The 1,096,391-nt window shown below is 38.0% G+C and overlaps 3 protein-coding genes across 6 annotated transcripts in view; 2 read left to right on the top strand and 1 right to left on the bottom strand.

Annotated features, from left to right (window-relative positions):
* cdk13 (cyclin-dependent kinase 13) overlaps positions 1-42,656 on the top strand; it is a 74,374-nt gene extending 31,718 nt beyond the window's left edge. The window contains exons 3-14 of one of the 2 annotated variants that reach the window (XM_039753400.1): positions 8,081-8,254; positions 13,823-13,962; positions 14,341-14,511; positions 20,661-20,850; positions 22,120-22,176; positions 24,416-24,517; positions 24,608-24,685; positions 29,761-29,877; positions 32,200-32,331; positions 36,587-36,783; positions 37,535-38,020; positions 41,038-42,656. In XM_039753400.1, the coding sequence (XP_039609334.1) occupies positions 8,081-8,254; positions 13,823-13,962; positions 14,341-14,511; positions 20,661-20,850; positions 22,120-22,176; positions 24,416-24,517; positions 24,608-24,685; positions 29,761-29,877; positions 32,200-32,331; positions 36,587-36,783; positions 37,535-38,020; positions 41,038-41,873 (2,680 nt within the window). In that variant the 3' untranslated portion in view covers positions 41,874-42,656. Of the gene's footprint in view, positions 1-8,077; positions 8,255-13,822; positions 13,963-14,340; positions 14,512-20,660; positions 20,851-22,119; positions 22,177-24,415; positions 24,518-24,607; positions 24,686-29,760; positions 29,878-32,199; positions 32,332-36,586; positions 36,784-37,534; positions 38,021-41,037 lie in introns of both variants that reach the window. The other variant, XM_039753399.1, reaches the window with a different exon arrangement.
* A 49,211-nt stretch (positions 42,657-91,867) lies between these two features.
* LOC120529528 (M-phase specific PLK1 interacting protein) lies at positions 91,868-98,326 on the bottom strand. Its single transcript, XM_039753398.1, has 2 exons — positions 97,738-98,326; positions 91,868-94,214 (listed from the first exon to the last, which is right to left on the bottom strand). The coding sequence occupies exons 1-2, from the start codon at positions 98,161-98,163 to the stop codon at positions 94,011-94,013; spliced, it is 630 nt and encodes a 209-aa protein (XP_039609332.1). The 5' UTR covers positions 98,164-98,326; the 3' UTR covers positions 91,868-94,010.
* Positions 98,327-121,492: 23,166 nt separating this feature from the next.
* On the top strand, positions 121,493-884,288 carry sugct (succinyl-CoA:glutarate-CoA transferase). Of its 3 annotated transcripts, none has more exons than XM_039753395.1 (14): positions 121,493-121,674; positions 131,354-131,405; positions 134,917-134,990; positions 135,747-135,832; positions 141,046-141,096; positions 152,647-152,767; positions 218,004-218,095; positions 219,090-219,233; positions 370,656-370,751; positions 509,098-509,169; positions 511,231-511,328; positions 540,969-541,071; positions 773,924-773,987; positions 883,432-884,288. In XM_039753395.1, exons 1-14 carry the CDS (start codon positions 121,554-121,556, stop codon positions 883,593-883,595), a joined length of 1,338 nt encoding a protein of 445 aa, XP_039609329.1. In that variant the 5' UTR covers positions 121,493-121,553; the 3' UTR covers positions 883,596-884,288. The 3 variants fall into 3 exon arrangements, with proteins under 3 accessions (XP_039609329.1, XP_039609330.1, XP_039609331.1); XM_039753397.1 differs by lacking the exon at positions 121,493-121,674 and adding an exon at positions 122,290-122,310; XM_039753396.1 differs by lacking the exon at positions 509,098-509,169.
* Positions 884,289-1,096,391: the final 212,103 nt, after the last annotated feature.

Below are 1,096,391 nucleotides of genomic sequence, written 5' to 3'. Positions count from 1 at the left end.
GTATCTGTATGTATATATAAATAAATAGAAATGGTATGAAATGAAAATAAGTAAATATATACAGTATATATTTACATAATGCACATATTCCATCAGATAGTACATGCTGTGTTTATTTCTCAGATATACAAGTAGTAACTCAAGTTTCATGCAATACAAAGTGTCTTAATCACAAACTTGGGACAAAACAAAATGCAAAAATGGTAGTGCTGTGGACCTGCATGGCCTCCATACCAACCTGTTATACACTTTCATTGCTAAGATCTGGAATGTAGACATTTCCAATCTCCAACCCACTTCTTCTTTCAGCAGAAGTATGCCTGATCAAAAACCAAAGCTGTGTATGGTAGCCCACAAAATAATCTCATTACAACATGGCTGAGGTGAAAATTGCATTCTACCTACTGATTTATAAAGCCAGCAGAAGTGCAGTTTCTTTGCAGCTATGCCTATATATCTATACCTTGTTTTCCATTAGGTTACAGGTTTAATGTTGTCAGCAAACTAGTTAGTTACATGTATCAACAGGTATGTACACAAGGACTATACCTGCTGTTGCCCAGTAGCTGTTTATTAATAAACATCACTATCAAAGTAAAGTAGCTGCAATTGTAGAGCATACATTCTTTAAAATTTTAAAGAAAAGAGACACATTAAATAATTATGCATTTGTAAGTTGATAAAGTATAAATAATTTAAATTTATTTATAAGATATACTACAAAGGCATTAATACATTTCATAATGACAAAAATACAATTTTAAGTGTAATTCTTAGCATTGTAAGTGTTCATAGTGCTGTCATGGTGTAAATTTAATGTATTCTTTGTCAGTTTCCACAGTCGGAGCAAGAGGTATACCAGGTAAGGAAGTACTTAGCGATTATGAGTTGGTCAGGAAGCACATAGATTACAAAGGATTTAACATGTAACTTTAGTTAAGATGGGGTTGAGAAATACTCATAAATTTGTGATCAATCTTAAGATGTACTTTGTGATACTATTAGTATTCCAGTGTTTTGCACCCCTTTTCAGTTCAGTTACATTTATTTTTATGTCATCCCCAAGGGAAAATTATTTTCGTGTAACATTTGAAGTTCAGAGCACAGGGACAGCCATATATAAATGTATATGCATGTGTGTGTATACTACCAATCAAAAGTTTTAGAACACCTCACTTTTTCTTAAAATGTAATCAGTTGAAATGCAATTAATGATCTAAAATAGTAAAAAGGTAAGCAGTAAAGTGCTAGAGGTTCAAATTTAAAGTTTAGGTTAGCAAAAACTGAAAAAAGCAAATAGCAGAATATTAGAAATTGGCTTTCTTCAGGGAACAACTAATACGTCACAACCTGCACTTTGATCCTAATTGGAATGTTGAGGCGGTTTTTCATATGGTGGGTGCGGCAATGCAAATGCTACATCAGTGCATTCTCCCAATCACTACCATCTACAGATGTTCTGCGGCAATTAAAGTACATTCAATCAATACTGCTTTCCTATCTCTCTAAGATTACAGAGGAGGGTAACAAACAAAAAGATAAAGTAACAAAGAAAATAGGCCTTACAGTCACACTACAGGGACCCCAGAAGTCTCTTCTGTCTTCTAAGGTGAAATCTCCATTCAGCATTCCTCCAGTCTTTTTAGAACAAATTTATTAACTGTTTTTCATGATTTAAAAGCTCATGGTGCAAAAAGCCATTTTTTTCCAAAATTCATATTAGGATTAATTTTTCTTACCTTTGCATTTAATATTCAGTATATGTTGTTAAATTAAATGTGTGGAGCAAACTTTATTAAATGATTACTTTTTAAATTTCATTTTCTTCCTGTTTCATTTTTGGTCACAATTAGCAATCTTTTTTAAGCTCATTTTTATATTACCTTTAATTTGAGAATTTAGAGCGAATGGCTTTTTAATAAACTGTCGGCTGTTAAAGGGAAACATTGTGCTGTGTATTGTGAACACTTTGGTCAGGACAATATTTTAGCTAAACTAAAATTTAATATGTTAACTTTTGTTTGTTAAACTTTCAGCATTGCCACTTCATTTCTGACCCAAATCATGACTTGTGCAGAATATTTGATACTGTGTCAAGGTGGCTCATTTTCTTGATAGCCTAGATGTTGGCTGTGTGGATTTTACACATTCTTTTCTGCCTGCATGGGTTTTTTCCCCACATCCCCAAAGACATGCATGTTAGGTTAATTGGTAAATCCAAATTGGATTCTGTGTGTCAGTGTAACAGTCTGAATGGGCCTTTAACTGATGTTATGTGCATTGTTGTTTCCTTCCTTACACCCAGTGCTGCTGCATAGAGATTAGCTTTGGCTTCCTGTGACTTTGAACTGCATTAACTGGGTTTAACAATGAATAATTGCAAAAAGAGGTTTACACATACTGTCAACCTTTACTTAACAGTGTTTGAACATTGTAAACTGTACCAAATTATTTATACTTCCATGTCTCAGTAATTTTGAACCCTGCAGTATGGTTTATTGTGTTTATTAAACATAAAAGTAACATTTCTACAGTGCTTCTTTCATTTTATTATTCAATAATGGGAAAGAAACATTTTGGATAAATATATATTTTTTAATGTTTCTCAATTTCTTGTAAAAGTGACTTGACAACTTTTTCTCTGTTTTTGATTCTAGAGTGTGGTGCTAGTTGATCACTTATCACTGTTGCTTTACAATATTTCATTAAAACCTCTTAAAATAACAAATAGTTTGTGTTAATACTTGACTGAAAACAAGTTTTTGTTATCTTTTTAAATGTTAATCATCTGAAAACTGTTCTAATTTTTAAAGAGACATTTCAAAGTAGTGATAGAATAACTTTTTTTTTACATTTTCTAGAGCAAAATCTTTGGGCCTATAATTGAATAATATGGATACTAGCCGGTCAGAAGTTTGAGTACAGTTGCTGAAATTGTTTATTTCATAACTGAATGTATTTTACCTGCAGTTTTACCTGTAAATTTAAAAAGAAAGCTATTATATAAGGAACAAATTATAGGAATATAAGTAAATTTTAAGGAAATTGAAATGTGTGTTTACCGTAGATCCTGGAATACAAGCCAACACAGTATATTAGCCGACCCCCTTCTCTACCTATTAAATTACATGTATTTGCCGATGACCGGTATTTAAGCCGACCACTTTCTCCAAGCAAAATTTTCTAAATTTCCTTAAAAGTGTCTCTTCAGGTTAGGGTTAGGGTTAGGATTTTTGATGGAAACCAGGAAGTGATTGCGGAGAAGTTTGTTAAAATGAAACCTTTGTGTTGAAACTATATACGCAAATACAGTACATCGACGGGTGGATTTCCGGAGACTCTTTATAAATTTGATTAACTGAAATACGCAATACAGTGGACCCTTGACTTAAGAACTTAATTCGTTCGCAAAGGCTAACCCATAATCGTTCGAAACTCCTACTGCAACACTTACTTAACCTTTTCATAATAAAAAAGGGTTGTATAATGTGCATAATTTACCAAAACAGTACTAACCAAAAAGTTATAAAAACTGCCTAGCCTACCAGAAGTAAGCTAGAAGCATGGCGGCGCGCATGGTCGCAGCGGCTCAGGGCTTTCCTTTTCAGTGCACTTTTTTGTTGATTTTTGTCTTTTTTTTTTTTTTGCTTGTTTGTGCACGATCGGTTCGGCGAACATCTGTTACACCCGTCAGAACCTTACAGACATCGGTGTCCAGAGCCAGACATCTGTTTCGAGTGTTTTTCATCACACGCACAACATAGCGAGACCAGCGGGCTCTCCGTGGATTGTTGTCGGGTCTAGGAGACGACGCAGATGGAGGAGGGAAAGGAAGCAGATGTGGGGCCGCAGATCCGGCGTTATGCTTAGGCTAAAGATACAACCATACAAGCCCTATACAGAACTTTTTTTTTGCAACTTCTTTGCATCTTTTTGCACCATTTGTTTATTTGTTTATTTACTTGTGTTCTACACATATGTCTGCACTGAAGCAACTGCTTTTAATCTCATTGAACATGTGTATAGTGACAATAAAAGGCATTTTATTCTATTCTAGAAACAACAATTTCATACTGTACTCACCATTTAATTTGACATCTTTGGGCTGCAGGTAGGGAGGAGGAGGAGGAGAATGAAACGGAAGTTTGTTATTGTTTAGAAGGAGCCTCCTTATGCAAATCTTTTCTTTGTAAAATTGTCGAGATGGTGGATTTCCACATGCTGTACATATTAGCGAGATCGGTCACACGTTTCGATTGTGATCACTTTCTTTACCTTCGTTACCTTCTCTTCCTTCCTTAGCAATCATGTGTCTTGCTTGCATGGTCTTAGTGAATTATATATATATATAGGTAAATCACTGCAATGACCGAAGTTACATCCACAAACACATGTATCTGGGATCCGACTGACGCTTACTAACGCTCTCGGTTGTTTGTTTACAATCGCGCAAGTGTATACACGTGACCGCATTCGGGTCGTAACGCAAGATGTTTGTCGTAAATCAAGTTGTTCACATGTCAGACCGGTGGTATCAGGGCCGACTGTAAATGTTTATGTATACCAGTATTACATTTTTAAAAACATTATTGGTGAATAAAAATATACCTGGTAATACATTACATTTTTTGTTAAAAAAAGATGACTACACCTATGAAAAAACGTATGAAATATGACCGCATTTAAGTTGAAAGTTGTAAAGTTCGCTAATGAGTCAAATAACAGTGCAGCAGCTTGTCACTTTGGCATCAACGAGAAACAAGTACGAGAATGGAAGAAGGCTGATTAAACATCTTTACAAACCATGCCGAGAACTAAATGTGCCAACCGTGGTCGATCCTGTAAATGGCCGAAACTGTAAGAAGAACTGGTCACTTGGGTTAACGAACATCGTGCATCTGGTTACATCGTCACTCGTGACCAGATACGTCTGCATGCTTTAAAGTGGGCTGAGAAGAATAAAGGTGATGCTGTAGACTTCATGGCGTCGAGATCCTGGTGCACTCGTTTCATGAATCACCACAGTCTAGCCCTAAGAACAAAAACGAAGATGGCTCAACGGCTTCCTCAAGATTTAGATGATAAAATTACTGCCTTCCAAAGCTTCATCATTAAGCACCGAAAGAAACATGAATATCCGCTCACAAAGATCGCAAATATGGACGAAACGCCTATGTTTTTTGATGTTATTAGTAACAAGGCAGTTAACCAGAAAGGAGAAAAGACTGTGTTCGTCAAGACAACTGGTCATGAAAAACAGCATTTTACTGTTGTGTTATGTAGCCTTGCTGATGGGACAGAGTTACCACCAATGGTGATCTTCAAAAGAAAAACGTTGCCAAAGAAGGAGAAATTTCCCCGTGGTGTGGTTGTTCATGTTCAAGAGAAAGGGTGGATGGATGAGGATGGCTGTAAAAAGTGGATTAAAGAGGTGTGGTGTCATCGTCCTGGTGGGATGTTACGTGAACGTGCTCTTGTGTGGGATATGTTTAAGTCACATTTAGCTGACGATGTTAATTCGGAGTTAAATAAAGTTAACACAGACATAGCAGTTATTCCTGGTGGATTAACTTCCGTACTTCAGCCTTTGGATGTGTGCCTGAACAAACCGTTCAAGGACTTAATGCGCAAAAAGTGGAACAATTGGATGCTGTCTGGGGTGCAGACATTTACTGCTGCTGGTAACATGCGTGTTGCACCTTTGGCAACTGTGTGCGAGTGGATTGTCGAGGCGTGGGCGGAGATTGTGATAAAATCATTCAAAAAGTGTTCCATCAGTAATGCCATGGACGGTACGGAAGATATGTTATGGGAGGAGATGATGATGATGATGTGCCTCTCACCCAACTTATCGACGATACAGGAGTACAACATGTATGATGATATGATTTGTCCAGAGAACTGGAAAGTGTTATTCGGTGGGGAGGATAGCAATGATGAGGAATTCAATGGATTTTAGTGCGTAGTAAGTATTAAATTCATATATATTAGTGTATACGAGTGTTTGAGTGTTTACATAGTGATTGAACCATGACAATTAGTCAGCGATTGTGTATATACCTGCGGTAATTGTGTCTCAAAGACAATATAATTGTTATTCAACTGATAATTAGTAAACTAATTGATATGAATAATTAATCATGTATTGTTATAAAGTTATTTGTGAACAGTATTAAATTGTTCTGTGCTATTGGATAATAATTTACCCGGGATCATTGTAAATAAAATTATAATTATATATTAAATATAAAATCTTATTTTTTGTTTCATAATGGATTGATCCTTACTATGCCGAACAATAACTAATTATTCATCAAATCTTACTAATCCTAATCTTTAAATTCAAGCACGATACTCATTCATCTTAATTACTGTACTGCAGCGGTAAGAGGATTGCCGACTTCTTCATTCACGGATTTTTTATAGTGACATTTACCGTCGGTATTTTATTTTAAACTTCCCGATTAATTTATTATAAAATTTAATAATAAAATCAACAACTAAAACACTTTTTTGAATAAATTCTTTATTTAATTTAAAGTACCGGCGTGCAAAGTTACTTCTTCATCTGAAAGATGGCTCTGTGGTTTCGTCATTATTTACTTCCGTATTCATCGGCAAAACCGGCATTGCGCTGGAAATCTTGAATCTGAAATGATACTCGTTGTATAAACCGACCCCCAAACTCCAAGCCAAAAATCTAGGACAAAATTCTCGGCTTATATAACGGGATCTACGGTAAATCACTGATTCCTTAAAATAGCTTCCCTTCACATTACTAAAAGCCTCACAGACATGAGACATTGTGTTACAACAGGAAATCATTCAACAAGTCGTCATAGCTCTTCTGCAATATCTCGTAGATGTCTATTGCTTTCAATCTTCTGTCTGGTTGCTCTCATACACATTGCAATGTGAGTGAGGTCTGTGAATTGGATAAGTCAGTTCATTAGTCCTGCATAGTCTTTTGCACAGCTTTGAATCATGTTTTTGTTATTTTGTCAAAGAATAAAGAACTAGGCAACTACCCATAGTCTTGTGGAACTGAATGTCTTTTCAATATGACACCATAGCTCTGCTAGTGGAGGTTATCACAGATTTGGTAAAGATCAACAGTTCTTATTGTCTGCAAAGTAACCCCAAAGCGTGACACTTTGTTCTCCACGATTGATCCAAAACCCAAATACTGAAGTGTTTTTACTTATCATATATGTTGAAATTCCAGTTTTAATTTTTTGACTTGGGTAACACTCTTAGTCTTTATTCTGCACTCTTAACAATTGTTTCTTTAATATAGTTTTTCCTGATGGGGTTATTTCATACAACCCTCCTCTGAATAGTTTGTTGAAATATATGTGGTTCAAACTGCCTTGTATTTCATAAATAATTAATTGCCAGTTTTGCAGAGGTGTGACTCTAATGAACTTGTTCTCTTATTATGAGGGCACTTTTGGCTTTCCTGACATTTTTCAGTCATACATGCCAGTTTCTTTATATTGTTTCATAGTATTGGCCATAGAGGTTACTGACACTTGAAAAACTCTTACAGTGGAACTTGAAAGATTGACCTTCACTTATTAAAGTAATTATAGGTTTTCTTTTTTCTCACTTAACTGAGGAAACTTTGATTTATGTCTTCCGAAATTGTAAACTTTTTGCCCAAACTTTCTATGCAGTACTTACAGTAATCACTCGGCTATTAGCTTAGTTGCTAATAAAAGGTTAATGAAGTAACATACTAATTAACTGGCATTATGTAACAAATGCAATATTGAAATTGTTTTAGATTTCTAACACCATAATATACATATTTCTGGTTTTAAACAATGACTTAATACTATTATTTCATGGTATGTTCTACTCAAGTGTAACTGTAGACATAGTTGTGCAGTATCTGTGCTTTAGAGTAAGTAGTATATGGTGAGTTTATGGATTTAAAAAAAATAGTAAGATGTTTGAATACTGCAGTATATGTGAGCATTTCCATTGCTATTGAAAGTTTGTTTTGCAACTAGAACAACCTTTAAAGGTTCATGAAAGTTATCATTTTAAAACAGGTTTTTGTTCCTCTTTTCAGCAGCTCCAAAGAAAGCCTTAATTTAAAGCCAGCAAAAAAGACGTCGGAAAGGAAACCTCGTCACATACTCAATGATCTTCCTCTGCCGCCTGAACTCCCAGGAGCGGACTCATCTTCTCCAAACATTCAGGAGGATAAAAAAGCATCAGCTACATCAGTATTAAAACGAAGGCCAAAGTAAGTCTACTTAAGATGAGTGGTGTTTGTAATTCATGGACGCAGAACCCATATCTAATTGTAAATCTTTGTGTGATGTTTTTAAATCTTTTTTATTGTGTGGATTGTGGATGAAATTTAGAACGACGTCTTGGTTTTATTTGTTAGATAAAATGCACTGCAACATTATTACTTGCATTTTAACTAAACCTTGTTTTTCAATGATCAGGATCCAGATACTTGTAAAAATTGTTATTGAACAGGGGATACAACCATTTGCAAGGCTGGTCTATTTAGAATTACGTTTGTCATTCTAGATCTGGCTATCCTGATAGTTTCTTTAAGATCAAGAAGCTGAGTGCTGAACTTCAATACTGTATAGACAATTATGAAATATAAAATATAATAATAATAGTACATTGTATTTATTCGTAGGCGCCTTTCTAAACACTTAACACCACCGAACAATAGATAAAACACACATTATAAACAAAACTAAAATACAAAAATTAAAATCAGACAGAGCAATTGTGATCAAAGAGAAAAAGCAGTCTGAAACAAATGAGTTTTAAGTTTAGATTTGAAAAGTGAAAATGGTAACATGGGAGGAGGTCAGACAGATATGGAGGGGCAGGGTTGTGGATAGCCTTAAAAATTAACGGAAAAATTTTGAATTGAATGCTGAACTTAACTGGAAGCCAGTGAAGCTGCTGCAAGACGGGAATGATATGGTGAATAGTGAGGATTCTAGTAATGATGCGGGCAGCTGAATTCTGGACAAGTTGAAGCTTATAAATAGATTTGTGGGAAAGACCAAAGAAAAGGGCATTGCAATAATCCAGACGAGAAGTGACAAGGCTATGAACAAGGATAGCAGTGGTGTGGGGAGTAAGGGAGGGGTAATACGATTAATGTTACGCAAGTTGGAATGTGCAGACCTTGAGAACTTATTGATGTGGGACTGAAAAGATGAAGTACTGTCAAGGATGACACCCAGACTCTTAACCTGTGGGTAAGAGGAAACCGAGGAATTATCAATGACAAAGGAAAAATTATCAGGTTTGGATAATGTTGATTTTGTACATATGAGGAGAACCTCAAATTGTCACTATGTAATTTAAGAAAATTTGAAGAAAACCAGGATTTGATTTCTGCTATGCAATAAATAAGCGAGGAGGATGAAAAGGAAAAAGAAGGTTTGCTCGTGAGACAGAGCTGGGTGTCATCAGCATAACAGTGGAAGCTAATTTTATATTTACGAAAGGTATTTCCAAGGGGAAGGAGGTAAATAATGAAAAGGAGGGGCCCCAGGACAGAGCACTGGGGCACACCTGAAGTAACAGCAGTGGGTTGGGATGTGAAAGTTTTAAGCTGAACAAACTCAGTGCGGCCTGAGAGGTAGGACCTAAACCAATCTAGTGGTGTGTGGGTAATGCCAATCGAATATAATCAATTAAGAAGAGTAGTGTGACAAATAGTGACAAAGGCTGCACTCAGATCAAGAAGGATGAGAATAGTAATTAAACCAGAATCAGCTGCCATAAGGAGGTCATTAGTATTTTTGATAAGTGCCGTTTCTGTACTATGGAGGGGGCGAAAACCAGACTGGAACTGTTCATACAGATTATTTTGAGATAAATGAGGATGAAATTGAATGGCCACTATTTTTTCAAGAATTTTGGAAATGAAGGGTAGATTAGAAATACAACGAAAATTACTGAAATTAGTCAGATCGGCACCAGGTTTTTTCAGTATTGGGGTTATTGCAGCAGTTTTAAAAGATGAAGGAACAGTACCAGTAGAGAGAGAAGAGTGGATTATAGCAGAAATAAGAGGGACCAGAGAGGGGAGACAGGCTTTGCCCAGAATTGTATGGAGGAATTCCAGTTGACAGGTGGATGGCTTAGACTTACAAACAACATCTGAGATTTCTGAGAAAGTAGAAAGTTGAAAAGAGGAAAATGGGTGAGTTGGTGGGTGAAATTCAAATGAAGTACTGGAGGAATCCATACCCAGAGACTGGTGTATCATCTGGATTTTTTCCATTAAAAAAGGGCATCAGAGAATTGCAAAAATCAGTTGAGTAAAGGTGAGAAGGTAAAGAATCCGGGGGTTGTGTGATATTATTAAGCAGTGAAAACAATGACTTGGTGTTGCCTTCAGTGGAAGAAATAATGTGAGTATAATAGTTAGATTTAGTTTGGTCAATACAGCCCTTGTAATAAAGTATATGGTTTTTGTACATCTCTTTGTGAACAAAGAGTCCAGTTTTTTTTTATACATCTGTTCAAGTTGCCGGCCTTTGGCTTTCAAAAGCCGAAGTTCAGGCGTGACCCAGAGAGCAGAAAAAGAGAAAGAAATGTTTTTAACGGAGCAAGAGAGTTAAGAATACCATTAAGTCCAGTGTTATAGTGTGAGACCAGTTCTTCAGGAGTGGATAAATTATGAGTATCCTTAAGGGAATCAATACTAGAGGAAAGAGAGTCCAAGTTAATATTCTTAATATTACGGAAAGACACGAGACAGGAAAGCTTAGTATTGGAAAGTGCAAGTTTAACATTGAATGAAATAAGAAAATGATCAGTTATGGGGAGTTCATCTGCAGTACAATCGAGTGGGGTAACTCCAGAACAGTAAATCAAGTCCAAGATATGTCCTTTGGAATGAGTAGGAACATCTGTATGCTGCTGGAATCCAAAACTCTCAAGGCAGGATGTAAAGTCTCTAGTAAAAGGATAATTGATATTATCCATATGGATATTGCAATCCCCCAGAAGTATTATGTATGAAACAGTAGATAAGTGTGTAAGAGAAACAGCAAAGTTGTTCAGAAAGTCATTATTTGATTTAGGGGGCCGGCAAACAGTTGCAGTAATAGTAGGAATAGGTCCAGTTAATTGACACACAAGAAATTCAAACGAACTGAAGGCAGGACTTTCCTTCACAATACAATATTGCAAGACCTCCACCCTGGCCACAGCCACGGGGTTGACAGATGTAACAAACCCCAGGGGAGTGGATTTGTTAAATTGAGAAAAGTCATGAGCTTGTTGCCATGTCTTGGTTTGACAGAAAAAGTCAAACTTCCGATCAGTGAGGAGATCTTGAAAGAGATACCACTTGCTCGTAAGTGAGCGGATGTTCAACAGACCGAAGTTGGCAATGGCGTTATCACATTTAGCAAAGGTGTTAGCCAACCAGGACCCACGGTGGATGTATCTCCGACGGGGGAGGAATACGATGTCCGGGTGGAGATGCAGCCCAGTCAGCGGCGGCTTGGACAGGTGGAAGCGCAGTCAAAGGAGCTCAGCAGCTGAGTACTGAAGCAGGCCCGTCGCAGGTTGGATAGCGAGTGACAGAAGAGACCAAACAAACACGAATCAAGTGAATATCCTAACGGTCCACATTGTAAGCGAAGATGCAGACAACTCAGATGTCCGGAGAACAGAGCCAGGTAAGACTTGAAGCAGTCTCAAAGCAGGGTTTGGCTGAAAATAGTCCATACACAGTCAAATCACCTGTCAAGCTAGAAATAAGTCTAGCTTTAAATGACTGAAAAATAATACTCAACAAATAAATCTACCCAAAATGAAAACAGTTGCTTAGACCGTTAGATCATAAGTTAATCGTGAAAAAGTTACCGGCGAGCAGTGGTGACCAGTCCCGCCAGCGTTCGGTCAACCAGAAGTAGAAAATGTGCAGTTGTCATACAAAAGTACAATCCAGTGAAATATTTATTATTTTTATGTTCTAATGCCATGTAATATAACAATTATATCTAGGAACTGTGGCCTAGTGGTTAAGGCTTTGGACTTAAAACCCTAACGGTGTGGGTTCAAATCTGACTGACGCTCTGTGACCATGAACAAGTCACTTGACCTGCCTGTGCTCCAATTGGAAAACCAAAAGTAAAGTAACCAATCGTATCATAAATGTTTTAAGTTGCCTTGGATACAGGTGTCTGCCAAATTAGTCAATGTAAATGTATGCAAATGTAAACTCACTGCCTGTTTGCTTGACACAATGGGAAAATCTAAAGACCAAGACCTCAAAAAAAACTGTGGACCTTCAAAAATTTGCTTCATCCTTGGGAACAATTTCCAAACCCTTGAAGTTTATATGTTCTGTACAAACAATAATACACAAGTAACACCATGGGACCATACAGCTGTAATACCGCTCAGGGTGGAGATGCATTCTGTCTCATAGAGAAGAATGTACTTTGGCATTAAAAGCACAAATCATTCGCAGAACAACTGCAAAGGACCTTGTGAAGATGCTAGAACAACATTTATTTATATAGCACGTTTTCATGCAAATGATGTAGCTCAAAGTGCTTTACAAGATGAAGAAAGAAAAATTATAAAAATAAAATTAGACAATGCTAATTAACAAAGAGTAAAGTAAGGTCTGATGGCCAGGGAGGACAGAAAAGAACAAAAAACGAGTCCTGTATTGACATAACCTGAAAGGCTACTCTGCAAGCAAGAAGCTACTGCTTCAAAGCTGTGATAAAAAGCCAGCCCTCCGTTTGCAATGGCACTAGGGGACAAAGATCTTACCTTCTGGTGAACTATCCTTTGGTCTAATTAATCCATGATCAAACTGTTTGGCCATAATGACCATCATTATTTTTGGAGGAAAAAATGGCGAGGCTTGCAAGCCAAAGAACACCATCCCCGCTGTCAAGCATGGAGGTTCTACCATCATATTGTGAGTTTGTTTTGCTGCAGGAGGGACTGGTGCAGTTCACAAAATAGATGGCATCATGAGGAAGGAATTTATATAGATACACTGCATTAGCATTTCAAGAGCTCAGTAAGGAAGTTGAAGCTCAGTCACAAATAGTTCTTCCAAATGGACAATGACCCCAGGCGTACCTCCAGTTGTGGCAACAGTTCTGTCTGGGGGAATAGACAACTTATTGTAAAAACCTGGTTGTAAAACATTTTTGTAAAAAATATTTTTGCCCTGCACAAAGTAGATGTCTTAAATGATATGCCATATTTATAATTTTGTGGAGGGGTTAGAAAGTGAGTTTTAAACATCCATTCATCCATTATCCAACCTGCTATAGCCTAACTACATGGTCATGGGGGTCTGCTGGAGCCAATCCCAGCCAACACAGGTGCAAGGCAGGAAACAAACCCCAGGTAGGGCGCCAGCCCACCGCACACTAAGGACAATTTAGAATCGCCAGTGCACCTAACCTGCATGTCTTTGGACTGTGGGAGGAAACCAGATTACCTAGAAGAAACCCACGCAGACACGGCGAGAACATGCAAACCCCACGAAGGGAGGACCCAGGAAGTAAAGCGCTACCCACTTTGCTGCCCGAGTTTTAAACAATTCACCTTAAGTGTAGTGTATGTAATCTTCTGACTTGTACTGTAAATCATTCACCATTATTACTATTTATAGTGATAAATGTAATAATTTGAATTAATTGAATTATTTTGTTATGGAAAGATTAATCTTCCTTTTAACGTTTTGGCTTTCTGTGAAGGGTCATAAAAGTGCTAATATGCCAACAATCTATCAAAGCTAAGAGCAACCCCTCTTAATGCAACTTTTTATGTAATTTTACAGAATTTGTGGTCCCCGTTTTGGAGAAATTAAGGAAGCAGAGATTGACTGGGGTAAAAGGTGTGTGGACAAGTTTGAAATTATTGGAATAACTGGAGAAGGCACTTATGGGCAAGTTTATAAGGCAAAAGACAAGGATACAGGTAAGGAACAGTTAAAAATAAATTAAATATGCCATCTCACAAAAAAGAAAAAACAAAGTGAGAGGTAGTTTAAGAGATTTGTTTTATTGAATTTTAGTCTTTATGTTCTTTAATGAATGTGAATTTTAGTTTAATTAAAAAACATGTTAAATTATCATGAATTGAATAGTAACTTTAAAACACCTGAAAGGTCTTGCTAAAATGTGTAGTGTGCTTTAAACTTGTGTACGTTGGTGTCCACTCTGACAACAGCCTGCCAGAAGCAAATGAGTTTGAAAAGTATCCACTCCTCCAACCTTTTCCCCATTCCAAATAAAAACTTTAATTTGTCTGCAATTACGTGAATTCTATACCAAATAACCGCTATCTCCCCACCAGGTGAAATGGTTGCACTGAAAAAAGTCCGCTTAGATAATGAGAAAGAAGGATTTCCTATCACAGCTATTAGGGAAATCAAAATCCTGCGGCAGCTTAACCACAAGAGCATCATTAATATGAAGGAAATAGTAACAGATAAAGAAGATGCTTTGGACTTTAAGAAGGATAAAGGTATTTAACAGCTATAGTTTTCTGTCTTTTTCAGTTATTCAGTATTTATAAAGAGTACTGTTTTTGTATTTTTAGTTTAATCTGTAAGTTCTAATGTAGTATTGGGCATTTGGCCCTTGGTTTTTATACTGTAAAAGTGTAGCTTTGTCATGTTTTAACTAAATTAATACATGTTTGAATGTAATGATTGATGATTTATAACATCACGTTATGGCGTACTAGAATTAACCTTGCTTGAGTTCTTTTATTTATAATTGATTAATATCGATTGTATATCTATCTCTCTCTCTCTCTCTCTCTCTCTCTCTCTCTCTCTCTCTCTCTCGAGCTTGTCATCTTGGGTTCACCCATGCCACTAGATTTACCTAAAGTTTGGCAAAGATATAGTACTACTGGAGTTTGCACTTTAAAAACTGCTTTGTACAGGTATCCACCTCTAACCATGGTAAATAATACCTGGACCTAATTCTGGTCAAAGTCTGATGGCAGTGGGGTGTCTGGCGACAGGAGCAGGTGCCAATGGACTGTTAGCTCCTAGCAGCACAGGGTATTTGGTCAGTAACGGACTAATTGGTACCTGCTTTCAGGAGATGCCTATTTAGGGACTGCACTGCTTACCCCAATTGAGGAGGGACCTAGAAATGGTGGCTTAAAAACCACCCACTCAGCTCATGACTGGATATGTTACTGCATCTGTCAGATCATTCCACTTCTGTAGTCACAATAAAAATAATAAGTTGTATGATCTAATATTGGTCACATGGAATGTAAGGACTCTCCTGGACTTATATGGTGGTACCGATAGACTCCATAGGAGAACAACCCTAGTTGCAGCTGAGCTGATTTATAGTTTCAATATTGCTGCTGTAAGTGAGGCGTGGCTCATGAATGAAGGTTTTATTTAACAGAGGAAGGGATGCATTATGCCTTCTTCTAGAAATGTTACCTCCAGGTGGACATCTGCGTGAAATGGGTATGGCCATTAAGAGTACACTCCTGCTGAAACTCCCTGATACACCTGTTGGCATAAGTAAAAGAGTAATGATCCTCCATATCCCCCAGGGTACTGCTTCGCCACACTTCTCAGTGCTCATGCACCAACCTTGTCATGTAATATTGAGGTAAAGGACTGCTTCTACCACTCACTGGATGATGCCCTGTGCCAGATCCCCAAGAGTGACAAGATGTTCTAGCTTGGGGATTTTAATGCCCGAGTGTGGCAGAATAATCAGATATGGAGTACAGTGCTTGGCAGACATGGCATTGGCCAGGCCAATGCAAATGATATGAGACTGCTTGGTCTGTGCTCTGAGCATGAACTGCTCATAACCAAAACCGTCTTCCAGCAGAAGACCAAATATAAGATGTCATGGATATGCCCTCGCTCCAAACGGTGGTATCTGATTGATTATGTTGTAATGAGATGTAGTGACATCATAACTGTTCTCATCACCTGTGCTATGAGAGGTGCGGAATGCTGGGCAGGTCACTGTATGATTATGATCACGACACAAATAAAAGTGCTTTCCCCTTTGCGGAAGCAAGGGCCCAATGGGAGGTGACTATATTACAGTCACCTGGAAAACATTGATTTAAGAAACAAGTTCTGTCACACGCTAGCTGAGAAACCAGTGAAACTGAATCCACCCTTGATCAACATAGACCAGAGGTGGGCTTACATCAGCTCTATTCTCTGATTCAGCAGTCCAAACTTCAGCTATAAGAGCAAGAACCATCAAGATTGGCATAATGACAACTTGGAGGGTATCCATGACCTGCTGAATAACATGCATAAAGCACACCAGGCAAATCTAAATAACCCCTCATCCAGTACCATCAGGAAACAATGGCAGAGAGTTCAACAAGAAGTATAAAAGGCTGTTTGGTCCATACAGTATGTTTGGTATACAAAGAGGAACAGAAAATTCAATCACTTGCCCATAGAAATTATATGTATAATTTTTATAATGCCGGTCAGGGCTACTTACGGTCCAATAAATCGTTTCATCATTCCCTGATAACAGCACATGTCCTAATAGTCTTGAAAGACCAGAATAGCATTCTGATGATGTGGGCTGAACATTTTAATACCCTACTTAATCAGGACTCTGATGTAGACCTCACCATTCTGGATGAACTGCCTGAATATCCTCCCATTACAATCTCAACCAATCTCCAGCATTCTTGGATGTTCTGTCAGCTGTCTGTTCCCTTAAAAACAATGTCTTCTAGTGTTGGAAAAATAACTTCAGAGCTGTTAAAGCAGGAAGGATACCTCTGTACAGGGACTCTAAACCAATATATCACCTAGGTCTAATCTGATGCGAACATCCCACAACAATGGAGGGATGCTAACAGTGTCACTATTTATAAGACGGGTGACCGGGCCATCTATAGCAACAACAGGGTTATTTCACTTCTTGCTGTTGCTGGCAAGGTTCTAGCTAAGGTAATGTTCAGAGGCTGAATAACAACATCACAGAATCAATGCTACCTGAATTGTACTGCTGGTTCAGGTAGAACTTGTGCATGGTTGATATGATTTTCGCTGCTTCAGGAAAGGTGAGGACCTATTTATGGCCTTTGTCGACCTCCTTAGGGTTGTATGCCTCAACAAACTGGTTACTATCCTCCGCCATATTCACTATGGAATGGCTGCTCGGGTGACAATAAAAGGGCAAGAATCCTCCTCTTTCCCTGTACATAAAGGGGTCAGGTGGGGGGGTGTGCTCGCACCTGTGCTCTTTAGTATCTTCCTCGTATGTGTCACCCAGCTTCTTCACAAAGAGATTGAGGACAGCAGTGGTGTGTCAGTAGAATACAGGCTCAATGGTAACCTTTTCAATATTAGGAGGTTCCAAGCAACTACCAAATTACAGAGTGAAGGTTCTTGAGCTGAAGTATGTGGGTGACTGAGTTCTTGTTTCTCTTAACCCACAAGACCTTGATGCAGCAGTGAGTGCATACAGCAGAACAGAATTGACCATTAACACCAACAAAACGGAAATAATCTGTCAATGGAGTGACACCATCCGGCCCCCATCTAGTACCACCAGTTTTCACTATTGCTGATGACTGTTAGTAGTTTAATCTTTCAAATATCTGGGAAGCATTCTTTCTGAAGACAGCAGCTTTGACAATAAGGTTCAGAACCGAATTCAGCAAGCAACAGTTGACTTTGGGAGACTTCGGCGCTGAATCTTCCAAAACAAGAATTTGCATCTCCGCACAAAGGTCTGTATCTACCAAGCCATATCTGCATTCCCACCCTCCTCTACAGCTTTGAAGTTTCTGGTGTACTTCCATATACAGTGGAGGAAATAATTATTTGACCCCTCACTGATTTTGTAAGTTTGTCCAATGACAAAGAAATGAAAAGTCTCAGAACAGTATCATTTCAATGGTAGGTGTATTTCAACAGTGGCAGATTGCACATCAAAAGGAAAATCGAAAAAATAACTTTAAATAAAAGATAGAAATTGATTTGCATTTCATTGAGGGAAATAAGTGTTTGAACCCCTACCAACCATTAAGAGTTCTGGCTCCCACAGAGTGGTTAGACACTTCTACTCAATTAGTCACCCTCATTAAGGACACCTGTCTTAACTAGTCACCTGTATAAAAGACACCTGTCCACAGAATCAATCAATCAAGCAGACTCCACACTCTACAACATGGGAAAGACCAAAGAGCTGTCCAAGGATGTCAGAGACAAAATTGTAGACCTGCACAAGGCTGGAATGGGCTACAAAACCATTAGTAAGAAGCTGGGAGAGAAGGTGACAACTGTTGGTGCGATTGTTCGAAAATGGAAGGAGCACAAAATGACCATCAATCGACCTCGCTCTGTGGCTCCACGCAAGATCTCACCTCGTGGGGTGTCAATGGTTCTGAGAAAGGTGAAAAAGAATCCTAGAACTACACGGGAGGAGTTAGTTAATGACCTCAAATTAGCAGGGACCACAGTCACCAAGAAAACCATTGGAAACACATTACACGCAATGGATTAAAATCCTGCAGGGCTGCAAGGTCCCCTGCTCAAGAAGGCACGTGTGCAGGCCCGTCTGAAGTTTGCCAATGAACACCTGAATGATTCAGAGAGTGACTGGGAGAATGTGCTGTGGTCTGATGAGACCAAAATAGAGCTCTTTGGCATTAACTCAACTAGCTGTGTTTGGAGAAAGAAAAATGCTGCCTATGACCCCCAAAACACCGTCCCCACCGTCAAGCATGGGGGTGGAAACATTTTGCTTTGGGGGTTTTTCTGCTAAGGGCACAGGACAACTTAATCGCATTAACGGGAAAATGGACGGAGCCATGTATCGTGAAATCCTGAGCGACAATCTCCTTCCCTCTGCCAGGAAACTGAAAATGGGTCGTGGATGGGTGTTCCAGCACGACAATGACCCAAAGCATACAGCAAAGGCAACAAAGGAGTGGCTCAAGAAGAAGCACATTAAGGTCATGGAGTGGCCTAGTCAGTCTCCGGACCTTAATCCAATAGAAAACCTATGGAGGGAGCTCAAGCTCAGAGTAGCACAGAGACAGCCTCGAAACCTTAGGGATTTAGAGATGATCTGCAAAGAGGAGTGGACCAACATTCCTCCTAAAATGTGCGCAAACTTGGTCGTCAATTACAAGAAACGTTTGACCTCTGTGCTTGCAAACAAGGGTTTTTCCACTAAGTATTAAGTCTTTTTGTTAGAGGGTTCAAAACTTATTTCCCTCAATGAAATGCAAATCAATTTCTATCTTTTATTTAAAGTTATTTTTTCGATTTTCCTTTTGATGTGCAATCTGCCACTGTTGAAATAAACCTACCATTGAAATGATACTGTTCTGAGACTTTTCATTTCTTTGTCATTGGACAAACTTACAAAATCAGTGAGGGGTCAAATAATTATTTCCTCCACTGTATGCTGTCTGCATCGCATCTTTGGAATTACCTGGCATGATTGTGTGCCTCATTCTGAAATACTCAAGTGTTGAGGCTATGATCACACAGCACCAGCTATGACGGTTGGGACATGTTGGCTTCCTTGCAGAGTGCTATATGGCCATCTACATAGTGTACAATGCTCTGATATGGGGCAGAGGAAGCGCAATAAGGATCCGTTGAAGATCATGTTAAGAAAGTGCAACATCAGGCCCAAAGACCAGGAGGATATTGCTGCTAACTGCAACACCAGGAAGCAGATGTGTGGATGGGATATGTATGCTGGAGGAGGAAAGGGAAGCCAGGAGACGGCAGCGGAGATTCAGGAGGAATACACACTCATGCTGCTACTACGTATACAAGTCCAATCTGCATCTGCAGTAGGACTTGCGAGTCCAGGATAGGAGTATTTAGCCAGCAAAGAACTCTCTAAGGACAGAAGTGGACATCAGCTTTGTACTCCATGAACAACTATTAACTAATAAATATAATTTTTGAAATGGTAGTTTTTTAGTGTGCTGGTAATATATAATATGTGATTTTGTTGGAATAATATAATGAGCTGATGCTGATTCTTCTGTCTCCTGTATCTGAAAGGTTATATTTCCAAACGCAGGTGGGTTAATTTAATCAGTGAAACACAAATGTCAAGCACCACATGAGGATACAAAGAAAAGTATAGTACCAAATTGTCACTTTAACTGCAAAAATTAAGTCAGTTTTCACGGAGTAATGTAGTATTTATAGGCATAGCAACAACTCTAAATAGTGTAGTATGAACAGGTATACCAGCAGCATTTAAGAGTATGCAGTACCAAATCATTGAGTCTTTGGCTTTGATGTAAATACTAAGACCAGTTGGACTTCTCTTGTAATGAAAGCTTTCAGACCCCTTTACTTTTTCACGTTGTCATGTTGCAGCCTTATACTATTTTTAGCCTTATGCCTGAATACTTCTGTCAATGTGACATTTCAGTTTTTTATTTTAAAATATTTGTAAAATCATGTTTTTGTGTTGTAATTCTGGGGTTTCTTGATAAGGTCCAAATGAATTTAAATGATTTAAGCACAAGGCTGCAACCTAACAAAATGTGGAAAAGTGAAAGGGACTGAATACTTCCTGTATAATCAGTAAATTTAAAATATTATTATATTCTCTAGTCTATTTGTTTAATTTTTCTCAGCTGTTTATTGATTTCTTTCTTTAATTTAGGTGCGTTTTATTTAGTGTTTGAATACATGGACCATGACTTGATGGGTCTCCTGGAATCAGGATTAGTACATTTTAATGAATGTCATATAAAGTCTTTCATGAGGCAATTAATGGAAGGACTTGACTATTGCCACAAGAAGAACTTCCTGCATAGAGACATAAAATGTTCTAACATTCTGTTGAATAACAGGTATGTTGCACATTGGTATAAATCATTCCAGTTAGGGTACTTTATATATTTTATAGTTTTTGGTTATTAGTATAGTAAACATTGTCTAAATCTCCATATTTGAAATTTGTTTTTTAATGTATTTATTTACAGAACATGTCTGACAAAGTGAACAGAACACCACCTTGGTTCAAGTGAAAGTTTTTCCGAGATACACATACATATCTGTTTATATTATTTAACTTAGATAAATTTCTATTTATCTTCTGAAATATACTTCTATTTAACTGCCCAGTGAATGCCATACAACAAGTACATACACAGTATCTCTCACAGATATACAGCATAGATATAGATTTTGCGTAAGCCCAGATATCAGTTGTCCTAGTTATGTTGAAGGAGGCTACAGAAGATAATATATTACCAAAAACAGTATGTCATGCATTGATTACCATTTTCCATAAAAGAGTATAGTTTGGTCTGTATTGCTGATCCAAACTCATGACAGGGATTATATAGAATTATAAGATTTCTGTTCTCAGAATTAAAGGAACTCTCCGCCCAAAACTGATCGACTTTCTTTTATTTATCCTTTGTTCTTTTGTAGTAATGGACAAGAAATAATTTTAATCTCATACTTTTTAGGAGACTGGAGATGAAAAGTACCTAACACAGTATGCTTCTATGGGGATCAATGCTGAACAACCAGCAAGCAATACCAAAATACCTATGGAAAAAAAAATCTGTCTACTTGTGCTGCATACATTGTATTTCAGATGTGTAGTCATATGCTTGCAATGTCCAAAATCCATGTAGTTTGTCTAAAGTATTGTTAAATAACTAATTCCAGAAATATTCTCTCATAAATGGCTAGGGCGCCAACTCAGAGCTCCCCTCTCAGTTGCATGGCTATGCGAGGAAAGGAACTCCTACTCAAAATCTTCATTATATGCCTTGCTCAGTGTTCCTGTACTTGTAATTTTTCACTAGTTCACCACTAATCCAATTGTGCAGTATTCACACAAAACATGTTCCAAGATATTGACATTTGCTCCCATGCACCATAATTACATATTCTATTCATCCTTAATCAGTGTTTTGATTCAAGGAAGCTGCTTGGTGTCCAGACCGGGAGACCCCTCCAATAATAAAAGGTTTGCCACTATCAAGCAACTGTGCTTCAGATACAATCTTCCAGTATCGATATTTATGGTTAAAACTGTTTTGTCTAGTGATGATAAAGACATAAGCAATTTTTTTTTATTATTAATTCTGTATTTTTGTTTTCAGGGGGCAGATTAAGCTAGCAGATTTTGGATTGGCCCGACTGTATAATTCAGAAGAAAGGTAAAACCTTTTTTTTTTTTTCTTCTCTCTAGTAGAAATTTTCCCTATTTTCTTCCCACTTTTAAATTGGCATTCATCATAACAAGTATTTTAACACAAATGTTCTACATTAGACATAGCCTAAAGAGGACAGTTTACAACTTTTTTTTTTTTTTTTAAATGATACCTTACGATATAAAATTTCTGCAGACTTTGTGGTCTTATGTTTGCTGTTGTATAAAGCAGCATTTCCAGCCTCTGCTTTTAAGTGCTAAATACGCACAGTTATCAAAACAGTGTTTATATTAGAGATTACAGTATAATTTTTCAAATGTATGTGCTGTTTTTATGTCTTAAATGTTTTAGATCGAGTGGTGTTCTGATTTTTTCAAAGAGAAAAAAATTGGTGCAACTTTCCTATAAAAATTCCACCAGTGCATGTTTCTTTTTTTATCTCTATCACCATTCGGAAAATGCTCTGGCAACTGCTTAACCTTGCAAATATAAGATAATTTAGTGATTTTGAAAAGCTTTGGGAAAGGGTCAGTTTGTGTAAATTTGCCCTACTGGTTCCTTTGGTAGTACTAAATGTATTTATTTTTTACTGCAGGTGCTGCAAAAATGACATGCTTTGTATTTTGGCTGACAGAATATTCTGTAGTAAAGACAAAATTATCTAGATGCAAACCAACTAAATTAAAGTGAAATATGTATCATGATAGAAATAGTCACTTTTTTCACTTTGCTGTTGGTACTACTATAGCCTTTGCCCCAACATAAGCTGATATAAAGGTCTCTCACAGTTAAGGATAAATAGTTTGTTGCCTCCCCTCTCTATCCTGAAAACTTAGGTGGAAAATGTTTTTGACATGGTGATTAAGAAACATTTATATCAAATGTACATTATATGCTCTAGAAAGGAGAGGAATGGAGGTCAGTAGGAACAAGTCAGAATACATGTATGCAAATGAGAGGGAGGTCAGTGGAATGGTGAGGATGCAAGGAGTAGACTTGGTGAAGGTGGATGGGTTTAAATACTTCAACAGTACAGAGTAGTGGGGATTGTGGAAGAGAGGTGAAAAAGAGAGTGCATACAAGGTGGAGAAGAGTGACAGGTGTAATTTGTGACAGATGGGTATCAGCCAAGAGTGAGAGGGAGGGTCTACAGGACGATAGTGAGACCAGCTATGTTATATGGGTTGGAGACGGTGGCACTGACCAGAAAGCAAGAGACAGAGCTGGAGGTAGCAGAGTTAAAGATGCTAAGATTTGTACTGGGTGTGACGAGGACGGATAGGCTTGAAATGATTACATTAGAGAGTCGGCTCAAGTTGGGCAGTTGGGAGACAAAGTCAGAGAGGCGAGATTGTGTTGGTTTGGACATGTGCAGTGGAGATACGGCGAGTATATTGGGAGAAGAATATTAAGGATAGAGCTGCCAGGCAAGAGGAAGGCCTAAGAGAAGGTTTATGGATGTGGTGAGATAGGACATGCAGGTGATGGGTGTAACAGAACAAGATGCAGAGGACAGAAAGATGTGGAAGAAGATGGTCCGCTGTGGTGACCCCTAACGGGAGCAGCTGAAAGAAGAAGTACATTATAAAAAAATGTACATTATGTTCCCATTATTTTTGGAAAACTAATGGTTACTTCAAGTTTACAGTAATGTGCAAACATTTTTCCAGTTTAGAGTATTTCTTTTTAGTTAGCAATATCAAAATGCAACATATACAACAGTGTAAACATCTGCTGTACAACATTGATCAAATGTATTTACATGAAAACTTGTCAAAAAAAAGCACTGTTAAAAGAACAATAGCAAGACCTAAAGAAAGTGGGAGACTGATAATCCACTTTTAGAGAAGTCCTAGCCCATTCCCTCACATAAGCTTTTGTGGAAGTCAATATAGTTGTCTTTTTGTATCTGTGTATCTGTTTGTCTTATCTACTATCTCCCCCCGCCCCCCATTAAAAAGGCATAAGACAACTGCAGGGTCCCGTAATTCTAGTATAGACATTATGTTGGGGTGTCAGTGAAATAAATAAGTAGTTTAAGCTCCAGCAACCTTGAATGAATAGCAAGTTGATAAGTAACTTTATTTGCATATAAATTGAATATTGATAGGTAATTGATGAGTCAACTTATGCTTATTACCTACATGTCGGTGTATTTGACAGATTGAAGCTTTTCAAGTCATCATTTTAGTTTAATATATATAATATATATATGAAAATAAGAAAATTACTTTTTGTGTTGCAGCCGTCCATATACCAATAAAGTAATAACATTGTGGTACAGGCCTCCTGAACTTCTGTTAGGGGAAGAGAGATATACACCTGCTATTGATGTCTGGAGCTGTGGGTATGTATTTGAATTTAAAAACTGGTACATATCATCATAAAATGACAGGATTTTTAGTGTAATTGTTATCTTTTTTTGTTTTAACTGCAGATGTATACTTGGAGAGCTGTTCACTAAGAAACCTATTTTTCAAGCAAATCAGGAGCTTGCTCAACTTGAACTTATAAGGTACATTACCTTTTTGGTGGCCTGCATGATATCAGGACAAACTCTGTATTGTCCTATTATGGATCTGAGAACAAATATATTGTTTGAATTACCTATATGGTAGCAGCATACTAAATGATGAAAAGACAAATAGCAAACAAGTTATGTAAAACAACAGTTTACTATTTTAATCACAGTGATTTGAATTTCTTCACTTTGTGCAAACAACATTATGATTATGTCAAAATACAAAGCAGCTGCTGCTCAAAAAACATTTGCAATGAAAATGATTTTTATATACAGTCATGTATTACTTTAAAAAGGATATATTTTGAGCCTTTCATTATACTGTATTTCATAATACATAATATTTAATAGTAATAAACTAATTAATTTAATTAATTGGAAATTGCCAAGAAAACTTAAGTATAGTTTTATAAGATAGTAGTCTGACCATTGTTGATGTAAGGTTGTAAAACTTGGGCCATCATATAGGAGGAAGAGGACCTATTCATCAGAACCAAAATGTGTATGCTGAGATCTGTTGAAAGATCTTGAGGGAAAAAAATAAGGAAGTTCACAAACTTGCAAGAGTTCAGTATTGACCTGGAAAGTTGGAGAATGGTTTGAGTATGTAATATCAGTAGTTAGCTTGACTTGTGGCAGACATGGGTAAATGGAAATAGGGGTCTGGAGGGCCAAATCCTAACAGTTGGGAAGTGGCTTTTCTGTTAAAGAAAAAAACTATGTTTTCTTTCTGTTAATCTATAAGGGATATTTTTTATTATTAGACTCCTGGTCAGTAGCATTTATTTTTAGTATAAAGATGTTGAGTTGAGAAATGTCTTTAACTTTACAGAGGTCACTGGGTGAGCATTGCAACCTAAATGGAATTAAATTTAAGTTAATTAAACAATCCATTATTAAGTGATATTCTGAACATTAAGTGAGCGAGTACCGAGTTACTTTGAAGAAAACACTTCTAATGCAGAGTATCACATTGAACAGTGAAAAAACATTATGCAGTAAACATATTATCTACTACAAAATCCGTAAGCCTCTTTCAAAAGTTATTTAAACTTGTGTTTAAGTGTAATAATAGTTAGTTCTTATAGCAAGGGTATAGTTTCCCTCAGTATCAAAATATATCCCATCCTTTCACAAAATCAAACCCCTTAGCAGTGCTTTTCATTTACAAGAAGTTGCTTGAAACAGTATTCAACATTAACACTTATTATGGCTCTTGCATGCCTTTTTTGTGTTCAGTGCTTATTTGTCAAAATCTTTTCAGCTTTGAAGTTCATGATCAATCACATCTTATGGAATAAGAGTTTAAAGGAAAGCTGGTTGCATTGAGAGACTACTATTGTTATTAGAGAATAAAAAAAAAAAAAAATTTGATCACCCCCTTATATACATTTAAAGCTTGATTTTAAAGCAGACGTTTTAGACTTGCATTTTTCTGAGGTCTTTTCTATGAGGGAGTGGATAATGTCCCAGCAGTAACATGGAATACTAAGGTGGTGCCAAGTTATTTAGAAATAGTAGAGGGAAAAGTGCCACTCGGATTAAATAGGCTGAAATCAAACAAATCACCAGGACCGGAATGTATTTATCCTCAAGTGCATAAGAAAGTTAGCGAGTACATATATAAACCCTTGACACATTTTAGGAAGTCTCTGAGGAAATTCAGGAGGCCTGGTAAACAAATATCTTAATATATAAAAAGGGTGATTGGGCAGATCCAAGTTAACTATAGGCCAGTAAGCATAACATGCATCATAGTTTAATTCTTTTCATTGACCTTTAAGGATGAGATTGAGCAGCACAGGGTAAGAACAGGAGTTTTACTGAACAGCCAGCATGAGTTCAGATGAGGGAAATTGTTTTTTTACTAGCATGTTGTAATTCTATTAAGGAAGCAACAAATAGGTACGATCAGAATGGTTCATATGATATTTATCTTTCAGAAAGCATTTCATAAGGTCCTATGTGAGAGATTGGGCATCAGACTAGAGGTGGGAGTTGTGTAGAGGGTGTAGTGTAAAGATGAGTGCATTATTGCATAAAAACAAGAAGCGAAGAGTGATGGTGAGAGGAACCTAAATAAATATATATATATATATATATATATATATATATATATATGACTTGGATAGGAATATATGACAAGCTGGTTAAGTGTGAAGATGATACCAAGGTAGGAGGATTGGCAGATAACATAGAATCTGTTGAATCGTTATGGGGAGACTTGGACAACATAGACGTCTGGGCAGATTTGTGGCAAATGAAATTTAATGCAAGTAAATGTAAAGTATTACACATAGGAAGTAAAAATGTTAGATTTAAATATACAATGGATGGTCTGAAAATTGAAAGTACACCTTCTGAGAATGATTTAGGAATTGTATTGGACTTCTAGACAGTGTTCAGAAGTCATTAAGAAGGCTAACAGAATGTTAAGAGTATAATTGAAAGTATGTTATGCTTAGGCGTTATAAAGTACTAGTAGGTGAAGCCTCATCTGGAGTACTTCACAGAGTTTTGGTCTCCAGCCTACAAAAAAAGACGAAGTGCTAGAAAAAGTCAAGAGAAGAACTACTAGGCTGATTCCAGGACTGCAAGGGTTATGAGGAAAATTTTTTAAATAGCTGAACCTTTCAGTTTAAGCAAAAGGGGATTAAAAGATGACATGATTGAAGTGTTTAAAATTATGAAAAGAATAAGTACAGTGGATCAAAACTATTACCTTTAAATGAGTTCAGCAAGAACATGGTGACACCATTGGAACATTGTTAAGGGTAAATTTCGCACAAACGTTAGGAAGGCATTTTTTTCTTTCCTCCTTACAGAACTATACATACATAGAATAAGTTACCAAGTAATGCAGCGGATAGTAGGACTCTAGGGACCTTCAGAATTAGACTTGATGATATTTTGGAGGAACTAAGTGGATAGGACTGGCAAGCTTTGTTGGTCTGAATGGCCTGCTCTTGTATAAATCTTCCTATTCTAATGTTTCTGCAAATTGTAATTCCACCTTTTTTTTTCTCCTGATACAGTGGTTTGCATTTAATGCTGTGTTTTTTTGTAATTCCCTTTAGCAGCAAATGGTTATACATTCATCCTTTAAACATGTTAGATTGTTCTGAGATTATTAGTAACAATTATTACTTATTATTTTCCTAGCAGCTGTGATTATTTTTTGCCTTTAACTGCAGTTATTTATCTCAGTCAGTTTGGTTAGTTGCTGGATAGTTGCTTCTTCCTCTTCAAAAACATTCACATGTTCACAGCAAAATATGGAGAACACTGTATATAAATCCCTTTTTTAACTACTATATATACTCTCGGATAAGTTCTCCTGTGGATAAGTCGGGACTTGATTTCACCACATAATTTCTGGCATTTTATAATGTCAGCCGTATAAGTCGAACGTGGAAAACTCACACTATTGGTCCAAGAGATTATGATCTGATAACACCCACCTGAGAGAGTAAGAACACAATGCCTTTTTTTCTATCTGGGTTCAGCAATGCGCTGTATCAGCATGTGCTCCTAATCTCTCTCTCTCTCTCTCGGCCATTTGACCACATTGTAATACCCGAACTATTCTAAAGCAATGTTTGCACAGATTTGTGTTTTTCGTATCTCATACACCTTTATCGTAAAAGCATCCCTTATCTACGATGGAGCGTTCGATCAGAAGAAAATATGAATCTGGTTTTAAATTAAACATTGAAGTAGCGAAAGAAATTGGTAATTGCGCTGTGCAAAAATTCGCTGCATCTGAGAAACTGAAGCAAGATTGGAGGAGGCAAGAAGATGTAAAAAAAAAAAATAATAATAAGGTGTCGCATTTTTGAACGGGTATATAATTCAGGTTTGATTTTATGATCAATTTTTCGGGTTTCAAGACCCGACCTTTATGTGAGTTTATACGGTAAGCAGTGTGATAAATTCAAATTGTCTTCGGTGGTGTATCTTTAATGGCACCAATAATGCCCTTGCTCCTAATGTGAAGTATATACACCTGTAGCAGTGAGGCCCATACTTCCCTTTCCCCAACCACACTTGCTAATTCATACTGTGGGATGCCAAGGCATTCCCGGGACATCTGGGAGATATAATCCTCCCACAAAGTCCTGAGTTTGTATATATTTTTATACACATTATATTCAGATTTGTCAATTGTAGAAATCTAAAAAGAGAATATATTGTAGATTTTAATTCTGACTTCTAAAAAGGAAGCAGAGTCTGGGGACTTGGAGGGGCAGTCACCTATTATTAGAGCTGATAATACCAAAGTAATAATAATAATAATGAAAAAAGAAAAAAAAAAACATCCTTGGTGGCAAGACTGTATTGGTTAATGATATTTGCCTGATGTCCCTGAAGGCTGTGGATGTTGTTGGGCAAACCTCTTGATTTACCAGTCGATCTACATTTCTACTGGCCTAGGGTGGGTGTGTTGTAGAGTCAGTGAATTGTGCTTTCTGCTGTCACAACAGAGAAAGTAGAATGTATGAATGACATAGTCCCTAAGTCACATCACTCTTGTTTTGCTACCCACCCACCATACACACATCTCATAAAGCTTAGTTTCTGATTCTATAATCAGTCACGTTTGTGCTGACAATAAAATGGTTGCCAAATGCTCCGTTCCTATAGCAACAATTTAAAAGAAAAGGCCCATAGACAGGGCATAATTCTCAATTGCGTTTCTCATGCTGCACAATTAGGATTCTTCATGTTTTTATAATAGATAGATGGTAGGTTGGTTGGTTGTTTGTTCAAGCTTTATTTGTCACCAGGGGAAAATTTGCCTTTTTACAGACGCTCCTTAAATAAATAGAAAAAAGTAAAGGAAAACAGTACGGAGCTTCTGTAAAAAGGCTGCTACTATTCAATTATAAGGTTTGTTTTGATACAGTCTTTTTTCTTAACATACATGCAAGTGATAGTTATGTGACTGATGTTTTCAAGGGTGGTAACCTGGATAATTGTTTTGTAAATATTAGATTTACAAATAGATTTTAGTTTATAAATATTTAAGGGGTCATACAGTTAATAATGTAATTTTTTTTAATTTGCAGTCGTATTTGTGGAAGCCCATGCCCTGCTGTGTGGCCAGATGTAATTAAACTTCCATATTTCAATACAATGAAACCAAAGAAGCAGTACCGTCGACGTCTTAGAGAGGAATTTGTATTGTAAGTTGGTTTTTCAATTTTTTGCCTGAAGTGAAATTTCAGTTCATTTCATTTTTTTCTTAACACAGTGAAATATGGTTTTGTTAGTGTATGATGATAATAATTAAGTGCTTGCTTTTTGATTCCTACCTCACAAGCAATTAACTTTCTGTAGAGTAATTTGCAATCACATTTTTCTAGATTTTATTATTGAAATTAATACATAAATGAATCAATATTTAAGCTGCCCATAGTGTTTTATCATAAATGTGTAGCTAAAGTATGTGGTGAGAAATAACATTCATTCTGCATTCTGTGAGGCATTTTAATCATTAAGAGTGTTATTCAGGTAAGACAGTACCTATATGAAAATTGATGACATCGTTTCTGCCATTAACTAAAATTCTTACTTATATTTAATATAATCTACCTTTGTGTTTTCACACTAGGTACTTTTTTTGGGATTTTTCTTTTGAAGATGAATGATAATTTGCAAAAACTGTTCTTGTTTTATTTTTCTTTTCCGCCTGTTATATTAAGTTGTTGCTTCCATAAACATCACAAGCTAAACTTTTCTCTTTATGTAGGTAAATGTAATAGTTGATTTTACAGTAGTAAATACAGAGTACCCCTAATCTGAAATGCTCCAAAATTCTAAACTGTTTGAGTGCCAACATAATGCCACCTATGTTGCTTGCAATTTTTTATATGTTTTTACTGCTGAGCAGATGTACAAAACATGTGCAGATTCGAAACAGATTTATTCATTCTGAGTTCTGATTGCTCGTGAAGCACTGAGCACAGTGAAGCTACAACAAACATTGACAACAGAGGTTAGGGGCCTATGTGAAGCAGCGATTGACATTAAGCACTGCACTCAATCGATTATAAGAGAGGATGGGGAAGCCCCACAATGTGAGAGAGAGGCTGCACTATAGTTTCAATATGCTTTGTATTGAAGGAGAAAAGCGATAACACTTGCACAGCAATTCAAAAGTACTGTACTGCACTGCACCCATTTAAAAAAAAACTCCACATCAGGTGTCTCATTTATAAATCTTTGCTTAGAATACATCGTAAAAATATGCATACACCAAAAAAGGGAAAATACAACAGCAAAAAATACTTATTTATAAAACCTGGCATACACACATTTCTGAGCAATTTACATTCATAATTCACAATTGTCTTGTACATGTGCATATATGAACAAGCCTTAAAACTCATATTGGCATCACGGATGACTTGTGCATTAATAAAATGTTGCTACTTATGGTTAACAAAAGCAGCCTCTTTCTCGCTAGGTGCCTAATTACAATAGGGGTGTAGTAATTTGTTTCAATTACCTTAGGAACACCGGACACTGCAGCAAGTTGCCTTTTTATGCTGTCAAAACATTTTATGTTTTATGTATGTTTTTGCACACCATATGAAAACCAAATGTACTGCCTTATTGGCCGAAGGTTTACTGAGATGTTCCTAATCTGTTTGCCATTTCTCCGAGAAGTGACAACAGGGGAGCCTATGTATCATTGACCCTCTTGTACCAATTGCATTAGGAAAACTGGACACTGCCACCAAGTGCTTTTTTATGTTGGCAAAAACATGTTATGTTTTATGTATGTATCCCCATACCATATGAAAACTGAATGTAGTGCATTCTCGGTCAAAGACTGGCTACGATATTCTGAACAGTCAGCTAGTTCCCTGAAAAGTGACAAGAGGTAACTTTATGAACTGACGGAAAACCAAAAAAGTTGTTCAGTGAAAATATGCGCAGCATTAGCCCTCTTAAGGTGGAGCTGCAATAGAGTCTGTTCGTCATATTCATCACTTTTGAGGTTTAATGTTTGGCATTTCAACAAACATTATAATAATGGCTTGGTAATATCAATTATTTAGTTGGTTTAGTAGCATTTTTCAGTAATTGATCAAGTGTGCTTCCAAAATATCTCATCATGCATATGCATATTCCAAAATCTGAAAATATCTGATATACTTCTAGTCCCAGGCATTTTGAATTAGGGATACTCAAACTGTACTAATGTTTATTGTTTACTAAATAGTTCACTGAGTCTAAATAGAAAAAAATCTAAGGTCCACTAGCAGAGCAGGATTAAGAAAATGGCTTTTTTGACAATTAGAGCTACTACTGAAAACTAAGCATGCATTATCAAAAATGAATGAAAATAACTTTGATAGGATTAATTATTACACGATTTCAATTTACTTAAGATAACACATTCAGTTTTGGGTGCTTTGATTTTATTAACTGTACAGGGAAAAAATATAGGTGCATATTTAATTGTATTTATTTAATTACTATTTCTTTTTCATTTTTAGCATACCCACAACTGCTTTAGATCTGTTTGATCATATGCTTGCATTGGATCCAAGTAAACGATGCACTGCTGAACAGGCCCTTCAGAGTGATTTCTTAAAGGATGTTGATCCTGCAAAAATGCCTACTCCTGAGTATGCTTTTATGATTACTGTTGTTTTGTTAGGAGGTTTTAAGATATACATGGTTATTTTAAATTGTGTGTTTATTTTAAAGAAAACAAACTGGTGAAAAAAAGTCCTCTTTCCTGAATGTGAATGTTCTTGTCATGTCATTTTCTGACCCTTATTAGCATAGGTCACAAGGCAGGAACAAACCCTGGATAAGGGTACCAGTCCATTTCAGTATTAACACACACCAAACACACACTAGGGGCAATTTTGCATTCCAAATTCACCTAAACTGCATATCTTTGGACAGGGGTAGGAAACTCGAGCACTCCAAGGAACCCCTTGCAGACACAGGCAGAATATGCAATATCCATTCGGCAATCACCTGGGATGTGAACTCTGGTCTCTTCTGCGAGGCAGCTTCATCACCACTGTGCCATGTGATCATTCATCTGACATTTATTTTAATATTAAATTTAATATGCTCAACTCGTGGTACATAAAAATTGACAAAATTAATAGTTCTGTCTGTGATTTGAACACACCTTTATTAATAGAATTAAGAAAATGTTTTGTGAGGTGTATTATTGAAGTTTGTTTTCTTTCTTTCATTGCTCTTAGAAGGCATGTAAATTGCAAATTTTTAAGCGGACATTTTATCTGAAACAGATTGTGTAACATTTTTGGCATAGGATATGTCAAGACCGACTAAAGTCACTGTTATTTTCCCTACCTGAAATAAAATCAGTTTGCAAAAATGAAAAGTGTATTAGATGGTTTAGACAGTACTTCCAGGCAAAGCCAGAATTAGGCACCCACTGACAATGAAGTCCTGCATTTCAGATTTAAGCAGGCATCAAACCTGCAAAGACAGGAGACTGTATTAGCACACTTTTTTTAATTTTCTGATAGTGTGTCCTTTGTATAAAAATGTCTGCAGCATTTAGGTTCCAGCACTAAAAATCTCTCTTTTCTGAACAAAGATAAATCCCACAATTACGGAATTTGATGTAAACAATTAATTTTTTTAGTAGCCAAATATATTTTTGCTTCTTTTCACATTCTTATATGATAGCTTTTGTGATGTCCCACTCATGATCATAGAGTACAGTAGATTTCACTTTTTAGCTTATGTGTAACTGAATGAAAGGTGCAGCAACATCTTGGTTTTTATACAGTATGTTCCAATCCATAGCCATGCGACAGTACTTGATGTCACACTAATTTAGAGGCAGATAGTTTTACAAGATAGGATTGATTCCTTTATCTCATTATTGACATATGTGTTAATTTTCAAGGTCAAGGTGGCACATTGGCCATCAGAGCTGGTTGGAAAAATTAACAAAAAGAAAATAAGTCAATTCAATGTAATGTGTTCATAAACATCACATTATCCATAATATATACTATTATGCAGCTGTGTTTACATGAAGTACAATCTATAGGTGATGTTCTACATTCTCGTAATGCACTGAACTTCTGTATAGTTCATGTGGAAACAGAAATCAGACTTGCCAGACCAACACACACAACAGGTGTTTACAGAGTGAACAGAAAACCAAAATGTATACAGTACATGCCAAAAGTTTGGACATTCCTCCTCATTCAATGTGTTTTCTTTATTTTCATGACAATTTACAGCACTCCATCACTCTCCTTCTTGGTCAAATAGCCCTTACACAGCCTGGAGGTGTGTTTGGGGTCATTGTCCTGTTGGAAAATAAATGATCGTCCAACTAACCTGACTTCTGCACAACACAACTGCTGGTCCCAACCCCATTGATAAAGCAAGAAATTCCACTAAATAACCCTGATAAGGCACACCTGTGAAGTGAAAACCATTTCAGGTGACTACCTGTTAAAGAGAATGCCAAGAGTGTGCGAAGCAGTAATCAGAGCAAAGGGTGGCTATTTTGAAGAAACTAGAATATAAAACATGTTTTCAGTTATTTCACCTTTTGTTGTTAAGTACATAACTCCACATTTGTTCATTCATAGTTTTGATGCCTTCAGTGAGAATCTACCAATGTAAATGGTCATGAAAATAAAGAAAACACATTGAATGAGGAGATGTGTCCAAACTTTTGGCCTGTACTGTATATATTTTTTTTATCTCCTCAGTAAAAATCAGTGCACTATGTAGATGTGAATAAAAAATGTTCAGAGTTCACTTCCAGGAGATTGCTGCACTGATTTTCACATGTAGTACAGCAGAAATTAACATCTTTTGACTTGCAGTTCTCACAGGAAGCACTAACAGTACATGTTTATTAGCAGTTTTAGTGAATTGTCAAATCATCTTTGTGGTATCCATCTACCCTTGGCTTCCCAATTCTACAATTTTGACCAAATGACCAATTACATTTGCATATTACATTGTGTCAATGATGAGACAGCCTGTATGGAGGAAATTTAAGGTTCTCAGTAATTGGTTCAATAACAGTCTGTCCCAGAACTTGAGCAAAAGAAAAGAAGTGAATATAGGCTTCTGAAGATTTTGAGAGGGTCACCTGTTTAGTGACATGAATAAGATGGTGTTTAAAAAAGTGAGTAGTGAGTGGTTATACTGTCTTAGAGCTCTAGATCACTAAGGGTAACACTTATCTTGCTGTGACCATTCAACAGTGTGATCACTTTTTTCAGAAGTTCTCCACATGATAGTGAAAACCATACAAGTACACCCTCTTAAGTTAAAAGGCACAGCTCACCACCGAATCCAAGCCTCCTTCCATACAAGGCATTTATGAAAAGAAATGTGTAAAGAATGCCCTTTCCATTGTCCCTGGCCCAACATGCAAACTGGGAAAAGTAACAAGGCAGCAGTTGTAACGTTTTTGGATATCATTGTCTTTAAGCACATATAGAAGAGTTTTTTTGTTTTGTTTTGTTTTGTTTTGTTTTTTTTTTTTTTTTTAATTCCAGCAAGAGGCTTCATTTTAAAATACAACACACCAATTGGCAATGAATGAGTCTTTATAGCAAACAAGACCCTAGAAACACTAGTTGCGGTGAATTTTTTTTCATGAAACAGTACTACAGATTTGTTTTGCAACAACATGGTATTGCCAAATATGTATCCATTTCAAGAGTGAAAAGAGTAAAGCTTGGGTTAAAGTTAGTTGATTAGGTTATATTCCTTCAATATATAGGACATAGATTTCATACAGAGAACAGTTAACAAAAAGTAAAATGTTGTGCAGTTTGTAGTTGCACTATTTAAAGCAATTTGTATTGCTTCTTACAGGTTGTTTGTTTTTGATTTTTTTTTTCCAACAAGTTTAATTGCCTATTAAAATGTTAGAGTGCTAACGTATTCTTCAAACACTTGAATGCATTCTATGAAGTTTAAGTACTAACAAAACATACTATATGTAAATGCTTAGCACTGATTTGCATACGCCCAGTACATATTGTACATTTTTTGTGTTGCAATCATGTCAAAGGAAAGTGTGTGTGTAATGTGTGTAAAAGCTGATGTCTATGGAATAGGCAAGAGCAGGATTGAGATCCTGTAGCCATTGTGAATGTTGAATGTCATTGCAAACCAGCCAGTCGTGAAAAAAAGTAGCATAAACTAGAAGCAATATAGTACTTGCTTGGTTTTAAATAGCCAAAAAGTTTTTGCTGTTTGTTCAAAGCTAAAACTGGACAGTAGACATGATGACAGTTTAAAATTAAGCTTCTAAATAAAATTGATCTTTCTTGTCTTTAAATATGGATAGCTGTCAGGCTATTTTGATAAATATGGACATAACAAAAAACTTTACACCAGTATTTCTCATTTACATTTTTATTTCTTTAAAATTTAGCAATAAGACAACACCGATTGATTTGTGTGTGTGTGCTTTCTGGTTTAAGGCAGAACTTGTATATAGGTGTATTGGATCATTAGAGTACAGTGAAATTCTTATTTGTATGTGGTAATCAGCAAGTGACATGTTGCCACTGTCCAGTGCCATAAGTGAGTATAATATTGCCTGGAAATGTCTTACTATAGAGTCAGTTACAACAATCAGAGGTGTTGTACATACTGAATTCTTTAGGCAGCCCCCTCATCTTTTGCGTCGTAATTCAACTGCCCCAGAAAGTTGAAACTTCGTGCTTCTTCATAATGTGACAGTTTTAGTAGTTGGAAGTAGTTATCCAGTAATGGTGCAATAGCATTTAAATATACTTGTATGTGCTTAAAATGATGATTAATTCGAATTCATGTCAACTTCAGGACTACTAGGTGCTTTCAAAATTAATTAAAAAAAAAACAATGTTTATTTTTCAACAGCCTCCCATTATGGCAAGACTGCCATGAATTATGGAGCAAAAAACGCAGACGACAGAAGCAAATGCCTGATGAAATGATTGCTCCAAAACTTCCCAGAAAGGATCTTGCTTTTGGCATGGATGATAGCAGAAACAGTACTCCGCAAGGGTTTCCATCAGTTCAGCACAAGTCTCAGAGTGGTACTAATATTGGACTAGGTAGGTATATGATGCTGTTATAATTAATATCTGTTTATGTATTCTTAGTATATATTAATTACTTGCTTAGGTAGCCCAATGATATTTTACAAAAATCTCATACTCATTTGTGGCATTAAGTCAACAGCGCTTATAAGACATACAAATACCTTCTAAGCTTGAAATTTAGGGGGGGGAAAAATCATGTGACGTTACTGTAAAAACTGATTTTTTTTATGTTTAAAAAAATTAACATTTTTCATCCTTAAAACTAAGTAGGTGAATATTAGGAGTTTTTAGGAGAGATGCTAAAGGTTCCTAAATGGTGAATGAGGGAAATTAATGCCTTTATCTTCTTTGTTCAACATGTTTGCATATTTTTCTTACTATTTTTTATTGTGTTTTTAACTCAAACTCCTGGTACAAGCTTGCACATATCCTTAATGGAATAAGTTTGGAAACGTTTCTTTAGTTTATCCATTTCCAAGAAAATAAACATAAACATTGTGAATGTTTCTGGATTAGTAAAATAAAATTAAAAACAAAGCATTTTGCTTATTAATTAATGTTGGAGTCAAATTAAGGCATGAGTTGGCATCTGATTAAGAAACTGCAAAAAAACACACACACACACCAGCCAGCTACTGACACTTAAAATCCCAGTTTTATAGGTGCACTTTCTGAGAGGAACACTTGAGATGTCTCCATACAGAACTAATGTGATCATGGCAAATAGATTGCTAGCTTAATTTGTCTTTATTAATTCTTTTAGATTTAAAAGCAGCTGGACCCCAACTGAGCCAGGAACAGTTATCAATTTTGTTGAACCTCCTCCAGTCAAAAACCACTGTTAGCATGGCTCAGTTTGCCCAAGCAATGAATATCAAGGTAAATGCAGAAACATTGCAGCAACTGAATAGTATGTCTCTTCCACCTGGAATCTTGACCACAGCGGAAAAGCCACAAGAGCCTCTGCCTCCAGTATCAATACAAGAGTCCACAAAGGGGACAGCTGGAACCGTACCAGCAGCAACTTCAGCCACCCGTACACCTCAGCAGCAAGCCCAGCTGAAAACAGATGGAGATGCACCTCCAACAGCAATCCAGAGTGCATTTACAGTTTTACTTACTCAACTACTCAAGGTCCAACAGATGCACAAGAAGGATGGTGTCCTTCCTGAGGGCGAAGTGGCTTCTGGAAATAATGCACCTCAGGAGATCGTACAGCTTCCAGAGCCTAGTCCATCACTTTCACAAGGTTAACATTAAGCATTCTTATAAGTTCCTTAACTTCATCTGAAAAATTAATGGGAGATAGCATTCTTAATTTGAATATTACTAATGTTAGTAAAAGTACTGCATTAACCTTACTTATACTTTTCTATAGATAAACATTATAGCACTTATACTGCTCTGTGTACTGTACTGTGCTTTGCCAGTTTTGTGCCTGAAGTAGTAAGGGCATAAGGAGATACCCGACGTATAGCATTAAAGTGGATGGGTTAAGTAGTGATGTGAAAGGTAAGTACACCACATGCATTTTATTTGTTTTTATCTTAGGTGGACATATCAATAGTTATTCTTCATTTAAACAGTTTTTTTGATAAAGGTGATGTAACTAGAAAAAAAAATGAAAATTTCACTAAGCAAAAATGTATTCAATGGAAAATTAACAGATATGACACTTCTATTTGAGAAAAAAGCAAGCATAACCTTTTATCTAATAGCTGGCAAAAACAACTTCAATTAGGCATTTCCTATAAATATCTGTCCATCTCTAACATTGACTAAGAGAAAGTTTTTACCACTCCTCTATGCAGAATTCTTTCAGCTGTGTGATGTCTGAGGGGTGTCTGCCGTGCATAACCCATTTCAAATCCCCAAACAAGATCTTGAAGGAATTCAGATCTGAGCTTTGATTGTACAGTTTACACAACCTGCCATTTCTTTCTTTTTCACCCATTCCTTGGTGGATTTATGGGTATGTTTAGGGTCCTTGTCATGCTGCAAGGTCCACTTTTAGTTGAGTTCCCATCTTCTGATAGATGGCCTTACATTGTCCTCAAGCACATTCTAGGACAGTGAAGAGCTGGATTAGTGAATTTTATGATGGTGTTCTGTGACAGGCCCTATTTCAGCAAAGAAGCTCCAAACTGTAACATTTATACCATCATGCTTTACAGCTGGTGTCAGTTTCTTCTGGTAAAAGACTGATTTTGTTTTTTGCCAAATATGTCTTCTGCTGCTGGAACTAAATAACTCCTTGCTTCATCTCCCCAGAGCAAATGATTCCAAAGGTCCTCTTTTTTTGTGGGCAAACTTTAGTCCTGTCCTGAAGTACGTTCTAGACAGGTTTCATCCAGGCACACCACCTGAGTAGATCAAATTTATATAGCCTCTTTCTAATGGTAGATCCATGCACTTGACTTCAACACTAGAAAGACCTGTAGGTCTCATGGTGAAATTCTGGGGTTTTTAGAGGCATCTTTCAACATCTTGCATTCTACTCTCATGCTTAACTTGTTTAGGATAGCCTAGAGAAGAAGATGTCCACTTGTAGGTATCATTCCAGACAGTGCCGTGGCTGATTTCCAATTGTTTGGAGATCTGTCAAAATATCTTTCCCAGCTCACAGGCGTCTATAATTATTTCTGATGGCCTCAGAGAGCTTTCTTTGATCTAGGCATAGTGATAACACACAAACCAAACTAAATGTCTGAGGTTTAAAGCTGACCTCCAAGAGAGGAACATCCTTCAAGATCTTTTCCAATAATGGTCAAATTATTTGCACCTAGCCTGGTGCAACCTTATTCTAATTTTAGGTGTTTAAGATGAATGAGTTATAAATGTAGAGTTGTACGTATTGTTTCCACATGCAAAATTTGCATTTGTTTATTTAAATTATGAATTTTAATTATTTTGAATGCAAAATATATGTGGCGTAATGTTTATCACCTTTATGTATAGATACTGTTTAAATTGAGATCAAATCTTAATATGTCCATATAGGTTAAAAAAAGATGCAACATTTCATGGGGCATACCTACTTTTTCACATGCCCGTAGCTGTCATTCTTTGCTATGGGAAATATGAGCTTACTAGTGCTTATTTTTATGAATATACCCTCTCAAATGGTAATGCACCATGGAGGAGTTTTTGTTAGCTGGTTTGAGGAACTGTGACATAATGTCGACCCCTTTCCTTATTGCAGTATATAAAATACATATATAAAAAAAAAAAAAAATCAGGTCAGCAGGATATGGTATTTTCTGGTCACCATATCTGTAGTGATTGAATACTCACTTAATGCACTTCCTTTGCTTTTCATTTTCATTTAAAAAATTAAATCTTATCTGTAATTGCTTTTTGTGTGTATAGATAGAACAAAAAAGCAAACTGTCTGCCGAAAATTTGACTTTTTACAGAGGCTTTTGATAAATAGAAAATTTCACTGTGCGACAAACAATTCCTTCTCAAATATACACCAGTTTGGCAGCTAACAGTCACAGAACGATATGTAGGTTTGTCTTCATTCTCTCCTTCATTATTGACTCCAGCAGACCGAGAGTGAATTCCATAACTGAGTCTTGCCCATTTGCTTAGCTCGCTGACTTGGTGTCTTGAGGTAATGTTACTGGCCCAGCACACCACAAGTGTTGAAAATTACACTGCCTTACAGTGCTGTAGAATATTTAAAGTGTGTCATTACTTTTATTAAAATAACAGAATCCCTTGAGGGAAAAAAGAGCTTGTCCTGCCCTTTATTATATAGTTCCTCTGTGTTATGAGACCAGTCCTGTACTGCCATTGATGTGGACCCCAAATACTTGTAGCAGTGTACTGTATCCACGTGCAGTCCCTGAATAATGACTGGGTGTAGAGGCTCATTGGCGCAACAAAAGTCAAAAGCCAGTTCCCTTTGGTTTTGTTGGTGTTAGACTGCAGACAGTTGTTTCTGCACCAAAAAGCACAGTCCTCCATGTGACACCTATACTCTAGTACTCCCCATAAGTGCAGAATCATGAGAGAATTTCTGCAAGTGACATTACCTGGTGTTATCTTTATAGCCTGAGGTGGACAAAGTGAAGAGAAAAGGAGCGTTACAGATCAAGCAGCAAATCGAACTTGATCTTGATTATTTATTTCATTTTTTTTTTTCGACCCGTGATTGGTCAAAACAATGGATGAGGTTCCCCAAATGTGCATGTTTCAATATAACAAATTACAAGAAAAACCCTGTTTACATTGCCTCTGACTAAAATTTTTATATTTTAGATTCAAATGAAGATGATGAGGATGATGATGATGAAGTTCCACTACAGAATATAAATGCCCCAGAGCCTCCTGTCATCCTGCCCCCAGATCAGCGTCCTCCTGAGCCTCCCGAACCCCCTCCTCCTACTGAGGATCTGGACTATCGTGCTGAGCTGCACCAGCAAGGAGTGGTTAACATGGGAACTTCCGATTCTCAGATGAGTGTGAAGACTGCCGTGCTGCCACATTTGTCTCAGAACAACATACAGGAGCCTGAATATCAGCCCAGCAATGATTATAGGAACACCTTTCTAATGTCATCCTTCACATCCAACAGCTATGTGAATGAGAGCTTCACTGCAAGCTATCTTGGGGCTAGGGAGAGAGAGACATTTTTGAGTGGTCTAGGCAGTGGACTGGCACCTCATTCTCTAAGGGAAATGTTTAGCAGCAATGCTTTATCTCACACTGGAGGCAGTGGGAGACCGCATACTCCATGTTATCCGGAGCCATTCTCTAACACTTTGAGCAGTGGCTATGGAGACAGTATCAGCTACACTGGTGGGGCTTCAACAGCGATGCTGTTCAGCGGCGATAAGGACCACCGATTTGAATACAGTACTAGTCCTTTGCCAGTGCTTGCAGACAGCTCTGAAAATATACATACCACAGGTATGACTCTGTCAGGGAATATCCACAGTTACAACCATGGAGTCAACAGACTTGAAAGCATGCCACATGGGGGACCCACACATGGACAGAACTGGTCATCTCCATCACAACCTGGTGTCTACTCCCAGGGATACAGAGCTCATCTGAATGCAGCCTCCTTGAGGGGCAGAGGTCTACCTTATTAATTGATTGTAGATGACTTTATAAATGTTCTCAGGCACATTTAAAGCTGGGACAATGGACTTTTTATTACAACTTAGAGCATACTTACAGATTGAGGAAAGGGTAAGAAAGAAATGTAATAAACTATTTTTTTGTACATTGTCAAAGAGCAGCACACATAAGTGGAAACCCGAATGCTCTTACAGTTTTTCGTATTCTTTTTATCCTTTCCAATGCTGTCCTTTTTTGAAAAGGCAAATTTAAATTGTTCTCTTTGAAGTGTACATTTTATGAAGCCAGGTTACCAATTTTATCTGTTATAGCTCTTGTTTCCATTTAATTGAGTTTGGTTTTAGGCAGGATAGTATTAACATTTTAACTGCTAAACCAGGCAACAATGATTGAGATGAACATTTCTTTGTAATTTATCAGCAATATTGTTTTTGGACCAATTGTATACCATACAGCCAAGAAATCTTATTAAAAGCACTGGATATTTTGGTCTTTTGTTTTAAAAACTATTTTGTATAAGGTCACTATCCGCATCAAACATGGCTGCCAGAGTCGATTGCAGACAAAAATAAAAAAAACTATAACAAGAAATCTTGTATTTAAACAGAGTACTAGAATTTACACTGTAGTCCCCTCCCATTGATACATGAGACTTTACTAAAATACATTTTACCTGATTAAAATAAAAAAAAAAACTTTTTTGACAATTTCTGGTAAAATTTAAATAAATGCAGAGGGGGATTTTGTGCCTAATAATTAGGTGTCCAGACTCTGGTTTGAGGTTTAAAAAAAAAGTATTTCTATAAAATTATTTTGTTTTGTTTGCTTCTTTTTTAAATGTCATTTTGGGCAATCCATTGACGGAGTCATTTAAATTCTGTCTAGGATTTAATGAGCTCAAATAATCTGTGAGGATTTAAATTCTTTATAAAATAAAAGACTGTTATCTTCCAATTTGGCCTCATTGTTAGGGGTCACTGTGTCATATAATGTTATTGAAACACTGTAAATTTTGTTTCATATTTCCCTCTAATGTTCAGCAGTTTAGAATTTTATATTTTTTAGCCCCAGGGTGCGACTCTCCTCCCTTAGCTTAAGCACAGCTTGAGCACCCAGCGTGCAAAGAGCAGCGAGTCTTGAGCGCAGCCCCAATTATGGAGAAGGAGAGGTTCTTGACCTTTAGAGCTTATTTTACCCTCGTTATATCGGCTGTTTATAAACCATACTACAGATCAACAATAAAACCCTGTGACATTGAGCACTTTGTCAGTATTTTATTTTTCACTCCACATTTGTCCATGAATTCAGTTATTTTTGTTTTTGTTCGTATTTTTCATCAAGTCTACAAATCAAACTCTTTTCACTGCTAATTAAGGGTAAACAATAATGTGAATGATATTTCTACCTTTTTATCACAAAAAACAAATTTACTAATTTTGTGTTTCTTATATATTGACACTGTGAGAGGACTTTAAAGTCACAGTGCTTATAGGCAACTTCAAAACACAGCAAGAGAGAAAAGAATAGGACGTCAAATTCATGCTAAAATGTAATACATTACAACATGGCTTGAGTAAACGACAAGAGTTTTATGGCCAGATATGAGGATTGTTTACATCTCTCAGAACGATACAGACAACCTGTCTACAGATGAACATTGTTTTGAAAAACTCATCACAAAATTCAAAAGACTTTGTTGGGCAGTTATCTTATCCAAAGATCTTGACCATACATTGTTCTTTTCTCTCTTGTTAAATTAACCTTAGCTTGAATGAATCTATTAATTTTTTAAATTTAAGATTTTTCATTTAAAGATTTACCAATGTTATTTCTTGTTCTAGTGTGTGGATATAAATACAGGAAACTCCAGATTCTGTATTACATCTTGCCTGAAGAAGGGGCCTGAATTGCCTTGAAAGCTTGCATATTGTAATCTTTTTAGTTAGCCAATAAAAGGTGTCATTTTGCTTGGCTTTTCTCAGTACATTCATAATGGCTAACATGGTACAACAACCATGTACTACTTCATATAATAAGAGAAAGTTACACGATTAAGGGTGGCGTCTTCAAATTACTTAAATTTGTTTTTGTTCATTTCTAGTGAATATCCTTGGAAGATTTTTGAGGAACATGACTATAAGTGTGCTTTGAACTAATTATTCACTTTAATAAAGACAGTAACATATTAATTTCAAATGTGTCATAATGCCATTTTAGGTTCCCAGCATTTTGTTGGTGGAGTGCACCCATCACTAAGATGCGTTTCTCAAGAGGCAGTGTGCTGTAAAACTCGGAGCCACGCTTCAGCTGTCTGTCCATGGTTTACAGACTTGGGTTGTGTGCACACTACCACATTTCATTTAAAAACAGACTTTTTAAATGAAAACGATCTCCATCCTCGCTGGAGTTTTCACTTCGTTTACAAAGCACAATCCCTGTCCGTACTGAAATGCCCACAAACACATACTATTAGACCTTCGTCCACACGGGACGTGCGCACATAGGCGGGTTACTCTGTGAAGGAGCTGTGCAGTGAAAAATTCATATATCTGTGCAAATCCAATTCCCATGTGCTTTCCAAACAATGAGTGTGCTCAGGGCTCCGCACGTTCACAGCATAGAAAACAAATTCTTTAAGAAGCTGCAGCAAATTGCTCTGGCATCACATTAATGGGCTTGTTACAGTTAAATAACACTTGTGAATGTTAAGGTGTCACTTCACTCTGTGTTATAAGCAGTCCACAACAACTAGAGCACATCTTGTAAAACTAACTCCATAGAGAAAATAATGAAATGTGTGTGTACCTGCGTGTGTTCACTTTACTGCATTGTGCTTTCATGTCCCCCTCTGTCCCGTATTATTGCGAGTTTGGCTGCATTCTACACCCGTCTACTTTATTAATCACCTTGTTATTAATTTTGTTGTGAAATACTGCTCTTTACTAAACTGATTAAGTAAAAAAAAAATCAATTAGAGGCAATCAAAGGAGTTATTTATAATCTGATTTTCACAGGGAGCTGAATTTTTCACTATGTGATGTTGCAGATCACAAGATTAATTGTAAAACTGTAGTGATGAGAAAATTGCTCCGTGTGCATGTACAGTCATGTGAAAACATTAGGACACCCTTTGAAAGCATGTGGTTTTTTGTAACATTTTTAATAAATGGTTATTTCATCTCCGTTTCAACAATACAGAGAGATTAAAGTAATCCAACTAAACAAAGAAAACTGAAGAAAAGTCTTTTCAAGATCTTCTGTAAATGTCATTCTACAAAAATGCCTATTCTAACTGAGGAAAAAGATAGGACACCCTCACATGTATTCCCTCTTAAATTGGCTCATATCTCACACAGGTATATCACACCAGGTGCACATAATTAGTAGATCGTTACTCTGCATGTTGAATAAGGCTTGCCCTATTTAAACCTCAGACATTTAGTTTGGTGTGCTCCTGACTGTTGAAGTGAGAGTGAGCACCATGGTGAGAACAAAAGAGCTGTCAGAGGACTTCAGAAAAGATTGTAGCAGCCTATGAGTCTGGGAAGGGATTTAAAAAGATCTCAAAAGATTTTGAAATCAGCCATTCCACTGTCCGGAAGATAGTCTACAAGTGGAGGGCTTTCAAAACAACTGCCAACATGCCCAGGACTGGTAAGCCCCAGCAAGTTCACCCCAAGAGCAGACCGCAAGATGCTAAAGAGGTCTCCAAAAACCCTAAAGTGTCATCTCGAGAACTACAGCAGGCTCTGGCTACTGTTGATGTAGAAGTACATGCCTCTACAATCAGAAAGAGACTGTACAAGTTTAACTTGCATGGGAGGTGTGCAAGGAGGAAACCTTTGCTTTCCAAGAGAAACATCGAGGCCAGACTGACATTTGCCAGAGATAAAGTTGACAAAGACCAGGACTTCTGGAATAATGTTCTTTGGACAGATGAGTCCAAAATTGAATTATTTGGACACAACAGCAGAGGACATGTTTGGCGTAAACCAAACACAGCATTCCAAGAAAAGAACCTCATACCAACTGTGAAGCATGGAGGTGGAAGTGTCATGGTTTGGGGCTGCTTTGCTGCAGCAGGACCTGGTCAGCTCACCATCATAGAATCCACGATGAATTCTACTGTGTATCAGAAGGTGCTTGAAGAACATGTGAGACCATCAGTTAGAAAATTAAAGCTGAAGCGGAACTGGACCATGCAACATGACAATGACCCAAAACATACTAGTAAATCAACCAAAGATTGGCTGAAAAAGAAGAAATGGAGAGTCCTGGAATGGCCAAGTCAAAGTCCAGATTTGAATCCCATTGAGATGCTGTGGGGTGACTTGAAAAGGGCTGTACGTGCAAGAAACCCCTCAAACATCTCACAGCTGAAAAAGTTCTGCATTGAGGAGTGGGGTAAAATTTCCTCAGACCGATGTCGAAGACTGGTAGATGGCTACAAGAACCGTCTCACTGCAGTTATTTCAGCCAAAGGAGGTAACACTCGCTATTAGAGGCAAGGGTGTCCTATCTTTTCCTCAGTTAGAATAGGCATTTTGTAGAATGACATTTACAGAAGATCTTGAAAAGACTTTTCTTCAGTTTTCTTTGTTTAGTTGGATTACTTTAATCTCTCTGTATTGTTGAAACGGAGATGAAATAACCATTTATTAAAAATGTTACAAAAAACCACATGCTTTCAAAGGGTGTCCTAATGTTTTCACATGACTGTATGCAGCATTCAAACTGTACAAAATCCAATTTAAATGCATACATATTTTGATGCTCTGCAAGAGAGGACAGAGCCGACTATACTTCCTTAGAAGACTGGTGTCCTTCAACATCTGCAATAAGATGCTGCAGATGTTCTGTCAGAGGGTTGTGGCGAGTGCCCTATTCTACGCGGTGGTGTGCTGAGGAGGCAGCATAAAGGAGGACGCCTGGACGAACTGGTGAGGAAGGCAGGCTCTATTGTAGGCACGGAGCTGAACAGTTTGACATCTGTGGCACAGCGGCGGCCGCTGAGCAGGCTCCTGTCAATCATGGAGAATCCACTGAACAGTATCCTCTCCAGATAGATGAGCAACTTCAGCAACAGACTGCTGTCACTGTCCTGCTCCACTGACAGGCTGAGGAGATCGTTCCTCCCCTACACTATGCGACTCTTCAATTCCACCTGGGGGGGTAAAGTTAACATTATATAAATTTATTGTCTGTTACACCTTCATTTTTATCACTCTTTAATATAGTTTTTTATCAGTATGCTGCTGCTGGAGTATGTGAATTTCCCCTTGGGATTAATAAAGTATCTATCTATTCTTGAGAAACTTTAGTTATTTCTGTAATTAAAAGTTCTTAATTTCCTCTTCTGTACGCATTAAGAGTACGGCTCTGCACTTATATAAGCGTGTTATCCCATAGATTATGCGTTGTCATCTTAGTAAAATATCTATGAATCTTATATAACTAGGTAAATGGCTCTTACAGCATACGTTTCGGTAGCACCGTGTAGAAATGACAACTCTTATTATACATCAGTGGTTCCCAAACTCCATCCTGGGGACCCACTGTGGCTGCAGGTTTTTGTTCCAACCAACTTCCGTTTTCCGTATAACCACTGTTATACATGGTCACCCCAATTCAGGGCACCATAATGTTTGGGACAATTGGCATCAAAAGTATTTGTGACTACTCAGTGTGTTTCATTGCTTCATAAGTGCAGCCATAAGGCACCATCATGTTTGGGACACAGCAATGGTAGGTGTATTAAAGCAGCCATATTTAGTAATTTGTTGCATATCCCTTGCATGCTTGGTCTGTGATTCTTAGACATCAACAGGTGCTGAGGATCTTCTCTGGTGATGCTCTGCCAAGACTCGAATGCAGCCATCTTCAGCTCCTGCGTGTTTCGGGGGCTTGTCCCCTTAAGTTTTCTTTTTAGCTTAAGGAAGGCATGGATTTAACTCGGCTGACTGGCTTGGTCATTGACAAATTTTCCAGTTTTTTAGCTTTGAAAAACTCCCTTATTGTCTTCGCAGTACGTTTGGGATTTATCTTATTGTTGGATGAAGTGTCGTCCGATGAGTTTAGAGGCATTTACTGGAACTTGAGCAGATCAGATAATTTTATAAACCCCAAAATTCATTGTGCAATTGCTGTCAGCAGTTACATCATCAATAAAGATAAGCGTACCAGTACCCGTGGCAGCCATACATCCCCACCACCATTTTTAACAGATGAGGTGGCATGCTTTGGATCTTGGACAGTTCCTTTTCTTCTCCCCATTTTGCTCTTGCCGTCGCACTGATACAGGTTTATCTTTGTCTCACTTGTCTACAAGACCTCTACCAAGAATTCTGTAGGACCTTTTAAGGAATCTGGTCATCCTGTTTTCGTGGCTAACTAGTGGTCTTTCAGTGTGGCCTTTGGTGGATACTAGTCCCTGACACATACACATCTGTGTATGACACGCACCATAAATAGGAAAAACAATCATGATTCTGTCAATATGCAGCTCATATGTGATACAAAGTGTGTGCTGCTTAGCCTGGCAGGACTGACGATAGCATAATTGTGTGAAAAGCTTCCATAGACACTCGCCTAAAAATCGAACCATGCAGGACAGCCTGGTTCTTGGTAAGAATTAGTTAGTGCATCTGAATTTATTTAAGACTAGCCATCCACCACAGCTTCACCCGTGTACAGTAGTAGTGAAACAGGACAGCGAGGAGGGCCCCACCTGGCTCCCTACTCCTGATGTCACGCTGCCCACTCCCTTTGGCCCACAGCCTCTGTCTCAGATTAGCGCGAATATATCGCTCCTGCAAGCGAACTATGATTCTTAGTGCAATGAGAGAAGTCACAAAATCAACTGGAGTGTTCAAGCAATATGAACATATATAGTGTGTATATATATATATATATATATATATATATTTATTATTATTATTATTATCATGAGGTGTTGTGTGTAGAATTCTGAGGAAAAAAATGAATTTAATCCATTTTGGAATAAGGTTGTAACATAACAAAATGTGAAAAGTGATGCGCTGTGAATACTTTCCGGATGCTCTCTCTCTCTCTCTCTCTCTCTCTCTCTATATATATATATATATATTACTAGCAAAATACGCGTGCTTCGCAGCGAAGAAGTAGTGTGTTAAAGAAGTTATGAAAAAGAAAAGGAAACATTTAAAAAATAACGTAACATGATTGTCAAAGTAATTGTTTTGTCACTGATATGGGTGTTGCTGTCATCAAGGATTTGATCATCATTATTTCTTTCAGTCAGGTTCGTATTTAGAGGATGTGTTGTGATCAAGTTACATTCCGTGTTTGTCAACCGTTGTAAAGATAACAGGTTTCATTCATCGAAGTGATCACTACCCAAATCAGTACTCGTGAATCTAAGATGTTCAGCAGGCATTCCCAGTATTAGATAGATAGATATTAAGTTGTGGATTTGGATTTGGAGCTCTTGCTTGTTCTCTGCGTACTGCATTCACAGTCAGTTCATGTGAGCCGCTCGGAGTACATGCATGGAAAGTTCTCAGCTGTGCTTGTGCTATCTCGTGCGATCTTGCGATGTCCACAGCTTTATTTAATGTTAGCTAACACCCGGCACTTAAGTTTCTCTCGCACTTTTGCTGAGTTTGTGCCAAACACTAGTCTGTCCCTGACCATCTCATCTTCGTTTGCATAAGCATAGTCCTTCACCCGCGAATAATTAGCAGCAGCATGTCTATTGGATTGCTGCTGACGGATGGCCTTATATGGGCAGGCACTCAATTACGTGGGAGGTGTGACGTTGAGGGACGCAACTCCGCCTCACACAGCGACCAACCTGCAGGCTATGGTCGTATATATGCACGTAAGTAGGTTCCAGTTATGACCGTTACGTGTGGAATTTCAAAATGAAACCTGCCTAATTTTTGTAAGTAAGCTGTAGCCAAATTTCAGAAGTTGGACAATTAGTGATGAGTCAGTCAGTCAGTGAGGGCTTTGCCTTTTATTAGTATCCTTGGGGATGGTAAGTTCAATGATGAGGACCTTCCTGGCAGCTGTAGATCACCTTACCACAGTAAAATTAACCATAAACTAACAAAATGCCCATTTATTAAAATGGACATAATGATACAGTGACAACTCCGTCTTTTTCAATTGTGTTGTGCAGTTATGAACATCTGTTCACCGGATATTCCTTACATCCCTCCCTCTTTGTGCTTATTGTTGCCTTTCTTTGTTGGACATTTCAGCCTTGTTGTGGATGCTGGATGATTTCTTATTTAAAATCGTCCAACTGCTTTTGTTCAACAGACATTTCTGTAGTTTAGTGGATGCTGGATGGACAGATGTCTTATCACTTCATATATAGAGAGATGTGACTTCTGCAGTGAATTCAGATTGAGGTTGGGAGCATGCACTGATAGTGTGTTGTCGCACCCACCACACGACAAACCAGCTGGATTGGGACCCGAGTGCATCGGGTGACACTTTGATAGCCTTGAATAACCATACATTGGTTCATGCATACGGTAGATATGGATTATCGGGATCCCCCAAAAAATGGCCTAAGTATCAGTTGTTCATTCTAATTTACTTTAAAACTTTGATTTTAAATGATAAATGTTAAATGTTAATGGTTCATTCCTGTCTAGCATTTTAGCACTAGACCAGAACGCTTCTAAACCGCTTAAAAAGTTATTTGCCTTTATTTTCAATGACACTGTTCACACCTCAGCATTATAGCAGGGAGCGCTTTAGAAAACACTTTGAATGTTGAAGTCAATGATAATACCCATAAAACACTGGTGGTACAAAAAAAAAAAGTATTTTGGAAACATTTTTACAAGAGGTCACTGCCTCTTCCTCGATAAAGCAGCTCATTGAAACTAGAAAATAAAGAATGAAAAAAATCGGCCTTCTAGTGACAGCAACTGAGGGACAGATTAAGGTGCATAGCTTGCGATCAGCTGACAAGATACGGTAGGTATCCATTTAGGTTTAAGGAGGTTTGTTTAAGTTCAGTAAAGATGTTACAGCGCCACATGAGATTGGCATGTTCTGTCTGTGATTTTCTGGATTGATCTGTATTATTGGGCATGTTGAGCTGAGTATTATTGTCTGGTTAAACACTGGATAATTAAAATGTAGCAATGACAATTCTCAATTAAGAAAATAGTCCTGCATGAGGTAAATAACATCCATCCCCAATCCTAGCCCACTGGGTGAACATTGGCTGGTGCACCACCAGATCACACTGTTTCAAAATATCTTTATCAAATAACTGGATTAAAACTAAGATGATATCTCTCCATTATAAAAAAAACTTGCGACAAGACTTTCCCGGGGATGAGCTGTGATCTTTTGAAGAGAGACGGAGAGACACTTTCACGTCTCGCGAGACGGACAAGTCACGTCATACACTTAACCTTTGGAAGCAAGTCCCGTGATAGACATGCAGAGCAGGTTAGAGATAATGGAAGTAGGAAAATTCGAAAGTCTCAAAAAAAATGAGAATAAAGATCCCATTATCACAAACAAATGGAAGATATTACTCGGTGAAGTAACTGAACAGCGAAAAGAGATCACACGAAATGCAGATCACGTGGCACAGCAGAAGCAGCAAGCCAGCAGCTGATCGACCAAAGAAGAGGTTAAAAAAAAAAAAATGTTATTTGTTTCCTATTATATCACCGTGTAAGGGGGTTTTCGGAGGAGCAGCTGCATCTCTGGGGTGTGTTCAGCACCGCTTTCACAACGGCTTGAAGCAATGGTGGGTCTGGGGGGAAGGGTTGGTGAGCAAAACGAGCATTGGGCAAAGCCCCCTAATTATTAATATGTTTCTGGTACTGGATTGCATGCAGCACACTCTTTTCTGCTTGGCCGTATGACTGAGCCAGACATTAAATTAATTTAAACACAACATATGTTCAGTTCTTTCGAACATGCCGTGCATGATAACCCCTTCCTCATGGGATGTTACTAAATGACCAGATCTCAGTGTTTTTTTGTTTTTTTTTTGTGAAATAACACAATATTTTTCCACATATCACTACTTATGACATTAACCATCACTGGAGATGACAAATTTAGTTTTATTAAAACTAATTGTGTTTTCAGTTCTGTGGAACTCTTCCTGTAAAACAATAAAAAGATTATTAGGTTAGGTTTTTATCTAGGGAGTATAACTCATGCCGCAGAACCCATTTCATGAACACCATGAAAAAAGAGAATGCCACATATGAATTAGCAAGACATTTTAAACATTTTATGGAAGAAAAACTACTTCACTATTACTGATCAGCTGGAAGGGCTGTCAGATATTCAGGTTCACCACTTCCACAGACTACATTCAAATCCTGGCCAGTCGCAATGTTTTCCATTTTTCCATTTGTGTGTTACTTGATGTTCCACTCCCATATGCCAAATAGTAATCCAAAAACTGCCCTTGTTTTTAACACAACTCTAAATTAGCTAACCATGTGTGATGGTGTGTAGATGTTCTGAAACCCTGTCTGGGGTTGTGTCCTGCGCTGCCCCTTGTGGTGCCAAATTGGACTCCCCTGAGTCTGAATTTGAGATGGCACATTATCTCCACTATCTTCATTGTAATTTTGTTTTTTTTTTCTCTCTAAGTACTTTGAATTTCCTTTCAAAACCCAGGAATGTGTACCATGGATTCAGAAAGTATGCAGACTGGGCCGAACATTCACTTACCAACAGGACAACGACCCTCTAAACACAGAGCAAAGACAATACAGGAGTGACCTGGGCACAACTGTGGGGATGTTCTTGAGTTGGCCAGCCAGAGGCCGGACTTAAACACCTGAAAATAGTTGTCCACTGCCGGTTTCAATCCAACCCGACAGAGCTCGAGAGGACCCGCAGAGAAGAAAGGCAGAAAATCCCCAAAACCAGGTGTATGAGAAGTTTGTTGCATCATCCTCATGAAGACTCCAAGCTGGAATCGTTGTTGCCAAAGGTGCTTCAATGAACTACTGAGTGAAAGACCTGGGGCCTCATGTATAAACGGTGCGTACGCACAGAAATGTTGCGTAAGAACTTTTCCACGTTCAAATCGCGATGTATAAAACCTACACTTGGCGTAAAGCCACGCACTTTTCCACGGTACCTCATACCATGTCGTACGCAAGTTCTCCGCTCGGTTTTGCAGACTGGCGGCACCCAGCGTCAAAGCAATGCTACTGTTCCTGTGTGGTTACTCATTATTTTCCTGACGCGGCTTTATAAATACACCGAAACTAACCGCATATTGTTTATTAGTGTAATGCATCTGATTGTAATTAACTTCGTAACAATATAATGGTCAGGAACAGCCATAGTATTCCAAATACCATAACTGCTTTAGCGTTGTTACTCTCACTGCACCTTCCTCTTCTTCTTATTTTTCTTCTTCTTCTTTCAGTTCCTCCCGTTAGGAGTTGCCACAGCGGATCATCTTTTTCCATATTACTCTCACTGCACCACGCGGAGTATTTATATCACTGTATCTGAGTGTGAATCACAGCAGCAGCTGATCGGAAAGAGAATTATCGGTATACAGCTTTAAGGACACGCTGTGTCAGCCACTGCAAAATGTTTTAAAGCCTTTCCTGTACGGACCTCGCGGTTCAGAAACAGTTTAATCCCAAGAACTTTAAATGCAGTCAATCAATTGCACCTTGTAGAACGGTTTGTACTTATAAGTACAATCACCCCACAGTAAACTTGCACTACAGTTATAATATCGCAACCTGAGCCACTTTATAAAGCGCGTATTTACATATGATGATGATATCATTTTTAAGGTGAAATGCAGCAAAATATGTTTGTTAAATTATACACATAAAACTTTAACTTCATTTAAATAATACAATACAATACAATACAGTTTATTTTTGTATAGCCCAAAATCACACAGGAAGTGCCGCAATGGGCTTTAACAGGCCCTGCCTTTTGACAGCCCCCCAGCCTTGACTCTCTGAGAAGACAAGGAAAAACTCCCAATAAAACCTTGTAGGGAAAATGGAAGAAACCTCGGAAAGGCAGTTCAAAGAGAGACCCCTTTCCAGGTAGGTTGGGCGTGCAGTAGGTGTCAAAAGTAGGGGGTCAATACAATACAATATACACAACAGAACAATTCCTTAAGACAGCATAATAAAAATTTTAGAATTACGGTTTAACAGTAGATGATATGACATAATTAGGTTTGGATATTTTTAGAGTCCTGGAGACCTCATCCATCTAGCTGCATCTCCATTTGGCCATGCCACGGCTGAAACATTGCTCCGATGAAAGGACCCTCTTTCCCATGATTCCGGTGATCCTCCATCAGGGATGACTTTACCATAGGCAGGCAAACAACTTGGCAGGTGGGCCGTGGCACCAATGGCCACATTTGGGTACCGAGAAAAGAAACAGAATAGGTGAGGGTTAGTATTCAAATATAATTATCATGTTACTTATGTTATAGTGCTAATGACTAACAACAGAGATGCAGTATGTACAGTTAATCAGCAGCTCTAGTCAGGATATGCTAAACTGAAGTAGTGAGTCTTCAGCCGGGATTTAAAGGCTGAGACCGAGGGGCATCTCTTATGGAAGCAGGAAGACCATTCCACAGTTTAGGGGCCCTGTAACTAAAAGCTCGACCTCCCACTGTTATTTTATTAATCCTTGGAATCCTAAGCAGACCGGCATCTTGAGATCTTAATGTGCTCAGGTTTGTAAGTCATGATAAGTTCAGACAAGTAAGCGGACCTTGGCCATTTAATGCTTTATATGTTAAAAGGAGGATTTTGAAATCTGCCCTAAATTAACTGGGAGCCAGTGTAAAGATTTAAGAACTGGGGTTATGTGTTCATATTTTCTTGTTCTTGTAATAATTCTTGCAGCGCATTTTGGATTAACTGGAGGCTGTATAGAGAACAGTTTGAACAGCCAGTGAACACCGCATTGCAGTAGTCAATCCTACTAGAGATAAATGCATGAATTAATTTCTCACAATCCTGTTTATTTAGAAAGCGCCTTAATTTCCTAATATTTTTAAGATGGAAAAAACATGTTTTGGACGACTTTGTAATATGCTTTAAATGACATGCTAGAGTCAAAGATAACTCCTAGATTGCGGGCTGATTCAGTAAAATTAATTGGGATTCCAACTGAGTTAAATGGCGACAAAATATTGCTGTGATCAGCGTCATTCCCTCCAACAATTAACATCTCTGTTTTATCTGTATTTAAAGACAAGTAGTTCTCATTCATCCATTCCTTTAATTCACTAACACAACTAATTAAAGACAACATCGGAGAAACTTCATTTGATTTAAATGAAAGGTATAACTGGGTGTCATCTGCATACGAGTGAAAATTAACATTATGTTTCCTAATGAGAGATCCCAGTGGAAGCATGTAAAGTGAAAACAGTAAAGGTCCCAGTACTGAGCCCTGCGGACACCATATTGAACTTCTGTGTATAATGATGGAGTACTGTCAGCACATTTCTGTACATACTGGAATCGATTTGATAAATAAGAACTGAACCAAGCGAGCACGGGGCCTGTAAGCCCAACATCGTTTTCTAGCCTGTGCAGTAAAATAGAATGGTCAATGGTGTCAAATGCTGCACTTAAGTCCAACAACATAATTACAGTGGAATTTCCTTCATCAGAGGATATCAGAATGTCATTTACAACCCGTGTTAGTGCCGTTTCTGTACTATGACCAGTGCGAAAGCCAGACTGGAATTTCTCAAATAAATTGTAATGCGTAAGGTGTGACTGAAGCTGACTGGCGACTACTTTCTCTAGTATTTTAGAGAGAAATGGTAAATTTGAAATAGGCCTATAGTTATTTAGTATGTGTGGGTCTAGGTCTGACTTTTTAAGTAAAGGTTTAATGACTGACACTTTTAGTGCATCAGGTACTGTGCCATGCAATAATGAACTATTGATAATGTTAGAATGGTGCTACAAGAACATCCATTGCACTTTTACTAGTTTTGTTGGCACTGGATCTAGGGAACAAGTAGTGGGCTTCATTTTAAATTAAAGTTAAGACTTCCTGCTCAGTTACAGGATTAAAATTATTAAAGTGCTGAATGCAATGTGAGCAGGGTCTGCTAAGCTAGTATTTGGTTTGTACTGTGATGCTGAGATCTGGGATCTTATATTTTTAATTTTCTCATTGAAGAAGTTCATAAAGTCTGTACTGCTAATATCTGTTGGTATTTTGCACTGTTGATCTGAATTCCCATTTGTTAATTTAGCCACTGCTCTAAAAAGTACCCTAGGATTTTTATTATTGCTATCTATTAATGTAGAATAGTATTCTGAGCGAGCTTTAAAGAGGGCCTTTTATATTTATTAACACTCTCTGTCCATGCAATTTGAAAGACATGTAGCTTTGTTGTTCTCCATCTGCGCTCCAGTTTTCGACACTCTAATTTAAGAGCTCGAGTGTTTTCATTAAACCAGGGAGAGTTTCTATGTGCTTTGATTACTTTTGTTTTTAGGGGAGCCACTGTGTCCAGAGCATCTCTCAAGGTCACATTATAATGTGATGTTAGCTGATCTAAATTGTTTTCCACGTTTACATTTGATGTTAACTGATCTAAATGGTTTTCCACAATTACACTCGACTTACTCAAGGTATCTATAAATTTTGAAGCAGAATTACAATCTAGATGTCGCACTGTCTTTGTTTTAATCTGCGAGTGCGCTGGCATGGGCAGAACTAAATCAAACGTAATTAAGAAGTGATCGGAAATAACTACATTTAATGGAGTAATATTTAAATTTTGAATTTCAACTTTGTAAGTTATAATTAAATCTAATGTATGGTTATGATTATGAGTTGGACCTTTGACAATCTGACAAAATCCTACTGAATTTAACAAATAAGTAAAACATTTGCTAAAAGTGTCAGTTTCCACATCAATGTGTACATTAAAATCCCCCATCAGAACTACGTGATCATAATTTATTGCCAAATCAGACAGAAGGTTGCTAAATTCAGTCATGAACAATGAATATGGCCCTGGTGGTCTGTAGACTAGCACTATAATTGTGTTGGAATCTGTTTTAATATTTAAAATGAATGCCTCAAAGGATGTAAAGTTGCCTAAATTTTTAGGAGTGATTTGCATTTTGTTACAATGAATTATTCCAAGGCCTCCTCCTATATTCTTCACTGGGAGTGTCGTGAAGGATAGAATAATTTAACATGTACTACGAAGATATTTCAATGTTCTTTAAACGTTTTGAAGAATCGGCGCTAAACTTACAGATGGCTTAACTTCTATTACAGAGCTGATTGTGTGGCGATCGGTTACTTGGGAAAGAAAAGCACTGACTGCAGTGACGGCTACGCCAATATATATTGAATATAAAACAGAAAGATAAAATAACAACACAGCTAAAAACGCAGCGACAAATTTCGACAATAAATTATTTCATCGAAGTGAAACACATGTTTAATAACGTGCTTTAACTCCTATCATCATGAAAATGACATCACGTATACATCTCAGTATTTTACTTATTCAGAGAGCTGTAATATCACGAATGTAATGGACTCTGTGTCCAGTTGGAGGAAGAGAGCCGGTTTAAGAAACAAGTAGTGATTCACACACATAGAGCACATAGAAGATCAAATACAAAACAAAGCATTTAACGTGCTACTTTAATTACGATGTGATTTGAGAAACTGGTTAATTAAACGATTTTAAGATGAAGTTTATAATGTTCTACTTTAATGACAAAATAAACTACGTGATTAAAGTGGAAATGTCGAGATTGAAGTTGACATTTCGTGCTTTTTCCCCACCGTGTGCCTTTTTTCTCTGTACCCTAATAAACTTTCATATGACACTCAGACAGTGGGCTTACAACTCTTCTTTTCACGACAACTTTGATATGTGACTTCTTTTTTATTTCCGGCACTGTGCGATTGTGTGAATGTGAGCTTTCAAGTTTCTCCAACACGCTATGTCACTCGATCAACTTCCTTTTGTTGATTATCCCACGGTTTATTTGAACAAATAGTTTGTTTTTCCTTTGCCTCCACTTGGTATTCGCTGAAATTCTTATATTTTCCCCGTGCTTTTCCCATTGTCTTTTCACAGAAGGCTGCGCTTAAGGGCGATTTATATTGATTTGCATATTCAAATAGGCGTAATTCTGGGAGGATTTGGGACGTTACATAATGCGCGTGCACGAGCGTTAGTTTTCACGCTGATTGGGATTTATGTAGCGGAAGAACGTGGGAGTTGGAGTACGCACAGATTCCTGCATCTGGATTTTTCTGTGCGTAAGCACATTTCGGCTTTTGTGCTTACGCCATGTTATAGTGCGAGTTCTACGCACGGCGTTATACATGAGGCCCCTGAATACTTGTGTCAGTGGGATCAGGCCCGGATTGAGACCTTAAGCACTTAAAAGATTTTGCCGCCCCCACATACAGTATATGAGCTGCACTCACTCTCTTGAACGATAACGTGAGCCTCGGTGGACTGTGTGGCAGTTACAAAATTCTATAGGGTGGTCCAGATCTAATTATGCAATTTTCATTATGCTATAACTTATCAAGTATATTACATAGAAAATCACCCAAAAAATCCCAGATCATCGAGAAGTGTGCGAACTAACAACATGAAGAATCGTCTTTGCGCCGAACTGGAATCAGTCATCCAGGCGATCTGGACCACTCTGTATTTTTGTTGTATTCCCAAGATTAATCTATTTCATTAACCTCTATTATTACTTTTTATTATTATTTTATAAACACTAGCTGTGTAAGCCCGTGCGGCAAAAAGCCGGGGGTCCTAGAAACTATTGAAATCATCAGAAAAAAATTTAAATGTTGAGATGTCAGGTAATTGAAAGGAACTACTCGGGGCATTTTTCTCCTAGGTTTCATTTTGCCAACGTGCTCACCTAACTTGCGTATTAGCGGCGGGAGGAAAAGTAAAAGGGATACCGTTTTGCCGATGTGCTCGTCACATTTGCGTAAGAGTTTCTCTCTTTTATCGACGGTTTTACTTCGGCAACAGAGTTGCTTTCTTCTTCCGACTTGTTAACTTGGGGCTGCCTTGCCGGCTCTCTGAGCTTCATGCTGACAGAAACACACACACTTCCACGTGTAGACGTTTACAGTATATATAAGATATGTAATTTTTTCATTTAATGTTAGAGCCTCTTTTTGTGGAACCTGATTCAGCCGGACCATTTGCAGTTTTGCACCATATGCTCTATGTCAAATCCAGCAATGAAAAATTTCCGTGGTCCACCTTGATGCCCTAAGCATGTGCTTATTTTGCTTATTGGTTAATCCAGCCCTGAATGAGATATTTCGGCTTTTTACTTTCAATACATTTGCAAACATTTCTAAAATCCTGTTTTAGAGTTGTCATTCTGGGATATGGAGTGTTACTTGATGTAAAGAAAAAAATAAATGATTTTAGCAGAAGGCTGCAACATCACAAAGTGTAAAAAATGTGTGTGACTACGTTCTGAAACCACTGTACTTTAGGGTCATTGGTGTCCTAATTTGGCCGATTATCAGGGAGTGTGTCTGTGTGTCCCATGATTCACTGGTCACTGTCCTAGCTTTGTGTTTAATATGGCCAGGACACTCTGTACATCATTGAATAATGACAATGGCATGGACTTGAGTCGAGGTGAGAGTATTGACAAGGACAAGGCTGGAGATCACTCTGTCATGTTGATTGAGTTAGAATATAGATAGAGAGGTTCACTTGTTGTGAAGAAGGCTTTAGGGTGCCCAAGAAAGTCCAGCAAGTGCCAGGACCATCTCTTAAAGTTGATTCAGCTGCAGGATTGAGGCACCACCAGTGCAGAGCTTGCTCAGGAAAGGCAGCAGGCAGGTGTTTCAATCCAACCCAACAGAGCTCGAGAGGATCTGTAGAGAAGAAAGGCAGAAAATCCCCAAAACCAGGTGTGTGAGAAGTTTGTTGCATCATCCTCAAGAAGACTCCAAGCTGGAATCGCTGTTGCCAAAGGCACTTCAATGAACTACTGCACCACCAGTGCAGAGCTTGCTCAGGAAAGGCAGCAGGCAGATGTGAGTGCATCTGCACACAAAGTGAGATGAAGACTTGGTGACCTGGTGTCAAGAAGGGCAGCAAAAAAGCCAAGAAAAACATCAGGGACTGACTGATATTCTGCAAAAGGTACAGGGATTGGACTGCTGAGGTAAAGTCATTTTCTCTGATGAATCCTCTTTCCGATTGTTTGGGGCATCTGAGAAAAAAGATTGTCCAGAGAAGAAAAGGTCAGCGTTACCATCAGTCTTGTGTCATGCCAACAGTAAAGCTTCCTGAGACCATTCATATGTGGGGTTGCTTCTCAGCCAAGGGAGTGCACTCACTCACAAATTTGCCTAAGAACTCAGCCATGAATAAAGAATGGTACCAAAATATCCTCCGAGAGAAACTTCTCCCAGTCATCCAAGAACAGTTTGGTGGCAAGCAATGCCTTTTCCAGCATGATGGAGCACCATGCCATAAGGCAAAAGTGATAACTAAGTGAATCAGGGAACAAAACATCGAAATTTTGGGCCCGGAAACTCCCCAGAACTTAATACCATTGAGAACTTGTGGTCAATCCTCAAGAGGCAGGTGGACAAACAGAAACCTACAAATTCTGACAAACTCCAAGCATTGATTATGCAAGAATGGGCAGCCATGAGTCAGGATTGGCCCAGAAGTTGATTGTCCGCATGCCAGGGTGAATTGCAGAGGTCTTGAAAAAGAAGGGCCAACACTGCAAATATTGACTCTTTGCATAAAATTAATTTAATTGTCAATAAAAGCCTTTGAAATTTAGGAAATACTTGTAATTATACTTCAGTATGCCATAGAAACATCTGATAAAGTGATATAAAAACACTGAAGCAGCAAGCTTTGTGAAAACTAATACAGTCAACCCTCAGTTATCGCAGTTAATCCGTTCCAGACTCTACCGCGATAAATGAATTTCCGCGAAGTAGGATTCTTTATCTATAAATCAAATATTTTCGCAGTTAGAGCATAAAAAACCTGTTTACGACCTTCTAAATAAATTTTCTAACATTATTAGAGCCCTCTAGACATGAAATAACACCCTTTAGTCAAATGTTTAAACTGTGCTCCATGACAAGACAGAGATGACAGTTCCATCTCACAATAAAAGAATGCAAACTTCTCTTCCTCTTCAAAGTGAGCGAGAAAAGCAAACAATCAAAAATCAATAGGGCTTTTAAGTTTGCGAGGCACCGCCGGACAAAGCAGCTACAAGGAAGGCAGCAATGTGAAGGTATTCTTTCAGCATTTTTTAGAGGAGCGTCCGTATCCTCTAGGCAAGCAAGCAGCCTCTGCATAAACAGCCCCTCTGCTCACACCCCCTCCGTCAGGAGCAGAAAATGTTAGAGAGAGAGGGAGAGGCAGAGACAAGCAAACAATCAAAAATCAATATGTGCTGTTTGGGCTTTCAAGTATGCGAAGCGCCGCACAGGAAGCATATCGTATATCATTGAGGAGTTTTATTTAATATGTAATACGTGCTCTGATTGGGTAGCTTCTCAGCCATCTTGCAATAGCGTCCCTTGTATGAAATCAACTGGGCAAAGCAACTGAGGAAGCATGTACCATAAATTAAAAGACCCATTGTCCGCAGAAATCCATGAACCAGCAAAAAATCTGTGATATATATTTAGATATTCTTACATTTAAAATCCGTGATAGAGTGAAGCTGCGAAAGTCGAAGCGCGATATAGCGAGGGATCACTGTACTTGTGTCATTCTCAAAACTTTTGGCCACGGCTGTACTTCTAACTCCACTCACCAGAGTCAGTACCTGGAAACCAATAGAACTTAAAATTATATTTCTTTAAGTAGGCTTCGACAACATGGACATATGCAATTAGCCATATATCAAGAAAAACCCAGAGTTTGCTATGGCAAACCAAGTGTGATAAGCCAAATTGAGAATGCTGTCTTGTAAAAAGATCATCTGGTTACACGGCCAGGCACGAGCTTGGGTGCAGTTTGGACTTACCTGACAGATTAACCTCCCACACCCACGCTCATACTTCCGTCCTCTGTACACCTTGTGTAGAATTCAAGTGGTGGCTTAAACTTGTCCCCCTTCTACCACACTGGAGGAGTTTGGTTTATTTGTTTGGAAAAGTTAAAACTGAAACAGAAAACACAGATAAGGTATAAAGCAGATGAATATTACAGTTGCTGACAGTATCTCTTACTGTTAGATAGCATACAGCATATGTATTCATGAGTTGAATTATAAATACATGCAGTTGGCTGGCACCCTGCCCGAGGTTTGTTTCCTGCCTTGCGCCCTGTGTTGGCTGGGATTGGCTCCAGCAGACCCCCGTGACCCTGTAGTTAGGATATAGAGGGTTGGAAAATGAATGGATGGATGGAATTATAAATACATGTGTAAGAAATAAAAAACCTTACAACGAACACACAAATAAAGAATACTAAATGTACCAAGGATGCTTTGAGGGGCTTAAACAGAAAACTGATGGAAGAGGATCAAGTGGATTAACCTCACCAGGCTTCCTTCTACACATTGCTCCAGATTGCATCACCCGATGGTGACAAGTACAAGGCACAGTAAAGAATAAGTTTGGTATTTTTCAAGTCAACGTTATTCATTCACAATCATAGTAGTCTCAAATGATTCAATTTAAGAGAAAGAGCCTCCTGCCACTGAGGCATGCGTTGGATAGCAAAAGTAAACTGGAAATAATAAAATTTCATCACAGATTCTTGGTCCTACTTTCTCTTGGTGAGGATTAATTTTTTGCTCGATTCTCTGTTAGTAGCGGGTGCGGTGGGTGGAGCTATGAAATAACATAAGCAATCATGTGACTTTATTCATTTATTATGGTCTAGTTGTCTACACAACTGAGATGGCGAATCACATCTGGGCAACAACAAACAGTCAATGTCAATACCAGCCCTTGGTGATGACTTTACAAGGTGACTCCACAGTCAAGGGTGTGGCACCACCCCGGAAAGAGATGAACAGCGGAGTGAAGCAGAGAGCCACTCTCCTCTGAAAATGAGTGAATCTCACAACGATGGTTTGCCTTGTCCTTTTTTCCTTCTTAAAATGGTATGGATGCACTGTTTTGCAAAAATAATTTCAAAACACGGATCAATACTTGATTACATTTTTACACTTGATAAATGAATGTACCCACCATTAAAAAATTGGGAGTGGTCTCCCCTAGATTTCCTCGTATACTCAGATATGGGGATGGATATTTAAGGAGTAAACCACAAGACAATGATTATATTTTTATATTATTTACATTAAAGAACCATCAAGAAAAAATCAAATGAAATTATAATATTTCGAACAATTATTATAAAAATAAAGTTGAATAAATCGGTCTCTGCAGCTGCATGAACAAGGTAAAGTACCACTTCAAATTAACGGAAATATCCCAAAAGTTGAAATCTACGTTTTGTACCTAATACTTCTATGCAAAATTTGGTTGACTTAAGTGAACCTCAAGTTATTGTGTTTATACACACACAGACATAATTTCAAAAATGGTATTTTCAGACTCAGGGAGGTCTAAAACATCAAGATGCATCATAATCTCAACATCAAATCTTTGGATGATTACAATACTTTCCATTTACTTCGTATATGAGAAGGTAAAAAATCACAAGAGCGGGCTAGTTATTTTTAAATGTATAAAATATGCTGTAGCAAATCAGACCTGAAATGCTAAAAGTGGGCCAATGATGACTGCTTACCTTCCTAAACTGTAAGGCAGCTAGTATAAAGACTGGCCAACATTGCCCCCCGAAGCTTCCTGCCGTACACCTCGTTCAATATTATAAACTTTAAATAGTCCAATTCTTGATAGTGTGTATGTGTGTGTAGTTATGTCTCTTCTCTTCTTTTCCTCCCTCTGCAGAATAGAATATTGACAGCTTTACCACACAGATGTCACTTTCAATGTCTGGCAGCCTGGACTCAGTTTCACTTCCTCAAAACCTGAAGATCCGCCATTTTAGAGCAGTCACAAATTTACTCGAGTCTGTGAAGATGCCAACATTTGTTAAACACATGTTTTTATGTTTCTTTTCAAAACAATTACATGGGTTTTGGTATTTGTCTTGTCTATTCTGTTACGCTTAAGGCACGGGTGTCGAACTCCGGTCCTGGAGGGGTGCAGTGGCTGCAGGTCTTCATTATAACCATCTTCTTAATTAGTGACCAGTTTTTGCTAATTAACTTCTTTTGCCTTAATTTTAATTAACTTGACTCAGGTCCCTTTGTTGTTTCTTTTTCTTTAATTAGCAGCAAAATAATAGTGAGACACAAAACAAGCCGCCACATGACCAGCTCACCTGTACCCATCACACAATATCTGAAAATAAAGAATGGGATGGTCTCGGTAAGGTGAATCTCTCAGGTCAACAAAACATTTTGACGGTGTTCTTAGGAAAAACGGAAAATCAACAGTTTTGGAAATGTCTGCTGCGGCAGAATGAGAGCAGCAACAAGCCATGGAATTAAATAGCATGTTTAACTCTTTGATGGCCGAGTATTTCTTCCAAAAATAGTTTTCTGAGAAGCAATGGCTTCACACAGAAATCAACAAAAAACGTCTGTTGTTGCATGCTGTGGCTGCCAGTTTGCCAAGAATGTGCGACAAGCTTGCTGCCGGGCTGTCTTTGTGTGGCAGCAAGCAGTGGTCACTTTCGCAGGGCATTGCAAACTGGTTTCTACCTCTTATCATTGTTAAGTGGCAGTCCTCCCAGTCGAACAGTGCCATAGGTGTGTCAGCTACTTGAACCTGTTCAGCACCACGATTAGCCTGGGAACAATCAGCTGAAGCCAGAACCTCACATTCGTCTTCGATCACTTGTATCAAAATCAGAATCCAACAAGTCATAGTCCAGTTCAGAGAGAAAAGGCAAAACGTCATCCCTGGATTATTCTGCTTTAAGCTTCCACTTTGATCTCTCGCCAGTTGTCTGTCAGGGCCGTTTTTGTTGTTGTTTGTGCCTTGCTACTCATTGTGTAGGAAATCTCAGTCAAAACCAACAAAGCTAACTTTCTTTCTAGCAACGAGACTCCAACTAAAACATAACGGTTGGTTTTGTCACAGTTTACAGTTGATCCTCATCGTCAACTCCTCCTTTTGACAAAAGTCGACATCAGCCCTGAAAGAGTTAATTAACGGCAAGAATTGGCTTCTTATTAAGAAAGTGATTGGAGTGAAACTGGGTGGAGTTTGAAGCCCCAATTTAGCTGGTGTGATATAAACACAGACCAGACATCATAAAACAGTTTGGGGCAGCCACCTGTTTAATATCCCTGGCTGGAAAAGGTTTTCAAAATTGAACAGAGATGTTCTCAACACTGAGTCCAAAACAGAACTGATTCCATGGTGGTAAAATGGCGGCTTTAAAGGCCCATACAGGAAGTGACATCATCGAAGGGGTGGGGCCCGGAAGTAGCGTCGTCTGGACCTGAAGTGACGTCATTGAAGGGGCGGGACCCACAAGTGACGCTGTCGGGACCAGAAGTATTGTCATCGAGTAGGTGGGGCCCGGAAGTGACGTCTTCTTGACCAGAAATGACATCATCAAAGGGGCGGGACCCGCAACCTGGTAGGATTTCTCGGGAAAGGTCTGCAGGGAACTGAGAAAGACAGTTAGCGCACCCCACCCTCCCCGGTTGGATGTGGTATTATCATTACTTAAGCCCTTCAGCTGCCTCCTACTCGCACGTGTGTGACAAGGCCCCCCCCTTAGCCCAGACCCATTGGGTCAGGCGACCTGCGCCGAAAGGTCGTGAGCACGAGAGAGGGCATTAGTGTTGGTATGGCGAGAGCCCTTAGAATGAATGAGCTAAAACTTGTAAGATTGTAGGACAAGAAACCACCTAGTGACCTGTGGATTCGACTCTTTGTGAAGGGCCATCCACTGTAAAGGAGCAGGTAGTACTTCAACTGCGTAATCACCCTTTTAATCGCCAGGGCTTCCCTTTCCACCGCCGCATACCTGGTCTCTCGATCCAGCAGTTTCCGGCTCAGGTACATGATGGGGTGTTCAACACCATCAACACTTTGGCTCAACACAGCACCGAGGCCTGTGTCCAAAGCGTCTGTCTGGAGAGTGAACGGGAGAGAAAAATTAGGAGCAGTTAACACTGGTGCTGAAGTAAGAGCCTGTCTTAAGTCACAGAATTCAGCTTCCGTCTTGTCAGTCCATATCACGTTATTAGGAGCTCTTATCTTCATCAAATCAGTCAAGGGCGCTGCTCTCTCAGAAAACTGAGGTACAAACCGGCGGTAGTACCCGGATAATCTGAGAAATGCTTGGACTTGCTGCTTGGTTTGTGGACGGGACAATTTTAAAATGGCATCTATATTTGAACACTGTGGCTTCATGGTTCCCCAACCCACCAGGTAGCCCAAATATTTAGCTTCTCTCAGTCCAAAGAAACATTTCTTTGGATTGATTCGTAGCCCAGCTTCTCCTAGTGTCCGCAACACCGCTCTGACCTGCTGTACGTGTTCCTTCCATGTGCTGAAATAGATGACGACATCATCCAGATAGGCAGCACTATACGCATTATATGGACGGAGCACTTTGTCCACCAGACGTTGGAAAGTCGCAGGAGCCCTGTGTAACCCAAATGGAAGGACATGATACTGCCAGTGTCCGCTAGGGGTGCTAAACGTCGTCTTCACCTTTGCGGAATCCGTTAAAGGAATCTGCCAGTACCCTTTTGTAATGTCAAGTGTGCTCAAGAATCTTGCTTGGCCCAGCCTTTTGAGAAGGTCATCCACATGAGGCATGGGATAAGCATCAAATTGGGAGACTTAGTTAAGCTGACGGAAGTCATTGCAAAACCTCCAACTGCCGTCTGGCTTACTAACCAAAACAATTGGACTGGACCAGGGATTAAAACTTTCCTCTATCACTCCTAGTCCCAGCATTCACTTGATTTCCAGCTCCACTTCTACTTTCTTTGCCTCCGGAAGTCTATAGGGGTGCTCTCGGACGATAACTCCAGGCTCAGTCACTACACTCACCTAAAGGATTATTAGGAACACCTGTTCAATTTCTCATTAATGCAATTATCTAATCAACCAATCACATGGCAGTTGCTTCAGTGCATTTAGGGGTGTGGTCCTGGCCAAGACAATCTCCTGAACTCCAAACTGAATGTCAGAATGGGAAAGAAAGGTGATTTAAGCAATTTTGCGTGTGGCATGGTTGTTGATGCCAGACGGGCCGGTCTAAATATTTCACAATCTGCTCAGTTACGGGTATTTTCACGCACAACCATTTCTAGGGTTTACAAAGAATGGTGTGAAAAGGGAAAAACATCCAGTATGTGGCAGTCCTGTGGGAGAAAATGCCTTGTTGATGCTAGAGATCAGAGGAGAATGGGCCGACTGATTCAAGCTGATAGAAGAGCAACTTTGACTGAAATAACCTCTCGTTACAACCGAGGTATGCAGCAAAGCATTTGTGAAGCCACAACACGCACAGCCTTGAGGTGGATGGACTACAACAGTAGAAGACCCCCCTGGTTACCACTCATCTCCACTACAAATAGGAAAAAGAGGCTACAATTTGCACGAGTTCACCAAAATTGGACAGCTGAAGACTGGAAAAATGTTGCCTGGTCTGATGAGTCTCGATTTCTGTTGAGACATTCAAATGGAGTCAGAATTTGGCGTAAACAGAATGAGAACATGGATCCATCATGCCTTCTTACCACTGTGCAGGTTGGTCGTGGTGGTGTAATGGTGTGGGGGATGTTTTCTTGGCACACTTTAGGCCCCTTAGTGCCAATTGGGCATCGTTTAAATGCCACGGGCTACCTGAGCATTGTTTCTGACCATGTCCATCCCTTCATGACCACCATGTACCCATCCTCTGATGGCTACTTCCAACAGGATAATGCACCATGTCACAAAGCTCGAATCATTTCAAATTGGTTTCTTGAACATGACAATGAGTTCACTGTACTAAAATGGCCCCCACAGTCACCAGATCTCAACCCAATAGAGCATCTTTGGGATGTGGTGGAACGGGAGCTTTGTGCCCTGGATGTGCATCCCACAAATCTCCATCAATTGCAAGATGCTATCCTATCAATATGGGCCAACATTTCTAAAGAATGCTTTCAGCACCTTGTTGAATCAATGCCACGTAGAATTAAGGCAGTTCTGAAGGCGAAAGGGGGTCAAATACCGTATTAGTATGGTGTTGCTAATAATCCTTTAGGTGAGTGTATGTCATGCGTAATCAGAGAGGTCCTTCCGGGTTTCTCACTCACCACCTCTGGAACAGACAGGATAGCTGACTCCAGCTCCCGTTTCTGTCTGAAAGTTAATTCCTCGACGAAATTAAGGGTGTCTATTAGAGCAAAGAATGAGCGTGGCTGAGCGGAGGAGGGATCAAGATCTCTGTCCTTCCACGGCTTCAGCAAGTTCACATGATAAATCCACTCGCTTGGTCGACAATTAGGTTGTTTCACCAAATAGTAGACAAGTCCTTTCCTCTCCTTAATTTCATAAGGGCCTTGCCAATGGGTAAGTAATTTGGAATGGGAGGTAGGAACCAACACCATGACATGATCCCCTGGGTGGAATTCTCAGAGTGTCGTGCCACGATCATAATAATGGGCCTGTACTGCTTGCGCCTCTTCCATATGACTTTTTAGAATAGGCCGAATTTTTCCAAATCTATTGCGTAATTGTGAGATATATTCCAATATATTTGTAAAGGGAAGAGCCTTTCCTTCCCAACCTTCTTTCAAAATATCTAATATACCCCGGGTTGTTGACTGTTTAATAATTCAAAAGGTGAGAACCCTGTAGAGGCTTGTGGGACTTCCTGGTATGCAAATAGAATGAGTGGGAGGAACTGATCCCAATTCCTTCCATTCCCACTGACCTCCTTGCAAAGCATCTGCTTGAGAGTCTGGTTAAACCTCTTTACTAGACCGTCAGTTTGAGGATGATACACTGTGGTCTTTAAGTTCTTTATTTTCAGTAATTTGGCCGTTTCCCTGAATGTTTCCGAGGTAAAAGGCGTCCCTTGGTCCATTAGGACATCTTTAGGGATGCCGGCTCACGCAAAGACCCATACTACTTCCCGTGCGATTGCTTTAGATGTAGCTAAGCACAAATGAACAGCTTCTGGGTATTGGGTCGCATAATCCATGAGGACTAATATATATTTGTGTACTCGGGCTGAGGGCTCTGTGGGTCCCACTACAGAGTATTGACCCTTATTCTTTCAAAGGGAACATCAATTAGGGGAAGGGGAACGAGAGGAGCACAGTCCCTCCTAGGAATTTGCCTTAATTGACACTCCGGACAAGTACAAAAACGGCAAACCTCCTCATTAATTTCCGGCCAATAAAATCTGAGCTTGATCCGCTCTGAGGTTTTTTTGGTGCCTAAATGGCCTCCAAGAAGGTGAGAATGTGCCAATTCACAAACCTGCCACTGGAAGGTTTGTGGGATTAACAACAATTTCCAGACCTCCCCCTCATACTCGGCGACCTGATATAATAAGTCATTCTCTGTTACGAAGTGAGGTCCTTGTGGCATGGACTGATGTGTGCGTTGGCCATTAACGAGAACAACTGCATTTTTTGCAAATTTAAGGGAGTCATCATTCCATTGCTCCCTTTTAAAAGAAGCCGGTGTTTCTCTAAATTGAAAATGAATTTGGGAGAGAGGATCCGGGTTGACTTCAAGGGGCGGAGATTTGTCCCGAACCATCGAGGCATGTGTGGATGATGTTTCCACCTGCGACGGTCCCAGAGTCTCTTCGTCCTCCTCACGGGCTTCCGTACCTATCTCTGTCAGCTGAATACACGGCGTGGAGACAGCTTCAGATGAATCATCCTCATCTATAACTAGGACCAAGTGTTGATTGGGAGTAGTCTGCAGCTCACCGCATTTATTATTAGACCATTCCCACCCCAGAATTACTGGAAAAGGTGGATCAGGGAGGACCGCTACAAGGAAATTTTTTTATCGATCCTCCTTGAGAAATAAAAACTAGGGCTGAATTTTAGGTACAGACTTCTCTGTGAATACATTTAATACTGGTCTTTACTTTCATCCATTGTCGGGGTAAAACATTTCAGCGATCAACAATGGAAATGTTGCTGTCAGAGTCGAACAATGTGTTGAGTTTGTAACCATTTATGACTACTTGTCCCATATGTGAAACCATCAGAGAGCAAGGGCACACAAACCACCATCCGTCCTCCTCCTACATTCCGCCTCGCTCCCGGATAGGTTGTCTGTCCGGTTTATGTAGAAGAGACATGGTGTAGGACGTAATCTCTAGGGAATCCACTAGAGGACCGTTCTGCTCTTCCAGATTTCGAGGCTGACTTAGGTTTTTTTATCCTCCATTGAATGGAATTCTCCCCAGACTGGCTAGGCAAAGTGCTGGGGAAGTCCTTGCAAAAATCTAAAGCAGGCTATTTGCTGCACTATTTGAAATGGTGTTAATTCAAATGGCTTTAGCCATAATGACACCTGTTCCCAGAGGGCCATAGCTTGCCCCCGAACTGATCCCTTAGGATTGAATTTCCAAGTTTTTATTCTCCTTGCCTTCTGGTCTGGGGCTAACCCATTTTTAGCTGGGTCCTTGGTCCCAATGGGCAGCTCAGTTCTCTCGTCCGAGAGAACATAATAAGCCATTTTTGTTTCATCCGCAGAAACCAGCCCACGTCTGTATGTCCCCTCTACACTCTCCTCCTGGTAAGATACTAGCCCGGGGTTGCACTTAAGGAGTGGAGCCTGTACCAAGCCTTTCCTGACCACCGGACAAACTCCCCAACCAGAAACTCGGCCCCAATATTTTCCTACCTGGCTGAAGTTTAGGTCCTCTCCTGGTTACTTCTGGGACGATATCCTGCCAGCTATGCCACTGTGATATAAACACAGACCAGGCATCATAAAAATGTTTGGGGCAGCCACCCGTATAATATCCCATACATGAAGTGACGTCATCAAAGGGTTGGGACCCGGAAGTGATGTCGTTTGGACAGTAAGTAATATAATTTAAGGGGCATGGCCCGAAAGTGACGTCGCCAGGACCGGAAGTGTCGTCATAGAGGAGGCTGGTCCCTGAAGTGACTTTTTCTTGACCGGAAGTGACATCATCGAAAGGGCGGGACCCGGAAGTGTCATCTTCTGAGGTACCGGAACATGGTAGGATTTCTCGGGAATGGTCTGCAGGGAATTGAGAAAGACAGTTAGTGCACCCCGCCCTCCCCTGGTCAGATGTGGTATTATCATTACTTAAGCCCTTCAGCTGCCTGCTACTTGCACGTGTGTGACACTGGTTATCTGATGGCTTGTTTCATGTCTCATTTCTGTCTGGTAGTCATTTAATGAAGAAAAAAATCAGTTCAGAGCACTGAATCCTTAAAGACAAGACAATTAAAATTAAGGGAAAAAGAATTTAATTAGCAGTGAAAATTAGTCACTGATTAGGAAAATGGTTAGAATGAAAACCTGCAGCCACTGTGGCCCTCCAGGACTGGAGCTGGACACCCTTGGCTTAAGGGCTCTAGTCAATGTAATTACCTGCTGGCACTGTTCTCTGATCCTCTCTCTCTTTCTCCCTCTGCAGACTGGACAACTGACAGCCCTACCATCTCTGATGTCATCTCCTGTGTCTGCTCTTGTGAAACCGCCCCTTCCTCCCATCTTCCTTCATAAACTGGTAAACCAGCTGCGTACTTGGGTTCTATTTGGACTTGTGTCTGTATATATTTATATTTTATATATATATATATATATATATATATATATATATATTTTATATATATATATATATATATATTTTTATATATATATATATATATATATATATATATATATATATATATATATATATATATATATATATATATATATATATATATATATATAAATATTACATAGTATACTGTCAAATAATGCAAAGAGTATGTGACATGTGTTTTGCCCTTATTTGGGCTCATCAGGCGTACACACTCCACTGCTCCCCTGGCAGGGATTGAATCTCGGATGTCAGAGATGAAGTCCCTTTACACTGCGCCGCGGCCTGTAGTTCGTTTATTTGACAGTCTGTAGATCAGAATAATTACAGAGGGCCCCGTGGTGGAGGTTTGTCGACTGGTACACAAACCACATACGTTACCTGGTAGGTAACCACCCATACAATCAGATCAGGACTCTGAACATGGATGCTATGAATATATATATATATATATATATATATATATATATATATATATATATATATATATATATATATATATATATATACACACACACATACATACTAGGGGGCTTTGCCCCCTTCGCTTTGTTCACCCACCCCCAGGATGCGCTACGCCCCAGCCACTTCGCATCTCTGCCGCTTGCATTGTGAAGGGTGGGGGGGCTGAATGAATGCTAAGGAGATGCTGGCTTTCTACTGCTACTGCCAAGCTGTGTGTTCTGCTTGTCATGCTGCATGCTGAACATTTAAAAGCCTGTAAAGCAACTGTCCTTTTGTCTCACTGTCTTGTCTTGGATGACGTCAAAGTGTCTTCCGAGAAGATAACGTATCAACCCAAGATTTTTTTTATTATAATAGAGAGATATATTTAAATATAAATATATATATACACACAAGAAAATTTTAGTAAAGCCAGAAATATTATATTATACGTTTATAAGGAAAGACACAAAGATGAAAACAGCAATGACCTTTTTGTTTCCTCCCCACAACGCTGCCAATAACCAGTTTACTTCAACCCATCACATACAAGCTCTGTTTTTTTTGCCCATGTAAGCAGATCACAGAGACAAATGGCAAAAACAAACATTTCTAGGTGGCAGTGCTGCAATGCTTCACTTTAGAACACAGTTTTCATATGGTAAATTAAACATGTTGCATGATTATGAAGAAATAAACTTCAACTTGAAAAATACCAAACTATCCTTTAATACATTTAAATGAACTGCAATACCTTAAAAGATAAACAGAAAGCAGTGTTTTAAAAATACAGAACTTAACTAACTATGTCGAGTTATGAGTTAAGGAGGCAGGAAGGGGAGGGTCCGGGCAAATGGACACAGAAATGATGTCAGAGGTGAAGTGGCTGTCAATCTTCTGTTCTGCAGAGGAAGGAGAATAGAGAGAGAGAGAGAGAGAGAGAGAGAGAGAGAGAGAGAGAGAGAGAGAGAGAGAGAGAGAGAGAGAGAGAGAGAGAGAGAGAGAGAGAGAGAGAGAGAGAGAGAGAGAGAGAGAGAGAGAGAGAGCATTAGTATACACTGACAAAACCCCTGGTCTAGTGGGTAATTACCATCATCAAAGCCCTTAAAGCTGTCTCCTATGTGCATGCTAATATGTACATATTAAGGTTATCAGTTTATCATTGTGCCTTTTCAACAAGTGGTGTAGTATAAACAGCATTTTTGAAAGGCAGAGTAATTTGGAGGTGAAGATCAGGACTCATTTATGTACAAAAGATGCAGTACAGTTCACAGTTGACTTCAGGTTCTATCATTTTTCCAATGTAATATTAATACCTACACTCACATAAAGCGAATTTTGAGTCACCATTGAACTCACATGCATACCTTTGGAGGTGTGAAAGGAAATTCGAGCAGAAATATTCCCTCTAATTTATTTTACTTATGAGCAATATATGAATAACAAACAACTGGTGCTTACCATTTAAGTCAAATGTTGGGAATCCATAGAGTGGTGTGAGTGAGGGTTTCCCCATGAAGCTTCTGGATTGGCAGGTGGATTCCTATAGCCAATGGTTTGAAGCATGCCAATGTGGTCTGTGAGTTTAATTCCATAGTACATTATTTTACTTTGAAAAGACACAGCTGTGGCCATGCAAAACAGCTGAGAGGAAGAGTCCACTGCTACTATGTAATCAAACTGACACTTAGAAGGCACAACTGAGATGAGAAGAGACAAGTGGAGGCAACTGAGGCAGGCTATTAAAAGAATGTAGGTGTGCCCCAAGGTTTGACGGTCAGTTTATGGTCAACAGTTACAGTGTGCTGTGCCAGCAAAAGATTGTATACCATGTTTGGAAATTGTATGTTCTTATTTTGGTAACCAAAAAATGTAAGAAATTATAAAAGATTTGGGATTGCACAGCAAAATAACAGCTCACCTCTGGACGGATGGAAGTCATCGCTCCTGCCTGAACCAAGGAACTATGCCTCCCTCACTCTCTCAAAGTGTCCAAAGCCAACTGCAGGAAATCCATGACTGAATGCTTTGCCAGGAACTTTCCTTCAAAATTGTATTATTGTGAGTGTCAGTCAATATTAAAAGAAGCTAACTGTTTCCTTTCTTTAGTGTTATTTTTTTCGTCCTTCGTCTTATAATTGCTTCTGTACTACTAGGGAAGCATGGAAAATGTTATAATGTGACTTAAAAGCTGAATTTCTATGCTTTATATTGTAGATGTGACGCATGCGGTTTTGTTTTGAGTTACTTGTATTCAAATTATTTAAACTACCTGACAAAGATCACAGCAGGAAATTATGCTGGTTATAAACAAATTAGCTAACTCTAAAAAATCTTTTCTCTCTATTATAAAAGAAAATCTTGGGATGAGGCTATTGCCAAGAGATTTTTTCAAGTCCCGCCCTCCCCTCAACCATTTATAACCACGCCCACGGTCCTCTCACCTTTCATTTATGTGAATGCTTTTATCAGACAGAGTTCCTGCGCTCTCAGCTCTTATAAATTTTAGATTTTCTTCACTGTAAGTTCCCAGTAAAAGAAGACTTATTATGTCCAAAATTTATAGTAGAATTTCATCCCGAAGGGTTATCAACAGAAGAAATAAGTACACGGGCAATCCTAGCACCAAGAAATGATGAAGTCAGACGAATTAACATGAAAATTGTCAATCGGTTACACAGCAAAATTGATTAAATGTGTATCAACAGACTATACTGTCGAGCAATTCTGACATGTAAAATTTTAACAGTTGACAAGAAAGGTAATGTAGTACATCTTCTGCAGATAACATTAGACACCAAAGGAGATCTTGATATGCCATTTGTATTAAAATGTTTACAGTATCCCATTAGAATAGCTTTTGCTATGACAATTAACAAATCACAGGAACAAACATTCGAAAAAGTCGGTTTATTTATTAGAGAGAAAGAAACTATATTCACTCACGGGAAGTTATACGTTGCATTGTCAAGATGTAAGTCCAAACACGGAATCAAAATTCAATGCGATATTGACGAAAAGTTAATTCAAAAAATTGTTTTTACTGAAGTTTTACAGTAAAAGTGTAAGTTTAAAAAGTATTTGCATGTTAATTTCAAAGCCAAACAGAATGAAAATGTATAACACAACAAATACCGCTAACGCAACATCAAACATAATTTTCTTTCAATTTATTACATTTTAATATTTTTTACTATGGTTAATTACTAGCTATAATGTAAAATAGTTAGTTCTATTATACATATGTAACAATTCCCGTGAAAATAACAATCTGTTTAAATTGTACATCTGCTTCCCCATACGCAAGTGGCAGATCCGTGAAGTGGCTAGTGTGTAGCAAATACCTGGGGGTTGGCGAGTTGAAGCGAGCAGGCGGCAGAGCCCCCTAGTATATTAAAGAAATAATAACTTTTCAAGATTTTTAGAGAGAAAGAAGGTATTAGAATGCAAATGTGACAACTGCAGTTTAAATCGATGCCAAGGATAACACATTCATTTTGAAGTGAATGTTCACAGACTGTGGTTTAAGATTAAGCCACCCAAGTTAAGAGCTGTGGGTAATGTGTTACTATTTTTGATCTTAAAACTGTACCTGCATGCATCACCAGGCCACTGCAGATGACTCAAAATGCTGTGGCACGTCTGGTGTTCAACCATCCGGGACGGGCATATGTCACTCCACTGGCTCCATGTAGCAGCACATATTAAGCTCAAATTATCAATGCTTGCCTACAGAGCAGTCCACCTTACAGTGGATCAGTGCCCATGGATACAGAGACACTTGTGAAGTCTAACACTCCTTCTCACTCACTCAGGGGTGCTGATGCTACCTCTGCATGGCATTAAATCTCAATCCCAGACTATTTTCATGTGCAGGTCCAAGCTGGTGGAATGGGCGGCCCACCTCCACACAAACTGTTGATTCTCTCAAGCAAATTAAGATTCTTGCTCTGTGAATATCTGCCTAATGTGCTCTGTTTGATTTAAAGCAGTGGTCTCAAACTCTGGTCCTGGAGGGCCGCAGTGGCTGCACACATTTAATTTCTGTTTGGGTGCCATTTAAAGAAAGAAATGAAGCAATTCAGATGAATGATAAAGAAATTCAGGGGAACAAATCTTAAAAAGCAAGTCAATTAAAATGAATTTAAAGTAAGTTAATTAGCTGCAAAAACAGGTCACTAATTAAGAAAAGGTTAGAATGACAACCTGCAGCCACTGTGGCCCTTCAAAATCTGAATTTGACACCCAATGTAATAGGTTTTATTTTGCTGTAGTTTATTTTTTGATTTTTTTTGTTTTGGTTTTTAAGAAAAATATATTTTTACTAAAATTTTTGTGGTAAAATCACCATTCACAAGAAGCTTATATGCCATAACTGAAATAACATTTATGTGAGTATTATAAATATATAGTAGCAGTATAGTATATATAGCAGTAAACATTATGGCTGCCAGTCGAACATATATATTTTCCTTTATTTGAATTCACTTGCTTTTTAAGATTCAGAAAAACTGTTTCTTTTGTTAAAAGGCCTGAAAAATATAATATTGATTTTCTCTAATCTTCAAAACATTTTGATAGTGGTATCAGAAAAAAAGAAAATTAACAGCAAGATCTGGTTCTGAGTTTGAGGCCTCTGATTTGGCTGGTTATCAGTTGGCTTGTGTTGCATTCCATTACTGTTTGGCAGCAAATAAGGAAAAAAAGGAACCACTAAGGGGCCCCGAGTCTAAACAAACAAGTCAATTAAAATGATCACAAAAAACATCCATACTACTAACTGCAATACTAGTGAATGGAACAGAAAAGTATAGTCACAGCAGCCCTCCAGGATCTGAGTTTGAAACCCCGATAGAACACTTGGGAAATCTCTATACAAAAACAAGGAGAAAACACAAAACTGTATCAGTAAAAGGGTAACTGTGCAATTTAGAGTACCATATTATGTGAGATCTCATGCAAAAAAGATAAAAATGGCACTTGTTTATATGTCCTCATTAACCGTGACAAGTAGCAATTAAGTTGGACATGCCATTTTTGGACGCCTCTATCTCTGTTGAAAAGCTAAGCAAACATCATCACATGGTGCAAAATGTAAAGGTGATAACATTTTAATATGCAGTCAATAATTTGTTGTCATTTTTGTGCAAAGTGACTAGAGAAATGGAGAAAAAAAAACATTATCTGACAAGCTGTGCCACTAGGAAGACAGTTTTGCATGCATTCTGGCAAACATGAATTGTTACATCTTCACAACACAACAGGATACAAGGCCATATATAATTTTGTAGGTTAAAATATTTAAACACAATAAAATTAACTCTAAATTTAATGAGGTTAATGAGTAGACAGTGAAGAAATCTAAAACACAAGATATGATTATAGTTCTTACTTCTGGTAATCATCTGTAAATTACACTGAGAATGAAAGTGTGTGCTTGGTGTGTGGGTGTGTTTGTGTGTGTCCTGCGGTGGGTTGGCACCCTGCCCAGGATTGGTTCCTGCCTTGTGCCCTGTGTTGGTTGGGATTGGCTCCAGCAGACCCCCGTGACCCTGTATTCGGATTCAGCAGGTTAGAAAATGGATGGATGGATGGATGAAAGTGGATTGATTTCTGCAGTCTAGCCTGTGTGTAGTTGTCAATTCCAGTTGGAAAGAATTAAGCAACTTAACTGAATTATGCATAGCGGAGCTCTCCTTTAGTTTCATATATTTAATGGCAGGAAAAAGCAGCTGTTAGTGTAGTAGTAAAAGAACTAGAAGATATTTAGAGTCAAAAACTTACATTACATTCAAACTAGATAACAATCTAGTTAAACTACCGGTAACAAAACTCTGAAACAGGCAGTTAATGAGACCATAGTGGATACAGTATATTATTAGATTTGAAAAGGTAGCACAAGACAAGGAACACTTAACAGAAGTATTCACCACAGATGGTTGCTGTATGGTATCGTTGAAGGCCTGAGGCCACCCAAGGCAGTAGACCGCCCTGTTCAGAGCAACAGGCAGGCACTTTTATCTGTAGAAGGAACTGGAGAAACTATTTTAGGATGCTAGAGGGCAGCAAACCAGGTCAACAGGCCTGAATTTACAATTAAGACAGAGAGAAGTGGAAGGTGACATATGTGGTATTTATAATGTGGGTAAGTGGGTTAGCCTTCATCAGCCAGCCAGAGGAGCAGCAAGCCTTTTGGTTATATTCTAACAGTGTTTATTTTTCTTTTGTGTGCTTAAAGCAAAACAAACAGACAGTGTTTTAAGATGTTGGTATTTTGATGGTTTATATTTGGTGAATTTCAGCAAGTTTGCACTCTTCCCAAAGAAATCTCAGTACAGCGTGTTGTTCAATGATGGTGCAGTGCTGCAGTGGAGCCATCCATGTTCATTTGATCTTTGCTACTAACAGCAGAGTGTTGTATAAGATGAATAACCTGGTTAAGGCAGAAACCTGTTTTCTTAATAATCTGAGTTTACACATGTAAGTAATCTTCTGAAATTCTCTTTTGGCGAAACGCTCCAACGTCATTAAACTGTGTGAAAGAGTTAAGCATTATCATCGGCCATTGTGATTTCGAAAAAAAGTATGACATCTGTGATACATTTCTTGTATTGTTTTAAATATGTTTAATCAAGTTGACACTTTATTTATAGGTTTTTGTTACTGGATTGCACACAGCAAACTCATTTCTGCTTGGTTGTGTGATTGAGCCCTACAAAGAACCTGGTATGTGTGCTTTTTGCCTCTCATCCAGTACTGCTGCAATAATAATAATAATAATGCAGATACTTTTGAGTCAATTAGATATGGGTTAGGTCAGGTCGGGAAGCGTGCACTGGTACAGTGCATTGCCACACCCACAATATGTCGAAACACCTCGGGATCCTGGTTGGCAACCCCCGAGGCAGACATGAGGTCCAGTCCCACCCTCCGGAAAAGATCATCTATCTGCTACTGTCAGGCGTTACATGGGTGTTCCCTTGGCCTGGTCCAACCGACCCTGTGAGCCAGATCACCCTCAGGGAATCGTGCCTCATGGCCGTAACTGACACTTCCTCACAATGCAGGTAATGTGCCTCAGTTGGGACTCTGTGTCAAATGAGTACCTGCTCACAAATTCAAACCAGTACCCAAGGATTCTCTGAAGAGACACAGTATCAAAGGAGTCCAGTCTTTGTCTCAGGTCATTGGATAGCATCCATGTCTCGCAACCATATAGCAAAACAGGAAGCACCAGGGGCCTCATGCATAACGCCGTGTGTAGAATTCACACTATAACATGATGTAAGCACAAAAGCCAAAATGTGTTTACGCACAAAAAATTCCAGATGCAGGAATCTGTGGGTTCGGCAATTTCCACGTTCTTCCACTATATAAATCCTGGTTATCGTTACAAGTAACGCTCGTGCACATGCCTGCTGTCCCGCCCCAACTCCTCCCAGAATTACGCCTCTTTGAATATGCAAATCAATATAAATAGCCATTAAGATCAGCCTTCTGTGAAAAAACAATGGTAAAAGCATGGTGGAAAATATAAGAATTTCAGCGAATACCAAGCGGAGGAAAGGAAAAACATACTATTTGTTGGTTTAAACAGTGGTATTTGTAACAAAAGGAAGTCGATCGAGTGACATAGCGTATCGGAGAAACTCGAAAGCTCAAGTTCACAAAGTCGCACAGTGCCCGAAATAAAAAAGAAGTTGCTGTGAAAAGGCGAGTCGTAGCCCACCGGCTGAGTGTCATATGAAAGGTTATTAGGGTACAGAGAAAAAAAATAGGCACACGGTGGGAAAAAAGCACGAAATGTCAACTTTAATCTCGAAATTTCCACTTTAATCACATAGTTTATTTTGTCATTAAAGTAGAACATCATAAATTTTATCTTAAAATTGTTTATTAGTTTCTCAAATCCCATCGTAACTAAAGTAGCAAGTTAAATGCTTTGTTTTGTATTTGATCTTCTTATGTGTGTGAATCACTACGTGCTTCTTAAAATGGCTTTCCCTTCCTCAGACAGAACACAGAATCCATTACATTCGTGATATTACAGCTCTCTGAATAATTAAAATACTGAGATGTATACGTGATATCATTTTCATGATGATAGGTGTTAAATCATGTTATTAAACATGGGAACACGGTTGCGCAGTGATTGTTCATGTTTCAGATGCTTGCTGTGCCATGCGCGACCTCCGATGAAATGCTTTAGTGCAGAAGTACTGTCTCTTTCAAAACGTACTAATCTCCAATTCCTGTCCTTACTTTTCTTTCTCCAAATACCCAATCTCCACACAATCAGCACTGCAATAGACATTAAGCCATCAGTAAGCTTTGAACACCGATTCTTCAAAACTTTTAAGGAACATTGAAATATCTTCGTAGTACGTGTTTAATTATTCTATCCATCTATCCTTCCAGTATCACGCCAGTCCCAGCAGGATTACAGCGCGAGGCAGGAACAATCAGTGAACGGAGCGCAAGCTAACAGCTAGCTCTGCGGCACAGTGTCCTGGCATATTTAATTATTGACAATATAGATTATTTAAATGAAGTTAAAGTTTTATCTGTATAATAAACATATTTTGTTGCATTTCATCTTAAAATGATATTGTTATCATATGTAAATATGTGCTTTATGAAGTGCCACAGGTTATGCAATATTATAACTGTATCACAAGTGTACAGTGAGGTAACTCTACTTATAAGTACAGACAGTTCTACAAGGAGCACTTGATTGAGTGCGTTTATAGTTCTTGGGATGAAACTCTTTCTGAATCGCGAGGTCCATACAGGCTTTGAAACGTTTGCCGTGTGAAAGCATTTCAATAGACAGCATGGCTGAGGCAGTGTGTGCTTGATGCTGTATACCGATAATTCTCTTTTTCAGTTTCTGTAGATCTTTGATTCCCCACTCAGATACAGTGATATAAATACTTTGAGTGGTGCAGTGAGAGTAATATGGAAAAAGATGATCTGCTGTGGCAACCCCTAACGGGAGCAGCTGAAAGAAGAAGATGGTGAAGTGAGAGTAACAACGCTAAAGCAGCTATTGTATTTAGAATTGTTTGACCATTCCGTGGACCATTGTATTGTTACTGGTTAATTACAATCAGATGCATTAAACTAATAAACAATATGTGGTTAATTTCAGTGTATTTATAAAGCCGCGTCAGGGATGTTGATCTAAAAAAGAAAGGATAACCACACAGAAATAGTAGCACTGCTTTGATGCTGGGTGCTGCCAGTCTGCAAAACCGAGCAAAGAAATTGTGTACGACAGGGTATGAGGTACCGTGGAAATGTGTGTGGCTCTACGCCAAATTTAGGTTTTATACGTCGTGATTTCAACGTGGAAATGTTCTTACACAACATTTCTGTGTGTACGCACCATTTATACATGAGGCCCCAGGACTCTAAAGACTTGCTTTTAAAAGTAAATAGGTAATTGTTAACGTGTTACCTTTCTGCTCACGAGATCGTGTTACTTAGTGTAACACTATACATTCAGCTCATCAACACAAACTTAGTGATTTCTGAAATTTTGAGACAGATTACTTCAGCCAGGTGACGGAACAAAGCGATTGGCAGAATATTTTCTTGAGAAAATGTATTTTGTGGATACTTCTTCCCATGGCTGCTGAAGGAGTGTACAAAACAAATACATGTATAGGCTGACAGAGTGCAATGGATGTGGGCAGACTGCAAAATCTTTAACAGCAACTGGGTTATGGTTCACATAGCCATATAGTTGGATTATTTGCAGAGAAATCTATCCCAGTTAATTAGGTTTCTCAAAGGCTATTAACCCAATTTCTCTATTTGGAATAATTGTTTATATAACATCTTAGACATAAGATTTCTGTGAATAACTGGGTTATTGAAGCACATGTAAACATGCTGTTGCCTTAAATCTTAGAAGTCTTAGGTTTGAATTCCGGACGTAGACACCGCTATTGTACAGTTTAAATGTTCTCTCCATGTCTTTAAAGGCTTTTGCCAGATACACAGATTTCCCCAAGATGCGAGGTGGTGTGTGAGTGACCTATGATACTGTAGATTACCATTCCCTGTGATTATTATCAGAATACAGTAGGTGCACAAGTCACTGCCTACAACAAAATTAATTGTGGCCAGAAAAATAAAGAATAAAACATAATAATGAATACAGTTTCAATATGTACTTGGAACAAACACGCCTCCTAGAATTTCAGATAATCAGCAGTCTGGTAAAGTAAACACAATTTCAGACCTAATGCTTAAAATGACACAAGATATGGAGGTCATTTGATGGCTTCAAGAGTGCACAAATTTATTACCTCCATACTCTTAATAACTTCATTTTAAAAACACCTTAAAATAATAACAAAATAATCATGATGTCAAAATAAAGCGGGGACAGAAATACGGTTATGTGAAAAAGTAAGTAGACCCCATGAAATGTTTTTTTTTTCTCTTTTAATATAAGTGGATTTGACAAAAAATTACGCCATTAACTTCTGTGGCGAAGAAAATGAGTACAGCCTTGGGTAAATAGCTGGTATTGCTTCTTTTGGCAGAAACAACCTCAAGTATGTATTTTTCTTTAATTGTCTACCTGTCTCCTAAATCAACTGGGAGGAAGAAAAAAATCTAATGCTGAAGAACTCTCATCACACACTGAAAAAATGAGAAACATCTGACATTTAATTAAAACAAAGGCATTCAAAGAAAAACAAAACCCTTATCAAGAAATAAATATTTTTAGCAAAAGCACATGTGCCACAATTTTTGGCACCCCAGCATTTAATACTTTGTACAACCTCCCTTTGCCATTATAACAGCATGGAGACCTTTATAAGTTACGAGAATACAGATCATTGCATCAGAGACCGTTCTTCTTTACACAGTCTCTCCAGGTCATCCAGGCTCCTAGGCCCTCTCCTCTGTACTCTCCTCTTCAGCTCACATCATAGTTTTTAAATGGGGTTCAGGTCTGAGGACTGAGATAGATATTGCAGAACTTTGATTTTCTGGTCAGTTAACCATTGCAGGGTTGATTTGGACATGTGTTTCAGATCATTATCCTGCCGGAAGATTCAATGACGACCTAGTTTTAGTTTCCTGGTGGAGGCAGTCAGGTTTTGATTTTAAATCACCTGCTATTTCTGGGAATCCACGATGCCATGTACCCTAACAATGTTTCCAGGGCCTTCGGAGGAAAAAACAGCTCCACAACATCACAGAACCTCCCCCATTTTTCACAACTGGGACAAGGTTCTTTTCATTATAGCCATACTTTTTATACCAAACCAACTTTGCGTGTTTATTGCCAAAAAGTTCAATTTTTGTTTCATTAGACCATAGAACACGGTTCCAGTCAAAGTTGTAGTAACGTTTTACAAGCCCCAGGCTCTTACGTTTGTGAATAACTGACAGAAATGGCTTCTTTCTGGCATAACTTCCAAATAACCTGTTGGCATGGAGATGCTACCTGATGGTGGCTCTGGAGACTTGATAACCTCAGAATTTTACTTTTTCTTGCAATTCCCCAGCAGTGTTGGCGACATCATTGCCTCTATTGCCATTCTTCTCACAGTATGTGGGAGTAAAATAAATTTGGACCCTCTTCCAGGCAAGTCTGTCACAGCTCCAGATGATGACCACTTTCTTATTGCCGTAACTGTAGAAATGGGCATTTTCAGGCGAGTAGCTATTTTTTATTTATAACCATTCTCCAAATTATGAGGGGCAACACACTTCTCCATCATTTGGATTGAGTGTTCTCATTTCTTTGCCATGATGATGGTTGGTTAAGGAAATTTGGTTCTGTGCCTCCCCACTTTTGTATCCCAGTTAATCAGGAAGTCATTGATTTCAGCATGAATGTTCCTTTAAGCTCCAATCAACTTAATGCCCAACTTAACTGGGAAACATGCTTCAGTTACATTGTTTCACATTAATTTCCAAGGGTGCCAACAACTGTAACACATGTTGGTGTTAAAAATATTTATTTATTGATGAGGGCTTTGTTATTCTTTGAATTAACTCGTTTAAATTAAGTTAGGTGTTTCTCATTTTTTCACTGCGAGATGAAAGTTCTTTAGCAGTGGATTTTTTTTCAAACCCTTCGTACTAATTTTTACAAGGGGTGCCAATAATAGTGGAGGGCACCGTATATTAATTACTCCTAAAGAGAATTAAATAAGGCCTTGTAGGCAAGTATGGTGATCAGAGAGAATTCTTTAAAGTGCATTTGCTACACACACTGTGGCATAACGAAACGGTGAGCATTCTTGGAGAAAGATGCCAATAGCTGTGGGGTGAAGGTCTTGCTCTTTGACTGAACAGAATGAAGGCAGCTTATGACGACATTTACAGACTTTGGGAGAGGTTAGTGGCACTGATTTAGAGTGGCAGAATCCCAGAAAGGCGAGATTTCTGCTCATTTATTTTATAGTGAGAGTTGCACAAGTGAAAGGGGAAACAAAGGTTAGTTTAACTGTATAAGCAGACCATCAATAACATGACCTCACCAGATCAACAAAGGTGATGGTATCAGCATTATGCATTTGCCAAAGGGTAACTTCTATACATGAAATGGCCGCAGTTTGAAGGAGGCTGTGGGATGTTAATACTCCAATAAAATATATACTGTATGATGTCAAAAAATAAACTGGGACAGATTATAGCACCACATGAACCACTCATGAAAAGGTGAAATACTTGGGTGGTTATGTGTAGCATTTCTATTGTAAATTACAGAGATGTCGGGCATTCCTTTCAACAGAAAATAAAATATTTGGAACAGTAAGGGTCACTACCCAATAGGTGTTTGCTCCCAAATTAATAACACAAAAATGTGCAGTTAGTAGGTTTGTGAACATTTTTATTAGTGAGAAACATTCACAATATAAAATACATAATAAAAACACACAGTACATTATATATATGCTAAATAGCAGACAATGTTTTAAATGGGTTTATTCACAAAGTACATTTGTTAAACATTTCAAATATTTTTACATACGGCTCGTCTGTTATAAAGCCTCAGTTTTTGGATTGCTTTATTTCTTCATGTCTTCACACAGCTGACAAGCATAACTGAATAACTAATACTTCAAGAAATAACAAAATGTATTAGTGACCAAGTTATTGGACTTAAAAATGTATATATTAAAAAAAACAAAAACGCACACACACAAAGCTGCTGGTGTAATGCTTCCTTTGTCTTACTGTATGACCCTGAGCACATCAGGCAATCTGCCTGAACTCCTTCCTACTATACAGTAGTGCTGACAAAAAAATATTTAATTACCATCCTGCTTATTAAAATGGATTTTCTTTGTTCATCTTTATCAAAGCTGCCAAAAACTCTTGAGCCCTATGCTTTACAAGATTGTGTGCGCATTAACCGAGTAATCAGTCAAGAACAACCAAGTCTCACTTTAATTGGGTTGTGCTCACCAGAGAAACAATGCTTTTTTTTGTTAAAAAACACCTGAAGATGCAAAACAAGTGCAATAGACAGACACATATTGCCGTGTTTTTGTCCTCCAAAATTTATCAATTAATGTTACCCAAAAAAAAAAAAAAAATAGAAGGTAAGGAACTTACAGGTGAAATCTAAAGTATCAAAAGAACCAGTTCACGGAAGTATGTGTTACCAAAAAGAACACAGAGTATGACAAACAAGAAGTGACCACTCAATCAATGAAGCTGGTTTAGCCAATAGCTAAGCTGACTAAATATCTCATCCAAATTCACCTTAAAGGTCGTCAAGGTTTCTGCTTTCACGATGCAGCAGGTTGTTCCAAATTCCCACAACTCTGTGTGAAGAAGTGTTTTCAGGCTTCGGTCCTCAATGCCATTACCCAACAATTTAAAAATCGCCAATCCTCCCAACCTGCAGGTCTTTGGACTGTTGGAAGTCCCACACCGATTAGAACACACAAACCGTACGCAAGGAATATCTGGGACGTGAACTCCGGTCCACTTATTGCAAGAGAGCAGCACTACCACTGTGCCAACCAAACGTCCAATCATCAAGGAAAGGGAAAAAAAAAAAAAAAAAGTTATCAAAAATAGTATAGAAGAAACAGATTTAAACACAACCCATAGCAATCAAAGAAAAATGTAAGTTGATAATTACCTAAAAATAAATTAGAGCCATTTTTGAATTTGTCTATTTATGCATTTTTGTTCTTTTGATTGCTATGGATTGGTTTTTCTTATATTCCAATGTTGTTGGCATGAAGCACAGACGCAATATATACAGTTCTGTAAGTTTTATATAGCCAATGCTACGCTTTGTTTCCCTGTAAGCAAATTTCATTTTGACTTACTTATATTTCATGTATTTTTGATAACATATACAACAATTTTACTGCAAGTCATAATTTTATTTTGCATTTATTGTCAACCTTCTCCTGCAATACTATAGATTTCACCTTGGTTCATTATGACAACCCATGAAAATATGGAGTAATAACAGGGACAGGAAAAATGTTGCGTTCGTAAGAATTACTTGTGAACACTTTGAAAACACTTTTTTTGGTGTTTCCAACAGTTCCTGACTCACCAGTAAGAAAAAGCACCCACATATGATGTACAATTCAGCAGTTCTTGATGTCTGTTCCCCCCATAGTTTGGGCCCTCCAGATACAATGGACCCTCATTTTTAGACCATAGTTCATGCAGGAAACTACACCCTAATGATAAAAAAAAAAAAAGAGTAAACCAATAGAGGTCTTCACCAAAAATGATCAGAAGGACTTGTGGTTGTGCAGGCCACATCAATTAACCTCACGGGTTCGACCCCTAAAGAGGTACAAGGTCTCAAAGATGCTCTTTGTCACACATGGAGTACCATTTTATGCTATTTTGAAATTGCTGATCAAATATATTTTTCATATCGGATTCTTAACTGGTAGGACCTACTGTAATCCTCTAATAGCCTCTCCCAGATGGTTAAAAATGGTATATTTCAAACATAGTCAAAAAACAAACAAACAAAAAAGACATGCCTATATTAAGGTCAGTGGCTACAACAATTATGTTATTTTTTTTATCCTTTTACCTCAATCTGCGGTTAAAAAAAAAAAAATTCTATTATAATTGAGAATACTCAGACTTAACATTTAAATGGAAGCTCACACTGTAATTCATATATCTGATGCAATAATTCTTGTTTATTATGTATATCTACCTCATGCAGTAAATCATTACTCATTAACACCCCAATTTAGTGTGGCTTACACCAATTATACATACCCGCAACACAACCATGTGATGATTTTCACTATGGAATGATGCTAGAAGTACTTAAAGGTTACCTACACATTAACACATAAATAATAAAACACCATCTAAGCAGGGATGAGTTTTGTTGATATTAGTTATTGAGGTCTGTAGACATTAATCTAGAAGGAGTGGATTGACTTACAAGTTCATCAGAAGAGTCTGTTAAAATCTAACATTAGTGTCTCAAAGTTTCATTTAATGAAACATTATATATGACATTGACACCCCCTTGTTTTAAACTAGTCAACAATATGTATTATGTAGTGCCATCAGTAAATAAGGTATGCTACTAGTCTTGGGGACTTTGAGAGAGTCAAATCTCATTGTCACATTTCAAATAAAAAATGCACATTCATCCATTTAAAATATTACATACCTCAAAAGCTGGGAAATTAAACTGTTCAGAAGAAAACTGCAAATTTTCTGAGAGCCACTGGAAACTGTAGGAAAGATGCTACATCGAATAATACATGCTCGGTGGCTCCAAAACTGGTCTGATGGAAGTGCCCCATCCAGAGTTGGCGTCTGTCTGATGCAGAACGGAAAGTCCAGCTCCTTATACTCTAAAACTGGGCTAATCAGACTCATAAAAGTGATGAACAAACAACAATAAATAGAATGTGAGCAATAAGTCCCACACATTTTGAAATCTAAGGCAAAAATTGCTAAAGATTTTTATTGGCAAACGGAAACTTAGAAAAGATGATACAGTGCCATGGAAAAGTCTGGGCACCTTTCCTTAAAATGACTGTTACTGTGAATAGTTAAGTGAGCAGAAGGCATAAAGTTAAAAATGACATTTCTTTTCAGCACTTTATGCATGACTAGTGTATTTTTTTTGTTTTGTGTAATCGTAGTGATAGAAGGAAAGGATCACCAAACTAATGTTTGGGCACCCCAAGATATTTTCCCAAGATTTTGGATCTTAACTTTAGGGTTGTGGTCGTTCACAGTTATCGTTGGGGAAACCCGAGGTGATGCAAATTGCAAAGCTTGTACCAACAATCAGCAGCCATGGGCTACTCCAACCAGCTGCCTAACACTTTGACAAATAAAGTAACTGATGCTCACAAAGCAGCAGAAGGCTACAAGAACATAGCAAAGCATTTTCTGGTAGCTGTTTCCTCTGTTCATAATGTTAAGAAATGGCAGTTAACAGGAACAGTGGACGTCTAGAAGAGCAAGAAAACTTTCTGAAAGAACTCCTTGTTGGATTGCTAGACTGCAAATAAACCCCACATTTGACTGTTAAAGACCTCAAGGAACATTTAGTAGACTCTGTAGTGGCGATACCTGAACAAATATAACCTTCATGGTAGAGTCAGCAGAAGAAAACCTTTCCTGCATCCTAGCCACAAAAATTCAGGGTCTTAAGTTTGCAAATGAATATCTAAACAAGCCTCATGCATTCTAGAAACAAGTTCTGTGGATTGATGAAGTCAAAATAGAAGTTCTTGGCCAAAATATGCAAAGGTATATTTGGAGATAAAAAAAGGTTGCCAAAGTCCAGGAATGGAACGCCTCTCCACCTATTAAGCATGGGGGTGGTTTGATCATGCTTTGGGCTTGTGCTGCAGCCAGTGGCAAAGGAAACATGACATTGGTAGAGGGTACAATGGACTAAAATACCAGCAAATTCTGTAAAATTGTTGAAGTTAAAGAGGACAGGTCCTACAACAAGATAGTGATGTGAAACACAACTCAAAATCTACAATGGAATACCTCAAGAGTTACAATCCAACAGTTTTGCCATGACCCTCACAGTCCCCTGCCTTAAACATCCTTGAAAATCTGTGGATGGATCGCAAAAGAGCAATGCATGTAAGATGGCCCAAGAATCTTGCAGAATCAGAATGGACAAAAAAACCCCAAGTAACAATGAAGACTCTTAGCTGGCTACAAAAAAAGTGTTTACAAGCAGTTATAGTTGCCAAAAGGGGTGTTCCTAAGTACTGATCATGACAGGTACCCAAACTTTTGCTTCAGGCCCTTTAGATTTTTATTTCCATCATTTACAAGTACAAAATACCAAAAAATGTAATCTTGATTCATAATTAAAGAAATTAATTTTTTACTTCATGCATTTTGGTGATTAATTCATCTTCTGATCACTTAACTATTCACTGTAACAGACATTTTAAGCAAGGATGCCACACTTTTGCATGCCACTGTATATAGCCTTACTCAATATGCCCAAATCACACATTATTATACTGGCCAAGCAAAGAAATTTGGAGATGCTCCTTTAAGGTTTCAAACCCAGGTACCTATCAACTAGCTAATGATTGGCTGACTTAATTTGATGTGAACCAGGGTGTGGAGATTTTAACCAACTTTCACATCAACTCTCCTTTATTAAATATGCTTCTTAAATGTATACAGTCCACTATGGTCTGGATTTCCGTTTCAATACAAAAATGTATAATACAGGTCACAAAGCAGTGTTTTTACGAATCCCTCTGCTTTAATCAGTAATGTCAATACTTGTGCTTCATCATCCATAATAAAAATAAAAAAACAAACCACAGAGATATGGCCATATTATACCAGCTTGACAAAGTTCACACTATAGATGAATCCATTATTTGCATGCAGAAAGCAGAACCAGAAAAAAATGAAATAGATTCTGAAAAAGGTTACTATTAAAAACTTGCATCTACTGCCTTTAACTAGCCAATTAAACTTTAACATGAAGTTTGAGAATGGGCAATACTTAACAACTTTCTTTAATAAATCACTAAAACAGTATATAAATAGTACCTAAGAAATTACTAATTCACATACATTCTAACAGTTACATCATTAAATAATTTATATACTGCTAACATTTTCATTAAAAATGTATCAGTATTGTATAATCCTTCATTACATCTATCACAAAACATATATTTATTAGTTGTAGACCTTTTGTGGCACCAAATTGAAATTTGAAAATATTCACCCACTGAAAATTTGGTAAAGTTCTAACAATGAATATTTAATTATAAGGTATTGCTGGAGATAACAGGAAATCAGGCCACGTGATTTTCATAAGGATATTTGTAGTGTCCTCTCATTATTACTTGGGCAAAACACTACAGGACATGACTGCTCAAACTGGTGGTGAGCCTATTGATATATCTTTATGTATTCTGAACATGTATTCACCCTGAATTCTGTACTCATAATTTGAGCACATTTTTTTTCCACCTTCTAATTATAATAACAGTTGATAAATTGGAACACCAACCAATAAGTTTTAACACTAATGTCCATTTTCTTTGACCTCAGAGAGGTTGTGGCTTATTTAAGATGTTATAAACATTAAAAAAACAGTAAATCCTGGATTTCAGTTCAAACCGGGTGACACCGAGCTTAATGCAACTTAAAATCAGAGTTATTTACCAAATATACATACTTTTTTTTCTTTTCCATTTCTTAACCCTTTGCTCTTGAATATTCAAGAAATAATCTTACCATGCCACTGAAGGGCATGCTCATGGTCCATTAAATGATCATGCATGTCTTTGAGTGTATCAGATCTTGAACTCATTTTTTCATATTTTTAATTTCAAAATAAACCAAGAATTCTAATACTGCTTTAGTGCCACACTTCAACATCCAATATAGTTCTCCAAGGATGTGAAAGAATGCCATTACTTTAATACGACCTTATTTTAAAAATACATAAACAGCATTTTTATATTGCAAAACCATCACTAATCACTATTTTCCCCCGAGCAGTACCTTAGATGTGTCTTCATATAATCATAACTGTATTAATCTTTATTTTTCTAAATTAAAAGTAATCATTTTCCAAAATACATGTAACTCCACACAATATACAAAAATACTTTTTTAGAAACTGAAAACTATTGTGTCACATTTTGGCACATGCCTAGGGCACACTGCTCCAAGGCAATTGTAAATGAATATTTTAATCTAATCATCTATCAGAAATTCTTATCCAGTAGGGATTACAAAAAAAAAAGTGTGCCAAGCCTGATTTTTACCTCCATCTCTCAACTTTTCCTGTGCCTTTTTTCTTTCCATATTTAAAATCATACACTGGGAAAACTGAACATAAATGCCTACTCAGTTTAAAAACGATAATGAAATACAGCAAGTATGTCAGCAGATCTATGCTCAGAAGGCTGGAAGATTACAACTGAAAACAATGCACACTGATTTACTGTTTATAATTTTGAATGTTATAAAAAATGTCATATTTTAAAGATTTTCTGGTGTGAGGAAGACCTGAAGCGCTCAAGATTTAGACTTATCCCACCTTTCATTAAATTTTCCAGTTATTTACTGCTTTATAAATTTGAATTCTTTGGCCCACCTCAGTTATGGTGGCAATTTTAAAAAAGTATTATGAAAGATGACCAAACTAAATAAACAAAACCTGCAATATTGCTCGAAATATATAATATAAAAATTCAAAGAAATTTTTAACAGAAATAATCTGAAGTGTGTTTTTTTATTAATTACAATTGATGCTTGTCTCAGAACAGAAATCTGCTTTCAATATGGCAAAAGTTAACATTGTGAAATGCAAGTTAAATTTTATGAGAAACCAAGTAAACACCACATAATTATGGATACATTTCACCATTATTTGACTTTCTTAGCTAAAAAAAAAAAAAAGTTAATAAACCACACACACATTGCAAAAAAAATGTCCTGGCAAAAATGGCCAATAGTATATTACAATCTACGACCCAGTAATCCTACAAACGTTACTTTTAAAAATGTTACTGTAATCAATCACTTATCTTTGATTCACTGCCGAAGTTCACCAGCAATTGTCAATAAAGTTACAACACAATTCATTTTTAAAAGGATTTATTTTTGACATGCATTCTGAAAAAATACAACTATTCTACTTTTAATTATTTTACCTGTGCTGTGAAGTCACAAGCATTGAGTATAAAAGTCAAATATTTGCAAAGGCTTTTTATTATAATTAACAATTTTTAAATGAAATGAAATTTTTCTTCACCTCCGACTTTGTCAGCTTGACATTTACTTGAATTATTTAATTTGTATCATTTTATCTTGGACTAGATATAAACAAATCAGTTACTCCATCTGTGAATGCCTTATAGCTTTTATAACATTTAATCAGACAGTTAATTTTATGTCTGTATTGGAACTATTCTTGACAGTTTCATTACTGTGATTGATTTGCGATTACTGATGTATTTTACAGAGAAATAATTTATCAAGGGCAGTAGATTTAGCAATGAACTTTGACGGAATATGAAAATTCATATGTAATTTTTAAGGGAACTGAATATATATATATTTTAAAACAGGCAGTGATTTATATCCTTGGTGAAATTCAAATGTTCCATAAAATGTGGTATATGGCTTACTAATGAGGCCCTTTTTAATGTAGCCTATGGTTGCTAACACAGAATTAATATAAAGCAATCAGAAACAAGGTACAGTTTCACTTGGCCTATGTGTTTTCTCAAGAATCCAATTAACAGATCATGCAAAACTCATTCAGACTGTCCACACATTGCACTAAAACCTTAAAAGAACAAGTAGAATACCTTACAAACAAATGCTTAAAATTTGAATCTCAATCACAGTAGAGTAGGGACACTAGCTGCCTTTTAAATAAAGGGCTAAATTTAAAAAAAAAAAAGTCCATTAAAACATATCTAACTAAAAGGTTAAAAAAAAAAAAGAAACAAAACAAAAAAATTTAACATTGGTTAAATGCAACATTTTGTTGCACATATCTGAATACAAGTAAATGGGAAACAGAAAAAATAAAACCTACATAATGGCTCATAACTTGTGTATATACCTGAATATATATATTTAAAAAGATTTTTAACTGAGCTGTTTTTTTTTATCTGACTCTTACCTGTTTTTTAAAAAAAAAAAAAGAGGTTACCTGAGAATGTGTTTATTTTTTTTTTTTTCCTTGAACTTGAGAAAGAACAATAACTATCATTAATCTAGCATATAGGTCACAAATACAGCATCCAAAACAAAAAAATAAAATAAAATAATAAAAAAAAATAAAATAATTTTATACTATATCAAATATAGTATTGTAGTACATATATGTGTGCACAAATACAAACTTTTCGGACAGTTCAATAATTTTTTTTTTTTTTTTTAACAGTTTAAGAAAAAGCTTTACAAATTTTCACTTTAACACAATTGAAAAGTTATTTTAAAAATATAGTAAAATAAAAGTAAGTCCATTTGAATTGTATCTTCAGAAAAAAGGATAAATTGGGGTTTTATTTTTTTATGTGCCTATAAGTACAAAGAGGTAAACTGTGAACAACTGTTCAAGTTGCGGACTGCTGGTGATAACGAAACAACTGACATGTAAGATGAATGAGGCACTTCCAAAACCCCATAAATTTGAATAGTTCAGTTATTCAATATTTGTAAAAAGTCTGAAGTAATAAAAATAATGCTCCCACTAAATTAAAACATTATGGATATAAACTAAAATACATGTAGGTGCTCAGTTGATGAGATTATGTAACAAGTACTGTATCCACTTGTAATTTAATAAAAAAGGAAATAGTGATGTGTTGCTGCAATAAAAAAGGGGAGGTCTAGAAATATTTCAGCTGAAATACCTCCCTCTTTTACCAGTATTGGTTGTTTGTTCTTTGCTGAACTGCTGGTTAATGTCTTTAACATTAACTGGCTCTAGGCTAGCCCAGGGATCCTCAAGCATTGAAGGTCTGTAATAGTTTTCCACATCATTAGACACTCTTTTCTCTATGCCGCGTGCAGAAGCAAATGGTGTAGATGTCCTTGGTGAACCCTTTGAAAGAAAAATGATGTAAGGAACATTTAATAAATAAATCTATAAATCAATGCAAAATTTAAAAAGGATCTTAAAAATAATGTATTATATTGAATACAATTAAGAATGTCTAATTATAAAAGAATTAGCATAATTAATCAAGTGTGTATCTCAGTGAGTAAAATAAAATGTAAAAGTTAGGTTGTTAGCAAAAAATGTATGCATTTTATAAAATACTTTATGTGCACATGGAAATTAATAGGCATTACAGCAAACATGCATAAAAGAAACCAAATTATTTAAATAGTTAAGTGGAAACAGCCAAACAAGTTGTTATTACTGAATATGGTGTTTAGGTTTTGGATTTCTCATCTACAGGCCTTAGAAATAATGGTGTCATCAAAAGTACAGATTTCAGTTACTTTTCAAAATATAAAAAAGTTTATGCCACAAATTGCTATTTTCTACAAAGAAGCTATCATTAGGCTCTTTTGGCAAGTTTAATTTTCTGTTATATCGAGGAAAAAAGGAAAGAAAAAAATTTATCAGCAACGATGGCTTAAAAAATGTGCAATTCAGAAGGCCCCTTGAAAGCCTTTTACCACCATTGAGTCCTAATGGATTGATCAGTATGTCAGATGCTACACTGACATGAGAAGTTAACGCAGGAGTGCATTGCCTTGGGTTTTTTGCTGCAGAAAAAAATGTGCACTCCGTTAACTTTTCATGTCCTTAAAGGTAACTGCACCACAAACATTTTACTGGGTGAAAAGACAATTTTTGCGTAACAGTGACGTGTTACATAGCACATTACAAATAATTAGCTACATTATAAATTGATAAAACAAACATTAGTGCATCTTGCAAAATTTGTAAATCACAAATTATGATTTGTAAACCGTTAATCATGAATTTCCCAGTCGTCATTCTACAGGAAAAAACATGGGAACAGTAGTTACTAAGGACCTAAAGTGCAACTGTCAAACACCAGCCATCTCACACTCAACACTGTTCACGCCCTACATAACCAAACCCAGAAAATGTTTGCAATTTGCCTTTTCCCAAACCAGGTGGATTCAACAATTTCCCAGGTCACTCACAGTCACGCTATGTTCTTAAAAAAAAAAAAAAAAAAAAAACCCACATATTATAAAAGTTGAATGTTGTTCCAGATTAGCCAGAATCTTGTGACATGTGTAAAATTACACACGAGGACTTTGTATAATTCTTGAGAATTGATATGAAGTGTTGATATGGGAAACTACAATGTCACATGTATGCTTTACTCATTATTCATTTACCTGCAAATTCCTGTCTGTCCGCCTGTCTCAGAAGAAACTATTAATCACCCCCATGACAGGACACTTGATCAACAACTGAAAGGGATAGACAGATCTTTACTTCAAAAGACCAATCTCACCTGAATATGTTACCTGTTTATTTAACAAAGCTTCAGCAAAAAAGTGCGTTTTGCATGTCCAGATAACTGACTATGTAAAATTGAGTTGCTTGAGCTCCCATCCCCTATACATTTTTGCAATTGGTTGCCACTGTACAATAGATGAGAATAAGACAAGTTACCAGAGGAATTGTATAGTAAAATAAGGATAATGATGACAAACTGCACACATCCCACCCTGTATGCAAAGCTTTACGTGCAGCTTGCATTATTAGTACAGCACTGCTTTGGGCATCTAGTGACAATGCATTTAAAGTTTTTAAGTTTAGGAGGATATGAACATGCAGGGGCGGGTTCGCTTCCCGGGTCCTCCCTACATGGAGTTTGCATGTTCTCCTTGTGTCTGCGTGGGTTTCCTCCCACAGTCCAAAGACATGCGGGTTAGGTGAATGTGTGTCCTGCAGTGGGCTGGCGCCGTGCCCAGGATTTGCTCCCTGCCTTGCGCCCTATGTTGGCTGGGATTGGCTCCAGCAGACCCTCCCCCCGTGGTTAGGAAATAGTGAGTTGGACAATGGATGGATGAACATGCTTACAATTCTACTCATGACATCCATTCCTCACCACTAGTCTCCCAACCAACCCCCCCAACCCCCAATGCCAATTACCGGATGGTGTTTTTGAAGTGAAGACCTGCCTCTCCCCCTGATTTACTGATCAGGAGTCCTGTCTTCCATTCAAAAGCATGGAAGGAGCTTCCTGTTGGTGGACTACTTTGATTTGGAGTTATTTATTTAACAATAATTTATGAAAAAATTACATTTTTTGCATGTGAACATAACTGACATGCAACATTTTTTTAGAGATTTCTTCATGGACCTTTTGATACAGTTTGCTGCTGTACAGCACTGGTCATGGTAGGGTTCCCTTCTGTCACAGATGTTATGTAAAAGATTAAATTTGTTTCTTGTTCATTACTAGAACATACATGGGGTGAGTAACATATTGGAGGAGAGTTTTTAATTAACCCTTATACTCCTAGGTATGTTTTAGGGTTGAAAAATACATTGAATATGAAAATTGTGGATATCATTAACTTACAATTTAGTCTCAAATGATGTAAGGCCGAAATCAAATCAAACAAAAGCAAAAAACCAAATACTTCTTTGGGAAAAATAAAATTCATTTGTAACTGGCTAGTACAGATCTCTGTCCCTTGACCTACTCTGGAAACACTGGTTACAAGATGAAAACTGCATGGTTATCTTTAAAAAAAAAAAAAAAAGGCTTTGGAATCTTCTTCAGCAATCACGATTTGAAGCCAAAAGCCTGGAACTATGAGGCAACAGTACCAACTACGTCGGCATCATGCTTAAAAAAAAAAAAACACAATACGATGCCTCAGTTTCAAAAACCACACCCATTTAGTAGTGGCTTTATCGGAGTTAAGATTTAATCACTCACAGTCCATGTTACATTCACGAGAATTTTCTTTTCATTCTAAATAATCTGAAGTAATTCTTATTAGCCCCAAATAAAATCAAATAACCGTAAATAGATAGACACCCACTAAATTATTAATAATTGTCACTTATTCACCCACAACAAATTGAACTTTGTCAATTCACATCTGGTGAACATCTTTGTAGCACATCCAGGACACGGTGAATTTTGTATAGCACCCAGCAAAGACTGAAAAACATTTCACAAAAACAGCTACCAGCCCAGTGCTTCAAAGACAATGATCCTTATGGCATAATAAATATTTCGGGGAGCAAGGCAAATTAAGCGCAACCACATGCATTGATGATACGCCACTTTACTGATCACTTTTGTCATTTGCAGAAATTCGTCTCGGGGAAAATAATTCGACATATTTTAACGATTTATACCCGAAGATCTCGACCTTGCTGGATAGTTTTAAGAGTAGCAGCATACGGGATGTCTGAACATGGTGTTACTAAAGAACGCATACTTTTACTTCTGTTAAATTCATGTATTCAAAAAAAGGGGAGAGAAAAAACTAAACGAGCCCAAATGTACCCGAGTTCGTTCTTTGTCTGAAGTAGAAGGACGATGTTCAAAAACGAACTCTAACGGCCTTTAAGTAAAAGGGAAATGCAGTAGTCTACGTATGTATTTTACCTGATAGTGTCTCTGCTGTCCGGGACTGCGCTGATGATGATGCCGCTGCTGTTGTTGGTATGGATGGCCTCCCGGTGAAGTACCATATGGAGGCGTGTACCTAGGACTCGGTCTCCGCGGGGTATGACCCGGAGACGGGCTGCTATACCTTCCCATACTGCTGCCCCCGCCGCCGGAGTTACTGCCGTGAAAAATCTTCGGAGGAGTATTAGGAGATTTTCCAGAATAAGGCCAGTGCCCTTGGCCTCCTGTAGGAGACGTCGAATTAGGAAATCCCCAAGCTTGAGAGTGTATCAAGCTTGCATGGCCACCGCCACCACCACCTCCGTATATATCTCCCGGTGGTGGACTCCGAAATCTTCCGGCTCTTTGAACCATACCACCATTACTCGGGGGAGCTGGATGTCGAAAACTCTGCCTATACATTATCTCGAAATTAAAAGTCAGATTTCTTACTAAACGTGAGCTTCGATAAAGCAAAATATAAAAACAAAAACTTAAACACAACGAAAGCACTACACATGAAATTGTTCAACACAACGCAGCGCAACGGGAAGAGGAAACGCTCCGTGGTGAAACTACCGCGCACACGAAACGTTCCTACCTCCCTTCAGTTCCATTCCATTGCATTGCATTGGTCTCATCTCCGCCAGGCAACTAAGATCCAAGCTGCAGTTGATCTGGGACTTTTTTCACCCTGCTGCAGATGCTATTTATTACACGCAGAATGCGTTTTGATCTTCCTTAACATGATACTGTTGCTGTGTGGATTGGTGAGTGGAGAGTCTCAACCTCTACTCTTGTAGTAGGACGTGTATAAATGCGGTCGGAAAACAAATGAGCGTACTTTCATTTGTTGCAAAAAACACGCCCAATCGACGCAGCTACAAATTAACATATTTGTGGGCGTTTCTGCGTTGAGGCATTTTGATGGGTGAAGTATAGGATACCCAGAATGTAAATCAGAATTTTGTGTACAGCCAACAAATAAAAAAAGCTAAGTGAATCTGGAAAATCATCCTTTGAGTTGAAAGAATATTTTGAGGGCTTCGGGAGGGGATGCTAGTTGGCGTACGATCTACCGCCATGTACACCAGACTCCTATGTCTCGAAGAAATAGACATCCAAGAAACTGCACAGGTACTTACTTTTGGTTTTTCAAGGTGCGCCATTATTGAGCCACAACGTATGGCACACTACAATTAATCCGACATGCCTAAAGAATATAATAACATAATACGTGAAAAGTTTGATTATAGCAAGACTACTGAATCAATTAAACAACCAAACGAATGAAGATGACGGGAAATCTACGCATAAGTTATGCGAAGGACTGGAAAGGGTGTTTGGTGTGCACATCGGCGAAACGACAATAAGAAAGTCAACGAGTAAACTGGGATGGCAATATGGAACTGTAAGTAATGTCAAACTCGGTCTGCCTTTTTTTCTGAGAACATGGAACTTTCTCGATGTGTGTAAAATACAATTGTAAAATTTTAGTTAGGGTGTAGGAAAAGTTCCCACGTGACACACAAGATCAACCAAGCGAAAGGTACGGCTTACTAAGCAAATGAGTTATATGATCCGAAAAGTATTTCTAAGTGTTTTCTGTATTAAGAAATGCATTAAAACAGAGATGAAAAAACTGAAATTATTATTTTTTTATTTCTCGGATGTGTGCACTCTTTATATTAGATGACCCAAGCTGGCAGTCTGATATCGTTGACAAGAACAGTGACAAATTAAGAGAACAGTTGGAATCAGCAACGCGCATATTAAAGGAAGAGAGTGCTAAACTGGAAAAACAAAAGGCCAGCACTGAACAACAATCTACCGCACTAAAGAATATGAGGAGAGAACTTGGGCATTTGAAAATGAAGCAGATTTCCTCCAGTGTGGAACTGGCACCAGGAATCTTACCAGATCTTTTTTCAGGGACTTTATCTCATTTGAAAAATATTGTGCATGGGCATCCAAGGTAAACTGGGATGGCTCTAGAGAAAGAAAGCACTGCCAGAGTGAAAAGATTTATCATGCTGAAGGTGGCCATTGAATATCCTGATCTGCAAACATCTGATAGACAAAGTATAAAAGTCTGAGTTAATTAATTTTTAAGGTGCCCTCGGGAATCAATGTAGCATGTCAAACAGGTTACATATTTATTCATACTAAGAATTTTAAGTAAAACTACATTTAAATTTTACTTGTTGATTAAAGATGTATTTCTAAACCATCATAGTACCTATAATGGTGTATATACATTTAAGTTTATTACAGTGCACAAATAAAATTACATCTAAGTTACTTTTGCCGAAAATAAGACTTGCATGTCATAATAATTAATAATTTAACGTGGCTCAGCAGTTCAGTGATTAGCACTGCTGCTTCATAATACTAGGACATGGATTTAAATCCCTTCCAGGTTATTGAATAATTCCCATTGTGTCTTTTTGGGTGTTTCTCCAAATATTCTGATTTGTCTTCCATGTCTCAAAGATGATCAGGTTAGGATAACTGACATGTTGTGAGTGCGTGTGAGAGTGTGCCTGGTGATTGGCTGGTACATCTACTCGAGCTGGTTCCTGCCTTGCTGCTTGTGCTGCCAGTACAGGACCTTGTATTGGATTAAGTGGGATGAAAATCATATGTGTCTGATTTACCTTGAGTGTGAAGCAAAAGGTGGTGTACCAGTGTTCAGCTATACTAGTTGACTTACTGTGCTGAGTTGAGATGCCCAGTTTTACCATTCAAAACATGATTAAATTATCTGCGAATGTAGAGACAGCCTGGTATGTGGGAGTGATGATTTCTTGCAAAAGGTTAACATTCCCATAACTTATGCTGAAAAAATCAGGACCAGAAGAAGGTGGAAGGATGTTCAGTAAAGCAAGAAGCTTGACTATAAGGAGTACAATATATCAGTATATAAACTTGAAGAAAAAAATGTAGAAAAAAATAAAGCTAGCTAATATTGTGAATATAATCTTAAATCATCCATTTGTTTTCTTTGCAATGGGGGAAATGAATTATTTGGAACTTTAGTTCTCCTGCTGAGTTTCACCACAGCAGGGGTTGCAGCTTTAAATATTGTGAGATGTTTTATTTTCATACCAATGTTATAGCCGATTGGGGTATTCACATACATGTCAATTCCACTGCATGGCAAGCTACAAAAAATTGATTCATGTCAGTTTATTCTTGGAATCATGCTTAGCTGAAAGTCTAATATAATACACATATACAACAATACAATATTCATATAAGCACAAACGCACATTTAAAAAGTGCACTATGTACATTGAAATATACATGTATCTATTGATTTTTCTTTGTATTCTTAAAATAGCAAACTGATATTAAATAAATCATAAACTATGAACACAGCACTAAAACAACTGATAACAGAGAAGAGAAAAATAAAGTTTGAGGTGATTTTAATGTTTATTTGAAATCGTCCAATGGCTACCACCATCCTTGAGCATTTGGCATTACAAAAAAAAATATGTTTGTGGAATATAACAAAAGGTCTGCATTTTGACCTGTCACAGATAAAGACAGCTACCCTAAGGTTCAGTTTGAAGGTTATTGGATAATTCAATAAAAAGCAAGACAGCATACGCCATGGTGGTGCTTCAAGAAGAGAAACAGAATGTTATCAAACTAAAAAGATTTGAGTATTCTAAAATAATGGGTCTTCAGCTTTGGTTTATGGTTAGAGCAGAAAGGCATCCCTAATATTGGCAAGCAGATCATTCCATGGTCTTTGGTAGGGGTGGGGGGGATCCTTACACATAAAGACTGCATATGCTCTGGAGAAGGTTATTTCTACATCAATACAGTACATTCTGCATGAAGAGGTTGGGTATTTACAGATTATAAATTCTGAAAATGAAACCAGTTTTAAGAGCTGGTGTTCTATGGATGTATTTCCTCCTTCTAAATATAATACTTCCTGTCATCCCTCCATCCATCTTCATAACTTATCCAGGCCGGGGTTACTGGGCAGCTGGATACTATCATCGCAATATGAATTCAGTAAAATGTAAAATACTAATCAAATTCAGAAGCCTGATAATATTATGTGTTCATTGTGCTTGGTACTAAATGAATTAACTCACCTTTTATTACATTTATTAGTTTTTTTCATTTATATTTATAATATTAGGGGGCTCTGCCCCCTACTAGCTTCAATCGCCAAGCGCCTGGCGGGCGATATGCACCAGCCAATTCGCGGCTCTGATGCTCGTGTATGGGTAAGTAGATGTACAATTTAAGCAGATTATTATTTTCATGGGAACTGTTACATATGCATAATAGAACTAACTATTTTACATTACAGAGAGTAATTAACCATCCATCCATTATCCAAACTGCTATATCCTAACTACAGGGCCATGGGGGTCTGCTGGAGCGATTCCCAGCCAACACAGGGCGCAAGGCAGGAAACAAACCCCGGGCAAGGCGCCAGCCCACAGCAGAAGTAATTAACGATAGTAAAAAATTGTAAAACTTAATAAATTGAAAGAAAATTATGTTTCATGTTGTGTTAAAGGTATTCGTTGTGTAATATGTTTTTGTTCTGTTTCGCTTTGAAATTAACATGCAAATACTTTTTAAATGTTCACTTTTACTGTAAAACTTCAGTAAAAACAATGTTTGCAGTTAACTTTTCTTCAATATCACATTGAATTTTGATTCAGTGTTTGGACCTACATCGTGACAATGCAACGTATAACTCTATGAGTGAATATTGTTTCTTACTCTCTAATAAATAAACCAACTTTTTCAAATGTTTGTCCCTGTAATTTGTTGTCATAACAAAAGCTATTCTAACGGGAAACTGTAAATGTTTTAATACGAATGGCATATCAAAATCTCTTTTGGTGTTTAATGTTATCCGCGGAAGATGTACTACATTACCTTTCTTGTTGTCTGTTAAAATTGTACATGTCTGAATTATTCTGCCAATTTTGAATACAACTAATCTTGTCCAATTGCATAGCCCATCACTTATATATAAATTACGCAATAACATTACGATACATCCTTCTTTCAACAATAATTCAGCTGGTGGAAGGTGTTAGCGGTTGTAGATATTCTACGGGATATTGTAAGTTGATGTTTTCATCTTCCATACTATCACCACCAACTGTTTCAGCATAGTCTATTGATACGCATTTAACCATTTTGCCGTGTAGCCGATTTACAATTTTTGCGTTAAGTTGTTTGACTTCATTGTTTCTTGGTGCTAGGGTTGCCCATCTACTCATTTCTTCAGTTGATAGCCCTTCAGGATGAAATTCTTCAATGAGATTTGGACATAATAAGTCTTCTTTCATTGGGAACTTAAAGTGAGGAAAACGTAAAAATGTATAAGAGCAGAGACCGCAGGAACTGTATCTGACAAAAACATTGACATGAATGAGAGGTGAGAGGTCTGTGGGCATGGGCCATTAACCTGAAATGGTTTAGAGGAGGACGAGACTTGAAAAAATCTCTAGGCAATAGTCTTGTGTCGTGGGGCTTGAAATAATCTCTTGGCAATAGTCTCATCTCAAGATTTTCTTTTATAATAGAGAGATATCGAGTTATATTTTTTTTTACAAAATGGATATCTCTGTATTATAAAAAAAAATTCCTGTAGAGAAACAGTAGGGTGACGATACATGATCTTCACGTTAAGATCATGGAAGACACTTAAAAGACCCGCGGGACTAGAGAGATTGGCCACGGAGAGTGTCACAAAGACGTAGAACATGAAATTCTTGCAAGACATGCCCTACTTTCAAATTAATGAGAGCAAGGGGAGCCAACAAGATACTCAGTCGTGTTTTGGTTTTGAGCACACACAGATCCAGGCCTCTCAGCGCATATAAAGTGTATAAGGAGAATACGTTATAAATAAAATGTAGACGACAAATCGAAGAAGAAAGCAGCGTGGAGAAAAGAGACTCAAATGTGTTGGAGAGACAAAAAAGAAAAAGAATAATCTAGGTTCAAATTCAGAAAATAAGGAAAGTGATTATCAGCCCGGAACAAGTGGAATTGAGAAAAAACCATGTACAATCAGGACGTTTGTGCTATACACATGCAGAGCAGGTTAGAGACTATGAAAGCAGTGGAATTCGAAAGGCTCAAAAAAAAAAATAGTTGGCGCAATACACATGTGGAGAAAGTTAAAGCATATGAAAGTATGAAAATTAGAAAGTATAAAAAAAAGAAAGTAAAGATCACAGGAGAGCAAACAAATGGAAATTATTACTCGAAAAAGGGAAAATAATCACCATGGACCAGGTGTCATTAAAAAAAAGCAGGATAAAGCGAGGTCAGAAATAAAAGACAGAGTAGAAAATAAAGTAAAACATCATAAAAAGGTTCAAAAACAAGGGGGCTGAACACATGCAGAGCAGGTTAGAGATAATGTAAACTGGAATTCAAAAGACTCAAAAAAAATGTAGGCGTGAAACACAGGCAGAGCAAGATAAAGAATATGAAAGCAGGAAAAAACGACTGTCAAAAAAAAAAAGAAAGTAAACCGCATTAGCGCAAAGAAAGAGAAATTATTACTCTGAGAAATAATGAGAAAAGGCGAATAGAGGTTGAATATACGGACATAAGTGATATGTCAGAAGTATGTAAATATTGTAAGGCTTTGAAGTTTAAGTCGAGAATTTCTAAAACGGGGTTTACCTCACATGCATTTATTGGTTACTTTGCAAAAAAATTTTTTAACTGCTGATGATGTAGATTGTTTTGTCTGTGCTGAAATTCCAAACAGAGAAAGCTATCCTGAATTATGGTACAAAGTCATTAAACACATGTCTCACTGACCTCATTAAAAAGATTCAGCACGTTAGGACTGGAAAGATTCCAAATATTGTTTTTACAAAAGTTCTGAAATAAAAGTGAAACTAATAAAATAACAACAATTCAAAGAAAAAAAAATCTTAAAGTGTGTATCCAGAAAAACAAAAACGGGGATCAGCGTGCGAAGCGAGCAGGGGGCGAAGCCCCCTAGTAATATATTAACTTTGAAAATATGTTCTAAGTATGTCCATTCATCAATATATAAATGTATACTCTTCCCTAAAAACAGACATTTTCTATTTAAGCAATTATAACAGTCTTACAACAGATTACAGTACTAACGTTGTCTAAGTACTGCCTGCCTTCACGGAAGGCTTCTTTAAGAGTAGGCTGCATCCAGAGTGTCTGTGCACTCTTTGGATTGTCTCCATTATTAATTCCTCAAGTTCAGAAACGAGATTAAATTTCATGTGTTTTACTAGGTTTGTGGTGTTGCCGCAATAACGTACGGTGTTCTGATACGTATCACATTTTGCTTTATTATTGTTCACACAGTGGAGTAAGGTAACTCTAAACGACACTTCTGCCATTGTCTGACATGCACAGTTTCATGGCTTTGGCTGGTGGACCACACCACTGCCAGTGTGAATGCAGGGTGATGATAAACGCAGAAGGAAAAGCAGCTCCTGTTTTACACAATAAGACACGTTTAATGTACTCATGTTCTTACCATCAAATGCTTTTTAAAAATAATTTCTAATAAACTTACATATTACCTAAAATATGTAATGTCGACACTTTTAATGTGAACATTGATGTTTACATTAAAAGATTAGGATTGGAAGCATCAATACTTTAGTATTGATCCACCCATCCCTAGTCCGTTTAGTAGTTTTGAATGGTAGCTTTCCGAAGTGTGTATCTCTTCTTCTTTGCTGTTTGCAGCGGTTTATGTAATTAATGATACGTCCATTTCTGAATTCTCTGATGTCCTGGCTGATATTACACTCTCCTATGATAGGGTATTTATTGTTGGCGATATTAACATACACATTTGTCGCCAATCTAAATCTCTGGTTAATTACTTTTTATCATTATTGGACTCATTTGATATTATCCATTTTATTAACGCTCCAACACATTCTCTTAGTCACACCCTTGATCTCATTCTTACACGTTGTACTTCAGTTAATAATATTGATGTACATGATGTTCCTTTTACTGATAATTTTTCTCTAATGATGGATTTGATTATTATTGTTGACGTTACCGCTACTAGCGGCACCCCTTAATATTTTCACTTTTTAAATTCTTCTATAATATCTGATTTTAAAACCATATTCTCCAGTCTTGGTATACAAGGCTAGTGTGATAGTATTAACAATTCTGTCTTAGCTTTAAATTCATCACGTAAAACGATTTTAGACTCAATTGCACCCCTCGAGATATGTTGCAAAAGGGAAGACCAGGGGCCTGATGTATAAACAGTGCCTACGCACACAAATGTTCCTTACACCCGCTTTCACGCTCATATTGCGATGTATAAAAACTAAACCTGGCATAAAGCCACACACATTCTCACAGCCCACCCCATTGTACACACGTTTCTGCTCGGTTTTGCAAACTGGTGGCACCCAGCGTCAAAGCAGTGCTACTGTTCCTGTGTGGTTTCCCTTACTTTTTTAGATTCACATTCATGAAGCGGGCTTTATCAAATACACTCAAATTAATTGCATATCGTTTATAAATTTAAGGCACCTGATTGTAATCAACCTGTAATAATATAATGGTGAATGAAATGGCTAAGCTATTTCAAATACCACAGCTACTTTAGCATTGTTACTCTCAGTGAACCATTCAGGAGTATTTTAACCCATTGTATCTGAGTGTGGAGTCATAGCTACACAGCATCTGATCGGAAAGCTCTATGGAGGGTTATGTCAAAGCGTAGAGGATTATCTGGATACAGCTTCCAGCCCTGGAGGACATTTATAGCATATGCTCAGGAAAGCCACTAGCAATTGCATGAATTCCACTCAGCCATGAGCACAGTCTATTTGAACCTCTACCATCTGGCAAATGCTGCAGAGCCTTTCCTGCATGGATCTTCACATTCTTTTACTATCTGTTGCTTCTGTTAACATGCATAAAACAAGTCAATTTACAAGCCAAGAAATTTGGTAATTCCAAAGGATGGCAAAATGTACAATGACGATATTTTATTTCTAAATTGGTAACTGCATTCACAGTTGCTTTGATATTTTTTTCAAAACATACAGGGAGAGAAATATGTGTTTATGCATTGATCACAAGCACAAGAAAAATACACTGTGTGGAGCCGAAATATTTTACATTTTATTTGTTAAGATTTAATTTAATTTTACATTTTGCTGTCCTATAAAATGTTTCTGTTGGTATATCCAAATCATATAGAAATGTATGTAATTGAAATAAGATTAGTTAATGCGCTGTGAAATGTTGCAGGGCAGCTTTATTTGCTAGGAATCCCAGACATTAAAACATTAAAAATGTAATGGTTACAAAAGACATTTACTTGAGATAGTCTTTAGTTTTGGTTGCCTGGTGAGGGGATTATTAGTGAGAAGTGGCCCATTAGCAGTACGATGAATGATCAGTCCTGCAAATGTCTTACACCTCTCCCTTGGGACAAAGGTTTTTCAGCAAGGTTTCTGAGACTTTAATCTTTCTTTAATGGTCCAAGCAAATAGTTTCTGTTTATGAGGAGAAAGTAACACTAACTGAGTAGGCATTTATCATCCAGTACTTTTTCAAAGCGCTGTAATACAAGTGTTAACGTTTGGTTGCTACTATCTAATTGGACTTGTTTAGCTGTTCTATTTGTAATAATGCTCAGAGAGCAAAACAGTTCCAAAACATGTCTGTTAAGCTGCTCCTTTTTAAACAACTCAGACATTTTGTTAAATGTTTAAGGAATTATGTTCCCAAGTAATGTTTCTGGCAACACACTTAAGCCCAGCAAAATAAAATGTTTCAGAGTTAAATGTAACAGTAGTACTAAATTAATTTTTGGGTACATGGATATCCAGTGAAACTGATTTAATGAAAAGTGAGTTGCCATTACTAAGCCATACTAGGCATTTAATCTAACATGTATCTTCAGGATGTAGGAAGAAAACCAGAGAGTTTGGAAGGTTAGGGCAACAAAAGTGTGCAGAACAAGAGCAAAATGATGCATACCGTACGTGCAGTGACAAATATATGTACCTAATAATGGGGTTAGATTTATTTGCTGGAAATATTTTTTTCATAAAATTAATATAAGTTAGAAATGATAAAAAACAAGAAAAGCACTATATACAAAAAAAGAGAAACCACAAAACACTGTAAACAGAAATGTAACTGTACTGTGCACCCCCCTATTGCAGGAGGTGACTAAACTAGACATATCTTGATTTGGACATAGGATTTGGGAAGTTTTACCAAAGTCCATTTTATGTTATTATTAAAAATAAAAAATAAAAATCACACCTTTGGTAGATATCATAATATATTTATTTAAGACTGAAATCTGTTTATTTAATAACTGTTGTAATTAATTTTTAACAATTACATATTAATTAACTGTACACACAAGTGTGCCTCTGTATCATCAAAATACTTGTTAATGCTGTTGCTATTCAATTGAATTTGATAGCAGCTGTTTATCTCTCCAAACTGAACAAATGAAAGTGTAGCTTCTTTTTGTGTTGCTCCTGCCTCTGCTGAGAAAACAAAGGACATGGCTTTTTCATGCCCTCTCTTTTGCTGTGATGTGAGATGTCTTGTGACATGCACCTAACACAAAAAGTACCAATTCAACTCTTAGGTTCTTTTCTAAATGGGAGAAAGGAAGCACTTTTTTGTTGGGCATTTATTTGCATGCTTTTGTCCTTTTATTTGACTAATTTTGCCTCTTTTATTGACACATGGCCAAATTCACAAACACCCCATCACAACGCTGCACTGAAACAAAAGTTGTCACAGTTGTTAGTAGTGCCTCACAGGTCCAGTATCTTGAATGGAGTTGCATATAAATGTAAAATTTGAACTGGAACACAGGCAGGTTAGGTAACTTACTCAGGATCACATAGCAAGAACTGAACCAGCATCTTTAGGTAGTAAAGTTGAGTTGCCCTAACCCCTCTGCTACACAGTTATAAAAGTCAGAATAAAGCAGACAAATGTACTTTTATGTCCACTCTGTATTAACAGTTTGTTTGTTTTTGATTTTTTTAAAGTTACAAGCCTCTCAGATAAATATGTGTAGTACTTTACTGGTTATATTACTGGTTGACCTGAACTCTTCTGTCATATATCCGAATTGGACATTGGTACCTTTAATGCTATTGCTTGCCGTTTCTGCATTGGCCTGTAATAAAAGCACCAGATGATTTTCATAGATTAACCTCAATATTAGCTCTTGATTAAAAAAAAACAAAAGCAAACAAACACATGCCAAAGTCACTTTAATTTTCCTGAGCTATTTTTTTCTGATTTAGAGGAATACAGACTTGGTTGCAAAAGAATTTCTGTGCTAGACTTAAATATCAGTATTGCTTTCTGAAAGTACTAAAAAGAAAATCTACAGTGTAATATTTGGGGTCATGATTATTTCAGGATGAGTGATCTAATTTGTGCAATCATAGTGGTATTTTCAAAACAATTTCCTTTTAAGCTAGCAAAACTGCAACATTAATCAGATCATACTGCTGAACAGTGATGGAGTAAATAATTTTGATGAACCAACAGAATGCACACTTTATACAGATGTTCAAAAATCTTGCATTCTTTAATGAATTTATGTTTTTGTCTGGTATCTTCATTAGATTATATATTTTAATACACAGTATATTTAAACCAAGGTTTTACTCAGAAATCATTTAAAAATATTTAAATGTGTTAATGACAGACAGTTGGCACTTAAAAATAACAATTAGGATTATTGTAAAACAGCGCAGCACAGTGGTTCAATGACTTGCACTACTGCCTCACAACTTTGGAGACCTGGGTTCAATTTCCAGGCAAGTCAGGGTTTACTTGTATGTTCCCGCTGTGTCTTTAACAGTATTCTCCCATATCTCAAAGATATACATTTCTGTTTAATTTACAATACGATATAATCAGTGCATGAGCCATTGTAATGAACTGGAATTCCCACTTAGCACCTAATCCTGTCAGCACTGGCAACTTACAATGTACTAATTTAAAAAAGCAGAGCTGAAGAGCAAACAAACAAATGGAAGGTGTAGGAGGAAAATGGACTACCCAACCGGAACAGAGGATATTTCTTTACTCAGATGGAAGGCCAATGAGATGACGTATGTGTCTGTTGGGACAAGGAAATAAAGTTGCATTAACAGACGGACTGAGAAAACCCAAGGAATGAGAATGGTTCCATTACCCATACACTAGATGAAAGTGGTCCTCTTATGGTAACCCAGTCAGGACATGGGAAGGGGTGCCTAGGAGATGCAGTCTGGAAGTGCAGCCCTGTTGGGGTCCCTGGGGATCAAAAGAGGACACTGCCTTTCCTCCCTACTTTTTCTATGGCCCGGAAATGCTTCCTCAAAGACAAAGAATGACACCAGAAGCATTCCCAAGACCAGCTTAAAAAGAGCCTGCTGCCTCATATCAATGAGCCAGAGATGGGAGGCAGTGGGCAACACTCAGTGGAGGACGGAAGAAGGGTTGAATTGTTTATTTGTATACTTGAGACTAATTTGTGGAAAGGTGATTAAAAAGTTAATTGTAAGAATAAAAATCCTTTATTTTATTCTAAAAGAGTGTGGTGTATTGCTGTGCCTTGGGTTTGGGGCTACCCCTTGTGGTCACAAAAGACACTGAAAATCAAATTTTCAAAAAAAGTAAGTTCACATTTTTTTAATACTGTAAATATTTTGGTGCATTATATTAGTTCACAGTCTGGCAAAATCTACTGAGTTACTCTTTCCTCACATTATCCTTTTAATAAATTAAGTTTATTCTTTATTGTGAGACTTTATCACTTCTTGACCTGCTGTTTATGATGAAGGGGACCCGTGGGATCATTTAGAATTGCTTCTGTTTGGTTAGGGCAAAGTTTGTATAATGTTTATAGATGTTTAACCAACTCTAATAAAACTGCAACTGACCATGAGCGTTTCCAAAAAAAAAAAAAAAAAAAAACAACAGTTTAGAACAAAGGGCAGAGCGCCCTGCAAAACAGGTATGTAGAATATTTATAAAATGCAGAAGTTAATTTTACAGTCAAACATGACAAATCCAATTTGCAAGTGCTCTTGGAGAACAATCAGAAAGTCTTGATTATCACTCTGGACTCCTAAATATTTTAAGGGCATGTATCATTCAATTAATTCTCTTTTTAAGTATATTTATTAACATATTATAGATGGTTTTGATATCTTTTATCTTTTTCATTGGCTATCTGATGGTGAAAGGCACTAACCAACCAAAAACGCAAATATGTCATTTTTAAAGTGATTTGTATGCATGTTAACCAATTTGAAAAAATCCCACAATGTTACACAGCAGCCTAAGGAGAAAGGCAATTATAACTGGAGTCAGTTAAAATCTCTAATTCAGTTTTGAATAGTCAGTCTGTAATTCAAGCCTATCCAAATTTTGAATAAAAGTAATACTGTGTAGTTTGTTGGACATGCAAGTAAGAATTTCACTGCACAATTACACTTTATACTTCTATTCTGTTTTTACACTTTATGCTGCCTCTGTTACTTATTATCTATCTGCTACTTATTATTTATGTTTATCTTTATACGTTGGTTTTGTCATTTGGTGTGGACAGCAACAAAAGAATTTCATTTTATAGGGAAACGTGTTTCCTTACTGCGCACATGACAAACTTGAACTTGCTGTAAGATAAAATACATGTCAATATTTTACTTTCTTTATGCATATACAGGGGGAGTCAAAATTATGTTAACACTAATGGTACTGTTATGTATATACTTATATACAATTTTTGTGGACAATTTATGTGCCACATATGGTACATGTCTGAACATGACAGTGAAAAAGTTGAGACATTCCTGTAAATCATCTTGCACATATGAAGTAAGTTTTGTGAATACTGTAAATTGTTTCCACCATTCAAATGTTAACATAATTTTGACTCCCCCTGTATATTCTGTATAGGTAAAGTAATTTGATGGGGACGAAGACTTTCAACATACTTAATCCTTTTGGGTATCCCTGACCATAATTTCACTCAGAGTGATACTAATAAAACCTGAAACAGTTATTACTGTTATAAAATACTCAAAATCAATAGACTGAGTAAAGTTGTTCCAGGAAATTGTACAGTACACATATCACTTACTTTGTGCACATTTGTGTCCCATCTGCAGCACAACTGGAGGAGGATAAAATAAATCCTTTCAACAAGATGCAAATCTTCCATTTCTTTTCATATACAGTAATACACCTACTGGCTTTCCACATTTTCCCATCAAAATCATAGCCTAATGCGGGGAAAGTCATATGCTGAATGCATCACAGATTGCTACTATTTTTTACTTTTTTAATATCTACATATCATATTAGGATCTAAACTGGTTTTATGATGGCGACCTTTACATAGAGAGACTGTAATAGAGAGATTTAGCCCTGACAGTTGACAATTCTGAAACTGCATATTCCAGTACAGGGGTACAGAGGTACAGATCATACCTTGGAAGCAGAGGGTATAAGGCAGGAACAAGGCCTGGACAGGGCCGCAGTTCAACATGAGTAACAAAACCCTCACACATTCACATTCACTTAGTCACTTCAGAGCAACCAATCAACATACACACATGTCCTTGGCATATTGAGGAGGAAAAGATAATATACACATTGGGAGAATGTGCAAAATTCACACTGACAGTGGCTAAACTAAGACTTGAACCCATTCCCCTGCTGCACCAAAAAAAATATTTCAGGTAAGACAGTCCTTTAGTACAAGGCAGGCTTGGCCTCTGTTTATCATAATAAATATCTAGAGATTTTATTATGGATGTTATATGGTTATGAAAAAAATGTTCATTCTTGGATAGGATTGCCTTACTCTTAGGTACTGCATTAAAGACTTTTGACAGCAATTCATTTAATCTGCCTGGGCTCCAACTCTAAAACATGTACAGCATATAAACAATTGTACTATAGTTTACACACACACACATACATACACACACACACACACACACACACACACATATATATATATATATATATACACATATATATATACTGTATATATATATATATATATATATATACACATATATATATACTGTATATATATATATATATATGTCTTCGGGTGGTGTTCAGTATAAAGAGTGGTATATAAAATAAAGGTTGTTTATATGTACAGTCTTATCAGGTGGCCAAGTGGTGCACTTATTAATTTTAGTTATTATTACTCAGTTCCCAACAATACAACTGTCTGTGAGAATCTGCATTCTTTGCACATGTGTGCATCATATTTCTCCCACATTACTAGGATGTTAGGTTAACTAATGCATGTGAATTGATCCAGTGTGAGTAAGAGGGTGTTGTGCAGGGCCATGGGGTCCAGCGGTTGTGGGGCATCTGTTTGTGAAGAAAGTTTCACTGATCCTGACTTTGACGACGATGCTGTGATCTTCATGGAGTCAATGGAAGCTCTGATCGAGGCTCTTGGGAGACTGAGTAAGGAATCTGAGGGTCTGGGGTTGCGAGTGTCCTGGATAAAAAACAAGATCCAGGCCTTTAAAGACCTCTTGGGCACAGCCATCAGCAGTGTGTCTGTCTACAGAGAGATTGTTGAACTTGTCCAGAGCGACATTCATGTCTGTAGTGACCATGAAATCAGTAGACGGACTGGAAGAGCATGGGGTGTCATGAGGTCACTGGAAAGGGTGTCTGGTGCTCCCAATATCTTTGCAAAAGGACGAAGGTCCAAGTCTTTACAGTCCTGGTGCTTCCTGTTTTGCTATATGTTTATGTGACACGGACGCTATCCAGTGACCTGAGATGAAGACTGGACTCCTTCGGTACTGTGTCTCTTCAGAAAATCCTTGGGTACCGATGGTTTAACACGGAATCCCAAATAAGGCACTTTACCTGTGTTGTGAAGGAGCATCAATTATGGCACTACGGCTGTGTGGCCCGATTCCCTTAGGGTGATTTGGCTCACAGGATTCTCATTGTTGAGGACCTGAGAGGATTGACCAGGCCAAGGGACATCCACGTAACACCTGGCTGCAGCAGATAGATGATCATCTCTGAGGGGGAGGGGGAGGGTATAGGGACTGGACCATGTGTCTTCCTGGGGAGTTTTGTTGTTGGTGGGTGTGGCAACACGATGTATCAGTGCATGCTCCCCAACCTTACCTTACCTGACCTGAATAAAAGACTTGCATGCTATCCGGCTATAGTTCTTGTTTTATACCTAATGTCACTCGGTAAGCCCAATATTCTGTAAACCCTACAAAAGAAAAAATTCAGAAAATAGATAAACAGTCACATATGGAATAAAACATACTTCAAATTTGTACCTTTTTATTTAAGAAACAAAACATAACACAATCAAATTAAAATTACACAGCAAGTACAACAGATCTAAAATATTTTATATAGAATAAAAACAGCAAATAAAACTAAAAAATTATATATATATATATATATAAAATTTAAGTCCATCAATCCATCCATCCGTCCAAATCCAAAAATTTAAGTAAAACGATTTTATTTACTTTATTTATAAATGCACTAAAAAACAAAAAATATATTTTTCTTTAACCACAATTTTCGTGGTTATATGTGGCTAAATAAAATTGTGGGGCGCACATTAATTAATTGAAATTAATTTTTATATATTTTATTTTTTACTTTTTAGTTTTTGAGTATTTTGCAAATTTTTTGTTTTAAATAATTTTTCATGAACAGGAAACTTCTTTAATAGTATTACATAATATATCTTCTCTGCAGAATTATTTGAATACTAAAAATAATTATATTTTGGTCTCTGTTTTTATGTTCAGGCTCTTATGGGATTAGTGCTTGGTTACTGCGAAAAAAAAATATCGATGACAGAACGGCACACTTACACCAATACTTCCTCACCATGATCATCAAGGGTACTCCTTTGCAAGACTAAACATGTAAAGTCGGCACGCATATTTACCCATTCCACTCACTGGAAGAGGCAAGTGGGGGCAATCCGATGCATCTCTCACTTGTATGCTCCTATATCACACTATATTCTCTTTCCACCATTGTTATGTGTGCATTAATTGGAATTGCATAACCATTGATTATGGCAAAATTTTGTTACATAATTGCATCGGTTTTGATGGATTATTGTTTTGTCATCAATACTGAACACGTATGCAAAATCTGAAGAAATGTGCTTTGCCAAAAGTGGGTTTAAAATCAGTTGCAAGATTTGACCCAGACAAACACGCAGAAGAGTAAAATTAAATAAAATTGTTTAAAAAAGGTTAAGCATAGGCCCATAATGTTTACTTCAGAATTAGATTAATTAACATACATGGCCCAGTTGCAAAAAAAATTCGAAACAGACCAATTTAAGATAATATAGAACACCACTTTCTTACTGAGTTACAGAAGGGGAACTGGGATTTTTCCATTTGAGGAAAGTACATCTTTATGTAATTACTGTGGTATAGGATATTACCAATTAAAAGAGCACACTTCACCCATTTGGCATTACTTCAGATATTGCTGTTAAAGCGTTATGAGTTCACTTAAATCCAAGTTTACCTGAGAGATGTATTTAAATATGTGTATGACATTCCCAGAACACAGACTTAGTGGTTCAGGCTCTCAATGACATCACTCACAGGTTGGATTGTGCCCTGGGTATATATTAGACAATGTTAGATGAGATACATAAATTAATTTTAGCTGAATTATACCATGCCTGGTGCATATTGAAGAAAAAAAATCTATTCCCTTTCTGAAATTTTAATTGAGAGAGCCTTTCTCCATTGTTCTGTAAGGTCAAGTTATGTGCCTCAAAATAACTTGTATACTCTTAAGAGGCTGTCTAATACTTTAACATTAGAACATTAGAACACTCTAGACGAGAACAGGCCATTTAACCCAACAAAGCTCGCCAGTCCTATCCACTTATTTCTTCCAAAAAGACATCAAGTTGAGTTTTGAAAGTCCCTAAAGTCTTACTGTCTACCACACTACTTGGTAGCTTATTCCAAGTGTCTAGTGTTCTTTGTGTAAAGAAAAACTTCTTAATGTTTGTACACAATTTACCCTTAACAAGTTTCCAAATGTGTCCCCGTGATCTTGAAGAACTCATTTTAAAATAACAGTCTCGATCCACTGTACTAATTCCCTACATAATTTTAAACACTTCAATCATGTCACATCTTAATCTTTTGCTCTTTTAATCTTTCCTCATAATTCAACCCTTGTAGCCCTGGAATCAGCCTAGTCGCTCTTCTCTGGACCTTTTCTAGTGCTGCTATGTCCTTTTTGTAGCCTGGAGACCAAAACTGCACACAGTACTCAAGATGAGGCCTCACCACTGCATTGTAAAGTTTTAGCATAACCTCCTTGGACTTGTACTCCATACACTGTGCTATATAACCTAATATTCTGTTAGCCTTCTTGATGGCTTCTGAACACTGTTGGGAAGTTGATAGCTTAGAGTCCACTATGACTCCTAAATCCTTCTAATAAGGTGTACTCTCGATTTTCTGACCGCCCATTGTATATTCAAAACTAACAATTTTACTTCCTATGTGTAATACTTTACATCTACTGACATTAAATTTCATTTGCCACAAATCTGCCAAAGCCTGTATGCTATCCAAGTCCTTCTGTAATGATATAACAGATTCCAAATTATCTGCTAATCGACATATCTTGGTATCATCTGTAAACTTAACCAACTTGTTACTTATAATCCTATCTAAATCATTTATATATCCTAAAAATAGCAGTGGCCCTAGCACAGACCCCAGTGGAACACCACACTTAACATCGGCCAATTCTGAAGAGGTTCCTCGCACCATTACCCTCTGCTTCCTGTGTCTGAGCCAATTCTGCACCCACCTAAAAACATCACCCTGAACTTCCACTTATTTTAATTTGATGCCCAACCTCTCATGTGGCACCTTATCAAATGCTTTCTGAAAGTCAAGAAAAATAATATTTAAATGCTCCACATGTTAGTAAAACACGACCTTCCTCTTCTGAACCCATGCTGACTGTTCAGAATAACTCCTGCCCTTGCCAGATGTTGCTCAATCTTATCCTTAATAATTCCTTCCATTAATTTGCCTGTGATGCATGTTAAGCTTACTGGCCTATTGTTGCCTGGATCTGTCTTATGAACTTGAGGATAAATATTATCTGGTCCTGGTGATTTGTTTGATTTCAGCTTATTCAATCTGAGCAGCACTTCTCCCTCTCCCTTTATTGAAAAAAGCCAGCATCACCTAAGGGATATAGAGAGAAGTTGGGAAAGTTGCTTTTAACAAAGCTTCTAATTGTTATGTACAATAAATGTGGAGCATTATATTTCAAAAGATGCAAATACCTTATCAGAACAAGGGTGTCTAAATGTCACAATCGTAAAGCGGCTTCTATAGAATGAATACTACTTAGAACAAAGGTGAAAAGGTGATTATCATGTATAGGATTAACTTGTAAAATTCATCATACATTGGATCCTAATGTTTAATAAATGGTAAACCATTATTTTGCTTGTAAATTGACAGCAGTTAGTGTTTCTCTTGAGCACAGTGTAATGCACAGAAAGACGATTTAAAACAAGATTTATTTTACATGGCTAAACTAAGCAGGTTAATTTTCACAACATTGATCTTCCTGGCTAAAGTAAGATGGAGGGAATACCACCTACTAACATTATTGATGTTTTCCAAACAGATTTTTATAGTTTTTTGCAATAATGATTACCATGTATTTGAATTGTTCTGACACAATCAGTGAAAAGTGACATAGTATAGTTGGGCCTGACCTGCATCAGACTTCACTTGAAAGAATACATTTCTATTCAATTTAATTTTGAATCTGGAGATCTTATGAAATTCTCCTAGCAAATGAATACTAATGACATAGATAAAAAGTGCCATATCCTTAGCACACTGCTGACATTTTGTTTAATCACTGATTTCTTAAAATAAACCTAGTTAATGCATTGTAATTTGAAGTATAATGCCAAGCCAAGTGTATTAATATTTCACCACTCATACCATAAAAACATCAATATCTAAGTTCTGTAAATAATGGAAAACATTTACCAGTTACTGAAATAAGGCATCTTTAATATTGTTGGTCAACATATACTGTATATTATATATATATTACACAGTGGCAATGATCTAGTTCTGCCAAAATAATTACTAGCACTGTAGCTTTGATTTGGGTAAGAAATTTAGAAAATTGATGGATAAACAGAACGTTTATTATTATTATTATGATTCATTTTTGAACAAGTGCTGCAGTTCTTCTACCAGTCTTTAATATTTATTTTCAAATAACTAAATGTCCAATAAAAATATTTATGATGGAACATGATATTTGAGAACCTTTCAGAGAATGAGACAACAGCAACCTAATACTGCTAGAAATAATTATTTACATGTAAATATACTGGCACATATTTCTAAATGCAAAATAAAAGAAAAAAAAGACTAATCAAACAATTACATCATTTAGAAGACTAAACCATTTATTTGTGAAATTATTTGGAATGAAAGCCTGCAGCCACAGTGGTACACCAGGACTGCACTTATGAACCCCTACCCTAGAACAATGTAAAGTTGCCAAATAATGAAACACATCTGAAACAGATTTTTGTGTTCAAAAGAGTTACTTACAGAACACTATGTTTCTGAAAATCCCCATCTATTATCTCTATATCTATTTATTAAATTGACTCGTCTCGATGTCTAGTTATTCAAGATGAGATTTCTGGCACTCAAGATCTGAAAAACCCACAATCAAAAAAAAAAAAAAACTTCACAAAAAAAAAAGAAAGGGGAACAGTAATATATGCATGTTGAGTATTGCTTTATGCTGTTTCGAGGTTGCTGATCACAAATATAATATTTTTGGTTCTTTACTGGTAGTGCTACCTCTCTAAGACCTACTCCCAGAAGGTTAAAAATGGCAAATATCAAATGACAGGTGCCTCGAGAGGTGCTGTGGTATTGTATGAAGAAGTGGCAGAGAAGTACGTAACAGTTGTACAGGTTATGTACGAGGGAAGTGCAAGAGTGGTGAGGCCTACGCTAGGAGTGACAGATGGGTTTAAAGTGGAGGTGGGATTACATCAGGGATCAGCTCTGAGCCCTTTCTTATTTCCAATGGTGATGGACAGGTTGACAGAGGAGATTAGACAGGAGTCACTATGGACTATGATGTTTGCTGATGACATTGTGATCTGTAGTAACAGTAGGGAACAGGTTGAGGAGACAATGGAGAGGTGGAGATATGCTCTAGAGAGGAGAGGAATGAAGGTCAGTAAGAAGACAGTATACATGTGTGTAAATGAGGGGGAGGTCAGTGGAATGGTGTGGATGCAAGGAGTAGAGCTGGCAAAGGTGGATGAGTTTAAATACTTGGGATCAACAGTACAGAGTAATGGGGATTGTGGAAGAGGTGAAAAAGAGAGTGCAGGCAGGGTGGAATGGGTGGAGAAGAGTGTCAGGAGTGATTTGTGACTGGTATCAGCAAAAGTGAAAGGGAAGGTCTACAGCAGGCATTACAAACTCACTACCATTGGTGGACCGGTTCGACTGCCATACGTGCGTCAGCGGGCTGCACTGTAACAAATACTATTATACAAAGTTACTGTAGATTTCTTTCTAATACTGAAAACTTTAAAAAATGTGACAGTTAAAGTTTAAAGAAAAGCAATTTATTTCCATACAATCTCCGTACAATTAGAGTCTTAGCCTCTTAGTTAGGTCCTTATATAGGAGTCTTACAGTCTAAGATCTATTTCTTTTGTCCCGACACTTGGCATCTCTTGTTAGTAACCAGTTTGTCAGTATCAGGGTTGAAATCTTGTGCAGCTGCAACTTTTATGAGTGATGACAGGGCTCGACAGTAAGTCTTGAGCGATGTGGGGTTTTCTTAGCTTTCATTAATGAAAACAATTGCTCACAAAGGTAAGTGCTTCCGAACATAGACAGTACTTTCGATGCCAGCTTACAGATCTGCACATATGAGGGTGGCAGGTAAGCATACAAGCCTGGCACACCAACTTCGTTGTATTTTCCCTTCAGAATAGAATCTGACTGCAGTTCAATCAATTCCACTTGGATATTCTCAGGTGCATTCTCAACGTTGTAAGAGTATGGTGGCGTAAACAGCGCAAAGTCCTGTTCGTGTGAACTGAAATCACGAAAACGCTCACTGAATTCATTGCTCAGCAATTCAAGTTGGAAAACAAATCCTTCAAAAATCTAATTTTACTTTACTAAGTTTACTTCAAAGTTTATATTGTAAAATATTGCGATATGCAAAAAGCCCCATGACCTACATTAATTTTACAAATTCAAAATCACAAAAATTTGTTAATAAACAACTCACCAACTTCTCACGTCCACTTCAGATCTTCAGCTTAGTCTGCACTAACTGTTACAATACTGGCCCAAAATGACATAAAACTAGAGCAAAAAAAGGTGAAAATATCCATCCATCCATCCTGTTCCGCTTATCCGAGATCAGGTCGTGGGGGCAGCAGCTTGAGCCCTGCTATGTTATATGGGTTGGAGATGGTGGCACTGACCAGAAAACAGGAGACAGAGCTGGAGGTGGCAGAGTTAAAGATGCTAAGATTTGCATTGGGTGTGACAAGGATGGATAGGATAAGAAATGAGTACATTAGAGAGTCAGCACAGGTTAAACGGTTGGGAGACAAAGTCAGAGAGGCGAGATTGTGTTGGTTTGGACATGTGCAGAGGAGAGATGCTGGGTATATTGGGAAAAGGATGTTAAAGATACAACTGCAAGGCAAGAGGAAAAGAGGAAGGCCCAAGAGAAGGTTTATAGATGTGGTGAGAGAGAGCAGGCAGGTGGTGGGTGTAACAGAGCAAGATGCAGAAGACAGGAAGATATGGAAGAAAATGATCCACTGTGGCAACCTATAATGGGAGCAGCTGAAAGAAGTGTATTATTTTAGACTATTTCAATAATAGTGATTACAAATACTGCATGTTATTTTTTAATTTTTTCTATTACAATTGTTAATATTTAGACTTTAAAAATGTAACTTGAAGCATACATTTGAACATTTCAAATATTTGGCACAACTATTCTTATTTATTAAGCACTTGTATCTCATGAAGTAAATCATTACATTTCTTTTTTGTTTACACTACTTCACACTTTTTAGGATATGTGAAAAAATCCCACGAGAACCTGCCAACTGCACAGAGTCAGTCATGGGGCTGGGGTATGAACTTCTGTAGGCATGAGGATTAGCCCCAGAAGTCACTTTGCTGCCCTTTATTTAAATACACCCAGAGTGAAATTACTATTGAGCTAGTTTTGTGTTTTAAGCACCGCCCCTTTTTAAATATTTCTAACAAATATTAAAGGCAACTTATTTGCTTAGGTATGCATTGTAATCTTGAAGTCGTGAAGATGGATACTGCAATTGATCTATTCAGCGGTTTAAATGTTAGCATTTTAGGGGCTGCCTTTAAAAAAGCAATTATCTTAAACATATATGAACTTTACAAACATTATATCAAACACTTCTGGAAAAAAATCTTTAAAGAACAGCACGACATTAAATTAAAATAACCCCTGCAAATGCAACTGCCGTCTTACGATTCACCTGAAGGCTCAGGCTGTCTCCGAGTCCTCCCGCAACTGTATTCGCTTACCCGTCCGCCTCTTTTCCCTGAGCCTGGCCCTTTCCTGTCAGCACTCCTTCTTTGGTTGCGTGCCAGTCAGCCAGTCAGAGTCCACACTACGCGAAGAAGATGTCAGGCGCTGCAACTGTGCTCACCGCTGGCTTTGCGGCGTACTTAAGGCTTGCTCGGCCGTTTCCTACCCGTCCGCATGGCGGAAACTGCAAGAGGCTGTTGAGCCTGACGCAGCCAGGTACCGCAAATGCTTAACCGGACCCTGCTGCTGGATGTACTGACGGCGGTTCCGACAGCTAGTGACAGTGCTCCGGTCTAGGGAAGACGTAACTGAGTAGGGGGCCTTCTCGGTCGCGTGCTTGTGCCGCCGCCATGCATTAATGTAATTTTCATAGTAATCTCGCGCAACTGGAGCGACGTATTTTTATTTACATTCTCAAATAATATACTGTATTCTCTTAGGAATAATGATAAAACGAAGCCACCGGCAGGTGGCGAAAGTGGAGCTTTACAGCAACTGTCATTTGGTGCCGTGAACTCTGTTTAACTTACCGTTGATTTTATATAGTTGAATAGCATTTCCCATTTTTTTTAACAATTCCTCAACTTTTGTTTAGAAAATCATAAATATGAGATTATTGGAGTACTTTTGAAAGCTGCCTTGATCAACCAATGAGACTGTTTGCAGGAAAGTTCTATATGAATTAATGTTTGATTGGATCAAGCAATTAGTAAAATAAATGGATGATTCACCAGCTTTTAGTAGGTGGCAGGCCGCCAGTGTACAGTTTGAAAGTCAGAAATGTTGTAAACATGGCCAAAGAAGTCATTTACTGACACCTGAAAACAGACTGAATAGTATTTAATCTTTCAGGTAGGGTATATCCAAATCAAACAGGTACTGTGACTTATGTTTTTTTGGTTGGCTCAATAAACCAAGTAGTATGTTAAATCTGAGAGGGTTTGAGTCCCACTTCTTTTACCATTGTCTATAGCCATGATTCTCAAGTTCAGTCCTGGGGCCCTTTGCGGCTGCAGGTTTTTGTTATAGCTAGTTTTACAGTCGGTAAATTGTTTTACCTTTAATTGATTTCCTTGTTTAATTTGTTTTCCTTTTTATTTCTTCTTATATTTTACAGTCAGAAATGCACATTAATGTTAAAAATACCTTTACTATCTGTATTGTCTGACTTCGTCTGTGAAATTTTCTAAGACAATGGGCCTCAGTTAATTGTGTTTTTAATTGGGTGTATCAGAAGTACATTGCAACAAGCCGAGTACTTTTCTGTATACAAATTTATTAACCAGGCGTTAATATTATTAGTTCGTGTTTAAGTATGCCACATAAAATTGGCCATGAGTAAAACATTCATGCCGTCGATCAGTTCTTCTTCTTTCCTAGTGTCTGACCATGGCTTTTGTTGATGGTTGTTGGAAAACACAATTGAACTCAAAACAGGTAATTAGCAGAGATAACGGGGATTTTGCATATAAATATGATAGCATCCTGTAGCACATCCTGTAAAAATGGTAGCTTCAATCAAATTGGAATGCAACATCTTGATGTGTAATCTTGCTCTGCTACAAAGTTTTGGAGGCTTTAGATTAAAAGCAATATGCACTGAATTGTAGTTTACTTTAACTAATTACATACAGCATTGACTTTTACAGGCTGCACATTTACAAGGGCTGAATGTTTTAAGTACTGTATTGTACAGAAAAACAAAACGGGTGAAAAGAAAAAAATAATTATGTGAACTATGTAGAATGTTTCAGTGCTTGAAGTGAAACAAAATTACTGGAGGCAGTCTCTTTAGTTGGCGTCTTGCTCCTTGCTTTTTGTTATTACTTTTATATGATACTGTATATTAGTCAAGCAGGGTTGGCGGTGTGTGGAAGGTCAGAGCGTTGTGATACAAAAACAATCTGTTGAAAAGCAGTGGGGAAAGAGCAGATGATACTAACAGGTACGCCAAGAAACATTGCTGGTACTGTAAATAGACTGAAAGATGTGTCGGTAGCAACCAACTAAAAAATTCTACAATCTCCAATTCCTTAATGTGCTGTTCCTGGAGGACACTTTTACTGAGATGCAGAAGCATTAAATTTACCAAGGTGTACCATCTCTCTTGGCTTGTGTTGTACCCAGGCACTGTGCTGTAGTTGCACTTCTTTTTTTTTCTGCTTTGCAAATTGGATCGTAGCGGCACATCACCGTCTGACCTCTAAGGGGAAAGCCTAGTTCTCTGCAATATTGCATGTATTTCACCACCAAGGGCCCTCGTCACATAACAAATTAAGGAATATTTTTATTTTTTCATATGTCTTTAGATGATTAACTCTGTGAGTTTGTTTTTAATTCTCCTTATTTGTAGAGTTTTTTTCTTGTGTCCAAATACTGACAATTAGTGACAAACATAACAGATGCCAGAATGAGTTACATGGATTGCTAAAGGACAGATAATTTAGTGTTACCTACTTGTGGACTTCTTAGTAAATAATGGCATAAATAACCAAATAATTAAAAAGAAAAAAAATGCTAAAAAGAAAAAAAGTACTCTAATGTATCTAAATTCCTGCGTCATTTAGTCAAAATATATCATACCTAATTTATAATTTCTGTGTTGATACAAACAACACAAACGCAGCTTGTTTAGTTAACATAGGAATCTAATTAAAAGAAGAAATTGGTTGGGATGAAAACTTGTAGCTACAGAGGTCCTCCAGGACTAAATTTGAGAGACACTGGAATAGAGCAGGGATCTTCACTCATGGTCCTGGAAGGTCCATGTGGTTACAGGTTTTTATTCCAACCAGTTTTCTAATTAGAACACCATCCTTGCTGATAATGAAACTTGGTATTTAACTATGTTAACATGTTAGTGCTTTCATTCACCCTAAACCAACTTTAATTACATCACAAAGTTTCCTTTTCTGAGAGCATTATCTAATTAATTCTAATTAAGAAATTAGTTCAAGTGAAAACCTACAGCCACTGCAGTCCTCCAGGGCCGTGAGTGAGTATCCCTGCCCTACAATTTGAGTAAATTTGTCTTGGAAGAGTAAAAGCACTAAGAAGCCACATAATTAAATATCATGTTTTACTATATGCTAGGTCTGGTTTCTAATTAAGAAAACTGGTTGGAACAAAAACATGCAGCCACTGTAGCCATCCAGGACTGTAAAAAGGTCCCTGGTCTGGCGCTACCAGACTTGATCTCTTTTAATATAAACCACTGGGGATGCTGGATTTTATTGCACACACGCTAACTGATGTCTGTTATAGGTATGGCGAAATAAAATTATGGTGATGGGCGGAGAAAGTCCCATGAAGCTCCTACCAGATTGTCCCAGAAAAAAAGATCCAAAGCTTTGAAACTTTGAAAATAGTGACATCTGATTGGTTACAGAAATCATAGCAGCCATGAGTTTGATGCAGCCTCAGTTGATCACATAATTACAATGTGACATGTGCACTAAAATGCTAAAAGCTCGAAAACACCCATTGTGTTCATTTTGACCTCATAGTCCTAAAGATTTAATTTGTTGCCATTGTGAATATTGTAACACCGACCAGTGCTCTCCCGTACTGTGTACCAACAGACTCTTGCTCCTTACATCGCTCTTTTTGGCAGCTCACTATCCTTAAAAGGACAACTTGCCATTGCTGCAATAGTTGGAATTAATTTGAGACCTTTGTAGGCTCACCTGAAGCTGGCACTACAGCTGATCATTTGTAAGATGGAATGCCAACTAATACTGCTGGTAGCTCATCGCAAGGCTGATGTAACTCCTCAAACATCCATCAAAGCCACCACTGATTCATAAGTATGCAACCCCATTTTTATTTCAGGGGCATTTTTGCTGTAAGGCAGTGTGAATACATTATATTTTTCCATCGTGTTTTGGGAATAATTGGTCTTGGGGCAAAAAAGATAATAACAGAGTTTAAGGAACTGAGCACACATAAAAAAGTAAAGAGAATGTGTCTATAGTAGACTGGAGTACTAATGACATATTGTAAGTTCAGTACAGAAGAATAGTATAGCATGGTATTTACTGTCGGATAGCTGATTGCACATTTTTGGGCTCCAAATTTAATTCAGTATCTTCTCTGTATAAGATATGAATGGTAGTTTCACATCTCATTTTATAGCATGTGAGGCAGCACAAAGATTTGAAAGAGATCGCTCCTGGTACTTCAGTAATGTTTAAATTTTCAGATGTTGTCAGTCGCATGGTTATAAAGCTTTGATACAAGTTTTGATATTGCTTTGAAACAGGGTGCTTCATTAAACTGATACTAGCTTTGAAGCCTCAGTGTCAAACGTCTTATCTTTATAAAATTATGTTAGCATTTTAGTTATGGGGTGGGAAGCGCTTTTTAGTGGGATTGCAGTGCTCTTCCCATTTTACAAAAATGTGCAGATTAGCTTGACTGATGACTCTAATTTAGCCAGGTGTCTATGCAGTTTAGTGTGATTTGCTATAGACTATTGTACATTCAGGAAGAGCTCTAGGTTCCCAACCCCTGGAGTTGTATTAAAGTTCTAAGTTACCGATGTGTATTGGAAGTTGATGGGTAGAACAACAGTTGTCTCTTTCATATATTTAACATTACACATATTTATTAAAATGGTCCTCAGATGTGATAAATGTGTGCAGAAATGGCCCTTAGTGGAGCAGTTTGACAATATTTGTAGAGAAAAAAACAAACTATTTATGAAATGATTCTGTAAACTCCAATAAAATACACAACTTTGAAAAAATTCATATAAGTTAATCTCAGTTTGATTTGGGATTTTAAAAGCAGAAAAATAAATGATATAATCACAACAGTTGGTTAAGGGAGATGGAGGTTGCAATAAAAACATGCAGCTAAAAACATGCAGCTGCATGCCCAACTACCACTAAGCTGATCAGTTGTTTACTTGTTTTAAAAAACAAAAGCTAGTTAATCTTAGGAAGATTCATTTGACTAGTAGTTTTTATTTTTGGTTACAACTTGTGACACTATACCCATTTGACTTAGATCACTGACTTTTAATGCAAACATCTAAATATACAAAAATTAGAAACAATTTGCTATGTGAGTGAAATTCAACCTATTGTACACTTTATGTTGTATGACCAAAGTTTATTGTCACTGTGGGATACATAGCTTAAGATGTGAATCAATTAGAGGAGTCCTTTACCAGCTTCTTTAATCTTGGAATGTTTAATGATTAAAGATACAATTTGATCCACAATGCATTATTAATTACACAGGCTTATATTTAAAAAGAGTATAAAAAAAGAAAGATTTCTGGCTTGTTACTTATGCAGTTAAGATAGGCACTGCTTCACTGGGTCTCTGAAATGGGGTTACATGGATTGAAGAATTATTGGATGGATGAATCAAGGGTGAGAGTTAAGCACGCACACTTTTATATGAACAGACAGTCACTGGAACTGTGGTTCACATAAAGACCTCCAACTAGCACAAAGAATTATATTCATTTTCTGAATCTGGTTAATTAAGTTATGGATTATGGGAAGTCAACCCAACATGGTAGCACTGGGTACAAGGTAGTTGCCAATTTTGAATTGGCCTATAGACTGCACATTTGCATACATACCTGCACTCACAGGTACAATTTACAGTCTTGAGGATGTAGGGATATTCAGAGATAACCCAAGTAGATATGTGAAGAAGAGTAGAGTTTTCCATAAAACAGTTCTTGAGAGCAGTTCACCACAATACAGTTGGTTACACGTTGAGTCAAGACATATTTTCAAACAGCTTATATTTTTCTCCATTGCTGCCTGTGTTGGTTAGCAGTGTAAACAGTAAACCTGCAATACAAGACAATCATCCAGCCACCCACCCAAGTTGTTGTTGTAGGGGCTGAGTGTAAGGCTGGAATCAAAAGTGAACTGAGCACCAGCCACATCAAAACATTGATCTATATACAGTACAGGTATTACCAAAGTCTGCTCTGATTTAAAATACAGTTGTACCACATCCACACTTCTCAATTGATTGCATGATTTGATATGTGATTTTTTGGAACAGTGTAATGTCTTGTCTTCAATATACATAAAACAATTTTGGGATAATGTAAGTTCCACGTCTATTTTTTGTGAACTGAGAATGGATAAATACCAACTTTTATAATGAATGAATTTTATTATAAAACATACAGAATGCAAAATTTAGTGTAGACAGTAGGCTAAGAACTTGTATAAATTTGATCTGACTGTAGGTTCAAGTTTACGTTGAATATCCAGAAATGCAAATGCAATTTATGGATGAATTTGACACTTTTCATATATTGTAAATTAAAGCCATTACAGTTTTTATGAATTCTCTTTGGTATGAGTGGTAGAATCATATTTCTCTTCTGAAACAAAGATGGTTTCTTTTTTTTGATTGTTCTCTCAATATCTTTGGACCTGATCCACAGTAATTACCGTATATACTCACTTATACGCTCGTTGAAAAATGCAACACTTAAATTTTTTTTTTACATCTTCTTGTCTCCAATCTCGCATCAGTTTCTCAGACGCATTGAATTTTGTTGCAGCAGCGCAGTTATCAATTGCTTTCGCTACTTCAACAACATTTAATTTAAAACCAGCTTCATATTTTTTTCTGATTTAATGCTCCATCGTAGATAAGGGATGCTCTTACGATAAAGGCGTATGAGGGTGTGAGATACAAAAAACACAAATCAGTGCAAATGTTGCTTCGGAATAGTTTGGGTATTACCGTGTGGCCACGTAGGCACAATAGAGACAGTGTGAGAGAGAGAGAAAGGTTAGGAGCACACGCTGATACAGTGCATTGCTTCACCCACATAGAAAAAAAAGGCAGTCTGCTCTGTGGTTACTCTCTCAGGTGGGCAATAGCATATGATAATCTCTTGGACCAATAGCATGAGTTTTTTGTTTTCGACTTAAATGACCGACATTATAAAATACCAGAAATTATACGGTAAAATCAAGTCCCAACTTATCCATGGGAGAACTCATCCGCGCATATATACGGTAATTTATAATGTAAATTGTAATCTCTGTAATTTGCTGTTCACTGATGAACTGGTGTCCCATCTGGGCCATATTCCTGTCTTATAGCTTTTCCTTGCGTAACAAGGCAACTTTTAGCTTTTTCTTGAGTTAGATGGCAGAAGTGTTTTGCTAGAATTATGTTAAAGAGCATTTGGTTGGATAATTTCTGGATGTGGATATCAGACTGTCACACTGGTTAGTGCTGTTTCTTCACAACTCCAGGGGCTTGGGTTCAGATCCTAGCCTTGGCACTACCTGTGTGGAATGTTTGTGCTTTCTTTGTGTCTGTATGGAATTTACAGCAGGTACTTTGGTTTCCTACATCATCCCAACGACATGTACTTATGTACTTATTTTAATTACAATACAAACTCAATGTTACTGAAATGAAGAAATTGATCGGCTCATATTCATTTCATATGCTGATCAATAAACAATATCACTGTACAAAGTAAAAAATGTTTCATTGTAACAATGACTAAAATACAAGATATTTCAAAATTGGTTAAATTCTTATATAGTACTTAGACCATCCAAGAAAATTATGCTTAAAGCGAAGTAAATGTTTGTTTACAGCAGGTACTTTGGTTTCCTACATCATCCCAATGACATGTACTTATGTACTTATTTTAATTACAATACAAACTCAATGTTACTGAAATGAAGAAATTGATAAGCTCATATTCATTTCATATGCTGATCAATAAACAATATCACTGTACAAAGTAAAAAATGTTTCATTGTAACAATGACTAAAATACAAGATATTTCAAAATTGGTTAAATTCTTATATAGTACTTAGACCATCCAAGAAAATTATGCTTAAAGCGAAGTAAATGTTTGTTTGCCGAAAACTCTATAACACATATACAAATATAAATAAACATCAATACAATAAAAATAACAAAGAATGTTTTATGTTTATAAAACAGTTTTATTTTTTTGTGTGGATCTCCTGTAGAATGTAAAACTGAAACAGTTCATTTTGATACAGTACGGCATAATTTTTTAAGTAGTTCTGAGGTAATTACTTAGGGTTCTTGACGGATACCATAACTCTTCTCTTGGCTTTGGCTGCTTTTTGTTCTTTTTCCTGTCTGAGTGATCCCACATGACTTCAATAATGTTGAAGTTGGTTTGTCTAGGGTGGCCAGTCTAATACTGTTAGTGTTCAGTCTTAAGACTCCTACTCCAAAGAGGTCTCAATTGCATTTGCAGAGTTTTTAGCATCTTTATCATCCTGAAAGGTGATTTTTTTCCAATAATCTGTTCTCTGAAAGGTACAGTATGACAAATCAAAATTTGTTTATATTTTGCAGTAGTCAGTTTAACCAGATCCCCTGCATGTTTAGTAGAAATACACTCCAAGAAAATGAAAAGGTAGCCACAATGTTTTACAGAAGGCTGTAAATAAACCTTAGTGTAATTCTTGAGAACTCATATTCCGGCATTACTGGCGGTCTTTATGAACCAAAAAAATTCAACTTTGTGTCATCACTCCATAAAGCTTTCTGCCTCCTTTTGTTGCTGCATGTTTTATGGGCTTTCACATACTGGAATCTCTTTTGATTGTTAAACTTTCTACAAGAATGACTTCAACATGCCCACACTTTTATTCCTTATATTACTTTTCTGCATGGTTAGAGCATCTATTTTAGTGCCATGATGCTGACCAAGCACTTCACTGCATTTCCTCCTGCCCTTTACGGAACATCATCTGAGTACTGCTCATCAGATGTATACACCTTTTTGTGTCTTCTACTGCCTTTCCTGTTTTCAACCTGTCCATTTTTTTCAAAATTCTTAAAAATCTAGTTTAATATGCTCTTGCTTGGGGACTGTGGTCTTATTGATGCAAAACTATGATTTTATGACTGTCAGTTTGTTGTAGTAAATTGTCCATCCATTCATGCATTGTCATACCTGTTTAGTTCATTTTAGTGTTTCTAGGGTCAGAGCACATCCCAGTAGCACTGCTTGCAACAATGGAAGAACCCTCTCCTTGTTGAGGTACCATTTTATTGCAATGCAATTTTAGAATCATAAATAATATTAAACACAAATGCTTGAATAATTTTGAAATCATACAGTAAAAACCATTTTTCAAGAGCCGAAAAAAAAATGTATTGAACATACTTTGTTTTACAATGGACAGATTCAATCTGCTTTCTGGAGCTTTAGTACTGATTCCAGATTGGTACATAGATAGATACTGAGTAACTTTATTAAAGGTAGATCAGAGTTTGGATTGTTTGAAAAGAGATTTTATTGTATTCATTTGAAAATACCTGCAATGAATTCAGAGTATAATCTATTATTGGTCATCAGTTTGGGAAGAGGTACAAAGCCATTTGCAAATAATTTGATGTCAGCTATTTTACAGTGAGAAGTATTATTTGTAAATAATCACCTATCTTTCCATAATGAGTGTCCTTGCAAATTCAACCAAAGACCAGACCATATAATGCTAACAAAGAAAACAAAACTTGAATCCAGCGATCTGCATTTCTTTTTCAGCAAAATAAATGTTCATGTATTAACTATGACAAAAATATTCATGAAGTATGACATTCATTGGAAATTACCTAGTATTAAGCCATTTCTCTTCATAAAAAATGTGTGATTATTAGTTAACCCCAATATGTAAATCTTTTGAACTGAAAGAGTATGTACAAACTTTTCACATGACTGTACAGTATAATTATGTAGAGAACCATGGCCTCAGTAAATGGTGGATTTTTCCAAATATAATTTACACATTGTAGTAGATAGTGCCTAGGTGCAGAGGCAGACTTGATATGCTTTATTTAATATTCATGTCATTTTACAAAGAATATGAATCTTGTTTTTTTCTCTTTTTCCTCTAGGTCATGCTACTGTAAAACCATTGGAAGGTATAAAAATACTGGATCTTACAAGGTATGCTGTATTTTGTATTTGTTTTTTTCCAGAATAGTAAAAACTAATAGAGTGACTTAGAATATATGCATCCATATTTATTTATCAATTGATTGTCTGCAGAATTTTGTTATTTAGCAGATAATTTTATTAAAAAGAATGAACACATTCCAAAGTACAACTTTTTACATGTTTACGACAGGCAGTCAGTAATGGAGATTTCGTTTGTCATCCATGTGTTTTACAGCACAATGTCATTACACTATATGGTTTATACCTTTTCAGTGTATAGGAATAATATTTACAAATTTTAATGAACAAAATAATAATAATACTGGAATTTTCAGTTATGCTCTATGCTGCATATTCTGTACTTTACAATTTTGGGGTGAATGTGTGAGGTGCAAATAATTAAAACACTTAATTCAGCCAATAGAGTAAATGTTCAAATTTAGTAGATAAAGTGCAGTTTAACAAGTGTAATATTTTATTGCTTTATCCATCCATCCATTCATTTTTTGAACCCACATATGTTCAATAGACCACTGCTAGAAAAAAAAGAGTATATCCCAGCAATACTGAGTGCAAGGTAGGAGTCAACGATGAACCAAATCTAAGACTAGTAAGGGGCACAGTTACCTCAAGCCAATTTAGAACCGAGCAGGTTGTTGTAGACTGTCCACAAATGTACTGAAGGTTGCTGCCCGTAATTGTAATCTATGTTGCTGCAATAGGCTTTGCCTCTTTTTAAAACTTTATTTGGAAAAATATGCTCAGAAAATAGAGCCTCAATATGACTTGTAGTACTGTACTGCAGCATTGAAGGCATTCAGGCAAAATTATTAATAAACACATTATTTGATTTAAATGAGAATATTTACACATTACATATGTTTAGGATGAATATATAATGATACGTCCGACATAGTAAAAAAAAAAATTGTTGTAGCATTCATTCATTGAGAATACCGTGTTCTAAAACACAACCAAAGACAAGCTATTCAGCCCAGGTTAACTTATCCTTTTCTGCTCACCTTTTCAAAAAATTGTGATGGTTTATTTCTTCCAAAAAATTAGCAAGGACTGTCAAACTTTGATGCTCAAATATCAAAGTCATATCAAAATAATTTAGAATAAGGAACTGGATTTTTTCCCAGATTAATTATCAATCATTCTGATCGTGCTTCCACCAAACTTACTACTTTCACTCTAAGGTGCAACTTTAAACTACTTGGTTACATGAATAATGTTTACTCTTCTGTGTGAAGAAATATTATTTGCTTGAGATTAGGAACCTTTAACCTTTCTATGATTTTAAACACTTCTTTTATGTCAGCCCATAATCTCTGTCTGCTTAAAATATAAAGTTTCAGTTCTTCTAGTCTTTCCTCAAAGTTTGCTCCACATTAGATTTTGTGACAATGTGATTATTATATTTTAAACTTTTATGGTAACATTTATGGCTTAAACACTTTTCTCCCCTGCATTCAAGTTTTTTTTTAATAATTCTGAGAAATTAATTTTCCTAATTTTAAGTATGCTGTTTAATTAAATGCATGACAGAAACATTATTTAAAAAAAATTGCTTTTATTCTTGATGCTTTGAAATATCCTACAATTTTTTTTATATATTGAATCTTTGATTGATTCATAATGCACTGAATGTTTAAGTTGCTAAGTACTCCAGGGGTTAATGCTTAAATGGTAACTGTACTAGGAAGTGAAACATTTCTGAATGCTAACAACTGAATATGACAATGATACAAAAAGTGATGTATCAGCTTTTCATAGTGTGTCAAGGATGAACAGCTACAGGTGATAAAACTATTTTTTACTGTTTTTGGCTCAAGACATAAATTATGCTGTTGCAATGAATAAAAGAAGGTAACACTGTGGACCGATAGACAGAGTAAACAGTACCTGGTTTGTTTAATTTTGGTTGCTCCTGGTAGGAGTGTCAGTATGATCAAAATTTATGACTCCATGATATCAAATAGGTGGGCTGATGGTGGAGGTGTCATGATATGGTGTGTTTTTATGTCAAAAAATGGGTACCTTGAGAAGAGAACATTAATATAATGTTGCTGCCTCACTGTTCAATATGACTTGGTTTGAATTCCAGCCTGGTTACCATTAGTATAGAATCTGCATGAATAGCATTTTCTCCCTGTGTCTGTATAGTTCCCCCCAACCAGGTACTCCAATACTCCAGTATAAGTGATACAATTGACTGTACCTTCACTGGACTGACACCCTGTTCAGGGTTGATTTTAGCCTTGTGCTCAGTGTTACTTGGATAGGCTATGTTTGCCTTTAACCGTAAGAATGATTTAAACAGATTTCAGCAAGTGAATGAAATGAATGCATGTGGTATCAAAGGTTTTATAAATGGGAAGGTCTAGGAAAACTATATGGTGAAGATTGACACAGAAGAAACACTGCTATGTTTGAATTGCTTTTCAGAGGTGGCAAAATCTGTGAAAAAAAGATTTACAAATGACCCATGGGCCCGAAAGAGGAGTTTAATGTGGAGTACTCAACAGTGCATTTTATGGGAATTATAAAAATCAAACACCACTGTCGTGAGAGTAAAAACACAATAATTTTAGTAAAAACACAATAGTTTTATTTACAAATACCTTTCCTAGGTTTGTTTAACAGTCCTCAAACATAAGCACACTTCTTTCACCTGCTCTTCTCCCTTGGTGAGCCTCACTCAACTCCTCTCCCTTTGCCGACTCTCCATGTGAGAGTTTTGCTGGCCCTTTATATGCCAGATGAAGGAGCACTTCCAGTGTCAGGACACTACAAGCAGATGACACTCCTGGGTCAGGCAGAAGCTCTGAAAAATACTAACAGCTCCTTCCTGTAGCTCTTCCAGGTGACCTCCGTGGGATTTAGCAGCGCAGTACCATTGGACTGCAATTCCCAGCGTGCCTACTGACCATATAAATAGTCACACTGACCCAGGAATGCTACAGCCCAGCATATTGGGGGAGCATGCAATCTTGAGGGACTGTCTCCTTTGTTCATCCACTATCCCGGCCTCTGAATCAGTAATATCAGTACAAGTATGAATTGTATTTAGTAATGAAGTGTGCACAAATAAACTGAACCATAGTAAATTATTGAAAATTGACATGGTTACAAATGAATAAAACTTTATTCAATTCACACAACAAAATTTGATATGAATAAAAATAGGATAATGTAACTGGAGAAGTTTATATATAAATGAGAGCATTATATTCTCAACATTTCCTAGGCCTGTATTCCTGTCTAAATGAATACTGTGTCTATTAAAACAAACTACAGTAAATGAAATGACACCTTCCAAAAAGAAAAAAAAAATAGTGCTGTTAATGAGTGGATTTTGAATTAGAAAAAATGACTTGGTTTATATTTTACCTTTTTCCTGTATGAAAGTTTTACAGATAAATTGTTCTTATTGTATAATTTTTCTAGAAAATTATTTTAGTATAGCCCAAAAATATTTTTTTTTTTTGTTTGTTTCTTTTGCTTAACCCTAAAGGGTGTTGGCTGGACCTTTTGCAAGTATGATTTTGGGAGATCTGGGTGCAGATGTAATTAAAGTTGAAAGACCAGGTGAGTCACATATAATAAATAGTGTCATTTAATAATAGTAAAACATGTTAAATATGTTTTGGGATCTTAATCCTCTTACAAACTGAAGTATTTTCAAATTTGTAAATGTATTTTTTTAAGATCCATGCACTCGCTGACTTTGTCAGCATACCAATCTATCAATCCTTTTAGCATCCAGTGTTAAATAATAATAATAATAATTCTTTACTATTATATAACAATTTTCTTATTACTAAAAGTGCTCTCCACACAGGGAGGACCCTGCACATGAACCCAAGATCTCCTTACTATATGGCAGCAGTGCTAGCACTTCGCCACCTGATCCTTATTGTCCTTAAATTATAGATATGTAATATGTATATGCATGCACTGTATATAGTGCTATAACAATAATATACATTAAATAACTAAATTGTAACAAACTTTATATTAAAGTTCAGTTTGTTTTTTTATTTTCTTGTCAAAGATGTGAACTCTTATTTTTAAGTATGTAATCATAACCTTTTGTAGCACTATTCATGGGAATGTTAATTTGTCCCCACTAGAGGGCAGTACATAGCTGTGATCTTAAAATTTGTTACTACTTGTTTAAAACCATAAATGGGGAAAAGCTGCAACAGAGCAGTTTTAACAGTCTTGGTGTTTTTTTAATACTTAGTATGGCATTCCTGTATTTTAATGTGGCAATAAAATTAATAAAAATAATACCTTAATTTTATGCTCACACCAGCATATATATTTTTTAAACTCTGCTAGAATCAGGTGATGATACTAGAGCCTGGGGACCTCCATATATTGGGAAAGAAAGTGCCTATTTCCTTAGTGTGAACCGGAACAAAAAGGTAAGATTAATTAATGCAAAATAAAATTGGGATGGTATTTTTAAAGAGAGAGTTTTATACCTTTATGAGCAAATCTAGATTAGCTGCAGCAGTGTTGTTAGTTTTTCATTTTCACTGGAACATCACTATGTCCTGAAATGTGTGAAGGAGTTTGTTTTTTCAACAAAGGCTGATAAATAATAAGATTACTTAGACCAATAACTGGCCCTCCCTTTCTGAGAAATATACAATGTCACACTAAGCAAGGACTTATGATTTAGTCACATTTTGATTCAAGGAGTGAAGTACATTTTGTGTGAAGTGTTATGGAATTATATGAACACTAAACACAGTAGACTGGCCGAGTGACAAAAAGTATACATTTGTCAGTAAAGTGATTTCTTCTCACAATATGATGGAACTGTTAGTTATATCAGCATGATGACAGCAAAATCAGTATTCAGTAAATGTTCAGTTATGCTAGATGTCTTATAATGTTCATAGTTTTCTCTGGGAAAGAGCAGACTGAGCAATATACACACACATTTAATTTGTTAATACTTTGGAGACTCTGACACTGTTATAGGAAGTCTAATTTAAGAATGCAATGAAGCATATCAAAGATGGTAACAACTGCAGTGTTGCAAGCATGAAAGACATTCAAGAAATTATTTCAAATTATTATAAAGCAACTGTGCTGCATGCTAAAAAATTGACTAGGGCTTTCCAAAACAGCACTGGAGTTCTTGTTTACCTTGCTTGTGAATGAGCTCAGAAGGGAAAAGCTCTAATTGTATGGTTGCCCAATTTGTTCTGTGTCATTTACACCCTTCGTGCCAGTTATTATTTTTACACTGTTTTTCTGATCTGGTTCACGAGACTAATCAGATATAGCACATGACCATCTCCATACTATTCCTTCTAAGTTTCTAATATCTGTTTTTAATGTTTAACTTTATAACTTATTCCCCACTTTGTTTTATGATTGTAAGATATTTTATGCAGCACACAGGTTATGTTTGAAATATTCTACAAACGTTTTATTCCTCTTCATCTTTTAAGATTTTATTGTCTCTTTATATTTACCTGCATGAAACTTTATGAGTATCTAGAAAACATCTTTGTAAATAAGTTAAGGTGTTTACAAAAGCCATCACTACTTGTCACACTCTTGTCTTTTCTAAATATGTAATTCGTTTAAACATGCATGTCTTCCAGTATCAGTTTGTCTCTGATCTTTGAGGAGTGCTTAAGAAAAATCACACTAAATTAAGTTTACTGCACTATATTAACTAAAAAATTTGTTTTCTGTTTGACAATAGACATAGTAGTCATGAAGTTGTACCTAGTATATCCTGTATTGATCGCTAACAATCTATGTATAATCTTTCCACTGTTTTGTCTTGTAGTGATTGACAGGCCAGCAGTGTACCAATAGTGTATCTTCCTTTTTTGTATATCGTAATGAAAACCACCCTAACTTGCTTTACAAGATAGAAACCATAGTTTATTTGTTTATATATTCTAAAAGGTTACCTGGCTCACAGGCAGAGAATAACCAGGATAAGAAATTGCTGAAGAATATCATAGGACAGAGGAAGGAACCAGAAAACACTAAAGAGATGGGGAGAAAGAGAGAGAGAGATCACCTGTATGCACCACATTAGACAAAGAGATACCTTTGACCCCCCCCGCCCTGTATTTATTGTCAGTGTACCGGGCATGAATACTCCAAGGGCACTTGCAGATTTGGCAGCAAGCTAGAAAAAGTCCAGTGGGTCTGCAAACAGCAGCAGAGCAATTCCACCCAAGACAGCAATCCATCTAAAAATGCATTCAATACAACGTTCAACAAAAGAACATTCAAATGTAAAAATCATAATCAACATTTAAAGCTGCATCACTACTCAGGAAAAACTGACATTTTTAAAGATTATATGAGGACTGGAATTACACTGGCACCACAGGTCATTGCTGTGAGTTTCAGTGCAGTCAAAGAAAGCCGTTCATTTCTTGACTATGGGAGCAGATTGAATAGTGCACCTCCATCTAGAAGAATTTATGTCTAGTGGTCATTTGAGACACAAGTTTACTGTTAATGAAGACAATGGATATTAAGGTAATAAGAAAAGGGAGTTAAGAGAGGCGAAGGAAGGTTTTTAATGGTCCCTTAGGGCTGGTAGGTATTTAAGCAATCCACAAAAATACAAGGGTTCATGCCTGTTTAGGAAGGCAAACATTTTCTTGCTTTGTTATGACCTTTTTTGTGTTGTGTTCTCCATTTGAATGTCCTTTTTGGGTATTTTATTGTGAAAATAATTCCCCATTTTTTAACATTTTAACTCTGCTTTGTTAAACATAAATGATAAAAGAGACTTATTTCAAACATCACTTTTGTTATTTAGTAAATATATATAGTTTTTAAAGCGGCAGTGTAAAATGGCTATTATTGTGACACAGGCCTTGCACTTACCTCCAGTGTGCATTCCATGGCTCAGAAATATCAGCATTATTTAATGTATTAAATGACAGTCCACAGTTGATATATTTATAGAATCATTGCATCAGTGTGTATGTGTTAAATGAACCAATAGTATGAAGGCTAATTGCTTGCTGAAAAATAAAACGCTACAAACATTTTTATTAGAAACCTGACAGTCCAAAACCTTCTGTTTCTAACTATCCTTCTATTTCTCTGCATAAAATTATTTTTCAGCCTATTTTCTGCATTTATTATAATATAATTAGTACAGGATTTCTATGACAGTATTAGGTTTCAATTCTGTACATAAAACAAGTATAAAGGTATAACATAATTAAAGTAATGCAATATATTTCAGTTCAGGCTGTTACTTAAATTTTATAATTTTTTATTTAGAAAATGCCTTATCCAAGACAACTTATAAAGCAAAAAATAAAATGACACAGTTATAGTCAGTAATGATAGAAAAACTATATTGCACTGAATAGAGTTACATGGCTATTTCCCTGCCTCAGTGTGTGGGTTTAGAAGTTCTCCCCATATTTGTATACATTTTCTCTGAGTAATCAGTTTTATTCTCACAGCTGGAAGGTATGCAGGTGAGAATAACCGGGAATGCTAATTCAACTTGGTATGGGAAAGTGAGGGTGTATAGCAGCTTGAGTATATCCTGAGGTAGATTTGGTGTTTCTTCTAGGATTATAGCCAGTGTTAACAGAATAGATCCAAAGTATATATTAACTATGCAATTTAAACAATGTTGTCTGACAGATAAATGAACACAATGACAAGGATAATGATAAGATATTGCGACATACCAAATAATAATTTAATAACAGTGCATAAGTGAGATTGCTATTATAAATCTGAGAATAGTTTGATGAGAAAAATACAGAATGATGAATGGTAGGCAGTAAGAGATATGTGTGTGTTAAAGTATAAGTATCTTAAACAAAGTTAAGTATCTTAAACAAAGCCCTTCTGTATAAGATGTATTGTAAATCATGTTGCTCTGCAGAGTGCCTTGTGATGGTGCATATTGCTAGTGGATCATATAAAATAATGATTCATTGATTTCAAGTCATTCACATGTGGACTGGAGTGAAGGCCAAACATCTCGAGTAGATGGCATAATTTTGATAATTATAATTTTGATAATTAATAAAAACATTTTTATAGAATTCTTTAAAATGAGTTTTTATTTTTAATTGCATGTTTATATACACAGTATATATATATATATACAGTATATATATATATATATATATATATATATGTATATATATACTCAGCAAAAAAAGAAACGTCCTCTGACTTTCAACTGTTTTTACTTTCAGTATGAACACTAAAAGAGTCAACACCATAAGACATAAACTAAAAATGTTTCACAATGTGTCCCTGAATGAAGGGAGGCTCAAAATCAAAAGTACCAGTCAGTATCTGGTGTGGCCACCAGCTGCTTGAAGTACTGCAGTTCATCTCCTCCTCATGGACTGGACCAGATTTGTTAGTTCTTGCTGTGAGATGCTACCCCACTCTTCCACCAAGGCACCTGCAAGTTCTTGGACATTTCTGGGGGGAATGGCCCTAGCCCTCACCCTGCGATCCAACAGGTCCCAGACGTGCTCAATTCCTTCGACGATAAACACGAATCCGTCCATCACCCCGGTGAGACAAAACTGTGACTCATCAGTGAAGAGCACTTTTTGCCACTCCTGTCTGGTCCAGCGAAGGTGGGTTTGTGCCCATAGGCGGCGTTGTTGCTGGTAATGTCTGGTAAGGACCTGCCTTACAACAGGCCTACAAGCCCTCAGTCCAGCCTCTCTCAGCCTATTGCGGACAGTCTGAGCACTGATGGAGGGATTGTGTGTTTCTGGTGTGACTCGGGCAGTTGTTGTGGGCATCCTGTACCTGTCACGTAGGTGTGATATTCGGATGTACCGATCCTGTGCAGGTGTTGTTACACGTGGTCTTCCACTGCGAGGATGATCAGCTGTCCTTCCTGTCTCCCTGTAGCACTGTCTTAGGCATCTCACAGTGCGGACATGGCAATTTATTGTCCTAGCCACATCAGCAGTCCTCATGCCTCCCTGCAGCATGCCTAATGCACGTTCACGCAGATGAGCAGGGACCCTGGGCATCTTTCTTTGGGTGTTTTTCACTGTCAGTAGACAAGTCTCTTTAGTGTCCTGCGTTTTTAGAACTGTGACCTTAAATGCCTACTTTCTGTAAGCTGTTAAGGTCTTAACGACCATTCCACAGGTGCATGTTAATTAATTAAATATGGTTAATTGAACATGCATGGAAAACATTGTTTAAACCCTTTACAATGAAGATCTGTAAAGTTATTTGGATTTTTAAAGCATTATTGTTGAAATACACAGTCCCGAAAAAGGGACGTTTCTTTTTGCTGAGTATATATATATATATATATATATATATATATATATATATATATATATATATATATATATATATACTCAGCAAAAAATAAATATATATATATATATATATATATATACATACACACACTCCGGAAAATAAAGGTAACAGTCTCCTTCACCACTTTTTTCAAATTTCCAGAAGTTAATACTAATCACTTATTGAATTGTATGAGCCATCCATGGGGCAAACAAACTCCTAATGACACAGCAAGAATTCAGTTTGTTTAGTTAAAAACAAGTCTCAGTTCCACTCATCTTTTCTTCCTTTCTATTGCTTTAATTGCTGTTTAAATTATTATCATTAACAGAGTATAGCAGTGAATTTTAAGGACTCCAGTGGAGCCAAGATAATCAAGGAGGTAGGTTGAATATTTTTGTTATTTGCTATTCATTTGCATATTTTATTTGAGCTTAAAAAATTAGATTATTTTGGCTTCCCTTCTCAAAAGAAAATGATCTAAATGATAGACATCAGCCAGTATGGTCAAGACAAAGTGCAAAGCCTGATTATGCAAACCAGAAAGTGGCACTGAGTGTATATTGTATATCTAACAGGTCATTTTTTTTTAATTTAAAATATAGTTGATAATCAAGTAAATAACTAACATTTGATACAGGTCATTGATGTTCTCATGAAATCTAAAAATATTTTCATGTAGTTTTTTGGTCTTGACCAGATGATTATCAGCTGTTTATCCCATATGAAATGGCAGCACTGATGTGGCTGGTTTGACTAGAATATACTTAAAAAATGATGTGATTTGGGTAAGTGGAAACTCTGGAATGTAACTTTTGCTTCCTGTTTTGGACCAGTGGTTTCTTTTGAGGATTGGAAGTTAAGAAGGCTGTCTAAGTTGGTTAAAACTTCTTTTATTTTACAAAATTCTGAACAGTACAATCAATAACAGGGGTTATGCTTCCCTCATGTTTAAAAAATGTATTAAAATATTTTGTTAGATCTGTTGTTTGTCCCAATTTCACTTAGTCATTAAATGTGGAAGAACCTGTTTTTCCCCAAATATATGCTCTTTGATTATTTTTTCATAAAAATTACTGTAACATACAGTTAAAATATATACAGTACATTCTTTTTTTATATTTCTGTTGTGTTGCTTAGGTTATACCTAATATACACCTTATATAGCTGCAAATGTATAGGGTGGTCCAGGTCTAATTATGCAACTTTTAATGCAATGCTGGAAAACAATACAAGGCAAAAGAATTGCTGTTCGACTAACAACCGTCTCCCCACCATTTTGGAATGCAGGGCAGGTGCTGCCATCTGTTGGCAACAAAAATAATTTTTTGTAAATTCTCTATGTAATAAACTTAATAAGTTATAGCATAATGAAAATTGCATAATTAGATCTGGACCACCCTGTACAGTTTATGTACTATATGTTTTAACAAAAGTCCTCTGTCTGATTCTATCCAGTTTGGTAAAGTAGGGAGGCACAGCCTTTTTAGCTCCCATATGCACACAAATTTGTTGCAGGTATGTTGCAAATCATACATAAATTTTATTGTCATTTCTGAACTTGCTTATTTCATCACAGGGTGAGAGTTAACTCCTATCCTGGCAGACATTGGGTACACGGCTGCTGAGTATGAATAGGACAGTAGTTTAACACAAAGCATATACTGACAGTAGCCAAGTTTAGAGCTGCCAGTTAACCTAAGACGTTCATTCATATGGAAGTGGAGAAAAACATGCAAACTTCGCACTGGTGGAGCAATTCAGTATAAAAGTAATGGCCTGTAATAAAAACATATTTAACTTTATTCTACTGTGACCCCAGCGATGTTAAATTCATATGTACATGAAACTTGCCTCATTGTGTCACCTACTGTATATAGTCATAGCAAATTGAGCCGCAATTTATTCCTTTGTTCTTCAGTCAGTGACATGTAAATTATTATCTTTGACATCAAGCAGTGTCTCTTTAAAACCCATCCCTGCTGTGTTGGTGTGGTCACTGAATAAATTCTTCATGAGGAGAAATTGTGGCCCCAAACCAAAATTTCACTGGTTAAACCCTACCTGAAAAACAACTTTGCATATATGTGCCAAGCCCAAAAAATTCCTCTTAGTAGCACTTCCTTAATAAAGCACAGATACAGTCAAATTTCAGAGGGAAACCTAGCATATAGTTTCCCACTTTACAAATGAAAATCCATTCAAAGTTTAGCAGAGATAGATTCAACTGTTTGGAACTGCACACAAATAAATATACATTTGACTTTGTATATTTGATTTATTTTTGAATATTCATATTAAATTACTAAATATTCACATTTATTTGAGCAAAGGTTAAAAGTTCTGAGTGCTATATGTACTTTTTACTATATGTGCCCTTTTATGTTTTCTTACTATTAATATTTTTGCTTTTTTGGTTGTGGTGTATTTGGAAAGAATGAAGTGCTTATGATTCATACACAGACACAGCCTTCAAACAACAGTGATACTTGAAAACACATACCTTCGTTAAAACATGATTTTCTGTGCATAACTTTTGGATACTTAATGGATTTAGCTTAAAACAGCAGTAAGTAAGGGATCTTGGGTTCAAAAGTGTACTGGAATAGGATCAAGAGCTGAAATATACTTGGGGGAGGGTGGGTTAAGAAGCGCCTAGAGTTTGCTCTAAATATATTTGTTGATTACAACAGCAAAGAAGTGGTGTAGAAGTATGAGTCAGTTTCATATGAAATAAACTAATAAATCAAAACTTTGAAAATGCTGATCGTGAAAGTGTAATGAAAAAACAGATCTGCATTACACTAACTTTGCAATGCATATCTAAAGTAACGCAATGCCAAAATTAATCTCTCTAAGAAAAATCTTGGGACGAGATGTGACTTTTTGAAGAGACTTTTTGGAATGAAGTCCCGCAAGATGAAGACTTTTAACATAAAATTCTTTCAAGTCATGTCATACTTACAACCTTCAGAAGCACGTTCCGGTCATCTAACCTCTCAGTCGTGTGAATGCATTTGTCAGACACACTTCGAAAAAGAACAATAATATTCTGTCTAAATTCAGAATATAAGGAAAGTAATTATCAGCCTGGACCAAGTGGAATTGAAAACCTAGCAGGTCCAATCGGGATCAGAAATAAAAGACAAAGTAGAATTTCATAATGGTGTTCAAAAACATTGGCGCGATACACATGCAGAGCCAGTTAAAGATTATGAATTAACATGAAAATTGTTGATTGGTTACACTGCAAAATGATTAAATGCGGATATATAGACTGTGCTGAAGCAGTTGGTGGTGATAGTGCAGAAGATGGAAACATCAATTTAAAATATCCTGTAGAATATCTACAACTGTTAACACCGTCCGGTCTCCCACTGGCTGAATTACTGTTGAAAGAAGGATGTATCGTAATGTTATTGTGTAATTTATGTATGAGTGATAGATTATGCAATGGGACAAGATTAGTTGTATTAAAAATTGGTAGAACAATTCTAACATGTAAAATTTTAACAGGCGACAAGAAAGGTAATGTAGTACATATTCCGCGAATAACATTAGACACAAAAGGAAATCTTGGTACAAAAGGACATCTTGATATGCCATTCATATTAAAATGTTTACAGTTTTCTGTGAGAATAGTATTTGCTTTGACAATTAACAAATCACAGGGACAAACGTTCGAAAGAGTCGGTTTATTTATTAGAGAGAAAGAAACGATATTCACTCACTGTGGCAGTTATACGTTGCATTGTCAAGATGTAAGTCCAAACACGGAATCAAAATTCAATGCGATCTTGAAGAAAAGTTAATTTCAAATATTGTATTTATTGAAGTTTTAAAGTAAAAGTGAAAATAATGCATATGTAACAATACCCATGAAAATAACAATCTCTTTAAATTGTATATCCGGTTAACCAAATCCGGGGGTTGGCAAGCGAAGTGAGCAGGAGGTGGAGCCCACTAGTCTTATGTAAAATACATTACTGCTTTTTACAATGAATGCCAGCTTTTTCTTTTGAACAATATTTTTTTTTCAATTATATTTTAATTATGTTCAAATAGTGACATTTAATCTGAAAGCCCTAGCAAATGCCAATATGTTGGATGAAAACATGGAACACGTTATCTGTGTTACACATACACAATATTGTATGTCAAAGCCAAATAATATTGATAAAAATATAATTGTTTCCTAAATAGCAATGTGATTTTCAGATTTTTCTTATAGACCAACTTCACTTCTGCATAATAATGTTAAGATACTCTCCAAAGTTTTAGTTAGAAGGATTGAGAAAGTGCTTCCTTCCGTAATATCACAAAACTCTGCGTCTGTTCAACATTATTGGAAAAAAAAATCTAATTCTCACTTAGAGGCTCTGTTCAAAACTTAGTTATAATAGGTCAAGGTGTATTTAATAAAGATTTTAGAATTAAATTTTAGAATGACCATTCATATTGGTATAAAAGAACCTTTTCCCTTTTTCTCCCTAACTATTTGTGCCCATACTCATGGTTTTCTTCTCTTTCTCTTAGGTGGGGGTAAATTCTGTTTTGTTAGTTTTTTTTTCTGCTTCCTGTTTTTGTTTTGATTGTGAGCAATGTTATTTTCTTCAAATGAAAAAACAAACATTCTGTACATGGTTTAACCTCACTTCTGAACCTTTGAATGCATGCTCATGATACATTTCAATGAAGAATGCTTACAGGGACTTAGATTGTTGAATTACTTTAATGTAAATAATGTTACTGCATAGTGTGGTCACACAAGGAATAGGAAGTCAGGAAGAATAAATGTTGGGGCGCCAATTTGGTTGTCCCTGTTTATTTTTGATGGTTCTTTGTCAAATCTTAAACACACAGGTGCTGTATGTCACAGATGCAAAAACAAAACAAACAAGCATCTTAGAACTTAAGCAAAATGTTCTTCGAACGTAGGTTTAAAGGATTAACTTCCGTCCTGTAGGATGCTCTGATTACAGAATGACACCTCCTTCTGGCAGCCTCGAGTCTTATTGGCCGTGGACCTGAAGGGGTGGAGTTAGCTGCCCTCACTGGATATCTTCTTAGGACTGTATAGGGAAAGAAAGGGGACCTGATTAAGGCCAGAGCCCCTTCTCATCCTAGAGTGGTATTATCTACCTTAGATGAGCCTGGAAGATGGTCCTCTGACATGCATGCATGATAATAACTATACTCAACTTAATGTGAATAGTTTAATGCAAATAAATTATACTGTACTTTCAACATTCACTCACCATCTGTGCATAAAATAAAATGTACAGCAGCCAAGTGAAAAGATCTGAAATGGGTAAGAAAACACAAACCAAAGTAATGTGTATTGCCTTTTCTATCATAGTTATTATAAATTAAAGGTCGTAGTCAACAGTTAGAAACTTTTCTACATGCCTCTTGTAAGATCATTGCAGATGTAGCCATAGCTGGGTCACAATCACAGGAGGAAAAAAAATACTGTTTCAGCTTCTGAGATGTGCTAAACCCTAAGTGCTTGACAGTGTTGTCTGATATTTGTTTTCCTTTTCTAACTGCATTCTATTCTTCCACTTACAGTCATTACAACCTGAACTTAAAAAGATAAAAATGGGTTACAAAGTCACAGACGTTGAGAAACACTGCCAGATTTCCATATTACGTGCAATTAAAAAGTTAAAAAAAAAAAAATTGCAGTATTATGAGTACTACCATAGACTTTTGGTGGTTGAAACAGCTTTTAAGGACAGTAAATTCTAACTCAAGTAATGTCATAATTGCTATGATTAATGTACTATTGTTAATTGTTGTATTCATCAGCTGCAACTGAACATGATTAATAGCAGGTTGCTGTGGATGTATGCTGATAAATTACGGTCTCCATGAAAATATTGAATTACTTTAATTCCAAATAATGCAGCAGTGAGGTTGTTTTAAGCATAATGTAAATACCCAGTCCGTGTTTATTTACCATGTGCTTCCAGAGCCACACTTATTTAGCTCCTTTCTTATTTCATCTATTTCATTAATTTAATCATTTCATTACATTGTGGAATTCATTCCTTTTTATTCTTGCATTTTTTACTTTTATGTTCACAAAGATAATTTACCTAACCTAGGTTGACAAGGCTTTAAGCAGCTGGAGAACTGAGATTGTATGGCAGAGATTCACACAAGCTGGTGCTGTGGCTTGTACAAGCACCACATTCAAGAACAAGCCATTGCTGCACATGTGACTATGCTTATCTGTTAAGCAGATCGGAGTGGATAATGAACAAATAAAACAAGAAATATACAATTTATACATGTTAAGTAACCACTATCAAGATAAATTTGAACCTCTAATCTTATCTGTAATTGAAGTCACACAGATAATGTCTCTGTTTTAAGACAGTTAATAAAGGTTTTTTACATTTTAAGCTTGTACAGTGCAATCTGTTTGAGATCTCATTGATATCTCAATGAAAAGTGTGTAATACATTTTCAATTTAAAAATTCAACATTTATTAAATTAATTTTCCAGTGTTTATAACTTCAGTACAGGTATAATTGTAATTTTTTGCTTGGCTGTCATGTCTACCTTGATGTTTACTATGTCAATAGTGATTCTTTATTTTAGGTGGTTCATACCACCAATTTGTATTCAGTGCATATTATGCTGTCACAAAGTCTGCTGTTAGCACATTCGGCATTATTAGATCCAGATCTTTGTGCAAAACAAAATATTTTAATGATTAGTTGGCTGATTTTTACACACACAATATTTTAATGATTTGTTGGCGGATTTGTTCACATCATGTAGGTTATGTAAGGTGTATTCGAAAAACATTTTTACATTCTTTTTCTGTGCACAAATAATTGTGTGTTGTTTAGTGTGATAAAGTATTTAGTAAGCACTTTAAAAACATTTTAATATAAGTGGTGCTTCTATAGAAAACAATGAACATATAAAAAATATTAATGTAAAGATGGAGCCAGGAAACAAATAAACTAAAAATGTTATTACTTGAAAAATAATAAAATTCATTCATCTGTATTCATGAACCACTTAAACTGTTCAAGGTTTTAGGCAACCATTGCTTATCCTGGCAGTAAAAGATTTGTTTTCATCCTGTATTGAAAGCTACTTTCTTACATCCTTTCTTACACACAAACACAGTTACACACACACACACACACACACAATGATACAAAGACATGAGTAGACTTGAAAACCTATTTTGTGGACTAGGATTGGTAAGAATTAACACTGTCACTCATGGTCTAAGAAGCAAAATACGATTGCTTTTTTTCATAATACACATTAGTCACTGATAACTGAAAAGGCTTGAAGTGATTATTTTCTTTCTAATAGTGGCAAGCTTTACCACTTACAATATTAACAGAACAAAAAAACTGTTGAAGTGTTCTAATGTTTTCAGATGTATTGGATTAGCCTACCCACAACAAAATCCTTTTTAATTACAGATTTTTTTTCAATAAAGAAAACCTCATAAACAGTTCACTTACTTGTATTTTGTGGATGGTCTGGTGTGTCTACACATAAAAAGTGTGCCATATTTCTTAGGTTTAATTAAATCCCAACAAATAAGATGCTTCAACAAAGAGAATAAAATACCACAATTTAATGGCCCTAAAGATTTATATTTTAGCGATTTACATTGTAATTTCTTTTTTTTTAGTTATCTCTGTAAGTGTGGGAATAAATCAAAAGTCTGGAGAGAAAAGTAAAAAAAAAGACTTTTAAACTTGCATTCAGTAATTACAATATATCTGCCTACATATACTTAACGCAATATGAATTTGATCTTAACAAACAACAGCTAACCCACTGAAAGAATCTTTATCAGCCGTAGATATACAGTACATATCTGCTCTGCTTCTCCAAGCAAATGGAGGGATGAAGGTGCAGGTTCATAAACAGAGTAGTTTAAACTATATACATGAGGTGTCCTGTTACTGTGCCAGTCACCCAAATTCTCAAGCTGAAAAGAATGTAAGCTGATGGTGTTAGTCAGACCCATCTTTTCACCCTAAAATATCCTGCTTACTCCATATACTTTATCACCCACGACCGAACAAATCTGCAAACATACAGATTGAAAGTCATTATAGACCTCGGATGAAACATAGTTGTATACCTATAAAATGTATGTGGTTCTCATGAGAAGTGGACTTTGCAACTTTCTTTTAAATGCTACATTTCAGTCAAAATAGTTAAACACATTGGGGTGGACATCTAATTACATTTTATTTGGTCATTCATTAAAGTGCTAAAACCCTCATGATTACGTAATTAAGTTTAAATAGATTTGTTTTGATCATCAAGTAACATTTTGAACAGAAACAGATGCAGTGTGAAGACTGTTGGATAAAGCAATTACTCATTCACCATGGTCTTTCTCTTGTTCTTGGCCTTGTCTTGTGGGAAACCTGAGTAACAGTTTTCATCTGGAGCCACTCTATCTATTAGCACTAGCAGTGTTCTATAAAATGACAGAACTTAATTTAACATTCTCATTCTCTGCTTTGTGTTGTGTACATATGTGCAAAGTTGGGCTTGTCCTTCATTTTCTAATTTATCAGAACATAATGTCTGAACACATTAATTGCAAGGGAGCTACAGCCTATTTTAATCACAGCTGGTCATATGATCTCATCTACTGAGTTGTATATTAAAACATTTCAATCAGTCTAAATGAACTAAGCATACATCAGTCTATTTGCTGAAACCACTCGTTCGACTTATTAAGAAGTGCAGAAGCAACAGGTTATCATTGCACCACTGAATCCAAGGCATAGACCAACCATCACCAAGCACAATCACTCACAGCAGGTCGATATAGAGCCACCATTGAAACTTGACTCATGCTTCTCTGGGATGCAAGAGTAATATTTTTTTAACTATGGAGAGAATAAAAATTAGACATGGTGAAAATGTGCAAACAGACAAAAAGTGCACTAGTCTCATAGATAGATAGATAGATAGATAGATAGATAGATCTTTATTTTTCCCCAAGGGGAAATTTGGCTTTTAGTCCACTTGCACTTAACATGCAATTGTGAATATCATTTCTCATTATGTATTATTAGCTGTTTATTAATGGTTTATTAATGTGAAAATTGAACTTAATTTATGTCTTTCTGCACAAGAGAGGTTTCTTAAAATCAGCATTGTGCATTTTACAACTTGTCTAATTTTAAATATACTGTACTTCTTTTTAAAAAAACATACAAGCCAACTAGTTGAACATCATTTAATTTCTTTAAACAATCATTGACTCATTTGCTATGACTAACACTATTTATGAAAATAGCATTAGAATCTAGCTCACAGGAATTTAGAGATCAGAAATGTTTACAATAGTTTTAAAATGTTTAGATATAAATACAGAAATATAGACTTTATTGGCAGTCCAGCTATTTCCCTACTTACCAGAAAGCGTTCATCTCAGTTAACCAACAGTTTCTTGCCTTCAATCTCTTAACTTCAGGGATTACATTGTTTCTGTCTCATGTAGGTCTTGAATGTCTTATTAATTTCAGACCACAATTTACTAAACACAAATTTACAAAAAGCATTGTATAATTTTTATTACCTTAATACTTTTTTCTAGTACATTCATCTTCTGTTTTGTTATTATATTCTTTACTCATTGACATAGTTTTCTATGATTATAATTTATACATTGAATTCATTTTCTGTTTTTTTTGAGAGATTAACTTGATGTTGAGATGCAGAAATATTGATCAGTTATCATAGACATAGTATTTAAAAACAAAATACTATATGTAAATACAAATAGAATATGATAAAAACCAAGTAACATTATGCCAGTTTTAGAAGAAGTATGCCTCCGAGACTCTTTTTTATTGAAATTACAATTTTCTATAACTAATGTCACACTCTAGACATTTTAAAATGATAACCATTCAAATTCCTAAAAGTAATGGGCGACATGTTTGAAGTTGTCCAACACTAGAATAAATAATTTTGAATGGTTAGATAAACTTGGAAATTCTTGTACAGTGGATCATAAAAATTTAATCAGCTCTATATAAACTGTTCAAAAAAATTAAAGAAACACTTTGAAAACACATCAGATCTTAATGAGGAAAAATTCATGCTGGATATCTATACTGATATGGACTGGGTAATGTGTTAGGAACGAAAGGATGCCACATCGTTTGAAGGAAATGAAAATGATCAACCTTCACAGGGCTAAATTCAAAGACACCCCGAAAATCAAAGTGAAAAAATGATGCAGCAGGCTAGTCCATTTTGCTGAAATTTCATTGCAACAACTCAACATCGCACTTAGTAGTTTGTATGGCCTCTGTATGCATGCCTGACAAAGTTGGGTCATGCTCCTAATGAGACGACGGATGGTGTCCTCCCAGATCTGGACCAGGGCATCACTGAGCTCCTGTGCAGTCTGAGGTGCAACCTGGCGGCATTGGATGGACAGAAACATAATGTCCCAGAGGTGTTCTATTGGATTTAGGTCAGGCAAGTGTAGGGGCCAGTCAATGGTATGAAGTTCTTCATCCTCCACAAACTACCTGCATACTTTTTCCACAAGAGGCCAGGCATTGTCATGTACCAGGAGGAGCCCAGGACCCAGAGGTCTGTGCATCCTTCCATGGATATACCTCTGCAGACCATCACTGATCCACCACCAAACCAGTCACGCTGAATGATGTTACAGGCGGCATAATGTTCTCCACGGCTTCTCCAGACCCTATCACGTGCTCAGGGTGAACCTGCTCTCATCTATGAAAATCACAGGATGCCAGTGGTGGACCTATTAGTTCTGGCATTCTATGGCAAATTCCAATCGAGCTCCACGGTGCCGGGGAGTAAGCATAGGGCCCACTAGAGGATGTCGGACACTCAGGCCACCCTCATGAAGTCTGTTTTTGATTGTTTGGTCAGAGACATTCACACCAGTGGCCTGCTGGAGGCCATTTTGTAGGGTTCTGGCAATGCTCATCCTGTTCTTCCTTGCCCAAAGGAGCAGATACCGGTCCTGCTGATGGGTTAAGGACCATTTAAAGCCCTGTACAGCTCTCCTAGAATAACTGCCTGTCTCCTGCAATCTCCTCCATGCCCTTGAGACTGTGCTGGGAGACACAGCAAACCTTCTTGCAATGGCATGTATTGATGTGCCATCCTGGAGAAGTTGGATTACCTGTGCAACCTCTGTAGGGTCCAGGTATCGCCTCATGCAACCAGTAGTGACACTGACTGTAGCCAAATGCAGAACTAGTGAAAAAACAGTCAGAAAAAATGAGGAGGGAAAAATATCAATGGCCTCCACCTGTTAAACTTTTCCTGTTTTCGGGGTCATCTCTTTGTTGCCCTCTAGTGTACCTGTTGTTAATTTCACTGGAGACTGCTTAGAGGCCTTTGGCTGAAAGAAATAATTATGATCTATTGTAGTATTTAAGATGCAATATTAGTGATTTTCAGTCCAGACGGACAGGTCCAGGAACAGATGCATTTAAATTGCTCAAGCAAAGGCAACATTACCATATAAAGTCCATAACTATATTTTTGACAAAATAATTAATCATAATATTCATGCAAAATATATTTTACCAATTATTTCTATTTTTCTAACTTACCCTTACAGAAAAATATATATGGTTGTTAGACATACTTCTCGATCTTAATACACAGAAAATATTAACTGCACCTTAAAAATTAAATTATATATTTGTTTACTGTTTTTCTTATCTTGTACTTGAAACTTTTCTGAGCAAAATGATGCTGAATTACTGTAGTCTGGTCATTAGTTGTTGCCACAGGTTTTGTTGTTTAATGGTTTGTTTGAGTTAGTTTCAGAATTAACTCATTAGTGTATATTTTATTTTCTCCATAGTATTCTAACTTTATTCTTAACTTATTTGTATCTACAAATGTTATTTTTCTTTTCAGCTTTCCAAACTCTGTGATGTTTTTATGGAAAACTTTATTCCTGGAAAACTATCAGAAATGGGACTAGGATATGAAGATATAAAAAGGGAGGCACCTCATGTTGTTTATTGCTCTATTACAGGTAACATCTAATGTTTTACTTTGTATTCCTGGTGTGTGCTACTCTTGTATGAGAATTTTATGTTCCTAATATTATGACTGGTGCAGCTGTTCTTTGTATTTTTTCCTATGCAGGAAGCAACTTTAATTTTTTTTACCATTTGTGCGTGTTAATTATGCATCTATTTTGCACTCTTTGAAACTTGTATATTTCTAGTTGTTATTCAAATGTGGTTAAAAACATGTTTAAAGCCTTTTTCCTAGTGTTAATAATTACTTCTGTATTTAAAAGTATTAATTCAGGATCTAATGGTTTGGATGTCAGTTGGGTAGAAATGTATAAAGGATAAAAATCATCTGGACTTGCACATTCAAAAATTCTCTCTTGTGAAAGGTTATTTCCCAGACCAAGCTAAGTATGTGATAACTGTTCAATACACTTCAGTGATAATTTAGGACAATCGCATAAGATCTAGCTGTTTGCTTAAACCTTCCTTGATATTGATTATTTTTTATTATAGACAAATCCAAGTATTTCTTATACAACATTCACCATATCTGACATACTCCCTTCAAATTTTAAGTTGTACATTCATTAATAAGTTGACTGTACAGTTGGATCTCCTAATCTATAGTCATCGTCCTTAACTGGGAAGAGGCTGCCCAAAATAAAGAAGTTAAAGTATCATAGGGTTTTATTTATAAGTGAGGATGGTGGTGATCACGATTTCTATTCAGTCTACATTCCTACCCTCTCCTGTTTTCATGAGCTCCTTTTAATGACCTCTTCCTCTTTCAACTGCTCCTGTTAGGGGTCTCCACAGAGGAGCATCTGTTTCCAGATCTTCCTGTCTTCTGCATCTTGCTCTGTCACACCTACCAATTGCATGTCCTTTCTCACCACATCCATAAAACTCCTCGTAGGCCTTCTTCTTTTCCTCTTGCCTGGAATCTCAATCCCAGCATCTCTTCTTTGCACATGTTCAAACCAATGCAATCACTCCTCTCTGGCTTTGTCTCCAAACCGTCCAAGCCTCAGCAGAGCCTCTAATGTACTCATTCCTTATCCTGTCCGTCCTCCTCACATCCAGTGCAAATCTTAACATCTTTAATTCTGCCACGTCCAGCTCTGTCTCCTGTTTTTTTTATCAGTGCCACCGTCTCCAACCCATACAACATAGCTGGTCTCACTACTGTCTTATAAACCTTCCCTTTCACTCGTCCTGGTACCCGTCTCTCACAAATCACTCCTGACACCCTTCTACACCAACTCCACCCTGCCTGCATTCTCTTCTTCACCTCTCTTCCATACTCCCCATTACTCTGTACTGTTGATACCAAGTATTTAAACTCATCCACCTTCGCCAGCTCTGCTTCCTGCAGCCTCACCATTCCTCTGACCTCCCTCTCATTCACACACATATGTTCCCTATTTGTCCTACTGAACTTTATGCCTTTCCTCTGTTGAGAATATTTCCACCTCTCCAGGGTCTCCTCAACATACTTCTTACTCTCACTACAGATCACAATATCATCGGCAAATATCATATTCCATAGGGACTGCTGTCTAATCTCCACTGTCAACCTGTCCATCACCATTGGAAATAAGAAAGGGCTCAGAGCTGATCCCTAATGTAATCCCACCTCCACTTTAAATGCATCTGTCACTCATAGCATAGACCTCACCACTCTTGCACTTCCCTCTTCATATCCTGTACCACTCTTACATACTTGCTGCCACTCCTGGCTTCTTCATTAAATATCACAACTCCTCTCTAGGCACCTTCACATATGCTTTCTCCAGGTCCAAAAGACACAATGTGACTCCTTCTGGCCTTCTCTATACTTCTCCATCAACACCTGTACACACATCTGTATCAGTACACTTCTTTTTCACTCCTCAGGCATCCTCTCACTTTCCAAGATTACACTAAACAAACTGGATAAAAACTCCACTGCCTTCTTTCCTAAACACCTCCATGACTCCACAGGTATGTCATCTGGACCAACAGCTTTCCCATTCTTCATCCTCCTCATAGCTGTCCTTACTTCCTCCATGCTAATCTGTTGCTCTTCCTGGTTCACTATCATCCAACCTTCTGTCTCTTTCTCATTCTCTTCATTCATCAACCTCTCAAAGTACTCTTTCTATCTGCTCAACACGCTCACCTCACTTGTGAATGCATTTTCATCTTTATTCTTTATCATCCTATCCTGCTGCTCATCTTTCTCACCTTAGACCATCTGTGTAGCCAATCGGTACAGGTCCTTTTCTCCCCACTTAGTGTCCAACCTCTAATATAACTCATCATACACCTTTTCTTTAGCCTTCACCACCTTCATCTTCACCTTACGTCTAATCTCCTTGTAGTCCTGTCTACTTTCTTCCTTTCTCTGACTGTCCTCTGCTTCTTTGCCATCATCTTCCTCTGTGTGCTCTCCTGAATTTCCCCATTCCACCACCAGGTTTCTTTGTCCTCCTTCCTCTGTCCAGATATCACACCAAGCACCCTTCTAGCTGTCTCACTCATCACTTCTGCTGTAGTTTCCCAGCTCTCTGGTAACTCTTCACTGCGACCTAGTGCCTGTCAACTTCCATCATTTGATCCTTGGCTCTTCTCTCACTCTCCTCCTGTTCTTGATCTTCAACGTCACCCTACAGACCACCATCCTATGCTGCCTAACTACTCTTTCCCCTTCCACCACTTTGTTGTCTCCAATCTCCTTTAGACTTACACTCCTGGATCGCATATAATCCACCTATGTGCATCTTCCTTCACTCTTTTACATCACCTTGTGTTTCTCCCTCTTCTTAAAATATGTATTCATCACAGCCATGTGCATCGTTTTTGCAAAATCCATTACCATCTGACTTTCCTCATTCCTCTCCTTGACACCATACCTACCCACCACCTCTTCATCCCCTCTGCTCACTTCAACAACATGTCCACTGAAATCCACTCTAATCACCACTCTCTCTGGCTTGGGTGCCCTCTCCTCCACTAATTCATCCAATTCACTCCTGAAATCTTCTTTCTCATCCATTGCACACCCAACTTGTTTGGCATATGCGCTAACAACATTCATCACCACAAAGCCATAAAGGTATACTTTTTCACTTGGAAGGGTTTGAGTGTTACAGAAAACATAATTACTTGCTAAGCTTTTATTTTGAAAAGACTGCCTGGGGCAATGTGAAGATAGGAAGCAAAGACTGACAGAAAGTTCATCATCTTGTGGAAGGTAGAAGAAAAAAAAAAAGAACCGGAAAAGTCACTGGGGAAAAGGAGATTCTCCAGGCCTTTAAAGTAAACTGCATGAACTGGTGTTAAGGATTACAAAGGGGTTGATTCTAAGTGGAATGGAGAAGCTTCCGGATAATTTGTTTAATAGACTATGCTTAGTGGATGTTTTGAGACTTTAGAAAAAACAACCAGCATTGGACAAAGCAAAAAGGTTCCATTGGATGGGTGATATCAATCATATTTCTTAAAAAAAGAACAGGGACTATTCTCTTGCTTGGTTAAGTGTTAAAAATAACAGGCACTTTTTTTTTCTTTAGTTTATATTCCTTCTCCTGTATTTATTTATGATTTGAATTTAAATTCTAAATGCATTTGGCTTTGTTACATCATAAATTAAAGGAAATATAGTTTTTTTTTTTGTACTACTCTAGAATTCAACCTTGGTAGCTCAATTAGCCAGAATTGGTGATAGTTGATTTTTATAATCCCCTTTGTTTCCTTCACCAACATTTCCATTGAAATCTGCTCCAATCATCACTAACTCCCCCTTGGGTACATTCTCCACAACTTCACCCAGCTCACTCCAGAAATCTTCTTTCTCATCCATCACACACTGTGATGTATGGCCGGCCGTTCATCCCGGGCAATACCTCCACGCCACCAGGTGGAGCCCTCCCTGCAGTATGGAGGTGCCCTGAAGACCAGCAGGGCATCATGGACATTAGAGTCTTTATGCACAGCCTTGCTGGATACCATGGAGGCCGCTAGGAGACGCTGCAGGGAGGAACAACGAGTATTTGCCTTACACCCCGGAAGTATGTCAGAGTCACATGGACAAGGGGAATGACGTGCTGAAGAAAAGGACTTTTGATCTGACGTATAATAAAAGGACTCTGGGAACTCCCAGACGGTGCTGAAGAAAAGGACTTTTGATCTGACATATAATAAAAGGACTCTGGGAACTCCTAGATGGTGAGCTGAGCTGGGTGGAAGGGTGGCAACACATCTGGGAGTGGAGGATTGTTATTGTATTGAGTATTGTGTAATTAATTATATGAGTATTGTGGAGAGGAGGATGCTTTGTGCACTGTGCGGTTTAAATAAAGTCAACTATTGGACTTTTATATCATGCCTGACGTCTTGGACAAGGGTTCAAGGGAGCGATGGCGGACCCAAACTGTCACAACACCCATATGCACTAACAACACTCATTACACCTTCAACTTCCAGCTTCATAATCATCACTCTGTTCAACACTGTGTTCACCTTCAAAACACTCTAACATACTTATGATAATCCCTACCCCATTTCTCCTCCCATCCACACTTTAGTAGAACAATTTGAACCCTCTTCCATTACACATGGCCTTACTCCCCTTCCATTTGGTCCTTTGCTTGCTGTGAAAACATCTTTCATATTCTTGCAAATACTTCTGATCTATGAAGATGATTTGGGTTGTGCCTCATTAGTACAGTACTTAGTGACCAAACTTTACTCATTTATATGCTTTGTTGTCATGGAAATAAGTCATTTTTTGTACATATAAAAAAGTGGTTACAATCAGGAATTGAACTTGAAGTATCATGTTTTCATTCCTACCTCTGAGCCACCAGTGCCAAACTGAGAAATCAGATTGCTCAGGGAGACTGGAGACACACAGACAATATTTATTATATAGTAGATATATTTGAAAAATGTGAGGTGGTTCATCGTGTGGTGGGTGCGGCAATGCGTTGTATCAGTGTATGCTGCTAACCACTCTCTCTCAAACATTTTATTTTCAAGTCTTTTCCTAATGTGCACTGCATCTAAATGCTTTATACAGTAATTAATATTTTGAGGAACACACTAGTTTTTAATTTCTGATGTTTTAATTTTGCTTTGATGTGTTATTTAATTTTATGTCTTTTGGTTATTTTTTTTTTCATTTTTTCAGACGTGTGAGTGTGATATGTAACATCAAATGCCTGCACTGTAAAAGCAGCGCATAACAAAGTGTAGGAACTTTAATTCAGTCAAAGAAAAGGCATTAAGACAACACTTGAACAACACAAAAAAATCAGTTAGGGAAAGAATTACTTGTTGTGATCCCTGTTTCATTATGTATGGTAGTTTCTGGTATTGTACTAGAAATGTGGTGAAAAAGTATTTAAAATGTCCGCATACCAATGCTACTAAACACCTCCAACCATTGTTTTGCCAGCTCCTAAAAGAATGACCTTAAAAATTTCTGCTGCTCAATATTGTGTTTGTTCCAAATAACCTGTGTCCTACTAAACTTATTAATATCAAAATACAATATAATATACATTATGTGTATATTAGCATAGTTTAAATTCAAAATTACATTCCCTTAAGGAGCCAATTGTGGAATATGGTAAGAAAATGAATCAAAATAGATTCTATGAATTGCTGACCTTTGGATGTCTTGGTGGTGGCACATTGGCTTTGAGTATTTCCTCCTTACTGCATAGGCCATAATGTTCCTGGCTTGGTTATTGCTGTGAAAGAATTTACACAAATTCCCCAAATCTTTGTGGATTTTTTTCTAGTTCCTCTGGTTCTCTTAAATACCCCAAAGATGTGCATATTATGTTACTTGTTTTTTCTCAACTTACCCACTGTTTATGAGTGGCGTTGTGTGCATAAGCGTGCCGTGTGATGGACAATCATCCTGTGCAAGCATGTTTCTTAGCTTGCACTTCGGCTTTGATAGGCTTCAGCTTTCAAAAGATGCACTAATGAGTGAAACTGCTGGTTTCTGTGATCCATGACAAAGATAGCATCAGAGCCCAGATAGCATCAGAAAAGAAAAAAAACTCAGCAGCAAATATTATAAAATATGCAGAATAAGGATAAGAAATACATAGCTTTGAAACTTTTTTCAAATGGTTAAAATATTCTGTAGAAAAATAAAAATTCTGTGAAATGTTATGTCCCAGATAATGCCATAATTCTATGTCTATAATAATGTCTTTTCTAGAGTTTTTTTATACAGTCTAAAGTTGCATTTAAGGAATCTATACTGTATATGTAAAAGTCAATGTGTGTGTGTATGTATGTATGTATGTTCCAGCATCACTTCTGAACGGCTGGAGCGATTTTCATGAAACTTGGTACACATGTTCCTCATTGGTCGACTAAAAAGACTGTAGGGTCAAATCAGCCCTAACCCACGGATTTAGATCTGGATGTTTTCTATAATTTGCTTGAACTTTCCGGTTGATTTTGTGACTTCTGTCATAGCGCTAAGTACCATAGTTCGCTTGCGGTACCGATGTATTCATGCAAATCCAACACAGTGGCTGTGGGCCAAGAGTGGGGGGGGCGGGGCCTTCCTCATTCCCTTGCCACCCTCCATTCGAGTTAGTCGACGTCGCACTATGTGTTGGAGTGCACCTTGCCCCCACTTAGCTAGTGATACCTGTTTGTTCAACAGACATTATCACCTACAGATTGTTAAGGAGTAACATTTGACGTTTTTGAGAGAGAGATAAGAGCTTGTGTTTTAGAGGGTAGCTACTGATTGCCAGAGATATCACAGGTATGTGCTTTTCTCCCAATGTGTGGAACGCATTCCCATTATTGATTTTTAAAGTTTGTCCTGTTTTATTAAGTCAATGTATGTGTGTGTGTATATGTATGTATGTTCCACCATCACTTCTGAACGGTTGGACCGATATTCATGAAACTTAGTGATCATGTTTCTCATTAGTCGACTTAAAATACTGTAGGGTGAAATCAACCCTAACCCATCCCTTTCTGGGTGTGGTGGGGGGTGATCTTGCAGTCTTGTATGCATGTTATCATCCAGTTGCTTTTGAAATTAAATAGAGTTGGATGATAATATGCGTACAAGACTGCAAGGCAAGCACATTAGTGAGTCTTCATTGTTTGTTAATTTATTTTTGTTTTTAAAGTTGTTTTTTTTTATTATATTGTTCTCAAACAATAATAATAAAAAAAAACTTTATTTTCCTAGTGGGCAACGCTGAGTATTTCAGCTAGTACAGCAATAAAAACAATGTGTGTTATTTAACATCAGCAACAGCTTAGTATATTTGTAAGAATTCATTTTGTTAATGTTTGAAACACCAGCTGGATTTCTTCTAACAACTTGTGTTTAATAGGGTACATAAAGTTTGGTGGAAGTTCAGTAATGGTTACTGAAAATGATGCACACACTTTAATGTTATGTAAACGAGAGAGCTGATAATCCCCTTGGTTATTGCTTTTTCTTGTTTTCCTGTAAAAGTCCTATGACTGATGTGTAGAACTAATTTAAGTAATGTGTATTCAGATAATATATTAAGATTGTTTGGTGCTTCATTATTATCCTACAGAAATGTACCAAAATCACTAACAATTATCCATAGTAAGTCTGTGGAATGTATAGTACATTTTTTTTTTTAATACATGGCATGTAAATACATGTTTGCGGATATCTTACTCCTTTTCTAAAAGCTGAGTAGAAAAAAAAAAAACATTGTGTGTTTTCCACTTGCACTAATTCGCTTTTACAATAAGGTATTATTGTCATTTATTTTTCAATCAGACTCCCAGTCTAATTAAGCAAGCTATTATTTCTCTATTGGGGTCAAAGATGATATTACAAAACTAAGGTTTTTTTTTTATTAGAATGTACCAAGCATGTTGCATGTTAACAAGGCATGTTGAGTTTTATCATCATGATTTTAACTCTGCTTTTTCAGGTATACTTGTGATTTAATTCATTATTTAATAAGGAATATATTAGTAAAGTCATTGAAATAGTTACAGCCTATAAGCATTCAATGTCATTTGCCCAGATGTTTGCTGAGCTCTTTGTTAATTGTCATTATTATGATACAATTAAGAGTGCAAACTGCACAGAAAAAGGCAAATTAATAGCAAAACAACAAAAGAGAGTTAATCATTTACAACTATAGAAAAATGCAGATGTTTGTAAATGTTTAAAGTAAAACTGACACTGCTATTCATTCTTGAAAGAAAAATAAGAAAATAAGAAAAAAGACCATCTAAGCACAGTAAATCACATCAACTAGAGGTAACATGACTCATTGATTGGAACAGAACATGGGGTCCCCATGATTGAACTAGGCAAATCAGATTCTTACAACCAGAATTTGGCAATCTAAAAGTGCAGGAAAATTTAGTGGCTTATTCCTGAAATGTCTTTTAAACCATAGGCATTGCAAGATATTTATATTTATCTTCATTTATTCTTACTAGATTGTAAGCCTTACACAAGTCAAATTTGGAGAAGCAGATTCTCTTCCCGTATTTAACAAATATGAAATTAATGGACATAAAGAGTTGTTTTTACAGTGACCTTTTTGAGTTCCCAGGCATGTATGTAGAGTTTCAATGAATCATGCTTCTTCTCCTCTGCTCCTATAATAGTTTTAGATAAGTGGATAAAGCTATTAGTCAATATAATTTATATATACTGTACATCCATGATTTTGGCATCAGATCTTAAAAGTGTGTACATTTTTCCTTTAGGCAAAGGTGCTATGGAAGTCAATCACACAGCCATGGGGTGATATAGGGTGGAAGTCTAAAGATTTTTATTTACTGAGAACATCTTAATCTATACTAATAAAAGGCAAAGCCTTCACTGACTGACTCACTCACTCACTCACTCACTCATCACTAATTCTCCAACTTCCCGTGTAGGTAGAAGGCTGAAATTTGGCAGGTTGTATGCCTTTCAGCTTACTTACAAAAGTTAAGCAGGTTTCATTTCGAAATTCTACAAGTAACGTTCATAACGGTCGACAACGTCCGCCATGTTGAACTTTCTTATTTATGGCCCCATCTTCACGAAATTTGGTAGGCGGCTTCCCTGTGCGAACCGAAACTGATGTACGTACTTATTTCGGTCGTATGACGCCACTGTCGGCCTCCGTATTGAACTTTCCAATGTCACTAATTCTCCAACTTCCCGTGTAGGTAGAAGGCTAAAATTTGGCAAGCTCATTCCTTACAGCTTACTTACAAAAGTTAAGCAGGTTTCATTTTGAAATTCTATGCGTAACAGTCATAACAGTCGACAACGTCTGCCATGTTGAACTTTCTTATTTATGACCCCATCTTCACGAAATTTGGTAGGCGGCTTCTCTGCGCTATCCGAAACCAATGTACGTACTTATTTCGGTGGTATGATGCCACTGTTGGCCGCCATATTGAACTTTCCAAAGGTCTCTGTTACTTATGGGCCCATCTTCAAGAAATTTGGTACGCGGGTTCCTAACGCTAACTGAATCCTACTTACATACATATATATGTCCATAGCAAGGTGTTTATAGTTTTGCCGTTTTATATTATTTTTTATTTCTATACTTTTTCTGACCTTACTTGGAAATTCAGTTTAGTTTTAGTTTTCCTTCATCGTGTATTTTTAGTTTTAGTTTAGTTTTTATTTCACAAAGACATTTCTATTTTATTTTTACATCTATTAGTCTCAGTTTTAGTTTTAGTAATTATGGCATGGAGCTCCTACGGAGTTTAGTTTTGTGTCACAATCAGACAGAACTGTACACTTAACGGATCTGGATACGAGTTTAAAAGTTAGTGGAAGCTTACTACACCACATGGTTTAATATCTGGTTTTGTTTTTGTCTGATAAAAACAAACATAATCAAAACTAGATACTGAATATGAACAATTTTACTCAATTTTATAATTTTTAAAATATGGAGTTTGCATGTTCTCCCCGTATCTGCATGGGTTTCCTCCCACAGTCCAAAGACATGCAGGGTAGGTAGATTGGCGATTATAAATTGTCCCAAGTGTGTGCTTGGTGTGTGGGTGTGTGTGTGCCCTGTAGTGGGCTGGCACCCTGCCTGGGGTTTTGTTTCCTGCCTTGCGCCCTGTGCTGGCTGGGATTGGCTCAGGCAGACCCCCATGACCCTGTAGTTGGGCTATAACAAGTTGGATGGATGGATGAGTTGTGAATATGAACTAAAAAAGATAAATTATTAAATATTAAATAAATACAAAAACCCATTAGTATGTTTAGTTTTTCATCACTTGTCAGACTCTCTACCTATGTTTATATCACTTCATTGTTAAACAATGTTTTTAAAGCAAAAGTGATTGGTAAGCAACAATATGCTGATCTTGTATGATGACCTTGTCAGTCTCTCGATCAGTGCTGTTTTATTTTCAAAAACCGGGAATGGTCTCCCCTGGACTTTCTTGTGTACTCAGATATGGGGATGGATATTCGAGGAGTAAACTGCAAGACAAGAATTATATTTTTATATAACGTACATTAAGGAACCATCAACAACAAATCAAATTAATAATATATTGAACAATTATTGTAAAAATAAAGTTGATTTAATCGGTCTCTGCAGCTGCATAAATAAAAAAATGAGTATGTGTTCAGGTGAAGTATTACTTCTGGGTGATGGATTTGGCCCAAAAGTTAATACAGATCTATAATTGTGGTGTAACAACCACATGCCAAATTTCATCCATCTAGTTGCGTTTTTGAGTTGTCGTGTTTACACACACACACAGGCATAATTCTAAAAAACGGTATTTTCAGACCCAGTGAGGTATAAAACGTCAAGATTCATCAAAATCTTGAGATCAGATTTTTTTCATGATTACTATACTTTCTCCCGTGCGAAGTGGCAGGTGAATTGCTGTCAACAAAAAGCAGTCACCTGAGAAATAAACTGAAATGTTACTCGTGATTTTTCTGTCCAAATGGTAACGGTTTTGTTGACCAGCACATTCTGATTTCAGACGTTTGAATTACATTTTGATATACAACAAGCACAAAGAAAGGCGGCACCCGTTTTACGTACCTGTAGTCGGCTCGCTCTGACACCACAAATGCTGTGTGAACAGCCGCCCTCCGTCACAGCCGCAGATCACTGGATGAATATGTGCAGGGAGCTCGTGGGGGATTATTTACTGTTTTAGAGTTAGTACTTACAAGGGTTAAAGACTAACGGAAAAAATATTAATTTAAAAACGAAAACTAAAAATATTTTAGTAAATTATTATTTTATTTCAGTTAGTCTTTCCAGCTACTTTGATAGTTTCATTTAGTTTTAGTTTTTCATTTCAGTTTTGTTAATTATTTTATTTCAGTTTACGAAAATGTTTTTTTAATAATAGTTTCAGTTTTGATTTTTGTTTTCGTTAACTATAATAACCTTGGTCCATAGCCTGCAGCTCGGTCACCATGTGAGGCGCCGTTGGGTCCCCCATCCCAACACCTCCCACGTTGTTGGCTGCCTGCCTATATAAGACCGTCCGTCGCTCCGGACTCTACATTCCCTTCCTTGCTTCGCCACGGTATTCACGTCTCCCTGCTGATAACTACAGGCTTTTTATTTAATCCACGGCTTCCCTGCTGTTTTATTGTTCATTTATTAGGATTGTAGTTATTGTGTAGGTATTTTAGACTTACTTTACATTGTTCAGGTACCCATTTCCTTTATCGTTCCAACCATACCCCCATTAACATGTCTATTGAGGTGATCACCGTCGATCAAAAAACTGGCACTTACCGAGTGGTTTCCATGCCCGGAGATGGCACCTACCTTTTCCATTCTCTTTGTTACATATTGCACGGCCATATCAGGCTCAGTCTTGATATCCGGAGGAACATTGTGTCTTATGTATTGAATTACTGGGACAGGTTCAAGGTATGGACTGATGACGGTACAGGAGATAATTATACTACACAGGAGCACTATAAGAGTGAAATGCTTAAACCCTTCACCTATGGTTCTGCATGTGAGTTAATGGCTGCCGCTGAATTGTTCGGTTGTCGCTTTCAAGTGTACCGAAATGGCCAAATATTTTACACCTTTCGACAGCTGCCAATGCCTCTTAAACATCTTTGATTCACAGGTGACCACTTCATTAGTGGACACTTTGATGTTTATTAATGTTTAAACTCTCAAAAGCTGGATGTGAAATTGTCGATGAAACCAGTTGTGTGCTTACAATGCTTAACAGATGCTGAATGTCACTTCAACACAAGTCCTGCAAATACAGTCGTAATTGAAACAAACCATGAAACTCAAACCGATGACAGCAGCAATCCAAGCTGTGAGATTTGAGACAAGATTACTTTTCACATGGCCAACTGTACGTTGCATGCTCAAGAGTAAGCTCAGCGCACAGCTTGGTCATATTACAACCGGAGGGCTGAACTGACAATGTGGTATACAAAGAGATCCTTAACAAATAATTATTGGTATATTATCCCTCAGTTTAAAAAGGTTTATTTTCTTCTTAATAAAAATTTTAAGGCAGTACTTCGCTGCTGCTAAGCGTGGGTATTTTGTTAGTTATTCATATTCTTGAAGCATCACATTGGTTGCAAAGCATTAAATTATATGAGGGGCAAGTGTCTAAAGTTTAATAGCAAACTTAACTCCAAGAGATAATTTTTCAATACTAATTGATTAAGTATGAGTGTTATGGTAGCCAGGGAAACTGTAAGGTGAAATTTAGTGCTGGGGTCCATAAAGCATATAGGGCTAATTTTCAGTATTAAGTCACTTTATTTGTAGTTGGATATATAGTGCTATAAATTCTATTAGACCATTACATATAGAACTCAATTTACAGTTGAAATATTCAGTTTAATGTTTAAGGGAAGTTTGGTAATGTGCAATTGCTAAAGAATACCTGAGCTAATAACACATTATGCAGCACCCATATCAAATTAGGTTAGTAAATCTTGGACCATTATGTACCTTTAAATTGTTTTTGAGATGAAATTGACTACGGTTGCTCATTCCATTTGCCCCAATGTATGGGTATTTCTGTTTCCCATGCAGTTTGGGGCCTGATACCATTAAATGCCTGAACTGCCACAATAAAACTAAGTCTCTCCATATTTTTTTATATTTTCTCTGACCACAGTTTTCCTTAATTCCGTTGTTAATGGTTGATTTTTTAGTTTATGAGCATGGTATTACTTGGGAGTGTAGTGGGCATAATTACATTTTTATTCTTTTTTTTCTTTAGGACAGTCTAGTTCTTAATTTTAATGTAAAACTAATAACCTGTTTTAAAGTGCTTCCAAAGTGATAGCTCACGATTTCAGTTTTCTTTCTGAAAGAACTTTCTGAAATGAAGATGCTAAAGCTGATTCTTCCCAAACCACTTCCATGATTATTTTAAAATGTATTATGTTAATTGATGGATTTGTTGCCATGTCTGGTATAAAGAAAAAAAGACTCATGAAAAGGCTGTTTTCTTTGTGTTTACTTTAAATGAGGATATATTAACTAAGGGTTAGAAACACAGTATGTGGTTTTGAGTAGCCAAATGTAAGAATACAAAGCAATGAAAAAGTAATCGGTTCATTGAGTGTTACAGTATATTAAAAGTTGCATGGTTGGTATAATTTGAGGACCTCTTCCACAATTTTTTATAAAAAATGTTTTTAAATTACATTATCAGTATATAACAAGTAGTACATATATGTATATGTACACAGTGCCTATAAAAAGTTTTTATTCCATTGGATGTTTGTCACATTTTATTCTTGCAATCATTGAATTACAGTGGACTTTTTTTTTTACATTGATCATTAGACAAAGGCTCTTTAATATCAAAGTGAAATCTGATCTCAGCAAAGTGATCTAAGTGATCTTACACAAAATACTTGATCCTATAAATATTCACCTCTTTTAAGGTCAGTATTTAGTAGATGCATCAATGATAGTCATGACAGCCTTGTGTTTGTGTGGACAGGTCTGAATCAGCTTTGCAGGTCTAGACACTCAATTCTTCTTAAAAAACTGCTTAAGCTCTGTAAGTTTGCATTGGAGTTGTGAGTGAACAGCCCTTTTCAAGCGTGGCTTTGGCGTTATGCTTGGGGTCATTGATTCCCAAGAGACAAATTTCTTGTAGACTGCATCAGGTTTTCTTCCAGAATTTTCCTGTATTTTGCTGTACACATTTTACTCTGTGCTTTCACAAGGTTTCCAGGGTCTGCTGTAGAGAAGCATCCCAACAGCATGATGCTGATACCAACATGCTACAGAATGTTTGTGGTGTGTTTCTGATAATTTGTAGTGTTTGGCTTATGCCACATGTTTTCCCAGACCATAGTTCCTTCTTCTAACTGACTTCAAAATGCCCCATGTGCCTTCTGGCAGTCTTTCTGTGTGTGTGTTTTTTTTTCTTAACAATGGCTTTCTTTTTTTCATTACCCCATAAAGCTGTGACTAGTGAAGCATCTGGGGAAGAGTTGTGGTAGGCACAATCTCTCTTAATCTTAGACACTATAGCTTGTAACTCCCATCATAGGTCTTTTAGTGGCCAGCATCACTAGTCGTCTTCATGCACGATCACTCAGTTTTTATGGATGGTCTGCTCTAGGCAGATTTACAGATTTTCCATACTCTTTCCATTTCTTAATGATTGATGTAACTGTACTCCAATGAATATTCAATGAGTTATGTCAGTGTGTGATATAGCAGGTTCGCAGCTCAAAATAACAGGCGAGTTTTAAATAAATAATCGCCGCACTCGCGGCTTAAAGAGGGGGCGTGGTAGTGTGGCCAGAGCGGTTCCTGGGTGTGATGCGGGCTTGGGTGTTTCCACACTGAAGTGCACAGGTGTGGGATTGCCCATGTCCATGATTGATCCCGGGAGCTGCTAATCGCCCCACCTGTGCTACGTCTCCATTTTATATTGTAGAGGAGGAAGAAGATGATGCTGAAAACCGGTACGGGTTTGAGTGAGTGAGCAGGAAGAGCAAGCTTTCTGGTAGCGGAAGGCAGCTGGGAAGTGAGTGCTAGCGGAGTGTTTGGCCAGCACCCAGGGGCAGATGGATTGGGTCACTCCTTCTGAGTGGAAGGCAGCGGGAGGTGGAAGTCCCAGTGTGAGCGCCCTGGTCGCTGTGGAAACCCGAGTCTTGGTCTTGCGGGGCCCTACGGAGCCAGGGTTCGAAAGGCTACCAGACAAGTAGGAAAGGTCAGCTGCAGGTAGGGCGACTCCTCTGGTGCAGGGCCCAGATGGGAGAAGCAGGGGAACCACCAGCTAAAGAAGGCACCAGGTTTTTAAAGGACAGGACCTGGATGGGAGAAGCAGGAAAACCGCCAGCTAAAGAAGGCACCGGGTTTTTAAAGGACAGTTTCTAGCCAGTATTTTAACCTTAGTTTTAAAGGATTTATTTATTGGATTTTAACCTCCACATTTCACCCTGTTTTAATGGATTATTTATTTATTGACTTTTGATTGCACTGCACTATTTATTTGAACAGTTTGGATTTGTTTTGTTCGTTTTTAATAAAAGCAGTTCTGCACTTTACACCATTCCCCTTGCTTCGTTTGGTGTCCTCATTGTCCAGCTCATCTGGTTACATTATCGGCGGTGTCGGGTTCAAGAGGCATGGATCAGAACCTGCATCGTACCACAGTCCATTGACTTCTGCTTTTCAATCACGTTTTCACTAAGTTGCTTGGAGTGTTCTTTTGTCTTCATGGTGTAGGTTAGACCACAGTACTGACTCACACAAGTTGAATATTCCAGAAACAGATGCATGAATTGAAAGTCTTTACAGACAAGTTATCTCTATTTAACTAAGTATGTGATTTGTGAAACCAGTTGTCATATTAAAGGGTGTGAATACTATGCAATCAATGATTTTGTTTTATATTTGTAATTAATTTAGACCAATTTGAAGTGATTTCTTAGTGTCAAAAAAGTCAAATCCACTGTGATTCATCTTCCAAGCGGGTATATACTTACACTATAAGAGCATAATATTTGTAATTGTTTCTTGGCATTGCACATTGCAATTACCATCAATTAGAAATGCATATTTAATACTAGAAGAGGCAACCGTCAACACGAACTGGCATGTGTTTTTAAATCTTTAATTATTTCATTAGTGTGCATGTCACACTCTTGTCCGTCCTTGAGTTTTCCTAAATTGCTGCACTTGAAAAGCCAATATTGTTGCAGCTCTGAAATTCTATTCAGAAAACTTGATTGTTGATATTTCTCCTTTTTTTTTACATCAAAGACACAACCCCCCCCCCATTACTGCCATAAGCAACATCATTGAATGTTGGTACCCAAGCGTGAATTGCTGTCTACCTACTCTGGCTCACACTTGACTTCTTTTGCATAGTCTTTTAACCACAACAAATCCTCTCCTGCTTCTGTTATCGACATTTCTGAAAATTTTTTCCCAGATTTGAATTGATCTCTGTCTGACAACTATAAATTAATTAGAGAAAAAGTGTCACACTTAAAAATCTTAAAAATACCAACGCTCAATTTATTATTTAGAATAGAAAGTCTTAATTGTCATTGTAAATTATCAATACCACTCTAACTGGGTACAAAAGCAAAACAACACTAATTTTGTGAAAAACAAAACCAATGCTACAACATATAATGCAAACAAGAAGAACAACAAAAATATATAAAATAGTAATATTATAGGTAAAAATATACTTAAAATGAAATGAAATTAAAAAGCAATAAAACCAGCAATAAAACAATAAATAATAAAATTTCAATGGGGAGTAGCTGCACAAGAGCAGCAGTATGTATGAGTGTTTTCCCCAGCACTGACAAAAATTATTTAAACCACCTTAATTTGCTTATTTTTGTTAAATGTATTTATGGCCAATTGGAAAGTAACTGTTTTTATAATCTTTCAGTCTGAACTTTCAAAGATCTATAACACTGACCAGAGGGCAACAGTTCAAACAAGTTATGACCAGGGTGTGAAGGATCCTTAATGATGTTTGTGGCTCTGGTGAGATAGCAGGAGCAGGCTATGTCTTCCAGGGAGGGCAGATAGCAGCCAGTGATTTTTTTTTCTGTGTTTATGACTCTCTGGAGATCCTTCTTGTCAGTTTCTGTGCATCTGGCGTACCATACTATCATACATTATGCCAGATTGCTCTTGATGACAATAACAAGCTACCAATAGTTTTTTCTCAAAGTTGTTTTTCCTGAGCACTCTCAGAAAGTGCAATCTGTTGCACTTTTTTGACCATTGCTTTGGTGTTCGTAGACCAGGAAAGGTTCTCTGAAATGTGGGTTCTGAAGAATTTGAAGGTCTGCACCCTTTCCACATGTACTGAGGAACTAGTTCTGTGCTGTGCTTTCTGAAGTCCTGAATGAGTTCCTTGGTTTTTGTGGTGTTAACTGAATACCATTTTGTCAGTCTCCAGACCTCATCTCTGTAGGCCGACTTATGTCCTTCTAATATGAGCCCTATTACAGTGGTGTTATCTGCAAATTTAATGATAGTATTTGTGAAATGGATTGGGGTGTAGTCATATGTGTACAAAGAGTAAAGTAGTGTGCTCAGCACATAGCCTTGTGAAGATCCTGTGCTAAGCAAAAGGGAAGAGAAGAGAAGAGATGAGGGTTGAGTTTTACCCTCTGTGACTGGTTTGTCAGAGAGTCCTTTATCCAGGTGCAGGTAGAGGAGGGAAAGTCTAAGTTTGTCAATTTGTTTACCAATATGTCAGGGATTATTGTATTCAATGTGGATCTGTAGTCTATGAAGAGCAGCCTTACATAGCTCCATCTGTAGTCTACATGGCTCAGCGCAGTATGTAGATCGGTAGCAATGGCATCTTCTATGTACATGTTTGATCTGTAAGCAAACTGATGCTGGTCGAAAGTGGATGGAAGGCAGGATTCAATGTGCTTTAAGACCAATCTCTCAAAGCACTTCATTGCTACTGGTGTGAGTAAAACTTGTCTATAGTCATTTAAGCTCTCTGTGGCTAGTTCTTTAGGGACAGGAATGGTGATTTTAGGCAGGTTGGAATAGTGGCTGATACCAGAGAAAGATTGAAAACCTGCATGAAGACCCATGGCAATGCTTGGAGTATGTTACCAGATACTTCATCAGGGCCGGTGGCCTTCCTTGGGTTCACTGTCCTGAGCACACGTTTCTCCTTATGTTCTGCTAGAGTAAGTGTGTGTTTTCTGAGGGCTGAAGTGATTATTGTGGTCATGGTGAGCCTCCTTACCTCAATCCTGGCAAACAAATGGTTCAGTTTATCTGCCAGTGAGGTATTGGAGCAGACGGACCTAGATTACTGCCCTTGTAGATTGTAATGTGTTGAATTCCTTGCCTCACCCTGCATGGGTTGTTCTCTGTGAGGTGGTCTTTTATTTTGCTCTTATAGGCCTCATTGGCTTCTTTGATACCTCTCCCCAAATCAGCTCTTGCTGTTTTGTATAACACTCTGTTTTGAGGAGTGTCTATGCTTCTTTTGTCATCCAGGGTTTTTGATTTGGAAACTCCCAGATCCTCTTTGTGACAGTGACACTATCAGCACGCTTCTTGATATAGAATAGAACTGTTTCTGTATATTCCCCTAAGTCTTGTTTGAACGCATCCTAGTCCATTTGTGCAAAATAGTTCTGTAGCTGGATGAGAGCACTCTTAGGCCAAGTATTTTTGGTCTTCATAACTGGTTTTGTCTTCCTCCTGAGGGGTGTATATGCTGCTATGAGGAGCAATAAAAGATGATCCGATTGACCTGAGTGTGGGAGGGGTTTGGTTTTATAAGCATGTTTTATATTTGAATATGCATGATAGAGTGTGGGCGGCACGGTGGCGCAGTGGGTAGCGCTGCTGCCTCGCAGTTAGGAAACCCGGGTTCGCTTCCCAGGTCCTCCCTGCGTGGAGCTTGCACGTTCTCCCTGTGTATGCGTGGGTTTCTTCCTGGTGCTCCGTTTTCCTCTCACAAAGACATGCAGGTTAGGCACATTGGTAATCCTAAATTGTCCCCAGTGTGTGCTTGCTGTGTGTTACTATTTTTTATTTTAGTATAAAGGATGTTAAGAGCAATACTAACATTTGAGTCCAGCAGAATGTAAATGCAGTGGCAGTTACCACAGTTATCTGTTTTGGTAGAAAGAATGGTCTGCAAATGATTGACAGAACTTCTAAGTCAAGGAACAATGTCTGTCTATAACTCTGCTGTTTGTACACAAGTCATTGTGCACATACACACATAAACCACCCCCTCTGTTCTTACCTGAGTTTTTGTTTCTCTCCTGCCAGTGTATTGTGTGGTCCGCTAGTTGTATTGCAGCGTCAGGGATTTGCTGGTGAGGTTAGGTCTCCATTATGATCATCATGCAACAATTCCTTTTGAAAACATTTGCAGCAATCTGCTTTTCCAACTTATCCATTATGTAAGCAATTGATCTTGCGTTGGTGGGAAAGAGGTTTGTGAGGTTGTTTTCTTAGCATAGCCTGTTTACCTGATCACCATCCCCCCCTTCTATTTCCTCTCCCTCCGACATCTATGTTGCTTACTGGGTCCAATAATAGTGATCTCACTATATCTTGCAGTATATAGTATATATACTATATAGTATACAGTCATATGAAAAAGTTTGTGAACCCCTCTTAATTCTTTGGATTTTTTTTTATCATTGGCTGAGCTTTCAAAGTAGCAACTTCCTTTTAATATATGACACGCCATGTGGAAACAGTAGTATTTCAGCAGTGCCATTAAGTTTATTGGATTAACAGAAAATATGTAATATATGAATAACAAAATTAGACAGGTGCATAAATTTGGGCACCCCAACAGAGATATTACATCAATACTTATTTGAATCACCTTTTGCAAATATAACAGCCGCTAGATGCCTCCTATAGCCTTGAATGACTGTCTGGATTCTGGATGGAGGTATTTTTGACCATTTTTCCATACAAAATCTCTCCAGTTTAGTTAAATTTGATGGCTGCCGAGCATGGACAGCCTGCTTCAAATCATCCCATAGATTTTCGATGATATTAAAGTCAGGGGACTGTAACGGCCAATTCAGAACATTGTACTTCTCCCTCTTCATGATTGTCTTTGTGGATTTCGAACTTTGGGTCATTGTCTTGTTGGAATATCCAACCCCTGCATAACTTCAACTTTGTGACTGATGCTTGACATTATCCTGAAGAATTTGTTGATATTGAGTTGAATTCATCTGACCCTTAACTTTAACAAGGGCCCCAGTCCCTGAACAAGGCCACACAGCCCTACAGCATTATGGAACCTCCACCAAATTTGACAGAAGGTAGCAAGTGTTTTTCTTGGAATGCGGTGTTCTTCTTCCACCACGCAAAGCGCTTTTTGTTATGGCCAAATAACTCAATTTTTGTCTCATCAGTCCAAAGCACTTTGCTCCAAAATGAATCTGGTTTGTCTAAATGAGCATTTGCATACAACAAGCGACTCAGTTTGTGGCATGGGTGCAGAAAGGGCTACTTTCTCATCACCCTGCCATACAGATGTTCTTTGTGCAAATTGCACTGAATTGTTGAACGATATACAGATACACCATCTGCAGCAAAATGTTCTTGCAGGTCTTTGGAGGTGATCTGTGGGTTGTCTGTAACCATTCTCACAATCTTGTGCATATGCCACTCCTGTATTTTTCTTGGCTTGCCAGACCTGGGTTTAACAGCAACTGTGCCTGTGGCCTTCCATTTTCTGATTGCATTCCTTACAGTTGAAACTGACAGTCTAAACCTAAGATAGCTTTTTGTAGCCTTCCCCTAAACCATGATACTGAACAAATTACACATTACAAGGGTACCCAAATTTTTGCACAGCCAGTTTTTCACATTTGATTTAATTTCATACAACTAAATGCTGCTTCACTAAAAATCTTTGTTCGGAAAACACCCCAGTACTCAGATGTTCCTAGGAATGGAAACGTGCAAGTGGAACATAGTGGATGGAGCAATCAAGCTGTAAGTGAAGAGTACACAGATGCAGCCGACCTGACAATGAATAAAAATGTGGGAATGAATGGTGGGCTTTCTTTGTTAAAAAAAAAAAAAAAAAAGTGAAAGGACTGATGCAACTCAGTACTTGACCAGAGATGAAGTGCCATTTAGGAAAAACAGTGTGATTTGAGTGCAACTATTTTGAAATGCTGGTACATGTATTGAATTATATTCACACACAATCACATGTGTTGGCGCCATGCCCGGGGTTTGTTTCCTGCCTTGCGCCCTGTGTTGGCTGGGATTGGCTCCAGTTGACCCACTGACCCTGTAGTTAGGATATAGCGGGTTGGATAATGGATGGATGGATGGATGGATGAATCCTATACATTGCTTGATGGCAGATGCATAAACACATAAAGAAAACTGACTCAGAAAAATTACTTTTTCACCACTTCCCATGTTGTTTTGAGCTTACTGACGTTTTCAATTTACAAAAAACATAAATTTTATCTTAACAACGAGCTCATAATTCTTCTTGCCTCCTTCACTTTTATTTCCTGTAAATCATTTTTTTTATTGTTTTGTTGTCGGTCTTGAAATTTCCAAGTATTCAAGATGGCTCCTACATAATAATGTAGGGTGTGGTCATGTAGTTTACATGTGAATTATTGGGGTGTGAAGAGACATTCTCAGTGGCCAGTTTCACACACTACAGAAGCAGGCCTGGCACAATGATAAGACTCTCAGCTTTTTTTGGGTCACACTCTTTAGACATTGTTTGATGAAACATATTTTCTCCTTTCTTGTAACTTGTGAAAATTAGTTTCTTTATAATTTCTGTTATTATATTATTCTGTTGTCTTTTCAATTCTTTTGGCTTTATAAAGAATTTATGCATTTTAAAATATGCACAATAATGAGTCTTGGTGAATATTTAACCAAGTTTAATGCAAAGCCTGTTTACCCACTTTTTGTGAAGTGACTTCTTCATACAGTAATCACAGTGCATAACTGAAACTTACAATGCTCTTCACACCCATTGTCAGTGACATTTTCTGAAAAAATCACTTTTGGGTCCCATCAAACAGCATATAATTTTCAACTTCATTTTCTGAAACAGAATGCTTTCAGAACTATTTCTTTTTAATATGGCTGTCTATTTTTTGGCATAAGAGTTAGTCTCATCTGACTACAGTCTAAATAACATATATAGCACACTTGTCTGGAAAATTGTCTTCTGTTGCTATTCTTGATGTTTATTACTAGGAACCTGTCACTGACTTTTCAGAAGATTTTGACTCTTTACCTGTTCTTACATTGGGCTAGTTTCATGCCACTGCTTTTGAATAGAATGGATGATTAAATGACTGGAGCAAATATTGATATTTTTACCCAAAATGATTGTGTTTCTATTCAGACTTGGCGAAGTACAGAAAACATTCTAAAACCCCGCAAAAGAGGAATATATTCCAGCTGATGCTTTATGCTGTCATCTTTTCATGTACATTTTCAGCCTCTGTGTGGTGATTTTTAAAATAACAAAACACAGTAAAACAATCATGACATACCAGCCATTCATTTAGTGAGTAACAAAGCTCATGAGTATGATTTCCTTTGTATTCTAAGTTTGTAAATGTCTTCTTTGTGTTTGGCTTCCCACACTGACCACATTTAGTTAATATCATGAGAGCTTTTGTCAGCACCTTTCCATCATTGTTGTTTTCTTTCCTTTGGGAATTTGGACCATCTTTAAGAGACTCCAGCACTGGTCCATTATGTTGTGGTTTTTATAACACAACATTCTCGTTCCTAATTTGTGACACTCAGTTTTTTATCTACTATACACTGCACTAGTGTTATCCCTTGTCTAAAAACTTGTTTTCACATTAATCTACTTCTTCTTGTTACTCCATTTTATATTTTATTATTTTTTGAATGCTAACGCTTTCATTCTTTTACAAGGGACTACCTGTACATAATATAAACACTGTATAAACAATGAAATAAGCAGACGCTATATTTATTCATATACAGTAAGTCTACCAAACCTTTGCTTCCATCTTTGAGGTCCATAATATCAAGCATATTTAAAACATATATGAACTTGAAAACCCTGATATATGTACTTCCTATGAATTGTTTGCCCTTACTTGCTTTACTGCTGTGCATTTACTGCATTTATAATAATTACTTCTGCATGGAGTAATTTATCATTTTTCCCCTTTTGTTTAGTGATATTTAATAATAATTAAATTATTTTGAGACAGAGCTCATGGTAAATACAGTTTTTTAAAGACTTATGAGCATGCGTAGATGAGGAAGTATAATGTAAATAAATGTGATATTACTAATGGTATTTATAGGTCTTTTTTGTATATTTTGTTTTTATTACGCAAAAAGTAGTTTATCATAGCATGCCTAACATAAAGCATTAAACATAATGTTCTTAAAATTGCTTAATGTTTTTTGTATCCTGTTTTTTTTCTTCCCTAACTACAGCATTTCTATAAAAATGTTGTAGATGTTATCAGATGTTAATGTGGATACTACTTTTTGTCAACCCCCATCTGTAATCTTAATAAAACTTGGTAAACATTTTGCTTTTTTATTTTACTACAGAGCACCATACCTACCCTCTATATTTAAACTCAGATTTGGAATTAATGTAGTGTTGGACATCTGAATGCCTTTACATAAAATACAACTATATTTCTATTTTTCTTTTTGATGTTTTGGGTTTGGGGTTGCATGGAAAATAGAGTTTACTGTGCAGATGCAACAAATGCTTTCGTGCTTCAAGTTAAAAACCCAGCTTAACATCACCATATGGTCCTCATTAATGGCATGTCCTTAAAATTATGTGGTTGAATAAAACATTCTTGCCATGTAAAATTTTATGGAGCGAAACCTGCTCTAGGTTTGAGAAATGGAAAGTGTTTTATTGCAATTTTCTATTACTGAAGTAATTTACATCTGAGGGTTTATGAACTCCAAAATGTTTCTGTCACGTGCAGAGTACAGTGTATTATCCCACTATGAGTGTGTTTTTTTTTCTTTTTCTGTTTTCTTAAGTTGTCAAGATTTTGTTACTGTGTCCAAAAGCTGGTGGTTGTCAAGTTGGCACACATATACAGTATAACAGACAAAATCTGTCCCATCAGAATGTGTAATTTTTTTCTGTTTATTGGAATCTGCCTTTGGTAAATAGTAGGCTTTTAATGTATTATTCTTTTGAGTTAAGATTGTGGCATCATCATAGAAGATTTTTAATTTTGTTGATCTATACTAATTAAAAAGTTACCAGTTATATGTTACTAGCAGAATACCCGCGCTTCGCAGCGGAGAAGTAGTGTGTTAAAGAAGTAATGAAAAAGAAAAGGAAACATTTTGAAAATAACGTAACATGATTGTCAATGTAATGACTGCAATTGTTTTGTCACTGTTATCTATATATATATCTCTATATCTCTATATCTCTCTCTCTCTCTCTTTCTCTCTCTCTCTCTCTCTGGGGTGCGAGCAGCTGTTGCTGGGGGTGCCAGAATCCATCGAGGAAGAAAAATGAAAAACATTTGTTGGACAAAATCTTAATTTATCTATCCATTCCTTAAAAATTAAATTGGCAGGCTATTTCGTATCAGTGCAATATGCTGCTTGTTAAAACGGATGACTCCTGCTCTTACGTGCACTTACTGTAGTGCTGCGTGGGTATTATGAAGTATCGTATCTGTTCAAGTTCTATTTAAATTTTAAATATAAGTCATTTTTATTTAGTCGACAGAAATATGTTTGGTAGGAATGAAAGGTAAATTTAGTCAGCATTACATAAATTTTTCTTCACCATAGAAATTTAAAGAGTAAATTCAACTTACAATTCCTACCAAAGATATTTCTGTCGACTAAATAGAACCTACTTATATCCAAATTCGAGCTACTGAGGTGTCGCCTGCCTGCCTGGATATGTCACCTTCGCTTCGCTCTTACTTTTTTACCGTTCATGTAATCATGGCTAGTCACGAAAAAATTAGAACATGGAAGGAGGATCACACTGAGTATGGCTTTACCAAAATAATTACTGATGGCGAATAAAGTATCCATTATTGATAAAGCTTCATAAAGCTGATATGTTTTTCTGCGTTGACCTCATATTTTTCATACTTCTTCTCAAACCAAGGGGGTGCGAGGGTAAAATGAATCGGGAAGCTTTGATTTATATATATTGAATATACTGAAATAGTTTCACTGTCAAATAATGCAAACAATACGCGGCACGTGTTTCGCCCTAATTCTGGGCTCATCAGGCGTACACACATCTCGGGAATCGAACCTCGGATGTCAGCGCTAGAGGCGAAGCCTCTCGTGTTGCACCACGCCGTGTGTTTCGTTTATTTAACAGTATGTAGATCGGGGTGTATGGCTGCTCGAGTTTTGCAGGGCAGGAGACGCCACTTTTTGCAGACACGTTCACGTGATCAAAAGTCTCCGCGCTCTTTGGAGGTCATTCATATATAGTATATATATATATATATATATATATATATATATATATATATATATATATATATATGTATATACATACTGTATATATATATACACTAGCAAAATACCCGCGCTTCGCAGTGGAGAAGTAGTGTGTTAAATTTTAAATAGAAGGAATTTTTATTTAGTCGACAGAATATTATTCCGGACTAAATCAACTAAAACCTTAAATAACTTATAATATTTTGCTCTCCATAAAAATATATCCTGTCTAAATTATACAAGTTAGAAATAAAGTAAACAAACAAACATTCAAATTTCTTTACTCTTATGTAATTTTATATAAAAAATAAACTTAAATTTTAAATATCCCAAAAGATTTTGCTGTCCATAAAAATATATCCTGTCAAAATTATACAAATTCAAATATGAACATGGTGCATAACAAAACCTGGAAATATAAATAAAATTTGTTCTTTTCAGCAATAACAAATCAAATCATTCAGTTGTCTTTCAGATCTGGACGCCTGGCATCTTTTTTTGGCAACAAGTTCGTTTATGTTTCGTGTGAGGTACTGTGTTGTGGAGATTCTCAGGATGGACTGCAGGTGCTCATCAGTGAGGCGACTTCTGTGTGCTGTTTTGTTAGTCTTCATGACTGAGAAGAGCTTCTCACACAGATATGTGGTACCAAACATGCACAAGGTTCGAGCCGCATGTAGACGGAGCTGGAGCATTTCTGCGGGAATGGAGTGAATAAACTGTGCGGGCCGTGCAGTATCGTACTTTGCCTTCAGTGTGCCATTACACTGCAGCTCAATCACCTCCATCTGAATCTGCACAGGTGCAGTTTCCACATTGACGGCAAATGGGTTGCGAAACAACTCAAAATTCTTTTTTTGTTCTTCAAAGTCACCAAAGCGCCTTGCGAACTCAGTGCGCAGTGCGCTCAGTTTATCAGCAAAGTGCGATTTGGGAACACCGTAGTGCCGACTTGGTTCAACATTACTTGGCAACAGGGAAAGTGGGGCAAGTTGCACTGGTGCATTTGTGTCTCCCATAAAAGTAGCTTCACTTGAAATCACTTTGTGATTTTGCATGGGTAAAAACGTCTGCTGAAGTGTCAGATTCTTCTTTAACTCTTCTGCTTTCTGTATCTTGTGCATTGCATTCAGGTCTTTCAGGTTATCTTGATGTTTTGTCTCATAGTGCCGCCTTAGATTAAATTCTGTAATTACAGCCACATTAGCTCCACAAATGAGACTCACGGGTTTACCGGCAATGTCAGTAAACATATACTCAGCCTCCCATCGGTTTTTAAAGGGTCTTTGTTCAGAATCACCTTTTCTCTTCGGCATTGTGTGGGCTAGCTTCGCAATAACTTGCAGCATCATAAGCTAGACTTGATTAACGCGGTAAGTGTTCGGCAAGGCAGCTGAAGCGCTGCATTATGGGATCTGTAGTTTATTGTGTTACCAGCGCTTCATATCCCTGGGCCATTAATAACGGGCTGGATATAATTACACACCGGGCCGGATGTGACCTGCGGGCCTTGAGTTTGACACATATGGACTAAATAGAACTTGAAATGATATATTTTTTTCAAATGTGATCGCGCAATTCAGATCGAGTTGACGCGCACTACAGTACATCGAGCCTGTGTGCTATTGTGATTTTGCCTGCGTGCCTCAATAAGTTACCCTCCCCTCGCTCTTACTTTTTTACCGTTCATTTAATGAATACACTGAGTATGGCTTTACCAAAACAATCATTGATTGCGAATAAAGTATCCATTATTCATAAAGCTTCAATTGGTGATCTGTCTTTCTGCATTAACTGCATATTTTTTCATACGTCTCTAACCAAGGGGATGCGAGGCTAAAATGAACCGGGAAACGCGCGTACATACTCAGTGCATCCCCTCTCGGGAATCGAACCTCGGAGCTAGAGGTGAAGCCTCTACTATTGCGCCACGGCGTGTGGTTTGTCTATTTGAGCGTAGCAGTGTCTAATAAGCTATTAAACAGTAAAACATTAACGTTTTAAGAAGTAAAGATACACTGAGCACCAGTGGAGTGGTTTCGGGTAAGCTACATTTTAAAGCCGGTATAACATAACAGCAGCTAAAATGTACTGTATATGGATCATCTCTTGGTAGTTGATCCCTTTTGAAAGGCGCTACACGATGGCTGTTTCTATGTGAACGTCCAAATTTCTGCGTATGGTAATGTGCCTTACCGGCATTATCAGCAATTAAAAGAAAATCATTTTTGTGTGCTCTACAGTGTTAAGAGAGAAAGGCTTTGGTTGGGGATAAAAGGAAAAAAGGTGTAAAGAAAGGAAACTTGCCGTTTTCTTTAATATAGTGTAGAGAGAGGTCTTCGCTGACGATATGAGCGTCGCGGTGGGTCTCGTGTAGACTGGAGAGACGGCCCTGCCATTTACTTCTCCGGGATGGCACTGTCGGTCCTCCACTCCTGTGCGTGTCTTCATAATCCGACCTGACGACCTCATAATCGTATACGTATAAAAGAAAGTGCAAAGCGCCTTAATATTAGTTTGACGCGGTCTAGAAATGGGATCCCGTGTTTACAGTTGTCTGGGCTATAGCTTATGGGAAGGGGGAAAAAAATTAAAAGTGTTTACTTTCACTTAAGCAAGAAGCGCAGTCAGCGTCTCAGAGGCCGGCACAGCTACGCAGGCGTGCTTGCGCGCCGGCCTCCCAACTTTTGTAGTATTTTTGCAGTGCAGGAAACGCCACTTTTTGCAGACATGTTCACGTGAGCAAAACTCTCTGCGCTCTTTAGAGGTCTTGCTTTCTCTGCGCACTGTGCTCATAGTCAGTTCGCGTGAGCCGCTCGGAGTACATGCATCGAAGCCTCTGAGCTGTGCCTGTGGTATCTAGTGCGATCTTGCGATGTCCACGGCATTATTTAATGTTAGCTAAGACCCGGCACTTAAAAGTTTCTCGCTACAGCAAGTTTAACTCCGTTACAAAGTGATCCAAAGTCTCGTGTATACCTCGTGTCTTCTCATTAAACTTGTATCTCGCGAATAAAGTATTCGGCGTTTTTCTTCAGCGCTCTTTGGGGGCTCTTCCTTCTTTTCTAGTTACTGCGGTCACAGTCAGTTCTCGTGATTTCGTGGGAGGCGTGATGATATCACATGCAGCTCCGCCCCCCACGGCCATCGGGCTAACGTCCATTACAGTATATGGAGAAAAATAGGTTCCAGTTATGACCATTACACGTAGAATTTCAAAATGAAACCTGCCCAGCTTTTGTAAGTAAGCTGTAAGGAATGAGCCTGCCAAATTTCAGCCTTCTACCTACATGGGAAGTTGGAGAATTAGTGATGAGTGAGTGATTGAGTCAGTGAGGGCTTTGCCTTTTATTAGTATAGATTTGACACTAATTTTATTTATCATTGTGTGTATATATATATATATATATATATATATATATATATATATATATATATATATATATATATATATATATAGTGGCAGATTGCCAGGGTCATTACCTGGTCGGGATGCCTAAAAGGACCGGAAGGTGGCAGGAATAGCTTCCGGGCCATGAGGGGGCAACCGCCCTGGAGTAGGAGAGGACCACGGGAGAAGAACAAAAAGGTTCTGGCCTGTTGGGACCTGTGGTCACCGCCAGGGGACGCCTCAAGCCTCGTAGAACTTCGAAAATAGTTACTTTCGCCACACTTGACAAGATGGCGGCGGAACCTGCCAGAGACGGCAGGAGTGCTTCCGGTGCAAAGGGCAGCACTTCCGCCACACCAGGAAGTGCTGCCAGATGGACGTCATCAGCCACCTGGAGCACTTCCGGGTGGGAATAAAAGGGGCCGCCTCCTTACAGTCAGGGACTCAGAGTTGGGAGTGGGAGCAGGACGAAGCTCCCAGGAGGAGAGAGGTGGCCAAGGACTGAGAAAACATTTATTGGGGTGATTATTGCTTTGTGCATTGTGTGGTGTTTTGGGACTGTGTTTATTATGTTTAATAAACGTGTGGAATTTATAAAGATGTGGTCTCCGATTGGTGGTGTCCGGGCAAGTCTCACAATATATATATAGTGACAGATAGGGGATATTGTCCTCCCGTTGAACCCTCAGATCAGACACCAGATAAAAGTCCACAAAATTATTTTATTATAATAATAATGTGCACAAAGCACCCTCCACTATACTCATAAATAATCCACAATACAATAATACTCCACTCCCAGATGCGTTGTCACCCTTCCTCCCATACTCAGCTCAACCCGCTGGGGTTTCCCATAGTGCTTTTAAAGTCCTTGACCCGGAAGTGCTTCTGATCCCCCAGTCCATGTGATTTCCTAACACTTCCGGGTCAGGTGAAAACTTTTTCTTTAGCCCAGAAGTACGTTATTTCTTCAGTCCTCATAACTGTGATGTACTTCCGGGCTGTATGGAACATAAGAGTCCTTGAGCCTCTCTGCAGCATCCTCTGGCGGCCCCCATGGTATCCAGCAGGGCTGTGATGGAAAACTCCAAGGTCCATGATGCCCTGCTGGAATTTGGGGCATCTCCACGTTGCAGGGAGGGCTCCACCTGGCGGCTTGGGGGTATTGACCGGGATAATCTGCCTGCCATTGTCCACTATATATATATATATATATATATATATATATATATATATATATAATATACAGTCATATGAAAATGTTTGGGAACCCCTCTCAGCCTGCATAATAATTTACTTTCAACAAAAAAAGATAACAGTGGTATGTCTTTTATTTCCTAGGAACATCTGAGTACTGGGGTGTTTTCTGAACAAAGATTTTTAGTGAAGCAGTATTTAGTTGTATGAAATTAAATAAATGTGAAAAACTTGCTGTGCAAAAATTTGGGTATCCTTGTAATTTTGCTGATTTGAATGCATGTAACTGCTCAATACTGATTACATGCAACACCAAATTGGTTGGATTAGCTCGTTAAGCCTTGAACTTCATAGACGGGTGTGTCCAATCATGACAAAAGGTATTTAATGTGGTCAGTTGCAAGTTGTACTTCCCTTTGACTGTTTTCTGAAGATTGACAGCATGGGATCCTCAAAGCAACTCTCAAAAGATTTGAAAACAAAAATTGTTCAGTATCATGGTTTAGGGGAAGGCTACAAAAAGCTATCTTAGAGGTTTCAATTGTCAGTTTCAACTGTAAGGAATGTAATCAGGAAATGGAAGTCCACAGGCACAGTTGCTGTTGAACCCATGTCTGGCAGCCCAAGAAAAATACAGGAGTGGCTTATGCGCAGGATTGTGAGAATGGTTATAGACAACCCACAGATCACCTTCAATGACCTGCAAAAACATGTGGCTGCATATGTTGTATCTGTACATCGTTCTACAATTCAGCGCAATTTGCACAAAGAACATCTGTTCTGAGCAATGAGAAAGAAACCCTTTCTTCACTCACGCCACAAACAGAGTCACTTGTTGTATGCAAATACTCATTTAGACAAGCCAGAATCATTTTGGAACAAAGTGCTTTGGACTGATGAGACAAAAATTGAGTTATTTGGTCATAACAAAAAGCACTTTGCATGGCGGAAGAAGAACACCGCATTCCAAGAAAAACACCTGCTACCTACTGTCAAATTTGGTGGAGGTTCCATCATGCTGTGGGGCTGTGTGGCTAGTTCAGGGACTGGGGCCCTTGTTAAAGTCGAGGGTCAGATGAATTTAACCCATTATCAACAAATTCTTCAGGATAATGTTCAAGCATCAGTTACAAAGTTGACGTTATGCAGGATTGTCCCAAAACACAGTTCGAAATCTACAAAGGCATTCATGCAGAGGGAGAAGTCCAATGTTCTGGAATGGCCGTCACAGTCCCCTGACTTGAATATCATCGAAAATCTATGAGATGATTTGAAGCAGGCTGTCCATGCTCGGCAGCCATCAAATTTAACTAAACTGGAGAGATTTTGTATGGAAGAATGGTCAAAAATACCTCCATCCAGAATCCAGACAGTCATCAAAGGCTATAGGAGGCATCTAGAGGCTGTTATATTTGCAAAAGGAGGCTCAACTAAGTATTGATGTAATATCTCTGTTGGGTTGCCCAAATTTATGCACCTGTCTAATTTTCTTATGAAGCATATTGCATAATTTCTGTTAATCCTTTAAAGTTAATGTCACTGCTGAAATACTACTGTTTCCATAAGGCATGTCATATATTATACAGTATATCCATCCATCCATTTTCCAACCCGCTGAATCTGAACACAGGGTCACGAGGGTCTGCTAGAGCCAATCCCAGCCAACACAGGGCACAAGGCAGGAACCAATCCTGGGCAGGGTGCCAACCCACCGCAGGACACACACAAACACACCCACACACCAAGCACACACTACAGGCAATTTAGAATCGCCAGTCCACCTAACCAGCATGTCTTTGGACCGTGGGAGGAAACCGGAGCACCTGGAGGAAACCCATGCAGACACGGGGAGAACATGCAAACTCAATGTAGGGAGGACCCAGGAAGCGAACCCGGGTCTCCTAACTGCGAGGCAGCAGTGCTACCACTGCGCCACCGTGCTGCCCCTATATTATATATTATATTATTTTGCTACTTTGAAATCTCAGCCAATGATAAAAAAAAAATCCAAAGAATTAAGAGGGGTTCCCAAACGTTTTCATATGACTGTATGTATATATATATATATATATATATATATATATATATATATATATATATATATATATATATATATATATATATATATAAACTGCTCAAAAATTAAAGGAACACTTTGAAAACACATCAGATCTCAATGGGAAAAAGAAATCCTCCTGGATATCTATACTGATATAGACTGGGTAATGTGTTAGGAACGAAAGGATGCCACATCGCTTGATGGAAATGAAAATGATCAACCTACAGAGCCCTGAATTCAAAGACGCCCAAAAATCAGAGTGAAAAAATGATGTGGCAGGCTAGTCCATTTTGCCAAAATTTAATTGCAGCAACTCAAAATTGTACGCAGCACTTTGTATGGCCCCTGTGTTCTTGTATACATGCATGACAGCATCGGTGCATGCTTCTAATGAGATGACAGATGGTGTTGTGGGGGATCTCCTCCCAGATCTGGACCAGGGCATCACTGAGCTCCTGGACAGTCTGAGGTGCAACCTGATCGCATTGGATGGACCAAAACATAATGTCCCAGAGGTGTTCTATTGGATTTAGGTCAGGAAAGTGTGGTTGCCAGTCAATGGTATCAATTCCTTCATCCTCCAGGAACTGCCTGCATACTCTCACCACATGAGGCCAGGAATTGTCGTGCACCAGGAGCCACTGTACCAGCATAGGGTCTGACAATGGGTCCAAGGATTTCATCCTGATACCTAATGGCAGCCAAGGTGCCTTTGTCAAGCCTGTAGTGGTCTGTGTGACCCTCCATGGATATGCCTCCCCAGACAATCATTAATCCACCACCAAACTGCTCATGCTGAATGATGTTACAGGCAGCATAATGTTCACCATGGCTTCTCCAGACCCTTTCACTTCTGTCACATGCTCAGGGTGAACCTGCTCTCATATGTAAAAAGCACAGGGCACCAGTGGTGCATCTGCCAATTCTGGTATTCTATGGCGAATGCCAATCGAGCTGCATGCTGCTGGGCAGTGAGCTCAGGGCCCATTAGAGGACATGGGGCCCTTGGGTCACCCTCATGAAGTCTTTCTTGTTGTTTGGTCAGAGACATTCACACCAGTGGCCTGCTGGAGGTCATTTTGTAGGGCTCTGGCAGTGCTCATCCTGTTCCTCCTTGCCCAAAGGAGCAGATACTGGTCCTGCTGATGGGTTATGGACCTTCTATGGCCCTCTCCAGCTCTCCTAGAGTAACTGCTTGTCTCCTAGAATCTCCTCCATGCCCTTGAGATTGTGCAGGGAGACACAGCAAACCTTCTGGCAATGACACGTATTGATGTGCCATCCTGGAGAAGTTGGACTACCTGTGCAACCTCTGTAGGGTCCAGGTATCGCCTCATGCTACCAGTAGTGACACTGACTGTAGCCAAATGCAAAACTAGTGAAGAAACAGTCAGAAAAGATGAGGAGGGAAAATGTCAGTGGCCTCCACCTGTTAAACCATTCCTGTTTTGGGGTCATCTCATTGTTGCCCCTCTAGTGCATCTGTTGTTAATTTCATTAACACCACAGCAGCTGAAACTGATTAACAACCCCTCTGCTACTTAACTGACCAGATTAATATCCCATAAGTTTCATTGACTTTATGCTATACTCTGATTAAAAGTGTTCCTTTAATTCTATATATATATATATATATATATATATATACTGTATAATGATAAATAAAATTTGTGTCAAATAACATATAAAAATAAAAATAAATATAACTGTTGTTTTTTTTTGTTAAACATTAATAAAAAACATACAGTATGTCTTTCAGCCAGCCAATTCTAATGTTTTAAATTGTGTCTTTAATTTGTGACTAAAGCAAGAATAAAGCCACACAGAAGTTCTTAAAGTAAAGCAAATCTGTAATAAAATCTTCACTGTAAATCTGTAAGACCCAGAAAATGTAGTATTATGAACACATTTTTGCTAGTTAAGTTTTTATATTTGGCTCCTTCAGAGCATAACTTGTGCCAGGTACAGTATATATACATATGTGTTTTATATATATATGATTGTTGGTGCCAGATATAGTGGTGTCAGCATCTGAGAAACAGCTGCCGTTCAGGGATTTTTTCACACAATTTAGCCAATAGAATGTACAAGGGAATGGTGTGATAAATAAAAAAACATCCTGTTAAGTGGCAGATCTTTGGGTGAAAACAGCCTGTTAAAGTGAGAGGGCAAAGGGGATTGGTTAGTTTAATTAAAGATAACAGAAAAACAATAATAGTCAAGTGACAGCTCTGTGCAACAGTAGAATATATAAAATGTACAATTCCAAGGGTTTGTGATTTGTAGAAGTCAAAATGTAACCTTTGCACATGTTTATTCTATTAATAATCAGTCAAGAGTCACAAATGCTTCAATGTCTCTATTTACTGTGTTAGATCTGTTGATTGCAGGTGCATTCACCATATTCATGTACTAGTTTCACACTGTTACAGGTTTACTTACGTGTACGGGGTACATTTGCAGTGAAATCAACTTAAATACTTAGCATGGTGAACAATGCTTCAACTGTCTCATATCCTATGCTTTCACTAGTGGCCTTAATGGCAATTCTTAGAATTTCCTGTACAGAAATGTGTTGAACAAAAATATACAGTTAATTCTGAGCATTTCCTAGTATTTGTAATCTCTCTGTAGTATAAATTAAATTAAGAGATGTAATTTACACTCCAGGATTTGGCAAGTGTTGATATTTTGGTAGGGTATGTATGTTTTTATGGTATCCAGTCCAGAAGCAGTGAGGCATGAGCTTTATAGTGTATTGTTCTTCTGGACCTTGGTCTTCCTGGCTGTTGATAGAATGGATAAACAGCCGAGTCCCATGTTGAAAATAGTTTGTACCCTTGAGATCTGCCTCCATAAAATGTGCACTCAGCTCATGCATTTGGCATGTGCTTTTAATGGTCACTCTAGGATATTATTACGTGCTCACCTCACAGAAACTGCAATATTTAAATCATTTGGGTGGTAAAGTCTAAAGCCTCTTTCAATTAAACTAAAATTATTGTTAGACTGTCATAATTTGTAACTCATCTAAACACAGACAAAATCAGAGGATAAAACGAGTAAGCAGTCAGTAATATAAAGCAACAGTTTTCAGCATGATCCCCTTTTCACTGACAACACTTGTTTGAATGTTCGGAAAGATTTTCTATAGCATTCAGTTAAATGTGTCTTCTTTGTGTAGGTAGTTTTCTATAGCTGATATGTTTTTATTATTGGCACAACACCTTCCATGAATACAGCCCTTCAAATTCTGGAGCAGATAGTATTGCATTTGGGACCAAGTCTTAACAATATAAGGAGATATCTTCACAGTTATGTGGGTCTTTTGAAGCATGCATTCCATGCTCAATATAATAGAAACTGTATACATGGTCTTGCTGGGTCTTGACATTCTTTGGCATTGGAAAATCACAATGCTTGTTTTGATTTTTTTTTTTTTTTTTGGACTTTGTGACACAGTGATGTATCCAGGTTGCATACTCAGTTATGAAATGCTTCTTAAATTTCCCCAATTTTTTATACTTTTATATATTTTAGCCTATATTTTTTATAGTTGAATATAAAAGTCTCTATCACAGTAGACAAGAAACTTATTTATACTGTGGCATAAAAGAAACTGTATGTATTCAAGCAAACCTTGTACATTGTAAAACCAAATTAGACTGTTAAGGTAAAGAACATGCAAAAAGCAGACTGAATACACTTTCCTGATTTTCTTTTTCTTGAACGATATCCATTGACATATTGTTACAACAAAGGAATTATATTAATGATGGTGATTTCGCAATCTAAATGAATGAATTGATTGACTTTCAGAAAATTCACAAAAGTGCGTCATAGTCAGATATAGGCAGAGTTGCAAATAAGAACAATGGCTATTGTTAAATACAGTGGTGTTGATTGCATGTTTAGTTAAAGATCCCTGCCTGTCAGGCTGACAGCAGTGTGTAATGCTGCGTCTACCTCCCTCAGTTAAATGTAGCAATATTTTGTAGTACCTTAGTTTTAACTAATTGGGAACATTATTGCCAGCATTTTTAATATACTGTAAGCTTACAAGTATGCATGTGCTATACTGTATGTATAACAGCTTTAACTGATGTTTACAATACCCTTTGCCATCTTTCATTAATGGGTGTTGTTATTCAGTGCCCAATTTCAGAAACAGGCATTTGTTTGATAGGCAATAGTCCACACATCTCTCACACACTTGAATTCTTTAACTTATTAAATTGGTGTCTAAATAAGTACCCTGCTCAAGTTCACAAAGTCTGTGTTATGTTTTTTCTTTTGTCTTCAGTTATTTACAAATTTAATTTACCTGTACTATTGCTTGAAGTCTTGAGACATTTCAGCATGATTGTTACTATGTTGATTGTTTCAAATGCATTTAAATTTTTATGCTGTTTCCTTTTCCTTATAGGCTGCCTAAGATAAGTATAACCACTAAGACATGGGGTGTCCAGATTAGCAGAAAAAGTGTTGCATTTGCCCAGCATTATATTTGGTTTTCTCAAAGAGCTAAGGCAGCTTCACATCCCATTTGCTGTGACTAAAAAGTATAGGATTGTATATATAAAAAGGTTTTAAGGGGACCCATATGCATTGTGTCTTTTACACAGTGAAATCTAGTGCCTGAACTGTAGCTGGGTTTTCTCACAAGTAATATGTCCATAACTATTTTAATCATTTCAGTGTTCACAAGCAAACCTCTCGAGCAGGCCTACTGTTTTGTATGACAGATGCAATTTTAGTAGAATTGATATTCGTGAAGCTTCAGTTTGTATTAACAACATTAACTCAGACTACTTCAAACTAGAACATGGTACTAGAGGCAAGGATGTCCCTTGTCACCACTTCTGTTTGCAATCGCCATTTAGCCACTGGCAGCTTACTGTCGAAATACATATGAGATAAAGGGGATTATCAGAGAAGGACTTGAACGTAAAATGTCTCTATATGCAGATGATATGGTACTGTATATATATCTGATCCACAAAATACTGTGCCTGTAGTCCTAACAGCACTAAAAGAAATTCAATAGATTTCTGGTCTCAGAATTAATTTGAACAAAAGTGTGCTCTTTCCAGTGAATTCTCAAGCACACAATATTAGATTGGACATCTTCCCTTTTATAATTGCAGATCAGTTTCAATACCTAAACATCACAAATAAACATAAAGCTCTTTATCAACAAAATTTTGCTGTCTGCTTGGAAAAAATGAAGCAAGACTTGCATAGATGATCTACCCTCCATCTAACTTTCGCTACACAAATTAACATTATGGGGATGAATATCCTTCCTAAGCTTCTCTTTCTCTTTCAAAACATTCCAATATACTGTACATCAATAATTCATTTTTTAAAAAATTTGATTCAACCATAACCTCATTTATTTGGAATTCAAAACATCCACGTATCCAGAGGGCGACCCTACAAAGACCTAAGGAAGAAGGTGGCATAGCTTTACCTAACTTTCAATTTTATTACTGGGTGGCGAATATACAAGCTATAATAACCTGGACATTGACACAAATAGATGAACATACAAAGCCTTGGTCCGCAATAGAAATAAAATCCTGCAGTACTTCTTTATATTCCTTACTTTGTACCCCAATAAGTACAAGTCAGCGCCAATATACTAACAACCCAATAGTGTGTCACTCACTCAGAATATGGAACCAATGTAGGAAGTATTTTAAGAAAGAGCAGCTTTTATCTGTGGTTCCTCTGCACGAGAACCACCTTTTTCTACCCTTTCAAACATACGCAGTTTTTAATGTTTGGAAAACATTCAGGATAAAATCACTTAGAGATCTGTATATAGACAAAGACTATCCTATTAACAATTACACCCTAAATTTAACTTTCCAGCAACAAATTTCTTTCACATTCTTCAAATTAGAAACTTTGTCAAACAAAATCTACCCAATTTCCCTCGCCTCCCACTACAGGAAGAAATATTGATCAGTCCTGAGAACTCAGACAGCATCTCCATAATATATAAAACCATTTTAAAGTCCCTCCCTTTCAACGGTCCCAGAGTACAGTGAGAAAAGGATCTCTCACTCAACATCTCAGAAAAAGAATGGAAGGCAGCAATTCACAGAATTCACTTGAGCGCCATATGCACAAAGCATACAATTATTCAATTTAAAATTATATATTGTCCACATCTGTCTTGTTTAAAACTGCCCAAAATGTTTCCAGGGCAAGATCCAACCTGCGAACGTTGCAGTCAAGTTCTAGCCTGATTGGGCCATATGTTTTGGGTGTGCACCAAATTAACATCATTTTGGACAAAAATCTTTAAATCCCTTTCAGACAGCTTTGGTGTCACAGTCCCTCCTAATCCACTATCAGCTGTGTTTGGTTGTACTTTCAGATGGGCTTAAAGTGGAGAAGGACAAACAAACTGTTATTGCCTTTACTTCACTATTGGCACATAGGCTTATTTTATTCAACTGGAAGAATTCTAACTCACCTCTTTTTAGTCACCGGGTAACTGATGTTATATATTATCTAAAATTGGAAACAATGTAATTCTCACTGAGAGGATCTGTACAAAACCGTCTCAAAACCTGGCAGGATCTGATTAATAAAATTGTAGAATAAGCATGTAAAGCATTGAGGAAGCAGATTCTCTCACCTTTTTTTTATTATTCTGTTTATTTTTATCCATTTACTTATCTACATACATTTACTATTATTAAAGTTTTACTCTGCTGACCTGTCTCTCTTTCTCATGATTGGGGGTCTATTTGCTTCAAACCTAGTTTTGCTAAACTTGACTTGCTTGTGTGGAATGTTATTTAATTTTAATAAAACTAATAAAATGTAAGTAAAATCTGGGCAATTAATACAGCAGACATCCCAAAGCAGGTTAATTCTTTCCTTGCACTTGATGTTGTAGAGATAGACTATGGTCTAACTGTGATATAAATTAAGTTTATATGAGGATTGTATTATTCATATTTTCAATAGAGTAGTATTCAGAGCAAGTGTTTTGAAGCGTTTTCTTACAGCATTTAATGCTTATAGCCCATGTCGTTCGTGAGAATTGATACTTTTTCTTCATTTTTCTACTGGTTTTGGCATTCTACTTTTGACAGTGTTAGGTGGTGTTAATTGATGTGAATTCATTTTATCTTAAATTATTTTTGTTTTTATAACCATTTCTTTATCTGAAGCTTGTTTTACAAATGACCTGCTGTATATCAGTTCCCAAAGTTTGATTTATATTTCTCATATTATTGAAAAATCTCCAAGTACTCAAAACAAACCAAATCAAAAAAACAGATTCTTAATTGACTGGAAAAATGAAACTATTACAGAGTTAATTACAAGACAATCAAAGGACAACAATAAAACGTTGGGGTACCTACCCTGTAACCATGTATAACCGGATTGCAAGCAAATAATTGCAGAGAGGTCTTTTTAGACAAATGAACATTTAGGACAGAAGTGGCAAAGATGGTGTAAATTCTGGTTTTCAGTTCCCCAGGCAAGAAGAGGTGGTTTCAAGTGGATAGACACCAGAAGTGATGTCAGAGATGTTCTGGCTGTTCATCATCCAGTCTACAGAGGGAGGAAGATAGAAAAATTTTAAGACATATCACCAACCATGCTGTCATGGCAGAATTTCAGTCACTAGAGTCCTTCAGCTGGCCCCTATGGGCATGTGAGTAACTTTATACACTCACTGACCACTTTACTAGGTACACCTTGTTAGCAGCAGGTTGGAACTCCTTTGCCTTCAGAACTGCTGTAATTCTTCGTGACATTGATTCAACAAATTGCTGGAAATGTTCATTAGGGATTTTGGTCCATATTGAGATGATAGGATCATGCTGTTGCTGCAGATTTGTTGGCTGCACACCCATGATGCAAATCTCCTGTTCCACTACATCCCAAAGCTGCTCTATTGGATTGAGATCTAGTGACTGTGGATGCTATTTGAATACAGTGAAATCATTGCCATGTTCAAGAAACCAGATGATTTGAGCTTTGTGACATGATGTGTTATCCTGCTGAAAGTAGGCATCAGAAGATGGGTACAGTGCAGTTATAAAGGCATGGACATGATTAGGAACAAAACTCAGGTAGGCCATGGCATTTAAATGATGCTCCTCCACACCATTTCACCACCACCAGTAGCCTGAACCATTGATACAAGGCAGGATGGATACATACTTTCATTTTGTTGACGCCAATTCTGACCTTATCATCTGAATGTTACAGCAGAAATCAAGACTCATCAGATTAGTCAACGTTTTCCCAATCTTCTATTGTCCAATTTTTGTGAACCTGTGTGAATTGTAGCCTCAGTTGCCTGTTGTTAGCTAACAAGAATGGCACATGGTGTGGTCTGCTGCTGTAGCTCATCTACTTCAGGGTTGTTGTTCGGCATATTTTGGTTGTAACAAGCGGTTATTTAAGTTACTGTTGCCTTTCTATCAGCTTGAACCAGTCTGACCATTCTGCTCTGACCTCTGGCATCAACAAGACATTTTCGCTCAGAGAACTGCCGCTCACTGGATATTTTCCCTTTTTTCTGACCATTCTGTGTAAATCTTAGAGATTGTTGTGTGTGAAAATCCCAGTAGATTAGTAGTTTATGAAATACTCAGACCAGCCTGTCTGGCACCAACAACCATGCCACTTTCAAAGGCACTTAAATCACCTTTCTTTCCCATTCTGATGCTTGGTTTGAATTTCAGCATGTCGTCTTGACAATGTCTATGTGCCTAAATGCATTGAGTTGCTGCCATGTGATTGGCTGATTAGATATTTCTGTTAACGAGCAGTTGAACACGTGTACCTAATAAAGTGGCCGATGACTGTATATTGCTTTTTTAAAATAAATAAAACAATTAAACATTTTAAACCTTAAAAATTGATTAAACTACAATAACCCTAAAAAATATGCGTCTTTAATATCTTAACCTTCAAAATAAGAAACTGGCTAGAAAAAAAAGAATTAAGCCATGTTGACGCTGTTAAAATTGAGCCTAAAATTCCCACCATAGAGACAATGATTGTGCTACTGAGTTGTTGCCACTGCTTAAATGCCATATTTATATACTTTCTAGCCTGGAGATGTAGGTCATATATGCATATATAAAGGGAAATGTGGTGAAAGGGCTTCTCAAGAAGTCTGGTAAAAATGGGACTACTTTCTTATTGGGGAAGGAAGATTTAGCACACTTGTCAAGTGTTGATTTCAAAAAACACAAATAAATAATAACTTGCAATATACAGGTATAAACCTTTTCAGTTGTATTTGTAATTGTGCTTTGTATTCTATGTTTATTTTAAGAGTGTATACAACTTAATCCCAATATGAGAAGAGGATAATTTGAAAAGTGCTTTCAGTACTACTACTGTATAGTATAAATAGTTGGTCATGCCCCATAGAATAGGAAATACTGTATATCAGCAATATTTCAACCGTTTGTGAACATGTGAATATGTTTCAGGATCTCTTGGGTATACAGTGCATCTGGAAAGTATTCACAGCGCATCACTTTTTCCACATTTTGTTATGTTACAGTCTTATTCCTAAATGGATTAAATTCATTTTTTTCCTCAGAATTCTAAACACAACACCCCATAATGACAACATGAAAAAAGTTTACCTGTCGTTTTCGCAAATTTATTAAAAATAAAAAAAACTGAGAAATGACATGTATATAAGTATTCACAGCCTTTGCTCAATAGTTTGTTGATGCGCCTTTGGCAGCAATTACAGCCTTGTCTTTTTGAATATGATGCCACAAGCTTGGCACACCTATCCTTGGCCAGTTTCGCCCATTCCTCTTTGCAGCACCTCTCAAGCTCCATCAGGTTGGATGGGAAACGTCGGTGCACAGCCATTTTAAGATCTCTCCAGAGATGTTCAATCGGATTCAAGTCTGGGCTCTGGCTGGGCCACGCAAGGACATTCACAGAGTTGTCCTGAAGCCAGTCCTTTGATATCTTGGCTGTGTGCTTAGGGTCATTGTCCTGCTGAAAGATGAACCGTAGCCCCCATCTGAGGTCAAGAGCGCTCTGGAGCAGGTTTTCATCCAGGGTGTCTCTGTATATTGCTGCAGTCATCTTTCCCTTTATCCTGACTAGTCTCCCAGTTCCTGCCGTTTAAAAACATCCCCACAGCATGATGCTGCCACCACCATGCTTCACTGTAGGGATGGTATTGGCCTGGTGATGAGCGGTGCCTGGTTTCCTCCAAACGTGACGCCTGGCATTCACACCAAAAAGTTCAATCTTTGTCTCATCAGACCAGAGAATTTTGTTTCTCATGGTCTGAGAGTCCTTCAGGTGCCTTTTGGCAAACTCCAGGCTGGCTGCTATGTGCCTTTTACTAAGGAGTGTCTTCCGTCTGGCCACTCTACCTTACAGGCCTGATTGGTGGATTTCTGCAGAGATGGTTGTCCTTCTGGAAGGTTCTCCTCTCTCCACAGAGGACCTCTGGAGCTCTGACAGAGTGACCATCGGGTTCTTGGTCACCTCCCTGACTAAGGCCCTTCTCCCCTGATCGCTCAGTTTAGATGGCTGGCCAGCTCTAGGAAGAGTCCTGGTGGTTTTGAACTTCTTCCACTTACGGATGATGGAGGCCACTGTGCTCATTGGGACCTTTAAAGCAGCAGAAATTTTTCTGTAACCTTCCCCAGATTTGTGCCTCGAGACAATCCTGTCTCGGAGGTCTACAGACAATTCCTTTGACTTCATGCTTGGTTTGTGCTCTGACATGAACTGTCAGCTGTGGGACCTTATATAGACAAGTGTGTGCCTTTCCAAATCATGTCCAATCAACTGAATTTACCACAGGTGGACTCCAATTAAGCTGCAGAAACATGTCATGGATGATCAGCGGAAACAGGATGCACCTGAGCTCAATTTTGAGCTTCATGGCAAAGGCTGTGAATACTTATGTACATGTGATTTCTCAGCTTTTTTATTTTTAATAAATTTGCAAAAACCTCAAGTAAACTTTTTTCACGTTGTCATTATGGGGCGTTGTGTGTAGAATTCTGAGGAAACAAGTGAATTTAATCCATTTTGGAATAAGGCTGTAACATAACAAAATGTGGAAAAAGTGATGCGCTGTAAATACTTTCTGGATGCACTGTATGTGTAAAATTGTACATCATGAAGCATTCAGTATAATTAAAAACCCCACCTCTCTCTCTCTCTCTCTCTGTCTCTATCTCTAATAGGTGGTCTATTTTGGACTCTGGATTCTGAACAAATCAAACCTGATCTAAATTCAGTTTTCTGAAATCATGATTTTGGTGCTTGGCAGAGCTGGAAAAAGTACTAAAAATGTAGAAAAAAATAGCTCAAGTTTTAGTATCTGACAGGGAAACTACTTAAGTAAGAGTAAAATTAAGTTTCTTTAGAAAAAAAATGACATTTGTAAATATCCTCAAATATCTGCATTGTGTATCGAAAAGAATAAACACAATAAAATTTAGGCGGAGTGGTGGCTCTGAGGCTAGGGATCTACACAGGCAATCAGAAGATTGCTGGTTCGAATCCCATAAATGCCAAAAGGGACTTTGCTTTGTTGGGCCCTTGAGCAAGGCCTTTAACATGCAATTGCTGAGCTATTTGAGTAGTGAGAAAAGCGCTATATAAATGCAAAGAATTATTATTATTAATATAAATAGCAATTAGATATATTGTGTAGTAAATTCTATACTGTAATTTATATGTCTATATGTCAATATATACTGTATATGGCAATTACAGGTGAGGTGATTATAAATGCTACGGTGTGAATGTATGTGTGCACATATGTGTTTGTGTGTGTTCACCCTGTGATGGATTGGCATCCTGTCCAGTGATTGTTCCTGCCTTGTGCCCTATGCTTTCTGGGATCTTCTCCAGCTTACCCATGACCCTACTCAGAATGCAACAGGTTTGGAAGAGAGATGGATGGATGTATGAATGGACAAATTTAACCTGTACATGTCTATGAAATACAAAAAAAACCTTTGCAAGAAAATCAAAAAACAAAGCATACAACAGCCTTATTGATCCCAGCTTGTAGTTATTATTGCACACTTCTATTAAAAGAGGCCCATCATTAATTGCAAAGAACATTGTACTCCCTTGCATTGGAACGGAATTTAAAATTATGAAATCAGATCATTTTTATTGCTAAAGATTCACAATGATAATTAAAATATGAACTCAATTAGGCTGCTATATTCCTTATTTAGATTTTGGTTTAAAAAATGTCATGTATTACAGATAATCTCAGTTGAAAACCTTACATACAAAACTGCAACTGTCCGTATTTTTTAATGTCAAATTAAAATTCTAAACATACAACAGATATGACAGAAGGATCCAGTGTCATCTCTTTGTTTGTGGCTTTCTCCTAAATGTCAACATATAAAAACTTCTTAATTTTTAAACCCAAGTCCAAATAAACAGCACAGCAGCTACAGTGATTTTCAACTGTATTGTTGTCTATTTCTAGGAATCTGGATCCTTCATCAACTGCAAAGTGCCTCATACTCACCCTCCCTGGAATGAGATTTAAATTTATGAAAAAAAGTCAACATATTTTCATTACCACATGAGCAATATGCTAGACAGTGTCAAGCTTTTTAAAAACCAAACCTTTTGCGAGTGCCCTCACTCTTATACAGAAAATTACTGATAAATATTGCAAACTTACCAATGCACACTACAGATGTATTGGAAATGGTGTATGTTCTAATTGCACCTAACATTACAAACTGAAGGGAAACATTTTGTTAAAAATAGTGATGCCTGCTATACTAGTGTATCCTTTTGGTCAACTGTGCATTGCTTCATTCGGAACGCTTAAGTGGTTATCACATATTTTATGTGATTTGTCTGTGAAATTAATAGTGATTTTTTAAAAATAATTTATGATGTATTTTAAACACCCACAAGTTTAAAATTCAACTTACTGCCATGTTTTTGTGTGAATTTGAGGAAGAGTTCTTGTATGCAGCTTAATCCACAGCTTTTGGAATGCAGTTTATACTGCTTAAGGAAAATGTTTGGTCTGTTGTCCATTAGACTGAACAGCTCTTGTACATGTTATTAGTGATGTACGATAATACTTTATCTTTTTTTTATATATAAAGAGTGCTGTTGCTACCACTATGCCGAGACCCTTCTGCTGTGTTTTACATTTCACAGCTGTCTTCACGCACAGCAGAAACATAAATAAAATCTCTGTAGAAGAGATTGAAGGCAGATCACGGCCACCATAGTCAACAGAGTGGACCTTTACACAGTGATATACTGAGTTGCATCCACTTCCTGAGCCTGAGAAAATTACATGGCCATTTTTTCATTTAGTGAAATACTTTGTGTTTCCATATCATGACCTCTGACCCCCCACATTTTTGCATGTAGTCTTATTTTAATTGGCCACAGTGAACCCTGGATTTTGAACATACCCAATTAATTGTACTATGTAACAATCTGCCTTTAAAACGTAACACAGTAGGACTGTTTCTAAATGCATACTGTATAATTTTCAAACCTTAAAAGTAATCACATTTAAAAAAAAAAACCTTAAAAAGTTCAAGGTAAATCAAAAAACAAATTTAATTTAAAAATGATATGGTAAACACAACAGATAGAAGCTGACGTGTTTGCGATGGCCAATGGGTTGTATTGCGTTTATCTGTTGCAGTTACCATGTCATTTTAAAATTGACTTTGCAAGAGTGGACTTGTTATTTTTTTTTTAAGTTATAAACTATTCTTCACTTTAGAACAGAATTTCATGCGAGAAACTAATATATACAATATGATTGTGAAGAAATAATTTTTACTTGAAAAATACCAAGCATATTTTTTAAGACTCGATCAACATGCATCATCCCCAATCAACATGAATTTTAACACACACCAACCCGACTCCTCCCAAAATTTTGCCTATTTGAATGTTAAAGTCAATATAAAAAGCCCCTTCCATTTAGTTTTTTGTTAAAAGACTACGGCAAAAGCATGTGTAAAAGAGAATTTCAGCGAACTCGAAATGGAGGTCCTGCTCTGTGATGTGGTAGCAAGGAGAAATGTACTGTACTCTTTGGTGACATAAGCAGTGGTATACGCAACAAAACAAAATTGATGGAGTGGCACAGCATAACAGAGGCTCTCAAAAATTCAAGTTCAGAAACTTGCACAGTGCCAAAAATAAAAAAGAAGTGGTCAGATATCAAAGTCGATGTGAAATGGTGCCCACCGTCCAAGTGTTAACACTACTGGAGGATGTAACAGAATTCTAGGGCTCACACCGTTTGAGAAGTGAGATGCTGCAGTTATTAGCGTGTCAAGGGATTCCAAAAATCATAGGTGAAGGTGAGTTTTTTCACTTACCATTATCCATGCTCACTTAAGTAATTTGCCTGTATAGTAAGACAAACAAGCAGGTAGCAGATGCAGTATTGCTGTGTATTCTGTTTCAGACAGTATTACAAAATATGACTCCAGGTGTTGATGATGTTGCTGTTCTGAGCACATCTTTGGGTGCTGGCTGATGGATGATGTCACAAAATGCAATACAGTGATCCCTCGCTATATCTTGCTTCGACTTTCGTGGCTTCACTCCATCACAGATTTTATGCAAGCATATCTAAATATATATCATGGATTTTTCGCTGGTTCGCGGATTTCTGCCGACAATGGGTCTTTTAATTTATGGTACATGCTTCCTCAGTTGGTTTGCCCAGTTGATTTCATACAAGGAACGCTATTTGCCCAGAGGGGACTGGGCGGTCTCATGGTCTGGAATCCCTACAGATTTTATTTTTTCTCCAGCTGTCTGGAGTTTTTTTGTTTTTTCTGTCCCCCCTGGCCATTGAACCTTACTCTTATTCGATGTTAATTAATGTTGATTTATTTTGTTTTATAATTGTGTCTTTCATTTTTCTATTCTTTAATATGTAAAGCACTTTGAGCTACTGTTTGTATGAAAATGTGCTATATAAATAAATGTTGTTGTTGTTGTATTGGCGGATGGCTGAGAAGCTACCCAATCTAAATAAAACTCCTCAATGATATATGATATGTTTTCTGCGCGGTGCTTCGCATACTTAAAAGCCCGAATAGCACCTATTGATTTTTGATTGTTTGCTTTTCTCTCTCTCTATCTCTCTGACATTCTCTGGTCCTGACGGAGGGGGTGTGAGCAAAGGGGCTGTTTGCACACTGGCCTAGAGGATACGGACACTCCTCAAAAAAATACAGAAAGACTACCTTCACATTGCTTCCTTTATTTCGGCTGGTTTGTCGGGCATTGCTTTGCATACTTAAAAGCCCGAATAGCCATATTGATTTTTGATTGTTTGCTTTTCTCTGTCTCTCTCTCTGACATTCTGTGTTCCTGACGGGCACTCCTTTGAAGAGGAGGATATGCTTGCATTCTTTTAATTGTGAGACAGAACTGTCATCTCTGTCTTGTCATGGAGCACAGTTTAAACTTTTTAAAAAGAGACAAATGTTTGTTTGCAGTTTTTTAAAGTCCCTGTCTCTGCAATCTCCTGTGTTTCTGTGCAAATCTGTGACCCAAGCGTGACAATATAAAAATAACAATATAAACGTATGGTTTTTACTTCGCTGATTTTCACCTTTGGAACGCAACCACTGCGATCGAGGAGGGATCACTGTAGTGGATGCTGTTAGATATGTGGCCAGTAAACTAAGGAATATAAATACTGTACTATTCTATAATGACCACAAATTAAGTGAATTGCTTAAAAAATAAATGCTGCATCTGATTACCTGTTTTAGCATTCTGATAATTACATGTAAAAGAAATTGTAATGCTGTCTCATTTAGCTGACCATTTGGCGGGCCAGGTACATTGTGCTGTATCTCTTCAGGTATGGGCAAGCCACGATTGTGTGCTACATTATTTAGCACACTGCATGCTTGCACAGTGCGGCATACTTTCTGTGGACTATATTGCTGCACCTTAATAGAGTGAAAATGCTTTCTATTTACATAAGCCCATTTATTATTTGAACGCACCTTTTAGGCAATGTGCATGCAGTCAACCACTCCCACCCATATGGCTGTCATGGTCAGACCTAGTAATGATTAAGAAATACTCAGTCGGTTAGCCAGTTCACGCTGAAAAGCTTCTGTGGCTTAAAACCCATGGGTGGACAAAACTTGCAAAGGATCAGGTAGAGCACAATTCCTCGAAGTCTGTCTTTGTAAAGCTGCCCCAGTTCATCACATAGCTCAAAGAGGACATCTCTTGAAAATCTAAATCGACTTAGAAGCCAGTCATCATCATTGGACAAGAAATCGGTATGATCTCTAAATACACACTCTCTTCTAATTCTTCCATTTGTGATGTGTTCTAGCAATGCTAAAGCAGCCATGGTTATTGTAATAGTTTGTCCATTACATGCACCATCATATTGTTACAGATTGATTACAATCAAGTGCCTTAAATTTGTTAATGATATGCAATTAATTTCAGTGTATTTGATAAAGCCCACATCATGGACGCAAATCTGGAAAACCACACAGAAACAATAGCACTGGTTTGATGCTGGCTGCTGCCCATTTACTAGGCTGAGCAAAAATATATGTACGCATGGTCTGAGGCTGCCGTGAAAATGTGCGTAGCTTTACATCATGTTTAGTTTTTATGCATCTTGATGTGACCATGGAAGCAGGTGTATGTAACATTTTTATGCATATGCACTGTTAATAAATGAGGCCTCTGGTGACTCGCGGATTCAACTCCTTATGTAGCACTATTCACTGGAGGGGTCATGATCCGTCACAGTAATTTTTTTAAGATTCATTGGATTTATTGTACTTGTAATTGGACTGATTTACGTTTGGCTTATAACAATTTGTGTTTTATAGCTCTATTAAACTTCTATTGCAATAATATTTTTGGAAAGATTTCTTAAAAAAAACATAAAAAATTGAGTTGTTGTTCCCAGTCATTGTACTTTTGATAATTAGCTATAACGTTGCCAGATAGCTATAAAAATGATATTGCTAGCAAAAATGTCTCTTAAAATAACTGTATCTTAATAGGACAATTTATACAGAGAGTCATAAATCAGTGGATAATTTTACTGAATCTGTCAAACGCACACCTCTGTCAGCTCTGTCAGAAAATATTCAGCATTGGCGGTCACATGATGTCAACTGATCGTATATCCCTAGATATATGGAGAACACAGATGTGATGCACTGATGTGTTAATATCTGATATATTGATGAAGTACAATTCATACAAGAATTCCAGGCTTGTGCTGGGAATTAAAGGAGCCTGAGCAGTTGCCCTTTTCCTCTAAGTATTGCTAACTTTGTAATTGAAATGGAAACGGTAAGTGCAGAGTGATTATTTAATTGCATTATTTTGAATTGTAAGGCGTGGACTGTGCAGTTGAAGTGGCAACCATGGAGTGAATTATTTAATTTTGTTATGAATTAATACCCAGGCTCTGTTAATGTGAATTTGGTACTTGCAATTTTTTCAAACAGACCAAACATGTTGGAGCGTGCAGTGATAGCTGAATATGAAATTGTTGCTCTCTGACATTCCAAGAAAATCACCTACAACCAATTAACTTTAAACTCAGTCAAAGACATCAGAAAACAGGAAGTGCATGAAAAAGAAAACGTTTTCTTTTAAAAAGAGGAATATTTTAGTAGAAGTAAAAAAAAACTAATTCTTTAAACTAAAAACCAGTTGTTAAATGCATTGATTAAAAATATAAAATCAAGTACCTTCAATCATTATTGCCTTCTTCATCATTGACTAAAGTTGTTCTACGAGCAACAGAAGCCTGACAATATAAGAATAACCCTCTATATGTGCCTTAATTTACTGGTACCTAACATTAATAGATTCTACATAATTTTAATATAACAAATAGAAAGTGTGTTGAGGATAGCCTGGACCACACAAAAGCATTAAAAAAACCTTAAAAAAAATTGAGCTACATGTAGGTATCATGAGTAGGTCCTATAGTGCATCTGTTGGCCAAGATGAAAATTTTATTTTTTTTATTGTATTTGAAGAAAATGATATCACATACAAATCAAGTAGAACTTCTAAAGCTAATGACTTCAAACTAGAAAAAAAGAAAAGTAAAAAATCAGGAAGAAAAAAAGAGATAAAATTTAACAAAACAGAATTCATCTCCCACCCACGAGAAAGAGGAGAGAGCCAACAGCAAGAGCAAAAATAATTTGGGGGAAAAAAAACAAAGAAGGGAAAATGTTCTTCTCTCTCCAATGTAAATGCTCATTCTAAAACTTTTAAATTTGGTCATATTTTAGAACAGTTTTCTCTAAACAAGAATTCATTTTTTTCCAATTTCAGACAGTATAGAAAATCAGTTGCTCACTGACTTATAACAGTTAGGTTGGGATTCTTCCAGTTAAGCAAGATAAGTCTATGTGCTAGTAGTTTGGTGTAGGCAATTACAGTCAATTTGTCCTCATCCACTATAACCCCATCTTGGAGTACACCTAATATGCAGTAGATGTGAATGGTTCAGGAATGATTGTGACACCAAGGCTGTCTGCTAAGCATTGAAAGATTTTTGTTTAAAATAATGTTAATTTGGTGCACTCCCAAAACATGTGGCCCAGTGAGGTAAAATTTTAGATGTCCTTCTAGAGGAACATTGAAAAGATACTTATGTTATTTTGGTTAAATTACTGATGTTAAATATTTTTAAGTTAAAAGTCTACTGCTACTTTAATTTTTGTTATTGGACTAATATTGCACAGTGCCTCCTACATTGTTTCCATACTCCTAAATATATGGTAGACTAAACCATGTTAATAATATCATGCAATCTTAAAACTGCACTATGGAAAGCAACATCGTTCATGGAGTCAATATCAAATTAAGGTTTTTAAACCACATGAATTGGTTCAGAAATTTAGAAGTGAAAGAACTTCTAACCTAATAACAACAAAACAATGATAAAAATGTTCCTTGGGCATATGAAATCTTGAACTGTACAACAGCTGAAATATAGAAATTATAATTCTATCTCTGTACGCTTTATATGCATTGTATACATGAATAAAAACTGAAGAAGTATGCATTAGCAAGTATGAAACCCGTGTAAGGTTAGAGAAGGTATGACAATGTTACTAAAAGATAAATCCCTCATTTCAAAGTAATTTTATGATTGTCTTTTGGAAGACTTGTTTAAATCAGCAGATGGCAGTGTGGTAGTGAGTAAATTATAGCATGGAGTTAGAAACGTTTTAACCCTGTCTTTTTTCTTGGGATAACAGTGCAGGTTCAGCCATTGTACAGCTCCCCTAAATTTTGTAAGGCTACTGCACAACTCTTACTAAAATCTTTACAACCTTCTATTTTAAAATATATAAAGCAAGCTGGAGAATTTTCTCCATTGCTATGTCACAGTTCTGACTACCTCATAATTTCCTCATAAAGTCACTTTCTCTTTCTCATTGGATTTCACAATATTGCAAATGCCATTTTTTTTTTTTTTTGTTTTGTCTCATTTACGTATTTTTTAGAGCTTAAGTTGGTTAGTTTGAGTGACTTGGATAAAATAAATTATGCTGTATTTAAATCTTTAAGGAAAACTGCCATTATCTTACAAGGAGTTTTATGTGTAGTACAATTTATTCCATGTGGTAAACTTTCACTTTTTTGAATTAACTTCAAACAAATATCAGAATCATTTTCATACAAAGCCATGTGTATTTTACATTCTGTTTTGATTTTTTCATCACAGGTGTTTGTGGCTTTAAATAATACTTGTCTTTTTTCCTTTATGACTTTTGTTCTTAATTCTTCGTAAATTACATTTCATAGTAATCCTTTGATAATAGTGACAGTCACTTTTTTTGCAAATAAGATAGAGTTACTATGTTATTATATGCTCTAAATTAACTGCCTTTATTTAGGCAGGTGACTTCAAAAAAGTGTCAATAATAGTTTCAACACAGGCAATATTTTTTATTAAACTGAACATGATTTATACCTATGTTTTCTATACTGTACATGTACTACTTGCTCATAAAACTGTAAAGCACATCATCCTAATGTATCCCAATTTTTTTTTTTTTGGAAAATAAGGTTTTTAAGAAATTACAACACCTTAAAGCTGTCTCTGGCAATTATTAAAATCTAAAAACTCCTGTCAATATCATTTTCAGGATTTATTCTAAACTTTAGCAAAAATTTTATTTCATTTATATGAGAATTTTTACAGCAAACACACTTCAGATATGAAGTAAAATAAATACCCATCTCAGTGTAGCTAGAATATGTATAACACTTCCTGTCCCTTGTATGATATAATACTAACCCTTTGCCCGTTGTATATGGTCAAATGGAAATAATAAGAAGAAAGAGACTCCTTAACACTCTTGAATACACATGGTAATTGAATGCTACAATGTCCTGAAAAAAACTAGAGATGCCAGTGCCCAAGTATTTAATCTAATTGACAGGTGAAACAGACAGAGGAAAAGTAGACTGACAGCAGATGGATTTTAACAGAAGGAGATAATATCTATATATATAATTCACTAAGGCAAGACAACCATGGAAAGCACGCCGGAAGGGGCGTGGATTCACTGAGCCGCCGACAAGTAAGACACTGATGGCGCACGCAGGAAGGAACCACGCCCACCAACTCCAAGACCATTGGATACGACGGTAACTCGCAGAGCCACGGCCACCAACTCGGACGCGACGACACAGAAGAAACAGCGTCATTTATATTCGTCTGTCGTAGAGGCTACATGCACCTGCTCATAGAGGCATGTTTCTCGCAGAGGTAAATCGCCATATGCAGCGTGTAAAACGGTTTGCGAGGGGTATCCCATGGGATCTTTAAAACAATCCTTTACAACTGAGGTTAAAACACAATGAAGTAAGCAGTCTTTAAAAACCAAGTTTTCGGTTATGACGCACGATCACATGCACCATAGCAAACTGTTTTACACGCTATATACAGCAATTTGCATCCGTGACAAACATGCGTCTTCTTAGATGCTCCTGCAGAAATACGGAAGACGTTTCCCTGCCCACTAACACTCCTTTTTCTAGGCATTCACACTGCCTGCCCATGTGCCCGGACGCAAAAACTCACCGACTACCCAGTTAGCCCCTTACGTCTGTGCTAGGAGTCCACATGCACGCCTAAGCCACGTTGACTTTTCATTATTCTTTTCGGTTTCGACACCCGACCGCATCCACCATGAAAAACCATGCGAAAGGAACAACGAAACCCCGCCCAGAAACTCTACCCCTCCTCCCACGTGCTCAGGAACGCACCTCAGACCACTGCCCACCAAATCAAACAGCTCATCAAACAAATACTCACTCACTTTGGTCTGTGTTACGGTCCAAACCCAGCTGTGAGCCACGTTGACTATTCTTTTGCTCTCCATGGCTACCGCTTCAAATGTATTTCATGGAAACAACACTTCTTTCAATGTTATAGAAATTCCTGCTTCAGGTAACTGTTTGTTTCTGTCTGTCGGGTTTTTTTGGAGGAATGTCATTGTCAAAACTGTTGCTCTCAAACTTAGTAACATGGCTGTTAGCTTTGTTTGCCAACATTGGGATAACTTCGGTGACGTTGTGTCCGTTGTTCTTAGTCACAGAGGCATTGTTATACAGTCTGCCCAACAATACGCTGATTACATGAATACGTCCGGAGTCTATGGTGGCGAGGTAGAAATTGTGGCAATGTCCCAAATCCTTCCAGCTACTATCAGCATTTACATCCAAAAACGTCCTCATGCTTCTCCTCGAGTTTACAATCCGGCCCAGCGTCTCTTCATATCCCTGCTCTTTAGCAGTCCTTTGGATCATGGGCATTATGAGGTTCTCATGCCTCTCAAATACCCACGTGATAACCTTCTGGTGACATCTTTTGACTCTGTCGGTAAGGGCACACAGCGTACACAACCACTTGCTCGCCACACTAATCTGACGTCACCTGCCCACTCTCCTCTTCCTGAAAAACATTTAAAGACACCCTCCCCTGAACACACGCATTCCACACAGGACTTTCAATGCACCTTTTGTTCCAAAAGCTTCAGAGTGCACAGATATCTGAACGCACATTTAAAAAAACACAACACTGACCGAATGATACAATGTGTGTCGAGACAACTCGCGCTCTCAAAAAACACTTACGAACTCATTCCACTCTCACCTTCAATTGCACATTTTGTAACGAGGACTTCACAGTTGAGATGGATCTCCACAACCATATGCAGATCCATTCAACGCAAAGATTTGTATGGAAAATTTGCGACAAGCACTTTCACGCACGCAGATACCTTACTAACCATCTCAAAACGCATTCCCTGATGAATTCTTTTCAGTGTCAACACTGCTCCAAAACCTTCACACACCAGAAATATCTCAAAGCACATTTACACACCCACTCCACTGAACGAACACATTCCAAAAAGATCTTTGAATGCACGATTTGTTCAAAAACGTTCCGAGTGCAGAGATTTCTCAGCATGCATTTAAAAACACACTCCACAGAACGAATTATGCAATGTGAACATTGCCAGCAATGCTTTGACACAACTCATTCCAATTCCCTTCAGTGTCAACACAGCACTAAATCGTTCATGCACAAACATTGCATTCACTTTTCTGCAGCTTTTCAAGAAGATACCGCCTTTCACGTCCAAGAACATAATATTGGCCTACCTACCTACTGCACTATGTGCTTCTTGCAGTGCTCTTCATTGGCCAGCAGACGTCAACAAATCCTGACATTACACTAAGTGTTGTCATGCTGGCAAGGTGTCTTTGCCACCGCTATCCAAGCCCCCTCTTTTATTGGAAGACCTCTTGACTGGCAAGAACCCACTGTCCCAAAATTACAGTGATCATATCAGGGAATACAACTCTGCTTTAGCTTTCGCGTCAATGGGCGCACACATCGCTCAACCATCTGGACAAGGACCGTATGCTTTCAGAATCCACGGTCAAATTTATCACCAGGTCTCTCCTTTATATAACAATCCTGACACGTCACCACAATACGGTCACCTATATATCTTCGATTCTGCTGAGGCTACCAGTCAACGTTTGCAAAAGGAATGTAATAGCGCTTGCAGTGACATTTTGTTGCTTCAACTAGACAACATGATATGCCAGGTTAATCCCTTCGCCAAGTCTTACATGCAAATGCATGACATTATCACTCACGGTTACTCTGTTACTGCTGTATGAATGATGTTCATGGAAAATCCAGGTCTGGATATGAGAAGGTATAACGCCCCGTCCTGTCAAAGTGATGTTGCTGCTTTGTAGGTGAAGACGGGGAACCTCCTGCACAACGCGACATTTGCATATATCCAAGGGGAGATGCTTGCAAGCGTATCTCTGTTCTCAATATGAACAATGATGGTTTTTCCACTGCTATTCCCTTTTGGAGATCCAGGCTGGCACATACAATTAACCCATGTTGAGTAAAAGCAAACCGTGAAAAGAACACGAGTCACACAGCTCCAATTTTATGCTTTCAGGCTTGCCATGAGATCATCATTTAGTGTCTTGCATTCCAGTGGCAAACTCTTCCACAAATAGATCGTCGACGCATCTGTCAGAACAGAAGGCGCGCTTCTACATTTCCTTCGCTCACATCAACAAGATTGGTCCGCCAGTTTTCAGTCACGGACGATTGTGTGTTGGTTCGTTCCGTGCATTGTTATAATGTTGCATTTCTTGCTGATTTATTACATTACCGATTTTTCAAATGTTAATTTTCTCCCTGTGCTTAAAAATCATTAAAAAACCGGCCTGATTATGCGGCGTATGGTATGCCGCGGGTTGGCTAGTATTTACTGTAGACCCACTCATTATTTTCAGAGTTGTACTTTATTTGGACCTTTTCCTGCGATTCTGTGACAGAAAGACAGAGATCACTTTAGGCATGTTACAAAAACATATCGATCTCTTATTTGGACAATATAATATTAAACATAATAGATCAATGTTGCAATAAATATAAAATTATAGTGTAATTTCTAAATTGGAGCCAAAGGAAAAGGGTCTCTTTGTAGCTTTAATACCTGTTGACAATCTGAATTAATGAGTTAATCAAAATCGCTTTGTAGTCATTTACATCCTTTACAGTGGGAAGATTAATCATGCCTTAGCATCAGCAAAGACAATGGCAGCTATCCAATGGCTGGACAATGAAAGCGGCATACTGACATGCTCATGCCATCTTTGCAAGCTGGAAGAAGTGTTGAGTGTTTTTGTGTTACAACTATGGGAGAATTAGTTTATAGGAGCAAAAATTATATTTTAATTTTGTTTTGTTGGTTGTTGCTAAGGAGCCGTGCAGTAAGTTTTATAGCTTTTTTGCTTTAGAGGGATTTTGTTTAACTTTATTTTGCATTTGCATAGGAATTAAAGGGAGCAGAGTGTTTGGAAAAAGTACTTGTGTTCAGACCTATAGTGCTTGTGGGGCATAGCACAGTACAAAAAGCAGTTGCAAGTTAGTGAGTAAATAAATGATTCCTTAGTTGAAAGAAATTAAGGTATATAAAGAATAAATGGATTGAGCACAATATATTACACTAATATATGAAAACTTTAATGCTAGTAGAAAGTGCATTCATTGGTCTGGAAGAAAGCACTTATTTTATGTACATTGTATTCAGCAAAGTTGAGAGCAAATAAGTAAATATGTAAAAGAGAGAGGCTATGCTGTAGATAAACAGGTATCTAGTGAGGGAGTGCTAAGCAGGAGCAAGCAGTATTAGAAAGCACCAAAAGTAAATAAGTAAAACAGACAAAGGAAAAGTAAAGTTTAATAATTTCAAAGAAAGATACACAGCATGTCAAGGGGTAAAAGTATTACAGGAGCTTAAGAGGATGACAGGTGTTAAATAACTGCATTTCTTTTATCTGATATAAATGAATTAATTTCAATAATTTAAGTTAAATCTGCTCTCTATATATAAAATTAGCCAACCCGCGGCCTACCATATGCCGCATAATCAGGCCGGTTTTCTAATAATTTTTAAGCACAGGGAGAAAATTTAACATTTGCAAAATCGGTAATGTAATAAATCAGCAAGAAAAGCAACATTGTAACAATGCACGGAACGAACCAACACACAATCGTCCGTGCAGCGTAGCGAGGTGGGAGGGGGGTGTGTACAAAGTGCAGGAGCATCTAAGAAGACGCATGTTTGTCGCGGATGCGAATTGCTGTATGTAGCGTGTACAACACTTTGCTATGCTGCACGTGGTCATGCGTCATAACCGAAAACTCGTTTTTTAAAGACTGTTCACTTCATTGTGTTTTAACCTCAGTTGTAAAGGAATGTTTTAATGATCCCATGGGATACCCCTCGCAAACAGTTTTACACGCTGCATATGGCGATTCACCTCCGCGAGAAACATGCCTCTATTAACAGTCAACGTGTGGGAGGGGGGTGTGTACAAAGGGTAGGAACGAAAACAGTGGAAGCGTATGAGTCGCACTTAGTGGCAATTCCACGGTTTGCAGCCCGAATGGGGTTTAACGGCTTACCCACGCCTAGACACACACTCAATCTCATGCATAATTATTTATTGAATGGTAAACACTTCTGGAAAGACACGGTTGTCTAATACAGGTTAGTGTGAGAATACAACAGTAAGTGAATGAAAAGATGGAACTCTGGAGAGACCAAAATACAACACAATAGTGAACCCGTGGCATAACAAACGCCGCATAATTATTTATTGATGGTTGAACACTTCTGGAAAGACACAGGGACACAACTTGCAAACTGTTCTACATGCCGCATACAGCGGTTCACATCTGCGACAAACAAACTGTTTTACACACTGCATACAGCGAATCACATCCGCAACATGATTTTTCCTTGATGGTTCTTTCACGTCCACCATCGCACTCGAAGCATACACACTGCCTGCTCATGTGCCCGGTCGCAAGCCATGTCAAGCCTCGTTCTCAAAGCATACACACCGCCTGGTCATGTGTCCGCTCGCAAGAGAAACTCACGGAGAGCCGCCCACCAGCTGCCTGTGTGTGTGCCTCTGTCTGTCTCTGGCGCGGCTTTCTCTTGCGCTGCCTCTGTGTGAGCCGGTCAGGCACAGAGAAGGTCAGCTGCTGACAGAGCGTCTCGACTGTTGCAGGGCTTTCATTTGTGAAGCAGGTGAGACGGTAATGAAACAGAGGCACAGGGCTTATTGGTTTTTAAAGACTGATTCCTTCATTGTGCTTTAACCTCAGTTTTAAAGGATTGTTTTAAGGATTCCATGGGATACCCCTCGCAAATCGCTTCACACGCTGCATATGGCGATTCACCTCCGCGAGAAACATGCCTCTATGAACAGTCAACGTAGCTCGGAGGTACATGACATTAACCTGACCTGCACTGCATGTGGCCTCTATGACAGACAAACATAAATGACGCCATTTTTTCTGTGTTGTCGCGTCCGAGTTGGTGGGCGTGGACCTGCGAGTTGTCGTCGTATCCAATGGTCTTGGAGTTGGTGGCCATGGCTCTTTCCTGTGTGCGCCATAGGTGTCTCACTTGTCGGCTTAGTGAATCCACGCCCCTTCCGGCGTGCTTTTCATGGTTGTCTTGCCTTAGTGAATTATATATATAGATCCTAAGCCTAAAAGTGTAACGATTTTGTACAATGATTTTATGTGACTTTTTATGTGGCTTTTTTGTCACACTTTAAATCAGGCTTATTTTAAAACCTACATATATGTTTGGTAGCATTCTTTTCAGACTTTATCAAACTTTAATGTGATGTTGTTAGATTTTCAGATTCTTATTCCGTTTTTAAATTATAAACTAAAAAATATCAAGAACTCACGTCCCATGAGACAAGACTTTGTGCCAAAAGATTTAACCACACCCGGGACAGGAAATAAAGGACAAAGAGTAGGACAAAAGCTGTACGGGCTTTTAAATTTTCGAAACACCATGCGAGATGCAGATCACGCAGCACAGCAGCAGCAGCAAACCAGCAGCTGATCGAGCAAAGAGGAGGTAAAAAAAAGCTGTATTTGTTTCCCATTGTATCACTGTTTAAGAAGGGGTTTCAGCGAAGTGACCACATCTCCTTGGGGTGCATTCAGCCCCCTCTTCAAAACGCGAGCGGCAGAGACGCGAAGTGGCTGGCGCATAGTGCAGGCCGTGGGGGGGTGGGAAAGCGAAGCGAGCAGGGGTGAACCCCCTAGTAATTTATAATTAATTAAACAGACAGAGCAGATAAGTAATCCAAATCCACATTTTAAAAATAAGACCAATACAATGCAAGTCCTGTTTGATGTTGGACTTTTTTGGAGAATTGCTTGGATTAGTCAGTTCAAGGGATAAGCTGACTCAGCACCTCAAGCTCATGGTCTATGAACTGGAGGAGGAGGTGGCTGGCCTATGTTGTAGCAAAGAATTGGTCAGGTGTCCTTTATGGAGATGATGTGCACTCCTTGTCTAACAAAATATGTTGCCTTCAGGGCGCACAGGTGGTAGACCTCCCTTGAAGGGTGGATAGGCCATTGGCCTACCAAAGCCAGGGTTGTTATTATCCATGTTGGAGCAAATTACCTACATAAGGGCTGACCATCTGTTCTGCAATGCAAATTTACATAACAGACTGAAGAGCTGGACTTTTACCTGTGCTACATGCCAGTCCAGGTAAGACTGAGGAGATCAGAAGTCAATGCGCATACGATAAAAGGATATATGTTTATGGGGCATTTGTACATCTTTAGAGCATCATTGTATTGGAGAAGTGTATGAGTAAGTTAGTCGAGGACTGTTTAAAGCTTTAGGGATAGAGGTCTTACCTTAGTAGTGTGTTGTAGACTTGAAACCCCAGGCCCTTATTGCAGATGTGCAGTCTTTTAGTAGTATTAAAAAGGCAAGTTTTGGGGGGAATATTTTTTTTTTGTTCTTTATTTCGCCTTATACAATTTCTTGTATTAGGAATTTGTTAGTTTTCACATACCCCTTGGGGTCAGAGTGCAGGGTTAGCCATTGTGCAGTGCCCCTGGAGCAATTGTATTCGAACTGACAACCTTCGGGATACCAGCACAGATCCTTAGCCTCAGAGCCACCACTCCAAATATTAACTGAAGTAATGTTGTGAATAGAGCAGTACAAGAGCAGATGTTTTAGACATAATAAGTAATTGATTTTAAAAGAGTATGCTAACTCATATTTTGTGAAGTGATGCTTCCTTTTCCTATAACTGCTTGCCATTGCTCTTTTTTGCAAGGAAGCCACATCATGTTTTGAGCCCATTTATAGATTTTGATTAACAAATGTAATTAATTTGTTCCTTATTTTGTGTGCTGATATGTGTTTTGATTTTTTATTACTTTTTTCTTTTTGCATTTGCACACCGGTGAGACAATATAACAAAGTAAAGTAATTTTTTAATACCAGATTTCATGTTTCTATCTGCAGCAGGTGCCTAATTAGTAATGCCTTGCCTAAAAGCACTTTTACTTTTTATATAATAATGCCTCTATTAATTTATTGCTACAGGGCTTGTTGTAAGGATATACCTTTTTTGTTAGGATAAGCATGTCTTCGCAAAAAGCAATATTAATGCTGAAAATATCAAAAGTTAATCTAAATCAGTCCTTGTATCCTTAAAGGATACTAAAAGCATCCTTGTAAATTTTAAATAGAATCTTCACTCCAGAGCTTAATTATCTTTTTGTGTACTACTTCTCTTTTAAATGCAGTTTTGTAAATGGGGAGAGGGTTAAAGGAGAGATGATCAGTGGAGCCTACTGGTGGTTCAGCCATCCACTAGCTGTTGCAGAGGCTGGTACAAAGTAGTGCTTATCACAACATTTGGGCACATCTTTGGCTAACATCCTGGATTCCTATAAGAATGGAATATTGACTTGCTTGCAGCACAGGTAATAGAGGACACTCCTTGTTCCACATTCAATTTAAGGCTCCGGACATTGGCACAGTAAACTGAAAAGAAAAGGTGCCAGGACATCTTTGTAACTTTTGCAACAACTAGAAAAGCAGCTTCAAACTATAATGTTTAATTCAGGTTTGGAATGAGATTAATTAATTGATTGATTGATTGATTGATTAATTAATTAATAATTTTTTTGCTGTGTTATATAATTCTTTTTTTGGTCCAGAGATATTGTTGTGGGTTTCTAACAAAGATGCTTTTCTACAGTTTTTGTCTTAAAGTGTCTGATTTTTCTTTGGATCATGGCCTGGTTCATTTAAACCAGGGCTCCCCAGCTCCAGTCCTGGAGGGCTGCAGTGGCTGCAGGTTTTCATTCTAACCCTTTTGTTAATTAGTAACCTGTTTTTGCTACTAATTATCTTCTTTTCAATTAATTGTAATTAACTTGCTCTTGAACACTCAGATGCCTTAATTGTTCCTTTTACATTAATTAGCAGCCAAACAATAATTAGATACAAAATGAGCCAAAACATGACCAGAAAACTATGTCCATCATACAATATCTGAAAATAAAGAAAGATGAAAGTCTCAGGTATGTTGATATGTTCAGATCCCCAAAACATTTTAACGGTGCTCTTAGAAAAGAAAAAATCAGCAATTTCAGAAATGTATGCTATTGTACAGTGACAGCAGCAACAAGCAATGCAATTAAATGGTTTAATTAATGAAAATAATTGGCACCTAATTAAGCAACTGGTTGGAGTTAAATTGGTTGGTGTTTGAGACCCTGAATTAGTTGGTCTTCTGCTGGCTCACTCACTTCACATTCCATTTTTGTTTGGGTGCCATTTAAGGAAAGAAATTAAGCAATTCAGAGGAGCAAAGAAGAAATTCAGGGAAACGAATCTTAAAAAAAACGAATGAATTAAAATTAATTCAAAAGAGGTTATTTAGCAGCAAAAACAGGTCACTAATTAAGAAAAGGATTAGAATGAAAGCCTGCAGCCAATGCTGCCGTCCAGGACCGGAGTTGGGGACCCCTGATTTAAACAAATCTTCTTTGGGATTAGCAGGCTATGTTAGTTACCAAACATTGCTTGTTTTTATAGTGCAGAAAATCTCCTACCTACACCTCCAATGTCTTCTAATTGATTGGAATACATGACTCCAATTTGCTTTTGGCTTAATTTAGGTTAATTATATTTTTCGAGACTAGGAATGTTTAAATGATGCATTCAGCATTGATAATATGAAGTAAAATGATTTTTATGTTATTAGAATGTGTAGGTTTTGTTTGTCTATAGTTGTGATTTAGTCAAAGATCAGATCACATTGCTATGTGTAATTAATGCAGTAATCCATACAATTCCAAAAGGTTCACTGTTATTTGAAAAATAGTACAGACTATTATAGCACAGTTTGAATATAGTTTTTAAAAGCATATCAAAACTGTAACTTTTTCAACTCCTATTGTACAGCAAATTTATTTTCTGAAACAAAAACAGAACTATTGGGTGGTCCAGATCTAATTATGCAACTTTTAATACAATGCAGGAAAACAATACAAGACAAAAGAATTGTTCGAAATATCTTGTAATAAACGGAAATGGACTTACATTGAATTAAATCACTGATTTTCGATGTAATGTCCCACTTGTCTTCCATTCAGTTGGATACAGGCTCAGAGTAATAAACTTAAGTTATAGCGTAATGAAAATTACATTATTAGATCTGGACCACCCTGTATAGTGTTTTAACCAATAAAAAAAAAGATTTGCTAATATGTAAAATTAAGGGATTTAGAAGTGGCAGAACAACAAAAGAGAATTACATTCTGATTAGCTACTTAAATCATATGGGAACAGTAATGGCTTCTGCACATCAGCTTATTTAAAAAAAAAATCAAAACTTTTATGTTTTTATTTGTCACATGAGGCTAGATTTATGAATTTTTTAGTGATGACTAGATAATTGTTACTATGTGGAAAATCATAGTAGTAACAGAGAATGTCCCTGCTTTTTAATGAATGTGTACTATGGATAAGACAAATCATTTTTTCTTTACATATTCTGATAAGGTCTGCAGTACCAATATGCTTAGATAGGCTGACTATGGCATGCTATCCTCAACAACTTCTTCCACCTTTAGGGGAATTCTGAGACCACCTGAGTGGTATGCTCCTTCCAGAATATCCAAGCTCTGCCCTAGATATTTTTGTAATGCACTGTGTTGTTATAAAAATTGTGGGTTTTCCATATGTGATTTTTATTTTTACCGTGCCACAGAAGAAAGGCATGTCACATGGGTACAGGTAAAGGAACCAGGAGATAAATGGGTGTTAGGATAGTAAAGTTAGAGCTTGTTGCCAAAAAGTCATATAAACCTAATGCCAAAGCCAAAACAAAATCCTTACATGGAATTTAAGTAAGAGAGCTTAATTGTACCCAAAGAACTTTTAATCCATATGTAATTTGTGTTTTTTCTTTCTTTTTAAATCATGTCTATAAACTTATACAATCCAAGAAACTCAGGCGCTAGCCTTTATACGCAATCAACTGTAATATTACACATAGCTAACTCAGGCAACATGGTAGAAACTGGTTAACAATAATGCACAAAACACAAGGAAACACTAAAATATTTATTCACCTCTAAAACAAAAGGATTTACAAAACTAATATCAGAATTGGGCTCTGTCACCCAAAAAAAACCCAAGGAGAGTAGAAAAAGAAAAAAGGAATGCAAAACAACACGAGGAAAACTTACAAACAAATGCTAATCATAGCAATTTTATGACTTTATTATTTATACTTTATATTATTTTATATAAATATATTTATATATATATAATTATTGTTTGTTTATCTAATTGCTATTTTGGGCACTGCCATTTTTTTAATTGTTGTGATTAGAAATAATTCTGATGGTAGTGTGCATCAAATGGGTGTCATGTTATGTGATGTCAATGGGTCGCTGCTATTTAAGTAGGGGTGTTTGTACTCATTATACAAGTTTCTGGATTAAAATAAATTTTAAAATAGCTTGTTTTAAAAGTTTATGTTTGGCATTAGAGAAGACTGAATTTATACTTGATTTTTCATTTTTCACTTTTTGGTTAGCTTGTTGAGTTTTGGCATTTTGATTCTGACTTTCTGGCTTCATAACTCTGCCTGGGGTCTTCTTGAGTTGTTGCTTCACCCTTTTAGCCCTGCAGATGGCATGACTGGGACGCATACTTAGGAACAGAGGTGCAGGAACCGTTCAGGCAAGGCAGGCGATTGCCTGGGGCCCCAAACTGTAAGGGACCGTTTACATAGGTACTTGTTGCATCGCCAAATCTGCAGAAACCCCCTTTAAAGCATACATTACAATCACACAGTCAGAAACTCCTTTGAGGGGGGAGCCTAAACTTTGTTATAAGGGTGTTTATAATGAGCCTTACAAATCAGTTACATTTTCATAAATTATGAAGAGGATTTAAATGCCTGGAAGCAAAAAGAGGGAAAAAAACAACAGCAGGAAGAAAACAAGGATCTAGACAGTGATAAGTAATAGAGAATCTGTTATGTTGATTCAATTATGTATGCCTTTACTTTATTCTATTTTTTATATCTTCTATAAAAATGTTGCATTTATTGATTTGTTTTAATTATATAATCTGTATTTCACAAAATAAAAATAAAGAATTTGTATTTGTTAAGTTAAAGTATAGGTAATAAATTTTACCTTGTGAAGATATAGGATAGGGTGAGTTGGAGAGCCTCATAAGGTTTTATGCATAGGGTCCCCATAGTCCCTAGATTCCCCTCTGCTTGGGATGCTGGGAATTACAAGCAGTTTTATCCACAGCCAGATTGTGACAGCCAGCTGCTGATCGAACCTCTTACCTGTGACTGAGCTTATCTGCGTGGCTCACAAAGTACAAAATGATTGAATAGTGAAAAAGAGAACATATCAGTGTTAGTGACAGCTGCTTAGTATTCATCCACATCAAAACTAGTTTGCTTTCATCGTAAGTAAAAAACATAAATCTCCAGATGAAAAATAATTGAAATGAAATGAAACATTTTTGAGTTTTATGTGCTTGTCTGTTTATCTATTGTGTTTGCATCTGCCATTAGCCAATAGCACTGTAACTCAATACCCTCCTGTATTTTCAAAATTTTGAAATATATTTTTGTTTTGCCAGGCTATGGACAAACAGGTCCAATGTCTCATCGAGCTGGATATGACTCAATTGCATGTGCAGCTTCAGGGCTTATGCATATTACTGGCCCAGAGGTAAAGTCAAATCTTTTTTTTTTATTCTTTTGTATTGATTTTATTCAAATATTTAATTTTAAGTATAGGTCTGGAGGTTTATAGTTATTACCAAATGTTAATATTACTACAATTTTAAATATGACTCAGCTTTTTAGAGGCTTTTGTAAGAATATTTGCACCCTTTTTATATAGCTCAATTTGTTTCTAGTTTTCCAACAAATAAAAGAAAAATCAATAATGATAGCATGATTTTTCTAGGTACATCTTGTAGTTAGGAAATGAGCAAGTATTATGTCGAAACCACTGTGCACTATATTATTTTGTTGTTGTATTGAATTTTGTGGAGATGTAATGTATTATACAATGTAATTTTAGCTGAATTTTACAGTTGTTATAACTATAATTGTGACACCAAGACAAGATCCTACCAACTCATCCTGCCCGGCAATAAAGTTCAGTACAGAGTCTTTCACTGAAAATGTCTCTGAGCAGCATCACACTTTGCCAGAGGTCAAAAGTCATGCTTGCCATGTAATGTGAGACAGCAGAGAAGCCTCATCCTCCAAAAGGATGTTTACATTTAAAAACCCATTCGAGCAGCATCAGACATTACTAGAGTTTATAAGATGCACAATTAAAACAATAATCAGTACCCAAGTGTTAGACCTTCAATGCAATTTGTGGTGCCTGTACAGAAAAGTGATGTCAAAGTCAAAAAAAACATAGGCAATTCATAAACATGTAGAACTCACTAACTACAATGATTTAACAATATGGAAATGATGCAAATGGCATAAAATGGCTTGCATATTTTAATGACATTTAAAAAAATATTGCATGTTGTTAATGAAGATAAACAGTGGAAGAATGTGCTTCATATAAAGGATAGTCACAAAATGCAAAATTCAAAACCATTTATTTATTGTAATTGGTTTAGTGCACTTTGTAAGCCTAAACACTTTTTTTCTTAGGAAGGCATTCCATACCCTATACACACCTTTTTCTGTTTTAGGATGGTGATCCTGTACGGCCAGGTGTTGCAATGACTGATCTTGCGACTGGCTTATATACCCATGGTGCTATTATGGCTGGGTTGCTCCAAAGGCAGAAGACTGGGAAAGGACTTTACATAGACTGTAATCTTTTGTCATCACAGGTAACTTGATTTTTAATTGTGTTATTAGGTTTCAAAATCTGAAGAACTTTTCAGGCAATACTATTGTTCCTGTGTATGTTTGCTTTCATAATAATTATTTTTGCTTTAATTGTTTCTGTTTCTATCCATCTTACTAAGTGCTTGGAATGCATGTCTATGAGTTATCGTTAGTTAAGAAATGCAGTAAAGCTCTGCCTCATGGGGCATCTCATCCCCAATTCTGTGTTTTTTGTTGCATCCCTGTTCCCATTTACCCATTATTTTCAACTTCATTCTGAATGAAATGGAGCAGGGTCTTCAATTAGTCTGTGGTGATCAGCTGTTGCAGATAACGGAGCAGCTGCCTTTTGTTTTTAAAAAAAGTACAGTATATTATTCAGTTTGGTCTTAGTTTACACTTTTACTTGGTTAACGTTTATTGTTAATGTTGTTGCTCCTTTGGTTTTATGATTCCTCTTTTGTATAGGGATAGGATTATAACATTAAATAAATGTCAGATAAAGAATTTCAGACTTTCATCGTACTTAGGATTTACACTTTTAGGTTTCTGTTTTGTGCTGACCTTTAAATTCTTGCTACCTTTTTTTTTTCTCTTTCTTTATTTTATTCTTTTTTCTTAGTAATTTTTGTCCTGTTCTTATTCTTTTTTATTTTATTTCACTCTCATAATAACTATTATTTATTTATTTACTGTTAAATTCATTAATGAAATTTATACAGGTTGTTAACTTTTTTGTGGAAGAATTTTATGATTTTGGAAGTTCCCTTTTGTTCCAATATTAAACTCAGGTTGATGGTTCAGTTAACTGCACTTAAGATTAATATTTGGACTGCAAGTTTAACAGGGCTGCACAGCACTTTTGAAAGCAGGTGTTATCATGTTGCTTCAGAGGAGACAAAGCATGTCAACTGTGTCTTGTTACTTAACAGAGCTTGATGCTGTACATGGTAGCCCTTCCCCCCACACCCTCCCATTCCTCTCTGCATCATCAATCATGCGTAGTTACTTTCTTGTGCATTAAGCTTCACAGGGGACTTTAATGACTTACCACTCTCCCCTCCCCATCCCACTCCATTTTGAATCTGCACACATGTCATTCATGTCCAAATTTTGGTGTAAGCATAGTCATGCTTGAATAAAAGAGACCCCTGGTGTGGAATTTTCCACTTGTGGCATCATGTCGATATTCAAAATGTTTTGGAACTTTGGATTTGGGATATTTAAGCTTGGCTTCCCACTGTTGTTTATTAATCTTTAGTAGACAGAAATCTTAATCTGGTTTGCTTTAAACAATAAGTCCCAATAGGTAAGTAGGCCCTAGGGCATTGCAAGTTTAATATGTAAGCAGGTGGATTTTTAAATCAGCCAGTGTAAAGATTTTAGAATAGAATTTCCTTGGTCATATTCCATTAATTAATCTTTAAGTAACATTTTTAGTAACCTGAAATCTTTCAGGGGAAAAGTTTAGAAACTATTTTAATTTTCAATTATTTTTAGCAGGGTGGCAAGGTGGTGCAGTGGTAGCACTGCTACCTCACAGTAAGGAGACCTGGGTTTGCTTCCCTGTGTGGAATTTGCATGTTCTCCCTGTGTCTGAATGGGTTTCCTCTGGTTTCCTCCCACAGTCCAAAGACATGCAGGTTAGGTGCATTGGCGATCCTAGATTGTCCCTTATGTGTTCTTGGTATGTGTGTGTGTGCCCTGCCCGGGATTTATTCCTGCCTTGTGCCCTGAGTTGGCTGGGATTGGCTCCAGCAGACCCCAATGACCCTGTGTTAGGATATAGTGGGTTAGATAATGGATGGATAGATAGATTATTTTGAGCTTAAAAAATAGATTTTATATAGTGTTGTAATGTGCATTTTAAAAGACAGACCACTGTCATAGATAATGCCTAAGGTGCGTGTTGATTCAGTAAAACCAATATTTGTTGAGTTCAGAATTGGAAGATTATTGTTGTGGTATGTATCATTTCCCCAAATAAATAACAGTTCTGTTTTTTCTGTATTTAAAGACAAGTAATTATCATTAATACACTCTTTTAATTCACACAACACTACTATTTAAGAAACACCATAGGAGAAATGTCAGTTGGTTTAAAAGAAAGTTATAGCTGCGTATCATCTGTGTATGAGGGAAAGTGAATTTTTGTTTTCTAATATTATTTCCCAGCAAGACACCATATCTAACTTTTGCAGATGATCACAGAGTATTGTCAACATATTTCTATACATACTGAAATCAAATTGATAAATATGACCTAAGTCATGAAAAGACCATGCCTGAATAATTTTCTAGCCCATGTAACAGAAAAGAGGGGTCAAAATTGTCAAAGGCCAAACTTAAATCCAATAACATGATTATGTCATCATTTCTTTCATCAAAAGATGTTAAAATGTCTGTACAATGCAAGTTAGTGCTGTTTCAATACAGTGACCCATGTGAAAATCGAACTGGCACCTCTGAAATAAATTGTATAATGTAAGGTGAGGCTGAAGCTGCATGGCAACTACTTCTTCAGGTATTTCAGAAAGAAAAGGTAATTTTGAACTAGATCTATAATTATTAAACATATTTGGTCTAGCTCAATTTTTTTCAACAATGGTCTGATAACAGACAATACTAACACATCAGGAATTGTGTCAGTTAGTCACTAACAACCGATTGATAATATTAAGTACTAGCCAACCCGCGACGTACCATACGCCGCATAATCAGGCCGGTTTTTTAATAATTTTTAAGCACAGGGAGAAAGAACATTTGAAAAATCTGTAATGTAATAAATCATCAAGAAAAGCAACATTATAACAATGCATGAAACGAACCAACACAGTAAAACAGTTTGCTATGGTGCACGCGTTCGTGCGTCGTAACCGAAAACTCGGTTTTTAAAGATTGCTTACTTCATTGTGTTTTAACCTCAGTTGTAAAGGATTGTTTTGAGGATCCCATGGGATACTCCTCGCAAACCGTTTAACACGCTGCAATATGGCGATTCACTGCCGCGAGAAACATGCCTCTATTTACAGTCAACGTGGCTCGGAGGTGCCAGGAGTTGGTGGGCGTGGCTCCTTCTGCGTGCGCCATAGGTGTCTTACTTGTCAGCGGCTCAGTGAGTCCACTCCCCTTCCAGCGTGCTTTCCATGGTTGTCTTGCCTTAGTGAATTATATATATAGATAGTTAATGCCAGAACATTGATTGAACTTTTCTCAATATAGATAGTTAATGCCAGAACAGTGATTGAACTTTTCTCTAGTTTTGTTGAGACTGGGTTCTAAGGGACAGGTAGTAGGTTTCATTTTAGAAATTAAAGCTATAATTTCCTTTCTTATCGTTAAATTGTTAAAGTGGTGTGCAAAAGGAGAGATAGGGTTTGACACTGGAATATTTAGTTTAAGAGAGGACATTAAAATTAAGGATCTTATTTCATATTTCTCTGTGTCAGTCAAATCATCTCCTATAGCAACTTCTGGTTCATCAGAAACAACAGCCCTCCCTTGAGAACCATTGGAGTACAAGGCTCTGGTATGAACTTGTGTTTATCATAGTTTGTACACAAAACACTAAATGAGGATTAGTGTGGAAGTAACCCCTGAGGAAGACAGGAATAGTTCAATCAATCAGTCTTTATTCAGTCACAGATGAGTACATGGATTCATGCTTTGCAAAGCAGATGAGCCAGATTTTCCAGTTTCAATCGGCTTTTCATATTCATTTTCCTCCCTCCCCCTTACTTATGAAATAGCATCTAAGCATTTCATCAATTCAGCCAACCGTTTCTTTTTTGTGTATCATTTTGGGTCATCTTTCCTGTGTCTAACGTAATTGTTCCTAAAAAGGAAGTTACTCAAGTTCAGCTTGCGTCACCTTATCTTATGACAGACACCTGTATGAATAACCTGTTGTTATAATAAAACAGCTTTTAATCCTTAGTAGCTTGCAAGCAATTAAATTTTTTTTCTCATTAGTCACTAGTTTGGTAGCAGGTGTCAGTCTAAGACAGTGATGGCGAACCTTTTGGGCTTGGCGTGTCAAAAATTCTGAAAATGCCTAAGCTGACTCTGTTGCCCCTGCTAAACAAAAGAGAAACAATTATTTACATATTCATTTATTAAAATAAAATACAGCCCAATCATATATGGTGCTATGTATTATAAAAGTAAAAGAAAAATCAGTGACTTACAATAGAAAATATTATATGTTCCCTGATAACTGGGCTTAAAATAGTGCACTAAAACATTACCCTACTTTTAACAGTAAATTTGAATTAAACTGAAAAAATATGAAACACATTGCTTTTGATTTGACATCAATAAATGGCTTTTTTGTTGCTGAGTTTGAATAGATAATAGATAATTGAAAGTAGGCGCTTTGTGCACTTCAAGCCCTAACAAACAGCAATAACTTCATCTGTCACTTGGTTTTTTTTGTCCGTTTTAATGTTGTTTAAGCTGAGAATAAGGTCTCGCAAAAGTATAATGGGAAAATAAGCCAGTTTTAGGAAGTATTCAGAGAGACAATTGAGAAAAATGTAAAACAGCACACACTTAGAAATGCAGACTTCTTGCACTTTGCAGAAGAGTAACCATGGAGAGAAAAGAATGTCAGCACTACCCTTTGCAACTCTATAGAGACACTATATCGAAATAGTCTTTTAGGTAAATAAATTCCTACCCACTGCAGCAGTGTTGTTTTGGGATGTTCTGAACTATGCAATGAAAAAGAAGGGATAACCCTTATCTTATATGTATCCTGTATGTATGTGAATATATCACAAACGTAGTATGTACGAGATACGTATGAGATAAGGATTATCCAATAATTTTTTGAAGTCAACTGAACTTGGTGGCTGCCATGCTGAAAGATGGTGTGCTGATAAGGTTGGCGGGAATCCATTTTAAGCCCTGGCTGTTGCAGGATCTTATATTTTTGTTATTTCTTATATTTTTGTGCATTCTGTTTCTTTGGTAACTTGGGTCTTGGTGAAGGCAGCTATGTCACCTAAAACGTTGTGGCATGTCATAGGTTTGTCATCACTGGTCTAAGTTAGCCTTTCTTCCTCCAAAAGGCCTGCACACCCTCCACTCTTTCCATTAAATCCATCAAAGACTGCACATCACTTTCTCAATATCACTTCTCACAGCTCTTCACTTATTCCCATTCAGTATTCCATACATGGCAAGTTCCTTTCTGACAAGCCTCCATGGGATCACCTTGGAACCAACTCTGAATGATGTTTACAAAGACATCATCTTGTGCTCTTATAGGAAGATTTTGGTTGATTTGTGAAACTCAGAACTAATGTTCCTAGGTCAGAGAACTCAGTGAGTTATGAAAAAGAGTTTGCTGCTTCAAAAAATTATAATCATTGAACCTGTCAAGGAGAACATTCAAAAAGAGCCTGCTGAGCATCGCCAAACAGCAGAGTGGTGAGGATGGTGGCCCAATTTCTTCAGTCCCAGTGCATCATTATGGTGGTGCACATTTTCTACAGCATAACTCTAACATGAAAAGGGACATGGACATTCTCCTCAGGGTAAAGGAGGTAGCGGGACATTTTGCTGTTGATCCATTTTTATAAAACCCAACTTCTAGTACCACTTGTCACATTCCGGAGTTGCACAAAGAATAGTCTAAAAGGTCTTTCTAAGCACAGTTTTCTCTTGAAGTCTTTTAAAGGCAGACCACAAATGTGATAAGCATCTTCACTCATTTGGCTCCATTTGTCTGTTTGTGGAAATTAAAAGAATTCACAGGCATCTCCATCAGCTTTGACATGCTCCGAGAATGATCTACAAGACAGAAACCTTAGACGAGTTCTGAATCAATTATACATTAAGTTACCAAGCTTTTAAAGGTTCCCATTACTGTGAGCTAACTTTGCCCACACTTTCCTGTAGCTGATCACATAGTGTCATACTGCTATCTTTCTGAGAGTGTGTTTTTTCTGTATTTGAATCAGCTCTAAAATCCAAAAGCACAGCCAGATTGTTCACAATATATCATAAAGCTGCATAAATTATAGAGAGTGTTTCCAATAGTGCTTACAGGACCATGTTAGCGATGTGGAATACATTATGATAAGTAGGACAATGGATATGGTGAGCACAGAAGCCTGTGGAGTGGAACTGGGTGTAACCGCCTAGGGTGCAGATATTGGTAGTAAAGCAAATATTCAAAGGATGAATATTCAAAGGGAGAATCGTTCTGTGTAAAACATCTAAACCTTTTAGTGCTTAGCATCAGGATAAGGTGTTTCTTTTCATTTTTTCAGACATCTAATTAAACTGCTCAGGGAAGTGAGTGGGATGTGCTTTGCTATAATTGTATGAAATGAGGCTCTTCCTCAAGTGAGATCAGTTTCCCCAGGTCAAAACCATTACAGTTGTGTAACTTTTGTGTTGAAATACTGTATATGTAATTATACTTTGGAAAGAATAGAATTTTCCTCAAAATTAAATTAAGAAAACATAGGTAAATGTAATTTAGGAAAACATTTCTAATAATTTGTTTGCAACCAAATAGTTTTAAGTAGTGAAACCTGTAACCTGTAATTACTTTTTTTCCCTCTTCATTTAGCTTTTTTTTCTTCTTTGCAATGCAGGCTACTCACTCACAGATATCTTACAATGACATATCAGTCATTCCTACTACCATACTGGTAGGTGTTCCACTTCACTTTTAATTCAGGATTCATGCCTCTGTATAATGCTCTACTGCTGTCCAATGATAGCACATTTTTAGATTGACACCTGTTCCCACAGTGTTTGGGGATGCACAGATTTCTACAAAGAATATGTTTGTGATTTCTTTACAGTATGTATTGCACTCAAGATGCTTTACTGAAGCTTAGATCACCTTCAGATAAGAACGTAAGATACACAATAAGGAGGAGTCCATTTAACCCAAACATGCTTATGTCATACCAAATAATCCAGCCTATATCTTCCTAAAGGCTATGAACTAGTCACAGAAAAGCAAATTTCTGCAAGCTTATCTGTGTTTTACCTATCCTCTAAGTTGAGAAGTAGCCACAGATCCTGTTTTTTTATTAAAAAGGTCTGTTGTGTCTTCTGCATTATGAGTCTGGGCAAAAGGCCATACAGGTAATTTGCTCTTTTGTGTGAAAAAACACAGTTGTTTCTGTCTTTAATTTTTTTTTCATCATCTTTATTATATTTATTCTTGTGCAACTTCCAAATTCTTGGAAAAGCAACCTGACCTTTTATAGCATAAGTAAACTACTGCATGTTTACATTACATACCCCAAATGCATTACTATAGATAAGATAGTATATACAATGATATTAAACTTCATTAATTCATATTTCTCGTAAACCTGTTACAAGTGAACACCAGGAGTCAACAACCTTTTTCTTAATTAATAGATCATTACAAGTTATTGGGGTTTTGTTATGCTGGTATGTACATTAGGGACTCATATTTGGTCACTGTCAAGTTTGACAATGTTTTAGTTGTCAGGCTGAGTCAGGTTTAATCTTTAAGAGTCCATAAGCTCTTTATTTTGTTGTCTTTCTGAAGAGCATAGTAAATGTGCAACAGGGTTCATTCAATACCATCATACATGTTTGGATCATGTTATAGTAAAAATGAACATTTTCTGATTTGTTAGTATTTCATCTGGTTACACTGAACTGTTGTGTGGTAAGTAATTCCAGACACATATACTCACTTGCCATGGTCATTGATATTGTCGGGAGTGCTGGCTATGTTGTATAGCACTCTTTCTACCTGTCATGAATTGCAGTATTTGAAGTATTGGCTTTGTGACCTTGGTTTTTATGAGATAGTCGTAAGCATCAAGCTAGTCATGCAATCTCTGTAGTGAAAATAAGACAATATAGAGTATTCAAAACCTTTCATGCTTTTTATAACCAAAGTAAATTGTACTTCTTTAACTTAATTTTAGTTACTATTTGATGTTATCTTGCCATTATGCAAAGATTTAGTCATGTTTTGAAGATGCAGTTGATTAATAAATTTATGTGGATATACTTCACATGCAAACATTGAAGCAGCGTATGACTTTAATAAATAAGTATGTTAACTCGATGACTTTACTTTCCTTGACTTTTGATTTCACATGTCTGCAGTTACACGGTTTTGGTATAGTCTACCAGTCAACCCACTTATATGCATCTACAAGCAGCCTCTTAAAATTAACTTTGACAGCACCCTTGATGTGTTGCAGTTGTTGTAACAGATGTTTCTATGAAACAAGAGTTTGAAAGGGAATAGTTGATTCATTTTCCCCCCAAATTGTCATTTCTTTATTTTTTTAAACAACTTTTCCTCCTTTTTGCCTTGAGCTGCAAATCAATGCCAATAAGAAATGGCTGCCAGCTGTTGTTAACTAAGTCATATTTTGGAAATCCTCTATCAGAATGTTTTAGTGCAGTATGGGGATATTTATATGAATGTAGATATAATTCATAAAATAGTTATTTGGTCATTTGTTTTTTGCATTTTTTTCATGTTCTTGTTTAAAGCTTAAAGTGATTTAAGTTCATGGAAAAACATGAGTGATTGTATCAAATAATTTTATCTAAAGTCCAGTTTTAACTGTATGATTTCATAAAATACAATATGTGTTTCAGTTTTTAGATTTTTTGTAGATAGAGATCAGTAATTTTTCAAATATGTTCAAACAAGCACAATTTCTTAAGTAATATGTGATATGAACTTTGACATCAACTTATGTCTGGTAAATGTACAGAATAATTACAAACATAAAAAACAAAATGAGCATCAGCTTCCTCTTATGCGTCATAAAGCAGTTTAAGCTGAGCACATACTTGAGCTGTAAAACGACTTAAATTTCACCTTACTTAATATTGTTAGCTTAGCCATTTGACTCAGTTCACATGTTTAAATAGTTTAAATATAAATTATGTTGTTCCAATGTGAAACTAAATTTTTATTTCATATATTTTTAATTTCAGGTTAATGCATACTATATAATTGTCAAATGGAATCAAGAGATTAAGTGAGTTTATTGACAAGACAAATTTTAATATTTAAACATAGGGTACAAGCATCAAAAAAGAGGGAAAAAACTCCCTTCTTGGGGATGTGTCTAATTCCTGGTCAGTTCGTCACTTTCACAAAGCAGAAAAAAAATCATATTTCCATCCCTTTATCTATCTGTCACTCAGCCTCTGAACCAACTCTTTTCTGGTCTGTATTGTGGAAAACCATAGTCTATCCTGGAGCAGTGGACACAAGACATGGAACAGACTATAACAGGAAATACTTGTGCACAAAGAAGAATAAGACATTGCATTTATATAACTCTTTTTCAAGACACTCAAAGTGCTTTACATAGATATTGTGGAGACACTTCAACTACCACCAATGTGCAACATCCACCTGAATGATGCAAGGGCATCCATTTTGCATCAGTGCACTCAGCAAAATTAGTTATTAGGTGCTGAAAAGGTGAAAGCGATAGTTAGTCAATTAGAGACAGGGGATGATTAGAAGGCCAGAATGATGAGGTCATGAGGGGCAATTTAGCCAGGATACTGAGAAATACCCTACTCCTTATGAAGAATGCACAGGGATCTTTTATGACCACAGAGAGTCAGGACCTTGGTTTTACATCATATCTGAAGGACAATGCTATTTTTACAGCACATTGGCCCCGTTGCTATGACCAGAAGAGGGAAGGTAGCTAGATAGCCGAGGTCTCCAGGAATATGAATGTGTCTGGCTTATCTCTGACTACTTTCCTACAATCTGGCTGTGGTTCTACTGATGGAACAATATTTCTGTTTTTCATTTATGTTAATTTGTTTCTACTTTGTTTTTTATGTGTTTCTGTATTCTCATATGTGATGGCTCTGTATGTAAGGAATGGTATAATCTTGCGTTTTTTCTTCAAAGTTGACATGTGTGCTTGCAATTGGTGATAAGCAAGTGCTAAGCAAGAACAAAGTATTTTGTAATATTGTGTTGTATTTCTGAGGTGACAATGATAGATTGGCCATCCAGGCTTGTGAAGAGGATTACTTGCATTCTGTTTTGTGTGTATCTCTTTTTTGACAGCCATTGCATGCCCAGCTTACCTGGAAAAAGGGTGTGTGTTTGAATTTCTCCTTTTCCTACATGGTTTATCTGGGAGTTTTTTCTAGTCTATTTAGAGAGTCAAAACTGAGGGGCTATCAAAACAGAGCCTGATAAAGCCTGTTGAGGCATTCCTAGCGTGATTTTGGGCAATACAAAAATAAATTATTGTTATTGTTATTTTCACTGCACTGGGGCATTGGGATCCACACTCAGACCACAGGGCAAGCACCCTCTGTTGGCCTCACCAGCACCTTTTCCAAAATGACACTCAGTTTCCAGTAAATAAAACATCTATGAAAAGGAACCACAGTACCCAGAGTAAACCAAGCAAACTGGAAGAGATGATGCAAACATCACACCGAAGCAGTATCAGCTGGTCATTGAAATAAAATTCAAATACTTTGAACTGGTAATAATTCTTGCTGTGCCACTATGGTTCTTAATTTCATATGTTGCATTTATTTTCTTTTTTATCTATTTATTTATTTTATTACAATCAATACATAGCAATCAAGTTTTACAAAAAAAAGAATTATGTTAAGAACAGATCGATCCCCACCCCTGAGAGAGAGAGCAAGCCAAACGGTGTAAAATTTAAGGCTTGTAAAAATACCTAAATTAATAAATTCTCTGTGCTTTATAAACTTATTTTAAAATATTACTGATTAGATCCTGCCATGTTTTGAAAAAAGTCTGTACAGATCCTCTAACTGAGTATTTGATTTTTTCCAATTTTAAATAGTATAACACATCAGTTTCCCACTGACTTAAAAGAGGAGAGTTTGGGTTCTTCCAGTTTATCAGAATAAGTCTGCGTGCCAACAGTGTAGTGAATGCAATCACAATTTGTTTGTCTTTCTCCACTTTAAGCCTCTCTGGAAGAACCCCAAACACAGCTGTTAATGGGTTAGGAGGGATTGTGAGTCCAAGGCTGTCTGAGAGGTAATTAAAATTTTTGTCCAGAATAATGTTAATTTGGTGCAGGCCCAGAACATGTGACCCAGTGAGGCTGGGGCTTGGTTGCAACGTTCGCAGGTTGGATCATGCCCTGGAAACATTTTGGAGAGTTTTAGTCGAGACAGATGTGCTCGATATATAATTTTGAGTTGTATAATTGTATGCTTTGCATATGGAGCTCGAGTGAATTCTCTGCATTGCTACTTTCCACTCCTTTTCTGATATATTAATTGAGAGGTCATTTTCCCAGTGTCCTCTTGGATCTTTGAAAGGAAGGGATTGTAAAATGATTTTATATATTGTAGAGATGGAGTCTAATTCCTCAAAATTGAGCAATTTTTTTCCAGCGTGGATGAGGGTGCAAGATGAGGAAAATCTGGAAGGTTCTGTTTAACAAAGTTCCTGATTTGAAGATAGTGAAAGAAATGTGTAGCTGGAATGTTAAATTTGGAATGTAATTGTTCATAGGATGCAAAGACGTTGTCTATATAAAGATCTCTAAGCAAGTTAATTCCAAATTTTTCCAGATATTAAAAACTGCATATGTTTGTGAAGGTTGAAAGAGGTGGTTCTCTTGCAGGGTGCCACAGAAAGAAGCTTCTCCGTCTTAAAATGCTTTCTACATTGGTTCCAGATTCTAAGTGAGTGGAGCACAATTGGGTTATTAGTGTATTGTCGATAACGTGTGTTTATTGGAGCACAGAGCAGGGAATACAAAGAAGTACTGCAGGATTTTACTTCTATTGCGGTCCAAGCCTGTGTATGTTCTTCTATTTGTGTCCAGGTTCTTATCGACTGTATATTTGCCGCCCAGTAATAAAACTGGAAGTTAGGTAGAGCCATGCCGCCTTCTGCCTTTTGTCTTTGTAGGGTCGCTCTTTTGATGCGTGGATGTTTAGAATTCCAAATAAATGAGGTTATTGTTGAATCTAATTGCTTAAAGAACGATTTATTAATGTATATTGGTATGTTTTGAAATAAAAAAAGGAGCTTAGGAAGAATATTCATCTTAACAGTGTTAATTCTTCCAGCTAGTGTGAGATGAAGGGTTGACCATCTATGCAAGTCTTGTTTAATTTTTTCCATGCAGACGACGAAATTTTGTTGATATAGAGCTTTATGTTTACTTGTGATGTTTACCCCTAGGTATTTAAACTGTTCTGCAATGATAAAAGGTAGGGTGTCTAATCTAATATTATATGCTTGAGAATTCACCGGAAAGAGTACACTTTTATTCAGATTAATTCTGAGACCAGAGAGCTTTTGAAATTCTGTGAGTGCTGCTAAGACTGCAGGCACAGAATTTTCTGGGTCCGATATATACAGTACCATGTCATCTGCATATAATGAGATTTTCTGTTCCAGTCCTTATGTTGCATTTATTTTCTATTAGGTAAATTTAGTAGTGTAATTTGGAACAAGATTATCAACTGCTGTTGTTCATCAATTTTTACACGTTTTGAGTTATAAGAAAAATGATGATTTCTTAAATATTTTTAAATGAAGTTTGCTTAGTTCCATATAAATCATTTCAAATTCATTATTCTATTATTATATGCCTCCAAACTCATCAGTTAATTAGTGACATATGTGGTCTGTTAAATAAACTCATCAATTTGCAGTGAAGCAATGTGCTTGCTGCAGGCTCCAATTGCACCTAATGAATATATATATCATTAAAATCTATTTTTTATTTAATGGCACTATACTGTTTTTCAGTGTCTTTTAATGTGTAATTTAGTATGCACTGTAGTTAAGCTAATCAATTCATATATATCATTATATACCAAGTGTATTGTAAAAATGTTGAATTTGTGTTTGGCACTACAAAGGCAATTCTTGATTTGACTTGATGAAAGATTAAGTAGACAGACATCCCTTAATGAACTCATTGTGAATTGAATTAAGAAAACAAATACCAGGAGTCCAATAAGATTACCATTTCTTTGATAATTACTGTCATAGTCCTCCAAAATCATTCTTAATAACACTATATTGGTAAATCTAAAAACTTTTAATCTAGAACCGTTCAATTTTACTTTCTTCCGCACATTAAGGCTGTCTCTAGAATTAACTAATAGACTGTGAAGTCATAAATTGGAGATTGCAAGATCTAGTATTTATTCCATAATTGTACAATCTCCGCTTACTGTATATGTGATTAAAGCTATAAAATTATCAGGACAAACACACTGAACATCATGACTGCCTAACTACAGACTTGTGTTTATTAATCTCCAGATGAACAGAATCAACTTTCTAGAATTTCCTTACCTGGATTATTGAGCATGCATCGAGACATTTTACTGTTTACATAGCACAATGCCTTACACTTGTGATCACTGTTGTCCACTATGTTTCTTTATGTCTTCTACAAAGTACTATATTCAGAGACAATATATATTTCATGTCATTTTTCCCCAGATTTACATATGAAAGACTGAAAAACAGGATGTTATAATATTTTATATCAATTGAGCTGTGGGTAACATTAAATTGCCCTGTGTTACTTTGCCCATGTATTATCAGCAATCTTTAACAAAGGCAAATCAAATTTCTTAGGGAATTGCAAATTGCTTTCACCATTTTAATGCTCTCTCATATGCACAGTATACCTATTTTAAAAGTAGAACACAGATTAAAATAATGTTACAGTCAGTATGTAACAAAGTACCGAATGATTCTTCTTTTTATCATAACTATTATATTACCTATTCACAATGTTTGATTATCTTCTTTGTGAAGCACCTTGTGACTGTGCTCCTTGTAAGGGCTAAAGAATGATTGAATGACCACGTTTATGTTTTACAGTTACTTTGCTCTTGTTGTTTAATTTGTTTTTACTGTAGCAACTGATACATTCTCAGATGAAAATGAATGCTTTGTTAAGTGGTCATAATAGAAAAAATGATAAAGTAACTAAGAGTACAAAACATTGACCAATAATATGAAATCAAATTATGCTGTGTGAGTAAAACACAAATAATGTCATAACTTCCGTAGAAAAATTAACAAACCCAGTTGGAATCTTAAGCCATAGGCAATAAAGCTTGAATTCTGGAAATAACTGCAAAAAAATTTATCGGAGTCCATTTAAATTTAGAATTTCTAACTGTAACCATCTAGTTATTCCAGGAACACGATGGTTAAAGAAGTAAATAAATTAGTAAATGCTTTGAGTCAATTATCCTAAGCCAACAGAAGGTTATCTTGTAACATATGAAGATTGTATAAAATTAGATATTGTTCATTTGGCATGATATTACTATGGATTCTCTTTGTAAGATTCTTTGAATAAAAAACTCTGATAAATAAATAAATGTAAATTGATATTATTGATTATTTTGTTTTTACTGTTTTCTCACTGGTTAATTATTGTATGGTCATATGTTTGATACATAGCTCATTACACGGCTTTGGACAACATAACAGAAAATAGCATTTCTTAGGTTCATCATTCAATCTTGTGGCATGAGTGGCAGGTTTTTCTCTGATAGTTATTGTGGTTGTGCACTAAAGTCTGCTGGTGATCAAATGTTTTTTAATTCTGTCCAATTTCATGTATTGTCATTATACCTTAATATATAAAGAAAAATATTTACTGCTAGTCTTGCTGGTGTAGAAACATGCCAAATTTAGCAGTAATGCAGTTCATGATAAAATAAAATGCAGCAGACATACAGTACTAAAAGCAATGACAATTACATACCAGTAAACATGCAGCTGTAATAAAATAAAATCATAAATACCAGATAGAGTCTTATGACATATTCAACACAGATTAAAAAAAAAAGTGATTACAAATTACTAAATGACAGATGGTCAAGAACTTTAAACTCAGATGATTAACTGAGTCACAGTTCAAGGATATGGCTTTATACTAGCTTATCTGTTTAATTGTCCAGGGAGAAAATTAGTTTGGTGTCACTTTTGTATGAAATTGACTGTAATTATATTGCTGGCTGTATGGAGAATGAAGAAGTGGTTTGTTGATGAGTTGTTTAGATATTGACACAATAGAATATGCTTTCCTCAGGCATTCTTTGTCAAAAATGTTCCATTTCGATAGAAGCATGGCCATTTTAACAACCGCCGCATTACTTTGTAGGTCTTTCACAGTAGCTCAGTATGACTGCAATACAAAGCTGTGTTGCAGCATGTATGCATGTACAGCTTGCCTTACTAAAACAAAAGCCTTAGGTTTGAAAACTAACATACAGTTTGTTATGTAATATTTATTTAGCCTTAAATGACAGACAATAGGGGATTCTTCACGGTCTTAAATGGGGTAGGTTTTGTGCAACTGAGGAAGTATGGAAGAGACAAGATAAGTTTCCTGTGTTAGCTACTTCTGCCACAAGAGGCAGTAGGTGGTCATATATGCAACACTGTATAGACTTGGATATAAATATAACAAAGTGGTATAGTTTCTGTCATAATTTTGTGAACTCTGGAAAGAATTGAAAAAATTGTGTTTAAATGTTAAACATTAATTACATAGCTACATAATTTAAATCACAAAAAATGTAAAATTAATATGTGAAGGAAATAACGTGAAAATAATTACTTTTTTCTTCATTGAATGTATTTACTCAGTGGGTGATTTGTTATCATTTTTTAATCACTTGCTCAAGAAACATTTTTCTATCTATATATATAATTCACTGAGGGCAAGCAAGACGCATGCAAGACAGAGAGCCACGCCCACCAACTCTAAGACCACGAGATACGCTCGACAGATCCCCACCCGCCAACTCTAACAGAGCCCCGCCCACCAACTGTAAAACCATGGGATACCATGGGATATGCACGACAGAGCCAGGCCCGCCAACTCTAAGACCATAGGATACGCTCGACAGAACCCCGCCTGCCAACTCTAACCCCCCTCCCGCGTCATGGGATAGGCACGACAGAGGCCCGCCCGCCAACTCTAACTCTCCTCCTGTGTCCAGAAACCGGTCCTGCCCACACGCAGCTGACACAGCATTTCTCGCCAAGCATCTGCAGTATGCTTACAAAATAAAGCAAACTCTAGATGCAGCGAAAATTTACTTCTTCAGCTAGATTCAATGCTCAGAACCATCAAACCATTCGCTAAATCATACAAACACATGCATGAAATCACTCCGTCCAATCCAACAGCATCTGCATGAATGCTTTTCGAGGAAAACCTTAGGCAAGGTTTTACGACGATACAATGCCCCGACATGTCACACCAATGTTGCAGCAATTTACGTCGGAGAAGACATTTGCATCTGTCCCATAGGCAACTCCTGAAAACAGATTTCCACGCTCAATATGAATTGCGATCCTATGGTTTACTCACTTTTACTCCCTTACGGAGACATTGGCTGGCACAAAGATTTACAACATGTTCCCGATAAAAGAACTGCCAAGCGAAGAAGGCTTACTCAATGCCAATTTTACGCGTACAGATTAACAATGAGGAATATATTTAGTATTTTGTACTCCAGTGGCGAACTATTCCAACAGTACGTCGTAGATGCGTATGTTAACACAGAGGGCGCGCATCTTTTTCAGGTTGTTATTGATTATATTTACGTAATCGAATTTCAGAAGCGCAGCCTTCCTCATACCCACACAATAAATCTAACAAGCAGTCTTCGGCCACGGTCAGTTGTGCGTGGCTTTTTCTAGGGTTAGATTTTTCGACTCATTATCTGTCGTCACCACCAAAATACTTATTCACACCTGCACTTTCCAGAAGTATTTATTTCTTCTTGATTTCTGAATTCCTTTCTCACCATTTTCTGTTCGTATTCTTACACCGCTGTATGCTACGGCGGGCTTCGGCTAGTATAGATTAATTCCTTACATTTCATCAGATTGATTTGACTCAGTCAAAGTTGCCTGCAGGAATCTTGTTTCATTAATTCGGTGACTTTGTAATGTACAGAGTTTAAAATAATTGAGCAAGAAAATTTCTGAGTGTTATACCAGTTATGAAAGCAGAAAGTAGCTTGTCTGGTCCACAGCAAGGACAGCTAACAATTGTCTTTTACCCCCAACCAATAATCCTGTTTAATCGTCTGGCAAAAGGTATTACAGAGCAAGTGCTAAGACATTAATAGCAGCAGATCAGGATATACATGTTTCTTTTGTAAATGAAATCAAACATTAAAAAAGACTTTTTCTTTTTCAAAGGCAGTAAGTTGTTCCTGAATGGGTTAAACCATAATTGTAGTCGGTGAAGTTTGCAAAAGTTGTTCCCCAAAGTACTATTATTTATCCACAGCCAAAATGCTAAGACAAAAAGTTGAGGCAAAAAGCTATGAATCAGAATCAAGATTATTAAGCCACACTTGTTCACAGCTCAAATCCACATCACAGACAAGGGGCTGCTGTTGCTGTGTTGGAATTTATCAGTGAGTTTTCATGACATACAGTTAGGTCCATAAATATTTGGACAGAGACAACTTTTTTCTAATTTTAGTTCTGTACATTACCTCAATGAATTTTAAATGAAACAACTCAGATGGAGTTAAAGTGCAGACTTTCAGCTTTAATTCAGTGGGGTGAACAAAATGATTGCATAAAAATGTGAGGCAACTAAAGCATTTTTTAACACAATCCCTTCATTTCAGGGACTCAAAAGTAATTGGACAATTGACTCAAAGGCTATTTCACGGGCAGGTGTGAGCAAGTCCATCGTTAAGTCATTATCAATTAAGCAGATAAAAGGCCTGGAGTTGATTTTAGGTGTGGTGCTTGCATGTGGAAGATTTTGCTGTGAACAGACAACATGTGGTCAAAGGAGCTCTCCATGCAGGTGAAAGAAGCCATCCTTAAGCTGCGAAAACAGAAAAAACCCATCCGAGAAATTGCTACAATATTACGAGTGGCAAAATCTACAGTTTGGTACATCCTGAGAAAGAAAGCAAGCACTGGTGAACTCAGCAACGCAAAAAGACCTGGATGTCCACAGAAGACAACAGTGGTGGATGATCGCAGAATCATTTCCATGGTGAAGAGAAACCGCTTCACAACAGCCAGCCAAGTGAACAACACTCTCCGGGGGTAGGCGTATTGATATCCAAGTCTACCATAAAGAGAAGATTAAATGAAAGTAAATACAGAGGGTGCACTGCAAGATGCAAGCCACTCATAAGCCTCAAGAATAGAAAGGCTAGATTGGACTTTGCTGAAGAACATCTAAAAAAGCCAGCACAGTTCTGGAAAAACATTCTTTGGACAGATGAAACCAAGATCAACCTCTACCAGAATGATGGCAAGAAAAAGTATGGAGAAGGCGTGGAACAGCTCATTATCCAAAGCATACCACATCATCTGTAAAACACGGTGGAGGCAGTGTGATGGCTTGGGCGTGCATGGCTGCCAGTGGCACTGGGACACTAGTGTTTATTGATGATGTGACACAGGACAGAAGCAGCTGAATGAATTCTGAGGTGTTCAGAGACATACTGTCTGCTCAAATCCAGCTTAATGCAGTCAAATTGATTGGGCAGCGTTTCATGATACAGATGGACAATGACCCAAAACATACAGCCAAAGCAACCCAGGAGTTTATTAAAGCAAAGAAGTGGAAAATTCTTGAATGGCCAAGTTAGTCACCTGATCTTAACCCAACTGAGCATGCATTTCACTTGTTGAAGACTAAACTTCAGACAGAAAGGCCCACAAATAAACAGCAACTGAAAGCCGCTGCAGTAAAGGCCTGGCAGAGCATTAAAAAGGAGGAAACCCAGCATCTTGTGATGTCCATGAGTTTAAGACTTCAGGCTGTCATTGCCAGCAAAGGGTTTTGAACCAAGTATTAGAAATGAACATTTTATTTCCAGTTATTTAATTTGTCCAGTTACATTTGAGCCCCTGAAATGAAGGGATTGTGTTAAAAAATACTTTAGTTGCCTCACATTTTTATGCAATCGTTTTGCTCACCCCACTGAATTAAAGCTGAAAGTCTGCACTTCAACTGCATCTGAGTTGTTTCATTTAAAATTCATTGTGGTAATGTACTGAACCAAAATTAGAAAAAAGTTGTCTCTGTCCAAATAATTATGGACCTAACTGTAAGATATGGAGGTAGTCTTAGCAATTGGGCAAGGTCCCCTAGCAATGCACTACCCATCTGTGGAAGCTTCTGAAGCAGTGGTGTGACATACTTAAAAATTAAATAAAAAATGAAAATGTTTTATAAAGATAAACAATTAAAAGTCATACATGAAAGTAATTCTTCTAAAATGTTGAAATCTCATAAGTTTAAGAAATTATCTGAAGTAGCCTAAACTGGGTTTCCAATACTTAGGCACTGAGAATGACATATTTAAAAGGAAGATATTGTACAATTCTAAATGATGTATTTACCTGCCTTGTTCATGATTTTGATCTGATAGTCTCCAACCCCTATGATGCTGGAGGGGATTATGTGGGTTTCATAATCGATAAATGAACCTAAATTAAATACTCCTTAGCTGTAGCGTTCAGTGTGTGTAAGTGTGAACATTGACATTACTACAGCTATTCAGCATGCCCACTAACTGTTGACTTAAATAGTGAAAAATAGGTACGTGCCCAGTATCATAATTACTACGTGTATTTACCCAGTACATAATATATTAAAATCATTTTAAATAATAATGTATTTAATGGTTACATTAAATGATAACATGAGGGAATTACTGTAATTACTGTAGCTCATTACAATGGTACTTTAGGGATTTCTGTGTTGAAGTATTATCTTAATGTATTACTGTGTTTTATATGTGTATTATTAATGTGTTTCAAAAATGATGCCATCTTGAAAAAAGACAAAAATCTTATTACTATCACTGAAGGTCAGAAAACAGATAGAAGTTTGCATAGGCCATAAACATTGCTTATTCCCAATTGTCGTTCATTCACTACAATCCTAGTTTACAGGGAATATAGGGCTACTGTCTGAAGTACAATGCAGTAAGGTGGTCAACGGCCTTACTGTTAGCATAGTCTTTATGTTGTTGTTGGTAGGGCAACATTGGGGACAGTGTAGTCAATGTCATCTTATCTATGTAGCAAGTTAATCCATCACTGCGTCTTCTAAAATTCTGCCCAAACCAGGCTAAGTGAACTTAAATATTCCTGAACCTGTCACAGCTGAATGCAAATTTTCTGAGTAAAATATGTGACACAGAAGCAAACAAAAAGATATGTCACATGGGCTACATACTCATTGTTTAAAAATTGGTGTGATATCATGACCATTCCATTGTTTCTTGAGTTGCAAATATCCTTATTAGAAATGTTTTTTTGGAAAGAGTTGTTTTGTTTGTTGACAAAAGCCTAATCATACAACAGAAACAGATGTTTAACGGAAACCATTAGACATTAACTTCTCTTCATGTCACAATCACACCATAATAATGTTGCTCATTTTTATCTATCGTTTTCATTTGAGTTATTGTAGTTGACCTAATTGAAGCATGCTTCTAGATAGTATGGAAGGTTCTTCTGGCTGGGTTGTGGTTCAGAAGAGCCGAGGATTTGAGTTTCTAGCCTAACTTAACAAATCTTTGTGTTGCTTTTAAGCTTTTGGACAGAGTGTGTTTGAATGGTGAGTAAATCTGTTGAAAGTGTACAGCAGTCTAATGAAGAACTTGAATCTTATTCAGAATCTGTAGTAAAAGGATTAGACCACTTTGTAGGCTGCATGTTTGCCTTGAAGTCAAATTCAGCTTTTGTGATGGAATGAAAATGAAAGAGCAGCAAGTTTTGTCTGAAGTTTAATCTCTACAGACTGGCATGCTTACAAGTCTAATCCTTTGGAGTTTTTTCCTTATCTGATTCTGTATACAATCTCTCCACAGATGTTGCTGAGGCATATTGGTCTAATCAAAAATGCATCTGTCCCCCTGCTCATTTCTCCTTTTCTTACTGTCCACTGTGGTTCTTCTGCATCATTGTCAATTTAGATTATCCAAGAATATTGTTGTGTCTTGACTTTCAATGCTTTTCTGCATTGTAGAGTTTCTAGTTACTTGTTGCATTCAAAGTTTCATGGTTTGTATTCACATGTTAGTAATTGGAAGTGCATGCTTGCCAAGGATTTCCCTCAAAGCATTTGTGCTGTTTTTCTTTTAGGATTGTATTCACTCATCCACAGCACACTTTGTCTCCTCTTTAAACATGAGATGCCAAATTTAAAGAGTTCAATATGGCCTCATATAAAGACTATGATTAACCTTAATTTGGCCCTGTAAACCATACAATCCTAATTTCCTATCCATCCTTTTTTCACGTTGGTTTCAGGTTTGCTGTGGTCATTTGTTTAAGGTGGGAAGTAAGATATATAAAACAAAGGATTCCAACTTTATATCCTAATTCTCCTGAGCGTGATGATAAAATATGGTGTAAAACTGCAAAACTTGTGCTGAAATTGTGGATGCCTAAATACACCTTTGTAAGTGTTTAGAAATGTTTTAGGTTTCCAAAGATATACAAAGCAACTACAACTTGGGGTCTAACATTGTATAATTGTTTCTGTCTTGGTAGTCATAGATTAATGGCAGAAACTTTACATAGGATGGCATTCAAGTAACTTGTAGTCAGCATACTGTACATAGTTGCACACCTTTGACCGCATACCGTATTTAAGTCACTGTTCAGGAGAGGGAAGGAAATATTAAAATTGGAACTTTAGGCTTTAAAGTTCCTCTAGATGTGAATGTCTTTTCTTACCATAAGCATTCAGTGTTTATCTTTTGCTTTGGATGAAATGCTTTTAAAGTAGCTCTAAAAAGAATGTACTCTTTACAATAGTTTTTAATCTGTCAAAACTGATATCCTGTACATCATAATCAAAACACTGTTGTCTGGAGCATTTTTTTTCTCACTGCAAATCATATATAGTCGAATACATGATATGGAACTGCCTCAAATCTTATGCCTCACAGAAATTAACATGTTTTTCCAACTTTAAAATAAGATTCAATAGTTCATCTAATCTTTATTACAAAAGCTTTATATACAGTAAATTCCATAGTATACCATTTATTTGGTGGAAACTTCTCTTTTAATGGAGTAGAAAACTGTCTGGTGACCAGATTGTTATGAACCCCCAAATCCAAGGAGACTGTGGCTGCAGTGGCGGTGAAGAGTATGTAGGAGGGATTGCTTGAAGTGTAAATTGGGTAAAAATGTTTTGCCAGATTTAAATGACTGGTCTTAATGGTTTGTGGTATGTTCTTTTCTGAAACTTCTTTAAAAGAATTTCAGCCTGTTCAGGCCTAACTGAAAATAGATTGATTATGTAGTTCAAATTTATGTACTGCACCATTTTAAAAATTCCTTTTTATGACAGATATACAGGTCTGATAAATACATAAATGTTCTAATTAACCATTTACATTTCAGCACTTCCACAGATAGAGTAGAGGTTCAGTCAGTGGTCACCACATAAACATTGATGCAAGCCTCACGTGCACACTGAAATGGAGTGTGACTTTGTATAAAAAGTACAAAAACTAAGGATCACAGCATGAGCACACCAGAACAAGATGAAAATAATTGTCCAACATTTTGTATTTTATATTGCGGACTAACATAACACATTACAAATGCTACCAGTTGCAGTCAAGAAATCTTTTGTCATTAGTATGAACAAAAGCCATCACATTGTTTACATTGAAAGTTGCTTGCCTGCAGGTCATTTAACATTTAAGTGGGTGGAGCATTGAACCTACCTCTGATCAGTGGAATCAGAACAGTGTGCAAATGTTGTGGCAGGATTCGGATACCTTCTAGCTCATAAAGTACTTTTATATGTTACTGCCAAATACTAAGGGTTAGTATCTGAATGACTGGAGTAGTTGTAGTAACTAGTCACTTCCAGACTTCAAGTAAATAAAAATAATCTTACATGCTTGTTCAAATTTATATCTTAACATTTGTTTACAGATTAAGAAATATGGTCGTGTCCTGAATGAGACAGCTTGCACATGACAAAGTTATTATACATATTTTTGGGAATTAATGAAAATTACAGACTTTTGTAAGTGCTTTAAGAATGTGAAGAATATTCGTTGTATGCTGTAACAAAAATCTTTTTAAAGCTTCTGATAATAAAGGAGAAAGGGCACATGACTTTGTGACCACTTCTGACAAATATAGTTTCTTTCTGGCAACTAGAAAATCAAGACACAAGACCACTCATTAAAGATTTAAGCACAGACATACTGGATGTATGCATCTGGTACAATTACCGTATATACTCATGGATAAGCTTAGGAATTTTAGGATCCAAAATAGACCCATAATATTGTATTTTCTTATCAGGGGGCCAGAGATCATTTTTTTTAACCAGAGGTTCGCGTTGTTGATCCTCCTCTTGTGAAAAGTATTTTTTCTATTCCTCCATTTAACAAAAAAATCCCACCGTCGTCCGACAGCGAGCGAATTGAGCTATCGAGGCAAGGTTGGGCTGCTGTAGTCGGCCGGGGGCACACGCCTCTAATTGTATTGTGTATGTAAAGAGTTTCACTATAAAACGTAATAAGCGTCATATTTGAGTGTTTGGAGACCCTGGTGTCATACTGAATTTTTATTGTAGATACACATAACATACACTTCTGTCCGGCATGCCTAAATGTGTCTTTTCGTTTCTGATCGCTATACAGCAGTTCTGTCTTGGGACTATGAACAGTTTCAGTCAATCAGCACCTTCCAAACACGCAGCAGGACAGCGTGAGCCTTCATTGTCTGCATGGCCTCTTCGTTTCATTTTCTTATATTGAGTTAGACTATTTACTGTGAAGTGCTGTTTGAGCTGCCGTTTAGTACAACAGGTGGCTTACTTAGCTCTTAAATCGATATTGAAATGCACACACAAGCCTCCTAAATTAGTTATTGAACTCCCTACGTTTACAGTGTCCGTTTTAGGAATTCATAGTATTTACTTGTTCCTGTTATTATGAACCAGTAAACCCCCGATTCTCTAAAGAATCGCAAATCCAAGAATGGCAGTCACTTTCTGTTCCCTCCGATCTTTGGAGGGATGAAAAATCATGGAGGGTGGGAGCATCCTGGGAAAGTTTTTATTTAATGAAATAAATATATTTGTACTAAAATTAACCAATTTATTAAAAACTAAAATTGACATTTAATTGTTATATCATTTAAGTCCAGGTTTAAATGAAGCAAATTGGAAATAAAAAATTCATGTTAGGAATCATAATTGAACTTACTTTTAACACTGAATTACCCTAATGTGATTCAGATAAGCCACGCTGACTGCTGGCACAGTGGATTAGAGCACACTGACTGCTGGCACTGTGTAGTGGAGTAGATGCAGGCACTGTGGAGTGGAATACTGTTGGCATTGTGTAGTAGAGTAGCTGCTGACACTTTGGAGTGGAGAACACTGATTGCTGGCACTGTGGAGTGGAGTACTGTTGGCACTGTGGAGTGGAGAACACTGACTGCTGACACTGTGAAGTAGCTGACTGCTGTCACTGTCAGTAGTCACCACTACTTCAAGTTTAAATATGTCACCATGACAACTTGTTAGCATGCACGCCTTACCTCAAGTTTAGTTTACAGGTTGTGTTTTGTTGTTAGGGGGCCACCGACTGACTTTGGGAAGCCGCTGGGTTTGACCCTGGGAAGCTGCTGGGTTTGACTCTGGGGCGCTGTGCACGTGTGCTTTCGGCACGACTTGCTTCTGGCATCTGGCATCCATGCAGCTATGGCAGTGTGCACGTGCTCTTTCAGCACGGCTTCCTTCTGGCCTCGTGCATATATACAACCTTCGTTTAGTAATATAGATGTTATTCACATCAAGTGTATGAAAAGGCAATGAAACCCTTATACAGAAAGTAATGATGAGGAAAGGTACATCTTATAGTATCAAATCTGAAACATAATTTTCTCATTTTTCCCAATTACGTGGGTAACAGAAGATTTGTCAATTATGCATGCATACAGTTTTTCCTAATAACCAAATTAATCCACAAGTCAGAAAATCATATGAAATACTTATAGTCTTGACAGTATTTGTAAAGAATGTCTAATTGCAGTGCAGTCTTACCAACAGAGCACAAACTCTATATAGTACATTTTCTGAGAGATCTCTGAGCTGGGTGACACCTGCAAAGATATCTCTATGACACTCTGACGTAATAGAGCATGGAAGAACTTGACAACATCTTTCAAAACACACTTTTCGAACAATACGGCCAGGCAATTTCTTAATTAGCGACACAGACTCTTCATCTTTTTACTGCAGATCAGGCTTAAAGAGGGCTAATATGTACTGGTACGGTGTCCTGGCAACTTTCACTCTGACTTTGAAGACACAACTATACAAACTCAGTTCCAGGTTCAAAAACAAGATAGTTTTATTTACAACAATATGTTAACAGGCTTCCAAATCCTCATCTTCAGAGAGTTCAGTGTAACAACAGGTTTTCCTGTCCTTCCACGACTCACAGGAAGTCGCATCCAGATCCTTGGGACTCTGAATACTGAGACAGGAAAACTGGCCTCTTTTATGTCAGACCCAGGAGTACTTCCGGTGCCACAACCATGCATGCTGGAAGCACTTCTGGGTCAGGTGGAAGCCCTTCAAAGAAGGTATAATGGTCCTCTACAGCTACCCCTGGTGGTACCCAAGAACCCTAACAGGGCTGTCCTACAAGACTGCAATTCCCAGCCTGCCCTGTGGGTATCCATATGGGCTTTTCACCAGTGGGATGCTTCCATTTTGTACACCGGGAAAGAACATATTTCTGGGAGGCAGCCACTTGCTGTCCTTCCGAGCAGACACACCCTGGCAAGGAACCAGCTTCTATTACCAGTCAGGATGCCTATTTATCTCTGTCCTTCCATTATGGCCTCTCGCCCTGGCAAAAAACCAGCTTCCATGTACTCATGATGCATATTTTTCTGCTTCATATATTATGCAAAATAAATATTTTAGTGCATCACTTGTATTTTTCGATGGCATTCCGGTAAATATATTTGATTCAGTATCACTCAATAATTTAGCAGCAATATGGTTTCCCTAGTTTTTAAATGGCACATAAATGCATTTTTATGTCCTTAACAGTATGTAATATACATGTGGAATTCATTTTGCAACAATCCTTACCGTACTAATTCCATTAAACCTGTTCACGAGTTAGTACACAGCTTTGTTACCTTTTCCCATCTCCATAAAGCACATTGCAACTGCACTTAGTCTTAGTATCCTGCATTGGAGTTCACAGCCTTGGGGCACATTGCAACAACCCAAAACCCAAAAGTTAGTCTTGTTACCTCAAATACATGCTAACAACAGATCAGTATGGGATCATCTGCAGCTCATAACACATTACAGCTGACCCAAACTGTTTTCTGTTGTTCTGCATATTGGGAAAGGGAAAACTCACATAAATTAGAAAAGTTTATTGTCACTGCAAAAATTTTAGAGACTCAATTTGTAAATGATGCTCACTAGACAACTTTGGAGCTAGCATGGAAGGCTGCAAAATTCTTTGTAAAGGCTGCCAAAACAGATGCTTTATTTGAGTAACAGTACTATGTTTCCACTCAATGTACGGCAAAGAATTGCAGTGACCTCTTCACAAGTAATTGAAAGGAAGACTCATGATCCACAGCATGGAGTAAAATAATAAAGAACTGTTTATTAGTTATAGAGGTTCAAAACAGGGGAAAGAAGGAAGAATGGTGTGGGACAGAAGTGATCCTAAAGAAATAGCATATTGAACTATATACAGTCTTCCCCACTGTTCTGGCCATGGGGAACACTTTTACTGAGCTATGCTTATTTCTGCTAGTTCCCATTAGAAGGACAAATATTACATGACAAAAGCTCTATCATGTCACTGCACTTAGCATTTTTTCTCTGATGCAGAAGGCACTGCTTACACCTTCTGTTTCTATCCCTCTCTCAACAACATTTTGGAGAAATGACACTTGATCATGTTACCACTCACCTGCTCCAAGTGCACCACAGCCCTCCCTCTTTCTCATCCCTCTCCAGGTGACCTCTTCCCTTCAGTCATTGGTTTATGTAGAATGCTTATACTCCACCATTGATCCTCATTTGTATAACCAGCTTGTGCTGTCATCTTCCTACCCTGTCTCAGCGCTGTGCCACCACATGTGCAGTTTTTCGTAGCTGAGTCACTACACTTTTAAAACAAATCATGTACAAACTGTCCTTGCAGGGAATGTCATGAATCACAAATGAGAATACACATCAGTGGACAACACGTTAAAAAGTTTGTAGTGAATAGCAGAGAAATCTGTCACTGCAAAGACTACGCTCACAGGGCTTCTTCCTAAAATACCTTACCTCAGTTCCTCCAGTCCTTGCACTTTAACCTGACAGGATTTCAGAGACAGCGCAAGTGAAACTGAAGAGAAGCCTTAATGCTGGGAGAAAATAAAAAAGGTTAAAATTTTGTATCATTTTAGGAGCTTAGTAGCACAATAGTAACTGACGTTTAATGATTATTTTATACATTGTAATGAGTGCGGTGACAGAAGAGACAGATGGACAGACACACACACACCCCCAGACCACTGCTTCAACTTGGTCCTACACGCAAGAGACATGCTTCTGTTTGCTACAATATCCTTCTGTCATCCTGACTACTGTATCAGTATATGGCATATATCAGTCTGGTTTCATAGTACAGGACAACTTGCAAAAATGCTTTGCTTCGAGTAAGTAATGATTTGCTTATGGCAACAGACTCTGGGGAAAAAAACAACATAATAACTGTATTAGACGGTAGTGCAGCATTTGATACTGTCCCTAATGAAGAACATTCTTGGTATCTTTGACACTACCCTTCAGTGATTTAAGTTCTATTAACTGATAGGCAAAAGATTGATAGTTTTGGTAACAGCAGGTCCAGTTCACTGCTAGTCACACAAGGAGTTCCACAAGACTCTGTCTTCAGTCCTATGCCCTTCTGTATTTACGTGCTTCCTCTTGGCCATATTATTTGTAGTGTGGCGAGTGGCTGTGAGCTATACCCAGCCGGGATGCCTGGAAGGACCGGGAGAGGGTCTACTCCGCCCTGGACCACGAGAGGACAGCCGCCCTGGTTGGTATGGGGACCACGGGAACGGAGCATAGAAGCGCAACCCTATAGGGGCCCGTGGTCACCACCGGGGGCGCCCAGACGCCTGAGAAGCCCTGGACATCAGCACTTCAGGAATACCAGAGACACCCGGTGTGCTTCCGGGTGCTCGTGCGGCACTTCTTCCACACCAGGAAGTGCTGCCGGAAGCTCATCTGGAGGCACCTGGAGCACGGCCGGGTGGACTTAAAAGGGGCCGCCTCCCTCCATTCATCAGCAGGAGTTGGGTGGAAGTGGATATAGCTCGGAGGAGAGGAGTGGAGGCGATGAAGGAAGGCAAGACTGATAGAGGCCTGGACTGAGGGTGTGTGGTGCAGGAGCACTGGGTTGTGTGCGGTAATTGTAAATATTATACATATGGCGAATAAACTTGTGTTGGTGACTGAACCATCGGTGTCTGCCTGTCTGTGTCTGGGCTGGTTCCCACAGTAGCTTTGTACTAGGTTATCATTTATATGCAAGTGATGCTCAGATCTATTGCAGTGTTAAAAGTGAAAGTTTGCCAGAACTTTCTCAGCTCACAATTTACCTCAGTGAAATTAAACCTAGATCAAATATAACTCTTAAAATTACAAAACCAAAATCATGTTAATTGGCACTAAAGCTCATTTTAAGAACACAAACTCCTTCTCAATCACCCTTGGTGATGATGTCATAAGACCTACTTCTACTAGGAATCCAGGTGTCATTTTTAATTCTTCCCTTCTTCCTCCTTTGTGCTGGTTCTTACTTCCACCTTCCTAGCATATCCTTTGTTCATTCATTCCTCTCTTATTCCAGTGCTGAGAAACTTGACAATACTTTTATTACATCTTGCATTGACTACTTTAACTCCCCATTTGCAGTTTCCTTTCTAATCTGCTATCACAGCTCCAGTTTCTTCAGAACTCAGCTGCAAATTTCCTTACACAGACCCTCAACAACAAGAACATAACACCCTTTCTACTGCAACCTGTGTTCTATGGATGACATAGCCTTCAGCTCTATAGCACCCAGGAATTCCCTCCTTAAATTAATATCAACAGAAAGACAATTAACTTAACCTGACTCTCTGACTTCTCATTATGTTTACCCTCTCTGTCCAGATGCCCAAGAAGATTTGTGTTTGTGGTTTTCTTGTAGTATTCATATTTTTTCTTTTATTCTGGTTTATTGATTCCTATTCTATTTCAGTGCTTTGTATATTCTGTATTTACTATTTATATCCAGTATTGTATATGCCCTATTGTTCTTTTTGAAATTATGTGAAGGACTTTGGGCATGGGAAAGTCACTATATAGATAAAATGTATTATTACTATTATTATTAATTATTATTATTATTACATAGGCAAATAGAATTTAGATAAACATTGTGGTCTAGGTATATACTATGTGTTAAAACATTGTGGCCATATTCTGGCAGGTTATGTTAGCATTTCCAATTATACAGTAATGTTAACTTACTTTGGTTATTCATTTAGATGTTCAGTCATTAGGTGTATGCTGTGTAGCCTTGTTTATGCATCTCCTGGTGCAGTTAGACAGATTTGTTAAATCAGTTGTGTTGAGTACTGAAATCTACATCTTCCGTGGCTCTTCGTTTTCAGCTGTCTTAACGGCAGTCCTTTCCACCATCTTTTGACTGGGTGTGATACATCATTTACTTCAAACTCATATTTTGCAATTCATATTTTCATAGTCATAGTTGCAAATTCTTTCAGCCTTACATCAACTCTGAACTATCATCATAAATGAACAAGAGAGAGTACATACAGCATCTGTGAAAACGTATCATTCACTTTTACTGCTAGTCAAGTGATAATCTTTGAGTGCAAATGTGTAATCTGATGTTATAGAAAGTTTTTTTTTCTTTTGCAACAGATTTATGTTTATTTTTGACACATGCAATATGCTCTCCGCACATGTGACACACACATATATATTTTTAGGAGATTTTTTTGGCTGTCGTCTATCATAATCAGAAGCTTGCTATCTGTCAGACTAGGTAAATTAGACCAACTCTACTTTTTGAAGTTCAAAATCACCATCTCAGCTTTGAATGCTGTCTTCATGTAGCATTTGATTAATTTAGAAATGTGAACACTCAGTGAGCCATCTAATTGTTCCCACCCACTTTAATGAAAATTAATTCATTGTTGTCTCCAGACATATACAGTATATTATATAATTGTCTCAGTGAGACTATGCTCTAACAGTGTTGGGGAATGTTACTTTTTAAAGTAACTTAGTTACATTACTCCATACCTACAAAAATGTAAATATGTTATAGAGTTACGTATTATACCATTTAATCTATTACAAAGAGTGTGTTACTTTTTCTTTTTTATGAAAAACTAAACATTTCACTGGCTAGCATTTGTTATTGAATCCTAATTAAACAGAAACAGGTCATGTTTGATGTTAAGGATTCATAAATGTGGCAGGTCTTTACTTTGACAAATGTGTTTTATCCATTCATCCATTATCCAACCTGCTATATCCTAAGTACAGGGTCACGGGGTCTGCTGGAGCCAATCCCAGCCAACACAGGGCGCAAGGCAGGAAACAAACCCCGGGCAAGGCGCCAGCCCACCGCAGGACACGCACAAAAACACGCACACACACACACACACACAAACACACACAGGGGACAATTTAGAATCTCCAGTGCACCTAACCTGCATGTCTTTGGACTGTGGGAGGAAACCGGAGTACCTGGAGGAAACCCACTCAGACACTGGGAGAACATGCAGACTCCACGCAGGGAGGACCTGGGAAGCGAACGCGGGTCTCCTAACTGTGAGGCACAAATGTGTTTTATTCAACATGTATATGGAGTATTTTTACACTCAGACACGTTTTTAATACAAGCACTCTCATAAACTACCACAACCTCTATTTTCTCCTTCTTTCTTTGATCCACCTATCCAAAAAATGACCTTTAACATTCTGAATGTTTGAGGTACTTCACAAAACACAACCAGATCTCATACTTTTCTTGTGTTTTATAAATGTGATTCATATGCAGTGAAGTGAATAACATGCATCTCCTTCATCCATCCACAAACGGAATCCCCTGAATATTCGTTTCATGAACACTAGCCACTGTTCCACCAGACCATACACTTTCAAAATATCTATAGCAAATTGGTTGGATTATAAATAGATGGAAACTTTATTTTTAGGTTTCTGTTATGCTGGGGAAGCAACTACTCACACTGCTCAATAGAGTCACAATTTATATATGTACTCAGACTGTACAAACATGTTTGGTTTGATAGCCATGCCATAATGTGGGAGCACAGACTATATGGGTACAGTACAGACAGAAAGCTGATGTTTAATCTTCAGCTGAGTGAGGAATTCTTATTAATGATATCCACCCTATGCACAACTTTTCTTGGAAACAATCAATGTTGTTATGTTAGAAACTGTCTAAAACAAATTAAGACTGAGAGAGTATTTGGAGTACAATTCCACTTATTTATCAAAATCAGATTGGAAGGATTACTTATGCAAATGCCTTCAATTAATGTGTAGAAATATAATTGCTGAACAGGGAAAATCATATAGCCACCCTACTCTGAATTTGTGGAAAGTAACCTATTTCACTTTGATTTTCTTCAAGCTTGTCTGTATAATGGACATGGAAGCGTGGGTGGCTAAGAAAATATTCAGTAAAAGGTTTTCAAGGTTATCTTTGCTAAGAAAATTGATCTGACTAGTTGGGTATGTTTTTATCTAACCCAAATATTATCAGTCTTTCTCACTGGTATTTACAATTGCAAAACCGTTGTTTTGTAGATCACTGTGATTCTTTCTAACATCTTCATCAAAACAGTAAAGATTTAATTTTAACATGTATTGTCAGTCCATAATCACCCACTGCCCAGGCGGAATTATATGAATTTCAAGTGTGAAAGGCAAACTACACACACAACATGATTCAAATATAGGACACTAAGACTGTACGGTATTAGTGTTAACACCTGTACAGCCAGGTTTCTGCTTGTAAATGTATCAAACTGAGTCACTTAAACATTTAATCTGCATGACTTGAAACTGTTCAGCTGTACTGTTTATCTTTGTAAAGAATAATTTGATAAAACGTTTTATCTCAAAATCGAATTTTGAATTAAAACCTTTCTTGAGAAAAATACTAAGAAAATAAAAAGAATGATTGTAGACTTCAACTGAATTAAGTCTATAGTTCCACATGACAATAAACTTGAACTAACTTAAATAAATGGAGAAGTGATAGAGTTGCTCTCTTTGTTTAAGTATTTGGGAATCTGGGTTGATGATTTTTATCAGTTTGTGCTCTGATTGTGATAACTGAATTTTAAAAAAAAGCTGTTTTTTTTACATAAACTGAATGTTTAAAAGTTATCAGTTGTATTTTACAAATATTCAATGTCCTGTCATAGAAATGTTCACACTCTGGATAAAGTTAAACTCAAATGTGTTACTGAAGTAATGGGCAAAGTAATTAGGACTGGAAAAATGTCAATGCAACAGGTGTATACAGACCTTTACCTGATAAAGCATCAAATATTTCCTAATGCTGCTCATCATCTAACATAAGTAATGGTTCTAGCATTTTGACAAGCAGTTTAAGATAAACATTATGTGATATAAGGAATCATTTATAATTTTAGCAGTTATGCTTCTAAATAATAGAGGGTAGCTTATAAAGAGATTAAACAGATTGCACACAAATTACAAGTAGGTGTTTTTAATTTTTTATGTATTTTCTATACTTTTTTCATATTTTCTTGCTAATTCAGTTGTAATTTGCATGGAACTTCCCATTAAACTATAGTAAAGTTTTCTTAGACCCAGATATAACTTAAAACATATAGTTTACTGTAAATGATTATTAAAGGTTATCTTTAGTTTATGAGTCACTAGCAGATTATACTTTTATGGCTATGGGGGTAATGAACAAAGGTAAATGCTGACTTTCTCTTTCCTACAATTCCACAATTTTTGATGGATGCACTAATTTGGATGCAGTCTAAATCAACTCATCAGATTTGACCCTAGGGACTTATACTCATCTCACAGCCTACAGTGTAATAGTTTGTTCAGCAGGTGCCGATATCACTCTTCACTTCTGTTTTCACTATTGATATCTAAATATATATAATTCACTAAGGCAAGACAACCATGAAAAGCACGCCAGAAGGGGCGTGGATTCACTAAGCCACCGACAAGTGAGACACCTATGGCGCACGAAGATAGGAGCCACGCCCACCAACTCCATTGGATATGACAACTCGCAGGGCCACGCCCACCAAGTCGGACGCGAGGACACAGAAAAAGTGGCGTCATTTATATTCGTCTGTCGTGGAGGCCACATGCGGTGCAAGGCAGGTTAATGTCATGCACCTCCGAGCTACGTTGACTGTTCATAGAAGCATGTTTCTCGCGGAGGTGAATCGCCATATGCAGCATATGAGGGGTATCTCATGGGATCTTTAAAACAATCCTTTACAACTGTGGTTAAAACACAATGAAGTAAGCAGTCTTTAAAAACCGAGTTTTCAGTTACAACGCATGACCGCTTGCACCATAGCAAACTGTTTTACACACTACGTACAGCAATTCGCATCCGCGACAAACATTCGTCTTCTTAGATGCTCCTGCAGGAACACAGAAGACGTTTTCCTACCCACCAACACTCCTTTTTCACCGGCCCGCGTCTACCCTCGCTCTCTAGGCATTCACACTGCCTGCCCATGTGCCCGGACGCAAAAACTCACCGACCACCCAGTTAGCCCCTTTCGTCTGTGCTAGGAGTCCACATGCACGTCTAAGCCACCTTGACTTTTCATTATTCTTTTCGGTTTCGACACCCGACCGCGCCCACCATGAAAAACCATGCGAAAGGAACAACGAAGCCCCGCCCAGAAACTCTACCCCTCCTCCCACGTGCTCAGGAACGCACCTCAGACCACTGCCCGCCAAATCAAACAGCTCATCAAACACATACTCACTCGCTTTGGTCTGTGCTGTGGTCCACGTTGACTATTCTTTTGCCCTCCATGGCTGCCGCTTCAAATGTATTTCATGGAAACAACAATTCTTTGAATGTTATGGAAATTCCTGCTTCAGGTAACTGTTTGTTTCTGTCAGTCGGGTTTTTGGAGAAATGTCATTGTGAAACTGTTGCTCTCAGACTTCGTGACATGGCTCTTGGCTTTGTTTGCCAACATTGGGATAACGTCGGTGACGTGGTGTCCGTTGTTCTTAGTCACAGAGGCATTGTTATACAGTCTGCTCAACAATACGCTGATTACATGAATACGTCCGGACTCTATGGTGCAGCGTGTCAAACGGTTTGAGGGTATCCCATGGGATCCTTAAAACAATCCTTTACAACTGAGGTTAAAACACAATGAAGTGAGCAGTCTTTAAAAACGGAGTTTTCTGTTACGACGCTCCACCACGTGCTCCATGGCAAACTGTTTTACACGCTACATAAAGCAATTCGCATCCGCGACAAACATGCGTCGTCTAGATGCTCCTGCACTTTGTTCACACCCCCCCCCCACCTACCGTGGTCAGGTGTCTTGGTGGATTATATATAGAAAGGCAGCCGAAACCGCACAGAGCAATGAAAAGTCTACAGTTCCATCTTTTCATTCACTTTCTGTTGTATCCTCAAACCCTCCCTTTGTAGATAACTGTGTCTTTCCAGAAGTGTTCAACCATCAATAAATAATTATGCATGACATTGACCGTGTGTCTACCGGCGTGGGTAAGCCGTTGAGCCCATTCGGCTGCAAACCGTGGAATTCCCACTAAGTGCGACTCATACGCTCCCCAGGGCCGATCCTGGCGACGGGCAAAACGTGCCCGCATGTGGGGCCAAACTCAAAGGCGGCCGTTGAGGAGACGGGCAGCAGCCGGCAACGCTGCGACCGGCGGCTGTCCGCCTTTGAATTTTAAAGTCTGAGGCGCCGACGACCATAGCAGCGGCGGCGTTTGCAGTGTGCAAAGTTTGACGGTTGCGTGTGGCGTGTATTGTAGTTGATGCCTATTAGGGACTCCACACACATAGCGATTTGCTCGCGAGCGGCGAAAACCTTTGATGGTCGCGCTCATCGCACGCTCTGTCTGAACGGTTCCATTGCTTACCATGTCTTTACGACACGCTCTCTAAATGTGTATAGTCCCATAGTCAGCGTTCAACTTGCATGTTTCATAGTTGCGTCGCGAAGGCGATAGATTTCATGTGAGATGCGTACGTTCCTCAATGGGATTGCGAGTCAAGACAAGCGGCAAAAGACAGCGGGCTGCGGCGATCTCTGAATTGACTGTCACTGTGTGCAGAGCTGCCTGTCGCTTAGAACGATTAAATAAACCGGCTTTCTAATCTAGGCTGTTTTTTTCTATAAAATTAATCGTTTGAAATTAAATTTTATTTATACATCCCGACTCTAACCATAACACCGTCTTAATCCTGTTTGAAGTAGTACATGTAATAGTAATATCCGTCATATCATAATAGAAAATAGGTACGTAGGGCGGCGAAACCACATTCGCACAAAGGCGGCCGTCTACCCAGGATCTGCCCTGACGCTCCCACTGATTGCGTCGCGACAAACATGCGTCTTCTTGGATGCTCCTGCACTTTGTACACACCCTACCCCCCCACGTCACGGACGATTGTGTGTTGGTTCGTTCCGTGCATTGTTACAATGTTGCTTTTCTTGCTGATTTATTACATTACCGATTTTTCAAATGTTAATTTTCTCCCTGTGCTTAAAATTCATTAAAAAACCGGCCTGATTATGCGGCGTATGGTACGCCGCGGGTTGGCTAGTTTATAATATTAAAGCTAAAGTACAAATTATATAAAATACATTTGTATAAATTATATTTAATTACTTGCTATTGTAATTTACTATAAATACAAAGCTGTTGATTTTGTGTTTTCTAGCCTTTATGTAATGATAAGTCTATGTTTTAATGTAAATATTACTAACAATATCTAAAAATAGTTATGGCAGTATCAATGGTATGAATTATTTTGCATCACATTTTAATTAAAAAATCCTTAAAAGAAATTGGTAACCTGAAAGTAAAAAAATTAAAGGCATATGATTTAGGTTATTAAAAAGTACCAAACACCTTTCTTGTAAAGAGGCCTAAACAACCTAATTTATTTACTTACTTGAGACATTATGCACATTAGTATACTGAAAAAATTAGCATTTGTGAAGGAATTTGAAAATTAGACTTTAATATAATGGGAAACCATAAAATTGCTTAAATTTGAAAAATAACCAAAGTTGTCATATTTTTGGTATGTCATCAACTATAATTCAGCATGTCAGTATGCCCCTCGCCAACATTTCTTTTATGTGTTTTATTATTAAAATACCTATTAAATTGCCTTTCTAACCTGAAATGGGTCTTTACTTGCTAGCCACTTTCAGACAATATAATGTAATGTACTAAAGGTCAGAATACTACATTTTACTTTGTTAAGAACTTTATTGATTCTTCATGAAGTATGACTGTTGTGGCTCTTGGTTCACTAGAGGGTAACACTGTTGTCTTACAGGATTGCTCAGAGGTTCAATCCTGGTTTGTTCAGTGTGTTTATGGAATTTGCACACTCTCTCTATGTTTGTGTATGTTACTTTTTTTCTGCGGTTTCTCCCGCATCCTGGTTGGGTACAAAATTGGCATTGTGAGACTGAGTGTGGAGGTATGCAGAAGTACACCCTGTCCCTGGCTTGTTCCTAGTTTGCTCAGTTCTTCCTTATGACCATGTAATAGAGTAAATGGCTGGACAAACAACTTTTTAAGTTAATTACTGTCACATGTACAGAGTACAATTAAAGATTTACATGCACATGTTAATACTATATGAATGTGTCCCTGATCCTTTCTGCTTTGTTAATCATAGCCCATTCATCAGGTTTGTTTCTTTTGTGTATTTTTTACAGGAATCTGTGAAAACAGTTCCTTCCTTCTTCTGTGATTGGTCATAAATAGAAAGGTCAATATCAAAAAATTCAAAAAAAGAAAATAAACTTTTTATAATCCATTACTAAACAGCTTTACATATTTATCTATTGTTCTCATAATGGAAAAATAGTATCAAGGTAAATGTGTACTTTGCTTTTTATTCCCTATAGCAGGTAGGGCAGTTGTTTTACAGTCTTGGAGCCATTGGGAGTGTAGTGTTGGTAAAATTTCCACTGACAGACATGCCTGTAGAATTAAATACTGATTACTTAACACTGTTAATAAGGGTGAAGCAATCTCTGAACTGGATTAAGTGGGTTTTAGTATAAGGAAAAGTCTACATAAGACTATTCACCTTTAATAAAGAACTGAGTAATGTGAAAAGGCATTGCAAGAATGATATCAGGGGAAAGTATAGTATATATTGTGTTGTCTTAATGTTATTCAATAGGCAATCATACTGAAAAATGCATAATCTTGTATATAATTTACACTGCCTTCAAAATCTAGAGTTGCATTCATGTTTGTCTGTCGTTGTGTTATTGTCATTTGTCTGTAGAGGACATTTAACTAAGGATGCTATTGTAAAATATACACATGACAATAAATTTGGACTTGAACGTAAAAGAATTACAAAGAAAAAAGTGAAAATGACAAACAAAGCTCCTCAAAAATGAAGAATACCTAGCATCGTATACTGTCTGTGATTATACAATTGGCTATGCAATAACTTAATGAAAGCAGAAAGCTTTTCTATTTTACTAAATCTTATTTTCTGAAGCTGCCCAAAGCACATGTTAAAGGATTCAAATGGTTAGAATGACCTATCTGATACCTGCAGGGGAAATAATGCAATATTTTAAAATAACAAATATTTTTGTTATATTCAGCACTTACACTCATAATCTTAGAATCTTGTAATATTATATTAAAGGGACCTGTTGTCAATAATATTTGTAATTTTAGATTTTTTTCTTAGTATAATTAAATTAAAAAATCATTATTCAGGAAAACTTTCAATGACTTTAAATGACTTGGTTGTAACACTTATGCAGCATAGCTGTGTTTACAATGTATGCTGCAAAGCCAGCTTCAGCTAAAGGACAACAATGCTGCTTAATGTGCAGGAAATATAACTAATATGTCTTTCAAGTTGGCATATTGCAAAAGAATTTACGGAGAAGTAGATCTGATGAAAAACACAGAAACAGAAAGAAATACAAGCAAAATTCACTTGTCTAGAATAAAGAAACAAAAAACATCTTTAAATTCAAGTTGTCATCATTGTCTGTGTAGAGACTAAATGTTCTGCCCATGTTACATATTCCATTCTTTAGGTAATCCTCCCCCCATGTCCCAAAATCTAAATCATCTCAGTAAAAATGGGGATGTATGTATAAATGTGTTAATGAAAGGTCGAGTTTTATGCAGTGTTGATTCCTGGCAGACTTTGCGTTTAAACCCAGAATGGGATTAGAAAAGTTAGAATGTGAATGACTGGATGCATGTTGGCTTGGAATTTCATAAATATACACATCAAAACTCACATGAAGGTAGTCAAAGCAGGTGAATGTGTTTAAAGGCAAATAAGAACCCAACTCCTGACACCGTAAGCAAATTTAAAATACACACAAATGTTAAATACTGTAAGGCAAAAATACTTGAAAAGTTAAAGCTATTTCCAGAGACTGCAATCCTATTTTTGTCCACCCCTCCTCCACATAAATGACACATACTTTGTGTTGCCTCAAAAATCAAACAAAACCAAATGGGCAAGGCAGAAGTGCACAGCTTGTAAAGAGAGGGAGGTACCAGTGGCAGAGCTCTGGGTAACATTTAATGTTAGGATCAGTGAACTGGATAGTGACAGGATATGCAAATTAATTTCATTTAATAAGTGCTGCATTCCATCTTCCATGTCTTTAATGCATTTCATTTAATTTGTTTACAAATGCACTTAAGAGTTTTTATTGAAATGTTGCAAAAGTCTTGCTACTCTTCAGGACAGAAAAGTTTACTGTTTCAAAAGCCATTTCAGCATTTAAAGACTTGAAATATCACTATCAACTTCAATTAGTTTATGAACCCACTTTTATAACAAGGTCATGCAGACACAGGAACAAAATATTGGTGAGATACCAGATTATCAAAGTATACACTAAACACAGCCACAGTTATTCATACTGCATGGCCAATTAATTTAGCATTAAGATCTTTTAGATCTGGGAGGTCACTGGAGTACCCAGAGAAAACCACAATGTCATGTACAGAATGTACAACCTTCACAAAGACCCTGGTAGCAATAAACCTAAGACTGTAGAGCTCCAGGGTAGCTGGACTTTTCCCATTGATACAATATGTAATACAAGAAGAATATTTCTGGGCTTTTTGAAGAAATACAAAAAAAAAAAAAAAACACTGGAACAAATCTACTGGGTTGAGCTGCCTGGTATACCTGTATTTTTCTAGCAGAAAACTCTTTTAGAATAGGATTTCTTCTCATACTTCTGTGAATTGGATAATTACAATCCTGTTCTGCAGCTTGTTTCCAATTTGCAGAAAAGTGGGGAAAACAATGATCAAGACGGGAATGGAGACAGGAAAGGAGGAGCTGCACATTATAAAGAGATGAGTCACTAGAACAAAGGAGCTGCATATGATTTTGAAAGTTTTATAATGCAAATGGAGCAGAAGAAATATAAAAATGAGCATGATACACACTAAAACTGTTATGTCAGTTACTAAAAAATAGTTTTAATTATAATCAAATAATTATTTCTGGTTTAAGTGTCAAAGACTTTATATCTACATGATCCTGAGATCTACATATTTCTTCTTTTGTGTGTTTAAATTAGTATTCATTTCTTTTTAATAGTGTTATTTTTTTAATATTCAAAAGCTTGCTTTTAAGAATCATTCTTCAGTCATATATTTTAAACACAGAATTTGTCATAGGTTTTACATTTTGATATTGTGCTCATTATATCGGAATGCCAAAAACCTATATGAAGACCTGCTGCAGAATCTCAAAAACAGTAACCTACATTTTTCAAAAACTGCATTTTGCTATTTTTATTTAACCAGACTGGTGCTCTAACCAGGGCTATTTCCTATTTTGTGTCAAATGCTGCTGGGATAGCTAGCACTCTGCATCCCTGAACTGAGTAAAGTGGTTTTGATAATATTATTTTAAAACGTGTAGTTTTCTGTTATCCCACTCAAAACTGGGACCTGTCTTTTGAACTGGCATTAATGGGTTCAGAAAATGAATAAATTGAGAGATTCTTGGAGACCTTTTGTCTTAAAACAAAAAAAATGTTCTATCGGTCAATAGTAGCCAATGTGTTTTTCTGCACTACAGTCTCCTGGCGAAGTAACTCGAGCTCAAAAGAAGCACAGTGCCTGAACAAAGCCTGATCCATCACAGGGTAATCCCTGGACACTCTGGAAGTTGTTGTGGAAAAAAGGATAATGCCAAGATTGGATGCCATCATGAAACATCCCCTCCATTCCCTCCAGGAGTCGTTCTTTTGGAGAGTTTTTAAGTACTGGCTTATTCCACCACAGTTTAGTAAAAAGCACCTCTGGGGATCTTTTCTGTCCTCTGATAACAAATAGTTTAATGCTTCCTCCTGATGTACTCTTTAAGTTATTAAATTTCTGCCTAGTATACATTTATTTATTTTATTCTATATATTTTTTTTCTATATTTACTTATGGAGTGATTGATTAGTTGTATTATCTATCCTGTAAGTCTCTATCCTTGTTTTTTATGTTTCTGATGCTGTATGCATCTGAATTTACCCTTGGGATTAGAAATGTTTACCTAATCTAATCTAAACATACTGAAATTAAGAACTATCCTTTTATTTTAGGTAACTTTGTGAAACATCTCATTCATATACTGGCAAGATGTGTAATTACTGTTCACGGAAATGCAAGAAAGAATGTTTGACTTAGTGTTTATGGAATCATAGAGGCAGGATAAAAACAAAAACAAAGTGTGACGTGCAAAGTTCAGTAACAATTCAGGAAGGGTAAACTTGAAATAAGAAGCTAAGGCAAAAGTAAAAAATTCTAATACTGAATATAAAATGAAACTAGCAATCATCAAATGCAAAATGTCTATATATATATATATATATATATATATATATATATATATATATATATATAACACACACACATATATATACATAATATAATATATGTATTTCTTACTGGTTGACCACTACATTTTCTTCTTACCTGGTTTTACTTTTTTTCTCTAGCTGATTGCCTCACTTTTCTTTGGTATTGTGAAATTAGACTCAATGCATAATTACTCACTGTTTCAAGTTTCTTCTTCTTCTTTATATTAATAATAACAGATTAACCACTAGTGACATTGCCAAAAAATGCCCTTTACAAACAGAACCTGATTTTAGTGTAATTTTAAAATGACTCTCAGTATTATAGATGTGAGTTTTTCAATCCCGAGTATGATGATAAATTACATTTAGCCCTGCAAGCAGCCCTCCAGCTTGCAGGGAAATCTTGGGGGTTGGTGGCAGGATTGGCACTCCAACCACCGTAAAAACTTCATGCAGCGCTAAAATAGAATGCAGGACTCCACGGGAGTAGCTCTGTAGCATCTGCCCATAGGAAGAACTGGTGTGGTCCTGAGGCATTGCCTGCTGCACAGCAGCACTTGGGTCCCAATTTGTGGTGGCCCTTCCGGGTAGGCACGTGGAATGTCTTGTCTCTCTGGCATGATGATCATCTTCCTCTGCTGTTGGAGGAGCTTTATAAACTCTGCATTTCAGTGGCAGCACTCTCTGAGGTGCACAGACATGGGACTGGAAAGATCTCTGTAGGTGGTGTGGCACCCGGCCGGGGCAGGAGCCCGGCCGGGACGCCCAGGAGGACCAGAGGAGGGCTTGTACCTCCTCCAGACCGTGAGGGGGCGTCCGTTCTGGTTACGCTGGTGGCCTTGGGTAGAGGGCATGGAAGCCTAGCCCTGTAGGGGCCCGTGGTCACCGCCAGGCGGTGCCCCACTTCCAGACCATCATCTGCCACATCCGGCCGAGGCAGGAGCCCGGCTGGGACGCCCAGGAGGACCGGACGAGGGCCTGTACCTCCGCCAGACCACGAGGGGGTGTCCGCCCTGGTTATGTTGGTGGCCTCGGGTAAGGGGCATGGAAGCCCAGCCCTGTAGGGGCCTGTGGCCGCCGCCAGGCGGCGCCCCGCTGCCTAAATATCCTGAGAGCCCAGCACTTCCGCCACATCAGGAAGTGCTGGGGGAAGACTTTGGGAGACACCCGGAGAGCTGCCGGGAGGACAGCGGCACTTCTGCACGCTGGGGCGTGGCCAAGGGAGGAATGCCGGGAACACCTGGTGCTCATCCGGGAGCTGTATATAAGGGGCCGCCTCCCTCCAGTCATTGGCAGAAGTCGGGTAGAAGAGGACGGAGCTGGAGTGAGGACTGGAGGCGGCCAGGAGAGAAAGGCACAGAGACTGTGTGGCCTGGACTTTGGGGGATCGGTGCTGGAGGCACTGGGGTTGTGAGTGCACGGTAGACTTTGTAAATAATAGTGTAAATAAACGGTGTGTGGTGAAATTATGATGTCCGTCTGTCTGTGTCCGGGCCAGCGTTCACAGTGGATACACCTTTTATTGGTCTATTTGTTCTGATTCCTGCCATACTCAGGGAATTGCTGTTTCTGTGGCAGATCAGCATCTTCTGATGGTGTCTGACATTGCTGTTTTCAACGAGAATATTATGAGACTCGAATTAAGGCACTGTCTGGGTGCCTTGTGTGTTATTTTTATGCTCTGACCATGGTAAGTGATGCCTCATTGAGGGAGACATTTTATTTGCAGCTTTGCTCAGTGGTTGATGGGTGCCCACGAGGTGACACACTACTCTGGTCATGGGTGACTTCAATGTGATCACTGGCACTGACAGTGCTGGCTATGACGATTGTGTCAGTCCCTATGGGTCTCATGACCATAGTGAAAGTGGCTCCATGTTCCTTAACTTTACAAAAGGTCAGGGACTGCGGATCACTGGATCCTGGCTTCTGCACCCTAAGCTGCATTGCTGGACAAAGTACTCCAATACTGCTGGTGCTGTAAAGGAGATAGATCAGATCCTTCTGGGCAGATGCTGGAGTCTTCTACAGAACTGCAGGGTGTACAGAAGTGCCCAGTTTGTGCATTTTGACCACAGACATATTCTTGCTACTCTGAAGATAAATCTTAGGTTCAGTAGGCTACCACCTAATAGAGTATTGAGGCTGGAACTGACCAGACTAAAAGATCTGGATGTTTCTAATGAGTTTGCACGCAGTTTGTGTGAGGAACTTGCAGACTTGGGAGTGACTGCTGATTCTGATGTGATGTGGGAGACCTTTTGTGACAAGACCCTGAAGGTCGCTGAGGGTTGTGTTGGTGTTGCCAGTGTTGCCAAAAGGAGGAGTTTAATCTTGCAGAACACTCTGGATTTCATTGAGAGGAGTTGCAGGGCATGCCTTATGGTAACTCCGGTCTGTACTGAGAACGGCCGCGAGGACTCTGAAGGCAGATAAGGAGGCGTTTAGTAGAGGAATCTGTGAGCAAGTGACACACATCATCTTAGAGATGACGCTGCAATTGTGACCCACAGAGCTGGCTACTTTGAGCAGCTGTTTAAAGCTGATCCTCTGGCTAGGACATTGAACATCTTTGGGTCCACGGTTCTTGAGGCTGATCCTCCAGTTAGCTGTAAACCACCCAATCTCACTGAGATTGCACAGATTGTGAACCAGCTGAGGACAGGGAAGGGTGAAGTGATCTGTGGTATTTGGGTTGAACTTCTCCAGGCTGGTGTTAAGGCTATCCTCCTTACATTGCAAGCAATCTTTGCTTCCATTTCCTAACTGCCTGGAAAACAGGAAGACATGTCATTCCTATCTGGAAAGGGAAGGGTGATCACCAGTATTGCAGCAGCTACAGAGGTTCTTCAGGGTTGAGTTCTTGCTCCTACTCTATTCAATGCTTGCATGGACTGGGTCTTGTGCAGAGTCATGTTGTCCAGTGGCTGAGGGGCATCTGTTGGTGAAGAAAGATTTACTGATCTTGACTTTGCTGATGATTGTGTGATCTTCGCATAGTAAATGGAGGTTCTGATTGGGGGTCTTGAGATACTGAGTGAGGAGTCTGAGTGTCTGTGCTTCTGGGTGTCCCGGATAAAAGCCAAGGCCTTTAATGAACTTCCTATGAAGTCAGTAGACAGTTTGAGAGAGCATGGAGGGTGGGTCATGAGGTCACTGGAAAGGGGTGTGTTGCGCTCCCGATATCTTTGCAAAAGGATGAAGTTCCAGGTCTTTAGAGTCCCAGTACTTCCTGTTTTCCTGTATGGTTGTGAGACATGTTTGCTATCCAATGACCTGAGATGAACACTGGACTCCTTTGGTGCTGTGTCTCTTTGGAGAATTCTTGTGTACTGCTGGTTTGACTTTGTGTTGAACAAGTGCTTTCTCACAGAGTCCCAAATGAAGTACATTACCTGCATTGTTAGCAAGTGTCAATTACACTCCAAGTGGCTGGACATAGCCAAGTGGACGTCCACGTAACACCTGGCTGTGGCAGATAGATGGTCATTTCTGGGAGGGTGGGACTGGACTGCATGTCTGCCTGGTGGTTTGATAGTCAGGAACCCAAGCTGTTTCATCATATTGACCTGACCTGTTTTATGAAAATCATCAAGTTTCTTTTCCTCTTTTCGTTCTTACTGATTCAATAATTTTAAGGTTTACATTTTAAAATTTTGTATTTATTGTCTCACTATGCCGATGCTTGGAGTCTGAATGATTGAATTCCCCTTTGCTGCCTTTATCACATTCTACTACTGCCTTCCTGTGTTACAGACTTTCATTATTAAAACACATTATAATAGGAATCTGCTTTAGGTGAAATTTGCTTTATAATCACAATTGTATATGGAGAAAGCATCCTGAACTTACCTGTTCTGATGCATACTGAGATGATAAAAAATTGTGGGGATTTTATATCTCTATCAAAGGATGTAAACTGTACATTCCTTCATTTACATATCTTTCATGTTAAAATGCTGACTTCATTTTTCCTTTGAGTGATTTACTATTGGTAAATCTGAGATCCTAAAATGTTGCATCTAAACAGCGTACTTTGGATGATACTGGTAAATAAAAAGGATGTGGGATTGCAATGTGGTTTTAATTATGTAATTGTTTGTACCCCTCTATTGTGGTTGAAATTTCTCTTGGAAGTTTAAATATCCTTCCTGTATTTAATTGTAAGCAGGACTCTAAAAGACTACTATGTTGAGATTAGTTTCATAAGTATTTAGTCTTCAGTTTTGCTGGAAAATTATCACACTTTTCAGTTTTGCACAGCAGGGACTTGGACTATATTTAATCTGAGTTTTGTGGTTTCTTTGTCTCGCCATGTATCGTTTTTCCCAGAAAATTCTGTTTTTTTATTCTCTTTCTTTTCTTTTTTAACATACTGCCTTTATCTCCAATATATTTTGAACCAAAGCTTTGAAGATTTTCTTGGCATTGTAGTCAGTCTTAACTCTATAAGTAAATCATGTAACAGACATAACATAGGGAAATGACTGCAGCACTTTTGGAGCTTCTTTTACTGGATTATGGTCATTTATGTTCACAGCTGTGGATTTCCTTTTAAATTTAAAACATAGCCTTGGGATCCTTTAGCTCAGCTGATGATACCTTGAGCTGGAACTTTTTTTTTTCAAACATGCATAGTTTTTTTTTCCCAGATGCCAGTATTCTTATTCAGCATGCAAGTATAGTAGATGGTGCATAGATTCATGTAGTAACATGTAAAATCCTTTCATAGTGAGCGGTGACATTTTCAGATGCTCTTAATTCATTTCAAACTTGTGGTGTGTCAAAGCCTAGTCTAGTAGCATTGGGTGCAAGGCAAGAACCTCACTCACATAAAGCCAATTGAATTACCAGTTTATCTAAAAGATATGTCTTTTGGAGATATGAAGACCTGGAGGAAAACATGTTAAGAGAACAATTAACAATTTAAATTAATAATTTTGTAAATTTAATGGGCTACCTGTAATTCTAATTAATCTTTAGGTGACACAAACTAAATTTATATATTCAAAAATGCTGTTTGATAAAAAGGCAGTTATGAGGAATTTTGGCATTAGTTTATATGGCTCAAGGATAGGGTAATCGTTCTACTTTGTGGCAGTTTCTTTTAATTTTTAGCATTTAGTTGTTACTCTATACTACTGTGAGGAAACTTACATGGTGTATGCATGTATCCTTGTCTCCTTCCATTTTCTGAACCTTGAGTAATGGTTTAGGATTGCAAGGAGTAAAGCACTATTCCAGAAAAATTGGGTACAGGTCAGGGGCCAGCCTGAGATGGGGAAAATGAACTCTTTTTTCCTTTTATTTTTATAGACTGTAATTTTCATTATAGAGTAAATTACACACAATTTAACCAAAAATATTTTTGTATTTTGTCTTGTTTCCATAATACAGTAATTAACAAGAGTGTTCTACCTCTGTCCCTGAAGTTAATTGCTAGGTAAACAGTTTACATAGCTTTGAAACAGCATGACAGTGCTAATATACTCTTTCATATGTATGCCAAAAATGACTCCATGATTACCAAAATTCATTTAATAAAGCAATACAAGTCTTTCTTTGAAAATATTGTATTTAATACACAATGAAATTCTTGGCTGAAACATTAGATTGTGTACTGTGTCATTGAATCTTCTTTACCTTGTTTAATAATAAAATATAAAATGTATTTAAATTGTTTAACATTGTGTATATAAAAGAAAAATAGATTAATTTGAAGCACTTTTTATTACAATTCTACTGCACTATAAAATAATATTTTATAGCCAAGGCAATGATATAGTAGAAATTTCTACCCTTTAGCACAAAATTAATATACTGTACAATAATTAAAGCACTAAACACACTGGATATTTATAACAATATATGAATTTAATTAGGTTTTAAACTGAAACACATTAAGCAGCAGGTTTTTAAATTAGGATTAAAGAAAGTTTGTTAGTGCGTAAAATCAAATGACATCATAGGGAATGGTTAGGCAGTCCCAAGAGTGATCCACAGTGTCTGTTACTTGTTTGGAAAAACACATGTGCCTTTTTAATGTAATAAAAACAATTCTTTTTAAAAGAATAAAAAAAAAACAATCAAGGGTTTACTTGAATGCCAAATAACTGTAACAATTATTTTGGCCATGTAATGTAACTGCTATAGCTAGTTTTAGATTTTAGTTTTTAATTACATATTATGCTCTTACCCCCAATACCCTCAATTGGATAAAATTTAGATTAAATTAGCAAAACTTTATTAAGGGGAGATTTCCCAAGGAGAAATGTCATGCGTGCAGCAGCAGAAACATAAAAAAACATAAAAACAAAAATACAGATTCACAGTACAAATAATACAATCAATCAATAATACATTTTTTACTGTGCAGAAATTGCAAAATGAACTTAATGAGTATCAGTATGTTGTCTGGCAGATCAGGAAGAAGAATTGAATTGCCTGATAGCAGTGGGCAGAAAACACCCCTAGAGGCGCTTCTTAGCAGACTGTAGTAGAATAAGCATGTGGGTAAAATTGCTCCAAGGGTGCGCCTTCTGGAGTAGATGGAGCAGATTTTTCTTGGTGGTATCCAATTTTGCCACTGTTCCCTTTTCCACAACAGTTTCCAATGTGTCCAGGGTTAGCTCTTTGATGGAGCAGAGATCCATGCATTTACCCAGACCTTGTGCATCTTTTGAGCTTAAGAAGCTTGCCCTGGAGACCAGAATTTAGAAAAATACACTGGCTACTACAAACTGATAGAACATTTCCAACAGTTTGTTGCACATCAAAAAGACATGAGTCTTCTTAGGAAGTATAGTCTGCTGTGGCTCTTCTTGTACAGGGCCACTGTGTTGTCAAACGGGTCTACTTTGATGTTCATGTGAACACCCAGCTACCTGTACTTCTGCGCTTCTTCCACATCCTCCCCCTAAATGGTGACTAGACTCAGAGACTCTTTGGCACAGCAAAAGTCCATCACCAGCTATTTTGTCTTGCTGATGCTGAGTTGCAGGTGGTTCTTCCTGCACCACAACACAAAGTCCTCCAAAAGCCTCCTCTACTGAGACTCATCTCCATCATTAATGCAGCGTATTATGGAGGAGTCATCTGAATTTTTTTTGTAGGTGTCAAGTGCTGGTATTGAACTTGAAGTCTGTTGTGTTGAAGTTAAACAGAATGGGAGACAGAACAGTTCCCTATGGTGCTCCAGTCTTACACACCCCTATTTCTGTCACACAGTCCTTCAGCCTCCCAAACTGTCTGTTGGTCATGTAGTCCTTGATCCAGGAGATTGTAGGAGCATCAGAGTACATAACCTGGAGCCTTTTCACCATTCAAGATGCAGTTTTGAGAATGTATGTTTATTTTATATATAAATACTGTGTTTTTATATCTTTTATGAAATGCTAACTGAGATTTATAAAACACATACTTTTTTATGCTGTGTACTGTTTCTTTAGTCATCCTTTATTTTCATTTTAATTTGAAAAGATCAATTATTATATAAATATTATTATTATTATTATTATATTACTTTCCCACAATTTTAAATAATTAAAAGCTGATTTTTTCATGATTTTAGGATTTTTGTGTGCTCTCAGTTATATTCTTGTGTCCATATGTTCATTTTAACTGTTAGTATTTTTATATTATTTATTGATTTACTGTTTCATTATTTTATTTGTAGTTTTTGACTGTGTGTGCTACCATTTTGTGATCCTTATTAATAGTGGCATCTTTGTAGTTGTTAGTGATGGGCTTCCTTGCAGCCATATGGTTACCAGAAGTTCATTGCATGACATTAATTATGCTGCCAATATTTAAGATGGCATTGCATAGCTGGGTAAGATGGGTGAATTTTCATATGCAGTTGATGAGTAAAATCATTTTATGGAGGCAGTACTTTGCCATGCATATTGACTTTAATTTTTGGTTAGTATTTTGAGTCTTGGCGTTTTTGTTTAATGATATTTTTGGATCTTGTCCACTGCACATACCAGCCTATACAGTAATCCCTCGCTATATCGCGCTTTGACTTTCGCGGTTTCACTCTATCGCGGATTTTAAATGTAAGCACATCTAAATATATATCACAGATTTTTCACTAGTTCGCCGCTTTCTGCGGACAATGGGTCTTTTATTTTAGGTTACATGCTTCCTCAGTTTGATTGCCCAGTTGATTTCATACAAGGGACGCTATTGGCGGATGGCTTAGAAGCTACCCAATCAGAGCATGTATTGCATATTAACTAAAACTCCTCAATGCTATAAGATATGCTTCCCGCGTGGCGCTTGTTTGCTTCTCTCTATCTTTCTCGCTCTCTCTGCCTGACGGAGGGGCTGTGAGCAGAGGGGCTGTTTGCACAGAGGACACTGACGCTCTTCTACAAAATGCCGCTTTATCGTGGTGCTTCTGTATACTTAAAAGCATGTATTGATTTTTTGATTGTTTGCTTTTCTTTGCGAGCTCTCTCTGACATTCTCTGCTCCTGACGCGCTCCTTTATGACGGCGCTCCTTTGAAGATAAGATATGTTTGCTTTCTTTTAATTGTGAGAAAGAACTGTCATCTCTGTCTTGTCATGGAGCACAGTTTAAACGTTTGACTAAAGGGTGTTATTTCATGTCTAGAGGGCTCTAATAATGTTAACAGGGTGGGAGAGTTTATAAGGGCTTAAAATATATAAAAATAACCACACAAACATATGGTTTCTACTTCGCGGATTTTCACCTATCGCGGGGGGGTCTGGAACGCAACCCCCGCGATCGAGGAGGGATTACTGTATTTCCTCTTATATCTCCTAGTACTTGTGATAATCATTTTTGAGTCTGCTTTTCTCCTTTTGCAGCAGAATATAAACTTGGACTGAAATATTTTTTAGGTAATCTCAAAATGGAAGCATTATTAGAGAAGACTGAGCAAATACACCCTGAGTAGCTGAATGAAAAAACAGATTAATGATCTAGACCCAGCTGTATTATTTAGTTTTAATGAAATTGCTGATTTGGCAAAACTTTTTAACAACTGAAGAACTAAAAACAGGGTGGCACGATGGTGCAGTGGTAGCGCTGCTGCCTTGCAGTTAGGAGACCCGGGTTCGCTTCCTGGGTCCTCCCTCCGTGGAGTTTGCATGTTCTCCCCGTGTCTGCGTGGGTTTCCTCTGAGCGCTCTGGTTTCTTCCCACAGTCCAAAGACATGCTGGTTAGGTGGATTGGCGATTCTGAATTGTGTGTGCTTGGTGTGTGGTTGTGTTTGTGTGTGTCCTGCGGTGGGTTGGCACCCTGCCCAGGATTTGTTCCTGCCTTGTGCCCTGTGTTGGCTGGGATTGGCTCCAGCAGACCCCCGTGACCCTGTGTTTGGATTCAGCGGGTTGGAAAATGGATGGATGGATGAAGAACTAAAAACAAAACTCCTTGGTATTTCAGACGTAACAAAATTAAACTATGTTAAATGCAACAAATGTAAAAGTAGGATTGCGACTTTTATTATGAAAACCCTGGATCATTTGTGTGCTGCTTGCTCTAAGCCGGAATTCAAAAAATATCAGCTTATTTTCAAAGCTAAGTAGCAGGCCATAATAAAAAAAAAAAACAGACTTGTTTTAAATAGCATAACTCTTTTCCTCTGATTTAATGTATGCCTTATTTAGGACATGATGCTACTGGAGCTATCTTGTATGAAGCTTTCAGTGATATGGTTCTATGTAGTTAGTTTGGATCATTAGTTAATTTGCATTCCTTTCTTTTTGAAGAATTTGATGATATTCTTTCATTGTGTGATTATGCATTTGCTGTTTTCCTTTACTTATTTCTGCAGTTAGTATTATTAATGCAAATAATACATTTTTTGAACAACGTGAGCTAGTGCTGGGCAGTATGACCAAAATTCCATATCACTGTATTTTTAAAAATTATACTGGTTTCACGGTATTTGATGGTATTTTTTTCCCATGCATAAGTGGATGTTAACCACATTTTCCGCTGCAATTACTGCAGAAGACTGGCTAAGAATAACCTATTCCACTGTCATGAGCAATGTACAAAAAAACATTTTAATGTGCACACAATTAATACAGGTTTGCATGGCCCCATAAAGTGATAGTTTTCAAGGGGGTGGCACTAATGAAGAGAAGGAATCACATTGCATGGCAATTGCAGTCAAATTAAAATATAGAACCTTTTTATTGAACAAATTTTGCAAACAACTTAAGCTAAAATTTTGACAATATATTTTCAACCATCTAAAGAGGCATTTAGACTTAAAATATTCAGAGGTATTTGTCAAAAGTTGTATTGCACTGAACATGTCTTAGAAAAGGAATAAATCTATATATATAATTCACTAAGGGCACGCAAGACACTGAGCGCAAGCAAGACACTGAGGGGCATGCATGACAGTGAGCGCAAGCAAGATAGAGCCCCGTCCGTCAACTCTAAGACCATGGGATACGCTCGACAGAACCCCCGCCCGCCAACTCTAACCCTCCTACTGCGTCATGGGATACGCATGACAGTGCCATTCACGCCAACTGTAACTGTCCTCCCGAGTCCAGTGTTGCTCTCGAGGCACGCAGCAAGTCGAGCTCCCATAGCACAGAGTTTGATGTGTGGTACAGAAAGTACAGCTGCAGATGAGAATCAGAGTGAGCAAGACGAGTGTCAGTCTGTAGGAGATCAGTGAGGTTGTGGAGAGCTTTAAATGTTAAGAGTGGTATTTAGTATTGTATTCTGTAGTTAACAGGGAGCCAGTGAGGTTGAGGGAGAATAGTTATAGTATGTTCAGTGGATTTAGAACAGCAGGTTATTATCCTGGCAGCAGAATTTTGAATAAATTGTAAGCGATGGATACGTTTTTGTGGGATGACAGATAGAATAGCATTACAGTAATCTATACGTGAGGTGACTTGGGCATTAACCAATACTTTAGTACTGTGTTGCGTAAGAACAGGACGAAGTCTAGAAATGTTTCGGAGATGGAAGAAAGCAGTCCAAGAAATGTTACTTATATGGGAGGAATTATTTAATAATAATAATAATTATTATTGTTATCTATACTAATAAAAGGCAAAGCCCTCACTCACTCACTCATCACTAATTCTCCAACTTCCCGTGTAAGTTGAAGGCTGAAATTTGGCAGGCTTATTCCTTACAGCTTACTTACAAAAGTTAAGCAGGTTTCATTTCGAAATTCTACACCTAATGGTCATGACGGTCGATAACGGTCGGCAACGTCCGCCATGTTGAGCTTTCTTATTTATGGCCCCATCTTCACGAAATTTGGTACGCGGCTTCCCTTCGCTAACCGAAACCAAAGTACGTACTTATTTCGATGGTATGATGCCACTGTCGGCCGCCATATTGAACTTTCCAACGTCACTAATTCTCCAACTTCCCATGTAGATAGAAGGCTAACCCCATCTTCACGAAATTTAGTAGGTGGTTTCCTTATGCTAACCGAAACCGATGTACATACTTATTTCGGTGGTATGACGCCACTGTCAGCTGCAATATTGAACTTTCCAATGTCGCTAATTCTCCAACTTCCCGTGTAGGTAGAAGGCTGAAATTTGGCATGCTCATTCCTTATAGCTTACTTACAAAAGTTAAACAGGTTTCATTTCGAAATTCTTCGCATAACGGTCATAACGGTACCAACGTCCGCCATGTTGAACTTTCTTATTTATGGCCCCATCTTCACGAAATTTGGAAGGCAGCTTCCCTGCGCTAACCGAAACCAATCTAAGTACTTATTTCGGTGGTATGACGCCACTGTCAGCCGCCATATTGAACTTTCCAACGTCACTAATTCTCCAACTTCCCGTGTAGGTAGAAGGCTAAAATTTGGCAGGCTCATTCCTTACAGCTTACTTACAAAAGTTAAGCAGGTTTCATTTCGAAATTCTACGCGTAACTGTCATAACGGTTGACAAAGTTTGCCAGGTTGAACTTTCTTATTTATGGCCCAGTCTTCACAAAATTTGGTAGGTGGCTTCCCTGCCTTAACCAAAACCGATGTACGTACTTATTTCAGTGGTATGATGCCACTGTCGGCCGCCATATTGAAGTTTCCAATGTCACTAATTCTCCAACTTCCCGTGTAGGTAGAAGGCTGAAATTTGGCAGGCTTATTCCTTACAGCTTACTTACAAAGGTTAAGCAGGTTTCATTTCGAAATTCTACGCATAACGGTCATAATGGTTGACAACGTACGCCATGTTGAACTTTGTTATTTATGGCCCCATCTTCACGAAATTTGGTAGGCGGCTTCCCTGCGCTAACCGAAACCAATGTATGTACTTATTTCGGTGGTATGATGCCACTGTCGGCCGCCATATTGAACTTTTCAGCGGTCTTTGTTACTTATGGGCCCATCTTCAAGAAATTGACGCGGGTTCCCAACGCTAACTGAATCCTACTTACGTACATATATACGTTCATATCCTGCAGCTCGGTCACCGTGTGAGGTGGCATTGGGTTCCCCCATCCCAACGCCTTACATGTTGTTGGCTGCCTGCCTATATAAAGCCGTCTGTCGCTCCAGTTTCTACATTCCCTTCCTTGCTTCACCACAGGATTCACGTCTCCCTGCTGATAACTACAGCCTTTTTATTTAATCCACGGCTTCTCCGCTGTTTTATTGTTCATTTATTACGATTATAGTTATTGTTTAGGTATTTTAGATTTACTTTACATTGTTCAGGTACACATTTCCTTTATCATTCCCACCGTACCCCCATTAACATGTCTATCGAGGTGATCACCATCGATCAAAGAACTGTCACTTACCGAGTGGTTTTCATGCCCGGAGATGGCACCTAAATTTTCCATTCTCTTTGTTACATATTGCACGGCCATATCAGGCTCACTCTTGATATCCAGAGGAACATTGTGTCTTAAGTATTGAATGACTGGGACAGGTTCAAGGTGTGGACTGATGACGGTACAGGAGATAATTATACTACACAGGAGCACTAGAAGAGTGAAATGATTAAGCCCTTCACCTATGGATCTGCATGTGAGTTGATGGCTGCAGCTGAATTGTTCGGTTGTCACTTTCAAGTGTACCAAAATGGCCAAATATTTTACACCTTTCGACAACTGCCAATGCCTCTTAAACATCTTAGATTCACAGGTGACGATTTCAGTAGTGGACACTTTGATGTTTATGAATGTTTAAACTCTCAAATGCTGGATGTCAAGTTATCGATGAAACCGGTTGTATACTTACAACGCTTGACAGATGCCGAATGTCTCTTCAACACAAGTCCTACAAATACTGTCATAATTGAAGCAAACCATGAAACTCAAACCGATTATGACAGCAGCAATCCAAGCTGTGAGATTTGAAACAAGATTACTGTTCACATGGCCAACTGTACGTTGCATGCTCAAGAGTAAGCTCAGCGTAAAGCTTGGTCATATTACAACCGGAGGGCCGAACTCACAATGTGGTATACATAGATATCCTTAACAAATAATTATTGGTATATTTTCCCTCAGTTTAAAAAGGTTTAATTTTCTTCTTAATAAAAATTTGAAGGCAGTACTTCGCCGCTGCGAAGCGCGGGTATTTTGCTAGTTATTTAATAATTGCCATTATTAGTGTATAAATGGATATAAATAATTGCATGTAATCGATTCGCCAAAATCTGTTGTATGTAAACGATACTGTTTAAAACGTTATTGTTTTTTCATCAGAAAACCCAGTTTCCACATCTACCTGTATTAGTTTAAATGGCACTTTTACCACTCGCAATAGGGTGGACGCGCTGACTTATCATGTTGACTGGGCAACACAGTGAATGCGGCGTCTATCTATATATGTCTATGTTTTCCGTAGACTGCTACAAGAAGGTACTCTCTCGACCATTGGCTGAATCATCATTAAGGCAATTTGCATTAATATGGACCTTGCTTTAAGCTGAGCTATATATATAAATAATAAAACTGCAACTTGCATTTATAATGCTATTTCTGGTATAGCCCTACGGAAGCATATTAGGGCCACAGTGAAGAAAAAAAAAACTATGTTGAAAATAAAGTCGACATGTTGATCGAGAATAAAGTCGACATGTTGATCGAGAATAAAGTCGACATGTTGACTTTATTCTTGACATTTCCACTTTATTCTCGCCGTTTATGTTAAGATTAAAGTCGACATTTCCACTTTATTCTCATAGTTTATTTTGTCATTAAAGTAGAAAGTCATAAACTAATCTTCATCCTAAAATTAATGCTTAATTTCCTAGATTTTCTCAAAACCCATCATTAGTTAATGTAGCACATTAAATGCTTTGTTTTAAGTGTTCCCCGACCTAGTTGTTAATCGCTATGCACTTCTTAAACTGACTTCCTCCGTACTAAGATGAGGTACAGGCAGTGATTGCTGCACAGAATACATTCACTTCATGATATTCCTGCTCTCTGAAAATTTAGAATGCTAAGATAAATACAGTAAACCCTCGTTTATCGCGGTTAATACGTTCCAGACTGTACCGCGATAAATAAATTTCCGCGAAGTAGGATTCTTTATTTATAAATTAAATATTTTCGCAGTTAGAGCATAGAAAACCTGTTTACAACCTTCTAAATACATTGTTTAGCATTATTAGAGCCCTCTAGACATGAAATAACACCCTTTAGTCAAAGGTTTGAACTGTGCTCCATGACAAGACAGAGATGACAGTTCTGTCTCACAAAAAAAAGAATGCAAACATATCTTCCTCTTCAAAGGAGTGTGCATCAGGAGCAGAGAATGTCAGAGAGAGAGAAATGCAAACAATCAAAAATCAATAGGGCTGTTTGGGCTTTTAAGTATGCGAAGCACCGCCGGACAAAGCAGCTGCAAGGAAGGGAGAAATGTGAAGGCAGTCTTTCAGCATTTTTTAGAGGAGCATCCGTATCCTCTATGCCAGTGTGTGAACAGCCCCTCTGCTCACACCCCCTCCGTCTGGAGCAGAGAATGTCAGAGAGAGTGCGAAGCACCTTACGGGAAGCATATCGTATATCATTGAGGAGTTTTATTTAATACGTAATATGTGCTCTGATTGGGTAGCTTCTCAGTCATCCGCCAATAGTGTCCCTTGTATGAAATCAACTGGGCAAACCAACTAATGAAGCATGTACCATAAATTAAAAGACCCATTATCTGCAGAAATCCGCAAACTAGAAAAAAATTAGTGATATATATTTAGATATGCTTACGTATAAAATCTGCGATGGAGTGAAGCCGCGAAAGTCGAAGCGCGATATAGCGAGGGATCACTGTACTTGATATAATTTTCATGATGAAATGCATTAAAGCTGGTATTAAACATTCATGGTAGTGTGGCAGTAGTGCTGCTCCCTCGCCGTAAGGGGTCCCCAGGTGTATGTTCAGTGTAAAGAACCTTATGGCAGGTGTGACGAGGCTTCAAAAAACTGGATGTATGAATGGGTATCACACAGATTTAACTTATTGTAAATATTGTGTAAATGTTGTGTTCATGATCTGGTGGTTGGAGACACGAACATGGAAATCAATGAATGTTCTTTTGAGCGGGCTTTCTTTATTGCATGCATGCTGTCTCTATCTGATGTACCAAATCCCCAGTCCCTATCCTTCCTTTTTCTTTCTCCACACAATAAACGTCTTTATGAAATTCAAACTAGTTATAAACTTAGACAACGGAGTGTTCAAAATCTTCGTTATACATGTTTAAATATGCCATCTATTCAGGATTGTGCCCATCCCAGCAAACATTGTGTGCGAGGTAGGAGCAAATCCTGAACAAGGCGCCAGGGTGAATACTGTACGGTACTAGCAGGGTCAATATAGCATAACAAAACCCCACATTCTATGTGACTTTGAAAGGAAACTGAAGCATGCCGAGTAAATCCACCAAAAAACATGCAGATTCAAGGCAGAGAACATCCGGGACCTTCTTGCTGCGAGACTGCAGTGCAACCTCCACACCACCGTGCCCCCTCATGATTAAAACACACTTTTATGCATTTCATCATGAAAATTATATCAAGTTTCAGGGAGCAAGAATATCATCAAATTAATGTATTCTATGTGGTGATCACTGCCTGCAACTCCTTAGTGCAAGAGGAAGTCAGTTTAAGAAGCACGTAGTAATTAACATGGCTCAGGAAACACTTAACACAAAGCCTTTAATGTGCTACATAACTTATGACAGGGTTTGAGAAAATCTAGTAAATTAAATATTCATTTTAAGATGAAATTTAGTTTACGGTGTTCTAATTTAATGACAGGTTATGAGAATAAAGTCAGAATGTCGACTTTATTCTCATCATAAGCGTTGAGATTAAAGTGGAAATGTCGAGAATAATGTCAACATGTCACTACACTATTACACAGTACCCAGGTACATTACACAGTATTGAAAAAAAAAATAATAAATAAGTGCAACTTGGCTTGCAGTATTATCCAGTAGTATAGAAACATTATTCACACATTTGAACATAATGGTCCACATCAGACCTTTTAAAACCACAGTATGTCCAGACAACAGACACGGCTTCTTTTTTCTGCAAAAGTTCTTCTGTGTCATCATGTTCAACTTTATCATCTGCTTCCACTAACGCATGTACTCTGTTGCATTCGTGTTTAGCAGTGCAGCAGTGAAAAAGGTCCCCCCTTAAACAGTTTCCTGCTGCACCACATTCCAAACATTTATAAGGCTATTTAAACCGGTGTTGCGGTATAAGAAAAATCCATATCATAACACAATTAAAAAACGGTTTTTGGTATGGACTGGTATACCGCCTAGTACTAATGTGAGCATGTTACTGAACCTGGAGTAAAATCCTGGACTGTTCTTTCTTTATTCATTTATGAATTGAATGTTTCCACCATGTATACTTGTTTTTTCTTCATGTATTCCACATGTCATTTAAATTTTTGGGATCTACAATTAGGGTTAATTGGTAATGCTGAGTTTGGTTTGTATTATGAATATGAATGTATGTGTATGTGTGATTTTTTCCTTTCCCTGACTCAGGTCCCATCCAGGATGGGTTCCTATCTTACACATGGTGCTGAGGTCTAGTTTTCTGTAACCTTGTGTTGGAATAAGCATAGTCAGAAAATGTAGTGTATAGAATGATAAAATCACTAATGAACCATTATAAGTGCTGTTCTACATTTTACATGAGTATTTTATTGAATTTGGATTCAGGATCAAATGAGCTGGAGCCCTTATCGAAAAAGCCTGGCTAGATATAAGGAAGAGCATTATTGGATTGTATAGAGGACAACTGGGAGCTATAAGTATATAATCAAATCTTTTCTGTTTTTCCAGCACAGGGCTGCTGTATTTGGATCATATCACAATAGCATCAAATGTAAAGTAGGAAGCTAGTCTGTTATAAGAATCTACAGCTGCCAATTAATTAATTAACACACATTATTTGTCATAAAGTATATATATATATATATATATATACCTGTGTGTGTATATATGTATATATATATATATATATATATATCCATCCATCCATCCATCCATCCATCTCTTCCGCTTATCCGAGGTCGGGTGGGGCAGCAGCTTAAGCAGAGAGGCCCAGACTTCCCTCCCCGCCACTTCTTCCAGCTCTTCCGGAGAATCCCAAAGGCGTTCCCAGGCCAGCCGGGAGACATAGTCCCTCCAGCGTGTCCTGGGTCTTCCCCGGGCCTCCTCCCGTTGGACGTGCCGGAACACCTCACCAGGGAGGCGTCCAGGAGGCATCCTGATCAGATGCCCGAGCCACCTCATCTGACTCCTCTCGATGCGGAGGAGCAGCGGCTCTACTCTGAGCCCCTCCCGGATGACTGAGCTTCTCACCCTATCTTTAAGGGAAAGCCCAGACACCCTGCGGAGGAAACTCATTTCAGCCGCTTGTATTCGCGATCTCGTTCTTTCGGTCACTACCCATAGCTCATGACCATAGGTGAGGGTAGGAGCGTAGATCGACTGGTAAATTGAGAGCTTTGCCTTACGGCTCAGCTCCTTTTCACCACGACAGACCGATGCAGAGCCCGCATCACTGCGGATGCCGCACCGATCCGCCTGTCGATCTCACGCTCCATTCTTCCCTCACTCGTGAACAAGACCCCGAGATACTTGAACTCCTCCACTTGGGGCAGGATCTCTCCCCCAACCCTGAGAGGGCACTCCACCCTTTTCCGCTGAGGACCATGCTCGGATTTGGAGGTGCTGATTCTCACCCCAGCCGCTTCACACTCAGCTGCGAACCGATCCAGAGAGAGCTGAAGATCACGGCCTGATGAAGCAAACAGGACAACATCATCTGCAAAAGCAGTGACCCAATCCTGAGTCCACCAAACCGACCCCTTCAACACCCTGGCTGCGCCTAGAAATTCTGTCCATAAAAGTTATGAACAGAATGGTGACAAAGGGCAGCCCTGGCGGAGTCCAACTCTCACTGGAAACGGGCTCGACTTACTGCGGCAATGCGGACCAAGCTCTGACACCGGTTGTACAGAGACCGAACAGCTCTTATCAGGGGTCCGTACCCCATACTCCCGAGCACCCCCACAGGATTCCCGAGGGACACGGTCGAATGCCTTTTCCAAGTCCACAAAACACATGTAGACCGGTCGGGCAAACTCCCATGCACCCTCCAGGACTCTGCTAAGGGTGAAGAGCTGGTCCACTGTTCCGCGACCAGGACGAAAACCACACTGTTCCTCCTGAATCCGAGGTTGACTATCCGACGGACCCTCCTCTCCAGAACCCCGAATAGACTTTTCCAGGGAGGCTCAGGAGTGTGATCCCTCTATAGTTGGAACACACCCTCCGGTCCCCTTTTAAAGAGGGGACCACCACCCGGTCTGCCAACCCAGAGGCACTGTCACCGATGTCCATGCGATGTTGCAGAGGCGTGTCAACCAAGACAGTCCTACAACATCCAGAGCCTTAAGGAACTCCGGCGATCTCATCCACCCCGGGGCCCTGCCACCAAGGAGTTTTTTGACCACCTCGGTGACTTCAGTCCCAGAGATGGGAGAGCCCACCTCAGAGTCCCCAGGCTCTGCTTCCTCATTGGAAGGCATGTTAGTGGGATTGAGGAGGTCTTCGAAGTACTCCTCCCACCGACCCTAACGCCCGAAGTCGAGGTCAGCAGCGCACCATCCCCACCATATACGGTGTTGACACTGCACTGCTTCCCCCTCCTGAGACGCCGGACGGTGGACCAGAATCTCCTCGAAGCCGTCCAAAGTCGCTCTCCATGGCCTCCAAACTCCTCCCATGCCCGAAGTTTTGCCTCAGCAACAACGAAGCAGCGTTCGCTTGGCCTGCCGGTACCTATCAGCTGCCTCCAGAGACCCACAGGACAAAAAAGTCCTATAGGACTCCTTCTTCAGCTTGACGGCATCCCTCACGCCGGTGTCCACCAACGGGTTCGGGATTGCCGCCACGACAGGCACCGACCACCTTGCGGCCACAGCTCCGTCAGCCGCCTCAACAATAGAGGCACGGAACATGGCCCATTCGACTCAATGTCCCCACCTCCCTCGGGACGGGTTGAAGTTCTGCCGGAGGTGGGAGTTGAAGCTACTTCTGACAGGGGACTCTGCCAGCCGCTCCCAGCAGACCCTCACAACACGCTTGGGCCTACCAGGTCTGACCGCATCTTCCCCACCATCGAAGCCAACTCACCACCAGGTGGTGATCAGTTGACAGCTCCGCCCCTCTCTTCACCCGAGTGTCCAAGACATATGGCCGCAAGTCCGACGACACGACCACAAAGTCGATCATCGACCTGAGGCCTAGGGTGTCCTGGTGCCAAGTGCACATATGAACACCCTTATGCTTGAACATGGTGTTCGTTATGGACAATCCATGACGAGCACAGAAGTCCAATAACAAAACACCGCCGGGTTCAGATCGGGGCCATTCCTCCCAATCACGCCCTTCCAGGTCTCACTGTCATTGCCCACGTGAGCATTGAAGTCTCCCAGCAAAACGAGGGAATCCCAGAAGGTATGCCCTCTAGCAACCCTCCAGAGACTCCAAAAGGGTGGATACTCCAAACTGCTGTTGGCGATACGCACAAACAACAGTCAGGACCCTTCCCCACCCGGCGGAGGGAGGCCACCCTCTCGTCCACGGGGTAAACCCCAATGCACAGGCTCCAGTGGGGGCAATAAGTATGCCCACACCTGCTCGGCCTCTCACCGGGGCAACTCCAGAGTGGTAGAGAGTCCAGCCCCTCTCAAGGAGATTGGTTCCAGAGTCCAAGCTGTGCGTCGAGGTGAGTCCGACTATATCTAGCCGGAACCTCTCGACCTCGCGCACTAGCTCAGGCTCCTTCCCTTCAGAGAGGTGACATTCCACGCCCCAAGAGCCAGTTTCTGTAGCCGAGGATCAGACCGCCAAGGTCCCGCCCGCCACCACCCAACTCACACTGCACCCAACCTCCTTGGCCCCTCCCATAGGTGGTGAGCCCATGGGGAGGAGGACCCACGTTACCTCTTCGGGCTGTGCCCGCCGAGCCCCATGGGTGCAGGCCCGGCCACCAGGCGCCGCCATCGAGCCCCACCTCCAGGCCTGGCTCCAGAGGGGCCCCGTGACCAGCGTCGGGCAAGGGAAAACGTCGTCCAAAGTTTTCATCATTGGAGGTTTGTTGAACCGCTCTTTGTCTCATCCCTCACCTAGGACCAGTTTGCCTTGGGTGGTTCTACCAGGGCATAAAGCCCCGGACAACATAGCTCCTAGGATCATTGGGACACGCAAACCCCTCCACCACGATAAGGTGACGGTTCAAGGAGGTATATATAGTTCTGAGTACACAAGTAAATAGTAGGGTTGGTACAATACCACATATTGTCAGTCCAAACGTTTTAGAGGCCTAGAGCTTCTTTTGTGTAAGAGTGAACAAAAGAATGCCTGTACTCTCAATACACAAATCATATTGTGGTATCCATCCATCCATTTTCCAACCCGCTGAATCCGAACACAGGGTCACGGGGGTCTGCTGGAGCCAATCCCAGCCAACACAGGGCACAAGGCAGGAACCAATCCCGGGCAGGGTGCCAACCCACCGCAGGACACACACACCCACACACCAAGCACACACTAGGGCCAATTTAGAATCGCCAGTCCACCTAACCTGCATGTCTTTGGACTGTGGGTGGAAACCGGAGTGCCCAGAGGAAACCCACACAGACACGGGGAGAACATGCAAACTCCACGCAGGGAGGACCCCGGAAACGAACCCGGGTCTCCTAACTGCGAGGCAGCAGCGCTACCACTGCACCACCCTATAATGGTATGATTATGTTAAATATTTATCTAAGCATTGATACTTTAAGTGTGTAAAAATAAAGTTGTATTTTCTAAGATTAACATAAAATACATAATAAATAGTTATTTTAAACTGGTCTTGGGTAATATGAAGATCGAAAACATCCTACAAAACTCTAAACTATATGAACAAGTCCCACCTAAATAAAATACAAGATTTATTTTGTTTTTTTTAGCTGATCTTGTTAAAAAAAAGTATACTGCAATGCAGACACAATGCAGTCTTTCACACTACAGTGCAGACACATTGTAGTTATTTTAGCTACAAATTCTCTTTGTCTTGAGTACTAAAAAATGCTTTAAAAACAATTTCCTGCTACTGAGATATGTATACTTGTCAGCAGAGTCAACTACAATGGCACAGGGTTACACAACATTGTTTGATCACACTAACACAATCCAACTCTAATTCGTCATTGTCCCCTGTGACAGGGAATGGCTTTGTTATACTCTTCTAGCCCAAAATGAGCAGAGACATACAGGTGTTACCCATTACTAAAAGCATTTTATTTATGATCTAAATGCCATGAAGAGTTTAAGAAGAAAGAACAGAAGATGCACAGAATAAAATAGTAATTACTTGCCAGTTTTTATGATCTTTCAAGGCAACTAAACAACGGACAAGTACAGCAACTTCCCGTTCTTCCCAAAGGACTGTTGCTGTTATAAAAGAGGTCAAGTACTTAGTTGCAAGACAAAATTATTGTTGACAAAAGAGAAACTGGTAAACAGACATTTAAACACATGAATCAGTTTTTGGTGCCAAAGACAAGGATGAAACAAAATTTTGAAGGGCAAACTAATGTAAGAAAAAACACAAGTCAAGAATACAGCATACAGCAACATGCGGGGACTGGCAGGAACACTCAATAAAACTGAATACAAAGAAAATCATGTGACGGTGAGATACGTAGAAGGCAGCTTCGCCAGCGGTTGTGTGTCAGAACCCATTGTGCATTAGTATGCATCATGGTACAACGCAGAGCTATAGCGCGTCTGTATTCTGTTTCTTTTGTACTCCAGGGCGTGCAGAGGAGAGAATAGTAAAGAGCAGTAAGTTCGGCGCTATATGCAATCATCAGACACTCCCCATCTGTCCGTTGTTTTGTTATACTTTTCAATACCTTTTTATTCTGCTCAAACGGGCATGCTCAAAAAATACACGTGCAATGCCACGAAAAGTGCACTCAGACACCTCATTTCGCAAACAAAACAAGTGCACTTTTATTCAAGACTACCTGTATAACCGGAGAAAAAAAGAAAGCAAGTTACAGTAGGCGATTGATACGTCAGCTTGCATGGTGCAATGCTAAGAAGTGCTGCTTTTCATTCCGAGCTATATAAAATCATCACATTCAAATATTAATAGTTCCCACACACCCAAGGACCGTCCTTCCTACATTTACGACACGTGTACGTGTTGCAGTGCACACACCTCTCTGTGCTATGGTTCCTATTACACTGAATGAGCACCTGACACTGTACTTTCTTCCCTAAGGGAAGGTCCCGCATCAGAGAATTTCCAGTTCCTGCATAAATTCACACCCGATCTGACGCTGTTCGTTTTCAAATAATATTGCATTAGTGCGATTATATTTTCATATATATTGTCTCTTTCTTTCAGGTGTGTAATAGAAACCACAGCATAGAGAGAAGTGTGCACATTGCTTCTTACAGGAAAAGGCGATGGAAAAGTGCACTTGAATAAAAGTGCACTTTTATTATACTTTTACACCTATATATGTTCCTGTGTTTGAGCGACACGGGCAGATGGGGAGTGTCTGATGATTGCATATAGCGCCGAAGTTACTGCTCTTTACCATTCTTTCCTCTGCATGTCCTGGAGTACAAAAGAAACAGCATACAGCAACATGCGGGGACTGGCAGGAACACTCAATAAAACTGAATAAAAAGAAAAGCAAATGACGGTGAGATACGAAGAAGGCAGCTTCGCCAGCGTTTGTGTGTCAGAACCCGGTTGGGGGCATTAGTATGCATCGTAGTACACTGCAGAGCTATAGCACGTCTTTTGTGAAAACAGCCGTGTCAGATGGGGTTGTATGGATTGATTCTGAACGCGACTGAGAGAATGAAAAGTGAATTTAAAAAAAAAAGCTAACCTTTACAAGGATCATAAATTGCACCGGCTGTTACAGACTGAAATCAAATGTATACTTTTATTCTAAAATAGTAAGACTAAGAGCAGTTTACTTCTCAAAATGGAGTGGTGCAGGATCGAACTCGCGACCTTTTGATTCCAAGGCGAGAACTCATTCCATTGCACCACGGAGGTAGTTTTGGTGTGTTCCAAATAGCGATCTATTATTTCCACTCTAAAACTCCACTTCACTCCCAGATACTCAATAAAGGCATGAGCTGAGAGAAGTTCGTGCACGTTCTAAATTGGTGGGGGGATGGAATAGCCGGATGCTCCTAGCTTCTCTTTATCAGCACATTTAGAAGACAAAGGGCGCTGGCGGAGAGGTGTGAAGGGATTTAAGAAGCGATTTAAGGTGGGACGGAATTACGAGTTTTTTCGTAGGCTCTGGTAATTCTAGTGTTAAAAGTACAACAAATGAGTTTAGTGAGAGAGTTTTGAATTCCCAGTGATGCATTTTTGTACAATTTCTTTTGACCTCGATTTTTTGGGTTTGTGTTTTGGCTTAGATGCATGCTTTTATTTGATCTTCCAGCTTTGGCTTTATCCTGTTTATAAATTAGTTTCTGTTTACACTCATTTCCCAATCCTGGACATGTTTTCGTCAAATGGACCAAAAATGTGAGCTCTTCAAATGGACATTTTATTCAATAAAATAGAATTAATCCAAGCTTAGCACTAGCTTGAATTAGTCTCTTTCTCTGATCTCCTCATTAATTAATCAAGTTATGGTTTCAACTATTTTCACTAAACTAACACATTTAATTTAATTAGAATATGAAAAGGAGAGGAGTGGAAGGCCACATATAATACTACTATAGGGCAATATGTGTATAGAATTATGCCTTATGGACTTGTTAGTGCCCGGCAGTATTTCTGAATTTCATCAATGATATTTTTTTGGATGTTATAGCATTATTTTTGAAGTACAAATTTGTGCTAATAACTTAGATTTCCACATTAACCATGTCTGGGAAATCTCACCGCCCTAACAGCAAGTTATATAGCCAAGCTTAAAAATATGAATGTGAATTTTGCTGTGTAGATCTTGGGTTATGATATTTTCAGGTATGGTAAGAGTATGGACCAGTCTAAGGAAATAGCCATACTAAATTGGACTCTGTCTTCTCGTGAAGCACTTATAATTTTGGCTGTGTTTCTGTGTTATGTCTTTTTCCCCAAACACTGAAGTTTCCTGGATTTCATGAACCTCTCTTAAGTTTGAAATACCATGCAAAGGGGTCCACTTTGAAGTTTCTTAAGCACTAACAAGTTTCAGGAAACCATAATATTCTGTGCCATTGCAGTATAATATAACCATTCCAGGGGTACTGTATTCTAGTTAGAAGAGAAGTACAGATGGTGCCTTAATCTCTCTATTCCCAGCACATTTTATTGTTTCTATCAAAAGAAAGCAAGGCATATTTAGCATAGTCACTAGGAGTAAACTTCTGAAACAAGTTCCTAACATAGACCCAGTTAGTTACTTGAGTTGACCACAGAACATCCATAGTGGAAAAATGTGTCAAGGATAATGTTGATGTTCTACTGTCTTCACACCATTCCTGAAACTGGTACCAAGTGTGGGTTTTGCAGGTTCTTTGGTGTTTAAAGTGACTTCAAATCATACATAGTCTAGTTTGTATGTAGTTGTGACCCAAGTTGATGCTCCTCCTTTGCCTCAAAAGTAATTTGTACATTTTAGTAGTACTGCCTTCCATTCATCCTACTTAATCCAAGTTTAGGGTTGTAGTTTGTCCTGGGAACACTGGGTGCAAAGCAGGAACCAACCCTACATGAGACACTGGTCTTTTACACTATTCCATATTCTCTGACCCTTGGCCAATTTAAAATCATCTATTAACTTGCCATGCAGAAAAAAATCCTCATTAACATGGCATGAATGTACAAATACCACACACACAGCAAGCTGAACTGAAAGTCAAATCCAGTTTTCTGAGTCTGTGAGGGCAACACCTAAGCTGATCCTCTGTATCAGCGTGTTCCAAAAAGCAAAACCTAAATTTGCTGCATAGCAAGCATTACCTTGAATTCATGTAAAATAAGTGATATGTAGGCATACCCTGCTGTAGCCTCCCACCACTTCACAGGTCCTCAGTCTCTTTCTAGCATTCAATGTTTGAGCATTGTTCACCTTGTGTCTCATTTGTTCACTATCTGTGTTGTGTGCACACCAAGGTTATTATAGTTAACGAAAACTAAAATCAAAACTGAAACTATTATTAAAAAAACATTTTCGGAAACTGAAATAAAATAATTCACAACGCAATTCAAAACTAAAACTAAATGAAACTATTAAAGCAGCTGAAAAGACTAGCTGAAATAAAATAATAATTTACTAAACATAATTTTAGTTTTAATTTTTGAATGAATATTCTTGCTATTAGTTTTTAACCCTAATAGCTTTTAACTTTAAAACTGAAAGAGCCCTGTTCTTCCTTAGCCCCGTGATTTTCATGGTCACACCTGTCAGAACACAGTAGACTCAATTTTCTTATTTTTAAATATCTTTTCAGCACTGCAGGTGCAAAATTCTGTCTATAAATATGGCTGGTAGAAAATAACAAAGCCCAGTATTTGAGATATTTGAATGCAATATTGAAGGCATTCATTATAAGCTTATTGTCATTGGAGCAGGATATGTTGTGTGCTGTAGACATTTAGAGTAAAAAACCCTCACACCTTAAAATTCACCTAGTTTTCATTAAAAATTGGCCCATTCTGGGCAATAAAAGAAAAAAAGTGCCAACAGCAAACACAGATTTATTCAGCACAAATTACATAGAAAATATTTTAAAAATTATAAAATTGTGTAAAATTGTTAATATTCAGTACCTGGTTTTGATTATGCTTGTTTTTATCAGACAAAAACAAAACCAAATAGTAAAGTGTGTTGTGTAGTACAGTAAACTTCCACTAACATCCATTATCCATCCCGCTATATCCTAACTACAGGGTTACGAGGGTTTGCTGGAGCCAATCCCAGCCAACACAGGGCGCAAAACCCCGGGCAGGGCGCAAGACAACTGCAGGGTGTGCACACACACACACACACACACACACCAGCCAGGTATTCTAAGTTACTGTTGCCTCACTGCCATGCTCATCTGTGACATTACCGACGGTGACGGGTTCAAGGGTTCCCGGAAGCAAGATGGGAGCATGCAGCGAACCCGCATTGTCACAAATTACAATACAATTATACAATTCTTCCCTCTGTCTGTCCTCCATTGAGTGTTACCCGCTGCCTCTTGACTTGGACTCAAATGAAGTGAGGCAGTCAGGTCAGGTTGGGCAGCATGTTGCAGCACCCACTACATGATGAAACAGCTTGGGATCCCAGTTTACAACCCTCAGGCAGACTTGCGGTTTAGTCCCACCCCCCGGAAATGACCATCTGTCTACTACAGCCAGGTTTTTATGTGGGCATCTCCTTGGCCTTGTCCAACTGCTTGAGTCCTCAACAATGAGGATTCTGTGAGATGGATTACCCTGAGGAAATCTCACCACATAACCACAGTGCCATAACTGACACTCCCTCACAACGCAGGTAATGTGCCTCACTCATTTTATATTTATTATTATTTATTTATTATTTATATTGATTTGCATATTCAAAGAGGCATAATTCTGGGATGAGACGGGGCGGGACAGCAGGCGTGTGCACAAGTGTTACTTTTCACGCTGACTGAGATTTATGGAGCGGAAGAACGTGGAAGTTGGCGTTCGCACAGATTTATGCGTATGGATTTTTTTGTTCGTAAGCACATTTCCACTTTTGTGCTTAGGCCATGTTATAGTGTGAATTCTACGCACGGCGTTATGTATGAGGCCCCAGGACTCTAAAGACTTGGACCTTTGTCCTTTTGCAGAGATATCATGAGCGCCACACACCCCTTTCCAGCAACCTTATGACGCGCCCATGCTCTTCCAATCTGTCTACTGACTTCATAGGAAGAGTCACCAAAGACGTGAATGTCGCTGCCAAGGTAAGTAAACATTCCAATCAGGTCAACATTGCATTCGCAGACAGACATACTGCTGATTGCTGTGCCCAAGAGGTCTGGATCTTGGTTTTTATCCAGGAAACTCAGACTCTTCGCTCAGTCTCTCAAGAGCCCCGGTCAGAGCCTCCATTGATTCTGTGAAAATCACAGTATTGTCAGCAAAATCAAGACCAGTGAATCTCTCTTCATCAACAGTTGCTTCACAGCCGCTGGATCCCCCGACCCTGCCTGAAACCCAGTCCATGTAAGCATTGAACAGAGTAGGAGCAAGAACCCACCACTGATGGTCCTCAGAATCAACTGGGAAAAATGCAAATATTCTGCCTCCACTCTGCACAGTACTCACATTACCAGTGTACAGATCTGCCATGATACCCAGCAGCTCGGGAGGATCCTGCAAAGTCTCAGGATGTCCCATAGAGTATTTTGATCAACTGAGTCAAATGCTTTATGCAAATCTACAACAGCTGCAAAGAAACTGATATTTGCATTTGTGCTTGATGAGAACCCTCAGTGCAAGGATATGGTCAATTGTAGACTTCTTAGGTGTAAAACCAGACTGCTCCGGTTGCAGGTAGGTGAGCATGGGATCACGGATCCTATTGAGATTGACCCTAGCAAAGACCTTACCCGGCACCAAGAGCAGTGTTTTCCCCCTGTAGTTACCGCAATCCAGGCGATTACCCTTCCCTTTCCACACAGGGATGGCAAGTCTTGTTTTCAAGTCAGTTGTGATGCTGCCTGTCTCCCAAATGGAAGTAAAGGCAGTTGACTCCCTTAAAGTCAGAGCTGGGAATGCTTCCAGTGTTACACTGTGTTCTCCGGGTCTTAGAAAAAGTAGGGAGGTCCTTCCCTGACAGCACCCTCTTATCAATGAACAGGGACCTTGACAGGGCTGCACTTCTGGACTCCAACTCCCAAGCACAACTGTGGGTGTCCCAATTAGGATACCATGCAAGGGCCACTGCTACTTAGTGTATGGAGGATGTAACCACTCCATTAAATCATACCGGCCGGGTACAAATTAATCTCCTTGTCCCTCTGGCCAGTCTGCTTGTGTCATCACATTGGCCTCTTGTCCGGGTAATGAACTATCCTCTGATCTGACCAGGATGCCAGTTCTCTTACTACAATAATCAAACCACCTTAGCCTGTGTTCTTTTAATTTATTTGTAATACATTACATGCCCATATAATTCTGGCTCTCCTTGTTACTCAGCACTCTCATTGCTAATCACCAGAGAGCTTAAAGGCAAAGAAAAGTTCAGAGGATGTAAATAATGCAAATAAAGAGACAGCCAATCAGCTTATTATGGACATTTGGAAAGAAAAATGTAAAAGGAATAAAGTTTTCATTTACCTGTTTTAGCACCCCTACACAGATTAGCACGGAAGCAGTACAAAGTTTTAGCGGCAGTTTGAGTGCCGGGATGTTAGATGGCCTGCCGAGGCACGTGTCTGAAGTTTTTCGAGCACGCTCACGGTTTATGATGTCCAAGTGCACAGGTGCGGTTCCATAACCGCTGGAGGAGAGAGGGTGAAAGTGGTGTATTTAAAATCCGAGGAACAGGTCTGAAGGATAGAAAGCTCAGTTTTAAAGTAGCTGGCAAAAAGGGAATTCACATGTGTGGCAAAGCATAGAAGTGAAAGCGGGAGAAAGTAAAATAGTACTTACTTAACATAGGCTGAACGTCGAGCCCGCAATTCACTAAGATACATGGGTACATGCTTGCGAGAGCATGAACATTTAAATAGGGTGGACTGTACCTGAGCAGGTGTTGTTAAATGGTGCATGTCCCAACATGTCTGATTATTGGAAGTCCGTGGGAAACGTAAAGGCGCATTGGATGGTGAAAAGGGCTCACGATATAAAACCAGGGTCTGAACGCCAGAGGTCTTCTTTTGACCAGGTCTTCAGGCTTCAATGCAGATCGGTGCTACTGATTTATTTAAGTGAGTAGTGGAGATACGTACCGTTCTTTGTATATAGAGTAGGTGCTTAGTTTATTCATTTTGTTTTGATTATTTTTTTTAGCCTGTCCTTCGTGAACCATTCGGTAGCTGGACAAAGGAGGTGGAAGAGTTTGTTTTTTTCTGTTTTGGTCTTTTCTTCACTTTTGATTTGGAAACCACTGTAAATATTATAACACCTACATTCATTTTTCTATTTGGAAGGGTCTTTGCATTGGGCTTTGTAAATACATTTCTTTGTAAAATGGTATGGACACTGCTTGAATAAAACAGATTCCTGATTTTGAATAGTTTTTTTTAGTGCAAGTCTCTCTTACTCCACCCCCTTGTTACTTGGTCTCATCTACTGAAACCTCAAGTCAGGAGTTGTACAACTGGGTCCTTAACCAGGATGTCACACCTCTCTTCATTTTTTTTTGTTACATTTTCTCTGTTTATATGCCAGCGTTGCTCTAATGACATGCTTTTTGTAAACTTTTGTTTTTAACCACAGTTGAACCCTCTTAGTTCTGCTTCAGATCCTTTGCTTTCTTTGCCTTCACACATTATGAAAGCTAAGCTAAGCTTAAATTCAGATGCTTGGTTAAACCACTTTCCACTTCTGTCATTACCCATATTTTCTTGGCATGCTATATATCTTGAGTCCTGTCTTTTCTAAATATTTCTGCCATTTAAGTACCTCCTAAAACATTCTCTCATCTTTGCAAATATGTCTAATTCATCAGCAAATATATCGCCCAGTGAAGTCTTCTCTCTCCTTTTCTGATAGCACATCGATCACTAACTCAAACAGGTATGGGCTAAATGCTGAACATTTACGTAAACTGACCTTGACTTCAGATTCACTGGCTGCTGTTCTTACTGCTGTCAAAGCATCTTCACGTGCAAGTTTTATCAATCAAACTATATTCTTAATTACCTTTTCTGTAAGACAGCACCATGTCACCTCTCAGGTCACTTCACTGATAAGCTTTTTCTAAATCCATTAAACAGTAATGTATGTCTCCAACACTTTCTATCTAAAGTTCAGTAAACATTGACTCTGTGGTACTTTTGCCCATCATAAGACCAAATTACATTTCATTCACAAATGTTACTACTCTGAATGCATCTTTTATAACCTTTAAATAACGTTCAGGCCAATGAGTCTAATTCCTCTGTAAGTGTCATAATTCATTGCATCCCTTTTCTGTTTACAGATGGAGATAAGATTCAGGGTTCATGGTTTTAATTTTGTGATGTTTACATAAAATTTGCCTTCTCAGTTGTATCAAATAACAGACAAAAATGAAGTTAAAAGACAAATAGAGACAACAGATTAAAACTTAAACAGATATTCAAAATTGTTTACATAATTTGAAAAACAGGTCACTAACTACTTCTAGCAGTTCGATAGTGCATTTTTACCTAAAATGGTTATATGATACATATGAAAACTTCTACACTTATGGAATTTTTATTATCTCCTATTTTCCTTGTTAAAAAGATGTATGGCAGTGAGAAGAAACAAGTTTCTAAACTGATTTGTATAGGTTTTTAAAGCAGCTTTCTCTGTGATTTACTGAAGTTAAGTTCTGCTTGTAATGGGTGTCTGTCATCATTTAAAATGATTTCCATTTTTTTCAACATTGACCTCTGACACACACTTACCAAATCATCTATTTAAGCTGCAGTAGGTTTAGTTGCATGTTTGGTAATCTGCTGAAGCTTTAAATTTTGGTTTCTCAGACTATTTGCCTAGGCAACGAAGCTGAAAGTAATAATAGATTGGATCACACTGTGATAAAAGGTTCACTTTAAATAGTCTGAGTTTACAGGGGAGAAATAAGTGCTACTTTCATTTACAGTGCATATTTTTTGTATTAATACTCAAATTCGAATTGTTATCCAGGGTAGTTCCAATGTATTTATTTTCAGTCCATATTTCTACTTATTTCCCCCTAACAATGAAGTGTAACATGCAGATTTGTGCCTCTTAAAGTCAAAAATCACTTATTTGGTTTTCTTGACATTCCGAGTAAAATGGTACTTATTACACCAATTTATGAAACAGTCCACTTAATTTAAATAATGGATGTCCTCTAACTGCAAATATGTGTCCTTTCAGCATGATAACATCAACATACTTTATAATAGAACAATGGTCATTGTTCTGTCTCAGGTCCCTTGTGTACAGTGTAATTAGTAATGGAGACACATCACATCCTTGAAGAGCCCTTGTATTTGAGATAATAGCTTTTGAAAAAGTGTCATGCACTTTGACGGTCTGTGAACAATTTAAAAGAAAGTTCTTAATTCATAATGTAATACAGTAAATGGGTTGTTTCTCAATCTGTATATGAGGCAGAATGTTATTGAACATTGAGGAAAAATGCAGAGATAATGCTCCGACATATTATCCAGTGTGAAAGTGGCCCGAACACAGACAGGCAGACATGTTGCAAAGTTTATTTACAATATTTACAAAAGTCAAGTGCACACAAACCCCCAAAGTCCAGGCCTCTCTTACACTCTGCATTTCCACTTCTTCAGACCGCCTCCACTCTCATCTCCTGCTTAGTCCTCTCCTCACCTGACTCTAGCCTCGAATGAAGGGAGGCGGCCCCTTTTATTAGCACCCGGATGTGCTCCAGGTGGTTTCCGGCAATCACCCACCGACACGCCCCTGTGTGGCGGAAGTGCTGGCTGTACTCCCGGAAGCTCTCCGGGTGTCCCTACTTCTCTTCCCCCCAGCACTTCCTGGTGTGGCGGAAGTGCTGAGGTCCAGGGTTCCCAAGGCATTGGGGCGCCCCCTGGCGGTAATCATGGGCCCCTAAAGGGTTGGGCTTCCAAGCCCTCTACCCGTGGCCCCCAAAGCAACCAGGGTGGCGGGCCCCATGTGGTCCAAGGCGGGCGTAAACCCTCTTCTCATCCCTCACGGCGTCCCGACCGGGTCGTCGCCCCTGGTATCTCTGACACCAGACATAATGAGAAATGGGTATATTTGATGTAAGATAACCAGCAAAGTATTAAAAAACTTATGTTTGCCCAGTAAGCAAATCAGTGATTATCCTGAAATGACTGCCACAGGCCTGGAGACCTTAGGACCTGGGGTAATGACTGACCCTTTCCATAGTTCAGGTACAGTAGCACAGCTCAGGGACCAGTTATAAAACAAATAAAAAACTGGAGTGAGCTGCTTGAAACAGGAGTTCAGGAGGAATTTGTTAGTTTTCGCATACCCCTTGGGGTCAGAGATTGTACAGCGACCCTGGAACAATTAAAGGTTAAGGGCCCAGCAGAGTAGGATCTCTTTTGGCAGTGATGGGGATTTGAACCGGCAAGCTTCAGGATACCAGCGCAGATCCTTAGCCTCAGAGCCACCACTCTGCCCTATTATGAGGCAAATTAAGAAATAATTATTAATCCAATCTAATGGACAACTAAGTGTATTTTTGATTACCTAGTTGTAAATGCTCTACAGTACATGTGGTACCTTTTAAATATCGGCTAGGCTTAATTAATCTAAATATCTGGAGTTGACTGAAGTTTTGGATTTATTTTGCCATTTGTCCAACTTGTCTCTTTTGCTGATATATGTGAGGTGATATTTGCCTGTTTTCATTAGTACCTCCACTAAATTTAGAATGCTTCTCTGCATTAGGCCTTGGTTATCTGTTTCCTCTGTTCCTCCAATCCAGTGTTACACTTTCCTGTAAACAAATTAAACAAGCTCAGAACATGGGAATGTCACTGAGAACATATCCAAAATAAATAAAGTATGCACACTTTTTATGGTTCATTGGGCAACAAATTTCAGAATGTTTCTTTAGAGTGTTTGAATTACAGCACAGAGATATTTAAAAAGGTGTCTACCAACAGTTTATGGGATGTCATTATTTAACAACTAGACTGTTTAAAAAAAAACTGCAAAAAGAATGTCTGTGCAAGCCTTATTTTTTGGATGGCTTTAGCTTTTCATTTATCTTCTTTATTCTTCTTTTTTCTTAATTTTTTCACATTACATTGTGATTTTTGGGGGTGGTAAGGTTGCAGTGGCACAAATTATTTATTTTTATTGCCTGTTTAAACAATTTATAAGTGTGCCTACAGCCCAAACTAGCAAAGTCTGTCAGACTTATCTGACTATGTAAAATTAGGAATTGCAGTAGTGGCTGGAACTTCCTACGATTTATATATTGAATGAAAATGGGGGTGATTAAACCACCGGGGACAATTGTGTCAGATTTTAATCCTGGAAATGAAGACTGATGAAACAGAAAATTGTACAAATATACTTTGTCTTTCTAATGATACTTTTGTATAATTAAATCTAAAACACTCAATCACTCTGTTGCATGTTATTTCTTTTTCTTTCTTAAATGTGTCTGTGGCAGGCTGATAGTGTACTACATGACTTGTTTCAGAAGGTTTTTCAAATTTAATGACTGAGGTTACTATATCTAATTGTCCTGAGAATGTAAAATTACATGATTAGGAATCACAGAGAATGACATATTACATGACTACTTTACAACTCCTCATCACAGTTTCAAATTCCCAAAGTATTGTGAGTTCTGCACATTTTAAGAGCCAATTAATGTTGAATGTGACAGCACTGGTGGCTGTACAGATGTTTTCTTTTTTCATTTAACTTACAGTCATGGTATAACATTTGACCTATAAGCCTGTCTTCAGTTTTTGCAGGCCAAAACACCTGTTTTCTTATTTTCTTTTATACAGTGCACTTCCTGCTGAGCTCTTCTTTGTTTGAATGCTCACAAACTCTCACAGCCCACACCTACCAATTAAGAGAACATTAAACATTTTTGATTTTGATGACTGGCAGCAACAGGCACACTCTTCATTTATGCTTGACTCACTAAGATTATGTAAATGAATGCTATGACTGAAAATTGCTGGAAAGTCATGTAGTGTGAATGGGAACTTGAGAGGCACATAGTGTAGAGAACTGTTACAGTTTTAGCATTGATTCGCCTCATTTACATTTTTGTTTGTATTTTTAATTTCCCCTGCTTCTTACCACAGTTCTATGAATGCTTTATTTTATATTTGTAGTTTCAGCACAATCCCTCATGTTTCTTCTTGGAAGATCTATCATTTTCAACTGTAGTGTCCAGTACAATGTCCAGTTACATTGTAACCCAATAGATTTGAGACCCAGGGCCTCATGTATAACTCCGGGCATAGAATTTACACTAAAACATGGAGTATGGACAAAACTGGAAATGTGCATGTGCACAAAAAACTCCAGATGTGCGAAAACTGTGAGTATGCTGTGAGTAAGTTCCACGCACATGATCTTTATAAATCCCAATGAACATGAAATTTAATGCAGGTGCATGCTGCTCAGCCCCACCCTGATTCCTCCCATAGTTTTGCATATTTAAATATGCAAATCAATGTAAATTGTTTTAGAGTTACAAAATACAGTAGTGGATGCTGTAGGAGATGTGGCCAGTGAACTAATGAATATCAGGGCTGTACTATATGATATTGACCACAAATTAAATGAATTGGTTAAAAAATAAATACTGCATCTGATTACTGTTTTTACATTCTGCTAATTACATTCAAACAAAGTTGAAATGCTGTCCGATTTGGCTGATCACTTGATGGGTTAGGCTCAGGTTCATCATACCACATCTCATAAGGTTTGGGAATGCCACGATTATGTGCCACATTATGCAGCCTGCTAGATGCTTGCACAATGCAACACAATTTCGGTAGACTATAGATCAACTTATTAATAGAGTGGAAATTCTTTCTATTTACATAAGAAAACTCATTCTATGAAGGCGCATTTACATTGTAGCATTGGTACCAAGCACCACAAATGATAGATTCTCTGCTTCTTCTCCTGGTACGGCGGCGACCCTCCGGGCATCCTGGCAGCTGCCGCGACCTTCTGAGCTGCAGCGACTCCTCCTCCATAGCTCTTCCAGCTGCCGCCATGCTGACAAAGCCCTGCGGATCAGCACGCGTCTGCTGCTGACGCGGATCCGGACAGTCCCTGCCTGTAACAGAAAACGCAAGTCTGGCCCCTCAGGGCCGACTGCCGATGGGCAGAACACTTACCTCCCGGGTCCCATCTGTCCGAGGCGCTTGCCTCGGCATGGCCTTTGTAGACGTGATGCTGTCCCAGGCATCCTCAGCGACAGCGTGGGAGCCCGCTGCACTCTGGCTACACCCGTTGCTGTCATTCCGCTCCAGGGGGAAATGGGCCTTCGGTGGACCGGTGGAGGTCCCTGGGGTGATTCGCTGCTGGGGGTTGTGTGCTTACCGCTCCCGTGGTACATGTGTGGTCTCACCCGCTGCGCCGGGCCATCCACAAAATTATTTGTAACAACAGGTCCCCACCTTGTATCAGGTGGAGAGTCCCATCTGGATTGCCACTGTGGAAGCCGTCCTGGACACAGACAGGCGGACACCGTAGGCTGAACACCACACACATGTTTATTGAACATACTATATACAAGTGACAGCACACAACCTAGTACTCCCGTACTTTTTACCCATAAAGTCCAGGCCTCTCACAATGCCCCTCTTCAGGTCCACCTCCTCTCCTCTCGAGCTCCGTCTTTCTTCCTCCCGACTTCAGCCATCGAATGAAGGGAGGCAGCCCCTTTTAAACCCACCTGGACTTGCTCCAGGTGCCTCCCAATGAGCTACTGTGTCTGTAGTGCCGGCTTTGCACCCGGAAGCAGTCTGGATGTCCCTGGTCTTCTTCCCCCCAGCACTTTCGGGTGTGGTGGAAGTGCTGAGGGCCAGGGCTCCACAGGCATCTGGGCACCCCCTGGCCACAGGCCCCTATAGGGTTGAGCTTCCATGCTTCTTTCCCGTAGTCCTCATAGCCACTGTAGCGCTCACCCCCTTGTGGTCTGGAAGAGGCGTAATCCCTCCTCCGGTCCTTCCGGCTGGGTACCACCCCACACTATCTATCTATCTATCTATCTATCTATCTATCTATCTATCTATCTATCTATCTATCTATCTATCTATCTGTCTGTCTGTCTGTCTGTCTGTCTGTCTGTCTGTCTGTCTGTCTTCATTTTTGTTACTGAGAGATGTTAACACATATAGTATATCTAAGATTATTTTATATTGTACTTTTGGGTTTAAGAATATAATAATTTAGTTTCCCTTGCAGAATGTCTAATGCATAGAAAATAATGGTGATATGTAGTAGTAGATAATGATTTCTAGAAGTTTTCTGAATATCTAATCCTCAATAGGTACTTTAGGAGGAAAAGTACTTTAATTTGAAGTGCTATGATGTGAACTCTTTCTGTTAAGTTCAGTTTGGTATTTCATGTAACATTTATTTGCTCTTTTATTTTAATTAGATGTGTTATATTGATAAAATTAAATATATGCAAAGTAGGGGAATGCAGCATCCTTTCTGATAATTTAATATAATCCACAAGCATGGACAAGCATTTTTTGCTTAAAGTTACATCTGAATATGTGAAATTAAATACACAGAAATGAAAGTGGGTACTAATTTGTTTCCAGGATTTAAATGAAACAGATATTGTCTTTTTTTTTTCTCTTGCCTATCTGGAGTTTTTTTTTTTGTTTGTTTTTTTCTGTCCTCCTGGCCATCTGACCTTCTTTGTTACGTAGTTTTGCCTAATCTTATTTTTGTTTCATATAAACTTTTCTTTCATCATTTTGTAAAGCACTTTGGGCTGCACCATTTGTAAATGTGCTATATAAGTAAATATTGTTGTCTTGTAAAGTGCCCCATTTTTCCTGTTGATCCACTTTTCACCTAAGGTTTATAGATAGATAGTTAGATAGATACTTTATTAATCCCAAGGAGAAATTCACATACTCCAACAGCAGCATACATAAAGAACAATATTGAATCAAAGAGTGATAAAAATGCAGGTATAACAGAACATAACTTTGTATAATGTCAACGTTTACCCCCCGTGTGGAACTGAAGAGTTGCATAGTGTAGGGGAGGAATGATCTCCTCAGTCTGTCAGTGGAGCAGGATAGTGACAGCAGTCTGTTGCTGAAGCTGCTTTTCTGTCTGGAGATGATCCTGTTCAGTGGATGCATTGGATTCTCCATGATTGACAGGAGCCTGCTCAGTGCCCGTCGCTTTGCCACGGATGTCAAACTGTCTAGCTCCGTGCCTACAATAGAGTCTGCCTTCCTCACCAGTTGTGAGGCATCCCTCTTTTTTTATGCTGCCTCCCCAGCACACCACTGCGTAGAAGAGGGCGCTCACCACAACAGTCTGATAGAACATCTGCAGCATCTTATTGCAGATGTTGAAAGACGCCAGCCTTCTAAGGAAGTATAGTCGGCTCTTTCCTTTCTTACACAGAGCATCAGTATTGGCAGTCCAGTCCAATTTATCATCCAGTTGCACTCCCAGGTATTTATAGGTCTTCACCCTCTTCACACAGTCACCTCTGATGATCACAGGGTCCATGAGGTACCTGGTCCTCCTAAAATCCACCACCAGCTCTTTGGTTTTGCTGGTGTTCAGGTGTAGGTGGTTTGAGTTGCACCATTTAACAAAGTCCTTGATTAGTTTCCTATACTCCTCCTCCTGCCCACTCCTGATGCAGCCCACGATAGCAGTGTCGTCAGCGAACTTTTGCATGTGGCAGGACTCCAAGTTGTATTGGAAGTCCGATGTATATAGGCTGAACAGGACCAGAGAAAGCACAATCCCCTGTGGCGCTCCTGTGCTGCTGACCACAATGTCAGACCTGCAGTTCCCGAGACGCACATACTGAGGTCTGTCTGTAAGATAGTCCACGATCCATGCCACCAGGTTTGAATCCACTCCCATCTCTGTCAGCTTGTCCCTAAGGAGCAGAGGTTGTATGGTGTTGAAGTCACTAGAGAAGTCCAGAAACATAATTCTTACATCACCTCTGCCTCTGTCCAAGTGGGAGAGGGATCGGTGTAGCATATAAATGATAACATCGTCCGCTCCCACCTTCTCCTGGTATACGAACTGCAGAGGGTTGAGGGTGTGGCAGCTGTGGCCTCAGGTGGTGAAGCAGCAGCCGCTCCATGGTCTTCATCACATGTGACATCAGAGCGACAGACCGGAAGTCATTCAGCTCATTAGGACATGATACCTTTAGGACTAGGGTGATGCAAGATGTTTTCCAAAGCCTCCGGACTCTCCCTTGTTCCTGGCTCAGGTTGAAGAGGTGCTGTAGAAAACTCCTCATCTCCAATTCACAGGCCTTCAGCAGTCATGGCGAAACTCCATCTGGACCCACTGCTTTGCTGGCACAAAGTCTACTCAGCTCTCTGCTTACCTGGGCTGCTGTAATTGTGGATGGGGGGAAACTCTCTTCTATGCTGGTATCAGCAGCAGGATGGGTGGAGGTTGCAGTACTCCGAGGTGAGAGTGGGTTAGGGTGGTCAAACCTGTTGAAGAAGTTGTTCATCTGGTTTGCTGTCTCCACGTCTCTCTCGATGGTGGCACCCTGCTTCGAGCTGCAGCCAGTGATGATCTTCATCCCATCCCACACTTCCTTCGTGCTGTTATTCTGCAACTTCTGCTCCAGCTTTCTCCTGTACTGCTCCTTCACTGCCCTGAGCTGGACTCAGAGTTCCTTCTGAACGCACTTGAGCTCAAGCTGATCACTGCCTTTATAATCCCTTTTCTTCAGGTTCAAAAGGCCCTTGAAGTCACTTGTAATCCATGGCTTGTTGTTAGCATAGCAGCATACTGTTCTTACTGGAACTACAATGTTCATACAGAAGTTGATGTAGTCAGTAGTACAGTCAACAACCTCCTCAATATTCTCACTATAAGATCCCTGAAGGATATCCCAGTCCGTAGTTCCAAAGCAGTCTCTTAGAGCCTGCTTTGCCTCAGGGACCACTTCCTGAATGAGCGTGTGGTTGTAGGTAGCTCCCTCACTCTTGGTTTGTAGTGAGGCTGAAGCAGAACCAGGTTATGATCTGCTTTCCCAAGCGCAGGCAGCAGGGTGGCGCTGTATGCGTCTTTAACGTTTGCATACAGTAGGTCAATAATCATATTTCCCTGGGTGTTACAATCCACATACTGGGAGAAGGCAGGTAATGTTTTGTACAGCGTCACATGGTTAAAATCTCCAGAGATTAGTTTAGTAACAGTGGAATGGATGATGTCACCCGCTATCTCCACGTCCACCCGAGGAGGGATGTAAACAATAACAACAATGATGTGTCCAAACTCTCTGGGCAAGTAATAGGGTCGAAGACTTACGGCCAACAGTTTGATGTCCCTGCAGCAAGTGGAGATCTTAACGTTTACATGTCCAGAGTTGCACCACCTTGTATTCACATAGAGAGTGAGTCCGCCTCCTTTTCACTTCCCGCAGGTACTTGCATCTCTGTCCGCTCTAACTGCGCTAAACCCAGGTAGGTTCACGTTAGCATCTGGGATGTTTGTTGTTAGCCACGTTTCACAAAAACACAACAAACTGCATTCTCTGTAGGTCCTGACATTTTTCACCAGCGCAGCCAGTTTGTCGATCTTATTTGGTAGTGAGTTCACATTTCCCAGGATCATAGAAGGCACCGAAGGTTTTTAGCGGCACTTTCTCACTAGTCGCTTGGCTTTTAGCTTAGCTCCGGCTCTGCTGCCATGATACTGCCTTCTTATCTCGTCAGGTAAATAGGGAACCACACTGGCGTGGGCATTAGTTCTCAACGTTTGAAGTTGACTACTGTTGTGGCGAAAAATTCGTCACCAGAAGGCTTTTTACCTGAAAATGAAGGCTATTGGGACTTGAGATAGACAGACAGAGTTTTAAAGCTTTATTGCAATAAAACATCACAATTAACAACACGGACTCAACCCAATATGGCCAAATTGAGTTAAGCCCGGAACGGTTCAGCAATTGAAGTTTATACAACAATTTCTTATCACTTTGACCTCTTTCAATTAGCTCATTTGCTGTTTTCCTCTGACTCCCTTCTACTCCTGTCCGCCCAATTTCTCATCTCCCTGCAGCTGGGCCCCTGGTATTTCACTGTCTATTGTTCATTTCTAGTTTCTGTTTTTGCTTATTTCTTTCACTGGCCAAGGCCGGTACAGACATTCATCTTCCTTATATGGGCTTTACTCTCATCACTTCCTATTTCTTGGACTTTTAAGCTATGTTATAATGGTGGCCTAAAGCTAAGCTTTGATTAAAAAGAAATATGGTATGTGCTTTTATTTAATCATTGCGTGGCAGTCCTGACTTGACTTAATTTCTACACAAAAGTTAATTTCTAATATATCCTTCTATATTTATTGCTAATGCCTGAATTTACTAATGTTTCTTTAATGCATTACATCATTGTGACCTTGCTTACAGCAAAAGCCTTTTGTTGCCTTTCTGCTGATTCACCAATCCAGCTGGTTTCTTTACGTGCCTACCAGAGCCATTTTCTCTCCCAGAGCCATTTTCTCTCTGTGATATTGTTTCTGTAGCTTCCCAGCCTTGGACACAGGTGTTCTCAATCTTTTTATCTTGTTCTAAGCTGGTTTCTACATGTCATTTTTGTTCTCGTTTTGTTCGTTTCCCATACTAGCAATTCTACTTTAAGCTTAAAAAATAATACAAAATGACTGATTTTTTAGTTAACTATTTACTTGACCTATCTTATTTTCTTAACATTCTAATTTATACTTAATCTAATGTTTTAGAAGTTTTAAATACTTTTTATGACTCGACTCTTTATGTTAATTTGCTATTTTATGAGTCTCGGCATGTAAAAATCCATGTCCAAGTAGTAAAAAGTGTCCAGGGAACGAGTCCACATAAAAGAAAGTGATAGGAGTGATCAGTAAAATAGAGAAAAAGGTAGAAAAATAAAGTCGTACACGGAGCTGCTGGAAAGGCTGCCACTCACGGCGGCGCCTGAGAATCTAGGCACATCACATCACAGGTTATTGGTTTATATTTTCAATTAGGTTAAAGTTTAGTAATATGAGTTCAGATATTTTATTATAGGTAGATTTGTAGCACAAAGATAGTATTCCTTCCTCACAGTGTTAAGAGTGTAGGCTTGACTGCTAGCATGTTCAGTGTCCAGTGTTCTCCCTAACGTCTTTTAGCTGGGTGCTCGGCTGTCATCTCGCATTACATTGTGAAATGACAGCCACAGATCTACAGGCACAGGCAGATCTAATGATCTGCAGAGATGGCAAGAGACGAGTGGGCAGATGGGCAAATACAGTGGGATGCAAAAGTTTGGGCAACCTTGTTAATAGTCATTATTTTCCTGTATAAATCGTTGGTTGTTACGATAAAAAATGTCAGTTAAATATATCATATAGGAGACACACACAGTGATATTTGAGAAGTGAAATGAAGTTTATTGGATTTACAGAAAGTGTGCAGTAACAAAACAAAATCAGGCAGGTGCATAAATTTGGGCACCACAAAAAAGAAATAAAATCAATATTTAGTAGATCCGCCTTTTGCAGAAATTACAGCCTCTAAACGCTTCCTGTAGGTTCCAATGAGAGTCTGGATTGTGGTTGAAGGTATTTTGGACCATTCCTCTTTACAAAACATCTCTAGTTCATTCAGTTTAGAAGCAGGATCGCAAGTTACGAGGGGAGAGGCACGGAACAGGATGTTGCCGATCACAAGATGCTAAAGCTAATAGCATGGACGATGCGGAGTAGAGTTGAGAATGAATGAGAATAAAGTGGAAATATTGAGAATAAAGCCAACATCTTGACTTTATTCTCGACATTTCCACTTTAATCTTGACATTTATGATGAGAATAAAGTCGACATGTCGGCTTTATTCTCGATATTTCCACTTTATTCTCACCGTTTATGTCGAAATTAAAGTCGACATTTCCACTTTATTCTCATAGTTTATTTTGTCATTAAAGCAGAATGTCATAAAAAAAATGTTTAATTTACTAGATTTTCTCAAACCCCGTCATAAGTTAATGTAGTACATTACATGCTTTGTGTTAAGTGTTCCCCGACTCAGTTGTTAACCACTACGCCCTCCTTAAACTGACTTCCTCTTGCACCGAGGAGGTGCAGGAAGCAATTGCTGCACGGAATACATTCACTTCATGATATTCCTGCTCCCTGAACATTTACAGTCCTAAGATAAATACTTGATATCATTTTCATGATGAAATGCATTAAAGCATGTATTAAACATGCACAGTGGTGTGGCGGTAGTGCTGCTCCTTCGCAGTAAGGGGTCCCCAGGTGTACGTTCAGTGTAGAGACCTTTATGGCAGGTGTGACAAGGCTCCAAAAAACTGGATATATGAATTGGTATCGCACAGGTTTAACGTAAATATTGTGTAAATGCTGGGTTTGTGATCTGGTGGTCGGAGATACGAACACGGAAATCAATGGATGTTCTTCTGAGTGGGCTTTCTTTATTGCATGCGTGCTTTCTCTATCTGACGTACCAAACCCCCAGTTCCTATCCTTCCTTTTTCTTTCTCCACATAACCAAACACCACACAATAAACATCTTTGTGAAATTAAAACTAGTTATAAACTTAGACCACGGAACGGGGCGCCAGCTCATCGCTGGGTTAATATCAGCACACACATATACACTAGCAGGGTCAATTTAGCATCACAAAACCCCACATCCTACATGACTTTGAAAGGAAACTGAAGCATGCCGAGTAAACCCACCAAAAAAACGTGCAAACTCAAGGCTAGGTATACCCGGTACCCGCTTTGCTGCGAGGCAGCAGTGTTACATCCATGCCACAATGCCCCTACATGATTAGTACATTCTTTAATGCATTTCATCATGAAAATTATATCAAGTATTTATCTTAGAATTGTAAATGTTCAGGAAGCAGGAATATCATGAAATTAATGTATTCTGTGTGGTGATCACTGCCTGCGCCTCCTCTTAGTGCAAGAGAAAGTCAGTTTAAGAAGCACGTAGTGATTAACATGGGTTGGGGAACACTTAACACAAACCATTTAATGTGCTGCATAACTTATGATGGGGTTTGAAAAATCTAGTAAATTAAATATTCATTTTAAGATGAAGTTTAGTTTACAATGTTCTACTTTAATGACAAACTACGAGAATAAAGTCAACATGTCGACTTTAATCTCAAGATAAACGGCGAGAATAAAGTAGAAATGTCGAGATTAAAGTGTAAATGTCGAAAATGTGTACCTGCCGTAGTGCAAGTGTACATTGAATATCCAATAGGCTGCCACTTTCCCACTCAAAAGTCTTATTCATAGGTACTTTTAATTTTTTCAAAACATTTTACCAACATGAGCAAAAAAAGTGTTCAGAAAACAACACTGCTCAGTTATTATTGCATGAAATCCTGATGCGACAATTTCATACATTGCAGAGGCTGGTCCATCAGGGGAAATCTCTTCAGCACACACTCTGTCAATTGATAAATCTAAGCATCACTTATCCGGCATAAACAAACAATGGTTTAAAGATTTTAATTGGCTAATGGTCAAAGAAAATGGTATGTGGTGCTCATTGTGCATGAAATATTCAAACAAACACCCCCCAAGGAGGGAGTTACCTTGGGTAAACATGCCATGAACAAGAATTCGAAAAGAAAGCTTGCTGGGCCATGAAAAAAGTAAAACACACATTGAGTCTTCTGCTGACCTTTTAGGAAAGTGTGTACTAAAGCAAACTGGAATCGGTCAAATTGAAAGATCTGTATCTGTGTTGAATAACTTACAGAGAGATGCCTTTGTGGGAGCTTTAAGATCCATGCATTGGTTGGCAAAAAATGAGTTGCCACATACAACGTTGTTTGAAAAGCTGTTGGAACACTGTAAAGAAATGGGTTGCTCCTTTTTACAACATCTCAATGTTGTTAAAAATGCACATTACACCTCTGAAAGAATAATGCAAGAACTGCTGGATGTCTTAGCATCAGAAATAAAATCTAACATACTGAAAAATATACATGCAGAAAATTTTTTCAGTATTCTGTATGATGAAACCACAGACATCTCAGTTGTAAAACAATTATTTACATTAAATATGTTTGCCAGGTCACTAAAGAAATCAGAATTAGTTTTGTATCAACCCGCAATATGATTTATTGCAAAGTGGAGACTATAACCCAACACACTGAGTAAGACTATGGAAACTCTAGGCTTGAGAACTGCTAATCTGGTTGGACTAGGGTCAGATGGAGCGGCTGTTATGATTGGGAAACAGAAAGGTTTGGCAAAACTGCTTAAAGATAAAACATGTGGACTCTTGGTCAACTGCCACTGTGTAAACCACTGATTGGCCCTTGCAAGTACCCAAGTAGCAGCTGTTATACCTTATTTAACAAAACTGAATGACAGGCAGGCAGCTGTTCTATTTCTTCCAAAATTCTTCAGTTAGGATGGCTGGTTTAATGGAAATCCAAAATATTCTGAACATTCCCCAGATTAAGCACAAAATGGCCAGTGACACTAGATGGCTGTCTCATGACTTTGCAGTACGGTCACTACGACAGTGTATGATGAGTGTCATAGCTGCGCTGGAAAGAGAGGCCACTGAACCAAATGAAATCACAGCTGAAGGATTAAGCAGATGTATTAAAACGTATAATTTTGTTTCCTCTCTGATGATGCTTTCAGACGTATTACCTTTGTTGTCCAGCTTATCTAGGGCTTGGCAAAGGCAAGATGTCAATCTTACTGAAATTGAGCCAATTTTGCTCGCCACAAAATTGTCCAAGGAGTTGAAAGACACTCCTGGGAGATATTTTCAAAGCCTTCATCATTTTCCAGCAGAAGAATGATCAGATCTCCACATTGTTTATACACAGAGTGATGTAATGTCATTCAAAATTGCAATACAGTATATGATAAATACCTAGAGACAGCTGTCAAGCACCAAGATGCAAGATTCTTTTACATGTCATTTATTTCCAGCTTTTCAAAAGTTTTCAATGCAGAAACTCACGATTCAAGTGAGTCTGCTGAAATTGTTTTCCATCATTACTCCAAAAATGGTAGCCCTCCAATTTTAAAATATGAACGTAGCAGGCAAGAATGGATAGTTGCGTCAAAAATGATCAGAAGTCAATCATACAAAGGCTTCAGTCCAAAATGGATTTTACTAAAAATGGCAACGACATCAGAGCTCAAAGAGTCGTTTCCAAATTTAGCCAGACTAGCTCATATTGGGCTAGTGATCCCAGTGAGCACAGCTGAATGTGAAAGGGGGTTTTCTGCCCTTAAAAGGATCAAGGCATGTTTGAGAAATCGAATGAATCAAAGCACGCTAAATAATCTCATGCGGATCTCCTTGGAGGGCCCAGATCCTGGGGACTTTGATTATGGGAACGCTGCAGACAACTGGGCCTCTAGGAAGAAAAGAAGAATAAATATTTAACTGAAGACACCTTCTGCATATGCAAGTTGGCTTTGATGAATATGTTTTAATTTTTCTTCATTAGGTTTCCAATACTTTTTTCCATTGTTTTCACTTTTCTTCCCTACAGCAACAATACTTGTGCCTCTTGGTTTATGTCAAAACAATTGTTATTTAGAATTTTTGTTAGGGTTGCAGGATCCTGATTTGGATAATTATTGAATTTAATAAAAATATTCTGGCACAAGTGTCAAACCTTATAAAAGGAAGTCATATTAAGAATTGGAAAATTTATTAATAATAATTAACTAATAAAATAACTACTAAAAATAGTGCACATCTAATTTTCCCCACCACCACATTTCCCCGTCCCGCCCCACCCGGCTACTTTTTCATGCCACCCAGCTGGAAAACATTTCTGGGGAGAATACTGATGTCTGCATGAACTTTGCATGTTCTCCACGTGTTTGTGGATTGCTTAGTATCATCAAGTGTGGTTAACTGCAGATTTCATGTTTTAACACTGAATACTGGAAATCTGTCAGTAATACTTCTAAATTACCAAAGCATGTTAAGTGCTTCATTAGATGTGAAGTAAATTACATTAATCCCCTATCTCCTACGTATATAGCTTGCTATGCATTTCAAAATATTATTGTGTCCTAATGGAATTCTCCACCCAAAAATTATATTTGTTAATATGTTACTTACCCCATATTGTTTGTAGCTTGGCCAAGAAAAATCAAAGATTTCAATTGAGCAGGACAAGTGTGACCAGCTCTGGACAATGGCAAATGATTATGAAAAAGAGAAAAACTTATCATGTAACTAGCAGAATACCCGCGCTTCGCAGCGGAGAAGTAGTGTGTTAAAGAAGGTACGAAAAAGAAAAGGAAAAATTTTTAAAATAACGTAACATGATTGTTAATGTAATTGTTTTGTCACTGTTATGAGTGTCGCTGTGATATATATATATATAGCAAAATACCCAGCTTAGCGATGTCATGTGTTAAAGAAGTTATGAAAAGAAAAGGAAACATTTTAAATATAATGTAACATGATTGTCAAAGTAATTGTTTTGTGTATTTGGTGGCAGCGCCACAAAGTTATTTTCGTCTAGCTGCATCAGAAAATGTACCACGACGTCTGACATGCCTCCTTTTTACTGTTTTCTCACAGCTTGGATTGCTGCTGTCATATATATATACACACTCACACACACACAGACACACACACACATACATACATACATACATACATACATACATACATACATACATACATACATACATATATATATATATATATATATATACACATACATATCTTCATATCTACATATCTATATACATATCTACATACACATATATATATACATACCTATCTACATCATATATACACACACATACATACAAACACACACACAAATTATATGTATGTATGTGTGTGTGTGTATATATATATATATATATATATATATATACAGTCATGTGAAAACATTAGGACACCCTTTGAAAGCATTTGGTTTATTGTAACATTTTTAATAAATGGTTATTTCATCTCCGTTTCAACAATACAGAGAGATTAAAGTAATCCAACTAAACAAAGAAAACTGAGGAAAAGTCTTTTCAAGATCTTCTGTAAATGTCATTCTACAAAAATGCCTATTCTAACTGAGGAAAAGATAGGACACCCTTGCCCCTAATAGCGAGTGTTACCTCCTTTGGCTGAAATAACTGCAGTGAGACGGTTCTTGTAGCCATCTACCAGTCTTCGACATCGGTCTGAGGAAATTTTACCCCACTCCTCAATGCAGAACTTTTTCAGCTGTGAGATGTTTGAGGGGTTTCTTGCACGTACAGCCCTTTTCAAGTCACCCCACAGCATCTCAATGGGATTCAAATCTGGACTTTGACTTGGCCATTCCAGGACTCTCCATTTCTTCTTTTTCAGCCAATCTTTGGTTGATTTACTAGTATGTTTTGGGTCATTGTCATGTTGCATGGTCCAGTTCGCTTCAGCTTTAATTTTCTAACTGATGGTCTCACATGTTCTTCAAGCACCTTCTGATACACAGTAGAATTCATCGTGGATTCTATGATGGTGAGCTGACCAGGTCCTGCTGCAGCAAAGCAGCCCCAAACCATGACACTTCCACCTCCATGCTTCACAGTTGGTATGAGGTTCTTTTCTTGGAATGCTGTGTTTGGTTTACGCAAACATGTCCTCTGCTGTTGTGTCCAAATAATTCAATTTTGGACTCATCTGTCCAAAGAACATTATTCCAGAAGTCCTGGTCTTTGTCAACTTTATCTCTGGCAAATGTCAGTCTGGCCTCGATGTTTCTCTTGGAAAGCAAAGGTTTCCTCCTTGCACACCTCCCATGCAAGTTAAACTTGTACAGTCTCTTTCTGATTGTAGAGGCATGTACTTCTACATCAACAGTAGCCAGAGCCTGCTGTAGTTCTCGAGATGACACTTTAGGGTTTTTGGAGACCTCTTTTAGCATCTTGCGGTCTGCTCTTGGGGTGAACTTGCTGGGGCGACCAGTCCTGGGCATGTTGGCAGTTGTTTTGAAAGCCCTCCACTTGTAGACTATCTTCCGGACAGTGGAATGGCTGATTTCAAAATCTTTTGAGATCTTTTAAATCCCTTCCCAGACTCATAGGCTGCTACAATCTTTTTTCTGAAGTCCTCTGACAGCTCTTTTGTTCTCACCATGGTGCTCACTCTCACTTCAACAGTCAGGAGCACACCAAACTAAATGTCTGAGGTTTAAATAGGGCAAGCCTCATTCAACATGCAGAGTAACGATCTACTAATTATGTGCACCTGGTGTGATATACCTGTGTGAGATCTGAGCCAATTTAAGAGGGAATACATGTGAGGGTGTCCTATCTTTTTCCTCAGTTAGAATAGGCATTTTTGTAGAATGACATTTACAGAAGATCTTGAAAAGACTTTTCTTCAGTTTTCTTTGTTTAGTTGGATTACTTTAATCTCTGTATTGTTGAAACGGAGATGAAATAACCATTTATTAAAAATGTTACAAAAAACCACATGCTTTCAAAGGGTGTCCTAATGTTTTCACATGACTGTATATATACACATACATATACTTGTGTGTATGTTTGTATGTGTCTATATGTGTGTGTATAGCTTTGGTCACTGAGTGCAAGGGAAAAATAATAAAATATAGTCTATAAGTTATTAAACAGTAAAACATTAACGTTTTAAGAAGTACAGGTACATTGAAATTACATTTTCTATGTAAACGTTCAAATTTGTGCCTCTGGTAATGTGCCTTGCCGGCATTTAAAGAAAATTAGTTTTGTGTCCTCTGCAGTGTTAAGAGAGAAAGGCTTTGGTTTGGGATAAAAGGAAAAAAGGTGCAAAGAAAGGAAAGTTGCCTTTTTCTTTTATATAGTATAGAGATGTGTTTGCTGACGTTATGATCGCCTTTTGGGGACAGTCGCGGTGGGTCTTGTGTAGACTGGTGAGGCGTCCCGCCATTAATCGGCTGTGATGGCACTGTCAGTCCTCCACTCCTGTGCGTGTCTTCATAATCCGAGCTGAGGACCTCATAATCGTATACATGCAAAAGAAAGTGTGAATCGCCTTAATATTATTTTGCCGTGGTGTAGAAAAGGGGTCCCGTGTTTGCACTTGTCTGGGCTATAAAATTAAAAGTGCTCACTTTGACTTAAGACAGAAGCGCAGTCAGCGTCTCAAAGGCCGGCACAGCTATGCACGCGCGCTGGCTGCTCGACTTTTGCTGGGCAGGAGACCCCTTTTGTACACACGTTCATGATATCAAAAGTCTCAGCGCTCTTTGGAGGTAATTCATATATTATATATATAGCAAAATACCAGCTTGAGCGAGAAGTAGTGTGTTAAAGAAGTAATGAAAAAGAAAAGGAAACATTTTAATAATAACGTAACATGATTGACATTGTCATGAGTGTTGCTGTCATATATATGCCTGCCTAAATAAGTCACTCGCTTTGCTCTTACTTTATTTACCGTTCATTTAATCATGGCTAATGGCGGAAAAATTATAAAATGGAAGGAGGATGGCTTTACCAAAACAATTATTGATGGCGAACCGATTATTCATAAAGCTTGAATTGGTGATCTGTTTTTCTGTGTTAACCTCATATTTTTTCATACTTCTTCTCAAACTAAGGTGGTGCGAGGGTAAAATGAATCGGGATGCGCTGATCAGTGTAATCGGTGTACCAGGAAATCATGCATTGACAAAAGCTCCCCTTTGCTTGTAATGCAAAGTATGATTAAATGCATTATTTTTTAACGCGTTATGGAGCACATGCATCGAAGCTTCTCAGCTGTGCTTGTGCTAAGAAAAGGAGTTTAAAAATAACGTAACACGATTGTCAATGTAACCTTTTGTAAGTAGTGCCTGGAGGATTCAGTGTGGAGAAACTCTAGAGAGAGCGTGTGTATTAACTTGTGGATTATTCTGTGAGTATTTGGTGGCAGTCTGACGAAGTTGCTTCGGAAGACGGCGTTAGCTGCAGAGCTCAGCTCAGAGTGAAATGGGATGAATGGGAGGGGAGATGATGACGTAACTCCCCCCACCCGCCTTAACTGTCAATCCCCCACAAACACAGTCTCTCGGAATTTGCATAAGCACACCCTTCACCTACAATTTTAACTTAGTTACAAAGTGATCAAAACTCTCGTTTATATCCTGCGTCCTCTCATTAAACTTGTATCCCGCATTACCTGTGGGCATGTGAAACGCCAGCGGTAGCCTGTCTATGAACTTAATTTAAAGTGTAGGTTTACATCGTGCTTTGTTTCCGAAGTAGCAGAAATCATGAATATGGTTGTATATGTCACTCGCTCACTTCTTATTGTTTTGCTGCCTTCTCAATTATATAATGCATGTCTTCCTGGTTTTCTATGTACTGCGTGATTACGTGAAGGCGTGATGATGTCACACGAAACTCCGCCCCCACGGCGTTCAAGATCATCTCCATTAGAGTAAATGGAGAAAAACAGCTTCCAGTTATGACCATTACGCGTAGAATTTCGATATAAAACCTGCCCAACTTTTGTAAGGAAGCTGTAAGGAATGAACCTGCCAAATTTCAGCCTTCTACCTAAACAGGAAGTTTGAGAATTAGTGATGAGTGAGTGAGTGAGTGAGTGAGGGCTTTGCCTTTTATTAGTATAGATTATTTTTTTGCTAAAATACTATTTATATTTTATTTTTCATAATTTTCATAGTTATGTTTGTTGTATTTCTTGTTGCATACAGTATGTTGTTGGAACATCACAAGACAGAGTTGATGTCCTCTCATTTTTAATAAGTGATGCTGAAATTCTATATAATGTTATGTTACAATGATTAGGTCAAGTGTAAAATGTTCTGCCTACTCATATTATGGTTTTGTTTAATTGAACATTTATAAGCTTATGCAGTGAGAAGGTCAGCATGAAACTGAAAGAAAACATACAAGTTTATATAAAAAGTTTTTTTTTTATTTTCTTTTTCAGCAATTGTAATTTTATTTCCTCTGTTGAATGAGTTACTAACTGGTGCAGTTAGTACCAAGTATTTTCCTGCATTGAATTTTGAGGTCTTCTCCATATTTTCCACATTTTTGGGGCGATAGTTAATTGCAAGTACAGTGGAACCTCGGTTTGCGAGCATAATTCGTTCCGGAAACGTGCTCGCAATCCAAAACACTCGTATATCAAAGCGAATTTCCCCATAAGAAATAATGGAAATTCAGATGATTCGTTCCACAACCCAAAACTATTCATATAAAAAGGATTAATACAAAATATAAAGTAAAATACATAATACAAATTAACCTGCAATTTACCTTTAAAAAGAATCATTGCTGGTGTGAGTTTCTAAACTCATGTGGAATTCCACCCAACGGGACGACACGCTGAAGAGTGTCCCAAAGCAATCGCAGTCTCCCAGCGCTGTAGCAGTTCGCCATATAAGCGCATCCAAAAAGATCAAGGAACATTATAAAGATCCCGCTGCAATAAATAACAGCGCTGTTGCTGTTTCAAACTGAATAAACTGGTGTTTATTCAGCTGGTGTTAAAGTAGTGAGACTCAGCTTCGTGTTTTGGGGAGCAAGATGAGGACTCGCACTTCACAGCGCACACACACAGTCACAATGCTGTAGTAAACAGAGAGAGGCGCTGGGCGAGCGAGATAAGAAGAGAGAGTGAAGCGCTGGGCGAGCAAGAATAGGAGAGAGAGAGAAAAAGACACACTGGGCGAGCGAGATAAGGAGAGAGAGAAAAAGACACGATGAGGGAGCGAGCGAGATAAGGAGAGAGAGAGAAAAAGACGCACTGGACGAGCGAGCGAGCGAGATAAGGAGAGAGAGAGAGAGAGAGAGAACCACCATCAGTTCAGTTGTGATCACATGATGCTCAGCAGACAAAGTGTATACTACTCGTATTGCAAGACATCGCTCGTTTATCAAGTCAAAATTTATTAAAAATATTTGCTCGTCTTGCAAAACACTTGTAAACCAAGTTACTCGTAAACCGAGGTTCCACTGTATTGTGATACTGAAGAGATTTTATGTAAGTGAGACGCTCTTGCTTGGTTCACAGTAGTCCCATCTAAATTATCTTGTCTAAATTACTGGTCGGTTTTTAAGCTTTGGATGCAACATTCAATGAAGTGTCTGCAGCTTATTGTCCAGAAAACTAAAATGCTAAGCAGATTACATTTAATTCTCTGTGGCCTTCTTACTTCTAATTAAAGAGGAAGCATAGTGTCATAGTGATATCATATCTGTTTCTGTCAGTACCCATATATACATGTGAGACTCCAGTATCAAGCTAAAGGGGCTTTTCAAAAATGGAATATTTTTCATTCATTTGTAACAGTTTTACTTATAAAATATAGTCCTACACCAAAATTAAAATACAGTTTTCTACTTTAGAATATTGGCAAATATTTAAAATATAGAAATTATTTAGAATGTAGCAATTATTTAAAATAATAATAATATGAAAACATGTACTGCCTTTTTACCATTAAATGATTTAATTCAAGTCTGTTTTAGAATTCATAATGGAACTTTAACAAATGAACCTGCTATATAGACGTGACACAGCAGACCACCAAATGAATTTTGTATGGAACAGAATTGCTAAAGTCAAATCTATTTGAAAGCACATGGAGCTCAGGAATAAGACAGGGCCTTGGAGTAGAACTGTTGCTTCTCTGGTTTGAAAAGTCGTCTAGGCATGTAGATGGGATGCCACCTGTGCATTTCAAGTATGGCATGTTACCAGCCATGGTTTGCTGGGATAAGACCCAAGGCCATATCCATGACCAGACCCCCAGATATACTCGAGGAACTATATTTCTCAGATGCCTTTGGAGTTCCATGAAATTGTATATATAGAGGTGGAAACTGCTGCTGAAGATATTATGGCCTACCTTATTTAGCATTGCATGCCGTAATTATGGACCTCATTAGGAAAAGAAATGTAAAATGAGTGAGACAATGACTGAATATATTCAGGGTCTTACGTTTACATCATTTGCTTATAAAAGTACAATTCTTGCAGGTTGAAACATGTCCTTTTTGGTCAAAGAAGGGCAGCAGAAACATTTGTTCAATAAATTCTTCTGGAATTGATGAAATCATGTGCTCATTCCAAAACCACTGAATAATCATCAAAGACAAAAGTAACCCCTTGTGTAATGTCAAGTTATTAAAGGATGAATGGATTCTGTCCATGAGGTCTAAAAGTTTTTCTGTATCAATATATGTAAAAGACCTTTTGAAGGTAGAGGATGATGGTATCTGGTTCAAGACTTTGGTGTTCAATATCTGTCTTGAAAGTACATCTGCCTTTTGTTATCTATCTCCAGAATGATACAAAATTACAATATTAAAAAGGGCAAACATAATCCTGACTGACACTGAAGCATTTGGCAGTTTTAAGTTATATGAAACTTATGAAAAGGATAAAATTATGCTCTATCCCTTCCAGTCAGCTTCTTCATCTTTGTTGGCTAATTTAATAGCCAATGGCCAATAACTCACGAATCTCAAAATTATTATTATTTTAGAAGGAAGTTATTTTTTTGGAGGATAATACACAAGCAGTAAGCATTTGGAAATGTTTGAGGATTGTTCACAATCCTACATTCAGTGTCTCAACTTTGAGTTCGAACTGGAGGTTGATGTTTGATTGTCTGAGGATGGCTATTGTGGTGTAGGCCCTTGTTAACCATTCAATGGCTACCTGTGTATCAGGTGTTCAGGAAACTTTGTATGCAAAGGTAGCAATTAGATCTACAGTAGACACAACATTCTTAACAAATTGCCAATACTGATTATCAGAACCAATAAACTGCTTGTTTTCTGCTTTGCAGAATAGTGGTTTGTTGTTTTAAAGGAATGTTAACATAGCCTTATGAATATTCATGTAAATAGTTCTCAAGAACTGGAAACAGCATTACAGGAAGTCACTGGTTTGGCAGTATGCTTAACGAGTAGTCTGTGTTTCTTAGTCCCATCAAAGCAAAGCCTGTAATTATTATTTTAAATTAACTGGATAAATATATAGCAGTTATGTTGTTTATTGCAAATTGGTAATTATTTATAATTTGCTTCTTTTCAGTTTCACTCTAACTTCATAAAATCAAAATAAAATTGAGAAATGTTAGTTTGATCCAAATACTAAGACAATCTTGAGAAATATGATAACACAAAAATAGCTTTGAGGGCTTTTGAAATTCAAATATGTTTGTAACATAAGAAAAACTCAATTCTCTCTAAGAACATCATGAATTTGTGAGATATACTTATCAAAATTTGGTGAAATAATCAAAATGTCATTATAATAAATTGCAATATAAACCCCCAAGATATAACTAATAATGTCATCACGAATGACCAAAAATGTTTGGGGCACTAGTTAGCCCATATGGCATATCCAAGTACATATAATGTCCAATGGTGTCATTAAATGCAGTCTTCCAGTCATCTTCTTCCCTTATTTGTATCAAATTTTACATGCTTCTAAGGCCCACTTTAGTCAAGATAGTCTCTTCTGTAATATGATTTATTAAATTCTAGCAAAATACCCGCGCTTCGCAGCGGAGAAGTAGTGTGTTATAGTTTTACTGTCAAATAATGCAAAGAGTACGCAACATGTGTTTTGCCCTAATTCTGGGCTCATCAGGCCTACACACACACTGCACCCCCTCTCGGGAATTGAACCTCGGACGTCAGTGCTAGAGGCGAAGCCTCTTACGTTGCGCTATGGCGTGTGGTTCGTTTATTTGACAGTATGTAGATCGGGGTATATATATATATATATATATATATATATATATATATATATATATATATATATATATATATATATATATATATATATATACACGAGGTGTGGCAGAAAAGTAATGAGACTGGCAACACTGCAAGCGATCTGTAACGCTGCTGTTGTCCTTGATAGAGCACGTGTATCAGTACCCTCCCATAGCTCAGTGCGAGTTTTAACTCCTTCCGTTAACTACGTGATTTTTGTGACTGCTATTAGCAAAGTTGTGTTTTTGGTTGTGTGTCACGCAAAATGGAACAGCGGAATTTGGAGCAAAGTTGTGCCATTAAATTTTGTGTTAAGCTTGGAGAATCGGCAAGTGTGACATTTGAAAAGTTAAAACAGGCCTATGGGGAACATTCTTTATCCCGAGCTCAAGTTTTTCAGGAAGGCCTTCAACTTCGAAAACCAATGAAAACATTGAATGTGTGAACACTCTTGTGAGATCAGACCATCGTTTAACATTAAGAATGTTGAGTGAACATTTCAATTTGAACAGATTTACCGTTCATCAAATTTTGACATTTGCACATGTGAAAGGTTTGTGCCAAAATGGTGCCGAAAAACCTCACAATTGAGCAGAAGGACAATCGAAAAAACGCATTCCTGTGGTCCCCCAGCCCCCTTATTCACCTGACCTCAGTCTGTGTGACTTTTTCCTAAACTGAAAAATGTCCTCAAAGGATGTCATTTCGGGACTTTAGAAAACACCCAAAAGAGTGTAACGGACATGCTGAAGACCATACAGGTTGAAGACTTCCAGCGCTGCTACCAACAGTGGGAACAACGTCTCCATCGGTGTGTAGCTGCCCAAGGGAACTACTTTGAAGGGGATAACATTGATGTTTGAAAAAAATAAAAACTTTGGTAAATAAAAAATCAGTCTCATTACTTTTCTGCCACACCTTGTATATAGCAAAATACCTGCGCTTCGCAGCGGAGAAGTAGTGTGTTAAAGAATTATGAAAAAGAAAAGGAAATATTTAAAAAATAAAGTAACATGATTGTCAATGTAATTGTTTTGTGACTGTTATGAGTGTTGCTGTCATCAAGGATTTGATTATCATTATTTCTTTCAATCAGGTTCGTATTTGGAGGATGTGTTGTGTTCAGGTTACATTCTGTGTTTGTCAACCGTTGTAAAAATAACAGGTTTCTTTCATCGATTCCTTTCTTACTGCATCAATAAACAGCTTGTCTTCCTCTTTATTTGAGACATCACACACTGCATACCCGGGTTTTTTTTTTACACTGTCTTCCTTTAGCTGGACATTGACATTTTCCACCGTGTGCTTTGTTTCCACAGTAGCTGCACTTATGAATATGCTTGTATGCATCACTCGCTTCATATTCTTTTGCTGCCTTCTCAATTGTGTAATGCGCTTTTTGTTCAGCGCTCTTTGGAGCTGTTGCCTTTTGTCTGTATACTGCGTTCACAGTCAGTTCACACGAGCCGCTAAGAGTACATGCATCGAAGGTTCTCAGCTGTGCTTGTCCTATCTCGTGCGATTTCCACAGCTTTATTCAATGTTAGCTAAGACCCGGCACTTAAAAGTTTCTCTCGCAGTTTCGCTGTGTGTGTCAAACACCACCCTGAACATCTCATCTTCGTCTGAATAAGCACAGTCCTCAGTCCTTCACCCATGAATATTTAGTGGCAGAGTGTTTCTATTGGATTGCCGCTGACGGACGGCCTTATATGGGCAGGCACTCAATTACGTGCGAGGCGTGACGATGAGGGCGCAACTCCGCCTCACACGGCGACCGAGCTGCAGGCTATGGCCGGTATATATGTCAGTCAGTCAGTCAGTCAGTCAGTCAGTCACTCAGTGAGGGCTTTGCCTTTTATTAGTACAGTAATCCCTCGCTATATCGCCTTTGACTTTCGCGGTTTCACTCTATCGCGGATTTTAAATGTAAGCACATCTAAATATATATCACAGATTTTTAAGCTGGTTCGGATTTCTGCAGACAGTGGGTCTTTTAATTTATGCTACACGCTTCCTCAGTTTGTTTGCCCTGTTGATTTCATACAAGGGACGCTATTGGCGGATGGCTTAGAAGCTACTCAATCAGAGCATGTATTAAATATTAACTAAAACTCCTCAATGCTATAAGATATACATCCCGCGCGGAGCTTGATTGTTTGCTTGTCTCTGCCTCTCTCTCACCCTCTCTGACATTCTCTGCGCCTGACGGAGGGGCTGTGAGCAGAGGTGCTGTTTGCTTAAAAGATACTGACGCTCCTCTAAATAAATGCCGCTTTATTGCGGTGCTCGGCATGTTTAAAAGCACAAAAGCACATGTATTGATTTTTTGATTGTTGCTTTAATCTCGCTCTCTCTCTCTGACGTTCTCTGCCTGGAGGAGGAGATGTGAGCAGAGGGGCTGTTTGCTTAGAAGATCCTGACGCTCCTCTAAAAATGCCTCGGCAAACTTAAAAGCACAAGTATTGATTTTTTGATTGTTTGCTTTTCTTTGCGAGCGCTCTCTCTCTCTCTCCCTCTGAAATTCTCTGCTCCTGAAGAGAAGAAGATCTATTTGCATTCTTTTAATTGTGAGAAAGAACTGTCATCTCTGTCTTGTCATGGAGGACAGTTTAAACTTTTGACTAAAGGGTGTTATTTCATGTCTAGAGGGCTCTAATAATGTTAACAGTGTGGGAGAGTTTATAAGGGCTTAAAATATATAAAAATAACTACACAAACATATGGTTTCTACTTCGCGGATTTTCGTCTATCGCGGGGGTTTTGGAACGCAAACCCCGCGATCGAGGAGGGATTACTGTATAGATGTAATCAGAGGAAGGTATAGCTGTTTTTACTGTTGTTTAGTTTAAGTCGTAATAATCAATGCATGGTCTTAGTAAATAAACAAAAAAAATGTACGTCTTTAAGATTGCTAAAAAGCCATTTGCTATGTTTTCTTTAATGTGCCCTTCCATAACTTTTGCTTCTGGTAAAGTCTAAAATTCAAAGTTTAAAACAAGCATTAGTAGAGAGGCTGTTTTAATTTATCATAATACTAAGATGCAGTCATACAGTAACTGTGCTGCCATATTTTATAGGTGGCAGGTGCTGACTCATATGCTGCATTAAAATTCCCTGCCATATGACCAAAAACAGCCATAGCAACAGCAAAGCAACATGGGCGCAATCACTCCGAGATGGCACTAGATTGGGTGCAATCGAAAATTGTGTGTAGAAAAAAACTATTCAAAGAAGTAGAAAATCAAGACGTGCTGAATCACATGGGTTGTAGGTAAAATATAAATATAAAGTCATAAAACGCAAAAAACACGATAAGTGAGTAGATACAGGGTCAAGTCTAGGCATTTGAACCCATTTTGTTGGAATTCTGAGTCACTATAGGAGCCTTGATTTAATATATCCTTGTAAAAATATGAATGGATTATTCTTTATCTAATTTAATTATCTTTATTTCTTTTTTATTATCCATTTTTTTCTTGTTTTTTTTGTCAGGCTGTCATGGTCTGAACCTGCAGCACACATGCATGTGAATACAGTATCAGTAAAATGATGTCTACACAGCTAAGCATATTTTAATTATTGCATGAACATTTGAAAAAGTAGTGTTATCACAAAACAATTCATTCAGCTTTATACAAATACATGTCATCCCAGCTACTGCAGTCTTTCCTGGAAAAAGTGGTTGTTCACACAATGAGAGGTCAGCCCAGCTCAGAGCATTCTTTATATATAGGTTGATACATTAAAATTAATGAGGTAATGCCATGCCAAACCATTTTCCAAGCCTGCTTAATTTTGAGTTGGGTTGTAGAAGGCTGGAGCCAATCACACCAAGCATAAGGCACAAGGCAGGAATTCCTGGATTCGGTGCAAATTCATCACAGGTTGAACACGCACACAGATACTAGGGATACTTAAGCATCGCCATTCCACCTAATGTGCACATCTTTGGATTGTGGAAGAAGCCAAGCACTTGGAGGAAACCCACATAGACATGGGCAGAAAATGCAGGGATGACCTAGAATATGAACCCTGGTCTACTTACTGTAATGCCACAGCACTACTGCTGTGCATCTGTACCACACTAATTTAATAATGCAATGATTCTAATTAATTTGGTGATGCAGTGTTATTTATGAATGGGTAACACATGTTATACATTTTGTACAGTATATTCAAATACTGACCTTCAATGAAGGCTCTGACTGAGGCCCTTGAGAGACAGAGCGAGGAGTCTGAGTGTGTTTGTCTGTGGAGAGAGTGTCGACCTTGTTAAGAGGTTTACTTAACTCAGCAGTGATATTCATGTCTTTGGTGACTCTTCTTCTGAAGTCAGAAGACAGATTGGGAAAGCATGGGTGGTCATGAGGTTGCTGGAAAGGGGTGTGTGGCGCTCCTTATATCTAAGCAAAAGGACGAAGGTCCAAGTCTTTTGTAACAAAGGCGCCTGACCCGACACAAATGGACACGGAGGCACGTATAAAAATGAACAAGCTTTTATTTATCTTCAGCTGTGGGACATGTCTTCCCTGTGCTACACAGCCCAACACAGTCCAAAAACACACCTGCAACACCAAACACTGTTCTTCTCTCCTCTACCACCACTCCTCCTAAAGCTCAGTCTTCCTCCTCCCGACTCTGGCTCTTTGAGTGGTAGTGGCTGGCCCTTTTTATAACCCAGGTGCTTGACCACCTGTTCCTAATTGCACCTCCGGGTGGGGCTGAAGATTCATCCAGCCAGGCTGTTGAGTCCATGCAGCTCCCCCTAGCGGCCATCTGAGCCCTCAACCAGGTTGTGGAGGACTCCATTTCCCATGGAGCCCTGCTGGTGGTTGGGGAATCACCGTCAGCCATGGAGGCTGCCACCAAGCGTCCCAGAGGAGGTACTGGACTGCCCATGGTGTTATGTTCCCCTGGAACATAAGCAGCAGGGGCATCCCTGCCGGGCACGGGACCTGGCTGTCCTTCATACTTTATAGAGTTCTGGTCCTTCCTGTCTTGCTATATGGTTGCAAGGCGTGGACGCCATCCAGTGACCTGAAAGGAAGAATGGACACCTTTGCTACTGTGTCTCTTTGCGGAATCCTTGGGAACCACTGGTTTGACTTTGTGTGAAATGAGTGGTTGTTCATGGAGTCCCAAATGAGGCACATTACCTGCATTGTGAGGGAGCTTCAGTTACAGCACTATGGCCATGAGGTGTAATTCCCAGAGGGTGATCCGGCTCATAAGATCCTCATTGCTGGGGACCCGAGTGGCTGGACCAAGTCAAAGGGATGCCCAGGTAACAACTGGCTGCAGCAGATAAAGGGTCATTTGCAGATGGTAGGACTGGACAGTGTGTCTGCCTGGGGGGTGGCAAACCAGGATCCTGAGTTCTTTTGTCATGTAGTGAGTGCAGGATTGCACTGTACCAGTACATGCTCCCCAGCTTCACTTGACTAATACACTTACAAGAAGCTTCATCTTAAAATGAATTAATAAAGAAACACATTTCTAAAAATGGAATTAAACTCATTGATTATAAATACAATTTTAATATAACTTTAGTACTTACTGTATAACTTTAATATTGTCAGACAGTAGGGGAGACTTTATCTTAAAAGCAGAGAAGAGCACCTTTTTGTAGAGAAATTGTTCGAAACCTGGTATACAATAACACAGTAAAGTCCTAGAGAATACATTTCAGTATGTAGGATTTACATTTCAGAAAGCTGATGTAGAATAAAAACAACAAGAACAAAAGATAAATCTTTGTCATTAAAATGCTGTAAAAAAGAGAGATACTTATGAGATAATCTAGGAAGAGAGTTCCACAGGATGTGACCTATAAACCTAAATGTAATTTAATGAGATGTTGTAAGACATAAGTTAATTTACCTGTAAACCAATCAGATTAATACTGGGGTGAGAGGTAGACCGGTAGTCTTTAGTATACAGAAAGTATTTGCAGTTTTATAAGTTCGGTACAAAATTTTGTAAATTGTTCTGTTTATAAATTTACATTTTAAAATTTAAAAAAAAATTTTTATTTGATAAATGATTAAGTCTTATTGATGACATAGTGTTGTGTGGCACCACAAAAGAGGAAGGGGAGAGGAAGTTGAAAGTTCGGAGAAGTGTTTTGGAAGACAGAGGATCATTAAAAATAAATAGAAGACAGAATGTATGTGTTTTAATGATGGTCAGGATTCAGAAGTTAGCCTACAGTGAGAGCTATTGAAAAGAGTGGATACATTTAAATATTTGTCAGTGGAAGCCCGTGATGGAAAATTAGACACAGAGATAACCCACATGGTGCAGTGTGGATGGAACAATTGGAAGAAGGTATCAGGAGTATTGTGAGATCAAAGAATCGAGGCAAATGTTAAAGTTACAGGTTTTAAGACTGTGGTAAGACCAGAAATGATCTAAGCTGAGCAGAAACATGGATAGTAAAGGAAGTGCAAGAAAAAAGTTAGATGTGGCAGAAATGATAATGTTGATGGATGTGTGGAGTTACATAAAAGGACGGAATAAGAATGGAGACAATCAGAAGTACAACAAAATAGTGAGAGATGTCCAAGAAAGTGCAGGAAAGTAGATTGAAGTAGTATGGACATCAACAACATTTTATTTATATAGCACATTTTCATACAAACAGTAGCTCAAAGTGCTTACATGGGAATATGTGAGCCATAGGAATGTATATGGGGAAGAGAAAGTAAGGGAAGCCAAGGTGGGGGTGGATGGATAAAGTAAGAGAACATCTGAAGTAAAGGGGTTCAACTAGTGAGAAGGTGCACAACTGACTTGTATGGAGAAGGATGATAAAGCCCATCCACCCTACATGGAAGTGAGAAAAGATGAAGAATGAGAAGAATTTTGTACTGTATTATATATTGGATTGGATAGCAGTGTAGTTGTGTTGTAAACTAGAAAGTCCCAAAGTATAAAGTCCCAATCAATGTCTCAAAAAGCCCCTGAGAGGAGAAAACCATCAACCCTGGCTTTTATAAACAAAAAGCTACAAATAATCTTTATAAATAAAAGATTTATTTTTGGAAAAGGCTCTATTAAACAGTGAAGTTCCAAATAAATCCAGTAATAAAGTCAAAAACAGACCATAAGGTCAAAAATCCAGTAATTCATAAATGATCAAAAGCAATATAAACACAGAGAACTCACTACCAACACTAGCACATTCAATGGACTGCAAGCGACTGTGGGTTTTTCTCAGCCTTTATAGGGCTGATAAGCAGGTGAGGGCAGTCAGGTGGCCCCATCTCCTAGGGAATCACTCACAAAACACATGGAATATAGCAAAATACACTTTGACACATGATAACTAAATAATCCACACTAATAACATGAAAAAGACAAAAATTAAACCTTTGAACCCCAGCTGGGGGATAACCCTGACTGAAACACAACAAGCTGAACCTATTTAGGTATACAGTGATATACAACAATAGTAGGCATGTTTCTCATTTTCAAGAATTCACTTGAGAATTCATGCAGGAGCATAGTTAAAGAGAGACTTACAGTAATCCAGATGAGATGTGGATAGGCAGTTAAAATGTTTTCAAATTCTGATTCTGTAGAGCAAACATTAATTCTCTCAATAGCTCATAAGTTAATAAAAATAATGTTTTTATGACTACTAAGATATACAATTCACAGTTTCAATGGAGTCTACATTGGATGTACATCAATGAGTTTTGTGAGTACTGCCATGCATGTTCAGTGTTTTTTTTTGACATAGACCAAGTAAAACTCCATCCATCCACCATTTTCCAACCCGCTGATTCCAAACACAGGGTCACGGGGGTCTGCTGGAGCCAATCCCAGCCAACACAGGGCAAGAACCAATCCTGGGCATGGTGCCAACCCACCACAGGACACACTAGTGCCAATTTAGAATCACCAATCCACCTAACCTGCATGTCTTTGGACTGTGGGAGGAAACTGGAGCGCCCGGAGGAAACCCACGCAGACACGGGGAGAACATGCAAACTCCACGCAGGAAGACCGGAAGCGAACCCGGGTCTCCTAACTGCGAGGCAGCAGCGCTACCACTGCGCCACCGTGCCTCCCCACTGAGGAAACATATCTATTCAAGAATTGTCAAACCATGTACAGAATATTGAGTCTTATTTTTTATGATCAGTGCCTGAATGGGAAGGTCAAAACAACCAAAACACCTTTCCAACTTTTAATGTAAATTAAGTGATGTAAGAAAATAATGCTAAATATGCAATATCTTTATAACCCAAAGTCCACAATCCAAACTGTTAAAAACCAGAAAAATCATAAAAGGTAACAAGACCACAGACCTTGCTAAAAGGTACGCAAAGAACATTATTACTGAGATAAGATGCCACATTAAGATAACTATGGATGTAGGTATTCTAAATAGGGCTCCCATATAGTAGGTGGTTGAATCAAGGTAACACCTGAAAGCACCAAATGAATGACATAGGGGTAAGTAAGTGAAGAGAAAGAGATAATACAAAAAAAATTTAAAGCAAGTGCAAATAAGAGGGTGGGGATGAATTGCAAACACCACAAAAAAAAAAGCACAACACACACAGAGGACTATAACCCTGACACGACTAGCACTGACCCAATGTGCAAATACACTAAAGTTAATGTAAAAGCAGAGTACTGTAATTAACAAAAATATGCTATTGCTTGCAACAATTGCATTTAATTAAAAAAATTATGTAATATATAGTTTAATTATAATAATGTTATGTAGATGTATTGTAGATATGTAATTTAGTAGTTGTAGTTTATTGTAATTTATTAAATTAATGTTCTTCCTAGATACTTAAACAAATATCTGTGATGTTTAATTGATCCATTTGTTTACTGCACATAATTTTTGTACTATGGTGTTTCAGGTAATTTGAGCATATTCACACAGCACTAGGTGTAAGGGAACAGGAGTTCATTTTTGGATACATTTAGGCTCACAAAGGCACTTTAGGGTCTTTAATGAATCCTACATGCAAATCTTTTAGTATATGGGAGTCAGTCTTAATTGTAAATTGTGCCTTTTATTGTGACTAACAAGACAAACTGCTTTTCATATAAAATGTAATGCTCAGTTGTACAGATTTCATTTGCATTAATAGTTTTGCAGATGTTTTATCTTGGTAGAGTAATATATATATTGCTCTACTGTCCCCTATTGTATTATTAATATGTAGCCTTAGAATACCTAATCTCACACACTTACCACTGTTTATAACTTCTCCCCACCTTCCCTTCTATATCTATAACCTCAGGCAATTAGATGTAGTAAAAAGACAAGCAGGAGTTAAGTTGCACATAAAATATTGTATTACTGATAATATTCATAAATAATAACAAAATGCAAAGTACATTTGAATATTGGCAACCATACAACCTGATAAAATGGTGATGTGTAATTCAGGTGGCACACAGACTTGCAGTTACTTAAAATGTCTCTAGTTAAGGCATCGTTGGTGCTCAGCTTTCAGCCACATGTCTGTTCAATATGGCTGCTGAGCTGTGCTCTTCAATGTGTTGTCTTCATCATCATAGGTTAGTCAGAGAGATGCTTCTTCATATGTGGGTCAGTCAGAGAGAGAGAATGTGGTTGAGCAAGTACATTTATAGATGTTCTCCAATTCCTAGAACCAATAGGACATCATGGTACTTGAAGGCCTCTGAGACAAGCCAATTCCAAACAGCCATACCTCAGACCAATGGGTGAAATAGAACATCTTATCTTCTGCCCAACCCCAAGACCATATATTACACTAACCTGGCTTTGTGTGGGAGATCAAACTGGTTTAAGACACATCCCCCCAAATCCTGTCATAAAATTACAAAGAGACAGTCGTAAAAAGGGGGATGGGGGAAGGCAAACATGAATACCTCTCACCACTTGGTTTGCCTAAATTATAAATAAAGACATACAAAACATTTATCAAGTTATATGCAAAATCCTACATCACAACACTCCACCCGATGAATGTTTTGTACAATGTCTTTATAACAATGTCTTTAAATTGTTTCAAGAGTCTGATGCATAACTTGTGCATTGATTTGCAGTATTTGCTCTCCCAGTGTTAAAAGTTGTCCGTGACCATTTGTCCATTACATATCTTCTTTATTTCAAAGACAATCTGAAGAACTTGGAAGCGCTCCCGATGACTTGTATCTGCTCCAGCTTGCGTCAACTCTTTCTGCAGTCTCCATATGTCATCAGATCTGGTGGTTCAAAATGAGACAAGTCCACACCTTCCACTAAACTAGCCCACTACAATTGAGTCTATTGTGTGAATTTTTAATCTGTACTTGTTCTCTGTCTAACTGCTAATTAGACCCCTGTCCCAAACTATCTAAGCATATGCAGCTGTACAATTAACATCAAAATTTGAAAGGTAACATGCCACAGGTGCCAGTACAACCACTTCTGCCCAAGTGACAGCCATGTGCCACTGCATAAACTGTTCACAAACCAACATTTGTGGCCCCTCTGCACACATTTGGGGTTGACTTAGTTGCCTCTTGTGCTTTCCTACCCATGGTGCAACTCTTGACTGCCATCAGCCTTTACCAGTATAGGCTGGCATCACCACCATGAGACATCAAAGCTTGCAACTCTCATCATTCCCCCCGTAGGCCACCCCTAGAGTTGTTTGCTCACCATATGCATACTCATTGTGCTAAACACCTCGGTTCAGAATTGGCCCACTGGTCCTGTGCCTGCACCATAGCCGACAATCTCAGCAGGGCTTCCATATTTTCCCAATTAGACTATACCTAAACATCGGAGCCCATATGTCTTGCATGTACCAGCTGCACCTGCTTTCCTGAAAAGTTCACCAATTTGCTCAGTATACCTTTTCTTATATTAATTATCCCTCTTAATTAATTAATACCCAGAATGTATACTTTATGAGCCCAAAATGAATCCCCTTATTTTGGCATTCCTAACTGGTTTGTTCAGTTTCCACCCCTTGGAATATAAATTTGCTGCAGTAATGAACAAACCTTTCCTTTTAAACTATAGCTATTGTGACTAGTCCTATTATTATTGCATGACTTGTGGACTTGTTACTCACTTAAACCCCAGTAAGTGTCTTTTCTTGCTGTCTCTTCAGTTCTTCTTCATGTCTTTGTCTTTAGTCTTTCGTGTTGTCTTTTCTTCATTCTGCTATGTAGGCAGGTCTGCAAAATGGAAGGTGACAAAGCAGTTTCTGTCCATCTCATTTTCTTGGCTGTCGACCTGGTGCCAAAACTCAAACTTTGCTTCCAGGCATTCATTGGAACAGCTTGGCACTAGTGCCACCACTCCAATGTGCCAATGGTAACCCGATCTCCTGCATGGATTTTACTCTGCTAATTGCCTTCACTATTTATTACCTGCACCAAACCAAAGTCCATAAAAACCTTACAATAGAAGTAGCACTATTGCAAAAGGCCAGAAAATTGAAACAGAAATAACTATTTTCCTTTCCTGTCTTCCTGTGCTACCCTTCTATTTTTTCATTGCCTGTGTGTCCTTTTTTATTGTATGGTAACTGCTACCTGAAAGTGTGGACTGAAGCCTCTCCAGAACCCAAGTTCTAAATCCAGCATTTCTGCTAAAACTGACCTGTGTTCTTTACTAAAGACCAGCTCACTTTTCTCCATTTTATTGCATGGAGAGTCATAGGCTGTCTTTTGAACAACTGGTCAGTCAGGTTTCAATTACTGAACCTAAGTGTGTGTGTTTTAATTACTGCTGGCCCTAGCACAGCTGTTAGGACCTTCACACCCCTGTGCATTCCTGGCTTGCTAGCTGAGCTTCCTGCTGCACCATCCCCATCCTTTGTTCTTTGGCTTGTCCTGTTTCATTCAAACCAACTCCTAAACTGGTGCACTTTCTTTCCAACTCAGCCATTCTTGCACTAGCACATTCAGACCTTTCACACACAAGCACTTGAATTCCTTTCATTTCCATTGTTCTTTGTTTTAATTCCACACTTTCTTTACTCAGTATCCTTAAGCCAATATCCAGTTCATGCCCTCTAGTCAACAATTGCCATTCACACTCACCAGCTCCTCTGCCTTCTATCTGATCTCTTTGTCCTAAATCAAATTTCAATGCAGCACTGGTTACCTTTCCTAACAGTGGTGAAATATCTATCAGTGTAGCATGCTCTTTAAATACTGGACAGAACTCAGAATTACTGGAGATTGTGGTGCAGTGGAGAATAAAGGAAGAAAACACCCTTGCTGTTTTCCTTCCTTTCATCTCTCTCCTTTTCCTCACACTCACATTCCCACTCTTTATCTGAGCACACATCTGTCTCATGTAAGTCACCCACCCCTGTTTTAGGGTTCCAGTCCGATCTGGTTACTGTTGCCCTAACTTTCACCATGGTGGTTTACATTTCTTTTTCCACTTCTTTCACTGCTTTCTACTTTAGCAGCGGATGTTCTACATGCTAACACTTCACAATTATCACACCAACTGTTACATCTTTCAAAACTCTCACTCAACATTCCATAACTTTCATTCACTTTGCTATTTTCTTCCTTATCATGATCTTCCTTATTACCAATAATACAAGCTAGTAAACCTCTTATAACAGCAGCTGTCTTCTTTAAACCTGATCTCTGTTTTCTTGCTTTTAATCCTTCCAGCCCCCTTCCATTTTGTGGCACACTCAGCTCAGCTTCTGCTTTCTCTACCTGAACTACAGGTTTCCTAGCTTTAGCCTGCTTCCTCTGCCACTCCACTGGAAGATGGCTGACTTTAAAATGAACTTAGGCATTTCTAAGTCTACAATTTACTCTAATACAATTTGCCAAATTCGTTATGGGTTGGCCTACTTTTGCCCCTGTAAGCAAACATACACATACATACACAAAGATTCTAAACGAATAAGTACCGTATGAATGACGAATGCATGTCCCATCACTCCCTAGCACTTTAACCACTTAAATGCCGTATGAATGACGCATGCATCTTTCACCACTCCCTAGCACTTTAATTAGGGACTCACTACCACCAGTACTAACAAACATGCGGGTGTCCTTGTGACACACATGAAGTCTCTACACTTTGTTGGTTATATTCCATTCAGCAACCAAACAATGTTTTACTTCCACCGCATTTGTACACTGGGTGCCCTAAAATTCACATACATAAACAAACACATACATCAAAACAGTATTTGCAAACAGGGTGCAAAACTTGGTTACCCCAAAATCCTGCCGACTACGCCAATTGTTTTATCTTGGTAGAGTAATATATATATTGCTCTACTGTCCCTATTGTATTATTAATATGTAGCCTTAGAATACCTAATCTCACAGACTTACCACTGTATATAACTTATCCCCACCTTCCCTTCTATATCTATAACCTCAGGCAATTAGATGTAGTAAAAGACAAGCAGGAGTTAAGTTACACATAAAATAATGTATTACTGATAATATTCATAAATAATAACAAAATGCAAAGTACATTTGAATATTGGCAACCATACAACCTGATAAAATGGTGATGTGTAATTCAGGTGGCACACAGACTTGCAGTTACTTAAAATGTCTCTAGTTAAGGCATCGTTGGTGCTCAGCTTTCAGCCACATGTCTGTTCAATATGGCTGCTGAGCTGTGCTCTTCATTGTGTTGTCTTCATCATCATATGTGGGTCAGTCAGAGAGATGCTTCTTCATATGTGGGTCAGAGAGAGAGAGAATGTGGTTGAGCAAGTACATTTATAGATGTTCTCTCCAATTCCTAGAACCAATAGGACATCATGGTACTTGAAGGCCTCTGAGACAAGCCAATTCCAAACAGCCATACCTCAGACCAATGGGTGAAATAGAACATCTTATCTCCTGCCCAACCCCAAGACCATATATTACACTAACCTGGCTTTGTGTGGGAGATCAAACTGGTTTAAGACACATCCCCCCAAATCCTGTCATAAAATTACAAAGAGACAGTCGTAAAAAGGGGGATGGGGGAAGGCAAACATGAATACCTCTCACCACTTGGTTTGCCTAAATTATAAATAAAGACATACAAAACATTTATCAAGTTATATGCAAAATCCTACATCACAACAGCAGACTAGTGGTATTTTGAATATATGTATGTTTCAGTTTATAAAATATTGAATATTTTAATGAGTATTTTTTTTTTACTTTTCTGGTAAACTAAACATAGTGAAGCATCATAAATAGCTTAGTTTAAGAGAATCTGAATAATGATGATTGAAAGGTTTGCTATAGGATAAACATGTTGTGCAGCTGTTGTGCAATGTGGGAAAGCCAGCTTTGGCAAACATGCTGATTCATTACTATTTTCCAGAAAAGGAAAAAAAAGATGCCTATAAAAAGAACTGTGAATTTGAAGAAAGTAGTTCTGTATCTAAAAATCTAAACTCTTTTGAGACATCTGTTGTAAAGTAGTTTTCTTAGCTCTTTCTTCAGCCATCAGATGGCAGCCAATGCTTAGCCATGATGATAGGCTGAGTGATCTCAGCCTTCATTCTATCACTAGCAGATGCAAAATCAAGGAAATAATGGAAACTGCTTTTATTGAATCCAGGAGCTTCAGACACAGGCTATTTGAATTTCAGGCTTGTAAAATGATGCAGTGTCGCTGTTGGCTTTATTAAGTTACCACTAGCATTACAAATAGGAGGTCTAACTCTTCCAAATGTAAAGGGATGTGAAATGTATGCAGATAACATTGGGGAGTTTAGTTTCAAAGTGAATCTTGCCTGACAAGTCTTAGTTTTTTCTTTTAACTGCAATATAAAGTTAAAAATATGGTTCTTCAATAATTTATAAATGTGGAAATACTAGTTTTTCAAGCTGCAATTTAAAAATGCTTAAAAGATGTTTATTTATAATTAAACATAAAATTTGCTCTAAAATAGAAAATGCACAACAATGTCTACCAGATAATATGTTACACAAAATACATCATGAAAGCTATTGGAAGAGAATATCTCAATTCCTAAAAGGGATTTATTCACAACCAAAGTTTTTTGTTACAAGTTAGCAATTTTTGGCATTGGTAAATGTAAAAATTTCTTCTGAAGTATACTCGTGTGTCTGTCATATCCACTTGTTGTGCATCTTTTTTTTAGATAAAGACGACTTATATTTTACAATATAATTTTCCGCTATTCAGAATGCCACATTCTGAGATGAAAACATAAATGCACCACATGCTTCAAGTTCATTTTTATATTTAGAATATCACAGAATGCGTCGGGTCTTTTATGGAATTGTTCACTCTGCTGTCTAATTCTGATCGCTAATGATCTCAGTTCTAGTGCATTTGCTGTCAGTAAGTGTGAAGGTATTAATTTGAAGGTCTTCTTTTCTGTTTACTATACACTTCTAGTTCATCTGCTTTGATCCATCTTTGGAGGTTGGCTGGATCTTGACATTCCTTCTTTCAAAGGAAAAATTTGCCCTTTTACCTCTCAAGAATTTTACCAGCTGATGCAATAATATTCTGTCAGTTTTTATTTATTGTTCAAAGTTGTTCTTGACAAGCAAATATGAAAGAGGAACTACTAATTGCGATTTTCTTTTTTATGCATCATGTTACAGTGCAAAGCATCCTGACATTCTAACAGAGGCTTAGGTTCAATTTCCAATTCAGCCACAGTCTGAGTGAGGTTTTTACTCTATCCCTGTGTTTGCATTAGGTTTCTTCCATTTCCTCCCCTCATTTGGCTGGATGTACATATTAATTTAACTGTTCAAGCAAATTTGGTCCTGCATGTATGTGCATGAGTGTGGCATGTGGTGAAATGGATTCTCAGTCGAAGTCAGATATGGAGTTGGGTCTAGCTTATGTTATGCAATTTTGTTTTTTTTTTTAAAGAAGCGTTTTTTCTGATTACCTAATATAAGGCAAGTTTTTCATTTTATTTAGTTTCTTAATTAAAATGAAAGTGTATAGTCATGTGCAAAACCGCATATCCAAATGAACAATCTGTTATACCTTAAGTGGATGGGCTAGAGCAGCAGAAGAATTTGCGGGGTTCTATTAAGTTAACAAGAGTTACTACAGTGAGCACATATTCACAAAAAAAAGAAAAAAATGTCTTTCCTTCTGTCCAGTTTCTTAGTTACAAATCTCATGCTATGCTGTCAAATGACACATATAATCGAATTATATGGCTTGGACCTGCACCTACTGCACCGTGAGGAGAGTTTACAGTGGAGACATACTGCATTTACCAAAAATGGATAGATAAGCCTTCTGTGTGTCTAGTTATTTAATTACAAATCAGATTCTACACTGTTAAATTAAATTATATAGTTTTTCATCCTCCTCTTATTGTACCTATATCCAAACTTCTGAGATGGTCAACAAAATGAACCATATACCAAAGTAGATTTGTTGTTCATCATTGTTTTGGGCAGAGGTCGCTAAGCAATATGAACCTGCCATAAGGTTAAGAAAATTAGTAGAAGAGTTTATAGAAATATGATGTTTGTGCATTTATTATTTTGATGTACTATAACTGACACTATGAATGCTGAAATTGGGTTTGTTACTGTTAACCATACATTATAAAATGCTAGATGCAGGCAAATGTTTCTGTGTTGCTGTAGGTGCCAGCTTGATTTTGGTAATTTTACTTCCTTAAGTATTGTACATATCTTTTGATGAGTATAAGTCAGGATCACATGAGCAGGAAGCACCACTCACTCAACACTGATAGTATACAAAAGGGCCATACAATAAAGATGTTTTCTCTCACCTTTGCACTCCCATGGAGAGCAGCAAAGTGCAGGGCAAGATTCTTGTGATCTAATCAAAAGGAGAGAGAAAAAAAAAAGAATATGATACATTTTGCTCACAAATGTTGATGATCCACTCACTTAATTGCCTGCATTCAGTTTCATTGCATTTGTTATTCTCCAGCTTTCATTTGGGAGATCTTATGTTATGCTTATCAGTTTTTCTTGTATGTTTTCTTGTTTTTATATTTTGCACTCATCTCCTGATTCCTATCAGTATATATAATCCATGAATGAAAGTATACTGTAGGAACACCTCTTATCCTCGTCTGGGATTGGAGAAAGTCACGCGTTCTTCATTTCAGCTACATGTTACACATAATCTTGCTAAGCATCATGACATTGATCTTTTCTTCCTTGGTTTTCACACTTTAGTACTTTTGCTTTCTATAAATTTACAGGTAATGACACTACGATTGTCCAGGCATATTCGAATGTATATGTTATGTGTGTCCTTTCACTAAGATTCCACAGTGATGATCATTATTCAACTACATTAGACCCCCGCAAAGTCGCATTTCAGGGTTTGTGGATTCAGGGTTCGCGGATTTTTCCTTAGAACCTAACTAATAATTGTTAGCAGAAAGCACAAATATCCTCCACAATTTTTTATGGCTTTTTTTGTGGCAATGCTGTGCTGTAGAGAGAACAGGAAGCAACCACTGAGGGAAACGTGGTTTGGGATGGTGAAAGTAGCCAATCCAAGAGTGTTACTCATTTCTCCTTGCTGCTTATTGATTGCTGCCCTCTGATGTGATTCCAGCTGAGTGTCCTTGTGTTTTCCATTTTGTTATTGTATTCATTTTTTTATTCTTAAACGCACAAGATATCACCGAATTGCCCTGCATCTTCTAAGGCTTCTGGCACTGAGCCTAAGCACCAGAAGAAGTTTAAAACACTCCAGGAGAAGGTTGAACTACTGGATTTGCTCTGGGAACTAAAAAGTTATGCTGCAGTAGCATTCCACTATGGCATTAATGAAAGCACCACACGCTACATAAAGAAGAATGAAGCAGCGGTCTGGAGTACCGTATCTGTAAGTTTCTGTGATAGTGCCAAAAAGGTAACGACTGTAAGGAATAAAAATATCGTCAGGATGGAATCTGCCTTGGCATTGTGGATCACCGAGTGCAGGAAGAAGAAATTCCCCTGGATGGTAACATCATCCGTGAGAAAGCATGGAAATTGTACCAGCAGTTTGCTACAGGAGACAATGTAGCAACTTCCCATCACAATGTTCTTGAAACCTATAAAGAAAAGCCAGCACGAAACCCCACCAGAAGAAGACCCATCCAAAGATGCGACTCCTCCTGAAGAAGAGGCGCCACCCGAGGAGTTTTAAATCCTCAGCATCATACTGCACAGCTACTTCACCATCATCATCTATATCATTCATCATTGGTGAGTACCCATACATTTTACTGTATTTTAATTAAATTAAATTATTATGTATTTACACTACTTATAACAAAGAAAACGACAGCAGATACCAAAGAAAATGTGCTTGCATGAATTAAAGTACCTATAGCGGTAAAATTGGTATTTTACATTCTAGCACCTCAGGAGACATAGCAGTACAGTACTGTACAGTAGATGGGTTTACCTTTACATTCTGATTTTAGGTAATGTATTAAGGTAATTTTTTAGTTAATGTATTAAGCTGAGTTTGGAGTGTGAGTGAGAAGGGCACCACCCCCTCCCCTTGGTCCACTGCATCTCTCTTAGATTCACGCAAATAAATCAGTACTGCAAGCGAACGGTGATACTTAACGTGATGAGAGAGGTTACAAAATCAACCGGAATGTTCAAGAGGAGTATAGAAAAAAAAAAAGATCTAAATTCATGAAGTAGTTCTCTTGTGAAAAGCAGACAGACAGACGTTGGATTTTATATATATACTAGCAAAATACCCGTGCTTCGCAGCGGAGAAGTAGTGTGTTAAATTTTAAATAGAAGGAATTTTTATTTAGTCGACAGAATATTATTCCGGAATAAATCAACTCAAATCCTTAAATAACATAATATTTTGCTCTCCATAAAAATATATCCTGTCTAAATTATACAAGTTAGAAATAAAGTAAACGTTAAAAGAACAAACATTCAAATTTCTTTACTCTTATGTAATTTTATATAAAAAATAAACTTAAATTTTAAATATCCCAAAAGATTTTGCACTCCATAAAAATATATCCTGTCAAAATTATACAAATTCAAATATGAACATGGTGCATAACAAAACCTGGAAATATAAATAAAATTTGTTCTTTTCAGCAATAACAAATCAAATCATTCAGTTGTCTTTGCTCTTATTTCATTTTATCAGAGCTGGACGCCTGGCATCTTTTTTTGGCAACAAGTTCGTTTATGTTTGGTGTGAGGTTCTGTGTTGTGGAGATTCTCAGGATGGACTGCAGGTGCTCATCAGTGAGGCGACTCCTGTGTGCTGTTTTGTTAGTCTTCATGACTGAGAAGAGCTTCTCACACAGATATGTGGTACCAATCATGCACAAGGTTCGAGCCGCATGTAGACGGAGCTGGAGCATTTTTGCGGGAATGGAGTGAATAAACTGTGCGGGCCCTGCAGTATCGTACTTTGCCTTCAGTGTGCCATTACACTGCAGCTCAATCCCCTCCATCTAAATCTGCACAGGTGCAGTTTCCACATCGACGGCAAATGGGTTGCGAAACAACTCAAAATTCTTTTTTTGTTCTTCAAAGCCACCAATGCCCGTGCGAACTCAGTGCGCTCAGTTTATCAGCAAAGTGCGTATTTGGGAACACCGTAGTGCCGACTTGGTTCAACATTACTTGGCAACAGGGAAAGTGGGGCAAGCTGCACTGGTGCATTTGTCTCTCCCATAAAAGTAGCTTCACTTGAAATCACTTTGTGATTTTGCTCAGGTAAAAACGTCTGCTGAAGTGTCAGATTCTTCTTTAACTCTTCTGCTTTCTGTATCTTGTGCATTGCATTTAGGTCTTTCAGGTTATCTTGATGTTTTGTCTCATAGTGCCGTCTTAGATTAAATTCTGTAATTAAAGCCACATTAGCTCCACAAATGAGACACACGGGTTTACCGGCAATGTCAGTAAACATATACTCAGCCTCCCATCGGATTTTAAATGCTCTATGTTGAGAATCACCTTTTCTCTTTGGCATCGTGTGGGCTAGCTTCGCAATAACTTGCAGCATCATAAGCTAGACTTGATTAACGTGGTAAGTGTTCGGCAAGGCAGCTGAAGCGCTGCATTATGGGATCTGTAGTTTATTGTGTTACCAGCGCTTCATATCCCTGGGCCATTAATAACAATAATATATAAAATGATCTTGCGGGCCGGATATAATTACACGCCGGCCGGATGTGGCCTGCGGGCCTTGAGTTTGACACATATGGACTAAATAGAACTTGAAAAGATGTAGTTTTTCAAATGTGATCGTGCAATTCAGATTGAGTTGACGTGCACTACAGTACATCGAGCCCGCGTGCTATTGTGGTTTTGCCTGCGTGCCTCAATAAGTTACCCTCCCCTCGCTCTTACTTTTTTACCGTTCATCCAATGAATACAGTGAGTATGGCTTTACCAAAACAATCATTGATCGCAAATAAAGTATCCATTATTCATAAAGCTTCAATTGGTGATCTGTCTTTCTGCGTTAACCGCATATTTTTTCATACGTCTCAAACCAAGGGGATGCAAGGCTAAAATGAATCGTGAAGCACACGTACATACTCAGTGCATCGAACCATGGATGCATGGAATCGAACCGGTTTGTCTGTTTGAGTGTAGCAGTGTAATTCGGTTTTTGTTCAGCACTCTTTGGAACTGTTGCTTTTTGTCTGCGCCGCGCCAGTTCACGTGAGCCACTGAATATGGTTTTATATGTCACTCGCTCGCTTCTAATTGTTTCGCTGCCTTCTTAATTATATAATGTATGTTTTCTTCAGCGGTTTTTGGAGCTCTTTCTGGTTTTCTACGTACTGCGTGATTACATGGGAGGCGTGATGATGTCCCACGGCTCTCGAGCTCAACTCCATTACAGTATATGCAGAAAAATAGCTTCCAGTTATGACCGTTATGCATAGAATTTCGAAATGAAACCTGCCCAACTTCTGTAAGGAAGCTGTAAGGAATGAGCCTGCCAAATTTCAGCCTTCTACCTATACGGGAAGTTGGAGAATTAGTGATGAGTCAGTGAGTCAGTCAATCAGTCAGTCAGTCAGTGAGGGCTTTGCCCGTTATTAGTATAGATATTGAGATGATCAATAAACAATGTTGCCATCCCAGTCTACCACTCAGTCCTAGTAGCTAAGCAGCTTACTATTAGTTTGAATGGCTTTATGGTTTTATCCAAACAAATTCTTCACCAAGGTCGCCAACAAGTGTCTATACATTCTAACAGCAAAAATTGTGAGGGACAATGTATTGCCCAGGACTATACATTATAACCTCCAACAGGGCATTACACACTGCCTCCCAACTCTGTCTCAGTTAAAGTGAGGCAGTGGGCTATGCCAGGGCAGTATCCAAACAGTACCCCACCCCCCAACAACACCCTCTCCAGGTCCCCAAATACCCTGACAAGGCTGCATTTACGAACTCCAATTCCTATGCCAGCCTCCAGATGTCCATAGTAGGTTCAGCCCTGAGGGACACTGCCACCTGTTGTGTGGGGGGAATGACCTGCTCATGGTAAGCCGATCCTTCCATTATGGCTTCCTGGCCAGGTATGAATCCTTCCTTCATCCTGGCCAGGATGCTTGTCATTCCTTCCTGGCACCAACAACATACAGTATATCTTTCGATCTTAGTTCTGCGCCTAACTCTGTCCAAAAAAATGCTTACTGTCTTCACACACACCCCTGGAGTAGCTGTACACCCTGATGACATTATAGTTATTTGTCCTTAGTTATTGGCTCACTTCCTCCATTAATGTCACTGCATTCCTTAGTATTGTTACCGACCATGTGACTACTTTGATTACTATTCTCTGTCTTTTTTCCACATTGATACTCCCAGCAGAATAATGCACCGTGTCAAAAACAATGTATAATTTCAAGTTGGTTCCACAAACATGACTGTTACCTCATTTTACTCACAGAGTCTAAACAGCCTTAGTGCTCAATCCAATACAGAATCTTTGGGATGAGGTGGAATACAAAGTTTATAGCATGCAAATGTGTCTGAAAAATCTGCCAAACTGTTGAATTCATATTTCAAAGAATTCTGAATGGTTTGGAGATGAAGAAAAGTACTTATTGGTTCTAGGTATCAGTACCTAATACATGTTCTGAACTAAAGTAATACTCAACAAGCATCCACAAGTCAAGTATATGAGTAAAATTTAAGTGGTCCATTATGTAATTTTATATCATTTTAAATAAGGTACCTTTAATTTGACTTATTGGCAAAGACATTACTTGTGTTGCAAATGGCTATTACTGCATGAACTTTCTAATTTCTAATTTACTAGCGACTGGGAGCCTGATCGAATTGGGCTACAAATTCTACGTTTGTGAAATCCACACTTTCTCTGCAAAGAATTATTTGTTTTTTTAAGTCCTTGAAATGATTTTGTTATCATGGCACTGATTTGTGCTTAAAATAGACCTTTTCGACCGATGTAATGAAGAGCTGCCTGTTTAAACGGGGCTGCGAGACGTGAACTCAGTTCTTCGGCGCACCTCATTTGATTTTTTACGGCAAACAAATTTTCAAAACAAACCGTATTTTACAACTGTAATCAGAATCGGAGTAATAATTATGTTGCAGCCATCATTACTCAGTTTGCCAATAGATGTTAGAAGGACGGATGCCAAAACCGAACTGCCCAAAGATAGATTTCGACGTACCAAGCAAATTACTTACAGTTCCAGAGCTGTCGAAGTGTTTAAGTCAATCAACGATGTTAGTCGGAAAGTATGCCCCACCAAAGCAACGTTCCAAAAAGCAACCGAACTTACTGTTATCTGCTTGAATCAACACCGACTTACTATATCCGGCCGTCCAGCAGTGTCACTGAAGCATTCAAACATTCTTAGCCAATCGTGCAACGCTGTGTCCACGTTTGCCATGTTATGTTCTAACTACACAGACAGAGTCCCATTGCATGGTTCTAACTTGTATTGAGTCGGGGTATTGACGCGAACACCATACATATGGGGTATTGACGCAAACACCATACATACGGATAGTATCAAATTATATGTAAGGATTATTCACATATGATCTGCAAAGCCCCATTTTTAGTAGCCATTGCTCCTAATGGTAAACCATCTTAGTTTATCCTTAAATAATAATGTTTAAATTCTAACTGGTCATTAAAGAAACATTTGTAATTGTGTTAGCACAAATGATACATAATATTCCCTTAAATAAAGTAAATAAATTGTCTTACAATGATTGGGTGCTAATGGATTCAGATCTATAGCATCCCAATGCTTGATTATTTTTTGTAACATGAAAGGTGCACAAACTTGTTGAGATAGTCATAAGCAAAAGATGGAGAGATATCATTAGATGGGTAAATTAATATTTATGTTATAGATGTCACACATATGGGAAAATTATAGTATGGTCTTACCAGAACTGTGATGCCAAAATTGCCACTGTATGTTGAAATAAAACAAAGCTTACGTTAGTTGAATACGTGGGTTTTTAAAAAATGGTTAAAGAATAAGTTTGGTATTTTTCAAGTTAAGGTTATTTCTTCACAAACATGGTATATATTCATTTGCTACATGAAACTATACTCTAAAGTTCAGCACTTTCTATAAATTAAAAAATACTACACAGTATATAAATAAAAAACATACCCTGCTTTACAATGGAGGGTATGCAGCTTGGAAAAACAGCTTAAAAATGTACCAACTATAACATGATTTGGTAAAAAGTTCAGGTCCTTTGACTCACCCAGCCTGGTGTCAACAATGGAGCTAGCCATGTTGATGTCAGCTTTGTTTTCATAGCACACAATGTGTCCTTTGCCCCTAATTCGTATTGGTATTTGAGCATCACTGCTGATTTACTGCATTCTTTCAGCTTTTTCAGCAGGGTAACAGTCTTCAGCACAAGATTTAAAAATCCCTAAAATGAATCAAGGTAAGAAATTTTTGTTAATATCCCATGTTGACATATCTCAATTTATTTGCATATATGTAGGATGCGATGGGACATACTATTCATTGCAGAGATCCACTAGAAGTTAACTTCCAGACTCTGTGGAATATATTGGAATCAACATCATCCAGCATCCTTTTGCTATGCTCAACCACTAGTTGAGTTCATACTCCATCACTTTTATGCTCTGAATAAAACTGGATAACCAACTCACCATTAGACTGGAGAACCTTGAAAATGGCCATTCAGTGCATTCATGTTTAATCTCAATCCTAATGCAGATCTTCCTTTTTTCGGACTTTCATGTATTTCACTAGGCAGATTTCCGTCTTTCTAGAACAATGAACCCCACAAGTTTCTTCAATTTAAGAAACTCAGATTTTTCTACCCACATCTAATGCAATGGTACTCTTATCAAAAACTGTAATTTAAACATAAAGAAGCATGGTTATACTCAAACATTGCCTAAAACAATTCACCATTTCAAGCAGCTCAGTTGACAGTTGCATCTGTAACATCTAGAAATACATTAAATAAATAAATATGTGTTTAACTTATTTTATATGTACAGTACAATATTGTAATAGCAAAGATGAAATCACTCTTATTACAGTACACACATGTATAACATGAATCGTCTTTTCTACTGTGGGCATCAGCTTCATATTAGCTGTTTTATGTTACAACATTATTTAACAGTAGGTGGCTAATAGAACTGATAATTAATCATTTTATATATTCAAATTACTAAGAGCCCCCAGATTTAAAGGTATACCTCTGGAAATTGCTATAAAGATATTTGAAGGTGTTTTGAATTGTATGGTCATTTTTCTGCTCTAGTACTAGAAGCTGCCATGAAACAGTATAATTTCATGTGTTTTTATAATTACAAGCAAGAACTGTACCTGCTTAGTCATTAACACATTAACTATGGTACCATTTATTACCAGGATGTGACAGTACAGGTCTATGCATATATGATAAATAAGGAACTCATAACTTGTTAAAAATTTGAAAAGAAAAATAAATTTGAACACAATGGTCAATTTTTTTTTTATCAAAATTAACTCTGTCAGAACTCTTAAAATGTACAGGAATCCAATGAAAAATGTAAATAATTGCTTGATTTTCACCAGCAACTTGACTAAATGTCTAAATTTGAATGATATTCCTTGAAACATGGCACCCCACAGAGTGCAGGCATTGACGCACATATGCCACAAATATAACATTTTTTGTGCTGTTCATGCAGGTTACACACAACCTGTTTGGTAGTTTATGACAATTTACCCCATCAGAAAAGACAAGTCCCAAAACCTTTGTATTTCTGTTTATTGTAGGCTATCAGTTATGGTTCCTAACTTTTCATTTCAAAGCTGATTTTTCCAGAAATTAGCCTGCAAATCTGTTGACCTTGTTTAGCCTGCAAATCTTTTGACCTCAAGTTTATTATTTCTCATCAAGAATAAATCAAAAAATTCTATAGGACTTGACACATCAGTTGACCTGATAGAACTTTCCAGCTCAGCAGTATCACAGTATTCAAAATACAGCTGTGGCGTGTAATTACTGTCTATGCGCTCCCAAACGCAAAGTGTAAATACATGTGGTGGATCATCAGTTGACACCTCAAGATCAGTATGGCCTGATTCAGTGTCTGAGCTATCATTATAAGCATCTTCAACTAGGGGATCAACTGGGGGATCATAGGCCTCAGTCACCTCATTGTCTGTATCACTACTAGAGCCTACAGGTTCCACATCATCAAATTTGATTATCACTATCTTGATCACTTAATCAAAGCAACTATCAAATTATACAAAACCATGCAATTATATATAGATTTAAACTAGAGAACAGCCTGGTCATTTATCAAAAGATTTTTCCTCACAGTATTAAGTGCTAGATGTTCATAAATATCCAATCTCCACTTTATAAAGAAGTATGCTTGAGCATAAAGGCTTTCACCATTATTATTACCTGAGCACAGAGGCTTCCAATATACTAAATATTTTTCAGAATATAGGCAGCTCATGCAAAATGCCCTTAATTTTAACATGTTAAATAATAATAATAATAATAATTCTTTGCATTTATATAGTGCTTTTCTCACTTTTCAAAGCATTCAGCAATTTCAGGTTAAGGTCCTTATTCAAGGGCCCAACAGAGCAGAGTCCCTTTTGGCATTTACGGGATTCGAACCAGCAACCTTCAGGTTGCCAGCGCAGAGCCCTAGCTTCAGAGCCACCACAACAAAATGTCCAGAGGGTCAGTATATCCATAGTACCCATATGTGAAACTTTCTCAATCAATATTCACCCATCAGAACATTTTGAGACTCTAACCCCTTCACCAGGGCCAGACAAACTGGGACCTAAAGATAAACAGATTGCTTATATCTCATTAAGGTGTATACATCTACATATATATAAATAAAATCCATCATCTGTTTGTCTGTATGTCTGTCCGCTTTTCACTAGAGAACTGCGTAACGGATTTAGATCGGGTTTTTTTCTGTAATTTGCTTGAACATTCTGGTTGATTTTGTGACTTCTCTCAAGACGCTAGGTATCACAGTATCATAGTACCCATTTGTATGCATGAAGCAGAGAGAGATGCTGCAGGCAGAAGGGGAGGGGGGAACAGAATGTTTGACATTTTTGAAAGAGCGAGCAGAGCTACGTGTGAACATGATCAGATAGACTGCCAGTGTTTGATGCTGGAATGTACTTATCTTCTGTTTGGACAGAATCACATTTTTAAAAATTTTTTCATTGATTTTTAAAATTTGACCTGTTTAACTGCTCTGTAGGTGGAGCGAGGGGGCAAGCTAGTTCAATATAAATAAAAGCTCTTTAAGGTGTAATCACAGTGAAACCTTACCAGTAGTAAAGGATTCTAAATCACTCCTAAGGTATTGGTAAGGACTTAATCACTGTCATCATCAAAATATTCATCTTCCAACAAATCTAGCTGTTTCAAAACATCAGCAGATTTATAGCTTTTTTGGGACAACATAACTATGGACTGCTTAATTTCAACAATATTTTCTGCAAGGTGTTTCCACCAAAAAAATGTAGGGCTATTCACTAGATGGCAGCACTATAGCAGGTAACTGAGACATTACGGCAGAGATTGCCAGCTTGCTGGCTGCACCTATAGTGTCTGAGAAATAATTTGGTTTGACCCGGAACATTAAACAAACAAGATTCCGCAAGCTGGAGGTATGTGATTAGCACCTGTTGTGCCTTTTCAGGGATGGGAGCCTGATCTCAGATTTTGAGGGGCTGATTCTCTTCTTAATGTATCATAATCATCTGCAAAAAATTACAAATAACATTGGAGCTCACAGCCTAAGGAGACCAAAAGAACAACATCTTTAACAATCTGAAGATAAGCAAAAAAAATATATGTTTTTTTCAGATAGGCTGCGGAGTGTGTTCTCTTAGTAACTAGAATACATCCCTTTTTTTATTTTTCCCTAAAAATGGGGTCCACTGACCCAGTTTGCCAGTCCCAAGGCAATGTCACTACCTCCCATAAAACTTTGAAGAGGGATATTAGCTAAAACACCCCAAAAATATCCAATGTTTTTAGCAATTTTAGTCAGATCTCTTCTGCCTATGTAGCCTTTTTTAAATCACTGTACTATCTTCAGCCATAGAAATGAGCCCAAATCCAATCAATGCTTGTTGCACTGCCTCCTGGAGGAAGGTATGTTCTCCAACCTTAGGAGTTCCTGCAAAGTGCTCCTTTAACCTCTCAATAATAGTTTCCCACTCTTACAGAGTACAGCTTTTGAGTTTTCTTGCCTACCCTTCCTGAGGTATCAAACGGTTAACAAGAACTTATTTGAGTTTGTCTCTGTAATGACCTGGGAAGTACAAAAGGAAAAAGAAAGACGTGGACTGGGAAATTATAAAAGTTAATGGAAGAAACTCAACGATTAGTCTGAAAACAGGCAAATGGGTCAAAACTTGAGGTAACAGTAATCAAGTGACAAAACACAAAATAATAGACAAAAATCTTAACCTCATAAAATCAAATCACTGTTTTTTTTAAATTCATTGTTTATATGTATTTGTTTTATATTTATACTTTGACCAAGCTGAAATCTTTAACACTATGAGTGTGATGATGTCACATGTCAATACGTCAGAGTTCATGTGATAGCAATGAGTGCTGCAACTGCTGATGCCATGAAAATCCTGATGTAAAATGACAGCACATGAGTTGAAAGTCCACATTAAAATGGCAACAAGATGATGTCACCATCAGAACAATTAAACTAAATTAGCAAAAAGATAAAGAAATTGACAAATTGAATGTAAAATTTATTAATCAATGCAAAACTGTGTTAGAGAATTAATCATCTTTGCAGAATCATGACAGTCACCTTCTTAAGGCATGGGCTCCAAATGCACCTGTCAGGTTTTCCAGGATGCAGCTTACAGAACTGACGTAATAAGCAAAGAAGCATGCACATCAGATGTAGGCACCCATGATCTGTCCTCAGGAGGAAACCTTTCCAATGAAGTAAATAATAAGTTTTAGTTGGTTTCTTTGAATCAAGATTCTTTCCAACTTCATATTTCAATTCACCTTCTGGATTTCAGATGTTATTAGCTAGAAAATACAGGTTTTATATGAGATACTTTAAACATAGTATACAGTACATTTTTAAATGCTGTGGTAAAGCCAATTTATAATGAATCAACACATTTTAACATCTTATGTGGCCCAAAATATCCAGTTTTCTAGATTGAACTCTCAGGTGGATGTTTCACATCAATACCCACACCATCTATCCAACCATAAGTTCATGAGCCAAGCATCACTTTTTATCCACAAAGCTTTGGCAGAGTTTCCAATTGTCAGCAGATTCTCTCCAAATGACTTCTATTTTTCCTTAAGCAGAATAAGGTCCCCAGCAACACTTGGAAGGGAGGATGATGCAGAATTGTCAGGAATAAGGATGTACTTAAAACCATAAAAGAACTCAAAGCAAAAAATTCAAATAGATGAATTAAACTTAACATTTTTGGGTGCTATGGTGTCTTCAAGTAATAATTAATTCCACTTTGATCATAATTAACAGCACGACAAAGAAATGTTTTAAAATCTTAGTTAGCCCATTGCATTTTCCTATTTCTGTCTTTATGATAACACAAATAATATTTATTTTTACTCCAATTTTTTCACAGAAGTAACCAAGAGTTAAATTGCTGGCCTCTATCTGAAATGATTGATCTGGGAAATCCATGTAATATTTTTATATAAAAGTATTTTAAATTCTTTGCTGGAATTATTTTAAGTCACTTATCATGTTGACCATGGTTAAAAAAGCAGAATGGATTTTCAAGCCTCTGTTTCTTTAATATCACAGTTAAAATGTGGATTAAATTAATTAAACCATGAGTAGACCCAAATGACATGATGGATAGCACTTTTAATTGTGTAAAATTTCATAATGCAGACACTCTACTTGAACTGATGGTAAATGTGAAGTACAGGATGTTTTGTGTCTACACATTGGAAGGGTTTGGTTCTGAGGAAAGATCATGGATATCTCCATCGATAGACTGGATGCTAAGTTTATGCTTCATTATAATATTCAGATAATTTTTAATAGCTGAACAGACACAATTTTGTGCTGCCCCAAACCCACTAAAGCTAATATTTAAGTGTCATTGATGCTAATTTGAATACAAAAGGAATTTATGTTTGGACTGACTAAACTTGCCCACTTTTATCACCTGATCTGGACAGGCTATCTGTAAATGTCCAAGACCTCCATCCCTCAGATGTCTCTCGTGTTCTGTTGAAAATAATGCTTCTTCTTTGGAGAAAGTTTTTTTTTTCCTTCATTCTTATTTTCTTTAATCTTAAGGCAAAATAAATTATTTTATCACATTTACTATCTTTTTATGATAGTACTGCTCAGTCTGCAGTTGTACAATAGCAATTTCCATTTTAGAATCGCCAAAGAAAAAGTCCAACGATTTTTAATGAGCTTGAGAGAAGGAAAACAAATGGATGTGGAAATTAAAGCTTATCAAACAATGAATCATACAGGTAGAATCACAACAGTGGTTCTCTCTTAAAATGCAGACACCAAACGTAAATGGTTGAAGTATTTGTAAGTTTGAAAGTCATTTTCAATTGTTTTACCAAACCTCAATCACACACAGGCTTTCACGTGGGCTACTGCTTCAACTACTGCTGATACCTCTCGGTCAGATCTGGAGACCCAGCAGTAAAAGTTGCGTAGAATATGTCTTTCTTTGGCCAGAGAGCTTCACATACTGCCAGTGTCAACCTTTACGCTAGCTGTACCTCCTTGCATTAGAAAGTCTTGAGTAGGGTTTATTCAGACACCATGTACCAGAACATTTCCAAAACACGCAGGAGCTCTTCTGGAGATGAGAGTTGAACTCCTTAAGGTTAGAAGCATCTACTAACCTCCTCACTAGCTTTTGGTCTGTAGGTCTTTGTGTGGGTGCTTTATCTGTCTGAGCCAGCTAACTATCACATGATAATCTGTTGCCAGCTCGGCACTACTCTTAACCCAAGTGTCAATATCATAAGGCTTCAGGTCAGAAGGAATCAACTACAAATTCATTTAATATTGAGATAGTAGTTTCTAATAGGCTAAATACTCTGAGTAGCTAAATGATGCATACAGTATATGTAACCAACAGTCAAAGTCTGCTCCCTGATACTCAAAGTCTTATTGAGGTAACTCATTTCCAACAGAATAAATTCAATCTGTACAGCACTCCACCAGAGGACTTGAGAATACTCCCAAATGTACCTGTGGGTCATCTCCAGGGTAGTAGAGAGAGTGAGAGAGGCCATCATTAAAGAAGAAGTTTGCTGAATTAATGCAGTTCTTAGAAATGAAGCAAAATACCAGCCAAGTTCTAGCAACTTTTTGCCAGAGAAGTTATACTCCAATTCCTAAGAGAGAGTTTCCATTGCCTAGGGTTATGTATATCTGAAGCCCTCTTTCTCTTGCCTGTTACCAGACTGGCTTTACACATGACTCTCACTCTTCACCTTACAAGCAGTAATGACTCCGTACAGATTTTTCAGACTGTGTTTCACAGGGCTTTGTGTGGCACCCAACAATCTGACGCTCAGCACTGCTACATCTCAATTCAGTATCTCTGTTCCAGCCAAGGTACTCTTAGAGTTTTTTTAAAGCTGTCATTCATGAGAGTTGTTTATCTGTTGTTTTTTCCCTGGCCCTCTTCTTAAACCTATTTGCCAGTTGTAAACCACATCAGGAGCACATGTTGCCATACAATATAGCTCTAAGAATAATTGATGCACACTGTCTTGTCCTACCACAATAAGATCACAAGTCTAGGAGGCATCGATTTAAAATAATATTAATAACATCTGTGTCATGACTTGGTCACTGAATTAAAAAATTACAGTACATTCTATTTTAAAAGATATTTACCAAATATTTATTGTTTCAGTGAATCTGGCCACAGATACAGTATGTCTTATTTCCATTTTCCTTATTATTCTGACCATTGTCTGACTCATTATATAATGCAAGGTAATAAGTATATATGTTTTTTTCTCATTGTGTAGTTAAAAACTATAAATATATAAAACACAAAGTGTAAAATGCTTTTTTTATGCTGACTGCATTCACATCCAATAATTTGGCAATTCATTTATTAAGGACAGAAAATGACAGTTTGATACATCAATCTATAGATAAATAGTAACACAATGGTAAAGAATTATATTTAACAAAAGGCAGTAGATTATGTTTCTTGAGCCTTGGCACCAAAAGCTTTTTGTGGTACATTAAGATTTAAATTGAAGTTGATGTGGAACACATGGCATGTGTAATTAGGAAATCAGTTCAAATTGGAAACAGTTGACAGTTTACTTCAGTCAAAGACTTGCATTCAGGATTGATATAAGTGAAAGGGATGCAACATATTTAATCTTAACTCGTATAATCATCTTGTATGATATGTGTGATATATATATTCTCTGGTGATGATTATACAGTTTTAGGATCTTTGAGCCTATTGTGGCATATTAGGCATGCACACCTTATTGGTAACAATATGTTCTATATAAAATAACAGTGGTCTCTAGAACACCCCCTCACATACCTGTGTGAACCAGGAAATGATTTTCAGGATTTTTTCTGTTAACATTATGGTAAGTTTTAAAAGCTACTCTTTGTCAGTGGTCCTCCTTATGCTTGGAGTCAGGAGGTGAGTTTGGGCAAAGGCATCCTCAGCAGAGAGTTAGTTTGATTACAATATGTAGAGCGGAGGAAATTTTGAAGATTAGTGGGATATTGGTGTAGTACATGAACAACTGACAATTAGTTGTTTGCAAGAAGGGCAACCAACCCACCTGATAGACATAGAGTTGAACTTTTATTGCCAAACCAAATGGGACAGCTGAGATTTGATTTGAGTTTGTTTGTTTTGATAATTTTCTGTTCTTCCTGTAATCATGGTTGTCTTTTGTTTTGGCGTAGATGAAAACTGTACTGTTTTTAAAGTTGATTTAGTAATGGCACCTTTAGCTTGTCTATATTTTAGCATCCTGGAGTAACACTAAAAACTTCCATAAAGGTTGCATTTCTTTCTCTTTTTGGCTATTGTCTCTGCGTCAACCAGTACATATGTATTGCTATGAGCATGTTCATATTTCTCTTTGTCACAAGAGCTTATTAAATGTTGTTGCTCTTCTGTGCCACAATCTCTTGCCTGTCAAACCATTTCCTTTAACTCCCTTTTAGTAGTACAGTTTTCAAGTGATTTAGTAGAAGTCGCCTGCTTTGGAGAGTGCAGAGGAATCTTAAACATGCCCATGCTTTTTGTACTTTAACATACAGAGCTGGAGTGTATCTATGCAACATCATATATAAGGCAGGATTCTACCGTTGATGGTATACCACTCCTTTGAAAGGCATTCTTGTATGCATACTAGTCTGGATTAAAGTTTTCAGTTAACCAGGTAACATGCATATTTTTCACATGTAAAAGAAACTTGACTTGGATATGGGAGAGAGAGGTTAAAATTGTACACAAAGTCTCAGGTACACTGAATCATATCAGAGGCTTTTTGAGAGGTGTGTTAACTACTGAGACACTCTATGGCCTATATGGAAACACTTTTTTTTGCTATATATGTCTTTTAACATGTATGATATGACATCAAGTACAAAACTATATGCAGCATATAATAAAAAGAATGTTAAAATAGTTTCACACTTCCCCTAGAAAGTTCTGAATTTCAGCTATTCAGAAACATTCATAGTCCAGTCATAGATAGCTTTCTGTAAATTTGAACTGTTCTTCCTTATACAGTACTGTATAGACTGATTTTGTGTTTGAGCTTAACATCCCTTCAAGATCATTTTATATCTTTGTTTAATACAGTTTGAATCTGATGCAACTTTTTTACATTTACATTTCTCATGTTAATATGTATTTAAGGAAAAATGGAACTATTCTAATATTAATGATTCTGTTGCAAATAATAGTTGTCATATAAAACTGGGTACCAAAACCAGACTTTCAAAAAGCTGAAGAAACATTTCAAAGTCGTTTGGCGCCAGTGAAAGGAGATAGTGTGTTTTGGCCGAAAGTTTAGTTAGATATTTCCCAGTGGTTTGGAAGTGTTTTTTGTTTAGTTGATGTTGGCAGACAGAAAGAAGAATAGAAAATGCTAGGGGTGACAGTGTCATTCTATTGTGCTGCATCATGCTATTTTTGGGCCGTATATACAGGTAATTTTAGGTCAATTTTTGAAAAATTTATAAACAGATTTCTCAATAGTGGGTGAGTTTTTAGTCATGAGGAAATACAGTTTGGCTAGTCACTTCACAATATGACTCATATTTGTTATCTGTTTCGTACTCATTCCATTTTTGTGCGTATTTATCTTGTTTTTTCACTTGCATCCAAAAATGTCCCCCACCTCTACAAAGCATGTATTGGCTGGGTGGAAATAAAGAAATCAACTGCTCCTTATCACTTACCCTGGAAAATGTGACTTTAATGTTATTGCTCAGCTTGAATATTCTTTACTAGGCACACAACCCTTTCTCTAAGTGATTCAAGGAAGCAAAACTAAGTGATAAAAGATGTTTTACTAAACATACATAACTGGTTACAGTTTGTGGTTATTTTCACAATGTTTGATCACTATAAATATCCGAGCACATCATGAATTGTTTGACAGTGCATGTATTTCTTTAGAATATTCTTAAAGTGTGTATGAGTATATAAAAAAAGAAGAAAGAATTAAAATACCTTTAGCATTGTAAAAATGAATGAAATCACAATAGTATATTGTGCTTATTATGTAATATACCCATATATAATATTATTTACACTAGTACTTTTGTAATCTTTTTGGTGCATACAAAAAAGGTAACACCAATATTGCCTATAACTTTAAAACATACTAAACAAAACAGTCCATTATTTTTATGGAAAAAAATGCTTTCAGAAAGAGTAATCAAAATGTTTTCATTCTGATCTATTAAAAGAAGAAATAGTATAATTAAACAACTTTTACTTTTCAGTATAATCCCTGTAAACAATAATTGTAACATCTACAAAACCTTTCTGTGCTACTAATTTAAACCATTTGTCTTGTTTGTGTAACCAGTATTCTGCAGCTGGCTTGAGGTCTTTATTATTGGCATAGCACATCCTGTAGAGTTAGCCCTTCAGATTGGGGAAGAGGTAGCAGTCCTACAAAATCAGGTTTGCAAAGTAACATGTTTGTGACATATGTTTGAATGCAAAGTCTTACCACACAGCTTATACAACTCCAGCAGTATAAGCAGGAACACTGTCATGAATCAGAAGTGGGAATGATAAAACAGCTTTTCTCTATGCTTTTCCCTAGTTGACTGGCAATGAAGTAAAGCAAATCCATTAATGTGGGCCTTTTGAGACAATCAGTATGAACTACATCTTCAATATCATAAAAAAGTATGTTCATTATTTTGTCTGCACTATTTTGAATTTATTTAGTACTGGAGGATAACCATGCTACCATTGTTTTGATGGTTGCTTGGACTCATGGGTCATAGTGATGTATTCCAGTGTAATTCACCATTATTAATCACTTCATGAATTTATTCCAGTTCATATGTATTATCTTGATATTGACCTTGGAATACTGAATTCAGTAATTCTTTGTTTCAAGATTCAGCATTCTATTAAATACTGTACATTATCTGCAGATTGCTCCATGTTGACAACTTCTTTCATCTTTTATTGATTTTGAAGGCCAGCCAGATCTTAGGTCAAGACATGTCCTGCCACAACAAGACTTTAAAGCCCATCTCTGGTCTGTGGCATATAAGGAGACTGGTCCTGATGCATGCTGACTAGGCAAGATTAAATATTTAAGATGTATTTCTCTTTAACATTAGAAAGTCCATGTTATTACATTGTTTGATTTTGTGGCATCTGTATTGTCTTGATCCCAAACCAAGAAGCATACATTATAAATGGCAAATGATACAGGTCTATTCATAAAATGTGATTTGATCTTCATCTAAGTCACAAGTATAGACAAGCACAATATGCTTATGCTAATAACACACAAACAATTCTAATCTTGTCTTGATTGAACACACCCATCCCACAGTAAAGTAAGTAAACCCTTGGATATAATATGTAGTTGAACTTGCTTTGGCAGCAATGACCTCTCACAAACACTTAAGGTAGCTCTGGGGCAGACCTGCTCAACATTCAGGAGGATTTTTGACCATTCTTCATTTCACAGCTATTTCAGTTCAACCATATTCTTAGAGTGTCTGCTGTAAATGCCTCTCTTAAGATCATCCAACAGCATCTCTATATGGTTGAAGTCTGGGCACTGACTGGCTTCTCTGAAAGGTAGACTTTCTTTTGTTTATGCCATTCTGTTGTATATTTACTTAAATGTTTACAGTCACTGTCCTGCTGCATCACCTAATGTTAACAGAACTTCAGATGGTGGTCCATGGTGATGACATTATGCTGTAGACTACCATGACAAACTTTATATATCCAGGCCCTAAGTCAGCAAAGATGATTCACTTTCCACCATACTTCTCCCACTAATAGAAGACCAGATACTGATTTAAAGGTATGCTTGTCATCCTGTCGAAAGTGGTTTTCTAACTGCATGAGAGTGACACTTTGTGTAAACTGTTCAAAATAAGATGTTGAGATTATATTTTTGAGTAGTAGAGCAGAATGGTATTTTTCATCATAGGAAATGAAACAGATCAATAAACAACACAGACAGAATTATTAACAGTTTATATATTCCATCTTGTCCAGCAAGTATAATTAAACAATTTTGTAAAATTATATTCTTTTACCATCTAAAATGGTTCACATAAACTAGAAACACCATTTTGTCATAAACATTTACATTGCAGGATTGACTTGGGAACAATGTACTTTTAAGATAACATTATTAATAGTGATTAGCAACCCCCACAGAGTTTGCTTTGCTGTGAGTTCAACAAAATCATGGAAATGTTCAGGAACTTCTCCGAACTCCACTAAACGCATTGAAGTCAATTGGGAAAGAGGAACTGAACTTGTTCTGAGTGGATTATAATGGTGCAATTATCTTTTCAGTGGCTCTGATGGCTATGGGACTGCCTGCTAATTTTGCTGGAGTGATTATTGTGGGCAGAAATGTGATGTGAGCTGTGAGATAGCAGTGTTAACCAATGCACCACTGTGCTTCAAACAATAACAGATGCAGATGGAACGAATACCACAGACAAAATACAATAAATGGCCTCAAAAGAGCAACAAGTAAATAAAATATAGATAATTGTGCTCATAGAGTTCCAGTTCCATATACTGGCTTTGCCATGACGGACTGGTGCATTCCATTATTTGAAATCGCGGCTGTGGGCATAGCTGTATCTGTGTAGTTTTGCAAATACTTTAGATGTTTTCTTCCATGAAAAAGAGAGAAATGTCGCCTTGTAAAAAGTAGTAAATCTTTCATAATTATTATTTCACATGATAAAAATGCAGGTAAAACCAGACAATAACTTTGAATAATGTTAACGTTTACCCCCCCGGGTGGAACTGAAGAGTTGCATAGTGTGGGGGAGGACCGATCTCCTCAGTCTGTCAGTGAAGCAGGGCAGTGACAGCTGTCTGTCGCTGAAGCTGCTCCTCTGCCTGGAGATGACACTGTTCAGTGGATGCAGTGGATTCTCCATGATTGACAGGAGCCTGCTCAGCGTCCGTCGCTCTGCCACGGATGTCAACCTGTCCAGCTCCGTGCCTACAATAGAGCTTGCCTTCCTCACCAGTTTGTCCAGATGTGAGACGTCCTTCTTCTTTATGCTGACTCCCCAGCACACCACCGCGTAGAAGAGGGCACTCGCCACAACCGTCTGGTAGAACATCTGCAGCATCTTATTGCAGATGTTGAAGGACGCCAACCTTCTAAGGAAGTATAGTCGGCTCTGTCCTTTCTTACACAGAGCATCAGTATTGGCAGTCCAGTCAAATTTATCATTCAGCTGCACTCCCATGTATTTATAGGTCTGTACCCTTTGCACACAGTCTCCTCTAATGATCACGGGGTCCATGAAGGGCCTGGGTCTCCTAAAATCCACCACCAGTTCCTTGGTCATGCTGGTGTTCAGGTGTAAGCGGTTTGAGTTGCACCATTTAACAAAGTCCTTGATTAGCTTCCTGTACTCCTCCTCCTGCTCACTCCTGATGCAGCCCACGATAGCAGTGTTGTCAGCGAACATTTGCATGTGGCAGGACTCCGAATTGTATTGGAAGTCCGATGTATATAGGCTGAACAGGACCGGAGAAAGTACAATCCCTGCGGCGCTCCAGTGTTGCTGACCACAATGTCAGACCTACAGTTCCCGAGACACACATACTGAGGTCTGTCTGTAAGATAGTCCATGATCCATGCCACCAGGTGTGAATCTACTCCCATCTCTGTCAGCTTGTCCCTAAGGAGCAGAGGTTGGATGGTGTTGAAGGTGCTAGAGAAGTCCAAAAACATAATTCTTAAAGCACCACTGCCTCTGTCCTAGTGGGAGAGGGATCGGTGTAGCATATAGATGATGGCATCGTCCGCTCCCACCTTCTCCTGGTATACGAACTGCAGAGGGTCGAGAGCGCGGCGGACCTGTGGCCTCAGGTAGTGAAGCAGCAACCGCTCCATGGTCTTCATCACATGTGACGTCAGAGTGACAGGCCGGAAGTCATTCAGCTTACTAGGACGGGATACCTTTGGGACTGGGGTGATGCAAGATTTTTCCAAAGCCTCGGGACTCTCCCCTGTTCCATGCTCAGGTTGAAGATGCGCTGTAGAGGACTTCCCAGTTCCAGCGCAAAGGCCTTCAGCAGTCGTGGCGATACTCCATCTGGACCCGCTGCTTTGCTGGCACAAAGTCTCCTCAGCACTCTGTTCACCTGCGCTGCTGTAATTGTGGGTGGGGATGTCTCTCCTATGCTGGTATCAGCAGCAGGATGGTTGGAGGATGCAGTACTCCGAGGCGAGAGTGGGTTAGGGTCGTCAAACCTGTTAAAGAAACTGTTCATTTGGTTTGCTCTCTCCACGTCTCTCTCGATGGTGGCACCCCTCTTTGAGCTGTAGCCAGTGATGATCTTCATTCCATTCCACACTTCCTTCATACTGTTATTCTGCAACTTCTGCTCCAGCTTTCTCCTTTACTGCTCCTTCGCCACCCTTTTCTTCTTGTTCAAAAGGCCCTTGATGTCACTTGTAATCCATGGCTTGTTGTTAGCATTGCAGTGTACTGTTCTTACTGGAACTACAATGTCCATACAGAAGTTGATGTAATCAGTAGTGCAGTCAACAACCTCCTCAATGTTCTCACTATATGATCCCTGCAGGATCCCAGTCCGTAATTCCAGAGCAGTCTCTCAGAGCCTGCTCTGCCTCAGGGGACCACTTCCTGAATGAGCGTGTGGTTGTAGGTAGCTCCCTCACTCTTGGTTTGTAGTGAGGCTGAAGCAGAACCAGGTTATGATCTGCTTTCCCAAGCACAGGCAGCAAGGTGGCGCTGTATGCGTCTTTAACGTTTTAATACAGTAGGTCGATAGTCCTATTTTCCCGGGTGTTACAATCCACATACGGGGAGAAGTATATATACTGCTCACAAAAATTAAAGGAACACTTTAAAGAAACACATTAGATACATCAGATCTCAATATGAAGTTGGATATCTATACAAATAACGACAGGGCAATGTCTTAGGAACAAAAGGATGCCAAGTCTTTTAATGGAAATAAAAGTTTTCTGCCTACAGAGGGCTCAATTGTGTAGACACCCTAAAATCAGAGTGAAATGAAGATGTGGCAGGCTAGTCCATTTTTTCAAAAACTTAATTTCTGCTACTCAAAATGCTTTTCAGTATCTTGTGTGGCCCCCATGAGCTTGTATGCATGCTTGACAACGTCGGGGCATGCTCCTAATGAGACGACGGATGGTGTCTTGTGGCATTTCCTCCCAGATCTGTATGAGGGCATCCCTGAGCTGTTGTACAGTCTGAGGAGCAACCTGGCGGCGCCTAATGGACCGAAACATAATGTCCCACAGATGTTCTATTGGGTTTAAGTCAGGGGATCGTGAAGGCCATTCAATTGTTTCAATTCCTTCATTCTCCAGGTACTGCCTGCATACTCTTGCCACATGAGGCCGGGCATTGTCGTGCATTAGGAGGAAACCAGGACCTACTGCACCAGCGTAGGGTCTGACAATGGGTTCAAGGATTTCATCTCGATACCTTATGGCAGTCAGAGCACCATTTCCTACGCAGTAGATGTCTGTGCGTCCCTCCATGGATATGCCTCCCCAGACCATCACTGACCCACCACCAAACCTGTCATGTTGAACGAGTTGCAGGCAGCATATCGTTCTCCTTGTCTTCTCCAGACTCTTTCACGTCTATCACAGCTGCTCAGGGTGAACCTGCTCTCGTTTGTAAAAAGTACAGGGGGCCAGTGGCGGACTTGCCAATTCTGGTGTTCTTGAGCAAATGCCAGTCGAGCTCCACGGTGCTGGGCAGTGAGCACAGGGCCCACTACAGGACGTCGGGCCCTCAGGCCATCTTCATGAAGTCTGTTCCTGATTGTTTGGGTAGAGACATTCACACCAGTGGCCTACTGGAGGTCATTCTGTAGGGCACGAGCAGTGCTCAGCCTGTTCCGCCTTGCACAAAGGAGCAGATATCGGTCCTGCTGATGGGTTGAGGACCTTCTACGGCCCTGTCCAGCTCTCCAAGAATAACAGCCAGTCTCCTGAAAATCTCCTCCATGTTCTGGAGATTGTGCTGGGAGACACATTAAACCTTCTTGCTGCAGCAAGTGTGGATGTGCCATCCTGGAGAAGTTGGACAACCTGTGCAACTTCTGTAGGGTTAAGGAATCGCCTCATACTGCCAGTAGAGATGATTACTCAAGCCAAAACTAGCACGAGTGGAAAACCAGCCAAAAAAGATCAAAAGGGAGAAACTTGAAATGACCTCCACATGTAAAACCAGTCCTGTTTTGAGGGTTTTCTAATTGTTGCCACTTTAGTGCACCTGTCGTTAAGTCCATGAACACCAATACAGCTGAAAGTGATTAACAATGACCTCAGCTGCTTAAGCAACCAGAAAATTATCAGACAGGTTTAATGCCAGGCCCAATAAAAAAAGTGTTCCTTTAATTTTTGTGAGCAGTGTATATATATGCAAATATATGTATTATATATATATATATTATAAATATATATATTTATTGCATATATATTTACAGTGGGTATGGAAAGTATTCAGACCCCCTTCAATTTTTCACTCTTTGTTATATTGCAGCCATTTGCTAAAATCATTTAAATTAATTTTTTCCCCCATTAATGTACACACAGCACCCCATATTGACAGGCAAAAAAAAGAACTTTTGAAATTGTTGCAGATTTATTAAAAAAGAAAATATCACATGGTCCTAAGTATTCAGGCCCTTTGCTCAGTATTTAGTAGAAGCACCCTTTTGAGCTAATACAGCCATGAGTCTTCTTGGGAAAGATGTAACAAGTTTTTCACACCTGGATTTGGGGATCCTCTGCCATTCCTCCTTGCAGATCCTCTCCAGTTCTGTCAGGTTGGATGGTAAATGTTGGTGGACAGCCATTTTTAGGTCTCTACAGAGATGCTCAATTGGGTTTAAGTCAGGGCTCTGGCTGGGCCATTTAAAAACAGTCACAGAGTTGTTGTGAAGCCACTCCTTCGTTATTTTAGCTGTGTGCTTAGGGTCATTGTCTTGTTGGAAGGTAAACCTTCGGCCCAGTCTGAGGTCCTTAGCACTCTGGAGAAGGTTTTTGTCCTGGATATCCCTTTACTTGGCTGCATTCATCTTTCCCTCGATTGCAACCAGTCGTCCTGTCCCTGCAGCTGAAAAACACCCCCACAGCATGATGCTGCCACCGCCTTGCTTCACTGTGGGGACTGTATTGGACAAGTGATGAGCAGTGCCTGGTTGTCTCCACACATACCGCTTAGAATTAAAGCCAAAAAGTTCTATCTCTGAGTTTGCTAAAAGACACCTGAAGGACTCTGAGATGGTGAGAAATAAGATTCTCTGGTCTGATGAGATCAAGATAAAACTGTATCCTTTTGTCCTTTCTTCTCTTTTTTCCCCTCTACTCTGCAAATCCTCCCCTTTTATGCCTCTGTGGATGCGGTGTTTCCTTATTACTCCACATGGAATGCCGATGTGAAACAGGTGAGGTAATTTACAAACAGCTCACCATCCGTACTGGACCCCACAGCAGCACAGTTTCTCACCTGTGCCAGTACCCGCAGAGCCAGAGCATATGATTTTTATTAACCCAAATATAAATGCCACCATGAACCCTAACATGCCTTAGCAGACCCATGCACAAATGAAAGTGTATACCTAATCAGCACAGTTAGTGACTGGAACGGAATTTCCTGGAGCTGCAATGTGCTATACCTTTCATTTATCTTTACTTCTTTTCTTATGGCTGGAGCAGCAGTGTACTATGCCATTCATTTAGCTTTTCTTCTTTTCTAATGTGCAGCCATTTATTATTAATTCTAACCTGTAGTGGGTGTTTTAGTTCATATTAATTATAGTAAATGGAAACGCACTACTCAAATTCATCATTCTTCATTTTTTTTATAAATGGCAACAGGATTGCTCAATAAAGAAATACAGAATTGTACAGTGTGGTGAAGAAGAGGTGTTATTAATGCTCAAGTTATTACTGTATACTAGATGCAATACCATAATAAACAATTTACCTAAACCTGTTTACAGGATAGTGATAGGTAAGCATACATGAATAAATGTGTCTTTTTTGCAATTAGGAAAATTATTTCAGACTAAAAACTCTACTCAGGTAGCACGGTGGCGCAGTCATAGCACAGCTACCTCACAGTAAGGAGACCTGGGTCTGCGTGGGTTTCCTCCGGGTGCTCCGGTTTCAGTCCAAAGACATTCAGATTACGTGTATTGGCGATCCTAAAAATTGAAACCTTTTTACTTGACCTGGGCTCATTTTCTTTTCAAAGAAATTGCATTGAGCATACAATGGAAAATAGGAAACATGTGATTAAGATGAGTTTGCTATGAACATTTTAACAATATATTCATATTACCTTAGATGATGTGGCCTGCAGAGAGCACTCCTGCCACCTTCCCCCATTTCGCACCTCTACAGCACAGTTCTCCAGCACAATACAGAGCACTAAACAAACTTTTGTTCTCTCTTTTTTCTTTCTCTTCATCTCCACTCATACTCCAGCAAGCTTTGTCCACCTCCTATCAAATCTGGCTCCCGGAGTAGTGGTGGTTTGCTCCTTTTATAGGACACCCATAAGTGCTCCAGGTGTCCAACAACCTTCTTCCGGCAGCACTTCTGGGTGTGGCAGAAGTGCCGCCAAACAGGGCTCAACAGTTACTGCAGCACCTCCTGGTGGTGTTCATTGAACCCAGAAGGGCTGCTCCAAACTCCAGTTCCCAAGGAGCCCTGTGGTAGGCCGAAGCACTGCTGCCACCTCGCACTCCGGGGGAGGTAATGCCCTGAATAAGCTCTCTTCCCAGGTCCTTCCACTGTCAAGGTGTCCCAGCCAGGTAAGGGCCCCAGCCATCCATCACAACGATTAACTGAAACAAGTTTACTACATATTTAATTTTTCCACAACAGTGACATCTGCTTTCTGCCCTTAATTCAAAGACACCATTGCTCAGTCTGTATTTCTTTTCTCTTACTTTATCCCTTGAGCTCAGTTTTTCTTGCCTGCTCTCTCTCTGTTTGTCTTTTGCTTTCTGTTTCTCTTTCTTTCTTGCTTGGCAGAACACACCACAAAACTAGAAATCATTTTATATAAACAATTTCATAAAATAAGGCAGACTCTTCATTATCTTAATAGCCATCACTATACCCATGTTTGAGAAGGTAAGGTATAAAATACAACACTTAAAAAGCGCATTTCAAACAGTACAACATATAACAGAATCTGGACAAATTACTTTAAAGTAACATAGCAAAATAAGTTTTCTTTAAAAGATTTTTAGTGCATTGATGTTGTACCCATAATTACTGTGTCTATATTGAACAGCCTCTTGAATGTTAGAGTAACTTAGGTAAGCAAAATTACTGATTCATAGCCATAACTTTTTGGTAAGGATCCTGGAGGTTTGAAAGTCTTTGTCAGTTGGGCCAGCATAGAAACTGGATTTGGGCATAACCATAAATTGCAATTGGCAGATTTAAATGTGGTTGTGCAAGCATTTGCCAAGGAGGATTTAAATGTGTCATGCAAAAATTCTATTCCCTCCATGTTGTTGATATTCGAAATGATGAATAATGGGCTATACCTTAATGTTTAAAAATAACAATAGGAGATTTATGTGACTAGGACTGGATTTGGAAATTGTAGAGGGAGAAGATCAGATTAAATAAGCTAAAATCAAACAAATCACCAGGACCAGATAATATTTATCCTTGTGTTCTTAAGGAGGCTAGTGAGTACATATATAAACCCTCGACACATATTTTTAGGAAGTTACTGTGTACTGGAGAGATTCCGAAGGATTGGAAAATGGCAAATATCATCCCATTATATAAAAAGGGTCACAGGACAGATCCAAGCAACTATAGGCCAGTAAGCTTAACATGCATCACAGGAAAATATAATGGAAGGAATTATTAAGGATAAGATTGAGCAACATATGGCAAAGACAGGAGTTATTCTGAACAGTCAGCATGGGTTCAGAAGAGGGAGGTTGTGTTTTACTAACATGCCGGAATTCTTTGAGGAGGCAACAAAAGGATATGATCAAAGTGGAGCTTATGATATTATTTATCTGGACTTTCAGAAAGCATTTGATAAGATGCCACATGAGAGGTTGGGCATCAAATTAAAAGAAGTGGGAGTTCAGGGTGATGTTTTTAGATGGGTGCAGAATTGGCTCAGACACAGGAAGCAGAGGGTGATGGTGCGAGGAAACTCATCAGAACTGGCTGATGTTAAGAGTGGTGTTCCACAGGGGTCAGTTTTAGGGCCGCTGCTATTTTTAATATATATAAATGATTTAGATAGGAATATAAGTACCAAGCTGGTTAAGTTTGCAGATGATACCAAGATAGGTGGATTAGCAGATAATTTGGAATCCGTTATATCATTACAGAAGGACTTGGATAGCATACAGGCTTGGGCAGATTTGTGGCAGATTAAATTTAATGTCAGTAAATGTAAAGTATTACACATAGGAAGTAAAAATGTTAGGTTTGAATGCACAATGGGCGGTCGGAAAATCGAGAGTAAACCTTATGAGAAGGATTTAGGAGTCATAATGGACTCTAAGCTATCGACTTCCCGACAGTGTTCAGAAGCCATTAAGAAGGCTAACAAAATGTTAGGTTATATAGCACGATCTGTGGAGTACAAGTCCAAGGAGATTATGCTCTACCTTTATAATGCACTGGTGAGGCCTCATCTTGAGTACTGCATGCAGTTTTGGTCTCCAGGCTACAAAAAGGACATAGCAGCGCTAAAAAAGGTCTAGAGAAGAGCGACTAGGCTGATTCCAGGGCTACAGGGGTTGAATTATGAGGAAAGATTAAAAGAGCTGGGCCTATACAGTTTAAGCAAAAGAAGATTAAGAGGTGACATGATTGAAGTGTTTAAAATTATGAAGGGAATTAGTACAGCGGATCGAGACTGTTATTTTAAAATGAGTTCATCAAGAACTCGGGGGCACAGTTGTAAACTTGTTAAGGGTAAATTTCGCACAAACATTAGGAAGTTTATCTTTACACAAACAGACACTTGGAATAAGCTACCAAGTAGTGTGGTAGACAGTAAGACCTCAATGTTGATGAACTCGACTCAATGTTGTTGAATGAACTCGACTCAATGTTGTTGAATGAACTCGACTCAATGTTTTTTTGGAAGAAATAAGTGGATAGGACTGGCGAGCTTTGTTGGGCTGAATGGCCTGTTCTCGTCTAGAGTGTTCTAATGTTCTAATGACTGAAAAAATGTAGTATGATTAAAATATTCATATATTGAGTGAATTCCATAACACGAAAACACAGGGAGAGCAAATCACAGCATTAAGTCAACACCTTCAGGAATTGCTTAGAATCATAGCAGCTTCTTGTAGTAGTAGTAGTTCAGTCAAGCAAGGGGACTCTTAACAAATTAAAATTTTAATTGATTAGCTTAAATAAAAACTATACTAGTCCTAAAGAACCATGACGGACACTCATGTCACTGCATTCCCTTTAACATTTAATCACGCCATACATCTAGTCAGTTTTATACTCACTTTGTCAATTCAGATTTACTGATGTAATGTTTGTTTTCCCAAGTGAGCTGTAGGGTTTCTTACTAACAGTAGCACCAAACACTGTCTGTTAAGCCTAAGGCAATTGAGTAGCCACCAAGGTTAAGTTCTTGCAAAAAATAGATATTGAAGAATAAACATGGCCAATTTCAGACATGAGAGACATGAAGGTAAAACAAAACCAAATCACTGGAGAGAGAAAAATAACCAAAGCAAGCCAAGGAATAGTTCAAAACATAGAGATTAAAATAGCTTCTTAAAACTTGAGAGTAACAGATATTTCAGATGAAGTGTGAAGCTGCAGCCTTGGGTTGCCTAGCATTTTATTTTTCATTTATATTTTCTGTTATTGAGTTGACTGTTTATGACATTACTGATGTTACTAATATTAAAAACGATTGCTTTAATGGCATGGCTTGTCTGGTGTCCTAACAGTTATCATTGTTAAGGTGTGAGCTATATGTTTTGAAAACATCTGAATTTTGTTGTATATTAAGGAAAGGACCAATACTTTCCCTAACAATATCGTTTCTGGTTATAGGTTTTGGTTTTGAGTTTTTGCCCGCTTAGTGGTTACAGATTTTGCCTTTTTTACTTTGGTGACTGACGTGTATTTTCTGTGCATGAGACTTAGCACTCTTGACTACTGTTTCCATTTGTGCCTCGAAGGAGCTCTGAACTTCATTTCTCTTCTCTGAATTTTCTTTTGTATGAGAAAATCATGAAGGTTACAAAAACAGCTAATAAATTGTTGATTAACAGAAAACTTTTTAATTAGCTAACTAAGCTGATAGACAGTGCAGAAGTGTTTAGATCCCCACAGTTAATCATAAGCAATCTAGAGGAAATTGTTAATTTATACATTTTAGTACAAGCTATTAATTTCCTATATTGATAATGTTCACACACAGTCGAAAGTATAAGGAAAGGGAGTCCTGGAATTTCTGTAAACTAAGTTACATCCAGAATTGCCTATTTCTTAATTAGAACCTGTTTATTTACTACTAAAGTTGTATGGTTTTCAACTTAGTTTTATCTAACTTGCTTGTTACAATTTAGAATATTTAATTGCCTATTTTAGTTTTAAACAGCTGCATTTAGGTTTTAATTGTTGCCTGTTTTCTTAACCAGCTATCAGTTAATAGTAAGGTGTGAATGACAAAGAAACCACCAGTTTCCAGTTAACATTGTTCCATTTTAACCTGTTTATATGCATCTTGAAGAATATGTGTTAATAAAACATTTTGAAAAAATTAGAGAGAAGGGAAGGACCAAGAGTTACAAGCCACAAAACAGTATAATGTTCTCAGAAAATGAAAAATCTACAATATCTATGTATATAATTCACTAAGGCAAGACAACTATGGAAAGCACGCCGGAAGGGGCATGGATCCACTGAGCTGCCAACAAGTGAGACACCTATGGCGCACGCAGGAAGGAGCCACGCCCACCAACTCCAAGACCATTGGATGCGACGACAACTCACAGAGCCACGCCCACCAACTTGGACACGACGACACAGAAAAACCGGCGTCTTTTATATTTGTCTGTCGTAGAGGTCACATGCAGCTCCGACCCACGTTGACTGTTCATAGAGGCATGTTTCTCGCGGAGGTGAATTGCCATATGCAGCGTGTAAAACTGTTTGCGAGGGGTATCCCATGGGATCCTTAAAACATTCCTTTACAACTGAGGTTAAAACACAATGAAGTGAGCAGTCTTTAAAAAACGAGTTTTCGGTTACAACGCATGACCGCGTGCACCATAGCAAACTGTTTTACACGCTACATACAGCAATTCGCATCCGCGACAAACATGCGTCTTCTTGGATCCTCCTGCACTATGTACACACCCCTCCCACCTCACTGCTACCGTGGTTGGGTGTCTTGGTGGATTATATATAGAAAGGCACCCAAAACTGCACAGAGCAATGAAAAATCTATGTGAGTCACAGGTGCATCTGGACTGTGCAAAGACAACAACGACTCGACTGACGAGTTGGAGGTGGGCACATGAGCAGGCAGTGCATACTGGACGAGAAATCAGCAGACTAGCATGACAGAGGGAGCAAGTGGACGTCCTTCTCCTCTCCTCCCGTTCCACCCTCCGCGCCTGAGCACTGCACGGACAATTGTGTGTTGGTTCGTTCCGTGCATTGTTACAATGTTGCTTTTCTTGCTGATTTATTACATTACCGATTTTTCAAATGTTAATTTTCTCCCTGTGCTTAACAATGATTAAAAAACCGGCCTGATTATGCGGCGTATGCCGCGGGTTGGCTAGTGATACAGATATGTCATGGAAAAGGAAAGCACTAATGAGCCTAATTAAATACCAAGTTTCATTATCTGCTAGACCTGGCTTCTAGTTACAAAATGGTTGGAATAAAAACCTGAAGCCACTCCGCACCTCCAGAACCAAATTTCATCAGCCCTGCTATAAACGTTTGGTGGCAACCAGTACTGTAGTATTGTTTGTATTTTTGTGCAAAGGAATAATAGTGATATGCTTGTACTGTTGCTAGTATATTTTACAAATTATGTTATAACAGAAAAATAGCAGATACAAATTTAAAGCAGGTGGGCTCTTCAACATATAGTATTGTGTCATTTACTTTTCCAGACAATTTGAATATGCTCAGTTACCACAGAGTTTAACACACTCTTATTTAACTTTTTTGCTTTACTGCCATCTAAGCACAATATTACTTTGCGAAAGATAATGCTTCTATTTTCTTGACAATGAAGTAGCTGTGAACTGTCTGATTGCATTTGGTGAAAATTGTAGATTGTGTAAATGTATAACTTCCAATTTTCATTCATATAGCTAAGGAAATGTTGCAAAACAAATTTACTTCTGAGCTTGACTGAGAAATTTCTGTTTCTAGTCACTAACATATATGCCATCTTTTATGATACACTCACATTAACTATCAGTGTGTTTTTTGTAAGGCTGATGCGATAGTTTTAGGCTTGATTCATTGATTTTATATCTTTGTTCACTCATCTGCTGACATTCTTTTCTTTCATGATAAAAAAGTGGCTCATTGTAAAGAAAAATGGACCAGAAGATGAGGTGTAAATGGAAAAACCTGGCCACATTTAAAAACCAGAAAGTCCATCTGATCAGTTGTCAAGGCCAAAATCAGAAATTGAGACTTAACAGTAAAAAATTCAAAGCAGCAAGGTCATTTTTTCTTAAAGGAATCACCTCATAAATACACATGGGAAAGTTTGAAGGGCATGTCAGCAACCTTGGCTAACCAGAAAGTGCATGTTGTCTGTCTTTTATAGTCACATTGATGATATTATGTGCCATGCAATTTCGGTCACCTCTAGATAGATAAATCATAGAAATGTGTAAACAAAATAGCAAAGCCCATACTGTTTTGATAAACAGTACTGGCATGGCAAAAGACAAAAATGAACTTGAACATTATTAAGTATACTTATAAGTGAAAACAAATGTAACAACTGTTTTCTACATGGTTAAACCCCAAGTAGGATTATGCTACCCCTACTAATGATAAAAAATCACTCTAAAAAATAATTAAAAAGAGACTATTTCGTAACAGTTATTGGAACCCTGGGAATTATAATAGTGTAACGGACCAGATAACAATTTCTGATAATGTAGACACATGCTGTTTTATTTTTGTTTGTAGATTTTTATGGTTACTTTTCATAATGGTCCAAAAGAGTATTACTTTTTGATTTTGTCTGGATATTTTTTGCATCTTACACCATTTCATGGATTTCTTTCCTGGAAGCCATTTTATTGTTCATGGTTGCTATGTCCATTGCTAGGCAATGTGGCATGTTACCATGCTATATAATATAGAATTGGAAACTACATGGTGTGCAAATTTTGGATTAAAACTCAGGTGAAGACTTGCTAAATTATAGATAGGGAAAGGAATATTTAGCTATGGTTATGACCACAGCTGCCTACAGTCTTGAAGAAATGCTAGAGAAAAAATCTACTAGTATATATTTGTGAGATCCTGCAAAATTAATTGAAGTTTTATATATCAGCACACTATAGTATCAAACATTTTGAATCAGCTCTAGCCAAATAGCTGAGACTTGTGTGGCATGCAGTTTCCATTATTATTATTTACTAGGGGGCTTCGCTCGCCAACCCCTGTGTGGTTTTCCGGATACACACCTTTAAGATTTTTTTTTCTTTGAATTGTTGCTATTTCATTAGTTTCACTTTTATTTGAGAACTTCTGTAAAAACAATATTTGGAATCTTTCAAGTCCCAATATGCTGAATCTTTTAAATGAGGTCAGTGAGACATGTTTAATGACTTTGTACCATAATTCAGGATAGGTTTCTCTGTTTGGAATTTCAGCACAGACAAAACGATCTATATCATCAGCGGTTTATAATTTTTTTTGCAAAGCAACCAATAAATGCATGTGAGGTAAACCACGTTTTTGAAATTCTCTGACTTAAACTTCACAGCCTTACAATATTTACACACTTCTGACATATCACCTATGTCCATATATTTGATCGCTATTCGCCGAGTAATAATTTCTCTTTTTTTGTGCTAATGTGATGTTTTCTTTCTTTTTTTGACACTGTATTTTTTTCTGCTTTCATATTCTGTATCTTGCTCTGCATGTGTTTTATGCCAACATTTTTCTTGAGTCTTTTAAATTCCAGTTTTCATTATCTCTAACCTGCTCTGCATGTGTTTGACCCCCTTGTTTTTTAACCTGTTTATGACATTTTACTTTGTTTTCTACTCTGTCTTTTATTTATGACCTTGCTTTGTCTTGCTTTTTTTTCAATGACATCTGGTCTGCAGTGATTATTTTCCCTTTTTCGAATAATAATTTCCATTTGTTTGCGCTACTGCGATCTTTCCTTTCTTTTTTTTATACTTTCTAATTTTCCTACTTTTGATATTCTTTAACTTTCTCCACATGTGTATTGTGTCGTTTTTTTTTTTTGAGCCTTTCGAATTCCACTGCTTTCATAATCTTAAACCTGCTCTGCATGTGTATAGCGCCAATGTTTGTAAACGTCTTTATGAAGTTCTACTTTGTCTTTTACTCTGTCTTTTAATTCTGAGCCCGATTGGATGTGCTTTGTTTCAATTCCACTTGTTCCGGGCTGATAATTACTTTCCTTATTTTCTGAATTTGCACCTAGATTATTCTTTTTCTTTTTTGCTTATTTTTCTCTCCAACGCTTTGGAGTCTCTTTTCTCCACGCTGCTTTCTTCTTCGCTTAGTCATCAATGTTTCATTTATAACGTATTGTCCTTATATGCTTTATATGCGCTGAGACCCTGGATCTGTGTGTGCACAAAGCCTTAGTTTACACGACTGGGTGTTTTGCTGCTCGTGGTCTTATTTGATATTGATTGTAAATAGGGCATGTCCACGTCATCGCGAGATGGTCCTGGGTCAATCTCTTGGCACAATGTCTCATGTTTAAGGTCCCCATAAGACGCTCCGTGGCTTTCTCTTTCGTCTTGCGGGTCTTTTAAGTGTCTTCCGTGATCTTAACATGAAGATCACATCTCGTATCCCTAGTGTTTCTCTCCAGGATTTTTTTTTAATAATAGAGAGATTTAGCAGGTACCTTTATTCAAGGCATCATACAAAAACATTTTTATTCATGCAATATATTTAATATAGCAGAAAGTGCAAGTTAACAAGTGATTGAGAATAAAAGTAGAGATCAATAAGAACTGATTTTTTTCCTTGGTGTCTGAGTAACTTTCATTGTTATGAATCTTTACTGTACTACTGAGAATGAAGTCTCTATTTACATTTTCATATCTGGTGGCCACTAGAGGGTGTCACATTTCCTTCTGGCAGACAACAAAGTTCTCCTTAGTTGGCCTTTTGCTGAAAAACTGACGTGGTGCTTTGATTGGATGGTGATATTGTGTTTTTTGCAAACGTTAGCTAAGATACATTAAACTGAAATTATGGTTAAATATTTAAATGTGATCATTTTACTTCTGTTTAATTGAATTTTATCATTATATTGGGCTAGTCATTTTATTTTATATAAATTTATGGGCCTACATGATAAAATAATCACTGTAATCTAAAGTGCTTGTGACATGTGGAGGTTAAATAGAAATGTATTCTTTTAAAATATTTGTTTTTAGAGCTGTTAAATAATCATTTCCTTTTCACTCATGTGAAAATGTTACAATTATTTTGGACAAATGTGTAATGCAGAAATGAAAGCCTACCAATAGAGTTGTGTATTTTCTAAAATGTGCATATTTTTGCAAGGCAGTCTTGCTGAGTGACTCCTTTCTTGTGCACAGGTTTCTATGTGCATATCTAACAGTGATGATTATAATCAAAACATCTTTGAGTATTTGCCAACGTACGGTGATAAACTTGTAGGTGCCCCATATTGCAAATAATTTATAGTCTGCATATTAAAAAAACATTGCAGAAGCTTAATTTGGTACCCAAATTGAAACTACAATTATGATGGATATTGACTCTGACATACCTTTGCAGTCCAGTTATCCGAAATCAGCACCAAACTCTTTAAGTTGTATTGTATTAAAAAGAAACGTGTTGTAATTGGATGTTCTAGTTGTCCTGCCTTCTACTGTGCCCTAAGCTACAGTTATTTTTTTGTTGTTAGTCACTTTCTGATGTGGTGTATAGTAGACAAAGACTTTTGACTGTTGTAAAAAGACCTCACATGTAAAGCTACAAAGTGCTGAGGTACCAGCATGATAACTCTGTTTATTGCCTTCAGACAAGAAAACACAGCTATCTTCACCAAGTCCTAAATAATACTTGCTCCTGAAGTTATAAAGGCTGGTTACAGGTAATAGGTAGCAGAGGAGTTAGGCTGAAGGTGTCTTCATTAATTGTGGTCCTTATCTTTATGCCTGGAGGCATAAAGAGATAAGTCCACCCTGTCCCCTCTAACTTGGTCTTTGTAAGCTCCATGCCTTTTGTCTTGGTGTCCCAATCCCAGTCACAAGGTTGTGAATGTGGAAAAGAACATCTGCATTACTATGGAGAATCTTATATTTGACCCAGAATTAATAGGGGCGATGGCCTAAAAAGCAGTTTAGTGACCTGCGCATTAACATCTTTATTTGCTACCATACTATTGCAAGGGAGCATAATCATCTACCAAGCTGGCCCAGCAAGTAGTACCTCATTTAAGTAATAACCCATTAAGTAGCTAGCAATTTTTCTGTCCACTGCAGCATACGTTGTTTGTGATTCAGCAATTTCTGACTTAGGCCTTGCTCATTATTGATAACCTGACTCAGCACTGCTTCCAGTTTTGTTTCTGACAAGTCTGTCTGAAGGATAAATGGAGTAGTAGAGGCCAAAATGCATGCAAAAGTTAAGGCCGAATTTAAGTCATGGAATGTGATCCCTGTTGTTGGAATCCATGTCGTACTGTATTTACAGGAGTAGTCTTCCTTGTCAGATTAATTTGTAACATTGCTCTTTTGGAAGAACAGGGTGTGAATCTTTAATAGTATCCAGAAAGTCCTATGAAATCTTTGTAAATAAACCAGATGTGATCTGGTTTATCATACAGGATATCCTCAAACTTTCGTAACGCTTTGAGTAACTGACTCTGCTGAGCAGAAGTTAACTCTTCTCCAAAGTTCAATTTGAAAGTTATAGAATATAGTATCACAGCCAAGTCACCTGTGTCAGGTATGCATGTGTTTACTAGTGTTTATATAGGTTACAAGGATAACTATGGTCCTTTTCCTTTGCTTAAACTGGAAGATAATGTAATAACCTAAATCTTTCCTTTATTTGATCTCAAATGAGCTGTGCCAGTGTGGGGCATGACATAATACCCTGGCTGTAATTTGCTTAACACAGTTCCATGAAGATAACAAAGATATACAGTAACAAAAAGGATACACTTGAAGGATATGCAGGTTTAAGACTTCTGCTTCACAACATCAAGGATTGTTTTTAAAAACTAAATACTGTGTGCATAATTTGTATGTTGTATGTAATTTCATAAAGATTTGTACTGATGACTTTGTTAAACCACAGCGGTAAGCTCTTCTTTTGTGGGCTATATGTGAAAATAACTTTTGAACTAAAAACTTATCACAATCAAAGCTCTCTGCCCTAATAGTTAATAAAACAACAAATATTTATGCTTTTCAAAATAATTTTATACTGTATCAGGCTTGATCTTTTTTGACTAACTATAAATACTATTAGGATAACAAACAAGGGAATGCAATTAAAATGGTTAATCATATGAGGACATGTACCTTTTATATATTTTATATGTTAAATATGTTAATATTAAAGATAAAAAACAGCAGTACCTCATTACCATTTTAAGGCTAAAGGTAGATAGACACAGAAAAAAAATCTGACTGAAAAAATATGCAATTCATTTTAAATTAGAGGTGAGGATTGATTGGAGCATGCATTCTGAAGATAAAAGAGAAAAGGTAGAGTCTGGTAGTGCTACAGAATTATTTTAAGGACATTCTAATTTTTGTTTATATTTTATCTGTAGAGGTAGGATATAAGTAAGCATATAATATTTCATATTACTTCAATTTAAATTTATTTTATTGGATTTTGTTTTTAATTTTAAAAAATATGATAAAACTTTTTTAACATTAATTTTACCTGAAGTTTTTCATTTTTTATGTTCTCAGAGGTTCATGTTGGGGGTATCAACTTAACCGTTTTATTAAAAGGTTAAGCAGGTTTAGGGGCATGAAACTTGGGCCTACAGCAGATAACCAAAACCTGGTAGATCCAGGTGCTAGGCCTAAAGGTCTGAACCTGCTTGGTGAACCTTACAGGCTCTAAGGTTACCACAGTCTCCAGATCACTTACCCCTTAGCCTGGATACAAGAAATGGACAGCTTGGGTTTTCTCTTCCAGACTTGGCTCTAGACTATTTAAGTGTGAAAGTATTTTATGAAAAACTTGCATCCTGTCCTGGAATTATTACTGGTTTTGGCCTAACATTTCTGGGACAGATTCCAACTTCTTACAAACCTGCATTGGAAAAGTGGGTTAAGAAAATGAAATGATAGCATATAATACTTTGTAGGTAAATTGATTTAAAAATTGCATTAGTGGGACAATGAAAAAGAGTTGTCTTCATAATTTTTTACAGTGGAAACATTATAAAACATTTTCTAATTCTGAAACAAACCTAGCAGATATCGTTACTTATTACAAGGCATCAAATTGTTAATGAGTAATACAGTGTGATATTAACTGCTACTACCATATGTATTTATTTTTTTAGGTTGCTTGTCTTACCCATATAGGCTCCAACTATCTCAACAGCAAGAAAGAGGCTAAACGATGGGGGACAGCTCATGAAAGCATTGTTCCTTATCAGGTAAGCCTTCTCCTTAAAATATTATTTTGCCTACAATTATTTAACTGTTTGAAAGAAAACACAGAAAAACAAAATGACTGTATGTGTAGAGGAGTATAATCTAACAATTTAAAGGCCTGGTTTAAATTCATGTAGAATTATTTGAGATAAGTAAAATATGATTTTGACCATTTTGTATGTAGTAGATGTCCTGATTAGTGAATTTGCCTTCAATACAACCATTTATGACAGCCGCTGCTCCACATGTGTCCTCTGAACAAAAGATATATTAGATTCAACTTGCCTTGACATTAATTCTAACTTGGTAGATGATTATTGTATAAGCTCTTTTCTCTCTACTGACATTGTTCAGAGCTAACACTGTTTCTCCTGGTATTAAACCACTGTTCTTGAATTTAGTCATCTGTCAGTTTATTTTCTGGTATTGATTCAGATGTATTGTTTTTGAGGCCATTCAGGCTTTGGCAAATCAGGGAAAATAGTTATTCAAGATCAAGAAGGAGCTTGACTGACTCATTTTTGAGGTATCAGTTGTTTTCCAGTATCTCTTGTTATGCTTTAAAGGGAAAGGGCAGGGACATTTTAATATAAAAAGAGGATTGCCTAATCAGAAGGCAAGGTTCATAGTGAGAAAACAAAGCAAAAGTCTTAATATTGAAAGTTAAAAGAAGGATAAAAGCAAGGGCACAACAAAAATAATGTATTTTTATCCAGTTTTCGGATGACGCAGTAGTGAACAGTGTTAAAAGTTTATGCTGTCACATCGATGACAACGACTGCGCAACCCAGGTCAGTACCCATGGCAACTGGACAATAAAAAGTTTGCAAAATGGTGACATCTTACAAAAACACCAAAAATGACATGAAAATAAACATATGTCTTTATATACATACGTTTCAAAAATATTTTTGAAGTGCAGAATTAAATACAGCAAAATCTTTAGAACAAAAAGAAAATAAAATCAGATCCCTAATGAGATCATAAAACTTTTAAAAAGTAGCCAAACAATAACACTTGCATTATAACAGAGCATTGTGTGGCCCTACATCATCAGAGATGCTATCTTCTTCTTCTTCTTCTTTTGGCTGCTCCCATTAGGGGTTGCTGCAGTGGATCATCTGTTTCCAAATCTTCTTGTCCTCTGCATCTTGCTGTGTCATACCCACCACCTGCATGTCACTACATCCATAAACGTCCTCTTATGCCTTTCTCTTTTCTTCTTGCCTGGCAGCTCCATCCCTAACATCGTTTACCCAATATTCCAAGTATCTCTCCTCTGCACATGTCCAAACCAACGCAATCTTGCCTCTTTGGCTTTGTCTCCAAACCATCCAACCTGAGCTGACCCTCTAATGTACTCATTCCTAGTTTCTAGTCCTGTATATCCTTGTTACACCAAATGCAAATCGTAACCCCACTCTGGTTGTAATTGCTTTGATGTTTTTTATCAGTCTTAAATGAAAGTCATCTAGTTAATTTTGAACAATATTCATGCTCATTCAATACTAAAATGATGGTGTTAATTATCTGAAGAATGAATTTGCAAAAAAAGGGAGCACTGCCTCTGTTGTTACTAGTAAGGGAAAATTGCTGTGGGCTGATATTATGCCTTCATTTTGAAGAAATATTCTTTATAGATGTTGTTTAAATTAAACAAAATTTTGAAAAATTATTCTTTTAATAAATAATATAATATAATATGCAAATAGCAAATATTTCCTATTAGCTAATATCTGTTAACTATGAATACAGTATTTCAATGAGAATAATATAAATTCAGTCCAACTGAAAGTAGGATCTTACATTGCCTTTACAAATTAACTGAAATTGTAATTGCCAGTAACCACAGTGCTGCCCCAGGGAAGAACTCTGTAATTGCTTGAGGATACTTCTGCATATTGAAAAGTTACTGTTATGACCAATGTTCCCTCTAAGCTGAGCGCATGAGCGATCGCTCACACGAATTCAGAGCGTCGCTCATACTTCCCGCACGATCGCTCATTCCGACGCGCTCGTCGTACTTATCGCGAAAATTGGTGCTCATAAATTTTTGGCTTAAACAAAATGTCGCTCATAAACAATGTTTTTTGCTCACTATATGCTACTCCTTAGAGGGAACATTGGTTATGACTACCTGGTTTATTTATGCTTTTTCCTGGGTCTTACATCATCTATAAACAGAAGGTATACATATGTCTTTTTTTGGTTTTAATTCTTTTTAATGATGTTAAAAATTAATCACTTTCTGCTGCAACACTACTTTGTCTTCCTTATGGGATTGCCATTTTCTGGTCCCACTGTAATGACACTACAGCAATTGGTCAAGGGCTGTGTACTGTCAAACATACTGTTTGATGATACCATCATGACTATGTTTGAGCTTGCTCTGTGCTGGGACACTTTGTGCTCATTTCTTGTTTTTGAAATACTGGTTAACTGACTACAATTTTTGGTTTAACATTTTGGTTTCTAGTTTTCTGTCATCCTGGTTATGAATCTTCAGTTTGCTGTTGAATATGTTTAATATCTTGGTCCCTTACTATAATTTAGTGCCATATTTGCTCTACAGGAACCATAAACTTCCCATGGTTTTGCCAAGGCTTTATTCCAGAATTTAGCTGGTTCTTTGTGACTTGCTTATCTTGTTATTTTTTGTTAAACAGTTTTATTAGTATTGTTAATTAACTTGTTTTTTGTTAAATTCCTTCCTTTTGTGTTTAATCATTTTTTCATTAAGTTCTTTTTTTGTTAAACATTTTGTAATTATCTGTTTGTCTTTTTATTGCACTAATTTAGTTGGTGATTTAACTTTTTGCTCTTCGTGTTACTCCCAGTGATGTAGGTAACTGTTAAAATCGGCTAATCTATTTTTTTTGTTTTTGATTTGGCTTTAGGTAATAAAGTATGAATTTAAACTAGAGTTTTGAAACATAAGGAATTCATATTTAACATTTATTTGTTAAATATTAACACTAGAATTACCAGAGCCTACGAAAAAACTCGTAATTCCGTCCCACCTTAAATCGCTTCTTAAATCCCTTCACACCTCTCCGCCAGTGTCCTTTGTCCTCTAAATGTGCTGATAAAGAAAAGCTGGGAGCAGCCGGCTATTCCATCCCCCCACCAATTTGGAACGTGCACGAACTTCTCTCAGCTCATGCCTTGATTGAGTATCTGGGAGTGAAGTGGAGTTTTAGAGTGGAAATAATAGATCGTTATTTGGAACACACGCATTTCATGTCTGTTCTGTTTCTACAGTAATCTGTGTCAACACATTGTTAAACAAGAAACGTTTTTTATATTCTACTAGTAGATGACAAAATGTAGGCATAAACTATATAATGTATGAAGCCTGAAGTCCAAATATCAAAGAAACATTATCACAAAAGATACAAATATAACACAACAATTGCGCTTTTATTCAAAAATATAACTGCAGAAACAAAAAGCTGCCTTAACATGCAACATTGACACCCGTTTATTGTAACTGCCTCCGTGGTGCAATAGAATCAGTTCCCGCCTGGGAATCAAAAGGTCGCGAGTCCTGCACCACTCTGTTTTGAGAAGTAAACTGCTCTTAGTCTTACTATTTTTGAGTAAAAGCATACATTTGATTTCAGTCTGTAACAGCCGGTGCAATTTATGATCCTTGTAAAGGTTAGCTTTTTTTTTTTTAATTCACTTTTCATTCTCTCAGTCACGTTCAGAATCAATCCATATAAACCCATCTGACACGGCTGTTTTCACATAAAGACGCGCTATAGCTCTGCAGTGTACTACGATGCATACTAATGCCCACCCCAAAAGGGTTCTGACACACAGATGCTGGCGAAGCTGCCTTCTTCGTCACTTGATTTTCTTTTTATTCAGTTTTATTGAGTGTTCCTGCCAGTCCCCGCATGTTGCTGTATGCTGTTTCTTTTGTACTCCAGGACATGCAGAGGAGAGAATGGTAAAGAGCAGTAACTTCGGCGCTATACAGACACTCCCCATCTGCCCGTGTCGGTCAAACACAGGAACATATGTTGGTGTAAAAGTATAACAAAAGTGCACTTTTTCCATCGCCTTTTCCTGTAAGAAGCAATGTACACACTTCTCTCTAAGCTGTGGTTTCTATTACACACCTGAAAGAAAGAGACAATATATGTGAAAATATCATCGCACTAATGCAATATTATTTGAAAACAAACAGCGTCAGATTGGGTGTAAATTTATGCAGGAACTGGAAATTCTCTGATGTGGGACCTTCCCCCAGCGAAGAAAGTACAGTGTCAGGTGCTCAATCAGTGTAATAGGAAGTTAGCACAGAGAAGTGTGTACACTGCAACAAGTACACGTGTCGTAAATGTAGGAAGGGCGGTCCTTGGGTGTGTGGGAACTGTTAATATTTGAATGTGATGATTTTATATAGCACGGAATGGAAATCAGCACTTCTTAGCATTGCACCATGCAAGCTGTCGTATCAATCGCCTACTGTAACTTGCTTTCTTTTTCTTCGGTTATACAGGTAGTCTTGAATAAAAGTGCACTTGTTTTGTTTGAAATGAAGTGTCTGCGTGCACTTTTCATGGCATTACACGTGTATTTTTTTGAGCATGCTCAAACACAGGAACATATGTTGGTGTAAAAGTATAACAAAACAACAGGCAGATGGGGAGTGTCTGATGATTGCATATATAGTATCTATCTATCTATCTATCTATCTATCTATCTATCTATCTATCTATCTATCTATCTATCTATCTATCTATCTATCTATCTATCTATCATGCATGTCCTGGAGTACAAAAGAAACAGCATACAGCAACATGCGGGGACTGGCAGGAACACTCAATAAAACTGAATAAAAAGAAAATCAAGTGGCGGTGAGATTCGAAGAAGGCAGCCAGCGTCTGTGAGTCAGAACCCTTTTTGGGGGGGGGGGCGTTAGTATGCATCGTGGTACACTGCAGAGCTATAGCACGTCTTTATGTGAAAACTGTGGATTGATTCTGAACGCGACTGAGAGAATGAAAAGTGAATTAAAAAAAGCTAACCTTTACAAGGATCATAAATTGCACCGGCTGTTACAGACTGAAATCAAATGTATGCTTTTACTCAAAAATAGTAAGACTAAGAGCAGTTTACTTCTCAAAACAGAGTGGTGCAGGATCAAACTCGCGAACTTTTGATTCCCAGGTGGGAACTGATTCTATTGCACCACAGAGGCAGTTACAATAAACGGGTGTCAATGTTGCATGTTAAGGCGGCTTTTGTTTCTGCAGTTATATTTTTGAATAAAAGCGCAATTGTTGTGTTATATTTGTATCTTTTGTGAAAGTGTTTCTTTGATATTTGGACTTCAGGCATCATACATTATATAGTTTATGTCTACATTTTGTCATCTATTAGTAGAACATAAAAAACGTTTCTGTTTCAACAATGTGTTTACACAGATTACTGTAGAAACGGAACAGACATGAAATGCGTGTGTTCCAAATAACGATCTATTATTTCCACTCTAAAACTCCACTTCACTTCGAGATACTCAATCAAGGCATGAGCTGAGAGAAGTTCGTGCACGTTCTAAATTGGTGGGGGGATGGAATAGCCAGCTGCTCCTAGCTTCTCTTTATCAGCACATTTAGCGGACAAAGGACGCTGGCGGAAAGGTGTGAAGGGATTTAAGAAGCGATTTAAGGTGGGACGGAATTACGAGTTTTTTCGTAGGCTCTGGTAATTCTAGTGTTAACCATGTTCCTCCACAACACCATTTTGTTTTTTGAAGGACAATGCATTTTTGTGATAATTTATTTGTTGTTACTATGCCGTTGCTAGGTAGGGTCAATAGGAAATGTACTACATGTACAATCAATAGTTCAAAGGTATTAAAGGTCAGTGTTGTGCACTTCCTAGTTGTTCAAGATTGTAAATACCCCAAACATTTCTATTGTGTTTTCTTTGATGTTTTGAATTCCTGACTTTAGATTTTATTGAGTATTTTCTTGACAATGAATTATGAGTTTCTGTTTATGATCTTAGCAGGCTTCAGGCTGACTACTGGATCATGGAGTGAGAGTCTTATTGTTGTTGGCTCCCTCCTTGCTATTCTTTTCTCAGGGTGGTTTTGCAGTTTGTGGATACTTGGTCTTCTTGCCTTACTTTTTGTTTTCTATCCTTTGTTGTTTTTTGGCCTAAATTTTCTTTTGCCATTTTGCAAATTGTTTTCTGGTTATATTCTTGGTTTAGGCCTAAAATAATTGGGGTTTTAATAGTTTTTAGACCTTATGTAAGCTTTTGCTTTTTCTATTTTTGATTCCCTAATAACTTGACACTTTCTTCTTTGTATATTGTTGATGACTTGGCTTTCTGCTTTGTATATTTTTGAAAACTTGGCCATTCCTTCATTATGTATTTTTGTATCATGCCTATTCTCTTTTAGATTTTTTGCCTAATCAACCCATTCATTTTTTTCTTATAGTTGTTAATAAATCATTTAATTTTGGATCAAACCAATTTTAGATTTCATGGTTTTGCTTTCCATGTTCTTGTTTACATCTAGAAAATCATCACTGAAACATAACTGACACTTGCTCCCTACCAAACCCAATGAAGTTCAAGTAGTTCATTGCGATAAAGCCAGTGATTACCCATTAGGCCAGTAAGTGGTAATAAGCAACTCCCATCTTGAATGGAAAGTGGGGCTCAACTTTACTGCTTCAGAAAACTGGCCCACTAAGTACTACTCACTGTTCAGGTCTGTTTTGTCCCTAGAAGAGATCAAAGAGTCTAGTAACACTAGGATGTGATTTAGAAACAGTAAACACAAAAAATGGATAAAACTGTTAATAACAAGAGGTAGGGATTAACAATTAATTGATGTCAAATTAATATTGTGATTTTAAACAATGCAATTAGCAAATATATTTTATGCAACATGTCTGACCAATAAAGCTGTTAGATGGAATTATTACAATTATTATTTTTAATGTCACTATTCGAATGTAATTTGAATTTATTTAAAAAAGATCCTATGCGAAGGCAATAGCTGATGTTCAATTGCAAAAGAACAGTTACAGTATTTTACCTGCACTAATTTTGAAATTGAGTTACTCCAGACATCCTATGTAAAGCTGCAGTATTTAGCAGAGCTCAGTATTACCTTTGGCAGGAGGTTATGTGTATGTGCAAAGTCATCAATGTGGTCTGTTTATTAATGATAAAGCGTAACACATCAATTTAAAAAAATACATTATAGATATTGCAAAATGCCAGATGTTGCTCCTGCTCCTTAATTACATGACAATCTATCTGATACTTCACTAGATCCTTATATTAATAACAGAATTCTGCTATCCAACTCATTTGTGTGGTATCTGAACATCAAGTCTGCTCTGTTGTGCTTCTCAAAGAGGCACCGACCTAAAGATTGATTAACATGTCAGCATCTCTGCTTTTCATTTATTTTTTAATCAGTGCTTTGTTAAAAAAGTGCAATAGGATTCATTTTGTTTAAACTTAGAAATTAATATTGATTAGTGTCCACCCACAGAAATGGAAAGGCATGCCTTAAGATTTGGTCTTTGTGACAACTCTGCCACAAGCTGTTTTCTACATGCTTTTCCAGTTATGTAAAAGTGTATCATATCCCATTTACTCTTAAACCTAAGACTCCTAACTGCTGTTTAATCCTATAAATATCTAATTAGAGCAAATGGAAAATAACACTTCTTGGGATTTTGATTCCTCTTGTATTTAAATGACAGTTGCTCCAGAATCACAAACATTTTTTTTAAGTTGGTGTTCGAGGGTCCCAAAGACAACAGGGAGTGTGGAGCTGCCCCCCACCGTCACATTTGGTGGTAGCCGTAGGATGAGGTGATGATGTGAGGCTTAAGAACTGGAGACAGAACAGCAAGTGGGATAGGTGCCTGACTGTCTAAAGAACTCACAACACTCAAGCTGGTGGAGAACATTATACAGTAGAACTGAGCGTTTTAATGGATATTTATTGTTGATTGCATTATTGTCATTTTCAAGTTATCTTTTTTTTATGTCCTGTTTTTACAATGGGGACTTAGGTTTTGTTTTATGATGGTTGTTTTAGTGCCTTTATTGCTGTTTTAGTGTGGTGTAGGGCCTCACCACAGACATGGACCACCAGTTGCACTGGTTTGGAAAAAGGGCAGAGACTTGCTGTGCAACTGGGGTCTTCTGGAGGGTGTTGTGTGATGAATGGTCTGTGGTGCTGTGCTGATTTTAAATAAATAAATAATTGAATGTGCTTGCACTGGGGAGTAAGGCAGGTGCAAGTGGTTGTCTGAGAAGACAGCTTATCTCCGGGTTGGTGCGATGTGGTCAGCCGACTGTGCATTGCCTTGCCAGTATGTACAGATGGTCTGATTGTCTCATTATCAGCACGGTTGGCAATAAGGCGATCACACCTGCAATCACTTAATAAGCTATACTTATTAATCGCCTTATTAATCCCACCAGACTTTCCTAGACAGCCCACATAACCATTTGCTTGTGCACTCTGCCTAAATTTGACCAATGCTGATTTTAAAATATTGCATATTTTAGATAAATAATAAGTACTGTAGAAATGAAAACATATTCTATCGGATAAATTATAATGAAAATAAAAGCTAATTTTTTTATTGCATCTCACTTAATAATTCAGATGCATTTTAGGCTAAGGGTAACATTCATGGAGATGAAACAATTCAAAGTAAGGTAAATCATATTATAACATGATCGATATCATTTATCATTACAAGGAATTGAATGAAGTTTATATATTTTAATGTCCTTATAAATATCAAAGAAATGAAAATGTTTAATCTGCATTTCTTAAAGGTTTCATGATTGAATCTCTTGTTTTTCTAAATGTGTGACCAAGGAATCTATTTGATTTGTATATATATTTTTATTTAAGCCTTGTTTATAATCTTTTTCTAAGCTTTTATGTAAAAAGTTAATTATATTTGGATATGTTTAAAGTTTGCACAGCAAGGTAGTGAATTGGTAATATCTGCTCCCTCATAGTTCTGTGAACCTGGATTGAAGTTTCAACATGGGTACTACGTTTGCAGAATTTTTATGTTCTCCCCATTTCTATGTATGTTTTCTCCTGTACTCCTTTAGAGTGTAGATGTATAGGGAAATGTATCCTGTGATGGACTTGGTTCCTTATTTACTCTCATCATTGTCAGATAGATTTTGGCTAATTGTAAACTTCCTATGGAATAAGTGGATACTGAAAATCAATGACTATATTTAGAAAGAAAAATGACTGCCGAGAATTCCGACAAGTTGTTTGCATTTATTACAATATTAGTATTTCAATAATCTGTGAATTTACTGTTATACTGTAGCTTTAAAATCCTTGAACATTTGTTTTTTTAGCTACTAAATTTCTATCAACACTGAGTGGCCTCCCTCACAAAACATTCTATTAATTTAGTAATCATCACAAATTTTTAGGTAAAAACCATTATGTTTATGCCTTTGACCATTTGGACAATGTCATCCATTGTTTTATGCTCCTAGTGTTTGTTGTTGATGAAGTACAAACAAAATCTGTTGCTGATTTCACAGTTTACACAAGATTTTATTCAGCTTACTTGAAATGGAATAAATCTTGAGCTTTTATTATGAGCAAAAATTTGCTTTTCAAGAAGAGAAAAATATAACAAAGCCTGGCTTGCTAGTCTTTGGATATAAAGCATTTGGATGCAAAGACCAGTCATACAATAAACTAAACAATTTTATTTGTTTACTTCTCTTCTGTAATTATTGCATTTCTTCCACATAAATGACAATTATTCCATTATTATATCATCTTTGATTTAAACATACTTCTTTTGTTTTGACATTTTAAATTCTACTGTTTACTGTTGTGTTAAGGATTTATTTTTCCACTTATTTTCATCAGTCAATTTCTTTTGAAGAGTGCATGATGCTGCTAAACATAATAAAATTTATTTGCCTTTATATAATCCGTAGAATCATTTAATGCACTGCTATTTCCTTGGTAAAGTTCTCTTATTCTTATGAAAGTTATTTTTATTCAACTTACAATATGAACATCTTGTTTCACAATTTTAAACAAATCCAGTGTGTGGTCACAGTCATCTCTCTGTCTGTACAAGTTTAAATATATATATATATTTTAGTTTAGTGTAGCTTTGGTTATGTAACTGAATTATGTACATTCTAATTTTACCCCTAAAGTAAACTTTTTTTTTGTATGATATCAATTCACATAGCCGTTTAAAGCCTCCAAAATCTTTGGAATAAACTGCAGAACCACCTTTAGTCCTTCCTTTAATTTGCATTTCAGGGCACCTGGATGCACCTGGAAGCCCCTTGTATTCTATCAGCAACACCTAATATACAGTGGTCACCTGGGGCCTCATTTATAAAAGTTAAAGGCTTTCAAAACTCCTAGTTTTATTATTTGTTTCTTCTCTGTTTTCTATTTTTTTTTAACTTTTAGAGTCTTCATGCTACTTGACCATAGGAAATTTGCACTTCCTTAGTGTGACAACAAATGTTGCTGGATTGATGCCTATTATTATGAATGAGTACACAATAAATGGCAAAAGGGTGTAAGGCTCCCAAAAGATCCATAAACTAGGCCAGAGACTTTCCCAGCCTGCTCAGAAAAAGATCTATGTCCAGGGATCCTGACCCCAAGCTCTACTTGGTTGGCTTTAGCCTAAAAAGGGATTTGGTTTCAAAAGTTGAAACATGACACCTACACATTTGAACACATGTAACTGTCTTATCTGCACTGGCCTTTTCTGTATGTTAAAGTGTACAGATAGAGTCCTGGTTTCCAGCACATTAAATGTTTCTTGATTTTTCAGTGGATGCAGCACAGTAAGATGACTATATCTAGGGTTTGAAGCTTCTACAGGATATGCTTTTAGGTCCAATGCAAGCTCTTTGCTAACCATGAATACAGACATGACAGCATTTTGTCTTAAGACAGGTACACTACTTTTCAATTAATGTTTCTGATACCAAAATTATGTTTTTACTGTACTACTTTAATAATAGTCTTGTTTATATTCCTAATAAACAACATGGAAACATTTACTGGTTAATGGTAAATATAAGTTAAAAATTTTAGTTATGTTGCACTCCCATTAAAGTAGCAGTGAAACAATTGGTCATTTATTTCCCTTGAGTTTTGTTTCTTCTCATCTACAAATGCCTTTTTCTACACAGCTATAGTGGGCTCAGGTCCCATCCTGGATGTCCCCCAACCACCAAATTGGCTTAATGGGGCAGTACCAGTAGGCTTGGTAATGATCCTTTCACAGGTTCATCTGAGGAAACCTTTTACTTTCTGTAAATAGTTAGTTTTATTTTTTTTCTTGGCACTTCAACAGAGACTCAGCAACCGCAGCAGGGCCAATCTGAGGACTTCACTAAGCAATCCAATTGGTAGTAGCTATAAGTGGTGTGTAAAAAGTGCAAAAACTAATTAGTGTAGGTTATGGCCTGCAGTAATTGGGAACAATTGCAAACCCTGATCCCCATCACGACTGAGGCTTAATGGCTTATCTGTACTTAATGCAGATGTGAAGTGTATAATGTGTCAAGACTGAAGTCCAAATATCAAATAAACACTTTCACAAAAGGTATAACAAAACAAGTGCACTTTTATTCAAGAATATAACCAAAGAAAAAAAATAATTCAATTTACATGTTGCTTTCAATGTGTAAAAACCAAAGCCCAAATATCAATCGACAGACAGTCGACATGTCTGCTTGGATGGTACAGAGGTAAGTATTGCTGCCGCGTAATCAAAACTTTGTTTGTTTGAGCCCCGGTTCTCCTGGTTTTGAGTAGTGAGCTGCTATTATTATTACTATTATATAATAAAAATGTACATTTACCCAGATCATTGTAGACACAGAATAACGATATATTGTTTACCCTATACAATTCCATAAACCTCACACCCAGATAAACAAATTTCAGCTCTGAGAATTTAGCGTCTGACATCAGCTGTGTCGGTAGAAGATGGGGTAGCAGACTGATTGCTGCCTTTGCTGACTGACACATTTGCAAAACAAAGATGCTTATGAAGAGGTGCGAAGGAATTTAAGGAGGCCTGCCATTATGACTTTTTTCGTTGGCTCAAGGGATTTTAGTGTTTAAACTTGATTAACTCTGAGGATATTTCCTGTTGTTATGTTTCTAACTTACACTATTAATTAATGTCACTGCTACCTCTAATATTATTAACCACATCCTCCTCCTGAAATATCTAAAAAACTATGCCAGACTTACTTGTACCTGTTATTCACGAATATCGTCTCATCACATCTTTCTCCAGATACATGCAGCCAATTGGCTTAAATGGTGAATTCACCTACTGATACCACTCAAAGTTCTGAATTTAGTCCACATTTAAACATCCACTACCATGCTTTGTCTGTGTGTCAACACACAACTAAGTTTGAAAAACCTCCTAACTGGATGTTCATGGATATGATAGCCTGCTTCTGCAACTTGATTTTTGTTGAAATCTTCCTCCAATTCAACATACACAATCCTTAATGACTTTTTTTAGCATCATTTGATCTCTTTTCATTGATGTTTGATTCTTTCAAAATGATCATATCTTTCTCAGTGTGGTAGATAATCTAACTTATTTCACCTTGAGTGAAATGCGACTTGAGTTTAACAGTACAATGGCACTGCATAGACATTGCGTTGTCATAATTCATTATACCACGATGTTGACATTTAATGTCCACAAGGGGCATCACTTCATTGAGTAACATTGCCTTAATAAATGTTACATACCACTTGTGACAGATGACTACCACGTTTAAATAATATTTAAAAAAATAACTATAATAACAAAATTGCATACATAGCCTTCAAACAATGTTGGTATAAAGCATAATACAGTAGACTGAGTTTGAAGGTTTTTTTATTGTTTATGCAAATGTCTCACACACAGAACAGATGTTATTATGCATATTTGCACAGATTAATCAGAAAAAATATTGTCCCTGTATGCATAAATACATTTTTTAACAGAGCAATCGCTCAGTGGTGTTATATAGCTTTGCTATGTATGATCCTTTCATTTTAATAGACACAATGTCGATTATCCAATAGAACACACTTTTACAAAATTGAATGTTATAGTTCCACACTCTTCTCCACTCCTTAAAGTATTTTCTTAGATTTATTTTATATTCTGTAATTTCCTTAAGAAGATTTTCTTCTTTCTTTTGCTTGCCATTTGGCAGATTTTCTTCTTTGAGCTCTTAAAGTTTATTTTAATGGTTCATGTTTATAGCTTTATTCCATGTCTTCTCTGTTGGAGATGTCCTCCCTGCACATCTGGCATTGCTTGTTTATTCTTCAGTGGAGGTTCTGGGCATAGACAACATTCAGATAGAAAAACTTAGATAAAAAGCAAGTTCTGGCGATATTACTGAGAATTTTTCCAAAACCACAGAGTATACTCTTTAATTTAAGCTCTTTTATACTGTCATCCTGATGCCAGGGTTAATTATCAAGGAGTTTAGACTTTTAGACTTGGATCATCATAGTGTGTGAACTGATTGGTGTTACACTTTGATTTGACAGAAATGGTGAATATTGTACCAGGCAATTTTTTTTCCCCCTACACCTACATAAACTTCACCTCCTCATGTTGATAAAGGGCATAAATTAATTAAATTAAATAGATTGTTTGGCAAATTGTGGCATTTTCTTAAATGATAATTCAAATTATGCATTGTGATAAAATATCCATCCATCCATCCATTTTCCAACCCGCTGAATCCGAACACAGGGTCACGGGGATCCGCTGGAGCCAATCCCAGCCAACACAGGGCACAAGGCAGTAACCAATCCTGGGCAGGGTGCCAACCCACCGCAGGACACACACAAACACCAAGGCCAATTTAGAATCACCAATCCACCTAACCGGCATGTCTTTGGACTGTGAGAGGAAACCGGAGCGCCCGGAGGAAACCTACGCAGACACGGGGAGAACATGCAAACTCCACGCAGGGAGGACCCAGGAAGCAAATCTGGGACTCCTAACTGCGAGGCAGCAGCGCTACCACTGCGCCACCGTGCCGCCCGCGTGATAAAATATATCATAGTAAATATTTGTCATGCATGCTTCAAATTGTAAAAACATATGAGTATAACAATACCTATATGAACAATACAAAACAGGAAATTGATTGAGGTGAACAAGTATTTTTTGGACTTATACATGAAAAGAAACAAGGCCATAACTTTAAGAAAGATTATCCTTGTATAGATATGTGATTGATATTGTACACTTTTTCAGCACTTGGCTGAGTGGTGTGTTCTGCAATACTTTGTTCACCTGGCTGCAGGCATGTTGTTACAGTGCATATATAAAGTAAAATAACACCAAGTATAGCCAGGCTATCAAAGCACTCATTGTAAATTTGTTCTAGTTTGGGAATAAGCCACACTGGTTAATTCAATTGAAGTCAACAGCACATAAGAAGAAGCTTCAGTTACAATAATATTAAATCTTAACAATACTTTTTGGCAATTCAAGCATATAGGTAATAATTGGTTCGCAGGAGACTGAATAAGCCATATTTCAAATACTCAATACTGTACTGTCGACATTTCATCTTAGATTCAGACATAATGAAGTAATAAAATTTGCAACAATATTCACAAAATAAAAGATGTAATTTACAGTTTGTATGACTCCACTTATATATCACACTTTCAACTGATGATTGTTGGCAAAGCACACAAAAAATAATGAAACTTATTCCTAAACCACTGGTATTTATAGATTTGAAATCCAGCCTGAATCGACTTGCATGCATTGACTTGTTTGCGATACCATTGTACTTCTGCTGTGAACAAGTCACTGCAAGCACCCATATTGTATGATACGTTCAATTTTTTATTTTGCACGCAAGCACATTTTGTTCGTCCGACCACGACACTGTCCAAATAATTATAAAGAATAATTCATAAATAAAATAATTACACAAGATATAAACACCAAACCTACAAAATATAACCACAGAACACAGTATAATAAGTTTTGAATAATGTTTGCTTTATCTTTTCCCTCTAGTTAGCAATATAAGTTGGTACTATCTAGGCTAATACAAATTTATGATTTTATTTCTTGCCATTATTATTTTTACTCGTAATATTAAATTATATAAAATTGGGTTTATTTTTGTACAAATCAATTAGAAAAGTGATTTTTATATATTTTATATATATACTGTATTTTGAAATTAAATATAACGAATATATTTGCTATTGTAAACATAACCTATTATACACATATGTTCTATTTTCTCATTGACATAGAAAATTGACATATATTTCTGTCAGACATGGTCAATTTTCAAATGAATAAATAATTGAAATAGGAAATTGATGAAAAAATTGCTTGCGTAAGATGGGCATAAGATGAATTAAAATGTAGAATTAAAATTTTAAATTGATTATTCAATAACAAAATCACGAAAATAATACTTATAAATATATATTATTAATTTATTCTATAAGAAGCCACCGACCCCTAAACCACCTGAACGCCCCCCAAATGCTTCTGAACCCACTATTGCCCCCCTAGAAGGCTTCAGCGCCCACTGGGGGGCGGTAGCGCCAACTTTGGGAACCTATGCTATAAGACAATAACAATAGAGAATAATTTAGAAAACAATTAACCTAGGCATTCACTTAATTTGAACTTCCTTTTTTTACCTTTTTTTCTGTTCTATTTATCAATTCCCGTGAATGTGACATAAAATATTTGGATTTGGATTATTTAAAACTAGCAAAATACCCGCGCTTCGCAACAGCGAAGTACTGCCTTAAAATTTTTATTAAGAAGAAAAGTAAACCTTTTTAAACTGAGGGAAATATTACCAATAATTATTTATTAAGGATCTCTTTGTATGCCACGTTGTCAGTTCGGCCCTCCGGTTGTAATATGACCAAGCTGTGCACTGAGCTTACTCTTGAGCATGCAATGTACAGTTGGCCATGTGAAAAGCAATCTTGCCTCAAATCTCACAGCTTGGATTGCTGCTGTCATAATCGGTTTGAGTTTCATGGTTTGTTTCCATTACGACAGTATTTGCAGGACTTGTTGTGTTGAAGTGACATTTGGCATCTGTCAAGCATTATAAGCATGAAACCGTTTAACTTTGCATCCAGCTTTTGAGAGTTTAAACATTCATAAATATCAAAGTGTCCACTACTGAAATCAGTAGTCACCTGTGAATCTAAGATGTTTAAGAGGCGTTGGCGGTTGTCCAAAGGTGTAAAATATTTGGCCATTTCGGTACACTTGAAAGCAACAACCAAACAATTCAGCGGCAGCCATCAACTCACATGCAGAACCATAGGTGAAGGGCTTAAGCATTTCACTCTTATAGTGCTCCTGTGTAGTATAATTATCTCCTGTACCGTCATTAGTCCACACGTTGAACCTGTCCCAGTCATTCAATACATAAGACGCAATGTTCCTCCGGATATCAAGAGTGACTCTGATATGGCTGTGCAATATGTGACACAGAGAATGGAAAAGGCAGGCAGCATCTCCGGGCATGGAAACCACTTGGTAAGTGACAGTTCTTTGATCAATGGTGATCATCTCGATACACATGTTAATGGGGGTACGGTTGGAACGATAAAGGAAATGGGTACCTGAACAATGTAAAGTAAGTCTAAAATACCTACACAATAACTATAATCGTAATAAACGAACAATAAAAACAGTGGAGAAGCCGTAGATTAAATAAAAAGGCTGTAGTTATCAGCAGGGAGATGTGAATCCCGTGGCGAAGCAAGGAAGGGTTTGAAGAGACCGGAGCGACGGACGGCCTTATATAGGCAGGCAGCCAACAACGTGGGAGGTGTTAGGATGGGGGACCCAACGCCGCCTCACACGGCGACCGAGCTGCAGGCTATGGATGTATATATGTATGCAAGTAGGATTCAGTTAGCGTTGGGAACCCACATACCAAATTTCTTGAAGATGGGCCCATAAGTAACAAAGACCGTTGGAAAGTTCAATATGGCGGCCGACAGTGGTGCATACCATCGAAATAAGTACGTACATCGGTTTAGGTTAGCGCAGGGAAGCCGCCTACCAAATTTCATGAAGGTGGGGCCATAAATAAGAAAGTTTAACATGGCGGATGTTGTCGACTGTTATGACTGTTACGCGTAGAATTTTGAAATGAAACCTGCTTATTTTTTGTAAGTAAGCTGTAAGGAATGACCCTGCCAAATTTCAGCCTTCTACCTACATGGGAAGTTGGAAAATTAGTGATGTTGGAAAGTTTCAATATGGCAGCCGACAGTGGCGTCATACCACTGAAATAAGTACGTACATTGGTTTCGGTTAGTGCAGGGAAGCCGCCTACCAAATTTCGTGAAGATGGGACCATAAATAAGAAAGTTCAACATGGCGGATGTTGTCGACCATTATGACCGTTACACGTAGAATTTTGAAATGAAACCTGCTTAACTTTTGTAAGTAAGCTGTAAGGAATGAACCTGCCAAATTTCAGCCTTCTACCTACACGGGAAATTGGAGAATTAGTGATGAGTGTGTCAGTCAGTCAGTCAGTGAGTGAGTGAGTGAGTCAGTCAGTCAGTCAGTCAGTGAGGGCTTTGCCTTTTATTAGTATAGATTAAAAACTAGTAAAGTCAAGTTAATTTCTCAGTACACCTATGCAAACAGTACAGTACACTTATTTTCCCACATGACTGATGCAATGTGTACATTTAGGTACAATCAGTATGCATGCAAATAACCACAGTGAAAAAGCTACAAAGTTCCACACTGCATCAGACATATTTTATAACATACTGTAATGTATAACATCCATACTACAGTAGCAATAAACAATGCAATAGACAGCAAGTGCAGACCGAAAGATTACCATGAGCTAATGTTCCTGATATAAAGTGAATTAGTAAGGTCTAGAAATAAAGCATGTGTTATAAATATAAATTATCATGAAGTTTTTAATGTGCATGGGCATGCTTTGATCCAATTGATATATATATATATGTCTGATGGAAAGAAGAGTATGTAAGTTTAGGATAATGATAGCTTAGGGGAAGAAACTGTTGGTCTGATGGAGTTTGTAAAAAATCATTATTTTTTACTGCTTATAATATCTATGTTTGTCATTTGTACATGTGTATTATTTATTTTTGCTAATCATTGCTTAACTTTGACATAATGTTTTTGATATAGTTGCATCACCATTTTTGGTATGTTTTGTTATCATGTGCTTATCAGGCTGCCATTTTAGAATTTCAGCAGGTAGTTAATGGGTGATGAGGAAGCATTGCATGGATGGTAGGGATTACCTCTCGGGAGGCTTCATAATTCACACAATATGAAGACTTGCTTATAAATTACACCACAATAACATTAGTGCTTTGTCTGAGATTATGAATTTGAACTGTAAACAAATGTTGGTTTAGTGCTTTAGGTTGTGATTTTCTACTAATGAGTCAAAGCTTTGCATGTCTTGATTTGATTCTCAGTCTTAGTGGTTTTGCGTTAGTTGAGTTGTTGTGCTCTTGTTAATGACTCTTGGCAATTCTTGTTTGATTATGATAATGGTTAAACTCTCTAGTTTTTGATATTAATTCCGTTAGGCTTGATTCTTGGTTTCAACTTCTAGCTTGCGTAACAATTACAACATTAGAACAATCTAGACAAGAGTAGGCTCTTCATCCCAACAAAGCTTGCCAGTCCTATCCACTTAATTTTTCTAAATCAATATCAAATCTAGTTTTGAAACCTGGAGACCAAAACTGCACACAGTACTTCAGATGAGGCCACACCAGTGTATTATAAAACTTGAGCATAACCTCCTTGGGCTTGTACTCCACACATTGTGCAATATAACCTATAATTCTGTTTGCGTTCTTAATGGCTTCTGAACAATGTCTGGAAGTTGATAGTGTAGAGTCCACTATGACTTCTAAATCCTTCTCATAAGGTGTACTCTCGATATTCAGACCTTCCATTTTGTATTCAAACCTAACATTTTTACTCCCTATGTGTAATACTTTACATTTATTGACATTAAATTTCATCTGCCACAAATCTTTCTATAATGATTAAATGGATTCCAAATTATCTGCCAATCCACCTATCCTCGTATCATCTGCATACCTAACCAGCTTATTACATATATTCCTATCTAAATCATTTATATATATTAAGAACAGCAGCAGCCCTAGCACTGACCTCTGTGGAACACCACTCTTAGCATCAGCCAATTTTGATAAGATTCCTTACTCCATAACCCACTGCTTCCTGTGTCTGAGCCAGTTCTACAAACATCACCCTGAACTCCCACTTCTCTTAATTTGATGCCCAACCTCTTATATGGCACCTTATCAAATGCTTTCTTAAAGTAAAGATAAATATCATATGCTCCACTTTGATCATATCCTTTTTTTGCTTCCTGATAGTATTCCAACATGTTGGTAAAACACAGCCTCCCTCTTCTGAACCCATGGTGACTATTCAGAAAAATTCCTGTATTTGCCATATGCTGCTCAATCTTTTCCTTAATAATTCCTTCCATTAATTTTCCTGTGATGCACATTAATCTTACTGGCCTATAGATGCTTGGATCTGCCCGGTCACCCTTTTTATATAAAGGGATAATATTTGCCATTTTCCAGTCCTTCTCAATCTCCCCAGTGTGCAGTGACTTCTTAAAAGTATGTGTCAAGGGTTTATATATGTACTCATTAGCCTCCTTAAGAACTCAAGGGCAAATATTATCTTGTTCTGGTGATTTGTTTGATTTCAGCCTATTTAATCTGAACAGTACTTCTCCCTCTACAATTTCTATCATTTAGATCATTTAGAACCTCCTTAGTAGTCCCATTTACTGCTCAGAGGTTATCCACTTCCTCACTTGTGAAGACCTCAGAAAAATGCAATTTTAGAGCATCCACTATTTCACTGTCTGTATTTTTTAATTTCGCTTTACTATTCCTACTACACTTCACCTCCTCTTTGGCTGTTCTTTTACTACTAAAATATTGATTCTCTTTGGGTCATCTTTCGCCATATGTACTATATTCCTCTCCAAATGTCTTTTAGCCTTCCTAATATCCTTATTAATGGTTGCCCTCATGTTCTCATACACGCTACGATTCACTTTGAAGTTATTAGTCTTATACACCTCATAGAGCTGTTTTTTCCTTTGCAGCTTCTTTTTTAAATTTCCTATTAATTCCAAATTTGAGTATGTACCTATCCTGCATCACATGTAAATTATTTTTAATCCTGTTCCACTGCTCCTCACCTGTCTTCACCTTTAAAAGGTTGTCCCAGTCTATCCTCCTTAGACTTTGCCACATCTGCTGAAAATTTGCCCTACCAAAGTTAAACTTAACAATTTTAGTCTTTGCATCCACACTCTTACAAAACACCGAGAAATGTATTATATTATGGTCACTTGACCCTAGTGGTTCAATCACTTCTACACCCTCAGTTCTGTCCTGATTATTATAAAATTCTAAATCCAGACAGACTTCACCCCATATTGGTGCTTTAACATACTGTGTTAAAAAGCAGTCACTGATTAATTCTAAAAGTTTCTGCTGTTGTGCCTCTCCATTTGTAAGGTTATCCCAGTTAATATTCAGATAATTAAAGACCCCCATGACTATAATATCCCCCTGTAAACTTTCTAATGTGACTAAAAAGATCTGTGTTAAAATTGCTGTCTGCATTGAGTGGTCTATAACATACTACTAAAATAAGGCCACTTTCCCTAATGCTTTCAAGGCAAAGCCACATGTCCTCCCTAAGATGGGGCTCATTGTTCAACTGAAGAGGACTAGCATTTAAATTCCTCACCTTCCCAGCACAGTTATTATTTAATGAAAACAAAATATCAAACCAGAAACTATTAATAAAAAAAGTTTCATAAACCAAAATAAAATAATTAACAAAACCGAAATGAAAAACTAAACCAAACTATTAAAATAGCTGAAAAGACTAACTGAAATAAAATAATTATTTACAAGAAATATTTTTAGCTTTCATAACAACCGGACTTATGCAAGGGGTAAGTTGAGTTTAATCAGAAATTAATCAAATTATTTTTATAAGAATTTTCAATTTGGTTTTTGAATAAATATCCCTGCCGCTAGTCTAACCCTTGTAACTTTTAACTCTAAAACAGATGACTCTAAAGTCATCCACCAAGAGCTGCTTACATATATACATCCAGTGAATGATGGCTGGTGATGGAGGGTGGGTGTTCACATAGCATTTGCTGTGACAGTGCAAGCTGAATACGGGTGTGTAAAGCGTGTGACAAAGAAAGCGATTTACTGTGTAATAATAATGACAGTTCTTCAGGAGCTGATAGTGACAATATGATAAATTCTGTTCCAAGTGTTTGTGAAGCATACCAAGGTGATGATTTTGTTTTGAAAGTACTCAGCAACTTTCAAAGCTGTCATTCACTGCATCTCCAGGGCTCAAGAGAGGAGTCTTAGATACAGATGATCCCTTGTGGAATTTCAGTCTGTTCATAAATGATGGCATGTTAACCTCAGTAATTCTGTCCAAAAGACATTATATGTTGTGACAGATAGGGGGCGCTGTCGTCCCCTTGAACCCTCGGATCAGACACCAGATAAAAGTCCAAATATTACATTTATTCGAACAATAATGTGCACAAAGCATCCTCCACTCCACTATATGCATAAACAATAACCAATACACTATAATCAATAATCAATCCTCCTCACCCAGACGCGTTGTCCCTCTGCCACCCGACTCATCTTGCCCGTCTGGGATCTCCCACAGTCTTTTATAGTCCTTGACCCGGAAGTGATTCTTTCTCTCTGTCCATGTGACTGGGAACACATCTGGGTCAGATAAAAGCTCCTTTTCTTCATCAGCCCGGAAGCACTTTATTTCTTCCGTCCTCATGGCATGGAAGTACTTCCGGGCTATATGGAAAATAAATGTCTCTGTCTCTGGGCCTTCCTGCAGCATCCCCTGGTAGCCCTGACGTTATCCAGCAGGGCTGTACAGGAAAAATCATTGTCCATGATGCCCTGCTGGAATTCGGGGCACCTCCATGCTGTAGGAAGGGCTCCATCTGGTGGCCTTGGAGTATTGACCGGTATAACTGGCCGGCCATATACCACAATGTACACAGCAGTAAATTCAGCAGCACAGCAGCACACACTAAACTAAATTCCAGGCTGCATGAGTTGTATGTCTGTTATGATGAGCTGCCGCATTTCTTTGTGCTTCTTGTATATCAAGATGTAATTAAATCACCTGAAATCGGAAAAGTGCCGGTCAACAAAATCTTTACCGTATGGGCAGAAAAATCATGAGTATGTAACGTTTCAGTTTATTTCTCAGTTGCCTGCATTTTGTTGACAATAATTCACTGCCAGGCGGCACGGTGGCGCAGTGGTAGTGCTGCTGCCTCGCAATAAGGAGACCCGGGTTTGCTTCCCGGATCCTCCCTGCGTGGAGTTTGCATGTTCTCCCCGTGTCTGCGTGGGTTTCCTCCAGGTACTCCGGTTTCCTCCCACAGTCCAAATACATGCCGGTTAGGTGCATTAGCGATCCTAAATTGCCCCTAGTGTATGCTGTGGATGAGTGTGTGTGTGCACCCTGCAGTGGGCTGGCGCCCTGCCCAGGGTTTGTTTCCTGCCTTGCGCCCTGTGTTGGCTAGGATTGGCTCCAGCAGACCCCCGTGACCCTGTAGTTAGGATATAGCGGGTTGGATAATGGATGGATAATTCACTGCCACTTCGCACAGGAGAAATCCTTTTTGTAAATAAAACAGCACTGATAGAGAGACTGACTAGGTCAGCTTAAAAGATCAGCATATTGTTGTTGAGAATCACTTTTAATCGATAAAGGTCATTTAACAATGAATTGATACAAACCTTGTAAAATCCCTGAGTTGGCAATGTCTCTACTGAAGTACAGGTAGGTTGGTAAAGAGAGTCTGCTAACTAGTGAAAAATTAAACCTACTAATATGTTTTTGTATTTATTCTGTATTTATTAATTTAACTTCTTTAGTTTTACATTCACAGCTCAAAATACCTGATATTGTGAAAATAATCTGGTAGCAGAATTATGTTTTAAAATATTTGTCTCCCTCTTCTCAATCCTACTCTCTCTATCAAGACAGATAGTTGAAATAACATAAACGTTTTGTTCTAAACATCAGTCATGTCATACATATTTCATATATATAGTATTGTTGCAATAGGCTGCCACCCTGTCCAGGGATTTTTCCTGTCTTACATCCAAAGCTGCTTAGATGGGCTGCAGATTTCCAGTGATCCTGCTCTGGATAAGTGAGTTTAGAAAGTGTATATATTGCTCCTAATCTCAGATGTTGTTTTCTGTCATTTTGTGGCTGTCCATACTCCTATTACTTGCTCTTACTCAAGTCTCACTACCCTTAACCTTGACACTATGTGCTTGTTTTTCTTTGTTTCTCTCAATACAGCTAGCCGGGGTCTGCACACTGATTCAAGCCTAAGCCCTGTTCTTCCTAAGCCCCCATGATTTTCATGATCACACCTGTCAGAACACAATAGAATCTATTCTCTGATTTTTGATGTGTTCTCAGGCTTGCTGGTGGCTAAATTCTGTCTATAAATTGCATGTGCCTGATATAGAATCAGACATCAATATGACTGGTAGAAAATAACAAAGAACAGTATAGCAGATTTTTGATACAATATTGAAGGCATCACTGTAATTGTAAACAAATTGTCTTGGGGCAGGATATGTTTTGTGCTGTGAACATTGAGTACAAAACCCTCAAACCTTAAAATTCACCTACATTTCATCACAAAGTGGCCCATTCTGGGCAAGAAAAGGAAAAGATGAAATGTACCAAAAGTTCACGCACATTTATTCAGCACAAATCACATAGAATATATTTTTAAAAGCTATAAAATTGTATATAATTGTTCAGTATCTGGTTTTGATTATGCTTATTTTATTAGAAAAAAAACAAAACCAGACAGTATAAGATGTAGTGCTTTAAGCTTCCACTAGCATTAAACTTAGATTATATTCAAACCCGTTAAGTGTACATTTCTGTCTGATTGTGACACAAAACTAAACTCCATAGTAGCTCTTTAACAATTAAAATAATTACTAAAACAGAAATTAATATATATAAAAATAAAATAGAAATGTCTTTGTGAAATTAAAACTAAAAATACAGTGAAGGAAAACTAAAACTAAACTGAATTTCCAAGTAAGAGTAGAAGTATTAATTCAGTCTTTATTGACAATTTTAATCTTTTCTGGAATCGTCCTTCATTTTTCAGGAATGACGGAATTTAGCAGAGTTTCTTAGGTGCTCGAGTTTAGCATAATTATATTATTCCTTTGTTGACATACCTTAACTGTTAAACAACTGAAGTTGTTTTATTTTAATTTCTGTTTTATTTGCTTATTTTATATATTCTTTTAATTTGTACACTGTATTGGAACCATGTTGCATGGTGATTTTGTACTTTAAATAAAAATGATTGATTGATTCATTGACTGATTGTTTGACCTACACAGCAACCTCACCTCCTTTTTGGTTCTGTCTATCCTTCCTAAAAATGTATATCCCTCTATGTTATACTCATCCCCATGTTTTTTATTTAGCCAGATTTCCATTATTGTTATAATATTATAATTATGCTCTGCTGCATACAACTCCAACTTACTTGCCTTATTTTTGATACTTCTAGCATTAAGGTAAGCTATTTTAATGTGTTACTCCTTCTACATTTAAAAGTTGGGTTAGAATTTACATTACTATGCATTTTTAATTCTACACTGTTGTTTGTTCCTCCATGTACAGTTCTAAACCTGGCCTGTCCTAAACTCCCTGCTGCCCATTCCCTACCTTAAACAATTCTTGACTAACCTATTCATACGACTCCCCAATACATTGGTGCCCCTCTGGTTCAGGCATAACCTGTCACAGCAGAACAGGTCCCATTTGTTCCAAAAGGAATCCCAATGCCTGATAAACCTATACCCTTCTACCCTGCACCAAGATTTCAGCCACGCGTTAAAGGTCTCCCACCTGTGCACCCTGAAGGCAACAAACTATTCAAAACTCACTGTCTCTGGAGTTTCACTCCCCCTAATAATTGAGTCCCCAACTATCACTACCTCTCTGTTTCTGTGCATTGGTTTTGAGGTGGTCTGTTGGGGCTTCTCATTCCTGCCTACCACCTCAGAATTGTCAGAGACATCGTCCAGCTCCGCAAGGACTTGAAAATGGTTTGACACTTCTAATTCTGGGGTTCCCCGGACAGTGTGCAACCTTTAATTTATGCCTTGTGACCGTGACACACCTGTCTGGTCTGGGATCTCCTCCTGCGCCACCTTTGGGTGGGGGTTGCACACCATCTCTCTAAAGGACACCTGGGTCAGTTCCCCAATTCTCTACTACAATGCTGGCCAGCCAACTCCTCCTCCGATTCAGCAACCCTGAGCTCAAGGTGCTGGAACAGCTGGTGTCTTCTGCAGATGTAGCAATAATAGACGACTGGACATCATCTAAAAAGTCCAACATCCAACAGGACTTGCATTGCACTGGCCTCATTATTAAAATATGATTTAGAATTACAGAATTGGCACTCCAGCCACCATAAAAAAATTTACACTGTTCCATTCCATCTGAAATAGTGTGGTGCTGAGGTCTCACCCATTGCATGGCTGCACTTGTGTCATAATCTGGGATCCTGAGTTGGTTTGTCATGTGGTGGGTGTGGCAATGCACTGTATCAGCGCGTGCTCCTAACCTTTCTCTCATAACTTAAATGGTATAAGTAAAAAAATGTAAGCCAAATAAATTTGAATATAAAACTACTACAGCTATTTTACACCTTCTGGCCCCTTAAGCTCCAGTAACATTCTTTATCTCAACTGCAGGCTGTTTGTCCTATGACAGTGAAAGGCAAAACTTTTCTTTCACGGTGCACCTGAGGGACTGCCCATAAATAAAGTTGTGACGACACAATCTATGGACAATCGCCAATAAAAACAGTTAATTTTACAAGTTTGAAAGACATTTTATTAATAAAGGAATCAAAGGATAAATCTTAAATTTCATTTAAATGTGAACGTTGAGATTGTTTTTCAGCACATATGAGATTAATGCGAGGATAAATTTTCGATAGACAAACGTGCATTTCCTTGTCGATCATTTGAAGTCTCTCGCGTTTCTTAGACTTCATTTACGTAAGTGTTCCATTATCTGTTTTTCCAAAATATATATTTTTTTAAAACATTATCTTTTTAATCAAGCAAAAATTCAAAAACACTAGCAATTTTAAATATTTTACAAAAGTTTTCGCAGTGCCCCCTAGAAAATTCCACGGCGCACTGGTTGCCCAACATACAAATAAATAGGTAGCCAGTGCAAATAGTAAAGGAGAGGAGTGATGTTCTCTTTTCACTCAGTGTATATGTGGACTCTAGCAGTTCTGGATATATGGCAGTCTAACAAGTGTTTTTTTTAATTCTTTTAGGGTGGATGTCGACTTTTGTCAACAACAGGTTTGAGGGTAGATGTTGACTAAAGTTGACATTCATGGGTAGAGGGTGATAATCAGCTGTAAACATTGACAAAACTCACCTATACCTACTTTATAGGTAGGCATCCTTGCTAGGAGGAATGTGGAATCCCAGCATGTGTATGAGTAGAGTAAACAATGCCTAGAATGGCATCAACATTTGACAAGAGAGCAAAGCAAATGCGCAAAGCAAAATACTCAGTGGATAATGTTTTATGTATATTTTATTATTTTGAATTAGACTCTGACTTGTCGGACTCCAGTTTTGGTTCAGGTTATCCTGGAGATCTAAAACAAAAGTGAGGTACAGGCATCAGCTGTGCTAATTGGTCCCTACCTGATCTGCCGACGCCACCCCCATGCAGCTGCTGACACTGTTGTGACAACCAGAGATGGCTAATATGCTGAAATAAGGCACTGCATACAGCAGCAGACATTTTACATTGATATATGTGAAAAACTATTGCTTTGTATACTTTTCAGAAAATTTTCAGTTTTTTGGATAAATATTCAGCCCTGGGAGAAAATGAAAAAAAATCAGCCCTAAAAGAGTTGTAATAGAGATGTACAGTCTGCTCTTTCATCTACTTCTCGCGAACCAGAAGCATTGGCTGTAACGGGGATTGCCACTTCATCTGCGGAGCACAAAAGCCGAAATGATCTGTCCGAACTGAAGGTAATGATCGCAACAGTGGCCACGGCCATAAATGAGCTCAAGAATGAGCTCAAGAAAGGCATCCAGAAAAATATAAAGAAATAAATAAATGGCTTGCTCAAGACAAGCGAGAAAACAAACGAGAAGCTGTGGCTGGAGCTGCAAGAGCTGCGGCAGGATAATAAAGACTTGGAAAAATGTATATATAATTGCTTTGATGCCTTTAAAGGTATGCTGGGAAAAATTGAGGAACACATTTAGGAAAATGCGTCCAAAATGAGAGCACTTGCCGATCAGCTGAAAGACATTAAGCAGTCATTCACGACTCAAATTGAAACAGCTGAACATTTGGCATCTACCACTGGTGGAAAAGCTACAGCTGCGAACAAAACAAGGACTTATTACAATGTGCATCATACAGACCAATTTCACTTCTGAATAATGATGTTAAGGTACTCTCCAAAGTCCTAGCTAGAAGGATGGAGAAAGTGCTGCCTTCAGTAATATCACAACATCAAACTGGATTTATTAAAGGCTGACACTTAGCTTCCAATCTTCGACGCCTGTTTAATGTAATATATTCACCAATAAAGTCAAACACATCAGAGATATTATTATCATTGGATGCAGAAAAAGCATTCGATATGATTGAATGGAACTACCTTTTCACTACATTAAAGAAATTTGGGTTTTGCCAGAACATTTGTGCATGGATCAAACTACTGTATACCAATCCAGAAGCCTCAGTTTGTATTAACAACATTTGTTCAGACTACTTCAAACTAGAATGTGGTACCAGACAAGGATGCCCCCTGTCACCACTACTTTTTGCAATCTCCATTGAAGCACTGGCAGTTCACTGTCAAAATGCTTATCAGATAAAGGGGACCATCAGAGAAGGACTTGAACAGAAAATTTCTCTATATACAGTGTGGACGCGGCCCGGACTCAGACAGGCAGACATGTTGTAATCCACCACCACACGTTTATTTACAAAGTACTATTTACAATAATCAAGTGCACACAAACCCCAAACACAGCCACACAATGCCTTCCTCTTCGGGCCGCCTCCACTCTCTCTCCTGCTTTGTCCTGCTTCCACCCGACTGCAGCCTCGAATGAAGGGAGACGGCCCCTTTTATACACTCCCCGGATGAGCTCCAGGTGCTTCCGACACACCCCCGTTGGCCTTGCCTACGTGTGGTGGAAGTGTCGGCTGCTCTCCCGGCAGCTCCCCGGGTGTCCTCTTAATTCTTCCCCCCAGCACTTCCTGGTGTGGCAGAAGTGCTGAGGTAACAGGTCCCCAAGGCATTGGGGCGCCTCCTGGCGGTGACCACGGGCCTCTACAGGGTGGGGCTTCCATGCCCTCAACCCTTTGCCCCCAAAGCAACCAGGAAGGCAGCCCCCACGTGATCCAGGGTGGGCGCAGACCCACATCCGGTCCCTCATGGCGTCCCGGCCGGGTCGTGGCCCCTGGCATCTCTGACAGCAGACGATATGGTACTGTATTTATCAGACCCACAAAATACAGTGCCTGCAGTCTTAACAGCACTTACAGAATTTCAAAAGATTTCTGGTCTCAGAATTAATTTGAATAAAAGTGTGCTATTTCCAGTGAATTCTCAAGCATATAATATTAGATGGGACACCTTCCTTTTTATCATTGCAGATCAGTTTAAATACCTAGGGGTAAATATCACAAGTAAACATAAAGCTCTTTATCAACAAAATTTCACCATCTGTATGGAAAAAACTAAGCAAGACTTGCATAGATGGTCAACCGTTCATCTCACTCTAGCTGGAAGAATTAATGTTGTTAAGATTAATATCTTTCCTAAGTTTCTCTTTTTATTTCAAAACATTCCAATATAGTTCAACCATAACCTAATTTATTTGGAACTTCAAATATCCACATATTCAAAGAGCGACCCTACAAAGCCCTAAGGCAGAAGGTGGGATGGCTGTACCTAACTTTCAGTTTTATTACTGGGCAGCGAACATACAAGCTATAAAAACCTGGACACAAATAGATAAACATACACAGGCTTGGTGCGCAATAGAAATAAAATCCTGCGGTACTTCTTTATATTCCCTGCTTTTTGCCCCTATAAATGCAAGTTATCGCCAATATACAGTACTAATAACCCAATTGTGTTTCACTCACTCAGAATATGGAACCAATGTAGGAAGCATTTTAAGATGGAGAATCTTTTATCTGTGGCACCTCTGCATGAGAACCACCTTTTTTCAACCCTCGCATAACATATGCAGTTTTTAATATCTGGAAAACATTTGGGATTAAATTACTTAGAGATCTTTATATAGACATCATCTTTGCATCCTATGAACAATTGCATTCCAAATTTAACTTTCCAGCAACACATTTCTTTCACTATCTTCAAATTAGAAACTGTTAAGCAGAACCTGCCCAATTTCCTCATCTCCCACCTTCCTCTATGCTGGAAAAAATATTGCTCAGTTTCGAGGACTCAGACAGCATGTCTGCAATATATAAAATTATTTTACAGCCCCTCCCTTTCAAAGATCCAAGAGGACAATTGGAAAAGGATCTCTCTCTCAACATATCAGAAAAGGAGTGGAAGGTAGCAATGCAGAGAATTCACTCAAGCTCCATAAGGGCAAAGTATGCAATTATTCAACTCAAAATTATATATTGAGCACATCCGTCTCGCTTAAAACTGTCCAAAATGTTTCCAGGGCAAGATCAAATCTGCAAACGCTGCAATCAAGTTCCAATCTCACTGGGTCACATGTTTTGGGCCTGCATCAAATTAACATCATTCTGGGCAAAAAATTTTAAGTGCCTTTTATACAGTCTCCTAACCCATTAACAGCTGTGTTGGGTGTTCTTCCAGATGGGCTTAAAGTGGAGAAATACAAACAAACTGTGATTGCCGTTACTACACTATTGGCATGGAGATTTATTTTGCTAAACTGGAAGAATCCTAACTCTCCTTTTTTAAGTCAGTGGGTAACTGATGTTTTATATTACTTGACATTGGAAAAAATCAAATTCTCACTTAGCGGATCTGTGCAGAACTTTTCAAACCTGGTAGGATCCAATCAATAATATTTTAGAATTAGCTCTTAAAGTACTGAGGAAGCAGATTCTCTTCCCATTTCTTATTCTTTTCCATTTATTTTTATCTGCTATTAAACTCGATTTATTTATTTTTACTAGCTTTAAATTTTACTCCATTGGTCTTGCTCTCTTTCTCAGGGGTGGGGGTTGATTTGTTTTCAATCCTATTTTTTTATAAAAATTGATCTATTTTTATGGAATGATTATGATAAAATCAATCAAATTTAAAAAAAAAAGAAAAGCCTTGAATCTGTTTTGCGCTGTTGTGAATAGCAAGCTTTATTTCAATATATTTAAGACAAGAGAATATATTTTTTTGATATTTTTTTATTTTTTAAAGCTCATTTCAGTGAATTCCAGTAACCTGTCTCATGAACAAAAAATGGAATTAATTAAATGCTTGATAATGCATTCTTCAAAGAAAACTCAGCCTGAGCGACACATGCAGGCTACACTGTTACTCTTAATAGCTCCACTCATAGTGGTTACTGTAGCACCTAATGACTAAAACATTGTCTCTGTAATTTTTGTAATTTCTGAGCAAAGTGTTATCTTAATTCAGAATGTATAATGCAGTTGGGAAGCATAACTTCACCAGGCTGACCTGCGCAGGATACACTTTTATTATGAACTGTATCTGTAATACTAGCTGTAATTTTGTGCTGTGCATGTTACAAATGCTTCAGAGTGAATACAGCTGCAAGTATATGTTTCTTAGATAGTATAGTTAGATTGTGTAATTTTCAGAGGCAGAAAATATTTAATGCATTTTAATACATTTAATATAAAACATGTACTAGATTGTGTTGTGGCAAAAAATTGCCACCAGAAGGCTTCTTACCTGAAAATGAAGGCTATTAGAACTCAGGATAGGCAAACAGAGTTTTAAAGCTTAATTGCAATAAAACAACACAAATAACAACACAGACTCAACCCAATACGGCCAAATTGAGCTGAGCCCGGAACAGTTCAAAACCCAAAACTTATGTGTCATTTCTTATATTTTTGACCTCGTTCAATTAGCTCATTCTGCACCTGTTCTTACTGTCCATTGTTCATCTCTAGTTTCTGTTTTGCTTATTTCTGATTGGTCTTTGGATGGGCAGATGTTTTCCTTTTTCCATATTTGGGCTTTTATGGTGTCATTTCCTTTTCTAATCCTTTCAAACTATGTTATAATAGTGGCCTGAAGCTAAGCTTTAATTAAAAAGAAATATGATATATGCTTTTATTTAATCATTTGCTTGGCATGCTTGATTTGCCTTAATTTCTATGCTAAAGTTAATTTATAATATATTCTTCTATATTTATTGCTAGTGCCTGAATATACTAATTTTTCTTTCATGCATTACATCATTGTAACCTCGCTTAGAGCAAAAGACTTTTGCTGCCTTTTTGCTGATTCCCAATCCAGCTGGTTTCTTACTTGCCTATCAGAGCCATTTTTTCTGTGGTATCGTTCCTCAGCTTCCCAGCCTTGAACACAGGTGTTCTCATTCTTCCTTATCTTGTCCTCGGGTAGTTTCTGTGCGTCATTCTTAGTCCTATTCTATCCTTACTGGTAATCTTCTTTTTTTACTAGAAAATGCAATATGCCTGATTTTTTAGTTAACTATTTGCTTGACCTATCATATTTGCTTAACATTCTAATTTATGCTTAATCTAATGTTTTAGAAGCTTTTAATTACTTTTTATGGCTCTTTATGTTAATATGCAATTTATGCTAATATAGAAATTTTTCTCTTCTATAATTGTTGCATGGGGCATTAAATAGTGCCTCCGTAGTAGATCAGAACAGTATAACACTAATATTACATGTGTGGTTGTGTTGCAAGGCTGAAAACTCTATACATTTATTTTTTTTCCATTTATTTTGTAAACTTATGGCATTTGCTAAAATCTGTTTTTTTTCCTGAAGCATCATGGCCTGAAGTAAAAGCTGTTTACAACTTAAAATTTTATTATGATACCATAATGTTCACATAGCAGAGAAGCAATAAGTGCCCTGTCATAAAAAAAGAAAAGAATTGAAGAATGAATAAAAAACACAGAAGAATTATTTTTAAAGTGCAACAAATTTTGTTATTCAAGAATCTTATTCTGGTTGTACTAATTTTTACATGTTTTTAAAAGGGGCGTTAAGCTATGCAATTTTTAGATTGCTTGGAAGAAACTGATCTGATAATACAGAGCAAGTGGGAAGTGGTAGACATGACTGCTATAATAGTAATTATTTCTAAAGCAACACTTTTTTGACTTTCTTTGTACAACAAGGAAGATATTGCCTTGATTCTGAAAATTTTCCAATCCAAGACACTGCAGTATCAAATATATTTATGGTAAGATGTGATTTGAGATTTGTAACAAAACATTCTTAGGCTTGCATAAGTCTATTCAGGGTGACAATGGGTAGAAGTCTATCCTAGTGGCATGAAGCTCAAGGCAAGGAATGAGCCCTGGATACAGAACTAGTCCATCACAGGGACCGCCATTATACTTGTCTGCATTCACACTGGGTTCAATTTAAAATCACAGATTAAATTAACTTGCATGTTTTTGTCAATTTGGGAGGAAGAGTGGAGAGTCCTAGGGAAAGCTCTTGCAGACACAGAGAGCACCTACAGACTGCACATGGACACAACCCAGGGCAGGATTTTAACCTAGGCTGCTGGATCTGCGAGGCAGCAGTGGTACCCACTGTGCCACCATGTCGCCATTTATGATTTCTTAATTATTAAATAAAATAGCAGGCAAGGCTAAATAGCAAGCAATTCAAACTGATTTGTTTCATTGTGTTAGTAAAGTTATAGCATTAATTCATTTTTAACAATATAAACCGGCGCAGTCAGACGATAGGAATCATTTCATTCATTTTGTAAAAAATGCAATACTAATATGCCATTTTAAAAATGTAAACAGTTTGTAACATCTGTATACCACTGCACCGCCATGCTACTATTTCTGATGTTATTTTTACTACAACTAAAGCTTGTGAATGGCTATTAAATTAAAGTTAATTATTTGTTTAGTCATGCATTTAATTTTTAGCATTAATTCAGAGATTATTACATTTAACATGATAAACTCCATTTAATTAATTTTATGTGAAATCCTACAGGCTTCAATGAAGCAGAATTCTAAAAATGTGAACCGTTTGTAACATATGTATTTCTTTGCGTGACTGGACCTCCACCACAATCACTGCATAGAATATTAACCAAACTAATTAGTGTTTAATCAGAACTTCTGTACTATATATGTAATTAAGTGTCACTAATTTAAAGTTTTGTTTTACTGTAGACATCTATTATCAATTAATTTTGTATTCTATGGAAAAATCTAATTTTTCCTGTTAGTGTTGTTTTCCTTTCCAAAATGATCATTAAATCATGTGTGATGCATATGTTTGATGTAAAAAAAAAATATCTGACAGCTGAAAAACATAAGTGATCCCAGCTGTCCTTGCTTTGGTGGACAAATAAGATAAACTCAAAATGTGCTTCTGTATTTTTTTTAGGTAGCAGTTCAGTTGTAAGAATAATAGGCAGAAGGTATTTTTAGCAATACTCAGAGCAAATTTCAAACCACATCATTTATCTTTGGGGGAAGAGTGTAGTTTGATTTTTTTTCTTTGAACTTCTTGATTTCTAGAATTTCTGTGAATTTTCTGATAGCTCTTATTTAACATTTCAGAGTTTGTTGGAAGGAGTGTATAATTTCTTCATGCTAGATAACAATTTGTGGAAACTTTATGAGTAAAAAAGTGGTGCCTCTTTGTTGTAGTGTAATATACTGTTGATATGATTGTAATGGTAAATGATTTAAAGTTAAACTGTTTGTAAGCTTAGGTGGAACAATCACTACTGTAGTCACTTGGCTTCAGTACTCAGTCCAGTGAATTTACATCTTTTTTTCATTTTGAGGGAGTTATCAGTGGGTATTCTGGTTTTATTCCACATGCCAAGGAAGTCTGAGTTTGATTGGTGGATCTAAATTGTCCTAATATGAGTGAATATGAATGTTTGCTGAATGTACGCTGTAATTCCAGGCAAGGGTGTTTCCTCCCTTACACCTATAAAGGTAAAGTGGGTTCTGAAAATCAATGACTCCCACATATTTTATATAAATATGTTTGTGCTCTAAATGTTATAATATTTATCAATATGGTTTATCAATATTATATGATCAATATGTTTTCGTCAAGGCTTTCATGCAGTTACAGCCCCGGCCGGGACGCCTTGGAGGACCAGAGGGGGGCGTGTGCCTCCTCCAGACCGAGAGGGGGCGTCCGTCCTGGTTATGCAGGAGGCCTCGGGTAGGGGGCTTCGAAGCCCAGCCCTGTAGGGACCCGTGGCCACCGCCAGGCGGCGCCCCGATGCCTATTTATCCCGGGAGCCCGGCACTTCCGCCACACCAGGAAGTGCGGGGGGCGACGGGGACACCGGACGGCTTCCGGGTGCGCAGCAGGCACTTCTGCCACACAGGGGTGTGGCCAAGATCAATTGCTGGGAAGCAGCTGGAGCCCATCCGATAAGAGGGGCCGCCTCTCTCCAGTCATTGGTGGATGTTGGGAGGTAGCGAGACAGAGCTGGGGAGAGGATTGGAGGCGGCCAGGAAGAGAAGGCAAAAAGACTCTGAGCCCTGGACTTTGGGGTAATCGGTGCAAGAGGCACTAGGGTTGATGCACTTAAAATTGTAAATATTGTAAATAAACAGTGTGTTGGGTGAACTTATGATGTCCGTCTGTGTGTCCGGGCCAGCTTTCACAATACCCTTTCTTCTAAATTTCAGTTCACATATGCACTAGTACTTACTTTTCTATTACAAAAGTTTCTTACAGAAATCTTATGCACTTAATTATTTACGTGTGTTAGAAGCGCTCAATTTGCTTTATTTGAAAGACAAAAGAGTAAAAAGTGTACACAGCTTAAGTGTAAGATGTTTTTGTCTAAAAATGACAAAACTCACAAGAAGAAAATCAGGCTTAAATGCCTATTCTGTCCAATTCTAAGTTCTTGTCTGTGTGAAATGCCAGGGTTGTTTAATCACAGTTGGCAATAAAAGAAATGTGGCAGCCAGGTGACTGTAATTGTGACCTCTTGCCTGATGCAATTCTATGTTCATGGAAATTAAATAAGACTTAAAGATAGTGTTGATTTCTAAAACATATTCACCCAGTAGTTTGAATTGTATGTGCATAAACCCATGTTTTACTCTGAGGAATCAACCATTTGTAAATGATTATTTTACCACCGAGCAAGTGGTTGCATCTTTAAAAATTTTGCAGAAAACAGCATAGAAGCTACTCAGATTTGTCAACATTTTATGAAAGTAACAAGTATAAAAAATGAGAAAATTAGGTATCTCTTACTGAATTTACGGTCTTACTTGAATGGTTACTTGATATCACATTCATTCTGATAGGGTGAGCACTATGCACATCACTTCCAGAGAATTTATTTTTTCTTATTTTATTTTTCTTATTTAATCATCTGATGCTATTGGTTAAGTTGCTGGGACATACAATTTGAATAAGTGGATTAAGAAAACAATATGATTAAGTGGGGTCAAGTGAGCAGTGAAGCAGTGAAAGGTTGAAATGGTGTGCTACAAGTAAATACCTAGGTTTAAAACCCATTCAACACTCGGTGACAATCTTTTCATACATTACGGAATTTAAGTTGAACACTGTTAGACTTTTATTGGTTTTATAATCATATTATTCTGTTGTGTGCTAACATACTGTATTGTGTATTTTCCAGCCTGACATTCATACAGTGAATTTTTTTTGTGGAAGAAAAAAATACATACTGAATTCATATCCAAGCAAATTGATTATTTTCTTGAGACAAATGCATCCTCAGAGGTCTCAGCAGGTATGAAAGCATCTTTTAAAAGGACAGATTATTTCATACCTTTATCACAAACATAAACTGGAAACCAAGAAGGCGCCTGAGTTAATCAGCAAAATTACCAGAATAGATCTAGAATATGCAAGGTCTCCAAATGAGGCACTCTATAGGAATTTTGCAATCACGATTTAATCTCTTGACTACTAAAGAAATGGAACAGGATACCTTTAAATCGCGACATCATTATTATGAACACAGAGAAAAGGTAAAGGTAAATAAAGGGAATTCTCAGAGAAGGAGTTGAAAAGAAAAATATCACTATATGCAGATAATATGGTACTATATGTATCAGACCTACAAATTTGTGTGCCAGCAGTCCTAAAAGCATTAGCAGATTTTGAAAAGATACCTGTCCAGAAGCCTCAGTTTGTATTAGCAACATTATTTCAGACTACTTCAAACTAGAATGTGGTAACTGACAAGGTTCCCCCCTACCACCATTAATCTTTGCTATCACCATTGAGCCATTGACTGTTTACTTTAGAAATGCATCAGAGATAAAGGGGATTACCAGAGAAGGATTTGAATCGAAAACATCACTACTGTATATGCAGACAACATGGTACTGTATATATCAGACCCATTAAATTCCATGCCAGCAGTCCTAAAAGCACTAGCAAAATTTCAAAAGATCTCAGTACTCAAAATCAATTTGAATAAAAGCATGCTTTTTCCAGTGAATTCTCTAGCACATAATATCGGACTGGATACCTTGCCATTTATCTTAGCAGATCAGTTTACATATCTAGGGATAAATATTACAAGTAAACATAAAGCTCTTTTTCAACAAATGTTTGCTGTCTGCATGGAGAAAATTAAACAACACATGACTAGATGGTCTACCCTCCATCTTACATTAGTAGGGAGAATCAACATTGTTATGATGACCATCCTTCCCAAGCTGTTCTTCCAATTTCAAAGCATCCCCATTAGACTAAATCATAACTTCATTTATTTAGAATTCGAAACATCCATGCATCCAAAGGGCAACTCTACAACAACCTGAATCAGAAGGGGGCATGGCACTACCCAACTTTCAATTTTATTACTGGGCGGCAAATATACAGGCTATAAAGACCTGGATATTGACATACTGTAGATTGATGAATTTCTAGAAGCCTGCTCTACATTAGAAATAAAATCTTGCAGTACTGGACATTGACATAAATTTATGAATATCCAGAAGCCTGCTCTGCAATAGAAATAAAATTTTGCAGTACTTCTTTATATTCCCTGCTCTGTGGCCCAGTTAATACAAACTTCCGTCATTACACTAAAAATCCAATTGTCCTTCATTCTCCCTGAATATGGAACCAATGTAGGAAGCATTTTAAGACAGAAAAATGTATCTTTTGCACCTCTACATAACAACCACCCTTTGCCACCCTATCAAACATATACACTATTCAATGTCTGGTAAATATCTGGATTTAAAAAATTTAGAGACTTGTACATAGATAATGTCTGCATCCTACGAACAATTATGCTTCAAATACAACTTCTCATCAACTCAATTCCTCGACTACTTTCAAGCTAGAACCTTTGCTAAACAGAAACTGGCCCATTTTCCTCACTTTCTACCTTTTTCTATTCCAGAAGAATTATTGATCTGTTTTGAAGTCTCAGATAGCATCTCTACAATTTAATTAAAACTATTTTAAAGTCTGTTCCTTTCAAAGGCCCCAGAGTACATTAGAGGAAGGATCTGTCACTTAATATTGCAGAAAAGAAGTGCAAGGCAGCCATGCACAGACTACACTCAAGTTCCATATGTTCAAAGCATTCTACTGTATTATTCAACTTCAAATCTTTTATTGAGCGCACTTATCTTGTTTAAAATTGTCCAAGAAGTTTCCAGGGCAAGTTTCAAACTGTGATTATTGCAATCTAGCTCCAGCCTCACTGGGCCGGATGTTTTGGGTGTGCACCAAATTTACAACATTTTGGACAAAAATCTTTGCATGCCTATCAGACAGTCTTGGTGTTACAATCACTTCTAACCTATTAACAGGTGTGTTTGGTGTACTCCTAGATGACCTTCAAGTGAAAAAGGACAAAAAAAACCAGTAATTTCCTTTACTACACTACTAGCTCATAGACTTATCTTGTTTAACTGGAAGAATCCCACCCCACCACTCTTAAGTCGATGGGAAATCAATGTTCTATTCTACTTGAAATTGGAATAAAAACAAATTCTTAATTAGATGATCTGTTCAAAACTTTTTTTTTTAAATATGACAGGATCTAATCAATATCATTTTAGAATAAGCTTCCATTTTGGGGAAAATTACACCCTTCTTCTCTTGCTCATTTTAAATACCGTAGATCCCGGAATATAAGCCGACTCGGTATATAAGCCGACCCACTTTTCTACCTACTAAATTACATGTATTTGCCGATAACCGGTATTTAAGCCGACCCCCTTCTCCAAGCAAAATTTTCTAAATTTCCTTAAAAGTGTCTCTTCAGGTATATTTATCATGTTTATCGGCGAGAATTTGAGACTGCCAGCATTTTTGATGGTAACCAGGAAGTGATTGCGGAGAAGTTTGGTAAAATGAAACCTTTGTATTGAAACTATATATGCAAATACGGTACATCGGCGGATGGATTTCCGGAGACTCGTTATAAATTTGATTAACTTAAATACGCAATACAGTGGACCCTTGACTTCCGAACTTAATTCGTTCGCGAGGGCTTGTTGTAACTCAAGTTGGTTGTAAGTCAAGACTATTTTTCCCATAAGAAATAATGGGAATACCCATAATGCGTTCCGAACCTCCCACTGCAACACCTGCTTAACCATTTCATAGTAAAAAAAGGTTGTATAATGTGCATAATGTACCAAAACACCAATAATGTTTCTAATGTACTAACCAAAAAGTTATAAAAAGTGCCTAACCTACCAGAAGTAGGCTAGATTAAGCTAAGAGCATGGTGGCGTGCATGGTCGCAGCGGTTCAGGGCTTTCCTTTTCAGTGCACTTTTTTGTTGTTTTTGTACTTTTTTTTTTGCTTGTTTGTGCACGATCGGTTCTGTGAACATTGTGGAAAGCATACCCCCAGACACAGACAGACCGACACCAGAATGTCCAAAACACACTTCTTTATTTTCTTTTCTTAAGCACCACAATGCCTTCAATTACCAACCCTCTCCTTTCTTTTCTTCTTCTTTCTTTCTCTCTTTCTTGACCTCCTTCCTCCTCCTCACAAGCTTCGTCTCCTTCCTCCCAACTCTGGCTCATCTACTGGAGGGAGGCTTCCCCTTTTATTATGACCCGGATGAGCCCCAGGTGCTCCCCTTGACGTCACTTACTGGTGTGGCGGAAGTGTCAGGAAAGCACCTGGAAGCACTCCGGGTGTCCTCGGAATTACTTCCGGTAGCACTTCCTGGTGTGGCGGAAGTGCTGCCATCCAGGCTTCTCTAACTGTCTGGGCGCCCCCTGGCGGTGGCCACATCCTCTCATAAAGAGCGTCCCAGCTCCGTCCCTGTGGCTCCCAAATAGCCCCGGGCGGCTGCCCTCTCGTGGCCGAGGAGTAACATTGTCCAAGCCGGGGACTATCCAGGTGTCCCGGCCAGGCAGTGTCCCCGGACATCTGTGACAACATCCGCTACACCCGCCAGAACCTTATAGACATCGGTGTCCAGAGCCAGACATCTGTTTCGAGTGTTTTTCATCACACACACAACATCCCAGACAACATAGCGAGACCAGCGGGCTCTCCATGGATTGTTGTCGGGTCTAGGAGACAACGCAGACAGAGGAGGGAAAGGAAGCAGAAGCGGGGCCGCAGATCCGGTGTTATGCTAAGGCTAAAGAAACTACCATACAGCCCTATACAGAACTTTTTTTTTGCAACTTCTTTGCATCTTTTCGCACCATTTGTTTATTTGTTTATTTACTTGTTGTGTTCTACACATATGTCTGCACTAAAGGAGCTGCTTTTAACACTAGAATTACCAGAGCCTACGAAAAAACTCGTAAATCCGTCCCACCTTAAATCGCTTCTTAAATCCCTTCACACCTTTCCGCCAGCGTCCTTTGTCTTCTAAATGTGCTGATAAAGAGAAGCTATAGGCAGCCGGCTATTCCATCCCCCCACCAATTTAGAACGTGCACGAACTTCTCCAAGCCCATGCCTTGATTGAGTATCTGGGAGTGAAGTGGAGTTTTAGAGTGGAAATAATAGATCATTATTTGAAACACACGCATTTCATGTCTGTTCCGTTTCTACAGTAATCTGTGTAAGCACATTGTTAAAACAGCAACGTTTTTTATATTATAGTAGTAGATGACAAAATGTAGGCATAAACTATATAATGTATGAAGCCTGAAGTCCAAATATCAAAGAAATATTTTCACAAAAGGTACAAATATAAGACAATTGCGCTTTTATTCAAAAATATAGCTGCAGAAAAAAAAGCTGCCTTAACATGTGACATTGACACCCACTAATTACGACTGCCTTTGTGACGCAATACATTCGGTTACTGACTGGGAATCAAAAGGTCGCGGGTTTGATTCTGCAGTATTTCGTTTTGAGAAATAAACTGCTTAACTTAGTCTTCCTATTTTAGAATAAAAACATACATTTGATTTCAGTCTGTAACAGCCGGCGTAATTTATGATCCTTATAAAAGTTAGCTTTGTTTTGTTCTTTTTTTTTAATTCACTTTTCATTCTCTCAGTCGCATTCAGAATCAATCCATACAACCCCATCTGACACGGCTGTTTTCACATAAAGACGCACTATAGCTCTGCAGTGTACCACGATGCATACTAACGCATCCCCCCCCCCACCCCAAACACACAAACGCTGGCGAAGCTGCCTTCTTCGTATCTCGCTGTCACTTGATTTTCTTTTTATTCAGTTTTATTGAGTGTTCCTGCCAGTCCCCGCATGTTGCTGTATGCCATTTCTTTTGTACTCCAGGACATGCAGAGGAGAGAATGGTAAAGAGCAGTAACTTCAGCGCTATATGCAATCATCAGACACTCCCCATCTGCCCGTCTCGTTCAAACACAGGAACATATGTTGGTGTAAAAGTATAACAAAAGTGCACTTTTATTCAAGTGCACTTTTTCCATTGCCTTTTCCTGTAAGAAGCAATGTACACACTTCTCTCTATGCTGTAGTTTCTATTACACACCTGAAAGAAAGAGACAATATATGTAAAAACATCATCGCACTAATGCAATATTATTTGAAAATGAACAGTGTCACATCTGAGAATTCCCTGTAATTTGCAGCTCTATTCATTATCTCAAAACACCACGCACATTCACAGTAATTCCCAGTTATGTCCACCACTCACACCCACGCCCACAACCATACAGAAGTGATCCCACATCAGAGAATTTCCAGTTCCTGCATAAATTCACACCCGATCTGACGCTGTTCGTTTTCAAATAATATTGCATTAGTGCGATGATGTGTTTACATATATTGTCTCTTTCTTTCAGGTGTGTAATAGAAACCACAGCCTGGTCAAACGAACAGCACTCCACACAATTTCCAGCTTCGTTTTGATTGTGATTGCTTTCTTTACCTTCGTTGCCTTCTCTTCTTTCCTTAGGAATTATGTGTCTTGCTTGCATGGTCTTAGTGAATTATATATATAGGTAAATCACTGCAATGACCGAAATTACATCCACAAACACATGTATCTGGGCTCTGACTGACGCTTACTAACGCTCTTGGTTGTTTGTTTACAATTTACGCAAGCGGATACACGTGACAGCATTCGGGTTGTAACGCAAGATGTTGGTCTTAAATCAAAACAATGGAATTTTTTTTAAGCTTTTTTTTTATTTTTTATTTTATTAATAAAATCAACAACTAAAATACTTTTTTGAATAAATTCTTTATTTAATTGAAAGTACCGGCATGCAAAGTTACTTCTTCATCTGAAAGATGGCGCTGTGGTTTCATCATTAATTACTTCCGTATTTATCGGCAAAACCGGCATTGCGCTGGAAATCTTGAATCTGAAACGATACTTGTTGTATAAGCCGACCCCCAAACTCCAAGCCAAAACTCTAGGACAAAATTTTCGGCTTATATTCTGGAATCTACAGTATGACAGGATCTAATCAATAACATTTTAGAATAAGCTTCCATTTTCGGGAAAAGGACACCCTTCTTTTCTTGCTCCCTTTATAGAGTAGTTTTGATTGCAGGTTCCTCTCTGTTTCTCTTTACTAGGGGTTGAATTTTGCTTTGATTTGTTAAATTTGACTTGACTGTATGGAATGTTATCTGTTTCTAATTAAAATCAATACAAATAAAAAAGTAATACATTTTATTTAATTGTGCCTTTTAAGTCAATTAAGTCATTTACCTTAATAAAAGGATAAGTGTCTGTGTGTCCATCTAGCTGCTATAACTTTGTTATTCCAAAAGATGGCACATCACAAACACTAACACTGGTTTTACAAACCCCACATCAAATATATAACAGAGGCATATGCATTGCATGGTGGACTGCAAACATTAACACTGAGGTCTACGTAGATTACTTAGGTTTCAACCTGTCTAGATGCGTAGCATAGCTAGGCACAAGATAAAACTATAAATTACATAACATCTTTTATATTCTGATTTCAATATTGTATTGCATTTTTACCCCTTTATGAAAAGTGAAGGCATTTTAAAAAGTTAAACTTTTTAAATAAATTCATACAACATTCATTGACAATCCCAAACTGCCCCTTGTGGGTGTATGCATTAGTGTAACTTGTCCACAGATGTTCTTGAAGTTATATAAACAAGTGAAAAAGAAAAGAGAGAAACTGTCATGAGGTGCCACAATAACAAAAATGAACATACGGTGGCATCACACTCTATAAGTCCCTATTAACTCAAAAAAAAAAAAAAAAATCCACAAAGGTCTCGAGGTTGGTTCACCGCCCTATGGAAACTGCATTTGGTCCACTTACCTACTGATAGCTGCAAGCTAAAAAAATAACGTTATTAACATAACCATAGAACTGGACAATGAATATGAACAGAAGCCTAAGCCACAATAATTTACTATTAACAATAAATATAAATCAGCAGGTAATTGCACTGTTATCACCAATGACGTCTTTCCTTACACAATTATAGAAGTCTTGACGGCTTGCTTAGTGATTGGTCCGAATTTATTTAAATTCTACCCATCATTGGATATGCTTGCACCTGAATGCTTAGAGAAACACAGCAACCTGGGCTAAGACAAGCACCACTGTCTGTTACTGTGCACCTGCAGGATACCATCATGTGTGACTGAAGTAAAAATAAGAGAACAAGGCAAAATAACTTCAGAAAATGTTTGAGCTTGCCATGCACTTTTACATTGTGATGACTAGGAGGGACTCGAAACATCCATCTGGGGCATATTTGAGGTGATGTACTTCTGGTGATCTCTTGAGATAAGGGTTAAACAATCATTGTCATTACAATGGTTGTCCAAAGGAAGACTTTGAATGACTTTTAGAGATTTACAGATTTAGGTTTCAATATTTGAAAAGTAAATAAATTGTCTTACAGCCATATTGTACTATGCAAAATTCATGTGATACAATTTTAGCAAGACAGCATGGTGGCACAGTAGTTAGTGCTACAGCTGTATGAATCCAGGATCCTGCTTTTGAATCTAACACCCAGTCACCATCTGTAGAGAGTTTTCAGGTTCTCTACATGTCTGCATTGGGTTTCTTTTGTTTTTCCACACACATTCGTAAAGGCATGTGTACTAGACAAATTGTGAATTCTAAATTGAAAAGGTGTGTGCGTGTGTGCAAAGTGAGCCCTCTGTTGGAATAAACTGGCTTTTTGCTTAAACCCAGTGCTACTCTGGCTACCATGAATTATATTAAACTGGTTTCAGAATGTAATGTAATAGTTGTAATTGTTTTAATAATTTCTGAGGTGTATATAATGGTTTTATACTAGGAAGGAAAATGAAGAAAGTGTATTGCTGATTAATCTGAGGCACAATGGCAAGAGTGAACACATGTAAGCAGAACTCAGCCAGTCCTCAGGGATATAATAAAAAGAGCAGCCTATTAAACAAAGTTATGTAGCACTGTTTAATGTCATGCTCATATGATGGCATGTTGATGAAATTACTTTTTTAATATACAGTACTTCTGTATTAGGTCTGGGGTATAAAGTTTCTCTGCTTAATTCAAGAACTGCCAGCAGTGCATCTCTTTTTTAAGTCTTTACCTCAGCTGTTTAAACATGAAAACTGAAAATTATGACACATTTGTGGCTTATTTCTAGTTAGACCTATGGGAATATACAGAATGGTTGTTATCAGATCTGTCTCTGGTATATGAAAGTGGTTCAATACCTGGGTCAAAATGAGAACACTTTGACATGTCTCAATTAAAAGGCTCTCTGTTTCTCTTTGTCTAGGAGCTAAAATATAACATGTAGCATACTAGGATCCTTGTTATTTATCTATTTAGTTTACATATATCCTCTTTACATGTCAGGTGATGCCTTCTTACAATGCATCTGGCATTTGATGAGAGCCATACTTAACTAGGATCTTTTGCTGCCTTTGTAGCATAAGTCAGCCTTGATTTGTCAGCAAATAATAGGTATGAGGTAAAAATGTACTTTGGTTTAACTTGTTGTTCATTATTGTTATTCTTTTACTGACTAATTTTTCCAATTTGCCTGTTCTGTAATTTGGGCAATCCAGCCAGCATTGAACACAAAGCAGAAACCAAATCTTGATAAATGTGCCAGTACAAGCACCATTATTGAATGGCCACTTTATTTCGCATCTTTAACATCCTCTTTTCAAAATGATGGCTCTTGATTTTCCAAAATTATGTTTCCATACCTTAATTTTATTTGGTGTTTTCTGGTTGATTTCAAGTCTACAGCATTTGGACTGAAAAGGTTCGCCTTAGATCAAAGGATTAGTTGTAATAACATAGTGCTACCACAGAAATTCCACAATGATCTATTTGAACCATATCCTTAAAACGCAAGACATACACTTTTCTCATTTTATGATTTATTACTCTTTCATAATTGAAAGAGGTTTTTGTGACAATATAGACCCAATGAACCTAAGATACTTGGTGCTAGTTTGTTCTTGTAGTTATAAATTAAGTCAGTTATGCCACAACTGAATTAATGTCTATAATATCACAACTGCTTTATGAACAAAGATTTAGACTTGTGTACAGGATTGACAGAACACCTGAGATAAAACTAGGCAAATTATTATGTCTTAAAATTTTTAAAACAAAAATACTATAAATTCATGAGTCACATGGTTAAAGCAGGAACTGTGACAACTTTTAAAAACTGCCCTGTTGCAGTAATGTGACAAATGAGCTATTAACTATCTAGAAGAGTTCAATGGATGATATGTTCTGCACCATTTTCTGAATTTCAGGTTCACATCTCATTATACTATGGAATGTTTCATACAGATATAAGCAATAGGCTGACTCAGATAGGAGCATATGTTGTTTGTTATTTGATAGTAAATATATGTGGTCACCATACTGCTTGGATTCTTGTGAGCCCCCACTGTAGTTCTGAAAATGTTATGTGTTTACTGTAATAATTTTTTCATAATCAGACTATCTCAATATTAGCACAGGTGGCTCTGAAGGGTGTGTACTTTCTCAACTACTTTATTCACTGTATTCCAATGATTGTAGGTCCACTGATTCTTCAGTAAAAATCATTAGGTTCGCTGATAACACCACCATTATTGTCTAATTACCAATGGTAACGAAACGGCTTATAGAAAAGAGGTGTCTCATCTTGTGTCTTGGCGTGCTTCCAACAACCTAGTCCTCAATACCACCAAGACAGTGGAAATGGTCATTGACTTAGTTCAGTCCATTGTGAGAGATGAACGTCTAGGGTGAGCAGTGGTGTTGTTTTACTTTTTTTTATTTTTAACTATCATCCCAAGGTATCCTATGTTTTTTCAATATGTGTGGATTTAATTACATTATATGTAAGTATATTTAAGCATGAATAGCAAACAAAGAGCTCAGAAAGAAAAGGAAAAGACAGCTAAAGCTTCATCAAAGTTTACACTGGCCTCAAGTTCATGGTACAGCCTGCCAGAGACTGCCCTGGAACAGACAGCCGAAGGAACATATCTGTCGGGGCCTGACACTGTAGCATTAGCTCCAACTGAGAGTGACACCGCAACTGAGGCGGGCAAGGAGAATTTGTCAATTCCAGGAGGGTTAATGGAACTGAGTATAGTCTCTTTATACTCACTCTCAACTACAGCTAATACTCTCCAAGAGTCAGCAGCATCAATACCAACTGGACTCACAACTCTACCTATGGAATGCGGGGAAGACTGAAACAAACTGCCTGAGTTGAAGGTAATTATTGCGGCACTGTTGAGAGGGACATAAATGATATAAATTGCTGCATCCTGCTGTTCCTGTTTCAAGCTGAATAAAGCTGGTTTTGCAAAAGTACTGAGCCTCAGCCTCGTGTTTTGGGGTGTAAGACAGGGACTTATAGCTCGCCCATGACCTTTTAGGATTTGCTTCTGTGGCATTTTACTGCAGTGCTGTGGGCCTGCTGTTGCCGTGCCCCAGCAACAGACAAACAATCTTACACAGACGCGGCAATCACGCTTCGGGATGCACTTCAGCGTGACATTCCCATTGGGGGGGATCCCAAAAGAGTTCAGAAACCTCACAATATGAAGAAGAAGAAAAGGATGATTCAGCTTCTGATTGATAACTTTCCTGCCCACAAAATGCTTCCATATTTAGATAACGTTTGAGTTGAATTCCTCCCACCCAATTGCACAGCAGTGCTTCCATCATTGGATTTTCGCACCCTAAGAGTGTATTATCGCAAAGGAAATAATGAGAAAAATTCTCGTCAGCCTAACCTGTAGACAGGCGAAGATTAAAATTAACACGAAAGAAGCTATTGAAATGATTGCAAACGCCTGGACGCAAGTTAAAGAAAGCACTATAGTGACAAATACAGAATCTCGTTACTACGAAATTTTCATTACAACAGAATATTTTTTAGGTCCCTGGCAGTTCGTTGTAACGGAATATTACCTGGATTTGCACTACAGGCATACAGGCACTATAGGGCACCCCAGCTTTACCCATCTTTACCCACTCTGCAGACTCAACAACAACATTTATTTATATAGCACATTTTCTTACAAAAAATGTAGCTCAAAGTGCTTTACATAATGAAGAATAGAAAAATAAAATAAAAGACACAGTAAGAAAATAAAATAAGTCAACATTAATTAACATAGAATAAAAGTAAGGTCCGATGGCCAGGGAGGACAGAAAAAACAAAGAAAAAACAAAAAAAAAACTCCAGACGGCTGGACAAAAAAATAAAATCTGCAGGGATTCCAGACCATTAGACTGCCCAGTCCCCTCTGGGCATTCTACCTTACAAAAATGAAACAGTCCTCTTTGTATTTTGGGTTCTCACGGAAGGACTTGATGATGATGGTCATGTAGACTTCTAGCTTTTAGTCCATCAATGTTGGAGCATCATGATGCTTTGAGTAGGTGGTGGTGGCGAAGGTCGCCACCACAAAGAAACCGGAAAAAGAAACAAAAGAGAGAGTAGGGGTTAGTACGGAATTTAGAGCCACCCATGAATAGTTATTATAATGAATTGAACATACAGAGTATCAGGATTAAATTAAAGTGAGGTTATGAGAAGGCCATGTTGTAACACAAGTAATGTGTTTTCAGCAGTGTTTTAAAGTGCTCCACTGTATTGGCCTGGCGAATTCCTATTGGCAGGCTATTCCAGATTTTAGGTGCATGACAGCAGAAGTCCGCCTCACCACTTCTTTTAAGTTTTGCTTTTGGAATTCAGTATCCAGCCAGGCTGGAGTAGTGCTGGAGGAGCCTGAGGAGGAAAATCTGAGGCAGCGGTGGAGCAGCAGCATGTGGGGCAGAGGCAGAAGATACCTTTTGTTCAAGTTGGCAGATAAAGTGGCTGCATTCAAAGCCAACCTTGATTTATGGGGCTAACGAATGAACATTGGGATTTTTTATATGTTTCAAACGTTAGCAGAAGTTGTTAAAGATACCAAGCCAGGGCCGTCTTTCTCCCAGCTGGTGTATGATCACCTATCTCAGCTTTCAATAGAGTTGGAGCATTATTTCCCAACCACAAAATGGGAAGGAATGGATCTGTGACCCATTTGTGAATAAGCTTTGTCTGTGCTTGAAGAGGATCAACTGCTTGAGGTCGCAAATGATGGTGGACTTAAAAGTATGTTTGAGACAACTTCAAATCTCCATACACTTTGCATTAAAGTCAAGGAAGAATATCCCGAGGTTGCCACAAAAGCTTTGAAAAGTCTGCTTTCATTTCCAGCATCCTATTTTTGTGAGGCAGGGTTTTCTGCAGTGACAGCAACCAAAACGAGATTACAGAGTAGACTGAACATAAGCAACACACTTCGTGTGTTACTGTCTTCCATCGTCCCCAGATGGGATCATCTGGTTGCAGGAAAATAAGCTCAGGGCTCCCACTGATTCTGCTTTATGATAAGTTGTATAATTATATATAATATATAGTTATATATTATAACTTAGTAATAATGGAAATGTAATGTAAATTGTGTATAAAACTGCCCTACAAACCTGCCCCGGACATTGGACACAAATTGATGAATATACACAAGCTTGGTCTGTAATAGAATAAATCTGGCAGTACTTCTTTAAATTCCCACCCCACCTCTTTAAAGTCAGCAGGTAACTGATGATTTATACTATTTGAAATTGGAAATAATCTAATCTCACTCTGTTCAAAGCATTTTTAAACTTTTTTTAAAAAAGTATAGCAGGATTTAATCAATAACATTTTAGAATAAGCATCTAAAAAAGGATACTCTTCCTTCTTTGCTGATTCATTCTGGTTGTTGGCTCTTTTGATCGTTGACTTTTTCAAATAGAAGTTATAATGTCCCTCACTAGAAATTAATGATACTGCAATCAATATGGTGGAATCCTTTTAATTTTGGGGCCCAACTATCACAGACACTCTCAGCTGGGACATTAACACCATTCCCATCACTAAAAAGACTTGACAGCGGTTGTCCTTCTTACACCAACTAAAGAAATTAAATATTTCCCAGCCAGTCCTAGTTCAGTTTTACAAAGCCATAATTGAAAGTGTAATCACATTCTGCATTGTTGTCTGATTTAGTTCAGCAACAGCGCACAACAAAAATAAACTACAGCATGTTATGAGGTGCTCTGAGAAAATAATTGGCTGTGCTCATCCATCTATTGCAGACCTGTATACATCTTGTGTCACTAGTCATGTCAAAAAGGTCACCATGGACACCTCTCACCCAGCTCATCGCTTATTCCAAAAACTCCCCTTTGGTAAACACTTCAGGTGAATTAAAACTAAAACTAACAGACACCCCAATAGTTTCTTTCCCAGAGCCATAGCCCTCTCAAACCAATAATTTAGCCTGTCTTCTTTGTATATTCATAGTATATGTACGTGTATGTGTGTTAACATGCATATGCATCACACTTTCCCTTGCACATCATCATTTGTACATCTTCTTTCTAATAGTACTATTCTGCAACTTTCAATAAAGTTTTTCTTTTTAACTTATGCTATTTATGTTATTTGCATGTAAAATTGTGTTCTGTTATAAGCAGCTCCAAATCTACCAAGTCAAATTCCTGTACATTAAGTACTGTTGAAGTAAAGTGATTGTGATTCTGATATACTGTTTAACACTAGAATTACCAAAGCCTACGAAAAAACTTGTAAATCTACAAGCAACATATAATTGTCCATGAGGGAAGAAGATGCATGTTTGTCACGGATGTGAGTTGCTGTATGTAGTGTGTAAGTAACAGTTTGCTATGGCGCACGCGGTCGTGCATCATAACCGAAAACTCGGTTTTTAAAGACTGCTTACTTCATTGTGCTTTAACCTCAGTTGTAAAGGATTGTTTTAAGGATCCAATGGGATACCCCTCGTAAACTGTTTTACACGCACTGTCTCACCTCCGCGAGAAACATGCCTATATGAACAATCAGGGTGGCTCGGAGGTACATGAGGCCTCTATGATAGACGAATATAAATGACGCTGTTCTTTCTGTGTCATCGCGCCCGAGTTGGTGTGCGTGGCTCTGCGAGTTGTCGTCATATCCAATGGTCTTGGAGTTGGTGGACGTGGCTCTTCCCTGCGTGCGCCATAGGTGTCTTACTTGTCAGCGGCTTAGTGAATCCACGCCCCTTCCGGCGTGCTTTCCATGGGTGTCTTGCCTTAGTGAATTATTTATAGTACATTCTCAGTCACGCTCACAATACATACTACCGCCCCCAAAGGGATCTGAAGCTGTTAGTTTTTATTTGTTGTGTTGTGATCGTGACTGAGAGAATTAAAGTGAAAAAAACGCTAACTTTTACAAGACCTATAATTTTACACCGACTGTTACAGACACAAATCAAATGTAAGTTTTTATTGTATCATATTAACAATAAGAGTAGTTCACTACTCAAAATGGTAAATGTGCAGGGGAGAAGGTTTCAAACTCATGACCTCAGGTTTATAAGTCTGCAGATCTAACCGCTGCACTACAGAAGTTGTCGTTTTGTATTTGCACCCTTTGTGAAATTGTTTATTTGATATTTGGAAATCCGCCTTTACACATTATACAGTTCACCTCTACATTTTGTCATTTATTACTAAAACATGAAAAACATTCTGTTTTACATAGATTGTTGTAGACACAAAACACACATCAAATTATTTCCCTTTACAATTCTGGGTAGCTCACTCCCAGCTAATAAATCAAACTAGGAACTGGGAGAATTTCTTGCCCGTTCTGAGGCGGTGGGGGGATGGTATAGCAGGCTGCTTGCTGCTTGGGCGTATTGACACATTTAGAAGACAAAAGAGGCTGACGGAGAGGTGCGAAGGGATTTAAGGTGGGCAGGATTTATGAGTTTTTTCATTGGCTCTGGTAATTCTAGAGTTAAAGTAACTAATCTAATATAAAATCTTGCGTTACTCCCTTGAAAGTACCATGACATTGCCTCATTTTGGCAGCCAATTTACTTGAAGCACACCAAAATAAATTGATATCTCTAGCCATCTGTCTTCAGTTTATTAATCCTGGGGCAGCTGAATGCTTTAATAGTTAACAAGATGCAGATGGAGGTAGTTTAGCTGCCAGGAATAATCAAGGTGTTAGTCATTGATGGTGGCTCAGTGGCTATGAAGTGTTTGTTGTACTACAGTTGTCATGTTGATAGTTGGCACTGCCTAGGAAATTTTCTCCTTTCTTTTCAATTGTGCTCTTAGCGTCAAGTGTGAGATTCCAAATTCCTGTTGCTGCCATGACAAATAACCCACTGAGTCTACCCTGGCCATAAAAATATGGCCTATTCAAAGACTGCAAAGTGTCTCAATTCTAGTCAAACCCTTTGGGCACTATTGTTTTGGTTGAAAAGCAGAGAGGCAATATTCTATCCTGTCTTTATGACAACATGAAGATTGACACAGAACTGGAGGCTGTTATCCTGGCTAGTAAATTTATCAAGGCTATTGCTGCCCCTGATTTAATAGATTCCTCTCATTAAATAATTTATCCCAAACTTTCGATTTTCCAAATAACATACACACTGGGCAATAGGTTGTGAATGAGATCAGAGCAGATATTTTTGTCTCAAGGTATAATTGGTTGAAGGCTACTTCCCAGGTGTTGCTTGTGCAAAGTTTATAGACTTATACTGTATGTGTGGTGGCAGACAACGTGTCCAAACTGATGATGAAAATATATCTCTCCTTTCAGGTGTCTGGTGGTATCATGTATTTAGCCCCATGAGCTAGATCCTCCCAACTGCCATTATTGTATGTGGAGAAGTAGAATATTAGTTTCAGTCAATATTGTATTCATGTAGGACAAACAACCTGATCCACTCCTACATTAGAGGGAATATGATCTTGAGGAGAGGTCTTGAATTTCTCCACAGCCAGTTGAGTTTGTTTGAATAACTCATCTCATTATGCTTGTGAATTATTTTTTCTGGCATTTGAGTACTTAAGCTGCTCATACAGCCATTTTACAGTAATAAAGTTTCAGTTACTGATCAATTTTATTGTGACAGTTGCTTTGCATATTGTGAAGTGCTTCTTAGAGTAAAAGGTGTTATAATAAATAGGGCCTGATTACAAAGTGCGCTGTGATGATATCCGCAACTGTAGAAATAAAGACCACATTATCACTTGCAGCTGTTTTCCAGTATTCTTGTTTAGTGTGCTGTTGTGGCTAGGGCTTCAATTCGTGCCATACTTTTTGGGTCCAGTTATTCCATCATGGTGTTATTATTTTTTGCCTGCTCATAATACCAATATATTGTAGTCCAGTATCTTGTTTCTGCTTAGGTAAAGCAGTTTCTTGCAAATTTTCAGTAGTCAGTGAATTAGCTTCCTGATTTTTTTTTTGTTTCATAGAACTCAGTAGGAATTTGTTAGTGTGTGACACTACAATTATTTTTCATTTTTTAACAGTTTCTCTTGATTTAGTGGTTGGCCTAACTCCTTTCCAAACTGTGCTAGGATATTGGGGTGTCATGGTTATAAAAGGCCAAGGTACCTTATACCTTGATGCCTTTACTTAGTTATTAAAGAAAATATTCATCACCTCAAAAGTTTAGCTCATAAAGTAAAATTTTCAGAATGATCAGTTTAAGTTTAAAACTCCAGTTTCTGTTTGAGGTGTTTGATTTTGTTTTGTGTCATGGATTAGTGCTTCAGTCCTAACCTGCTTGACTACACTTTTTGAATAACTTCACCTACTGTTTACTAAGTATGCATCTGCTTTTTACCTATTCTAGCATTTAATGTTTTACTTTGACTAATATTAGTTACTGTCCGATGAGTCAAAATCTCCTTATTTTTATTACCTAAAATATATTCTAATTTTAAGATCCATGATTTTAATGACCTCTTGGGCACAGCCATCAGCAGTGTGTCTGTTTGAGAGAGTGTCGACCTTGTCGAGAGGTTCACCTACCTTGGCAGTGACATTTATGTCTTTGGTGACTCTCTCTATGAATTCCGTAGACGGATTGGGAGAGCATGGGGGGTCATGAGGTCACTGGAAAGGGGTGTGTGGCGATCCCGATATCTATGCAAAATGAGAAAGGTCCAAGTTTTTTTGAGTCCTGGTGCTTCCTGTCTTGCTATATGATTGCGAGACATGGATGCTACCCAGTGAAATGAGACGAAGACTGGACTCCTTTGGTACTGTGTCTCTCCTGAAAATCCTTGGGTACCTTTGGCTTGACTTTGTGTTGAATGAGTGGTTGCTCATGGAGTCCCAAATGAGGCACATTACCTGCATTGTGAGGGAGCGTTAATTACGGTGTTACGGCCATGATGCGCATTTCCCCGAGGGTGATCCAACTCGTAAGATCCTCATTGTTGGGGACCCGAGTGGCTGGACCAGGCCAAGGGGTCGCCCACGTAACACCTGGCTATGGCAGATAGAGGGTCATTTCCGGAGGGTGGGATTGTACCGCGTGCCTGGGGGGTTGCCAACTGGGATTCCGAGATTTTTCGTTGTGTAGTGGGTGCAGCAATGCACTGTACCAGTGCATGCTCCCCAACTTGACTTGACTTGACTTGTTCTAATTCTAAAATATTATTTTTATCAGTGAGAATTTTAAATTGTGATATCTGAAATATATATTTGACTAACAAATGAGAATTATAGATATCTGCTATTCCTTAAAGAACAGTTAAAATGCAAATTAGTTTTGTCTTTAATGTACTTCATGATATTATGTATAGAATTGAGGGACTTTTCTTTTTTGTCCTTTATTTTCTTTTATTGAACTTATTAAAAGCATGTAACATTCCATACAATCAAGTCACACTTACCAAAACCAAATTCAATTCAATTCCCACCCATGAGGAACGCCAACAGCCAGAGTTGAAGGACTTTTCTTATTGACTTTTGTGCAGCATTCATTTTGAGATATTTATAATTAAATTAGATTGCAAATGCGATTCCATTTTGACTGATGTAAACTGGGCTGTTTCATATTTATAATAAATTTTGTTTATGTATTTAATTGAAACACTCTACAGACTATTACAGAATTTTAACTAGTTTAAATGTAATTGTAAACATCGAAACAACTACCATAACAAAATGTAATTGTTAAATGATTAAATGTCTTACAATTTGCATTTCTTTGCAGTTTTAACTTTAAAGACATTTATACTTTTCAAGAAATGGCTCCTGATTATATACATTTTATTATTAATTATAGCCGTGAATCATTCATTGAGCATCTTGTACTTTCTTAACCTAGTTATAAAATAATTGTAAACTTTCTTTACAGCACGGATTGTCTGTCTTTAGAGCTACATCTCCTGGGATACTTTATTCCATGTGATGATCTGTGAAAGAAGCTTGAAGAAATATTAATGTTCAATATTTTATTATAATATATTGTAAATCATAAGGTTTGAGCAGGTTTTTCTGCTTCAGAATGTGGGCAGCTTGTTGTTAGTGGAACTATTGTATGTATACCTAGTAATGTCTGAGGAGATTGTAATGTCATTAATCAAAAGACTGATTGTACAACTGCAGTCTTTTCATTGTGTGTAATGGTGGATCCATAGTTAGACCCCTGCCTCACAATTCCAGGAATCTAGGTTTAATTTGCCAACTTAATCACTATTGATATAGCTCATCATGCGTCTACATAGATTTTATTTGGATTATCCAAATACATATACGTAAGAGTAAGTTACAGATCACTGTGTGTGAGTGTGGGTTATGCTGTGACGATGCGGGTTTGATGCATGCTCCATTCTCACTTCTGGGAGCCCTTCAACCCTACACCGTCTGTAATGTTACAGATGAGCTTAGCAGTGAGGCACAACAAAGCAAGGGGATGGCGCAAAAGTGTAAAGTGCTTTTATTAAAACAACAAAAAAAACAATGTTCAAATTAAATTAAGTGTAGTGCTTCAAAAACATCTTCAAATAAAACAAGCGTGAAATGTGAAGGTTAAAATACCATTAGAAAATCTTCTAAAAACAACAAGGTTAAAATAGCACAGGAAGCAATCCTGTAAAACAACAAAGCCCGGTGTCTTCTTTTACCTGGCGGCTCCCCTGCTTCACCCATCTGGGCTTCGCAACAGGAGAGTCGCCTACCTGCAGGAACAGCTGCCTTTCACACGGGTCCGCTAGCCCTCCGATCCCTGGTTACGTCGGGCTCCAAACCAGACCGAGACTTGGGTTTCTTCTCCAGCGGCCAGGCCGCTCACACTGGGACCCAACACCCAAAGCCTCCTTGACTCCTGGTCCTTTCATCGGTCAGTCATCTCCTCTACAGGTCACTCCAGCTCCATAATCACTCGGCTGGAGCAACTGCTTTCTTCAGCCCCTTCAAGTGCTGGCCAAACACTCCCCTCGAGGGCTCACCTCTCAGCTGCCTGCTGTCTCTTGATCGAGCCTGCTCTTGCTCGCTCTCCTCGCTCGCTCTTCTTCTCCCTTACACTGGCTCTCTCCACCTGCTTTCTCATTTCTTTCCTTTCTTTCCTTAACCGACTTGCACGTCTATTTATCAAGAGGGCATGGCAGCTGTGGCAAATCAGCGGCCTCAGGAACAATCACGGACGCGGACGGTTTCTCACCTGTGCACTTAGGTGAGAAACGCCCACATTGCGAATCGCCCTGAGAACCGCTTCAGCCACACAACCAACACACCCCCTCACCAAGCCGCGAGCGTGGTGCTTATTTATTTAAAAGTGGCCCTTTTTACATGAGCTATGGATTCACTACACCACATATGCGCGCACTCTTTACAAAGCTGGTTCCTTCCTTGCCCAATAGCCTTCTATCATTATATTAATATATGTGAGTTAGTAAACTTAATGAAGGAATGTTGCAAATAATTATTCAGAATAATTTGTAAATTACCTTAATGAACTGATAGTGTAATTCTAAATATTTTCAGGGAATGTCGTTACTATTTATTAAATTATATATTTATCATAAATAGTAAACTCCTAATGTGCTGACATTACAAACAGTAATCATTGAATGAGTCAATGTCTTACTAATTATGCAACTTTACATCATGCTAAAGGAAACTGAGGTGAATGAAAGATGTTATGCATATTGGTAGCCTGACTGCATAACAAATGATCTCCTTTTTTCCCTAATTGTTAAACACTTTCCTATTAATCTTTTTCATGTAGCATGTAATAAAAAAGCTTATTTTATTTAAAGAAAAGTTGTTTATAATTTTACACATTTTCAGCACAATTTCTAAACAGTGTTTTTCAAAAATACGGGTAGTTTCTTACCGATGTCTGGCATTGCCAGTTGGATATAAATTGATGGATATTATGATGTTACAAATAGTTCCAATATCTTGAATATTTTATAAGCTATCACATACCTTACAAAATAATATCATTGTAAGGCTGTGTGATGAATACTATTATTTGTCTTGGAAAAGTTTAAAATGTTTAGGAGATATCAAGCTAACATCAAAATAATGTTTTATATGCATTTTTAAAATGATTTTAAAGTATTTTAGTATTATAACTCTTTGCTTCTTTTTGTTAACAATTATTCTTCTACTAAGCCTGATCAGAAGCAATTATTTGCATGTTTTCATGCTGACCATGGAATTTCTTATTGCTTCGACTAGACTAGACGCCTTTGGTATAAGGGTGACAGTGATACATGCTTTGCTCAGAATGGAAGTCTGTTTCTTATTGAACCCTGGCTCAGGAAATAAAGTGATGCAGAAAATACCATCATTCCAAAAATAAATATAATTGCTTTTGTGTTTCTATCTACTGACAGGTAGAACTATAAAACTCTGTCATTGGTCCAGCTCATGAGGCAAAAATCTTTCTTGTTCTTAAATTGAACATCTGTTTGTAGCAAATAAACCCAACATTCTTATACAGGTAGTCCCCAAGTTACGGACATCCAACATACGACTTACAAACGGGGCCACAGCTGCTCCTTCATCTGTCGACGGGATGTGACGCAGGCTCCTCAGTAACTGCCACTCTGTCATCTTCGGCCCGGGGACGCTGCAAGTGGTGGCTGGAGGGGGCGATTTCGCTGCTTGCGCAGTGTAGTGTCCCTCGAGCGGCTCCGGTTGATGAATGGGGTGGTGGAAGCCGCACCCCATTCATTTTCAGTGGGTGGCGGGGTGCGTGGCAAGTGGTGACCCAGGGTTAATAGTCACAGGGGCCAAAGCTACTGCTCATGTGCAGGACGGAGGCTTGATGGGGCGGTTTGCTGCCCGCCCATCACGCCACCTCAGCTACTGCTCCTGACTGCCCTGTTTATTCTCAGTGGGCGGCTAGTGATGCTGCAAGCGGTGACCCGGTTGTGGCTGAATGGAGGCGATTAAGGGTGAATGGGGTGGCGGGGGGCAGCATTGTATAATGTGCCTCAGGTGGCTGCCTGTTGAATCAGGGTGGTGGTGGGCAATTCAGTACTCGCCTTTGGCCGCACCCTGTTTGTTCTCGGTGGGCAGACGCTGCAGGCAGCATACTGTATGCAAGTGGAGGTGACTGTGTGGTGAATCGCCCCTCACCGTCCCCATTCATTATCAATTACAAGCCTGCTTGTACTGTTACGTACATAGCAGGCAGTTGTCTCTCGTCAGTACACCTGATGTGTTAACGAGGGGTGCCTTCCTGCTGTGATAGCGTGTACAAGTGCTGTGCAGAAGAGCTCATCTTAACCTTTTGTCTTCACCCTTCAACAATGTCTCTGAAACACAAATCTGATGCAAGTGCTGGTGATACAGTAAAGAAGAGAAAAACCATCACCATTGAAAATAAAGTAGAAATAATAAAAAGCTCAGAGAGAGGAGAAACTTGGTTACAGTCAGTCAACAATAGCATTTAATAAAATAATGTACCTGTTCCGACTTACATACAAATTCAACTTAAGAACAAACCTACAGTCCCTGTCTCGTAAGTAACCCGGGGACTGCCTGTACTTATTGTTTTAAACTACTCTACATTCCTAAAAGGTTTTATGTTGTTCAATGTGGGATTAATTGGTACAGTTTAAAATGAAACTGTAAAAATCCACATGACCATCATCATCAAGTTCTTCCATGTGAACCCTGAATACAATGAGGACTGATTGTGAGGTCATTTATTTTAAAAAGAATGCCTAGAGGGGTGTGGGTGGTCTTGTGGCCTAGGAACCCCTTCAGATTTTATTTTTTTTCCCCCAGCCGTCTATATATATATTTTTTTTTTGTTTTTCTGTTCCTTCCTGGCCATCGGACCTTACTTTTAATCTATGTTAATAAGTGTTCCCTAATTCTATTTTCTTATTTATTTTGTCTTTTTTCTCTTTCTTCATCATGTAAAGCAATTTGAGCTACATCATTTGTATGAAAATGTGCTATATAAATAAATGTTGTTGTTGTTGAATATTTTCTTTTCTCTCTCAATGGAATACATTCACAAAATAAAAACAAATCAAAAGCAAAAATGAAAACAAATATTTACTTGGAGAAATCATCATATTTATATTTTTATTCATTTTAATGGATTAATGTAACTGTTTAATTTTTTTTAAATAAATTGTTTTTCAACAGTAGTATTTCTTGGTTTGCGTTGTAAAAAAATAAACAAAACAACATGAAAGGTTTGGGGATCGACCCTGTATACTTGAAATAAGGTTGGTGCAGAGTAGGTCTTTTCAGACATAAGCTCAAAATATAAAAGAGGACAAAGAGAACATGTTAGCATATATGGCAGGTAAACAGGAAGTGATTTAATGGGTCAGTGGAATTCTGGGACTGGAATTGACATTAGATGGAGCTAGGATCTGGAGGACTGGAAGAGGAACTGACGTTGGCTATCTTCTGAAGGCCAGAAGTGACTTTCGGCTGAGGGTTCATTGGCTGGTGTGCAGGGAAAGAGGAGAAAGAGTCAGAAGACATTGCCAGCCCCTGGTTTAGTGCAAACATGCAGGTTTTTGAGCCCATAAACTGTCTCCCAAGTGCTTGTGTGTGACACGACTCCCCCCTCAACCCAGACCCATCGGGTCGGGCAGTCTGAACCAAGAGGTCGTGAACCAGAGAAAGAGCATTGGCAATAAATGACTAAAAACCTGTAAGGCTATAGGCCCAAAAACCACCTTGTGACATGTAGGTTTGTCTCCTTGTGGATTGCCATTCATTGCAGAGCACCATGGTCAGTAAAAAGGGTGAACACATGGCCCAAGAGGTAATACCTAAGTTGTGTAATAGCACATTTAATAGTTAAGGCTTCTCATTCCTTGGCCACATACCTGGTTTCCCTGTCCATCAATTTCTGGCTCAGGAATATAACGGAGTGTTCAACAACTTCAATGCTTTGCTTCATCATGTCACCCACACATGTGTATGGAGCGTTGTTCTGGAAAATAAATGGTAGGTAGCACAGGTGCCGTCATTAGGGCATGCTTTAAGTTACCAAATGCAAAGTTTGTGTTCTCATTCCATACCACCAAATTAGGAGCTCTTTTCTTTGTTAAATTTATCTCTCCAAGAAGTGTGGCATAAACCGGCAGTAGTACTCAGATAACCAGAGAAAGGCTTGGACTTGCTATTTAGTTTTCAGACGGGGCCAACCTAAAATGGCTTCCACATTGGAACACTATGGCCATACTCTACTTCTGCCCACCAAGTAACCTAAATATTTGCCTCAGTGAATCCAAAGAAGCATTTTTTGGAGATAATCAGAAGGCCGGCTTTTCTGAGTGTATGAAGCACAGCTTAATCATGCTCTAGGTGTTTTTTCCATGTGCTGGAATAGATGGCAATGTCATCCAGGGAGGCGGCACTGTAGGAATTGTGGAGCCATGGTACTTTATTCATAAGACACTGGAAAGTGGCAGGGGCCCATGCAAACCAAATGGAAGAACATGATATTGCTATTGTCCAGTAGGGGTACTAAATGCAGTTTTAGCCTTTGTGGATTCCTTTAAAAGAATTTGCCAGTACCCTTTTTTCATGTCAAGGGTGGTATTTTGCCCCACCCAGTCTCTCGAGGAGGTTGTCCACGCGAGGAATAGGGTAAGCGTCAAATTGAAAAACTTAACTGAGCAGAACCTCCAGCTCCCACCAGGCTTAGGGACCAAGACCATTGGGCTGGACCAGGGACTATGGCTCTCCTCTATTACACCTAGTTCCAACATCCTCTTGATGTCAAGTTCCACTTTGGCCTATTCACTTCTGGGAGGTGTTAGGTGCTATCCTTGACTATCACCCTGGGTGATATCGTGTGCAATCCCCCTGGGTGATATCGTATGCAGTCAGCGAGGTCCTGCCAGGTACTTTGCTAACTACCTCCAGAACTGACAGGATAAATGATTCCAGTTAAGTTAACGTGATCATTTATGAGCGAACTGGGAGCAGGGCTAAGCAAGAAAAGGGGTGACCTCCCTTTTCCTCCATTGTTTCAGCAGGTTGACGTGATATACCCACTTGGTCGGTTGACGATTAGGTTGTTTAAATAAATAGTCAACAAGACCTTTTCGCTCCTTAACCTTGTATGGGCCCTGCCAGTGTGTCAACAATTGGGAGTGGGAGGTAGGAACTAACACCATGACACAATCACTGGGTCCGAATTCCTGTAATGACATCCCATGGTTATAACACCTGCTTAAGCCTTTTCCATATTCTCTTTTAAAATGGTTGGCTTTAAAATGAAAAGATAAAGAGTAAAGTATCACATCCAAGTATCACAGGGAAGGTGGATTTCGGAGGACCACCACACGCTTTATTCTTTTGGAGCCCTCATAACTGATTATGTAGGTGGCAGACTTATACCACTGAGTCTCTGAGTGAATACAGGTTAGACTGGTCATTTCAGTAAGCCATTGTTGTGGTAACACATATCGATGAATGACAATGTTAATGTTGCTGCTAGAGTCAAATAATGCTGTTACTTTAAACCCATTCAAAACCACCACTCCTGTACAAGGGCACAACAAGGGGTTAATAACTGCACAATACAGTCCTTCTCTCATCCTGCGGCACAACAAGGGGTTAATAACTGCACAATACAGTCCTTCTCTCATCCTGCTGCAATCCACATATTCTGTGTTCAGGGGTAGTTCAGGAGTACGTGCCCCAGTTCATATTTGAAACAACATGGGACCCAGGCTTGTTTTTTTTAAGTTTGGTCACATGCTTTGTCTTGCAAAAAACTCTGGCTGGACCTCACACCCCATCTATGATTGAACAGTGAGCCATTCTGTATTCTCAGATTGGCAAGCCACATGGTGATGCTCTATGGTTTTGGCCAGTTTGTCCATGGAGTTATAGGGCTGGCAGTGGACCAGATGGACAAGTAAATTGGGCAAGGCATTTATTAATAGATCACAAGCGACATGCTCCACAACCACATTTAAATGTGGCTGTAGCCAGCATCCGGCCATGCCCCAGTGTTTTTGGAACTATACATTAATTTTTGTTCTTTACTGTGTTTTCAAATTTGTGTATACAGGTTCAAGTGCACACATTAATTCTGTTCTGCATTTAACTAGATTTGCTGTAAAGAAACAGAAACAATATTTTTATGTAACATCTGCTACAGTTTTATTATTTTGATTATATCACTAAAGAGCAAATAGAATGACTACATCTTTCCATAGTGGAATTTGGCTACTGGTGTTGGATCAGCAAAGAAGAATCTGTGCCTAAATGCTGTGTTAATGTTTCAGATCAATGACACTTTCATGTTACTTGGCACGTTTTGTAGAAATTAAAAGAAGAGTTTAAAAGGCCAAGATTCCCACATGCCTCAGTCTGTAGGCTCTGAAGAATTTGTGGTGCTTGACAAGAAGGGTAGTATGTGATAAGGCTGGACTGTGGAGGGTCTCACAATAATTGTAGAATGTGACTTTCTGCTATAGTATATTTTTATTAACTTGCCTTGTATTTTTTGTTTTATTGCTGTAGTGCATTGGTGTTCCTAATTAATGATGAAAGAGTGGCTAAGAGGAAAAATATAGTAATGGACACACAGTAATTGCAATCAGGATGCTCTGTACTCTATAACATTGGCATAAGTAATTAAATTTATAAAGTGCAGACTAAATTGTATAATGTAGTCAATTAGTTTCCTCATTTACTCCCAAGAGAGCCCAAAGATCTTGCATATCATTCACATACATCATCCCAAAGTTTAATTTCCTATGCAGAATGGCTGGGTGGCCTAGAAGTGACTGTAGTAAGATGAAGAAAGTCCGGGGTAGGGAAGGGCCATATGTAGTTTTATTAGTACATATTTCGAACGTTGGGTTAGAGACTACAGATATTCCTGAAATTATAAATAAGGGGCCGCCAAAGAAATCACTTTTTCAGGGAGATAAACATTCAGAACAAAAAAATATATATTTAAGTTAAAACAAAAACCTGAAGTTTACAAATATAAAAGATGAAGTTTGCCAGAACCTTTGGGTGATGGCCATACAGCCTGAGTACATTTTAAATAATTTTACAGTAGAATACAGCTCAGATTACAGTATAACGGAGAATAAATAAATAAATACATAAATAAATAAACAATAATTATATATTTATAATCTTATTTGATAACCATAGTTTTGTTTTGTGCGGCTATCGAAAGAAAAAATAATAATTTCCATTTGTCTGGCATACAAGTGTTCCTTATTTATTAATTATGCAATTTTATAATGCTGTATAGCATCTTTTAACTGGCACATGCTAACATAAAAGATGGAAATGATTTGTTTCATTATCCAATTTTATATTTTGTGCCCATCTCTGGACACATAAACATCCACATGCCCTCAAACTGTAACAATTCATTGTTGGCAAATAGTCTAACCTATTGTACATGTGTTTAGAATTTTAATGACACACAGCATCTTATATCATGGCACATGAAAAAATCCACATGTCTGTTATCCATTTGTATATTCAAAAGTTGACACATAAATGCAATTTTTGCTACGATATTATAAAAATTAATTATTATTATTAGTAAATGTATTAATACATTAAAAATACTTGGTCTACAAGTTAAATGATTAAAAATTCATTCCCATAATACTATGCATTTAAATTGAAGATTTCATTTTTGGGTGAAGTATTCCTTTAACTGGTAATGCTTCCCTGGTTGTTTTCTGTCTGACGGATGTTAATATTAAATTAAAAATTATTTTTCACAGGGTGATTACATAGCTAAAGCAAGCTGTCCAGGCAGCATACATTGACTTGGCATTAGCTGCACAATCACAAGACATTTGATTGGTCACTTTATGTCTGTTTATAATTAAATTGATGATCCAGGGGATATAGTGCTTAATGTACTATAGCAAACCATTGAATGCAACACCAAGCACATTGGATTGACTAAATTGTCTTCTGCATTGTTTAATTATTAATGGACAAAATATGGAACATGTAAAGAATATTAAGCATTATTTGATGCAGCCAAATTTGGACTGATATACATTGGATTCTGCCAGTAAATATATCTGATTCCCTTATCCATAATTTATGAGAGGTACATGATGAGAGACGGATATCTAGTTGCACAAATGGGGATCTAACAATAACATAAAGAACTAATGCTTACACAAACTCGTAAAACATGGAGGCATGGAAGACAAAAGCAATGAAAATGCTTTTTTATTACCTTTACATTCAGCAGAATTTGGCACCAGTCCATCACAGGACACACGCAAAATCTATTGTCACTAATAAACCTATAAATCTCATACCTATTTTCAAGTAATAATCCAGTATGTAATTGTGTGTAAGTGTTGTATTGACTGTTGTTTAGCAATAGGCATGTATCATTTACGAAAAGAGCTGTTATTATGGGTAGGAAGAAGCATAGAGGACAACAGGTGCCATTTCACTGCCTAAGCAGAAAAAAAATCCCTATGTTTCACCTCTGGGTTATTTAAATGCATACTGACAGTTTAGATTAAAAAAATGATGGATTTATTTTGTAAATGAGGATTGTGAAAATCTGCATTAGGTTTAAATGAAGTCTTGTTGCTCAGGACTAATGAATTTGACTGATTTTGCCGTTTTGCCGAGGATATGCCCTTTAGTCTCAGATATATAACTGTGATTTCACTGTACATTATAGTAAGGTCAGCAGAATTACACTCAAGGCTCTGGCTGTGGACCCAATAGCATTATAGACTTTGAGCATAACTTCCATTTAAGCTTTAATATTACTCTTCAGTTTTGAATGATTTCATATGCCTTTTAGAAGCAACCTATTCTGCTTTTTCACAAAAATGTAAATTTGTTGGCAATTATTGCAGCCTAATCCTTTAGAGTAATTCTTTAATATACACATAAGCATATCATTTATATATAAGATAATTATACAGTATCAACATTTAATCTTGATATTCAGTTGGTAAAGAAAATTTTTATTATTAAGTTTGTTCGGTGCTATTTGAAGTAAAGTTTATTCCGGATTATAGCCAGTACTATTTTACATACAACAGAATTAAGCATTATCAATTTACTTTTGGTAATATTACTTGTATCTCCCTGTCTGAGTAATGGAGTCATATTTGCAGCTTTTCATTCGTTATAATGTTGGTGGGTTTATGTGGATGATCTCTATTTCAGATTAGTTTAAATCTTACAGTATAAGCAGACCACAGTGAATTATTAACCTCCACACTTGAGAAACACTCATAAATTCTATTTGGTTGTTTTGTTAAAGTAATTGATGTGTCATGCACACTGCAAATAAAGTCTCAACAGCTTAAGTGCTCTAACTATCGCCTAGTATACATTTATTCTTCATCAAAAAATTATTTCTATAATCTGTACTATATGTTATAAGGAAATCATTTGAAATATGAATGTTTTGATTTATAAAGTGGATTAGAAAATTAAAAAAATTAGTTAGAGAAATGTTAGAGTAATAATATAAATACATGATATATGAGTAATGATATAATACATATAAATATTTTAGAAGAGTTTATCATAAACAAATTAATTTTGTTACTTTATTAATCTATTGGCATTATATTCATATAAAATACACATTGACCAAAACATATATTAATTCTTCAAAGGTCATAATTTTCTTTGTATAACGATAATGTGAACAATTTTACTTCCTTTTCTTTTCTTTTGAAAGATTTCAGCAGCACATTTTTTACACTATTTTCTGAGAGGTTTCACCTGTTTTTGGGTTTTTGCTCTCAATTATTTTAGTTATTCATAGGTATTTGTGGCTTTGCATGCTCCTCAGATATTTGTTGCTAATACTGAATACATGGCTACACACATGCATGTGCAAGCACCAGAGCACATCAAGTGACATTTGTGTGATGTCAGAAACTCAGTCTTATTAATGAGGCATAAAGCTCAATGCTGTTTTAGGTACTTTGACTATAACTTCTACAGAAACTATGAAACAGAAGTCCTTTTTTCTGGAGTAAACACATTTTGGTTTGCTTAATATTGTATTGGAATATCTATTACAGCTGAATGTTGTTTGGCTTTAATGTTGGCCTTGCTGACTGTGTTTTGTCAGAGGCAGCAGCTATAATATCTTTGGGAGTTGTACCTTATTTATTGACATCTGCCTATTCCCTCCCTGGGACTTTTCATGCAATTGATGAATAATTCCAGTCTCCGCACTGTAGTGGTACCTCTTTCTGGCACTCATGTATTTTAATCTGACTACTTGCTTCATATCTATAGTGTCTTTTGTTTCAATTTGAATGTGTAGCTGAAGACTACCAGCTTTAGCCATGGTTGATTTTCCTTGTGCTTGTGTTTTGCCAGAGTTCCTGCACAACATAACAAGCCAATATCTGTAACATCACATTTCTTTGTTGCCAATTAGTTCCCATCTTTGGAAGCCGCAGTCCGTCCTTGTCTTGTCTGAACCCTCAGCAAACCTGCAGTTGCTATTTCCTGTTTTCTCTGTGTGACAAACCTGCCCTCTGAAAGATAGCTGTCTTTTATCATTTCTGAATCCCTTCTGGCCCTATAGGCAAGGAGTTTTATGCTGCATGGAAAACATTTTAGAATTTCTGATTGTAACCGTGACATTTTTCTTGTCAAATATTCTGGAATCCTTTGCAATTAAGATGGCCTACCTTTTTTGAGTATTATTGGTTAGATGTCTGTTCATTTCAGCACTTATTTCTCATACTTTTTCTAATAATATTTGTATTAAACATTTTACTGATTATTACCCTGTTCGTATCTCTGGAGTAGTAAAATCAATCCAGCTTGCTTTGCTACTAGTGCTAACCAATACAGCACTGCAGAAATTAAGGTTTGAAGCTGCCACTATACAAGAGTTTATCAAATGTTGAGAGTTTTTTTTTATCTCTTTATTATTGAAGAGATTCATAATCTAAATAAGCTCTGATTGCATTCATATCCTGACCAGCGATGTGTTCTGTTTGAACAAGAAATGGAAACAAACTTGGATTGCTGCAAACCTGGTTAATGCCCACCTCATCAATGATCTGACTACCCGAGTGCCTGGGTTTGAGTTAAGATGACACGTTTGGATACTACTAAATAGAATTTGAACGGATTAAGAAAGGTGTGCTTATTTGATGCATAAATGGGGCATCGCAGAAACACCATCGTGTGACTGTGGAGCTGAAAGGCAGACAATTCAGCACATATTAGACACATGTCCAAAATGGCGATATGACGGTGGATTGAATGTCCTACATCATCTTCCATCCACTGTGAAGGACTATCTGCAGAGTCTAAATATTAACTTGTAAATATACACTAGTCATGTTTAAAAGTCATATGAATAAAAAAATAAATAAAAACATGTTTTTTGTAGTAAAGTATTTAATGCCAATGATCCAGAGGGCTTTAAGGAACTCCTTTTTTTCTCTTTTACATACCTGAATAGACCAAATCTTTATTTGTGTTTCATAGATGTGAAAACTAGCCAATTAATTTCTGCATTAGGTTTGCTCAGATCCATTGATAAAAGTGTTTTTTGTATAATAGGAAGTAACAAGAAGAAAGATTCATATTGAATGTTGACTGGTTAAACCATAATAAGTAACTAAGCATTTGTAACAGCGTTTTGCAGTTTTTAAAGATAGTTTTTCAGTTTGCCCTTTTATAAATCTATACTAATAAAAGGCAAAGCCCTCACTGACTCACTCACTCATCACTAATTCGCCACTGCCAGCCACCATATTGAACTTTCCAACATCACTAATTCTCCAACTTCCCGTGTAGGTAGAAGGCTGAAATTTGGCAGGCTTATTCCTTACAGCTTATTTAAAAAAGTTAAGCAGGTTTCATTTCGAAATTTTACGCGTAATAGTCATAACGGGCAACAACGTCCGCCATGTTGAACTTTCTTATTTATGGCCCCATCTTCACGAAATTTGGGAGGCGGCTTCCCTGTGCTAACTGAAACCAATGTATGTATTTATTTCGGTGTATGATGCCACTGTCGGCCGCCATATTGAACTTTTCAACGGACTTTGTTACTTATGGGCCCATCTTCAAGAAATTTGGTACGCAGGTTCCCAACGCTAACTGAATCCTACTTACATACATATATACGTCCATAGCCTGCAGTTCGGCCACCGTGTGAGGCGGCGTTGGGTCCCCATCCCAACGCCTCCCACGTTGTTGGCTGCCTGTCTATATAAGGCAGTCCGTCGCTCCGGTCTCTACATTCCCTTCCTTGCTTCGCCACGGGATTCACGTCTCCCTGCTGATAACTACAGCCTTTTTATTTAATATACGGCTTCTCCGCTGTTTTATTGTTCATTTATTACTATTATAGTTATTGTGTAGGTATTTTAGACTTACTTTACATTGTTTAGGTACCCATTTCATTTATCATTCCAACTGTACCACCATTAACATGTCTATCGAGGTGATCACCATTGATCAAAGAACTGTCACTTACTGAGATGTTTCCACGCCTGGAGATGGCACCTGCCTTTTCCATTCTCTTTGTTACATATTGCACGGCCATATCAGGCTCACTGTTGATATCCGGAGGAACATTGTGTCTTATGTATTGAATGACTGGGACAGGTTCAAGGTGCAGACTGATGACGGTACAGGAGATAATTATACTACACAGGAGCACTATAAGAGTGAAATGCTTAAACCCTTCACGTATGGTTCTGCATGTTAGTTAATGGCTGCCGCTGAATTGTTCGGTTGTCACTTTCAAGTGTACCGAAATGGCCAAATATTTTACACCTTTCAACAACTGCCAATGCCTTTTAAACATCTTAGATTCACAGGTGACGATTTCAGTAGTGGACACTTTGATGTTTATGAATGTTTCAACTCTCAAAAGCTGGATGTGAAGTTATCGATAAAACCGGTTGTATGCTTACAACGCTTGACAGATGCCGAATGTCACTTCAACACAACAAGTCCTGCAAATACTGTCGTAATTGAAGCAAACCATGAAACTCAAACCGATTATGAGAGCAGCAATCCAAGCTGTGAGATTTCAGACAAGATTGCTTTTCACATGACCAACTGTACGTTGCATGCTCAAGAGTAAGCTCAGCGCACAGCTTGGTAATAGGAGGGCCGAACTGACAATGTGGTATACAAAGAGATCCTTAACAAATAATTCTTGGTATATTTTCTCTCAGTTTAAAAAGGTTTAATTTTCTTCTTAATAAAAATTTTAAGGCAGTACTTCACCGCTGCGAAGTGCGGGTATTTTGCTAATAATGAATAAAATTCTAAATATGTATATCAGATATATGACAACTATATCTATATAGGTGTGCAAATCTGTGAAATTGTTTTAACAGTAGGAAAGAAAAGTGCCTTTCATTCAAGCCCATCTGTTTATTGGAGTCTTAAGTGGGGTGAAGACATGGATGAGCAAGAGATGACTTCAGGGTCTTTTACAGGCAAGCATTAAAAAAAATTAACAAAAACAGAGTCAACAAACCCTAAATAGAAAGCAGTTAAAGCAATAGAGAGCTCAGATTAATGCATTTGCAAGGCACATGCACAGTGCTAAAGCAGAGCACTCTTTATTTCCCTTGTCTCTCCTATCATGTGACTGCAGTGTTATTAATGCTGCTAAATAACAGATTACAGATCGGAGAGAACTGAATGTAAAAGAAGAGGTCAGACTTGAAGCCTAAACTCCATTGTGATTATTTACTAAGAAGTTTATAAACCCTTATACAAATGTGCGTAGATATTTATATACTAGCTGTTCTACCCAAGATCGGTTGAAATCTAAATAATCAACGTATACCTCAGCATTAACATTTCCAGTGTATCATGCAATGTACACTCTGTTTTATGCTATTTGTTATGGGATTTGCAAAAGCAGTGCTATTGTTTGTGATGCACTATCTATTGGAATGAAAAATGCAATTCATGTTATTACTAAAATGCTTGTGATGTGTTATCTTTTGGAATGACAGAGACACAGCAACCGAACACACAGAGACTTATCCTTCTCTTAAGATGTATATATTTTGGCAAATATGACAGCGTTAATTCTAAGCAAATAATATTCATAAAGACTGTGTATGAGACAAACTAAATGGGCCACTTTAATTTCAATTTTCAAAGAATTCGTCAGTACATTTTCCTTACATCTCACATTATAAATAAATCTTTGGGAAGAAGGAACTACTGTGCCATAAACATTTGACTTGCTGTGTGCCACTGTAAGCATAAAATGGTTTAATGGTATATACACTAGTGCACATGCACACCTTACAGGGAATATTATTCAGACATCTTTTAAAGAAAGTTCCAGGTACGATTATTATCAATGTTAGCTTCTGAGGCTGTCACTATAGTGGCTGAATATTCAAGTCCCCTACTGATCTGATAACCTTATTGTGGTTTAAAGGTGTTCATTTTAACAATTTATAATTACATTGGAACTGAAGTCTTCTTCATTTCCCTCTAAACATACAACATATGTAACTTCCCTTTTAACATGAATGCAAACAATTAACATTTCAGTGTCTGTTAGCTCACAACAAGATCAAGAGAGATAATATAATTAAAATTTAACAAAAGAGAAGAAAAGGGAAATACTTAGTAAAAATAATTGGCACTATTTTTTTTAAAGAGCAGTATGAATTGTGGTAGCAGCAGTTTTGCCACTAGACTAAAACAATCTTCAACTCTTAAATGGGGCATCTCAAACACTGAAATAAATAATTTTCAGGAGAAAAGTTGTGAACTCATTATAATTATTTGGTTACCATTGTGGTTGGCTCCTAAAAAGTTATCTGATATTCATCTAAATCATAATAATAAAAAGAAATATACATTTAAAAGTAAATACTGTAAATATATTCACATTCATATTTTCTAACCTGCTTAAACCATATAATACATACAAAATTCTACTTTTTTGTGTATTTTTCATCAAAATCTTTAAACATTCAAGATCAACACTGAAAATGAATCTGCATGTCTAGGAAAGAACAGAAATTACTCTGGTGTTCCAATCAGTGAGATAATATTTAGGCATCAACATTTAGGAGACAACCTTTGGCAGAGTGGCTAAAGCAGAAGTGTACAAGGATTTAGAATGCCTAAGTACAAATTCTGCCCTTGGTCCTATTGAAATGCTATGGCATGATCTAAAACAAGTCTTTCATGCCAAGAAATTTAAAAGAATTGATACTGTAAAAAAAGAATAGACCAAAGTTCTTCTTTTACACTGTGCATTTGGTTGACTATTACTAAAAGAGTTTCTGCCAGATACAAAATCTAAATCTATATTTAAAAGCTCACATACATTTTCCTTTAACTTTAATATTTAAAATGTATTGTTTTCAACTTGTTCTTTTTAATCACACTACCATATAAGATATCTGTATGCTACACAACAATTTACTAAAAAAAATTAACAAAGTTGCAAAATATAAAGTTGAAACATAAACTGAGAAACATCATTGCAATATATACAAAGAAATACACAGCTATATGAGTTGATTTGTTTGTTCTTTTTTGTCTATTTCTGAAAAATTTCAAACATTTAAAGTTGACTATTACTAAAGGAGTTTCTGCCAGATACAAAATCTAAATCCATATTTAAAAGCTCACATACATTTTCCTTTATCTTTAATATTTAAAATGTATTGTTTTCAATTTGTTGTTTTAAGCACACTACCACATAAGATATCTGTACGCTACACAACAATTTACTAAAAAAAATAATAAACTTGCAAAATATAAAGTTGAAACATAAATTGAGAAACATCATTGCAATAGATACAAAGAAATACACAGTTATATGAGTTGATTTATTTGTTCTTTTTTGTCTTATTTCTGAAAAATTTCAAACATTTTAAAAAGACCAAAAAACAAAAGATCTTTTTTATGACATTACCAATGAACAGTAAAAAAAGTGACTGCTATAATTTTTTAGGTTTTTATAGATACTTTTTTTCATGTTTTGTAATTTGCCTTTCATTTTGTATTAGTTAATTTTTACTGTTATATTTTTGAATTAATCTTACAGGTGCCATTAATTTATTTCTTTGCTGCTATCATTCGATGGCCCAGATATTATCAGGCTGCTGCTATTTATGATGACTGTGCACTACAAATGCCATCTGTGTTTCTTGATTCTTAATACAAATTTCTTGTGTTGCAGACTAGTGGAAATATCTTTTAGGGAGTCCAGGTTTTCACATTTTTCTACCATGATTTGGATATGTTTTGGTGTTTTTGGTACTTGTGCTTTATTGTTTTGATCTCATCATGTTTCTCATGACCATTCTTAGCCTTGCCCCTTTCAGACGATAAATCTAAGATGTAGACAGTACACAGAAAAATAAAGTAATATAGATAAAAACCTCAAATACAGTATGTGAAGATGCATCCTGAATATAGAAAACTTAAAAGAAGCCTCTTCTTTGCTGCATTCCACTAAATCATCCAAAACGCTTTGTCCTATTTTCTTAATAAAATGTAATAGTGCACATCCAGTATATATTATGTATTAACTGTTAAAATATAATATTAAATACACTAAATGAGAAAATTCTGCAACCAAGTAATTTAGTGATTGTCCTGAACAGGCATGTTAAATTAAAATTATTATACACAAAATATGCCTCAAAGTTACAAAAGATTTGAACAGTGACAGGAATTAACATAATTAATAAAACAACACACAGGGTTAAAAGACCATCTTTCTTTTCTTTCTCAGTTTTGCAAAAGTGTCAATTATGGATGCATCATTGTTAGTCCTTTAAGGGTTTACTTTTGCATATCTGACCTTATGTTGTACCAGTCTTAAAGTAACTACCTGATAAACTGCAAACAACAACCACAATGGAATAAAAAAAATATCTGCTCAAAAACCAAGAAGAAAAAAAATATATTTGAAACATTCAAGAGGAAATCAAAAAATGCCTTTAAAATTTCAGGTTATTTTAAAAATCATGGTATTAGTATATTCTTGTTGTTATTCTCGAATTTATTTATTATCATGGTAATACCTCCATGACAACATTTTGGTATTTTCTTGCGGGTGCCACCATTTTGTATATTATTTACAATGACAACAGCTGTTGCCACCCTGTGACTGTGAGTAGTTTAGTGATATCAGTTTGCTGATGCTACTTAAAATTGCATTGTGTTTACAGATACATGCAAGATTCTGGATTCAAGAAAACCAATATGTGTAATAACTAGCCATTTAATCTAATTATTGAGACATGACTATTACCTGGTTATTTCTTGTCATTCTATCTATTTGATTTCAGCTCATTTTCAATTTTGATTTATCCCTTTCATCTCCTGGCAAAGCACCTTATTGGCTTTTGGGTCGATGAAAACATTAAATAAAAAAATTGAGACTCTGGAAAATCTTCAAAGATAAGAAGAGATACCAGTTTTACCTGTATCCCAAACCTTATTTTGTCAAAATGGTGACTATGACATCACATGCCAATATGAGATTATACCCACAATGTGACAGCACAATGCTACTGTGATCATGGAAACAATTAAAATAAATGAGAAAATGCAGAAAAGTGAAAGTGGGCTTAACTTACTTTTAAATATTTCTGTAGTTCATACAGTAATCACCTAGTAAATATTTAGCAGGAAGGGGACAATTTGAAATATCTTGAGAATGATCACCCTATAACTGCTGGAATCCCAATACACAAACACTCAGACTTTTAGCCAAATCATATTGCACTACTGCTGTCAGACCAGTGCCACATCTGTCAATGATACATACTTGCAAACATAAAGCTTTTTTATGGTTAAGCAAGAAAAAGCAAGGCATGCCAGTCTTAACTGTGGAATGGCACTAAGTAAAACATCTTCAGATGCCAAGTCAAAAGTTTGTGTTACTTTGTTTTCACTTAATTTTCACTTAATGTCATGAGGCTGAAAAGTGGTTTACAGCAACAGAGAAACGTCTTTCTGCTGCTATGTTAGTAACTTATTCATCTAGATCGGATGGATTCACCCTCAGTATTTCTCAGAAGCAGAACTTAATTATTGTGGAGCCATTTTAATGAATAAAATATTTACATCTGTATTTTCAATATTTTTAGTTTATATTTCTAGTTATTATCAAAGTCCATTTTATACTGACTTAGCCCCATATACTTTTGCCTCAGATTATTTTTACACACGATTGGTTCACATTTTAACTTATCTGAGGCTTCTTTTGCATTTCTTTAAATATAAAGAGAAAATAAATCTCCACCAAAGATCTCCACAAAAATATTTCATAACAGTTGTTGATATGAACAAATGTTTGTACCATTATAGTTCAGAAGTAGGCGAGTTTTTCTAAAAGGTACTTTACAGGAGGTTTCTGAGAGTCAACAGCTAGCATGATAGGTGCCTTATAGGACAACAGCCTCAAGCACAGCTTAACAGCTGTTCAGTATCATTATCTCCAGTTATTTATTTGTTCAATGTTTGAATTTCAGAGTATATTGAGACTGGCAGTGGTTCCTGGCTCAGGCAATCTTCTTCTTCTTATTTTATAATTTTAGCAAAGGCTTTCTTACTGCCACACAACCTGTCAAATCTGCAATTGAATGTGACACTTGCTTACTTCAGCTACTGTCCTGTGAGCCGCCTACTATGCAAGCTGTTGGCTCTCAAAAACTTGTCTTCTGATTCTGTTGTGGCTTTAAAATTGCCAGACCCATTCCTGTTAGAGTTTCCTCTCAATTTCCAAGTTCAATTTGATGGTATAGGAAACCATATTTATTGACATGTTGATTTTCTTTGCAATTTCTCTGAAGGAACGGCCTACAGTTTAAAGAGTTATAATGGTCCATCTGCCTTCCTTAGTTAATTACCTTTTTTTTGCCATTATGATAGCAATATACAGTGCAATATTGTCAAAATAATGCTTCAGAAGGTTAAGCAACACTGTTTGTTCCTAAACTGTTTTTATACAGAGTGAGCAACAAAGGTAGGGACACCTGTAGGAAATGTTTGCATCAACTGGCAACTCTTTAATTAACTTCTATTGCTGCAGAAAAGCAGTGAGTTGTTAACCCATTAGTTGTTCGAAAGATCTTTTGTACTCCTACTTGTTTGAATTAGAGATATCATAAAGTCAATCTTCTATCTTCCAATTTTGACCTTGTATTGATTAATCAATTAAATTGATATGTTTATTGAAGTTTTTAGTCTATTATTATGTCTGACTGATGTCTGTAAACACACATTTGCTGTAGCTGCATGTTTATGCTAAATTATAATAAAAATATCTGAATCTATCTTTGTTTAACTTAGAGCAGAAGATATGTTTAATAATTAATATTTTACCTTAAAATTAACTGTATATGAAACAATTTTTAGTTAGTATTTTTTTTCTTGTGTGTAAAATGAGAAGTCTGAACTCTCACCAGATTACTTCGTCAATCTTTTACATAGCTCCTTTTCTTCTGAATTACAGCGTAAATTAGATTATTGCAGTGCAAGATGTATTCCGCACAAGTTAGGACTTCTCAAATAAAATATATAAAAATATATAACATATAAAAAATAAGAACTCACTTAAAATAAACAGCTAAATTCTAGTATAATTTACCCATAATACTTTGTTATCTGTTAAATTATTCCATCTATCTAATAATCCGAACATGCTTTTTATTCAGCTTTTTTTATCTCTTGCAAATAATGATAAAATAAACTAAAATGCAAGCATGTATTTACCTTCTGAAATTTTTAATATTTACCAATTTACAAGTGAGAGGTTTGATTAGAATGCAATTAAACAATACCATCGAATTACATTTTTTTGGAGAGGAAAGTTATGTGACGTTTAGAGACTAAACAATGAAATTAGCACTTTTGCCTTTTTGAGACACATTTAAAAAAAATCATTCAATAATTATATTTCTGGTGTTGTTGTAAAACTGCAAGGGTCACTATAAAGTAATTAAAACCGATCTATTCTAACTGGGAATCCAAGACAGATTTCCACACAAACATACAGAGACACACATACAAACTTATGCTACTTTGATTTGTTGGTTAGTTATAGGATATGATTCAAGTGCAGGGTGCCATATTTTTATTTAGCTTTTCATAATATATTATCGGAGATAAATATGGATGAACTGCAATACAAGCAGTTTTTAATTGAAGCAGTTCATGTGGGTATGGCATAAATGCAGTTAAATCTCAATTGATCTGATGCTAATGCCAAATTTATCTTTTAGTTAATTGTTGACATCTGTTTGTTTATGTAATTTCTAGCCTATGCTTCAACCTTTCGATTTTCAAATGCGTATCAAAACACTTGATTCATTCATAAAATAAGATTAATGCTGACGAAGGATAAATGTCAGCAGTGTCATGAGAAAAAATGCACATCTGGCAGCCTACTTCAGAGCTGAAGTGCAGCATAGTGAACTAATAAAAACTGTGTAGAAGACTAATTTGACTCATATGTTTTATATATTTGAGGTAAGCACTGAAACCTTAAATGAGCTTTACCGTTATAAAAAAAATGCATTAGTAAAATCTTATATGTTTCTGGAAACTCCTATCATAGGTTGCATAATAAAAGGATGAAATTGTGTAAAGACATGAAGTAAATAAAGGAACAAAAAATCTAGTACTTCAAAAGATAGATAGTTGGTATTGATACTTATTCTAATTACAACATAGCTGGGTAATGTTTAAAACTTATCATAAATCATTTTTGTTTATTACACAAAAGGAAAACCTATCAAATGAGTCTGTTCAACATTTTATAAAAACAATTGTACTATTTACTGTATATCTTTAATATAGTTCTTTTTAAATATCCACTTTTAACACTTGTACATCTATGTTTGTGCGTAAAGGGTGTGGACCACCAGAGGGCACACCAGCCTCCCCAACCCCAACACAGACAGACATTTTTTTTTTCCCACGTGAGTAACTGTTTCCTTTTAGGAGGCAATATAGCTCCCTAGTTGGAATAAGTTCTTTTATAATTGCGGCGTTTTAAGTAACCGGAAAATATAGAGATATGATATTAAAAGGCGAAATCCCTCCAATAGTTAAATAGCCTATTTTCGCAGTTGTCCCCTTCTCTCTAAATTTTTCTCTCTAAAGTTTCTAAATGCTGACAGCCCCTGTGTACTAACTTTGGCCTGGCCTGTACATGTGAGTGGATTTATAAAATAATTTTTGTACAGAGCACAGTGACATTAAACTTACATTTTTGTTACAATCCACCCATTGTCTAACGTCTTCCCACATTTCAGGCTTGAGCAAAGTACATCAATTATTTAAGAAATTTGTGAAGGTATGCAAGTTTTACATCCAGTGACCTGTTGATCACATGACACAGCTCCCAACTACCGTATGTGTTAATTCACAAAGTGAAATGCTCTGCATACATATATATACACACACACACACACATATATATATATATATATATATATATATATATATATATATATATATATATATATATATATATATATATATATATATATAATGTGTGTGTGTGTGTGTTTAAATATTTAAATTCATCTCTGGATCATGTAATGCTACTGGTAGCCTGCTTTTCTACAGTGGATGCTATACAGTTTCCAAATTAACAAAAATGTACATTTGGAGCATATTTCTCAAATTGTTTAAAATTATTGATAATGTCAGTGACATCACATTCTACCTCGCGTTACTCAAATTTTATTTATTATATTTTTCCAGTAATATGTACCTTATAATCCTATACAGTAGTCATAATATGTAATTGATGTTTTGTTAAGTTATATGGCTGGGCCTTCAATTTTTATTTACCACTTGACTTTTATTTTTCATGAAGACATTGAGCAGTGAAATTGAACCCTAGTACTTGAAGTTGGTAAAGGACATGCTGAACTAATGTGCCATTATTCTACCCTTGTCTTATCAGCACATTATGAAGAAACAGTTTTAAAAATGGTGTTATTCTTTATTTGTGGTTCAATTGATGACTATCAGTACATTATATAAGCATTCATTATATAATTTAATATTCTTATAAGTGGAGGTGTTTTACAAAAAGGTTAACAAAAAAATGTTTTTTCATTAACAAAAAATAAATATGGGGAGGAATAAACACAGGGAGAACAAGAAATAAAAGTTAACAAATACAAAATAACAATTTCACAGCCTTCTTGGGCATGTGTGGCTTGTCAATTATTCACACTTCCAGTAACAAAATGCACTCCTTTCGTCACTTTATTGCCAGGCAGTTTAGTTTTGTCTGACTCTTCAGTCAAAAGCAACTTTAAATTCCATCATGGAGTCACTTCTAGACTAGCCCTGGAATAATTTTCAGGGATAGGAGCAGCTTTTGTTTTACTCCAAAGACTCCAGGCTAGAACTCCCCCTAATGGCTCTTGGTATCCATGCAGCCTTTAGTTACAATTGAGTTCAAAGTTCCCAAGGCAACTCTCTGGTTACATGCATTGTGTGAACAACAGTATAGTCTCTATGTTCACCTATGGGACTTTGTGATCTCTTTTGGCCATAAAGTTTTGTCAGCTTGAGCTTGCCTTCCTGGCCTCACTGTGTGTTTTGAAAGCGGGGAAGACAACCCTGTCAATTAGTGAGTTCTCTGCACTGTAGTGTTCTGGGAGAACGTTACATACATGCTTCTATGCTGCTTCTCTCTCCAGTATATGATGTGTCCCCAACTAACCTGTTGTTTTGTAGGGAAATATACACATCTGGGCTTAATGCCTCTCTTAATAGCAACTGTGTTCCTACACTGCATTAGACAGGACTACTGCATTTCATAATGCAGATTATTGACAAGCCCATGAATGAATTACTTTGTTGGATTAAATTATCTGCTTAAGGACTAGTACATTTTTAATGAGAAAAATACACTTTTCATAAATATTTATTCTAGGTTATTTTCATATGTCTATTTTACATGGCAATAACAAAGCAAAAAAATCACCTTCCTGATGTCTGTTTGTTTTGTCCCAATGATTTTTTTATAGTTTAATATAGCAAAGTTTGTAGTTTGCATGTACGTATTTTTAATCAGAAACATTAGGGTTTTCAAGAATTCCCTAAGGATTAACCCACAGACTTCTGTCATAGACTTCTATTTCAAATTTCATGTTATGACATGCTTTGAAAATACAGAGAATCACACTGTAAAAATTAGTGCCATTGTCCTTTCCAATGCTGTTACAATTAAAATGTCTTTCTGTGTTGCAGTTGTAAAGAAGTTACATTCATTTATTGCCATTTAAAATATTTTAATTTGTTGGTGACAACCACACTTAAGTAAGTGAAGGTTCTTTGAGTGCCTCTACTTTAGAGATGAGAACCTCCATATCACACTTTACAAAGTTTCACTTTTTGTCTCTCTTCTCCACTCACCACTATCACCATAACCATATGGGTTAATCTGTTCATTTACCTGTATATATATACTGCTCAAAAGAATTAAAGGAACACTTTTTAATCAGAGTATAACATAAAGTCAATGAAACTTATGGGATATTAATCTGGTCAGTTAAGTAGCAGTGGGGGTTGTTAATCAGTTTCAGCTGCTGTGGTGTTAATGAAATTAACAACAGATGCACTAGAGGGGCAACAATGAGATGACCCCCAAAACAGGAATGGTTTAACAGGTGGAGGCCACTGACATTTTTCCCTCCTCATCTTTTCTGACTGTTTCTTCACTAGTTTTGCATTTGGCTACAGTCAGTGTCACTACTGGTAGCATGAGGCGATACCTGGACCCTACAGAGGTTGCACAGGTAGTCCAACTTCTCCAGGATGGCACATCAATACGTGTCATTGCCAGAAGGTTTGCTGTGTCTCCCTGCACAGTCTCAAGGGCATGGAGGAGATTCTAGGAGACAAGCAGTTACTCTAGGAGAGCTTGAGAGGGCCATAGAAGGTCCATAACCCATCAGCAGGACCAGTGTCTGCTCCTTTGGGCAAGGAGGAACAGGATGAGCACTGCCAGAGCCCTACAAAATGACCTCCAGCAGGCCACTGGTGTGAATGTCTCTGACCAAACAACCAGAAAGACTTCATGAGGGTGACCCAAGGGCCCCATGTACTCTAATGGGCCCTGAGCTCACTGCCCAGCAGCATGCAGCTCGATTGGCATTCGCCATAGAATACCAGAATTGGCAGATGCACCACTGGTGCCCTGTGCTTTTTACAGATGAGAGCAGGTTCACCCTGAGCACGTGACAGAAGTGAAAGGGTCTGGAGAGGCCATGGAGAACATTATGCTGCCTGTAACATCATTCAGCATGAGCAGTTTGGTGGTGGGTTAATGATTGTCTGGGGAGGCATATCCATGGAGGGTCACACAGACCGCTACAGGCTTGACAAAGGCACCTTGGCTGCCATTAGGTATCAGAATGAAATCCTTGGACCCATTGTCAGACCCAATGCTGGTACATTGGCTCCTGGTGCACGACAATTCCTGGCCTCATGTGGTGAGAGTATGCAGGCAGTTCCTGGAGGATGAAGGAATTGATACCATTGACTGGCCACCACACTTTCCTGACCTAAATCCAATAGAACACCTCTGGGACATTATGTTTTGGTCCATCCAATGCCACCAGGTTGCACCTCAGACTGTCCAGGAGCTCAGTGATGCCCTGGTCCAGATCTGGGAGGAGATCCCCCACAACACCATCTGTCATCTCATTAGAAGCATGCACCGATGTTGTCAGGCATGTATACAAGAACACAGGGGCCATACAAAGTGCTGTGTACAATTTTGAGTTGCTGCAATAAAATTTTGGCAAAATGGACTAGCCTGCCACATAATTTTTTCACTCTGATTTTTGGGGCGTCTTTGAATTCTGGGCTCTGTAGGTTGATCGTTTTCATTTCCATCAAACGATGTGGCATCCTTTCGTTCCTTACACATTACCCAGTCTATATCAGTATAGATATCCAGGAAGATTTATTTTTCCCATTGAGATCTGATGTGTTTTCAAAGTGTTCCTTTAATTTTTTTGAGCAGTTTATATTGTGATGGATCCAGAGCACCAGTGAGCCCCAAGCCCCAAACACAAAGCCCTAATACAGTCCCAGGTTCAAATCAAAGTGTGTTTATTAAACACAATACCTCTCAAAAGTTGACAAAAGCACAAATAGAAAGCACAGGTTCTCTATTAAACAATTACTCTCTGCTATCACCACTGCACTGACCTCCTCCAGTTGAGCATTGCTTCCCTACCTCCCAGCTCCGACTCATCTAGATAAGGGAGTGCCGCTCCTATTATTGCGGACCCAGGAGTACTTCTGGTGTCAGAGCTGCTTCCTGTTGGAAGCACTTCAGGGTTATAGGTAAGTCTAACATAGCAGGGAGCACATTTCCCTACAGCAACCTCTTGTGGCATGCACGGACCCCAGCAAGGCTAATCTGCTGGGCTACATCTCTCAGCATGCCAAGCTAGTTTTCGACTGGGTATTGAAATCCAGAGCCGCTGCCGTCCAGTATCCTGGGGAATAAAGAGTCCCCAGCGACATCTTTTGTGTCCAGTGGGCTGTCCATCCTTCCACTCTGGCTATTTCTTCCAGGTCTGTAGCCTTTCTCTCCACTGGCTTGGATGCTTGTCTGCCTGCTTGGAGCCTCCTGTCTGTGCATCCACTCTTCTGGTTGGGATGCCCATCCAAGCCATATGGCACTTACAATAGTCATATAACAGACTGAAGAACAGGAGGACTGTCAGGTTTATATGGTGGAGATCGAGTAAGAGACGGGTCGTCAATGGGAAATGATATCATCCAGGGGCGGTCTTATGCTGAAACAGGAAGTGGAGTTCTTAATTGTTCCTGCAAAGAATGAGAGAAGGTATTAGTGCACATACAATAGACACTGCTGCTGTCTCTGATGCGTGCGTGTGTGACTATATATATATATATATATATATATATATATATATATATATATATATATATATATATATATATATATACTAATAAAAGGCAAAGCAATCACTGACTCACTTATCACTAATTCTCCAACTTCCCATGTAGGTAGAAGGCTGAAATTTGGCAGGCTCGTTCCTTACAGGTTACTTACAAAAGTTAAGTAGGTTTTATTTTGACATTCTACACGTAACGGTCATAACTGAATCCTACTTACGTACATATATACGTCCATAGCCTGCAGCTCGGTCGCCGTTTGAGGCGGCGTTGCGTCCCCCATCCCCACGCCTCCCATGTAGTTGGCTGCCTGCTATATTGCGTCTCCCAGCCCCACGCCTCCCACGTAATTGGCTGCCTGCCCACATAAGGCCATCAATCGCTCCGGTCTCTTCATTCCCTTCCTTGCTTCGCCACGGTATTCATGTGTCCCTGCTGATAACTGCAGCCTTTTTATTTAATCCACGGCTTCTCCGCTGTTTTATTGTTCATTTATTATGATTATAGTTATTGTGTAGGTATTTTAGACCTAGTTTATTGTTCAGGTACCCATTTCCTTTACCGTTCCAACTGTACCCCTATTAACATGTCAATCGAGGTGATCACCATCGATCAAAGAACTGTCACTTACCGAGTGATTTCCATGCCCGGAGATGCCGCCTGCCTTTTCCATTCTCTGTGTTACATATTGCACGGCCATATCAGGTTCACTCTTGATATCAGGAGGAACATTGTGTCTTATGTATTAAATGACTGGGACAGGTTCAAGGTGTGGACTGATGACGGTACAGGAGATAATTATACTACACAAGAGCACTATAAGAGTGAAATACTTAAGCCCTTCACCTATGGTTCTGCATGTGAGTTGATGGCTGCCGCTTAATTGTTCAGTTGTCACTTTCAAGTGTACCGAAATGGCCAAATATTTTACACCTTTGGAGAACCGCCAGTGCTTCTTAAACACCTTAGATTCACAGGTGACAATTTGAGTAGTGGACACTTTGATGTTTATGAATGTTTAAACTCTCAGAAGCTGGATGCGAAGTTATTGATGAAACCAGTTGTATGCTTACAACGCTTGACAGATGCCACTTCAACACAACAAGTCCTGCAAATACTAATGTAATTGAAACGAACCATGAAACTCAAACTGATTATGATAGCAGCAATCCAAGCTGTGAGAAAACAGTAAAAAGGAGGCGTGTCAGACATTGTGATACATTTTCTGATGCAGCTAGACATAAACAACTTCGTGACGCTTCCGCCAAATACTCGCAGAAAAATCCACAAGTTCATAGAGACACTGTCGCTAAATACTCACAGACAAATCCACAAGTTCATAGAGACGCTGTCGCTAAATATTCGCGGGTAAATCCACAAGTTAATACCGGAAATGCCTGTTAAACATCTTAGATTCACGAGTATCGATTTGGGTAGTGAACACTTCGATGAATGAAACCTCTTATCTTTACAATGGTTGACAAACACGGAATGTAACTTGAACACAACACGTCCTCCAGATATGAACCTGATTGAAAGAAATAATGATAATCAAATCCTTGATGACAGCAACACTTATAACGGTGACAAAACAATTATATTGACAATCATGTTATGTTATTTTTAAACGGTTTCCTTTTCTTTTTCATAACTTCTTTAACACACTACTTCTCCATTGCGAAGCGCAGGTATTTTGCTAGTATATATATATAGTGACAGACGGCTGGCGTCCATACCCAGTCTGGACGCCCCTGCACACGATATTCAAGGGGAGCAGCCCTGGACACTGCAATACCTCCCCCTGGACGCTAGATGGCCGCCTCCCTGGGGTGGAGCAGGGCTTTGGGTTCCCACAGGGCATCCTGGGAATTGAAGTTGGATGCAGCCCTGTTGGGTCCTGCAGGCACCGCCAGGGGGTGCTGTGTTTGGGACTCCTGAGCCCATATGGGCAACATATTCTTCACACGGGTGAACTATAAAAGGAGCCAGCAACCACCTATCAGTGGCCCGAGTCGGGCGGAGGAGGACAAGGTTGCCTGGGAGGAGTGGTGGTGCCAAGGAGGAAAAGAAAGTGCTTGTGTTACTTGTGTGTTTGGGACTGTGTTGTGTCTGTGGGTACAGGGAAGGCGTAGCTCACAGACAAAGAAAAATAAAAGTATTTGTTTTATTTTACACATGCCTCCCATGCCCAATCTGTGTCGGGTCAGGAGCAATATACTATCAATCTTATATATATATATGTGGAACTTCGGGTCACGATCATAATTCGATAATTCGTTCCAAAACTCTGGTCGTAACCTTATTTGGTTGTGACCCGAAGTAATTTTCCCCATAGGACTGAACTATGCTGTCAAATCATGCCTCAAGTCAATCTAAATTAAATACTCTACTGAGTAGTCACTAAACACTACATAGAAAAAAGGAAAACACAATGCTCAGGACATGAAGCGGTAGAAATAAATGTTTATTTAGGCTAAATGCATGTTGCAAAACAAAATACCCGGGCATTTTTAACACTTGTACATAGAAAAAAGAATTTGCAAAAAAACAGAAATTCTGTGCATTTACATGTAGCACTTGTACGTAAAAATAAAGCACAAAAATATACAAATGAAGTACAAAGAAAAGAAGTGCATTAGTCCGCCACAGCATCATTTCTCCGTACTGGGTCAGGCCACAGGACTTCATCTACATCACAGGCCACATTTTCTCTGGCCAGGCATCGGGGGAAAACACCCCTGGCATGCCGTATCCAGGCTTGACATGCCTCCACACCCATGTCACCACAGGCCAGTTCCATGGCTTGCAGGAGATTTACCATGGTATAAGGTTGGCATTCATATACCTTCCACCGCCATGAGGAGAAGAATTCTTCAATGGGGTTCAGGAAAAGGGAGTACGGTGGAAGGCAAAGATTGATAAAACCTTGGTTCATATTGAACCACTCTCTAACCTGGAGGCCTCTGTGAAAGCTCACATTGTCCCAAACAACAACATAGATGGGCTGCTCATCCTGCTGCCCTAACAGAGCATCTTGCATGTGATTGAGGAAAATGAGGAGCTGGTGAGTGTTGTAGGGCCCTAGGTTGGCCTGATGGTGGACAACACCATGATTGCTGATGGCAGCACACTGTGTGACATTGCCACCACGCTGTCCAGGGACACCAACAATGGCCCGTTGGCCAATCACACTACGGCCTCTCCTTCTCCTTTTGGTGAGATTAAACCCAGCTTCATCCATGTAGATGTATTCATGGAGTTTTTCCATTGCATCCAGTTCAAAAACTCTCTGCAGGAATAGATATATATTTTTGTAAGTGATGTAGGCCAACTACAGTAAATCACTACTTACAGTAACCAACATTTATGTGTCTGGATATATACCAACCTGTACATACTGGAATCTTTGCTCTTTGACTCTATCAGAGTTGCGTTCAAAGGGCACTCTGTACAGCTGTTTCATGCGCAGTCTGTTACGCTTGAGGACACGGTCAACAGTAGAGAGGCTGACACTGTCAATACCCTCAAAATGCACATGGTCCTCAATGATCCTCAGCTGAATTTCACGCAGTTTAATGGTGTTGTTCTCACGGACCATGTTGACAATTAGGGTCTCTTGGTGTGGGGAGAACATAGATGTCCTACCACCCCATGTGGCAGTCTTTCAATTCTACAAAAAGAGAACATGCACTTACAAAAATACATACATGGAATAGGCCTACAAACAGTCAGACTAACCCTCCATTACAATACTACAGTACACTGGCACAGTGATGTACTGAAACATGTTTACTGTGGTACAGTATATAGTACAGTCATTGTACATATGTAATTGTTGTCAACATTTACATACTATAATGTCAAAAAAGGTAACTACCTGTTCTCTTCTCTAAATCTTCGGATTATGGTGGACACAGTGAATCTACTGATGTTTGGTTGTACCCTTAGTCCAGCCTCCTTCATTGTCATACCATGGACAAGAACATGGTCAATCACAGTAGCTCTGATTTCATCAGATATTACTGTTCTTTGTCCTCGCTGACCACCTCGACCACCTTGACCTGCTCGACCTCCTCTCACACGAACTCCTCTTCTTAGATTTCTATCCATTGTAGTGCCTCACAAACCAGTTCTCTGGCTTATATGTACCCTCACATCATTAGCCACAAGTGTGATAAATTTTGAGTTGTTGTGTTCAACCGGTGACAACTGAGCTTTAATTGTGTTTGACTTTTGCCACATGTGCTCACCATTATGCAACACAGGTGCATCACAATGACAATGTGTTAACAAGATGTGTCTAAACAGGTGAAAAGTGCTTATGGTTTTGCCAAAAGTGTGACTGATTCAATAAGTGGGTTCAGGCAACTGAGAATTTGGTTCAGACAATAGGGTTTAGTGTTTTAGCAATCGAGAAAAACTGTAAAACTGGCCTTTTTGACTGGAGCTGTGGACCCGCTATACCACAGGAGGAAGCTGGGTTGAGAGGAGGTTACAGTTTTGAGGGAGAGTCCCTCTGCGTGATGCACCGAGAACAATGTACAGTACAGGGAGAGACTGAACACGTGCAGAAATCATCGGTGCGTATGAACCGGAAGGGAAACTGGCTTGTTCATCAACCGAGTTTGTGGTCGTGAACTTTTTGGTTGTAACCCGATTTGTATGTGTTCAGAGACGTTCGTGAACCGAGGTTCCACTGTATGTGTGTGTGTGTGTATATACAATATATAAAAAAATATATATATATATTTAATCCGTCCATTCATTATCCAACCTGCTATGTCCTAACTATAGGGTCATGGGGATCTGCTGGAGCCAATCCCAGCCAACACAGAGGGCAAATGCAGGAAACAAACCCCGGGCAGGGCGCCAGCCCACCGCAGTATATATATATATATATATATATATATATATATATATATATATATATATATATAAATATATATATATTGTAATAATAATACGCAAAAGACATCATAAAGGTTTGGGGCCTCCACCCATATATTGTTTTTCCCAGCTGAAAAAGTTTGTTTTTGAAGCACGATGTGCATAGAACAGAGTCCACAACAGAACTGGCTATAGTAGCCGAAAGATGGAGGCTTTAAAGGTCTGGAGAGGAATTGATGTCAGCAAAGGGGCCGGAAACAGAAGTGATGTCATGAAAGGGGCCGGCTTCGGAAGTGACGTCTTCTGAGGCACCGGAACCTTGCATGATTTTCTGGGAAAGGTCTGTAGGGAACTGAGAAAGACAGTCAGCGCACTCCGCCACCCCCTGGTCAGATGTTTCATTACACTTACGCAGACCCTTTAGCTGCCTCCTACTCGCACGTGTGTGACAATATGTATATTCATATGGAAAAGTTTGGGAACCCCTCTCAGCCTGCATAATAATTTACTCTGCTTTCAACAAAAAAGATAACAGTGGTATGTTTTTCATTTCCTAGGAACATTTGAGTACTGGGGTGTAGTTGTATGAAATTAAATCAAATGTGAAAATCTGGGTGTGCAAATATTTGGATGCCCCTGTAATTTCGCTGATTTGAATGCATGTAACTGCTCAATACTGATTCATTGCAACACTAAATTGGTTGGATTAGCTTGTTAAGCCTTGAACTTCATAGACAGGTGTTTCCAATCAGGAGAAAATGTATTTAAGTTGGTCAATTGGAAGTTGTGCTTCCCTTTGACTCTCCTCTGAAGAGTGACAGAATGGGATCCACAAAGCAACTCTCAAAAGATCTGAAAATAAAAATTGTTCAGTATCATGGTTTAGGGGATGCTACAAAAAGCTATCTCAGAGGTTTAAACTGCCAGTTTCAACTGTAAGGAATTTAATCAGGAAATGGAAGGCCACAGGCACAGTTGCTGTTAAACCCAGGTCTGATAGGCCAAGAAAAATACAGCAGCGGCATATGCGCAGGATTGTGAGAATGGTTACAGACAACCCACAGATCACCTCCAAAAACCTGCAAGAACATCTTACTGCATCTATACATCGTTCTACAATTCAGTGCAATTTGCACAAAGAATATCTGTATGGCAGGGTAATGAGAAAGAAGCCCATTCTGCACTTACACCACAAACAGAGTCACTTTTTGCATACAAATGCTCATTTTGACAAGCCAGATTCATTTTGGAACAAAGTGCTTTGGACTGATGAGACAAAAATTTAGTTATTTGGTCATAACAATTTGCATGGCGGAAGAAGAACACTGCATTCCAAGAAAAACACCTGCTACCTACTGTCAAATTTGGTGGAGGTTCTATCATGCTGTGGGGCTATGTGGCTAGTTCAGGGACTGGGACCCTTGTTAAAGTCGACCCAATATCAACAAATTCTTCAGGATAACGTTCAAGCATCAGTCACAAAGTTGAAGTTACACAAGGGTTGGATGTTCCAACAAGACAATGACCCAAAACACAGTTCGAAATCTACAAAGGCATTCATGCAGAAGTTGAAGTACAATGTACTGGAATGGCCGTCACAGTCACAGTCAGACTTGAATATCATCGAAAATCTATGGGATGATTTGAAGCAGGCTATCCATGCTCAGCAGCCATCAAATTTAACTGAACTGGAGAGATTTTGTATTTAAGAATAGTCAAAAATACCTCCTTCCAGAATCCAGACACTCATCAAAGGCTATAGGAGGCGTCTAGAGGCTGTTATATTTGCAAAAGAATGCTCAACTAAGTATTAATGTAATATCTCTGTTGGGGTGCCCAAATTTATGCACCTGAGAATTTACCAATTTGAGAACCCTCATGCTTTCAAGCAGCACAATGTAAACAAAGCCAGACTGCCAGTAATGTGGAGGGCAAACACGAAGGGTTGGGTTACAAGGACTTTCTTTTTGGAATGGCTGCATGAGGCTTTTGCTCCCGCCAGCTAAACAGCTAAAAACACCAGAAACCCAAGAAATCACAAAAGAGAAAACCCCTGAAGGAAAACACTTCATGTCAGAACTCGACTCATGCAAGGTTAGTTTTCTTGGTGGTTTTTGTATTACAGATTTTTCAAAAGTTAATTTTTCAGTTCGTAGCGTGAATTGTTGCAATGTTACTTTTCTCTTTTTTCAAATGTTCCTTTTTTTCCGCTGTGCTTAAAACTCATTTTAAAAAAAGTGTTTGCAGCGATCGGGCTGTAAGGCTAAAATAGCGTGATCTTGTTACTTTTTTGGTTGCTTGTGGTTGGTTTTTAAATACACTTCGGATTTGTTCTAATGTTCCTTTTTTTTTCCGCTGTGCTTAAAACTCATTTTTAAAAAAGGGCTCCACGTTCTGCGGACAGAGGGGAGGGGAGGGGGTGGGTGGGTGTAGTGTGTGTGTGTGTGCTACAGACAGAGAGAGAGAGAGAGCGCGAGTGAGCCTGCTCGTGTAGCTGAGCAGGAAGCCTGGGTGTTTTGTATCAGTGTTATTCAATTTTTTTACATTAGTTTACTATTACATTGTGCATTCTATGGTGTAATTAACTATATTTGTGCTTAATCTTTACATATATTTACATATTTACATACAGTTTGTACTGTCTGGAATGGATTCATTGTATTCACATACAATCCTATGGGGGAAACTGCTTTGGTTTTACGACCAACTCGGTTTATGACCAAAGTTCTGGAACGAATTATGGTCGTGAACCGAGGTTCCACTGTACCTTTAATGGAATTAGCAGTATAAGTTAAATTAGTTTTGTTTAATATGATTTAAATAATATTTGATTAATTCCCCAATTTATCAAAAGTAAGTGTCTTGGTTAAAAGCATAATAAAATGGCTGTCTTCTATAAAACAAATCGTTTGACTTTATGGGTACTTTACCAGAGCTTACTATACTGTTAACTTAAAGAAACATGCTCAAACTACTTCTATTTTTTCTTTGAAGAAACTGGAATATTTTAAAACATTTACAGAAATAATTGTGCAAGTTAAGTTAAAGAATTAAGTAGATTTGAAAGAAAGATGCCATTGTAAACTAGTGCTAAACAGTAGATTGAGCATTTTTTTACATTTTTGTCAAGCATGTTTTTGTATAACCATAGTACTAAATTATTATAGTAGTTCTTCCTATTGTTACAGTAGTCACACTGTAGCTTTCTAACCATTCCTTTATCCAGCTTTTTACAAACAGCAGATATTACGTCCAAATAGGATGCTAGAGGAATCCTAATTTTTTCATAGTAAATGACAGAAATCATAACAGGCTTTTGTTTAGGGCCAGAACAAAAATCATTGATACTAGCAAAGGCCTACATGGTAGCATCATTAGATGATTCAACAAACTTAGTGGGCAAAGCCAAAGGCATTGTTGTAACAACACTAAAGTCAAAAGCAGAAATCATTTTCTTGTGCAATTTTCCTTATTATTAGCAAGCAGACATCATATATGTCATATGCACAATAATGTCAAGGATGTCAAGTGTCTTTTGTAAAGCTTCAATAAGTCATTTACTTTAATATATTGTATTAAAAATCAGACTTGATGGATAATGTACTTGTAGGTCCTCTTATCTCCTATCTGTTTTTTTTTATCATGTACTGTTGCTAGGGATCTAAAGATGATAATGTAATCAGACTCAATTGTAATTAAAATCTGAATGTAATGTCAAACATATATTAGTTTTATTTTCTCTTTGTTCATTTGTTGACAATAGAATGGCTGTTACTTGTTGAATTAGTACACCTGAGGAAGCTAAGACCACATTTCCATTTTTTTAGTTAAAAACATATGGATACTTTAATTGACCCATTACAATAATTTATGTATTTAAAATAAAATTATTTTTATAGTGCCTGCAGGGTCAAAACCTTTCTTTACTTACTAAAGTAAATGAACAGTTTTTACTTATATGTCTACATACAGTCATATGAAAAAGTTTGTGAATCCCTCTTAATTCTTTGGATTTTTGTTTATCATTGGCTGAGCTTTCAAAGTAACAACTTCCTTTAAATATATGACATGCTTTATGGAAACAGTAGTATTTCAGCAGTGACATTAAGTTTATTGGATTAACAGAAAATCCGCAATATGCATCATAACAAAATTAGGTGCATAAATTTGGGCACCCCAACAGAGATATTACATCAATACTTATTCGAGCCTCCTTTTGCAAATATAACAGCCTCTAGACGCCTCCTATAGCCTTTGATGAGTGTCTGGATTCTGGATGGAGGTATTTTTGACCAGTCTTCCATACAAAATCTCAACAGTTCAGTTAAATTTGATGGCTGCTAAGTATGGACAGACAGCCTACTTCAAATCATCCCATAGATTTTCGATGATATTCAAGTCAGGGGACTGTGACGGCCATTCCAGAACATTGGACTTCTCCCTCTGCATGATGCCTTTGTAGATTTCGAACTGTGTTTTGGGTCATTGTCTTGTTGGAATATCCAACCCCTGCTAACTTCAACTTTGTGACTGAAATTCTCAAATTGGTAAATTCTCAGGTGCATAAATTTGGGCACCCCAACAGAGATATTACATTAATACTTAGTTGAGCATTCTTTTGCAAATATAACAGCCTCTAGACGCCTCCTATAGCCTTTGATGAGTGTCTGGATTCTGGAAGGAGGTATTTTTGACTATTCTTAAATACAAAATCTCTCCAGTTCAGTTAAATTTGATGGCTGCTGAGCATGGATAGCCTGCTTCAAATCATCCCATAGATTTTCGATGATATTCAAGTCTGACTGTGACTGTGACGGCCATTCCAGTACATTGTACTTCAACTTCTGCATGAATGCCTTTGTAGATTTCGAACTGTGTTTTGGGTCATTGTCTTGTTGGAACATCCAACCCTTGTGTAACTTCAACTTTGTGACTGATGCTTGAACGTTATCCTGAAGAATTTGTTGATATTGGGTCGACTTTAACAAGGCCCCCAGTCCCTGAACTAGCCACACAGCCCCACAGCATGATGGAACCTCCACCAAATTTGACAGGAGGTAGCAGGTGTTTTTCTTGGAATGCAGTGTTCTTCTTCCGCCATACAAAGCGCTATTTGTTATGACCAGATAACTCAATTTTTGTCTCATCAGTCCAAAGCACTTTGTTCCAAAATGAATCTGGCTTGTCTAAATGAGCATTTGCATACAACAAGCGAATCTGTTTGTGGCGTGAGTGCAGAAAGGGCTTCTTTCTCATCACCCTGCCATACAGATGTTCTTTGTGCAAATTGCGCTGAATTGTACAGATACACCAGTTTAAACCTCTGAGATAGCTTTTTGTAGCCTTCCCCTGTACCATGATACTGAACAATCTTTGTTTTTAGATCTTTTGAGAGTTGCTTTTAGGATCCCATGCTGTCACTCTTCAGATGAGAGTCAAAGGGAAGCACAACTTGCAATTGACCAGCTTAAATACCTTTTCTCATGATTGGACACACCTGTCTATGAAGGTCAAGGCTTAATGAGCTAATCCAACCAATTTGGTGTTACAAGTAATCAGTTTTGAGCAGTTACATGCATTTAAATCAGCAGGGGTACCCAAATTTTTGCACAGCCAGTTTTTCACATTTGATTTAATTTCATACAACTAAATACGGCTTCACTTAAAATCTTCGTTCAGAAAACACCCCAGTACTCAGATGTTCCTAGGAAATGAAAGACATACCACTGTTATCTTTTTTGATAAAAGCAGAGTAAATTATTATGCAGGCTGAGAGGGGTTTCTAAACATTTTCATATGACTGTACATTGGATTATTTTCTGAAGAAAAAGAAGAGTTATGCCAATAAATACATTTACCTTACAGTAAAGAGAACCGACAGTGAATTTTCATACATTCATGACTTTTTCCTTACGTAATATTTTACATAGGCATTTTGATACTGAGCTGTAATTTCTCAGTTGAAGACTCTTAATATGCATTACTAATGCTAACCAACAGCTTTCTTTTTTTATTTGGATTATAATATATCCATCTCCCGATCCATTTTGTTTTACTTGTCTTTTCTACAAGGAGTCAATGATAAGCAAAATTTGCGCTACATCCCTGAACTGGATAAATAGGTATATAGAACAGATTCATGTATCATTTACAATAGGTTGAATCAAGGCCTTGCGTTTCTATTTTTATCTCTTTGCTATGAATGCTATTGTGGTTTTGTGTTTAATTTTTAAGTTAGTTTGGATTACTTTCGCAATGATTAATTTTCACAAAGTAAAAATTGTTTTGCGAAACCACATTGTCTTGTCTGTCTTCCAGGGCATGCTTGCTCAATGCACTGGCAATATTGCCAAGCACGTAAAGCAGGCAGTCATAAGTAAAACAATGCAAGATGTTCCTGTACATAAGCAAATTGTTACCAAGCATTGAAGTCCACAAACACTTTTATGTGTGACTAATGCGACTCTAAAGACTAGTTTACAGGAGTAAATAACATACAATTTTAATCACAAAGCATTAAGAAGAACTCGATTTAGGTAATAATTTACTGAATTTCTGAGCTAATTTGTGCCATGATGTTGGTTATCTCGATTCTAGATTATCTGTATTATATGAACTGTCTATGTTGATGTTTGTGTTGTCATATGTGACTATAAAATGGTACTTTTCTTTAATGTTCAGCTAACATTTAAACCTTGAAAATGTTTCCATGAGCTTCTTTAGAGTGTAGTGCTTCCTATAGATTTGTTTGGAAAGCATGAATAGCATTTAAATAAAAATGCTGAAAGGTTTTGAGAAGAAACAGTTCACATTGTGGTTTAAATGCAAGCCCTGTTATTGAGATTTATACCACTTTTCAAAGGAGGAATTTAATTTGCAGTAAAAGAACCTTTTTAATAATTTGCTCGCCTAAGGATTTAGTCTTTGATACAAGCTGTTTTACAATTCTCTGTCACTGATATTTTAGTAAAGATTCAGATTTTCCTTTAAAATAATTACAGGTTGTCAAATTTTCAAATGTTAAAAGAATTGAGTGGTAAGGGTCTTTGTCTTTTTCCGTGTTATACATATTTCATGAAGATATATTATTTTGTAAATTAAAGAACAGGACTCCTAAAACCCTGTTAAGATTATTCATGTCAATCTTTCAAACTGAATATACACAAAAAATGAAAACATTTTGTGAACTAATTACTGCTATTATAAAAACTAACACAACAATATGTTGATCACCAACATTCAAACAGCAGAAGCAGATGGCATGAGAATCAGCACCTCCAAATCTGAGGTGATTTCCATTCCCAGAAAAGAAAGGGTTGTCCTTTTCAGGTAATGAGTAAGCAGCTGGACCATAAGGCGATGTTCAAGTATCTTGAAGTCTCGTTCAAAAGGGAGGAAAGAAACCCAGCCACAGGGGATGCACAAACCAGTGTGTTTCTTCCTGCTGGTCCCAAGCCCGGATAAATGGGGAGGGCTACGTCAGGAAGGGCATCCGGTGTAAAATTTTGCCAAATCAATATGCGGACAACAATACAAATTTCCATACCCGATTGGTCGAGCCCCGGGTTAACAACGACCGCCACCAGTACTGTTAGCCAACAGGGTGCTAGCGGAAATTGGGCTACTGTTGACCGAAGAACAAGAAGGAGAAGAAGAGGGGGGAGACATGTCCGGAGGCAGGAGAATAGGAGGAAAGTAAAGAGAGTGGAACTAAGGGTAGGAACTTGGAATGTTGGCAGTTTGACTGGTAAGGGGAGAGAGTTAGCAGATATAATGGAGAGAAGGAAGGTTGATATATTGTGCGTGCAAGAGACTAAATGGAAGGGGAGTAAGGCCAGGTGGATTGGAGGTGGATTCAAATTGTTCTATCATGGTGTGGATGGGAGGAGAAATGGGATAGGAGTTATTCTGAAGGAACAGTATGTCAAGAGTGTTTTGGAGGTGAAAAGAGTGTCAGGCAAAGTAATTATTATTAAGCTGGAAATTGGAGGTGTGATGAAGAATGTTGTTGGGTGTGTTGGATGAAGTGATGAACAGTGTACCCAAGGGACAGAAAGTGATGATTGGAGTGGATTTCATTGGGCATGTTGGTGAAGAGAACACTGGAGATGAGGAGGTGATGGGTAGGTATGGTGTCAAGGAGAGGAAAGAAGAAGGTCAGAGGATAGTGGATTTTGCCAAAAGGATGGATATGGCTGTGGTGAATACGTATTTTAAGAAGAGGGAGGACCATAGGGTTATGTACAAGAGTGGAGGAAGATGCACACAGGTAGATTACATCATATGCAGAAGAGTTGATCTGAAGGAGATTGAAGACTGCAAAGTGGTGGCAGGGGAAAGTGTAGTTAAGCAGCATAGGATGGTGGTCTGTACAACAACATTTATTTATATAGCACATTTTCATACAAAAAAATGTAGCTCAAAGTGCTTTACAAAATGAAGAATAGAAAAATAGAAGACACAATAAAAAATAAAAATAAGTCATTATTAATTAACATAGAATAAGTAAGGTCCGATGGCCAGGGTAAGGAAACCTGGTGGTGGAATGAGGAAGTACAGGAGAGTATACAGAGGAAGAGGATGGCAAAGAAGAAGTGGAATAGTCAGAGAGATGTAGAAAGTAGACAAGAGTACAAGGAGATAAGGCACAAGGTGAAGAGAGAGGTGGCGAAGGCTAAAGAAAAGGCATATGATGAGTTGTATGAGAGGTTGGACCCTGAGGGAGAAAAGGACCTGTACCGATTGGCTAGACAGAGGGACCGAGCTGGGAAAGTTGTGTAGCAGGTTAGGGTGATAAAAGATAAAGATGGAAATGTACTCACAAGTGAGGAGAGTGTATTGAGCAGAAGGAAAGAGTACTTTGAGAGGCTGATGAATGAAGAAAATGAGAGAGAGAAGAGGCTGGATGATGTGAATATAGTGAATCAGGTAGTGCAATGGATTAGCAAGGAGGAAGTAAGGACAGCTTTAATAGGATGAAAAATGGAAAGGCTGTTGGTCCAGACATACCTATGGAAGCATGGAGGTGTTTAGGAGAGATGGCAGTGGAGTTTTTAACCAGATTGTTTAATGAAATCTTGGTGAGAGGATGCCAGAGGAGTGGAGAAGAAGTGTACTGGTGCTGATATTTAAGAATAAGGGGGATGTGCAGGACTGCAGTAACTACAGGGGAATAAAATTGATGAGCCACAGCATGAAGTTGTGGGAAAGAGTAGTGGAAGCTAGGTTAAGAAGTGAGGTGATTATTAATCAGCAGCAGTATGGTTTCATGCCAAGAAAGAGCACCACAGATGCAATGTTTGCTCTGAGGATGTTGATGGAGAAGTTTAGAGAAGGCCAGAAGGAGTTGCATTGCGTCTTTGTGGACCTGGAGAAAGCATATGACAGGGTGCCTCGAGAGGAGCTGTGGTATTGTATGAGGAAGTCGGGAGTGGCAGAGAAGTATGTAAGAGTTGTACAGGATATGTACGACGGAAGTGTGACAGTGGTGAGGTCTGCAGTAGGAGTGACAGATGCATTCAAGTTGGAGGTGGGATTACATCAGGGATTGGCTCTAAGCCCTTTCTGATTTGCAGTGGTGATGGACAGGTTGACAGACGAGATTAGACAGGAGTCCCCGTGGACTATGACATTTGCTGATGACATTGTGATCTGTAGCAATAGAGGGAGCAGGTTGAGGAGACCCTGGAGAGGTAGAGATATGCTCTAGAGAGGAGATGAATGTAGGAACAAGACAGAATACATGTGTGTAAATGAAAGGGTGGTCAGTGGAATGGTGAGGATGCAAGGAGTAGAGTTGGTGAAGGTGGATGGGTTTAAATACTTGGGATCAACATTACAGTGTGATGGGGATTGTGGAAAAGAAGTGAAAAAGAGAGTGTAGGCAGGGTGGTATGGCTGGAGAAGAGTGTCAGGAGTAATTTGTGACAGACGGGTATCAGCAAGAGTGAAAGGGAAGGTCTACGGGACGGTAGTGAGACCAGCTATGTTATATGGGTTGGAGAAGATGGCACTGACCAGAAAGCAGGAGACAGAGCTGGAGGTGGCAGAATTAAAGATGCTAAGATTTGCACTGGGTGTGACGAAGATGGATAGGATTAGAAATGATTACATTAGAGGGTCAGCTCAAGTTGGACGGTTGGGAGACAAAGTCAGAGGGGCAAGATTGCTTTGGTTTGGACATGTGCAGAGTATAGATGCTGGGTATATTGGCAGAAGGATGCTAAGGATAGAGCTGCCAGGGAAGAGGAAAAGAGGAAAGCCTAAGCGAATGGATGTGGTGAGAGAGTACATGCAGGTGATGGGTGTAACAGATCAAGATGCAGAGGACAGAAAGATATGGAAGAAGATGATCCGCTATGGCAACCCCTAACGGGAGCAACCGAAAGAAGAAGAAGAAGTTCAAAAGGGAGGAAAGAGGTGACAATAAGATTGACCAGTGAATTGGTGCCGTGGCAGCAGTTTTGCAGGCTTTGGTGGGATGAAGATTTTAATTTGAGTCTATGCCTCCATTGTCACCTGTGGTATTGAGCTCACAGTGATAACCAATTGAATGAGCAGATGAAAAGAGGTTCCTATGTATAGTTACAGATTTGACTCTTTATTATATAAAGAGGAACTCAGTTTTACAGGAGGATCTTAGAATTGAATCACTTGTCTGAATTGAGGGAAACCTGTTGAGGTTGTTTAGTTATTCACTAAGAATGTCTTCTTGACACATCACATTAGAGATGTACAAAGCATGTCTTACTGGGAAAACAACAAGGGCAGACCCAGGACACACTAAAAGGATAATACTGCTCATGTGTTGTAGTATTTGGGGTTAAGGTGTCCTCTTAATCCTAATTCTCTGAGTTATTACTGTGAAACTCATCAGGATAAGATAAGTAAAAATGCTGATGGTGCTATTACTTCAATAAGTATAGATTGCTATAAAATAAATAAAACAGCAGTTTGGCCTGTTGGTTAGTTTTTTTTTTGAGAGACTCTGTTCCTTTAATGTGAATAGTGATGTCCTTCACATCTTCTACAATTCTGTGATGGCCAGTTAGTTTTGTTACACTGTTCTGTGCTGGGCTGAAAACATCACTTCAAGAGAGGCTCACCAAATCAACAAGCTAATTAAAAGGGCATGCACAATTATGGGACATACTCTGGAACCCTTGGAGCTGGCAAAAGAGAGCATTTAAACAAAACTATGTACCATTATGAACAATTCTGCACATCCTGTCTCTAACATACTAACACTAAGTACTTTCAACCAACAGGTTATGCAGGAGAAGTGTGTCAAGAAACTCTCCTTTATACCAACAGCAATACATCTGTATAATGCCTCTCTGTGACTGTGACTATTTTCATCCTTTTTAGTCATTCTAGTGTGTGTTCAGACCATTGTGTGTGTACATATATTTATTTATCTATATATTTATCTGTATGTTGAAAGCTAAATCTACACCTGGAGACACATAAAGTTTGATCTATCTATCTATCTATCTATCTATCTATCTATCTATCTATCTATCTATCTATCTATCTATCTATCTATCTATCTATCTATCTACTTTTGGATGTAGAATAAATAATATGTATGGCTATTAGTGATTGTTATTACACGCTAGACCAAAAGAAAGGCATGCCATTATGTTGCTCAAGCTCTGAAGTACCAATATCAAAAATAATAATACAAAATACATCCTCCATCTAGGCCATTAATCATCTGCATCTAGCATAGTGATTTTCATGTTCTATACTATTTAACAGTGATGATACAAAGGACACACCAAATATTATTTATAACGCAACATAACTGCAAGCACGTTTAAGCATGCTTAAGCAAGTTGAGGGTTGTGGGTTAACAAAGCCAACTAAATTAGATGCACTGCAGGAAGCAACCGTGGAATTTGCAGGCATAATATGTATGCTTGGTGTAAACACTACAAATGGTCCAGCAAATTCATAAAACATTACATTCATAGGTTTCTGCAAGTCATCAACTGTAATGAAAGATGATGGCTGTAAAATAACAAATTATAGCAGTGTAGTGTAGTAAATAGCTCAGGAAAATGATTTGTTTAATATTGTAATGGCACTAACAAGTTTCATTGACCAGGGGATGACTTGTCCATAGTATGAGCTGTCATTCTATCATACAAATAAACACCTTTGAAGACAACTGCAGCGGAGCCTATAAAAACGGCAAGTTAATTCCATCTAGTGCGGTAACAGCAAACTGTCCTTCCAAGGACAATGAACTACACAAAAGAGTGACATAAAGATTAGAGAATCCATTTCAACTAAGTACCATTGCGTACCTGTGTGATACTGCATTGATGTCAGAAATGGGGTGAGGTGAAAACATACAGTCTAACTTATCAAAGCTTCTAATGCCGCAGAGATGCAAAATGCAGTTGCTGAACTGAGTTTTATCGCTTACCTCCAATAAACCTGGAAGGTGATCCTCTGACATGCATGCATGACAAGTATTTAACACCTCTACTGCACTACAAGACACCTGCTGATGTGACTTTGTCACTGCTCCATGACTGCAGTAGAAACAAATACCACCCTTCCATTGTCAAGGGTTTGAGCGCCGTTTCAAGGAAATGAAAGTGGCCACTGGGTACAGTAACTTTGATGAGAGGGCTATGTAACAGTTGCAGGGGATGAGTCAATCAAAGTATGAGCAGGTGTTCCTTCATACAAATAAGCAACTTGTAAGCCAGTTGCAAAGCTATAGAAATGGCAAGGCTGCAAACATGCAAATTAATTCCAACTAGTGTAGGAACAGCAAGTTAACTAAAAGAGCAGATATCTGGTTCACTGGGATGTTTGATTAAACGCCTGGTGATGTGTGGTTTAAAATGAGTGTAAAATTTATTCAGCTTATCTGGAATTCAGTTTCACTGTGATTCACTTTATAATTGGTATTAACTTATAAGCCCTGTCACATGAGCTGACACGTGATTTAGTTTATTTTTTCTTTTTTTCCCAGACATTTTTCTCAGGGTCATAATTGAATTGTTGCATCAGGAGACTAACATTAATTGTTCTAATTTGTAATTTAGCATACATGTTATTATAAATCAATAATTTTTGATTTGGATATAAACATAACTTCTAGAACGTAGTTAGTTGTCCACTCAATATGTAATACAGGGTATGACTGACTCTCTGTTCCCATTAATATTAGTGTAGAAGTTTTTAAATATAGCAGTCCTTTATTCATTGCTTAGCCACATGTGACTAATACTGTAGTCATTTTGTAAGCTGATCAAATGATAGAGTGCAGTGAACAGAGCCATAGTCAGTTAAACTAGTGTGATCATCAAGGCAGTTATAAAAAATGAATACAGTGAGTGGTCAGCTAAAGTCTCTTGACCAGACAAATGTAAAGTAAAACTTAAAGTGACCCTTTGAAATAAAACCTGAGCAATGCCAGGAATCACAGCTAGTAATTTATAATATTAAAGGAAGTAATGCTTGATTTGAAGACAATATAAGAGTGTACAGCTCAGAGAAAATGTGTCATAAAGAAAATAAATATTAATATACAGTTGTGCTTGAAAGTTTGTGAACCCTTTAGAATTTTCTGTATTTCTGCATAAATATGACCTAAAACATCATCAGATTTTCACTCAAGTCCTAAAAGTAGATAAAGAGAAACCAGTTAAACAAATGAGACAAAAATATTATACTTGGTCATTTATTTATTTATTTATTTTATTTATTTTTTTATTAATTTTATTACAATCCATACATAGCAATCAAGTTTTTACAAAAAAAAGAATTATGTTAAGAACAGATCGATCCCCACCCTGAGAGAGAGAGCAAGCCAAACGTGTAAAATTTAAGGCTTGTAAAAATACCTAAATTAATAAATTCTCTGTGCTTTATAAACTTATTTTAAAATATTACTGATTAGATCCTGCCATGTTTTGAAAAAGTCTGTACAGATCCTCTAACTGAGTATTTGATTTTTCCAATTTCAAATAATATAACACATCAGTTTCCCACTGACTTAAAAGAGGAGAGTTTGGGTTCTTCCAGTTTATCAGAATAAGTCTGCGTGCCAACAGTGTAGTGAATGCAATCACAATTTGTTTGTCTTTCTCCACTTTAAGCCCTCTGGAAGAACCCCAAACACAGCTGTTAATGGGTTAGGAGGGATTGTCAGTCCAAGGCTGTCTGAGAGGTAATTAAAATTTTTTGTCCAGAATAATGTTAATTTGGTGCAGGCCCAGAACATGTGACCCAGTGAGGCTGGGGCTTGGTTGCAACGCTCGCAGGTTGGATCATGCCCTGGAAACATTTTGAGAGTTTTAGTCGAGACAGATGTGCTCGATATATAATTTTGAGTTGTATAATTGTATGCTTTGCATATGGAGCTTGAGTGAATTCTCTGCATTGCTACTTTCCACTCCTTTTCTGATATATTAATTGAGAGGTCTTTTTCCCAGTGTCCTCTTGGATCTTTGAAAGGAAGGGATTGTAAAATGATTTTATATATTGTAGAGATGGAGTCTAATCCTTGAAATTGAGCAATATTTTTCCAGCGTGGATGAGGGTGCAAGATGAGGAAAATCTGGAAGGTTCTGTTTAACAAAGTTCCTGATTTGAAGATAGTGAAAGAAATGTGTAGCTGGAATGTTAAATTTGGAATGTAATTGTTCATAGGATGCAAAGACGTTGTCTATATAAAGATCTCTAAGCAAGTTAATTCCAAATTTTTCCAGATATTAAAACTGCATATGTTTGTGAAGGTTGAAAGAGGTGGTTCTCTTGCAGGGTGCCACAGATAGAAGCTTCTCCGTCTTAAAATGCTTTCTACATTGGTTCCAGATTCTAAGTGAGTGGAGCACAATTGGGTTATTAGTGTATTGCCGATAACGTGTGTTTATTGGAGCACAGAGCAAGGAATACAAAGAAGTACTGCAGGATTTTACTTCTATTGCGGTCCATGCCTGTGTATGTTCTTCTATTTGTGTCCAGGTTCTTATCGCCTGTATATTTGCTGCCCAGTAATAAAACTGGAAGTTAGGTAGAGCCATGCCACCTTCTGCCTTTTGTCTTTGTAGGGTCGCTCTTTTGATGCGTGGATGTTTTGAATTCCAAATAAATGAGGTTATTGTTGAATCTAATTGCTTAAAGAATGATTTATTAATGTATATTGGTATGTTTTGAAATAAAAAAGGAGCTTAGGAAGAATATTCATCTTAACAGTGTTAATTCTTCCAGCTAGTGTGAGATGAAGGGTTGACCATCTATGCAAGTCTTGTTTAATTTTTTCCATGCAGACGACAAATTTTGTTGATATAGAGCTTTATGTTTACTTGTGATGTTTACCCCTAGGTATTTAAACTGTTCTGCAATGATAAAAGGTAGGGTGTCTAATCTAATATTATATGCTTGAGAATTCACTGGAAAGAGTACACTTTTATTCAGATTAATTCTGAGACCAGAGAGCTTTTGAAATTCTGTGAGTGCTGCTAAGACTGCAGGCACAGAATTTTCTGGGTCCGATATATACAGTACCATGTCATCTGCATATAATGAGATTTTCTGTTCCAGTCCTTCTCTGCTAATCCCCTTTATCTGATCAGTATTTCGACAATGTATTGCCAGTGGTTCAATGGCAATGCAAACAGCAGTGGTGACAAAGGGCATCCTTGTCTTGTGCCACGCTCTAGTTTAAAGTAGTTTGAACAAATGTTATTGATGCAAACTGAAGCTTCTGGGTTAGTATACAGTAATTTAATCCATGCACAAATGTTCGGGCCACACCCAAACTTCTCCAATATTGTAAAAATGATAATAATATTTCTGGGGTGTTTGATTTAGTTGGTGAGTATATTACATTAAACAGGCGTCGAAGATTTGAAGATAAGTGTCGGCCCCTAATAAATCCAGTTTGGTCTTGTGATATTACGAGGGAGCACTTTCTCCATCCTTCTAGCTATGATTTTAGAGAGTATTTTAACGTCGTTATTCAGAAGTGAAATTGGTCTGTATGATGCACATTGTAATAAGTCCTTATTTTGTTTTGGAAAGACAGTGATTAGTGCTTGGCGAAAGGTTTGTGGAAGAGATTGGTTATCTCTGGCTTCTGTAAATGTTGCTAATAGGAGGGGAGCTAGCTGAGCGGAGAATTTCTTGTAAAACTCTGCAGGGTACCCATCAGGGCCTGCTGCTTTTCCACCTTGGAGTGACTTTATAGCATCTAGTAATTCTGATAATGCAGAGGTTTATCAAGTTCCTCCACACTAAAAGCGTCAATTTGTGGTATCTGTAATGTATCCAGAAATGCATTAGATTGTATATTGTCTTCTTTAAACTCAGTAGTATATAGGGATTTATAGTAGTCTCTGAAAGTGTACATTATATTTTTGTGTTCGATGATTTTATCTCCGTTCGTGTTAGTGATTACCGAGATTGCTTTGCGTACATCTTGCTTGTGAATTTGTTGCTAAAAGCTTATTAGCTTTCTCCATGTTCATAATAATGATGTCTGGATTTGTAAATTAGTTGTTCAGTTTCTTTAGTTGTCAAGAGGTTTAATTCTGAATGTAGAGCCTGCCTCCTCTTATGTAGAGTCTCGCTTGGTAGTCTGGCATGTTCTTCATCTATTTTAGTAATTTCGCTTTTTATCTCTGCTACTTTCTTCGCTTCGGATTTATTTCTGTGGGAAAGATATGAGATAATCTGTCCTCTTAAGAAGGCCTTAAGAGTTTCCCAGAGTATTCCTGCAGAGATCTCAGGGGATGTATTTGTCTCTAGAAAGAATTTGATTTGTTTGGATATAAATTCAGTACAATTCTCGTCAGCTAATAGAAGCGGTTGAGGCCATCTGCGGGTGAGTGTATGGGGCTTAGTAATTTCAGCTCCAAGATCATAGGAGCATGGTCTGAAATAACAATAGCATCGTATTTACAAGATTTAATCTTAGGCAAGAAGTTATTATCTATAAAGAAGTAATCAATCCTTGAGTAGCAATGATGTACTGGTGAGTAGAAAGAATATGTTCTTGAATTTGGGTTTAAAAACCTCCAGGGATCTGATAAGTTGTGATCAGTTATAAACTTTGTAATTATCTTTGCGGTGTTAGTTGCGTTCCCCTGTGGAGGAAGTCTTATCTAAAAGTGGATTTAAACACAATTAAAGTCCCCAGCCATTATAACTTTATGAGTGTTCAGATTGGGAATGGATGCAAATAAATTTTGTATAAATTCCTTATCATCAACATTAGGTGCATAAACATTTATCAAAATCATTTTACAGTTAGATAAGTCTCCCATGACCATTACATATCTCCCTTCAGGATCCAATACTACATCTGATGCTACAAATGGTACTGTTCTATGTATGAGAATTCCCACCCTCTAGTTTTCTTCGTAAAACTAGAATGGAACATTTGGCCAGTCCAGTCTTTTTGCAGCCGGAACTGATCCTTGCTTAGTAAGTGGGTTTCCTGTAAAAATACTATTTTAGCATTTAGACCTGTTAGGTGAGAAAGTACTTTCTTTCTCTTTAATTCGTGATTCAGGCCTTTAACATTCCAGCTTACGAAGTTAACTGTCCCATCATGGAGACACTGATTCTGAGTTTTTGATGTCATTTTATAGTCTTAACTGGAAGTGAAATAGTTTAGGTCTTAATTTCCTATTTCCCCAAGAGTTGTTGCCATGCAGCTTATTATTACGTTGATAGTTATAATTATAAAGATTGAGATGATAGATTAGGTATAGATCAAGCCTGCTCTCTTTCTCTTCCCCCTTAACCCCCACCCTCCCTTTTTGCCTCCCCAAGTGAGGCTAAAACCCACTTCACGCAGTCCCAGTCCTCTGACATACCCAGAGACAGAGCACGTCCAAAGCACAACAAGCCCCATGCAGTGGCGCTTTAGGTTTAAAAGATAGAGATATCTGTTACCAATATAGTCTTTAAAAGAGGAAAAAAAAAAAAAAAAAGAATTTTGCACTTAAGATATATATATAGTCTTCAGCAATTTTAGTGCATTAAGATGATACCCCTAGATAATAAACCCAGGTGATGGTGTTAAAGATGTGTCCAAAATAAGCATAACAAGTCTTAATGCAGTAATAGCAATAACAGTAAACCAAGGGTATGATATTGAACAGTCTCATTTAGGGTACACATGAAATAATTAGAAAAGAAAAGAAAAAAAAAAAGGAGGAAAAGTAATTAAGCACAATAAAACATAAACATATAGCGCCCTAGTAATACTAAGTAATAATAAGAATATATGAGAATATATGCTGATAAAAAACCCGTATTTTAAAACGAATAGATCAGACAGTAGATTATTAATCCTAGCTTTATCATTTACCGCCATGACTCACTATTATGTATCAGAATAGTCCCGGGATCAGCTTTCTTAATTCATTTTCTGCTTCTTCCTTGCTAGCGAAGACATAGAAATGACCTTGCCATTCCACTTTCAGTTTTGCCGGATACAGGAGGCTGTATTTGACACTGGCTTGCCGTAGCCGCTGTTTAATATTATAGAAGGCTGCGCGTTTAATAGCTGTTGCTGGAGAGAAGTCAGGGAAGATACGAATGTGGTTATTTTCATATATAATATCTTCCTTGTTTCTGATGAGTGCCATAACCTCTAGCTTAAATGATAATCGTTCAAAACGAACTATAAAAGATCTTGGTCGGGGTCTGACGGTGTTTGATCAGCGACGCTGTAAGCGCTGCTATCTCAGTTTCTGCTTAAAAGTCGCCCCCGATTATTTTAGAAAAAAGTTCAGCTGCAAATTTCACAGGGTTTGAACTTTCTCGATTCTCTAGCAGGTCAGGACTTTGACTTGGCCATTCCAAAACATTAACTTTATTCTTCTTTAACCATTCTTAGGGTCAGCTTAGGGTCATTGTCTTGCTGCATGACCCAACTTCTCTTGAGATTCAGTTCATGGACATATGTCCTGACATTTTCCTTTAGAATTCTCTGATATAATTCAGAATTCATTGTTCCATCAAGGAAGGCAAGCCATCTTGGCCCAGATGCAGCAAAACAGGGACAAACCATGATACTACCACCACCATGTTTCACAGATGGGATAAGGTTCTTATGCTAGAATGCTGTGTTTTCCTTTCTCCAAACATAACGCTTTCATTTAATCCAGTAAGTTCTATTTTGGTCTCATCCGTCCACAAAACATTCTTCCAATAGCCTTCTGGTTTGTCCACGTGATCTTTAGCAAACTGCAGACGAGCAGCAATGTTTTTTTTGGAGAGCAGTGGCTTTCTCCTTGCAATTCTGCCATGCTTACCATTGTTGTTCAGTGTTCTCCTGATGGTGGACTCATGAACATGAACATTAGCCAATGTGAGAGAGGCCTTCAGTTGTTTAGAAGTTACCCTGGGGTCCTTTGTGATCTCACCGACTATTACACGCCTTGCTCTTGGAGTGATCTTTGTTGGTCGACCACTCCTGGGGGAGGGTAACAATGGTCTTGAATTTCCTCCATTTGTACACTTTCTGTCTTGACTGTGGATTGGTGGAGTCCAAACTCTTTAGAGATGGTTTTGTAACATTTTTTAGTCTGATGAGCATCAACAGCTCTTTTTCTGAGGTCCTCAGAAATCTCCTTTGTTCGTGCCATGATACACTTCCACTTTATCTACTTTTAGGATTTGAGTGAAAATCTGATGATGTTTTAGGTCATATTTATGCAGAAATATAGAAAATTCTAAAGGGTTCACAAACTTTCAAGCACAACTGTAAACTAGGGAGGAAGCTTAATTTAGGATGAATTTGTTAAAAACAAGCCAACTTATTTGATTTTTTTCATAAAACCTTTTATTATAAATCTCAACTGTTCTACAAGCACGTTGATTGGTTTATGTTTTTGACTTTTGCATCTCAAAGATGTTTCCCATATAATGTTTTGAATTACATTCTCTGAGGTAGCACATGCTCTAGTTGCTGCCCATATGTAACTTACACATTCTTTCTGTGTCTGCAGAGGTTGTCTTTGGGCATTCCGAGTCCTAGACATGTGCAAGTTAAGCAGAATTATTGCTCTGATTTGTGTCTGTCTGAGTGAATGTGGGTGTCCAAGTGAGTGTACCTTATGATGGAGTTGGGCCAAATAATTTTTTATATGTTAAGGTTTATAGGTTTTAATTCTTGTTTAACACATAATTAGCCATTTTAAAATAATACAACAGTAATTTTAAAGATACTTGAACTTGACAGTTTACAGAATTTGATACTCAATCTGTTATTTTGCAGATTTTTGATGTATGCAAATATAATTTTTTATAAGGTATATTCAAAGCTTGAATGTTTTGAGAAAAGCTATTCGTTTTGTGTAGTTACGTGAAATGAACCTTACAAATTGTGGACTTGGGAATGAAAGTTGTTGGTAGGCGTTTAGTCATAACCATTATTTGAAGTAATTTCTGCTATTCTTCTGTCTAAGGTTATTTTACCTTAGTGCTTCATTCATCCTTATGTAAAACTAGAGGCACTGTTATCAGCAGTCAAATAGGATCTTTAGCACATTACGTCAACAATGCAATTTCACAATTTGATAGAAAGGGGACATTTCCTAAAATGCACGGTTTTCATTAAGTAATTGCTAGAATTCTTATTTGGTTTAAATTAAAAAAAACTGACACCTCTTGTTTCATCTGCATCTCTTTCAGAATCCACGATTGTGGCCTCACATTTTTTTTGACCATCTCATGTCTCTCATCTTCTAAGATTGGGCTGCATAGTTACACATGGTAGCTATTTACAGTCATTCCTCTAAATTCTATTTTTTAATTTAAGATTTCTTCACAGATAATGCAGCAGGCATTTCATAAGTGTAAAAGGTAATCTGTGATAAAGGCAATTCATCATCAAAATATAAGATAAAGATTTAATACGTTAGCTATTGAGATAATATTCCAGATTGTCTAATTACACTTTTTTTATCAAAGTTCCTCAGTTCACCATTTGGAAAGTTAGCCAACATAGGTAAAACAAGAGTTGTGTACGTGCAATAGACTAACGACTCGTCCACATTTAGGTCCTGTTTTCCCCCAGTGCTACTGGACGGAATCTGGCCTCAATCCAACAATAAAGCTGTGAAAAGCTGTGTCTTGAAAAGGGAAGTTGAGTTATTATTTTTTTGTATGATTTTATTAAATGTTATTCTTATATGTACATTTTGAAACACAATACCTTATAATGTTTCCTCAATTTCTTAGTTTATTTCAAAAATACATTACAATAAGAACTGACATTAAAAAAGTTCACTGTTTATTACAATTTGTTTTATGCTATCATTTATGTATATATAAAGTTTTGGAAGAAAAAACTTTATATTAGAATTATTATGTGATGAGTTATTAATTTTCAAAGATTGCCCAAAGCTGTTAAAACGATGAACAACACAAGCAACAGTTTTGGCCTAAAGGGTTAATTCTGAGGTCAAGCATTCTCCAGCATAGTCCTTCTGCTTTGTTTGTAAGTTCATTATGATTGTCTTTGATGCAGTAAATTGAAGCTGATGGACTAAAGTTTGTCAAAACAAAATCTCATTAAATACTGTCTTTCAGCTTTGTTCTTAATTCTTTAGGGTATGCTGAAATACTTATGAATGCAGGCTTTGTTAACAAATTAACGTTTTGTACCATCAGTCTGCTGCTAACATTAGAAAGTATCTTCATTTGTGTCCTAGAATAGATAGTGAAATGCTCACTTCTCTTGACGGATAGCTATGAGACAGGCCTTTGATAGTTTGTGTTTTTATTGGTTGAAATACTTCACTTGCTACTGTTTCGTCAGTTATTTTCTTTGTACAGACACAGACTTAGTTAATTATTCAGAGTTGTAAAGAGAGACGACATTGCTGAATGGAGTTTAATTCCCACACATATGATGAATTAGCGGAAGCAGAAATAATAATGACCACATTTTCAAACAAAGCGGCCATCATTTTGTTTCCTGGGGTTGATTTCCAGTCATTACATGACGTTTACCATGGCATTGTTTTATTTTTCTAAATTTATGTATCAATCATTGGATTAAAATTGTGTAGTTTCACAGAATTGTCCATATGACTTACAGGATCTCTACGTGTAAAAATGTTAGACTCTGTAGCTGACTAACAATATAATGTGGTAATTTTCCTATCAGACAGACACTATGGGGTAATACACTAAACTTACTGTATCCCAGCTTATAAGTAAACTATGATTCTATCAATTCAATTTGAACATGTTACTTTTGGACTTTAAATCTGGCAATGCTTTCTTAATAATAACAGCATTGATAGAGCAATAAATAAATTTATTTATTTTCATAACAAGCCACCCACACACATGAGCTGAAATTACTAGTTGAACTTCAGAGATTATTGTTTGAATCCTCTCTATGAGGACATACTAATATTCCTATAGGGAAAAAAATGTACTGTAATTGTCATTTGATAATAAACAAACACATGTCTGGAAACAGCACTTTATAGCAACTGATAAGCAACTGCAAATAAGTCTTTTTTTCAGAAGGCATTTTAAGCACTGGTTTATTAAATGGTTATTTTGTAATGACCAACATTGGAAGAACTACCAAAACATTCCTTTTATGGACAGGATTTATGTATATGATTTCTGAAATGAAAAAACATCTATATGGAGATGCACAATACTGTCATATCATTACACTTAAGGAAATTAACAATCTTGAATCCACACAGTTTAAGGTAAGAGGAAAAAAATGTAAATGATATGCCTGTTGAAACAAAGAAGAAAGCCGGATGATCTGAGTTTTATTGTTATGTAGTCATGCCCATCAGAGTGTGTTTGATTAGAGTCAGTTCTCTGCAGACACATAAAGCTGTCAGCTGGGTACCATAAAGGACTTTAAAAACGAAATCTGCTAAATTAATCTATAGTTCTGGCACATTACTTAAAATAGTGGAGATGGACACACTGTATATTGGAAAAAAGAAGACTTAAATGAAACTAGAAGAGCAGTAATAATCTTTCCACTTCTAAATCAGCCTTTTCTGTATTAAACCAGGGGTGTCAATCATTTCCACTGAGGTCACATTGTCTGCACTTTTGCTTCTGCTAATTGTTTAATTAGAAGTCAGTTATTGCTGATAATAAAATGTAATTTTTCGACATCCTTTAAATGGCTTAAAAGGCTTAGTAATAGTGCATCCATAAAGCCTTTGTAAAGTTCTTTTGATATAGCAGTAATTGTCTAAGAGATGCATCATGGTTAGACCCTTTTCTGAAGTTGTTGGTGTTTTGTAAGTCTTATTAAGATAAAAGAAAGTCTTTTACTGTATCTCAGAAGCTAAGGAATGTTGTAAATTGTAACATTTGCTTACTTTTGGTGCTTGTTAAGCATGACAGCTATCACATGCTTTTTTCCTAACCAGCTGTATTCAGAATCTTTAGAGTGTCCAGTTAACAGTGAGATCCAAATAAAAATAGAAGAGCAGCAAACTAATATTTCGTATCTTTTTTAAAATGTAATGTTATCTGTACATCTGGAAATAATTAAGAATTTTAAAATTTAAAGAAATGATAAGTATGAATCTACTGTGATCCACTAAACACATGCTGATGGTATCCTTATGAAAAAAAGTAAAAAAGTTGATTTTTGGATAAAGAGAGCACTTGTAATAAACATAATTAAATAACATGAGTGTAGGTTGTGCGCATGAGTGTGCCCAGCAATGGACTTGGCATCCTGTTCATGACTAATAGAATAGTAGTAGTAGTATTATTTCATAAACATAGGATTGTTACCTTTCCAATGAACATGCAACATGTTACCACTGTCTGGTGCCATGATAAAATAGCATGTATTAAAAATACATAATTTTATTTTATAGAAAACACAAAGCTCACCTGATACAATCTTCTTCCAAGAACAGTTCCTACCTTGCTGCTTGTAAAACTAGGATAAGGCACATTACTCTGTGCCTTTAAAATTAGATTAAGTAACTTGGAGGATGGATACATTTATGGATGTTTCATTAACAGGAAAGATTGGCGTTTAAACTGGTTTGAGTGAAAACTGCGCCTTCCAAGAACTTAACTTTTTTTTTTTTTATCTTTTATTGAATTTATTAAAAACATAAAATTCCATACAATCAAGTCAAAACTTAGAAAAGTAAATTCAAATCGCCCCTACCCATGAGAGAGAGGGAAAGGCCAACAGTCAGAGTAAAAACAAATAAAAAAAAATTGATTGATTAGGTCCTGCCAGGTTTTAAAAAAAGTTTTGAACAAATCCTCTAAGTGAGAATTAGATTTTTTCCAATTTCAAATAGTGTATATCAGTTACCCACTGACTTCCTGAAGTTCATTTATGGCTGCTTTTGACCTTTCAGTAGTCTCCTAATAAGTTTTCAGAATTTTTCTGATTTTTGCAGTGATCTAGTGGTTCCATATTTTTCTCCATTTACAACAACAACAACAACATTTATTTATATAGCACATTTTCATACAAACAGTAGCTCAAAGTGCTTTACATATTAAAGAATAGAAAAATGAAAGACACAATTCTAAAACAAAATAAATCAACATTAACATCGAATAAGAGTAAGGTTCAATGGCCAGGGGGGACAGAAAAAACAAAAAAAAAAACCCAGACGGCTGGAGAAAAAAATAAAATCTGTAGGGATTCCAGACCATGAGACCGCCCAGTCCCCTCTGGGCATTCTACCTAATATAAATGAAACAGTCCTCTTTGGATTTAGGATTCTCACGGAAGGGCTTGATGATGATGATGGTCATGTAGACTTCTGCCTTTTAATCCGTCCATCATTTACTAATAATCTTGGTCTTTAACGTGTTCCTTGTTATATGTATTGTATTTGAAATTCTTATTCAACACTAAAATCATGTACAGTGATCTCTCGCTATATCGCGCTTCGACTTTCGCGGCTTCACTCCATCGCAGATTTTAAATGTAAGCATATCTAAATATACATCACGGATTTTTCGCTGGTTTGCGGATTTCTGCGGACAATGGGTCTTTTAATTTATGGTACATGCTTCCTCAGTTTGTTTACCCAGTTGATTTCATACAAGGGACGCTATTGGCGGATGGCTTAGAAGCTACCCAATCAGAGCATGTATTATGCATTAACTAAAACTCCTCAATGATATACGATATGCTTCTTGTTTGCTTTTATTTGTCTCTCTCACTCTCTCTGACATTCTCTGCGCCTGACGGAGGGGGTGTGAGCAGAGGGGCTGTTTGCACAGAGGCTGTTTGCCTAGAGGATACGGACACTCCTCTAAAAAATGGCGCTTTATCGCGGTGCTTTGGCATACTTAAAAGCCCAAAAGCATGTATTGATTTTTTGATTGTTTGCTTTTCTCTCGCCCTGTCTCTTTCTCTCTGACATTCTCTGCTCCTGACACACATTCCTTTGAAGAGAAGATATATTTGCATTCTTTTAATTGTGAGAAAGAACTGTCATCTCTGTCTTGTCATGGAGCACAGTTTATACTTTTGACTAAAGGGTGTTATTTCATGTCTAGAGGGCTCTAATAATGTTAACAGTGTGGGAGAGTTTATAAGGGCTGTGGGGTACAGCCTGGACACAGACAGGTAGACATGTTCTTTCTCCACACACGTTTATTTACAAGTTCAAAACACAAGTAAAGTGCACTAACCCAGTGCCGCAGCACCAATCACCCCTTACAGTCCTTGCCGCACAACAATGCCTTGCTCAGTCCTTCTGACCGCCTCCACTCCTCTCCTCCAAGCTCCGTCCTCTTCCACCCGACTCTTGCTCTCGACTGGAGGGTGGTCGTCCCTTTTATTCACACCCGGATGAGCTCCAGGTGCTCCCCGGCAATCTTCCGCTGACACGCCCCAGTGTGGCGGAAGTGCTGGCTGTTCTCCCGGAAGCTCTCCGGGTGTCCCTGTTTCTCTTCCCCCTAGCACTTCCTGGTGTGGCGGAAGTACTGAGGTCCAGGGTCCCAAAGGCATTGGGGCGCCTCCTGGCGGTGACCACGGGCCCCTACAGGGTGGGGCTTCCATGCCCTGAACCCGTGGCCCCCAAAGCAAACAGGAAGGCGGCCCCCACGTGATCCCAGATGGGCACACACCCATTTCCGGTCCTCCAAGGTGTCCCGGCCGGGTCGTGGCCCCTGGCATCCTCGACAGGGCTTAAAATATATAAAAATAACCATACAAACATATGGTTTCTACTTCGCGGATTTTCATCTATCGCGGGGGTTCTGGAACGCAAACCCCCGCGATCGAGGAGGGATTACTGTAGATCTTTTGTTATGTCATTGCATATCATGATTAGCTACACATTCAAAAAAAATCAGGGAAATCCTGCAGGAACAGCTGATTTTATAAAGAGATACTCAGTATCATTTCATTTGAAATCACACAAAAGCTAATTATCTGTGTACATGATTTTATATATAATTGTTTAAATCTGAATGATGATAAGTTGTATATGCATACAGTTAAATAGCAAAATACATTTTAATATTTCATTTTGGAAAGTAGTTAATGATTACAGGAAATAGGCAAAATCATTTTGAAATTTATTTTTGCTCTTTCCAAATGTATATTTAAGGCTTAAGACTTAATTTTAATAAATACCAGTACGGTTGAGAGAATATCTGATTAATTTAAATTGTGCATGATCAAACTAATTTATGCTGTAAATTGCATGAATGACAGAATGTTGCAGACATTTATTAGTGTGACAAACTGAAGCAGAAACTGACATATTCGATTTTCTTTTTTGGTGTGGTGATTGAATAATGCTTTGAAAATTCACATAAACAGAATTCCAGAACCACACTCAAACAGCCAAAACCACATATGTGGACTCGGTGGATTCAGAAAATGTTCTAATACCATCAGTTTTTTCATTTTGCTATGTTACAGCATTGTGCTAAAATCATTTAAATGCATTTTCCCCACATCTTTCAATACTCAATCCCTCAGAATGACAAACCAGGATTTTATCATTTTTTTTTCATTTATTGGAAATTAAAAAAATTAAATATCACATTAACACAAGTATTCAGTCCCTTTGCTATTACACTTGGTGTATCCCATTCTGTTAATCATCAATGAGATTTTTATACAACTTGTTTGTAGTGCATCTGTGATCAGTTCAATCAATTTAGGTGTGATTAGGAAAGGGCCCAGTAATTCTTTAGCTGCAGCCCTAGTAATCTGGTTAAAATGTGATTTAAAGTTACATTCTTGTGGTACACCGTATAAAATATCATGGACCTCCAAACTATAATCAGCATAACTAACAAAGAATTTTATACCTGTTAAATAAGACTGAAGCCAGTTTAAGAAACTACCAGGGAGACCCGGCTATGGTCTAAGGCAATTTATAAAAATACTATGTACTATGGTGTTAAATGCTGCACTCGGGTCTAACAGAACAGGAACATATATGTTACCTCTGCACATTTTACTTTCTGGTCTATGATTTGTTCTAAAACCTAACTGAAAATTATCAAGAATATGTTTGTTTAAGTAAAAACTACTTTTTCAAGAATTTTACTTAAATAAGGCAGGTTAAAAACAGGTCTAACATTGTCACAAACAGAAAAGTCTAGATTATTTTTTTATGCCAGGATTTAACGACTGCATTCTTTAGACAATCTGGGAAAACCTCAATATCTAATGATTTGTTAACTATGTGAAGTACACTATCAATTAGCACATCAGAGACTTCATTGAAAAAGCCTCTTGGGACCGAGTCAGGGGCACAAGTGGAGAGTTTTAGTTGAGAAATTATTCTACAGAGTTCAGGTAAACCTATTTCAGTGAAATTAATTAACAGGATTAACTTTGGAGGCATCTATTATATTATACCTGCAATGACTAATTTTGTGTTTAAAATGCTGCAAAAGTCTCACAAGTTTCATTAGATGTTTTCAGGAGGCATTCTGTTGAATTACCTGGGTTTTGAAGATTAACTCTTGAATTTACACTTTTAGAGAAATTGGAGAAATTGGACTGCCTCACAAGGTGGACAGTTTTGTTATTTTCAGTTATATTTTTGCATTCAGTATTTCATAGTAGACAGTTAATTTAGTCTTACTCCATTTACACTCAGCTCTGCTGCATTTTTTTCTTTAGTTTAGACATTCTTTTGAGTCATCCAGGGTATTATAGTGCTGGAGGATTTCTTAATTTTTTCAGGGGCCACTATGTCAACTGCAGTCATCACCTTAGCATTCAAATTTTCAACCTTAATGATTGCATTGCTAGCTGTATTAGGGCAAGCACTACATTTGGACTGCTATTCAAAATATTAGCAAACATGAAGTTTGCTGTGATATCAAAATTACATTTATCAATACATTTCTCTTTAGTTATAGTTCCCTGTATTTCTACATCAAATAAAAGGCAGAAATTGTCTAATATCCATGACCTGCCTCACATCAATTTGTAGTCCTTTTGAAACTATTAAATCCAGTGCGTGTCCTTCCTTATGCGTATGCTATCTGACATGCTGGCTTAAATCAAAAGAATGCAGTAAGTACATCAGTTCATTTCCATTAGGGTCACACTGGTTATCCATATAAAAATAATCATCTTTAATTAGGAACCTCTCATAGTTAGTTATTATTCCTTGATAAAAGACACATTATAATTTGCAGGTCTATAAAGGAATGCAAGAGACTACAACACTCCTTGAATGACTATGGCAAGACACTTGTAAGACATGAAAATTCCAAAACTTTTATTTTTACATTTTAACTGGCACAATAAATTACTCTGTAGGCCACTTCCTTTCTTACCTTGGCAAACAGAGTGAATGCAATTATAATTCAGAGATGCTGCTTCAATGAACACTGCTGCACCATGTTTAATTCAATTTACCTTTATTTTTCAATCACTGATAAGATAATTAATGTTAAAAGTCTTATTGGCTAATGTTCTAACATTTAGTAAAGCCACATTTAAGGTCTAGGATGAGCACAGCTGTATCACACTGTTATGGCAGCTTGAAATGATAATTAAGCTATTTGTGTAAATAACTTTGTCTGAACATTTTAGTTTAACAATGGTCTATTATTATAGTGCACTAATTAAGTATACATCTATAGGTGAAACAACTGAAGAACCTAACACAACTTTATAGTTAACATTAGAACCAAAGCTACATAATCAAGAACAACAAATTACCTTTGAGATACTGTCATAGAGGACATCAGTGCCAAACCTATTCTAATGTAGGCCATTACATCTGTAGAAAAGTGGTTTAAAACAGAAAAGGTCCCAATTATCCAGAAAACTGATGTTTTACCTCCCACATAAGGCTCTGGTCCAGGGAGATGACTGTAGGTTTCATCCAGTATACGCAGCATGGGTAGTGGATCTGACACGTTTCTTACTGCCGGTGTCTTCTCCTTCATGGCCTGAATAAGGAATGCAAACTCCGTTTTCATGAGTTCTTACTGTCGATGTTCAATGTCATTGATACTGGTATGCAATGCACTTATCCCAAAAGTCCTGACATTGTGCTTCTTAAGGACATCTTTAACTTGTGTGCCAGGAACACAGAACAAAAAACCTTTACAGTTATGTAACCAAAAGTTCAGGAGGTGTACAATTTTGTCTCCCATAACAACCACATCACCAGGTTCTGCAGGCACTGCAGAGGTTTGAAGAGATGTCAGCTTGTGAAACAGGAGTGACCTGGACTTGAACCCCCACTTGCATCATCAAAGTTCATAGATTATGTCATTGTCATCATTGTCAAAAACAAGAGCCAGAGTAAAGCTGACTCGGAATGAAGCTGAAAAAACTATTGAGCAAAGAACCATCAAGCTCATTTGTTTAGCTAACAGTTATGCTGTCCCAATATCTCACTAGATACGTCTAAACTAAGAAATAACATTTTTAAATTCTGTTTTTGTATTTTGCAGTAATAGAATATACCACCCTTCCTTTTACACTGTAATGATGACAAATTTTCACTACCAATTCATGCTTCTCCGTCTCTCTCTTTTATGGATTCACTGAGCACTGCCCCTTTCCTTTGCCAGCTTTTGATGGTTGCAAACTTTTTTCACCTGGTTCCCCATCACATGGGGCAAGGTGATGTGATTTAGTGTTTTTTAGTAGTACGTGGTTGATTGGTGAGAGCAGGATTCTTAACAAATAGTGTGTCTCAGATTTTGTGAGTGTAGGTATGTGCAGGAGAAAAGCTGTGCAGCCGTGGAGTGCTTAATAGCAGAACTTACTGACTGCTAATTCACATGGGTGAGTGCAGTCCACACAGTCATCCCTTATTAGTTTGTAGGGAAGCATCTACACTCACAGGGTTATAAAAAGATTGGAGTAGGATTAAATTAGGGATGATCTTGGGCTCCATGGATCCTGCTGGACCAACCAAAGGAGGCAGGAAGAGTGAGCCAGGCCTCAGACTGTCCTAGTGAGTACTGAAGAAGGTGGCAGTGATAGGAGTTGGTTTATGGACAATGTTTGCTAGTGTCTCAGCCCTGCCGAGGAGCTTCAGGAGCAAGCAGGGGAGATGAATGAGAGAGAGTGTGTAGAGCACCTGAAACAAGGTGAAAGGGAGCTAATTCAGACTTTAATTTTATTCCAGGTTTTAGATTTGAATGTATTTATTGGATTTTCATATTTATTATTTTAAACTTCTTCATTTACAATATGGTCACTATTGATTTTAAGGGCAAATATTTCTTGAAGATTTTTTGAAGGCACCACATTTTGTGGACACTGCTTTATTGTTTTAATAAACAACTTTTTTTAACTTTTTTACCCAAGACTTCCTGTTGTGTCATCACTTGTACTAGTCTATCCTTGGTTATTACTATAGATGTTCTGGGTAATGGATGATGCCCATGGGCACCCAGCACACCACAGGTGTCTACAAATAAGTGGATCTGGGTAACAATCTGCATGTCAAATTATAGTTCTGAGAACAGGATAATTAGATAATCTCTGAAGAATTCTCATCAAAGCACATTATTCATACTTGGGTGGAAAAAATGTAAAACGTGAAGTGTTCTGCACAGGAAAAAAAGGGGATCAGGGCTTGAAGGGCTTAAGCTGTAATACAGTTTCCTTTAAAATTGTGTTTTGCAATGACCTTTAACAAAAGCCAAGGCCAGTCACTAGGAGAAGTAAGAATTGATCAACACCAGCAATGTTTTAGTTATTTACAATTGTATGTTACATATTTAAGAATAAGGAGCTCCAGTGGACTTGATAATATTAGCACCTGGTAAAAGTGACCTACAAATATTATATACAAAAAAGTACTGAGTCAGTTACTGTACATAGTAATTCTGAAACATCCTATTAACCAATAACATTATAACTGAGGCCCATTGTGTTTGGAAAGTTCAACACAGGTAGTAATAACTATGAATTTAGTCTATAAAGAATAGTGCCTAATGGGGCAACTTTTGTGGTCTGTCAACACCACCTGAACACTCAAAAAGGCACAGCAAAGGCTCTGTTTCCTGAGGAAGGTACAGAGATCTGAGGTGGGAACCAAAACACTAGTGAACTTTCACTGTTGGACCAGTAAAAGTGTCCTGACCAAATGCATCACGGTGTAGTTTGGTAATCTGACTTACCAGGATCACAAACTCCTTTAAGTAACTGTTTGTACATCTAAAATAATTGGGATTTACCTTCCCCAGCTTTATTTAATCTACTCAATGAGATGTCTAAGTTAAACTGAATCAATCAGCTCTGATGACAGCCATTCAGTTCATCCCTTGTTTTTACTTGTTCCTTCTGAAGCCTCACCACTCACTCCACCTGCTTTAGAAATAGCTTCTTCCTCCAGGTCATAAGGTCCCTCAACTCCCAGAAACCTAATCCTACCTGCCCTGCACTTTGTACTGTACTTCCCTGCTGGTTTATGTGTAATTGTACTGTACATTTTTTACTTTTAATTATTTATCCTCTGCTGCTCTTATTTATTTATACATCAGTGTTTCTGACAATAAAGATTTAAATTCTAATCTGATATAAAATATACACCAGAAAGTTTGCAAATTAGTAATATAATTACATTTATTTCATTCTTAATTCCTACTATCATAACTTCAAAACATGTAAAGTTCTACACTTTAAGCATTTTTGAGTCACATAATTAAAAAGCACTTCAATTCTGTCTCTTCAGCCCCTAATACAGGATTTGATGAGATAAGTAGCATTACCAGGAGGACTCTAACATAAGGGAGTTACAGCTATACATATATATAAATGTATATACATACATGCATACATATATATATATTGTAAGCTGGAAGGGTGATCGCACCCCAAGAGGACACAGACGCCCCTGGGAATACCCCTGAAACACAGTCTACCTTTTACATTGCTCCTTACCCTTCTCACTTGCGCAATAACGCGTGATAAACCTCTCGCACGGTACTCCGCTAACTTAAAAGTCTTGTATAGCACCTCTCAGTTTTGGAATTGATTGTTTTGCTTTTCTCTCTCTCTCTCTCTGACATTCTCTGCTCCTAGCGGAACTGTCATCTCTGACTTGTCATTGAGCACGTTTAAGCTCTTGAAAAAGAAACAAATGTTTGTTTGCAGTGTTTGAATAAAATTCCTGTTTTCTACAACCTCCTGTGTCTCTGTGCAAAATCTGTGACACAAGTGTGACAAGTGGTACCAGAAGTGGGGTGCACAGATGTTTGCTGCCAAAGACTTATTTCGAATGGCTAAAGGTTTTGCACTTAACGACTGGAAGCTAAACATGGATGGCCCAATCCGTGCGCAAATTCAAGATTTGATACATAAAGTGCATTGCTGGTTTGAAGGAGACGTGATGAAAAAAGTTGTCATGAATATATTACTGGCCGGGATACCTGCAGTTCTTCGAGATGAATTTCTGCATCATGATATTAAATCATTAACGATTATGTCCAGACGATTGGATGGTTCACAGTCCGCTTGGAAAAAGAGCGGTGGTTTTGGTGCTGCTTCGCAACCTGTGAACAAACGTCCAGGACATTCTCATCGCTTCGATCAATGGCTACAACATCGACAAGCTACAGGACCTGAAAATCAAATGGGGTCAGGTCGGTCACCGGGAAATCAGGTCGTAGATGAGATGCCTATTTCTGGGGAGACAGCAGCAGCAGGCCGGGGAAGACGTGGACGTCACAGAGGATATTTCAGCACCGGAGCCGACTGTAGATGTTTCCGGTGTGATCTACCTGGCCAGTTGGCAAGAGAATGCTTCTTGTCTCGAGCTCAATCAATGAAAATTGTACTGGCCGAAGTTTGTTGCTCAAACATTACATATTCTTCAGATGAAAAAGATGGCTTGTTAATCCCGGTGAAGTTGGGGGGCTGAGAGGTCTCAGCTTTTTTGGACTCGGGCAGTGACCTTTCTATTGTCAGACGAGACTGTCTTGATGAAAGATGCCTTAGTGACTCTGAGACTATAAAAATACGCTGTGTACATGGTGATGTTAAAGACTATCAGACATTACTTCTTCCTTTAACTTATAAGGGTCGCCACTTTAAAGTTTGTTCTGCCGTTTCAGACTCCTGCCCCTGGCCATTATTCGTAGGATGGAGAAATGCCCTCTTTCCTAAACTAATTAATAAATGTCGGGCACCAGTTGTCCGGTCGCCTATTGAATTTAGTGGTGGGGGAGAAGAAGAAGAAAACGAGGAAGAAGAACTGGTAGCGGCCGGGGAAAATCTAGAGCCCCAATTAGATATTGAACCCGATCTCTCCAGCAAGACACCCCCGACAATTTTCCAGAATGGCAGGCTGGACAATCTACATCTTCTCAAATTGTGAACGCCTCCAAACACAAACCGAGCATTAGCAAACAATCAGATTTTGTGCGTTTGTAGAATAATGATAGCTCATTGGAATAAGCATTTAAACAAGCTTGCTCTGCCAATGACTCATTACTAAGAGCGTGATTCTGGGGGCATGAAAACCCCGCACTTTATAGAAAAGGACGGTTGCCTTTTCAGAGTAATCTCAGATCATTTAAAGGGGGAATTTATTGAACAACTGGTTGTACCTCAAGTACATAGGGAAACTCTTTTGCATCTGGCACACTCTAACATTTTGGGAGGGCACCTCAGTGCTGACAAAACGAGAGAGTGGTTATCAAAACGATTTTATTGGCTGAATATGGGAAAAGATGCTGAACAATTTTGTACTTCATGTCCTGACTGCCAGATCATCACTTATAAGCCTCCTCGGGCTCCCCTTTGTCCTATGCCCATTTTAGAAGTTCCCTTTCAGCGGGTAGGATTAGATATTGTAGGCCCTTTACCTAAGACTAAGAATGGGTACCAATATTTGCTGGTGTTGGTTGACTATGCAAAACGATATCTAGAGGTGATTGCCCTGAAAAAGGCCAACTTCTCAGCTGTAGCCAAAGCTCTGTGTGATATTTTTACTCGTGTTGGCATCCCTAGAGAAATATTAACTGATCAAGGCACACCTTTTACTTCTCGCGTGATGAGACAATTGTGTGACAGCTTTGCTATTAAGAAATTGATGCCTATTTCTGGGGAGACAGCAGCAGCAGGCCGGGGAAGACGTGGACATCACAGAGTACACAAATGAATGGTTTGACTGAGCGATTTAACAAAACTTTGAAACAGATGATCAGACGAGTCGCTCATAATGATCCCACAACCTGGGACTCTGTCCTGCTTTTTGTTAAGTACGTGGTGCGAGAATCACCACAGGCGTCCACTGGCTTGAGTCCGTTCGAGTTGTTATTCGGCAGACGGCTGCGAAGCATCCTGGATGTGGTATGAGAGGAATGGATAGATAACGAAACAACAGCCCAAGGACCAAGCTTTGCAGATCGGGTAATTTCATTGCAGGGCAGAATTTCTATGGTTTCCTCTATTGCTGTGGAGCATCAACAACGAGAACAGGAAACTCAGAAGCGTCTTTATGATAGGCAGAGTAAGCTCCTTGAATTCAAACCTGGTGATCGTGTTTTGGTACTGGTTCCGTCTGACCCACACAAATTCTTAGCTAAATGGCAGGGCCCCACCATTATTGAGGAATGTATGAATCCGGTAAATTACAAGGTTAGAATACCAGGCCGGCGCAAACCTTTCCAGATTTTACACATTAATCTCTTGAAGGAATGGCATGGCCGACAAGAGGTTAACACTTCCTTGGCTGCTGTTTCTCAGACTGATGTTGCCATTGGTAACGATCTTACTGACACGCAAAAGACAGAACTGTTATCTTTGATTGAACTGAACACTGATGTCTTTTCAGATTTACCAGACAAGACTAACATTACAAAACATAAAATCACTACTGAACCCAATGTTCGCGTACAGATGCGGCCATTCCGGATACCGGAAGTGCGACGAAATATTGTGCACGAAGAGTAAAAAAGATGCTGAAATTAGGTGTAATTCGTGAAAGTAAAAGTGACTGGTGCAGCCCGGTCGTATTAGTCCCAAAGCAAGATGGTTCGGTTTGCTTCTGTATCGATTTCAGACGCTTGAATAAGGTCTCTACACTCAATGCTTATCCGATGCCCTGTGTTGATGAACTGTTGGAAAAACTGGGTCAGGCGAGCTATATCTCCACGCTAGATCTCACGAAAGGTTATTGGTAGGTGCCTTTAGAGGCTAGCAGTTGTGAGAAAACAGCATTCACGACTCATGACGGACTCTATGAATTTACAAGACTCCCGTTTGGTCTTCACGGGGCACCTCTAACTTTTCAGCGTATGATGGATCAGATCCTGCGTCTTCGTTCTGAATATTCCAGGGCATACCTTGACGATGTTGTGATTTTCAGCAATGATTGGCAAACACACTTAGAGCGGCTTTAAGCTGTTCTTGAAAGCTTGAGACAGGCTGGCCTTACTGCTAACCCTAAGAAATGTAAACTGGACATGTCCGAGACTCATTACTTAGGTTAGGCAAGGGTTTACTTAGGCCACAATTAAGAAAAATAGAAGAAATGCCTTACCCGAGGCCAAAAACACAGAAACAGGTACATGCTTTTCTGGGGCTTGCTGGTTACTACAGAAGGTTCATTCCAAATTTTGCATATAGAGCTGCTCCTCTTACAGAACTTACTAAAGGCAGGAAAAACCGACCTATCTTATGGACAGAAATTTGTGAACGTTCTTTCAGCGATTTAAAAAAAGCCTTGTCTTCTTATCCGGTTCTAAGGAACCCGGATTTCACAAAGTATTTTATCTTACAAACAGACGCTAGTACATTTGGTGTAGGTTCAGTCCTGTGACAGATTTGTGATGAAGAAGAACATCCAATCACATATTTGAATAGGAAATTATTTCCTAGGGAGTGTAATTATTCTACAATTGAGAAAGAATGCTTGGCAATTAGGTGGGCTGTGGAAGCGCTTCATTACTACTTGTGGGGTCAAATTTTCACTTTGGTAACTGATCATGCTCCACTTCAATGGTTATACCGACAGAAAGATACAAACTCTCGCCTCATGAGATGGTTTCTGGGCTTACAACCTTACAGTTTCACAGTAAAACATCAACATGGCTCTGAACACGTCAACACAGATGCATTATCACGGCTACATGAATCTGAACCTGGTACAGAGAGTCACTTGATTCACTGGAAGGGTGATCGCACCCCAAGATTTGTTTGCAGTGTTTGAATAAAATTCCTGTTTTCTACAACCTCCTGTGTCTCTGTGCAAAATCTGTGGCCCAAGCATGACAATATATATATTGTGATATATGGCCTGCTATTCATCCCAGTCAATACCCTCACGCCCCAGGTGGAGCCCTCCCTGCAGCATGGAGGTGCCCCGAATGCCAGCAGGGCATCATGGACATTGGAGTCTTTATTCACAGTCCTGCTTGATACCATGGGGGCCGCTAGGAGGTTGCTGCAGGGAGGAACAGCGATTATTTGCCTTACGCCCCGGAAGTACGTCCGAGTCACATGGACAAGAGGAATGATGTGCTTCCAGAGTGAAGAAGAAGACTTTTTATCTGACCCGGAGGTGATAGGAGATCACAAGGACTGGGGGATTGCAAACACTTCCGGGTCAGGGACTATAAAGAACGCTGGGAAATCCCAGATGAGTGAGCTGAGCTGGGTGGAAGGGTGGCAAAGCATCTTGGAGTGGTGGATTGTATTGTTATAGATTATTTGTTTATTGAATGAGTATTGTGGAGAGGATGGTGCTTTGTGCACTGTGCAATAATAATAAAGTCAACATTTGGACTTTTACCCAGTGTCTGATGTCTTGGTCAAGGGTTCAAGGGAGCGATAGCACCCCCTATCTGTCACAATATATATATATAAGCCAACTTACAATAAGGAAACAAATATTTTTGTGCACAAAATAATATCATTCAGTAGAACTGCTTTATTTCCCCATTGAATAAATATTTATTGACATTTCTAAATGCTCCAGTGTGAAGGAGCTATTTTTTTGCCTGGGGCTTTAATATGTAACCATTTATTTTATAGTGAGACTACAGGCATAGTGTAAAACAATGAATCCATGTCATTTTAAGAAGAAAAAAAAAGCAAAAAGCAAACCATTTTTGTGAGATTCAGCCAGTTTTAGAGGAGACTGGTTGTAAGCCTCACTTTGCTAATTTCATCTTTTTCCAAGGCAATGCCTCACCCTTCAGGGCCAGGGGTGAGGATTCTCCTTGGAAAGTCATTGCCAAGCTATTGGCACTGAATGTTGCTCACCAAATGTGAATTGCTACCTCAGTTCTGTAGGCAACTATACTCTATTAACTAAAAACCATCATGCAATCGCTTATATTCTTTAACTGTAGTTTTTTGTTTACTTCATAAAGATACTCCCTGCTGCCACTGGATTGTTAAAGCATGCATGCACTTCACTGAGAGAGAATATTGAACAGGCACAAAGCCAGGACTTGAAGTAGGGCATACTGTAAATACTTGCAGCATCTCGTGCTGTGACAGCAATCACATATCCCGCCTGCTCTTCGATATAATATACTTCTAACAGCACTCTCAAAAGTCTGAGAAGGACACCACACCCATTTCAAAAAGAAAAACAATATGAGGAGGACTAATTAGCGTACAAAAAAAGCAGACTACTAACAATTATTTGTTTCCACCTGAAGAACTGCACATAGCATTTAATCAAGTAACAAAAACTGAACAGATGTTATCAACATCCATCTCACTAATCTGGGGAAGGGTCACTATAAAGTTGGATCCAATGCTGGCAATCATCGGACGGATAAAAGGCAGGAATAATACCCAGTCAGGGCACCAGTCTATCACAGTTTGAACACCTCCACACACACACACATACACTGTAGTTGCCAATTTAGCAGCTCTAATTCAATTGAGTTTAGGATTAAACCTATTACATTTACTACAGATGTTTTAGGCAGAGTAGGCTGTTATTCCTGCCTAACAGCTCTAGGTTCTACATCGAGTGTGCATGTTGTTGTTGTCCCGGTGTATTAATGAATTGATTGGAATCGGAGGCAGTAAATTTATTCACTCAGAAACATTGTGCTTAGTTCTTTAATGACCATATTGTAAGGAAGAGAGATTCATCTTGCATAAAAAAAAATGATCATTGGTTTGTGGTGCTTCAGTCTGTTCTATCTCACACTTTGCTTTTTTCGTTTTGTCAGTTTTTTTTTTGATTATCCATGCACAAGACATGCCACAGGTTTGGCTCTTTCTAAAATCTAAGGAGTGTATTAAAAAATACAATGCAGTATAATCAGTTCAGTTCAGATATATTGTTGTGTACAAAAATTCTAATATGCTCTTTTCATTATTCTGCCACTTGCTGCATAGGTTACGTAAAATAACAATACATGATACAATGGGATTTTTGAATTGAGTTGTCATACCTCCACCCACAATGGCCTTTGCAAGGAGACATGTGAGGAAGAGACATATACTTACTTTGAGGAAACAGGACCAAGAATCTGTGATAAAATACTAATTCTTAGTTTCCTTCTGTTATCAAAGAAATCTTTTCTATTTTAAAGAGGACATATTTGGTAAGTTTTAAAGGCCTTTTCTTTAGCCTTTGGAGCCCATTACCCTAGAGGGCCATTGTAAACTTTAAGGACAAACACAGTATTTTTAAAATGTACTAAAAAATCATTAATCTAAGAAAACAATTTCAAGTGGCAAGTTAAGATATACCATAATTTTGAAGAAAAAAATATTGAAATGTATCTTTAATTGAACAAGAAGAAATGAAGCTCTTTTTCTTTAATTAATATTTTTATTGGTTTTATAGCTTAAATTCCAAGGAATACGTTACAAATCAGTAATATATACAAATGTGTATCTTTATTAAATCAAATCCAACCTCTGCTATCACCCAATGAAGCCTTTCTGTTATTAAAGGTATCTCCAGAGATTATGACACCTGGAGAAAGCCATGGATGTAACTGAAGACTGGCAAACCTGATATAAAAATTATGTCATCAGTGACAACAGAACTTTAGGTCACTGCCACCTTTAGTGTACAAATACTGGGAGTATGGAACTGGCTGTGTGAGCTGCACAACCAATGAGTGTAGGGCTGATAAAAACTTTAAGGAATGTTGTCTAATTCTAAATACATCCCTAGAAACATGTAAAAAAAGTCCTGATCTTATAAAGAGAAGTCTAACAAGGTTATTTTTGTTCTCAAAAAACACAGATGTCTGCAAAATAATAAAATGATTGGATTATCCCAGTAAACATTAAATAAAAATTGAATAAATAAGCTAATGTTGATCAAAGTGAGTATTTCTTTAAAAGGACTTCTGAAGCCTGTCTTTAATACAAGGACAGAAAAAGATTTTCATGTAAATAAAAACTAAATTTCCCCCTACAGCATACGCATATAAGAACATAGGACATTTTACATGAAAGCGCAGAGCATTTGGGCCATCAAACACTTTTGGTTAGCTAATGCATACCATTCTGAAACCTCATTCCAAAAGCTGCATGTATGTATACTTTGAAATAATAAGGAATAATACATATTTTTTTTGTATAAGTATTGTGCTTTAAGTTTTAAAATCAAACCTGTTCACAGACACTATTACTGTGGCTTAGTTAACTTTTTGGCTTGTGTATTCTGTGTCTCTCATTAATATCTTCTGAGACTGAGACAAACATGACAGTTCTAAAATTTATATTTAAATAATAAGGTTGAAAATATCTTTAGTTAATGCATTACTTAATGTTTGTAAATGAATTTGTATATTACTTACACAATAAATACATTTAATAGCACACAATCATTCTGGAACTGTGTATGTGTCAGTAATTTATAAATAATAATAATCAATGTGTTATCCAATTTTTGTAAATATATCATTCATATTTTTTTAATGTAATGTCATTAGAAAAAACAATAGAGGTAGAAAAGAGCAGGACATGGAAATAAGCAAAACAAAAATCAACAACTGAGTCAGATCAAAACCAAAAAACCACACCACAGAATTTGCTTGCCTTAAATTACAAGAACCTAAATCAGAAAGAATACTTTGTCTGAATCCAGTGTTTTGGATGACTACCAACAGCGCAACACCAGCTTAAGTACTGTTGCATCATGTGAAGTCAGCCAGCATTCCTTCCAATAACTGTTCTCTAGCAATGTGTTGACTATATCTCAGCAACAGTGGCACAGAACGGTAAGGTCTATACAAAGTAAACATGGCATCATGGGAGAAATGTGAAATTATAAACAATCAATAATTACACCATATAAACATAACATTATGCAAGAGTGAATATGAAATTACAAAGTTAATAAAGCCAGGATTACAAAATAAATAATTTCTTAGTCAAGAAAAATATATTACAGTAAAAGAATAATACAGACCAGTACCAAGTTTATGATACTTTATCTTTATTTTTTAATTAATTTTTAAATGATTTTTAATTGTGTTATTGGATTTCCATTTTATTTTGTTTCATTGTGGTTCAACTGAGAAACAAATAACTGTGTCTCACTGAAAGAAATACATGTCATACTGTCGGATATAGGCCTAGCATCCCATTTTTAACTGAGTCAAGAAAATGCACCAATTACTGCATGTAGGACTGGTATCTCTTTACCTTCCCAGGTGAGTTTCATCCATCTCTGCAGACTGAAGAGGACAAGAAGGAATATCTCCATAACACAAGTGACATAAAAATCTGAGAAGTCTAAATGGCATACTTCTAAATAAACATTAGGCAACAGAAATGAATAGTACATATGTGGCGTCTTGCAACGTCTTTTAACAGACAAAGGATATATGATGCATGGGAGTTTGCCCGACCGGGCTACATGTGTTTTGTGGACTTGGAAAAGGCATTCGACCGTGTCCCTCGGGGAATCCTGTGGGGGTGCTCCGGGAGTATGGGGTACCGGACCCCCTGATAAGAGCTGTTCGGTCTCTGTACAACCGGTGTCAGAGCTTGGTCCGCATTGCCGGCAGCAAGTCGAGCCCGTTTCCAGTGAGAGTTGGACTCCGCCAGGGCTGCCCTTTGTCACCGATTCTGTTCATAACTTTTATGGACAGAATTTCTAGGCGCAGCCAGGGTGTTGAAGGGGTCCGGTTTGGTGGACTCAGGATTGGGTCACTGCTTTTGCAGATGACGTTGTCCTGTTTGCTTCATCAGGCCGTGATCTTCAGCTCTCTCTGGATCGGTTCGCAGCTGAGTGTGAAGCGGCTGGGATGAGAATCAGCACCTCCAAATCCGAGAGCATGGTCCTCAGCCGGAAAAGGGTGGAGTGCCCTCTCAGGGTTGGGGGAGAGATCCTGCCCAAGTGGAGGAGTTCAAGTATCTCGGGGTCTTGTTCACGAGTGAGGGAAGAATGGAGCGTGAGATCGACAGGCGGATCGGGGCGGCGTCCGCAGTGATGCGGGCTCTGCATCGGTCTGTCGTGGTGAAAAAGGAGCTGAGCCGTAAGGCAAAGCTCTCAATTTACCAGTCGATCACGCTCCTACCCTCACCTATGGTCATGAGCTATGGGTAGTGACCGAAAGAACGAGATCGCGAATACAAGCGGCTGAAATGAGTTTCCTCCGCAGGGTGTCTGGGCTTTCCCTTAAAGATAGGGTGAGAAGCTCAGTCATCCGGGAGGGGCTCAGAGTAGAGCCGCTGCTCCTCCGCATCGAGAGGAGTCAGATGAGGTGGCTCGGGCATCTGATGAGGATGCCTCCTGGACGCCTCCCTGATGAGGTGTTCCGGGCACGTCCAACCGGGAGGAGGCCCCGGGGAAGACCCAGGACACGCTGGAGGGACTATGTCTCCCGGCTGGCCTGGGAACGCCTTGGGATTCTCCCGGAAGAGCTGGAAGAAGTGGCCGGAGAGAGAAGTCTGGGCCTCTCTGCTTAAGCTGCTGCCCCCGCGACCCGACCTCGGATAAGCGGAAGAGGATGGATGGATGGATGGATATATGATGCCTGGACCTACACCCAAGGTTACTTTCCTTTATCTGGGGAGATCAGTACTCATAAATTATGACAGACCAGGGCAAATGAGGCATAGAAGTGAGACTTTAAAATCAGAATTTTGCCAGTATATTAAAAACTGAGAGAATTAAACATACAATAAACAATAGATTGAAATAAATAGTTCATATAAATAAAGCCAAAAAAGTATGTATCTTTTGTGATGGATGATTCACATGGGTGTGTCGTCATAGCCTGGAAAGAGTATAGTTCCTTAACCAGACAGGAGTCCAGCCCTTTGTCACTACAAGAAACAGGTTGAAGATCATCCTGTCTTGCCCAGAAGAAAGGCAGAATGTGTCTATGCCTGAGTGGGTACACTGGCATCCCGGCTGGGTTGGACCCAGGAACAATACCCAGCTTGGAGGTCCAGCATAGTGGAAGGACTGGGGAATATGAACACTAGTGAATATCCTCTTCCTCCATACTCTGATTGGCAGTGTCCTTGGATTCAAATTCCTGTGCAGATGCCTGCAGTGCATGCTGGAACCTGTAGTCCCATGACACAGCTCTGTTGTGTCCTGTGTGGGCCACCAGGGGGAGCCGAGAGGATTAATGATCCCTACTTTGTGGGACTTCCAAATGACCCAGAAATACTTCCACCGGTCTGTGCCCTAGCACTGGAAGTACTCCCGGGTCCAATATAAAAGGAATTACCCTGCCATATCCGGGGAAGTCAGGGTTGGGTGGAAGTAGACAAAGCTTCCCTGGGAGGTGGAGAGGAGGAGAAAAGAAAGAGAGTGTGGAAAAGATTTGTGTTTATTGTGCTTTTGGAACCTTTTTGGAAGGCACTGTGAAAATAAACTGTCTTCATTTAACCAGGACTTGTGTTTGTATGGTTGTGTCTGGGGTTTGGGATTCTCTGGCACCCCCTGGTGGTTCACACTTTCAAATAAAGTCAGTGCCACATGGTGTTTAAAATGATAAATCCAAATAAATAAGCACTTTAAAATCTCAAACACTGGAGAGTTAAAACAATCTTGTCCCTTCTTCACTTGTTTACCTGGTCCTTGTCAAGACATCGGGAAACATCAAGGTTGCAGCCAGTCACATTCCAGATCCTCAAGCAGATCCGAGCTGTGGCAACATGCAGCTCACAGGGCATCTTGCGTCTATATAATGCCACTGCACCTGGTTCCTTCCTTGATGCAGCCCACCACATTCCTGGTCTTGCACCAGGATCTGACCTACCCCACAACAGTTGCCACAGCTCCCATGGTGCCTTGTTCATCTACCAAACGCTGCTGTGCTCTAGCCTCCAGTCTGCAACTCCTCCTCACAACCGCTCCACTACTCAGCAGAATAGAGCACAATCACCATGCAGAATCTCAAAGCCTTCAATCTTCCTTCAGTTGTCTCTCTTCTCTCTCCTACCAGCAATCACACTTCAAACTAACAAAAACACAAAACAAACATTCATACTTTAACCCATTCTCCTTTATTTTACATTCCTCTTGCACCAGCTGGTATCACTGAGTCAGCACACATAGCCATGCACATGATGCGCACCCAGCAATGGTTAAAATGGATTGATCTAAAACCACCAATAAATTAAAAAATTAAAACACCCCCTGTCTTACCACAGGATATCACTAGATATTTTTCATAATATACATAAGCATGCCATACCTAGAAAACTGGAATGACATAAATTCCAAAGTTCTAGAGGGTTTTAATAGAAGGTTGGTATTAAAATCAACAATATATAGCATCAAAAGAATATCTAGTCCAATTTACGTAATGAATGTACATTTGCTGTATCACAGCTCTTAAATGTTTTAATTTTAAGCTTTGGTTCCTTTGGTTCTGTTTGACTGTTTTTGCAATACTTATTTTGGCTTCCTTCAGGAATAGTATTTTACCGCCGTAACCAGACAGATAAGAATGTCAGAATGATCCTTTGGATTTACTTCCATTTCTTTATATTTTTGTAACTCTTACTATAAAAAAGTAGATGCAGGTAGATGAAAGATATTTAAATAGTCCACACTTATGAGTACATGTATCAATCGTTTCTAAAAAATTGGCATATTAATTATTTATGTTTTTAGATAAGCCCTGGGTCCTTAGTAGGCTTTAGCATACCATAAATGGATAGATAGATAATTTACCTTAAAAGATCTTTTATTCTTCTGTACTTTCTTGCTCCGTTTTTATTTTAAGAAAGGATGTTTTTGTTATAAATTAAAGCTGTGTTCTTTTCTTCTTGTTTATTTCTTTGAATCAAGTTCCAGGATCTGTATTTTTACTTTGATTGTGCGCATCATCAATTTACTGTTTGTCTGGGCAAATTTCCCTCTTGTCCTCAAAAACTGTTTTTTCCTGTGGTTTATAAATTGTGTTTATGTTCCCAAATTCATTGTTTAATAGAGTGTAATTGGTCACAGAAAGTGATAAAAGCTGCTTCTGAATTCCAGAATACTAATTATAGCAGGAAGAACTTTATTTTACCTGCTATGCATTAGCGGGTCCTATCTGAGATAAGAGGCTGTGTTTGTGTCTGTCTATAGCCATAGAACTCTAAATGCCACTAAATAGATAAAGCAATTCTTTAAATATAATCTTAGTGTTTGTAACATTCCAGTGCTTATTTGCTAGATTATTAAATAAAAGCTTTTGAGAAAAAGCTAGTTATTAAGAGAAACTGATAAATCTATTTTAATGATTTCTAGAAGCCTACCAACTATTGGTAGTTCCCACATCCTTTTAATTGTGACATCCCCAGTCTTAAATAATACCTTTTATTAAAACTTTTGTCACCATATAGAGCTTATTTCCAAAATATGCTTCTTAGAAAACAGTGTCTTAAAATGATGCATTCAATTATTTAGTTTTTGATTCTGACAGTGAATATATGAATACAAATCACAATAAAATAATTGTGATTATACTTGATGGATAATCTTAATAAGCACTAAATTTGTGTGCAAGCCTATGTTCATTATTGTGACAACTGTTCTTCCCACTATTGTCAACAAAGGAGTTTTAAGGCTACGGAAATCACAGACTCCAAAAGGCATCTACATGAATAACGTTTTAAACATCATCTATTCATGATCAATGAGGAAAGTTGTTCTAGAAATCTTAGATGAGCTCAGGCCAAATTGAGGCCTCTGCTATGTATTTGTTTGTGGTTTCTGTTGTTTACGTGATACCTTTGGGACTGGGGTGATGCAAGATGTTTTCCAAAGCCTCGGGACTCTCCCCTGTTCCAGGCTCAGGTTGAAAACTCCTAAAGTACTGTAAAATTCATTTTTATATTTTTTCTGTTTGGAATTATGTATTGTCTCTTTAACTATAGTTCTGTTCCATTATTTTTTGCGGGTAGTGCCCCAAGAGGTGGGACATCCCTTTTGTCACCTCTCTTGGTCGCTCCCTCTGGCTATTTAAACTGACTGCAAAGGCCTAGGAGTGGGAATCATTCATATCTAGTGGAGTTACTGTACGTATTACTGTCTCTGTTGTTATTATTTATTTTTTTTTGCTTTGTATTAAGAATTCTGACTACTGGAATGTACTTTGGTGTTTGTTTACTGTGGATTGTTAGGCAATTTCATTGTGGCTCTTTTTGGCTTTATTGAACTTTTCTTCGTATTTTTGATATTTTTGAAATCTCTTGTTTTTTTGAAAAGATTCTTTGTTGACTATTTTTATGCACAAGCTAGAGGTTAACAGTGATCTTTCTCCTTGTGGAGCTTTTACACTATTTTAAGATTTACAGTTATTTTGACAGTTCCCCATTTTTGAACTGGCCCAGGCTAAAGCCACTAGGTAGTATTTGGGGCCTAGGTGGGTTAAGGTGAGGGTCTTCTGAATAGGATATTAAAGATCCTGGTCTGCGTGTGTAGTTTGCAGGCCTTCTGCTATTTTGAAGAAACCTCTATTGATAGCAGTCCAAAGATCAGAAATAACTTTTTATGAACAAAAGTTAAAAAAGGAGTTGAAAAGTAAAACTTAAACTAAACCAGGGCAAAATCCCAATATCAAAAATCAGGAATGAGATTGAAACACAAAAGTGAGCCAAATGTAAAAACAGCAATAGTAGAATCTAACTAGTGTCTCAGCAAAGCTTTTACAGTCTCAGCACTTTATAAAGGTTGTAGGCACTTTCTCTGCTGCAGATTTTTTTAGTGGTGCGATGACCCATTAGGTTCAAAGCAGAGTTTACAGGACAGAGAACAAGCTATATTAATAAATGCACAATAAATATAAGATAATAACACACAATAATTAAGAGTAAGGCACGCCTCATTAAGAACTAATTAAATGCAAAAGAAAGAAACTAAAAAATATTAAAATTAAATAAAAAAAGATATACAAAGTACAATAAAATAGATAGTAAAAATAAAATATACCAATGCCAGGGATAAAGCCCTTTCAATACCATGACAGAAATGGCTAATTTATCTAGGTAAAGTTGGATGTGACCCATGCATTAGCAACCATGTGCTGTTCTCATGACCCACTTTTTTCAGGGTATAATTTTATGTTAATTTTTCAAAATATGTGCTTGTGAATGATGCCTATGAAAGCAGAAGTAAGACTGTCACAAGCTGCACTCATACAGGGAAGATTAGGAGTCACCAGTTTTTACACTGTTGTAAAATACAAAAGTACACTAGACAAATGTGGGTTGGGAATTGGATCTAGACCCCAGGAGCTGTAAGAAAGCAACACTAACCACTATATGTTTCATATTAAATAAAAAACCATCTTATCATTGACATTTTTCATAGAGTATGTGTCTTTGAGTCCAACTTCAGTTCATTCTGTTTGTTTCATCTCTCAGCACAATTCTGCGTCCCCTTTCCTTCTCTGTTTGTTACATTCACTGTTTTTGTTGTCATTGTAGACACCCTTATTTAGAAAGAAGCTCTGCTTTTCTTCTTTCTTTGGAAAGGCAAGAACAATGTTCTTTACTGTTAACAATATAAGCCTTCCTGTTCTCAAAGAAAAAGCACACATCACTAAATAGAATTACAAAATCCATTGTCAATTCCCGCTCTTCAGAGAAACTGCTAAGAGAGAATGTAAGAATCACAAAGTACAATACATCTTTGTTGAGAGTTTTTTTATAGAATTTTGGAAGAGTTAGAATGTCATCATCATAAATTCTCAACCATATGACAGGTAAAAAGATTTATAGATAATTCACTAGTAGTAGAAGTAGTTAGCCAGACTAGTTAACTGAGGGTTAAGATGATAACAGCATTCTGAACTTGTGTAAATCTACTGATGCATTGCAAAGAAGAACATTAAAAAGGTGTCCAAATAATATGTGATAATAGCATAGCACTTAAGGATTTGATCTATGAACGTGGGGTCAACATCTAGCAGTCTTGCATACATGAGAGAATTATATCTTAACTGCAGTAGAGTTGTAGGATTCATAGGAAAAGCTTTCATCAATTTCAGTTCCATTACTATGATATGTTATGATAGTATAGTTTGCAAAATTTTTGATTGGTTCTGATGATTCTATAAAAATGAGTTTAACTTTGTTTGCACTCAGTAAGAGTAATTCTGCAAAAATCAAGGCACTTTGCTCATTAATGACAGGCAGTCAAGTGTTCAAAAATTGTTTTTCAGATTATTTCTAATATGTTCTCAACATAGGAATTGAGTTTAAGGTCACACTGATACATCAGGTATCTTGTGGAAGAATGTAGATTTAAACAAAGATGAAGTATTTCAGATGAAGTATTTAACTTTGAACAAGCACTATAGGACTGAGGGTATATGAACAGGGTTTGCTCCAAAAGAAAATAAAATCTGGAAGTACCACATTCTTATCAGTCTAGTATAGTTCTTTAGGACACTAATGCTCTTGTTATTCTATACTAAAAACCATATATCATTTAGTACAGTTTTATTGGCAACATCTGGTGTAGTATCCAAAAAATGTTGAGACCATTTCTGCCTGATGTAACTCCAAGAGTGCTACCTTGATGACTGCAAGGTCATCAGCCAAGAGCCACCCTTCACTGATGTTTTTCTCTTTTAATCCCAGAACATCTTGAGTTGCTGGAGCCATGGTAGGGATGTCTCCCTACCACCCCTTGCAGGCAGCTGTTATTTTCCCCACACTTTAAACTTTCTTCTGAGCCAGAATCAGAAGCTCCCTTTTTCTGCCTGCTCCATCATATCTTTGAGGGCCTTCCTTACCTAGATCTTTGAGGGCATTCCTCAGATTTGAGCCTGTAATCCCAAGGAACTCCAGGAACCTCTGGGAGGATATTCCAGTGAAGCCTCTGCAACCTACCTCTACTGGGAAGAAGAAGGCCCTCCACCCTGCTTGCAAGCACACACTTAACAGTTCTGCATAGTTTTTCCTCTTTCTTTCAAAGGCAGCCTCCATTTGATCTTCCCATGGAACAGTCAATTCAGCATGATGATTATCCTAGCAGTGGTGGACAAGAGCACGATGTTTGGCCATAAAGAGGTTGAGGTGAACTTTTTTGGGAACTTCAGCTAATGGTCGAGGTCAGCCCTCATGGTCCATTCTTTTCCAGGTGACAGGAGAGACCACATCCTTGTGCTGCTGTTCTATGCCTTGCCACCTTTCCTGACAAAGGATCAGCAGCTGTGAAGTTACCGGGCTGGCCCTGTTTGGTTCTGACCTGTATGCCTTCAGGATTTCAGCTAACTTACAGACTACCTGGTCAGGATGCCACCTTTCACCATAGTAATGTTGCCATAGAGCTAGAGAGGATCCGCAAGTCACAGATCTCATCTGAACCATACCAGAGATAAAGTTTCCCTGCACTCGGAAAGGTGTCATAAGTGGCCCTGATTGAGAAGTTCAACCATTTTTGGAAGCATCTTCCACATGTCCATCCACATGACTGTCCTGTTGATCACAGTCTTTCAGGTTGTCTATCTCTTTTGTTGTTGCTGACTTAAAGCTTTTGTTTTTTACCTCCCCTCCTCCATCTTCACAACCTCAGATATCACCAGGCCTTTCCTCTCCTTCTTTGAACGTTTAGAACACAATTTACATGTTGTTACCCATCCAAGTCTAGCCCTATCTGGTTGTAGCACTCAAACTATCTCCTGATGTTTCAGTCAGTTAATGGCCTGGTATACTGCTTCCCTTGCATTCCACTTGCGTCCTGTGTGAATTTTTACTTTTTTACTTTGGATGGACAGGTCAGGTGATTATCTCAGCTCAAAAACAAGTCTCGCCTTCTCCTGTTTGTAGCCCAAGCTGATGGATTTCAGCTGAAGCTTCAATGTATTTCTCCCAAAAAGTACCATTTTGCAAAGACTTCAAGGAAGGCCCAGCCGTTTCTGGGTGTAATTGTTGGGTTTTGAGTCCATCTTATTGACTGTTGAGGATTTGATGTCGAACAGCTTCAGGTGCCACCTTAGGCATGGGTATAAGGTAAACTGATAACACCTGGCTTTGAATTTCCCTGGTAGGAGGCACTGCTTGATTTTACTCAAGCTGTCTGAGAACTGAGATGTAACAGAGACAGCCATATGCTTTATCAGACACATCGGCCGTTTTAAATTAACTTCTTAATGAGTGTCTCAGTTTTAACACTGCTGTCACTCACTCTTGTAGTGGTAGGGATTTCTTTGGAACCTTTGCGAGAAATTTCAGTTGACATGATCATTATGTCCTTTTCACACATTTATATTGCCAGCTCAGTCTAACATATTCCCAAACCTGTGAAGTAGCCTGCTATGATAAAGGAATTATTTCATCATTTGATTTTGTATTGCAATCTTTTTCATTAGGATGAGCAGAAAATAATTGCTGTAAGAAACTAGTTTAAAAAGGGGTAATTTGAGATTGAAAGGAAAGATAGATAAAATATAAAAGGATAGGAAATGAATATGGTGCAAAATTAATGGAAACATGTAAAGGTGAGTTTTAATAGTTCATCAATTTCACTTCTTTAAAAGCAACAATAGGAGAACATGTTTTTACATTGTGAAGCTATAAGACAAAAATAAAGAGTTTGGGAAGCCCCCAATAATATCCAGCTGACGACTAGTCAAAAAAGACTGTTTTAGGGTTGTTGTGTAGAAAATAAATTAGACAATCAAGTACCATACAGTGGTTCTTTTCATGTGATGGTGGCTGGAAGGAAATGTGATTTTAGGAGGAAATGGAAATTACATCATTGGAGGGAGGCGGGTGTGATGTCATCAGAGAATGACTGGAGGTGAAATCATTGGAGGGAGCCAAATGTAATGTCTTGAGAGCGGGACTGGAAGTGACATCATCGGAAAGGTGCTGAATGTGATGTCATCTTTGGGGATCTGGAAGTGAAGTAAATAGAAAGGGACTGAAGTGTAAAACAGTAGTTATTCTTCTGTTGGTCTGTTGGAAGAAGAAGAAAGGTATTAGTACTCTGTTCCAACCTCCTATTTCTTGATATTTCACTTATAATTGGACCCTTTGACTGCCCCGTAAGCATACGCATGTGACAACACATAGTGCCTTAATGCTGTGGAATGACCTGTCTGTTTTATAAAACATTCCCAGACTGTGTCAGGTTTGGAATACAGGCTAAACAGGCTTAGTACTTTAGTTTAGCATACTCTGATTAGTGTTGATTTGTTGTTCAAAGTACATTTCTTTCTGTTAGTCATCTGAATGAAAAATGTAAGTATTACAATAATTATAAAGCATTACTTACCCCTTTCCTATTCTGTTTATCTTCTTGGTATCATGCCACTGCTGTATTTTAAAGCTGTTTTCCTACCCACGAGGAAGACTCTAAATATACTATCAAGCTTGGAATCCAGTAATGAAAGGATTTTGTCTTTTTATTATTAGATTTCCCAGGACAAATTTTATTACTACTGTAGGATGCACAGGAGGAGTGGGCATCCAATTGGTCTTGCTCCTCAAAACTGTGACTTTGTCTATGATTTTGTATTATAATAGACTGTAAACCACCCAGAAATAGAATAAACTGATATTGTTAGGATCCATATATGTTCATCAGTTTGAAATTGCTTTACTTTACAGTGTGTTTAAAGTAATCTGTATATCTATATGTGTGAATTTTGTAATTTGTGAAGTTTATAATTTACCTTTTAACTTGCCACACTGAGCCTGCACTCAGTGAAGAACTCTACAAAATTAAACTGAAGCTGAAGTTATCTACTTCAGCTCCAAACTCAAGTACCCCTAATATTTGAAGCTAATAAATAATTTTAGCAAATTAGAAAGCAATCCTGATGGCAGTTTCCTTACATATGGAATAGAGTAAAAGCATTGAACATACAGTATGTGTCAAATAATAAATGATTACTTGAGTGTTGTTATTAATGCAAGAAAAATTAATTGTGACCTTTTTACAGGGTTTTAAAACACAGGATGGATACTTAGTGGTTGCTGCTGGAAATGATAAACAGTTTGCCAAAGTATGCAGGGTACGTTGGTTTTCAGAATTTTTTTTCTCCAGCCTAACTGGATTTTTTTTTGTTTTTTCTGTCCTCCTGGCTATTTGGCCTTACCTTTGTCTTTGTTACATGCTGTATAATATGATTGCCTAATCATGTTTGTTTATGTTTCATATTACTTTTCTTTCATTTTCTAAAACACTTGGAGGTACGCTACATTGTTTGTACAAAAATCCATCTATCCATCCCGCTATATCCTAACTACAGGGTCACGGGGGTCTGCTGGATCCAGTCCCAGCCAACACAGGGTGCAAGGCAGGAAACAAACCCCAGGTAGGGCACCAGCCCACCGCAGGGCACACACACACACCCACACACCAAGCACACACTAGAGACAATTTAGGATCGCCACTGCATCTAACCTGCATGTCTTTGGACCGTGGGAGGAAACTGGAGCACCTGGAGGAAACCCATGCAGACACGGGGAGGACATGCAAACTCCATGCAAGGAGGACCCGGGAAGCGAACCCAGATCTTCTAACTGCGAGGCAGTAGCACTACCACTGCGCCACCGTGCCACCCGTTTGTACAAAAATGTGCTATATAAATAAATGTTGTTGTTCAAAATTGGACAAAATTGAATCATTGTTCGGGTACGTGCAGTAGTTTCTAAAAAAATCTGCTAAAGTTCATACAGCTTGGAGTAGCTTTCATGGTTACAGTTTTGGTTTGTGTGAGGATTTTAACAGTACTATTTTAAACCAAATGGGACTATTTGATCTGTTTTGCGGTAAGGCTGCTTTCATTTACTCAGGGTAAAAGTTATGTAGGCATATGGAGGTATAGATGTGTGCTCCCCAGATTTGGAGGTGAAAAACTGTAGAGATGGCAACCAGAAATCTCACAAAAAGTAGTTCAGTTTATCGTAGCTCTGATTCAGCAGTTAAATGTTTGCATATATCAAGTCATTAATATTCAATATACGCTAATTATACGCTAATATCCACAGAGGATCTTTAAGAATGTTTTATATTCATGGCACTCATGATCTTGGGGATTTACGTTTGCTACAGCCACTGCTCTCTGTTGTGTCTCATTCATTGGAATTTTTTCTCATTATATGATCATTACTACTGTGAGATGTGGCCGGCTTGTCATCCCGGCCAATACCCCCAGGCCGCCAGATGGAGCCCTCCCTGCAGTATGGAGGTGCCCCGAAGACCAGCAGGGAATCATGGGACATGTAGTTTTGATACAAGACCCTGCTGGATACCACAGGGGCTGCAAGAGGGAGCTGCAGGGAAGACCGAAGACTTCTTTGTGCCCTTTAACCCAGAAGTTTGTTAAAGGAAGAGCAACGGGCTTCCGGGGTGAAGAAAAGAACATTTTACCTGACCTGGAAGTGATACAAGATCACATGGACTGGGGATTGAGAACACTTCCGGGTCAGGGTATTTAAAAGGACTGTGGGAGCTCCCAGATGGTGAGCTGAGCTGGGTGGTAGGAGGGCAACGCGTCTGGGAGTGGTGGAGAGTTTAGTGTTGTGATTTATGAGTATAGTGGAGGAAAGGGTGCTTGGTGCACATTATTATAATAAAAATAAGAATTATTGGACTTTTACCTGGTGTTTGGCATGGTACCTGAGGGTTCAAGGGAGCAATAGCGCCCCCTACTGTCACACTACATATTTTGCTTGTTTTATTCAATCTGTACAATCATTTCACTATTTATACAAGTAGAAACAAATCATACATTATCAGTACACAGGGAAGCAGAACAGTAAAAGTGTGAAGTTTTATTGTAAACTACATTTTTTTTTCTTAAAACTGATTAACTGAATTTTAATATTGTTAGTTGCATGACCTTGTTAAATATGGATTTCAGCCTTTGTAGCAACAAAATTTCAAATATAAAGATTTATAGAACTTTGATGGACACTCCATATTAAATTGTAGTATGCTCAGTGTAAATATCCCTTTAAAAAGTAAGGCACCAGAGTGAAATTTGTTCCAAATATTTTTGTTAAGTTCACATTTTGGGTAATTATTCTAATGACATGTTTTATATTTTCTTTTTTTAATTTCAATTCAGATCTTAAATATGAAAGAACTTGTAGAAGACCCAAAGTTTAAAACAAACCCAATGCGGGTTCAAAATAGAAAAGAACTCTTAGCAATTTTATCTGCAAGGTAAGTGCTTTGTATAAAATGAATGACAATGTATAGTAAATATAGGCAGAATCTCTAACTTGCTAGAACAAAAATTAGTTACGAATTGGAGAACACCTTTGAAGAATAAGTTTTTTTGGAGTTGTTCTCCTTATCATTTTCTTTTTTAATCTTTCACATTTCATAAGTTCAAATGATGTTACTCTTTAAGGCCCACTATTCTAAAGATAGTTGCCTTTCAGTCACACTTAAGCTTTTTAAAAGTATGTTAAAATTTCATCCACCTGTAAAACTGTACTAGAGGTTCATACTGCAAATAATGTATCTTCTATTTTGTTTTATATCATCTAAGTTGTCTAATAAACACATACTTTGCAAAAAAAACTACTCAAACATAATTTATTCCAATAAAAATATTTAAAACATGTAAAATATTTCTATGAGTTTTTCTATATAATGTGACATTTTTGTATTGACAATAAAAATGTTTCTATGTTTGTGTTTATATGTACCCACTGAATGTAAAATTATTTTTTACTGTTATTTGTCTTATTTCTAGTCACTTTCTCTATAAATTTAAACACCAGTATGTCAAAATCTTAAGAAGATACACCCTTTATCCATTCATTAGCATTTCTGGTTATTTGGCATAAAGTTGTAATACTATCAAAAACAGTGGTGTAGGGCTTGTGATGACATGGGTCCTGCTTCACGTTCCCGCTTCCCTTTTGGGAGCCCTTGAACCCAACACCATCAGTAATGTAACCAGATGAGCTGGTCTGATGGGGACAAATCAAACTGAGCTAGGGGATGGTGCAAAAGGTGCGAGTGCTTTTATTAAAACAAAAACAAATCCAAATAAAACAGTGTCCAAAGTGCAGTGCTTCAAAAAAGGTCCACAATAAATAATCCATAAAAACAGGGTGAATAATAATGGTTAAAATAATCCAAATAAATAAATCCATTAAAAAAGGTTAAAAACAATGGCTAGAAGCAGTTCCCTTTAAAAGCCTGGTGCCTTCTTTTAACTGGTGGCTCCCCTGCTTCTCCCATTCGAGCCCTGCAACAAGGTAGTCGCTTTACCTGCAGGTGCAGCTGCCTTCTACACTGGTCTGGTAGCCTTCCGACCCCTGGCTCCATACAGCTCCCACCAGACCAAGACTCGGGTTCCCCAACGGCCAGGGCACTTACATTAGAGCTTCAACCTCCCAAGCCTCCAACTGCCGCTGCCTTCCGCGGCAAGCTGTCCTACCTCCCGGCTACTCCTGCTCCTCTTAAGTGCTCAGCAGGAGTGACCGCTTCTTTCTGCTCTGAGTGTTGGCCAAATACTCCTTCCGGGCTCTCCTATCAGCTGCCTGCATCCACCAGTGAGCCTGCTTTTGATAGCTTACATTGGCTCACAACTTCCTGCCTTCTTTCTTTCTTCACCTCCATCCGTCTTTTCTTTCTTTTTCTCTCCCTCTGCACTCACGTTTCTCCTGTTTATAATGGGGTCGTGGCACAGGTGTAGCGATTAACAGCTCCCAGCATCAATTACAGACACAGGTGATCCCATACCTGTGCACTTCAGTGCGGAAATGCTCATGCCTATATCATACCCAGTAACCAGTCTGGCCACACTGCCACGCTCCCTCCTTAAGCCACGAGTGCGGCAATTATTTACTTAAAAATTGGCCATCCATTTCAAGCTGTGGACCTGCTATATCACAGGGCTGCTTTTCATATCTAATTATTAAATATAGTAAAATATACATTTAATGTAAATGTAATGTAATATGTAGTAATTTGCTTTTGTTGACTCAATACTTTACATCCCCACTTTACTCACTCATTGTATATTGTCAATAAGTCTATGTAAGGTTTAGAACTAAAAAGCTGCCCTTACACACTCTAGGGCTAGGAGGCAAACCAAATGTAATCTTACAAAGTTTAAACAACTCATAAGAAAACAACTTATAAAGTTCAAGAAGCATAGATTGAGTGAACTCATGCTGTGCAAGACAGTGTTGTTCTTTCCTCTCAAGTATTTTCCACTCTGCTCAGTCTTTTGATTTTTCCTCTGCCTCAAGTCTCCACATCTGTCTTCTTTTCATCTATCTTTACAGTCTTGGCAAAAAATGCAAAGATATTGTCTAAGTTTCCTTTCTCTTTGTCATTTGTTTAATATGTATCAGCTAATTTCTTGGTATTAGGCTAAATATCAATGATGTTTAACTTCTACAATCTATAAACTGCATTTGAAAATGCAACTATCACAGTGTATCAGAGTCAGAGAATAAAAAGCTTATTTGTGTACCTGACATTAATACATCAAGATACATGTTAATGAGGAGGGTGGTTGTCAATGACAACAAAATCATAGTAACCCAAGTTACTTTGTACTAATGCCATTGTGCTGCCTTAAAATTTTTATTAAGAAGAAATTTAAACCTTTTTAAACTGAGGAAAAATATACCAATAATTATTTGTTAAGGATCTCTTTGTATACCACATTGTCATTTTCGGCCCTCCGGTTGTAATATGACCAAGGTGTGTGCTGAGCTTACTCTTGAGCATGCAACGTACAGTTGGCCATGTGAAAAGTAATCTTGTTTCAAATCTCACAGCTTGGATTGCTGCTGTCATAATCGCTTTGAGCTTCATAGTTTGTTTCAATTACGACAGTATTTCCAGGACTTGTGTTGAAGTGACATTCGGCATCTGTCAAGCGTTGTAAGCATACAACCGGTTTCATCGATAACTTCACATCCAGCTTTTGAGAGTTTAAACATTCATAAACATCAAAGTGCCCACTACTGAAATCATCACCTGTGAATCTAAGATGTTTAAGAGGCATTGGCGGTTGTCCAAAGGTGTAAAATATTTGGCTATTGCACTTGAAAGCGATAACCGAACAATTCAGCGGCAGCCATCAACTTATATGCAGAACCATAGGTGAATGGCTTAAGCATTCCACTCTCATAGTGCTCCTGTGTAGTATAATTATCTCCTGTACCGTCATCAGTCCACACCTTGAACCTGTCCCAGTCATTCAATACATAAGATACAATGATACAATGTCCGGATATCAAGAGTGAGCCTGATATGGCTGTGCAATATGTAACAAAGAGAACAGAAAAGGCAGGTGGCATCTCCGGGCATGGAAACCACTCGGTAAGTGACAGTTCTTTGATCGATGGTGATCATCTCGATAGACATGTTAAAAGGGGTATGGTTGGAAGGATAAAGGAAGTCTGAAATACCTACACAATAACTATAATCGTAATAAATGAACAATAAAACAGCGGAGAAACAGTGGATTAAATAAAAAGGCTGTAGTTATCAGCAGGGAGACGTGAATCCCGTGGTGAAGCAAGGAAGGGAATGTAGAGACTGGAGCGTCGGACGGCCTTATATAGGCAGGCAGCCAACAACATGGGAGACGTTGGGATGGGGGACCCAACGCTGCCTCACATGGTGACCGAGCTGCAGGCTATGGACGTATATATGTACGTAAGTCGGATTCAGTTAGCGTTGGGAACCCGTATACCAAATTTCTTGAAGATGGGCCCATAAGTAACAAAGACCGTTGGAAGGTTCAATATGGCGGCCGACAGTGGCATCATACCTCCGAAATAAGTACGTACATTGGTTTCGGTTAGCGCAGGGAAGCTGTCTACCAAATTTCGTGAAGATGGGGCCATAAATAAGAAAGTTCAACATGGCGGATGTTGTCAACCGTTATGACCGTTCTGGCGTAAATTTCGAAATGAAACCTGCTTAACTTTTGTACTTAAGCTGTAAGGAATGAGCCTGCCAAATTTCAGTCTTCTACCTACATGGGAAGTTGGAGAATTAGTGACGTTGGAAAGTTCAATATGGCGGCTGACAGTGGCGTCATACCACCGAAATAAGTACATACATCGTTTTCGGTTAGTGCAGGGAAGCTGCCACCAAATTTCGTGAAGATGGGGTCAGCCTTCTACCTACACGGGAAGCTGGAAAATTAGTGACGTTGGAAAGTTCAATATGGCGGTCAACAGTGGCATCATACCACCGAAATAAGTACGTACATCAGTTTCTGTTAGCGCAGGGAAGCTGGCTAGCAAATTCCGTGAAGATGGAGCCATAAATAAGAAAGTTCAACATGGCGGACGTTGTCGACCGTTCTGACCGTTATGTGTAGAATTTCGAAATGAAACCTGCTTAACTTTTGTAAATAAGCTGTAAGGAATAAGCCTGCCAAATTCAGCCTTCTACCTACACGGGAAGTTGGAGAATTAGTGATGAGTGAGCGAGGGCTTTGGCTTTTATTAGTATAGATGAGTACAGCTCACTACTCAAAGTTGTATATTTATGAGGCAGCCAGGATCGAACCAACCACCTCTTGATTACAAGTCAGCAGTTCTTACTGCTGGACTTCAGACTTCACTCATTATACAGTTCATGACTACATTTTGTCATTTTTTATTAAAACATAAAAAACCTATCTGTTTTAGCGATGTGTTTACATAGATTGTTGTAGTCACGGAAAACACATGAAATGCATGTGTTCCAAATAAGGATATATTATTTCTCTATACAACTCTGAGGAACTCACTCCAAGATAAACACTGAGATTCTTCTTTGTGAATTGAGCAGCGGCAGTGGGTGGGGGGAAGGGATAGTAGGCTGCTTGTTGTTTGTGTTGATCAACACATTTACAAGACAAAAGACGCTGACGGAGAGTTGCGAAGGGATTTAAGGCGGGCCAGAATTTCAAATTTTTTTGTAGGCTTTGGTAATTCTAGTGTTAAACTGTATAGGGTCATTAGCGACCCAGAATTGTGATAAATTGTCAGTAAAGTGTATAGATAGACAGATACTGTAGATCGATCAAACTTAACTTGTCCTTGGGGGATATTTGGCTGCCTTATTTGTTAACAGTGCTTGAACAGAATGTGCCTTTTTTCAGAATTTAATTGTATTTGTATATGTTCTATATGTTGTATCTATATACTGTATATATGTTTCTATTTTGTTGCTTATTATTTAGGTATTTACAAGTTTAGAGAAATAAGAGATAACAAAAGAAATGCAACAACTTATCAGCACAGAAAGGCTTTAGGAGAGTCCCTGTCATTGATGGCAGATGATGAGTCAGAGGCACACAGCAGGGAGTCAAACCATGAACAACAGAATCAGTCAGTGCAGAATGCTAGTTCAAATGTCATCAGATTATGAATGTTGTAGACAGGAAATTGTAGTGGGACAAAACGCAGATGAGTAGGATTACAAAGAAGTTGAAGGGAGTCCAGCAGTTATAGCAGCTGCACAGAATGAAACAGCACCACATCATCAGAAACAGCCCCTTATAGAAGTAAAAGTGGACAAAAACACAGAAAGTACTGCAAAACAATTGACAGCTGCTGTGTGTGCCAGGAAACATGTTATTGCAAACAGAATTATGTGATTATAGTCTGTGATTATTGTACAATGTGACTGTGTGATATGTTATTGTTTAGGTTTTGTAGGGAATATTAAAATATAAAAAATTACTTGAAAAAGATATATAGAGTACGGGGAAGCGTATGCTGGGTCACTAAAGGCCTGAGATGTATTATAGTGTGTATTAAAAGTGTATTATAAGGGTTAATATAGCTGCTTTATAGTGCCCCACGTGTAGAGTTTTATCTACATGTGGACAGCTTTATGGAAAGATCCTTACTTACTCACCACAAGTAAACCCAATGATGGTCTTCAGACCTAAGCTAAACCTATGTCAATCACCAAGGCAGGTTCCTGCTCACCTTTCTTTCTACTGAAAATATATATTCTTAGCCACTAACACCTGTGGGAATATGGCCGTAGGTTCTCTTAATACTATACCTTGAGTATATTTTTTTATTTTGATATAGGTACTGTTAGCTATGTTTGTTTCAGTGTTAGGTATATCTTCTTTATAGCGCCCAATGGGTACAGTCTTGGGGACAATGGGGACAGCAGCTTCAAGCAAGGAGACTTACTAGGTTGTCACATGCAGACCTAACAGTTGTCTTCAGACATAAGCTACACCTTTGTTAAGTGCCAAAGCAGGTGCCCAGTCACTGCACTGGTTTCTATTGGAGGCATCCCTCCTCAGTTGCTAACCCCTGTGGAAATATGTTAATGACCCATACTAGGTGCTCTTTAAACAATATACTTTGACCCAGTTAAACAATGTAAATTCAATACTACTATAAAGCAAATTAAATAAAACAGTAAAACCAATAGTAGAAAAAAATAGGAAATGTATTTGAAAAGACACTTAAAAAGGTTAGGAAATGTATTGGAAAAGGAGTCTTATTCAAAGATTCTCATGTAAAAATATAGAAAATAGAAGATGGGTCTTTTCAAGTCTGGGTACATATCTGCTTCATATATTTTGTTCAATCCACAGAGGTCTTGTTTCTTTGGGAATTCTGGTATTTTATCTCCTGTCATACTAAATTTTTAGTTCCCATGTCTATGACCAGCATGCAACCCACTTAAAAAGACCTTTCTCCATAGAATTTTGCCAATGATTACCTCAATAATAAATAATCTTAAAATCACTGTCATATTTGCATTATATCAGCATTCTCATTTCCAGGCAGATGCCCCTGCTGATCCTAATTACCTTAGACTGATAAATCAAGTTATTTTTTGCATATTCCAAAGAAATTAAACAATTGATAAAGATTCAGATGAATAAAGGTTCAAAGTTTAAGTCTGGCAATTTCCACTAATACCAATTAAAAGATGCAATATTTCAAATAAAGACTACAACAGGTGAAATTAAGACTTGTTTTAGCATTTAGGTATGTTTAAGTTAAAGATCTGGGTTTAAATAAATGCCTAGCAGTTTTGAATTTATGGTTTGTTTGAGAATAGTTCCTATAGGCTTTGTTTGAAAAATGTTATAGTCCAAGTCCTTTAGATTTAGATTTGTATTAAATATTCACACTCCAAGTTGCCATTTAATATCTTGTCCAATTCATTGTTTATTTTTGTGGGTATGAAACATTTATTCTTCATATGGTGTATTTCACTATGTAGATATAAATCCACAAAGAGGGTAATAAATTATGTATCTTAAAATAGTCTTTTATTACTGAGCTTTCAGCATTTATCAGGTATCATCATCAGGGGAAATGACATTACTTTAAGCTACTTTAAGCTTTACACCATCAACAGACACTTGGCCATGAGCCCAGCATGCACAAGCTTAAAAAGATGAACATCCAAATAATAAAAAAGACTTTTAAAACTAACACCCTTAATAATTCTCCCCTCTTGCACTCATCTACCCCTCTTCTTCATTTTTTATATATTGCCATTGATTCCTGCATGTCTAATCATTTTCCTCTGATGATAATACCTGATAGGTGTTAAATGCTCAGTCATTTTATCCATTTGTGGATTTATATCTATAAATAGGAAAAACGGATCATAGGCCTTCGCTTCTATATATATATTTTTTTTTTTAATTATTTTAATTCTCTCTTTTGCTAACAACATTAGCATATTAAGAGTGTGTCCCTTATTTCAGCCTACCCTTTTAGTTTGTTGATTCAGTAGGCCTCTCTTGAAGTGATGTTATAAGCCCAGCACACCACAGTGTAGCTAATCGCACTGTCTGTAACAGAGTTGTAGAAGATGTGAAGGATGTCACTACCTACAATAAATTAACACAGTTTTCTAAGAAAAAAGAGCCTGTTCTGCCCTTTCTTGTATTGTATCTCTGAATTACAAGACCAGTTTGACCTGTTATTGATGATGATGCCTATGTACTTGAAGAGTGTGCCACCTCTACATCCACTCCTTGAATAGTGACCAGACATAGAGACTCTTTGATGCAGTGAAAGTCAATAACTAGTTAATTGGATTTGCAGATAGATAGAAACCAAAAAACAATATTCTCCACCTGACTCTTTTAGTCTGTCTCATCCTCTTTATCAATACACCCCATAAGTACTGAATCATATGAGATTATCTCCAAGTGATATGACCTGGTGTTATATACAGTATATAATCTGAGGTGTACAGAGTAGAGAGAAAAGGAGACAGGACTGTTCCTTGTGGTGCTCCTGTGTTGCTCATATCCACATCAGAAATACAGCCCTTGAGTTTCACAAGCTGCTGCCTGCCCAACAGATAGTCCATTATCCAGGACACCATAGGCTCACTCAGCTGCATATCTCAGCTGCAGGGATGTCAGACAGGGATAGCTGGATTGTATTGAAGGCACTGGATAAAAAAAAAAAAATATTCCTCTCAGTGCTGCCAGTTTTATCCAGGTGAGAATAAGCCTTGTGGAGCAAATAGTTAATTGCCTCCTCCTTGAACCGTCACCTTATCGTGGTGGAGGGGTTTGCGTGTCCCAATGATCCTAGGAGCTATGTTGTCCGGGGCTTTATGCCTGGTAGAACCACCCAAGGCAAACTGGTCCTAGGTGAGGGATGAGACAAAGAGCGGTTCAACAAACCTCAATGATGAGTGAAACCTTTGGCCGACGTTTTCCCTTGCCCGGGGACGCGGGTCACCGGGGCCCCCCTCTGGAGCCAGGCCTGGAGGTGGGGCTCGATGCGGCGCCTGGTGGCGAGCCTGCACCCATGGGGCTCGGCCGGGCACAGCCCGAACAGGTAACGTGGGTCCTCCTCCCCATGGGCTCACCACCTATGGGAGGGGCCAAGGAGGTTGGGTGCAGTGTGAGTTGGGTGGTGGCCGAAGGCGGGACCTTGGCGGTCTGATCCTCGGCTACAGAAACTGGCTCTTGGGACATGGAATGTCACCTCTCTGAAGGGAAGGAGCCTGAGCTAGTGCGCAAGGTGAGAGGTTCGGCTAGATATAGTTGGACTCACCTCGGCGCAGCTTGGACTCTGGAACCAATCTTCTGGAGAGGGGCTGGACTCTCTACCACTCTGGAGTTTCCCCCGGTGAGAGGCGCCGAGCAGGTGTGGGCATACTTATTGCCCCGACTGGAGCCTGTGCATTGGGGTTTACCCGGTGGGCGAGAGGGTGGCCTCCCTCCGCCGAGTGGGGGAAGGGTCCTGACTGTTGTTTGTGCGTATCGCCGAACAGCAGTTTGGAGTATCCACCCTTTTGGAGTCTCTGGAGGGTTGCTAGAGGGCATACCTTCTGGGGATTCCCTCGTTTTACTGGGAGACTTCAATGCTCCGTGGGCAATGACAGTGAGACCTGGAAGGCGTGATTGGAAGGAATGGCCCCGATCTGAATCCGGCGGTGTTTTGTTATTGGACTTCTGTGCTCGTCATGGATTGTCCATAACGAACACCATGTTCAAGCATAAGGGTGTTCATATGTGCACTTGGCACCAGGACACCCTAGGCCTCAGGTCGATGATCGACTTTGTGGTCGTGTCGTCGGACTTGCGGCCATATGTCTTGGACACTCGGGTGAAGAGAGGCGGAGCTGTCAACTGATCACCACCTGGTGGTGAGTTGGCTTCGATGGTGGGGAAGATGCGGTCAGACCTGGTAGGCCCAAAGCGTGTTGTGAGGGTCTGCTGGGAGCGGCTGGCAGAGTCCCCTGTCAGAAGTAGCTTCAACTCCCACCTCCGGCAGAACTTCAACCACGTCCCGAGGGAGGTGGGGGACATTGAGTCCGAATGGTGGACACCAGCGGTGAGGGATGCCGTCAAGCTGAAGAAGGAGTCCTATAGGACTTTTTTGTCCTGTGGGTCTCTGGAGGCAGCTGATAGGTACCGGCAGGCCAAGCGGAATGCAGCTGCGGTTGTTGCTGAGGCAAAAACTTCGGGCATGGGAGGAGTTTGGAGGCCATGGAGAGCGACTTTGGACGGCTTCGAGGAGATTCTGGTCCACCGTCCGGCGTCTCAGGAGGGGAAGCAGTGCAGTGTCAACACCGTATATGGTGGGGATGGTGCGCTGCTGACCTCGACTTCGGGACGTTGTGGGTCGGTGGGAGGAGTACTTCGAAGACCTCCTCAATCCCACTAACATGCCTTCCAATGAGGAAGCAGAGCCTGGGGACTCTGAGGTGGGCTCTCCCATCTCTGGGACTGAAGTCACCGAGGTGGTCAAAAAACTCCTTGGTGGCAGGGCCCCGGGGGTGGATGAGATCGCCGGAGTTCCTTAAGGCTCTGGATGTTGTAGGACTGTCTTGGTTGACACGTCTCTGCAACATCGCATGGACATCGGGACAGTGCCTCTGGATTGGCAGACCGGGGTGGTGGTCCCCTCTTTAAAAGGGGACGGAGGGTGTGTTCCAACTATAGAGGGATCACACTCCTCAGCCTCCCTGGAAAAGTCTATTAGGGGTTCTGGAGAGGAGGGTCCGTCGGATAGTGAACCTCGGATTCAGGAGGAACAGTGTGGTTTTAGTCCTGGTGGCGGAACAGTGGACCAGCTCTTCACCCTTAGCAGAGTCCTGGAGGGTGCATGGGAGTTTGCCCGACCGGTCTACATGTGTTTTGTGGACTTGGAAAGGCATTCGACCGTGTCCCTCGGGAATCCTGTGGGGGTGCTCGGGAGTATGGGGTACCGGACCCCTGATAAGAGCTGTTGGTCTCTGTACAACCGGTGTCAGAGCTTGGTCCGCATTGCGGCAGTAAGTCGAGCCCGTTTCCAGTGAGAGTTGGACTCCGCCAGGGCTGCCCTTTGTCACCGATTCTGTTCATAACTTTTATGGACAGAATTTCTAAGCGCAACCAGGGTGTTGAAGGGGTCGGTTTGGTGGACTCAGGATTGGGTCACTGCTTTTGCAGATGATGTTGTCCTGTTTGCTTCATCAGGCCGTGATCTTCAGCTCTCTCTGGATCGGTTCGCAGCTGAGTGTGAAGCGGCTGGGATGAGAATCAGCACCTCCAAATCCGAGCATGGTCCTCAGCGGAAAAGGGTGGAGTGCCCTCTCAGGGTTGGGAGAGATCCTGCCCCAAGTGGAGGAGTTCAAGTATCTGGGGTCTTGTTCACGAGTGAGGGAAGAATGGAGCGTGAGATCGACAGGCGGATCGGTGCGGCATCCGCAGTGATGCGGGCTCTGCATCGGTCTGTCGTGGTGAAAAAGGAGCTGAGCCGTAAGGCAAAGCTCTCAATTTACCAGTCGATCTACGCTCCTACCCTCACCTATGGTCATGAGCTATGGGTAGTGACCGAAAGAACAAGATCGCGAATACAAGCGGCTGAAATGAGTTTCCTCCGCAGGGTGTCTGGGCTTTCCCTTAAAGATAGGGTGAGAAGCTCAGTCATCCGGGAGGGGCTCAGAGTAGAGCCGCTGCTCCTCCGCATCGAGAGGAGTCAAATGAGGTGGCTCGGGCATCTGATCAGGATGCCTCCTGGACGCCTCCCTGGTGAGGTGTTCCGGGCACGTCCACACGGGAGGAGGCCCGGGGAAGACCCAGGACACGCTGGAGGGACTATGTCTCCCGGCTGGCCTGGGAACGCATGGGATTCTCCGGAAGAGCTGGAAGAAGTGGCCGGGGAGAGGGAAGTCTGGGCCTCTCTGCTTAAGCTGCTACCCCCGCGACCCGACCTCGGATAAGCAGAAGAGAATGGATGGATGGATGGATGGATAGTTAATTGCATCCTCCACTTCACTCTTTGTCCAGTAGGCAAACTGGTGGTCTTCCACAAGCTGACTGGTGTAGTCCAGGGCCAACCTTTCAAAGGTACTCATGATGTGAGAAGTAAATGCCATTGATCTGTAGTCAATAGGTGAAGAGGTGCCTGGAAGTTTAGAAGGTTGCCTAGGCCCATTGCAGCCCAATGGGGAAGATACAGTATTGCCTGTGTCCACTATGGGTGCTAAACATTGTCTTTTCTTTAGTGGATTTCGTCAAGGATATCAGCCAGTTATCCTTGGTTGTGTCTAATTTGGTGGGGTATCTTTCAGCTTTCCGCTTTTAGCCATCCACTCTAGCCACAGGGTGTACATTGAAGCATGAGATCTTGTTCAGCTTGTAGAAGCTGGTAGAAGTTGTTACAGAACCTTCAGTTGCCATCTAGCTTAGGAATCAAAACAATCAGCTAAGGACTTGAGCTATCCTTCTGTTTTGTTTTGATCTTGACCTCAGCTTTCTTCACCTCATGGTGTTAGGGGTGCTCGTAGATGACAGCCCTGGTATGGTGATGATTTTCTGAGAAATCAGGGAGGTCTGGCTAGGTTTGGTGTCAAATATGGCCCGGATGGAGTTTATGGTGGTTATTGACTCAGTTTTATTCAGTGTGTTGAAGTTACTCCCAAAATTGAAATCCATTGTCTGCTCATAGTGGGCGCTGGTTTAGCTTGGAGAGAGGCTTGGGTTTTCACATTTCCTCTAGGCCTTCAGAAGATTCATTAAATAGAACCTTTCGGATGAACTGTTTGAACTAACTAAGCCTTGCCATTCTTTTATCTCGTACAGCACTTGCCAGTGAATGAGGAGCTTAGAGTATGAGGTTTAGATGAGGAGCACCACACAGTCACCAGCTTGAACTTCCCATAGTGCCATGTGCTCGGTTTAGCATAGTCTGGCTATATTAAATTGTTCATGTAACTGAGTTACATATTTCAGTATGTTCATGAATGGGAAGGATTTGACTCCCAGCCTTCTTTAATGAGATCGAGAAGTCCCCAGGGTTGTCATCCATATAGGAGCTTCAAGGGAGAAAACTCTCTGAGACTTGTAACAACTCACAGAATGTGAATAACACACATTCACATGCTTAATTCTCAGCAATTCAGAAGGTTCCCAGAACATATCCAGGTTGAAGGATGTACCCTGGTTCATGAGGACTACTTTGGATTTGGCAACGTGAGAGAAGATCACTAGTAGTTCCCATGTGATTGTTTTACTGTCTTGCCTGTCTCATGAGTAGCATTTCTGGATTCTAGGTGGTTTAGTCCACATGCACCAGAATGTACTTATGTCCAAGTGGTCCCACTATATTGTCCCCAGTTCTCTTGAACTGGACATCTATGGAAGTATGGTATGAGTAGTGCAGGTTCTGTGCATAATATCTGTTTTCATTGGCACTCCAGACAGGACATTTAGAAATGGTATATCACTTATTTGACCCCTGTCTAAAAGAAGCACATTTTAATGCATTCCAAGGACTTCCCTGTTACTGGGTGGGCTCTCAGGAGGTGGGCACATGTGAGTTTGCAGATTTCTTTGTGGTACAGGCAAGGAATTAAAAATAGTCTGAGTACTTCATCTTGATGCTTAGCCACCTGGAACAATAGATCATTCTCTATCAAGAAATATGGACCAAGTGGTGTACAATTTTACCATTTACCAAGATGACTGCAGTTCTGGCAAATTTGAGGGAGCTATCGTTCCACAGCTCACGTTTGAAGGCAGCTTGTTAAATTGACCATAAATGATTTGGAGAGAGTTGCAGGAGGTGGTTGGGATGGGGCAGAGTATCTGTGATATCACTGGGCTGGACTTTGTCATATAATGATGACATAGATTCATCCGCAACTAGGGAATCATCCCAATTACACTGCACCACAACTACTTTGGCTGCTCGTTTTTAGGGAATATGCGGCATGGAAACACCTAAACTAAAATACTCACCGGATGAATTGTATTGACTCCGAACAAACTATGAATTGTCTGCTGATCTCCTGTTGCACCGCGGCATTCTCTGATGTCCAAGGTACATTCACCGGGGTTCTCATCATTGTTTCTGTCTCAGCAGCAGTAACAGTGGGTCTGTTCCTTCACTTTGGTCTAAAGGACGCTCTTGTCCATGTATTTTTGAGTGATGTGTTTATCATAACGTGTTGATTCCTCTAGTAAAATCACCAGAACATGTGTCCATAGACACTTTGAAGTTTGGATTATTTAACACTCGATCTATCTCTAACAAAGCTCTGCTGATTGGTGATTTTATTATAGACGCTAAGATGGATTGCTAATGCCTTACGGAGACTTGGCAGCAACTACTATTGACTATTTTGATCTAAATCAAATGCTCCCTCAGGTCATTGTCTGTATCTCTATATGCCGTTCTTCGGAGAGGGGCCACAAAGACCTAAAATTATCACAGATACCTCTTCCAGAGTATCTTTCCTTTGAACTGTTAGCTGGCAAACTCTGCGGACCTTCACTTACTATAATTGCTGTCTTACATAGACCTCCTAAACTATCAAGTGTTTTTATTCCAGAACTTTTTACTGTTTTAACTACTTTGTGTGCAATGTCTCCTAATGTCATCCTTATGGGTGATTTTAACATACATTTTGACACCTCAACTGATGCACTCACAAATGATTTTAATGAAATCCTTGACTGTTTTCATTCAATTCAATATGTAAACTTTTCAACTCATAATGAAGATCATATTTTAGACTTAGTTTGCTGCTCTGGCATCATACCTCACAAATGTATTCATACTGAATTACCCATCTCGGATCACAAAATGTTTACATTTGATGTTAACTTACCTCTCTGTAAAATAAAGGTTCAGCGTGTGATTTCATTTCGTAATGTCAAGCATGTAAACCCAGAGAGCCTTATTAATTTATTGTAATTACAGCCTGTTTCTCTTTCTACTACCATCAGAATTAGTAGACCATTACAATGCTGCTGTGTCTACTGTCTTCAGTAGACTAGCTCCCTTAAAAATATGGACTGTTTCATTTATTCACACTGCTCCCTGGTTTACACCTGAATTCCGTCAGCTCAAGGCCATGGGCCTACAGTTGGAGTGTCTAGCTAAGAAGACAGGTCTTGTTGTACATAAGGAAATGTATTCAATTCATATGTTAAAATACAAAAATGCTCTCTCTGTTGCCAAAGCTGTATACTACTCTAACATTATCAATACAGGAAGGAAAAATGCTAGAGCTCTTTTTTCCTCAATGAATAAGCTAATTACACCTCCAGAAAATGTTGTTCACCATAAATTCTCTGTTAAATACTGCTGTACATTTTTGGATTTCTTCAACTCAAAAACTGAAAAAATTCACCAGCAACTTGTTTCCTCTATTTTTGCAGAAAATGACATACTTTCCACTATCACACATATTCCCTTACCAACTGCCTTATTCTCAGAGTTCAGGTTTACCAGCTGAAAATAATATATTTGAGCTTATAACAACATCTAATCATTCTACATGTCAATTGGATCCAATACCTAGAAGCTTTGTTAAGTTCTGTCTGTCTGTTTCCCCCATGATAACTACTATAGTTAACTCTACAATCACGGTTCTCCTCTCATTAAAAATGGCCTTAATTACTACAATTTTGAAAAAAAACTGGCTTAGACCCTAATATCTTTAACAATTATTGGTTTATTTAAAATGTTCCATTCATATCTAAAGTTCTCAAAAAGATAGGTGCCTCCCAACTTCAGTTCCATCTTTCAAAAAATATCCTTTTTGAACAGTTTCAATCTGGTTTTCGTCCTAAACAGAGCACCTAAAATGCCCTGGTCAAAATCACAAATGATCTTCTCTGGGCAGCTGACATGGGACTTTTATCAATTCCTGTACTTCTTGACCTCAAGTCTGCATTTGGCACCATATCTCATCAGATACCTTTGAAACGACTAGCTAGTTTTTTATTCTGTGGCCTTGTCCTCCAATGGTTTTCTTTCTACCTCACTGATAGGAGGCAATTTGTTCAAGTAAAGGGCATTAAATCTGAGAATGCAGTCGTTACTCAGGGAGTTCTGCAGGGTTCTGTTTTGGGGCCTTCTTTTTCTCATTTACATCTTCCCAATAGGTAATATCTTTCAACACCATGGTGTTAAATTTCATTGTTATGCTGATGACACACAGCTCTATCTATCCACTAAATACACTTCTGTTTTCCCTCCAAATATTCTTATGGTATGTCTCAAAGCCATAAAGTCATCGATGACAATTTTCTCCAATTAAACAGCAATAAAACTGAGATGTTCCTCATTGGTTCTAAATTTACACTCACTAGAGTTAACCTTAACACAAACATTAACACAAACATCTCTTCCCAGGTTAAGAGCCTGGGCGTCATTCTAGACAGTACCCTCTCTTTTTCTTCCCATATAAGTAATCTTTCTCGGATTGCCTTTTTCCATCTCTGAAACATTTCTGGACTTCGTCCTGTTCTTACGCAACACAGTACTGAAGTATTAGTTAATGCCCTAGTCACGTCATGTATAGATTACCTGTAATGCTATTCCATCTGGCATCCCACAAAAACGTATCCATCACTTACAACTTATTTGAAATTCGGCTGCTAGTATATAATAACCTGTTCTAAATCCACTGAATCTTCCAACTTCATTGGCTCCCTGTTTACTACCGAATGCAATACAAAATACTGCTCTCAAAATTTAAAGCTCTCCACAACCTTGCTCTTTCCTATCTTACTGATCTGCTGCAGACTTACACTCCCTCTCACTCCCTCAGATTCTCATCTGCAGCTCTGCTTTCTGTACTACACATGAAATTATTCTATGGGAGTTCGAGCGTCTCTCATAGTGCTCCTCAACTCTGGAATTCTCTCTGGAATATACGTCAACTAGACTCAATAACACATTTTAAAACTGCCCTCAAAACGTATCTCTTCATACTGGCATACCAATTATGAATTTACACTGTTACTTCCTGTAATCTTTGATGTTTGCTACTACCTCAGTACCTTATTGCTATTTGATTTTATTGTCCTCTTTGTTTTTATATCTTATTACTGTTGTTTAATTTCATTGTAAGGTGACCTTGAATGTTAAGAAAGGTGCAAATTAAATAAAATGTATTATTATTATCATTACTACTACTACTTAGGGTCAGCCCAACTTTCTCTACCAAACTTTGTCCTTAGTCTATTATATATTGTTTAATTTATTCATACAGTAGCAAAATGTTTTTTGGTTTTTATTATCCTTTATCTTTGGCAATTAAATATTAAAATATGGTCCCTGCAGACTTAGAAATAAGGAATTTTATTTTATGCATTCACTTTTTCTTACACAAATGTGCATTCAGATTGTTTTCTTTTCTTTGGGTACAGTAAGTGTTTGAAAAATGGCTACAAAAGGACAAAAAGAACTAGTCAGTTTTAATCCTTTGGTTTATGCCTGAATACATCTTTTCTTGGTTCAAACCAGGACCACAAACTTTGTATGACACTGCAGTTTTTGCAAAGTCTTTTTAGCAGAAGTTATTGTTTAATGGATTTTTTTACGAGAATCCCAAGGATATCAAATTCTGTTGAATATCTCCATGATTTCCAGTTGTTACCTTTGGACTTTTCTGAAAGCTTCCTGTGGTATTTTTTTACATCTCATAGCTTTTGACTAATTGGTGATGAACAATGAAGATAAAAAAAATCAGCATGTGCTTTTTTATGACCTATAACTTATGAAAGTCCAAAGTCATTTCTCTCCAATGAATTGACAGTTGAGATGTTGAATTGTAGCTGACGAATTATGCCTATATGTGAAATTCATCCATGCATAAAGGTAGCAAAGATTAACTTTTGATAAAACAGAAGGTGGCTTGTTTGAGGGAAATTTTTTGATAAATATTTACTGTGAATACATTCAGTTGCCTTGCATTTTTTGTTTTTTATTTTAAAAGTTATGATTGTGCAGGGCTTTTTTTTAACATGATGGAAATGTATTTTATAGATAACAGGCATGTTGATTTTTATCCTTGTGAAGATTATTCTGGGATGTATTGTACACTTATACTGTGATTTCCAGACCTAAATTATTCTTGAAAATTCATTCAAACACTTACTTTCTTATAATTTATTGAGAAAAACTGATTATTCTTAGGCAATATACTACAAGGTCTTGACAATTACAAAAAAGATATAATCCACACAAAATAACAGTACAGGTTTAATAAACTAAGTCTAACAATAAAATAATTCACTTAGTATAACTAGAAAGCCATGTGGCATAAACAAGTGACGAACAATGAGAAGAGGCAAGGAAATAAGTATCTGGTTGGTGGCAGTTAGAGAAGGACATGGGAGATGAGGAGTTGGCTATGGCAAGTGGTAGTGTGAGAAGGCTAGATAAAGGATAGTCGGTTATGTTTTGGGAGCAGGAAGCGGAGGCAAAAAAGAAAAAAAAAACACGAAGAATTTAAATGAACTGAAAACTGAATTTCATTAGTCTGTACTGTATACACTTCATTTATCTGAAAATATTATTTTTTGGAGGAAATATCTTCACATAATTCAATAAGCCACATAATAATTAGGAGACAACCTTGGAGGGTAACACAAACAATTATGGCATTATTTTCCATTATGTGCAGTATTACTCATCTACTCTTTGTGCTCATGTCATTGTTGGAGAAAACTGCTGTTTAGATATCTGATTTGACATATTCATCATTAGTGACCCATGAAGGTAGCCCTTCTGATTGAGGGGCAGATAATTAATATTGTAACTACTATAACAAATAGGCTAAACAGCACATTTGGATTTCTCAAATAAAAACATATTTGAACTCCTGCTCTCATACATTTTTATGCTGAAAAGTAACAGTATGACCCTCCTAAAACAGGGAGTGTCTCAAAATTCCTTACTTTGGAATGTACAAATAACTAAGGTACCCTTACCAGTAGATAAATATGGTAAACTATAATGACAATAAATACAGCAAGGTTGCATTTACATGGGGTCAGGTCTGGAGAGCAGGGTGAGTATGGTGTTTCTTGAATCAATAATTTCAAAGGGCAGCCTTTCCAATTTAAGCTGTGTAAGAATATACTTAACCTTGAAATAGAAGGGAGATGGTTGACAACTTTCAACACTCATTTTACTTAATTCACTGCAATGAACAAAGCAAATCAGACAAATATATTAACCAGTTAAGTGGGTCATTAGAACCATGTAATCAGCATGGATTGTGCTGGCAAAATCACAACCAATTGCATATGTGATCTTGACAGCATTGTTGGACCTTTAATTTCCTTGGGTTTGAAAAATCACTATGCATCTGTTGTTTAGAATATTGTTTGTACTCTGACTTATAGTGACATATCCAAGTTTTCTTCTAGTTGTGACTTCTAAAAATGTTCCATATTCTTTAATTCATTAGCTTGAGATTCTCTTGGGAGCATTGAATGTGATGTTGCTTGATTTTTGAGTCAGAATTCTGGGCTCCCCTTAGTCCATCTTGTAAGGAAATGTCTTTCTTTTCTGCATACAAGAAATACCTCTTTAGAATTGATTACATTTTTATTTCCAAATCACTGGCATTTTACAGTCTTAATGCATTCTTAATATCAAGTTCTTTATCATGATTTTTATACTTTAAAACCTCCACCTTGCATTTTTGTCCTTTGGGCCTGTCCATTGTTGATTTAGAACTTCACTGTTTTAATTCTTAAAATTCACTGAACAGTTTTCTACAAAACTAAATTAATGCATCAGGTAAATTTTATTCCAGCGCATGGTCCTGCTTTTGTATGAAAGTCTTCATTAATGATTTCTCAATAGCTTTCACTGCAGGCCATGCTTGCAAGTCTCATAAAGTGAGATATGACCTTCAATATCATTTGAATCAACATGATAGGGCATACCTTTCAATATCTGACCCCACTCCTCCATGAATTTCATGATGAGCTTAACAACTGTCTACTAAAGAAAGTTGAATTCCTAACGCATCATAGGTATTATTTATCACAGGTCAAGCTGAGTAAGTTACTTGCTTTAAGGGTTTACAAATACAACACTTTCTCTATATCCTCCATTAAGACACCATCATTTATTTTTTCTTATATTCTGTTAAATGAATGAGTGACACTCCAAACTGTTTTCTTCTATAGAACAGACACATTCCTTGAATTTATACAACTTTCCTCTGGGAACTTTTTCTGGCAGCAGTGAGTGCAAGTTGCACAACAGACCTGGACAAAATGCTAACCTGTCACACAGCATACACACATAAACAACCACACTCGTACTGGGGCTAATTTAGAGTCATCAACTAAATTAAATACTGATATGAATGTAATATTGATTATTATGGGTATTTCTGCAAATTAATTCCATGGCTTTTCCATTGTGTTTTGTTTTATATAAAAACAAAGTATGCTAATGCAAAAGCTAATGGATTGCATAAATAGAAAACTCGAGTATTTTTTTTAGTATACATAATTGCTGAAAATGTTAATACATTTTATTGAGCATATCACAATTTTACATTCCATCCATCCATTATCCAACTACAGGGTCACGGGGGTCTGCTGGAACCAACACCAGGGGAAAGGCAGGAACAAATCCCAGGCAGGGCACCAGCCCACCGCAGGACACACACACACTAGGGACAATTTTAGGACTGCCAGTGCATCTAACCTGCATGTTTTTGAACTGTGGGAGGAAACAAGAGCACCCGGAGGAAACCCACACAGACATGGGGAGAACATGCAAACTCCATGTAGGGAAGACCTGGGAAGCGAACCCGGGTCTCCGTACTGCGAGGCAGCAGCGCTACCACTGTGCCATCATGCTGGCCCTTCCCAACTGTTTCTAAATAAATTAGAATAATGAAAGTTTAAGGCTTAAGGCTTAACTGTGAATCATTATAAATGCAAGACCCCGGAACTGCTATGCACATAATAACACCTGTGTTCCATCTCTTCACAGGTCTTGGTGCACTATGCATATTCAGCTTGTTTATAGCTTTTATCTATACCTACATCTTTATATATCTTTATAGCAATGAATGTAATTTCTGGACATTTTGAGTGGTGATTCTCAAACATGCTATAGGATCCTTATTTGCACATATAGCAATTGTTTTTCTCACTATGATGAATATTACACTGTGGCTCTTTCATGAATTATGCAGTTCTGTATATGTAAGAGAGGTAGCTCATAACTGTGTTAACCAAAATTTGCCAATTAACATCTTGAACTAGTACCTGAAGATCTTTGATACACACTTTTAAATATGATGCTCAGTCTCTTTCTATGCTGAGTTTGAAGAAACATTTCTCATGTAATATTACTTTATGAAGTTTAAACCAACACTATAGTATTTAACTGAGGCACTGAGCTTATATCCTTGGTAACTGTTGGTGTGGAGATTTCACATTCACCTTGTGTCGGTTTGGGTTTTACCACAGAGTACTTCAGCTAATTTAATTTTTGATTCCAGACTCAGTGTGAGTGTGTGTGTGTTAGCACTTGGAGTGATGCCCCATACAAGGTTTTTTTTCTGATTTGTAGCCACTGTTGACAGATTGGTTTTGCCCCTGTGACTCTGAATTAAAGTAAGCAAGTCTGAGAATGTGTTGTTGTGTTATTTGGGTACTGGTGCTTCTGATTTTCAAAAATGTTTTAGTATAATTTCCATGTTTTTATATTAAACTGTTTTGTTTGTCTAGGTTACAGCATTTGTTTTTTTTTTACATAAATGGTTTCATTATTATAAAAACAAATATGATAGCAAATCAGAGAAGAGATTAATTGATTGAATAAACTTCAAATATATGTTTTAATTAACAGTATGTTAACAATGCAGTTTTATAACGCTGTGGGTTTCACTGTGGCACAGCATAAACCTTTGTTGCTTCACAATCATGATTTGGCTCTTGGTTTTCAGCTACGTTACTTTTATCACTTGTGTTGTGCTTTTTGTGATGACCAAGGGTTTTGATACTTCCCATAGGGCAAAGATGCTCTTTTAGTTTTATTTGAAATTAAATGTCTTCTAACTTGGCTGGATGTGGATTTACATGAGTATGCCCAGCAATAGAGCGGCATCCCGAGAGTAAATAAATGAACTCATGCACTGTATCATTCTTGTTTAAAATACAATCTCTCTATTATAAAAAAAAATCCTGGAGAGAAATAGTAGGTCGACGAGATGTAATCTTCACGTTAAGATCACGGAAGACACTTAAAAGACCCGCGAGACTAGAGAGATTGGCCACGGAGCATCTCGCAAGGACCTTAAACATGAGACTTTGTGCCAAGAGATGGACCCAGGACCGTCTTGCGATGATGTAGAACATGAGATTCTTGCAAGACATGTCCTACTTACAAATAAATAAGAGCATGGGCAGCAACACACTCAGTCATGTTTTGGCTTTGAGCACACAGATCCAGGGCTGTCAGCGCATATAAAGCGTATAAGGACAATACGTTATAAATGAAACGTAGACGACTAAGTGAAGAAGAAAGCAGCGTGGAGAAAAGAGACTCAAAAGCGTTGGAGAGACAAAAAAGAAAAAGAATAATCTAGATGCAAATTCAGAAAATAAGGAAAGTAATTATCAGCAAGTGGAATTGGAAAAAAGCACGTCCAATTGGGACTTTGGCACTATACACATGCAGAGCAGGTTAGAGATTATGAAAGCAGTGGAATTCAAAAGGCTCAAAAAAAAAAAGTTGGCACGATACAAAATGTAGAGAAAGTTAAAGAATATCAAAGTAGGGAAATTAGAAAGTATAAAAAAAGAAAGTAAAGATCGCAGGAGCGCAAACAAGCGGAAATTATTACTCGAAAAAGGGAAAATAATCACCACAGACCAGGTGTCATTAAAAAAAAAGCAGGATAAAGCGAGGTTATAAATAAAAGACAGAGTAGAAAACAAAGTAAAACGTCATAAAAAGGTTAAAAAGCAAGGGGGCCAAACACATGCAGAGCAGGTTATACATAATGAAAACTGGAATTCAAAAGACTCAAAAAAAACATAGGCACGAAACACATGCAGAGCAAGATACAGAATATGAAAGCAAAAAAAAACGACAGTGTCAAAACAAAGAAAGTAAACATCGCATTAGCGCAAAGAAAGAGAAAATATTACTTTGAGAAATAACGAAAAGGCAAATAGAGATTGAATATATCGATATAGGTGATATGTCAGAAGTATGTAAATACTATAAGGCTTTGAAGTTTAAGTCAAGAGAATGTCAAAAACGGAGTTTACCTCACATGCATTTATTGGTTATTTTGCAAAAAGAATTATTAACTGCTGATGATGTAGATCGTTTTGTCTGTGCTGAAATTCCAAACAGAGAAAGCTATCCTGAATTATGGTACAAAGTCATTAAACACGTCTCACGGAGCTCATTTAAAAGATTCAGAACGTTGGGACACGAAAGATTCTAAATATTGTTTATATATATTGAAGTTCTGAAATAAAAGTGAAATTAATGAAATAGCAACAATTCAAAGAAAAAAAAATCTTAAAAGTGTGTATCCGGATAAACAAAAACAGGGGTTGGCGAACGAAGCACCCTAGTATATAAAATACAAATTTAATTGAGTAATAGCATTGGACTGCTGCCACTCATCTCCATGAGACTGGGTTAAAATCCTATAAATCTTCTATCTGTGTCTGTTTGTATGTGTGTGTGTATGTGTTTTTTTTTCTTTTTCGGGTATTCTAGTGCTCCAGTATTTCAGTGACATTCAGGTTAAGTGAACTAAAACTTCAAATTGGATTGATGTGAATGTGTGCATGTGTATGTGAGAAAGCACCCCGTAATGGACTAACTCTATCCAGGACTAGCTTCTGCCGATGGTACACAGTACACTTAAACCCAATACAACCTCAGGGTTTGAATTAAGGTGTTTTAGAAAACAGGTGGGTGGTTGTTTGCATGATTAACACTAGAATTACCAGAACCTACAAAAAACTCGTAGATCGGTCCCACCTTAAACCGCTTCTCACCTCTCCGTCAGCGTCTTTTGTCCTTTAAACGTGTTGATAAGTAGCAGGTCTGTTTACCTGCGTGTCAGTTGCTTGGAGTTGTATAGAGTGAGAAGTCAAGCAAAATCACACCTTTTATAAATACTATATCGTTCTTTGGAACACATGCATTTCATTTGTCTTCCATGTCTACAACGATCTATGTAAACACATCGTTAAAAAGAAGTTTTTCATGTTTTAGTAATAATTGACTAAATGTAGACAAGAAGTTTATAATGCGTGAAGCCTGAATTCCAAATATCAATTTCACAAAAGGTACAAATATAACAGAACAAGTGTGCTTTTTATTCAAAAACTATATATATATATGTTGTTCTCATATCTATCTATATATATATATCTCTCTATATATATATATATATATATATATATATATATATATATATATATATATATATATGCTATGGCAGCGGAGAAGTAGTGTGTTAAAGAAGTTATGAAAAGAAAAGGAAACATTTTAAAAATAATGTAACATGATTGTCAAAGTAATTGTTTTGTGTATTTGGCGGCAGCGCCACAAAGTTTTTTCGTCTAGCTGCATCAGAAAATGTACCACGCGCCTGACACGCCTCCTTTTACTGTTTTCTCACAGCTTGGATTGCTGCTGTCATATATATACACACACACACACACACATACATACATACATACATATATATATATATATATATATACACATACATATCTTCATATCTACATATCTATATACATATCTACATATACACACATATATATATATACATACCTATCTACATCATATACACACACATACATACATACACACACACAAATTATATATATGTGTGTATGTATGTATGTATGTATGTATATATATATGTATGTATGTGTGTGTATATATATATATATATATATATATATACACATACATACATATATATACACATACATATACTTGTGTGTATAGCTTTTATATATGTGTGTGTGTATAGCTTTGGTCACTGAGTGCAAGGGAGAAATAATAAAATATAGTCTATAAGTTATTAAACAGTAAAACATTAACGTTTTAAGAAGTACAGGTACATTGAGCACTACTGGAGTGGTTGCGGGTAAACTACATTTTAAAGACTGTGTAACACAACAGGTAAGTAACTAACAGCAGCTAAAATATATATGGATCATCTCTCGGTAGTAGATCCCTTTTGAAAGGCGCTACACGACGGCTGTGGTATAGAAATTACATTTTCTATGTGAACGCTCAAATTTGTGCCTCTGGTAATGTGCCTTACCGGCATTTAAAGAAAATTAGTTTTGTGTCCTCTGCAGTGTTAAGAGAAAGGCTTTGGTTTGGGATAAAAGGAAAAAAGGTGTAAAGAAAGGAAAGTTGCCTTTTTCTTTTATATAGTATAGAGAGATGTGTTCGCTGACGTTATGATCGCCTTTTGGGGACAGTCGGTGGGTCTTGTGTAGACTGGTGAGACGCCCCGCCATTAATCGGCTGTGATGGCACTGTCAGTCCTCCACTCGTGCGTGTCTTCATAATCCGGTGAGAACCTCATAATCATATACGTGCAAAAGAAAGTGTGAATCGCCTTAATATTATTTTGCCGTGGTGTAGAAAAGGGGTCCCGTGTTTGCACTTGTCTGGGCTATAGCGCAGGGGGAGGATGAAAAAATTAAAAGTGCTCACTTTGACTTAAGGCAGAAGCGCAGTCAGCGCCTCAAAGGCCGGCACAGCTATGCACGCTGCGCTGGCTGCTCGACTTTTGCAGGGCAGGAGACCACAGTTTTGCAGACACGCTCATGATATCAAAAGTCTCAGCGCTCTTTGGAGGTCATTCATATATTATATATATAGCAAAATACCCGCACCTGCAGCGGAGAAGTAGTGTGTTAAAGAAGCAATGAAAAAGAAAAGGAAACATTTTAAAAATAACGTAATATGATTGTCATTGTCATGAGTGTTGCTGTCATATATATGCCTGCCTAAATAAGTCACCCTCGCTTTGCTCTTACTTTATTTACCGCTCATTTAATCATGGCTAGTGGCGGAAAAATTATAAAATGGAAGGAGGATGGCTTTACCAAAACAATTATTGATGGCTTAATCGATTATTCATAAAGCTTGAATTGGTGATCTGTTTTTCTGTGTTAACCTCATATTTTTCATACTTCTTCTCAAACTAAGGTGGTGCGAGGGTAAAATGAATCGGGATGCGCTGATCAATGTAATCGGTGTACCAGGAAATCATGCATTGACAAAAGCTCCCCTTTGCTTGTAATGCAAAGTGTGATTAAATGCATTATTTTTAAGCGTTATGGAGCACATGCATGAAGCTTCTCAGCTGTGCTTGTGCTAAGAAAAGGAAAGATTTTAAAAATAACGTAACACGATTGTCAATGTAACCTTTTGTAAGTAGTGCCTGGAGGATTCAGTGTGGAGAAACTCTATAGAGACAGCGTGTGTATTAACTTGTGGATTTTTCTGTGAGTATTTGGTGGCAGTCTGACGAAGTTGCTTCGGAAGACGGCGTTAGCTGAGCTCAGCTCAGAGCCAAATGAGATGAATGGGAGGGGAGATGATGACGTGACTCCCCACCCGCCCTTAACTGTCAATCCCCACAAACACAGTCTCGGAATTTGCATAAGCACACCCTTCACCTACAATTTTAACTTAGTTATAAAGTGATCAAAACTCGCTTATATCCTCGTCCTCTCATTAAACTTGTATCCCGCATTACCTGTGGGCATGTGAAACGCCAGCGTAGCCTGTCTATGAACTTAATTTAAAGTTTAGGTTTACACCTTGCTTTCTTTCCGAGGTAGCATCAGTCATGAATATGGTAGTATATGTCACTCGCTCGCTTCTTATTGTTTCGCTGCCTTCTCAATTATATAATGCATGTTTTCTTAAGCGCTTTTTGGAGGTCTTCCTGGTTTTCTACGCACTGCGTTGACAGTCAGTTCACGTGATTACGTGAGAGGCGTGATGATGTCACACGAAACTCCGCCCCCACGTCATTCCAGCTCAACTCCATTACAGTTAATGGAGAAAAATACCTTCCAGTTATGACCATTAGGTAGAATTTCGAAATGAAACCTGCCCAACTTTTGTAAGTAAGCTGTAAGGAATGAGCCTGCCAAATTTCAGCCTTCTACCTACACGGGAAGTTGGAGAATTAGTGATGAGTGAGTGAGTGAGTGAGTGAGTGAGTGAGGGCTTTGCCTTTTATTAGTATAGATATCATTGCAGAAAAACAACACGCGTTAGGGTGCGACATTGACACGCATTTACTATGACTGCTTTGCTGGTGCAACGGTATCAACTGTTGACAGTGTGGTATATTTGTATCTTTTGTGAAAGTGTTTCTTTCATATTTGGACTTCAGGCTTCACACATTATAAATTTCATGTCTACATTTTGTCAATCTATACTAATAAAAGGCAAAGCCCTCACTCACTCACTCACTCACTGACTGACTCACTCATTCATCACTAATTCTCCAACTTCCCGTGTAGGTAGAAGGCTGAAATTTGGCAGGCTCATTCCTTACAGCTTACTTACAAAAGTTGGGCAGGTTTCATTTCGAAATTCTACGTGTATACCAAATAGCCCGCCCATTTAATTATTTAGGAATGGATAGATAAATTAAGATTTTGTACAAATAATGTTTTTAAATTTTTCTTCCTCGATGGATTCTTGCACCCCCAGCAACAGCTGCTCGCACCGCAAAAGAGATATAGATATAGATATACATATATAGATATAGATATATAGATAGATAGATAGATAGATATAGATATATAGATTATATAGATAGATATATAGAGATATAGATATATATATAGATAGATAGATAGATAGATATATGTGTATGTATATGTCTGTGTGTATATATGTAGATATGCATGTAGATATGCCAGCAACACTCATGACAATGACAAAACAATTACATTGTCAATCATGTTACCTTATTATTTAAATGTTTCCTTTTCTTTTTTATTACTTCTTTAACACACTACTTCTCCACTGCGAAGCGCAGGTATTTTGCTAGTTATTACTAAAACATGAAAAAGGTTTTTTTTTAACAATGTGTTCACGTAGAGCGTTGTAGACACGGAACACACATGAAATGCAAGTGTTCCAAGTAACGATATAGTATTTATAAAAGGTGTGATTTTGCTTGACTTCTCACTCTATACAACTCCAAGCAACTGACACGCAGGTAAAGAGACTTGAGCTGAGAAAACTGTGCGCCGGTGGGGGATGTGATAGCAGACTGCTTTCTGCTTATCAACACATTTAAAGGTCAAAAGACACTGACGGAGAGGTGAGAAGCGATTTAAGGTGGGACAGATCTACGAGTTTTTCGTAAGCTCTGGTAATTCTAGTGTTAATAATAATACAATGCAGATATTTTCCTGCTGTTTATCAGTTAATGCTAAATAAAAAATTTGTTAAGTTGGAAAAATGTGTTTTTTGTCTATGGTGTTACATTTTATTTCCTGTTTTTGGTAAGCTTTTATTTCTTCAGTGGCTAACTTTTCAACTGATTTCTAGTAATAAAGCTTGTAATAGAGAAATATCTAAATTAGCTCCCTCTTGTGGAAAATCTCTGACAGTGCCATCATATGTTTTCCATTAAAATTCCACTCTTTACTAAACGCATGTGTTTTTACTAGATATTAAGGTGTGTCTACATGGACAGATGAGGAAAAACATTACACCTACAAAAGCAACTACCTTATTTGCAGTAGGTTTAGATTGTAATAAAATATGGTACAGTAAAGTAAATGTGCCATTGAAATCATTATTATGCATGTACATGATACATAAGGAACATTTATAAAGGGATAAACAATAATATCATTCAGTGGAGTGATGATTCTTTAATTAATTTGCTATAAAAAAACACATTTTTAGTATTAGAAATTTCATTAATGAAGTAAAATATTTTAAAGTTTCTTTCTGTCTCACTTTTTATATTTAATTCACTGTTTCTGGTGATGGTCACAGTACCAAATGCTGTAAAATACCTCTGTGTTTTCAGGCTATTCGGGAAATATATCTCTAGTGCGTTCTGGGTTTGTTCCTTGGTCTTCCACAGAGAGATTGTGGGAGGTGCATAGAAATCACTTTTATTTAAAGAACAAAACCACCTCAGACTAACATTTCAATAGGGAGTAATGGCCCTCTTCTCTACAGTTTTCCTAAATCGATTACCTCTTCGCCCTTCCATGAATATTGAGTGCCACAGCCCTCCTGACAAACCTAATTTCAACTACTTTTCCCATAGTCTCACTTTATCAGCCCTGCCCATTTTAACCTCAGTACTCAATGGGATTGTACACAAAAAATTGAGGCTAACACCTGTCAAATATTTGTGGTTGAAGTACTGAGTCATTTAGATGGTGTGGAATAAATGTCTTTATTTGCTCCTAAAACTGCTCTTTTGGCTGATATATAATTAGATGTAATCATATCATCATAATTGTAGTCAGATGATTCTGCCCTATTTACAATTGCTAAAATTCTCTCCTCTATGTCTTTTGAGGTTGCAAGGCAACATTGCAAAACAATTCTTTTCCATGACAAAAACTAATGAATTATCTGTGTATGTTTATTTATTTAGTTTTTCAAATTAGATTTTAGGTTAAACAAAATTATGGGGTTATTATTCTGTAAGTTGTGTAAGACTATGCTTTCACACAATAGCTTGGTTATAGACTCAAAATAACAAAAAAGCTCATTCTGAGTGTTATAAACCTCATGGCATTTTTGAGTTAAGGAAAAAGAAAACTCAGCACTAAATCTGCTGTCTACAAAATATGTAGATGAAGAAAACTGCAGGAAGTACATCGATAGTTTCTCGAGCAGTCTTAATTTTGGTGGCTGCATGAAGCAGACCAAATTAGGTTCTTGTTTTGTGACTGTACTTTTTACTGGAGGGCAAGATTTGGTGCTTCCAAGAAACACATATGCCTTGCATTTTGGAAGTTATTGAATGCTGGAATAAAACCATCAGATTCTGTATATGTTTTCAAACTCTAACACAAAGTTCCAAGCATAATGTTTTGTTTTTTCCTAGATTCTCTGAAAAAACGACCAAGGAATGGTTAGAAATGTTTGAAGGTACTGGAGTGCCCTACGGTCCAATCAACAGCATTAAAGAAGTATTCTCTGATCCTCAGGTCAGTCTTTATTTTGTTTTACATCTAGGATGTCTGTTTATTGGAAAGGTTTTAACCAGTCACATTGAATTAGGTCTTCTAATCCTGCTAGATAAGCACCGTTAGATAGTTTGTGCACATTTCTGTCAGAAGTCATATAATCAGTCAAAGAAGAAAATATACAACAACGCATATGAATAATGAAATTAATATACAGTATTTTGTTACTGTTGGCAGGATCATGTTGTAAACAACATTTAGCAGTGAAATTTTCCATAATAATTTTTTAAACCTTTTTAACATTCTCGTACAATAAGTGGAATCTGACTGATTTGATCAAGTTGGTGAAATTCTGTAAATATAATTTTGACATTGAAGGCATGATTTTTTTTTTCACTGAATAGACTATGCTTATGACTTTTTCATCCTTCCATACTCAATTTATTTTATCCTTAATGAAGTGGACATTTTAATAATATTTTGTACATTCTACTTTATTACCACTTTAACCTTTTGCACATAATTTTGATAGTTTTAAAATGTAAGAACATTTGGTATAATAGTACTGTATGCATTTTTTACAACTACATTCATTCCTGGTGATCTTTTTTTCTTTTTTTAAAGTAGCCTAAATAGTAAGAGGTAAGTTTAAATGTAAACTCAATGTATGAAAAGTGGATTTATTGTGTTAGAACAAAAATAGGCATAGTGAGATAATAATGAGTAAAAAATAAGGTTATACAGTTAGTACAGGGACCTGTAAACATGAAATTATTAGCCATATGTAAATCTTTCAAAGTTGTCTTTTCAGTGTTTTCTCTGAAAGTGTCAGATAGGCTACCATAGGTAGTTGAGAGCTGAGGATCGTCCGTTTCTTCTAGTATTCCTGGGTTGTCTGTTTCTTCTATTTCTGAGGTTGGGATTTGTAATGAGTAGGAAAATGGAGTTGATGAAGGAGTAAATTTCATAAAGAAACCATTAAATTTGTTTTTCACGGTTTCTTTCTTTTGCTCTGCATAAATTTCACAATAACACTTTAAGATTTCATACATTGCTTGATCTACCTTTCAAAAACATTCCATACTTGGATTCACACTTCTTAAGTGTTTATTATCTGAGAAAACACTAGCCAATCATTTTACATTAAATTTCTTTTAGCACTGCCTTCTAAGTCTTCCAGAATCCTTTGTGTTTCCAATTTTTTTTCCAGTTCAATTAACTTTGTTTTAAAACTCACCCTCAGTGTAGGCTATCAAGCATCTCACATCTTCATCTAGAACATCCAAATCAAAGGACTTTGTGAGTGTTAACATTTTCCTCTTTATTTTGTCCAGATTTTTCATTTGATTAATTTTTTGAAAGTTATTCATTAAAATAAGGAACATTTTAAGTGTTTTTTCCAATTGCCTGGCATACATTTCACACTAACATCATTCCATGCAATTGCAATATTTTTCACACCATGGAGGATATTGTTGTCTTTCCAAAGCCTGCATGGTGTTACTGCATTATCCTCTTGTAGGTGTTTTTACCTTGTCATGAGTTTAAACAGATGTTAAGTTTCAAGTGACCCTGTTTCTCTACAGCGTCAGGTCTTCTAACCAATTACAGAATAGAAGTGTGATGATAGATGACAGAAATACTAACAGAGCAGAATCAAAGCAACACTTTGCACATCATAAAACAATCTACTTCATTAATATACCTACCTTTGTCCAAGGTATTTCCTAAGAAAACAGGCCTTGGTTGTAGTTCCGTCAGTTAACAGGATGCGTCAGAAGTACTATGTACCTAACTGAGCATATTTGTTTGTGTTTGGTTTTTTTCCAATACCAGGGACTAATATTATTGAATATGCTACATTCAAATGCCCATTAGTAAAACAATTTTGCACTAGATCAATTCCTGCTTTTCCTACTGACTGACTTTAGCTTTTGTTGATGGTCACTGGGAAACAAAATTTTAATGGAAACTGTTATTTTGAACTGAAACAGACAATTAGTAGTAGGAATAATGGGAATTTTTGGCTAAAAATATAATTTCACCCTGTACATATCTTGTAAAAATAGTAGCTTCAATCAGATTTGAATGTAATGCTTTGATCTGTTCTCTTGTGCTGTTACAATGTTTTGGAGAGTTTAGATCAAAAGCAGTTTAATTCAACTTATTATTACATACAGCATTGAAATTTACAAGGTGCACATTTATGTGGACCATGAAAGAAATTTAATGTTTTAAGCATTGTAAATATAAGAATGGTTGGAAAGAATTAATATCATGAACAATGTACAATGTTCAGCTCCTCTGTCTTCTGTCCATGGGGGACTGAGATGCAGAAGCATTTAAATTTATCAGGATATGCTGGCCTCTGCCTCTTGCTTGAAATCTCTTGCCCTTCTCTCTCCTACTATCTGGAAGACTTGGATCAACAGCTCTTCTGGCTCTGCTGTTCGCAACTGGCTTCATACTATCCATTTAGTAAAGAGCTGGTTGGGGGTTGCTTCATGATGTAATTTTTCCTGTGTACAGCGTTCCTCGTGTTTTTTTTTTTTTTTATGTTGTTTACATCGCTGCAATCCTGAATGGTGTGTGTGCTGATTTACTCGCCGACTCTTTTCATTATTTTTTGTTTTTGTTTAAATAGCAGTCTCACATGGGATGGAGGGGTGTTATATTGTTTGTTCGTATATAAATTTAAATCAGTTATTTTTGTTGGTTTTCTTTGGCTGTATTTCATTTTCTTGTTGTCAATAAAAATATGATTACAAAAAAAGACATGTTGGCTTCTCTTGCACACAGGGCTTGAAATGGGATAGTAATTGAACCAGCAAGTCACTGTTTTTGCTTTATGAACTGGATCGTAGTGGCACATTGCAGTCTGATCACCAAGGGAACACTGTAGTTCTCCATAATATTGCATGAATTTCACCACCAAGGGCCTGTCATTCCCTACCTCATTGTTCAAAGTATATGTATTTAAGACCACTCAATAATCCAAACCAAGTTGCATTTTATACCACAATGTGATGAGTAAGAAGAAGCTAACAATGATCCTTTCATTGTCCTTTGAAATAGGTCATCATTTGTCACTTCTTGTGTATGTTGTTGTCTGTGTACCAAACTTTGTAAGATATTAGAAAATTTTTCTTGTAAATGCGCACCATGGTCGGTAAGTGGAGTTTTTTATTATGGTTGTGTTTGCAAATGATTGGAAACCAAGGTATTCACTAAACAAGGAGTTAGTTTACTGTTAATCTTCCTTCCTAATTACTGAAACATAAGCACACTTGCAATACTAATTTAATTATAGAAGCTTTCTGCACATATCTAAGTTGGTTTACTATGCTTCTAACTGATTCTAATAATAGTTTTACCATACAGTGGAACATTGGGTTGCGAGCATAATTGGTTCCGGAAATGTGCTTGTAATCCAAAGCACTCGTATATCAAAGCGAATTTCTCCATAAGAAATAATGGAAACTCAGATGATTCATTCCACAACCCAAAGTATTCATATAAAAATGATTAATACAAAATATAAAGTAAAAATACATAAAATAAATTAACCTGCATTTTACCTTTGAAAAGATTCATGGCTGGTGTGAGGGAGATGAGAGAGAGGAGGGTTATTGTGTAGGACAACTTTCACTCTAACTAACGGAATCCCTGCTATCTGTTGGCTCACTGGAATCTTTTTCTTTTTTTGCACCTTTAACAAGAAAACCTATCCAATGACAGTTGCTTTTGCCTGAAAGGTCACTACACTTGGACACAAAATAAAAAAACTCTTTACGCACAGTAAGGTTTCTAAACTCTTTTGGGATTCCACCCAATGGGACAACACGTGGAAGAGCATCCCGAAGCAACCGCAAGACTCCCAGCACCGTAGCAGGTCGCCACAAAGCGAATCCGAAAAGATCGCAGACATGCTATAAGCGCCTGCCCATTGATGGGTGATACAAGGAACATTATAAATGTGCAGAGCATAGTATTACTTGGCCACTAACCTGGCCATGACCCTACCTTACTGGTGTGCCTGTGTATAGGAGAGCGGTAGATCCAGCTACAATAAATAACAGTGCTGTTCCTGTTTCAAGCTAAATAAAGCTGGTGTTGCTAAAGTACTGAGACTCAGACTCGTGTTTTTGGGTGCAAGACAGGGACTCACACGTCACAACACACACATGTGGTCACCATCCAGTAGTAAACAGTATACACACGTACAGATGTTAACTATACGAAAGAGACACGCCGACTGAGACCAAGAATGGGAGACGATTACCCACAATTTTTACAGCAAGAGAGAGAAGAACCATCAGCTCAGTTGTGATCATGTGACGCTCAGCAGACATAGCGTATACGTACTACTCGTATTGGAAGACCTCACTCGTTTATCAAGTTAAAATTTATTAAAAATGTTATCTCATCTTGCAAAACGCAGACAAAGTTACTCGCAATCCAAGGTTTTACTGTATTTAGTTTCATACAGTACATGTAAATGTGTCCTCTTAAATATTTTTTTTACAATTTTTTAGAACTACTTCATCCTTGACAATACAGTATATACATCCCTAACACGCACAGTTCACAAGTGTGTACCTGTTTTGTTTGCAAATAGGCCAGATTTGAGAAACGTCTGGGAACACAGACAATAATAAAAAAAGGTCAAAACCACAAGTTTAAAGACATGAGCACATGTCAAAATGAGAGACAAAAATTATAGTTCAGTACATCTATTCCAGCTCCATGCTTCATTTGAAACCTTGCATTTTAGAAGGAAAACAGGTGCCAGTTATGATGCTATAGGTTTAAGGGTGCAACAAAACTAATGCATTTTTGCTTCTGCTGCTTTAAGAATTAAAGTGGAACTTAATATATGCTTTCATTTTCTGTTAACAATGATTTCTTTAGTTCATTATTCTAATCCAACAAATTTGTTTTAATTAGCCAAGGTTAGTAATTTCTTGCAGTTATTTTGGATATACTCTGTTAATCCCTGAGGAGAAGTTGTCTTTTTGCATGACCTTTGGGGGTTAGAGCACAGGGTCATCTATTATACAGCACCCTGGACTAATTTTCAGGTTAAAGGCCTTACTGAAGAGCCCAGTGGTGTAGAATTCCTTCAGGCAGTAATGACATTTGAACCGGACACCTTCAAGATATCAGCACAGATCCTTAGCCACAGAGTAATAGATATTTCAGCATCCTGTAATACTTTCTGCATTTTTTAAGAGTTGTTGGGTAGGGAGTAAGAAACACTAAATAACAGTAGAAATACTATCTGCTGAGTGGCTGCTACTATTTGGCTTTGGGCTTTTGTCAGCGCTACATGACACGTTAGCAGAGTGTACTCAGATTGGGAACGGAATTATTATCAACAAATAAAAAACGGGTTGGCTAATTTTCTTTTTTTCTCTATAATGTCCTGTGCAGTTTATAATGTGGGGCACTGGGTGCCCCCCTCCCAACTATTTTAAAAACTAAAACTAAACATTAATTAGGTAATGTGAAATAATCATGAAGCAAATTTGTTTATTTGCACATCGTGCCTAGTATCAGCACAGGTCAACATCCATTAAAAAGTGGTTGTGATTTGTATTTGTTTCATATTTTTTTTGTGAGTAAAAAAAAAAAACCTATATTTTTGGAGTGGACTCCGGGCAAATTAGAGTCTATGTAAGGCCTTTAATTGGCCTTTAATTGGCTGCTTTCAGATTTTTCCTGGGACGCAGCTCTCTGTGCACTGGACACTCCCACATTTATTGGCAACAAATTAGTATTGTTGTTGTTTTTTTAATCTAATGTGTTTGGACAGTCGTCATTGCATTATGTCATGTTGATGTCAATGGTTCACAGTTCCAATCTGCCTTTAATCCTATGTAACTACAGATGAGCGAGCACAACTTTAATCGCATCTTCTAGCAGAACTTGGGAAATTAAAGGAAATTTAGTTATCTCTTTGACAAAACACCCCTTCATCAATCATTCACTTGAAAAAAAAGAAAATAAAGGAATTTGGACCAGACTGACCTAACTTAAGAATTTGAGGATGAACTTACACACAGACTTTTTCCAATTCTTATTATGACAAATGGTGTTAACTAACTGAGTGTGGTGTAAGTAATGTCTTTTTTTACTGTTCCAAACTGTTCATGCCGAAGCATTATAGACAACGATTAGGGTACTATATCTAAAACATCTTTCTGAAAAAATGCAAGCAGCATGAAAGTAACTGCAGTTATCTAGACAATGGCATGAGACTAATTTTTTGGTAGGCTTAGTATTGCTGAACAGGTAGATGAAGGCTACAGGATTGACATTAGAAGGCAGAACAAAGGGGTGACCAAAAATTGGCACATCTTGTCCAGAATAATAGATGAGATGTTTATGTGTTTGTGGTTAGTATGATGGTATGGGTTGGCCCCTCTTGAACCCAACACCATCGATAGTCATGACTGGGATGAGCTGAACAGATGTGGACAAGCACACCAAGCAAGGGGCTGGTGAGAAATTGCTCAAGTGCTTTTATTAAAAACAATTCACAAAACAGTGTCCCAAAGGGCAGTGCTTCAAAATGTCAATAAAGAATCCATAAAAAAAATCCAATAAATAGAGCCATTAAAATTAGGTTAAAACCATCTTGCAGGAAATTCATTTAAAATCCACACGCCCTGGTGACTTCCGTTAAAACTAATGCCTCTCCATCTTATCATATTAAGACCTCATAGCCCGGAGAGGCATCAATAAAAAGGTGCAGACATCTATCTCATCTGGCCCTTGTACCCCCCGCAAATTTCACGCCGTCCAAGGGCAACCACTGAGCCCTGCTCCACCTGAACCGCTGCCATTGGCTCCACCCAGCGAAAGCACCACCAGAGCATAATGGTCGCTCCTTCTCCCAAGAAGCTCAACAGGTGTGACCCACAGCTCCCTCCTGAGCAATGGCCGCTAGCTCTTCCTTGGGGCTGTACTCCCGTCCACCTGCTTCCATTCACTGCACCAGCTTGTTTCCTTTCTCTCTCCTGCCTGCTTCTTCCCTCATCCTATAACATTTACTCTATTAATTTCTTTCTTTTTTCCTGTTCTTCTGATCTTGCACTCCCCTTTTTATATGCTGGGGAGCGGTTGCAACTGTATTCGCCTGATTGCTGCCCCAGGCTGTTATTGAGACAATCAGACCGACCGCATGTGCCTGCAAGGCAACGCACGGTCAGCCAACTGCCTTGCATCAACCCAGACGCCATTAGCAGAGGAAGAATAAGATTTTGATTGGACTTTTGTGATGGATATGTTATAGGACAGACAGAAGTCCATGCTATTGGAAGATTATGGAAGTGGGAGTGCATTAAGTTGGTAGAGAATTTGACAATTTAGAGATAGGTGTAGTATAAAATTTGGTGGCAGGTTCACCTGTTCTTTTTCACTTCTATAGGGCAAGTTATGGGTAGAATAAAGGGACTGTGAATGTCAGAGACTTAAGTGTTGGGGCACAGTAGAAATGGGAAAGCTGGCATGAGATTGGCAGCATGGTGAAAAAGGTATAATACATTTTAGCCTTGATTTGTCCTATGGGTCTGGTACTGGACAGGCCAAGATGAGCATTGACACTATGATGAGGATCACGACAGCATGTGGAATGACCAGATAAGATATATATATATATATGAAAGGCACTATATAATAAATACCTGTTGTAGATAGATAGTGGCTAGCGCTGCTGCCTCGCAGTTAGGAGACCTGGGTTCGCTTCCTGGGTCCACCCTACGTGGAGTTTGCATGTTCTCCCCGTGTCTGCGTGGGTTTCCTCCGGGTACTCCGGTTTCCTCCCACAGTCCAAAGACATGCAGGTTAGGTGCATTGGCGATCCAAAATTGTCCCTAGTGTGTGCTTGGTGTGTGTAAAGGTCTGCGTGACCTGCGGTGGGCTGGTGCCCTGCCTGGGGTTTGTTTCCTGCCCCTGTGTTGGCTGGGATTGGCTCCAGTGGACCCCCGTGACCCTGTAGTTAGGATATAGCTGGATAGATAGATAGATAGATAGATAGATAGATAGATAGATAGATAGATAAGTGCTGCTTCAGTTTGACCCCCCAAAAGCTGTACCCCCTCCCAAATTATTTTTACCAGTCACCACTGATATTGTCACCAAATTTCAAAATCAGTCAAAGCATTTTTGAGATTATAGAGTAAATCTTTAGTCAATAGTAAGTTTTTTTTATTTATTTTTTCAATTTTAAGTTTTTTTTTTACTCCTAAATACTGATATATGACAATGTACCTAGTGCTCTAGATGTAGCATCTTTCCAAATTTCAGCTAAGTAAACGGGGAATAGTGTTTTATTGATGAGCGAGTGAGTGAGTTGGTGAGACAACTTTTTATGTTACATACAATATACAGATGAAAAAATACATTTATGGCAAATGGTATAGTTAAAATGTTTAAGTTATGCTTAAAGATAAATGTTTATATCATGCTCTGAAAATGTATACATTGCAGGATATTAGTCAAGATCCTTTTTTATATACTGTAGTATATTTCATAATTGACAATATTACCAATTATTTTATATATATACTACAATATTGTCTATGAGCATACAAGTTTTACAATCAACAAGCAATTATGTTAAATGTTTTAACTTAAAGGTCTATCTTATATTTCCTTTTTAAAAATGTTGTGTTTTGCACCATTGTGTTCAGTAACAGCTAGCTTTTGGATTTTCAACTAAAGCAAATGTTAAAAAGCAAAATAAGGACTAAATCTGATATGCAGCCCTGATGTTGAAAATCAGGTTCTAAATTATTCCTTCTTTAATGAAACACAAAAATGGCTTGACAATATGAAGTAGTCAATGATAGTTGTAATAAATGATCTTGCGCAAAAAAAAGACTTCTGCAAACAGAAAAAGGTTTGGGGACCATCCCCATATATTGTTGCCCGGACAATAATAACGAAACTGATTCAGATGACATTTTAGTACATTGAATGTTTTACTGTGAACAAAATGGCATTTAAATAACAGAGGGAATAATGGTACAGGAAATGGTTGGCAGGAAGTGACGATTGGAGACAGGAAGCAGTAGATTGTGGGACCGGAAGTGATGTCGTCATGGCAAACCGGAAGTGACATCGTTTCGGCCATTTTGAACCTGGAAGTGGAGCTTCTTAGTTTTTTTCAGGTTTTCTGTAGGTGAAAAGAGATTCAGGTAAGCACCACATGATTACCTTCTGTCTCGCAATATTTCACTCACCTTTAGGCTCTTTGACTGTCTCCAACTCGCACGTGTGTGACATAGTGTAATCATTAGTTGATCTTCCCCCTGTATTTGTCCAAAAAGATTTAACTGGAAATATCCTGTCAGCATGTAATTAATACTAAAAATCTTTTGTTTTCTTTGGCTTGTCTGTTTTTATAGTGAGTTAACATTCTGATGATGTGTTTAACTCCAGATTTTCAGCAGTTTTCAAATTACTAAAACTGGAAATTTAACTAGAATTCTACAATATACAGTATATGCTTTCTGATTTTTTTTATATAAAAAAGAAAAGTATTTCTGCTTGTGTCCAGTGGAAGCCATCTGTCAAGTCAAGTTGGGGAGCATGCACTGGTACAGTGAGCTGCCGCACCCACTACACAACAAAACAACTCCTGGTTGGCAGCCCCCCAGGCAGACACTCAGTCCAGTCCCACCCTCTGGAAATGACTCTCTACCTGCCACAGCCAGGTGTTAGAGTCAAGATCCGTGAATCTTTCTTCACCAACAGATGCCCCACAGCCGCTGGACCCCACAACCTTGCTCAACACCCAGTCCATAAAAGCATTGAATAGAGTAGGAGCAAGAACACACCCCTGACGATCCCCAGAATCAACTGGGTAAAAACAGAGGTTCTGCCTCCACTCTGCACAGCACGCACAGTACCAGTAAACAAGCTGGCCATGATATCCAGCAACCTCGAGGGGATCCCGTAAACCCTCAGTCTGTCACACAGGGCAGTTCGATCAACTGCCGAAAATCGACAAACGCTGCAAAGAAACTCTGCCAATATTCGCGTTTGAGCTCCATGAGAACCCTCAGTGCCAGGATGCAGTCAATGGTAGACTTCTTAGGTGTAAAACCAGACTGTTCCGGTCGCTGGTAGGTGAGCTAGTGATCATGGATCCTATTGAGGACGACCCTAGCAAGGACCTTACCCAGCACCGAGAGCAGTGTTTTCCCCCTGTAGTTGCTGCAGCCAGGCGATCGAATGACAAGTCCCATTTTCCAGTCAGTTGTGATGATGCCAGTCTCCCAAATGAAAGCAAAGATTTCGTGCAATGCCAGGAGGACAGCCTTACCACCAGCCTGGAGAAGTTCACTCCGGATACCACAGATCCCTGCAGGCTTTCCCCTCCTCAGGTGGTTCACCACGGTCACATTAAGATCAGCAGCTATACCCAAATCTGCAAGTTCCTCACACAAACTGCATGCAGACTCTTTAGAAACTGCCTGGTCTTGGAGTCTGGCCAAGTCCAGGATCATTTTCCTAGTAGGAGGTAACCTACTGGACCTAAACTGAATCCTAAGAGTAGCAACAACAAATCTGTGGTCAGAATTCACAAACTGAGCATTTCTGTAAACCCTGCAGTTTTGCAAGAGCCTCCAGCATCTTCCCACGAGGATGTGATCAATCTCCTTCACCACCTCACCAGTATTGGAGTACCAAGTCCAACGATGCGGTTCTGGGCGCTGGAACCAGGATCTAGTGATTCACAGCCCCTGACCTTTTGCAAAGTCAAGGAACATTGACCCACTTTCACTACGGTTACCATGGGGACCGAAACAATCCTCATTGCCAACCCTGTCAGTGCCACTGGCTGGATTGAAGTCACCAATGATCAGAGGAGTGACACCTCGTGGACACCCATCAACCACCAAGTGAAGCTGCGAATAAAATGCCCCCCTCGCTGAGACATCACTCACTGAGGTCGGAGCATACACCAAAACAACAGACAAGGCACCCAGGGAGTGCCGTAATCTGAGTCTCATAATACGCTCATTGAAAGGAGTGACATCGGACACCATCGGAGGAAGCCAATCTGCTACAGCAACAGCTACTCCCCGAGTATGACAGCCATCAGAGAGGCCAGACCAATAAAAGGTGTATCCACCTACAGAGATCTGGCCAGTCCCCGGTCTGCGCATCTCTGAGAGTGCCGCCACTGAAATGTGGAGTTTACGCAGCTCCTCCGACAGCAGAGGAAGATGATCATCTTGCCAGAGAGACAAGACATTCCATGCACCTACCCGTATGGGCTACATCAAATTGGGACCCGAGTGCTGCCGTGCAGCGGGCAATGCCTCAGCACCACACCAGTTCCGATCCCCAACAGACCTGACCCCTTTGGCTGTCCAACGGTTCTTCAGGGGATGGGGCTCCCGAGGGCTTTCCCCAGTCCTCTTTCATGATGCGAGCAGCCTTCCTATGGGTGGCTGCAGAAGAGCTACTCCCACAGAAAGCAAAAAGGAGTCCTTTCTGTCATCTCGGAGCTGTGTGAAGTCTTTATACGGTGGCTGAAGTGCCAATCCTGCCACCAACCCCCATGATTTCCCTGCAAGTTGGAGGACTGTTTTCAGGGCTGGATGCAGTTTAATGTCATACCCAGCCATTTGTGATCTTTAAATAAGATATTTTGTTGAACTTTCGTCCATAATGTGTTAATGAATAGTTTTTCTGGTGTTTTGTCAAATGTGCTCAACCACTAACTATGATATCAAACAGAATCCCATTAGTTACAGTTACATGGGATTTAAAGTAACAGATTTTTAGAAAAACATGGAGAGTCTGGTTGTTAACCAGGATGCTCTAGCAAGAAATCATGTATATTTCCTGATGGTAAAGATCAAGCGGGCCTCTCGTGGGCCACTAGGGACCAAAACAGTGGTTGTTGAGTTGGCTTTCGGATGGCTTCCTAGTGTATTGATGAACACCATTGAAATAATAAAGACTGATTTATAATATATTGACTCTGGCTTCCAGAAGGAGTGATGCTTGTTAGTGATTGTAAAAACCTTTGGAAATAAAGACATACTCTGGAAAATGCTTTTCAGGTTAAAGTCCTTGAAAGAGAGTTTCGCTCCCACACCTGTCCAGTTACACAACTGGGTAATTGCATTTGTCATTAGGCAGGGAATTGTTCATGCCACTGATTCTTTGACTTGCCTGCCTCCTTTCATAGAGAGATTCTGTACATACATACATACATGTCATAGAACAGCTGTTCAAATACCCCAAATTGTATTGTACTGTCTCTGACAAATGTACTGTGAAATTACGAAGTCCCAGGTCCTGAAAGAGCATGGAATCCATATCCTTCAGAGACTCCCTGTGCTGAGGTGGAGAGAAAAAGGAAGTTCCACATCAAAATATACAGTAATCCCTCCTCGATCGCTGTGGTTGCGTTCCAGAACCCCCCGCGATAGATGAAAATCCGCGAAGTAGAAACCATATGTTTGTATGGTTATTTTTATATATTTTAATCCCTTATAAACTCTCTCACACTGTTAACATTATTAGAGCCCTCTAGACATGAAATAATACCCTTTAGTCAAAAGTTTAAACTGTGCTCCATGACAAGAAAGAGATGACTGTTCTTTCTCACAATTAAAAGAATGCAAACATATCTTCTCTTCAAAGGAGCGCCGTCAGGAGCAGAGAATGTCAGAGAGAGAGAGCGAGATAAAAGCAAACAATCAAAAAATCAATACGTTTTTTTAAGTATGCCAAAGCACCGCGATAAAGCGGCATTTTGTAGAGGAGCGTCCATATCCTCTAGGCCAGGGGTATTCAATTAGATTTTTCATTGGGCCAAATTGTCATACGGCTTTTGCCAGTGGGCCGCACATTTCCCTGTATTTCTTGTATTGTACCATTGATACAAAGCACCACTGCATTTTCAACATTTTTATTTAAATGAGTCAAATGGCATTAGAATTAACCGCTGGCTTCTAGTGCAAATAATTAAAACTGCAAAACATAGCCAGCTTTAGTTTTAACAGAAATCTGAGTCACAAACTCACAGTGACAGTATTTGCTTTTTGCTTAAATAAAATAAAGCCTAGAAAACAATAATTACAATTTCTTTTTGTACAAATAAGAGCAAAATATCACAGTCACAAACTCACAGAAACAGTAATAATTGTGCAAATAAGAACAAACATAACTTTGAATGAAATCACAAACTTAAACTGCTGGCTTTTAAAGCATATAAAAGGAAACAAAAAAGTGTGTCTAGTCTTCATACTACAGGAAATTTTGATCTCTCTCTCTAATGAGAAAAGTGACACTTCATTGACTGGGCAAGACGAGAAAAATTAGGTTCATATGGGGTGACAGCAATCCGCAAACAATGATGCAGATGCTCATTTGTCAAGGAGATCCGATTGTCTGTTTTTATGGCATTCATGTGAGAGAAGGATGATTCACATGTATATGTTGATCCAAACATTGTTAACACACACATGGCCAATTTTTTAATGTTTTGGAACATCTCTGGGACAATGTGCTTTGTCCAAAGCTCTGTGCAGCCTTTTTCCTGAAGGACATCATTTAATTCACATGATGCTTGCATTTCAATCATTTCAGGTTGCAGGGGACCTTCATCAATGCCATGCAACTTTAGGAACTCTGCTGCTTTCGGGGAAGTAATGGGTGTGCTGGTGAAAGGGTTCCTCACAACATGCAGCAACTCTTTGGGAATGTCAAAGTCATTGAATCTCTGTGCAAAGTTGTGTTTCAAATGGTCCAGAAAGTCTGACATGACCTTTGTGACTTTACTACTTTGTGATGACTTGATGAAGCCACTGAGGGTTGGAAAGTGCAGCAGTCTGCTACTGAGATCAGATGAAAAAATATCTAGTTTATTTTGAAAAGCAGTTAGCATTTCAACCACATCAGCAACTGTTTTATCTCTCCTCTGAAGTCCCAGGTTAAGTACATTCAAAAGATGAAGGATATCACATAAAAAAACACATCTCAGACACAAATTTATCATCCAACATGTTGGTCAGAAATGTTTCAGCCTTTCTGTGCTTGCATTCACAAAGGAAAGTGATGATTTCTCCTCAGTTCACAGACTCTCATGAGTGAGTTTCCCTGGCTTAACCACCTCACATTGTTATGCAAAAGTAGGTCAACATGCTCAGCTGACATATCAGCAAGAAGTTTGCAAAACAGTCTAGACTAGTGAGACTAGATATTGATCTGATAAAGTTAAATTGTAGCCATAACAGAATCCATTGTGTTTTTCAACTCACCACTTAATTGTGGGCAAAGGACACTCTGATGGATGAGGCAGTGCAGCGACTTCATTTTTGGCGCAAGTGCAGACAGCCGTGCAGACAGTCCTTTGATCTTCCCTGCCATCGAGGGCGCACCATCTGTAACAAGCAGGTTGATATGCTCCAAGTCCAGTCCGTTCTCTTGAAAAAAATCAAAAATCTTCTGGAAGAGAATTTCTCCTGTTGTATTCCCTTCCAGTGGTATTAATCCCAATATGTCCTCTTTGAAACAGTGACCATCGAAAAATCGCACAAACATGCAAAGTTGAGCTACATCCGAATTGTCTGTTGATTCATCCACAGCCAGAGATATGAAATCAGCCTTCCTCAGTTGTCAAAAACATCCGTAGCTAAAACGTCCACCCTTCTCGCAGCTGTTGTATCGAACAGTGGGATTGATTTAATCGAAGATATAACTTGCTCTTTCACTTTTTCATCCATTACCACCTCCTCGACAGCAGCATGTATCCATTCTTTTACGGTTTCAGAATCTGTAAATGGTCTTTTATTTTTAGTCAGTATCCATGCAATTCGGAGAGATGCTATTGTAGCTTTCTGTTGCAAAGTGCAGGTTCGGGTGAAAACCACACAACTTCGCTGGTAGTTTTGAGTCAGTGTCTTTATTTTTGTCTCGAGCCTCTGAGCCCGGGGATATTCATTATCAAAGTTAGTGTGAGTCGTCTGGAAGTGCCTCCGCAAATTGTATTCTTTATTTACCGAGCAAAATGACAAGACACACAAGGCACATGGGTTTTCCCTCAGCATTTTGTATGTGTGCATACTTATCAGTTTACTCGTTGTTAAATTTTCTATTTTCGCTGTCAACCTTACGTCTCTTCTCTTTTGAATGTGACTTGTTCGCTCTGTTTTAAACGGTCATAAACTTTCCATCATGAGCGTAAACAGCTGCGCGACGTCCCGTAAAAAGTTGCAAAATGTTATAAACTGTTGCGCTTACAGTTAAGTCGCAGCTATTTAATAAATAATTTATTAAGAGGTATGTAGTCAGTGGGCCGGTCCAAAATGACTGATGGGCCGGTTCTGGCCCGTGGGCCGCCTATTGAATAGGGCTGCTCTAGGCAAACGGCCTCTGTGCAAACAGCCCCTCTGCTCACACCCCCTCCGTCAGGCGCAGAGAATGTCAGAGAGGGTGAGAGAGAAAAGCAAACAATCAAGCACCGCGTGGGAAGCATATCTTATATCATTGAGGAGTTTTAGTTAATATGTAATACATGCTCTGATTGGGTAGCTTCTAAGCCATCCGCCAATAGCGTCCCTTGTATGAAATCAACTGGGCAAACAAACTGAGAAAGCATGTACCATAATTTAAAAGACTCATTGTCCACAGAAATCTATCTGCGATAGAGTGAAGCCGCGAAAGTCGAAGTGCGATATAGCGAGGGATTACTGTACATTCATTTAATTTGCAGTGTCTTTTCTATTGTCCGGTCTGTGTATGATGTTAGAGAGCTTGCTGGTAAGCTCTTCCTGCATCTTCTTCATCACTGTCATGGTTGTTCTGATGTAATCTGTAATGTAAAAAGGGATATACTGTATCAAAAATTATAAAAGTACAAGTAGATTGCTACTCTGTCTACTAGGAGTTATGTGTACACAATACTCACTGTCAAGCACATTCTGATCAGGCAGGTTCAGCTGGGATCCCAGCACAGCTGGACCATCAGCTGTAAAAGTGGTCAGCTAGCCAGCAGTGAACCTGCTGAATGGTTACCACTAATATTCTAGCAGCTACGAGTCGCTGTTGAGCTGCTAACTACTGAACGGCCAGCTTCCAGCAAGCCAACAGTTGGCCACCGACTGAAAACTCTGTTGGCTTTTAGCTGTCCCCCGGCTGTTAGTCAGGTGACAATCTGCCGACTGGCGGTGTGTCACCCCAAAACAGACAGCAGGCCAACAGATGCTTGCTTACTGAGTTCTTCTTTGGCTTTTGTACTCCCCATTTTTAATTGGTCCATATTTTGCTTAGGCCCATCATCTTCTGACAGTAGTTTTTATTAATATTTTTATATATTACTGTCAAGGTGAAGTCAGAAAAATACATTTACAACTGTACCAAATCTTTAGGAATAGAGATTACACAAAATAATTGTTTTTATCTGTTACAACAGGACATTAAATAAATAATGTGACAATCAAAAAGCTACCCTTGTGAAAAAAAATACACTTAAAATAAACAGTGCCTGATAAACGTACCCATGATCATGAACTTGTTTCTGGAAATCAGTGGTAAGAAAGCACTGAAAATGATGTGCTGTTATACGGCATACTGTAATATTTAAAATAATAAAACACAAAACAAGAAATATGTAAACATCCTCCATGTACCATTTATATCACTACTGCATCACTGTATATTTTCAAGTATGAATTTGTCATACTAATGAGGAATTAGATGAGGGTTATATTATATAAACCAGGGTGTTTGAGAAAAAAAGAGTCTGCATTAGTTATTAATAAATTATTGGCAGTTGGAGGCAACTGGTGAGTTATGATTCTGTTATAATAAATATCTATTTCCTGATGTCATGTTACCTTTTTCATATCTGTTCACAATTTATACCATCATATCTGTTAGTGATTGATACCATTTTGAGTTCAATAAAAAAAAGGATACAAAAAGAGTATTACTAAATGGTACATGTAATTATGTACAGATATGGAATAAAGCATTTTTAATTTAAAATCAAAATATGTATGCATCCATTAATTGTACAGCTATCTCAAAATCAGTAACAATTTTCCAATAAAAATGAATGAAATATGTTACACTACTGTAACCCATTTCAAGCTAGTTTCTTCTTCTGTTATTAAACAATGAAAGGAAATCCACATGGATTGATATGTTACCCACATTTTTTAACTAAACTAAGTCATTATCTGTCATGTTACAAATGAAAAACATTCATTAATTAGTATTCTTTACATAAATAATTTCCACAGGCTATAATGAATTACAAAGTTTTGACTTAATTTGCTGCTGGTCATACTTTGTAGTACACTATGTCTTCCCTTGAGGATATGTGATGGAAGATCTATTCATGACAGTAAACTGATGGGAATCTGTCACATAAATGACTTTGAATACTCCCACCCATGTACTGAACCTGTTTAACTGAATTTCAGTGTCTCAAAAAGGCAGAGCAGCACTGTGTGGAAGCTAAAACAAACCATGGGGAGGGCATCATAAAATAAGAAGAGAAATGGCCACCCATAAAAGAATAAATATTATGCTGTTTTATTCTCTTCCTGTAACTTTCCTGAGTGATTTGTTTAAGTTATTTTCTGCAATTAGGCTCTAGTGTATGCTTTTCTGTTTGTTATCTCAGACTTTTAAAATAAGACAGCTTGGGGCATCCAGAAATCATTATGGCTTATTTTGAACCATAATATTTTTTAATATGACATGTTTTAGAATGTGGCAGGCAACAATATAAAAAGAATGAATTTTAATGTTGACCTACCTGAAGGTTAACCTTTTAATGAATTAAGCCTTGTGTAATGCATTTTGTTACAATCAACGAGACCTCAACTTTGTTGCATAACAATGTTTTTATGCAGTCATTATATAAAATCATTCTGGTTTCTTATTTATTATTATTTACATATCTATAAATCACATTACATTTTAGGCTTGTGTGGAAAGTTAAGGTACAATAATAAAAAACTTTCCATCCCAAAAAGGAAAAAGTAGCATTGTCAGTTAAAAACAGGCAGAAAATTGTTAATAAAAATATAATTGTTTCCAGATTAATACCCAGAATTGTTGTTGAAAGATGTGACAGTAACGACTAATAGAGAATTTCTACATAAAATGTATCTTAACACAATGTCATTTGTTTACAAACACATTGTGTTGAAGTACCTAACATAATTATCTCCTTATTTGTTTTCATTTTGTGTCAAGAGGAACAAGTATATACTTGGTACCTTACAGTAAGATTAAATAAATGCACATGAATAATTTTGCTACTATTCAGAAATAGTATTATGATCTAATATATAAAATATGATTTTCATGAGAAATATTTGAGGGCTGTGAATACTGGTATTATATTTCATTTACCACAACAGTATTAATGACTCTTAATTTATTTTGGTATAGTTGAATTAATATTATGCAGCAGATTTGTATTTGTGAAAAATATAAAATGCAGTAGGGGTGGTATGGGAAGTTCGTGTTTCCCTTAATTTATTTTGTTTGCTCTTTCATTTTAAATAAGAAACCTGTTGAAATTGTGAAAGAAGGAAACAATATAATGTGGCTTGATGAATCCATTGCTGATTGTGTGTGCTGTGCCAAGATTATGAAGTATGCCCAATTATGCAGCAAAAGCCAATCTGGCAAACTATCAACAATGTGAGCACAGATGTTGCAGTGGATCATGTGAAAGTTTACAAGTCCAATTGCTATGAAAAGAAAGGAATAAACATTGACTAGGACACACTTATAGAGTTCTATCAAGGGACAAGGGATTCTCTCATTTTTTTAAATTTGAAATATGAATAATGGTTTCATATGGGAAAGAGTTTTAAAATGTTTAGAAAAATAATCATTCTGTGCAAGTGTTACTTTTTCTGTAATCAACAACAATGTAAGTACAGTGGTGTGAAAAACTATTTGCCCCCTTCCTGATTTCTTATTCTTTTGCATGTTTGTCACACAAAATGTTTCTGATCATCAAACACATTTAACCATTAGTCAAATATAACACAAGTAAACACAAAATGCAGTTTTTAAATGATAGTTTTTATTATTTAGGGAGAAAAAAAAAATCCAAACCTACATGACCCTGTGTGAAAAAGTAATTGCCCCCTGAACCTAATAACTGGTTGGGCCACCCTTAGCAGCAATAACTGCAATCAAGCATTTGCGATAACTTGCAATGAGTCTTTTACAGCGCTCTGGAGGAATTTTGGCTCACTCATCTTTGCAGAATTGTTGTAATTCAGCTTTATTTGAGGGTTTTCTAGCATGAACCGCCTTTTTAAGGTCATGCCATAGCATCTCAATTGGATTCAGGTCAGGACTTTGACTAGGCCACTCCAAAGTCTTCATTTTGTTTTTCTTCAGCCATTCAGAGGTGGATTTGCTGGTGTGTTTTGGGTCATTGTCCTGTTGCAGCACCCAAGATCGCTTCAGCTTGAGTTGACGAACAGATGGCCGGACAGGATTTTTTGGTAGACAGTAGAATTCATGGTTCCATCTATCACAGCAAGCCTTCCAGGTCCTGAAGCAGCAAAACAACCCCAGACCATCACACTACCACCACCATATTTTACTGTTGGTATGATGTTCTTTTCTGAAATGCTGTGTTCCTTTTACGCCAGATGTAACGGGACATTTGCCTTCCAAAAGTTCAACTTTTGTCTCATCAGTCCACAAGGTATTTTCCCAAAAGTCTTGGCAATCATTGAGATGTTTCTTAGCAAAATTGAGACGAGCCCTAATGTTCTTTTGCTTAACAGTGGTTTGCGTCTTGGAAATCTGCCATGCAGGCCGTTTTTGCCCAGTCTCTTTCTTATGGTGGAGTCGTGAACACTGACCTTAATTGAGGCAAGTGAGGCCTGCAGTTCTTTAGATGTTGTCCTGGGGTCTTTTGTGACCTCTCGGATGAGTCGTCTCTGTGCTCTTGGGCTAATTTTGGTCGGCTGGCCACTCCTGGGAAGGTTCACCACTGTTCCATGTTTTTGCCATTTGTGGATAATGGCTCTCACTGTGGTTTGCTGGAGTCCCAAAGCTTTAGAAATGGCTTTATAACCTTTACCAGACTGATAGATCTCAATTACTTCTGTTCTCATTTGTTCCTAAATTTCTTTGGATCTTGGCATGATGTCTAGCTTTTGAGGTGCTTTTGGTGTACTTCTCTGTGTCAGGCAGCTCCTATTTAAGTGATTTCTTGATTGAAACAGGTGTGGCAGTAATCAGGCCTGGGGGTGGCTACGGAAATTGAACTCAGGTGTGATACACCACAGTTAGGTTATTTTTAACAAGGGGCCAATTACTTTTTCACACAGGGCCATGTAGGTTTGGATTTTTTTTCTCCCTAAATAATAAAAACCATCATTTAAAAACTGCATTTTGTGTTTACTTGTGTTATATTTGACTAATGGTTAAATGTGTTTGATGATCAGAAACATTTTGTGTGACAAACATGCAAAAGAATAAGAAATCATGAAGGGGGCAAATACAGTAGTTTTTCACACCACTGTATACTGTAAATGTTTACAGTTTGTTTTCTTATATAATGATGTTATGTAGTATAAATGCATATGTACTGTATATGTTTACTGTTTCAGAGATTTTATTATAAAACAGAAATTTTCACTTAAATTAAGAAACGTTTAAAGTCAAACTATATTAGTGTTAAAGTCAGAGTTATATAATACATTATATGGCTCTCTGTATCAGTCATTAAAACAACTTCATAGTTCAGTTATCATAATCCATCCATCCATTTACTAATCTTACTTTTCTGTTGTTTGGTTGTAGTATCATGGCATACATTTTTTGAAAATCAATTATCAGTTCATCACAGGGCACTATCAAACCAATTTACAGTTATTAATCGCACAGTTAGAATGTGACTGTGCATTTTAAAACCAAGTGAAACTCAAAATAAGCCCAAAAAGAATATGTAAATGTCACGTACATAGCAAGTGGGCTGGGGACTGTACCAGAGTACCGAGAGTTGTGACTCCCATTTTGAAAATTACACTTCAGATTTAACTTTTAATAGTTCTAGCAATTTTGCTTAAAATTCATATTCTGGTGATTTATTATTTTATCTTATTATAGACTTATTTTATTATCCTCATTGTTACCTATATAAAGCATGTGGCAAAAAGTTATTTAAACTGCTGCAGACCACAGGCCAGACAGATATCTTTCCTTGTACAGAGATCAAGGTTGGTGACACCTTAAAAATCCTATAGCTGTTCTTAGGTATTGTTTTCTGCCTGCTCCAGGTATTATAATTCTGGCCTGAAAAACAACAATAGCCTGAATAGTTCAAGAAAGGATTTCAAGAAACATGTGTACAAATCATGAAATGTATTCTGCAAAGAAAAAACTGCCTCAAGCCAAAATAATTCAAAACACACACACACACTTGAAAGGGAGCTGAACAAAAAAAGTCATGAAATGCTAATGTCTGATCAATAGTATTAGGTTTTACATTGAAGGTGAGGGAGGTCATCACAGGTACAGTGATAAGGTGCTCCACTCCCTTAGGTTCCACATACAAATAACAAAGAAAAAACAAATAATATTGACAAAATAAAAAAGTCAAAAGAAAAATAGCTAAATAATAGTAAAGGAAAAATATTTGCTGGAGGACAAATAAAAACGAAGACAAATTAGCAAAAAAACATTTATGTTGCCAGATATTTCCAAATAAAGTACAATAAACAACAAAATAAATAAGCAAAGATAAAGGAAATAAACGACACGGAAGGAAACCAGCCCAAAACATGAAACTAAGTAAAAAAAAACTAATAGCTTTTCAAACAATGGATCACAGGTTTTGAATAATTTTGTTCATACCACCTAAGTAAATCTTAATTGGTAAATGATGATCTATAGTATTTATTTTATCATACTTTAGATTTAATACACATTTCTGCCCTGACGAAGTATGCCCGTTGTTAGATGTAGTTAATCTCTGTTATTTCCCCATTCATGTCCCCACAAATAACAAAGTTATTGTTGTGGTCATTGGAATTATTCAAAATTGTTATGGATAGCCGTGAGGCCACACAACAGAGTGCTATGTGCCTTTGTTTTTTAAAAAGAGTGAGTCATGCATGTTTGTGAGTTCATGACAATTTGTAAAGCTTTCCACAACCATACTTTTGTGTTTAATCTGTCTTATAGTACTGTGGGTCAAAGTACAGGAATGAGTCCAGACATTCACTGCCATGGGCATTACTATTTTGGGAAACTAAAAACTTCAGTGTGGCTGAAACTTCAGATTTTCCTGTGAACTTTAAAGACTATAATTCATGTAATTTTGTAGCTAGGCACGATTAAATGTGATTAATATTCACAGTGGTTGTTTTTACTTTAAAAATAGCCTCCGTATTAATGATAAAGTAATTTGCTGCGCACAAAGCGATGTAGACGTTACAAACATACCTTAAAATGCATCTGCCTTTGGCTTAGTGATTTCAAATAATAGCAATAACAGTTATGGTAACATCTATATATAGTGACTGAGTTGTTTACCAGGGTCACTTACTGTTAACATTGTTCAAACTAGAAACATCATGAATATGGTAACATTTTTTTGATACTGTAAGTGCAATTTGTGCTTTATTTCACCATTTCTCTAATATATTTTTTTCCTTAGTTCAAATAGTTCCGTCTTTTAATTTAGGACTTCTCAATTCAATTAGCCATTATTGATTTAATTGAGAAATAAATGGTAATGCCATTCATTCATACTAATTATCGAATGATAAGAAATGTGGCCATTCAATATAATGTGCAGGATAACTGATTCAATAAATATAATATTGTACTATTAGTGTTTAGAAACAATCAAACATAGACATTTAAATTATTTAACTGGCTGGTGTGTGAGTGTGTATGAGGGAGTCCTGCAGTGAACCTGTCCAAGGGCCTTATTTATAAAGCCTGCATACACACGAAAAGAGGCTTGAAACATTGAATGCAACTGCCAACAAAAATGCTGGAATTTATAAAAGAAAACTTGATGGGGGATCATGCATGTATCTGGCAAATCTGACCTATGAGTACAGGTATTCAACATTTCCTAAAAAATGTGCAATGGCGACACTCTTGATCAGGTAGGGAAATGCAGCCAAACCAGCCAAATGACAAATCGTACACATTATAATATATTTCACCAAGTCGTTATTATAATGTATGTTGATGACAAATATCTTATGCCTCAAAAATGATGAACATGATATATAGACTGTATTTATTGTCCTTTTAAGAGAGTCAACATAGTGGATTTGCAATGAAGACCTTTTTTCGTTATTCATTAGTTCATATCAGCTACCTGTTGTCACTTCTCAGGGAACTGGCCTACAGGTCAGGAATATCAGAGGCATGCTTTACTCTGTTATGCCCGCTGTGTTGGAAGCCATTAACTGACTGGCAAGGCACTACATCCAGTTTTTGGATGGTGTGGGTGCACATAGGTAAAACATGTTTTTGCTAACAAAAAAGGCAATTTACAGAATTGCCTAGTTCTCCTGATGTATTTGGAGCAAGTTACTAAACTTATATTGCAATAAGGGCCTCTAGCAAGAATGAAGCTGCTTTTGCTAACTGTGAGCAGTGACATTCCATTAACGCACAAGTCATCTGTGATACCAAAATAAGACTGACAGACTTTGTGCTTTGGCGGCCTGGGCCAAACAGTGATGCATTTACTTTGAATTATTGTAGCTTTGACAGACATGATGGTACTGTACATGTTGGTTGGTTCACTGGTAAAGTAACTGGCTGAACCCTTACTTTTTCATACAGTCTGTACTATACATTGTAACAGCAATCATGCCATTTGCCAGGTTATAATGGCTACCTGTTCAGATGCCAGAGCCTTATGCCTTTTCCTGACACCTAGAATGCAAAGGAGAGGCATTATAATGACACATATGTTCTTGCACTCTCAGTTGCAAAGGGTAGCCAGACACTCTTAACACTACAATTACCAGAGCCTACGGAAAAACTCATAGATCCGGATCACCTTAAATCCATTCGCGCCTCTCCGTCAGCGTCTTTTGTCCTGTAAATGTGCCGATAAAGACAAGCAGCAAGCAAACTACTGAAGTATGAAAAATTGTTTTTGTTTTAAAAATGTGTTTACACAGATTATTGTAGAAATGGAACACACATGAAATGCATGTGTTCCAAATAATGATCTATTATTTCCACTTTAAAAATCCAGCACTTCACTCCCAGATGATCGAGGCATGAGATGGGAGAACTTTGTGCACGTTCTGTGGCGGTGGGGTGATTGAATAGTAGGCTGCTTGCTGTTTGTCTTTATCGGCACATTTACAGGACAAAAGACGCTGATGGAGAGGTGCGAACAGATATAAGGTGGGCTGGATCTAAAGGTTTTTTTGTAGGCTTTGGTAACTCTGGTGTTAAGTGCAAGAGGTGATGTCAGCTGGGAGGCTGCTGTACTAGCCAATGAAGTTCTGCAGCATTGTGACTGCATATATAGGAGTTTAATTATTATATTCCATATATGGATAGTTAATGGCAACCTTTGAAAGTACGTCCCCATACACACATTTACAAGGTGATTGTAATTTATAAATGGTACATTTAATAGAAATGTATGGATGCACATTTTTTAAATGTATCTTTTTATCATATGCTTTATTCAGTTTTTTTGGCAAGTTCATATTTTCATGCTTAAATCCATGTAAATGTTTATTAAGGAGACCCCATGTATGAGTCATGCTTTGTACCATGTGCTGCTAGGATAGGTTCCAAGCTATCATTTGTCCCAAAGACAAACTAATTAGGTTTAATACAAAAAGAAGCACCAGAAAATCACATAATAAGATAAATAAGACCAGGAAAAACTATAAACAATTCATTAAATGAAAGAAGAGGAACAAACAGTAATGATCTCAAATAATCCTAAGGACACTGGAAAAAAGGCCAAAAACTAAACTTAAGTAAGCAGAATAGTGTAAACTTGACATTTGTCAAGTGACAATCCAAAAGCAAAATTCTAGACCAAAGCCATTCAAAAAGTCCTAACCAAAATGTTTTCAAGTAAATGCAAAAGAATGCCTAACACAAAAAGTCTAGAGTCAAAAATGGAGAGACTTGGGTTAATAATCTAAGCAGAAAGGAAGAGAATTAGAGAGGAGCCAAAAAACACAACAGCCAAGGAGCCTGCTCTCTTTTAGAACCCTCTCAGGTGATTGCCCACCTCCAATAAAATCAGGAAAAGTAAGAACATAAGGGATTGGAATCAGAGCACAAATAGCAGAGAAGCATGGAAATGAAAAATACAGATGCAAGGTGCAGCTGCAATTATAAAACTGAACCTTAGTGACACTGAATTGTCTTAAGTGGATTCAAGAAAGGTGTGGTATGTTTAATAACAGTTAAGTAGATCTATCTGTGTATACACATACTAAAATAACATGCAGTACTGCTGAATATTCTGAGACTTTACATGAACAGACGGATGATATGCTGCCTTATTTCTATCCAGACTCTTCACTTCAAAATGTACTGATAATGAAAAATTATCAGAACACTAAGATAAGATAAAGTATATTTCCTGTCAATTCTAATCCTACCCTTTGTGAACTTTGACCCGGACACAGACAGACGGACATCATATTGTCACCACACACTGTTTATTTACAACTATTATGTACAAAAGTCACGTGCTCACAAAACCCCAGTGCCTCTTGCACCGATTCCCCAATTGTCCAGGCTCACAGTCCTTTGTGCCTTTCCTTCCTGGCCGCCTCCAGTCCTCACTCCAGCTCTGTCCACTACCGCCCGACATCCACTGCTGACTGGAGGGAGGCGGCCCCTTTTATAGGAACCCGGATGGGCTCCAGCTGCTTCCCGGCAATCAGTCCTAGCCACACCCCAGTGTGGCAGAAGTGCCGGCTGCGCACCCGGAAGCCGTCCATGTGTCACCTGTCGTCTTCCCCCCAGCACTTCCTGGTGTGGCGGAAGTGCTGGGCTCCAGGGTTCATCAGGCACCTGGGCGCTGCCTGGTGGTGGCCACGGGCCCCTACAGGGTTGGGCTTCCAAGCCCTCTACCTGTGGCCCCCAACATAACCAGGATGGACGCCCCCTCGCGGTATGGAGGAGGCACAAGCCCTCCTCTGGTCGGCCGGGGACCACACCTTGTATATTTACTTTGTTACATAAAAGCATTTGTCTGTAATACAGATACAGTAGTTGTTGACTTATGACCTATGCATCTTATGACCATTCGTCTTACATCTGCTACCGTGTCTCGTGGGCAGTTTTCGCCACGCCAGCTCTCTTCTTCCTACTACGTGCACATTGATCTCAGTTTATTTCCTACAGTGGTAAAGTTCAGTTACATTTAGCATTTTTTTCAAAACCCCAATCATGTCAACTAATTTGAAAGTGTCTTTGTCTACTCCTCTACCAGCTAAGAAGGAAGGAAAGGCCATTGATTTTGACACAAAAATGAAGGTAATTAAGCAGCATGAGGGAGTAAAGAAAGTGGAAAGGATGATAGAATGCACCTACATTCTCAAAGAAGCCAAAAGCATGCCTGGTTTTAAGGGATTTAAAGATAGGCTGACTTTGCTCCTATGTGGGAACATAGCAAGTTTTAAGCTGAAGCCTTTTCTAATTTATCATTCTGAAAACCCACATGCATTCAAGAATGTGAACAAGCATATGCTGCCTATATACTGTACTTCTTTTCAAACCGAAAAGCCTGGATAACTCAAGCATTATTTATAGACTGGTTCATGAATTGTTTTATACCTCAAGCTTGTGAATATTGCTTGGATAGCAATATTTACAATATTCAATATTATTCAGTATTAATGATCTTGGATAATGCACCTGGCCATCCATCTCATCTGGATGACCTACATTCGTATGTGAAAGTTGTTTATTTGCTGCCAAACACAACTCCACTCATTCAGGCTATGGACCAAGGAGCAATTGCAATATTTATGGTGCAATATCTCTGAACCACTTTTGCCCAAGCTATAGCTGCAAAAAATACCGACCCAGAATTATTTTTTTGTGAGAGTTTTAGAAACAGTACGATATTTTTTAATGTATCAAAAATATCACTACTGTGTGGTAGGCTGTTACAAAGAAATGTAGCTGGAAAAAGTGTGCTAAGTGATGTGTTAATAATTTTTGATGAATTTTAACAGTGGACATGAACTTGAAATAATTACAGAAAATATAGTAACACTGGCAAAGGAACTTTTTTTGGAGAGTGAAGTGGAAGATATTGAGGAGCTGCTAAATCAGGAATTCTGAGAACTTATAAATGAAGAACTTATCACTTTGAAAGAAGAAACAATGGCTGAAGAAGAAAGAATGGAAGAAGAAGAAGAAGAAAGAAGTCAAGGAAGAACCAGAAAGTAAATTCACCACTCTGAGGGGTTTTCTGAAGGTTTTTTCAACTAAACAAACTTCTCAAATATTTTGAGCAAATGGATCTAAATATCAAAAGATTTGCAAGGACTAAACGAATTGTACAAGGTGCTTTTCATCCATATCATGAAACTTACAAGCACAAAAAGAAACAAACAATTTAGACAAACCTCAGCACAATTATGAAAAAAACAACTCTGACATGGATGATCCATAGCCAAGCAGAAATGATCAATAAAACATTTAATATTTTCTGCATACATTTTCTATTTTTGTATGATTTGCAAATATCAAGCCAAATGTGATTTGATCGGTATTTGATCTAAGAATTATAAAACAGGAAAAATATCTTCAGTACTATGAAAATAAAAATATCCTCACGATGTACAAGTAAAGTTAATAAAAAGGTTGTAAAAATAAGAAAATGGCTGAATAATAATAATTTTTTACATTTATGTACCACTTTCCTCACTACTCAGAGCACTTTGTAAACTCCACGCAGGGAGTACATGGGACATGAACTCATGATCTCCTGACTTCGAGGCAGTCACACTATCACTGCACCACCTGTCGATTTGAATGTACCAGTCCATCTTACGACCAGTCTGTCAGAACTGAACGTGGTTTTTCTTCTTCCTCCTCCTCTTCATCTTCTCCTACTTCTGTGTGGAGTCAATGAATGTGCTTGACCAACCTTCTCCATACCAACGTTATTATAGTTTTGAATTTTTATATTAGCTTTTATTTCAATATTTTTTTTGACCTTACTTGGAAATTCAGTTTAGTTTTAGTTTTCCTTAATCACATATTTTTAGTTTTAATTTAGTTTTTATTTCCAAAGACATTTCTATCTACCCTATATATATATAAAATACTAAGCCTAAAAGTGCAACGATTTTGTGCAACGATTTTATGTGACATTTTTGTGTCATGTTTTTTGTCATGCTTTAAATCGGGCTTATGATAAAACCTACATATATATGTTTGGTATCATTCTTTTCAGAATTTATTGAACTTTAATGTGATGTTGTTAGATTTTCAGATTCTTATTCTGTTTTTAAATTATAAACTAAAAGTATCAAGAACTCACGTCCCGTGAGACGAGACTTTGTGCCAACAGATTTAGCCATGCCCAGAGCCAGAAATAAAAGACAGAGTAGATGACAAAGACAGCTGCTGTACAGGCATTTAATTATATATATACATTTACAATTTTTTAAATATTTTCTGTCATTTGTAATAAACAAATGTGGGCTGACTGTTGGCACTTTTCATCTTTTCCTTTTCTTGCCCAGAATGGGCCAATTTGTAATGAAATTTAGCTGAATTGTAAGGTTTGAAGTTTTTTTTTAATATCTACAGCATCCGACATATCCTGCCCCAAGACAATGTGCTTATAATTAATGCCTTCAATATCACATCCCAAAATGTATCATTACTAGGCTTTGTTATTTTCTACCAGGCATATTGATCTCTGATTCCATCTCAGGGACATAAAGTTTATAGTTAGAATTTTGCCTCCTACAAGGCTGAAAGGATATAAAAAATCAGAAAAATAGATTCTGCTGTGGTCTAACAGATTTGATCGTGAAAATTGTGGAGGCTTAGTGAGAACAGAGCTCTTAGGTTTGAATCAGCATTCAGACCCCAATTAGCTCTATTGAGGGAAACAAAGAAAAACAAGCACGTAGTAGCAAGGTTAGAGGTAGTGAGATTTGAATAGCCCGTGCATGAGAATAGTAAACCCTTAATAAGCACAGTAAGAGCAGGTAATAGGAGTATGGACAGCCACAAAACAATAGAAACAGTATCTGAGATTAGGAACAATATTTACATTTCCTAAACCCGCATATCCAGAGCAGGATCACAGGAAACTTGGAGCGTATTACAGCAGGTTTGGATGCAAGGCAGGATAATCCCTGGTATGCAATATGTATGATATGGCTGATGTTAAGAACAAAAAGAATATGATATTTCAACTGTCTGTTTTCACAGAGAGAAAATTGAAAAAAGCAGGACAAATATTTTGAAACATAATTCTACTACTGGGTTATTTTCACAATATTAGGTATTTTGAGCTGTGAATGTATAATTAATAAACACAGAATAAATACAAAATCACATAAATATGTTTAGTTTTTCTGAAGTTGGCAGACTCTTTTCACTTACTTATCTGAACTTCAGTAGAGACACTGCCAACTCAGGAGTTTTACAAGGTTTGTATCACTTTGTGGTTAAATTACCTTTTTAAAGTGGTGATCATGTATGTTAACCTAATCAGTCTTTCGATCAGTGCCATTTTATTTTCAAAAAGGATTTCTCCTGTCCATACGGTAAAGATTTTGTTGACCAGTACATTTTGACTTCAGGCGTCTGAGTTACATCTTAATATGCAAGAAGTGCAAAGACGTGGTAGTTCATCATAACAAACGTCAGACTCACATGCAGCCTGGAATTTGGCTTAGTGTGTGTTGTTGTTTAATAATAGCTGTGTACTGTATATACTGTATCTTGGGCTCAGTCTAATTACAGCTAACATGCCATCATTTATGAACAGACTGAAATTCTGTAAGGGTTTATCTACAGTATATCTAATACTTCTCTCTTGAGCCCTGGAGATCCAGTGAACAGCAGCTTTGAAAATTACCGAGCACCTTGGTCTGCTTCAATAACACTTGAACCAGACTCTATCATGTTGTCACTGTCAGCTCCTGAAGAGCTGTCACTGTTATTACAGTAAATCGCTTTCTGTTTCCCATGCTTTATGCACCTGTATTCAGCTTGCTTTGTCACCGAAAATGCTGTCACCAGTCACCATTTACTGGATGAATATATGCGGGTGGCTCATGTTGGATGACTTTCTGTTTTAGAGTTAAAAGTTACAAGGGTTAAAGACTATCCATCCATCCATCCATTATCCAACCCGCTATATCCTAACTACCGGGTCACGAGGGTCTGCTGGAGCTAATCCCAGCCAACACAGGGCGCAAGGCTGGAAACAAACCTTAGGCAGGGCACCATCACACCGCAGGGGTTAAAGACTAACAGCAGGAAAATTTTTTCAAAAACCAAGTATGAAATTCTTATTAATATATTTCCCCGTGACCCTGTGTTCAGATTCAGCGGGTTGGAGAATGGATGGATGGATGGATATTAATATATTTTGATTAATTTCAGGACCATTGCATCCCAGGTTACCCCTTTTTGTAAGTCCGGTTGTCATGAAAACTAAAAATATTTTTAGTAAATTGTTTTATTTCTGTTATTCTTACTAGATACTTTAACAGTTTCATTTAGTTTTAGTTTGGGTTTTTCATTTTGCTTTTGTTAATCATTTTATTTCCATTTATGAAAATGTTTTTATTAATATTTTCAGTTTTGGTTTTAGTTTTTGTTAACTATAATAACCTTGCTCCATATAGCTCAGTCCTACACCTCCTCCTCAGTGAAACTCTTTTCCTTCAGCTCTTTTCTTCCTTTATCCATCCTCCCATGCATTTGCTTCCTCTTTACTTCTATTTCCATCATTCTTTTCTCCACATATTCATTGTCTCTCTTCATCACATGTCTATACCACTTCAACCTACATACCTGTACATGTCATTGGTTTCTCTTCTGCCTGGATATTTATGTATAAATCATTATACATTTTATTTTGGGGACAGAAGCTACATTTTAAAGCAAGTTAAATACATATATCTCTTTTTGTACCATATTGCTCTCGATTATTTGTGCTTTGGCTTGAGTCTGTTCTGCATCAACAAAGAACACAATCCCAGGGAGCAAGTTCCCCCTACTGGAGACAGTGTGACATCCGCTTTATCCCTCCATTTTTCCACAATCCTTAATATTGTCCTTCTCCTTATAAATGGGTACAATCACACTGTCCCTCCAATCCTGTTTTCTCCTGTTCATACATCTTCTGCATTAGATCCTACAACACATCTCCTCCCTCTTCTCATAAACTTTTCCACTCATCTGCTGGAATTACATCCAATTCATTTGCCCTTCCATTTTGGATTTTTTTCAGTGCCTTCTTTACTTTTATGCTCCTTGTTCTTGGTACTAGCTCTTAATTTGTGGCTCCATCTCCAAATACCACCCTTGGATTTTCGTCATTCACCAGCTTTTCGAAGTACCTCTTCCATATATTCTTCATTCTGTCATACTCACTGAAGATGACACTTTGCTCATCTTTCATCTGGTTTATCTGACTAAAATTCTTTCCAGCCTTGTTCCTAGCCTCCACTTTTCTAAAAACAATTCTATTTTCCCATCTCCACTTTTTCTTCTACCTTCTCTAAAGTTTGTGCCTTGGCTCTTGCTACTGCCCTGTTAGCCTCCTTATTTGTCTAACTCGTATGTCTTTATCTTCCTCCCTTCCTGATTGGTACCATATCTTCTTTGCCTTCTTCTTAGTCTTTATCAAATCATGTACCTTTTTTTTCCCACTATCATATCTTGTACTCCTCCTACGCAACACCTCTTCACCTACTCTTAATATTGCTATTCTTCTCTAACTATTCCTCAACTGTCTCAAATGACTTTGCATCATTTCCAAATTTCTCCATGTTCTTAAGCCCTTCCACTTTTAAACTCCACCACTTTATACTTGGTCCTGTTTGCTCTTCTTTTGTTCTTCTGTTCATTCTCCCAGCCCATCACCACCACTTTATGCTTGTCCTGTTACTTTTTCCCCATTTATGACCTTATATGGAAAATGACTGACTGACTGACGACCTTATAATTCTTTATCTGTTTCAAATGAGATCTTCTACATATTAGATCATTTATTTGGCTTTCCCTTTCTCCATTACTGTAAGTCACAAGCTGATTTACTTTCTTTTCAAAAAATGTGTTAACAATTTCCAAATCGAATGTCATGGCAAAGTCTACTATCCTCTTCTCCCCTTCCCCATTTTTCTTCCTTACTCCCCACCTTCCATGTACCCTCTCCATCATCTCTCTACTCTTTTCCACATGATCATTTAGATCACCACCAACAATCACCTTTTCTCTTTCTTGTACCACACTTCATAAATTTGTGCCCAGAAATGCCCTTCTCCTTTTCCTCACAGCCCATTTGAGGAGCATATGCATGAATAACATCAACAACAGTCTCACCAAGGCCCAGCATGACACTCATCACCCTAGTACTCATCATATTCACAATGACAAGACAATCTTTTACTCAAACTCAAAGTGAGATATGTTACATTGTCAATGTTATTCATGTTAAAATAAATGCTTGTTATAACAGTGGACCTTTCTGTTCTACAGTTCTCCTCCCAAAGCTTGTGCTTAAGTAAAGACAGAAAACTAAAGAAAATCAATTTTGTTATAACATCCAAGAGAAAAAAGAAATACAGTAGATATATTTTATCTGAACATTCACATACCTTTACTTTTACACAAAGCACTGAATAAATAAAGTCACATTTAGTTACCACTCAATCAGATTCCTACGCCTGTATACATAAATACCCAATTCCACTTTTAATTATAAAGGTTGCCTTGTACAGATAGTCCCCATATATATATATATTGTGGTCCCCGGCCGGGACGCCCAGGAGGACGAGAGGAGGGCTTGTGCCTCCTCCAGACCACGAGAGGGCGTCCGTCCTGGTTATGTTGGGGGCCTCGGGTAAAGGGCTTGGAAGCCCAGCCCTGTAGGGACCCGTGGCCACCGCCAGGAGGCACCCCGATGCCGGTATATCCCGTGTGGTCTCCGGCCAGGACACCCTGGAGGACCAGAGGAGGGCTTGTGCCTCCTCCAGACCGAAAGGGGGCGTCCGTCCTGGTTATACTGGAGGCCTCGGGTGGAGGGCTTGGAAGCCCAGCCCTGTAGGGGCCTGTGGCCACCGCCAGGCGGCGCCCCAGTGCCTTATTATCCCGGGAGCTTCCTGGTGTGGCGGAAGTGCCAGGGGGAAGACGACGGGGGACACCCGGACGGCTTCCGGGTGCGCAGCCGGCACTTCCGCCACACGGGGTGTGTCCGCGGGAGATTGCCGGGAAGCAGCTGGAGCCCATCCAGGTTCCTATAAAAGGGGCCGCCTCCCTCCAGTCAGGAGTGGAAGTCGGGTGGAAGAGGACGGAGCTGGAGTGAGGACTGGAGGCGGCCAGGAGGAAAAGAGGCACAGGACTGTGTGGCCTGGACATTGGGGGAATCGGTGCAAGAGGCACTGGGGTTTGTAGTGCACGTAAATCTTGTACATAATAGTTGTAAATAAACAGTGTGTGGTGACAATATGATGTCCGTCTGTCTGTGTCCGGGTCCAAGTTCACAATATATATATACAAGCAGTCCCTGGGTTATGTACGAGATTGGGACTGTAGGTTTGTTGTTAAGTTGGAACAGGTGCATTATTTTAACAAATGCTATTGTTGACCGACTGTAACCAAGTGCTCTGCCAATGAATGATGGAGTTTCACCACTCTCTGACCTTTATATTATTTCTGCTTTATTTTCCATAATGATGGTTTTTCTCTTCTTACTGTATCACCATCACTTGCATCAGATTTGTGTTTCAGAGACATTATTGAAAGGTGAAGACAAAAGGTTTATATGAGCTCTTCTGCACAGCACTGTACATTCTATCACAGTATCAAGGCATCCCTTGTCAGCATGTCTGGCGTACTGAACGAGAGACAACTTTCTGCTATGTGCGTAACAGTACAAGTAGGCTTGCTATTGAGAATGAATGGGGGCAGTGAGGGGCAATTCGCCCACCACATAGTCACCTCCACTTGCATACAGTATGCTGCCTGCAGCGTCTGCCCACCAAGAACGAACAGGGTGCGGCCAAAGGCGGGTAATGAATCGTCCACCACTGCCCAAATTCAACAGGCAGCCACCCGAGGCACACTATACAATGCTACCCCGCCGCCCTATTCACCCTCAATGGCCCCTGTTCAGCCACAGCTGGGTCACCGCTTGCAGCAGCTGCGGCAGCGTGGTGGGCGGACAACGAACCGCCCCATCAAGCCTCCATCCTGCACATGAGTGGTAGCTGTGAACCTGGCGTCTATGGACCCGGGTCACTGGCACCCAGCCGCCCACTGAGAATGAATGGGGTGCGGCTCCCACTCCCTCATTCATCAACTGGAGCCACTCGAGGGACACTACACTGTGCAAGCAGCGAAATCGCCCCCTCCAGCCACCACTTGCAGCGTCCCTAGGCCGAAGATGATGGAGCGGCAGTTACTGAGGAGCCTGCGTCGCGTCCCCCAGCAGAAGAAGGAGCAGCTGCAGCCACATTCGCAAGTCGTATGTTGGATGTCCATAACTTGGGGACTACCTGTACATATATAAATATACACAAAAATCTCTCAATACGAACTTACAGCACAAAAGACACTCCTGGTCATATAACCACATACTGTACAGTATATATATATATATATATATATATATATATAAATATACACAAAACACTAGAGACAGACTTGATCTCCACAAGAATCCCGACACAAGAGTCCGATGTTGTATTGTCTGTGAGGAGCAAGGAACACTTTGGAAGGTGGAAGGCAGATTGTTGTGAATGAAAGAAGATTAAAGACAGGTATTCCTGAAGCAAAAAAAATGTTTTAAATCTTCTACCCTCTGAAAATTATTTAGCCAGAGTGTAAGGACAGTCTTAAAAAGGTGTGATAGTGGCCACCTCACTAACCCTGTCATTGCTGACAGCAGGCAGGTCGTTTCTACCTTTTTTTGATTGGTGTTGATAGAACCCATCTTTCCAGTCTTTGCCTTAATTGCAACTGCTATCAGATTACTTCCTTCTCCCTAGTTTAATTTTGAAGGTCAGACCCATTACTGGCTAATGACTGAAACAGTTTGAGATGGAGATCCCACCCACAAAGGGCGACCACCTTGTGGTTCACAGTCCTGTCCTGCAAAAAGCTCCCCCACCTGTATTTAAGTATGTTTAAGTCCAGGTAGTGACAAGCAGCACAAAAAAGAATAGACAATGTACAATGCAACAATGTAGCGGGGCTACATAGTATAGTGTTTTCAATGTTTGTACTGAGTGCGTTTTGTTTCCATCGTCCCATTTGCTGTTTATAATGTGTGTGTCAGAGAATGTTGTCCCCGTAAATACAGGGGGATTGATGATGGATAAAGACTGCAGCCCCATAATGGAAAGCACCTGTTCACAATTAATCAAGTACAGCCAGCTCATCACTATATAACCAACCAGGAGGGAACAGAGAAGGAGGAAGGTGAAAGACAGAGATCACAATTCATTACCATGAACCACCAGTACCTGCTATTTTTCTACATCGCGCTTTGGGATCCTGTTTGTTTTTTGTTCTGCTGGACTTACATCATTTCAATCATCGCCAGAGACCCCGGGGTTGAATTATTGTCCACCACACGCTGAGGATTCACGGTGAGGTTGCTCCATTTTTGTTTTCGGGAAATTCAAACATATCACCTATCTGTTGAACACCTGCACAGGATCGGTACATCCGAATATCACACCTGCGTGACAGGTACAGGATGGCCACAACAACTGCCCGAGTCACACCAGGAACACACAATCCCTCCATCAGTGCTCAGATTGTCCGCAATAGGCTGAGAGAGGCTGGACTGAGGGCTTGTAGGCCTGTTGTAAGGCAGGTCCTTACCAGACATCACCAGCAACAACGCCGCCTATGGGCACAAACCCACCTTTGCTGGACCAGACAGGAGTGGCAAAAAGTGCTCTTCACTGATGAGTCACGGTTTTGTCTCACCAGGGATGATGGACGGATTCGTGTTTATCGTCGAAGGAATTGAGCACGTCTGGGACCTGTTGGATCGCAGGGTGAGGGCTAGGGCCATTCTCCCCAGAAATGTCCAGGAACTTGCAGGTGCCTTGGTGGAAGAGTGGGGTAACATCTCACGGCAAGAACTGACAAATCTGGTCCAGTCCAGGAGGAGGAGATGCACTGCAGTACTTCAAGCAGCTGGTGGCCACACCAGATACTGACTGGTACTTTTGATTTTGAGCCTCCCTTTATTCAAGGACACATTGTGAAACATTTTTAGTTTATGTCTTATGGTGTTGACTCTTTTAGTGTTCATACAAATATTTACACATTAAGTTTACTGAAAGTAAAAACAGTTGAAAGTCAGAGGATGTTTCTTTTTTTGCTGAGTATATATATATATACTAGCAAAATACCCACGCTTCGCAGCGGAGAAGTAGTGTGTTAAAGAAGCAATGAAAAAGAAAAGGAAACATTTTGAAAATAACGTAACATGATTGTCAATGTAATTGTTTTACACACACACACATAAACATATATATATACATATCTATACATATACACATATATACATACATATATATCTACATATATACACATACATATACATACACACATACATACATACATACACACACATATATACACACAAATACATATATATATATATACATACACACACACATATATAAACATATATATACATATACATACATATCTACATATATACACACACAGCTATTTCGTATCAGTGCAATACGCTGCTTGTTAAAATGGATAACTCCCGCTCTTACGTGCAAGTCTGCGTGGATATTATGAACTATCGTATTTGTTCAAGTTCTATTTAAATTTTAAATAGAAGGAATTTTTATTTAGTCGACAGAAATATCTTTGATAGGAATGGTAAAAACAGACAGGAATATTATTCCTGAATAAATCAACTCAAACCTTAAACAACTTATAATATTTTGCTCTCCATAAAAATATATCCTGTCTAAATTATACAAGTTAGAAATAAAGTAAACATTAAAAGAACAAACATTCAAATTTCTTTACTCTTATGTAATTTTATATAAAAATAAACTTAGATTTTAAATATCCCAAAAGATTTTGCTCTCCATAAAAATATATCCTGTCAAAATTATACAAATTCAAATATGAACATGCTGCATAACAAAACCTGGAAATATAAATAAAATGTGTTCCTTTCAGCAATAACAAATCAAATCATTCAGTTGTCTTTGCTCATATGTCATTTTAGAGCTGGACGCCTGGCATCTTTTTTTGGCAACAGGTTCGTTTATGTTTGGTGTGAGGTTCTGTGTTGTGGAGATTCTCAGGATGGATTGCAGGTGCTCATCAGTGAGGCGACTCCTGTGTGCTGTTTTGTTAGTCTTTATCACTGAGAAGAGCTTCTCACACAGATATGTGCTACCAAACATGCACAAGGTTCGAGCCACATGTAGACGGACTTTTTTTGTTCTTCAAAGTCACCAAAGCGCCGTGCAAACTCAGTGCGCTCAGTTTATCAGCAAAGTGCGTATTTGGGAACACCATAGTGACGACTTGGTTTAACATTACTTGGCAACAGGGAAAGAGGGGAAAGTTGCACTGGTGCATTTGTGTCTCCCATAAAAGCAGCTTCACTTGAAATCACTTTGTGATTGTGCACGGGTAAAACGTCCGCTGAAGTGTCAGATTCTTATTTAATTATTCTGCTTTCTGTATCTTCTGCATTGCATTCAGGTTACCCTGATGTTTTGTCTCATAGTGCCGTCTTAGATTAAATTCTGTAATTACAGCCACATTAGCTCCACAAATGAGACACACGGGTTCAGTAAACATATACTCAGCCTCCCATCGCTTTTTAAAGGCTCTATTTTCAGAATGAACTTTTCTCTCCAGCATCGCGTGAGCTAGCTTCGCAATAACTTGCAGCATCATAAGCTAGACTTGATTAACGCGGTAAGTGTTCGGCAAGGCAGCTGAAGCGCTGCATTATGGGATCTGTAGTTTATTGTGTTACCAGCGCTTCATATACCTGGGCCATTAATAACAATAATACAGTATATAAAATGATCTCGCGGGCGGATATAATTACGCCGGGCGGATGTGGCCCGTGGCCCTTGAGTTTGACAAATATGGACATGTGATCGCGCAATTCAGATAGAGTTGACGTGCACTACAGCCTGCATCCTCCCTCGCTCTTACTTTTTACCGTTCATCTAATGAATACACTGAGTATGGCTTTACCAAAACAATCATTGATGGCGAATAAAGTATCCATTATTCGAGTATGTAGATCGGTATATATATATACATATATATATACCCGCGTATCGCATGAGAAGTAGTGTGTTAAAAAGCTAGAAAAGAAAAGGGAACATTTTAAAAATAACGTAACATGACTGTCAATATACAGTATTTGTTTTGTGAGTGTTACTGAGTGTTGCTGTCATCAAGGATTTGATTATCATTATTTCTTTCAATCAGGCTCGTATTTGTAGGATGTGTTGTGTTCAAGTTACATTCCGTGTTTGTCAATCGTTGTAAAGATGACAGGTTTCATTCATCGATTCGTTTCTTACTGCATCAATAAACAGCTCGTCTTCTTCTTTATCTGAGACCTGACACACTGCATGCACGGGTTTTTTTACACTGTCTTCCTTTAGCGGGACATTGACTTTTTCCACCGTGTGCTTTGTTTCCGCAGTAGCTGGATTTATGAATATGCTTATCAGGCGCTTCATATTTTTTGCTGCCTTTTCAATTGTGTAATTCGGTTTTGTTCAGCTCTTTGGAACTGTTGCCTTTTATCTCTGCACTGCGTCAGTTCACGTGAGCCGCTCGGTGTACATGCAACGAAGGTTCCCAGCTGTGCTGGTGCCATCTCGTGCTATGTCCGTGGCTGTATTTAATGTTACCTTAGTCCTGGCACTTAAAACTTTCTCTCACAGTTTCGCTGAGTTTGTGTCAAACACCACCCTGACCATCTCATCTTCCTCTCCATAAACACAGTCCTTCACCCGTGAATATTTAGTGGGAGTTTGCTATTGGATTGCTGCTGACGGACGGCCTTATATGGGCAGGCACTAAATTACAAACGCCAGCGGCAGCCTGTCTATGAACTTAATGTAAAGTGTAGGTTTACATCGTGCTTTGTTTCCGAAGTAGCAGAACTCATGAACATGGTTGTATATGTCACTCGCTCGCTTCTTATTGTTTCACTGCCTTCTCAATTATATAATGCATGTTTTCTTCAGCGCTTTTTGGAGGTCTTCCTGGTTTTCTATGTACTGCGTGATTACGTGGGAGGCGTGATGATGTCACACGAAACTCCGCCCCACGGCGTTCAAGCTCATCTCCATTACAGTAAATGGAGAAAACAGCTTCCAGTTATGACCATTACGCGTAGAATTTCGATATAAAACCTGCCCAACTTTTGTAAGGAAGCTGTAAGGAATGAACCTGCCAAATTTCAGCCTTCCACCCACACGGAAAGTTGGAGAATTAGTGATGAGTGAGTGAGTGAGTGAGTGAGTTAATGAGTGAGTGAGGGCTTTGCCTTTTATTAGTATAGATATATATATATATATATACACAATGCATCTGGAAAGTATTCACAGCGCATCACTTTTTCCACATTTTGTTATGTTACAGCCTTATTCCAAAATGGATTAAATACATTTTTTTCCTTAAAATTCTACACACAACACCCCATAATGACAATGTGAAAAAGGTTTTCTTGAGGTTTTTGCAAATTTATTAAAAATAAAAAAACTGAGAAATCACATGTACATAAGTATTTACAGCCTTTGCTCAATGCTTTGTCGATGCACCTTTGGCAGCAATTACAGCCACAAGTCTTTTTGAATATGATGCCACAAGCTTGGCACACCTATCCTTGGCCAGTTTTGCCCATTCCTCTTTGCAGCACCTCTCAAGCTCCATCAGGTTGGATGGAAAGCGTCGGTGCACAGCCATTTTAAGATCTCTCCAGAGATGTTCAATCGGATTCAAGTCTGGGCTCTGGCTGGGCCACTCAAGGACATTCACAGAGTTGTACTGAAGCCACTCCTTTGATATCTTGGCTGTGTGCTTAGGGTCGTTGTCCTCCTGAAAGATGAACCGTCGCCCCAGTCTGAGGTCAAGAGCACTCTGAAGCTGGTTTTCATCCAGGATGTCTCTGTACATTGTTGCAGTCATGTTTCCCTTTATCCTGACTAGTCTCTCAGTTCCTGCCGCTGAAAAACATCCCCACAGCATGATGCTGCCACCACCATGCTTCACTGTAGAGATGGTATTGGCCTGGTGATGAGCGGTGCCTGGTTTCGTCCAAACATGACGCCTGGCATTCACACCAAAGAGTTCAATCTTTGTCACATCAGACCAGAGAATTTTGTTTCTCATGGTCTGAGAGTCCTTCAGGTGCCTTTTGGCAAACTCCAGGTGGGCTGCCATGTGCCTTTTACTAAGGAGTGGCTTCCGTCTGGCCACTCTACCATACCGGCCTGATTGGTGGATTGTTGCAGAGATGGTTGTCCTTCTGGAAGGTTCTCCTCTCTCCACAGAGGACCTCTGGAGCTCTGACAGAGTGACCATCGGGTTCTTGGTGTCACCTCCCTGACTAAGGCCCTTCTCCTCCAAACGCTCAATTTATATGGCCGGCCAGCTCTAGGAAGAGTCCTGGTGGTTTTGAACTTCTTCCAGTTACGAATAATGGAGGCCACTCTGCTCATTGGGACCTTGAAAGCAGCAGAAATTTTTCTGTAAAATTCCCCAGATTTGTGCCTCGAGACAATCCTGTCTCAGAGGTCTACAGACAATTCCTTTGACTTCATGCTTGGTTTGTGCTCTGACATGAACTGTCAACTGTGGGACCTTATATAGATAGGTGTGTGCCTTTCCAAATCATGTCCAATCAGCTGAATTTACCACAGGTGGATTCCAATTAAGCTGCAGAAACATCTCAAGGATGATCAGGGGAAACAGGATGCACCTGAGCTCAATTTTGAGCTTCATGGCAAAGGCTATGAATACTTATGTACATGTGCTTTCTCAATTTGTTTATTTTTAATAAATTTGCAAAAACCTCAAGTACACTTTTTTCACGTTGTCATTATGGGGTGTTGTGTGTAGAATTCTGAGTAAAAAAATGAATTTACTCCATTTTGGAATAAGGCTGTAACATAACAAAATGTGGAAAAACTGATGCACTGTGAATACTTTCCGGATGCATGTGGTATTATGGGTCCACAGCTCGTTGAGCAAAGGCCATTTTAAATGAATAATCAACGCACCCGAGGCGGGTTCGTGAGGGGGGCGTTGTTGTAGCGAGCCGCGGGACGCTTCGGGATGTGGGCGTTTCTCACCGAGTGCACAGGTGAGGAACTGCCCACATCCGTGATTGATCCCGTGGCTAATGCTGCAGCTGCGATGGCCCCTTGCGTTATAAAAAAAAGAAGCGCGAGTCAGTTTTGGAGAGGAATGAAAAAAGAACGAGATCAGGAAAGAAAGGAAAAGAGAGGACGGAGGTTACAGGGAGCAGGAGTGGAAGCAGGTCGGTGAAAAGAGAGAGAGAGAGCGGTGCGAACGAGCGTTCACGGGCAGCTGCGATGGCCTGGGGTTTTGGGCCTACACCCGGGCGTTTGAGTTGGATGTCGCTCTCGCTGAGCGATTAGGTAGTGGGAGTGACTTGTGGAAAGCGGCAAGCCGCAAAGGGCCGTGGAAAGGCAGCGGAAGTCGGGAGGCTTGGTGGTGGAATCCTCAACGTGGGTGACCTGGCTGTTGTGGGAATCAAGTCTCCGAGGCTGGGATGAGTGCCATACCGGAGCCAGGGATTGGGAGGTCTCCAGTCTCGTGATTGAGAGGGAAGGGCAGTCGCATAGTGAGAGTGGCTTCCCTGTTGCGAAGCCTGGACAGGGAGATGCAGGGGAGTCACATGTTAAAAGAAGCACCGAGCTTGTTGTTTGTTTGTTTTTAAAGACTGCTTCCATGAGAAGATTTTAACCTCTGGTTTTAAGGATTGTTTTTTTTCTATTTGTGTGTTTTAACCTCCACCTTTTCTTAAAGGATTTATTTATTTATTGAAGAGCAGAAGCACTGCACTTTACTTTTTGGAACACTGTTTGTTTTGTTGGATTTTAAATAAAAGCACTGATGCACTTTTTGCACCACCCCTTGCTCGAATTATTTGCCTCCATTGATTAGCTCAACGGTAACATTACCGACGGTGTGGGGTTCAAGTGCTTCAAATAGCAATGGGAGCATGGAGCCAGAACCCACATCGTCACAATGCACTGTATATATATATATATAGTACTGTGCAAAAGTTTTAGGCAGGTGTGAAAAAATGCTGTAAACAAAGAATGCTTTCAAAAAAAGTGTTAATCATTTATTTTCATCAATCAACAAAATGCAGTGAATAAAAAAAAGAGAAATCTAAATCAAATCAATATTTGGTGTGGCCACCCTTTGCCTTCTAAACAGCATCAATTCTTCTAGGTACACTTGCATACAGTTTTTGAAGGAACTCGGCTGGTAGGTTGTTCCAAACATCTTGGAGAACTAACTACATATCTTCTGTGGATGTAGGCTTCCTCACATCCTTCTGTCTCTTCATGTAATCCCACACACACTCGATGATGTTGAGATCAGGGCTCTATGGGGGCCATACCATCACTTCCAAGACTTCTTGTTCTTTTTTACGCTGAAGATAGTTCTTAATGACTTTGGCTGTATGTTTGGGGTCATTGTCCTGCTGCAGAATACATTTGGGGCCAATCATACGACTTCCTGATGGTATTGTATGATGGATAAGTATCTGCCTGTATTTCTCAGCATTGAGAACACCATTAATCCTGAACAAATCTCCTCTCCATTTGCAGAAATGCAGCCCCAAACGTTCAAGGAACCTTCACCATGCTTCACTGCTGCCTGCAGAAACTCATTATCGTATTGCTCTCCAGCCTTTCAACGAACAAACTGCCTTCTGCTACAGCCATATATTTAAAATTTTGACTCATCAGTCCAGAGCACCTGCTATCTATGTTTTTGTGCATACTTGAGTCGCTTGGCCTTGTTTCCACGTCAGAGGTATGGATTTTTGGCTGCATCTCTTCCATGAAGACCACTTCTGGCCAGACTTCACCGGACAGTAGATGGGTGTACCTGGGTCACACTGGTTTCTGCCAGTTCTGAGCTGATGGCACTGTTGGACTTCTTCCGATTTCGAAGGGTAATAAGCTTGATGTGTCTTTCATCTGCTGCACTAAGTTTCCTTGGCCGACCACTGCGTCTTTGTGCTTCTTCAAAAGAGTTTGAACAGCACACATTGAAACCCCAGTCTGCTTTGAAATCTTTGTCTGGGAGAGACTATGTGTCTTGTTGCTGTGCTCAATCTTGCCATGACATGAATCTGTCTTCATGAAACATGAAACAGCATTTTTTCACACCTGCCTAAAACTTTTGCACAGTACTATATATATATATATTTATTATTTCATTTAATATAATTATTCACTTCATTTTACATATCTGGTTTTGTGTGCCTATGTTTAATCTGTCGATTGGGGGGAAAATTGTATTTGTTAGAGGTACAGCTTGATTTTAAAAGATTCACCTCAGTAATTTATCCAGGCCACAGGTCTTAGAGGTGTAGCTGCCGGCTGGGTAAGGGGTCAGCCGTTACAACACACATAAGTAAAATATTATTATACTTCTTATGTGGCAGTGCTGTAAGTTCCTTGGGTGCTACTATACCTACACCATTTTTCTGTTTCTCATTTGCTTCATTGTACAGCAACTTAAAGCCTCCTCCCAATTATCTTCCCATTTTCCACACAACACACACAACACTCCCACTTTCCCCCCTTTCTATTAAATCTGCCAACTCTACCTTTTCCAGCGATCATGGCAAAATTCAGTGTCCCAATTCTTAACTTTAACTTACCCTTTTCTTTACTGTTTCCTTTTTTCTGCTTCTTCTGGACAAACTTCTTTAGCTGAGCCCACCCTTGGCCCGGTAGCCCTAGCTCACTTCCCACAGGGGTCAGGCAAGGTCCTTGCGTGATGCCTATGTGGTACATCCTAGTATTTTCCAGACCTAATCGAACTGATGCCATCATTAAGCTTTTGGCCAAGTATTGCAGCTGGATGCCCTTCCTGACACTAACCCTCTTTATTTATCCAGGCTTAGGGCCAGCACCAAATTGGGTTTGTTTTCACCATTACCGGCTAGATTAATCATGCAACTTACACTAATGACACAAAATTACAATACCAAATTCCAGATTCTTGAATGAGTTTTAATCCAAATGGATTTTTGGTAGAATATGACATTTGATACATGATGGCATATCCAATACCACCTGAAGGCAAAAAGAGATTCACATTTGTCTTTCCATAGTATGCCACTGCAATAAAATTTGAGAAATATTTAATCCATACTAGAATTCAGCTGCACCAGTAAATCTGGTGTCACACTAGAAGAATATGCATGGCTTCTAGACAGACAGTATGTCAGATTTAACTACTGCAGTTGCTGAATCTTGTTGCCTTTGAGATTACAGGATTAAATGGCCATGAATCACAGGGGGTGACAAAATATGATTTCCTTGCATATTTTCATCATGGTTACACATGCTGTATTGTACCATGAAAGCACCACCACATTTTGGCAGCCAGTCAACTAGGAGCACATCAGAATATCTATCTATCTATCTATCTATCTATCTATCTATCTATCTATCTATCTATCTATCTATCTATCTATCTGTCTGTCTGTCTGTCTGTCTGTCTGTCTGTCTGTCTGTCTGTCTATCTATCTATCTAATAAGCTATAATTTCAGCCTGTGCTTCTTCTATATTTCACTGAACTGATATCATTTTGACAAGTATCTCCTCAATTTGCAAAGTCAAATACATCTACTTTCCTTTTCTTTTGCCAACTGAGCATCTGTTCTTCTCCCTCCCTTGAACACATTTAGCTTTGCCTTAGTCTCTGCCTCTATTGAGCCTTTTCCTAGATTATCAGAAATCTGAGGCATTTCAGTACACCTTAATGTGCTTCTAAATCTGTTCTCAATTATTTTGGATGGAACACCCCTCCTTAATGAGTGTTTTAATGGAGTGGCCTTTAACATTGGCTAGCTCTCTGAGTAATTAGACTCAGCCTAAGAATTCTCCACATCCTATATTTTACCATAACATAGGGGTGTACTATGCAATTTGAAATCAAAATCTTGCAGTGTACTCAATGAAATTCAATTTTCATATTCTGCAAAATAAGGGAGCATTTCTTTGATACAATTCTTCTTTTTCAACTATAGGAGAAAAAGAAAATCTTAGATATATCTTCCTTAATCACTATTTCTTATTTTGTGAAGTAGGGAAAGTTAAATAGAGTTATGCGAATATCAAAACAATGAAATGATATATTGAATAAAGGTCATACCATTATATTGACTATTTTCTCTCTCTTACCATGGTATATGCCTCTGAAAACCAAATATTTTTTGAACTGTATTTAATGAGTTATTAAAATCACCCCAAAAACTGACAGCTCTAAATTACTGGTGAAAACGAAAGAAAAAATTAAAATTGATTTGACTATGCATTATTTGTTCGTATAGGTACATTTAGGCTAGAAAATTGTGTTTTACAAAATTTGTTTTTCAATGGAGGAATATTTTGGACAAAATTAATTAAATAAATATTCAAATAAATGCACTGTGAAATGTGATGCTAAATATACAATAACATGAAAATTTTTAAGCATAAATAATTTAGTGTGTCTTGAAAACATTTTTTTCCTTATTTATTTATGTACTTATTTAATTACAGTATTTCCTTGACACTGAACACAAAAGGAACTATGCAATAAAATGAAAACTAAAAATTTCACCTGTCAATGTTAAATGTATAAAGATATAAGCAACAAAAATCATATTTTATGATACTGTACATTTAATTTTGTCCAAAATAATATTTTATATATTCCATCTGCTCTGTCTATAAACTAGCTAAAAATATTGTTTCTTTGTGTGTGCATTGTGTTTATATTTTGATTTAAACTGATTCAGGGTGCAAATTATTTGTTTACAGTTTAACTTTAAATTATGAAGCATTGCTGTAAATATGAATAACTTGTTATTAGTGAACATGAAAATATTAAGAGGGATTACATATAGTGTATTTTATCTCCAGTTATGACACAGAAAATAAAGAGTATTTAATAAACACTCTGGCAGTCACTAGAATTAATAAAATAATTAACCACATTCTAATTTAATATAAGAAAATACAGTCTAATTACAGTCTAATCTCAGCCGGAAAAGGGTGGAGTGCCCTCTCAGGGTTGGGGGAGAGATCCTGCCCCAAGTGGAGGAGTTCAAGTATCTCGGGGTCTTGTTCACGAGTGAGGGAAGAATGGACCGTGAGATCGACAGGCGGATCTGTGCGGTATCCACAGTGATGCGGGCTCTGCATCAGTCTGTCGTGGTGAAAAAAATGCTGAGCCGTAAGGCAAAGCTCTCAATTTACCAGTCAATCTACGTTCCTACCCTCACCTATGGTCATGAGCTATGGGAAATGACCGAAAGAACGAGATCGCGAATACAAGCGGCTGAAATAAGTTTCCTCCGCAGGGTGTCTGGGCTTTCCCTTAAAGATAGGGTGAGGAGCTCAGTCATCCGGGAGGGGCTCAGAGTAGAGCCGCTACATCTCCATATCGAAAGGAGTCAGATGAGGTGGCTCGGGCATCTGATCAGGATACCTCCTGGACGCCTCCCTAGTGAGGTGTTCCAGACATGTCCAACCGGGAGGAGGCCCCGGGGAAGACCCAGGACACGCTGGAGGGACTATGTCTGCCGGCTGGCCTGGGAACGCCTTGGGATTCTCCCGGAAGAGCTGGAAGAAGTGGCCGGGGAGAGGGAAGTCTGGGCCTCTCTGCTTAAGCTGCTACCCCCGCAACCCGACCCCGGATAAGCGGAAGAGGATGGATGGATGGATGGATGGACAGTCTAATTAGCTCTCAGTAGCTTCAAATACTGTATCTACTGTGTGTTTAAAGTTATTGTATGTTTATTTCTTTAAAAAATAAATAAAAATTATTGTACATTATGGTTTTTAAAAGCACACATAATTAGTGGTAAATAGTACGTTTGAACACAACATACCCCATTGTTGGATTTTAATGAGTTGCCATCTGTTGTTTGCAGTCAACCTTAAACATATTTTATTTTAAAGCAATGGTGGGTATCAGTGGACTTAAATAATTTTGTATGCTATGTAACATTAGAGGCAGATAAATAAAATCTTGTACTTATGTTGAGTAAGTCAGAGATCCCTCATTCAGAAAAATTAAAAGCAGTACAAAAATGTTGACATCTGTCAAAAATGTTTAACCTCATGGAGAAACTATAATGACTATATAAAATGGTATTTTAATTATGCATTCATTTAATTTTGAACATGTGAAGTACTAGGTTTTGCAGAACCTATAATTTGTTAAATAAATCCTTTTTTTTCCTGCATTAAGAATATATACAAAATACACTTTGTTGATTCCGGATGGTAAATGTTGTAAATGACAGCAATTTGTCTGTTATTCCACATGTGGCTGGTTTGTTTGAAAGGTCTACACAGTCTAAAAGCACTGTTTACAATGAAAGACACGAATGGATTGAACTAAATGAAAATGAATTAAACTTCCTTCCTAATTATCCAAGTGTCCTCACTCTTTCTGGGATGGATTAGAGGAACATGGTGCCTTGAAGTCAAGAGACTGACTTGTATATATTATTTAAATCTGAGTATTATTGTTACACCGCAAACAAAAGGTTTTTATGTTCTTGAAGGATTGTGATTAAAAATTGCTAGTCATTGACTGTATAAAGCTTCCATGGTTTTGATGTCAGTATAGGGCTCTAGTATCCAGTGAAGGATTAACTAACTTGGGGGCCCCAGGCTGAGGCTAGTTTCAAGCCCCCAATGAGCTTCCTGCTCATTCAAATGCTCCATCTCTCTGTACCTTAACTTCGGATAGTGACCCATAGCAAGCATGAAATGCTAATCACCATGTGGCACTTGGTGTACACATTTATTTTATCATACCAGTGTAACAAAATATTAGGAGCCATAGAAATATGCAGTACAAAACACAAATCTTGCTTTTAGACCAACCATGCAAACAGTAAATGAAAGAATAAGCAGTGAGGATTAGCTACAAACAACACAATATGAGCAACAACATCACTTCGGCTAGTGTATACAGTGGCTTGCTGCTGTCTAGTCAGTTCACCAAAGCATCCACAAACCTCAAGTTTATGGATAACTCAAAAAAACAAAATAGCAAAATACAGTACAGGCCCCTACCTTCAAAAGGTTTTTATTGTGGTTCTATTCTTTGCAACAAAATCCTTCATGATTCCTGTGAAATCCAGTTGTTAAAGGGTTTCCCTTTCAAGGTGCGTCAGAGTTAAACTGCTGAGTTTTTACCGTTGCACTGTAGACCTCAGTCTATTTTATATCATAGCTTACTTTAATAAAGAGCACTTTCTTGGCATGAGTGACAGGTAATCAGGGATGGACTGGCCTTAAAACTTGGCCCTGGACTTTTTTCCAGACAGGCAAACCACAATTGGCCACACACCAGCTATTATTGTACCTTTCAATGAATATGCATGTTATTCCCTATTATTTTGTAAGTAAAGCTATGTAGTGCACTCAGGTTCAGTCCTGCACCCATAGTACTACAAGTTTTTGTTTCAAGCAGATTCACAATCATTTTTACCTTTTATTGATCTTTTTTGTTTTTAATTATCTGACCTTTAATCCTTTTTGTTGTGCATTAATAAAAGTTCAGTAATGTCATAGTTATGTATATTAGCAATTAAGAAACTTCTGTATTTTTGCTGTGAATTTAAATGTTTAACTATGTTTATTTGATTTATTTTTAAACTCTGTAAGTTTGCTGTCTTAATTCTATACAAATACTGAGAACTGATGATAAACACAGCAGACCTTAGGGCCAACAACAATGAATAGAAGAGGACAATAGCTTTTTCAGTGTTACATTGTGTCCTTAGTAGTAAATACTGGCTTAAATAACCAAAAATATTATAAAGCAAATTAAAAAAAAATTATGTATCTAACACACATGTTCAATCTTTGTTAAGTAAAAATTAAACACAACCAGCTTGTAATTTCTGGATTGAAACAATCAATAAATCATTCAAAGGTTGTACTCCTGCAGCTGCTTTGTCTTCCTTGCTCTCCTGTGGTCTGCTCTACTCCATTACAGATGCTCCTCTTGGCCTTACAAAAATTAATGTGTGAGAGGGTCTATCATGGAAAAAGTGACATTTTAGTCCTAACTAAATGATTGTTCATGGCTTGCCAGCTAATGTTAACACCACTTCACTATTCTGAAATTTGGTATTCTGGTAAAATAAGGCATAAACAGTTTAGAAAAATAAAATCAAAAAGAAATATTTAAAGTAAAATGTTATCTTTATATCCCTGATCAATACTGTTTTCTGTAAAAAAAATTAAATGAAAGGCTAATTTCCAAGGGGTAAGCTACTTCTTAGTGAGTATATACAGTATTTTTTTACCAATGGTTTTATAGCCCTGGTACCAGTACAGTATAGTGAACAAAAGTTTTTAGTAAAGTGGTTAATTGTGGCACTTATTTAGCTAGCTATTTCACAATGGGCAATGTGTTACTTTCTGTTAACTACAGTATTCTCAGGTAATTAGGTTTATCATAATTGACATCTTGGGAAGGCTGTTGGAAGGTTAGGCATATAATCTACATGCTTTTAAGGAAGTGAGAAGAATCTGAAGCTGCAGAATGCAAATCATTTACTGTTTTTCACGTAACATTTATTACATTTCTTGTGCAATACTCTTAAAGGCTACAGCCTGCATTGTTTTATTATGTTATTTTACTGGATTTTGGTCCACTGATTTTTTTTTGAAAAAATTAGTTACTAAAAAAGTATTACAGCTAATATAGAAAATGTATTCCTATGAGGCGCATGTTAAGGGAATTGCACTGAGCAGTAACTGTCTTAAGTCTTAGAAACAGCAGGGACCCCTTGGGAGTGTTATAGAGACCTACTGACACCTTAAATGCTTGGTCTAGTATGGGAGCAGTGAGAGATGGATAGGAGTATTTAGGCACCCTCAACTACTTCATTGCTGTAACCAACCTCCAACTAGAAATTTGCACCAGTAATGTTTAGAAAGATTAAGTAAAGTGTGTTCCACATTCTTAGAAAAAAAGGACTGTAAAGCATTTTATTCTCTGTTGACTTTAAGCTGTCATGTATTATGGGTGCACGCCATTACACTGACAAAAATGCCATACCATCTAAAATAGGCTCTTTCCCTGGAGCATAACTCTCTTCACAAAGATCTGTGTCATATCATATTGTGTATTAAGTAAAATAAGCATAAGCTACCAGCTCAGCTACCGCAAGCTAGTCAAAAAATGCACTGTGGAATAAAACCATCTTGCAGAAAACTGCCTACACTAGGAATCAAATCTGACTACAAACCAGTAATTTTAGGTGCCGGCATGACTGTGTGCTATATGAAATATATGAAAAATTTACCAGACATGTGTCTTTCACCATTGACACAATACTACAAAAGCTGATGTAATCTGTTTTTAATTTGTGACCATCTGTGAAGCACACAATGAAAATGAATGAGAAGATTAGAGACTATTTGCCATAGCTACGTCCTAAAAGCTGTACACATGAACATTTATGGGAAAAGAAAGAAATCCTGTGCAGTCTTTTCTAGGCTTTTTGCGTTATTTAAAAAAAAAAAAAAAACTTAAGCCTTTAAATTGTCTTATTTGACTGTGGCCAAAATCTCTAAGCACCCCTTTCCTACATGGTTTATCAGATTAAATTCATATGCTCATTTCTTTCCATACTAAACATTCATTTTTTTAAGCAGCAGCACTTAAAGCAGTTAGCCCTAAGGCTTTTCTTGGACATTAACCAAGGTATTAGCTATAAAATGCCCTGCTTCCTTTGCCTTTTATTTATGACTTCAGAGGGGGATATTGTGAAACACCTGACCAACCTTATGTGTAATGTAATGCACCCTAAATTTGCTCATATGGAAGTAATTTAACTAAGTACTGTACATTCATATATTAAAATTATTGATTTAAAGTGTTTTTGTTGTCTTAATTGAATTGGTGAAGAGCAATGTAAGTAGTGTGCTATTCTGATAATACCTTTTAATATATGTCTAATGCTCTTTTGACTTTATTGGAAAAATTAATATCAGAATTTATTAACATGTATCTTATTCTGAAATATTGCCTCTATGCAATACGCTATTCCTAAAAAAATACACAAAAGGTGTAGTTTTAAGGATTTTAAGATTACTGTATGTACTGTTTTTCAACAAGGTTTGCTTTGATTTGCAATGAAGTTGTACTTTTCTTGTAAATATATAAATAGATGGACCCATTAAAAACTTCAGGAAGAAGTAGTGGAGTGTTACACAGAGATGTGCCACACGAGTGAATAAGTATTATCTAAAATGGTAAATCATGGCTTTCAGATAAAGAAAAAACTGTATTTTGGAAGATTTTCAATAAAGTTTACCAGAGATGTAAATAAGCTGCTGGTATTTATAGCTTTATAACTTAGTACCAAAATTAATAACAATATTGCCTCAAATTTCAAATATAAGTGAGTGCGGGTGTGCACAGGATTATACCTTGTGATAGGCTACGATTTGTATCTTGGTAAATGCAGAGCGGTAAGATTTTTTAAATTAAAATGTTATAACCAAATATCTTAAGCATATTTAGGAATCATTCTACCATTTAGGCTTATTTAGTGTCCCATCTGAAATAAAAATAAGTATTACAAAATGAGGATGTAACAGTAATACAGGTGCTGGTCATAAAATTAGAATATTATGACAAAGTTGATTTATTTCAGTAATTCCATTCAAAAAGTGAAACTTGTATATTAGATTTATTCATTACACACAGACTGATGTAATTCAAATGTTTATTTCTTTTAATTTTGATGATTATAACTGACAACTAATGAAAGTCCCAAATTCAGTATCTCGGAAAATTAGAATATCAATTAAGACCAATGCAAAAAAAGGATTTTTAGAAATGTTGGCCAACTGAAAGGTATGAACATGAAAAGCATAAGCATGTACAGCACTCAATATTTAGTTGGGGCTCCTTTGGCCTGGATTACTGCAGTAATGTGGGGTGGCATGGAGTCGATCAGTCTGTGGCACTGCTCAGGTGTTATGAGAGCCCATGTTGCTCTGATAGTGGCATTCAGCTTTTCTGAATTGTTGGGTCTGGTGTATTGCATCTTCCTCTTCACAATACCCCATAGAATTTCTATGGGGTTAAGGTCAGGCGAGTTTGCTGGCCAATCATGAACAGGGATACCATGGTCCTTAAACCAGCTACTGGTTGCTTTGGCACTGTGTGCAGGTGCCAGGTCCTGTTGGAAAATGAAATCTGCATCTCCATAAAGTTCGTCAGCAGCAGGAAGCATGAAGTGTTCTAAAACTTCCTGGTAGATGGCTGCATTGACCTTGGACCTCAGAAAACACAATGGACCAACACCAGCAGATGACATGGCAACCCAAACCATCACTGACTGTGGAAACTTTACACTGGACCTCAAGCAACGTGGATTTTGTGCCTCTCCTCTCCTCCTCCAGACTCTGGGACCTTGATTTCCAAAGGAAATGTAAAATTTACTTTCATCGGAGAACATAACTTTGGACCACTCAGCAGCAGTCCAGTCCTTTTTGTCTTTAGCCCAGGCGAGACGCTTCTGACGCTGTCTCTTGTTCAAGAGTGGCTTGACACAAGGAATGCGAGGTACGTGGTGGTTCTTGAAGCACTGACTCCAGCTGCAGTCCACTCTTTGTGAATCTCCCCCACAGTTTTGAATGAGTTTTGTTTCACAATCCTCACCAGGGTGCGGTTATCCCTATTGCTTGTACACTTTTTTCTATCACATCTTGTCCTTCCCTTTGCCTCTCTATAAATGTGCTTGGACACAGAGCTCTGTGAACAGCCAGCCTCTTTAGCAATGACCTTTTGTGTCTTGCCCTTCTTGTTCAAGGTGTCAATGGTCATCTTTTGGACAACTGTCAAGTCAGCAGTCTTCCCCATGATTGTGTAGCCTACAGAACTAGACTGAGAGACCATTTAAAGGCTTTTGCAGGTGTTTTGAGTTAATTAGCTGATTAGAGTGTGGCACCAGGTGTCTTCAATATTAAACCTTTTCACAATATTCTAATTTTCCGAGATACTGAATTTGGGACTTTCATTAGTTGTCAGTTGTAATCATCAAAATTAAAAGAAATCAACATTTGAAATACATCAGTCTGTGTGTAATGAATGAATCTAATATACAAGTTTCACTTTTTGAATGGAATTACTGAAATAAATCAACTTTGTCATGATATTCTAATTTTATGACCAGCACCTGTACATACAAGGCTGTTATTAGCACAGATCCATATTATGTACAAAATATAAAACATTTACTTCAGAAAAAAAATACAGCAGATGAAACAAAAGTAGGCAGTAATAATCAAAAGGTATATTATTCAGTGGATAAAACAGAAAAATGAAAACTGCTTTGTATCAAGGCCATGTAGCTTAACAAAAGCAATGATAGATTTAGATTCAGATAGTTTGCAGAATTATAAGATATGCAGAAAATAATTCAAAGATTATACTGTATTCATTTTCCAGGTAAGAAACCATTTATCTTCAGTACTCATAGACACACACACACACACATCCATTCATACTGGTCCTATTTAATGGTTGAACTTACAACATCTCTCCAACCAGTTTTGGACTGAAAGCGAAACCTACAGTGATAAAAAAAAAACCATTAAAACATTGGTCAGTGTTATGCCAATCATGAGTATCCAAAGAGGATCTGCTGGACTGCAGCATAGACAAAGACCGCTGGCTTTTTTAGTTCTAACTGACCTCCCAGAATTGCCTGTTGGCAAAGTGAATGTGAGCAACCATGAAAGCAGTGTTGTGCATGCATTTGAGAAGCTGTGATGAGAGGCAGTGCCTAAGACTCAAGGAAACTGCTGATAATTATCGATGAGCTAGACCAAAGTCGAAAACAAGGATCACCAGGGGACATTAACTTGAAGTCATGTTATCACCAAAACAGATAAGCTAAAGCCATAAACAATCGTAAACAGTAAGATGGATTAGCACCAGTAAGTAATAGACTTTACATGGGTACTTCATTAGAAATGTTACTTAAAGAGAGCTACATCATTGTTGACTGTGCAATAACATATGGAATTCAGCCACTAAAGTAAATATTATTGACTGAATTGGAAATTTTGAGCATTTTTGCAAAATATTGACACCACAGACTAGAAATTGAACATTTTATGCTTGTTATATGTGAAGGTCATTCATGCACTAAATTTCCATATTTTCAAATTTACATGAAAATTACCATCATGGTGCTTTGATATGTCATTTTATTTATTTGTAGAAATCACTTATTCATTTCAGGATCACAGGAAGCCAGTGCTTATTGTGAGAGACCCCCAGGACTTACTACTCTTTGTTAAGATGAGGTTGGAAACGAAAGTTGTATGTATGTATCTGCTCCACAAGGGTTATTCCTTTCTGGACAAAGCTGCCAGCACTGTGTAGATTATGTTTTTGATTTTTCCGGTGCCTCCAGTATCATAAGGTCATTCCTGTTAAAGGATAAGCTCAGAGATATACAGGTGGAAGAGCTTCTGCTGTTATGGATAATTACCCATCTTTTGGGGAGACTACATTTTGTGAGGCTCAAGAGCTGTGCCTCTGATGTGGATGTAAGCAACATCTTAGTCCAACAAAGAACAGTCCTGTCTCCTTTTCTCTTTCAGAATCGCTGCATCAAGAAGATAATAAAAAATGCAGGCCTAGTTGTGTACACAGTCTCAACCCCCTTGAAGTAGAAAAGGAGATCATGCAGTATAAGCAAAACCATTTGTGCCATTATGAGCAATGCTGCACACCCCCTGTCTGACACAATAACATTTAGTACTTTCAGCCAATTAATTATTCAGCAGATTTGTGTCAAGAAACACTTTTGGGCTCCTTTATACCAATAGCAACTGTGACTGCTATTTTTAATTTACCCAAGTCAGGAGATTTCTTTCTTATTCAGTTATTCTGTTATGGGTTAGAGAGGGTGTTTATTGTTTGTTATATTACAATAAATTGCTATCTGTCTATCTCATGCTAGTAATAAATTATTCCACAGTGGGTAGTTTTTCATGGTTTTTTTCTTAGTTTTGTACTTTTTTCCCTTACAGTCCCTAAGATCTACTGATACTTTGTTCCACAACACTAAATTGACATGAGTTAGTACAGAAAGCTACAGATGTGCATAAGAAAAAAAAGAGCTAATTCATTTTTCCCTATATTATAATACATCATGCTATGCTAAAATTAGATATTCTGTCCATATGGGTGTGAAACAGAAAACTTGTGGCAGTTTTTATTAAGAACAATATTTGGGATGACATATGAATTTCTTCTTCTATTTCTTACTTTAATAATAAAATTTAGTGTTATTCTTTTTCTTTTTCTTATTATTATTAGTGGTAGTAGTAGTACTAGTACTAGCAGTTGTATTTACATCACTTGGGAGTTTGAAAATAAAGCTAGGTGGAATTTTATCAAAGATAATACTGATGTATTCTCATAAGCATATATTATACATCACCTTATCAAGCACTGAGATCCCAATGCTTCTGCAGTTCAAAGTAATACAAATATTGGTACATGCACTATTGTCTTCAACTTAAAATTCAATACTGTAGGCAATAGTTATGAATATACTGTATATATATAGTATTAAAAACCTTTACAAAACATAAACTCAAGATAGAAAATGTTCATCTCTTATTAATTGTAATGGTATTAGATTATTACTTTTAAATCTTTAAATTTCACCTTCAGGTGTAAAACACAGTCATTTCATGCTTTAGTGGTTGCAAAATACATCCTGTTGACTGAAATCTTGTGTGTGAGTGTGTGTGAATGTTGAATAAAAACACCTAATACATTTTTTTAGTAGCTAAGCACCATAACGTGGAAAAGTTTGAAAAATTTTAACAGCTTTTTTGCATTATATTGCCTTTTCTCACATCTGCTTCACTTGATTTCAGTCCAGATTGAGAATATTTAGAGAGAAAGTGTACCCTAGTAACTAAGTCACTGGAATGACAATTCAGTCAACACCTCTGACTCTGCTGAAGTTGATCAACATCAGTGCATTCCAATTGTTGAAAACAAAAAGAAAAATACATTTTGCTATAGTTCTGTATGATAAACTGTCTTGAAATGGTGTTCATTGCAGGAAAACACTATAAAAAATAAACATTGCTTTTTGTTAAAGGAATTCCATATAATACTTTTTAACTTTAATACATTATGAAGGGAATTAAAAAAAATAATATAAAGTATACTGCCTTACAAAGCTGAAATAGTGATAGCTGTAAATAATTCAATACATTGTGATCAGATTATTGAAAAAATATCATGACACAAAAACAAACTTAAAATTAAAAACATAAATAACAATATGAAATTCAAATACATGAATGCATTCATTCTTTTACCCAGTTAAGGATTTTGGTGACTAGAACATACATACATGCAGCCATAGTTACTTTCAGTAGGGCTAATTTAGGCCAAGGAAAACCCAAGCACACAAGGAGAATATGCAGATTCTACTCAAATTTTACTCATTTAAAAACAGGCAAAGGATTTAAATACAGATTACAGGATCCATGATGTGACAATGCTAAACACTGTATCACATGGCATCCCATGGATAAAATGTAAAATTATTTTAAAAATTGCATTTAATAAATATTGGGCAACAGCTCAGAGGATATATACTGTATATATATAAATGTAGTTAGATCAGTTTTGACTTCTTGCTATACAGAGTGGTTATACATGTCTTTACCAATCGATTTTTAGGCACAATTTCATTTACTGCTTAAAGAATATAGCCACTTTTTCATGGTTGTATCATTAGAAGTCTACAAAATCAGTTTTGTTTAAGGAATCAAGACTGTTCCTAAAATAGCACATATAGTGTGGCAATGTGAGAGTACAATCATTTAAGTCACAAAATATTAAGAGGTAATAAGGCTATGCATTTTAAAATGCTGTAATTGATGCTTAAAGCCATGGAAATTTATTTGGTTAATTATTGAGAGGATTATGCCCCACAGAATGTAATAAATACAGAGATCATCAAAGAAAAAATCTTTACATTTCAGTATCCAGCAGAATACATTTGCTGCAAAAAACGTGTAGAGGGTATAAACACAAAATATGCTTTAAAACTTTCAGTATTTTGGATCACAGAATGCCCTCTTGGCCCACAATGTGAACACTCCATAGAATAATTAAACTTGACCTTAAAGTCTGAAGAGAGTTAGTCAACCAACCTCTTAATTTTTGTGTCCTAAATATCAGAATTCTTCATTATAGCATTTTCTCTTTCCTACTCATCCTTCAGATTTGTTTTAACATTCATGATTTTTTTTTTCTTTAGGTAAGTAAGATTTCAAGTAGGTGAACCTTTTTTAATATATATAAAATGGAAATAGTTTTTGTCTGTTACTATATACCACAAAAATAGCTGCATGGACATTTATGAAATATAGGGGCATTTGTGGGACTTGTGTGACACCCCAAATAAAAACACAGGCTACTAAAATTATTGGTCCACCAATTTTTCCCAGTAGGGCATGATACAAAATGCAAACGAGTGTGGACGTATGTTTTTTTTAATAACTTTCTTAATTGCTGCTCTGTAGTCTGAATGCTTGGAGCAATGTGTCTCTATAACTGCCATATATTTTATAAATTTATACAGTAATATAAATACAGCGCTTCCAAGTTTTAGACCTGACACTTTTATTAATGCCTAATGATTCCCCATTTAAGTGATTACCCATCTAAGGATAGTTTCTGCCTTGTGACACTAAACCTACTGTAATTTAGCATATTTAGATTGCATGGATTGAAATAAAATTCTGAATATAATCCAAGCATTTTAATAGTAATCAATAACTTAAACAATGAATAGTTTTGTAGTAAATGTTGCTGGAAAAAATGAATGAACGTTTCAATATTTATTTGGTTAGGGGCAACAGCATAAAACATGTCTATTCTAGTAAAAATTATGGGAAATAATCTGGACTTGAAAAGCTATTTATCTGTAAACTCCAATCTTCTTTAATTATCCGTACCAACAGTAGTCTTTATCAAACATTACAGACCATTAAAGGACTGTATTTTAGTTAAACAGAATACAGTTGGAAAAGTTTGAAATATGAGTGTAACTTTACAATGACCAACATCCCAACAATAAACCATCTTATGTTTTGAATATGCTTAATTGATTTTTTTAAAAGAAGTATATTACATGTCAGTTAGGCATACAAAACTACATATTTTCTCTTCGATAAATCTTGTTTCTAGTGCTCTCTCAGGTTATCTGGTTGTACACTCTTTGGAAACACTGGTATAACTTAGAGATACAAACTGTCTATAGTAGATTTTACAGATATGTCAAGAAGGTTCTCCAGGTTTCATTTAGCAAATTCTTCAACTTGTGTATACAGTAGTAAAAGCAATGCATTGATGAAACATTATGTTAAAGGCTAGTTTAAGTGATGCACTTATATTGTAAATGTGAAAAATCTCAAAAGGTTCTAGTAAAAAATGTGTTCCATAAATTAAATCGTGAGTACCACAAGCAACAGAGAAAATGTATGGTTTCTTGTAAAGTTGTGATTAATGTCTCAACCTTCAAATGTTGCCCCTGTACTGGTATCATAAGAAAGTGTTGAACCCTCTGATTTTATTTAATGGTAAGTAATGGTAAATTAATGGAATTAAACATATTTCCTCCATATGGTTAACCAAGGTGGTACAGCTTCATGTCTTTCTTATTCCATCTATATGTCATAACATGATATTTACAATCCAGTAGCAGAACTGGAAATTAAAGATCCTCATCCTCCTCTGTTTCAGATTTCTGAATTTTTGAATTTAAATTATATGCATTAAGCAAAGGATTATTCATGTAGCTCCTTTTGAAAAGTCCCTTTGAACGTTTTATTGTTCTTTTTAAATAGGTGTTCAGAATCATATTGAAATATATTCTGTGGAATGTGTTACAAAATACCTATGTGCTAATGGTTCATTTCCAGATTTCAAGTACATCCTGTTTTCAAAATGATGCAATCTGTCAGTCAAACTGATAGTGTTTTATGTGTATTATAAAACACTACTGTGAATAACGGTAAAGATTAATACACTGATTGGCTGGAGAACATAGGTTACTACTGGATTCTGGTCAAAGTTTGTGTGGCAATTATACATGATACTTTACCTATGTCTGTGAGGACGTTTCTTCTAGTATTTGTACTATATCCTAAATATATGATTTTAGGTTAATTAATAATTCTGAACTGAATCAGTATGCATGAGTATGCCCTGTGATTGACTGTTGCTTTTGCTTAAAAAAAGTACTGCTTGTCAGCATTGGACTGTGTATTATATAAGGAAATGTGGCAAATCTCTGCAGAAATGGATTTAACATGAAAGCATGAAAACCACTGTAAACTAGGCATTCTAGCTAGCAATGTCCAGGAGGTAGCAGAGTGCCCTCACAAACTATGATTGACTCCAGGAAGGAAAAGTAAAACATTCATCTTGACAGCAGTAATATTATAATGCCAAAATAAGGCAGGTGGTCATTTGTTTTGTAAACCTCATTCCCTCCACAGAATGTGTAATAAAGTTGTTCATTATTTAGCATTTGTTGCTCTTTTGCTTTGGTGTTTTGATTTTCAGGCTGTGCTAGAAAGGTGTGCAATGAAACAGAACATATCAGCAATTCTCCATTTTATTTTAGTCTTTATTCCATACTGTTTGCTTGTGTTGCAGACAGAAGCATATCCAGAAAACCTGATCCAAATTAGAATTGCATCCAGAGTGAAATACCCGTCCTTTACAAAGACAAAATAAATCAGCTTTATTTCGATATATGCAAAATTAATCATGTAAAAAATTGGCAAAAATTTTATTAAATAGACATTTTAATCTTATTTAGAAATTTACTATAATCCATGTTTGCTTCTTTATTAGGTGCAAAATGTTTATGACAATATTCGTTATTCACTTTTAAGTCAATAGAGAATCATATTGTGCACATGTTTATTATATACATTTGCCATATTGATGCAGTATAAGTGTATTTTTAAAATAAAACTGACATATTAAAATTATTCATATTTCATATTTATATTTTATTGTTGTGATCATTTTATGTCATATTATTTAATCTGAGAGAATTATAAAATAAATAAAATAAGGTTTGAAAATCTGAAAACAGTTTGAGTTAAGGTTATTACAAAGCACACATTATATTTTAATCACTGTTCCATCTGTACTGTTGAACTTCATCAATTCTCAAGCCCTCAAGCTTGGAAAGGTCAACTGTAACTAAAAGCTGAAACTTTAAGCTGTTTAAGGGCAGCTCTAAATGAACAATGTAATGTCTTGTTTTATGCTTATTTTATCATATACCTAGGAAGCAGCATCTGAATCCCTAATACCATTATAGAGACTGATGGGCATCAGTGTCTCTGAATGTGATATACTCATTGGAAGCAAAGTGAAACACAAGGTTTAGCTTTATACATATATTTAAACAAAGTAAATAAAACACCATGTTACAAAGGGTGAGAACACTCCTAGGGAGTGTTGTCTTTCAGTCAGGAATGTTATTTTTGGCCAAAGGTTTTCATTGGAAAAGTGATACACTAAGTACTTCAGTATAATTGTACAATTGACTGCTGCGCTATGGTGTGTTGTGAATTATTGTACCAGACATTTTGAGGTGATTGGTTTGTGGTCGTTAGTACTGACCTTAGCTTACTTTTTTAATGTGACTAGCAGTTTTACAGGTTTGTTTCAAAATATCAAGTCCTCAATCTAAGATCTGCTTTATGTACCAACCAAATCCAATACTGAGGATAAAAAATGACAACAAACCTCAAACACACAAGCACACAAAAAAATACACTTCTTTTCAAAGGCTTCCTGTTAGCCCCTATATTTTTAAGGTTTGTCTTCTTTGATATCCCAATCCAGCCACAGTAGATTCATAAGCCAATGTGTTTCTTCTTGCCGGTCACAAGGCTGGATAAATGGAAAGGATGAGGTCAGGAAAGACATCCAGGGTAAAATTTTGCCAGATCAATATGTGGACAGTGAATCAGAAAGTACAATAGAATAGCAAGGAGGAAGTAAGGCCATCTATGAAGAGGATGAAGAATGGAAATCGTGTTGATGATATACCTGGGTAATCATGGAGGTGATTAGGAGAGTGGAGTTTTTAACCAGATTGTTTAATGCAGTCTTGGAAAGTGAAAGGATGCCGGAGGAGTGGAGAAGAAGTGTACTGATACGATTTTTAAGAATAAGGGAGATGTGCAGAACTGTCATGGGAAAGAGTAGTGGAAGCTAGGTTAAGAAGGAAGATGGTGAATAGTGAACAGCAGTATGGTTTCATGCCGGGAAAGATCACTACAGATGCAATGTTTGCTCTAAGTGTGTTGATGGAGAAGTATAGAGAAGGCCAAAAGGAGTTGCATTGCGACTTTGTGGACTTAAAGAAAGCATTTGACAGGGTGCCTAGAGAAGAGTTTTGGTACTGTGTGAGGAAGTGAGAAGTATGTAAGAGTAGTACAGGATATGTACAAGGGAAGTGTGACAGTGGTTGGTCTGCAGTAAGATTGACGCATTTATTCAAGGTAGAGGTGGGATTACATCAGGGATCAGCTCTGAGCCCTTTCTTATTTGAAATGGTGATGGACATGTTGACAGACGAGATTAGACAGGGGTTCCTGTGGACTCTGATGTTTAAGGATGACATTGAGATCTGTAGCGAGAGTAGGGAGCAGGTCGAAGAGACTTTGGAGAGGTGGAGATATGCTCTAGATTGGAGAGAAATGAAGGTCAGTAGGAACAAGACAGAATAAATGTGTGTGAATGAGAGGGAGGTCAGTGGAATGATGAGGATGCAGGGAGTGGAGTTTGCAAAGTGGAGGAGTTTAAATACTTGGGAACAACAGTACAGAGTAACGGGGAATGTGGAAGAGAGGTGAAGAAGAGAGTGCAAGCAGGTTGAAGTGGGTGGAGAAGAGTGCCAGGAGTCATTTGTGACAGATGGGTACCAGCAAGAATGAAGGGGAAGGTCTACAAGACAGTAGTGAGACCAGCTTTGTTATATGGGTTGGAGACGGTGGCGCTGACCAAAAAACAGGAGACAGACCTAGAGGTGGCAGAGTTAAAGATGCTAAGATTTTTATTGGGTGTGACAAGGAAGGATAGGATTAGAGGATTAGAGTACATTAGAGGGTTAGCTCAAGTTGGACGACTGGGAGCCAAAGTCAGAGGCAAGATTGCATTGGTTTGGACATGTATAGAGGAGAAATGCTGGATATATTGCAAGAAAAATGTGGAGAAGAAGATGGAGCTGCCAGATAAGAGGAAAAGAGGAAGGCCTAGGAGGTTTTATGGATGGGGTGAGAATGGACATGAAGGTGGTAGGTATAACAGTTAGATGAAGAGGACAGGAAGATATGGAAAAAGATGATCCGCTGTGGCAAGCCCTAATGGGAGCAGCCAAAATAATAATAATAAGAAGTCTTCTTTGATATCCCAACATAACCAGGTGAACACCTAGAAGATTCCTCCTCTTCATTAACCATTTGCTGCAATTAAACTACTGCCTATTCTTTCTTTAGGCTCATCTAAGCATCTAAATAACTTAGTGTAACTTTTCAGCTTTTTAGCTATTCTTTAAAAATAAAAAATCCTTCTCAACTGAGTTATGGTGGTCCTTATCAGATTTGCTTGCTGCTGTGTCTTTAATGTATGGAAATAAATTTAAAAAATTGACTTTGGACAGATACTCATAAACATCTGATTCAATGGTTTTGGTAGATTATGTTCTTTAGCCTCCGAAGATGTTACTTTTTGTAGAATTCTAATGAGTAACTGTCACTGCCTGTGGCCTTCCAGTTTTATTTATAGCAACTAATAAAATTAAAATTTAAGTGTACTTGCAATGTTGAGAACTGGGAAACCTGCCTTTTTAATTTTTTTTTTAGTTTTTGAGAGTTTTATATTTTGAAAGTTTGATTTTCAAATTGGAATTTAATGTATTATTTTGAATGTTATTTCTTTTTAAAAGAAAATGTATATCTAAAAAATATATCTAACTATGTATTACCCTTACATTGAAATCTGCTGCAAACTGGCAACAAGTTGCTATGGGACCTTGCCTACGTGCTAGGGATCGTTTTTCAGATACAATTACATACATTAAGATACAGCATCATCAGTTGCTTTGTCCAAGATACAGATACAGCCAGTGAACTGGTGCTCATGAAAAGTTTTGTATTCAATATTCTAGATTTGACTCTTCTGTCTTGACTCAATTTCATCTTGGTGTCATGGCTCTGGTTATTAAGTCAGATTTTCTTGAATAAAATTTGCAATTCTATTTTGACTACTATCACAGTTAAGCCCCCAAAGTAGAAAAGTACTTTTGTAATCTGAAAAAGGTATCTTTTGTTTTGGAATTTATTTCTCAGTCTTCAACAAAAATCTGTTTTTTTATTTAATTTCTGAAATAAACATGCATCTCCCAGGGAACTTAATAAAACACTGTACCAGAGGAAAACCTGCAGTTGTTGGTTTGCGCAACAAAGACAGAGGGCCGGTTTGGGAAATAAAGTGAATGACTTGCTTGTAAAAGAAGATGAGCCGTGTTTATCAATAGTGAATGGTTTTGGAGTGTTTCATGTTTTTTGTGAGTGATCATAATAAAAACATATGGAAAAATGCCATATTTATGCATTGTCTAGTGTTTCTGCCTCTTAAGTTCAGAGTACTGGGTTTAAATCCAGACCCACGTACCATCTATGTCCATTCTGCCCAGCCAAGTCATTGTGTGCCTTCTCTATGTATTATACTTTCATCCCTAATCCCAAAGATGTGTAAGGTTAGGTTAATTGCTGAGTGTGACTTTTAATTGGACCAGTATGAGCAAGGCCACGTTGTGATTGTTGGGCATGCTAAAGTGGGAAAGTCAAATGTCAAACAAGTCAAAGATCAACTTTACATAAGCATTTCAAAATACTGAAAAACAATCAGAAAAGCATTAAACACACTTATAATGTACCTATTATATTTGCCTGTGTAATTCACCTGTAAACAGAGCACTGTAACAACTACAACTAAAATGTATTTTTATCTGAAATAGTTGGGTTTTTCATTTTTTAATTCTGTTGAAGGACAGATGATTGTGGGAATGGTCAAATTTGGAAGAACAGTTATGAAGGAATTAATGAACTCATTTGAAAAACCACTAAAGGAAAGGTGCAATGACTTGTGTGCTACAAATAACTAAGTCTCTCAGTGAACTGTTAAATTGTTATAAAAACAGGAGACTCGTTACTAAAATTGGATAACCTTTTAGATTTTCTAAACACATGCATAATTGAGTCAAGATAGATTTTCAGTTTCATGAGAGTAGCATTACTACTTCAAATGGTTGGTATTATTTTCTCTTCTGTAAATATGACACCTCCAAGAAGTAATATAACAAAGGTTAATACTTTTCCAGCTGGCAGATTTGACTTTTCTTAAACTTCACACTAGATAACCATCAATGAGGTACCTGACACATACAGTGAATCCTACCGCTGAAATAATGTATGACTTCATGATTCACAACAAATCCTAATAAACATGTGGATTACTGATGATGAATACTCAAAGCTGGCGTGAATATACAAAAGGTGACCACTGTGTTCTCACTTATAGACTACACAAGCAAATCATTTGTTAATATAACATTAAGTAGATATAAGACAGCCAAGCTATACAGGTGCACACATTCTTAACAGTTTTTACCAACATAAAAAGACCACATACAACACAACACACCTGCTCATTTGGCATGGGAATAATTAATGCAAATAAGTGGCAGAAATAAAATGAGCTTCCAAATATTGCAAAAACAAAGGAGTGGTTCATTTAAGGCAAAAAATGTCCTTATATAGTCTAACTACAATATCAAGAATATCTTAGGAGAATATCTGCTTGAAAACCACAGCCAGAATGAAAGATATGGAAGTATTCTGTCAAGAAGAATGGGTAAATAGTTTAGGACTCTGCTGTGAAAGTTGTTCAACACTTTGGTAAAATAATATATGGCTATTATTGATGCAGATGGATTTGTAACCTAGCAGTGGCTCAAGGAGTGTGAAGTCTTGTGCAAATGATCATTTTTTCATACTTACTATTTTAATAATGGTTCTTTCAAAGTAAAATACAAAAATTGAACAAACCACTGAAACAAACTCCATCTTTAATGCATTTTAATCACATTATTTTGGCAATCTGATGTGAAAGGGGGAAATGGTGTACAGCAATGGTATTCAATTTTAGTCCTGGAGGTCTGCAGTGGGTACAGGTTTCCGCTCTAACCAGTTTTGCAATTAGAAGCCATGTCTAGCTGAAAATGAAAGTTGGTATTTAATTATATGGCTTGTTAGTGCTTTTACTTTTCCAAGAAAAATCTTTATCACATTGTAAATTTTTCATTTTCTGAGAACATTGTCCGTATATTTTGTGATCTGGAACAGATGCGTACATCTGGGTCCTTCACTTCTCTCTCATTTACTTGAAAACATCATATTAACACAGATACTGCATGATATACATACAGTACACAGGTTTAAACGCAAGACCATGAGCTGAAGAGCTGGCAGTTCCTTTGCCACTTGTACCTCATTATTAACTGATGGCTTGTTAGGAAAACAGGCAACAATTAAAACGTTAATGCAGCTCTTTAAAACTGAAGTAGGCAATTAAGGTTTTTGAATTGTAACAAAAGTGTTAACTAAAGCTAAGTTCAAAAAAGCATATTGCTTTAGCAGTAAATAAGTAGGTTCTGGTTAATATTTGACTAAAGCAAAAAGCTACAGCCACTGTGGACCTCTAGGATGACTAGAGTTGAGTAATTTCATACGATCATTTTACAATAAAAGAAACATACAATTTTGCTTTATAAGTAATTGCCAATTTTTTTGGCAATCAAATGAAAAAGAAATTTCTTATAATAGAACATCCATCCATCCATCCATGATATTTGATTATAAATATTTGTTAGTTTTTAATTAATGTTCAGCACATTACCAGCTTGGCCTATATACTTTTTACAAATGGATTTATTTATCATATCTACATTTTTTATGTAGCTTCATTCCTGTATTAGTTTTTTCTATGTATGTTGAGTTTTTAGATTTTCTTATGTACTGGATTTCAAATGATCCTTATCATACTATTAGATGCAAAATATTTGCTATCCTATTGAGGTTCAAGTAGTACTAGGGTGTTGTACCATGTTAGCCATTAATAAAGTATCTATCTATCTATCTATCTATCTATCTATCTATCTATCTATCTATCTATCTATCTATCTATCTATCTATCTATCTATCTATATATTGCAAAATTATACCTTTTATTGGCTAACTAAAAAGATTACAATATGCAAGCTTTCGAGGCAACTCAGGCCCCGATGAGACATGAACCAAGAGAACGTATCTTTTTGTGGATTTCACAGAGGCATGAGAAAGTGCCTTCTTTCTTTTGCTGTCATTGAATATTTATCAAGTACGCAACTAAAACTTATATGGTCAAAGCAAGACTGTTACACTTTGAAGAAAGGACTGACGAAAAACAGTCAAATATTTTAGCTTTCCCGAGAAGCTTCTGGCATTGAATTTCTTGTTACACCTCAAAAATGAAATTTATAAATCTTTAACAAATGTGGATGGAAAATGTTTCCATAAATAATACAATTCAAGCTAAAAAAGAAATCTTTCTGCACTTCTTTTTTCTTCTAGATAATACTCAAGAGCATTTATTCTGGTAGTACATTAAAAAACATCCTTTTTAATATAAAAAAAGTACTGCATATACCGCAAATGATGAAGTTTAAACGCTTTGCTGTATGTTGAAAGTGAAGTGAATACTGTCAAATAGTTTTATTTTAGAAATCTTTGTAATGGTTTAACAATTGGAATATAGTTTTTACAGCTGCATACAGAGGAAGTTAATAGGATGTGCTGCAGGTGTAATGTTTCAGCCAACACTTTTTACTTCACTTGTCATTTTTTGGCAGGATTGCAGTTTGTGGCTAATAGTCTACATCCACTCAATTGCATTATTTCCTGGTTTAGATGAAAATTTTTCCATGGGGCCCATTTCCACTTATTAAAGAAAAATAATTCTGTAATGCTTTAATCTATATGTCGTAATGAAAAACTACATGAAGTGCTGTTCTCAAGTTTGAAACTGTTACTTGGACTGAGTAGATTTGCTGCTGTGTGTTCCAGTCTACAGTATAGCTTATAAAGCATAGCTCAGGTATTTTTTGAGTACTGAATCTGAATGTTATAAATATATTAAACACTCCCTGGAGATGGCAGTAAATTTCCTGCCGCTGCACTTTCAACGCCTTTTGTCTCAGGAGATTTTTAAGAAAGCTATATAAACACCTTGGTTAAAATTTATGGGATATCATGACCTTCGTATCATCTCTCCCATAACTACTGTATATCAGACATGTGACCCTTTTGGATTTTGAACAGTAAAGACTACTTTAAATTATCAGCTTCTCTTTGACCTACCCAGCTGTACTGTACAATTCTCTGGATGATGCTGATCATGGCCCTTGCTCAGTGCAAATAAACTTTATGATGGCAGCCCTAGAATAAGTTCAGAGCATTCTACCCGTTAAACATCATATGTTTTATTCAATTTATAATGTATTCACATATATTTTATTCCTTTATAGTTTTATGCTATTCGCAAATATATTTTAAAGGAGCCATTTACAGTAAAAGTTTAAAGCTATAATTTTTGAAGTTAGATAAAAGTGCTTGGTTTTGTGTACTTAATTAATTACAGCAAATACCCTATATAGGAAATTTTCACAAAAATGATTGTTTTCAAATAAACATTACCCATGTATGTAAAACTTTTCCTTGCAGAGTTTCAGCCATTAATTATTGTAAGTTTTTCTGTCAAATCCTCTGAATTAATGCTAAGCCTGTTATCTCAGTGATCGTTTAAGTCAACATTTTGAAGCTGCTTCCTGTCATATCTACCAGTCTTCAATGAAGAAATATGTTGTCCTGTACCTGTATGTCTAGTGGATGTAATGTATTTATGATCTTTAATATCTCATTGCTACAGTTAGTTTTGGTGTGTACTCTTGGTAGGGTTATTGTTGTCCTTTTCTTGATGTAATCTGTTTTTCCATCTATAGGGGTCAGTTTTGCTCTAAAAATACTTTGTCATTTAAAAGAAGACTGTTTAATGTTGTATTTTATTTCTACCAGTTATTATTCTAATATAATGGTTATAAAGTCTGTTTTATTTATAGGTGTAAGCATTTTAATATTTTATTTTTATAATATTTCTTAAAGCTCACAAAAACACCCTGACTGCCACAAAAATCTTTAGATTAATTCACCAATTTTTATAAATTATTTTTTAGGTTAAGATGTACTCTAAAATGTACGTTCATGCATGTCACAGCTTGGAAACTAGCAATTTTATTAAATCAGCTTAAGTTGATCTTGATTGACTTGAGCTGTTTAAAAGATGGAAGGAGAGCAAACATAGGGCAGCAGGTTGGAAAAACCATTAACGGCTTTTCAAATCAGTCTTTAAATTTGCAATGAATCTACAGCGAAGGGCATCATCCAATTAACTTATAAGAGGTGACACTACTCTCTGTTTAGCTGTTTTCTGTCCATCGCAGAAAGACTGCCAAACTCTGATGGAGAAAGTCAAAACAGTTTTAGTAAGGGTCCTTTAAAAATGGTCGTTGTTTCCTGTGACACTACATACTTTAACTGTCTCCGAGCGAACAGTCACCGGTGAGCTTTCTGGACCATAACAGATGTTGACCTCCCATAATTCATTTTTTATGAATTATGAATTTTATTATACATAAAACTGTCTTATGCTGTCAGACATTTTAACAGCTAAGATAATAGGTTTCCTTATGTGTACAAATTGATGAAACCTTCTTTAATTAGTTTGAAGTTTTATTTTTTATATATTTGCATGCTGTGTTTTCCTAGTTACTCTTTGTGTGCAAGAAATATATTAAAATTAGCAGGAGCATCCCTTCTTACACCCAATACTCCTGGAATTGTAACTAGTGGCCTTATGCCACCTTGAACTTGATTACCAGGCTATGAAATGTAAAAATGCTGAAGGGAAAAATTGTGAACTTTTAGAATGTAATGACTTCAATAATTAAGAATAGAAATTTTCGCCCACTCAAAAATGGATATGGTTTTACATTTTTTCATTCATCATGCCATATGCCTTTTAAGGTGTTATTTATTTCCAGTGTTACTCCCTGTGTTTTAATGTGTTGAATTGTCTTAAAAGATCAAGGATCAGTTACAAAGTAATGAGCTGAAATTCTAGACTGGTCATTGTCTTTGTTGAGGTGTGACTTTCTCTTTTGTCTGCCTGAATTTCCTCCAGTTGTTTTCCTTTCACTTCTTAAAGACATTTATTTAATAGTGACGGTCAGTTCTGAATTATGAGTATACCATATATTGAGCTGCTATCTCATGTATGGTTGCTTCCTGTCCTGTTTTTTTTTTTTTTGCTACTATTTGTCTCACTGCCACTTTGTAGCAGAACAACTGGGTTAATGAAACAAGTGAACAGACAGATCAATAAAAAATTGTGAAAGTGGTGATTACAAGGGATTTCTGTCTGTATATTTTGTCTGCATGTACGAGGACATCACAAGGCTTGTTATTTTTGAACAAACTGAAATTAAATTGTCATAACATAACTCAACATAACATTGTAAAATTCATTTTTTCTTTCATTGTATGATAAAGTTAGGTCTTTAACATTTGCCCACTAATGATACAAACAAAAAGGTGAATGTTGCATTTGTCAGGCTGACATCTGAAATAAATATGGTACATTATATGTAGAAAGCTTCAGGCCACATTACTGGAAGATGTTTTATTTTAGAAAACATTATTGGTTACAACATAAATTTGAAAAATATAATTCAAAATATTTCACGTAAAAATTAATGATATATGTAAATATTTTTGTACCATAGTCAATGTCCAACAAAAATTACACTTAAACATAATTAGCAATTGGCACCTAACTACATGAATTTAAAATATACAGCTTAAAGCTTTTTGTATTTTGCTCTTTTTATGTAAACGATAGAGCATCACAGAACTTAATAACAAATTAATTTTTGATTAACTTTAACTAAATTACTGCAAATGAATAAGGCAAAATTGAAACTGTTGTTCATCATTTTAAAGATACAATCAAACCAAACATGATAATGAGCAACATTTCAAGTAAGATTATTACTTTCTACTGTTTTGACTAAATTATTATTTTTACTTAAAATCTAAGCTGACATGATGAGGGACTGGTTAATGATTTTGACACACACCTCCTGGAGGTTGGGTGTTTGAATTCTTGCCCAGCCGCAATTTTTATAGTATTTACACATTTTTGCCAGGTCAGTGTTGATTGTTCTCACAAGCCTGGATTGTTTCACTTGTTATTTACGTCAATATATTTATGTATGTGTGTAAACGTTGCTATTTTATTTATATACTAGCAAAATACCCGTGCTTCGCAGCGGAGAAGTAGTTCGTTAAAGAAGCAATGAAAAGAAAAGGAAACATTTTGAAAATAACGTAACCTGATTGTCAATGTAATTGTTTTGTCACTATTGTGAGTGATGAGTGTTGTTGTCATATATATATATATATATATATATATATATATATATTTACACACACACACATAAACATATATATATATATATACATATCTATACATATACACATATATACATACATATATATCTACATATATACACACACATATATACACACATATACATACATACACACACATATATACACACAAATACATATATATATATACATACATACACACACACATATATAAACATATATATACATATACATACATATCTACATATATACACACACAGCTATTTCATATCAGTGCAATACGTTGTTTGTTAAAACGGTTGACTCCCGCTCTTATGTGCAATAACAAATCAAATCATTCAGTTGTCTTTGCTCATATGTCATTTTAGAGCTGGACGCCTGGCATCTTTTTTTGGCCACAAGTTCGTTTATGTTTGGTGTGAGGTTCTGTGTTGTGGAGATTCTCAGGATGGATTGCAGGTGCTCATCAGTGAGGCGACTCCTGTGTGCTGTTTTGTTAGTCTTTATCACTGAGAAGAGCTTCTCACACAGATATGTGCTACCAAACATGCACAAGGTTCGAGCCGCATGTAGACGGACTTTTTTTGTTCTTCAAAGTCACCAAAGCGCCGTGCAAACTCAGTGCGCAATAACTCTAGCTTTGCAATAACTTGCAGCATCATAAGGTAGACTTGATTAACGCGGTAAGTGTTCGGCAAGGCAGCTGAAGCGCTGCATTATGGGATCTGTAGTTTATTGTGTTACCTGCTTCATATACCGGGCTTTAATAACAATAATACAGTATATAAAATGATCTCGGGCGGATATAATTACCGCCGGGCGGATGTGGCCCGCGGCCCTTGAATTTGACACATATGGACTAAGTAGAACTTGAAAAGATATATTTTTTCAAATGTGATCGCGCAATTCAGATAGAGTTGACGCGCACTACAGCCTGCATGCCTCAATGAGTCATCCTCCCCTCGCTCTTACTTTTTTACCGTTCATCTAATGAATACACTGAAAATGGCTTTACCAAAACAATCATTGATGGCGAATAAAGTATCCATTATTCGAGTATGTAGAGCGGAATATATATATATACATATATATATATATACATCTATATATACCCGCGTATCGCAGCGGAGAAGTAGTGTGTTAAAAAGGTAGAAAAGAAAAGGGAACATTTTAAAATAACGTAACATGACTGTCAATATACAGTATTTGTTTTGTGAGTGTTACTGAGTGTTGCTGTCATCAAGGATTTGATTATCATTATTTCTTTCAATCAGGTTCGTATTTGTAGGATGTGTTGTGTTCAAGTTACATTCCGTGTTTGTCAATCGTTGTAAAGATGACAGGTTTCATTCATCGATTCGTTTCTTACTGCATCAATAAATAGCTCGTCTTCTTCTTTATCTGAGACCTGACACACTGCATGCACGGGTTTTTTACACTGTCTTCCTTTAGCGGGACATTGACTTTTTCCACCGTGTGCTTTGTTTCCACAGTAGCTGCATTTATGAATATGCTTATCAGGCGCTTCATATTTTTGCTGCCTTTTCAATTGTGTAATTCGGTTTTGTTCAGCGCTCTTTGGAACTGTTGCTTTTTATCTGTGCACTGCGTCAGTTCACGTGAGCCACTCGGTGTACTTGCATCGAAGGTTCCCAGCTGTGCTGGTGCCATCTCGTGCTATGTCCATGGCTGTATTTAATGTTACCTTAGTCCTGGCACTTAAAACTTTCTCTCGCAGTTTCGCTGAGTTTGTGTCAAACACCACCCTGACCATCTCATCTTCCTCTCCATAAGCACAGTCCTTCACCCGTGAATATTTACCCATGGCAGTTTGCTATTGGATTGCCGCTGACGGACTGCCTTATATGGGCAGGCACTAAATTACAAACGCCAGCGCAGCCTGTCTATGAACTTAATTTAAAGTGTAGGTTTACATCGTGCTTTGTTTCCGAAGTAGCAGAACTCATGAATATGGTTGTATATGTCACTCGCTCGCTTCTTATTGTTTCGCTGCCTTCTCAATTATATAATGCATGTTTTCTTGAGCGCTTTTTTGAGGTCTTCCTGGTTTTCTATGTACTGCGTGATTACGTGGGAGGCGTGATGATGTCACACAAAACTCCGCCCCCACGGCGTTGAAGCTCATCTCCATTACAGTAAATGGAGAAAAACTGCTTCCAGTTATGACCATTACGCGTAGAATTTCGATATAAAACCTGCCCAACTTTTGTAAGGAAGCTGTAAGGAATGAACCTGCCAAATTTCAGCCTTCCACCCACACGGGAAGTTGGAGAATTAGTGATGAGTCAGTGAGTGAGTGAGTCAGTGAGTCAGTCAGTGAGTGAGTGAGTGAGTGAGTGAGGGCTTTGCCTTTTATTAGTATAGATTAAATATGAAAAAGTTGCTTAGGTGTTGTTACAGTCTTTTTTTAATGTTTTTGGTGATGCATGCAGCAGCTGTCATACAATTACAATGGATGTGCTTTTGTGCAAAAATTATGCAAAAAAATACATGTACAATAAGATTCTTGTGTCCTATGTTTTTTCATTTATTTTTAAGTAGTAACAAAAATCAAAATGAAATCTTTCAATATATAAAATATGTAATTCCAGTAACAGTGCACTGCACGAATACACTTGATCTGAGCATTCCTAGTTTTCATCCCCTTTCCCTGTACGTTTAGCATTCATTTGCTCAGAGGCTGATGCACTTGCTGCTTCCTGAGCAGCTCTTCTTTTCTCCAACCTAGTGGCCCGCTTCTTTTTTCGGCATCTTTTCGTGTTAAAACTGATCAAGTCAGTGTTTGTGTTGCAATTACTTAGTTCATTTTTCTTAATTTTTCACTTAAGCTGGCACTTAAGTCTTCAATCTGCCTCAAGAATGATTTAAGATATGAAGAGTTGGGGGAAGTGACAGCGAAGGTGGCAGGTATTGAGAACGGCAACCGTATGCATGCACCGCACGGCCACCCTGCTGCACGCTGCCGAGAGTTGAATCTACAATAAAATAAAATAAAATAAAAATAAAAAGAGGAATAACCTTGGAGGTCAATCATCACCCTGAAAGCGGATAGTAGATGTCACGTTGTATATGTGTACCAAATTGCAGGTCAATAGGTCAAACGGTTTGAGGGCTACGGGTGATTTAAAATCCGGGACAGACAAACGAACAGCCATGTTAGCGTATGATATATAAAGATAATCAGACTGTTAAAAGTAGCTTTCAATAGTGTTTATATTTCCTGACACCTAAAAGAAGATTTAGTGAAAGTACTGATGTTACAGATCTTTTAGATGTAAACAGCAACATGACATTTAACTTGGAAAGGTGCATGTGGGAGGTTTGAATAACTCATTTACAGTGATTACTGGTCTGTCTCAATTTCAAAATCATCAATATACTTGATTATTTTTTCTTTCTCTATTGAGGTACAATTATCTGTTGTGTAATGGTATAGTATACCATTTTGGATAAGCCCTCTGATCTGTACTGACTGCCAAGGCAGACAGTGGGAGGTTGTGAATAGGAATGGTAAATCACTGAAAAATTGAAACAAAGTGAAATGACAGGAAAAGGTCAAGAATTGCAAGACGAAAAGATATGAGCACCAAAGCCAAAACACAACCCCAACAACTGTAGTCAAAATTAATGTCACAGATTTATTCACGTAAATTCATTTACACTTTCTAAACTCTTTTCCAATTTCTTTTTCCAAAACATGGACATGCCAGTTTAAATACCATCATTCTCAATGACAAGACTTGCTGTGTCCTCCTCAGCAATCCATTGCCACATCCTGATGACCAAAACTTTAAATGACAACGCACATCTTAAAACCATGATGGCATCTTAGCAGAATGGTAAATTATAAACAATCAAATATTACATAGTTAATAAATAAAGTATTATCAAAGCAAAAGTAAAATAATAAACCCCATATCACTAATGTTGCATAAAAATGTAACTATTAATGAGGAACATTAATTGCAGAAGAAAAAAAAACTGTGTTAATGTACTCCAGTCATATTTCATATTAATAAGTAATTTTCTTTGGGATATCATGACACTAAATTTAATATTACTAGTATTCACCATCATCACACAGTTGTATATATATTCTACATAATAAAAGCAAAAACTAGACAAGATACGGTACATGAATTGTTTTTTTTTTGTTATATAAAAATCAAGATATAATATCAAATACAGTATATTAAGTCAAGATTCTTTTCTTTGTGCCTAATATCATCAGAAGAAATATTAAAGTAGTATGGCTTAATACAGTTAATTTAGTGTGCTAGTGTACAGTATAAATTGAGCAGAAGAAATTCAAAACATCATTCTTAAAACATTTCCTAAGTTACATGCAGTTTTAAGAGCCTTTCTAAAGATTTCAACTGCAACTTAAACAATGATTGTCTAGAACATGATCAACAATTCAGATCTAGAGCTATTCACAGGTGATCAGTTGTGTTAAACAGCACATCTTGCATAAATTACTGGTTAATTTTTCAATTGATGAGACATGTTGTCACCATGTTTAACACTGCTACTTCACTGCTTCATGGGACTAGGTTAAAATCCCATCCTGTTCACTGCCTATGTGTACTTTGTATATTTTAATTTTTCTCTGCATGCTATATCTCTGGTTGGTACAGTTTCTTACCTACATATTGTACCAATGATATGCCTGTTAAGTTAAACTACATAAAATTGACCCTGTGTACGTGTAGTGGTTCTAGACCCTAGCAAATCTAAATTTAGATTAAGCAGTCTCTAAAAATGAATAGAGGAATTGATACCTAATGTATTGATGCTGTTTATTCTTTATTATCAGCTCATAAGGTCAAAGTACTTTTGAGTACTATCAGTGCATGCTTACGTATGTAGACTTGTTAAAGTTTGTTTACCTGAAATGTGTCATGAACTGAATAATCACAGTGCTTCATCTTGTTACTTTATACTGTACTCTGCTTTAAAAGTACTCATAAATGGTGAGCTCTGTGAAGATTGTCATATAAAATAAAAGCAATTAGTTCCTTTGTTGTATTATAACTAAAAGTCAGTGCAGTTTGAGTAGTTCTGATTCTTCTGACACCTTTTTATTGCATTTTATTTTATTTTATTTAAAGAACACAATACATTAACAAAACACAACCTAATCCAAAAAAGCAAAAAATGAATATGTTCTAAAAAGAGCTATGTAACCAGAGGGCCCTATCTATAGTGAAACTTCAGAAAAAAATAAAACAGGCCTGGGGCACTTACTTTACAATTACATTAAGTATTGCTGTAGTCTGAAAAACGTCTGAACTAACTCTTATAAAGAGAATTGGATTTTAGTTTTCAAATTTGAGATTGTATAGAACATCACTTTAATGCTCAGTTAGAAAAGGTGGATTAGGATTCTTTAAGTTGAGTAGAATCAGTCCTCGTACAAGCAGTGTAGTGTAGAATGTCACAACTATTTTTTCATAGTATACCTTTATCACATTTGGTATTACTCCAAATACAAGTGGAGTGATTTTATAACCAAGGCTATCTGAGAAATGTGTGGAAATATTTGCACAAAAAGATTTAATTGTTGAGTGTTCCTAAAGCATGATACCTATTGATGGCTGGTGCTTTATGATTTCATTCAAATTTTAGATGTAATGTACTGTATACGAACAGTGAAATATTTTAATTGAATTATGGCATGCTTGGCACATATGCAAATAGAATGTATTTTAAATGGCTAAATTCCATTCTTTTTATGCTATTTTAATAAAAAGCAAATTTTCCCATAATTACTTGAGATCATGAAAGGGTAAATTACTTAAAATTTGTAAATATTCTTTCTAGATGCTGTCCGCCTCTTCATCCAGACTAAGCAGTGTCAGTTTAGATACTTTTGATGAAATTTTAATTTGTAAATAGAAAAAATGTGTGTTGCTAGGATATTTAAATTGGAATATAATAGTTCATAGGATGCAAATACATTATCAAAATAAAAACTAAATGGTACAATACCTAATGACTTCCGTGGACGGAATACACTATAGATCTAGGAAGGTTGAAATAACTTATATACATGTATAGAGGCAGTAGGTAAGTGCTTCTTTGCCTTGAAATGTTTCAAATACTAGTCCCATATCTTTACTAGCTTGTGAACTACTCGATGTCTGGTAAATTAACACTAATTAGTGTTGACTGGAGAACACTGAAAAGCATAAAGAGAGGATTCCTTTTCTAACACCTTATGTTATATAGTATAGTATATGTAATTAAACGGGTAGATAATGCAATGCTACCTTTAACTGTCTTCTCAGAAGAATTTCTGCTTTGATGTATGGACATTTTGAATTACAAATTAATTACAATATAATTGAGCATATAGTCTTAAAAAAATAAGGTACTTATTTTTCAAATTGTTATTCACAATTATGGTATGTATTAATTTGCACATGGAATTGTGTTCAGAATTTAAGCATATTTTCTAAATTTTAAAAAACATCTAGCCTGCTTTATAATGAAGCTAATGGGCACCAGGGTCTATTTCTAATGAATATGTCCACTTTGAAATAGCAAAAATTTAAATTTAGGAAAACGTGACTTCCACATTTCTGAAGCATGGTTGTGACAATAAAAGTAAACTGGAAATAAGCAATTTTATTTCAGACTCTTGGAACCATTTTCTCAAGGTAAGAATACATCTCTTGCTCTCTTATAAGCTCACAGCCTGTGTCATAGGTGAAGTTATTACTACAAAAGTCATATCCAACTCCCCACCTACCTTCTCTAAGCTACATTTTGCTTTTTATCCTACTTTTGTTTCTATGGTTTATAATAACAGATTGAGAAGAAATGACTTTGACTTGAAAAATACCAGATATATCCTTTAAAGAAGAATTTGATGCTATATATGGTATATAGGGCCTTTCTGAAAGAGATATACAGTAGGGTTTTTGGGAGGATAAAATTTTGAATCTATTGATTCTCCCTGTTAAGGTTAAATAGAGGAAAGAACTATTAATTAACATCTAAAGTTCCATGTTTTTCCATCATTTACCAAAAGTAATTTTATATCCAGAGCTCTTATGAAATTTCTGTAGCAAATTTAATAGTAATGGCAAAGATGAGTATGGATCTAAGATATTGTGGCATCCGGCTGGGGGTGGAGCCCAGCCGGGACGCCCAGGACGACCGAAGGAGGGCTTGTACCTCCTCCAGACCGTGATGGGGTGACCGCCCTGGTTGTGTTGGGGGCCACAGGTAGAGGGCTTGGAAGCCCAACCCTGTAGAGACCTGTGGCCACCGCCAGGCGGCACCCCGGTGCCAGTAGAAACCTGGAGCCCAGCACTTCCGCCACACCAGGAAGTGCTGGGGGGAAGAAGATAGGGGACACCGGGAGGGCTTCCGGGTGCGCAGCCGGCACTTCCACCACACTGGGGTGTGTCTGTGGAGGAATGCCAGGAAGCAGCTGAAGCCCATCCGGGTTCCTATATAAGGGGCCGCCTCCCTTCATTCAGTAGCGGAAGTCGGGTGGAAGAAGGACGGAGCTGGAGAGAGTACTGGAGGCGGCCAGAAAGGCAGTTGGATTGTGAGGCCTGGATTTTGGGGGATCGGTGCAGGAGGCACTGGGACGTGCACTGGCGTAAATATTGTAAATAGTGTTGTGTTGGGAGCAACTACGATGTCCGTCACATTCCACAATATATAGTAGAGACATTTTGTTATTAAAGCCCCTTAACTCTGACTGCTTCTTAAAATGGATACCAAAGTGATCAATAGCAATTGCAAAACGCATGAATGATAATGGACACCCTTGTCTGGTTATATTTTGTAATTGGAAATAATTCAAATTGATATTGTTTTGATCACAAAAGATGTCTCTGGGGGTGCCTGTTGGGCACAACTGAGAAGGTTTTGTTCTGCTTTTATGACAGGTTTTGGAGGCCTCAACCCTTTCCACCATGTCAGTGTGACTCCAGATCACAACAGAATGAACCACTCCAAACTAAAAAAAAAAAGTTACATATGACTTCAACATACTTCAAAGAAGCACTAATGACTCTCTCCAGCTCTCACTCTTTTATAGCTAGAAGGGAGATCCAGTAGCAGTGAAATGAACATAGATAGATAAACTGAACAAAGAAACTTTAATTTGGGGACATTTGGCTTTTTACCGAAGTTCTTTAAATAAATAAATACATACTGTAAATAGATAGATAAAGTAAATAAATAAATATACACATACTGGAATGACTATAAAGTAAAAAAATTCAAGAGAAAGAAAAATTCTGATTTGACTGTCACAGTCAGAGTGAGGCATTATGCGGACATATTGCTGTGGGTAAAAAGGAGCTCAGGTACCGTTTTTTGACACACTTCTACTGAATAATTTGTTTGCTGAAATTACTCAGTGTTAGTGTGTCAGAGAGAGGATGAGCAACATTGCTCATAATGGCATTCGGTTTTGTTTTAATTCTCTTCCTACTACCTCCAGAGGGTCCAGAGTGTGTCCTATAATTGAGCTTGCCCTTTTAATTAGCTTGTTGAGTACGATGGGCCTCTCTTGAAGTGTTGTTACCAGTCTAGAACACCATAGCACTGAAAGTCGCACCGGCCATCATGGAGTTGTAGAAGATGCAAAGGATTTCACTTCTTACATTAAAGTAACACAGTCTCCCTAGGAAAAAAGAGCCTGCTTTGCCCTTTTTTATATAGCTCCTCTGTGTTTCGAGACCAGGTGAACATGTCATTAAGACAGACCTCCAAGTACTGGTAGGAATGGACCACCTCTACATCCTCCTTGAATAGTAACTGGACATAGAGGCTCTTTGGTGTGGCAAAAGTCAATAACCAGTTTCCTTGACTTTGCTGACGTTAAGATGCATACAATTCTGTTTGCACCAAGAAACAGATGTTTCCGTCTCATCCCCTTTATCAAAGCACCCCATAAGTGCAGAATCATCTGAATTTCTGCAAGTGACATGGCCTGGTGTTATAAGTATATAGTCTGAGGTGTACAGAGTAAATAGAAAAGAATTGACTGTTGCTTGTGGTATTCCAGTGTTGCACATATTCATATCAGAAACACAGTCCTTGAGTCTCACAAACTGTGGCCTACCCGACAGATTGTCCATTATCCAGGACACCATAGGCTCATCCACCTGCATATATGTGAGTTTACCCTTAAACAATGATGGCTGGATTGTATTGAAGGTGTTGGAGAAATAAAAAAAAATAATCAAAGTCAGGTGTGAATAAACCTTGTGGAGCACATATATAATAGCATCCTCCACTCCAAACTTTATCCGATAGGCAAACTGCATTGGGACCAGATGGTCTACCACAAGAAGACTCATATAGTCTAGGACCATTCTCTCAAAGGTTTGCATGATGTGAGACATAATTGCCACTGGTCTGTAGCCATTAGGTGAAGATGCACCAGCCTTCTTTGGAACAGGAACACTTCATGATATTTTCCACAGCAGTGGCGCTTTCTGGTGCCTTAGGGACAGACTGAATAGATGACAGAGGACACCACAATGTTTGTCATAACAGGCTTTATGAACTTAAGGACTGACTTCATCTGGTCCTGCATATTTTCCTGTGTGTAGATTCCTCAATTGCCTCCTTACTTGGTCTTCAGTTATAGAGAATCCATACTGGTGGTCAGAGGTGGATTTGTCACTGGCCATTCCAGTCGATGTAGTAGGAATGGGGTGGGGAAACAGGTCATTGGAAGAAGATGGCAGGTTCAGGGAAAATCTTGGTTCACAGCATTAGCTTTATCCACATCCCCTTCTAGCACCTTCAGAGCTTCTTTGTCACTGGATTTGAATGCTCTCTCTCATTCAGGAAAACCTTTTAGCTCCTTAGTAATCCAGGGCTTATTGTTTGGAAAGTGATGCAATATCTTTGTGGACACTACTGTGTTGACACAGAAGTTAATATAGTCCCTCATTGAGTCCCTCAATATTGCCCCCATTTGACTCACACATCATTTCTCAGTCGTTTGGAAGCAGTCATTCAGAGCCATTTCAGCATCCAGGCTCTACTTCCTCACTATTCTTGTGATGACAGGTTGCCATGTAATAACAGGCTGGTAGGTCGGAATAAGATGAACAAGTAGATTACACTTAAAGGCATCTTGAATACATCAGGCCCAGGTTTTTATTTCCTTGAATGGAACCAGTGACATACTGATAGAAATTTGTTATTGTTTGTTCCAAAGTCACATGGTAGAAGTAATATTTAATTTATAAGAATTTTATATAAATTATATATAGCTATATATAATTATAATTTATAAATATATATATTTATAATTATAATAATCCTGCTTTTTCGACCTTCACCCACAAAGAATATGGAAAATAATAACATTAAAAGAAACAGTACATAAATTACTTCAAGTACACTAAAAACAACAGTAAAACATGATATACACAAAAATCCAGTCTGACAAATAACAAAGATAAGTTTCTTTGTCAGCTAACATTAATGGATTATGTTGCATCTTATGAGTTTAAATTGCCCTGTCAGCTAACATTAATGGCTTAAAGATACAATCCTCCATGACCGCTATCAGACTATCATGTGGCATTTGTGATTTCACATCAAAGACACCTGTGCAGAACATGTAAAAAATGACAGATTTCCCGAGATATCTGATATCTGGCAACGTTTTGTTGAGTATGTTGAGTACTGTGTTTTGAGTTACAACCCAGGGCTACATGTTATTGTTGATAAGCAACTGTTTCCAACCAAGGTCCATTGTACTTTCTTGCAATACATCTCAACCAAGCCTGACAAATTTGGCAAATTTTTGGATTGCGGCAGTTTTGGAGACAAAGCAGATGTGCAACGCCACTCCTTAGTTAAGTTGAGATCCAAGTTGTCCCATGGGAGAAAGACTTTCCGATCCCGAGGTCATAAAGCTTATGGAGTCATTTTTGGACAAGGGTAGCACCATAACAATAGACAACTTCCTAATATCGCTTTCGCTGGCTAATAGACTGTTGCACCGCAACACAACTCTGGTTGACACCATAAATATTGTGGGACGGGAACTTCCACCTGCAGCTGAAGTCACTTCAGTACACATGCAATTCTTCACGCTAGCGTTTAGATCTGGCAGTACCATGCTGAGGGTGTATGCACCCAAAAAGATGAAGTCTTTCTGCATTCCCAATACCATAAACCATAATGTGGAGATTGGGCAAGATTGGAAAAAAAAACACATTCAAATGACAACTCATGTTCAAATGACATAGTGTTTTCAAATAATGACGTTTTCCTGCATGGATGTGTGTGTGCTTGCGTGAGAGAGGCAGAGACACTGGTTAGTGGAATATAAAATAAACACTTCCTCAAAGGTATAACGAAACAACTGTGCTTTTATTCAAGAATAAAACTGAATAACAAAAATTTCAAGTGACAACAAGATACCAAGAAGACGCGATTCACTAGCTTTTGTGTGTCTGTTTATATCCCTTCAGTGCTGTCTTTTACAGGTAACAAAGATTTACACCGGGTGTTACATACTCATATCAAATGTATGTTTTTATTATTTAATAGTAATAATAATAGCAGCTCACTCCTCAAAAGGGAAGGAACCTGGGCTCAAACCCAAAACCTCTTGATTATGAGGCAGTTTTGTCTTTATGTTGATTGATACTTGGGCTTGGGTTTTTAACTCATTGACAGAAACATGTGAATTGAATAAGTGCACTTATTTTGTTGTACCTTTTATGAAAATGTTTATTTTATATTTGGACTGCGTCAGTGGAAGATGGGATAGCAGGCTGCTTGCTGCTTGTGCTGATTGACACATTTGCAAAACAAAGACACTGATGAAGAGGTGTGAGGGAATTCAAGGTGGCCAGGCATTATAACTTTTTTTGTAGGCTTCAGGGATTCTAGTGTTAATGCAATTTTAAAATCTCCAGTCATTATATAGTTATGTAGGCTTATATTCTCTGTCATCCAACAGGTGAGATGTGTAAACACTTTCCATTAACAGACATACTATGTCTTCAGCAACATTTGTTACATTCACAGGTATATCCCAAACTATTAGTATTAAAAATTTTGTCCAAATACTACTCCAATTGGGAATCTATACTAATAAAAGGCAAAGCCCTCACTCACTCACTCACTCACTCACTCACTCACTCACTGACTCATCACTAATTCTCCAACTTCCCGTGTAGGTAGAAGGCTGAAATTTGGCAGGCTCATTCTTACTTACAAAAGTTGGGCAGGTTTCATTTCGAAATTCTATGCCTAATGGTCATAACTGGAAGGTATTTTTCTCCATTAACTGTAATGGAGTTGAGCTGGAATGACATGGGGGGGCGGAGTTTCGTGTGACATCATCACGCCTCCCACGTAATCACGTGAACTGATTGTCAACGCAGTGCGTAGAAAACCAGGAAGACCTCCAAAAAGCGCTTAAGAAAACATGCATTATATAATTGAGAAGGCAGCGAAAAACAATAAGAAGCGAGCGAGTGACATATACTACCATATTCATGAGTGTTGCTGCCTCGGAAAGAAAGAAAGGTGTAAACCTAAACTTTAAATTAAGTTCATAGACAGGCTACCGCTGGCGTTTCACATGCCCACAGGTAATGCGGGATACAAGTTTAATGAGAGGACGCAGGATATAAACGAGAGTTTTGATCACTTTGTAACTAAGTTAAAATTGTAGGTGAAGGGGTGTGCTTATGCAAATTCGAGAGACTGTGTTTGTGGGGATTGACAGTTAAGGTGGGGAGTCACGTCATCATCTCCCTCCCATTCATCTAATTTCGGTCTGAGCTGAGCTCAGCTAATGCCGTCTTCAAGCAACCGTCAGACTGCCACCAAATACTCACAGAAAAATCCACAAGTTAATACACATGCTATATCTGGAGTTTCTCCACACTGAATCCTCCAGGCACTACTTACAAAAGGTCACATTGACAATCGTGTTACGTTATTTTTAAAATCTTTCCTTTTCTTAGCACAAGCACAGCTGAGAAGCTTGATGCATGTGCTCCATAACGCGTTAAAAAATAATGCATTTAATAACACTTTGCATTACAAGCAAAGGGGAACTTTTGTCAATGCATGATTTCCTGGTACACGATTACATTGATCAGCGCATCCCGATTCATTTTACCCTCGCACCACCTTAGTTTGAGAAGAAGTCTGAAAAATATGAGGTTAACACAGAAAAACATCACCAATTCAAGCTTTATGAATAATCGATTCGCCATCAATAATTGTTTTGGTAAAGCCATCCTCCTTCCATTTTATAATTTTTCCGCCAATAGCCATGATTAAATGAACGGTAAATAAAGTAAGAGCAAAGCGAGGGTGACTTATTTAGGCAGGCATATATATGACAGCAACACTCATGACAATGTCAATCATATTACGTTATTATTAAAATGTTTCCTTTTCTTTTTCATTACTTCTTTAACACACTACTTCTCCACTGCGAGGTGCGGGGATTTTGCTATATATATAATATATGAATGACCTCCAAAGAGCGCTGAGACTTTTGATATCATGAACGTGTCTGCAAAACTGTGGTCTCCTGCCCAGCAAAAGTCGAGCAGCCAGCGCGCGCATAGCTGTGCCGGCCTTTGAGACGCTGACTGCGCTTCTGCCTTAAGTCAAAGTGAGCACTTTTAATTTTTTTCATCCTCCCCTGCGCTATAGCCCAGACAAGTGCAAACACGGGACCCCTTTTCTACACCACGGAAAAATAATATTAAGGCGATTCACACTTTCTTTTGCACGTATACGATTATGAGGTCATCACCTCGGATTATGAAGACACGCACACGAGTGGAGGACTGACAGTGCCATCACAGCTGATTAATGGCAGGGACGTCTCACCAGTCTACACAAGACCCACGCGACTGTCCCCAAAAGGCGATCATAGCGTCAGCGAACACATCTCTCTATACTATATAAAAGAAAAAGGCAACTTTCCTTTCTTTACACCTTTTATCCCAAACCAAAGCCTTTCTCTCTTAACAGTGCAGAGGACACAAAACTAATTTTCTTTAAATGCCGGTAAGGCACATTACCAGAGGCACAAATTTGAGCGTTCACATAGAAAATGTAATTTCTATACCACAGCCGTCGTGTAGCGCCTTTCAAAAGGGATCTACTACCGAGAGATGATCCATATATATTTTAGCTGCTGTTAGTTACTTACCTGTTGTGTTACACAGTCTTTAAAATGTAGTTTACCGCAACCACTCCAGTAGTGCTCAATGTACCTGTACTTCTTAAAACGTTAATGTTTTACTGTTTAATAACTTATAGACTATATTTTATTATTTTTCCCTTGCACTCAGTGACCAAAGCTATACACACACATATAGACACATACAAACATACACACAAGTATATATATGTGTATATATATGTATGTATGTGTATATATATATATACACACACACACCCCTATCTACATTATATATATATATATATATATATATATATATATATATATATATATATATATATATATACACACACACACACACACATACATACATACATACATACACACATATATATAATTTGTGTGTGTGTATGTATGTATGTGTGTGTATATGATGTAAATAGGTATGTATATATATATGTGTATATGTAGATATGTATATATAGATATGTAGATATGAAGATATGTATGTGTATATATATGTGTATATATATATATGTATGTGTGTGTGTGTGTGTGTGTGTATATATATATATATATATATGACAGCAGCAATCAAGCTTTGAGAAAACAGTAAAAGGAGGCGTGTCAGGCGTCGTGGTACATTTTCTGATGCAGCTACTGAAAACAACTTGTGACGCTGCCGCCAAATACACAAAACAATTACTTTGACAATCATGTTACATTATTTTTAAAATGTTTCCTTTTCTTTTCATAACTTCTTAAACACATGACATCGCTGCAAAGCTGGTATTTTGCTATATATATATATATATATCACAGCGACACTCATAACAGTGACAAAACAATTACATTGACAATCATGTTACGTTATTTTCAAAATGTTTCCTTTTCTTTCTCTTTCCTTCTTTAACACACTACTTCTCCGCTGCCAAGCGCGAGTATATATATATATATATAGATAGATAGATATATATATATATAGATAGATATGAGAACAACATATATATATATATATATATATATATATATATATATAGATACTGTAGATAGATAGATATATATATATATAGATAGATAGATATGAGAACAACACTCATATCAATGACAAAACAATTACATTAACAATCATGTTACGTTATTTTTAAAATTTTTCCTTTTCTTTTTCGTACCTTCTTTAACACACTACTTCTCCGCTGCAAAGCGCGGGTATTCTGCTAGTTATCTATATAAACTATACCCTTTTCCTTATTATTTTTACAAAGTTTAATGGTTTGATTTTGCCTTCATTCATTGTTTTTTGACCCAATGTGTCCATCCATTCATTTTCTAACCTTCTTTAGTTTAATGTCCCTGGGCAGGAGTCTTTCCCTGAAAAATCAGCATCATAGTAGAAACCAACTCTTGACAACAATAACTAAATATGTGCTATCTCAGGTTATTGCATAGTTTTTAGGCATATTCATACTTTATAGATATTTTTAATTTGTGTAAAGTTTAGGTCATAATTTTATTTGCAATTTTTACTAAATAATCATCTATGACATCAGATCATACAAAAAGATGCCCAGGAGTTCTTTAAATACAGAAACTCAAAATCTAATATAGGAACTGATGTTAGCCCAATTTGCTGGGTATGAACATTACCATCCATCCATCCATCCATTGTCCAACCCGCTATATCCAAACTATAGGGTCATGGGAGTCTGCTGGTTACAACTCATAATTCTTTGCTCAGAAAAAACTGAGGATATACATGGAGAATTTTAACATATTATAATGTAAAAATCTTTTTTACTTTTTCTGTATAAAATACTGAAATCCAGCATATCCTACACACAGTCCTTGTCTATTTTGAGTTTGCCTGTTCTTTCCACATCTTAATGAGGTTTTCTCTAAGTACTTTGGTTTTCCTTCTGTATAATCAGTGTGACGGTTGGCCAGGACCATTACCCGGCCAGGATGCCAACTGGGTGGAAGGACCGAGAGAGTGAGCACGGCTGGGACATTATCTCCCTAGACCCAATAGGGCAACCCCTCTTGTTTGCTACAGCACCACGGATCCACAGAAGGACACGCTGGGAGTTGTAAATTGAAGCAAGCCCTCTTGGGTTCTGTGGGTGCTGCCAAGGGGTGCTGCAGGTACAGCTGAGCCATTTGTGGCATGACTTCTGCCATACCTGGAAGTGCTGCCGGAAGAAGGTCAAGGAATATCTGGAGTATTTCCGGGTGCACTATGAAAGGAGCCGCCTCATTCCAGTTGAGAAGCCAGAGTCGCGAGGAGGGGGACAAAGCTTGTGTTGGGTTGTGGAAACAGAGAGAGGAAGAGACAAGGAAGAAGGAAGCTCTGTGCTACTGTGGGGAAGCAAAAGAAAAGTGCTTCACACTTAAAATAAAGGTGTGCTGGGTGAAAAGACTGGGCTCGGTACCTTTTGTGTCTGAGATTTGGGGAAATGTACGTCCCTGATGGTCCACACCAGAGATTTACAGTTTAGGTTATTTACCAATTCTGAACTAAAACAGTGTCAGAGTGAGTGTGATAGTCAGTCTCCTCATCTATGGCCGGTTCCTACCTTGCACATGATGCTGTTGGAATATGCCCTGTCCCATGTGATTGTTATTAAGCTAGTTTTTGAATGTAATATTATGTAAAATTGTAACATATTGTAACATATTGACTTCTTTGAATTTTTGCTTCATCTTTGTGCATTACTGGACAATGTCTTTTTAAATATTCAGCATAATTTTATTAACTACTGTGTCAATGTGTCCAATATTTCTCTTTTTTCCACACCAGAAAAACAACTTTCTTTTTGTTGGAATACTTCATATTGATCTGTTAAGGCAAGATTGAAAAGAAAGATACATTTTCATCAGTGTGAGCAGAAAACACAGTTGCATGCTATATAAAGTTTTGTTTTTATAAGATATTTCTCAAACTTCCTGTTGCTTTTAAGGAATTAAACTTTGGCAAAATGTTCTTTAGTGTTAAATATGTATTTAGCAGCTGGGCAGGATGTAATATTTGCCAATTGATTACAAGAACCATAATATTACTGCTCATATTTTTTAATGTGCAAATAATAGTAATGCAGCTAGTTTTAGCTTTTTTGAAAATAGATCCTTATTTGCCCCAATGACAAACAAAAGTGTAAAAAAATAAAAAGTGTACATCTTATACATGCTAAGTGTAACAGTGCTTGTAAGCGTTAATTCCAGGTCTACAATTTTGTTTGCAAACATTTGAAGATTTGACAGCAATTTATCTTTGTAAGTTAGATCTGCTATCCACAAGTTCATACCAAACATTTTCTTTTTTTTAGTCTCTGATTACTAATCTAGCAAGCATTTTATACATGACAGATAAATAAATCATATTGGGTTCATTTTCATCTATATATAATACCATATTTTCAAAATTTGGTTCACATAGAGAATGCATGTTTTTATTTACAGTAAATGCATAAACGATAAATGCACTTAGCAAGACGGCATAAAAACAAAAAACATATTCAGGAGCTGCCTTCCATAAACCTCTTTTACAATTCATGAAGCACAAGGTATTTTCAAATATAAAACAAAGGGTTATGCTATACAAAAAATAAGTTGATAATGGTACTAACTGTCTTCATTGCCAGTTGCTTCAATTGGCCTTAACTGTAACTTCTGTAGTGGCAGCAATCATTACATTTTCGCAGAACTGGTATATGTAAAGCACGAGTGATGTAACTATAATTGTGCATCCATTTTCAGAATGTTTGTTGGGACCCAAAAGACTGCAATGCAACAATGGCATAGTGGCTGTTTCTTCTTATGAGAGGAGGCAAGTACACGTGTTAAAACTGCATTTTAGTTTGAATTATATTTTTTATAGACAGTGACTTTGTTTTGTGGTTTTGTATTTTTTTAGACACGTTCAGTCATACTTTTTTCCAGCTTGATTTGAAGGTCAATAAATTTGAACTTATGTTTGACCAGTGGCATTTCTGCATTAATGGCAAGTGGGGCACATTGTGCAAAATAAGTAATATGCTTCCCCCAGTAATTTAACTTATATTTAAAATGTTCTTCACAACCCACAGCTTTGTCCTTTTAATGTCAATTTATTTATAGATCACATTTAAAACAATATCAGCAATACTGTTGCCAAAGTGCTTTTAATACAATAAAATACAATACAATGTCATACAACCAGTAGTAAATTGAAACAAACCACTGACTAAAAGGAGAGAATCACTTGTATCACTGAAGATCATGGAAAGCTAAAAAATAAAAATGAGTCTTCAGTCTAATTTTAAACACGTTAATTGAAGGTGCATCCTTAATGTAGTAAGAGAGAGAATTCCACAGACAAAGTGCAATGACTGCAAAAGCTCTGTTTTCCTTTATTTTTACACTTAGTATAAGGGACCACAAGAGACAACTGATAAGTAGGTTTAATCTCTCTGGATGGCTGGTGTACAACACATAATTCAGATAAATAGGCAGTAGCATACCAATGTATTGATTTAAAAAGCAGCAGCAAAATGTTAAAATCAATTCTAAAACTAACAGGCAGCCAGTGTGAGGAGGCTAAAATTGGAGATACAGAGGCAAACTTTCTTGCCCCATCCAAAAAATAAGCAACAGCATTCTAAACCAACCACAACCTGCGTATCAGGGATTTGCTGATCCCAGAATACAATGAGTTGCAGTAATCAAGTGGAAGAAAGTTTCTCAAGATCCCTAGGAGACAACAAATGCTTAACCTTGGTTAAAAGACAAAGCTGAAAAAAGCAAGTCTTGACCACAAAATAAATCTGTTTCTCAAAAGAGAGGTTAATATCAAAATTAACGCCAAGATTTCAAACTTGAGGTTTACAGAAGTCCTCAGAAGTGCCAAGAAGTTCAAAACCAGTCTGAGCTTTGGCTATAGGACCAACTATCAGCACTTCCATTTTATTACGACTGAGATCAAGAAAATTACTAGCTGTCCAGGATCTCAGTTCATCAAGACAATTATGCAACCAATTCATTGGAGAGTTGTAGACAGGAACACTGACAGGAACCTGCGTGTCATTAATGGCGCTTTTCCACTGCATAGTACAGCACAGCACGGTTCAGTACAGCTCACCTTGGTTCGGCTTAGTTCAGCTCGGTTTGCGTTTCGACTGCAGTTTAGTACCGCTTTAGAGTGGGCGGGATTATTCACGTGTCAGTACAGTTGCGCTGCCTCTACTGCCGTGACATCATCGTAAACACACCACAAACAAATACACAACAATGGAGCATATCGACGGAATGGTGTTCTTCATTCTCGGCATGTGGATGTTTTTAACAGCAAGATGAAGGAGTTTGTTTCAAAAGAGGCTGATGGCAGCCAAAGAAAACACAGCTAAAAAAACCAAGAGAGTTTTGGAACTTTTACAACAACACGCAGACAACGACAATACTTTAGCTCGACGACGCGCAAGGGTAAGCATCTAAAAAAAGCACATCACCAGCTAACTTTTATCAATGTTGCAAAGCATAAAATGAACTTAACTGCCAGTGTAACATTAAAATGCTGATTCTGTATATTACAGATCTTCCACATTTTGCAAAAAAGTTACCGCAACAGACCATCTGTTTGGACATTTAAACGTGCTTCAGATTGGTGGGATGTGATTGTTCCCGGTTTTACAAACACTCAGTGGCTGGAGAACTTTCGAATGTCTGAAGAAACATTCATCCACTTATGCAACAAACTGCGTCCAGCGATGGAGAGACGGGACACAAACTTCCGTGTGTGTGTACCTTTAAAGAAAAGAATAGCTATCGCACTGTGGAAGCTTGCAACCGGTGCTGAGTACAGAAGTGTTGGACATCCTTTTGGTGTAAACATAACAACTGTGTGTCGGTGTGTTCAGGAGTTCTGTGCAGCAGCAGAAACCCTGTTGGTACCAGAGCTAATTCGTTATCCAGATCAGGAAAACTTTAAAGAAATGGCTGCCTACATTGAGAACAGATGGGGGCTCCCACACTGTATTGGTGCTATTGATGAATCACACATCCCCATCATAGCACCAGAGGAATATCACTGTGACTATTTCAACCGTAAAGGCTGGCACTCCATCATCCTTTAAGGTGTTGTGGATGGAAAGGGACTTTTCTGGAATGTTTTCACAGGACTGCCTGGAAGCCTACATGATGTTCGGGTTTTGAGACTGTCAACACTGTGGGAGTTGGCAAGCCGTGGAAACCACATACCAGCTAACACTAGAAACATAGGTGGGGTGACTGCTGGCTACTACATTCTAGGAGACTCTGCCTATCCCTTGCAGAACTGGCTCTTAAAACCATTCATTGACACTGGACACCTGACAGCAGAACAGCAGGTCTACAACATGAAAATCTGCAGAGCATGCATAGTTGTTGAAAATGCCTTTGGTCGATTAAAAGGAAGATGGCGATGCATTATGAAAAGAAATGACTGTGCTGTCAACCTTGTGAAGTCCATGGTGCTGACATGTTGTGCTCTACATAACCTTTGTGAGAGTCATGGTGAGACCTATGAGAATGCTTGGGATTTACCCGCAGCAGCAGAGACTGTGGTGGCAGTGCCACAGGCTGTAGAGGAGGAGGAGGGCAGGGATGTCCGTGCAGGTCTGATGCGTTACTTGAATAGGTAACTATTCACATAGCATGTTCTGTAAAGTGTATTATCAATACATTTTTAAACAACATTTCAAAGTTTACAATGTATTCCTTGTTTTTTTAAATTGTTTTGGCTTGTATCGTGGCGGCATTAATCATTTGTCTTTATCAAGAGGTACATTACCTGCTCATACAATAATAAATCTTTAATATAGTCTTGGGGTACACGTATTTGATCAGATTGTTTTTATTAAAGCAAAACAATTATGAAAGGTAAAAATATGAGCAGAAAACACTAAAAAAAAAATACAAAGTGCAAAAAGTATATACATAAGAAACTGTTAACAGTGTGCAGACATGTAGTGCAAACAGTATCAAAAAACAAACAAACACACATGCCTATGGGATTAGTCAGCAAGAGAGTTCCTATTCCCGTCGGCCACTCATTGCCTGGACAAGCATCCCCATAACATTGAGGAATGCTTGATTGAAAGCATCCGTCTGAGAGTGTTCCTCTGCCCTCAAGGCCGCTTCCTGCTCCCTCGCTTGTTTGGCCTCTTCAAGTGCCATCTGCAAGTGCCGCTCCCTCTGGGAACGGTTCAGCTCCTGCTGCTGAATGTCTGCCACCTGCATCTCTCTCAATGCAGCAAGATGTTCCTGATGGTGCAGGCTCCGTTTCCTCTTGCCTGGACCAAAGCGTAAAGAATTGGAGTAAAAATGGGAGAAATTATTTTTTTAATTATTTTGATTTTACTCAATTAAATTTACAGTATTTATGGCATTATATGGTAATATTATACTATTTATGGTAAGCAACAGGAATTCATGAGACACGGTATATAAGGATATATATCCTATATTGTGATATCATATTTGTACATACTGTGATATATGAAATATCAAATTTGTATCATACCCGTTACCACACTAGGACTCCGTGCTTCATTAGGCCATGATTTTACAGTCAAATGGCGATATAAAATAAGAATCGACGGTCAATAAAATCAGTAAAGTTAAGATTTCAAACGTTATATTAACACAACGTACCATCCTCGATCGTGTTCTCCAACAACAATGGCGTGGCCGAGTCCAACAATGGCGTGGCCGAGTCCAGGACACCCTCCCTTCCATTGTTCGCTGGTCTAGCTCCGTAGATTGCGTCCATTTGGTCGAACCACTTCCACGAGCGCCTGTTTGAACCACTCCGGCTGTTGTGGTCCTTTATACTCCTGTAGTAGCTCTTCATTTTTTTTAACTTGTCCCTACGCTGTTTGTAAGTCCGATGGTAGCCGTGTGCGCCCAAGAGCTTAGCGACCTCCTGAAAAACTTTTTCATTCCGCGTCGCCCCATCCAGCTCTCGCTGGATCCGCTCCTCGGCTACCAACGAGGAACGCGTCTGTACTTCCTCAATAGACCACGAAACAGCCATTTTTGGTTAAAACAAAATGGTGCGTCCGAACCTTCGCTGGCTGTGCTAAAAATCTAGCGGGTCTGTTGTGTCTCGTGTCGCAAGTTCAGTGACGCAGTAATGACGATTTTCTCCGGCCAATCCGTGACCAGCAGAGTTTACACTTCACGTTTTGGTAACGGTTCGGCGCGCTTGGAACCTCGGCTGAGGTGGTACTGAAAAAAGAACCAGGTACCAGGTACTGTTCCCAGTGGAAAACCCCCCAAAAGTGAGCTGAGCTGAACCGTGTCGTGCCGTACTATGCAGTGGAAAAGCGCCATATCTTAACAATGAAAACAAACATTACATTTCCTAAAGTTTAAAGATACATCCAAGGATGTACTAAGACACATCATCAGGATGATTCAGATCTCCTGATCCAAAGCCCCCTGGAAGCCATCTGCAGCCTCTATGAAGGACTTTATGGCTCTCCTTTTTGCAGCTCCTGTGATGCCAAGTAGAGAGTAGACCTTACATGAAGAGCGGCCAGCAAAGCCTCTACTCCCTAATCACAATGGGCTCACAATGAGCAGCCACTCCTTTGGCACTGCTGATTAGTTGAGGCCATTTAATGCAATGTTGCTGAACAACTTTGCTAGAAGCAGGAGAACTAAGCACTTGGAGGTTCTGGGCACTGTGGGGTGTCACTGGGCTGGACTCCTCCTGCGTCTCACCAGGAAAAGATCCTATGCACTGTGCTACACATCCCTGTGCCAAGCATTTTATTCGCGCTTGATGGATTTTTAGGTTGAGCATCTTCTCATCATAGTCAATAATCCATTTGTCAAGGTCATCATTAAGTCTGTCCTCATGAGGTGCTCATTTCAACCCCCCTTGGGCACCCCTGGAGGTATATCTCTGTGGGTCAGTCTATAGCTTTGTTGGGCACTTTCACATGGAAGATACAGTTTGGCCTGCTATCCCTTCCTGCCCCTATTGCCATCTTTCTGTACTGTCAGCTTTTCCCCAGTTGTCACCCATCCTCTTCCTGGGTGTCACTGGAAAAGTCAGTTTCCACTATTTAAAATAGGTCCTGTGAAGTTACAAGGAAAATAAAATTAGACCCAAAACAGATCCCTGAGGAATGCCACATTTAACAGGAGCAGTAGACGAAAAAGAGGAATTGAGAGTCACTTAAAAACCTCTACCGTGATATATGATAGGAACCGTTCAAGAGCAGCCTCTTTAACTCCCACCAGATTCTCAAGCCACAACAGCAAGATCTCATGATCAATAGTGTCAAATGCTGCTGGAAGGTCTAGAAGGACAAGGACTGCTGCCCCACCTGAGTCAGTAATGAGAGAAATGTCATTAAATACTTTCACGAGGAACAGTCTCAAGCCCATGATAATGCCTAAAGCCAGATTGTTAGATCTCATTTAAATTATTAGAGTTCATTTTTCCCAGTCTAATTACTTATCTATGCTTCTCGTAGTATGTTAAATTGTCTGAACTGTTTGGTTCCGGCTGAAAGGAGGAACCAGATGGCAATGCAGTATTCTTTATACCCTTGTGTGTGTGTACGTGCATGTCCAATCTGAACTTTTCAGTTTAGTTGTAAGGCTTGAAGGTCATTGTCTGTATTTTTATTTTTTTATTTTTTTTTTATTCTCGATTTTACACTTCAGGCTCAGACTTTTTATAGTTTAGGTCAGGAATGTCAAACATGCGGCCCGCAACAGACAGATCCTAGTTAACCCTAAACTTGTACAAAATGATTACTATCGTTTGTGATTGAATCATTCTGCATCTTCAGCGTTACTTATTGACTTTTCTTACTTCTGACTTCTGACAAAAGCACGTTTTCCCATGGCATTACGGTACCGGAAACGTCATCTGCTAGTATAGTTGCAGCCGCAAAGTCGCAACTGAAGTGCTAGGCTGCGGTCTCGGCCCACTACCGAACTGTTTGAGAACTGCCAGCAACGGAGACTCACTCAGTGAAGGGTGTGGTCCCCGGCCGGGGCTGACCAGAGGAGGGCTTGTGCCTCCTCCAGACCGCGAGGGGGCGTCCGTCCTGGTTATGTTGGGGGCCTCGGGTACAGAGCTTGGAAGCCCAGCCCTGTAGGGACCCGTGGCCACCGCCAGGCGGCGCCCCGGTGCCGGAATATCCCGTGTGGTCCAGGCGGCGCCCAGGTGCCTGAGGAACCCTGGAGCCCAGCACTTCCGCCACACCAGGAAGTGCTGGGGGAAAGAGAACAGGAGACACCTGGACGGCTTCCGGGTGCACTGCCGGCACTTCCGCCACACAGGCGTGTGTCCAAAGGAGAGTGCCGGGAAGCAGCTGGAGCCCATCCAGGTTCCCATTTAAGGGGCCGCCCCCCTCCAGTCATTAGTGGATGTCGGGTGGAAGAGGACAGAGCTGGAGAGAGGACGGGAGGCGGTCAAGAGAAAGGCACAGAGACTGTGAGGCCTGGACAGTTGGGGGAACGGTGCTGGAGGCACTGGGAAGAGCACTGATTTAAAACTGTAAATATTGTAAATAAAAGTGTGTTGGGTGCACTATGTTGTCCGTCTGCCTGTGTCCGGGTCCCAGTTCACAAGGGCTACAGCAAAAAAGCTGCCCCCTTCACTAAGAACACTTTTCAAAACCATAGGCAGGCAGGTCTTGAGAGAGAGGAGAGGCCGCGGTGAGAGAGTATTATAATGAAGTATTTTTATGTTTCTACAGTTTCCCCATATGACACGAGTCCACATAAATCTCATTACTATGAAGTACATTCAGTATCAGATACTTTCAGTACAATGAAGTGACCTTGAAATGCTTGAATTAATCATCCACAGAGCAGTTAGTTTTGTAGTCACAGCTGTGTTGTAGACATTTGCACAATGATCCCCAAACAGAAACACTGTAAAAATTGTTCTTTCTTCGAACTTGTGATACCTTTTCCTTATTGCTCATCAACATTTGAAAAATATCCATTGGAATTTAACTCATTGTCACTCTTCTATAGAAACGGCATACTTATTACATACAAAAAAGAAGAAAAATGTTGGGTTGCAAACGTATGCAAACTGCTGCATTTGAAGACACCGAAAAAGCCGTTTTTATGTGGTTGCAGTGATGCTTGTTCAAGAAACATTCCTATTAATGCGGCACTCATTCAAGAAAATAGGAGGTTTTTAAACTCTCTTGGGACCCGGACAAACAATCTCACATGCGGCAATAGTGCTTTGGGACGCACTTCTGCGTGTCGTTCCCGTTGGGTGGTGGGGAATCCCAGATCCCAAAAGAGTTGAGAAACCTCACAATATGAAGAAGAAGAAAAGGATGATTTGGCTTTTGATTGATAACTGTGCTGACCACAACATGCTTCCGCATTTAGATAATGTTCACATTTAATTCCTCCCACCCAATTGCACGGCAGTGCTTCAGCCATTGAATTTGGGCATCATTCGCACCCTGAAAATGTATTATCGCAAGGAAATGCTGAGAAAAATTCTCGTCAGCATAACTTGTAGACAGGGGAAGATTAAAATAACGCAAAAGAAGCTATTGAAGCTGCTTCCATTTCCAACATCCTATCTTTGTGAGGCACATTTTCTGCAGTGACAGCAACCTAAACGAGATTACGGATTACACTGAACATAAGCAACACACCTCGCATGTCACTGTCTTCCATCATCCCCAGATGGGATCATCTGGTTGCAGGAAAACAAGCTCAGGGCTCTCACTGATTCTGCATTATGGTAAGCTGTATAATTTCTATTACTAAATTATAACTTAATGATAATAGAAATAAAATGTAAATTGTCTATAAAATGCTCTACAAACCCGCCCATAATCACCCCACAAACTCCAACCTCCAACAACCCACCGGTCCCTGAAAAAATTTTCTTTTAGTAAAGCAGTCCTTGGTGTCAAAAAGGTTGCGGACCACTGGGCTACACTACTGGCTGGGCTGCTGAGACTGGCCACTGGGCAGAACTATCCATTACGAGTAGTAAAAGCTCTCATATTTTCACGTTTTTTTGCTCTAGTTTTATGTATTGTCACGAACAGTTAGTGCAGACTACAGCTGAAGATCTGAAGTGGATGCGAGAAGTTGGTGAGTTGTTTATTAACAGATTTTTATGATTTTGATTTTGCAAAATTAGTGTAGGTCAGGGGGCTTTTTGCATATAGGTTTATTTTACAATATAAACTTTGAAGTAAACTTATTAAAGTAAAATTTGATTTTTGGAGGATTTGTTTTCCAACTTGTATTACTGAGCAATGAATTCAGTGATCGTTTTCTCGATTTCAGTTCACATGAACAGGATTTTTTGCTGTTTATGTCACCATACTCTTATAATGTTGAGAATGCGCCTGAGAATATCCAAATGGAATTGATTGAACTGCAGTCAGATTCTATTCTGATGGCAAAATACAACGAAGTTGGCATGCCAGGCTTGCCACCCTCATATGTGCAGATCCATAAGTTGGCATCGAGAGTACCGTCTATGTTTGGAAGCACTTACCTTTGTGAGCAATTGTTTTCGTTAATGAAAGCTACCAAAACCCCACATCGCTCAAGACTTACTGTCGAGCACCTTTCATCCCTCTTAAAAGTTGCAGCTGCACAAGATTTTAAGCCTGATATTGACAAACTGGTTACTAACAAGAGATGCCAAGTGTCGGCACAAAAGAAATAAATTTCACACTGTAAGACTCCTATATAAGCAATGAATATAATGAATATAATATAATAATATAAGGACTTAGCTAAGAGGCTAAGACTCTGATTGTACGCTATTGTATGTAGATTGTATGGAAATAAATTGCTTTTCTTTAAACTTTATGCGTTACATTTTTTAAAGTTTTCAGTATTGGAAAGAAAGCTACAGTAACTTTGTATAATACGGTAGTATAATAGTATTTGTTACAGTGTGGCCCGCTGATGGTAGTGAGTTTGACATGCCTGGTTTAGGTCATGCTGCACACCCTAATGAAAAGGTATGAAAGGGGCACTACCAATTTACTCTTTTAAACATAGCCAGAATAATTGAAAAAAAGTAGTAAGATCAACATCAGAAATGTGTGTCGTTTTCAAGAAATTATACTACATCTTACCTGTTATATCTTGATTTTTACCCACTGCTGAAGAAGCAAACACTGAATTTGAAAAATCTACCAAGGAAACCTATGTGTTCTCCTTCCACTTCATAGAAAAGAAGACAGGAGTATGATGTTCAAAAAAGCTCAAAATCCTGATACCAAAGGGTATCCCAATGTTCTGCCCAGTTCTGCATTACTTATATATGTAAACAATATTTATGATTTACAAGTAAATAGCATGAAAGAATGTAACGCAGCTAGTCAGTGTTCTCTCCACTGTGCATCAGTAGAAATTACTGAAGGTCCAAGAAGAAAGATTAACACACTTTTATGTCTTCTCAAAAACTGAAGGCACTATTAAGCCATTTCACTATTAAGCCATTTTAAAAAGAGAGATGCTATTGAAGTACCTTGAGAGAGATCCTCAATTATGTGGAGCCCCTAAGTACTGGCTGCTACTAAAGATGCCCTTCTGGCTGCAGGAGTTCTAATAATGTCAACAGGTATATTGTCCACGCCTTTACTTTGCTGAAGTTAGAGGAAAAATGTTATTGCAACTTAACTCACTACCTATAGACTGCTTTATTATTCTTGGTAATCAGATTTTCAATCATTGTGTTGACAGCAGACTTAATGAGAGGGTTTTTGTGAAGCTTGGTGATGCAATTGTGAAAAAAGGAATTGACTGAGAATATAATTTGTGACAATTCATTTTTATAGGAAGTTTATTCAGACCCAGTATAAGTTTCCCTGTCTTACTTAGAATTCTTCACAAATCCCAAAAACATGAAGGTAAGAGTGAGTGGTAAATTAGGTTAGAGTGAGAATAAAGTTGCGGTTATGTGTCTGAGCATATGGCCTTGTGCCACTTCCAGGGCTGATTCCTGCTTTGTCTACAGTGTAGCTTGGGTAGGTCCCAGAATAAATAGCTTTGGAAAAAGGAATACATTAAAAATCTATAGGACAGTTACAAAAATCAATTAAATTTTTGGAATTGTAATTTATGTAAATAAATGGAAAAGAGAACACTGGGTATGGTGGCTTTCCAATGCACTTAAATGACATATTTGTATACCTCATCTATAAACAGACTTACTTTTTTCTGAAGTACTTCTTTTGGATAGCACATTGAAGATTTTCACCTTGCCACAGTTCACTTCCTGGTTGGCTGTATTTTTTGACTATAAGCACCCAACACGAACCAACTCCCTTCCAAACCACCAAGTCCACCGGTATGCTGCCAAGTTCACTGAAAACTTTAAAATGCCTCAGTGCCCGTGTTTCTGCATAAGATACAAGTTAACAATCTGACATTCTGTCCATTACAAGTGCCTTTCCCATTTTTCATTACCACAAATCACAAACACTCTGACCTTAGGTTTAATGTTCTCGAAATAGTAAAACCACACCCCTGTCGGGGTAATTTTGACAAACTGTTGCTACGCAGGGAAGCACACTGGATTTTTCAATTAAAGACCATGCACCCAATTGGTCTTAATGAGTCATTTGACTGGACATTTTTTCTATGATATACCCCTGAGTGTATACATCCTCTTGCTTTCATTTCCAGCCAGGCAGATACAGAGTTCTTCGTTATGTGGAGTGTGTGAAGTACACAAGTTTTCATTATTTCCACTTTGTAACATACAGTATGCTGTCTCTCTAATTCTACTATACTGATTTTGTATTCTTTTAGGTTTTTCTTCCAGCTAGTTACAAAACCCTTAGTCGATTTTCTTCTATATTTACTTATGGACAATACTGGTGAGGCATGCTTCGCTAAGTAGTTTCTTTCTGAAGTGTTTATACATTGGCAATAATTAATTTATGGTTATTTTTATCATTCATACAACTTTTGCTTTTTGTCAGTTGAGTGATGGATGATTGGTGGATCTAATATTATTATTCCCTGTTCCTATATCTATACTAATAAAAGGCAAAGCCCTTACTGACTGACTCACTCACTGACTCACTCACTGACTCATCACTAATTCTCCAACTTCCCATGTAGGTAGAAGGCTGACATTTGGCAGACCCATTCCTTACAGCTTACTTACAAAAGTTGGGCAGGTTTCATTTCGAAATTCTACGCGTAATGGTCATAACTGGAAGCTATTTTTCTCCATATACTGTAATGGAGTTGAGCTGGATGGCCGTGGGGGCGGAGTTTCGTGTGACATCATCACGCCTCCCACGTAATCACGTGAACTGACTATCAACGCAGTACGTAGAAAACCAGGAAGAGCTCCAAAAAGCGCTGAAGAAAACATGCATTATATAATTGAGAAGGCAGCGAACGACTGACATTTACAACCATATTCATGAGTGCTGCTACTTCGGAAACAAAGCACGGTGTAAACTTAAAGTTTAAATTAAGTTCATAGACAGGCTGCCGCTGGTGTTTGTCATGCCCACGTGTAATGCGGGATACAAGTTTAATGAGAGGACGCAGGATATAAACGAGAGTTTTGATCACTTTGTAACTAAGTTAAAATTGCAGGTGAAGGGCTGTGCTTATGCAAATTCCGAGACTGTGTTTGTGGGGGATTGACAGTTAAGGCGGGTGGGGAGTCACGCCATCCTCTCCCCTCCCATTCACCTCATTTCGCTCTGAGCTGAGCTCCACGGCTAACACCGTCTTCCGAAGCAAATTCGTCACACTGCCACCAAATACTCACAGAAAAATCCACAAGTTAATACACACCCTGTCTCTAGAGTTTCTCCACACTCAATGTATTCCTCGCATCCCCTTTATACCCTCTGATCTCCCATTTCAATTCAGATGCCTCCAATTTCCAGTAAGGCTCTGCTGCACAATGACAAGTAATAAGTCTCAGGGACAGACCCTACTAAACGATGCCATTGATTTCAGGCAAGATTGCTTTTCTCCTGGACAACTATACTTGCATTCTCAAAAGTGACCTCGTCAGCTTCGTCATATTACAACCGGAGTGCAGCCAGAAACTTTTAAGTGCCGGGTCTTACTTAACATTAAATTAAGCCGTGGACATTGCAACATCACACAAGAGAACAGCTCACATGAACTTACTGAACGCAGTACGAGTGATCACTTCCATGCATCAAACCTGTTCAAAAAATGCATTACACAATTGACAAGGTGATGGCTTTATACGATGTTCGTTTATAAAGCAGCGGAGAAGCTGTGTGAAGGCAACTACACAAAAAAACAGCAGAGCGCCACACTCTGAATGTATTCCTGGCATCACCGTTATACCCCCTGATCTCCCATTTCAATTGAAATGCCTCAAATTTCCAGTAAGGCTCTGCTTCGCGATGACAATTAATAGGTCTCAGGGACACATCCTACAAACGGTTGCCATTGATTTGAGGCAACATTGCTTTCCTCCTGGACAAAACTATACGTTGCATTCTTAAAAGTAACATATATATATATATATATATATATATATATATATATATATATATATATATATAAATATATACACACCCGATCTACATACTGTCAAATAAACGAACCACACACCCTAGCGCAACATGAGAGGCTTCGCCTTTAGCGCTGACGTCTGAGGTTCGATTCGCGAGAGTGGGTGCAGTGAGTGTGTACTGCCTGATGAGCCCATCAGGCAGTTGGATTTAGTCTTTAAATTTCTATGGTGAAGAAAAATTTATGCAATGATGATTAAATTTAACTTTCATTCCTACTAAACATATTTCTGTCGACCAAATAAAAATTACTTATATTTAAAATTTAAATAGAACTTGAATAAATACGATAGTTCATAATACCCACGCAGCACTAAGTGCACGTAAGATTAGGAGTCATCCGTTTTAACAAGCAGCGTCATGCACTGATACGAAATAGCCTGCCCATTTAATTATTTAGGAATGGATATATAAATTAAGATTTTGTACAAATAATGTTTTTAATTTTTCTTCCTCAATGGATTCTGGCACCCCCAGCAACAGCTGCTCGCACCCCAAAGGAGATATATATATATATATATATATATATATATATATATAGATATATAAATATATATATATATAGATATAGATAGATAGATATATAGATAGATATATATATATATATAGATGGATATATACATATAGATAGATATATAGATATATATAGATAGATAGATATATATAAGTGTATGTAAATGTGTGTCTGTATATGTATATATATATATATATATATATATATATATATATATATATATATATATATATATATACAGTATATGCCAGCAACACTCATGACAATGACAAAACAATTACATTGTTGATCATGTTACATTATTATTAAAATGTTTCCTTTTCTTTTCATTACTTCTTTAACACACTACTTCTCCGCTGCAAAGCTGGTATTTTGCTATATATGTATATATATATATATGTGTATATATATATATGTATATGTATATATATGCATATATATGTATATGTATATATATTGTGGCAGTAGGGGGCAGTAGTGCACCCTTGAACCCTCAGGTACGACTCCTGACACCAGGTAATAGTCCAAGAATCTTTTTATTATTTTCCGCAGTGCACCAAGCACCTCCCACACTCCTCACAAATCTCTTTCCACTAATAATAAACACACAATCTCTCCTCCTCGCCCAGACACTTTGCTCCTCTCCCACCCAGCACAGCTCAGTGTCTGGACTGAGGCAGCGTCCTTTTATAGCCCCTGACCCGGAGGTGTTCCTGTCCCAGCAGTCCACAGTTCCTTATTCCTTCCGGGTCAGGGCAATCAGTCTATTACTTCAACCCGGAGCACGCCATACCTTCCTGTCACGTGACCGTGACGTACTCCCGGGTCATAAGGCACAACAGAGCCCATAAGTCCCCCACAGCGACTCCTGGTGGCGCCCAAGGTATCCAGCAGGGCTGTGTATAAACACCACAGAGTCCATAAGGCCCTGCTGGACCTCGGGGCATGATCCCGCTGTCGGGAGAGCTCCTCCTGTCGGCCTGGGGTGCGGACCGCCTCGAAGCCGGCAGTCTTCCACAGTTCCCCCCCCTTAGTGACGACTTCTGGGGCGGAGCGTCCGGCCCCGAGAGGGACGTCCTCCTCCAGGAGGACGCGTCGTCCGGGCCTTGAATGCGTTGTCCCTGTCCTGGAGCGAACCTTGGGGGGACGGTGTACTTCCTGTCTCCCCGGGGACAATAGCGCCTCTCGTGGCCCGGTCGCCGGCAATTATAGCACCGACGGAGTCCTCCTGGCTGTTCCCCTCTGCGGGACCAAAAACATCTCGGGAACTCCGTCAGCGTCGTCTCGCCCTTCACCTGCCAGGGAAGTCATCATGGCGCCTGGCGCCCTCAAGCCTTCTTTCCATCCTGTTGGGAGACCCACCATTCCTTTGGGGATCTCCGCTAATGTGGGCTTGCGCTCAGCCTGAGGCCCTCCATGGGAAGAGGAGAGCCTCTGTGCTGTCTGCACACCCGCTACCTTCCGCTTACTGGGAGTCGGCGCCATTTGCACCGCCCCGCACCGATGAACAGCACTATTCAGCTGCACCGCACGGCGGCGCATCCCCGGCACTCCTACCATCGGCGCTACCCCGCACTTAAGACCGGTCGGGTCCTGGTGAGCCGTACTGCCCCGGAAAGCCACGCCACGCGCATGCCCCGGGCTGTTTGCTCCAGTCCCCGACCAATCGGTCATCGTGCCCCAGTCTCTTGTCGGGCACACAGTGCTTTGGCACGCGCTACTCATTCTCCGCGGTGCCCGATCGCACTGTGTCCCCTTATTCTCTACGATACGGGAGGGACTCACCTGTACTCCCGCATCGATCATCTCCGGAGCTTCTCGGCGCAGCCGCTGCACGAAATCCTTCAGCGCCTTTACAGGTGCTGCTGCCGTCGCTCCTAGTTCCTCCACTCGTTCTTTTAGGTCTTGACACCCTGCAAGAACGGTGCAGGGGCTCGAGGTATTTCTCGAGACCCCGTAAGTCCAAACAGTTAGTTACTACGGCCGGCTGCATTTTCGCTTCCGCGTTGAGCTTACCTTCCGCCGGGAACCAATGAGCACGTCGCCTCCAGGCACGTGTTCCGCTGGGTCGCGCAAAGGCTCCTGGGAGTTGGAGTCCTCAGAGGGACGGCTGGCTACTACAAGCCGGCTGCGATCTGCCTTCTCCTTTACCGCGGCAGACTCGTCAGCCACAACCCGTCCCTCTTTGTCGGTGGCTTTTTCTTTCGGCGGCGCCCACCTTCCCCTCCCTTTCGAGGAGGCTCGGACCCGTTAGGGGACGACCGCCTCGCCGGCGGACTCCGGGTTTCCTCCACCGTCCCGACACCCCCCGCGGGTGACCAGTCTGTTGTCACCAACCGCGGCTGTCTCTAGCCGCCTTTCACCGCGACTTGCCTTCTGGGAGCCGCGGCCATTTTGCCGAGGCATGAGGCCGTCATCCAAGACGCCGCTGCAATCCTCCCGGCGGACGCCTGCAAAATAGGAAAACAACAAAGACGGGACGTCGGGCGGTATACCTGCAGCCGCCTCCGTAACGGAATGCGGCACCCCCGGACCGTCTAAGGAGTACGCTGCGCCCGGGATTTGTCCGTGTGCCGGGTCCTTCGCGGCCCGGGCTTGTTTGGCCCGTATCAGCGCTTTGTCTTCCTCGCTCCCGGTCAGGAGGGTCCAGGACATCGCGGCGTCCGTCATGCCCTGCAGGCGGCTGGGACTGACCTTCTTTTTTCCTGTTTTCTTTCCCATGGCCCTGTAGAGCGGGATAGCACGCACTGTTGCCGCTTCCTTGGCAGCGGGTGGTGTTGTGCACCTCCGTGTAAAAATGGGGATTCGACCGAGGGTTGTCTGCCCACACAAATTTTGTTTTTTATGCAGGTCCTCTGCCAACAGACGGCCAGAGAATCCTGCCGACTACGCCAGTGTGGCAGTAGGGGGCAGTAGTGCACCCTTGAACCCTCAGGTACGACTCCTGACACCAGGTAATAGTCCAAGAATCTTTTATTATTTTCCGCAGTGCACCAAGCACCTCCACACTCCTCACAAATCTCTTTCCACTAATAATAAACACACAATCCTCCTCCTCGCCCAGACACTTTGCTCCTCTCCCACCCAGCACAGCTCAGTGTCTGGACTGAGGCAGCGTCCTTTATAGCCCCTGACCCGGAGGTGTTCCTGTCCCAGCAGTCCACAGTTCCTTATTCCTTCCGGGTCAGGGCAATCAGTCTATTACTTCAACCCGGGAGCACGCCATACCTTCCTGTCACGTGACCGTGACGTACTCCCGGGTCATAAGGCACAACAGAGCCCATAAGTCCCCCCACAGCGACTCCTGGTGGGCCAAGGTATCCAGCAGGGCTGTGTATAAACACCACAGAGTCCATAAGGCCCTGCTGGACCTCGGGGCATGATCCCGCTGTCGGGAGAGCTCCTCCTGTCGGCCTGGGGGTGCGGACCGGCCTCGGAAGCCGGCAGTCTTCCACAATATGTGTGTGTGTGTCTGTGTCTGTGTCTATATATATGACAGCAACACTCATATCAGTGACAAAACAATTACATTAACAATCATCTTACGTTATTTTTAAAATGTTTCCTTTTCTTTTTCATAACTTCTTTAACACACTACTTCTCTGCTGCGAAGCGCGGGTATTTGGCTAGTCATATATATATATATATATATGGGTTGGTGGTGGTTAATGCTCATATGGCAATTTTTTCAGTGAGATATCTATACTAATAAAAGGCAAAGCCCTCACTGACTGACTGACTGACTGACTGACTGACTGACTCACTCACTCACTCACTCACTCACTCACTCACTCACTCACTCACTCACTCACTTACTCACTGACTCATCACTAATTCTCTAACTTCCCATGTAGGTAGAAAGCTGAAATTTGGCAGGCTTATTCCTTACAGCTTACTTACAAAAGTTAAGCAGGTTTCATGTCGAAATTCTACACTTAACTTTCATAATGGTCGATAACGTCCGCCATGTTGAACTTTCTTATTTATGGTCCCATCTTCACAAAATTTGGTAGGCGGCTTCCCTGCGCTAACCGAAACCGATGGACTTACTTATTTCGATGGTATGACGCCACTGTCGGCCGCCATATTGAACTTTCCAAACGTCACTAATTCTCCAACTTCCCGTGTAGGTAGAAGGCTGAAATTTGGCAGGCCCATTCCTTACAGCTTACTTACAAAAGTTAAGTAGGTTTCATTTCGAAATTCTACGCGTAACGGTCATAATGGTCAACAACATCCGCCATCTTGAACTTTCTTATTCATGGCCCCATCTTCACGAAATTTGGTAGACGGCTTCCTTGCGCCAACCAACACCAATGTATATACTTATTTCGGTGGTATGACGCCACTGTCAGCCGCCATATTGAACTTTCCAACGTCACTAATTCTCCAACTTCCCGTGTAGGTAGAAGGCTGAAATTTGGTACTTATTTCGGTGGTATGATGCCATTGTCGGCCGCCATATTGAACTTTTAACGGAAACTGATGTACGTGCTTATTTCGTTGGTATGACACCACTGTCGGCCGCCATATTGAACTTTCCAACATCACTAATTCTCCAACTTCCCGTGTAGGTAGAAGGCTGGAATTTGGCAGGTTCATTCCTTACTGCTTACTTACAAAAGTTTAGCAGGTTTCATTTCGAAATTCTACGCGTAACGGTCATAACGGTCAACAACGTCCACCATGTTGAACTTTCTTATTTACGGCCCCATCTTCACGAAATTTGGTAGGCGGCTTCCCTGAGCTAACCGAAACCAATGTACGTACTTATTTCGGTGGTATGACACCACTGTCAGCCGCCATATTGAACTTTCCAACGTCACTAATTCTCCAACTTCCCGTGTAGGTAGAAGGCTGAAATTTGGCAGGCTCATTCCTTACAGCTTACTTACAAAAGTTAAGCAGGTTTCATTTCGAAATTCTATGCATAATGGTCATAACGATCAACAACATCCGCCATGTTGAACTTTCTTATTTATGGCCCCATCTTCTCGAAATTTGGTAGGCGGCTTCCCTGCACTAACTGAAACCAATGTACATACTTATTTCAGTGGTATGATGCCACTGTCGGCCGCCATATTGGCCCATCTTTATGAAATTTGGTACACGGGTTCCCAACGCTAACTGAATCCTACTTACATACATATATACATCCATAGCCTGCAGCTCAGTCACCATGTGAGGTGGCGTTGGGTCCCCCATCCCAACGCCTCCCATGTTGTTGGCTGCCTGCCTATATAAGACCGTCCGTCGCTCCGGTCTCTACATTCCCTTCCTTGCTTCGCCACGGGATTCACGTCTCCCTGCTGATAACTACAGCCTTTTTGTTTAATCCACGCCTTCTCCGCTGTTTTATTGTTTGTTTATTACAATTATAGTTACTGTATAGGTATTTTAGACTTACTTTACATTGCTCAGGTACCCGTTTTCTTTATCATTCCAACCCCCATTACCATGTCTATCGAGATTATCACTATCGATCAAAGAACTGTCACTTACCGAGTGGTTTCCATGCCCGGAGATAGCACCTACCTTTTCCATTCTCTTTGTTACATATTGCACGGCCATATCAGGCTCACTCTTGATATCCGGAGGAACATTGTGTCTTATGTATTGAATGACTGGGACAGGTTCAAGGTGTGGACTGATGACGGTACAGGAGATAATTATACTACACAAGAGCACTATAAGAGTGAAATGCTTAAGCCCTTCACCTATGGTTCTGCATGTGAGTTGATGGCTGCCGCTGAATTGTTCGGTTGTCGCTTTCAAGTGTACTGAAATGGCGAAATATTTTACACCTTTCGACAACCGCCATTGCCTCTTAAACATCTAAGATTTACAAGTGACGATTTCAGTAGTGGACACTTTGATGTTTATGAATGTTTAAACTCTTAAAAGCTGGATGTGATTTTATCGATGAAACCGGTTGTGTGCTTACAATGCTTGACAGATGCCGAATGCCACTTCAACACAACAAATCCTGCAAATACTGTCATAATTGAAACAAACCATGAAACTCAAACCGATTGTGAGATTTGAGACAAGATTACTGTTCACATGGACAACTGTAAGTTACATGCTCAAGAGTAAGCTCAGCGCACAGCTTGGTCATGTTACAACCGGAGGGCCGAACTGACAACATGGTATACAAAGAGATCCTTAACAAATAATTATTGGCATATAATTTCCTTAAGTTTAAAAAGATTTAATTTTCTTCTTAATAAAAATTTTAATGCAGTACTTCGCCGCTGAGAAGCGCAGGTATTTTGCTAGTATATATATATAATACATATATATATATATATATAGATATATCTATATGGATATGTATATATAGATATGTATATATATATAAATATAGATATACAGTGGAACCTCGAGTAACTTGGTTTACGAGTGTTTTGCAAGACAAGCTAAATTTTTTAATAAATTATGACTTGATAAACGAGCGATGTCTTGCAATACGAGTAGTATGGATATACTTTGTTCGCTGATTGTCATGTGATCACAACTGAGGTGATGGTTCTTCTCTCTCTTGCGCGTGCAGGTGTGTGTGTGTGTCTGTGTCTCTCTCTCTCTCTCTTTCTTTCTCATGCGCACATGCGTCTCTCTCTCTCTCTCTTTCTCATGCACACGTGCGTCTCTCTCTCTCTCTCGGGCAAGAGGGCAATCGTCTCCTTTTCTCCATCTGAGTCTGCGTGCCTCACTCATATAGTCAACATACGTACGAGCATATACTGTTTACTACAGCATTGTGACTGTGTGTATGCGCGCACGCTTGTGTGCTGTGAAGTGAGAGTCCCCGTCTTGCGCCCCAAAACACGAAGCTGAGTCTCAGTACTTTAACAACACCAGCTTTAATTCAGCTTGAAACAGCAACAGCTCGGTTATTTATTGTAGCGGGATCTTTATAATGTTCCTTGTATCACCCATTGACGGCAGGCGCTTATAGCATGTCCGCGATTTTTTTGGATACGCTTATACGGTGAACTGCTACAGCGCTGGGAGACTGCAATTGCTTTGGGACACTCTTCCGCGTGTTGTCCTGTTGGGTGGAATCCCACAAGAGTTGAGAAACTCACTCACACCAGCCATGATTCTTTTCAAAGGTAAAGTGCAGGTTAATTTGTTTTATGTATTTTTACTTAATATTTTGTATTAATCATTTTTATATGAATAGTTTTGGGTTGTGGAACGAATCATCTAAGTTTCTATTATTTCTTATGGGGAAATTCACTTTGATATATGAGCGCTTTGGACTGCGATCACGTTTCTGGAAAGGATCATGCTCGCAAACCGAGGTTCCACACACACACACATATATATATATATATATATATAGATATAGATATAGATATATATATAGATATAGATATAGAGATATATATATATATATATATATATATATATATATATATACATATATAGATGTATAGATAGATAGATATAATAACGTCACAAGACAATGTTAAAGTGTTGGGGAATATGCCCCATATACTGCTGCTGCAATTTCTTTGGTAAAAGTATTGGAAAAAATCATTCAACATTCGACAACTGGGTTGTGTTTACAATGGCTTTTTATATGATAAGAAGATGGCGGCAGGAAATGAATCATAATGAAAGTGACATCATCTGGATGGGACTGAAAGTGACGTCATCTGAATGGGACCAGAAGTGACATCATCATGAATAGCCGGAATTGACGTTGTCTGGGTGGGACCGGAAATGACGTCATCATGAAGAGCCAGAAGTGACATTGTAGAGGAGGAAGATGAGTCGCCATTTTCATAATTCTGGATTGATGCAGGTATTGTTATATTATTTATCGTCTTTATTTCTGAAAGGTCAGAAAGAGAGGCATGATTACCACAGTACAAACCCCCATCTGTTAATTCTTCACTCACCTGAGGACATGTTGACTGCCTCCTAAGCGCACATGTGTGACAACATATATATATATATATATATATATATATATATATATATATATATATATATATATATATATATTTTTAAGTTCATTATTGGATTTCTGTGCCCTGAAAAAGAGGTTCTTCCTTGAAACATGTTCACCAGATCTACTGTATACCTTGCATCATATCAATAGGTTTTGAATCAAGTGACACTTCTTTTTATGTTATGCTAGGCTTTTTCATAGTTTTTGTAAATAACTGCGGCTAATAGTTTTTTTCAGGCTGCTCACACTGTTTTTTTTATTTAGTTTATTATTGTTTCTATTGTTTACTGTATGGATTATACTGCTTTTGTATATATATTTTTATTTATATTTTTGCTTCCTTTTGTACAGTATTTTTTGCATAAGTTTTAGTTATATGACTATACTTCATTCTGTAATAACTGCCTTTACTTTTTTAAAATTTATATTGAGAGTAGAATTATATACTTTAACATTTTTTTCATTTTTGCTTTATATTTATTTAAAATACATATAGAAACTTGTTTTCGGTTCTGCTTATTTTATCTCTTGTTAAATTTCCCATTTTTCTGCATGAATTAATTCTTACTCCTGGCAAACCTAACTAGAGAAGCAGGTTTAAAACATACAGTATTAATACAAACAGTTTTTTATCATATATATACAGTGGTGAAGAAGAATATGACATTATCTTTTAAGATAAATTAGTCACATTTTAAAAATATGCATTTTACATGTTTATATAAAGCAGACTTCGACAAATTGCTGATTTCATAGGATGTAACTGAAAGAACTTGTCTGCAATATTTAAAAATATGCTTGCATCCCCACAGTTCAACATTCTGTCAGTCAATTTATGGCACTTTAAGTGGTTTGAACATTTAGACTTGCTCACAATCACACACCAAAAAATTAATTTTCATAGTAATATAATGCATTGTTAGTTACTTAATCTATACTAATAAAAGGCAAAGCCCTCACTGACTGACTGACTGACTGACTCATCACTAATTCTCCAACTTCCCGTGTAGGTGGAAGGCTGAAATTTGGCAGGCTCATTCCTTACAGCTTACTTACAAAAGTTAGGCAGGTTTCATTTCAAAATTCTACGGGTAACGGTCGTAACTGGAACCTACTTTCGACTATACATAAGGTCATAGCCTGCAACTCGGTCGCTGTGTGAGGCGGAGTTGCGTCCCGCATCATCAAGCCTCCCACATAATTTAGTGCCTGCCCATATAAGGTAAATATTCGTGGCTGAAGGACTGTGCTTATGCAAACGAAGATGAGATGGTCTAGTGTCTAAGTGCCGGTTCTTAGCTAACATTAAATAAAGCTGTGGACATCGCAAGATCACACAAGAGAGTGGCTCACGTGAACTGACTGTGAATGCAGTACATAGAGAACAAGGAAGAGCTCCAAAGAACGCTGAACAAAAAACGCATTACACAATTGAGAAGCCAGCAAAAGAATATGAAGAAATAACGCATACAGGCATATTCATAAGTGCAGCTACTGCAGAAACAAAGTGCAGTGTAAACCGTAAGTTTAAATTAAGTTTATAGACACACTGCTGCTTGAGTTTGTCATGCCTAAGATGAATACGATATTCGCGAGATACTTCTTTAACACACTTCTTCATCGCTGCGAAGCACGGGTATTTTGCTAGTGGCATAATAAAACGGATCACACATTGTTTTGAATTTGAATGTTCCTGTTTTACATTTTTAAATCTGTGCTTACAATCTGAGCCTTCTAGGGAGATAATTTTATTAAAATTAATCGAATAGAACAGAGTAAGTAGAAATTAGCAACAATAATTATAAGATTTACACTATATGTGAAATACATTTCTTATACCCAAGGTCACTTCACATTGTATTGTTAAGAAAACAGTCAAATGGAAGAAACAATAATATTATACATGCAAATAAAATAAATAAATTGCCACAAAGAACAAAAGAACAGCTACATATTTTGTACAGCATGAAAAATGAAATCATAAAGGTATATTTCACTGATGTACATATGAACTATGTAAAGGATTTTTAAATGAAACATTGCATTCTGAATGTTTAACAAGAATATGTATTGTATATCCTGTCCTAGGAATTTGTGAGAAATCCTGCACTCCCTTGCACTTCAGTATGTCAACCAGCTTGTGGGAGGTCAATACAGTATGTGTGAGAAAACTGAAATCTGGAGTGTGATGCCTAAGCCTGCATGTTCAAGGCTGATAGCCTTCAGTTCTGATTTTAGGTTTCAGATGGCGGTAGCAAAGAAGAAAGATTGTAATGAGGTAATGCATAATTATCACACTTGGTGAAGAACATCAATGAAATCTTGAATAATTGTCATTCTTCATGCAAATGTTTGGAAATTAAGGGAATTGTGAAGTAATATATAATTATTTAATTTATACCCAATACAAAAAATATACTATTCACAGAGATTTTGCATTTGTATTTAACATTTTTCATTTATATTTATAATTATATAATATAATATTATATATATATATTATATATATTAATTTTTTCTGTACCACATCCCACTCATTCATTTAAACTTAGTTGATCTTTTCTGCCCACTGTAAAGATTTATTATCTTTACATTGTTGAAATGAACATAAGTCACAGACTTCTGACTCTATTAGCCATTGCTGTTTCTCAATATGAAAATTTTAAGATTAAATTCTACCTCTCCAGTGGCATATCTGTTACTTTTAAAAGAGCTGCTCCAGATTAAGGTAGTGATTTAACCTAAGCTCTTTACTGACTTAATTCATAGTCTTTTGCTTAAACATTCCCCATTAAAACCAAGATTTTTAATGCAGAAACTAGTCTCCTAGGCCAGTATCAAACTACAGGACTTCTTCTACAAATTTTGGTCTTAGCCTTCATTTACAAAATCTTAACAAAATCATAGACAGTCACAGTGCCAGTTACCATCTGGTGTGTAGTATGACACCCTTGGTGAATCACAGTAGCCTCTACATCTCGCTGGGGCACTCTACAACAAAATCAAACTAGATTTGGTGTCTATGAGCCTAAGAGAAGACAGGAGGGAGAAAAAGTGGTGTCACACCACCAATTGCAAATACATAGACTGATGCTAGAAAGGAGAAAGTTAAGAACGCAATGGAAGACAGCTACATGTGGTTTCCAGAGTCAGGGCATTGAGGTCTTTCAAGAGGAAACAAAGTTGAGATTGGCAACACTTAGGACAGCAGAGAACCTAAAAAACATAGGAAGAAGAAGGAATGTACAAGGGCAATGTTTTTCAGTGACCTGTTAACATTTACAAAGTCTTTGTTTGTACACCAAAACAGAGGATGGCTTAAAGTGTCCAAAGATAAATTAGATGGGGCACTTGCATGATACGTATACTGAAAAGGAACAGTTAGGAGAAATGAGTTTGCTTCTGGACATACTGCAGCTGGGAGATTTGTCTGAGTATATGGACATTAGTCCTCCTAGGTGGTCAGAGGTAGTAAGGGTGGTGCAGTGAGCTATGGCTGGATCAGCTTCAGGACTCATTGGAGTCCCTTATTGACTGTGTAAGAAAGCACTAGGGATATTGAGGTGTTTGTGGAAGCTGTTTAAAGTGGCATGGCAATGCAAGATCATTTGAAGGCTTGGCGGAGGGCAGGGGGAGTTTATCTTTCTATTATAATAAAAAAATTCCTGGGATGAGACAAGACGTTTTAGTCTTGAACGAGATGCGACTTTTTCAGACAGATACTTTAACGTCCTGCGAGACAAGACTTTGTGCCAAGAGATTTAACCACACCCAGGGCCGGAAATTAAAGACAAAGAGTAGATGACAAAATAGAACATTGTAATGAATTCAAAAACGTTGGTGCTTTGTGCACTGTATTTGAAGAAAAAATATTAAAATTCTTCTTGGCGCTTTTTTACAAATGTGTCTTGGACATCTGTCTGGTGGGTTTCACGGGGCAACAGCGACCCCTAGCGGCGACAAGCTCACTTGGAATGTTCACAGGTTGGACCTTGTCCTGGAAACATCTTGGGCAATTTCAAATGAGGTAGATATGCTCGATAAAAGATTTTAAGTTGAATAACTGAATGTTTTACGCATATGGAGCTAGAATGAATTCTGTGAGTGGCTGCCTTCCACTCCGTTTCTGAAATAAATCTTTAAAAAGATGGGACTTTAAAATGTTTCTATATATTATAGAAACACTGTCCAAGTCCCTTGGACTGATCAATATCTCTTCTGGAGTAGAAATAGATGGGAAGTGAGGAAAGCTGGGCAGATTTCGTTTAACAAAGTTTCTGATTTGGAGATAGTGGAATAATTGTGTTGATGGGATATTAAATTTGGAGTATAATTGTTTACAGAAGGCAAAGACATTATTTATATACAAATCTCTAAATGATTTAATTCCATGCATCTTCCAAACATTAAAAACTGTTTAAGTTCGAGAGGGTGGAAAAAGATGGTTATCATGTAGAGGTGCCACAAATAAAATATTCTGTAACTTAAAGTGCTTCCTATATTGGTTCCATATTCTGAGTGAATGAAGGACAATTGGGTTGTTAGTATATTGGCAGTAGTGACAAGGGGCATCCTTGTCTAGTACTACATTCTAGTTTGAAGTATTCTGAAATAATGTTAGCATGGCCTTGCAGTTAGGAGACCCGGATTCGCTTCCCGGGTCCTCCCTGCGTGGAGTTTGCATGTTCTCCCCGTGTCTGCGTGGGTTTCCTCCGGGTGCTCCGGTTTCCTCCCACAGTCCAAAGACATGCAGGTTAGGTGGATTGGTGATTCTAAATTGGCCCTAGTGTGTGCTTGGTGTGTGGGTATGTTTGTGTGTGTCCTGTGGTGGGTTGGCACCCTGCCCGGGATTGGTTCCTGCCTTGTGCCTTGTGTTGGCTGGGATTGGCTCCAACAGACCCCCGTGACCCTGTGTTCGGATTCAGCGGGTTGGAAAATGAATGGATGGATGGATGGATGTTAACACAAACTGAAGCTTCTGGACTTGTATACAGTAGTTTTGCATATTTGTACATATGTTCGGGCCTAACCCAAATTTATGCAAAGTGGTAAACAGGTAAACCCATTCAACCACATCAAATGCTTTTTCTGCATCCAAAGATAATATGATCTCCAGAGTGTTAGTCTTCATGTGTGAATATATTACATTAAATAAGTGTCAAAGGTTGGAAGCTAAATGTCTACCTTAAATCCGGTTTGGTCTTGTGATATAACTGAAGGGAGCACTTTCTCAATCCTTCTAGCTAGGGCTTTGGAGAGTATCTTAACATCATTATTCAGAAGTGAGATTGGTATGTATGATATACATTGTGATAAATCCTTGTTTTTCTTAGGAAAAACAGTAATTCATGCTCAGCGAAATCAGGTAGCGTTTGAGGTAGAATTTTTTTGTCTCTGGCTTCCATAAGTGTTGCTAATAAGAGGGGAACTAACTTAACTGAATTTTTTTCCTAAAATTCAGCAGGGTAGCCACCAGGACCTGCTGCTTTCCCACTCTGAAGTAAGTTTGTAGTGTCTAGTAATTCTTATAATGTCAGAGGTTTATCCAGCTCCTCTGCACTTAGAGTATCTAGCTGTGGTATCCGTTATGCATCTTGTTAACTTTCTCTCCATGTTCATAGTAATGATGTCACAATTTCAAAATGAGTTGGTCTGTTTCTTTTGTTGTCAAGAGGTTGAGTTCTGATTATAAAGCCTGTTGTTTCCTAAAAAAGTGCCTCATTTGGAAATCTGGCTTGTTCTTGATCTATTCTGGTAATTTCACTGATTAACTCTAATGCCTTCCTGGTTTCCAATTTATTTTTGTGGGAGAGATATGAGATAATCTGTCCTCTTAAAAAAGCCTTCAAAGTTTCCCAGAGTATTCCTGTAGAAACCTCAGAGGATGGATTTGTCTGTAAAAAAAATCAGTTTTCTTAGATATAAATTCTGTACAGTTCTTGTCAGCTAATGACAGGGGGTTAAGATGCCAGTTACGAGATGAGTATGTGGGGCATAGTGATGTGAGCTCCATGATCAGTGGGACATGGTTGGAGATAACAATAGCAATGTATTTGAAAGATTTGATCATGGGCAAGAAATTGTTATCTCTCTCTCTATATATAAAAAATCCTGGAATGGAAAAGCAAGGCGACGATACATGATCTTCTCGGAAGTTCTTGGAAGACATTTAAAAGACCCACGAGACAAAAAAGACTGGTCATGGAGTGTCTCGTGGGGACCATAGACAAGAGACTTGGTGCCAAGAGATTATCCCAGGGCAGTCTTGCAGGGATATGGAACATAAGATTCTTGCAAGACAAGCCCTTATCAAATAAGAGCACAGACAGCCAGCAAAACATTCAGTCGTGTAAAGTCACGTGGCACACACAGATCCTGCACTCTCAGCAAAAAAGAAACAGCAGCGCGGAGAAAAGAGACTCAAGGTGCAATACATATGCAGATAAAGGTACAGAATATGAAAGCAGTAAAATTCAAAAGTTTTTTAGTGTTCCAGCCAAGCTGAAGCCTTTTTTGTTTTAAGTGACTGTTAGGTCCGATCGAGGGAGGGAAGAGTACAGCACGGAAGACTGATAGCTGGGTGCTGATTGATGCGGTAAGGGGGAGGCGAGACCCGTGCGGGGGGTAATGTTGGAGAGGGTGCTAGAAAGTTGTGTTTGGGGTTACGCAGTCGGCGATTGTTAAAATAGAACTTGTGACACTTTATTACGTCAGTCGCTACAGTATCAAAAAAAAGATAGTACAGATCGCATTGACACAAACATAAGGAAATTAGTTTAACACTAGAATTACCAGCACCTACGACAAAACTCGTAAATCCGTCCCACTTTAAATCGCTTGTTTTGTTATACTTTTATACCAACATATGTTCCTGTGTTTGAGCATGCTCAAACGGGCATGCTCAAAAAATACACGTGTAATGCCACGAAAAGTGCACGCAGACACTTCATTTCGCAAACAAAACAAGTGCACTTTTATTCAAGACTACCTGTATAACCGAAGAAAAAAGAAAGCAAGTTACAGTCGGTGATTGATACGACAGCTTGAAAGGTGCAATGCTAAGAAGTGCTGATTTCCATTCCGTGCTATATAAAATCATCACATTCAAATATTAACAGTTCCCACACACCCATGGACCGCCCTTCCTACATTTACGACATGTGTACTTGTTGCAGTGTACACTCCTCTCTGTGCTATTGATCCTATTACACTGAATGAGCACCTGACACTGTACTTTCTTCCCTGGGGGAAGGTCCCACATCAGAGAATTTCCAGTTCCTGCATAAATTCACACCCGATCTGACGCTGTTCGTTTTCAAATAATATTGCATTAGTGCGATGATGTTTTCACACATATTGTCTCTTTCTTTCAGGTGTGTAATAGAAACCACAGCATAGAGAGAAGTGTGTACATTGCCTCTTACAGGAAAAGGCGATGGAAAAAGTGCACTTGAATAAAAGTGCACTTTTGTTATACTTTTACACCAACATATGTTCCTGTGTTTGAGCGACACAGGCAGATGGGGAGTGTCTGATTATTGCATATAGCGCCGAAGTTACTGCTCTTTACCATTCTCTCCTCTGCATGTCCTGGAGTACAAAAGAAACAGCATACAGCAACATGCGGGGACTGGCAGGAGCACTCAATAAAACTGAATAAAAAGAATATCAAGTGACGGTGAGATACGAAGAAGGCAGCTTCGCCAGCGTTTGTGTGTCAGAACCCTTGGGGCGTTAGTATGCATCGTGGTACACTGCAGAGCTATAGCGCGTCTTTATGTGAAAACAGCCATATGAGATGGGGTTGTATGGATTGATTCTGAACAGAACTGAGAGAATGAAAAGTGAATTAAAAGAAAAAAAACAAAGCTAACCTTTACAAGGATCATAAATTACACCGGCTGTTACAGACTGAAATAAAAATGTATGCTTTTATTCTAAAATAGTAAGACTAAGAGCAGTTTACTTCTCAAAACGGAGTGGTGCAGGATCGAACTCGCAACCTTTTGATTCCCAGGCGGCAGCTGATTCTATTGCACCACGGAGGCAGTTACAATAAACGGGTGTCAATGTCGCATGTTAAGGAGGTTTTGTTTCTGCAGTTATATTTTTGAATAAAAGCGCAATTGTTGTGTTATATTTGTACCTTTTGTAAAAATGTTTCTTTGATATTTGGACTTCCGACTTCATACATTATATAGTTTATGCCTACATTTTGTCATCTACTACTAGAATATAAAAAACGTTTCTGCTTTAACAATGTGTTTACACAGATTACTGTAGAAACGGAACAGACATGAAATGCATGTGTTCCAAATAACGATCTATTATTTCCACTCTAAAACTTCACTTCACTCCCAAATACTCAATCAAGGCATGAGCTGAGATAAGTTCGTGCACGTTCTAAATTGGTGGGGGTTGGTAGTGGAATAGCCGGCTGCTTCTAGCTTCTCTTTATCAGCACATTTAGAGGACAAATGACGCTGACAGAGAGGTGTGAAGGGATTTAAGAAGTGATTTAAGGTGGCACGGATTTCCGAGTTTATTCGTAGGCTCTGGTAATTCTAGTGTTGTCAGAGAATTTCAAAAACGGAGTTTAACCCACATGCATTTATTGGTTACTTTGCCAAAAAAATTATTAACTGCTGGTGATGTGGATCGTTTTGTCTGTGCTGAAATTCCAAACAGAGAAACTTATCCTAAATTATGGTACAGAGTCTCACAGACCTCATTTAAAAGATTCAGCATATTGGGACACAAAAGATTCCAAATATTGTTTTTACAGAAGTTCTGAAATAAAAGTGAAACTAATGAAATAGAAACAATTGAAAGAAAAAAAAATTTTAGAAGTGTGTGTCCAGAAAACCAAACACGGGGGTTGGTGAGCGAAGCGAGCATGGGGCGAAGCCCCATAGTATATAAAGAAAAAATCAATTCTTAAGTAACAATGATGATGGATTTTAGAAATATCCATGGGTCGGATAAGTTATGATCAATTAAAAACTGTGTAATTATTTTTGTAGTGTTAGATGTTGTCACCCCTGTAGTTGAAGACCTATCCAGGTCTGGATTTAAAACACAATAAAGGCCTCTGGCCTTTATAATTTTATGAGTGTTCAAATTAGGAATCGATGCAAATATATTTTGGATGAAATTTCTTTCATCCACATTGGGTCCATAGATGTTTATCAAAATCACATTACAATTAAATAAATTACCTATAAACATCATGTAGTGCTCATCAGGTTCTGATATTATAAAGGAAATTGTTCTGTGAATTAAGATTCCCACACGTCTAGTTTTCTTTGTATAGCTGGAGTAGAATATTTGGCCAGTCCAGTCTCTTTGCAACTGAAATTGATCCTTGCTTAATAAATGGATCTCCTGTAAAAACACTATCTTGCCGTTTAGACCTGTTAGGTGAGAGAATACGTCCTTCATCTTTAGTTCATGATTGAGACCTTTGACATTCCAGCTCACAAAGTTTACTATTTGGTCATAGAGACATTGCTTCTGAACTTTTGTTGCCCTTCTGTAATCTTAAATTAAGATTGTACATTGTTACATATGAGGTATTTTAGCAACATAATGATGTGAATCTTTACAAAAGACTTTGTAATAGACTGTCAATAGTTGGAAGTCACCATTATGGCTTCATGTTCGGTCTCTGTTAGGACCTAAATGGACTACCTGGACCTGACTACAATAACAGCTACCATCATAAGTACAAAGAGATTACTTGGAAAGATCAATGACACTTTGAAATGGGTTGGAATGAAGGTTAAGCCTAGTAAAATGTCAAAGTATTTCCATTGTTAAATGTAATAAGTAGATAAAAGATTTCAACTCGACGAGGAAAATATTCCTACTATTATGGATGAGCCAGTAAAAAGCATTGGCTGGTGGTATAGGTATAGTGCCACCCTAAATGAAAGGCAGTTGGTCCAAGACATAAAACAGCAAGTCATTAGTGAAATTAAAAGTAATTAAAAAGTGTTGTTTTGCAGTTTGGGTTGTTCCCACAGATTGTTTAGCCTTTAACAATATGTGACATTGTCATTTGCCAAGTGGAAAAGTGTGAAAGGATGTTTAATGCATATATAAGAAATGTTTTGGAGTTCCAAGGAGCCTAAGTAAAAGTGCTATATATGGCAAGGGATTTTTTGAGCTAGCAGTCTTGGTAAAATAGTTCAAGTGTGCAAAAGCAAGGTTGTTTTACTACACAGCAGTAAAAAAGGCTGTAATTTCGGTTAAAGCAGGATGTACGTGGGACCCAAAAGTAGTGGTGAAGCAGGCAGAAGCAGATCTGAGGCTCAAAGAGGTAGTGGGGCACGTGCAGTATAGTGGGGCATGGTTAGGTTGTCAAATTAGGAAGCTCATTTAGAGTAAGGTATGGTGGAGGAGGAGGTTGGACATCAGGATGAGGTAGGGAGATGTGTGGTGGTGGTATCTCAAGGAAAGCAAAGTCAGTTGGTTAATTGGGAGAGCCGGGAGAAAATGAGGCTGAAATGGAAGGAACTGTGGGAGATGGAGTCTGGTAGGGTGAAGTTCCTTATTGGAGCTATTTAATAATGTGCTCCCATCTCCAAAAAATATGATGATGTGGACAGGCTGACCCAAATTTTGTTATGTGCTGTATTGCTGCACTACAACACTTTGTTAGTCTGAGCCAAGGCAGATATACATGAAGGCATAATAAAGTTCTATCATGTGTTGCTGCTGCGTTGGAAGAAAAAAGGGAGTGAATTCTGTAAAGCAGGCATGCGTGATTAGGCATATGTTTGTAAGGAGGAGAAGAACATCTAAACAAACTGGGGGTCAATTAACTGAGGCAAATGTTTGGAAGCTTAATGTAGAACTTAATAAAAGGCTAGTAGTCTCAATAGAAATAGGTATGAGTAACTCACAGGCAAATATGATACTGTGATGAGAAACTAATTGTGTACTTTATTGAATTAATGGTTCCATGTGAAGGGTTAATTGAGGAAGCGCATGAAAGGAAGATAGCGAGATATGCAGACTTCCCAACTGATGCCACCCAGAGAGGGTGGGGTGTGTGTGTGCGGGCAATTGAGGTAAATTGACACAGTTTTTTAGCTAGATTGTCAAAATTGTTACTGAGAGAGTTTGGCTTCTCAACAAGTCAGTTAAGGCAAGTAGTAAAAAAACTGATTAGTGCAGTGGATAAAGCAAGCCAGTAGATGTGGCTAAGGCACAAGATTATGGGGAAAAGACGGCTAGGTTTTCCATTAAAATGTGTACGTTTTGTAATTTAGTTTTAGTTGTGTTATAAGATATTGATAAATGTTATTTATTCATTTCATGAGATCTGTATTGAATGCATAGTTTGATGGCATATGTGTTTAGATTTTAATATTCAATGGCTTTTTTATTAATTTTAGGCTTTTAATGGTTTTAGGTAATTGCTTTAAGTACGAGCATAACCAACTTAACTCCAGTCTGAGTTTCTCAGAGGCTGCCAAGATAAGCTCATAGTACAAGTCTGTTTTGTGTGACTCAGATCGAAGTTTACCTCTGAGGTTGAGAGAATAGGCTTATATAGAGAAAAAAGTGAGTCTTATATGAGTGGTTTTAGTAATACTAACGGTTGGTTGGAATTGGCTGAGCTTCAAGCATCAGGAAATTTGTGGCATGTAAGACGTTACATGCGCTGTTGAAATCTTCTTGGTGTCATGGGCCTTAAATCCAGCAAAACACCATTTTTGAATGGGGGGCCCTTTGAGTCGACCCAATTGCATAATTTACAAGAGGGTGGAAGGCACAGTACATTTGATTCTATTAAGATAAGGTGGAGAGAATCTCTTCTGAGTCATCTGTTTAGTGCAATGCACTATGTTTTTAAATCTTGTAGTAAGCTGAAAATTGAAGGGATGGGATATTTTTCCTTCACCCAATCAGTCTTCAGTCTGTAGTTAAATGCATACAGTACAATGCTTACAAAAATTAAGAAGAAAGGTGTTTGAAAGGATAGAAGGAAAACTTCATAAAACTTTGGAGACAACAGATACTGTATGTCTATTCAGTATTTCATGCTTACTATCCTGCAGTGATCTTCTTGTTCTAGTGTGTTTGGCTATACAAAATAGGTGATCTTGTGATACTTTTCATGGTGCAATACAAAGAAATACAATAGAAATTAAGTGAGAGAAAGGTGTAATAAGTCACTCCCTTCAATTTCTAGTCATATTGTATGACGTGATACCCTCAGAGGCAACAAGATTCAGCCCTTGCAGTTATTAGTTGTCATCCATTTAACCAGAAGTAATTTTGAATCCTGCATTGTGATTCTGGTCTTCTTCTCTTGGCCTTGATTATTTTCTACTTTCCAAACAACCTTGCTAGTATGGTTACCCTATATTACTTTGTAGGTAATGTTTAAATTATGAGTGAAGATCAGCTAAGCTTAAAGCAGAGTGATCACCAGTACAGAAAGCACACCATGTCTTATTTATTGTTTGCTGTTATTTTGGCGTTTTATAAATTGATTTTCTTTTGCTGCTACCATTAGACTGTTATCATGTCAGCTATACTGACCAAAATGCACCACTGCCTTTAATTCACAGGATTCTACAGCAAATTTTGACAACCTAATTGTTTCTCTAATGTTGTGAATGTTTTTAACCCTCAATGCCAAGCTTTAACTTGAACACTTTCCAAGTGGTTTGTGTCAAATGAATATTAATATAAGCACTTCAACCCCATATTACCACATTTCCTATATGAGAAAGATTAAATCAACTCTGTATGAGCTAGTGTGTAAAATGTCTGTGTGTGTGCAGTTGCCTGTCATCCCATCTAGGGATGGTTCATCCCTGGTGACTGGATCCCTGTCACACTATGTATTAGAAAAAGCAAGCACATTGGTGTCTTATGACCGAATGACAAGTCTCTCTCTTTAAATTTTAAATTTCCAGACTTTTTTGGTGGTCTTTTTCTGTTTGGCACATTGAATGATTCATACTTTCACTTATATTACTAATGCCTCACATGTTGCAGAATGCTGTTCTTGACCTAAGAAAGACTGTATTATTTAAACATCTGACTAATGCTGATATTAGTCTTGGAAATTGTAATTGTAACTCTTAAACCACAGATGCAAAGTATAACACTCAAGCTGTTGAATCGGTTCACAGCTGATGAGCTCATCATAAAAACAGAAAAGTTGTCATTGTTTATGTTGGAATTTCATGATTTTACACTTACCATAAAATTCTGCACACATCAGAGAAACAGAAAATGTGACTTATGGAGTTAGTTCAGTCCTAAATAGAAGAGAAGCTCTAGATATGTTTCAGTATTAATCTCCTCTCTTGGCACAGAAATAAAAAATACCCTGCATAGCTTGTAAGAGGCAATGGAATCTACAGACCATGCATTACTTTATATGTTTATAAATGACTGTATTTCTATCGCACTGATCTAGATACAGTAGAAAAAGTTAAAAGACTTCAAATTAAAATAAATGCATTCAGTTATGTGGCAAACACTGCCCATGTAATAAACAAGACATCCACCACTCTAAGCAATCATTGTTTAACTCTCATGACATTGTGTTGAAACTAAAGTGATAAAAAACACTCCTTCCCTAACCTCCCAGCTTTCTGTCTCTCTGGGCAAATTCATCTTCTATCTCCAAGGTCAGTGGCTTTAAACCCCCCATTCCAATAGCATTTCTAGCCAAAATGACTTTTGGTGTCAGGATTGTGTTAATTTTACAGTAGGCATAACAGTTCAGAAGCTCACTGTTGAATCTCCTTGCTGTCCCTGCACCTGTGAACCTTCAGTACATAGCATTCTCTTGCTACTTGCACAGCTAAATGGATAGCTTAATTTAATAAATTCCAATCTGAGCCTATGAGCCCTCTAAGGGCCAGGAGATGTTTGCAGCCTTGAGGCTAATTCCTGGACAGTTTGACATTACAAGAAATTTCAGCCATTTTTAGGATATGTTAGATGATGTTCCCTTTAGCACCCTTAGAGAGTGTTGCCCAATTCCTCCCAGGTGATGTCTCTCTCTCCCCCTCGATGCCCTTGCTTCTAGGTTTTCCAGAAAATATAGTCCAGCTCAAAAACATATTGCCCTCAGAGTTGCCCTTCACTCTGTGTGAGCATAGCAGCATATGTAATCTCTGCCAAAATTTCCTATGGCCTTGCTGGAAACTTCCCTGACAATTCCTTTTTGAAATCCCCAAATGAATGGACTAATCATTACTCTGTATGTATTTATGTATAGGGGTGGCATGGTGGCACAGTGGTAGCAGTGCTGTCTTTCAGTAAGGAGACCAGGGTTGCTATCCCATGTCCTCTGTGTGGAGTTTGCATTAATCTGGCTTTCCTGCCAAAGTCCAAAGACACATAAAGATTTTTTTTGATTGACATTGCTAAATTAGCCCTAGTTAGTTTGTGTGTATGTGTTCATCCTGTGATGGACTGGTATCCTGCCTAGGGATTTTTGCTGCCTTGAGTTTTATCTTTACTGGGATAGGCTAAGGAAAGTGGATCCATGGATAGATGTTTATGTATAGCTGCATGTGCAGGTCAGGACAGTGATCAAAGTAAGCAAGTGTCACTTTTAACTGTAAAGAGAAGACTTCAAGCTACTGGTTTGTCAGTTCAAGTAGTAATAAGAAAGCCATTACTATAAGTGATCTGATTCTGTTGTGGGGTTGGGCCAACTAGATTTGTTCCTTTAAGAGTTTTTTCTCCAATTTCCAAGTTCCTTTTGATGGTGTAGGATACTGCAGTCACTAATACTTTGGCATTATTTGCCAAATGAAAGGTCAACACTTTTAAATTAATATTCCTTCCAAAATTATTTTTTGTTACTTACTCCTGTTACAGCCTACCAAAAAGTCTAGGAATATGTAAATAGGCTGTACACAACTGATTGAGACATAAAACAAAAGCTAAATAAAAACAGGTTCCATTAATTAAAAAAACACACACCACACACAACACAAAATATGGAGAAAAATTACACAAACCAAGCAAGGCAGGAGAACCACACTAACATGGCTGCCTAACTTCTAAGTAATGCAAATAGTTTTTATCCTGCTGTAAACTTTGAAGGCTAGCTTACAATTATATTCCTTTAATAAGTAACCAATAACTCAAAACTAGACAGACCAACCAACCCTAACCCTAACCCTAACTCTCCATACCTTACTCTGTCCTTCTCTCCCCCCTCTCTCTGACCTCAGACCCAAAGAAGCTTAATTTATAAAACCTACACCCCACCCGTGTCCCAGGTCAGTTAAATAAGCAACTTAAATGGGTAATTAGGGCAGGACCCAATTAAGGTAAATACCAATTTAGAATATAAAAACCAAAAGTCTAGAGTAGGTAACATACCCCCACCCTTAAAAAAAAAAAAATTTTTTCATCATAAATGTCTATGCATTAATACGAGAGAGCATCAGCAATTATATTTTCTTTACCCTTTTTATGCTTAAAAATTAGGTTATAATTTTGAGCAATCAAAGACCAACGCATTGTCTGATTAGAATTAAACATACCATTTAAAAAGGTAATGGGATTGTGATCTGTAAAAAAACATTATAGGGAGTACAGATGAACCAACATAAACTTCAAAATATTGCAAGGCCAACAACAAAGCCAAAATCTCTTTCTCTATAGGTGAATACTGACGTTGGTGTTTGTTTGAACTTTTAGGAGAAATAGCATATAGGATGTTCCACTCCATTCTCATCTTCCTGTAGAAGAACAGATCCAGCTCCACAAGCACTTGCATCAATATCCAGCTTAAATGGCAATGTAAAGTTAGGAGCAGCCTAAACAGGAGCAGTCATTAAACAAAGACTTCACCTTTTCAAAAGCATTTTCGCAATCATTACTCCATTCAAAAGTTCTTTTTACACTCAATAAATCAGTGAATGGTGTCACCACACTAGAGAAGTTTTTACAAAAACTGCGATAGTATCCAACCATACCCAGGAAACGCCTCAGTTCTCTTTGTTTTAGGCACTGGGAACTCTTTAATAGCAGTAATCTTGGCATCAAAAGGTTATACCTTTCCATGGCCTACCTTGCTTTCCAAGATAGGTAACTGTCGCTTGTCCAAATTCACATTTAGCCAAATTTAAAGTGAGGTTAGCCTTTTCAAGACAATCAAAAACAGCATTAATAGCCCGATGATGTTCTGTCCAGCTTTTGGAATAAGCCATTAGATAATCCAAATAGGCCTCACAATTTTGTAATCCTGCTAGTACAATTGTCATTAGTCCTTGAAATGTGGCAGGAGCATTCCTCATTCCAAATGCCATCACTTTATATTGAAGGAAACAATCCGGTGTAACAAATGCAGAAATTTCAGAAGCGCGTGGAGTCAGAGGCACCTGCCAATACCCTTTTAACAGATCAAATTTACTCACATAGCGAGCCAAGCCCAACTCTATCAATGCAATCGATAACTTGCTCACAACATGTGCATAGCACATACAGTAGATAACCCATCCTCAGATGTGATAGGCACAGCTAACACCACTGAGGTTTCAAGGCCACCCAACTTTGCCCCCTGTTTATCATTTAAACAATGTTGACTTTAATACAGTTTTAACATATTAACATGACAATCTAGTTTTACGTTTGCGATTAGGAGTATGGATGAGATAATCCCGGTCATTCACTTTTCTATCAGTTACATAAGGACCAGAAAAAACTACCTTGCAAAGCAGAACCAGGGATAGGCAATAGAACTAATACTTTACCTCCTGGCTGAAAACTTCAACTCACAGATTTCTTATCAAAATAGTGCTTCATTTTTCTTTGAGAGGACTCCAACGTTTTTATAGCTATTTCACAAGCATAGCTCAGTTTGTGACGAAAATCACACGAGTAATAAAAGGCTCATAACCCTTACTAACAAACAACCCCTCAGACTTTTCTTCAAGTTGTACCAGAGCCACACTTTTTTGGATCTTGAAATTTCTTTTTCAATCACACAATTAGAAATTATATGACCCAACTTTCTACAATAAAAACAAACATGCTTTTGGTCTACTGCTACATTACTAGAAGTCACGGGTTTATCCTGTAATAAATTCTGATGGGAGGACTCATTCAAACCTCTACCCAAACCTCATTTTTATTATTTCCTCACCAGAATATTTTTGTGGAGTAATACAGTTTTATGGGTAAGAACAAATTCAGCAGCTAATACAGCTGCTTCAGAGACTTTCAAAACTTTTTCTTCATTTAAATAGGTCACAGTTTGTTCTGGAAGGCAAATTTTTAAATCCTTAATCAAGACTAAATCTGAGCTGTTGAAATTGTTTAACACTTTGAGATGCACACCATCTATCAAAAAGATTCTCCTTTTCTCAAGTAAACTCCACAAAAGTTTCATTAACCTGTTTCTTATGGATTTCTGAACTTTTGTCGATATGCCTCTAGAACCAGCTTATAGGCCCGCAACACAATTTTTCACCACCTTATAATTTAGGCTCTGCTCAGCTGAAAGAGCAGAACACATTTCTTGTGCTTTTCCACATAATTTGCATTGCAACAATAATGTCCAGACATCTTTTGGCCAATGTAATACAGTTGCAACACTTTCAAATACAGTAAAATACTTACCGACTTCAGTTTCTTGAAAAGGAGGAACTAAGCAAATATGTTTGCTAATATCAAAATCATTAGAAGGATTAGATCGAGAATGGTCAGTATTTAAGGCCTCAACTTAAAGTTCACAAAGTCGAGTGATTCGTCTAGTTTCAAATTCCATCCTTCTCGTCTTTATTTCCATAGCCACTTTTCTTTCATGCTCTCTAACTTTCATTTCTTCTAATCTAAGCTCCTGTAATTTAAATTCTTGACATTTTAACTCAAGATCAAGTTCTCTCAAACAAACTATAGTAGCTGTATTTTCAACAGGAACATCAAAACATTGCTCAGCTACCTCACCTGGCTGTGTACTTCCTATATCTATTGGAGTTACAACAGCAGCTTCTGAAAGTGTGGGTTCTGCCTCAGCAGAAGTATCAGGCAATGCAACATCACCTTCCATAATACTCTGAAACCACCCTGTCAAGCAATACCCCCAATGTTATTAAATTACACACAAGTTCAGACATAATTTCACTATCATGACAAGATAAGGAGATATCAAAAAAAGTCAGCAATAAGTAAGAGATCTGTCTTTCTACAATTATGAAGCTTAACAGTGGGAGCACTAGTAAACTCCTGCAAATCAAAATCCATAGCAACACTAAAAGCAAAAAACCTGCTACAATAAACAAAACTGGACCCTTCAGAATTAAAGGAATCTTTTCCAATTATCCAACTAATTAAGTCCACAATACTTTATTACCAAATAATTACTGATGTACTGAACATACTACCACTTAAAAAGGCTCTGGGAAAAAAAAAGTCCTTTTGAATATACTAAAGCACTCAGAGAAAAAAAAAAAAACTCAACTCCAAAGTCAACACAGGACCACAAAAACAAAGACAATTACAACTCAAAGTGCACAAAACTACTCAAGATCCCAGACAAGCCCCCAATATTTTACGGCTTACCAAAAAGTCTACGGATATGTAAATAGGCCATACACAAGTGAGAGAGAGGGGTAGACAAAACACAAAAAGCTAAATAAAAACAGGCTCAATTTATTGTCAAAAAAGCACACAAAATATGGAGAAAAATCACACAAAACAAGCAAGGCAGGAGAACCACACTAACATAACTTCACAAAGTTTACAGCAGGATACAAACTATTTGCATTACTTAGAAGGCTAGCTTACCATTATATTCCTTTAATAAATAACCAAAAACTCAAAGCCAGACCATCTAACCCTAACTCTCTAGCTCAAACCCAAAGGAGCTTAATTTATAAAACCTACACCCCACCCATGACCCAGGTGAGTTAAATAAGCAACTTAAATGGGTAATTAGGGCAGGACCCAATTAAGGTAAATACTAAATCTATACTAATTAAAGGCAAAGCCCTCACTCACTCACTCACTCACTCACTCACTCATTAATCACTAATTCTCCAACTTCCCGTGTAGATAGAAGGCTGAAATTTGGCAGGCTCATTCATTACAGCTTACTTACAAAAGTTAAGCAGGTTTCATTTCGAAATTCTACACATAACGGTCGATAATGGTCGACAACATCCGCCATGTTGAACTTTCTTATTTACGGCCCCATCTTCACGAAATTTGGTAGGTGGCTTCCCTGCGCTAACCGAAACCGATGTACGTACTTATTTCGATGGTATGACGCCACTGTCGGCTGCCATATTGAACTCTCCAATGTCACTAATTCTCCAACTTCCCGTGTCGGTAGAAGGCTGAAATTTTTGCATGCTCATTCCTTACAGCTTACTTACAAAAGTTAAGCAGGTTTCATTTTGAAATTCTACGCGTAACTGTCATAATGGTCAACAATGTCCGCCATGTTGAACTTTCTTATTTATGGCCCCATCTTCACAAAATTTGGTAGGCAGCTTCCCTGCGCTAACCAAAACCAATGTACGTACTTATTTCGGTGGTATGATGCCACTGTTGGCCGCCATATTGAACCTTTTAACGGTCTTTGTTACTTATGGGCCCATCTTCAAGAAATTTGGTACACGGGTTCCCAATGCTAACTGAATCCTACTTACATACATATATATGTCCATAGCCTGCAACTCGGTCACCGTGTGAGGCGGCGTTGGGTTCCCCCATCCCAACGCCTCTCACGTTGTTGGCTGCCTGCCTATATAAGGCCGTCCGTCGCTCCAGTCTCTACATTCTCTTCCTTGCTTCGCCACAGGATTCACATCTCCCTGCTGATAACTAAAGCCTTTTTATTTAATCCACGGCTTCTCTGCTGTTTTATTGTTAGTTTATTATGATTATAGTTATTGTTTAGGTATTTTAGACTTACTTTACATTGTTCAGGTACCAGTTCCTTTATCATTCCAACCGTACCCCCATTAACATGTCTATCGAGGTGATCACCATCGATCAAAGAACCGTCACTTACCGAGTGGTTTCCATGCCTGGAGATGGCACCTACCTTTTCCACTTTCTGTGTTACATATTGCACGGCCATATCAGGCTCACTCTTGATATCTGGAGGAACATTGTGTCTTATGTATTGAATGACTGGGACAGGTTCAAGGTGTGGACTGATGATGGTGCAGGAAATAATTATACTACACAGGAGCACTATAAGAGTAAAATGCTTAAGCCCTTCACCTATGGTTCTGCATGTGAATTGATGGCTGCCGCTGAATTGTTCGGTTGTCACTTTCAAGTGTACCGAAATGGCGAAATATTTTACACCTTTCGACAACTGCCAGTGTCTCTTAAACATCCTAGACTCACAGGTGACGATTTCAGTAGTGGACACTTTGATGGTTATGAATGTTTAAACTCTCAAAAGCTGAATGTGAAGTTATTGATGAAACTGGTTGTATGCTTACAACGCTTGACAAATGGTGAATGTCACTTCAACACAATTCCTGCAAATACTGTCATAATTGAAACAAACCATAAAACTCAAACCGATTATGACAGCAGCAATCCAAGCAAACCAAGCAATCCAACAAGATTACTGTTCACATGGCCAACTGTACGTTGCATGCTCAAGAGTAAGCTCAGCGCACAGCTTGGTCATACATGTATTACCTCTACAAGCTAGATATTGTTAATATTAGTGCACCAACCAACTGTTCGATAGCTAACCCGTGGAGCTGGGTTTTTTCCCCCTTATGATCTGTGCCTTAGGCGAATGCCTGATTCACTTTAATAGTGGCACCAGCTCTGCTTGTTGTATTATAGTTGCTTTTAGCTTCCCACCTGAACATATAATTTTTAATGTCCTATTAATGCTCAATTCTGTGTTACAACAAAACGTGTAGGTTATTTTGATGTGAGGCTTCATAACTAGACTTTTAAGACAAAGTATTTTGTCATCAATTATATATGCCTGCTCTTAACCTTTCCTAATATTGAAAACTATTAATTTTGTCAAGTACTTTTAATTGTTACTAGATATTACTCACTGTGATTACTGTACAGGATTGTTATCTTCTCATTAGTATTTGATTTCTGGCAAAACAATACTTTGTGAAGTTTACACAGATGAAATGTGTACTAGTTAATTTCAGTTTTGAATTACTTGATGGAGAAGTACAAAGAAGGCCAGAAGGAGTTGCATTGCGACTTTGTGGGCCTGGAGAAAGCTTTTGACAGGGTGTTTCGAGAGGAGCTGTGGTATTGTATGAAGAATTCAGGAGTGGCATAGAAGTACGTAAGAGATGTAGGATATGTACGAGGGAAGTGCGAAAGTAGTGATGTCTGCGGTAGGAGTTACGGATGCATTCAAGGTAGAGGTGGGATTATATCAGGGATTGGCTCTGAGCCCTTTCTTATTTGCAATGGTGATGGACAGGTTGGCAGATGAGATAAGACAGGAGTCTCCATGGACTATGATGTTTGCTGATGACATTGTGATCTGTAGCAATAGTAGGGAGCAGGTTGAGGAGACCCTGAAGATGTGGAGGTATGCTGTGGAGAGGAATGAAGGTCAGTAGGAACAAGACAGAATACATATGTGTAAATGAGAGGGAGGTCAGTGGAATGGTGAGGATGCAAGGAGTAGAGTTGGCGAAGGTGGATGAGTTTAAATATTTGGGATCAACAGTACAGAGTAATGGGGATTGTGGAAGAGAGGTGAAGAAGAGAGTGCAGACAGGGTGGAATTGGTGGAGAAGAGTGTCAGGAGTAAATTGTGACACGGGTATCAGCAAGAGTGAAAGGGAAGGTCCACAGGTCGGTAGTGAGACCAGTTATATTATATGGGTTGAAGACAGTGGCACTGACCACAAAGCAGAGACAGAGATCAGGGAGCAGAGTTAAAGATGCTAAGATTTGCACTGGGTGTGACGAGGATGGATAGGATTAGAAATGAGTACATTAGAGGGTAAGCTCAAGTTGGACAGAGAGGTGAAATTGTTTTGGTTTGGACATGAGCAGAGGAGAGATGCTGAGTATATTGGGAGAACGATGTTAAGTATAGAGCTGCCAGGTAAAAGGAAAAGAGGAAGGCCTAAATGAAGGTTTATGGATGTGGTGAGAGAGGACATGCAGGTGATGGGTGTAACAAAGCAAGATGCAGAGGACACAAAGATATGGAAAAAGATGATCCGCTGTGGCAACCCCTAACGGAGCAGCCGAAAGAAGAAGATTTAGGAATACTAATATTTCAGAGCATATGAAGGCTTAATTTTAAAGCAGTACAGAAGAGCAGCTGGTAGGAAAAAAAATTATTTACAGAATCCTCAAATATAACTTACAGATGGAAATCTGTAAATAAAATAATGCATACTGTATTTAGGAAAAAACACATTTGTTTGTTTTTGGTTATTTATGGTACACTTTAATGTTAAAATAAATATATTGATTTAAGTGTAGCATTACAAATCCCACAAATTAGAACATTTAAATGGGTTTTCTAAAAGTTTGGGACAACAACAATGTGTTTTGAAGAGCAACAACCATTTAAAGGAATAAAGAAATACTGTAGCAAATCGTGGTGGAAGCGTATGTGGCTCATATGAACAGGAGCTCTTTTTTGTGGCTGTTTTATTGGTCTGCTATCCTGAAAAGGACTCGCTTACCCAGCCATCAGTGCTAGATGGAAGACAGATGGTTACACAGAATCTCTCCTTCTTATATGGTGCATCTGCACTGGCTTTATTGATGACTTCTATATTTACATAGTGGTCCTTCGATTACTTCTATGAGTTTTCCCGCTGGATGGTACTGCATTTGTGCTTTCCACTGCTCCCACATTTTCCGGTGCTGCTGTTACACAGCCCCCTCCCATAAATACCGCTGACCGGGTGGTATTCGCTTCAGGACTCAGACGTCGAATGAATCCCTGCAGGCAGCATGGCAGCCTTCGATTGCGCTTCGGTCTTGCTGGCAGGGGTGACGCCACTGTTTCTGCGACATCTAGAGAGTCATTAGATAATCTGGTGCTGGGGAGACCAAGGTGCCTGGCGCTGTGAACCTATGTAAGGCTAAATCATCCTTGTGGAGGTATGGGGAGAGACGATTGCTGTGAACCACTATTGTTTGTCATCATGTTTTGACTCGATACACTAACTTTGATAGTCAAAACAGGATGGTACAGTTCCCTGGTCAACTGTCAGCCAGCTTAGGACACAACCCTTTCTTTCACTGTGAAGTGTACAACAACACTTTGTCACCAGGGTTCAGGGGGGATTCTCGTTCACAAAGACTAGCATTTACCTTCTTCTGACAGTTGCTGGCTGTGTGCTGATGAGTCCAGGCAAGGCATGAGCAACTTCAAGCCTCCATCTCAGTTCCACAATGTACTGGGTACCAGGTGTGGTGTAGATGTCAGACTCTGGAAGAGTGCCAAAAGCAAGGGTCACTAGGGTACGCAATTCCCCTCCAAACATCAACATCGTGGGAGTAAAAACTGTTGGACTCCTTAGTGGCAGATCAATAGGACACAGGACAGCGGGCAGCTGTTGATCGCAGTCCCATTGGTTCTCTGCTGTGAGGATGGATACCTGTTTGACCAGGGTGCACAAGAATCACTCCACAAGACCATCACTTTTGGAGATGCAGTGGAGTGGTCCGAGTCTTGTGGACTTGGAGTAGTCTGCAGATTTCTTTCATCACCTCTGATTCAAAATTATGGCCCTCGTCACTATGCAGTTCTTTTGGTGCTCTGAATCGAAAAAAACATCTCCTGTGTGAGCCTTTTAGCACATGATTGGGAATTCCATACGCCTCTGGCAGTTTGGTAAAATAGACCATTGCAACAAGGATGTAGCGGTTTCCAGAATGACACCAAGGTAATGGGCCCAGGATGTCCATCGCCGCCCATTCCATCAGGGATTGTGCCTGTTTCGATTGAATGGGGCTATGTGATGTGTGACTAGAATCCATGCAGACAGTGCACAGGTTGCAGCAATGGACATACCTCAACATCGTAATGGCAACTTGCCCTGTGGAACTGCAGGCACAGTCACTGACATGACCAACACCCGGTGCCCCGTAGATGTTCTGAAGTACTTTCTCTCGGAGACTCCAGGGTTCTATCAGTTGCCAGAGAGGTTACCCAAAACTGGACTTTGCCAGTGCCGAAGGAGCACTCCATCCCTTAATTTCAGGCAGTGCCATATGGATACTTAGGACTTCAGGGCAAGGCCATTCAGTGTAGCTTCTGCCCATGTAGGATGTCGTCCCTCCTGCAACCAACCCTTGAGTTTGCTCAAGTTGCCATCTAAGTCCTGTGCCTGTTTGAGCTCCTCTGTGCCAAGACCATGCATACTGGGGAGGTCTTTACATTTTATTGTCAATGCATGCACTTGACAGAGACACCCTGGCATTGTTCTGCCCAGGCACAGTGATGGCAGTCATTTAGGAAATGAGGACAGCAAGAATGAGTGTCGGCATTGGAATGCAGTGTTCCAGCCCTGTTCTTGATGTCAAACTGGTATCCCTGCAGAGTTTTAAGCCAGCACACCACCTGACCCTCAGGCTCTTTAAAGTTCAAGAGCCAGGTGAATGAGGCGTGAACTGTCTGTAAGGTGAAGAGTTTACTATATACGTAGGGCCGGAAGTGGTACAAATCAGATATGACAGTGAGCAGTTCTGTCCTGGTGGCACAATAGCTTCTCTCTGGCTTGTTCAGGCAGCGACTGAAATACCTGACAACCCCCTCACTGCCCTCCTTGGGTTGGGACAGGATCACACCAATGCCCTGATTGCTTCCATCGCTGTATATTATAAATGGTTTCACTGGGTCTGGCGACAGCCCAGACAGCCCAGCCCAGTGTTCTGCAGCTTCTTTGAGCAGACAAAAGGTGACCTCGCACTCAGTGGTCCATTGGAAGGTGGAGCCCTGGGCTATGAGCCGATGCAAACCTCTGATAATATGACGTGAGACCCAGGAAGCTGCAGAGTTCAGAGACATTGAGGGGTTGAGGTCAATCGCGCATGCTGGGGACCTTGTCAGGGTCAGTGGCAACTCCTGCGGCACTTACTAAGTGCTCCAGAAACTTGACCTTGCAACTTAAAAGCTGACATTTTTCTGGGTTGAGCCGTAGTTTGTCAGCCCTGATGGTGGAGAATGCTTCTGTGAGGTGTTGCAGCACTTTATCAAAGGTGGGGGCATGATCCTGGAGGTCATCCAGATATACAATACAGCAGCCAGGTGGAATACTGGCAAGGACACGCTCCACCAGGTGCACAAATGTGGCGGATGCATTGCAAATGGCATAATATTAAAATGCAACAATCTCTGCCCGATGGTAAAGGCCATCTTCTCCACTGTGCAAGTCAAAGGAACTGAACCAGCTCGAGCCATTGATGGAGTCTAGTGTGTCATTGATCTTGGGCATGGGGTATGAGTCGGCCTGGTAACTGCATTTAGCTGATGGTAATCAATGCAGAACCGCAAGTTTCTGTCCTTTTTACATACAAGAATGGCGGGTGCTGCCCATGGACTGGACAAGGGTCAGATCACTCCTGCAGCTGCTATTTCTTTAACACTAGAATTCCTGAAGCCTATGAAAAAACTAATAATCCCAGGCCATCTTAAATTCCTTCCCACCTCTCCATTAGCGTCTTTTGTTTTGTAAATGTGTGGATCAGCACAAGCAACAAGCAGCCTGCTATATCCAACCCCCACCTCCCCCCACCGCCACAGCTCAACTCAGGCAAAAAGTTGTCCCACCTCAAGTCTTGTTTATCTGGGTCTGAGGTGTCTGGAGTTGTATAGGGTAAATATATTGTTATTTGGAACACATGCATTTCCTTTGTGTTTGGTATCCACAACAATCTATGTAAATGTAGGATGACAGGAATTGCAAGAAATGCTAAACACATACCTAAAACAAACTTTTCTCATGTTATAGTACTAATGACAAAATGTAGACATGAAATGTATAATGTGTGCAGACTGAAGTCCAAATATCAAATAAACACTTTCACAAAAGGTACACATATAACAAAGCAAGTACACTTTTATTCAAGAATATATCCAAAGGAAGAAATCAGGTTAGAGTGCAATGCTGACACGACTGCTTGGGTGGTGCAATGGTAAGAACTGCTGACTCATAATCAAGAGGTTGTGGGTTTGATTCTGGGTGCTTCACAGAATTTGAGTAGTGAGCTGCTCTTAATGTTGCTAATATATAATAAAAACATACATTTGATTTGAGTCTGTAACAGCCATAAATTTATGGTACTTGTAAAGGTTAGCCTTTTTTTTATTCAGTTTTATTCTCTCAGTCGCGTTTACGCTCCCCCTGGTCTGACACTGCTGTTTTCAAATAAAGTCATGCTATAACAGAGATGAACTCAAATGAGGATGAGGGTTTTACATTGGAGAAACAGAACAGAAGCCCCCCACACAGGAAACATCCACTCACACATAAGAACAATGCAGCTGCACCAGGTGTTAATGTGAAAGATGGCACCATTTGGATGAAGCAAGAGGTCGGGTGTCCTCCTGCCAGTCAATCTGCCACATGCATGTCCTTCAAAGAAACAGCAGGACATGCCAAATTTGCCAAGGTATCATGCAAAGTTCTGTTTGTGATTATGTGATTAAATGGCGATCAAACACAGGAAGCATTGTGGTCTACTTGTGACTTTACGCTGTTGGAAGATAAATAAATAAATCAAAGTAAATAGGTAAATGACATTTGATGTGGCTTTTATATAAGTAACATATAAGTGTTTTCTATATAAAGACCATTGCAAAACAAAAGCCGCTAATGGAGAGGTGTGAATGAATTTAAGGAGGACCGGGATTATGAGTTTTTCGTAAGCTTCAGGGATTCTAGTATTAATCTTTTGCTCAGAGATTTGGTGTTTGGCAAACAGTAGGCATTGGGGTCATAGGCAAATGGGGACCGAGTCTCCAGTGATGGTGTGCTTAGTTAACTCTGTCCTAGTTCACTCCTCATCACTAGCTGTGTTGTGAAAACTGTTTGAGCAATTGATGGAAGAGATGACCTAGTTTGGATAGACCAGAAGAGCTGCACTGCCACAAAGCTGCAACTGCTGCTGCAGTAGCATCTGAGAGAGTTAGTATAGGTGTCTCTTGATTGGCTACATGACCGGCTTGGGGATTGGCAGGCAATTTTGTTGGTGTTTCCTGTTTCACAAGGTGACGGGCCCAAGAGGAGACTGGGCATTGAAACTGAGAAGGCTGAGGTCATGTCATATTGCTGAAGATACTCACCTCACGATTAAGAAGTTGCAGCATCCCTCTAGAAAAGTTGAGAACTGCTTCTTGAGTGGCTAGGAAGTCAGTCCCCAATATACACTTCTTCTTCATGAGAGCTAACCAAAATTCATGCTCATGTTCAAGTGGGCAGAAGATTGCCTCACCAGTCACCATCTCCCAAAGGGCTGGAGTGCCCCCAGTGTTCTGAGTGGGTGGACAGGGCATCTTTGAATGGACATAAAATGGCTTTGATCTTCTCGGCTTCTGCAAATGCTCCCTTCATGCTCTGTGGCACAGCCAAGCAAAGCTGTTGCTGAACCTTTAACAGCATTACCACCCTCAAAAATGCTTGCAGAGCCAGCTGTTCCAGCTGGGCCTCTGGGAAGTCAGGATGAACTTGACAGGTCAGGATTTCAATGTCAGACACAAGTTCTCCTAGCCCTTCCTTTGGCTTTCTTTGAAGATTGAACAATGCAGCCTGAGCTTGTTCAGGAATACGTTGTCCATACCTCCTCTCCAAGGCTGTGACTACAGTAGAGCAGACAAGTTGTTGAAATCCTCTGGTTGGAAGTCCAACAGCACTTTTGCAGCTTTCTTCCTGAGTACCAGTCTCAGAGATGCTGCTGTGGTACGAGTTTCCCAACCATCGTGCCTGGCTGCTATTTGAACTTGGGATCAAAACTGCTCCAAAGCTTGTTGACCATTGTAGTGAGGCAGATGTAACTGTGGCCACGCAGATCCACTTGCCGGCTCTTCCAAGGAAGAGGAGAGGTACTGGTGCCAGCACTCCTCATGGTGCATTTCTTGATCCATACAGCTTCTTCACGGGGCTTGGCGCTTTGCTGAATTGGAGTGTTAGTCAGCCACCCCATGCTACTGATATCAATGTAGCAAGCGCGATGCAAGCATGTGTGACAAGTCTGGATTGGAGCTTTTTTCAATGGCTGTTCTATTGATTTGCTATCTCCAACCATCAGTGCTAGACTGTACAGATGTTCTCCTTTTATAAGGCTGGATTTTTTGATGGTCCAATTACCTCTGTGAGTTTTCCCACCCGGATGGTACTGCATTTGTGCTTGCCACTGCTCTCACAGTTGGCGGTACTGCCATTACAATATAAAGACTTGTCCTTCAAGATCACTGCTGTATTGTTGATGTATTGCTAAAAGCATTAGACTTTCATCTTTCGTGAATACAACTGGCAGTGCTTTGGTCTTGTGTTAGAATCCCCAGTTTAGTCATAAATCTCATAAGATTGTTGTATCCTGCAAAAGACAAGTACATATTATATTAGTATACTGCTCAGTACTGCTCAGAGAAGCATCTTGTGAAGGCTTGGGGTGAAGATGGGCATTGTGTATCAGTGGTTGAGTGTGCTAAAAGCTAACCCAAATTCATCAAAGTAAGCTGCAAAATGGTTATTATTTTCTTACTAGCTGTGTGAAATTTCCAAAGAGAATTTGTGTCAGTCATAGTGCTGTTATTCAGATGTTTTGGAAGCACAATGTAACTGAGCTTTTTATATACAATATTTATTATTTGTATTCTTTTTTTAAGCCAGGGGTTAATAATATTAGTTCAATAGAGTTCTTTACTTTTGAACGTGCTACATGCAATTGCCCAGGAGTAAAACATTTGTGCCATAGATTAATTTCTGGTTTTCCTACTAACTGAACCTAACTTTTGTTGATGGTCATTGTAAGAATACAGTTTTACAGGAAACTGCATTTTTTTAAAATTCAAACAGGTAATTAGTAGGAATAATGAAAAATTGAGGTATATAGTAAATATAACTTCACCGTGTAAAAAGGTAGCTTCAGTCAGAAGTAAATGTAATGCGTTTATCTGTAACCCTGTACTGTCACAACAGAAATTCAAAAAACAGGTGATTTTTAATTCTTTTAATAGTTTTTTAAATTATTTTGTATTTGAGTGTATGTGCATATATATATATATATATATATATATATATATATATATTGTCACGCACGCGAGTAGGAGGCATGGATTGATTCGGTAGCACCTGGGAAACCATTACGCCAGGGAATGGCGGGTATTAACTTTCTCCCTCTGCTTCCTCATAGAAAGAAAGACCTTCCTGCACCATAGGCCTGGATTGACCGCAGTGCGATACTTCCGCCTTCCTCCGCCATCTTGCCCTGACGTCATCCTTCCCATCCTCCCTTGCGGTCCTTCCCGGCATCCCTCCACTTCGGCTCCTCCCCAATAAAATGGCGCGACGCCAGGAGTCGGCGTCGCGCATATGAACTGTTTGTTTATAATTTTGACCAGTTTTTGTTGTAATTTACAATATACGGGGCGGAAAACCCCAACCCTTGCTAAAGTCTCCTCGGTCCTTTACAATATATATATATATATATATATATATATATATATATATTGTGGTGGATTGCGGCATTTCACTCCGGCCCTCAACCCCAGGCCGCCGGGAGGAGCTCTCCCGACAGCATGATCATGCGCCGAGTTCCAGCAGGGCATCATGGACTATGTAGTGTTTGTACACAGCCCTGCTGGATACCTTGGCCACCAGGCATCGCTGTAGGGGGGCTCGTAGGCTCTTATGTGTCCTATGACCCAGGAGTGCGTCACGGTCACGTGACAGGAAGAAACGACATGCTCCTGGGTTGAAGAAAAGGACTATTTACCCTGACCCGGAAGGAATAAGGACTTGTGGACTGTTGGGCAGGAACACTTCCGGGTCAGGGAATATAAAAGGACTGTGGGAGCTCTCAGACGAGGAGCTGAGTTGGGAGGCAGGGTGGCTAAGCGTCTGGGAGTGGAGGATTGTTATTTATTGTATTGTTTATTGAGAATTGTGGAGAGGAGCGTGCTTTGTGCACTTTATTATTATAATAAATATCATCATTGGACTTTTACCTGGTGTCTGACGTATAGTCTGAGGGTACAAGGGTGCGAGAAGCGCCTTAATCTGTCACCATTGGCGTAGCCGGCAGGATTCTCTGGCCGTCAGTTTGGCAGAGGACCTGTATTTAAAAAATTTATTGTGGACAGAATACCCCGGGAAGACAACGTCACGACACACACAGGAATAATCACCAGAAACCTCACCTTTTTTCAAGTCCGTAATGGGGAAAAAGAAGACAAAACAGGGCAACAGCACCAGCGGAAGTTCCATGTTCGTCATGGCCGACACTCGGGATGAGCGACAGGGCGACTACACGGATCGGGAGAGGACTCCGGACGAAGAAACCTACAACGAGGTATGTGCTGGAAATGTAGATAATCTATTTAAAATTACTCATTTTGTACCGTGCACATACCTCGGAAAAGATCATCCGGAAGTTCTGCGGGATGCAGGAGAATCTCCCGAAGACAGTGTGGCGCTTTTGTGCGGGCAGATGGACAACGAAAAGGACTTCCGCATTACGGGTGCCGGCGAGGGACATGGGACGTACCACGAAGGATTCCAGAAAGGTGACGTTCCGTGTCCAGCTGTTTATGGCTTCGCCCAAGAAAAGACGGACTTGATTTTTCCGAAGGGGAAAGGGGAGGTGAGCGAAGCACCGCTTAACCCACGAGAAGGTAAGGAGGGCCGGGAAATGGCTGGGCGATCTACCGACAAATTAATACAGGTAGATCGCAGTCAGCCAAAGATGGCGGCCCGGTCCTCGTCCGTAGAGAACTCCAATTCCCAGAAACCCGTGCGGAACCCGTCAGAGCACGTGCCAACAGCGGGCGTGTTCATTGCCTCCCGGCCGGACAGTAGGATGAACCAGGAAGTAACCCTATCTCTGGCCGAATTAACTAACTGTTTTGACATACGGGAGCTCGAAAAATTAATAGAGCCCATGCGGAGTATTTTGCAGACTTTGGAGGCGATTAAGAAGATCGTTGGGGACTTGGGAGCAGCGGCTGAAGTGCCTTTAAGAAAGGTGGATGGATACTTACGGCGATTTGGTCGGGAGTTTCCCCTCATGATTGATTTGGCGGTACAGGTGAGTTTTACCGGTACTGTACAGAATAAGGGGACACAGAGTGACGCGGGCCCGCGGTTAATTAGTAGCGGGTGCCAAGTCACTACGAGCCCTACAAACGAATGTGGTGTGATGACAGAAGGGGCAGTGGAAGCACTGATCGTACCAGAGCAGCTGAAAAGTGCTGTCTCTCGGAGCGATGCGGTGCTGAAGACGCCGCCTCTGGTTTCTTTAAAGTCAACGGGCATGCAAACAGCAAAGAGGCTCTCTTTTCCCAATAGAGAGACTCAAGCTGTGCGCCGACCCCAGAGTAAGCAGGAGATCCCCGAAATATACCGTGGCGGAGAGCAGCGAGGCGACCAGAAAACCCTCCTTAGCGGGGGAAAGGGTGGAGCTGATAGAATTCCCGAGATGTTTCAGGTCTCGGGAAGAGAGACAACTAGGAGGACGCCGGCGGTGCCACAACTGTCGGCAGCCAGGACACGTGTGGCGTGATTGTTCCCGGAGGACAGGGGAGCGGAGGGATAGAAGATACACCGTTCCCCCAAGGTTCACCGGGAGGTTCAAACAATACAGCCAAGGTCCGGATGATGCGTCCTCCTGGAGGAGGACGTCCCTCGCGGGGATCGACGCTCCGCCCCAATTGTCATCGCTAAGGGGGGGGGGGAACTGTGGTGGATTGCCGGCATTTCACTCCGGCCCTCAACCCCAGGCCGCCAGGAGGAGCTCTCCCGAAAGCACGATCATGCCCCGAGTTCCAGCAGGGCATCATGGACTATGTAGTGTTTGTACACAGCCCTGCTGGATACCTTGGGGGCCACCAGGCGTCACTGTATGGGGGCTCGTAGGCTCTTATGTGCCCTATGACCCGGGAGTGCGTCACGGTCACGTGACAGGAAGAAACAACGTGCTCCTGGGTTGAAGAAAGGACTATTTACCCTGACCGGAAGGAATAAGGACTTGTGGACTGTTGGGCAGGAACACCTCCGGTCAGGGAATATAAAAGGACTGTGGGAGCTCCCAGGCGAGGAGCTGAGTTGGGAGGCAGGGTGGCTAAGCGTCTGGGAGTGGAGGATTGTTATTAATTATTGTATTGTTTATTGAGAATTGTGGAGAGGAGCGTGCTTTGTGCACTTTATTATTATAATAAATATCATCATTGGACTTTTACCTGGTGTCTGACGTATAGTCTGAGGGTACAAGGGCGAGAAGCGCCTTAATCTGTCACAATATATATATATATATATATATATATATACTGTATTTATAGACAAACAGAGAGTATGTTTTATGTCAAGTTTGACATTTAACTAAACAGAATTTTAAAAATTCAGTAAACACTTTATTTTGCATATAACTTATTTGAGATGAATAATGTTTGCTTATGTCTGTGTGCTATTTTGGCTTTAACTTAGGATATTGTGTTGTTTTCTTTGGTTTTAGCTTTGACTGTGGCTTTCAAAATAAACATGCTCACCCTACTCAAGAATAAACATTTTACTAACTTTGGTACATGTGGTTGTAAACTGGCCATTTAAAATTTTAGTCTACACACATTTGTCCTTAATTGTTCAGTATTCTTAGAGTAATACTATGTTATAGTTTTTGTCAAAATTTACCCTTATATGAATTAAAAAATGGGAACTGCAGTTCTGGATTTAAATTTGCAATACTTTAGCATTCATTTTATTGGAAAGCAGGGCTAATTTTTAAAATTAACGTTTCCATTGTCATAAAAATATAGTTCCATTTCTACGTATAAATTGAAATTATCTTCCAGGGAGTGCAGATACAAACTATCTCCATTCAAGGAATGTACAAATGTTACATTATGATTTTAATATACATTGTGACCCTGAGCAAGTAATTTAACCTGTCAGCAGTCCACTTTGCTATTTTTACTTTTTTTCCTTGTCATGAAATCTGCATTTTAATTGTCTTCTCCAACAGCAGCATACAGCATAGAAGATTACCAGTTTCACAAATTTTAGAAATAAACAAAAAAGGAAGTTCTATATTGAAAAATGGCAACTACAATTCAATAACTTTAAAGCCGTGCAACTTCTTCAACCAATTGACTGGGCCTGTGCGGCGTGAAAAACATGCATGAAGATTATTATTTCAGTATATCTCATAAACTTACAAGAGGGAAAAAATACATTTATTTTACTTTCAGTTTTGCTATAATGCTTTATATGTGTAATGTTTATCGTAATTTTCTTCTTCACTGTTGGTGGCATTATAAAATGCTCAGTGCTACAAAGTGGTGAACAATGTTAATTGAAAAATAGTTTCAGAGCCTAACAAACATTTGTTTTTCATGTAGTCTGAAAAATGAATTACATTTTATAGGTGTATATAGAACAGAAATAAAATCAGACCAGCTCTTTCTTAAATTTTACACCATTTTAACCAGGCAATAAAAATGATGACCAGATTATTCTGCGAAAGAAGGACAACATACAGAAAGAAGCAAATGTTACTTATTTAGTCTTTTAAACATCTAGTGAAAGATGTCAATCCTTGCAATATTCAATTAAAAAGTATGAGATGAGCATAGTAACTCCTAGAAAAGCCTCATAGTAGTAATACAGTAATTACTATACTAGATTAAAATATCATCTAAATACATTTAAAATCAAACCATTCTGTTCTTCTCTTTTCATTGTTGAATGAACAATGACTCAGCATGAATCAAAAATGGCACTGCTTTTTAATGACCTGGTTGCCTGTTTGGGTTAACTCTGTATTGTGCCTAATCTTGCCAGTTCAGGCATTTGCCTCATTTCACACTAAACTGGATGAAGTAAATTTGAGAATGTTATACAGTGATCCCTCCTCGATCACGGGGGTTGCATTCCAGAACCCCCCGTGAAACGTGAAAATCCGTGAAGTAAAAACCATATGTTTATATGGTTAATTTTATATATTTTAAGCCCTTATAAACTCTCCCACACTCTTATAAACATTTCCCACACAGTTATACAGCATAAACCCTTTATATTCTCTTAGATATTAGGTAAGATTCTTTGAAATTATGTATGTAAACACACTGTTTATATACTACACACAAATACGTCTTGTATATCATTAATGAGTTTTATTTAATACGTAATACAGTTTTAAACATATTGTAATTGATTAGGTAATATAAAAATAAATGAAAAATCTACAACATGTAAATATAAATAAAACATAAATGTTATTTTAAAGATATCGAGCATCTGCGATATCACATATGTTACAGCCATTATGATAGACAGGCCACCAGCAATAAATACGTACAGTGCAAGAAAATTGTATAAAATGTGTGTACAGTTACACTAAACATACATACATGTACTAAATACGTAGAAAATTAGTTCTGGGTACTCACCAACAATGACACAACGACTTGCCCGATAACGATGAGATAAATATTACTGCACAACAAAAGAAAGCATTACAGCTCTTCTAAAGGAGCCTCTTCAGGCGACTGTGGCACTTAGGCACGGCCCCAGAAGCAGTAACAGGAGCAGATCGTTTTGGAGACATAACGAAGGCCTTGACTACGCACAAAGATAAACACAAAAGAGCACAAAAGTTAACTCTTTACACAGCGAAACACGTTGATGCTGAATGAGGGAGACGAGATGCTGGCTAACGCAAAGTGGAATCGAATGCTGCTGTATGTCGCTGAGCCGATCAGCACCCTGGAACTTAACCACGTGCTCTGATTAGGTAGCTTCTCAGCCATCCGCCAACAGCGTCCCTTGTATGAAAGCAACTGTGCAAACCAACTGAGGAAGCATGTACCAGAAATAAAAAGACCCATTGTCCGCGGAAATCAGTGAACCAGCGAAAAATCTGTGATATGTATTTAGATATGCTTACATATAAAATCTGTGATAGAGTGAAGCCGCGAAAGTCAAAGCGCGATATAGAGAGGGATTACTGTAGTATTACCACTGATTCAGCTCCAATATAGGAATATTGTGGAAAATCATTATTGACTAAATATTTATGAATGGTGATCTATTTTTAATACATAATAAGCCATTGTTATGGAATATTAACTTCAGAGGCTTAGCTGTTCCTGATAAAGAAATGCTGGTGTGCCTAATGCCTACAGCCATACCAGTTTCACATACTTTTAAATCTTTAATTTTTCTGTGTGAGGAAACGTCCATTTGTACATTTCAGCTTTTTATTAATGTATATCTGCAAGTATGCTGCTCTGGATAATTGAGGATTGAATTAATCAGTAATTCAGGGCAACCACTTACCCACCACCAAATATGGCTTGACCATGGACTTTAGCTTGGCAATGGAGAATGCTTCTATAGTTGTTAAATAAAAATACAGTAAACAAAGTGTAAATCATGGTCATTAAAGTTGTGAGAATAGATGCTCATACCTACTGTTAGATGGGCTTTAGTTTTAAAGAGTAAGTAATGATTGCATTCTTTGTCCTTACTTTCAAAGATATACAATACCTAGTCAAATATCTACAATTTTTTTTATCACATTTCCTGCTGTAACTCATTTCTATTAAGACTCCTTCTCTACAAAGCATATTTAAAGAGCAAATATAGTCTAAAAATAGCTTAAATAGTGGGATAAGCTTTTATAGGTTATTGGGATGCCTTTTAATAGCTTAAGCACACAAAGATTTTACTTGTTTGCAGACCTCCATGAATCTTCTAACCAAATACATTTATTTAAAAGTTTTATTTTACACATTTTCTTCTTCAATATGTTAAAGAATAGAATCCAATCTGAGTTCCAGGTTGGAGCTCTCATGAGATCCAGTAAAACTTGTAAAAATATCAGCAGGGGATAGAAATTTAGCTGAAAATTGTGCATTAGATTTACAGCTAACACCTGGAGAACAATCTTAAATCAGAACATTTAGCAAAGAAATATCTTTTCTGACTCCTTTGCATTCAGGAGAATACTTAATTATGCAAAATTGTCATCTAAGTATTGTCAAAATATATTGTGTGGCATATGAATATTTATGCCCACTTCATCTTTTATTTTGTTGCAGCACCCTGAGGATGGGAAACACTGCTAGTGGTATTTTTTGGCTTTTCGTGGATGGAGCAATGCAATAAGAGTTTAAGAGTACTGGTTTCAAATTCCAGCCCAATACAATTTCTGTGGAGTCTGCATGTTCAATACATTTTTATTTTTTATTTTCAGGTGCTCCCCTTTCCTACCACATCCTAAAATTGGGCAGGCTTAGTTTAAAATCCTTAGGGGACAGTTAGACAGAGAGAAAATCCACATTAGCCAGCAATGATATGTCCTCTAACTGTATTTTTGCAGTGGAATAAAAATCTTCAAGGGCGTCATAATTATGCACCCTGTGATATAGTCTACAGAACTCTCTCAGGATTCTAGACATCAAATGATAAGCACAAACAGAGGCTGGTGTTTTCCTGCTGACAACAGAAGACAGACATCCAGACACATGTCAAGTGCTTCTGAGAGATAAAAGGCCAAGGATGATTGTCAGAAAGCTTATAAAAATTGCCCAGGCCAGCATTTGACAATAGATCACTTCTAACCGTAACAAGTGGGAGTTTGTGGCCCATTTAAAGTGGCAGGCTGCCCGGAAGCCCAGTTGCTCTGACCTGACGGCTGTGTTCCTTTATAGGGCCACTTGCAATTCCAGAAATCATACCAAGACCTGCCTTCTAAGTAATGCAAAGATGGATATTAAAAACCATTGTCTGCTATTGAAGGAATGAAACAAAAAGTGCACGGAAAGACACTAACAGATAAGAGGTAGTAATGTAAGGAAACCATTTAATTTTTTTATGTCTTCCTCTCTTGTTACTTTTACATTTAAACAAAATCATTGCCTTTGATATTTTGCACTATTTGGCATCTTATTCCTATTTGCTGTTTTTCTTAAGGCTATTTGTAGTAAGTACTGTACATTTGAATAATTACTAACATTTGTTTTATAAATTACACTTTTAAAAAGCTCATTATGTAAAAATGTATTACAGACAGTAGTATAATAGAAAACATAACACCATTATAACAAAGTATGCAACAAAATGTAGATCACTGAATGACAGCTCATACTATATCTTTAACACTAAGAAAGTAGACTCACTGAATCAAAAAGCTGATTTTAAATATTAGAAAGTATATATAGCCAGGTATAACAAGCTATATAAGAGTCACTGATATTCCTAAGCAGGGTTGTTATTGTGATCTCTTCTTTGTTGGTATCACATCACACATATGTGTAGGTTTAAATGTGGACAATGAAAATAATAACAAGTAATTTTTTTAAATTTACTAATATGGGAGAAAAAATTACTAACGTTATACATTATTTCTGCTAAGCCTGTGTAATCTTGGCGTTAAATGTAATGTATTATCCTTTTCCTTTTAAACAGAATATGATTACTGTACATCTATATTTCTGTTTATTCAGTTTAGTCTATTCTGACACGTTGATAAATTAAATAAAAAAAGTATTCTGAAATATTTTGATAAATATTTTTAAGATTATTTAACGTTATCAGGTTTTGGTGTTTCATTTACAAATATTTTCACTGAGCTAGACAATGAGATGAGACACATATTCTTTCTTGATGGGGTCTTTAGGAGACACACACATTCCCTGCTGTTGTGAAACCATTTGATTCCATTTTATAAACTCCAGTTAATTTAATATTAGCATAGTGGTAAGCCAGATAGCAGCGGCAATTGATATATGCTAATTTCTCATTAATATAAACCTACACATCTTGATGACAGGAGGAAACTAAAATGCCTAAACACATCCTACAGACACTACTGAAACATGTATCCTTCACAAAAACAGTGGTTGGAAATAGAACACAGTTGTTTGGAGGTGACTTTAGTCTGTTTATTAGCTGACATTTTTTCAGAAGGAAACATGGGCTAAGAAATACATTAGACTTTGTCTGTGTTGATTTATAATTTGAGCTGACTTTTTATAGCATTAGTCATCTTTTTGGGTTAGGTTAAACGCTAGCATGCCTGATTGCACTCAGTCTATATAAATTTTAAAGTTCAGAAGTACTGAGGCAGTCTACCATAAACCTCCATATGAACATTTCCTTCAAGGTGTTCACATATATTTATTCAAATTCTTCTTATTTCTGACTGCACAAAGCCTTGACTTAAAGAAATACTCCACACAAAAAATGTATTTCTTTTAATATGTTACTTACCCTATTTGCAAAAGGTCAGGGACTGCGAATCGCTGGATCCTGCTTCCAGCTCCCTGAACCGCATCGTTGGACTTGGTACTCCAATACTGGTGGTGCGGTGTAGGAGATCGATCACATCCTCGTGGGCAGATGCTGGAGGCTCTTGCAAAACTGCAGGGTCTGCAGCAGTGCCCAGTTTGTGAATTCTGACTACAGACTTGTTGTTGCTACTCTTAGGATCCAGCTTAGGTCCAGTAGGTTACCACCTACTAGGAAAATCAGCCTGGAGTTGACCATATTCCAAGACCAGTCTGTTTGTATTGAGTTTGCACTCGGTTTGTGTGAGGAACTTTCAGATTTGGGTACGACTGCCGATCCTAATGTTATGTGGGAGACCTTCCGTGACACGACCCTGAAGGTTGCTGAAGGTTGTGTTGGTGTTACCGTTGTTCCCAGAAGGAGGTGTTTCATCTCGTAGGGCACCCTGGATATCATCGAGAGGAGTTGCAGCGCACGGCTCAATGGCAACTCTGGTCTGTACCAGGAACTGAAAAGGACGGCTGCGAGGGCTCTGAGGGCAGATAAGGAGGCGTTTGTTAGAGGAATCTGTGAGCAAGTGACACACCATCTGTGGTCTAGCAACCCACGTCCTGCTTACAGAGGAACTGAAGCATTACGCACATCTGAATCTGTTCCTCGGAGAGTCGCAGTCAGGGCAGCTGATGAAACGGTCCTTATGGATGACACTGCAGATGTGACCCACTGGGCTGGCTACTTTGAGCAGTTGTTCAAAGCTGATCCTCTGCCTAGGACATTGGATATCTCTGGGTCCACGGTTCTTGAGGCTGATCATCCAATTAACTGTGAACCTCCCAATCTCACTGAGATTGCACAGGAGGTGAACCGGCTGAGGAGGGGAAAGCCTGCAGGGATCTGTGGTATCCAGGATGAACTTCTCCAGGCTGGTGGTAAGGCTGTCCTCCTGGCATTGCTAGCAATCTTTGCTTCCATTTGGGAGACTGGCATCATCCCAACTGACTAGAAAACGGGACTTGTCATCCCTGTCTGGAAAGGGAAGGATGATCGCCTGGATTGCAGCAACTACAGGGGGATAACATTGCTCTCTGTGCCAGGTAAGGTCCTTGCTATGGTTGTCCTCAATAAGATCCATGATCACTTGCTCACCTACCAGCGACCAGAGCAGTCTGATTTTACACCTAAGAAGTCTACCATCGAACGCATCCTGGCAATGAGGGTTCTCATGGAGCACAAACGCAAATATTGGCAGAGTTTCTTTGCAGCCTTTGTCCATTTTTGCAAAGTTTCACTCAGTTGACCGAGCTGCCCTGTGGGATGTCCTGAGGGTTTGTGGAATCCCCTTGAGGATGCTGGATATCATGGCTGGCCTGTACACTGGTACTGTGAGTGCTGTGCAGAATGGAGGCAGGACCTCTGCGTTTTTCTCAGTTTATTCTGGAGTTCACCAGGGGTGTGTTCTTGCTCCTACTCTGTTCAGTGCTTGTATGGACTGGGTGTTGGGCAAGGTCATGGGGTCCAACGGCTGTGGGGCATCTGTTGGTGAAGAAAGATTCGCGGATCTTGACTTTGCTGATGATGTTGTGATCTTCGTGGAGTCAATGGAGGATTTCATCAGGGCTCTTGAGAGACTGAGTGAGGAGTCTGAGTGTCTGAGCTTGCGAGTGTCCTGGATAAAAACCAAGATCCAGGCCTTTAATGACCTCTTGGGCACAGCCATCAGCCGTGTCTGTTTGCGGAGAGAGTGTTGACCTTGTTGAGAAGTTTACTTACCTTGGCAGTGACATTCATGTCTCTGGTGACTCTTCCTATGAAGTCAGTAGACAGATTGGGAGAGCATGGGGGGTCATGAGGTCGCTGGAAAAGGGTCTGTGGCCCTCCTGATATCTATGCAAAAGAACGAAGGTCCAAGTCTTTACAGTCCTGGTGCTGCCTGTCTTGTTATATGGTTGCGAGACATGGACGCTATCCAGTGACCTGAGACGAAGACTGGACTCCTTTGGCACTGTGTCTGTCCGGAAAATCCTTGGGTACTGTTGGTTTGACTTTGTGTCGAATGAGCAGTTGCTCATGGAGTCCCAAATAAGGCACATTACCTACATTGTGAGGGAGCGTTAGTTACAATATGGCGCATTTCCCCGAGGGTGATCCGGCTCGTAAGATCCTCATTGTTGGGGACCCGAGTGGCTGGACCAGGCCAAGGCATCGCCCACGTAACACCTGGCTGCAGCAGATAGAGGGTCATTTCTGGAGGGTGGGACTGGACCGTGTGTCTGCCTGGGGGGTTGCAAACTGTGATCCCGAGTTGTTTTGTCGTGTAGTGAGTGCAGCAACACACTGTACCAGTGCATGCTCCACAACTTGACTTGACTTTACTTTGTAGTGATAACCAAGAAAAATATTTTAATTTCATGTTTCAGTTTAAAAAGACAAACAGGAAACTAAAGCTTAATGAAATTATGATGTGTTCTGATTTTTCCGGAAGTATATAATTAACAATATTTTAGCGAAAAAATGCAAACAGCTGGATAACTGGAATGTTTACTATGCAACACAAGTAATGTGTGATTTTTTTTTCTTTTTTCCACTGATGTTTTTCACATCATTTCCTTTGTACAACATTGATTACTATTGGCTTCTGTTATATCATAAACGTTTTTGTCTCCATTCTGCATGAAGTCATATTTTTTTCTCGCTAGAAAGTACCTAAAGTAACTAACATATTGAAAAAATATTGTTTTTGGGTGTAGTATTCCTTTTAAAGTGAGGTTAAGCATGACCATTAATGGCAGGACAACTGACCTACATTATCAAAAACGTTTTCTTTTCCCTTCATGTATGAGCTTATGCCACTGCCTGAATTGGATTAGTAAAACTGGTGGTATTAACACCAATGATTTCTCAAAAAGTTAATTGCATTAGTATACCTATTTATGCAGATGTAAGAATTGTGTGTACTGTATATGTATTTGTAAGAAATGTGTACAATATGTTTTGTGACCATCAGAGGGTGCCACTGAGCCCTGAACACCAGACACAACTCCACCAGAGGCAGTTTAGGGATAAAATTAAAAAGTATTTATTACCCAGAGACACATTCACAGGCTTTTTAAGATCAGTCCAACAATATATTAGTTATTAACAAAGCTCCAGCTCCTCATCCATCTCCTTCCATTCCTCCATAAGAATTTTGCCCTCTGCTTCTGACTTACCTGGATGAGACAGACCGGCCTCTTTTATGTGGGACTCGGAGCACTTCTGGTCTTGTGGCACTGTATGCTGGAAGCACTTCCGGTCTGTTCTTCACAGCAGCCCTTTGCTTCACAAAAATACCTGGCAAGGTTGCCCTACTGTACTATAATACCCAGGCAATCCTGTGAATGTCCATGCTGAGCCCCACCCATGGGAGCACTACCACGTCTTATGCTAGTGGACAAATTGTTCAAAAGATCCACTCATCCTTTGTCCGTCCATTATATGATAATACCAATTGGGATGGAAACTGAGGAACATCCTGGCAGTGTTGTGGGTTGTTTCTCCATTCTTGTGCTCCATCCATTATGGCCTCCCGGACGCCTAGGAAATCATCCCCAACCCCAGTCAAAACGCTAGTCCATTACAGTATGTAGAGCTTAGTAGCAAGCAATTTTATAACCCTTTGCAAAGATAAGCTGCAGCATTTTTGAGCTCTGCATAATGTTCAAATGTATCTTTACAACAGCTTTCAAGGTCTTAGATATAAACGGATGCCTCTCTGTAAAGGGATATAAATGTATTTGCTTGCATAAGGCATCAAAATAAACTCATTCAGTTTGATTTTTATGACAATGCAGAGATTTCTTGCTTTGCTTTAATTAAATAAATGGATGACTTTTCTCCTATTCTTTGTAGGTAACATGAAATAATAAAATATGGGGTATATTTCAAATTGTTTATTTATAAATACAGGTATAGTTTATAATTTTTTTTTAAAATGCAAGAATAAAAGTGAAACATTTACAATGTTTGCAGCAAATGTGCTGCAGACAATAATGGGATTAAACTGTGTTCATAAACAACATTGTACATTTTTGTATCATATTTTTTGAATATCAGAAACATTTTTATTAACATCAGTTTGAAATGTAATTTTTTGGACTTTGCAAATGTAACAGTATTTTTCAATTACTGTGATGAGTTGGTCCGTGTTGTCATGAAAATTTTAAATAAATAATCAGGGCCTGAGAGCATGCAGGCTTTGGGGTTGATTGCGGTAGTGGGACCAGTCGCAAACTCATATGCTAAAAGAAGCAGATCAGTCAGGTGCCATATTCGTGCTCAGAATGAGAGGAGGATCATTCCTGTGCCCAGTCAAACCAATATAAGGAGCCTGTATGACAGGGAGAGAGAGAGAGAAAAAAGTGAACAAAGAGAAACGGAGACAGAGCAATAGCAAAGAACGGAGTTTGAAATGAAAGAAGGGATGATGGAGGCAGCAGGAGGAGTGTAAGCAAGTACAATAGGATGGAGGCAGACAGCCGGGTGAGGAGCTGTAAGGGAACCTTAGGATGGACACTCGAAGGGGCTAAAGAGGTTCTATTGGGTTGAGCATTACTGGAAGGCAGAGTGATCCGTTCTACCCAACAGGCTCCCACATAATTCTGGGGAGAGACAGTGGGAGATGGATATAATGAGGCTAGACCATTTTTTTTACCTACCATGTATTTTAACTTTGTTTTATCTGAACATGTTCATGGTAGATTTTTTAACCTCCCGAGATTTGCTCCAGTTTTTATTTATTTATTTAAGAAGATTTTATACTGCTCTATTTGAACGCTGACCTTTTTTTGGATTGATTTTAAATAAAAGCACGGAATACTGTTTGCTGTGTGAGTGTGTCCTCATTTGCCTGGCTCATTTCCGTTATGACTATTAACGGTTGTGGGTTCAAGAAGCTCCCAAATGGAACAGAGTGCATGGAGCAAGCCCAGACCCTCAAAATTACACATTCTCTTTTTCTCATAGTTTGAGAAACTGGTAATATTTGCTATAAGTTTACAGCATATGATTGATTTAATCTCCTTCTGCTTTCCTCTTAAGCAGAATCTATATGCAGATTTTTTATGTGTAAACAAATAATTCCATTTTTCTTTTTCATAGACAATATTAAAGATAAACTAAGATTACACCATTCCCCAATGTTAATCATTGAATATGACATTAATAGATACAAGTATATTTATCTCGTAAAAAAAGTGGCTATGGCAAAAATAAAACAAACAATATTGGTTCTAGCTTTATTTTAAAACGGGCGCATATCTTCATATGTTTTAACACAGAGCATTCATGAATCCAGTCTATTTTCTGAAACTATTTCCGTCATAAAAGTGAGGAGCACTATAACATTTCCCAGCATCTTTGGGTGCGAGGCAAGGAAAACCCTACATATCACACCAGTCCATTTAGGCCACACTCATGCCAATAACCACAATCACTTATATATGGACAATTTAGACTACACTTAAACTACACAATCTTTGATATAACAGTTCATAATGCGTGTGTATTTGTATGTGACCTTTATCTGATTGTAGCTGTGTTTACCCAAAATTATCAAAGTTCTACAGCTTTAATTTGCTTCATGGGATTCTGGCAATAGCTTGACATGTTGAAATGATGCCACAAACAAAATATCTTCGTTTTGTAAAAGCTTTAGTGAAAATTCAAGGTAAAACAGTTCACACAAAAATAGATAAAAAGATGGTATTGCAAAGTAATAACAAAGTTCTGTTTAAAGTTTATATATGTTGTTTGTTTCTTTAAGTTTGCTCATACATTTGAACCACTTCTAAACGGTCAGAAAACTATATGTGTATCCCATTTGCAAACAGCAAATGGATCTTTCAGTCCATGATAACTATGAGCCTATTCTAAAATACACTGACTTAATTAATCCTCTGTATTACAGATATAGCTAAGAAAGTTCTATCTCATATTAACTTGCAGGAGGTGAATGGCTATACCATAATCTATAGCTATGAAAGAAAATTATATTCTATTCTACTTAAGCAAACACTAATATGAGTTTAACTTAAAGCATTAACTTTCTAAGATTGGCTCTTATATATTCATCTAGGTCTTGTTCTAAACTATGCTGAACACAATGACACACTAACCAGGTGATATCACATAAACATTAAATAAAAGGCAGAAATGTCATAAATGCCATCCAGAATGAAATTAAATATGCCACTTAACTGTAGGTCATGTATTAGTAATCAATTTTCATCTATCATTTCTCATGTTAGGTGCAAGTCAGTGACACTGATTAACTTTTGCGAACGCTGGCCCAGACACAGACAGGCATACACGTTTGAATAACCCCACACACGTTTATTCTCCATTTTTACAATAATAAAGTGCTCACACAAACCCCAAAAGTCCCCAAAGTCCTGGCCACAAATCAATGCCTTGTCTTCTTCAGGCCACCTCCTTGCCTCCTCCAAGACCTTGTCCTCTTCCACCCGACTCAAGCCTGCACATATGAAGGGAGGCAGCCCCTTTTATATTCCCCCAGATGTGCTCCAGGTGTTTCCGGCAATCTTCCACCGACACGTCCCAGTGTGGCGGAAGTGCCGGCTGCATTGCCAGAAGCACTCCGGGTGCCCCTGCTCCTCTTCCCCCCCAGCACTTCCGGGTGTGGTGTGGCTGTGGTCCAGGGCTCCAAAGAGGTGACCACGGGCCCCCACAGGGTTGAGCTTCAAAGCTCTGTACCTGTGGCCCCCAAAAGAACCAGGGCGGTCGCCCCCACATGATCTGGGAAAGGCGTAAGCCCTGCTGGGTCGCCCCCCCCCCAGCCATCTCCGACAATTTGTTACAGCGGGAAGAGCATGTTAAAAAGGGTTACATTTCCAAAGATATAATCTGAGCATCCTTACACATTTTCCATGTGTAAAATGTTCATTTTAATGACAGTGGGATTTCGCATACAAATTCAAAAATTGCTAGAAACTGTAATTGTGTCAAATAATAAGTTGCTTGGAATCAGCAATTAACCCAACATGCACTTATTCAGAAATTCAGAATAGGAACCAGAGCACCCAAACTAAACCCACGCAAGTTCAGGAGACCATAGAGACTCTAGTCACATAGTAAAGTGGCGTAACCATTTTTATTTCTTGTAGGCTAGGTTTATGTATCCTAGGTAAGTGAAGACTACATGACATACAAGATTTTTAGTTCCAGTTTCTCTCAGATCTCTGAATTGGAAATTATATAATGTAATACAGAGAAGTAACTTGTATAAGCATTTTTTTTAAAACAAAATAAATGTACAGTCTGCCATTTTATATCCTAAAACTGTCAGATGCTCAATTTTGTATGTTTCATTACAGGATTTGTTGTTTTCATCATTCTGTAATATCAATGCTTTGCTGTCAAGTCTGGGTGCTTTTTAATGGTATTATGGCTTCTATGCAACACTGCCTAAGCCAATTATGGGCATTGATAGTACCGGGATATCCTTTTGTTCAAATGTGAGTTTAACAATAGTAACAATTCTTTTTTCATGCGTATTCAGAAATGCATTCATTCCTGACTCAGGTAATTCAAGTTGATACAAAAGCCTGTAGGGAAAACATGTCTGTTTAAAACACTAATTATAATTCACAAGACAAGGCATTTTCACAACTTAAAAGCAGAACACACATGCACTTAAACTCCATAAAGCCTTTGAAGTAACATAAACTTAAAAGAATGTCAAAGATTAAATAATTGTTGGTTCAACAATCCGGTTTATTTCTAAAGCATTAGACTTTCATATACAGTATCAAGAGAAAAAAATCAACAATATCACATTTCTATCATTTCTTTCATTTGCTTAATCCGATGAAGAGCCACAGAGAGTCAGTGCCCACCACTTCCATATTAGGTGCAAGGCTAGATACCAGTCCAGTAAAGGACAAACTGTCCATACACACCCTCACACTCACAGTTTAGAGTGACCACTTAGCTAAATATTAACATATTTAGCATATAGGAGGAACCTAGAGTGCCTTAAGAAAATCCACATAGCCACCTGGACAATATGCAACTCCATTTAGATATAGGGCAAGCCAGGATTTAAACATCCATGACTAGAGCTGTAAGGCAACATTACTACCAAAAAAAAAACACTTTGCTACTCTATGTGTCATTTTGTGCATGAAAAGTAGTCATTTGGTTAGGGTTTGCTTTTTTGTGTCTATGTAGATATAGGAAAATTAGCACAACAAACATAGAAGTTAGAAAAACAGGCTTGCAGTCCAATAAAACCTAATGAAACACACTGTGGTTAAACAGAGTATGAACCATAAGGCTAACATATGTTATGTTTTTGATTAACCTTATCATTACCATAAATTAAACACTTCAGGGCTTTTTAAGTTTGGTCATCTACTCGAAATTGCTAAGTTCCATTGGATATAAATTGTCATGCAAAGCTATAAATTAATTTTTTTTTAGTTCAGATCATACAGAAATCATTTGTAGGAGATTCAGTATGAATCAGTTTGCTAAAGCTGTATAAGGTTATCCAAGTGCAAAGACTCTTTTGCTTTGTATAATAGAAAACATGCAAGCAATTTGTTGTGTGATTTACAGACTTTCTTTTTCTGTAACTTTGATACACTGCAGTAAGCTAGGTCAATTTTCATTATGTTAAAATTTGATGTAATTACATTAGTTTATATTTACTGCTGCTTATATAGTTACTGCTAAAACAAAAACTAATCGTATGTTCTGATATTGATGATTGCGCTTATGTGGAGTAAATGTGTTTTCTGGGGTGACCATCAAATAAGAATGGAAATGAGGGGTAAAGGCAACACCAGAATGACACAGAAGAGTGTAAAATCCAATTAGAACGTTAGAAAAATTGTAATGTGAAAAGGCCATTCAGCCCAACAACCACGTTCACATTATTCACCCAAATATGTCCAAAAAAATATCAATTCGAGATCAGAAGGTCTCTAAAGTCCTTCTGTCCAACACACTACCTAGTCATTTATTCAGTTTGTCTATAGTTCTTTACATGAAGAAAAACTTTCTAACATTTGTGTGAAATCTTAACAAGCTTTAAGTTGTGTCTGTCCCCATGTTCTTGTTGCAAAATGAACATGAAAGGAACCACTGGGATCCACTGTAGTAATTCCCTGTACAATTTAAAACAATTTATGTCACCTCCTAATCTCTGCTTTTCAACTTCTTCAGTCGCTCCTCATAGATTGTATCTCGTAGTCCCATAGTCAGTATTGGTCAAAGTTTTTTTTATTTGGTCATGATTACACAAGAAAACATGAAATTTTACCTCTCAGCTGTATCCAACGAAAGACAAAATTAAAACACAGTGACAAACAGGTTGAAAATTACACAGACATTTAGAAATATTTACATCATTTGAAAAAAAACTAAAACAATCTTTACTTTGTTAAAAGCTCTACACTCCTCAGACTTATATTATCTTTGATATTCTCTATAAAAAGCTGAAAGGCACAGGGAAGAGAGGAATATCTGGTGAATTTGTGTGAGTCCGTAAAGCAACTATCCTTTCAAATTTTCTGAAGGTAAGCTCTACTTGTTATGGGTGTCAGTCATCAGATGAGATGATTTCCAGTTTTTTCGGCATTGCCCTCTGACAATTTTTTATAAAATATACTTTATTTACATATATTTAGATAATATATATTTAAAAACAATATCTAGTACACTATTTCAATCTATATGAATCTATTTTATCAATTAAAATCAACTATAATCCACTTCAATCTTATATAATCTTCAAGTATATATTATGTTCTATACTTTATTTACATATATTTAGGTCATTGAGTGATGTCACTTGCCCTCCATATGTTAGGGTTTGGGACTCTCATCCATCAGGGTCTGCGTGACTTTGATTCTGCAAAGTGTCCAGGATAGAGTAGTCTCTGAGTAGGCCGTGGATGTATCTGCAGCAGTCCTGGATTGTCATCCTTTTTTTAATGAGAATGATGTGGTTCCTTCTGACCCAGAGAGCATCTTTCACACAAGCACACGAGACACTTAGTGGCTTCCACTAAGTGGGTTCAGGGGAACAGGGCATAGAGCACTTAGTGATGCAAGAGACTGTCTCTAGGTACCGACTCTTCCTGTTCCCCTTCCAGTGCATCCAGCAGTAACTGCATGTCTGGGCATTTCAAGAAAAGATTCAGTGCGTCTTCTCCTGCAGGAAGCACCACGGACAATATCTGTATCTGCACAATTCCCTGGAGAGCTTGAATGAACAGAGAGGCAGTCCCTATTGTATGGCCATCCACGCCAGGTCCTTGTGTTTTTTGATGAGTTTGTTGGACACTTCATTCTCCCAGACCACCATGGTTGCAGCTGCGGCAGTTGAGAGGGTCCTGACGGGTTCCATTGTGTCTTTGGCTTCTACAGGTCTGGTTTTACTCCCACCAATCCATGTTTCCTTATGGGGGGTCCCAGTTGTAAGGGTAGCAACAGTCCCACTTGTCCCAGCCTAAAGTTTTTCCAAATGGGCAGGAGGAAGAAGCGGGATTTGCCTTTTCCAGACAAGTTGTTACCATACTCTGTCAAATGCAGGAAAATAGAGCCCTCAGCAAGGTGGGGATGTTGAGGATAACTTTCGCATCCTTTAGAGCTTCCTTGTACATGACTGACTGCTTGACTTTGTCCATCTTGGACCTCCATATGAAGTGGAAGACTGTCCTAGTGATGACTCTGCGGACCATGGCAAGGGGTGGCCATACCTGGTTCGGGTACTGCAGAATCGGGAGGATCTCATTTTGCAGCACCAGTGTTTTGCCTTCAGTGGTGAGGTCCTTGAGTCTGCACATCCAATCTTCTGCTCGACCTTGGTGGGACTCTTATCTATGTCTTGAGGGCCACTCCTTCTCTGAACCAGCTGCCCAGGATCTTGCTAGTGTCCAGTCTGATGGTGAAGGAGGACTTCATGTACCATTCTCCGAAAAGCATTTCCTTCAACTTCCCACAGTTGACCTTTGCCCCAAAACTTGTCCAAAGTCTTTGCAGGTCTCTGCCAGTGTCATCATCAATCCCTGTTCTGCACAAATCACAGTGATGTTGTCCACGTAGAGGGAGCATCTGGTCTTTCATCTGTCTGGTCCTGGTACGGTTATCCCTCTGATCTCTGGCCTTCATCTTTTGCATTCTGCAAGGAGTTCTTTATAACAAACAAAGAGAAGAGGGAAGAGATGGCAGCCTTGCCTGACCCTAGACAAGCCTGGGAAGAAGTCAGTTCCCCAGCCATTTACCAGCACCAAGCTGGAGATGTCTTGGTATATCAGTCTGATATAGGAACAGAACATCTCAGCCACGCCGAACCCTTGCAGGGTCCTGATCATGAACTTGTGGGACACACGGTCAAAGGCTTTCTCTTGACCTAGGTTGACCAAGGCAGTGGTGATGGAGCATTCCTTCACATAGTGTACCAGGTCCCTTATCACAGCCAGGCTGTTGCTAATCTTGCATCTGGGAATGTCATAGTTCTGGTCTGGGTGGATGACTTGTCCGATCACCTTTTTTAGTCAGTTGGCTATTACCTTGGCAAGGATCTTGTAGACCATGTTCAGGAGATTGATGGGACGCCAATTTCTTTTGTTTGTACAAAATTGTGATAATTTCTTCTTTCAATGATGGAGCCATTCTGCCCTCCACCAGCATTTCCCAGTACAGCTCCAATAGGTCCGGGCCGATGAGGTCCCACAGCATGGTGTAGAATTTGGCTGGTAGTCTGTCACAGCCCTGGGCCCTACCAGGCCTGAAGGATCTGGCGGTGGAGGGCAGCTCACCCAATTTCAAAGGTGCGTTCAAGGCCGACTCACCTGCAGTTTTGTTTATACCTGCTAGGAATCATTTGGTTGCATCTGCTTCAATCATGTTTGAGAAGTATAAGCTGCTGTAGTAGTCCCATCCAGTCCCGTCACGGCCTCCGTCCTGGTCCTGATGATGCCTTCCTCGTCTTGCACTTTCCTCAGGGGCATGTGGCAAGAACGGAGTTTCTTAAATAAGAAGGAGCGGCACTGCTAACCCTTCTCCAAGTTCTACACTTTAGGGTAGAAGACTGTGCATTTGGATTCTTCCTCAAAGTGCTTTCTCAGGCTCTCTCTGGTCTCCTCCATGCCTCACATACCAGCCACACTGGTGAAGCTTTTGCAGGGACCACAGCTCTTTCTGCAGTCTGCAGAAATCCCTTTGGCATTGGCACATCTGTCTTCTTCCTTTGGCCTGAAAGAAACTACAGAGTTTAATTTTAACAAATCCCCACCAATCGCTTACCTTCAGGAAGTAGTGTTTTTCTTTCCTCCATCTAGCAGTCTTCCCTTTCCAGGAGGCTACAATTCAGTTTCCTTGACCTGGGCAATGCTGAAACTTTTGGCTGAGGGAATCCCTGGAAGTGAATAGCCCTGTGGTCTGAGAAGAAGCAAGGGATCAAGGTGTACTTCTCAACTTTCACTGCCCTGGAAGTAAAGACAAAATTGATCCGGGAATGGGGTGAGCCATCAGGCCAGCTTCAGGTGTAGTTGGCTGAGCCCGTCCCTGTGAACTATGTTCAACAGGTAAACCTCCTTCACAATCTCCCTGAGCAGCCTGGATATGGTTTCTTGTTTTGCCAATGTGCTAGTGCTGCACCCCTCCTCCTCCAGGGAGCAGCTGAAGTCTCCAGCCATAACCACCATTCTGGCTGTAGTAGGTTGGGGCTGCTGGGTCTGGAAAAATTCCAAACACTTATTCTTTCCCCAAGGCACACACTGATGAGCCTAATGAGTTGTCCTGCCCATGAACCATCCACAACCAAAAGCCAGCCGGACAGAGTCTTTTTCAGAGCCCAGTGTGAAATGGTTACCCTGGACAAGGATAGTGACCCCTGCTGCCTTTTTGTCACCACCTCCTGACCAGTAGGAAGGGCTATGAGACCACTGCTTGCTGAGGTGCCTGTAGTTCCTGGAGAATGGAAGGAGGAACTCCTGCAGCATGTACATATCAAATTTCTAAATGTAAAGAAAGGTCATCACTGTCTGTCTCCTCAGTTGACCTTTAATGCTCCTCATGTTGATGGTGAATAGGCATAAGGTATTTATGTTGGGGAGTACAAAAGGATGGGTTAGTGTGGGCCAGGCACCCTCAGTCATCACCTTGGTTGGGCAGGACTTCAGGTTTCCTAGGCCCCAGAGCCTCTATTTGGAGCAAGCGGTCGATCTGTACTAGGTTATCCATGTTGTTGTGAACTGGCTGGAAGTTAATTGCTGCTTCAGTGAACAGCAATTCATCCATCTGGATCTCCTCGTCCTCTTCCTGTTTGTGCTCTGAGGCTGTCTCCATCATTTTCATCCTTTTCTGGTCTTCCTCTGGACTGGTTGGGCTCCTCTTCCTTTTCTGCTTCTCTGTAGGAGTAACAAAAGGAGGAAAATCATCCGAGTAGAGGAGGAGGGTAGAGGTGGGGTTCTGATGCAGTGATGCAAGGGGAGAAGCTTCCTCAGTGGTGTGGGAAGGATAGGTGGGGGTTTCTTTCTCTTACATTTCTTGTCCTTTTTATTGTTTACTTCTGCTGCTTCTTCGAGTGATGCAGAGGAGGTCCTTCTGTTTTGGTTTCCTTGCTGCGGGCAGAGTGGGTTTCAGTCCCTCTGTATTCAGACTCATTACTGCAACATTGTGTAAGACTTTTGCCTTTAGGGGCAGTCTTTGTACATGTGGCTTGTCTGTTTGCACAGGTTACAGGTCTTTTTCCTGGGGCAGTCTTTGGTCTTGTGATCTGTCATTTGGCAATTCCTACAAGCAGGCCCCTTGCAGTCCTTCAGCATGTGGCCCAGCCCTCTGACACACACTTACCAAATCATCTGCAGTAGTTCCAATAATTTTAGCTGCACATTTGATAACATGCTGGAGCTTTTATAAACGTTGATTTCTCAGTCTACTAAACCAGACAATGAAACTGCAAGTGATTACAGACTGTATCACTCTGTGATTAAAGGACAACATGATGACCTTGTTCACTTTAAGTAGCCTGAGTTTATGAAGGATAAATAAGCACTGATTCTATTTAGAATGGATGTTTTTTGTGTTAATATTCCAATTTAGATTATCTATCTTAGTTCCTAAGTGTTCATATTCAGTCACTAATTTTACCTTGTCCCTCGAAACAATGAGTGGTGAACATGAAGATTTTTGTTTCTTAACGTCAAATATCATTTATTTAATCTCTTTGACATTCAAAGTAAGATAGCTCATATTACACTAATTAACTAAACAGTCTTCTTTGTTGACATAATTGCTTTCATCCTACATATATGCATTCTATCACCATATAGTAGTGTCTTCAGCACACTAAACAATGGTTGCTGTTTGACTAAGGTCACTTGTGTACAGTGTAAACAGCAATGGAGACAGAACTGTGTCTTGAGGATTAGGGTTAGGGATATGGATATACATTTGTTTTTGAATGAATTACCTCTGAACAAGTAGCATGTACTTTAACAATTGCAAATGATTTAAAAGTCTCAAATTCATTAGTTTAATATATGGGTTAATATTGTTCAGTTTCTCAGTCAGTATGTGAGGCTGGATGATATCGGATGCTGTCAAATAATCCAGAAAGGAACCAGGTTTATCAACAAAAGAATAGATATGTAAAATAATCAGTAGAATATTTCCTGCAATTTTGTTTGCTCGGTAAGCAAATTGGTGATTCAGGGACCATTCAGATATGTCATCTGTCCTCACTGCCCTATTTTGAAGTGCCACAAACATTTCTCCTCTTCAGTTTTGCTGACCCCCATCCCAGCAATATTGCTGACATATTAGCAAAGCATGGCACTTACTTGTGCATTATATATACTGAAATCATTTGTTTCAAATTTGTAAAAAAGTTATTTTGTTCATCAGGGAAGAGCTCCTGGTCCTTATCTATTGGGAAGGTCACACTTTTTCAGAACTCAATCTTGTGAAAGTTTTCAGGCCTATTTAAACTTGCTTTGGATTATTATAATTACACAACCTTTTGATTTTGCTCCTTATATCCATTTACTTAATTTAATTGACTTGTTAATCAGTTGAATAAAACTCACTTTTCCTCTACGTCATTTTCCCATTGAGCATATTGTTTTCCATCTTTGGTGATCCATAGCTTACAATTTGGGTACACTTTGAAAGTTTTTTAGTTAATGATCACAAATTTACAGAATTCCATATATTTGCTGACATTTTAAGTGGCCTCACGTGGTTTCTATGTCAATGTCAGCATATCCTAGTCAGTACAGGAGAAGCACTGCTGCAGTTCTGCTATCATATCATTGCTGTGTTTTTCATTTTGCTGTTTTTTCTTGTTTCAGTTTTTGCTTGCACTTTGGTAATAAGTGAATAACAATGTTGTGAAACACACCCAGGGCTGTTTCATGATCGATAAGTATTTGTAAGTGCCACAGATGTTTCCATAACACATGTCCAGTTATGTTGCCCCTTTAGTATTTAAATACTGATGTTAGTATGGCAATGATTCAGTTTTACACAGATAAAAATCAGTTATCATGAGTTTGAATGAGCCAGGTGATTTACTTTCCAGTTTTTGAATAGATTCAAAACTCATTTCAACTGCATCCTCCACATCAGCATACGTTGGTACATAAATTACTGTAACAAAGGTATGATTAAACTCAAGAGGCAGGTAGTATGGAAGAAGTCCAACAGTGAATAGTTTCAGTTTCAGAATTCAGATGTGATGTCTCACAGTGATATTATTGTACCTGCTACAAATCTTATACCAGAAGCTAAGTTTCTGTTTTGCTGTTTACATGCAAATCCATATATTTCAATATCTGGGTCCAAGTTGGTGTTCTTAAACTAGGTCTTAGTAAAACACATTAGACAGTTTTACAGTACTTGTGAAGGTATCACAATCCAAATTAGAAAACCTTCACAAATACTGTTAAGCTTCTTACTAAGAAAAACACTATAGACAGATAATACCCTGATTAGTTATAGTACCAAATTAAATTATTTGAAAAACAGAAGCAAGCATAAAACCCAGGGATGTCTAGCACAGTGCACAAACCAAAAGGGAACTCTCCTCTGTTATGGACTGTGTCTGGCACTTCTTTATGTTTTTGGTATCATGGAGACCAAAACTATACGCAGCACTTCAGATGAAGCCTCACTAGTGTATTATATAAATTAGGTATAAACTCCTTTTAAATATACTGGTCAGAGCATGATATATAACTTAATATAGTTACAATTCACAATTATATATATATATATGATGTCTTCAAAAACACGCACCCTTTGTGACACACACAACACACAGTGCCCAAATCATCATGCTATACGCAATCCTTAGTCCTTCACTTCAGGCCACCTCCACTTCTCTTCATAAGCTCCATCCTCTTCCACCCGACTCCGGCTCCTTGAGTGGTGGCTGCAGGCTCCTCTTATAGCCCACCCGGAAGTGCTTCAGGTGGTAATTAGCCTAATTAGGCTGCACTTCCAGGTGTGGCTGCATCACAGCCCAAATGTGCTTGTTAAGTTGTTCTGCTCCCCCTCGCAGTAGCCACAGAGTCCAAAAGGCATGAGCTCCGGCGTTCCACGATTGTGGTTCCAATATTGCCCAGGGAAAGATAGTACCCCTCTCCCAGTATGTCCTTCTTCCATGCGTCCTGGTGGGGCAAGATCCCTGGTTGTCTGCCACTATATGTATATATATATATATATATATATATATATATATATATATATATATATATATATATATATAGTAACAAGAATGAGTCAGAGACATCATAAAGAGTTGGGGCAGCCACCCGTATAATATTTTCTCTGCTGCAAACTTGCTTTTTAGTAGCACGATGTGCTTAGGTCAGAGTCCAGAACAGAACTGCCTGTACTGAGGCAAGATGGCAGTTTTAAAGACCTGGAAGAGAAATTACGTCATCGGTGCAGGAACTGGGAGTGGCGTCCTCATGCCCGGAAGTGACGTAATCCTTGGGGCCGGCAACAGGTGGGATTTCCTGGGAAAGGTCTGCAAGGGACTGAGAGAGATAGTCAGTACACTCTGCTGCCCCCTGGCCTGGCGTAGAATTATTAGTGTTTAGGCCCTTCAGCTGTTTCCCATGCGCACATGTGTGACAATATATATATATACACCATTGACATATACGAAAGCCCTTGACGTACATTAAACATGTCCTTGTTTGAAAACACAATTAATTAAATTAGTAAATCTGTCTCACTTTTTCTCTAATGTCTGGAAAATAGAGGTAGCACCTGCACAGTTCACAATGTTGGTTCACTTAGCCCAGTTCTTAGAAACAGCCATGACATCCTGCTTCATGGAATAATGTTCAGCTGAGTCTGACCTGATGCTGCGCAGGTTGCCATGTCCACTGCTGCTGTACTCAGGCGATGTACAACCTCACATAAATTCCACCATCATTTACCTCCTCGACATCTCCAAGCCTAAAATCACTTTGCATCTAAATAATATAAAGTTTTCATCCTCGCAATCTGACAACTCCATTAACTCTCTCGCCGTTTCTTGCACACAATTTTCCATCTTATTAGAAGCTGCTGGTACCTTTCAAAAATGATTTTGTCACATGTTGAAGTCTTATCCCTGCCCATTGACCCATGCTATTTGCATGTTGAGAACCTGAAAATGAAATCACAAAGTGGAAAATGAAAATTCAATAAACAGAGGTGATACCAGTGCTTATTTGTGTTTTACTTTTCATTTTTGCAGCTTCATTGTGGTTCAGTCTGAAAATGAAATTGCAAATGGAGTTTTTCATTTTAATTTTAATTTTTGCAGCATTCTTCTGCATTTTTGTATTTTCATTTTATAATTTAAATTTTTTTGCCGAAAGCACCTCCCACAGAATTACAACCTCTGTGCTTTTGCTCTTTTAATTTGTCAATGAAGCACTTGTCTCCGCATGTTTGTTATTTTTAAATGGTGAATTGCCTGACTGATGGCTTGCCATGGATATGACATTCTAGTGATTAGTGTTAGATTTGGATAGCAAAGAGGCAAGGAATTAAAGTGTAAACTGTCTGTCTGCAACACATATGTGCTCATTGTGTTCAGTTGTACAGTAGATATTCCTTTTTCTGTGTCCTCTGGTAGAGCAACATTTTTACCATGACAAGAAAAACATTTAAAAGAGCAAGAAAAATAATTTTAGCACTGACAGATCTGTAGATTTAAGAAATATCTCCAGGTACTTAACTGTAGGCCAATCTGTTCAACCTACAAAGTACAAATGACATGTTATTGAGTCCTAAAACACATCTTAAAACTATTTTCAGTAGCAATAAGCTATTTAATGGCATTGTTAGTTAGTGGTGTGGACTTTTTTACTTTCCTCTATATCATTTTCTAACTTAAATTATTCAATGTGTGACAATTGTATTTTCTTTACAGTATTTTACTGCTCTGGGTTGATTCCTATTTTGTGCCTGATGTTGTCAAGTAGAGTCTTCCTCAGTGGACTTTACACGTGAATGAATTAGGGCCTGTAAATGAATGAATTAGTCTGCTATTTTGTTCTTTGGCTGTACTGTTGTTATTTGTTTTTACTTTTATATCTTTTGTATCTAAAAAAAAAGGATTTTTATGCAGCCATCAATCTGTTTTCTGATACATTACAGATTAGAGCTAACCAGAGCATAGACAGCACTGTGGAGCTAGAAGTGATCATTCCTAACTAGACATTACAATTCAATAGAAATGTGTTCAGAAAAGAGATGCATAAATCTTTTAGGTCTTCTCATCCAATCAGCAGAACCAACATCCTTTTAAACATTCTAGAAAGTACTTTTAGAAGGGTTTTTGCCAATAGAAAATCTCATTATCAATGTAGTTCACACAGATTTATTCTGGTAAAGTGCACTATGTATTTCTTCAAGCAGTCTTAATTTATGAAGTATCCCTAATGATACTTAAATTTAAATCTTTTTCTTACTTCTCATCGTTTGCCTTGGAAGAATATTATGGAAACTCAACTTAGGCACTTTATTTCCTTTTACACAAGCACAGACAGGTTCACTCCTCGAAAGCCACAGTGGCAATATGTTTTTTCATTATAACTAATTCCTTAATGAATGTTTAATTGCATCCCTCAAACTGACTCCTTAATTTTTTAGATGCTGTGCCTAATTATTTAGCGTTTCAAGCATAACCAACAGCGCCATTTGTTTTTTTTTCTAGGAAATGTTATACTGCTTTTTATCTAAGACGGTATTTATTTTCTTAAGTTTGACTCAAATCAATTCCTGCTGTGTTAAATTTTCATAAAAATGACGTTAATAGTTGGATAAGATGGCTTAAGTGTGAATTGCATATAGCTTCTGCCTGCATGCTTAGTTAGCAATTATGATTTCAGATAGGTCAAGGTTTCCTTGGCAAAGTGGTGGTTTTATATTCATGACTTCCTTTACACAATATGAATGGGGAAAAAAATCACTGTATATACAATTACATTGTTATTCTTTTTACCTATTATAAACTAATCATATTTTATGTGTCATATCACTTAACTTTGTAAGGAGAACTAGTCTCATTTTTCATTATTCCGTCAAGTATTTCTACTAAGATGAAAGGTTTTTCATGGAAATGCCATTAACATTCAGGTTAGACTGGAGTTAGTTTGTTCCAATTTATTTTGACTGGAAAAATCTAAAATGTGTGTTTAATATTAAGATATTAATGCAATAAACATGCTGACTAGGGCCAAAGGTTCATCAGTTTTAAAAATTGTGCAACAGACTGGGGATACCCTGTTGTAACTAATTTCACATTTGTTAAATTTCAGATTTCCTTCATATGCTGTACTTATTGGTGTAATTTATTTTTTGACTACAGTTTAGGATTATATGGTCACAGTCAGAAGCAATTCAGAAAGTAAAATGGATATTTATGATCACAGGGAATGCTTCATTCACCACATTTTTGGATATGTCATTGCAATTCTACTTTGTGTTGGATCGAGTCTGAAAACAAAGATAAATTATGGAATTTCAGGCTTCCTCCTGGTATTGCTCAACACAATATGTACATTTTAGAAGGAGAAACTAAATGGGAAAAACAACTCTTGTGTCTACATGGGTGACTTCTTATGATTCTTGGACATGAATCAAGTAGGATATGCTAACAGCCATTCAATATGTGCCTACTGTTCCTTTGTTCATTTATACAGCAAAACCAGTCTGAGATACTCATTCTGTGTTGCAGAGGAAGAAAAAAAACTGTTACAATGTGTTCGACTTCAGTTACAAATGTATGTATCATTGTCCATTTAGGTTCTGAAACTATTACCGGGGTCATAGGGAGCAGGGCAGTGTTCTGACAGAGTCATGTACAAATCAGGCAGCAACCCTGGTACTGCAATCCTTTGAAATGCACACTCACACTCTTACCAGCACTTGCTGATACCTCTAAGTCAGTTAGTGGACCAAACCCATCTACACAACCACAATTTTATGTAGTTCAAAATCAGTCTTCAAATACACTTGTGCAGCTAAGCATTCCTAACATACACATCTTTTGGAATGTAAGGTGAAACCAGAGCTTGTTGGAAGAACCAGAACAATTAGGTTGAACACAGTCAGTCACTGGGTTATGAATCAAGCTGTTCTGTTGGTCTGTGAGATAGGTAGTGCTAACCGCCTTGCCATCATGGGGTGATGCTGTTTTTTGTAAGGAGTTCCAGGTGGTCTTCCAGTCCACCATTGTTACCTATCTTTCACTCAGCACTGCTGGTGTTCAATACCCAACACCCCAACACTGGATTAAGCTGTTTAGTAATGGAAGGATGGACTTGTAGGTAGAAAATTATGAATTAAATTTGTTTATGTAAAATAAAAATACCATCAGTTGCATTGCAAAGGTTATTCTCAAAGTGTGATATAAAAAAACATGCATTGCTCATGACATTAGATTCAGGGAAGAGATTTAAGTAAGGGCTTTGTTCCTGTAGAAAGATTACCAAATAAAAGTAAAAAAAATGGGAATTAACCAACCCAATGCAATACATTTTCTAATCCTCAAATGTACTTTATCTAGGCTCAGTCTGAAGGTTTGTAGACCAGGGTAGAGGTCAGAGCCTTTTCTTGTAGAATCAGGAACAAGGCAGGAAAGAACCTTGGATGGGATGTGAATTCGCACACAAACTCATGTGTAACCAGCTAAGAGTCACTACTTAACCTATAATGCACATCTTTGGAGGTATGAGAGCAAAATCAGTGTAAATAAAAGGAAAAAAACACATAGGCATGGGAAGAATGCACATACTTTAATATAAATAATGACTGGGCATAGGATTTAAACTCAGGACAATGGATCTCTGAGGCAGTATCACTCGCCATAGTACCACCATGACTTCCTTCTAATACATACTGTATATTGTGAGGCAAGTGAACTTGATAACAGTAGGCAAAGTTTTTGTAATTTTTTACCTTTTATTACTTCCGTCCTTTCTCTTCATGTACTGTATATGTGTTTAGCCTACTGACTACAGAGGTAATACAATGCAATTTAATTGAACATTTTTAGGTGCATATGTATCTAATGACAAAAACATCTGCTGTGGTAGCCATGTCTGTCTATCTGTCCATATGAAAGAACTTGAACCTCCATGGGCTGATTTTGTTGAAACTGGCCACACATATTCTCAAACAGATTGCATTGTACAAAGTTTGGAAAGTTTAAAATCTCCTATTGAAATTCATTGGCAAACATGCAAACTCATCTTCAATGTGTCTTTGACTACAAATTAGTTTATCATTTCAAATTTACCCTGAGAGTGGTTACATTAACTTGTATATTTTCTTCTTTTACTCATTAGAGAGCTGCTTGGATGCCCAATTCAAATGAGTCAGATGGTGGGGAGAGTGTTCGTGGAAACAGCATATACAGCAGCACAAAGATTATTAATAGCAATAAAAGTACCAAAAAAAGCCTCTCCTCTCGAAATGAATAGTGGAGGAAAGCATAGGAAATATGTAAGCATATAAGACTAAATTTACTGAACTAATTATTGGAAATGAATGGAAAGGGAAAGCAATTATATAAGCATATATTAGACTGAAGTGAAAAAAGTAATTATTGAAAATGAATGAAGGAGGAAAGGAAAGCAATTATTTAAGCATATATCCAGTAAGACTTAACTGACTGAACTAATTATCTGCAGATTATTATTGTAAAGAACTGATCCTGCACCTAAATAGTATTTAAATGAATGAGAAAGGTACAACTCCTCTAAGTAATATAAGCATGGCATTGGTTTAGAAAGTGGACTGCAGTTGTAATACAAGCAGAAGATCAGCATCGCTGGGTCTCCGCTGTAGTGTACAGTTTCAATCATGGCTGGATCTAGAAAGGGGCAGGGTTCAGCAATGCTCACCCATATTTATGCTCTGCCCTCCAAGGTTATTATAGTTTTGCTTTTTTATATTAGTTTTTATTTTTGTATTTTTTCTGACCTTACTTGGAAATTCAGTTTAGTTTTAGTTTTCCGTCATTGTGTATTTTTAGTTTTTATTTCACAAAGACATTTCTATTTTATTTTTTATATATATTAGTTTCAGTATTCGTTTTAGTAATTATGGTCTGGTTAAAGAGCTACTATGGAGTTTAGTTTTGTCTCACAGTCAGACAGAACTTTACACTTTAACAGGTTAGGATAGGAGTTTAATACACTACACTTGCACTTACACTTGTGGAAGCTTACAACACTACATGGTTTACTATCTGGTTTTGTTTTTGTCTGATAAATACAATAATAATCAAAATCAGATACTGAATATGAACAATTTTACACAATTGTATAATTTTCTAAATATTGTCTATGTCATTTGTGCTGAACAAATCTGACTGTTGGCACTTTTTATCTTCTCCTTTTTTTGCTCAGAATGGGACAACTTGTGATAAAATTTAGGTGAATTTTAAGGTTTGAGGGTTTTGTACTCAAAATGTTTACAGCACACAGCATATCCTGCTCCAAGACAAAAACAAAGAAAAACAAGCATGTAGTGTGAAGGTTAGGGGTGGTGAGACATGAATAGCCAATGTATAAGAACAGTAAACATTTAATGAGCAGAGCAAGAGATGGTAATAAGAGTGTGGACAACCACAAAACAACAGAGACAGCATCTGAGATTAGGAACGATACATGCATTATATAAACCTGTTTATTTAGAGCAGGATCACAGGAAACCTGACGCCTACCCCAGCAGGTTTGGATGAAAGCCAGGAGAAATCCCCGGTATGCAATATGTATGATACAGCTGATGTTAAGAACAAAAAGAATATATTTCAACTATCTATTTTGAAAGAGAGAGAAACATTGATAAAAGAGGGACAAATATTTTAAAATATAATTCTGCTACTGGATTATTTTCACAATATCAGGTATTTTGTGCTATGAATATGAACTAAAAAAGATACATTAATAAATCTATACTAATAAAAGGCAAAGCCCTCACTCACTCACTCACTCACTCACTCACTCACTCACTCACTCACTCACTCACTCATCACTAATTCTCCAACTTCCCGTGTGGGTGGAAGGCTGAAATTTGGCAGGTTCATTCCTTACAGCTTCCTTACAAAAGTTGGGCAGGTTTTATATCGACATTCTACGCGTAATGGTCATAACTGGAAGCAGTTTTTCTCCATTTACTGTAATGGAGATGAGCTTCAACGCCGTGGGGGCGGAGTTTCGTGTGACATCATCACGCCTCCCACGTAATCACGCAGTACATAGAAAACCAGGAAGACCTAAAAAAGCGCTGAAGAAAACATGCATTATATAATTGAGAAGGCAGCGAAACAATAAGAAGCGAGCGAGTGACATATACAACCATATTCATGAGTTCTGCTACTGAAACAAAGCACGATGTAAACCTACACTTTAAATTAAGTTCATAGACAGGCTGCGCTGGCGTTTGTAATTTAGTGCCTGCCCATATAAGGCCGTCCGTCAGCGGCAATCCAATAGCAAACTCCCACTAAATATTCACGGGTTAAGGACTGTGCTTATGCAGAGGAAGATGAGATGGTCAGGGTGGTGTTTGACACAAACTCAGCGAAACTGTGAGAGAAAGTTTTAAGTGCCAGGACTAAGGTAACATTAAATACAGCCATGGACATAGCACGAGATGGCACCAGCACAGCTGGGAAACTTCGATGCATGTACACCGCGGCTCACGGAACTGACGAGTGCACAGATAAAAGCAACAGTTCCAAAGAGCGCTGAACAAAACCAATTACACAATTGAAAAGGCAGCAAAAATATGAAGCGCTGATACATACAAGCATATTCATAAATCAAAAAACAAAGCACACGTTGGAAAAAGTCAATGTCCCGCTAAAGGAAGACAGTGTAAAAAAAAACCGTGCATGCAGTGTGTCAGGTCTCAGATAAAGAAGAAGACGAGCTGTTTATTGATGCAGTAAGAAACGAATCGATGAATGAAACCTGTCATCTTTACAACGATTGACAAACACGGAATGTAACTTGAACACAACACATCCTACAAATACGAACCTGATTGAAAGAAATAATGATAATCAAATCCTTGATGACAGCAACACTCAGTAACACTCACAAAACAAATACTGTATATTGACAGTCATGTTACGTTATTTTTAAAATGTTCCCTTTTCTTTTCTAGCTTTTTAACACACTACTTCTCCGCTGCGATACGCAGGTATATATATATATATATGTATATATATAACCCGATCTACATACTCGAATAATGGATACTTTATTCGCCATCAATGATTGTTTTGGTAAAGCCATACTCAGTGTATTCATTAGATGAACGGTAAAAAAGTAAGAGCGAGGGAAGGATGACTTATTGAGGCATGCAGGCTGTAGTGCGTCAACTCTATCTGAATTGCGATCACATTTGAAAAATATATCTTTTCAAGTTCTATTTAGTCCATATGTGTCAAACTCAAGGGCGGGCCACATCCGACCGCGCGTAATTATATCCGCCCCGAGATCATTTTATATACTGTATTATTGTTATTAAAGCCGGGTATATGAAGCGCTGGTAACACAATAAACTACAGATCCCATAATGCAGCGCTTCAGCTGCCTTTCAATAAACACTTACCGAGTTAATCAAGTTATTGCGAAGCTAGCTCACACGATGCTGAAGAGAAAAGTTGATTCTGAAAATAGAGCCTTTAAAAACCGATGGGAGGCTGAGTATATGTTTACTGAACCCGTGTGTCTCATTTGTGGAGCTAATGTGGCTGTAATTACAGAATTTAATCTAAGACGGCACTATGAGACAAAACATCAGGTTAACCTGAATGCAATGCAGAAGATACAGAAAGCAGCATAATTAAATAAGAATCTGACACTTCAGCGGACGCTTTAACCCGTGCACAATCACAAAGTGATTTCAAGTGAAGCTGCTTTTATGGGAGACACAAATGCACCAGTGCACTTGCCCCACTTTCCCTGTTGCCAAGTAATGTTAAACCAAGTCGTCACTACGGTGTTCCCAAACACGCACTTTGCTGATAAACTGAGCGCACTGAGTTTGCACGGCGCTTTGGTGACTTTGAAGAACAAAAAAGTCCGTCTACATGCGGCTCGAACCTTGTGCATGTTTGGTAGCACATATCTGTGTGAGAAGCTCTTCTCAGTGATAAAGACTAACAAAACAGCACACAGGAGTCGCCTCACTGATGAGCACCTGCAATCCATCCTGAGAATCTCCACAACACAGAACCTCACACCAAACATAAACGAACCTGTGGCCAAAAAAAGATGCCAGGCGTCCAGCTCTAAAATGACATATGAGCAAAGACAACTGAATGATTTGATTTGTTATTGCTGAAAGAACACATTTCATTTATATTTCTAGGTTTTGTTATGCAGCATGTTCATATTTGAATTTGTATCATTTTGACAGGATATATTTTTATGGAGAGCAAAATCTTTTGGGATATTTAAAATCTAAGTTTATTTTTATATAAAATTACATAAGAGTAAAGAAATGTGAATGTTTGTTCTTTTAACGCTTACTTTATTTCTAACTTGTATAATTTAGACAGGATAAATTTTTATGGAGAGCAAAATATTATAAGTTGTTTAAGGTTTGAGTTGATTTATTCACGAATAATATTCCTGTCTGTTTTTACCATTCCTACCAAAGATATTTCTGTCGACTAAATAAAAATTCCTTCTATTTAAAATTTAAATAGAACTTGAACAAATACGATAGTTCATAATATCCACGCAGACTTGCACGTAAGAGCGGAGTTATCCGTTTTAACAAGCAGCGTATTGCACTGATACGAAATAGCTGTGTGTGTATATATGTAGATATGTATGTATATGTATATATATGTTTATATATGTGTGTGTGTATGTATATATATATGTATTTGTGTGTATATATGTGTGTGTATGTATGTATGTATGTGTATGTATTTATGTGTGTGTGTATATGTATGTGTATATATGTAGATATATATATGTATATATATATGTGTATATGTATAGATATGTATATATATATGTTTATGTGTGTGTGTGTAAATATATATATATATGACAACAACACTCATCACTCACAACAGTGACAAAACAATTACATTGACAATCATGTTACGTTATTTTCAAAATGTTTCCTTTTCTTTTTCATTGCTTCTTTAACACACTACTTCTCCGCTGCGAAGCGCGGGTATTTTGCTAGTATAGAATAAATACAAAACACATTAGTATGTTTAGTTTTTAATCAGTTGGCAGACTCTCTTCGCCTACCTACCTGTAGTTCAGTTGCCAACTCAGGAATTTTACAAAGTTTATATTGCTTCGTTGTTAAACGGCTTTTTTTAAAGCAAAAGTGATTGGTCAGTAGCAATATACTGATCTTGTATGATGACCTAGTCAGTCTCTCATTCAGTGTTTTTTTATTTTCAAAACTAGTGAGTGGTCTCCCCTAAATTAGTATCTATCTATCTAAAAAAAAATATATATATATGTATATATAAATATTATGTACAGTACATTAAAGAACCATCAACAACAAATCCAATTAATAATATATTGAATAGTTATTACAAAAGTAAAGTTGAATAAATTGGACTCTCCATCTACATAATTAAAAAAATAATCGAGTATGTGTTCAGGTGAAGTACCACTTCCAGTTGACGGAATTGGCCCAAAAGTTAATACAGATATACAATTTTAGTGTAACAATCACATGCCAAATTTCATCCGTCTTGTTGTGTTTTTCAGTTATCGTGTTTAAACACACACAGACATAATTCCAAAAAACGGTATTTTCGAATACGAGTAAGTTAAAACAATTTCTACTGTGTGAAGTGGCAGGTGAATTACTGTCAACAAAAAGCAGCTACCTCAGTAATAAACTGAAACATTACTCACTCGTGATTTTTCTGTCCATGCGGTAAAGGTTTTGTTGACCAGCACATTCTGATTTTAAGCATTTGAATTACATCTTGATATACAGCAAACACAAAGAAAGGCGACACATAAATCACTTTCTATTTCACACACTTTATGTGCCAGTATTCAGCTCGCTCTGTCATCACAAATGCTGTGTGAACACCCGCCCTCCGGTACTAGCCGCCATTCACTGGATGAATATATGGGGGTGGCTCGTGGTGGATGACTTTCTGTTTTAGAGTTAAAAGTTACAAGGGTTAAAGACTAACGGCAACAATATTCATTCAAAAATCTAAAAATATTGTCAGTAATTTATTATTTTATTTCAGTTAGTCTTTCCAGCTACTTTAATAGTTCTATTTAGTTTTAGTTTTTCATTTCAGTTTTGTTAATTATTTTATTTCAGTTTGCGAAAAAGTTTTTTAATAATAGTTTTAGTTTTGATTTTAGTTTTCATTATCTATAATAACCATGCTGCCCACCCAATCAGTCAACTATACTCTGCATCATTTGAAAATACCGATCACATTTATTTTCTCCTCTCTTGTTACAAATAACTAATTTATGATTTTCCAACTGAACAGAATAAATAACGGTCCTGCCTTGATCCTCCAATGTCATTTTGCAGAGCATTTTTGGGCACCCATTATTTGAAGGAGAATATTTGTGCATTCTTAATGAAGCATTTTGTTTTGTTAAAATTTCTATTATTGTTGCTGTAGTTCATCTTAGTGTTTGGCTGAAAAAGAATATTTACTATAAGTTTTAATGTTAACTTGCTGACTCACTAGGACATGATTTAACATTTAAGTATTTAAATGTACACATTTGCAAAAATTTATATTAGCGCTCATTTTAAACAAAATTACCTGTTTAGAGTCCGTGCTGCGTGTCCCTCAAAGAAGCCATAAACACCATACAGTGATTTTTGGTGCCCAAATCAAAGCTTGTTACCAGCAATTCGGGCACTGCTGCTATTAACTCTAATATCCAGGCGTTGGGACCGATGCCTTCAGGTCAAGTAGTAATGTTATCCCTTCCCTGCCCGTTTCGCACCCATACAGTGCAGGCAACAGTGTAGTTCTTGTGGCTGAAAATTATCTAACTGATCTGAATAACAGGGAACCATCCAAAACCAATACTAACATTCACTCTCTGGCAACAAGATGCTATTGTGCTGTTACAGAGTCAACTGTGTTAAAAGGTGCCCACTGAAAATTTCGTATTGCAACAACCTGAGCAGTCTAGAACCGGGCCTGTTTTCAGTAGTTCCCGAAGAGGCTGATTGTGCACCAAATAGCAATGGCAGGGCAGGATTACAGCTTTGCCATGTTGAGAGAGTTACTTAGTGGTGTAAAGTAAAACAGACTGACAGACTGGTTTATGGTTCACTTTTGCTTGCATTTATCTTCAGATTGAAATTTAATTTTTTAAGTGTAACCTTTTGTATTTATGTTATACAATAAATCAGTTATTTATGTAATTTTAATGAATTGCTGGGTTTCAACTAATATTACATTTTTTTAACTTGCTTTGTAATAGTGATGATTTGGGTATGTCATATTTAACAATTTTTCGCATTTTGCACCAAACCATGTGTCTCTTATAATTGGTTAATTTCCCTGTAATGTTGATATTGGAGAAATAATGAATCCTATGAATTGAATCCTTTCTTTAAGAGGTTTCCAAAAGAATTCTGAAATACATTTTCTAACATCAAAAAACTCAAAGTGCGTAACCAAAGTTCAAAGGTCAAATTCAAAATTATTGTCAAAACAAAAACTAAGTTGTAAACCAAGTTGTGTCATAATTATTTTTTTTTTTGCTAATGCACAAACCCTTTAGCCAGTCATTAATTTAACAAATTAAATTTAAATGTTGTTTAACAAGAGTGGCCTTGTATATAACAAACACAATAAAGTTACCAGAATAATTGTGAAAAATATAAATTGTCATCAGTTAAAACAAACAAACATCCATTTCAGACATGAATAATTAACACATTGACATTGTCAGTGCATCTTAGTCAGATTTGATTAAAGAAGAATTAAATGAAAACTTGACTTATAAAGTAGCTTTTCCTGGGATATTATATTGTATTATTCATGCATACCCAGTATTTTTCCAGTGCAAGATTGTAAGGGGCTGGAGAAAGTGGAAACTACAATTCTCACAGGAAACCCAGGTAAACCATTGTGTATTGCATTGTTTTGCTGTAATAGCAGCCATGCTACCTGTCAAAGACAGATAATAGAATAATTTAAAAATATTTGCTGTCTCTTAACTTACTTATAATTTAAGTGCCATTTTCCTATATATCCTAGTGTGTCTGAAACTCTCTTGACATGTACTTCTTCTCTTGAGTGCATTCCTGTAAAGCCTGATTCTCAGTTTGTAATTTCAAAGCATCTTGCTCGCCTCTTGTTTGCTTTTTTCTTTCATTGTTTGTGTCTTGGTCTTTTCATCTTGGTGCTCATTAGAGTATTATATATGATGTTGTTACAAAGTGGCGTGTGTCTCATACTCGCATTTCCTCTTTCTATCGCATCACCAAAGCTAAACTGACTAATCTGATTGCTTTGAGTCAAAAGCCTGTTTTATTTTTTTCAATTTAATGCACCTTACTATTGAGAGAATAAAAACTAATGCAGTTTCCTAGCCTTAATAAAACTGTAACTTGAATACGCAAGGTCCACACTGCCGCCCAGTCTGTAATTGAAGTATTTTGCCATTTTAATCAAACATAATTTCTTAAAGTATTTATTTCACTAAATTATGTAATATTTTATTTTGTATTCATTGCAATGTTTTAAAAAGAGATTTTTGTTTATCAGATTCAATGGTGCCATATGTCCATATCTGACAAAACACATATATATATATTTTAATTATGCCAGCCTATGGAAATTTTTATTATTATTATTTGAGAGAATAATAGGAACAAGAAAGATTTTAACATTAGTTACCATCATCAATTTTATCACGTTTTCTCTACCTGTTATATTGCTAGGCAGTAACCCTCAACAATGCTTCTTTCCGTTTCCATTAAACGTCAGTACAAAAGGAAATGTGCTGACAGTGGGCATCACTTTGACTTAAACTTATTTTTTAAACTGTTTGTAGATTTTTTTTGTGTTGATATGGAAATTCACACATTAATTTTAGATTGTTCTTAGATACCAAATCTACCTCTAGTTTTGTTTGAAGTTGATTTGTTCTGGTTGCTTTTTGCAAGTACTTTGAAATATGATATGATTTTTGATCATGTAGTATGGCAGAGGCTAATGGTCCTTCATAGTTTACAAAGTGATTTAGAGGATAATGTTAATATGGTAGGCTGAATTATAGATTTACATGTTTATTGGTGTAGAATTACACATCTTATGGGATGAGCAGCCCTTATAAAAGCAAAACATTATAAAGTAATGTTCATGAAAACTGGGTACATTATATAAAAATAACAATGTGGTTGTCACTGCTGTGTAAAATGTAACAAGCTAAATATACATAAATTGAAAATGAGAAAATAATGTGTTTTGGTTATTTTAAAATACTGCACTGGTCTTCACCACCATTGTTTATCAAAAGTATGGCTCCAGGCATTTCTTTATATTCACTGCTTTATATTCATGCATCAGTTTTCTATAAAATTCTTATTAGGTTGATAAAATCTTGAGAAAGAAAATAGCTAACAAGCAACCATCCTCAATCAATAAATAAAATATAACAATAGTGTTCAAAATTTTCCTCAGAAAATGAAAAACTAATGTAGGCATTCAATGGTAGTACAAATAATATATATATATATACAGTGTATATATATATATATATATTTATATATGGCTGTTATTATTCTTAACTATATCCCTTAAGCTATTGTACAAAATTTATAAAATGCATTAGAACTGTAAACAAATGACCTTAATATGACATTTTATAGTATTTGCTCAGATCATCTACTTCACTGAGACCTTAAGAAGACATTTGCGGGGGATTTAATGACAAGTGGGTGGTGGAATGAAATGGCTTACCAGACCTGATGTTCATATAGCTTTACCACTTTCAGTAAAGTGTAATTGTGCTAATTTGCACTTTATGTTAACAATTACAGGGTTATGTTTGATTATTTCTCAAGAGTTATAAAATCTATTCTTAGTCATTCGTGTTTTGAAGACATAAATGCTTGGTTCTTTGTATGAAAATTTGTATAATATAACTGTGTAATAATGAGTAAATGAGTTTTTTGATTGGGGTATTGGGTAGTTTGAATGCTGTGACACAAATCACACTAGAACTTCAGCTATCTTTAAAAATGGTTTTGAATAAAAAAGAACCAGTAAACCATTCTGGTAGAAATTAACACATCAGTAAGTCTGGCAGGGATTCAAATGTTCTTTTCTGTTTTCTTTCTTTTTTTAATAAGGCTGCACAAACACAACCTTAGGAATAGGACTGAATGACTAGTCTGATTTTCCTATAAGTAAAAATATTGCCCTTTCTGTGCTGTGCCTTGTCTCCAATGAAAATACACCTTTTAACAGTTCAATTTTCCAAGTGGCCTCTCATAATTTTTAATTTCTGGGAGCATGCTAAAACAACTCTGTTTTCTTATTTCATCAGTCATATCTGTTTTATTTCATTTGTGCTTTAAACGACAGAAACAAAAGGTAAGACAATCCCATTCGCTTAGAACATCCATCCATCCATTATCCAACCCGTTATACCCTAAGTACAGGGTCACGGGGGTCTGCTGGAACCAATCCAAGCCAACAAAGGGCACAAGGCAGGAAGCCAGCCCACCACACACACACCAAGCATATACAAGGGACAATTTAGAATTGCCAATGCACCTAACCGGCATGTCTTTGGATTGTGGGAGGAAACCGGAGTACCTGGAGGAAACCCACACAGACGTGGGGAGAAAATGCAAACCCCACACAGGGAGGACCCGGGAAGCGAACCTGGGTCTCCTAACTGCGAGGCAGCAGCATTACACACTGTGCCACCGTGCTGCCCTTACTTAGAACAGTCTTAACTATTTAAGCCTAATGATAACCATTGCCTCGTTTATTTGTCTTTCCTATATCTTTCCTGTCAACACCAACATTATATCTACCCTATTCTGTTAATTCAGTCAGTCTCTTAATTTACATTTATAATGCTTTGAATATTGATTTCATATTAAAGAATTTATTTTTATATTTTCAGAAAGTAAATATAACTGATTTCCTCTGAAAAGTTTTTCCTTCTTGATGTGTAAACTTTTGTCTTCACATTTGACTGAGGCCGCCAAGTTCCTTCCTTATAAATCTGTGTGATCTTAAGTGACTATGTGGCCCACAGTGATGGATCTTCCTCTGTTGTTCAGGTTGTAACTAGGCCAAATTCAAAACCCTATAACCTAGATTTACGTTTGCCTTATTTTAAATCACAGTTTAATGACTTATTTTTCCAAGAACAAGGGTTTGATTTCTTGCCCAGTCACTGTTTTTGTAGACTTACCAAATTCTCCCTATGTTCTTGTAGGTGTTACCTATGCACATCTCAGTGCAGTACATTCCTTCCATATCCCAAAACTGATTGACAGAATGTGACTGTTAGTGAACTATGTGACCCCAGTCTGCCTTGCTCCCAATGCTGTTCCCTCACCCTCAGTATTAAAACAGAAATTAACAACATAGATATCATTCTTATTTACCACACTCAGAGATTGTGTATTTCATCGGATCTTTCCAACTTACTTGAACAGGTGCCAGACCTCAAATGCACAAAAATATATATTTGAAAACAACAGGAGATAGATGACTGGGCAGTATATTGCAGTGGTTAGCTCTGTTGCCACCACGTCATTTCCCAGGGTAGTCAGTGTCTCTGTGGCTTTTTTCCTGTGTATTTGGTTTCCTCCCACGTTAAACTAATTTATAATTGTGCTTTCTAGTGTGTTTAAAGTAATTTTTGTTTTTATGTAGTTTTTATGTATGTGAAAATATATTCTAAGCATGTCTGATTTCATTTTTTAGCTGCAAAACATGTGGAAGCACTCTGAATATGTACTCAGTAAAGAATGCAACATAAAAATAAATGGAATTAACTTCCATTGCAGTCAGCAACCCCACTGCACATTTTATTAGTATAAATAAATGTGTGTGAGTGTGTAAGTGTGCCCTGTTCTTTACTGCTTCCTGATATGAGCCTAATGCTGCTCTGTGATCCTACAATGGATAAAGCTTTTAAAATGATAAATGGGATAGACTACACAGTGTGAAAACAGGCAACCTTAATAAAGACCTACTTTGCTGCCATAGGTCTCACAGCACATTTTCAACAAGTGTATGTAATGGTAAAGTTAAATTACCTATTTCCTCATGCTTAAAATGTCTCCTCCACCCTGTCACAATCTTTCATGTCTATGTTTTCCACAGACCATAATGTGTGCTACAACAGAGAGTAGCCATTTACACTCCCTTTTTAGATAAGGTGGAATCACTATATTACAGACTATATTAACTTCTGTGTTGATAGCATACCCTCAAAAAGCATGCAGCTTTCCAGACAACAAACCCGGGTTTACTAAGGAGCTTAAAGGTGTTCTGAAGGAGAAAACAGAGCATTCAAATCAGGGGACAAAGAGGTTCTAAAGAGAGTACAATGAGTGCTGAAATGAAGAAAAGGAAGTGTACAGAGTAAAAATAGAAAATAAACTCAGTCAGAATAACATAAAAGATAATTGGAATGGACAGGACTGCAGTGTTAGAAGGAAATATAGAGAAAGTTAACACCCTAAAGCAGTTCTTTTCATAGATTTAGCTCCTACCACCACCATCATCTTCTTCCAACAACCTGTCCCTCCAAACCATCTGTACTGCATCAACAATTCCTACCACTTCAAGTGGTATAGCCAGTGATAAATCCACCTATGACAATCACTATGGGCTATCTGAATCTGATGATCAGGAGAAGAGACAACCGAGGAACCTACACACAGGAAAAGCAATGGGACCAGATGGAGCTAGTCTTCAATTACTTAGAGCCTGTGCTGACTACCTTTGTGGTACCCTGTTTTGCTCCAGAAAGTGCCACTGCTGTGGGAAACATTCTGCATTGTTCCAGTTCCAAAGAAAGCAGGTCCCTTTTAATTCATATACCACAGACGAGTGGCCTGTACGTCCCATATTATAAAGACCTTCAGGATGTTGACACTGATGCTGGGCTATACAAGTATTCTTACAAAATACCTGAAGGTATCGAGGTACCTGGACTCACTGCAGGTTGTCAATTGGAAACAAAGGTTAAAGTGGAAGCTGCAATTATCTTATGTGCTCAACAAGGCTTATTCTCATCAGGACAAAGCTAGCAGCGCTATGAGGAATATGTTTCTTGATTTATCCAGTGCCTTCATTACCACCCAGCAACCCCTGTTAAGCAGTAAGCTCAGAGTTATGCTAGTGGATGAGGATATAGTGTCCTGGGTAATGGACTACCTATACCAGATCATGTTATTTGCAGAAAGTCTTCAATGATTTTGGACTAATGGGGTGTATTGTTAAGGGGGATCAGACAGAATATAGTAATTAAGGGGGAAAACTTTGTTTCTTGATGCAAAGAGAATCATCTGCAACTTAACATCAGCAAAACCAGGGAACTGGTTATTAACTTTTGTTGCATCAAAGAGCTCCTATGTCTGATCACTATTCAGGGTGTGTGTGTGTGAAGGTGGTGCACTCTTATAAGTACTTGGGGGTCCATGTCAATGACCGGTAGGACTGGTCGTATACCACAGAGGAACTATATAGCAGACTCTTTTTTTTTCTTAGGAGTCTGAGTTTCTTCAGTGTGATTGTGACATTTTTTTACATATTTTACAAGTCTGTGAAGGTTATTCTGATTTTTTGCACTATGAAATCAATTCAGCATAGGTCCAGCGAATCAAAAAGCTGATTAAGAACACAGATTTAGTTATGGGACACAGTCTCAATCCACTGGAGGTAGTAGTGGAGTATTGAATGAAGACAGAATATCAATGACACATTAACATTAAGTACAGTACTTTCAGCCAACTAATTATTCAGCAGAAGTGTGTCAAGAAATGCAACTGGGTCTCCATTATAATTATGGCAATAGTCTTTGAAATGCCTCCATGTGACTTTTACTGCTCTTTTTATCTTTAGCCATGTCAGAATTTTTTTTTCTCTTTAGTAATTCTGCTGTGTATTTAAGGGAGGTTGCTGTTTCTTATAATATTTATTTATTGATTGATTTGTTGAGCTTATTTAAAACAAATTTTGCACCTTGAACAAATAAATTACTATATACCTATCTATAACTCTGTCTAGAACTACTCATAATAGACAAAGGCATAAAATGCCTGTAATTAAAATACAACATACTGTAAGCTCTTGTTATCACCCGTGTACATTGCACCACTGATCTCTCACTTAACTTGGCACTAAGCAAACATATTTTATGTCCCTGAAATGCATACTGTACTGTTGACACCACCCCCAAAGTCAGACCATCTAAATAGAGGAATCCTTGCCTGACTAGGGATGTATTACTACACAAAAGTATCACTTTGCTTGTCACTTGCATTACATCTATCTGCAATGTTGATTTTGTCAGATGATTTTTATTTTCTTATGACTTAAATATGTATGGAATTAACTTAAAACTGTAATTATAAAAGTGGAATTTTATAGATTGTATTTTATTTAATTTACACAAACATATGACCAGATAAGTGATTATAAAGTAAATGGATTTTTCATATGATTAGCATGTTCTTTACAACTCACCCTAAATGCATTTGAAAATGCTGAATTGTGAATATAACTAAAAAAAAAACTTAGATTTCTTTAAAAGCACAGTAAAACTCTTGGTTTTACTGCAAAAGACTAAGAAATATGCTAATCTATGTATGTTGTGACTTGCTGAGTGGTTGTATAGGTAGGAGCCCCAGTGCACTGCTTTGCCTATAATGCTGCTAAGACGGCCCTGTTGGTATGCCACCTTTTGGGTTAGATTTTTATTGGATTTTCATGTCAATTAAAATACTTTATGTTGTGCTTTAATATTGACCAGAAAACTTCTTCATATTTTTGAAGGATTTATTTATGTAATTATCAATTTACCTTACATTTACTGATTTTGAGTATTCACTTGATATACAGTACTGCGCGTATGACATAACATGTTAAACACAGGCTTAATAGTCACCTGCACGGAAATTCATATGAAAATGGTTGTTTCTTCATGTATAATACACTTTTATAATAAGAAGTCTAATAATTAAAAAAGCACTAATTTCATTTCATCCATCAAATCTAATCTGAATTAAGCCTATTCAATAATAAATGGAAACTAATTTCATGTTTCAGTGGAGTCATGGAACATACTGTAGCCTTCTATCTGCCCTTCTACTAAACCTTGTGACCAACAGTATGTGTTTTTTAATGAAATTATCCATATGTGCAGGAAAATGTATGGACTATTTGATATTACATAAGTGAAGTTCCCTAACTTAGTGGTAAACTATATATAAGATGTTCAATAAAATTATAACATAAAAACATACCTCAAAAACTAAAGCTATATAATAAGCGTTGCATTCATAGTAATAGTCAAGCTCTCAAAGACAAATATACTTCAAAAGATTCATTCATATTCATAGAATCCAAGCAAAATGGTTGCCTACAAGTGAGCCTTGAAAATGAAGTGAACAAAGCTGCCATTATTGAGTTGATTTCACATTCTTTTTTGCTGCACATAGCTGGGTGTCTTTTATAAATGACAGCTGTTTAAATTCCTTCAAAATCATTAAATTATTTTGGCAGGCTGTTTTTGAGAAGTACCTTATTGGATTATACAGGTATGTTGGTGACAAACAGTCACCAACTTTCACTACCTGAGGATCTAAGCAAGTAATGGATGCTGTTGTGTGTGTATGTCTCCACTACATATACACAATAGTAAATAGCTCTTACAAGAGAGTATTTGTTTATATTTTCCCTGTAATACAAAGTTATTATAAATTTTTGATGTGTGCTTCTTGAATGGTAACCAGGTCGACCTTGTTAATTCTAAGGATGCTAACATTTCACTTTTCTTATTCCTTCTGGGTTAACCTAGTGGATTTGGAGAAAAGGTCTAACCTTCCTTTTTGAATGGCTCTAAGGACAGCCATTACAATTAGATGTAGTCATGTGCTAAAGCTACGAGAGATAGTTCAACTGACAGAGACTAGGTCTCTGTGTTTGTGATTGGATTTTAGCCACAACCAGGGAACACCACAGAGAGGTGGCCTACCATTGTCTCTTCCTCCAGTGGAGTCACTTCATGACTTCCACTCTCTGCTACCAAAACAGGATTAATGAAGTATTTTGTCACTCCAAAATGACTATTTTGTAGCATTTCTTAAATTCTACTACGAATTAACAATACACAAACAAAAAAACAAGAAAAATTGCTGTTTTTGTTTGTTTTGCCTCTGTATTTGAAATTACAATAATTTATTTTTCCTTCCACCATCTCATATTTATTTTGGCCAGATGTTTTCACTAAAGTAATTGCACTTGTTGCTTTGCATATGATTAAACTTTATGTTTGAAGCAGTGCCAAACAAAACACAGTGGAAAGACATTTCTTACCTTATGAAATATGATCTTTTGCAGCTCTAATCTTAGTACTTGTCCAGCTGTCTCTACCTTATGCAGTTTTCACAACTTTATTATGAGGACTTTTCAGTACAGCAACTTTCTGTACAGTGATTTTGCTGTTTAATTGATTTCATTCATCTGAATTTTTCTAAAGCCTTTAATGCATATTAACAAAACTGAGAACTTGAAATTTTGGTCTAATGGCCTTCCATCTCCATCACACTGTTTTTTTAAAGCAGTGTTGGTTTTAGATAAATGAGACATTCATATCTACAGTTCAATAATTTGGCTTCTAACTCCAAAGCAAACTGACATTCTCTATAAAGAACAACTAGTAGAAAAATGTTTAAATGTCAACTACTGCTGAAAATTTTATATCACCTGAATTAAAGCCATAACTATTAAACTATCCCAGGGTTCAAAAGAGGTAAAAAGAAACAATATAATAAAAAAGATGGAATGTCTCTTTGCTGTTCCCTGACCCCATAAAGTAAGATATATGCTATCTAGAGATTTAGTCCCAATGCTGTGATAGAATGGAGGTCATATGTATTGTAGCCTTTTAAATTTAAGCTCTTTTAACCTTTTTACCTTTACTGGCATCTTTTGATCTCACCAAAGAGCAAGCCATAATGATGACTTTTGATGATGTGCAAGTTAACCTGCAATTTTTTTTTCTTTCACTTTTGATCCCTGGATGCAATCATCTTTATAGATGAGCTTCTTTGTTATTTCAGCTGTAGATTTTTGTTTTATTCTTTAAAAACTGAAAAAGGACTACACTGCTGTGTCAAGGAAATACATTTTAAAATATTCAAACTTTCTGTTGGCAGTGCAAATAATAAATTAAAGTGGGTGTTTGCAGCAGCCAAGTGGGAAGTGTAATTGGCATAGAAATATACAGTAGCCTATTGGGTATAAATGTTACACATGTTTTATCAAACATGCTAATGTGTTTATGTTTATGCCCTTTTTAGATCATTTATATTTTAACTGTATCCTACTTTTCAGACTAATAATATACATTCCCATATGTGGTATTTTCCTATTAAAATCTTCAACTTTTTTTTAAACACTTTGCAAAAAAGTTACCTACAGTAACCACAGGAAGTAACAGCCTTCCTTCTTTGATATATTTCCAAGACTATTAAACTAGGTTCTTATTAAAAAGTTTACTGGGTTTTATTACCCCTGAGTCCACATTTCTGTGCAAAAGCTTTACTGAAGCATGCTGCTAGTTACTGGTAGCAGATAAAATAGGCTTCAAAGCTTGTTTCCTATGCAAATTGGATATATTTTATATTAGCTGGGGAAAACCTGACTATTTAATATAAATACAATGGCATTGATCACCATGATTATACACTGCTTTAGAGGTGCAAACACTCTAAATTTATAAATTAAGCCTCTGTCACTAAGCTGCAAACACAAACACTTGCTTCCATGGAGATGACAATAGTTATTTGCAAAGAATGTATTAGCCATAGTAAGACCTTAAACTGCCAGTATTCTTGGTCATCCTGTCAAGCACTTCTGTACTAGGAGTGTTTGTCAGCCTAATAAATCCTCTTCTAATTAAGCAGCGAGGAATGTCTTTTTGACCAATAAATTAATCACAGCTCTAACCTCTACCAGAGATACAAAATAACTTCTCAGCCTTCTAAAGAAAAAAGCCTCCTAACCCCAGTTGCTCTTCTTAAAGCATGATTGCTATGGCACAGGTGGTGGAACGTCTGTGGAGTCTGAGAGCTGAGGTTCTAAAAGTCATTTATGTTTGTATTGTTTCCTTTAATACATTAGTTACTGAATCCCTAAGAAAACAATTCTTATTGAACGGTATTTGGGACAAGTGAGGAAGTTATACTTTTTATACTATTGGACCAGTTCTTTTTTGGGGTGTATTCAGTTTATTTCCAAATGGTACAGAAATTTTATTGGAGTGATTTGACTTCCATATGTCAGAGAGTATTTATGGAACAAGAAATTACTGTGGTTACATTTGAGGAAATGATGCTTTCATTCAGTCCTGAGATTATTCAAAGTAGTAAACAAGTTGTCTCCTGTTACAACATCTTCAGAACTGAAATCCACTGGTATTTGTATTTAAATTGCATTTTCCCAACATTATTGTTGTGAGTAGTAATCAGGTTTTAAATGTGTTTTCAATGATTAATATTCCTACATGTTTTCTCCTAGTCATAATTTTCATATCAGATGCAGCTGAGGCTCAAGAAGTACTGTTTGTTTGCAGATGATGTTTGTCTTCTTGCTCTCATCTGAATCTGGTCTCTGGAATGTACTGGAGCTGAACATTTCCACGTGTAACAAGGCTTGGATAAGAATTATCACCCACAAACATCAGGACATTGTCCTTTATCTCTGCTACTGAATGGATGAGAATCAGCCATAAAATTCCAAGTTGAAGGTATTGTTTGTGAGTTAAGCCACAGTGTAGTTGTGAACAAAGTGTTAGTACAAGGCATTTGATGAGCATAGCTGCCAATTGTACATCCCTATCTTCTACTGTAAACACAATCTTTGGTTAGAGACTGAAAGAACGAAGTTGTGGGTCATATTTTTGGTAGTGTAGTGTTTAGAATTTAGCACTCTTGCTGCCATTGCCCAGGTTCAGTTTCTGGTTAGTCGTATTTTACAGTGGCTAATGACCCAGACTTTAAAATTATAATGTTGCCCAAATTCCTAAGACTCAGAATGATGCATCAACCACAGGTAAAGCAAAAAAAATTGATAATTACTAATAGCGTCAATAATAAGATTGCATGCTTTTCTGTGCAGAATATGGTGCGGACCTTGATGTTCTGGGAGTATCTTGGAGTAGTTCTATTGTGCTTCTGTATCTAGTGAGGATGTGCACTGGTGCTTCTTATGTTTGATATTCTACCAGTAGCCCTTTGATAGGTGACCAATAACACATTAGAAACTGTCAGGCACTTCCAAATAATAGTTATAATTGATCATAAAAACCTGAATATTGTTGCTGTAATTAGAGATGTTTGGTCTGAAAAGTAGATGTAGGTGCATTGATCAGGATTAAATATTGGCAGTATGGACAGGTAATCAGTCATTGTTAGCCTAATTTACTTCAAAAAGAGATTTTTGACTTTGGAAAGAGATTCAATTTTCATTAGAAAAGCCTTTACAGCACTCCGAGTCAAAAGTGCCACTGGATAGGATAGAGATGGGGCATTGCCTAATATACATAAAACGCATCAGTCACTGCTTCATGGTGAGCTCTGAGAAAGCCAGTTTAATCTGAATGAATCAATGTGTGAATAATAGATTGCAGTCACCTCGCTAAAAGCTTAGCCATCAGTTTTTCATCTGTGTTGGGTGGAAAAAAAAAAGGAATTGGGTGGTAATTTTCACACTCCTCAGGGTCTGTGCCTTGTTTTAAAAAGAGAGTAATTAAGACTGAGTTTACTGAGGGTTTTAACTTGTTTTGGGAAAGGGTAGTAATTAACATCTGATGATATGATGATATTTCATCATGACACTAAAAAATAGATAGAACTTCATGTAGCAAACTGTCTGGACCAGGGGTTCTTCCATTTCTCACTGATTCCAGAGCATCTTTCAGCTCTGCACTGGTAATGGAAGAGTCAAGTCTATTAGCCTCCAGCTTCATTAACCTTGGCATGGTATAGCCAGTCTGCAGCTTAACATTTTAGTGGCCCATTATAAAATAAATTAATAATTGAATGGCCAGCTCGATCTCTGTGGATGTGCATGCTTGTGCAGCTGCAGGAGGTTGGTGAGGTATTTAGGGTGAGACACACCTGCATGTGAGGGTGCGCCCTGTCTCAACTGCTTCATTGGCCTACTGCAGTGTTAGATTGAGGCACTTTGCACACAGAGTCATTTAAGTGGGAGCCAGCACAAGAAAAAGGGGGAATAAATAAGAAGAAAGACAGCAGCAGAACCGTGAGAACAGCATCAGTAGGAGAAGCAGGATGAGCCATCTAGCCAGGGTGTGAAAGGCAGCATGAGCTGGGGAGACAAAGAGGGAGTTGTGCTGGGCTTATCCGTCAGACCATGAAGGACCCTATGGCTGATGGTTTTAATCTTGTTTAATTCTGGATTTTTAATCTCACAGGTTTTCACTTGTTTTATTGGATTATTTTGTTTTTGAGCACTGTATTTTGTTTTGAACATTGTTTGTTTTGACTGTTTTAATAAAAGCACCAAGGCACTTTCACACCTACCTCTTGCTATGTTTGTGTATTGTTTTTTCGTCCACTGGCTCATCCCTCAGATCTGTTATCAGTGTGTTTAAGAGGCTCCCCAGAAGGACCGGGTTCACAAGTGGTGGCACCTGTGATTTCCCACACATTCTTAAATTATTTGATTCTTATGAATACTTTTCAGGTTATAAAATAAACTGGTCAAAATCATTCCTAAGTTTGCTTTGTAAAATTTGTTCCTTCTCCCTTATTTCCCTTTAGGCATTGAAATTTTCCTTTGTGGCAATACACAATTACTCTCAATTATCGCCAAACTCTTAATAAGACAAGAGAGACTTCATGGTCATCTATGCCCTAATCTTTTAGATCCAGATTGCCTATTATTTAAACAAATATAGTCCATTAAGTTTGTTAGTGCAATGGCCCTACTCCCTCTCAAGTAATGGCTTAACATAAGATCACATCCTTATACCTTTCTGTGGAACAAAAAATGATCTACCATTAAACACATCACACTTAATTGGTGGTAACCTAAGTATATATGCATGAATGTAAGCATACTGAAAGGAAAGTTAATACAGAGTGTACTGGAGTGAAGCCCCATCATATGTAGTTCATGAGGATTAAGATATACAATAGTCTGTGTACTAACTACTTTTATTTTTCATGTCTTTCCTGTAACCACTTTCTTTTCTATTCTTCATTACTTCAGTCACATGTTTCATTGCATGTTAACAATAAGACTAAGACCATTTTTGTTTTGATTGCAGAAACCTGTATGCAGATTCATTGCATTCATGCAATTCTTGATTACACAAATCAGACCTGTAGTATGTAGATTTTTGCCTATATCTGTCAATTAATTATCTTCAGGCAGGCTGATTCCTGAAGGAGTAAGTTATATTATAATATTATGCATGCCTTAGAATAATGGTTTTACTTTAAGGTGACTATCAGAAATATATATTTCACAGAAACTGATTTTTTTGTAATAAACCCTTTTTTGACCTTCATCTAAGTTTATGTCAACAGTATAATAATGCATCATACTGTGCATGCTGTGTAATTGATTACTTTTGGCAGTTTTAGAAGTGTGCATTAAAACATTATTAAAGTAATCAATCATAACTTTCAGGTGCCCCTTTGTTATAAATATGTAGAAGATTTTTAGAGAAATAACTCTTTGCGTCATCCAAGTGTAGGAAGCCTTTAAAAAGTAAGCCTTAAAATCATTAAGATTATAGTCATTGTGGATTTGTCCTAGAAAATATGCTTCTTTGGTTGTGTAAGAATGAATTGGTTTGAATGTTTACAGTTTAAAAGTAGCAAAATGCAATAAATCACAAGTTCTGATTTACAAATGGAAATCCAGTTTGATTTAATAGACAACTGTACTTTGGATGATGTAGTAGATGCATTAAAGTGCATTAATTCTTTCAGCTATTTCCTCTGTTTATAGTTGCTTAAAAACTGATTCTGAATGTCATGCAAACATAAAGAAACTTGGAAACTAAAATAAGACAATTTCTTACTTGCAATCTTGATATGTGACAGTAGTGGCATTTAAGTGTATCCTAAATGTATACATTAGAAGCCATTATTTTTCTTTACTGAGGCATATTTTATTCATCTTTACTTTGCATTTCTTTCTATTTATAATACAACCTTTCATTGGATTAGAAGTCCCTACATTAGAAGTATGTTAAATACAACCTAGGCATGCGTGATCACAGACTCCTACGCAACTGGCACACTAGTGGTTGCTGCTGTGCTGTTGGTTAATCATCAACTGGTATTAGCTCTTCCCTGCCAACTTCGTGAGGTCTCAGGGCTTCTCATCAGAAGTCTGTAATAGCACTGCCTGCAATGCAAATCTCATATGTAACTCGCCTCTTGTACTGTGGGTGGACAAAGGGCTTTTCTTCAGATTAAGATTTATCAAAAAGATTACAGTAAAAATACATATTAACCATGACAAAGAACTACAACACAGTGCATTTAATATGTGACTGACTTTTGCAGGTATATTGGACCTAATTTTGGCATAGCTAGTTTATCAACAATACTACATATCTAATAAAACTCACCTGCATTTGCTTGATTAAAGCTTAATACTAAAATCATTGAATAACACAGTTAAGTATGTCTCTGCAACCTCATATTGCAAACAGTGGGTTAAAAAAATGAATGGTTAAATAGATAATATTTTTTATTGTATCTACCTGGAGAGGTGGAGATATGCTCTAGAGAGGAGAGGAATGAAGGTCAGTAGGAACAAGACAGAATGCATGTGTGTAAATGAGAGGGAGGTCAGTGGAGTGAGGATGCAGGGAGTACAGTTGGCGAACGTGGATGAGTTTAAATACCTGGATCAACAGTACAGAATAATGGGGATTGTGGAAGAGAGGTGAAAAAGAGAGTGCAGGCAGGTTGGAATGGGTGAAGAAGAGTGTCAGGAGTAATTTACGACAGACGGGTATCAGGAAGAGTGAAAGAGAAGGTCTACAGGACTGTAGCGATACCAGCTATGTTATATGGGCTGGAGACGGTGGCACTGACCAGAAAGCAGGAGACAGAGCTGGAGGTGGCAGAGTTAAAGATGCTAAGATTTGCACTGGGTGTAATGAGGATGGATAGGATTAGAAATGAGTACATTAGAGGATCAGCTCAAGTTGGACGGTTGGGAGACAAAGTCAGAGAGGTGAGATTGTGTTGGTTTGGACATGTGCAGAGGAGAGATGCTGAGTATATTGGGAGAAGGATATTAACGATAGAGCTGCCAGGGAAGAGGAAAAGAGGAAGGCCTAAGCAAAGGTTTATGGATGAGGTGAGAGAGGACATGCAGGTGATGGGTGTAACAGAACAAGATGCAGAGGACAGAAAGATATGGAAGAAGATAATCCACTGTGACAACCCCTAACAGGAGGAGCCAGAAGAAGAAGAAGACTATATAGCAATGCAAATATTGAATTGGTTCATCCAGTTTCTAAAGCTGCTTCTCTATAGTGAATATAGTTTGTCTTCATATTTGTAAGAATAATATAATAAATTATATTATGTCATATAGTCTGTAAAATATAAATGATCATTTTATTTTTGGTTATTTATTTCCTTCTTGGTGTTATAAGTACAGATTTTAATGCATTAAGTAAAAAAAGTTAATTTGCTTAATGAGCTTGTTTATTTTGAAATATGGATTTCTGTTATTCACTTTCCTAAAAATGAAAGACATAAAATGTCTTAATGTTTTTTTTTTCACAGGCATATCAAATTCATTTCCAGATTAACAATTAATTTACATTTTAAATCAAGTAACCACTTTATTTGCTTGTAAACATTTATGCTAAAAGGTCTTTTTTTCCCTGTTTAGAAGGTAAACACACTTCATGTATGTACAAGTTTGTGCACACTTGGTAAGATCATTACATGAAAATATGAGGTTGCACAAGCTTGTGCTGTGGACAAGCAAACAACTGACATCCTAAATCGGTCTGTTTCTAAAGGATAATGACGTTTAGGCATTTCTTTGTTACATATGCCGCTAAAGTGAGCAGCTGGAGAGCATTATTTTTTGCAATCAAGTGTTAATGTGGACTAATTAATGAAGTGCCTATTAAAGGTAATGTGGTGAAATGAATTTTTCAGAAAGTACCTTTCAGGAGCTTAGACAAAACTTTCTCTCTACCTAGTTAATTTAAAGATCCCCATTGTGTTAATTTTCATTAATAGTCAGTTGTGTCATTTTTATCCTTCTCAAAACTTTACAATGGAAAAACAGGAAACAGTATATAACATTTATATTCCCTAAATGACTCGGCACCAAAATAACATCATATACAGTATGTTTTCATTAAAACATTAATGACAGTTTGCAAAATTCCACAAATTTTATTTAAAAAATAATGATTAAAATTTAATTGCCGTAATATTGCATAAATGTTGATTACCACACTTTTATTTCAAAAGTAATAGTTCAAAGACATTGGTTCTGTTAAATCAATTTCACTAGATTAGATTTTTTTAAAAATCAGAAAACATTTCTTAATATCAACAAAAGTGGTTATTGACTTTTAGCACACCATATTCAGCACATCCAGTAACTATTCAAGAAGTAGATGTAGAGGTTGTCCAATTCCACAAGTACTTGGGGGTCTACATCACAAATAGACTGATCTAAGAACACGAACAACCATATAAGAAAGGGTAGAGCAGGCTCTTTTTCCTTAGGAGACTGCATTCCTTTAATGCAGGTAATGACATCCTTCACATCTTCTACAACTCTCTGATTGCCAGTGTGATTTTCTAAGTCAAGACAGAAGATCTTGAGAAGTCAAGATCAGTGAATCTCTTTTCACCACCTGATGCCCCACAGCCGCTGGACCCCACAACCCTGCCCAATACCCAGTCCATGCAAGTATTAAACAGAGTAGGAACAAGAACACACCATTGATGAACCCAAGAATCAACTGGGAAAAAACGCAGAGGTTCTGTCTCTCACCTGCACAGAGCTCCATGAGAACCCTCAGTGCCACGATGCGATCTATGGTAGACTTCTTGGACATAAAACCAGACTGCTCTGGTCACTGGTAGATGAGCAAGTGATCATGGATCACGTTCATTAAGAATGACCCTAGCAAGGACCTTACTTTGCACCTAGAGCAGTGTTATCCCCCTGTAGTTACCACAATCCAGGTGATCACCTTTTCCTTTCCAGACAGGGATGACAAGTCCCATTTTGAAGTCAGTTGGGATGATGCCAGTCTCCCAAATGGAAGCAAAGATTGCTGGCAATGCCAGGAAGATAGCCTTATCACCAGCCTGGAGAAGTTGACCCCAGATACCACAGATCTTTGCAGCTTTCCCTTCCCTCAGCTGGTTCACCATCTGTGCAATCTCAGTGAAATTGGGCAGTGCACAGCTAATTGGGGGATCAGCCTCAAAACCGTGGACCCAGAGATGTCCTAGCCGGTGAATCAGCTTTGAAGAGCTGCTCAAAGTAGCCAGCCCAGCGAGTCACAATTACAGAGGCTTCCATAAATACCGTTCTATCACTTGCCCTGACTGCAACCATCTGAGGAACAAATTCAGATGTGCATAATGCTTTGATTCCTCTGTGTGCAGGACGTGGGTCACTTGCTCACAGATTCCTCTGCTAGCACCTCCTTATCTACCCTCAGAGCCCTCACAGCCATTCTTCTCAGCTCCCGGTACAGAATGGAGTTGCCATCAAGCCATGCACTGCAAATCCTCTCGATGATATCCAGGGTACCCTGCAAGATGAAACACTGGGACCACTGGTAACACCAGTGGCAACTGCTCTAAGACTACAAGGGAAGCTCCGCTTCCTCTACTATGTCAGAAAATAAATGCTCACATATGCACTGTTGTATTTATATTGGTTTTAATAAAAGTGCGCTAGAACGCGTTCAACTTCATGACTAGCTCGTTCAGAATCAGGTATTTATTGTAGACTGTTTGACAAGATTTTCTTGTTATACATTTCCGTGCAGCACAGCGCGTTAAACCCTCCTGAAGCCCAGATTCACTGGAGCTCTATGGGTAAGCACAGAGGAGCTTTTTTCACTGCAGAAAAGCTGGACGGTAATTGGATAAATGCAACAAAGCTCAGCTTCTCTGGGAGTGAATGGAGCAGTGGGCGGGCCAGGATGCTGGGCTGCTGCATGATGATTGGAGGAGCTGTTTAAAGGGCGGAACCCCTTTTTTGATTGACAGCATGTCTTAAGTATACATCAGCACTACAGAGATTCGAGTTCAGTCCCATGCGGATTTGCAGGTGAAGTCGTACGACAAACTGCTGCACTCTGTATTGTTTGCTGGTGATATAAACCATTTTTGTTTGTACAAATCATTCTTTAAATAATAAATAAAAAAAAACACATTATAGCGTTCTTGACTTTGCTCCTTGTGTAAGCATTGTGAAGTTAGTTCGTTCATATAATTAAAGTAGTTTGTGGAAGGGGAAACTAGCCAGCTAGCAAGCTGTGCATAATGGCAGACGGTGCTAATATTGTTGACCTGATTTTGGCAAAACCATTTAGTAGTCATCCTTACGAGGAGAGACTCAGAATTAAATGGCAGGGCAGACCAACGACCAAGATTGATCTGGTGCAAAAATCAGGAAAAAATAACAGGTCTTTTCAACTCTCCTGGTATGACAAGGTGAACTGGCTGACTGGAAGTGCTGTGACAAAGAAAATGTTCTGTTGGCCATGCCTCTTGACGAAACCTTCTGAGGGAATGGGATGTGTTTGGTCAAACGTGGGTTTTGGGGATCTGGGTAACATTGACAGGGCATACAAAAGGCATGAAAAGTGCAAAGAACATGTGCGTTCATGTGCAAGGTTAAGTTGTCTGGGCACGGTCAGGGTTGAACATGCAATCAATGAAGGTCTTCGCATTCAGGTGGCAAAATAATGAAACAGTAAAAAAAAACAAGGCCTTCCTAAACTGTCTAATTGATGTGACTTCCTTGCTTGGCCGTCAGGAGCTGGCATTCAGGGGGCATGATGAGAGTAGTGAATCAGCAAATAAGGGGAATTACAGGGAATTTACAGAAACATTAGCTAAATATGACTCTGTCTTGGCCACACAATTTCAGTCATCAGCTGTATTTTTTTGGTATGTCCCACTAAATCCAAAATGACTTGATCTCTGCTCTCGCAGCCACTGTTTCTGATCATATAATAGGTGAAATTCAGACTGCTCCTTTTTTGCATGGCAGGTGGATGAAGCAACTGACATACAGTGGTGTGAAAAACTATTTGCCCCCTTCCTGATTTCTTATTCTTTTGCATGTTTGTCACACAAAATGTTTCTGATCATCAAACACATTTAACCATTAGTCAAATATAACACAAGTAAACACAAAATGCAGTTTTTAAATGATGGTTTTTATTATTTAGGGAGAAAAAAAAGCCCAACTGTCTGTCATTGTTAGATATGTGGATAGTGCAGGTAAAATTCAAGAGGGCTTCATTGGATTTTTGGATGTGTCAGGGGGTCGAGATGCTCAGTCTGTGTTTGAAGTTTTAAATGAGAACATGCAGAGCTACAGTTTTAGAGAAAAACTTGTGGCACAAACCTACAATGGGGCTGCTGTTTTTGCTTCATCTCTCAATGGCCTACAGGCCAAAGTTAAAGTAATAGCCCTTAGTGCAGTGTTTGTGCATTGCTATGCACACAGACTGAACCTGGTGTTGTCCCAGGGTGCGAAATGCTTGCCTGAGTCAAGAATATTTTTTGCATCTCTCTCTGGGTTCATCACATTTTTTTCAAAGTCCACAAAAAGGATGTCTTTTCTTGAGTCTGCAGGATAGTGAGCACTTTGGCAAACAATTATGATGGCCTCCTGCAGACTTTTGACAAGATTACCCAGGATGAGAGCATGGATGATGACACATTAGATGCTGCCAAAGGCTTCATAATATAACTGGAGGATTTTCAGTTTGTGTTCATGTTGTACACATATGAACAAATATTCTCTGAGACAGATGTTGTCTTTGATATTGTCCAGCATATGGCTATGGATGTTCTTTACTGCAAAAAAAGAATTGGGTCTCTCCTTGCTTTTGTCAAGGAGAAGAGGTCAGAGGAGGCTTATCAAGCAGTTTGTGCAAAAGCAGCAAATCTCACATCAGACCCTCGAGATGAACCTATTAGAAAGCGCTGTCTGTCACAATTACAGGATCCCCACGACTGCTACAGAAATTTTTACATGGCCATCCTAGACAATCTCATGGAGCAGATTTCTCAGTGTTTTTCAAATTTGGAAAGCATGAACTTCTTAGAATTAGTCAATCCAGGGAAATTTGATGAAATGAGAGAAGTGTTTCCAGAGGAGGCATTTGAAAGTATGCTGAAAAGTTATGGCCATTTCTTTGACTTAGGGAGACTGAGATCTGAACTTCAAGTACTATATTCAGATCATGACTTACAGGGGAGCAGGGGTAAGCTGTGTGATTTCTTGGTGTTTTTTAAAGACATGGAGTTGGATAGTGCAATGCCTCAGCTATAAAAGCTGCTGTCGTTAGTGGCAGCAATTGGCGCTACCTCAGCAGGTGTAGAGTGGAGCTTCTCCTGTTTAAAACGGGTCAAGTCATACACCCGCAACACGATGGGCCAAGATTGTTTGAGCAACCTTGCTCTCCTGGCCATTGAGAGGAAACTGGTTAAGTCCCTGGAAAAGACAGCCAATTGGTACGACAGGGTCACAGACCATTTCCTGCAAAAGGAACGGAGGGCAGAATTTACGTACAAATAACATAATGAATTTTATGATGAAGGCCTAATATGAGCTTCCCCTGTTTCAAAAGCTAGCAGCTGCCACTGTGTAACACCAACACAACCCTCAGTAACCTTTAGGGTCTTGTCACGGAAGGTCTCCCACATCACATTAGGATCAGCAGTCTGATCCAGCAAGCTAAATAAAAGGGCAAGCTCAGTTATAGAACACACTCTGGACCTCCTACAGTAAGTAGCAAAGGAGAAAATTAAAACAAAACTGAGTGCCGTTATGAAAAATTATGAACATCCTCTCTCTGATGCAGTAATACTGAGTACTTTTAGCCAACAAATTATTCAGCAGAAGTGTGTCAAGAAACACTGCTAGGACTCCTTTTTACTTAGGCTGTGGGTTTGAGTATATTGTGTCTAACTGGGAATAATGGAATTAATGTACTGTATTTCATTCCTGTCTTGGAAATATGCAGAAAAACATTAAATAGTTTAAATTATGGGTTATTGTTATATTGTTGATATTAGATACATAATATATTAGTTTAGGTGTTGCTGCATATTGATGTATTTCAAAGAGGGATCATGAACTTGGCTTCTGTGCTTAACGGTACAGGCAGCACAAAACTGGTTAAAGTCATGGAGAAATTTAGTTATTTAACATTTTATTTTACTACTACATTAAAATGTTTCTGCTTGCTGCATGTTTGCAAACAGATTGACTGAATATTATATAACTTGTGCTGTAAATCATAACATTAGCTTCTCGCATGACTTACCATGTACTCAAAAACTCAAATATTTATATTCTTATGATTGGTGGGACATTGGCTACTATTTCTACCTCATACCTCCTCGATAAAAGTTTTAATCCCTGTCTCTGCCAGTGTAGTGTGAATATCATGTCCATGTTTGCATGTATATTTCTCAGCATACTCTCCTTCTTCTTCCATCTTTCAAAGATGTGTGTATTAGAGTGATTAAAATTTAAATATTACTTTTTCATTGATTACCTATTGAATGATTTAAATGTAAATCACTTTAACCCTTGCCAGGGCGTGAACTGGCTTTTTGAAAAGATTGCCGTGTAGCACATGATCCACAGACATAGGCTCCACGTCATGGGGAATAAAGGGAAGCAGGTTAGCACAGAGAAGAGAGTTTTTTGTTAAAAAGAGTTGTGAGGCGATATCCCAGGGAGAGATTGAGAGGACAGTGCAGGCAGCTTCTGCACCCATTGAGCTTTACACAGAGAATCTTTCAACTGTTAATTTAACCCAGGAGAGCAGATAAAGAACAGATAGAGACACACTTGGAATGACGTATAGAGAGATCAAGGGGGATCTAAAGTGTAACAGTATCGATGGGAGAGGACAAAGTGCCCTGAGAGGGACTGCAGTGACCTCCATAAATGACAGCTCTGTGGACTACAGAGTGGTCTGCGGGTACCAGAGGAGGTGGCAGACTTGGTTGGGGCAGGCTGTACTATAAGGAGTCCGGGAGAATGACTAGTATATTGAAAAGTAATTGGGAACACTTAAAGATGATTGATTGGATTAAATGTATTTATTGAAGTTATTTATTAGGGCACCTCCAGCACAAGTGGTAAAGACTTATTTATTAATGTTTTTTTTAAATGTAGTGTTTTCACATTATATGCACCACAAATTATTTTGTTTTAATAAATTGCCACTGTTCTGATTTAAAAGTGCCACTTGTCTACCTGACATGTCCTGGTCCCTCTTCATTTTATGACCATCAATACCCTGGATAAAGGAAGGTGACAATGGCTGCTGATATGGGGTATAACAGAATGTGACAAAATTAATACCTATTGCCACATTTTGAGATTTTGGGGAGTGGTTGAGTGATGAGTCACAACTGTGCTGCTACATATTTGCATCATATCCTGAAATAACATAAACTATTACGTAAAGGCACAATATGAAGTACATCTTTAACATTAAACTTAGAAATGGTGAAAAAGTAAACAAGTATCTTTAACTATATTTAAATAACAGAATTTTTTTTTAGTTTGTTTGCTTACTTATTGTAATTGTGACAAAATAATCACTAGGTTTTTAAATAGTGAATGCATACATGGTGTAACATTCAGGTGTGTTCAGGGAACTGTTTTGAAAGTTGGAGCATTTTTAATTATTTTATTAAATATACTAAAAAGATATAAAATTTTTGTTTATTAAATATTTTGTAACAATGGTGTGATTTGCAAAGACCACCACACCACTTTTTGTACAGGCAGCCCACTTAGACATAAGCCACAGACACGCACATAACTCTACTGACGTCTCTTTAGCTTGTACTAACTACTAAAGATCTATTTCCAGACAAAAGCAGCTGTTGAGGAATATATTGTATACAAAATATACAAATTGGAAGAACCCAAAAACTATTTTAATAAAGCATTGATGTCAAAACGTTTTAAAACAAATGAACAGTAGCGACACTTGCACTGTAATCAGCTAAGAACTAGACTGAAGAAATGCTTTATAACAAGAAGTTAGTGCTACAAAGGGCAGACATCCAACTCTCCAGCAGAAAAACTAACATTTGTGTAATGGATCTCTTACTCAGAAACCATAAAAGAGTTAATCAAAGAACTGCACACAAATACAACCAAAAAATAAACACATAAACTGTTCTGAATACAATGCCAATGCTGTAGGCATAATATAAACATTTATTAATCAAATATATTAATTGAATTCTGTACTCTATAATAATTACACTTTGAGGACCAAAGTAGAGCATCACAAAAGCAGACAAAGCATGTACATACAGCATAAAAAGTACAAAAACCACAGCGCGTCCAGGACACACAGAAATGAAGCAAAGAAAAAAGATAATAACTTGCCACGAGTGGAGTGTGTGTTCAGTACAACTTTTTTAAAAATGTATTTGCCTTCATCACTTATAGTGTACAAAAGTTGGCACTTGTGATTTAGTCTGTCTCTGCATGGCACCTCCTTAATGGCTACTTCTAGCACAAGCCCCATTCCTACTAATTGTTAGCTGCATTCTTTCCAACCTCACCATCAATATTGGGGTTTTCTGCTAGAATAACAGATTAGTACCGAGAGTCCTTTCCAACCCTGTCTGTAATAAATGTTGCAAAAGTGATTTTGTGCACTTTCTAATATCCATAATTTAATTTTTGAAAAATTACAGGCGCTCCTCTAAGTATTGACTTTGCACATAAAACCTAAACTTGGGTCTAATTTAATGCTGAGTTACCAGGAGTGTAGAGTAACTAAGCTGGGTGAGAAATATATTCATGGTTTCCAAAGTGGCATTTTTTATTTAAAAAGAAAAAATAAGGCTATTTAATTTGTGGTGAATTCACAAGTCTATGTATATTTTATTTCTTGACAATTATTTATTAAATACAAACAAGTATTTTTTTTCTCTGAAAAATCATTAATGGATTGTCTCAGTAGTCTGACAGGTCCAGAGCAATGGATTTAAGGATAGGCAAAAAGCAAGAGTTTTTTTTAGTGCAGGATGGATTTAATTATCATATTTGTTGATTATAATTTAAAAACATTTTGGAGGAAAAAATATTTTGCGATTTATTTTAATGACATAGTGCATCTGTAATGGTGAGCCATGCAACCTTTTAACTATGCCTGTGCTAACACCACATAACCAGTATCAGTAAATGGATGGATCAATGAAGATAGTTTACATTAGGAGATAAGAAAAGTGACAAATTAAAAGAGAGTTAATACACACCCTCATTCAGCTCTTTTTAAAAACTTCCATTGTCTATGATTCAGGTAGTGTACATTCTTTTTAATTTGTTCTAGAGTCCTTTTGTTTTGAACAGTCTGCCTTGTCAAGTCTTCATTTATGGTTCATATCTCCAAATATATATGATGTTGATTCCTAAAGATAAAGATGCAATGGTGATTTTGTCAAACCATTCGTTTTGAAACTACGCTTTTTGATGCACAATACTTTCTAATAGATAGAAAGATAGATATGACACATTTGGCATAGCTAAACAGAAAATTGTGCTTGATATAATCATATCAATTGGTTTTTTTTAATAGTCAAACTTTGTCACATGAAATACCCACGTCTTTATTTGTTAGGCTTCTTAAAACCACGTTAAAAATGTCAGTTAAAAAGGTAGACTTAATTCAATTGTATACACAATAAAACTATTAGAATATCTTCTGTGAAATCATCTAGTGTTTAAGGCTATCATGAAATATTTGACAACAGCACACAATTATATTATGTTTTGAGCTGGTGTGTGAAATTTTTATGTAAATTTAATAATTTATTCTTTACCAACCATAAAGGTTATGCTGTCAGTGTGAACTTTGGAGTCTCTGTGACCATAAATATGTCTGAAGCTTATGCTTGATAATATAATATATCCATCCATCCATTCATTATCCAACCCGCTTTATCCTAACTACAGGGTTGCGGGGGTCTGCTGGAGCCAATCCCAGCCAACACAGGGCGCAAGGCAGGAAACAAACCCGGGCAGGGTGCCAGCCCACCGCAGGGCACACACACACACACCCACACCCACACCCACACAAGAGTCAATTTAGAATCGCCAATACACCTAACATGCATGTCTTTGGACTGTGGGAGGAAACCGGAACACCCGGAGGAAACCCACGCAGACACGGGTAGAAAATGCAAACACCACGTGGGAAGGACCTGGGAAGCGAACCCGGGTCTCCAAACTGTGAGGCAGCAGTACTACCACTGCACCACCATGCCTCCCTAATATAATATAACTAGCAAAATACAGTACTGCATTAAAATTTTTATTAAGAAGAAAATTAAACCTTTTTAAACTGAGGGAAAATATGCCAATAATTATTTGTTAAGGATCTTTTTGTATACCATGTTGTCAGTTGTAACATGACCAAGCTGTGCGCTGAGCTTACTCTTGAGCATGCCGCTTACAGTTGGCCATGTGAACAGTAATCTTGTCTCAAATCTCACAGCTTGGATTGCTGCTGTCATAATCGGTTTGAGTTTCATGGTTTGTTTCAATTACAACAGTATTTGCAGGATTTGTTGTATTGAAGTGACATTCGGCATCTGTCAAGCGTTGTAAGCACAGAACCGGTTTCAGCGATAAAATCACATCCAGCTTTTGAGAGTTTAAACATTCGTAAACATCAAAGTGTCCACTACTGAAATCGTCACCTGTGAATCTAAGATGTTTAAGAGGCATTGGCGGTTGTTGAAAGGTGTAAAATATTTGGCCATTTTGGTACACTTGAAAGCGACAACCGAACAATTCAGCAGCAGCCATCAACTCACATGCAGAACCATAGGTGAAGGGCTTAAGCATTTCACTCTTATAGTGCTATTGTGTAGTATAATTATCTCCTGTACCGTCATCAGTCCACACCTTGAACCTGTCCCAGTCATTCAATACATAAGACACAATGTTCCTCCGGATATCACGAGTGAGCCTGATATGGCCGTGCAATATGTAACAAAGAGAATGGAAAAGGTAGGTGGTATCTCCGGGCATGGAAACTACTCGGTAAGTGATAGTTCTTTGATCGATAGTGATCATCTCGATAGACATGGTAATGGGGGTTGGAATGATAAAGGAAATGGGTACCTGAACAATGTAAAGTAAGTGTAAAATACCTATACAATAACTATAATTGTAATAAACAAACAATAAAACAGCGGAGAAGCCGTGGATTAAACAAAAAGGCTGTAGTTATCAGTAGGGAGACGTGAATCCCGTGGCGAAGCAAGGAAGGGAATGTAGAGACTGGAGCGACGGATGGCCTTATATAGGCAAGCAGCCAACAACGTGGGAGGTGTTGGGATGGGGGACCCAACGCCACCTTACACAGTGACCGAGCTGCATGCTATGGACGTATATATGTATGTAAGTAGGATTCAGTTAGCGTTGGGAACCCGTGTACCAAATTTCTTGAGGATGGGCCCATAAGTAACAAAGACTGTTGAAAAGTTCAATATGGCGGCCAACAGTGGCATCATACTACCAAAATAAGTACGTACATTGGTTTCAGTTAGTGCAGGGAAGCCGCCTACCAAATTTCGAGAAGATGGGGCCATAAATAAGAAAGTTCAGCATGGCGGACGTTGTTGACCGTTATGACCGTTACGCGTACAATTTCTAAATGAAACCTGCTTAATTGTTGTAAGTAAGCTGTAAGGAATGAGCCTGCCAAATTTCAGCCTTCTACCTACATGGGAACTTGGAGAATTAGTGACGTTGGAAAGTTCAATATTGCGGCCGACAGTGGTGTCATACCAATGAAATAAGTACGGACATCGGTTTCCGCTAAAAGTTCAATATGGCGGCTGACAGTAGCATCATACCACCGAAATAAGTATGTACATTTTTCGGTTAGCGCAGGGAAGCCGCCTACCAAATTTCGTGAAAATGGGGCCATGAATAAGAAATAAGAAAGTTCAATATGGCGGACGTTGTTGATCGTTATAACCGTTACGCCTAGAATTTCGAAATTAAACCTGCTTAACTTTTGTAAGTAAGCTGTAAGGAATGGGCCTGCCAAATTTCAGCCTTCTACCTACAAGGGAAGTTGGAGAATTAGTGACGTTTCGAAAATTCAATATGGCGGCCGACAGTGGCGTCATACCACTGAAATAAGTATGTACATCGGTTTTGGTTAGCGCAGGGAAGCCACCTACCAAATTTCGTGAAGATGGGGTCAGCCTTCTACCTACACGGGAAGTTTGTAAATTGGTGACATTGGAAAGTTCAATATGGCGGCCGACAGTGGCGTCATACCATCGAAATAAGTAAGTACATCGGTTTCAGTTAGCGCAGGGAAGCCGCCTACCAAATTTCGTGAAGGTGGGGCCATAAATAAGAAAGTTCAACATGGCGGACGTTGTCGACCGTTATCGACCGTTATGACCGTTACGTGTAGGATTTCAAAATGAAACCTGCTTAACTTTTGTAAGTAAGCTGTAAGGAATAAGCCTGCCAAATTTCTGCTTTCTACCTACATGGGAAGTTGGAGAATTAGTGATGAGTCAGTGAGTGCGTCAGTCAGTCAGTCAGTGAGAGCTTTGCCTTTTATTATTAAAGACTAGCAAAATACCCACGCTTCGCAGCGGAGAAGTAGTGTGTTAAAGAAGTAATGAAAAAGAAAAGGAAACATTTTGAAAATAACGTAACATGATTGTCATTGTAATTGTTTTGTCACTGTTATGAGTGATGAGTGTTGCTGTCATATATATATATATATATATATATATATATATTTACACACACATAAACATATATATATACATATCTATACATATACACATATATATACACACACACACATATATACATACATATATATCAACATACATACATATACATACACACATACATACATACACACATATATACACACAAATAGATATATATATATACATACACACACACATATATAAACATATATATACATATACATACATATCTACATATATACACACACAGCTATTTCAGATCAGTGCAATACGCTGCTTGTTAAAACGGATAACTCCCGCCTTACGTGCAAGTCTCGTGGATATTATGAACTATCGATTTGTTCAAGTTCTATTTAAATTTTAAATAGAAGGAATTTTTATTTAGTCGACAGAAATATCTTTGGTAGGAATGGTAAAACAGACAGGAATATTATTCGTGAATAAATCAACTCAAACCTTAAACAACTTATAATATTTTGCTCTCCATAAAAATATATCCTGTCTAAATTATACAAGTTAGAAATAAAGTAAACGTTAAAAGAACAAACATTCAAATTTCTTTACTCTTATGTAATTTTATATAAAAATAAACTTAGATTTTAAATATCCCAAAAGATTTTGCTCTCCATAAAAATATATCCTGTCAAAATTATACAAATTCAAATATGAACATGCTGCATAACAAAACCTGGAAATATAAATAAAATGTGTTCCTTTCAGCAATAACAAATCAAATCATTCAGTTGTCTTTGCTCATATGTCATTTTAGAGCTGGACGCCTGGCATCTTTTTTTGGCAACAAGTTCGTTTCTGTTTGGTGTGAGGTTCTGTGTTGTGGAGATTCTCAGGATGGATTGCAGGTGCTCATCAGTGAGGCGACTCCTGTGTGCTGTTTTGTTAGTCTTTATCACTGAGAAGAGCTTCTCACACAGATATGTGCTACCAAACATGCACAAGGTTCGAGCCGCATGTAGACGGACTTTTTTTGTTCTTCAAAGTCACCAAAGCGCCGTGCAAACTCAGTGCGCCAGTTTATCAGCAAAGTGTGTATTTGGGAACACCGTAGTGACGACTTGGTTTAACATTACTTGGCAACAGGGAAAGTGGGGCAAGGTGCACTGGTGCATTTGTGTCTCCCATAAAAGCAGCTTCACTTGAAATCACTTTGTGATTGTGCACGGGTAAAAACGTCCGCTGAAGTGTCAGATTCTTATTTAATTCTTCTGCTTTCTGTATCTTCTGCATTGCATTCAGGTTACCCTGATGTTTTGTCTCATAGTGCCGCCTTAGATTAAATTCTGTAATTACAGCCACATTAGCTCCACAAATGAGACACACGGGTTCAGTAAACATATACTCAGCCTCCCATCGGTGTTTAAAGGCTCTATTTTCAGAATCAACTTTTCTCTTCAGCATCGTGTGAGCTAGCTTCGCAATAACTTGCAGCATCATAAGGTAGACTTGATTAACGCGTAAGTGTTCGGCAAGGCAGCTGAAGCGCTGCATTATGGGATCTGTAGTTTATTGTGTTACCAGCGCTTCATATACCCGGCCATTAATAACAATAATACAGTATATAAAATGATCTCGGGCGGATATAATTACGCCGGGCGGATGTGGCCCGCGCCCTTGAGTTTGACACATATGGACTAAATAGAACTTGAAAAGATATATTTTTCAAATGTGATCGCGCAATTCAGATAGAGTTGACGCAAGACTACAGCCTGCATGCCTCAATAAGTCATCCTCCCTCGCTCTTACTTTTTACCGCTCATCTAATGAATACACTGAGTATGGCTTTACCAAAACAATCATTGATGGCTAATAAAGTATCCATTATTCGAGTATGTAGATCGGGATATATATATACATATATATATATATACCCGCGTATCGCAGCGAGAAGTAGTGTGTTAAAAAGCTAGAAAAGAAAAGGGAACATTTTAAAAATAACGTAACATGACTGTCAATATACAGTATTTGTTTTGTGAGTGTTACTGAGTGTTGCTGTCATCAAGGATTTGATTATCATTATTTCTTTCAATCAGGTTCGTATTTGTAGGATGTGTTGTGTTCAAGTTACATTCCGTGTTTGTCAATCGCTGTAAAGATAACAGGTTTCATTCATCGATTCGTTTCTTACTGCATCAATAAACAGCTCGTCTTCTTCTTTATCTGAGACCTGACACACTGCATGCACGGGTTTTTTACACTGTCTTCCTTTAGCGGACATTGACTTTTTCCACGTGTGCTTTGTTTCCGCAGTAGCTGGATTTATGAATATGCTTGTATGTATCAGACGCTTCATATTTTTGCTGCCTTTTCAATTGTGTAATTCGGTTTTGTTCAGCTCTTTGGAACTGTTGCTTTTATCTGTGCACGCGCCAGTTCACGTGAGCTCGGTGTACATGCATCGAAGGTTCCCAGCTGTGCTGGTGCCATCTCGTGCTATGTCCATGGCTGTATTTAATGTTACCTTAGTCCTGGCACTTAAAACTTTCTCTCGCAGTTTCGCTTGAGTTTGTGTCAAACACCACCCTGACCATCTCATCTTCCTCTCCATAAGCACAGTCCTTCACCCGTGAATATTTAGTGGAGTTTGCTATTGATTGCCGCTGACGGACGGCCTTATATGGGCAGGCACTAAATTACAAACGCCAGCGCAGCCTGTCTATGAACTTAATTTAAAGTGTAGGTTTACATCGTGCTTTGTTTCAAGTAGCAGAACTCATGAATATGGTTGTATATGTCACCGCCGCTTCTTATTGTTTCGCTGCCTTCTCAATTATATAATGCATGTTTTCTTCAGCGCTTTTGGAGGTCTTCCTGGTTTTCTATGTACTGCGTGATTACGTGGGAGGCGTGATGATGTCACACGAAACTCCGCCCCGGCGTTCAAGCTCATCTCCATTACAGTAAATGGAAAAACAGCTTCCAGTTATGACCATTACGCGTAGAATTTCGATATAAAACCTGCCCAACTTTTGTAAGGAAGCTGTAAGGAATGAACCTGCCAAATTTCAGCCTTCCACCCACACGGAAGTTGGAGAATTAGTGATGAGTGAGTGAGTGAGTGAGTGAGTGAGTGAGTGTGGGCTTTGCCTTTTATTAGTATAGATATACCTGTATATATATATATATATATATATACACACACACACATATAAACATATATATATACATATCCATACATATATACATATAAACATATACACATATATATATACACACACACATATATACATACATATATATATATATACATACATATATACACATACATCCACATATATATACATATACCTGTATATATACATATCTACATATACACACACACACACACACACGCACACACACATATATATATATATATATATATACACACATATATACAGTCTTTGGGGTGCGAGCAACTGTTGCTGGGGGTGCCAGAATTCATGAAGGAAGAAAAATTAAAAACATTATTTGTACAAAATCTTAATTTATTTATCCATTCCTAAATAATTAAATGGGCAGGCTATTTCGTATCAGTGCAATTCGCTGCTTGTTAAAACGGATGACTCCCGCTCTTACGTGCAAGTCTGCGTGGATATTATGAACTATCGTTTCTGTTCAAGTTCTATTTAAATTTTAAATAGAAGGAATTTTTATTTAGTCGACAGAATATTATTCCGGAATAAATCAACTCAAACCTTAAATAACTCATAATATTTTGCTCTCCATAAAAATATATCCTGTCTAAATTATACAAGTTAGAAATAAAGTAAGCGTTAAAAGAACAAACATTCAAATTTCTTTACTCTTACGTAATTTTATATAAAAAAAAATTAAATTTTAAATATCCCAAAAGATTTTGCTCTCCATAAAAATATATCCTGTCAAAATTATACAAATTCAAATATGAACATGCTGCATAACAAAACCTGGAAATATAAATAAAATGTGTTCTTTTCAGCAATAACAAATCAAATCCTTCAGTTGTCTTTGCTCTTATGTCATTTTATCAGATTTGGACGCCTGGCATCTTTTTTTGGCAACAAGTTTGTTTATGTTTGGTGTGAGGTTCTGTGTTGTGGAGATTCTCAGGATGGACTGCAGGTGCTCATCAGTGAGGCGACTCCTGTGTGCTGTTTTGTTAGTCTTCATGACTGAGAAGAGCTTCTCACACAGATATGTGCTACCAAACATGCAAAAGGTTCAAGCCGCATGTAGACGGAGCTGGAGCATTTCTGCGGGAATGGAGTGAATAAACTGTGATATAGATATAGATATAATATATCTTCTATACTAATAAAAGGCAAAGCCCTCACTGACTCTCTGACTGACTGACTGACTGACTGACTCACTCACTCATCACTAATTCTCCAACTTCCTGTGTAGGTAGAAGGCTGAAATTTGGCAGTCACATTCCTTACAGCTTACTTACAAGAGTTAAGTAGGTTTCATCTCGAAATTCTATGCATAACGGTCATAACGGTCGACAACGTCCGCCATGTTAAATTTTCTTATTTATGGCCCCATCTTCACAAAATGTGGTAGGCGGCTTCCCTGCGCTAACTGAAACTGATTTACGTACTTATTTCGGTGGTATGACGCCACTGTCGGCTGCCATATTGAACTTTCCAACATCACTAATTCTCCAACTTCCCGTGTAGATAGAAGGCTGAAATTTGGCAGGCTCATTCCTTACAGCTTACTTACAAAAGTTAAGCAGGTTTCATTTCGAAATTCTACTCATAACGGTCATAATGGTTGACAACATCCGCCATGTTAAATTTTCTTATTCATGGCCCCATCTTCACGAAATTTGGTAGGCGGCTTCCCTGCGCTAACTGAAACTGATTTACATACTTATATTGGTGGTATGACGCCACTGTTGGCCACCATATTGAACTTTCCAATGGTATTTGTTACCTATGGGCCCATCTTCAAGAAATCTGGTACGCGGGTTCCCAACGCTAACTGAATCCTACTTACGTAGATATATACATCTATAGCCTGCAGCTTGGTCGCCGTGTGAGGCGCCGTTGGGTCCCTCATCCCCATGCCTCCCATTTTGTTGGCTGCCTGCCTATATAAGGCCGCCCGTCGCTCCGGTTTCTTCATTCCCTTCCTTGCTTTGCCATGGTATTCATGTCTCCCTGCTGATAACCACAGCCTTTTTATTTAATCCACGGCTTCTCCGCTGTTTTATTGTTCGTTTATTACGATTATAGTTATTGTGTAGGTATTTTTGACTTAGTTTACATTGTTCAGGTACCCATTTCCTTTATCGTTCCAACCGTACCCCCATTAACATGTTTATCGAGGTGATCACCATCACCAACTGTCACTTACCGAAACTCAAACCGATTATGACAGCAGAAATCCAAGCTGTGAGAAAACAGTAAAAAGAAGACGTGTCAGTCGTCGTGGTACATTTTTTGATGCTGCTAGACGGAAACAACTTCGTGATGCTGCCGCCAAATACTCTCAGAAAAATCCACCACTTAATAGACACGCTGTTGCTAAATACTCGCAGGCAAATCCACAAGTTCATATAGACGCTGTCGCTAAATACTCGCAAGCAAATCCACAAGTTCATAGACACGCTCCACAAGTTCATAGAGACGCTGTCGCTAAATACTCGCAGGCAAATCCACAAGTTCATAGACACGCTGCCGCTAAATACTCGCAGGCAAATCCACAAGTTCATAGAGACGCTGTCGCTGTAAACATACCGGGAATGCCTGTTAAATATCTTAGATTCACGAGTACTGATTTGGGTAGTGAACACTTCGATGAATGAAACCTGTTAGCTTTACAACGGTTGACAAACACGGAATGTAACTTGAACACAACACATCCTCCAAATACGAACCTGATTGAAACAAATAATGATAATCAAATCCTTGATGACAGCAACACTCATAACAGTGACAAAACAGTTACATTGACAATCATGTTACGTTATTTTTAAAATGTTTCCTTTTCTTTTTCATAACTTCTTTAACACACTACTTCTCCACTGCGAAGCTCGGGCATTTTGCTAGTATAATATAATATGGACAGCACAGTGGTAGTACTGCCTTACAACAATGAGGTTGGGGTTTACAACTTGGGTCCTTGATGCATGGAGTTTTTACATTATAATATAATATAATATAATATAATATAATATAATATAATATAATGTTATATGTCCACATTTATGCCTTCATAGGTGAAAATGTCCCAGAAGTATTTGAACATTACTTCTTATAGTTGTTTAATAATTATTTGATGTCATGTCTGAAGATGACTGTAATTCTCATCCCAACTGTCACACTTGGCAGCAAATTGCACTTGTTCACTAACAGACATGGTAATGAGACACACCAATTCCATACTTATCCATCAGGGGACGCTCGCATAGCACAACCCTGACTAAGGTAATTTGAGTTCTTCCAAAACCACGCAAGATGTCCCTACCTATACATTAATTTTCTATAAAGTTACAGTATATAAATACTGCAAGCAAGCAACACACACTTTGAATCAATTGATAAATCTCAAGCACATCATTAAGACTTCTTATTATTTACTACAGTCAGAACCTACTCTTGACATTTCATTCTTATAAGAACAAAATTAACAATGGACCTTTAATGATGTTTAATGATTTTTTAAATTAATACTCACTGTTTTCAAAGTGTATTAACCAGTAAATGAGGGTATCTTGACACTCACACTGATGTACCATTCTATAAAGGAAACAGATCTGCCCTTTAAGTTTTAAAGTTCAGCAGCATAGGAAGCTAACTGCTAGGCAACCTCTGAATTCACCCATCTTTTTCCAGTAACTAACCAATAAGAGTTAAGGGGTTGTTGGTTCCTTTAAGTTGACTTAGCTTTCTGGGGGGCCTAGCACTGTCTTTTTCATGTTGTCCACTCTCATGTAACATTTCCTAAAAGGCAAAGGTAGCAAGTCAGTAAGATGGCTAATTCTGAATTAAACATAGGCAGTAAATAATACATGGCTATTAACAGGAGCAATACAAATGCCAAAGCCCAACAAAAGGCAACTAAGCTTCCATGAAAAGGGCAAAGATCAGAGCACTGAAACCATCTCTTGCAAAAGGGTATGAGCTCAGCTGCTAAATCTGTTACTTCCTTAGGAAAAGGATCCTGCTTTTCAGTTATTCTACAAGTCTAATTATTGCACCGGAGATGTAGTTGGATCATTATTTTTAAAAGTGGTGCACTTTGTAATGCTTGTATTAACAAATAGCAGTTATTTTGCATCATGTAAATTTCACAATAATGTACAGCTTCACATTTTTAGTTTGCAAAAAGCTAATAAATATTTTACCTGAAACATTCACAATACGGCTGCAAGTAACTAATGATGGCTAGCTCAATCTTACAGTTTTCTAAACTGACAGTCTTCACTTCATAGGAATTTAATTTAATTTAAAAATTGAAGACCTTCTGCTTTACTTGATAAATATATTGTATTGTGCATAAAGCTGCTGGATTATATTTATTTAACTTAAAATAAAGATTAAAATAATCAATAAACTTCACATTAAAGACCTGTTTCAATTGTTAAAGTTTATTTTTTAGGTTACTTTGCATTTGCATTCTTAAGGTTTACAGTCATAACACGTTACGAGAGTTGTTCTGACATTTGGTTTTTGAATTAGGAATCTTGGCCCATATGAGAATGGGGGAAGTGCTTTGGTCCATGATGTGGAAAAATACAAAAGACTTGTTTTCTTTTCAGCTGTAGTGAAACAGACTTTATTCAAGTATCTAAGAATGGAGATTCTCGGGGCAGTGCCTCCGCAAACAGTGACTTTGCAAAGATTTCAGTCCACAAAGTAGGCAGCCAATATTGATTTAGATCTGTTCAAATGTCTTGCACAAGGTGCATCATTTTTGCAAATTGTTCATTTCAACTATTATGCACTAGTAAGCCAGCATTTTTAAGCATTTCTTAAATCATCACCTATAAAAATGAATCACCATAAAATCGTAACTTATAATGTACATATGTGATTATAGTGTTGAAAATGAACTGATAGATTCTGGTTGTAAAGTCTGTGCCTAGTTTACTGACCTGAGTTAGTCATTACCCTGTCTTTCTTCCAAATTGAGCCAAAGCTGTGCATTCTGTAATAAAGAGCATTACAGTGAAAACTTGTGGGCACTGAACCTTTCAAAGGTGATGTGGTGGAGCAGAAATTAGTGCTGCTACCTCAAAGTTCTGAAGTTCTTGGATCAAATCCCTCCTTGAAGGTTTTGATTTCTCAGTTCTCACTGTATTTTCACTGGTTGCCCCCTCTTTAGTTAAGTAAATGATTCTTGGGATGGACTGGTTTGACAAAAAAAGTTGATTTTTTGCTCTGAGATGTACTTTAGCCTCACATGAAGCTAAAGAAAAAATAACTAAGATTTTTAAATCAATCATGCTCTTTGCTTTATCACACTCTTCCAGAACAGAAGAAACACACTGATTTTTCTCACAATAATAATTTATAGGGAAGGTATTTAGTGTATACACATGCTTCATAGAGCCTTTGTCCTACTTCTAGTTCTGAATAAATTATTTTAATTTGCTTGTGTAACAAGAGATATTAATGATATACACTCTCTTCACCTCCATTCTAAATGTTGCACCTAAGCACAACCCACTTAGCCAGTCAGGGCAAAGGGGAACTCATTTATATTATGTGTGTGTATATCCATCCATCTATTATCCAACCCGCTATATCCTAACTACAGGGTCACGGGATCTGCTGGAACCAATCCCAGCCAACACAGGGCGCAAGGCAGGAAATAAACCCCGGGCAGATGCGCGTGCATGAGAGAGACACACACACATGCGTGCTTTAGAGAGAGAGACAGAGAGACGGCTGGACGCATAAGGCTTGCTTTTAAAGAGACAGATCCGAGCATTGTTAACCTGTATTTAAAGAAGACTTTTTTCTATTGGATTTTAACCTCCACTTCACTTCTGTTTACAACAATCAGTTCGTAGCATGCATTGTTGCAATGTTACTTTTCTTGGTGGTTTATTAAATTACGGATTTTTAAAATTTTCATTTTTTTCCTGTGCTTAAAACTTATTAAAAAAAGTGTTTTTAGCAAGCGGTTTGTAGCGCTATAGCTCAAACTCTTGCAGTGTTAGTTTTCTCTGTTGGTCAAGGTTTTCTCAGTGTTATTCAGTGTTTTTACATTTAGTTTACTATTACACTGTGCATTCTATGGTATAATTAACTATATGTGTGCTTAAAAATCTTTAAAAAATATATATTTACATACAGTTCATACAGTCTGGAACGGATTAATTGTATTTACATACAATCCTATCGGGGAAATTACTTCGGTTCACGACCTAATCAGTTTACGACCAGAGTTTTGGAACGAATTATGGTCATGAACCGAGGTTCCACTGTGTGTATATATATATATATAGATATATATATATATATATATATATACTGTATATATAGATATATTTATATATATATATAGTACAAAGTACATCCATCCATCTATCCATTATCCAACCCGCTATATCCTAACTACAGGGTCATGGGGGTCTGCTGGAGCCAATCCCAGCCAACACAGGGTGCAAGGCACAAAGCACCAGCACCAGCCCACCGCATGTGTGTGTGTGTGTGTGTATGTATATGTATATATATTGTGGCGGGTGGCTGGGACGCCACATATACATACACTCCCCATACATATGTTCCAGCGGAGCAACCATGGACTCCTCAGTACCTACCCCAGGACGCTTGGTGGCAGCCTCCCTGGCTGATGATGTTCTCCACAGCCCTATTGGGATCTGGGGTGGCCACCAGAGGGTGCAGTATGGGTCCCTGAGCTGGCCTGGAGAACTCTACAGCCCCACCCGGAAGTGCAATCAGAAACAGATGATCAAGCAGCTGGAGCACTTCTGGGTGGGCTATAAAATGGGCCAGCAACCACCACTCAGCAGCCAGAATTGGGAGGAAGAGGACTAGGTTGCCAGGGAGTAGTGGTGGTTCGAGAAGGGAGTGTTTGTGATTTATTGAAGTTGTTCTGGGACTGTGTTGTGGCTGGGGGGTTAACGGGAAAGATGTGCCATCCAGCTGAAAAAAAATGAAGTCTTTGTGTTGGGTTGGGTGCTATAAAGTGTCCTACTTCACAATATATTTACTGTAATATATATATATATATATATATATATATATATATATATATATATACACATTTAGAGAGAGGTAGAGAGAGTGCTAAAATCTCTGTTAAAACAGGATCGTTGATGCAGGGATGATTTTAAAACAGGCCGCTGACCTAGCCTTGCACTCACTTTCTGTCTTTTCTCCGAGGCAGACTATCTGTTCTCAGTCAATCATTGTCCGACCCGCTATATCCTAACACAGGGTCACGGGGGTCTGCTGGAGCCAATCCCAGCCCACTGCAGGGCACACACACACATAAACACACCAAGCACACACTAGGGACAATTTAGGACCGCCAATGCACCTAACTTGTCTTTGGACTGTGGGAGGAAACCGTAGTACCTGGTGGAAACCCATGCAGAGACAGGGAGAACATGCAAACTTCACTCAGGATGGACCCGAGAAGCACACCCAGGTCTCCTTACTGTGAGGCAGCAGTGCTACCACTGCGCCACTGTTCTTTAATCTGAAAAAGGGAGCTAATGCTAGATGATATCAGTGTCACCGCTTGCGTGCTGTGTGTTTTGAGTACTGAACTGTCAGGTCCACTTGGAAAATACAATTGTTCCTATCTTCACAACAATAAAGCTGATCTTTTCAGAAACCTGGACTCACTTCCTTCTCTCTTGTGCAAGTCTGTGACCCTCATTTATCTACTGTATATCTATATCTATAGAACTTTCTGAAACCTGCTTAATCCAAATGAGGATTTTCGGAAAAAGCAATTCATCCAGTCAACATTGGGGAAAAAGGCAAAAATTAACCAAAACATCTTAAGGTCAACTATTCTACTGTCAGCAATCATGAGGGACCAGTTTACAATTGGCAATCAACTTAAAGCACGCCTCTTTGGGATCTATAAACAAACTGGAGTACAAAGAGAAAACCCCATTCCAACTCAAGGAGAATGTGCAAACTCCACACAAGGCATTATTGCATATGTTTTAAATTCTTAAAACTCCTATTCACAGCTATGAATAGCATATGCTTCTGGTGCTTTTTGTAAATATCTACAGTTATCTATTGAAAACTACAATATTCCAAAAGCTCCTATAATCAAAAAAAAAATATTTTGAAAATTTGTTTTGGTTCTTAATGTGACCTAATGCCAGTAAAGCTATATGAACTGCAACTGCACTTAGCTCTGTGTATTTAGATCCTTTATACTCATGATTTGTGATGTGTTGCTCCTGTGGGTCATAGGTTATGTGGATGGTGGGTTCTCAATTGTGATAACTTTACCATAAAATTTTTTTGGGACAGTAAGCCAATCATTATTTTATTAGGAGCATCACTCCCTTTTATTAGAAATCTTTGAAAACAAAGAATTTTCTCACTAACATAATAATGAAAGCAAAAAAAAAAAAACATGCACTAATATAAGAAATAATATTTCATAAACAGTTATGTTTATGAGTACAAAAAGTATTGGATGTATGTTCCACAGTGATGTGTTAAATATTGATTGAATTTCTATGTTGCCTAAATAATGTATGCATGGTTTATCAAAAGATACAGATGAAGGATATAAGAAACACAAATCATTGATAGTACATTATAGCAGTGGTCACTGAAACGGAGATTCAAAGCCAGCAATCTATTTAGAAAAAAATTTTAAAAAAACTCTGACGCTAATGTCAGAATAATAACTATATTATACAGCACATCCCCTGTTATAGAAAGTGAATATCTTATGATTTATTCCATACATTTCTGAGACAGTAAAAAAACTTTTTCTTAGAAATATTAAAAAACATGTATCTATCCTTTAATTTAATTAAAATCATGTGATGTGTGTTTCCGTGCTGTTTGTCTTTCCAAGGTCTTTGCTAAATATCATAGAGAATAACTCCTTATGAATATCAGACATCAATATGTCATCACCTAACACTGCTTTGGCATGGGAGTGTGGTTTCTGGAAGTTTGCAAATAGTTTCTTGGTGGCTTACTAAAATGTATGGAATTTAGTCAGCTATGACAAATAAAGCAATTCATTTTACTTTTGTTCAATCAATCTACATTGTTATTAGCCCCAGTAAACAATAGCCCATAATTAATTTATTTTAATGTATTTATTTTTTAAATGTTAATTATTTTGAATTTATTACAGCAATTTTACCATTTAAAAAGTTATTTCCACCTTTTAACTGTAAATATTGCATAACACAAATTTTAAATAAAATCAGGATGCAATCGCTTCAGCGACAGAGAATAAAACACCTTTACACCAATAATGAACATTAGCAATAAAAGCTTTCTCTTTTTATTTGTTTTGAAATATTAAGTACTTAGAATTAACAGTGCAGTGATACTTGCCAAGAACTGTTTTCAGAATCAATGCATGTTTTAAGAGAAATTTGAATACTGAAAAGCTAAATAAACTTTAATATAAAACTATAATTCACTTACATTTGAAAATAATTGGATAGCACATATTATGTGGTGTTAGGTTAGAAGTTTTCAAACAACTTTCTGAAATTATCAAAAGCAAAAGAAAGAAAGTGTATTCATGAGAAATGTTAAACATACAGTATGTGATGGAAAGAAAAAAATGGATGTGGTACACTTTCAGAGGAATTCAGTGATCCAAAGTCAACAAGCAACACAATTGCTAAGAAACATTAAGTGCAGATGTGACACTTCCTAAAAGTAGACGCCCTAAAAAAATAACACACACGGCAATGAGGTTTGGCCTGGAAACCACAAGAAATGCATGTAATAGAAAAATGACTACAAGAACATATGCAAATGTCTGGAATAAATATATTAGAAACATCAGTACGAAAAACAATGTGTACTGCATTCTTTAGAGTAGAGAGCAGGCATCCTGGGTACATTTCTAGGTGTCTAGCCCTTTATATATTTGCCAGGGCTTATGGGTACATAGAAGACTTTGCTGAGAGGGAACCAGGACTTAGTCAGACAGCATCAAGTTTCAAAAGTTGCCACACAGCTTTAAATTATTAAGTATGAATATAAGTAATACTGATTGCAAGTATATGTTAGAAAAGGCAAAGGTTCTTTGACAAGCTACTAGGAGTGTTACAATGTGAGATGGATAGGAAGTGCTTGGTCAGTGCTTTCTGGTAGGAAAGTGGGCAGTCCACTAAACCTTTTAGACTTGCAAAGGTGTGCTCAGCTGACATTTTACATTTCTGGTTTCTGTATTTGTATGGTTTGATAGCAATTGTAACAATTACCATCTCGTGGTTACTCTCTTCTTTTCTATAAAATAATTTAATTTAATTAACCTTTTGAGATTTTGTTAACCACATGATTCTAGGTCACAGTGTCCTCCAGGAAGCACTTTTTGCACTATTGATTATCCACGTCTTTATCAACTGCCTATAAATCTGTCATTTTATAAATGCATTACCCCCTGCTGTTAAAGGTAAAGTAAATTAAATAAAGGCTTAAGAGACAAAAAAAATATATCAGGCAGTTTCTGAACATACAGATAAAAATGAAGTTTATAGTTTAAAATGAAGCAGTGGCAGAGAGCGAAAGAAGAAAGCTTGATTAGATATCCTGATGCTCTGTGGTCACAGAACAGAAGATCCCTAGGCATCTTTTGAAAAAGAGTAGGCTAAATGTCCTATCTAAACTGCCTACCACAGCCTTGCCATTGTGGACAGGACTTATTGGCTAACCATCTCAATTCTTACCTCTTCACCATCTAGCATTTATTAGGATACTGTCACAAACTGACTGACATTGCACCAACCAGGTGAAAATTATTTAATTTCACTTCATTACAAATTAAATAATATTCCAAAAGAAAGATGTTGCCTTTAAGTTTGTTTTATTTGTCTGTATTTAATACATCATGATGTCTTTAATCAGCTATTATATAGTGATTTTAATCAGAATCCCTATATAAGATTAAAATTGATTAATTGATGTATAATACTGCGGTGGGCTGGAGCCAGTAGACCCCTGTGATCCTGCAGTTAGGATATAGCGGGTTGGATAATGGATGGATGATGTACAGTAAACAACATCTGCTGCACTAATTGATTACTGGAATATCAAAAGCCTTTTGTTTGCCTTTTGATAACTATATTGTGAAATACACACATACCATGTATTTTAATTAATCTGGTTCATTTTAAAAAACACAGCAAAGAAAAATATGTAAAAACATATTTATTTGTATATTGTTAATACAGATTCTTTAACACTAGAAATACCAGAGCCTACGAAAAAACTCGTAAATCCATCCCACCTTAAATCGCTTCTTAAAATCGTTCTCACCTCTCCACCAGCGTCTTTTGTCATCTAAATGTGCTGATAAAAATCAGGCTGCAAGCAGCCAGCTATTCCATCCCCCCACCGACTTAGAACATGCACAAACTTCTCCCAGCTCATTCCTTGATTGATTTTCTGGGAGTGAAGTGGAGTTTTAAAGTGGAAATAATAGATTGTTGTTTGGAACACACGCATTTCATGTCTGTTCCGTTTCTACAGTAATCTGTGTAAACACATTGTTAAAACAGAAACGTTTTTTATATTCTACTAGTAGATGACAAAATGTAGGCATAAACTATATAATGTATGAAGCCTGAAGTATCCAAGAAATACTTTCACAAAAGGTACAAATCTAACACAACAGTTGCACTTTTATTCAAAAATATAACTGCAGAAACAAAAAGTCGCCTTAACATGCGACATTGACACCCTCTTATTATGACTGCCTCCGTGACACAATAGAATCAGCTGCCGTCTGGGAATCAAAAGATCGCGAGTTCGATCCTGCACCACTCTGTTTTGAGAAGTAAACTGCTCTTAGTCTTACTATTTTAGAATAAAAACATACATTTGATTTCAGTCTGTAACAGCCGGTGTAATTTATGATACTTGTAAAGGTTAGCTTTGGTTTTTTTTTTTTTCTTTCAGTCAGTTTTATTATCTTAGCCGCGTTCACGAGCCCAAACACACCCCACCCCCGCATCTGATACTGCTGTTTTCACATAGACACGCTGTAACAGAGGTAAACTCAACTCCCTTCTACATCGGAGCAAGAATGCACATACCATTGCTTGCATACTAAAGTGTCAGCAGGCACTTTTCGTGGCATTACACACAGTTTTGAGCATGCCCTCTGCACACTACTTGTGACTTTAGGCTTTAGGAAGTAAGTAAATAAATAAAGGTAAATCGTGTCATAAAATGATTTCTTCAAAACGTCGATTTGGCACGGACATGCTCAAAAAATACATGTGTAATGCCACAAAAAGTCCATGCAGACATGCCACGGAGGCAGTAATAATAAACGGCTGTCAATGTCGCATGTTAGGGCGGCTTTTTGTTTCTGCAGTTATATTTTTGAATAAAAGCGCAACTGTTGTGTTAGATTTGTACCTTTTGTAAAAGTATTTCTTGGATACTTCAGGCTTCATACATTATATACACTCACCTAAAGGATTATTAGGAACACCATACTAATACGGTGTTTGACCCCCTTTCGCCTTCAGAACTGCCTTAATTCTACGTGGCATTGATTCAACAAGGTGCTGAAAGCATTCTTTAGAAATGTTGGCCCATATTGATAGGATAGCATCTTGCAGTTGATGGAGATTTATGCGATGCACATCCAGGGCACGAAGCTCCTGTTCCACCACATCCCAAAGATGCTGTATTGTGTTGAGATCTGGTGACTGTGGGGGCCATTTTAGTACAGTGAAATCATTGTCATGGTCAAGAAACCAATTTGAAATGATTCGAGCTTTGTGACATGGTGCATTATCCTGCTGGAAGTAGCCATCAGAGGGTGGGTACATGATGGTCATGAAGGGATGGACATGGTCAGAAACAATGCTTAGGTAGCCCGTGGCATTTAAACGATGCCCAATTGGCACTAAGGGGCCTAAAGTGTGCCAAGAAAACATCCCCCACACCATTACACCACCACCACCAGCCTGCACAGTGGTAACAAGGCATGATGGATCCATGTTCTCATTCTGTTTACGCCAAATTCTGACTCTACCATTTGAATGTCTCAACAGAAATCGAGACTCATCAGACCAGGCAACATTTTTCCAGTCTTCAACTGTCCAATTTTGGTGAGCTTGTGCAAATTGTAGCCTCTTTTTCCTATTTGTAGTGGAGATGAGTGGTACCCAGTGGGGTCTTCTGCTGTTGTAGCCCATCCGCCTCAAGGTTGTGCATGTTGTGGCTTCACAAATGCTTTGCTGCATACCTCGATTGTAACGAGTGGTTATTTCAGTCAAAGTTGCTCTTCTATCAGCTTGAATCAGTCGGCCCATTCTCCTCTGACCTCTAGCATCAACAAGGCATTTTTGCTTACTGGACTGCCGCATACTGTATGTTTTTCCCTTTTCACACCATTCTTTGTAAACCCCAGAAATGGTTGTGCGTGAAAATCCCAGTGACTGAGCAGATTGTGAAATACTCAGACTGGCCCGTCTGGCACCAACAACCATGCCACGCTCAAAATTGCTTAAATCACCTTTCTTTCCCATTCTGACATTCAGTTTGGAGTTCAGGAGATTGTCTTGACCAGGACCACACCCCTAAATGCATTGAAGCAACTGCCATGTGATTGGTTGATTAGATAATTGCATTAATGAGAAATTGAACAGGTGTTCCTAATATTCCTTTAGGTGAGTGTAGTTTATGCCTACATTTTGTCATCTACTAGTAGAATATAAAAAACGTTTCAATGTGTTTACACAGATTACTGTAGAAACGGTACAGACATGAAATGCGTGTGTTCCAAACAACGATCTATTATTTCCACTCTAAAACTCCACTTTACTCCCAGAAAATCAATCAAGGCATGAGCTGGGAGAAGTTTGTGCACGTTCTAAGTCAGTGGGGGGATGGAATAGCCGGCTACTTGCAGCCTGATTTTTATCAGCGCATTTAGATGACAAAAGACACTAATGGAGAGTTGTGAACGATTTTAAGAAGCGATTTAAGGTGGGATGGATTTACGAGTTTTTTCGTAGGCTCTGGTAATTCTAGTGTTAAAACTGTGTGTTAAGTGATTAAGAAAAAATAACAGAATAAAATTAGAATATCATGACAAAGTTGATTTATTTCAGCAATTCCATTCAAAAAGTGAAACTTGTATATTAGATTTATTCATTACACACAGACTGATGTATTTCAAATGTTTATTTCTTTTAATTTTGATGATTATAACCGACAACTAATGAAAGTCCCAAATTCAGTATCTTGGAAAATTAGAATATCAATTAACACCAATGCAAAAAAAGGATTTTTTAGAAATGTTGGTCAACTGAAAGGTATGAACATGAAAAGTATGAGCATGTACAACACTCAATATTTAGTTGGGGCTCCTTTGGCCTGAATTACTACATCAATGCGGCATGGCATGGAGTCGGATCAGTCTGTTTCACTGCTCAGGTGTTATGAGAGCCCATGTTGTTCTGATAGTGGCCTTCAGCTCTTCTGAATTGTTCGGTCTGGCGTATTGCATCTTCCTCTTCACAATACCCCATAGAAAAGGTCAGACGAGTTTGCTGGCCCATCAAGAACAGGGATACCATGGTCCTTAAACCAGTTACTAGTAGTTTTGACATTTTGTGCAGTTGCCAGGTCCTGTTGGAAAATGAAATCTGCATCTCCATAATGTTCGTCAGCAACAGGAAGCATGAAGTGCTCTAAAACTTCCTGGTAGACTGCTGCGTTGACCTTGGACCTCAGAAAACACAATGGACCAACACCAGCAGATGACATGGCACCCCAAATCATCACTGACTGTGGAAACTTTACACTGGACCTCAAGCAACGTGGATTCTGTGCCTCTTCTCTCTTCCGCCAGACTCTGGGACCTTGATTTCCAAAAGAAATGCAAAATTTACTTTCATCACAGAACATAACTTTGGACCACTCAGCAGCAGTCCAGTCCTTTTTGTCTTTGGCCCAGGCGAGACGCTTCTGACGCTGTCTTTTGTTGAAGAGTGGCTTGACACAAGGAATGCGACAGCTGAAGCCCATGTCTTGCATACGTCTGTGCATGGTGGTTCTTGAAGCACTGACTCCAGCTGCAGTCCACTCTTTGTGAATCTCCCCCACAGTTTTGAATGTGTTTTGTTTCATAATCCTCTCCAGGGTGTGGTTATCCCTATTGCTTGTACACTTTTGTACAAGCTTGTCCTTCCCTTCGCCTCTCTATTAATGTGCTTGGACACAAAGCTCTGTGAACAGCCAGCCTCTTTAGCAATGACCTTTTGTGTCTTGCCCTCCTTGTGCAAGGTGTCAATGGACGTCTTTTGGACAACTGTCAAGTCAGCAGTCTTCCCCATGATTGTGTAGCCTACAGAACTAGACTGAGAGACCATTTAAAGGCTTTTACAGGTGTTTTGAGTTGATTAGCCGATTAGAGTGCGGCACCAGGTGTCTTCAATATTGAACCTTTTCACAATATTCTAATTTTCCGAGATACTGACTTTGGGTCTTTTATTAGTTGTCAGTTATAATCATCAACATTAAAAGAAATACACATTTGAAATACATCAGTCTGTGTGTAATGAATGAATCTAATATACAAGTTTCACTTTTTGAATGGAATTACTGAAATAAATCAGCTTTGTCATGATATTCTAATTTTATGACCAGCACCTGTATATATGTCAAACACATCTTACCATACACAATTTCAGGATTTTATTTTTTCACATTTTGTTCTTTATTGTTCAACTAGCAAAATACCCGTGCTTCGCAGCGGCGAAGTAAAGCATTAAAATTTTTATTAAGAACAAAATTAAACCTTTTTAAACTGAGGGAAAATATGCCAATAATTATTTGTTAAGGATGTCTTTGTATACCATGTTGTCAGTTCGGCCTTCCGGTTGTAACATGACCAAGCTGTGCGCCGAGCTTACTTTTGAGCATGCAACTTACAGTTGGCCATGTGAACAGTAATCTTGTCTCAAATCTCACAGCTTGGATTGCTACTGTCATAATCGGTTTGAGATTCACGGTTTGTTTCAATTACGACAGTATTTGCAGGATTTGTTGTGTTGAAGTGACATTCGGCATCTGTCAAGCGTTGTAAGCACACAACTGGTTTAATTGATAAAATCACATCCAGCTTTTGAGAGTTTAAACATTCATAAACATCAAAGTGTCCACTACTGAAATCGTCACCTGTGAATCTAAGATGTTTAAGAGGCATTGGCGGTTGTCGAAAGGTGTAAAATATTTGGCCATTTCAGTACACTTGAAAGCGACAACCGAACAATTCAGCGGCAACCATCAACTCACATGCAGAACCATAGGTGACGGGCTTAAGCATTTCACACTTATAGTGTTCCTGTGTAGTATAATTATCTCCTGTACCGTCATCAGGCCACACCTTGAACCTGTCCCAGTCATTCAATACATAAGACACAATGTTCCTCCGGATATCAAGAGTGAGCCTGATATGGCCGTGCAATATGTAACAAAGAGAATGGAAAAGGTAGGTGGTATCTCTGGGCATGGAAACCACTTGGTAAGTGACAGTTCTTTCATCGATAGTGATCACCTTGATAGACATGGTAATGGGGGTTGGAATGATAAAGGAAATGGGTACCTGAGCAATGTAAAGTAAGTCTAAAATACCTATATAATAACTATAATTATAATAAACAAACAATAAAACAGTGGAGAAGCCGTGGATTAAACAAAAAGGCTGTAGTTATCAGTAGGGAGACGTGAATCCCGTGGCGAAGCAAGGAAGGGAATGTAGAGACCGGAGCGACGGACGGTCTTATATAGGCAGGCAGCCAACAACATGGGAGGCGTTGGGATGGGGGACCCAACGCCACCTCACACAGTGACCGAGCTGCAGGCTATGGACATATATATGTACGTAAGGAGGATTCAGTTAGCGTTGGGAACCTGTGTACCAAATTTCTTGAAGATGGGCCCTAAGTAACAAAGACTGTTGAAAAGTTCGATATGGCGGCCGACAGTGGCATCATACCACCGAAATAAGTACGAACATTGGTTTTGGTTAGTGCAGGGAAGCCGCCTACCAAATTTCGAGAAGATCGGGCCATAAATAAGAAAGTTCAACATGGCGGACGTTGTTGACCATTATGCGTAGAATTTCGAAATGAAACCTGCTTAACTTTTGTAAGTAAGCAGTAAGGAATGAGCCTGCCAAATTTCAGCCTTCTACCTACACGGGAAGTTGGAGAATTAGTGACGTTGGAAAGTTCAATATGGCGGCCGACAGTGGTGTCATACCAACGAAATAAGTACGTACATCGGTTTCCTTTAAAAGTTTAATATGGCAGCCGACAGTTGCATCATTCCACCGAAATAAGTACCAAATTTCAGCCTTCTACCTACACAGGAAGTTGGAGAATTAATGACGTTGGAAAGTTCAATGTGGCAGCTGACAGTGGTGTCATACCACTGAAATAAGTATGTACATTGGTTTCAGTTAGCGCAGGGAAGCCGCCTACCAAATTTTGTGAAAATGGGGCCATAAATAAGAAAGTTCAACATGGCGGACATTGTCGACTGTTATCGACCGTTAATGACTGTTACGTGTAGAATCTCGAAATGAAACCTGCTTAACCTTTGTAAGTAAGCTGTAAGGAATGAGACTGCCAAATTTCAGCCTTCTACCTACACGGGAAGTTGGAGAATTAGTGATGAGTCAGTGAGTGAGTCAATCAGTCAGTGAGGGCTTTGTCTTTTATTAGTATAGATTGATAAACATATCAGCTCTTTTGGCAGCACTTAAGTGTTGATTGTCAGGCAGCTCAGACGACAAAAGTTGCAAATCTCTTACTAATCAAAAAGATCAAACCAATCTTTTCCACTCAAGCAAAAAAAAAAAAATAAAAAATCCATCCTTCCCTGGCTTTATTTGTTCTTTCCAAAAAATTAAGTGATTCTGATCACTTTGATAAGTAAAGTGCACTTCTTATTCCTTTTTAAAAGTAAGGACAACCACCAACAGATTGTAAGATTGTCATCATGACAAGGTACCAACAATTTTCTGCTGACAACTCTTTGCAGCTACATTACTGATGACTTTTCATTCAGAGTGTATTTTTCTGCCATCTGAGTGCCTCATAAACATTAGATCATTAGATTTTTTTTTTTTTTACTAATTAGGGCTTACTTAAAAGAATGCCTTGTTCTCTCGAACAAGTAATACTGTGCAATATCCAGAACTGTCAAACATATGGACATTCAGACCACATATGAATCATGAAAGTGAGGGTGGATTTTTTTTGTCTCTTTTGCTGCTGTACCTCTCCAATGATACAGCACCTGATTGAACATAAAGTGATTAGATTAGATTACAAATAATTCCTTTAGTTATTGCTATTACAATTAAATGGTATGTAGAATCTTAACAAACTGGAACAAACTATGAAGCACTGCACTGCAGCCAAAACAAAGAATGTGGAGCACCCCCAGTTTACTTTGGGGTCAGGTTTTTTTTTTTTCTTGTAACTCTTGCATGGAAAAAAAGAAATTGGATGTCCACCTGTTAATGTACACCACAATGTACATACATCAGAAACTGTGATCGGCAACAATTTAATTAAAAAAAAATGCTGTATTAACTTTCCCTCGCTCAGCACCGTTAATAATAATTATGATATCTGTTAACAGATGCAATGAATGGCAGCTGTTATTTTAAAATCAGTGCCCCAACAAAAACATGGACAGCAACATAAACAGATTGAATAATTTTTAGTGAAATATTGAAAGAAATAAGTTTCCAAGTAGGATGGTTAGAAAATGTATTTCTTCATGCAGAGAACCACAGATGGTTGAAATTTGTTAGCAGGTATTATGGTAGATAGCACTTTGGGAATCTTCCAGTCTTTAACATATTTTGCAGAAGTTAGGTGAATAAGGATTGATGAGCGTGTCGGGATGAATATCCTGTTCTCACTGAAAAAAAAATAATGATAACAATATTTTATATTCTCATATTGTTAAAAGGTGTGGCTGTAAAGCCTAAATATGAAGAAAATTCTAATCATTGGTTAATTTATTTTCCAGATTGTTTGCCTCCTTTTGAATTGCAGAGGAACCCAAGTGTCGTGATTTTTTGAGATTTGCTGTAGCCCTGTTGTTACACATTTCCCACTTGTTATTTGGTCTTTATTTTGATCTTACATTAACACTATTTTGAAATTTTCATGGGTGCAGTGATGTTGTTTAAGGTTGTCAAGGCAGTTGTCTGCCATGTAACCAGTGGTCATGTAATGTGTTTATCGTCAGATCTAGCCTATAAAAGATTGAATCAATGAAATATTTGCTTTGTATTATTTTAGTTAGGGAAAGGGTTTCTAGTTATGTTAAGACCTGTGTTCTTATTATTTTCTGACTATGACTTACAGATTTTGTTTTTGACTTTTCACTGTTATGTCATGTCTTTCTGGTTTTGTCCTTAGCACTGATTTTTGACTCTTCTTTTAATTTTCCCCATAAAAGAAATTATCATCACCTAGTTAATTCAATTCTTTTGTCTTACAACATAGCAACTATCCACCTTGGCCACAATACCAGATGTATTCCTAACAGTTGCAGGTGCAAGGAAGGAATATATGGCTGTGAAAGTAACTCCACATAAAATATAACTTAGACATATGCTGAATAAACTGGAGTTCTTTGACATGAGGGGAAAAAAAAACAACTTTATAATTAGTTATATATATTGATTATATTGAATGACTTTAATCTTTGTTAACTTTAGATGTTAACTATAAGCCTTTGCCTTTAGAAATCATAGAAGGCATTTTAATTAAAGCCACTTGATCTGTAGCCCAGTTCCACTGCTACTCCTCTACAAGGTTAGGTATTGGTAAGAGAACTTGTACAATCTATTGTAACAGAATCTTGACTCCAAGAGTCTGTTTATCAGTAACTTGCAAGGACATAAGAAATTAATCTAATAATGTACTTTTGTAAGTAACAAGTGTATTTAAGAAGTGTAATCAGATTTTAGAAATAGTAGTAGTTATTTTTGGAAGTGTTTTTGTCTTTATATGGTTTTTATTTCTATTTTAAATAGATTTAGAAGGAATTAAGTCACTTATTAAAAAAGTGCAGGAGTTTGTTTCTTGGTCTGTCTGCTTTTCCTTTGGTCTTAAGGTCTTTATTGAATAGTATGTTCAGGAGTGAATGAAGAGATTGCAAAGTCAAGGTGAGCATGTAGTTTATAAGCTTTATAAACTGCAATTCTTATTAATTTTGTAAATGTGAATTTCCCCAAAGTCAGAGCCTATCTTGGCAGCACCAGGTGTAAGTCAGGGTATAAACCTGGAGAGCATACTCGTGCACTCATCCACACTTACTTGCAACTGTTTTTGTTGATTTTTACATATCCTCTCATGTACATCTGAATTTTCCTTGGTAATTATGATTTTTTTTATTAGGTTTAATAGAAGAAGCTAATTGGGTACATTGGAGAAGTATGTCTGATGTCCTGTGCTGAAAAGGAGGGATTAAATATTGAGCATCTAGGACAGAATCTTCAGAATCTTTTCTTTGCTTTTTATGCCTGGCCCTATGTGTGATCTTTGGTCAACATGCTGAAATGAACCTGAACTTGCTATAACACAATTTCAACATCAGCATTGCCTGTTTAACCTTTTATTCCATGTTGAAATCTATAGTTATCAATACACATTACAATTACAAGACCAAGTATTTAAACTAAGCTATTTTAAACTTTATACACAACTTACTATCAAATCTAATTGTATATACAACCTTGCTGACTGCCTAATTATGTCTGTTTATTTAAGTATTAGACTCTTCTAAGCTAATAACTGATGAATGAAGTTTCCATAATTGCCTTAGATTTGATTACAGCTTGTGCACTTTTGAATTCATTGTTATATTTTTGATCACAATCTAAAGGAAAGGTGCGAAAAAGTTTTATGGCATTGGAGTGATTCTCTGGCATAGGAACTTGGAAACTTGTTTGAACTTAAGAAAAAATGATTGGAGCAGACTACCATAATATATTGTAAAAGGGGAGCTTTGTTTTAGTCTGCTAAAAAGTGAAGCCTGGGAAAACATTTACCTTTGAGTAATAAAATAATTGCAAGCATAGAGCCAAAACCAGTACTAAAATGGCTTAGGAGCCTTAGGGAATTAAAGTTTGAATATTTATGAGGGCACAATTCAAAAGTCCAAACATAGAATCTATTAATGACTGAAGAATGGTGGTCCACAAGAGCTATTCTAAAAGCCTGAGTAAGTTGGAGAAAATGTAGAGTAATTGGCAAAAACCACAATGTGCAAAGCTGGTAGACATCTACCAGAAAAAGGTAAAGCTTTTATTATAAGGTGGCTTAACCAAATTTTAATGTATAGGATCTGAATACTTGCACATTCAGAATATTTTCATTTTCACTCCAGGGTGAATGATGTGGTGATGCAGTGGTTAGTTTTGTACCTCACAACTCAAGATGATTGGGTGTGCAAATGTCTCTGCGTTCCTTAATGTGGTTTTCACTTAGTACTCTGGTTTACCTATAAATCCTTAAAAAACTACAGAATTGAAGACTTTAAATTGGTCCTTACTGAGTGGGTTTTGGTTGTTTAATGAAAGTGCTCTGTTCATGTTTGTACTTTAAGATATCTGCTAACAAATAATTTTTTTCAGGGTGGGATGTCAGCATGGTAGTGTAGTTAATGGTGCTGCATCAAAGAGCCAACATTTTGGGTTTAAATCACAAACCTAGTCATGCGTGCTCCTTCTCCCTGTGTCTTCCTAAATTGAATCAGCACCTTAATGTGTTAGAGTGGTTTGAGTGATCAATGGTCCTCTGAGTGAAGCCATTGGGAATCATGTACTCCTTGTACTCAGCATGTTTAGAGGTGAGGTCCTGACTAAAACTGACTCAACCCTCACTACATTTCTTAGCATGGAACCTGCATGTATGGCGGCGTTGGTGTGATGGCTATTTAGAGGCACACCCGGAACAAGTGCCTTGTCCGTGTCTTGTGTGACTACGCAGCCTTTTTCAAGGATATCACTGCCTAACCCTAACAGGGAGGGGACAATTAAAGGCATCCTAAACAAACTTTGTCCCATCTGTACACAGCCAGGAAACCACACTTGGTGAGTCACCCCTCTACATGCAGTCAAAAAAGTTCAGAATCTTTCATCCCCTTCTTGGAATGTCCCCACACTCACGGATTCAACCACTACACACTGACAGAGAGCAGCCGTCATACTGTATGTTCAGACCTTCAACGCTACAAGGTGGACATATTTACCCTCAGTGAGACTCATCTCGCTGATGAAGGATCCATCACTGAAACCACAGCTGGATACACACTCATCTGGAAAAGCTGACCAAAGTCAGAGATGCGGATCCACAGAATCATCCCAGAGTCCCCTGTTGGTATCATCCCATGCGTAATGACCGTGCATGTTCCACTGGCGAACGGTTCCCATATGATAATTATCAGCTCATATGCCCCTAAACTGCATTCAACAGAGGAAGAAAAGGACAACGTCTATGGAGCAATCTAGAATGTTCCTGTTTCAGACAAGATCACCTTACTTGGAGTTGGAAGGAGTACTGATGTTTCCTTTGGTTTTCCTCCCATATACCTGCTGGTTAGGTTAATAAAAGATTGCAAATTTGATCCACTGTCCAACAGTGAACCCTATAACAGACTGGCAGGCCTGCCCATCGCTATTTAATGCCTTGCAGCTGATGTCACTGGGATTGGCTTTATCCTTTTGTGACCCTGATTTGGATTAAGTAGGGACAAGAATTTTATGTTATGTTTTTGGAAATATATTGTGTCAGTAAAAATATAAATGAGAACAAAATTTTAAAGGGTCTATATACCTTTACGAATCCTTCAAGTGTTAATGATTACATGAGCATTTTATATTGTACAGCTGTTATGAAAGATAGGTTTAGATATATCATGTTCCAGGTTTTTTTCTCAATGTTTTATTCTTTTTAAGTGTTTGTCCAATTCTCACTAGACATTTTTGCACACTTCTTGTCTTTAGGTTATCCATAATAGACTTGTCATGGAAATGGACCATCCCTCATCCGGAAAGATTGCAGTTCCTGGTAAGTGTTTAAAGTTGTACAAGAAATAATTTATACTACTACTGTTTAAATTTTATTGCAGTATTAAGATTTGATGTAAAATAAATCTTTTTTTCTCGGAATACCCTCATACATCATTTATCACCTTAAACTAGTAAACACACCACTCTTCTGGATGATGACCAGATAAATTCCAAAGATTCACTACTGCCTGACTAACAATGACTGTTTTTAGGCATAAAACAATATGCTGTGAAGTATACCTTGTTATTGACCAATCTTTTATACATAAGGTTTAAAGTAAGTTCAGAAAATTTCTGATCTCCAATGCATGAATAAACAGCCTGGTTATAACTAAAGAGGTTGAAAGGATTGTTTAAAATAACTAAATCAAAAGACTCTTAATTCATATATCCCATCTCAGTCTATGACAATGAAATCATATTTTACCTGTAAAATAAAATATCTTATTGTGATCTGTAAATTGTTACAATTCTATATTTTGTGACCATGTCATTTCCTATGACTAGTATATAATATATGCTGAATTCTAGAAAAGTTTTTTTAATAACTGAATTTGTTTTTTTTCAGGATGGTAGCATACAAAATTTATTTCCACATCTCTAAAATGCCAATATAACTGCTGTGTCATGCATGTTAAATAGCATCAAAATGCTTACTATTATGCCAAATATGAGTTTTATATATGGTTTAGAAAAAATAAATGTAATGCATTAAAACCTACCTAATGCAACATCCATCCATCCATTTTCTAACCCGCCGAATCCGAATACAGGGTCACGGGGGTCTGCTGTAGCCAATCCCAGCCAACACAGGGCACAAGGCAGGAACCAATCCTGGGCAGGGTGCCAACCCACCGCAGCTAATGCAACATTCTAAATCCAATGAACAGTGCAGTCTGTCATTACAAATTTCCTCAAATACATTAAATTCATGTTGACACCTAACATGTCAAGGCTTATCAAACTTGGCAAAGTACAAATAATTAAAGGTGTGCATTTAAAGAAAATCATCAATAGCACTAAGTGTGCAACATTAAAAAATATTTTTTATGTCATTTAGTCATATACTAAGAATAACTATGTCAGTGAAGTTTTAATTTTGACATAAAATCAGTTTACAAAGCTTTTAAGACATAATGACTTGGCTTTACTTTAGCAACAGTTGCAAAATTGTTTTTTTCTTGGCAATCACCCATTAAATGTCTATCATCAGTTAATTTCTTTTATAATGTTCTGTCAGCACTTGTTGGCTCTAAGAGGAGTTAATCCTCATAATAGCTGTTACTTACCTCCAAGCTGGATTGATATTCATGTTCTTTAATGCAGTTCTGTTTGTCACACTTACTCTTTAATATGAAAGATCCAAGTGTTCCTGGAAAAAAATTAAAATAAACCGTACCAAGAACAGGCAGGGTTCCATTTTTCCTGTCTGCAATTCATTCTTTTTTACCATCCACCATGAGAAATGTAAATGTATGGTATTTGGTTCAGTAGAAGATTGTGAGTACACATTATAAAACTGATGTAAGAGGGCTATGATCACTTTATCAGTCATTTAAATGGAATATAGAAATATGCACTTTATGTGTTGTGTAGTGTTTATAAGTACATGTTGGCAAATTCCAGAAGGATTGACTATGATGTGCATGAGAAATTGTCTGATTGATGAGTTGTTTTTTTTTGTTTGTTTTTTTTTTATCAAATCTTTGAACAACAGGCATGTCATCTGTACTTGGATCATGTCCTGCACACAAACCTGGAAGGTCCCCTGACACCATATACTGTAGAGGAAAAAGTGAACTAAGAAGAAATCTTTTTTTTTTTTATTAATTTTACTGATTTTATTGAAATCCCACAACATTCCAAACAAATAGATATATTTTACAAGAATAGGATTGAAAACAAATCAACCCCCACCCCTGAGAAAGAGAGCATGGCCAGCAGAATAAAACTTAAACCTAGTAAAAATAAGTAAACAGATAAATTAATAAGTGAATATAGATAAATGGAGAAGAAAAAGAAAATGTGGGGAGAATCTGCTTCCTCAGTGCTTTAAAAGCTTATTCTAGAATATTATTGATTAGATCCTGCCAGGTTTTGAAAAATTTCTGCACAGATCCTCTAAGTGAGAATTAGATTTTTTCCAATTTCAAATACAGTGGTATAGTGGAACCTCGGTTCACGACCATTATTTGTTCCAAAGTAAAATGAATTGGTCATGACCCAAAGCAATTTCCCCCATAAGATTGTATGTAAATACAATTAATCCATTCCAGACTGTACAAACTGTATGTAAATATATATATTTTTTTAGTTTTTAAGCACAAATATAGTTAATTATACCATAGAATGCACAGGGTAATAGTAAACTAAATGTAAAAACATTGAATAACACTGAGAAAACCATGAACAACAGAGAAAACTAACACTGCAATAGTTTGCGCTATAGCGCTAAGAATCGCTCACTAAAAACATTTTTTTTAATGAGTTTTAAGCACAGGGAAAAAAATGAACATTTGAAAAATCTGTAATTTAATAAACCACCAAGAAAAGTAACATTGCAACAATGCACGCTATGAACCGATCGCTGTAAACAGAAATGAAAACAAAAACAAGCCCAGTGCATTCTTTAACTGCCTTCTCTACCTTTTGCGTCCAGCTCTCTCTCTCGTGTGTGCGTGTGTCTCTCTCTCGCGCGCCTGTGTGTGTGTCTGTCTCTCTCGCGTACCTGTGTGTGTCTCTCTCTCTCTCGCGTGCCTGTGTGTGTGTGTCTCTCTCGCGTGCCTGTGTGTGTGTCTCTCTCATGCGCCTGTGTGTGTCTCTCTCTCTCACGTGCCTGTGTGTGTGTATCTCTCTCTGTCACATGCCTGTGTGTGTGTGTCTCTCTCTCTCGCACACCTGAGTGTGTGTGTGTCGCTCGCTCGCTGCACAGGAAATGCACAGGGAGAGACTGAACACTTACAAACAGAAAGGAAAACTGGCTTGTTCGTATACCGAGTGTGTGGTCGTGAACAGAGGCAAAAGTTTGGCGAACTTTTTGGTCGTAAACCGATTTGTACGTGAACCAAGACACTCGTGGGCCGAGGTTCCACTGTACCTTGAGATACGACTTTAATTCGTTCCGTGACCGAGCTCATAAGTCAAAATGCTTGTATCTCAAATCAATTTTCCCCATTGAAATTAATTGAAATGAGATTAATTCTTGCAAGCCCCAAAAAACCACAGTAATATTTTGTTAAATGTTTTTAACATAGGAAAAAATTATTTATAATGAACAAATATTGTATACAAACAAAATAAAACCTAATACATGAAAGGGAATCTAAAGAAATAAACAAATGTTGGCAAAGCCAATTAGCATATCAATCAACATTTATTTATTTATATAGCACATTTTCATACAAAAAAATGTAGCTCAAAGTGCTTTACAAAATGAAGAATAGAAAAATAGAAGACACAATAAAAAATAAACATAAGTCAACATTAATTAACATAGAATAAGTAAGGTCCGATGGCCAGGGTGGACAAAAAAAAGAAAAAAAAACTCCAAAAGCTGGAGAAAAAAAATAATAAAAAAAATAAAATCATATTGTAATGTTTTTTTCTTTCACTTCACTTTTGCTTAACTTAATTTTCTTCTTCACTAGTTTTTTCTTTTTTGCCACGCTTTTGTCACTTTCATTCGCAGGATATTTCAATAGAAATCTGTCCAAGGAGCTTTGTTTAGTCCTCCACTTTAGAATGTTTTAGTTAGGCAAGTGTCATTAAATAGCGCCACTGCACGACCAGTTGCAACTTTTTCAGGGTTTCTTTTTAATAAAGTCAAATGTTAGGCAAGTGTCATTAAATAGCACTGCTGCACGATCAGTTGTAACTTTTTCAGGGTGTTTCTTTTCAATAAAGTCAAGCGTTAGGCAAGTGTCATTAAATAGCGCCGCCGCACGATCAGTTGTAACTTTATCAGGATGTTTCTTTTCTTTAAAGTTTTTCCCACATTGCAAACACTTCCTTTATCTCACTTTAAGAGAACCTCCTCCGCGATACCGATCTCCTGCAGAACCTCCATATGTTGCCACGTCTGTAGTTCCATCAACTCCTCCATCGTCAGTTCCTCGGAATGTGTGGCGACAAGCTCTTTGATGGCTCGTATTTCTAATTTTGGCTCGCATCTCAAGGCAAAAAATCGACCTAGTGATGGCTCGTACCTCAAAAAACTCATACGTTGGGGCACTCGTATCACAAGTTACCACTGTAATATATAACATCAGTTACCCACTTACTTAAAATGAGAGAGTTAGGATTCTTCCAGTTTAGCAAGATAAGTCTGCGTGCCAGTTTGTTTGTCCTTCTCCACTTTAAGCCCATCTCCGAGTACACCAAACACAGCTGTTAATGGGTTAGGAGAGATTAGAAGAAATCATTTTTGTATATGATATTTCAGAATAATCAATTTTGGATACTAATCTGTTTTTTTTAACAATGATAATTTTTGTCCAGTAACAATCATATTTCACATGATTTATAGTGTTTCTTCAGAGACAGCACCCATTTGTGGGAAAACAAATAACATTAGTATATGAATGCAAATATTGTGTATGCCTCAGTTACTGATGAACTGTGTTGCACTCAAATATTAGGTAACTAGAACAACTCTTGTAGCAAAGGAGCTATATAGGTGTTGACCTGACACAGACTGACAGCAGAGGCACGTATAAAAAAATAAACAAAAAAGTTTTTAAGTTTTCTTTATCCATTGGGAACGTCTTCCCAAAACAACACCAAAGAAAACGCCCAAAAATTACTCCTCTTCCTTCACTCCTCCCAGGCAGCTTTGTCCTCCTCCTTCCGACTCTGGCGCCCGAAGTGGTGACTGTTGGCTCCTTTTATAGCCCACCCGGAAGTGCTGCAGGTGCTTATTGACCTACTTCCAGCTGCACCTCCGGGTGTAGCTGTATTCTCGCCCAGACAGGCTCGTTAGTCTGTGCAGCTCCCCCTAGCAGTGGCCACAGAGCCCAACAGGAATGAGCTCCAGTGTTCCAAAATATTAGCCCCGATGCAACCCAGGGGGACTGCCAAGAAGTGTTCTAGGGGACGTAGTGTACACCCCATGACTGCTCCCCCGGATCCAGTGTCAAAGGGATGTCCTGGCCATCTGCCACACACTATTAGCAAAAGTACTGGCACTAGTAGTCACCAAGCTAAATATGAATACCTATATAGGGTGGTCCAGATCTAATTATGCAGATACAGACTGTCCAGATGACTTTGATTTATGCATAGACAATTCCAGTTTGGCGCGAAGACAATTCTTCATGTCATCAGTTCACACACTTCTCAATGGTCCAGGATTTTTTGGGTGTTTTTTTATGTAATAAACGTAATAAGTTATACTGTAATGAAAATTGCATAATTAGATCTGGACCACCCTATAGATCAGATTTTATATGAGACGGTTGAAAAAAATTTAAACAGATTGACAGTAAAGTAACTCATATTCATTTATCTGGTAATTAAAGTCATAGAGTTCACAATATCATACTGTACAGTGCCTAAAAAAGCATTCAACCCCTGGGACATTTTCAAATGTTATTATTATACAACATTGAATAACATTTGACTTTTTTATATTGATCAGCAGAAAAAGACAAAGTGAAAACAGATTGATAGCAGAAGTATTTACCCCTTCAGTAACTGGGGGATTGAAGCACAGGCTTGCTCCAGAAACAGAGAGTCTCGCACAGTGTTTTGCTTCCAGGAGCACCGGTTGGGATGCCTCCCTGGAAAGGTGGATAGGCTCTTGGCCAGAGCAGGGGTGGATCCAGTTGTCATTGTCCATGTTGGAACAAATGACATACATAATGGTTGTCTGTCAGTTCTGCGATCCAAATTCAAAGGGTTAGGTTACAGGCTGAGGAGCAGAACTGACAAGGTAGTCTTCTCTGAAGTTCTGCCTGTGCCACTTTCCAGTCCTGGTAAGATTAAGGAGATTAAAAGGCTTAACACATGGCTCATATCTTGGTGCTGGGGAGAAGGGTATAGATTGATGGGGCATTGGGACTCCTTTTGGAACAGATGGGACCTGTTCCACTTTGACAGGTTACATCTGAATACGAGGGGCACTAATGTACTGGCAAGGCATATCAGTAGGCTAGTTGAGGATTATTTAAAATGGTGGGGCAGGGAGTTTAAGACAGGCCAGGTTTCGAAATTTACACAGAGGAACAAACAGTGTAGAAATAAAAATGCATAGTAATGTAAATTCTAACCCAACGTTTAAATGTATAAAGAGTAACACATTAAAAATAACTTCCCTTAATCCTAGAAGTAGCAAAATTAAGACTAGTGAGTTAGAGTTGTATATAGCAGAGCATAATCTTCTTATATAATACACTACTGTGGTTGTCCGTTTGTCCAGGATTTGAAATTGACCTGAAATTTGGTACACATATACTACGTGACGTGTACTATCCGCTTCCAGGGTGATAATTGACCTCCCAAGGTTATTTCTGTTTTTATTTTTATTTTATTTAATTGTACAGTAGAATCGACTCTCAGCAGCGGCCAGCAGGGCAGTCGTGCAGCGCATGCGTACGGGCGTCATTCTTATCACTACCACCTTCACCGTCACTTCTCCTACCTCTTCATATCTTAAATCATTCTTGAGGCAGATTGAAGAGTTAAGTGCCAGCTTAAGTGAAAAATTAAGGAAAATATACTAAGTAATTACAACACAGTGATTTAATCAGTTTTAATGCAAAAAGATACAGACGAATGAAGAGAAGAAGCAGGCCGCTAGGGTGGAGAAAAGAAGAGCTGCTCAGGTAGCAGAAAGCGCATCAAATCAATCTCTGAGCAAATGAATGCTAAACGTACAGAGAAAGTGTATGAAAATTATGAATGATCAACTGAAGTGTATTCACTACACGTTATCTTGTAGTACGCCATTACTGGTTATAATATAATAGCAATAATGGAAACCTGGAAAAATAACAAAGTTGGTGGTGAGCATAACATACACGTTTTTTAGGAAGGATAGACAGAACCAAAAAGGAGGTGGGGTTGATATTTATGTCAAACAGAATTTAAATGCAAGTCCTCTTCAGTTGGATGATGATCCCCATCTTAGTGAGGACATGTGGCTCTGCCTAGAAAGCATTATGAAAAGAGGCCTTATTTTAGGAGTGTGTTATAGACCACCCAATGCCGATGGTAATTTTAACACACATCTTTTTTGTAATTGGCAAGTTTACAAGGGGATATTATAGTCATGGGGGACTTTATCCGAATATTAACTGGGATAACCTTGCAAATGGTGGAGCACAAGAGCAGAGGTTTTTACAAATAATCAATGACTGTTTTTTAACACAGTATGTTCAGGCAACAACTCGGGGTAAAGCTTGTCTGGATTTAGAATTTTGTAAAATTGATGGTGTAAAGGTGATTGAAACACTAGGATCATGTGACCATAATATAATACAGCTCTCAGTATTTTGTAAAAGTGCGGATGCAAAGACTAAAATTGTTAAGTTTAATTTTGGTAGAGCAAATTTTGAGCTGATGCGGCAAAGTCTAAGGAGGATAGACTGGTATAAACTTATAAGTGTGGAGACAGGTGAGGAGCAGTGGAACAGGTTTAAAAATGTTTTAAATAAAATGCAGGACAAGTATATATCTACTGTAAATTTGGAATTAATAGGAAATTAAAAAAAGCTTCACAGTGGATTAATAAAGAGTTAAAAAAAAGCTGCAAAGGAAAAAAAAACAGCTGTATGAGGCATATAAGATTAATAACTCCAAAGTGAATTGTAGGGTATATGAGAATATTAGGGCATCCATTAAGAAGGATATTAGGAAGGATAAAAGACAGTTGGAGAGGAATATAGCAGATAAGGCGAAAGATGACCTGAAGAGATTCTTCAAGTATTTAAGTATTAAAAAACAGTCAAGGAGGAGGTAAAGTGTATCAGGAATAATAAAGTGAATTAAAAGATACATACAGTGAAATAGCGGACACTCTAAACTTGCATTTTTCTTAGATCATCACAAGTGAGGAAGTGGATAACCTCCCAGCAGTAAATTGAACTACTAAGGAGGTTCTGGTAGATTTAGAAATTGTAGAGGGAGAAGTACTGTTCAGATTAAATAGGCTGATATCAAACAAACCATCAGGACCAGATAATATTTACCCTCAATTAACCCTAAGTTCTTAAGGAGGCTAGCGAGTACATATATAAACACTTGACACATATTTTTAGGAAGGCACTGCACACTGGGGAGATTCTGAAGGACTGGAAAATGGCAAATATTATCCCATTATATAAAAAGGGTGACCAGGCAGATCCAACCAACTGTAGGCCAGTAAGCTTAAGGTGCATGACAGGGAAATTAATGGAAGGAATAAACTGGCAAGTAGATGGCAAGCACATGGCAAGTACGGGAGTTTTTGTGAATAGTCAGCATGAGTTCGGAAAAGGGAGGTTGTGTTTTGAAGAGGGAGGTGCTGGAATGCTATGAGGAAGCAACAAAAGAATATGATTGAAGTGGAGCATATATTTGAAGATGGTTGAAGAATTGGCTTAGACACAGGAAGCAGAGGGTGATGGTGCAAGGAATCAGAATTGGCTGATTTTAAGGGTGGTGTTCTACAGGGATCAGTGCTAGAGCCACTGTTCTTTTTAATATATATAAATGATTTAGAACATATGTAACACACTGGTTAAGTTTACAGATAATACCAAGATAAGTTGTCTGGCAGATAGTTTGGAATCTGTTAAATCATTACAGAAGGGCTTGGAGAGCATACATGCTTGGGCAGATTTGTGGCAGATGGAATTTAATGTCAGTAAATGTAAAGTATTACACATAGGAAGTAAAAGTGTTAAGTTTGAATACACAATGGCGGTCTGAAAATCGAGAGTACACCTTATGAGAAGGGTTTAGAAGTCGTAGTGGACTTTACGCTATCAACTTCCAGACAGTGTTCAGAAGCCATTAAGAAGGCAAACAGAATGTTAGGTCATATAGCATAATGTGCGGATTACAAGCCCAAGGAGTTTATGCTTAAGCTTTATGATGCACTGGCTACAAAAAAGACAAAGCAGCACTAGAAAATGTCCAGAGAAAAGAAACAAGGCTGATTCCAGGGCTACAGGGGATGAATTATGAAAAAAGATTAAAAGAGCTGAGCCTTTTCAGTTTAAGCAAAAGAAGGTTAAAAGGTGACATGATTGAAGTGTTTAAAATTATGAAGGGAATTAGTACAGTGGATCTTTACACAGAGAACCATAGACACTTGGAATAAGCTACCAAGTAGCATGGTAGACTTTAGGGACTTTCAAAACTAGACTTGATATTTTTAGAAGAATTAAGCAGATAGGGCTGGTGAGCTTTGTGGGCTGAATGGCCTGTTTTCATCTACTGTAGATTGTTCTAATAATTAAGTCAGTATTTAGCACCTTTGGTAGCCATGACAGCCATGAGTCTGTATGCACATGTCTGTGTAATCTTCACACATGTGGACACTGCAACTCACCCCACCCCATTCTTATTTGCAGAATTGTTCAAACACTGTAAAATTGCGTGAAAATTATGAATAAATAGCCCTTTTCAAGTAAAGTCACAAATTCTTAGTTGGAATGAGATCTGGTTTCTAAATTGGCCACCCCAGGACTTAACATTGCTGTTTGTAAGCCATTGCTGGGTAGCTTTGGCTTTATGCTTGGAGTCTTTGTCTTGCTGGAAAACAAATCTTCTCACATGATGCAGGTTTCTTAAAGACAGCAGCAGGTTTTCCATCCATGGTTTTCCTGCATTCATTTTATCCTACCAATCCTTCCAGCATTTCCACAGTATTATGTTGCCACCACCATGATTCACAGTGGGGATGGTGTGTTTTTGATGATCTGCGTTGTATCGGCTGTCCTCAGAGTCAGAGTTATTATAGTTTTGACTTTTGTTGCTAGTTTTTATTTTTATATTACTTCAGGTCTTAATTTTAGTTTTAATTTAGTTTTAGTTAGCCTTCATGCCATATTTTTAGTTTTAGTTTAGTTTTTATTTCACAAAGTCATTTTTATTTTATTTTTATATATATTAGTTTCAGTTTTAGTTTTAGTAATTATAGTATGGTTAAAGCAATTTTGTGGAGGTTAATTTTGTGCCACAATGCGAGAACTGTAGACTTAATAATTTTGGAAATAACATTTATTTAATGTCAGTAGAAACCTATAGGTATGTCCTGTTAAAAAACACAAAAATAAACCCAGATACTGAATTTGAACTGACTGTGGAACACACTGCAGTTTTGCATGCAAAATAGTAATCCTAATTTAAATGGTATAATTGAAACAACAAATGCTTCTTTCTCCTTTGCACAATTTACTAAAGCCCCACCATAACAGTGATACAAAACAGCCTGACTGATTCAATTATACATCGTTCTGTTAATTTTCAAGAAAACTCTGTGCTCTAGAGAAGTGGTCATTTTGTTTCACAATCCAGATGACAACTGTCCACAAACTGAAAATATGCGTTCAACACATGCTTGTGAGGCCGGGGCACACGCAAGGTCCAAAGCCACAGGGCTAAGTTTAGGATACACAGCCACCCTGGCTTGCCAGAACTGAAGAGGATTTCCCGTAAAATCCCCCTGCCTAACCTCCTCCTGATATTTCTGCATTTCATGTGGAGCACTTTCAGATGGCCAAGGCTGGTTTTCAGGGTTTAAGCTAATTATTTTATTAGCCAAGTACTTGTATTTCTGAAGGACTGTGATGTTTGCTGAAACTGCTACTGTTTATGTAGACTCATCTTGTTGTGCTTCTATGATGTGATTGTGTTTCGCTGCCTCAATCAATACAAATAACTCTGCTGTTCTTTTCAAAGATATTAGTTCAGGAGACTGTAGGGTTAGAGAGACAGTTGGATCCATTAGACATGCGGCTGCAGGGACTGGATCAAATTGGTCACTAATGGGATCTAACAGACATGTAAAACGTTGGCGCAAACACTTAAGAAGAGCTTGTGCCAAATGTTTCTCTCCACTAGTTGACTGGAGATGTGTCTCCAGGTTTAGCAGGGAATGTATCACCTCTGACAGAGACTGGCTTATCTGTTTGAAGCTGATCTGTGTGCATGCCAAATGGCTCCAATACTTTAAGTTGGTTTTCCAACTTGGCCCAATCACTGGTCAACAGTGTATCTATCTCGAGTTCATCAAGAACCTAATTAAGTGTAGCTTTAGTTTCCAGAAGTCGCTTCAGCATGTCAAGTGTACTGTTCCACCGTGTGAGGCAGTCACAAATTAGTGTACGGCCACACCTTTAAAACAAACAGAGAATAATGTTATTCTAATGAAAAGTAAGAAGTTTAAACAAAATAATCACTTATTCCTAGTGCATCATAGAATAACTAAATGATAATTTTGGTCAAAGCCACTATTATTATTTATTATTATTATTCACTATTGGTGTGAATTTCCCCTTGGGATTAATAAAGTATCTATCTATCTGTTACCACTGTGGTTGCAGGATTTTGTTTTGTTCAGTTTCACAGTCAAAGATTCATCTTACCTCTGTAACTGATCTCATTTAATAAGCTGGCCTTATTTTCTCTTCTCATATTCAGAAAAGCTTTAAAGTGTGATTTTTTTTTTAAATATTTATTAAATTATTACTGTGTGCCATACTATGTACCAATGCCTGATTCAGTCTAATAAAATTTTTCCAAATTTAGTTTTATAATTTGTATATTGACACCAAATCTGGAAAATAACTGCTCAATTAGTCTTGTAAAAAACTTAAAGCTGCATTAAATCATTTGAAATAAATAATTTTTATTTATTTTACACCCAGCCTCCAGAATCATCTATTAAGTTTAATCTATAAATATAACACTACAAAATAAATAATTTTAAATATGATAATTTATTACGATTTTACCAAGACTAATTAAAATGTAATGTGCTGTATAAATGTGCTAATGTGTTATATTATCACAAAATATAAAAGACTAGAGAGACAATGGATGCATATTGGATGGTTTGCTGACCGTTTATCATACATGCCACAATCTTGCTACCTGAAACAAAAAGTATTAACCATTTCTTTGATACGTTGTGTTGCTGTATTCATTTTATTTACGATGAGCGCATTTATTCGTGCAGCACGTGGCATGCTAAATTTGGGATCAAGAGAGGAAACAAATTTTCTGAATGAAGGCATGTCACACAACCTAGTAGACATGCCAGTGTCAATAAACAAGTTTACTTGGGCGTCTTCGCGTTTTTGTTGTTCAGCTGAGTTCGTTCCCCAATTTGCTGTCCTCTGCAAACACGATGTTAATGTCTGCTGTCTTGTATGATGTGTACTAGAACTTGCATGTATACTCAAATTGCACTCGCTTTTCAGCCTTTCTTTTTCTTTACCCAGAAATATGTCATAGGCTAATTTGTGATAGCTATTATGGTGCACTTTAAGGTTTGTTGGGTTTTTACCTTTAATCTGTACAGCATACAACGCACCCTGCTCCAACACTATGCATTTACAGCTGTTGCTTTCAGCATTTTATTAGAAAAACTCCCATATGGCGCTGTGTCGTTTTCTTCCGGACATGTTGATCGCAGATACCCTCTGGTCTGATAAAGTTTATATGCTGAATTTCATCACCTACAGGGCAGGACCGGAAGTTTATGAAAATGCAAAAACAGATTCAGCCGCGTTCTTTCAGACATGATCACGAAAACAGATTTTTTTTTTTTAGAAATTATTATTTTATTTCAGTTAGTCTTTAAGCTACTGTAATCGTTTCGTATCGTTTTAGTTTTTCATCTCAGTTTTGTTATTTATTTTATTTCAGTTTACAAAAATGTTTTTTCATTAATAGTTTTAGTCTTCGTTTTCGTTTTAGTTTACGATTATTACCTTGCTCAGAGTCTCCAATGTGATCTCTGCCAAACTCTAGCCAAGATGTCATGTTCATGTTTTGTAATACTGGCTTTCTCTTTACTACTGCCTCATAAAACTATGACTATTTAAGCACCCAGGCAATAGTCGTTGTATGCACAGTCTTTTCAATCTCATCCACTGTAGCCTGTAACTCATTTGGAGTTCTCAAAGGTCTCTTGCTGGCCTTCCTCACAAGTCTTCTTTTTGCACAATCACTGTTTTTGTGGATGAAATGTTTAAAGCAGATTTACAGCTGTGCCATCTGCTTTCCATTTCTTAATAACCGATATAACTGGACTTTAAGGGATATTCAGTGACTTGAATATTTTCTTGCCCCCATCTCCTGACTTGTGCTTTTCAATCAACTCCTTTTCACAGAGTTGCTTGGAGTGTTCCTTTACCTCCATTGTGTAGGTTAGCCCACGATACTGACTCCCCACAAGTTGGTCCTTCCAGAAAAGGTGCATTTATACTTCAGTCAGTTGAACCCCCAGACAGGTGAGCTCCATTTAACTAATTATGTGATTTTGTAAACCAATTGGCTGTACCAGTAACGATTTAGGTGTGTCATATTCAAGGGGATGAATACTTGTGCAATCCATTTGTGATTAAAATAGATCAGTTTGCATTGATCTGTTTTCACTTTGACATTAAAGAATCATTTTCTGTTGATCAGTGTCAAAAATGCCAAATAAAATCCACTGTGATTAAATGTAAAATGTTGGGTGAGTGCTACTTATAGGCACTGTGTGTAGGTTTTAGGTTTTTAATGTAACTGTGAACTAATATTAACTTGCAGAAAGTAAAATAATGGAAGTTAGCTGAACATTTGGTCAGAATTAAGAATTATGTTTGGTTAACTAATTTAATTTATTTATAAGAAAAAGTATGAAAGCAAGTGAAGAAAATTTAAGATTGCTTCCTTTTGATTGCTTTTGCATAAAGCAAGAATTACTTGACAAAATAATTAATTAATAGGAGAATGGACATGGGTAGCTGTCATCGTTGTTGTCAACAGCTATCCTTCACAGGAAAAGATCATTTTCTTCCACTGAATAATCTGTGGGCCCTAATATGGCTGTTAAAGCTATTTCCAGAACCACAGAGGAATCAGAAATGAGGTGTGAGGATGGATTATAAATTAAAAAAAATAAAGGAAGTTTTTGAAAAGGAAAGCCCTACTCTGCAGTAAAGGAAGCAAGATATAAGATATTTCCCCCATACATAAGGGCAGCAGATGGCAGCAGTGACAATACAAATGAAACAAGCGGAAAACAAATGAGCCAAAGTAAATTGTGTTAATGTTTTTGGAAGTTATGTGAAATATCACAACTACAGTAGCAGACATGTTTAAATTACCAAGACCAGTTATTTGAATGAATTTGATGGTCGCAGCAGTTGATTTCAAATTACCACTGTCTTTTGGGTTGCTCCACAAATGCTTTATGTTTATTTTTCCTAATACACTTTCTGTAAAATTGCTTTTATGATCATACTTGTTTATAATTTTTCTCACAATTTCTTTTCCATTATTTTAGCAATATGTTTAAACATCAGTGGCATATGGCCAGGTAATTTGTTGGAAATGATCTTTTAGACCAGGTATGTTGGTGCCTTTTTGTGGATTTCTGTTGTAGCCAATCTTTTAATGATTAAGTGAATACTATATGTAAATATACTGTAATATATGTCAAAAGTACTGCTGTTACCCGCAGTATTTGGTCCTCCCAGGTGTCGGAAAAGATGATGACATCATCTAAGTAGGCGGCACTGTAGGCCTGGTGGGGCCATAACAGAGTGTCCACCAGACGCTGGAAAAGTCACTGGTGCCCAGTGTAGGGAAGTACCCTATACTGCCGGTGTCTGCTAGGGGTGCTAAAAGAACTTTTTTCTCTGCCTCGTCACACTGAGTCGACACATGACATGTAGGATCTGCTGAGCATGGCATGGATACAGTCGGACTGATGTTACCTTTGTCCATCACCAAACCCACATTAGATACAGGTGTTGGGTTCTTATCGCTTATACTATCCTACTAGTCCTGCCCCAATATTACGGGATAAGGTGGATTAGGTAGTACGGCCATGACGAGGTGCGTCATAGAGCCATCGACCATAACTACACAGGAGGCGGATTTATAGAAATGCGTATCCCCGTGTATACATCTCAGACTGGTCTTGAGTTGTAACCATTGTCGCTGTAGAACCAAGGGGCTAGCAACAATGGAGATGTTACTCCCCGAGTCAAACATCGTGGTTACTCTATGACCATTCACCAAAACAATACCCATATGAGGAAGAGACAAGGGGTTCATTAGGGCACAGTACCTTTCTTCTTTACCGTGTGAGCAATCCATCAGTTCAGCTGAGTAGGCTGGGAACATATGTCTGATCCCCCCACAGTTGAAACAGTGGAGGGACTGTAGGTTTTCTCTCTTCTTTTAGTTGGAGCATCTGTGTTTTGTCGGAGGGGCTCAGGGGCTGCAGCACGTATCTGTCTAGGTTGGCGCAAAGACCCATCCAATCCTTCTGACTTACAGACCGCCCAGTGCCTTTCCACCACTTCAGTCAGGTTGTCCATGGTTGTTTAGTTCTCCTGGCGAACCTGCTGGGCGAGATTATCTGGGAGGGCAGTTACAAAGGTCTCGCAGGCCAGTTGCTCAACCACTTTCTGTGCAGAATTGACATCTGGCCTAAGCCAGCGTCCCACCTTACTCCAGACCTCGAAGGCCTGCGTTCTTATAGCCCTCAAACTGCCACTCACGCCAGTCCTTCTCCTACTGAGCCACTGATACACTGTAGTGCTTGAACACCTCTAACTTGAGGGTGGTCTACTTGGCTGCCTGCTCCTCAGTCAGGTCGTAATAGGCCCTCTGCACCTCCCCTTTCAAATTTGGCACTAGTATGTACTCCCACTCCGACCTCTGCCACGCATTGCGCCAGGCCGTACACTCAAAAATAATAAAAATAAGATTCTACAGCGTCCCCCTCTGTGTTATAGGTTAATTGAGGGATTAGAGACTGAGCAGTCTCCAACCTTACCGCTGCTGCTTCGCAAGCCTCCGCTTCCACTAACTGAGTCCTAGTTTCTCCCAGCTGTAACTTGACAGTCCCGAGTTCCACCATAATCTTATTCAGGACGGTATTCAGGGCTTGTTCCTCCGACATGGTACCGGAACAATAATCGTGCCGGCTACGCCAATTTGTGGAAAAATAAAATGACAGCCAGTCAGATAAAGTTTTTGGGGAATCGCTCCATATAATGTCCAATGGACAGGTCAAAATAATTGCTGAAACAAGCAGGTTCAACGAACACATTTCATAACTCATAAAGTAAAACAGGGGTATTTATACAGAAACAGAAATGGCTACAGGAAATTAAAGGGGGGAAGTGACGTCTTGTTTCTGACTTCTGAGTGACGTCATCATTGAGGGCCAGAAAATACTCTTCGGCCATTTTGGCTCCACGATATGTTGTTTATTTTTCTTCCTTGCTTCTGTGGAGAAAGAAACAGAAAGGTCAGTACCCTTTTTTAACCCTCCGTCTCTTGACCATCTACTCACCGTAGGTTTATGTTGACTGTCTCCTAATCGCACGTTTGTGACATGACCCCTCCCTTAGCCCAGACTCACCAGGTCAACCGATCTGCACCGAGAGGTTGTAAACGCGAGAGAGTGTATCCAAGTTGGACTGCAAGGCATCCCGACGGTAAACGACGGTGAACCTGTAAGGTTGAAGGTCCAAAAACCACCTGGTAACACGGGGGTTAGACTCCTTGTGCAGTGCCATCCACTGTAAAGCGGCATGATCCGTAACCAGAGTAAACTCCAGTCCTAACAGGTAGTACCTCAAATGGGTCACCGCCCATTTAATCGCCAAAGCCTCGCGTTCCACCGCCGCATTCCTCCTCTCGCGGTCCAACAGTTTCTGGCTTAGATACATTATGGGGTGTTCAACTCCGTCAATGCATTGGCTCAACACGGCTCCAAGTCCTGAGTCCAATGCATCGTTCTGGAGAATAAAAGGAACAGAAAAATCAGGAGTTCTTAAAATCGATGCTGACGTCAGGACTGTTTTCAGGTCACTAAATGCAGTCTCAGTAGCGTCATCCCAAACCACTTTTACGGGTGCCGTTTTCTTCATCATATTTGTCAAGGGTGTAGCCACCTCTGAGAATCCTGGGACAAACCTACGGTAGTAATTCTAGCAGCTGCATTCTGCACTAGTTGCAATCAATTGATGTCTTTTTTGGGTAGTCCTGAGAGGAATGCGTTACAGTAATCTAGCTGACTGAAAACAAAAGCGTGAACTAATTTTTCAGCATCTTGCAATGTTATAAGAGGTCTAACTTTTACTATATTTCTTAAGTGAAAAAATGCTGTCCTAGTAATCTGATTAATATGTGATTTAAAATTCAGGTCAGAGTCAATAGTTACCCCTAAATTCTTTACCTTCCGTCTTGACGGAATCCTAATGCATCAAGTTTATTTCTAATAACCTCATTATATCCATTAATGCCAATCACTAAAATTTCTGTTTTCTCTCTATTTAGTTTGAGTAGCCGGACTAGAATGGAGTATAACTATCTAAGCTCTCATATACAATATAATGCTGATGGGTGTCATTCTCATACTGAGTGACCACAGAGAGAAAAAGTATTCAAAAATATGGGTGCATTTCAAACAATTTTATATAAGTATTTTCTATATACAGCCATCCCTTGCAATTCACAAGGGAATTGAGTGCAAAAAGAGTGCAGAACCTCTGTGAATGCAAAAATCTGCAAATACAGTATGTTCTAAATTTATTACATTAAATACAATGCAAAAGGTTGCAAGAAACTATCCATCCATCCATTATCCAACCCGCTATATCCTAACTACAGGGTCATGAGGGTCTGCTGGAGCCAATCCCAGCCAACACAGGGCGCAAGGCAGGAAATAAACCCTGGGCAGAGCGCCAGCCCACTGCAGGGCGTGCGTACACACACACACCCACACACCAAACACACACTAGGGACAACAAACACAAAATAAAATGATCACTGAGCAATCAAATCATGTGTGTGAGGCTAGATGCCAAAACAAGGATTCATGGTCCCCTCCAGACAAAGTGCGTGGAAAAACACTCAAGACAGAGTCCAGTTAAATAGGTTCAGATGATGGCGTTGTGTCAATTAATTTATTTATGTAACACATTTAAAACCAACAGTTGACCCAAAGTGATTTTCAATTAAAAGAACTGAATAACAAATACTACATACATAGTAAAATGTATAAATAAAATAATAAATAACACAGTAAAATATAAAATATGTAAATAACCTGAAAATGTACATACAAGAAACTACAAATTCAAATTAAATAAAAATTAAAGTAAATGTAATACAGTAAACAACAGATTAGGAAGAAGAGGGTAAGAGCTTTTAAAATGAGATTAAGAATAACATTAGTGGACTTGAAAAAGTTGGTCTCGTCCGATGCGAGAGATGGACGTCTGAAGTGGAGCTCCGCTAGCAGTGGTGCTATTTTTCATATTATTTGCTTATTATTCTGAGATATCCTGTATTTATTCAACCCGAGAGGGACCGCTACAGTATATGTAAACACATATAAACATGGCCAACAAGAAGGGGGTCGAAAGAACGAAGACTAAAGCTACATCCAAGCTGCGATCAGCAAGCCCTAGCTCGAGATATGGCCTCTCAGAGACAGACCTGGATCAGATGGGCGAAAGTACAGACTCCTCGGGACCACGGTCCACTACATCGTCGCCGGCTGAGAGCGAAAAGGGGAGCGAAGGTGCGATCGTGAGTGCAGATGTGGATAGCTCGCCGATTGGAGAGGATTACCTGAAACTGGAAAAGGCCGGGAGGTCCGCGGCTTCAGTTACGCAATTACGCGGGACTGGAGCAGCGGGACACCGCTTCAGCAGAGTCTGCTGCTTCATCTACGGTACAAGAAGGCACATTTGAGCTATCTGAACTGAAAGTGTTGCTCGCTGAGCTCACGCAAGATATAAAGAAAAGCGAGAAGGCTAATGAGAAAGCAACGGCAAAGGCACATGAGAGACTGAAACAGGAGATGAAACAGGCCAATGAATGGCTGCGACAGGAAATCCAACAGGCAATTGAAAGGCTGCGTCAAGAGGTACAACTTGAACCGACAGGTGCTGGGTAAAATTGAAGAGCGCATTGAGAAAAACTCGGTTAAACTGAGCACGCTTGCTGATCAATTGGAGCATCTTAATGAGACATTCACGAATCGGATCGAAATGGCCGAACATCTAGCTGCCAGTGCCGAGGAAAGAGCAGTAAATGTCAGTTCGGAATGTAAAAAACTCGGAGAAAAACTTGGAGACAGACTGGCTGCTTTAGAAGATGGGAGTAGAAGGTATAATGTCAGAATTGAAGGCCTGCCGGAGAATCGAGAAAGTTTAAACCCTGTGAAATTCGCAACTGAACTTTTTCTAAAATAATCGGGGCCGACTTTAAAGCAGAATCTGAGATAGCAGCGGCTTACACGCAGACGCGGATCAAACACCGTCAGACCCCGACCAAGATCTTTTATAGTTCGTTTTGAACGATTATCATTTAAGTCAGAGGTGATGGAACTCCTCAGAAAAAAGGAAGATATTATATATGAAAATAGCCACATTCGTTGTCTTCCTGACTTCTCTCCAGCAACAGCTATTAAACGCGCAGCCTTCTATAATATTAAACAGCGGCTACGGCAACCCAATGTCAAATACGGCCTCCTGTATCCGGCAAAACTGAAAGTGGAATGGCAGGGTCATTTCTATGTTTTCGCTAGCAAGGAGTAATTATTATTACTTACTTATTACTTATTATTACTTAGTATTACTAGGGCGCTAAATGTTTATGTTTTATTGAGCTTAATTACATTTTCCTCCTCTTTTTTCTTTTCTAATTATTTCATGTGTACCCTAAATGAGACTGTTCAATATCATACCCTTGGTTTACTGTTATTGCTATTACTGCATTAAGACTTGTTATGCTTGTTTTGGACACATCTTTAACACTATCACCTGGGTTTATTATCTGGGGTTATCATCTTAATGCACTAAAATTGCTGAAGATTATATATATATATTAAGTGCAAAATTCTTTTTTTTTTCTTTTTCCTCTTTTAAAGACTATATTGGTAACAGATATCTCTATCTTTTAACCTTAAAGCGCCACTGCATGGGGCTTGATGTGCTTTGGACGTGCTCTGTCTCTGGGTATGTCAGAGGACTGGGACTGCATGAAGTGGGTTTTAGCCTCACCTGGGGAGGCAAAAAGGGAGGGTGGGGGGTTAAGGGGAAGAGAAAGAGAGCAGGCTTGATCTATATCTAATCTATCATCTCAATCTTTATAATTATAACTATCAACGTAATAATAAGCTGCATGGCAACAACTCTTGGGGAATAGGAAATTAAGACCTAAACTATTTCACTTCCAGTTAAGACTATAAATGACATCAAAAACTCAGAATCAGTGTCTCCATGATGGGACAGTTAACTTCGTAAGCTGGAATGTTAAAGGCCTGAATCACGAATTAAAGAGAAAGAAAGTACTTTCTCACCTAACAGGTCTAAATGCTAAAATAGTATTTTTACAGGAAACCCACTTACTAAGTAAGGATCAGTTCCGCTGCAAAAGACTGGACTGGCCAAATGTTCCATTCTAGTTTTACAAAGAAAACTAGAGGGGTGGGAATTCTCATACATAGAACAGTACCATTTGTAGCATCAGATGTAGTATTGGATCCTGAAGGGAGATATGTGATGGTCATGGGAGACTTATCTAACTGTAAAATGATTTTGATAAATGTTTATGCACCTAATGTTGATGATAAGGAATTTATACAAAATTTATTTGCATCCATTCCCAATCTGAACACTCATAAACTTATAATGGCTGGGGACTTTAATTGTGTTCTAAATCCACTTTTAGATAAGACTTCCTCCACAGGGGAACGCAACTAACACCGCAAAGATAATTACAAAGTTTATAACTGATCACAACTTATCAGATCCCTGGAGGTTTTAAACCCAAATTCAAGAACATATTCTTTCTACTCACCAGTACATCATTGCTACTCAAGGATTGATTACTTCTTTATAGATAATAACTTCTTGCCTAAGATTAAATCTTGTAAATACGATGCTATTGTTATTTCAGACCATGCTCCAATGATCTTGGAGCTGAAATTACTAAGCCCCATACACTCACCCCAGATGGCCTCAATCCGCTTCTATTAGCTGACGAGAATTGTACTGAATTTATATCCAAACAAATGAATTCTTTCTAGAGACAAATACATCCCCTGAGATCTCTGCAGGAATACTCTGGGAAACTCTTAAGGCCTTCTTAAGAGGACAGATTATCTCATATCTTTCCCACAGAAATAAATCCGCAAGAAAGTAGCAGAGATAAAAAGCGAAATTACTAAAATAGATGAAGAACATGCCAGACTACCAAGCGAGACTCTACATAAGAGGAGGCAGGCTCTACATTCAGAATTAAACCTCTTGACAACTAAAGAAACTGAACAACTAATTTACAAATCCAGACATCATTATTATGAACATGGAGAGAAAGCTAATAAGCTTTTAGCAACAAATTCACAAGCAAGATGTGCGCAACGCAATCTCGTAATTACTAACACTAATGGAGATAAAATCATCGAACACAAAAATATAATGTACACTTTTAGAGACTACTATAAATCCCTATATACTACTGAGTTTAAAGAAGACAATATACAATCTAATGCATTTCTGGATAAATTACAGATACCACAAATTGACGCTTTTAGTGTGGAGGAACTCGATAAACCTCTGTCATTATCAGAATTACTGGATGCTATAAAGTCACTCCAAGGTGGAAAAGCAGCAGGCCCTGATGGCTACCCTGCAGAGTTTTACAAGAAATTCTCCGCTCAGCTAGCTCCCTCCTATTAGCAACATTTACAGAAGCCAGAGATAACCAATCTCTTCCACAAACCTTTCGCCAAGCACTAATCACTGTCTTTCCAAAACAAAATAAGGACTTATTACAATGTGCATCATACAGACCAATTTCACTTCTGAATAACGACGTTAAAATACTCTCTAAAATCATAGCTAGAAGGATGGAGAAAGTGCTCCCTCAGTAATATCACAAGACCAAACTGGATTTATTAGGGGCCGACACTTATCTTCAAATCTTCGACGCCTGTTTAATGTAATATACTCACCAACTAAATCAAACACCCCAGAAATATTATTATCATTGGATGCAGAAAAGCATTCGACATGATTGAATGGAAATACCTTTTACTATTTTGGAGAAGTTTGGGTTTGGCCCAACATTTGTGCATGGATTAAATTACTGTATACTAACCCAGAAGCTTCAGTTTGCATCAATAACATTTGCTCAGACTACTTTAAACTAGAACGTGGCACAAGACAAGGATGCCCTTTGTCACCACTGTTGTTTGCAATTGCCATTGAACCACTGGCAATACATTGTCGAAATACTGATCAGATAAAGGGGATTAGCAGAGAAGGACTGGAACAGAAAATCTCATTATATGCAGATGACATGGTACTGTATATATCGGACCCAGAAAATTCTGTGCCTGCAGTCTTAGCAGCACTCACAGAATTTCAAAAGCTCTCTGGTCTCAGAATTAATCTGAATAAAAGTGTACTCTTTCCGTGAATTCTCAAGCATATAATATTAGATTAGACACCCTTCCTTTTATCATTGCAGAACAGTTTAAATACCTCGGGTAAACATCACAAGTAAACATAAAGCTCTTTATCAACAAAATTTCGTGCCTGCATGGAAAAAATTAAACAAGACTTGCATAGATGGTCAACCCTTCATCTCACACTAGCTGGAAGAATTAACACTGTTAAGATGAATATTCTTCCTAAGCTCCTTTTTTTATTTCAAAACATACCAATATACATTAATAAATCGTTCTTTAAGCAATTAGATTCAACAATAACCTCATTTATTTGGAATTCTAAACATCCACGCATCAAAAGAGCGACCCTACAAAGACAAAAGGCAGAAGGCGGCATGGCTCTACCTAACTTCCAGTTTTATTACTGGGCGCAAATATACAGTCGATAAGAACCTGGACACAAATAGAAGAACATACACAGGCATGGACCGCAATAGAAGTAAAATCCTGCAGTACTTCTTTGTATTCCTTGCTGTGCTCCAATAAACACACGCTATCGGCAATACACTAATAACCCAATTGTGCTCCACTCACTTAGAATCTGGAACCAATGTAGAAAGCATTTTAAGACGGAGAAGCTTCTTTCTGTGGCACCCTGCAAAAGAACCACCTCTTTCAACCTCACAAACATATGCAGTTTTAATATCTGGAAAAATTTGGAATTAACTTGCTTAGAGATCTTTATATAGACAACGCCTTTGCATCCTATGAACAATTACATTCCAAATTTAACATTCCAGCTACAAATTTCTTTCACTATCTTCAAATCAGGAACTTTGTTAAACAGAACCTTCCAGATTTTCCTCATCTTGCACCCTCATCCACGCTGGAAAAAATATTGCTCAATTTCAAGGAGTTAGACTCCATCTCTACAATATATAAAATCCTTTTACAATCCCTTCCTTTCAAAGATCCAAGAGGACACTGGGAAAATGACCTCTCAATTAATATATCAGAAAAGGAGTGGAAAGTAGCAATGCAGAGAATTCACTCAAGCTCCATATGCAAAGCATACAATTATACAACTCAAAATTATATATCGAGCACATCTGTCTCGACTAAAACTCTCCAAAATGTTTCCAGGGCATGATCCAACCTGCGAACGTTGCAACCAAGCCCCAGCCTCACTAGGTCACATGTTCTGGGCCTGCACCAAATTAACATTATTCTGGACAAAAATTTTAATTACCTCTCAGACAGTCTTGGACTCACAATCCCTCCTAACCCATTAACAGCTGTGTTTGGGGTTCTTCCAGAGGGTCTTAAAGTGGAGAAAGACAAACAAATTGTGATTGCATTCACTACACTGTTGGCACGCAGACTTATTCTGATAAACTGGAAGAACCCAAACTCTCCTCTTTAAGTCAGTGGGAAACTGATGTGTTATATTATTTAAAATTGGAAAAAATCAAATACTCAGTTAGAGGATCTGTACAGACTTTTTTCAAAACATGGCACTTTAAAGTGTTTTTAAAGTATATCTATTTATAATAATATTTTAAAATATAGTAATATTTTAAAATAAGTTTATAAAGCACAGAGAATTTATTAATTTAGGTATTTTTACAAGCCTTAAATTTTACACCATTTGGCTTGCTCTCTCTCTCAAGGGTGGGGATCGATCTGTTCTTAGCATAATTCTTTTTGTAAAAACTTGATTGCTATGTATTGATTGTAATAAAATTAATAAATAAAAAAATAAAAATAAAAACAACAGTTGACCCAAAGTGATTTTCAATTAAAAGAACTGAATAACAAATACTACATACATAGTAAAATGTATAAATAAAATAATAAATAACACAGTAAAATATAAAATATGTAAATAACCTGAAAATGTGCATACAAGAAACTACAAATTCAAATTAAATAAAAATTAAAGTAAATGTAATACAGTAAACAACAGATTAGGAAGAAGAGGGTAAGAGCTTTTAAAATGAGATTAAGAATAACATTAGTGGACTTGACAAAAACCCTAGGAGAACCTCAAACTGAAATGAAAGCTAGAGAAAAAAGGTGGGTCTTTAATTTAGATTTAAACTTATCAATACTATAGCAGGACTTAATGCTGGAAGTGAGACTATTCCAAAGTCTGGGGGCAGCTACAGAGAAAGTTCAGTCGCCTTTGATTTTGTGACGTGAATGAGAAACTGAGAAGAGCTGTTGTGAGGATGACCTAAGTGACCCAGGGGGCTAAATACGGAAATAGTAGATCTGAAATGTATTGAGAAGCTAATCCATTGAGTGCTTTAAAAAAAGGCAAACTTTTAAAATCAACTCTGTATTTCACAGGTAACCAAAACAAATGAGGTAGAACAGGAGTGATATGCTGTCTTTTCTTTGTTCCAGTTAAAAGTCTAGCAGCTGCATTTTGAATCATTTGAAGTCTAGAAAGTGTGGAATGGGGCAGGCCCATATATATGGAATTACAGTAGTCAACCTGAGAGGTGATGAAAGCATGGATAACTATGTCCAGGTCCTTATGAGATAAAATTGGCTTTATCTTGGCTATAGTTCAAAGATTCTAAAAGCTGCCTTTTACAACACTGCTGTATTAAAATTCCATGAAGTATCCAAAAACACAGCAAGGTTTTTAGCTTCATTATGCAAATTTATGGACAGCGGACCCAGCTCGCTGCTAAGGTTAGTGATAAAGTTTGGTGGGCCAAATATAATTGCTTCAGGTTTGTTTTCATTTAGTTCCTTGCATTTAATATCATCAAAGCAACTAAACAGGTTCTTCAGAGAGCAGGCGCTATGAGCTGTAACTGGTAGGTAAAAGTGTATGTCATCTGAATAACAATGATACAAAAATTATATTTTCCAAAGGTAGAGCCAATGGATAAAGAGGGGCTCTAAAATTAAACCGTTTGGAATGCCACATTTAATGGGAGAGAAGGATGAGAAACAGTTACCTATTCTGACTGAGAAGCTTCTTTCTCTCAGGTCGGAGGCAAACAATTTTAACACCGGACCCTGCAAACCAATTTCCACCTTAAAGTGTTTTTAAAGTATATCTATCTATCTATCTATCTATCTATCTATCTATCTATCTATCTATCTATCTATCTATCTATCTATCTATCTATCTATCTATCTATCTATCTATCATAGTTGATTGTGTCAAAAGCTGCACTAAGATCAAGAAGAACTAAAACTACACAAGAATCAGAATCGATAATGAGAAGAACATCATTCTGTACATTCAGCAGGGCAGACTGGAATTTGTCAAAGATGTTGGACTTGTTCAAGTAGGAGGAGATCTGGGAAAATACAACCTTTTCCAATATCTTGGAAATAAATGGTAATCTGGAGATTGGCTTACAGTTTCTATGGTCATTGGGGTGTAGGCTAGGTTTCTTTAGTAGAAGTTGCATGATTAAAACTGGAAAGTACGGCGCCTCTAGTTAACGAGTATGAGAAATAAAAATGTGACAGCCAGTCAAATGAAGTTTTGGGGAACTGCCCTGTATAATGTCCAACGGACAGGTCAAAATAATGCTGAAACAAAACAGGTTCAACCAAGCATTTGACAAAATCATAAGGTAAAACTGGGGGTATTTAAACAGAAACAGAAATGGCTATGGGGGGAAGTGACGTCTTGTTTCAGTCTTCTTTGTGACGTCATCAACGAGGGCCAGAAATACACTTCGGCCATTTTGGCTCTGCAATACGTTGTTTTTCTTATCTTCTTTGCTTCTGCGGAGAAAGAAAGGAAAGGTCAGCTCCATTTTTTAACCCTCCGTCTTTCGAATGTCTACTTGCCGTGGGTTTTGCCGACTGTCTCCTAATCGTGTGTGCGTGACATGAGCTATTAATTATTGCCAAAATAAGGGGTCAGATTGTAATAAAAACGTCCTTAAAAAGACATGAAGGTATTATGTCTAAGGGACAGTAAGTAGCATTCATTTGTGAGACCACCTCAGAGAGCTGGGCAAACAGCATCTGGTGGTGAAATTTTAGATCTCATGTTGTTAACTTTGTCAATGAAGAAATTCAAAAACTTCTCACAAGTTTCAGTAGTAAAAGCAAAGGTAGTAGCAGCAGGAGGATATAAGATGCAATTAATTGTGCTGAATAGTATTTTAGGTCTGTGGACATTTTTGTTGATTAATTCAGTGTAATATTGTGCCTTAGCTGTTTTAACAGAGCTTTGGTAAAGCTTTAAACAGTCTCTTGAAATTTCATTTGATATCTGAAGTGTGTCTCTTTGTCATTTAACACTAGAATTACCAGAGCCTACGAAAAAACTCGTAATTCCGTCCCACCTTAAATCGCTTCTTAAATCCCTTAACACCTCTCCGCCAGCGTCCTTTGTCCTCTAAATGTGCTGATAAAGAGAAGCTAGGAGCAGCCGACTATTCCATTCCCCCCACCAATTTAGAACATGCACGAACTTCTCCAAGCCCATGCCTTGATTGAGTATCTGGGAGTGAAGTGGAGTTTTAAAGTGGGAATAATAGATCGTTATTTGGAACACATGCATTTCATGTCTGTTCCGTTTTTAAAGTAATCTGTGTCAACACATTGTTAAAACAGAAACGTTTTTTATATTCTACTAGTAGATGACAAAATGTAGGCATAAACTATATAATGTATGAAGAGTGAAGTCCAAATATCAAAGAAACATTTTCACAAAAGATACTAATATATCACAACAAGTGCGCTTTTATTCAAAAATATAACTGCAGAAACAAAAAGCCGCCTTAACATGCGACATTGACACCTGTTTATTGTAACTGCCTCCGTGGTGCAATAGAATCAGTTCCTGCCTGGGAATCAAAAGTTTGATCCTGCACCTCTCCATTTTGAGAAGTAAACTGCTCTTAGTCTTACTATTTTTGAGTAAAAGCATACATTTGATTTCAGTCTGTAACAGCCGGTGCAATTTATGATCCTTGTAAAGGTTAGATTTTTTTTTTTAATTCACTTTTCATTCACTCGGGTGCTCGGGTGAAGTTATTCAGCCAGAGGGTGCCAGCATTCTTTACCTTGTGTCTTTATAGTTTTAAAGGAGCTATACAATCCAGAGTGTGAGAACAAGATGAGTTGAAAAGAGAGACACGTTTTTCAGTATCAGTGCATGAGAGAAGGTAATCTGAGATATGAGGCTAGTGAGAATAAATGTATTAATAAGATGAGTGGCTGTGGTAGAGTCTGTTGATCAGATGGGACATGGGCATGGGACTAGGAGAAGGTGGGAAGGGGACAAGATAATGTTGATTCAAACAAAACCATAAAATGATCAGAGACACCAGAAGCAAAAATTTTGAGTTCAAAGTGAGAGAAACCAGATGATAATCCAAGATCTAGTATAAAACCTTTCTCATGTGTTGACTCTGATACTGTTTGGATAAGATTAAAAGAATCCACAAGGCATAAGAACTCATTCACTGTAGGTTTTGATGGACAACATATATGGATTTTAAAATCCCCTACAATCAACCGTCTATCAGAGTGAGAAGTCATAAATAACTAATTATCTGAAAACTCCCGAATAAAATTATTGTTGTTTTTAGATGGTCTGTACATCAGTGCACAAAGGTAGTGACATTAATTATTATGAATTGCACCTCAAAAGATAAAAAAACAGGCAAAAATCTACATTTGAAACAGTTTTTAAAACTGGTGGCTAACCCACCTCCACAATGAGTAGTCCTAGGGGAATTTAAGAAGCTACAGAGATCACCAACATTAAGCCAGGTCTCAGTTACAATTACAAATAATCCAAATGATAAGATGTAAGATGTTAATTTTAAATGAAAGCCTTATTTGATAGTAATTGAGCATTTACTAGGGCAAATTTGACTGGTGGGGACTTCGGTATTTTCTATGCAGTCTGCTCCGACAACATTTTAGCACAGAATTTTAACATATGGAGATTTGTTGCATTTACTTCACCACTCGAAAAAGAAGGTAATTTGGGAAGTCTTTTACTGATAAAAACAGGGATGGAGTAATGTAGTGAGACTGGGCAGTCTAATGGTCTGGAATCCCTACAGATTTTATTTTTTTCTCCAGCCGTCTGGAGGTTTTTTGTTTTTTCTGTCCCCCCTGGCCATTGGACCTTACTCTTATTCGATGTTAATTAATGTTGGTTTATTTTTTTTTCTTATTGTGTCTTTTATTTTTCTATTCTTTATTATGTAAAGCACTTTGAGCTACTGTTTGTATGAAAATGTGCTATATAAATAAATGTTGTTGTTGTTGTGTTAACAGTAGGTAGTCATACACATGGACAAATAGTAGTTGCATGCAGAACATTATTGAACAGCATGTGTGAGCCTAACTTACTAGAATGAATCCCATTATCTTTAAAAAAAACATGCTGCATTCCCAAAAAAGGTTGAAATTGTTGATAAAACAAACAAACAAAAAAACATTTTACTTTGTATCAGGAGCCATTCATGCAAACTAAGAAGCCTACTAAATGACTGTACCTGTGACACAGGAATAGGCCTTGAATTAAAAATGTTTTTATCAGTCATTTTCAAAAACACAACAAGTGAGACAAAATCATCTTTTAAGATTTCTGATTGTTGCCGGACAGTGTCATTTGTTCCTACATGAAGAACAACCTTTGTGACTAAAGCATATTTGGTTAGCAAACCTGAGTGATTGGGCATTATGTCATATATGTTGGCACTGGGAAAACAGACAGTTATAATCCACTTTGATTTCACTTCCCTAATTACAGAGTTGCCGATTAACAGCATTGTTGGAAGTTTACCAGAAGACTTGGGGGATCGTGGCGGTGTTACAGCCCAGCCTGTAGACCCAGAGCTACATGGCACAGGTAGTGTGGTAGGGATGTGGAGGTACCTGCTTGATGTCTCCAGCGGCCTGTTGATGCCAATTATATCGATGGCTTCATTCTTTGCAACTGAGTCCAGGCTGGCATGGGAAGAGTAGGAGAAAAGACAACAAGTGAAGTATATTCTTGTTCATTCAGGATGCTGAATCTGTTTTCCAGTGGGCTTTTTAATGGTGGTGCAGCATTATAATACTTATACCATTGTACCACCGTCCATTGAGCAGAGCTTGCTGATGCCTTGAGCTTAGCTCCTAGTTTGGACCAGGGCTTCATTGATTTGACCATGACTGCCTCAGGGCACAGAGCGACCTCAAGGTAAGGAGCATTGGTGTTTGGGACAATCCAGGGAATGGTGGAGTCAAACTCATCACCAGCAACTGCCATGGTGGCACCTGTTGTAACTATGGAGTCAAGAAAATGCTCATCATCCCTGTTCTGATGGAGAACAGATGTTCTTTCACACAGTTCAGCAATCTTCTGGTCATGACAAAGGCAACCCTCACAGATTGGAGAGGAAAGAGGTGGCACATTATACACACAAAGTAATTATAAATGTCTCCACTGGTAACAGCCAGGAATCAGTTTCAGGTAACGTTGTCCGGTATGAGTAAAACTTCGATAAAAACTTTTGCAATGAAACCAAAATCCTCAACAGAAGTTGTTCAGATACTGCGACTGTAAGGCGTGAACCAGTCTAACTATAACTACCAGTGTGTAGTTATGAAATGAAATCCTCTGTAAACAGCCTCCTGAAAGTTATGCAAAGTTTTGTCCTACGGTGATGCTGATGTGAAGATATGTAGAAGTTGAGAGTGCTCCCAGACAGAGACGTTTTCCAATCTAGATGAAATCACACGAACTAGCAGGAACAAGACAAGAACATCAAATCAGAGAACACTGTAATCTGATAGATGTAATCATAATTAAATTGTGCATTGAAGCATTGGAATAAAAGGATGTCACTGATTAGAATAATTTGTTGCAAAACTCTGAAAATAATTTTCATTTAATTATATATTTGAAGATCTATGAATCGTAAATCCGCAAACTGCAAGGGCCAACCTATATGTGCATGTATATATATAGTGTGTGTGTAAAGATACAGTATATCTATACTAATAAAAGGCAAAGCCCCCACTGATTGACTGACTCACTCACTTACTCACTTATCACTAATTCTCCAACTTGTAGGTAGAAGGCTGAAATTTGGCAGGCTTATTCCTTACTGCTTACTTACAAAAGTTAAGCAGGTTTCATTTCGAAATTCTACACGTAACGGTCATAACGGTCGATAACGTCCACCATGTTGAACTTTCTTATTTATTGCGCCATCGTCACAAAATTTGGTAGGCGGCTTCCCTGTGCTAACCGAAACCAATGTACATACTTATTTTGGTGGTATGATGCCACTGTCAGCCGCCATATTGAACTTTTCAACGGTCTTTGTTACTTATGGGCCCATCTTCAAGAAATTTGGTACGTGGGTTCCCAATGCTAACTGAATCCTACTTACGTACATATATACATACGTCCATAGCCTGCAGCTCGGTCAACGTGTGAGGCGGCGTTGGGTCCCCCATCCCAACGCCTCCTACGTTGTTGGCTGCCTGCCTATATAAGGCCGTCCATCGCTCTGGTCTCTACATTCCCTTCCTAGCTTCGCCACGGGATTCACGTCTCCCTGCTGTTAACTACAGCCTTTTTATTTAATCCACGGCTTCTCTGCTGTTTTATTGTTCATTTATTACGATTATAGTTATTGTGTAGGTATTTTGGATTTACTTTACATTGTTCAGGTACCCATTTCCTTTGTACTATCATTGCATGCTCAAGAGTAAGCTCAGCGCACAGCTTGGTCATATTACAACCGGAGGGATGAACTCACAATGTGGTATACAAAGAGATCCTTAAATAATTATTGGCATATTTTCCCTCAGTTTAAAATATATATATATATAAATACACACACACACACATATATATATATATTGTGGCAGTAGGGGGCGCTAGTGCTCCCTTAAACCCTCAGGGATGACTCCAAGCACCAGGTAAAAGTCTAAGACTTCTTTATTCTCTCAGTTAACGTGCACAAAGCACTTTACACACTACTCATATATTATCTCAACACTACCACAATATTCTCTCTCCTCCTCGCCCAGACACTTAGCCACCCTACCTCCCAGCTCAGTTCAGTGTCTGGACTGGCCCATAGTCCTTTTATAGCCCCTGACCCGGAGGTGTTCCTGTCCAATCAGACCGCAGTTCCTTATTCCTTCCAGGTCAGGGGAAACAGTCCTTTTCTTCACCCCGGGAGCACGTCGTTCCTTCCCGTCACGTGACCGTGACGTACTCCCAGGTTATAGGGCACACAAGACAGGGCCTACAGCGACTCCCGGTGGTCCCCAAGGTATCCAGCAGGGCTGTGTAAAAACACTACATAGTCCATGAGGCCCTGCTGGAACTCAGGGCATGATTCTGCTGTCGGGAGAGCTCCTCCTGGCGGCCTGGGGGTGAGGGCCGGAGCACGAAGCCAGCAGTCCTCCACATATATATATATATATATATATATATATATACACACACACACATATATATATATGTATATATATACGGAGGCAAAGGTCTGTAATATGGTTTGCATATCTGTAGCTGGAAATCTGCAAAGGGAGCAAATGAATCACATATTTAAAGTGTTTGTTTTTTTTTTATTCCTAAGCTTTCAGTTCCTACCAGTATCATCATCAGAGGAAAATGATTAGACTTAGAGGAACCCAAGGCAATATATAGCAAATAAGGAGGGGAGGATAAGTGGATGTTGCGGGGTTGGGAGATAATTGATTAGGTGGTGTTCAGAGTCTTGTCCTTTTTTCAAGCCTGCTTATGCTGGGTTCATGTCCAAATGTCTCTTAATGGTGTTTTCATTGAATAGCCCTGTTTCAGCCAGTTCTCTGACACTTTTAGTATTAGCCTTGAATTTTACTTGCACTGAGTCCCATTTAAATGTGTGTACAGTCGAACTTATATGTGTGTAAATCAGAGACTGCAAGTTCTTTGTTCTTACTGCATTTCAATGTTCCTGTATACGTGTGGCAAGTGTTTTTGATGTCTGCTCCACATATACCGCTGCACATGCATTACATGGTATGCTGTAAACTGTGTTCTGTGTCTCTGCTGCTGATTTCTTGCTGTTAGAATTAAAAAGGGCTTGTCCGGTATGTTGATGCCTGCTCTGGACCGGAATTGTGCTGTACCCTCTGATACCCTATGATAATAAGGAAGTGTGTGCCAGGAGGAGTTGATTGTTTCTTGGGGTCTCTGACATCTCCTATGTAAGCATTGTCTGATGAACGTCATTGGGTAGCCATTTGATGTGAACAGTTGGTAAAGATATTCTTTTTAGTCTCCTTCGTATTACAATGAGAGTGAACTCTTCTGGACAGACTCTTAACAGAGCTCCATTTTACACATTTTTGTTAGTCATGTGGATGTATTTCTTTGGATATTATAATTTGATGTCATAATGTTCTAGGAAATTACTTTGGTTAACATTGCAACACACTATATCTGATGATTCTACTTTGATAGTGTTTGGGTGATGTTGTCTCTCTTTGCATGCCCATATTTCTAAATATGCTAAATCTTCCTGAAAACTTTGGTCTGTATCTTTAGTACAGTAGTTTCCAAATTGTTGCTTCCATAGATGTTCATAAGTATCCTTAATTTTCTGTATGAGATTAGCCACTTTACCAGAGATGGTGCTTCATTGCCCATCTGGTAAAGCTCTTCCTAAACCTGTCCATTCAATGTCTGATGCTTTATCTTATGGTACCTTCAAATTAAACCTTAGTAATGAGGTCTGTCTTGTATTTAGACAGCATTCAGAATTTAATGTGGGCTTTTCCTAAAGTGAAAGCAACTTATATTTCTTTGTATTTCTATTAATGCTTAACTTAATAACCTCATTAGTGTGCCTACTATTTGAATTGTATGACTAAAAAAATTTTTTTTGCCTGGAACTAAACTCATGCCATTTTTTTACAGAAAAAAATGGCAGCATAAATGCATAACAATATTAAATATATACAAATTCTAAAGATTAATGATAGCCCAATAACCATTGTGTTTTCCCTGTTGGTTAATGTTTCAATTAGAAAGTATAATTTGCTGAGCCTGATAGTAATAATAAAAGTATACACTGTTTAATAGTGAGAATGTAATATGACACCAAGTAGATAGATAGATAGATAGATAGATAGATAGATAGATAGATAGATAGATAGATAGATAGATAGATAGATAGATAGATAGATAGACACTTTATTAATCCAAACTATGACTATGGAGAGACTTATTGAGAGTAACAGCGGCAAAAGCTTCAAACAGATGAGTTTGACTTAGCTTACATCACCACAGAGAAGAAACATTTGGACCTTGACCTTCATCCATCCATTATCCAACCTGCTATATCCTAACTACAGGGTCGCAGGGCGCCAGCCCACCGCAGGGCACGAACACACACCAAGCACACATTAGGGACAATTTGGTATCGCCAATGCGCCTAACCTATAAATTTAAAATGTGCACAAAGAACTCTTTTTTCCTTTTATTGTTTTTCTTTTTTTATCTGGAAGCACTATATTGTCAACTATGAATTAAATAAGGGGTGGTAGCCATCAATTAAAATGTTTTTGCTTATTTGCCTTCTGTGTTGCACTTATTTTATTATATATAATGTAGACTTTTTCTAATTAATATTGTAATTTACTAATGGTTCCTATCTTTTTAGTCAGAACTAAACAGTGATGATACATATGTATGAATGAATTAACTATGGTTAGGTGTAGTGCAATGTTTCCAAAGAGAATATTGCATTGCCTCACGTATCATTTTAACATCACAACGTTTTTAGGCAGAAATAATGATCAAAAGGAAATAAAACCGACTTAATGCAACTATTATTTAAAATAATTGAAAAATTATATATTTAATCCACCTTAAATGCTGGATTTCATTGCCCAGGTATTCTGAAAGTAGAAACAGCTAAACAAGAAGGCATAGTGGGAAAGGACCACATTGATAGGTATACTTATACTGGTAACTGATAAAGACTTTAGTTTTTTAAAATAGTGCCATTTGTGTCTAATTTCCCTCTCCTGCTGTGGAAATTTGATCATGAAACATCTGAAAAGAAAAAGAATCAACATTTTAGAATAGCCAACTCAAAGTCCAGACCACAGAACTAATATGGTGAAAGCTTAAGAGAGCAGCACATGAATTAATACTTCAAACATTAATAAACTGAAGTAAGGAGTACTGGCATGAAATATGATGTAAGAGATGGCATAAACCTGACAGAATATTATTTATTTAAGTAATTGCAAGTTGTGTCTACAAACTATTGAATCGTGGGGCTTGCTTACTTTTTCTTTATTGTATTTTTATATATATAAATAACATGAACTTTTTCTCATATGAAGTTGCATTTATCTGATTTTAAGACTTTTTGGCAGTTAGTTATGAACTGATATCTGTGCTATACAAATTAAGAGTGTATATTTTCTGTTTATCATGCCTTTTCCACTACCACAATAATGTACAAAGCTTAGCATGGGATGGGAGGATAGATATTCTGTATCTGAAATATAAAAAAACACAGAGCAGCATTTTGTTCATCTCCTGGATACTTGTGCACTGGGGAATGAAAAGTCAATCCTTTTTTAATTGATAGCATCAGTCATTATGTCAACAGTGAATAAACTGCTAGTGTTTATCCGTACTGAACCTAACCTCATACCCAGTGGCAGAAGGAAAAGTTCACACTAATAAAAGAACAAATAAATCCTAACCATCCAGAGACCGTGTAGCACACTGATTTGAGACTTTGTCTATTTTTGCTGTGAAGGCTTTCCCTGCTTCACATATTAAATATGCATTTCATCTGACCAGCACACTATATTGTATATGGTTTCTACTCTTCTCTACTATTATTTTTTTTAACTTGATCTGGACTGTTTACTGTTTATAACCACTCTACCCTTAAATTTTTTTTATGCAATTGTCACAGTCTATTATAAAATAACTAGAATCACCCCGCTGTTTGCCACTGTCTAGAGAGGACTCTGACCTTTGACTCAGATGATCTTTTTATGACATCCCCAAAATTGAAAGTTTTATTGTTGATGCTACAATTTTTGTTAATTGAAGAGTTATCAAGCAATTTCCACTGAGTAAGAACCTGTTTTAGCAGCAGCAACTCCAAGATATATATCTGCATTGTGTGTAAGGAAAGGGCAAACTGGGATAGGATGACGGCTAATTGACCTAAACTGCTTGTGTTTGAGGTGTGGGAGGAAATTTTAGTAACTGAAAAATCTCCTCACAGATCTGGAGAGAGCATTCGACTCCAAGAAACAGTGACCAGGCCACAATTTGAACCTATCTGTCTTAAGCTGTGATGTAACAGCAGTAACTAGTACACCACTGTGTTTTTGTAATACTGTATCATGCCTTAGGTATGTCCCATTCGTCCTAAAAATACAGTACACGCATTGTTTTATATTGAACAATAGCAGCAGAGCTGATGAACCTTTGCATTTACTAAGGAAGTCTCTCATTTTCTATTTATTTTCTTGACTCAAATGTGGAGCTAAAAGTAATTAGAGGTCACCAGTCTGGATGCAGTTAAAAGAGCAATACCTCAAGTACTAACCTTTTGTCAGATGAGCCTCTCAAATAACACTACCTCTGGATAAATGCTTTCACCATTAATTGCGAAGGTGAAGAGTGCAAGAGCTCAAGAGAGGCAATAATTTAAATGGGGAGACAAATTGTGCATTTATGTTCATTAAGGTCCTAAATTAGCCAAAATATTAGTATGGAATCAGTGATTAGGGTATTATTTATGCTTAAAATTAACTTCTATTTTAGGTTTTTCGCTTTTACTTTCTTTCCACTAAACTGTTCCCTTTACCTCAGAAAACTGCACTTTATAATTAATAGATGTTTTTGTATGACTACTGTCAGACAAATATTGGTGTCTGCTCATACAATACATTTTGAATGCTATTTTGGTAGAGAACAGTATTTCTGTTAACAATGAAAGAATAATTAAATGAACAGTAATGTAAAAACAAAGACACACCTGAATGCATTAAAAACAACAAAAAACAAACACAGAATGTTTTTACATCCTGATGATGTAAAAAGACATGCAGCTGAGGAGGAAATTAACTTAAAAAATCCCAAACTCCTGAATTCTTTTATTTTTTGGCAATTAATACATTCAAATGTTTTCTGTAACACTGACTCTGATAGACCTCTTTTGTGAGCAGCACAATTTATCACTAAGCAAAGTAAACTTTGGAAATACTTCATTTGTAGCTCGTCAAAAATCCTCATTAATGGGTGTGAAAAACAGTTTATTGTCAACCATTTCCAGAAATAAACATTTCATTTAAACTAATAGGATTTGGCAACAAGTAGGTTTTGGCTGTACGACTAGTCCTTCTCTGTCCATCTGCCAGTTACTGGGACACACAGAACATAACTAATAAGTAATTTAACAGTGTACATTTCCACAGATGCTGCAATAAAATATAAACATACAGTACCTCTTTCAGTTTAAAAATTATTAGTTGTAATTTTTTATTTTCAGAAAAGTGGAAACAGACAATATAATGTTTAATAATGATGTCCCAGTCACCACAAATATTATATTTTACATATAGTATCATTCCCTCATGGCTTGGAGCACCACAAAAACAGAACTGAAGACAAAAATTAAAGAAAGTGCTTGTTTTATGATTGGTGATCTCAACAAGCCCTTCATAGAAAATATGTACAATAATATACTTATCCACATGTATTGCAACAGTTGAGATTCATTAAAGAATTACTTTATATAAGTCAAATTAACTTTTTTTCTTTCTTTCAAGACTATTTAAAAAAAAAACTTTTCTATTGCAGTTTAAATTAAGTAATATTAATCATTATTATTTTTTGCTGTAGGTCATGTATTAACAATGTACAAACTTGTTTTTTCATCATTTAGCATTCTGTTGCTTCTCCTACACTCCTCTCCTCTTCTTAAATATTTGTTGTATAGATCAAACATGGTTTTAAAAAGTACATACTATAATAACAAAGCTGCACTGGCTATAACTAAAATGCTTTATATTCATATATTTCAATGAAAGAACAGATAGCAGTGTGAACACCATAGTTGGGCTTGATTTAAATGCAGAAGCCCATTGGCATATGCCCGCAACTATCACTAGAGTGAACAGTAGAATTTTTTCACATAAATAGAGTTGCCAATAGGAAAAACATCTGGAAATGCTCAGACATATCGATAATATAATGGCTCATCAAGAAGATACAGCATGTGGTTTAGTACCTGTTAACACTGCTGAGCCAAATCAGTGACACTGAGGATGCCAAAATTTAACATAGACTCAGTGGCGGTATCTGAAGAGGTCTATTCAGGACATTAGTTGGTCAGTAACACTTCAAAATCACGGTAGTCCTTGCAAGGTAAGCTAGAAGTGGGACTGTAAACTGTTGTACATCTGTGCAAGACAATGAGAGATTCCCTACCTAGCTGGAATGCCCAAAGTATGGAAGGAAAATTAGGAATATCATTTAGACAGTCTTAGGCCCCCAACCTGCTAGGCAGCACCAGCAACTCTATGAAACAAAGGTAATCCCCTAACTCCCAAAGGGTTCTGGGAAATGCAATTTCTGTTCTGTTAATTTAATGTTTAAAGTTAAGCATAACCAGAAACTGTTGTTCTGCCAGTTTTTGGAAGACAAGCATGGGGACAAGTAACAATACTTAAGCACTTTAGTAGGGAAGCCAAATGTCTACCCAAGAAAATTGACTCTGAATGAGAATAAAAAAGCAGCACACCACATTTCATGGAGACTGACACTGTGCCTGTAGGCTGACAGAGAGGCAGCAGGCCATAGAAATGTTGTCTGGAAAGGCTTTGCAATGGAAAGGCACAGCTGGTGGTGAAAGAGACATTATCCCAATAGGAGGAAAATAGCAACATGTCACAGTTAACTGTGCAAGATATTGTTTTCCTGGCAAAAGTAGCAGAATCCATAATGAGACTAGCAAATGTTAAGGCCAGTGGCTCAAAACAGAATTGCCTTACAGTGGTAGATGACAACAGAATACCAGATGCCATAGTGCCATTAACTCAAAGATTCAGGACAAGGGTGCCTTTCAATGCAAGGTGTCCTTGCCAGAGGCAGTTGTTTGAAAACTGTGGTTGGCTACATCAATACTGTATAAATGGTTAAAGACAGGGAATGAAGGTTGTCATGTCATAGATGCAAAAGACAATCAGGAGGGTACAATGTACTATAGGTAGGGTAACCTTGCTAAAAACAGATGCAGACAAGCCATTATCTGTAGCACAAGGCTAGGCTAGATTCATAAGCATGGGTTCTTTGACATTTGGCAATGAGAGTAAATGGACTGGATCTTTTACCATCGACTCCACAGACACCCATACCATGTTGTGTTGTACATCAGTAGTGGCAAGGATATCAGGTGTACAAAACAAGTTTCCTTCCTTAGATCTGTGTCTTTTTCTTTTGAACTATATTACACTAAAGGGTATAAGCTCTTGTGCATATATCATGTAAGACATGATATATATCATCCTTTTCAGAAAGAGAATGAACCAAAAGATTCACTAATAGTAAAACAGAGTTCTCCATTCATAAAGGAGATCTCTTGCTCTGATATTTAAGGCATGTATGTTAGAGGAGAAGTTTACAAGTGGTAATTCTTGACCTTTTTAGTTAAACAAAACAGAAAATAAAGAAATTAACTATAAACCTAAAAATTATTTTAATTTAATTCTTGCCTTTTAGTTACTTGAATATTGGTGCTCATTCTTTATTTATTTTATAGGTACGTCCCCCTACAAAGAAATAAAGGCAAGAAAGCAAGACAAATTCTCTTTTCCTTATATACTACTTTTGATTTAAAAAATTTGCCGTATAAAATGGTAACTTTGTATTTTTCAGCTAAATAAGAATCACCATGATAGACTTTGATTTCTGCCTTTGCAGCAAGAGTAATCAACAATTTAAATATGAGGATATGGAAACTGTATTTATGTCAATTAAGTTATTTGCCTCCTTTCTCTTTTCCTCTATTACTTCTTCTGATTGTGGCTTTATGTGCTTATTGAATCTTCATGATGGAGACTTAACTGAAGTGTATATCAAGCAGGTCTGAGTGCAATCAACCAAGAGTTTAGTTTTGTTGAGTCCTTTCTTTGGATTGATTAAATTGGGAGACACTTACTTTTTCATACAGTGCCAGTTAATGTTGAGTAATATTGTCCATTCAAAAAATGACATCAGAGAAAGTGTGTTATTTCTTCACATAGGATCACTTTATTTTATACATTTTTATTGAAAACCTGAAAATATTCAGCGTCAAAACTGTGTAGTCGCAGAGGTAATGAGAAAGGTGGTAAATCTATACTAATAAAAGGCAAAGCCCTCACTTACTCACTCACTCATCACTAATTCTCCAACTTCCAGTGTAGGTAGAAGGCTGAAATTTGGCAGGCTTATTCCTTACAGCTTACTTACAAAAGTTAAGCAAGTTTCATTTCGAAATTCTACACGTAACGGTCATAACGATCGACAACGTCCGCCATGTTGAACTTTGTTATTTATGGCCCCATCTTCATGAAATTTGGTAGGCGGCTTCCCTGCGCTAACCGAAACCGATGTACGTACTTATTTTGATGTTATGACGCCACTGTCGGCCACCATATTGAACTTTCCAACATCAGTAATTTTCCAACTTTCCGTGTAGGTAGAAGGCTTGACCCCATCTTCACGAAATTTGGTAGGTGGCTTCCCTGCCCTAACCAAAACCGATGTACGTACTTATTTCGGCGGTATGATGCCACTGTCGGCTGCCATATTGAAGTTTCCAATGTCACTAATTCTCTAACTTCCCATGTAGGTAGAAGGCTGAAATTTGGTAGGCTCATTCCTTACAGCTTACTTACAAAAGTTAAGCAGGTTTCATTTCGAAATTCTACGTGTAACGGTCATAACGGTCAACAACGTCTGCCATGTTGAACTTTCTTATTCATGGCCCCATCTTCACGAAATTTCGTAGACGGCTTCCCTGCGCTAACTGAAACCAATGTACGTACTTATTTCGGTGATATGACGCCACTGTCAGCGCTATATTGAACTTTCCAACGTCACTAATTCTCCAACTTCCCGTGTAGGTAGAAGGCTGAAATTTGGTACTTATTTTGCTGGTATGATGCCACTCTCGGCCGCAATATTGAACTTTTCAATGGTCTTTGTTACTTATGGGCCCATCTTCAAGAAATTTGGTATGCGGGTTCCCAATGCTAACTGAATCCTACTTATGTACATATATACGTCCATAGCCTGCAGCTCGGTCACCGTGTGAGGCGGCGTTGGGTCCCCCATCCCAACGCCTCTCACGTTGTTGGCTGCCTGCCTATATAAGTCTGTCCGTCGCTCCAGTCTCTACATTCCCTTCCTTGCTTCGCCACGGGATTCATGTCTCCCTGCTGATAACTACAGCCTTTTTATTTAATCCACGGCTTCTCCGCTGATTTATTGTTCATTTATTACGATTATAGTTATTGTGTATGTCTTTTAGACTTAAATTTACATTGTTCAGGTACCCATTTCCTTTATCATTCCAACTGAACCCCCATTAACATGTCTATCGAGGTGATCACCATCGATCAAAGAACTGTCACTTACCGAGTGGTTTCCATGCCCGGAGATGGCACCTACCTTTTCCATTCTCTTTGTTACATATTGCACGGCCATATCAGGCTCACTCTTGATATCTGGAGGAACATTGTGTCTTATGTATTGAATGACTGGGGCAGGTTGATGACGGTACAGGAGATAATTATACTACACAGGAGCACTATAAGAGTGAAATGCTTAAGCCCTTCACCTATGCATCTGCATGTGAGTTGATGGCTGCCGCTGAATTGTTCGGTTGTCGCTTTGAAGTGTACCGAAATGGCCAAATATTTTACACCTTTTGACAACCGCCAATGCCTCTTAAACATCTTAGATTGACAGGTGACGATTTCAGTAGTGGACACTTTGATGATTATGAATGTTTAAACTCTCAAAAGCTGGATGTGAAGTTATCAATGAAACCGGTTGTATACTTACAAAGCTTGACAGATGCCGAATGTCTCTTCAACACAAGTCCTACAAATGAACCATGACCATGAAACTCAAACTGATTATGACAGGAACAATCCAAGCTGTGAGATTTGAAACAAGATTACTGTTCACATGGCCAACTGTACGTTGCATGCTCAAGAGTAAGCTCAGCGAACAGCTTGGTCTTATTACAACCGGAGGGCCGAACTCACAATGTGGTATACAAAGAGATCCTTAACAAATAATTATTGGTATATTTTCCCTCAGTTTAAAAAGGTTTAATTTTCTTCTTGATAAAAATTTTAAGGCAGTACTTCACCGTTGCGAAGCGCGGGTATTTTGCTAGTACTTTATAATGGTACTATATGTTGCAGGGGTGACCAGCTCCAGTACTGGAGAGCCATCGTAGCTACAGGTTTTCATTCTAGCCATTTTCTTAATGAGTGACTAGTTTTTGCTACTAATTAACTTCAATTTATTTTCTATTTAATACCCAGATCCTTTAAATCAGGGCTGAGCAAAATCGGTCCTGGAGGGCCACAGAGGCTTCAGGTTTTTGTTCCAACCCAATTGCTTCATGGGAAATCATTCATTATTGATGAAGCACTTATTGCTCAAGTGACATTTTTCTGTTACATTTTAGTCTTTTAAGATTTTAAACCTTTAATTGCTTATTTTAATCTTAAACGGTTGTACTCATTTTTTAACTGCTTCTTATTAAAAATAAGATACAAATGACAAAGGAACTAGCAGTTTTACATCTAGCTTGTCTCCATTTCCCCCCGTGTCTATTCATCATTCACTATTTCATTTAATAAAGTACTCAGAAAGCAACTGAAGCAAAAGTGAAAAACTGAAAATTACTCATCCGTTTTAGGTTTCAAATCACTTGGATGATACATGTGTTCTTAAAAAGAATGAACTGACATGGAAGACTTAAAAAACACTAACAAGCCATGAAATTAAATAAGATCTGGTATATTGCACCAGTTTTATTGGTAGACAGATAGATAATACTTACATTATCACTCTTTCAGCATTTCTTTTGTTTTATTTATATGTTAACCATAATGCCCATTATTAAAAAAAAACTATACTTATTGTATTGAGATTTTGTGGTAATTTTCACAAGATTGATTCTAATCCTCACAATGTGTAAAAGGTGCATTCGTTTTAAAGAAACACTAAACTCCTAAATGGTTTTTTTTTAACAGATTCAGAATGCTGTACGCCTCTCTAGGCTATGACTGAGAATGTGTTTTCATTTGGTATTTAAAAAGATCTCTTCATATTGCATATAGATATGCCGATGAAGAAAGCAATCACAGTATTCAATCAAGGCTTCATCTAAGCAGGCACATTTTCTTGTCTTATAGTATACAGTATTTTGATATTTGTGTTATGGTAAGGTTTTGATATTGGGTTTTTTTTGAGGCAGCTGAAAATCTTGACAAATATTCTGCTGATTTTAATGAAAAAGTGCAATAGTAATAAATACAATAATAAAAAATGTAAACATTCAGTGATGAATGAGCTAAAAGTTGGGGGAGCCCCACTGTACTTGGATACTGAAAATAATATTACAGTATGACCCAGCTGAATTAAATAATGGGTTTACAGATTCAGCGTATAAATCAAAAATATTATTTAATTGGTCATAATAATTTTTTTTTTTTTTTAATTAATTTTATTACAATCCATACAAAGCAATCAAGATTTTACAAAAAGAAAAATTGAGTTAAGAACAGATCGATCCCCACCCCTTGGTCATAATAAAATTAATGTTGAAAATCCATTATGACCTACAGGGATGTTTTATAACAGTTTATACAGTATATCAAGTAGAGCAACATATTTGTTGGCTTTTAAGTACAAACGTACTGTATGTATATAGAGTTAAGTGCAACAAACAAAACAACAACTATGAAGAACTCTTCCAGATGCATTCAGTAACATTAATCTTGTTATTTCAGATTCTTATATTAACCAGTTTTGGAATCAAATATTTATAAGGCAACGTTTTTGACAGTTTGTGGCATAACCCCCTACCTCAACACACAAACAAATATAAATATAAATATTTATGACAGCACCAGTCTGGGTCTAACTCTGCTTGCCACTACCAACTGACTACACCATTGCAAACTATCATATCATCTAATAAATTAATTTGTGGAAACAGGGTGGAATGCCTTTTAACAATGATTAGCCCTTATGTAAGTACACATCTCCCTACAACTTAAAAGAAATATCCATTTATTTAATGTGTTTAAATTTTTTCCTTAATCATTTATAACTCACAGTGTTGTGTAAAATTAAAATATACTGACATATATATTACATTCATAACAAGAAAATCACTTAATGACAGAGCCCTGAGCTGAACAGAAAACATCATGTAGAACATTTCATGTCTAAGCTTAGTAGTTACTTAAAATATTATATGCTGCAAAAAGAGTGAATCTGACTTCCATGGGTTTCTGTTGTTCCCAAAACTTCATTATATGTAATTGTTCCAGGGCAGTCATTTACCTTCACCCAATCAGCATTAAAGTTGTTCTCTGAAATCAGAATACAGAGACTTGTCCTGTAATACCACTATAACTGAAGCCAATCGTCTTACTCAAATCTGCTTAACCAGTTCAGGGTCATAGGGGTTGGAGCCTAATGATCTAAATTACCAAACATATTTAAATGGTGATATATTTTATTCTTATTATCATTGTGCACACATTTGTGTAAGTAGCAAAGGGTTTGTGTGTTTGTTTTTTCTATCCAGTGGGAGATTGTGCAATCCTTTTTGTGCAGTTCCTGCATTGTGATGTCAGAGGCTAACTATAAAGCTAATTGATTAAAAATATATGCCAGTCATGAAACAACCACTTTGATGTAGTTTCAGGAACAACCGAATCCTGAAGAAATTAGATCTAACTGCCTAAAGATACTTCCTTAATATGCACAAGTATTTTCAAAGATTTCAAAGGATTACATGGATGCTTACTGAACAGTAGCTGAACTTTATGAGATGAGACACATTATTAATCCTCAAGAGGAAATTGTCTTTTTGCATGACCTTTGGGGGTCAGAACATAGGGTCAAGTATTGTACACCACCATGGAGCCATTTGGCAGTAACAGGATTTGAAGCGGCAACCTCCCAGATACCAGCACTGATCCTTAGCCATAGTGCCACCGCTCCACCCCCAACACTTGCAGAGTGTAGAACACATGTAACAATTTAATTATTTATATAACTCATTTTTATTCAAAAAGTGTATCTCAAAGTGCTTTAGAAGAAGTAAAGGAGGGAATTACAATTACAAAGAAAATAGTTAAATAAACACAAACATTCATACACAGGCAGAGCATGTGAGTAAATAAGTAATAGAAATGGGAGAGTTCCTAAGCATAGCTTAAACTACTATTAGGAGAATGTGGTTTTTAAGTTTCTAATAGTTATAAAAACAAAACAAAGTGTCTGAGGCTTAGGTCAGGTGGCACAGTGAATAGGAAAACAAAAACTCTAGTCAATGGGACGCTAGAGAAAGTAAATCTCTTGGTGATACAAGGCCCAAAAACCACCAAGTTCCCACTGCACAGTCTACAAAACATACAATAAAAATATTCAAAGTCTTTAAGATTATGGTTTCATTGAGTGTGTTTACATGCCCTTTAATAACCCATTTCAAAACTCTTAACGAGGTTGTAGTTAAAGGATTTTGTTGTCTTCAAAAGTCCATTGCACTCTGTTAGCATGGGCATGTGTTTGCTTTGCACATGCATCCATCAGCCACGGGTAGAAAACATGGAAGTGTCCACAGAAAAAATTTCCTGAGGCAAATGCTTAGGCAGTCAAATTATTCCTTCTCCTGGTTGAAATAATCTGACTCAATGTTTCAGAAGTCTCTACATCTTTGTTAATGAGGTGAATGTACAGTATAGTGCTAAGCTCTGCAGAACAATCTCGGGAGACACAGGTTCGGTGATTGTTTCAGACTTACAGCGGCGATTGATGTTGTTTAATTTTCTTTTTAGTGAATTTTTAGCACATTTTTATGAGAGGAGAACTCCATAAGTGGACTCCATAAGCATGTCAATTTTATTTTTAAAAAAAAACAGGTTTCTACCCTAACCAAATTACTCATCTTATCCCTATATATGTAAACACACTTTTATGCTTGCAATTTATGCAGTAAATGTTAAATATAGTTACAAACACTCAAATATTAGCAATTAAAGAATAATAGATGTTTAAATACTTACATTATGTAAATGTTAGGCAGATGTATCCTTCTTTTGTTTTTATTGCATTTGTCCGGTTGCAAAAGCCAGCCAAATTTAGTAAAAAAATTAAAAAAAGCAAGGAAATCATGACATTCAGTACTGATGGATGGATTCTAGCGCATATCAGTGCTGCCAGAATTTTAGTAAATAACTTTCTGGTGTATGACTACTGTACACACAGTATGATTGTATTTGGACAAAAAACTGCAAAATTAATATCATGGATTGCAAAACAATCAAATATTGACTTGAATTATTAATATACAAAGTTACAATCAATATACAAAGTCAAATTCATTATATTATGGGTTTACACATTCTTTCTTTTGGTTTTTATCAGTTTCCTCTCATATTCATAACACTGTTTAACCTGTCAAATGTATTTATTCCAAATCAATTTTATATATTCTGATGATGTCTTTGCATATTCAGAATTTGACTTTTCATTCAGAAAAAAACACTTTTTGAAAAATCATATCTATTATACCTTTCTTATTTTATTCAGTAAAATGTAACAGTTTCTTTGATTTTGATTGTAGGATACAACGAAAGCTCGAATTTCTTCTGTATATAGTTTGCACATTTTGTAAACAGATGCTGTTGTTTGTTTATAGGATTCTGCCATAGTTCAAAAACATGCTGACAGAATTATTTATAGAAGTTATAATGACATACAGTGGGCAACCAAAAGACTTGTGTGTACAACCAATGACATACTGAGCCAAGATTTGTATTTTCATTATAGCTTACTAGGGGGCTTCGCTCGTCAACCCCCGTGTTTGGTTAATTGGATATAAAATTTAATTTTTTTTTTCTTTGAAATTGTTTCAATTTCCTTATTTGCACTTTTACTTAAAAGCTTCATGAAAAACAATATTTTTTGGAGACACATTGTGACAACGCAACGTTAACTGCCCGTGAGTGAATATTGTTTCTGTTTCTCTAATAAATAATCCAACTTTTTCTAATGTTTGTCTCTGTGATTTATTGATTGTCATAGCAAAAGCTCTTCTCACAGTAAACTGTAAACATTTTAATACTAATGGCATATTACAATCTCCTTTGATGTGTAATGATATTCTCGGAATATATACATTACCTTTCTTTTTGCCTGTTAAAATCTGCATCGCCTTCACCATGATCTATACTAATAAAAGGCAAAGCCCTCACTGACTGACTGACTGACTGACTGACTGACTGACTCACTCATCACTAATTCTCCAACTTCCCGTGTAGGTGGAAGGCTGAAATTTGGCAGGCTCATTCCTTTCAGCTTACTTACAAAAGTTAGGCAGGTTTCATTTTGAAATTCTACGCATAACGGTCATAACTGGAACCTACTTTCGTCCATATACTGTATACGGTCATAGCCTGCATCTCGCATCATCACGCCTCCCACGTAATTGAGTGCCTGCCCATATAAGGTAAATATTTGCAGGTGAAGGACTGTGCTTAGCATATTCATTAATGCAGCTACTGCAGAAACCCTCCCTCAGCGAAAGTGCGAGAGAAACTTTTAAGTGCCGAGTCTGAGCTAAAATTAAATAAAGCCGTGGACATCGCAAGATCGCACGAGATATTCACGAGATACAAGTTTAATGAGAAGACACAGGGTATAAAGCCTCGATGCTAAAGACTTGGCGAAGTCATGGAGAACATGGAAGGACGAGTTCACATTATACACAGAACTTGCAATGCCGGAGGCAGAGGAAAACACTAAGGTCAGATTATTCCGTTATCTTATTGGAGAGAGCGGCAGAGAATTGTGTCAGATGCTGACTGGTCATGTAAGTTAACCATGAGCTTGAGTGGTGGGCTGTCAGGGCCTGCAAGGCCTTCTCTGTTGGTCTAAAAAAATATCTGAATCACAAACTGATGTTAATTAAATTTTGTCCATGAATACTTATTAAATAATTCCAAATAGTCTGTCCGCTTCCTTTCATAGCTTTTCCGATGGTTGTGCTGCTTCCAGACATGTATTTTCGTATTAAAGCATTTAACCACATTTAATCACATTTCAGCCATCATTTGTTGCCAGGCAGAGAGGCCTTCACAATCCATTCTGCAGGACCTCTAACACAGAATAAATGTTGATTAAACTGTCGATTTAACCAATCAGATTTTGAGTTGGTGTCAGTAGGTCCCTCTAGCAGGCGTACGGCAACGTTACCGTATTCAGACCCATTGATTGGATAGAAGCCGATATGAGGAACTCTACGAGGCCACTGAACGCACCGCAGGCGCTCTAAGCGCAAGATCCTCATGTGCACTACCGCCAACTCCATGACAGGATTCTGGACAATATTATTTGCCAGACACAGACCAGTTTTCAAGACTCACGAAAAACTGATGTTTGTCATGCTCCTCGACCCTCAGAAGTTTCGGGAATACAAGAAAAATTTCCCACATGCAGCCTTCTCCAGTTTAACACAGGGCCATGGAGCAGTTTTTGATCTGTCTCGGCTAAAAATAGAACTGACTGTAATGTATGCCATGGATGATTTTACAGGAAAATCTCCCACTGATCTCCTTGACTTTCTTCATCAGAAAAATCTGAATGATAGCATGGGGCAGCTATACATATTGGTATATTTGGCGGTGACCATTCCCGTGTACACTGCTTCAGTCGAGCGGACATTTTCAGCCCTAAAGCGAATTAAAACTTATGCCAGAAATACGACAGGGCAGGTTCGACTTTCAGCATTAGCTTTGATGGCGATAGAAAGGGACTTTTTGATGGAACTGAAGCGCACAGATAATCTGTATGACAGAGTAATTGAACTGTTTTTGAGGAAAGAGAGGAGGATGGATTTTGTTTACAAATAATCCGAATTTTTGGTGAGTAAAATGTTGTGATTTTCCTAAATAATATTGCAAGTTTATGAGTTATTATTGATGTTTTTTATGTGTGTCTCAGCTGTAGCTGCAGTAGAAAGGAACTTGTTCACCCCTGGTTTGTCTATTCAATAAAGGCATTTATTGTGGCTACAGGAGTTATCTATCTGCGATGCAGCGCCTCTTTATACTGTATTTCTGCATATTAAGATGGTTTTTCTAACCATAAATTAGTTTTTGAGGGGCGGGTTGATTCAGACGGAACACTACTGAAGGCCTAGGTGTGAAATGCACGGTCCGCCACTGGTCCAGATGATGCGTAAATTTGATGAACATTACAACCCGAAAATAAATAAAACTGTAGAGAGGTCCAGATTATACTTCTCCCAGTGTGTCTCTCTAAATCCTCCATGCGGGAACATTATCATAAGGCTTAACAATCTTATTGTTACACCTTCTACGTGCACCAAACCGTCCTTATTACGAAGTCTTCCTTGCTTTACCGCTGGCCGCTTCTTTCCATTCACCTTCCTAGCTCTTTATGTAAACAGTTTTCCTTCTCACTTTTTCGCTCCTTCGCTGTCTTCTCCCTTTTCGTTCAAAATATGTGCCTCCTTGCTTTTTTACAGTCAGCTCCCCTTGCGTCACACCATGCTACGTTTAGCACAAGTTAATACCGGGAATGCCTGTTAAATATCTTACATGATTAGTGATTTGCATAGTGAACACTTCGATTAATGAAACCTGTTATCTTTACAACGGCTGACAAACACGGAATGTAACTTCAAAACAACACATCCTCCAAATACGATCCTGATTGAAAGAAATAATGATAATCAAATCCTTGATGACAGCAACACTCATAACAGTGACAAAACAATTGCATTGACAATCAGGTTATGTTATTTTTAAAATGTTTCCTTTTCTTTTTCATAACTTCTTTAACACACTACTTCCCCGCTGCGAAGCTCGGGTAATTTGCTAGTCATAAATATACACCTGACCGAATTGTGTATTCTTTGAAATTCCACTTGTCGTTGCTTTAACTGTTCCATGACCACAGATTCTCATAGTGTATGGTCTATTATTGTGTAAATCCACATTTTGTGCATTGAATGATGCAAATGTGATATGACTTTGTTGTTTACTCTTTGCCTTTCATTTCTGACCTTGATTTGTCCTGCTCTTTTTTCAATTACACCTGGTTCTGATGATTAATCACCTTTTGTTTTTATCAGTAATGTGATCTTTTCTATCTTTTCTTTGATATTGTACCGACTGACATAATAAACTATTACAAAAGTTTTACTTGAACAATCATTAACTTTGTAACCCCAAACACAACTTTCTAGGACCCTCTCCAATCCCTCATCCCCCTCATCTCGCCCCCCCACTTACTGCATTAATCAATACCCCGCTATCAGTCTTCCGTGCTGTACTCCGCCCTCCCTCAATCGGACCAAACAGCCGCTTAAAACCAAAAAAGGCCTCAACCTGGCTGGGACGCTTCAATACTTTCTAATTTTACTGCTTTCATATTCTGTACCTTTCTCTGCATGTGTATCGCACCATCGTTTGTTTGAGCCTTTTGAATTCCACTGCTTTCATAATCTCTTATCTGCCTTTTTTTTCTCTCCAACGCCTTTGGGTGTCTATTCTCCGTATTGTCCTTATACGCTTTATATGTGTTGAGAGCACATGATCTGTGTGCACTATGTGCTTTTACTGTGACTGACTGTTTTTTGATGGGTGTGCTCTTATATGATATCTTTGGTAAATAGGGCGTGTCTTTCAAGAATCTCATATTTCACATCCTCGTGAGACGGCCCCGGGACAAGCTCTTGGCACCAAGTCTCATGTTTACGGTCCCCGCGGGACGCTCCAGGGCAAGTCTCTTTTGTCTCGCAGGTCTTTTAAATCTCTACCGAGAACTTCCGAGTAGATCACATATCTTCGTCTTGCTTTTGCTTTCCAGGATTTCTTTTTATAATAGAGAGATATACATTATACAAAACATTTACAGGCTGGAAATTTGACTGATACATCAATAATTCCATTGTTTGAATGCAATATCTCTGTTCACCCATAATTATTTAATTCTATAATGAAAACTGGAGTGGGGAAAATTAGGTGCATCACTGACCTAGAAGTGTTGCTTAAAGATAGATCCCTGTCCCAGTATATTTTACCTATTAAAATATTTCAAAGAAATTATAATGTTCCTGTATTAGAATGTTAATTGCAGTAGATTTCTGGCCTTGGGAAAAGACGCGAAAATGTAGAGGAATTAAAAGCTTTGGTTTTATGTCCACTCAAAATAATACATCATCTAACATCAAATTCCAGTTGTTTGCTCATCTTTCAAGCCACTTCTAACTTTCAGAATGAGTTTGCACAATCCAACAGTAACTCATACAAAAACACACAAGTAAATCACCTTTTACAGTATGTCTTCTTCACGGTTAAAAAATGTTAGCTTGTATTACACTTAGCCCAATGACTTTTACAACTTGACATTTTACATTTACAGTAAGGAGGGAAGGAGACTGAAGTAATTATTACCAATAGGGAGATCTTTTTTCTGCATGCCTTGAAATGTACAGGTCATATAATGTGAAAAGAAATATTAGTAAATATATGATGTGAATAAAATTGATAACCAGACAGAGTTTAGTTTTTTTAAATATAAAGAAGAAAGTACAGTATTTTCTCTTCGATATTTTACTAATCTATAGTTTCTGTTGCTTCATGTATAATTCATCAGCATTTAGTGTTTTAGGTTCCTGCTAAGGACAAACTGTTTTGCCTTTTTACTTTTAATTTTGGTGTTATTGAACAAAGTACTTATGGAAGTTGCCAGAAAATTTTCAACTCCCAGACAGCATTGTGTGAGGTCCAGCAAAAATCTAGCCATAACTTAAACATTCAGAAATAAAACATGAGCAAATCTTGATGAAAAAGGTCACAGTGAATAGCAGTCTTGGCTCTTTTCTTCTGGAGTGTAGCATAGTAGTAAAAATTATTCTCAACCTGTCTGCCTTCTCCAGCTGTTTAGTTCTGCTGATTAGAAAATAAGGCCAAGTGCTTTGCATTGCTTTTCTAGCATGGACAACTGCCCATTTGGAGACCACCAAGGTGACGGTCCTTTATGACTTACACTATAGTAATATGGCACATTTTTATGTTTTTTATGTTTTAAGGGTTGCAGTAATCATTGTAAGTTTCTTCAGCTTTAATGATAAGATCTGCTGTACACATTTTTAATGCTGCTTCTATTAATGTTAATATTTTTAAGTAAGGTACTGTAACACAAAAGAATGTTAATTTATAAATTACATGGCATGCCAAACGCATTCACGATATTTGTAACACATACATTTAATAATAATGTTTTATTTATGTAGTGTCTTTCTCAAACCCATAGCACTAATAGGAAAACAGTAAAACAAAAAACCAATAAGAAAGTAATAAAAATATAAATTTAAAAAATCAAGTTAAAAAAGCTCATTAAAAAAATAATTTTCAAGAATAGTAATGGCAGAAAAGAAAGGGTTTAGATCAGTTTTAAAGAAAGATAAGAAAGAACAGTCTTGGATACATTGAGGCAAAGAACTGGAAGGTTTGAGGGCACTGGCACTGAATGACCTCTAACAAAAAAGATATTTTGGTCCAAGGAACCATCAGCAGTCCAATACAATAAGACCCACATGGAGGGTTGTAAGAGTGAAGGAACACAACTTTATAAATAGGAACTAGACCATGCAAAGCATTAAATATCGTTAGTAGGAATTTCGTATTTTATACACAAAGAAATCTGTAACCAATGTAACTTATAGAAAACAGAACTAATGTGCTCTGTATGTTAAGTGTAATTATAGCAGCTTAGTTTTGCATATAATGTAGTTTTTGGAATTATTTAGCTGGAAGACTACTAAAAATGAACTTAACAGCAATCAAACTGGAGTCATGAAAGAATGACTGAGTGTTTCATCATCCTTCTAGTTTAGCTCAGACTGAAGGCAAGCAATGCTGAATTTGGAACAATGTACTTTTAGCAGTTCAGCTTATAAGACTACTTATAAATTTATAAAGGAAACATACTTAACTTATAAAGAAAATTGACGGGTACAATAATACACAAAGTTTACACTCAGTATGTAAAGGATTAATTATCACACATCATTATTAATTGAGAGGTTTGGTATCTTCAAAGCCATAGATTTTGGAGCAACTAACAAACTGTCATTTTATTAGTATTTCAGTTTGAGAAACTTACCAGTCAACTACTTACTTAAATGTGATATGTGTTCAATCAGAGTGAGGTGGCAAATTAGTAGTTTTCATACTGAAATAAATGTGGATGTCATCAGCAAAACAGTAAAACACAGCAGCGGTACTGGATGTATTTGCCAAGGAGGAGAACACAAAAAAATAATTTAATGATGATTCAGAAAGAAAAGATTTAAATAAAGAACAAAAAACATTATATTAAATCGCTTGTTTTAAATTAAGAAAAAAAACATACATATATCTAATTGATAATTTTTAAAATGTAGTATTGAAATGTATCTAAAATGTTTTCAAAAAATGAAATTTTTGCCAATATTTTTATAATATCTAAAAATAAAATTGATATAATGTACATATACACATGTTACAACAGCATATTAATACACAAAGACTGAAAGAGACACAAATTATGCTAGACAAAGTTTTCCATTATTAAATGAAAAAAAAAATAGTTTTTGTTTGTCAATATGGCCAACACTAGCCATAGTTGAATAAATAAATTTAAATCTCTTTTGGATTTCAAGGTTCTTTGAGACGCTGCGTGTTATAAATGGCCCTCTATAACAAACACTAATATAGAGAACGATTGGATAATAAAATGGATAGAGTAGTGCCATCCTGATTGAATTGCCAGTGGCTATCAGCAGAGTTTGGGGCTAATTCATAAAAAATAATGCTTTTAAATTAACATTCTGTCTTTTGTTGTTCTAAAGTTATGTCTGTTCTTTCAATGCAGAAATAGAAAATGGATTGAACTCTTAAAGTACTGTATATCACAAGCCGGAGAGAGAGTTTTCACATCCTCCATTTGTTTGTTTTGTTTTGTAGGCTGTATTTTACTGTATACTTTCTCCACCAAATGCCTTGACTATGTTTCTTTCTGAATTTTGTTTAAAGTAAACGCTTTTGGAAGTGACCAGAATTTAGGATGATAAACTGGAAAAGCTATTTCTATGTTGAGTTTGTTTAAACTATGACCCATGTGAAATATTGCCGTAATTTGACCCTTGTAATTTAGAGTTTTGGAATTCATTCTGAGTTTATTTCTTTTAATTTACTTTTTGCAATCATGGGGTAAATGTAAATATGTTTATGCTCTGTCTTTTACTCTTATAACACAAACTGTGTGAGGAAATACTGTACTTTACAAACAGAATGAACCAAAAAGTAACCTGGCAAGAAATGTTATTATGCACAGTCCCGTTTTTTATAAACTGCCTGTTGCAGAGACCAAGAGTTGGCTATTCACAAATTGAAATGACTGCATTCAGATCTCTATTGCTTTTTATTAGTTTCTACTACGAACTAGTGTCAGATGCTAAACATAGGAGGTGCTTTTAAAAGCAGCCTTAATGCTGTATTTTCTGTATAGCTTGTTATTTCTTTTGGATATATTAAATACCACTACTAAAGAGAACAATTCCTTGTTTATAGATATTATCATCTCTTAGCTCTCATTCAAATTTTTAATTTACCATTGATTATGTAACCAATGTACACAATTTCAAATGTATTGTTCATGCAGAGGGTTAGTCAGTAGGTTTCTCTTGACAACTGCATAATTCTTCTCCTTTGGTTCTGATTAAAGATAAGAAATAGATATGTTTCTCTGGAGTGGAAAAAAGTTGATGGACAGCCAAATCAAACGGATCTGTTTATATACTATTGTTACTGCTGTAAGTTGGTGAAATTAATAAAATCTTCCATTTGCAAAAAATGTAAAAGTTATGTGTAATTTGGATTCATGGAGCTCTATCACAGGTGTCTACTGTGCATAATGTAATCTACTTAAAGAGATCACTGAACAAAACAATGGAACCAGAAACACTCCAAAGGCATCTAATGATAGGGCACCTGGAATATTAATCAATATACTTTTTCCAGCTGAATAAATGAATGCAGCTGTAAAAACCTTTGTAGAAAAGCAGTAACACATCTTTAACCCATCCATTTACCAGACTAACATTTACATCCAATTTTAGTGGGTTGGAGGGAAAACAACAACAACAATTTATTTATACAGCACATTTTCATACAAACAGTAGCTCAAAGTGCTTTACATAATAAAGAATAGAAAAATAAAAGACACAATAAGAAAACAAAATAAGTCAACATTAATTAACATAAAATAAGTAAGGTCCAATGGCCGGGGGGACAGAAAAAAAAACAAAAAACTCCAGACGACTGGAGAAAAAAATAAAGCAAGGAACTATGATGGCATTGAATGCAGAATGGTGGACTACTCCAGCACAGAAGACATTCCTGCGCATACCCACAATCATTTTCACTTGGTCAGTTAAGTAAGAGTGCTAGTATTCATAGTAGTAGTAGTTTAGTCACATGCAGAGAATACAATGAGACTCTTACTTGCATGTCCCAATAATATTCAACATTTAGACTCACCAGTTCACCTAAAGCACACAGCTCTATGATATGCTAGAATTTTTGTGAAAAACTTGGACAGCTAAGGAAATGCAAACTCAGCACAGACACTGACTAGGCAGAGACTCGAACCCAGTCTTCAGGAGGTGTGAGAAATCAGTAATTAAAAGAAAAAACACACATGGCAAGCAAGGCACTACATTATTGCTTCAACAAAATGAGTTAATATGCAATTTCATTATTCCAATCAAGGTAAAAGATATTACAAGAAAATTGAAAGTCTGCAATATGTTGCTATTTTAAAAATTTCAGATGACTATGAAGATAATTGCTCAGTGAAAATATCTCAATTCTTTTCATTAATCTTGTAAATATATGCACCAAAGTTCGTTTCCTACTGCATCAATAAGCAGCTCGTCCTCCTCTTTATCTGAGACATCACACACTGCATGCACGGTTTTACCTTTCCCAGTCCTGCAAAGTCAGTTCACGTGAGCCGCTCGGAGTACATGCATCGAAGGTTCTTAGCTGTTCTTGTGCTATCTCGTGCGATCTTGCGATGTCCATGGCTTTATTTAATGTTAGCTCAGACCCGGCACTTAAAAGTTTCTCTCACACTTTTGCTGAGTTTGTGCCAAACACTATTCTATCCCTGACCATCTCATCTTCGTTTGCATAAGCACAGTCCTTCATTAGCAAATTTAACTCCGTTACAGCAATTTTAACTCCGTTACAAAGTGATCAAAAGTCTCATTTATACCCTGTGTCTTCTCATTAAACTTGTATCTCGCAAATATCGTATTCGTCGTAGGCATGACAAACGCCAGCGGCAGCGTGTCTATGAACTTAATTTAAACTTAAGGTTTACACCGTGCTTTGTTTCCACAGTAGCTGCACTTATAAATATGCTTCTATGCGTCACTCACTTCATATTCTTTTGCTGCCTTCTCAATTGTGTAATGTGTTTTTTATTCTGCGCTCTTTGGAGCTCTTGCTTGTTCTCTGCATACTGCGTTCACAGTCAGTTCACGTGAGCCGCTCAGAGTACATGCATTGAAGGTTCTCAGCTGTGCTTGTGCTATGTTGTGCGATCTTGCAATGTCCACGGCTTTATTTAATGTTAGCTAAGACCCGGCACTTAAAAGTTTCTCTCGCACTTTCGCTGAGTTTGTGCCAAACACTAGTCTATCCCTGACCATCTCATCTTCATTGGCATAAGCACAGTCCTTCACCCGCGAATATTTCGCGGCAGCGTGTCTATTGGATAGCTGCTGACGGATGGCCTTATATGGGCAGGCACTCAATTACATGGGAGGCGTGACGATGAGGGACGCAACTCCGCCTCACACGGCGACCGACCTGCAGGCTATGGTCGTATATATGTACGTAAGTAGGTTCCAGTTATGACCGTTATGTGTATAATTTCAAAATGAAACCTGCCTAACTTTTGTAAGTAAGCTGAAAGGAATGAGCCTGCCTTCTACCTACACAGGAAGTTGGAGAATTAGTGATGAGTCAGTCAGTCAGTGAGTCAGTCAGTGAGGGCTTTGCCTTTTATTAGTATAAATATATATTAGATATATATAGGTATATATATATATATATACAAAGGGAGACAAAATGAATCATGTATCATAAAGTAGTTTTTATTCCTGAGCTTTTAACCCCTGCCAGGGTCTTCATCAGAGGATAATGCTTACAAGAATCAAAGGCAATATATAGCAAAAATTACGTGGGGAGGGATGGCGGGGAAGTGGCTAAGTCAGTGTGATCAGGTGGGGGGATTGAGTGTAAAGTTTTGTTTATTACGAACATGTTCTTAAGTTTGCATATGCTGGATTTATGTCCAAGTGTCTGTTGATGGCATTCTCATTTGATAGCCAAGATTCAGCCAGCTCTCTGGCACTTTTAGTACTGGCTTTAAATTTTACTTGTACATTGTCTCCGTTAAATGTATGTCCTGTTGATTTAGTGAGCGTATAGATCAGTGATCTTAAGTCCTTTCTTCTGACGGCGTTGCTATGTTCCTGTATACATGTTGCGATTCTTTTTGATGTTTGTCCTATGTATACCACTGAGCACGAACTGCATGGAATGTTGTAAAATGCATTTCTTGTTTCTGCTGTCAATTTCTTGTTTTCAGCATTGAAGAGGACCGTGCGCAGATTGTTCATGTTCATGAGTTTGTGCGCTATTCTGACGTCTGACCTGGCCAGGATTCGTGCTGCACCTTCAGACACTTTGTGGTGATAAGGGAGTGAGTGCCAGGTGGGGTGGGGGTTCTGATTCAAGTCGAATGTTTGCTGAGTTTTTTAGCATCTTCTGTGTAAGCATCGATTAATGAATGTTTTTGAGTATCCGTTTGAAGTGAAAAGACGGAAGAGAGTCTTACATTCATTTTTGTCTCCTTCTTATTACAATGAGTGTGACTCTTCTAAATAGAGTTTTAACACAGCTCCATTTATGAGATATGGGGTGGTTGCTGGCGAAGTGTAATATCTTGTCTGCGTAGCATTCTTTACGGTAAACACTTGTGGTCAGGGTGGCATCATTATTTCTTTCAATGTTGATGTCCAAGAAGCTGATGTGTCGGTTCATTTCTTTTTCCATGGTGAATTGGATTGCAGAGAAAATTGTGTTGATGTGGTTGTGGATTTCATTCAGCTGATTATTTTTTAGTACGAATGACGAATGTGTCATCTATGTAGCATATCCGAATTTTGGGTGTGAATTGGGATAGAGCCGCATTTTCAAATCACCGCATTACCAGTTCCGCTAGAAGTCCTGATAATGGCGATCCCATTGGCATGCCTTCTTTTTGAATGTAGTATTTGCCGTTGAAATGAAAGTGAGTTTTTTGGCAAAGTGATATCAGTTGCATTATGTCTTTAGTGGACAGTTTGGTTCTTGTCTCTATGGTGGGGTCACTTCCTAGTCTCATTAAATGAGAATGCCATCAACAGACACTTGGACATAAATCCAGCATATGCAAACTTAAGAAGAACATGTATGTAATAAATGAAACTTTACACCCAATACCCCCCCCCACCCCTTCCTGATTACACTGACTTAGCCACCTCTATATAGATAGATATATATATATATATATATATATATATATATATATATATACAAAATACCCGCTTAGCAGAGAAGTAGTGTGTTAAAGAAGCAATGAAAAAGAAAAGTAAACATTTTGAAAATAACGTAACATGATTGTCAGTGTAATTGTTTTGTCACTGTTGTGAGTGATGAGTGTTGTTGTCATATATATATATATATATATTGTGAACGCCACCCGGGCACAGACAGGCGGACATCTTGTTTTAAAACACCACACGTTTATTATACAAATTATTTACAGTACTTAGGTCACCAAGACCCCAAATAATGGTCACAAAGACCCAGTCACGTGCACAAACCCCAAATAGTCCTCAAAATCCTGGCCACAATGCCTTTCTTGGACGCCTCCACACTCCTCTTGCTTCGTCCTACTTCCACCCGACTCCAGCCCGAATGAATGGAGACGGCCCCTTTTATAGACGACCGGATGAGCACCTGGTGTTCCCGGCATTCCTTCTCTGACCACGCCCCAGCGTGGCGGAAGTGTCGGCTGTCCTCCCGGCTGCTCTCCGGGCATCCTCCAAAGTCTTCCCCAGCACTTCCTGGTGTGGCGGGAGTGCTGGGGAAACAAGTCCCAAGGCATTGGGGCCTCCTGGCGGTGACCACGGGCTCCTACAGGGAAGGGCTTCCATGCCCTTGACCCATGGCCCCCAAAGCAACCCGAAGGCAAACCCACGTGATCCAGGCAGGGCTCTGACCCTCTTCCGTCCCTCCTGCCCCGCCGGTCATGGCCCCTGGCATCCCTGACAATATATATATATATATATATACATATATATATATATACATATACATATATATATCTACATATATACACATACATATGCATACACACATACATACATACACACACATATATACACACAAATACATATATATACATATACATACATATCTACATATATACACACACAGCTATTTCGTATCAGTGCAATACGCTGCTTGTTAAAACGGATAACTCCTGCTCTTACGTGCAAGTCTGCATGGATATTATGAACTATCGTATTTGTTCAAGTTCTATTTAAATTTTAAATAGAAGGAATTTTTATTTAGTCGACAGAAATATCTTTGGTAGGAATGGTAAAAACAGACAGGAATATTATTCCTGAATAAATCAACTCAAACCTTAAACAACTTATAATATTTTGCTCTCCATAAAAATATATCCTGTCTAAATTATACAAGTTAGAAATAAAGTAAACGTTAAAAGAACAAACATTCAAATTTCTTTACTCTTATGTAATTTTATATAAAAAATAAACTTAGATTTTAAATATCCCAAAAGATTTTGCTCTCCATAAAAATATATCCTGTCAAAATTATACAAATTCAAATATGAACATGCTGCATAACAAAACCTGGAAATATAAATAAAATCTGTTCCTTTCAGCAATAACAAATCAAATCATTCAGTTGTCTTTGCTCATATGTCATTTTAGAGCTGGACGCCTGGCATCTTTTTTTGGCAACAGGTTCGTTTCTGTTTGGTGTGAGGTTCTGTGTTGTGGAGATTCTCAGGATGGATTGCAGGTGCTCATCAGTGAGGCGACTCCTGTGTGCTGTTTTGTTAGTCTTTATCACTGAGAAGAGCTTCTCACACAGATATGTGCTACCAAACATGCACAAGGTTCGAGCCGCATGTAGACGGACTTTTTTTGTTCTTCAAAGTCACCAAAGCGCCGTGCAAACTCAGTGCGCAGTGCGCTCAGTTTATCAGCAAAGTGCGTATTTGGGAAAACCGTAGTGACGACTTGGTTTAACATTACTTGGCAACAGGGAAGGTGGGGCAAGGTGCACTTGGTGCATTTGTGTCTCCCATAAAAGCAGCTTCACTTGAAATCACTTTGTGATTGTGCACGGGTAAAAACGTCCGCTGAAGTGTCAGATTCTTATTTAATTATTCTGCTTTCTGTATCTTCTGCATTGCATTCAGGTTACCCTGATGTTTTTTTCTCATAGTGCTGTCTTAGATTAAATTCTGTAATTACAGCCACATTAGCTCCACAAATGAGACACACGGGTTCAGTAAACATATACTCAGCCTCCCATCGGTTTTTAAAGGCTCTATTTTCAGAATCAACTTTTCTCTTCAGCATCGTGTGAGCTACCTTCGCAATAACTTGCAGCATCATAAGCTAGACTTGATTAACGCGGTAAGTGTTCGGCAAGGCAGCTGAAGCGTTGCATTGCATTATGGGATCTGTAGTTTATTGTGTTACCAGCGCTTCATATACCCGGGCCATTGTGGTGTTAAGGGTCCACAGCTCACTGAGCACAGGCCATTTTTAATAAATAATCGATGTGCTCGCGGCTTAGCGAGGGGACGTTGGGCCATAGTGGGCCGCGGGACGATCCGTAGGGTGTGGGCGTTTCTCACCTAGTGCACAGGTGAGGAACTGCCCACATTCATGATTGTCCCGTGGCTAATGCTGCAGCTGCTGTGGCCCTCGTCATTTTAAAGAGAAGCGCGAGTCGGTTTTAGCGAGGTGTAAAATCGATCGGAGAGAAAGAAACGTTCGGTGTAAAAAAATGGAGAGAGAAAAAAAGGAAAGGAGAGGACGGAGGTTACCGGGAGCAGGAGAGGAAGCAGGCGGTGCGTGAGTGTGGTGAGCGCGCGATCGAGCGCTCGTGGACAGCTGCGTGGAAGCTGGGTGTTAGGCCGACACCCAGGCGTTTGTGTTGATGTCGCTCCCGCTGAGCGATCAGGTAGCGGGAGTGACCAGGGAAGGCGACTGGCCGCAGAGAGGCCATTGAAAGGCAGCGGAAGTCGGGAGACTTGGTGGTGGGAATCCCCAACGTGAGCGACCTGGCCGTTGTGGGAAACCAAGTTCTCCGGGACTGGGATGAGTGCCATACCGGAGCCAGGGATCGGGAGGTCTCCAGTCTCGAATGTGTGATGTAGGAGGGCAGCTGCAGAGAGCGTCTTGCCTGCTGCTTGGCCCAAACGGGATAAGCAGGTGAGACGCTAACAGAGACGCTACCAGAAAAGCACCAGAGTTGTTGTCGTTTTAAGACTGCTTCCTGATCATTTTAACCTCTGGTTTTAAAGGATTGTTTTTTTTCTTAATATTTTAACCTCCACGTTCTTTTTATGGGTTATTTATTTAATGAACTTTGAAGAACTGGACTATTTATTTGAACACTTGTTTTGTTGGTTTTTAAATAAAAGCACTACTCATTTTTGCACCACCCCTTGCTCAAGTGTTTATTTGCCTCCACTGACTAGCTCACTCGGTAACATTATCGACGATGTTGGGTTCAAGGGTTCCCAAACATCAAAGGGAGTGTGGAGCCAGAACCCACATCGTCACAGCCATTAATAACAATAATACAGTATATAAAATGATCTCGCGGGCCAGATATAATTACACGCCGGTCGGATGTGGCCGCTGGCCCTTGAGTTTGACACATATGGAGTAAATAGAACTTGAAAAGATATATTTTTCAAATGTGATCGCAATTCAGATAGAGTTGACGCACTACAGCCTGCATGCCTCAATAAGTCATCCTCGCTTCGCTCTTACTTTTTTACCGTTCATCTAATGAATACACTGAGTATGGCTTTACCAAAACAATCATTGATGGCGAATAAAGTATCCATTATTCGAGTATGTAGTTCGGGATATATATATACAGTACATATATATATACCCGTGTATCGCAGCGGAGAAGTAGTGTGTTAAAAAAGCTAGAAAAAGAAAAGGGAACATTTTAAAATAACGTAACATGACTGTCAATATACAGTATTTGTTTTGTGAGTGTTACTGAGTGTTGCTGTCATCAAGGATTTGATTATCATTATTTCTTTCAATCAGGTTCGTATTTGTAGGATGTGTTGTGTTCAAGTTACATTCCGTGTTTGTCAATCGTTGTAAAGATGACAGGTTTCTTTCATCGATTCGTTTCTTACTGCATCAATAAACAGCTTCGTCTTCTTCTTTATCTGAGACCTGACACACTGCATGCACGGGTTTTTTTTACACTGTCTTCCTTTAGCGGGACATTAACTTTTTCCACCGTGTGCTTTGTTTCGCAGTAGCTGGATTTATGAATATGCTTGTATCAGGCGCTTCATATTTTTGCTGCCTTTACAATTGTGTAATTGGTTTTGTTCAGCTCTTTGGAACTGTTGCTTTTTATCTGTGCACTGCGTCAGTTCACGCGGTGTACATGCATCGAAGGTTCCCACCTGTGCTGGTGCCATCTCGTGCGATGTCCATGGCTGTATTTAATGTTACCTTAGGCCTTTCTCTGCAGTTTAAGCTGAGTTTGTGTCAAACACCACCCTGACCATCTCATCTTCCTCTCCATAAGCACAGTCCTTCACCCGTGAATATTTAGTGGGAGTTTGCTATTGGATTGCCGCTGACGGACGTTCTTATATGGGCAGGCACTAAATTACAAACGCCAGCGGAAGCCTGTCTATGAACTTAATTTAAAGTGTAGGTTTACATCGTGCTTTGTTTCAGTAGCAGAACTCATGAATATGGTTGTATATGCCACTCGCTCGCTTCTTATTGTTTAAGCTGCCTTCTCAATTATATAATGGATGTTTTCTTCAGCGCTTTTTGAGGTCTTCCTGGTTTTCTATGTACTGCGTGATTACGTGGGAGGCGTGATGATGTCACCGAAACTCCGCCCCCATGGCGTTCAAGATCATCTCCATTACAGTAAATGGAGAAAAACAGCTTCCAGTTATGACCATTACGCGTAGAATTTCGATATAAAACCTGCCCAACTTTTGTAAGGAAGCTGTAAGGAATGAACCTGCCAAATTTCAGCCTTCTACCTACACGGGAAGTTTGAGAATTAGTGATGAGTCAGTGAGTCAGTGAGTGAGTGAGTGAGTGAGTGAGGGCTTTGCCTTTTATTAGTATAGATATATATATATATATATATATATATATCCATCCATCCATCCATCCATCCATCCATCCATCCATCCATTATCCAACCCACTATCTCCTAACTACAGGGTCACGGGGGTCTGCTGGAGCCAATCCCAGCCACCACGGGGCACAAGGCAGGAAACAAACCCCAGGCAGGGCACCAGCCGACCACAGGGCTTATATATATATATATATGTATATATATATATATATATATATATATATATATATATATATATATATATATGTTGTCACACACGTGCGCATGGGAGGCAGCTAAAGGGCTTGAGTGAAGGCAGTTGGAGGCATGCGGGGTGTGGCAGAGTGCACTGACTCTTTTCTCCCTTGCCTGTAGACCATCCCGGGGATTTCACCTGGATCACCTGACATCACTTCGGGACTGAGCCAATGGAAGTCGGCCACACCAGCTCCAGTCCCTCTGATGTCACCTCCGCTCTGAGCCAATGGTGGAAGACCACGTGCCAGATCCATCGACCTCACTTCCTGTCTCCCCTTTAAAACCTGCCCCTTTTCCTTTGTTTCTTCAGTCTTGTTTTGGACTCGGTTGTGTGCACTTCAGTGCTCTGTATTTTGTTAAAGAAAACGACTTTTGCAGCCAGGGATACCACAATATACGGGTGGCTGCCCCAACTCTTTATCTGTCAATGTCTCGTTCTTGTGACAGTGGCGTAGTCGGCAGGATGGAGAAGTCCCGAGGAGAAGGGGACAGGACCTGCAATATACCCAGGTGGGAGCGTGCGGGCCGAGTATTCAGGCGGGAGGGTGCCCGTGGTTGGCGTGACCGGTGCGGGCTCCGCTCCGGCACTCATAACTAGCCCATCTGGAGTGGCCAGGAGTGTGCGGGTGGGGCTCACAGAATTGGGCTGCCCTGGAGGGGGAGGCAAAAGGGACTCAGTATGCTCTCTTGGGGGAGAGTGCCTGCCTCCCTGCGAAACCAAAGCCCCATTTACCACCTAGGGGTGCCCCAGACTGGCAGGGGAATAAAATAAAACATGGAGGTTGGACCCTGACGGCCAACCAACAAACAAGCCTGGTCCTTATGGGCAATGGTAGGGCATTGGCTACGGCCATTTGAAAACACGCCCTACCAAATAATAGAGCAGGTAGCTTGCTATCTGCTCCTGGAAGCGCTTCCCGTGGCTTCACCCAGCGGTTTGGGGCGGCGGTTCAAGAACATGGCTGAGCTCATAGAGCTTATGGAGACGCAGAGGGCGGCCTCACACTCTGGGGAGCAGAACCGTCCTCATGTCAAACTCAGCCGGGGTACGTTCCAAGACCTAGCCCCACCCTGTACAATCCGGAGCCCGTATTGGCGTCCGCGGGGCCGCGGGCGCGCAAACCGCTTGGAGGCAAGGAGGAATGCAGGTGGAGGGTGAGGAGGGTTGGTGTGCTCTGGCTAATCCGTTGGCGGTCCCACATACTGGCGTGGTGATCGCCAACGGACACAAGACCACAGGTTTGTTCGACTCCGCAGCAACATTTCAATTGTTGCCCGCCGCTTTGTGCAACCGCAACAGTGGCTAAATTTAAGACCGGTATAACCTGTGTCCACGGAGACATCCGCTGGTACAGGTCCGCCGCTGTGTCATCAGTTACGGAGGGTCAGTTCAGTAAGCTCACCGTAGCGTCCTACCTGATCCTCCACACCCGGTGATACTAGGGCGGACTGGTCTAAAATCAAAAGCGGTGAGACACATACCACTCCGGGTTAATTTGGGCCTCGTTATGGACGGAGATAACCCGTCTCAAGCTGCCTCCACGCCGTGTAATCAGCCGGCAGAGAGAGACGAAGCAGTCGCCCTGACCGGCGGGGCAACTCCGGGCGCCGCGGCTAACACGTCATCCACCAACGCCGGGCGGAGCGGGAGGAAACCACGCCCATTGAGGTCGACGCTGACCCTCTCTCCGTGTTGCGGTTCCAATTTAAAGAAACGGCTTCTTTTAGAAGGGAGCAATGGAATGATGACTCCCTGAAGTTTGTAAAAAATGCAGTGGTCCTTGTCAATGGCCAGCGCACTAATCAGTCGATGCCACAGGGCCCCTACTTTGTGCTAGATAATGACCTCCTTTACCGTGTAGCAATGCATGACGGGCAGGAGACGAGGCTGCTGCTAGTGCCGCGTACCTTCCGGCGCAGGTCTGTGAGCTAGCACACGCCCACCTCCTAGGTGGCCACCTGGGCACCGAAAAAACTCTGGAGCGGATCAAGCTCCGTTTCTACTGGCCAGGAATTAATGAGGAGGTTCGCCGCTTTGGCGCTTCCTGCCCGGAGTGTCAACTGCGACAAATTCCTAGGAGGGACCGTGCTCCTCTCATTCCTATTCCACTGATTGACGTTCCCTTCCACAGAATCGGGGTCGACCTGGTGGGACCCTGGAGCCCTCAGCCCGAGGACACAAGTACATTTTAGTCCTCGTGGATTACGCTACACGATACCCCGAAGCTGTTCCGTTGCGCTCAGCTACCTCTAAAGCCATCGCACGGGAATTACTAGGGTATTGGCGCGTGGGGATCCCCAAAGAAGTCTTGACAGACCAGGGGACCCCCTTCACCTCGGAAACGTTCAAGGAGACTGCCAGATTACTGAAAATAAAGCATTTAAAGACCTCGTGTATCATCCTCAAACCGACGGATTAGTAGAGAGGTTTAATCAAACTCTCAAGCAAATGCTGCGTAAGGTGGTCAGCGAGGATGGAAGGAACTGGGATCAGCTCCTCCCCTCGTCCTTTTGCCTATCGGAAGTCCCACAAGCCTCCACGGGTTCTCCCCTTTTGAACTACTATACGGGCGACAACCTCGGGGCATATTAGATATTTTGAAAGAAGGCTGGGAAGAAGAGGCTCTTCCCTCCACAAACATACTGGAATATATCGCAGTTACGCGATAGATTTGGAAAAATTCGCCTGTCCTTAAAAGTCACATGGAGGAGGCTCAAGCAGCACAGGCCGGTACTACAACCGCGGCACGTCTCTTCGGGAGTTCCGCCCGGGAGATCGGGTCATGGTCCTAGTGCCTACCTCCCACTCTAAATTGCTTGCCCACTGGCAGGGCCCCTACGAAGTTAAGGAGAGGAAGGGACTGGTCGACTATTTGGTGAGTCAACCCAATCGCCGGCCAAAGGAGCGGTTTATCATGTGAACCTGCTGAAACCGTGGAAGGACAGGGACCCCGATCCCTCCTCCGGCCAGCCCCGCTCACTCTTCGCTCACACACACGACCTTAACTTCGGCACGGACTTAAGTCCCAGACAGCGGCAGGAGCTGGAAACAGTTATCCGGACCGTTCGGGAGGTAGTCAGTGAGAACCCGGAAGGACCTCTCTGATTGAGCACAACATCGTGACAGAGCCGGGGTTGTTGTCCGAGAACGCCGTATCGTCTTCCCGAGGCAAAAAAGGCTGAAGTGGAGCTTGAGATCAAGCGCATGCTGGAGCTAGGTGTGATTGAGGAAAGTTATAGTCCCTGGTCCAGCCCCATTGTGCTCGTCGGTAAGCCTGACGGAAGTTGGAGGTTCTGCAATGACTTCCGTCGGCTTAATCAAGTCTCCCAATTTGATGCTTATCCAATGCCACGCGTGGGCGACCTCCTCGAGAGGCTTGGACAGGCTCAATACCTGACCACACTTGACATGACGAAAGGGTACTGGCAGGTTCCTTTAACGGACTCCGAAGGAAAAAAACGCGTTTAGTACCCCTAGCGGACACTGGCAGTATCGTGTCCTTCCATTTGGGTTACACGGGCTCCAGCAACCTTTCAGCGTCTGGTGGACAAAGTGCTTCGCCTCATAACTCATACAGTGCTGCCTACCTGGATGGCGTGGTCATCTATTCCAGCACATGGAAGGAACACCTACAGCATGTCCAAGCGGTATTACGGACACTTGGTGAGGCGGGCTCGGATTAATCCCAAGAAATGCTTCTTGGATTAAGCGAGCCAAATATTTAGGCTACCTGGTGGGTCGGGTACCGTAAGGCCACAGTGCTCCAAAATTGATGCCATTCTGAAATGGCCCGTCCATGAACCAAGCGGCAAGTCCAAGCCTTTCGGTTAGCGGGTACTACCGCCGGTTTGTACCCGGTTTTGGAGAGCGGCGCCTTGACTGATTTAACAAAGAAGAGGGCCCGAACATTGTGGTATGGACTGAAAAACAGCGCTGCATTTAGTGACTTAAAGCAGGCCCTTACGCCCACACCTGTTTTGATGGCACCTAACTTTTCTTTGCCTTTCATCCTCCAGACGGACGCTTCGGACACAGGCCTGGGCGCCGTGCTGAGCCAAAGCGTCGATGGTGTGGAGCACCCCATCATGTTCCTGAGCCGGAAACTGTTGGACCGGGAGACCAGGTATGCTGCGGTGGAGAGGGAGGCTCTGGCGATTAAATGGGCGATTACTCAGCTGAGGTACTACCTGTTGGGCGGAATTCACCCTTGTCACGGACCATGCACCCTACAGTGGATGGCCCTCCACAAGGAGTCGAATCCGCGGGTCACCCGGTGGTTTCTTGACCTGCAGCCGTACAAGTTTTCGCTCGTTCATCGTCGGGCGCTCCACGCCAACGCTGATGCTTTCTCGGGTTCACGACCTCTCGGTTAGGTCGCCCGACCCGCCGGGTCTGGGCTAAGGGGGCCTTGTCACACACGCGCATGGGAGGCAGCTAAAGGGCTTGAGTGAAGGCAGTTCGAGGCATGCCGGGGTGTGGCAGAGTGCACTGACTCTTTTTCTCCCTTGCCTGTAGACCATCCCCGGGGGATTTCACCTGGATCACCTGACATCACTTCCGGGACTGAGCCAATGGAAGTCGGCCACACCAGCTCCAGTCCCTCTGATGTCACCTCCGCTACGAGCCAATGGTGGAAGACCACGCCGGATCCATACGACCTCACTTCCTGTCTCCCCCTTTAAAACCTGCCCCTTTTCCTTTGTTTCTTCAGTCTTGTTTTGGACTCGGTTGTGTGCACTTCAGTGCTCTGTATTTTTTGAAAGAAAACGACTTTTGCAGCCAGGATACCACAATATACGGGTGGCTGCCCCAACTCTTTATCTGTCAATGTCTCGTTCTTGTGACAATGTATATATGTATATATATATATATATATGTATTATTTAACTTTACTTTGAAACTTTCCATACAGTCAAGTCAAATTTAACAAATCCAATCAAAATTCAATCCCACCCAAGGGAAAGAGAGAGGAGCCAGCAACCAAAGCTACTCTATAAAAAGAGTTAGAAAAGAAGGGTATCCTTTTCCCCGAAATGGAAGCTTATTCTGAAATGTTATAGAATAGATCCTGCCATATTTCAAAGTGAGAATTAGATTTTTTCCAATTTCAAGTAGTGTAGAATATTGGTTATCCACTAACTAAAGCAAAATAAGTCTACATGCTAGTAGTACAGAAAAGACAATTACAGTACCATATTTATTTTATTGTAATAGAGGTGACAACATAGATACAGTATAGTACAGGTACAGTATATAGTCATGTTCATTATACTTATGTGTGATGGATTATATTATTCAGATTGTTTTTCCTTCTGTTTGACATATGCTATTTATTGAGAATTATGCTAGCTGTATGTGTGTTATAGCCATTATCTGGGATAAATATGTTCTTTTAGTCAGAAATCTATTTGGAGACTGGCACTTTCAGTAGTGGTGGTCTAGTAAACCGTAGTACTGTAAATAGAAATATCCAAGATGTGTACTGGTAAATGTACTTTGTGCATGAAAGATTACATTCTGTCAAAGTTCTGGATTGATCGTTGGATCATTTAATTTGCTTATTTCTGACAATGTTGCAGTATGTTTTAGAGACACAATTGTGACATTTTTAAGCCTTTTTTTTTTATAAAGTTCAGCTACGTCAAACCAGAAATTTAATTAATCCCTTTGCCATCACATGTGAGACTATGTAACCTCATCTCAATTTCAAAGTAAGGCTGATGTTACAAAATAATACAAACTGAGCAGTTCAAAAACACATTATCCAGTGTTACTGATGGTGTTTGTGTGTTAACGAGTACCAGTTTTCAGTTGCTTCCATTTCATGCACAGATCTAACAAAGTTTTGGTTTGGATGCCAAAACTCATCAGATTTGTATTCAGTTTGTTTTTCATTTAGATGATATAGACACATGAAAACTTTGTTTTAGCTGAGTCCTGACCCTGTATGAATATTGCATGGACAACTGTATCATTATAAAATCTACACTTGTATGAAAAACACTGATCAGGTGGATAGGAATCATACATTGACTCTCACACTCTACTTTTTATATATTAACAAGATTAGCTGTTTAATTAAAATGTATTGGTATTATTGTTATACAGAGCATATACTGTACAGAGCAAAATGCTAGGTTATATAGCATGATGTATAAAGTACACGTCCAAGGAGCTTTGTAATACACTGATGAGGACTACAGGGAATAACTATGAGGACAGATTAAAGGACCTGAGTGTTTTCAGTTTAAGCAAAAGATTAAGAGGAGACATGAATGAAGTGGTAATATTATGAAGGGAATTAGTAAGGTGGATCGAGATTTATTTTAAAATGAGTTCATCGTGAACACGGAGACACAATTGGAAACTTGTTAAGGGTAAATTTCGCACAAACATTAGGGTTTTTTTCACACAGAGAACCATAAACACTATAATAATAAGTTCCCTGGTAGTGTGGTAGACAGTAAGACTTTAGGGACTTTCAACACTCAACTTGATGTTATTTTGGAAGAAATAAGTGGATAGGACTGAAGAGCTTCTTTGGTCTGTTCTCATCTACAGTAGATTGTTCTAATTTTCTAACACAGAGGCAACCAGGTTTGAGGAACCACTTGTAGTACCGTCATATTTATTAATCCATTTTTAATTCATTTACCTCATTAAACTGTTATAATGTTTCTTTGTTATAAATATTAAACTATTTTTGACACAAGTTCATGCATACCAGAGCCTAAGTTGGGTGCACTGGGTACAAAGTAGTGACCAGCACTGAATGAGTACTAATCCATTACAGATTTACCATCTAGTATTTATAAACAAAGGATAATTGGAAAGACTTATTTTAAGATGTTTCTATTTTTACATTTAAATTTGCTTTCTACCCAGCAGTGAAACTCTTAAAATATTTAGAAAGAAGTGTAGCATTTGATGAAAGAAACTAGCTTGTCAACGTAGTTCCAAGTAAATCATTTGGGAATGATGTCATAAATATCCAATACCAATTCAAAACTATGGCAGTCTGTGCTGAGTTCTTTTGAGGTTTCCCTTCTCTTAGTGCCTTTTTTAAAAGTGGGATGGTTGCCAGGCCATAAGAAATGTTATCTGTGCCAAAAATATATCTGTGCTTTTTTTCCTTCTAAAAAAGTGCTTGCAAAACCAACATTATGTGAAAGATCTCATAATATAACAACAACAACAACAACATTTATTTATATAGCACATTTTTCATACAAACTATGTAGCTCAAAGTGCTTTACAAGATGAATAAAGAAAAAAAGAAGAATATAAAAATACGATTAGGCTATACTAAATAACAAAAAACAAAATAAGGTCTGATGGCCAGGAGACAGAAAAAAAAACTCCAGAGGGCTGGAGAAAAAAACAAAAACAAAATCTGCAGGGGTTTTGAGGCCACAAGACCGCCCAGCACCCACTAGGCATTCTAACATAAGCATCTAAATCAGTCCTCATGGTTTTCAGGCTTCACATGGAAAAATTAGATGATGATTGTCATGTGGACATCTGGCCTTCAACCCATCAATGTAAGGACTGCATGGTGCCTTGATCAGCTGGTGGTGGCGCAGATCACCACCACAGAAAACTGGAAAAAGAACAGCAGAGAAAGTAGGGGTTAGTACAGATCATGATAAAAATGATAATTAAATACATATACAGAATATCATGGTTACACTAAAATGAAACTATAAGAAAGCCATATTAAAATGATGGGTTTTTAGCAGTCTTTTAAAGTGCTCCACCGTATTAGCCTGGCAAATTTCTATCAGTAAGCTATTCCAGATTTTAGGTGCATAACAGCAGAAAGCTGCCTCACCACTTATTTTAAGTTTAGCTATTGGAATTACAGTATAAGCAGACACTCATTTGAAGGTCTAAGGTTACGATTTGGAGTGTAAGGTGAGAGGCATTCTGAAATATAGGATGGAGTAAGATTATTTAAAGTATCTATCTATCTATCTATCTATTTAAGGCTTTGTAAACCATAAGCAGTATTTTAAAGTCAATTCTAAATGGCATGGGTAACCAGTGTAGTGACATCACAACTGGAGAGATGTGCTTGGATTTTCTTTTCCTAGTTAAGATTCTGGCAGCTTCATTCTGCACTAGCTACATCCATCCATCCATTATCCAACCCGCTATATCCTAACTACAGGGTTACGGGGGTCTGCTGGAGCCAGTCCCAGCCAACACAGGGCACAAGGCAGGAAACAAACCCCAGGCAGGGTGCCAGCGCACTGCAGAGAGCACACACACACACACCAAGCACACACTAGGGACAATTTAGAATTGCCAGTGCAGCTAACCAGCATGTCTTTGGACTGTGGGAGGAAACCGGAGTACCCGGAGGAAACCCACGCAGACACGGGGAGAAGATGCAAACTCCACGCAGGAAGGACCTGGAAGGTAAAACCGGGTCTCCTAACTGCGAGGCAGCAGTGCTACCCACTACGCCACCGTGCCGCCCTGCACTAGTTAAAATTGATTGATGTCTTTTTTGGGTAGTCCTGAGTGGAGTGTGTTACAGTAATTTAATCAACTAAAAACAAAAGTTTAAAGTTTATAACCTAACTATTGACTCTTAACCATCAGCTGAACAAAGGAGTATATAGCAAGGATATTCACTGTGGGAAGTGTATATTGTCAAGTCAAGGCTTTTTCTTTTACTCACCGTTCAGTCACTGGGGGTGTTCCCACACTGTCTACTTCATAAGTGGAGTTTCAAATATTAAACCAGAATAGGATTATTATTATATTTCTTTTATGCTTCTGACTTTAATATATTATGCTGTACAATGATAAGAGGTAAGCATGTAAAAATTAATTCTTTATCATTTAATGCTCTTTTTCTCCGATCTGCCACTGCAGGGCATGCACACACACACACGCACACACCAAGCACACACTAGGGACAATTTAGAATTGCCAATGCACCTAACCTGTATGTCTTTGGACTGTGGGAGGAAACTGGAGTACCCGGAGGAAACCCACGCAGACACAGGGAGATCATACAAAATCCACACAGGGAGGACCTGGGAAGCAAAATACCTAATACCTAAGCAGTGCTACTCACCCTCTTAAACCCTCTCAATAGGTAACCAAAAATTAAAAAAATTATTCATGTAGACACAAAAGGGTGTTTTCACCTTTAGCATTTATTTATTTATTATTTATTTATTATATGCTCTTGGTTAACCTCTCTTTCTGTCAGGTTGGGGTTGAATTCTTGCTTTGTTAGGTTTTGAAGATATTTCTTGTATAGGTTCTCCAAATTTAATTTGCTTGATTGTATACTGTGTTACTTTCTTGTAAAAAAATCCTTCTATATAAAAGCGGTCGGGTGTCCTTCCGTCCCGTGAGTGCTACGCAGGCGCGGAGTTTCACACACGCCCCGTTTCATTTTGCAATGCACGATGGGAAATGTAGTTTCGTTTTTCCAGGTAAAAGATGATTTTCTGCTCCAGACTGTGCGAGTAGCATGGAGTTTCATACACGCCCCGTCCATTTTGCAATGCACGATGGGATTTGTAGTTACGTTTTTCCAGGTAAAAGATGATTTTCTACTCCAGACAGTGCGATATCTTCTTCTTCTTTCTTACTATATAAAAGCAATCGGGATTGTCCTTCCGTCCCGTGAGTGGAAAGCGTAGCGGTATTCCGCTTATCACAGACTTACTACTTGCAGCTTGCGGTACGAAGCGACATGATGTGATCAGAGTTCTGGTGCTCCCAGTGTTCCATTGCTTTTATGCGTGATGCGCTGGAAAAATAGACAAAATTATGTCTCTGGAAATAATTAATGTTGATGAAGTACAAATGCCTCACCGCATAGTAAATATCAGGGGGGTTCAAAAGGGCAACCTCAATATAGAAAAAACAGTTTAAATTTCATCACAAAAATAACAGAAACTACGAGTATTGAAGTAATACCGCTCAAATGCAATATAGCCAAATTAATGAGTTTGTATAAAATATCAAATTGATCTACATATTGAATTGCCTTAAGAAGTGGTCAACTTAAACGTCGATCGCCTTAAAAGGCGGGTCAGCCTAGTAAATAAATAACACCTGCCCAATACTGTGTAGGTCTTGTGCCTCCATTTCGTTTTTGCCACTCCACAGATTCTTGACTAGATTGAGATCTGGGTAATTTGGAGTCCAAGTCAACACATTGAACTCTGTCATGCTCCTGAAACCATTCCTGAACAAATTTTACAGTGTGGCAGGGCACATTCTTCTTCCGAAAGAAACCATTGCCATCAGGGAATGTAGTTGCAATGAAGGGGTGTACATGATCTACAACAATCTTTTGTTAGGTGGTATATGTCAAAGAAACATCCACATGAATGTCAGGGCCCAAGGTTTCTCAGCAGAATATTGCCCAGGGCATCGTGCTACCTCTGCAGTCTTGCTTTCTTCCCATAGTGCATCCTGCTGCTGTCACTTCCCCCATTAAATAACACATATGCAACCAACCTTCCACATGATCTAAAAGTAAATGTGATTCATCAGAGCAGGTCACTTTCTTCCTTTGCTCCATGGTCCAGTTCTGACACTGACATTCTCATTGAAGGTGCTTTCAGTGATGGACAGCAGTCAGTATACTCACTCTGACTGGTCAGGGCTATGCAGCCACATAGGCAGCAATTTGCAATGCACTGTGTGTTCTTATACATTTCTCTCATGGCCAGTATTAATTTTTATAGCAATTTGTGCTTTAGTATCTATTCTGTGGAATTGGACCAAACAGGCTAGTCTTCACTCCCCACAAATATTAATGAGGCTTGGGTGTCCATGATCTGTCGGCAGTTCACCAGTTTTCTTTCCTTGAATCACTTTTGGTAGGTACTGACTACTATATACTAAGAGCACCTCACAAGACATGTCATTTTGGAGATGATCTGACTCAGTCATCTGCCATCACAAATTGGCCCATGTCAAAGTCACTAAGATCCTTATGCTTTCCCATTTTTCCTGCTTTCAACAAATTATCCTCAAGGAGTGACTGTTTAGTTGCTGCCTAATATATCTCACAGGTGCAACTGTAATGAAATAATCAAAGTTATTCTGTTGACTTGCCAGTTGCTTTAATGTTGAGGTTGATTGGTATATACAGTATAATTTTATGATTATGTCATACAGTATATTGTACATTTTACTGTTGATCATGGTTTATTATTGCTATATCTATGAATGTAACACCAAGACAAAATCTTGGCAACTGTGCTCCCTGAAATAAAGCCTTGTAACTCACTCATCTATTTAAATTATTTAAAACACAGAACAAATACAAAGTTCATCTGTCTTTAAACATAGGAAACAATTATAATTTTTTTCCTTCATAGTTAATTAAATATTACAATAAAATGATTCTGGCTGTATTTTGGATTATCTTGTTTTTTGTAATCTTTTCTGCATTCGTTATTTCAAAACTAACCGGAAAGTAGTAACCACTACTGAATGGGGCACCAGTCCAGTGTAGGATACACTCACAGAATAGACAATCATTTGCAAACCTCCCTTCTAAAGTCCCTCATTCCTTATTTATGTTTATAAGATCTGAAAATCTGGATTCGGTTGCTGGCTTGTTCACTGACTATGTGGCTTTTGCATGTTTTACCCATGTCTGCATTTTTTGGCTACATCCCAAAAATATCCTACCATCAATTTGCAGATTTGCTTAATCCAGTTCAGGTGTGGTGGAAGCTACAGGCTGTCCTACCAGCATTGGAATCAAAGATAAACCAGTGCTAGACAGGGTGCTACTCTCCCACAACCATAAATTAGATAATTTGATACATTGTCCAAGTATGATCAAGTATGCGTGTATATATGTGCAATGAAGTTCAATCAGAATTCAAAAGGTCATGGTGAAAAGATTTGCACTCAAACTTTTAACCTGTTTGGAAAATATTATTTTGTATGCAATGTATTTTATATTTATTTTTATTATTATTATTGTTATGTAAAACCACTTGCTATTCCTTTTTTCATGCATTTTGTCATGCTGTGAATAAGTATTGTAAGATGAGTTACCTTTTCGCAGTGCATTTCCCAAAACTGAACCTGGTCAGTTCATGGACCTCACACTCCTTGCTGGACAGTGTGTATAAATGTAACCCTGTGACATTTTTTCACACCCACCAGGGTCAATTGTTGCTCATGTTCTCTTTAACATAACAATGGAAAGAAACAGGTTAAAAAATAGATTAATTGTCTTGCAATTTTGTGCTACTGATTAGCTAATCAATTAAATGCATTTAGTGTATGTTACCTATACACCAATTATATTGAGATTAGCTTTATAAATTTATAACTTTTTGGAACATGTACAGAGTACTGTATGGTAAAATTCTCAATTACATGTGCTAATCAACTAATCCCTATTCTCCAGAAGAGCCATGATTATTCATCTTTTGATCCAAAATTAAAATCTGAAGTATACTACCGGTATATTGCTAAAAATGTGGGCACTCCTCCAAATTATTGAGTTGAAGTGTTTTATCCACACCCATTGTTAACAGGTACATAAAATCAAGTACATAGCCATGCAATTACCATTGGCAATAGAATTGGTCATAGTGAGGAGCTGAGGGACTTTAAACAGGATGCCACCTTTACCACAAGTCAGCATGTGAAATTTCTGTGCTGCTAGATCTCTCTGTCAATCGAAGTGTTATTATTGAGAAGTGGAAACATCTAGTAGTAATAACAGCACAACTACAAGGTGGTAAACTACACAAACTCACAGAGCAAGGCCACCCAGTGCTGAAGCACATAGCATATAAAAATGGTATCACTGGCAACAGAGTTCCAAACTCCCTCTGGGTGTAACATCAGCACAAGAACAGTGCATCAGGAATTTCATGAAATTGGTTTCCATGAACAAAGCAGCTTCATACAAGCTTAAGATGATCACTGCACAAAGCCAAGCATTGGCTGTGGTGTAAAGCAGGCCGCCATTGGAATCTGGAGAAGGGAAAACATGTTCTCTGGACTGATGAATTATGCTTCACTATCTGGCACCCTGAAGGATGAAACTGGGGTTGGCAGATACAAGGAGAATGCTTCCTTCCAGATTGCATAGTGCATACTGTAAAGATTGGCATACGAGGGATAATGTTTTGGGACTGTTTTTCAGGGTTTGGCCTAGCTCCCTTGGTTCCAGTGGAGGGTACTGTTAATGTTACAGCATACAAAAATATTTTAGACAATTGTGCCCTTCCAACTTCCAACAAAGTCCCCTTTTCTGTCCAGCATGACTGCCGTTGTGCACAAAGCCATGTCCATAAAACATGATATAATTAGTTTAATGTGGAGGAGCTAAAGTGGCCTGTACAAAGTGCTGACTACAATCCTATTTAACACCTTTGAAATGAATTGGCCACCACCCATATCACATTTGGAGAAGGCATTCGACCATGTCCCTCGAAGCATCCTGTGGGGTGTGCTCCAAGAGTACAGGGTACAAGGCTTGTTGTTACGAGCCATTCAGTCCCTGTACAGGAGGAGCAGGAGCTTGGTCTGCATTGCCAGTAATAAGTCGGACTCTTTTTCTGTTGAGGTTCGACTCTCCCAGGGCTGCCCTTTGTCACCGATTCTGTTCATAAGTGTTATGGATAGAATTTCTAGGCGCAGCCAAGGAACAGAGGGGGTCTGGTTCAGTGACCTCAGAATCTCATCTCTGCTATTTGCGGACAACATGGTTCTGTTGGTATCACCGGACAGTGTCCTCCAGCTCCCACTGGAGCGGTTCGCAGCCAAGTGTGAAGCGGAGGGGATGAGATTCAGCACCTCTAATCCGAGGCCATGGTTCTCAGCCGGAAAATGGTGGAATGCTCTCTCTGGGTTGGGAACACATTACTGTCTCAAGTGGAGGAGTTCAAGTATCTCGGGGTCTTGTTCACGAGTGAAGGAAGAATGGAGCAGGAGGTTGTCAGACGGATCGGTGTAGCATCCGCAGTAATGCGGGCTCTGCAACAGTCCATCGTGGTGAAGAGAAAGCTGAGCCAAAAGGCGAGGCTGTCAATTTACCAATCGATCTACTTTCCTACCCTCACCTATGGCCAAGAGCTTTGGGTAGTGACCAAAAGAGCAAGATTACAGATACAAGTGGCCAAAATGAGTTTTCTCCACAGGGCAGCTAGACTTTCCCTTAGAGAGAGGGTGAGGAGTTCAGTTATCCGGGAGAGACTCGGAGTAGAGTCGCGGCTCCTTCGCATTTAGAGGAGTCAGTTGAGGTGGTTCTGGCATCTGGTCAGGTTTGCTCCCTGGATGCCTCCCGGGGAGGGGGGGTGTTCCGGGCATGCTCCACTGGGAGAAGGCCACGTGGCAGACCCAGGACAAACTGGAGGGATTATATCTCCCAGGTTGGGCTGGGAACGCTTCGGGGTCCTCCCAGAAGAGCTGGAGGAGGTGGCTGGGGGGAGGGAGGTCTGGGCTTCCCTGCTTAGGCTGCTGCCCCTGCAACCTGACCTCAGATAAGCGGTGGATTATGGATGGATGGAAGGATGGAATAAACTGGAACACTCACTGTGTGCCAGGTGTTCTTGTCCAACATTAATACCTGATCTCACAAATGCTCTTTGCCTGAATAGGTATACATTCCCGCTGATGCACTCCAAAACCCAGAATAGTGGGTGCTCTTATAGCCACTAAAGGAGGGGGTTCAACTCAGTATTAATGACCAAGATTTTGGAATAGGACACCAGCCAAACAAGCTTATATAGGTGTGATGGTCATGTGTCAACAAAGATTTTGGGCATATACTGTAAAATATTTACAGTCAATTGTAGATTTCCAAAGAAATTAACTGTATTCAAGCAAAACACTTAATCTCTGTCCTGCCACCCTGAACTGCATACATGGATTGAAAATTTAATAAATGAGTAGATGACATGAAAATATAACATTATCAGACTAACTATTCACTTTTGGTGAGCAGGTTAACAATGAAATTGCATAAATGCAAATGTTATGCTCAATACAGTATTTGGATAAAGTATATAGTCATGTTTAAGGTGTACAAAAAATGATAGTAAAAAGATTTGGTGATCTACATAAAGATGCCTAACAATTAATATTCTTTTACTGCATGGCAAACGAACATTAAACTTCATTCTTTGGAGTGTTCTTATTTAAAAATTTGGGTGATTCAGCCATATTGCAAGAATTCCCCCAAGGCAGCTCCCGCTAGAGCTGCTCCAGACTTGTCCCACAGGGTGGAGACCCTGCAGCAGACCCAGGATACACTGGAGGGATTACATATTTGGGCTGGCTTGGGAACGCCTGGCAATTCCGCAGGAAGAGATGGAATCTGTTGCTGGGAACAGGGAAGTGTGGGCTGACTGGCTTGGCCTGCTGCCACTGTGACCATCACCAGGAAATGTGGTTTCAGAAAATGAAAATGAGATGAGATAAGGTGACTCAGCATATTTTATTCAAGAAAGAAATGTTCACATGAGGGATTTTTTACGTCTGAATGAGTGCCTACTGAGAATGAAAATGAAATAGTGTGCATTTAACCACATTCACTGACTCAATTTCTGCATCTGGATGCATTAAAAATCTTATATTATGAAATACTTCATCCTTAAATATTTAACATCACGTTCTCAAATCTAACATACTTAAAATTATCTAAAAGGCATAATCTGATTCAAAGTGAAGGGGAACCAAAGCTTATCAAAACAATACTGGCAGGAAGAAACCCTAGACGGTGTGTGAAATTGATCGCAGGGACCATTCAAGCAAGGCCAGTTTAGAATTATCAAACTGATATACATGAGACCATGCAAACTCCACACAGACAAGACACTGCATGGGGAAACGAAAACCAGGGCCCTGGATCTGCGTGAGAGCATCGCTGATCACAGTTCCGTGGTACCTTGGCCTTAAATATGTATGTGAAATTAAACTTGTACATTTGGCAGAAGTGATCCTTAACTGGTATTCAAACTTGTGAATTTTGAAAGGCATCTAATCATTCAAGAATACATTTCTTTATCTTACAAATTACACATTTTGAAACAAATAATAAAAGTGTTCATCTATCCATTTTCTGAAGCTGCTTCTTTTAATATATGGTGAGGTAGGGCTGGTTTTTGAAAAACAGGAGACAGCAACAATATAACACCACTCTATTACTAGGCACACACTCACATAGGGTCAAGCAATTACAGTGGAACCTCGGTTCACGAACGTCTCTGTTCACGTACAACTCGGTTCACAACCAAAAACTTTGCCAAACTTTTGCCTCGGTTCACGACCACACACTCGGTATACGAACAAGCCAGTTTCCCTTTCGGTTTGTGCGTGCCGATGATTTCCACACGTGTTGCATTGTTCTCGGTCAGACGTGCCTGCCTGCTGCTGAGAGAGAGAGGGAGGGGGAGGGAGGGAGAGGGTGCTGCACGTGCATGCCTGCCTGCTGCATGGGGGTTGTGGTGCTTACCTGCCTGCCTGCTGCTGAGAGAGAGGGGGGAGGGTGTGTGCCTGCCTGGCTGGTTCATACGCGCCGATTACTGTGTTTAAGAGCCGCTCCCTGTTCATTGTTCTCAGTCAGACGTGTGTGCTTTACCTGCGCTCTCTTTGTGCTCTACAGTATTTTGTGTGCTTTTACAGTTAACTATGGCTTCTAAGCAAGTGAAGAGTGGTGAGAAGAAAGTTTTGAAGAAAATTGAAATCGAAGTAAAGAAAGAAATTATTGAAAAGTTTTAGCGTATGCTCGTGTTACTGATCTTGCCGAGTACAAGAAGTCAAAATCTACGATTTCGACTATTCTAAAGCAGAAAGAATCTATTAAAGCAGCTGATGTTGCAAAAGGAGTTACAGCGTTAACCTGGCAAAGGGTTCAAGTGCTGGAAGAGGTGGAAAAACTGTTTACCAGTTTACTCATTTACCAGTTTGAGAACCCTCGTGCTTTCAAGCAGCACAATGTAAACAAAGCCAGACGGCCAGTAATGTGGAGGTCAAACAAGAAGGGTTGGGTCACTAGGACTTTGTTTTTGGAATGGCTGCATGAGGCTTTCGCTCCCACCAGCTAAACAGCTAAAAACACCAGAAACCCAAGAAATCACAAGAGAGAAAACACCCGAAGGAAAACATCCCACCATTGCGGAGCCAGACTCTTCCTCCTCTCCACCCAGTTCCTCCTCACTTCATGCCAGAACTCGACTCATGCAAGGTTAGTTTCCTTGGTGGTTTTTGTATTACGGATTATCCCTGTGCTTAAAACTCATTAAAGTGTTTACATGGAGTTGTTCATGCGGTGATTTGTTGCAATGTTACTTTACACTTTTTTCAAATATTCCTTTTTTTCTGCTGTGCTTAAATCTCATTAAAAAAAAGTGTTTACATGGAGTTGTTCATAGCATGATTTGTTGCAATGTTACTTTTCGCTTTTTTCAAATGTTCCTTTTTTTCCACTGTGTTTAAAACTCATTTTTAAAAAAGTGTTTACAGCGATCGGGATGTAAGGCTATTAGCATAAACTCCTGCAATGTTTTTTGGTTGCTTGTGGTTGGTTTTTAAATTAAAGTTCGGATTTGTTCAAATGTTCCCCTCTGTTCAGAGAGAGAGAGAGAGAGTGCGTGCTGCATGGGGGGGGGGATGTGTGTGTGCTACAGAGAGAGAGAGAGAGAGCGTGTGCTGCGAACTGTGTGTGCTACAGAGAAAGAGAGAGAGTGCGAGCGAGCCTGCTCGTGTAGCTGAGCAGGGAGCCTGGGTGTTTTGTGTCAGTGTTATTCAATGTTTTTACATTAGTTTACTATTACACTGTGCATTCTATGGTGTAATTAACTATATTTGTGCTTAATCTTTACATATATTTACATACAGTTTGTATGGTCTGGAACAGATTAATTGTATTTACATACAATCCTATGGGGGAAATTGCTTCGGTACACAATCAACTTGGTTTACGAGTTTTGGAACGAATTATGGTTGTGAACCGAGGTTCCACTGTATTAGGATGTGCAAGGAAAGCTCATTGCCCTGGGAACAAAAACTATGAACACAGGGAGAATGTGCCAGCTAAGTGCTGATTCTGGAGCCAAGAGGCAGTAGTGTTTGTCATTGTGCTGCAAAAATACAATATTAATGACTGCAAACAAATTTTTTCTGACTCCATTTATGACACAGGATGCCCGTGAAAGTAAAAATTATAGGTATAATAAATGGCTTCTGGGACTATATTATGTTTTCTTTAAAATGTAGCTATATTTTAGTCTCATTAAGTTTTGATTAACTTACCAAACAGTATAACAGGCCACAGGATGTTTTGTTATGTATTCAGTATGTTAAGTATCCTTAATGTTCATGCAACAAAATGATTATACAGTCTATATTTATATATAAGGGAGTCTAATTGCTTGATTAAGAAACAACAGTTGATATCCACAAAGCCATAACTATGTTAATACACACAGACACAAAAATGCATATTATTTTAATCCAGCCACCGTAGAAAATTTAAGGGAAGTCAACTATTAAAAGGATTTTCTAATAGCATCCTCTCAATATTAGCCAATTGTTATTGCTGATAGTAAAAGAGAGAGAGGAGAGGTTTTGGAGTATGTACTGATACAGAGCGTTGCTGCACCCCCCACATGACAAACCACTTCAGGATCCCAAATTAGGACCTGAGCGCAACTGTGCAACGGGTGACACCTTAGCACTACACTAATTCAATGAAATGGAACAGTATGAGGTTATTTTACAGAGACTGGAGTGCAAATCCTACCACCAGCCCCCGCGTTTTCCCTGCAAACTGGAGGACCTGCTTGCAGGTTAAAGTCATACCCAGGATGGAGCAATAGCAGGTTAAGGGCCTTGTTCAAGGGCCCAATGGAATGGAATCACTTCTGGCATTTACGGGAGAGTACCGTATATACTCACGTATAAGTTGGGTCTTGATACCTAAAAAATCGATCATAAAATCAGACCCTGACTTATACACCCGTTCAACAATACAATAATTATTATTTTTTTTACATCTTCTTGCTTCCTCCCATCTCGCACCAGTTTCTCAGACACAGCAAATTTTGTTGCAGCAGCGCAGTTACCAGTTTCTTTCGCCACTTCAACAACTTTTAATTTAAAACCAGCTTCATATTTTCTTCTGATGGAATGCTCCATCATAGATAAGGGATTCTTTTACAATAAAGGTGTATGAGGGTGTGAGAAAAAAAAAACACAAAACAGTGCAAACGTCGCTTTAGAATAGTTCAGGTATTACCTTGTGGTCACGTAGGCACAATACATAAAAAAAGGCAGTGTACTCTGTGCTTACTCTCTCAGGTGGGCGTTAGCATATCATAATCTCTTGGACCAATAGCGTGAGTTTTCCACATTCGACCTATACGACGGACATTATAAAATACTGGAAATTATACGGTAAACTCAAGCTCGACTTATCCGCGGGAGAACTTAAACGCAAGTATATACTTTTGTCAACGTCACTTTTAAAAAGAAGTGAGATATTTTAATTTACTACAAAAGATGTGTGTTTCATTCACATAACAATCTATTCACTTGTCATACACAATAGGGCATGTATTGTGTTCAACCACATTAAAGATCATTTTTTATGCTAGCATTTTTTATAACAAAAAAAAAAAAAGCATTTTACACTAATGATTACTAAATGTTTCTGTAGAAACATTATGTATACAGTATACTCTGTTTTTGGATACACTAGTTTCATAATAACAGCGATTGGACCCACACTTCTGTTCCCATCTAATGTGCCTTTTATTGTGGAACTAGCCAGTGAAACAAAGATTTTTAGGGTTTCCTTTCACAATTCTACAACATACTTTTAAGTTGACTAGTGAGCATGGCTAGCCAATCTAGGGTTGCTTCCTGCCTGTGGTAGTAGCTTCTTGGATATGCTGCCCTGGAATGCAAAAGCAATTGCCTTTGTACTAGTTCATAACTTTAAATTACACATTAAAAGTCAAGATCCATTAATTTATATTGTACAGTGCCTATAAAATGTATTCATAGTGGATTTAGTTTGGCTTTTTGACATTAATACATAGAGAAACTCTTTAATGTCAAAGTGAAAATAGATCTATGCAAAGTGATCTAAATAAATTAAAAGTATAAAACACAAAATTATTGATCATATAAGTATTCACCATCTTCATGTTGATATTCCAATTTTGAGTCTGTGTGCATAGCTCTGTCTCTATCAGCTTTTCACATTTTGACACTGCACTTTTTTCCCCATTTATCTTTGCAAAGCTCTGTCAGATTGCATGGGAAACGTGCAATAGCCACAAATTCTCAGTTCAATTAAGATCTGGTGTTTGGCTCAGCCAGTCTAAGACAATCAAATTACTTTTAAACCATTCTGTGCAGCTTTGTCTATATACTTGGGGTTGTTTTCTTGTTAGGAAACAATTATTCTCTCAAGGTGCAGGTTTATTGCAAACTGCATCAGGTTTTTCTCTAGAAGAATTCCATGTCCTGTGAGAGAGAAGCATCCCAAGAGCATGTTGATGCCACCACCATGCTTCACGGAGGGGATGATGTGTTTTAAATATTGTGCAGTGTTTGGCTTACACCAAATATGGAGCTTAGTCTAATGGCCAAAAAGCTCATAGTCTCCTTTGTACATTCTAACAAACTCTAACCCAGATGTCATGTGCATTTTTTAACACTAGAATTTCTGAAGCCTACGGAAAAAGGCATAATCCCAGTCCACCTTAAATTCTTTATCACCTCTCCAATAGGGTCTTTTGTTTTGAAAATGTGTTGGAAACTCCGCAGTCTACTTTGACTTTACGCTGTAGAAAGATAAATTAATAAATATAGGTAAACAACATTCAATGTGGCATTTATATAAGTAACATATAAATGTTTTTTCATATAAAGACAATCAAAAAACATAATCGCAAATGGAACTTTGTATGATACCTTGGTGAGCTCTGTAGGCCCTTCTGTTTCATTGAAGGACATGTGTGGGGCAGATTCACTGGCAGGATGACACCCAACTTGTTGCTGCATCCAAACAGTGCCATCTTTCGGTTTTACACCTGTTGCAGCTGCGTTATTCTTATGTGTGAGCGGACGACTCTTGCAGGGAGGGCTTCTGTTCTCTTTCTCTGATGTAGAACACTCATCCTCATCTGAGTTCACCTCTATTACAGTATGTCATGTCTTTATTTGAAAACAGCAGTCTTAGATCGTGGGGAGCGTGAACGTGACTAAGAGAATAAAACTGAATAAAAAAAAATGCTAACCTTTACATGTACCATAAATGTACACCAGCTGTTACAGACTCAAATCAAATTTATGTTTTTAATTTATAATAGTAACAGTAAGAGCACAGGTAGTCTGCCTTTTGTCTTTGCTTGTCCATGTTTCATAAATTTGAAATCACTTATTGATAATAATATGTACATTTAAATCATTTGCCATTTAAAACTGCAAATTGTTTATTTAGCACTTTGATACAATTAGAATTTAAAGCAGTATTTTTGCAATTTTTGGTTATGTGAATTAAAATTAAAGTACTAGATTACTCTGCTATTTACTTTAAAATAGAACTCCTTCTTGAGTAATACTGATACCAAATTGTAAACTGGAAACTTTTTTCTAAAAATGTCTATTGCATTTTATTTGGTAATATTTACTCTGTGCAGTCCCTGGGTTTGAATCCAGCGAATGGTTGCTGACTATATGGAGTTTACTTGTTGTGTTTTGCTAAGTACTCCAGTTTTCCTGTCAACTTCCAATAAAATAAATGCTAGTTTGCTGACTATAAATTGTCTCTATATAAGTGAGTGTTGCCCTGATGCCCTGTATATGGCTGGTTACCACCATGTACACATCTAGAATTGGCTAGATTAAGTGGATTTGATATTGGGGGAATGGATGTACATCCTTAGGAAGACCACAAGGATATGTAACACAAGTTTTCATGCCTCACATTGATTAATATTGTATGTTAAGAAAAGAGATCAAATATTTATTTCCTGCATATAATTCACTTGCACTGTTTTAGATATAAACAAATATATTCCAATTTATATAGTAGCACAATGTAACAGGTTGGAATCTATTACAGATTATAGTACCCATAGCAGACTGGTTTAAGAGAAGGGACCCCACAAAGAACAATGCATAATTTGATTCTCATGAGCTTTCTTATTAAAGGTTAGAAAACCTTGTCTGTATCAAAAATCCCAGGACCCAATACTGAAGCGTGATTGTGTTCACTGGTAGTGCCTAGTGACAGAGTAACTCATATAACCCAGTTGAACTGAGCCTAAACTTCGGCATGGGGCTGTCATTTGAGTTCACAACCCATGTGATCAGATGCAGTGTTGGTCAGGCACGAGTGGGCCAAACCCAAGTTAGTTTTTGAAAATGGAAATTGTCTCTTCAAGTGTGGTCTCTTTTCTACTCTGGAGTTTTCCAGTAGGAGAGTCCTTGGGGAAGTTGTGGAGATACTCATCTTCTACACCTCTAGCTGTGTGCCATACAGTTTGTACCAGTAGACAAGAAACTTTGAATTGCAGAACAAAAACCTTTAACTGTTATTTGTGTGTATTTGAGATTTTTAGAGACATTCCATTTTTACCTTTATATGGCACCATCTACTGACCCTGTCAAGCAACTGGGAAATATCAGAGGTACAAGACTGGGAGGATGAGTCTATCTGATCTGAATATGAGCAGTAAAGTGTTACAGAACCTCTGGGCTAATCATGGCTTTTCCATAAGGATTACCGTCATTGAACAAAAGGCTGTTCAAAAGTGTACCTGGTACCATAATACTTTGAAATAATGATCAGCATACTTGTAGTTATGTTATATTATCTGTGATAATATGCTCTTGAAAGTTTAGGGAATCTCAGGGCTGTCAGCTGATAATTTAATCAAAACAATCTGCACCGCCACATACTGTAGATGAATTCACTCAATTGGTCATCCCGAATAAAGCACTATATTTATAACAAACATTGCATAAAAGTTCAAATAGGAATCTTAAGAAGAATAATCTTCAAATTGTCTGTTTCTCTTTGTTCACTTACAAGCAGTAAATACTGTACTATATTTTGGTATTTAGTACACTGTATTAATCCTCAAGGGGAAATTGTCTTTTCACATGACATTTATGAAAGTAAACTGATGTTCATCCATTTTTGTTATGTTAGCTTACTACAGGGTCAAGGGAAATCTCAACCAAAAACAGAAGCAAAATGAATATGGTTGATTTGGAAAACAAATATACTGTATTTCTATGTAAAATAATGGAACGAGATATATTTTATAACATGAAGATAACACTTTAAAATGTTTGTTTTCCTTCTAAACATCCATTTTCTTTAAAAAATTTCCTAGTCAGGTCAACAGGGATCCAATGCCTTTTACCTCATATTGTCTCATATCATCTCTTTCTGGAACCAACTTAATCTAATACAGGGTCGCAGAGAGCCTAAGTCTCTTCTGGCAACAGTAGGAATAAGGTAGAAAACAGCATTGGACAGAATTCTAGTCCATCAGAGGCTCAATTCACACACACACACACACACACTCGTGCAGCCATTTTAAAATTATTAGTTAACCTAACCAGCAGGTATTTGGGGATATGGGAGGAAAAGTCACACAAAGAGAACATACAAACTCAACTTGGACAACAGGCATAACAGCTGAACCCAGGACACCGCATCCATAAAGTAGTAGTGGTAACCACTGTACCACCCAACTTGATGTTATAGTATCTATAATTCAATTGCTTGGCAGACAGAAAACTTTCTCTGAGATATCTCAAGTATTTAAAATATATGTAAAATTGTGCTTTTGACACAAATAATGTATCTTTATAAAACCTTATAGAAGAAATAATACTGTGCCCATTCAATGATAAAGCTATGAGACCTCCATCATTATCTTTCCCAAACTATACACAAAACCAGAAAGGAAATAACTACTTGCCACACAGTATGTGAATAAACTTAATTTAAAAAACATTTTTAGGAGCTGAGAAATACAACTAAGTCAGTGTCTTTATTGATTAATTGAAAACAAAACTGTGCAATAAATATAAACAAATGTCCACTTTTATACAGGAGTTTACATTTGTGCTGTACAAGTCTGCATGTCACGTGATCTCTGCGGCTTTGCATTTCATCATACCCAATCCATTGAAGAAGGATCAAAAATTAGTCATATTTTTTCAGGAGCAATAATGCAGAGGCTTTAAGATACCTTTAAAATTTTATTAAACAAGAAGAAGGAGAAGAAGGGGGGACGTGTCCAGAGGCAGGAGGAGAGGAGGAAAGTAAAGAGAATGGAACTGAGGGTAGGAACTTTCAATGTTGGCAGTAAGACTGGTAAGAGGAGAGAGTTAGCAGATATGATGGCGAGAAGGTAGGCTGATATATTGTGCGTACAAAAGACTAAATGGAAGGGAAGTAATGCCTGGTGGATCGGAGGTGAATTCAAATTGTTCTATCATGGTGTGGATGGGAGGAGAAATGGAGTAGGGGTTATTCTGAAGGAACAGTATGTCGAGTGTTTTGGAGGTGAAAAAAGTGTCAGACAGAGTGATGATTATGAAGCTGGAAATTGGAGATGTGATGATGAATGTTGTTAGTACAAATGCCCCACATACTGGGTGTGTGATGGATCAGAAAGAAAATTTTTGGAGTGAGTTGGATGAAGTGATGAACAGTGTACCCAAGGGACAGAAAGTGGTTATTGGAGCGGATTTCAATGGACATGTTGGTGAAGGGAACAGGGGAGACGAGGAGGTGAAGGTTAGGTATAGTGTCAAGGAGAGGAATGAAGAAGGTCAGAGGATAGTGGCTAATAGGATATTTTGCCTAAAGGATGGACATGGCTGTGGTGAAAACGTATTTTAAGAAAAGGGAGGAACATAGGGTTACGTACAAGAGTGGAGGAAGATGCACGCAGGTAGATAACATCCCATGCAGAAGAGTCAATCTGAAGGAGATTGAATACTGCAAAGTGGTGGTAGGGGAAAGTGTAGTTAAGCAGCATACAATGTTGTTCTGTAGAATGACATTGGAGATCAAGAAGAGGAAGAGAGTGAGGGCAGAGCCAAGGATCAAATAGTGGAATTTGAAAAGGAAGACTGCAAGTTTGAGTTTGGGGAGAAGGTGAGACAGGCACTGGGTGGCAGTGAAGAGTTTCCAGACAGTTGAGAAACTACAGCAGAAGTAGTAAGGGTGACAGCAAGAAGAGTGCTTGGTGTGATATCTGAACAGAGTAAGGAGGAAAATGAAACCTGGTGGTGGAATGGGGAAGTACAGGAGAATATACAGAGGAAGAGGATGGCAAAGAAGAAGTGGGATAGTCAGAGAGATACAGAAAGTAGACAAGAGTACAAGGAGATAAGGTGCAAGAGAGAGGTGGTGAAGGCTAAAGAAAAGGCGTATGATGTGTTGTATAAAAGATTGGACACTAAGGAAGGAGAAAAGTACCTGTACTGATTGGCTAGACAGAGGGACAGAGCTGGAAAAGACGTACAACAGGTCAGGGTGATAAAGAATAAAGATTGAAACATGCAAGCAAGGAGAGTGTGTTGAGCAGATAAAGAGTACTTTGAGAGGCTGTTGAATGAAGAGAACGAGAGAGAGAAGACGTTGGATGATGTGGAGATAGTGAATCGGGAAGTGCAACAGATTAGCAAGGAGGAAGTAAGAACAACTATGAAGAGGATGAAAAATGGAAAGGCTGTTGGTCCAAATGACATACCTGTGGAAGCATGGAGGTGTTTAGGAGAGAAGGCAGATTGTTTAATGGAATCTTGGAAAGTGAGAGGATACCTGAGGAGTAGAGAAGAAGTCTACTGGTGCCGATATTTAAGAATAGGGGGATGTGCAGGACTGTAGTAACTACAGGGGGATAAAATTGATGAGCCACAGCATGAAGTTATGGGAAAGAGTAATGGAAGCTAGGTTAAGAAGTGAGGTGATGAATGGTTAGCAGCAGTATGGTTTCATGCCGAGAAAGAGCACCACAGATGCAATGTTTGCTCTGAGGATATTGATGGAGAAGTATAGAGAAGGAAAGAAGGAGTTGCATTGCGTCTTTGTGGACCTGGAGAAAGCATATGACAGGGTGCCTCGAGAGGAGCTGTGGTATTGTATGAAGAAGTTGGGAGTGGCAGAGAAGTACATAAAAGTTGTACAGGATATGTACAAGGGAAATGTGACAGTGGTATGGTCTGTGGTAGGAGTGACGGATGCATTCAAGTTGGAGGTGGGATTACATCAGGGATCGGCTCTGAGCCCTTTCTTATTTGCAATGGTGATGGACAGGTTGACAGACGAAATTAGACAGGAGTCCCCGTGGACTATGATGTTTGCTGATAACATTGTGGTCTGTAGCGATAGTAGGGAGCAGGTTGAGGAGACCCTGGAGAGGTGGAGATATGCTCTAGAGAGGAGAGGAATGAAGGTCAGTAGGAACAAGACAGCATACATGTGTGTAAATGAGAGGGAGGTCAGTGGAATGATGAGGATGCAAGGAGTAGAGTTTGTGAAGGTGGATGAGTTTAAGTACTTGGGATCAACAGTACAGAGTAACGGGGATTGTGGAAGAGAGGTGAAAAAGACAGTGCATACAGGGTGGAATTGGTGGAGAGGAGTGACAGCAGTCATTTGTGACAGACGGGTATCAGCAAGAGTGAAAGGGAAGGTGTACAGGACGGTAGTGAGACCCGCTTTGTTATATGTGTTGGAGACGGTGGCACTGACCAGAAAGCAGGAGACAAAGCTGGAGGTAGCAGAGGTAAAGATGCTAAGATTTGCACTGGGTGTGACAAGGATGGATAGGATTAGAAATGAGTATAGTACATTAGAGGGTCAGCTCAAGTTGGGTGGTTGGGAGACAAAGTCAGAGAAGCAAGATTGGGTTGGTTTGGACATGTGCAGAGGAGAGATGTTGGGTATATTGGGTAAAGGATGTTAACAATAGAGCTGCCAGGCAAGAGGAAAATTGGAAGGCCTAAGAGGAGGTTTATGGATGTGGTGAGAGAGGAAAGCAGGTGATACAGGTGTAACATGGCAAGATGCAGAGGACTGAAAGATATGGAAGAAGATGATCTTCTGTGGTAACCCCTAACGGGAGCAGCCGAAAGAAGAAGATTTTAAATAAATATGTCTGTTGTTTATTTTGCATTGTTTTTTGTACTGTTTATTTTGCCCAACTCCATCTTATATGGAATGCTTTTGACATTTTTCATTTTGCAACTGTTTATGTGTAATTTTAAGATGTTTAATCTGTTTAACTATTTATAAGAAATGTAAATGACTTTCCTGTAATTGCAAAGTTTAACATAAGACATTTGGTCACTGACACTAAATTAATGGAAAATACCCTTTGCACCATTTAACCCTATGTCACAAACTGGCTTGTTTGACTTTATTTCAGGTAGCAATGCTAGTGTGGTAAAATGTAAATCTCATACTTATAATTAGAAACTGTTTCATATGGTTATTTTATTTTATAAATCATATTCTGTATGGACTAGCAGAAATAAGTAGTATATTGTTGAAGTTTACTTATTACATATTATTACTTCAGTTTATTGAAATAATAATATTGTCATTATTAATACTCCATTGATCTAATTTTGGAAACTACCATATATATCCAGTGCAGAATGGTAGGGAGAAAATGCAGGAACCAAACCTGTATGTGGGTCTACTCAATATTGTTTATTATTGGTGCTGGGAGCGTGATGTGACAATACAGGGAATTATATTTTTCAAATCTCAATTTAATGACTAAATGGAACATATTGATTAAAGCAGGTTCAGTAGAATAAAGTAATGTAACTTCAGGAAAGGTTTGCATGTACATTTGAAGCAATTACATATTTTTTCTACATGAATTTTCTTTTAGGGTCTTAGGTGCTTTATAGCATATGTTATAGATAAGTGACAAGCTGAACACTTAATCTGACTCAGTTATGTTTGCATTAATTGAAATATAATAAATAGCAATAAATAATTGAAATAAATCTAAATTTACAGTCAGTACTTTATTTGCAGATTTTTTTTTATTAATTTATGTTTTTATTATAGTAGAAGTCAATTATTTAGTTTAATTGTCTTTATTTATTGGGAGAGTTTTTTAAAAACTAGTTAATTAATTTAAACTAATGTGAATTAAATTTGAAAAGCTAAGGGCTGCAAGTTCAAATAAACAGCTATCAAAGGCATAACCCCTCTCATTGTCCTTGAGGCAATTTAAAAAGAAAATCAAGTATTTAAAGTAATTCTGCATCAGTACTCTCAAATGCTATCCCCCCACATGGCAAACAATTCACCAGATACTGCAATAAACAAATATAAAGGTAAAGCAAATAAAACCTTAGATACCAAACACACAAGATGGAAGTCCTTATTACCACAAATAAAACCACAGACGAATTGAAAACTAATCAAAATTAAATAAATAACATGTTTAAGAATTAAAATACAGCATTGCTTTAGTCAGAATCAAGTATTACAGCAGCTAGGCTAAAATCAACATCTTCTTTTAGTACTAGTAGTAATATTGTCACATGTACTGAACGCTGTGTAATTGTTACTCACATTTTTGACTAACAAGCAACATGTCGCCATGCTTGCAGTTGAAAAGTGATTTTGGGATCACTCCCTCACTTAGCTGCCTGCATAATGTGGTTCTTTAAATTATTTACAAAGATCAGACAGAGTTTATCAAGAGCAGGTGGAGTATATGCGTTAGAAACAACACATGTGACATCACTATCAAGGATCAGAAGGTTGAGCAGGTCTTATTGTGCACATACTGTATCTGTGAAGTGTACTGTGTTTTGATGACAGGTGCACTTTGGACATTTTGAGCAGAATCAGCCTTGCTGCATCTGCCATGAGGTCACTGCAAAAACTCTGGCACTTACAGAACATCAAGACAAGAATATACCAAGCCTACATTCTGCCAATTCTATTGTATGATTCAAAGAGCAGGGGCCTCATGTATAAATGGTGCGTACGCACAAAAATGTTGCTTACGCCCGTTTCCATGCTCACAACGCGATGTATAAAAACTAACCTTGGCGTAAAGCCACGCACATTTTCACGCCAGTTCAATCATTGGCATACGCAAGTTCTGCGTTCGGTTTTGCAGACTGGCGGCACCCAGCATCAAAGTAGCGCTTTTGTTCCAGTATGGTTTCCCTTTCATTTTAGATCCACATCCCTAACTCGGCTTTGTCATATACACTGAAATTAATTGCATATTGTTTATTAGTTTAAGGCATCTGAATGTAATTAACCTATAACAATATAATGGTCCACGGGATGGCCAAACTATGCCATATACTATAGCTGCTTTAGCGTTGTTACTCTCAATGCATCAATCAGAGTATTTATGTCACTGTATCTGAGTATGGAATCACAGCTCTACAGCAGTTGATCAGAAAGAGAATTATCGGGATACAGCATCAAACACATGCTGCCTCAGCCATGCACACAGTCTATTGAACTGTTCTCATACGACAAACGCTTCAGAGCATTTCCTGTAGGGATATCGCGGTTGAAAAACAGTTTCATCCCAAGAACTATAATGCACTCAATCAGTCCAACAAGTCCTCCTTGTAGAACTGTTTGTACTTATAAGTACAATTACCTCACTGTAAACTTGTGATACAGTTATAATATTGCGCAACCTGAGCCACTTTATAAAGCACATATTTAAATATGATGACGATATCATTTTTCAGATGAAATGCAGCAAAATATGTTTATTACATTATAAGGATAAAATGTTAACATCATTTAAATAATCTGTATTGTTAATAATTAAACATGTGAGGACACAGTGTCTCAGTGCTAGGGATGAGCTGGTGCCCCATTCAAGGATTTTTCCTGCCTTACACTGTATTCTTGTTGGGACTGGCGCGACACTGGATGAATAGATAGATAGAATAATTTAACATGTACTACGAAGTCATTTCAATGTTCCTTAAAAATTTTGAAGAATCGGCATTCTAAGCTTACAGATGGCTTGACATCTATTACAGAGCTGATTGTGTGGCGATTGGGTACTTGGAGAAAGAAAAGTAAGGACAGGAATTGGGGTTTAGTATGTTTGAGAGATTCAGTACTGCTGCAATAAATTATATCACCAAAGGTTGCGCACGGCGCAGCAAGCAACTTAAGTAAGGCATGAACAATCTCTGGACGGGGCGCCAGCTCGTCACTATCACTGCTTCACTGTGTTCCAATGTTTAATAATATGCTTTAATTCCTATCATCATGAAAATGGTATCAGGTATACATCTCAGTATTTAAATCACTCAGAGAGCTGTAATATCACAAATTTAATGGATTCTGTGTCCTGTTGGAGGAAGAGAAAGCCTTTTCATGGTACCGTTGATGTCTGACAACTTCTTTTTTATTTTGGGCACTGTGCGACTTTGGGAACTTGAACTTTTGAGTTTCTCTAACATTCTATGTCACTTGATCCATTTCCTTTTGTTGTTTATACCACTGTTTAAACCAACAAATAGTACGTTTTTCCTTGCCTCCACTTGGTATTCGCTGAAATTCTTTTATTTTCCCCCGTGCTTTTGCCATTGTCTTTTCACAGAACGCTGAGCTAAAGGGCTATTTATATTGATTTACATATTCAAAAAGGCATAATTCTGGGAGGAGTTGGGGAATGGCGGCAGGCACATGCGTTACTTTTTACACTGACCGGGATTTATGTAGCAGAAGAACATGGAAGTTGACATACGCACAGATTAATGCATCTGGATTTTTTTTGCGTATGCGCATTTCCTCTTTTGCCCGTACACCATGTTTTAGGGAGAATTCTACACACGCCGTTATGCATGAGGCCCCTGGACCATGCTGACCTCCGATTTTTGAGTCTTTCCATGTGTGTTGCCAATGCCACATACTCTGGCTCTATTGGTATAATTTTCTACATAAACCCAAAGTCATTTCCCAAACTGCCCTGAAACCTATCTAGCACATCATCATCCTTCACTAACTCTCACTTTTCAGCCCCATTGCATCCATCAGCACTGTCATCCTGGCCCATGGTGTTCCTGCTGTCACCTTGAAAACAGAAAGACTTGGAAAATATCTCTAGGTCACCAAATTAGTAAGAGGATACCATGCAGCTTGCTTCAGCACTGGAATTCTGACAGCAACTGGGGCGTTAGGCAATTGGCACTACATACCTTGTTGTTCAGGTGTAATAATGATGATGGGGGATATGATCTTTGATCCCCATTCCCAAGTTAGTATCACATGTGCTGTGTTATCATCAGGGCATGCAGACACTCTTCCACCATTGAAATGGTAAGGGTGATGGGACATCTCAAACATTGGAAGGTAATCCAGAGGATGTGGCCCTGCTGTTTTTGCCACTTCTTCCTAGAGCAGTTTCATTCATTCTGAGAAATTTTAAAAGACTTTCATTTTATGGTTGAAGTGAAAGTGCACATTCTGTAGTAATGTATGATAAAGGGGACCTAAGTCATTTAAAATTTTTAATGTAAAACTACAATGGTTCTGATAATATCTGGAAGCAAATATAGTGAGTTAGACAGAATTGACCACTGTCAGGGATGCCAGGGGCAACGACCCGGCCGGGACGCCTTGAAGGACTGGAAAAGGGTCAATGCCCACCCTGGATCACGTGGGGGCTGCCTTCCTAGTTTGGGGACCACGGGTAGAGGGCTTGGAAGCCCAACCCTGTAGGGACCCGTGGTCACCGCCAGGGGGCGCCCCAATGCCTTGGGGACCCTGGACCTCAGCACTTCCGCCACACCAGGAAGTGCTGGGGGGAAGAAGAAAGGGATACCCGGAGAGCTTCCGGGAGAACAGCCGGCATTTCCGCCACACTGGGGCGTGTCCAGGGAGGAATGCCGGGACACACCTGGAGCTCGTCCGGGATGATATAAAAGGGGCCGTCTCCCTTCATTCGAGGCTGGAGTCGGGTGGAGGCAGGACAAGGCAGGAGAAGAGAGAGTGGAGGCGGCCCAAAGAGAAGGCATTGTGTGGCCAGGACTGTGTTGGGGTTTGTGTGTGCACTTTTGACTCTGTAAATAGTTGTAAAATAAACGTGTGGTGGTGTTTAACAACATGTCTGCCTGTCTGTGTTCGGGCCGCGTCCACACCACATACACAGAGACAGAGTGATGAGTGTAGGCCACACACTGCATCTGGTGCAATTTATAAGAAAGGAGATAGAGAAGACAAACTAGGATTGCAAAGAAACCAGCTTTCTTCACTAATACCAGATTTTGGTACATCTGTCTGTTCTTATGTCAGGAATGTCCTCTTTATTTGATGGTGTCCATTGCAGGCTGGGCAAGCAAAACTAGTCATAGCAAACAAAACAAATATAAACAAACACTGATGGAGCAAGATATTAGGGCATTGCTATCTTTGACTGGTGATGTTTTTAATTGAATAATTTAATAGCCTGGAAAGGAAAGCTAAGGATCTGCGCTGGTATCTGGACGGTTGCCGGTTCGAATCCCATTACTGCCAGAAGGGATTCCACTCTATTGGGCTCTTCAGCAAGGCCCTTATCCTGCAGTTTCTCCAGGGACGCTGTACAATAGCTAACCCTGCGCTCTGAACCCAAGGGGTATGTGATAACTACATTTTGTTGCACCTGTACAAAGACATTAAAGTTGATTCATCATCATTATGACTTCATTTTTTGAATCATGAAACATTGCAACAATCAATTCTGCTTGATGAAAATGCAGGAGCTAGCTTTTCTATATTTTACATTTTAGGAAACTTACTTCCATACTTTTTCAGTCTCTCCATAATCTACAAAGCTGGCCTTAGAAAATTTGGAAATGTAATGATTAAAGGTTAAATCAGTTTTAAAGTGTAAACTTCAAGTCCTTTGAGGTTAAAGTTGAAAGTACTACTTTATTTGTAGAATAACCACCTAACATAAACACAATGCAGTTTCACTCATTCACTAAAAATTCAATTCGAAATTGGTGCATAATTATCAAAAACATGTAGATCTAAATATAGATAGATAGATAGATAGATAGATAGATAGATAGATATGATTTCATTAAGAAAGATCTAAGAGGAGATACATGAAAAGGATTTTGGGACAGCTTAGCTATAGTCTTGATGGACTGAATGGTTTCCACTCGTTTGTCAAAGTTCTTACGTTCTTGTTTGGAACAATGTTTTTTTTTTTAAAAAAAAGACAGTATATTAAAAAAAGTTCATTAGGTACTGTGCAACTAGTGCTAGTAAATCATTTGACATTGTACTTGAAATTGCATCTCAAGTAACAAGTAGGTTTCATTTTAAGCTTCAATTGTAAAATGACATGGTCTGTCATTAACCTAAGTTATTAAAACAGTAATTGCATTGGTAACATGTTGCAACCCAATAGCACTAAAAGTGTAAGGATGACTGCTCCTCGGTAGCATAGTCCATCTGGAGGCTCGAAGAGCCATTTTAATGAAAGGTTATGGTGGCAAGCATAAGGATGTCTTCAAATTACAACAAATATTTTATCAAAGGGGGCGGCACGGTGGCGCAGTGGTAGCGCTGCTGCCTCGCAGTTAGGAGACCCGGGTTCGCTTCCCAGGTCCTCCCTGCGTGGAGTTTGCATGTTCTCCCCGTGTCTGCGTGGGTTTCCTCCGGGCACTCCGGTTTCCTCCCACAATCCAAAGACATGCAGGTTAGGTGGATTGGTGGTTCTAAATTGGCCCTAGTGTGTGCTTGGTGTGTGGGTGTGTTTGTGTGTGTCCTGCGGTGGGTTGGCACCCTGCCCAGGATTGGTTCCTGCCTTTTGCCCTGTGTTGGCTGGGATTGGCTCCAGCAGACCCCCGTGACCCTGTATTCGGATTCAGCGGGTTAGAAAATGGATGGATGGATGGATTTTATCAAAGGTGAACTCTACATATTTATATGCTGTTATAAGCTGTATGGTGCATTGAAGTACACTGTGCACGTCTTCCTTCAGACAAACAGTATAATATCAAACACTGCTTGTGATTGCCTTCCAGGCCCCCTTAAACCAATTTAATATCAGTGTTGATTCTGCAGACAACTATAAAAGGCTTTCAAGCTATCCTTCAAATATTCAATGTGTTTGCCTCTAAAACCCTAGAATTACTGCAAGTCACAAGATCGTCAGCGCACAATAACAATAATTTGTCTGTTTCTGAAGCTATATGATCAAGGCAGTGCTCCCAAGACAGCATAACAATATTTAGTGAATGAACCTGACAAACAATGTTTATGCATCTGCATTTTTAACCATCTTTTTTCAGTACAAGGTTACAAATACATTAGTCCCACCCAACTACAGAGATTTACCCATGTGCAAAATTTTATATTGTATGTTTTAATATATGCGGTGGGCTGGCGCCCTGTCCAGGGTTTGTTTCCTGCCTTGCGCCCTGTGTTGGCTGGGATTGGCTCCAGCAGACCCCCCGTGACCCTGTAGTTAGGATATAGCGGGTTGGATAATGGATGGATGGATGGATAAAATATTACATAAAAATAACAATAATAGCAATAAAGAAAACTTGCAAAAGAAATGGGGTAACTATTCAAGAACACTTTAGCCTTTTTTATGTGTTAATATGTTAGGCCAAGAACAGATAAGGCATGAATTTATAGTACTAATTAAACATTTTTCCCCATCAACAGTTTACTGCCAGCAAATAGACCTCTTTCTGTATGTTTAATGGTTCACAACAAGTGATATGAACTCTATCATTAGACTAGCATATTATAGCTTGTTTATATTTAGGGTTAGAGTTAAAATATGTGGGTATTTTAATTTGTTTTTAGTACTTGCTACTACTAAGAGACTGTTAGCACATGAAAGTCAGTTTTGTATTGTAATTCTTATTTAATGTTTTTGATTAGCAAGGTTGACATGTATTACTATAATGTATACAGTAATCTAATTTTTAATAATTTGATTTCTGACACAGTTAATATTTATACCTTTTATTTTATTACTAAACAGAATCTGGACTAGCAAAAATTTAGAATTGTATAATAAATACACTGTAAGCACTGAGGCACAGCTCAAACCCATAAATTTTTAAACATTCCAAAAGGAAACACATTTTATTTATGGAACTTAGGCATGGATTTGGTTAAATAATATGTCTTTGTGATTGATGATTTCTAATGTTAAAAGTCAAAGAAACAGCTTTGGGATTTTAAAACAAGAGTTTTCAATAGTATAAAATCTATTAGTGAGATAAAAAGCCAAGAACACATGCTGACAGCCTAGATGACAATAGATACTCCCACTGCAATTAAAGAGTAAAATGTTATTTTTTAAATATAAAGATTTTAAAACATTTTTCAACATTAGCTTTAAATAATCTTAAAACCACTCCACCTCTTCTGTTAACAGCTTGAAAAGCTGCTTGCCCATTTTGATACTGAAACGTGCTCTATGTAAATTGAACTATTTTAATAACATTCTCCATAATTTATTAACTAACTGGACTGTATTGTGTGAAAAATATGCAATATAATTAAATCATTTAGGCAATACTTTTTAAAATATTCCTTTCATTCATCCCCCACCCCCTTTTCCCAATAGATGAGAGATTAAGAAGCTTAGAGCAGAAAAACAACTGTAAGATCAACGATTGTTCTGGATTTAAAAAAAAGAACAGCTGTGTCCAAGAAAAGGAGCCATAATTTGTAGAAATTTGAGATAATCCCTGTTGAGTAAATTTTATCCGTTTTAATTCCAGACAGAATAATATAGTTCTCAAGTATTGTGAAATTGAGGGTGGTACAGAGTTCATGCAGCTGAGCAAAATTTGGTGGCAAGGTAACAATCTACCAAAAAACAATTTCATCAGATTGGTCATTGAGGATAGGCGTTGTATATGGAAAGACTCCAAACACAATAAGTCTAGAAGAGTCTAGATATCTCCGAAGGCATGAAGTATGTGAGTCTTTTTTAAACCTTCAAAGGCATCAAACTTGAAAATAAATAAAATTACTTTACAGTGGTGGAACAGCAAAGACACATGGGCAGGAGAGGCCAGTGGCTGTTGGTTGCGTATCTCCCAAGTTGAATGTGATCCTGAGAATATTTTTAGATAGGTTAAGCTTGTCGATATATGGATGGTCAATTTAAATAAATTGTATTAATCAATGTCAAGCATAAAGTGAGAAAAACAATTTCTGGAAAGTGCCTTAAGTTTTTGAGAATGTAAATTTAAAATCTTCTTCCCACCACTATTTTAAAGACTACAATGGTGAGCTGTCTTGTACAAACTGATGTTAATTTGTCATAATGGCACAGTAGTGTTACTGTGATAGATACAGGAGTTGAAAATTGAGATATGTTACATTGAACAAACATCTACATAAAAAAATGTAAGAAATTAAAAGATGCTTTTGTGTGGCAAGTAGTATTTCTCACACATTTGTGCAAATGACAGGAAAGCAAATTCTGTATAAAAGTCTCTGAACTTATTAATACCTGCATGGGTTTCCTCCAGGTGCTCCAGTTTCCTCCCACAGTCCAAAGACATGCAGGTTAGGTGCATTGTCGATCCTAAATTGTCCCTAGTATGTGCTTGGTGTGTGTGTGTGTGTGTGTGCCCTGCGGTAGGCTGGCACCCTGCCCGGGGTGTGTTCCTGCCTTGCACCCTGTGCTGGCTGGGATTAGCTCCAGCAGACCCCCCGTGACCCTGTAGTTAGGATATAGCGGGTTGGATAATGGATGGATGGATGGATAAAATATTACATAAAAATAACAATAATAGCAATAAAGAAAACTTGCAAAAGAAATGTGTTAGGACATAGCGGGTTGAAAAATGACTGACTGACTGACTTATTAATACCATGCTCATATCACATATTAAATGTAGGATATAATAACAAAAGTCTAAAATGTATAATTTTCTTTTATGTGAAGTATGGTCATAGTTGTTCATTTACAAGAATGCTTGCTGAAATGAAGTATTTCAGATTTCCTTGGTATGAAATTGTGCCCATAGCTCACATCAGAATCCCTGCCTGAACACTGGTTGCCCAGTTTCCTTTACATTGTTTAGTGTATGCAGTTGGTTTGCATGTAGCTACTTATTTTCAGTCTTCAAGCCATAGTGCAGGGCAGTAAAGCTGCTTTCACACTTGCATAGTGACCAGTCATATGTCCTGTTCCAACTTATTTTTATCAGTACCACAGCTTCAGAAATGCTGTAGCTGTATTTGGATCCCCATATTTGTGCAATTGATGTAATGTTTAGAGTGAAGAATTGTGGTGACAGAGAAGGAGTGGGTCAGAAAGGCTAATGCTATGATTTTGCATAACTGGAAAGCTAGAACCAAAAAGAAACCCACCAAAAACACTTGATTGCTTAAAGAAACATAATTTATCCATTCAAAGAAAACAGTTTTCAGCACAACTTGAACAGTAGAATAACAGTTTTCATACGTAAAATATTTGCTTTCAGTATTTTATAGCTAAAAATACAACAACAACAACATTTATTTATATAGCACATTTTCATACAAACAGTAGCTCAAAGTGCTTTACATATTAAAGAATAGAAAAATGAAAGACACAATTATAAAACAAAATAAATCAACATTAATTAACATCGAATAAGAGTAAGGTTCAATGGCCAGGGGACAGAAAAACAAAAAAACTCCAGATGGCTGGAGAAAAATAAAATCTGTAGGGATTCCAGACCATGAGACCGCCCAGTCCCCTCTGGGCATTCTACCTAACATAAATGAAACAGTCCTCTTTGGATTTAGGATTCTCACGGAAGGGCTTGATGATGATGATGGTCACGTAGACTTCTGCCTTTTAATCCGTCCATCATTGTTGGAGCATCATGAAGATTTGAGTAGGTGGTGGTGGCACAGGCCACCACCACAAAGAAAACGGAAAAAGAAACAGAAAAGAGAGTAGGGGTCAGTACGGATTTTAGAGCCCCTATGAGTAGTTATTATAAGGAAATTGAACATATAGAGTATCAGGATTAAGTTAAATTAAGATTAAATTGAAGTTATAGAAAGGCCATGTTAAAGTAATGTGTTTTCAGCAGTGTTTTAAAGTGCTCTACTGTATCAGCCTGGCGAATTCCTATTAGCAGGCTATTCCAGATTTTAGGTGCATAGCAGCAGAAAGCCGCCTCACCACTTCTTTTAAGTTTTGTTCTTGGAATTCTAAGGAGACACTCATTTGAGGATCTGAGGTTACGATTTGGAATATAAGGTGTCAGACATTCCGATATATAAGATGGGGCAGATTATTTAAGGCTTTATAAACCATAAGCAGAATTTTAAAGTCAATTCTGAATGACACAGGTAACCAGTGTAGTGACATTAAAACTGGAGAAATGTGTTCGGATTTTCTTTTCCTAGTTAGGATTCTAGCAGCTGCATTCTGCACTAGTTGCAAACGATTTATGTCTTTTTTGGGTAGTCCTGAGAGGAGTGCATTACAGTAATCTAGTCGACTGAAAACAAACGCGTGAACTAATTTCTCAGCATCTTTCAGTGATATAAGCGGTCTAACTTTACTTATGTTTCTTAAGTGAAAAATGCTGTCCTAATGATCTGATTAATATGTGATTTAAAATTCAGATTACAGTCAACAATCACCCCTAAGCTTTTTACCTCCGTCTTGACTTTTAATCCTAATGTATCCAGTTTATTTCTAATAGCCTCATTGTATCCATTATTGCTGATCACTAAGATTTCAGTTTTCTCTTTATTTAACTTGAGAAAATTACTATTCATCGATTCTGAGATACAAGTCAGACATTCTGTTAGGCCTTGTTCACACGGGCGTTAAGTTTTTGGATAAACGAACTTGCTCTGAACGTCCTAGACGTTTATGTTGCATTTTGTGGTGGCGATCGATTGACTTCTACACGGCGTTCGTTTGTCTCTGTCTAACGCCAGCCTGCAGCCCAAATTGTAGTTTGTGTGTTAACCTGTGGAGGCAGTGTCGAGAACTGGATATGAAAGCCCTTGTCGTTTTATTTGAGGTGCCTCCTTTCAATAGGGACCATTTTGCTATGTTAGATATTAATCTTCTTGTTTTAAAAATACTCGTAATACGGCAACGTAGGGAGAGAAAAATCGCCGCTACTGGGTTCATCCTCTGACTGCACAACGTCGGGTTAAAGGAAGTTTTTTTGTGCTTTATGAAGAAATGCGAAAATTTCCACGCAAGTTTTTTAATTACCGTCAGATGTCGGTTTCCACTTTTGATTGTCTGCTGCAGCTGGTGCAATGCCACATTGCACGCCGATCAACCAATATGCGACTTGGTGTTAGCAAGAGAGACTACTTGTCACTTTGAGGTAAGGAAACAGTAGTCGAGTGTGCGCTTACACCAGTGTTATGCACTGAAATGCCCCCCAGCCATGGATTGCCCCCCCCCACATAATCGTTATCAAATATTATATTAGAACATAAATTAATAGGTTCATGGTTTACAAATTACATGAGACAATAAAATAAAATAAGCAATATGAAAATATATATGTTGTATATGAAAACATAAAAATATCCGGTCCTCCGAAGCGTAAAATAAACGCGCAGAAAACGAACTAGAAGCGGTTTCCTTGCATTCGTTGGGCTTTGAACGCCAAGAAAAAGCTGCATGCAACGTTTTTTTGATGCCGTATAAACGCGCTGCCGGACAAACTCACGTCACCAAAGCCCGTGTGAACACTCTCATTGACTCCTTCGTAGAAAACACTGGCGCTTGATCCGCGCACACCGGACGCTACTGAACGCAAAAAAAACGCTCGATTTTAATGCCCGTGTGAACAAGGCCTAAGTGAATCAATAGAATCAGGGTCATCAGGAGCTATTGATAAGTACAGCTGTGTGTCATCAGCATAGCTGTGGTAGCTCACGTTGTGCCCTGAGATAATCTGACCTAACGGAAGCATGTAGATTGAGAATAACAGCGGACCCAGGATAGAGCCTTGTGGAACACCATATTGGATATCATGTGTCTTCGAGTTGTAATTCCCACAACTAACAAAAAATTTTCTCCCTGTCAGGTAGGATTCAAACCAATTTAAGACTGTGCCAGAGAGGCCCACCCATTGACTAAGGCGATTTCTAAGAATGTTGTGATCAATGGTGTCAAATGCAGCACTCAGATCTAAGAGGATGAGAACAGATAAATGTCCTCTGTCTGCATTCACTCGCAAATCATTTACTACTTTAACGAGTGCAGTTTCTGTGCTGTGATTTGTTCTAAAACCCGACTGAAATTTATCAAGAATAGCATGTTTATTTAGGTGGTCATTTAACTGCATAATGGCTGCCTTCTCCAGAACTTTACTTAAGAAAGGCAGGGTAGAGATGGGTCTAAAATTTTCAAGAGCTGAGGGTCGAGATTATGTTTCTTAAGTAGGGGTTTAACTACAGCAGTCTTAAGACAGTCTGGGAAGACTCCAGTATCCAGTGACGAATTTACTATGTCCAGAACATTATCAATTAGCACGCCTGATACTTCTTTGAAAAACCTTGTTGGTATCGGGTCAAGGACGCAGGTGGAGGGTTTTAATTGAGAGATTATTTTCTTTTAATCAGGTAAATCTATCCTAGTGAAAGAGTTTAATTTGTTTATAACAGGATGCTGGGGTTTAGGAGGATCCTTAGTGTTGGAGGGATATACTATGTTATTTCTAATATCATTAATTTTTTGATTGAAAAATACAGCGACAGCCTCACAGGTTTCACTGGAAGCACTTAGGAGGCATTCCTTTGAGCTACCTGGGTTTAGTAGGCGATCAATTGTAGAAAATAAGACTCTGGGATTACTAGCATTGTTATTTATAATCTTGGAGAAATAGCAGCGTCTCTCAAGACGGACTGTGTTATTGTATTCTGTTATTTTGACTTTTAATATTTCATGGTGGATAGTAAGTTTAGTCTTCCTCCATTGACGCTCAGCTCTACGGCATGTTCTCTTTAAATCAGACACTCTTTGGGTCTTCCATGGTATAACAATGCTAGAAGATTTTTTCATTGTCTTTTCAGGTGCAACTATGTCAACAGCAGCTCTCACTTTAGTATTAAATCTTTCCACCTTACTATTTACATTATCCTCACTATTATAGCTGGCACTATAAATGGACTGATTTCTTAAAATGTTTGTAAGTTCACAGCTTTATGCAGGAAAGTCATGTGCTGAACACATTAAATTTATTTTTTTTGTCAGTCATCTTTCCCTGTTAGATCACCAAAGTGGAAAACACTTATTACTGTTAAACCAACAACTTTCAAAGGTGTGTCTGTAGATTAATATGGCTAGCTAAGATGAAAGATATTTTGATTTGATACCTCTGCTAAACTGCCTTAATTTAACTTATTGCCTTTTGTAAAAGGTTGAAGTACATTGAATTCTTACTTGCAATTACTTGTTTTACTAAAAAATTGAAAGTTATTAATGAAGAGTAATGTTGATTGTGAAAATTCACCAAAGCATTTTTTGAAGTGAATATGCTGTATTAGCCAGTGACCCTGTTGGCCAGATATTTTTCTGGAAATTGCATCTGACATAGAAGAACAGTGCACTGTGATGACTTGGAGGCCAGCATAACATCAAAAAGCTGTAGCAGCCATGCACAACCAGTTTGTGCATGCGTCTATAAGATCAATACTCTGGCTAGATTTCCACCGTGTATGTATTTAAAAAAAACAATTTGCAGTATTTAGCCATGTGCTGCAACTATGAGTCAAGACAAGCCTTAAAGGCTTTCCCCTTTCCTGGTCAGAAAGCTCAAGGGACTCTGGGAAATAATAATGAAAGATTTGTTACTATTTACAAAGTTTTTCTCCTTGATGGAAGAGGAAAGTGATTGAAAGATTAGTGATTATTTAAGCAGAAGAGCATTTGGAATTAAGACAGTTGTCCAAAACTGGATGAGGCAGCAAGCATAAAACCAGAAAAGACAGTTATGGCCAAAGGCTGTGTGAGGTACCACTATTGTAGGGAGCAGGAGCACCAAGGCTACTCAGAATATACAGTGGTGTGAAAAACTATTTGCCCCCTTCCTGATTTCTTATTCTTTTGTATGTTTGTCACACAAAATGTTTCTGATCATCAAACACATTTAACCATTAGTCAAATATAACACAAGTAAACACAAAATGCAGTTTTTAAATGATGGTTTTATTATTTAGGGAGAAAAAAATCCAAACCTACATGGCCCTGTGTGAAAAAGTAATTGCCCCCTGAACCTAATAACTGGTTAGGCCACCCTTAGCAGCAATAACTGCAATCAAGCGTTTGCGATAACTTGCAATGAGTCTTTTACAGCGCTCTGGAGGAATTTTGGCCCACTCATCTTTGCAGAATTGTTGTAATTCAGCTTTATTTGAGGGTTTTCTAGCATGAACCGCCTTTTTAAGGTCATGCCATAGCATCTCAATTGGATTCAGGTCAGGACTTTGACTAGGCCACTCCAAAGTCTTCATTTTGTTTTTCTTCAGCCATTCAGAGGTGGATTTGCTGGTGTGTTTTGGGTCATTGTCCTGTTGCAGCACCCAAGATCGCTTCAGCTTGAGTTGACGAACAGATGGCGGACATTCTCCTTCAGGATTTTTGGTAGACAGTAGAATTCATGGTTCCATCTATCACAGCAAGCCTTCCAGGTCCTGAAGCAGCAAAACAACCCCAGACCATCACACTACCACCACCATATTTTACTGTTGGTATGATGTTCTTTTACTGAAATGCTGTGTTCCTTTTACGCCAGATGTAACGGGACAGTTGCCTTCCAAAAAGTTCAACTTTTGTCTCATCAGTCCACAAGGTATTTTCCCAAAAGTCTTGGCAATCATTGAGATGTTTCTTAGCAAAATTGAGACGAGCCCTAATGTTCTTTTTGCTTAACAGTGGTTTGCGTCTTGGAAATCTGCCATGCAGGCTGTTTTTGCCCAGTCTCTTTCTTATGGTGGAGTCTTGAACACAGACCTTAATTGAGGCAAGTGAGGCCTGCAGTTCTTTAGACGTTGTCCTGGGGTCTTTTGTGACCTCTCGGATGAGTCGTCTCTGCACTCTTGGGGTAATTTTGGTCAGCCGGCCACTCCTGGGAAGGTTCGCCACTGTTCCATGTTTTTGCCATTTGTGGATAATGGCTCTCACTGTGGTTCGCTGGAGTCCCAAAGCTTTAGAAATGGCTTTATAACCTTTACCAGACTGATAGATCTCAATTACTTCTGTTCTCATTTGTTCCTGAATTTCTTTGGATCTTGGCATGATGTCTAGCTTTTGAGGTGCTTTTGGTCTACTTCTCTGTGTCAGGCAGCTCCTATTTAAGTGATTTCTTGATTGAAACAGGTGTGGCAGTAATCAGGCCTGGGGGTGGCTACGGAAATTGAACTCAGGTGTGATACACCACAGTTAGGTTATTTTTAACAAGGGGGCAATTACTTTTTCACACAGGGCCATGTAGGTTTGGATTTTTTCTCCCTAAATAATTAAAACCATCATTTAAAAACTGCATTTTGTGTTTACTTGTGTTATATTTGACTAATGGTTAAATGTGTTTGATGATCAGAAACATTTTGTGTGACAAACATGCAAAAGAATAAGAAATCAGGAAGGGGGCAAATAGTTTTTCACACCACTGTATATATAAGAATATCTGTCTATTATAAAAAAAAATCCTGTGGGAGGGAATGACTAGGAGACAATACAAGATCTTCACATTAAGATCACGGAAGACAAATAAAAGACCCGCGTGACGAAAGAGAATGGCCACGGAGTGTCTCGTGGGGATATAGAACATGAGATTCTTGCTAGACATGCTGTACTTACAAGCAATATCAGAGCACGGCCAGCAAAAAAAATCAGTAGTGTAAAGGCACACAGCACACACAGATACAGGGGTCTCAGTGCATATAAAGCGTATAAAGGACAATATGTTATAAATGAAACGTCGACGACTACAAGATCGTATTATCGCAAACAAAAGGAAATTAATCATCAGGACCAGGTGTGATTGAAAAAACAGCAGGACAAAGCAAGGTCAGAAATAAAAAAGGCAAAGAGCAGAAAACAAAGTCTTTTCACCTTTGCATCATTCAATGCACAAAACGTAGATTCACACAATAATGGAACATACGCTCTGAGAATCTGTGGTCCCGCAACAGTTAAAGCAACGACAAGTTTAATTTCAAAGAAAACACAATTCAGTCAGGTATATATTTATGATCACGGAGATGCGATCACAACACAAGCAGCAGAGACAGGAAGTGGCAAAAAGGACAGCGTCTGTACAGGCTTTAAAATGATCAAAGGGCAGTCCCATTCCCAGGTATACAGTATATAAATCGGCAGTATATAAATTTGTTCAGCATTTCTTTATTTTCAGATTTTTCTGAATTTTTTGTTTAAGATGTTCTTTTCTTTCTTTGTTTTTTTGGGCAGATTTGGTTTTGTTCTTTCTGTTTGCCTTTTGTAGGCTAAAGCTTTTTTGATTCTGACCTTTAATTTTTTTTTAGAATAATTTTTTTACACTGTTATTAAACTCCTATTAAAATACTGTTTTGTAATGGCAGGCAATGGATTTTATGGTTTCCTTCTTTCTTAGCCTTTTTTTCATTTTGACATATGCAGGCCATGAAGTGGGCCTCAGCAGGTTTCATTCCCTCTGCCCAAAGAAATCTCACTACAGTGTTTTGTTCAACAATGGTGCAGTCCCATAGCAGAGTGTCTACTGTATCTTCATTTGACCTTCACTTCAACTAGACTAAAAGCTAAGCACTGTGCTGTGTGTGTTTGAACTACCTATAAGCCATGTTCCATCATAAGGAACATCTTGTATTGCGTCAGCTTCTATCCTTTGAGGCTACCGCATAATTTTCCTCTTGCCTTTTCTTTTTGATGTACTTTGAACAGCTTGTATGGAGGAATATACAGTAGTTCAGTAAAATCAGCACATGTTGGCAGCTAAAGAGTGTCAAAGTTAAACACCCCAAAGATGTTACACTAATACAGGAACCAATCTGAAATTGTATAACAGTAAAGTGCAGCTGTTCCACCTAAAACCCATGAATGAGGTTTGCCAAATAGGCACAGTGCATAACTTTCAAAAATAACATCCTTGACATGTCTCAATTAAGCATAATACATCAGGCATTTTATCTGAGAAAATCAAGCAATAGTGAGGTGTTCTTTGTTTATCCATGTAGCCATTTATTCTAATATAGGCTTAACTCGAATAGAATCAAAGGGCAGTCTTTTTTGGGGAATATGTGTTAACCAAAATTAAAGCTGTCATTCAAAGGTTTAAAATTTACAAATGGATAACACTAATTAATGAAGAAATTGCAAATATAGTATTATTATTATTATTATAAAAGTAGAACAAACCAAAGGGGTTATTATTACCAATTAACTGACATTGCAAAGTATGTTTGGTATATATTTACTTAAAGTAATCATTCAGAATAATTTGCAAAGTAAAGTTATAAAATTTACTGTACATACCGTACTTCTACACTTAGACCCCTAGTAGGATAAGAAATGTTTATGGGTCACATATTGTTTGAGTGGTGATGACTGAATCAGTAGCTTTTTGTTGTATTTTACTTCATATGGCCAGACTGTTACCCCTTTAATGTAAGTACTGTATAATATTAACACTTTAATGTTTCTCATTCTGCTGTACTTTTATTTGTAGGTCCTGCTGTTCACTACAATGACTTTGAAGTGACCAACCCTCTCCCTCCTCCTCTTATTGGACAACACACCACTGAGATCCTTAAGAACATGCTTGGTTATGACAGTAATACAATTAATGATTTGCTAAAATCTGGAATAATCGCCCAAAATACACTGGATTAATAGAACTGGACCTACCCTTAAGCACACATTTTGCATTTAATCAAAACCTTTATTTTCACTTTAATACTAAATATTTTGATCAGTCTGGCTTTATGATTTATTTTTACAATATACTTTAGACAGCAAAAGGAAACATTGAAAAAGTCAACAAGATAATGACTTAACCAGATTTATAAAATAGTGTTCTAAGAAATAAGTGCAGTTCAGTTTAGTGAAAAACGTGCACGAAGGTAATTGAATCAAAACATGGAAATAAAAAAGTGCATTTAATAGCACAATATCAATGACACAATGTTTACTTAAATACTTACATTAATCAATTAGTAAAATGCATTTTACACCAACAATTTAAGTTTTCTGTATTTTCACTTGGTTTATATTTTTGTTTATTTCAATTCAGACTTGAAAACTACAACCAACTAGAGCTAAAGCTCCTGTTATTTCCAGGATGTGTAAAGCTGTGTTGTCTACTTTACAAATGGTAAAGAGAAGAAAAACTAGTATGCTCTTCTGCTGTAACATTAGGAAGAAAAAGGAGCTCAGCCAGCCTGACAAGAACGATTAAGCTAACCTAATGCATAGGAAGTTTTGGCATGTATATATATATATATATATACACACACACATTCTGATAATGTTTGCCATTTGTCTGAATTTTTCTTTTTTGTGATCAAATTTTTAATAAACAGTACATTCAAAATTGATGTAACCATTGCAGATTTCTATATACAAATATATAAAAATACTGTATAAAAGCAAAGTAAAAAACACCTAGAGACATCAAAATAAAAAATAAAAGGAAAGCAGATGTGGAGCTGAAAGAAAATTACAATGGGGACGCAAAAAGTAATGATAAAAAAATGAGAAATCACATTACAGACCAACCTCTCAACCAGCCTTTGACTTATCTGCACAGTGGGAAAATGGTTATGGATAGTAGAACTGGAAGAGTTGTTAATTCCGGATACAAAGAGTTCAGGAAGGACAAAATTTAAAGAATAAAGAATTTAAGGGCTAAAGGAGTAGCAATGCCAGGAAATTCCCAATGGGAAGCTGAGTGCAGCTTAACTGCAGTTGATGCAGTTCTTAGAAGTCTCTGCTTGATGAGATAAACTGAAGTGATGGAAGAGAAGAAAGATTCAAGGCGTTAGAACTTGTGGAAATAAGAGAATGGGGGAGGTAAAAATTGTGAAGAGCTCACCTAGTGTTAGAGGGCAGCAGCAGAAGGACAGTCCCAGAACACGAGTAAAGATGTCTGGTTCTAAACTCAGGAGGTGGTGGCTCTGGGTGTTAGGACAATCTATGGATGGATTTAAATTGCATGTGCTGGTAATTCATATTTTTGAAACAATTTTTGTTGTTTTAAAAAATGTTATTCTAGCACAAGGCTATGGTCTGTTAGTCATTTAAGAATTATGAGATGAATGAGCATTCCGTCTAGTAAAAAAATACAGGGGTCAAAACTTGGGGAATGGTTGACATTGTGTTATAGGAAATTAACGTTTGCTTACCAGGTTACTTTCATGAGGTTATGTTTCAATAGTTTGAAAATTGTTAGACCAACTGAATGCCTCTTCTGTTAGTATAAATTCAGATTGACTGTCCGATATTATGATTTTATGCTTTTTGTGATGGATATGCTTTTCAACTGAGCAGAGGCCACAAAAACAGCCAAAGCAGATATAACCATAGTGATTATATTTTTATTGGAGGATCTATATTGAAATAATATATATTAGCAAGTTGACTAAAGTGCATCCAATGCATCCTGTGTGTGTGTATCTACACATCTTATAGGTTTATTGAAGTAATATATTATTGTAACTAGACAACAAGATTAAAGGAAACTTGTACATTGTGCTTACCACCTGCAGAATTCAATTTGACCATTTAAAAAATGAGAAATTAGCCAAGATGCAAGCAGAACCTGGACTAGAATGGCCATCTACAGTATTTTGCCACCAAAAAAGTTAAGAGGTACCCCCAACAAAACAGGCCTAACACGTCATGAGATATTAATTGGAAGACCAGTACAAGTCACAACATCTTCTCCTTTATTACAAATGAAACATTACAATGCTGACTAATACTGAGCAAAACATGTAAGTCATTATGCCTACAGGTATAAAGCCCTTCAGAGATAACAGCACTTGACTTTGATCCTGAAGACTGGGCTATAATAAAAGTCTCCAAACAAAGGAATTGTCTAACTTAAAGGAGAAACAAGCCATACCACAGAGGGATCAAGCCATAGATCAGGCTATCGACCATTTGACGACCGAACCTTGGTTTGCTGCAACGTATTCAAGCAGGTTCCTAATGTAAACAACCCAACTAAATGTTTAAGGTGTCATGTGCTGCTAACCTTTGACACCAAAAGAGAAAGGTGATCTTTGTGGGTCTCAAATCATAGAAGTCATCTGACCGCATTGGATCAAGGGTTTTAGATATTAAATTTCCTTTTCTTTTGGGTATTGGACCCCAAGACTTGACTATTGTATCATATTAAATCCACCACTATTAAAGGAATTTTTTCACAATGTATTATTTTTTTTTACAGCAATGTCTTTCCAGGACAATTTGAACTGTGGGGCAAGGGGTGTTATACAAAGGAAAGTTAATTGCCTGCAAGCACAACAAGGCATTTGAAATCTTTATATGAAAGCATGTTCTTATTCAATATTTGTAATTATTGTTTTTATTAATGGAACTAATGCATGATTATTCTGAATTTAATATGTTTTGAACTTGTACAACAATTGGAATAATAGTGAATAGTTTAGAAAATGTGATTAGCATAACATGGGCAACACCTAGTGCAAAAACACTGTAAAAGTAAATATTTTTGTTCTATAGGCCCATTGACACTTAGTGTAAGAGGATGACAATGATTACCTTTAAGGATTAATAGTTATATGTAATCTAAACTGTGCAAATGCCCACTTCCCATCTTCTGTAGTTAATCAGAGTTTAACACATGACAATTGCTACATTTAGTACTACATTAGTGACTATCACTGCATATTACGAGGTACAGTCAGTCCAATTTAAGTAATTTCAGTGATGAAATGTTGCCTCAAAATTTTCGTGGTCTCAGTTTGATTAGTTTGACGTCTACACATTTCCTTCATGTCCACAAGGAATTTCTACACCTAATCTTATTTCTTTAGACATCCATTAGATGAGAATGTCATATTAACATTTACTGTACATTTAAAAGGCATTTTATGAGTTTCAGAGGAAATATGCAAGGGGTATCCCATCCAAAGTCAGTTCTTTGCTTGCATGTGATGCTGTCTAGATATGGTCGAGCTTCTTATGACTCTAATTGATAAGGCAAATTTAGAAAATGTGTGGATGGAAATATACTGTATAAGACAAAGGACAACTGAAAATGCAACTCTAAGGGGCTCAATTTTCAGTTTGAAGGTCTTCAGATTTTGCATATTATACTATTTATATATTCTTCATACTCATCTTTGTTCATACTATTTAAATTAAACTTTTTATACATAGGATAATCAGTTTTAGATACTCAGAAAAATATTAATTTCATTATATATAAATGCCTTTTTAAATTGCATATTTTGTACATACTAAAATGTCTTATTTATTATTCCTGTAAAACATATTATTGAACCACTTGTACTTTATTCCATAACTTGGGATCAAAGAGTTGCAGCATAAAGAGTTATGTAGACACATACAGTATAGCATGATTTGTTTTGTGATATATATTTTATAGGGCACCATCCAGAGGTCAATTTAACTAATATAACTTCATGAAGGCCTGTCATATACCACTCATAATGCAGTATACTGGCTTAAGAAATTATGATGTCATTAACAATCACAGAACATTTATTAGCAACATTTACTTACCAAAATCTTCACAATTTTAATGAATAAAGAATTACACAAAGATTTTGAAATGATAGACTTAATGTTGGGCCAGTCGCTTTATTCTGGGTAGTCTGCTGGATTGCAGCACAAGTAAAGCCCCCAATTATTAAAATCTGGGTGATTCCACCCCAGGTTAGCAACACTGAGTGACTTGAGTTTGTTCAGTATACTGTTGTGAGGTTTGCTATTGAAAGTCAAAAAAACTATTGCCAAAGCCAATCCAAGTCTGGTTTTGTGTCTGGCATCCCAGTAATATAACAAATATTTTTGCATTTTTGGTCGGTATAAATCTTAGTGTCACGCAGACAGACATGATGGTCAGATTGAAAGCACTGACAGCATATATAGAGAGACTTAAAGCTTGCAGTGGGTTATTAAGGAAGGAGAAGATGCTTTGTCATTTGTTTATTAGGTGGAAATAAGCCCAAATTTTTTCTTACAGTTGATGCAAGGTTTTGTCTACCAAAGTTGCCAGTCGCTGAGTTATGACTGTTTATTCACTGACTAAGTGTTTAAATGGTGTATCATGGACACTCCTCTGGATGTCTCTGCATTCCAGTGCCTCATAAGCAAAATATTTGTGTGCCAAAGCAAAGTGGGTAATGCCAGTCTGTCTTCCACTGTGAAGCACAAATGAAATACAAATCAGTATACAGGCCTGCTTATCGCTGTACTTTTGATATTAATAATAATACATATGTAATTTGTCTAAATGCACTTTCAGTGCCTTCAGTTTAAAACAAAAATAATGCACGGGTATTTTTTATGAATCATTCCGTGATTACACCAGTATTGCACACTTATTTTGAGCTTTGGCTGAATATAACTGCAATACTTAAGAAACAGTGAGGCATAGATTTGCCTTCTTTGAATATTCTTAATCATAAAATAAGGTAAAGGATTCTAACACTGCTTTAACTCTCACTTTTGTAGATGCAGACATATAGCAGCCCTACATTTTGCTCAGGGTAATGAAGTCTGGCAAATGTTGAAACCATCTATTTAGAAAAACTGATGGACAGCAAGTTATGTGGTAGCAGAGCTACACCCCTTAATTTCAAGATGGGAAGCTCTTTCTAAACGTCTCAGAAGTAGAAAGTGGTTCATACCTTCCTAAGTCCCAAGTGTAAGTCAGCAACATCATTAATCTGGTGCTAATGGTTTCTTATTGTTGAAAATGATGCCTCAATGTAAGCTGCATTTGTTAGAGTGAGAAATAACAAAAAATCAGTCAGTCGTTATTACACGCTTTATAGGAGGAAAAAACAGAACTGAGTGAGGCTATGTTGCGTGTCAAAAGTATTTGAGCTGTGTGGGTGTGTAAATCTGTTAGAAAGAATTATTATCTGTAGTAATTGAAATTATTCTAATTTCAAAATACCTCCCAAAAAAGCCATCTGGAGCGTTAAACTGAGAAATTGTTGAGCAACGTAGGCAAGGTCGTGAGAGGGCAGTTTCTTTGAAGAACCTCTTAAGTAGCTGCAGAGAGGAAGGCAACCAGCTGCTTGAAATGTGCTATCACTCCAAGCCCAGTCATGCAGCACATGTCGCTGTCTTGTATTCCCATGGAATTGCGTTCCGTAATCAGTGACACTGCAGCATGACCGGATACTGCTGAACAGTAACATACACCGGTTCAAGGAGAGGCAAACTCCATTACTGTTCATTTTTTCAAGATTCTTTTATAAATGTAATATGTTTGCTTAAAAATCATGACAATAAATACTTTTTTTTATCTGAAGTGTGGAGCGTTTAAATAGTATACCGTGGAGAAAACAAATAGCTCCTAAGGTCGTTGATAAATTCTGGCAAACACTCATATTAACACAAAGAACAAATTAAGTGCTTGAATTACACAAAAGTCACAATCATCACCACAGTGATATCACACACTACAAACTTTTTGGCTGTCACTTGGTAGAAACAAGTTAGGGGGTGACAAGTTAAAAAGTAGCATGCGCTTCGTAGTCAGATTTTCTAAAGTAGTGAGTAGCCTACCTCGATCTTTATTTTATTGAAATAAAAATACCTGCATTACTTAAAAAAAAACAGATATCCATTACTGTGTTACTATGGAAGCTTATTCCTGACAAAAAATTACTGAGTTATTTAGAAGAAGTATTTATGGAAAAAGATCATCCGCTATGGCAACTCCTAGCGGGAGCAAACGAAAGAAGATGAAGAAGATTTAGAAGAAGTGCTATGTTTATTCAGTAACATTGTGCATGTGCACACTCCATTGGCCTCCTAGTGAGGAAGAGGTTGTTAATCATGTTCAAAGTGGGCAATCAATTGAAAAGAATTTATTAGAAGTATGCATTTAATCTTGCCCTGCAATGGACTGGCATTCTGCCCAGTGTTTGTTCCTGCCTTGCTCCATATGTTAGCTGGGATAGGCTCCGACATCCTCAGCGACCCTGTTCAGGACTAAGTAGATCAGAAAATGACACTGACATTTACTTCTACATGGTGCTGAAGGGTACATTTACTCTAGTTTAAGCTGACAGGGAGCCAGGGAATATCGCAACACCACTGCGTGTGAGGCAAGAAGTAATCGTGGTGGACAATAAGATGGTCCTTTTGCAGGGCACAATTGCACAGATACTCAGAAAAGAGTGCACTCTATGCAATCCTGTAACAGAAATCTATTAATAAATTGTCAGTTTACTTTTAATCCAGCTATAGAAATGTTGAATATGATATTGGAGAAAAAATGTAGGAAAAAGGTATAGATTTGTTGTGATTTGGTGGTGCAACAGCCAATGTTCATACTGAGAAACTTCAGGGATTTGCATTTGTTGATGAAAAAAGGGGATGGACATTATTTACTTCACAGACCATAAGTTATAAAGCACACAAAAATGACCACATTTGTCTGTGTTTCTGGTCAATTTCATGAAGGGTTGTTTATGGGCTTAGGATTTTATAACAAAATGGCAAAATACCCGTGCTTCACAGTAGAGAAGTAGCGTGTTAAAGAAGTTATTAAAAAGAAAAGGAAACATTTTAAAAATAATGTAACATGGTTGTCAATGTAATTGTCATAGGCTTATTTTAGTATTGAGAGTGAACTTGATGATTGTAACGAAAAGGCAGGAGTCACCAGCAGGAAGACGTGAAGCAAGGACAACGATAACAGGCTTGAAGCGCTGGAGTAAAGAAGAAGGGAGCAATGAGGAAAGTAAGGGAGCGACTGAGGAGGCACATGAGCGCAGGATATCGTTAATGTATATAGGCAGGGAGCCAACCACGTGGTAGGTGCACGGACAGCGGCCGTGCGGAAAAAGGAAGGGGGACCGGGGGCAGCCTTTGTGTGTCTCTGCCGTGAAATAAATTGTCTGTTAACGGAAATAAGGAATGAAACCGCCAAAAGGAGAGGTCAGTTCTGAAAGTTCCTTACGGCATAATGGTGAGAACCGCCAAAAAGAAGACATTATTTTCTAAAGTTTGTTACGGGGCATGGCACGAAATGAAACATACTTAAACATTTGTAAGTACAATGTAAAGGATGAGCATGGGAAATTTGGGCTTCCTAAGTATATTGGAAGTTGCAGAAATAGTGAGGAGGGGTTTCCCCTATCTTCATATACATTTTAGGGGGTACACCTGTTTCCCTCCCTTGAGTGTTGCAATAGGACATGAAACATACCTGACTTTTGTAAGTATATTGCAAGGAATGAGCACATGAAATTTCAGCTTCCCACCTATATGGAAAGTGGAAGAATTAGTGATGAGTCTGTGAGGGCTTTGCTGTTTATATGTATAGATATGCAGTTTTTCATGCAAAACAAGAAAAAATAATGTAAAAGTAATGCATGGTTTGTAATGCATTACATTTTATAAGTTACTGTATAGCATGTTTAGTTACTTTTTTTTTAGTAAATTATAACTACATTACTTTTAAAAGACATTTTCTCCAACAATGGTAGCAACCAGGATAACAACCACAAAAATGTCTCTCAAAATGGCAGCTCCCATGAAAAAACAAAATAGTGGCACTTCAAAATTAAAAAATAGACAATTTTTGTTATGTCAAAACAAAATTAGAAGTAACAAAGAAGAACAGAAATGGAAGCAACATATTACCAAACCCTCAGTTACATAAATAAGCATGTGGAAAAATGCAAAACTAAAATGAAATATAAAAAAAACACATTTGACATTTCGAAAAAACACTGAGACACAACAACTTTGATCTCCTTTGATAATCCTGTAATTTAAAAATAATAATCTTCTGGTTAAGCATATCAGATTTCTAAATGCTCAGCTTTTGAATTTTAAAATCACATGAAAAGAATAGAATGCTTGTCTTATTACATTTAAGATGTTGTCACAATACAATTACTTATGCAAGTACCTGCAGTGTTCTGTGAAAAGCTTTCTAAAACAAAGTTGTTGAGTTAAAGAACCTGTCTACTACTGTCATTGTAAATGGATGTCATCCTAATGCCCATCCCAATTTCAATACCTCCCAATGCTGCATCCCCCTAAGACACTTACATTGTTGTCATGCAGTCCTCGTGAAATCGATGGTGCAACAACGTGCTGCTCAAGAAAACCTATTGGCTATGAACTGTCTAAATTGAAACAACAACACCTTAAATAGGTTTGGGGTGAAAAATGACAAATCACAATAACAAGGAAAGAATAAGCAGCCTACAGACACTACACAACTCAAGCTGTAATGCAGTGCTAAGTAACATGTGGCCAAGTGTTTGCTGGTTAACAAGAGGCAAGAAAACAATTAAATAAATGATTTTCTACATATATGACTGTTGTTTCCACACCAGGATTTGGCTTTTTTTTTTGTAAATTATGAACATTATACTGCTGGCTTTTATTTGTCAAAATGGAAGGAGTACACATAGGTTTCTTTGGTGGCTTTCTCAAGTTAGGGTGGTCCCCATCAGCAGTGGGTGACAATCAAGATGCAATCTAATGTCCTAAGAACAATGCATTCCTGATTTTGAATTCCTTTTTTTTTAATTACTGTGGCTACCTGTAAAGAAGCAAATGGCACTGAACGTTTCATACCTCTTCACTAGTATATGCTGCATGGCCACAACTGGCAAAAGCTCAAAAAAGGAAGTGTAAACAAGCAATAAAAAAGTAAAGAACAGGTGATCATCATTTTTATAGCGGCAATGACCTTCAAGTCCCATAAGTTTAAAAGTTCAGGTTGCGCATGTGCTTACACACCCATAGTCATAGAGGACACTGCAGGGCCAATTGGTCCAGGCCTTCAGTCAGAAACAAACAGCAAAAAACATTTCAAATATATAAGAAGAAATATTTTTCAACATAAATTGAGAAAATTATACAAAACTAGATTTAAAACTTCAGATAAGAAGACAAAGTTAAGAGGGAGAGAGAGGTTAGGAGCATGCGCCGATACAGCACATTGCCACACCAAAATTAAGGATTGTGTTAAATATTGTAATATCATCTGCATAACAGCAAGTAAATATATTGTGTCACCATAGCTTAATAGAATGGGTGATAATGTCAGTTTTTTTCATATGACACAGCATAGATATTTATAACAAAAAAGAGTGTATTTGTATTAATAGAGTAAAACATATCTAACTGAGCAATGGAGTATTAACCCGTTTTGTTCAGTCTGTTAAGCCCATTCATTTGTAGGTACTAAATGGAAAGCCTCTGTTAAATTTGTTTTCTTCATATCCTGTCAACTGGCTTTATATGACTTGCGGTTGGTTGCTTAGCAGAGTAGTTTTCTCTGCTTTATGCAGATTTCACTTGGTTAAAGTTTGATGGACTTTTTAATACCTTTTGAATTTTACACTACATGTTAAACATGCAGAGATTTTTTACTTAAAATTGGGGCAAAAATCTACAACAACTTTTATTTATATAGCTCATTTTCATACAAATAATGTAGCTCAAAGTGCTTTACATGATGAAAAAATAGAGAAAAAAAAGACGAAGTATGAATTAAAATAAGAGAACACTAATTAACATAGAAATCTAGAAGTTTAACAATGAAATATTTATTAAGTATTTATTTATTTTTAGAAGATTTAAGTGTCTTGCAGCAGGAAGCAATGGCGGCACTTCTACCTAGGAAACAAATCATTTACATCTGTAAACCCTAAAAAAGGTCATCACTGCCACACAATATTATCTCAAAAAACTAAATAAAAAAATCAATGTCCAAAAAAGAAATTTTTAAAATGATGGTAAAAATGTGATTAAAAGAGAGAGCCACTTTTATTCAAAATGATTTGTTATTAAACCTTATTGTTCTTTTGAGAATATTAGTGACTGAAATCAGTGTGAATTCCACCAAAGGAAATTTATTTTTATTGCAACTTTTAATTTGCATTTACTAAATCTACATTTGGTGCATGCATTGCTACTCTGTGGTTTAATATTTCCTGTATATAATAAAGGTTTTCACCTTTCATATCACTTTTTATCTAAACTTTTTTCATATAATCATTTACATAACAAAAAAATAGCTGCACTCTCATTTACGGTTCTGATCAACTATGAATGCTTTATACTCTAATGATGTGTTTAAGATGACATGAAAAATAATAATGGAAAGAAAAAGGATTTATGTTATGCTAGTTTGAAAGCTGCATTGGAATATAAAAAATAAATAAGGTTATTTTTAAGCTAAACAAATGTGTGATATTTTAAAGTACTACAAAATGAAATAACCACATGAGCAATTGGTGCCTCCACTTTCTGGTGCATGATTCCATCATTGAAGAAGTGTACTGCTTTTCTGGTTTATCTCCATGAATTTGGTACCAGAAAAATAATTTCTGGCCTCGTTTTACAGGAGAACACTTTATGGTTCTTACTGTTCTCTATAAGATGGCCTACCACTAGAAGGAATGACTACAAATCTTTTCACCACATCTCATCTATGGAGGTTATGCTCAAGCTTTATAACGTACTGGTGAGGCCTCATCTGGAGTACTGTGTACAGTACAGTGTTGGTCTCCAGGCTACAAAAAGGATATAATAGTGATAGAAAAAGTCCAGAGAAGAGCGACTAGGCTGACTCCAGGGCTACAGGGGATGAATTATGAGGAAAGATTAAAAGATCTGAGCCTTTTCAGTTTAAGCAAAAGAAGATTAAAAAGAGGCATGATTGGACTGTTTAAAATTACGAACGGAAATAGCACAGTGGATTGAGACTGTGATTTTTATGTTCAATAAGAAAACAGGACACAGTTTGAAACTTGTTAAGGGTAAATTTTGCAGAAACATTAGAAAGTCTTACTTTACACAGTATACCATAGACACTTGGAATAAGCTACCAAGTAGTGTGATAGACATTAGAGACCTTCAAAACTCGGCTGATGTTATTTTGGAAGAATTAGGTCGATAGGACTGGGAAAAACCTACATCCCTCAATTTAACTTTGCTACTGATAGAAAAAAGAAATGTGGCTCCACCTTTACAGTTTTTTGGATGGCCTCTGTGTTCTTTGATTTTGCACTAAATGAACATTAACTTTCTCTACATTTACCCCAGCTGAGAAATTGTGACTCAAACCTTATACACTTTTCTCATGGAAAGCTTTCACTCAACTAACCTGAAATTCAGGAGAAAAAACAGTGAGGAGAGGAATCACAAAGTGTGTCTTTTCCATTCCAAATTGTTAATGTGAATGATGCATAATGAAACTTGTGGAGGTGATGACAATCTCTGACTCACTCATGGTCTCATGTACCATCTACTGGTATGGAGTGGTACAGCAAGATGAGCTTACTAAACTTACAGTATACTATTGACAAAACGAGGACAAATCCATAATATGTATGGTGTCTCCATGGTGACTATGTCAACCAAAGAAAAGTGATAATACCAACTTTACACAGATGTCACCACACTAGTGGCTGTTAAAATGCATATCTCTTAAGGTAAATAGCTTTATTGTGGACTGTATATAGTTCTTAATTAACATATTATGGAACATTTACATTGATTAGAAGCAAATTCTTTGAACATAATGCCTTTCTAGGGGGTAGAAAGGAGCACAAGACATAAGAAAAACCAGGCAAAGACAAAATAATATTCCTTTGTAATTCAGGAACTTCCCTACAGGACAGTGCCATATGAAAATACCATAGGAGCATTCTAAAGGGGTACTTAATAATGAGAATCATTTGTGGAAGTTTGCCAGAATTATCCTCACAGTAATCTATATAAAAGCCAAGAGACAGCACAGGAGATCTGGTAATTCATTGTTAATGATAGACAGGGACAGAGTGCCTGAAAACATTTATGGGTAGATGTCCATAAACAGCAAAGGACTTGGGATGGTGGATTTTTCAGAATCCAACAATGGACAGTGTGGCCTGGCAGTAGTAGGTATTGTTGGCTATCCAAGAAAGAGAAGGCACTAGAGACAGAACTAATGAAAATGGAGCCTTCACTGGTTATTGGAAACACGGAAAAGTGACGTTAATCTTCTATGTCAGAAGAGAACTCACTGACCTATAGAATTAGCTAGGTGCTACTTTTATCAAAAATAATGTATTATTCACCTAGTTTTTATTTAATAGAATATGCATTTTTTAAAATTTTGAAACTCTTTGACACTCTTAGTCTTGGCATGACTAATTGCTAAAAGGTGCGTTTTTGAAATTTCTAATCCAATAAAGCAAACAGATTTTCTAATCAGATGATCAGAAATGTATGAACACTAAATGTTGTTTTTTCAGTTTCACAAAAATAAGGGCAGACTGTAAAATATTCTTTTTTTATTTTAGAGCACTACATTAATATATTGGCCTGTCTAAAATGGAAATGTTTATGTAACATGAAAATGTTCTTTCACAATAATAGCAATATCTGATTGCTACTGTGTATAAATGTGCCAGTTTTTTTGGTAATGTTGTAAAATGAACAGCTGTTATTCCTGTTATTGTTTCAAACTGAAGTTCAATTAACTACTCAGCAGATGCATTATGAATATGGCTGAAATTGAGACGATGGCTGATTAAAACTTGGCATCTCACAATATAACTCTTGCTGTGAACACCAGCAGAAAAACAAACAGAAGCCTCTCTGCAACTGGCAGTCACTGGTATTCAATGAACACTCTAAACCCTAAAAATCTTTTCCAATAAACAAAATATACCATTGCAAAATAGCCAGACAATTCCCATCTCTCCTACTGTTTCCATCCAAATATGTAATTAGTTAGCTACAGTATAAAATAATAAGTTGCCAGGAAATGCTCATCCTCAGTCTCTTTTTGCTCTTTGCTATATGTATTTCTGATCAGTCAATATAATTCTCTTTTTCTTCCTGCTTATAAACACAGCACATATTTGTTTTTAAAAGAGCTAGAAAGATTGGCCCCTGAACTGTGCAGCAGACCTTGTATTTGACCGAGTGATTTAATTGTTCATTGCTGTTTTCTTACAGGAGTTTTCCAAAACAAAGTCCTTGAAATCCACTATTCAAGTTTCAGTTCCAATTTTTTTTTTTTAACTTATTTTCCAAATTCAAATTCCATTCACTGAAGGATGTTGCAACATATGTTATAGCTACCTGCCTTTAAAATCTGAAACAGGATCTATAGTTTATGTAAAAAACATGGCAGCAAAACTGTCTGGCTGACTAATTAGAGCACCATCCAGGCTGCAGTTGTGTGAACTGAAATCACAGGCTGTTGTTTATCCCACCTGTTACTATCCTGAAACTGTTACCCATAATCCATGTTGTGGGGCATCCAGTAAATTTAGTCTTGATGCAAACCTTAAATTACTTGATAACCAAAAAATGAGATGTATAATTAGACCAAGAGATAATACCAGACCCTTCACCAGGGGCACCTGTCATAGAAGCTTAGTTCAAATTAAAACAAAAAATATATCACCAGTAATATTACCAGTTAATATATCACCAGTTCAGAAAGAAGTATGCAGTTTTAAAAGCTGCTTATTGAGCATTGGGTCTTGTGGCAGCAAAGCTGTTTTGGTAATAGTTTAATTTGACACTGTTTCCCTAGCTGAGGTGTCACCAGATGGATACACATTCCTTCATAAACCTAAACATACTACGTGAGGAGATGGCCTTGGAATAATACATTGTGACAAAATTCAAATTGTTAATGGGGGATTTTAATGTACACACTGATGTGTAAACTAACATTTTTAGCAAATGTTTTACTTATTTGTTCAATTTAGTAGGATTTTGTCAGTTTGTCAAAGGTCCAGCTCATAATCATAACCACACATTAGACTTATTTATAACTACAAAGTTGAAACTCAAAATTAAAATATTACTCTGTTAAACAAAGTTATTTCCAGCCACTACTTAATTATGTTTGATTTGGTTCTGCCCTTATCAAAACACTCACAGATTAAAACAAAGATAGTGTGACATCTAGACTGTAATTCTGCTTCAAAATTTATAGATACGTTGAGTAAGACAAGTGTAATTGTGGAAAACCATTTAGATCAGTTAACATCAAATGAAAACGTGAAAAATAATTTAGATCAGCTAACATCACATTATAATATGACCTTGAGAGATGCTCTGGACGCAGTGCCTCCCCTTAAAATAAAAGTGACCAAGCCACAAAGAAACTCTCCCTTGTTTAATGAGAACTCTCGAGCTCTTAAATTAGAGTGTTGAAAACTGGAACGCAAATGGTGAACAACAAAGCTACAGGTCTTTTAAATTGCATGGACAGAGAGTATTAAAAATATATTAAAAAGCTCTCTTTAAAGCTTGCTCAGACTACTATTCTAAAATAGATAGATAATAATAATGAAAAATGCCAACAGACATTAGCAGTGCAGACTTCTTTAATGAGAAAATTTAAAATATAAGATCCCAGATCTCACCATCACAGTGCAAACCACATACTAGCTTAGCAGAGCCTGTCTCACATTGCATTCAACACTTTAGCAATTTTAATCCTGTAACAGAACAGGATGTCTTGACTTTAATTTCTAAAATGAAACCTACTACTTTTTCCCTAGATCCAGTGCCAACGAACTAGTAAAGAGTGCAATGGATGTTCTTGCAGCACTCATACTTAACATTATTAATAGTTCATTATTGCATGGCACAGTCCCTGATGCACTAAAGGTGTCAGTCATCAAACCATTGCTTAAATAGTCAGACCTTGCACATGCTTAATAACTATAGACCCATTTCAAATTTACCCTTTCTCTCTAAAATACTTGAAAAAGTAATCGCCACTCAGTTCAGTCACACCTTACTCATCACCATTTACTTGAGAAATTCCAGTCTGGCTTCTGCACTGGTCATAGTACAGAAATGGCACTAATGCAGGTTTTAAATGACATTCTGATATCCTCTGATGAAGGAAACTCCACTGTAATTATGTTGTTAGCCTTAAGTGCAGCGTTTGACACCACTGACCATTCTATTTTACTGCACAGGCTAGAAAATGATGTTTGGCTTACAGGCAATGTCCTTGCCTGGTTTAGTTCTTGTTTATCAAATCATTTCCAGTATGTACAGAAATGTCCTGACAGTACTCCTTCATTATACACAGATATGGTGTCCTGCAAGGCTCAGTACTGGGATCACCGCTAATTTTACTGAATCAGCCCACAATCTAGGAGTTATCTTTAACTCTAGTATGTCATTTAAAGAGCAAATTACAAAATTGTCCAAATCATGTTTCTCCTATCTTATAAATGTTAGGAAATTGAGGTGTTTTCTAAATAAGAGGAACACTGAGAAATTCATTCATGCATTTAATTCTTGTAGGATTGACTACTGCAATGTTGTGTTCACTGAATGTTCAAACTGTTCTTTATACAGCCTCCAGTTAATCCAAAATGCTGCTGCAAGAATTATTACAAGAACAAGAAAATACAAACAGATCACTCCAGTTCTTAAATCCTTACACTGGCCCCCAGTTAAGTTTAGGGCAGATTTCAAATTCCTCCTTTTAACATATAAAGCCTTAAATGGCCAAGGTCCGGTTTACTTAACTGAACTTATCATGACTTACAAACCAAAAAGCACATTAAGAGTGCAATATACTGGTCTGCTTATGATTTGAATGATTAATAAATAACAGTGGGAGTTTGTGCTTTTAGTTACAGGGCATCTAAATAGTGGAATGGTCTACCTACTACTATACGAGATGCCCCTTTGGCTTCAGCTTTCAAATCCTGGCTGAAGACTCATTACTTCAGTTTAGCATATCCTGCCTAGAGCTGCTGATTAACTGTACAGACTGCATCTCTCTTGTTAGTCATTAGCACTAAAACATAAGTAATAGGGTAGTCATAATTTGTTACCAAACCGCACCTATTTTGTTTCTCTTCTCTGTACTCAAATGTGGCACTTGGTGCCACTGCTCTACTGCCAAGTTGTTTTGCCTGCTTAAGGAAAAGTCATCTCTAATGGAGGATCACAAGAATTGTTGGGGATTGAACAAATCTGAATCCTATTATGTGATATCATCTACTGTTGAATTCTGCTATGTACTTGTAATATTTCTGTTGCGCCATTGTATTGTATTGAGAATAACCTGTTTTCTGTTCTGTGTATTGTACAGGGTGGTTCAGATCTAATTATGCAGATCCAGATCGTCTGGACAACTTTAATTTATGTAGGGATGATTCCAGTTCGGTGCGAAGACAATTCTTCATGTCATCAGTTCGCACACTTCTCGATGGTCCGTGATTTGTTGGGTGATTTTCTATGTAATAAACGTTATAAGTTATAGCGTAATGCAAATTGCATAATTAGACCTGGACCACCCTATATATAGTATTTACCCCCTCTTTTTGACACCCATTCTACATCCAACCTACCTGGAAAGGGGTCTCTCTTTGATCTGTCCTTCCCAAGTTTTCTCCCATTTTTTTCCCTACAAGGGTTTTTTTTTTTTTTTTGTTTTGGGAGTTTTTTTCTTGTCTTCTTAAAGAGTCAAGGCTGGAGGAGCTGTCAAAAGGCAGGGCCTATTGAAGCCCATTGTGGCACTCCTTGTGTGATTTAGGGCTATGCAAAAATAAATGGTATTGTATGTACAGTACATTATATGAAAAGTCTCTCTGACTGTGGCTAAGTGAGTGCTAAAATCTCCATGCCAGGTAGTCTCAGACCCCATAATCTGCCGTTTTTATAGGTTCTCTGGCTATATATGATGTAACGCAAGCTCATTCTTTTGGTGATTCATCCCTGGCTGATGTAATTTCTCCAGCGCCATTGTTATAGAAATGTGAGTGCAGTTGACCACCCTGATTACATTTGGAAAAATGAATGTTGCTGTGATTTGCACTTTTATGTTTTCCAGTTCAATCACAGAGTAAGGAAATCCTCTCTAGCTAGATGATAAGCGGATAATACCATCCTATACAGCTGGCATGGCATGACTCGGTAATGTTTGTGAAATACCTGATTGTCAGCAAGTTCACATTGAAAAACTCCTGCGGCTAAAAACCCAAGGGTGGACAGATCTTGCGAAGGAGCAGGTAGAGCACAATTCCTCAAAGTCTGCCTTTGTAAATCTGGCACCAGTTCAGCACACAGTTCCAAGAGGATAGCTGTTGGAAATCAAAATCAACTTAGAAGCCAACCATCATCATCTGTAAATACACACTTTCTTCTAATTCTTCCATTTGTGATGTCTTCTAATAATGCTAAAGGAGCCATGGTAGTTGGAATAGTTTGGCTATTCCGTGAACTATTATATTGTTACAGAATTATTTCAATCAAGTTAATTAACTTTGTAAACAATATGCAATTAATTTCGGTACATTTGATAAAACCCGCAACATAGATGTGAGTCTAAAAAAAAAGCAGACCACAAAAACAGTAGCACTGCTTTGACACTGGGTGCCAATAGTTTGCAAAACTGAGCAAAGTACTGAATATGCAAGGGGGGACCCTGCTGTAAAAACGTGCTTGGCTTTATGCCAAGTTTAGTTTTTACAAGTCTCAAAGTGATCTTGGAAATGGGCATATGCAACATTTTTGTGCGTATACACCATTTATACATGAGGCCTAATGTTTGGGTCCCACTTCAAGCATTGCTCATGAATGCTTTGAAATCACTTCAGACTTTTTGTCCAACACCTCCTGACACATCAGTACTGTATACTGTTCATCATCTTGATGTCTAGTTATGCAAGACATCAAGCTTTTTTGTTTTTCCTCTATTCTTGGCTCTCTAGACCCACAAAAACTTCATTTTTAGGCGATCTATGGACTATATTTTGGGCAGGAAATTACACCCTTATGACAAAAATTCAACCAATAGATGTCTTTAGCAAAAACAATTAATTGGACTGGTAATAAAGGCATGTTGACTCTCACTTTATGCTATTTTGAGATTGTTGATCATGAATATATTTTTGTTTCTTTACCAGTGGTACTAGCTCCCTAAAAGCCATTCCCAGAAGATTAAAAATTACAGATTTCAAACATAAGCATATGTGTTAGCATTTTAGACTATGTCATGGTCAACGATTATAATTATGTTCATTTTGTTTTTGTTTTTTTTCTATTACAGTCAAGAATATTTACACTTTAAACATTGAAACTGAACCACATATTTTACTTCAAATATCAGGTCAGGTTGGATGCTCTGGTACAGCTCATTGTGGCATCTACCACACGATGAAACAGCTTAGCATCCTGGTTGGTAATACTCAGACAGACACCCGGTCCAGTCCTACCCTCTGGAAATGACCATCTATCTGCTACAGCCTGGTGTTACATGTGTGTCCCCTTGGCCTGGTCAATCCGCTTAGGTTCTCAGCAATGAGGCTCCTGCAAGCCGGATCACCCTCAGGGAACTGCAGCACATATTCCCTCACAATATAGGTAATGTGCCTCATTTAGGACTCTGTGGGCAACCACAAAGTCAAACCAGCGGTAACCAAAGACTCTCCGAAGTTACACAGTACCAAAGGAGTCCAGTCTTCGTCTCAGGTCACTGTACTGCATCCATGTCTTGCAGCCATGTAGCAAAACAGAAAGTACCAGGACTCTGAAGACTAGGATCCTTTTTCCTTTTGCAGAGATATCAGGAGCACCCCATACCCCTTTCCAGTGACTTCATGACCCCCATGCTTTCCCATTCCATCTACTGACTTCTGTAATACTACATTTTTCTTTATGTCACTATATCTGGACAATACTGTTATGAGTTTTATTCACATGTGCATGTTAACTGTGGCACACAGGGGCTCAGCAGTTAGAATTGCTGACCAAGCATTGGATTAGATAGCCAAAGACAACTGGAGGCTTGTATAGTCAGCTTAAACACAGGTTAGGGTATTTCTGTCCTCTATCAGCACAAATCTTCTTTCCTTACTGGGAGAATGAGAAACGGCATGTAAGCACTATGATATTTCTGTATTTTTGGGGGGAGGAATTCAGCCCTTGTTTGGAGACAGAGAAGACCAGCAAATGAAGCAAGACATTATAAAAGGTCTGGACAGTGGCCAGACCCTTCGAGGCTGCATCGACACAAAGAGCTGTCGAAAAACCTCCCAGCGTAGGGACGGAGAAAATGGCTGACTGTGTTGATCCAGATTCCCACCTGGATAAAAGCCTGTCCATATGCCTCCCCGTCTGTAACCGCGTAAAACGTCAGTAAATGTAAGCTAAAGATATTTTGTCTCATGTGATTCTTGTACCGCCGTAATCACTATGGGAGGGATATCGTCTTTTCTGGTATATTATGATATTGTTTAATTATTTAATAAGCCACAATATTAAAAGAACACATTTCCAAGAGAGCTAATGCCTCTGCAGGAAACAACTTCATAGGAAGAGTAACCAGAGACATGAATGTCGCTGCTGAGGTAAGTAAACCTCTTGATGAGGTCGACATTCTCTGCGCAGATAGATAAACTACTGAAAGGTGTGCCCAAGAAGTCATTAAAGGCCTGGATCTTGGTTTTTATCCAGGACACTCACAAGCCCAAACACTCAGACTCCTCGCTCAGTTTCTCAAGAGCCCCAATTAGAGTCTTCATTAACTCAGCAAAGATTACAGCATTGTTAGCAAAGTCAAGATCAGTGAATGTTTCCTCACCAACAGATGCTCCACAGTCAATAGACCTCATGACCCTGCCCAACACCCAGTCCAAGCAAACACTGAATAGAGTAGGAGCAAAAACAAATGCCTGATGAACCCCAGAATCAACAGGGAAAAATGCAGAGGTTCTGCATCTACTCTGCACAGAACTCACAGTACCAGTGTACAGGCCAGCCATGATATCCAGCAACTTTGTCGGGGATCCCGTAAAGTTGCAGGATGTCCCAAAGGGCAGCTCGATCAACTGAGTCAAATGCTTTACGAAAAACGATAAAGGCTGCAAAGAAACTCTGACAATATTCATGTTTGCGCTCAATGAGAACCCTCAGTGCAAGGTTTTCAAATAGATGATGCAATTATTTTTGTTTATTATGTACTTCTATTTCATGAAGTAAATAATTACATTTCTTACCTCAAGGTAAACTGGCTTACTCTAATTCAGATATTTTTATTTTGTTTCTCAAATTTCCTTAAATCAGTGATGTTGCCACTAAATTTTAAAATGTTTACAGCTGAAAGCTACAAAGTAAAACCAAGCGCTGCTCTGTCCAGAACTGTTTGCTGCATTGAACCCAGTGCTGGCCCGGATAAGGTCTGTCCTTACAACATTGACTGTATATGTAGGTATATTATTTATTAACACAAAAGTATTCTTAAAATAATAACATCCAGACAATGCATTCTTTGGATGGCAGTGATTCTTTCAGCTGGTGTAATCCTTATTAATTATCTGCATTGAAAGGGATTCTCATTTTCTCTCCCACCTATCCATTTTTCTCAATGGCAGACTCGCGCTCTGACTCTTTCATTTGGACTTTCACTTTTTCCTTCAAGGTGAGTCACCATTCCTGGCAACCCTCCCACCTGATCTTATACAGACAGACAACATTCCTCCATGCTTTAAACACAGACAACAAATAAATGGTGACACACAAAACCAGAATGACAAGTTTGTGAGTGCATTAACAGCAGCATGGTTATATACAATTTCATAGAAGGCATGCCACTACTCATGACATGTAGTGTGGTAATCACCCAGCCATGATTATATTATTATATTAATGATATAAAATAGCAAACAAAAAATATACATTACTTTTCCAACTCACTGCACAATCATTTTGCATCCTCATCCAGTACAGTACATCACTAAACACAAATCATTCATATAGCAGGTGCTTGCAAAGTGAAAACAATTTATACTTTAAAAGAAAAATGTCATCATCATCATTATTAGCATCCTCTCCACTACACTCTAAGTGGGATTCTGGGCAACAGATAAAACCTTTTCCCAATCTTCTTTGTGTTCTGTTCTCACACTTCACCTTTAATCCCTCATTCTTCCTAGATCCTTTTTCCAACCATTATCCGCCTGATCTACCCTGAAAAACCTTCTTAACCATTTTTTTCTAGCTTCCTTTGCATGTGTCCTGCTCAACATAAGTATCCTCTTTTTATTTCTACCAGTATTCCAGCCCTTCATACGGGTACTCCAGTTCCTCAATCATCCTTATTCTCCATACACCCACCTAAATTCACAGTGCCATTGATCCTTGTGAAAATTCTTTGTTGCTTTCTGTAACCAGAATAGATTTCTGGACTTTGATAGGACTTTAAACAATTGTCTGGTATATTTGCTTTCATACTGTAATAGGCTATTTTACTTCATAGTAAAATAAGATAAGATAAGATAAGGAATGCACTAGTAAAACTTTAAGGTTTTGAAGAACACCTATCATTGTAACTTTTTAGTTCATCTATAACAAGAACTTGCTCTGCTTAACATAACTGGTCAGAAACAGTTAAAGGAGCAACATGACATTATCTGAGCAGGCACATTGAACACAGATGTACAAGGATGAAAATATGGCCACAGGTAGAACACCAATTAGTAGAAAGTTCGAGAGTATAGGTTGTGATTAGCTAGGATTAATTAAAAGACATGAGGCTGGCACAGTAGAGGGTCATTGCCCCTAAACTATTGGTCTAAAATATTATGATTTAAACAAACCATTTTCTTACTCTTAATAAATTTTGATTCAAGGTCAATTTTACATTTTGTAAGGTTTTAGACTTTTGTAAGGTTTTAGAGAATCCCCCTGTACAATTATTTTTATAATGTGTCATTTGTAGGACTTACTTATCATGTGTTTGATTTACCAGAATGGCATTTTGAAGCCACCATTTTGAGTAGTTGTTGCTGCTAGACAAGGCCCCCAGATCTTTAGATATAAGGCATCATTGGCTCAGTGCTTTAAAATCCTGCACCACATACCCTGTGACATCCAAGATTGTTAGCAGTCCTAATGAATTTGCCACTTTTAGTGATCTTCACTTTAATAATTGTAGTGAGCCTTTTTTGAATAGAATTTTGCCTAGCATTTTTGGTATTGGTGCCTGGTTCTCTTGATCTTCTGGTATTATATTTTGCTATGTTCAAGGCTGTGATTCAGCCCCAATCTGTTTATGCCATCTTTTTTGCTGCAGAGAAGTGTTGGCTTTGTTTATATTGTGATCCAGCTGAGCTTCAAGGTCTTCTTTCTGGCATACTCTTTTTTGCCTTTTTTCCTCTCTTTCAGTATGCAAGTGGTACAGAAAGAAGGAAGCACACGATTGGCATAAAAACAGGGCTTGCCAGCAGCTCTGTTTCTTCGTCTATGGATTTCATACACAGACCATGCTGGATTAAAGATCAATCACCTCAGAAATGGAAGTCAAGATTTAAAGAGACACTTGTCTCTCTAGGTATATTGTGTGTCTAGACATCTATCAAGAAGAGCTGCTATCCATCCAGGTTGTAATGTCATGAGTTGCCTCACTCTTCTTTGCTTCTGCTTTAAGCTTAATTACGTAAGAAATATTTATTCTATATTGAGTGAATAAACATTTGAACTGGCTTCTCTGCTCACTGTGGACTCTTTCTGTACTGCCTACTAAAGATGAGAGAAGGGTAGAAATATTTTGACTATCAACACGGTCTACCCTATTTCATCTTGACTGTGACAGGCTGGTAAGTATAAATACAGTAGAGCAGAACTCAACGGTTTAGCAAACTCAGGCTTACATAAAAAGTCCTAAGATAAGAATAGGGTCACCATCAGACGCTTTCAGAACAAAACACCAACTCTGCAGAAGATTATCCTCCATGTTTGTTAGAGTCAAAATCTTAGACTCTTATGTCTCAATAGTCATTACTACTAATGTTTTACTACTAAGATAGTTAAAATATGGTGGATTGCAAAACATTATTGCATTTCTTATATTACACTGCACAACAAAGTTGAGCACTATTGGGTGTTTCATATAGATTTTTGGGTGCTGATCATGAATATCACATCAAAATTTACCCATCACGTACCGTTTCTTCAGTTTTGTCATGATGTTTTCCTATATTTGTATCCAAACATTTTCATGCCCATAAGTGACTTATCAACAACGGTTTGTGTAACCTAGGCATGTCCAGGCATGGAATCAGGCCGGGTTGGAAGATGTTCTGTGGAAGTTGACATCCTGGGCATGCCTGGGCAGGTCTGAACGAGCCTGACGCTGTCTCAGCATGCTATAAAGGTGGCTTGCATACACTGATCTTGCTCATTTGGTTTATATAGATAGTCAGTGTGCATGTATAGTATCAGTATATTAAAGTATAGTTTCTGTAGCAATATAACAGTAAGTAAGCTTGATGCTGTAGACATTTTGGTGTCAGGCGATATGTCTCATCAACGTCGTAACAGCCACGATACATTCCGCTATATCTGTGGCAAATATACACTTGCACCTCAGAGACGTTGGATGACTGCTCTTGTGAAGAAAGCTTATCATCTGTATTTTGGCTGCAAAATTGGTGATCAAGACAAGGAATGGGTGCCTCACATTTGCTGTGCGACATGTGCTGTCAGTCTGAGAGCCTGCCTCAGAGGCACTCGAAAGACAATGCTGTTTGCTGTTCCGATGGTATGGCGAGAACAGAAAGACCATGTGACGGACTGTTACTTCTGTTTGACTAATGTGTCTGTTTCTCTGCCAAAAACAAGCAGTCAACTAAATATCCTAATCTGCCTACAGCAATGACACCTGTGCCACATGACGACAGTCTTCCAATTCCGAAACCACCAGAGGATTGAACCTTAGACGAACCAGATGAAGAAGCTGCAAAGCAGGGTACTGACAGTGACATTGACCCGGATTTTGAACCGTGTTCATCAGGTGATCCACATCTGATAACACAGTCCGAATTGAACGATTTGGTCAGAGATTTGGGTCTGTCAAAAGCAAAAGCCAAGCTGCTGGGTTCAAGACTGCAGGAATGGTGTTTGCTGTCACCAGGTACAAAAACTTTCGTGTTTTGAGGCCGACATCATGATATAACAAAATTTTTTGCACAAGTCGACAGTCTCTGTTTCTGTTGTGACATTGAAGTATTGTTCTCGGTCTTGGGTTGTGATCACAACCTGGAAAAGTGGCGTCCCTTCATTGATTTGTCAATGTTAAGCCTGAAAGCTTTTCTGCTACACATTGGCAACATTTATAATTTCAGTACCTGTTGGCTATGCAGCACACATGAAAGAAACCCATGAGAATATGGAACTGTTGCTGAAGCACGTCCAGTATAGCAGGGAGAACTGGAATATCTGTGGAGATCTTAAAGTTGTTGCTCTGTTACTAGGACTGCAGCTCGGCTATACAAAGTACTGTTTTTTCATCTGTGAATGGGACAGCCGTGCCAAAGAATCGCACTATTCTTGACAGAAATGGCCACTTCCATAAAAAGTTACTTTCAGGACAGAAAAATGTGACACATGAATCGCTTGTTGACCCGACAAAGATATTTTTGCCTCCTCTTCACATAAAACTTGGACTCATGAAGAATTTCGTGAAAGCACTGAACAAGGAAGGCAAAGGTTTTCGTTATTTAAGACAGATGTTCCCAAGAATAACTGACGCCAAGATCAAAAAGGGCATTTTTGTTGGACCCCAGATCAGACATGTTATGAGTGACAAGATTCACACCGTCAAGATAATGGTGATTTATTTATTTTTATAGAGGATCCCAGAGATGCTTCCAGCCTTGGCCCGACCCGCACACACTCACGAACAGAGACAAAATAAAGCACACTGGGAACTAACAACAATTAAAGAATATAATGAAATTAAATAATATAAATAATACCACCCCAGTACCCCTACGTGATATTACATTAAACTCAAAAACACAACACCACACAGCAAAGTCCATGGAGTACCACACCGGATGTAATGAGAGATGACGAGAGTAAGTCCAGAGATCTGTATGTTGTAAAGGAATAAAAAAAACAGTCCTACCAGTAGACACTGTAAGGGTGAAGACAGATAGATGGTTCAGGAGCGCTCCTATACTTGCGGGAAAGCCGTGAATCCACAATCAGTCCTCAGCACACAGGTAGACAGACGATCCAGACCCCAACAACGAATACAATCCAGGACACAGCAACTAAATATGGCTTAATTAACAGAAGGCAGTCCGACAGGTAAAAAAAACACAAAATACAACAAAAAAAACACTTTCTTTTTTCCTTGGACACCTGTCCTCCTTTTAAACCCCTCTGACCACCTTTGAGCCCAACAGCCCCTGCAGGGACTGCTGGGAGATGCAGTTTTAACTCAAAGTAGCACTGCTACAAAGCAGTTTGAATATCTGTTAGTTGGGCCGGAAAAAATTGCCTGGAAAGCCTTCAAAGATGTTGTTGACAATTCTCTGGGCAATTACAGAGCCCCAGACTACATTCAGTTGGTAGACAAACTTCTCAAAGCATACAAGACAATGAAGTGCAACATGTCATTTAAGATTCATTTCCTTCACTCACACTTGGACTTCTTCCCCGCAAATCTCGGTGCTGTCAGTGATGAACACGGTGAAAGGTTTCACCAGGACATTGCTGCGATGGAGAAAGGATACCAGGGCAACTGGAATCCATCAATGCTTGCTGACTACTGTTGGAAACTGCAATGTGATGCACCAGACATTGAATACAAAATAAAATCTGGAGCAAAACACTTGTTTTGAGTTTAATAGCTTATGCGAAACATAAATATGACTAAATATGTTTTTGCCATTAAACATCCATTCATCCATTATCCAACCCGCTATATCCTAACTACAGGGTCAGGGGGGTCAGCTAGAGCCAATCCCAGCCAACACAGGCCACAAGGCAGGAAACAAATCCTGGGCAGGGTTTTCAAAAAAATTGTTGTGCAGTGTTATCTGTGCTTCAGTTTCCTCAGCACTACAATTTTTAGCTGTGATTGATGGACCCTGGATGAAAAATATATCTGGCAAAAACAATGACTTGAAAGGCAATGCAGAAATTGAATTGGCATAGTCTATGTAAATCCTATGTAAATACATATTTCAGAAATTGCTACTTTATCTACAGTTTTAATAAAGACCATAAATTATACAGTATAAAGTATGTGCATATATTCATTTTCAAACTTGTTTAATCCAGTTTAGTGCCAAGAGAACAAGAGAATATCCCCCTGGGCAGGATGCCAGCCTATTGCTGGGCACATGAATACACACACACATGTATGGAGTCACTAATCGACCCACCATACATGTCTTTGGGATTGTGAGAGGAAGATCCACCCAACACATGAGAGATCATGCAAGCTCCAGAGAAACAATGACCAGACAGAGAATTTAAACTCAGAAGAATCCAGCGATAGCCCATAAAGAATAACTTTACGTTGAAAATATACAGTATTTCCTTTTTACGGTCCCTCTCATTTCATTGACAAAAAATAATGTATATGTAAGGGCTGAAATGGAGGTAATTCTGTCTCTGTTGGCCAGTAAACACCCAATCCCAGCAGTGGGTTGGAAGTCAATTGCCCACGTGGTCCCTGGCTGTGTGAATTCGCATGAGATTTTGCTGGATTCCACCTATAGGCATGCATCATATGTTAAGAGTTGACCAATTTGCAGTCATCAATCAGAAAGTGGAAACTTTCCTACTTTGGTACACTACATAAATACAAGCTTAAAAAATGGATAGACAGTAATTGATTCATATTACATGTGTGAAAGTCAGAGGTTAATCCAGTTAGTGGAATGAAATAAAAATATGAAAAAAAAACCAACACTGCTTTGTACACAACCCCTAGGAAACAGCATGAGACATCTGTCTATTTATGTAGTTTGGAAACTCTTAGACATAACTGAAAATTTCATAGTCCAGTAAACTATTATCTGCATTTTTTGGCAATATTTAGTTCACCTACTGACTATTTAAGTTAATATGTAGATGATAGTAAATATTTTTTAATTTAGTGATATGTTTTTGAAATTGTAAACATTGTTAAAATTGAGAAAAAGAATGCCATATTAGGAATACCATTAACTGATACTTGTTTCACAAGAACTCACAGTTTATAGTGTAATTTGTGTGAGCTAACAAGAAATGATATCATTCAGTAAGAAAGAAAACAGATGTTACAGTGCTTTTAAGTAAATCCTACTTCCTGCCAGTGTCATTCTATGGTTAAAGAAAAACACACTAGGAGAACTGTCATATATTTACTTAACCTTAGGCAATCCACTTGACATGGTCTTTGTCTCATGTTGGAAAACCCCATGATTAAAAGTAATGATTTCTGAAAAACCTGAGTTTCAAAAACATTGATAGTCGTAAAAACCCTATTTTATGAAAGTCCTATATTATTTCCACAGATTCCCTTTATTGTCCAGAAGTGTAGATTTGTTCGTTTTTGGCTGGAAACATTTAACAACATAGTAAACACACATTCAGAAGAGCAGACTTAACATAATATAAGATACAGAGTACATCAAAGGAGGACCTACTGCAACATAATAATTTAGGAGATGGCCAGTGCTTATGAACATCTTAAATAAACTATGGTCTTAAAGTAATAATACATTTGCTGAATAAATCATTTTTTAAATCTCTTGCTACTATTTTATTTGCTGACGCGCCTATGTAGATTAAGCACACGTTTGTGTGGCTGGAAGGGTTTTGGGTCAAGAACAGACATGGGAAAAAAGGATAAGCATTGTGCAAACCTACTGTGAAAACAGAAAACATGTAGAATGCTAGAAGCTGTTGTCTATCATTATTAATGAAGTGTATTGAATGCCCATCCATACTGCAGATGATATTTATGCATAAGGTTGAAGCTTTAACCATAATTTGGAATTTTGCATGTCCTTCCTCTACACACTGTGTATGTACCTAATATTAAGTTACACAAGTAGAGAGACAAACCTCTTCTTGATGCATCTGGGTAGACCACATTCTCTAGCTTGAAAAGACCAAGTGCTGACAGAAATCTATGGGGGCTAGAATGATAGTTGGACAGATATTTCTTTATAATGGTACTCCTTTTTACATGTTGTATATTTCAACATATATTGGAAATTCCAATTTCCTTTTTCTTAATATTTTTTAAGTTAAAAATGTCTTGTGCTTCCTTGTATTTTGGGTTATATGTGCTGGTTCTAAACTTCAAGTAGGTTGTGGTTTGAGACCTCATGCTAAGATCTCAATGGGCAGTGAATATTATATACAGTTCTGATCTCTGTATTAAAAATGATACAATGGTGGTAGATAAAGTCTACAGAAGAGAGACTAGACTTACTGAAGGACTGCAGGAAATGGGCTATAAAGAAAACATCAAAGGTCATGTACCTTACATAAATAATAGGTAAAATTCTACAAGTGTTGTAAAAAGTTGTAAATTTGTACTTGTTCTCATGTTCTCAGTAATGGATTATATAAGAAGGGTGGGTGGGTAGATCCAAGCAACTATTGGCCAGTCAGCTTAACATGAATCACAAGTAAATTAATGAAAGGAATTAATAAGGATAAAATTGAGCAACACATGGCAAGAATAGGAGTTTTACCCCCAAACAAGGGTTCAGAAGAGGGAGTTCAAGTTTTACCAACATGCTGGAATTCTATGAGGAGGCAACAAAAGAATATGATCAAAGTGGAGCATATGATATTATTTATCTTGACTTTCAGAAAGCATTTGGTAAGGTGAGAGGTTGGGCATCAAACTAAAAGAATTGGGAGTTCAGGGTGATGTTTTTAGAATGGTGCAGAATTGACTCAGAGACAGGAAGCAGAGGGTGATGGTGCGAGATTTGTTAAGAATTGTTAAGAGTGGTGTTCCACAAGGGTCAGTGCAAGGGCTGCTGCTATTTTAAATATACTGTATATAAATGATTTAGATAGGAATATAACTAACACGCTGGTTATGCTTGCACATGATACCAAGATAGGTGAATTAGCAGATAATTTGGAATCTGTTATATCATTACAGAAGGACTTGGATAGCATACAGGCTTGGGCAGATTTGTGGCAAATGAAATTTAATGTCAGTAAGTTTCAAGTCCAAGGAGGTTCTGCTCAACCTCTATAATGTACTAGTGAGGCCTCATCTTGAGTACTGTGTGCAGTTTTGGTCTCTAGGCTACAAAAAGGACATAGCAGCGCTGGAAAAGGTCCAGAAACGAGTGACTAGGCTGATTCCTGGGCTATAGGGTTTGCATTATGAGGACAGATTAAAAGAGCTAAGTCCATACAGTTTAAGCAAAAGAAGATTAAGAGGCGACATGATTGAAGTGTTTAAAATTATGAGGGGAATTAGTACAGTGAATCGAGACTGTTATTTTAAAATGAATTCATCAAGAACACGTGGACACAGTTGGAAACTTGTTACAGGTAAATTTTGCACAAATATTCGGAAGTTTTTCTTTACACAAAGAACGATAGGCACTTGGAATAAGCTACCAAGTAGTGTGCTAGACAGTAAGACTTTAGGGACTTTCAAAACTCGAAATTATGTTTTTTTGGAAGAAATAAGTGGATAGGACTGGCGAGATTTGTTGGGCTGAATGACATGTTCTTGTCTAGATTGTTCTAATGTTCTACACAATAGAAGGTCTGACAATTGAAAGTACACTTTATAAGAAGGAGTTAAGGGTTGCAGTGGACTTGACACAATCAACCACCAGACAGTATTCAGAAGCCATTAGGAAGGCTAACAGAATGTTAGGTTATATAGCACAATGTGTAAGTCCAAAGAGGTTATGCTCAAGCTTTATAATGCACTGCTGATGCCTCATCTGGAGTACTGCATACAGTTTTGGGTTCTAGGCCACAAAAAGGACATAGCAGCACTAGAGAAGGTCCAGAGAAGCGCAAAATACGAATTTGTACAGTGGATCGATACTTATTTTAAAATTAGCTAATCAAGAACATGGCGACACAGTTGGAAACTTGTTAAGGGTAAATTTCGCACAAATATCTGGATTTTTTTTTTTTACACAAAGAACCATAGACACATGGAATAAGCTAGCTAGTAGTGTGGTAGACAATAGGTCTTTAGAGCCTTTTAAAACTAGGCTTGATGTTTCTTTTAGAAGCACTCAGCATCTATTCCTGAGAAAATTAACTCAACTATTTCCAAGGTCTTTACTTACTATAATTTTTCAGAATCTCTTAGGTCAGGGCTTTTCAACCACTGGGTCAAAAGTTGGTCAAGAGTTACTGTTGTTTATAATGGCAGTGGGTGGTGGTGGGTCACCGCTCAAACTGTTGTGCTTGATCCTCCCCACACACTCTGATGATTGTGGTCAATTTTCCAAGGGTTACTAACGTTGACAATTGGGTTATGAAGGCACTAACAAAGGAATGAATGAATTCCTGATGAATTAGTGAAAACTTGTAAGGTTGGAGGTCAAGAAACCACCTAGTGACCCGTGGATTTGACTCTTTGTGAAGGGTCATCCACTGTAAGGGAGCATGATCCATCACCAGAGTGAACTCCCGGCCCAAGAGGTAGTACCCCAACTGCATAATTGCTCATTTAATTGCAAGGGCTTCCCTTTCCACCACTGCATACCTGGTCTCCTGATCCAACAGTTTCAGGTACATGACGGGGTGTTCAACACCATTGACACTTTGGCTCAGCACAGCCCCCAGGCCTGTGTCCAAAGCGTCTGTCTGGGGAATAAAAGGGAGAGAAAAATTAGGAGCTTTTAATATTGGTGCTGAAGTAAGAGCCTGTTTTAAGTCACAGAATGCAACATCCATCTTGTTAGTCCATACCACAATGACCTGCTGTATGTGTTCCTTCTATGTGCCTCAATAGATGATGATGCCATCCGGATAGGCAGCGCTATACGCATTATAGGGTCGGAGTACATTGTCCACCAGATGCTGGATAGTCGCAGGGGCCCCATGTAACCCAAATGTAAGTAAACTATATTGCCAGTGTCCATTAGGAGTGCTAAACTCTGTCTTGACCTTCGTGGAGTCCGTTAAAGGAATCTGCCAGTACCCCTTTATCATGTCAAGTGTGGTCAAAAATTCTGCTTGGCCAAGCCTTTTGAGGAGTTCATCCATGCGAGGCAGGGGATAAGCATCAAATAAGGAGACCTGGTTAAACTGACGGAAGTCATTGTAAAACCTCCAACTGCCGTCAGGCTTACTAACCAAGACGATTGGGCTGAACCAGGGACTATAACTTTCCGCTATCACTCCTAGTTCCAGCATTCACTTGATTTCCAGCTCCTGATTTCTTTGCCTCAGGAAGCCTATAGGGGCGCTCTCGGACTATAACCCCTGGTTCAGTCACTATGTCGTGCGCAATCAGAAAGGTCCACCCAGGTTTTTCACTCACCACCTCAGAGATGGACAGGATAGCTGATTCCAGCTCTCGTCTTTGTCTATAAGTTAATTCCTTGCTGAAATTAAGGGTGTCTATGTGAGCAGAGAATAAGCAGGGCTAAGCGGAGGAGGGATCTGACTTCCTCTTCTTCCACGGCTTCAAGTTCATATGATAAACCCGCTTGCTTGGTCTACGATTGGGTTGTTTCACCATATAGTCGACCAATCCTTTTCTCTCCTTAATTTCATAAGGGTCTTGCCAATGGGCGAGTAATTTAGAATGGTAGGTGGGAACTAATACCCTGACACAATCCCCCGGATGGAATTCTCGGAGCGTCGTGCCACGGTCATAATAATGGGCCCATGCTGCTTGTGCCTTTTCCATATGACTTTTTAGAATCGGTCGGATTTTCCCAAATCTGTCGTGTAATTGTGCGATATATTCCAAAATATTTGTAGAGGGAAGAGCCTCTCCTTCCCAGCCTTCTTTCAAAATATCCAATATACCCCGGGGTTGTCGTCCTTATAATAATTCAAAAGGTGAGAACCCCGTAGAGGCTTGTGGGACTTCCCGATAGGCAAAGAGAATGAGGGGAAGGAGTTGATCCCAATTCCTCCCATCCCCGCGACCACCTTGTGAAGCATCTGCTTGAGAGTCTGATTAAACCTCTCCACTAGACCGTTGGTTTCAGAATGATACACCGCGGTCTTTAAGTGCTTTATTTTCAGTAACTTGGCCGTTTCCCTAAACGTCTCTGAGGTAAAAGGCATCCCTTGGTCTGTTAGGACTTCTTTAGGAATACCCATACGCACAAAGACCCCTACTAGTTTCCGTACGATTGTTTCAGTTGTAGCTGAGCGCAAGGGAACAGCTTCCGGATATCGGGTCACATAATTCACGAGGACTAATATATATTTATGTTCTTGGGCTGAGGGCTCTAAGGGTCCTACAATATCGACCCCAAAGGAAGGGGAACGAGAGGAGCACGGTTCCTCCTAGGAATTTGCCGTAACTGACATTCTGGACAAGAAATACAAAAACAGCGAACCTGTTCGTTAATTCCTGGCCAATAAAATCTGAGCTTAATCCACTCAAAAGTTTTTTTCAGAGCCTAAATGGCCTCCAAAGAGATTCACAAATCTGCCGTCTGTAGGTTCGTGCAATTAACAACAGTTTCCGAACCTCCGCCCCATGTTCCGCAACCCAATATAATAGGTCATTTTCTATTACAATGTGAGGTCCTTGTGGCATGGGCTGGTGTGTGCATTGGCCGTTGACAAGGACTACTGCATTTTTCGCAAATTTAAGGGAGTCATCATTCCACTGCTCCCTTTTAAAAGAAGTCGGTGCTTTTCTGAATTGAAAGTGTATGTCAGAGAGAGGATCCAGTCTGACCTCAAGGGGCAGGGATTCCTCCCAACTTGTCGAGGCGCGGGTGGATGACGTATTCGCCGGTGATGGTCCAGGAATCTCCCCGTCCTCCTCGTGGGCTTCCATACCCCTCTCCGCCAGCTGTGTACATGGCGTGGAGACAGCTTGAGACGAGTTATCCCCATCTATAACGAGGTTTTATCGGGAGTAGTCAATCAATAGTTTACCGCATTTAATTTCAGACCATTCCCACCCCAGATTCGTTGGAAAAGGTGGATTAGGGTAGACCGCCATGGGAAATTTTTTTAACGATCCTCCCAGACTCACGAAACATAGGGCAGTATTGTACAAACGGATGTCTCCGTGAATACATTTAATACTGGTCTTTTCTTTAACTGTTTGTCGCAGTAAGACATATTGGCAATCAACAATGGAAATGTTGCTGCCAGAATCAAACAAGGCATCAAGTTTATAACCCTTAATGACTACGGATGCGATATTCGATAACGTCTTCCACCTACATCCCGCCTCGTTCCCAGGTAGGTCACATGCCCGGTGGCACGGGAACTCAGAAACAGGCTCCAATTTATGTGGAAGAGACTTAGCTTATAGGACGTAATCTCTAGGAAATCTGCTAGAGGACTGTTCTGCTCTCCCAGATTTCGAGACTGGCATGGGTGTTTTTATGAGCTTTATAAGCTCTTCCATAGAATGGAAATCTCCCCAGTCTGGCTGGGCAAAGATTTTGGGGAGGCTTTTTAAAAAAAATAAAGCAGGCTACCTGCTGCACTATTTGGCAGGTGGTCAGTTCAAATGGCCTTAGCCATTAGGCCACCTGCTCCCAGAGGGTCATAGCCTGCCCCTGGATTGATCTCTCTGGATCAAATTCCCAATTATTTATTATTCTTGCCTCCTGGACTGGGGATAGCCCATATTTAACTGGGACCTCAAGCCCCAATGGGTGGCTCAGCTCTCTCCTACGAGAGCATAATAAGCCCTTTTTGTTTCATGCCCAGAAACCAGCCTACGTCTGTGTGTCCCTTTCACGCTCTCCACTTGGTAAGTTACAAGCCCGGGTTTGTATTTGGGGAGTGGAACCTGTACTGAGTCCTTCCTGACCCCCAAATGCACCACCCCATCCCCCCACCCCCGAGAAACTCAGCCCCGGTACTTTCCTACCTGGTTAGTTTCATGTCCGTGTCCCGGTTTCTTCTGGGACTTCATCCTGCTGGTTACACCACTGTGATAATAATACAACACAGACAACATAAAGATTTGGGGCAGCCACCCGTATATTGTTTTCTCGGCTGCAAAAGTCCACAACAGAATTGATTACAATAGATAAAGATGGAGGCCTTAAAGGCTCATAGAGGAAGTGACATCATCAAAAGGGCCGGAACCAGAAGTGATGTCATCTGGACCAGAAGTGACGTTAGCACAGGCCCTGGAGCTGGAAGTGACATCAGCACAGGACCCCATGCCGGAAGTGATGTCTTCTGAGGCTCCGGAACCTTGCAGAATTTCCTGGGAAAGGTCTGTAGAGAACTGAGAAAGACAGTCAGTGCACTCCACCGCCCCCTGGCGGATGTTTTATTATAATTAATCAGACCCTTTAGCTGCCTCTTACTCACACGTGTGATAACATATAATAATAGATTGGTGCAGTATTTTATTTTTGAAATAGTTTTTACAGTTCATTAGCAGTGTGTAAAATGATCAATGCTGCAGCAATTGTGATGCTCTTTGCATGAAAATATGTGTTCCATTAAAATGTCACTTTTTCTTGGTAAATTGTGACGTTTCCTTATAAAGTGCAGCAAAAAAGTCCGGGGGTCCATTAACCCCCAAGTATGTGGCGATTTAAGGGTTATGTGTGATTACCTTTAACTTTGATAGGTATTAATAAGCAAACTCCTGTTGTTACACATGGAAGGTCGTCTTCCTGGTTCTTCAGAGATGTGTGATACCATTCCAAGATGAGAGGGGGCACTGTTAATTACAGAATAATTTCCTTCTTCCTCCACAGCACTGAGATGACGGCCAGAGAGGGCAACTGAACCCATCCCTTTCAGTCTGATCCCTATAAAGCCAGGGCGTCTATGGAATGAGTTATCCGCAAGACTGAGATCCATCAAGCCAGACCTGTTCATCCAAGCTACTCAAACAGTGTGTGGAAGGTCTGTAATGTTGTTTTCCTCTGTTTTTCTGCACCATCATACACATGTTTTGTTTCCTATTTGCAGCCCAACATTTCTCAGATCTCGGACTTGGATCTTGCTACTACTCAACTACAACATCAATTCCTGAGACAGGTACAAATTGGCATATAAAATGATTTTTAATTACATTCCTGTTTCTAAACAGTAACATTGGGTTAAGGTGATTTGACAACTCCATTGCACATAGTTCATAGTTTGTTAATACTGCTATTTTTTTTAATTAGTTGTTTATCACTATTTCAAATTATTGCTATCTATTCACTTACTGTACCTATTTATTATTTAGTTATCTGTCTGTTTATAGTATAGTTCTTTACCTGTCTTGCACTTGCCCTGTGTTTATGTATGTTTTGTACTGCATACCTGAGAAATCTAATTTCATGGCACTGTACGCTGCCACACATCGTATGGATGGTATGACAATAAAACCACTTGACTTCACTTTATTAATCCAACAATTTACACAAAAGGCTATACTGGTATGTATTTTTTTTGTTGCAAAGTCTCTTCCTCTCATTTTTTGCAAATGGACACACACCGACTGTTTCTTATATTTTGGTATGATTTAGAAGTGCATAGTGTATCTCTCCCCAGTGAATATTTAATATTTAAAAAGCACCAAAACGCAAACTGCATACTAAGACAGGGTGTTTTATGGAAACAAATGAAGCCTAATAGGAATGGAAAGAAACATAGAGTAACAAGGGTTTTTTTTATCAATCAATGTAATGTGCAACTACACATTTGTTAAGGGAGTTTGTTCACTTTGTACTTTTTGATTTCCCTCTGACCAGTACTTTCAAGTAATTTCCTTGTGTGCCTTAAACACTGTTGATTAGGGAATTAATTTAAAATACAGTAAGGAATAGAGACATGTGCAAAAATAATAAAGGGCAAAAAAATGGGGAAGATGTCAACTCAATATCTTTCCCAGAAAATGCAGACATATCAACATGGGAATGGAACTGGCATCTAGAGGCTGTGACTCAGCCATTACCGCCCAACTAAACATCCATTTTCTTATTCATTTATTCATTGCATCACAGGTACCCTCTTATTTCACCACATTTCAAAAAAGAAAATTGAAAGGGATTCAGACACTTGAAAAGGCATTCTTTGGAAACAACATGTCTTTTGTATAGCAAGTACCTCCTCTAATGATGTTCATTAATTTCCCTTATAAATGAAAACAAGTTAAACAGCAGAGAAGATGAACAACAGATCGATGAAAAAACAGGGAAAAATAGAGGAAGTCAGACAAAAATTTGGATATAAAATGAACATTACAAACAGAACACTTTGGCTTTTGAGCCTTTATCAAATGTATCTTCTTACCTAGCCTGATATGATGTCTGATGTCAGTGTGTACTTGTCAGAGAAGTGTCCTGCTCATTTTTGCAAAAAAGAGGCCAATAACCTTGAAATGTTAAACAATCCATCCATCCATCATCCAACCCGCTATATCCTAACTATAGGGTCATGGGGGTCTGCCGGAGCCAATCCCAGTCAACACAGGGCGCAAGGCAGGGAACAAACCCTGGGCAGGGCACCAGCCCACTGCAGGGCGCGCACACACACCCCAAGCACACACTAGGGACAATTTAGGATCATCAATGCACCTAACCTGCATGTCTTTGGACTGTGGGAGGAAACCAGAGTACCCGGAGGAAACCCACGCAGACACGGGGAGAATGTGGAAATTTCATGCAGGGAGGAAGCGAACCCGGGTCTCCTAACTTAAGGCAGCAGTGCTACCTACTGCGCCACCATGCCGTACATGTTAAACTATGACAGCTTAAATTAATCTGATGAATGTCTGTGTTTTGATGAGCTCCAAGGAACCTATGCATACTGTACTTTATTTTTTACATCTTTTATCACGACAAATATTTAAGTAACCTATATTCATGTTATGAAAATGTTTACAATTCTTGGGCACTCATAGCATGAAATTACACACCTATGGACTTCACCTTTACATGGAATTGGTAAAATTAACTTATACTTTTCGTAATAGAAAATGTGAGTGGCAAAAAAAACAGAGTTCATTTCCAATCAGACATTTAAACAGAAACTGGAAAAAATAAAACTAGGAACCATATTAACAGACACTGTGCATCTTCTAATACTACTAAAATGCCATTTTCCTCTGGTTGCACTAATGTTATATCAGCCATCTCTAAATTTTAAATTATGAATAGAAACACCTCACTGAATCTTTGAATTAAAATTCTACACAGATGAAGCTAGCCTTCCATCAAGCTGCTGTGTATAAACTGGTGCTAAGAATTGTTTGCCAATGTGGTGGTTTTTATCCAAACCAGGTTCCACTGATTGAATGTTCTTCAGAGTTTAATTGCAGGCATTATTGCCATATAGAAATAAAAGAAAATTAAAGTTTAATCAGCTGCACATGCTAAAACATTTTTGAAGCAGTCATTTTGTAGTAGCCAAAAAGTGTACTGTATATGGAATTCATCTATGGACGCACAAAAATTAAGGACACCTTAGGCAGGGCCATCTTAATGCATGGGCACGCTGGACAGTTGCCCGAGGGCCCCACTCTAATCTATTTATGTTGTGATTTGCTGAGTGGTTGTGTAGGTAGGGGCGCCAGTGCACTGCTTTCCCTGGGGTCCTATAATGCTGTTAAGACGGCCCTGACCTTAGGTTATTTTGATGTGCAGTATATTGATTTTAGATATATTTTTAACTAACAGCAATGTATTTTAAGTATAATATCCATGTAGGAAGTTGAAATGCTATCACACCAGCAAAACAGTATAATGCTTGGCATCTTCGTAAATACTGTATTATTACGAGAAAGTTTCATAGCCTTGCAAGTAACTAATAAAATATTTTATACCTATTATGAATGCTTTACTTGATTCTTTCCTCTATTTTCACTTCCATGTAAATGGTGTTGGGGTCAAAATTCACTACTGAGTTAAGTTCAGATTCTGCTTCTATGATGTTCAAAACTTTTAGAAAAGTTGATTTTAGCATTGTGTCTGTGAATATCTATGTACAGTGATAACTTTCAAACAATTTTCCTATTGTTTTCCAAATTTTGCATCATTTTTGCTTCATATCAGGCTCCAATCATATTTCATAACCTCCAAAAACCATTTGAACTATGCCTTATGATAACTTGCATATAAATTGTTATTTTATTTGGGATTTTTGTAGTCTGCTCCATTTAGTCCTAGGACCAGACCTATTAATTTGGAAATGTATTTCACAAGTAATTTTTTAAATACATAATTTATTTATATATACAGTACATGTGGACACACACTGAGGCACATGCAATCACGCACATGCACTTGTACACTCAAAGAAATTTGTGACAGCTGACATCAAACTTGCAGCTTGTTTGCTGTACCAGAGCACATGCTGGATGATGAAAAAAAAAACAAATTAAAGAACAGAAATACACACCACAACAGACCTATGAAGGTCACCATGTGCATTAAGCCCCACGCCCATACTAATCTGTCTGTGAAGCTTGCTAATTTCATTTGGCTCAATGTGTTAAACATTATGTAAGTTGTTCGTTTCATTCGATTTCTTTTTTATTTTACTCTACATTTACAGGTATTTGTTTTTTAGAACGGCATTGGTTGCTGTTGCACCGTTAAACCCAACAGTAAACAAGTGTTTACAAAATGGCCACCACCCAAAAAGAGAACATGAGATGGCATTTATTTGATGATACTACTGTAACACAATGTATGACAAAAACGTATATATTCAAAAAACATATCCAAATATTCAAGAAATAAAACAAAATGACTCCATTGAAACCATAACAATGAATTATTAACAGTACGGGAGAGACAAGGCAGTTCCAAAAATTAATATGTGAGACAGTCTTGACCATTTGATCAAGAAAAGGATGATCAAGACTGGAGTGTTAGCTGAGCAGCAGACTTAGATGAGCTGTCAGACTGAAGCAACATAAAGACAGGAGAACAGAAAGCATGTTCAAAGCAGCAAAGCTAAAGTCAAAGTTAAAGATAACTTGCCTGTTCTAAATCCAAACTAATTCCCTGAAGATTATCTTCTGCATTTCAAAATGAATTCTTTAGTGGATCTTTAATAAAATAAATTTTGGATGTTTTTTAACAGTTAGGTTTGAGTAAAAAGCACAGCATTTGTTTATTTCTTTTTACTGCCAAACAAAAATATAAACAAATGTGGTGGATGAACTGTGTGAGATGTAACAACATTGTAGCCAATGTGTGTAACATGCCCTCCCTATCAAAGAGGCATCCAAACATGGCTGAGAAACAAAGGAGAGATTTTGTAAGAAACTCTCATTTTGTCTCCTGCTTATAACTCTGTTTTTTTTTTAATCGATCTCTCCTAGTATATAGCCAAATTCCACAAGGGGGCTTTGACATGGAAAATGTAATGTCAGTTTAAGGGCTCAGATAGAAAAGAGCAGAATTTCATGTGAGCCCACAACATTAAATGATAAAAGAAAGCTTTACAAATGATATGCTTTGAATATTTGTTTGAAACTAATCAATATTTATAAAGTAGAGTAATAGAAGACCCAACAGTCTTAATTACCAGATCCTTAACATTTCCAACATGTATTATTTTCTAAATTGTGTACATTTCTTTTGTAATAACTACAATGGTGTGAAATTATAGCTGACATGGCAGCTCATGATGTAAAAAGTTATATTTTACACTGAATCACATATTATCAAGACAGACTTTTCCATCTTAAGCAAATTTCAAGGTTACCTCCTTTTCTTTCATCTGCTACAGTGGAGACCCTTTTCCATACATTTGCCACCTTGTGACTTGATTATTGTAACACAGTGTTGTGTGGTATCCCTACACAGAGTAAAAAACAGAATACAGTATGTCGAAAATTCACCAGCAAGGGTTGTTATACATTTAAAACCTTGGGAGCATGTTACTGCTACGCTTACATTGGTTTCCTGTCCTTTTTCATATCCAATATACAGTAAATGTATCCTCCTAGCTTTTAAGGTCTTTAATGGTCTGGCCCACCTGATCTGTCTTTCTTATTGAACCCATATGTTCCATCCCGCTCACTTCGCTCTTCTGATTCTATGCTCCTAGCCATCAAACTCTGCAGATTGAGTACTATGGGTGATGCAGCTTTTAGTGCAGGGGTGCCCACACTTTTTCGGCTTGCAAGCTACTTTTAAAATGACCAGGTCAAAATGATCTACCTACATTAAAAATTATATATATATAAATATATATATATATATATATATATATATATATATATATATATATATATATATATGTATATATATACACTGAGTATACTTTATACATAAAATATATGTTGTTGTACCTTGCATAACTGAGTAACCTTTATGGCATAATAACAATTCAATACATTTATGGTCACTACAATATTTGGATTTAATAATCTCAAGTGGTTAAAGGTTGACTCGCATAAATAAGTAGAACCGAATAATGCAGTCAACGAGGTACCACATTTCCTCATGTTTGGGTACTTTTCGTCTGTGAGTAAGTTCCAAAACTGTCCAAGAGCCCCAGACTTCAGCTGAATGTCATCCTGTAGTGTCAAAATGTCATCCTCCACTGTAGAGGAGTTTTAGGTGAAACAGTGTTGTAATTTCTGATGTGAGTGAATCACCCTCAACATATTCCCTAAATGGATAGCACTTAAATGGGGTGATTGGCTCAAGTAAAGCTGAGTCTTGAAACCGTCTGTCAAAGTCTGACAGGCAATTTTCAGTCTGCTCTGTAGTGTATGCTGTCTAGTTGCGCACATGCCTTCCATTGTGCCTCCAGCTCTGACGCGAGGTTTTGGATGTTCCCCAAATCAAGGCGCTGCAGCTTTGAGGACAAATGTTGCATTTTTCGTTTGAAAGCATTAACTGAGCTAATCATATTGACCATGGAGTTATCTTTTCCTTGCAGCTGTAAATTAAGCTCATTCAACATGTTGGTCAGATCGAAAAAAAAAATGCCAAGTCTAGTGGCCATTTATCGTTATTAAGTTGCTTTATATTCTGCATGTTTAATGACAAGGAGAAACTCCTTTTTCTCCGGCCAGGTGGCTTGAAATCTCAGCAGGAATTTCTCCCTAGCCATCTGTCTCAACGAAGGCCTCTTTTTATCATCTCTCCATTTTGGAAGGACTTCTTATGGTTAATGATCGAGTGACTCACCCGGAACGATGCTTTGGTGTGTCTACCTTTGCTTTTGAATTCAGCCGAGTGAAAAATGACAGCTGTCCGATTAACTGCGATTTTAGTTCCCTCTCCTTTCTCTTTCTCAGATTGCTTTTCTGAAGGAAGTTAGTTTTGTAGTTTTTATGAACAGTTCGAACGTGCCTTTCCACATTTTCCTTCTTTGGAATAGCAATGATAGATTGACAGATCAGACAAACGCACTTCGATTGTGAAATTGTGAGAAAAATAAAATCCTTTTCCAATTCCACATCCAGCCCATAACCTCCCCAAACATTTTTTTTTAAATCCCTTCTTTAGTCAATATAAATTGGAAGGCTAACTAGATCACAGCCAGAGTTTTGCAGTAGCTCGTGCGTTTGATTGTGCATGCGGGATGACCAGTGTGTTAGAAGAAAAGAGATCTCAGACTGGCCACCCTGTATGTCAATCAAGTGGCAAATGCCATAGGGAGGATATATAGACTAATGTTTACAAAATTTTTTTTTTGAGTACAATGCGATCTACCAGCACTACCTTTTCGATCCACCGGTCAATCTCGATCAATGCATTGGGCACCCCTGTTTTAGTGCATCAAGCCCACAGTTATGGGATGCCCTACCTTTGGAGCTTTGCTTTGTATTTGTACCTTTTAAATCTAAACTTATCTTTTAAATATTACTTTTTGTTGATATGTTAACTATGTATACATATTGGACAGTTTAATGATATGTTTTAATGTTTTATATTAACTTAGTGTCCTTGGGTATTTTGAAAGGGGCTTTGAAATAATATTTATTATTACTTACATGGCAGCCATTATCACTAGCTGCTAGTAGCTGTTTCTTGTTTCTGTTTTGCTTCTTGGCATCCTGCCGTGACACTTCAAAAGGAATATCATAGCGTATGGAAGACAGTCATATCAACAGAGAACCTCACATCTGACCATTGCTTAAATCCACTGTAATTACAGATACAGGAAGAATTTAAGATGTTCACAGTTTGGAATTGTAGCCATTTTGAGTAGACTTTTGACTTTTAGTACAGTGCATTTTTAATTGTGCTCTGCTCACTTGATGACTGGTCTATTCTCACCTGCATTTGTGTTACTTTCTGCCCTTACAAGCATTAAATTTAATAATATGTTAATATGTCTAGCTGTAGATATATACATGAGTATGCATTGAATTTTCATTTTAATGGGTAGTCTTGTTTTATCCATAAATCTGCTCATGTGGCTGAAATTCGTCATCTGTTGTAAGTGTAACAAGACAAAATTCACATTGAATAATGTGTATAATATCTAAAAAATGAATTTATTTTAAATTAAATAGTTTGCTGCATGCCGTGAAGTGCAAGGCCACATATAGATATCTGTACATTTTGTTCTATACACTTTTACCAAAATGCTAAGAATCAAATAAATGTAATCTTGTTTTATAAAAGTGTACTTAGAATGACTATTTAATTATTCTTCACAAAAAATATTACCTTCATTGAATATTATAGATTTAATAAAAAAAATAAACTGAAATTGCTTTAACATTTGTGTAGCCAGACTTTACATCATCATGACCTAAATTATTCAAAACCTAACATTTTAGAATAAATGTATTTTCCCAGAAGGAAAAATCATGTCTGCAAGGGTCAGGTGACTCATGGGAAGATAAGCAATGACATTTTCGTCTACTTCATTCAGGCAATATTTATAGAAGCCCACAGATTCCTCCAAAGATCCTGTAAATGAGTAGACAGTATCCCAGTTATGAAGCCATTTGTTTAGGAAACTGTCCTCCTTGTCTTGTCATATGGTGCAATAATTTTTTAAACAGATTGTTGTACATTTCAAATGATTTTTTTCTGTATATATTACTGAATATTGATATGTTTTTACTTTAAAAACAATACTTTTCATCTCATTACTGTATTCATAATAAAAAATCCAACATAAAACAGTAATTACACAGGAAATATGCTACTGACATAATTTACTTCATTATAAATTAGGCAAAATTATAATGAATTTTTCATTCATGGTATTTTTTTTTCTCCTGAAATGGTCAAAGCCACTAATGACGCTGAAGAAATCCTTATGATATGTCTTTTACTACAACTAGTACTGTAACAAATTAATTTGCAGTTGAGCCAAAGTGAACTCAACTTAAGGCAAGTGAAGTCACTTCCTTTATTTATTTTGTGGCGTGAGAAAATGCCTTCATTTTTTTGAAAAGTGATGAGGGCAGTGTCAATGACTACATCTTAACTGTGAGTAGGTCAAGAAAAACTTTAAATATTAAGCCTTCCAAGTTTAAAGCTGACAGTACGTGTTATTCACTGTTCACATTTACTGAGACAGGTAGCTAATGGCTTTGATTATACTGTATGATAAATACAGTGAAAGATCATTAGGGCCACTCAGGGCATGTTTCTAAAAAATCACTTAATATAAACATACAGAAGGTCTCCTTTTCTCTTCACTCTGTACAATTCAAATTATAACTGTAACACCAAGTCATGACACTAGCAGAAATTCTCAGATGATTTTGCACTTATGGAAGTGTATTGATAAAGTGGATTAGACAGAGCATAGGAGTCTGAACTGGTTATTGACTTTCACCACACTAAAGAGCTTTGGTCACTATTCTGGGTGTGGAGGTGGTGAACTCCTGCAAGTACTGTACTTGGGGGTCCACATCAGAAATGTGTTAGACTGCATGCGTAACACAAAAGAGCTACACAAGACTCTTTTTTCTTAGGAAACTAAATTTCTTTAATGTGGGTAATGACATCCTTCACATCTTCTACAACTCTGTGATGTGATGGCCAGAGTAATTTTCTACACTGTGATGTGCTGGTCTGATCACATCACTTCAGAGTAGTGATGGGTCGTTCTTGAACGATTCGTTCATTTTGAACGAATCTTTAATGTGACTCGGGAAGATTGAGCCATCTCGTGGGAGTGATTCGTTCAGTTGCGTATGTGCATTTGCGCAACTTCCTATAGTTTCTGTATTGGAATTATTGATTCACCTGTTTCGAGTCTTCGGGTTTTTCGAGTTGTTCATTCATCACGTGACAGCCCCATAAGCTTAACCAACTCAGTCTGAGCTGGAAACAGAATTGATTAGTTCATCTCTCGAGTCTTCGGGTTCGAGTGGTTCGTTCATCACGTGACAGCCCCATAAGCTTAACCTATGCAGTCTTAACCGGAAAGAGAATTGAACGAAATGACTCGAAAAATGATTTGTTCATTTTGCTGAACGAGACTCAAAGGTCAGAGTCAGTAAAATGATCCGAACTTCCCATCACTACTTCAGAGGTCCTCCAAATCAGCAAACTAATTAAAAGGGCAGGCTCAGTTATGAGACACACTCTGAACAACCTGGAGGAGGAAAGAATTAAAACAAATCTGAGTGCCATTATAAACAATGCTGCACATCCTTTCATGGCTCACCAACACTGAGGACTTACACCCTACAAATCATTCAGCGGAAGTGTGTTAAGAAATGCTATTGGGGCTCTTTTATACCAGCAGCAATAAGAAATACATAATGCCTCACTGTGACTGTGACTGCCAAGTCAGAAGATTGCTTTCTTTCTTTTTTGTCATTCTGGTGTGTGTTCACATCATAATATGTATGTATATGTATGTACATTTAACTATTTATGCATTTATTTTAAAAGCTTCTGTAAAAAGCCAAATTTCTCATGGAGACAAAGTTGTGTCTAATTCTTTTTTCCTAAATTCTATTATCATTTGTTCCGGAACTGTTTTAAAATGTTCTCTTAAGCATTCTGATTTTTCGGGCACTTGAGAGCTAATTATTAGGTTTGTAGCTCATGCAAAGTCATGGTGGTGGTGATTTGCTCACAGGAAGTCTACACTGCTTCACTCCCCCCCTCCTACAACACACACACATGTGAGATGTTGCTCTGAATTTTCATACTGAATTTAGGAATTGAAATTTATAATAGGTATAAAACTTTTCCTTCAAAAGGTTATTACTTTTCAGTTGCAGTGATACAAATAACCAAAATACATTACCTGGCTTTATCCTATCTACTAAGTTGCAAGTATTAGTTCTCAGAATCAATGAACGTGTACTTAATGTTTGGTTCCTGTTGACTCTGGATGTTGGCAATGCTTTGTCCCAATCTTTCTGAGTTGGCTTTCTATATACAATGTTAAAGGATTTTTAGTATGTTTTTCTTTCTCTGTCAAGAAGCTCTTGTCATGTTTTGGTTGCACCTTATTTTGTGGATGGTGCTACACTTTTCTGAGAGGGTTTCACATGCAGTGGTCCACTGTTGGGTAAAAAGCAATCACCTGACTCCCCTCTTCAGCAAGATGAACACGTGGCTTTACTCTACACTGAACTTTCCATTGCCTCCACATTCAACTCCATTATGGATGGTCTTCCATTTTTACAATCCAGCACTATGTTATTAAAAGTGACCACTCCGGCCTTTTTTATGACCTCACCCTAGGAAACAGTGTAGCCGTGCTACTTAAATTAACTACAAATCCCAGCAGCCCCTATGGTACTTTGCCATTGGTCAGCTTCAGGTGTTGCCACTGGGGTTGCTGGAGGAAATAAGATATGGTGCAGTATCTGGTCACTGTTCAGGGAGTGGATGTAAAGGTGGCTAACTCCTAGATGTACTTGGGGGTCTACATCAATTAAATGTTGTTCTGGTGTCATAACACAGAGGAACTATACAAGAAAGGGCAGAGCAGGCCCATTTGTCTGTGTTTCTTTAATATGGGTAGTGACATCCTTTACATATTCTACAACTCTTTGATGGCCAGGTAACCTAACTTCAAGACAGTAACAAAGTAACAAGCTAGTTAAAGGACAGACTTATTTACTGGACACACCCTAAATTCATAGCAAAGGACATTATGAAAAACCCTAAACATGCTCTCTCTAACACACAAACACTGTGTACTGTCAGACAAAAGAATTATTCAGCAGAAGTATGTCTGGAAATGCTACGAGACTCCTTTATACTGACAGCAATACATCTGCATAATGTCTCACTGTGACTGTCACTGCTAAATCAGAAGGTTTTCTTTTTAATGTTACCTCCTTTTTAGTCATTCTGGTGTGTGTTCAGACCATAGAATATATGTGTGTATATATTTATTGATTTAAATAACTTCCTTAAAAAGCCAAATCTCCGTGGGGACAAATAAGGTTATATTTATCTATATTGGCTTCCACACAAAGCTGTATTACTTTCATACATTTATAATTTTATAACCAGTGCATTCAATTCTTGGATTGTAATTTGTTTCCTTCCCAACACTGATTTTATTGTACATAACCACTGCCATTCTGATTGTTTTTATTGATTTATCCTTTAAAATTGTTCTAATAAATAGCAGTTTAAAGCAGTGGTTCTCAACCTGTGGGACGGGCACCCCTAGGGGGGCGCGAAGTAACAAAAAGGGGGGGGCGCGAAGATGTGAAAAAAAATATGAAAAAAACATCTGTTGAAACCAAAACAAATTAACTTAAACTACATTCTGGTACTAGAACAATATAGAGTTAGATAAATGTCGATAAAAGTTAAGTAGATATAATAAAATATGCATCTACATTTCAAAAAAAATGTTGGGGGGGCGCGATTAAAACTGTTATGAAAACTCGGGTCTCAAATACTTAAAGGTTGAGAAATGCTGGTTTAAAGGATAAAAGTTTGATATTTTTCAAGTGAGTTATTTTTTCACAGTCATGGTACATTTTAATTTGCCACATAAAACTGTGATAAATGGAAGCAATTATTAAATTAAAAATTACTTTGTTCTCTGAAACTGATAACAAAAGCCTTAAACCCTGCCAGTATGTCCACTTTTGAAGCAGCAAAGGTTTTGATTTAAGTGGCATTTATGAGCTGTGATGCCACATTTATGTAGCATCCTTGTGATAACAGAAGGAAGCTAGAAATAATCATTGTATCACAGATTCTTGGCCCGATTTTCTCAATGTAAGGATACTTGCGTTACTTGCTTGTTTGTGTGCTTGCAGCGGCAGTGGAGTTTTGACAATGTAATGCTGAAGCCCCCTCCATTAACAATCTGTGGTTATTGTACATAAGCCACAAGGCGAGATGCATCAGATATGGCAGCATAGTGAAAAGAGGACCTAGGACCTTCATCGTACTTTTTCTACATAACATGACATCAGAACTAAACTAATTATACTAATTATGTATTTTTAATAATAAAAGCCTTAGGTTTTTAAAAAGGCAAGACAATTTTACCATATCATATCTTGCAACCACATGATCAAAAAAAGAAAAACCCTCAGAAAAAGGCACAGTGCACAAAAAGAGCGGATTGAAGTGCCACAAAACCCTTATTTTTTTAATTCATGATTAGCCATTCTTGCTGACGATATAGTATATAGTGTAAGCATTTCAGTATATTGTGTATGAGAAAATCTTGCTATATAATGCTATATAATAGGTTTCAATATAGAGTGTATGTGTTTTACTATATACAGTACTGTAGTGTATTTATTTCAGTATACAGTTATAGCATTTAAGTACTTGACATATGTACTGTACTGTGGAGAATGAACTTGTAAATGGCACCTTATAGAAAAAAAATTATATCATGAACTATATGTACAGTCTGTGTAGGTGCTAGCATTTTCAGCACTGTGTACAGTGTCTATTCTCTGCTGCATGTGCAGCTTGTTGTCATTTTTCTATGGCTTCATTAAATTTCAACCAAAACAGTAAAGAATTTTTGAGATTTTGGGGTATTTAATTTTTTTATGTTAGGGTTTTTTTACCCCTAAATATTGATTTATCGAAATGTCCTTTCTTAGCAGATACCTACTGCCCTAGATATACAATTCTGCCAAATGTCAGCTTTTTAACTAAACAGGAAATAGTGCTTTGTTGATGAGTGACTTAGAGAATGAATGAGTCAGTCAATTTTCCATTTTATATATATAGGCTGCGATACAAGCTTCATGATACAATAATCCCAAGAAAAATGCAACTTCAAAACAATAAAAAAATAAAAAATGAATTACATAAGCATTATGTTTGCAAAATATGAGAAAAAGTAGAGATTACCTATAAAATAAGAAAACACACCTAGGTGTCATTAAAAACAATACAAATGTATATATTCTTCATCACTTCAATTTGACCTTCCCAAAAATTTTATTTGAGTCCAATTTTCAAATTGAATGCTAAATTAATCTCAGCTGTTTTGCTCATCCCAAATCCTTCTCTTAATGCCTTTGCAGTTTCAAATTGTCCTGCAAGATAAAATGCACTTGTCCTTCTCAAATGAACATACATAAAGTATTCTATCTATCTATCTATCTATCTATCTATCTACATAGTGCAAGCATAAAGGATATTTAATTTGCATTGTACATGTAACTGACACCTTAACAACATTCAAGAAATTGAATGTTTACAAAATGATATAATCATCACATATACAAAATGATATCTGAAAATCAGTAAATTGAATGCCATATTATGAATTGATATTGTGTAGCTTTGTAATGTGCGTGAGCTGCTTTGATTCTTATAAAGTCACAGACAAGCGAGCACAGAGCATTAAGAAAAATGTGAAACTTTTAGAGAAAAAAATCCTTAATTTTTTAAAAGTAGTATTAACTAAGGATCTAAATATGTATGTAATTCTCAACGTTCATACTGTACTTTACTCTCATTTTTTATTTCTAATTTTGTGATGTTATACATATTTCTTTTTTTCCTTTTTATTAATTTTATTGCAATCCATACAAATCAATCAAGTTTTTACAAAAAGAAAAACTGAGTTAAGAATAAATTGATCCCCACCCCTGAGAGAGAGAGCAAGCCAAATGGCATGAAATTTAAGACCTGTAAACATACCTAAATTAATAAATTCTCTGTGCTTTATGAGATTATTTTAAAATATTACTGATTAGATCCTGCCATGTTTTGAAAAAACTCTGTACGGATTCTTTAACTGAATATTTGATTTTGTCCAATTTCAAATAGTATAACACATCAGTTTCCCACTGACATAAAAGAGGAGAGTTTGGGTTCTTCCAGTTTATCAGAATAAGTCTGCGTGCCAAAAGTGTAGTGAATGCAATCGCAGTTTGTTTGTCTTCACCTTAAGCCCATCTGGAAGAACCCCAAACACAGCTGTTAATGGGTTAGGAGGGATTTTGAGACCAAGGCTGTCTGAAAGATAATTAAAAATTTTTGTCCAGAATAATGTTAATTTGGTGCAGGCCCAGAACATGTGACCCAGTATGGCTGGAACTTCTTTGCATCGTTCGCAGGTTGGATCATGCCCAATGAAACATTTTGGAGAGTTTTAGTCGAGACAGATGTGCTCGATATATAATTTTGAGTTGTATAATTGTATGCTTTGCTCCTATGGAGCTCGAGTGAATTCTCTGCATTGCTACTTTCCACTCCTTTTCTGATATATTAATTGAGAGATCTTTTTCCCAGTGACCTCTTGGATCTTTGAAAGGGAGGGATTGTAAAATGATTTTATATATTGTAGAGATGGTGTCTAAATCCTTGAGATTGAGCAATATTTTTTCCAGCATGGATGTGGATGCAAGATGAGGATGTTATACATATTTCTAACATCACAAAATTAGAAAAAAATACACATAAAATACATATAACACATAATATAAAATACATACAATACAAAAGAAAATATATATATAATGTTAACCCAGCTACAGGGGATGTACAAACCTGTGTGTTTCTTTGTGCCAGTCCCAAGCCCAGATAAATGAGGAGGGTTATGTCAGGAAGGTGTAACATTTTGCCAGATCAACATGCAACAGCAATACAGATTTCCATACCGAATCAGTCAAGGCATTGGGCTACTGTTGGCTGAAGTAGAAGAAGAAGAAGAAGAGGGGGAAGGTGTGCCCGGAGGTGTGGGAGAAGAAGGTAAATAGAGTGAAAGTGAGGTGAGGGTAGGAACTTTGAATGTTGGCAATATGACTGGTAAAAGGAGAGAGTTAACTGATATGATGGATAGAAGGAAGGTTGATATTTTGTGCATGCAAGAGACCAGATGGAAGGGGAGTATGGCCATGTGTATTGGAGGCGGGTCGAAATTATTCTACCATGGTGTGGACAGGAGGAGAAATGAGGTATGGGTTATCCTGAAGGAACAGTATGTTAAGAGTGCTTTGGAGGTGAAAGGAGTGTCAGACAGAGTGATGATTATGAAACTGGAAACTGAAGGTGTGATGATTAATGTTGTTAGTGCATATGCCCCGCAAGTTGGGTGTGCAATAGATAAGACAGAAGACTTTTGGAGTGAGTTGGATGAAGTGGTGGAGAGTGTTCCCAAGGGAGACAGACTGATAATTGGAGCAGATTTCAATAGAAGTGTTGTTGAAGGGAACAGAGGGGTTGAAGAGGTGATGGTTAGGTATGGTGTCAAGGAGAGGCATGAAGAATAGTGGATTAGTGAATTTTGCCAAAAGGATGTACATGGCTGTGGTGAATAAGTATTATAAGTAGAGGGAGGAACATAGGGTTACGTACAAGAGTGGAGGAAGATGCACTCAGGTAGATTATATCCTATGCAGAAGAGTTGATCTGAAGGAGATTGAAGGCTGTAAACTGGTGGCAGGGGAAAGAGTGGTTAAGCAGCATAGGATGGTGGTCTGTAGGATGACGTTGGAGATAAAGAAGAGTAAGAGAGTGAGGGCAGAGACAAGGATCAAATGGTGGAAGTTGAAAAAGTAAGACTGCAAGGTTGAGTTTAGGGAGAAGGTGAGACAGGCAGTGGGTGGCAGTGAAGAGTCACCAGACAGCTAGGAAACTACAGCAGATGTAATAAGGGTGACAGCAAAAAGGATGCTTGGCATGATATCTGGAAAGAGGAAAAGGAAACCTGGTGGTGGGATGAGGAACTACAGGAGAATATACAGAGGAAGAGAATGGCAAAGATGAAGTGGGATAGTCAGAGAGATGCAGAAGGTAAACAAGAGTACAAGGAGATAAGGCGCAAGGTGAAGAGAGAGGTGGCGAAGGCTAAAGAAAAGGCATATGATGAGTTGTGTGAGAGGTTGGACACTAAGGAGGGAGAAAAGGACCTGTACTGATTGGCTACAGGTGGTGGGTGTAACAGAGCAAGATGCTGAGGACAGAAAGATATGGAAAAAGATGATCCGCTGTGGCGAACCCTAATGGGAGCAGCCAAAAGAGGAAGAAAAATATATATAATGTTACATGAAAATACCACCCATACCAAAGTGCCACCTGAGATGATTGCCTCATTGTCATATCTCATGCACCTGGCCTGCTTCCATTTATGAACCCAATGCTCCAAACAGTAATTACAAATATAGTGTAAAAAATGCAAAATAAAATGAAAAAAGATAATGGTAAAACAAACACAGAGAAACATCAAGTAATATATAAAGAGGTGTACATGTACAATACATTTATATAGGATGATTTTATATTCAAATTACAGCAAAATTAAATGTTAGTTCTGCAGACCATCTTCATAACACAAGTATATGTTCTGAAATATGTACAGAACAGCATATATTATCATCATTGTCATTATTGTTATTATAGTCATCAGGCACTCTGGCTGCCTGTGTACATTTCTCCTGCATACCAACAGTTCACACACAAAGTGCTGGATCAGGTCAGTTAATGACTCAGAATTACCCCAATGTTTTTTCCACGGTTAATTATACAGTGAACGAGTATGGAATTAGAGAAAGTATGCACTGGTTACTGTAGACAAAGCAGAAAGTTTGCAGCTGACTTTTAAGTAGTTTTGATAAAAGACTGATTAAGTTAAATATTCTTAGTTATTATTCCACTGAAGATTTACTAAAACACTATACCAGTGAAAAATGTTGTACTGACAGGTTTAATTTTATTTCTGTAATCATGCCAATAATCTTTGGACCAATCACAGAAGAAAATGAATAACAGACAGACACAACCAAAAAGATTCAAGAGTATAATGAGAGAAAAGTGAGTAGAGCTCAACACTAAACTTATATTGTGACATAGTGATTTAGTTAACATACTATAATATTCTTGTTAAAAATGTATCACTCAAACTTTCAAAAAATAAATGGGTAAGAATTCCAGGAAAAAAGCTAGGAAAAGTTCATAGACTGCTAACTCCAGCAGACACTGTCTCAGGTTTCATTGACAATATCAAATAGTAGAGAAAATCTTGAAATATATCATAACTTTAATGCAGATTGTCAATTTTGACCACATTCCAGACTTTGGCAAGGACACTTTGAACTTAGCAGGGGGCCAAGAAAACACCATAGTGTGTTTGGATTAGTTAAGGGTACAGAAGAAAATTTATCACAATTTTTTAAATAGAAGGCCAAAAACTCATTGTCAAATTTTTACAAGTTCTCTTTTTTATGAGAGAAATGTACTTTCATTTGGACATGTTTTTGCATATCAATGCTAGCACACGAAAAAAATGACAATTGAACAACTCCTTTCATTCTTTCCTATGTTTAAAATTACTACTGCCTTATTATCAACTGAAAAGGTAAAAAAGTAAATGTCATTTACCAAATTAGACAAGTGATTTGGGTACTGAATACAGAGATGAGGTAAAATATTTGACAGTCTGACTTGAGTGAGGTGAATAACATTTGGAACTGATTTTAGAATGTGTTCCACAAACAGAAAAATTGACTTAGGGTTGGCTAACATTTATTTTAATATTTATTATTTTAAAATCTGATATTAGGGTGATATTCCCAGCCGTGTCTCACGTTATCTAAAGGTGTACTGTTGTGAAAACAGAAGTGCAGTTACTTGCCTTGTCAGAAGTAACATTTTGTTATAAAGATTCACAAAGAAGACCATTATGTAAGTGAGGTTTCCAACTTACATGTAATGTAAAAAATGTAAATGTTTTTTAATTGATGCAAATATAATATCAATGCATGTGTCAGTGACTGAAAATGACAGGCCACAAGGGCAACAGAGACTAGGACCAAGAGGTAAACCTGTACCAAAATAACATGCAAGAATCAATACCTGGAGATCAAAAGCAATGAATACCAAATCAAACATTAGGTTGCGAGAACCTTTCCAAAAGTCAATAACCATTAATTCTATGAAGCAAAATCCAATCAATTGTCTGTTTTGAAAATTTTTCCACAATATAATGAAACCATTAAGTATGTGGGCTGCTTTTAAAGCATTGCTGGTAACACTTTAGCTTAGGTACTGCAAAAATCCATCTATTACTCATTTACTCTTATGTAACAAGACCTTACCCAAGGCTTCTTTTGGTGTTGATGACACCTACAGTACATTTGATAAGCTAGTAGAATTACTTATGAATATGAAGGATTCACAGGCTGTACATTTAAGTATGGAAAATCAAAATACATATGCCTCACGTAAATCAATTCTGACCATTCCAAATTGAAGTTATTTTTGTAGGCCACATTGTACAGTTGAAAAAACACTTTACTGATGCTTTGTAAGAGTCATTAAAACAAAAAGAAGCCTTTGTTAAATAATCCTTTGTCTTATAGGTTGATGAGAGCAAATATGTTGCAAAGGAGGAGCAGATATCGGTTGTTGTGTGTTACATAAAAGCAAACTCTAGTTTAACAAACTTTTATTGTTCTTCCCCGCTGATGATCTAGATGGACACTCACTGCTAACAGAAATCAAACTCTCGCGATTTGCAAAAGTGAGAAAAATGTGCTTGTGTGTGATGATGGAGTTGAGGTACATGCTGGCTGAAATTGAGGGGTGCAAAAAAACTTTAGAAATGAAGTTCCCTAACTGCTTGTATTCACTTTTATTCACACCTTTTGAGTTTGGTGGACTATGTGAAAAGAAGGCTGGGAGTTACTATGGCAAAAAGCAAATACAGTACTCTATACTGTACATTTTCCCCCAGGTAGACAGATAGATAGATACTTTATTAATCCCAAGGGAAAAGTCACATAATCCAACAGCAGTATAGTGATACAAAAAAAAATTAAATTAAAGAGTAATAAAAATACATGTAAAAACAGACAATAATTTTGAATATTGTTAGCGTTTACCTCCCTGGGTAGAATTGAAGAGTCGCATAATGTGGGGGAGGAATAATCTCCTCAGTCTGTCAGTGGAGCAGGGCAGTGACAGCAGTCTGTCACTGAAGCTACTCCTCTGCCTGGAGATGACACTGTTCAGTGGATGCAGTGGATTCTTCATGATTGACAGGAGTTTGCTTAGCGCCCATCACCCTGCCACAGATGTTAAGCTTCATTCCTACAATAGAGCCTGCCTTCCTAACAAGTTAGATAGACCTCTGACAAGTAAGTAAGAAGATGTGCACAGCCTGGTACCAGAAACACTGTTTTCACCCAATTGTTGAAAACATTCTAACTGGAGTGAGTGGGCTTAACACCTAGAACACCTCTGTTTCTCAGTCTCTTCCTATCACCTCACAGTGTGGAATAACAGATAAAAAGTTGGAAATCAAATTACACTAGGCATCTTATTGAAAAAGGACAAGACACTGACTAAACTGTTAACACATGCATAAATGTACAAAGCCATTATTTTTGACTTTTCAATGTGGTATGCATCACCTTGATATTGTCAGTCAGTTCAGCATCATGTGCACCTATTTAAGAAGTAGCAGTGGTGATTCATGAACAAGCAGCTTGATGTTACACTCCATCAACAAGATGAGGACAAAGGGACAAGACGTGGACAGCAATGCTGGTGCAATTGTTGCAAATCATAACAGGAAGATTGTTCTTTCATAAATTGGTGTGTTGCTGTCATATAAATAAATAGTATAATGCACACTTTTACAAAATTAAAATTGCTCATATCTTTAAACTTCATGAACTGATACATGAATATTTTTGGATGTGCAATTAACCTTTCATTCAAAGATCCAGACCAGAGGAGTTTCATAATTTACACTATTACAGTTTCTATGTTAAATTGCTGTTTGTTGATAAATAGTGAATATTTATCTTCAAAATTGACATTGTAAGGGGTGCACTCCTTATTTTTAGCTGTTTTTTTCTCAGCTTATTCACAGCCACGTCTGTTAAAACCTTTAGGTGCCACCTATGCTCTCAAGTCTCATAAGTTTATAATAATTTCTGAACACTCTTCAAAGTTGTGAATTATTGTATATTAAATAATCTTGCATTTTATTTTGAATTGTACTTCTTTGCATGGTAAATAATTTTGTGATGATGTGTTCTTTAAAGACTACAGGGTGCAATGTCTATCGATTGAAAGATACCCATAATACACCAGGCAAACAGGTAGGTGCAAGGGGTTCTTTTGCCCTGTTGTCTTCCTATACTTCTGGTATGAACGATAGGCAGCACAGAAACTGATGTGAGGACTTTGGCCTTTAAATTTTAACTTTAATTTCAATTCTTTATTGTCATGTGTACAAGTACAAGTACCATGTACAATGAAATACTTGCTTGCATGTGCCCCCGCAGACAGTGAACATAGACAAAAAACAAAACAAAAAAACCCACACACAGTAAATAAATTAATATAAATAAGTAAATAAATAAAACCAGAACCCTAGGAATAAATAGAGACAGTGGCAGAAGTATATGTTCAGGTAGCAGTGGAGGTGACACAAGTTTACTGATTGTTTATGAGTCTGATTGCAGATGGGTAGAAACTGTTCCTGAACCTGGAGGTGTGTGTCCGAATGGAATTTAGTCGATTCCCAGATGGGAGGAGGGTGAAAAGTAACAGTGCAGGATGGCTGGGGTCCCACCTGATACGGTTCACTTTCCTGAGACAGCGTGTAGTGTGGATGTCATGGATCGCAGGAAGCTGTGTGCGCATGATCTGCTGTGCTGTGTTCACCACACACTGCAGAGCTCTGCAGTCCTGAACTGGGTAGTTGCTGTACCAGGATATGATGCATCCTGTCAGGATGGATTCCACAGTACACCTGTAGAATCTGCACAGGGTTGTGGGGGACTTTCGGGCTTTACTCAGTCTCCTGAGGAAGTAGAGGTGTTGCTGGGCTTTCTTGACTACTGCCACAGTGTGACTTGACCATTTAAGGTCATCAGTGAGGGTGACTCCGAGGAACCTAAAGCTGCTGACCTGCTCAACAGCCTCAACCCCGATGTAGATGGGGCTGCACTCTGTTGCCTGTTTGCGGAAATCCACAATCATCTCCTTAGTTTTGCTAATGTTAAGGGTGAGGTTGTTGTCCTGACACCATTCTGAAATAGAAAGGGATCAAAGATGTCAGAAGACGCTTGTGAACAAAGGCACTTGGCAATAGGCATTCAGTTCCTGTACTACCAGAGCCCACTAAATCTAGAGTTGGGGAGAGAGATGAAGAAGGGCTGTCCTGGAAGGGAGTTAATGTAACCAGATGTTTTAGGTCTAATATACTGGAAGGAGAGAGAGAGACAGAGAGAGAAAATGTTTTTCAATAATGTAGTTTCATTTGCCACCAGAAAAGAAACACTTTACCTGTGTAGTTATTACCCTGTTTGAGCAGCACAATTTACGATACCCTTTTACTTTGATAATTTAGATTTTTTCTATTTAACCCCTCAATTTTAGATACACTTTGTCTTTTTATGGTGATTTACTGGAAAGCCATGTCTCTCAATATATATATACGATTATTTTTAACCTTTCAGTGGCACACTATGGAAAGAAATAATAATTGAATGAATGAATGATTTTAAGAATTGTCATATAGAATTGTCCAGCTTCAAAATTGTTTTATATAAGTGGCTTTTATTTTTTAATTTCAAACACAGGCTGTGTATGTACTTAATTTTGTGATCTAAATAATAAAATTACAAATTTGCCTGTAATAAGCCAAGTCATTGGACATACCTAGACTCTTTTCATAACTACTTTTATAGCACACTTAAGATATCAATTTATTTAAGTGCAAATAATCATAGACCACAGGTAGGATTGGGGCATGCATAGAGGATTTGACTGGAATAACCAGTGGTTTTTTGTAGTGGACATCTTTATCCAGTACAAAGGCCTTGTTTTAAATATTAATATAGAGTAATGATTTTGTAATAAAGGATCAATGGTCTAGAAACAACATAATATTTCCATAATTGTATTGTAATGACTAGCTCAAAATACCTTATTTGGTTGCTACACTCCCAGGCCTAAAGCCTGAGAAATCCTCAGAGTAGGCCAAGTCAACCCCATACTGCACTCATAAGGTTCCAATCTTATTTTCGCAATTGATGGTGTAAAGTGATTATATGTAAATATACAAAATATAAAGTGGCACAAAAATCAATAAATAAGAAAAATAACCAAATCTATACTGTATATGCAGAAAGAAATTGTCCTCCATTGTTACATTAACTAATTAACACTATATGCAATTCTTACAACCCCAAATAACCATTACACACATTACATACAAAAACTATCATTAACCAAACACACACAAGGTTCAAATTGAAACAGTGACTGGGAAGATGGTGGAAAATGATGAAGTGGGCCTAAATCTTGGATGAAAAATGATTAACAGCAATGATGGTACTCCCTTCAAGTATATAAAGCTGAACAAAACCAGAATAGTCTCGCCAAATGCAAATTATTTTTCAGGTAAAAACCAAAGACAATGCCCAACCGCATTGCAATGGATTCTTGAAGCTCCTCAGCTGTGATAGCTGTAAGCCCATACAGTTTTAGCATGTACAATCAAGATGGTGGAAGGTGTGGAATAAAAACAAGATGGAAAGGCTACTGAGCTCTAAAGCCCTCTATATATAGAAGTACCCAGGAAATCTTATTGACCAGAAACAGGAAGTCCCACATCAAAGGGTCAGCTGCTTTCAGTTATATGGCTTCACCATTGTATTTCAAAGGGTGGTTGCTTCAACACCATGAACAATTGAAAATTCTGCAAAATTAGAAACAATTGAACAGACTGATAGAAATGACAAAAATCATGTAGACCCGCTACAGTATATACAAGCAAACCTCACCTGAGCCAAGTGACTGATGGGAAAAACCATATGTAGTACAGTACATTTTTACTTGTCAGACCATAACCAGCAAATTAGATCACTGGTAAACTTTTAACTTTGTTAAGTTCAACTTGATTGTACATTATGTTATCGATTTGTTCTATAAGTTAGACTTGATTGTATGGAATGTTATTTTCTTCAAATAAAGTAAAAAAAATAAATATAGTTTTAATGTTATGAAGCAAAATCAATATATTGATGAAATAACAAGCACACTATTCTGTGCATCATTATTTAATTTTCTTTAGCACTTGTTTAATTATGCTAATATTATGCATGAAGCTTTATACTGGCATACCTATTGCCAGTAGTGATCTGATGGCATTGCTCACCATCTCTTTTTTACAGAAATGTGGACAGTATATTTCAGACCTCAGTTTAATGCAAGTTGCATTAAAATAAAAATTACGGGCCTAACAGAATATATATTTTAAAATTACTATATTATTTAGAGCATATTCCTATGCAAATTGCAAGCCATTAGAGTGTATTTGCTTAAGCTACAGTAGGTTAAGGAGTAATACATTCCACACTGTTAGTTTTATGTAATACCTCTGCTCGCTTCACTCGCCCACCCCCTGCCTGCACTACGCACCAACCACTTTGCGTCTCTGCCGCTCGCGTTGTGAAGAGGGGGGCTGAACGCATCACAAGGAGATGCGATCACTCCTCCAACATCCCCTCTTAAACGGTGACACAATGGGAAACACATACAGCTTTTTTACCTCCTCTCTGCTCGATCAGCTGCTGGCTTGCTGCTGCTGCCATGCCGCATGATCTGCATTTCGCATGGCGCACTTCTGTCACATCACCTATGTCCATATATTGATCTCTTTTCACTTTTACCTTTTCATCAATATTACATTGAATTTTGATTCCATGTTTGGAATTACATTGTGACAACGTAACATATACAGTAACTTGCCTGTGATTGAATATTGTTACTTTCTCTCTACAAGAAATGTGTCTGACATAACCACGCAGGACTTTTCCAAATCCATTAGGTGTGTGTTAGCTGCATTCTTGACAATAGTAAGTATGGAGAGATGGATATAAAATAAATGGTTAAATATTTACAGTATCAACAAGTTGTTAATAATCCTTATGAATAAAGTCATAATTGGGTAGTCACAGGCTGTCTTTATGTTTCTAGTAGAAACTCTTAAATGGCATTCATATAAGTAATCAGAAACATTTGTTTTCTTGCTCTACATCACTAAATATTTTTTGGAATCTTTGCAGAATGTAGTTACGGCTGTAGTTTGACTCTTGTATGACATGTATCACAAGAATTTGACCTTAGCCATTGATTGAATAACATCCTGTGAATTTCATAAAGTAATGGGGCAGAGGGTTATTTAAACTGTAATCAGGCAAGTAGATTCAAAACTGTTTTTCAATATGTTGGATTTTTTTTTACATTCATATGATTTATTTAGGAACGGTGTATCCAAGAATTTCCATTTCCTAAAGTAATTTCTATTGAGACATTCCCTTTATTGTTGGCTTAAGAAGATACGATTTAGAAATCACAGAGTAAAGAAAATTAAGCTTCTAAATAGCTGTTTTCCAGTTTTGAAAACACTGCTTTTATTATATTGAAGTTAATTGTGATCATAATTGAAGTGATATGATTTTCTGAAGACACTTATAGTTCACATTTTTTGTAATCTAATATAATATTACTACGTTCAGTTCATACCCATGTCATCATTCATACATGCAAATATTGTACTGTGGAATTCATTAGCCACTTATCCCATACATGGCAACTGTAAACACCTAGTGTTCTTACGGTGTAAACTGACCTATTTTCTTTTTTTTTCCCAAATATATTAAATATTCATTAATGTAAATGTGTAATTATTAAATTCCTTCAATGTCAGTCAGTCATTGTTCAACCCACTATATTCTAACACAGGGTCACGGGAGCCAATCCCAGCCAACACAGGATGCAAGGAAGGAACAAACCCTGGGCAGGGTGCCAGCCTACCGCAGGGCACACACACACCCAACACAATTTATATATAATCTGTATGGCTTTGGACTGTGGAAGGAAACTGGGGCACTCAGAGGAAACCCACACAGACACGGGGAGAACATGCAAACTCCACACAGGGAGGGCCCGGGAAGCGAACCCAGGTCGCCTTACTGCAAGGCAGCAGCACTACCACTGCGCCACTCATTCCTTCAATGTTTTTCACAAAAAGAATTACATGTTAGAGTGAAACTTTAAATTACAGATCGTGTAAAAAGGGGTCTGGCAGTGACCGTAATTGTAATGACACTGCTACAGTGCAGAACTCAAGATAGGTCATAAGATGCCTAGATGGAAGGTTATTTTTGCCAGAAATAATTCGCCATCACTGAAAGGGGGCACTATATATGATATCCCAAAGAGGGTTATATAGAGAGCTAAATTCATAAATGTAGGGGATGATGGGAACCAGGCCAGGAGTCCCCAGTTAGATGGCAGAAGGAAGAATTATTTACAGTTATACATCTCCCACACCCAAATATGATGGCCTGCTGGCCTGGAGGTTCTTGGCCTTAAAATAGAGAGCTGGAGTTCAAGATTGTAGGGACACCTGCTGTGTCTAAAGTAGATGTGATAGGGGACCAGAGAGCTTCACAACCCTTTCAGTGACTCTGCAAGTGGTGGGTGTGCTTCACCAGAAGTAGTGCTTGCCTATAATTTAAAAGGTGCTGCTAGCAACAAGCTAGTTGTACTTTGAGCCACATGGACTAAGTCTGGAAATTGTTGGCTAAAGAGGGCAAGGTGGAAGGCTGGAAAGAATGAAGAGCAGGAGATACCAATTTGTGGGTAAATGCATTGTACCTCCCACCTGAGAGATAGAATGACCCCTGTATAGTTAGGCCCAGAGGGCTGTAGGTTTTCTGTTTTCAGTTTTGGTATTTTACTTTCTTTAATATGAACTGTTTTGTTTGTTGTTTATTTTGTAATAACTTTTTTCTTTTACCCCGTTTGGCCTTTTTGACATCATTTGGGGTTAAATTTGGTTAAGTGCCTCTCAGGCCACACTAGGAAAATTGACACCACATGAATGAGTGTGCTTTATTGTGTATTGACACATCAAAGGTCAGCTCCTACCTTACATCCTGAAATGCTGGGATAGGTTTCAGCCTCCTGTAATTCTTACGTGGGTTCAGTAAATGGATGGATTGACATGTGTTAAGAAAAAAATGTGATGTGCCTGTCCTGTGAATATTATATATTTATGACCTGACCTATTTTGTCATTCTGTCCTGCCCATATAAGATGTCAACACAGAACCTCTGGCATACAAACATTTGGATCTGCAACAAAACAAGGCGCTTCATCACTGTTAGTCATGGTCATTCAAACAAAATAGTACACCAATGATTTTAAAATTGGTTCTGGATTTATAACACTGCACTTGTTCTCAGTGAAGAATTAGTTGTATTTGTACATTTAAGTTCTTTTTGTGATTGTGGATGGTGTGTTTTTAATTAACTAGTGTAGTAAGAGAAAATATTTAACGGCTCTGGTCATCCGGAGGAATTACAGGCTGATACAAAGATACATTTTGGGATGTCAACCTGACCATTCCCATTTGCCTAATTAATCAAACAAAAATAATGCTTGATGGTGTGAAAAAAACACAAATTTCTGCCACCAGTATTATATACTGCAGCTACAATAAAAACGTATTTGTTGGCTCTCAGGTAAGTTAGGAGCTCCTTGGCTCTGGTTGCTTCGTTAAGAAGTGACACTTCCGTCTGGGAGGTTGTGCTTTTATGGCCCAAGGTCAAGAAAGGGTCAGTTGCCCTTTTTTCTACACTGTGGACAAAGAAGACGAGACATTTAGTGGCAGTGCCTCCTCTCACTCCAGGGTGGTATCACATATCTGGAAGGGATTCGGAGGGTGACCCTGTGATGCAAATGTGTGACACAGTGTGAGAATAACGCATTAAAATAGGTAATTCTAATTGTAATTATTGAATAATGTAAATAAAAGAAAACTACAGCAGGGCTGGCAACATCAAGCCTGTGGGCCATTTTAAAGTGGCTCTCTACATTAGTATTCAAAAGATGTTGCACAAATACTCAGGTATAGGGCCTGTAACATTTAAGAAAATAGCCAAGCTAGGATTTGGATATAAATTCATTTATTAAAATGTGATTGTATTGGAATCATTTTGGAAAATGATCACATAGGCATTGACAATAAGGTTAAATACTGCAAAAGAAAGGTGACAATGTTAAAACGTAGCAGGAATGGAACTCTAGATATGAAATGTGATCCTAGTTAAATGAAAGTCTAATTCATGAAAAAAAACCTTAAAAGATTCTTAACTGAAAAGGTCTTTGGAGCACAGGACCAGTAATATATCCTATGAGTTAGCCTCATACATAATGGAATGATAGACAATAATTTAGGATGAGTAGACAAATGACCCTAAACTCAAGGCAGGATGAGAATGAAATTCAGTGATGACTGACTTTGTAGATGATAAAACTGATGGCTTATATTGATAAATAACAGTGTGGACACTTTTTTGCATGCTTATCTTAGTCATAGGAAATGACAGATTTAAACATGTTTTTGTTATTCAAAAGGTGTTATTGAAGCTTTTAAGAAGAGACCCAGTTTCTTAAGTTTGACAGCCTCGGATGTATTTTTTCACGCCTTTGATGTTATTTTATATTAATGATGAGTTTGTGCTTTATTGAATAATAAACTGCATAATCTTATTAAATGTAATTATTCACTGAATTTCATTTATGGAGAGGGCAAACAAGTTCAGAAGATTTTTGTTCATTTTCCCTGTTGCTTTAACTATTTTACATAAAGCCAAGCGACTTTATGTCTGACAAGGTTGAAAATGCAATACTGATGAACCCAGTGATGTAGAAAATCACTTTAGAATCCCATGAAATATCAAAACTTGTGAGTTAAAGTCAGTGTATTTTTACATAGAACACTTTGCATGGACAGATTTATGGCAATGTAAATATGATTTGATGAAATTTAAAAAATGGCCTTTGATACAGCATAATAATGCATGCATTAACAACAATGCATTTTGAAACTATATTGGAATTATTGATATTACACGTGTATTAGAATTGACAGTCATTGAATCTGAGCTTATTTTTCTACTTGTTTTCCATTTGAAGATTGAATGGAATATTTAACATTAAATGTATTAAAACCAATAGTGGATTCAGAAAGTATTCACACCCCTTTACTTTTTGTAGACTTTATTGTGTTCTAAATTTAATTTTAAATGGATACATTTGTCATTTTTGCCCATCAGTCTATACTTAGTAATTCAAAGCATGTTTTCATAAACGTTTACAAATTTATTAAAAATCAAAAACTGAAATCTCTCATTTTTATAAGTATTCAGATCCTTTGATGTGTTACTCGAAATTGTGGTCAGGTTTACTTTTACTATCTTTGAGATGTGTTTAAAGCTTGACCTGCAGCAAACTGAATTGACATAGTTTAGACCTGTATATGTAAGGTCCCACAATCCAAACTGCATGTCAAGACAAAAACCAAGGAACTCACTGTAGATAAATCTGGTGAGGTTCCAAGGAGAACAGTGGCTTTTGTAATTATGAAATGGAAGAGGTTTGGAACTACCAGGACTCCTCCTAGAGTTGCTAGTCTGGCCAACAGAGTAACAAGTCAAGAAGGCCCTTGATCAGGGAGGTGACCAAGAACCCAGTGATCACTCTAAGAGGAGGACAGACAACTCACTAGCACTCCATCAATAAGGTGTTTATGGTAGAATGGATAGACAGAAGCCACGTTTGAGTAAAAGGCATATGACAGTTTAAAAGACTCGAGGAAAAAGATTCTCTGGTCTAATGATGCAAAAATGTAACTCTTTGGGCAGAACTCCAAGCAATATATCTGGCAAAGAGCAGGCACTGCTCATCTGCTGCCTAATATCAACCTTAAAGTAATGCATTGCGGTGGCAATTTCAAGTTTAGGCGGTGCTTCTCAATAACAGAGACAGAGAGACTGGTCATTAGCACTCCAACACAATTACGCATCTCCATCTTGAATTAAACACTAAGGGCTCGTTTATACTTCACACTCAGAACGTGTACGCGCCCGCATCATGGCTGCCAATCGTTCCCAGTGTTCATTTGATGCATCCTCTGAGCAGGTCCTTAGAAATTAAAGCGACTCGTGTGCGAGTTGCAGTGCCAGCAAAAATTTGGTAGGTGCAGTGTGTTAAAAGTTGGAATGTGACGTCAGAGTCTCTGTTTACTATCTACATGTGAAAGGAAGCTGCTTTGTGGATCCTACGAGATCGGTGTGGGCGGTTCGATGTCTGATATATGGTTCAATGTGGTGAAGCAAAATGCTGACATACAGATGTATTTGCGGTGCTTTTATAGTCAAGCGTCACATATTCCCGATCGTAACGACACAATACATTTTAAAAGTCTCACATACCTTCTTCTGTGCCTTCTTTTTTCCTAGGGCTTCTTCCAGTCCTGACAGCAGCGGATAGCCAGGAATAGATCGCCACACAGCGCACATGAAATGTATGATATTCCAACTCTCAGCACATTTAGAATCCTTAGATTTATACTTGATACCATGATGAAATGCATTAAAGTATGTATGTTACATTTAACAGATAAATCGATAATTTCATTTAAATAATGAATACTGTTTAATGATTACACACATGGGGGTGACACGGTGGTGAAGTGTTAGCGCTGCTGCCTTGCAGTGAGTCACATCATGCTGATATTCCCTGCCTGGAGTTTACATGTTTTCCTGCTGGGTTTTCTTCCAAAGATATTCAGATTTAGTTACAGTAACATGACGCTAGTGTATGTGAGTGCTTGTATTCACCTTGCGATGAACTGATGCCTCGTCCAGGGACTGTTTCTGCCTCGTGCCCAATGCGAGCTAAAATAGGCAAATCCCTGGACTGATGGATTTAATCATTAAACATCCTTTTCAGAGATATTGCGATAAGGTGTCATCGGAATTTAATGGGTGTTCCAGGCAATTCAAAACACAGCGTAACCAAACCTATTCTCACTATGATAATATCTTGCATTGCCACCTGGTGAATTTTTTCCAGATTTACTTAAAGTACGCGTGCAAGTATAAACAGATACAAATGCTTGTGTAGCAGGAGTGTCCGCTGCAGCATGTGTCATGTCGCTTCGCTTGAAGTATAACCCTGGCCTTACACAGATTGTAGATCTTTAATAGAGGCATGTAAAGGTTCTTCCGACAACAGTAGTTATATTTTTCTTGGAAAAACAGAAAAATGCCTGTATGTTATGAACAAAGTATAGACTTAGAACAGTTGGTAGTAGCAAGGTCTGTATAATAAGGGTAGGTAAAATAACTGATGAGAAAAAGAGATTTTAAAATCGGGTACACATTTAACTCAAAGTCAACGTGAAATTTTAAGAAATGGAATTATATGATTGCACTTCTTAATTATAGTTTTGATCCTTGTAACAGTATTTTAAATTTCAAATTGAATAACAATGTGACTTGAACAGTGGGACAGTAGAGAACTACAGTAGTCAATTCTGCCTTATACATTAACAAGTTTGATTGAAGTATAGTACACTGTAATTGTTTTTGGGATATGATCTAATAAGACCCTCAGTTTAAAAATTGTCAGTTTTATTTTGTAATCAGAAGAATTTTGGCTTAAACATAAAAATATTTTTTCAGCTAAATTATATTAACAAAAAATTGTTATGTAATCCCTTAATGGCAACATATACAGACAAAAGAGATTTGATCCCAGATTAAAAATTGCATACAGCATACAGTTTTACAGTCATTTCACTTGTACAGAAATGTATGAAATACAACACCAGAAATCAATGACTTAATGGAATTCCCTGGTCAGTCATTTCAACAAACTGAAGTTCAATTAGTGTAAAGATTATAATATTTCTACTATTGAAAAATTTTGAATCATTATTAACAAAACAAATTTTGTATATCTTTCAAGAGAAATGATACATTTGAAACTAGTTTATAATTAATAAGAATAGTCAGGTTTAAATGCTGAGTTCTTTACTAAAGGTCTAAGAATGACAAGCAATTATGGTACAATATGATACTCAGTTCTGGCTAAGTAAACATGCATGTGAATTCTTTAACAATACTTCCACTTTGATTGAAATGCTTTCACCTGTAAAAAAGCCCTTTTAGAATGACATATTGAGGTCTACTCATCCTGCTATGTAATGCTTTAAGTGAACACTTCACCATTCAGATTTAATCAAAAATTGCTTCGTAATGGACAGGTCTTATCACTCCATTTTCAATTCATATCACTATGTTTCTTAACAATGATAAAAGTAAGTATATTCCAAAAACCTGATTTTGATAACCAGTAATGTAAGAATTTGTACAGCTTCCCCTTTAGAGTTTTTGTTGTTTTTTAAAGGAATGCTCTTAATTTTGGGTTATCTAGGAAGTTATTTCTTACTTTGATGTGTGACTTTGGGAAGATTAAAAAAACACTTTGAAAAAAAAAAAGAAAAATTGTGAGGGGGAGTTAATGATGATATAATTTCCAGTCCGATTATTCCATCTTCCTTCTAGCTAGATAGGTCTCGTCCGAAGTGTAAGATCATCCTAAATTAAATCACAGTGACTCTCTTTTACAATTAAGGCTGAGTGAACTACTGAATTAGTCAGCTTAAAAATGTTTACGAGAGAATTAACAAAGGATCAATTAAGCTGACATTTTAAAATTTCAAAATCTCCCAATGAAAAGCATTGGCGAATCTGCAAACTTGTCTATCTTAAAATGAAGAAACATTCTGCAAGACGTTAACTGTTTTGCTCTTTTGCTCCTCCATTAACTGCTACCAACGGCAAACAGACCCCCAGTACAAGTTAGTGAAACACCAGCAAACTGTGTGCACAGCCAGGAAGACGCCGATTGAGTGGCCATGAAATGCTGTCTGAATTTGCACAGTTTGAGCGCAAGCAGAAGAGAAGCAGTGCATCAGCACCTCAGTCTTTCCAATACTTTAACTCTTAACAAGAAAATTAAATAAACTGCAAGCAACGAAAACAAAACATTATATTTATATGAATAAAGGACCCTATGACATGAGCATTTATGCACAGAGAAAAATAAACACTCAGTGTTAACTTTACTCTACACCAACCTTACTCATCCATTATCTTCAGATTATAAGGATTAACTATTTCACTGACACAACAATTTACTAGGGTTACCAGACGTCTTAATAAGTAATCGAAAAGTTTTAAAATGTCCCAGTTTTAACAGACTACACATCTAATAAAATTTTTTTAGTGTTGCAAATGTTGCCACAATACATTTACAACAGCACTCATGAAATTCCAAAAGGGAACAGCCCTGCTTGATTAAGAACAGCATCGGGAGGAGGATCAAGAAGCACACAAAAACAAACAATATAGCCTACTGACATTTATTTACTTCCACTTCAAGCATTGTGTGGAATTATAATTATTTACTTGTGAAAGTGATTTTTAAAATTTTTTTTGCACATGCCCCAAACCTGCTCTGATGAGAGAGAAGCATTAAACAAATGTGGTTTTATGCGTGGACAAACTGTACAAACTGTGCAAGTGTCCAAGTCTGGGACTTTGAAAATCTAGTCACCTTATAGTTTACCATCAGAGGGCCTCATTTACCTGATATCCATAATTGTCAGTTGCTGTAATAAAGTTTGCCTTTCACTCCTGTTATTCCCTAATATTTGCAATAAGTTCATTAAAATTACAACAGCCAGCAATGTTCAAGAAAAGAAGGAATTCATTGTAAAAATGTTTTGTTTTTTATTTAGGTTTTGTTAACTGGCAATTGCAAACTGTCACTGTGTGTGAATTTGGTGTGTGAGTGAGAGTGGTACCTGAGATGGACTAATATCCTGTCCAGTCCTGTTTTCGGCCTTTGCCCAGTCCTGGCACGACCAACCCTGAATTTGACTGAGAAGGTTCTAGAAGCCACCTACTGAACTCAGTCCATTGAGGGCTGCAGTACCTGCACTGCCCCTCAAACGTACCTAAATGTTACACCATGTGTACAGTTTCCAACTTGTTTAGCTCTCCTATGGCCTTGCTTTAAGAATTACACTATTGAAATAATAATTGGAATAACTGGGTTCAATAAGTGATTACATGGATGAGTTCAAGCAGAAAATAAATCTTAGGGAATTTCTGCAACTTTAGTAAAAGCCTGCAAATCTCATTAACTTTAAATATACAAAACAGCAATGAGATGAATGCACATAGAACAATAAGTACAATAAGATGAGTGAATGCTTTCAAAGTCATTGTACCATTAAAGTTCTGATCTTTTCCTGAGTTTGTTAAACAGCTGTAATCTTCTGGCTCAAATATATGTAATGATGAAAATATTCTGATGAGGGGACACACATTATTAGAATAAAAGATCAGAAATTTTTTGCTTAAAATGATAATGTATTGTATTATGTATATTGGCAATTATTGTAAAAGACATTTAGTACTTTTTATTTTGGATTCATTCCACTGGAGCCTATCACAGCAACACTTGGAGCAAAGCAGGAATCAGCAATGGACAGTCAATTGCAACTATGGATTTAGACATTTTAAAACACAGTAACAATGTTAAATTACTGATATAAGGGAAACCAAGTGCAAGCAACCACTTAATCTTTACTTATTATACCAAAAAAATCTATAATTTGTACTGAAGTTCGATTTTCAGTGTGTGATCCAGCTTTATTTTCTAAAAGGAGAGTATGATATGGTTGATATCTTGAGTAACTAACCCTGTTGTTTATCTAAGTGAGTTTACTGTTCATTGTCGCTTTTCCTTTTACAATAGGCAGTGAAAGAGCAGTTTAGTGCAATAGAAATCAACCTCGCTGTATAAATCCTCAGCCACTGTATGCAATATAGAGATTCTAAATGAGATGCATAAGGAATGCTTCCCTTTAGTTATTTTTGTTTACAGAGTCATTCATTTATGGTAGTGTTGCTCTGATGTTTGACATCTGTATCTCTTTCAAACATTAATTGCTGGAAATGACGTCTTAGCTGAAAGGTAAAACAGTGCAAAACAAAAATATTTTTATTACTAAACTTCAGATTATAGAGGACAGCTACTTTTCTTTATATGTGCCAAATATTTCCACATGCGCAACATAAATTTTCTGTTATGATGTCTAAGTTCAAGTTTTTGTGCAATCCTGTTTATCTGCACCTTACATAAAAATCTGACTTTAGGTCTTTATCTGTTCCAAGCTAGAGAAAGCACAAAAATAAGCAACAAAATGCATGAGAGGCCTCTGTATAAGAGAGCTGAGGACATGTATACATTTTCTTTAAACCACATAAATGCATAAAAATTACTAAAACATGAATACTAAAATTAGGCATGTATGATGTCTCTGAATACTGTTTTAAAATATGATTTATAAAATAAAGCCTGCGGTAAGGACATCTTTACTGCTATGTCTTTAGGGACATATTTCATAAAAAAACTGGAGGAATTTGAATCAACGAGGTTTTGGCCCAGATTCAATTTTCTAAGTAATTGTAGAATAAAGTCAAAAGAAGAATTTTGTTAGTTGTATTCTTCAGAAAAACTATTTGTATTAGGAATTTGTTGGCATTTTAAGGCTGTGAATTTATATTATGTACACAACAAAGGAATTCAAACCTTCTTTATTTGAATTTGTTCTTAGGCAATTTTCATTAATTTTATTATTTAATATATACAGAATCCTTAAATACAGTACATATAATTCTAGACATATTTTCTGCATACCTGTGCTTATTTATCTATTGTTATGTTTAAAACAATACACTTTTTTAAACTGATGGTTTTACATCCAGATCTTTGACTATGTCTGTATTATATTGATTTAACCAAGCAAGGGTCCCAATCTACTGTGATGTCCACCTGTCCTATACTGTATATCTTTAAATGTGCCACATAATAATCCAAAGTGCTAAACTAGCAACATGTTGCACATATTTGCAACACCAGTGTTTCCCTAAGTTTGGCAAGTTAATATTTATTCAAGGTGTTACAGCTTATCAATGTGTTGCCTGTTTTTTCTTACATATCCTAAAGAAATGTATCTAAGCTTTAGTGGTGATTTAGAACTGGCCAGTTGTCAGTAAGTGTGGGTTATTGAATTAAGGTGAATTGCCAAAGTTAGTTCGTGCCTCATGTAAAATGATCCAGCCCTTACAACTCTGAATGGGCTCAGAAATGGAAGGAGGAATATACTGTATATATATATATATATATATATATATATATATATATATATATATATATATATATATATATATATATAATATCGTAATATTGTTTCAATGATATCTAAGTCATCTTAACACTAGAATTACCAGAGCCTACAAAAAAAACTTGTAGATCTGGCCCACCTTAAATTCCATCGCACCTCTCCGTTAGCATCTTTTGTCCTGTAAATGTGCTGATAAAGACAAGCAGCAAGCAGCCTGCTATTCCATCCCCCCATCGCTGCAGAATGTGGACAAAGTCTCCCAGCTCATGCCTTGATTATCTGGGAGTGAAGTGCTGGAGTTTTAGAGTGGAAATAATAGATCATTATTTGGAACACATGCATTTCATGTGTGTTCCGTTTCTACAATAATCTGTGTAAACAAATTGTTAAAACAAAAACGTTTTTCATATTTTAGTAGTTAATGACAAAATATTGGCATAAACTATATAATGTGTGAAGCCTAAAGTCCTAAGATCAAATAAACACTTTCACAAAAGGTTCAAGGATAAGACAACAGCTTCTGTGGCATAGCAGTAAGCTTTGCTGACTTGTAATCAAGAGTCTCCAGTTCAATCCTGACTGCCTTCTATAATTGCAATTTTCAGTAGTGAGCTGCTCTTATTGTTAATATTATACACATACATTTGATTTGCATCTGTAACAGACGGTGTACATTTATAGGACTTTTTTTTCACTTTTATTCTCTCAGTCACGATCATGATACATACTACTGCCCTAGGGATCTGATGCTATTAGTTTTTATTGGAAACTGAGAATAACTGTAGATGTGAGTGGTGTTTTGAGGCAATGGAACTGGACATTCTCTGATCTGGAGGGATACAAGCTGACACACAAATGCTGGTGAATCTGCCTTCCTTCTTCATATTTCACCATCACTTGAATTTTTTAATTCAGTTTATTTTGAGTGTTCCTGCTCAAGCTGAATTAGTATGCACCTTATGGACTATGATGTCAAAGACGCACTGACAAAAAAAAAAAAACAGAGACATAGGTATATATGCCATTTAGAATTATTCATTTTATGACCTGTATAGTGCATTTCAAAAAGCATGTTGGCACGGATGCAACTTTATCCATATTCATTTGCATAACATTTTGCGGTCATAATCAGTGACCGGATGTTTTTTTTTCCCCCAATCTCGCCAGTCTCCATGTTGTTGTATGGTTGTGTTTCTTTTGTATTCCAGGACATGCAGAGGAAAGAATAGTACAGAGAGGTCAATTCAGCGCTATATACAATCATCAAATTCAAATATTAACAGTTCACACATATGCAAGAACCATCCTTCCTACATTTACGACATGATTTGTCAGATTTTTTTTAATTAAGATGATGACTAGGAGGAAAGCATATAATGCCAATATTGCACGCATGATTGACACAATTCAACTTCAAGTCATAGTCATATGAAGAAAAATGGCATTTGATATATGTTATTACATGTTATTATTTCCATGTTCACTGTTAGCGATTTTATTGATTTATGTTAAGGTTGATTACACCTGTCAGCAGGTGTCTCCTCCTTCTGCAAGGTCCAAACAGGATAAGGGGAAGAGAAGCTAGGTTAAAAGGGAATCATTGGAGCTCACTGTTTTTATGGACTGTCTCTGGTTTTTAACCCCATCATTTTAATTGATCATTTATTGAACTGTTTTTAACCTCCACCAGCACCTTTTAGTTGTGGATTATTTATTTACTGAACATTTTAGAGCACTACACTTTGGACACTGTTTGACTGTTTTTAATAAAAGTACTATGGCACTGTTTCACCCATCCCTTGCATTGTGTGTGTTTGTCCTCATCTGCCAAGCTCATCCCAGTCATGACTGTTAACAGAGTTGGGTTCAAGTAGCTCCCAAATGCAACAGGGGGCATTGGGGTCATAATATTATGAGAACTTGATTTATTTGAAAGAATACACCCTTGTTTATTACAATGTACACAAACAACTTTGAAATATGACCACCAGAATGACAGCTCATGCCTTTTGAGATCAAATGAATGTGTTAGGTAGGTCACAATTGCATTTAAATTTTTTTTCTTCAAGTGATGTGAAATAAAACACTATTTTCTGTGGTATGTTACAAAAACATAACTAAAATGGGGGCGGGGTTGTTAGTAACAGATATCTCTATCTTTTAACCTTAAAGCGCCACTGCATGGGGGCTTGATGTGCTTTGGACGTGCTCTGTCTCTAGGTATGTCAGAGGACTGGGACTGCATGAAGTGGGTTTTAGCCTCACCTGGGGAGGCAAAAGGGAGGGTGGGGGGTTAAGGGGGGAAGAGAAAGAGAGCAGGATTGATCTATATCTAATCTATCATCTCAATCTTTATAATTATAACTATCAACGTAATAATAAGCTGCATGGCAACAACTCTTGGGGGAATAGGAAATTAAGACCTAAACTATTTCACTTCCAGTTAAGACTATAATATGACACCAAAAACTCAGAATCAGTGTCTCCATGATGGGACAGTTAACTTCGTAAGCTGGAATGTTAAAGGCCTGAATCACGAATTAAAGAGAAAGAAAGTACTTTCTCACCTAACAGGTCTAAATGCTAAAATAGTATTTTTACAGGAAACCCACTTACTAAGTAAGGATCAGTTCCGGCTGCAAAAGACTGGACTGGCCAAATGTTCCATTCTAGTTTTACAAAGAAAACTAGAGGGGTGGGAATTCTCATACATAGAACAGTACCATTTGTAGCATCAGATGTAGTATTGGATCCTGAAGGGAGATATGTGATGGTCATGGGAGACTTATCTAACTGTAAAATGATTTTGATAAATGTTTATGCACCTAATGTTGATGATAAGGAATTTATACAAAATTTATTTGCATCCATTCCCAATCTGAACACTCATAAACTTATAATGGCTGGGGACTTTAATTGTGTTCTAAATCCACTTTTAGATAAGACTTCCTCCACAGGGGAACGCAACTAACACCGCAAAGATAATTACAAAGTTTATAACTGATCACAACTTATCAGATCCCTGGAGGTTTTAAACCCAAATTCAAGAACATATTCTTTCTACTCACCAGTACATCATTGCTACTCAAGGATTGATTACTTCTTTATAGATAATAACTTCTTGCCTAAGATTAAATCTTGTAAATACGATGCTATTGTTATTTCAGACCATGCTCCGATGATCTTGGAGCTGAAATTACTAAGCCCCATACACTCACCCGCAGATGGCGCCTCAATCCGCTTCTATTAGCTGACGAGAATTGTACTGAATTTATATCCAAACAAATTGAATTCTTTCTAGAGACAAATACATCCCCTGAGATCTCTGCAGGAATACTCTGGGAAACTCTTAAGGCCTTCTTAAGAGGACAGATTATCTCATATCTTTCCCACAGAAATAAATCCGCGAAGAAAGTAGCAGAGATAAAAAGCGAAATTACTAAAATAGATGAAGAACATGCCAGACTACCAAGCGAGACTCTACATAAGAGGAGGCAGGCTCTACATTCAGAATTAAACCTCTTGACAACTAAAGAAACCTGAACAACTAATTTACAAATCCAGACATCATTATTATGAACATGGAGAGAAAGCTAATAAGCTTTTAGCAACAAATTCACAAGCAAGAAGTGCAACGCAATCTCGTAATTACTAACACGAATGGAGATAAAATCATCGAACACAAAAATATAATGTACACTTTTAGAGACTACTATAAATCCCTATATACTACTGAGTTTAAAGAAGACAATATACAATCTAATGCATTTCTGGATAAATTACAGATACCACAAATTGACGCTATTAGTGTGGAGGAGCTCGATAAACCTCTGTCATTATCAGAATTACTGGATGCTATAAAGTCACCCAAGGTGGAAAAGCAGCAGGCCCTGATGGCTACCCTGCAGAGTTTTACAAGAAATTCTCCGCTCAGCTAGCTCCCTCCTATTAGCAACATTTACAGAAGCCAGAGATAACCAATCTCTTCCACAAACCTTTCGCCAAGCACTAATCACTGTCTTTCCAAAACAAAATAAGGACTTATTACAATGTGCATCATACAGACCAATTTCACTTCTGAATAACGACGTTAAAATACTCTCTAAAATCATAGCTAGAAGGATGGAGAAAGTGCTCCCCTCAATAATATCACAAGACCAAACTGGATTTATTAGGGGCCGACACTTATCTTCAAATCTTGACGCCTGTTTAATGTAATATACTCACCAACTAAATCAAACACCCCAGAAATATTATTATCATTGGATGCAGAAAAAGCATTCGACATGATTGAATGGAAATACCTTTTACTATTTTGGAGAAGTTTGGGTTTGGCCCAACATTTGTGCATGGATTAAATTACTGTATACTAACCCAGAAGCTTCAGTTTGCATCAATAACATTTGCTCAGACTACTTTAAACTAGAACGTGGCACAAGACAAGGATGCCCTTTGTCACCACTGCTGTTTGCAATTGCCATTGAACCACTGGCAATACATTGTCGAAATACTGATCAGATAAAGGGGATTAGCAGAGAAGGACTGGAACAGAAAATCTCATTATATGCAGATGACATGGTACTGTATATATCGGACCCAGAAAATTCTGTGCCTGCAGTCTTAGCAGCACTCACAGAATTTCAAAAGCTCTCTGGTCTCAGAATTAATCTGAATAAAAGTGTACTCTTTCCGTGAATTCAAGCATATAATATTAGATTAGACACCCTTCCTTTTATCATTGCAGAACAGTTTAAATACCTCGGGGTAAACATCACAAGTAAACATAAAGCTCTTTATCAACAAAATTTCGTGTCTGTATGGAAAAAATTAAACAAGACTTGCATAGATGGTCAACCCTTCATCTCACACTAGCTGGAAGAATTAACACTGTTAAGATGAATATTCTTCCTAAGCTCCTTTTTTTATTTCAAAACATACCAATATACATTAATAAATCGTTCTTTAAGCAATTAGATTCAACAATAACCTCATTTATTTGGAATTCTAAACATCCACGCATCAAAAGAGCGACCCTACAAAGACAAAAGGCAGAAGGCGGCATGGCTCTACCTAACTTCCAGTTTTATTACTGGGCGGCAAATATACAGTCGATAAGAACCTGGACACAAATAGAAGAACATACACAGGCATGGACCGCAATAGAAGTAAAATCCTGCAGTACTTCTTTGTATTCCTTGCTTTGTGCTCCAATAAACACACGTTATCGGCAATACACTAATAACCCAATTGTGCTCCACTCACTTAGAATCTGGAACCAATGTAGAAAGCATTTTAAGACGGAGAAGCTTCTTTCTGTGGCACCCTGCAAAAGAACCACCTCTTTCAACCCTCACAAACATATGCAGTTTTAATATCTGGAAAAATTTGGAATTAACTTGCTTAGAGATCTTTATATAGACAACGCCTTTGCATCCTATGAACAATTACATTCCAAATTTAACATTCCAGCTACAAATTTCTTTCACTATCTTCAAATCAGGAACTTTGTTAAACAGAACCTTCCAGATTTTCCTCATCTTGCACCCTCATCCACGCTGGAAAAATTATTGCTCAATTTCAAGGAGTTAGACTCCATCTCTACAATATATAAAATCCTTTTACAATCCCTTCCTTTCAAAGATCCAAGAGGACACTGGGAAAATGACCTCTCAATTAATATATCAGAAAAGGAGTGGAAAGTAGCAATGCAGAGAATTCACTCAAGCTCCATATGCAAAGCATACAATTATACAACTCAAAATTATATATCGAGCACATCTGTCTCGACTAAAACTCTCCAAAATGTTTCCAGGGCATGATCCAACCTGCGAACGTTGCAACCAAGCCCCAGCCTCACTAGGTCACATGTTCTGGGCCTGCTCCAAATTAACATTATTCTGGACAAAAATTTTAATTACCTCTCAGACAGTCTTGGACTCACAATCCCTCCTAACCCATTAACAGCTGTGTTTGGGGTTCTTCCAGAGGGTCTTAAAGTGGAGAAAGACAAACAAATTGTGATTGCATTCACTACACTGTTGGCACGCAGACTTATTCTGATAAACTGGAAGAACCCAAACTCTCCTCTTTTAAGTCAGTGGGAAACTGATGTGTTATATTATTTAAAATTGGAAAAAATCAAATACTCAGTTAGAGGATCTGTGCAGACTTTTTCAAAACATGGCAGGATCTAATCAGTAATATTTTGAAATGATTTTATAAAGCACAGAGAATTTGTTGATTTAGGTATTTTTAAAAGCCTTAAATTTTACACCGTTTGGCTTGCTCTCTCTCTCAAGGGTGGGGATCGATCTGTTCTTAGCATAATTCTTTTTTTTTGTTAAAACTTGATTGCTATGTATTGATTGTAATAAAATTAATAAATAAATAAATAAAAAAAAAAAAAGAAAAGATAAAATGGGGGCGGGGTTGATGTTTGCTGAAATCTCTTTGGATCTTGTATAAAGAAAACCTGTCATATTAAGTAATGATAAGAAAATATTTTAGATCAAGAAAAGTACTCCTGGTAAGGGTTCTCTGTTATGACAGAACATCCATTATACCAGTGGTACATGAAAAAAGTAGGCCTTTCTTGGTGCTGATATCATTTATGATGTTTATGAGTAATAAGAGTAATAAAGGTTACATTATGCTGAATTTTGTTTTACCATTTTTAGAAATTGTAGTCCATCAGCAGTAATGTAAAGTACAATCTGCCGTAACATGTCCATGAAAACAGACCACAGTTTCATGGCTGAGATATTACCTGTATCCAAGTGCATTGCATGCCATAACTGTTTTGGGTTTGCAGATTATCCTGTGCACTTTACCTTTTAAAGAGCCCAAGAGTTGAAAATCACACCATGATGTCTCTGGAAAGCAGGTCTACACTAGCACGGAAAAAACATGTATCTGAGTGAGTGACAGACAAGAGGCATGGTATGTTGGTCCCTCTTGCTGGAAGATGTAGTTCACAAACTAATTGAAAATATGTAGATACACCTTTGTGTTTTTTCTCCAGCAAGCACACAGATAACAGAACTAACAAAATTAAATGAAATTTATAGAGATTTCCTTCTGAAGTAATTTGACCATGTTTGTTTCTGTGCATAATGTTATTGTTTTGTTTGTCACCTTGTAGAATAATGTTTTATATTTAATAATCAATTGTGTATGTGTTTCAGTAATCTAAAGTAAACAACTAATGAAAACTGATGTACAAATGTACATTATTAACCACTACTACCACTTCAACTGGTATGGCCAGTGATGAGTCCAGTTCTGACCATCTGTATGAACTCTTCATAACTGATAACCAAGTGAGGAGACAACTGAGGAGGCTACACACAGGAATAGATGGAGCCAATCCTCAAGGCCTAAAGTCCTGTGCTGACTAAATTTGTTGTGTCCTCTGTCACCTGTTCTGTCTATCACTAAGGCTGCGAAAGGTGCTGCTATAGAAAATATCCTGTATTTTTCCAGTTCCAAACAAGACAAGTGCCTTTTCACCTAATGACTACAGACCTGTGGACCTTAATTTTCACATCATGAAGACCTTCTTAAGGCTGGTCTTAGATTATATGAATATACTTTTGAAAGAGCACATGGATACACTGCAGTTTGTCTGTCAGACAAAGACTGGAGTGAAAGATACAATTATTATCTGCTGTACAAGGCTTGACCCCACCTGGACTAAACTGGCAGTGCTGTGAGGATCATGTTTTTTGAATTCTCCAGTGACTTCAATACCATCCAGCCATCCCTGTTACAGGGTATACTTAGGTATTTATGGGTGGATGAGCCTATGGTGACCTTGACAGTGGACTGTCTGTCAAGTAGACTATAGAGTGAGGCTGAAGGACTGTCTTTGTTTCTGACACGAATGTGAAGAACACTGGAGCACCACAAAGAACATTCCTGTCTCCGTTTCTCTTTACTCTGTACACCTCAAACTATAAATAGAATTTGATGATTCTGCACTAATGGGGTATTTTGACAAGACAGGATTTAGGAGTTAGGAGGAAAATTTTACTTCCTGGTGCAAACAGAATTCGATGCAACTTAACATCAGCAAAACCAAGAAACTGTTAATTAACTTTTACAGCACCAAAGAGCCTCCCTGTATGGTCATTATTCAGTGAGGTGAGTGGTTCACTGGTACAAGTACTAGGTGGTCCACTTCAGTGACAAGCTAGACTGGTTGTAGTAACACAGAGAAATTATATAAGAAAGTGCAGAGCAGAGTATTTTTCTTAAATTGTGTTCCTTTACACTTTCTATAACTCAGAAAGTGTCAGTGCGATTTTCTATGCTGTGGGGTGCTGGACTGATAACATCACATCAAGAATCAATGAACTAATTAAGACAGACTCAATAGGACACACTGATGACCCGCTCGAGGTAGTAGTAAAAGAGAGCATGGCAACAAAACTGACAGCCATCATGAACAATGCCTCATATTTTTTCTCTGACACACTAACATTTAGGACAGGGGTAGCAAACTCCTGGAGTGCCGCAGTGTATACAGGTTTTCATTCTAACCCTTTTCCTAATCAATGACCAGTTTACACTGCTAATTAACTTTTCCCCATCACTTTAATAGCCCTGTTAGAAGAGTTCAGCCCTCTGAAATGATTCCTTTCTTCATTAAATGACAGCCAAGCAGAAATGAGATGTGAAACGAGCTAACAGATGACCAGCTAAACTGGGGCTTCACACTCCAACCAATTTCACTCCAATCACTTTCTTAATGAGAAGCCAATTCTTGCTGTTAATTAAACCCGTTATTTAATTCCATGGCTTGTTGCTGCTTTCATTCTGCCACAGCACACATTTCAAAAACTGTTGTTTTTCTGTTCTTTCTAAGAGCACCGTCAAAATGTTTTGGTGACCTGAAAGATCAGCCTTACCAAGATCTCGCTTTAATTTCAGATATTGTGTAATGGGCACAGTGGAGCTGGTCGTGTGGTGGCTTGTTTTGTCTCATTGTTTAGTTGCTAATTAAAGAAAAAAAAACAACTATGGAGCCTGAGTCAAGTTAAATAAAAGAAGTAATCAGCAGCAAAAACTGGTCACTAATTAAGAAGATGGTAATAATGAATACCTGCAGCCACTGCGCCGCTCTTGGCTTGGAGTTCGCCTCCCCTGATTTAGGACTTCCATCCAACAAATTATTCAGCACAAGTTAGTCAGGAAATACTACTAGGGGCTCCTTTATGTCTGCAGTAATAGGCTTTTATAATTCCTCACTGTTGCTATGACTGCTCTTTTTATCTTAAGCCAAGTCAGAGGTTTTTTCTTTCATTTTAGTCACTCTGGTGTGTATTTGACAGAGGGTTTGTTGCTTGTTATAATATAACAATATTTTTTATTTATTGAGCTTCTAGAAATAGCCAAATTTCCCCCTGAGAACAAGTAAAGTGCCATGTATCTAAATGTAGCAGATGTTTCATTTATTTGTTTTTATTTCTTTCTCTTGATGTTTAGTTTACTGATAAACATGGCAATCAGAACTAGGCTAAAAATTTGGAAAAATATTTGGAGTGAAGTGTGGTCCTAATGACATGTTTAATGGACTAAGGTGCCAGAGATGAATCCTAAAGTGAATGCTTGTTTGTCGCAAAACACTACCACGTGCACAAGTCAATATAACAATCACATATTTTGAATGTAGAATGAAATTAGAGTAACCCATATGGAAAAAATGAAATTCACACAGCCACTCAAAACCTGGTTCCTAAAGTTATGAAGCAACATTACTAGCCACTGGTCTTCTGTGCTGTTTGGTACTTTTAGCCATGATAGGCAAGTAAGTTACAGTATGTCCAGTGTCTTTGCATCAACCAACCTTAATTAGCTAGGTGGAGTTAATTTTATTCAAACCACATTTTTCACGGCTGCAGTGAATGTTATTGATGATAATACCTTTTATACACTAGTCAACACAATCCATAATGTGAGAATATGTTAGCATGCATAAGCTGGAAACATCTGGTGAAATAATTACGCTACTTCTCAGATTTGATTACTGAACAGACCACAGGGTCATCATGAACTGATTTTTTTAATACCAACACCTGATTTACTGTGTTAGTGAAAACATGAAATATGTCAAGTGAAACACAGACATAAATTCTTTAACAATTCTCATAATAAATTATTCCTGTATGTATAAATGCTGGTTAACCTGACCTATAATTTGCAAATAGTTATGGTTTGGGAGCCATTTGTAAAATCATGAAGGGCAAAAGCATCTTTTAGCTTACAGGATAGCAGGGTCAAGCAGACCAAACCTAACAAAATGATTTTCAGTTAAAATAGTTGGCATATTCGTTATTCTGAAATATATCTGGAGTGACACATGAGTCAGAGCAACCTGTTATTTCATCTGTAAAACGTTTCACAGAAAAGGAGTAACTTAGCTGCTGTAACCCTGTTCATGAAGACTAGATTTCTTCCTGTGAGAGTTTGTTTCAATGGTTGTAGTTTGCACTTCCATTTTAATGCCTACTGCAGTATGTGCTGTTTTGAAACTTTTTCTCAATTGTTCTTTGTTCACTGTGATCTTTGGCATTAAACTGAGCATCAGATAAAGAGCCACACATGATGAAACACATTATCTATAGATATTTTTCATGCATGTTAGGATCTGCAAACATCTTATTATCATGAGCTTTGTTCTTGGCTTGGATTTTTCAAAGTTTTTAAATTCACAGATATATTACAAAATACATCTAACTTGTCTGAGATTCATGGAGAAAGAAACAACGTCAGACCAAAACATTACCAACTTGCACGAACATCTTTGTCTGTTTGGGGATTTAGAATCTAAACCACTCTTATAAATACTTAAGTGCCTCTGTAAGTTAATAATATCTTCTTAAATATAAAATATACATTTGGTTTAGCAGTTCTATTCCGATATAACTGTTGTTTAGACCTAACTGCTTGAAATAGTAAATTAATTTGTAAATGGGAAAAAAATACCACATTCTTATCTATTTTTTTTTTTTTTTTGACAATTTCATTTCAACAAATCAGGATGTCGTACACCATCTTTAAATCTACATCATCATCTAAATCATCTTTAAGATCTGATTCACTCTTTCCTGCCCAAGTACAGAGAAAAGAAAGAAAAATATTTAAATTTTAGGTAACTACTCAGAATACTGGAATATCCAGAGGTTATAAATAGTTCAGCATGCTTAATTAACTGAGAACAAAACTAATAACTGCCTATTATATTCTAGATTTTAAACTGTTCTTTATGAAGCAAATTTCATTTTCTTTCTAATTTTATATAAAATGTGACATTTTCCCCAATTAAGCTATAGTATGTCTGTTAGGATTCTTCCAGTTGTACAGGTTAAAGTGGCATGATAACAGTATAGTATAAGCTATCACAATACATTTTTAATTAAGCAAAAATGTCCCATTCGGTTTTGCTCTATAAAAAATTAGACCAGGGTGAGCAAACATTTTTGTTGGTGAGTCAAACTGTCAATAATGACCCAATATCACATACTATAAAGTCTAGGTGGGCCTATGAACTCAGGGAATCTAGGGCATGTGTGTCAATGACAAATACTAACTTTAAAACTACTGTATATGCTCCAAGAAATGGTTTAATCAAAAGAACTTTTTAATAAAAACCATTAAGTACAATACTCAAATTTTATTAAGAGAGTAAAATAATATATTATATATATATATATATATATATATATATATATATATATATATATATATATATATATATAATTCACTAAGGCAAGACAACTATGAAAAGCATGCGGAAGGGCGTGGATTCACTAAGCCGACAAGTGAGACACCTATGGCGCACACAGGAAGGAGCCACGCCCACCAACTCCAAGACCATTGGATACGATGACAACTCGCAGGGCCATGCCCACCAACTCGGATGCGACGACACAGAAAAAATGGCGTCATTTATGTTCGTCTGTCGTAGAGGCCACATGCATTGCAGGTCAGGTTAATGTCATGTACCTCCGAGCTACGTTGACTGTTCATAGAGGCATGTTTCTCACGGAGGAGAATCGCCATATGCAGCGTGTAAAACTGTTTGCGAGGGGTATCCCATGGGATCATTAAAACATTCCTTTACAACTGAGGTTAAAACACAATGAAGTGAACAGTCTTTAAAAAACAAGTTTTCAGTTTCGACGCACGACCGCGAGCAGCATAGCAAAGTGTTGTACATGCTACATACAGCAATTCGCATCCGCGACAAACATGCGTCTTCTTAGATGCTCCTACACTTTGTACACACAACCCTCCCACCTCGCTACGCCGCACGGACGATTGTGTGTTGGTTTGTTCCGTGCATTGTTACAATGTTGCTTTTCTTGCTGATTTATTACATTACTGATTTTGCAAATGTTACATTTCCTCCCTGTGCTTAAAAATGATTAAAAAACTGGCCTGATTATGCGGCGTATGGTATGCCACGGGTTGGCTAGTATATAATAATATAATAAAATAAAAAGATTTTGCTATGACACTGCCTAGGGTATGAATATAAAACTGCTTGCTTCTGGACATGCTGAATGCCAGAAGTCCAAACCATTAATTCATGTCAAACATTTGTATCTGTTAGTACACTTCTGTACTTGCTTTTGCAGATTCTAATTTGTGAGAAGACCTGCTATGTGCTACCAAATAATGATGGCATGCATGTACACAGCAGGCTTGCAAGTCCTGAGTCAAGTACAACTTGTTTCCAGCAAGGAAACTTCATTTCTTTATTGATCTATGTGTTAACTACTTCCAACTATAAATTAAAAGCAAAAGAAGATAAGATATGTGTTGTGACACCTAAGATCCTGAAAGGGAGATTCAAATTCACCCTGAGGAATGGCAACCTGAGCAGTATGTCTGACAAAGTCAAGTTTTGCCTGTTGCCACCACCTCAGATTATTGTAGAGTATGAAGAATGGAGAAAAAGATAAATTAACAACACTACATTAAAACAGAAATAAGTTCTAACTGCACTCTTCTTTTAAGTCTGCAATGAAGTGTTTGGAAAACACACAGATTGCCTTAAGGATGGTTAGGATGTCACTTCTGGAATATTGCGTCTTGTTCCTTGTCTCACCAAATATGCATTCTGTTCAATGCACTACTGAAAAACCTTTTCTTCTCGCAGCTTTCTTTCATATTTGTGAATGCTACATCTTAATACTGATGTTGTGCACAGGCCGAGAATCACAACTGAACCTTCGCTTTCTGGGATACTGCCGATAAAATTGCCATGTGCTAACTCATATCTTTAAAAACTTACATATATGTAACCATGCAACAGATTTTCCCTATTTGACTGATAAAAGTTGAATTATTGAACTTGAAACTGCCTGCCAGTTTAATAGGCTTTCACCAGCCAACTCTAGGATCATTTTGTTAAAACCAACTCACAAAGCCTGGAATATTAGATATTTCTATGAGAAGCTTGAGGGCTGCTCACACCTGCCGTATGGACTGAATCCAGCCAACGAGACTTAGCTTGCCCACCTCTGGCTCAGAAGAAGAAAAGTTATTGTGAATCTAAGTCTGATAAATAAGCTATGATGTTATACTAACAAGTTCAGTGCAGGGGACATTCTGAAAAGTTGTGACCCGGTAAAGAAGGGGACTAAAAACATTTCCTACAAAGCTGAGTCCTGACTGGAAGATGTTTTGAATGGTCTAAGTCAGGAGAGATGGGTACAATGTGAATTTTTCAATTGAATTCTAACATGTTTCCATTTTTCTTTCCAGCAGGTAGAGTTAGAATTTATTTAGTCTAATGCTGACTTTTCTTAAAGGCTAGAGAGGTACTATTTTGAAAACACTGGGATAGTCTGAAGATGCTACCTACAGTATATATTCTACATGCTTCTAGACAATTTTATTGTTACAGCTGCTCACCCTCCTGCTTCCAGGCCCATGGGAAACAGGATCAAATTAGCAAAAATGAACTGAGCAAATAACCTGTTTTACTATTTTATCACCATGAATCAGTATCTGTTTATTGAATAATGCCAACATGACAAGTCTCTCATACTCCTTTCAAATCTTCAAAAAACTGTCTCATGTGCCAAGGTGTCAAGCCTCTTATACTTATTTGTTTCCCAATATGTTCTGCGAATAAAGCATTACAGACTGTCACCTGCTGTAGGAGGTTACAAGAAGGTAGCCCCCTGAAAATGCTGACTCCTTTTGTTTTTGATACACAGCTGCTTCTAGACGTTATAATATAACACTTCCTAAACCTGTAGCTTTTCTGCTCTGAAACGTTTTAACACTAACCAAGAATTCAGAGAAAGTTAGTTTTGCTATTTCAGTTTTATTTATCACATTTTTATTACGGAATCATTTTCACAAAACTCAAATCTTACAACATTACTTAAATACTGTATGTTGCTTATCCTTCTGTGTTCACCAATTATTCTTCAAAAACATTGCAGATTTCTGCAATAGCATTCATATGTATTTGAAGGACTAACATCTTATTAGCCTTTTCTCCATGCTCATTATAAGAATGATATGACAAATAATTTATTTCTCTTGTGACCAATAATTTGAATTATGTTTGTTAACTTAAATTTTTCTTGTGGAGCTCAACAGTGGACATACTCATTGTCAATACTGGAAAATTAGATTAATTCATTTCATAAACCATTAATACAGATATTAAATTTTGTAGAGAAAAATCTAACAAAATCTTCTGTTGCTAACAATAATGGAGTCATTCGCCAACTGCATGATGAATCAGTCATGTTTGATACTCTAAATATCATAACAAGTGAATCATGGTAAGAGAACAATTGTATTATAAATGTAGGTTTTGATAAAATCTAGAAAATTATTATCAATAAAGATGTGTTCTCTTTGTGAGTAATTAGGATAGAGAAAATATATTTGTTATAGTGTGGCCAGGGGTTTTCCCTGGCTCAGGTTTCTTTTTATTCATTTATTTTCTTTCATGCATTTTGTTTTTGAATATGTTTGTGTTCTTTGCATATATATTTTATTGTATTTCAGTAAGTATAATTTTGTTGTATAATGTTAATTATGTATTTATTCATCTATTCATCATTTATGTTGGGGGGTGTTAGCCCACCTAACATCACCAGTGTAGTATTGCCTCTAGCCTTAGAAAGCCTGGTGTTTTAACACAGCATTAGTATTCAGGATATTTTGTTGGGATTCGGTTGAAATCAAGACCCAGGTTTATGCAAAAACTAGACCACAAGGCTCCAAATGCAGTCTAGTCAATAAAAATGAGTCTGGCCTCAAATTCAAGAAGTAGGCATCACGGCCTGTACATTTGAGGAAGGACCATGCTGAAAGAAAAAATACTGTAACAATCCAGTGGTGCAAGAGACATAGGAATGGATTTTACATGCTATGTAAAGCTGGCGGTAGTAAGGCCTGAAAGGGACCATTGGTTTCTTCAGTGGGATGGCTGGACCAACTACCATCTTTTACAGGTGTTCATTTTCTGTTGTAAAGGTCTTCTGCAACTCTGTTTACTCCCTGTGCCAATGTACACATATCATTAACCTTGCATCACTCCAGTCAGCTGCCTGTCCACCAATTCTGTGAGCCGACCCAAGAACTGGCTCCACATTTGAAGTTGGTTGTGTGGCCTAGCGGGTTCGCAGCTTAGAAAAAGTGGCAATATTTTAATAAATAATCGGATGCACTTGTGCTGGGGAGTGGAGCATATGCGAGCGATTGTCTGTTAAGGCAGCTTTAGTTTCCAGGTTGGTGCAATGCAATTGGTTGCTCGTGTATACTCTCCTGGATTGTATCATTATCAGCCTGGAGTGTCAATCAGGTGATCGCACCAGCAACTGCTCCCCAGCCTATAAAAGGGGAGAGAATCAAAAGGAAAAAGGCAGATTGAAAGAAAAGAAAGGAAGTTAAATGATGGAGAGAGAAAGGAATCAGAAGGAAAAAGGCTGGGGAGAGAGAGAGAGAGAGAGAGAGAAGAAGGTAGGAGCAAGAGAGAGGTCTAGTGCAAGTGAGCAGATGAAAGGCAGAGAAGGCACACAGCCAGGAGGAAGTGCCTTGGAGCATATAGATAGCATTAAAGGGGCTGATGGCCATTCCAGCTGATTGACCTGGGAGCTGGAATGGCCAAAGTGCTGCTTAGTTGATGTGGCTTGCTAGAGAGAGGCAGGATAGCTGCAGGGGAAGGAGAGGCTGAGAGAAGCATTTTGCAGGTGGTATCATGGACCACAGTGATGCAGCCCTGGCAGCAGGAGTTGGAGGCTCGATGGGGTGCCCCACCTGGTGCCAGTGAGGACTACAAAGGGCTCAAGCCTAGGAGCAACACTGAAGGTGGGCTGATCTGTTAGAAAGGTGCCTCCTTGGCTACAAGGACTCATTTGGGTTATGCAAAGGAGACAGCAGTTTTAGAAGAGTGCACCAGGGCTCATGGCTTTTCAAGACAGCTCCCTGTCTGTGTTTTAACCTTGTTTGAAAGGAACATTTATTTGATTGATTTTTAACCTCCACATCTCACCTGATTTTATGGATTATTTAGATAAGGTTTTGTAATGCACTTTTGGACACTATTGTTTTGATTTATTTTAATAAAAGCACTGAGCACTTTTCACCATCCCCTTGCTTTGTGTGTGTTTTGTCCTCATCTTATATTATCAATGGTGTCGGGTTCAAAAGGCTCCCAAGAAAAAGAGTGGGAGCATGGAGCCTAACCGCACCATTACAGGTTGATGGCCACACACAAAAGCTGATAGATTTTAAGACAAGGGAGATGAGTACCAAGTGCTGGGTCTTGCTCCCTCCACACAGCTGCTAACAAAGCTGCTTTTCTGAATGCCAATTCTTCTGACAGTCCTCAACTACCTGAGGAGCATATCTCTATCTGGTCCCGACCCAGGGCACCAAACTATACACAAACTACACAAGGCAGATGTGATGTCATTGACATTGAAAAGCATAATAATATTAATTAAAGAACAAAAAATACATATACAAACAAAACAGAAACATATTCAACAAACAATCATCAAAGAAATCAACTAAGTACATGGACAGAAAAGAAACTTGAGCCAGGGATAAACTCTGGCTATGCCATAATAATATTGTCTTAAATATGGGTAAATAAACTGGTATATATCTGACAGCTTAAGATTTTAAAACAAAAATAAATAAATAAATCATTGCAGATTAAAATGTATATTCTAAAGCTTGGTTTAATACAAAGTTGAAATATATAGCCATTATGTTTCTGATAAACTCCTTAAATATAAATTCCTTATCATCTCAGTGAGAAATGGCAAAAGTTGGCTTAGTTTTATTTATCAAGGTTTAATTAATGATCACAATCACCCTGTTTTTTGCTTTTTCCCTTTATATTGTTAGCATATGTTGCTATATTTTTAGACGCAGGCTTTGAGGTTCCCTCAAAAAGTCATACTTTGTCCTACATTTAACTTTTAAAATGTCTCATATGCTGAGTCTTGCAGGCAGTAATTAGTTCAAAATAATGAAATGAATAACAATGAAGGAAACAGTTTTCCCCATCAAATGAACAGGAAGTAGAATACTCTGTTTGTTAAGAGAACAAAACAAAACATAACTTAAAACCTAAACATTATACAATACAATACAATACAATTCATTTTGGTATAGCCCAAAATCATACAAGAAGTGCCGCAATGGCTTTAACAGGCCCTGCCTCTTGACAGCCCCCCAGCCTTGACTCTCTAAGAAGACTCCCAAAAAAAGCTCTAGTAGGGAAAATAAATGGAAAAAACCTTGGGAAAGGCAGTTCAAAGAGAGACTTCTTTCCAGGTAGGTTGGGTGTCAAAGAGAAGGAGGTCAATACAATACAATACACAGAACAAAACACAAGTAATCCTCAATACAGTATAACAGTAAAATAAGAATATTACAAGTACAGAGCAGAATTTAACAGTAGATTATATCACATAATATGATTTGGATTTGTCTTCTACAGTAGAAAATATCTAACACGAAACAGTCATATACCTGAAAGAAATGTAAAACACCTTGATGATTAAAACAGAGTTCTGTTAAAGAATTCAGAAGATTTTAAAAACAGTAAAGGTGGGTCTGAATTTGAAAGATAAGTAAGTGTTGGAATTTATGAGATGGACTACAGACATACTAGATGCTGCGGTGTGAGACTATAAATATAAGAATGAAAGATACTTGAGGCAGATGGAATACATGGTATCCCAGATGACTTCATAAAATTACAATTGAGAAAAAAATGATAAAAAATACTTGGCAGAGCTTGTTAGTAAAACATATGAGCAAAAAGTTTTCAACAAGTAAACAGCATTAATAAAAGCAAATTTAATGGAATGCGCAGATCTGAGAATAGTCAGTTTGATTTCAAATGTGTTGAAGATGACACTCAAGCTACTACTGCTTATGCAAAGATATTTCACTTGTAGCTAAAAAAAGTAATGGAGTTGGTAAATGGGCAGAAATTAAGACACGGCAATTGAATGCACTGTTTTTGGGGTTTTCGACTGCAATACAGACAGAGTATAGTTGACAGCAGATAGACAAACATACAATATATTAGAAGAAGAGGCCAAGTGTTTATTGTTACTATACATGTTTTTTTTTTAATTATGTTATTAGCATACAGGAAAGCTTCAACAAATAATTTTATCAAAGTAAAACAAGTTGACTCCAGTCAAGAGTGAAAGATGGCTACAGCCCTTTTAACCTGCTCATTCACATACACAAGGATTCTAGAAGTGCACCAGACTCCCCGCCACAGAGCTATGGCATTGGACACTAATCCTCCCCCTGACATATTAATCTTAGCTTTTGCTAGATGTTAAAAAATAAATAACAGTTTTGGCAGAGACAGTGCCTAACTTCTGCGCAAAAAAGAATTTCAAAATACTCCGTGATTTACATTGTACTGTGCAATTACGCAATAAACTATAACTGACCTGACTAAAATCAGTTTCTTGAAAGAACAAACTATGAAAGGAAATTAATGAAACAGATCCCCCAGTTATGTGTCAGCTTTCATATCACATAATGCTTGAAAGAAAAGAAGCATTCATTTCTTTTTAACATGCCATTCTTATCTTCTACCTTCTATTTGCTCTTACTCTTATCATCTCTATCTGCCAACATGCTATGCTGACAACTCCTGTCTACTTGATCTGCCAATGTGTCAACATTTTAAGACTGTATTCAAATCTTCAAATCTTTTTTTTTTATATAAAGGTACTTACATAATGCCTTGCCTCTCAAACATAAGACTATTTTACTGCATTTTTTGCACCACAGAGCAATGTGATGAGAATGTTAAGTATGGTTATGTCTCCTTAAGAGTTAAGGACTGAATTCTACCAATGGCTCAGTTGCTTTAGGTAAAATGATATGTGCTTAGCAACAGTGTCAATGAATCTGAATCTCCTTTAGTAAAGCAGGGTATCATCGTCTTTTCCATTTTTTAATGTGTGTGTATTGTATTATGTGTAACGTGATCAAGAAGTTCATATTATTATTTACTTATGTACTAAGCATTTTTTTAAAGAAAAGGCTCACTGTTAATTTATGTTGCAGATTTAAAATTTGTGTCAAAGATTAAAATGTCAACCACCTTAAGACTAAAAATAAGTATGCTTGATTTGAGAATATTACAATACAATACAATGTTTTTGTATATATATATATATCTTAATTTTTTTATTTTGAAATACTATAATTTACTTCCACGTTCCAAATCCACGTGGGGTAGTTTGATAGTCAGCTGTAAGCTGTCCCTGCTTGACTAGATGTGAACATGTGTATGAGTGTCTGGTCTACAATGCTGAGGTTTTTTATCCTTCTCTTTTCCTAATGCTACCAGGATAAACTCTGGCTCCTCGTTGCGCTGTATGTTTGAAAAATGATTCCATAATTCCAGGGCCATCTTAACAGCATTGTAGGCCCCTGGCAAAGCAGTGCACTAGGGCCCCTACCTACACAACCACTCAGCAAGTCACAACATACATACATAGATTAGCATGAGGCCCCTATGCTCATGGGGCCCCCAGGCAACTGCCCAGTGTGCCCATGCATTAAGATGGCCCTTGATAATTTATAAGGAAAGGTAGATTGCTGGTGTTGAGTATATTAAATTATAAAGGGGATATAAATTCAATCTTTGGAAACAAAATATTTTTGGTAATACACCATATTGCAACTAACAACTAACACCGGTATGAAGTTCTGAAAATCCACAATTTTTATATATATAGTAAGGGCCATACATATTTGGACAGAGACAACTTTTTTCTAATTTTGGTTCTGTACATTACCACAATGAATTTTAAATGAAACAACTCAGATGCAGTTGAAGTGCAGACTTTCAGCTTTAATTCAGTGGGTTTAACAAAAAGATTGCATAAAAATGTGAGGCAACTAAAGCATTTTTTTAACACAATCCCTTTATTTCAGGGGCTCAAAAGTAATTGGACAAATTAAATAACTGGAAATAAAATGTTCATTTCTAATACTTGGTTCAAAACCCTTTGCTGGCAATGACAGCCTGAAGTCTTAAACTCATGGACATCACAAGATGCTGGGTTTCCTCCTTTTTAATGCTCTGCCAGGCCTTTACTGCAGCGGCTTTCAGTTGCTGTCTGTTTGTGGGCCTTTCTGTCTGAAGTTTAGTCTTCAACAAGTGAAATGCATGCTCAATTGGGTTAAGATCAGGTGACTGACTTGGCCATTCAAGAATTTTCCACTTCTTTGCTTTAATAAACTCCTGGGTTGCTTTGGCTGTATGTTTTGGGTCATTGTCCATCTGTATCATGAAACGCTGCCCAATCAATTTGACTGCATTTAGCTGGATTTGAGCAGACAGTATGTCTCTGAACACCTCAGAATTCATTCAGCTGCTTCTGTCCTATGTCACATCATTAATAAACACTAGTGTCCCAGTGCCACTGGCAGCCATGCATGCCCAAGCCATCATACTGCCTCCACTGTGCTTTACAGATGATGTGGTATGCTCTGGATAATGAGCTGTTCCACACCTACTCCATACTTTTTTCTTGCCATCATTCTGGTAGAAGTTGATCTTGGTTTCATCTGTCCAAAGAAAGTTTTTCCAGAACTGTGCTGGCTTTTTTAGATGTTCTTCAGCAAAGTCCAATCTAGCCTTTCTATTCTTGAGGCTTATGAGTGGCTTGCACCTTGCAGTGCACCCTCTGTATTTACTTTCATGCAGTCTTCTCTTTATGGTAGACTTGGATATCAATTCGCCTACCTCCTGGAGAGTGTTGTTCACTTGGCTGGCTGTTGTGAAGCGGTTTCTCTTCACCATGGAAATGATTCTGCAATCATCCACCACTGCTGTCTTCCATGGACGTCCAGGTCTTTTTGCATTGCTGAGTTCACCAGTGCTTGCTTTCTTTCTCAGGATGTACCAAACTGTAGATTTTGCCACTCGTAATATTGTAGCAATTTCTCGGATGTGTTTTTTCTGTTTCACAGATTAAGGATGTCTTCTTTTACACGCATGGAGAGCTCCTTTGACCGCATGTTGTCTGTTCACAGCAAAATCTTCCACATGCAAGCACCACACCTCAAATCAACTCCAGGCCTTTTATCTGCTTAATTGATAAGACATAACGATGGACTTGCCCACACCTGCCCATGAAATAGCCTTTGAGTCAACTGACCAATTACGTTTGAGCCCCTGAAATGAAGGGATTGTGTTAAAAAATGCTTTAGTTGTCTCACATTTTTATGCAATCTTTTTGTTCAACCCACTGAATTAAAGCTGAAAGTCTGCACTTCAACTGCATCTGAGTTGTTTCATTTAAAATTCATTGTGGTAATGCACAGACCCAAAATGAGAAAAAAGTTGTCTCTGTCCAAATTTTCATGGACCTAACTGTATAGTATATTTTCATACAAAAATTGTAGCTCAAAGTGCTTCATAAGGAGTAAAGAAAAGAATTACAATAACAAAGAAAAATAAAAAATACATAAATGCAAGCTTAAACAGTATAATTAAGTAAGAAAAAAATGATGCACCCCTAAGCATGGCTTAATTTACTATTATATTCGTAAACACTAGAGTCCAATGCTATGGTCAAATGCCTAGGGAGGCGAGGAAAATAACAATTCCTACTGGAGAAATGCTGGAGAAAATAAACCTCCAGGGCCAAAAGTCCACCCCTCTGCAAATGGGCATTTCCCAAAACATTACTGTGATCACATAAATGTGCTAAAGTAATACACTATGACTATAATGCACCATCTTAAAAGATTAGATGCAGTGGGTCGCATCAAATGTTGGCGTGTCCACATTCCTCTTAACGTCAGGCCAGAAAGTGTTTCCTGCTTGTCTCTTTCTCTTCCATATGATTCTACTGTGTATCACATTTTTAATTGTGCCTGTGTCAAGGGTCACAACTGTTTTATACTCTTGAAAATAACAGACAAATTTTTCAAATAGCATAAAAGGTAGCATTGAAGATTACTTATACCAATCATTCTTAAGGGAACAATTAAAAAACATCATATAGATACCAGATTCACCTTTTAACATGGCATTTATAATTTTATTTGGATATTTAATGACTTTGCAAGGCATTCTAACAAAATCAAATATTTTTGGAAAAGAAGTTAGAACAGTTAAACTGTTCAACACACAAAACAAAATTACAAACAGATGTGGGATTCCAATGACAACTCTGTCATGCTGGTTGTGGTGGCATGTGTTTCAGCTGAAGAATTTTATTTTTTTGGATAAAATTTTATTTGTTCTATTGGAGATCTAATCAGAGTCCCAAGGTTAAACGTATCCTTACAATATTTAATGGAACACAGAAAAAAAATTGGTTTATGTATGTATGCTATTATTTTACCTTTCAGTGAATGTACATTAGCAAAATAAACTGCATATGTTTATTTATGTACAGTGTAATCAGACATTTACTGCTTAAAGGTTTCTTTGTTGATAGCTAAATGTTCTTCCGATTAAAGTTTTTTTACAGTTGCTAAAAAGTATTTTTCAATATCATGTTCACTTTTCAAAACTTTTCTTACAAATTAGTACACTAATATGGACAACCATGTATTTTGTGGCCAAGATGCACTAAAGCTATAAAAATAGGACTGTTTTATTATGAGGCATTATCAAAACATCAGCATATTTTTTCTTCCAACAAAATTACTTTTTTTTCCATCATAACACAATTATCTGAAAAACCCTACATTACAGTAAATGGTTTGTTTTACGTCAGACTTCAATATAGCAAATACATTGTGCAATACAGTTCCTTAGTTTCTGTTTAATGTAATTATAGGTTATTTTTTCTTTGTGCATCTTTTTATCAGATTTCCCATTACAAAAAAAATTGAAAATGCATTATGCTATACAGTATAATATATAATGTACCACCAAAGTATGTAGAACAGAAAAAAAAAAAGATAACTGAAAAGTGACAGAATGGCAACACAGCAATACTAATGTTTAATACTGATTGCTAAATTTTGTTAAAATAGACTGGTCTCCAGGTCCAAGGCTGTATAAATGAAATCATTTGAGTACAATGTACAGTAAAAGCATTACTGTGTGTTTACAATACAAACAATAAGGTAGTGAATACTCTGTGCTCTAGTTTTGCTCAAAACCATTATTGTTGAAAAGGAACTTTACTTTTACATAGCGCTGCCTGTGTTCCTTTATGAAATCACTGTTTCTCCCAAATAGAAGATTGTCAAACTGCTTCTTGCTTATGTGATGTTTTTTCAGTGCTTGTGCTATCATTGTGAGGTTGACCCTTTTGATTCACAATGTTTATCGGCTGAATATTTTGAAGTATGATTTCATTAACAGCAATAACGTTGTTCACAATACACTTTCCAGGTCAGCATTGACCATTTTTCCTATTATCTATGAAGGAGGTAGTAGGAGGTACTATCCTAAATGTCATGGCGTATTAGCAGTGAATTAAGAAGCTAATACCGTAATAATCACAATTATACCAGACCAAGTTTGTTAGTTATGTGGAAGACCTTGACCTAAGTAAATAATGTTGGAACCCTTGTGCTCAAGTACACTATGACTTTACTGTTCTCTGTTTTGAAATAATATTTATCATACTCATTTCAGTGTTAGCCTTTGTAAAATGTATAACCCATTAGCTCACTGAAAGGTTCTGACCATAAATATGAGAGTTGAACAGCTGATATGAGGCTAAACTCTTAGAACAACCTTTCTCAATGAAATACAGAAGAAGTATGATATGGCAGAAGTAGTGTATTCTTTGAAAAGAAAGGACTGGGAGATGAAAGGAGAGAAGCTCAGTTGATAAACACAGCAGGAGTCAATATTGGTAAGGCAAATATTTACGCACCTAATCCTAAACACTAGTACCACAAATCGAAAGTTAAAATTAAAAACTGAAGTCTTTGGTTTAAATACTTTGCAGAAAAATACACCTGACTCTCACAGTGACACAAAATATCCACAATCTCGGAAACAAGGGTGTGCACAAAACTGACCTTTACACTGTGACATGATGAAATGTCACTAGGTAATAATCACAAAAGTTTATAAAATGGAGGTTCCAATGTAAAAACAAAATAGTGTCCTAAATATAACATAAAATACATGTATAGTATAATGTTTATAAATATTTCTAAACAGTAATTAAGAACTTGCAAAATGTTAATAAAGTTCCTGTATTTGTATCATTATAATATTTAATATTAATTGATCAGTTATTTCAAGCATATATAAAATCTTGTGTTGTTTTCTGTAAGACATAGTAAATGATTTAATTATTGTACCAGCAACATGCTCATTTGAGAAGGTCACTGAACAACATAAAGTTTGATTAACTGGCTAAAAAGGGGGAAAATTTCAAAAGTGCTAAATATGCAATAGATACTGTACATAATAGTTTTAGGATATTATTAAATTGTTGCCCAGTTGGGGCTAGGAGGTCTCATGGTCTAATTTTATTTTTTATATTTTTATTTTTTTTTAAACTTTTCTTTCTTCATCCTGTGAAGCACTTTGAGCTACATCATTTGTATGAAAATGTGCTATATAAATAAATGTTGTTGTTGTCATATTGTATGTTTAGCTTTTTGTAAGTTGATTATATTGATAACTAGCCATCACCCACAGCTCAGCCCACATAGTGGTGAAACAGGACAGTGAGGAGGGCCCTGCATGGCTCCCTACTCCTGACGTCACACTTCTCCCTCCCCTTGGCCGACAGCCTCTGTCTCAGATTAGTGTGAATATATCGATCCTGCAAGTGAACTATGATTCTTAGCGTGACGAGAGAAGTTGCAAAATCAACCGGAATGTTCAAGCAAATTATAGAAAAAAACCCAATCTAAATCTATTAAGTACAGACAGATGTTGGATTTTATATATTGTGACATACTGTAATTAATGTTTTCTGTTTACTTTGTTTAGGGAAGGCTCCGCCTTTTTATAACTACATAGAAAGACAGACGGTGCATGCACAGGAGGAAGGAGGAGACAGGAAGGAAGGGGGTGTGGGGGCAGGTGTGTCTAGTGACCCAAAAAACAGCGGGCTGGGGAAGTTTTATTGCTGTTCTGTTCAGTTCTTGTTTAATAAACTCAGCATCTTTGGAGCACCACATTTTCCAGCACTTGTATTGTGTCTCACCCTCCTTAATCACTACAATATGTAAATATGAATTACTCATCCTTTCAGAAACATACTCAGGCTAAGTTGATTGAAACTTTCTAATTTATAAATAATTTACAATAACTTATAGAAATTAGTTTTCACTTGGACATAATACTGTTTTGTAATTAGTGAAAACTATGAATGCCCAGGATTTCCCAGTCCTTTTCTTGAGGATATGCTGTGTTTGTTTTGTATTCACCCCAACACTCCTAATCGTGGAATAATATTCATTTGTTGTGTGTGCACAATGTTGTCCACTGCTGTGGAAAAACAGCAGAGAGGGGCTTTCTACAAACTCAACCACCAGGTGACAACTGAAAATGAAACATTTTTTTAACAGAATGTTTTCTGTTTGAAAAGACATCTAGCATTTTAGTTGCATAATTATCAATATTCAGACTGCCTAGAGTTGCTTGTTTGCTTCTTTAATGTAAACCTGATTATGATCAATTTTTAACAAAGAGAATCCCCTCAGTGTGTATGGTGTATGATCTAATGCACAGACTATGACATCATGCTTTGTTCTATACACATAAAGGACAATGATTACTGTAATTTGAAAGAATGATTAAAAGACTAAACTAACTTTTCATTTTAAGTTAGGTCACTTTTTAATACATAAAAGCTCATTTGCAACAAAATCTTCAAACACAGTGAAATTCCAAGACCATGACTGAAGCAGAGCCAATGCAATGCCTTCATTATGCGTGTTAGTAAAAATGAAATAAAAAGAAACTTCAATTAACAATCTCTGATAAATGTTACAAACTTGGCATCAGTATTTGCTCAGCAGGATTCATATGTAATATAAACCATCCAAGCATCATTGAATGAGCTTAATCCTGATCAGGGTCGCCTGGCAGCATGAGGCAAATAGCAGGAGCCAGATCGAAACAGGGTGGGACAATGAAATGCACATTCATACTCATCTTCCAGAATTGTAAATAATACATTTAAATCTGTAACGCAAAAAGCTATATTAATTACTACATTTATTTCATATAGTATATACTGTACGTTGCCACTAGTTTTATAATAAATACTATTGCTATATGCTTTGAACCACTTCAGTTTTTATTTACCTGGCACCTCCTGATTCACCCCTACATAAGATATACCATTCTACAGGGTGGTCCAGATCTAATTATGCAGATCCAGATCGTCTGGATGACTTTGATTTATGTGGGGACGATTCCAGTTTGGCACAAAGACAATTTTTCATGTTGTCAGTTCTCACACTTTTTGATGTTCCGGGATTTTTCGGGTGATTTTCTATGTAATAAACTTAATAAATTATAGTGTAATGAAAATTACATAATTAGATCTGGACCACCCTATACTAATCCTGAGGCCTGGTTATGCAAGACTAAAGGCTTTTGGTGGTTACTCAGATTTTTTGGCCCACTAGACCAGGAAAATACTCTTTTTTAGGCCATTTTTGTGCACTCTTACACCAATAGATGTCTTCTGCAAACATGATCAGAAGGACTTGAACTTGTGCCACATCAACTGGCCCAAAGGTTTCACCCCATAATGGAATATGAAGAGACAAAGTTACTACTTTTCACAAAACTTTGAAACAATAGGAATCTGTAATAAAGGTACATAGAGTGTCATTTTAATGCAATTTTGAGAATGTTGATCACGAATATGAGAATATTTTTTATGTTTGATTCTTTAACAATGATCCTTGCCTTCTAAGAGCCACTCTCAGGAGGTTAGAAATGGCAAATTTCAAACATAAGTATGTAGGATATCAATTTAATTTTAATTTAATTTAACTATTTCAAGGTCAGTCATACTGAATATGATATTATTATTTTTGATCTTTTGCTAGGGATCTAGCCTTTTATGGACCTCTAGCGAAAAGTGACACATTTCTATTACATTCCAGACATAATCCAAATTGAAGAACACATATAAGTATTTCACATATCTCATGCAACTATTTTTTATTTATTATGTATTTTTACCTCTTGAAGTAAACCATTACTTTTCCTATGAACACTCCAAATTATAGTGTCTTTTTTACATAAATTTCTACTGATGTTTAATCGATTAATTTACATTCCATTTAGGAAGTATGCTTCTTAAATTTCTTCTGGAACATTACTTCAACAAAGTACATGATATTAAATAAATCGGCATCATTGAATGGCCTCAGTGTGAATGTGTTATTCATTTTTTGTATTTATTGGTAACAATTTCTTAAACCATCACAAATTTCAGGAATAGATTTCAACTCATTTAGGGCATCTGGTAACACTAATCTGAAATCAATGATCTGTAATGTGCAATCCATTTTTGAACCCTCTTAGAAAAAAATGTAAAATTATGTGGTTTTACTAAAAGCACTGTATATAAAGTAATTCTAAATAAATGATAAAAAAACGTTTTCACAACCCAATGGATGACATCCTAGATGTGTTTTATGTAATGAAATAGTGTTTTATTAATTGTTTCCAGCATGTTATTAGACTATATGTGCATGTCACTAATGAACAAAGGCAATGCCTCTTTCCTTAAAATGTTTAGTTATTACCTTTAATGCATGCTGAAAGTTTATGAACATTTTCTCCGAATGCACAATGGACCTGGCCACAATTACTTTCTTTGTGTTGTCCTTGTAGAAATGACTTTATGGTTCTCCAAATTCTTCTAATGCAACAATGAGCCTTAGCTTATATATTTTTACAAGACTATTACTTTTTTCTATTTCCATGTTGCCATGGGAGAGGGATTTTATTTAACTGGTGTCTGATAATGAAGGTTCTGCAATTATGTTGCACTACCACATGAGATCTGTCCAGAGATTACAGTCTGTACAGCATGCAATAAATAAGCACTGACTATGCTTACTACTCACTCTCCCATATTGACTTTGCATCTCCAAGTGAAACTGAACGAAAAACCGATACGTTTGTGTTTTACTCTTTTGTTGTAGCATATGTAACATAAACATGCTAATTGATGCAAAAGCCTAAATTCTGGATCAGGCAGCAATGCTCTCTATTGTTATTTTTATAGTCTTCAAATGCAAAACTAAAGGCCTTTTTAAAATAATCATGATAAGACATAAACAACACATTGCATTTAACCAGTCTATTTACATATTTGACACAGTTACTGCAGTGTTGTGCTTCATGTAAACCCAAGAACACTGAAAATAAAGGCTAAAAACAACAAGTCTGCAGCCATTATGGATCTGGTGGGAAATGCTTCTATTTCCAAAAATGGAAGAGCCACTGAGGCAGTACGTAAGGTGAACTGCATCCAGTGCAAGAAAAGGTTTAAAGATCACATTTTAATTAATAAATAAGTGAAGAAGTGTCATTTTCAAAATTATGAATATTCAGATGTAACCCACCTAAGGTTAGGGTATGCAGAGTATATCATATGGTAAATTTTCATATGGCTAGTATTCAGAAGGAGCTCTAGTGAAGCTCAGTGAAGAATTTTTTTCATTATGTGTGAAAATATTACATTTAGGTTCAAAGCTTAATCGGGAAGTGGAAAAGACTGTGGAGAGTTTCAAATTAACTCCACGTTGATACTGAGTGAAGCTTTCTGAAAACTTTCCTTTTCTTCATATTTATTTGACAGAGTGACTTTTCATAGTTGGAATCTCAAAGCCATTTGTAGCACTGAAATAATGTGAATGTGATAAAAATTATGTGATCTCATTTGGATTTTAGAAAAAAAAAAATGTGAGCTATATTAATTAAGCTTTATTTTATTGTTTTTTATTTATAATGGTGATTTATAGTGTTGTGGATGCTAGCAAAGAAATACAAAATAAATGGCAAACTGCATTCAAAATTTCTTATTTTATATAATAAAGGAAATGCTACTTTGATCAAAGATTATATGGAGTTGTAATTGTGAATAAGTATAGTACAACCAAGCAAATGATGCATTGGTTAGAGAAAAAGTTTAGTATTATACCTTAGATGTTACTTATTAGTAATAAGTCTGGATGTATATCACATTAGTGAATGTTCGGTTAAACTCGCAAATTGCGGTGCTGTTTTAAGAACTGGTAGCCTGTTTGGAGGTAATAATTGATGGAATTTTCTGCACTGCACAGTTTGATTTTTTAGGAGCTGGGGCCTCATGTGTAAAACCTTGAGTAGATTCCATACTAAAATTTTGCTTATACTCGAAAGGCATAAATAGCTTACACACAAAAAATTGGATTTATAAAATTGTATGTACACCCGTGTTAATTCCTTTCAAAATTTCAGATAAACTTAAAACTGTGAACCCATGCATGATCTCTTAGCTCCTCCCTACCACCTTCTGTTAGTAACCATATATATAGTTTAAAAAATGCATTTCTGAATATTCACAATTTTATCACCATATAAATTTGAGCCATGATTTTTACTACAAACCTCAGAAGAATACAGAAAATGAAACTGCACTGCATGTGTACTTGAGTTATATTACTGACTGATGAGGAGAACTGCAAAAACATTTTTTTTGCTTTGTTGTCTGCAGGAGACACAATTAAAAGAAAAAAGAAAACAGCAGCTGAGTGGAGAGAGCAGTTGCAATGTGCCATCATGCAGTGCCCAGACTACTGCTAATGCCATGGGACCCATGCAATGTGTGCTGACTGATGTCAATTAATGCTGTGTTTGACACAAGGTATTAACAGCCTGAATAAATTCTTTTTATGTCTAGAACTGCAAGATATTAAAGGCATGCGTATTGTTGTACAAAAATAAAGTAATTTTGCCGACATAATTGTCAATGTTGCAATAAATAAAACATGCAAACCTCTTTGAATTGCCATTGTGTTAATGTCCTAAGGGACAGGATCTGGGCCATCCATGCGCTCATCTTGGCCTGTCTCAGGTAGCAGAGGCAGTCTATGTTTCTGTGCTATGTTGTGGAGTACTGCACAACCCATGACAATGGGCTTTGTGTGGCAGTAAAGCAGTGTGCCACACAATGAGTTAAACCACTGCCATCTACTTTTTAATGAACAAATGGTCTGTTCTATCACCAACCATCTTCAGTAGTGCCTTTCATTATATAGCCTCTCTAGGGGTGTTTCGTGTTTTTGAGTGATATGAGGCTCCTCATCACTTGAAAGAAAGATTATACAAGTTTTTTGTAATTTACTAAATTTAATTGTAGTCCTATCAATTATGATTACTTACCAAGAAGCTAGGCATCACACATAGCATGACTCTGAAGTCTGCTTCCCACACTACTACATGATAAAATAAAGGTACTGCATTTGCCATGCCGTGGTACGCTGTGGAATTTAAAAAAACATGCTGCGGAATGTACCATTTCTTGCCGCGGTTAATTGTGGGCCCTACATATTATACAAAGCACAGACTCTTTATAGACAAAATAGCATATGCTTCTAGCAATGTTGAAGACAGTTGTATTTTGAAAATATCTCAATTGACTGTGATATAGTGATATATCATAATATATATGTTGCGGCATCATTGAAATACACAATGAAATGAGATTCATTCTAGACATCATTGCCCTGCCACCTGGAATCACTAAAATGCCAACACCAAATAAGTCTGCATAGAACTTATTAATGGTTGACATTTGTATAACATTTGGATAATTTTCATGCAAGTTTGTGTTTTATAAATCCCAACATTACATAAATAATTGGCTTACACATGGTTCCAAGCATAAGGATGTTTTATACATCAGGCCCCTGGTCTTTTCCAATGTAAGTGGAATTTGGTGAGCCAGCAAACTTTTACAAAGTGTCTGGGCCTAGTCTCATGCAAATGTCATTCCTGAGTGATATTAGTGACCTTTTCAATTCTACTAACATTCACACATCATAGATGAAAAGTCAGAAGAAGAGACAAGTGTATTGTGGTCTGTATAACTGATAAAAGAGATGGCTGCAAAGAAATAAGAGAACATGGCTTGAGTAGAGCGCATTTGAAAAAATATGCAGTATTGGGCTGAGCAAAAAGGAAATGAAGACAAAAACTGTCCAATAGGCAGATACTCTATCTATCTATCTATCTATCTATCTATCTATCTATCTATCTATCTATCTATCTATCTATCTATCTATCTATCTATGTCTCTCAACCCATTAAACAGTATTAAAAATAATTCAGCTCAGTCTCTGGGAAAGATATCCCAAAGCATCTGTGAATGTGCAAAAACTGGACCTAAACTTTAGCAAGAACTATAAGCTACAAAGAGAATAGTAACTCATGCTGACACTTCAGAAAATAATTAGCACTTATGCCAGAACAATTATCTCTAATCACATCCATAAATAAGATGCAATATTTTATTTAATGCTTCTCCTATTCCTATCCCAACAAATGGTTCAAATGAATTTTAGAAATCATATGAAGTCTCACTACTTTACGACACAGCATAGCTTGTGAAAATAAAGGCTAAACATGAACCTTTTCATATGGGTTCAAAAACATCAGATTTCTTTACCTGAGTATCCAGGAAGTATGTGACTGTAAATACTCCTGCAAATGTTTACAAATGGATATTTTTACAATGCATTTGTTATTGGCACTATGAGGAATAGATTGTCCATGAAAAGGATGGGAAGGAATAGAAGTTGAAAAGCAAAAAAAATCAGGCTGGCAAAAGAAATGGTCTGAGGACAGGCATGGGTCAGTTGTACCAGAACTAACAAAAAGAAATTTGTCAAAGCAAAATCCAAAATATTGTCACAAAAATATCCTCATATATATTCTTGGATGCCAGAAGCTTTTATTTAAACTGACAAACCACTTGACTAACAATGCACATGCAAACAATATAGTCATCATAAAATGGCAGTGATCATACAAAATAGTCCTATGATGGCACATTGACATGATGTCATCATCATAGTGAAAAAAAATTATTTTAACAATCCAAATCAAATTATATAAACTCAAAAATGAACAAGAAATTAGGGTCAGATGTATTTTCTTCAGTCATATTCTGATGATGAACCCATATGATAAAAGAATTTACAAGTCAAGTCAAGTCAAGTTGGGGAGCATGCACTGGTACAGTGCGTTGCTACACCCACTACATGGTGAAACAACTCAGGATCCCAGTTTGCAACCCCCCAGGCAGACACGCGGTCCAGTCCCACCCTCCCGAAATGACCCTCTATCTGCCGCAGCTAGGTGTTACGTGGGCGACCCCTTGGCCTGGTCAAGCCACTCGGGTTGCCAACAATAAGGATCTTACAAGCCGGATCACCCACTGGGAAATGCGCCACATGGCCATAGTGCCGTAACTGACACTCCCTCACAATGCAGGTAATGTACCTCATTCAGGAGTCCATGAGCAACCACTCATTCGACACAAAATCAAACCAACAGTAACCAAAGATTTTCCGGAGAGACACAGTACCAAAGGAGTCCAGTCTTTGTCTCAGGTCACTGGATGGCGTCCATGTCTCGGAACCATGTAGCAAGACAGGAAGCACCAGGACTTTAAAGACTTGGACCTGGGTCTTTTTGCATAGATATTGGGAGCGCCACACACCCCTTTCCAGCGACCTTATGACCCCCCATGCTCTCCCAATCCATCTACTGACTTGACATGAATGTCACTGCCAAGGTGAGTAAATCTCTCAACAAAATCAACACTCTCTCCGTAAACAGACACACTGCTGATGGCTGTGCTCAAGAGGTCATTAAAGGCCTGGATCCTGGTTTTTATCCAGGACACTCGCAAGCTCAGACACTCAGACTGCTCACTCAGTATCTCGAGCTCCCCGATCAGAGCCTCCATTGACTCCGCGAAGATCACAGCATCGTCAACAAAGTCAAGATCCGTGAATCTTTCTTCACCAACAGATGCGCCACAGCCGCTGGACCCCATGAATTTGCCCAACACCCAGTCCATACAAGCATTGAACAGAGTAGGAGCAAGAACACACCCCTGACGAACCCCAGAATCAACTGGGAAAAATGCAGAGGTCCTGTCTCCACTCTGCACAGCACTCACAGTACCAGTGTAAAGGCCAGCCATGACACCCAGCAACCTCGAGGGGATCCCACAAAGTCTCAAGATGTCCCACAGGGCAGCTCGATCAACTGAGTTGAACACTTTGTGAAAGTCGACAAAGGCTGCAAAGAAACTCTGCTGTTCCAGTCGCTGGTAGGTGAGGAAGTGATCACGGATCCTATTGAGGACAACCCTAGCAAGGACCTTACCTGGCACCGAGAGCAGTGTTATCCCCCTGTAGTTGCTGCAGTCCAGGCGATCATCCTTCCCTTTCCAGATAGGGACGACAAGTCCCGTTTTCCAGTCAGTTAGAATGATTCCAGTCTCCCAAATGTAAGCAAATATTGCTTGCAATAACAGGAGGACAGCCTTACCACCAACCTGGAGAAGTTAACCCCGGATACCACAGATCCCTGCAGCCTCTCCTCCCCTCAGCTGGTTCACCACCTGTGCAATCTCAGTAAGATTGGGTGGTTCACAGCTAATTGGAGGATCAGCCTCAAGAACTGTGGACCAAGAGATATCCAACATCCTAGCCGGAGGATCACCTTTGAACAGATGCACAAAGTAGCCAGCCCAGTGGGTCACAACTGCAGTGTCATCTGTAAGGCTGCCCTGACTGCGACTCTCCGATGAACAGATTCAAATGAGCGTAATGCTTGAGTTCCTTTGTAAGCAAGACGTGAGTCGGTAGACCACAGATGGTGTGTCACTTGCTCACAAATTCCTCTAACAAACGCCTCTTTATCTGCCCTCAGAGCCCTCGCAGTCATCCTTCTCAGTTCCCAGTACAGACCAGAGTTGCCATTAAGCCGTGCACTGTGACTCCTCTCGATGATATCCAGGGTGCCCTGCGAGATGAAACACATCCTTCTGGGAACACCGGTAACACCAACATAACCCTCAGCAACCTTCAGGGTCTTGTCACGGAAAGTCTCCCACATCACATTAGGATCGGCAGTCGTACCCAAATCTGAAAGTTCCTCACACAAACTGCATGCAAAATCATTAGAAACAGCCTGGTCTTGGAGTCTGGCCAAGTCCAGGCTCATTTTCCTAGTAGGTGGTAACCCACTGGACCTAAGCTGCATCCTAAGAGTAGCAACAACAAGTCTGTGGTCAGAATTCACAAACTGGGCACTTCTGTAGACCCTGCAGTTTTGCAAGAGCCTCCAGCATCTGCCCACGAGGATGTGATCGATCTCCTTCACCACACCACCAATATTGAGTACCAAGTCCAACGATGCGGTTCAGGGCGCTGGAACCAGGTTCCAGTGATTCGCAGCCCCTGACCTTTTGCAAAGTCAATGAACAAGGAGCCATTTTCACCACAGTCACCAGACCCATGGAGACCAAGACAATCCTCATAGCCAGCCCTGCCAGTGCCAGTGGTTGCATTGAAGTCACCCATGACCAGAGGAGTGTCACGTCATGGGCACCCATCAACCACCAAGTGAAACTGCGAATAAAATGTCTCCCTCATTTAAAAAAGCATTTACAAATGACAGAAAAAGGGCAGCTACTGGAAACTGCTGTTTGGAAACTTATGAGGATGATGAACACATTCATAAGTTCTTGGATTGCACATTTTTGTTCTCACTTTACTATGAATGAAAGAGGATGTAGTACTCTGACATAATTCTCACTTCTAATAGTAAAACAAATAAGCAAACTGACAAATTAGGATACAATATAATAGTGGGTTCCAAATGTAAGGTCAACATAACAGATAATATAGCTGTGAGTTATCAAAATTCTGCAGCTTTAGTTTGCGTCATGGGATTCTGGCAATAGCTTGACATGTTGAAATGATTCCAAAGACAAAATATCTTCATTTGTAAAAGCTTTAGTAAAAATTCAAGGTAAAACAGTTCACATAAAAGTAGAGAAAAGTGATATTGCAAAGAAAAGAAAAGTTCTTGTTTAAGAAAAGTTCTGTTTAAAGCTTATACTGTAAATCTTGTTTCATTCTTTAAGTTTGCTCATACAGTTGAACTATTTCTAAATGGTCAGAAAACTGTATGCCTACCCATTTACAAACCACAAATGGATCTTTCAGTCCATGCTAGGTAAGAGCCTATTCAAAACTGACTTAATTAACACACTGTATTACAGATATAGCTCAGAAGTTTGTATCTCATCTCATCTAACTTACAGGGGGTAAAGGGTTATACCATAATCTATACACTGAAATAATTATAACATTGATGTTGTTCATTCAACATAAATTTTCTCTTTCAAGCAACTTAAGATTAGTCATTTCGTGTTGTAGCTTGAAATATTTGGTTTCAGATCTCAATCAAAGTAAAAAAAATAGTTTGTACCAAAGTAAGTTATGGTGGAGGGAATAAACATCAAAATCCTATTTCAATTACCCTAATATTTTAGGTTGTTCGTGTGCTGTGTGGGAAGGGCCATTTGTATTTTCTTCCGGTTGAACTTTCCAGCATGCTGGCTTTCCAACTGCCAAAAAAGAAGAACACTTTCCTGAGTGGAGTGGGCGTGGCTATGTAGGTCTGGTCATTTTCAGCAGCAGACTCTTATAACGGAGGATTTCTGTTTCTCAACTGTTAATTTTAAGTATAAGAACTCGTAATAAAACATACTTTTAAGAAAGCTGTAGAAACGTTTAATAATGTTTGTTGTATATTTAAGATTTACACTGCAAAATGCTTGTGTATTTGCACTAGATTTTTAAATAAATGTAAAAAGTACAGCATTGGAATGTGTTATGTTCATAATATTTTCAAAAGCATAAAAACAGGTTACGACCAATAAACCATTTTAAATTGTAACAACTTAAAAAACAGATTTACTTCAGTTTAAAACAAGTGAATTACACCCAATGACTCTAAATGATTTGCCTCAACTTAAAAATTGTGGGTTCAATAAGATAAAAAGAATTATATTGGTTCAGATTGATAATATTAAGTATGAATCATTACCTTAATTATTTTAAATTGAATGGAGGTTATAGTTTTGTTTCAGTGTAGCTATGAAAGAAAATTATATTCTATTCAAATTAAGAAAACATGATGTATTAATAAACATTCCAAAATATAATAAAGCAACAGAGCAGAATGGATGAGTGTAATGGTGTTCAAGAGCAATCATTCCCAGTCATGGTCCCAAAATGTATTAGAACAACTTCCAGTTTTTAGAAAGAAGCTATTTTTGGCAGTCAAAGCTGGATTAAGTTATGAACAACCGTGTAAAACTTTCCAGGATCAAAGAAATGCAAGTAAGCGCCATTTAATCTGTTAGAATGACAGAACATGATAGCATTTGGACATACAGTAGACTAGGAAAGCCATTTTACAAAATAAATGCTCCAAATCATAACAGGGTCATATTCAAGCATGATGTATGGAATATTTTAGGCTTCTGGAAGACGAAAATGCTTTGTCATCAGGGAATATAAGATTTTCTTCACAGGAATTGTACTTGGCAAAATATAACATCAACATTTTATATCAATGGATTAAAAAACTTGAAGATCAAGTTTAATAAAAGGATAAAATGATAAGAGAAAAATGTCTAGAGGGTACTGTGGTAATAAAATACAAAATGGATATCCACTCCTTAATTAAGAATCAATGACATTTCAGAAATCATAGTGCTTAAATCTCAAATTACTTTTGATTCAAAATACAAAGTTGTAAATAATGAATTGAAACACTTAAAAACACACTCAGCTCATAAACATATTCACATTTAGTATTTATGTGCAGCAGGAAAAATTAATCAATGTATGTTGTGTTAAAGTGAATATGAGATTAATTTCTGAGTTAGTTCATTTTTAAGAAACTTCCTAAACAAAAATGTTAACTTAAAAGTAAGTTAAATTGCCATCACACATGTGTTGATAGTTAAAAAATATCATTTATTATAGGATTTAATCCCTAGGTGAGGATGGGGATGCAAGGAAGAATTGCATTGTACTGAGTACTGAGTACATGTGACAATAAACTTGACTTGACGTGACTTATCTATTATATACAGACACTAGATGGCAGCATAGCTGTATTTTGGAGAGAAACAAAGTTAGTGAGATACAGTAATAGTCTTCAGTAACACGACGAATCCCACTTGAGAATTTTCAACAATTTTTTCTCTAGCTAGAGCTTGTCACAGACATAATTTTACTACAGCATTTGCAATATCTCTTCCTTCCACTAGATGGAGTACAGAGCTGCTGGAAAAAATCTAGTATGAGTATGTGTGGTCATAAAAAGGATTTCAGAAGCCCCTCCTCCTCAGCAGGAGGGTTTTCTTATGTAACAATTTCTTTTTCTTGCATATCTGATACAGGTGGAATTAGTAAAGTGCTAATTTCAAATTTTGATCTATTTTACAGGGAGCCTTAGTATGATTTTTGCAACTCAAGTCTAACTATTTCAGTTGGTTTTATCGATTTCTTTTCAACTGAATAATCCATCTTTAGGAAATCATCATCTATATGTAGTCATCATGTATTATGAATTCTGGTCCCATCTTAGGGACATGTTTGTTAAATCAGTGAATTTAAAATAATACATTACAAAGTAGGGTTGATTGTGGTTGTGTGTGCCCTTTCATAGCCTGATATCCCATTCTGGTTTGGTAAGGCCATCCACCAACTGTTTCTAGGCTGTGGTCTAGCCCTGTAACTGATGGAAATGCATGTTTACTGTATAAAAATGAACATTAATGACTTTCTAATATTAAATTAGTAATTTAACATTCTGTATCTGGGACAGATAGGGCATTAACACAGCACCACTGTGAAGCCATGATGCAAGTAAACACAACATAACACACGGGATTAGACCTACAGTCAGTTCTCGTTATCCACTGGGGTTGCATCCCTGAAAAACTCCATGAATATGGAAAATGCAGATACAGTAATGAAGCACTGATCCTATGAGAAAACTGGAATTACAGTAGGTTCCAGCAGGATGTCCACCTGGGGAAAAACAGGGTTTTGCAGATGTGCCTGCCTTCTGCTCCCACCCTCAGTAATGATCATTGTGCAGGTTCATCTTGTGTTACGATTTTTACTTCACCTAAAGTCAAGTTCAATCGTCTTCAAGGCATTCTGCCTGAGGCCGCAAACAACCACAGCGGTGCCTATCCAAGAATGTCACTAAACCCTCCAATCAGTAGTAGTAAAAGGTAGTATACACGAAGGGCACAGACTCAGTACAAGCTTATGACCTGCACTTACTAGGAATTCCTTGTTCATGGGGAACAATTGTAAGCTTTTTTCCCCATCACAAATGGGGTTTAACGGCTTATCTATGCCTTTTAGTGTCATGTTGGCACACATTGATACATACTATGTAGCGTGAGTGCAGGCTTAGGAAAACTAAACACATCACAAACCTGTTATTTATCAATCTCAGGTGTGCTTATTTACCATAGACAATTAGACTGTGGGTTGCATGAAATGGGTTACAATAGCAGATAAATGAATGTGTGGAAATGTATTTACTGTTTATGCATTTGTATATGTTTTTCAAATGCATTAATTATTGTGACAATGCATCTAAATTTAAACCTAAGGTAATTGACAATGTCAGAATTAAATATTTTATTGCTTACATTTCATGTTTACTTGTATTTGTTTGAATTTTCCACACATGGTTTTAATTCACTGGTGGAATGTTTTTCAAGTTTACTATCCTAAGTTATTTTTTAGTTTCCATTGTTGCTAAACAATGATGACACTAAATGGAAAAATCATAAAATATGTTCAGGCATATTAATTCTAAATTTACATGTTACTTTTAGGAGTATTTTTATTTAAAGGAGCATGTGTACTTCTTGGTTATATTCTAACTTTACTAGGTCTATGAAGAAAATTCATGTCATAGGTCATGACCAACAGTTACATAAAAATGAATAAAAATATGTATAAGAGCAAAAATATGCAGTTGAGTCACCAAGAGATCCAACACCAAGGGATGGGCAAACAAAAAAGCATAATGTGTTAAAAGTTTGGAATAGGTGTTATTGCCAGCCTGAAATTTTCTTCATCTTGGCAGACATCCCAATCTCTGAGAAATCCTTTCCAGGACCACCCTCCCAAGGATGTCCATTGGACTGAACCCCCTAAGTGGGATGACAAACCTGATACTAGCAATTGCTGAGCCCAGTCCCTTTACTGCATGTATGTCCCTCAACCAAACCTCCCTGATGATAATCAGTTCTGTAAGGATAGAATGTCTGTATTTGGTTAGAAGTCCATCATAAACGGATTATTCTATGTAAATCAGGTAAATCTATCCTGTTGAAAGAATTTAATTTGTTTATAACGGAGTATTGGGGCTTGGGAGGATCTGCAGTGTTTGGGAGATGTACTATGTTTTTTCTAATATCATTGATTTTTTGATTGAAAAATACAGCAATAGCCGCAAAGGTTTCACTGAAAGTATTTTGGAGGCATTCCTTTGTGTTAACTGGGTTTAGCAGACGATCAATCATAGAAAATAAGACTCTGGGATTACTAGCTTTGTAATTTATAATCTTAGAGAAATAGCAGCTCCTCTCAAGACGGACTGTGTTATTGTATTCTGTTATTTTAACCTTCAATATCTCATAGTGGATAATCAGTTTAGTTTTCCTCAATTTATGCTCAGCTCTATGACATGTTCTTTTTAAATCAGACACTCTTTGGGTCTTCCATGGTATAACAATGCTAGAAGATTTTTTAACTGTCTTTTCAGGTGCAACTATGTCAACAGCAGCTCTCACTTTAGAATAAAATTTTTCCACCTTACTACTTACATTATCCTCGCTATTATACTTGGCACTATAAGTGGACTGATTTCTTAGAATGTTTGTAAGTTTTAAAGCTGCTGATGAGTCAAAGAAACGTTTTTTAACAATATGCTTCTCATGAGTGTTTTCTATCATTATTTCTGTATTAAATATTAGAAGAAAATGGTCTGATAGACCAACATCAATGATCTGCTTCACATCAACTTTTAGTCCTTTGGTAATTACTAAGTCTAACGTATGACCTGCTTTATGTGTAGGATGATTAACGAGCTGTCTCAAATCAAAAGAGTCCAGGAGGTTCATGAATTCCTTTACTTTTAGGTCACACTGATTATCGATATGAAAGTTAAAGTCGCCGACTATTAAGAGTGTGTCATAGTTAGTAATTAAAATTGACATTAAGTCTGAGAATTCCTCAAGAAAGACGTGTTAAATTTAGGAGGTCTATACACAGATAATACTAGAACGTGAGAATCTCCATGAATAACAACAGCAAGGTAATCAAAGGACTTGAATTTACCAAAACTAACATCTTTACACTTTAACCAGCAGGAATAGATGTTTGCCAAGCCACCCCCCTTCTTTCCCTGGCGATCTGCATGATTAAAACTGTAATTCGGAGGTGCAGATTCCATTAGAACAGCCGCGCCATCTGAGCTAAGCCACGTTTCACTTAGTGCAATAAAATCAATTTCAATAAAATCAATAAAATCAAATTTAATAGTGCCATATTTAATGTTTCAGAGGGGCAGAGCTGAATTCTATGCTCTTTATTGATATTTGGAACAGAAACTGGGTTATTTTTGTTAGAGACGCTCTGTGTGTATTTTTTATGTAATCTATAATCTGTTTTTATAGTTTTAATGCATTGTTCATCTAAAGTAGCAATTGCAATTAAATTATTGGTGTTTATGCTGCACTGCCTAGATTTTTTATGTCCTCTGGGCTAGGAGGGGCCAACCGGCCTTGATCGGGTGAGGACCTCGGGAGAGGAGCAATGAGGCTCAAGCCGTTGGGGCCCATGGCCAACACCAGGGAGTGCCCCAAGCCTCATGGAGCCCGGGAAACATTCACTTACGCCACACCCAGGAAGATGGAGGAAGATCCTCCCAGGGATGCCCGGAGTGCTTCCATGTGCAAGGGCAGCACTTCCGCCACACCAGGAAATGCTGCCAGAAGGACATCATCAAGCACCTGGAGCACATCCAGGTGGGAATAAAAGGGGCTGCCTCCATACAATCAGGGAGCTAGAGTCATAAGTGGGAGCAGGACGAAGCTCCCGTGGAGGGAGGAAAGGCGGCCCAAGGACATTTGAGAAAGAAGCTTGGAGTAGGGGTGATTTATGCTGGGAGCACAGTGTGCTGTGTTAGTTGTGGAGAAAATAAACATGAACTGTTTTATAAAGATGTGGTCTCAGTCTGATGGTCTCCGGGCATGTCTCACACAACCTTAAAATCCAAATAGAAAAGTAACAGAATCTTTAAACCTACTTGCATCGCCATTTTCCTTTTATTTTGAGATAACTGAAGCAAGTTGGTTACATGAACAGAGTTTTTCCAAAACTTCACTATTAACCGTACAAATGGAGTTGCCACCATTTGAACATGTGAGGGATGATTAAGATATTTTAAGCTTGAATCTGAAAGGAGTATTCTATAATGTTAACTTTATACATAGGAGAAGTTTACCTCCTGTGTTCTATAATGGGCATTAAATTATAAAGAGGAATTTTCATGCACTGTTCTTATAAAAAGTGCAAAGTACACATGACTCCTTGGACAAACACATGCATGTTTGAACTTGTCATTAGTAGTGCTAGCTGCTCTTTCCCCCCTTCCTGTCAGTTATAATCAACATTCTGGAGCAGGAGGTACAAAATAGTGTTGCGCAGCAATTTATATAAACATTTTTGACAAAGATTTATTTGAGACTTAAAAATCAGATGGGGGATGAGTGTCTCTCTCAACCTAGTGTATGATTGGTGCAAATCATTCAGAGAGGGATTATCATCTTTTCGGTCTACTTAAGGATTTTTTAGGAGGGAAGAAATTCAAGTCGAATGAGGAGGTTATTGATGCTGTGCAGGAATGGGTCAACATGCAGTCAAAAGACTTCTACTCTTTGGGGATTAAGAAGCTTCCTGAGCACTGGAACAAGTTTATTACAGTGGCAGGAGGCTACATAGAAAACTAGTGTATAAGTTGTTTCACTGTATTCAATAAATAAAGTGTAGCTCATAAATTCCTGTTTATATTATATTTGAACACCCCTCGTATAATGCTGCATATGAATTAACGTTTAGAAGTTTATGGTGTATATTTTTCATTTTAAAACCAAATAAACATAGATGACAAAAATCACATAATAAAATACTGTGTTATCATTGAATGTATCATGGTGGAGAACATTATGTCTTCAGAGATTTATTCTGATCTAGGTTTTGTGTACTTGGACCACTCTCCTCCAGATGCCACAGTCAAGAAATGGGTTGCAGAATGCTTCTAGAAGACCTAGTGTCAGGCCAGCCTTCAACATCAATAACAAATTAAAATTGTAATCAACAGAGAGACATGTGTAATAGAGGTTTGAAGAGCAACACCGCATGAGATAATAGACACTAAAGAGATTAATTATGAATTTGTTAAAACCATGAACAGTTAAACATGAGGCGAAGGCTTCCCAGTCTCCGCAGAGCGGAACGCATCCGCAAGCGGAGCATGCGAAAGCAGAAAGAGCGAGCCAGCTTCTTCAAGGACCCCTTCAGACACGCTAGGAAATTGCTGGAGGGAAACAAGTCCGGGAAGCTCGAAATAACCAGGGAACAAATGGAACAGCACGTCAAAAGGCAGTGCAGTGACCGGTTAAGAAATATCCCACTAGGAACACCAGGGTACGTGCCCCGGCCTGCGCCACCGACGGCTGAGTTCAACATCATGCCCCACAAGCTTAGCGAAGTCAGGCAAGCCGTGAAGAAGGCAAGGTCCTCATCAGCACCAGGCCCCAACGAAGTCCCCTATAAGCTGTATAAGAACTGTCCCAAGGTACTGGAGCTGCTATGGTATCTAATGAGAACTGTCTGGAAAAAGCAGCTCATTCCATCAGAGTGGCAAAGGGCTGTAGCGGTCTTCATCCCAAAGGAAGCAAATTCCAAGGACATCGGCCAATTCAGAAACATTGCCCTGCTGAACGTGGAAGGCAAAATCTTCTTCTCAGTGCTGGCCAAGAGGATGACCACCTACCTGCTAGAGAATGGCTACATTGACACCAGCTGCCAGAAAGCAGGGGTTCCAGGTTTCCCAAGGTGCGTAGAGCACTCTACGATGATCTGGGACCAGATCCAGAAGGCCAAGCGGGAGAAGTCCGTCCTGCATGTAGTTTGGCTCGATCTCGCTAATGCATATGGTTCAGTCCCACATCACCTGATCAACTACGCCTTGGAGTTCTTCCACATGCCTCCTTGCGTCAAGAACCTGGTAGCATTATACTTCAGTGACCTGCAGATGTGCTTTGCCCTCCAAGACTTCACCACCGGGTGGCAGCAGTTGGAGGTGGGAATTGCAATGGGGTGTGCCATCTCTCCAATCTTGTTTGTGGCAGCCTTTGAGATAATCCTCATCTGAGCAAGACAAGTGGCTGGAGGAATCAAATTACCATCTGGTCAGAGGTTACCCCCAGTGAGGAGTTATATGGATGATGTAACCAGCCTCCTTTAGACAGCAGCATGTACATCTCGGCTGCTGGGAAGGGTGGACAAGTTGATGTCATGGGCCAGAATGAAGATAAAACCTTCCAAATCTCGTAGCCTGTCACTCAGAAGGGGAATCAGAAATGACAACACCATCTTCACCGTCGGGGGAGAGAAAATCCCCCTTCTGGCTGAACAACCCATCAGAAGCCTGGGAAGACAGTATAACGCAGATCTGTCAGACAAGCACATGGGGAGGTCCGTCATAAAACAGCTCACGGATGGCCTGCGAAAGATCGATCGGAGCCAACTCCCCGGGAAGTACAAGGTTTGGTGCTATCAGTTCACACTCTTCAGGAGGGTAATGTGGCCCCTGAAAATGAGCGAGATCCCCTCATCCACCGTGAGTAAGATGGACGCAAAAGCCAACTCGTTCATCCGAAAATGGCTGGGATTGCCACGGTGGCTTTCCGAAACGGGCCTCTTTGGGAAGAACACACTACAGCTCCCAATGCAGTCCATCAGTCCGGGTTACAAGCAAGAAAAGTCCAGGCTGGTGCTCGAGCTAAGGGAATCCACCGACCAGTCAGTGAGGAATGCCAACGCCATGGTTTCCACTGGCCGGAAGTGGAATGCCCAAGCGGAGGTTGACCAAGCCATCAGCAGGCTGCAACACCAGGAGATCATGGGCAGAGTCCAGGTCGGAAGAGCAGGGCTAGGATGGGGAGAAGCGCCACGGTTCTGGTCTAAGGCTAACTGCAAGGAGAGGAAGGAGATGGTGGTGGCAGAGGTGTCGAGGACAGAGGAAGAGCGCTACAAGATCAAGGCTGTGTCGCAGGGCCGACAAGGAGGCTGGACGACCTGGGAGGGAGTCGTCAGCCAGAACATCAGTTGGTCGGATCTGTGGAGGATCCCACAGGCAAGGATCAGCTTCCTGATTCGTGCAACTTACGACACGCTTCCCTGTCCTCGCAACCTCAACCAGTGGTTTGGGAATGAGGAAAGCTGCGCACTCTGCAACGCGCCCAATGCAAGTCTCCAACACATCTTGTCAGGCTGCAAGATCGCACTTTCCCAGGGGCGCTACAGATGGCGCCACGACCAGGTCCTGAGGAAACTGGCTGAGGTGCTGGAGGGGCGTCGACAGGGCAGCACAGGACCACCACTATCAGAGGACTGTACCAGCTTCGTCACGGAAGGGGGGGGACAAAGTTACACCAGGCCAAGAGAGATGTCGAGGCCTTTTTCCCCCACCAAGAGTGGAACATGAGGGTTGACCTCAACAAACAGCTGAGGTTCCCCACGGAGATAACAACTACATCTCTCCGCCCTGATATTGTGGTGTGGTCCACCAAAGTAAGATCGGTGCACCTCATTGAGCTGACCGTTCCATCTGAAGAGGCCAAGTACTCCGAGCTGGCTGAGGAGTGCAGGGAGGCCGGCTGGAAGACCACCATCTACCCAGTGGAGGTGGGATGCCGAGGGTATGTGGGGCTGTCAACCACACGCCTCCTGAGGGACACAGGGGTGACTGGAAGGAACCTAAGAAAGGCCATTAAAGATCTGGCAGAAGAGGCAGAGAAAGGCAGCTTTTGGCTCTGGTTGAGGAGAAAGGACAGGAGCTGGGGAAAGAACAAATAACCCCAATAACAGCTGCAGGGGGTGACAGGGAGATGTCCCTGTCACTGCTCCGCCACCAGGAAGCGTTCTAGCAATTGAAGGAGCGAAACGTTGGTGAATGGTGGTTCCTAGCTGAAGACCCTGCAGCTGACCTGTTGGCACCGGAGGAGGTGCGACAGGCAGCAATGCCAAGCAGGTTATACCACCTACCTGTATATCGACTAAGCTCTGTGCACAATGGGTGCCCAGAATCTATGAAATTAAGCATCATCTCAGAGGTTCCAAGCAGGATCTTGAGCTAATAAATGTAGACTGGGATACATTTAAGAAGTGTTCCATAACTGCGAACAAAAGCCTGATACTGTAGGAACACAAGACATGTCTGAAGATTTTTGTGAGAATGTAAAAGGAGATGGTCAAAATAATTCAGACAAAGTCATGAAAAGCAAGGGGTCAAAACTGTGAATCCAAAAAGAGGAATTGGTAACTAAGGACAAAGAGGCACAATAAAATCAGATCTCAGGGACAAAGCAAAGTCGCAACCAAAAGTATAAACCTAGCACAAGGTCTACTTGAATAAGCAAACTAACTATGCTAAGTAAAATTGTTTTCTTTGACGTGTATCCACTGAGGGGTAATGCATACTGTTGTGGATATAAACCAACACACTGTGACAACAGAGGTCACATGACATCTCCAAAAGGCATCGGTGAACAAAAATAAACTGACAAATTAAATCAAAATAAAAAAGAACCCATAGAAATTCAGTCCTCTGGTGAAAAAAACATAAACTACACAAAAACTGAACATGTTGTTAATTTGGATTTGGGAGGACACAGTGGTATTAGGTATAGCTTTCCACAATTTAGAAGGGGTTGAAGGAAGTTCACACTTTTATAATGAACATAAAGGTAGAGGACTAGCAGATAACTCACATATACTGTAGTTGCATATACAGTAAGCACACCACTTGCTCTAGGTTTGGAGACAGAAAACAAGTAATGTGCTTACAATGAAAAAACAAATGCTCTGAACTCACATTTTTCTGAGGTTTACATGTGTGACGACATCGATAGCCTTGCAACAGTAACATTGACTGCCAAGGAGGTATTTAGTGATTTGGAAATTGTAGATGGAGAAGTGCTGCTTAGATTAAGTAACTGAAATCTAAAACATCATTAGGATTAGATAAGATTTATCCCCAAATGCTTAAAGAGGCTAGTGATTACATATATAAACCCTTGACATGTATTTTTCTAAAATTTCTGCGCACTGAAAATTTGCAAGGTGCAGAAGTTACCAAATATTATCACATTATGGTATATAAAAAGAGTAATAAGATAGATCCAAGTAATGTTTTACCAGTAAGCTTAACATACATCATAGGAAAATTAGTGAAAGTAACTATTAAGGAAAAAATTGACACTTACATGCCAAGAATAGTTTCACTGATATGCTAGAATTCTATAAGGAAGCAACCAAAGCACACTATCAGCGGAGCATATGACATTATTCACCAGAAATCTTTTGATAGGATATCACATGAGAAGTTAGCAACAACACTGGAAACAAAGGATTTTTTGGCAAGGGAAGTTATTCAGAATTTAGTGATGTTAAAAGTGGTGTCCCTCAGGATTAGTCTTGAGGCTTCTGCTATTTTTTAAATTTACATAAATGATCTGGATAAGAATCTAAGTATAAAGCTGGTAAAATTTGCAGACAATACTAGGCTAGGTAGACAAACCAATAATCTAGAATCATTATCATCATTACAGAAAGACCTAGACGGCATACAGGCTTGGGCAGATTTCTGGCAGATGAAATTTAACCTTAAATCCCTTAGCACCTCTCCGTCAGTGTCTTTTGTCTTTTAAATGTGTCGATAAGCCCAAGGAGCAAGCAGCCTACCATGCCATCCCCACACCACCTCAGAACGGGCAAGAAGTTCTCCCAGTTCCTGCCTTGATTGGTTATCTGGGAGTGAGCTACCCAGAATTGTAAGGGGAAATAATTTGATGTGTGTTTTGTGTCTATAATCTTCTATGTAAACACACTGTTAAAACAGAAACAATTTGAATGTTTTAGTAATAAATAACAAAATGTAGACATGAACTGTATAATGTGTGAAGGCTGATGGAAAAATATCAAATAAACACTTTCACAAAGGGTGCAAGTACAATACGACTGCTTCCATGATGCAGCGGTAAAATCCACTGATTTATAATCTGGAGGTTGTGAGTTTGAAACAAGCTCCAGTACAAATTTACCATTTTGAGTAGTGAACTATTCTTATTGTTAATATTACACAATAAAAACATATTGGTTTTATGTAATCGTTTATCTAATAATAATTTGATTTTTGTCTGTAACAGCCTGTGTAAATTTATAGGACTTGTAAAAGTTAGGTTTTATTTTTCACTTTTATTCTCTCAGTCATGATCACAATACAACACCAACCCTCGCCCCAGATCTGACGTGGTTACTTTTTATCTGAAACTGGGAATAACTGTAGATGTGAGTAGTGTTTTGAGACAATGGAACTGGAAATTCTCTGATCTGGAGGGATAAAACCTGGCACAAAAATACTGGTGAATCTGCCTTCTTTGTATCTCACCATCACTTGAATTTTTTTTTTATTCAGTGTTATTGAGTGTTCCTGATGTCAAAGCCGCACTGACAAAAAAAAACAGAGACATAGGTATATATGATATTTGGAATAACTCATTTTATGACCTGTATAGTACATTTCGGAAAACATTGTGGCACTGATGCAACATTATTCATATTATTCATATTCATTTGCATACCTTCTTGCGGTTGTACTCACTGACCGCGTTTTTTTTTCCGATCTTGCCAGTGTCCACTTTTGGGTGCATGGGGGTGTTCCTTTTGTACTCCAGGACATGCCGAGGAAAGAACAGTACAGAGATATCAGTTCCACACTGTGTTTTTGTGTTTATGACATGTGTACCTGTTGCAATGTACACACTTCTCTCTGTGTTGTGGTTACTATTACACTGAAGGGGCTGGAGGAGCGGCAGTCTTAGAACAGAAGCTTGTCGATGTTGCATCCTCTTTTGCTTTATCCATCACCTTTTCTTGTAAGAAGCGACGACGAAGTTCCTCTGCAAGGTGAGCAAAGAACACTCTTCTTTTCTCAGTGGCCCCTGTGCATATCTTGCACAGCACATGTGCGTTGATCGCCACCAAGTCAAGCTTGTTATAGCACACAGCAAGCAGCCACTGCTCGCATTGAATAAGCTCACACCTTCTGGTGCACGATGTCAATGCAGTACCAGGCAAAAAAGAAAGAGACAAATATATGTGACATTTTGAAGAAATCATTTTATGACCTGAATATTACCAATCAGAAAACACTGTTGCACTAATGTAATATTATTTGAAAACGAACATCGTCAGATCAGCTGTTTTTTTCAGTTTTATTCTCTCAGTCATGTTCACACTGTACCTCGCCCCCCCCCTTTTTTTTATTTGACTCTACCTAACAGCATCAGTATAAATTCACACCTGATCTGATGCTGTTCATTATAATGCTTCACAGCAGAAGGATATCAAGAGTGTCAAAATACTTAAAGGTCAGTATGAGATTTTCAGTTATTTTTCTACATACACACTAGTGTTTGTAGGAAAGTGGCTTGCACGTATAAAAGTTCTGTTTTTGGAGGTGGTTGAAGCAGTGTGGAAGATCCCAGGGAGCAGCATGGTGTTAAGGAGTCTGACAGCTTGGGGGTAAAAAATCTCCTGCAGCCTGGCAGATCTGTCTTTGATGCTGCAGTATCTTCTCTTGGATGGCAGAAGTGTGAAAAGTCCATGTGAGGGGTGTAAGGGGTCCTGCACAATGCTGCAAGCCTTGCGGACACTGTGTTTGTAAAATATGTCCTGTAGTGAAGGGAAAGGCACCCCAGTAATGTTCTCTACTGTCTTCACTATCCCTTGCAGGCACTGGCAGTCAGATATGTTGCAGTTGCCACACCAGAGAGTGATGCAGCTGGTCAGAACACTCTCAATGGTGCCTCTGTAGAACATGGAAGTGTAGTCTCTGCTGAGCTTTCTTGATTAGTGATGTGATGTTATGTGTCCATGTAAGTTCCTCAGTTACGTGCACACCGAGGAACTTGATGCTCCTAACAGTTGCGAAGGAATTTAAGGTGGGATGGATTTACACGTTTTTTTGTAGACTCTAGTAATTCTAGTGTTAATGTAAGTACTGTAAATGTAAATATTACAGTATATGTAAGAAGTAAAATTATTAGGATAATAAACATAATGGATGTTTCAAACTTGAAAGTACACCTTATGGGAAGGACCTTATAGTCATAGTGGACTTGTCATTATCTGAATACAGAAAGTGTACAGAATCAATGAAGAAGGCTAGGATAATTGATTAATAACTAATTCATTTAAAATAATTAATTAGTTGGGTAATTAATTAACTTATAGGTTATTGTTGTGGAAATCCTCTTTAATAATAGCCAAGATCACCATTCTAATGTTTCCAACATTCCTTTATTAAACAAACATAAGAACAGGTCAGTTCTCTCTGCCAGAGCGTCTATCTTAAATACGCTAGAATCATTTGCATACACATTTGTACGAGTTAACGTATTGCAACAATCAATACAGAGAATTAATATAATCCAGTTTATGTCTATATAGAAATCTAAATATCCATAAATTAAAAGTCTTTGGCAAGCATTTTATCATTATATAAGAACTCTACAGAAGACAGTAAAGAGGGATCTTCAAAACCTGACTCAATGGTATTTGTGAGGATCTAGGCGAATATAATAGGACTGAAAAGGTTGTTGGAATAAGTGTCCTGCTCATTTCAAAATTTTTCTGTTCTTTCTAAACTACAAGTTTACATCCATAAATGTAGATGTCATGAATCATCTTAAATACCCTTTGGCATGATGATACAATGGGTAAAGATGCCAGCCACATCTAACAACAATAACCAATATGGTCACATCAATCAAAATGCTAGCAAAATTGGAGCCAAATAACAAGACATCAGTAACAAAATGACACTACAATGACTACAAAATATATTAAAATTTTATAATCATAAGAAATAAATAATAAAAATCTCTTTACAATGTTGAATAAATCTATACGCTTAAGAAAAAAGGTTTTTGACACCTACAGACTTGAACTCAAGTTAATTTTACAGAGGCCAGACCATCTTGCAGAAAACTCAGCTGCAGGAAATGTAGTTGCGGACCATGCGTAAATGTTACATGCCTCTGTGCTACCAACTGTTGGTTTGGGGACTCCTAAATTATTTCTTATTATCCCCCAATGCCCTTCCATTATTCCTTCTTCCTTTATACAATTACTTACATTTTAGAGGCCTCATGGTTCTTAATACTGGTAACTTTCCTGCCTTGTACACTGCTAAGAGATTTTATAATTCTTCCCCTGTCCTAAATCATCTGAGAAAAGTAACAATTGCAGTGCAGATAAAGTCCAATTTCAATGTTGTTAAACACAATTTCACATAGTGATAAATTAATTTAAAGATGCTCATTATTTCCTCTTTTTCCTCCGTATTGGAAAAAGAAACATTCCTATTCAGCAATCTAATGACATGCCCTGTCTGTTAGTCTGCCTGTGAAGGCAGAGACAACCAAAACTATGTTTACCTAATGTAGCTTAGCTAAAAATTAGATACTTAAGACAAGTTCTTTCCAAAGGCAAACGCCTTTCTGCACAGACATGTAGTGTTCTTGCCACTCTTAGCAACAACCTTGAGAGATGCAACAAATGAGTCACAAAAGAAAACCTGTGTTTGTGGGGGTTAATGGAAACACCTATTATGCCGGTGAGCACATGATAGGGGTAACTCCTATAATAATACTGTTCATGAAATCTAAAAGACTAGTAATCTCAGCAAGCACACACACACCCTCCCTCTAAAATATAAACCTCCTGGCTCCTTTTTTTATTAAGATGCCATAGGACACATTTTCATAAATAAGTTTAACTGCCAAAGTATTAGATGTAATAAAATATTAAAAGGCTGTATATTTATTTAAAAAATCAGGTATTGAAACTGCATAAAACCTAATCATGCCTTTAAAGTACCACGGCAAATGTGTTTGTCTGAAATGTTACATGTTTCATCTTCTTTCTAACTTAACATTCTTTATTATATCAGAATTGATCTCCATAGTTCCCTTCCCTGCCAGTTTCTGCATTTATTGATCTGACCATCTTGGTGATGCACACATACAATCTTGTTGCACTGCCTTAAACCTGACACTTTTATAAGTTCAAAAGAATTTATTTTGTTGTGATAGATAAATCCAATTCTTAACATCTACCTCCTTCATTTTGCACCCAAGATCCACGATGGGTCTGTTTCTTTACAATGGAAAGATGTTTTCTCTAAATTAATTAATTTTACAAAAATCACGTGTCCCACGTTGAGCTAGATGAGGCTATTTTATATGAACTATAACCACACCGTCATCTTAGAAAGCAGCTCCCCAATAATAGCAAATGTTGGATATGTGGCTGCACTAACTCTAATATAGCCACAGCACCCTAATTACAGCATGATGAAGAGAAGTTAAAAACAGATTTAGAGTTAATTGGGAATAATTGTGTGCTGTTTTTGGTACTTTTTTCTCCTTCCATTTTCTTTCTTGCCTTCACTGCCTCATTGACTGAGGACATCATTGGACATGTGGGGGTCGGTGCTTTGCTATGGTATGGGCAAACATTGACGACACATGAGTACACATACACATGCATAATTTTCACAGGTATCATTTTGTTTTTGGTCACAACCAGAGCTCTCTGGTCAGGTGTTTGTGTAGTGCCAACTGACACCATGACAGTTTTTGGGGAAAAGAAAACATTTAAAGCAGTTTTTTTCTCTCCCATTTTGGGAATAGTTTGGTTAGAGATTTAAGGCATTTTCTCACTTATAGTTCAGCTTTGTGCTGAATCAGGAGAAGCGAATCAGAATAAAATAATAAACACACTGCGGTTTGTTTACGAAAAAGCTGTGAGCAAAAGGACCATTATCTGATAACTAGCAGAGTAAGTGAGAATTATGCACTACTTCATATACTGCAGAAGCAATGCATTTTATCTAGGCCAGGGATTCTCAAGTTCAGTCCTATAGGCCTCTCTGGCTTGAGGTTTTCATCCCAGCTAAAGCTTTGGCTAATGAAGTGATATAAAAACAATACAAAGGTGTTTGTTCCATAAATGTAGAAGTTAAAATGGGCCACTTATGGGTGTTTAGCATTACAATATTTTCTCTAAACATGTATAAATACTTTAAAACAGTATTTTCCAACCACGGCTGACCCCAGATGAAACCTTGCCATCACCACGACGATGATCATGTGCAATTCACAGCAGCAGCATTGCAAGTGGATCACAGCCAACCCAGATGAAACCTCATCCACTAGTCTGATGATTGAACTTGATTCACAGCAGCAGCATCGCAGATGGGTCACACCCAATCCTGGATAACCTGTCCAACTCTGGCTTTGACAACCATGCTCTATTCACCAAGGAGGAAAAGCATTCACATTCGCACTTCATTCATCTAATGCTCTGATACTTTGATAATTGCACGGGATCTCCCATCCTTACCACTTTGATGATTGAGCTAAATTCATCGAGTGAAACACCCCACGGTGGGTCGCAAAACACTATCATGTAAAAAACTGGGCTCTGACACCACCAAGGTTGGGAAGTACTGCTGTAAGATGTGAAATAGTATGAATTGACAACTGTATCATACCATACCATTTTCTGAACTCACTTATCCTGTGCAGGGTCATGGGGCAAGCACAAGGCGCAAAGACAAGAAAAAAGAATTCTGGACAGGGCACTAGACATCACAGGGCAAACACACTCACACACATGGACACACCACACACACATACACACACATTGCTAGGGGCAATATACCATAGCCAATTTACCTAAACCCTGCATGTCATTGGACTGAGGGAGGAAACTGGAGCACCAGAATATAACAATTTACTGTTTTAACACTTAATATATTAAGAACCTTCATAGACTGAAAAGTACTGTAAATTAGACAGAAAGAAAAAGCTAAGGAATTAAAAGATTAATACTCTTGATTTATATTGAGCACTGTGTTTAGCTAAAAAATAACTAAACTAAAATGCATGTTAAAATACATGAACATGAAATATAGAAACTATCAGGAAATACAGAATGTAGTCATGACTAGGACAAGGATTCAGTGGAGACACTTGTCTTTCTGTTTGTTTTTTAGACATGTCAAAGGCACATGCCACCATGAGTGACATTCACCTCCAGTGCTCCTTATCACATACACATACACACACAATCTTCTTAAATAATTATCTGTGACATGATGGTCCCTCTCATTCACTTAACTATGTTACTGTTTATTCAATGCACAAGGGTTCATTTAATCCCAGTGAGGTGTTTGCACATAAAGAATGTCAGGTTCATATAACATCCTGGTACAGCAGCCACCTTACATCATCCCAGTGATTAAAGTAACATGTGGCGCAGTGTTTCTTATGCCAAAAAACAACTTTTTTGGACTTATTAAACTGTCTATCAGCAAAAATAAAAAGACTTGCTGTGGTAGAAATTAAATTTGGGAATATACATTCAGTGGCCACTTTATTAGGTACACCTTGCTAGATCCAGGTTGGACCCCATTTTACCTTCAGAACTTCCATAATTCTTTGTGGCATAGATTCAACAAGATGTTGGAGACATTCCTCAGGAATTTATAGGGAATTTAGAGGAAATTGTGTTGGGCTTGCCCAAGTCTGGAAGTAACAATGACCCGCTGACTGAGGTGTTGGTTTTATTCTTCTTTTAAGTCTTGTTTTTATCTCATGGATTTCTACTGTTTTATGGATTATTTATTTATTGATGACACTTGGAGCACTGCACTTTAATGGACACCTTTTCACCATCTCTTGCTTGGTGTGTGTTTGCCTATCTAGCCAGGAATATCCCGGTTATGACTATTGGAGGTGTTGGATTCAAAAAGCTCCCAAAATAGAAGAGGAAGCGTGGATCTTACCCACACCGTCACCGTCGTGTATATATGTGAACAGTGTTTGTGAAAACTATGACATATTTTTGTATTTTACCAGGGAAGACACTTCATGAAAAATATATTTTATCTAGAAGCCTAATTCTAGCCTAAAAGCATCAAGACAGGCTGCATATGGCAAAGGTTTCAGACATTAAAAAAAACACAAGCATCTGGCTTTACTTTTAATGCTGGATTAACTTTGAATATACAAACAGGTGCAGACACAAGGAGCAGATCATTATTATCACCATTAGAAAAAGAGTCTCTGGTACAACAGGAGTATGTTTGTTGTCTGCTGCTCTTCTCAGGTCTTGGCTCTTCAACTTTGTTTAGGTAGTTAGAGTCAGAACAAAATGTCCAAAGGATGTATGGCTTCAAATGGTTAAAGCAAGGAGATGTATACAGCAGCATTAGCCAGACTCAATAGCTGACCTTTTTTATCATATTAATTAAAATACTATTTACAAAGTTAGCCCAATAAATGATATAATAACGTATATATCCTTTCTACTTTCTGTCTGTAACCAGAATATTCCAAAAACTCTAGCTTCTCACTAGAATTTTACATATCAAAAGGTCCTTGTTTTATACCTCAGATAGCATCTCATATTCCAAATTCAAGTCAAATCCTTTTATATGTGTGGACATATTCAACTAAATCTTTGTGTAAGACATAGAACTATAGTAAATGAGATATCAAATATATGCCTACTGTCAGGGATGCCAGGAGCCATGACCCGGCCGGGACGCCAGGAGGGACCGGAAGAGGGTCAGAGCCCTGCCTGGATCACGGGGTTTGCCTTCCGGGTTGCTTTGGGGGCCACGGGTCAAGGGCATGGAAGCCTTTCCCTGTAGGGGCCCATGGTCATCGCCAGGAGGCACCCCAGTGCCTTGGGGACCTGTTACCCCAGCACTTCTGCCACACCAGGAAGTGCTGGGGGGAAGATTTATGACGGCGCCCGGAGAGCAGCCAGGAGGACAGCCGGCACTTCCGCCACGCTGGGGCGTGGCCAGAAGAGGATTGCCGGGAACACCTGGGGCTCATCCGGGTCCTGTATAAAAGGGGCCATCTCCATTCATTCGAGGCTAGAGTCGGGTGGAAGAAGGACGAGGCAGAAGAGAGTGGAGGCGGCCCGAAGAAAGGCATTGTGGCCAGGACTGTTTGGGGTTTGTTTGTGCACGTGGTTAGGTCTGAGTGACCATTGAACTGGGTCTTTGTGACCAAATTAATATTTTAAATAGTGTAAATAAATGTGTGGTGGTTTGAAACAAGATGTCTGCCTGTCTGTGTCCGGGCCAAGTTCACACTACCTAACAACCTAAAGTCAAAATCACAGTGATAACTGATTATGTCAAGCTACATTATTGTTCCACGCAAGTGTTAAGGAACAATGAGTGTATATTTTATGGCAAAAAATTACAAGAAAAATACTTATACAAGGATGTCTTGACTTAATTTGTAACAGCCCATTTTGGATTAGAACTTAAGATACTGTTATAGAGTATAACATTATAGAGTATAACATTTAACTTTATTTTGTGCTTTAACTATGAGAAGTCTTATTTCTTATACCTAAGACTTTTAATATGCTTAACTAGTTTGGGACTTCACACAATACTTAAATCGGAGGTGTGTTTCTGGACTATCCAATTTATTCACGTGTTATATAAACGAACCTACTAATTAAAGGAAGCTTTTTAGTTTTTAGTCTGCCATGATGCTTTGAAGAATGCACATGCGGCACCATCTATAGGTGTAAAAAAAGGATGGCCATGCTTCGAATTTCACATATAACGATGGCTCAAGACTCGTCTTTATTTAGTGTTTTTGGCAATATGGTTAACCATCCATCAATCTAACTCATATAAATAAAAATAAAAAATATTAAATCATTTAAAAGTAACAAAAAATAGAAATAAGGCAAACCTAAAAGCAAATGTAGGGAAATATTGATAAGAAGTCAAAAGCAAATGTTAAAATTTTCCAGAACTGAGTGGTTTAAGAGCCATATACAGTGGTACCTCGGTATACATCCTTAATCTGTTCCAGATCCTTTGACTTATACCAAACAGGACGTATACCAAACAAATTTTTCCCATAAGAAATAAAGGGAAAAGGATTAATCCGTTTCCATGTAAGAAAATCCTATTGTTATTGGCATGTTATACACTGATGGGGTTGTATAAAATAATTTAAACACTGCTTAATACTAAACTACATAAATACAAAAGCAATTAGATGAAATAAATGAAAATTTAACCTCACTTTACTTTTTAGTAACGTCTTTGTTTTTCACAATCGTAGGTACCGTAGTTCTCGGCATACGGTATGCAGCAGCCATGTCCCGGATACACATGCCACCTTCATACTTTTCAACAATCAATTCAAATTTACACAAAAAAACACAAATTCACATAGAATTATAGCGCGGGTTGTTCACTGAATGATAGCAACTGGCGTACTGAAGCTCTTAGGCAGTCGTGGCTTTGTCTTGAGAGAGGTATACAAGGGTATTGCACAGTGTTCTAGCACGCGAGTTGTATTCCAAACAAAGGTCGTATACCAAGCAAAATTTTTCGCGTCCAAACAGGACATATACCAACTTGGACTTATTCCAAAGCGGACATATTCTGAGTTACCACTGTATTAACAAAATTGCCAAATAGATTATACCAGAAAAACTACTTAATCCAATTAGCATTAGGCGGAAAGTAGTAACACGCACTAGATAGGCTGCCAGTCTGGCACATTGTACACTAATACTGAGCAAATTCAAAATCTTCACTGGGATATCCCTGCTTAATGAACAATCCATTGTATAGCCTATACCAGGGGTTCTCAAAGTTGGTCCTGGGGGCCCACTGTGGCCTCAGGTTTTTGTTCTAAACAGATTCATAATTACTGACAACACCTGATAACATTAGTTGTTTTTTCTATTCTCTTATTCTACATTCTGAAAAGCACAGCAGCAAGATTTTTACATTTACAAGAAACGTTTTGCAATGGATTTAAATGCTTAACTCTCTTTTGATTATATTTTGTCCTTTCTCTGTGCAGTTTACTCCCTTCATTGTATCTTAATAATGACAATTAAAAATGAGCAGAGCAGACACCCAGGCAAACAGCACTGAATCGTGAAAGGCTACTTTAGTGTCAGACCCACAAATTAGTAAATAATGGATTAATTAAACAATTAGAACACTTACAAAAAGTAAAATGAAAATCAAGATGAAAATATTGTTAAAAAAAACATTATTCCCATATAACTGCCTAGTACATTTTAATATTTTTTGTCTTAGTTTTTTAATTTCTATATTGTTCCCAAAACAGGGAATCTGGGAAATAACAATTCACTTAATTAGCCCAGGAGTCCAATTAAAAACACAGGCTGGTTGGAACAAAAACCTGCAGCCACAGGGGGTCCCCAGGATCGAGTTTGAGAACCCCTGGCCTATACTACTATTCTCATATGATCTTTTATCTTGCTCAGATGGCAGAATCTTCATTCACCTATCAATAACATAATGGATGTGCTATTTAGCTTAAAATTATAAAAGATTATCTATTTTAAAAGGAACCATTTAAAGTTATTTATATCTGACAGAAATGTGTCTTCCATTAAAAGCATGCTGATCTTTTAAGCACTTAAGTATCTTTGAAAGATAACTTCATATTTAAGTCGTTTTCTTTTTCTGTTCTTTGTATGAATAGGGAAAAGGTAGTATTTTGTTGTTCTGAATACAATGTCATATTACATTTTATGCTCACTTGTAATTTACCTATTATACTGCAAAAACATCAATAAATAATATTATTAAAAAATACACATTAACCCATGACAGATATCTTCAGAGTGTGGTAAAAAAATCTGATTGCTGAAGGAAAAAGTCATACAGACACATTGTGAACATGCAAGCACCACATAGGCACTTTCTTCAGACATGACCCTGGCTTCATACTACAGAAGAATTAGCAACTGGGCAATCATGCCACCCCACTATAAGATGAATAACCTTAAATTTTATAAAAATATTAGACTATGTTGTACTTTTCTAAGTACATAAAAGTATTTATACAGTATTCTTTTGTTTACATCTCACTTTAGAATTGATACAATATGCAACTTAACTTAGGTTGCTTAATAAATAAGAAAGTAAGATAGTTAAACTTTATTAATTAAAGTTAAAATGTGAGAAAGTTAATATTCACTAACTTGAACTTAGGTCAACAAAATAAAAACGTGGAATAATTTTCACTTTATTTTAATACCAACTTAAATGCAGGATGCTGTGTCACGTACTGTAAGTCGTGGTTAAAAGTTGAAGTCATGCATGCTATAAGCCGTGGCACACATTTGACACGGCCTAGCCAGCCTGCCAGCATGAACCACCCCTGCAACATGTGACTATAATACCAAGCATGATTCAGTACTTCACTGGGGTGTCTGAATTTTTTTGTAATTTTATTTGTCAGCAGCACTTGAAAGAGACAAGTTGTTCTGTTTTGACCGCAATGTGAAAACTGTATGTTATGACATGTATTACAGTTCATCTGGCAAAATTAGCCCATCAGCAATCACCACCCATGCAGAATGAGGCATATGCATAAAGCTGTGTCATAATATTAGCAGCAAGATATTTTAAGTTGTTTCTTGAAAGAGGTGGGCATGCCATCCTAGTCTTGGCAGAATCTCACACCCACAAGTGCAAGAGACAAAATGATACAGCACTCCTTTTGGAACTCTGCGTGTTTTTTTCTTTAGATCACATTATACTGCAATACACTAAGTGACTTCTTCAGAAGATGTCACTGTGGGTTGTGTTTGGTAATATTTCTGGCATATTAAAAACACAAATGAGTCAGTAAATTATGCAATTATAAATTAAAAAAGGACACACACACAAGCAATGAGTAAGGCATTTGGCTCTGCACAAGCAAAAAACAGAACAGCAAATTGGTGACTAAGTTCAGCTGTCAAAGTAAAAACTGTAACTACTGTAGATATGAGAAAGATTAAAAAAATCAAATAATCCATTATAATCAACATGTGCTTCTGTCTTTTACAAAGTTGTAGTTTTAATATACTGCAGCTTATATTTTTGGCTGGCAGGGACACTATAAACAACCTACCTGTGTCAGACATAAATTATCGCAACCACAATTGAACATTTTAAATTCTTTGTAAAATAACTCTTATCCATGTGCTTTTAAAATAAAATAGGGTATTTTTAAAATTCAATATATGAAATGTACTCCTTAATTATACTCATAATTTATTTCCCTTACCATAAGACACATAACATTCTCAAACTCACCAAATTTAATTCAGATTTATGGGGTCTCAGAGACAGCACTAGGTGCAAGGCAGAAAAAACAGCACTAGTTCAAGGTACACCCATGGAAACAAACAATGAATAATTTGGAATTACCCCATAACTTAAACAGTAGAGAATGTACTGATTGGACATAGATAATGTCTAACCATGGAAGTCCAAACCAATTCCATGAACCTATGAGGCATCAACATGCCCCACTGAACCACCATGTCCCCTTGAAACCCACAGTTGTTATATACTGTACTGTACTTTTTGCTTACACTTTTCTTCCTTGCGGTCAATTATATTTAAAACACTTCAGAGAAAATCAGAAAAATGAAACATGATAATCTTTCTTGGGTTTTATCTTATCTTTTTTTACTGCTTTGATAATCTTTTCCATCCAGAATACCATATTTCATATAACCAAGAGGCACACTTGAATTAGTTTAAGTACTGCTTCCGCACAGCTTATCTGCATGTGCTGACCCATTCACATTTATGCATACTCAATATTTTTCATGTTTATTATGTCATATATTCCTTAGAATACTTATGAAATATCTTATAAAAAATAGCACTCTCATAAACTTTAATTAGAGCTAGTAGTTATTATTTCCCCTTAGCAAAACTCACTGTGGAGGAGCTGAGATTGGATTGGAGAGCTGAGAGTCACGTGTGCTTTGTGCTGACGTGTGCTTTTGAAACGCTAGTGTCTGTTGAGAGTTGTTGGTTTGTTCTGTGGTGTGAGATTTAAATAAAAAATATATATTTTGCTCCTAAAAACTTGGGTTTTGGTTGCCGCTAAAGAACCGTGTGGGAATTTTTAAAGCTTTTTTTTCCCTTTAGAAGGGTTTTTTGCTTTTTTTTCGCCCGCACAAGAGCAAAAGTAGCTGGGTGTTTGGAAGTGCGCTTGGAAAGGTTATTTGTACTTGTACTTGTTCTTTTCTTGTTATCTGTATTTGAATTAGCATCGAGGCGGCAGGGTAGAAAGCAGCAGTAACTGATATCGGCATTTGTAAATAAATAACCGCGTCGTCGTAACAGCGATTCCTTAGTTTAAAGGAAAGGAAAAAAAGGCCGCGGCTGACTTCAAAGCAGTAAAAGGTGGAAACTCAGTAGTGCGCAGGTAAGCGGCCTGCGTTAAGACACCGATCAGGCACAAGGAGCAAATAAGGTAGTAAAGTTTTATTTATTTGTTTATTTTAGATTAAACAGTCCTTAGCGGTCCAGAGGCAGAACAGTTAAGTGGGCGACAGCGTATTGGTTCATTAATACGGGGGAATACAAACAGTGCGAGTGAAGAGCTTATAAGTAAGAAGCGCAAAGTTAGGAGAAGAGACAGAGAAAAGTAAAGTTAACCTCATAGAAAGGCAAATAGCAGGCAGCTGAGAGGGAGAACAGTACAGGAGCTTAAGGGGAAAAGGTGTAAAATATCTGTAGCAGATCTTAGTGTTACCATTTAAGTTAAGGAGCAGCTGAAAGAAGAAGAAATTTATATAAGTTAAGGCAGCTTAGTAATCCCAAATCAAATTTTAATAATGAGGCCAGTGCAATGCAAGTCCTGTTGGATGTTGGACTTTTAGATGATGGTTTGGAAGAGCCAGTTGTCTATGAGGGCTACATCTGCAAGAGATGCCAGCTGATCCAGCACCTCGAGCTCAGGGTCGCTGAACTGGAGGAGGAGTTGGCTGACCTGCGTTGTAATAGAGAATTGGCGGACTTGGCCCAGGTGTCCTTTAGAGAGATAGTGTGCACCCCTAAGGTGGGCGGAGGAGATTCCAGACCAGACAGGTAGGAATAGGTGGGTCACGGTCACAAGGCGTAAGGTAAAGGGTGCACACTGTCCGGGGGCATCAACCCCAGAATTAGAAGTGTCTAACCGTTATCATGTCCTGGCGGAGCTGGACGGTGACTCTGATAATTCTGAGGTGGTAGGCAGGGTTGAGGAGCCCCAACGGGCCACCTCAAAACCAGTTCCCAAAAAGAGAGAGGTAGTGATAGTTGGGGACTCAATCATTAGGGGGATTGAAGCGCAGGTGTGCTCCAGAGAGAGAGAGTCTCACACGGTGTGTTGCCTTCCGGGAGCACAGGTGGGAGACCTCCCTGGAAGGGTGGATAGGCTCTTGGCCAGAGCGGGTGGATCCAGTTGTCATTGTCCACGTTGGAACAAATGACATACATAAGGGTAGTCTGTCAGTTCTGCGATCCAAATTCAAAGAGTTAGGTACCAAGCTGAGGAGCAGAACTGACAAGGTAGTCTTCTCCGAAGTTCTGCCTGTGCCACGCCAGTCCAGGTAAGATTGAGGAGATTAGAAGGCTTAACGCGTGGCTCAAATCTTGGTGCAGGGTAGAAGGGTATAGGTTTATGGGGCATTGGGACTCCTTTTGGAACAGATGGGACCTGTTCGCCGTGACGGGTTACATCTGAACCGAGGGGCACCAATGTATTGGGGAGGCGTATGTGTAGGCTAGTCGAGGATTGTTTAAACTAGGGAATGCGGGGGGGTCAGGGAGGTTAGGACAGGCCAGATTTAGATCTATACATGGAAGAACAAACAATGGTGTAGAAATAAAAATGCATAGTAATGTAAATTTTAAGCAAACACGTAAAGATAGAAGGATTAACACATTAAAAATAGCTTGCCTTAATGCTAGAAGTATCAAAAATAAGGTAAGTGAGTTGGAGTTGTATGTAGCAGAGCATAATTATGATATTATAGCAATAACGGAAACCTGGCTAAATAACAAAGATGGGGATGAGTGTAACATAGAGGGATACACATTTTTAGGAAGGATAGACAGAACAGAAAAGGAGGTGGGGTTGCTGTTTATGCCAAACAGGAATTAAATGTAAGTCATCTTCAGTTGGATGATGAGCCCCATCTTAGTGAGGACATGTGGCTTCGCCTGGAAAATATTAGGGAAAAGGTCTCATTTTAGGAGTGTGTTATAGACCACCCAATTCAGACAGTAATTTCAACACACATCTTTTAGTAATATCAAAAGGCAAGTTTACAGGGGATATTATAGTCATGGGGACTTTAATTATCCAAATATTAACTGGGATAACCTTACAGATGGAGGAGCACAAGAGCAGGAGTTTTAGAAGTAATCAGCGACTGTTTTTAACACAGCATGTTAAAGCACCAACAAGGGGTGAAGCCTATCTGGATTTAGTATTCTGTAATAATCAGGATAGAATTGAGGGTGTAGAGGTGATTGAACCACTAGGGTCAAGTGACCATAATGTAATACAATTCTCAGTATTTTGTAAGAGTACAGATGCAAAGACTAAAATTGTTAAGTTGAACTTTAGTAGGGCTAATTTTGAGCAGATGCGACAAAGTCTAAGTAGGATAGACTGGGATAAGCTTTTAAATGTGGAGACAGTCGAGGAGCAGTGGAACAGGTTTAAAATGTTTTACATGTAATGCAGGACAGATACATACCTAAATTTGGAAGTAATAGGAAACTAAAAAACTCCACGATGGATTAATAAAGATTTAAAAAAGAAGTTGCAAAGGAAAAAACTGCTGTATAAGGCATATAAGACTAATGACTGCAAAGAGAACCGTAGCATATGAGAAATGAGGGCAACCATTAAGAAGGATATCAGAGAGGCTAAAAGACAGTTGGAGAGGAATATAGCAGATAAGGCAAAGAAGACCCCAAGAGATTCTTTCAGTATTTTAGTAGTAAAAGAACAGTTAAGGAGGAGGTCAAGTTCATCAGGAATTAGTAAAGGGAATTAAAAGATACAGACAATGAAATAGCAGATGCCCTAAACTTACATTTTTCTGAGGTGTTTACAAGTGAGCAAGTGGATAACCTGCCAGAGGTAAACACAACTACTAAGGAGGTACTGAGGGATTTGGAAATTGTAGAGGGAGAAGTGCTGCTCAGATTAAATAAGATGAAATCAAACAAATCACCAGGCCCAGATAATATTTATCCTCGTGTTCTTAAGGAGGCTAGTGAGTACATATATAAACCCTTGACACATATTTTTAGGAAGTCACTGTGCACTGGAGAGATTCCAAAGGACTGGAAAATGGCAAATATCATCCCATTATATAAAAAGGGTGACAGGGCAGATCCAAGCAACTATAGGCCAGTAAGCTTAACAAGCATCACAGGAAAATTAATGGAAGGAATTATTAAGGATAAGATTGAGCAACACATGACAAGGACAGGAGTTATTCTGAACAGTCAGCATGGGTTCAGAAGGGGGAGGTCGTGTTTTACTAACATGTTGGAATTCTATGAGGAGGCAACAAAAGGATACGATCAAAGTGGAGCTTATGATATTATTTATCTGGACTTTCAGAAAGCATTTGATAAGGTGCCACATGAGAGGTTGGGCATCAAGTTAAAAGAAGTGGGAGTTCAGGGTGATGTTTTTAGATGGGTGCAGAATTGGCTCAGACACAGGAAGCAGAGGGTGATGGTGCGAGGAACCTCATCAGAACTGGCGATGTTAAGAGTGGTGTTCCACAGGGGTCAGTGCTAGGGCCATTGCTATTTTTAATATATATAAATGATTTAGATAGGAATATAAGTAACAAGCTGGTTAAGTTTGCAGATGATACCAAGATAGGTGGATTAGCAGATAATTTGGAATCCGTTATATCATTACAGAAGGACTTGGATAGCATACAGGCTTGGGCAGATTTGTGGCAGATGAAATTTAATGTCAGTAAATGTAAAGTATTACACATAGGAAGTAAAAATATTAGGTTTGAATACACAATGGGCGGTCGGAAAATCGAGAGTACGCCTTATGAGAAGGATTTAGGAGTCATAGTGGACTCAAAGCTATCAACTTCCCAACAGTGTTCAGAAGCTTAAGAGAGATTAAAAGATTAAAAGAAGAAAGATTAAAAGAGCTGAGCCTTTACAGTTTAAGAAAAGAAGATTAAGAGGTGACATGATTGAAGTGTTTAAAATTATGAAGGGAATTAGTACAGTGGATCAAGACTTGTATTTTAAAATGAGTTCATCAAGAACACGGGGACACAGTTGGAAACTTGTTAAGGGTAAATTTCGCACAAACATTAGGAAGTTTTTCTTTACACAAAGAACGATAGACACTTGGAATAAGCTACCAAGTAGTGTGGTAGACAGTAAGACGTTAGGGACTTTCAAAACCCAACTTGATGTTTTCTTGAAGGAAACAAGTGGATATGACTGGCGAGCTTTGTTGGGCTGAATGGCCTGTTCTCGTCTAGATTGTTCTAATGTTCACCACTTAAAGGGAAGAAGCTCTCCAGGAAGGGTTGAATCACAGCTCAGAAGTTAGTACTGCACTGATTAAGAAGGTTCACTTCATACTCTGACCTGGGCACTACTTGTGTGGGTCTTACACATTAACTCGGTTCCCAGCAGCCCTGAACTGGATAGACAAGGGAGAAAATGGATGGATGGTTGAATGGGTAGTTACTAGAGTTAACGGTCAGGCAGAATTCTTCAGTATATTTTCCCACATTTCGCACAGAAATTGTGGTGAACAAGAATTGACGATTTGATGCTAATCCATTCCTTAATTGTTTGATTTGGTAATGCTAATAATAAAAGGTATAGAGTAAGACAGAAAAACAGATAATGTAAAAGAGTCCATTCTTGTTTTGTTTAGAAGTTTTGTGGAATTTCTTACTTGTTTTTCATTTAGTGATTTCTCTTTAAGAACATGTGTGTGTTGCCATAGTCATCTCACCCTTTCTTGCTCAAATGCATGACTATGTAAGAAAGGCCTTTACTGTTGTACCGTTGTTCTGCAACATCATTTTTCCAGTTTATGAAAAAGTTTGTAAAAGTCAGAATTTATTATAATAATTATTATTATTCCTGAGATTGTTATACAGTAACAATTAAACACAAGAAAGCAATTCATTGGATGGTGTTTACTAGCTATTTACAGCCCTAATTTATCTTGCTATAAATAAAGCAGCCTTAACAAAACCAAGCCTTTATTAAGAACATAGTGGTGACTTATGGTGTTCATTAAATTAAGAGCAAGACTCAATTGAAAACCAGGAGATGAAGTAGCCAAAGGGGTCAGACTGAATCACAGTAAGAAAAGATAGAAAAGGTTAGAACCAGAGAGTTCATTTAAATCATTCAGCTAAATGGTATCCAAAGGTCAAAGTCAAATAAAGCGTTGCAAAGTGCTTCATCTGACTTGTTTTACTTGCCCCTAACTTGCTCTATTGTAGAAAGTATTTTTGTCATTGTTTGAGATGATTTAATCCACACTTAGATGAGTAAAGAATGCATTTTGCCACCATATATAGGTCAAGAATGGTGACAAAATATGTCACATGACCTCTGTCATGTGACCAGCAAAAAATTTCATAACGGTAAACAATATAGCTGTGCAAAAACAGATACAGATTATCAGCAGAACAAGCTCAAAATCGCTTTAGCAAAAAGTTAACAACAAATACATGCAAATATTTTAGAACTGAAATTAAATAATGGTAAAAATGACAAAATATGTCTTAATCCCAGATGACATGGATTCATCACAGGATACACTAAGCTGTAGATAGGCAGTGTTTTTTTTAGATTCAATCAAACAATTTAACTTGAGGTGAGATGTACCAGTTTTACTTTACATTGTGGTTCTTGTCATGTTCTGGTGTTTGTTTTCAATTTAAATTTTAAGATAATCAATGGTCTTGTACAATATTCTAAACATCTTTCTGGAGCTTTTGGACACCAAGGTGTAGTTCTTCCTTCTAGAAGTGTTTAATGTTTATGTTTTGCCATTTGTCTTTCTGGCAAGATTGTGGGGGCCAAGAGAAAAAAAAATGTCCATTATTAGAAGAAGACGACGCTTTTGTTGTTCCCCTGAAGGTGGGACTTCTTGTTTAGTATACGTCATTTCTATTAGGATAAATAGCGCTTTTTTAAGGATGTCAGGAAGAAGAACAACAACAACAGAGAGAAGAAAATAGAAGAACTAAAATCAGATCACTGACTGTAATATGCATAAAAGAAACTAGAACTACTCACGGACCATCTGGTGAGGTGAAGGACAACATTCGGCTTAGGGGACAATATGCACTAACCTCAAACTTCAGATCATCAAGGTTTTACTTTTATGCATTGCTGCTTATTATTATTATTTTTATTCATTCGCTGTATACATCCAAGTTACAATTGTGTAAGGCAGGGCTGTTCAAATGGGGACTACTGTGAAATCTGAGAGGGGCTGGAGAAAAAAAAAACAAATCTACAGGGGTTCCAAGGCCAAACCACCACTCAGCCCCCACAGAGCATTCTATCTAATATAGATGGTCTAAATCAGTCCTGATGGTTTACTGGCTTCACATGGAAGAATTTGATGATAATGGTTACGTGGACATCTGGGACACCTGTAAATCACTATTCAATTCAATCCATAAATACAGGGGGCGGGATGGTCCACCACAGAACAACCAGAAAAGACAGCAGAGAATAGTACAGATTATTATGGAATTGCAGAACCCAGAGGAAATTTATATTTAAATACCCATATAGACTAATAGGGATAAAACTAAAATGCAGCTACAAAAAAGCCATTTTAAAAACCTTTTAAAATTGTTCTACAGTATTGGCAAATTTTTATTGATAAAGTATTCCGTATTTTAAGTACATAACAGCAAAAGGCTGCTGCACCACTTCTTTTCAGGTTGGCTCTTGGAATTATATGCATTCCTTAATTTGAAGATCTGAGAATACAACTTGGAATGTAAGGGGACAGACATTCCAAAATATAGGACAGGGTGAGATTATTTAAGGTTTTGTAAACCATTAGTAGTATGTTAATGCCAAATTTAAATGACACAGGTAACCAGTGTAACAATGCTAAAACTGGTGAAATGTGCTTAGATTTTCTTTTCCCAGTTAAGATTCTTACTGCTGCATTCTGCAGTAACTATAAACAATTGATGTCTTTGTAGTCCTATAAGGAGGGCATTATAGTAATCTAGTCGACTGAAAACAAAAGAGTGAACAAATTTTTCAATGTCTTGTAAAGTTATAAAAGTTCTAACTTTAACTATATTCCTTAAGTGAAAAATGCAGTCCCAGTAATCTGATTAATTTGTGATTTAAAATTCAGGTCAGAGTCAATAGTCATCCCTAAATTCTTTACCTCCAAATTGACTTTTAATCCTAAGGGAGCAAGTTTATTTCTGATATCCTCACTATTTCCATTTTTGTCAGTAACTAAGATTTCTTTTTTCTCCTTATTTAATTTGAGAAAGTTGCTGCTCATCCATTTGGAAATACAAATAAGACACAGGATCAGAGAGCCAAGAGCGTCGGGGTCATCAGGTGCTTTTGATAAATACAGTTGTGTGTCATCTGCATAGCTGTGGTAGCTCACCTTGTGCTTTGAGATAATCTTACCTAATGGAAGAATGCAGATCGAAAAGAGCACGGGACCCAGAATAGATCCTTGTGGTACACCATATAAAACATCATGGGTCTCTGAAGTACAATCACCACAACTAATAAAGAATTTTCTACCTTTTAGGTAAGGCTGAAACCAATTTAAGATGTTGCCAGAGAGGCCCACCCATTGTCTAAGGTGATTTATAAGAATACTGTGATCAATAGTGTCAAATGCTGCACACAAGTCTAAAAGAACAAGAACAGGTATATGGCCTCTGTCCACATTAGCCTGCAAGTCACTTACTACTGTAACCATTGCAGTGTCTGTACTGTAATTTCTTCTAAAACCTGGCTGAAACTTGTCAAGAACAGAATGTTTATTCAAGTAACCATTAAGCTGCTTAATGACTGCCTTTTCTAGAATTTTATTTATAAAAAGGAGGTTAGATTTTGATCTAAAATTGTCAAAAACAGAGTCAGGATTATTTTTCTCGAGCAGAGGTTTGATAACTGTAGTCTTAAGACAGTCAGGGAAGATCACTATATCTAATGATGAGTTCACTATGTCAAGTATAGTATCAAATAGCACAACAGAGACAACTTTAATAAAGCTTTTTGGAATTGGATCAAGGGTGCAGGTGGAGGGTTCCAGTTGAGAAATTATTCTACATAGTTCAGTTAGATCAGTTCTGGTGAAATAATTTAACTCAGTGGTTCTCAACCTGTGGGGCAGGCCCCCCTAGGGGGGTGCGAAGATGTAAAAAAAAGAAAACAAGAATCAAAAAAATGAAAAAAGCATCTGCTGAAACCAAAACAAACTTAACTTTATCTACATTTTGATACTAGAACAATAAATATAATAAATATAGAGTTAGGTAAATGTCGATAAAAGTTAAGTAGGTATAATATGCATCTACATTTCAAAAAACTGTTATGAAAACTCAGGTCGTAAATACTTAAAGGTTGAGAAACACTGATTTAACTTGCTAAAAATGGATTCAGTCGGATTAACTTTGGGGGGATGAACTATATTATTTCTAATGTCATTAATTTTGTGTTTAAAAAATATAGCAAAAGCCTCACAAGTTTTATTAGTAGTTTTTAAGAATCATTCCATTGAGTGAGCTTGGTTTAGAAGATGATCAATAGCTGAGAATAAAACTCTTGGAATACCAGCAATATCATTTATAATTTTAGAGAAGGAAAAAACAGACTGCTCTGTTATATTCAGTTATTTTAGCCTTCAATATTTCATAATGGGCTATCAGTTTAGTTTTTCTCCATTTATGCTCAGCTCCCCAACATTTTCTCTTTAACTCAGATACCCTTTGGGTCTTCCAGGGTATAACAGTGGTGGAGGATTTCTTAACTGCCTTTTCAGGGGTAACTATGTCAACTGCAGCGCTTACCTTAGCATAAAGACTTTCCACCTTGCTATTAATGTTATTACTGTTGTTGAGTTGATCACTACAAATGGACTGATTTTTTAGAATATTGGCAAAGTTTGAAGCTGCAGATGTATCAAAGTAACATTTTTTTTAACAATATGCTTCTCATTATTTGTAGTTATCTGTAATTTTACATTAAATAATATGAAAAAGTGGTCTAATATATTGATATCCATGACCTGACTCACGTCAACTTTTAATTTTATAAACATCAGCATTGTGCAAATCCTTTAGAATGATAAAGGGAATACTACCGTATATACTCACGGATAAGTTCTCCCACGGATAAGTAGGGAGTTGATTTTAACGTATAATTTCTGGTATTTTATAATCTATACTAATAAAAGGCAAAGCCCTCACTGACTCACTCACTGACTCACTTATCACTAATTCTCCAACTTCCCGTGTAGGTAGAAGGCTGAAATTTGGCAGGCTCATTCCTTACAGCTTACTTACAAAAGTTAAGCAGGTTTCATTTCGAAATTCTACACGTAACAGTCATAACGGTCGACAACGTCCGCCATGTTGAACTTTCTTATTTATGGCCCCATCTTCATGAAATTTGGTAGGTGGCTTCCCTTAGCTAACCGAAACCAATGTACATACTTATTTCGGTGGTATGACGCCACTGTCAGCCGCCATATTGAATTTTCCAACATCACTAATTCTCCAACTTCCCGTATAGGTAGAAGGCTGAAATTTGCAAGGCTCATTCCTTACAGCTTACTTACAAAAGTTAAGCAGGTTTCATTTCGAAATTCTACGCGTAATGGTCATAACGGTCAACAACGTCCGTCATGTTGAACTTTCTTATTTATGGCCCCATCTTCTCGAAATTTGGTAGGAGGCTTCCCTGCACTAACTGAAACCAATGTACGTACTTATTTCGGTGGTATGATGCCACTGTCGGCCACCATATTGAACTTTTCAACAGTCTTTGTTACTTATGGGCCCATCTTCAAGAAATTCTATTGATCAAAGAACTGTCACTTACCGAGTGGTTTCCATGCCGGAGATACCACCTACCTTTTCCATTCTCTTTGTTACATATTGCACGGCCATATCAGGCTCACTCTTGATATCCGGAGGAACAGTGTGTCTTATGTATTAAATGACTGGGACAGGTTCAAGGTGTGGACTGATGACGGTACAGGAGATAATTATACTACACAGGAACACTAGAAGAGTGAAATGCTTAAGCCCTTCACCTATGGTTCTGCATGTGAGTTGATGGCTGCCGCTGAATTGTTCGGTTGTCGCTTTCAAGTGTACCGAAATAGCCAAATATTTTACACCTTTCGACAACCGCCAATGCCTCTTAAACATCTTAGATTCACAGGTGACGATTTCAGTAGTGGACACTTTGATGTTTATGAATGTTTAAACTCTCAAAAGCTGGATGTGATTTTATCGATGAAACTGGTTGTGTGCTTACAACGCTTGACAGATGCCGAATGTCACTTCAACACAACAAATCCTGCAAATAATGTCGTAATTGAAACAAACCATGAAACTCAAACCGATTATGACAGCAGCAATCCAAGCTATGAGATTTGAAACAAGATTACTGTTCACATGGCCAACTGTAAGTTGCATGCTCAAGAGTAAGCTCAGCGCACAGCTTGGTCATGTTACAATTGGAGGGCCGAACTCACAACGTGGCACACAAAGAGATCCTTAACAAATAATTATTGATATATTTTTCCTCAGTTTAAAAAGGTTTAATTTTCTTCTTAATAAAAATTTTAATGCAGTACTTCGACGATGCGAAGCTGGCGGGTATTTTGCTAGTGGTCATATAAGTCAAATGCAGAAAACTCACGCTACTGGTCCAAGAGATTATGATATGCTAACGCCCACCTGAGAGAGTAACCACGGAGCACACTGCCTTTTTTCCTATGTATTGTGCATATGTGACCACACGGTAATACCCAAACTATTCCGAAGCAACGTTGCACTGATTTGTGTTTTTTGTATCTCACACCCTCATACACCTTTATCGTAAAAGCATCCCTTATCTACGATGGAGCATTTGATCAGAAGAAAATATGCAGCTGGTTTTAAATTAAACTTCGTTGAAGTAGCAAAAGAAATTGGTAACTGTGCTGCCGCAACAAAATTCGATGCGCCTGAAAAACTGATGCGAGATTAGAGGAGGCAAGAAGATGTAAAAAAGAAAAAAAAAAAGTTAAGCGTGACATTTTTGAATGGGTACATAAGTTGGGGTCTGATTTTATGATCGATTTTTCATGTTTCAAAACCCGACTTATACGTGAGTATATATGGTAATTTCATTTGATTTCATTAAACATTTTGATGATCTGCCTTTTTTAATGTAACAAAATGACAGCAGGAATAAATAATGTAAATAAATAATTCCATTAATAGGACAATAATAGGATAATAATAATAGGACACACAAACATCCCTGTATGTGAGTATGAGGGCTATGTTATCATATCATCAGCTTTTGTCTCTGTGTGACAGTCAAGAGGGCACCAAACAAATCAGTACTTTTTCTATCTGTTTTTTCTTATATCCTATGATATTTTTTTAATTTTAAATGATGCTTCATTAGATTATAGTGTCGGTTCTCTTTGCATTTATTGGAATGCAAAATGCAAGGCATTTTATTAGTATACCCAGCAAATGACCTGGAATGGACATGTCAAGAATGATGCCTTTGAGAAATGTCATATGTATTGTAGAATGTAGTCATACTCTGTTGAATTCATTTGAACTAGATGATGCTTCTGCACTAAGATTTAAGCACTAGACCAATAGTCCACAATTTATTATGGATTTGACCAGCTGTTATATAAATATATAATGCTGGCCAGAAAAGCATATAACTTAAAATGCCAAGGGAAAGTTTGGGGTACCACCCTGGTAACCCCTTTTTATATGAACAAGAAAGATGACTGGAACACACGTGTCAGTTGAAACTTTTGTGTTTACCTTAAAGTGCACATAATAAGAATTCATTAAATACAATATTTTAGTGCCCTACATTTTATTTTTCTAAATATATACTTTCAAGATGGGAAAATTAACACCATAAGCACCTTGCATTTTCAAAATCAGAATCTACTCATTCAGCCTGGTGACAATGGCACTAGATAGTGAATAATAAATTTAAGGATCAGTCTCCATAAATTACCTCCTTTATGCCACTAAGCATGTTACATTATTTGGCAGTACTAACTTGGTAATTAAATGTCTTTATGTAAGCTAACTTGGGTCAAAGTGTGAGAAAAATTCTGCTTTACTTTTTTATTCATAGTATCTTTCAATTTGTTTATTTAAGCAATATATACATTATACAAATGTATACTGGAAAGTGTTAAAATACGACAATTGTCAGACTAGTACAGGGCCTGTACTCTGAAGTAATACAAAAAGGAAAATGTTATGACTTAGAGTCCATTGTACCCTAGAGAAAAGAATAATGCATCACAACCCAACCCAGGTGTATAATTACTGGGTTCTTTACATCCACTGTCCACTGGTAATGCCCTCCTTCACCTTCAATAAAGAGGCTGATAATCTATGTACCAAAGGGACAGAGTCATGTACGCAGAGGAGGTGATTTTTTTGTCAATAAGTCCTGTCAACAATCCAATTATTATTTAAATGCCCATGTAATTGTTTTAGGGCCCAAAATCTTCCTTTTACCATAAAAAGTATAAATTATTTTTTTTGTTTCTGTTCTTTTCTCAGAAAAGGAGTGGAAGTCAGTCATACACAGACTCCACTCTCGCTCTATATATTCCAAGCAGTTAATCATTCAACATATAATCTTTCAATTACATTTATCTCGTTTAAAATTGTCCAAAACGTATCCAGGGCAAGATCTAACCTGCAAGCATTGCAATGTAGCTCCAGGGCCACTGGGCGACATGTTTTCGGAATGCAACAAATTCACATTTTTTTGGACAAAAATATTTGAATTAAAATTTGACAGCCTTGGGGTCACAATAACTCCTGACCCATTAACATCTACTATATATTTGGTGTACATCCCAGATGGACTTAAAGTAGAGATGGACAAATTGATTGTAATTGCCTATACCACACTACTATCACATAGACTTATCTTGTTAACTAGAAGAATCATAACCCACCTCTATATTATTTGAAATTGGAAAAAATCAAATTGTGGCAAAACTTTTTAAAAACATGGACATGACTTAATTGAAACAAAAAAGTAGGAATAAGAATTCAAATTGGGGGGAAATGTTTTTTTTTTCCTCTCGCATGGGAAGGGATTGAATTCTTTGTCTGTTAGATTTTATTTTTTCTATGTTTTCTTCATTTTTTTAATTCCAGATTGATTTTAAGGTTATTTGTTGTAAAACTTAAGCAATTATTATTTCGTGATTATGCACTAAGTTACTTTCTTTGAAATAAAATAAAAAAAAATTGTGATATGGTAAGACCAGTTTCCTTACAAAAGCTCCTTTCTTTACTTTTATTATTGGTAACATTTCTGTCATTATGCAACATTAGGCTCCTGATCAAATTTCTTGATACAAAAACTTTGTTCTTACCTGTTTTGATGTAAACTGCATAATTCTAAAATAATGTATTAAAAAAGGTAGCAGTTTGTTTCATACAGTGAACATTTGAACTTTTCAATCAGGTTGTCTGTTGTCTAGGCATTGATTTCACCATCTTAGTTTGTATAATTAAATGTCTTGTTTTAAATTTCTGGTCATAGCCTTGTCTAATGTATAACTAAAGAACAAATGGCATAAATTTCAACACACTGTATAAAAATGCAGTGGGTTAGGATAATATTATTGTAACCTGGGAGGTTTTGTAACCAAAGCTGTTTACAAATGTATATCATTTTTGGCTATAACACATGGAAAAACACAGATGATGACAACTTCAGTTGTAATTATATACAAATTTGTATGTTACGTAATGCTAACCAGAACATTTCAAAACAGCTACCAGGTACAGTATGTTTATGAAATGTAAGATGGTAACATATCTTCCTCAAAAAAATTAGATTCTTCTAATCTTCTAATCTATGGTTCTATGCAAAATGTTCTGTCATATAAGACATCACTTGTAGGAGAGGCAGATACAAATGGAAAACATTGTGCAAGTCAGCAAAGTTACTAGGTAAAACAGGATGGCCTTATCAAGTGGTGGCTTATAAATGATAAGGGTTATGCAGAATACCATCATTTAGTTTTTTTTTTTTGTTTTTTATAAATGTTTCTTCTGTAGGGTCTCCTACCACATTTGTTTCATTGCTTGATGTGTATTATATGTTTTACACAATGTACACCAGAAAAAAAAATGGTGATACAAAAGGTATACTGAATTGTAATTCAGCAAGACACAAATCTGAACTAGTTATAATTTGTACCTCTTGTTAATTGATTATTCCCCCAAATCCGCAGTACCTTCATTGACATAATTGAATACTTTCCCAATATCGATTCAAATACCCGAATTGTGACAAAGGGACAATAAACTGTAATGTTTAACTTACAAGGGTTTGGGTGGAAGAATCCAGAACCTCTTGCAAACTTTTATTTTGAAAAGACTGCCTTGTTTAATGTTAGGACAGGACAGACTTTTATTATGAAACAACATTTCAGTGACTGGTTATGCAGGAGCTTCAGTACAGTCATGGCTGAAATTATCGATACCCTTGGAATTTTTCCAGAAAATGCATCCTTTCTCCCAGAAAATTGTTGCAGTTACAAATGTTTTGGTATATACATTTATTTCCTTTATGTACATTGGAACAACAAAAGCCAAATCTGACATCATTTCACACAAATCTCCAAAAATGGGCTGGACAAAATTATTGGCACCTTTTCAAAATTGTGGGTACATCGTTTTATTTCAAGCATATGATGCTTGTTTGAACTCACCTGTGGCAAGAAACAGGTGCTGGCAATATAACAGTCACACCTGAAGCCAGTTAAAATGGAGAAAAGTTGACTCAACCTTTCTGTTGTGTGTCTGAGTGTGCCACACTAAGCATGGAGAACAGAAAGAAGAGCAGAGACTTGTCTGAGGACTTGAGAACAAAAATTGTGGAAAAATATCAACAATCGCAAGGCTACAAGTCCATCTCCAGAGATCTTCATGTTCCTTTGTCCACTGTGCGCAACATAATTAAGAAGTTCACAACACATGGTACTGTAGCTAATCTCCCTGGATGTGGACAGAAGAGAAAAAATTGATAAAAGACTGCAATGAAGGATAGTCCAAATGGTGAATAAACAGCCCCAATCAACTTCAAAACATATTCAAGCTGTTCTGCAGACTCAGGGTGCAACAGTGTCAGCTCGGACTATCCGTCGACATCTGAATGAAATGAAATGCTATGGCAGGAGAGCCAGGAAGACCCCACTGCTGACACAGAAACATAAAAAAGCCAGACTGGAGTTTGCCAAAATGTACTTAAGGAAGCCGAAAATCTTCTGGGCGAACGTCCTGTGGACAGATGAGACCAAGGTAGAGCTTTTTGGTAAAGCTCATCATTCTACTGTTTACAGAAAACAGAATGAGGCTTACGAAGAAAAGAACACAGTACCTACAGTCAAACATGGTGGAAGTTCTAAGATGTTTTGGGGATGTTTTGCTGCCTCTGGCACTGGATGCCTTGACTGTGTGCAAGGCATCATGAAATCTGAAGACTACCAAAAGATATTGGGGCAAGATGTAGGGCCCAGTGTAAGAAAGCTGGGTCTGCGTCAGAGATCATGGGTGTTCCAGCAGGACAATGACCCCAAACATACCTCTGAAAGCACCCAGAAGTGGTTGAAGACAAAGCGCTGGAGAGTTCTGAGGTGGCCAGCAATGAGTCCGGATTGAAATCTGATTGAACACTTATGGAGACATCTCAAAATTGCTGTTGGGAGAAGGCGCCCTTCAAATCTGAGAGACCATGAGCAGTTTGCAAAAGAAGAGTGGTCAGAAATTCCAGTTGAGAGGTGTAAGAAGCTTGTTGATGGTTATAGGAAGTGCTTGATTTCAGTTATTTTTTCCAAAGGGCATGCAACCAAATATTAAGTTGAGGGTGCCAATAATTTTGTCCAGCCTGTTTTTTGAGTTTTGTGTGAAATGATGTCAGATTTGGCTTTTTTTCTGTGTGTTTTTGTGTTGTTCCAATGCACATAAAGGAAATAAACGTGTATACCAAAACATTTGTAATTGCAACAATTTTCTGGGAGAAATGGTCATTTTCTGGGAAAATTCCAGGGGTGTCGATAATTTTGGCCATGACTGTATATGTTACTATGTTTCACATTAACAACTTAACATTTGGAAAAGACAGACAAATAACTTGTTAGTGTTTACCACAGAGATGGTGGCAATACTTACTCATGGAGATAAGCAGAGGAGATCCACCAAGAGCATCTGCTGATTTGTTCTGATTCAATATCTGCTCTATCAAGTATTAAGTCAGTAAATACCAAATGTAGGCCAGATATATTACTAGAGACACAGATTGTGGAAACTGAAAATTCTGAGCATAGCTGTTAATTTCCTATAGGTTCCTACTCATGTATGTATTCTGGGAAATAAGAAATGAGCTGATAACTAGGCCAAGCAGTCAGTAGTAAAAGTTATAAATATGCAGTAAACAGTAACTGCATAAAGGGAAGTAAAACCCTTAATAAAAAAACCCAAGTTAATTTGGCAACAGAGCTGGGGTAACGATAAAATTTATATGAAATTCAGAAGGTGCTGGGAAAGAACAAATCAGGAAGTAGAAATATGAGGGATGAAGTCCTAATCACACGATAACATTTTGGGCACATGGTTATACTATTCACTGTTCAGAATAAACAAACATGACACAGTAATATGCTGAGAATGATTTTTTCCTGAAACAGTAAAGTATGTATTACTGCAGTACGATGCATATATGTAGTAAAGAATGCATGTTTTAGAAAAAATGAAATCTAAGGGGCAAAAAGTTACTACAACAGAAAGTATATTAGCACAATGTTAGCAATTTAGTGTCTCAAAATGCTGGTTTGAATTTTTTAAAAATGTTGGACTTTAAAGTAATTTAAACTTTTTTGGAATTTGATGTTCATTTGGTTTAGATATTACGTTGGCTGCAAGTTTTCATCAATTCTCTGTTATTACTGAAACATACCTTTTCCTTCACCTTATGGTGTAACTCTTAGTTAAGTATGATGCCATGCAGTTATGCAGTAGTTTAAAACAAAGTAAATTAAAGAATAAGTTAATACATGTATTTATTATTTTATAAGCTCATCAAGATGTTTTAATGTATTGTAATTAATACCACCAGTTCATTAAAATCCATAATAGATTACAGAAATTCTAAAAATGATCTTTGTCAGTTTTTCCTTTCACTATTTGTAACTAACACATTTTTTTAAATTCATTTTATTGTAATCATTTCATACAAATTAATCAATTTTTACAAAAAGTAGGATTGAGAACACGTCGACCCCCACCCCTGAGAGAGAAAGCATGGCCAATGGGGTAAAACTTAAGGCTTGTAAACATACCTAAATTGATGAGTTTGATAAACAATAGAGATGAATGGAGAAGAAAAAGAAATGCGGAAATAATTGCTTCCTCTGTGCTTTAAAGCTTATTCTAAAGTATTATTGGTTAAATCCTGCCATGTTTTGAAAAAAATCTGTACAGATCCTCTGAGTATTGGATTTTTTCAAATTTCAGATAGTATAAAACATTGGTTTCCCACTGACTTAAAAGAGGAGAGTTAGGATTCTTCCAGTTTAGCGAAATAAGTCTACGTGCCAAAAGTGTAGTGAATGCAATCACAGTTTGTTTGTCTTTCTCCACTTTAAACCCATCTGGAAGAACCCCAAACACAGCTGTTAATGGGTCAGGAGGGATTGTGACACCAAGGCTGTCTGAAAGGTAATTAAAAATTTTGGTCCAGAATGATGTTAATTTGGTGCAGGCCCAGAACATGTGACCCAGTGAGGCTGGGACTTGATTGCAGGGTTCGCAGGTTGGATCATGCCCTGTAAACATTTTGGAGAGTTTTAGGCGAGACAGATAAGCTCGATATATATATTTGAGTTAAATAATTGTATGCTTTGTGCATATGGAGCTCGAGTGAATTCTCTGCATTGCAATTTTCCACTCCTTTTCTGATATATTGATTAAGAGATCTTTTTCCCAGTGTCCTCTTGGATCTTTGAAAAGGAGGGACTGTAAAATAATTTTATATATTGCAGAGATGGTGTCTAAGTCCTTGAAATTGAGCAGTATTTTTTTCAGCATGGACGAGGGTGCAAGATGAGGAAAATCGGGCAGGTTCTGTTTAACAAAGTTCCTAATTTGAAGATAGTGAAAGAAATGTGTAGCTGGAAAGTTAAATTTGGAAAGTAATTGTTCATAGGATGCAAAGATGTTGTCTATATAAAGATCTCTAAGCAAGTTAATTTTTTCCAGATATTAAAAACTGCATATGTTTGCGAAGGTTGAAAGAGGTGGTTCTCTTGCAGAGGTGCCATAGATAAAAGCTTCTCCATCTTAAAATGCTTTCTACATTGGTTCCATATTCTGAGTGAGTGAAGCACAATTGGGTTATCAGTATATTGCAGATAATTTGCATTTATTGGGACACAAAGCAGGGAATATAAAGAAATACTGCAGGATTTTACTTCTATTGCGGACCAGGTCTATGTATGTTCATCTATTTGTGTCCAGGTTTTTATAGCTTGTATGTTTGCTGCCCAGTAATAAAACTGAAAGTTAGGTAGAGCCATGCCGACTTCTGCCTTTGGTCTTTGTAGGGTCGCTCTTTGGATACGTAGATGTTTTGAGTTCCAAATAAATTAGGTTATTGTTGAATCTAATTGCTTAAGAAATGATTTATTAATGTATATTGGAATGTTTTGAAATAAAAAAAGAAGCTTAGGAAAAATATTCATCTTAACAATGTTAATTTTTCCAGCTAGAGTGAAATGAAGGGTTGACCATTTATGCAAGTCTTGCTTCATCTTTTTCCATGCAGACGGCGAAATTTTGTTGATAAAGAGCTTTATGTTTACTTGTAATGTTTACCCCTAGGTACTGTATTTAAACTGTTCTGCAATGATAAAAGGTAGGGTGTCTAATATAATATAATATATGCTCGAGAATTCACTGGAAAGAGTACACTTTTATTCAGATTCATTCTGAAACCAGAGATCTTTTGAAATTCTGTAAGTGCTGTTAAGACTGCAGGCACAGAATTTTGTGGGTCTGATACATACAGTACCATATCATCTGCATATAGAGAAATTTTCTGTTCCAGTCCTTCTCATAACTATCACATTTTTAAATATTTAACACTGAAAACTCACATTCTGTCATCAAACAGCTCATGTTTCCACACCTTCACAGTAGTTTAGATTGTGCTATATGTTAGCCAAACAAATTAAACTATTGTCAAACTTTGAATATATAGACAAAATCTGAATATATAAAGTTTACATCTGAGCATTTAAAGTTTTTTCTGAATACATAAATTCAGCATCTGAATATATGGAGTAAAAAGACTTGGGCATATTTCCAGGAAACTTGGTGGGGGCCTAACACAGTATAGTAAATTAAGTTTGCCAAAATGTGAATTGTAAAAATGTCAATATTATTATTCTAGATTATGTAAGTACAGTACCCTCTAACTTTGTGGAACACATTTATTTTTATATGTGGGTACATTTTTGGACACACCTAATCTAACAAGACAGACAGACAGATAGATACAGTAGATATTGGCATTGTCAAAAGAACAACGAAATTGAAGGTGGTGTCGACTCAGTGTGAGGCATAACAGTTAAAAAACAAGAAAAGGAATAGTAATAAAAACACATTACAAATATGTACAAATTATACTTGTTATATATACAAATTGCACTGGTTGACGTAAGGTCTATTTTGCAGATTTAGAGAATGATATGGCACAGTTTTATTTGCGTTCAGCGCCATTATTGCTTTTGGATATAAGCTGTTTTTAAGGTGGATTTTCCTGCTTTTCATTGCTCTGTATATCTTGCCCGATGGCAAAAGCTGGAAAAGGCAATGACTGGGATGTGGTGAATCCTGTAAAATGTCTATTGCTTTTTTGTGGCATCGGGAGGTGTAGATTTTTCCAGAGTGGGGAGGATACCGCCAATTGTTCTCTCTGCTGTCCTGACAACCCTGTGGAGCCCTTTCCTTTCTGAGGAAGTGCAGCTGCCATACCACACACACAGTCCATACGTGATCACACTCTCGATGGAACAGTGATAAAAGGCAAGGAGCAGATTTTTGGGGAGATGGTTCTTTCTGAGGATTCTCAGAAAATACAATCTCTGTTGCACCTTCTTCAGTAGCTCAGTGGTGTTGGTGCTCCAGGTCAGGTCATCCTCCAGCTCAATGCCCAGAATCCTTAACACCGGTACCATCTCCACACAGGCCTCACCAATGATGAGTGGCTGGATGTCAGTTTTGTTTTTTCTATAGTCAATAACAAGCTCCTATGTTTTTGTGGTGTTGAGGAGCAGGTTATTGACTCTGCACCATTCTGACAGCCGCTCAACCTTGTCCCTGCATGCCAGCTTACCCTCCTTGCCCAAGTTGAGTCCAACCACCGTCGTGTCATCTGCGAACTTTATGATCTTGTTGCTGTGGTGGGTGGAACACAGTCATATGTGTAGAGGGTGTAGAGGAGTGGGCTAAGCACACAACCCTGCAGCTTCGATGCTGAGAGCAGTGGAGGTGTGGGGACCCAGCCTAACCCTCTGGGAGTGACCAGACAGGAAGTCCAGTATCCAAATGGGTCCAGGTCTCCTGGCAGACAGGCGATGACATGAGTCCGCACCAGTCTCTCAAAGCACTTCATAATGACAGATGTGAGTGCCACTGGGCAGAAATCATTCAGACTGTTCGTGATGGATTTTTTCATCAGCGGAACAATGATGGAGGACTTAAGGCAGGAATCTGTTACTGCTATTGATAAAAACAGAAAAAAACTATATACTACCTTGTTTTTTGGTTATGATTTTGTTTGCTTTATAAAAGTATTACATTATTTCCTAAGGATATTGTCTGCTTGCTGTCAGTGACTTTTAGTGACAATAACCAAATTGATGTTTAACTTGTATATTTAGTGTTAATCATGCTACTTAATGTTTAATGAGGGTGGAGTGGTACCTTGTAGTTTTGATTCCTGGCCTTCCCAAGTGGTGCATCAAGTTTACATATTCTCTCAATCATATAGATTGTTGTGGTATGAGTGATTGTCAGTAACTGTGGGTGAGTACTTGTTATAGAATTTAATACTGGAAATCCCTCATTTATCTCTCTCAATCACTAGAAATATGTTTTTTCCTATACATACTGTGGAGTAAATTACATACATCCAGCTTGAGGTCACAGGAAGTCCGCGATCATCCCAGCAGCACTGGGTGCAAGGCAGGACGCAATCCGGTTCGGCTGGACATCATTCATTTGCAGGGAACAATCACATACAAACTCATGCATAAAGGAGAATCAGCCAGGGTGCTTTGGGCAATCCAGAAACAGAAACATCTCATTAAAGTATTAGTATTGTTTTAACCCAGTTGTTTACTACAAATAATATTTTGAAACTGAGTGATCTGGTGGTGTAGCGTTACACAGTGTTTCAACTGTCTGGTTTAATTCCATCCTTGTCTCCGATTACGTATGCGATTCTGTGTATTGCTACGTGAGAAAGTGTAAATGTTCAGTGAAATACAAGGACACTTTCCAAGGGTCATTTCTTTCCTGTGTCCCATTCTATAGTCATAGGCTCTGCATATTTTCCTAAAGATTTCCGGAGAACAGACCTTCTTACATGAATACAGCCTGCTTGTGAAAACATAAACTGATAATTCCAGCACATATCTAGCAGTGAAGCACTAAATGTTGAAAAAGTTACTTATTAAATGAACAATGTGAGTTGTTGCTAAATCTGTTATAGGCATATAGGACTTTATGATCTTCTTGGAAATATTGATGTAACAAAACATCATTTGTAAAAGCAAAAAGCCATCAGTTTTTATGTGTGCTAAGACTATGCAATCATTACCAACCACTACTTTTCTTTTTCATTTTTTGCAGTGGTGTCTTGAGCTACTGCCATTTGATCAAAATATTCTGTAGCTGCCTGTAATTTGGAAAGGAATATTGACAAATTCATAAACAAATTCTTGAGATCTACTGAATCTGTTCTTCTATTACAGGACTACATTGAGAAATGACATTATCAGTTTTGTTAAGGTTTGTTCCATTTTCTAATAAATTCAATTTTCTAACTTTAGCTTGACTACCCCTCGTATTACTGTAATTATTTTTTATTATTTTAAATCATTATTATTTTTTGTATTTCATTTATTTATTTACCTGTTGTAATTGTAATATTCCACTTTAACCTACATGATTTGTATGAAAATGTGCTATAGAAATAGATGCTGTTGTTACTTTCAGACAATGATAACTGTGCATTGTTTATAGTCCAAATATATTTTTCAAAGAATCATGAATTATTTTATCTTTTTAAAATGTATTGCTGTAATAATTATTTTTCAAGTAGTTTGGACACCTTGTTAAAAAATCCACCTTGTTTGAAGAAACTTCCTAGAAGCCATGCCTCATAAAGTAGCTTGCAAAAAGTGGCTGGGCAGGTACCATACTTACAACAACATTGTCATAGTGTAGAACAAGATTTGGCCATAAAATGCCCAGGTTAATTGCATGACTGACTCTAGTACTGAAGGCAGACCACCTTCACAAATCATATATAAACATAGGCAATCACGATGCTGCAGAACTTCATTGGTTGGTAGAGCAGCCTCCCTCCTGAATTATCATGTCCTATGCTTTACTCTGCTACTGAGTGTGCAAGAGTATGCGTGGCATTGTAATGCCTCTCCTGTATGTTCTTGGAGTCAGGTAACGGCATTGCCGTAATTGTTGTTATGTAGGCCTTTTTTTATATTAAAAAAATGAAGGTTCAGCCAGTTTCCTTACCAACAATCCAGCTGTCACATACAGTACACCATCACATCTACCAAGCTACTTTGCATCAAAATAAATGAATCGGGGTTGACCCAGGATACAATGTTTGTCAGTCACATGTTGGCATCACAGATTACTTGTGTGTAATTGAGTATAAGTAGTAGTTAACAAGCATCTTCATTCTCCGTAGTTGCCCTTATTTCAATGAGTGCAGTAAATTGTTCTGACTATATATGGAGAGCCAGACACTGCTGAAAAATGCCTTTTTAATGGTATGTTTTATGCATACACAATAACACTATACAAAAACTGGATGTAGTGCCTCGTTGGTCGGTTAATGGGTTCCAGTACAGCAGGCATGATGGGGTGAAGCTTGGCTGAGAGATTCCAGTGAAGTGACAACGACAACAAGTAGGCTACATAAACAGATGAAAAACCAAAAAGAATTTCTTCAGTGAAAATTTGCAACATTGATCCTCTTAAAAGGGAACTACAATAGAATCAGTACATCATATTAATACATTTTTCAGATTATTTGAATATTTGAACTGTCAACAGACATTATACTAATGGCCTGATGATATGAATTATTATACACATGAGTACACATGAGTTGTCCTTTAGCTTGTTTGAATGCATTTCCCTACTTGATCAAAGGGGTTGTCATTTTCCAGTTTCTCCATAATGATGCATACAGATGGGCAAGTTCTCCCTTCAAGTTTTCTTTTATAAATCCCAACTTTTACATGGTAAGTTGCGTGCTTCTCTTTTTGTACGTGTGCAAGTTTTATAAATTTGAGCCCTGCTGTCCAGGATACTGCCTAGCCCTTTAAAAGAAGACTGGCGTCTAAAATTGAAGGGACACTTGGGGCTGCTGTGGGAAGCTTTTCAAGGGCAACCAGAGGAATTGCCTAGCACTTCTCTGATGTAAGAAACAGTAGATGGGCTTTCCCTGGATAAAATTCCATGAAGGCATTGAAAAGAAATTCCTCCCCACAGACCAGATGAACTTAGATTTAGGAGGAATGTTGACAACAGTTTTCTTGGCAAGAAGAAGTAGAACCAGAGCAGGAAGAAAGACAGAAGAAATGATCACGACACAACATAAAAGCTACACTCAGGTAGGAAAATAAGCCAGCTACCAAAACGGATTAAAAGGGAATTGAAAAATGAGCAGTCCAACCAAGAGGGCTGACTGGTTTATTATTTTTCCCTTATTGCCACCCTTTGACTCTAAGAACCATGTACCTTCCTGCATTAACACATATATTTTTACTAAAATAAGGTAAACCTCTTATCTTTAAATCTATATTTTGCCACTTTGTTATAGTTTGGTGTCAGAGCTGCTCAATGAAACAAGTTACAGCCACAAAGATAAAAATGTATGCCAAAAGAACTACAGATAATGCACTTTTTTATATTTCAAAATGTTATTATTTTTATTTTGAAAAAGCACAAAAAGTTATAAACCTGCAGTGTTCACTGTACGTTTCCCTAAAGTATCATTTTTTTAGATTCTACTTTTTATGGAATTTCACACATAGGCATGACCTGTGAAAACACTTTAGATCGACACCTGTGTGTCAATAAAATAGAAATGTGGATAACCAACTACAATAAAAGTCATCTAATAAATTTATAAATGAGCTGCTGCTTTCCCTGCTAAGTTTCAGATTTTTTTGTAGCTGTGAAAACACTTAAAATTGCTTTGACTGGATTATATTGTATACTACCAAGCTTTTCATAATTTCTTTTGCTTCTACAACAACACACCTTAAAATGTGTATTCTTCCTACATGTTCCTTTTTGTAAAGAAAATATAACAGGAAAAGACTTATATCACTGCATTGAAGGAGGGTGGTCCCATCTACTAATGCAAACATAAATTAGCTTGCATGTGTTCTTCATGATTCAGTTGTTAAAATTACAGATATGACAAGGTTTCTGTGAATAATGGGATTCTTACCATAGTTATCAATTTGAATTGTCATTCTTGGTGTATTTATTTTTTATTCTTTGTTAAGGAGAAACATTTTATTTCTCATAACACAGAAAAATAGCTTCATATGATGGGCACCTTTTGTAGCAACAGCAAGTGGGCGTATACCCAGCATTAGCAAAAACATTTATGTAGTGAGTTAAAAGAAATATGCAGTACATAGAATTAGTCATCATTTTTCCATTTTCTCTGATCACTTTAGAGGCAGCTCCATCTGTGTCTAGATAGCAGCTAAACAATGAACTAAACAATGTGGTTGAGTTTTTACAGCTGTGTGTGGGAGGCGCCACTTTATGAATGAAAGGCTGCTGTTTTTAGTCAGGTCTAGGGCAATTGCAACACTCCTTATATTAGTGTCAGAGCTATGATTAAATAAGAGCCCACTATAGGTCTACATTTTTCACCCTTGTTAAAAAAAAAAAAAAATCTTAGTATTTGATTGTGTGTGTCATTTCAAGCCACAGGGTGTTCTTTTACAATTATTTCCGTGGTGTTCGTTGCACAAATGCATGTTGTCATGTCTCCATCTAATCATTCATGATTCAATTAATAAACACAAGGCTAATTTCCCATTATTACCAAATGTAGGGATGCTCAAGTCATAATGTGTCATTTATTCTAATAACTACAGGAAGCATGTTTTGAAATGCCTTGTTAATTTCTTTTTCATGAAAAGAAAAAACTCTGGGCTGAAAAGACAAGGCTGTGTTTTTATTGATGGCTTTTATTCCACTGACGTGGGGCTCTGGTCTCTTTTTCTCTTTGATTACTTGTGTGGGCTGCATCAGAACCTTTGCACACGGCTGCACCATTACGACAAATCCACTGTGAGTTAGCTTTGTACATGTGCCTTGATCTAGAGGTCACATAAATGAACTGGACGTCATATCCATGGCAGATGAAAGCTCATTGATTCAAAAGTCTTCTTCTGATGGCTGCAGTCTGTCACTGTAATTGAAATGGAGGGTCACTGACTCATTCAATATGAAAAGAGCACTGGCATCATAGATAACTATCTTTACAGTGAGGAAAATATCCATAGAGTTCTGCGGTGTAATAGGAACAACATTTTAAAACCCTTTAAAGAGATGTGGGTGGCAAACAAGTGTTAAGTGCATATTATGTAAACTATCCAGTAGGTTGGATAAATTTAAACAGATACCCAGAAAGCATTTTATATAAAATGGTTATAACTGAATCATATTTTTTATTTTATTTTTGTGCTAAGAATGTATACTGCATTTTAGCCATGTATATTGTTAAAAGTGGAAATATTTTGTTAACATATTCTTTGACTATTTAAGATAACACATTTTACATAAATAATTGTGAAGGCAGCTTTTGTTTAATGTCTGGGGGGTCACAGTACACTAAAAGTTATATGAAAATCACTGTAAATAAAACCTTGATCATTACTGGTAGGTACATATAATTTGTGAATATAGTTTTATATTTTTTCAAATGTTTCCATGTTGTCTTCTACTTTATGTTCAGTACATATCTTTACACAAAGCTCATTCTTCTGAAATTGTTCCAATTAAGTGCCCCGGGTGTCCATGGTGTCAGCATCGCGCTCAAGGTAAGAACAAACCTAGACAGGGTGCAGTCCTCATTCACACCAAGCCAGTTCAGAGTAGCAGCTGAGCCTTTAGGATATAAGAACATTAGAACAATCTAGACGAGAACAGGCCATTCAGCCCAACAAAGCTCGCCAGTCCTATCCACTTGTATTCTCCAAGAAAACATCAAGTCGAGTTTTGAAAGTCCCTAACATCTTACTGTCTACCACACTACTTGGTAGCTTATTCCAAGTGTCTATCGTTCTTTGTGTAAAGAAAAACTTCCTAATGTTTGTGCGAAATTTACCCTTAACAAGTTTCCAACTGTGCCCCCGTGTTCTTGATGAACTCATTTTAAAATACAAGTCTCGATCCACTGTACTAATTCCCTTCATCATTTTAAACACTTCAATCATGTCGCCTCTTAATCTTCTTTTGCTTAAACTGTAAAGGCTCAGCTCTTTTAATCTTTCCTCATAATTCAACCCCTGTAGACCTGGAATCAGCCTAGTCGCTCTTCTCTGGACCTTTTCTAGTGCTGCTATGTCCTTTTGTAGCCTGGAGACCAAAACTGCACACAGTACTCAAGATGAGGCCTCACCAGTGCATTATAAAGGTTGAGCATAACCTCCTTGGACTTGTACTCCACAGATCGTGCTATATAACCTAACATTCTGTTAGCCTTCTTAATGGCTTCTGAACACTGTTGGGAAGTTGATAGCTTGGAGTCCACTATGACTCCTAAATCCTTCTCATAAGGCGTACTCTCGATTTTCCGACCGCCAATTGTGTATTCAAACCTAATATTTTTACTTCCTATGTGTAATACTTTACATTTACTGACATTAAATTTCATTTGCCACAAATCTGCCCAAGCCTGTATGCTATCCAAGTCCTTCTGTAATGATATAACAGATTCCAAATTATCTGCTAATCCACCTATCTTGGTATCATCTGCAAACTTAACCAGCTTGTTACTTATATTCCTATCCAAATCATTTATATATATTAAAAATAGCAGCGCCCTAGCACTGACCCCTGTGGAACACCACTCTTAACATCACCTAGTTCTGATGAGGTTCCTCGCACCATCACCCTCTGCTTCCTGTGTTTCAGCCAATTCTGCACCCATCTAAAAACATCACCCTGAACTCCCACTTCTTTTAGCTTGATGCCCAACCTCTCATGTGGCACCTTATCAAATGCTTTCTGAAAGTCCAGATAAATAATATCATAAGCTCCACTTTGATCGTATGCTTTTGTTGCCTCCTCATAGAATTCCAACATGTTAGTAAAACACGACCTCCCTCTTCTGAACCCATGCTGACTGTTCAGAATAACTCCTGTCCTTGCCATGTGTTGCTCAATCTTATCCTTAATAATTCCTTCCATTAATTTTCCTGTGATGCTTGTTAAGCTTACTGGCCTATAGTTGCTTGGATCAGCCCTGTCACCCTTTTTATATAATGGGATGATATTTGCCATTTTCCAGTCCTTTGGAATCTCTCCAGTGCACAGTGACTTCCTAAAAATGTGTCATGGGCTTATATATTGTAAGATATGGCCGGCCATGTACCCCGGCCAATACCCCCAAGCCGCCAGGTGGAGCCCTCCTTGCAGCATGGAGGTCCCCAGAAGACCAGCAGGGCATTATGGACCATGTAGTTTTTATGCACCTCCCTGCTGGATGCCATGGGGGCCACGAGAGGGAGCTGCAGGGAGGACCGAAGAGTTCTTCATGCCCTATGACCCGGAAGTTCGTCATAGGAAGAGCACGGGCTTCCGGGGTGAGAAAAAACATTATTTACCCTGACCCGGAAGGAATAAGGACTTGTGGACTGTTGGGAAGGAACACCTCCGGGTCAGGGAATATAAAAGGACTGTGGGAGCTCCCAGACGATGAGCTGAGTTGGGAGGCAGGGTGGCTAAGCGTCTGGGAGTGGAGGATTGTTTTTATTGTGGTTTATTGTTATTGTGAATTGTGGAGAGGAGCGTGCTTTGTGCACTTATTATTATAATAAATATCATCTTTGGACTTTTACCTGGTGTCTGACGTATAGTCTGAGGGTACAAGGGTGCGAGAAGCATCATATTCTGTTACAATTGGCGTAGCTCCGGCAGGATTCTCTGGCCGTCAGTTTGGCAGAGGACCTGAATTTAAAAAATTTATTGTGGACAGAATATCCCGGGAAGACAGCGTCACGACACACACAGAAAAATCGCCAGAAACCTCATCTTTATCAAGTCCGTCATGGGGAAGAAGAAGACAAAGCAGAGCGCCAGCAACAGCGGAGGTCTAGCGCTCGGCATTGCCTGCGCTCAAGAGGAGCTATGGAGCGGCTACGCATTTCGGGAGAGATTTCCGGAGGAGGACGTCACCGACGAGGTATGTACGGGAATGTACTGAATAATCTTTTTAAATTAACACATGATGTCCCATGTACATACCTCCCAGATGTCCATCCGAAGGCTCTGCGGGAGGCAGAAGACAGACCCGAAGGCGATGGCGCGCTCTCATTCAGGCAAACAAGTAACCCGAAGCACTTCCGCATTACGGGTGCCGGCGAGGGACACGTGACCTACCACAAGGGATTCCAGGAAGGTGGCGTTCCGTATCCAGCTGTTTGTGGCTTCGCCAAGAAAAGACGGACTTGAGTTTTTGAAGGGGAAAGGGGAGGCGATCGAAGTACCGCTCTCCCTACAAAAAGGTAAGGAGGTCCGGGAAATGATTGATCGGTCCGTCGATAAATTGATACAGACGGATCACAGTCAGCCAAAAGCGGCACCGTCCTCGAAAAGAACTCCAAATCCCAGGCTCCCTTGCGGGACCTGTCTGAGCACGTGCCAGGAGCGGCCGTGTTTATTGGCTCCCACCCGGAGGGTAAGGCTAATGATGGCTCGAGCATGCCTCCGGGTGAATTAAGTAACTTTTGGGCGTGCACGAGCTGGAAAAGTTGCTTCAGCCCGTGCACAAATTTTACAGGTGGTGGAGACAATAAAGAAGATCACTGGGGATCTGGGAGCAGCGCAGCGCCTTTAAGGAGGGTGGATGAATTCCTACGGCGATTTGGTCAGGAGTCTCCCATTATGATTGATTTGGCGGTACAGGTGAGTTTTACCGGTACCGTACAGAATAAGGGGACACAGAGTGACGCGGGCCCGCGGTTAATTAGTAGCGGGTGCCAAGTCACTACGAGCCCTACAAACGAGTGTGGTGTGATGACAGAAGGGGCGGTGGAAGCACTGATAGTACCAGAGCAGCTGAAAAGTGCTGTCTCGGAGCGATGCGGTGCTGAAGACGCCGCCTCTGGTTTCTTTAAAGTCAACGGGCATGCAAACAGCAAAGAGGCTCTCTTTCTCTAATAGAGACTCAAGCTGTCGCCGACAGAGTAAGCAGGAGATCCCGAAATACACCGTGGGTCTCCTGACAAGGTGGGAAAAGGGCGGAGAGCAGCGGCGGCCAGAAAACCCTCCTTGGCGGGGAAAGGGTGGAGCTGACCGAGTTCCCGAGATGTTTCAGGTCTCGGGAAAAGAGCCAACCAGGAGGACTTGCCGGTGCTACAATTGCCAGCGACGGGTCACGAGTGGCGCCAATGTCCCCGGGGAGACAGGAGGTACACCGTCCCCCCAAGGTTTGCTCGAGGACAGAGGCAACGCAGTCAGAGCCCGGATGACGCGTCCTCTTGGAGGAAGACTTCCCTCTCGGGGCAGGCCGCTCCGAATCTTTATAATTCGTCGCTGGGGGGGGAATACTGTAAGATATGGCCGGCCATGTACCCCGGCCAATACCCCAAGCCGCCAGGTGGAGCCCTCCTTGCAGCATGGAGGTCCCCAGAAGACCAGCAGGGCATTATGGACCATGTAGTTTTATGCACCTCCTGCTGGATGCCATGGGGCCACGAGAGGGAGCTGCAGGGAGGACCGAAGAGTTCTTCATGCCCTATGACCCGGAAGTTCGTCATAGGAAGAGCGACGGCTTCGGGTGAGAAAACATTATTTACCCTGACCCGGAAGGAATAAGGACTTGTGGACTGTTGGGAAGGAACACCTCCGGGTCAGGGAATATAAAAGGACTGTGGGAGCTCCCAGGCGATGAGCTGAGTTGGGAGGCAGGGTGGCTAAGCGTCTGGGAGTGGAGGATTGTTTATTATTGTGGTTTATTGTTATTGTGAATTGTGGAGAGGAGCGTGCTTTGTGCACTTATTATTATAATAAATATCATCTTTGGACTTTTACCTGGTGTCTGACGTATAGTCTGAGGGTACAAGGGTGCGAGAAGCATCATATTCTGTTACAATATGTACTCACTAGCCTCCTTAAGAACACGAGGATAAATATTATCTGGTCCTGGTGATTTGTTTGATTTCATCTTATTTAATCTGAGCAGCACTTCTCCCTCTACAATTTCCAAATCCCTCAGTACCTCCTTAGTAGTTGTGTTTACCTCTGGGAGGTTATCCACTTGCTCACTTGTAAACACCTCAGAAAAATGTAAGTTTAGGGCATCTGCTATTTCATTGTCTGTATCTTTTAATTCCCCTTTACTATTCCTGATGAACTTGACCTCCTCCTTAACTGTTCTTTTACTACTAAAATACTGAAAGAATCTCTTGGGGTCTTCTTTCGCCTTATCTGCTATATTCCTCTCCAACTGTCTTTTAGCCTCTCTGATATCCTTCTTAATGGTTGCCCTCATGTTCTCATACACGGTATGATTCTCTTTGCAGTCATTAGTCTTATATGCCTTATACAGCAGTTTTTTCCTTTGCAATTTCTTTTTAAATCTTTATTAATCCATCGTGGAGTTTTTTAGTTTCCTATTACTTCCAAATTTAGGTATGTATCTGTCCTGCATTACATGTAAAACATTTTAAACCTGTTCCACTGCTCCTCGACTGTCTCCACATTTAAAAGCTTATCCCAGTCTATCCTACTTAGACTTTGTCGCATCTGCTCAAAATTAGCCCTACTAAAGTTCAACTTAACAATTTTAGTCTTTGCATCTGTACTCTTACAAAATACTGAGAATTGTATTACATTATGGTCACTTGACCCTAGTGGTTCAATCACCTCTACACCCTCAATTCTATCCTGATTATTACAGAATACTAAATCCAGACAGGCTTCACCCCTTGTTGGTGCTTTAACATGCTGTGTTAAAAACAGTGCTGATTACTTCTAAAACTCCTGCTCTTGTGCTCCTCCATCTGTAAGGTTATCCCAGTTAATATTTGGATAATTAAAGTCCCCATGACTATAATATCCCCTGTAAACTTGCCTTTTGATATTACTAAAAGATGTGTGTTGAAATTACTGTCTGAATTGGGTGGTCTATAACACACTCCTAAAATGAGACCTTTTCCCTAATATTTTCCAGGCAAGCCACATGTCCTCACTAAGATGGGGCTCATCATCCAACTGAAGATGACTTACATTTAATTCCTGTTTGGCATAAACAGCAACCCCACCTCCTTTTCTGTTCTGTCTATCCTTCCTAAAAATGTGTATCCCTCTATGTTACACTCATCCCCATCTTTGTTATTTAGCCAGGTTTCCGTTATTGCTATAATATCATAATTATGCTCTGCTACATACAACTCCAACTCACTTACCTTATTTTTGATACTTCTAGCATTAAGGCAAGCTATTTTTAATGTGTTAATCCTTCTATCTTTACGTGTTTGCTTAAAATTTACATTACTATGCATTTTTATTTCTACACCATTGTTTGTTCTTCCATGTATAGATCTAAATCTGGCCTGTCCTAAACTCCCTGCCCCCATTCCCTAGTTTAAACAATCCTCGACTAGCCTACACATACGCCTCCCCAATACATTGGTGCCCCTCCGGTTCAGATGTAACCCGTCCACGGGAACAGGTCCCATCTGTTCCAAAAGGAGTCCCAATGCCCCATAAACCTATACCCTTCTACCCTGCACCAAGATTTGAGCCACGCGTTAAGCCTTCTAATCTCCTCAATCTTACCTGGACTGGCGCGTGGCACAGGCAGAACTCGGAGAAGAATACCTTGTCAGCTCTGCTCCTCAGCTTGGCACCTAACACTTTGAATTTGGATCGAGAACTGACAGACTACCCTTATGTATGTCATTTGTTCCAACGTGGACAATGACAACTGGATCCATCCCCGCTCTGGCCAAGAGCCTATCCACCCTTCCAGGAGGTCTCCCACCTGTGCTCCCGGAAGGCAACACACCGTCGAGACTCTCTCTCTCTGGAGCACACCTGCGCTTCAATCCCCTAATGATTGAGTCCCCAACTATCACTACTCTCTCTTTTTGGGAACTGGTTTTGAGGTGGCCCGTTGGGGCTCCTCAACCCTGCCTACCACCTCAGAATTATCAGAGTCACCGTCCAGCTCCGCCAGGACATGATAACGGTTAGACACTTCTAATTCTGGGGTTGATGCCCCTGGACAATGTGAACCCTTTACCTTACGCCTTGTGACCGTGACCCACCTATTCCTACCTGTCTGGTCTGGAATCTCCTCCCGCGCCACCTTAGGGGTGCACACTACTCTCTAAAGGACACCTGGGCCAAGTCCGCCAATTCTCTATTACAACGCAGGTCAGCCAACTCCTCCTCCAGTTCAGCGACCCTGAGCTCGAGGTGCTGGATCAGCTGGCATCTCTTGCAGATGTAGCCCTCATAGACAACTGGCTCTTCCAAACCATCATCTAAAAGTCCAACATCCAACAGGACTTGCATTGCACTGGCCTCATTATTAAAATTTGATTTGGGATTACTAAGCTGCCTTAACTATATTTTTTTTTTTCTTAAAATTAAATTTCTTCTTCTTTCAGCTGCTCCTTAACTTAAATGGTAACACTAAGATCTGCTACAGATATTTTACACCTTTTCCCCTTAAGCTCCTGTACTGATCTCCCTCTCAGCTGCCTGCTATTTGCCTTTCTATGAGGTTAACTTTACTTTTCTCTGTCTCTTCTAACTTTGCTCTCTTCTTACTTATAAGCTCTTCACTCGCACTGTTTGTATTCCCCCGTATTAATGAACCAATACGCTGTCGCCCACTTAACTGTTCTGCCTCTGGACCGCTAAGGACTGTTTAATCTAAAATAAACAAATAAATAAAACTTTACTACCTTATTTGCTCCTACTGCTCCTTGTGCCTGATTGGCGTCTTAACGCAGGCCGCTTACCTGCGCACTACTGAGTTTCCACCTTTTACTGCTTTGAAGTCAGCCGCGGCCTTTTTTTTTCCTTTAAACTAAGGAATCGCTGTTACGACGACGCGGTTATTTATTTACAAATGCCGATATCAGTTACTGCTGCTTTCTACCCTGCCTCCTCGATGCTAATTCAAATACAGATAACAAGAAAAAGAACAAAGTACAAATAACTTTTCCAAGCGCACTTCCAAACACCCAGCTACTTTTGCTCTTGTGCGGGCGAAAAAAAGCAAAAAAAACCCTTCTAAAGGGAAAAAAGCTTTAAAAATTCCCACACGGTTCCTTAGCGGCAACCAAAACCCAAGTTTTTAAGAGCAAAATGTATTTTTATTATTTAAATCTCAAGCCACAGAACAAACCAACAGCTCTCAACAGACTCTAGCGTTTGCAAAGCACACGTCAGCACAAAGCACACGTGACTCTCAGCTCTCCCACACGTCAATCGGGAAAATACGCAAATTGGAGTATGTCATATGTCATATGTAGGAAGATGTAGAATAGTCCCAAGTCTAGGGTTTAAACCCTTAAACACTGACCTTTTGTAAAATCTTAAGACAAACCTTTAATTGCTAAATCTGTATGAAATAATCTGACAAGTTCAAATACACACAAGCCACATGACCAAGGCATTTAGTGATCAACAATACAAAAAATACACCAATATTTTTCAGCAGCGTCACTGTTGTGAATTTATTTTATTTTATTTTTTATGGTGATGAAATTCATATAGAAATCAAACACAGTAAGTCAAATACAGCTACATTTTGTAATTTAACTTCTGCAGTTTCTAGAAATAGGTTTCAATCTGGAAACAAAGTAAAACTATTGATTTCAGATAAACAACAAGTAGAGGGTGAAGTCCTGCATTACACCTTTTTTTAGTGGGGATGAATTTTATCTTATTAGAGCCGTAAATGGAATTAGATGGGCCAAAAAAAAAATGAAAATGTAAATCACTACATGTTAGTGTAGTGACACAATGGCCCAGTCTGCTCTTTCACAGCTTCAGAAAAATGAGTTTTAATCCCAGGATGGTTATGGAGTCGGCATATTTTTCTCCAAGGACTCCAGTTTTCTTTTCTTATCCCAAAAACATGAATGGTAATTTAATTGGTAAATCAAAATTGTACCAGTGTAAAACAAGTGAGGGATTGTGATTCAGTGTTCTCAGTAATGAAGTGGTGGGATTTAACCTGCACATTGCCAGGATAGGTATCAGATCATCACAATCCTAAAAACTACACTAAGTGTGTTCAACAATGGATGGATGGACAGAAAGATAAATTACTGTTATTTCCATGATTGCTAATTTTCTGAATTGTAAATTCTTTATTAAACCAATTCTCCAACTTTATTTCAGTCGCAGACCCTGCTTACATGTAATTTCCATCTAACCTGCAGAAAATACATTTGATTTTATATATTGGTAATATGAAATATTTTATACTTCTATTATAAATGCCCTCACAAGATGGTTTACAAACACAAGCAATACAATTTATTTATTTTAAAATTAACTAAGAAATGGATGGTACAGAAAACTAGCTGGCTGTTTACCCAAGAATGAAGTTCTAACATTTTTTTAGGACAATTACATCTTTGTATACTACAGAGGTTTTGAGAAAAGAATATATTGTGGTGTTCACTCACCATATGACAACAGTGGGGATAGAATGTTCTGTTTGAGAGAGACCTCCATAAGTCTGTATTTTGCTCTGTGTTTCCAGTCTTGTCTTTTACCCACCTCATCAGAGTGGTAGTCCATCCGAAATGAAGTACTACTTACTGTCATGATCCTATGGTTGTCATCTGTGTCCCGGCTTCCTCAAAAAAGAGGACAGGAACTATAAATCTGGTGGTCTTTAGTGACAAATATACATGTGTTGGAAGCTCTTGCAGCAATCAGATTGAGAGAAGTGAAATTTGGCAGCTGGATCTGGTACTAAGCAGTTCAATACTGGGTCCTGTCTGCTCACATCATAAGCCATTCTGTGGGATCACAGAACATGCAGTGCAACACCCATTAGCTGATTTTTAACAAGTATTTTTATTGCTGTCTATGGCTTTAAAGTTTCAGTTTAGGCTATGGCTATGATTTAGATATGTGTGAAGCTTGCATACTCATTCTATGTTTGCAAATCTTGTAAAGTGTTTGAAGCATATTACCATGTTTACCGAGAGCTCTAGAATGCCTCACAGATTATGAATGTGCACATCATAAACTGACCTGATTTTAGGCAGGATACACAAATCTCAAACCACCTTTACTATTGAGATATGATAATCTACAGGTTAGAATACCTTAAAGTTTCCAAAATGACACTCACAAATTAAAGAAGTAATGGACATGTCACAGGCCCTAGGAGGAGTGAAAATGAAGATAGAGATGGTTTGCATTATTACAATATAGTTGGGAAATGGACAAAGATACTGGCATGTCTTTCACTTGCACGTTCTGCATAACCTTGTCTTAAGACAGACAGTTCAAGGACACAGAAATGTTTCCTAGCTGTCCCTATGCTTTTAGAGGCACTGCAATCCTACTGATTAATTTGTACCATTCTCTTATGCTATTCTGCCAAACATGGTATGTTTATTCTTTTCATAATCTTTCATGCTACTACCTAATAGAAAGCATTTATTAACTATTTTTCTTATATATTTTTGCAGTGATGATGTAGGCGTAGGTGAAAAAAAAGTACAGTACAAACTTATCATTCATATAATTTCCATTAAAACAGATAACAGAATAACAATAAAATATTAAGGATATTATACAATTAGGAGCATTAAACTTGATTTTCATGAATCACAGAATGGACATGTGCCTCAGTGTTTTATGTCCAGGTCACCTTAAGTGTTAAAACCAAAGGATCTAAATCATCCAGCCATTTCCATCAAAGTTGGTTGGGGGGAAGTTTTTTCAAATGTCCACAATTAATTTATCTTAATTAAGTAAGGCAGTAATCCAGTCACAACATCTAGTTTGATCACAATGCATCTCCCTTTTTACCGTTGCTCTTTGCACACGTGGGGCTAATGACAGTTTTATTCTCGTTTCTTCTTTCTAAGGAAAAGATTCTCACAAGTAGAGTCACCTCTTGGATGGCCTATTTACTGCCTGCAAAATTATAACCCTCTAAGACCCTTTCTTCACAGCCAGTACACCCCTGCTGAGCTATACATGTATTTTTGTCATTTTGCACTAGACATAGCATGTAAGAAATAAAACCAATCAATTACAAGGAAGCAAATCACGAATCACTGATATCTTAAATCCACCTGACTATCCATGTTCTGATCTCATTTGTTCTCCATTGCAGTGTTATCATGTGCTTATCCGGGAAGCTTCTCATATAAAATAGGATAAAATTGGTCCTGTACAGAGTTCAGTCACACACATATACCCACACACACATTTACCCAAAGACATTATACTGTATAATACCACCTCCTATTGTGCCTGATTTCACCTAAGCCAGTTATAATGTACATATCATCAAAGGGGCTATTTCTTTAGATTATTATATTATTATTAATATATAGTACTGAACAGTGTGTACAGAGCTAATATAATATATATATATATATAATAGCTTTTATCCTGTTTTGCACTATACATAGTGCTCTAAATTGCATCTAAAGTATGTGCTGTATATTTTCCTTCAGTAAGGGAATCAATAAGGTACTATCACTCCATTTATCTAGCTGATTAGAACTGGAATGAAGTAAATATAAACTATTGTAGCTCTTATGCTTAAAATCATATTATTATAAATTTGGCCAGACTATTTCCAAAGCTTCTGGATGTCTACTTATAGGTACGTCACCACCATGAGGAGTATTGTTTCATTACGACACACTGTTTTGTCTATCAGGATGGACTCAGCACCTGTTCAATTGCTTTTCATATCAGATAAGTTAATGTATTTTGTAATTCTCCAGACATTGGAAATCTGTAATTACTAAAAGACTAAAAGAGTTCAATACTACTAGTAATCCAACTCAGACTACAGAAGACAACCTAAAAACATGTCTTGGCTCATGATCAGCAATATCCATTGCTTTCCAATGTCTTACGTAGTAACAAAATAAAGCACAACCAGAGGATGTTTGTGTGAAATTTGCAGTTTATAAAACAAAAAGAGGGGTATGTGAAAGCTGAGTAGGGAACATGACTCTGAACATGCATACAGTGGGACACATTCAAAGGAAAAACAATAAGCTAAAGTTTTACACTTCTAGTCAGCTAAATAAAGAACAATGAGAATGTTATTTAAGTTTATAACAAAAGCCTTAGTTAATTTTATCTGTGCTCTAGCTATGCTAGAGTTCAGTTTTTGGATTTCCCCAACAGTTTTAAAATGAAAGCTTAAAGTATTATAGGAATGAATGTGGCTTTGTATTATTATAATAATTTGATGTAGAAATCAAAGAGTAGGCCGACCTACTGAGTATCGACTGACATCACAGCTCCTTCCTGTGACTAATGAATTTTTCATCACAAACATGTTTAATATGAGTAAAAAAGGTGTAATAGCTGCCGGTGGGAAACTACTGCTCATGACCTCAAACTCACCATTACTTAATAACAGACAGGCAGCAGGGTTGAGGGAATCTGGAACTAAGTACCGTCATGTGGTTGACAATTTTTAAAAAGTGTCTGGGTTAGATGTTAGGGCAGCTCAGTAATTAGTTAACCAAATGTTTCTTCCTGTTTCTCAAATGTCTTATGTGCACAGGCAATAGGAGACTAACTGTTTTGGTCCGATAAAAATTTTTTTAAAGGTGTGTGATCCTGGATTCTTATGAAATTTAAAGGCATTTACTTTACATAGATGTGTTTCTGTGAAAATCAAGAATACATAAGAATGTTAAGGAGCCACTGCTGACTTTACAACATAATAAAAAAGTGTTTTTCATGAACAATATTTACATACAACCCCCACCAGATTTCATGTATAAACAAATATTAATAGGTTATCTGAAGAGGTGATTTGCAGAGTTTGGACAGATTTTGTTTAACTGGATGAAATATATGTAAGCACTTACATTTGCAGCTGCCTCACAGTAAGTAGACCAGTATTCAGTTCCCAGGTCCTCCATGCATGGAGTTTAAATGTTCTCCTTGTGTCTGCGTGGGTTTCCTCCCTCAGTCCAAAGACATGTAGGTTAGGTGAACTGGCGATCCAAAATTGCCCCTATAGTGTGTATGGGGGATTGGTGTGTTGGGGTTGGGGGGGGGGGTTTGGTGGTGTGCGCCCTGTCCTGGTTTTGTTCCTGCCTTGTGCCCTATGCTTGCTGGGATAGGAAGATGGATAGATGGATGGATGTCTGAATGAATGGATGTTTGCCTATCATGTCCGTTCACATCTTGTTCCTTGATTAGGAACACACATAGTGGTGCACTTATACTAAAATTATTCAGATATCACTTGTGTAATAATAATATTACTAGATATTTTTACTGTATGACTTGAATAACAGCATAGATAAGTGTTCATTTCTCATTCTTGTGTCATACCTAATTGTTTATTTAACTATGCTGTTACTCATATTACACTAAGCATGCAGTAAAATACTTTGATACACTGTAGTTCGGCAAATAATTAGTGAGTGGACAAGAGGCACTTGCCTACAATTGCTTCTTCCATTATATATATATATATTCATCCATTTCGCAATAAAATCTTCAATAAAGGGCAGAAAGGAATTGTAATCTGACTTGTTTTACATATAATGTCCTGTACAGTACATTATTCCATTTCAAGACACATTCACTCACAGTTCAAAAAATGAACCTAACATGCACATGGTAATGTAAAATCTCACCTCTTTGGAATGTAGGAGAAGGCCAGAGTACCCTTCTGAAAAGCTGTGTGGTTAGAGGGAAAGCATGCATGTGCCATACTTGTCACAAAACATATCTGGATCTTGGGGTTGACAGGCAGCAGTGTAATACACTGTTGTAACTGTGTTGTCACTTCCCACTTACTGATGTTTCTTATCTTATAAAAGTCATAGCAGAAAATATATACTGTAGATTTGCTTGCTGCTTATTTGTTATATTTTCTGTGTCCTGTCATTCTATCCAAATACTGAACACAATACTAATTTTTTATTTGTTTTTATTTTTAAAACAAATTTTGAACTTTGCCCAAATCTAAATATTAATTTTGTGTACAATATGCTTTAAATTAGACTTTGTGATTAATAGTACTTCTTTTAAACTATACCTCATGATGAAATTTTTATCTTTTACTAGGAAACATTTAACACTGTGAAAGAACCACTCAGTAAAACCACAGTTTTACACAATCTTTTAGTTTTACATTTTTTCATTAACCACATAATGTATTATGACACATGTAAATCCGTGACCAATGGTTATTTAAATGTTTTAGAATTTTTGGCTTATTTCAGTTACTACAGATTAGTGCAGAAAGACTTATGGAATTCCTATGAATTTAAACATTAATATTATAAAACCTTTTCAGTTAATGCATTGCTTATACTTGTTTTACAGTTTTCTGAAACAAGCTAGGGAAAAAATGGAAAAACATTTTATCACAGACTCTTGGTACTATCTTCTTGAGGTAAGGTTACATTTGTTGCTTGCTTCTAAGCTCACAGCAGCTGCCAATACCCAACCCATTCCTTGTTCACATTGTATGCTGCTTATCCTACTTTTATATGTCTGTGATTCTGTTTCTTCAGAGGTTTACTGCAATGGCTTGTAATAATACACTTCTGTGCTCAAATCATACAATTATTATGATTTTTTTACATTCTGTGTTGTTATTCTACAGCCTACAGAGCAAGATTAGTAACTTAGTGAAAATAGCAAATATGGGTTTCATTGTAATTTGCAAAAATAATAATAAATTTGAACTAAACCAATTGCACAGTATTGTATTTTTATATTAAAGAGCCAAGCCACTGGCATGATAAAAACAAATACACAGAAAATGATAAAGGCAGAGTGTGTGCCAGATGAGATTTAAATGCCACATTCCAATGCATGATGGATTGGCTTTGCTAAAGTGGCGCATGCATGTATCTGTTCACCCTTCGATGGACAGGCACCCTGTCCAGGATTGTCGCTGCCCTGTGGCCTTGCTTGCTGGGATAGGCTCCAGCTTCCCTATGACCCTGCCCTAAATAAGCAGATTAAGAAGATGGACAGATGGATGGATGCATGCCTATGATGTCAGTTCAGTTCTTGTTACTTGATTGCATGCTACACTCATGCTCAGTATTCTCTTTAACTGAAGTACAAACTTGAGGCAGCAGGCAATATCTTTGCGAAATGAAAAAATTAAGCTTCCAAATAGTGGAAAAATATTGTACTGTATATTGTGATACTGAAGTGATTGTAAATGTAATTTTTTTCAGTTATTATTACCAATTCACATCTGGGAATAAACATTCAGTGTCAATAATGGCCCTCAGCAATGACTTTCCAAGGTAAATCCTTGGGGCTAAAGGGTGTTGCATTGCTGCAAAGGAAGATAAGCAGCACAGCCAGTCTCCTGTCAATATCAAGATAATGTTTGGCTTTTTTCCTTCTTGACATGGATATGCTGTTTTGCAATATGTGTGCAAATTGCAGTTGAGGAACAATACATTTTTGCCTTAAAAATGGTTCAGTAAGTTTAAGGCTTTTTCTTCTTGTACCCATAAGCTCTGTTATAAAATGCAAGAGTTGGGTAGTTATCTTTTACACTTTTTTTTATTTTATTTATTTATTTATTTATAAAGAAATTTAAAAACAACATCAAGGCTGACCAAAGTGCTGTACAATAAAATCCAACATATCAGACAAAAAATAACCAAAGGGTAAAAAATACAGAAACACATAAGAGCTTAAGAGATTAAAAGTAAACAGATAGTCAACAAATCATACTGAGTTAAAGGCCAGGGAGTAAAAGTGTGTTTTAAAATAAGATTTAAAGACAGCAAGTGAAGGAGCCTGCCTAACATGCAACGGCAATTCATTCCAGAGTTTAGGAACTGCAACTGAAAAAGCCCGATCACCTCAGAGTTTGCATCGTGTCTTAGAAACACGTAAAAGCATCTGGTCTGCTGACCTGAGAGAGCGAGACAGTCCATAAGGGTGCAGCAGTTCCGACAAATAAAATGGGGCACAATCATTAAAGGATTTAAAAACAAGTGCAAGGATCTTAAAATGGATTTGAAAATAAACTGGAAGCCAGTGAAGGGAAGCCAAAATCGGGGTAATGTGCTCATGCTTTCTTGTGCCAGTTAAAAATCGAGCAGCGGCATTTAGCACCAGCTTTAGGCGAGCAGTGGAGGCCTGGCTAATTCCAAAAAGAAGTACATTGCAGTAATCTAGATGAGAGGTTATAAAAGCATGTTTCACTGTTTCAAGGTTGTGTTTAGACAAACCAGGCTTGATTTTTGACAGCCGTCTCAACTGGAAAAAGCAGGATTTTACCACTGCGTTCACATGGCTATCAAGTTTTAAAGTTTAATCCATTTTCACACATAAATTTGTGATTATGGAATTCTCAAATTGAGCCACAGTGGAAAGGTTGATGCAGGAGGTCCAGCTGGTGCCATTGCGTCTAAATAGCATGACTTCTGTTTTGTTCTGATTAAAATTTAGAAAATGTAATGCCATCCAACTCCTTATGTCAATAAGGCAATCAAGCAGTAGCTGGACAGAACATGGACCAGGGCGTTTCAGAGGGAAATAAACCTGACAGTCGTATACATAAAGAGGAAAGGAAATACAGTGTTTCTGGAAAACAGCACTGAGTGGCAACAAGTACAAGAAGAACAGAAGAGGTCCCAGGATGGACTCCTGTGGTATCACACCCCAGGGAGGGCAACAGAGGTGGAAGTAAAATCAATCAATGCTGACGCAAAAACTTCTATCTGAGAGATAGGACTTAAACCATTGGAGAGCTGAACCTGTGACGCCCACCCACTGCTCTAGTCTAGAGATGAGGATCTCATGGTCTATAGTGTCAAAGGCAGCTGTTAAATCCAGAAGCATAAGTAGTACACAGTCACCAGAGTCCATTGTTAAAAGATAACAACATATAACATCTGTCCATTCTCACTTATAGGGCATCTGTTGATTTCTTAGTCATCCTTCAGTACATTTTGTATATTACATCAACCTTTCTTCTGGTGCATTCTTTATTCACTTGACCATCCCGGTATTTTCCCTAAACCAATTCTTATATTTCAGTGTACATTTTGTTGTTCATTCACTTCATCTTTATGTCTCTTCCAACATTTATTAACCCTTTGTGCTATTTCTTAAAGATGAATGCTCTGTTACCCTAAAATTATTCTTCCATACAAGCCATTTTGCTATAACCCCTGCCAGGGGTTTTTAAGAATACTATTAATTATAAGAACTTTTATTAAGTGCTGCTCTGGAGTGTGCAATTCGTGGCAGGAAGCAGGGATGGTTAAAGGGGATGCATATGAATACGAGATACAAATACAATACACAATCTCCTCATAACTTGTCACACTGGAGTGTTAACCCCTAACCACTCTGAATGCAAAGCTGCCACTTCAATACTCTGTGACATTAGAAGCATGAATTTAGTTGTATGAGCTTTGTATATTGGAGACAATGACAGGTATGAGCCTCCAGAATGGTGTTAGGAATCTATATTTCTAAAATTTAATGTGTAATTTTGCACTCATCAAGTGTCCTTAGGGGTTTCCTGAGCCATGAGTATGATTTTGCAATCAGGTTTTTGAAATTACATTTACTTTAGTTTTTGTAATTTTGCCTGAGCTGTTTCCACTGCTATTTTGTACTTTATTAGCTGTCATTAGGAAAGCTGCTGTAATTGTTAGTGGTGTGTCCTTAGAGTTCTTCATCCTTGACTGATGACTTATAAAAGGTCATGAAAAGAAATAATTCCTGTCTGAGTTTGCAGCTAACGTTTTTAACGTAGTTAGGTTATGTTAAGTTGATGAACGCACATCCCTTTTTTAACTCATTTCAAAACTCTTCTGTCCTTCACATGTGTTTAGTTTTGACTACAATTTTCATTTCTCATTTTAGCTTTTGTCTTGGTGTTAAATGACTATCTGGTTTTGACTATTTTTTGTGGCTTTTGACTGCGACTTTTTTCTTGGTTCCTAGCATGCCTAGAGGACACAGGTTTTAGAAGCATGAACACACCATCCCCTTCTAGAAATAAAGCATGGGGGATGAGAGATCATTTAGATTTATGAGCCCAAAACAAATGGGACAGGAATACTAAGAAAGTTGCAAAAAGTCAGACAATTAACTCTTTAGGTAGAGGGCAATCCTGATAGAGCGTAGACAGGAGATGATCAGGGATTAACTGATCAGACAGAAGGGAGGCTTCATTGTAACTACAAGATTAATTGCCACCTTAAGAGACTATACATCTAGCACTATAAGGGTGCATGGTTTGGATTGCCATCTCTCTGTTTGCTTTTATTTAAATCACTAGTTATATTTAAATATTAAAAGTTATTAAGCCTCCCTTCTTGATTGTTTGTTTTGTTCAGTTTTGTTCCCACCAGGAGTTGGGAAACTAGTCCTTCTTCAGGTAAGTCTGGTACTTTCCACTCCCCCTTCCTTTTTTTAGGTGTGTGTCAGTAAAATATGTAATTTTGATTACAGTGTTTTGTATTTTTTCATCTGTTTATTCAGATTCACAACACAATTGTAAAGTGTTTTGCCTTTTTTCAAATAAATGCCCTTTCAAAACTAAACTACCGGAATAATCCACAAAGTCTTTGTGGCTAAATGTGGCAAGTTGTAGCAATAGATCTGTTCACCTGGAACAAAATACACCATCATTGATTAATAAACTAGCTAATTTGAATTTACAGCACCATTCCACAGTTGTGATACACAATCTATTGCATATCAGGCTAAGGTACTCAGTAAAGTGTGTTATCTTTTTCCCATACAACAAGAAACCCCCAAAATTATGGTATTAATGAGAAATATGCTTAAGATGCAAATATCATTGATGAAGAAATCACAATAAACAAACCCTCTATCAGGATTCTTTAGACTACCTTAACAGCTCTTTTTATTATTTCAAGTCTAGTCCACAACTCCAAAATTTCAAGTCTTACTAACAGCCAGTAACTTCAAATACCAAGAATTTAGGCAATAGGAAGTTCCGATAAATTAACAAGAAGTCAAAAGCACTTAAAGAGAAACTGTCAATTCATTGCAACTAGTTTGTATTTCGCATTCTTTACTCTGAATCAGAGTACTTACACATATTTACAATAATATGATAAGCGTATCTTCACAACATTAACTCTACATACATTATCACATATCAGGTTAAACAAACTGCAAAATCAAAATCAATCTCATTGGCTAAATGTTAAACAAGTTCATGTAAATATACAGTAAATGTCCTATTCACACAGTAAGTGAGATATTGCCAGACCACAATGGATGGAAAAAACAAAAAATTAAAGTAACAGGAATCCTGGAGAAAGCAGATCTCTTGGGGCTTCACAGTCATTTACAACAGGCAAAGTCATAGTCACAACAGACATTTTTAAATAAGGAAGGTATGGAGATGCATGTAAGGTGTTAACTTTTCTGTTTATCACAGCCACATGTCATCTTCACATTTACCCTGTATTTTAATACCTATGTGTCTTATTTATTTTTGATTTTTAACTACATTTAATATGTTTGTGTGTTGTTATTTTAATTTGTGAATTTCATTTTGGTTCCTATTCTTTCAGCTCCATTTGGGTTTACTATGTGAAAGTTTAATAGTACTTGAAACGACTGCATAGCGACACTTTAGGGCTGTGAGCCAGCACTTCTTGAACGATAACATTTCTAACTAACCCTAACTTAGCTTCTTTTTAAGGTAGTGCCAGACAAGGTTACATTATAAACTGCTGCTTTACTAATTCTATAAGTTGATTATTAAAAAAAATAGATATGTTTAGTAAAATTTACAGCATTTCACAGTTTCAGTTCATTCAAGATTTTCTTGTCAACTGTCACACAGCTTCTGGACCTAGCTTTAATTCCCTGAGGTCCACACTCTGTACAAAATTTGCATGTAGTCCCCAAGTTAACATGAATTGTCTTTTTGCAGGTAAGCCAGTTTCCTTCCACATCTGAATGAGCAAATGAGCACATTATACTTGTTACAAGTTTAAATTCATGGATATGTCTGTCCTGTGATGAACCTCTCTTTGAAAACAGGTTCTGAATTTGCAACTGATGCTACCAAAATATGCCATAGCTCCTTACAAATGTGTAACAGAAAAGGCTAGGTCAGGAAATCATCAACCAGCCACACACGGGAGGTCCTCGCAAGATTTCTGACCAGTGAGTCAGAGGATAGTCAGGAGTGTACCCCAAGAGCCAAAGACAGTTGGAAAAAGCTCCAGAAAGACTTGGAGGCGGCAGGTACAATTGTTACTGAGAAAACAATAGGCAATGCACTCCACTCTTTGCGTGCCCACCCCGCAAGTCTCCATTACTGAAGAAAAGGCATGTTGAAGCTTGTTTAAAGTTTGCTACACAACATTTGGACAAGCCTATGAAATACTGGGAGAATGTAGTCTGTTCAGATGAGACGAAAGTTGAACTTTTTGGTTGTCATACTACTCACCATGTTTGGAAGAGAAATGGCACTACACATCACCCAAAAAACACTAGTGAAGTTTGGAGTTGGAAGCATCGTCATGTGGGGCTGTTTCTCATCTCATGATTCTTGAAATTAATCTGCTGCCATCCACCAGAATGATGAGGATGAGACATGGGTGACCTTCTAGCAGGAGAATGATCCAAAACATATACCAAAGGAAACTCTCTGTTGATTTCAGAAAAAGAAAATCAGGTTGTTAGAATGGTACGGTCAATCGCCTGACTTAAATCCAATTAAACATTTGTAGAAGAAACTAAAGATCAGGGTTCACAAGATCCCCCCCGCCTGAGAATCTTCATATTTTTAAAGACATTCACTTTAGAAGAGTGGGTCAAAATCATACCTGAGCACTGCAGGAGATTGGTTTGTTCCTACAAGAAACACCTTGAAACTACCAGTACAAACAAAGGCTTCTCCACTAAGTATTACAGTGGTGTGAAAAACTATTTGCCCCCTTCCTGATTTCTTATTCTTTTGCATGTTTGTCACACAAAATGTTTCTGATCATCAAACACATTTAACCATTAGTCAAATATAACACAAGTAAACACAAAATGCAGTTTTTAAATGATGGTTTTATTATTTAGGGAGAAAAATCCAAACCTACATGGCCCTGTGTGAAAAAGTAATTGCCCCCTGAACCTAATAACTGGTTGGGCCACCCTTAGCAGCAATAACTGCAATCAAGCGTTTGCGATAACTTGCAATGAGTCTTTACAGCGCTCTGGAGGAATTTTGGCCCACTCATCTTTGCAGAATTGTTGTAATTCAGCTTTATTTGAGGGTTTTCTAGCATGAACCGCCTTTTTAAGATCATGCCATAGCATCTCAATTGGATTCAGGCCAGGACTTTGACTAGGCCACTCCAAAGTCTTCATTTTGTTTTTCTTCAGCCATTCAGAGGTGGATTTGCTGGTGTGTTTTAGGTCATTGTCCTGTTGCAGCACCCAAGATCGCTTCAGCTTGAGTTCACGAACAGATGGCCGGACATTCTCCTTCAGGATTTTTGGTAGACAGTAGAATTCATGGTTCCATCTATCACAGCAAGCCTTCCAGGTCCTGAAGCAGCAAAACAACCCCAGACCATCACACTACCACCACCATATTTTACTGTTGGTATGATGTTCTTTTCTGAAATGCTGTGTTCCTTTTACGCCAGATGTAACCGGACATTTGCCTTCCAAAAGTTCAACTTTTGTCTCATCAGTCCACAAGGTATTTTCCCAAAAGTCTTGGCAATCATTGAGATATTTCTTAGCAAAATTGAGACGAGCCCTAATGTTCTTTTGCTTAACAGTGGTTTGCGTCTTGGAAATCTGCCATGCAGGCCGTTTTTGCCCAGTCTCTTTCTTATGGTGGAGTCGTGAACACTGACCTTAATTGAGGCAAGTGAGGCCTGCAGTTCTTTAGACGTTGTCCTGGGGTCTTTTGTGACCTCTCGGATGAGTCGTCTCTGTGCTCTTGGGGTAATTTTGGTCGGCCAGCCACTCCTGGGAAGGTTCACCGCTGTTGCATGTTTTTGCCATTTGTGGATAATGGCTCTCACTGTGGTTCGCTGGAGTCCCAAAGCTTTAGAAATGGCTTTATAACCTTTACCAGACTGATAGATCTCAATTACTTCTGTTCTCATTTGTTCCTGAATTTCTTTGGATGTTTATATGATGTCTAGCTTTTGAGGTGCTTTTGGTCAACTTCTCTGTGTCAGGCAGCTCCTATTTAAGGGATTTCTTGATTGAAACAGGTGTGGCAGTAATCAGGCCTGGGGATGGCTACGGAAATTGAACTCAGGTGTGATACACCACAGTTAGGTTATTTTTTAACAAGGGGGCAATTACTTTTTCACACAGGGCCAAGTAGGTTTGGATTTTTTTTCTCCCTAAATAATTAAAACCATCATTTAAAAACTGCATTTTGTGTTTACTTGTGTTATATTTGACTGATGGTTAAATGTGTTTGATGATCAGAAACATTTTGTGTGACAAAAATGCAAAAGAATAAGAAATCAGGAAGGGGGCAAATAGTTTTGCACACCACTGTAAATTAGCTTGTTCAATGCTTTCTTCCTGTGTCATTCCATTTTATTACATATACCTTTATTTATGACCATTAACGTTGTGAATTCTTTATATTTGTGGAATTCTTCAATTAATACCAATGTCTGATGAGAACTTTGTGTGAATAGCCTCATTGGAAATATATTTACAAAAAAAAATGTTCATGCATTCAGTACTTATTTCCCCCACTATACCTAATTAGTGAACATGTTTCAATTATTCATTCACAGACAAAGGTTCTCTTGTACTTATGGGTCACTGAACCTGGATGTTTTCCTGAATTATGCCATTGGTTTATCCTTAAATGGAGTAAGAAGGTATGTACCATTAAAATGTGTTGGTTACTTCAAGTATTTGATATATTTGGCTTACATCCTCTCTGCACTTACTGTACATGCCCTTGCCATTTCAATTATAACATTACCTAAAATTCTGAAACCCCGTTAGCCCAAATTGAATTTTGCACGGAGTGGGTGCTTATCCCAATGGCACTCAACAGATAATCGGAACCAGCCTTGCAGAGGACAGTAGTCCATAATTGGGGCCACTCACACTTGTGCCACTTACACAAAAATGTTGCGTACGCCTGTTTCCAAGCTAACTTTGAGCTGTATAAAGACTAAAGTTGGCATAAAGCCATGCACATTTTCGCTGAAGCCTCACACCGTGCGTAAGTATCTACTTGGCTTTGCAAATGGGTGGTACCAAGCGTGAAAGCAGTTTGTGTGGTGGTTTCTGTGTGATGACCTTTTCTTTTTTAGATTCACATCCATTATGTGGTATCAAATGCACCAAAATGAATTGCATATCATTTACAAATTTAATTCACTTGATTGTAATCTTTCTGTAACAATACAATGGTGCACAAGATGGCCAAACTATTACAACAACCATACCATAGCTCCTTTGGAGTTGTTAGAAGACATCACAGATGGAAGAAATAGAAGAGATTGCGAATTTATAGATGATGATGACTGGCTTCTAAGTTGATTTCGATTTTCAAGAGCTATCTTCTTGCAGCTGTGTGCTGAACTGGCGCCAGCTTTGCAAAGGCTGACTTTAAGGAATTGTGCTCTACCTGCTTCTTTGCGAGTTCTGTCCACCCTCTGGTTTTTAGCCACTTTTGAATATGAACTTGAGACCGATCAGATGTTTCACAATTATCACTGAGTCGCGCAATGCCAGCTGTATTGGATGGTATTATCTGCTTGTCATCAGATATATAAAATGTCCTTACACTGTGGTTGAACTGGCAAACATCAAAGCACAATTCGCGGCAACGTTCATTTTTCCCAAAATAATCGGAGCAGTCAACTGCATGCATATTGCTATTACAATGGCCCTAGACAAATTACATCAGCCAGAGATAAATCACCAAAAGAATGAACTGACATTACATCATCTATAGCAGGACAGCCTATAAAAATGGCCACTCCACACAGTCGCAGGTGCTTTTCCAAACTAGTGTGGCAAACGGCAAGCAGTCCTTTTAAGGAATGCAAGTTACCTCAAAGAGCAATGTAAAGAGCAAAGAATATATGTGCTGTGGCACTCGGCGCTGACACTACACTATAACGGTACCTTTAGAGAATGAATTTGCTTATGTAAGTAGGCATTTACAATCGTATGTGCTGCTCTATAGTCCACAGAAAGTGTGTTGATTTGTGCAAGCATGTAGTGTGCTGCATAATGTGGTACACGATAGTAGCTTTCCTGTATCTGAAGAAATGCTGTATGATGAACCTGACCCTGACCCACAAAATGATCAGCCAAACTGGACAGCATTACAATGTCATTTGATTGTAATTAGCATAATGTAAAAACAGGTAATCAGATGCAGCATTTATTTTTTAACCAGTTCATTTAATTTGTAGTCATATAGTACAGCCCTGATGTTCCTTAGTTCATTAGTCACATTTCTTAAAGCATCCACTATTGTATTTTGTGACTCCAGAACAGTGTCCGTCAGCACACAGCCAGATGGTGTGTGTACAGTCAGAGTCTGAAGAAATGCTGGGCACAGTAGCACTATCACCGCCTGGTGTTACGCCCTCAGCACTGGGATCAGCTTTTGTAATATTGTCTGAATTTTGTATAATATATACAATATAATGTCAGTTTATTTTTCAGAAAAAAAAATCAGAAGATTTTATTTAATATTTCATTTAACCCCAGAATAAATTTCTCTGTGTTTAAGTTTTTTATTTTAATGGAAAAATGCTTCATCATGTGATCAACAAAATGCATGTCTATTCTTCAGAGTGATTCTTTAAAATTTAATTTTGCTTGGTTACCTACTTGCTTAAAATAGCTAAAGTGAAGTCAAAACCTTGAATACTACAACGTGTCAACCTAACCTAAGGGTATGCTGTTATGGAATAAACCAACTACTGTATTCTGACTTTTGCTCAGCTCTTCATTGTATTTGATAAGGTAAATATACCTTAAGGATTATTTTTTACAAATGAAAAATGAAGTTCAGTCTGAAGTGTTTTAATCACCACAGAACCTGCTTCACTGACAATAATAAATGTGCAGCTGATGATAAAGCAACTTTGAAATGTGGCAAATATTTTGTGTATATTCCATATATTTCCAAATTGATGGTGAAATCAGATTTGGTTTCTTTGTTGTCATAACACTAAAGGCAGATTATTCTCGGAGTTGTGTATAGTCATACGTCTATACTGACTCATTACTCCAGATTTAAAACCACTGAATCTATTTATAATCATCTATAAAGCCTTAAGGTAAGAAAAGGTGGAAGAATTCCATTCTTATGTCATTCTAATATTGTACACTCCCTCTAATGGTATTCCAGGTTTACACATGTTTTGTGGGAGATCTGCCTGTTAGCAATAAATGCTATAAATATAGAATGATTGTTTTTTAACCACAAATACTTGTGGAACTCCAATATGATCACACAAGGCTTTACATAAAATAAATTGCATAAGAATATTAATGTAGAACTTTCTGACAATACATACTTAAAGCCATAATAGACTTAGTTTAAGAATTAATGAAGATATTACAATGGTGTTCTCTTTTATTTTTTTGATGTATTTGCTGCCAGGACAGGTTCTAGCCTCACTATCTCCAGGGCCCTGAATTGAAGTAAGCAGGCATAAGAAATTTGTTATATATTTTTTTATTGTTTCAATGTTGAAAAAAGTCTATTAAACACGCTTTCATTTTTACTCATTTCAAGGTAACATTTCAGAAATACTTTTCCATTACTCTAAGGTTTACCTAAACCTAAAGGAATGATTAGTAATCATCATTAATGCAGTGATGGTAACTGTCACAAAATTTGAAACATCACTCTGAAAAATAACTCAAAACATAATGAGGGTATTTGTCAAAGAAAAGATTTCCTGGTTTAATTAACTAAAACATTGTGAGACACCGTTGTAAATAATAGTTGAAGCCACATGTGAATTATGGAAAAAAGATGTATATAGGTTTCCACTGTGTACCCTACTTTGAGCAGCTGTTTTAAGCTGATCAAGCAACTAGGACATTGGACATCTCTGGGTCCACAGTTCTTGAGGCTAATCCTCTAACTAGCTGTGAACGACCCAGAGTGACTGAGATGGCACAGGTGGTGAATCATATGAGGGTAGGGAAGGCTGGTGGTAAGACTGTCCTGCCTTTGCAAGCAATCTTTACTTCCATTTGAGAGACAGGCATCTTCCCTGCTGACTTGAAAATAGGACTTGTTGTCCCTATCTGGAAAGAGAAGGGTGATCGCCTGGATTGCAGAAACTACAGGGAGTTAACACTCTTAGTGCTGAGTAAGGTTTTTGTTAGGTCATCCTCAATAGGATCCTTGATCACCTGATCAAGCCAATGGAGGTTCTGATCAGGACTCTCAAGAGACTGAGTGAGAAATCTGAGTGTCTGGGCTTGCAAGTGTCCTGGATAAAACCAAGATCATGGCATTTAATGACCTCTTGGACACAGCCATCAGCAGTGTGTCTGTCTGGGGAGAAAATATTGACCATGTTGAGAGGTTTACTCACTTTGGCAGCGACATTCATTTCTCAGGTGACTCTTCTTATGAAGTCAGTAGATGGATTGGGAGATCATGGGGGTCATCATGAGGTCTCTGGAATAGGGTGTGTGGTTATTTTTGCAAGAAGATGAAGGTCCAGGTCTTTAGAGTTCTAGTGCTTCCTGTTTTGCTATTTGGTTGTGAGACATGGATGCTATCCAATGACCTGAGACGAAGACTGGACTCCTTTGGTACTGAGTCTCTTCAGAAAATCCTTGGAAACCACAGGTTTGACTTTGTGTTGAATGAGCAGATGCTCAAGGAGTCCAAAATGAGGCATGTTACCTGCATTTTGAGGAAGCGTCAGTTATGGCACTACGGCCATGTGGCATGATTCCCTGAATCAATTGGAACAGGCCAAGGGAACAGCCATGTAACACCTGGCTGCGGCAGATTTCCGAAGGGTGGGACTGGATTGTGTGTCTGCTCAGGAAGTTGCCAACTGTGATCCTGAGGTGTTTCATCATGTGGTGGGTGCAGCAATGTGCTGTACCAGTGCATGCTCCCCAACCTACTACTGTTATGTATTGAAATGTGGGTACTAACCCCAAATTCCGAAAGACAACTGGTTAGTTCAGTCTCCGGTAAAAAAAAATGTAATTTAATTGTCAAAACTCAAAATTACAAAGATGGTGGAATGGAATGTTCCAACACTATATTAAACAGGAAACAGAACAGAATGAGCTACTTCTATTTTCATATGGGCCAACTACCCAACTTTTAAGTATATTTTTCTCCTTCCTACCTCCCAGAACTCTTCTTTCTCAAAATACTAGCCTCCTTTTCCTTTTTGCCTGAGTAGCCCTTCAAGCTTAGCTGACAGAGGAGATGAATTCTTTTATAAAGCCAAGTATTTGCAGTGCCAGATGAGCCTACCAGGAAACATTTCCAGGGGCCTCATGCATAACGGCGTGCATTAAATTCGCACTATAACATGACATAAGCACAAAAGCAGAAATGTGCTTACACACAAAAAATGCCAGATGCATAAATCTGTGCGTTCTCCAACTTCCACATTCTTCCGCTACATAAATCCCGGTCAGCATGAAAAGTAATGCACGTGCACGCGCCTGCTGTCTCACCCCGTCTCCTCCCAGAATTACACCTCTTTGAATATGCAAATCAATATAAACAGTCGTTAAGATCAGCCTTCTGTGAAAAGACAATGGCAAAAGTACGAGGGAAAATAGAAGAATTTCAGAGAATACCAAGTGGAGGCAAGGAAAAACTTACTATTTGTTGGTTTAAACAATGGTATAAACAACAAAAGGAAGTTGATTGAGTGACATAGCGTGTCGGAGAAACTCGAAAGCTCAAGTTCACAAAGTTGCACAGTGCCCGAAATAAAAAAGAAGTTGTCACATATCAAAGTCGCCGTTAAAAGGCGAGTCGTTGCCCACCGTCTGAGTGTTATATGAAAGCTTATTAGGGTACAGAGAAAAAAAAGACACACAATGGAGAAAAAGCACGAAATGTCAACTTTAATCTTAAATTAAATTTCCAAAAGTTTATTTTGTCATTAAAGTAGAACATCATAAACTTCATCTTAAAATCGTTTAATTTACTAGTTTCTCAAATTCCATCGTAACTAAAGTAGCACGTTAAATGCTTTGGTTTTGTATTTGATCTTTTATGTGCTCTATGTGTGTGAATCACTACGTGCTTCCAGGCTTTCTCTTCCTCGGACAGGACACAGAATCCATTACATTCATAATATTACAGCTCTTTGAATAATTAAAATACTGAGAAGTATACGTGATATTTTCATGATGATCAGAGTAAAAGCATGTTATTAAACATGGGAACACAGGGGTGCAGTAATTGTTCATGTCACACGCAAGATGCTTGCTGCGCCATGCGTGACCTTCGATGAAATACTTTATTACAGAAGTACTGTCTCTTTCAAATGTGCTAACCCCCAATTTCTGTCCTTACTTTTCAACCTCCAAATACCGAATCGCCACACAATCAACTCTGTAATAGATGTTAAGCCATCTGTAAGCTTAGAACTCCAATTCTTCCAAACTTTTAAGGAACATTGAAATATCTTCATAATGTTTAATTATTCTATCCGTCTATCCTTCCAGTGTTGCGCCAGCCACAGCAAGAATACAGTGTGAGACAGGAACAATTCGTGAACGAAGTTCCAGCTCCTGGCTAGCGCTACAGCACCATGTAGTTAAAGTTTTATCTGTATAATACAGTATAATAAACATATTTTGCTGCATTTCATCTTATAAATGATATCGTCATCATATGTAAATACATATAAAGTGGCTCAGGTTGTGCAATATTATAATTGTATCGCAAGTTTACAGTGAGGTGATTGTACTTATAAGTACATACAGTTCTACAAGGAGCATTTGATGGTCTGATGAAGTGCGTTTAGAGTTCTTGTGATGAAAAACTGTTTCTGAACCGCGAGGTTAGTATAGGAAAGACTCTGAAGCGTTTGTCAGATGAGAACAGTTCAAATAGCGAATGGCTGAGACAGCGTGTGCTTGATTCTGTATACCGATAATTCTCTTTCCGATCAGCTGCTGTACAGCTGTGATTCACACTCAGATACAGTGATATAAATACTCCGAGTGGTGCAGTGAGAGTAATATGGAAAAAGATGATCTGATGTGGCAACCCCTAACGGGAGCAGCTGAAAGAAGAAGAAGAAGATACAATGAGAGTAACAATGCTAAAGCAGTTATGGTATTTGGTATAGTTTGACCATTCTGTGGACCATTATATTGTTACAGGTTAATTACAATCAGATGATTTAAACTAATAAGCAATATGCGGTTAATTTCAGTTTATTTATAAAGCCGCGTCAGGGATGTGGATCTGAAAAAGAAAGATAAACCACACAGGAACATTAGCACTGCTTTGATGCTGGGTGCCGGCAGTCTGCAAAACCAAGCAGAGAACTTGCGTACGACAGGGTATGAGCTACCATGGAAATGTGCCTGGCTTTACGGCAAGTTTATGTTTTATACATCACAACTTGAACGTGGAAACGTTCTTACGCAACATTTTTGTGCATATGCACCATTTATACATGAGGCCCCAGGTCATCCCACTCCCATGAAGACCACATTTTGAAAGAACCTTTGCAGGAATCTGAACCATTGAAGCAGCGCAGTGGTGTGTCTCAGTTAAGGCCTGGGAAGATACTGCTTCTTTAGATCACACCCACTACTTTGACATGGTCCTACACCTCATCAATCCTGGATTCTTCTATTTAGAGACCACTTCCCTCATTCTGTTGCCATTGATCAATGTGGGATTGTGGCATGGCATGTCATGGAGCTGTGGCAAAACAGTGGATTTCAGTATTTTTTAATAATAGTTAAATTCAGATTTGTGAGTGTAGGTATAATGTGTAGGAATAATAAGCGGCCACAGAAAGCTTAATGGTGGAACAAGCTGATTAATAATTCATGTGCATGAGAGAGATCAGCACAGCCATCCCTCATTAATGGTTAAGGCATAAAAGATCTGAATTAAGGAAGAAGAGAGCAAAAAGTCAAAATGAAGAAAAAGCAATGAAAGTCCGAGATAAGAATCAGGAAAGTAAGCAAGGACAAGAGAGAAGAAATGAGTGGAGAGAGCAAGGGTAAATGTGATTCAAACCTGCTGAATGAGAGGAGGAAGTAGGGGCAATTGAGGACTCTGGAAATCTCACTGTTAACTCCAATGGAAGTGGCAGAGAGGGAGCTGTGAAGATTGTGTTCGTTGGTGTCTCACACCTGCTGAACAGATCCAAAGAGGGAACAGAAGAAAATATTGAGAGAGAGAACAGCACACTGGTACAAGAAAATGTGAAAAGACCTATTTTGATTTTGATAGTTTTAACTATTTATTGTTTTTTTAGGATTTTTTTTTAGAATTTATTTATGGACATTTATTGAAGAATGAACTGTGCAATACAATGGCCCTATTGTTTTCACTATTAAAATAAATGTACACTTTGCACCTTAATTTGTTGTTGTCTCCTAACTTGCACAAGTTCATCTCAGTCTATGAACTTAAAGATGCTCCAAATAGTGGATGGTGCTCATTGCTTACAGACTTGAAGCATCACAGGAATCAGTGAGGTGAGGTCCACTGAACTTGCTTCCCAGGCTTCCTCCTGTTCTCCACTATCTTGTGGGGCTCCTCATTTATATTAATATTAATAATGGCCAAATACCAAATACTATTACCAAGAGAAAGTCTCAGTACTATCTGGAAGCTCCAGATGCAACATTCTTGGCCCTTAGGCTGCACAATCAAAAATCTTTGATTATTTAAATATTATCTTTTCTTTGCAAGAGCAAGAGTTGCTTGGATTCCTGTATGAACACAAGGAATTTTTTCACCCTACAGCCCACATGCTTTTACTCATTCCAAAATCAGGAGTTTGAACTGACTGATCTTGCTGTTTTGTGTAATTTTTGTGCTATTGGGTCCCCTTAACTCTGCTCGAACACCCTCTTCTAACTGAATTTCTGTATGATATACAGCACAAATATCACTTACCAGTACATGGCTTCTGAATTTGACTGTAGTTTCAGTTTTACATTTTGTAAGCACTATGTTATGGAATCTACTAGAGTGATAAGTGCCCCCTCAGGCTTATAGTCTTTAGTACTATGACGATTTAAAGATACCAAATAAAGGACTGTATTAGCTCTTCCAAGCACTGTAGAGGTTTCTCCATCACTCAAACAACCCTAACTGCCTTCAAAGTGTCTTTTCTTAGGTTTATAAGAGACTGTGTATTCTCATTTGACGCTGTACAGAAGGAAATTACATTGTCAAATGTTAAAAACAAAGTAGTGATAGTTATTTTTTCACAATACTTGCTTCACATGTTGCCTTATGAGAGGTCAGCATCTGCCCCTACAAAAAGCAGACATCTGTGGAGCTTGTTCATGTCCAAGTCTACCTTCAGTGTACACATGGGAATCCATGTTTGTTTTTTTTTATCTTCCATGATGAATTGTTTTTGCTAGGTTTTATTGGTAGTCAGTGGGACTAGTGTACTTTTTCTTTTGTGGTTTCCCTTTTGTCATGATCACACCGGTCCCCTCATTGTCTTTCTTGCAGAGATCTTTGATCTGATTGACATAAAATTAACACTCAGGTCTGCTGTAATTGATGGAAGCTGATACAGTATATGGAGGGCATGTTTAATACTTCTCAAGAAGCCGGTCCTATTTCCTTCACAGCTCTTTTTCTCACTTTTATCTCAGCAAGACATGGCACACCAGCCAGCTAATAACATCCTATCCGGGATGCCGGTTCTCTTTGCCATCATGCTCTCCATTGTATTGTTCAATTTCTTGATTATATGTCACATTTTAATCTATTACGTTATATATAAAATGTTTTTTGTCTGTTTTTACTGTTTAACAGCACAATGGTTTAGTGGAGATTCTTAACAGCTTCAGGACATATTATAGGGATATAAGTGGACTGCTGGGTAGGTTTTCACCTTGCATCTGACACTGTTGGGATAGTCTCTGGACTCCAGATATTCTGTAATTGGATTTGGGGTATTTGAATCTGACTGGATGAATCAATAGGTGACTGGGGGATGTGTTTGTTTGAGTGTTTCTTTAAATTCACCTGCTGTTATCATGGCTAAGTCTGTTGTAAGGGCTAAATTCTGCTAGGATAAGATATAAGAATGCCATGATTCTGTATTTAAAAGATTAGGCTCACATAGTGGATGGCCATCTACATACAACTATGCACTTGTAATGAATTGTTTCTATTTTTACTATTATAAGTGATTTGTATATTTTTGATGATACTGGAATACTCTCTATTGCTATATGGAACATAAAATAATTATTAAGGAAAAGATATAGAGGGATTTATCTAAATTAAAAAAAACCTAGTTCAATTGAGGTCTGGCAAATTTCAGTAATTGTATTTAAGAGAATATATATTTCTCTTACCACCCACAGTCAGCCTTGACTAAATTCCAAAGTATTTGTATCAGCAGGAAATTCCCTGGACCCTCAGTGGCCAATGCACTACCAGCTGCTTAATCCCTGGCTGCCTACACCCAAGTCCTAAACCTAAATAGTACATAGTGTGCAAGGCAACACCTAAATAACAAAAAAGGTAAAAAAACATTCTAGACAGAAGGAATGTAAAATAACAGGACATCAGGAGCCTACTGAAAAGATGCAAAGCCTCAGCTGGGGTGGAAAATGACTTCATAAAGAAATATTTGAAATGAACTTACAAATATCACACAATTTATCAAAGGACATATTACTTTTTTGTAGAGCTTTTAGATGTTTAATTCCTACATTAATTAAAAATCCTTAGGAGGTAGGAAAAATCTAAAATAAATATTGAAATTAGCAAAGCATAGATTACAGGACAGTAAATACAAAAGAATGTAAAATCAGCTACTAAACCAGACAGAGCAGGCAGGCGAAGGCCTGTACATCTCCTTAACATGCATATCAAACATACTTTTCATATTGGTTACATTTGCTAATTCCAAAGATTGAGCAGAGCCAACACTGCTGTGACCACAACAAAAAAAATCCCATCAACAGTATAACTTTCATAGACATCATCTACTAATGACTCACTCAGTTGCCGACATATGCTTGGAAATACACACCCCCTCATGCAAATTGTTCATTGTTATAACGTGAGAAAAAGCTTATTGCACCTTTGGTGTTTACTGGCTATAAAAACAAATCTTCCATTTAAACCAAAAAAGTAGTTTCCTGAACTACTATATAGTATTAGACTTTCTAAAGTTAATAGAGCCTATTCAGGTAATATTTGAAAGTGACTACAATAGACTGCCTTACTAACAAAGAGATGAACAGAGGAAGACCCTAATATTTGTCACGCAGAGGATGAAAACAGCACTGGTAAATAAAGAACTTCTTTACAAGGCAAAGACAACTGACAAAAGGCAGTAGTAACTGGCTAAAAAGTGTGTGTTCTCCCTTGAAATAGAATTCACAAGATTCCCCTAACAACAGGGTTTTGAACTTGGAGTGAGCCCCACTTTGGGGGAGTAACCCCTCAATGTTTTCGTTACATTTGTGGGCCCCTTATTTGAGGGCATCTCAACTTTTTTTTCTGTCACATTTGTGGGGTCCTCATCCTAAGGGGTCCCTCTCATTGTTTTCTTTAATGTATGGGCCCGTCATTTTTTTGGTCCCTTTTTTCAGATTTGTGGGCCCTTGGAATCCCTCAAAAAGTTTTGTCATTTTGTGCACTTCTCATATGTGCAGGGATATCCCTCGACATTTTGTCTCACATGCGTGTCCATTTTTGGTGGTGGAGTTGGTCCCTTAATTTTTTTCTTTGTCACGTTTATGAGCCCCTCATCCTGAGGGAATCCTTCACCTCTTTTTGTTACAATTTTGTGGGCCTCTCATCACTGGGGTCCCCCAATATTTTTTGTCACATTTGTGGGCCCTTCAAATATTTTTGTTATATCTGTGGGATCCTCATTGGGGTTGGGCCCAGGGCATGGACCCTGCTGGCTCCACTACTTTCTAACAATAGTTCTAAGACCCAAAAAGTGGTTGATAATTCCACCAAGAGAGCTGCGATGTCTTGAAAGTCATAAAAGTGAAAAGGAAAGCTGGAAGTGTTTACCTTGCCTGCCCTTTTAATTAGTAAAAAACTTACAGAGCAGCATTGGATCATTTTGACCTAGTAGCTATGAAATATTAAAGAACATCTTCAACCTTAGAAATAACTGAGAGGACATTGTTTAGAAGAATTCTGCAGATAAAGGCAAAAGCCACTTACCGTGCATAGTAAGTTGTAGGGCACCCAGGGAGGAAAGGTGAGTTGAAAAGAAAAGTAAGAGGAGAGAGTAAAAATATCGACAGTCTAAGAGCACAACCTGAAATCCCACTAGTCACCACAACCAGAACACCTCAAAAAGTTATACTGGAAGAAAAGAATTATAATGAAAGTAATATATCTGTGCATAGAGAATTCATTTTTCATATTGCACTAGAATTGATGAAAGTCTCTTCTTTATTACATTGATTGGCAATGTGAATAGACATCAGGAACAACTTCAGGGAGTTCAATTTTGAACACTCTTAAGGGAAGAGGAAAGGAAATGGAACTTCATAGAGTTCAATTTAGGTAGATTTCCTTTAAAAACAGCATACTGTAGTACAAAATAAAATATATAACTGAAAAAGGTCTTCCAGGAATGAGTGATCATTATTTGTGTTGTTTTAGTAGAGAGACATATCATCTCACTTGATCAACATTCTCCATTAAGACTCCCACAGTATGTCTAGTGCATGTGTGAATTCCAGTATTAGACTAACTGGTAAATCTGAGCAAAGTATCTGAATAAATCTTACCAAACTTGTAAATTGTACAGTTGTAAAAAAATTGAACATGTTAATACATATACATAAACATAATATTAACACATCCTGATCTGATGAGCCACCTTGGATAAGGCTAAATGCCAAAAGGACAACAACAACAGCAATAACAAAAATAATTTACAAAGACAGCAATGTAGTGCAGTAGTTAGCACTGCTGCCTCTTGGATCCAGCATCCTGGCCTTAAATTCGGCACCCAGTTGCCTGCATGATATTTGTGTGTTCTCCATCATCTGCTTCATGAGTTTTCCTTGTGGTTAATCAGTTTTCCTCCCATGTCATCAGTGTGTTAGACCAACTGGCAATTCCAGATCAGCCCAATCTGCATTGTGAGTTTGTGACTGGATGGGCCTGACAATAGGCTGACATCCTGTCCATGGCCAGTTCTAACTCTGCACCTGATACTGCCTTGTTTAGTCCAGTTCTCCAAACACTGTGAATTGGATTAAACTGGTTGGATATTACTGTAATATTCACCATCAAATAAATGATCAGGTATTCTCCTGACACAGCAGGAGTCCCCAGATGAATTGCCCCAAGAATGGGGAGGGCATCTTTTTATATACTGTATATAGTAAGGTTTCAAAACTCTTTTTGGGCTCCCCCCAACAGGATGACACACCAAAGTGCATTTCGAAGTGCAATCACTGCATCTGTGGAAGACAGTATATCGGTCGCTGGGGCACCCATAGGCTCCCAGGGCTGTAGCATCTCGCTGTGAAAACAAATCCTAAAAGATCACAGTAATGCAATATGTTGTTATTAATGTAGTAATAAAAAAATAATAAAATGTATTACTATAAATGTTTGCAATGTGCCATCTGTTGGAATGACACAGACATAGCAACTGGGCGGAGACACAGTTAAACAGGCACGCAGACAACTGTCCTTTTATTAAGATGGATTGTTTTCATGTGTACAGGGTATAATGAATTTTTCACTTACATGTGCTAATGAACTTGTGACCTTCAATCCCTTTAATTTCTCTTTTTATTCTCTTGGGGTGAAAAATGTGAAGGGGAAGTCCCCTGTTTGGTTTGGGCTGGTTAACTGATACTCTACATCCAAAGTTTCTTCAGGATGTGACCTGTCTGATACACTTTTGGTTTCTCCCTGGAAAAAAAGCAGAACCTGTCTTTCAGACATCTGGAGATCTCAATTCCCTTTCCAGGGGTTTTCCCTGTACTCCCAGCATGTTTTGCACTAGGAGATGGGGAAAATGTGGCTACAGATATTATAAACAGTATAGCCACTCTGTACTTAACAATTCTGGTTCATATTTCAGTGCACTATTTATGGATTTGTCTTCAGCATTCAATACTATTCACTTCTTCTTCTTCTTCTTTCAGCTGCTCCCATTAGGGGTTGCCACAGTGGATCATCTTCTTCCATATCTTTCTGTCCTCTGCATCTTGCTCTGTTGCACCCATCACCTGCATGTCCTCTCTCACCTCATCCATAAACCTTCGCTTAGGCCTTCCTCTTTGCCTCGTCCCTAGCAGCTTTATCCTTTGCATCATTCTCCTAATATACCCAGCATCTCTCCTCTACACAAGTACAAACCAACGCAATCTTGCCTCTTTGACTTTGTCTCCCAACCGTCCAACTTGAGCTGACCCTCTAATGTACTCATTTCTAATCCTATCCATCCTCGTCACACCCAATGCAAATCTTAGCATCTTTAACTCTGCCACCTCCAGCTCTGTCTCCTGCTTTCTGGTCAGTACCACCATCTCTAACCCATATAACATAGCTGGTCTCACTACCGTCCCGTGGACCTTCCCTTTCACTCTTGTTGATACCCATCTGTCACAAATTACTCCTGACACTCTTCTCCACCCATTCCACCCTGCCTGCACTCTCTTTTTTACCTCTCTTCCACAATCCCCATTACTCTGTACTGTTGATCCCAAGTATTTAAACTCATCCACCTTCGCCAACTCTACTCCCTGCATCCTCACCATTCCACTGACCTCCCTCTCATTTACACACATGTATTCTGAATGGTTCTTACTGACCTTCATCCCTCTCCTCTCTAGAGCATATCTCCACCTCTCCAGGGTTTCCTCAACCTGCTCCCTACTACTATTCCAGCCTCACATGTTCATTTAATCCATATTCTACACTATGTATTTAAAATTTTCTCGTAAACCTCTCAGAGGGTTACAGCAAATACCAGCTTTTCAAAAAATATTGAATCAAACTTGATTCTCCTCCCATTTTTTTCTTTTTCCTTTCATGTTTTCACAGTATATTTTTGACATGAGACACAACAAGCATTATTTTTCTATTATCAAGTACACATATTACATTCTAGCAAAATGACGCACACTTGGGGAACACTAAGTGCATTATTAAAAACAAGTGAAATGGTTATTGAGCTTGTGCAATAATACAAATCTTTGTGTAAACGTCAAAAAGCTAAAGAAATGTTATTTGACTTTTTGTAGAAAGACATCTCTAATTTATATATTTTCATGGTCCAGGAAGAGGACTTATTTTTTTAATATAAATATTTAAAATTCACACAAATAGTGATCTTAATAGGATTTTTGACATAGTAAATATCTATTTAGATTGCAATCAGTGCTTATTTACCTTTTGTAAACTTGGATTGTTCAATATGGACATGGTATCATGTAGTCCTTTCATTGCAGCTTGATCCAGGCATGCAGCTCTACTGCATGATTAACAGCAAAAGAAATCGAGATTTAAAGAAACTCCTTAAGGGAATAATGGCAGTTTGATGTATTCATTGCAGACTTTTTATAGGCTGTTGTATTTGTTCTCATGTATCGTCACTTAAACTGACCTGTGAAAATTGATAGTGCCTCTGTTCCTGATTTATGAAATGTTGGCAAGTCACAGTTATGCTTACCATTCTGCCACTAACCTGGGTTGGAAATGGTTATGTCACTGACTGTCCCCTATACCAGTAAGGTACCAAAAGATGTTAGAAAGTGGCAGCTTTTAGTTGCCATATTTTATGCTGTTTTTCAGGTGTCGCACATTAGAAATCCTTACACCACATAGCACCCCTCACAGATACAACACATTAGCCATATCTGAATCACAAGCCAGATTTTCCAGTTTTGTTTGTCAAAGCATATTTGAAAAATAAAGAAATCAGGTTTTTTGCCACCTCAGGCCACCACCTTATCGTGGTGGAGGGGTTTGCGTGTCCCAATAATCCTAGGAGCTCTGTTGTCCGGGGCTTTATGCCCCTAGTAGGGCCACCCAAGGCAAACTGTTCCTGGTTGAGGGATGAGACAAAGAGGGGTTCAGTAGACCTTCTATGATGAATAAAAAATTTGGACGGCGTTTTCCCTCGCTCAGATGTGGGTCCCCGGGGCCCCCCTCTGGAGCCAGGCCTGGAGGTGGGGCTCGATGAAGAGTGCCTGGTGGCCAGGACTGCACCCATGGGACTCGGCCGGGCACAGCCCGAAGAGGCAATGTGGGTCCCCCTTCCCATGGGCTCACCACCTATGGGACGGGCCAAGGAGGTCGGGTGCAGTATGAGTTGGGTGGTGGCCGAAGGCGGGGACCTTGGCGGTCCAATCCTCGGCTACAGAAGCTGGCTCTTGGGATGTGGAATGTCACCTCTCTGAAGGGGAAGGAGCCTGAGCTATTGCGTGAGGTTGAGAGACTCCGGCTAGATATAGTCGGGCTCACCTCAAAGCACAGCTTGGACTCTGGAACCAATCTCCTTGAGAGGGGTTAGACTCTCTACCACTCTGGAGTTGCCCCCGGTGAGAGGCACCAAGCGGGTGTGGGCATACTTATTGTCCCCCGACTTGGAGCCTGTACATTGGGGTTTACATCTGCCTTCAGGTGGGGGGATGGGTCCTAACTGTTGTTTGTGTGTATGCGCAGAACAGCAGTCTGGAGTACCCACCCTTTTTGGAGTCCCTGGAGGGGGTGCTTGAGGGCATACCTTCTGGGGACTCTCTCGTACTGCTGGGAGACTTCAATGCTCACGTGGACAATGACAGTGAGACCTGGAAGGGCGTGATTGGGAAGAATGCGCCCTCCCCAATCTGAACTCGAGCTGTGTTTTGTTATTGGACTTCTGAGCTCGTCACGGATTGTCCATAACTAACACCATGTTCAAACATAGGGGTGTTCATATGTGCACTTGGCCCAAACGTGTTGTGCAGGTCTACTGGGAACGTCTGGCAGAATCCCCTGTCAGAAGTAGCTTTGACTCCCACCTCCAGCAGAACTTCGACCATGTCCCGAGGGAGGTGGGGGACATTGAGTCCAAATGGGCCATGTTCCATGCCTCTATTGTTGAGGCGGCTGACTGAAGCTGTGGCTGTAAGGTGGTCGGTGCCTGTTGTGGCGGCAGTCCCTAAACCCGTTGGTGGACACCGGCGTGAGGGATACCATCAAGCTGAAGAAAGTGTCCTACCGGACCCTTTTGACCTGTGGGACACTGGAGTCAGCTAATAGGTGCCGACAGGCCAAGCAGAATGTGGCTTTGGTGGTTGCTGAGGCAAAAACTCGGGCATGGGAGGAGTTTGGAGAAGCCACGGAGAACGACTTTTGGACGGCTTCGAGGAGTTTCTGGTCTACTGTCCGGTGTCTCAGGAGGGAGAAGCAGTGCTGTGTCAACACCGTATATGGTGGGGATGGTGTGCTGCTGACCTTGACTCGGGATGTTGTGGGTCGGTGGGGGGAGTACTTCGAAGACCTCCTCAATCCCACCAACATGCCTTCCAATGAGGAAACAGAGCCTGGGGACTCTTTGGTGGGCTGCCCCATCTCTGGGACTGAGGTCACCGAAGTGGTCAAAAAACTCCTTGGTGGCAGGGCCCCGGGGGTGGATGAGATACGCCCGGAGTTCCTCAAGGCTCTGGATGTTGTAGGACTGTCTTGGTTGACACGTCTCTGCAACATCGCATGGACATCGGGGACAGTGCCTCTGGATTGGCAGACTGGGATGGTGGTCCCCTTCTTTAAGAAGGGGGACCGAAGGGTGTGTTCCAACTACAGAGGGATCACACTTCTCAGCCTCCCTGGAAAAGTCTATTCAGGGGTTCTGGAGAGGAGGGTCCGTCGGATAGTTGAACCTCGGATTCAGGAGGAACAGTGTGGTTTTCGTCCTGGTCGTGGAACAGTGGCCCAGCTCTACACAGCAGAGTCCTGGAAGGTGCATGGGAGGTTGCTTAACCAGTCTACATGTGTTTTGTGGACTTGGAAAAGGCATTCAACCGTGTCCCTCGGGGAATCCTGTGGGGGGTGCTCCAGGAGTATGGGGTACCGAACCCCTTGATAAGGACCTTGAACCGCTGCTCCTTAGAGACAAGCTGACTGAGATGGGAGAAGACTCACACCTGGTGGCATGGATCGTGGACTATCTTACAGACAGACCTCAATATGTGCGTCTTGGGAACTGCAGGTCTGACATTGTGTTCAGCAATACAGGGGCGCCGCAGGAGACTGTACTTTCTCCGGTCCTGTTCAATCTATATACATCAGACTTCCAATATGACTCGGAGTCCTGCCACGTGCAAAAGTTCGCTGATGACACTGCTATTGTGGGCTGCATCAGGTGTGGGCAGGAGGAGGAGTACAGAAAGTTAATCAAAGACTTTGTTAAATGGTGCGACTCAAACCACTTACACCTTAACACCAACAAGACCAAGGAGCTGGTGGTGGATTTTAGGAGGCCTAGGCCCCTCATGGACCCTGTGATCATCAGAGGTGACTGTGTGCAGAGGGTGCAGACCTTTAAATATCTGGGAGTGCAGCTGGATGACAAATTGGACTGGACTGCCAATACTGATGCTCTATGTAAGAAAGGTCAGAGCAGACTATACTTTCTGAGAAGGTTGGCATCCTTCAACATCTGCAGTAAGATGCTGCAGATGTTCTACCAGACGGTTGTGGCGAGTGCCCTCTTCTACGCGGTGGTGTGCTGGGGTGGCAGCATAAAGATGAAAGACGCCTCACACCTGGAAAAACTTGTTAAGCAAGGCAGGCTCTATTGTAGGATTAAAGTTGGACAGTTTAACATCTGTGGCAGAGCGACGGGCACTAAGCAAACTCCTGTCAATCATGAATAATCCACTGCATCCACTTAACAGTGTCATCTCCAGACAGAGGAGTAGCTTCAGTGACAGACTTTTGTCACTGTCCTGCTCCACTGACAGACTGAGGAGATCGTTCCTCCCCCGCACTATGCGACACTTCAATTCCACCCGGAGGAGTAAATGCTAACATTAATTTTATTTTAATTTTTTAAATTGTTTTCATTTTTATTACTATTTAATTTAATATTGTTTCTTTGTATCAGTATACTGCTGCTGGATTATGTGAATTTCCCCTTGGGATTAATAAAGTATCTATCTATCTATCTATCTACAACCGGTGTCAGAGCTTGGTCGGCATTGCCAGCAGTAAGTCGAACCTGTTTCCATTGAGAGATGGACTCCGCCAGGGCTGCCCTTTGTCACCGATTCTGTTCATAACTTTTATGGACAGAATTTCTAGGCGCAGCCAGGGTGTTGAGGGGGTCTGGTTTGGTGGACTCAGGATTGGGTCACTGCTTTTTGCAGATGACGTTGTCCTGTTTGCTTCATCAGGCGGTGATCTTCAGCTCTCTCTGAATCGGTTTGCAGCTGAGTGTGAAGCGGCTGGAATGGGAATCAGCACCTCCAAATCCGAGACCATGGTCCTCAGCCAGAAAAGAATGGAGTGCCCTCTCAGGTTTGGAGGAGAGATCCTGCCCCAAGTGGAGGAGTTCAAGTATTTTGGGGTCTTGTTCATGAGTGAGGGAAGAATGGAGCGTGAGATCGACAGACGGATCGGTGTGGCGTCCGCAGTGATGCGGGCTCTGCATCGGTTTGTTGTGGTGATAAAGGAGCTGAGCCGTAAGGCAAAGCTCTCAATTTACCAGTCAATCTACGTTCCTACCCTCACCTATGGTCATGAGCTATGGGTAGTGACCGAAAGAACGAGATCACGAATACAAGTGGCTGAAATGAGTTTCCTCCGCAGGGTGTCTGGGCTTTCCCTTAAAGATAGGGTGAGGAGCTCAGTCATCCGGGAGGGGCTCACAGTAGAGCCACTGCTCCTTTGCATCGAGAGGAGTCAGATGAGGTGGCTCGGGCATCTGATCACCTCCCTGGTGAGGTGTTCTGGGCATGTCCAACCGGAAGGAGGCCCTGGGGAAGACCCAGGACATGCTGGAGGGACTGTCTCCCGGCTGGCCTGGGAACGCCTTGGGATTCTTCCGGAAGAGCAAGAAGAAGTGGCCGGGGAGAGGGAAGTCCGGGCCTCTCTAGTCAAGCTGCTGCCCCCACGACCCAACCTCGGATAAGCGGAAGAAGATGGATGGATGGATGGGTTTTTTGCTTTCAATAAAAGTAGCTGTTAAAAACTACAAGCACTAACAAAATTAACCATCTCTAACATACATGTGTTGCTTTATATTGTTTACAGTGTATATTTGTTTCTTATTACAGAACATTATTCAGAATATTTGAAAACTTTCAATAACTGTATATGAGAGTAAGAAAGCATCACTTGTCATATTTGAAAATACATATGTATATATTATATGTAAGAAACTAAGAAAAGTTTTGAAGTAAACAATGCCTAAAATACTGCTTAGTATTACATTCACTGTATTATTGTTTTCAGTGTAAAAAATGTTTCTAATATTTATATAAAATTCACAGCTTCCATCAGTCCCCTATTTAAATTATTTTGAAGCAAAACCTATAATGAACCTTTTTACTTCCCTTTATAATTGTAAACACTTCTGTTATGCCTAATTTTTTCATAACATTTGTCCAGGTCAGAGTCACAGGGAACCTGTATCTATCTTGGCGGCACAGGGCAATCATGTCATCTCTTACACTTCGTTTGCATAAACTAACCAGATTTACAATATTTTTTTGCTTATTTTCATACCTAGCAGTTCTAAAAATAGCATTGTTGATCTTTTTTGGCCTTTTTATAGAGACGTTATACAGCATGTTCTATGAAGTACAGAGACCAAAAATACACTCAGTACTCCCAATGAGGCCTTATAGCTGCATTTTACAGATTCACAGTGTGGTATGTACAGTAAATTAAAAATCAATTAGCCTTGTTAATCGTTTCTATTCTCTGTCTTGATGTGGACAGTAATGAGTTTCCTAAGACTCCCAAGTCTCCTCATAAGGTGAGATTGAAGAGTCAAACCGCCTGTTGTGCAATCATACGCAGCATTTCTACTTTTTTTTTTAAACTTTACATTTGTTTACATTAAATGTAACCTGTTACATTTCCATCCAAGTCTGAATTCTGTAACAGTCTGTCCAAAAACAACTCCACCCTTGCAGCTAATTTGGTGTCATGTGCAAAATTAAACAGTGTGTTAGTTTTATTTTTATCATGATCTTTTGTATAAATTAAAAAGAGCAACAGTTACAGGACTTATCCCTGAGGGAATCACAACTCAATGTTTTCTTTGTTTAATCCAATTCTGCACCATCTGCACACTCCTCTTTAAATTCACACTAATTAAGTTATCCAGTTATCTATAGACCAATGCATGTCCCCTATTTTTGGACTGGCTTTTTCCTCAAAGGCATTTCACTTCCCTCAGCTGATATACAAAACCCTACGATTCAGTACAGTATTATGAACTGAGGTGTTAATCATACTGATATGACAACTTGAGGCCCAACAATTTCCCATTTAGCTTGCTGTTTGTATGGTTGTTTTTTTTAGTGTAAATATCAATTTCACAACATTTATTACTGATGTATTAATTAGTTCAATATCATAAATCTCTGACTTGATTCTCACTCTGAGCCTGTTCTTTGGTAACAATCATTTTAGGATTTAAAATACTTCTATATATGTAAAGGTATGGTTAAAAATATCTATAAGCTCTCTAGAAATTTTACTGAATGTATGAAAAATTATTTAAGTGTAGGAAATGTAGTATATGAGATTAGAAAATGGCATTTGTATCAGGAATAAACTGCTGATTTACTCTGGGAAAGAAGGGCTTTTTTATCTTACTAGAACACAGATGTTGAAAGTTTTCCACCACTCAAAAAGACAGTCAAAAATCCTCAGAATTAATTTAAGACTTTCAATGAGATGTGTAATCTCTTCATAGGCCTGCTTTCTGTTAAATTAATGCTAAAGTCATTGTCACTTTTTAAGGGTTACTTTAAGAAGGGTATGTTTCTGTTATTTTGTTCTCTGAAACTGGTTCTATAGCTGTGCATATCAATGAAGCCAATCCCAGGCATGTTTTCTTGGGGTAAAGCAGTAAGTTTAACAACATGCAAGATTTTCCCTTTATATTTTCTAACATCAAATGGAGTGCTGAAAAGTCTTTTAACATTTATGTGGCCATACTTTGTCCCATGGGGTAAGCTTTGATCTTGTCTTAAAGTATTTGTTTTTGGGTCTCATAGTGAATAAAAAGGATAAGGCTGAATATGCAAAGGGAAGATAAGCAATGCTGTCTTTTGGAATTCATGACTGTGCATTTCTAGTATTCTTCATAATTCTTGGAAGTTTATTGCTGTTCTGTTACTGAATATAATGTTCAATTTGCTAATAATAGTGTAAATTGGCAAGATTGCTGACTGATAATTTGCTTGGTATCATTACAATGAGTGGGTGAATGCTGTAAAGGTATAGCTGAACCTTAGCCTCTGAGGTTCATTATTTGAATATTAAAATTTGGTGAGTATTTTTCAATAGTTTAGCTTTTGAATTATATGTAACACACACTGCCTAGACTCTGAGGTTATGTTCTAAAATATTTATTATATATTACATGTATCTCTAACATATTATTATCAAGCATACTCTAGTTAAATAGCATTTAACCTCTGAGTTTATACAGAACTTAACTACTGAACATAGTCGGTCTGTTTTCTAGGAGTCTACTGTATAATCATGCTGACTCAAATTTTACAGACAAAATTGGACTTTTAGACTAAAAGCAATCTTTTGGAATCAGGTTAATGGTCCATACTGCAGTTTCATTGTCAATTGGGGAAGGTTAGACTGTAGTAAAGCTGGAGGAGTTGAGAAGCTTGGCATCTTGGCATCATTCAGGAAGTGGTCCCCTGAGGCAGAGCAGGCTCTGAGAGACTGCTTTGGAACTACAGACTGGGATATCCTGCTGGGGTCACATAGTGAGAACATTGAAGACGCTGTTGAATGCACAACTGATTACATCAACCTCTTTATAGACATTGTAGTTCCAGTAAGAACAGTACGTTGCTATGCTAACAACAAGCCATGGATCACAAGTGACATCAAAGGCCTTTCAAACCAGAAGAAAAGGGCTTTTAAAGACGGTGATCAGCATGAGCTCAAGTGCGTGCAGAAGGAACTCCGAGTCCAGCTCAGGGCGGCGAAAGAGCAGTACAGGAGAAAGCTGGAGCAGAAGTTGCAGAACAACAGCATATAGGAAGTGTGGGATGGGATGAAGATTATCACTGGCTGCAGCTCGAAGCGGGGTGCCACCATTGAGACAGACGTGGAGAGAGCAAATCAAATGAATAACTTCTTTAATAGGTTTGATCACCCTAACCCACTCTCATCTCGGAGTACTGTATCCTCCAACCATCCTTCTGCTGATACCAGCATAGGTGAGACATCCCCACCCACAATTACAGCAGCCCATGTGAGCAGAGAGCTGAGAAGACTTCGTGGCAGCAAAGCAGCAGGTCCAGATGGAGTATCGCCACGACTGCTGAAGGCCTGTGCGTTGGAACTGGGGAGTCCTCTACAGCGCATCTTCAACCTGAGCCTGGAACAGGGGAGAGTCCCAAGGCTTTGGAAAACATCTTGTATCACCCCAGTCCCAAAGATATCACGTCCTAGTGAGATGAATGACTTCCAGCCTGTTGCTCTGACGTCACATCTGATGAAGACCGTGGAGCGGCTGCTGCTTCACCACCTGAGGTCACAGGTCCGCCATGCCCTCGACCCTCTGCAGTTTGCATACCAGGAGAAGGTGGGAGCGGAGGATGCCATCATCTATATGCTACACCGATCCCTCTCCCACTTGGACAGAGGCAGTGGTGCTGTAAGAATTATGTTTTGGACTTCTCTAGCGCCTTCAACACCATCCAACCTCTGCTCCTTAGAGACAAGCTGACAGAGATGGGAGTAGACTCACACCTGGTGGCATGGATCGTGGACTATCTTACAGACAGACCTCAATATGTGCGTATTGGGAACTGCAGGTCTGACATTGTGGTCAGCAACACAGGGGCGCCGCAGGGGACTGTACTTTCTCCGTTTCTGTTCAATCTATATACATCAGACTTCCAATATGACTTTGAGTCCTGCCACGTGCAAAAGTTCGCTGATAACACTGCTTTTGTGGGCTGCATCAGGAGTGGGCAGGAGGAGTACAGGAAGCTAATCAAAGACTTTGTTAAATGGTGCGACTCAAACCACTTACACCTTAACACCAGCAAGACCGAGGAGCTGGTGGTGGATTTTAGGAGGCCCAGGCCCCTCATGGACCCTGTGATCATCAGAGGTGACTGTGTGCAGAGGGTGCAGACCTTTAAATATCTGGGAGTGCAGCTGGATGACAAATTGGACTGGACTGCCAATACTGATGCTCTGTGTAAGAAAGGTCAGAGCAGACTATACTTTCTTAGAAGGTTGGCATCCTTCAACATCTGCAGTAAGATGCTGCAGATGTTCTACCAGACGGTTGTGGCGAGTGCCCTCTTCTATGCGGTGGTGTGCTGGGGTGGCAGCATAAAGATGAAAGACGCCTCACGCCTGGACAAACTTGTTAAGAAGGCAGGCTCTATTGTAGTATTAAAGTTGGGCAGTTTAACATCTTTAGCAGAGCGACGGGAATTAATCAAACTCCTGTCAATCATGAAGAATCCACTACATCCACTTAACAGTGTCATCTCCAGACAGAAGAGTAGCTTCAGTGATAGCCTTTTGTCACTGTCCTGCTCCACTGACAGACTGAGGAGATCGTTCCTCCCCCACACTATGCGAATCTTCAATTCCATCCGGGGAAGTAAATGCTAACATTACTCAAAGTTATTGTCTGCTTTTACATGCATTTTTATTACTATTTAATTTAATATTGTTTTTTGTATCAGTATACTGCTGCTGGAATGCTTATGTGAATTTCCCCTTGGGATTAATAAAGTATTTATCTATCTATCTATCTATCTATCTATCTATCTATCTATCTATCTATCTATCTATCCGGACTCAGCAGGAAAGCAGATAACTAATTGCATGAGAAGTGGGCAAAAGGCAAAACAAAAGAAAATAAAAATTAAACAAAGCAGTTGAAACCCAGACGAGAAGCAAAAATCAAGGTCAATAAGTTGAAAACCAAGAAATACGTAAACATACAATAAGTCAATATGAAATTAAGGATTTTATCCGCATATCGGATAAGGCACTTAGTGAAAGGCTGATGTTTTATGCCGTTTGCTGACTGAGTCAACGTCATGACTTTGGAGACCCCACCCCTAGAAACGAAGGACTTAACCCTGACAACTGTACACAATATGGCTTCTCTTAAAGGAAAAGGCTACAAAACATCAATTTTCAGCCTAAATCGTGAAATTGTCTAAACTCATAACTAGCAAAAATTTCTGCTTAGGTTATTTTAATGTTTAGAAAGGCACCTACAAGTAAATAAAATGTATTGTTATTATTATATTATTTATTCGTTTATCTTCTATAAAAAGCTATATTCCCCCTTGGGACAAATAAAACACTATTTATCTATCTAAAGGTATCTATCTATTTTGGAAACACATGTATTAGTGTGAATAGTAAAATGATATGGTTCTTTTCTAATTTTTAGTCCAAGATGATCTATGTACTTGTATACAGTATACTTTTTTCAAATATTTATCAACAACAATAAAGTTATAGTTTAGGAGATGAAAGGAAAAGTAGAAAGGATGAAATTGCTTAAAATACTGTATGGCAATTGGCCAGATGTTGCTAGGATCAAGGCTATCATTAAAATGACAAATGGTTATATCCTACAAAAATACTCCAGCTCATAAAGAAAATAGGCAAAGGCACTAGGAAAAATGAAGTGTTCACCATACCTAGCATCCTCTGTATTCCCACCCTGGCAAGATTTTAACTGCTTCCAATATGAAGCTCTTTCTTTGCTCAGATAATGTAGGCAGGATAGGAAGGGATATACTTTAAGTTGGAAAACAGAAAGAAGGTTGAAAATAAGGTAGCAATAGTTTTATCATTAGAAAAACTAGACAGTTACTAAGCTGTTTGATACCCAGACATCACTCTGAGCCTCTTGTACGTCTCACATTGCTGCTGTACTGTATATGGCATGACAAGTACAGTGTACAGGATTTCTAATTGCCTATTACAAACCATCTGTTTTATAACACCCTGCCACTGCGACCATAGCATGGTGGAGGAGCGTGTATGCCTCAATGATATTTAGTGCTCTGTTGGTATAATTACTTAATGCAAATTGATTTAAACAGAATGGGCCCGGCAAAGAGCAAGCCATAATATTTCTCTGTAAATCTATTAAAAGTTCAACTTCAAGCGCTAGGCCTAGACATGATGCTCTCCAGTGAATTTAGCCTGAAGAAGCCACGTAAAGCTGCTACACTATGTGGACTTATTACCAACAAGGTGAAGGCATGCAATGTCAGATGAGTGGCAGGCATGAATGGGAAGTCAATGCAGGGATCATCTTTGAATTTGAGAAAAGTCACTGAAGATGGCTGGTACTAATAGAGTGATGTGGTTGGTCTAGCACAGGGTCTTTATAATGCAAGACTAAGGGATGAAAAAAGAGAACTGAAGTTTTCTACAAAGTCTATATCAAGTGTATTATGGGTTGCATTTCATGTCTCAGCAGAGCAAAATTGTTTGACTTATTTAAAAAACCTTTCAATTGCTATTTTTTTCCATTGGGCTATTATTAGAGCAAATACATAGTAAAGAACTGTAGCACTTAGTTGTACTACAGTGCATTCAGTGTTTATAACTAGAACAGTTTGAATGCCTAGGGTAAGGATTGTGAGAAATTAAAAAAAAGTGTTTACTTAAAATGCCAAAAGTTATGTTTGTAATGTATAGCAAATGTTTCTGATTATAAATGTAATGAGCACAACTAAAAACAGCTGTTGCTGCTGCTACATAATTCTGGCTACACATCCCCGGATAACATTTTCCCTTATGCATTTATTCTTACTCAGATTCATAAAGAAACAGATAAAAACAATGACAATTATGAGCTGGCTCACAATAAAAAAAAAAAACAAGCTGAGGAGACCAGAGGTCTTTTTTCTTTGAAAATCATTCTGCCTCCACCCATTTTATTTACAAAAAACCCACGCAAACTGATACATATAGTACTATACAGCAGTTCATGACTGCTTTTCATGTGTATGGATTGATTCTCATTTTGAAAGATAAAATGAACTGACCCTGACATTCCTTGCAATACAGTACTAGAAAATACCACACTCCAGCATTTCTATGGATTCTAGAGAAGAATTATTGATCTGTCTTAATAATATAAGGTCCTGGTTTGCTTTTTAAGTAGGTTTTGCTTTCCCTATGCAAGCATGTTCTGTTACGGTTTACTTATTAAAAAATAAATAAAATACAAAATATATTTGGATGGATAGATCTTTTAGAAAACATTTGGCTGTAACTAAATTTAAATTACCATTAGATTTGATTCTTAGCATAGGGACAGGAACACTGGACTGAGAAGGGGTTCCAGAAAAATAAATTAGGGTTATTTGTTTTGTTTTTCTGTTTCTTCTACTGCTGGTACTGCACTCCATGAAAGGTGAATACAATTTTCTTGTGGCCTTTAGTTTCCTGAAGGCATCTCTGTGCACTCATACATTGTTTTTGGTTTGTCAACATTTAGTCATTCAGCACGTTGTCAGCAGCTGCTCTAATCCTCAGCAGCTATTTTATTTTTGCAAAGTTGCTCATTCTGGTAGGTGGCAGAGGATTCTGTTCTTTGGGCAGCATGATAACAGTGATTATATCTTGTCAGCCCAGACTAACTTATTTTCTGTGAGAGTCAGTCTAAGAAGTGACAAAACAAAGATTACCACTAGCGGCATATTTCATCTTTTTGTTTATGACCAGCCTATTGCCATTTATGAAGGTCCTGTTTTTTATACTGTTAACTAATTATTATGTTCATAATATGGACTAGAAGTGAAGACCAAATGAACAGCATTTTATTTAAAGTGTGGCAGAGATTATAAAATATTTAGTTATCCTTTATTTTTTTAATAATTAAATTGTGTCTATTCCTAAATAAATACATTACAGTCTAAAAAGTTGTGATAAATTTAAACACACAATGCTATATAAAATAGACAAAAATCAGTCCTATCAAAACTACAATCAATGCAGTAAATTACATTTAAAGTTATGATTCTTTAATTTTAAACAACACTAAAAACTCCACCCTACTCAATGCAGTGAGTTAGTTAATAACAAAAAGCCCATTATGTTATACTTCTTCATATTGATTAGCCCAAGAGGAGTTAAACAGGAATGTAGGCAGGACTGAGTATGTTTTTAATGTGATATTCTTTTTTTCTTCATAAAAATTGTTGGGAACAGGCAAAAAAAAAAATGAAAACACTAATCAAACTCAAAATGAAACAGAGATTTCAAAAGCAGAATGTTTCACCAGAGTTTTTTTTTATTATTTCTTTCTTCTTTCTTCTTGCAAGATGTAGTTTTCTCAACATCATGTGTCAATCAGGTGAGTGCCATGGTGCTGAGCAATATGTAATGTTCTCTGCCATAAAATGGCAATGTCCAGTGAAAATAACAAGACGAATGATAAAAAAAAAAAAAACTAAATACAAGAAACAAAAATTTTATATTTAAAGGACAATGCAGAATAGTTCCAAATACTGTCCTAGACAATCCTATAACCAACTACAAGCTGCCATATTTATGTTGTCAGTGCACCTGATCAGTCTCACTGTTTTTTTGTGTTTTTCTGTTTATATGTCTAGAGGTAAATTAAAGTGATTGATCTCTGAGATCTCTCAAATGATTCTGAAGGGTTCAAGGACCAACTGTTATAGTGAATGCATTTAAAATTATTTTGAATTCCAGTTTTCAGCTCTGCTATCATTTTCTAAAAGGAGTAATTTCTCACTCCACCAAGACCCAATTTCCATTTTCTTGTACAACCTGATCCTGACCAGTGCTTTCTGGACCACTTCTTCTACATATTATTTCTGGGTGTGATTTCTTTATTAAGTTCCATCTTTGTTAAACAGTGTTCTGTCTAGCATTTAAGCATTTAAAATCTACTACTATGAAAGAGGACATGAAATGTTATTTTTTTTTTCCACCAGTCTGAATGAGAGCACAATGGTATTAATGAAGAATGTCTGATAGAAACATACAGGAAAACAAAAAGAAATATAAACTCAATTTTCTAAATAGAATATTAGAATTATTGAAATATTGTTTGCTTCAAAATTAAATTTGAATTCTTAGATAAACATGAATGACAAGAGTCATGTTTTTTATGTTTATTTAGTTTGGTATTTTGTTTGTTCTAAAAAATACATTATAAAATAGTGTTATAATATGACAGTCAAATGTAAGTTTCAGTGAACAAAACTAAGAAATTTAGCAGTTAGAAATATAATTCATCCAAGATACCACAGAAATGATTACAATGTGTATTCTAAACCACACTAATATGCCACCCTCAGCTAAAAAGAGAGCTAATTAATATTAAATTAGATATCTTTATATTAATAAAAATAATTAGGGTTTAGCAGAGGCACTCACAGGAATACAGAGACTTATCTCACTCATCAACAAACACAGTATTTCCTGTTTAGATAAAAACCCGAAATTTGGCAGGATGGTACATCTAGGGTAGTAGGTGTCCATTAAGATAGGACATTTTGAGATATCAATATTTAGTGGCTAAATCCCCCACATTATAAAAACTAAAGGTACTTTTCTATTATTGTGATGCTTTTCTATTATCGTGAAACACGTCGGTGGGGCAACTGGCCCCACTGTCTTCCACTGCGAGTCACATATGCGCAGCACGCCATTCATTAAAGGATTTACTATGGCTGTAGTGGACCAGTTGAATAATGTTAATGGGGTGTTGACTTTTGCTCACCTCGATCTTCAAAGAGACAAGGACAATCCTTGGTGCCTGAATCATGAGTCTACAAACCGGTTACCTAATTTTTGGATTTTAAATTATTAGACAGGCCTACCCCAACCACAAATACTAACCTTAAAGTTAGTGGGGGCGGAGCATATTTACCTATAGGTCCCTAATGTTAATGTCCCCTTTCGGTGCCTAATCTTACAATTCCTATTAGGTACCTAATCTTAAATTTTCCTTCTCTGGCTTTGTTTTTAGAGTTCCTAATCTTAAATTAGACCTTTTAAAACCCTGTGTTTACAGACATATTAAAATGCACAAAGGAGTTCATTTTCCATTTTGCGTCACGATAATACGATTTGCATCACGATAATAGAAAAGTACCAGACTAAATATACCAAAATATCAGAAATGCTCTGATTGATATTAAGATTTGAGGATATTTTATATATTTTTCATTAACACTAGAATTACCAGAGCCTACGAGAAATCTCGTAAATCCGGCCCACCTTAAATCTGTTTGCACCTCTCCGTCAGAGCCTTTTGTCCTGTAAATGTGCCGATTCAGACAAGCAGCAAGCAGCCGGCTATTCCATCCCCCCACCATCTCAGAAAGTTCACAAAATTCTCCCCACTCATGCCTTGTTTGATTATCTGGGAGTGAGTGAACTGCTGGAGTTTTAGAGTGGAATTAATAGATTGCTATTTGGAACACATGCATTTCATGTGTGTTCCATTTCTGCAGTAATCTGCGTAAACACATTGTTAAAACAGAAACTTTTTCATATTTTAGTAATAAATGTTACAAAATGTAGGCATAAACTATAGAATATAAGAAGCCTGAATTCCAAAGATCAAATAAACACTTTCACAAAAAGTTCAAGGACAATACAACAGCTTCCATGGCATAGCGGTAAGATTTGCTGACTTGTAATCAAGAGTCCCTGGTTCGATCCTGACTGTCTCCTATATAAGCTGTTTTCAGTAGTGAGCTGCTCTTTTTGTTAATGTTATACAGTACACACATACATTTGGTTTGCGTCTGTAACAGATCGTGCACATTTATAGTTACTTAAAAGTTACCTTTTTTTTCACTTTTATTCTCTCAGTCACGATCACCATACATACACCGCCCTAGGGATCTGACGCTGTTAGTTTTTATTTGAAACTGGGAATAACTGTAGATGCCAGTAGTGTTTTGAGGCAATGAAACTGGACATTCTCTGATCTGAAGGGATAAAAGCTGACACACAAACGCTGAAGTTGCCTTCTTCGTATCTCACCGTCACTTTATTTTTTTTTTGTTCAGTTTCATTGAGTGTTCCTGCTGCACTAAATAAGCTCACGCCTTCTGGTGCACAATGTCAATGCAGCATGGAGAAAAAAAAGAAAGAGACAAATATATGGGACTTTGGATATAAAATTAATCAGAAAACATCATAACACTAATTCAATACTATTTGGAAATGAACTGTGTCAGATCGGGTGTGAATTTACGCTGGCGCTGTTACTTAGAGTCAGATCAGGAGAGATGGGGGGGGTCGTGTTAGAGCGTGATCGTGATTGAGAGAATAAAACTGGAGCTTATTCAGTGCAGCCTCCCAGTTTTATCGTCTGATTCACGTTCAAGCAGATTGAGAGAATAAAACTGCAGCTTATTCAGTGCAGCCCCCCAGTTTTATCATCTGATTCACGTTCAAGCTTCCAGACACACACACTCCCCCTTCTGATGTGACGCCATTTTCAAATAAAGACATGGTACAAACTTATTTTGTTAAACCCCCTCTTTATTTGAAAACCGTGTCAGATCTTGTGCGCGAACGAGACTGGGAAAACTGTGGACGTGTATGTGAGTGTTGTGCGTGACTGAGAATGTGAATGTGAACTGACTGTGGATGTGAATTTTTTTTATTCAGTTTTATTCTTGAGTGTTCCTGCTCATGCTGAATTACTATACTCCTTCTGATCCATGATGTCAAACATTAACATTTATATGTTACTTACCTAAAAGCCAGATCGAATGTTATTTATCCATTTACCTTTATGTATTTACTTACTTCCTACAGTCACAAGTAGAGTGGAGAGCTTCCCATGTACATATACAAAGTTCAGCGATGGCAAAAGTGCATTTTTGATCCGATGTAGAACCATCGTCATGATTTGAGTTTACCTCTGTTATAAGTGCGTCTATGTGAGAAATGCAGGGGGATATTGTGAATGCAGCTGAGAGAATAAAACTGAATAAAAAAAAAATAAAGCTAACCTTTACAGGTATCATAAATTACACCGGCTGTTACAGACTGGAATCAAATGTATGTTTTTATTCTAAAATAGTAAGAAAACAAGCAAATCACTTCTCAAAATGGACTTGTCCGGGATCGATCCCATGAAGCTTTGATTACCAGTCAACAGCTGATACCATTGCACCACCGAAGCTGTTGTAGCAACTGCATGTCAATGTCGCACACATTTTCTGCAGTTATATTTTTGAATGGAAGTGCATTTGTTCTGTTATAATTGTACCTTTTGTGAAAGTGTTTCTTTGATATTTGGAATTCAGGCTTTACACATTATACACTTCATGTCTACATTTTGTCAATTATTACTGAAACATGAAAAAGTTTCTGTTTTAACAATGTTTTTACATAGATCGTTGTATACACGGAACACACATGAAATGCAAGCGTTCCAAATAACGATATAGTATTTATAAAAGGTGTCATTTTGCTTGACTTCTCACTCTATACAACTATACAACTCTAAGCAACTAACATGCAGGTAAACAGACTTTAGCTGAGAAAACTGTGCGAGGTGGGGGATGTGATAGCAGACTGCTTGCTGCTTGCTGCTTATCAACACATTTAAAGGAAAAAAGAAGCTGACGGAGAGGTGCGAAGCATTTTAAGTTGGGACGGATCTACAAGTTTTTTCGTAGGCTCTGGTAATTCGAGTGTTAATAGTGCTGTAGCAACTGACATATTCTAATACACTGTGCACCTATATGGTATAGTGCAAATGGGGC

The sequence above is a fragment of the Polypterus senegalus genome, chromosome 5 (assembly GCF_016835505.1).
Source record: "Polypterus senegalus isolate Bchr_013 chromosome 5, ASM1683550v1, whole genome shotgun sequence".
NCBI classification, from domain to species: Eukaryota; Metazoa; Chordata; class Cladistia; order Polypteriformes; family Polypteridae; genus Polypterus; species Polypterus senegalus.
The sequence above is the reverse complement of the archived record's forward strand: the minus strand, read 5'-3'. Positions and strand labels throughout refer to the sequence as shown.

Excerpts from the sequence above, each read along its gene's own strand:
- LOC120529528 (XM_039753398.1), bottom strand. The coding sequence starts at position 98,163 with ATGTATAGGCAGAGTTTTCGACATCCAGCTCCCCCGAGTAATGGTGGT. Across the intron at positions 94,215-97,737 it reads GACAGCAGAGACACTATCAG|GGTTCACCAAGGACATCTAC; the intron begins GTAAAATACATA and ends TTTCTTTCAAAG.
- sugct (XM_039753395.1), top strand. The coding sequence starts at position 121,554 with ATGTCAGGCGCTGCAACTGTGCTCACCGCTGGCTTTGCGGCGTACTTA. Across the intron at positions 152,768-218,003 it reads TGTTTATTGCTCTATTACAG|GCTATGGACAAACAGGTCCA; the intron begins GTAACATCTAAT and ends TTGTTTTGCCAG. Across the intron at positions 219,234-370,655 it reads GTAATCTTTTGTCATCACAG|GTTGCTTGTCTTACCCATAT; the intron begins GTAACTTGATTT and ends TTATTTTTTTAG.